The 1153433-nt window shown below is 42.6% G+C and overlaps 3 protein-coding genes and 1 pseudogene across 4 annotated transcripts; 2 read left to right on the top strand and 2 right to left on the bottom strand.

Moving 5' to 3' along the window:
* Positions 1-12066: 12066 nt before the first annotated feature.
* Positions 12067-602890, top strand: LOC126190824 (FERM domain-containing protein 5-like). 2 transcript variants are annotated; one of them, XM_049931394.1, is made up of 11 exons: positions 12067-12111; positions 508365-508469; positions 508598-508640; positions 509002-509178; positions 513036-513247; positions 518614-518766; positions 544915-545003; positions 561245-561480; positions 576844-577029; positions 584026-584238; positions 596431-602890. In XM_049931394.1, exons 1-11 carry the CDS (start codon positions 12082-12084, stop codon positions 596853-596855), a joined length of 1869 nt encoding a protein of 622 aa, XP_049787351.1. In that variant the 5' UTR covers positions 12067-12081; the 3' UTR covers positions 596856-602890. The 2 variants fall into 2 exon arrangements, with proteins under 2 accessions (XP_049787351.1, XP_049787352.1); XM_049931395.1 differs by having other exon boundaries at positions 561245-561471.
* On the top strand, positions 242929-243046 carry LOC126089901 (5S ribosomal RNA; annotated as a pseudogene).
* A 10861-nt stretch (positions 602891-613751) lies between the features above and the next one.
* LOC126191264 (alpha-ketoglutarate dehydrogenase component 4) lies at positions 613752-660490 on the bottom strand. Its single transcript, XM_049932073.1, has 4 exons — positions 660176-660490; positions 640872-640926; positions 628089-628237; positions 613752-613891 (listed from the first exon to the last, which is right to left on the bottom strand). Exons 1-4 carry the CDS (start codon positions 660206-660208, stop codon positions 613874-613876), a joined length of 255 nt encoding a protein of 84 aa, XP_049788030.1. The 5' UTR covers positions 660209-660490; the 3' UTR covers positions 613752-613873.
* A 54360-nt stretch (positions 660491-714850) lies between these two features.
* On the bottom strand, positions 714851-1108693 carry LOC126190935 (ral guanine nucleotide dissociation stimulator-like 1). The gene is made up of 15 exons (XM_049931579.1): positions 1108581-1108693; positions 807572-807676; positions 778874-779070; positions 778093-778155; positions 776423-776604; positions 770602-770732; positions 764377-764589; positions 755604-755714; positions 752730-752894; positions 746085-746225; positions 742964-743160; positions 735333-735447; positions 730066-730291; positions 723369-723503; positions 714851-719126 (listed from the first exon to the last, which is right to left on the bottom strand). The coding sequence occupies exons 1-15, from the start codon at positions 1108650-1108652 to the stop codon at positions 718984-718986; spliced, it is 2196 nt and encodes a 731-aa protein (XP_049787536.1). The 5' UTR covers positions 1108653-1108693; the 3' UTR covers positions 714851-718983.
* Between the last annotated feature and the right edge of the window lie 44740 nt (positions 1108694-1153433).

Genomic DNA, 1153433 nt, shown 5'->3' on the forward strand with positions numbered 1-1153433 from the left:
AACGATCCTGGCTGCGCCGAGCCTTCCGATGAACCAGTAATGCTCCATGGAAGCAGGCGTACCCCTCAAGATGTCCGGCGCAGCTGTGCAAGAAATGTCAGGAACAAACAAGTCTCATGGACCACGACCATAAAAGCTGGCCGGCCGCTGTGACAGAGCGGTTCTAGGCGCTTCAGTCCGGAACCGCGCTGCTGTTACGGTCGCAGGTTCGAATCCTGTCTCAGGCATGGATGTGTGTGATGTCCTTGGGTTAGTTAGATTTAAGTAGTTCTAAAGTCTAGGGAACTGAAGACGTCAGATGTTAAGTCCCATAGTGCTTAGAGCCATTTGAACGATAAAAGCTGGTAGTCAAAAATGGCTCTAAGCACTATGGGACTTAAAATCTGAGGTCATCAGTCCCCTAGACTTAGAACTACTTAAATCTAACTAACCCAAGGACATCAAACACATCCATGCCCGAGAGAGGATTCAAACCTGCGACCGTAGCAGCAGCGCGATTCCGGACTGAAGCGCCTAGAACCGCTCGGCCACAACGGCCGGCGCTGGTAGTCTCCAGCAACTAAGATAACTAGTCGTAATAGCCTTAATTTCGTTCAATAGAACGTCACTTCTATTTTCATATTTTTCTTAATTTTTCTGACACATTATTATTGGTCAGCTTCAGTTCTTAATAAATAAATGGAATCTTAAGTAAGTAACCGCAGATATAATACATTCAAGTATTTTTTTTATTTTGCTAATCAGTCAGCAAGCAGTGTAATAACCTTCATTTAACGTCTGACACTTGTCCATTTTCCTTTTCATCAAATCACTCGATTTAGTTTTCCATTTCACATAAATTCGGCATTTCCCATCAAAATGCACGATGCTTTCTGAAAGAATCCCAGTCATGTTTGTCTTTTGATCTTTCGAAAGATTCCTTATTTCTTCAAGACTTTTTTAAATATCTGAGTACCATTAAGTACCTTTGGCCTTCAATTAGAAATGCGATACAATATGATACTGCACTGCCTGTGTTGTTCAGTTGTACATGCATGCACGTCCGGAGGAAAAGGCATAGCGGCGACTACAGCCTTTATGAAATACGTGAAATGTCCTCGCAGTTGCGAATGTGGACAACCGTCAGCTGTAGAATCGAATGACGATAGCGAAAATTTGTGCCGGGCCGTATTTCCCGCTTATCGCAACCGGTCGCCTAACCATTAGACTATCCGAAAAGGACCTCCACCAGACCCAAACTTCTATATGTCGTCAACCATTTGTCTACAATCTGCACCCGTACATCCATTATGTGTATTCCCGTACACGGGGAGACATTTTGATGAAAATCGCTTCCCTGGTTTCGGCGGATGGCCAAGAGTATCACCGTACACTTCGCAAATCTGTCCATGAATTTCTGCAGCAGGCAGATTCCTTGCTTGCAAAAACCGTATCACTGAGCGAACCTCACACGCGGCGGGCGAGTTGATGGTCTTAAACATTTTTAAAGCACAGAACAGAACCGTACAGGTTAGCTACAGAGCTGGAACTGAGCACAGTTGTTCCCGTGGCATGCCGGTACACGACGCACGCCCTCGCGGTATGCGCGCGAACTACTGGTCTCTACAAAAAACGGTCCGTATTTAAAAAACGCTCCTTATATATGGCTACATACTCCGAATCATGCAGTGTACTTAATGGAAGAGGATGGGGAGAAACATTCAGAGGATGTAATTTGGCCGCGCTTAGTGTGCTGTGAGCCGTGTAGTGTGTCAGGATATACCCGACGGGCCGCTTCTGTTACACAGTTCACGACCAGCGGGGGGTAGTAGCGGCATCCACATTACGGGCCGGCACTCTGGAGACACACAGCTCGGTAACGGGCCTCGGATAACGCGCTGTGGCGAGCACTCAGCCGTGTCACTCGCTGTCCGCCGATCCAATTAGCGTCGCCGCGAGCGCGGACACGCCACTCACACACCGCTCTGCGTCGCGTCTCCTAGCACTGCCCTATGGTTGCCTGCTCGCGTTTTCGGCTCAACGATGCCGCCGTGCATAACGCGACGGAGTCTTGCCTTACAAACTGATGCAGCACGTGACGGACTAGGCTGCTAACAGGCGTACCGCCGGTGGACGCGTCGCGCGGCGCTTCTGCGTCGCGATTGTGCTATCCCTGGGTGCGTCCTCAGGGACATCCACTGTGCGTGATTATCCAGTCAGAAACGTGGGCTAGCTGTAACAGTGCAACCAACTTTTCGTTTAACTCTTACGTGACAACTGAAAGAAAATTACGTGCGCTTACGTCTTTTCATGATTTTTTTATGCAGCTACGAAGCACGTTCAGTAAGTAATGCAGCATTCTTTTGTCGGAAAATTTCCTTCGAAAAAATGTAGAATTTATTGTCAGACGCTGTGGAATATTCTCGCTTCAACCCCTTTAGTTTCATGACGTTCCGACAGATGGCAGCGCTCTACGTAGCCTTCAGAATTGCGTCTGAACGGAGGTGCGTTCCATACAGAGAGCTGTCATCGTCTTTTGGCGGGGAACCAGGGCATCGTAGATATTCATAGTCGTTAGCAGAATGACTACGGAGACCTGGCAATGAACAAAAGCACGGTGAGTCGTCGTGTGAGGTGTCTGTCTTCCTCGCAACAACGCCGCGCAAACCTGACCAATCGTCCGCGTGCCGGCCGTCCCCAAACATGTGTGACTCCAGCTATGTTGGAAGGTGTGGTGACTCTCATCTGAGGTTATCGACGGATGCAAATCAACTTCTCCATGACAATGCAAGATCTCTTACAAATCTGCGTACTCGAGATGAGCACACAAAACTTCATTGGACTGTTATTCGTCGCCCACCTTACAGCCCGGACTTCACACCTTCCGTATTCCATCTGTTTGGCTCATTGAAGGACGAACTCTGCGGGAAGCAGGACGTGGATGATGGGGAGGTTATTAATGCAGCGAGACTTTGCATCCGACGTCGACCAGTAGAGTGGTACCATGCGGGCATACAGGCACTCCCAGTAAGGTGGCGTACGGCCGCCGCATTGAAAGCAGATTATGTTGGAAAATAGGGTTTTGTAGACAAAAGAGTGGGGTATAAGGTGGTATATTGAAATCTTGAATAACAACAATATGCTTTCAGAAAAAGTGTTGGATTACATATAGAACGACCCTCGTACATTGTTGTAGCAAATTCCATGTAAGTAAGAGCCACACGTGTTGTGTCTATTTACGTAATTTTTTTTCAGTTACCTCATCATCATCATCATCATCATCATCATTTAAGACTGATTATGCCTTTCAGCGTTCAGTCTGGAGCAGAGCCCCCCTTATACAGTTCCTCCATGATCCCCTATTCAGTGCTAACATTGGTGCCTCTTCTGATGTTAAACCTATTACTTCAAAATCATTCTTAACCGAATCCAGGTACCTTCTCCTCGGTCTGCCCCGACTCCTCCTACCCTCTACTGCTGAATCCATGAGTCTCTTGGGTAACCTTGCTTCTCCCATGCGTGTAACATGACCCCACCATCTAAGCCTGTTCGCCCTGACTGCTACATCTATAGAGTTCATTCCCAGTTTAACTTTGATTTCCTCATTGTGGACACCCTCCTGCCATTGTTCCCATCTACTAGTACCTGCAATCATCCTAGCTACTTTCATATCCGTAACCTCAACCTTGTTGATAAGGTAACCTGAATCCACCCAGCTTTCGCTCCCATACAACAAAGTTGGTCGAAAGATTGAACGGTGCACAGATAACTTAGTCTTGGTACTGACTTCCTTCTTGCAGAAGAGAGTAGATCGTAGCTGAGCGCTCACTGCATTAGCTTTGCTACACCTCGCTTCCAGTTCTTTCACTATGTTGCCGTCCTGTGAGAATTGCATCCTAAGTACTTGAAACCGTCCACCTGATCTAACTTTGTTCCTCCTATTTGGCACTCAATCTGTTTATATTTCTTTCCCACTGACATTACTTTCGTTTTGGAGATGCTAATCTTCATACCATAGTCCTTACATTTGTGATCTAGCTCTGAAATATTACTTTGCAAACTTTCAATCGAATCTGCCATCACAACTAAGTCATCCGCATATGCAAGACTGCTTATTTTGTGTTCACATATCTTAATCTCACCCAGCCAGTCTATTGTTTTCAACATATGATCCATAAATAATATGAACAACAGTGGAGACAGGTTGCAGCCTTGTCTTACCCCTGAAACTACTCTGAACCATGAACTCAATTTACCGTCAACTCTAACTGCTGCCTGACTATCCATGTAAAGACCTTTAATTGCTTGCAAAAGTTTGCCTCCTATTCCATAATCTTGTAGAACAGACAATAACTTCCTCCTAGGAACCCGGTCATATGCCTTTTCCAGATCTATAAAGCATAGATACAGTTCCCTGTTCCACTCATAACACTTCTCCATTATTTGCCGTAGACTAAAGATCTGGTCCTGACAACCTCTAAGAGGCCTAAACCCACACTGATTTTCATCCAATTGGTCCTCAACTAATACTCGCACTTTCCTTTCAACAATACCTGAGAAGATTTTACCCACAACGCTGATTAAAGAGATACCTCTGTAGTTGTTACAATCTTTTCTGTTTCCATGTTTAAAGATTGGTGTGATTACTGCTTTTGTCCAGTCTGATGGAACCTGTCCCGACTCCCAGGCCATTTCAATTATCCTGTGTAGCCATTTAAGACCTGACATTCCACTGTATTTGATGAGTTCCGACTTAATTTCATCCACCCCAGCCGCTTTATTGCACTGCAATCTACTGACCATTTTTTCCACTTCCTCAAATGTGATCCTATTTCCATCATCATTCCTATCCCAATCTACCTCGAAATCTGAAACATTACTGATCGCATTTTCACCTATATTGAGCAACTCTTCAAAATATTCCCTCCATCTGCCCAAGGCATCCACAGGATTCACCAGCAGTTTTCCTGACCTGTCCAAAATACTTGTCATTTCCTTCTTACCTCCCTTTCGAAGACTGCTAATTACACTCCAGAATGGTTTTCCAGCAGCTTGACCCATAGTCTCCAACCTGTTTCCAAAGTCTTCCCACGATTTCTTCTTGGATGCTGCAATTATCTGTTTGGCTTTGTTTCTTTCTTCAACATAAATTTGTCTGTCTACCTGGGTTCTGGTATGTAGCCATTTTTGATACGCCTTCTTTTTCCTTTTACAGGCTGCCTTGACTGCATCATTCCACCAAGCTGTTTGCTTCATCCTACTTTTACACACTACTGTTCCAAGACATTCTTTAGCCACTTCTAGTACTGTATCCCTGTACCTTGTCCATTCCTTTTCCAATGACTGTAATTGACTACATTCAACTAACTAGTACCTTTCTGAGATCGCTGTTATGTACTTGTGCCTGATTTCCTTATCCTGAAGTTTCTCCACTCTTATCCTCCTACATATGGACCTGACCTCCTGCACTTTCGGCCTCACAATCCCAATTTCAATGCAGATCAAATAATGATCAGTGTCATCAAAGAATCCCCTGAATACACGTGTGTCCCTCACAGCCTTCCTGAATTCCTGATCTGTTATTATATAGTCAATGACAGATCTGGTTCCCCTGCCTTCCCAAGTATACCGGTGAATGTTCTTATGTTTAAAAAAGGAGTTTGTGATTACTAAGCCCATACTGGCACAGAAATCCAAGAGTTGTTTCCCGTTCCTGTTGGCCTCCATATCCTCTCCAAATTTACCCATAACCTTTTCATACCCTTCTGTTCGATTTCCAATCCTGGCGTTAAAATCACCCATGAGCAGAACACTGTCCTTGTCCTTTACTCTAACAACTACATCACTGAGTGCCTCATAAAAACTATCCATCTTATCTTGCTCTGTCCCTTCACAATGCGAATATACTGACACAATCCTAATTTTCTTGCTAGACACTGTCAAATCTATCCACATCAGTCGTTCGTTTACATACCTTATTGCAACTACGCTGGGTTCCATTTCTTTCCTGATGTAAAGCCCTACACCCCATTGTGCTATTCCTGCTTTGACTCCTGACAGGTAGACCTTGTATTCTCCCACTTCCTCTTCTTTCTCACCCCTTACCCGAATGTCACTAACAGCTAAAACGTCCGGCCCCATCTTACTTGCAGCCTCTGCCAGCTCTACCTTCTTCCCAGAGTAGCCCCCATTGATATTAATAGCTCCCCATCTCATTACCATTTGTTTGCCAAGTCGTATCTTAGGAGTCCCTGGTTTGTCAGTTAGAAGTGGGACTCCGTCACCTCCAAAGGTCCGAGGCATTTTGCTCTGATTGTTGCCAGCATCATATTTAAAGTACCAGGGAAGCAGGTTGCTAGCCTTACTTGCCCCGAGTCCCATTGGGTTTTACCCCTAACGGCTGAGGGACTAACCGGTGGATTTGGTAGTCTTTGCCGTATGAGCACAAAGGTGACCACGACTCAGAATATGTCCGAGATGCCCAGCCTTATTCCAAAGTAACTGGTATCCCGACTGTCGGGACCACTTACTTGGCCACTCATACGTTGCCCGTGGTTCATGAACTAGGACATGACTACAGGAACCCACACCATGAACCACTTCGTTTACCTTCCTTAGAACACGGTATAACGCAAATATAACTTACTGTCAGCAGTCAAAACAGAATAATAAAACATGGAGACATTATTTTCCAAAACCAAAAAAGTTGTCACAAAATAATAATAATAACAGTAATAGTAGTAATGATCTGGAATACTGAATCTGATGGCAACTCTTATTTGCTCTCCTCTACCAAGAGATAAGACGACAGGCTTACAAAATAAATTTTCGTGTATTTATGGAAGAAAAAGTCGGCAATAGCCTTTATCATGCAAATAAGAAAACAGCTGGAAAGAATCAGAAACAACAGTTAGAAATTCGTTTAGAATCAAGATACTTAATTTAGGCTACTGATACAGGAGAAATAAAGAACAGGAAAAACGAGAACAACTGTGACAGAAAAAAGAAGTAGCTAACACAGAGGCAACACAGAGAAAGAAAACGACAAGGAAAATAGAGCGAATGAATTTGTTACATAATCCCCGTTGAGCAGTACGAAGATAAAGAAAAGGGGCTCCAGCAATGACAGAATATTTAAAAAGACATGATATCTAACCAAATTAATTCAGTAGATTTTCGAGTTGTAACGTGAGTTAGTCAGATACTTTGGTCCATACAGATCCAATACTCTCAATGTTGTAGAACAGCAAAAATTCATCAACTTTTACTACAACTGTAGCATTATCTATACATTTGACTAAGTTAAAAGTCCCCCTCCATATTTTTCTGTTTGTATGTGAAAGCTAATCTCAGAAACTGCTGTAGGACTTATGATACGGTTTTTACGAGGTAGGGTTGTCAGAAATGGTTTGGAAAACTTATAAGGGTATTTCATGGTAGGTTGTGCTGAGAAATAATTATTAAGAAAGAATCCGATACAATGCGCCGTTTCCGAGCCAATTGGGACTGAAGTTAGCAAATCAGGCCGTTGTGAGCGCGAATTCAAGCGGCCCACAAGAGACGGTGTCGCCAAACTTGCGCATCGTCTGGTTTCCTAAAACAAACGAGAGAGCGACAGAAAAATTGGACATACGACGGTAGTAAGCATCGAACACGAGCTAAAGCCTGAGTAGTCTCGTGTGCTATCATCTATCCTATGAGAACAACTGACACTAATTGTATATGTCGAACCGCTTGCATTTGCGTGCGCAACGGCCTGATTGGCTAATTTCAATGCTAATTGACTCGCGATTGTTTTTCGCAACAATTATTTCTTACCACAACCTTCCCTGCAACACCCTTACAAGGTTTTCAGGCAGCCTCTGACTATCCTGTATAATCTGTTACCGCCGCGCCAGACAAGGCCGTAGATATAGAGCTACTCTGCGAAACCGGGGCAGGTCGCTAGTGGTTAATAAAGAAATCGGATGCAATCAACCTGGTAAAATAATGATCAACACAGCTGAGCACCTTCCTCACAGACATCGACGTACCGAATATACAACTAGCAAACCACCTGCAACTAGATGACCAAATAGTGCTATCTGGCAAGGACAAACCATGTGGAAAGATACGTCTGTGAACATCATCCCAGTCACAAAACTGGACACCATGTTTATTACAATGTGGAACATAAAGACCTTGCACGAACTGAAACTTCATCCCTCGCTCTGCTGGCAACTTCAGAAGGCCGTTGTGTCGAACATCTTCAGAACATTTCGTTGAGTTATCAGAGAACGCAGTTAACATACGGATAATGCGTTGTTTCATTCTTTATCATGGATACCATGTATAAATAAGACAGCCAATAAATAACTAGGCAGTATAAGAATTACTTTATCTAAATTTAATTATGGGAAAGGGAAAGGTATCGGCAATGGCCTATTGATAAGGACTACCGTGGTATTAAACTGCTGTGTACAGTCCGTGCAGAATCCAAACGAAGCACTGTATGACAGTGAAACGAGGAGTGTGGGAAAACCCTAAAAAAGGAGACAGTGTTGCAGAAGGATATGGAAAATTGAATAAACTGATGAGAAAAGACGAAGTTGTCGCAGAATCGGCGAGGAAAATGCAAGCAGAAGGTACAAGATGATAGGATATGTGTTAATACATCAAGGAAGAGCTTTGATGGTGCAAGAAAGAACAGTCGGAGCTAGAAACTGTATGGGAAGACAGAGCTAGGAGTACACTCAACAGAACAATTGGTGATGCTGAGTGTAAGAACTCCTTTGACATGAAGACATTGGCACAAAAGAGAAAAAATACAAAGCTGAAAAAATTACATATTAATGTTGTCCATTAGTCCATCATTTCATTACAATACATTATATTTCTGTACAACTGGTGCCATCACCCCATCATTTCATTACAATACATTATATTTCTGTACAACTGGTGGACGCGTTCGTGCAATTACAAGGTTCCGTCTGAGAAATACTAATACTTACTCCAGAAAATTTGGTCTAAGAAAGTAGCGCATTGCTAAAACTACGCGCAAAGATGGCATAACATATGTAAAAGATAAAGTTGTTAGTTATTAAATTTGCAGTTTGGCAGCTTCTAATACACTATGTGATCAAAAGTATCCGGACACCTGGCTGAAAATCCATCGGTAATGCTGGAATCCAATATGGTGTTGGCCCACCCCTTAGCCTTGATGACAGCTTCCACTCTCGCAGGCATACGTTCAATCACGTGCTGAAGATTTCTTGGGGAATGGCTGCCCATTCTTCACGGAGTGCTGCACTGAGGAGGGGTATCAATGTCGGTCGGTGAGGCCTGACACGAAATCGGCGTTTCAAAACATCTCAGAGGTGTTCTATAGGATTCAGGTCGATCCATTACAGGGATGTTATTTACGTGTAGCCACTCCGCCACAGGCCGTGCATTATGAACAGGTGCTCGATCGTATTGAAAGATGCAATAGCCATCCCCGAATTGCTCTTCAACAGTGGGAAGCAAGAAGGTGCTTAAAACATCAATGTAGGCCTCTGCTGTGATAGTGCCACGCAAAACAACAAGGGGTGCAAGCCCCCTCCATGAAAAACACAACTACACCGTAATACCTTCGCCTCCGAATTTTACTCTCTGTTGGTCCATTATGGCCAGGGGCATCGTCTGGTACGTACTTCTCAATTCAATAAATCTTACCAACAGCCGTATGCTTTAGGTTATTTTATTTTATTTCGAACGCTACCAGTTTCGGCAATTCATGTTCTCATTTTCAGGCCCCATACGCTTTTTCGTATCAACAAGCTTATCGTGTAGTGCTATAAAACTGGATACCGTGAATCCGAATCGTTGTGCAACTTTCGTATGAATCAGTTGCACAACGACTCGACATTTTGGCATCATCAGGTGGTCTGGAAGCAATTCTTTTTTATCGTCGAATTTGTAAGCTTTGTGTAATTTTTTGGGGGACCACTGATTGGCTCCAGACTACTTGACGATGACAAATTGTCGAAATTGAAATCGTGATACATAAACAACAAAGATTTTTGGTCTAATTATTTGTATGTGACATCGTGACTGGCATGTGTTAATCATTAACTATTAGAAAAAAAACACTTGAGTACTACATTTTTTATCTTCTCGCTACTAACATTAATTATGGTTTTTCTATTTAAGCAAATAAGTTACATACTTCAGTCAGTTGCAGTTTTCACAAAGGGCCGCCTAGAGGCGTCTTTTCATGCGCCAATCTGTTTAGGGATGGCCTCTGTCAGTAAACAATGCGTCGCTAGTTCGCCTGCCTTCCGAGGCACGGGTGGAATCCGAGTGAAAACCCGTCCTCCGCCCTGTGCCCTGTGTTTTGCGCCCACTGACGCGTTCGCACAATGCCGCCTGCGCCGTCATGAGTGACTAAACGCGCAGTAGCATGCCTGGAGTAACACCAGCATCCCAGGGCATGCCTGACGACCATATTCACTGACACTGTAGTTTTTGAAACACTCTACAAAAACGTCAGTATTTGTGAGACGTAAGTTTTTCTGTCAAAGCATATAACGATCTTTTTCTTTGATAAAATTTCCGTTACTTCCAGCAGTACCGTGACCCTAGCTGCACATCGTCCAGATAATGTTCTCGTTACACCTCCATCTGATGATGAACCTGTAGTGGCTTGAGGATTAGTAAATCGTAGAATACATCGAATGAAAAATTAAAAAAAGTCGCTGGGTGCATATTATACTTATATAAATCGCGATATAAACAAAATTGACCAAGTTCACACCCGGCTCTTATCCCGTACTTGTTTCAAAGCTCGCAACATCTCTTCCGTTCGTCTTCAACTTTCTTACGACAATATAGCAAATTTAAACTCAAATTTGTTCAAGTTGTATGGAATGTTTCTGAGGACTGCGACTGTATTGCAATTTTATGAAATAAGTCCTACCGTTTCAGTCACTTATTTACTAACTGAAAAGTCAGTTATAGATCAGAAGGCTATGAAAACCATAAACGAAGTTACAAGGCTCACCAAGATGACGAAAAAACGCTCAAAGATATAAATATAAAGCTAAGCTACCATCAAGGTGGAAAGAGAGTTCTTTGTGTGTAATGAAAGAAGAAGAATACATAAGGAAAACATTGCATTTTTTCACTAATAATGGCATTACTGAAAGCAAGAAGACCACACAAGAGCATTTTAGACAAAATTCAAATCAGAGCTAAAGAACACACACACGTTTCTTGCTGACTGTGAAAAGAGACATAGCACGATTGTGAATCCACACGCACCAAAGATAAGACTGCAACTAAAATTACCCAAGGGAGGTTCCCCAATGCGCGTGATTGTTAGCTCAAGAAACAGGCCAGGTTACGTCAATTGCTTCCGCGATTTGTGAGACACCTACTCAAGTTCTCCCTGTGTGGAGAGCCCGTCAGAAACGTGTCAGAAAATCTTAGCGTGATGCATACAACCCCTCGTTTCAAATTTATTTTTGAGCGTTTAATGGATTCGTTGTGCACAAGTGAGAACCACATTTGAACTTACTCAGCACGTTAGTTCTTTTTCTCCCAGCATCTCTTCATATTTCCGTTGTGTTTCTTCTTACATTTTTCTGTGTATCATGTGACTTTTCTGGCTATTTTTACAATAAGATCATTTTTGTGAGTAAAGGTTCAGAATTTTGTTGTATCTTGATTGGTCTATTCACAGATGTTATTTACTTTTGAGTTTCTATGAATTTATATTAGCCAATTCGGCGATTTTTCGTCGATAAAGTTAGATCTAGTTCCTTTGAGAGTCTTTTCCTACATAGGCCTATAGCAGTTAAGTGACTGTAAAATTATGGTAGCTGTTTCTTGATTTTTTTTCTCGTATCGTTACAAATTTCTTATTTATTCCAAGTCCACTTTCGCATTTTACTCTCGTCTTTCCTCCCTTTTTCTCATGTTTTTAATTTTTTTTTTTTTTTGTTTAAGATTTTATCTCCGTTTAGAAAGTGTCAATTGCTTTTGTTTCGCATCTGTCGTAGTTTCCCGTTATGTAGATGTTTTTTTCTTGTGTTCCAGGTGAGTAGAGAGCATTAAGAGACGCGGCTGTGTTTTACTGATTAGATGGAGCGAAGTGACGGCACGACAGGCCAGGTAAGTAAATTAAACTTTCTGCCTTCCGATGTGTGCCCTACAATTTTTCATTTAGTCGTACGCCATTTAGACGAAACTGTTACAGCCACATGTCAGTTATTTCATCAACAATGGAAACTGAAGTGATGCTAATTGTGCCGTGTGCCCTAACATTGCTTGGTCCGCCATATACTTTATTAAAATGAAAATTATTGTGAAATATTATGTACCCAATAATATGATTATGCATCGTGAATTCAAAAACACTCATATCTACATCTACAACTACAGCTATACACTGCAAGCGACAGTAAAGTGCGTGGCGGAGAGTACGTCCCACTGTACCAGTTGTTAGGGCTTTTTACCGTTCCATTAACGTACGGAGCGCTGTAGGAATGACTGTTTAACTGCCTCTGAGCACGCTGTGATTAATCTAACCTTGTCCTTATGCTCGCAACGGGAGCGATACGTAGTTGGTTGTATATTCCTAGAGTCATCACTCAAAGCTGGTTCTTAAAACTTTGTAAGTAGGCTTTCTTCGGTTAGTTTGCGTCTATCAAGTGTCTAAGTATAGCTCTTGAGTATTTTCTGATGTGGTAGTTTAATGCAAAAGCAATAGCTGTCATTTTATGCGTCGAGTAATACCATTGGGATACTCTACCACGTGATTAAACAATATAAAGTAAAACTACAAGGCCGCGTGGCGTCCACAGTCGCAATCGCATTTTATGCTCGCAGGAGACAACGTGTGGGATGAGAGGGTCTAGGGTTCCGTATCAGCAGTGGGACATTCATGTGAGTCTATATGACTGGGTTGCTCGTGTTGGACTACAACTCCAAAAGTCTGTCTTCTTTTTCCCCTCAGTACGCGATTATCGAATTCAGTATTACTGCTCGTATGAAAAAGATGGAATACTCCATTGTAAGTAGAGGATAATATTAGCTGAAGCAGCTAGTTTGTTGAAAATTCTTTCTCACATTTGCTAGCTTGTAAGCCTCATCATCAGGAAGCGATATTACAATGTATTACTTATGCTTTTTCGAGCTGTTCATCCAAGCTGCGATGAGCTTGATGAGCAAATAGACATTTCAAGAGAATAACACTACCGGCGATCGTCGTTTTGTTAGAGTAATCGTTTATTTACTTGAAAGCTGTGATGTTTCATAACACTTCGCAGCAGTGAATTTGCTTCTGGATGAAAATAACGCGTTGTGTTATAGATGGCGCTGATTCCGATTTTCCAATCAGAAATGTCGTAGGGTTTCTGGATTTAAAGTTATAGCTGAAAGTTATACGATATAAAAAACCTGTACAAGGGTTGGTATGTAACTGCATCAGTGAGCCTTATTTGATGTACAATTGTGTGAGTGTGTGTATGTATGTGTGTATATTCAAGACTATTCTGCTGTATGCGCTTGTGGAAAGATAAGTGTGCAGTAGTAGAAACAAACAAGCAGACTTGGACAAGTTCTGACTACTCCGCGACAAGTTTTAGCTCGTCCGCGAGCTACAGCATGCACGCAGGTTTCAACATGTTTTATAAAATTAGTTCCTGTGCAATTTCTCCTGTTCCTCCATTAGTCTGGTTTGGAGATGGCTAGCGAACAGTTCGTGTCAGTGTGGCTCTATGTTTTACTAACCAGCAGTCGCAGTAACATGCATTTAAGAGATTTCATATACGTCGATTCGGTAATTCGGTATATGGTGATTCAATAAACGAAAGAGAAATAGGCGCAGTTGTCTGAGTTGTCCAGACTGCTTTTGCTACATTTGTGGCAAGTATACGACGTCCGATTTTCAAAGAGTGTATTCCGGTTAACATTGTTAGTTAAGAATACAAGTGGTATAAACGTAGGATTGCAAGCCATCTTCTAAATACGTTTTAGGGTCAGTATGGCTTCACGTTTCTTGCCTTTCTCCGGAATCCAAACTGATCATACCAGAAATCGGTTTCTATCAGTTCTTTCATTCTTCTGCAAATGATTCCTGTCGGTATTTTGCAGCAATGACTTATGAAACTGATGGTTCGGTAATGTTCACACCTGTCAGCACATGTCTTCTCAGGAACTGGAATTATTACATTTATGATGTATATATGCAGCCTGAAGCAACGAATGAAAATTTATACGAAGGCCACAATTCGAACTGGATCACTTGGCAGCCTAGCTAACCACTCGTCAGTTGAGTCTGCATATACAGGGTGTTCCATTTATCTTGACCACCCTAAATAACTGTTTGTCCAGATGCAAATTACAAAATGTTTCAAGCAAATGTTCTTTAGCCGTCAGGAGGACATTAATCAGCGTGATTGCCTTCGTTGTAGTTTCTTTTTTTTTTTTTACAAAGATGTGAACAATGGTATGACTTTTTTAAATGGCACTATGTATTTTTTATTCGGAAATTCATTTCCTCTCCTAAAGACCTATTAAAATGTATCACAGTGTACCATTCACTGAAACACAACGTTATTAATTACATAACACAACACTGACGTTGACGCTCCCAGCGCATAGTGCAGATACCCGGAGTAATGGAACACATCCACGTGCTGGCGTTGACAGAGGACAAATGTAAACATAGGTAGAACGCACACCCATCATTCCATCAACCATCGTCAGTTGAAGATTTGTGTGAGTAGAATGTACACCTACGAAGAGAAAGTAGAAGTGCTACTCATCTATGTGGAATGTAAGTTAGCAGAATGTAATTGCAACACTGTTTTCTTATGTACGGTGATGATACTGTGATTCTGTCAGACAGAGCAAAAGATTTGAAAGAACAGTTGAACGGAATGGACAATTTCTCAAAAAGAGATTAGAAGGTGAACATAAATAAAAGTAAAACAGGGCTAGTGGAGTATAGTAGAATAAAATCCAGCTTTTCTGAAGGAATAATAAGCAGATGAGTTTTGGCATTTGGGTACCAAAATAACTGATGATAGCCGAAGCAGTGGGGATATGAAATACAGACTGGTAATAGCACGAAAAAATAGAAATTTATCAACAACTAATATAAATTTAAGTGTTTAGCAAGTCTTTTCTGAAGGAGTTTGGCCGGATCAAAGCCTTGTAAGGAAAGTAATGTGGACATACACAGTTCAGATAAGAAGAGAATAGAAACTTTGGAAATGTTGTGCTACAGAAAAATGTTGAAGATTATATGGGTCGACTGAATTCTAATGAGGAGGTACTGAGTCGAATAGTGGAAGAAATAAATGTATGACATAATACGACTAAAAGAAGGGATCAGCTGACAGGAGACATACAGAGAGAATCAGGGCGTAGTCAATTTCGGCGGGCTGCATCAAACCAGTCTTCGAAGTGATAGTCACAACATCAACAATTAGAACCATTCTCTGAAGTTTTAGACGTACGTTGTATAGAGCCGCTAGAGGTGTGTGTGTGTGCGCGTGCGTACACGTGGTATTAAACCAGCAGCCGCCTCGGCTCGGCCTGTGCTGTCCGCGATTGCTCGGCCCCGGCAGTGGGTGGCTGTACGCCGGTGGCGGCTTGGCTGGAAGAAGTCGCTGGCGGCCGCAGCTGCGCGCTGGTGATTGCAAATTGATGGCCCCCGGTGCCAGATGGGCTGCAAACAGGCCATAAATCTCCCACGGGTATCCTCTGGCTGCAGGCCGAGTCACGCACAACACCGCGGCAGGTGCCCCGGCGCACACCGCGGGCTGGCTGGCTGGCTGGCTCCTGCGCGCCGCTGTGGGCGGCACCCCCTTTCACCAGTCCATAAATTACTTTCGGTAGCGGCTCTGCCAGTGCAGCCGCTCTGTCAGTTGCTTATTCTCACGTACCTTTATTTATATAACACGTCATTCTCCAAGAATGTTCCATATTCGTTCATCATCTTCGCGGAAGTTACAGGAAACTGCGATCGCGATCTTGCTTATGTCACGGATAAAGAAAAAAATTGCGTTCCGTCAGAGTTCTTGAGACGATTCGTAATGTTCTGTTGAGATAATCTCACACATTATTCCTGCTTCGGTTGAGCCGGCCGCCGTGACCGAGCGGTTCTAGGCGCTTCAGTTTGGAACCGCACGACCGCTGCGGTCGCAGGTTCGAATCATACCTCGGGCATGGATGTGTGTGATGTACTTAGGTTAGTTAGGTTTAAGTAGTTCTAAGTTCTAGGGGACTGATGACCTCATTGTTAAGTCCCATGGTGCACAGAGCCATTTTGAACCTGCTTCGGTTGGACTGGAGATGTCATCTGTGACAACACTACGGCACTGCAGGCGAAGTCGGCTGAAGTACTTAGAAAAGTGTTGTTCGCATTCCGAAGGTGTGTCAAACTATTGGAACATCTGAAAGTGCGGGTTAAATCGTGTAGTTAGCAGGATTAATTACGTGCCTGTTATAAGACGTTCAAAGGCAGCAAATTATCGGTTGTACTGTTTTTTTGGACCACTGAAAGCCCACTGGACCCACTCGTAAAAAGCGAAGACCGAAATTATGCTGCTTCGTACGGTGAAACAACTACATTTAAACCAAGTTCCCATGTAGCACGCTCTTCCTCAAACGAAAAATTCCTGCTGAAGCTGTCCATCGATGGAACCATCCATGAGACTTGACCACGTGCATTCTCACTCCTGTTCGGCCGCAGTTACAAACCTAACTCTTAGTACTCCTAGAGCCTAGATTGACGCTCACAGGCTTTTCTACACACAATAAAATCTCCAAATAAGGACGTATTTCATGATATTGGTTTCATAATGTGTTTCGTGATGTCCTCCATTCTACCTCTGGATGACGTATCAGCCGCAAAGTTACGTAGTACGGCTTATTGAAAGATGCAGACATTCGAAGTGAGAGTAATTGTCAGTGACGAACTTCCTAAAAATCTCTGTCCGCATAATATCGGCACAGAACTCTATAATGTTTTCAGGTATATTGATTTCGCTTCGCAGGATTTCGGTCAGGTAACTTATTTTCGAGTCACAGTATCTATAGTTCTGTGATTTTTCGAGTCGTGTGCTTTCAGTTCAAAAAAATGGATCAAATGGCTTCAAGCACTATGGCACTTAGCATCTGAGGTCATCAGTTCCCTAGGCTTCGAACTACTTAAACCTAACTAACCTAAGGGCATCACAAACATCCATGCCCCAGGTATGATTCGAACCTGCGACCGTCGCGGTCGCGCGGTTCCAGACTGTAGCGCCTAGAACCGCAACAGTTACATGTCAGTGTGTTTATATCTCAGACAAATCACAATGCATGCTTCACATAACAACATACTGTCACATCAGAAAAACAAATTGATGGGAACACTTAAAACAATTTGATTAAAATGCGAAATGCTTTCGTTTAAACTCCATACATATTCGTACAGAATTTGGACCCTTTCTATAGGGTCAATTGGTGAAATTTCATTTTTGCTTTTGCTTTTATTTCCAAGTATGTAAACTTTTATTACTCCCTCAGAACAAAAGCCGGAGATAAAGGAAACTACAGTATCCAGATTCCTTGCCCGCCCGGTTGGCCGTGCGGTCTAACGCACGGCTTTCTGGGCGGGAAGGAGCGCCTGGTCCCCGGCACGAATCCGCCCGGCGAATTTGTGTCGAGGTCCGGTGAACCGGCCAGTCTGTGGATGGTTTTTAGGCGGTTTTCCATTTACCTCGGCGAATGCGGGCTGGTTCCCCTTATTCCGCCTCAGTTACACTATGTCGGCGATTGCATCGCAAACAAGTTCTCCACGTACGCGTACACCACCATTACTCTGCTTCGCAAACACAGGGGTTACACTCATCTGGGGGGGGGGGGGTGTCCAGCGAGGGTCGAACCGCACAGTAACTCTGGGTTCGGTGTGGGACGGCGGAGGGGTGCAGTGAACTGCGGTAGTCGTCGTGGGGTTGTGGACCACTTCGGCTGCGGCGGAGCCTCTCCGTCGTTTCTAGGTCCCCGGATAACATACAATACAATCCAGATTATTTACGTACTGGCAAGCAATATTCATGAGTCTGCTTTCTGACACGATTGTCATGAGAGGATTTACTTTTTTTCCACAAAATGGTGACTACCTTTAAAATCCGCTAGCAATTTGATGTGTTCCTTCTTCAAGGAGGCACTGTGACACGGGAAATGACCACGCTTGCTTCGGTTGGCCACGCCAGGGTGAGGAACCTGTGTGGGCTCAAGACATAGTCTGCATTCTGTGTCCCGGCAGGCAGAGCGTGGCGGCTGCTCTTCCAAGCAGCTTGCTTGCGGTGCACGGCCACCTCAGCCCGCTTGCCCTAGCTTCAGCCTTTGCAGTTACACTGTGCACTTGAAAGACGCCGACGGAGATCGCCGCCAGCTGTTGGCACGTGATGCCTTGGGCCATGATGCACTTTTACCGTTCAATACCTTGAACAGAAGATCCAAGCCGCGCAGGATTAGCCGAGCTCTACAGTCATGGACTGTGCTGCTGGTCCCGGCGGAGGTTCGAGTCCTCCCTCGGGCATGGGTGTGTGTGTTTGTCCTTAGGATAATTTAGGTTAAGTAGTGTGTAAGCTTACGGACTGATCACCTTAGCAGTTAAGTCCCATAAGATTAAAAAAAAAAATCTTAATGACGCCTGCGATTAAATGTCACTGGTTTGGCTGATTGACACGGCGAGCGCCAATACATACTGCAAGGGCCTACGAGATTCTGCAAACCGACATCCGCCTCACCATTTATTAAGAAGTCACTAGACACAACCACCCCTCTTCTTTCGTCACCAATATCAGTCACTCTTGCGTTCACCTCTCTTTAATCTCTCTAATATATCGTGAATTCATCCACTCACAGTAACATCAGTGTAGAAGTAAAATATAACCACCAGTGTCATGGCATGTTATCTGCCATTCTGTGTCACTGTAGTCAGTTGTAGAAGATTGTCGGTAACAGTTGTTTCTTTTGTTATCAGTTTATTGTATTTTATTTTCTGTGTTAACTTTTTGGTATCTGAGCTGATGCCTCTCTTTTGTGAAGCTAGCATCAGTACATTTGTGAAGGCTGCTCTCGGCGATGAGAATTAACTTTATTATAACCTCTGTCCAGCCTTCTCTAAGAACACTGCTCCGCAAAACTTAGGGGGGAAATGCATAAAGTAGCATAACCTGTTAACAACTGTATGGAAATGAATGAAAGTACGGAAGCATGTTGCCAGGGGTTCCAGGAATGCACAGAAGTATGGGCGTCACCTGGAATGAGGTGAACATGACTATAGCGCCAAATGGGGCTGGCCTCGCAACACGGGACAGTTGCGGGAAAGGGAGAAAGATAGTATTTGAAGATGGTATCTGTTCTTTCGGGCCGGCCGGTGTGGCCAAGCGGTTCTAGGCGCTTCAGTCTGGAACCGCGCAACCGCTACGGTCGTAGGTTCGAATCCTGCCTCGGGCATGGATGTATGTGATGTCCTTAGTTTAGTTAAGTTTAAGTAGTTCGAAGTTCTAGGGGACTGCTGACCTCAGAAGTTCAGTCCCATAATGCTCAGAGCCATTTGAACCATTTTGTTCTTTCGGACATGTCCGAAAGAACAGATACCATCGGTGACATTGCAGCTCTCTAGAATGAAATGATAACTGAATCAAGATCCTAATCTGTCGACAGGTGTTGATATACATCAACGGGGACAGTTGAAAATGTGTGCCCCGACCGGGATCCGAACCCGAGATCTCCTGCTTACATGGCATCTGAGCCTCCGAGGGCAATGACAATGGCAGTGGCCGGTCAGGTTTAACTGTCCGAAATAACAAATATCATATTCATATTGTTAAGGCTAACCGGCCATTGACCTTCTTCTTCTGTGCGGATACGCACACATAATGGCAATAATGATTGACATTGCCGGAGCATTTGATAATCTTTGGTGGCCCGCACTGTTTCGGAGGAACTGGAGGAGGAAGCTGAAATGTGACAGTAAATAAGCAAATTGCTGGCAATCTAACCAAGAAAACACCAAATGCTGTACATGGATGGGCACCTAAAGTAGTTAATACATAGGATTAGTAACAAATAGGATAAGCAACATTATTTCTCTATTAATAACCATTTGTGTGTGTGTGTGTGTGTGTGTGTGTGTGTGTGTGACTGGCGGTCAACGGCTCGAAGAAACCATTCCGAGGTATTCACCGTCAGTCACACTCGGTGATGGTACTAACAAATCTCTCATCTATCCTATCTTCTTTTTATATTCTTCTCAAAAAACAACAAAATTTTATTTATATTTCAACCTTAAATTATTGTTATTTTGAAAAGTGTCATTCATTGTAAATGTTGTAGATAAAACAAAAGGAAAGAAAACTGTAAAAAGATGGAAAACGAAAATTGTAACATGTACAACCTGTTTTAAACATCAGGTAACAGGTCTATAATTTGGCAATAAATAAATAAAATAAATAAATAATAAATAAATGCACACACATTGCCCGAACTCTTACGGGACTCGGTAAGATTGTCTGCCGCGAGTAATGACTGTAGTGGGCAGGGGCACTACAAATGTAGAGTGTGGACATCAAGTTGGGAATGTGAGTCTCACGGGGAGCATAAAAGCGATAAATCGGTCTGTGCCATCGGAGGCTCAGATGGATAGAGCGTCTGGCATGTAAGCAGGAGTTCCCGGGTTCGAGTCCCGATCGGGGCACACATTTTCAACTGTCCCCGTTGATATAAATCAACGCCTGTCGACAGCTTAGGGTCTTGATTTAATTATCATTTCAAGATAATATGTTTCAATTAGCGAGCAGTTACGGTGCGCTGGAGTGGTATTCCTGATTATAAAATGACCCGGAGACAACATTCGGATGAGTTCACACCGGAAGGAATCACCGGGAAACTGGAAGAAGGACGAAGTGTGTCAAATGCAGCCCAGAGCGTTGTTTCACGTGCATGAGGAGCATTGCGAACCACAAGCACTGCTGCCTGAAGGACCGGAGATTGTCGACCATGGTTCGCTACTGCAGCAGATGACCGCTGCTTTGTGTAACAGGCAAGCGGGTACAATTGCAACTACATTTAACATGACTGAAAGGCATGCAATCTCACGCTCCACAGCGGCACGGTGTCCGCATAGGTCGGTTTGTTTGTTCCGTTGACATCCGCACATCGGCGGCACCGTTTACGATGGTCCCAATAGCTTGACGACCGGACCAACGATTAGTTGGATTCCTTGTCCTTCTAGAATGAGAGCAGTTTCAGTCTGAGTAGTGATTCTGGGTGTACCTCATGTGGCGAGATGTAGGAACAAGCAGTGCACCTAGGAACATTGTCGAACATGATCGCTTTGATGATCCAGGTTTATGGTGTGGGGAGGCATATTGTTGTATGGGCGTATTGTCCTCCGAATCACTGAAGACGGTACACTCATTGGTCAACTTTATTGTGACACTACTTCTTCCCCATGTACGTGTTTACAGAGTTGTATTCGACTCCTGACTTCATTTTTATGGATGACGATGCGCGACCGCATCTAACACCACAGTTGGAGCAGCTCTTTGAATGGGACAATAATGGGCGAATGGACTGGCCTGTCCGTTCTCACACCTCGAATCCAATCGAGCACCTGTGCGATGCTCTGGTAAGACGTTTTGCAGCACTTTTACATGCACCAATGACCATTCAGCAGTTGTGAACCGCTCTGTTGGAGTAATGGAGCGCCCCACCACAAGGGCTTCTTACAAACCTTGTGGCCAGTATAACAGCACGTTGCAGAACATTTCGTGCCGTCCATAGTGAATACGCACCCTATTAAGAACCATGTCCTGACTTTTGTGATGTTCAAGAGACCACCATAAATAGCGGTGATTTAAGTGTAGTTATTGTGTGTAAATAAAACTGCCATTTTTGTTCGTCTCATTGCGTATTTATTTCAGTTACCTCGTGTACTATGTCGTAACAGTTCTTCCTATGTATGGTCCAAGTTTCATCGCGCTGTGTTACTTGGCGGTGACACGTCATGCGACAGTTACGTGTCTCCTCAAGTTTTGCTTACATGTGTAGTTGTGTTGTGGAACATCCTGCAAGTAAGTGAGAAACAAATACCGGTATCTTTTCTCGGTCAAGATTAAGAAAGAATTACTGGATATCTGGTCCGCATGTTATGCAAACAACTATTTTAAATATAAACCGAAACTTGTGTTGGCACGTTTGTGCCATTGTCGGTATGTGTTCTGTACTCAATTCTGTAGAATGTGAACCTGTTTTGAGTAATAATTATTCTAACGAAATTAGGGCTAAAAGCAGTTTTGGTCTGTAGTTGCCATGACTTGAATTTTTCTACACCATCAAGTTATGTAGGCCACTCGCACGTATGGATATTGATAGGTTGTCCTCTGAAGTTAAATGATATTACTTTGAGTTTGGTTGGCGAATTAAGAAATCACTTTATCTCTAAACGTAATTTCGCTCTGCAAAAGTGTTTCAACACTCTCTTTTGCAATTACTTATACTTAGTACGCACTCCAAAATTACGTTTACAGATTAAGTGATATATTAACTCGCCAACCAGACACAAAGTAACATCATATAATTGGAGATGACAAACAACTATCATCCAGTAATTTTCTACGTAACTCAATAATGTAAAAAAATAAAGGTCATGACAACTACAGACAAAAACTATTTTTAGGACTAACAGAGTTACAATGGCAACTACTTAAACATGCTTACATTTTACAACTTTGAATAAAGAACAACTACTGACGATTGCATAGAGATGCTCAAAGATGTTTTGGTTTATACAGGATGGTCCAATGACCGTGACCGGGCCAAATATCTCACGAAATAAGCGTCAAACGAAAAACTACAAAGAACGAAACTTGTCTATCTTGAAGGGGGAAACCAGATGGCGCTATGGTTGGCCCGCTAGATGGCGCTGCCATAGGTCAAACGGATATCAACTGCGTTTTTTTTTAAATAGGAACCCCCATTTTTATTACATATTCGTATAGTACGAAAAGAAATATGAATGTTTTAGTTGGACCACTTTTTTCGCTTTGTGATAGATGACGCTGTAATAGTCACAAACATATGGCTCACAATTTTAGGCGAACAGTTGGTAACAGGTGGGTTTTTTAAATTAAAATACAGAACGTAGGCACGTTTGAACATTTTATTTCGGTTGTTCAAATGTGATACATGTACCTTTGTGAACTTATCATTTTTGAGAACGCATGCTGTTACGGCGTGATTACCTGTAAATACCACATTAATGCAACAAATGCTTAAAATGATGTCCGTCAACCTCAATGCATTTGGCAATACTTGTAACGAAATTCTTCTCAACAGCGAGTAGTTCGCCTTCCGCACATGCAAATGCATTGACAATGCGCTGACGCATGTTGTCAGGCGTTGTTGGTGGATCACGATAGCAAATATCCTTCAACTTTCCCCACAGAAAGAAATCTGGGGACGTCATATCCGGTGAACGTGCGGGCCATGGTATGGTGCTTCGATGACCGATCCACCTGTCATGAAATATGCTATTCAATACCGCTTCAACGGCACGCGAGCTATGTGCTGGACATCCGGAAGTACATCGCCATTCTGTCATGCAGTGAAACATCTTGTAGTAACACCGGTAGAACATTACGTAGGAAATCAGCATACATTGCACCATTTAGATTGCCATCGATAAAATGGGGGCCAATTATCCTTTGTCCCATAATGCCGCACCATATATTAACCCGCCAAGGTCGCTGATGTTCCACTTGTCTCAGCCATCGTGGATTTTCCGTTATCCCAATAGTGCGTATTATGCCGGTTTACGTTACCGCTGTTGGTGAATGACGCTTCGTCGCTAAATAGAACGCGTGCAAAAAATCTGTCATCGTCCCGTAATTTCTCTTATGCCCAGTGGCAGAACTGTACACGACGTTCAAAGTCGTCGCCATGCAATTCCTGTTGATGTAGCATTCTCAACACCGACGTTTTTGAGATTCCCGATTCTGGCGAAATTTGTCTGCTATTGATGTGCGGATTACCCGCGACAGCAGGTAAAACACCTACTTGGGCATCATCATTTGTTGCAGGTCGTGGTTGACGTTTCACATGTGGCTGAACACTTCTTGTTTCCTTAAATAACGTAAATATCCGGCGAACGGTCCGGACACTTGGATGATGTCGTCCAGGATACCGAGCAGCATACATAGCACACGCCCGTTGGGCATTTTGATCACAATATCGACCTTTTCCGCCATTGGTAAGCGATCTGTTTTAACACGGGTAATGTATCACGAAGCAAATACCGTCCGCTCTGGCGGAATGTTACGTGATACCACGTACTTATACGTTTGTGACTATTACAGCGCCATCTGTCACAAAGCGAAAAAAGTGGTTCAACTAAAACATTCATATTTCTTTACGTACTACACGAATATGTAATAAAAATGGGGGTTCCTATTTTAAAAAAAACGCAGTTGATATCTGTTTCACCTATGGCAGCTATAACACTGCCGACTGCTACTGCTACACCATAACCTCGAATCTGGAGGCAGTTTGCAAACAGAATTATTTTGTTAGAGTAATACTGGTATAAAGCAACAGAACAGTGTTACCCTCTGAGAGGAATTTTGCTAGGTTGACCGTGTTGTACCTAACGGAAATGGCTTATCGGAAATGAAAGTCAGAATTACGTAAATATTTGAACAGTAACAAACAAAATTTTGCCTATCTGCACTGTTTAACTGATAAAGAAAACGGTCGCCAGCCTAACTAGGCAAGAGAATGATTAACATTCTCATTCAAGAAAATAGTTATTAGTAACTTTAATGGGTAAACACAACCTATACTTGGCCACACGCGAGTGCAATGAACTCTGACACATACATATGTTTACGTTAAGATTGAAGCTAACATCTGGAGCAGCACAAACTATTTGCAAAATTATAACAGATACCGAAACACACTATTACTTTCAGGGCTTACACAAACTGAATGGTCTTTATAACGTTATTACTATTCAATGCAGAATTATTAATTGGATATAGGTTAAGTCTTTCTCAGTTAAATACATTACTATTTAAAATGAAAGTTAATTAGAATCCACTAACAGGTTGCTTCCCACTATCATTTGAATAAAGATATTATAGTTTTCCTAATTAGTGGTCTTTCCGTTACTTGTTACCGAGCATTAACACAATAGACAAACTGTGGATCCTGTTATACTATTAATATGCTCTTCTAATACACAAGAGAGACAAACGCTTAACAAACATGAGTATATAACGTTTCACAACTGCAGTTTTCTACTTTTACTACCGCGAGACACAAAATTAACATATATGTAAAATACTGACTCACCTTCTGCGATTTACAACAGTAATACGATCATTCACTAAGCAAAACTTTATAAGCCTCAATCTTAAGAACTTTTAATTTTGAAGTTGGCGACAACATTAATAAGCAGTTTTACTAGGAAAATTATTTTCAGCAAGCCACCTTAACTTTAACTTTCTTTTTACTATGTTCAAGAGGCATCAATTAGCAAAACACTGGGCTTTAATGTACTTTCAGTAAAGACACTCGGATATTACTTTAGCACAACGGAGAGGAATCTGAGAGGTGTTATGATGAGGAGAAAAATCAAGGTAGGTACATAAATTCAGATATAAATTACCTTATATTTGAGCACACTAACACATCCATTAAGCTGATCCTTCACTGTACATCATTGTAGTATTCCGATGCAATGATTGCGCAATGTGGTGGCAACTGCATGTTGGTAGATGGAATTGCAGGTAGAATTGCTGGACTCTGTCATTTCTTGGTGGCGATGATAGATACAAATTCCAGAATATTTCCAGCTATTTATCCATCCATCCGAGGCATTGGAAAGTAGCAGAAAAATCCTCTCTCGGAACCAGCACAATATGCATCTTTTACATGGCAGTGCACAGTTTGGTAGCTTTCCCCGACTCGCAGCTTGTCCCCGACTGACTATCAGTGCCACCTTTTCTACGTAGGCCAACCACAATTTGCGCGCGCTACACAGTTCCGTTCCCGAGGGGAACCACTACACCTTTTACATACAAACTCACTAAGAACCCTAAGTGAGGATCAGCAGTTTACATAACAGCAACCAAACACATTAAATAAAACAGAACATTTTTCACATATTGACATTTCTACCAAAAATTATTCACACAAAATTACAATCATATACAGTAAGTTTTGTTCCCTCCAAATGGGACAAAGCTTTTAAATGACAGATACACTACTTTGCATTGAACCAAACCATGACATCAAAGTTTTAACAAAGAAAGGAGTATACAATTTTGTGTCATCGAGTCATACATTTACAGATACTCAATGATGTAACATTGAATCAAACAAAAGCAAAATAAATCAGTACAGCATTAGAGCTATGGTGTTACAGCAGCGCCATCTAGCGGACCAACCATAGCGCCATCTGGTTTCCCCCTTCAAGCTAGACGAGTTTCGTTCTTTGTAGTTTTTTCGTTTGGTACTTATTTCGCGAGATATTTGGCCCGGTCACTATCAATGGACCACTCTGTATAATAAAAAAACAGTTATTTTCATAACAGGTGGAGATGATAGCCAGTAATTTTGTCTGTGAACATGGATACTGCAAGAGTTGCAAAATTAAGAAAGAAATTCAACTGGACGAGCAGGACAGAATTGCAAACATAAACGAAGGGACCAAGTCCTATGCACAGCGACCGACATTCTTGGTGGAAAGTGGAAAATGAAAGAATTTAATCCGACTGAGAAGGGAGTCTGCTCATTTGATTTGACTTGAGATCTGAAGGAAACGTCTGCTTTGGAGACAGACGTGAGAGGCAGTGGATGATCATGGACATCTCGACGTGAAACAACAGCATCCACTTCCAAGCTTCCCATTTCGAGCCGCTGCTGCTCCAAGATGCTGTCAAGATTTCGCTGAAGTTCTCTAATAACCTCGATTATTCTGACCTCGACAGTCAGAATCACTACAGTAATAGCTAGTAGGAACCTCTCGCCAACTCGGGCCGCGGATCAACACTCACTGTGTGTGCTTTGGCGGAAAAGCGTGGACTCTGGCCAGCGGTACTGTTGCTACTTTACGGTGAATGAAGGTGCCCCTCTTCAGAGCTGCCGCGTCCTTCAGCGGGGTGAATTTTCCTGTCTAGTTTCCGTGGGGATGTATGGAGATGGCGGCAGCTGCCGCAGTTCAGTACCGGCAGCGTGATGACTGCGACGGGCAAAATACTCTTTTCCAGTAAGAACGCTTCAGTTTACACAAACTGCAAAATAAAAAAATGCAAATGTTTCGCTGCTATACACATCGTATAATGTTCAGGATATCTAACCTGTACTCGCGTGAAGTGTAACGTCCCTTACTTCTGCACGAGGAACGTAGTACGATTTGGCCTCTACAAAGGTAACCTCCGTACCCTCTCTGTTCTACATTCACCAAAGTTTCTTCTTGGAACAGATCTGACGTGCATTCACGTCCGAAGCAACATTCAATCGAACTTTACAGACTCTGTACTAGTATATTTCAACCCAAAGCCAAGGAAACTTGACGGGGAAACTCAATAAGTCTGACCTCCTGCGGGAATCACGTAACTGTGCGAGCACTATTGGAAGCAAACACAGGTACATATGGAAGTGTGGGTCCATCCGTGAAGAGTGTTCGGATAGCGGAAGTGATTAAGGCGACCCCTCGCGTAAAGCTGGAACACCGTGTTCGAGTCCCGGCCCGGCATAAATTTTCATTTGTTTCTAGTAAATTGTATAGCTGTGTTGGTACCGTATTCGCAATGTGCGAATACGTTTCATCATCTGAGAAGGTTCCGTGCAGAAGACAAGAACGGAGATAAGCTTTAAGCATAACATTTGTAATGATTTTGGGTTGTATGAATTAGCGTGACTGGATCTGCGGTGGTATTATCCCACAGGTGTCGTTTGAGGTGAAAAAGACGCAAATCGATCTTCTTAACATCTGAGGTCATCAGTTACCTAGAACTTAGAACTACGTAAAGCTAACTAACCTACGGACATCACACACATCCATGCCCGAGGCAGGATTCGAACCTGCGACCGTAGCAGTCGCGCGGTTCCGGACTGAAGCACCTAGAACCGCTCGGCCACCGCGGCCGGCTACGTTCGATCGTACTCGATGTCAATGGCGACTCGTTTGGTCCAGTACAGTCCTGCAACCAGCAAAAAGTAAATCATGTTCATAGTCGAGGGCATAAGCACTAGCGCTGTGTCTCCAGCTCTGTAACCCATCTTGGGTGCAGTGAAGTGACAAAGGCGACGGCGATATGGGCCATTACATCTACATCTACATCTACATCATACTCCGCAAGCCACCAAATGGTGTGTGGCGGAGGGTACTTTCGGTACCACTATCTGATTCCTCCAATCCTGTTCCATTCGCGAATAGTGCGTGGGAACAACGATTGTCGGTAAGCCTCTGTGTTGGCTCTAATCGCTCGAATTTTCTCCTCGTGGTAAATTCGTGTGATGTATGTGGGGGAAGCAATAGGCTGTCCGACTCCTGCCCGCATCTCGTGGTCGTGCGGTAGCGTTCTCGCTTCCCACGCCCGGGTTCCCGGGTTCGATTCCCGGCGGGGTCAGGGATTTTCTCTGCCTCGTGATGGCTGGGTGTTGTGTGCTGTCCTTAGGTTAGTTAGGTTTAAGTAGTTCTAAGTTCTAGGGGACTTATGACCACAGCAGTTGAGTCCTATAGTGCTCAGAGCCATTTTTGTCCGACTCCTCCTGAAAAGTGCTGTCCTGAAATTTGAGTAGTAAATATCTCCGTCATGCACAACGCCGCTCTTGTAACATCTACCAGGGGAGTTTGTTTAGCATCTCCGTAACGCTCTCTCGCCAGCTAAACGATTCCGGACCGCGCCGCTCTACCTTGGATCTTCTCTATCTACTCTATTAGTCTTACCTGATAGGTATCCCTGATAATATTGAAGAATCGGTCGAACAAGCGCCTTACAAGCCACTTTTTTCTACAGGTAGAAAAGTGATTGTTTAATATCCTGCCGATCTAATTAAAGTGGTGTGCTAGGTGAGTTTTAGAATGGTCGACAAAGGTCTTAGTAAAGGGACTACCTCGAAGTCTGAAATGTTTTTGGAAAACCTAAATCAAGAAAAACTAAATCAATTTGTCTGGAGGGAATTTGAACGTCGCCTCTCGTGGATGCGAACACAGTGTCCTAACAATTGCACAGCTCCACTTGATGTTGGTCCAGACGACGCAGCGTCAGCTCTTTACTGCGTACATTCCCTACGCCAGAGGTCGGCAAACTCATTAGTCAAAAGAGACAAATATCAACAGCACAACGACTGAAACTTCTTTTGAGAGCCAATTTTTTTAAAACTTAAACTATACAGGTAGACACATCTTTATTTTCTTAATTTGTAGACTCCAAAGCTGGACTTTGCTGTATGAGGTACTTTCGTCGAGGTTGGACCCCTTTGAACTTTCCCACTAACACTCGTCTTGTATACTTGTTTCGTCTGTCTTCTTTCTTTCATCCTGTCTGAATGGCCAAACCATCTCAATACTCGTTTATAGCTTTCTCAACACTCCAACGACACCTGCTTTCGCTCTAGCATGCTCTGTAAAATCTACTTAATGTAGTTTATTTAAAGTTTTAAGCTTTATGTTCGGTGAATAAAATATGATATAATACATAATTACGTTATTCTTTACTGACAAAACTAATTTTTTAGATATTCATAAAATTAAATCATGACAATGACTGACATAAAGGAATGTGAAAAATGGCCTTCATCTCCTTGGAAAGTTTGGGGAAGCCAGGTTTGTATGTTGTTTTTAATTTTACGCACGATCGGGAGCTCTCAACAATAAGACGAATTCTTAGTTTACTCCTAATAAGAGTCATGCTTGAATATGATTGCTCACATGAATACGTAGCCGGCCTGTGTGGCCGAGCGGTTCTAGGCGCTACAGTCTGGAACCGAGCGACCGCTACGGTCGCAGGTTCGAATCCTGCCTCGGGCATGGATGTGTGTGATGTCCTTAGGTTAGTTAGGTTTAAGTAGTTCTAAGTTCTAGGGGACTGATGACCTCAGCAGTTAAGTCCCATAGTGCTAAGAGCCATTTTAAGAGCCATGAATACGTAGTTCCAAATAAGTGAAGAATAGCCAATACTATCTTCGCATTAAAGCACTCGACTAAAGATAACGATACACCAACTATGTAAAAATGAAAAGAAAAAAACCAGTCTTACCTAGAAGTACTTCGATTCGTTGTTACACAAACTTATATTTCTTTGTCACACTCATCGTCTGTTTGTCTTATTTCTAACTCAGAATTATTATTACATCGCGTACCATATGATCCGTCGTTAGGTCATTAAAACGTTATTATTTTCTTTCACCAGATCACACGTTATTTCCGCACTTCACAAGAAACTGTACCACACCCTTCGACGGAATAGCTATCCCTTCGACAGCTTTATTTTGCGTCAATATCAGCACGTCAAAAACTATCTCAAGCGCCTTTCTTCGAAGCACTATCCAAGTCGCGCAGGCCGAAAACCGACTTCTGACTGGGGGCTACAAAGTTTCATTCGCACTGTCCGCGAGCGACCGCTCGTGTATTTTCTTATTTTCTGGAAGAGCCAGACACAAGGGACGAAAGAGGCGCGTGTGGCTCGCGAGCCGCCGTTTGCTCGCCACTGGCCTACGCCCTCGAAACACTTGCAACAGTCAGGCCTTACCGTTTACCTCGAGCTCCACAGCGCCGAGCAAATATTCATTGCCGCATGTCGTATATTTTCAGAACTGCACCTTCTCAAATCCGTTTATCAGATTCGAAAGTCACTTATGTATCTGTCTGCTCAGAATCCTTTTTTTAAATTTTTTTATTTTTCATACACACTATACACTTTCTACATTTGCGCTGATCTGTGATATCTGAAAATGTACTCTACTAATTACTCCATTTCCACTCAGACTTTTACGGCTTAATGTTTTAAATATGCATAATGTTGGGCTTATTTGAAAGTGCCGTAAAAAGTGATTTGATTACTAAATAAAAACGTTTATTACAAAATACGATGGAGAAAGCAACTTAAAAATGTGACGGAGTTATTGTCCTCGACACTTACAAGAAGGGCTGAAATAGCTGGAGCCAATGTCGGACGCAAGGAAGCACAGAGAAACCTGGAAAATTTATGCCGAGAGAAGTAATTTGCACACAAAATGAGTTGAGTACATTATAGCGGCAGGGACTGTGAACAAACATGTCGCAGGAGAGCGAAACGACGCTGAACTAATTTTGCGCCAACGCCCCTAAATGCGAGGAACATTAGCATTTAGTGGGTGGTATGTCATTACAGCATTTTCTTATTGCTGAGTGTAGATGACAATGCACTTCGTTCCTGAACGGCAATAAGATTAGAAGAAACCCTATTTCAAATGAAACTTGGTTTTATTTATGTTTGCAACCTTTTTTCGGCTTACAGTATCACAAATAAATAAAAATTACTGTTTGGTACATAATTTTCTGTTTACCGCCACTTCGGCGGCTTACATGTCATACCGGTGCATATCTAAGCGACTTTTTTAACTGTCACATGAGGCGGAGTTGATCCCATTCATGGGCTCCCATCACAGGAAAATACGGTGAAACCACCGGAAACCGATCTCAGGACTCCACTTCACCAGAGACGGGAGGGGGGCAAACAACTAGACCACGAACATCAGCTGACGGCGTCGATTTTCAAATATGGATATTACAACCGTTATGTTGGTATAATTGGCAGACTTAAACTAAGTTTTGAAAAGACAGTCGTAATAGTAAGAGAATCAAAAAAGTTTTACCTCATAACTATATGCCTATACGGGACGTGCCAGAAGTGAAGAGTCTGACTGTAGGTTAAAATATTAAGTAAGCAGCTGTGTATTATTTTTATTAAAGTTTTGAAAGGGATGTACACAGCGAGAAATACATTACTGTGAAAGAGTCATACACACTTTAAAGACACAAGAGTATTAATAAATTAAACATACATCGATGTGTGATTATAGATGAAAGTAAATTATTTTGTAGAATCAAGCTACCTCATCGAGACACAGTGAATTAAATGTGTCATGGAATTAAAACATCCTGTAGGAACAAAATAACATTTAAAATTGAATATAAACAGTCACAACCGGAATGAACTTTTTTTTTATATAAGGTTACCGGTTTCGGTGTATTTTAGACCATCTTCAGACCCACACCATGATGTAGATGGTGGCTGTAAACAGAGCAGGCGCTACACCTCCACGAACGCTAACTGCAGTTAAGAGACGACACTCCGAGGGACTGTTAGGTATACAGTGACGTCTGTACGTTATAAGGACCTCCTTATGAAACAGGTGTTTCTAGCTTGGCAAGAACGCAGTTCTATCTGCACCACTATTTTCATGCAAGATGGGACGATACCACATGTCACTTGCGAGGTGAAAGATTTAATTCGAGAAACCTTCAGTAATGACTGCACTATCTGTAGGCAATTTCAAGATGTGTGGTGGGCTTCCATAACCCCCGACCTAAATCCATGTGACCTCGTTGTGGGGACATCTGAAAGATCGTGTCTATCAAGGATGTGTGCAGAATCTTCTTGGTCTGAAGGATAGCATCCGACGACATATCGCTCTCATTACACCGGATGTGCCATCACCGTCAATTCTCGTTCGGTAAGTAGTGATGTGATGTAAACAGAGAACATAAGATTGTTTGTTGGCCTAATCATGTGCTTTTTAAGCATAAATATTGTCATATGTCGGTAGCATTTTTTTGCGAAAAACATGTTGCACCTTTCGTTAGTTTCCTTTGTTTTTTTCCTTAATCAATTTCGTTTCATAATACAAATTACCCTTGCAGATGGTGTATATCGCAATGAATTTATGTTGAAGATCAGCTTTTTATCCAGTCATATGATTTCTTCCCTACTCACTTGTGGTGGTGACATATTTAAGTGAAAGATCAAAAGTTAATGTAAGCGCAAGATAAGCCACTACAAACGTGAAGGGCTTTAACCTCCAGAATATTGAATACAAGCGTGCAAACGTGCATGCATTTTGTTGTACAGGTGCGGGATGTCAGTTTGTGGGATGGAGTTCCACGCCTGTACCACTTGGTCGCTCAAAACAGGGACGTTTAATGCTGTTTGCGAATGACTCTGGAAATGTCGTCCAAATAATGTCCGATAACTGCTCGATTCGGGAGAGATCTGGTAATGGAGCAGACTAAGGCAACATGTCGATACTCTAAAGCATGTTGGGTTACAACAGCGGTGTATGGGCGAGCGTTATCCTTTAGGAAACACCCTTTGGAATGCTGTTCATGAATGGTGACGTAACAGGACGAATCGTCAGACTAGCGTACAAATTTGTAATCAGAGTTTGCGGGATAACCACGAGAGAGCTACTGCTGTCATACGAAACCGCACCCCAGATCATAATAGCAAGCGTAGGTCCAGTGTGTCTGGCACGAAGACATGTTGGTTGCAAGACTTCAACTGACCTCCAGCTAATCAAAACACGGCCATCACTGGCACCAAGGCAGTACCAGCTTTCGTTAGAAAACACGACGGACCTCCACATTAGCCTCCAATGAATTCTCACTTGACACCACTGGATTTGCAAATGGCGGTGGTTTGGTGTCAATGGAGCGCACGCTAAAGAGCGTCTGGTTTGGAGCTGTCCTTGAAGTAACCCGACTTGTAACAGTTAGTTGTGTGACTGTGGTTTCAAATGCTGCTAAAATAGATGCAGAACGATGTGCCAGAGCTACGCACTAAACACGATGGTCTTCTTTCTCGATAATGCCACATGACCGTCCGGAGCCCCGTCTTCTTGCGATCGTACATTTTCGTGACCACCGCTGCCAGCAGTCATGTGCAGTAGCTACGTTTCTGCCGAGTCTTTCTCCAATATCGCAGGAGGAACATCCAGGATCTCGTAGCCCTATTACACGACGTCGTTCAAACTCAGTGAGGTGTTGGTTTTGGCGCCCTTATCGCCGTAAAGTCATTCTTGAGTAACATCAAGTCACCACGTCAAGTCTGAAAGGTAACTAACGCTGACGACCGCTACAGCGTCCATAGAACAAACCTCATTTGCATCCTCATGGTGGCGGTACTAGCGTCACTATTATGGGACTGGCGCGATATCGGAACAGACATCTTTCAGATATAGGAATACACCTACTAATTTACGTTTATGTCGCACAACTCCTTGTTTGTGTTGCAATTTTTTCCCGTCACTGTATACTTCGTCTAGTTGTTAGGAAATACACTTCCTGAAGAGAAAGTAAAGCAGCTGAAGAGGATGAGGAAGCATAATGAAACTGACGAAATAAATCTCGGGTGAACAGTCTGGTATGAGTGTGCATAGGACACAATATTTCGGCAATCGATCACGTTGCCATCATCAGGTGCGCTGATGTACTGACCGGCGGTGGGCCGGCGCCATGTATATATACGACAATGCCCCTCCCGCTCCTCCCTCAGGCGCTTCCTATGAGTCGGTGCGGTCCGCGCCCCGCGCGCGGTCCAGGTACAGCTTCCGTTCTCCCGCCATCTGGGCGCTGCGTCGTAGGCCTTCTCGTTCAGGAGGGTCTGTCGGCACCACTCTCGTTATTCTTCCCTCCTCCCCGGAAGTCGGTACACTCTGGGAAATATCCTTTTTCTTCTTAATCTGGGTCATCACGGGTTCCCATGCCTTGCTTAGGATGTAACCGCTGTCACGATTTAATTGTGGGTCCCTTACTTTGATCTCTATGGCTTCTTTGATGACACAGTCCCAGTATTTGGAAGTAGTGTCAGGACTTTGGTTCGGTCATAATCCATACTGTGGAGTTCCGACAGCAAATGCTCAGCGATTGCCGATCTACTGGGCTGTTGCAGTCTAGTGTGCCGTTGATGTTCTCGGCATCGGTCCTCAATGGTACGAATGGTCTGCCCTATGTGTACACTACCGTATTGGCAAGGTATCTGATAAACCCCTGATTTACGTAGACCAAGGTTGTCCGTGACACTACCAAGAAGGCTCTTGGTTTTGCTTGGAGGACGGAAGATGGCTTTCACTTGGTGTTTACGTAAAATGCGTCTAATTTTTCCTGATAAGACCCCACAAAACGGAATAATAGCCAAGGCCGCCTCCTCCTGAGGTTCATCCTCAGTTTCCGCCGGCGCTGCAGGTGTGGGACTTAGAGCCTTCCGAATTTGCCCTTCCTTGTAACCGTTCCTTCGAAACACGGTCTTCAGATGGTCCAGTTCTTGTTAGAGACTGTCCCTGTCGGAGATGGTGTGAGCTCTGTGTACAAGAGTTTTGAGCACGCCATTCTTTTGTGTCGGGTGGTGGCAGCTATCCGCACGTAGGTACAAATCGGTATGCGTCTTCTATACACGCTGTGGCCCAAAGTGCCATCAGCTCATCTTCTAATCAAAACATCTAGCAGAGGGAGCATCCCATCCGTGGTGAACTTAATATTCTCATGTCTGGAGTTGAGGTGTGTGAGGAAGTCTGCCAATTTATCTCTTCCATGTGTCCAGATAACGAAGGTATCATCCACGTATCTAAAGAAACAGGTGGGTTTTAGATGTGCTGATTCAACTGTGCCGGCTGAGAGTATATGATGATGATGTTTGGTGTGTGGGGCGCTCAACTGTGCGGTCATTAGCGCCTGAGCAAAGTCCCAGTTTTTACACAGTCAATTTTTTTTACACAATCCAGTCTAGCCACTCTCACGAATCATGATGATGATCAAATGATGAAGACAATACAAACACCTAGTCCCCGGTCAGAGAAAATCCCCAACCCGGCCGGGAATCTTGAGAGGGTATGTGGTGGTGTTTCAGTGATTACAAAACAAAGTGATGATGATGATGATGATGATGTTTGGTTTGTGGGGCGCTCAACTGCGTGGTTATCAGCGCCCGTACAATTATCCAATCTTTGCTCAGTCCAATTTCGCCACTTTCCTGGATGATGATGAAATGATGAGGACAACACAAACACCCAGTCATCTCGAGGCAGGTGAAAATCCCTGACCCCGCCGCGAATCGAACCCGGGACCCCGTGCTCGGGAAGCGAGAACGCTACCGCGAGACCACGAGCGGCGGACACAAAACAAAGTGTAGGAAAAACTAAGCAGTATGAGTCCGCTTATCAGTACGAGTTGGACGCCCTCCGACTTGGATACATACCCTGATTCGGTTAGGAAAGACTGTTATAAAGCATGTCTATCCTCTCAGAGGCAGCTCGGCAGCTCATGGTCTCGCGGTCGCGTTCTCGCTTCCCGAGCACGGGATCCCGGGTTCGATTCCCAGCGGGGTCAGGAATTTTCACCTGCCTCGAGGTGACTGGGTGTTTGTGTTGTCTTCATGACTTCATCATCATTCATGACAGTGGCGAGCCTGGACTGAGAAAAGGTTGGGTATTTGTACGAGCGCTGATAACTGCGCAGTTTAGCGCCCCACAAACCAAACATCATCATCCTCTCAGAGGCAAACTGGCCGACAGCTGTTGCAACTGGTTCATGATATCCTGGATACTGACACTGAGATGAGTTGATGTCCGAGCTGATCCCACACATGTTCTAGCCGGGACATGATCTGACGATCTTGCTGGCCTCAGGAGTACTTCATCATCGTGCAGACAGTTCATAGAGACTAGAGCCTTGTGCGGAGAGGGTTGCGTTGAAAAATGGTACCACGATACTGTTGCACGAGTGGTAACACAAGAGGACGCAGGAAGTCCGCGGTCTGCCATAGCGCTGTTAGAGTTCCCCCAATCACTGCCAGCCATGGCTGCAAGTCTTACAACATCGCTCCGGACACCATGACACCAGGAGGACCGGCGCTGTGCCTCTCCAAAGGGTCCTCTCCCCAGCTCGCTGCCTCAGTCATTGACGACGATCCGGAGTACTGCAGAACCGCAATTCATCGCTGAACCGTGCTTCCCAGTCGCAGCAGCATTCCAAACGTAGTCATTTGTGTTGTGCTGTTGACGTTAGCCTACACATGGAATGCCAATTCCCTATTCCGAGTGCTGATTGTCTCCGATGAATGGTGTGGCATGACGTAGAATGTTGCTGTGAATCCATTACTTGTTCTTGTATGGCAGGCGCAGTTCTGAAGGGGTTAGTATGTGCCTTGTGCACAATTCGGCGATCCTCCTTTGTGATGAGACGTGGTCGCCTCCTCACATTCCCATGCACTCCAGCATCGGGCAACTGTATAGCTGCATGCCCCACAAATCTGAGTACTACGCGATTCGACGCTTCAACCAAGTGGAGACCCACAATGACGTCCCTTTGAAATTCGGCAAGCTACTGATAACGCTCTCGGCGCAAGAATGTGTGGTAACTTTCGGTGCGTTCACTATCAACAATCAATACCTGACACTGTTCGCGCCCCTTATATATCCTGCCTGGCTTGGCTAAACACGAACAACTCTAATGGAGTCTGGTGGCCATTCTACCAGTCGCAGAGCATTACATGACAATGATGTGTACGTATACGAAGTTTCATTGACATGCAGCCAGCCGGCCGTGGTGGCCGTGCGGTTCTAGGCGCTACAGTCCGGAACTGAGGGACTGCTACGGTCGCAGGTTCGAATCCTGCCTCGGGCATGGATGTGTGTGATGTCCTTAGGTTAGTTAGGTTTAACTAGTTCTAAGTTCTAGGGGACTAATGACCTCAGCAGTTGAGTCCCATAGTGCTCAGAGCCATTTGAACCATTTTTTTGACATGCAGCCATGTCTTTCGGGTGCTTCACTTTTTTGTCTGGCAGTGTGTATGCCAATTCCAAAATTTTGTCTTTGTATGCTGTGTTTACTAAAATTAGCAATCACACAGACAACCATTACATTTCTCTGAAAACAATTCAAATCATACTCTCAGGACCCTCAGTATACTAACAGCTGTACTTTAACTCTACACTTAATCGTCTTAAGTCCCATAGTGCGTAGAGGCATTTTTTAACTTATCGTCACTCACCGACAAGAACTCACATTCACGTAAACAACCTTGTATTCACTCAAAAACGCAATGAAAACATCACACACTACTGGCCATTAAAATTGCTACATCTAGAAGAAATGCAGATGATAAACGGGTATTCATTGGACAAATATACACTCCTGGAAATTGAAATTAGAACACCGTGAATTCATTGTCCCAGGAAGGGGAAACTTTATTGACACATTTCTGGGGTCAGATACATCACATGATCACACTGACAGAACCACAAGCACATAGACACAGGCAACAGAGCATGCACAATGTTGGCACTAGTACAGTGTATATCCACCTTTCGCAGCAATGCAGGCTGCTATTCTCCCATGGAGACGATCGTAGAGATGCTGGATGTAGTCCTGTGGAACGGCTTGCCATGCCATTTCCACCTGGCGCCTCAGTTGGACCAGCGTTCGTGCTGGACGTGCAGACCGCGTGAGACGACGCTTCATCCAGTCCCAAACATGCTCAATGGGGGACAGATCCGGAGATCTTGCTGGCCAGGGTAGTTGACTTACACCTTCTAGAGCACGTTGGGTGGCACGGGATACATGCGGACGTGCATTGTCCTGTTGGAACAGCAAGTTCCCTTGCCGGTCTAGGAATGGTAGAACGATGGGTTCGATGACGGTTTGGATGTACCGTGCACTATTCAGTGTCCCCTCGACGATCACCAGTGGTGTACGGCCAGTGTAGGAGATCGCTCCCCACACCATGATGCCGGGTGTTGGCCCTGTGTGCCTCGGTCGTATGCAGTCCTGATTGTGGCGCTCACCTGCACGACGCCAAACACGCATACGACCATCATTGGCACCAAGGCAGAAGCGACTCTCATCGCTGAAGACGACACGTCTCCATTCGTCCCTCCATTCACGCCTGTCGCGACACCACTGGAGGCGGGCTGCACGATGTTGGGGCGTGAGCGGAAGACGGCCTAACGGTGTGCGGGACCGTAGCCCAGCTTCATGGAGACGGTTGCGAATGGTCCTCGCCGATACCCCAGGAGCATCAGTGTCCCTAATTTGCTGGGAAGCGGCGGTGCGGTCCGCTACGGCACTGCGTAGGATCCTACGGTCTTGGCGTGCATCCGTGCGTCGCTGCGGTCCGGTCCCAGGTCGACGGGCACGTGCACCTTCCGCCGACCACTGGCGACAACATCGATGTACTGTGGAGACCTCACGCCCCACGTGTTGAGCAATTCGGCAGTACGTCCACCCGGCCTCCCGCATGCCCACTATACGCCCTCGCTCAAAGTCCGTCAACTGCACATACGGTTCACGTCCACGCTGTCGCGGCATGCTACCAGTGTTAAAGACTGCGATGGAGCTCCGTATGCCACGGCAAACTGGCTGACACTGACGGCGGCGGTGCACAAATGCTGCGCAGCTAGCGCCATTCGACGGCCAACACCGTGGTTCCTGGTGTGTCCGCTGTGCCGTGCGTGTGGTCATTGCTTGTACAGCCCTCTCGCAGTGTCCGGAGCAAGTATGGTGGGTCTGACACACCGGTGTCAATGTGTTCTTTTTTCCATTTCCAGGAGTGTATTGTACTAGAACTGACATGTGATTACATTTTCACGCAATTTGGGTGCACAGATCCTGAGAAATCAGTACCCAGAACAACCACCTCTGGCCGTAATAACGGCCTTGATACGCCTGGGCATTGAGTCAAACAGAGCTTGGATGGCGTGTACAGGTATAGCTGCCCATGCAGGTTCAACACAATACCACAGTTCGTCAAGAGTAGTCACTGGCGTATTGTGACGAGCTAGTTGCTCGGCCATCATTGACCAGACGTTTTCAATTGGTGAGAGATCTGGAGAATGTGCTGACCAGGGCAACAGTCGAACATTTTCTGTGTCCAGAAAGGCCCGTACAGGACCTGCAACATGCGGTCATCCATTATCCTGCTGAAATGTAGGGTTTCGCAGGGATCGAATGAAGGCTAGAGCCACGGGTCGTAATACATCTGAAATGTAATGTCCACTGTTCAAAGTGCCATCAATGCGAACAAGAGGTGACCGAGACGTGTAACCAATAGCTCCCCATACCATCACGCCGGGTGATACGCCAGTATGGCGATGACGAATACACGCTTCCAATGTGCGTTCACCGCGATGTCGCCACCCACGGATGCTACCTTCGTGAAGCTGTAAACAGAACCTGGCTTCATCCGAAAAAATGACGTTTTGCCATCCGTGCACTCAAGTTCGTCGTTGAGTACACCATCGCAGGCGCTCCTGTCTGTGATTAAGCGTCAAGGGTAAAGGCAGCCATGGTCTCCGAGCGGATAGTCCATGCTGCTGCAAACGTCGTCGAACTGTTCGTGCAGTTGGTTGTTGTCTTGCAAACGTCCCCATCAGCTGACTGAAGGATCGAGACGTGGCTGTACGATCCGTTACAGCCATGCGGATAAAATGCCTGTCATCTCGACTGCTAGTGACACGAGGCCGTTGGGATCCAGCACAGCGTTCCGTATTACGCTCCTGAACCTGCCGATTCCATATTCTGCTAACAGTCATTGGATCTCGACCAACGCGAGCAGCAATGTCGCGATACGATAAACCGCAATCGCGGTAGGCTACAATCCGACCTTCATCAAAGTCGGAAACGTGATGGTACGCATTTCTCCTCCTTACACGACGCATCACAACAACGTTTCACCAGGCAACGCCGATCAACTGCTGTTTGCGTATGAGACATCTGTTGGAAACTTTTCTCATGTGAGCACGTTGTAGGTGTCCGCCAACCTTGAGTGAATGCTCTGAAAAGCTAATCATTTGCATATCACAGCATCTTCTTCCTGTCGGTTAAATTTCGCGTCTGTAGCACGTCATCTTCGTGGTGTAGCAATTTTAATGGCCAATAGTGTATGATTTTATAAACAACTGTATTCCCGAAATTTCTTTACTCTACATTAATCATTTTTTTGGTGTTGTGATTTTTTCCCGTTAGTGTACGTTTGACGTACTGGGGATGGGAATGCTGCCGGCTTGGGAAGGGTGTGTAGCGACAGCGGCGGCGTCTCGCCTCGCTGCTGCCAGGCTCAGAGATTGGGGATGGGGTTGGGGTTAGGGTCGCGCTCCGGCAGCCTCGCGCCGTGGAATGGATTTCTCCGGATTGCCCCCCTCCCCTCTCCCTCCCCTCGCAGACATGGGTTCCGGCTCACAGGCAGCCTCCCAGCCTGCCAGCTTCCTGCTACAAGGGACGTGGCGATGCCGCTTCCTCACCCGACTGCGGAGCGTGGCGAGGGAGCGGCTCTGGCCGCTAAATCGCGTGACGTTTCCAGGCCCCGTAGGCTAGTGAGCGGAAAATGGGAGAACGCACCTTATCCGGAATCTATTTTTAAATTTTTTGCTTTATTGGTTTTTGATCACGGGTGTCAACGCACATTAAATTCTTTTTAGCGAGTTACACACTAAAATTCTTGAAAAAGTACACGTTGTTTCGGAAAGATTCAACAGACTTCACAAGGCTACATCTTCTGTGTGAATGAAGAAGTAATCTTGAGTTCAATAGTAACTTACGCATAGTGAAAGGTGTATGCAGGGTAATGCAGTCTGTTGCTTTTATGCAATCCGGAATGGCTTCAAAAACTGCTCACCAAATCTTGCAAACGAAATTTTCACATTCTCTATGCGCAAACTGTTAGTCCTACAGAAAACAATGAACCCAAAAACATTAACGTTACACAGGCCGAGGCCGCTTTGCAATGCAAACAGCTGCAAAGATACCAGTGGAGATCTACCCAGCGCTTCATGATGGAAAGTCATTATAGAACGTTACATGGCCAGAAAATGAATATCCTATCAGGACCTGGTTGTAAAAGCCTGTGTAATATATTTTACTAGATTTGAAAGTCCCCTGAACAGTCTATGTTTATGTTCTAATTACATGCAGATACCTGATCAATGGTTCAAATAATTCTGTCAGGACTGATGTAGTGTATTAACTTGTTCCATAAGCAAACAATAATGAAACATATTTTCAAAGTGCAAAGACGTAATGCTAGTGATTCTGTCGTGCAAATTACGACGCACAGGTGAATCAAGGCTCCAAATCGTTCTTGTCGTAAGTCTGGTGATCCTTGATCAGATCTAATAGAAAACCAATTGTAAAGTATGTTGGTACATTTGTAATCATTTGTGATTGTTTGGTTAGAAATAAACTCATGGAACCCGAATGTATACAGTCCAGTTTGGATGAAAAACGACACTGGACCGCTCCTTTTATTGGACTGTGTAATAGCAGGTCCCTGATAATTTCTATTTTTCCTTTTCCCCCCTGCAAATTAACGCTCCGAGCGTTCTACAAAACAGCGGAGAAAATCAAATAAAGTGAAAATGATTATTTGGTCCTGCGGATATGGCGCATTACTCCAGTTCAGTTACAAATTCAGAAGTTAAATGGAACAGGACGACAATTCATTAACAACCAACAAAAGGCAATTACATGTTGATTTTATTTTCCGTAAATTTGTGTGATAGTGCATTTCGTATGTGATACTGTTCCAGAGTCCATAGACTGTAGATTTAAGGACCTGGAAACTCTTGATTTAGATTGTGTTTATTCTTATATGGTATGTATTTTTATTGAACTGTTACTATTAATCACTATGTCGATCGCCAGCCTTCGGCAGGAGATTGCGTGTTAGGAAGTAGTACTATCAATCTCGATCTGTATTGCTGTCAGCTCGGATTAATGAACACCTTTTTACGAAAATGGTAACACTATTTTGATTGTACTGTTGTGTTCTCACCATAAAGATGGAATACCATAGAGGCAACTCCGCGACCAGAGTGAAGCAAATTGCACAGGCCTCCGCCATGTTTTCGGAACTCAAAATAAAGACGTATGGTGCATGTTAGTGAGTACGGAAATAATGAAACCTTGGATAAAATAATAAATTCATATAATTACGTAAAGTTAAACACGTGAAATTTGTCTCTGTGCTGGTATCATACAAATCTACAAAACCTCTAACAGATAAAAGTGCTCAGTTGAAAGAAATATTCGTAGTTATATTGATTTTGTGGGTGCAGTTATACCCTGCACAAACCTTAAGCATGATTTTGAAAAGTAATCCGGCAACAGCATATTTTACAAGTTCGCAGACATACTATTTCGCTTTGAAAAGAACCACAGAATCACTTCAGAGAATATGACGCGTAGTAGTTCAGTGTTTCACCGCAAGGAGCGTTAATAACGTTCCACAGTCTCTCTATGTATACTCTGTGTCTTTGGTTCTGAGTATAGAGTAGAGATATCTCTGGAGTGTGCATTGCGTTCTGCGCATGTTGCCAACGTTAAGCTGGAATTCTCACGTGATATCGGGACGACGTTGTTTGTTTAAGGCGAATCACTTAGACCGCCACGTCACGTCACGTCAATTCACGACACGTCAAAATATTTCACAATGCATTTGAAATGGATTCACAATGGTCGTCATATCGCGACATATCGAGGTTTCTCGGGAGAAGTTTTGACGGTATCGTCGTCTGTTAAAAAAGTAAGTTAAGGGGGCTAGGACGTCAAACGGGCCGACTTGGAGCAAGAGAGGCACCACAGGACATTTTAATTTCCACTGTCTATACTTTTACAAATAAATTCATAAAACTTTGAAAGTATGATCAGGAAGGATTCAGGATTCATACTCATAGTAGTGGAAGCTCAAAAACGTAAAAAAATACATTTTTTAAATTGTGAAATTTCATCATTTTTTCACTTACTACTGGCTGCATTTGTTGCTATAGGTACACTTTTCTTCCTAAGTAAGAGATTTTCTTCGATGAATTTTGCACAGCATACAAACTATAGTTACATGTGTATGAAACTCTAGAGTTTATTTAATTTATGAAAAAATGAATGAACTGTTACATTTTAAACTTCTTGTGTAGAAAAAACTCAAATTTTATAGTTAATTATCTCAATTTTTACCACAGTTTTTAATAGATTTGGAAAATTCTAGAGTTTCATACACCTGTAAGTACTGCTTGTATGCTGTGCAAAAGTCATCGAAGAATCTCTCTTACTTAGGAAGAAAAGTGTACCTACAGAAACAAATGCAGCCAGTAGTAAGTGAAAAAATGATAAAATTTCACATGTAAAAAGAGGTATTTTGCTACGTTTTTGAACTTCCACTGCTTTGACTGTGAGTCCTCAATCCTTCCTGGTCATGATGACAAAGTTTTATGAATTTATTTGGAAAGTATAGACATTAGAAATGAAAATGTCCTGTGGTGCCTCTTCTGCTCCAAGTCGGCCCGTTTGACGTCCTACCCCCCTTAAAATATCTTCGCTGCGCTCATTCATGACTAGCTGGATATTTTTTCCCATTCAGCGAGGGATGTCAGATATTTGGAAGCGGAGAATTATTTCTGTTTTACGATAACAGAACAGAGCGCACGCCAGCCATATATACAGGCTGTTAAAAAAAGTGTCGAATATTTTGAGAGGTGGTAGTACTCATCGAAAGTGAGTGCGCCATCATGCATGGAACACGTTTTTCTTCGCCGCTGCAATGGCACAGCATCCAGCAAGGTAAACAATACATCAATGAGAAAGTACAGACAATGCGTCCCAGTTAATCTTTGCGGTAGCACGCATGATCGTATTAATCTATCGCCAAGTACGCCTGCCCATACGCTGACTAAGGAGCAGTGATGAAACCCTCTTTCCTGAATTGCTTGGAGATTTACATCTGCCCATTAATGCTGGTTGTGGAAATTCAAACGCCATCTCTTGTGAACTCTGCCTCATAAGTAAACAAAATCTTAAGTGTGAACAGTGGCTCTGCGGCACGCTTCTGCAACAGCCATTGACAGAACCGCCAGGAAGTTTCATATCAGCGCACACTCCGCTGCAGAGTGAAAATCTCATTCTGGAAACATCCCCCAGGCTGTGGCTAAGCCATGTCTCCGCTACATCCTTTCTTTCAGGAGTGTTAGTTCTGCAAGGTTCGCAGGAGAGCTTCTGTAAAGTTTGGAAGGTAGGAGACGAGATACTGGCAGAAGTAAAGCTGTGAGTAGCGGGCGTGAGTCGTGCTTCGGTAGCTCAGATGGTAGAGCACTTGCCCGCGAAAGGCAAAGGTCCAGAGTTCGAGTCTCGGACCTCGTTGTTGAGCTCCCATAAGCCCCAACACACCACCACCACGTCGAGTCTCGGTCGGGCACACAGTTTTAATCTGCCAGGAAGTTTCATATCAGCGCACACTCCGCTGCAGAGTGAAAATCTCATTCTGGAAACATACCCCAGGCTGTGGCTAAGCCATGTCTCCGCTATATCCTTTCTTTCAGGAGTGCTAGTTCTGCAAGTTTCGCAGGAGAGCTTCTGTAAAGTTTGGAACGTAGGAGACGAGATACTGGCAGAAGTAAAGCTGTGAGTAGCGGGCGTGAGTCGTGCTTCGGTAGCTCAGATGGTAGAGCACTTGCCCGCGAAAGGCAAAGGTCCCGAGTTCGAGTCTCGGTCGGGCACACAGTTTTAATCTGCCAGGAAGTTTCAGACAACCTAATTGTAGGTAGGGTACTGTGAGTAAGACATCATAATACGCAGCCGACACATTTGACAAACCTACGCCGTCCCGAGATCACGTGATCACTGTGGCAATGTATGTTGACAACACAAAATCAATACTTCGCATCTGATTGCTCTCTCCAGAGATATTTCTACTCAGTGGTTCTGATCTTTTTTAGGGGGGGGGGGGGGAGGGAGAGGGGAGGGGGGGGGGAAGTCGTTCACAGATGTAATAGCTATTCACGCTGAAAACGTCAATTACTATCAACGTATTTAACGTGACCTACAGTAAGTGGTGCATAAACCAAATGAAATCCGTGAAACTGCAAGACACCAACCGTAAATACGCGTTTGCGCAGTTGCTGTTGTTAACTTTGTGGCATACAGGGAAGTATTCAGCTCAATGACCAGTTATTCTAACAGAAACCTGAAACACCTACAAAAAAAGAGGAATAGAGGTGATATGCTTTTTATCTGTGATTCGCATGGAAGTTCGATCTTTTCATCTTAACCGGAGACAATGCTGCCATATGAAATGCAACAGATGTTAACAAATCTCTGGATACGCACACTGTAAATTAATGACTGGGCTAATCGGTACTTACTGTTTGTTAAAACATACAGAAACATAGTAAACGGCTTACACATCTATTTATTTAACATATTTGCTATCGTTGTAACTTGCAAACTCTTCTGTTGGACCGAGTCTGCGTAAAACAAGAAGTCGCCAAACTCCCGCTACGCTTTTAAAACCTTCTCGCGATACGCAATACAAATAGCGACACACGCGAACAGAAAGATGGCGTAATGTTCTGAATTATTGCCAAGGTGATAAATTATGTTTTTCTTTGTTTTTAGAGCAACTATAAGCCGCCAGACTAACGTGAGTACATGACAGATGTCATGTACCGTAGTGCCCACCGAAATTGTATTCATTAGCGCAACTCCCAATAGTATAACACCAACGTATGTAACTTCAGATTTTCGTGTTTGTTAATAACAGTCGCTCATACTGTGCAAGTTGACATGCAGTATGCCAAAAAACGGCAACGAACAGTACGCAATGACACAAAACTAAAAAGGTATTTTAAAATTATTCACAAAATACAGTATGTGGAACCGAACAGTATACATGTGATAAAGCTTTTCGTGATGTTTCGTAACGATGCTAATTTTTTGTGTTCTGTAGCAAAGAATCTCACTGACGATGGCGAGAGTACCCAAAGGTATCGAACTTGAGCGCAAGACTGTATTCAAATGTGAACGCGATTGTTCAGTATGATATACACTCAGAAAAAAAGAGGACGCACCACGAAGGAATATATAGACAACAAATGATCACAACTTCAGAAAATTTGGATGATTTATTCAAGGGAGAGAGAGAGAGTCAGTGACACGTTGGTCCACCTCTGACCCTTAAGCCAGCAGTTATTTAGCTTGATTGATACAGTTGTCGGATGACCTCCTGAGGGATATCGAGCCAAGTGCTGTCCAACTTGCACGTTAGATTGTCAGAATCCCGAGCTGGTTGGAGGGCTCTACCCATAATGCTCCGAACGCTGTCAATTGAGGGGAGAACCGGCGACCTTGCTGGCCAAGGTAGGGTCTGGCAAGCACGAAGACAAGTAATGGAAACTCTCGCCTTATCCGGGCGGGCATTATCTTGCTGAGATGTAAGCCTAGAATCACTTTCTATGGAAGACAGCAAGACGAGGCGTAGAATATTATCGACGTACCGCTGTGCTGCAAGTGTGCCGCAGATGACAAACAAAGGGGTCCTGCTATGGAATAAAATGGTACCCCAGTCCATCGCTCCTTTTGTCGCGCCGTATAGTGGGGGACGGGCAGGTGTGTATCTCAACACTGCTCGCAGCGTCCCCAGATATGTCTTCACTGGTAATCGCGGTTCAGTTCGAAGCGGGACTCATCGCTGAAGACAATGATTCTACTCCATTCAATGAGATTCCAGGCTGAAAACGTGTGTGGAATGGCGGTGGGATACCAACCTGACTATCCCCCGGAATGCGGTTTGACAGCCAGGAGTGACAGTCAGGGATGCCATTCCTTTTCTTAGCAGGACCCCTTTGGTTATCATCCGCTGCTCTGGTGCAGCACAGCGGTACGTCGACGATATTCTACGCCCCGTTTTGTTGTCATTCATGGCAAGCTCTTCTGTGCTTACATTTTAGCAAGATAATGCCGGCTCGCACACAGCGAGCGTTCCTACTGTTTGTAGTCGTGCTTTCCATGCCCTGCCTTGGCCAGAAAGGGTGCCAGATATCTTCCCAATTGAGAATGTTCGGAGCATTGTGGTCAGGGTCCTTCGACTAGGTCGGAATCCTGATGAAGTAACGTGCCAGTTGGACAGTATTTGGCACAATATCCCTAAGGAGGACATGCAACAACTGTCTGCCAAGGCGAATAATTGCTTGCGTAGGGGTCAGAGGTGGTTCTACGCGTTATTGACGTGCTCAGTTTGTGAAGCTCTTTGTCTTGAACAAATCATCCAATTTTTTGATATTCTTAACATTTGTGTGTCTGTACATGTGTATCACGTCTACCGATTTCCGTTCCATTCGGCTAATTCCTTCGTGGTGCGTTGTCTTTTTATCTCATTAAAGAGGTGTACAGTAAGGACTCATGTAAGCTACGAAATAAACAATGCGTAAAAGAACACGGAGTGATAAAAAAATAGATTCAGTCACTAATGCAGTGAGCAACTGTGTTGCCTGAAAAGCTACTATTATTCAACATTCTGCCACTTTTCTCACTGCGATGTATCCCCAACAGCAGTGTCCGAATAAGCTTCGAAGTTTTACTACGGTCGAAGTTAAAACCGGCATCAACCATATTTCTCTTTTGTGGGCGTTTTCCATTTGAATTTCTCGTCAATTTGCTGAACTGCTGGAAAAATCATTTCGTCTCTAATAATGTTTCACGCCTGATCATGTAATAGATTTATTTGGCGATGTTTTTGTACGTATACCATATACACAATTTAATAGAGAGATTAAAAAACTTAAAAAAAAAGCACACAGCCCTGCTAACAACAGAGGGCGTCATCAAAATTTCTCAGTTCCGAATCACAGTATTCCATAGACCTCAGATAAGATATACAAGTGGGAATAAAAATTCTTCCATGACTCGATGCAGCTTGTGCACTAAAATGCCGTGCAAAACTTTCAGCTATGTACGAAGCCTTAAAGCGACACGGACAGTGATACTGTTGGGCGGAGAAGAAAATAGATTTTCATTAGATTCGGCGAGTAAGAATCATAAACTCGAGGAAGTGATTGATTTCATCGTTGCACTTGAAAAAGCACGATTGAGTATCAGGTTTATATCCATATAGCAATGGGAGGGGACTGTATACAGGAAAACCGACTGCCAGAGAGGTACTGTGCTGTCTGAGAAATTTTGCTGCAGATAATATTAATACACAGGGAATCACAATTATTCTTTTCACATATCACTGTTTGCATCTTTATTCTCATGTCTATCGCACATTTGCGTTAGTAGGAAACGGTAGGAGTGATTTTGGGGCAAGTGTTAAGCTTCGAGTGTAATTACGAGGGCGTGCTGATAACTAATGCCTCCGCATTTTTTATGTGAAACATCTTATTGCTTTTTGAATAAAACAAAAGTAATTAAGGATCTACATCGTTATTCTTCATATCTACTTATTTATTACTCAGCATAGTCACCCTGGCGACGAACACACTCCTCCTGACGAGAGACCAATTTGTTGATGTCGTCACTGAAAAAAGTTTATCTTGTTGACGGACCCACAACCTCACCTCTGCTTGCACCTCCTCGTCATTATCAAAGTGAAGTCCTCGAAGATATTCTTTAAGCTTTTGAAACAAATGAAAATCGGATGAGACCAGGTCGGGACTGTATGGAGGAAGATTGATGACAGTGAACTCAAGGTGTCTCATTGTTGCAGATATCGCAGCGCTCGTGTGTAGTCTAGCATTGACATGCTGAAGGACAGGGTGTTCTATGTGTGGACGCACTCTGCGAATTCGAAACTCGATTACAGCACGCTGTTTCTCACGCACCAACACAGTTACGTTAACATTGCCATTTTACACGTTACAATTCGGTGCCCTCTAGCAACAATGGTTGCAAATATGTAGACATAAAGAATAAATATGTGGAATATTAATAAAGTCTGTTTTATTTCAAAAGCGTTGAGAGTTTTCACATAAAAGATTCGGAGTAATTGCTTTTCAGCATGCTCTCGTACACTCACGATGGGGAAGTGTGTTCTTCAACAATTAAATACTGCCATCTCAGCTACACGTACTGGCCATAAAACAGAACAAAACCCTCACAAACACCCTTTCAGCAAAAGTTTGACTCAGGTGTTCACTACCAAGATGTGCTAAGTAAAATTTGTCGCCTCCATATTGGAACCATGCAGAATAACGTGGCCAATACATGCCCAGAGTGCAGGACAAGCGTGAGGGGAGAGGTAGGGTGGGGGCTGTAGACAAGCGGTGAGGGCGTTGTAGGGCAAATGCCGAGTGGCGGAGGGGAAGTGTCGCTCTAAATAGAAACCCATGCTCATATTTTTTGTTAATATTAAGTGGAGCCCCTCCACACCCACACCTGCATGGTGATCATCCAAAAAGAACTGTTATCATCTCTGCTTTGATTAGTCCCTATAAAGAATTCCGCTGAAAATGCAACAAATGCAGCGGTTTATTTTCGCCTGCCTTGTTAACTACTTCTTTCAGAGAAGCGCCATCAGTGACGAATATTGAGGAAAAGCTTTATTTGCCTTGTTGTCGTGTTAAAATTTGCTTCTTTGGCAGAACGCAGCGGAGTTTATACAATGTCAACTCACCGACATGTTCTGCAGTTGCAGTTGTGAGAGAATTCTAAACCATTTTATTAAGTGACGAGCTGAAAAAAAGTAAGGTAAACAGCTTACGAAAAAGCACATCCTCGGTACAAAAAGAAACATGTAATCTCTTCACTTACGTAGTTCCAAAACACACAGCAGTTCTTGTTTCACCAGCAATCTATGGGTCTTAAAAATTTCATTCTTACATCGAAAAAGTTTGTAGTCAGTGGAATAAAACGGTAGATAATGAAGTTTCAAATAATAACTGCATGGCGGAGTACTGTCCTCTTTGTGTGCTATCATTTGCATAGATCTCGTTTGGATATCTCAAACCGTTTATGAAATATGAAGAGTGTTGCGGCTATTTCATTCTACCTTTATGACGGGTACCTGCGAACTCTATCCAAGTTTAAAGAAAAATTTAATACGTTAGCTAAATTTCACACACATCAAGCACCAAACTCAAAATCATAGCGACCCCTATTTTTCATCGCAACCTATTTCTAAGTTAACCCATAGTCTTACATAAAAACAAATATCACAGTAACTATGAGCATTAACTAAATGATGGGCACGTCATCATGCAGCTGACATTGAAAGCTATAAGCAGCGGAAAAATCATTTTTTTGCCGAATAGTTTCTGTGAAATCTTTTTAGAAAAGCGGGAGAGCGTGCGCCTCGATTCTGACAGGGCAGCGCGTCGCTAAACGGCCGAAAGCGGGTATACAGTGTCGCCCCCCTTCCGAACAAACGAATGAAATCGCCTAGCGCTTTGATTGCTGCGCACAACCACCGCATTCTGCGCGGACTCTACGTACCCGGTGACCGAACCACCTGGAGTACAGTACTGGAATGTCCTGTGCCCATCCCCTGTGGTAGTCAGATATTACGGTGTTAGCAACCACGTGTATTACATGGTGCGGCCGGCTGGTGTGACCGCTACGGTCGCAGGTTCGAATCCTGCCTTGGGCGTGGATGTGTGTGCTGTCCTTAGGTTAGTTAGGTTTAAGTAGTTCTAAGTTCTAGGGGACTGATGACCTCAGAAGTTAAGTCCCATAGTGCTCGGAGCCAACCTTTATCGTATCACACACTTCCTCAACGGACACGGGCATTGGCGGTACATAAACTCGGTCGTGCACAAGCCTCCATAGAAAGAAATCGCAGGATGTTAAAGCCGGCAAACGGGATGGCGAAGGGAGAAGGTTGTTATCTCTTGTTGCAAGAGGTCGAATACAGTGTTGGTGAAGAACATGATTAAAAAGCTTCCGTATATTCCTATGAAAATGGAGCGGAGCACCTTCCAGTTACAAAATGTAATTATCGTAACTGGTGTTCAGCTGGAGTAACAACCAACATGTCTAGAAATGAGTTACTCGTCACTCTTAATTTAAAAAAAAAATGCCCGTGCACTTTCATTCGCAACACCTTACAGATCGGATTCATGCGTGTTCTATCAGCGTCTCCAGCTCTTCACAAAAGTCATGCTTTTCACTTCGTCAGCTGGTATAAGGTAATCTCACTTTTAACAGTTTAAAACACAGCCGCTTATGCAACACTTTCCACATAGTAATCTTTGGCATGAATAATTCCCTGCTTGCCTTACTAAGTGACCTGAAAGGACTTGATGAAACGCCTCGCGCACTCTTTCGACGTTTCCATCAGACACACGAGGTCGAACAAGATTCTTCCCCTTACAAGTCATCCGCTTTCCACGAACTGTCGGTACCACCCACCTCTTTTGTTCTTGTTGTGTGGTGGGGCCTTTCCGAAACCATACACAAAACACACTGTACTGTAACCACCTCAAAATAGAGCACAAAGAAAGTCTTTTCCTTTTGAGACAGCATCTTGGAACTAGACGGTACGCCAGGGTAGTAAGCATGACGAGCGAACAGCAGGTAGCGCATCAAAATTTTGGACAGTTGCCGCTGCTTATGCTCTAAGGTTTGTCCGTATAACGTACTAAAACGATTCATTATTAATTTTTAAAACCGCACCACACATTTATAAACATCCTGTATTACACAATGTTATGTCTGGGACGCATCATTTAGAACTCTGCATTCATAGCGGACATGTAGGCGCTCGGCGATGTGGTACTCGCATGCATTGCCGTTGAAGCTTCACTTGCAAAACACGAGCAGAACGGACGAAAAAACTTCCAATCAACGTTTCGATAAAGCAGGGGCTCATTCACAGCAGCATAGATTCGTAAACCGCGACAACAGTTAATTCTAAATCATACAAGTGAAGTGTATAATTCTTCGTGTACATGTGCTGTTTTCTGTATATTTCTCTGCTAACTACTTTTGTAAACGAAATAAAACAGTTACGATGACTGAAAGCTTATATGATATTATGCCTGTGCTGTGGTAACTGTTGCAAAAAGAATAAACGTGTTTGTTCTCTGGATAATTGACCCGATATATTCTGATTGTGATACAAACAAAGTAAGCATATCAGTTTCCTGTAACGATAGCAGGATCCTCTGCTGTTGCGGATAATTAGGTTTCTGGCTTTTCATGGCCATTCAGGAATTTCATTCTCAAAGTAATGCGTGGTGCTTTCGTATACATTTAACTGTATTTCTTTCGGTCTTGATAAGAACTATCTTGTATTGCGCAATACCATCCTTTCACCTTACAACATACTACGGGACTGTTAATGTTTTTAAAGCTCTGCAGTCCTCTTCTTCTTCAATATACTGCGCAAACTGATATCACACAGTCCATGATATTGCCCAATACTCAGCCGAACGTAACCGCTGATCTCATGTTAAGCCGAGAGTCTCGCTAGTACCTACATGCATACCATAAGCTAACAGAAAAGAAAGAAAACCAAGTGATTCAAATGCATTTCATCGCACGCCATACAAAGAGATATGATGCAATGAATTATATATTAACGCACAATCGTGATCGACTGTGAGAGACAAAGATTGCTATGTTGGAAGCGGAGCACTTCTGTTGCCGTATAACGTGACGGAGTTTGGCTTGCCAGGTTAGTAGAATGCTTTCAGACCCTGGTCTGCGGCATCGGCAAGATGTACGACACCGACGCATTTCATGCGGCCCCGCCGCTACTCCTCCATTCAGAGGTCGTGTGTCGTGGCATGTTTTATTTTATTTTATTTCGTCAGTCTTCTGACTGGTTTGTTTGATGCGGCCCGCCACGAATTCCTTTCCAGTGCCAAACTCTTGATCTCAGAGTAGCACTTGCAACCTGCGTCCTCAATTACATGCTGGATATATTCCAGTCTCTGTCTTGCCCTACAGTTTTTACCCTCTAGAGCTCTCTCTACTACCGTGGATGTTATTCCCTGATGTCTTAACCGATATCCCAGCATCCTGTCCCTTCTTTTCAGTGCTTTTCATGTAATCCATTCCTCTCCGATTCTACGCAGTACCTCCTCAATCCTTACCTTATCAGTCCATCTTATTTCCAACATTCCTCTGTAGCACCACATCTGAAATGCTTCGATTCTCTTCTGTTCCGGTTTTCCCATAGTCAAATTCAAATGGCTCTGAGCACTATGCGACTTAACTTCTGAGGTCATCAGTCGCCTAGAACTTAGAACTACTTAAATCTAACTAACCAAAGGACATCACACACATCCATGCCCGAGGCAGGATTCCCATAGTCCATGTCTCACTACCATACAATGCTGTGCTCCAAACGTACATTATCAGAAGTTTCCTCCTCAAATTAAGGCCTATGTTTGGTAATAGTAGATACGCTCGGCCAAGAATGCCCTTTTTGCCAGTGCTAGTCTGCTTTCTATGTCCTCCTTGCTCCGTCCGTCATGGGCTGCCTAGGCAGCAGAATTTCTTAACTTCGTCTACTTAGTGCTCACCAAAACTGATGTTAAGTTTCTCGCTTTTCGCCTTTCTTCGATTTACTCTAAATCCATGTTCTGTACTCATTAGACTGTTCATTCAATTCAGCAGATCCTGCAATTCTTCTTCAGTTTCACTGAGGATAGCAATATCATGAACGAGTCTTATCACTGATATCGTTCGCCGGCCGGAGTGGCCGAGTGGTTCTAGGCGCTACAGTCTAGAACCGCGCGACCGCTACGGTCGCAGGTTCTAATCCTGCCTGGGGCATGGATGTGTGTGATGTCCTTAGGTTAGTTAGGTTTAAGTAGTTCTAAGTTCTAGGGGACTGATGACCTCAGAAGTTAAGTTCCATAGTGCTCAGAGCCATTTGAACCGTTGATATCCTTTCACCTTGAATTCTGATTTCGCTCTTGAACTTTTCTATTATTTGCGTCGTTGCTTCTTCGATGTACACATTGAACAGTAGGGGCGAAAGACTACATTCCTGTCTTTCATCTTTTTTAATCCGAGCACTTCGTTCTTGGTCCTCCACTCTTATTATTCCATCTTGTCTCTTGTACATGTTGTATATTACCCGTCTCCCCTATAACTTATCCCTACATTTCCAGAATTCCGAACATCTTGCACCATTTCACATTGTCGAACTCTTTTTCCAGGTCGGCAGATCCTATGTACCGTAGGTATATTGACTCGGCAGAGCCGCCGTCGCCAGACTCAAACGCCATAAGCGGCCACGTCTGATCACAGGGATCGCCGTCGACAATACTGTCTGATCAAAAGTATCAGGACACTCCTATGTACTGCCGCTGCCAAACTGACCATTACAGATGGACCCGCCAGTATACAAGCAGACGAGGAGAGGACTATTGTGTCATTAGAGAAGCGGTAACAGTAGAGTGTGTCTGCCAGATACCTCACTGACTACGAACGTGGACTGTAGTCCGATTAAAATTACTTGATAGTTGACGTCTGTCACTTGGCGCTCCAGTCTTGCCACAGCGGCTGCCGGCTACTGCTCGGTTATAGTTGACACAGACACGGCGGGTCGCTTTATAACTGCTGATAATGCGTAATGCAGAGCAATATTGGAAGTGGCCTCCGTCAGATACGTCGAAAAAGCTCTGAATTGAAACTCATGTCCTAAGCTAACCAAAACCTCGCGAAGTGCAATGTATTCGAGAAAACTGTGGTCAACCATCTGCGGCAGAATTAAAATCACGGTCGCTGTGCTCACCCTGGTTAAAACTAATCTTTACAAGCAGACTCAAGACAGAAAAAGTTCAGTTCCTGCGATAAAAACAAACCTATCATGGTTACCTGAAACTACAGTCATACTGACTACACGAGCTGTCGCGTCACCAACTCATGGGCAGTCCTGGTTGGCACTTGGTTGTAGGTTATAGAGGACACAGGCAGATTTCGAACGAAAAAAGAGTGATAGAGAGAAAAATAAGATCAAATAAAAAAGTCAGTACGATGATGAAAAATGACGCGGCAAAGATTAGTAATATAGAAAACTGCGTTTAAATCAACTAACTGAATAAAAATAATAATTAAACTCTACAATTGGCGAGATCTGCCTCTACGATCTCCTAGACGTAGAGTTAATGAACTAACCATTGCGCTACGTCCCATCATTCCGGAAAATACATAGTTCATGACTGTGGAGACCCAGTCACAACAATGAATTGCAACCGTAAAAATTCGGCTTAACGCGATGTCGTGCGAAGTTTATCTAACGTAAACCGATCTATGTAATTACAACGGTTGTATATGTGACGCTGAATCGCGTCCTGTGCTAAGTATTCGGTAGTGTTTGGTTAGTGCTGTCTCTGAAACTTGTGTATTTCATTAACGTCGTTGCTTATACAAGGTGGTCCATTGATCGTGACCGCGCCAAATATCTCACGAAATAAGCATCAAACGAAAAAGTACAGAGAACGAAACTTGTCTAGCTTGAAGGGGGAAACCAGATGGCGCTATGGTTGTCCCGCTAGCTGGCGCTGCCATAGGTCAAACAGATATCAACTGCGTTTTTTTTTTAATAGGAACCCCCATTTTTATTACATATTCGTGTAGTACGCAAAGAAATATGAATGTTTTAGTTAAACCACTTTTTTCGCTTTGTGATAGATGGCTCTGTAATAGTGACAAACGTATAAGTACGTGGTATCACGTAACATTATGCCAGTGCGGACGGTATTTGCTTCGTGATACATTACCCGTGTTAAAATGGACCGTTTACCAATTGCGGAAAAGGTCGATATCGTGTTGATGTCACGATCAGTGGACCACCCATTACGAAATACGTGATAGACAATGATTTGGGACGCAAACACATCACGATAGAGTGCTAGACGAGGAACTGGAAGTAAACTGACTAATTGTTGTGGCAGTTGGCGACGCCGAAAGGTTCCGGTCTGACGTTGAGAGCTCTGATTGGAGAAATCCAGCTGCAATGTGTAAAGTGTCATCAGCTGTCACGTAATTTTAATCGGATTGTAGTCATACTTACCCGAGTGACAAATCCATCACTGACATTTCAACTTCTCTAAAGGTGTCCAAGTCGGCTGCTGCTGATGCGATTGTGAAGTGGAAACGCGAAGGAACAACAGGGAATCAGTGATCATAAGGCCGTTGCAGCATCTCTGAATATGGAAGTTAATAGGAATATAAAAAAAGGGAGGAAGGTTTATCTGTTTAGCAAGAGTAATAGAAGGCAGATTTCAGACTACCTAACAGATCAAAACGAAAATTTCTGTTCCGACACTGACAATGTTGAGTGTTTATGGAAAAAGTTCAAGGCAATCGTAAAATGCGTTTTAGACAGGTACGCGCCGAGTAAAACTGTGAGGGACGGGAAAAACCCACCGTGGTACAACAACAAAGTTAGGAAACTACTGCGAAAGCAAAGAGAGCTTTACTCCAAGTTTAAACGCAGCCAAAACCTCTCAGACAAACAGAAGCTAAACGATGTCAAAGTTAGCGTAAGGAGGGCTATGCGTGAAGCGTTCAGTGAATTCGAAAGTAAAATACTAGGTACCGACTTGACAGAAAATCCTAGGAAGTTCTGGTCTTACGTTAAATCAGTAAGTGGCTCGAAACATCATGTCCAGACACTCCGGGATGATGATGGCATTGAAACAGAGGATGACAAGCGTAAAGCTGAAATACTAAACACCTTTTTCCAAAGCTGTTTCACAGAGGAAGACCGCACTGCAGTTCCTTCTCTAAATCCTCGCACAAACGAAAAAATGGCTGACATCGAAATAAGTGTCCAAGGAATAGAAAAGCAACTGGAATCACTCAACAAAGGAAAGTCCACTGGACCTGACGGGATACCAATTCGATTCTACACAGAGTACGCGAAAGAACTTGCCCCCCTTCTAACAGCCGTGTACCGCAAATCTCTAGAGGAACAGAAGGTTCCAAATGATTGGAAAAGAGCACAGGTAGTCCCAGTCTTCAAGAAGGGTCGTCGAGCAGATGCGCAAAACTATAGACCTATATCTCTGACGTCAATCTGTTGTAGAATTTTAGAACATGTGTTTTGCTCGAGTATCATGTCGTTTTTGGAAATTCAGAATCTACTATGTAGGAATCAACATGGATTCCGGAAACAGCGATCGTGTGAAACCCAACTCGCTTTATTTGTTCATGAGACCCAGAAAATATTAGATACAGGCTCCCAGGTAGATGCTATTTTTCTTGACTTCCGGAAGGCGTTCGATACAGTTCCGCACTGTCGCCTGATAAACAAAGTAAGAGCCTACGGAATATCAGACCAGCTGTGTGGCTGGATTGAAGAGTTTTTAGCAAACAGAACACAGCATGTTGTTATCAACGGAGAGACGTCTACAGACATTAAAGTAACCTCTGGCGTGCCACAGGGGAGTGTTATGGGACCATTGCTTTTCACAATATATATAAATGACCTAGTAGATAGTGTCGGAAGTTCCATGCGGCTTTTCGCGGATGATGCTGTAGTATACAGAGAAGTTGCAGCATTAGAAAATTGTAGCGAAATGCAGGAAGATCTGCAGCGGATAGGCACTTGGTGCAGGGAGTGGCAACTGACCCTTAACATAGACAAATGTAATGTATTGCGAATACATAGAAAGAAGGATCCTTTATTGTATGATTATATGATAGCGGAACAAACACTGGTAGCAGTTACTTCTGTAAAATATCTGGGAGTATGCGTGCGGAACGATTTGAAGTGGAGTGATCATATAAAATTAATTGTTGGTAAGGCGGGTACCAGGTTGAGATTCATTGGGAGAGTCCTTAGAAAATGTAGTCCATCAACAAAGGAGGTGGCTTACAAAACACTCGTTCGACCTATACTTGAGTATTGCTCATCAGTGTGGGATCCATACCAGATCGGGTTGACGGAGGAGATAGAGAAGATCCAAAGGAGAGCGGCGCGTTTCGTCACAGGGTTATTTGGTAACCGTGAGAGCGTTACGGAGATGTTTAACAAACTCAAGTGGCAGACTCTGCAAGAGAGGCGCTCTGCATCGCGGTGTAGCTTGCTCGCCAGGTTTCGAGAGGGTGCGTTTCTGGATGAGGTATCGAATATATTGCTTCCCCCTACTTATACCTCCCGAGGAGATCACGAATGTAAAATTAGAGAGATTAGAGCGCGCACAGAGGCTTTCAGACAGTCGTTCTTCCCGCGAACCATACGCGACTGGAACAGGAAAGGGAGATAATGACAGTGGCACGTAAAGTGCCCTCCGCCACACACCGTTGGGTGGCTTGCGGAGTATAAATGTAGATGTAGATGTAGTTAAACCAACACCAGGCAGATCTCGTGTAACACTTTCGCAAATGTGGTTGGCAATACAGGCAGCATGGCTTAGTATTTCTGCAGGTGACTTCCAACGGCTTGTTGAGTGGATTGTACGTCAAGTTGCTACACTATGCCGGGCAGAAGAAGATCCTACGCAGAATTAGGAGGTATCCCATGACTTTTGTCACCTCAGTATAAGAGCCAGTAGTTTGAGGACAATAACGTTACTGAAATGGACTGGCCTGGCTATAGTCCTGACCTGAACCCACTCCAGTATATTTGGGAAGAGTTGTAACACTGAGCCCGCTCCAAACCCGAGCGTCCAACATCATTATTAATTTGTCCGCTGATGGCTGCACAAAGATATCCGGGTTAACATGATCAAACAACCTTATTTATAAAAGATAATTAGCCCATCTACTCCAACATGGAAAGAAACAAAACATAAAGTAAGTCACTTTTCGAAATAAAACCATTATACTTACGTAGACTGGAGGCCGGTTTGTTTGTCACTGAGTCTAAGTTTGTTAAATACACACTTTATAAGGGACACTCAATTTTAAAATACAAATTGAATGAGCAGAGTTTAAGCTCCATTAGGAGCAAAATTGTCTAAGTCCGGCGTGTAACAATTTGAAAGTCAAACTGAATACATTTACAATTCCATATGTCTGCCTTGACGACAAACACCCCGTCCCTCGGTAAGGAGAGCACGAACACTATAAGACCACAGCTGACAACTTCCGGGGTCGCAAAGTGAGACGTCATTGGCAAAAACGTCGTGGAGGCGGCTTACGAGTGAGAATCCTATCTTGATGGAATCCTTGCGGAATAGGCGTCTGGCCCAGGAAACTCGCTTGCAGTGAACTGATCTGGTGTGGCCCGACTACTGCCGTAAATTCCACTTGACGCCACTATACAGTCAGGCCTATTTTCCATCCCATGCCTTGCGAACTAGAATAGGTTTGTGAGGGCTGCGGCGTCCAGTGGTGATTGGGTCGCCGTCTGGTGGACAGTTGGAGTGTGGCCGTCTGTCTTCTGCAAAACTGTCTCCTGTATATTAAGCATCATCGTAGCACTGATGTGATGTTGCCTACAGACACCACACGCTTTCTATATCTGCATCTACATCTAAATCCATACTCCGCAAGCCATCTGACGGTGTGTGGCGGAGGGTACCTTGAGTACCTCTATCGGTTCTCCCTTCTATTCCAGTCTCGTATTGTTCGTGGAAAGAAGGATTGTCGGTATGCCTCTGTGTGGGCTCTAATCTCTCTGATTTTATCCTCATGGTCTCTTCGCGAGATATACGTAGGAGGGAGCAATATACTGCTTGACTCTTCGGTGAAGGTATGTTCTCGAAACTTTGACAAAAGCCCGAACCGAGCTACTGAGCGTCTCTCCTGCAGAGTCTTCCACTGGAGTTTATCTATCATCTCCGTAACGCTTTCGCGATTACTAAATGATCCTGTAACGAAGCGCGCTGCTCTCCGTTGGATCTTCTCTATGTCTTGTATCAACCCTATCTGGTACGGATCCCACACTGCTGAGCAGTATTCAAGCAGTGGGCGAACAAGCGTACTGTAACCTAATTCCTTTATTTTCGGATTGCATTTCCTTAGGATTCTTCCAATGAATCTCAGTCTGGCATCTGCTTTACCGACGATCAACATCATATGATCATTCCATTTTAAATCACTCCTAATGCGTACTCCCAGATAATTTATGGTATTAACTGCTTCCAGTTGCTGACCTGCTATTTTGATGATAAAGGATCTATCTTTCTGTGTATTCGCAGCACATCACACTTCTCTACATTGAGATTCAATTGCAATTCCCTGCACCATGCGTCAATTCGCTGCAGATCCTCCTGCATTTCAGTACAATTTTCCATTGTTACAACCTCTCGATACACCACAGCATCATCTGCAAAAAGCCTCAGTGAACTTCCGATGTCATCCACAAGGTCATTTATGTATATTGTGAGTAGCAACGGTCCTATGACACTCCCCTGCGGCACACCTGAAATCACTCTTACTTCGGAAGACTTCTCTTCATTGAGAATGACATGCTGCGTCCTGTTATCTAGGAACTCTTCAAGTCTCAGTACAACTACTACGAGGGTTGGGACTTAAATAGTGGCAACCGATACAAAAGAGTTACATGTTTGTACCTATTAATGTCCTTCAAAGTTGTCACCAGCGTTGTGAAGAACCCGTTGCCAGCGATCTGGAAAGCGTACTATACCGTTAGCAGAGCCTGTTCTGTTGATGGTGCGAATGGGGCGGTCCAAAGTTATGGCGATTCTCGTGTACGACTGTGATGGTGTTATCCTAACGCATTACGTTCCTCTGCGGCAGACCGTCAATGCCCAGTATTACAGTTCGTTTTTGGAGCATCACCTGCGACCAGCTTTGCGAAAGAAGCGGTGACACTTTCTGCGCAACCTACCCATCATTTTGCTCGACAATGCGCGGGCGCATACAGCGCAAGCTGTGGCTGCTATGTTCGGTCGATGGGACTAGGAAGTGCTGTACCATCTACCATACTCCCCGGACTTAAGTCCTTGTGACTTTGATTTGATTCCGAAGATGAAGGAACCTCTTCGTGGCAATCGCTCGAGAATTGTTCCAGAGATTCGACGGGCAGTAGACCGTTCCATTCGCACCATCAACAAAACAGGCTCTGCTAACAGTATTGTACGCCTTACACTTCGCTGGCAACGGTTTCTACACAACGCTGGTGACTACTTTGAACAGTAACATATGGAAACATGTAACTCTTCTGCATCGGTTGTGAACAAATAGTTGTCACTATTTAAGTTGCAACCCTCGTATATATTGTGGTTTTGGCTCTTGAGAAAGAAATTCGTCCACAGGTATTCAGACAATTCGTTGAAACTGTCATTCTCTCTCACACTTTGAATATTACCCCATCCCATGACGCACAATATCTCTCTTGTAGCTTCTGCTACCGGAATTTGTGGCGTTTCTATGTAACACATTTGCGACGATCACGTATCGAAAATCGCCGCTATTGGTTATATCTTCTGTGTCTGTCTGTCTCTCTTCTATTAATCCGACCAAGTAAGGGTATGACAGTGACGAGCAGCACCCAGGAAGCGGTCGAACACAGTGTTTTGTAAGCCATTTATCTCGCGTGTCGATTACATTCACTCAAGATCCTTCCAGTAAAACTCAGCCTCACAGTTATTTTCCTACTGTTTGGTTTATGTCTTCATTTCATTTTTGGCTGGACTGGATGATCACTGCTAGGTCTTTTACAGCAATTATTGTTCCCAGTGATCTGTCGACAATAACATTATCGTTCAATAAGGGATTTCTTTGCCTATTTACGTGTACTACATTGCATGTATTTACGTTGACGGCAACTGCCAGTCCCTCCACGAATCATTGATCCTCTGCAGGCTTCTAGCATTGCTACCTCCTTATAGACAACCACATCGTCTGCAAACAGCCTTATGGAACTTCCGTCGTTACGCACAAGATCATTTATGTACGAGTATATAGGGTGATTCAGCTCCACCTACAGATAGGTTTTATGCAGCGACAATAACATTATCGTACAATAAGGGATTTCTTTGCCTATTTACGTGTACTACATTGCATGTATTTACGTTGACGGCAACTGCCAGTCCCTCCACGAATCATTGATCCTCTGCAGGCTTCTAGCATTGCTACCTCCTTATAGACAACCACATCGTCTGCAAACAGCCTTATGGAACTTCCGTCGTTACGCACAAGATCATTTATGTACGAGTATATAGGGTGATTCAGCTCCACCTACAGATAGGTTTTATGCAGCGCGCAGCGCCTTCAAAAACTATGTGCGACATTTTCATATTTCCTGGTTCCCTACGCGCGAACTATTAGTCCTACAGTAGAAATGAGCAGGACCGTCTTGTAAGAAATTTAATGTATTTAGATTTTGTACTGGATACTTTTTCGCTGAAGGCCACCTTTTTCGGGCTGTTCAAGAAAACGCGTTTGAAGGTCACTTTTGTACGTTTTTCTTGAATAATTCAGATACTACACTAGCGAAAACGAATCCTAGTACATAATTTAACTACATTAAATTTATTACAGAAAGACCCTGTTTATAATTTCTGTACGAGTAACAGTTTCCGCGTAGCGAGTGAGAGAATATGAAAATCTTGCATTTGGTACTTGAATGCACTGTGGGTTGCATAAAACACGTAGGGTAGGGGCAGCTGAATGATCCTGTATAGTTAACAACAAGGTCAAGTGTCGCTAGAGTCTTTCGTGGTGGCACGCCTGTTACCTGATTAAATTCTTTTCGGTATTCAAGCCCCATCACTTCGAATCAAGCACTCGATCTTACAGGCTCGATAGCAGCGTCTGAAACGTTTCAGGAAGTGACAAGCGCGCGAAGGCTAGTTGAGAAGCCCGTAGCAGCTCCGGCTAGTCGCGGGACCGAGTGACGTCGGGTGGCGCGTGGAAGCCGGCTCCACGTTTAAAACAGTCACTCGCCCTGCATCCGTTTCTTGCGTCAAGAGTATCCGACGGAGGCATCATGTTTCAGTAGGACACTGTCACATGTCAGCGCTCTTTGACTGCACTCCTCCTCTCCCCAAATCACGCATTGTGAAGCGAATCGAGTGTTTGTGGGATGTGGTCGATATCCGTGTACCTTCGATGAACCAACAACCAACTACCAACTACCACGAAGAACAGTTGTAGATAGCACTGAAAGACGCGTGAATCATTATATGCCCAGAACGATCCCTACACCTCGTGGAATCCAAGCTGCGATGTGTTACTGCAGTTTTGAAGGGTCGCGGGAAAACCAGTGCCTCCCATGACTAATAGCCACTTAGTGTAATATTACTATATGGGGTATTAATGTGAAATTATGTATATTGGACAGAACATAGGCAAAAAAGTTGAGCACGGCCTATCTTTAGGAACCCTGCCAGTATTCGCTATGCATGATTTGGGGAAACCGTGGCCAGATAAAAATGTGAGTCTACATCTACATTTCTACGACGCAAGCCACCAAACGGTGTGTGGCGGAGGGCACTTTACGTGCCACTGTCACACTCTTATTACCTCTCTTTCCTGTTCCAGTCGCGTATGGTTCGCGGGAAGAACGACTGCCGGAAAGCCTCCGTGCGCGCTCGAATCTCTCTAATTTTACATTCGTGATCTCCTGGGGAGGTGTAAGTAGGGGGAAGCAATATATTCGATACCTCATCCAGAAACGCACCCTATCGAAACCTGGACAGCAAGCTACACGGCGATGCATAGCGCCTCTTTTGCAGAGTCTACCACTTGAGTTTGCTAAACATCTCCGTAACGCTATCATGCTTACCAAATAACTCTGTGACGAAACGCGCCACTCTTCTTTGGATCTTCTCTATCTCCTCTGTCAACCCGACCTGTTACGGATCCCACACTGATGGGCAATACTCAAGTATAGGTCGAACGAGTGTTTTGTAAGCCACCTCCTTTGTTGATGGACTACATTTTCTAAGGACTCTCCCAATGAATCTCAACCTGGCACCCGCCTTACCAACAATTAATTTTATATGATCATTCCACTTCAAATCGTTCCGTACGCATACTCCCAGATATTTTACAGAAGTATCTGCTACCAGTGTTTGTTCTGCTATCATATAATCGTACAATAAAGGTTCCTTTCTTCTATGTATTCGCAATACATTACATTTGTCTGTGTTAAGGTCAGTTGCCACTCCCTGCACCAAGTGCCTATCCGCTGCAGATCTTCCTGCATTTCACTGCAGTTTTCTAATGCTGCAACTTCTCTGTATACTACAGCATCATCCGCGAAAAGCCGCATGGAACTTCCGACACTATCTACTAAGTCATTTATATATATTGTGAAAAGCAATGGTCCCATAACACTCCCTTGTGGTGCGCTAGAGGTTACGGTAATAATATTTCTCAAAGGCCAATCATTTTACTAATATCAACAATCAAATTAAATGATTTGTAGGTTGTTTGGTTGATTTGAAGGAGGGGACCAAACAGGGAGGTCATCGGTCCCACCGAATTAGGGAAGGATGGGGAAGGAAGTCGGCCGGCCGGAGCGGCCGTGCGGTTCTAGGCGCTACAGTCTGGAACCGAGCGACCGCTACGGTCGTAGATTCGAATCCTGCCTCGGGCATGGATGTGTGTGATGTCCTTAGGTTAGTTAGGTTTAATTAGTTCTAAGTTATAGGCGACTGATGACCTCAGAAGCTAAGTCGCATAGTGCTCAGAGGCATTTAAACCATTTGAAGGAAGTCGGCCGTGCCCTTTCAAAGGAACCATCTCAGCATTTGGTTGAAGCGATTTAGGGAAATTACGGAAAACCTAAATCAGGATGGCCGGACGTCGTCCTCCCGAATGTGAATCCAGTGTGCTAACCTCTGCGCCACCTTTCTCGGTGATTCGTATGTAAAGATTACGAAAATAGTTGTAGTGTGCAAACAAGACCTAGTCCGTCACTGACCACTTTCAAATTTGATGGAAACCTGTTGAAAATATATGGTGCACAGTAACTCATACTTTCGTGAACGACGGACATGTAAATGATGTCCTACATGTGGTCCTCGAATTTCGACACCATACTGAGCATCTTTCGATTAGAACTATTTCCCGAGCTGCGCTACTCTAGAATATTAAACAGTCTGAAATCAAGGAGTGAAATTATACGAGGTGCAGTGTGTTAAGAAACGCTGACAGCGGACTATAGTCAGTACATTTTAGTATCTTGAAATCGTTTTCGATTGTGGATCTCCGTGCCAAATGGAATATCAGTCACGAACAGATAATCCGCGGTATATTCCAAATTTAAATTGGTGAAAGCGTTGGGCCCGATTAACTTTTATGAACCACATTGAGAATTGTAGACGCAATATCGTGGGCAACGTTTCGTGGAATCGGAGCTCTCCGACTGGGGACGAATGCTCCCTGACAGCCGGTTGCGGACCTGTTCGGGAAGCGACGACCACAGTCATGCAATTCGATCTGGTCGCGTCTGACTAGCTGTTGACCGCAAGCCAGATGGCCGCTCGCTCAGAACCTGCGCGGGTAATTGAAAAACCCCGGTGCCGGGCTATTTAACTTGTCCCACCGCCGTTTGCTTCCTTTTTCTCTTCTCCCGTCTCCTCTCGGCCATTATTCTTCTTGTCGATCTCCTCTCCAGCACTCTGTGAGAAGTAGGTAAGTGGATCTCTAAGGATTTCGGGCAACAAGTGGACGCCAGCAATCGGCCCGTACCAATCGAACCTAACTGCCAACTGCCTGCTCCCCTCCTTGTAGAGACGGCCGCACGTTTTTATTTGCGGCTACTGGATGGGGGGGAAGGGGGGGGTTAGGCCTGGGGGCGACACTTGAAACAGTCAGAGGCGGCTGGCTGGCCGCTCAGTAATAAAACAATCCTTAGGCGGCTGAGAGAGGGTGGGGGCTAGTCGGGCTTAGAGCCTTCCCTTCTCGAGAAGGATAACAAGCGGTGGGTAGCAGGAGGTGTCGGCTCCGATACGAACAGTGCGTGATTCGCCACGTCACTTCGTCTCGTTTCCCGAGTAATTAGGGTCTTTACTCCTTCCACCCACCACCGCCGCCTGTTGTCGTAGCTCTGCCTCGTGTAATACAACAGCTGTCATTACGACTCCGTGGCATCCGGTAGTTAGGTGATCGTGGAACTCCCCTCTGCGCTTTAGCAGTATTGTCAGCAGACATTACAAATAGAAGGTGAAGTCTCAAGGTCGGTTCACATCCGACATGAACGAAACTCACGTCACGGAATGGCAACGTCAGCGTCACATCAATGAGTGCTTGGTTCACACAAGAAAGGACATCATCGTCACGTTATGTCATGTCGCAGTGTTCAGTAGCGGAAGGTCGGTGTGAAGCTATAAGAAAACGCAGATGTTGCCCAAGTTGGGATCTAGTTTCAGCGTTAAGGAATTATCAATAGTCGTCGTACGAGGAGTGTTCAATAAATAATGTAACACTCTTCGTAGGCGCTCAGTAAGTAATGCAACACATTTTTTTCTAAAAGCAGGTCAGTTTTTTTTCAGGATTGCAATACACCATAATATTCGCCACTCTTTTGGCTACATGAGGGACGGAGCGGCTTTTGAACATTTTCTTCGAGGGGAGGTGGTAGGTTGCCAATCCATTGATCGCTGTTCTGTTTCCGATTCGAAGTGATGAACTGTTGTGTACATAGTTCCGCGTAGTCAGCGCGTACACAAATTTCCCACTAGAGCGCGCCCCGCTAAGCACAACAGCGCAGGCGCAGCGCTCGTCCGTCTCCGCACTACGAGATGGCGCTGCCATAGAGACGGACCAAATTCTACTTCCGCCGATCCGCGTATTAATATGTAACACAGCCAATGAGATTGCTGCTAACGTAGAACCTTTTCTCCTCGCGGATCACACTCGCGCAGTGATACATAAACGCGCGAGGTATTATAACAAGTGTACAGACCTCCGATTAATCAGTCTGCACCAGTCTGTATCAGTCTATAGTCAAGTTTCAGTCTGCACCTAATAAGATTACCATATTCCTGTACATAACCATGAAGATAAATGTATAGACACTTTTGTCAAGTATCAGAGATATATGTGAGAATAAGATTAACGTACCAATACCAAAGGAACTTGTAAATAACAATTGTAAATAGCATCCAGAACCAAGTTAAGTAATTTTTATGCTTGTTATTATTTTAATAAATGTGTGTGAAAATTAAGCAAGTTCTGTTTAAAGTTGGCTACCGTCAATCTGCTACTCTAAGCGTGAAAGTGGCATTTCTATCGTCTGACCTAACGGCAGAAGATAAACACGCCACGATAAGACCACGAGACATATTGCTGACACTCGCCTACATCGTTAGAGCGACAGGTCAAATAATCTGATGGCGTGTGTACCGAAGGTCTTACAGTACGCACACCACATGAATCCATGTTTCCTCGCCTGTGATTATGTTCGACAAAAAATTATCACGATCAGCCTGGTAACGCGCAAGCAGTTCCGCGCAGATTGTCCTTCGTTGATCTTTATGATCTTCTGTTAGGCGGTGAGAAACCCATCTGGTACGCACCTTAGAGTACCCCAAATAGTGAACGATTGTGTCAGGACTACCAACAGAGACGTCCAGTTGAACAGCGAGGTGTTTGACTGTGATCAGTCGATCACTTCGAATGAGAATGTCTGCACATTCCAACACTGAAGGAATCGCATGTTTGTGCAGTCGGCCGGAACTCTGGGCATCGGACAGGTTTGCGCGATCTTGTTGCGATGATGACAGACATCTCTCCCAACGACTCTCCGTGCTTTTGTTCAATGCAGCCCTCATTGTAAAATCCCTTCCTGACCTAATGCGAGAGTTTGTTTGTGTATGTGATGCCGGAAATAAAATTGTTTGTGCGAATTTCCGTACTAACGCCGAATTGTTTATATTTATTCTGATGTTCTCTAATACCATTATCAAGGTACAAATTGAAAGAAATTATCTACAGTATACTCCCTTGCTGTGTGCCACCGTTCTTACTTCCTGTTGTTACAAAAACTCAATGGGCAAAATAATAGTTACTCTCTTAAAAGAACACACATTGCTTTGAGCCCTGCAGAACTGATACTGTCCGGTCATGTAGTAACCATTCAGGAATCAGCACATTAAGATGGATCGATACGTAGACGTGATGGTATGGCAGAGAGGAGCAATCGTGTCTGGAGGTGCTCATGAGCACAACGTGAATGATGATGCCCGGTTTGTCAGTGTCAACGCGGACCTTCCAGTACGTCCACCAGGAGCAAAAGCCGGCGCCTGGCTGAGTTACCGCCTGACACGTCCAGCTCACGGAGATCGGGGGTACCGCCTTCCGTCTGAAGCTGCGGACTGATGGAGTGGTCATCCGAAACCCATGTAGAATGGATTGGCATGAGGATTAACAATGTGTGCTGAATGTTGAGACCAGAGTCTGCTAAGTTCCCATGTGTTAAAGAATGCAGATGGATAATGACTACGCTCGGATTTGAAAACGAAGGGCAGGAGGACTAGAGTTTAACCTCCTGTCGACAGCACGGTCGTTAGAGACGGAGCACAAGCGCGGATTAGGACAGGATAGGGGAGGAAATCGGTCGTGCCATTTTCAAAGGAACGATCCTGGCAATTGGCTAGAGTTTTTAGGGAAATCATAGGAAACCTAAATCTGCCTTTATAGAAGGCAGTGGCACACAGGGATTGAACCGTAGTCCACCCGAATGCGAGTCCAGTGTGCTGACCATTGCGCCATCTCACACGATGCACAAAACCAATCACTGTGCACTTCGTGGATCATACACTATCTGATCGAAAGTATCCTCACACCTATTAGTGGACATCAAGTGGGGTGTGTCCACCCTTTGCATTTATGACTGCTTGAACGCTCCTGGGAACACCTTCCATGAGATATCTGAATGCCTGTGGGAGAATGGCAGCCCTATCTTCCTCAAGAGCCGAACCCAGAGAAGGTAGTGATGTTGGGCGCTGGGGTATGGAACGATGTCGAAGTTCTAACCTACCCAGTGGCGCTCCCTTGGGCTCTGGTGGGGCAGGATTCAGAGCAGGACAATCCATTTCACCAGTGTTACTGTCCACAAACCATTGCCTCTCGGTTTCTGCTTTATGACCAATGTGCATTGTCTTTCTGATAAAATCGTTGTCTCCGAACTGTTCCTGTACTACACAGTGTCGTAAAATGTGTTCATGTCCTTCCGCATACAGCGTTTTTTTAATTTTTTTTAAAGCGCAATAAGGGAAACAGCGTAGCCACGGAAGACGTGCCCATACCGTAATACCACGTTCTCCATACATTACTACTGGGACTGCACAGGATAGAAGGTCACGTTCTCCACGTATTAGACAGACCCAAACACATTTCCATAGGGTTACCGCAGAGCACATCGTGGTTCATCACTCCCAGTCACTCATTTCCAAGCGTCTAGCGCCCAGTTGCGTCGCTCTTTACACCACTTCAAGCGTCTCCTAGCACTGAGTACAGAAATCTGTGTACAGAGCTGACCGACCACAGTACCCCATTCTCTTCACTCCCCACGCACAGCCATTGTGCTACCTGGACTGCTGATAGCACTTTGTAATTCATCTGTGATTCCTACCACATACGATTTTTTACGATCAACCTCCACAGTGCCCGACGGTCCTTGTCCTTCAGTAGCGTACATGAGGTCTTCCTGATCTTAGTTTAGCTATGGCTATTCATTTCCCGTTTCCACTTCACAATCACATCACCAACATTCTTCTTGCGCAGCTTTACAACGGTTGAAATGTCCCTGATGGATTTGCTACTGAGGTAACATCTACTGACTAGACCACTAAGCTCTGGTCGACCCATCCTGGTATTACTGCTTCCCTACTGACAACGCAACACACCTTGCCTCCTTTTATATTGGCGGGTTCAACTCTGGTGACATCAAGTGGTCAATTCCGCATTATATAGGGGTGTGCGGATGCTTTTGATCAAATACTGTATATTTAAACAATTTCGAGAGTTGTTCATAGCTCGTGAAATCTGGGAGTCGTTCGAGTAACCCTCCTGGGAACAGCAGGTGCGATGTGCGCCCTCTGGGGCTGAGGTGATGCCTGTAAGTCTTAGCAAAGTGATAGAAAATGTTAAGGTTGCAAGAGTTGACAACTGCCATCACTTTTATCTGATTTTTGTAGGCAGTCTTGCAAATTAATGCCACCAGACGTGATTTGAAGACGGAGGGCTCGTGTTAGATCATTGAACTGTTAGCTGAGTAGAGGAGATATCGAAGGAAGAGATAACATTCGAACTAATTATCTTCAATGTTGCCATAGATCTAGAGGCTTTGTGGTTTTGATGTGCCAGTCATCCATCTAGTTTGGAACGGTTGCTCCGTTCGTCTTCGAGAAGGTTTCTGTGGAAGCTGCGAGTCAGCAGCTGGACGTAGTGTACTGGCTGTTCGCGTTGTACGTTTCGCAGTCCAGTGTACGATCCTCAGAATTTTTCACAAAGGAGCTAGAGTGTTGGTGTTACAGGGCCTTAATCAATGGTTTTGGGGTAGCGGATATTTTAACTCTGTCACGTGAGTTAAGTAAAATTAGCGACACATAGTAAGACTTTTATGGGGGTGTAGTAGCGCTGTGAATCGATGTGAGTCCGTCGATAAACACTCTCTACTGGACGGTGCAATGCGCTGTGCAGTTTATCTCGCACAGTAGACTCCTCTATGAGTCCCGCTCTGCGGATCCTCCACCTCTTTAGGTGATGGCAATTTCGGCCACAAACGCGTTCGAGATTCCATGCGACGTCGCTGCATCACAGACAACGGAACGTTTCTTCGAATCACGTAATCGTCGAGTCGGTCCTCACCTCAAAAAGCTAATTAAGAGAGAAAGAGAGAGAGAGAGAGAGAGAAGTGAAATGAAATGACTGTGTGGCATTGATGGGCGGGAGACCCTATTCGGGGAAGTTCGGCCGCCGGGTTGCGAGTCTTACTTCAGGTGGCGCCACATTGGGTGACTTGCGTGTCGGTGATGATGAGTACAACGGAACACCCAGTCCACGAGCGGAGAAAATCTCCAACTTCGCCGGGAATCGAAGCCGGGCATGCTGCATGATAAGAAACACGTTACAACAGATCCCCACATTACTGAAGGACTAATTCACACTGTATGTTTATTTACGAGGACATACTGTGACGTCTCCGAATTCCTTATTGTCTACTCAACATCAGTTGAGTTATTACACGTCATGCATATTACTCGGTCTACTTCCCCGCTTCGCTGACGCAAGTTGTAACCACTAGAGGGCTCCGAATTGTAGCGTGTAACGTGGCGGTGTAAACGTAACTGTATCGGTGCGTGAGAAGCAGCGTGCTGTAATCGAGTTTCTAACCGCAGAAAACGTGCCTCCATAGAAGAATGAAAGCTGTGTATGGTAATGATTGTATCCACCGTGGATTGTGTCGACATCAGTAACGTGCGACGTTGGATTTTTCGTGGTCGTAATGAATGAAACGATGGTGCTAACCTCAGCGTGCGTGACTGAGCTCGGAATGGACGACAGTGTACGCCAACCGATGAGACTCATCGGAATTTCACGACTATGCTGTCAGCGGGCAAAGTCAATCTCTCAGTGTACCGGGATGTTCAGGGTGTGGTGTATATGGAATTCGTGCGTTAAGGCAACACCATAAACCCTGCAAAGTACTGCGAGACCCTTAGAAAACTGAAAGCACGAATTCGAAGACTTTGTCCACTCACGGAGCACCCTCTCCTTTTCCATGACAAAGCCAAACCACACATGAGCGCTGCGACATCTGCAACAATCCAAAGCTTGGCCGCTTCTGTTTCGAAATCGTAAAGAACACCGTCGAGGAATTTCAGTTTGACATACTCCCTTCATCATAAGAATAAACCTGATGTAAACATTACACAATGCATTCTTCTGCATTTCCTTGAATCCCATTGGATTTCGTTTCACGTGGAGTTCAGGCCAAGCTGTTTCCAGTACAGTTAAGTACGATCATATGGATACGTTTTATGCTGTGTTACACGCACATAGACTGAACGATAATGCGGGATAACAGCATTTAACTTGGACAGCACTGGCCAGCTAGCTGATCCATCTAACCTGCAATAATGTAAACAGTTGCAGTTCATTATCCGAATCTGAGAAATACGTTTCAGTTCTGAAACTGTCATCTGCTACACTGATAAGGATCGATCAGCAACAGAATCCACGAAGCCCCCCAGCCGCCGCATTTTCTCCTCTTTTTTTTTATTACATGCCATTCTACATCCCGCCAGCGTTCGGCAGTGACGTGTGAAAAAGATGCGGGCGTTAGTTCCAGTACGTGTGGCAGCTTAAAATCTTGTTATTCCTCGCGACAGATCCCTTAACTTAACTCCAGGTCAATTCTGTTGTATTCGTATTGTAATGGTACAGTGGCAAATGTAAAAATGCAGCATTTGTATGGTGTGCTCGCTGCTGTGAAAACGATTGTGTTTCGACGACACTTACCACTCTGGTTCGTGTGACACTACATCTGTGGTACAAAACAATGGACATAATCCAAATAAAGACTATTTGGTTTTTCATTTTTGCCCTAAAAATTAAATTGTTATGTTTTCTTAATTTAAGCAACCTTTATTAACAATATTTCATAAAATATAGACAATTAAGAATTTATATTTGAAATGAAAACAGGAATTTCGCGTGCAATATATAATCAGAAACAAGAAGACGTGCATTAATAATAAAAATGATGATGGATTTTCAATTACAAGACGTAGGTATTTCAAATTGAATGAAAAAAAGAATAACCAAGAAGAAACTTGAACCAGCGATCCATAAACAACACTAGGTTATCATTATACTACGCTACCGATTCCGCTATACATCCATAGTGTACTTAAATCTCAACTGTGTTAAATACAACTCCTCGGAAAACTTCAAAGCCGATTGTTTTGTATAAACGTTTGAAAAACATGAAGAACAGCGCATTTCTCGGCACTTTTTAACCGTGTTCCACATGCTTGTTTCACCACGGAGCAGAAATCAGCCTAAGTCATTTTCATATTGCGCATTAAAAGCGCGACAATCACAGCATAAAAGTACAGAAACTGTGACTGTACACGATTTTTGAAATAAAAAATATATAGCTAAAACGTGATTAAGAAAAACTTTGATGGCTGTTAACAGATTAGAATTTCTTAAAGTTTCATTTAACGTAACTTAGTAATAAGGTGTCTAATACATAAGTAGGACCTACTTGCAAGAGCGTAACACGACCAGTGTACGTGTGCTGCGGCTTATGGCCAGTCATCACGTTTGCGTTTGTTTACAACAGATTTATTCTTATGATGAACAGAGTGTAGTCATGAGGTTGTGGCTGCGTCAGCAAGGCAAACGTTTATCTGTGACGGTACCAACGAACTGATCTCTCGTTGGGAGAAATGTGTTCTTCGCCAATGTGACTATGTTAAGAAATAAATACATAGACTTGAAGACTAAAGATATAGAATATTAATAATGTTCGTTTTACTTAAAAATCCGTAGGAATTTTCACATAAAAATTTCGGAGGCATTACTTTTCACCATGCCCTCGTAACAAGTTCCGTCCGCAACCTGAGACATAGCTGGAAGTTTTTATAGCACAGAATATATCGCTGCATATTCGCCAGCGTCTTCAATAGTTTCAGGTCGGTACCACCCCGCTCCGGCAATTCGTTATGTGCGTCATGCATCTCGTCCATCACGGATTTTTTCCTTCAGGGTAGAGATTTCTCCTTTGGATATCCGTCAGAACTTTGCAAATAGTTGATCTTGTTGTATGGCTTGCCTATAGATTGTTTATTTCCAAGTAAAGGAGGTAACTTAAATCACTCTTCACTTCTTTGCTTCTTACTTGCCTTGGCTGGTCTGTGCACAGACAAAGACAATAATAAACCACTTCGTTCGCCTGACGATGTTAATAGAAAACACGGAAAACCTAATTCTGGATGGCTGCAGCAATACTTGGAAACAATTCTGAATATAATTATTCTGTCACTCAGCCATCTTGCTCGATTCTTCATGGTTGTCGCCTAAGTTATGAAATATACATTGCTTTCCTTGTCATCTACTCAAAATTGCACTCTGTGATCGTTCTGTCCTAGCAATAAATATAACTTTAAAACTTTCTTGTGGCTTCGCGCCGCTAAAAGAATGGCAGTATCGGACGTACGGTGGTCGGCTGACTCAGCGCCTCGATGTCCCGCTTCATTCTGCGGTGCCTGTGACCCCGTTCCTAGAAGCTCTGGTGCAGCTCATTTGCATCCAAAACGCACCCCGCCTTGCAGCACGACAGTATCAGCTCCCCATCCTGAGTGCGACGTCTAACGTATTCGCCCCATCTCCCGCTCTGTGTGGCCAAGGCAGCAAAGTCACGCGTGAGCTGGCGCCACATTCGTAGTTCCTTTGCCGCCAGAGACGTTCTCACTCTCGCAGAAACCCTCTATGGAGCACAAGCTGAACGAATGTTCCCTCCTGCTTCTTCGTAATACTGTTGCCACATTGTTCAAAAATGGTTCAAATGGCTCTGAGCACAATGGGACTTAACATCTATGGTCATCAGTGCCCTAGAACTTAGAACTACTTAAACCTAACTAACCTAAGGACATCACACACATCCATGCCCCAGGCAGGATTCGAACCTGCGACCGTAGCAGTCGCGCGACTCCGGACTGAGCGCCTAGAACCGCTAGACCACCGCGGCCGGCGCCACATTGTTCATCGATCGCGTATTTATTTTGTAAATATTACTTGTTTTGCCTTTAGGCCGCATTGATCGTACACCCAGCAATAGTTCTAACAATACAAACATAAAATTTAGAGTGAATATAAAATAATAGAGTAAGCTTAGCTTTCTGGATCAATGTACTGGGGAGATTACATTATGCACAATTTTGTCCTTGCAATTGTTTCATGCAATGAAGTGACAAAAGGCAAGCGGTATCTCCTAATATCGTGTCGGACCTGCTTTCGCCGGCGTAATGCAACATCACGACGTGACATGGACTCAACGAGTCGTTGGAAGTTCCCTGCAGAAATATTGAGCCATGTTGCCTCTATAGCTGCCCATAATTCCGAATTTGTAGCTGATGCAGGATTTTGTGCACCAACTAACCTCAGGTTTATGTCTCACAAATGTTCGTTGGGATTCATGTCGGGCGATCTCGGTGGCCAAATCATTCGCTCGAATTGTACAGAATGCGAACAATAGTGTGCCGGTAGCATGGCGCATTGTCATGCACAATCCATCGCTATTGGCGAACTTAAAATCAATGAATGATTACAAATGGTCTTCAAGTAGCCGAATTTCGCGTCAGTGATCGGTTCAGTTGGACTAGAGGACCCAGTCAAGAGGATCCAGTCAATTCCGTGCAAACACAGCCCACACCATCATGGAGACACCATCAGCTTGGACTATGCTTTGTTGACAACCTGGGTCCATGGCTTCGTGGGGTCTGGACCACTTTCTAACCCGGCCATCAACTCATATCAACTGAAATCGGGATTAATCTGACCAGGCCACGGTTTACCAGTCATCTAGAGTTCAACCTATGTGGTTACAAGCCCAGCAGAGGCGCTGCAGACGGTGTCGCACTGTTAGCAAAGGCACTGGCGTCCGTCACCTGCTGTCCATAGACCAAAAACGTCAAATTTCGCCGCACTGTTCTAACGGATATGTTTGTCGTACGTCCCATATTGAATCCTGCGGTTATTTCACGTAGTGCTTGTCTGTTAGTAATGACAAAATGGCTCTGAGCACTATGGGACTTAACATCTAAGATCATCAGTCCCTTAGAAACCTAAGGACATCACACACATCCATGCCCGAGGCAGGATTCGAACCTGCGGCCGTAGTGGTCACGCGATTCCAGCGCCTAGAACCGCTCGGCCACGCCGGCCGTCTAGTAATGACACCTCTACGCAAACGCTGCTGCTCTCGGTCATTAAGTGAACGCCGTCGGCCACTGCGTTCTCCGTGGTTAGAGGTAATGTCTGAAATTTGGCAATTCTCGGCACACTGTTAACATCCCGGAATATTGAATCCCCTAACGATTTCCGAAATGTAATATCCCATCCGTCAAGCTCCAGTTACCATTCCACGTTCAAAGCCCTTTAATTCCCGTCGTGCTCTCGTAATCACGTCGGAAACTTTTTACATTAATCACCTAAGTACGCGATACTACCGCCACCTGTATAAGGCAAATCGCTATCCCACAACTTTTGTAACCTCTGTGTATGGAACATATTGTTCAAGCTCTCCGCCGCCCCTCCCCTCATGAACCATGGACTTGGCCGAGGCCAGGTGATAGTTCAAATGGCTCTGAGCTCTATGGAACTTAACACCTGAGGTCATCAGTCCCCTAGACTTAGAACTACTTAAACCTAACTAACCTAAGGACATCACACACATCCGTGCCCGAGGCAGGATTCGAACCTGCGACCGTAGCAGCAGCGCGGTTTCGGACTGAAGCGCTTAGATCCGCTCGGCCACAGCGACCGGCGAGGATAGGTGACTTGCGTGCCTCAACGATAAAGATAACCGTCCCATACTTACTATCACGACAGAAGTGTACCTGTGTAGAGACCAGACTAATTCTTGGCCGCAGCCTTTTCTGTAGTTGTAGGGCCAACAGCCTAAATGATTCACTGTTCTGGCTTTGTAACTTTAGCCAACATGGTTTTCCTGTGCTAATGCTCCGAACGGCTGAAAGCAAGAGGAAATTGCAATCGTTATAGTAGTCTCCAACAGCATGAAGCGTTACTGTGTGGGTTAATGATGATGGCATCCTCTTTGATAAAATACTCTTGATATAAAATAGTTCAACATTCGGATCACCGGGGGGGGGGGGGGGGGGACACTTCTCAGGAGGATGATGTCGTGAGGACAAACAAGGATGACATTCTAGGGGTAGTTGTGTATGATAATAGGTCAAAGAATTTAAAAACGTAAATGAAAGGTTGAACTGAGAAGTAATGCGAGTTAGTGAAGTGTTGTGTGGTAGGAGGAACAGAACCTCTGGTCACGTCAGTACAGGGTTATCAAGACAAAATGAAATATGGATAATGCAAGAGTAGGCCTAGTAATAAAAAAGAAAATAAAACCTACTATGAACAGCATAGAGAACGCATAATATAGCAAGATAGAAATGAAACTGACACCCACCACGGTAGCACAAGTTTATATGGCAACTAGTTCCACAGATGATCAAGAGAGTGAAAGAATGTATGAAATGACAAAGGAAATTATACATTCAGTTAAGAGAGATGAGAATTTAATTTTCGGAAAATCAGAAAAATAGATCTTCTGAAAAATACTATTATCTAGCTTTAGCGCGTAGATAATCACAAGGTTTTTATTTTTAGATTACAGTAAAACCATTAAAAAAAGGAAGACTGGAAGGCAAGAGAGGCACGAATGTTAATAGTTGAGATTGAATATGGGAATAAATTCCTTAAACACGTCGTGTTCCTCATGAAATAAAAACATAACTGGTGCCGTGTTTTATTATTTAAATCATTGATCGGCACTAAATTATTCTGCGTGTGAAACCAATTGCACTCTGCTGCTCACTCCATCAAATTGTCATTGGCACACTGGGTAATGGCGCAATTGTTCCGATAACATTTCGACGTGCATAACAGTTTCCTGTGTGTGGAGCCCGATGTAACAATTACGGCATTAATGCATTAATCTCTTGGAAAATTTGATGATTTGCCATGTGACTGAAATTAACCTTATGTTAGATGAGAATACACAAATGATTAGGATTAGAGAGATGTACATGACCTGTGACCATGAGTGCATTGTATTATCTCAATCCTCCGCTTAAGTGCTGTAATCATAACCTGTAAACGTGCCAGCATTAACTCAAGGAGCGCCTACGTTCGTTTCTGAAGATACTCTTTCCTTTTAGATTGTATACGAGTTCTTAACGTCCCAATAGGTGCTGCAGGACCATATATGAACGTCCCAATAGGTGCTGCAGGATCGTACATGATATTCAAGCATCGACCAACTGTATGGCAGACATATTCCATAGATACCGTGTCAGGTGAATAAAGAGGCTCAGGACCAGTGGTACCTCGTGTTCTTCAAAGAAAGTTTGCACGTTCTCAGCCACGTATGGCTGGCATAATCCTAATTTATTTATTTACTGTATGGCTAGGGCACCCCGTCGGGCAGACCGTTCTCCGGGTGGCGGTCTTTTAATTTGACGCCACTTCGGCGACCTGCAGACGTTGAGGATAATAGGATGAAGATGACAGCACAACACCCAGTCCCTGGGCGGAGAAAATTCTCCAATCCAGTCGGGAATCGAACCCGGGCCCAGAGGATTGACAATCCGTCACGCTGACCATTCAGCTACCGGGGCGGACATGATCCTAAGAAAATATAGCATGTATAGTTGCAAGAAGGATAGCCAGTAACCAAGTTGTAGTTGAAATCGCATGTTGTACACATTGACAACCATACAGTCACGCTTGGAGTTTCTCCCTGCGACCATATAATAAAATAATATCCGTTGGATGTAAGTGTTTAAGAAGATTGAGTGACTGGCTTAAAGTTCGTTGGCGTGGTTTTGCGTCCAAGCAGTTGGCCACAACCCCCACGCTTACCGGTTACTATTCTGCTATTTCCCGTCGAATAGTTTGCAGACAGGATACGGCTGCCAAAATAAAAACGTCGGTCCGCAGCTCGTGGTCGTGCGATAGCGTTCTCACTTCCCACGCCCGGGTTCCTGGCTTCGATTCCCGGCGGGGTCAGGGATTTTCTCTGCCTCGTGATGACTGGGTGTTGTGTGATGTCGTTAGGTTTAAGTAGTTCTAAGTTCTAGGGGACTGATGACCATAGATGTTAAGTCCCATAGTGCTCAGAGCCATTTGAACCATTTTTGAAAAACGTCGTACTTCGCACATTCTTACACTGTCTAGTCGCATTAATGTGACCAGCTGAATAACAACCTTTTGCGTCACGTGCAGACGTGCAGGATGAGTCAGTGCGGTTGTGGGAGGTACTGACAGGGATGTGAAGCAATGACAAGTCCAGTGCTGCGGGCAGCTGGACTAGGTTTCTCGGCTGAGGATCCATGGTGCATACCGCCAATCGAGGTGATCCCACAGATTCTCGATTGGATTTAAATCCGTCTAGTCTGGTGGCCAGGGGAGTACGGTAAACTGATCCTGGTGCTATTTTAACCCTGCACGTACACTACGAGCTGTGTGACACGTTGCACTGTCCTGCTGGTAGATGCCATTGTGCCGAAGTAAAGCAAAATGCATTTGGAGATGAACATGTTCCCCAAGGATGGATTCATACTTCTCTTGTTCCATTATGCCTTCCATTATGACGAGATCACCCAGGAAGGGCCATGAAAACATTCGCCAGTCCTGAATGGTCCCTCTTCCGACTAGAAACCTCCCGACGATGGTTGAGGGGTGTTTACTTACAGACGTTTCACGCAGTGCTCGCCAGCGGCCATCTGTCATCTGTAAAGGACACCTGTCGCTACTCACACGCTACTCACTATCAGTGAACACACAGTTGCGATATTGGCGTGCAAATTCCAGCCTTCGTCGCTGATGAGCAACAGTCAGCATGGGCACATGAACCTGGCACCAGCTGCAGAAGAAGAAGAAGAAGAAGAAGAAGATGATGATGATGATCCATTGTGTACAGGGAGACATTTTACTTGTAAGTCGCTTCCCCAGTGTCGGCGGTTAAACACGATATTGCAGTACCTGTGTTATTCCGAAGTGCGATGCTAAGTTCCTTTGGAAATGCATTAGAGGGCACTGCAATATCTTATTTATCTAGGCAGCGACTTTCAATTAAAATTACATAATGTGCGTAAGTGTACAGGTTGTGAAGCAGGAACGATGACGTTCGCAAGTTTGTGTGTGGCTGTGAGTCGTGCACGGATAGCCAAAGCGGTAAGGCGACTGATGTAAAGCACCAAATCCACGTTCGACTCCCGGTCCGGCACAAATTTTCACTGTCGTCATTCTCTTTTATAGCTAATGGTTGTTCCTATTCGCAACTGTGAATACATTTCATGTACGTGCAAACCAATTTAAATCAAATCTCTAGCAATTTTAGTTAGCCAGCTAGGAACATTCAAAGTTTTAGGGGTGCATGCAACGTACTGTACATATAGTATAGTTATGTAAATGTGGTTCTGCCTTGAGCAAAGACAAATTCTTCTTGTACTTGCTCAAGGTAGGAGGACAACATCTCGAAAATCATATATGTGGAAAGAAAAACGGAGAAAAGAGAGCTTCAACCACAAGATGAGTATGCTGAACATAATTGGCTATCGTTCTGGTGTCGAAGTGCTCATTTAGGTGTGATGTGCAAACGAGTTCCCATTTCCTAAACTGACAAGTCGATTCGTCTTCTAAACGATCTGCAGACGAGATGTGAGATTGTTGGTGTCAAGGAGCGACAAGCCTCCTCGACATGCTGTTTGAAGTCATTTTCGGTTATACTGTATCCCTACACTGCCGTACACAAGGCGTGCCAGAATGCACAAACAAAAGATGTTCATTGTGCTACGGACCTTGAGATCGAATAAATATGGCATACACACACAACGAATATGGTGACATGTTGCTGATACTGGGTGAATGCCGAGACGATGCGCAATGAAGCAGCCGTGGCTTATGCCCTGAGATTCTTGGCTACAGACCTGCATCAAGGGGTCCTGCTCTGAAAATAAATGGATCCCAGACCACCACTCCAGCTACAGGCTCACATGACGGACGACAGTGAGATTGTATCCCACCCGTCTGGAGCGTCTCAAGACACGTATCCGGCCTGGAATTTCATTGTCTGAAGTACAGTTTTCCTCAGTGGTGAGTCCCGCTTCGAATTGAGCGCCTATGGGCATCGAAGACGAATCTGGAGGCTCTCCAGACAGTGGTGAGGGATATCAGCTTGATTGTCCCCAGCCATACGGCCGACAACCGGGAGTAATAATCTGCAGTGCCCTTTCATTCATAGCAGAAGCTCTTGTTTGTCATTTGCAGCACTGTTGCAGCACAGTGGTACGTCGGCGATATTCTACTTCCCGCTTTCTTGCCCTTTATGGCAACCCATCCTGGGCTTACATTTCAACAAGAGATGCCCGCTCGCATGCAGTGGGAGTTTCTACTGCTTGCTTTCATACTTGCCAAACCTTAAAATTATCAACAGTGCCGCTGGATCTCTCCCCAATGGAGAGCAATAAACCACAGCCTCATTTCGGCTTACGAGAACTCGTTGCAGTCACTGGTATGAGTCTTGCGTTTGTGTGGGGAATAGTGCACAGTCTCAAGCTTCATTCGTACCGCTTGTCACTGACACATGAGCTGCACGGAAACGATTTCAGCAGGAGAGGTACTTTGTGGATAATTTCACTCTGTATGCCTTACAAAGTGTTACGTTCCCTGATGGTTCCACGTCCACATCTTAGGAACAGCGAATCTTCATAATATGCATTACTAGACCAAAAATAGCCCAGTTGGTTACGTCATTTCGATGGTCAAAAGAGATGGTCCATTATGTGTTATGTGGAAGCCTTGGATATGAAATCATCGGTCCACAATACTTCGAAGATACTCTCACAGATGAGAAAAATGGTTCAAATGGCTCTAAGCACTATGGGACTTAACATCAGTACCCTAGACTTAGAACTATTTAAACCTAACTAACCTAAGGACATCACACACATCCATGCCCGAGGCAGGATTCGAACCTGCGATCGTAGCAGCAGCGCGGTTCCGTACTGAAGCGCCTAGAACGGCTCGGCCACTGTGCCACCGGATACAGTTGAGAAGTATCGGACTTCTATCATCGGCAGTTCGGTGCTCTCCTTGTAAATGTCAGTCTAGACATTACATATCGCACGTGGATGCAGCACGATCGCCACGAACCCATTTTGTGCATGAAGTTGTGCGAGAACTGAACAACAGATTTCCTGGAAGATGTTAGAACGTCTTCAGGAATGGCACGCACGATCGCCAAAGTTAACACCAGATTTTTTTTTTTTTTTTTTGTAGGAATATTTGATTTCACGACACCAGATGACTTCAAACAGTACATCATGGAAGATTTCGCTCCATCCCACCAGCAACTTAACATCTCGCCCGCAAGTCATTTAGAAGACGCAATCTGCACTCAAGAAAATGGGACTCGTCTGAACACCTCACTTAAATTAACACTCTGCCACCAGAAAATCCATCTGAACACAACCAATAAAGCCCGCATCTCGTGGTCGTGCGGTAGCGTTCTCGCTTCCCACGCCCGGGTTCCCGGGTTCGATTCCCGGCGGGGTCAGGGATTTTCTCTGCCTCGTGATGGCTGGGTGTTGTGTGCTGTCCTTAGGTTAGTTAGGTTTAAGTAGTTCTAAGTTCTAGGGGACTTATGACCACAGCAGTTGAGTCCCATAGTGCTCGGAGCCATTTTTGAACAACCAATAATAATATATAGAATGAAACTTCCTGGCAGATTAAAACTGTGTGCCCGACCGAGACTCGAACTCGGGACCTTTGCCTTTCGCGGGCAAGTGCTCTACCAACTGAGCTACCGAAGCACGACTCACGCCCGGTACTCACAGCTTTACTTCTGCCAGTACCTCGTCTCCTACCTTCCAAACTTTACAGAAGCTCTCCTGCGAACCTTGCAGAACTAGCACTCCTGAAAGAAAGGATATTGCGGAGACATGGCTTAGCCACAGCCTGGGGGATGTTTCCAGAATGAGATTTCCACTCTGCAGCGGAGTGTGCGCTGATATGAAACTTCCTGGCAGATTAAAACTGTGTGCCCGACCGAGACTCGAACTCGGGACCTTTGCCTTTCGCGGGCAAGTGCTCTACCAACTTTTTTTTTTTTATTTTTTTTATTTTTTTTTTATTTTTGTTTAAATTGTAAATGATGGAAAAAGGCGTCTTTCAGTTACGACAAACAAAATTAGAATGGACATTCATATCAACAACAGAACAAGAGTTCCTTCTAAACTATGAAATAGAATTTGAAACCAATAGTGTGATGATAGATAATAAAGAAAGAAAAATGTAACCAAATCCCGCACGCCATTCCATGTGCATGGCCCATCTGCATACAGATTCCATGTTCCAAATTGGTACAACATTTCTCAGCGTGTGGAGCCCCATGAAGGCGATCATCCTCTGCCCGGTACTCCCCAACTGTGAGGGGGGTTATCGAAGACACTGCGCAAATAGTTCGCAAATAGTTGTCGGTATCGGGGTGTACACTCAAGTGTGCTATGACCGTTCTGGAGAAATTGCCAGTAATCAAGCACCATCTTCTCATCATCTTGAAAGAGGTAGTATATGGACATGCCTTTAAACCATGTGAGAGCATGAGTCTTCGCAGGTGGGAAATAAGTATCCTCTGGACAAAGGAGGAGCCGTGGCTCAATTGTGCGAGGCGCGATACGTAGGTAGCAGGCGAGGATCTTCTGCACTAGCAGCCATACCTCTAACGCCGATCCACATGTTAAACGGTGTTCGTCATTATCCACGAGGTGGCAATGTGGACAAAGGGGGGAATCAGCCATCCCAATAGCGTGCAGCCTTTGTCGTGTTACAACCTTCCCGTTCACCACCTGGTACCACGCGGCTCGTACCCGCGTGGGGAGGAACGACTTCTGGACCGCTCTCCACACTGCAGGCCATAGGGTCGTAGGGCTCTTCCTCTCAATCACATTGCGAGGGGTGGACCTTAGCAGCAGTCTGTAAAAGTCTCTCGCCTTGGGAGTGCGAGTGTTGGGAAGATCTGGGTGCACGTAACTATACTCAAGAATAAATGCCGAGAGGTGCGAGAGTGAGGGTGTAATGTGTGCAACCGTGACAGGTGGCATAAGAGACGCCGGCAGCAATTCCTCTAACAGACGACCCGTAAGGGAAGCATCTTGGTGGGTCCACAATTTCATCATTGTGCACAAGTATAATGCTGTAGCCCTCGCTCGTACATTTATAAGTCCCAGTCCGCCATCAAGCGGAGGGAGGGTGAGTGTTTCGTAGCGGACTTTGAATAGGTGTCCGGCGGTAAGGTAATATCCAAACGCTGCTTGCAGTCTGTGTGCCATCGCTGTCGATATCGGCAGGACCTGGGCCATGTGGATCATCTTAGTCGCCACGTGAAGGTTGAGGTATTCCACACGCTGTAGGAGGTCCATCCGTCGAAGTAAGTTCCGGCGAACTTCTGTGCGTATTGCCTGTAGTAATCGTGCATAGTTCATGGCAGCCGTGCGGCGCACATCCTGTGTAAATGTTATGCCCAAGAACCGGATCTTGTTAACTAGTGGGAGTGGGGCTAAAGCGTCCTCCTGTAGACCTCTCCCAATGGGCATCGCTGCCGACTTGGCCACATTCATGCGGCTGCCCGCTGCCAAACCATAGCGATTGACCCATTGTATCACCGAGCGTACCTCGTCATCAGATCGGACAAGTAATAGAAGGTCATCAGCATATATTCTGCACTGAAAGGTATGATCCCTCAATGAAATGCCCGAGAGCCTGTTTTTCAACCCTCCGACAAGTGGTTCGAGTGCGATCGCGTAAAGAATCATGGAGAGTGGGCATCCTTGGCGAACTGACCGTCGGATCGGAAAGGGACCCGCAATCCGTCCATTCACCAGTACACGGGATGCAGCTCCACGGAAAAGGCGCTGAAAGATGTCGATAAAGTCAGGCGGGAAGCCCATGCGGGCCATTACGGACAGAAGGAACTTGTGGTGAACTCTGTCGAAGGCGTGGTCGAAATCAATGGAGATCAGAGCAGCTCGAAGGCGACAGGATGTGGCGATGGCTATTAAATCCCTGCATTCACTGGTTGCCGTTTGCATGTTGGTCACTCCGCCCTGTGTCGTTTGCTCCATTGAGAGGAGCAGGGGCAGAACCTTCTTTATGCGGCTGGCGAGTAATCGGGCGAAGATTTTATAGTCCGAGTTAAGCATTGTAATGGGCCTGTAGTCCTCGACCGTCCGACCTCTGGAAGGCTTGTGTATCGGTATAAGGAGACCTTCCACGAATTCAGGTGGCACGTGGGAACCAGGGGTCATCAGTTCTTGGTACATGATGATCCATCGGGGCATCATGAGATCGCGGAAAGTACGATAAAACTCGAGCGGCAATCCGTCTGGCCCGGGAGATTTGTTGAGTGCTCCCTTGTTAAGCGCGTCCTCGATGTCGTCTCGTGTAATTCCACCTAAAAGCGTCGCCGCTGCTACATTGTCGAGGGTGTGCGACACATGCTGCAGTATGTCGTGATCGTCCGCTTCCTCGTCCCCTGTATTCACCTCGTCGTAAAACCGGCGATAGTGATCTGCGAAGGCTTCTGTAACCGCCGCCTGAGTCGTTACGACCCTACCACCTGGCAATACGAGGTCCGTGATCAGCTGCTGTCGGCGTCGGCGGCTGTCGAGCACGATGTGATGCATAGACGGGTTTTCACCTTCCACTCGGTCTTGACGTCGCGATCGCACTACGACCCCCTCCAAACGTTTCCTCGTAAGAGACAATATTTTACATTTAATTCGGCGGCTTTCCATTTGTCGGTTTGGAGATGGTGGTTGGCTGTCGAGTTCGCGAAGCATCGTGTAATAAAAGTCCAATGTGTGACGATGCCAAGCTGCGGTATCTTTTCCGAATTGAGTTAGCACACGCCGAAAAGCTGGTTTTGCACAGTCCACCCACCATGCTAGAGTCGATGGGTATCGGGGAAGACGACGTTCGCAATCCAGCCATGTGTTGGCGATAATCCGACGGCATTCCGGGGCTTGAAGATGTGCCACATTCAGCTTCCAGGGTCCCCGGCTGCGCCATATCCGCTGCTGTTGTAGAGTGAGTGTGCATATGAAAGCGCTATGATCAGAGAAGGCAAGCGGCCAACGTTCGGCGTCCAATACTCCCGGTGCTAGAGCTCGTGAGACATAAATGCGGTCTAGGCGACTGGCTGAGTGACTAGTAAGGTATGTCGGACCGGGACGGTCACCGTGCACTGTCTCCCACGTGTCGGTGAGAAGCAGGTCTCGAACCAGGAGCCGAAGTTCTTGACAAGTCGAGAAATGTGGGACTTGGTCTTTGGGGTGGAGCACACAGTTAAAATCGCCGCCGAAGATATATTGCTCGAAGCTGCTGATAAAGAGGGGGGCGATATCCTCCGAGTAGAACAGCGATCGTTCGCGGCGTTGGTCAGTTCCTGATGGAGCGTAAATGTTAATGATGCGCGTGCTCAGTGCTGTGATCGCCAGCCCCCTTCCTGACGGAAGGTAAGTCACTTCTTCGATGGCAATTCCGTCGCGCACTAGTATTGCCGTACCGCTGCCATTCCGGTCCGCCGGTGACACATATGTCACATAACCGTAGAAAACGGGGAGGGCCGCTATATATACTTCTTGCAACAGGGCAATGTCAACATCCGAAGAACGAAGCATCTCACGCAGCAACTGGATCTTCACTGCCGTTCGTATCGTGTTGATGTTAAGCGTGGCGATACGATAAGCTTGTTGACGAACCGCAGGTGTTAAGTTATTCATTAAGACTGGAATTACCTATGACGCTTCTGACTGTATTGACACCTCCGCATCCCCCCAAACCTCACCTGCAGGCCGTTTTAGAGAGCCGGCGCCAATGCCGTGGGCCCTGTTGGCGTAACTTGCATGGTTCCGTCGTCGTCGTGGTCATCCGCCCACGTCGGGGAGCTGAAAGCAAGATCGGCTTCCCTAGCGTCCTTAGGACACGGCGTTGGTGCTTGCACTCCAGAAGGTGGTGGGCAGCATCTGTCCTGCATCTCGGCATCCGATTGTGCCACTGTGGATATATGTGGTTGGTCCTCATTATCGTTCGATGGTGCCACACTGCAGCAAATGGCGGCTGCCTCTGTGGTAGCGTCGTCATTGAAGGTGGAATCGTCATCCTCTGGAGGCGGTGTCGCATCCCGTTCGGAAGTTGCTCTACGCCTCCGCTTCCGTCGCTTCGGAGAGCGTTGCTTCCTGGTGTGTTCTTCTGCGTCAGACGATGGCAAAGATTCACGACGTTCCGGCACAAAGGCAGCCGTAGGCACAATAAGCGAATCGACGGCCATGCTATCTTCCTGTATGTTGTTATCCGTCGACGGAGGCGGCGGCATCTGAGTTGAATCCGTAGCTTGTGGAACGGGTGTGGCATCATCGCCCTGTATTGGAGCATGGAGCCGCGACACAGCAGTGGATGTCGGCTGTCGTGGTGAAGTGGTAGCTGTCGTGAGGGCTGCTGCATAAGTCACAGGAAGCAGCGTCGGCTGCGATGGCGGGTCCGCTTCAGCCGGCGGCAGTTGCGTGATTCGACGTTGCATACATTCTGATCTGAGGTGTCCCTCCTTCCCACAACCAGAGCAGGTCTTCGGTTGCCCATCGTAGATGACGATGGCACGGCAGCCACCGATAGTCAGATATGAAGGTACATCTCGTTTAAGTTCGATTCGGACCTGGCGGACGCCGTTCAGCACAGGATATGTCTGGAATTGCGTCCATTTTTCCGCAATATGATCATGGACCGTGCCGTAGGGGCGCAGCGCTGTCACGACGTCCTCCGCCGGTAGTTCGAAAGGAAGTTCGAAAATTCTGATCGTGCGTAGTCCCATGCCAGAATAATCGACGTGCACAGTCCCCACATTGCCATCAGCATGGCAGAAACGGAGGCCCTGTTTCGTGTCCCGAAGGATCCGTTCACATGTTGCGTCGTTGATGATCTTGACATATACGATACTACTCACAATGGACAAGTGAATGCCGAGAATGTCGCTCGCCGGGATTTTAACTTCTTCTCGTAGAAATCGTTCGACTTCGAGTGCTTTAGGCCGTGCAAATTCGTTGCGGAACGTAAATTTAAGCGTCGATTTTCTGTATTGGTGCGCCATAGTGATCTATATGCTGAGTACGGCACGCGCGAAACGGCCGAATACTATGTAAACAACACGAGCGCTCGCTCCGCGGCAGGAACACAAACAGCGCGTCCTCACCGCAGCACAGCCAAAGGCCAACTGGCCAACTGAGCTACCGAAGCACGACTCACGCCCGGTACTCACAGCTTTACTTCTGCCAGTACCTCGTCTCCTACCTTCCAAACTTTACAGAAGCTCTCCTGCGAACCTTGCAGAACTAGCACTCCTGAAAGAAAGGATATTGCGGAGACATGGCTTAGCCACAGCCTGGGGGATGTTTCCAGAATGAGATTTCCACTCTGCAGCGGAGTGTGCGCTGATATGAAACTTCCTGGCAGATTAAAACTGTGTGCCCGACCGAGACTCGAACTCGGGACCTTTGCCTTTCGCGGGCAAGTGCTCTACCAACTGAGCTACCGAAGCACGACTCACGCCCGGTACTCACAGCTTTACTTCTGCCAGTACCTCGTCTCCTACCTTCCAAACTTTACAGAAGCTCTCCTGCGAACCTTGCAGAACTAGCACTCCTGAAAGAAAGGATATTGCGGAGACATGGCTTAGCCACAGCCTGGGGGATGTTTCCAGAATGAGATTTCCACTCTGCAGCGGAGTGTGCGCTGATATGAAACTTCCTGGCAAAGGTCCCGAGTTCGAGTCTCGGTCGGGCACACAGTTTTAATCTGCCAGGAAGTTTCATATCAGCGCACACTCCGCTGCAGAGTGGAAATCTCATTCTGGAAACATCCCCCAGGCTGTGGCTAAGCCATGTCTCCGCAATATCCTTTCTTTCAGGAGTGCTAGTTCTGCAAGGTTCGCAGGAGAGCTTCTGTAAAGTTTGGAAGGTAGGAGACGAGGTACTGGCAGAAGTAAAGCTGTGAGTACCGGGCGTGAGTCGTGCTTCGGTAGCTCAGTTGGTAGAGCACTTGCCCGCGAAAGGCAAAGGTCCCGAGTTCGAGTCTCGGTCGGGCACACAGTTTTAATCTGCCAGGAAGTTTCATATCAGCGCACACTCCGCTGCAGAGTGGAAATCTCATTCTGGAAACATCCCCCAGGCTGTGGCTAAGCCATGTCTCCGCAATATCCTTTCTTTCAGGAGTGCTAGTTCTGCAAGGTTCGCAGGAGAGCTTCTGTAAAGTTTGGAAGGTAGGAGACGAGGTACTGGCAGAAGTAAAGCTGTGAGTACCGGGCGTGAGTCGTGCTTCGGTAGCTCAGTTGGTAGAGCACTTGCCCGCGAAAGGCAAAGGTTCCGAGTTCGAGTCTCGGTCGGGCACACAGTTTTAATCTGCCAGGAAGTTTCATATCAGCGCACACTCCGCTGCAGAGTGGAAATCTCATTCTGGAAACATCCCCCAGGCTGTGGCTAAGCCATGTCTCCGCAATATCCTTTCTTTCAGGAGTGCTAGTTCTGCAAGGTTCGCAGGAGAGCTTCTGTAAAGTTTGGAAGGTAGGAGACGAGGTACTGGCAGAAGTAAAGCTGTGAGTACCGGGCGTGAGTCGTGCTTCGGTAGCTCAGTTGGTAGAGCACTTGCCCGCGAAAGGCAAAGGTCCCGAGTTCGAGTCTCGGTCGGGCACACAGTTTTAATCTGCCAGGAAGTTTCATATCAGCGCACACTCCGCTGCAGAGTGGAAATCTCATTCTGGAAACATCCCCCAGGCTGTGGCTAAGCCATGTCTCCGCAATATCCTTTCTTTCAGGAGTGCTAGTTCTGCAAGGTTCGCAGGAGAGCTTCTGTAAAGTTTGGAAGGTAGGAGACGAGGTACTGGCAGAAGTAAAGCTGTGAGTACCGGGCGTGAGTCGTGCTTCGGTAGCTCAGTTGGTAGAGCACTTGCCCGCGAAAGGCAAAGGTCCCGAGTTCGAGTCTCGGTCGGGCACACAGTTTTAATCTGCCAGGAAGTTTCATATCAGCGCACACTCCGCTGCAGAGTGGAAATCTCATTCTGGAAACATCCCCCAGGCTGTGGCTAAGCCATGTCTCCGCAATATCCTTTCTTTCAGGAGTGCTAGTTCTGCAAGGTTCGCAGGAGAGCTTCTGTAAAGTTTGGAAGATAGGAGACGAGGTACTGGCAGAAGTAAAGCTGTGAGTACCGGGCGTGAGTCGTGCTTCGGTAGCTCAGTTGGTAGAGCACTTGCCCGCGAAAGGCAAAGGTCCCGAGTTCGAGTCTCGGTCGGGCACACAGTTTTAATCTGCCAGGAAGTTTCATATCAGCGCACACTCCGCTGCAGAGTGGAAATCTCATTCTGGAATATATAGAATGTTGCATCGGCACCTAAAACTTTGGAAGTTTCTACCTCCCATCTCATACTGACCGAAATTTCATTTAAGTTGATTTGCACGTAGAGCTTTAAATACATGAGCACATTTTGGGAAAAAAAATGTTCTACTGAAAAAATTATAGGTCCTTCCTTTATGTCTCTGGAAAATAACTAGATAAATTATGTTCCTAACTCCACAGAGAGAGTAAGTATCTATCTAATTAAATATTCCTTTAACTTATTATTTGGAAAGTTACGGAGAAAATCAGCTTAGCTGAATCATGCTCTCTGTGTGTATCGCGCTGTGGCACTGAAGTTCCAGCATATAACTAAGCAGCTGCCATATGTACTGCCATAATTTTAATGTCCCGCGTCACAGACATTACTGATTTCTTGTAGTTTTTGTACAGCCTGTGCCGAGTAATATCACCCCTTTTCAACCGCACATCTCTCTCCCACATTTTTATGACTCCACTTATTGAAAATATCAGAACGGCCTTGAAGAGTGTGTAATCATTTTGTTAATAGAGGGGATGACCGCAAATCGCTTGCCGCGGTCCGGCACACAGCTATAATCTGTATGATGACCCATAGCGCTGCCAAGGAGGAAAGTTTGGTTCAGTTTCACAGATGAATTCTACACCTGAATCTTCTCTACACCGTCCTGATTTGTGCGGATAGCAATACCGGGTATTTCAGAGGTAATTACAGAATTTTTGTGGGATGATAGGTTAGATATAGGTAATCATTTTAAGTATACGGACATGGGGTCTCTGACCCATAGTTAATGCGGTGTACAACGCTAAAGCGCATTCGCTTTGCTTGGGGGAAACATCACTGTACATTTTGATTACTAAAGTAAATACTCAAAGTGTGCGCCATTGACTCGATGGCATAACTCACGCCATCGAACCACAGAACAGTGGACGTTGAGTAATGTTTCATTGGTTTGATATCGGACGTCTCCTGCAGCAACATCAGTTCGAGCTACGAGTTCCTCCACGTTGTTTGCAGGAGTTTGATACGTAAGAGCAATTCATTTGGGTCCTAAGATAAAAATCAAGTGGTGTGAAAGAGGGGGATCTTGCAGGCCAATAAACAAGTCCATTACACCCAATCCAGCGTCCAGGGTATTGTCTGTCGAAGAATCTTCTCACGCGATTTGTGAAATGGGAAGGTGTCCCATCATACTGGAAGAACATTCGTCTTCTCGTTTGAAACGGTACATTTCGAGCAGACCGGGAAGTACGTGTTCGAGGAATACCCTGTAAACACGACTAGTTAGACGGAGTGGAAGACTGAAAGCCCCGACAACTTGGTTGTGAATAATTCCATCCAAAACATTAACTGATAATCCTTCCTGAAAATAGTGGATAGTCGTATCTCGAAGATTTTCACGAGGCCATACATGGCAAAAATTGGTTCAAATGGCTCTGAGCATTATGGGACTTAACATCTATGGTCATCAGTCCCCTATAACTTAGAACTACTTAAACCTAACTAACCTAAGGACATCACACAACACCCAGTCATCACGAGGCAGAGAACATACATGGGAGTTGCGACTGTTGAACATTCCTTCGCGGGTGAAAGTCGATTCATCTGTCCACAGAACAATGTTTGAGAAGTCAGGAGTTAGCATTCTTTGCTGCAAAACCACAGAGCAATGTCGTTCCGAATTGGAAAATCAATGGGCAGTAGGTCCAGTACGTTACATAACAGCCGGCCGTTGTGGCCGAGCGGTTCTAGGCGCTTCAGTCCAGAACCGCGCTGCTGCTACGGTCGCAGGTTCGAATCCTGCCTCGGGCATGGAAGTGTGTGACGTCTTTAGGTTAGTTAGGTTTAAGTAGTTCTACGTTCTAGGGGACCGATAACCTCAGAAGTTAAGTCCCATAGTGCTCAGAGCCATTTGAACCATTTTTGAACAGTCTGAGTACAGTAAATGGATTGAGAGTAAGTCGAAGAAAGACAAAAGCAATGAGAAGTAGCAGAAATGCGAACAGTGAGAAACTTAACATCATAACTGGTGATCACGAAGCAGATGTCAAGGAATTCTGCTACCTAAGTAGCAAAATAGCCCATGACGGATGGAGGAAGGAGGACATAACAAGATTAGCACTGGCGAAAAGGCATTTCTGCGCAAGCTAGTGGAGTAACCGGCCGAGCGAGTTGGCACAGTGTTTGGCACACTGGACTCGCATTTGGGAGGACGACAGTTCAAACCCGCGTCCGGCCGTCCTGATTTAGGTTTTCAGTGATTTCTATAAATCGCTTAAGGCACATTCAGGGATGATTCCTTCAAAAGGACATGGCCTCTTTCCATCTCCATCTTTCCCTAATCCGAGCTTGTGTTCCGTCCCTAATGACCTCATTGTCGACGGGACGTCAAACATTAATCTCCTCATCCTCCTCCCTCTGGAGCAACAGGGTGAGAGAACATTCAAAACCTTGTGCGGCGTGAATGCGCTGTAGGTTAGGTGGCTTTTATAGGCCAGTTTTTCCCCAGTGTGATAGACCAAAAGTGTTCGGTATCAAAACTGTTCGTCTTCCCTTCCATACACCGACGTGCTACGTTGTAAAGTGTATATCGTTCCACCTTAAATTGATGCAATCTCTGGATATATCGCGGGTTCGCTACTATATAGAGTGATTCAGCTCCCCCTTACCGAGCGAGGTGATGCAGTGATTAGCACAATGGACTCTCATTCGGGAGGACGACGGTTCAGACCCGCGTCCGTCCATCCTGATTTAAGATTTCCATAATTTCCCTAAATTGCTTCAGGCAAATGCCGGGACCGTTCCTTTGAAAGGGCACGGCCGACTTCCTACCCCACTTGCCCTAATCCAATGGGACCGATGACCTTGCCGTTTGGTCCCCTTCCCCAAACCAACCAACCAGTCAGCTGCCCCTACTGATGTTGTGTGCTACGCTCAAATTTACGCACACAAATACAGTATACGATAAAAACAAAAACAAAACCATGCACCACGAAAGAATTGTCCGGGTGTGACGGAAATCGGTAGAAGTGATGTACGTGTACAGCCAAACAAATGATTACAATTTCAGAAAAAAATGTTTGATTGAAGACAATTCTGCTTCAATCAGTGATATTCCATGAAGATGTGTGTCGAGGCGCCCCAGACAGCGGTGTGACACCAACCTGACTGTCGCCGGCCGTGCGGCCCGACGAGCAGGAACTGATGGCCTGGGATGTCATTCCCTTTCATAGCAGGACAGCTTTGGTTGTCGTCCGCGGCACACTTAACAGAACAGCGGTACGTCGACGATATTTACGGCCCGTTTTGTTGTCCTTCAAGGGAAGCCATGCTGAGCTTCATTAGAGCAAGATATTGCGCACTCGCACACAGCAAGAGTTTCTACCGCTTTGTCTTCGTGCTTACCAGACCCTACCTTGGCCAGCAATGTTGCGAGACCTCTCCCCAATTGAGAACATTTAGAGCGTTATGGTCAGGGTCCTCCAAACACCTCGGGATTTCGACGACCTAACGGGTCAATTGGACAGAATCTGGCACGATCTCCTTCAGGAGGACATCGAGCAACTCTATCACGCAATGCCAATAACTGCTTATATAACGCCCAGAGGTAGAATAATGCGTTATTGGCTTGCCCACTTTGTGAAGCTCTTTTTCTTGAATAAATCATTCAATTTTCCCGAAACTGTAATCATGTGTCTGACTGCAAATGTACATCACATCTACCGATTTCCGTCCTGTTACGATAATTCCTTCGTAGTGCCTCTTGTTTTGCAGTGAACATTATAATTCGTTAACTATGCTATTAAGGTAGGAGGAGGGCCATTCACAAAAATGGAGCCGCGCAGAGGAAATTTTGTAACCTACGATTTCAGATAACTTTAGTTGCAGCTTAGTTTTAAGTCGATACACGTCATTAGAGCGGTTAAAATGTCATAACCATACCCCTTGGAGTGCTACCCATCTTATTTTATCGTGACAACTGGGCAGGATCGCTGTCATATATGAAATAGGTCAGACAAAGTGTTGTGGACTGACAAGACAGCCAGTCCACAGTGACGGGTAACCGAAAGGCACGCGTACACACACGCCGGCTGGCGTGAGGTCTGAAACAGGATACTTAATGAATGCTATAAAGAAAAGTACGTAGCTCCTCGAATACTTAACTTTATTCCATCATTGTGGTACATCGCTCTTGACGATACAATTGAGAGTCTTTAAATACAAGCACTGTAAGGCTAATGGTGCCTAGCTAGGTCGTAGCCATGGACTTAGCTGAAGGCTATTCTAGCTGTCTCTCGGCAAATGAGAGAAAGGCTTCGTCAGTGTAGTCGCTAGCAAAGTCGTCGTACAACTGGGGCGAGTGCTAGTCAGTCTCTCTAGACCTGCCGTTTGGTGGCGCTCGGTCTGCAATTACTGACAGTGGCGACATGCGGGTCCGACACGTACTAATGGACCGCGGCCGATTTAAAGCTACCACCTAGCAAGTGTGGTGTCTGGCGGTGACACCACACAAAGAATGTCTAAAAAAATATTATCGTGCGATAATATATCGACTTCAGAGTGGAACGCCACCGAAGCATCGGACAAGTACGCACCAGTGCAACCAGCAGGCTTCTGACTCATTTCTTGCGTTCCGCCACGAATTCCTCTCCTATGGCAATCTTTCCATCGCATAGTAGCACTTGCAACGTACTTCCTCAATTATTTGCTGGACGTAGGCTAAGCTCTGTCTTCCTCTACAGTTTTTATCCTTTACGCTCCCTATAGCACCATGGAAGTTATTCCCTGATGTATTGACAAATGTCCTATCACCCTGTCCCTTCTCCTTATCAGTATTTCCATATATTCCTTTAGTTGTCGATTCTGCGGAGTCAGTCCACCTAATTTTCTACATTCTTGTGTAGCTCCGCACTCAAATGCTTGGATTCTACTGTTTCAGTTTTTCCACAGTCCACAGCTGGGCTCCAAACAGACATTCTCAGAAATTTCTTCCTCTAATCAAGGTCTATGTTTGATACTAGTGGACTTCTCCTGGGTAGAAATGCCTTTTCGCCAGTGCTAATCTTCTTTTTATGTCCTCCTTGCTCCATCCGTCATGGACTATTTTGCTGCTTAGGTAGAGATTTCCTTGACATCTGCTTCGTGATCACCAGTTAGGATGTTAAGTTTCTCGCTTTTCGCATTTCTGATACTTCTCATTCCTTTCGTCTTTCTTCGACTTATTCTCAATCCATTTACTGTACTCATTAGACTGTTCATTCCATTCAACGGATCCTGTAATTCCTCTTCAATTTCACTGAGGACAGCAATGTCATCAGCGAATCTTAACAGTGATATACTTTCATCTTGAATTTTATCCCACTCTTGACCCTTTCTTTTATTTCCGGTATTTTTTCTTTGGCGTACGGACTGAACAGCAGGGGTGAAAGACTACATCTCTGTCTTACACTCTTTTTAATCCATGTACTTCTTTCTTGGCGTTCCAGTCCTATTGTTCCGTCTTGTTCATATTGAATATTACCTGTCGCTCCCTATAGCTTACCCCTATTTTTTCAGGATTTCGAACACCTTGCACCGTTTGACATTGTCGATCGCTTTTACAGGTCGATAAATTCTACGAACGTGTCTCGATTTTTTCTTCAGTTTTGCTTCCATTACAACGGCAACGTTAGAACTGCCTCTATTGTGCTTTTACCTTTCCTAAAGCCAAACTGATCGTCATCTAAGAGATCCCCAATTTTCTTTTCCATTCTTCTGTACATTATTCATGTCAGGAGTTTAGAGCCGGCGCTTCAGTCCGGAACCGCGTGACTGCTACGGCCGCAGGTTCGAATCCTGCCTTGGGCATAGATGTGTGTGATGTCCTTAGTGTGGTATCGATAGTAACGATGCCACATAGTTCCAAAGGTTGACACTATCACGAGACACCGACGGCAGCGCCCTCTAGCTGGTGCTGTGCAGCTCTACGAGCTCCGCTACAGATTCAGCCCATTTTCATCAGGTGCAGCCAGCCAGGACACTTCGCTTCAGCTTCGCACCTCATTCCAAGTTATGTATTCTTATTGCTTGAGTAAAAGGGATTTAAATTCATACAGAAGTACCGACGTGTTTTACCTTTTCCTGATCCAACCCACGCGCCGCCTCCCAGAAGGGATACAAAACTTAGATTTGTTAGGTTTAAGTAGTTCTAAGTTCTATGGGACTGATGACCTCAGATGTAAAGTCCCACAGTGCACAGACCCATTTGAACCATTTTCTCAGGAGTTTAGATGCATCAGACGTTGAGGTGACTGAGCGTTAGTTTCCGCAGTTGTCGGATGTTGTAAAATGGTTCAAATGGCTCTAAGCACTATGGGACTTAACATCAGTCCCCTAGACTAAGAACTACTTAAACCTATCCAACCTAAGGACATCACACATCCATGCCCGAGGCAGGATTCGAACCAGCGACCGTAGCAGCAGCGCGGTTCCGGACTGAAGCGCCTAAAACCGCTCGTCCATAGCGGCCGGCTTCTTAGGATGTTGCAATCTTGGGTAGTGCGCAGATGACGTTTTCCCGAAAGTCTAATAGTATATCGCCGATCTCATACATTCTACACACGAACGTGAATAATCCTCTTTTTTATTTTATTTTATTTCATTTGTTTTTATTTTTATTTTTATTTTATTTTATTTATTTATTTATTTATTTATTTTTTTTTTTTTTTTGCAGCTTCCCCCAAGTGATTTAAGAATTCCCAATGGAATGGTATCTATCCCTTGTGCCTTAATCGATTTTAAGTCTTCGAAAGCTATTCCAAATCCTGATTCTCTTACACAAGATTCTATCACACGCGGTTATGAAATGGCAACGCGCATATTTTTCTGTCCCGTCTCGGTTTTGAAGCGCGTTGGCCCAGCGTGCGGCTTCGCGGGGTCGGTCAGCGAGGGACAGTCAAAGTCTTTGCTGGGCCCGCGTCCCCCGATATAGCGTGGCGCGCTATCGACCCGCTGTTCGGAACGGAACGGTCGAACAGCGTGGACTGTGTGTGGGTGTTGGGCGCCGCCGCGCCGCCGCTGCTGTCCCCTGCGACCCTGCGAAGAGCGGAGGGCTCAGAGGCGCCGGTCAGCCGCCTGGGGCGCCACGCTGCCGCTACAAAGGCTCCGCCCGCTTCGCCTCACCTCAACCCACCCCACCCCACCCCACCCCACCCCCCTCGCCTCGCCTGAAGTGTTGCGGCCACTTCCCCACCTGATACACACTGCCCCTCACCACAGCGTATTTTAAGACGATACAGTACACTGCACAGCAGTCCCCATAAAAGTTTTGCTGTTATTTTTGTGCGACTTTGCAAACCTGTAATGTTGGACGACGTCGTACTGCGACTGTAAGCCGGTGAGCGCAGTTAAGCCGCCCTCACACATCGTGAATCCCGCCATACGTGGTTTCCGTCGCGGCTGCCAACCCTTCAAAATGACTTGCTACATCTCACGGAACATAACGTGCTCCTTCAGCGTGATTTCCGACCGCAGCGCTCTCCGGCGGCAGTTGTCGGTTGCATCTGGCGCGCTAATCACTCAGTTTGTTTACCAAAATGAACGACCGTAAAATAGTTACATTAGTTTTGTTAGCGATCTTCGAACAACAGTTGAGAAAATTCGAGGAAGATTCTGGACTTGTCGATGACTTGAACAGCGAATTTCCGATGGAGGAACACTACACATCCCGCACAGCGATTTGAGATACATACTGCGAGGGAATGCTGAGAAGTAATGCCTCCGATCTTTTTATCTGAAGACTCTTAAACCTTTCTTTAAAATAAAACAAACTTCTTTAAGATTCTTAATCTTTATTCTAGACGACTACAAATTTTTTCTCAACATAGTCACCTCAGCGACGAAACAATATACTTTCATAACACGCATTTTATAACACGAGAAGCATCAAATACGAGAAGCCTGTAATTACCGATATGTAGGTTGCTGCCATTTTGTTATAACACGTTTTCGAGAGATCCTCAGTATTCAGGTGCTTTGAAACAGCTTGTATTGATACCAACTAGGCTATAATATGAAAACCACCATATACAGAGTTCAACTCCGTATTAGTTAAGACAATATTGTGGCGTAAAACCGATGTTGCATTCTCATTGGCTATGCTCCTCTCCACGAGCCAAATATCTGACATGGCAGATTCTTCCTTTTACGCTTCGCAATATCGTGGAACGTGAAATTCGAGCTCCTCGTCGATGAACTTTTTCACGTCCCGTGAGACGACGCCTCTACTGGCCAGAGAAACGTGACTCCCCTAAGCTGGTTACAAGCACTCACACTGAAGGGCCAAAGGTATGTATTTTGGAAAAAACGACATTTTGTATGGCCGAAACTGGTTTTGACTGCGTCATAAGAATGTGATTGCGTCTATAAATTAACAAAAAAATTTTACGAACACTTTTACAGAAGTATGTAAACAGGCAGAATACGGCGCTGCGTTCGGCAACGCCTATATAAGACAAGTGTCTGGCCCAGTTGTTAGATCGGTTATTGCTCCTACAATGGCTGGTTATCAAGATTTAAGTGAGTTTGAACGTGGTACCATAGTCGGCGCACGTGCGATAGGACACAGCATTTCTGAGGTAGCGATGAAGTGGGGATTTTCCCGTACGATCGCTTCACGAGTGTACCGTGAATATCAGGAATCCGGTAAAACATCAAATCTCCAACATCGCTGCGGCCGGAAAAAGATCCTGTAAGAACGGGATCAACAACGACTGAAGAGAATAGTTCAATGTGTCAGGAGTGCAATCTTTCCGCTAATTGCTGCAGATTTCAACGTTGGGCCATCACGAAGTGTCAGTGTGCCAATCATTTAACGGAACATCAGCGATATGGGTTTTCGGAGCCGAAGGTTCACTCGTGTACCCTTGATAACTGCATGACACAAAGCTTTACGCGTAAGCATCCTCTCTGATCGGGTGCATGCATTCATGTCCATTGTGAATTCCAACGGACTTGGTCAATTCCAGCAGCACAATGCGACACTGCCACGCGGTCTGAGGCGTCTTGTCACGGTCCGGGCGGCTCCCCCCGTCGCAGGTTCGAGTCCTCCCTCGGGCATGGGTGTGTGTGTTGTTAGTTAGTTTAAGTTAGGTTAAGTAGTGTGTAAGCTTAGGGGCCGATGACCTCAGCAGTTTGGTCCCTTAAGAGTTAAATAAAATGCGACACCCCACAGGTTCAGAATTACTACACAGTGACCCCAGGAACACTCTTCTGAGTTTAAACACTTCCACTGGCCGCCAAACTCCCCCAGAAATGAATATTATTGAGCGTATCCGGGATGCCTTGCAACGTGTGTTCAGAAGAGGTCTCCACCCCCTCGTACTTTTATGGGTTTATGGACAGCTCTGCAGGATTCATGGTGTCAGTTCCCCCCAGCACTACTTCAGACATTCGTCGAGTCCATGCTACGTCGTGTTACGGCACTGCTGCGTAATCGGAGGGGCCCTACACGACATTAGGCAGGTGTACCAGTTTCTTTGGCTCTTCAGTGTACATGCAGCACTTACGTGCCAAGTGTTGATGACCAGAATGGTAACTGTCTTACCACGTGTATTTTTCATGGTTTGTTTCATAAGTACGTGAGTTTGAAAACATTGTAATAATTTATTGAGATGTAAGATCGGATCTTTCGTTGAGCTTTTGCAACTCCGTATTATAGACTTTAGGCGATATTGAAAGTTACCCCTTACCTTGTAACTGTATCTCATCTGCTTAAAAAAAATTAAGCAACTTTTAAAGAGGCTTACAGCCATTTCTAAAAAAGGACCCTGATAACGCTATATGAGTCGAAAGCGCAACGTTAACTCCGTTGATGTGCTTCTGAAGGAGACAGATTAGCTAGTATTAGCAATGAATTCTGCAAAGCTGAAGAATGTTTCGAGTAATGAGAGCCATCTTGTATACTCGTGCAATGCAAATGTATGTGCTGTCTGAACGATTTGAACTTAACTATCCAAGAAAATTAACGCTTCAACCTAACGCTTATCGACAAATTTTCGGAGGAACTGCATGCACCAGCATACTGCAACACTTATTCTGACCGTAGAACTGAAAACATACGTGGAGCTGAAAATATTAATTAAGCTAAGAGAATAAAGCATGCTGGTCCAAATCAATTGCGTTTCTTGTTGATACAGAGTCTTCATATGGGTCCAAATGTGATTCAAATGGCTCTAAGCACTATGGGACTTAACATCTGAGTTCATCAGTCCGCTAAGGACATCACACGCATCCATGCCCGAGGCAGGATTCGAACCTGCGACCGTAGCAGCAGCGCGGTTCCGGACTGAAGCGCCTTGAGCCGCTCGTCCACAACGCCTGGATCGGTCCAAATATCATGAGAAAGCCAGTACTGGTCGTGCATGTGCAAAGCCGCGTGTTTTCATGCTCAGAGGAAGGAGATTTGTAATGGAAAAGATGGACACTAATTCTGCAGCAAATACGAAGAAATGTTCAAGAACTTTGATCACAGGATAGGCAGCCCTATATGGGACGATTAGAAACCGCCATAAGTATTGCATAAAAGCCATAAAATCCCTAGTTTTACAACACGAACAGGAAATATCATAACCGAAGCAATTTTCTTACAAATAGTTAAATATGTCTTTGGAATGTCTAGAGCCTCTATCATAAGCTCTTTGGGCGATTCAGAGATAATAGGGTTGGCACAAGTGTGTTTGATGTTTACAAGAAATGTCTGTTACACATAGGCAGCAGGATTAACCTCCTACCACAAGGCGGTGCCGTATCCTACACGTCTCGTTTGTCTTCGTTTGCAGAAGAAACGGCGCTAGTATGCGCTAGTGTGTGTTATGTAAGTAAACCAAATGAAGCTGATTTTTAAGAGGAAAACAGTTATTTAGCTAGGTGTCGTATACGACATGGCCTTGTGACATGTGTTCTGATGTTCACCCTGTGGAAGGGAGGTAAAGATTGGAACGTTTTAAAAGTTTGGTTGGTCGTTGCAATATTGTGCAGTGCATAGCTGAATACCTTTTTGGACCCAAAGATGGTCAGATTTATAATCGAAATCGATCATCTTTAGTAGAAATAAAGTAGTACAGCTGTGTGTTAATACCTTCATCAAAGCTCTCCAGTAACGCATACACGGAAAAATTGTCCAGTTTTGTACACTTTGGCGTATTCGGAAATAGTTTACCACTTCTCTTTTTCTTAATAAAATTAATAATAGAAGATGCTTTGTCAATATTATAGGCTGCACATACTTCCATAATATTGCAACGACAATTTACAGCATATAATCACTGGCTTTATATGTTGGTAATTTCATTAAAATATTGTTTTTTGTATTGATGTGGTTCGATACTTGTGACTGGAAAGATCTCCGAGGTGGCTTGTCCTGGTCTGAGCACCGCTCTGCCGTTTGACGGGACGTGAGGTTTGAGGCCCCATGCCACGGATCGCGCCGCCGCTCCCGGAAAAAGCTGTCTGAAACAAGTCCTCCCACGGGCATGGGTGTGTGTGTATTGTTCTTAGCGTAAGTTAGTATAAGTCAGTTTAAGTAGTGCGTAAGTCTAGGGACCGATGACCTCAGCAGTTTGCTCCTTAGGAATTCACACACATTTGAACGTTTTTTGACGTTTGACTGGTCCTCGTGGGCGTGGTGGCGGCAGACGCTCGTGCTCCTGTCAAATCTGCCGGCTTCTTGACGTGACGCCACGAGAGTCTTTACCAGTTCATGGAGCGTAAATCACTGAACGTAGAGCAGAGCATAATACTCCAAACTAGAGAGCTGAATAACATGATTATTTTGATATATAGACTGATCTTGGAAGTGAAGTATTTAATTAGTTAATAAGTGAAAAAGGAATCTGCAACGACTTTTTGCACTAACTGTGATAACATTTCCACTAATTAAGCCACAGAGAAAATCGATCTACCATATAAAAGCGCTCATTGAAGCGAATCGAACGAGCTACTCACATGCCTGTTTTTGTGCTTAATTAGAGGATGAGAGCTGTCTGAATCAAATGCTTAATGAAAGTCAGCATGACTAACTATACCAAACAGCTGTAGAAGTAGCACTGCAGCTTGTGTTGAAACGTGAACAACTTTTAGGTTAGTTTTCAGAGTTTCACTGCGATTTTTGATTAAGTAATAAGATTTTTTTCATAGTTTTGCCCGTGATTTTAATTCTAAAATTTGGATGACACCATCAGAAATAGCAGTTCATTTCTTATACGACTGATGTGCCACTGGTATAAATGGTGTAAATATTAAAGACAGTTAAAAGGACTGCCGTGCATGTCAAAGCGCCGCTTCCGGAACGAGGAGGCGTGCTGGACCAGACCCAGGCCGCCTGGTGGGTTAATGAGGAAGGTCGGTGTGCCGGTGAGCCTGTATGGGGTTTATAGGCGGTTTTTCGCATCCCACGATGTGAATACTGGGCTGGTACCCAGGTCTCGCCTCAGTTACAAGATTTGCAAACAACTAGAAAATTTTCGCTCACTTTCACATGAATAAAAATATGCACAGACAGTTGGTGTGCACATATTACAGTTCGTCCCACAGGAGGGGGGGGGGGATAGTTGATAGGGTGGCGACAGGAAGGGGATCCGGCCACCCCGTAAATTAATGATGTCAAATCCTAAATTAACCACTCCGACCCTATGCAGGTGCGGGACAAAAGCAGAAGAAAATTAAGACGATGCAAGACACGTTAGGTAAATGTTGGTCTCGTTCTCGTTGTCTAAAAAGTGCTGGCGCCTTAATTGCGATTTTGGACGAACTATTAATCCAGAAATGTATTATTTTAATAAGCGCCTCTGTGCGCATCTTTTTGTACCTGAAAACTTGTAATTCGGACGCGCGTACGATCCTGCTAGTTGTCTGTCACGACTGAAAGGAAACCCAGATCAGAGTGTTACTAGCCACGAGCCATTGACTCACAGATGCTGCTCTCTGACAGGTGTCCTGCCATTGTGATACAGCCATCGCCTCACAACTGTTCCTCTACTGTACACAGTACACAGTGCTGGGAAATATTTTCACATCCTTCCGCCTGTAGCTTATTCTTAATCCCAATAAGGAAAACGTACTCTAACGAAAAACACCTCTGTTCCGTTCCTGCTCCTTCGTACTTCACTGTTGGCATTACACATGATGATAGATAACATTCTCCAGACATTCACCAAGCCCCCACTCTCATCGGATAGCCACAGGCTATGGCGTGATCTTCAGTTGAGATCACTAGTTTCCACTCATCCACTGTCCAGTGGCGTCACTGATTACGTAACCTCAAACGTCGCTTAGCACTGACCACAGAAATGAGCTGCTCGACCGCTGTACCCCATCTTTCTTAACACCCTACCCACTGTCATTGTGCTATCTGTACTCTGGTAGCACCTTGGAACTCACTAGTGATTTCTTCCACTGATTCTAAGCGGTATTTTCACAGCCACCCACCCCAGTTTATCACAGTCCCTGTACCTGGTCTTCGTTCAGTCGTGGTATTCCTTTGGCGTTTCCGCTTCACAATCACATCACCAGTCGTTGACTTGGGCAGATTTAGAAGCGTCCTTGGGTGGTTTGCTAATCAGGTGACATCCAGTGACTGGTCCACGTTCCAAGTGACTGAGCTCTCCCGACCGACCCATCAGCTGTTACTGCTTCGCTATCGACAACAAAGAAATACCCACGTCCTTCGATGCTGGCGGGTCGGCATTACATAGGAGTTACCACATACATTTGATCAGGTAGTGTACTTGTGTGAATAAGAAACTTTCCGAGAATGCTGATTGCAACAAATGGCCCGTTAAGGAGAACCGTTAAGCAGTGCGTGGCATCCGGTCCAGCAGTCGGATCAAGAGTTAAGGCGGCGACCTCCCAGACAGTCATGTGAATGTAGTACAGGACGCTAATTTGATCACTCATGTATATGACTGATCATTTTATCGTTCTGTACTATATTCACATGACTGTCTGGGAGGTCGCCGACTTAACTCTTGAACCATAACCAATAGAATTATTCCCCGTGCCAACCTGTATTCGATTATATCGTATAATGAAACCGAGTGCAACTGACTGGCTCTCACGTGGTGAGATTTCGACAACATGGGACGCAAAAACATTTAGCAACGTCCTAAATTTTATCTGTAATACACTTACTGGAGAAACCGAAGCGTGATAAAAGGACAGAACGAAAATCCTCAGGCTACCACTAGCTAGAACTTCATTGCATAACACTTTACGTATTTAATCGTTAGCGACATTAGGTCTTTGAAATTGGGCACCCTGCAGTGCTCCGTATTAAAATATGCGGTGACTGTTGAAGCGAAGCAGTCATCGTGTTTGATAGTGGTGCTGTAGGATCCTACATGAATGCGGCGGAGTGCTCCAGTAGAATTGCAAATGAATCCGAAAGGCAGAGGGCGTTTAATTATGAACACAAACGCTCGGAGGCTGCACAGATATGCGCCGGGCCGGGCTTAGCTCTCAGCTCCTGCTATTTGCATCGCCACGCTTCGCCAAGTCGACACGTTCTTACATTCGGAGGCTACCACGTTGGCATCACGGATTTACTTCAGACTTAGTGCCCTTTTAGTAGTGCTTTAGAACAACATAATGTGCAAGTAGTAAGGAGTACTACTTAGGCGATATCGAGAAAATCGCAAGAGAAGTTTTACAGTCATTGATGTACCAGTGAATTGCGTCCCTGAGCACGAGCTGGCGTCGATCATGTGGTTAGCCTTCAAGCTCGGTGTTATCCTTCGAGACGACGTGCCGGACCTCGTCTGTACGACAAGGGGATCACCTTGTAACCATCGCCATAAACTGATCAACCAGAACATTGTGACCACTTACCTAACTACGTCCAACTTCGGCACGGATAAGAGCGACAACGCGTCGTGGCATGGAAGCAGTGAAGCGTTGATAGGCCGCTGGAGGGAGTTGGCACGACATCTGTACACACAAGTCGCGTAAATTTTGGGGAGGGTTAGGGGGCCGATGAGCTCTGCCGAAATGTTCAATCACATCCCAGATGTGTTCGATCTGGTTCAAATCTGCGAGTTGGAAAGCCAGTATACCAATTGGAACTCGCCACAGCGTTCCTCGAACCACTCCAGCACACTCCTGGCCCTGTGATATGGCGCATTATCTAGCTGAAAAACTCGACTGCCTTCGGGAAACATGATCGTCAACCAGTGTACGATACTACTTGGCCATCGTGGTGTCCTGTACGAGCTCCACTGGACCCATGGATGACAACATGAATGCTACCCAGAGCATAATGGAGTCGCCACCAGCTTGTCTCCATGCTGCAGTACAGATATCAAGGAGCTGTTCTTCTGGAAGACGACGGATTCGCGCCCTCCCATCGCCGTGATGAAGACGGTATCGGGCTTCCTCAGACCATGCAACGCCATGCGGCGCCAACGTCGATGGTCACTTGCCGATTTCAGTCGTTGTTGCCGATGCTTGGTGCTAACATTGCTACATGCATGGGTCGTCGGCTGTAGAGGTCCATCGTTAGGAGTGTTCACTGCTCTGAGTATTCAGAAAGTCTGATGTCTGTTCCACCACAGTTCGTCTCCTGTTCTGTTTTGCCAGTCTGCCCAGCCTGCGACGTTCGACATCTGTAATGCGGGGTGGCCGTCCAACCAAATTACTTTTGGACGTGATTTCACCACGTGTTGAAGACACTCACCACAGGAGTCCTCGAACACAAAGTCGTGCAGTTTCCGAAATGATCGTGCCGTGCCTTCGGGCCACCCCAATCTGTCCTCGGTCAAACTGAGATAGATTGCGCGCCTTCCCCACTCCACACACGGACTGCATGCTCTCTGATACTACTACCTGTACCGTGCGTGTGTCTGACTAACAGCCATTCGGCGCTAGGTGACGGTGTTATCACCCGGGCAGGTTTATATCGTTAGCAGATCGATAGTGTTCTGGCTTATCAGTGTATAAGCGCGGTTGTGTGGCCTTTTTTATCGTTACGCAGGGAGAACGGTTTATTTCTGTCGTTCATTACTGAATAATTACAATGTGTTGTTTTTGTTTTCTTACCACAAGGAACCAATTTTGCAACACAACATTTAAGAGTTAAAAGAAAAAAAGAGCTCCATAATTGGTGGAATAATAAAATTTAAACAAATGTAATGTCGAAGTCTGGTGGTTGAAGACTCGCTGGTTCTGAGCTTTCTAATCTCCATTTCTTTGTACTTTTATTAAATTGTACAATTTTTGTCAAGTGGCAGTTATAATAAATAAATAAATAACCTCGCAGCGCGGCAGCTTACGAGACGGGAGGATTAACCAGACCCGGATCGAAACCGCGCGGGAAAGAAAGCTCCATAATGGATGGATCGCTGGACCGAGTTCCCTCATTCTTTTTCTTTAAAGTTATATTTTTAAACAGTACTCATATTATCTCATACATATTACATTTGAACGGTAACATGATGAGAAGACACTTTTATTTGCATGAACTGTTATTGAATTTCCAATGTTATTTTATTGTTTGCTTATTTTTTTTATCACAACAAATATATTTATAATCATGGACAAGTAAACTGCCAAACGCATCAAGTTTTCCTGAAAGTGTATACCTGTCGTGATTTCCGAAATCCCTTATACGTGCAGCCGGATAAGGTACCGACAACTGCTTTGCATCTCGACGCTTCCATGTAGGCGAAGTACAGGCTTGGAAGGTCCAAGTCAAACATCGCTAAATAAAGGTATAAATAACTTTATTCAGTGATACAATGACTTACAATGTGCCAGCTCATGGGGGTAATGTACTATTAACCGTCGGATGAGCGTCGGCATTACGTGTTGCAGGATGATATTCTTCATACAAGCACGGAAAACATACATTAAAACGGCATCTACTACAGCGAATGAATGTAATTTTCTCGCATACACAAGGAATCTACAGAGTTTAGAAGAAAAAACAAAGCTCGTTCTCAATATTTTTTATAAAAGACGTCTCATAATATCTTTCACAGTGTACTAGGGTAGTCCGTGCAGTTGTGCAGTCACTCTGCCAGGGTGGCATAGTGGTTAGCGCATCTGCCTCGTGAGCGGGAGACCTGGGTTCGAATCCCTGCCTTAGTCTAAATTTTGATTCGTCACTTGAGTGTGCATACATAAATCGTAATCGTTTGAGACTTGAGAACGTCTCTGGAACCATATAGTTTCATTTGTGTGCTGCTGTACTTTTAGCACATCTTTCATAAAAGTTAAAGCATGGTCCTGTCTTTTGTCAAAGGTTTGTCGAAGAACTCTGACAGTGTACGAGTAATACGGGCCATAGCACTGTGACTGCCACCGTGCGTTTCGGTCTCGCTATGGGTGGTGCAGCTGGCGAGCAGCAAAATTTCATAGCCGCAGGCGTTCTGCCTCGTGTGAACTGCTGCATCTACCGCATGCACCGTAGCAGGGCGTCCATTTATCGCGCAGCTGATTTTCCGCAAATAATCCGCTCCTAGAACCCGGCCTATTCGTTTCCGCTGATGCCGCTACTTGAGGACTGGCGCTGTCGTATGGCAATCGACAGGCTCCAAAAATCTAGATCTCGATTTCTCGAAATCGCTTGACGAACGCATCGAACTAGAGCCGAATCTGATACATTTTAGCATGTACTATAACCGTGAGAAATACGAGCAAAATCTATTGAGAATGTGCTTGTCTTGTCAGTAAAAAACAAAACGATCGTGTGGCATTGATGGCTGGGAGGCCACACCCGAGGAAGTTCGGCCGCTGGATTGCAAGTCTTTTTGCAGATGACGCCAGATTGGACGACTTGCGCGTCGGTGATGATGAGGACAACACCAGTCCATGTGTGAAGAAAATATCCAGCCTCGCCGGGAATCGAATCCGGGCCCGCTGCGTGATAGGCAAACACGTTACCATTCAGATAAGCAGGCTGCCTGCCTTGTCAATACAGAACGAGGCGACAAAAAGTCAAGGGATAGCGATATAAACTAAATTAAACTCCTCCCGAGCAGGCCATGAAGGCCCAACGTTACCAACCCGCCGCCGTGTCATCCTCCGGCCATAGGCGTTACTGGATGCGGATATGGAGGGGCATGTGGTCAGCACACCGCTCTCCCGTCCGTATGTCAGTGTCTGAGACCGGAGCCACTACGTCTCAATCAAGCAGCTCCTCAGTTTGCCTCACAAGGGCTGAGTGCATCCCGCTTACCAACTGCGCTCGGCAGACCAGATGGTCACCCATCCAAGTGCTAGCCCAGCCCGAGAGTGCTTAACTTCGGTGATCTGACGGGAACCGGTGTTACCAATGCGGCAAGGTCGTTGGCGGATAGCGATAAACACATACAAATTGCGATGTTATTGTGTAAACAAGGTGTAAAAGGGGAATAAATTGATGTATCTGTCATTTGTACTCAGCTGATTCGTGTGAAAAGGTTTTCACCGTGGTTATGGCCACACCACGGGAGTTAATAAACTTTGAACGCGGAATAGCAGTCACAGCGGACATTCCATTTTGGAAATCGTTAGGGAATTCAGTACTCCGTGATCCATGCTATTAAGACTGTACTGAGAATACCAAATTTTAGGCTTGCCTTTCACCACAGTGGACGAGGGCCTTCACTTAACGACCGAGAGCAGCGGCATTTACGTGCAGTTGTCAGTGCTAACAGACAAGTAACACTAAGTGAAATAATCGCCGAAATCAATATGGGAGCTACGACGAATGAGTCCGTTAGGACAGCGCGGCGAAATTTGGCGTTAATGGGCAAGGAGCATACGACCGACGCGAGTGCGTTTCTAACAGCACGACATCGCCTGCAGCGCCTCTCCTGGGCTCCTGACTATACTGATTGGACCCGTGACGATTGAGAAACTATGGCCCGGTCAGATGAGTCCCGATTTGAGTTGGTAAGAGCTGATGGTAGAGTTCGAATGTGGTGCAGACCCCACGAAGTCATGGACCCAACTTGTCAACAAGGCACTGTCTAAGCTGGTGGTGGCTCCATAATGGTGTGGGTTGTGCTCACACTGAATTGACTGGGTCCTCTAGGCCGTCTGGAAATTCAGCTGCTTGGACACCATTTGCACCCATTCATTGGTTTCATTTTCCCAAACAACAATGGAATTTGTAAGGATGTCAATGCGCCATTTCACCGGGCCACAGTTCGCAAATGGTTTGAAGAACATTCTCCACAGTTCGAGCGAATGGTTTAGCCAATCATATCGCCCAGCATGAATCCAGTCAAACATTTATGGGATATAATCGAGAGGTCAGTTCGTGCACAAAATTCTGCACCGGAAACACTTTCGCCATTATGGACGGCTGTAGAGGCAGCCCAGCTCAAAATTTATGCAAGGGACTGCCAACGACTTGTTGAGTCCATGCCACGTCGAATTGCTGCACTATACCGGTCAAAATGAGGCCCGACACCTCTGTATATATCAGAGACCTGCAGTAGATCATCTTGCCACGATCACTCGACTGAGACAAGAACGTCGACCGTGTTTACAGGTGTTCTTTATCAGTCTGACAGTGGAGGCCGGGACAGATAGCCGCGGTGGACGCGCTGGGTTCTGCTAGCCAGCGCAGGCGACGCGTCCGAACCAGGATTCATTAGCGGCTGCGGCAGCGCCAGAGTCCATTTATTTGTGTGGAGACGTCGTTATTAATGCGCCGCTGTCCGCATTTATTACTTAATTAGCGGCTTACCTGGTGTCCCACCTGTAAATATCTCATCCTTACGTCGTTCAGACAGCCGGCCGAGCACAAAAAAGCCGCTCACTTAATTGTTTACGGTCGCGGGACCGGCGCCAGCGCGTGTTTTCCACCTAGCTGCCGGGAGTCGGCGTGAGCCTGCGCTCACCTTTCGTAATTACTGCTTCAGGTTACGCATTTCTCTTCCTAGCAGGTTGCACGAATGAAAAGCCTACTTGCTGCTGGCACATGCTTTTTTTTTGTTTTGTTGCTTTAATAGATAACGTTTGGATGGAATTACATACCAACGTGTAGCAATAATGGAACACTCGAGAAGTTTTTAAGTTGTAGTCGGAATATTCTTACTTGGATGCTCTGTGATATCTTTACATAATACTAGTGGCTCTTGAGATCATTACCTGACGATAAAGGCTCAGACCAACACCTGCCCGAGTAGCTATTCGTGTTAAAGCGCCGCTTCCGGGACGAGGAGAGCTCCCGCCCTGGATCGAATTCGCCGGCGCACGTAGGGTTATTTCAAGCAAAGAGTTGGCCAAAGTTAGTGTTTGGTATTTTTTATTTATTTTATTTTACACGTCTAATTTTGTAGGACCAAATTGAGGAGCAAATCTCCGAGGGCATGGAACGTGTCAGTACGTGAAATTACAATATAAAAGTAATAACGGATAAAATAAAATGTTTATGAACCTAAAAAAGACAATCCGTAAGTTTATGTAAACGCAATCAAAGTATGGCACAGGAACCAGCTTAATTGTTTTAAGGAACTCCTCAACAGAATAGAGGGAGTGACCCATGAGGAAATTCTTCAGCTTCGATTTGGAATCGCTTGGATTGCTACTAAGATTTTTGAATATTTGTGGTAGGTTACTGAAAGTGGATGCAGCAGTATACTGCACACATTTCTGCACAAGAGTCAAGAAAGTGCGATCCAAATGCAGATTGGATTTCGGCCCAGTATTAACTGAGTGAAAGCTGCTAATTCTTGGGAATAAGCTAATATTGTTGACAAGAAACGACAGTAAAGAACATGTATATTGGGAGGGCAATGTCAGAATCCCCAGACTAGTGACCAGTGGTCGACAAGAGGTTCGCGAACTTAACAACATTTACTACCCGAACTGCGCGTTCTGAGCCAAAAATAGCCTTTCAGAAAGGGAAGAGTTACTCCAAAACATAATGAAAATAAACAAAGTAGACTACTTTTCAGGTCGAACTATCACATCAGATACCGTTCAAGTAGCAAAAGTGGCAGCACTAAGTCTTTGAACAAGATCCTGAACGTGGGCTTTCCACGACAGTTTACTATTTTTCTGAATTCCAAGAAATTTCAACTATTCTGTTTCACTAAATATACGCTCCTTCGGTGAAATAAAAACGTCGAGTTTTATTGAATTGTGTGTTAGAAAATGTTAAAACTACGTCTTACTGTGATTTAGTGTTAATTTATTTTCTACAAGCCAAGAACTTACGTCTTGAACTACAATATTTGAAAGAGTGCCAGTGTTGCATACAGCGTCCTTTACTACCAAGCTAGTGTCATCAGCAAACGGAAATAATTTAGAATCACCTGTAATAGTAGAAGGAACATCATTTATATAAATAAGGAACAGGAGAGGCCGCCGCACTGGTCACTGGGGCATCCTCCATTTGGCCGCGCCAGACATGCTGTGAGACCCTAGAAAACGTACACTCCTGGAAATTGAAATAAGAACACCGTGAATTCATTGTCCCAGGAAGGGGAAACTTTATTGACACATTCCTGGGGTCAGATACATCACATGATCACACTGACAGAACCACAGGCACATAGACACAGGCAACAGAGCATGCACAATGTCGGCACTAGTACAGTGTATATCCACCTTTCGCAGCAATGCAGGCTGCTATTCTCCCATGGAGACGATCGTAGAGATGCTGGATGTAGTCCTGTGGAACGGCTTGCCATGCCATTTCCACCTGGCGCCTCAGTTGGACCAGCGTTCGTGCTGGACGTGCAGACCGCGTGAGACGACGCTTCATCCAGTCCCAAACATGCTCAATGGGGGACAGATCCGGAGATCTTGCTGGCCAGGGTAGTTGACTTACACCTTCTAGAGCACGTTGGGTGGCACGGGATACATGCGGACGTGCATTGTCCTGTTGGAACAGCAAGTTCCCTTGCCGGTCTAGGAATGGTAGAACGATGGGTTCGATGACGGTTTGGATGTACCATGCACTATTCAGTGTCCCCTCGACGATCACCAGTGGTGTACGGCCAGTGTAGGAGATCGCTCCCCACACCATGATGCCGGGTGTTGGCCCTGTGTGCCTCGGTCGTATGCAGTCCTGATTGTGGCGCTAACCTGCACGGTGCCAAACACGCATACGACCATCATTGGCACCAAGGCAGAAGCGACTCTCATCGCTGAAGACGACACGTCTCCATTCGTCCCTCCATTCACGCCTGTCGCGACACCACTGGAGGCGGGCTGCACGATGTTGGGGCGTGAGCGGAAGACGGCGTAACGGTGTGCGGGACCGTAGCCCAGCTTCATGGAGACGGTTGCGAATGGTCCTCGCCGATACCCCAGGAGCAACAGTGTCCCTAATTTGCTGGGAAGTGGCGGTGCGGTCCCCTACGGCACTGCGTAGGATCCTACGGTCTCGCGTGCATCCGTGCGTCGCTGCGGTCCGGTCCCAGGTCGACGGGCACGTGCACCTTCCGCCGACCACTGGCGACAACATCGATGTACTGTGGAGACCTCACGCCCCACGTGTTGAGCAATTCGGCGGTACGTCCACCCGGCCTCCCGCATGCCCACTATACGCCCTCGCTCAAAGTCCGTCAACTGCACATACGGTTCACGTCCACGCTGTCGCGGCATGCTACCAGTGTTGAAGACTGCGATGGAGCTCCGTATGCCAAGGCAAACTGGCTGACACTGACGGCGGCGGTGCACAAATGCTGCGCAGCTAGCGCCATTCGACGGCCAACACCGCGGTTCCTGGTGTGTCCACTGTGCCGTGCGTGTGATCATTGCTTGTACAGCCCTCTCGCAGTGTCCGGAGCAAGTATGGTGGGTCTGACACACCGGTGTCAATGTGTTCTTTTTTACATTTCCAGGATTGTATTTGTAGGATAATAATCTATTTACATACTTCATAAAATGAAAAATATGATATTTTTATTACATCTTCATCTCTTAGCCACAATACTAATTATTATTCAGATGCTGCCTTCCAGTCTTGTTCATCTGAGTCGTCTGTTTCTATTGGGGACTTCTCTTCATCATCATTTTCAGCTTGAGGGCCCTGCCTAAGCCATACTTCACTTCAGAGCAGTAAATGTAATTTTTGTTTTAATAAAGGTGTGCTTATTTTCTTTGGTTTTGGTCTCATATCTGCTGCTGTGACTTTTTTTCCTCAGTAGTAGCCTGTTTATTATGGGCAGATTACATTCTTCTCGTGAGAATTTCCTGGCCAACGTTTGTCCGTAAGAGCTTATTCCGGGCCTCGGCTGCTTCTTCTGATAAACTGACTGTGGGTGAGAGGGTATATTCACTGATAGTTGTGTGCAATAGGAGGCACCGGATATTAATCAACAAACAGTCTTTCTGTTTCAACTGTATAAGTAGAAACTTCGTCCATGTCTATCCATTGGAGATAGCTTCTAGACTAACCTTGAATCGACAGATGAGTTGCAGATCTACACCTGTTATTTCTGCTGATGTTTCAGGGTCCGCAAAAAATCTTCTGCTGGTATTTTCATCATTGAGCTATTCATAGCCTTGCTTGTGAACATCTACGAATAAGCCCAGTCGATATCAAAACATTTCTTGTGTGACTTTTTTCCTCTCTTGAATAAATTTCTTTTCCTCTTTTGAACGGATTTGCCACTTCTTAATGTTTATTTTAGTGGGCAAATGCAACAAATATTCGAGAAATCTGATTCGGGCGTGGAATATAGACAGGTCGAAATGAAGAGCTTCTGCACTTACTACTTTGGTTTTCGACAAGTAATTGGAGTTTTTTGAGGTAGCTTTACAAAAGTAACAGCTTATTGTCGGTGCTCTCTCGGTTGCTCCATTGGAGACCTTTGCATCTACTATAGCTATCAGTAAAATGTGTTTTATGGATAAATCATCCTCTGTTCTTGCACTTCTTGTTTCATTGTAATGTTTCAATTTGCCTGTTGATATAACCATTTTCTTCATTAGTTGTTTCGTGAATAAATCTGATTCTTATTGGTCCGCAATAGCAAGGAGATGTTGGTATAACTTGTTTCTCAACAATTAGATCTTTATTTGTTCGACTAATAAGTTGGAGGGACACTAAAGATGACTGGAGTATGTTCGCTTCAGAATCATGGTTGTTTTAAAATTTTTGTGTAAACTGAATTTGCTGTGAACTATCACAGTCTTATTTATAGATAAGTTCTAATGCATTTATGACATCATTTGGAAGATCATTTAAAACCTCTTCCAAATATAATACTAATCGCTCACGTGTATGATTAAAAAAGGCAGTCACCTAACATGATCCGGTCACTAGGTAGCACTGCCTTTTAGCTTCGTGAAGGATATTTATGTATTGAACTGGGGACCTAGAAACGACGGAGAGACTTCGTCCCAGCCATAGTCCTCAGTGGTACACAACCCTACAACAACCGAGCGAGGTGGCGCAGTGGTTAGCACACTGGACTCGCATTCGGGAGGACGACGGTTCAATCCCGCGTCCGGCCATCCTGATTTAGGTTTTCCGTGATTTCCCTAAATCACTCCAGGCAAATGCTGGGATGGTTCCTTTGAAAGGGCACGGCCGACTTCCTTCCCCGTCCTTCCCTAATCTGATGAGACCGATGACCTCTCCATTTGGTCTCTTCCCTCCAAACAATCCAATCCAACCCTACAACAGGCTACAGCAGTCCACTCTCCTCATCACCACCCCACACCGAACCCAGGGTTATTGTGCGGTTCGGCCTTCAGTGGATAAATGAGCTACATGGATAAATAAGCTACACACCCGGATCTTCGGAATCCATATAGCGTTTCACCACACTTCAAGTACAAACACACTTTTAGGCCTTCACAAACGCAGAGTGATTTCGAGCCAGCAGATGCACTGCAAGCGAGACGTAAATATGGACTAGCTGTACCGCCTATCACTGCGCAGTAAGCAAATAACACAATGCCCCAGCAGTGCACCATTTATCAGACTATCGTAGGAAGTATTACATTCTGAGACTTACTCACTTTTTAAATAATGGACATTTGGGCAGCTTTTAGGGAAAAGTACCTCTATGCGCGACGAATTAACGACGAGGATCGGTGTGCCTGGATGCGGTTTTTAGGTGGTTCCCCACATACTACTAACTGCATACCGGCCCTGTACCGAAGTCCCGCCTCAGTTACACGACTCGCAATCAATTAGAAAGCACCGAACTTTGCCAAATCTGTTAATAATCATACCAAACCTACACAGATGCGGGAAAAAGGCACAAAGAAAAGAAGAAGAAGAAAAAGAAGAATAAAAACGCAGTCTGCTGCGGCGCAGTGGTAGCACACTGGAACAGAATTTGCGAGGACGGCTGTTCAAATCCCCGTCCTACATTGAAATGTAGGTTTTCCGTGATTGCCCCAAATCGCTTAAGTAGAATGCGAGGAATGGTTCTCTTGAAAAGCGCGGCCGCGTTCCCCAGTTGCAGCTATTGCCCCGTCTTAATGATCTTTTTGGCAGCTTAGTTGGGTAAAACATGCTAACAGTCACTCTTTTGAATTTTTGAACGATTTATTTTCTGTACCACTAGTTTTGAAGCCACAGCAGTCTCGTCATTATTTGGAACATTATTTGGACCACATGCAGCTGGACGTTGTGGTCGTGGTGCAGGCGGGAATAACGGAAATTTAGTTACCGGAAACGAAAAGAGTATAAAACGAAAAGATTGTTATGTTTTGGGAGAGTTACAGTGCACAGCCTCGTTGTATCCACGGCAAATTCGTTCTGATATTGTACGTTTTGCGGATTACACACACGCATACACATTATTTAACTGCACATGGTTTCACATTCATTTCACAGTAAGTAAACACTGAACGTAAGTATAATGAACAAGAATTTGCTAAATATCACACTTAGCCACATCGCCATCTCTGACTTGAGATACATTGCATTACAGAATGATTGTTTACAAGCACAGGTAATGAATGTAAATGAACATTGCAAGCTGAACATGTAATATTGCTCAAAAAGTTATTCAAAAGATAAACAAATAGAATAAAATATTTACTACGTAATTAACGAGTGAAAGAGTTACTACCTGTGTCCTGTGTGATAGAGCTTTTCTTCCTGGGACCATTCCAAAAAAAAAAAAGTAGTAAACAGCAAAACGGTTATGAGGAACCAGAGTGTAGTAATAGGTACATGTATAAGACGATGATAATTTATGGAGGAGAGTGAATATATCTTATTATTTGAAAAAAAAATGCAGTGCTAGGATGTCTTCGAAATTCTGTAAGAAAAAATTCTGCGTTAACTGAGTTTTTTCGGTTGGGAGGTCATTTTATCTAGTGAATGTAAATCGCTAACTGTTCGAGAAGAACTATATGTAACCCTTTACAGGAAACTTCATCTTGGGCAATGTAAGACGCAAAGCTGGACGTTTTCAACTTTATGAACCGGAGAGCATCCACATTTTCTTTGTAGTGTGTTACTCTTTGTTCTCTATTCAAGCAAGAACAGAGACATGCGAGTTTGTGCAGTATGTGCCTGACTTCTGATTTATTATTGTGAAAATTTTTTTTGTGGTTCTTTGTTTATTATGTAGTCTGACAATGAAAATATTTTGACCCACATTCACATGACACCATGGCATGGAAACTCCTTCAAAAAGACAATAATTAGATATCCACTGCCTGACAAAAAAGGTGAACCATCCAGAAGATATGGTTGTATGTCAGTGTAACTTGGTACACGTATGCACACCATCAGCTGCTGTGTAAATAATTAGCATCTCAATTCTCTGTGACAGGTAGAATGGCCATCAGAGTGAATTAGTGTCGTTCATGTTTAGTGTTGTTACACTGGTAAGGTATATAGGTGTGTGAACACCATCAAATGTTGAGTAATCACTGTGAAGGACACGGAGATTTTGCATACAGCCTTGTCAGCACCCAACAGAATCTGAAAGGACAGCCTTATGAGCACCCAACAGAGTCTGAAAAGACAGTCTTACAAGTATATGACAGAGTCTGGAAGGACAGTCCTATCAGCACTTGACAGAGTCTGGAAGGACAGTCTTATCAGCACTTGACAGAATCTGAAAGGACAGCCCTATCGGCACCCAACAGAGTCCTAAAAGACAGCCTTACAAGTATATGACAGAGTCTGGAAGGACAGTCCTATCAGCACTTGACAGAGTCTGGAAGAACAGCCTTGTTAGTACCTGACAGAATCTGAAACTGGCCTCATTGTGAGCCTCCATTTGGTTGGCTGATCAAATCATGCAGTATCCACATTTGTTAGACAGTGACCCACCAGTGGACAGCAAGGCAACATGAGGGCAGGCGTACTCGTCGGTTCCAGTCGAAAACATCTGGTCACCACAAGGGAGGACCCCTTTATATCTGCGACTGCCAACTAAGAACATTTAATGGGCTCCCTGCGACTTTCTGTGTCGTCTCACACCATTGGCCAGAGATTAACAGCAGCTAGACTAGGGAATTACCGTCCCAGGTGTAGCTGCTGTTAACACCACACCACACAGAGTTGTGTCTGGAGTGGTCCTGTGTCCAGGAAGCATGGTCTGCTGATGCAATCCTACACATTGTCTTCAGGGATGAATCGCAATTCTGTACTATCCCAGATGACCATCGTCAGTGATTATGGTGACGATCTGGGGAGAGGACCCATTCTTCCAGTGTTTTGGAGAGGTCCAGTGGTGGTACTCACGGCGTCATGAGGTGTAGAGCCACCGGATATGACTTGTGGTCATGGCTGTCACTGGTTGAGGGAACTCTGATGATATAGCAGTACCTCATGGACATCCTGCGCCCTCATGTGTTACCTCTCATGTGACAGTGTCGTGGTGCCGCTTTTCAACAGGGCGTTGCTCGTCCACATGTGCCACTTTTCTCTCTGAACTATAGGCTTGATGGTGGCGTACTTGATGGTGGCGTACTCCCGCTGCAGAAGATCTCCAGACCTATCTCTGATAGCACATGTGTGGGGTCAGCTAGGACGTGAATGCCGAGTCAGTGCTAGTATCCGGATATGAAGATCCAGTTACAACAGTTGTGGGCCAGCGTGCCTCAGGACAGGATACAACGGATTTATGACATTTTTTCCAACAGAATCAGTGCACTCATCTAGGTCACAGACGGCACGACGTCATACTGGTAAGTGAGCTGATACTCCCAAGTTATTTGTGAATTTGAGTCGATATTGTAGCGAATGAAATACACTCCTGGAAATGGAAAAAAGAACACATTGACACCGGTGTGTCAGACCCACCATACTTGCTCCGGACACTGCGAGAGGGCTGTACAAGCAATGATCACACGCACGGCACAGCGGACACACCAGGAACCGCGGTGTTGGCCGTCGAATGGCGCTAGCTGCGCAGCATTTGTGCACCGCCGCCGTCAGTGTCAGCCAGTTTGCCGTGGCATACGGAGCTCCATCGCAGTCTTTAACACTGGTAGCATGCCGCGACAGCGTGGACGTGAACCGTATGTGCAGTTGACGGACTTTGAGCGAGGGCGTATAGTGGGCATGCGGGAGGCCGGGTGGACGTACCGCCGAATTGCTCAACACGTGGGGCGTGAGGTCTCCACAGTACATCGATGTTGTCGCCAGTGGTCGGCGGAAGGTGCACGTGCCCGTCGACCTGGGACCGGACCGCAGCGACGCACGGATGCACGCCAAGACCGTAGGATCCTACGCAGTGCCGTAGGGGACCGGACCGCACCGCCACTTCACAGCAAATTAGGGACACTGTTGCTCCTGGGGTATCGGCGAGGACCATTCGCAACCGTCTCCATGAAGCTGGGCTACGGTCCCGCACACCGTTAGGCCGTCTTCCGCTCACGCCCCAACATCGTGCAGCCCGCCTCCAGTGGTGTCGCGACAGGCGTGAATGGAGGGACGAATGGAGACGTGTCGTCTTCAGCGATGAGAGTCGCTTCTGCCTTGGTGCCAATGATGGTCGTATGCGTGTTTGGCGCCGTGCAGGTGAGCGCCACAATCAGGACTGCATACGACCGAGGCACACAGGGTCAACACCCGGCATCATGGTGTGGGGAGCGATCTCCTACACTGGCCGTACACCACTGGTGATCGTCGAGGGGACACTGAATAGTGCACGATACATCCAAACCGTCATCGAACCCATCGTTCTACCATTCCTAGACCGGCAAGGGAACTTGCTGTTCCAACAGGACAATGCACGTCCGCATGTATCCCGTGCCACCCAACGTGCTCTAGAAGGTGTAAGTCAACTACCCTGGCCAGCAAGATCTCCGGATCTGTCCCCCATTGAGCATGTTTGGGACTGGATGAAGCGTCGTCTCACGCGGTCTGCACGTCCGGCACGAACGCTGGTCCAACTGAGGCGCCAGGTGGAAATGGCATGGCAAGCCGTTCCACAGGACTACATCCAGCATCTCTACGATCGTCTCCAAGGGAGAATAGCAGCCTGCATTGCTGCGAAAGGTGGATATACACTGTACTAGTGCCGACATTGTGCATGCTCTGTTGCCTGTGTCTATGTGCCTGTGGTTCTGTCAGTGTGATCATGTGATGTATCTGACCCCAGGAATGTGTCAATAAAGTTTCCCCTTCCTGGGACAATGAATTCACGGTGTTCTTATTTCAATTTCCAGGAGTGTAATATAAGATACCTTCTGCAGTTTCCTTTCATTTCCTCCTCTCCTTTTGGGTGCTTCGACTTTTTTTTGTCAAGCATGGTATTCATTCTCCTGCATGAATTATGATTGCCTTATACGTGTAACAACTCTGTTTGTTCACTCCGAACTCTTCTGCTCTTCATTATTTAAATCGCGATGGATCCATGAAGAAAAGCTGTGTCACATGTAGCAGTACCTCATTCATTCATTAATTATGTAGTAATTATTTCGCTCTATTTGTTATCTGTAGTGTAACTTTTATATCAATATTGTATGTATACTGTCAACGTAAGAGCACACCTGCTGCTTGCAATATTCAGTTACATCTCTTATCTGTGCTTCTAAATATTTATTCTGTAATGCGAAGCATCTCATGTCAAAGACTGCGTTGTGGCAAATTGTAATATCTGGCATATTAATATTCTTTGTGCTTACGTTCAGTGCGTTTAGTGTTTCCTTACTGTGAATGAGACTGAAATCAACTGCAACTAAATACCGTGTATTTGTGAAAAACCAACAAAATGTTCATTATCAGAATGAATTTGCCACGGATACCACGAGGCTGTGCGTTGTTAAGTATCCAAAACGTAACAGTCTTTTTCGTTTCATAAACTTTGCTTTACCGGAAACTAATTTTTTGTTTTTTCTGCCAGTACCATGACGGAAGCCTCTAGCTGTAGATGGTCTAGACACCAAACATGATTTCAGTATTACATAATCAGCACAAACTGTTCCATAATCAACAATACTGGGCTGCAGATCGTTAATGCGAAGGGATTGTCAGTGCATGAAGATCACGAAATGCTTGTTGTATCAGCTCCATCTGAAGATGACGCTGCAGAGATTAAAAACTAAAAAATTATCAGAAAATAGATCAAAGTTCAGAAAAGTGACTGTTTACATTTTGCACCGAAATAAATCATCTATTTAAATCACAGCTACAGTTCGTCATCCACAGTGGAGATAGTGAATACAATGATTACGTCGTCGACGGAGTGTTAAAACGTAATCTTCCTTTTGCAACAAGATTTCGGCGTGGGTATTTTTATTAATCGCGCTGTATTTTTATAAAATGTCTTGTCCCGAGAGAGAGTAAGGACATGTTTTAATTACAATGGCTTACCTCCATCGATGACATCGAAGGGCGGCTTTCGCATGGCCAGCTGGTAGAACTCCACCCAGTAAAGAATCTACAAGCTAAGAGGGTGTTTAGAGACACAGAACTCGGTGTAAATCTCAAGGAATCTCAAGCTGAATTAAACTCCGAATAACAAAGTTCAGTGACAGATCATTTCAGGCCCTACTGACTTTAACTCATTTGTTCAGTGCACGATACTACTGTACGCAGCTCGCTCAGCTCTAACAATCAGCTGCTTCCTATCTTCTTCGTACCATCTCGTCCCCGACACTGCTCTAAATGTTGTAAGTCCTCAGCCTGGCCTACGACCAGTACAGGCGTAGCGTCGCAGACGATTACTTACTGAGCTCTCCATTGGTTCGGGGAGAGTCTCCTGGTCATAGCGCTGGCCACATTCCCTCTGACGCATATTCCCCCCCCCCCCCCCCCCCCCGACAAGGGAGTGTATGTTACCCTATTTGGGGCAACTCGTGATGCAGTTGTGTCACTGTGATGCGCTGCTGTACGGGACCCAGGTCAAGAGCTGGCTGACCGTCGTCCGTCTCCAACGTGTACAGTCCACGTACCGCCCGTCGCCAACCTGACGCTGTTTGAATAACCCATTGCACCAACGCTTCCGCCGTCTTTCCTGGGCAACTCATTGCTACAACTTCAATGTAATGCCGTATTTCCTCCCTTAATATTGGAATCCACGCAAAGAGAGTGCAGGATCAACGAGCGATCGAATGAAAAGTATTCTCGTCATGTAACTGCACTATTGTTTGGATTCAAATTTGTTGAATTTTTTATACGAACCGAATAGTTCAGTGAAGAACTGCGTTTAGAAGAGATTACTACAAACGACACGAAATGTCGTGGGCGTCGCCATTCGTCGTGAGACTTTTCATGTGCTCGTCTCATGTCTGTGTTTCCCCTGTAGCCTCCTACCGACATTCTACGAATTATCTCAACCATCCCTGGCAACAAACTTTAACGTCGAGGTCGAAACATCTACAGAAAACCAGAGAAGGAGCAACTACCCAGCACGAATATACCTACTCAAAATTTATGGCACCGTAACAGAAACCAAGTTCTCAAGAGGATGGATTAAAGATATAGAAGCTTTTTGTATTGAGTTTGCGAAATGTTCTTGTTACCTTGATAAGGTCACTCAGAATTACGTGAAATGAGACTGTCACATGAAATTTGTGGTGGGAATTAGGGGAATTCTGAGTGACTAGAATTTCTCTACGGCTAAAGAAGCTCGTAAGATGTCCATACGTCAATATCCTGTAGAACCCGGTCCTCAAAATCTGTACGCAAGGTCCGCCGCGTCCCTGGACATCCGTCCGTCTGAAAGGACCCATGATCACACACAAGCCCAGAAATTGCTTGAATGTTCTCAGACATTAAGTTGTCTGCTATGTACAGATAACACAAAGAGATTGTTATTTCATTAGTGTCGGAAGTTCCATGCGGCTTTTCGCGGATGATGCTGTAGTATACAGCGAAGCTGCAGCATTAGAAAATTTCAGCGAAATGCAGGAAGATCTGCAACAGATAGGCACTTGGTGCAGGGAATGGCAACTGACCCTTAACAAAGACAAATGTAATGTATTGCGAATACATAGAAAGGAGGATCCTTTATTGTATGATTATATGATAGTGGAACAAACACTGGTAGCAGTTACTTCTGTAAAATATCTGGGAGTATGCGTGCGGAACGATTTGAAGTGGAATAATCATATAAAATTAATTGTTGGTAAGGTGGGTGCCAGGGTGAGATTCATTGGGAGAGTCCGTAGCAAGTGTAGTTCATCAACAAAGGAGGTGCCTTACAAAACACTCGTTCGACCTATACTTGAGTACTGCTCATTAGTGTGGGATCCGTACCAGATCGGTTTGACAGAGGAGATAGAGAAGATCCAAAGAAGTGCGGCATGTTTCGTCACAGGGTTATTTGGTAAGCATGATAGCGTTACGGAGATGTTTAGCAAACTCAAGTGGCAGACTCTGCAAGAGAGGCACTGTGCATCGCGGTGTAGCTTGCTGTCCAGGTTTCGAAAGGCTGCGTTTCTGGATGAGGTATCGAATATATTGCCTCCCCCTACTTATACCTCCCGAGGAGATCATGAATGTAAAATTATAGAGATTCGAGCAGGCGCGGAGGTTTTCCGGCAGTCGTTCGTCCCGCGAACCTTACGCGACTGGACCAGGAAAGGGAGGTAAAGACAGTGGCATGTAAAGTGCCCTCCGCCACACACCGTTGGGTGGCTTGCGGAGTATAAATGTAGATGTAGATGTAGATGTAGAATGTTGCCTGATGCGGTTGGTGTCTGTGCGGATACTTGTTTTGATAGAACCGTGCAGTCTCTCGACCGTTTCCATATGCTTGGTCGTATACAAACAGTATCTCGATTTGTCCCCGGTATGAATACCAGACCATTCTTCTGCTTAAAGTACACTGCGTCAATCACACAGCCTGCAACACACAAGGAACACAGGGCACGTGATCAGAGGAACTTTCACTTGTCAGCGCTATTTACCGTGGCAACGACGCATTTCCGGACACACGTTCATAGGACCATTTTACCTCCATTTCCAGTCAGGAACCCGTCCGTTCAGTTTATCGGTTTTATTAATGTTCACCCTGCATAGAAAACAAAGTGCTTTCTGTAGGAGAGATTTATTTCACAGTATCGAAGATGAAGAAGTGCTCAATGCTCGCAAAGTATGCATTTTAGAGTCCATGTGACTTTTTCGCTTCGAGTGATCGTTCCTGTAATATCTCTGGATATTGGCCATTCCTCGTGAGGCACCCTGCATAAAGAAAGAGTACGCAGCGGTTTCCCATTCAAAAATCTCCTTTCAGTGTTGTTTATTTCTGAGACGAACGCGTTACGCTTCGCCTACGAAATCGACAGCAGCACTATCGTGGCCTGTCAGTACTGCTGTTTATCGTCCCGCGGTATACTCGGGATTCCAGGACTTGTCACGCGAAAAAGGAACCGAAGGTTTCAGGAGGGCCATACTGAACGCCTAGCGGGACCTCAGTGGTCCCACCTGACTAGTAACCGAGAGGACAGACTTACTCTTCCCTCATTCGTGCAGAATTGTACAGCCACGCCATGTATCTTCAATCAGGAAGTGGACTCGTTTGAAACTGGACAAGTATACACGAAGACAGTGCGACTACATCTGGCGCTCCACGGACCCTCAGCACGACCACCATTGTTGCAGCAAAATAACTGATAGTGGCCGATGAGGAGAGGATATAAACGTCAGACTGTCTGTAGAAAGAATAACATTTCTTAAAAAGAGGAACTTGTTAAAATAAAATATACATTTAGGTGTTAGAAAGGCTTTTCTGAATGCACGCGTTTGGAGTGTAGCGTTGTAGGAACTGAAACATGGACGATAAGCAGTACATATAAGAAGAGACATGGTGCTGCAAAAGAATGTTGAAAATTAAATGGGTAGATCGATTAGCTGAGTTGGCACTGAATAGAATTCGGGAAAAAAGGAAATTATGACTTAGCCTGATTAAAAGAAGGGATCAGTTGATGGAAACATCCTGGGGCGTCAAAGAATAGCCAGTTTGGTAACTGAGGCAGGGAGATGGGTAAAAATTGTGGTGGCAGATATAGGGGTGAAGGCAGTAAGCAGTTTGAAACGGGTGTAGGCTGCTTCAGTTATTCAGAGAAGAAGAGGCTTGCACAGGATGGCAGGATGCGATGACATGGAGAACTGTACCAGGCCAATCCTCGGTCCGAAGACGACAGCAACATGTTCTACATCTCAGGAGCATTAGCCTGTAGCGGTAGTCGGGAAACCACTACGGAGTTTAGATTGGTAAGAGAGAGGTAGTGGTAGTTTGTGCTGAGACCAGGTCCGCGAAGTGCTGAATTGGAAGAGCACGGTGTGGTGTGGATATCTGGATCCCGGCCTGCCACACAATTACTTATTTTGAGTTTCCATACGAGTGGATTCAGCGCCTGTTGCCCTAAATGGAATTGCCTACAATGATCCTCAAATGTTCCACGCGAGACTCTGAAACTTTCTTACCACAGTTTGGGAGACTACATCGTAGTGTCATGCCCACGTGTGCTCAAGAATAATGTATGTTATATGTGGAGGTAATAGACACTGTGCGGAAATTATCATAATATGGACGTTGTTGCGAACGGTTATATGGACACTTCGTCTACCGCTTACAGTAGGACCATCCATTAAGTATGGCAGATACGGTGAAACACGTAAAAGAATAAAAGAAGTACACTTGACTGCAGCAGGACATGTTCAGTACGACGTTAGGTGGACCAGTTGCTGTAAATAAACATTAGGCTGGCGAAAGATACGTACTAGTTTTTCAACACGAACTCTCATAACAGCCAGGGCTGTGGTCTTGCCAACAAGCTGCTGAATGATGAAGCCGCGCTCCTCTGCACTAATAGCGTTCTCGTACATTCGACTGGCCCGTTCCGTAACCAGTCGATCGATCATAGCGGCGTCGTTCCCTCGGAACTAGAGTTGCCGCAACTCACACTCACAGATTTTTCTTTTCTTTTGTATCTCTCTCTCTTTCTCGCTCTCAATCTAGCTCTCTCTCTCTCTCTCTCTCTCTCTCTCTCTCTCTCTCTCTCTCTAGCACTCCTCCTTCCTTTCCGTGTTGCCTCACTTGAATTCTTACGATCAGCAGACTGATTGGCCTGGTATAGAATATTGTTGTCTGCGTGAACAGTTATTTCAAGCCCCTTTTACGCAAACTGTATGTTTTAACACCGAAATAGAACAGCGTGACGTGGACAATAGAATGTTCAAAAGTTATTGTTTATTCCACGTTTCTATATTGTGTGCTACGGGAAAGGGTTTTGTGAAACATTTGTGCTGTGTTCTACACCTGGAACTTTTATAGAGAATGCTTTTATCACCTAAGCTATTCAATCACTCTCCGTGCCATTTTCTCAGAGATTTAACATGTCTGAAAGTTCACAAAAACGCACTTTCGCTGCAGAGTGAAATGTGTTTGTTTTCTATCACAGTTCATGTTTAATGTCTATTTTATAAGACTTTGATAACTGTCACGAGTAAGTGTAATGTCAGTATGTTCGCTTTTACTTACGGTCGTTAATACTGCCAGTTGTCTGAGTATAAAAGGTTTTCCGCGCACCATCCTGTTGCTCTATTTCTGTTCACACTGTGTTCCCGTGAAGATGATAGTATAAAAGAGATGTGTTTCACAGTAGCAAAGGTGAAGAAGTGCTCATAGCTGTCAAGGTATCCACTTTAGAGCCCATGTTTACCAGACATTTTTTTCTTGTTTTGATCCATACTATCTCCTCCTAAAATGTGGAAATCAAAGAGCTTCCAGTGGAATATGCCCATTATCAGAACGATTTCGTTTATAAGTTTCGACTTTGTCATTTGAGAATCAGGGTCCTTTACCTCAAATTGATCAATTGTTAACATCATCACGGAATCACCCTGTATACTCCGCAAGCAAACTTATGGCTTTTGGTCGAGGATACTTTCTGAGTTTGGCATCTACTTTTTCTACGATTTGTTTCATTTGTTCCAATTAAAATCGCTCCTTACATTTACTCATAGATATGTAATGGAAATCACTTCTCCTAGTAACTATTCAGCAATCCAGAATGAGATTTTCACTCTGCAGAGGGAGTGTGCGCTGGTATGAAACTTCCTGCCAGATTAAAACTGTGTGACGGACCCAGAATCGAACTCGGGACGTTTACCTTTCGCTGGCAAGTGCTCTACCAACTGAGCTACCCAAGCACGACTCACGCCCCGTCCTTAACAGCTTTACTTCCGCCAGTACCTCGTCTCCTACCTTCCAAACTTGACAGAAGCTCTCTCACTGGCGGAAGTAAAGCGGTAAGGACGGGGCGTGAGCCGTGATTGGGTAGCTTAGTTGGTAGAGCACTTGCCCGCGAAGGGCAAAGGTCCCAATTTCGAGTCTCGGTCCGGCACACAGTTTTAATCTGCCAGGAAGTTTCATATTCAACAATCGTGTAAATCATACAATAATGGCTGTTTAAGCTATTTATGTGCAATACATTACAATTGCTTACGAAGGGAATCAACCGCCAATCCCTGCCTTTCTAGCCTTCCTAGCGTAGCACGTTCACTAAACACAACTGTACCATCGACGAACAATTTCCGATGTTATGCACTAGGTCTGTGTTCACTTGGTGCTATATCTGCGTGTCACAAAACTGGAGTTAGAAATAATACAGCGTTTGTACCCACTTCGGCTACGTTCCGCAGTCGCTGAGTGAACACTTGTTATTATGGCGAATTCAAAGAAGGGGTGGTACAGAGAAGCGAACGTAGAGGGATGATGGCCGTCCCTTCAGCGCCGCACCTCTGTCGCCTGCCGGTATTTGTCAAGTGCTGGACACACAGCCCACCTGTGTGATAGATTACCGCGACTATTTATGCTAAGGCATGCAGTTATGCGCCGACAGCAGTGCCACACCTCTTCTATGGCCGCTACAAAGGATACAATCGCACAAAAGCTTCCTGCCCGCAGATGCGGAAGGCGAGAGGGGCCCTCTTCGGATTTAATGACGGTCCGCGGCGCGCGCTATTCAGCCATTCAGAGGCGCGGGCCCAGGGAAGGCCGGAGGTTCGCGCGCCGCACTTCTCGCGGCGCTGCATTTTCATGAGCAGCGCCTTTCCTCGTTGTCTGGCGACCAGTGGCAAATAGTGCTGTAATTGTGTCACGTCTCGCGTTCCCCAGCAGACAGCGAGGGCTACCTGCCTTTTAATCGTTTGTGCGGATCTGGTGAGCTGCTCTGCTTACATTGAGCTCGGATGCGTAACTGCGAATCTGAGAGGCACCTTAACGCTCAGCGCTCATGCATATTTCATTAATTATGACACTGATGGATCTAGTGACGAGTCAGTTCTGTTGGCGCTGCTTTTCGCAACTCGGCGTAGTACAGGGATGTTGATTCGCTGAACTCGTGCTCGATCTAACTGCGGTGATTAAAGATACTCGTTGTTCTTCTTGTTCCTACATTTGCTCTTTCTTGTTTCTTTCTACATATTTATCCTGCACTCAAAGTTTAGCAGTAACAATCTTGTTAACACAATTACATGTTTTCAGCAATTGCTTTCTGCTGAGACGTTTCGATGTTATATTAATTTCTTGAATTTTTCCAACGTGTGAGGCAAAATATTGTCCTTCCATATTTACTTTTTCTTGCAGTTTTTCCCCAATAGCACACAAGATGAGACCATTGTCTTATCTTCAAAAGTAAACCAAAATAATCACTCGCATAGTAACGCAACGGGCATTAACATTTTATAAAATGCGCATTGTTATTTATTTCTTTTTCGGACCGGTATATCGTTACGACGTTTGCGATATGTGGACGTGCGTCATCATGAAACGGCAGCATCCCTTGTCGCAGTTTTCCCAAAGGGTGGTTATCGTCAGACGTGCTGCTCCATACACATTCCTAATTCTGCGATGGAAGTCTACCGGTGTCTGTCCTTCAGCATCCAAGATAAGAATAACAGTCCTATTTTGGCGCATTTGGTAATAAAGCCGCCATAATTCACGTTTTCGCACTAATCGCTTACCTACATGTCGGTGCCTTTATCCCGTATCGGTGTCGTGCTACTTTACATATAAACTGCAAAAACGCCCTCAAATGGAAAATTTTTCATCGTCCCTTACTGTACCTTCGGGATGAGCAGCACGTCTATGTCTGATTTCCTTTTGAACTAATTCCCAGAGTCCAGAGACTTGCCAGTTTCCGCTTTTCGCCGAAAGAGATTCATATTCCCTCGGCGATACGATTTTGTCGTTAGTTTTTCGTCCCCTCTCTTCCAGCAGTTGCCATAGCAGTTCTAGAGACTTAGCTTTGTGCCAGGCGATGCGCCAACTTACTACGCGTAATGTGGTTGCTTGTTTTAGATTCACAGCACACACAAAAAAGAAAACTGTGGAAGTTTTGCTTCTAAGAGCTTGCTTCCTTAGACATCTCGATGTTGAAGAAATGTTGCATGGAACGAGAAAGTTAGCAGCTAAATAGACGCGGTCGGTTTCAATGGCACACGGGAACTCTAATATTAAAACACAAATTGGCCCCTAGAGGTAAGCAAAAAGAATATTTAGTTTTGCATATTGCGTTATGAAACAGCTTGAGACGTGGATTGTCGCTACGACACAAGACAGGAAAGTATCGTAAAGTATCTGTTACTGAATACTGAATAATCTGTTACTGAATAATTAAACTTTCCCTATTTAACACCTTATAACATGGAAACTAATACTTGGTAGTATTAATGTGAAGGGCATGGGGAAGAGAAATAATGCAGAATCAAAACAACTGAAACACATTTAGTATGCTGCTACGGTACATCATAGCATTGCATACTGGTACCATTACTGCTACAAAAGGGGCTCAATATGGCGCTCATTAGTATCCAGAAGAGTCTGAAAGCGCAGGACTGCATTCTGCACAGCAGAACGAAGCATGTCTGTAGGTATGCTGGCTATCTCTCTTGATATGCTGCGCTTCAGATCAGAACATGTGTGAATGTTCGCCGGCCGGGGTGGCCGGGCGGTTCTAGGCACTACAGTCTGGAACCGCGCGACCCCTACGGTCGCAGGTTCGAATCCTGCCTCGGGCATGGATGTGTGTGATGTCCTCAGGTTAGTTAGGTTTAAGTAGTTCTAAGTTCTAGGGGACTGATGACCTCAGAAGTTAAGTCCCATAGTGCTCAGAGCCATTTGAACCATTTTGTGAATGTTCCCCTGGTAAACCCTCTCCTTCAGGTAGCCCCACAATCAGAAATCGCATGTAATGAGATCAGGTGATCGTGCCAGCCAAGCACTTGAAGCCGGCCGCGGTGGTCTAGCGGTTCTGGCGCTGCAGTCCGGAACCGCGGGACTGCTACGGTCGCAGGTTCGAATCCTGCCTCGGGCATGGGTGTGTGTGATGTCCTTAGGTTAGTTAGGTTTAAGTAGTTCTAAGTTATAGGGGACTTATGACCTAAGATGTTGAGTCCCATAGTGCTCAGAGCCATTTGAACCATAGTGCTCAGAGCCAAGCACTTGAAATCGATCGGCTAATTACGCTATCGTTTCCAAACGCGTTCGGAGGAGCAAGTGAACTTCACGGTGATATGCGGTGGGGCCCCATCTTGCATGAAAACTGTTGAGTTCAAAGCGCCTTTCTCCTATAGGGCGGGTAGGACACGCTGACCACTCACAGTGCACGTCTTTGGTCCTTGAGCGCCAACATGTTCGAAAAAGGATTTGCCAATGATGAACGTGGCCGTGAAGCCACACCATACGGTGACACCCTCACCATACACAGGAACATCACGGACAGTGACTGAAGACACCAACATCCGGCAATTCTGTGTGTTCACCTCACCCGTCAGAGAAAAATGAGCTTCGTCTGTTCTTAGGATGGTCCAGGACCAGCCCTCGTAAACTTTAATCCTTGCGAGAATGTTGTTGTGCGTCGTATGGTGCAAGCTGCTGTACGATATGGATATTTTACGGATATCATTTGAGATGGTTCTAAGCACCTTCCGTACAGTGGACCACGGGATGTTCAACTGTCGTGACACAGCACGCGTACTGCCTGACGGTCGGGAATTGCGCGCAGCGTTGTCTGCTATCGCAGAAGCGATTTCATCAACCAGCTGTGGTGCAACCGGTCGTCGGCCTCTTCCCGGAGCGACGCCCAGTTCTCCGGTTAATTCGAACTTCTTCATTATGCTCCGCGGAGCTGGTGGAGATCCTTCCGTAATCCTTTGAGCTGGCGATATTCTCGAACTACGGCTGCAGTATTACTGTTGTTTTGATAATAAAGCTTCATCAATAATGGCCTGCTCCTTTTGTCCAAGCTCATGTTGACACGTCAACAAGTGCACTGCCACTGGACAAGTGTGTGAGACTATGAATCACGATGACTGACCACGGCACCCGGTGGCCGTAGTTGGAACTGGACGGTGGCGCTGTGACGCCTGGAAATCGTGCACCCCGTACTGTGGACATTAATGCTACCACGTTTGGTACTCATACTGGAATTAGTTTCCGTGTTATAACGTGTTAAATAGGTAAAGTTTAGCTACATCCCTATGAATCAAAAAACACGCGACACTAGTGTAATGTTCTACAATATTTATTATTTTACAAACCGGTTTTCGACCGTTACGGCATCGCTAGCTCTTATGAAGAGCTTTGAAACTTTTGTGGAATCAACCGTTTTCAACTACTGCGTCTAAAGAGTATGTCAGTTGGTTTCCAGAGATGACAGTTCCTGACGCTTGATTTAGCACTAAAACTGAGATCTGTAGATGCGCTGCTTGAAAATCTTTGATCTTACAGATATTTCACAGCCACACTTACTTACTCCCTGTACCTGACGATGGCGTGACAGCCGAAAAGAACAACAACAACAGCAACAAGCAGCGCCGTTCTGGCTACAGACACGTCAGTGGGGCCCGACTGATCGCTGCGTCATCCTGAGCCAACAGCGTTAACGAGATGATGCGTTACGGAGGTGCTTGGGTTCTGTACATCGCCCTCCCGACCGTAGTCGGATTTGGAGGGCAGGTGCCGTTACTACACAGTCTGGTAGCTCCTGAATTGACGCCAGAAGCTGGGTGCACCTGTTCCAGTCCTCCCACCAAGGAAAATTTTTTTGCAGTTCCGGGAATCGAATCAAAGTGTCCTGCATGCTGACCATTCAGCATCGGAGGCAGGCAACAACCAAAAACTAGTTTGTAAAATAATGAATATTGTAAAATATTACACCAGTCTAATGTAATGCACTGACGGAAAAAAACTCACAACACCAGGAAGAAGTTGCACGACATAAACGAAAGTTGGCAGGCGTATTTCAACATCTGAAAGATGATTATTCAAATTTCGCGGCAGTCGCATAAGAGTGGCGCTAGTAGTTCCACTACGAGGATGAAAATAAGCTTTGCTTTAAATGCACGCTGTAACTGTCGTTGTTGCCGTTTAGAATACGCTTGGTAAGTTGACATAAGTCAAGAATGCCTTAAAGGCAACAAAGACGCCATTATCAACATCTCATTGAGTTTGAACGAGGTCATGCAATAGGGCTACGAGAAGCTGAATGTATTGTTCCACAAAATTTCGGGCGAACTGCCTGATGTTTACAACTTCCTTCCATAATATTTCGGCCCAGAGTCTTCTGGCCATCTTCAGGTGAGACTGGCAACTACTTTGACGTAGTTTCACTTTTTACAAATCTACGTCTTGTGCTCAATACATCTCATTGGCAATAGGTTTGGAGCTGATATTACAGCGCACACTCTCTCCTCTACATATTTTTTATTTAACAACGAGTTTTATCAGCAATCAGACGGTGTCGCCATGGGGAGTCCTTTATCTCCCCTGGTGGCCAATCTTTTTATGGAAGATTTTGAGGAGCGAGCACTCACCTCAGTCACTTTTAAACCAACAGTATTTTGGCGATATGTTGATGATACTTTTGTAGTTTGGCCTCGTGGTTTGGATCGTCTGCGAGAGTTCCTACAACATCTGAAATCCATACACGAAAATATAAAATTTACTGTGGAGTTAGAGAAGGAAGGTTGCCTGCCGTTTTTAGACGTATTGGTGCGACGTAAGAACGATGCCACACTTGGTCATTCGGTATATAGAAAGCCCACCCACACAGACCTTTATTTGCAAGCCACTAGTTGCCATCATCCGGCACAAACGATAGGTGTGTTGAAGACATTGATTCACCGAGCCCACTTTATCTCTGGCACCGATAGTTTGCAAAAGTAACTGGATCACCTGCAGACTGTATCTCTGAAGAATGGATACTCGTCCCAGCAAGTGGAGAGAGCGCTGCAGACCTGTAAACGACGGTACAAAGAAGAGGAAGAGGTTTTTGAAACGACTGCCTATTACCATATATTGGTAATATTTCAGCGCAAATAGACAGAATACTAAGAAAATATAAAGTGAAAGCAATCTTTCGCCCTCCTGCAAAAATTTCACCGCTGTTGGAATTTGTCAAAGACGACCTAGAGCTGTGCAAGACATGTGTTTACAGGGTTCCGTGTGAATGCAGCAAATCTTATATAGGGCAAACGACGCGTACTGTGCAGGATCACATTATAGAACATCAGTGGCATACTCGCCTTCTTCAGCCTTGTAAGTCTGCCATCGCCGAACTCTGTATTTCCACTGGTCATGCCATGAATTACAATGAGACAAAAATTGTGGCCCATACGTCTAACTTTTGGAGTTCTATTATTAACGAATCCGTGGAAATACGGCTGTCTGACAATGAGTCTCTTATTAATCGTGACGGCCGTTACCAACTGAATTCGGCATGGAATCCAATTGTCGAAAAACTCCGCGTCCTTCGTAGCCGGCGTAGGTCTGTGATGGAACCGCAGGAAGACAATCGAATTAATATCGATGCGGCGAGTTTTCACCTCGGAGAGCGCGCGGCGCAGCAGAATCGAACGCGCTCAATTAGCGCACGCGCAGCAGCAAGTGAATCCACCACGCATGTGCCGGAGGGGCCTTAAATACCAGAGCTCTGGGAGTTTTCGCCAGTATCACCTGAAGATGGCCAGAAGACTCTGGGCCGAAATATTGTGGCAGGAAGTTGCAAACATCCGGCAGTTCGCCCGAAATTTTGTTGAACAATATGTACGCCGGGAAAGTTTTAAATCTCATAGCTGAATGTATCCTTTACGATACTGCAGAAAGACTTGGCAAGAATGTAGCCACTGCACATGATTGCTGGCAGCGTTCGAGAATGTGCGGTTGCCAGAAGACCGGGCTTCAGACGTCCGCGTGGCACTATCTAGAGGGAATCCCGTCGTATTTGGAGTATGGCTCTGATGCGTCGTACAGTATCTGCAGCATACCGTATCTGCAGCAGCAATTTGAGCGGCAGTTGGCACCACAGCGACACAACAAACTGCTACAAATCGGTTACTTCACCGAGCACGGGGTCCCGGGTTCGATTCCCGGCGGGGTCAGGGATTTTCACCTGCCTCGAGATGACTGGGTGTTTGTGTTGTCCTCATCGTTTCATCATCATCCAGGAAAGTGGCGAAATTGGACTGAGCAAAGGTTGGGACATTGTACGGGCGCTGATAACCACGCAGTTGAGCGCCCCACAAACCAAACATCATCATCATCATCGGTTACTTCAAGGACAGCTCCAAGCCAGACGCCCTGTAGCGTGCTTTCCACAAACCCCAAACCACCGCCATTTGCGACTTGCGTGGTGTCAGAGGGAGAGCTCATTGGAGGGCAGGGGGAGGTCTGTTGTCTTTTTGTTGAAAGCTGGTTCTGCCTCGGTACCAGTGATGGCCGTGTGTTGGTTTAGAAGGAGACTACCTGAGGGCCCGCAACCAACCTGTGTGCGCGCTAGACACACTGACCTACACCTGGAGTTAAGGTCTGGGATGCTATTACGTATGACAGCAGGAGCACTCTCGTGGTTATCTCACGCACCTTACTGCAAATTTGGACGTCAGTGTGGTAATTCGACCTGCTGTGTTGCCATTCATGATGTTCCAGGGCATGTTCTCCAACAGGATAACGCTCGCCCACATACCGCTGTTGTAACACAGCAGCTCTACAGAGTGTCGACATGTAGCCTTGGCATGCTCGATCGCCAGATCTGTCTCCAGTGGAGCACATACGGGATATCAGCGGATTTTTCGGAACTTCACATCAGTGATAGAATTAAGCGCCGCAATACAAAGTATCAGAGATTTTAATTGGCCAGGACATGTGGATTTACTGATTTCGCTTTGTGTATTAAAAACATAACGAAATTCCTTTGCTTCTTTCGATATTTATATTTGCCTTCTTTACTACGAAAAACGAATTTATTGAATTTGTGATTTGGATGCCTATTTATTACATTTTGATTTCGTTCCGTTTACGAATACAAATGCTTAGAAAACGGTCGAGTCTTTCTCAATACACTAGAACGGCTTAAGGACAGGATTACAAAGTCTAGAGAATCCAATGGAGATCGTGAGGTGAGATTTGCTTCGGCTTCAGAACATCACCCTTTAACTCACTCTCTGAAAACTCCTTCCCAAACCGAGTTGCGACCTAACTCTGATCGAGTGCGTCATACATTATCTCGTTCCTCAGAACCCATCACTCACAGAAGTTTAAACTTACATCTCCTCGACATAACATCGTAGGAGCGGAAATTTTGATGGGAGATGGTGAGCAAGTTTGGTACCCAGAATCGCACTTATTCCTAACAATTTACCATTTTGCTTTAAAATTGTATAATTTCCAATTACCTTTTGTTATGCCATGACCATAAACAAAGAACAATGCCAGACGCTGTGTGTTTCGGGCGTGGAAATCAGTGTTAGCTGTGGTTTTTTTTTTTTCCGAGCGAGGTGGCGCTGTGATTAGCACAGTCGACAGGCTTTCGGGAAAACAATGATTCAAACCCGCGTCTGGCCATCCTTATTTAGATTTTCCACGATTTCTCTAAATCGCTTAAGGCAAACGCAGGGATCGTTCCTTTCAAAGGGCACGGCCGATTTCCTTCCCCATTCTTCCTTAATCCGAGCTTGTGCTCCGTCTCTAAGATCTCGTTGTCGGCGGGACCGTAGGCACTAATCTCCTCCTCCTCCTCCTACGCCGGTTTTTTCGCGGGCAGCTCCTCGTGGCTCTCGCCCGTGCTAACATAGCAAACGAGCTCTTCGCTCATGCCCCCAATCATACTACTTCGAGCGTTGTATGCAAAGAAGCTTTATACTCCTAAGTCAAAAATAAATCCCAACGTGTACAAAATCTCGAGCACAGATATAAATAAATATCCTGGCAATGCCAGGTTTGCCAGTTAGTTCTATAATATGCGCATTTTACTTTTATTAAAAAGTACCATTATACTTTTATTAAAACGTAAAATGGCGTGAGTTATGACAGAAAATTTGTTTTATACTATCGATGATAACAAAGCCAAACAGATAATTGCAGCATCCAAGAAGAAATCGTGGGAAGACTTTGGAAACAGGTTGGAGACTATGGGTCAAGCTGCTGGAAAACCATTCTGGAGTGTAATTAGCAGTCTTCGAAAGGGAGGTAAGAAGGAAATGACAAGTATTTTGGACAGGTCAGGAAAACTGCTGGTGAACCCTGTGGATGCCTTGGGCAGATGGAGGGAATATTTTGAAGAGTTGCTCAATGTAGGTGAAAATGCGATCAGTAATGTTTCAGATTTCGAGGTAGAATGGGATAGGAATGATGATGGAAATAGGATCACATTTGAGGAAGTGTAAAAAATGGTCAATAGATTGCAGTGCAATAAAGCGGCTGGGGTGGATGAAATTAAGTCGGAACTCATCAAATACAGTGGAATGTCAGGTCTTAAATGGCTACATAGGATAATTGAAATGGCCTGGGGGTCGGGACAGGTTCCATCAGACTGGACAAAAGCAGTAATCACACCATTCTTTAAACATGGAAACAGAAAAGATTGTAACAACTACAGAGGTATCTCTTTAATCAGCGTTGTGGGTAAAATCATCTCAGGTATTGTTGAAAGGAAAGTGCGAGTATTAGTTGAGGACCAATTGGATGAAACTCAGTGTGGGTTTAGGCCTCTTAGAGGTTGTCAGGACCAGATCTTTAGCTTACGGCAAATAATGGAGAAGTGTTATGAGTGGAACAGGGAATTGTATCTATGCTTTATAGATCTAGAAAAGGCATATGACCGGGTTCCTAGGAGGAAATTATTGTCTGTTCTACAAGATTATGGAATAGGAGGCAAACTTTTGCAAGCAATTAAACGTCTTTACATGGATACTCAGGCAGCAGTTAGAGTTGACGGTAAATTGAGTTCATGGTTCAGAGTAGTTTCAGGGGTAAGGCAAAGCTGCAACCTGTCTCCACTGTTGTTCATATTATTTATGGATCATATGTTGAAAACAATAGACTGGCTGGGTGAGATTAAGATATGTGAACACAAAATAAGCAGTCTTGCATATGCGGATGACTTAGTTGTGATGGCAGATTCGATTGAAAGTTTGCAAAGTAATATTTCAGAGCTAGATCAGAAATGTAAGGACTATGGTATGAAGATTAGCATCTCCAAAACGAAAGCAATGTCAGTGGGAAAGAAATATAAACGGATTGAGTGCCAAATAGGAGGAACAAAGTTAGAACAGGTGGACGGTTTCAAGTAATTAGGATGCATATTCTCACAGGATGGCAACATAGTGAAAGAACAGGAAGCGAGGTGTAGCAAAGCTAACGCAGTGAGCGCTCAGCTACGATCTACTCTCTTCTGCAAGAAGGAAGTCAGTACCAAGACTAAGTTATCTGTGCACCGTTCAATCTTTCGACCAACTTTGTTGTATGGGAGCGAAAGCTGGGTGGATTCAGGTTACCTGATCAACAAGGTTGAGGTTACGGATATAAAAGTAGCTAGGATGATTGCAGGTACTAGTAGATGGGAACAATGGCAGGAGGGTGTCCACAATGAGGAAATCAAAGAAAAACTGGGAATGAACTCTATAGATGTAGCAGTCAGGGCGAACAGGCTTAGATGGTGGGGTCATGTTACACGCATGGGAGAAGCAAGGTTACCCAAGAGACTCATGGATTCAGCAGTAGAGGGTAGGAGGAGTCGGGGCAGACCGAGGAGAAGGTACCTGGATTCGGTTAAGACTGATTTTGAAGTAATAGGTTTAACATCAGAAGAGGCACCAATGTTAGCACTGAATAGGGGATCATGGAGGAACTATATAAGGGGGGACTATGCTCCAGACTGAACGCTGAAAGGCATAATCAGTCTTAAATAATGATGATGATGATGATGATATCGATGACAAGACCCTGGAAAAGAGGTTATCTTATTTTTTCCGTTAGCGAAAATCAATGTTCATTGTAGTAAGTTTGTCAATTTCGGACATAAAACAACACGACTGATAATGATTTGTTTCGATAAAACGAAACTCGTTTGGTGAAAATAATACGCATTTTCTTGTAGTATCTTTAATAAAAGCAAAGCAGCTAAGGGCATTACGACAATAAAAATTAAAAATTTCGATAGTTTCACAGTATACATGGCCTAAGTTGGCAGTGGTTCAAATGTTGTTCAAATTTATGATGCAGAGCCTTATCTTTTGTAAAGGACAAGCTAGCACTAAGTTAGTAAAATTTTATTAGACATTAGGTTCCCATTTTGTATGGAAGTAAAATAGAACGCCTAAAAATACATATATGACTAACTGTATTAATTGACTTGATTCTTGGTAGGTTGTTTTATACGTTATAATGGGCAAAGGTCCTAGCACATGAATGACCATGGGGAACAGTGGAATACAAAATTTGTAATTCTATCCGATCTGCGATTCGAACCACCGCTGTCCATACACAGCAGCGCCACGCTACACGATAGTGTTGGTCGTGTAGGCACTGTCGTAGCATGATTGTTTTACGTATGTTCGAAGTGCATATGTCGTTCACGTTGGACTGTGGTTTGGAAACGGCGACTACTTATACATCATCGTCATTACCATCATCATGTACATTTTCGGATTGGACATCTTTGCCTGTTCCGAAACTAGGCAATTTCAAGGTGATCGCACCATTTTCTTCGTTGCCGTCCTATCCTTCACGTGCCATCGGGTGTCTAATCATAGATTTTCCTTGTTACGCGGCTTTCATCCATACATACTAGATTGTCATGCCACTCCATTCTCTGTTGTTGGATTTTTTCTAGTATCGGTAGAACACGGGGTTCTTCCCTTATCTCAGTGATCCATTTGTGATATTCTAATTTCTATCTTGTCAAAGATCTTCTAAGACTCTTCTGCTGCTTCGATTCTCTGAAAGTGTTTGGTCGCTGAAGTCCGTACTTCGAATCCAGACAGTAGTAAAGGTACAGCTTAGAAGACTTTTCTGCTGCTTCAATTCTCTGTAACTGTTTTGATCTCCATATTTCAGGTCCAAAGAGCAGTAAAGGTACAACTTTGTATGACATAAACGGTAAATGAAAACTATTTAAAAGAAGTCGTAGGTTGCAGAATGTTCTTTATTAGCTTAAGAACGACGCGTTTCGCCCGGATAAGGAACATAAGGTTACCTGAAAATATAAGAGGACGACTATATTGTAGTAAATCCGACATGGTCCTACCTTGGACTACTATAAAAGCAAAATAACATTCAAAAACGAAACGAATGTAATTATATGAAGAAACGTAATGTAGCTCCCGTTAATAAATCAGAAATTTTCCGCCAAAAAGCGTCCGTCAAGAAGGCATGATACCGCATAGAAGGTACACAGCTTTTGAGCATAAGGGTTTTCTGTGTCTTTGTGCATAGCTTTCGATCTGCCATGTCCTGCATTGTGCCGGCCGGGGTGACCGAGCGGTTCTAGGCACTACAGTCTGGAACCGCGCGACCGCTACGGTCGCAGGTTCGAATCCTGCCTCGGGCATGGATGTGTGTGATGTCCTTAGGTTAGTTAGGTTTAGGTAGTTCTAAGTTCTAGGGGACTGATGACCTCAGCACTCAAGTCCCATAGTGCTCAGAGTCATTTGAACCATTTTTTTGTCCTGCATTGTGTATATTCCCGTTTGCTCTATTATGTTTTATTTATTTTTTAATTTATCCATTACTATTTGAATTTTACGCCGTTATCATACCGTATACTCGACGGCAGCGCTGCATGCCGATTGTCATTTCTACTAGTCTAATATTTTGCATGAGTTCCTAATATTCGTTTGTATGTATTACGTGAATACGGACGGTCCTCTGGGGCTGTTCTAGTGTACAGCTGTTTACAGTTCGCGCACAAGGTCCTATTGTGTCCTGCTGTGTCTGTCGTCGCCTCCATGAGGTAGTACACATTTTTCGATTTCTCCTTCGCTCTCTACTCGTACCTGATTTTATTTCCTTAATTTTTAATATTTTTTCCATATAGGTTGCCTTCTAGTACGTTTTATGCGGAATCATGCCTTCTTGAGGGATGATTTTTGAGCAGAAAATTTCTGATTTTTTAATGTGAGTAGCATTACGTTTCTCTATACAATTTTATTCGATCGGTTTTTGAAGCTTGCTTGGTTTTCATAGTAGTCCAGGAAAGGACCACTACGGATTTATCGTAATATCATCGTCCCCTCATATTTTCAGATACCCTGATGATGCCCTTTCCGGACGAAATACGTCGTTATTAAGTTAAAGAACATTCTGTAACAAAAGATTTTTTTTAAATAGTAGCAATAGCAGGTTGTTGTACCATCACGTCAAGATACACTGAAGCGCCAAACAAACTGGTATAGGCATGTGTATTCAAAAATAGAGATAAGCAGACAGGCAGAATACGGCGCTGCAGTCGGCGTCGCCTATATATAAGACAACAAGTGTCTGGCGCAGTTGTTAGATCGGTTACTGCCGCTACAATGGCAGGTTATCAAGATTTCAATTATGGGCCCTCAACAAGTGTCAGCGTACGAAGCATTCAACGAAACATCATCGATATGGGCTTTCAGAGCCGAAGGCCCAAATAAATGGTTCAAATGGCTCTGAGCACTATGGGACTTAACTTCTAAGGTCATCAGTCCCCTAGAACTTAGAACTACTTAAATCTAACTAACCTAAGGACGTCACACACATCCATGCCCGAGGCAGGATTCGAACCTGCGACCGTAGCGGTCACGCGGTTCCAGACTGTAGCGCCTTTAACCGCTTGGCCACACCGGCCGGCCCGAAGGCCCACTCGTGTACGTTTGATGACTGCACGACACAAAGCTTTACGCCTCGCCTGGGCCCGCCAATACCGACATTGGACTGTTGATGACTGGAAACATGTTGTCTGGTCGGACGAATCTCGTTTCCAATTGTCTAGAGCGGATGGACGTGTACGGGTATTGAGAGAAGCTCATGAATCTATGGACCCTGGCATGTCAGCACGGGACTGTTGAAGCTGGTGGAGGCTCTGTAATGGTGTGGGGCGTGTGCAGTTGGAGTGATATGGGACCCCTGATACATCTAGATACGACTCTGACAGGTGACACGTACGTAAGCATCCTCTCTGATCACGTGCAATCATTCATGTCCATTTGCATTCCGACGAACTTGGTTAATTCCAGCAGGACAATGCGACACCTCACAGGTACAGAATTACTACAGAGTGGCTCCAGGAACACTCTTCTGAGTTTAAACACTTCCACTGGCCGCCAAAGTCCCCCAGAAATGAATATTATTGAGCGTATCTGGGATGTCTTGCAACGTGCTGTTCAGAAGACATCTCCACCCCCTTCTACTCTTACGGATTTAGGGACAACCCTGCAGGATTGATGGTGTGAGTTCCGTCCAGCACTACTTCAGTCATTAGTGGAGTCCATGCCACATAGTGTTCGGCACTTCTGCGTGCTCGCGGGGCCGTACACGATATTAGGCAGGTGTACCAGTTTCTTTAGCTCTTCGGTATAGAATGGAATAAAATAAAACGACCGCGTCTATCAGTCACTATGCAACAAATGTAATTGTATTGTACACTGAGATCACGAAAGTAATGGGATAGCGATATGCACATATACAGATGATGGTAGTACCGCTTACGCAGGGTATAAAATGGATGTGCTAGACGCATTGGGCATACCATTTCGGAAAATCTTTGGGAATTCCACATTCCGACATCCACAGCATCAATAGTGTGCCGAGAATACCATATTTCGGGCATTACCTCTCACTTCGGACAACGCCGTATCCGTCTTCACTTAACGACCAAGACAGCTGCGTTTGCGTAGAGTTGTCGCTACTAACAGACAAGCAATAACCGCAGAAATCAATGTGGGACTTACGACGAACGTATCCGTTAGGGCGGTGAGGCGAAATTTGGCGTTAATGGGCCTTAGCAGCACACGACGGACACGGGTGCCTTTGCTGACAGCACGACATCAACTGCAGCTCTCCAGTGCTCGGTTGGACGCTAGACGAATGAAAAACCGTGGCCTGGTCGGATAATTCCCGGTATCAGTTGGTGAAAGCTGGTGGTAGCATTAGAGTGTGGCGTAGACTGTACGAAGCCACTAATCTACGTTGTCAACAAGGCACTGAACAAGGTGGGGGCGGCTCTATAATCGTGTGGCTTGTGTTGATATGGAATGGGCTGTGTCCTGTGATCCAACTGTACCGATCATTGACTTGAAATGGTTATGTTCGGGTACATAGAGACCATCTGCAGCCGTTCACGGACTTCATGTTCCCAGACAACGATTGAATTTTTATAGATAGCAATGTGCCATGTTACCGGGCCACAAACGTTCGCAATAGGCTAGTAGAACGCTACGGACAATCCGAGCGCATGATTTGGCCACCCAGATCGGCCGACATGAATCCAAAAAATGGTTCAAATGGCTCTGAGCACTATGGGACTCAACTTCTGAGGTCATTAGTCCCCTAGAACTTAGAACTAGTTAAACCTAACTAACCTAAGGACATCACACACACATCCATGCCCGAGGCAGGATTCGAACCTGCGACCGTAGCGGTCTCGCGGTTCCAGACTGCAGCGCCTAGAACCACACGGCCACTTCGGCCGGCAACATGAATCCCATCGAACATTTATGGAACATAATCGAAAGGTCAGTTCCTGCTCAAAATCGTGCACCAGCAATAATTCCACAATCATTGGACGGCAGAAGAGACAGCATAGCTTAGTATTTCTACAGGGGCTTCCAACGACTTGTTGAATCCATGCCACGTCGTTTTGCTGCACTACCCTGGGCAAAGGGAGGTCCGTCCGGCTATTAGGAGGTATACCATGATTTTTTTCACCTTATCTTGACGCATCTGAAGACCTCATGTTGGAGGAAGTCACTTCTGAAGGTACTTGCACAGAAGTGAAACATCGGCGGTAAGTGGTTCAGACAAGAAAAAAATACAAGCTTTGGAAATGTGGCGCTACAGAAGAGTTAGATAGGTGGATCAAATAACTAATGAGGAAGTACTGAATCGAATTTGGGGAAAAAGGAATTTATGTCACAACCTGATTAAAAGAAGTTTACAGGAGACTTCCTGAGGCATCAAGAAATAGTAAATTTGGTAAGGTAGGGAAGTGGGGGGCTAAAAACTGTAGAGGGAGACGAAGACTTGTTTGCTGTAAGCACGTTGAAGTGGATGTACGAAGGTGGTAACTACAAAGATGAACAGGATCGCACACGACAGTGTGGAGAGCTGCATCTAATAAATCTTCACACTGAGGTTTACAGCAACAACATCCAACACCGAGGAGAATGGTGCGAACACACTGTACTGTTGGTGAATACTGTCCTACTAACACAAATGGGTAGCTCTTGAATGGAGGATATAAGATGAACATGAAGAAAAGAAAACGAGGATAATGGAATGTAGTCGAATTAAAGCAGGTGATGCCGAGGGAATTACATTACGAAATGAGACACTTAAAGTAGTAGATGGGTTGTGCTATTTGGGCAGCAAAATAACTTATGATGGTCGAAGTAAAGAGGATATAAAATTTAGACTGGCAATGGCAAGAAAAGCGTTTCTGAAGAAGAGAAATTTGTTAACATTGAGTATAGACTGAAATGTCAGGAAGTCTTTTCTGAAAGTATTTGGTATGGAGTGTTGCCATGTATGGAAGTGAACCCTGGTCGATAAACAGTTTAGACAAAAAAAGAATAGAAGCTTTTGAAATGTGGTGCTACAGAAGAATGAGTTAGGTGGGTAGGTCAGATAACTAATGAGGAGGTACTGAATAGAATTGGCGAGAAAAGAAATTTGTGGCAAAACCTGACTAGGAGTAGGGATCGGGACGATTAAGAGACATCAAGGGATCACCAATTTAATACTTGAGGGAAGCGCGGAAGGATGGGGGGGGGGGGGGAATGAAAATCGTAGAGGGAGACCAAAAGATGAATACAGCAAACGGATTCAGAAGGATATAGGTTGCAACAGTTACTCAGAGACTGAAGAGGCATGTACAGGATAGAGCGGCATAGAGAGCTGCATCAGACCAGTCTTAGGATTGAAGACCACAACAACAACAACAGCAGTAGGGTTCAGCATGGAAGTGCCTTATCTGAAAACTACCTTGAGCAGTTAAACTGAGAACCGACTCGTGGCGATAACATATTAGACCTTCTGGTGACAAACAGACCCGAACTATTTGAAAAAGTTAACGCAGAACAGGGAATTAGCGATCATAAAGCGGTTACGGCATCGATGATTTCAGCCGTAAATAGGAATATTAAAAAGGGTAGGAAGATTTTTCTGTTTAGAAAAAGTGACAAAAAGCAGATTTCAGAGTACCGGTTGGCTCAACACAAAAGTTTTGTCTCAAGTACAGATAGTGTTGAGGATCAGTGGACAAAGTTCAAAACCGTCGTACATAATGCGTTAGATGAGTATGTGCCAAGCAAGATCGTAAGAGATGGAAAAGATCCACCGTGGTACAACAACCGAGTTAGAAAACTGCTGCGGAAGCAAAGGGAACTTCACAGCAAACATAAACATAGCCAAAGCCTTGCAGACAAACAAAAATTACGCGAAGCGAAATGTAGTGTGAGGAGGGCTATGCGAGAGGCGTTCAATGAATTCGAAAGTAAAGTTCTATGTACTGACTTGGCAGAAAATCCTAAGAAATTTTGGTCTTATGTCAAAGCGGTAGGTGGATCAAAACAAAATGTCCAGACACTCTTGTGACCAAAATGGTACTGAAACAGAGGATGACAAAATAAGGCCGAAATACTAAATGTCTTTTTCCAAAGTTGTTTCACAAAGGAAGATTGCACTGTAGTTCCTTCTCTAGATTGTCGCACAGATGACAAAATGGTAGATATCGAAATAGACGACAGAGGGATAGAGAAGCAATTAAAATCGCTCAAAAGAGGAAAGGCCTCTGGACCTGATGGGATACCAGTTCAATTTTACACAGAGTACGCGAAGGAACTTGCCCCCCTTCTTGCAGCGGTGTTCCGTAGGTCTCTAGAAGAGCATAGCGTTCCAAAGGATTGGAAAAGGGCACAGGTCATCCCCGTTTTCAAGAAGGGACGTCGAACAGATGTGCAGAACTATAGACCTATATCTCTAACGTCGATCAGTTGTAGAATTTTGGAACACGTATTGTGTTCGAGTATAATGACTTTTCTGGAGACTAGAAATCTACTCTGTAGGAATCAGCATGGGTTTCGAAAAAGACGGTCATGTGAAACCCAGCTCGCGCTATTCGTCCACGAGACTCAGAGGGCCATAGACACGGGTTCCCAGGTAGATGCCGTGTTTCTTGACTTCCGCAAGGCTTTCGATACAGTTCCACACAGTCGTTTAATGAACAAAGTAAGAGCATATGGACTATCAGACCAATTGTGTGATTGGATTGAGGAGTTCCTAGACAACAGGACGCAGCATGTCATTCTCAATGGAGAGAAGTCTTCCGAAGTAAGAGTGATATCAGGTGTGCCGCAGGGGAGTGTCATAGGACCGTTGCTATTCACAATATACATAAATGACCTGGTGGATGACATCGGAAGTTCACTGAGGCTTTTTGGGGATGATGCTGTGGTGTATCGAGAGGTTGTAACAATGGAAAATTGTACTGAAATGCAGCAGGATCTGCAGCAAATTGACGCATGGTGCAGGGAATGGCAATTGAATCTCAATGTAGAGAAGTGTAATGTGCTGCGAATACACAGAAAGATAGATCCTTTATCATTTAGCTACAAAATAGCAGGTCAGCAACTGGAAGCAGTTAATACCATAAATTATCTGGGAGTACGCATTAGGAGTGATTTAAAATGGAATGATCATATAATGTTGATCGTCGGTAAAGCAGATGCCAGACTGAGATTCATTGGAAGAATCCTAAGAAAATGCAATCCGAAAACAAAGGAAGTAGGTTACAGTACGCTTGTTCGCCCACTGCTTGAATACTGCTCAGCAGTGTGGGATCCGTACCAGATAGGGTTGATAGAAGATATAGAGAAGATCCAATGGAGAGCAGCGCGCTTCGTTACAGGATCATTTAGTAATCGCGAAAGCGTTACGGAGATGATAGATAAACTCCAGTGGAAGACTCTGCAGGAGAGACGCTCAGTAGCTCGGTACGGGCTTTTGTCAAAGTTTCGAGAACATACCTTCACCGAAGAGTCGAGCAGTATATTGCTCCCTCCTACGTATATCTCGCGAAGAGACCATGAGGATAAAATCAGAGAGATTAGAGCCCACACAGAGGCATACCGACAATCCTTCTTTCCACGAACAATACGAGACTGGAATAGAAGGGAAAACCGATAGAGGTACTCAAGGTACCCTCCGCCACACACCGTCAGGTGGTTTGCGGAGTATGGATGTAGATGTAGATGTAGATTACCTGCTCAATAGGTATGACTCAGTACCGGTGACCGAGCGAGGTGGCGGAGTTGTTAGCACACTGGACTTGCAATTTGGAGGAGGACGGAAATTTGGAAATTTGTGGCAAGTTCTATGGGGCCAAACTTACGCTAAGGACAATACACACACCCATTCCCCAGAGAGGACTCGGACCTCCGAAGGGGGGAGCCGCGCGGCAGAGGACGACGTTCAGATCGCGTCCGGCTATCCAGATTTCACCAAATCGCTCCGGCTGAATGCCGTGAGGTTCCTTTGGAAAGCACACGACCCATTTCTTTCTCCACCCTTTCATAATCCTAACTTGTGCCCCGTCTCTAACTATCTCACTGTCGATTTGGCGTTAAATCCAAATCTGCCTTCCTTCATCTTCAGTAACGATGTCATTTTGATAATGACGTTAAATATCGCCCATTCTTACTTATATGGTTCGCAAGAGCAGTTCGTTGCATAGTTCGTCTGGTGCTATGGGCAGCTAAATACGGATATGATCGCGGCACTCGGTACATAGCTTATCCTTCCGGTGGAGAGGCAAAGGCAAAAATGATACTTGCGTTTCGGCAAGGCGCGTGCGGCAGTAGAGGAGGACGATGTCTGCAGAGCGCTCGGCGGTTAATGGCTAATGGCCGTCGGCCGCAGCACACAGAGCACGGCGCGCCCGCTAAAACTTGTAATGGAAACCCCGCCGCTCTGCTCACAGCGTCAAACATTCATGCCGCACCACGTGTTCTTCGACCTGCGCGGCGCGGAACGCCAGCCAAGCCATATATGCGTCCCGTTCGCGTTGTCGGGCCGGAAATTCCGGCGGCCAGGACTATAATCTACCTGGGCAGTATCCTTGAATCAGACAAGGAAGGAAACGAAAAGGAATTCTTGGGGAGTTATCAGTCTTCTGACGTGTTTTATACAGCCTGCCACGACTTCCTGTCCTTTGCCCACTTATTCATTCACGGTATCACTTGCAACCTGTGGCCTCAGTTATTTGTTGGATGAATTTCAGTTTCTGCTTCCTCCTACAGTATGTACCCTCTGCAGCTCCCTGTAGTACCGTTGAAGTTGTTCCCTAATGTCTTTCGACATGTTCCTTTCTTCTTGTAATTGTTCTCTTTACGTTTCTGCGCTTGCCGATTCTGTAGATAATCAGCTCATCTCTTACAAGTCGACCTAATGTTCAACATCCATATACACTATGTGATCAAAAGTATACGGACACCTGGCTGAAAATGACTTACAAGTTCGTGGCGCCCTCCATCGATAATGCTAGAATTCAATATTGATGGCAGCTTCCACTCTCGTAGGCATACGTTCAATCAGGTGCTGCAAGGTTTCTTGGGGAGTGGCAGCCCGTTCTTCACGGAGTGCTGCACTGATGTCGGTCGCGGAGGCCTGGCACGACGTCGGCGTCCCAAAACATCCGAAATGTGTTCTGTAGAATTCAGGTCAGGACTTGTGCAGGCCAGTCCATTACAGGGATGTTATTGTCGTGTAACCACTCCGCCGAAGGCCGTGCATTATGAACAGGTGCTCGATCGTGTTGAAAGATGCAATCGCCATCCCCGAATTGCTCTTCAACAATGGGGAGCAAGAAGGTGCTTAAAACATAAATCTAGGCCTGTGCTGTGATAGTGCCACGGAAACAACAAGGGGAGCAAGCCTCCTCCATGAAAAACACCACCACACCATAACATCACTACCTCCGAATATTACTTTTGGCACTACACACGCTGGCAGATGACGTTCACTGGGCATTCGCCATACCCACACCCTTCCATCGGATCCCCGCATTGTGTACCGTGATTCCTCACTCCACATAACGTTTTTCCACTGTTCAATCGTCCAATCTTTACGCTCCTGACCGAGCGAGGTGGCGCAGTGGTTAGCACACTGGACTCGCATTCGGTTGGACGACGGTTCAATCCCGTCTCCGGCCATCCTGATTTAGGTTTTGCGTGATTTCCCTAAATCGCTTCAGGCAAATGCCGGGATGGTTCCTTTGACAGGGCACGGCCGATTTCCTTCCCCATCCTTCCCTCACCCGAGCTTGCGCTCCGTCTCTAATGACCTCGTTGTCGACGGGACGTTAAACACTAATCTCCTCCTCCTTTACGCTCCTGACACCAAGCGAGGCGCCGTTTGGCATTTACTGGCGTGATGTGTGACTTACGAGCAGCCGCCCAACCATGAAATCCAAGTTTTCTCACCTCCGCCTAACTTGTCATAGTACTTGCAGTGGATCCTGATGCAGTTTGGAATTCCTGTGTGATGGTCTGGATAGATGTCTGCCTATTACACATTACGACCCTCTTCAACTATCGCCAGTTTCTGACAGTCAACAGACGAGGTCGGTCCCTAGGCTTCTGTGCTGTACGTGTTCCTTCACGTTTCCACTTCACTACCACATCGGAAACAGTGGACCTAGGGATGTTTAGATGTGTGAATATTTCGCTTACAGACGTATGACACAATGACAACCAATCACCTGACCACGTTCGAAGTCCGTGAGTTCTGCGGAGCGCTCCATTCTGCTCTCTCACGATGTCTAATTACTTCTGAGGTCGCTGATATGAAGCACATGGCAGTAGGGGGCAGCACAAAGCACCTAATATGAAAAACATATGTTTTTGTGGTGTCCGGATACTTTTTATCTCATTGTGCATATCACCGCGTCTCAGACGTATCGATTCTCTTCTTTTCTGTTTTTCCACAGTCCACCAGTCATTCTACACAATGCAGCTCCCCAAACGTACATTCTCAGAAATTTCTTCCTCAAATTACTATCTGTGTTTTATACTAGTCGACTTGTTTTGCCAAGGAGTGCCCTTTTCCCTTGCTAGTCTGGTCTGAATGTCCACCTTGCTTCGTCCATCACGGATTATTTTGCATCCGAGGTATTCAGAATTTCTGCACTTAACCTACTTCGTGGTCATCAATTTATCGCTAATATCATTTCTACTACTCCTCATTTATTTCATCTTGTTTCGGTTTATCCTCAACCTACGTACTTTACTCATTAGACCATTCCATTCAACAGGTCCTGCAGTTCTTCCTCGCTTTCACTGAGAATAGCAGTGTCGTCACCAAATCTCATGACTGATATCCTTTCAACCTGAATTTTAATTCCACTCAGAACCTTTTTATTTTGTTTCCATCATTCATTTCATGTATAGATTGAACAGTGCTGCCTTATAACCTTTTAAATCCGAACACTTCGTTCTTGGTCTTCCATTCTTACTGTTTCCTCTTGGTTCTTGTACATATTATATACTACCCGTCCTTCCATATAGTTTACACTTAGTTTGCTGAGAATTTTGAACATCATGCACTACTTTACATTGTCGAAGGATTTTATTTTTGTAGGTCGACGAATCCTATGAACATTAAAAAAAATTGTTAAGTCTTACTTCGGTTATCTAATAAAGAATAATAGTGAAAATAAAGCACCAACTTCCAAAGAGCTGCGCATAAAAATGAAAATAAAAAGAACATTTGACACGATGCCTTATTGGAGGTTGTTAACAAAGGTACTAGTGTATGAAAATGTTCACAGTTATGAGAGTAGCTTGGAAGAATTCGTAAGTAATATAACCCAATATGTTTTCCTCGGTGTCGATTGTTCATCTGAGACAATGGTATCGTGAGGAGGGCCCCAGGAAAACGTGACAGGAGCGCTCTCATTCTGTACACACACAAATGATATGACGGACAGGATGGGCAGAAATCTGCGTTTGTTTGCTGATGATGCTGTGATGTACGGTAAGGTGCCGAAGTCGAGTGACTGTAGGAAGATACAAGACGACTTACACAAAATTCTACACTACTGGCCCTTAAAATTTCTACACCAAGAAGAAACGCTGATGATAAACTGGTATTCATTGCACAAATATATTTTACTAGAATTGACATGTGATTACATTAGCACGCATGCAGCTTCGACACGGTATCACAGTTCATCAAGAGTAGTGACTGGCGTATTGCGACGAGCCAGTTGCTCGGCCACCATTGACCAGACGCTTTCAGGTGGTGAGAGATCTGGAGAATGTGCTGGCCAGGGCAGCAGTCGAACATTTTCTGTATCTAGAAAGGCCCGCACAGGACCTGCTACATGCGGTCGTGCATTATCCTTCTGAAATGTATGGTTTCGCAGGGATCAAATGAAGGGTAGAGCCACGGGTCGTAACACATCTGAAATGTAACGTCCACTGTTCAAAGTCCCATCAATGCGAACAAGAGGTGACCGAGACGTGTAACCAATGGCACTCCACACCATCACGCGGGGTGATATGCCAGATTGGCGATGACGAATGCACGATTCCAATGTGCATTCACCGCGATGTCGCCAAACACGTATTCGACCATTATGCTTCTGTAAGCAGAACGTGGATTCAACCGGAAAAATGACGTTTTGCCATTTGTGCACCCAGGTTCGTCGTTGAGTACACCGTCGCAGGCGGTCCTGTCTGTGATGCAGCGTCAAGGGTAACCGCAGCCATGGTCTCCGAGCTGATAGTCCATGCTGCTGGAAACGTCGTCGAACTGTTCGTGCAGATGGTTGTTGTCTTGCTAAGGTCCCCAGCTGTTGACTCAGGGATTGACACGTGGCTGCACGATCCGTTACAGCTATGCGGATCAGATGCCTGTCATCTCGACTGCTAGTGATACGAGGCCGTTGGGATCCAGCACGGCGTTCCGTATTACCCCCCTGAAGCCACCGATTCCATATTCTGCTAACAGTCGTTGGATCTCGACCAACGCGAGCAGCAATGTCGCGGTACGATAAACCGCAATCGCGATAGGCTACAATCCGACCGTTATCAAAGTCGGAAACGTGATGGTACGCATTTCTTCTCCTTACACGAGGCATCACAACAACGTTTCACCAGGAACCCCTGTCAACTGCTGTTTGTGTATGAGAAATCGGTTGGAAACTTTCCTCATGTCAGCACGTTGTAGGTGTCGTCACCGGCGCCAACCTTGTGTGAATGCTCTGAAAAGCTAATCATTTGCATATCACAGCATCTTCTTCCTGGCGGTTAAATTTCGCGTCTGTAGCACGTCACATTCGTGGTCTAGCAATTTTAATAGTCAGTAGTGTAGTTGGTGTGATAAATGGCAGCTAGCTCCAAACGCGGAAAAATGTAAGTTAATGCGGGTGAATAGGAAGGACAAACGTGTCAAGTTCGGATGCAGGATTACTAGCGTCCTACTTGACACAGTCAAGTCGTTCAAATAGCTGGGCGTAACGTTACAAAGCGATATGAAATGGATCGAGCATGAGAGAACTATGTTAGGGAAGGCGAATGGTCGACTTCGGTTTATTCGGAGAATTTTGGGAAAGGGCAGTTCGTCTGTAAAGGAGGCCGCATGTAAGATGCTAGTGCGGCCTGTTCTTGAGTACTGCTCGAGTATCAGTGATCCGCACCAGGTCGGACGGAGAGAAGACACTGAAGCAATTCAGAGGCGAGCTGCTAGATTTGTTACTAGCAGGTTCGACCAACACGTGTTACTGAGACGCTTTGGGTAATCAAATGGGGTTACCTGGAGGATAAACACTATTGAGAAAATTTAGAAAACCAGCATTTGAAGCTTACTGCCAAACGATTCTACTACCGCCAGCATTCACTATGTGATCAAAAGTACCCGGACACCCCCAAAAACATACGTTTTTCATATTAGGCAAATAATTCAAAAGCCAAGATCGCTTAAATACTGTTTACTGGATAACCGATTTCAACACACTAAAGGTGCCATCATCGGATCTGAATGTAGATTAACATTTATAAACCATTTGGATATAACAATACATGAGGCAGACCAGCTGACATAAAATCATTGTCACAATTTTTCATATTAGGTGCTTTGTGCTGCCACCTACTGCCACTTACTCCAATCAGCAACCTCCGTACTCATTAGACATCGTGAGAGAGCATAATGGGGCGTTCCGCAGAACTCATGGACTTCGAATGTGGTCAGGTGATTGGGTGTAACTTATACGTCTGTACGCGAGATTTCCACATCCTAAACAACCTAAGTTCACTGTTTCCGATGTGATAGTGAAGTGGAAACGTGAAGGGACACGTACAGCACAAAAGCGTACAGGCCGACCTCTTCTGTTGACTGACAGAGACCGCCGATAGTTGGAGAGGTTCGTATTGTGTAACAGGCAGACCAACACACAAGAATTCCAAACTGCATCAGGATCCACTGCAAGAACTACGACAGTTAGGCGGGAGGTGAGAAAAATTTGGAGGTGAGAAAAATTGGATTTCATGGTCGGGCAGATGCTCATAAGACACACATCACGCCGGTAAATGCCAAACGATGCCTCGCTTGGTGTAAGGAACGTAAACATTGGATTACTGAACAGTGGAAAAACGTTGTGTTGAGTGACGAATCACGGTACACAATGTGGCGATCCGATGGCAGGGTGCGGGAATGGCGATTGACCGCTGAACGTCATATGCCAGCGTGTGTAGTGCCAACAGTAAAATTAGAAGGTGGTGATGTTATTGTGTGGTCATGTTTTTCATGGAGGGGGGCTTGCACCCCTTGTTGTTTTGCGTAGCACTACCACCGCACAAGCCTACATTGATGTTTTAAGGACCTTCTTGCTTCCCATTGTTTAAGAGCGATTCGAGGATGGCTATTACATCTTTCAACACGATCGAGCACCTGTTCATAACACACGGCCTGTGGCGGAGTGGTTACACGACAATAAATCCCTGTAATTGACTGGCCTGCACAGAGTCCTGACCTGAATCCTAGAGAGCACCTTTCGGATGGTTTGGGACGCCGACTTCGTGCCAGGCCTCACCGACCGATATCGATACCTCTCCTCGGTGCAGCACTCCGTGAAGAATGGACTGCCATTCCCCAAGAAACCTTCCAGTACCTGATTGAATGTACGCCTGCGAGAGTGGAAGCTGTCATCAAGGCTAAGGATGGGCCCTAGCCTACCGCTAAAGCGCACCAGTAATTTGGTTCATATGAGGGGGTTATGGATTTTTTTTATCCTCGACGGAGGACCTCCTGTGCTATTTGCTAGGATTATGCAGCATTATGTCCTTCGTGTTCAGTGATTCGCCTTCGCCAGTTTATTCCATAAAAGCAGTTTATAATAATAACGCACTTGCTGCGCCGACCCATCATACCTGTGTCTAGCGCTGTAGCACGGATAAGTGTGGACTTGCATGGACTTCATTGTGAGGCGAGAAAGACATACATTACGCGTCGAAACAACGCGATTTGAAAACAGCTCGCCCAAAATAGTTCAAATGGCTTTGAGCACTACGGGACTTAACATCTGAGGTGATCAGTCCCCTAGAACTTAGAACTACTTAAACCTAACTAACCTAAGGACATCACACACATCCATGCCCGAGGCAGGATTCGAACCTGCGACCGTAGCGGTCGCGCGGCTCCAGACTGAAGTGCCTAGAACCGCTCTGCCACACCGGCAAGCCTGTAGCCCTCCCATTAATTTTTTAACAGTAATAAAACAACAACAAGCAATGGGGTAAACATCGTCTTTAGTAGACAGAAAAATGAATTATTAGCTAAAAGTAGGAGAACACGTCGGTCTTACCCAAAGCAAAGGAATCATCCCAGCTGTCTTTTTCTAAATCTTAGCACATAGCATTTTTATAATTTTTAAAGAGTTCATCTCGATGAAAATCGGGAGGAGATGATGAAAAGAACCTCACCGTTACACTTAAAGATGGAGTCGCAGTGTCAGGAATAAGTAGTGCAATTCAATAAGAAACGAGTATTTGTCACTTTAAGTGATATTTGTCATTATTCCTGGGCAGTACTTTTTTTCGTTAGCACTCCGTTTTCTCGAACTCAGAGCCTGGCTAGATGCAAACATTTCCAGTCCGAGTAAATGGAACAGGGACAAGACTGGCATAGACTGCAGAACTGAAATGTGCCGCAACCTCGGTCAAGCTGAAGAATGCTCATTTCGCTGTTCTCCACTCGCCTGGCTGTCTGAAACTATGCAACCCGCGAAGCAGCGGGGACGGAGGCTTGGCTTGCAGCCGCGCTGATGCAAGCGGCGCCCAGAAATTTCGCCAGACAAGTAACTCTGCCCTAATTACATTACGAATGCATACCGCTGTGCAGCTGTTGTACGCAGTTATAGCGTTTGACGATATACTCTGACTCGTTCTATTTATTTCTCAGGACTTGTAATTGTCCTTACTCTGGGAAGTAACTTCGACAGCATCTGAGCCTTGGTAGAAAGGGTTTTGCGAAAGGGTTTTGCGAGGCTCATTCAGATGGAATGCATACCAAATCGTTGAGAACTAAGTAAGATACAATCACACTGAGTATTTTTTCAAAGATGTAACTAATTCGGTGAATATTTGACTAATACACTGAAGATGCAAAGAAACTGGTACACCTGCCTAATATCATGTAGGGCCCCGCGACCACGCAGAAGTGCCGCAACACGACGTGGCATGGACTCGACTAATGTCCCAAGTAGTGGTGGAGGGAATTGACACCATGAATCCTGCAGGGCTGTCCCTAAATCCGTAAAAGTACGAGGGGGTGGAGATCTCTTCTGAACAGCACGTTGCAAGGCATCCCAGATATGCTCAATAATGCTCATATGTGGGGAGTTTGGTGGCCAGCTGAAGTGTTTAAACTCAGAAGAGTGTTCCTGGAGCCGCTCTGTAGCAATTCCGAACGTGTGGGGTGTTGCATTGTCCTGCTAGAATGGCTCAAGTCCGTTGCAGTGCACAGTGGACATGAATGGATGGAGGTGATTAGACAGGATGCTTACGTATGTGCCACCTGTCAGAGTCATATCTGACGTATCAGGGGTGCCATATCACTCCAACTACACACACCCAACACCATCACAGAGCCTTCACCAGCTTGAACAGTCGCCTGCTGACATACAGGTCCATGGATTCATGACGTTGTCTCCATACCCGTACACGACCATCCGCTCCATAAAATTTGAAACGAGACTTGTCCGACCATGCAACATGTTTCCAGCCATCAACAGTCCAATGTCAGTGTTGACGGGCCCAGGCGAGGCGTAAAGCTTTGTATCGAGCAGTCATCAAGGGTACACGAGTGGGCCTTCGGTTCCGAAAGCCCATATCGATGATATTTCGTTGAATGGTTCGCACTCTGACACCTGTTGATGGCCCATAATTGAAATCTGCAGCAATTTGCGGAAGGTTTGCACTTCTGTGACGTTGAACGATTCTCTTAAGTCGTTGTTGGTCCCGTTCTTACAGGATCTTTTTCCGGCCGCAGCGATGTCGGAGAATTGATGTTAAGATCCCTGATATTCACGGTACACTAGTGAAACGATCGTAAGGGAAAATCCCCATCTCGTCGCTACCCTGGAGACGCTGTGTCTCATCGCTCGTGCGCCGACTGTAACACCACGTTCAAACTCACTTAAATCTTGATAACCTGCCATTGTAGCAGCAGTAGCCGATCTAACAACTGCACCAGACACTTGTTGTCTTATTTAGGCCTGCTACATATCCATGTATTTGAATAGGCATGCCTATACCAGTTTCTTTGGCGCATCAGCGTATAAAGTGTCAACATGAAACCCTCCCTTGTTTCCAAACGCAGTTAAAGAACGTATAAGACACAGATATGTGTGGTTTGTAGCACCATGTAAAGTAACTCAAAATGTTTTGTACAAAAAATTAAATACACTTATGTATGTATTCCTTTCCTAACCCGCAAAACGTCTAGGAGCTACTTCATCTAAATTGCACATAACAATGTCTGGTGTGACCCATAGTTCCTCTGCGGAAATCGCCAAGATAACGTATAGGAAAGGCGTCGACACTGTCTTTCACATAAACTCACAAGAAGTAGTCTAGAAGGTTTTGTCCAGACACCGCGGTGGATATTGATTTTTCCATAACGTTTTATCGATAGCTGTGGATGTGTTCTGTCCAGGAATGCATGAACATGTAAACTCCCGTGCGGTGGTGCACATCCTGCTGGAAGATCAGCTCTGACTGAAGGGGAAGAAGCTAAGGGACAGAAAATTGCTCAAGCATATCCTGATAAGTGGTTCCTACTACTGTTTGCTCTATGCAGAGAATTGACCCAACTACATAGTCTTGTATGTTCCCTAAAACTGTGGGGTTTTCCGAACCCCAGATGAAAGTGTCCTGCTGACTAACCTTCACACATATGTAGAAGGTTGCGTCGTGAGAGAAAACGACATTTTCTAGGTAGTTGGGACTTTTCCCGTTACCGTCCAACATCCAAACAGGAAATTCGCGGCGAAGCAGCAAGTCTTTTCGCTTCAATGCTTACGCAATTTGAACTTTGTAAGCATGTAAGCGAAGCCGTTCCTGCATCGTCTTGTGAACTGTTGAGCGATGGATGTTTAGCTTTCATGATGCTTAGTGGAGTGACTTTAATGGGCTTCTTTGGAAGGTTCCTCTGATCTCCTCTACAATTTCATCAAGTGTGCGTTTTCTGCCAGAACCTGACACTCTGTTTACACTTCCAACGACTAGGTCCTTGTCATCCAAAGCCTTATCGTCTTAGCATCTGTTGACTGCCTTTAAAAGTCGAAAATTTCTTTGGACAGCAATAGGTGATTTCCGCATACCACAACACGTACTGTACTCCCCTTTCAAAAGTAATTTCTGGAAATTAATTAGCACCAAAACAAAACAAGAGGAATCGTTTGGAAAAATCTAGACAAAACTTTTTGAATTGCTTGACATGATGACCAAACTGCAAGAATATATGTCTCAAAGTTGTTTTTAATTGCATTTGGAAATCAGGGAAATTTCAGGTGAACACCGTGTAGAACTCAATAGTTTATACGGCACAGCGAATGTTCTCTAGAATAGAAACTAACATCGAGACAGCCCTGAGGTATAGTAATAGGAGTTCTAATCTTCTCAATATACTTTAACTATCAGAACGTTGTTCACTAACGATACTGTTGTTTACGGGAAAGTGCACTGGGCGTTCGATAAGTAATGCAATACATTTTTTTTTCTCATTCGATTTCGGTTGAAAAATGCGGAAACTGTTTTGGGATATCGTGGAATATTCCCGCTTCAGCCATTATAGTTTCATGAAGTTTCAATAGGCGGCGGCGCAATGCGAACCCTCCAAAGTGGCATCTGTAACGGAGGTGTGTACCAGGTAGAGAGCTGTCATTAACTTCCTTTTAGCGGAAAATCAGAGCATCGCGGACATTCATAGGCGCTTACAGTATGTCTACGGAGACATGGCAGTGTACAAAAGCACGGTGAGTCGTTGGGCGAGGCGTTTTCACCGGAACAAAGTCGCGCAAACCTATCCGATCTCCCGCGTGCTGGCCAGCCACACACGACTGACTCCCGCAATGCGGGCACTTTCATTTGAGATGATCGACGGATCACAATCAAACACCTCGCTGCACAGCTGGCCTCACGCAAATCTTCGCACCCGAGAGGAGCTCACAAAAGTTCATTGGACTCTTCCTCATCCACAGTACAGCCGGATCTCGCACCTACCGGCTTCCATCTGTTTGGCCCAATGAAGGATGCACTCCACGGGAAGCAGTACTTGGATGATGGGGAGGTTATTCGTGCTGCGAGACGTTGGCACCACGTCGAGCAATAGAGTGGAACCATGCAAGTACATAGACCCTCCCAATAAGGTGGCGTAAGGCCGTCGCACGGAACGGAGGTTAGGTTGGGAAATAGGGTTTTGTAGCCAAAAGAGTGGGGAATAATACGGTGTATTGGAATCCTAATAAAACAAACATGCTTTCAGAAAAAATTGTGCGGTATTACTTATTGAACATCCCTCGAATCATATTTGGACGACGGTAAGGACGTGCAGAAAAACTTGGACACAATACCCACTTGGCATAATGATTGTATTATTCTCTTTAAACGTAGATAAATGTAAAATAACGCCTATAACAAAGGGAAAAGTCCAATATTATCTCTATTACAGAATTCGTGGTGAGCTCTTGAGCACATCACATCGACTAACTATTTAGAGGTAATACTAATAATAGTTTTGGAATAGGACGACCACGAAAATCAGCGTTAGGGAGGATGAATGACAGCTTTAGATTTGTTAGAAGGGTTCTGGGAAAACATAATGCATCTGCAGTTGTGAAACGCTTCTGTTGAGCGACTGGATTCGTGATTTCCTGTCAGAAGGGTAAAAGTACGTAGTAATAGACGGAAAATCGTCGAGTACAACGTAAGTCATATACGGCATTCCCCAAGAAGTATTATAGGCCCTCTACTATTCCTAACCTACATGAACGATATAGGATACAATCTGAGAAGACCTCTTAGACTGTTTGAAGTTGATGTTGCCATTTACCGTCTAGTAAAATCATCAGAAGAATGACATAGATACGATATCTGAATAGTGTGAAAAGTGGCAGTTGTATCTGAACAAGGAAAAGTGTGCGGTCATCCAGATGAGTACGAAAAGAAATGGAAAACAAATCCATTACATTTCGGTTCAACGATAAATTACACAAATTTAAATGCTGTCAATTCAACTAAATACCTAGGAATTACAACTACGAAATACCAAAACTGGAACGATCTCATAGATAATGTTGTGAGAAAGGCAAATAGAAGACAGAGTTTTGTTAGCAGAACGCTTAAAAGAGGCAACAGGCCTACTAAAGACTGACTATACTACGTTTGACCGTCCTCTGCTGGAGTATTGCTGTGCGCTACCTGATGGGGTTGACGCAAGACGTCGAAAAAGTTCAAATAAAGGCAGCTCGTTTTGTATTATCTTGAAGTAGGGTGAGAGTGTCATATGACACGGTTGTGGTGGCAATCGTTAAAACAAAGGCGTTTTCGTTTCAGCGAGATTTTTCACGAAATTTCTATCACCAATTTTCTGCTCTGAATGCGAAAATATTCTACTGTTGCCAACTTACATAGGGAAATGGAGAGCTCGTACAGAAATATTTCAGTTTTCGTTTTCCCCAAGCGCTGTCAGAGAGTGGACAGCGCTGTCAGAGAGTGGAAATAGTCTGAAGATAGTTCCGAGAACTCTCTGCCAAGCACTTAAGTGCGAATCGCAGAGTAGTCACTCAGATGTAAGTAGCTGTAGATATAAAGGAAATCGCATAGAATATGCTCATCCGACCAGTCCTAGACAATTCTGCAGTGCTTGGAGTCCTAATGAAGTAGACATAGAACGAATACCGAAGCGCGCTGCTAAGATCCTAATAGGAGGGTACAGCTCATGCAGATTCCTCGGAGAATTTAAATAGGAATCTTAGGTGGAAAGACGACGTAGTCCTCGATAACTCCTTGTTGTGTAAATTTAGAGAAACGGTATTCGAAGAAGACTATGCGACCATTAGTCTATGCTACGATTTCGAGTAGGGTAATGAGAAAAAAATCAAGAGAGATTACGGCGCGTACATAACCATATAAAAAGTTTTCTATCGCTCAGAGTTGTTCAGTGGCTTGCTGAGGAAATATATTAAATGTTCATGTAGGTTTAGAAATTACAATACGGTTTCTGACCTGGCCGATTTACTCTGGGCACGATCATTTCTCTTCGTAAGTGCCTCGCCATTATTGTCGAAGATGCAAGCTACCATTTGTTTCAACGGAGAGTTTTCACACGACTTAACCATGAACAGCGGTGTTGAACAAGACTGCATACTGGCCATTATTCTTTTTGGCATAGTTTTCTCCCGGCTGCTGCTGCCGCAGTATGCTTCGAGACACATATCACAGCCAACGGGAACGTTTCAGCTCTGCAAGGTTAAAACGGAAACCATCTTGACTGAACTAGCCGTACGTAACTTTCCTGTTTTCTGACAATGATGCTGTGACAGCCTACACTGAAATGAAGCTCCAACATTCACTGACTGAGGACGTAACGTCTACAGGGCATTATATATACTCCGCAAGTCACGATTCTCAGGATAGCGGGGAGAACCTCGTACCAATTTCAAAACGTGAACGTTTACACGCCTCGGTGCGCACCCTTATCGCTCTCGTATTGTTCTCTGTGTCCCTATCCAAAGAGGTGGTGCATTAGTGAATACAACTGGGTTCACATTTGGGAAACCAGGTTTCAAATCCCCGTCGAGCCAACCAAATTTAGATTTGATTTGGTTTTCCTAAATCGTGTAAGTCAAATACCGGTTTAGTTCCTTTAAAAAGGACACAAGCTGTTTCCTGCCCAATCCGCACCATCCGAACTTGTTACATTTTAAATGACCCCATCATAGGTATCATTCGAAAAACTGATATTATTTTATTATATTGCAACCTGTTTCGGTGTCTCAGTACACAATATTCGGGCATTAACTGACGCTAAGGGGGGTGAACTGCAGTCGTATACAGACATTGGTGATACAGTATTTCACGGAAACCAGTTCATAGATGTTGCAACTGATGGGATCGTTTATACGATTGTAGTCCACCCCTTTGCGTCAGTTAAGCCGGAAGATACTGTACTGAGTTACGAAACTGGTTGCAGTATAATAAAATAACATCAAAATGATGGTTGCAGGTTTCATTTTACTATGTAGGTGACGGCCGAAGTCCCGCAGACCATCAATCTAAAGAATGGACACACAAAAACATAAAGTTTCCGTGCCACGTATAAAAAAAATTGTTTTTCGAATTTTGCTGCCAGCCTGGGTCCAAAGGTTGCCCAGAAAACACTACGTATAAACCGCCAATGTTACGATTTTTTAAGTTACTCCACCTGAAGACGTCCTATAATCCTCGGGAACACTTAGAAGATAGATGAGTAAAAGAGCTTGGTTTACAGCTGTTTACGTATTTCTGTTCATATAATCGAAGATGTTGGTTCTTGTGTCGTAGACAGACGCTAACTAGGCAGGCCACTGCCGTGAACCACGTAGCGTCTCGAATTCAAGTTTGACGCTAAGTCTGTGGATACAGAGGATAGCGAACGTTGCGGCTGACACTAACACCAACCCAACAAAGGCAGAATCGTCTTAAACAGCACCACTCAATCAGAATTCCGAATCAAAATACAGGCGCAGAAAAGGAAAGTGACAGTTGCGTTCGAGAACGGGTGTAACGAAGAGTTCCGTGTTGAGATACGAACAATTCAGCCATCTCCACGTGATGTTTTTATCTGTGCCCCTGGAGTCTCCGGCGCCTTAGGCCGAATGGTGCAAATTATAGCATGGTGTGAATGTGAGAGATGTAAGAGATGATTAATCACAATGAATTACCTGTCCTATCTGATAAATTATTCCCTTTCCCTTACCTGCAGATCTTCTGTCCTCTGATCGTGACCTCATCGAATGACTCAAGGCACGTGTTTCCGCAACAAAGAGATATAAAAAGGAACAGTGGGAAGGCCATAAAGTGATAACAGACGTCAGTTAGTTACATATACTGAACTTTTAGAACTACATTTAAATGCGTGGTGCCGCGCGGAGTGGCCGCGCGGTTTGAGGCGCTCTGCCACGGATTGCGCGGCCCCTCCCGCCGGAGGTTCGAGTCCTCCCTCGGGCATGAGTGTGTATGTTGTTCTTAGCATAAGTTAGTTTAAGTAGTGTGTAAGTCTAGGGACCGATGACTTCAGCAGATTCGTCCCTTAGGAATTCACACACATTTGAACATTTGAAGTGAATGGTAGCTCTGTTACATCATGGGACGACATCAATACACAGTTATCTGTTACTCGTTGGATAGCCACTCCTCCATAGGAAAAACAAGTAACATGAGAAAAGCAATTTGAACCATCAGTAATAGATCGTGCAGCTCTTAGAGAGTACCAACTATTGGAATGTGAGAACCCATCAGAAGTAACGTTTATGAGATGAGATGTATTGGTTGGTCGTGATAGATGCAAGATTCGGATACGAAGAGTGGTAGTGCGGCAGCTTTTTCCTCATCAGCATCAGTGGGTGAGTGCTGCAGACAGTTCGCGATTTGAGCTGCATGCTTGCGTGATTATGGCAGGCGACGAAGGCGCACGGATATTTTCGCAGCGCGATCGAAATTCTACCGATGTGATTTTGTGTATGACTGATCCCATCGTAATGGAAGCCAGTTCATGTTAATTAAAGAAGACGGCGACTTCTGCACTTATGATCGACAAGGTTCTATGTAAGAGTTGCTCCGTCTAAAGTCTGAGCTCCGTCAAGAATCTGCAACCAGTTGGGAGTGGAGAGAAGCTCCTCATGGCTTCTCTCTCTTGGAGTACACGTAGGCAGGCTGCCTAATTCGAGAAAAAGTAGGGGGGGGGGCAGCTCTGAACGTTCAACGTCATTTTGGCTAGAGGACCAGGGAACACTCCTTGTTTCTTATGCTGGATATCCGTCGGCGGTGCTAGGAGCGAGACTCACGCCAGAAAAAGATCTCTATGCAATCTAACGTGTGTGCTGCTACGATTTAAACATAATGCACAAGCTCTTTACCGAATTTCCCCATCTTATGGCTCTCTGAAGAAAAGAAATTTGATAATATCGAATATAGATTTGAGCGTCATGGAGTCTTTTCTGAAAGTATTTGTATGGAGTGTAGACATGTTTTTTTTTAGTCGTCAGTCTCTTCACTAGTTTGATACGGCCCATCACCAACTCCTCTCCTGTGCTAACTTCTTCATCTCAGAGTAACACTTGCAACCTATGTCTGCAATTATTTGCTGTATGTATTCCAATCTCTGTCTTCCTCTACAGTTTTATCGCTACAGCTCCCTCTAGTACCGTGGAAGTTATAAAAAGTTCAAATGTGTGAGAAATCTTATGGGACTTAACTGCTAAGGTCATCAGTCCCTAAGCTGACACACTACGTAACCTAAATTATCCTAAGGACAAACACACACACCCATGCCCGAGGGAGGACTCGAACCTCCGCGGGGACCAGCCGCACAGTCCATGACTGCAGCGTCCGAGACCGCTCGGCTAATCCCGCGCGGCTGTCCCTTCTTCTTGTCATTGTTTTCCGTATATTCCTTTCCTCGCCGGTTCTGCTGGGAACCTCCTTCTCCTTTCTTTATCAGACCACCTTTCTTAACTTCTTCTACTTTTTGATCACCAGTCCTCATGCTAAGTTTCTCGATGTTCTCATTTCTGCTACTTCTCTTTACTTTCGTCTTTCTTCGATTTACTCTCAGTCCATTTTCTACGCTCATCAGACTGTTCATTCCATTACGCAGATTCTGTAATTCTTCTTAATTTTCACTAAGGATAGCAATGTAGTCAGTGAATCTTATCATTGATGCACTTTCACCTGGAATTTTTATTGTACTCGTGAACCTTTCTTTCCTTTACGTCATTAGTTCTATGATGTCTATCGTAGATTGAACAGTAGGGGCGAAAGACTACATCCTTGTCTTACACCTTTTTAATCCGAGCATTTCGTTCCTGGTTTTCCACTCTTACTGTTGCTTCTTGGTCCTTGTAGGCATGTATGGAAGTGAAACATGGGTGATAAACAGTTTAGACAAGAAGAGAATAGAATCTTTTGAAATGTGGTGCTGCGGAAGAATGGTGAATATTTGGTGGGTAGATCACGTAACTAATGAAGAGGTACTGAATGAAATTGGTGAGAAAAGGAATTTGTAGCACAACCTGACTAGAAGGGATCGGTTGATAGGAACATTCTTAGACATCACGGGATCACCAATTTAATATTGGTGGGAAATGTGGGGGTAAAAATTGTAGAAGGAGACCAAGAGACGACTACAGTAAGCAGATTCAGAAGGATCTAAGTTGTACTAGTTATTTGGAGAGGCTAGCACAGGATAGAGCAGCATGGAGAGCTGCATCAAAACAGTCTTCGGACTGAAGACCGCAGCAGCAACAACGTCTTTAAATTAATTGATCGTCCGTTGTTAAAATTAATTCGTCCCCAAGTGTCCTATGGTCTTTCACCTAAGCAAAACTTGGTGGGTCTAGAAGGTCGAATAAAATTGATAATGTGATACAGATTTGCCAATTAAGTTTTTTGCTTCGTTAAATATTAAGGCAATTGGCCCTTGATTACTAATACTGGATTTGCAATTTAACTTTCAGTCGGAAATATTATTTGTCAGTTTATTAAGTAATCTTGCATTGTGAGCGACTGCACCACACGGCCACTGAGGCCCTTCCATGTGTGGCTGATACGTTGTGTAAAAGTCTCAGCTTTATTGAATAATGTCTCCAACATCTCTAAGTCGTTCTCCATTTTGATGACTGGCGAGATATAAACATTTACACTCAAAGATAATATCAGTAATGCTTTTTCAAGTGATTATTTCATTTTTATGTCTCGAAGAGATAGTGGTGAGCCTTGGATGTACCGTATTTGTTGGTTGGTTGGTTTGGGGAAGGAGACCAGACAGCGTGGTCATCGGTCTCATCGGATTAGGGAAGGATTGGGAAGGAAGTCGGCCGTGCCCTTTCAGAGGAACCATCCCGGCATTTGCCTGGAGTGATTTAGGGAAATCACGGAAAACCTAAATCAGGATGGCCGGACGCGGGATTGAACCGTCGTCCTCCCGAATGCGAGTCCAGTGTCTAACCACTGCGCCACCCCGCTCGGTACCGTATTTGTGACGTAATGCCTACACAGACGTTTAAGTGAACTACAGACAATAATTTCAGGCTTGTGAGCAAATTTATTCCTTCTTCTGTGCAAGTTCGGCATTTTTAAACTTTATTTTAAGTCACCAGTCTTCGGAATGGTTTGATGCGGCGCGCCACGAACTTCTCCCCAGTGCCAACCTAATCATCTCAGAGTAGTAGTTGTATCCTACGTCCTCAATTATTTTTTGTATATATTCCAATCTCCGTCTTCCTGTAGACGTTTTATCATCTACAGCTCCCTCTGGCATAACGGAAGTTATTCCCCAATGTCTTAACACGTGTCCAACCATCTTCTCCTTTCTTCTTGTTTGTGTTTTCCATTATGTGCCATTTGCTCGCGGTTTGTGCTGATTGCCTCTTCGTTTGTTATTTCATCAGTCCACCTAATTTCCAACATCCTTCGATAACACCACGTCTGAAACGTTTCGATTCTCTTCTTTCCCGGTTTTTCCACAGTCCATGATTCAGAACCGTGCAATGCAGTGCTCCAAACGTACATTCTCAGAAACTTCCTCGTCATATTAAGGCACATGTTTTATACTTGTAGATTTCTTCTGCTAGAAATGCCCTCTTTTCTGGGCTATTCTGCTTTTATGCGCACCTTGCTTCGCCCGTTATGGGTTATTTCGCTTGCAAGATAGCAGAGTTCCTTCACTTCGTCTGCTTCGTGGTCGCGACTTTTAACTTCATCGGTAGTCTCATTTCAGCTACTTCTCAATACTGTCGTCTTTCTTCGGTTTACTCTCAATCCACAGTGTCTGCTCATTAGATTGTCCTTTCAGTTCAACAGATCTGCAATTCTTCCCCACATTCGCCGTGAACAGAAAAATCACCAGCGAATCTTATCATTGATATTCTTTTACCCTGAATTTTAATCCAAAACTGAACCTTTTTTTCTGTCGTATACTCTTTCTAATCTTAGTACTTCTTTCTTGGTTTCCCATTCTTACTTTTCCCTCTTGGTTTTTGTACATACTGTGTAATAGTTGTATTTCCCTGTAGTTTACACCTCTTTTTCTGACCATTTCGAACATCTTGCGCAGTTTTACATTGTGGAACGCTTTTTCTAGTTCTGCAAAATTCTATGAACATGACTTAATTTTTCTTCATTCTCGGTTTTATTGTCAAGCGCAGCTTCAAATCTGCCTTTCTGGTGCCTTTACCTTGCCTGAAGCCAAACTCATCACCATCTCACACAGCCTTAATTTTATGTTCCAGTCTTCTGTGCATTACTCTTGTCACCCAATTGGATTCTTGAGATATCTTCGCAGATATTTTGTGCTATTTTTCTGGATACCTGCAGATAGATTCTACAGTTCAACTTGATTAATCGTTTGGTTGCATCTTCACTCAATGATTTTAGAAATTTCGAAAGAATGTTATCTATGCCTTCCGTCTTATTTGATCGCAATTGTTTTAAAGGCCTGTTAAAGTTTGACTCTAGTACTGGAGTACGGCTGAACTTCTTTAATAGTGTTAGCTTGGCACACCATTGGGTGCAGCAGCAGACTCGAGAATGAGACTGTTGCAATTGGGCTGACGCAGCGAAGGTGGAAGTTCAGCGCTAACTCGGCACCTTGTCATATTTCCCGCCCGCTGTCGCTCACGTCGTATGTCTCTATCACTTCGTGCAACGCTCCTACAGGTGGCCTGTAAAGAAAAAAAAAAAAAAGTCGGATCTCGACAGAAGGCGCTGATTGATGGCGTTTCGTCGCTCACATTAACCAGGCTAGATTCACAGTGAAGATATCGCTCACTCCCCCTTACCTTTTCCCAGAATATTTCAGCCCTGTGCTTTACTACTTCGCTTTCCCCGCAGGCAACGCATTGCGCGTGGGCGTGCTTACATCATACGTCGCCGCGACGTGTGGGATAAAGCAGAATTAACTGCCACTGCCACTGCCGTGCATGGACGCAAGCAGCGCCGCCGAGAGTGTTGTTGAAACTCCGAGTGGTGGCCGTTACAGCACCGTCGTTAAACTAAGAGGTGGCAACTATAGCGGGGATTTAGGTCGGTGTAAAACCTACCTGACAAAATGTGAGGCACATCTTACATTTTTAAAGTGCTTTGCTGCTTAAATTCGTAGTTCGTGAAAAAGTGTTATTATGTCAAATTAGTGCATCAATAATACAAACGAACATTACTTTAGAGATCACAGAATTGTCGGAACTAAACTAAAAATATACGTAGATTATAGATACCGCTCACTTCCCCTTACCTTTTCCCAGAATATTTTGAAGATAATTTCTTTGGATATAGACAGTAACATTGCCTGAGGCAGCTAGAACAACTTTTACGAAACGGCTATGTAACTTTAACACGTACGGATATCTCAGGAAAAACAACGTACGTAACACTGCAGTGCGGGCTCCCTTAAACTAGTACTACAATTTAGCGTACCCATTGCTTGTTTAATGAACTGTGTAAAGAAAGTAACACAGTTGTTACTCGACAAAACAAACTGAAGACCTGGCGGAGATGGCAGCACCGTCGTGTTTACGCTCCAGAAACAGGAAAGGAAGACAGTTTTCGCTTCCCACGCCCGGGTTCCCGGGTTCGATTCCCGGCGTGGTCAGGGATTTTCTCTGCCTCATGATGGCTGGGTGTTGTGTGCTGTCCTTAGGTTATTTAGGTTTAAGTAGTTCTAAGTTCTAGGGGACTGATGACCATAGATGTTAAGTCCCATAGTGCTCAGAGCCATTTGAACCATTTTTTTGGAAGACAGTTATAGCACACACTCCAGTCTTCTTCGCAACTAGAGCGCTGCACACATTTATAAGCCAATGTCGTACCTTGTGCAACAATTAAATGTTGACTGGAGCTTCGTTTTTGAAATCTCATAGCATATATACAAAGAGTAATGTGTTTGAAGCCACGTTTCGTCTGAATAAAACAACTGCGTGCTTCAATTCTGACGCTTCATTTTTTTTGTAAACGTTTAGTGTAGGGGAAAGTGGCATACAAAAAAGTTAATTGTCTTTCACGGCTCATATTTGCTAATTAAAATTATATAAATACAATTTTATAGTAGAATATGCATAAAGAATTCAGAATAAAATAATTGGTTTTGCTATGAACTCACAATTTCAAAAACGTTGTCAACGTGTCATTTTGGGCTACCTGGTGGGGCAAAATGACACACCTTTTCTCTTAGCGGGATAATTCCTTTATTTTGACTAATAAATTGCTAGCATAAGCATAAATTGTAGCATAAACATATACTATAGTTTAATTAAGTCTTAGAACTGTAATCCTACCAAATTAAGAATATGCATTAGTAAAATATACCAAAATATATTGCAAATTATTTATAGCACAGTCAGCATGGCTCCATTTTGAGCAGCTCATAGACTTCAGCCACACTTCCCTTTCTCTTTTTTGGCTGTATAAATTGTGGTGTCACCGTAAGACACCACACTTGCTAGGTGATAGCATTTAAATCGGCCGCGGTCCGTTAGTATACGTCGGACCCGCGTGTCGCCACTATCAGTGATTGCAGACCGAGCGCCGCCACACGGCAGGTCTAGAGAGACGTTCGTCATTAATGGATTAAAGTTAAGTATCAAACTAATTATGACCGCTTTCTGAATTCTAATTCCTTGTCATGTTCCAGACCTCACGTCAGTATAGTTCTTCCCTCACGCCAGCCAGCCTGCGTGAACTAAAACGCGTGCATTACGGCCTCCCCTAGTAACACGGTGTTGGCTCTTCTGCCAACACAACATAAATCACAACAGTAAATACAAGCTGCGTCCTCTTCCTCATCAGTGCTGAGTTTATATCTGCTACTTCTTCATCTTGGGGGGTGGGGGAGGGGGGAACTATGGCCAAACGTCGCTTCACAGTAGCCCGGTTTGATTTTCCCAGCTCGTTTTCCCTTTTCTGGAACTCCTTTTCCTTCACAACTTGCAGATTTGGTGTTGCAGTGAGCTGCTACCAGCCTTCACCAGCTCTGCGTTTCTTAGGTATGCCGGGACTGGAAGGAGTTGGACAAATCTCGTGGAGGATTGTGTGGTGTCACCGCCAGACACCACACTTGCTAGGTGGTAGCTTTAAATCGGCCGCGGTCCGCTAGTATACGACGGACCCGCGTGTCGCCACTGTCAGTGATCGCAGACCGAGCGCCACCACAAGGCAGGTCTAGAGAGACGTACTAGGACTCGTCCCAGTTGTACGACGACTTTGCTAGCGACTACACTGACGAAGCCTTTCTCTCATTTGCCGAGAGATAGTTAGAATAGCCTTCAGCTAAGTCCATGGCTACGACCTAGCAAGGCGCCATTAACCATTTCTAGAGAGAGTCTCACTTGTATCATCAAGAATGCTGTATACAAATGATGGATTAAAGTTAAGTATTCCAGCAGCTACGTACTTTTCTTTATAGCATTCATTACGTATCCTGTTTCAGACTTAACGCAAGCCGGCGTGAGTTGACGCGTGCCCTTTCGGCTTCCTCGCCTTGTGTCTAGACTGTCTTGTCTAGACACAACAGATTGTCTCTGCAGTCTCTGTGTAATTTTTCCCTCTTCAACACAAGCTTACCCTTTGGCCGCATCTTCGAAAATTAACGAACACACCATCAAAATATTGCCACAGATTTAAAGACTTAACTTATCAGATGTCCTCCTGATAGTAAATTTTCCACGCAAATAATCGACGCTGCTCAAATTTGAAAGTTTATTAATAGAAATATTGGTTTCGTTGACTTCAAATATGGCTTCCCGCGTTTCACGTCAAAAAAAAAAAAAAAAAAAAAAAAAAAAAAAAAAAAAAAAAAAAACAGAGAAAGATTGATGGCCTGTGGCCAAAGTGTAGCCACCACAAGCTATCAAGCAAACCAAAGATTATGATCCTGTCAGTAGCCAAATTAAAAAAAAAGCCACTATGTCATTTAGCCCTACTATGTCATTTTGGACCACTTTCCCCTAATATGCGCTTTTTGAAACTATATCGTCTCATTCGCACACATGACGACTCGTTCATTCTGGCTGTTTCTGAAACTTTTCCAAACCAAATCGCATGGAGAGAACAATTTTTCGTAGAGTTTCGTTGCCAGTCTTGAAGTACAAGCTATTAAGATTTCGCAAAGTTCTTGTTTCTTTGTACTGTAAATAATAATAAGTTCGCGTGACTCAATGGCCTAGTGCAAGTCTTTTTAGTGGATGCCACTTCGGTGTCGCTAGTCAAATTTACCTGGGAAAGGAGACCTGCAGTTCGAATTCGAACCACGTATTTTATCTGACGACTCCTCACACCGTTGGGAGGTGAAGGCTAGGTTAAAGGCAGATTGAAAAATTTCTGTGAGCCGAGCAGGATTCGATCCTGGGACACGTGCTTTACCGCTAGACAACATGGCTCGAACTTGGTATTGTTCATAATATCGAAGACGTTATAAGGCATTTACCCATTCTGGCAAGGATGCATTTATTGTGTACACTTTGCTTACACTTCTTTGTGGTAGACACTTGAATCCCATTCTACTCAGCACCGTGCGCTCCTTTTGTAATTTGTGTGCCACTGATTTATTCATATTTGACATTTAGCTTTCACATATCGTCACCTTTTGCATCTATACTGGCACTGTATCTTTCTTCTCATCTTCAGCAAATTTAATGACGTTATCAGCAAGCTCACGAAATAATTTTCTGCCGTAACTTGCCATGCTTGTCGTTGGAATAACAACACGCAGTGCTTTGAATTGGAAAGTAGCTGTATCAAGTGACGTGGTCAACTTACAAGGAACCCTTTCAGTGCGATGTCGCACGTTCAACCTTTAGTAAGGCGTATCTAAAAGTGTTGTGTCAACAATTATGGCAGGAAACATATCAGCTGCTAATGACTCACCATGTGCATCAGGAAGGCGACAGGAATTGAGTTTCTGGGAGATGTAGAGATATCCTTCTGTGGGATGTATGAGGGTTATCCTGAAAGTAATGCACCGCATTTTTTCTTCTACAATTCTTTATTGAACATAATGATAATTACACACACGAAAGAATGGTGTTTTATCTTCACACCCTATTTTTCCACGTAATCTCCATCCAGTTCTACGGCCTTCCTCCAGAGCGAAACAAGGGTGTGTATGTCCTGTCGGTACCAATCCTTGTCCTGGTGGAGGAGCCAGTGCTTCATTGTGTGGATCACATTCTCATCGTCGTCAAAATGTCTTCCACGAATGGCATCCTTTAATGGCCAAAACTCGCAAATGACGACATCAGTTCGCCGCAACATGTCAGGTTTGACAGCCGTGGATGGTCTCTGCAAATCGAGGAGCTTCACCGAACCGCCTTCTGATGACCTCAACCTCCGTGCCCAGCGACTAACTGTACTTCTGTCGACAGCAGATGCTCCAAAGATTTTGCACACGCGTTTGTGAATATTCCCCACAGTTTCTTTCTCTGCAGTGAGAAATTTCATTGTTTTCGGCTGAGAAGGAAAATGCGGTGCTTACTTTCTGGGTGACCCTCGTATGTATTACACTTCACAAAATGGACATCGCCGAAATTCAAGAACTGTTCGAAACAAACCCATAACGTGCACCATGAACACCGAATGAAAAATGGGGCGCCACAGTGATCGCAAAGATTCGTGCCATCATAATCGAAAGAGAACTCCTTGAGAGTTACAAACCGTGCAATACGTTCAGCTAGATATCAACTGTTAAAGAATGCATACAGAACCATGTTAGTGTAATGGGTTGGAGGGAACTGATGGAATGTGTTGGCATGCAACAGTCTCTCGCGGAGTCTATGCTGAAACTGGCTATCCTTTGAGGCGTAGTTCCAGATAATGCGATAACATGTTTTACGGGCACGGAAAAAACAAACATTCAGACGCCCAATTTGTACAGTTGATCCAGGTGGTATGAATTTTAATGTCACACACTTTTCAGGAGGGATAGTTTGCTCTAAAGGAGTACGATTTTTATACCAGACTAGGAATCAAACAAAAGCAAGTTATTTCGGTCAACTATTAGCCAAAAGCAGTGCCCATACCGTAGTTGTACTTCTCTTACGCCCATTTTCCCACTACTGCTTGCTGGGACGTAAATATTCCCTACTGCTCTCGCAAGAATCGTAGGGGGCAGAGCACCTCGAACTTTTCGCAGCACAATAAATGACTTTCCAGCCAATTCACTATCCAGATTAACAGTCGGCATAATTATATACGAATACGTTAAGGCATTGATGTTAGTTGATCTTGATACAATTCTCTTGGTTCCTCCTATTTCCAGGTTCCTTTCATATGCATTTCCTCTTCAAATCCCGATTGGTCGGAGTTGAAAACAAATCCCTTACTGAACGATGGCATAAGTTTGTTTACTTTATCTACAAGTTTTCGGGCCGATTCCACGGTTTCCTGTGCACCATCAAGTTGACGCTTTGTTTGAAATTTCGTTATGTTACTTCTTCCAATTCTTTAGCACTGTTTGAAGTTATGCAACCATCCACGACTTCCCTTGAAACCGCTGTAATCTATGTCGCGTGCAATGTTATGTACGTAACGTAGTAGGTCACCGTCATGCACATCCTGCAAATTGTAATCAAGCATCGTTGAAACGTGCAAATGGTGCCGTGTGACAAGGGCCTCCCGTCGGGTAGACCGTTCGCCTGGGGAAGTCTTTCGAGTTGACGCCACTGCGGCGACTTGCTTGTCGATGGGGATGGAAGGATGATATTGAGGACAACGCAACACCCAGTCCCTAAGCGGAGTAAATCTCCGACCCAGCCGGGAATCGAACCCGGGCCGTTAGGCATGACATTCCGTCGCGCTGACCACTCAGCTACCAGGGGCGGACGAAACGTGCAAATACCAATTTTTGTAACAACTTTGACTTGTCCTCCCTTGAGTATCCGTAGTTTTTGTTATGCACTACACGATCACGCTGCTGGTGATTTATTCGAAATCTTTTCACAGTTGTTTTTTTATTATGCTGAGGATGATCTTCCATGTAATTGTTATATTAGTATCCGCTCCCTGGACAACTATTGTCATTTACTGCGTTTATGTGGAGACAGGATTTGTGGCTCGCTGTCAGACAAGGATGATGAGCTAGATCGCCGGACATTTGTTTCAGTATCACTTTCAGTTGTTAAGCACGATCGTCAAATATACTCCTCATGTACGTTTTCTGCACAGTCGAGCGTATACGACACTACACATTCCATTGACTTTTTTTGCAGAAGCGCTAATATTTCATCTGTCACTTCTTTCTCACTCTGCGAAATTTTTTTGGGATCCTTTCTGACGAAATGTCAACTTCGGCAACTGTTGTTGTAGATATGATGCAATGAATGCTTTCTTTGTCGTTGGCATCGCTCTGGTTTGTGTCAGCTCCACTAGCACTGTAACACTGTACTGTTGTGAGTTACTCATCGACTAAGCAATTCAACTACACTCGGCAGCTTGATGCTCTGCCCACCCTTGGATACCTCCAGTTCCACCCCCTCTTTCCACTAGCAGCCAATATTGTGGTTGCATGGTAGAGAATAGGTGGGACGTCGAATGCCGAAGTCATTGGCCTTTTGCTACCTCGCACTCATAAGGTCCCTTGTTAGTTCCCGCTACGGCCGGCTCTACGATCCGCTTTGTGGATTAATAATGCAGTTTCTTTTTCTCTGTGAACAGTCGAAGATGTTGCTTGTTGAAGACTCGGTCATGTTTACAGTGCAATGATTTTCTATCAACAACTCTTTTCGCTCAGTTCTCCCTCTTGTTGAACACCGTGCAGAACTACGGTTGTACTTGTAGCATATAGCTGTCGTATCAGACAGCTTGTCCGAAATCAGCAGAGCTGAGTAAAGTTTAGTGTTTAATAATTTTGACTAATCAAAAATAATAAGCCAGTTAAAGAACGTAATCTTCCACATATAAATATTCTATTGTAATTTATATGTTAAAATATGTTTAGTGTTTTTATCACTAGCACTGTCTGTGAATTATATACACGAGGAACATTTTATTAGTTGCCACAAGTCGGGTAAAACCATCTAGGTACGGTGCCTTGAGTTGGCAGTGATGAGCCCCAATGTATGACGTGTGATATTTGCTTGAATTGTCTATGTTATTTATTTCATGTCATCGTCATTCCCTCACTGCTCTCTTAATCATATCTATCTTTCGTTTCAGGTAAATGCCGATTCCAGACTGCATCACCTTTTAGTGAGTATATCATCGTGATGCTCGGGTCTGCTGTCGCGACACGCTGCTATCAGATATAAGTTACGTATTATTTGACTGAAGTGATTTTTGGAGCGTGATTTTTGGAGCTTTCTTATTTAAGAGAGCTGCGTGTGCTTCTTGCCTGACTGCGTTGGCGTACGTAAACATTCTGCCATGTAGTCCGATTCTACCTAATTGTATATGCTGCTAAATTTGGGTACCCGTGTTCTCTTTGTAATATAATGTACACCGTTGTTGACGAGGTAAATTACTAATGCTAAAATTACTAAAACTTTCATGAATGCAACTTCCTGTAACAATCTGCATCTATTCAAATTATCTGTATATTTATTTTTGCGTGAAGGATTATAGGGTGTATTTCATTGTTTCTTTCCATTAATAGTTCTTCTCATTTCATTTGCGACGGGAACTGGTGAAGACAATTTCCTCATAAACCAAAGCTAAACTGAATTATTTAACATGTAGTTTCCTGAATCACACGGCTTTCGGAGTGAAAGAACCTGCTAAAGCACAGGCTACAAACATCCGATTTCTCCAGTTAGAGGAATCTATGGAGAGCCACTAAGGCGAGGATAGTGTGATTTCTGGTAAAGCGCACCGACAACTATTCTGTCGTAAAACTTGAATCTATTATTATACGACTTGCTCAGCACCTTAATTAATCTTGACATTTTCAGTGCGTATTTTCTGTAAATGTGTACATGGAAGATGGTTGTATGGCGAAAAGGCCGAAAACCACTAAGGAACCAATAATAATAATAACAGAATATAATGCTTCGCTTGTATTGTGAGCTGGAATTTGTTCAGGCTCAAATGACCTTGAACTTAGAAGTCACATTGTTTGAGGTCGGAGAGATGACGTGAATATCTGTTCTGCTACGTAACTGAAGTTGCAAAGTTTTGGTATACAGTAGTGTAATATGATAATTCATTTTTTCCATTTGCTTTTAATGGTAACAGCCACGAATTATTTTGTTTCTGACTCAATAAATAATAATCTACTCTGACGAAAAGCATGTGTTTTACATAGTGTGAAAGTTACTTTTTAGTTCATAGAGCCCTTTCATTCAAGTATTCCGGAGTACACCTTCGGGACGGCTCGTCACGCGTCGACAACCATATTGCTTACAATTGGCAGCGTCATTAGATACATGGTGCACATGCCGAGCAAGTCATGAAGTTCAATCTGTTATAAACAAATACACATACGCTAGATTCCATATTTATGGCTGCGACATTTTAAATTAAAAACAGTCTTCATCTCCTGGATCTGACCAAGGCTTTTGTGAGGTTTCCCTTGATTATAAGACAAATGCCGTAGCTGGAAATTCTCTCCTAAAAATTCCCGATTGGGGCTTCTTTGGTCAAACTACCAGTGAGCGTGACATTTGCTCGAAAAGACTTAACTCTCACGCGGTGAGGACTCGGAACATTCTACTCTACTTTAGGAGCAGACCATGAAAAGTCTGTTAGTGCAGTTGGTTGAGTGTTTTCATGACACTTTCGTACTTACTAAATGCTGATGTGACTAGAGGTCAGAAAAGAGCTCCACGTATACTCACATTAAACTCGCCAATGGGTGGTATGACGTCATCACTAAACTCACCACCTCCGTGTCCTTGGAGACTCGATTTGAGAGCCTCTACTGTTGCTCCTTAACTGAAAACTCGTCACCTGAGTCTGTTGTTTGGTAGAAGTGAACTGCACCAGCATAGAAAGGAGAGTGAGTACACGGGCACTCAAATATAACAGAGGACTACGTTCCCACAATGTACACAACTCCTGGGCATGATGATTACTATAAACCAGTACAATGACTGATGGGTTAGCAGCGATTACGGTTGATATACATACCTATATATCCTAATACACATACAGCTGCAAATATGTATGTATGTCTGGGAAATCCTCACAGGCCCCTAGACTGAAGTGTCGCAATGTGGTGCACAAACTGTGGACCAATATAGACCAGTTTTAACGCTGTAGCACTAATATTTATAGAGATACTGACAAGTGACATTTTTAGCTGCTGCTCTATAGGCTGCTTTGCATGACATGTGATATGTGGGAATAGTATCGACCTGCCTTATTGACCTGCTTTGCAGGGCAGCCTAGACATCAGGGTCAAGAACTGATTTTCCAGGCTCCGACGTGTAGGCTGCGCAGCTCAACAAGTGTACTGTGTTGGAATGGTACTGACATGTTATGAAAGTAGTATGAGTCTGCTCTATCAACCTGTTTTGTCGGGGCTACGCATGATGTTGGGCATGCCTGGGGGAAGATGAGATGGATGACGAGGAGACGGAGGGAGAAATGAGGCCTGAGGGGATGTGTAAGGAGAGGGGGTCAGGTGGGGATGGTTAGGGAAAGAGGGAGCAGGAGGTGATGTAAAGACAGAGAGGGGGGAGATGTGTACAGAGAGAGACGAGGGGGGGGGGAGTGAAGGACAGGCGGAGGAGACTGACAGAAATAGGTGACGGAAGAGGAAATGGGCTATGTAGTGTGAGAAGGAGATGGAGGGGAGGCGAGGAGAGAGGGGAGATGTGTGCATTATATGTGACATACATGTACACAGGCAAAACCATAACGAAAAGGCTAGTACGTATACATTTTCTAAGACTGCTGTGAATTTATTTTAATATATAATCTAATATATAGTTATACTCCACAGCCTTACAAAATACAGCTTCGTTAGAACTCATCTGACCCCGATAATCGATCATTTCGCCCTGTCAATGTACTTTACAACAACAGCGTCGAGCTTCGTACTTCCGTCCTAAGAGCGCGACTAGCCTCATGCTCCTGCACGCTACAGCAAGAGAGAGCGAGTCGACGAGTAAGAAACAATCCGGTGTATACGAAGTTCAATGTGGAGGATGTGCTGGGACATACATTGGCCAGGCGGGTAGGGATTTTGCCACAAGGTTTAGAGAACATAACTATAGTAATAATAGTGGGCTGGGGTGCCAAATGAGGGAGACCGGCCATAAGCTAGCCCTGATAGAAGATAGCCTAAGGATTCTGCATTGAGAACCAAAAGGGAAGAGTTTAGATAACCTTGAAGATCTGGGATCTATGCGCGTATACAGCACGCTGCCCACCCTATCTTTAATGAACAGGCTTCCAGTGGGAACAACTGGTTTTTTGGTTTGTGTGAACGGATACTATTTTGAGTTTGGTGTCTGTTAGCCCCTCATAAGAAGTTATGATAGTGTATTTTACAGGAGCTGGCGATGTTCTGTGCATGTACCGTTATGATAGGCTACGTTTTTTGCTGAGTGGTGGCTAGCTTAACATCATATGGGGAAAGTTAGATGGGTAGAGAGGTTGGCATATACGCATTTGTTCACCACCGTACTCTTTGGGTGGTCCTTGCTGACACAATGGTTTATTTTATTGATTTTAGACTTTTAAGTTTTAACAGTTTTAATGTTTTTGTTTTTTGTTTTTTAAAAAATAGAGCTCTCCAGTATCCGGATAGAATAGGTAGGATTCGTGCCACTAGTTTATATAAGGAATGTATCAGGTATAACCCACGTGTGTGTTTTGGGATTTTATGACAATGTTCTTTCTCTCACCACTAAACTTTTTCCATGTGGCAGAGGGGTGTAAGTTGTTGTTTGAAGGCTTCTATTTAGGTAATCATGGCCCATGAATATCACTTGGCTGTAATTCCATAGGCTGTTGGCTTCAACAGATGGCGCGTAAGACGTTTGCGTACGCGAGCTGATTACAAAGTTTTAGTTTGTGATGGTTGTTGTTGGTTATATTTAATTTTGTGGTATTCTTTTAGAGATTTGGGAGGCTGAAAGGTTTATTCATGAAGGACCCCCCACCCCTATTATTTATTTTACATTGACATATGGTTTGAGTTGTGCTTAGTACCACTACTGGCTATAGGCATAGTATGGCAATGTAAAAATTTGGAAGTTTAAAAAAAAAATATTTTAGTGTTAACGTGTACGGAAGTACCATCCCGATTGCTAGTCGTAATTACACCCTCTTAGATGTTACATGCTGAGTATATTATTATTAAGTTACATGTGAACGCATGGAGCACATGACCATGCAACGCCCCCTACCGAGGGCGCTTCTCTGCTAGTTGACCTATTTAGCGTCAGTATACGCTCTGCATCAAGACTGCTTGAGTCGCAGTTATAGTCATATGTTATTGGACACTTTCTTTGAGTAGTCGGGGGCCGGCCGCGGTGGTCTAGCGGTTCTAGGCGCTCAGTCCGGAACCGCGCGACTGCTACGGTCGCAGGTTCGAATCCTGCCTCGGGCATGGATGTGTGTGATGTCCTTAGGTTAGTTAGGTTTAAGTAGTTCTAAGTTCTAGGGGACTGATGACCACAGATGTTAAGTCCGATAGTGCTCAGAGCCATTTGAACCATTTTTTTTTAGTAGTCAAGGGTGTACGCCTGGTTGGTTAGGAAGGAGTTGAAGTTTGTGGTATGTAACTCATGTGACCCGATCTCATTTCTGTAACGTTGAGACGTGTTGAGTGTGCTGTTCACTAATGTTTTGTGCTTTATTGTAACAGATGTCTGAAGATGGGTGTAATCCCGAAACGCGTAAACATGTTCTAATAAAAGAGTCAATCGAACATCTCATGACTTTATTGCGATTGTACAGCATTGGTTGCCAATTATTAACATAAAAATGATCGTAGGCCTCAGACGGGATTTTATGTCCTGTATATCACTTATTAATTCTGTCGCGCGGCTCGTCTGATATTCTGTACTCTCGTATGTTGTTCATTAGGCAGTATTGCGAAACCGCATCTAACGTCAAGGAACACGGTATCAGCACGAGCGCAGGGTATCTACAGGTTTATGGGTTTCAGGACGAACAGAGTAGATAACGTTATTTGTGTGGTACTAGAGAAAAAGTATCCATCACTGTGATATCAGTAGCTGGAAGCGACTGTTCATTTGAGATGTGAAGAGATTAAGGAACGTGCTATTATGGGCGAGAGCACGAAAGTGCATTGCTTATTTGCCAGATGAAAAGTTATAGAACGATCATATACGTGACTGTTTGCCTAGGTATAGAAGCACTTCTCGTCGAGCGAGAGGGGCCGCTTCAGCTCGGCGGTGGCCGGCGGCTGACCAGCGCGCAGCCCCGGCTTAGGCTGCCCGGCCGCCGCTGGCCTCGGGCCATAACCATTCCCGCTCCATCGAGCCGTGCCGCGGCCAGTAAAACCGCCGGCCCCCATAAAGCCAGCAACTTGCTCCCCAACTCTCCCAAGACGCCGCCTACGACTTGCAGTTTGCTCCACTAAATAATTCCGGCCACTAACTCCGCCTCCTTGGCCGGGCACCAACAACCTTGTCTCGCACCGGAAAGGGCGGAAAATATGCCCCTTCAGGCGAACACTTTTCCTCTTCGTTATCTCCACTTCGTCTTCTTTTCATACAGAGGTCGCGCGAGTGCTCCGCGTGAGATGGCTAGCAGAGCAACTGTGGATGCGAACAGGAGGGTCGGCAGTCGCTCTACAGGCTGTTCGGAAATTCCCGTTACAAACTTCTAGAGGTGAGTGAATAGGAACCCACGTGCGGAGAATCCCTCCAACGACGCTTCAGAACATCAAAGTTATAGACGCCGGCGCGTCTAAATGTACGTATACAGGGTGAACATTAATAAAGTCGACAAACTGCAAGGACGGATTCCTGACTGGAAATAAGGAGAAAAGGTCCTGTAAACATGTGTCCGGAAATTGATGGTGTCAGTGAAACGACAACAAATCATCCCGGAACGCAGTACAGAGCTGCATCGCATCCACGTCACAACATATGTTAAAGTTGCTTCCATGGAACGCAACGCACGCATTTATATCGCATTGTGGATTGCCATGCGGGGGTACTCATTATCGTACTTTGGGTTACATCATGTTGGCGGGACAATTACCTGGAGCTCGTATTAGCGTTCGTCTCAGTATTCTATAGAACTCGGTCCTCCAAATCTGGTGGACGCACGGTCCGCCATCTCCCTGCACGTTCGTCTGCCTGAAAGGACACACGACATAAAATGATGTGGTTGGTGTCTCTGAGGGTACTTGTTTTGGTACAGCCGTGCTGCTTCTCAGCCGTTACCATTTGTTCGGCCGTACACAGACACCGTCTCGGCTTGTTCCCGACATGAATACCGGACCATCCTGCCGCTTACACACTGCACTTGATCAGAGGAACTTCCATTCGTCAGCGCCATCTACAGTCGCGACGATGCATTTCCGGACACCTGTTCAGAGGACCTTTTTTTCCTCCTTTTGCAGTCAGGAACCCGTCCCTGCAGTTTGTCAGCTTCGTCAATGTTCAAACTGTATACAAGGTGATCCCGTGACGATGTTACAAACTTTCGAGGATGATGGAGACGCATGAATGTATGAGTTTGAAGTAAGGTCCTTGTACGAACCAGTCGAAGTTTATAAGGGAATACCGTTCTGTTACCTATGACAGTGAAATGCGTGTATACGTGCTGTTGTTGCTAAGGTTATACGGTAGGTAAATTGCAGAGGTGGTAGTATAGACCAAAACAAGGAAAAAAAAGTCCAGCAAACATGGACTCTGAAATGCATACCTGAGAGCTACGAGCACTTGTTCATCTACCTTAGTGTGAAACACATCTCCTCTATTAAACAAGTGCTCGTGACATTTTAGACCCCATGTTTATTACTACACATTTTTTTCTGGTTTTGTTCTGTATTACCATCTCTGAAAGTTGCCTACCCTACAACTTAGCAACAACAGTACCGGTAACATGTACCCCAATGTCAGAAGCGTCAGAACGATTTTCCCTTATAGCATTAGACTAGTTCGTTTCCGGTACAGGGACCGTTACCTAAAATTGATACATTTATCCGTCTCCATCATTCTTGAAAGTCTGTAACATCATCAGGCAATCACCCTGTACATACATACTTTTACAGTACAGGTGCCTGTATCTTTGACGCTCTGTGTGTAGGGTGACGTTTCCCGACGTGGGCTCCCATTCAAAATGTTACGTACTCACTCCTCTCTAGAAGTTCTAGAAGTATGTATCGGGAATATCGGAACATCCTGTACATGAAATGTCGATTGTGAAGCGCCATTGCACTGGCCCCATCCGACTTCAAAATGTGCTGGTGTGGTCCAGAATGTAGCGGTTTGGAGATTATACTGTTTAAATACTTTTCATAGTGTTTCTGTGTGTCTGTTAATCTCTGGAGTGTCAGTATGGGTCTCATATGAGAAGCTTCAAGATGTCATTGCTTAAATTTTGCAAAAGGAGCAGGGGGAGGGGGGGCGGAGAGAGAGAGAGTTTGCGGTTTTGATAAAATTCGACTGACTTATTCTGTATGAGGTACAAGCCACTAGATTGTTTTAACTGTTCTCTGATGTGTATGATGGAGACGTAACTGTTGGAGACGTATCTGGCAGCTCCTGTGATTGTACGGAAGGCTTTATGTTGGAGGGTTTCATGGCGGGAGAGGTTGCTGTTGGGCGCCATAAACCTCACTCTCAAGCCATTCAGATCGACCGCGAGAGTGGCGTTTTGCAGTAAGTGTTTTGCCCTTGACTTTCAACAAAAGACTACCGTCTAAATAAGGCCGTTCAACATTTACTTGTGGCATTGACTATGCGTTTGTTCTAGGTGAGCCGTCGATAAATTTTTAGGCCTTAACATGTCATCGAGTCACGCCAAGGCAAGTCACCGCCACCATTGAAGAGATGGTTGTTAGAGATTGTGCTTGGTCGTGAAATAAATGGCATGGCTTTTCCTCGGGTTAATTGTATTTTCCAAATCGTACATTGCTGGCTAATTTTATCCAAGTGATGCTATAGTGTCCGCTACACCAGTTATACGAGGGGTGGAACTTAAATAGTGGCAACTATTTATTCACAACCGATACGAAAGAGTTACATGTTTTCACCTGTTACTGTCCTTCAAAGTAGTTACCAGCGTTGTGTAGAAACCGTCGCCAGCGATGTGGAAGTTGGAATCTCTGGAACAGTTCTGAAGCTATTGCCACGAAGTTGTTCCTTCATCTTCGGAACCAAATCAAAGTCACAAGGACTTAAGTCCGGGGAGTATGGTGGATGGTACAGTACTTCCCAGTCCGAAGAGAGCAGCCACAGCTTGCGCTGTATGCGCCCGCGCCTGGGCGTGCAAAATGATGGGTGGGTTGCGCAGAAAGTGTCGCCGCGTCTTTCGCAAAGCTGGTGACAGTTGATGCGTTAGGATAACACCATCACAATCGTACACGAGAATCACCACAACTGTAGACCGCTCCATTCGCACAATCAACAGAACAGGCTCTGCTAACGGTATACTACGCTTTCCACATCGCTGGCAACGGGTTCTAGACAACGCTGGTGACTACTTTGAAGGACAGTAACAGGTGCAAACATGTAACTTTTGTATCGCTTGTGAATAAATAGTTGCCACTATTTAAGTTCGAACCCTCGTAAATGGCAGAGTCTTCGACGTCTATTGCAATTTCGCTGCCGCCCATTTACGTAAGTCGTTCATGCAACCGGTGTACAGAACAGGCCTTAACACTGACTCTTGTCGTACTCTTGCCTCAGAGGGCGTACGGCTCCTATATCCCACGAGGGCTGTTAGCCGACTCTTCATTTCGTGAACTCCAAACCAGCTCCCGAAATTATTTTAACATTCAGTTGTAATTTGTGTGCCACTAATTTATTCGTATTTGACATTTAGCTTTTACATATCGTCACCTTTTCCATCGATATTGGCACTGTGTCTTTCTTCTCATCTGCAGAAAATTTATTGACGTTATCAGCAAGCTCACGAAATCATTTTCTGCTGTAACTTGCCATGCTTGTCGGCGAAATAACAACACACAGTTGAGGTGTGAGATTTTTGGGGACCATTTGTGCAAAAATCTTTCTCATACCAAGATCTTCAATTATTATTAGACAAACCGTTTCTCGATTGATGTTCAGTTCTTCTGCAATCACTTTCACGGATAATCTTCGATCAGATCGTACGAGTTCACGCACCCTGGCCAAGTTGATATCCGTCCGTGAGGTTGATGGTCGTCCACTGCGGTCTTCATCTTCACCATTCGTTCCACCTTCACTAAACATTTTATGCCAACTAAAAACTTGAGTTCTTGACGTAACCTCGTCCCCTAAAAGCCTTCTGAAGTTTACCGTAAGTTGTCGTCGCGTTTGCACCCAATTTACGCAAAAAGAAATGGCATAACGTTGCGCAATATTATGCGGTTCCACTTCCGTGACGAGAGATACAAAACACAAGTTAACTTATTACACAACTCACGACTGAGCAGTTGCATCGATGTGCCGCTTGGACTAGAAGCATCTTATAGACCAAGGTCAAAGATATTGTACCTACGCAAGCCTGCAGGGTTGCCACATCTTGCAAACAAAATCAATCTCATTACTTTGTCGCACGTCGTATATCACGAGTCTCATACATTCTATACGCTAACGTGAATAATAATCGTTTTGTTGCCACAGAGTATTACAACTTCATAATCATTTCCTGGCGATGGTACGTACGTGTACGATGTTACATGGACATCCGACCGCGTCTTCTGGGTGGTTCACTTTTTTTGTCGGGCAGTGTATTAATCACATCTCGCCCGCCTTTGCATAAGAATCACACGTAAGAATTTATACGCAAATTTGCACACTCATTAATTAGCAACGTTTCTAAATTAATTGTTGCCGTCAACGTCTTCAATTTCATTAATTTAAATGATCATGAAGTCGCCAGATTCACACTGGTAGTCTTTTTGTATGCAGGTAACACTTTTTGTGTGGAGGTAACACCATCCACGTTAGCGGGACAATTTTGACGGTCATCTACTGTGTTTACTCCCCATACTCTTCCCATTTGCCTCATTACCTTGTAACATTATGCGTATGTAGGCGAGCTAATCGGCTGCCTGGAACTGATACAATGTGAGATGAATTTGTTGCACGGCCGAACGGTAGCGGGCCTGCGGCTCAGGTCGGCCCGTCGTGGCCTCTCCGGGCGAGCCAGGTGCGTCAGTGAAGGACCGTATGTGGTCAATCCCAGCACAGGGAATTTTGGAGACGGACAATCGTTTAGGAGATCAGACTGTGCTCCAAGAAATGGCGGAGTGTCAAAGAATCTTAAAGATGGCCAAGTTACAGCTCTCTGTGGGACCGATGGCCCTAGCAGTCTGGCCCATTCGATCTCACAAACCAACCAACAGCTCTCTGTACTTCGACAATAAATCACAGTTACATATTAATGAAAATTGAATACATTTGCGATCTGAGATAAATAAAGTGCATCCAGTGACACAACAATATAACAATATTTCAATATCTTTAAAACTACAGAAGGTAATATTCCACAGTGAATAAACATTTACATAATGAATCTCTGAATTCAAAACTTTTAATCGCTTCACGCAATTTTAACAAACGGTATCTCAGACTATAGCTATGATACTGCAAAGGCACGCATCTTTATCTGTTTTATGTATTGACTTATGACGTATTTTATAACTTTCTTGTTACGGAAATGTTTGTCAGATCGTCGTATTCTCCACATTTCCACAGCTAATAAATACAGCATGAATACCTCATATATTGTCACACTTGTGCAATTATTTAACGAAGAGTATACTATTTTGCCAGTAACTTTATTCAAATGTTGATGGCCAGTCTGTTGAAAACTGTGCTAATTTAAAATTGTTCAACTGCATGTATTAGAGCACACCACAACTGAAAAGAGAGCCAAAACACGCTTCTGTCAAGAAGGCAAAAATAAGTATTTAAATAATACACTACCGGCCATTAAAATTGCTACACCACGAAGAAATGCAGATGTTAAACGGGTATTCATTGGACAAAGATATTATACTAGAACTAACATGTGATTACATTTTCACGCAATTTGGGTGCTTAGATCCTGAGAAATCAGTACCCAGAACAACCACCTCTGGCCGTAATAACGGCCTTGATACGGGCATTGAGTCAAACAGAGCTTGGATGGCGTGTGCAGGTACAGCTGCCCATGCAGCTTCAACACGATACCACAGTTCATCAAGAGTAGTGACTGGCGTATTGTGACGAGCCAGTTGCTCGGCCACCATTGACCAGACGTTTTCAATTGGTGAGAGATCTGGAGAATGTGCTGGACAGGGTAGCAGTCGAACATTTTCTGTTTTCAGAAAGGCTCCCCCCACAGGACCAGCAACATGCGGTCGTGCATTATCCTGCTGAAATGTATGGTTTCGCAGGGATCGAATGAGGGGTAGAGCCACGGGTCGTAACACATCTGAAATGTAATGTCCACTGATCAAAGTGGCGTCAATGCGAACAAGAGGTGACCGAGTCGTGTAACCAATGGAACCTCATACCATCACGCCGGGTGATACGCCAGTATGGCGATGACGAATACACGCTTCCAATGTGAGATCACCGCAATGTCGCTAAACACGGATGCGACCATAATGATGCTGTAAACAAAACCTGGTTTCATCCGAAAAAATGACGTTTTGCCATTCGTGCTCCCAGGTTCGTCGTTGAGTACACCATCGCAGGCGCTCCTGTCTGTGATGCAGCGTCAAGGGTAACAGCAGCCATGGTCTCCGAGCTGATAGTCCATGCTGCTGCAAACGTCGTCGAACTGTTCGAAAAAAAAATGGCTCTGAGCACTATGCGACTTAACTCCTGAGGTCATCAGTCGCCTAGAACTTAGAACTAATTAAACCTAACTAACCTAAGGACATCACACACATCCATGCCCGAGGCAGGATTCGAACCTGCGACCGTAGCAGCCGCTCGGTTCCAGACTGTAGCGCCTAGAACCGCACGGCCACTCCGGCCGGCGAACTGTTCGTGCAGATGGTTGTTGTCTTGCAAACATCCCCTTCTGTTGACTCAGGGGTCGAGACGTAGCTGCACGACCCGTACAGCCATGTGGATAAGATGCCTGTCGTCTCGACTGCTAGTGATACGAGGCCGTTGGGATCCAGCACGGCGTTCCGTATTACCCACCTAAACCCACTGATTCCATATTCTGCTGACAGTCATTGGATCTCGACCAACGTGAGCAGCAATGTCGCGAAACGTTAAACCGCAATCGCGATAGGCTGCAATCCGACCGTTATCAAAGTCGGAAACGTGATGGTACGCATTTCTCCTCCTTACACGAGGCATCACAACAACATTTCATCAGGCAACTCCGGTCAACTGCTGTTTGTGTATGAGAAATAGGTTGGAAATTTTCCTTGTGTCAGCACGTTGTAGGTGTCGCCACCGGCGCCAACCTTGTGTGAATGCTCTGAAAAACTAATCATTTGCATATCACAGCATCTTCTTCCTGTCGGTTAAATGTCGCGTCTGTAGCACGTCATCTTCGTGGTGTAGCAATTTTAATGGCCAGTAGTGTATTCGACGACAATTCCTTGTCATCTAATGTGAATGCACTTGTGCAAGATCATACCTTATTTATTTATGAACAATCCTTTATTTGTGATTATTGTGAATGATCTGAGTGTGATCAAATATTTATAATATTTTCTTATTTAAATATTGTTGTAATATATTAGTTTAGTCCTGGAAGTGGTCAGCTTGATTCAAATCATGTCTGTAGAGCTTAAGGACGATGTATTTTTGGTGGGAATGGCCTTCAGCTAATGGAAAAGCAGACAGTAGTGGAACCTATAACAGTCAAATGGGGATGGGGAGTTCTGGAGTGAGTAGCTCAAGGGAGCGATTCTGGACACTTTATGTCGAGTGCTGGAAGCAGGCAGACCTGCCTGTAGTACGAGGTGCATTCAAGTTCTAAGGCCTCCGATTTTTTTTCTAATTAACTACTCACCCGAAATCGATGAAACTGGCGTTACTTCTCGACGTAATCGCCCTGCAGACGTACACATTTTTCACAACGCTGACGCCATGTTTCCATGGCAGCGGCGAAGGGTTCCTTAGGGGTCTGTTTTGACCACTGGAAAATCGCTGAGGCAATAGCAGCACGGCTGGTGAATGTGCGGCCACGAAGAGTGTCTGTCACTGTTGGAAAAAGCCAAAAGTCACTAGGAGCCAGGTCAGGTGAGTAGGGAGCATGAGGAATCACTTCAAAGTTGTTATCACGAAGAAACTGTTGCGTAACGTTAGCTCGATGTGCGGGTGCGTTGTCTTGGTGAAACAGCACACGCGCAGCCCTTCCCGGACGTTTTTGTTGCAGTGCAGGAAGGAATTTGTTCTTCAAAACATTTTCGTAGGATGCACCTGTTACCTTAGTGCCCTTTGGAACGCAATGGGTAAGGATTACGCCTTCGCTGTCCCAGAACATGGACACCATTTTTTCAGCACTGGCGGTTACCCGAAATTTTTTTGGTGGCGGTGAATCTGTGTGCTTCCATTGAGCTGACTGGCGCTTTGTTTCTGGATTGAAAAATGGCATCCACGTCTCATCCATTGTCACAACCGACGAAAAGAAAGTCTCATTCATGCTGTCGTTGCGCGTCAACATTTCTTGGCAACATGCCACACGGGCAGCCATGTGGTCGTCCGTCAGCATTCGTGGCACCCACCTGGATGACACTTTTCGCATTTTCAGGTCGTCATGCAGGACTGTGTGCACAGAACCCACAGAAATGCCAACTCTGGAGCATATTCAGACCTCTCGAAATATAAAATCCGTTCGGCAATGTGGTAACAACCGTTCACTGCCCAGAATCAAACACCTCCACGATAGAATATCTCTCCTTACTCGTATTTCGTGTACTGTGATTGCAAAATGAATTTAGTTTCCGCGTGTATTTGTTGATTATTAAGTGTGGGGAATTTGCTGTCATTCTCTTAAGGCTCTCAGCTTAACTTTACAGCGTCTGATAAGGGTATTTTCTTTCTGTACTTCAACTGAATATCGTAGCGCCTTTTCCAATTTATTTGAGATGCTGTTTCTTGAATAAATATCATTCAACATACTTCTCTGTCGTTTACGTCAGTTATAGACGTTAGAGTAGAAGCCTTGTGAATGGATTATTCATTTAACTTTTATTTCGTATTTCTGTGTATTTTATTAATTCGCAATTCTAGCCAATGCACAGACTATTTGACAGGGATCACAACTACAGGTTATTATTTGCAGCGAATTAGCTGTTCGGTATGGAAGCAGACGTGCGCGGCTCGACCCTACGACTACATCGAACTACTCTTTTTAAACCGAACCGTGCATAGCCCAGGTACCTAAAGCACGAGTAACCACGCGTAAAGACGCAACTGGTTTTCGTGTATGGGACGCTGTTTAGTAGAACAACTATTCAGCAGTAACCGTTAGGTACCGGCGCCAACTTTGGAAACCTGCTGCGCAAGATACGAAAGGAACATGTACGCACAGAATGCAATCTAGGCTCTTCTCATAGAATGCCGGCGCGGGCGTAATTACAAAACCGGCAGCTGAGGTTGCAGGTAGGCGACCACCTGTGGAGGGAGGGGGGTAGGAGTGCGTGCCGCCGGCAGGTGGAGCTGTCCGCTGCCGCTGCCGCACATTCCTGTGCGCCCGGGGCCCGGCCAGCTCATTTGCCTGGCGGCGAGGCGGCAGCCCGCGGCGCCGCGACGGATTGATTCAGCCACCTGCCACGGCCCGCGGCGTTGCCGCTCGGCGCCGCATCCTGCCCGCCCCAGCGTCCTCAATGACGCCCTCCCTCTTCATTCACTCACCCACCGTCTGTGACGTCGAGACATCCACACGTAACGCCTGTGAGAGCTAACGCTCGCCACTTCGAATACAACGCTCGTGTGCTCCACTTTAGGGATCTACAATGTCTACATCTATATTACATGATCAAAGGTATCCGGACACCCCTATTAAATGCGAAATTGACCAATAAATATCGTGAGAAGTGGACTCCCCTGTATGCACTGAAGTGACAAAACTCATAAGATACTCCTTAATATCGGGTCGAACCTCCTTTTTACTTAGCGTAGTGGAGCAAATCGACGTGGCATGAACTCAACAAGTCGTTGGAAGTCCCCTGCAGAAATATTGAGCCATGCTGCCTCTATAGCCATCCATAGTTCCAAAAGTATTGCCGGTTCAGGACCTGAACTTCCTATTATAAGTGTTCGATGGGATTCTTGTCGGGCGATGTGAGTGACCAAATCATTCTCTCGAATTTCCAGAATGCTCTTCAAACCAATCACGAACAAATGTGGCCAGGTGACATGTTTGGAAACATGAGTCCACGAATGGCTGAAAATGATCTCCTTAGCCGAAGATAAGCATTTGCCGTCAACTATCGGACCTGAGGACCCAATCCACTCCATGTTAACAGCCCACATCATCGTGGAGCCACCACCAGCTTGCACAGTGCCTTGTTGACAACGTGGTTCTGTGGCTTCCTGGAGTCTGCGCCACACTCGAACTCTACCGTGACCTCTTACTAACTTAAATCAGAACTCATTCGACCAGGCCACAGTTTTCCAGTCGTCAAGGACCTAACCGATGTGCTCACGAGACCAGGGGCCCTATTCTGTATCGTTCATATCGATCGGTGTAGTAGGTTCGTTTCGGTAGTGACGTCATTTTCGGTTCTTTATCGAAATATCTTATTCAGTAAGCATTTGAGACCTGTTACCGAACGGTCCTCCCACCGATTTTGCGACAGTTGTACCGAGAGGTTTCGGATTTCGGTGTGGCCCTGTCTATCGGTGAGCTGTGGTTTATGTACGCCTATAATTTGTTATTTTAAACATATTTAGCGGTTTTAGCTTTGGATTTAGTGATTGTGTTACTAAATAATCACCAGAGGACACATCGGGTTGGAAAGTTGAGTTCGTAATACACTATTTTCCTTTGTTAGAAATATGGTTAGGTTAGGTTGTTACTGTGAATGATTACATTAAAAAAAGTTTTCGGTCAATATTATCTCAAAATACGTGTTATTTTTCTGCAAATAAGAGTTTAAACATCATTAAATATCATGACAGCGGCTCTGCTTACATATATTACATGAGTGTGAACAGACGTTACTAATGACTTTGTGTACTTTTTCCCACAAATGGTTTACTTTGTAACTATCGAAACGTGTTTATAACTTTCAAGTAACAATGGAAAGCAATTATGTGAAGCCTGATATTGGAAAACTTCCAAACTATGACACATTTATGACTTACACAGCACTGTTTGGCAACGAAGTCAGACTACGTTCCTCAACGCAATACTAAGAGATTTGAGGACGATGTTTCCGTTGTTTGGCGTGGCCAAGTCGTAGCCGGCACGGTAGCTCAGCGTGTTCGGTCGGAGGGTAAGCAGCCCTCTGTAATAAAAAACTGAGTTAATGGACCAACAACGTAAATAAACAAACGTCATGGGACGTCCGCCTCGATCAAATACATCGAACATTAACGAACAAAATCTGAAAAAAAGTAGTTAGCGCGCGGGAATGCTATACGAAAGGACACGGGTTCGCGCACGGATGGGTAAAAAAGCTTTTTTTTTCCTTTTCATATATGCAACACGTTCTGAGACATTGTTATTCGTGTAAGTTAAGATTTTTCTGCAATATTTGTTATTCCTTGCATGCAAGAGCGCACTTCCTCCGTAATAATTACGTGATTTCTGTGTGTTTAAAAAACGAAATATGAAATTTCCGGAGATGAAATTGCTGTGGGTGAAACAACCGACAGGGACCTTTATATTTTTTTCTTGTCAGATATAATTCACCATTTTTTCCGAATATGTAGCGATTTCCGAGTATGCGGTTAGACAGGAATCTAAGAACACAACTTAAATTACTGGGAATGTAACTAGCAACAGCCATCTTCATAATCTTGCTTGTCACAAGTATTTATCTGGGATCGAATCCTCAACAACAGTAGACAGAGATGAAAGATCTCCGCCGTAATATTTTTAGACTGTAGCACCATATACGAAACATTTTCATTCATGAGATGCATGTTATAAACTTCGACGAACTGCAGGAGCTCTCAAAAATGCGTTTTTTCAATTTTGTTTTTAAGACCCAAATCGTTGACGTATCATATAGGGAAGTGGGCTACTTAATCATCTGGATCTCTAGTAGCGAGTCGTAACCACATTCTGTTTATCTTCTTATTCTTTGAAACCCTCGGAATAAATTTTTCGGGTGTTTTTGTAGATGTTTTAGTACTATGTGGTACTCCACACAATTCTTAACTCATTTTCCGAAACGTAAAATCCAAAACACGATGTCAGTGTGAATGAGAATAAGATGACATAATGCGGCATTTAGGACAACCTGCAGAATACTTTCAAATACGCTGTCGTTACTATGCATGCATGGAAACATGCGGTCAGGGAAACTGTAAAAATTTCTATGCATTTCAGCTGAGAATCATGGAAACGGATATTCTGCACCTGATACTGTTAAGGAGGAGGCAAGAGCGATGAAGGCGGGCACGTCAGCTCGATGGAATGCGGCGTCATGCGTTATGGCAACGTAAACGCAGTCTTCGGTACTTGGAAGAATAGCGCGCCTGTGTCGTCTGCTAGCCGCCTTGTGTTCGTGGTGCTGTGCGCGCTGCAGTGCGCATGCGCGGATCTGCGGCAGCTTGCTTTTTGATTGGCTTGCGCGACGCGAACCGACAATAGCTCTTCGGTTCTCTAGACCCGAGCGGTATCGCTTCCGAAATGCGTACAGAATAATGCTGGGGCTCTAATTCGAGTACTAGACCGTTCGGTCCTCTTGAGTACCGAAACGATCGGCACAATAGCGGAAAGATACAGAATAGGCACCCAGGAGAGGCACTGCTGGCGATGTCGAGCTGTTAGCAAGGCCCGCATCTCGTGGTCGTGCGGTAGCGTTCTCGCTTCCCACGCCCGGGTTCCCGGGTTCGATTCCCGGCGGGGTCAGGGATTTTCTCTGCCTCGTGATGGCTGGGTGTTGTGTGCTGTCCTTAGGTTAGTTAGGTTTAAGTAGTTCTAAGTTCTAGGGGACTGATGACCATAGATGTTAAGTCTCATGGTGCTCAGAGCCATTTGAACCATTTGTTAGCAAAGGCACTCACTTCGGTGGTCTGCTGCCATAGCTCATTAACGCCAGTTTTCGCTGCACTGTCCTGATGGGTAATACGTTCGCCATAAGTCCCACATTGACTTCCGCAGTTATTTCACACAGTGTTGCTTGTCTCTTAGCACTGACAATACTACGCGAACATCGCTGCTCTCGATCGTTAAGTGAAAGTTGTCACTCGCTGCATTGTCCGTGGTGAGAGGTAATGCCTGAAATTTGGTATTCTTGGCACACTCTTGACACTGTGCATCTCGGAATACTGAATTCACCAACGATTGCCGAAATGCAATGTCCTATGCGTCTAGCTCCAAATACCATTTCGCGGTCAAAATCTGTTAATTCCCTCTGAGTGGCCATAATCACGTCGGAAACCTTTTCATTTGAATCACCTGAGTACAAATGATAGCTCCGCCGATGCGCCACCTTTATATACCTTGTATAAGCGATACTACCGCCATCTGCATATCACTATCCCATGACTTTTGTCACCCCTGTGTATTAGGAGGCGGGGAGGTTTGTATTGTCATCAGCAAAGCAAGGAAGAGAGATTAGGGTTTAAATTGCCTTTGACATCGAGATCATTAGAGGCAGAGCACAAGCTCGGACTGTTTCAAGGATAGAGAAGGAAATCGGCTGTTCCCTTTCAAAGGACCTTCATGAGATTTACGGTGTGATTTAGTGTGATGAATCACGCTATGCCCTGTAGTAATCTGGTGGATTTGTTACTGTTTTGGCGAATACCTGGAGAACGTTATCTGCCATCATGTATATTGACAACGTGTGAGTATAGTAGAGGCGGTATTATGTTATGGGAGTTTTTTTCGTGGGTAGGGTTTGGGCCATTCATTGCACTTAAGAAATCGCTGAATGAAGGACATGGACTTATTTTACAGCATTATGTACCGCGTACAGTAGAGGAATATTACGGAGTTGACAACTGTATGAGCATGACAGTGGACCATTTCATTTGTGAGGCACGGTTTGTGGATAATAACATTTCTGAAATGGACTGGCCTGCCCACAGTCCCGTTCTGAGTCCAGTCGAACAAATATGGGATGAGTTGGTACGTGGCTTCGCTCCACACTCCAGCGACCAACATCAATACCTTCTCTTGTTTCGGATGTTGAGGAAGACCGGGCTGTCATTTTTCCACAGACATTCAGACACATAATTGAAGGCACCCCCAGCAGACCCGTAGTAAAAGGGAAAGGCGGACACACCCTGTATTGGTGGCAACTAATAGGTGTGTGGATGCTTTTGATCAGCTACATACATCTTAGGGTTTGTCCCTACTCTGTTAACGTATGAAGTGCAAAAAATGTGCCTGTTTCAGTTTCTCTGTGCGCGCTGTTACTAGTCTTATTGTTTCTTTGCTGTCGCTACAGAAGCAGTATTACGCAGATGAAAAATAGTTCTTGAAATCTTATAAATAGGCTTCTGCGGGATAGTTTGCTTCTCTCTCAAGCGTCTTCCAGTTCAGGTTTTTCAGCGGTTCCGCAGTGAAACAAATCTGCCATCGTTCATGCTGCCCTTCTTTGTATACGTGCAAGGTTTGTAAGCAATTTATCTTTGTAAACGGTCTGCATTATTCCATATTCTGCCAGTGATCCAAAGTCTATCACAAGCTTCACCTATGACTGAGCCTAAGGGGTCATTTCATGTCATGTCTATACGAAAAATACTGTTACGTCGAGGTGTTTGTATGCGTTGATTGACTCCAACCGTGAGTTACTGATATCGTAAGCACAGAAAACTACTTCACTACGATTTGTGAAACGCACAACTTCATGTTTCTGTGAAGTAAGGAAGTTTCCCGACTTCGCAGCACTGTACAGTATTATCAAGTTCTACGTAGATATTTGTGTAGCTATTGTCAGATGCTACTTTATTACAAATATAACTGCATCAACTGCAAGAATATGAGATTACTATGAGACACGGTGGTAATGCGTGTACTAAAATGTGTGCTGCAACATCGTAACACGTGACACAACTGTACGGACAGAAGATACGCTGAAAAAGCGACAGATGGCGTGAACGGCAATTACTGTGTGTGCTGTTCTTTCGCCGATGGTACGCTGAAGATCAATACGGGGTACTAAGCTCTCTCACGGAAATGCAGGATGTGCACTGGTTCCTCATATCAGGTGTATAATAGCTGACAGTACCAGCAGGTGGTAGTGCAGGTGATAGGTCGTAAGTGTCTTGTAATAAGCTTAGCCATTTGTTAACATAACGCCATAAAAATAAGTCCATTTGTGAGTGCATCATAATGTTATTCTTGATTGAATATGTGAACTTTCGAGGCCAGTTCTTGTCATTTGCGGGAGGTTTTAATTTTCCGCTTTAAACAAAGAAATCTGCTGGCTAAGACTTTTGGCGAAGCACCTGTTAGTGAAAGAACGTGCGGAGGATGGTTCAACGCTTTAAGAACGGCGATTTTGACGTCAAAGACCGGTGAAAGATAGAAGGTTTTCGAAGCTGCTGTACCTGGCTGAAGCAATCAGAGGAAATCGTTATAGAAAATACACTCCTAGAAATGGAAAAAAGAACACATTGACACCGGTGTGTCAGACCCACCATACTTGCTCCGGACACTGCGAGAGGGCTGTACAAGCAATGATCACACGCACGGCACAGCGGACACACTAGGAACCGCGGTGTTGGCCGTCGAATGGCGCTAGCTGCGCAGCATTTGTGCACCGCCGCCGTCAGTGTCAGCCAGTTTGCCGTGGCATACGGAGCTCCATCGCAGTCTTTAACACTGGTAGCATGCCGCGACAGCGTGGACGTGAACCGTATGTGCAGTTGACGGACTTTGAGCGAGGGCGTATAGTGGGCATGCGGGAGGCCGGGTGGACGTACCGCCGAATTGCTCAACACGTGGGGCGTGAGGTCTCCACAGTACATCGATGTTGTCGCCAGTGGTCGGCGGAAGGTGCACGTGCCCGTCGACCTGGGACCGGACCGCAGCGACGCACGGATGCACGCCAAGACCGTAGGATCCTACGCAGTGCCGTAGGGGACCGCACCGCCACTTCCCAGCAAATTAGGGACACTGTTGCTCCTGGGGTATCGGCGAGGACCATTCGCAACCGTCTCCATGAAGCTGGGCTACGGTCCCGCACACCGTTAGGCCGTCTTCCGCTCACGCCCCAACATCGTGCAGCCCGCCTCCAGTGGTGTCGCGACAGGCGTGAATGGAGGGACGAATGGAGACGTGTCGTCTTCAGCGATGAGAGTCGCTTCTGCCTTGGTGCCAATGATGGTCGTATGCGTGTTTGGCGCCGTGCAGGTGAGCGCCACAATCAGGACTGCATACGACCGAGGCACACAGGGCCAACACCCGGCATCATGGTGTGGGGAGCGATCTCCTACACTGGCCGTACACCACTGGTGATCGTCGAGGGGACACTGAATAGTGCACGGTACATCCAAACCGTCATCGAACCCATCGTTCTACCATTCCTAGACCGGCAAGGGAACTTGCTGTTCCAACAGTACAATGCACGTCCGCATGTATCCCGTGCCACCCAACGTGCTCTAGAAGGTGTAAGTCAACTACCCTGGCCAGCAAGATCTCCGGATCTGTCCCCCATTGAGCATGTTTGGGACTGGATGAAGCGTCGTCTCACGCGGTCTGCACGTCTAGCACGAACGCTGGTCCATCTGAGGCGCCAGGTGGAAATGGCATGGCAAGCCGTTCCACAGGACTACATCCAGCATCTCTACGATCGTCTCCATGGGAGAATAGCAGCCTGCATTGCTGCGAAAGGTGGATATACACTGTACTAGTGCCGACATTGTGCATGCTCTGTTGCCTGTGTCTATGTGCCTGTGGTTCTGTCAGTGTGATCATGTGATGTATCTGACCCCAGGAATGTGTCAATAAAGTTTCCCCTTCCTGGGACAATGAATTCACGGTGTTCTTATTTCAATTTCCGGTAGTGTAGTTGATGCGTTTGAGCCTAGCACTGAAAAACAAACGGCCACAATACAGTGATAGACATGAAAAGGTGGTTTTGCAGCATGATAATGCTCGACTCCATTTCGCAAAACCCGTCACAACATACTTGGAAACGTGGAAATGGGGAGTCCTATCCCACCAGCCGTATTCTCCAGACATTTCGCCCTCCGGTTACCACCTTTTCCGATCGATGGCACGCGCCCTGGATGACCGGCGCAACCAGCCGTATGAACAAGTGTAAAATTGGATCGATTCATGGATCTTCTCAAAAGAGGGCCATTACTTCGGCCGCGGATTCATATTCTGCCCGAACGATGAGAGAAACTAGTGGCCAACGATGGCCAATGCTTTTAATCGTAGATTTTTTCGAAGTTGCTCGCAATAAAGCCTCGAACTTCGGAAAAAAATCAGCGGAAGCAAAGTTGTAGACCTAGTGGTATGAATCAGTTCGTGCGCCATGGCTTTCTGTAACACATCCCGTTGTTCGGACGCCTTCTGGGAGTAAGCAGTGGTCCATGGTGGCGTTGTCGTGGCTGCCTAGAGTGCCACGGACATGATCAGTCTGATTTAAGCACGGGGCAGGCGGAAGACGGAGCGGGCAGTGAACTGATCACTCTAGGTGAGTGGTGTTTCCATGTTGCAGGTATTCGTCCAGCGGCCAGGACCAGTACAGTCAGGCACTACAATCTACGATGGAAGAAAGGTCCGTATGTACTGCGAAATAAAGCGCCGTGAGTCGCAGTTTTTAACAAAAAAATGCAATAGTGTATGAGCTCCAGACTTAATTACGCTCCAAGTGCCGCACAGTCGGTCAGAACTGCGATAAAATGACCAAAATTCAAAATTTCGGTCTGTGCGGACAATAGATAAAATGGTGATTTCGAACCTGCTAATGAATCTGGTGTCAAAATTGAGAAATTCGAAATGGCAGACCCAATATGACCAACAAAATCTGAAAAAATAGACTATTTCGGTAAAAATGGAAGCAATCGATTTTTGACAAAGCTAATTGCAACTGTAATACAAAATTTTAGAAGTCAAATTGATAAGCTGATAGAATTGAAAAAATACGAAACTTTTTATTGGACAATTCCTCACTCTCCAGAACGAATTTTCATTCTGTTGCGCACGGTGCGCTGACTTGAAACGTCTTGGCAGATTAGAACTGAGTGCGGGCCCAAGTTCGAGTTCCAGTCCAGCACTCTGTTAGGAAGCTTCAATGCTTTTCTACTGAAACTTCAGTATAAAAAATGAGAGCCCTACCTGCATTGACGACTAGTTTGTCTGAAAAGATTGAATTCACACTCTTCGTATTTTTGTTGCTTTTTACGTGGCTGAAAATAAAACTTATCTTAGTCTTTGAACCGTTCAGTTTTATTAAAGCACAGAGAGGCATTTGCGTAGCGTGATAGATGAGCTGAACTGTAATTCGAGGAATGTGCTCGGTTCTCCTTAGTGGGATAATTCAGATCCATATTGAGGTCGTTCTGATGAGTTGTTCACGGTTTTTCAACAGCAGGAGACTTACAGTTTAACCAGATGTCGAACTATTAATGAAATCATTGAAATCTTATCGTCTTTCCGTACGCCTCGTATTGTACGGTGTGCGAGTCGACCGGGGCACAGCAGTCATTCGTACTAGTTGCCTGCCACGGTCGCGAACTCAACATGCAAATGAAAAAAAAAAAAGCAGTTCTATGCTTTCATCCACAAACACAATCGTACATCTGTTACAATGATAATCATTCACTCTCCTAAAAGCTAACGTAGCTGAAGTTTCATCGACAACAAAATGAAATTCTACTAAATTCTCATAATAAAAAAAGGACTGAGGTAACTTTCCAGATTGAAAGAAAAGAATGTGTTTTTCGCATTGGCACCTACACTATGTTATCAAAAGTATCCGGACACTCTCAAAAACATACGTTTTTCATATTAGGTGCATTTTGCTGCCAGGTACTCTGTATCAGCGACCTCAGTAGTCATTGTACATCGCGAGAGAGCAGGATGCGGCACTCCGCGGAACTCATGGACTTTGAACGTGGTCAGGTGACTGGGTGTCACTTGTGTTATACGTCTGTACGCGGGATTTCCACACTCCTAAACATCCCTAGGTCCACTGTTTACGATATGATAAGGAACTGAAAATGTGAAGGGACAGGTACAGCACAGAAGCGTACAGACCGACCTCGTCTGTTGACTGACAGAGATCGCCGACAGTTGAAGAGGGTCGTAATGTGTAATAGGCAGATATCTATCCAGACCATCACACAGGAATTCAAAACTGCATCAGAATCCACTGGAAGTACTATGACAGTTAGGCGGGACGTGAGAAAACTTGGGTTTCATGGTCGAGCGGCTGCTCATTAGCCACACATCACGCTGGTAAATGCCAAACGACGCCTCGCTTGGTGTCAGGAACGTAAACCTTGGATGATTGAACAGTGGGAAAACGTTGTGTGGAGTGCCGAATCACGGTACACAATGCGGCGATCCGATGTCAGGGTGTGGGTATGGCGAATGCCCGGTGAACGTCATCTGCCGGCGTGTGCAGGCCAACTGTAAAATTCGGAGGCGGTGTTGTTATGGTGTGGTCGTGTTTTTCATGGAGTTGGCTTGCACCCCTTGTTGTTTTGCGTGGCACTATCACAGCACAGGCTTACATTGATGTTGTAAGCACCTTCCTGCTTCCCACTGTTGAAGAGCAATTCGGAGATGACGACTGCATCTTTCAACACGGTCGAATACTTGTTCATAATGCACAGCCTGTGGCGGAAGTTGTTACAGGACAGTAATATCTCTGTAATAGACTGGCCTGCACAGAGTCCGGACCTGAATCCTATAGAATACCCTCCAGATGTTTTGGAACGCCGACTTCGTGCCAGGCCTCGCCGACCGACATCGATATCTCTCCTCAGTGCAACACTCCGTGAAGAATGGGCTCCCATTCCCGAAGAAACCTTCCAGCACCTGATTGAACGTTTGCCTACGAGAGTGGAAGCTGTTATCAAGGCTAAGGGTGGGCCAGCACCATATTGAATTCCAGAATTACCGATGGAGGGCAGCACGAACTTGTAAGTCATTTTTAGCTAGGTGTCCGGATACTTTTCATCACATAGTGTGTACTACAATGGAAATATCGTCACAGCGAGTCGACAGTTCAGTGAGGCAGAAGTCTCTGGCGATATTTATTATATTGGAAAGGGTCGCCTTACCACAACGTTATTATCTTCCAAATACTAATCTATTTGCTCTTTATTAACATTGTTCTAGTTGAGGTTGGATTAATTCACCGTTACTTTCATCAAAAGGTAAATATCAATTTGAATTATTAATCGTCAGCGTGATAATCTTCAAATTCATAACATTGTATCCGTGCAGAAGGCACCCGAATGCTCTCTGCAAGAATGTAAATTGAGATGCAAATCAGTTTCCGTGGTTTTAGCAACTCACAGTATGATAGAGAACTATCAACAAAAGCAACACAAGTTGCGAAACAGAATCGCAAATCTCTGCAAGTCCATCTTTATCCAGGATGGTTACGGGATCTCGGTTGTCCAATATAAAATGTCAAATCAAAAGAACTTCAGCTGTCTAGCTTTCCAGTTTATTTCATTTTCCACCGGTTTCGGCGTTACGATACACCATCGTCATGTGGGAAAAATCACACTTCTTGTACAATCGAAATAGAGGCCAGAATACAGTCACTTGTATCCGTAGACTTCCTGACGGATTTATAGGGTGAATCCCACTTCATGTACAATCTAAATAGGGACCAACATTCAGTCGCTGGTATCCGTGGACTTCTTTATATCAACGCGATCCCTTCGATCATCGCGCCATGTCACGGACTGCGCGGCCCCTCCCGCCGGAGGTTCGAGTCCTCCCTCGGGCATGGGTGTGTGTGCTGTTCTTAGCATAGGTTAGTTTAAGTAGTGTATAAGACTAGGGACCGATAACCTCAGCAGTTTGGTCCCTTAGAAATTCACACACACCTTCGATCATCGCTTGCTGATCGTAAGGGTTTAGCTTCTTCATCTACATACAGGGATTTTACAAAAACAATACGAGAAATGAATGCTTGAGCATAAATTCAGAAGCTAACCAAGCCTGAAAGTTTCATTGATGTATTTGACAACGAATGGCACCCGTGCATTGTCCTGAATACGTTGCAAGTGTCAGTCGTCTTACGAACAGTATTCTGTGTAGCTATGAGTGTATTACGTCGAAGCTAAGTGAATTCGCACGTGGGCAAACTTATGGTGCTTATATGGTGGGTACCGCCGTAAACAAGGTAACCGAAGTCTTACGTGTTGAAAGAGGCACCGTATCAGCGATTTATACTGCATTCAGTGAAAGCGGGAAAACGTGATCCACTAAGTGAAGATGCGGACGAAAGTGTGCGTTGGGTGACCGTGACAGACTGTCATTGAAGAGGACTGTGATGAAGAATAAGAGAATAACAACAACAAAAGTCACTACTGAGCTCACTGTCAACACTAAGAAAACACGAAGGGAGCTTCAGAAGCTGGGAACCGCAGGGCTAGCTACAATTCCAAAGCCACTCATCAGTGGTGCAAATGCCTGTAGCAGGAAAACGTGGTGCCGAGTCCATAAAACCTGGACAGTGGGGGAGTGGAAGAAAGTCAGCTGGTCAGGTTGGTCGTGCTGCACACTGTTTCCAACTTCTGGCCGAATTTACGCCCAAGACTGAAACATCGTGGAGTTCAGTGATGATTTGGGCAGCTATATCGTGCGCCCCATGGCTGCTGTGCAAGGCTGCATTACTGGCGAAGATTATGTGACCGTTTTGGCTGATATTTGTTCCCCAGTTGTTCAAAAAAATGGTTCAAATGGCTCTGAGCACTATGCGACTTAACTTCTGAGGTCATCAGTCGTCTAGAACTTAGAACTAATTAAACCTAACTAACCTAAGGACATCACACACATCCATGCCCGAGGTAGGATTCGAACCTGAGACCGTAGCGGTCGCTCAGTTCCAGACTGTAGCGCCTAGAACCGCACGGCCACTCGGGCCAGCGTTCCCCAGTTGTGATTGTGTGTTCACACAGATGTCATTGACCAGGACTGATTTTGTGAACACGAGGATGAATTGTCGCATCGTCCCTGGCTACCGCAGTCACCAGATGTCAACATTATTGAGCTTTCATGGTCGTTTTCGAGAGGAGAGTACGCGATCGCCATCCACCTCCATCATCGTTACCTGAACTTCGCACTATTTCTCAGGAAGAATGGTATGAGATTCCCTTGAAAGCGATAGAGGGGCACTATTTAGCCATTCCGAGACAACTGGAAGCTCTTTCGAATGCCAACGGTTTCCCACACTGTTTTAGGCATGGTAATATGTGGCGTTTGGGGTTTTTCCATATTTTTGTTCACCCCCTGTAGGATTTACATACTTAACGTCAAATACTTAACACATTAACTCGTTTGTAAAGTAAGCAGACTTTAGACGCTGTTTTCCACAGGCGAGTTCGATGCTTGCACGTGGAAGAAATTGGTGGGACGAAGAGCTAGGCGCTGACATTATTCTGCGCACGGGACGTATTTTCGGGTATTTCCAAAAAATGGTTCAAATGGCTCTGAGCACTATGGGACTTAACTACTGAGGTCATCAGTCCCCTAGAACTTAGAACTACTTAAACCTAACTAACCTAAGGACATCACACACATCCATGCCCGAGGCAGGATTCGAACCTGCGACCGTAGCGGTCACGCGGTTCCAAACTGACGCGCTTTTTTTTTTTTTTAAATTAAACTCATCACTTTTTTTTTAATCTCGTTTTGTTCGCTTGTGCTCGTTGCATCTGCTCGGGGCGGACGTCGTAAGACATCCATTTATGTTCGTTGTTGATCGATTGACTCAGTTTTTTTATTACAGAGGTCACGTAACCCTCTGACCGAACACGCTGAGCTACCGTGCCGGCTATTGTAACTAACCTCAGGAAATGATGCTGAAGGAAACACAACACCCAGTCTCCTGCCGGGAATCGAACCCGGGCCCCCTGCGTGGTAGGCGATAGAACAGTTGTTTTTAGAGACTTTATTCTTCCATGATCACATTTCGAGACGCCTGGCATTCCATCTTCCTATGTTTACATTTGCGTGTCGTGAACATTGTTTCTTTACCGGTGACGTTACATAATTTTGCAATGAAAACTTTTAAGAGACCTGTTGTTAAACGTTGTAAGTAAAGAAACAGCGTTCACTCAGAGTAAATAAATGTAAAGTTCTGATGATGGGGTGAACTTAAAATGAACGTACTCTCAAAAAGTGTGTTCTGAGGCACCGTTCGATACCGTGGCGTGTCGGGAAAGGCTTTCCATTCATATCGGCGTGTTAGTTTATAAACATTAACGTCACCGACGCTATAGTTTTGTCTTCATGCGCTAGGAGCGCTGGTGACGCGTCACGTGACGAATCGGTCCGCGAGCTGAAGTCTATGAATTTGGCCAGCGGATCACCAAAGGCTGTCCATGCCTGCTTTAAGGAACTGAGAGAGGGGGAGGGGGTGTTGGGGATACTGGTGCCGTCCTGGTGTGTTAACGGATGAGCCCGCTGCGAATCTCCCCGTTCAGTTATTATAGTCAGCCCGTGCTTTCCACCGCCCTCGCAGATAGGGCTGCGCCGCTTAGACAGGTGGAGTGTGCACTATGCAGACGTTGTATACACCGCTGTGTGCATTCGCCTCCCTGCGCTATCTCAGGTCGCCAGCCGGCACTCGGCACTAACAACTGCCACCTGCTGGTTGCCGCTGCCTCCCTTCCTTTCGGTGCCGTCACCCAATGCCTCACTCCACACCACGGGACCTTCTCGAACACGGGAATGACCTATTTCCCCAGTGATTGGAAAAAAGGCGCTGTTCGCTCGCGATTTCTAGAACGTCCTAAATAGCTGGCGTCCGTTTGTTGTATAGTTTGGTAACATGTTTTATGCTCCCTTATTATGACATTTCCGGTGACCGAATTTCCTCTGTAGATACCTACGCCCAGGGTGATGCCGTGTTCTTTGACATATGGAAGGCGTTGGTGCTGCCTCATAAACAAGATGCGAGGGTGGAGTATATCAGACCAGTTGTGGAATTGGACTGAAGAGCTCCTAGCAAGAACAACATAGCATGTCAATCTTAACATAGAGAAATCTTCAGACATAAAAGTAACTTCTAGCGAATGTTTTAGGACCATTACTTTTAACAAAAACATGTAACGAACTAGTGGCTAATGAAGTTCCATGAGAGTTCTCGAGGGCGATGCTGTTGTACACAGAGGATTCGCAACGCTAGACAATTGTTGCGAAGTGCAGAAGACCTGGAGTGGATCGATACTTGGTACATGAGTGGCAGTTGACCCTCAACACAATCAAATGTAACGTATTGTGTATACTTAGACAGAAAGACCCATTATTTTATAATTACACGATTGTAATACTGGAAGCAGTTATTATCATTACATACCTAAGAGTACGCGCGATTTAGGCGGAGAGACCTCATAAAAAAACTGGAGGTAAAGCAGACAGAACATTGGGAGAATCCCCAGCAAGTATAGTCTACCCGAAGGTAACTTAAAATATTCTCTTTCGGCCAGTACATGAATATTGCTCGTCACTCTGGGATCAGTACACCTAGAACTCCGCACTCACTCCCAAATGGCCATTAGATCCACATTCAACTTTCTGCAACCTCCTCCCCGAGTAGCCACTATCACAACCTTCCAAATGTCTTAACATAATGTTAACGTCTTTGTAGTAAAAAATTGAATGGACCCGCCCATCCACACACACACACACACACACACACAAACACACACACACACACACACACACACACACACACAGAGAGAGAGAGAGAGAGAGAGAGAGAGAGAGAGAGAGAGAGGAAAGAGTCATTTAGTTGACTTGACTTACGTAAACAAATAAAGAAAGACACGCCGAGTCAGCATGCAGTTGCGACAGAAATCGCTCACAGTAAAACCCAACAATAAGTGCCAGATCAGAAGCAGTGCCCTACAGCAGCTGGCTTACAAACTGTGAAAACTACAAAACGCAAAAACCGTGACGTGAAAATGAATCGAGTTACACGAATCAAGTGGCAGTGTGACCTGTAGCCTATGACCAGATGAGAGGATACACAGATTCTGGCCGGAAAACCTAATAACTGTATGTTCCAATTTATTAATGTAAAAATTTTGACCTGGACTGTTTTCTAAAGCATGATTGTATTGTCGAATTTAAATCTATTGTAGATATCTTAATATAAAAAGTGAAACACATACCTGCTTGCCGGCCGGAGTGGCCGAGCGGTTCTAGGCACTACAGTCTGGAACCGCGTGACCGCTACGGTCGCAGGTTCGAATCCTGCCTCGGGCATGGATGTGTGTGATGTCCTTAGGTTAAATTAGGTTTAAGTAGTTCTACGTTCTAGGGGACTGATGACCTCAGAAGTTAAGTCCCATAGTGCTCAGAGCCATTTGAACCATACCTGTTTACAACGTGCCACAGTGGTGTAGGGGAAGGGAAGACGAAAAATTTGACACAAGACGCTTCTGGTCCATCGAGTCTGGAAGCAATCTCAAACCGTCCTACAAAATCCACCTAAGTTACAGCGCATGCGCGCTAAATGAGATATTCCGGACCATGTCGCTCTCTTATGACATCAGCTTATTCGGATTTTTCTTGTAAGTTATTGATTTAAACTTCCCCGCGAGGTTAATGAAAGAAAATAGATTTTTTTAGAACGTTATGCAAAAGCTAATTACATTTGCAATTCTGTCTAACCTTCGCCATTGCAGGCTCAGTAGTTTCGAAGTAAGAAGGCCAGAGGAACAGAATGATTTAATTTTTAATTTTATCTTGCTAAAATTCGCAATATTTAAGGTAAAATTTACACGAACTTCAGTTTTACATTTTGTAGGTGCAAAGATAAGAGTTTCTTTTCGTATTCACGGATGATTTTAGACAAAATCTCGCATGGGTCGCATGCACTATCGCCTAGGTGGCTGCGGGAGGCCAATTTGAGACCGGTTCCTGTCTTGGTAGACCCCAAGTGTTCCTATATTAATTTGTTTGTCTCGAGATCCTATACACCACTGTGGTACGTTGCAAACAGTTATCGATTATTAAATAAAGAAATTTTAGTGTAAAAAATTTTATGCGTGGACCGCAATTTTCAGCATAAAGTTGAAGTATGAGACTTGTTTCGGTTGTTTTCTATAACCATCTTTACATCGTTCAAGTCGAGAAAAAAGGCGATGGACACGCATTGGAAAACAACATCATTACTTGTAGTCATGCAGTGAAATGCGTTCGTGTCGAGGCCCATCAAGACTACGGTGGTAAGCAGCAGTGGCGGTTCCCAAGTGTATATTCTGGATGTTCACAAATTTTGAGATTAAGATAAATACGAGAATGTGAAAATAATGGCATCTGCTATATAACAGTTATGCTTATCTACATATTCATACAACTACAGTCCCTGCAAATAATAATAATAATAATAGTCTGCATAAATTGTCTGAAGAAAGAAAGAGTTGCTTTTGTGGAATTTTGTTGTTTTGTACATAATTAAGTACAGTTTAGGGCAAGAACGAAATAATGTTTAAGCTTTCGCTGCTCCTTGTTTCGTATTTTTGCGTTTTCGTGCATTTTTATTTTTTCTGACAAATGTACAAGAGACCTAACACATGTATTATTAACGAATTAACTTCCGTGCTGCCGTTTGTGGAAATGATTAAATATAAGTAGTGCTGTCTACAAACATTTACACTTGACTAGAATGCAAATGAGGTGCTGAGAACGATAAGGACCAAACCACACCGTCTTCGATCCCACATTAAAGTGAATATCAGAGAAACCAGTCAGACAACTTTTTGTAAATGTTCATATACATAACATGGGCCTACAGTACAGATAACAACAGGAGTCAGAAGCATGAATAAATACCACAATCTCACAATCGATGATGATTTGCCTTTTGGTTCTTAGCGGCTCAAATGGATTACAGTATGATAAAATCCTAAATATATTATATCTCATCCAGAATCCCACAAAATGCGTCTTTCTATCAGTATAACTATAACATATACTGATGTCCGATCTAATTTTACTATATAGTGAGTGAATGGGCATATACGAGGACTGTGCTGCCGACTAGCGGGATTTATGCCAAGCGAAAGGGGATAAAAGTCTGCTGCAATATGGCACCACCTGCTGGCATTGACGCAAACTTTTAATTGAGTGGTAAGGGCTAGCTGTGTTCACCATGAACCGTGCACATTGTTTATCAAAGCCGTATGTATTTGGACCGTAAGGCAATTACGTCACGCCAGTTGCGCATGTGCAAAAGCTCCTTAAAACGTGCACAACTGAAGGTGTGTTGCAACCTTTGATGCCAAGTTTCACGGAATCTAGAGGAAGAGCTATGTAGCATAGCATTAATTTAGTGCCATGTATTTTAGATTACCGCATCTACATTGCATTTAACAACTTTCAAAGAAAAATAACAAATACATCCGCAAGGTGTCAAAACTTACGGTGTTCAGGTGCTCTTGTGATCTTACACAACAAACGTATATCACATGCCCGTGATTTGCAGTTGTACGGTAGGTATTCCAGTGAGAGCAGTACTCGTACATGCAACGGTGTAAGAATTGCAGGTGTTCCGTAGTCTGGCTTACAAAGGAGTGGTCGAGCATGGCGTGTAAAATAGTCATCTTTATAAAATATGCACGAGGTTAAGATTAATATTAAAATGCTAAACGATGAAAAACATCGCACACTGTGCGACGGCATAAACACTGGTATGAGGAGGAGTATGGTACGCGGTTCTTCACTGGACTCGCATTCGGGAGGACGACGGTTCAATCCCGCGTCCGGCCGTCCTAATTTAGGTTTTCCGTGATTTCCCTAAGTCGCTCCAGGCAAATGCCGGGATGGTTCCTTTGAAAGGGCACGGCCGACTTCCTTCCTCGTCCTTCTCTAATCCGATGACACCGATGATCTCGCTGTTTGGTCTCTTCCCCCAAACAACCCAACCCAGCGCAGTTCTTCAAATTGTATGTTATTGACGGTTCGTGATTTAAATGTCAAATGGCGCAATTTATTGAATTTTTGTATTATCAAACTAGGATGCGGAGGTCGGAAGTTTTGGGCCACGGCTTTTGAAACAACACTGTAATTTTAGAGAAATTAGATTCAAATGTTGCCAGTTATCTACGGTACTAAAGAGTCGCATTTGTTGCCGAGCCGGTCCCATGGCCGAGTACTGAAGGCACCTACTCTAGATTTGTAGAAGAGTCCATATGTAGTTTCTCAGGGCGCTTTGCTCGTGTAAAATTTCATCGTAAAAAGTCAAACTCACACGGCATTCGCACGAAAATAGCACATAAGAGACTCCGTTAGAATACCAGTGCCTGTTCTGATTCATCACCAGTTCTCCGCACTATTTACTGACGACGTGCTGTTGTGTTCTTGTTTTGAGTCGAAGTTGATAACTGAATGACAGCTTTTCATTAGCGTCTGTCAGGTCTGTTTTCCGCTCACGGGGCTGCGGAACAACCGACAGCGGAGCGCTCTCGTCGCTTCGTATTGCTGCTGTTCCTACTGCGAGCTGCACGCGAACGCTTACAAAGCGCACACCGTAAGTTAAAATTTGGTTAATGTTATAGAGCAGGGGTCTCCATATTACAAGACCATGACGCCCTCATATCAAGTTTTGAATCTCCGTGGGGTCCTGATAACACAATTTCTCAGAAATTAGAGAAGAAAATTATAACGAAATTATTGTAGTCTTACACAAATACAATATTCAGTAAAAGCTAAGGTTCTCTGTATTGTTCTTTGGTGCACTTAGTGAAAGGCATAAAATTTGTTTGTTGAACCAAAAATTTTTTCAAACTGCGGTCATGTCCTATGAGCAAAATATCTCGTGAATTTTTGTCACTCAGGTTACTGCTGTGTTGAGCGCTTGAAAATTTCACCTAGAAAATATTTCTTCATACCAGTAGGTAGTGTCAAATGCAAATAACAAACTTCGTGCAGTCTTTGATCTTGGGATAGTTTTCCTCTGGAAAAACTTGTAAAATTCAACAACCTTTAACCTTGTGCTTCATGCTGTCACCAGTTTGCAGATCAATGATTTCCATTTGAAGTGCTGCCTGAACATCATCCACTTCACGAGAAAAGAGCGTTTGGAAATTTGGATCTCCGTGGAATGAGCATCTAAATCTCAGAACCTGGATAGTAACTTTTTTCACCACATTACTAAGACACGCCCCTGCAAATAAGAATGGAAAATTGCAACCATATTCAGTCCTCGACGAATGGCAATTGGCGAAGTATGAGAAAATTTTTTGTCCGACGTTGTGTTTAAAAAGTATCATTTCCGTCTCAAAGCCTTAACAGGTGTGTAAAGACCAAAAATACTATTCAGTCATTCGAATGGAGAGCAACATCAGTCAAGAAAACTATTTTCCATACGCATTCTTTGTCCGACTGGTCTTCCAAAGGATTACTTTCCTCGTTCTGAAATATTTCAATCTCTGTTCTCAAATAAAAGGAGCTTAAAAAACTTTTACCACATGTTAACCATGTTGCTGCCGCATGGTATGGGAGAGACTTGAATTGACAGTATTTGAGTCCATGTCATCGAATGAAACTGACAATAGATATTACGGGTTTCATCCTACAGGATATATCAAATTATCCACTGACTTTGCGTAAAGGGTTTCCTGATGAAGACTGCAGTGCATTGTCAACGGTTTAGTAATACCAATGACTTGATAGTCTCAGTTTAGTCTTCCAACAAAACATGCATATTTGCCACACACGTTTCTTCCGCCATCTGTTGCCACACGTTTCAGCCGAGAAAGAGGAAGGCATTACTTGTCAGCTAAAATTATCAGTACCCTTTGTAAGAAATCCTCACTTGTTGTTATACCGTACACGCAAATTAGATCTGCTAGTTCTGTAGTAACTTCAAATTCTGTATTAATACCTTTAAAAAACAACATGACCTGCGTGGTATCAGAGATATCTGCACATTTATCGAGTGCTATTGAGTACCAAGCAAACTAAGATGCCTTTTCTTGTAACTGATTTGGTAAATTACAAGTAATATCACCAATATGGCGCTCCCACTGTATTTCCTGATTAACTTGTTTAGATTGTTCAGTTTTTTCAGGAAAGAGGAAAGATTTCTTCAGTAGCAAGTAGAACGCACCTCTTTATGTAATCACCGTCTGAGAGTGGCTTGCCTTCTTTCTCGGTTGCATTGGTGATTCATAATCTTACTTTTGTAGTGCCCTCTCGTTCCTAAACAAGCTGATACCTCACAACAAGGGTTGGGTTAATTTTGGAAAAAACACATGGAAGGTGGACCCACATACTTCGTTATTTGTTGTTTCATGGAATACACTTTATTGCTTAGCAACAATCATTATGATTACAAATTAAAACCCTTGTCAAAAAGAATGACAACGCTCACAACAGTTTAAAGAACTTGATCAATTCATTAATAACAAACTTTAACAATTTATACGCTCAACTACAGTACTTAAAACCAGGAATATATGGTCTCCAAATACAAGTAAGAAGTGACACCAACTAGGTCTGGCTGCAAGCGTGTTCAACAACCTGAGATTTAACAGTAAATGACTGCCACTAAAAGTACTAACGATTCCAACTTACGGATAACACCTTAAACAAATAGACAACACCCAAAACCAACAACTTGCCAACCACGTGCCATCCAGCTAACTGTCAGTACCAGGGCCCACCGAAAACCAACACCACGTGCTTCGACCAAAGACCCTAGCTCACGACGTATGATCAGGATCGATATCGGCAGCTCAAGTAGTTAATGGCGCCAGCTGGTGTGCCATGTCCCCCAAAGTTTAAGGCCGCCACGGCTCACAATTTTCCTAAAAGTGTTGTATTAGAAATAAAGACCCGTTCCAATGTTTCGAGTTTGTGTTAGTGTAACTTGTCCTTGAATTTTTAAAACTGTTTCGTAGTGATGACAAATTTGTATTCTTTAAGAACAGCAATAGCTTCAAAATGGTTCAAATGGCTCGAAGCACAATGGGACTTAACACCTGAGGTCATCAGTCCCCTAGACTTAGAACTACCTAAACCTAACCAACCTAAGTACATCACACACATCCATGCCCGAGGCAGGATTCGAACCTGTGACCGTAGTAGAAGCGCGGTTCCGGACTGAAGCGCCTAGAAAAGCTCGGCCACAGCGGCCGGCAGCAATAGCTTCCTTACAGATAATACACTTTGCTTTGTTATCTTCCTCTATAACAAAATATGTCAGAAATCACACTGCACTGAAAGTATGACAGTCACAATCTAATTTTCTCTTTTCAGGGCCCCTCTTAGAAATAATAGAGTAGGCAGAATCGCGCGCTACTTTACTGCCATTCAAGCGCGGGCCGAATGTTTCACATATGTTATAGAGTAACACAGTTTACGTTAACTGCAATACACAAATTTAGGTCTATTACAATACATGCTGCCGAAATGAAGCAAATATTAATGGCTAATGAAATATGAAATTTGTTAATATTTACAGTTCCTTGCTCGTCAGGCGAATACTGAAATGCTGATTATTTTGTGAAAATTAAATTCTTCATATTAAAATTTTCGTGAAAATCGATAGGGGGGATTGGTACTCGGTTCTACAGACCCAGAGTGCAGAGTTTGGCACTCGTCCAGGAGGCTGGCTTGCCATCCGGCTCTCATCATGAGGGCTAGGAAGGAAGATTGCGGTCTATCGTTCTGTCGAGACTTGGTCGTTAGAACAGGAGCGTATGTCCGGAATGCTCAAGGATGCCCTGTCACAGGAGCTGGACAATAATCTCCGAGACGCTTTCGCGCTAACTCGATGAACCTGTGACGAAAGGCGGTACTCGTCTTTCACCTTTATTTCCCGGCTCCTAGATTGACATCGCTCGAACAGTCACCTTCGTAGGTGGACTACACAGTATGAGGATTCTTCCAGCGTACCTAAATCTGACATTTGTCTTAGCTACAGTTACTTTTATGTGGTCCTTTCAATTTAAATCGCTCCCTACGCACACTCTGAAATATTTAAAGGATGTGACAGGTTAGAGTGAGTATTGTGCAATCGTGTAATGATACAGGAATGCATCTTTCAGCTAACGTATGGGTTATGAGTTACATTTGTTTATATTGAGGGAAACTGTTGTTACCTGCACTTAGTCGCACTAGTCCGCATGTCTTACTCCATTTCGCTAAAATTTTTACTAGCGCTGCGACATTTCTTTGAACAGTAGTATCATGTGCACACTGCGTTATACTCTGAAGAGCTAAAGAAACTGGTACACCAGTCTAATGACGTGTAGGGACCCCGCGAACGTGCAGAAGTGCCGCAACACGACGTGGCATGGGCTCGACTAATGTCTGAAGTAGTGTTGTAGGGAACTGACACCATGAATTCTGCAGAGCTGTCTATAAACCCGTAAGAGTGCGAGACGGTGGAGATCTCTTCTGAACAGCACGTTGCAAGGCTTACCAAATATGCTCAATAATGTTCATGCCTGGGGAGTTTGGTCGCCATCGGAAGTGTTTAAACTCAGAAGAGTATTCCTGGGACTATTCTGTAGCAATTCTGGACGTGTGGGGTGTCGCATTGTCCTGTTGATGGACATGAATGGATGCTCACGTACGTGTCATCTGTCAGAGTCGTGTCTAGACGTATCAGGGGCCCCACATCACTCCAACTGCACATGCCCCACACCATTACAGAGCCTCCACCAGCTTGAACAGTCCCCTGCTGACATGCAGAGTCCATGGATTCATGAGGTTTTTTCCACACTCGTACGCGTCCATCCACTCGATACATTCCTAGGATGATGGTTCGACTTTTTTTCACAAACATTTCGGCAAGCAATACATTTCCCAAGCTGTGCTGCACAAATTGTCTGACGGCCAAAAGTCAATAGGAGTGGAAGCACTGTATTTTTCGTATAAACGCGCCACCGTGATCCACCTTGTCAGCAAACCATCTTCGCAAAGAATGAACCCTTGTGCTACTAGCTCCATACGAAGTTCTTGGGGAAGCCTACGCTGGCTAATAGGTCCCGTTCACTTTTCTGTAGGACTAGTGTTTACGTTTAGCGAGAGAGAATATGACAATCTCGCACGTGTTTCTTGAAGGCGTTGCAGGCGCGTGAAACTGATAGATAAGGGTATCTGAATCACCCTATCTATATATATATATGAAATACGGGCCAATGATGTGGTGTCCTGCACTACCGTGCCATATGTTGACACACCAGTGAGATGTTCAACCCGACGAATCCATTGTGCGTTTTCTAGAACGAGCACTGAACTGTATCGCCTCGAACGAGGAGCTGACATTTAAAGAATAATGAAAAGCAGGAGAATAGCCTGGCTTGGATGTGTCCTTAGCATGGATACTAGAAGAACAACTAAAAGCGTTATTGAATGGAAGTCAACTAAAAGAAAACAGAGAGGAGGGCCACGAAAGAAATGGATGGACGGTGTGAAGGAAGATACAAAATGTCTCAGAGTAAGAGGATGGCGGATAACCGCACTGGGGAGAGCAGAATGGAGGAGACTTCTTAAAGAAGGAAGACCCAGGCAGGGTTGTAACGCCATGAGAAGAAGAAGAAGAAAAAATAACGCGTGACTGTATCCCCAACTTGGCCGGTATCCTTAGGCAGTGCCAAGTTTCATCAAAATTGATCACCCCAGTGGGAAAAGGATCCTTTCGTGACGGCGATCACCACATATGTAGATTATACGAAAAAAAATTAGGACACTGAGGAATTTATTATTGAATTCATAGTAGTACCGACTGTTTTCTATTAGTGGGGTCTGAAGGACTCCCTAGTGCTTATTAGCTAAACGTAACAAAACCTGGATGGTCAACCTAATTTTAATAGTAAATTGCCGGTGTATACAAGTGATGTCAAAATTCGTTTTGCTTAAAATGTTCCTAATGTTTTAGTACAAAATTATGTAACTTCACGTGAAACAAGGAAAAAATTTAAATGAATGTGCTGTCACATTTAAAAAGCCATAGAACTAGGATCATAAATTTGCCCTATACTCCTATTCAAACAACCAAAACCGATCGTCACTCATAAAATCATATAGAAGAAAAAAATATTGTTTGGTGCCGTTAAATTTAATTATCTGCAGACATACAGCTCAAGTAGTGATCGATAAGTGGCGGTAGTTGTCTAGTGACTAACGTACTGACTCTGGCACTGGAGGTACCGGGTTCAGTCCCAGGTAAGGGCGGTGAATATTCTTCTTTCCAGTTCCTCCAGGAAGGCTCCGCTGTCAAATGAGTACAGGAGATACACAGTCATGCTCAAAAGTGTCCGAACGACCTGAATTGCATTTCGCCTGATTTGCATACGACCCGCATAACGCAGCTGTCAAGCATGTCCTCTAATCGCTCCTCGGTACAGTCGTTTGACTATTGAAAATGGTTCCAACAAGTCGCAACTAGAAAACACTGCTCTGTTTCGCAATAACTCAAGACGTAAAGTAATACCACGATACTACAAATATCAGGGAATATCTTATCACAGATAAGACTGTCCTTGAGGCTTGTAGGCTCATATTTATTGCAATAAATGACATACCTGAAATTTTAGCACGCTCATTATTACGTCAGATAGGTAATGCACGTAGTAAGTCCGTCGTATTCATGATTTCCTCTTCAAAGTAACATACCATACTTGTTATTTAACACAAAATGTCATTAAAATTTAAGTTATTCACGAGCAGCTACTTGAGAATATGTATGAACTTCTAATGACACGACGAACTGTCTCGTTCTGCATATGGATTCAAACCCAGGTCATGCAGACTAAGCAAAGATTTCATGACTGACGGAAACTAACAGTCATTCCTGATTAGGCATACAGAGAGTGACATACTTCGAGTTTAGACAGTATCAGTTAGCAAATATCAACTTTAAATTACATAGCGCAAATATTTTTAACAGACGCGAATTCCTACCCAGCATCTATTGTCCCTGTTAACGAACTAAGAGAGATGTTAAATATTGCTTCTTTACAAGTAACTTACTTGAAATACCGCGAGGTAAGGCTTTGTGTTGGACAGGTATTCGAACCCAGAATATAAACGGATTGACATCGAAGCACAAGCACCTGTGACATATCGGATTTTCTCAGCAGTAGCTAGATGTTTTAACTGAAATAACGAGACGAAACATTAATTTTTTCCTTCCAGGACTCCAACCCGGCACCTATCGCTGTTATATTCTAGAGAAAACGAACGTTAAAAATGGGTTTTTTGCACCAGCAGCGACATGTGAGCATGTTAGAACTGGAAATAATATCACGAAGAGTTCAGTGCTGACTGGGAATAGAGCCCCATACATATCGTTGTTGACTACACACAAAGAGACGTCAGCTACCGAATTTTTCTCCACCATCAGCTCGGAATAACATCTTGAACTTACAGTGATCTCGCAAATAGTTCTGTGTCTCACTGGGAGTCAAAAACGTCAGATATCGTTAGTGTTAACAAAGAATGAAAATACATTAAAAATCAAAATTATTATCCACCAGCAGATAGGTTTTCTCATGCTAGAGCTTGATAATACATAATAAAATCTTTAGTGCCGGGCCAGGTTTCGAACCCATTAACGCGCAAATGTGGAGATGTTGAGGAATCTGCAGTTTTGAACGAACAACAAATTGTAGCCGAGCTGTATTATCACGAAGGAATCAAATTCGACGTTAAGGGCGGTCTGAGTTGCATACTCGGTTCAGAACCAATTTTATCAACATACAGACGCTCAAACAAAAGGCGTAATAAGTGTCCTGTAACCCTACATAGCGTTTGTTTCGTCACTACAAATAAATGACTAGCATAAGAAAGGTTACTGGTGATATAGTTTCTACATGTCGTCACTCCAGACTTTATTGTGGTCAACCTAACGTCTACTTGGTAGAGAAGGAATATCATCTTTAATGTTAATTTCAGACCACAATGCCATTATATCTTCTTCACTTGGTGTAGCAGGAAGAGAATGGAATCTGTCTCTCCCTGTCTAAAATTATTGACAGAAGTTGGAATCGAACCCAGACCATAGGTGTATGAACCTACCATGAGTCCAACAGACCACCAAATCCTCCTCTCTGTGACTCATTTTTCTATCGTAACGGCGTTGCGCCACACTTGATGAGAATTCTGACACACAGGCTCCCTGTAGTAATTTGCAGCATGTTCAGTAATGTCATTTACTTGGTTGACCGAATCACCATGAACTAGCTGCCTCGGCTACCCAGTGCATACATTCGACTCTATTTTGTAATCACCGAAATAAAGTCACGTAACTGCCACCTACACAGAACTGCCAACAGTGTGGGATGCATAAATTTAAATAGGAAGTGTTCCTTTCCACTTGAGCTACTCTATTGCACTATCTGTTTGTTGAAAACGTCATGCAGTACAAAAGAAAACCTGTAACTGTTTGTCTCTCAGAAGTGTAGACCCAGCCGTATGCATTATCTCACAGCACTGTGGAATGTAGGAGTTCTGGAGGAATTGTTATTAAGTTCTAGAGCGGTTGTAGCTACGTGTGAGCTAGTAGCGAAATGGTGAGTGTCGTGCACAGTAGATAAGATGTCGCGAGTTCGAGTACGTTCACTGTTACATTTTTTAAAACGAAATTCTGCTGCCTGCTGAAGTTATCAATCCAATTGAACTTTGAACATGATTCCCTTCACTTCTCAACCCAAAATAGTCGCATGTGGAAAAAGGGCTAACTTCTGCGACATTTTGTTCTTTTCAGGTTTAATAGGCAGCCAGGCAGCAGATGCATCTCGAAACTTTTGTATTATGTATGGGGAGAGCGCATCGTTCTAAACTACGTCAGGAAAGTATTTTCTACATTAGCTGTCGTGTGGTAGTGGCATTTTATTCTTCTTCAAACCTTGTTTGACTGCTTTAACACAAAACAAGTTTTCTACATCCATGTAATCAGTAAAATGCATGTGGATTGGCAGACTGTTATAGATAACGTCAGAGAATTATCATATATCGCTGACGATTAATTTCTCTCCCATGTTTACTATTGTTTTAACAACGCTAAAGGAAACCTTACGAAAACTGTCCACTGTATTATAAGAAATGAAATAAAACTGCCCACAATAACCTTACTGACGAAAGTCTGTTTTAATAAATCTGAGTATCTGTAAACAAGCGTGCCTCTATCGACACGAATTAGTAAAATACTACTCACTTAGATTTTGATTGGTTGTGCAGCATTGTAAGTTTTTCAGTATTGCACTATGAGCTGAAAGTATTTTCTGCGATTCCCTTATCGATGTTTACTCTGACTGCTTGTAGCTCTTTCACAGAAGGGATAAAGACATTACGGTCAGTGAGACTGGAACTGCGAACCACAACAAACGCTATTTCAGATGTCAGCACAGTACCACAGAGCTGGCGGAGAGGTATGTGACATAGCTTACTCTTACGAGGCCAACAGTGCCTGGAACTCGTAAACTGCTATTTAAAGGACGAGATTAGTTGCGATTTCCACGTGGAACGACTTTCCTGGGCTGAAAACCGTAAATTTACAATCTTTTGTTACACCTCAAGCGATAATAACTCAGATTATTCGATGGAAGTGACAGGTAAAATCAAGTGAACTTTGAGGCTTAATTCCGTGCACACCAGAAAGTAACTCGTCGATCACAGAGTTGCCAAACATACCTTGCCTTGTTGCCAAATCTCAGTTACATTACCAGCAGGAAGAAGACGAACCGATGTGATTCTACAGCAAGCTGGGAAGTGACCATAGCTGGTGTCTCCAAGTCGCGGCTGCTATGGCCTGGCATACGTAATGCGTCTGATTCGCATTTCTGTAACTAGGTTTAGGGACTGGAGTGTAGTTACATAGTTACTAATAATAGACATACTGCAAACTAAGCATCATAAATCAGTAACTCTCATAGTTGTTTATATATTTCTTTAGTAAGTGTACTCAAAACTAAGAAACTCATGAACTCAGACGTATTCATGCCTCGCCAATAGTCGAGCACAACAAACAAATGAAAATGAAAAAGAATGTGTGTGTGTGTGTGTGTGTGTGTGTGTGTGTGTGTGTGTGTGTGTGTGTGAGAGAGAGAGAGAGAGAGAGATTGAGAGAGAGAGAGAGAGAGAGAGAGAGAGAGAGAGAGAGAGAGAGAGTAAAAAGTTGTTGTAAAGAAACTGAATCATGGTATGTAAAGAAATCTTTCATTAAAAGGACACGTTCCACAACATTACGAAATGTCGTATCCATGATCTATGGAACAAGAATTAATCTAATGTAATCAAATCTAATCTAATCTAATCATATCATATTGATGACTAGCTATGAAGAGTCATGAATTACCGAATTTTCTGCCAATACCAGTAAACAAATCTAAACTTTAAAATAAAAGACGACAATTTCTGTAATAAACTGGGACTCCTATCAAGATCCTTTCGTCCCTGTTAACTAACCACGAAAGATGTCTGATATATCTCCATTCTGAAGTGACAAAGTGTGTATGCATTTAAAGATGAAGTGCATGATGTGAAGTTCTGTGACGGAGATACGAACCCAACACGTAATCGGATTGTTAACTAAGTAAAATCAAATGTTACGTATCGGTTTTTCTTATCAGCTGCTAGGCGTTTGAATCTAAAATAAGGATTCAAACTTTTGTGCCTAAGTGACAATCGAATTGCACGTCTACCGTGCATCCATGAGTGTGGCTTAAGTATCAATTGCTTACTCACGAACAGTAAGATGTGTGCGTGTTTGACCAGAAATAACGACACCTATTGCGATTGTTGGCAACACATGAACAGACATTAAAACGCATGTTAATTTTCACTAGCAGGCAGGTGTGCACGTGATAGGGCTTGAAATGATTTTATGAATATTTTTGTACTGTATCAGGATTCGGACCTACATACGTACCTTTGGAGGAGACCTAGACAAGATTTCATTCTTGGGAAAATGAACGAAATGATTGAACTGTTGAGTGGTACTTAAGTAAATAAATTAGTGAAATCAAAGTGAACTAGAAATTAGAATATAAATGGAAAACTTGGTTTAGTTTGGAGAGTTACATACTGGCACACAGCGGGCCGAACAGCAGAGACAATGACCGTGAAGTCAGCAAGTTCCACATAAGCGGGCGCTGTCGATTCAGCCGTCAGGGCATCGCCCGACCGGCTCACGTGTTTCTCAGTGGTCGCATGTGAGCAAAGGCCCTCACCTACATTCCAAGAGCCAATGACCGACGTTAAGAAGAATCTTCGAGAATCTTTTCAACGTGACAGAAGAGGCAATGGCCGTGAAGTCGTTCACCTCCAGTAAACTGAAGTGAATAAATACGCGAGACGCAGTGGGCCCGACAGATGAAGACGAGAGGAAGACGAAGGCGAAGACGGAGACGAAGACGGAGACGAGCGACGAAGAAGACGAAGAAGAAGCGTAGCAGTTGTTTTAAGTTAGTTTCGGTGCTGAAGATCGTCAGGCAAGAAGAGACTACATCATGCACAGACGCACCGAGTCCGCCGCTGTAATGGAATAGCAAGCAGCAGCCTCAGTGCCAGAAGAAGAAGTTAAAAGGTATTTTGAAGTCTGATTTTACATACCCGGGTGACTCGTGAGGACGGGAAGGAGACGGCCTCACTTCAGCAGTCACCTGTGAGCTGGGATGAAGACCTGACAGCCGAAGACTGGCAAGCGGGAGTCCGTGGTTCGAGTCCGGGACACTGGCCTTCCCCCGCCGCGCCGCTCCGCTGGTCGACGCACAACACACGCGGCCGCTTGAGAAGAGAAACACTGGGACGCCACATTCAAGGTATCACCACCCGATGCACGACATCGCTCGCAATAATTAAACGGGCCACCTCGCGCTGCGCGTCTCCGGGTCAGCTGGGCGAGACGGCGACACGAGATACACACCGCTACGCGTAATCAGACGCCGCCGCCGCCGCCGCCGCCGCCGCTGCCGCAGCAGAAGGCTACGCAAACGACACGGCTGCCGCTCTCCGAACCAGAACGTCCAGTAAGATAACAGTTGTACGAAACTTTCAATAAAAGTTATCTTATGTATAAAATGATGTTTCATTCGACCTCATACCCGAGCCAAGGAAGAACCCACCCTGCCCACATTTTGTAAGAGAGAAAAGTTTATTTATTTAATATTTTCACCCAGACAGAATGCTTGAGAATGCTCATCCTGACAATTGACAGCATCAAAAGAGAAAACCCAGTTACACTGAGTGACAGAAGTGTCACATTTAGTAACCACAGCTGTTACATTTGATGTCAGAAGCCGTAGTAGTTGTTACATTTGGTGTCAGAGAAAAACCCTTGGCTCAATATGAGGTGTGAATGACAGTCACTGACGGTCCACAGTTAGTATTGTTTAATGTGTGAAAGGATAGAGGTTTGCATAGCAGTCGTAATATTTTCTTTATTTAGAAGTGTATTCTCTCTCATAATTTTAAGAGTTTGTCGAAAATATTTAAACATCTTTTTAATTCAGTGTGGTAAGATTGTGTAACTAACAGTTTATAAAATGATGACACGAAATCGTACAAAGTCAGAGTCAGCACCACAAGGGGTTTCTACTGAGGAAGCTATTCAGAGCTTAGTTAATCAAATAGCACAGCTTAAAAATGATAATAATGCATTATTTAAACAGTTGTGTGAGGTTAGGCAAACCAGTTCAGTCCCTCCTACCCTAGATTCCTCAGCAGCAGCCTTGGTAACTCCTTTTTCAGGTAAACCTGGCGAAGACATAACAGCCTTTTTTGATGATTTAGTAGCAGCTGCAAAGTTAGGATCATGGTCAGATGAACAGCTCTTACAAATGACAAAGTTAAGATTGCTAGGAGAGGCTAAAGCACACGTATTATACCATGAAGAATTACGGAATGCTCCAACATTTGAGGAATTGAAGAAAGGATTACTTAAACGTTTTCAAAAACAGAACAGCTGTAGATTTTATAGGGAACAGTTAAACACTATCACTCAGAGGCAAAACGAGTCGTTAGAAAGCTTTGTAGATAGGATTAGAAAAGTTAATATTAACACCTATCAGTTGACAACTAGTGATGAAGCAAATAGAGTTATTTTACAAGAGGCAGAAGATAGAGCTCTAGATACATTTTTACGTGGGTTACCTCCTGAAACGTCCCGTCGTGTCAGGGCAGAGTTTCCTAACAATTTAGCGGAAGCTGTATCTGTGGCGACGGCTTTTGAAGAAATTGACATTGCCACCAGATACAAGGAGAAGCGAAATGTATTTTCAGCAGGAGTACGATGTTTTAGGTGCGATCGACAGGGCCATATAGGAAAAAACTGCAGACAACCTCAATGCAATAATTGTCAAAGAATAGGTCACACATTCAAGGAATGCAGGTCTAAGAAAGTTTTTGGAAATAGAAATCAGTTAAACTCAAACGGGAATGTCGGAGCCGCCGCCAGGCATTCCCAATAAAATTTCATGCCATTAAGGCGAATGTGAAGGCGGAATGCTGGTTATCTGCTACCATACGGGATAAAGAGGCAAGGATACTGGTGGATACAGGCGCAAACGTATCAATAGTGAGTAATGAATGTATTGGAGAAAATAAATATGACCCTCCTAGGTATAGATTGAGTGGAGTAGGAGGAGGTACAGTGAAGTCATTAGGATGTACATCATTGATTTTCTGTATTCACGGTGTACAATTTCAAGAAGACGTAGAAGTGGTAACAAAGATAACTGACGGGTACGACGCGATCCTAGGGTTGGATTTCCTGAATAAACATCACGCTAAAATTGACCTCAGACAGCAAACTGTAGAACTTAGCGGAATAGTATTTCAGCTAGGTGACACCGCTGCAAAGGGCCCTCTGCCGCAAGATTTCCCTAACCGGAAGGCGAAATCAACTACACTGCGTGCAACGTCCTTGAAGGTTGATTCGCGGGATCAGATACCATCTGGCTCAGGAAAACTTCTCTGGATGACCGTTGACCCCGAGGTACCTACAGATACAATATGTCTAATAGAGCCACTAGAGGAAAATGAGGAATTAGATGTATCACATTGTTTTGTACGTAGAAGTGTTGTACGGGTTCAAGACGTTGAGGGAGAAAGAAAAGTACCGGTACATATTGACAATTTTGGAGTGGAGGACAAAGAGTTGCTACAGTCAGTACTTTTGAAGAAGAAGATTTCATTTGGTCAGATATTAATGATGGTCAGAAACCAGACGCCTATAAAACCGCATTACGCCAGAAGATTGAGCATTTGCAAGGAAAGGAAAGAGACACGATAGAAGCAGTTTTAGTTGAGTTTCAAGATTTATTTAATGCAGAAGGTCCACTGCCAGCAACAGATATCACACAGCATAGGATCCCAACAGGAAATAGCCCCCCAGTTTATAGAAAGCCTTATAGAGTTGCGCATCACTTACAGCCAGTACTGGATGAATTTTTAGAACAGCATCTAAAAGATGGAATCATAGAATATTCTGATTCGCCTTATAATTCAAATATTGTAATTATTCCAAAGAAGTCTCCCGACGGTACGAAACGATATAGATTTTGTTGTGACTACAGACACCTTAACAAACAAACAATCTCAGATGTTTATCCTCTTCCAAACATTACAGATATCATTGACAGTTTAGGTAACAGTAAATACTTTTCAACAATCGATTTACGTAGCGGATATCATCAATTGGAAGTTGCACCTGAAGATAGGCATAAAACAGCATTTTCTACCCCTGGAGGCCACTGGCAATTTAAAAGAATGCCTTTCGGTTTGAAAAATGCACCAGCAACTTTTCAAAGACTACTCGATGGAGTATTGCGAGGACTAAAAACTCAGCAATGTTGTGTATATCTAGACGATATTATTGTATTCTCCAAAGACATTAATGAACATGCTGTGCGTCTGCGTAATGTTTTTCAGAGACTTAGAAAAGCTAAATTAACATTAAATATAAAAAAATGTAGTTTTGCATTGACAGAGGTTACATACCTAGGGCATGTCATTAGTGAAAAAGGAATTAGAACAGATCCTCGATTAATTTCGGCAGTTAAGGACTTCCCAACACCACAACGCGTTAAGGAGGTACAAAGTTTCATTGGTCTCGCATCGTATTACCGAAAATACGTTCAAAATTTTGCTGAAATTGCCCGACCCTTAACCCAATTATTGAAAAAGGGTGCAAAATTTCATTGGTCTGAAGATTGTGAATCAGCATTTCAAACTCTTAAAGATAAGTTAACACACAGTCCAGTATTAGCCTACCCAGATTATAATAAAGAATTTATTTTATCCTGTGACGCAAGTGGTCATTCAGTAGGAGTTGTTTTGAGTCAGAATATTAATGGTGCGGAACACCCCATAGCCTACGCTTCGAGACAACTAACAACAGCAGAAAGAAATTATTCCACAACAGAGAAAGAATTGTTAAGTGTTATTTATGGTATCAAATACTTTAAATGCTACTTGTATGGTAGGAAATTCAAGGTCATTACAGACCACGCAGCTTTAAAATGGTTGCTTGGGTTAAAGGATCCATCTAGTCGTCTCACGCGTTGGGCCCTATGTCTTTCCGAAATGGATTTCGAAGTTATCCATAAACCAGGCAAAAAACACACGAATGCAGATTGTCTAAGTCGGAAAATAGCACTTTTGTAAGCGACAGGCCGAGATACTGCGGACTGGAGAAAGGCACAAAATGAGGATACAGAATGCAAAAAATACGCAACTCAAAAACAATTTTGCTTTGAAGATGGTGTATTATGCCGTAAAACAAAACTTGGACCGCGAATTGTTGTTCCCCAACACCTTAGACAAGAAATAATGGCAGAGGCCCACGACCATATCCTTGCAGGACACGGTGGACAGCGGACAACTGAAAGACGTGTAGCAGAGCGATTTTGGTGGCAAACCAGAAAGCAGGATGTTGCGCAGTACGTTCGTAATTGCATTGCGTGCGCACAACGAGCTGAACTTTCTCGTTCCAAAATACCCTTACAGAGGCTCCCCGAGGCTTCATGTCCACTTCAAATCTGTGGACTGGATCTCTACGGGCCATTTCATAAAACACCTGCTGGTAATAAATATGTTCTTACGATTATAGATCACTTTTCACGCTATCTAGCTATGGTAAGTCTCCCAGATCAGCAAGCAAATACAGTTGCCCAAGCTTTAGTTAACAATTGGATACTTAAATTTGGCGTACCTGAAGCTATTATCACAGATCAGGGATCTAATTTTATGTCTGAACTAATGAAACAGCTATGCCACTTACTCAAAATACGCAAATTACGCACAACTCCGTTACACCCTCAGTGCAACGGACGCACAGAAAGAGTTCATCGGACAATTGGCAAGATGCTTAGTTATTATATTAACGAACAACATTCTAATTGGGATACGTATTTACCAATAATCGTGTCGGTATACAACGCCAAAACGCATGAAGCAACTGGCATGTCACCTTATGAAGTGGTTTATGGGAGAAAAATGCCGTCCCCTTTTGATGTAATCAGGCAGAAAAACGGAAAAGTCGGAGAAACAGTAAGAGATTTCAGTCGAATGATGAAAGATGTATGGAAAAAGGTTCAAAAATCTAATACAAAGGCTTTGGAACGACAGGAAAGGTTAGGTAATGCCCAAGCTAAATATCCAAATTACAAAATCGGTCAGTGGGTTATGCTTTTAACTCCATACGTTGCGAAAGGAAAAACAAAGAAATTTGTAACAAACTACAGAGGTCCTTATCAAATTATTGAGATCACGTCACCAGTCAACGTTAAATTGCAACTGCCCACCAGAACTACTGTTGTGCATGTCAGTCGTTTAAAACCTTTTAAGGGCGCTCCAGATGTAATTCCTTCAACAATAGTGTCTGCTTTTCCGAAGGGTGGAGGAAGTACCCGAAAAGGAAAAAGAGTGGCCACGCCAGCACAACATACAGACATGGCACCATACAATCTTCGACCAAGAGTGCGAATGTCCTAGTGGAATCTCAGTAGACTGTGGATAGTATACATATGTAAATAATTAATAAATGATAATGGTTTATTTTTTAAGAAAAAGAAAAGTTGAACGTAGAAACAGGTAGATCTTGTAGTTAACAAGTAGTAGGTTGGTAGGCCCATAACCATGTTGTTTGCTTTTTTCAGAAAATGCCATTCAAGCATTTCCTGCACAAAACCTATCCTACCTCAATGACTCCCTTGACAGTTCCCTTCTGAAGTCATTAGATACATAAACTCACAGCAAGACAAAATTGATGCCAATGTTATGATGCAACATGTCTTAAAATTAAAAGGTGAACACAAAACTAAAATTATAATGCTAGGAACGGGTATATCTGGAACCTTTGTGTTGGTGTTTCTGCTTTGTACAGTTCTCTTTTATTTAAGACGAAAAAATAAGCCAAATAATAATATACCACTTCATCAAATCCCTGTTAACTGGATACCACACTCTTAACTGACGTACTTCAATGGCTACTTTTGAGCATTAGTGTATTAATTTTGTTTATTGTACTTCACTCTTTACTAAACAGTCTTATGTTAAAATAAACAATACTGTAGAATAGTTATTCTTGCATTAGTATAGGGTAGATTAAACAGCTGTTGCTATGTAATTTTCTAAGTGAAAAATCTATTTCTGTTTATTCATTCTCATCAAGATTTGTTACACTTATTATAACCATTTATGTGTAAACTATGTGATTCATGAGCGCACAGGGCTTTTATAAAGTGATACAGTATTTTCAACATACTTAATGTGACGCATGTGTAAGTCGAGAGTTTTCAGTGCTTGTATTTTTTCCGTGTGAAGAGTGGAGGAATGTTGAGTAGTAAATTCGAGGGCGAATTTCTCCGAAGGGTGGAGGAATGTTGAGTGGTACTTAAGTAAATAAATTAGTGAAATCAAAGTGAACTAGAAATTAGAATATAAATGGAAAACTTGGTTTAGTTTGGAGAGTTACATACTGGCACACAGCGGGCCGAACAGCAGAGACAATGACCGTGAAGTCAGCAAGTTCCACATAAGCGGGCGCTGTCGATTCAGCCGTCAGGGCATCGCCCGACCGGCTCACGTGTTTCTCAGTGGTCGCATGTGAGCAAAGGCCCTCACCTACATTCCAAGAGCCAATGACCGACGTTAAGAAGAATCTTCGAGAATCTTTTCAACGTGACAGAAGAGGCAATGGCCGTGAAGTCGTTCACCTCCAGTAAACTGAAGTGAATAAATACGCGAGACGCAGTGGGCCCGACAGATGAAGACGAGAGGAAGACGAAGGCGAAGACGGAGACGAAGACGGAGACGAGCGACGAAGAAGACGAAGAAGAAGCGTAGCAGTTGTTTTAAGTTAGTTTCGGTGCTGAAGATCGTCAGGCAAGAAGAGACTACATCATGCACAGACGCACCGAGTCCGCCGCTGTAATGGAATAGCAAGCAGCAGCCTCAGTGCCAGAAGAAGAAGTTAAAAGGTATTTTGAAGTCTGATTTTACATACCCGGGTGACTCGTGAGGACGGGAAGGAGACGGCCTCACTTCAGCAGTCACCTGTGAGCTGGGATGAAGACCTGACAGCCGAAGACTGGCAAGCGGGAGTCCGTGGTTCGAGTCCGGGACACTGGCCTTCCCCCGCCGCGCCGCTCCGCTGGTCGACGCACAACACACGCGGCCGCTTGAGAAGAGAAACACTGGGACGCCACATTCAAGGTATCACCACCCGATGCACGACATCGCTCGCAATAATTAAACGGGCCACCTCGCGCTGCGCGTCTCCGGGTCAGCTGGGCGAGACGGCGACACGAGATACACACCGCTACGCGTAATCAGACGCCGCCGCCGCCGCCGCCGCCGCCGCTGCCGCAGCAGAAGGCTACGCAAACGACACGGCTGCCGCTCTCCGAACCAGAACGTCCAGTAAGATAACAGTTGTACGAAACTTTCAATAAAAGTTATCTTATGTATAAAATGATGTTTCATTCGACCTCATACCCGAGCCAAGGAAGAACCCACCCTGCCCACATTTTGTAAGAGAGAAAAGTTTATTTATTTAATATTTTCACCCAGACAGAATGCTTGAGAATGCTCATCCTGACAATTGACAGCATCAAAAGAGAAAACCCAGTTACACTGAGTGACAGAAGTGTCACATTTAGTAACCACAGCTGTTACATTTGATGTCAGAAGCCGTAGTAGTTGTTACAGAACTATACTGTTCCGAGAGATTCAGATCCACGAAAGAGGAGATACGAATTCGAATCACAGTCCAGCACCAAAGTTTTCAACGTCTCGAGTTCAATCACGTACAAGTAGAATAAGAGCCCTGTTCCTTTAAATGGCTATCGGTTCATCAAAGAAAAAAAAAGTCTAATGTAAGTAAGTTTACTGGCCACTGTATTTCTGTTTACCACGACTCCGCTATGTCATTTCTCAATGTAAACGGCTCTGCCCAGTTGGTAATGACGGAACGTGATGTTTAATGCGGATTCTGGATTATAACGTCTTTCTCTTGAGGTTACAAGAGGTAAAGTAAATCTGTTTGTGCCTCTTAAAAGTAAATGACTAAACCCACGCAATGCACCTGTGATAGTTCTTTCCCCCAGATCATTGTGGCCACATTTCCCAGCACCAGGAGTGTGCTGTAACGGATGATGTGCTTAGCTTACAAAATTAGTCACTGTAGAAGAAATGCAAGTCTATTAAACGGTTAAGTAAAAGCAAGCTTCTGACGTGGAGATTATGCTATTCTCATGTCAGCAGGATGTAAAGACTCTTCTAGGGATCATAGGCTCGATGTGAAGCCCTTTCGAAATTTTCACTAATTCAGCAAATTTCTTAGTTCGAGAAAATCCACTGTGAAGTGTGAAGTTAAAGGATAATTTGATTATTATCGTCTTTATTACTATCATTTTATTCATACCGCTGCTGGAACACATGTGCTTGAAGATCATTTAATGCGTTTTGCTCATTATGGAAGTAGTTGCCCAAGAACAGGTTCTTTCCCTGTCTACAGAATCCTTTTCATGTTAATATCAAACATCAGCAATTACTCGTAGATTACATTAAAACTGAAGTAATTGGGGAAGACGTTACTTGATAGCAAAAACGCGCTGCCTTTCTTCATTTACTTGCGCCTAGAAATGGCTGTCGAGTACGGCCAAACCAAAAGGGATGAGATCTTACTGCCTTCCGATATACGTCGCTGTCAGTTCTTCCATATGATTTGGTCGACATGACTGCTTCAAGTTGTGTATGACAGACAATGTTTTAGAAAATCAATTGTTTTTCTTTGCAGTAAACAGGAAGATTTTCATTCTAAGCTAAGCAAGTACAAAATTATCGTCGCAATATTAGTTCAAATTTAATATTCGTTTCTATAGTGTAGGAAAGCATTTCACAGTTGCAAAACTCGCATCTGACTCACTGACCTTACACTTCGTTTTACCTGATTTTGTAGTCATTTAAATGAAACAACATGACCTTCCAGTGGGAGACATTTCGTTCCCCATTTCCTTCTGTGAAATTTGTCAGTAAGCTTTTTGCCTTCCAACCAGCGAAATGAGGCAGAGTACGGTCGGTAAACGATTCACAAACGACGATTTAGTGCCATTAAGACGACTGCTTTAAACATTGTCGTAGCTGAAGGAATTTAGTCACTTCTTAAATCGTCCTAAGCAGTAACGTTCAAAGATATCTCAAATCATAGCTCATTATCCAGGTACGAAAGTTGTGAAACAAACTTCCCACAGTTTGTGTCAGGTTGATCTTTTCGTCTGATAGCACTGCGTAAGTATTTTGTCTAAGAGTTATCACAAGAAGTGTTCCTGTAGCTGTGGGAATCACTGATTGAAAACGAGTTTAACACCAATGGGTACAGTACTGCTAAATATTCAAAATAATTATCAACCTAAGTCTGAGTTCATCCACAAACTGAGACGTATTTATCATATTGAAGCTAGACTGTGTATCCTTGTCTTCCTTGAGTGGCCATTGGAAGGCGTTTACACACACATATACAATACTATGAATACTTCGAACGCTATAGTTAACATTGCTCTCATAAACTACTTTTGTTTTTTTAATTCCCCTGGGTCTTCAGCGTGCAATATGTGTTGTAGATACAGTCTTAGACCAAAAAATTGACCGCCGAGTCGTTCACGGAAGGTGGACAATACGAGGTGCATTCAAGTTCTAAGGCCTCTGATTTTTTTTCACCGGACTGGAAAGAGATAGAAACATGCGCATTGTTCTAAAATGAGACCGCGTTCATTGTCAATACGTCCCAGAGATGGCAGCACCGTACGGCAGATGGAATTTTACCGCCGCCGGCGAGAATGAGAACTGTTTTAAATACTTAAAATGGCGACGTTTTCCTTACTTGAACAGCGTGCAATCATTCGTTTTCTGAATTTGCGTGGTGTGAAACCAATTGAAATTCATCGACAGTTGAAGGAGACATGTTGTGTTGGAGTTATGGATGTGTCGAAAGTGCGTTCGTGGGTGAGACAGTTTAATGAAGGCAGAACATCATGTGACAACAAACCGAAACAACCTCGGGCTCGCACAAGCCAGTCTGATGACATGATCGAGAAAGTGGAGAGAATTGTTTTGGGGGATCGCCGAATTACTGTTGAACAGATCGCCTCCAGAGTTGGCATTTCTGTGGGTTCTGTGCACACAATCCTGCATGACGACCTGAAAATGCGAAAAGTGTCATCCAGGTGGGTGCCACGAATGCTCACGGACGACCACATGGCTGCCCGTGTGGCATGTTGCCAAGCAATGTTGACGCGCAACGACAGCATGAATGGGACTTTCTTTTCGTCGGTTGTGACAATGGATGAGACGTGGATGCCATTTTTCAATCCAGAAACAAAGCGCCAGTCAGCTCAATGAAAGCACACAGATTCACCGCCACCAAAAAAATTTCGGGTAACCGCCAGTGCTGAAAAAATGATGGTGTCCATTTTCTGGGACAGCGAGGGCGTAATCCTTACCCATTGCGTTCCAAAGGGCACTACGGTAACAGGTGCATCCTACGAAAATGTTTTGAAGAACAAATTCCTTCCTGCACTGCAACAAAAACGTCCGGGAAGGGTTGCGTGTGTGCTGTTTCACCGAGACAACGCACCCGCACATCGAGCAAACATTACGCAACAGTTTCTTCGCGATAACAACTTTGAAGTGATTCCTCATGCTCCCTACTCACCTGACCTGGCTCCTAGTGACTTTTGGCTTTTTCCAACAATGAAAGACACTCTCCGTGGCCGCACATTCACCAGCCGTGCTGCTATTGCCTCAGCGATTTTCCAGTGGTCAAAACAGACTCCTAAAGAAGCCTTTGGCTCCTAGTGACTTTTGGCTTTTTCCAACAATGAAAGACACTCTCCGTGGCCGCACATTCACCAGCCGTGCTGCTATTGCCTCAGCGATTTTCCAATGGTCAAAACAGACTCCTAAAGAAGCCTTCGCCACTGCCGTGGAATCATGGCGTCAGCGTTGTGAAAAATGTGTACGTCTGCAGGGCGATTACGTCGAGAAGTAACGCCAGTTTCATCGATTTCGGGTGAGTAGTTAATTAGAAAAAAAATCGGAGGCCTTAGAACTTGAATGCACTTCGTACAGTCGTGCTCCTCTCAGAATCCTATGTCCGGCAATATGCTCGATCTGGCAACATTGTAGACTGTGGCACTTCCCAGAGGAAGTCTTGTCTGCAGTCTCAGTACATTACTCTTGACTATGACCGTAGTCTTGACGTAAAACGCAGGATTAACTGTTATGACGTCTGGCGACAGAAAGCACACTTCGACAAAACTTTTATCGCCCCTTTCCTCTCGGTGCTGAAACTGTGAATGTATTTCAAGCGAACCTACAATATATTTAGCTTTCTGTCACATTGGTAATAACAGTTTGGTTCAACAATGTTTTAGCGAGAGATTTCTTGGCCGACCATCTGCCTCTGAACACCGCATGCATCTGAGTTCTCTGGGACCCGTTTACTGCCTACCGGCGGGGTCTGAGGCACTGCATTGTCTCGCCTTCTGCCGACAACGTCTGCTCCACTCCGCTCTCTCGACCATGTAAAATCCTTTAATGTTGTTGAGTGGTGACCCATAAGGACCATGTAAAATCCTTTAATGTTGTTGAGTGGTGACCCATAAGATCTGCCTACAATTTGAGTTTCACACTTGATAGCAATGGAGGCTCAAAACCGTTTTTACTTGATTATTTTATTGCACTAGAATACAATAAATCAATGTGGCACAGAATTAATTTCATTGTTTCTGATCCTGTGTGCTATAATTAAAGCATCACATCCTGTTCTTTTTCTTGTCACAGGAGATTCTTCAAATAATTTATTTTTGTCATGGATTCATATGTGTTAGTCAAGGCACAGAGAGTAAATGAAATGTAATGTGTTTGGTTCCTTTCTTTGATTCCCTATGGTAAATGGATGCGAAAGGTTTTGTCAATACCTTTCAGAATCTGCTCTATAGCTACTCAGGCAGATTGCTTGTTTTGAGGTCCATACATTAATTAATGGAGAAGTGAACGCTGTTTAAAATATTCAATTGGATTTAAGGTGATAAAATTGCCTGTATTTGAAGCTACCCGTAACTTGCTAGAGCAGCTGTTACAAAATGTCTGCAGATAGTTCCTAATTGCTACTGCGGAAATTTAGCATAGAGGCCCTATAGTAATCAAGAGTTTCATTTCCTTCATACTTATCACCCTGGCATGTGAGTCTTAAGTGAAGAACAATATTGAAATTCGTATCGTTGACGGTCGGTCGAATTTCTTCAGAGACGCAGGTATTGCGAAGCATAAAGCCATGATCTGTGACCATTAACACAACTTACTGAGTCGAGCTACCAAGAGGATTTAATGTGTAAAGGTTTTCATCCGATTTCTTAACAGTTTTTTTTTCTGGAAATTCGCAGCTCCATAAAATATATCAGAAAAAAAAAGCTCGCACACGCTGGCCACTACTACGGTTAAAACTGACGACTGAGTGAGCCGTTCTGACCTGAGACACGGGCGATACCAATGGGCTACGGACACACTGCTGCCTGCACGCCACTCTCATCATGGTATTGGTCGCTCAGCCTCATAATGCATGGTGCAAGATAATAAGAGTAGTCACTTATGTAAAGAATAGCATTTTTTAGCCAAAAAATTGATTTTTCTGTCTGTGTCTTAGTTTACATGACGATTATATAGCACGAGTCCATTCAGTACCATACGCGGAAGTGATTGCACAGTCATGTCTGTTCATGTGTTGCCAACAATCGCAATAGGTGTCGTTATTTCTGCTCAAACACGCACAAATCTTACTGTTGCTGAGTAAGCAATTGATACTTAAGCCACACTCATGGATGCACGGTAGGTGTGCAATTCGATTGTCGCTTAGGCACAAAAGTTTGAATCCTTATCTTAGATAGCTGATAAGATATTGAATTCTGTAGGCGGCGAGATGGAATCCAAATTGGCGTGACCACTCCGTCCAGCTTTCCAGTGCAGCATCAAAAGGACGAAAAGTTGGTGCAACTGCATGTTGTGGGTGCGTGAGCGATGGAGCGGCGGCTGCCGCATCGTTTTGCATTGCACGTTGACCCTGGACGAGCTGTTCAAGGGCATCCAGTAAGGCCTGCGTCTGCTGATTCTGTAAGCGATAAAATTCGGACAGTACATCTGGAGATGGTGGCGAAGCCATTACACAAGTAAATCAGGGCAATATAGTTACGAACGCGGTGTGGACTCGTCGCCAAATGTTGTGGGTTGGCAAGAGAGCCAACCCCGTACTACTAGAGGAAGCCGAAAGGCACGCGTTTTAGCTCACGCAGGCTGGCATGAGGTCTGGAACAGGGCAAGGAAATTAAACTTAGAAAAAACTGACGTAGCTGGTGGAATACTTAACTTTAATTCATAAATGGTGAACGTCGCTCTTGACGGTACATGTTTTACAGTATCAATAGTAACTGGTAATGGCGCCTTGCTAGGTCGTAGCAAATGACGTAGCTGAAGGCTATGCTATCGTCTCGGCAAATGAGAGCGTATTTTGTCAGTGAACCATCGCTAGCAAAGTCGGTTAAACAACTGGGTCGAGTGCTAGGAAGTCTCTCTAGACCTGCCGTGTGGCGGCGCTCGGTCTGCAATCACTGATAGTGGCGACACGCGGGTCCGACGTATACTAACGGACCGAGGCCGATTTAAAGGCTACCACCTAGCAAGTGTGGAGTCTGGCGGTGACACCACAAAACGACTGTACCGAGGAGCGATTAGAGGACCTGCTTGACAGCTGCGTTATGCGGGTCGTATGCAAATCAGGCGAAATGCAATTCAGGTCGTTCGGATACTTTTGAGCATGAGTGTACGTGCCACCCTCTCCCTCCTAGTGCCGCGGCGAAGAAAGGCGGTACTCGCAGTCAGACCCGTAGCCCAGTCACAGACTTGCGCCACAGAATTTACCTTTTTTTACTGATTGTTAATACGATTTCATGGATACACAGTGCATTAGTTTACAGGAAAACACTACATAAACATAAGCAATTCTCGTAAAGTTGTAAACAATAGCAACAAAACTCATATCCACCAGCCATCAATACTGCACTTGTTGAATCTCTGCGCCAATAAGAACACGTCACAGATTATGACAGGTTAGCGCGCACGCCCAACAGCAGTTTCCCTCACTTCGCAACTGAAAATATTTATTACACTCAGAACTGGCAGTTTGACAATTCTGTAATGTGCGCCGAATCATAATGAGCATGCATGAGTGCTGTAATATAAATTACCAGAACAATTGCAGGAACTAATTTTGGGAGATTATTAGCGTTGTGGGGGGAGGGAGTGGCCTTTTGGAGCAGTACGTAAAAACAGAGACGAATAAATACAGTGGCTGTAATTTGCCAGTAACTGTTTGGCACCTTTTTATAACACCAAATCATTTTTAAATACTGCTTTCAGGCACTTTGACATTACTGACAAGCATTTGACAATCTGTACTGCTGATGGAATAACATCAACACGCTTTCAAGGTAACGTTTGTCAATTTTACATTTAAAAAAAAGTTTCTACCCTAACTGATGCAGTAAATTACTGTTCTGTATGACTTTATGATGTATTAAATTTCAGAAGCAGCCATTCATCAATACAGACAACGTGACACTCTCTCTCTCTCTCTCTCTACACACACACACACACACACACACACACACACACACTACTTGATTCATTACTTGATTTATTACAAAAGGAACGTTAAATAAAGATCGTGTAGTACACAATTTGCGAGTGTGAGAGACTGCTTTCCTATAACGCTGTCTGCACAAATGTCTTCGCGGTGGCAGCATTTTACCACTTGGATGGTTTCCATTGGTTCGCGATGTCTCTTGAATCCGTTCATTTCAAGTAATGTTCAAACTATTGTCCTTAAATTAATCGTCGAAACGTCAACAGTTCACTCTTCCTGTTTCAAGATGTGCACAACTTGACCACGCGCCACACACAACTAAACGCATAATTGTGCATATACTGTCCCATTCCGTAACAGTGGCGAAACCATATTTGTCTGCTTGGTTACATAACACAGTTCACAATTATTTCATATTCTTCTTTCATTTTCACTGCTAAAGAGAGAGAGTTTTTCTGTTTTGCCTCAACTTTCTAGGTGGAGAAAAATGTGGGGTTATTAACTTTATTGTCTTTTCTCTTTTTATGGTTTGCTCATGGTTTTGGTTTGACGGGGTAAATTATAATCCAAGCATTCGCCTTACGGATGAAGAAAACCGCTCTGAAACCTCGCCTGGGCCTGTTCTGTAAACAGTAGATTTGATTGTCATTTTCCTAGTTTGTCAGCTTTATAAGAAATGATTGATGTTGCCGGTTAACCCTAGTTGCAGTTCTTTTTCGTCGTATTCTTCGTCTCTTTTCGTTACACATTGGACTATTGTATGCAGCGACTAACAGTACTAAAATGTTATAAAATTGAACAATAGTCCGATTTTACTACGAGTAGCAAACTCGATGAGTCGTTATTTTAAAGGTTTTGAATTGGCTGTTTCGTATTGGGCGTTGTTTGGTATATGTGAGCTAGATCCTGTAGATATTCTTGGTATTCGTATTGTGGTGCTGAACAGTCATCTTATTTGGTTTTGGTTAGTCACCCAGACACGCGCTGTGTATTCGGAAGCTGGTGTAATGAAGCTCTTATATGTATAAACTAATGTTTCTTTTGAAGCACCGATTATGCGTCCGTTGTAAGAGCCCTAGTCATTGTCTTGCTTTAGCTGTGATGTTGTATTTGTGAGACTTTATGATAATTTAGTAACCATACTCAGATAATTAGCTTTCGTTTTTGATGTTATATCTCCCTTATAATTTGAATTTTACGCCTTCTGGTGTTTGCTTTCTATTTCTTGTAACGTTTTTGTGCCTGGAGATGACTAGCTGGCCTTTTTTGGGCATTACGTTTCAAGAGCCGCAGGATGAGCTGTTTCTCTATTTTCCTGATGTACTTCGTGTTCATTTTTAGTATGCTTCTGTTGTCTTGTACAGTGGTGCCATCTGCGTAGAACGCTAAGCCATCGTTTCGGTGAGCTGGAGGAGGTATGTTGGCAGTGTATATACAGGGGTGACAATTATTGAACTGTATGGAGTAAAATCGTCATAGCCTCTGAACGGTTTGCGTTAGAACTTTCAAACTTCACGGCTGGCCGCGGGGCATAATGGGAATTATATGCGGGAGCATCATTTTGTTAGGAGACGAAGGCCACTTTCATTTGGATGGGTTCGTCAACAAGCAAAATTGGTGCATTTGGGTGGACTGAGAATCCGCATTTCGCGATTGAGGTCGCTCTTCACCTCAACGGGTGACCGTGTGGTGTACAATGACCAGTCACGGAATAATCGGTGCGATATTCCTTGATGGCACGGTGACTGATGAACAGTACGTGAGGGCTTTGGAAGTTGATTTCATCCCCATTATCCAAAATGACCCTTATTTCGGCAAGATATGGTTCATGCAAGACGGAGCTCGACCCCAGCGAAGCAGGAGAGTGTTTCACGTCCTGGAGGAGCACTTTGGGGACCGCATTCTGGCTCTGGGGTACCCAGAGGCCACTGGCATGGGCCTCGATTGGCCACCATATTCTCCGGATATGAACACATGCGACTCCTTTTTGTAGGGCTATATTAAAGACATGGCGTACAGCAATAACCCCAAAACCATTCCTGAGTTGAAAACAGACATTCAGGAGGCCGTCGATGGCATCGATGCTCCGGCACTTCGGCGGGTAATGCAGAATTTCACTATTCGTCTACGCCACATCATCGCCAATGATGGCAGGCATATGGAACATGTCCTAATCTAAACCGAGTATGTGTAGTGATGTTTACATGTTGAGTAAAGTGTGTGCACGCCGTGCTTTGTAACTAATTTACGTTTTTTACATACAATTCAATAATTGTCATCTATATGTACTATATTGTAATGGAGAGACAATGGCCCCTTGTGGAAATCCAGCTTCCGAGGTGAAACTCGGAGAATGTTTGTCACTTACTATGACCGCTGTAGAGTTGTCATTTGGGACTTCATGATCAGTTGTACAGTTTGGGCGGGATTGGCGAAAGTGTGGTTTATAGTATAATCCGGGATGCCACCCTCTGTCTAATGCCCTTTCTATACTAAAAACGAAGAGCCGATACGCAGTGTGTGATGTTCATTGCATTTTCTAATGGTGCTACAGATTCTTAGTATGCGATCAATGGTAGATGTGTTTTTTAAAGCCGGCTTGTATATCAGGAATTATCATCTACTCTTCAATAAAACGCTGTAGGGAAGTATTTAATATTGTCTCGAAACGTTTCCATGTTACGGGTGGTAAAGTGATTGCCCTAAATGAGTTATGGTTATTGAACGATTTACCAGCGTTTGGTAACATAATTACCTTAACTGCATTCCCCTGAGTTGACGCTTGTTTCGTAATTAATTACAGTCCTCGCGCTGTTCATATTAAAGCCGTTCACGCGTTGTTTCGACTGTAAATATACGATTGCTATTTACCGTTATCCCCGTCCTCCTGTCGTCCTTAATAATGCAGTTCACACGTTATTCTCAGTCCTGTTGCATTGCGACACGCGAAAACCACGAACAGCCACGCGATACTGTCACGAACTCGCGCCCGACTGTTCACGGCAGTCTTTCTCGATCCATGTATTGTCTCTCATGACAAAGATCACGAAACTCTATGTTTTAATTTTTATGAAAGATACATCTACAGTAATTACGAATAATGATGCTAATAACTAAACATATTAAAAAATAAAAGAAAAAATGTATTTAAAAAGGCTCCCAACAGCTATATTGTTACATAAGCAGCTCTGTAACTCGCTTTTGCACAGTTTCGGTCCTCTATGCAGTTAATAATAACACCACACTCGTAACCATATTTGCCAGGAAAGTTGCCGAAACGTCACGGCAGACATTCTGTGCACGTCATGTAGCGAAAGCTTTGCTTAATGCCACGTTTACTTGACGTGGGGGTAAATAGCTGAAACCCACTATGACTGTCGACAAGTGAAGTATCCCAGCTCCCGCGCTGTTTGGAAAGTCTTGCTAATTCTGCCCGACCTGCGTCCATCTGAAATGCAGGCTGCAGTAACAGTGTGTAAAGATAATCTTCGGGTCGAAATTCTGACCGAATACAACTCACCTCCATCGGAATAGGAAAAAAAAAATACGCTTGAAGTTCGTGTACGTCGAGCGGCATTGTTAACGTATTCGCCATGACAGTTCGCAAGGGAAGGTCGTGACGAAAGCACAGTTGATAATGACTTCAATGTTGTAAGAGATCCTAGGGTATTTTAATGCGGGATCAAATCTCTGTCGGACATTGGAACTTTTTCAGTGTCCCTTAATACTAGGCTTCCTCTCTCAGTGATGTGAAGACATGACAGGAACGACACTTGGTTCAGACTCCACGTTAAACTCTGTAAGCCAGGATTACTCCGGTAGATTAAGGGTGTGCAAGTCGGCGAAGTGGCTGCCAATTGAAAGACCAGCACACAGGCAGCTGAACAGCCCTTTCGAGGGACTCAGAGCAAATCATGCCACACGAATTTACAGCAGTTATACATAATCGGATCACTGCTCCAAATCAGCAACAAATTGCCGTGTTTCTTTTCGCTAGCCCTGGCACTACATTTTACTTGGGAAATAGGAGCCAAGCGCTCGCGTCAGATCGTGGTATCAGTCGCAATAGCAGAGCGAGATGGGATTGCATCGACAGCAACTAAGAGATTTATACCAAATCATTTAAAAAAACGACGGAGTTGATTCACCTTGGTGAATAAAGCGGGTCAGAACACGATTGCAGAAACAACGAAACAAGCGTGCCAAATTTAAACGAACGCAAAATCCCCAAGATTTGGCCATTTTTTATGGAAGCTCTAAATTCAGCACGGACTTCGGTCGAGATGCTTATAATAGTTTCCACAATGAAACTTTGTCCGGCAGAAAATTCAAAGAGATTCTGGTCGTATGTGAGGTCTGCCGGCAGCAAGACACAATCAATCCCATTTCTGCGCGTTAGCAATGCAAATACTATCGATGACAGCGCTGCTAAAGCAGAACTACTAAACACAACCTTTCGAAATTCCTTCACCAACGAAGTAAATATTCCAGAATTCAAATCAAGAACAGTTGCCAACATGAGTAACATAGAAGTAGATATCCTCGGAGTAGTGAAGCAACTTAAATCACATAACAAAAGCAAGTCTTCTGGTCCAGACTGTATACTTACTAAGTTCCTTTCAGAGTACGCTAATGCAATAGTCCTATACTTAACAATTTTATACAATCTCTTGCTCGATGAAAGATCCGTATCCTAAGATTGGAAAGTTGCACAGGTCACACCAATATTCAAGAAAGGCAATAGGAGTAATCCACTAAATTACAGACCCACATCGTTAATGTCAATATGCATCAGAATTCTGGAACATATATGGTGTTCGAACTATGTTCGAACTTATTATTATCAATTACCTCGGAGAGAATGGTGAATTGACACACAGTTTACACGGATTTAGAAAACATCGCTCTTGTGAAACACAACTAGCTCTATACTCACACGAAGTGTTGAGTGGTATCGACAAAGGATTTCAAATTGATTCCGTATTTCTAGATTTCCAGAAGGTTTTTGACAGTGCACCTCACAAGCGGATTGTAATAAAATTACGTGCGTGTGGAATATCGCCTCAGTTATGCGACTGGGTTCGTGATTTTGTGTGACGGCGGTCACAGTTGATGGTAAACGACGGAAAGTCATCGAGTAAAACAGATGTGATTTCTGGCTTTCCCCAAGGAAGTGTTATAGGTCCTCTGCCGCTCCTTATCTTTATAAACAATTTAGGAGACAATCTGAACAGCCCTCTTAGGTTATTAGCAGATGATGCTGTCGTTTACCGCCTAGTAAAGTCATCAGGGGATCAAAACAAATTGCAAAACGATTTAGAAAAGTAATTTGTGTTGCAAAAATTGGCAATTAACTCTAAATAATGAAAAGTGTGAGGTCGTCCACATCATTGCACAAAGGAATCCTTTAAACTTCGGTTACAGATAAATCAAGCAAATCTAAGGGCCGTAAATTCAACTAAATACCTAGGAATTACACTTACGATCAATTTAAAATGTGAAGGACACAGAAAATGTTGTGAGGATGGCGTTCCAAGTACTGCGTTTTAGTGGCAGAACTCATAGAAGCTGCAACAGATCTGCTAAAGAGACTGCCTACATTATGCTTGTCAGTCTTCTTTTGGAATACTGCTGCGAGGTGTGGAAACCTTACCAGTTAGGGTTAACGGAGTATAATGAGAAAGGTGGAAGAAGGGCAGCACGTTCTGTATTATCGAGAAGTAGGGGACAGGTTGTGAAGGACGTGATACAGGATTTGGGGTGGACATAATTAAAACAAAGGATTTTCTCGTTGCAGCGTGATCTTCTCTCGAGATTTCAACACCAACTTTCTCCTCCGAATGTGATAATATTTTGTTGATGCCGACCTACATAGGGAGAAACGATCACCATAATAAAATAATGGAAATCAGGGCTCGCACGGAAAGATAAAGGCGCTCTTTTTTCCACGCTTTTCTAGATTGGAATAATAAAGAATTATTGTGAAGGTGATTCGATGAACCCTCCGCCACGCACTTAACTGTGATTTGCAGAGTATGCATACAGATGTAGATGTAGATGTAAAGAGCTGAAACATATAGAAAACAAACTGCGGTAGAAAAAAATATCTTAAAAGAAGAAGGGCGAAACTTATAAGAAACCAGCCATACACAGATGGCGTATGCAGACACTGAAGAAGCTCGGGCGGTTTCAGTTCCGCAAAACAGAGCATCCAGGCCAAAACCTACAGCGCCAGTGCTGCGAGGGACGACGACTGTTCGGCATCAGTGAAGTCATGGACCAAAGATCTGCATGACCCAAGCCTCGCAAGCAAATTACATGGAACTGAATCTGGTGCAATCAGTAAGTAAAATACTTATCAGGAACAAAAAGAGGATGACATTCACAGGCTTCTGTTAAACATTATCTTAGGACAGTCTTACTGCGATCGTATGGCGTAAGATTAAAGGACTGTGTAGTGCGTATGATAGCAACAGCACTATACCGCACTTCCCACCATTGTGAAGTATCCCCTGAAATAGAAAGCTTCGCATCCAGCCGATCTGCGTAGAGAGGGCACGGTGAGTTTATAAGCGAACCCTCCACGGCCGTAGAACTGAATCGAACACTGGTGCATGTCAAATCAGGACGATAACACTCATTCCTCCGCGATACCGCACCTGCCAATGCAATTAAGAAAGCTCGTATGTAGTCTTTTGAGTAACATATAGGATGTCAGAACTGAAATTGCCGGCTGGAAGGTAAGAAGAGTAGTTTCTGTTAGAGGTTGGAAGACTCGACAGTGCTCTTAGTTACAACGCTGCTAAGCTGCGTTCTGCAGCTTGAGAAAAAAGAACAGACTGTGTCTGGTTTCCAGAATGACTTTCAACCAGTGAAAAGTCGGAAAGACCATTGCAAATTGATATTTCGTCACTGATTACCAGTCTCATACTTCGTGTCCTGGAAATTGTTGCAGCTGTGATCACGGATGTAGGAAATACGAATGATACTGTGTACTTCTATAATCAAGAAACAACGGCCGAACGAAATTCCAGGCTGTTTTTTTTGGATGAGCTGCAAAATCCCTGTCGTATATAGTCGAAAAGAGGCACGTAATACTCAAACACGTCCAAGGAGAATGAACAGACTTCTTCCATAGAGCCCACTCTTGTCGCTGCGCCTGCTAAACATGTTTATGATTACTTTAGAGGATGTTTTAAAATAGAGACGCAAAGCTTGTCCAATTTGCTGGCAATCTACGAGTTTATGCAGAGCGTAAATGGAGCAGTCGATAGTTTAATTATTCTCAAACATGCTGTAAGAGAGCTTACATAAAATGAACAAGTCAGAAGTAACATTATTCTCAAACCAGGTGGCACAAGGTACTACATGTCCTTGATACAATATCTTCAGTAGTCGTATTTACCAGGCGCCGATTACCAGAGGTTGGCACGCTGTGACTTTCTGGTCCAGATAGAAGGCAAATATGTCGATCATTTCATTGAGAGCACGCTGCGATGGAATTAGCATATTAAAAACCCTACTTAATAATGTGAGAAAGCACTAAGTACTCCACGTTTGCTAATGGGAATCAGTTGAGAGCTGACCAAGAGACTGCACTACGGTTACACCACAATTTCGTGCTGCCTCATTCTGATTGTGCCTTTCGATGCTGTAGTTCGACTTATCTTTATTCGGATGAACACAGTCTACAGAAAGATACTCTCTTAAGGAATAATGAAGAGCTAAAAGAGTTGTGTTCTGGCTCGAAATACAGTATTGGCTAAAGAGTCCCTTCCCTCTCTCCTGGCGGACTTTCCGACTGAAAGTCGCAGTTGTACAGCTGAGCTTGGATTACGCTTGCTTTGAAAAACACACGCAGCCCGTCGATCTTCCATTATCGACGCAAGTGTCGACGAGGAGAACACCAACCAGGTCTTCTTTGCCTTCATTCTAGAACAGCAAATGCTGCTTCATTCTAGCACCGTAAATGCACTGAAACGAAACCTAATCAAACAGTACACTGATGAGCAATAAAACCCCATGTCATTGCAAGCATGTGTGAATTTTTACCTTTCGATCTACATTATTCCGTGGTTTATTAAGTTTTCAAATTTACACTGACTTTTTGATCACCCAGTATATGCAGTCGCTTCCTGCAACACGTGGTTTGGTAATTGTGAGACGAGTGGGAAAGTTACTTACGGACTTACATAGTGTATTGTTTGTAGTGATAGACATTTCTAAGTGGCGGACGTTAGTCGCCCGATGGCGATATCCTTGGCACACGAGACGAGACGCAGTGTTAGCAGCGTACAGTAGTGCGGCGGTGGAACAGCAGCTGCGGACACGCTCCGAGGCGGAGTCTGCGCGCTGTGGACAGCGGGCAGAGGGCAGGAAGTGCCGGGACACCGGAAGCGCAGGCCGACGCGCCCGGCAATATCCGCTGCTCTGCACGGCACGGCACGCCACCACGTCACCCAGCGCCGTGCTTCCTGCCTGGCCCACACGACGCCGCGCCGCGCCAGCTGTACAGGGGGACGCTAGACACACTTCTCCATTACGTCACGATAACATGTGAGCATGCTCTGTTTAGACCTTCGGGGACGTCTATAAACATTATTGAGTTCTGAGAAGAAGGAGGAAGCCATGTTTGACAGGTTTTAAATTACAACGTATGTCCATGTACGCTTCAGTTATTTAGAATACTTCGAAAACTCGTCTCTGTTGGTACGATTTGTTATAATTAAGTGTAAGATAGAAAGGTAACGATAGCTGAACTCCTCACGGTGTTTAAGTACATTGAAAAGCTAAAGAAACCGGTACACCTGCCTAATATGTGTAGGGCCCCCGCGAGCACGCAGAAGTGCCGCAACGTGGCGTGGCATGGACTCGACTAATGTCTGAAGTAGTGCTGAAGGGAACTGACACCATGAAGCCGGCAGGGCTATCCATAAATCCGTAAGAGTACGAGGGGATCCTAAGCAAAGAAGGGAAATCAGGAAGGTGGAAAGAGTATATAAAGGATCTATACAACGGAGATGTACTTGAGGATGCCAACGGCTTTGCCGCAGTGGTAACACCGGTTCTCGTCACATCACCGAAGTTAAGCGCTGTCGGGCTGGGCTAGCACTTGGATGGGTGACCATCCGGTCTGCCAGGCGCTGTTGGCAACCGGGGTGCACTCAGCCCTTGTGATGCAAATTGAGGAGCTACTTGACTGAGAAGTTGCGGCTCCGGTCTCGGAAACTGACATACGGCCAGGAGAACTGTGTGCTGACCACATGCCCCTCCATATCCGCATCCAGTGACGCCTATGGGCTCAGGATGACACGGCGGCCGGTCGGTACCGTTGTGCCTTCATGGCCTGTTCGGGAGGAGTTAAGTTTAAGTACTTGAGGATAATATTATGGAACTGAAAGAGAACGTAGACGAAGGTGAAATGGCATATATGATGCTGCGTGAAGAATTTGACAAAGCACTGAAAGGCAATTCGAAGCAAGGCGCCGGGAGTAGACAGCATTCTGTTAGAGCTACTGATAGCCTTGGGAGAGTCAGCCATAACAAAACTCTTCAATCTAGTGAGCAAGATGCACGAGACAGCCAAAATACCCTCAGAATTCAAGAGAGATACAATAATTCCAATTCCAAGATAGCAGGTGCTGAGAGATGTGAAAGTTACTGAACTATCAGTTTAATAAGTCACGATTGCAAAATACGGACACGAGTCCTTTACAGAAGAATGGAATAATCGGTAGAAGCCGACCTCGGGGAAGATCCGTCTGGATTCAGGAGAAATGTAGGAACACGTGAGGCAATACTGACCTTACGACTTATCTTAGAAGAAAGATTAAGAAAAGGCAAACCTATGTTTATAGCGTTTGTAGACGTAGAGAAAACTTTTGACAGAGTTGACTGGAATACTCTCTTTCAAATTCTGAAGGTGGCAGAGGTCAAATACAGGGAGCGAAAGGCTATTTACAGTTTGTGCAGAAACCAGATGGCAGTTATAAGAGTCGAGGAAGCGGTTGTTGAGGAGGGAGTGAGACAGAGTTGTGGCCCATCCCTTATGTCACTGAATCTGTAGATTGAGCAAGTAGTAAAGGAAACAAAAGAAAAATTTGGAGTAGGAATTAAAACCCATGGAGAAGAAATAAGAAGTTTGAGGTTTGCCGACGACATTGTAATTTTGTCAGAGACAGCAAAGGACCTGGAAGAACGGAATAGACAGTGTCTTTAAAGGTGGATATGAGATGAACATCAACAAAAGCAAAACGAGAATAATGGAATGTAGTGTCTCATGTTACTGTTTTAAGTGTCTAATTTCCAAATCTAATTCCCTCAGCATCAACTGATTTGACTACATTCCATTAACCTCGTTTTGTTTTTGTTGATGTTCATCTTATATCCTCCTTTCAAGACACTGCCCACTCCGCAGTGGCTAGCACACTGGACTCGCATTCGGGAGGACGACGGTTCAATCCCGCGTCCGGCCATCCTGATTTAGGTTTTCCGTGATTTCCCTAAATCACTCCAGGCAAATGCCGGGATGGTTCCTTTGAAAGGGCACGGCCGACTTCCTTCTCCGTCCTTCCCTAATCCGATGAGACCGATGACCTCGCTGTTTGGTCTCTTCCCCCAAACCAACCAACCACTGCCCACTCCGTTCGGCTGCTCTTCCAGGTCCTTTGCTGTCTCTGACAGAATTAGAATGTCATCGGTAAGCCTCAAAGTTTTTATTTCTTCTCCATGGATTTTAATTCCTACTCCAAATTTTTCTTTTGTTTCCTTTACTGCAGGCTCAGTATACAGACTGAATAACATTGGGGATAGGCTGCAACCCTGTCTCACTCATTTCTCAACAACCTCTTCCCTTTCGTACCCATCGACTCTTATAATTGCCATCTGGTTTCTGTACAAACTGTAAATAGCCTTTCGCTCCCTGTATTTGACCCCTGCCACCTTCAGAATCTGAAAATGAGTATCCCAATCAGCATTATCAAAAGCTTTCTCTAAGCTACAAATGCTAGAAACGTAGGTTTACCTTTCCCTAATCTAAGTCGTAACTTCAGTATTGCCTCGCGTGTTCCAACATTTCTACGGAATCCAAACTGATCTTATTCGAAGTCGACTTCTACCAGCTTTTCCATTCCTCTGTAAAGAATTCGTGTTAGTATTTTGCAACCTTCACTTAGTAAACTGATAGTTGGGTAATTTTTCACACCTGTTAACATTTGCTTTCTTTGAAATTGGAATTATTATATTCTTCTTGAAGTCTGAGGGTATTTCACCTGTCTCATAAGTCTTGCTCAGCAGATAGAAGAGTTTTGTCATGGCTGGCTCTCCCAAGGTTATCAGTAGATCTAATGCAATGTTGTCCACTCCCGAGGCCTTGCTTCGACTTAGGCCCTTCAGTGCTCTGTCAAATTCTTCATGCAGTATCATATCTCCCATTTCATCTTCATCTACGTCCTCTTCCATTTTCATAATATTGTCTTCAAGTCAACGACCTTGTATATATCCTCTATATACTCCTTCCACCTTCCTGATTTCCCTTCTTTGCGTAGGACTGGTTTTCCACCTGAGCTCTTGATATTCATGCAGGTGGTTCTCTTTTCTTTAATTTTCCTGTATGCAGTATCCATCTTTCCTCTAGTGATACGTGCTTCTACAGCCTAAAATTTGTCCTCTAGCCACCCCTGCTTATCCATTTTGCACTTCCTGTCGATCTCCTTTATGAGACTCTTGTATTCCTTTTCGCCTGCTTCATTTACTGCATTTTTATATTTTCTCCTTTCTTCAATTAAATTCAATATCTCTTCTGTTACCCATGGTTTCTACTAGCCCTCGTGTTTTTATCTGCTTGATCCTCTGTTGCCTTCATTATTCCATCTCTCAAAGCTACCCATTCTCCTTCTACTATATCTCTTCCCACTTTTCTTTTCAATCGTTCCATAATGCTCCCTGTGAAACTCTCTACAGGCTCTGGTTCTTTCAGTTTATATAGGTCCCATCTCCTTAAATTCCGACCTTTTTGCAGTTTCTTCAGTTCTAGTGTACAGTTCATAGCAAATAAATTGTGGTCAGAGTCCACATCTGCCCCTGGAAATGTCTTAAAATTTAAAACCTGGTCCCTAAATGTCTGTCTTACCATTATATAATGTATCTGAAGTCTTCCAGTACCTCCAAGACTCTTCCGCGTATGCAGTCTTCTCTTAAGATTCTTAAACCAAGTGTTAGCTATAATTAATTTATGCTCTGTGCAAAATTCTATCAGATGGCTTCCTCTTTCATTCCTTACCCCCAGTCCATATTCACTACTACGTTTCCTTCTCTTCTTTTTCCTACTATAGAATTCCAGTCCAGCTTGACTATTAAATTTTCGTCTCCGTTAACAATCTGAATAATTTCTTTTATCACATCGTACATTTCTTCAGTCTCTTTATCATCGGCGCAGCTAGTTGGCCTATAAACTTGTACTACTGTGGTAGGCGTGGGTTTCGTGTCTATCTTGACTACGATAATTCGTTCACTATGCTTTTCGTAGTAGCTTATACGCGTCCCTATTTTTTATTCATTATTAAAGCTACTCCTGCATTACAATTTGTATTTATAAATCTCTATTCACCTGACCAGAAACCCTGTTTCTCCTGCTACCGAACTTCACTAATACCCACTATATCTAATTTTAAGCTATCCATTTCCCTTTTCAAATCTTTTAACCCACCTGCCTGATTAAGTGATTTGACATTGCACGCTCCGATTGTAGAACGCCAGACAATAGAAGGTTTCGAAATGTGCTACAGAAGAATGCTGAAGATTTGATAAGTAGATCACGTAACTAATGAGGAGATACTGAATAGAACTGGGGAGAAGAGGAATTTCTGACACAAGTAGAAGAAGGAATCGTTTGAAATGAAATGTGTGTGAAATCTTATGGGAGTTAATTGCTAAGGTCATCAGTCCCTAAGCTTAGACACTACTTAACCTAAATTATCCTAAGGACAAACGCACACACCCATGCGCGAGGGAGGACTCGAACCTCCGCCGGGATCAGCCGCACAGTGTGTGACTGCAGCGCCTAAGACAAGGAATCGTTTGATAGGACGCATTCTGAGGTAGCAGGGGATCACCAGTTTAGTGCTGGAGGGAAGCATGTGGGTTAAAGTCATAGAAGGAGACCAAGAGTTGAATACAGTAAGCAGATTCAGAAGGATGTAGGTTTCAGTAGCTACTCGGAGATGAAGAGGTTTCCAAAGTATAGAGTAGCATGGAGAGTTGCGTCAAAGCAGTCTTTGGACTGAAGACCACAACAAGAATGGTATTGTACAATATTGGTAAATTACATTGTTATCGGTGTCGGTGTACAGGCCGTACGTATCTGCACACAGTAGTCTATGAGCGTCACATTTCATAGGACATCACGTCGCTGCCTTTTGTAGCGATTCCACTGTGAAGTCCCCGAGCAGCGCCGGTGGCGCAGAGCGGTAAACACGCGGCAGACACCAGCTGCCGCTGCCATGCTGTCGTTCCGACGTAAACACGCGGTCTGTCTTTACGGCTGCGACAGCAGAACACGCCACAACGGCGGTTCCCGCCACAGCCTGGCAGCCTGCAATACACTCGTAATACCGACAGGTAGCCACGTTATACACCTATCCGTCGTACTTGCTACGTGTGTGATTGCTGTACGTTGGATCTTCACAAGCACAGTAATCACGTTGCGTACAAGAGGTGCGTCCTGTATCTGGGGAACGTTTAAGGTATCTAACGTTTGTCTGATGTTTGTGCGTGGAGAACGGGGAGAGAGAGTCCACCCTTTTGCAGCAAGTCGTTTCCAAATATTGTACTTGCGACAAAATCGTTTAAGGCTGTCGAGGCCACTCGCTGGCAAACTGCCTGTTGGCTTCCGTCTCAGGTTCTTCGCCCGATGTTTGTTTGGTGATTTTTCTGATGTTTCGCCAGCACAAGTGGCTGGCATTGTCAAAGCTTCATGCTCCATTGCTGGTGGGGGACTGCAGCCGAACTCGCGGCCGTAGATTTAATGTACCTGGCACACCAACATCCAAGGCCTTTCCCGTAGTGATGATGATGATGTTTGGTTTGTGGGGCGCTCAACTGCGTGGTTATCAGCGCCCGTACAATTATCCAATCTTTGCTCAGTCCAATTTCGCCACTTTCCTGGATGATGATGAAATGATGAGGACAACACAAACACCCAGTCATCTCGAGGCAGGTGAAAATCCCTGACCCCGCCGGGAATCGAACCCGGGACCCCGTGCTCGGGAAGCGAGAACGCTACCGCGAGACCACGAGCGGCGGACCCTTTCCCGTAGTCATTTCTGCTGCAGTTCTCCACTTACTACCTGCAACGGTCGTTCGCTGCAGCACAGGAGTCCAGAATCCGTTCACATTGAGGCTTTCTTCTTTCCTGTTGAAACTATTGTCATGCTTGCGTATTTCTGTGGAGTCAGAGATAGAAATACACAAATATGACAATAGCTTCAACAAGAAAGAAGAAAGCGCCAAAGTGAACGCTTCCTGGATTCTCGTGCTGCAGCGAACGACCGTTGCAGGTAGCAAGGGGAGAACCGCAGAGGAAATTACCCCAGAAAAGCCGTTGGACGTTGGCGCGACTGGTACTTATAATCAGCGGCAGCGAGCTCGACTCCAGTCCACCACCAGCAATGGAGGGCGAGGCTTTGACAAAGCCAGCCACTCGTGCTGGCGAAACGTCAGAATAGTCATTAAACAAACGTCGGAAGAGCATCTTGAGACAGAAGCCAACAAACAGTTTGTCATTGCACTTGCTGTAAGTTCCTAATGGCCATGCCCTTCTGTCTAACGACGTTGCTCCATACTAATGAATTTCTATCCCGTGATGTACATGTAACTACGAACATCAATAACGTAAGTAAAGCCAAAATTTATTCTAACGAAAATACCTCAACACATACTGTTCCTGAATTAGCCGCCTCAATAAGCAACACAAAGCATCGTTCTCCAGCGTACAACAGTGTATTTGTGTTGTTTATTAAATATTTCCAGTAGCGTCTCTTACAGACAACAAAACTTGACAACAAGATCAAGTCAATGGAGATGTGAAGAACTTTTTTGTCACCATTTGCAGACTTGCAAAAAACGCAAGGAATAATAACTATCCTGTCCACATTAGCATAATGTGTCTTGAAATTCACTTACGAAACAAATAGCGTAGGAAACACTTATGAAACCTATTCTTTGGTTCTGCTCATCACTCTGGGACCGTTACCAGGTTGAGCTAATGGGAGACATCGTTTATTAAGCTCGAGAGCGTTCCGGAGATAATCAATAGAATAGTCACAAATAGGACAGGAAAAGGCGTAGTGATAGTGCTACCAGAGGTACCTTCCACTCCTCACAGTAAGGTTACTTGCGGATTGTAGATATAGATGAAATGGACTTAAAAAGTCAGGTTATTTAATTCGCAACAGCTACATATAATCGGGAAGGATATCATCGAAAACTCTAGATCTCCACTAAAAAGAAACCGTGCCCTTGGCATTTGAGGTCTGCCTCTGCGACCTAATAAAAGGCTCTTTGCGTACGTACCATCGCGTTTTGATTTGTATTTAGCAGCAGAGAGATAGTTCGGATGCTAAAATCAAAATCAAAATGAAGCTAGCGATGAAGAAACGACAAAAGGTATACAAATCGATGGAATCATATTGGATTTGTTTTTTTCCTCTATGATCTTAAAATATGTTTTTTATTGACCGTGACTGATCGCAGAAAGTACGAAAGCAGCTGTAAGAAATTGAAAGATAGCCAGCAGTCCATCTGACGCAGTTCATATTAGGTCTACTACAGCAGCAGTAATTCGCATAGTAGACTGTCATCAGTGCTTATCCATAATTTTCAGTGTCACAGTTCAGGCCTAAATTCGATACTGATGTCGTCTCTGTGTCCCTATGTTGGAAACAAATGGCTGAAATGGATACACAGCCACAAGAAGTTCAAAATGTAATCGAAATATGAATACAGTGTGCAAATTACGTCAGGAGGAACACGACGCAGAGATGAGTAGGACTGACGTATCTAGTACAGAGGCGGAGTAGCAAAGTACTCACCATGCATATTAAGGTGACGATGTCTATACAGGCGCAGTGCAAAATAATATGAACATCATACAATATAGTACATCTTGTTCCAACTGTAAATATTACGGCGTGGCTGCAGTGCACAGTTTAGTACCAAGTCTTATCATACACTTTGTTCTGCATCGGTTAAGACAAGCGTTTGGTGAAATGTATGATCTCTCAGACTACGAAAAAGGGCAACTCTTCTTTGCGCGGTCAGTCAGAGCTTCTGTGACGGCAATGGCTGAACTGTTAGAACAGGGCTGGCCACGGCGTGCCAGACTTCACGCGTGCAGCGTGAGGGGGGCTTCGCACGGGCCGAGGCTCAGCCTGCCACTCGGCTTTGCTCGGCTCTTCTCGGAAGTACCCGGGACACCACGACACTTCGTTTGGCATTGCGGTGAGATATTTTTCGATTTAAACTCTCTGAGTTCGCCAGAATCGTTATGTCGGCGCTGTTTACCCTTTGCTATTTGTTCGTCGTATGAAGAACTTTCACAGGTCTAGTGGCTGCGTGCACAAAAAGAGGCAATCTAGCGAGCCGTCGTCACAGTCCTTGAAAATGAATGGGAATGACAGAAGAGAAAGATGAGAATTCTCAATGCGTACAAGCGACGGTTAGCGCATATTTGCTATGAAACGACGTTACTATATCACACAGATAGAATTTAAAGATTTCTTTGACAGTGAAAGAGCAAAAAATTACGATAATCGTCAGACAGGATACAATGTTCTGTATATCAAGATAAACTTCTTGCTAAATTTGCAGGCATTGACCACATGAAGAAATTGGTCATATGAATTGTAAAATTTCTGAAGTCACATGTATTATTCCATGGTTATTTGCAACAGTTAGCAATGGAAGTGAACGAAGAGTATGAAGACTTCATATACTACTGAAAAATACGTTGGTTAAGTCAAGGGGAATGTCCAGAAAAATTTTTCGATTTAAAAATCGCTATAGTTGAATTAATGAAGGAAAAAGGAATGCAGGTATGAAAATTAGAACATCCGAAATGCATTGCAGAATTCGCATTTGAAGTGGACTTGACTGCACACTATCCACAGTAAGACATTACAAGTTAACTTCTTTATAGTTTGGTGGGGGACGCATGTAAAAAAGTAAATCGCGTTGTAGAAGGGACACATTCTAACGTAGACAGTCCACTTCCTTAAGCTCTCTGGCGCTAAAGAGAACGAGAGATTTGAAGAATTCATTGTGGCCCTGAAATAATTATAAGGATGGTTTTATAAAGGTTTTTAGAACACTATCAGTCTTACATTTGTTTTCTGTTTTCGAGGCCGTTGGGCATTCAGTGGAAAGCGCTATTGTGCATATGTGGCTGTATGTGACTGACATGGAAGGTGATTCCAGTTATAAGGACAAATCTTTTTACGTTAAAACTTTGCAGGATGTCTTTCCTCTGGTATAATTTCCAAGTCTCCGCAATGAGGCTGCAAAAATGCTACAATATTTTGATCGACATACTTGTGTGAAAGATCATTATTCGATTATGAAGCTAAGTAAGTCGCGATTACGTGGCAACTTGAGTGCGAAATTCTGATGAATTGTTTGCGACTGTCCGTATGCCAACAGTTTGTACTAGATAAAAATTATATTATGTCCTCGGCGCGCCAAAAATAATTAAATAAGACTGAAAACTTGTTTTGTTTGTGATCTGTGACGTTGAGAAATGTGAAATATAAAACCAAGTCGTATGCAGTACCACTGCAGTCTCATTTAAATGTGGCGCGCCTGCAGTTTTCCCGTCACCCCGTCCAGGTGGTTGGCGTGGAAGTGGCGAAAATGTGTAGCGGGACTGAGCGCTTTGGCCCTCGGGCCACAGCACAGCCTGTGAGCCGAAATCTTGACCGCCCCTGATTTAATGTTTCATGAAGGATTGTATCCATGTTAATGACAGCATAAACAAAATATAAAACATCATCGGCGAGGAGGAATAGTGGCTGAAAGTCTAAATCAACTGACAGAAACTGAAGGGAATTAAGAAGGATTGTCGTCAGACAACATAAAACTACTTTGGCAAAAATGATGGCAGAACTCAACACTCACTCGAGTAATACCTTCCTGAGAGACAATCTCCACTCCTTCCAAATTAACAACGTAAGTAGGGGAAGACCAGATTTGGCTTGAATTCAAAGAAATAGTATCGGCAACAGTTGAGGAATTTATACCAAATAAATTTATAAATTTACAAACGGCGGAGCTGAACCTCCGTGGTACACAAAACGGGGCAGAACACTGTAGCAGAAGCAACGAAAAAAGCGTGCTAGATGTAAACGGACGCAGAATCTCAAAGAGTGGCGATCTTTTACACAAGCTCGAAATTTAGTGCGGACTTCAATGCGAGATGCTTATAATAGTTTCCACAACGAAACCTTCTTTCGAAACCTGGCAGAAAATCCAAAGAGATTCTGATCGTATGTGAAGTATGCTAGCGGCAAAACACAATCAATGCCTTCTCTGTGCGTTAGCAATGGAAGTGCTAAAGATGACAGTGTTGCCAAAGCAGAGTTACTAAACACAGCCTTCCGAAATTTCTTCACCAAAGAAGACGAAGTAAATATTCCAGAATTCGAATCAAGAACAGCTGCCAACATGAGTAACATAGAAGTAGATATCCTCAGAGTATTACTTAACAAAAGCAATTCTTCCAGTTGAAACGTCGCCTTAGAAAAATTAGTGAATTACTGTGCTGATAAACCTCTTACATTATTTGATTTTCAAACAGCTGAGCAAAACTGAACGTTCTGACATTACTCTCTTTACTCATTCTGATCAACACTAAACTGACACACAATATTTTTAGCGCAATGCAATCTGACTTTCAAGAATTCCTACAAAAGAATGGTCCTGACTAACATTAACCTATACGTTTCACAAATCACTTACCTCACAAAAATCTTCGTTATTCGAACTACTGCAATACAGCGAGCGCCACTACTGCCGGCTAAATAAAAGATTCAAACTACTGAAGGCACTAATTACTGATAGGCATAGTTAGCAAATTAAAGATTTTGATAGAGAACAAACAATGTATTTACCTTAATAGTGTTCAAAAGTGATAATATATATAGCAGTTCATGACATCCAGTCTTACAAATGCACTGTCTCTGATGGACACACGTCCAGATCATCCGCTCTCAAAATTCCGCCATCTCTCTCCCCACATCCACCACTGCTGGCGGCTCACCTCCAACTGCGCAACGCTACGCGCTGTTAACAGCCAACTGCCCAACACTACAATAGCCAACAACAATGCAAACCAGCCACAGACTGCACGCAGCACAGCTAGTGATTTTCATACAGAGCGCTACGTGGCAGTGGCGCTACCAATATGAAAACCTATAGAGCCTACTTACACAGTCCACCAATACCAATTCGGTTCCTTTCAGATTCTTACCAATCATATGCAACCTTTCGCTCGACGAAAGATTGGTACCCAAACACTGCACAGGTCACACCAATATTCAAGAAATGTAGTAGGAGTAACCCACTAAATTACAAACCCGCATCATTAACGTCGATATGCAGCAGGATTTCTGAACATATATTGTGTTCGAACATTGTGAATAACCCCGAAGAGAACGGCCTATTGACACATAACGAACACGTATTTAGAAAACATCGTTCTTGTGAAAGACAACTAGCTCTTTACTCACACGAAGTGTTGAGTGCTATTGACAAGGGATTGCAAATTGATTCCGTAATTCTAGATTTCGAGGAGGCTTTTGACACAGCTTCTAGTGAAATAGCGTGCTTATGGAATATCGTCACAGTTATGTGACTGGATTCGTGATTTCCTGTCAAAGAGGTCACAGTTCGTAGTAATTGACGGAAAGTCATGTGATTTCTGGCGTTCCCCAAGATAGTGTTATGGACCCTTTCGTGGTCCGTACCTATATAAACGATTTAGGAGACAATCTGAGCAGACGTCTTAGGCTGTTTGCAGATGACGGTGTCGTTTACCGACCAGTATGGTTATCGGAAGATCAAACCAAAATGGAAATCGATTTAGAAAAGATATCTGAATAATGCGATAATTGGCAGTTGACCCTAAATAACGAAAAGTGTGAGGTCATCCACATCAGTGCTAAAAGGAATCCGTTAAATTTCGCTTACGCTATAAATCAGTCAAATCTAAAGGCCTTAAACTCAACTAAATACCTAGGAATTACAGTTACGAACAACTTAAATTGGAAGGAACACACAGAAAATGTTGTGGGGAAGGCTAACCAATGACTGCGTTTTATTGGCAGGACACCTAGAAAATAGAACAGATCTACTAAAGAGACTGCCTACACTACACTTGTTCTTCGTCTTTTAGAATACTGCTGCGCGGCGTAGGATCCTTACCAGATAGGACTGACGGAGTACATTGAAAAAGTTCAAAGAAGGGCAGCACGTTTTGCATTATCGCAAAATAGGGGAGAGAGTGTCACCGAATTGATACAGGATTTGGGGTGGACATCATTAAAACAAAGGCGTCTTCTCACAAAATTTCAATCACCAATTTTCTTCTCCGAATGCGAGAATATTTTATGGCGCCATCCTACATGGGGAGAAACGATCATCGTAATGAAATAAGGGAAATCAGTGCTCGCACGGAAAGGTATGTGTGTTCGTTTTCTTCCGCGCTCTGTACAAGTTTGAAATAATAGAGAATTACTGTGAAAGTGGTTCGATGAACACTCTGCCAGGCACTTAAATGTGATTTGCAGAGTATCCATGTAGATGTAGACGTAGAATACTGCGCCGACAAAAACAGCAGGGCAGGATACTCACAACGCTAACATTCATGAGAGAACTGCAGCTGTGAAACCCTTAATAACGAAAGCCAACGAAAAGCTGTGAAATATGTGGTGCCAGACTGTATCGTTTAGTTGAGATGGTTGCGGTTGTTTGTCTTCTGCTTGTGTTGACTGGCGCCACGATCATAAAACCTGGATACTTGATGATTAGAAGAATGTGGTATGGTCCAGTGAATCATCATTTACATTGTTTCCTACAAACACCCAGGTTTATATATGGAGAACGCCAGAAGAAGCCTACGGTCCGGCGTGCCTGCTTCCTACAGTCAAGCGTGGGAGAGGTTTCGTTATAATTTGGAATGCTATATCGCGGTATTCAACTGGTCCTATTATTACCGTCACTGGCCGTATTACTGCGAGTGTATATCTCGACGTCCTCGACAATGAAGTGCTTATTATGACTAGCATATTGCTGCCAAACACCGCTATATTCCAAGGTGATAATTCAGCCATACACACAGCCAAAAAGGTCCAGGCGTGGTGAGTCAAGCTTCAGAATGTCTCCAGACATCTTCTGTAGCCAGCACTATCGCCAGACCTCAACGTCATTGAACCGTTACGGGAAGATTAAGAGCAGAGATAAGGAGAAGACTTCCAACTCCTACATCGTTGAAACAACTGGCTGGTGCTTTCTATTCGAAACTATTCAGACATTATGCGAATGTATTCCGCAAACAATTGCACCTGTTCTCAAAGCCAATGGTGGCAACTTCTTATTAATAAATAAATGATGCTTGTATGACAGGTGTTCATATTATTTTGTCCACCCCCTGTAAGTGTGATACGAGATGCCGTACTGTAACGAATATAAGGAAATACTAACTCTGCGAAAACTTGAAAACTTTTGTCGGAAATCCTGATCGCATTCGGAAGGAGCAGAGTTCAAATCTGCATCAAGCGATCCACATTTAAGCTTTCCGCGGTTGTCGAAAAACTCTCGAGGTAAATTCCGGAATGATTTCATTGGAAAGTACATGGCCAGTTTCCTTCGCTATCCTTGTCGAATCCGAACCTGTGTCCCGCCAGTAAGGACCTCGTCGTGCATGAAAGGTTGAACCATAATCGTACTTTTCTTCAAAAAAAGAGGCCACGCGTTGACTCAGAACTGAGGAGGGCGTTTTGGAAGAAGAGCCTTGGAGCACACTAACCTTGCTATTAGGAAAATTGAGGAGGCATTTAAAAAGCGGTTCTACATCTTAATCAGAGAAATAAGGATGTAACGTGACAATGGAACGGAAAAAGGGAACTAAAATTGGTTGCTGTTCTTCAGTCTGAAAACTAGTTTGAAGCAGGCCTCCACATTAGTGTATCCTGTGCAAGCCCCGTCATCCCTACACAACTACTGCAACAAACATCCGGTTGATCCTGCTTACCGTAGTTAAGACTTGGGCTTCCTGTATAATGTTTCCTCCCTCATACATCCCTTCTTTATCAAATTAACAATTCTTTGATTCATCGAGATGGGTCCTATCAACTGATACCTTTCTTCAGTCGAGTTTTCTTTTGTTCTGATTAGATTCAGCACCTCTTCATTGGTTTCCCGACCTGCGTGCCTGATCATCAGCGTTCTTCTAAAGCACCACAGTCAACAGCTTCTGTTCTCTTCTTATTTGCGCTACTTATCGCCCACATTTCCCTTACGTACAATGCTACACCCCAGACAAAAATCTGCATTTACAATACAGTTTTAAATTGATAGTAGATGTTAGCGAATTCCTCTCTTTCGACAATGATTTTCTTGCTATTTTCTGAATTTTATGTCCTCTCTACGTCGGTAATAGTCACTTATTCTGCTGCCCAAAGCAAAGTCCATTTACTACTTTTAGTGATGGTCGTGCGGTTCTAGGCACTTCAGTCTGGATCCGCGTGACCGCTACGGTCGCAGGTTCGAATCCTGCCTCGGGCATGGGTGTGTGTGATGTCCTTAGGTTACTTAGGTTTAAGTAGTTCTAAGTTCTACGCGACTGATGACCTCAGAAGCTAAGTCGCATAGTGCTCAGAGCCATTTGAACTTGGTGCCCGTAAATAGAATTACCAAACAAGTCGCCAGTGGTAGGTACTTAATGCTACTCGTGTTGAGTCGGGTTTACGCTAGTATCCCATAATAAGAGTTGTGTTCATGATAAATATGATAGTGATCTTGACGCCACAGCTCTATACATGAGAGTGTAATGCAGTGTAATGCATTTCCAATATACTCGTAAACGGTTGAAAGTGTTGTTACTCAGTCTTATAAACACACTCTCAACTTGACAATGACATTTTATGCAGCGTGTCTTTTTATGAAATCACCTTTTGCTTTGGAGATATTACAGCTGCATCCGCTGAAAAAATTTGCGACTATACTATGTGTAGTCAAAAAATTTTTAATTACGACCTTGCCTGTTAAATAACTTCGATGTGAGGATGTGGAAAACAACACACGCAGAGAACAAGTTTGGCTAAAGTAAATGGGAAAAAACTATTACGAATGATTTTCAGACCGATCGCGTACATGAATGAATACCGACGTCATTTGCTAGCTAGTCCGCGTGCAACATACTACACTGAACTTCTTGGTTGCGGTCATTAAAGCAAGCGTCGTCGGCCATGGGAGGTTTGTAGTGAGAGAGGATAGCTTCGAATATTCCACGCTCATAGAGTGGGATTTGATAGAAACAGCGTCGTGAAAGGTGTAGGCTGGTGCAGAGCTGTACAATTGGTCAGATCTGATGGGAAAAGCGTGGTGGAGTTCGTGGCGGAGTTCGTGGCTCAAAGATAAGGGCTGCAACGCTTTGAATTTGTCAGAGGTAATGTGGAACGAAGGAGAGGAAATTTTTTTGAGTTAGTTGATGATTTACATTATGCATGGTTAACAGATGCGGTAAGCAAAGTTGACTTTCTGCTGTTAAGAAGAATTAATAAAATCAAAGTCGGAGACAAGCCTTAGGTGGCACTGATAAAGGTGATGACGATTTAGGACTGTTGGATAATGGATTTATACAATGTTGAAGGCATGCTCTCTCAATATCGGCGGTTAATGTAACTTAAGTGTATATAAGCGATCCATGGTTAATTGTTTGATATGAATGGGGAGTTGGGGGGCAGGGAGGGAGGAAAATCCACCACAGATTATGAACAAGTGTTAGTTCGGGGTGGTTGGGTTGCCTGTGTTTGTGTGATTGTTTAGGGAAGGAAGTGGTGAGTATCTTGTTCAGTAACTTTAGCTTAGATCTCAGAACGGTTTATAGTAAAGGGCCTCTTGCTGCACCTAAGGTAAACTGGATAAAATTGTCACCTTTCTGTTTTTATGCCATGTGACCGTTTGCGTACTGCTATGGCACAGTTTTTTCTTTCATCTGTAATTCCATTCGCCAGTGGGCAGCGCGAGATGTTTTCTAGAACTCTCAACTTTTTCCAGCCAAATCCGAGACTAAGTTAGTACTTCAATCCACGAAGGGATAAAATAAATTAGCGAGAGCGTGACAGATTCAAGTAGGCAGACACACATACAGACAGATAGATAGAAAGATAGATTGATAGGACATCTACAGCATGTCTGCAGTCATCAATTCCGCGTGCATGAGCAAGCCCGCTGCAAAGTGCTCGAGGGGCAGCTGCTGGCTGACCCTGCTCTCATTTAGTGGAGATGTGGCGTGTGGCGAGCACTGCACTCCATTAAGACTTTACAGCCTTTGCTGTCGTCAGTGTCATGTAAATATTTTTTGTACACGCATCGGCAGGCTGTTTACGAGCATTTTCTTGGTTATGATATTTCGAAATACAGTTTACTAAAACTAATCTACTGCATTTACCGTGCGCTGTAGACGGCGTTCTATTCCGGTTCCTTTTTTTTTCTTTTTGTTCGAGAAAAATTTAGAATCTTAACGTAATTGATCTACATTTATTTTCCACTGCTCGGAATATTAAGAGTGTTTGTTTTCGTATTGTGCATCTTCTTCGTCTTCGTGGTTTCCACAGGTGTTCTGAACCCTACGGTTCTGATTATTAAAAACAATCTTGTACTAAATGACAGAACACTTCTTTTCAGAGAGAAAGAAAGGAAGTACGTTTAGAGTATATTGGCGCTCTCAATACGATTGGGAAAGTAGCTTGCGCCGTGCACTCAAGGGAGTCACTTTGGAATGTCTTCAAAGGGCGTAGTGAACATGATTGAAAGTAGCGAAATGCAAAAAGACCTGTGGAGGATCGATGGCTGGTATCGGGACCGCCACTTGACCGTAACGGAAATAAATATCACGTGTTGGACATGAATAAGCTACTGTTCCATTACAACATAGGCGAGAAGTTATCGGAAGTAGTAACTGTCGTAACGTACCTTAAGGTATCCGTTCGGAGAGGCCTAAAGTTGAATGACCACATAAAACTAACTGTAGGAAAAGACAGATGTCAGGCTGACATTCATTTGGAGAATGTTTAGGAAATCTACTTAATCGATAAAAGGAATGTCTAACAAAACACTCGTTCAACGATTCTCGAGTATTGCTTATGACACTGGGACCCTTATCAGGTTATGTTAATAGAAGAGATATAGGAGATCCAACGAAGATCAAAAAATGGTTCAAATGGCTCTGAGCACTATGGGACTTAACTGCTGAGGTCATCAGTCCCCTAGAACTTAGAACTACTTAAACCTAACTAACCTAAGGACATCACACACATCAATGCCCGAGGCAGGATTCGAACCTGCGACCGTAGCGGTCGCGCGGTTCCGGACTGTAGCGCCTAGAACCGCTCGGCCATTCAAGCCAACGAAGAACGGTGCGTTTAGAAACGAGATTTTTAGTGAGCATGAGGGCGTTACTGAGATGATCAACAAACTCCAGTGGCAGACAGTGCAGATTGCCTGTCCTGTCCCGTTACGCTACCTGTCCTACGGGGGAGGAGGGGGAGGGCAGAGAGGGTGTAGAAAGTACTGTAAAGTGCACTGAAAGAAGCAAAGGATTGAACGAACGCATTCAAATTTGCCTCTATGTAGAAGTGTGAGGAAATTTACTGTTAAACTGGGCACTCCTCCAAACTCCAAATCAACTCAGTTGTTGGTTGGTTGGTTTGGAGGAGGGGATCAAAGAGCGAGGTCAACAGATTAGGGAAGGATTGAGAAGGGAGTTGGCCGTGCCCTTTCAAAGGAACCATCCCGGCATTTGCCCGGAGCGATTTAGGGAAATCACGGGGAACCTAAATCAGGAATGCCGGACGTGGGTTTGAATCGTCATCTTCCCGAATTCGAGTCCAGCGTGCTAACCACTGCGCCACCTCACTCGGTAAACTGGGTGCTCATGTCATTACATTGATGTCATCCACGGTTTTTTCTCTGAAAGGATCTTGAGAGGCAACAGTGTATTGTTTACTTTTGGTTGCATCCTTAAAATGTGACTTGAATACTATGCTGAACATCCTGGATGGCTAATTTCTTATTCCACAGTGGATTGTTTCCAGTTTTAGGATTTGACTATGTATCGAAATTAACCCGGCACGTCGACAATGATGTTCACTGTCCTCCGCTGGACTTAATGTATTACTATCGTTGTCCTTATTCATCAGAGAGGTCATACTGCTACCACTTCCCGAAAACGAAGCACGCATGCGACTTTCCATCAAATGGGTTGCTGCAGGCTATTAGTACGGTGGGAAGGAGGGAAATTAGAATTTAGCTTCCTGTCGTTGACTAAGATGTAGCATAAGCTCCGAATCGGATAAGTGTTAAGTACGAATTAGGCTACATGTCTCACAAAGAAACTGTTCCGACAATACGCGTAAGTGACTCAGGAAAACCACGAAAACCCTAGGTCCCATATTTGAACCCTTGTCTTCCCGCATGCGGGTCCAGTGTGCTAAACAATGCGCCGCCTCGCTCATCAGTAAATTGTAGACCGGCGCATATTTTATTTACGATTGAATGAACCTTTCATGCTACAGCGGTGTTTGCGCTGTTTGAAAACTCCTGGCAGATTAAAACTGTGTGTCGAACCGAAGCTCGAACGCGCCCCGAGGTACTGGCGTAGGTCTTGCGTGGATAGTTCAGTCGCTAAACGCGTTGCCCACCATAGGTTCTAGTGCAACACACAGTCTTAATGCGCAGGGCGTTTCAAATTATTGTTCTCTTACACTTACTGACAAAACAAGTGAAGCACCCAGAGGATATGGTCGGTTGTCAATGCGTTTTCGTACACTTACACAACGTTGGTGGATGTGTAAACGACTGGATTCGAAATTCTCTGTGACAGGTAGAACTGCCACTAGAGTGGTTCGTATTTTCCTTGTTTAGTTTTCTTCCCAGGCCAGGTAGGATACATCAGGAGTGTTCAGATGAGAAGGTACGAAACGTCGTAACAACCGAATCGGTTGAAATTGCATAGGCTACTTTGGGACAACAGAGAGAGACTTTTAGCGATGCGAATGTGGTGTCGTCATCTCTCCTTAAAACATTCAAAGAAGTGCCCTCAGCAGGTAAGATGACGCACACCGTCTTTTTCAGAGACGACGTCCGGTAATCATCGAATTCCTCGAGCACGGAAAAACCCTTAACAGTGACATGTACTGTGAGACAGTCCGTAGCGCAAGGGCGTCCACGGAAAACAAACGTCTGGGCTGTTCATGCAGGACGTGATTCAGCTTCGCGGTAACGTGCGCCCAGACTTTCCAAGGTCACAAAAAGTGTAATGGCCAAGTAAAACTGAGAGCAGCTGGTGAAATCTGGTTTCGCACGACAGAGCGGATCAGGTTATAGTTGTGGGAAGGTGCCAAAATCAGTCAATGTCAGTTGCACAAAACATACAAACTTTGGCTCTGAGCACTATGGGACTTAACATCTATGGTCATCAGTCCCCTACAACTTAGAACTACTTAAACCTAACTAACATAAGGACAACACACAACACCCAGCCATCACGAGGTCGAGAAAATCCCTGACCCCGCCGGGAATCGAACCCGGGAACCCGGGGGTGGCATACAAACTTTATTTTCATAAAACTCTTAATCACACGAGGCCTTAAAAGCATTCAAAAACAATACAGCTGAAGGCGCGAACACAAGTTATTAAAATTGCCTCAAGGAATACAAACTGATGAAGGCCTTAGTTACCAAAATTTACATAAAAACTCGGCTGAAGGCCACACACTGGAGATAGAAGAACTGAGGGCTTAAGGTCTCGTTAACAAGAATTTCAGGTAGAGAAGAAAATCTTAAAACGTTTTAAACAAGTGAGTTTTCAAATTTTAATTTAAGACGGCTGAAGGCTTTATCTTAAAATATTTCATCTAAAGTTCGGCTGAAGGCCACATACTGAACATAGAACAACTCAAGGCTTAAGGCCTGGATAATAATAAGGATTTCCAATGAACAAAACCCTTTTTTTAAAAAAGAAATTTAGTTTCAGCAAGAATCTTCAAAGTTTTAATTTAAGACAGCTGAAGGCCTTATCTTAACATTAAAACGAACTAAATTAATAGGCGGCTGAAGGCCTTGCACAGTACTTGAGACTAAAAGAAAACCGCAATCTAAAACAACAGAACAGTGGTGCTCAGAAGTGCTCCAAGGGTCGTCCTGAGGAGGTCACTCTAACATAAGTTTAGGTGAGACAGGCAGCCAAGCGTAATAATAAATAATCGGATGGCAACCCGACCCAGGGACGGCTGAAGGACCGACCAACAACCTAATCAATTCCCTTCTGCCCGACCAACAACATGACAACGGAAAATATCAGCGAGGCCGAAGATACCAGCAGCAGCACTACGTCTTGAAAACGCGTCTAAATACAGCCAAGACACAATAACCACTCAAAAATATGAACAGCACCAAAGGCTGTCGAACTATACGCCGTGCCAGACAGCATCAACACGGCGAGGAAAAACACACTGCCGGAAAACTGCGCTAACGGCCAGGGCAGATAACTGGAATGTTAATGGCCAGAAGATAACGGTGGAGCACTTCACTAAAAAGCACCATACGTTGCTACTTGTAGGAAAGGCCCAGAAAGCAACAACCAGCAGTGAACGAAGAGATGTCACAGCAGTTGAGGTTTCATAACAGGTTAATTGATCACTCAGCTTCAGTGTCCAAGTTCGGCGGGCGACGAACTTTGTAGCTCTCACAGCTAGCGCCTCACAAATCCGACCGCGCATGCACACCGCCAGCGGCCCCGGCCTGACCTCTCGCTGTGGAGACTTCCTCGCTCCTCTGTCGGAACCGACCGATTAGCCCACACACCACCATGCAGCACGCAGACACCATTAAAATAGCTTCTCAGTGAAAACCACAAAAGCTGCACACTGTTCCATGAAAACACTTCCACAAACATCTCGAGCAATACTAAAGCCAGTGACTGTGGAACAACAAGGACGAATCACATGGCGACACACCCGGAGAATCCAGAAGCGGTCGGTGACCAAACACACGTCGCCCGATGAGACGATTGACCGAACAACCAACCAACGGTCGTCCTTGCTCAAGTCCCCTTCCGTCGGACACTGCATGTGTGTCCCCAGCAGTCGGGCGAGTACTGGCTGTGCAGCCCTCACTGGAGCTCCATCCCGACTGAACTCCCCGCACACCACGACACGGAAATACTAGCGGTCGCTCCAAAGATAGTACTGCAGTGCTCTTATCGATAGTGCTGCCGCTGCCACTCGTGGGGAGGCAGGCCAGCAAGTTAGTGACGCCAGTAAATCCAATAACAAACCGGACGGCGGTACTGCAAAGACAAGATGTCAAGTAATAAACGACACGAACATGAGTCGCGCACGGCTCAGCTGGAGCATCCGCCGTACAGCCTGGGCATGTCGCCCTGTGACTCCCGTGTATTTTAAAAAAAAGATCTCAAGGGAAATCGCTTCAACTCGGACGACGAAAAAAATCTCAAAGGGAAGCGCTTCAACTCGGACGACGAACTGAAGGATACAGCGAAGGATTGGCTCCTGTCACGGCCCCAGGAATTCTGGGAACAGGGAATCCTTCGGATCGTGAATGTGGAATACTTCCTTTGGTGAATAGTTTTGAATAAAGACTTCAATTATACTCTCAGTGTTGTTTCGCAAGTTTTCTTTTCAACGCCCCTCATATAAGGGTGGTGAACAGCACCAGATGTTGAGCGATGACTGCGAATGTCACGGAGATGCCGTGTAATCTTGCGAGACATCGTTATCAGCACCTGAAACAGTTTTAAAAGGGGCCTCATTGTTGGACTCCGTTTCACCGTATGGTCGAATCATGCAGTATCCAGATTTGTCAGCCTTTCCGATACGACATATTAGACGCGAGTTTGACCGCACTAAAACGTGAGGGCAAACATGCTCGTCGTATTTGACCAAGTCTGACCACGGCAAGGGAGGTTGGCCGCATTGTGCACCAAGCGCATCGTAATCCCTTCACATATGCGCCCGTCATTCGAGAACAAGTATTGAACTCACTGAATCACTGTGTGTCACCCTGCACCATTGCCCGCAGGCTAACAGCAGCTGGACTACGGTACTACCGTCCTGTGCATAGGCTGCTGTAAATACCACTGCATAAACCGCTGCATTGCCGTGGCGGGACGCTTGATCTGCTGATGAATGGGGCCGCATCATGTTCAGCGATGAATGGCGGTTATACTCTATCCTGGCTACCTGACCATAGGTCCTACTCTTCCGACGTTTTGGAGAGGAACAGCGGTTTTGCTCCTGGCATCATGGCGTGGGAAGCCACGGGGTATGACTTGAGATCACCGCTGGTAGTGATTGAGGGAACTCTGATGTCACAACGGTACGTCATGATGTCCTGCGACCTCATGTGTTACGTGTGATCATGGTACCATTTTTCGACAGGACAATGCTCGTCAACACTTGGCTTGTGTCCCAATGAACTGTATGCGTGATGTTCAGGTACTCGCATGGCCGGGAAGATCCCCAGAACTGTCCGCGGTACACCAGCTCAGACGTCAGACGTCAATTCCGTCCTATTGCCAATATCAACGATATCGAGTACCAGTTACAACATTTACTGACCAGGTTCCCTCAGAAGAGGCCTACGTCTACATCGGTACTCTGCAAGCCACCGTACGGTGCTTGGCGGAGAGTACCCTGTACCACTACTAATCATTTCGTTTCCTCTTCCACTCGCAAATAGAGCTAAGGAAATACTACTGTCTGTATACCTCCGTACGAGCCCTAATTTCTCGAATCTTTCGTGGTCCTGAGGCGCAATGTACACTCCTGGAAATGGAAAAAAGAACACATTGACACCGGTGTGTCAGACCCACCATACTTGCTCCGGACACTGCGAGAGGGCTGTACAAGCAATGATCACACGCACGGCACAGCGGACACACCAGGAACCGCGGTGTTGGCCGTCGAATGGCGCTAGCTGCGCAGCATTTGCGCACCGCCGCCGTCAGTGTCAGCCAGTTTGCCGTGGCATACGGAGCTCCATCGCAGTCTTTAACACTGGTAGCATGCCGCGACAGCGTGGACGTGAACCGAATGTGCAGTTGACGGACTTTGAGCGAGGGCGTATAGTGGGCATGCGGGAGGCCGGGTGGACGTACCGCCGAATTGCTCAACACGTGGGGCGTGAGGTCTCCACAGTACATCGATGTTGTCGCCAGTGGTCGGCGGAAGGTGCACGTGCCCGTCGACCTGGGACCGGACCGCAGCGACGCACGGATGCACGCCAAGACCGTAGGATCCTACGCAGTGCCGTAGGGGACCGCACCGCCACTTCCCAGCAAATTAGGGACACTGTTGCTCCTGGGGTATCGGCGAGGACCATTCGCAACCGTCTCCATGAAGCTGGGCTACGGTCCCGCACACCGTTAGGCTGTCTTCCGCTCACGCCCCAACATCGTGCAGCCCGCCCCCAGTGGTGTCGCGACAGGCGTGAATGGAGGGACGAATGGAGACGTGTCGTCTTCAGCGATGAGAGTCGCTTCTGCCTTGGTGCCAATGATGGTCGTATGCGTGTTTGGCGCCGTGCAGGTGAGCGCCACAATCAGGACTGCATACGACCGAGGCACACAGGGCCAACACCCGGCATCATGGTGTGGGGAGCGATCTCCTACACTGGCCGTACACCACTGGTGATCGTCGAGGGGACACTGAATAGTGCACGGTACGTCCAAACCGTCATCGAACCCATCGTTCTACCATTCCTAGACCGGCAAGGGAACTTGCTGTTCCAACAGGACAATGCACGTCCGCATGTATCCCGTGCCACCCAACGTGCTCTAGAAGGTGTAAGTCAACTACCCTGGCCAGCAAGATCTCCGGATCTGTCCCCCATTGAGCATGTTTGGGACTGGATGAAGCGTCGTCTCACGCGGTCTGCACGTCCAGCACGAATGCTGGTCCAACTGAGGCGCCAGGTGGAAATGGCATGGCAAGCCGTTCCACAGGACTACATTCAGCATCTCTACGATCGTCTCCATGGGAGAATAGCAGCCTGCATTGCTGCGAAAGGTGGATATACACTGTACTAGTGCCGACATTGTGCATGCTCTGTTGCCTGTGACTATGTGCCTGTGGTTCTGTCAGTGTGATCATGTGATGTATCTGACCCCAGGAATGTGTCAATAAAGTTTCCCCTTCCTGGGACAATGAATTCACGGTGTTCTTATTTCAATTTCCAGGAGTGTATGTTGGAGGCAGCAGAATCGTTCGGCAGTCAGCTTAAAATGCCTGTTTTCTAAATTCTCTCAATAGTGTTGCCCGAAAAGAACGTCGCCTTCCCTCCAGATATTCCCATGTCAGTTGCCGAAGCATCTCTGTAACACTTACGTGTTGTTCGATCGTACCTGTAAGAAAAATAGTAGCCCGCCTCTGAACTCCTTCGATGTCTTCCTTCAATGCGACCTGGTACGGATCCTAAACATTCTAGCAGTACTCAAGAATTGGTCCCACCAGCGTCTCCTTTACGGATGAACCACTCATTCGTAAAATTCTCCCACTTAACCGAAGTCGACCATTCGCCTTCCCTGCCATAGCTCTCACATGCTCTTTCCAGCCTAAGAGAATGAGTGCATGCATCCAGGCCAGAGTGGGTGCAACGTCGTACTGATAAGTGGGCAAATGCTGCCAAGTCCTTTCTAAATTTAACTCGATTTTGAAATCACCTGAATAAAATCACATACCCTCTCAACCAGTGAAGTTTCATTTCGTTTCCTCCTTCGCACTTCACTTATTTTGTCAGGAAATGTATTTATGAATACTGCTATGCCTTTAATTTTCTTATTTCAAAACCGCAGATTATTACTGTTGACTTTACTGGTAATACATTAATCCCAAAGTGAAGATAACTTCCATTTTTTTATGTGCGACTCCAGAGGCAGGGGAGGAAAAGAGCGAAGTCAACACTCACAGAAAAAAGAAGTAAGTGCTTCACGCCTTCAGTGTTATTGGAACAAACTGGTGAGCCGTTATACTACGAAAGGTTTCGCGGCGAAACAAATTTGGCCGATCCGGACTAACCGTGACGGGCGTGAGTCAGGCAGCTTCGGTGCATGAGCGTCGTGCGCTTCTTGTCTGCTGTCCGGCGACTGTTTTTGCTTCCGGCCTCTGCTTACTGTGTTCCCAACAAAGAACTGTTTATCTCGGCTAGAGTTCGAACCGGTAACCGTGACAACGGGCGCCAGTAGACAGCTGTTTTCTTGCGCAGAAAAGACTTCCGCAGTGCAAAGTTCAGACGTGCCACCACGTCAGGCGAGTTTGGAAAGCTCGTCTAGTTCATCCGCACGACCTAACTGTGCATTCCAGCAAATCATGGTCGCTCCGATGAGGTCCTTGCACATTTTGTGCTGAAGTTACGGCTCGCTAGGTCGTTTACTTCTTTTCTCGGAGTATTATAGCGTACTCGAATTCTAAAACAGGAGCGTACTGCATCGCCAAGATAGTATAAAGGAGCGTGTGACAGCCCTATCCTGGTTGGTCAGAAAATGTGTGTGATGTAGACTGAAAAAACTGCGCTAGTAAAACTTTCTGGCACATTCAAGTAGTTTTCTGGAACGCTATTCGGAATGTATGGCTCCGAGGTCGACTTCCAGTGCCGGAAACTGTTTCAGTCTACCAGCAACTTTCGTAACAGCACAAACTCTGTTGCAGAAACAACGGCTCTTTCTGTGCACCAATAAGTTGTGTGCCCACAGCACGACATGCAACCATTCTGCTGCTACCATTGTTTCTCTCCCGCAGGTATCACTAGAATAAGATAGGTTATAGCACTTACACCGATACGTAGTCTATCTTTTTGCCTACATTCAACAGGCGAAGGGAATGAGAATCGCTAATACTGCACGAAATACTCTCCGCCATGCGCTGTACAGGGGCTTGCAAAGCGTAATGTTTCATGAATTATTTGTTTGCTATGAGTTTTGCATCTGCAGGGATACGAGGTGCATTTAAGTTCTAAGGCCTCCGATTTTTTTTTCTCCGGACTGGAAAGAGATAGAAACATGTGCATTGTTTTAAAATGAGGCCGCGTTCATTGTCAATACGTCCCAGAGATGGCAGCACCGTACGGCAGATGGAATTTTACCGCCAGCGGCGAGAATGAGAACTGTTTTAAATACTTAAAATGGCGACGTTTTCCTTACTTGAACAGCGTGCAATCATTCGTTTTCTGAATTTGCGTGGTGTGAAACCAATTGAAATTCATCGACAGTTGAAGGAGACATGTGGTGATGGAGTTATGGATGTGTCGAAAGTGCGTTCGTGGGTGCGACAGTTTAATGAAGGCAGAACATTGTGTGACAACAAACCGAAACAACCTCGGGCTCGCACAAGCCGGTCTGACGACATGATCGAGAAAGTGGAGAGAATTGTTTTGGGGGATCGCCGAATGACTGTTGAACAGATCGCCTCCAGAGTTGGCATTGCTGTGGGTTCTGTGCACACAATCCTGCATGACGACCTGAAAATGCGAAAAGTGTCATCCAGGTGGGTGCCACGAATGCTGACGGACGACCACATGGCTGCCTGTGTGGCATGTTGCCAAGAAATGTTGACGCGCAATGACAGCATGAATGGGACTTTCTTTTCGTCGGTTGTGACAATGGATGAGACGTGGATGCCATTTTTCAATCCAGAAACAAAGCGCCAATCAGCTCAATGGAAGCACACAGATTCACCGCCACCAAAAAAATTTCGGGTAACCGCCAGTGCTGAAAAAATGGTGTCCATGTTCTGGGACAGCGAGGGCGTAATCCTTACCCATTGCGTTCCAAAGGGCACTGCGGTAACAGGTGCATCCTACGAAAATGTTTTGAAGAACAAATTCCTTCCTGCACTGCAACAAAAACGTCCGGGAAGGGCTGCGCGTGTGCTGTTTCGCTAAGACAATGCACCCGAACATCGAGCTAACGTTACGCAACAGTTTCTTCGTGATAACAACTTTGAAGTGATTCCTCATGCTCCCTACTCACCTGACCTGGCTCCTAGTGACTTTGGGCTTTTTCCAACAATGAAAGACACTTTCCGTGGCCGCACATTCACCAGCCGTGCTGCTATTGCCTCAGCGATTTTCCAGTGGTCAAAACAGACTCCTAAAGAAACCTTCGCCACTGCCATGGAATCATGGCGTCAGCGTTGTGAAAAATGTGTACGTCTGCAGGGTGATTACGTCGAGAAGTAACGCCAGTTTCAACGATTTCGGGTGAGTAGTTAATTAGAAAAAAAAATCGGAGGCGTTAGAACTTGAATGCATCTCGTACAATACCTGTGGTTCTGCTGGTCTTTATCAGCGACATCGTTCGTATTCACACTGTAATCTGAAAAAAAAAGCCGCTGGCATCTCAACTTTTATACAGATTTTTGTGTACCCGAAGCTCTATCATATTATCTTCCTCGCTCACACTTTCTTACGTGATAATCGGATTCCCAGCCATTGTCTTGGGGAAGCGCTGATGGAAGTTGCTTGCAACTAAGCGCAACCATAATCGTTTTGGACATAATGTTTCCGTCGTGCACATACAGCAGTCTCCGAAAGTAATAACGGAGTAAGAGGGTGTGTTCTGAACAGGGTCAGAGCTTATTCGCTTAACATCTGGCATACAACAATGCCAAAAATATAAGTATACAGAACGGAAGAGAGGCACTTCAAAAACATTAACAGTAGCGGAAAACATTCTCCACAACAGCTGTCACGCGTCTTTGGCGGTGACGCGAAATGTTCGCTGTTAGGTGCTTAAAGAGCCCTGTACGTAGTCTAACCCACGCAGAATGCTCGCTGTAAGGTGGTTCAAGCGCTCTATAAGTGGTCGAGCTGTACGGAAGACGGGAAGAGTCTGTGGTGGCTGCGGGCCCGCGAAAGCCGCTGTTCAGATCGTGAGGTTCATTTAACCATCTGCGTGAAAAAAAAAAAAAATTGGTTCTGAGCACTATGGGACTTAACATCTGAGGTCATCAGTTCCCTAGAACTTAGAACTACTTATACCTAACTAACCTAAGGACATCTCACACATCCATGCCCGAGGCAGGATTCAAACCTGCGACCGTAGCGGTCGCGCGGTTCCAGACTGAAGCGCCTAGAACCGTTCGGCCACACTGGCCGGCATCTGCGTGAAACTCGTCCGCTAGTGCAGCTCCGTGCGAGCAATGTCTGCCGTCCATGAAGAGCAACTCCAGATAAACGTCACTTCTGAAAAACTGCGCATCTCGTTCCAGTAACTTGAGTTAACGGCATTCCTCTCACCAATAACTAAAATGTGATATTTTTTACAGGTGTCCAGTATTATGCCTCCCCATAATATGAAACCTACCTCACCCGCTAACTGGTGTTCCTCCACGATGTTTCTCTCATTGCACATTCAGTCATTTTTCTTTCAAGCAAATATCCGACGAGAATCCTTTTGCAAACTGGAAGACGATTCGATGTGAAAAGTACTTTGCTCCCTTCATTTATAGTCCAGTCTCGATCTTGCTGACTCCACAACAAACGAGCAGTACTGTAGTGATCAGGAAGTGCAGTAGTTCTGAGTCTGACATGGTTTGTCAGACAGCTTCAAATCCTGAAACGGCCGTACCTTCAGCACACAGTTGTATTGTACACATGATTGGCTTTCGGAAACCAGCTATTTTCATAAGATTATTGATCTCCCGTTGCTTTATGGCTACCATTCGTCGCCGTTGTAAAGTCCTACGACGAACATTTTTTGTGTTGAACGACAAGCTGCTCAGACTGTGGTCCGTGACTGCCCGCTTTCTAGTCGTCTAAAGATTGTTCCGTGCAAGACAGGCCCCAGATGGCGTCTGTGTTGCATTAAGTTGTAAATTTCACCAAGACCAATGTTCCCAGCCACACCGAACCTGCCAGCTGAAACCTGCATTAACTTCTTCTACCAAGCTGAAGACAAGCCAGACAGTAATGTGCACTAAACTGTCCCTCGTTTGATTCCACAGATAATGAACAGATGGTGGCTGCAGGAACAGGCACCGAAGAGCCATTAGATTCCGTCATATGACTAACACCAGGGACATAACGTGAGGTCTTGCGGTACAAATCAGGTCTCATAACTAAACACCAGCATAGAAGAGAGCGAATGACTTGGAATGCGTCGAAAGCTTACTTCGGAAACCATTACTTACGCTTTAAGAGAATGTAATTTTACTATCCACTGTTACCGACTGCTTCGGGCCAAGATTGTTTATCTTATAAAATGGTTTTAACTCGTTTTACACAATGCTTGTGTCTGCCTGTCTGCATTTGCTGATTACCTAATTAGTATACGTTGACCTGCTTCTAGCAATTTTCAGCTCTTATCATGCAGTACCATACATTGTACATACAGATGGACCCAGTGAAGCACATGGCTACAGCCAAATAAACATTAGAGAACGAACGTAGTCGCAACGTATTCAGGACCTTGTCGGGTTTATTCCTTAAAACTTCGTTACTAGAGCCGGTCACCAAGTAAAGAGATATTCAGAGAAGTTTTCAATGTAATATCCTCTTTCTAGTCTCCAAAATTAACGCCTGTTCCCGATATTCGTATGTAAAGATAATGCAGAGCTTTTTCTGGCTTTGTTTTCAATCGTACAGCAAACAGTCTAACACAGATTTTACTAAAATACATAGCAACAGAAAGCACGATGCCGGTTTCCGTTAATACACTACTGGCCATTAAAATTGCTACACCAAGAACAAATGCAGATGATAAACGGGTATTCATTGGACAAATATATTATACTAGAACTGACATGTGATTACATTTTCACGAAATTTGGGTGCATAGATCCTGAGATATCAGTACCCAGAACAACCACCTCTGGCCCTAATAACGGCCTTGATACGACTGGGCATTGAGTCAAACAGAGCTTGGATGGCGTGTGCAGGTACAGCTGCCCATGCAGCTTCAACACGATACCACAGTTCATCAAGAGTAGTGACTGGCGTATTGTGACGAGCCAGTTGCTCGGCCACCATTGACCAGACGTTTTCAATTGGTAAGAGATCTGGAGAATGTGCTGGTCAGGGCAGCAATCGAACATTTTCTGTATCCATAAAGGCCCGTACAGGACCTGCAACATGCGGTCGTGCATTATCCTGCTGAAACGTAGGGTTTCGCAGGGATCGAATGAAGGGTAGAGCCACGGGTCGTAACACATCTGAAATGTAACGTCCACTGTTCAAAGTGTCGTCAATGCGAACAAGAGGTGGCCGAGACGTGTAACAAATGGCACCCCATACCATCACGCCGGGTGATACGCCAGTATGGCGACGACGAATACACGCTTCCAATGTGTGTTCACCGCGAAGTCGCCAAACACGGATGCGACCATCATGATGCTGTGAACAGAACCTGGATTCATCTGAAAAAATGACGTATTGCCATTCGTGCACCCAAGTTCGTTGTTGAGTTCACCATCACAGGCGCTCCTGTCTGTAATGCAGCGTCAAGGGTAACCGCAGCCATGGTCTCCGAGCTGATAGTCCATGCTGCTGCAAACGTCGTCGAACTGTTCGTGTAGATGGTTGTTGTCTTGCAAACGTCCCCATCTGTTGACTCAGGGATCGAGACGTGGCTGCACGACCCGTTACAGCCATGCGGATAAGATGCCTGTCGACTGCTAGTGATACGAGGCCGTTGGGATCCAGCACGGCGTTCCGTATTACCCTCCTGAACCCACCGATTCCATATTCTGCTAACAGCCATTGGATCTCGACCAACGCGAGCAGCAATGTCGCGATAGGCTACAATCCGATCTTTATCAAAGTCGGAAACGTGATGTTACGCATTTCTCCTCCTTACACGAGGCATCACAACAACGTTTGACCAGGCAACACCGGTCAACTGCTGTTTGTGTATGAGAAATCGGTTGGAAACTTTCCTCATGGCAGCACGTTGTAGGTGTCGCCACCGGCGTCAACCTTGTGTGAATGCTCTGAAAAGCTAATCATTTGCATATCACAGCATCTTCTTCCTGTCGGTTAAATTTCGCGTCTGTAGCACGTCATCTTCGTGGTGTAGCAATTTTAATGGCCAGCAGTATATATTCCTTAATACTTCTTTATGATAATCTTCCAACGCCTACAAAATAAATAAATATTCAGTAGATTAAAGCGTTAATTGTCAACCATACCAGTTTGGATCTTCATTATGAAATTGAGCAGTTCTCCGAAGAGACTCTTTTATCTAACTAGATTTTGTAGTAACTGCGTGTACCGATATTCGAAAAATCTGCAGGGAAGGTCCATTCCTCTGCCAGTCGCAGAGGAATAGAGCCAGTTTACTACAGGTACGGAATGGTTGTCCTGTGGTTGGTGCCATCGTCATCAGATTTATTATCAGCCTTTCCAACTGAATATTCCAAGTGCAGTTTGCAGTTCCGAATCCTGGATGAAATTTATTCTGAGGTCCATTATTCATTGGCATATTTCCGGAAACATATCTTCAAGTCCGGCGGCGGAAGATGTGTGTCCATTTTAGTCGCTAAGATACAATTCTTTCTCCAGCTAGGCTATAATCTCATTTTCACCAAGACTTTATGGGACTGATGACCTCAGAAGTTAAGTCCCATAGTGCTCAGAGCCATTTGAACCAAGACTTACATGTTCCAGAAGCCATACTAAGGCTGGAAGCAAGATGGTACAACGGACTGCCCGAGTCTAGAACTCATAAGAGACAAGTTGTTGTTGCTGTTGTGTAAAACTGGCGAATGAGAACAGCAGCCGTATGCGTGCTCGTGTGTCGAGCAGCGAACACGCGCCAGCGTTGAGCAGCAACAGGCGGCTGGACATCCAGTGATGGCAGAGGCGCAATGCGGCGCCGGGGCCGAAGCCACTGCATGCGGCAAAGCGGAAGTCGCAGTCCGCAGCAGCACTGCCCCTACCCCGCTCTCAGCACGCAGCACTCAGTGGGATTTGTAGCGCTTAGTCTCAGTGCTATACCGCTGCCTGAATCTCTGGAAACACTGGGTGATGTGTAGTACATAATGCTCTGCGAACGTACGTTCTATTCAAGTTGTTTCAGTTTAAATGGTAATCGTAACCATCCACATGAAAACGTTTTATATTTACTTTAGAAAATAATACAGGGTGTCCATAAACTCCCTTTAAAACTTCAAAATTTTATTGCAACGGCAGTTGTTGAAATATTTTATCAACATTCTTTTATTGTAATCAGTGTTTATAAAAGTTTTTTTGGCAGTGTTTAATAGACCTCTATATGGGCGCCTTTAGTTTCACGAAGCACATCAAGACGGTACTCGATGTCTTGCCATGCTCGCTGTAGCATAGCGTCAGCAATGATGGCAGTGGCATTACGAATTCTTTGCTTCAAATCAGCAATGTCCCGTATCTGTGTTTGATACTCGATATCTTTTACATACCCCCATTAAAAAAGTCCAAGGTATTGGCCCATCCATCCCAATCCATCTGCCTGGAAATGTTTCATTGAGGAACCGACGAACACGCAGTCCCTAATGTGGTGGTGCACCATCTTGCTGGAAAATGGTAGTTGGTTGTAAGTCAATCAGTTGTGGTGCTACATAGTCGGTCAGACGGACGAGGTAAACATCTACAGTAATTGTTGACCCGTTGAAGAAAAATGGACCAATTACTCGGTTGCACATGATTCCAGACCAAACATTCACTTTTGGGCCATCCCAGTGAAGCTCCTTAATCACACGGGGGTATTCAGATCCCCAGATTCTCACATTGTGTCTGTGTAATGTCCCATAAACATGAAAAGTTGCCTCGTCACTGAAACAAACTCGCTTCAGGAATGCTTCATCCTCGGAAAGGCGCTCCAACATGTTGCGTGCAAACTCTGTCCGTTTTGGTTTGTCATTGGGCTCGTGTGTCTGTAACAGTTGCACTTTGTAAGCGTACAATCGTAAGTCCTTGTGGAGGACTTTATGCACAGTTGAACGTGGCAGCAGTGCGGATGGACTTCGTAGGTGAACGAGTGATGACGTTTAAAACGCGATAGATGGACATTTCAACTCGGAAATCGATAGAGAATTCAACATTCTGACATCCACTGTGTCAAGAGTGGGCCTGAATACCAAATTTAATGCATTACACTCACAGTAAAGATTATCTCAAAAGTGTGTCCGCTGTTGATGACTGGGAAGTGATCCACGATTAAATCTCATGAGAGCTTTGAAAGTTATAATGTATTTTTACCGTTAGTTTGTGGAAGCAGTACTTTGATGGACTTTTTGCCTGTATTTGTCCGCAATATTTCTCTGTAGTGCGTATCGATGATCGATATTCGTCTTATCGCTGACGTCTTGCTCTTCCACTACTCCTCTTGAACTAACATTACATTGTAGACGTGGCGCTGTTGCAAGAAGTGGCCGTGTTAAATGTGAAACATGTAGCAAGCTGCGACATACTTCGCAACTTGAACGCAGCGAGCAAGTGTGAAACCGCCATAATGATCAGAGGAGGGAATAGAAACGTATGACCCCGTGTCTGTTCCCCAACGGCACAGGGCAACAACGACACAAAGTGATGTGGAACTCATCAGTGTATAGTGCCTTGGCAGACTGCGAACTAAACGGTGACCAATTTCTTTCGTAAAATTTTCTCAGAAAAAGCAATAACCACAGTTAAGTGAGATCAGCTTACATCCTCCAATACCTGCACGGAATTGAAACAGCTGATATAAGAGAACGCTTGGCGCAATTTTTTTTACCGAAACGCAACGGAGTTCCAAGTTTTTCTACAGCAGCTTAAGGAGAATTTACCATATGTACATAAACAGAAACATGCCACATGAAATAGCTAACACAGAAATCTGTCAGTTGGTTTTATCAGATCATTGCAGCTATTAGTGAAGCTTTTAGCTTCTATGGGAGCAATATAGGAAGCAATGCTGTGAACCGAAACGGCTCACACGTTGCAATAGCACCATTTGTTTACAGAAGGAGCGCGATCGACACAGCCAAACAGAGGTTCAGGGGAAACCTACACCCGCTATAACGAGCAGAAAGCTTTCTGGTAGAAATGCATGGAAGACATTTACACACGCTGTCTAAAAGACAAAATAATTACGGTGCCAGCTGAGAAAGAACGCCAGCTTCCATGTATAAAAATAATCAAAGCAAAGTTAATGAACGTTTAGCTTAACGAACTGAAATGCATTAAGTCAGAAGCAAGACGCACAGTGAAATTGAAGACGAACCCGCAACGCTTTGCCATCTCAGCCGTAACGGATGAAAGAGAAAGGAAGAAAGAAGAAAGAGCTGCGGGGTAAATATGGAAAATACCTGTTAACAAAGTCCTGACGCACTCGCGCACAACTGCTGCGCAGAGCTTTCCACTGCGATGAAACAAGCATCGTCACCACGACGAATCTGCCACTGGAGGTTGTAACGAAACAGCAACCTCCCTAATTTTATTTCTCCCAGAAATGCCTGTGTTCATTTAAAACCTTTAATAACAAAAATAACTAATATTTCAAACTGAAGCGGAATTTTATCCCAAAAAGATATTAATAGTGGAGGAAAAGTGAAACTCTTCTAAGGAAACGAGTGGAAGATTTCATAATTTCATACATGCAATTTTAGAGCAACTGTAAACATAAAAGTTTGACTGTTTCTAGAATTCACTGAATATTACACTCACTCGGTATGAAACAGTTACTAATAAACTTTAGACAAGTCCCGCAATGGCACCGACATTCGGATAGGTAAACAAACGCCAACCGACACACAGCTGTCATGTTTAATATTTCGCGCGGTCTAAATGCTTTACCAATGAGAAACCACCCACTCTTCCGTGACTGGTCGTTGCCAACTGGCAGGCACTATACGATGCGCTTATCTTACTATATGAAACGTTTCTCAACATTGAAATTACAATTAAATCAATGCCATTAGCTGCTGACGAGCGTTGATATACATCAACGGTGACAGTTGAAAATGTGTGCCCTGACCGTGACTTGAACCTGGAATCTCTGCTTACATGGCAGACACTCTATCCATCTGAGCCACCGAGGGCACACAGGATAGTGCGACTGCAGGGACTTATCGCCGCGCCGGCCGAGGTGGTCGTGCGGTTCTAGGCGCCTCAGTCCGGAACCGCGGGACTGCTACGGTTGCAGGTTCTAATCCTGTCTCGGGCATGGATGTGTGTGATGTCCGTAGGTTAGTTAGGTTTAAATAGTTCTAAGTTCTAGGGGACTGATGACCTCAGCAGTTAAGTCCCATAGTGCTCAGAGCCATTTGAACCATTTTTGAACTTATCGCCGGTACTCTCCCCTTGTGACCCACATTCTCAACTTATTGTCCACACACTACATTCGTAGTGTCCTTGCCATTATACCCATTACTCACGGCAGACAGTCTACCGCGTCCCGTAAGAGTTCAGGCAATTCGTGTACATCCGCACTGAAGACCGGCTGACGAGCTTCTTCAGTGAGGATGCACACGAATTGCCTGAACTCTTACGGGACGCGGTGGATTGTCTGCCGTGAGTAAATGTGGTGTGTGGACAATTAGTTGAGAATGTGGGTTTCACGGGGAGTGTACGGCGATAAGTCCCTGCAATCGCACTATCCTCCGTGCCCTCGGTGTCTCAGATGTAAGCGGGAGATCCCGGGTTCGAGTCCCGGTCGGGGAACACATTTTCACTGTCCCCGTTGGTGTATATCATCGCCCGTCAGCAGTTAATGGTATTTATTTAAGTGTAATTTCATTCTAGAGAGCTGCACGGTCATCAATGGCATCTGTTCTTTCGGACATATCCGAAAGAACAGATGCCATCTTCATATGATTTGTTCGTTTGTCATAGTTTTTATATTTCTTTTCCACATATCAGTTTACAGCGAGAACGGTTCCAATACTTTTATACGGAGTATTCCGGGAGAAATCATCAGTATTCATGGATATGACAGGAACGATCAATCGAAGCAAAAAGATATCTAGTAAACGTGAGTTCTAAAATGCTTACCCTGAAGAGGTGTGAGCACTTCCTTATGTCCGATACTGTGAAATATATTTCTTCTACTGCAAGCTCTTTGCTTTCCGTATTTTGGGAGGAGGTAGTATTGAGCAAAAGAAGAAAATGTTGTTTAGTAATAATGTGCTTTAAACCGCATACCGTAAGAGCTATTAGCGCGTGTTCAGTAAAAGAGATGTGTTTCACAGTAGTGAAGATGTACAAGTTCTCATAGCTCTTAAGGTATGCAATTTAGAGTCCTCGTTTCCGGACATTTTTTATTGTTTTGGTCCATAGTACCTCCTCCCAAAATACGGAAAGCGAAGAGCTTTCAGTAGAAAAGTTTTTTTCCCAGTATCGATGATGAAAAAGTGCTCAAAACTATTAAGGCATACATTTTAGAGCCCATGTTTACCAGGCTACTTTGCTTCTAACTGTCCGTCCTTTAATATCCCTCAATGTTGACCATCTGTCCTGGGACACCATGTATATTCACAGTTCGCGGTACACATTGAAAAATGTGCACTTGGTTAACAAGTGCTCCACTGTCTAAACATCGCAGCTTTCAGATTATTATTTTGTGAAATATTAGCCCACGGCAGGTAGCATGTTTCCATTGTAGGTTCACAGTTCGCACTGAGCACTGAAACCAGTCAGCTTGATAAACCTGTCTCTTCTCTGTCCCGATCTTGCAGTTTTCATCATATTCTGTTCTAATATAACAATTTATAACAAAATCACTTTGAACTGTACGTTCGTGAAGTTCACAGTTCGCGCTACACATTGAAACTATTTCACATTACAAACATGTTACTTCACTGACCGTAAACTGTTAACCGCAAGTTTACTTTGTGAGATGATAGTACACGACAGAAAGCACTTCAATACGTATCTTTTAACTCCACAATCCACGATCTGTATCAAAACGGCCTGCGCTGTACACTGAAAACACAGTCTAAAAACTGCTGTCCATCCCTTCTCTCACGCGCGCCGTTGATCAGTACCTGCATTTCTCTCCAGACACTTAGCTACTGTTTCACCTAGCGACCTCTCAACACACTGTAAAGCTTGACGTCCGCTACTGTTTCACCTAGCGACCTCTCGACACACTGTAAAGCTTGACGTCCCTCTCAGACTATTACAGATATTACAATGTTTTAAGCTTTTAAGCGAGATTGCAGTTTTACATTATTTTTTAAAAGCGTAAACCACTATTTAGCTGTGTATTATTATATTTATCTTTTGCACTATCCAGATTTCAGCTTTCATGCCATTATCAAGTAGAAAATTAAAAGTCGTTAGACCATTATCAAGTCATGTCTGTTCACAATGTTTTGGATTGCCTTAACAGACATGACCTAACAGTAGTCTAACGACTTTGAGCGTTGTACTTGATAATAGCACAGAAGCCGAAATCTGGATTGTATTTAATACACAGTCAAATGGTGGTTCATTCTTTTAAAAAGTATTGCATGACTGTGGCTCAGCGCCATAAAAAAAGTTTTCTCATTAATACACAACTTGATGCACGTAGAAATATTTTGAGCACATAGTGGCATAAAAGAAAAAATAACAATTCCATAGATAGCAGCTACAGAAAGAAACACAAACACCATGGCAAACCCTCACTAACGCATTTCTCTTTGATATGAAAAGAAAAGAAAAAAGAAAAAGAAAAAATATGTTGTTCTGTAGTACTGGCAGTATGTTCACAATCTAGTGGACTCTGACAGTACGGCCCTAGCAAGAAACTCACGAGGGTGATAGTGAAATGAACTCACTTAAAAAAATAATTTTCGCATAACCTCCAACGACTGAACGCATGGCGATGGAACTATATCCGACATATTGGGAACTGATGGCTGAGAATATAATAGAAGCAATAAATGGCATCATAAACCACTTACAAAAAATAAAGAACATAATGAAACACAAACACAGCAGCCACACAGAATCACCCACATCAAATTGTTGAAACAGAAGTTAATAACCAATAACATTATAATAACGAAGTCAGACAAAGGAAATGTAACTGTTATTATGGACAAAGAATAATGTATCATAATAAGCATTTTATCCTACTGACTGTTTCCTGACCATGTGCTACATCAGTTGTTGGTATGACTGTATTTGTTGCACAGAACTGAATGTAGTTTTTGTGTGTGTGTGTGTGGTTTTTTTTTTGTTTTTTTTTTTTTTTTCAAAATATTGTGAGCCCATTTTCAGAGGACCACTTAATAATTCTTTGGAATATATCTTTAACCAAATCGTTTGTTGCTTTCTGTCTGATGGATTTATTGTAACACTAGTATCGTCTGCAAACAGTACAGTTTTGCTTGTTGAATGTTAAGTGGAAGGCCATTAACATATACAAGGAGTAGGAGTGAACCCAAAATGGAATCCTGTCGACCTCCCTTTGTGACTTTTTTTTCGACAGTCACTAAAATTTTCTGTCTTTTCAATATTGTCTCAGTTATTCAACATAAAATTTTGCATTCTGTTTGTCAAGTATGATTCAAACCAGCTTTGTGTGAAGTTATCAGTTCCATAAAATTTGAGTTTTTCTCAGAGATTAAGATGTCTACACAATCAAACGCCTTGGAAAGATCACAAATTGGTGACTGAATGTGTAAATAGCATTCTCAGTCGAGAAGTCCTTCTGGAATCCAAACTGTGATATACTAAGTAATTTGTTTCCACTTAATTACTCTTGAGTTCATTACTTTTTCGAATATTTTGGACAAAGATCTCAGTAAGGAAACTGTACGGTTACTGTTTAAGTCTGTCTTGCCACCTTTCTTATGAAGTGGTTTAACCCTGCCGTTCTGTTCGGGTCTATATGGCCCGAAATAGTTATAAATTTCGTTTCTTATTATTTAAATATCAAAATAACTTTATGAAATTAGGGTCAGTGTGACCCAACATTAATATGGTTACTCTAAAGTCAAATACTTCACGGTTGTCTCATATGTTATAGTAAAAATGAGTTTCGTTTTTCGTACTTACTCTCAAAATTCAACAAGTCAACAACGGCGCTGCGTTTACGACAATTGACTTGCCATTACGATTTGTCAACTGTTCGAATTATTCATTGTTTCTACTCAGTTTGTGTTCTCTATCGTTTGTGATCAGTCTGAATTGTGACATCATGGCGATTACGTCATTGACTGGCACTGAGTTGGAAGAATTAGTAAATAGCTCAACAGACGAAGGACCACTTTCCGAGTTCGAAGATCACGCCAGTAATGCATCTGAAAGCGAGTGTTCTGATGACACTCATGACAGTCCACAGCCTCTTCAAACTAGTGTGCAAATTTCTGTTTCTGAAAACGGGAACATAGAATGGCTGTTGCAACCACCAGCCAACACGGCCGCCTACCTGATTCGAACGTCATCAGGAGTACCCCGGAAGTAACCAGATATGCAAGCAGCAGAATAAGTGATGTAAAACGTTCATTTGAAGTATTATTTCCTGCAGCACTTCAGAGTGAAATAATAGAGACGTCAAATATTGAGAGGAAACGAGTTTACGGTAAACAATGGACAAAACAGATGAATGTCTTCTTCACGCATACTCCTATTACTTGCAGATGTGTATCGCTCACATGGGGAGTGTAGAAAAAGTCTGTGGGATAAGGATAGTGGGCGGAACATATTTCGAGCAATCATGTCCCTTGAAAATTTCTGTAAAATATCTCGCGTCTTGCCATTTGGCAAGAAATCCACGAAAGAGGAAAGACGACGTACTGATAAGCTTGTTGCTGGGGACCACACGTAAAAGTAAGTCAGAGCTTCCACAAAATATGTCCAACGAGGAGGTTCATAGCTCTTCGTTTACTTCACAAATGATACTATGGTGGTCAATTACTTTCCTAAGAGAAATAAGAATGTTGCACTAATGAGCACTCACCACCACGGTGGGGAAATAAGTGACAGGGCTGATAAGAATCCCGAAATGATTTTAGATTATAATTCAACCAAAGAAGCTGTAGATACTCAGATAACAGGTGAAACGTCCCCTTTGAACATTTATACATGACTATGCTTAAACTGACACACAATATTTTTTTAGCGCAACGCAATCTGACTTTCAGAAATCCCTACAAAAGAATGGCCCTGACTAACATTAACCTATACCTTTCACAAATCACTTACCTCACAAAAATCTTCGTTACTCGAACTACTGCAATACAGCGAGCGCCACTACTGCCAGCTAAATAAAAGATTCAAACTACGGAAGGCACTAACTACTAGTAGGCATAGTTAGCAAATGAAAGATTTTAATAGAGAACAAACAATGTATTTAGCTTAACAGTCATAATGTATACAGCAGTTCATGACATCCAGTCTAACAAATTTCAAAACTCCGCCACATCCACCACTGCTGGCGGCTCACCTCCAAATGCGCAACGCTACGCGCTGTTCACATCCAGCTGCAGCTGCCCAACACTACAATGGCAGACAACAATGCAAACTAGCCACAGACTGCACACAGCACAGCCAGTGATTTTCATACAGAGCGCTACGTAACGTTGCCAATAAGAAAACATAAACAGCCTACTTACACAGGTACATATACATGCAAACTAAAAACCAATAGATGGCCCATGATAGTTTTCTATAATATTCTTGATGTTGCTGCTTATAATGCATATGTCTTGTGGACTTCAAAATGGCTCTGAGCACTATGGGACTTAAAATCTGAGGTCATCAGTCCCCTAGAACTTAGAACTACTTAAACCTAACCAAGCTAAGGACATCACACACATCCATGCCAGAGGCAGGATTCGAACCTGCGACCGTAGCAGTCGCGCGGTTCCGGACTGAAGCGCCTAGATCTGCTCGACCACCGCGGACGACTTGTGGACTTCGATTGACCCTAACTGGAATGCAGGAAAATTGAATAGAAGGAGAATATTTTTGGAGGAACTTGAAAAGTCACTGATTGCAGAGCACATTACAGCAAGGAAGCAATGGGAATGGTCAAAAGCATCCAAGACTCTGAAGGAGTGGCAAGTGTGACTAAACCAGTAACAACAAGAAAATCTACTAAAAGTGCGCGCCGTAGGTTCTGTCCTTCAAGCAATCACAATAAGTCATGTTGTATGGAAACTGTAATAAACATGTATGCAAAACACAAGTCACTTATTTGTGTTCAAACTGCAGTGAGCACAAAGGAAAGGAAGTAATATGGGCAGACGGAGAGTTTGTTGTTGACAATGATTTTTTGGTGGAAATGTCTGTTGTTTCTAATATACCCTGCATGAATATTAAAACAATAAATTTTCTTTTGTGAATTTCTGTGTATTGTTATCGCCATGATCATTAACAACATACTGTAATACAACAACAATGTCGATGGCTTACAGCTGTACGAAAAATACATGTGAGTAGAAGTCTTTTTTCAGCATTTTATTATGCCGGGTCATATTGACCCAAACAGTACATTGTATAGTGCACGTGAACAGAGAGCAGGATTAACAGTAGCATATTGTATGTTATCGGTCGACGTGAATCAGTCTGCATTTTCATACGTGTACGCTTGGGGCACTGCTGGAGACGTGTACACCTTAGATGAATCGTTTAATAGGGGCTCAACTGTAGCGATTCACGTGCGCCTAGCTTTCTAGGGTGCCACACACAGTCACATTTCGAATAAAAAGTATCGCTGTCTTATTGGAACTGTATTCATTACTCATTAGCCCTACTGTTCAGCAATCGTGTAGAGGGTAAGCAAAACAGAATAAAGTAGGAATGAACCGAAAGTGCAGTCGGCCTGTCGGCGTGTGGCCCTGGGCGTCCACCGCCTTCTGTTCCCTTGACGCGAGTCGTCCCAGTCGAGACCCGCAGAACAAGTGCTGCTCTAATTAAGCCCCACACTGGGGACACAGGCAGAGGGCCCCTAGCGCGCCGCACCACGCCGCCAGGTCTCGCGTCCACTGTTACACACGAAGCGACACGCCGCCCACCCCTCCCTTCACCAGACACCCACAGCGTATACAGGGGGGCCGAAACAAACACACACTGGCTGTCACTCTGGCGGGCGCTACGGGCACTCCTTTGCACTTCAAACTGGAAGTGACGGCCTCGTATCGTTAAAGGTCGTGGACAAATAAAATACGCTACTGGTCATTAAAATTGCTACACCACGAAGATGACGTGCTACAGACGCGAAATTTAACAGACAGGAAGAAGATGCTGCGATATGCAAATGATTAGCTTTTCAGAGCATTCGCACAAGGTTGGCGCCGCTGGCGTCACGTACAACGTGCTGACACGAGGAAAGTTTCCAACCGATTTCTCATACACAAACAGCAGTTGACCGGCGTTGCCTGGTGAAACGTTATTGTGATGCCTCGTGTAAGGAAGGGAAATGCGTACCATCACGTTTCCGACTTTGATAAAGATCGGATTGTAGCCTATCGCGATTGCGTTTAATCGTATCGCGACATTGCTGCTCGCGTTAGTCGACAACCAATGACTGTTAGCAGAATATGGAATCGGTGGGTTTAGGAGGGTAATACGGAACACCGTGCTGGATTCCAACGGTCTCGTATCACTAGCAGTCGAGATGACAGGCATCTTACCTGCATGGCTGTAACGGATCGTGCAGCCACGTCTCGATCCCTGAGTCGACAGATGGGGACGTTTGCAAGACAACAACCATCTGCACGAACAGTTCGACGACGTTTGCAGCAGCATGGGCTATCAGCTCGGAGACCATGGCTGCAGTTACCCTTGACGCTGCATCACAGACAGGAGCGCCTGCGATGGTGTACTCAACGACGACCTGGTTGCACGAATGGGACGTTCTGGGTACTGATTTCTCAGGATCTATGCACCCAAATTGCGTGAAAATGTAATCACATGTCAGTTCTAGTATAATATATTTGTCCAATGAATACCCGTGTATCATCTGCATTTGTTCTTGGCGTAGCAATTTTAATGGCCAATAGTGTAGACTACACTGCAGGAAATACTGTACCCAGCCGACAAGTCTTTTAGAAACGATTTTATCGTACCGTTACTAGTTCTGGGCCTTAGTCCATCGTCTGACGGTAGCGTTATTTCTTGGCAAATTTTACATTTGTGTCCTAAAATATGACGAAGTTTTTGTGCTCACGTAGTTTAAAAACCGTTTTACATCATATATGAGCTCTATACATTGTAATTACTTTATAAAAAGCCCTCCTTTACATAATAGAAAAGAGAGATTCTCTTTGCTGTCCATGCGGCTGCTGATCTGATCTGCCAAAGAAATTGATATGTGTACAGATGTGTCATATTTCTGGAGCCCACTGCAATGATACTTTTTCATAGCGCGAATAATTTTAAAGCTCAGCATGTAATTAAACTCATGTTCAGAAAAAAAACAGAACATCTTGAACGACTAGAGATCCATATTCACAGGACGTGTACATTAGTATGTTCTGCAGAAAGGATTAGCATTTCAGTCTCCTCGGTTTAGCATGTGTCTGTTGCCTGTTAGGCACAGGGTCTCCCATGGGTCCTGGTAACTTGTTCCACGCGTTATGGCATCGACGCGTATAAGGTGCGAATGGCGTCCATGCTGCATTCACCTGGTTCCAAATTTCACCTATAGTGGTTGCCATTGGTCTAGGCGCTGCATCCGTCGCTTCACCATATCCGACACATTTTTGACTGGCAACAAGTCCGGTGATCTGGCGGGCCAGGGCGAAAGGCTGACACCCTGTGACACCAAGAAGGCATGTGTTCACGCAGCATATGGTTGTGCATTGGCTTGCTGAAAAATGGCTTCTGGGGTGTTGTGCAGAAAGGGTATGACTACGGATCGCAGGATGTCATTCACGTAGGTCACATGGGTCACAGTGCCCTGGACATGCACCAGCTGTGATTTGTGGTTGTACCTAATAGCAACCCATACCATAAGGCCTCGAGTTGGCACTGTATGTTTTGTGCGAGTGGAGTCGCTGTCTGCAGCGAACCAAAATGCTGACATCATTTCCAAACAAACAAAACCTGCATTCGTCCGAAAACATTATCTGATGCCATTCCTGTCCACAGTGACGTCGTTTCATACACCATTGCCGTCTAGCATGTTTCTGCACATTCGTCAAAGGTAGGCGGCGAAGTAGACTATGCGCACGTAACCCGTGCCGGAATTAACGGCGTTGACTGTCACCCCTCATAGTGTACGATGTGTCACACCGTACCACTGTTGCACCGGAGCCGAGGAGGACGCAGATCTGTCCTGCAATGTCTTTAGGGTGAGGTGTCGATCTTCTCTGGGGGTGGTCTGGTTGGTGCGACCTGGCCTATCTCGTCATATTGTACGGCTTTCCGTGAACCATTCTGCACACATCCTTTGCATTGCTGAAACAGTTGTTCCTACACGAGCAGCAATTTCCCGGATGGATGCATCACATTCTCTCATGCCAATAACGCGCCCTCTTTCAGACTCACTGACTTGACGGTACGGTTCGCGCATATGTCTGTAAGACACTCTGCACGTCTATTCAAGTCACACTGATGCATAACTTTCGGTCTATAGCGATAACGAGAGCCGCAGGCACATTTTAGCGGTGGGTAGTGTCGAACCGCGATATCGATGTTGACATTCAACCCGCGGGCCGCCATGGTTCAAATGTTAATTATTTCTGCACAACACGCTAATGCACATGTACTGTGAATATGAACGTCCTATCTCTAGTCGTTCAAGGTGTTTCATTTTTTCTGAACAATAGTGTATTTACGTTTGAAAGTTGCTCATTTTGGCCAATGAAGAATATTCTCTGTACCAATGAATTATTTCATCGTGTATGATCATTCAGGTTTACTATGAATGTGATTGAATATTTTTTATTCTGCTAAGACACTTGTACTCCTTTTTCCACACAATGTAGTATTTCTAAGTTTTCTGTAGTACTTTTCTCTGTGTTTCGATGTTGGTCCAAGTGAGCAGTGAGAGTTGATTTCTTTACGTACTATGCAATGTTCCGTCGGACATGCAACAGGCATTGTGGAGTCTACAGCCGTCATGAAATACATGAAATATATTAACTGCGAATATGGATAGCCGTCACCTGTATGCTTTCATGTCTGAAAGAACATGGCACAGTACTTCTTAACAAAGTAGGTCCGCTATATGACATTTTCTGCTGTTACAAGGCACCGCCTTTCAGTTAATATGTCCTCCTCCTGTGCTAGAATTGAATAATGTGTACAACTGCAGTTGTGACACCTGATCGACAACATATGGAAGTTCAGGTCTGGCCATGAGTTGTGCAGGGATAGCCAAAACGATTAAGGAGTAAAGTCGAAAACTCGGGTTCGAGTCCTAATTTTCATTGTTGTCATTCCACTATAAAGCTAAAGGTTCTCCGTATTCACAACTACAAATACATTTTATGACTTATTAGGTTGTTGAGCGTGACGACATCCATGTGTTCCCGGTAGCGAAGTTAAAATTCCTCCCAGTTTGGTCTATGTAAAATTTGGAGCACACAGAACAATTTAGTTTCTAAAAGCCAGAATTGTGGTGTACTTCATTCTTTAAATTTATGTTATGAATAATTTTGTCTTTCATTTTATTGTTAGTGGAAAAACTATTTTTGATATTTTTAGCAGAATTAAGAAACCAAAAGTACGTCCAAAATTTTATATAACTCTTATAATTTGAAATGACAGAAATAATAATTAACTGACAGATAGAATATTCTTCATTGGCTATTACCAGCAGCTTTCAACCCTAAATAATTAAATGTAGAGGTTTAAAATGAATTGTACTAAGAAGAAGTATCTTTGCAGCAGCTACATAAGTATGCCACATATGTACACATATCATGTTCTTTGGCACATCAGATGAGCTGCGGATGAAAAACAAAAGTGTCCGCAATCTTGTATTTGTGTATAAAATGCATTTTCGATTATCAGCTGCTTTTATTTTAAAATAAAATTTTAAAATAAAAGCAACTGAGGGTCAAACATGCATTTTATACGTTATTTGATAGCTGTTGACAGTCACCTTCCAAAAAATGTTCAAGTCTTGTATTTGGTTGAGCTCATAGATTAGCATGGATCGAAATAGAGAGTTAAAACTCTCTCTTGTAATATGAAAGGAGAGATTTTCATGAAGGAAGTACAATGTATAGAGCTTATATACAATGTGAAACCTTTTGTAAAGTATGTAATCACAAAAACTTTGTTATTTTAGGTCACTAATGTAAGATTTGCCAAGAAATCAGCGCTACTGTCTGACGATGGACTGAGTCCCGAAAGTAGTAACGGTAAAAGAAAATCTTTTTTTAAAAAAAACTTGTGGTTGATTGCAGTATTTCCTACTGCGTGAAGTACGAAAACAGCTTTGGTGTCCTCTAAACATAATGTATAAATAAAATAGACTCCTACATTTACGTCCACACGTCTAGTCCGCCTGCGACGGTGTGGTGGTAGAGTGTGTGACTAATGGTAGACGGTAGAGCACAGCATCCGCGAGGCGCACACGTGCCAGCAGCGTTCGTTCCCCAGAACTCGCTCTGCATGCAGGGCAGTGTTTTTATGATTCGTTGCCACGCAGGGGCGCGCTCGCTGAGTACGGGGCAACAGGCGAATGCCCCTGCCACGCGCCTATGGAAAGTTTGCCTCCACACACTGTAGCGCTACGTCACCGCGTAACGGATCTAATGTGCCCAGCAAGTGTTGGAATGCATTTAGAATTAGAACTTCTTTTAGGTATCTGTTCTGCATATTTTTTATGCACGAAGTGTATGCTCCTTACCTGAGATTCACCAGATATTATTGCAGCGACTGATAATGGTTATTTATAAAGGAAATTAAAATGGTATTCGAATACTGAATGTTTTTAAAGGTAACTGACTTAGCCGTCGAACTGTAAATTTTCGTCAGTGATAGCCTATGAAATAATCCTGGCATTCAGTCTGCAACCCCAGGTCTGTGTGGGGGTGTTTTGCACTTTTCAAGTGGACTTTCGCACAGTTGCAAGAATTACCATTGTGATTATGAAGTATAACTTGCATTGTGGGCTGCGTCTAACCTTCTTATTTTGAAAAACTGAAATTATGGGCGTAATATTGAATTTTCAAATAATCTTTCGTTGAAGTTTTGTGATGGTTATTAGTGCAAGATTATGGGAGGTACATAGTTTGAAGTGAGCTTGTGCTGCAGTTTGTCTGAGCTGTCCATGCTGGGTGTAACGTGCTTTTACTCCAAAAAAGGTACTATCTACCATTAGATAAGTAGGGTCTGAATGCTCCCGTGCAGGATGTTTTTAGTGACTTTTTAACTCGCTCCGTTTTAGTTCCTGCTACTGAGGATTATTTTTGAAATTTTAGAGTCTAAACCTTTTTGCTTTTTGCCTTCAGAAACTTCCCTTGAGCTTCGAAGGCACTGATGTAGTGTGAGTTGTTGACTTGCAGTTTATAAAGTGACATATTGAATCTTTCGTACTTTGTTTAGCGCGATGCAAGTTATTAAGGTAATGTAGTGAAGCATGAATCCTAAAAGTAATGTCCTATGAAATTGTGTACTTGGACCCATGAAAACTGTTAAATAGCAAACCATGAAAACTTCATACGTCTCATTGATCGTTGGCTTTCGATGTTTGAAGTTATTATGACATCTCAGAGTAAACTACTCGACTTTGACTTTATTGTATTGGCCTCACGCTCCAACCCCTTACATACATAACGTACACATTTCTGATATTTCGTATTCGACAAAAACACTGAAGTATCTTGTCGGCCCTCGACGATACTAGGAAGTACACGTATTTTGAAAGTAACAAACTACTTCACACCCTAATGTTCCTTCATAGCGTCCTGCTGAAGCAAATTAGTGTTTTAACAACAGTAGATAATTGCTTCACTTGCGTCTCTTCTCTGACCTGTTTGTTTTCTTGTGTCTGCCAGTAACTCCCAACACGTACATCTACATTTTTACTGGGCAACCCTTAGTTTTGGTTTTCGTTTATAAGTTGGTGCCTCGCTGCCACAAGTCAAAACTGTTAGTAAGCGCAGAATGCAAGTGTTCAGTCTCAGGATCGTGGCAAACTGTGATTAGTTTGCCAAAATCACATAACATCAGATTTGTAAAACGGAAATGTTAAACGGTCTAAGTGCCATTTTTTTCACAAAACGCGTTTTCAATACAATTGTGTTCACTGTACTCGACTGCATGTCCCTAGACTTGTTCCAACTGCCAAATCATGGAGACGATGTTTGAAACGTTCGTTAGTAAAAGGCGCACGGTTTTTGTGTCAAGTAGTAGTTTCCTCTGGAGTTCCAAGTATCTTGCGTCAGTGGTAAAAAGAGCTTTTGTTCAATATTAATAAAACATCGTTGTAATGGAAGGAGACAACTGAGTTTCAAAAACAGTAAAAAATACAGGTCAGTGAACATACAAAACAGCATGTGTCTGGGAAATGTCATGAAAAGTCATTTCTTCTTCACCAGCACGAGGACTGCCACACTAAACTTCGCAACATGATTCCAATCAGGAAGATGTTTCTTTTCTTCATTTTCATTTTGTGATACTCCTGTAAAAATTTTAAAGGTATGAGAGATTGTTTTTGTTGACTACAGTTCTACTAGTATAAACATTACTGCCATAATTCTTTAATTGCAGTATCACAGACAAAACGTAGTGCCTCAGTATTAATGACACTTGAAACAAAATCTTACTTATTGACACGTAGAACCTGTCAATTCCCTAGAATGGGACCGAAATGTCGTAAAGAAATTATTTATTTTGTAAACTGTGTCATTATACTTTGCAGTAACGAGATGAGCAGCATAATTCTGGAGTATCAGAATAGCCTTCGAAGTCAGATGAAAATAAGTTACGTACAAAAAGATACATTGTTTTTTTATTCCACTGGCAAATGTGAGATACGTAGCTTGAAGGGTTTGATATTTCCACTCTTCACTTATTCATTCTCTTTTTTTCTTTTTCTGTTCGTCCTGGTGAATCTTGTGGAGAAGAAACTAACGATCAGTTCTCTGCATTATACAATGAGATGACAAAAGTTGTTGAGATACCTCTTAATACCGTGTGGGATGTCCTTTCGCCCGGCGTAATGTAGCAATTGGACATAGTATTGACTCAACAAGTCGTTGTCCCCTGCAGAAATGTTTACCGATGCTGCCACTATAGCCGTCCATTACTGCGAAAGCGTTGCTGCTGCAGGATTTTGTGCACGAACTGATGTCTCGATTGTGTTCCATAAATTTCCTGTGGGATTCATGGGGCGATCTGGATGGCCAAACCATTCGCCCAAACTGTCCAGAATGTACTTCAAACCGATCGCGAATAACTGTGGCCTGGTGACCTGAGGCATTGTCATCCATAAAAATTCCATCATTGTTTGGGAACATGAAGTCCATGAATGAGTGCAAATGGTCTCCAAGTAGCTGAACATAACCACTTAGAGTCAATGATCGAAATGATCGGTTCAGTAGGACCGGAGGACACAGTCTATTCCATGTAAAAACAGCCAACAGCATTATGGAGACACTACCAGCTTGTACAGTGTCTTGTTGACAACTTGTCTCCATGACTTCGTGGAGTCTGCGCCTATTCGAACCCTACCATCAGCTCTTACCTACTGAATCCGGGACGCATCTGACCAAGCCACGTTTTTCCAGTCCTCTAGGGTTCAACCGATATGATCACGAGCAAAGGAGAGTCGCTGTAAGTGATGTGCTGTTGGCATCGGTCGGCTGCTACCATAGCCCAATAACGCCAAATTTCACCGCACTGTCCTGGCGGATGCTTTCGTCGTACGTCCCATATTGATTTCTGCGTTTATTCCACGCAGTGTTGCTTGTCTTTTAGCACTGACAACTATACGCAAATGCCGCTGCTTTCTGTTGTTAAGTGAAAGTCGTCGGCCACAGCGTTTTCGCGGTGAGAGATAATGCCAGAAATTTGGTATTCTCGGCGTACTCTTGACACTGTGGTTCTGAGAATATTGATTTCTCTAACGATTTTCGAAATGGAATGTCTACAGCTCAACTATCATTCGGCGTTCATAATCTGGTAATTCCGTCCGTGCGGCCGTAATCACGTCGGAAACCATTTCACATATATTTCTGAGTTCAAATGACAGCTCCACCAATGGACTGCCCATACATATCTTACATATGCGATACCATGGCCATCAGTATTTGTGTATATCGCTATCCCATGACTTCTGTCTCTCAGTGTATGAACACATTGCGGAAACGCCACCCAGGTTTTCACAGTTTTTTTCAGGAAAATGCAAGCCCATACACGTATGCGCGAACTACGGCTGAGACTGCAAAACGTGATCGTAGCTACAGCTCTGATCTATCCCCATTAGACCGTCACTTCATCAGGCCACTGAAGAAACCCATCGCGTACGCTGCTTTTGAGATAGTTCAAAAATGGTTCTAATGGCTCTGAGCACTATGGGACTTAACTTCTGAGGTCATCAGTCCCCTAGAACTTGGAACTACTTAAGCCTAATTGACCTAAGGACATCACACACATCCATGCCCGAGCAGGATTCGAACCTGCGACCGTAGCGGTCACGCGGTTCCAGACTGAAGCGCCTAGAACCGCTCGGCCACTCCTGCCGGCTTTGAGATAGTGGGCCTGAAATTTTTCATGTGCCAGTGTTAAAGGAACAGGAGAATTCACATGCCCAATCTGAAATGTGGATATGAGCTATTGAAAATGGCGAAGATTATATTGATAAATGAACACTGCGAAGGTTTGTGACCATATGCAGTTACTATTCACGTAATTTTGTTGTGAATTAAAACATATATACTTCAGATAGCCTAACTTTATGATCTGTCAGAGCATTCCTGCAAACATCCGGATGCAACTCTCCGTCCTAAAGCACAGTTAAGGGATACTTCTGCAAGAGGGATAACAGAAGTGATCCACAAGACTAGGGTGTTGTACGTTTGATGTCCATGTGTTGTAGAATCTCGTAAGATTTTTAGAGATCAAACATAATGAGACATGTCACACAGATGACCTTCTCCGTGCGAATCAATATAGATTCCGAGTCCGCAGCTCGTGGTCGCGTGGTCGCGTTCTCGCTTCCAGAGCACGGGCTCCCGGGTTCGATTCCCGGCGGGGTCAGGGATTTTGACCTACCTCGAGATGACTGGGTGTTTGTGTTGTCCTCACCATTTCATCATCATTTATGAAAGTGGCGAGATTGGACTGAGCAACGGTTGGGAATTTGTACGGGCGCTGATAACCACGTAGTTGAGCGCCCCACAAACCAATCATCATCATCAAGGATTCCGAAAATATCGATCGTGCGAAACCAAACTCGCCAACATTTACTAACGAAATTACGATCGAGTGGTGTGCCAATGGAAAGCTGTGATTGGACTGAAGAGATGTTGTCAGGGAGGACGCAGCATGTTATCTTTGACAGAGTGTGGCTTCATTTCACGTGTGCCCCAGAAAATGTGTTGGGACCCATGCTGTTCATGTTCTAGTAGACAGCATTAACGGTAATCTCAGATTGTCACGCATGATGCAGTTATCTATGAGGGGCGTTCAATAAGTAATCCAACACTTTTTCCCGAAACCAGTATGGTCTTATTCAGTATTCCAATACACCATATTATTCCCCACTCTTTTGGCTACAAAACACTATTTTTCAAAACAATCTCTGTTCATTGCGGAGGCCGTACGCCACCTGACTGGGAGGACCTGTACGGCCGCGTGGTGCTAGCACACTAGCCGACGTCGGAGCCAGCGTGTTGCTCCATCAATGACCTCACCATCATCCCCGTTCTGCTTCCCGCGGAGTGCACCCACAAACAGATGATAGTCGGAAGGTGTGAGATCCGGCCTGTAGGGTGGATGAGAAAGAACGTTCCAATGAAGTTTTGTGAGCTTCTCTCGGGTGCGCAGGCTTGTCTGACGTCTTGCGTTGTCATGGAGGCGGGGAAGTTCGTTTGCATTTTAGTGGCGACGAGCACGCTGAAGTCGTTTCTTCAGTTTACTGAGGGTAGCACAGTACACTTCAGAGTTGATCGTTGCACCACGAGGGGGACGTCAAACAGAATAACCTCTTCTGAGTCCCGAAAGACCGTTACCGTGACTTTACCTGCTGAGTGTGCGCTTTGAACTTTTACTTCGGAGGAGAGGTGGTGTGTGCCACTCCATGGATTGCATGTTTGTTTCCGGTTCAAGGTGATGAACCCATATTTCATCGTCTGTGACCATTGTAACCTCCCCACACGAAATAATTTTTTAAATACTATTTGGTTAATGATTCTAATTTTTGTGTAACCTCACAAAAAACTTAATTAATAATAATAATAATAATAATATGATTCTATTTTTTGTGTAACCCCTGAACAAAATTGGTTCCCATTTAATGTACCCACAAAATTCTTTTCTCATTTAATATAAGCTCGAAACAGAAAAATTCCTAAACGTCGTAATAAAAAATAAATTCAGTAACCTGGTAAAATTTGGACGACAGCAATGCTGCGTCATGGCCCTGTAAGATCATTCTGAATAAAAAAGCAAAAATTCTCACCTCGATAAAGTCGGCAACTATCTGCTCTTACAATAGCTTTTCCCGGCACAGCTCTGTGCAATGCTGGGCTATACATTTATTATTTATGAAAGGAAGCAAATGATTTTTCTTTTGCAACAATCGGAAAGATCATGCATTAAAAAAAATAATTCTTTAAATTGAAATGAATGCTTGTTAGAAATTAGACAAAGATTATTATTAGGACATTTTTAAAAGATTTACATGTGAGTTCATAATGTTACTAGATATGCGAGAGGCTGCTTTTTTTACCTTATACAATAATACTCAGGCTCCGGCATCGCTGCACCGCGACCGGCGCAGCCAACATGATGCACCAGACAGGACTGACTAGCGCAGACAGGCGAGAGCTCGCTAGCAACCACTTACTGCTACTGCTACACAGTTCGTACTGCAGTCAACACTGTCTTTGGTCTCAGATTCTCTTATAGCTTACATATCGCAGGTAGCGCATACCTCTTACAGCATGCTCGACAAAAATTGTCACGATCAATCTCGCAACGCGAAAGCAATTCCGCGTAGATTGTGCTTTGTTGCTCTTTGGGATCTTCTGTTCGGTGGCGAGGAACGCTGCTGGCACACATCTTTGAGTACTCCAAATGGTGTACGATTGTGCTTGCACTAACACCAACAGAGATGTCCAGTTAAGCAGCGATGTGTTTGATTGTTATCCGTCGTTTACCTCGAGTGAGAGTGTCCGCACGTTCCAACTGTGCACAAGTCACAGCTTTGTGCGGCCGGCCGACACAATCGTACACCATTTGGAGTACTCAAAGGTGTGTGCCAGCAGCGTTCCTCGCCACCGAACACAAGATCCCAAAGAGCAACAAAGCACAATCAACGCGGAATTGCTTTCGCGTTGCGAGATTGATCGTGACAATTTTTGTCGAGCATGGTCACGGACGATGAAATATGGGTTCATCACCTTGAACCGGAAACAAACATGCAATCCATGGAGTGGCACACACCACCTCTCCTCCGAAGTAAAAGTTCAAAGCGCACACTCAGCAGGTAAAGTCACGGTAACGGTCTTTCGGGACTCAGAAGAGGTTATTCTGTTTGACGTCCCCCTCGTGGTGCAACGATCAACTCTGAAGTGTACTGTGCTAACCTCAGTAAACTGAAGAAACGACTTCAGCGTGCTCGTCGCCACTAAAATGCAAACGAACTTCCCCGCCTCCATGACAACGCAAGACGTCAGACAAGCCTGCGCACCCGAGAGAAGCTCACAAAACTTCATTGGAACGTTCTTTCTCATCCACCCTACAGGCCGGATCTCACACCTTCCGACTATCATCTGTTTGTGGGTGCACTCCGCGGGAAGCAGAACGGGGATGATGGTGAGGTCATTGATGGAGCAACACGCTGGCTCCGACGTCGGCTAGTGTGCTAGCACCACGCGGCCGTACAGGTCCTCCCAGTCAGGTGGCGTACGGCCTCCGCAATGAACAGAGATTGTTTTGAAAAATAGTGTTTTGTAGCCAAAAGAGTGGGGAATAATATGGTGTATTGGAATACTGAATAAGACCATACTGGTTTCGGGAAAAAGTGTTGGATTACTTATAGACCCCCCCCCCCCCCCCCGTACAAATACCTAAGTGTAATAAAGTGTAAGGACAGAAATAGAATGATGACAGAGGCTGAATCGTACGTAAGTCTGGCGGTAGACTTCATTTCATTCATAGGATACTGTTAATACAGTATACCCGTAGAGGAGATCGCTTATAAGTCATTAGTGCGATCCACCCTAGCATACTGGTCAGGTGTCTGGGACCACTACCAGTAAGAGTAACAGAGAATACTAAAAGGCAACGCGACTGGTTTGTTTGAGCCACGGGAGAGCGTCACGAGATGTTGAAGAATCTGAATTGGCAGTCGGTGGAAGATAAAAGCCTAGTTCATTGCGGAAGCCTGCTTACAAAGGTTCAAGAACAGTGTAAAGTGAGGAATATAATAATGTACTGCAGCCGTCGATGCATCGCTCCAGTGTTTGATTTCTAAAATTGTAGGCGACAGAACACACTTCAACCCTCCTCCTCCCCCCCACCCCCCTTCCCCTTGCTGTATACACACATCAAAAAAAGTTATGCATCACATCGGTTCTTAGGGTTCCGGAACCTGTACAGAAAAATGGGATATAGATCAGCATAAACATCATTTCCGCTCTTTCTATTGGTCATGAAAACCACACAATTCATGTTGTACCACCATACAGCGAAACTTTCAGAGGTGGTGGTCCAGATTGCTGTACACACCGGTACATCTAATACCCAGAAGCACGTCCTCTTCTGTTGATACATGCCTGTATTCGTCGTTGCATGCTATCCACAAGTTCATCAAGGCAGTGTCGGTCCAGATTGTCCCACACCTCAACGGCGATTCGGCGTAGATCCTTCAGAGTGGTTGGTGGGTCACGTCGTCCAAAAACAGCTCTTTCCAATGTATCCCATGCATGTTCGATAGGGTTCATGTCTGGAGAACATGCTGGCCACTCTAGTCCAGCAATGTCGTTATCCTGAAGGAAGTCATTCACAAGATATGCACGATGGGGGCTCGAATTTTCGTCCATGAAGACGAATGCCTCGCCAATATAATACGCTGCCTATACTCGTATGGTTGCACTGTCGGTCGGAGAATGGCATTCACGTATCGTACAGCCGTTACTGCGCCTTCCATGACCACCACCGGCGTACGTCTGTCCCACATAATGCCTCCCCAAAACAGCAGGGAACCTCCACCTTGCTGCACTCGCTGGACGGTGTGTATAAGGCGTTCAGCCTGACTGGGTTGCCTCCAAACACGTTTCCGACGATTGTCTGGTTGAAGGTATATGCGACACTCATCGATGAAGAGAAAGTGATTTTTTATTTATTTATTGCCAAATTATAGACCTGTTACCTGATGTTTAAAACAGGTCGTACATCTTACAATTTTCGTTTTCCATATTTTTACAGTTTTCTTTTCTTTTGTTTTATCTACAGAATTTACAAAGACGACCCTTTTCAAAATAACAATAATTTAAGGTTTAAATATAAATAAAATGTTTTTTTTTTAAGAAGAATCTAAAAAGATGATAGGATAGAGGAGAGATTAGTTAGTACCATCACCGAATGTGATTGACGGTGAATACCTCGGAAAGGTTTCTTCGAGCCGTTGACGGCCAGTCGCACACACATACAGAAACACACGCGCACGCACACGCACATACGCACACACACACACACACACACACACACACACACACACACACACACACACACACAAATGGTTATTTGCAGAGAAATAATATTGCTTATCCTGTTGTTGTTGTGGTCTTCAGTCCTGAGACTGGTTTTATGCAGCTCTCCATGCTACTCTATCCTGTGCAAGCTTCTTCATCTCCCAGTACTAACTGCAACCTACATCCTTCTAAATCTGCTTGGTGTATTCATCTCTTGGTCTCCCTCTACGATTTATACCCTCCACGCTGCCCTCCAACGCTAAATTTGTGATCCCTTGATGCCTCAGAACATGTTCTACCAACCGGTCCCTTCGTCTAGTCAAGTTGTGCCACAAACTTCTCTTCTCCCCAATTCTATTCAATACCTCCTCATTAGTTATGTGGTCTACCCATCTAATCTTCAGCATTATTCTGTAGCACCACATTTCGAAAGCTTCTATTCTCTTCTTGTCCAAACTATTTATCGTCCATGTTTCACTTCCATTCATGGCTACACTCCATACAAATACTTTCAGAAACGACTTCCTGACACTTAAATCTATACTCGATGTTAACAAATTTCTCTTCTTCAGAAACGCTTTCCTTGCCATTCCCAGACTACATTTTATATCCTCTCTACTTCGACCATCATCAGTTATTTTGCTCCCCAAATAGCAAAACTCCTTTACTACTTTAAGTGTCTCATTTCCTAATCTAATTCCCCAGCATCACCCGACTTAATTCGACTACATTCCATTATCCTCGTTTTGCTTTTGTTGATGTTCATCTTATATCCTCCTTTCAAGACACTGTCCATTCCGTTCAACTGCTCTTCCAAGTCCTTTGCTGTCTCTGACAGAATTACAATGTCATCGGCGAACCTCAACGTTTTTATTTCTTCTCCATGGACTTTAATACGTACTCCGAAATTTTCCTTTGTTTCCTTTACTGCTTGCTCAATATACAGATTGAATAACATCGGGGACAGGCTACAACCCTGTCTCACTCCCTTCCCAACCACTGCTTCCCTTTCATGCCCCTCGACTCTTATAACTGCCATCTGGTTTCTGTACAAATTGTAAATAGCCTTTCGCTCCCTGTATTTTACCCCTGCCAACTTTAGAATTTGAAAGAGAGTATTCCAGTCAACATTGTCAAAAGCTTTATCTAAGTCTACAAATGCTAGAAATGTAGTTTGCCTTTCCTTAATCAGTAGGGTCAGTATTGCCTCACGTGTTCCAACATTTCTGCGGAATCCAAACTGATCCTCGCCGAGGTTGGCTTCTACCAGTTTTATCTTCTACCAGTGATATCTATGGGGCATATTCCGAGCATCACACACAGTGCATCCGCTGAGGTGGTACCGAAACCTCCAGATAGCCTAAGTAGGACACTTCTCTGCCCTCGTCTGACCAATGCTTTGTTGGTGACCACGTTCAGTCTACGTGCCCACGTGCTAGCTGCGAAGCTAAGTACTGATTCTAAGAGCGCACAATGGTATGTGCGTATGACTGGTAGAGGTAGTCTGTACTGTTTTGAATTTAGCCTCACCAGTTTGTGTAGTATTTTTTCTGCTTTGTCTGTTGTTAGCCTTATATGATCGTGGAAATTCAATTTTTCATCTATGTGTATCCCAAGACAGCGCGTAACGTGTGCTCGTTTGATTTTTGTGTCTCCAATTTTAACCGAAAGATTCCTTTGGAGTAATCCTTTCAGTAAAGTGTATGTTGTTTTGTTTTTGGCTATGTTGAGTTTGTTGTTGTGACACCACTGGGTAATTGTTTGTGGTATTCCACTGTCTTTCTCTTCTAACTGGGCTCTGTTGTTTGCAATGACTACAACTAATATGTAATGTGCATAGGCGACAATTCCGTCTGACCTGTCGTCCCCATCCAGAAGTTATAGGAGGGGTTCGATTGTTATGGCCCAGAAGATGGGGCCCCAGATCGACCCTTGAGGACAGCCTTTGGTAATTCTTTTAATTACTTTCCGGCTGTCCATCTGCCATTCGACTACTCGGTCTTTACACTAGTCTAGAAAACTGATGTACAGTGACTGCGGTACCTCCAGACGTCTTAGCCTCTGAAACAGTGCGGGCCACCGGAGATTATCAAATGCTCCGGCAATGTCAATCATTATTGCCATGGCGTATTTCTGTTTTGTGGTGTTAACTATGTGCAGGGCCTGGTTGATGGTATCATCTATTGATCTGCCAGTTCTGAAGCCGAATTGGTGTTGGCGCTTACCCTGAGAGCTCTGTGTGTTTGCAGCAGTTTCTCCTGAATCTTTGCTAGAGTGTTTATTAGGCATATTGGTCTGTAAGTCTTTGGATCTGAAGGATCCCTGTCCGCTGATTTCTTAATAATGACTGCTTTGGAGGCTTTCCATACTGTAAGTACCCTGCCCAGTCGTAAGGCATCGTTCAGTAACGTTGTTAGAAACGGGGTGATCTGCGATGCTAGTTTTTTCAGTGTTTCCGAGTGGATACCATCTGGTCCAGGTGCTTTCTTGTTTTTGAGCTCTGATATTGCTACCGCAACCTCTACTTGCGCAAAAGGTCAGGCGACATTTTCTCTTAGTGTTGCATGATATTGTGTGTCTGTATCGATAACGTCGTCAAGGATCAGTTTATACAACAGAAAGTGCGCTGTATTCCTCCATCCCGTCGTCATCGTGCCGTCATCCTACCTTAGCGTTCCCAGAACTAGTGGGGTTTTTGTCTTCTCTGTCAGTATTTTGCTCTGTTTGTGTTGTTACAAATTGCTCCCATTGTTGTCTACGCGTGTTGTATAGGGTCTGTCTATATAAGTCTTGTGCATGCCTATATGCTTCAAGTCTTATTCGTCTGTTCCTATCTGCTATCGTCCTTTGATATAATTTTCGTTTGCGTCTTGCATCTTGTTTGAGTCTCGTGAGTTCGTTGGTCCATGGTACTGGTGAGCATTTTGTGTTTTTTGCTGTCGGTATTGAAGTGTTTTGTGCATGTTGTATTACCTGTGTTAACTAGTGTGCTCTATAATCGATACTTCCATTGATGTTTATTAGATCGTGTTGTTGGATAATTTCCGTTAATTTGTTCCAGTCTGCTTTGTTTAACAACAAGTGTCTGGTGTGCGATTTGGTCATTGTGTTCTGAGTGTGAGTTAGTGTGAATGTTATGACATTGTGATCACTACTGGTTATGTTGTCGTGTACAGTCCAGTTTGTTACGTATGGCGCTGCTGCATTATTTGCTAGAGTAAAGTCGATATTGCTGCTCGAACCATCGAACCCTGCATACTTTGGTATAGGTCCTTCCGTATTCAGTACATGTAATTGTGTTTCTTGTATTAGGTCGGTGATCATGCGTCCTCTGTCATCTGTTCTGTCTGAGTTCCAGAGGGTCGATCTGGAATTAATGTCAGTACTTATCACTAATTTTTTGCCTCTGGCATACATTAATAGGTCTCTAATGTAGTCTGCCTATGGCTGTATTTGATGGCTGTATTGGGCGTACGTGGATGCAATAACCCATGTGACGTTTCCGTTAGTTATCTCTATGGTAACCAAGTGTTGATTGATAACTGTGTTACCTCAGTTATGTTATAAGTTCTGTTTAGAATTACTATTGCAGCCTTACAGTCATTGCTGCCTGTTATTGTAGTAGCATGTTTTGGTAGACATATCAGTTGCCCATTTCTATTATAAGGTTCTTGTAAGCACATGATGTCTGCCTGCAAGTCTTGTGCTATTTTAGGGATTTCCTCCGCTGACTGTCGTACTGTTTTTTGTATTATGTTGTAAGATATTTAGGGACTGATGACCTTAGCAGTTAAGTCCCATAACATTTCACACACTTTTTTGTTGTTGTAAGATATTCATTTTTTGTGTATGTATTCTGGGTGTTTTACGTGTGCAAAACATTTACTGCCTGTCTGTGAGTTATCGAAATATGTTCGTCCGTGTGCTCTTACATGATCTATACATGCCGGCCGTTGTGGCCGAGCGGTTCTAGGTGCTTCAGTCCGGAACCGCGCTGCTGCTGCGGTCACAGGTTCGAATCCTGCCTCGGGCATGGATGTGCGTGACGTCCTTAGGTTAGTTAGGTTTAAGTAGTTCTAAGTTCTAGGGGACTGATGACCTCAGAAGTTAAGGCCCATAGTGCTCAGAGCCATTTGAACCATTTTTGATCTATACATATTTTGTCCAAGTCGAATGATTCTGACCTGCGCAGGCAGACCTGGAGCATGAGGTCGAGCAGCGGCTCTGCTGAAGTAGGAATATTTTCTGTCCTTAGGATGATTCTGTCTGTTTGCTCAGTTACTGGAAAACAGAGAGAATCTACCTTTGGATGGCACAATCTAAGTAGCATCCGCTGCGCTGTCTGCAGTATCTCTTTTTCCTCTAGTCTACTTAAAAGTACGTTTAATTCTAAATTATCATAATTAGGTGTAGCTGGCTTGCTGTTGGTGCTGGTTTGTGTTGCGGTATCTGAGGTGGTACTGGACTGATTGTGGCTTGGTGTTGACCGCTGATTGGGAGACATTTTAAGACCTCTTTGGGATGTCACGCGGTTACATTTCGTTTTGTCACACGCTTCTTCAATGCTTATTGCCTTCACACGTTTTTCACTGATGTTGGTGGTGCTTGCTGGTGTGGTGTCGGCGATGGGGACTGACTGTATGTGTTATGTTGTCTTTGTTGATGTTTGGAGTGGAGGTTGTTTCTAGACGCATGTTGACATCGTTGCAAATGTCACATGTCTCTCCCTCAGATTGGTCCTCATCAAGAGAAAGTGATGCGAATCCTGAGCGGTTCATTCGGCATGTTGTTGAGCCCATCTGTATCTCACTGCATGGTGTCGTGGTTGCAACGATGGACCTCGCCATGGACGTAGGGAGTGAAGTTGCGCATCTTGCAGCCTGTTGCGCACAGTTTGAGTCGTGTTACGACGTCCTGTGGCTGCACGAAAAGCATTATTCAACAAGGTGGCGTTGCTGTCAGGGTTCCTCCGAGCCATAATCTGTAGGTAGCGGTCATCCACTGCAATAGTAGCCCTTGGATGGCCTGAGCGAGGCATATCATCGACTGTTCCTGTCTTTCTGTACTGCTCGATGTCCGAACAACATAGCTTTGGTTCACTCCGAGACGCCTGGACACTTCTCTTATAAAGAGCCCTTCCTGGCACAAAGTAACAATGCGGACGCGATCGAACCGCGGTATTGACCGTCTAGCCATGGTTGAACTACAGACAACACGAACCGTGTGCCTCTTCCTGGTGGAACGGTGGGAACTGATCGGCTGTCGGACCCCCTCCGTCTAATAGGCGCTGCTCATGCATGTTTGTTTACATCTTTGGGCGGGCTTAGTGACTTCTCTCAACAGTCAAAGGGACAGGGTCTGTGATACGATATCCACAGTCAACGTCTATCTTCAGGCCCTCTGGAAACCAGGCGATGCAAAACTGTTTTTGATGCGTGTATATTAATATACGTGTACTATTTTAAATCTCAGGTGCCGTCTTGATCCAGTGAGTTAAAAAAAAAAAAGAATACCTTAGAGATGCCATAACGCCGTTCCAGTCGAAATTAAGCCCTGTGTCGCTCCCGCAGGGCCCACCAGAACAAGATTGGACGGACTACAGCGCACACACTGGCTTTTGAGCAATTTTCCTGTGCTACATACGCTAGCTGAATGAACAGAGTCCCTACGTGAGAAGGTGAAGCACAAATTTCCATGCATTTCACAGTTGTTTGCTGCGTAGAGGCGTAGATGAAAGTGTAAATAGCTCGAAAAACTTGTAAAAGCGTTCTCTCGACTGCAGACAGATATTTTCCCTTGTCGCGAACTGCGTGTTAAGTGAGGCCGATAGGGTTAGCAGAAACAGTCGTGTCTTAACCCGTAGCCTGCGTAGGTGTATTTCGAGAGGCCACGCCTACGCCCAATGCCGCGTTCACCATTGCCGAGCGGAGTGGGCAGCACCGTGGGAAGTTCCTGAGGCGGCCAAAGTTCAGGGACGCGAATAGAAGTGCCGCCCATTGATCGGCGGCTTATAACGGCGCCATCGACATTACTGGAAATAACTGGAGCAGCGCCGCCGCGGCTCAATGGCGGCGCAGCCACCCGCAGTCCATTCATGAGGCGGCGGGCCACGGGCGCGTGTCCAAACAAACAGCTCTCTGCGAAGTGCCCGCTCCCCACGTTACCCTGGCTGTAATTAACTTAGGAAATGTGTCCAGGAGCCTTTTCAGTTCTCTGGGGCACACGCTCATCTAATACTGATGACGACGATGTGTTCTGCCCATTAGGCAGGTCCATCACTGCAAGTTCAGCATTCCCGAGACCTCCCAGTTTTCCGCCATCCGTTTCGCAGCTGCGTGTGAAGTACTTACCTTCATGATGTCCATCAACTGATATGTTCTTCTAACACTGGACCTCTTTGAAGTCATTATTCCTTCTAGTGCATCCATTATTATGCAATCTCTTTCCCTCCAGTGCCGTAGAAAATCTTTTCCTCCTCTTAATTGATTTCAGTATTTGCCTCTTCCCCTTCACCCTTTCTAGTACAACATCGTATCTTATTTTATCTGTGCACACTTTCAGTTCTTCTACAGATCCACATCTGAAAAGCCTGTTTCGATACCACACGGGGCAACATTCGAACACTTGAGTACTCATTTCCATAACTGTTTTTTTAATGGTTGTCAGTAAATACCCATCGATCTGTACAAGATTTATTTTGCAGAAGCGGTCCTTGTTTTTATTTCTTGACTAAATGTCACGTTACTGATTATTAATAATAACAAGTTTCTTGTGTTAGCCATTTTCACAGTAACTGTACGTAAATTACAAAAGTTGAAAAATGGCAGTTAAAGTGCTATATTTTGAAAACACTGGCCAAAAAGAAAACTGAAAACTTCGAAACAGTTTGCGACATGTGAAAAGCTGTTTGGCTTAAAAAAAATTGTGAATTAGACGTTGATATGACACCCGCTGAAAGAGCCTTGTAACTAAGGCGAAACGCTTCTGGGTGCACAAGATAAATAAAACATTTGCAGCATGTAAAAGGCTTTATTCTTTTGAACTATTACTACTAATGCCGGCCGCGGTGGCCGTGCGGTTCTAGGCGCTGCAGTCCGGAACCGCGGGACTGCTACGGTTGCAGGTTCGAATTCTGCCACGGGCATGGATGTGTGTGATGTCCTGAGGTTAGTTAGGTTTAAGTAGTTCTAAGTTCTAGGGGACTGATGACCTAAGATGTTAAGTCCCATAGTGCTCAGAGCCATTTGAACCATTACTACTAATAATTTTAAAACTACTGTACAATTCACTGAATTGAGAATTTTCTTTTTAGAGTAATTGTCAGTTATTTCCCGACTCCCAGTTCTTTAAAGAACTGCACTCCTACGCATAAAACAGCTTCTGGTGTCTGGTTACCATACAAATTAGTTAATGTGTTAAATATTCGACGCTAAGTGTATAAAACTTTTATGGTTGAAGACGCAAACACCTAAATACGTTGGATTCGCACATAAACAGATGGAAAAGTCAAAACCAAAACAGCAAATTAAATGCTCTCATTCTCAAATACTGAATGAATATAGTGTGGCTAATTTGCGCGCCATGAACTACACTGCCTCAAGACATAGACACTGTTTTTACGGTAATACTTGTTTTACTGTGTTAAACATTTAACGTAGGCCATGAATATATTATGACAGCGTTCTGAATTTTTAAATGATGTGAATAATTTTTTGAAATATTGAAAGTAAAATTTTTCTTGGCCCTGGGTATCTTAAGATAGGCATCCTGCAACTGGTATCAGATGTCCGTTTTATCAGTTTAGTTTAGCAGCATAGATTATATCAACAAGTGTAGAAGCTCGTCCTCACTTTGGGACATGCAGTATACTGGAGCCCGACGCATATGGATTTATATTTACGTGCAAATAGCTGCCTCGATCCTTCGCGGACGATGAGTGTTCTCAGGAGTCTGGTAGACGGAGCACACGTCAGTGCTGACGAGAGCAGTCTAGAGGACGAGCTTCTACACTTGAGAAGATTTTTTGAAGCCAACGGGAAGGCCTATTCTCCACAGCAGATACGTAAGGCACTACGAATGAAACCAACAATGAGCATAAGGAATGCAGAAGACACGGAAAGTTTTAAATTCATGGCTTTTTCTGCCATACGTAGGAAGCCTATCGTTAGAAATAGGGCTGATCTTCAGCAAACACAAAGTGAAAGTGATTTCTGGCGCTCCACCAAAGACAGCAGCACTCTTGGATTCCGTTAAAGATGATTTGATGCTTCGGAAGCCTGTGGTTTATAAAATCCCCTGTGAGTGTGGCAGTTCATACGTCGGACAAACGACATGCACAGTCCATGTGAGATACACAGATCTCCGCAGGTACACCCGGCTCTTACACCCAATAATCGGCGGTGGCAGAGTACTATGACCAATAGGCGCTCTATGGTGTACGATAATTACGAAATTTTAGCCTCCACTTCATATTTCTGGCACTCAGTAGTGAAAGAAGCAATTGAAATTCGATTGGCGACGAATTTAATGAATAGAGATAGCGTCTTCAGCTTGGAAAAATCATGAAATCCGGCACTTTCTGTAATTCACTCACAAAGCCGCCGCAACGGTGCAGCTCGCAGTGATATATTGATATCATCGTATGAAACAACCGTGCAACCATAGATCTAATTTCATGTGTATGTTGTACCTTTTTGCCGCCGAGCAACGTTTCTGGCACCATGTGTATCTGTGGCCGCATGCGCAGTGGCGCGGTCTGCGGGTTGAAAAGGACGGAGCAAGTGCTGGGGCGTCAGTCACCCAGCACACTGTGAAGATGGCTGGACGATATACAGCCGAAACATCAGAAGAAGAAGTGAAATTTATGCGGCAGCACGCCCGAAATTTTATGGAATATGCGGTCTATTTCTTGACAAAAGACATGTTGTCATGAAAAAGTTTTTGGTGATGTGTGCTGATAGTTTACTGCACGTACGCAGCGATCAGTGGACGTAGATCCAGTAAATCATTTAGCTGCTGAAGGGACATTAAAATCAGACGAAATATTGAAGGATAGCACTGGTGTCAATATGAGATGCATTCATTCCGCGTTCGAGAAGAGTGTGATTAACGTCCCGTTCATGGCCAGGTCACTAGAAGCGGAAGACAAGCTTCGGTTGGACAAGGACGGGGAAGAAAACACACTGTGTCCTTTCCATGGGGCGCATCGTCATTCGCCATAAACGATTTGGGGAAACGTCGGAAAATTAAAATCTGGATGTCTGGGAGGTTGTCTAAACTACCGTTCTCCCGAATTCTCGGTGTCTTAATCACTGCGGAACCTCACATGGTTATTCCGCGGTCGACACGTGTTCATAATTTTTTGTTTGGCGGTGTGGGGGTGGGGGGTGGGGGATACTGAACGACTGACAGTGTACTAACCCGTGTGCTGAGAGCGTTTTGTTGCACCGTGACTGCCTAGTACTCGTACACTGATATTTGCCTAAAGTTTTTAAGACAGTAAACAGAGGAAGATTGTTTCGCATTGAAAGCGAAGTCTTCAGAGCCGAACAGATATGGAAAATGTTGGCGGGGCGGGGATATGTTGTGCCAGCTCTGGAAGAAGCTATTCTGGCAATAGTTTCTGCAGATAAGAGTAACCAAGAGCAACCTAAATTTGCGTATGCCTTAAGCCGTGCGTCTGGATAATGAAACTTTTTCTTGTTTTTCTTCATTCATTACTGGACCTGCCCGCGCTAAGGAAACTGCATTAAGTACGCCCGTATGGAATCTGTGACCAGGACTATCTCGAGTGACAGAGTGCAGCACATTATGCTGGGTATGTTTCATCACCAGGCTAAAATTTGAGTGTGGTCCCAGGGAAAAATGGTAGGGTATATAGGAACAGATAAATACTGAGTTCTAAATATTGTAATACCTCCGATTATAGCGATGGGATTCTGAAAAGTGAAACGCCAGTTGAATTCGTTTCTTTTCCAATTACGTTAGAAGCTTCAGAAATTTGTATTGTTTCATTTAAAGAAGCGAAGTTACACTGATGCCTCTGTAAGTAATAAAGGTATGAAAAAGAGATTACCCATCATTTAGTGAGGACTTCCTCACAATTCATCCGGGTAAAAACAGAATTACGATATCTCTTAATGATTACGGAAATATTTGAGGTAAACAGCTTAGTCGAATCACCCTGTAAATTAGTGTCATAGTTGATAATATGATCGGTAAGTAACTTTTTGCAGAAGACCTCCTTATTTATCAAGAAGTTTTTTCCGAAGGAACTTAAACAAACATTGACTAGAATATCAACTCAGTCTAACAGATGCAACAAGCTCTTAATATGTGACGGTGTTGGGTGAGACACATCATGGAACGTAAAAATGTTGTCGGCCTTAATTACAGGATTAATAAGCCATGAAAAGACTCTAGAGTAATAGTATTTGGGAATATGAAATGAAACAGTTATATGAGATCATAGGTGGGTAAAAAAGCATTGTTATGATGTTAGGAATCTGTTGAAGAGGTTGCTTACAAAACTCTTCAACGATTGACTGGATTGCAGCTTAAGTGATTGGAATGTATATTATATTCAGTTAACAGAGGCTGTGAGCGTATACAAAGTAGGGCATAGGACAAAGTATTACCTGAACGGCGGAAGCAATGTCGAAGCATCTAAACACCCACAGTTTACCAGAGAATCGCCTTGCACACATCGAAAACATAATAAAAAGCTCAAAGAACCGATTTCAAGGCGGAAGACGTAACTGTTCTAAACATGCTTCCGCCTTTGAGCTAATACTTTGACCTATGCCCTACTTTGTATATGCTCATAGCCTCTGTTAATTGAACGTAACTCACACTCCAATCACTTAAGCCGCAATCCAGTTTGAACTGACTGTGAAGACACAGCTAGAACTGTATACCTAGGCATGTGGCCTGGTGGCTAAGGTATTCTGGAAGCGCTGGCTTCAGATCTCTGATTGTCGTTCATTCTGTTAGCACACGACACGTTTTGTCATTAGCTTCCAATCCCTGTCCGCACGCCATGTTTGGAATATCATTGGCTTCCGTAATTCTCTTCAGGCGAATGGCCGGCAGTTTCCTTCCTTGAAAAGGATTCCCTGCATCATCCCTACAAAGTCTCCAACGACTTCGGCACCGGCGGAATGTAAACCTTCATGTTCCTCAGGCTTATAACAACAGTCATTCTTCGCGCGTTCGATGTATGAATAAATCTCGATTAATATTTAATGTGTAGCATAGTAAAAAGTATCCCCTGTTCTTGAAAACAGGATTCTAGTGTCTTTACTACGTTACCAGTTCATTAAACAAACGCTGTCTTGTGTTGGTTAGATATAACTTTACGAATTCAGATGCATTTTTTTCGATATTAAAGCGTTTGGGATCGATCCTTTACAACGGCCGACATGTAACAACTCGGTTTGAGTCTCTGTGATCGAATGAACTTTCATAAAATGGAGTATGCCCCTACAACCATCATAATAATGAAAGACAGTTATCACACACACAGTATAAAAACCTATGAACTGTTCTACACTCCTGGAAATTGAAATAAGAACACCGTGAATTCATTGTCCCAGGAAGGGGAAACTTTATTGACACATTCCTGGGGTCAGATACATCACATGATCACACTGACAGAACCACAGGCATATAGACACAGGCAACAGAGCATGCACAATGTCGGCACTAGTACAGTGTATATCCACCTTTCGCAGCAATGCAGGCTGCTATTCTCCCATGGAGACGATCGTAGAGATGCTGGATGTAGTCCTGTGGAACGGCTTGCCATGCCATTTCCACCTGGCGCCTCAGTTGGACCAGCGTTCGTGCTGGACGTGCAGACCGCGTGAGACGACGCTTCATCCAGTCCCAAACATGCTCAATGGGGGACAGATCCGGAGATCTTGCTGGCCAGGGTAGTTGACTTACACCTTCTAGAGCACGTTGGGTGGCACGGGATACATGCGGACGTGCATTGTCCTGTTGGAACAGCAAGTTCCCTTGCCGGTCTAGGAATGGTAGAACGATGGGTTCGATGACGGTTTGGATGTACCGTGCACTATTCAGTGTCCCCTCGACGATCACCAGTGGTGTACGGCCAGTGTAGGAGATCGCTCCCCACACCATGATGCCGGGTGTTGGCCCTGTGTGCCTCGGTCGTATGCAGTCCTGATTGTGGCGCTCACCTGCACGGCGCCAAACACGCATACGACCATCATTGGCACCAAGGCAGAAGCGACTCTCATCGCTGAAGACGACACGTCTCCATTCGACCCTCCATTCACGCCTGTCGCGACACCACTGGAGGCGGGCTGCACGATGTTGGGGCGTGAGCGGAAGACGGCCTAACGGTGTGCGGGACCGTAGCCCAGCTTCATGGAGACGGTTGCGAATGGTCCTCGCCAATACCCCAGGAGCTGGGGAAGTGGCGATGCGGTCCCCTACGGCACTGCGTAGGATCCTACGGTCTTGGCGTGCATCCGTGCGTCGCTGCGGTCCGGTCCCAGGTCGACGGGCACGTGCACCTTCCGCCGAGCACTGGCGACAACATCGATGTACTGTGGAGACCTCACGCCCCACGTGTTGAGCAATTCGGCGGTACGTCCACCCGGCCTCCCGCATGCCCACTATACGCCCTCGCTCAAAGTCCGTCAACTGCACATACGGTTCACGTCCACGCTGTCGCGGCATGCTACCAGTGTTAAAGACTGCGATGGAGCTCCGTATGCCACGGCAAACTGGCTGACACTGACGGCGGCGGTGCGCAAATGCTGCGCAGCTTGCGCCATTCGACGGCCAACACCGCGGTTCCTGGTGTGTCCGCTGTGCCGTGCGTGTGATCATTGCTTGTACAGCCCTCTCGCAGTGTCCGGAGCAAGTATGGTGGGTCTGACACACCGGTGTCAATGTGTTCTTTTTTCCATTTCCAGGAGTGTATGTTAATCCACAAAGCTGGTGGACTCCCACAAAAAGATTATTACTTTTATGGGGCACGAGGTACACACAATATTTTCTTCGTTTCGTCACTGTCAGTTAATATACAAAAATAACAATTGTTTTATAATTACCCACTACAGTCAAATATAGCTACACATTAGACACGTACAAACATCCACTGCGTCCTTATCCACAGCAGACTGCGTATTCCCACATTTGACTTGCACGTACTGATCCGTAAATAGTGTGTTTATATGGTGCGATGAGCGGCCTGCGATATTCACAGCAATTTCCGCTTTCCATAAACGTGGAAGTTGTGCTGTTTCTGCGTCAGAAGGCAGGCAGCATACTTGGGCAGTGAAGTGCGGGGTTATCCGGTAGCCGACAACCAGCAGCTACATAAATTATAAGGGCGCAGCGAACGTAACGGCTTGGGACGTTAAGACCGAGTAACGGCGCTGCACTCACGTTCCAGGCCACACTTTACGTGCGGAAGGCCGCGCCGCCCCCGAGCCTCGCATCTGGTCTCCTCATCTCGCAGCCTAACGCTTCGCGCGGGATTCCCTAGAGGTGAATCTCTTTACCAATGAAACCAAATTATGTTGCAGTCATTGATGTTACAGTGTGGTCCACAGGTCTCCGGGCAATGTGGATCACAATATGTATCAGAAGCATCAATAAAGTCTACAACTCATTTCCTACTAGTACCCAAAACATTTCGAAGCGAAATTTTTCAAATAATTCTCATCCGCCATCGTAAGATTTTTTTTTTAGTAAGGAGGTGTTCTTTTCACGAAACCCTGCTTGGAAATATTTAGAGAAGCATGTATCAAGACAGACTGTACAACGATTCTACTGCCTCAGCGTAATTTTATCGACAGAGATCTTACGATATTTGAGATGCAGGAGTGGCTTCGATGTGCATGAGGTTCAGACACCTATGCGGCCATTCAAATTTAGATTTTCCATAACTTCCCTTACTTGTCGAAAACTGTACTCGTATCAGGGTAACTTAGAGTTCAAATAACCACCCGCCCATACTGTATTACGTTTTACGTGGTCTCACTTGAGAGCTTGATAATGCATGAACAGTTCCCTTGTAAGGTGGCTATAATTTCGCACCTTACAAGCACTCATCTATATACTTTGCCGTGATTTACAAGCGGAATTAGGTATCATTTGATAGGTTGTGCATCGTACATGTTGTTGTTCTTGTGGTCTTCAGTCCTGAGACTGGTTTGATGCAGCTCTCCATGCTACCCTATCCTGTGCAAGCTGCTTCATCTTCCAGTAACTACTGCAACCTACATCCTTCTGAATCTGCTTAGTGTATTCATCTTTTGGTTTCCCTCTACGATTTTTACCCTCCACGCTACCCTCCAATACTAAATTGGCGATCCCTTGATGCCTCAGAACATATCCTACCAACCGATCCCTTCTTCTAGTCAAGTTCCCTTCTTCTAGTCATATATGCCACAAACTCTCCTCAATCCTATTCAATACCTCCTCATTAGTAATGTAATCTACCTATCTAATCTTCAGCATTCTTCTGTAGCACCACATTTCGAAAGCTTATATTATCTTCTTGTCCAAACTATTTACCGTCCATGTTTCACTTCCATACATGGCTACACTCCATACACTCATCTACTACTTCAAGTGTCTCATTTCCTAACCTAATTCCCTCTGCATCACCCGACTTAATTCGGCTACATTCCATTATCCTCGTTTTGCTTTTGTTGATGTTCATCTTATATGCTCCTTTCAAGACACTATCCATTCCGTTCAACTGCTCTTCCAAGTGCTTTGCTGTCTCTGACAGAATTACAATGTCATCGGCGAACCTCAAAGTTTTTATTTCTTCTCCATGGATTTTAATACCTACACCGAATTTTTCTTTTGTTTCCTTCGCTGCTTGCTCAGTATACAGATTGAATAATATCGGGGAGAGGCTATAACCCTGTCTCACTCCCTTCCCAACCACTGCTTCCCTTTCATGTCGCTCGACTCTTATAACTGCCATCTGGTTTCTGTACAAATTGTAAATAGCCTTTCACTCCCTGTATTTTACCCCTACCACCTTCAGAATTTGAAAGAGAGTATTCCAGTCAACATTTTCAAAAGCTTTCTCTAAGTCTACAAATGCTAGAAACGTAGGTTTGCCTTTCCTCAATCTAGCTTCTATGATAAGTCGTAGGGTCAGTATTGCCTCACGTGTTCCAATATTTCTACGGAATCCAAACTGATCCTCCCCGAGGTCAGGTTCCACTAGTTTTTCCATTCGTCTGTAAAGAATTCGCTTATATATGAATATGTAAAAAAGACTGACATTGTCACGTACACCTTGTAAATAGTTATTAAAGCTTATCAAAGGGGCGTAATGAATGATTGCCTGTACCAGCAGAGGTTGGAACGCCAATGGAAGTGAAACGGCAGGTATAACTCAGGTCCTGGGTGAAAAAGCCCGCACAGGTGTGTTGGTCCTGCTTAAACACAGGAAGTAGCCAAGACAGACGGTCGGGGTACCTCAGCGCTGAAGCACAATACAGCGGCGGCCGTCCCCAATATTGTAGCGGGGCAGCAAGGATAACCAGATAATACTTAAGAAACACTGAAAATCTTGGAAGCAGCAGAGAGGGACGAGGAAGCGTTACCTCGGAAATCACGCAGGCTGGGTTATTTCCGAGGATTTTTACTCTGAGAAGCGTACCATTGTACGTGTTCCTAATTAACTTTCCGTGCTGGACGACAGAAGACTAAAATATGGTTGATCGACGTTCAGAAGAATCTCTAGAGAGGGAGAATATTCCGTGATTTCGAGAATATGATTCGCTTTGTGTAGTTACGAGGGAGGGGAGCCGAGCTTTGCTGGGAAGCCAGTGGTGGAGAGAAGGTAGTCTTCCGTTTTGAGCGCCCGTGTTTGATGGTCACTCAGTGTCAACTTTTGTTGGTACAGACGGACTTGCTGTCTTTGCTCTCAGGAGATTTTATAGTTAGAACGGTTAGGCACTGTACTGTTGCGAACTTATACGATTCTGGACTCACTCTCCAAGTAGGGAGTCGTCGTTGAGCACTTCTTCTGTCTATACTCAAGTAGAGATGTTATCTGAATTACGTCCTTGTGGCTGGGAGTTCGCGTTTCTTATCTGTAGAACACAGAGAGGAGAAGACAGTATTGGAGTATTAGAGCACACTAGTGAGGATCGCCTTCTGCCGTCCTAGTGTTTGAAAGAGTTTATTTTGTGGCTGGAGTTCTTCCATCGTCGCAGACGTGTACGAGAACCATCACTCCGACGCACCCGATGCAGTACATATGGTGATGCTGCTAATTGCTTCGGCTTGTTAGGGCTATAAGGCTAAACAGCTGTGATCACATAAGTTTTATTTCCACTGAGGTTGCACGCCACTGTAGATCATCTTTAAAAGTATTGTCTTCTAGTGTTTGGTACGTAGATGTTGTCAGTTATCTCGCGTTATTTATATTAGATCGCGTAGCCATAAAAAGGGGCAGATTTGGGCAATTGACCAGTAATATTAGTTAGGAAATATAAACATTTGTAATACAAATGGGTTTATAATCTACAATAAATGTATAAGCAGAAACAACATCTATCATTTAATAGTTAGTAGTTCCCTTAATCATTCATTTATGTTGTAATTTATATGTTAAAGAGCAAGAAGGAGGAAATAATATCACAATTAAGAGATCCTAAGATCTGCTTCAGGGGGTACTCAAACAGGGCCAAATCTTGATTTTCGCGTTCCATATTTTCCGTCGCACACATTCATTTTACACCCGACTGGAGTAGCATCTTGGACCCTATAAAAAAACGCTGCCCGTGTCTTTCCTCATTCTTGTTTATTCCAATATTGTGCTCATCCTCTAATGGCCACAATGTCAGCGAAGCGTTACTTTCTTCTTTTACGAAAGTGGTCGCATAGGATCACGTAAAGGGCTACTTCGTCGGAAGAAGTAACATTACAATGGTATCCGTGTAAATCGGACTTCGTCCGTGAAGCGAACGAAGCACTGTTTTAAAGCAACAGTAGTTTTATGTTACAATGTTCATGATCAGTGAAGAAGGTACATTATACGAAACGTCTTTCGCAAAAAAATTCCCTATTTCTCTTTTTGATGTAATGGCTCTAGAGAATAACGATCTGCAGTCCACAGACTGAAAAAGAAGTATCCAAGTTTAAAAATTTTATTGCACGTCTTGCGACACACGCTAGGAAGCTACACTTACCACATATATACAGAAGAGCATACTGATTCCTGTCTAGCACAAAGCATCCAGCTAGAAAACTCTCTTCTGTAATTTCGTAAGAACACCAGCAGTGCCACAATGTTAGTTAGGTATTCAGCCAAATTTCGTCAAGTTAGTTTCATCTTTACTTACGTGAACATACGATGGCAGGCTGCTGTGCTCTATGTAAAGAAGGTTGTAATCAGCTCCACCTAAGTGCACTGAGGTACTGCAATTCAAAATTAATTACTTGCACTGTCGTAGCGAACCCAAGATCTAATACTCATGTCTCCAGAAATTATTTTTTCGCTAAAAACTGTAACTTAAGTTTTTTCTATAAATAACTGGCTGGATTCCGTATAATAAAAAAAACACATTATAGTAACGTATGCTATATTGTAGTCTAGAGTACGTTACAAGGCACATTTGTACAATGTCGAAATAAGATACTTGCATTGCATTTATTATTGGCAAAATGCACACAGATTGCGAACGAAACTCGCTAATCCTTGTAGAAAAGAAACCTCCATGCAAATGTGTTACTTTGCAACCACGCGAAATCAACACTTGTCGGCCTTCCTTTTAGCCCAGTATTCTTCTATGCGCAACGAGTGAGTGTGTTTCCAGTGCTCCGTCCATGTCAGTTCTCTGATTCTTCTCCTTCGAAACCTCGTGAAAGTGTGTTGTGCAAGTTGACCTAGTAATCTTATTTTTAATGGTTATGTGAATCTGGTGGATTAGCCTGTTTGGGTCCAATCTTTTTGGGGATGTGTCGCAGCTGGCTTTTAACATACTCCCCTCAGTCCAAAATGTTTCCAGAACAGATTAGTAAAATAGGTTTTAATGCTTTAGGTGTTCTCCTCACTTGATTACAACGCACAGAACAGTCATATATCATATCATTCAGTTGTCAATTAGGATAATCTCGATTAATTTCTTGACTTGTTAGTCCGACGTGGTAGCTTTCAAACGCTATCCTTGAGATATTCGATTAATTTTTTTTTTATTTAATAAGACAGTATTTTGGTGAAGAATAGTGAACCAAATGCTGCGATCGACAGTGCATATTTGTGAGAACACTAGCATGTCAGCAGCAATCAACACTCTGGACACATTTATGTAGAGTGAGCCAAGAAATTTAAAATATGTTGTCAGTAATCCGTTATTCAGATGAGTCTATAGACCCATAAACAAACAATCTATATCGAACGAACAAAACGTGGACGCTTGCTCTTCGAGCGTGTGAAATTCGTTAGTTTGAGTGCAAACAGACGCTACTAAACACAAACCAAGTCCTGCGAGCACACTGTTGACTCTAGTAGTGCATGAAACGAGCTGCCACACACGCGACATTGCTGGTCTCGGACCTCCGTCATCAGTGAATTTTGTTGATGCTGCTAGAGGGCTCTGAAACATGTAAACATCTAAAGCCCTGAATGAATAAATAAAGAGCGACAATCTTTTTGTGAGAATAGCTTACAATTTAGCGCTGCTATCGGCCAGTTGAACGTCACGTGGTACAAGGCAGCCATTCTTGGCCCAAGTAGTACATGAGAGTAACTGGGAGAATTCATATAATTAGCGGTTATCCAAATATATAGGGCTGTGTGAATCATTCAAACTCCTTTTATGCTAAATTAAGAAATTAACGTAACGTGTCAACTTTGCTGTGGTGAAGAATGACTCAGTGTTGTGCAGTAAACTTCTATTCGAGGGCAGAGTGTGGTGGCAGGTTTGTTTCGAATTCCACAAGGCGAAAGGACTGCAGAAACATACAAAATGTGACTGCATTGACTTGGAAGGAAACAGACAATACGGGACAGGTAGACTATGTACAACAAATAAAAATGTCTCTCATTGTAGATTACTTGACAATGACCTTGCATATTTTATTATTTAGTTACCATACAACGATATCACCGGTAACCTAGTTAGTAATATGTTTGACTTTAATAAGATTCACTAGATCGATTCTCATTCAGAGCAATGTTGCTTTTTTTTCTCCTTCCTGTTCACTTCGCTTAAAACTACTGTCTTCTCAAGTTTACTTTATTCGTAATAACGTTACGTAAGAGTTTAAGTTCCAATCATATTACATTTTAATATCTGTTTTCATTTAATAGCTTCGTTTGACATCTGATCAGTTTGAGATGAATCATAAGAATGGTCTTCAGGAACTGTTTGTCACGCCTCACGTATCTCCTATTTTCAAGAATCTGCGAAACCATTTAACAATCTCCGACCATTATTCTACCCAAATATGTCGTTGAAGTCTTCCAAAAGAAAATAAGACCACGGAATTACGATAAGTTGGACCTGCGTAATCACTTTTAAATCGTAGTGTTCCAGTAGCAGTTAAATATGCAGTAGAACAACAGATACTTTACGTTTCTGCTGCATCACCTGCATGTTTTATAGACATAATTTCGCTGCGGTTTAAATTAATGACCTGTTTGAACAGAAACACTACAGTGAATAAAGCTATTGAAGGCAAAAACGGTGATGGTCTCCAGTTCCCCGCGGTTGTTATTATGCTGTTCGGAAATATGAAAAAGAGGTACCTCGAAAACAGTAGCACTTCTAGCAACAAGCATAGCAGTTAACGATGAATGAAAACCGTTTCCACTGTGTTATTTTTGTGCAGGATTTCACAAGATGCCCTGGAAAAACTGGTCGGCGTGTTTCGAGTAAATAATACCAGTTCCAGATTCCTTAAGTTTTAAATAATTCTGCGGCTTATTGCTGTGACAGTATTTTCGTTCCAGTCGCCATTTTTCATTCACAAAATTACACTTTACAAGATTACATTTTGCAGTTACATATGTATACAGGATAACATAAAAATATAATTTTTTAAGGACGTCACTTGTTTTTATCTGGGGATTCCAGGTTATCTCTTTAACCTGGTGGGAAGGCATCTGGCTTGGCAGTAGTTGTACATTCTTCCATCATAGTGGCTGTCTTTTCCACGTATTCCTCTTTACTACTTGGGTCTGTTAGTATATATCCCAGTACATTTTTCTTCATTGGGTTTCTAGGCGTCTCATCAAGAACAAAAAGTAATCATGTAACAAAACAAAATTTACAAGGATTGATACTTAGTCTAACTTAATTCTACTACATAATATCGATATAGGTGCTCTCGCTCACTATCCGCAAACAATTAGTCCTACAGAAAAAATGAAGAGGACCTTTCTGTAGGAAATTAATCTAGTAAAATTTTGTACTGGGATACGTTTTGCCGGCCGGTGTGGCCGAGCGGTTCTAGGCGCTTCAGTCTGGAACCGCGCGACCGCTACGGTCGCAGATTCGAATCCTGTCTCGGGCATGGATGTGTGTGATATCCTTAGGTTAGTTAGGTTTAAGTAGTTCAGTTCTAGGGGACTGATGACCTCAGCTGTTAAGTCCCATAGTGCTCAGAGCCATTTGAACCATTTTTTAGCCATTTGAACCATTTTTGTTAGTGCTACGGTCTCCAGTATTTCCTTCAAGCATGAGAAAACCTTTTGTATTTTATTGCTAGCGCACCCAGAACGATTCTCTCCAGGTTGTGGAATGCCGTAAGTCCTTGTCCTGTAGACTGAAGCGGATCTGAATAGCAGCTGTACCATTGCCGCCTTTCCATCAAGTAGCAGCTATTTGCCGGGCTCACCGGTGTAGCAGTGAGTTACCCGCGTAAGAAAGCGACAGAGTAGAGCAGCCGCGGGCCGCCTCTCCGTCTTTCTTGCCCCTCGCTCCGAAACCGCGCCTTTGCCTCCTCAATGGGCCCTTTGTTGTTAGCGCGGCGATTAATCTCGCCAGCGCCGTCTAATGGATAAAGCAGTTTGTAGCGCATACAATGGCCGCGGGAGGATCGATTAAACGAGTTTCACATACACTGTAAACTGCCGCCGGTCACGTCAGCCTCTTTCCATTCATTCAGTAATATGAGAGCGAGCGCCCTGCCGTCAAGTTCCTCCGTTCCCAGCCAACCGGCCGCCACGTCACCTCACGGCAGCAGTCACATACAAGTCGTTACGGTCTGACCGATCGACGTCTTAACCAAGTTCTTTTTTAAGTCGTGATGCTTTCCATTCGTACCTAAATTCCAATTAGGATGGAGTAAATTGCCTTTTCAGGGAGGGTAGAGAAAATTATCCAGCACTCTCAGTCGTTCCTTCGTGATTTTAGGGCAGTAATCGTGTCAAGTAATGCAGATAGATTGGTTGTAAGTCGCGAGTAATCTCCGCATAAGAGCCAACATCAACTAATGGCACGGGAACCACTTTATAATCTTCACATACAACGATGCATGTATATTGCACGCTACAACACTATTGTATGAAGCTACATCTACATGACAACTCTGCAGTTCACACGTAACTGCTTGGCAAAGGGTTCAGTGAACAACTTTCAGACTATTCTCCTACCGTTCCACTCTCGAATAGCACGTGGGAAGAAAGAATACTTGAATTTTTCCGTGCAAGCTCTGATTTCTCTCATGTTATTACTTTCATTCTTTCCCCCTAAGCACACCGGCGCCAACAAAGTATTTTCGCATTCGGAGGAGAAAGTTGGTGATTGAAATTTCTTGAAAACACCTTTCCGCGACGAAAAACGCCTTTATTTTAACTGTTTCAGACCAGAATTTTTTCTACAAGAAGGAAAATTTTTCTTTATGTAGTAATGCTCTTTCGTGATTTTTTTTTAATAATCTTAGATGCAACATTTACTCAAAAATATGTACCAGTTTTCAAAACATGCTTTCTACACTGAGCTTAATTTTATGGATTAAAGTAACTAATTACGAAATATTCTCTTGTATAATAAACAGTAAAATAATAATTCAATAATTACCATGCAAAATAACAACAACAATACTCAGTAATACAGTTAAATACAGCAAACTAACAACATCCTTGTATTCTGGTGGTCACGGGCTGCTGCGCACTGCCAGATTGGCTTGCTGATATTTTCATACTGATGACCAAAAGTTGGCATGATAAAAAGGTTGAACATTCACAAATGTGTATCTCAGGCTTCCATTGGGAATAAATACTTCTGTTACAGTGAAGATGCAGTAAAAGTTAATGTACACAATTGTAGCTAGAAGGTTTGAAAGGGTTAATGATTGCCACCCCAACTCGTGTATCATATTCGTGACACTCTCTCCCCTTATTCGCAATAATACAAAACGAGCTGCTCTCTTTCAAATTTTTTTCGATGTTCTGCGCCAATCCTATCTGGTTAGGATCCCATGCCGCGCTGCAGTACTCCGGAAGAAGACGACCATGTGTAGTGTAGGCTGTGTCTTTAGAAGACCTGTTGCATCTTCTAATATTCTGTTAATAAAACGCAGGCGTTGGTTCCGCTTCTCCACACCATTTTCTATGTGATGGCTCCAATTTAAGTTGTTCCTAATTGTAATCCCTACGTATTTACTTGATGGACAGCCTTCGATTTGTGCGATTTGTCGTGTAACGAAATTTAACGGATACTGTGATCATTTGTACACCCATTGGAAGAACGCGCGACTGTACGTACCCTACAGTATAGGATCAAAATTTAAACATTACCTACTTCCTACAGCCCAGACAAATCAAGCAAATCTTTTTCATTTGGTGTGGTTTAAGGTGTCCCTTAGGTGTTTATAAAAGCACTATTTGTTCATGAGAGATTCCTGAGAATACCCGAACAGACCATGGTTTTTTGTGGGTATGCCCACTTTGGTAATTTCTATTCATGGCGAATCTTCGAAACGTTTACACACACTGTGCAGTGCTCTCTGAACTCGAAAGAAGGAAAATCTGTCAGAAAAAATGCGAGCAATAACAAACCTAAATGAAAAACATTTTGCCACGCCAAAAGCACATTTCAAGGGAAGTGTAAACTCCCTGATAAAATTCACATTTTCATAGTTTGGTTTGCAGATGACAAGCTATCAGCGCAGGACACCTTACAGATGGTCCTGCAAAACCGAATAATGTAAAATCAAGGTTTGGTTCAAATGGCTCTCAGCACTATGGGACTTAACTTCTGAGGTCATCAGTCCCCTAGAACTTAGAACTACTTCAACCTAACTAACCTAAGGACATTACACACATCCACGCCCGAGGTTGGATTCGAACCTGCGACCGTAGCGGTCACGTGGTACAAGATTGTAGCGCCTAGAACCGCTAGGCCACTCCGGCCGGCTGAATCAAGGTAAGAACAAAAGCGAACAAGGACCGTCTTTAGACGTCATTTTGTTAGATCAGGTACAACCTAAAATATGTTTGCTTTTTACAGTTTTTCAATTAAACATCACTCACTCGTGGCGAAACATGTTTGGGTAGCAATAAAAAACAGTGTTTTGCATAAAAGGTGGAACCTATATGCAACACTGACAAATATTTTGGAACTTTAGAGACAGGAGTGTTAAGTTTTTTGCAGTGTAATGTAGAATTAGGTCCTAAATATCGTTTAGGATATTTGATGGCATTTAGTCTCGTTCAGGGGTACAGGGGTAATGGTCTCAGAAACGTTGGGAACCACTGCTTTGACGAACTGTGGATTTGTACACGCTACACCGTGAATAAGTTGCAGTACGCGTAGAGCATTGTCAAACAACAGTGCCAGACAACGTTTCGTTGTTTTGAATGCAGAGTTTCGTTTCGTGTTCAGTTCCCATCTACGACTACAACAGGAGAACTTCGGATTGACATGTGGGAATAGTCAGGAAAAAATTGAAAATATGTAGAGACAAGGAAAGCCGTACTTTGAATATTAAGTAAGGAGCACCGACCTTCTCCTCTATGTTCGATTGACAAAATTTTACACGAAATGGTACTCTTCTTATTGCCGCCATACCACCTAGGCCTAAATCTATAGTAGTGATGTGGAACCGTGTAAAGAATAAAATGCGTAGTCGTCATATGTCAAGTATGTCGCTGTATAACCTCGAATCTAGCGGCTGATGCTTTTTTTGTTAATAAACAGCGGTCTGTCGTGTGTTGCCTTGGATGGTGACGTAGCGCTACTTCGGCGACTTGCCCGTTAATTTTTATGCTTTGTACTGAAGCACTTATCCGCAGCTCGTGGTCTTGCAGTAGCGTTCTCGCTTCCCGCGCATGGGGTCTTTGGTTCGATTCCCGGCGGGTCAGGAATTTTCCCTGCCTCGAGATGACTGGATGTTGTTGTGTCGTCTTCATCATCATCAGTCATGCCCATTACCGTCGGAGGAAGGCAATGGCAAACCACCTCCGCTAGTACCTTGCCTAGTCGGTGGTGGGGGTCTCCCGCATCGTCCCCTACGCTCCTCGGAGTATGTGACCTCATCATCATCATGACTGAACCATTGAGCCTCACGAGGCTGGCTAGACCTCCTTGTAAGACCATTCCGCTAGAGAAAATTCCGAGGCGTGCACTGTAATCGAACCTGGAACCTCAGCGCTAGCCAAAAACGCAAACTGCATCGATACAAAAAATATTTGATGACTACTGGCGGAGATATACTTTGACGGACGAGGAAAGTGAAAGTACCTCAAAATTAGTCAGCGTAAGCTCGAATAAACAGTCAGGATTATCATCCTCGAGTGAAACAGCCGACGATGAATCAGCAGACATAGATGTGAAATTTAACACTGTTGAGGAACTTAGTTCTATGGATACTAGCACCGAAGCGTCAGGGCAGCCAAGGTATGCTCTGTTGTACGCTTTGTTTCTGTTCTTGTTGTAAATGGGCACTTCATTCAGTGGCGCGTGACGCGTGACAGCTCTCCCCCCTCGTGAGTGTAGTGGCGTGTACGCTGTTACTGCGACCCCTACCCTGTTTGTCGGGCGTAAACACGAGCGTGCCGCCACCACAGTCAGGTAACCAGTTCACCTTGCTGAGTAATAAATGGACGTTCGCGCTTTCCCCGACGGAGTATCACAGGGCCGTTAATGACCACAGCAAACATAAATAATATGGTGGACAACGCGTGAGCTCTTTAAACCTGTTCTCTGCCAGCGATGATTTGTGTAGCAGAGTTACAACTGTAGCGAAATGCAGAAAGACCAGAGGATGAACACTTGCAGCAGAATGGCAGTTGACCCTGAACGTAAATATATGCAGCGTGTTGCGCATAAATAAGCGAAGACGATTAAATTCTTGGTGAAAGATCACTGGAAACAATAACAATCATAGGTGGCCTGGAATCTGGGGTACAGACTTCTGGCACAGATTGTCCACAGGAAATTATGCGTTTTCTTTCGCACAACGGTTGTTTCGGCGTTGTTCTAAATTCAAAACATTGCCCATATAATTCTCTGTTCCTTCCTCGTACATTCCCTTATCGAGCTCCTGAGAGGGAACATTCCAAGACGCTAGCGCGCAGATTCCTGCGCCTATTCCCTGCACAAATTAGCAATGTGCAATGTATACTGGCGGAAAACAACACCTAGGAAGAGTTGTGAGACATAAACGAAAGTTGGTAGGCATTTTTCTACATCTGAAAGATGATGTCTTTTCAAATTTGTTTTAAATAGACGCTTTAACGGTTATGAGCGTTAGTTAGATCTACATCTACATGAACATCTACATCTACATGGATACTCTGCAAATCATACAAGTAGCTGGCAGAGGGTTCATCGAACCACCTTCACGATAACTCTCTATTATTCCAATCTCGAAGAGCGCGGAAAAAAGAACACGTATATCTTCCCTTGAGAGCTCTGATTTCCCTTATTTTATTATAATGATCGTTTATCCCTATGCAGGTCGGCGTCAACAAAATATTTTCGCACTCGGAGGAGAAAGTTGGTGGCTGAAATTTCGTGAGAAGATCCCGCCGCAACGAAAAACGCCACACCAAATCTTGTATCATGTCAGTGACACTGTTCCCTATTTCGCGGCCGGCCGCTGTGACCGAGCGGTTCTAGGCCCTTCAGCCCGGAACCGTGCTGCTACTACGATCGCAGGTTCGAATCCTGCCTCGGACATGGATGTGTGTGATGTCCTTAGGTTAGTTAGGTTTAAGTAGTTCTAAGTCTAGGGGACTGATGACTTCAGATGTTAACTCCCACAGTGCTTGGAGCCATTTGAACCTATTTCGCGGTACTACGAAACGTGCTACTCTTCTTTGAACTTTCTCGATGTACTCCGTTATTCCTAGTTGGTAAGGATCCCAGACCGCGCAGCCTTTGAAAATGGACGTGGTGAGTTGATGTTAGTCAAGAATGGCGTTAAGGTGACAAAAACGTCATTATCAACACCTCACTGAATTTGAACGAGGTCGTGCAATGGGCTACGACATGCTGAATGTTTCTACTTCGATATTGCAGAAAGACTTGGCTGGAATGTAGCCATTGTACATGATTATTGGCAGCGGTGGTCACGAGAAAGTGACTCCGGACGGCCACGTGACACTACTGAGAGCACCTGCAACACCATTTTGAGCAGCAGTTGGCACTCCAGTGACACAACGAACTGTTACAAGTCGGTTACTTCAAGAACATTTCCAAGCCAGACGGCCTGTAGCGCCACACCACCGCCATTTGCGACTTCAGGAGTGTCAAGCGAGAGCTTGTATGGCAAGGTGGAGATCTGTTGCTTTTTCTGATGAAAGCTGGTACTGTCTCGGTGCCAGTGATGGCCGTGTATGGGCTAGGATGAGGACAACTGGGGGCCTGCAACCAACCTGTCTGCGCGCTAGACACACTGGACATATACTTGGAGTTTACGGACTGGGGTACAATTTCGTGTGGCTACAGGACGCTCTCGTGGTTATGAAGCTGGTATCTGTTCTTTCGGACATGTCCGACAACAACCGGCCACTGACCTTCTTCTGTGCGGATGCACACGTATTGCTCGAACTCTTGCGGGACTCAGTAAGATTGTGTGCCGCGAGTAATGAGTGTAGTGGGCAGGGGCACTACGAATGTAGTGTGTGGACATTAAGTTGGGAATGTGGGTCTCACGGGAAGCGTGCAATGGATAAATCCCTGCAGTCGCACTATCCTCTGTGTCTTCGGTGGCTCAGATGGATAGAGCGTCAGCCATGTAAGCAGGAGATCCCGGGTTCGAGTCCCGGCCGGGGCACACATTTTCAACTGTCCCCGTTGATGTATATCAACGCCTGTCGACAGCGTAAGGTCTTGATTTAATTATTATTGCACTCTCGTGATTGTCTCACGCACCATGACTACAAAATTGTATGTAGTCTGGTGATTCGACCTGTTGCGCTGCTATTAGTAAACAGCATTCCAGGAGGTGTTTTCCAACAGCATAACGCTCGCCCATATACCGCTGTTGTAACCTAACATGCTCTATACAATGCCGACATGTTCCCTTTGCCTGTTCGATCACCGTATCTATATCCAATCGAGTACATGTGGGACACCATATGACGACAGCCCCAGCGTAATACACAAACATTAACTCTCCCTGCCTTGACCGACTGAGTGCAAGAGGCATAGAACTCCATCCCACAGACTGGCGGTCGGCACCTGTACAACACTGTGCATGCACATTCGTATGCTTGCATTCAGCATCGTGGCTGCTACACTGGTTATTAAATGTTATTTCAAATTTGCAACGGCTTATCTCGCGCCTACATTAACACGTGGTCTTGCAATCTTAATCACTTAAATTTGTATTACCGTAAATTACTCTACATTAGTTATTTTTTGGTGTTGCGATATTTTTCCTTCAGTGTATTTACCTGCCCTGCATCCGTTGCCAATTCTCACGACGCCCCAACCCCCTCCTCATACTGACGAACAGCTTAATCTCAACGGCAGTTTACCATTTGTCTGTGGTCAAAGACGACCAGTCATGGCGTACTGAAACCAACATTCTGTTTTAATGTTTCAGAGCACGTGCAGTAAATTCTGAAGAACACGGTCTTGCTATACCGTAGGTGCGTTCATCTCTAATTCACGAATGGGCACAAACGCTTGGATTGAAAAGAGAAAATGAATTTTCTGTTCTAGAAGAGGAGGCAAAAAGTGTGAAAAATCAAGATGTAGAAAACCTCACTTCAAGAAATTGGATCTTCTCAAACTCCACGGGGTGCAACACCGCACAAAAAGCTTTCATGTTGGTTCTGTCCTAGGCTTTTAATATTCGATTGTATCGGTCAAATTGTGATTTTTTAGGAGGTTTCCCACATTCATCTTTTCAGATGCCGGCCTGCGTTACACTTTATCCGAACATCCTTAAAAAGTAGGTTTAAAAATCATTTGTTATTAAACTTTAATTATGCCAGTCAACTTAAAAAATGGTAGGCATAAAAATAATGAAATAAATCCACCAACATGACAATATGTCAAGTGTTGCAAGTAAACAGTGTTATATGTGACCCGGGTTCCCGGGTTAGATTCCCGGCGGGGTCAGAGATTTTCTCTACCTCGTGATGACTGGGTGTTGTGTGATGTCCTTAGGTTAGTTAGGTTTAAGTAGTTCTAAGTTCTAGGGGACTGATGACCATAGATGTTAAGTCCCATAGTGCTCAGAGCCATTTGAACCATTTTGTTATATGTGATTGTATTCAGTAATCATTTTTAAATTTCATTTCTGTTTCTTCATCTTCAGAGATATTAATCAGTGCAATTTTTGCTTGTTATTTTTGTTAATAATCAACAAGAACTGCTCACGTTTTGTGGTATCAAAAATGGCAGTCTTATGATCTTTCATAAATCTCTGAGGGTGCTCACGAGAACAATAATCTGTTTGGGAGAGCCGTCTGGGACGATCATATGCGGAAGTATCATACCTCAGCCAGGCTGAGGTGCATTGGAAAAGGAAATGCAATTAATCCATGAAGGAATTATGTAGGAAACACTTGTTTGACTGATTTTTTTAATTGCTTACCAGGTAGCAATAATTGAGGGAATAGAGATGATCGAAAGAAGAACGACGCCTTTCGTCACGACTTTTTTTAGGAAGTGACGAACTCCAGCGGCAGATACTGCAAGAGAGGCATTGTACATCAGGAAGATGTGTAGGTGCGAAGAAGTGTTCCTTCCTCCCATACAAGGGAATGCGCAGCTTGTGGCACGCTCAATAGTTACCAATCGTTGTTTGCATCGATATGTAGTACTTAGATCGATATTATGTAAAATCAATTTTGAAAATGTTATGTTGAGTGAGGTGATGACTACGGGCTTCTCAAAAAGTGTATAAACGTATTTTAATTTCACGATGATTTGTCAGTATTTTTCTCTTTTGTACATCTTTTATATTATCATCTACGAAGTTATTGGCACGATAATACATCGTATGGTACGTTAGTTGAAGGAAAATTTGTATTTAATCAAAGAAACTTTTCTTCTCTTCAGGGCGCTTCTCCGTTGCTTCTATCGTAACTTATGTTGCAAACAATTCCCAGGTATTTCTCGGGTGAAACCTTTCAGTCCTCTTCTCTGAAAGACGTAAATGCACCGTTTTTCACTGGAGACTAACGTTTCGATCTTCCACTCCCGCTGCCTCGCACTCGCCGACATTTGAATCGACAAGGGAGTTTTTCACGATGAACCCCGTCATGCAAGACAGCACTTTGCCAGAGAACTCTAATCACGGATTTCTTTCTGCGATGGTAGCAGATCGAGTTGTGGTCTCTACTTTTTGTGCAAGTTTCTGGCAACTTGAATCTTTTTCACCCTACGCTCGTCACCTAATAGCCCAGTACGGACATTGATGGCAGCCGTTCGTAATCGGACTCACTTCATGCGGAAATCCTATTCACGCCGAAGGCAGAAGACATATTACCTATTAGCGGGTAGCCGACCAGCGACACACTGTGCTGATAACGAATAACTCTAGTTATTAAAGGGTGTAATGGCACTAGCTTACGAGCGCAGTTAGTACAGTCCGTAGACAGGCATAAAACGCGGCTTTCTTTCAGTGAGTATCAAGGGAACAGAGACAGAGTATTCAGTTTCACTGTGTCTTTCACTATGAACTACTTACTCCCCGATTAAAATGCCTCGTACGACCTTTTACTTTTAAGGTTTTTCCTTATGTACTTTTTTTACATAACAGTTCTGGCTTATTTAGCAGTTTGTATCTCTCTTACGCATTCCGGTAGTATTTTCTACTCCACTTCCATCATGGTGCAAGGATATGCAATAACCAACTAAAAATAATGGCTTAATTTCATTAAGCGTTTTAATTTCCACAGTATCCTGATATCCTTCGCATATAATATTATGTCCAAAGTTCTATGTTATTTTGTGTACCACGTGACGTTCATATGTAACTTAGTAACCTTCTCGGGAAATTTCCCTTATTAATAAGACGTCATTTACTTGCAGGATATTCTGTTTATACTGTAGAACTGAGCGCATGTACATCAAGTAACAACTTTGGTCACCGTTCGTCATTCAGTAGTATTATATGTCTCATTTCCGTAAGGTCATGTAATATAAGGTTCAGTATACATGTCAATTAACAATTATTATAATGTAAAAACAGTTAACATATTTAACTATCATTTGAGGTTGTGTGATATATTTCACTAAATCGTCTTCTTAGAGATCACATCTGGAGACAGTCGTTAACTTATTGCAGTGTTCTCTTTTGATACGTGAGTCAGTTTCACAGATTACTTTCTTTACAAACAGAACAGTAATATGAAAATGTATTTATAATATCTAACCTTTTAAGTTTTCTTCTTGTGACGGAGACATTCAGTTGCTTCATGAAGGTGGCTTAGTCAGTCCAAAAGCGCTTCGAAACTTTCGTAAATTGCAATAGAAACTCCGTAGTTATGTTTTTATATATTCGCGAATATACATAGCTGTATTGTAACGTAACAGACAAATACAGTAGCGCTCCAAAGTATATTGACAAACATATTAATTGGATTAATTAGAAACAAATATGAGATATGAAAATCAGTAATTTAATTCATTTACGGATATTCAGTGTTCTAGAGAATAGTCACCAAGTAGCCCTTGTTCCCAACAAAATAGAGTGTAATTTTTTTAATGAGGACAATGGTGCAGCAAAAGTATGTTGCGATTGTTGAAAAAAATATTTTTAACACATGATTATCATCTACCGTAAGAAGAAAATCTATATTTAATGGGACGATGTAATGAGAAGGAAAGTTGCCACTCACCATATAGCGGAGATGCTGAGTTGCAGATAGGCACAACAAAAAGACTTACAATTATAGCTTTCGGTTATTAAGGCCTTCGTCAACATTAGACGTTGACGAAGGCCTTAATTGTCGAAAGCTATAATTGTCAGTCTTTTTGTTGTGCCTATCTGTGACTCAGCATCTGCGCTATATGGTGAGAGGCAACCTTCCTTCTCGTGATATTATTACGTTCCATCTTGGATTTTCCATTGTTTATATTCAATGGGATACCCCTTGGGTTTTATGACAGCCTCACACCACGCCGGCATTGAGTCGACCAACCTTTGGAATCGATCCATCGGAATTTTATCCCACTCATTTTTGAGAGCATAAAAAAAGCGTCTTTGTACAAGAATTTTTTATTCTTATTCTGCGATCCAACTCCTCCGACAGATGTTCTGTAGGATACAAATCCGGACTTTGACTTGATCACACCGGAACCTTGACTTTTTTGCGTTTCAAAAAATCACTAAAGTACATGAACTTGTGCTTGGCATCGTTATGTTGTTGAAAATACTATCCAGCTGGCATGTGGCGTTTAGCGTACGGTAACATTTGAGTCTTCAACACTTTTTTGTGAACTAACCGATCCATATTACCTTCAGTTCGAAGTAACGGTCCAACTCCATAGCGTGAAAAACATCCCCAAACCGCCGGCCGGAGTGGCCGAGTGGTTCTACGCGCTTCAGTCTGGAACCGCGCGACCGCTACGGTCGCAGGTTCGAATCCTGCCTCGGGCATGGATGTGTGTGATGTCCTTAGGTTAGTTAGGTTTAAGTAGTTCTAAGTTCTAGGGGACTGATGACCTCAGCTGTTAAGTTCCATAGTGCTCAGAGCCATTTGAACCATCCCCAAACCATGACACTGCCACCTTCATATTTGAGCGTGAGAATTTGGTACCGAAAGTTATATCTTTTATTTACAGGACGTCGAACATACTTCATACCATCAGTTGACATTAGATTAAATTTGCTCTCGTCACTCCACAAAATTTTAGACCAGTCTTAACTTGAACATGATTTGTGCCTTTTTGCGAACGCAAATCGGGCATTTCTGTTATTCGTAGATACTACAGGCTTTTGCATCGGTCTTCGTCCGTGTACTCCAAAGAGTTTCGAGCTCGTTTGACAGAGGAAACGGGAATTTCGACGTTATATTTTTCTTTCAGTTCTCTTTTTATCATAATAGCCGTGTTGCGAACATCACTTGTTCATAACTTTTTTATTATATGATCAACTTTAGGAGACGTTTTGAACGCCCACTGCGAGGCTTGTTTTCGGCAGTTTTTATTATACAGTTTTTCCATGTACTAACGAGCTGAGGAGACACTTTAAAAATACAAGCAACTTCGGTTTGTTTCAGTCCTTATTTTAATGCATTTATCATGGCGTTTCTAAGGTCAACGGTATATTCCTTAAGTTTGGGGGTATTGAAATAAACACTGTAAGTAAATATCAGTAGAAGCCAGAAATTAGGATCAAGTAACGTTCACGAAGTCACGGAGCAAACTGCGTGTCAAAATGCCTTTGAGCTCACTGAAAGTCGCATTCGTCCGGCAGCGCAAAGTGTAAACAAACAAGTCGCAATCCGACACCTTCAAACAAGCGCAATTACACTGCTCTCCACTATACTCAAGACACTGTCTGATAGTGTGTGATTTTAAGAGAAGTAATAACGAATTTTATGTTGTCAAAATACTTTTGAGCGCTATTTTATGTTCTTCACAAATGAAATTTCTTCGGAAATTTATAAATTTGTGGTAAGATCCTGTGGGACCTCATAAAATCCTTTTAACGGGGGAAGAGATTACTTCTTACAATGAAACTCTTTAGTATTTCGTAACACATTTATTCAGATAGTAGTTTGGCAGCAGTACTGTTTTGCTAACGTGCATGTAGTAATATGTTAATTTCGTAAGTAATATAGACACAGCAAAAAAAAGTTTTGCGTCATCCCGGTTCCCAGAACGCCTGAAGATAGACGTTGACTGTGGATATCGAATCACAGACCCTGTCCCTTTGACTGTTCAGAGATATCACTAAACCCGCCCAAAGATGTAAACAACCATGCATGAGCAGCGACTATTAGACGGAGGGGGTCCGACAGCCGATCAGTTCCAGTCATTTCGCCAGGAAGGAGATACACGGCGTGTCCAGGCGTCTCGGAGTGAACCAAAGTGATGTCCAGACACGGAGGAGATACAGAGAGACAGGAACTGTCGATGACATGCCTCGCTCAGGCCGCCCAAGGGCTACTACAGTGGATGACCGCTAGCAACGGATTATGGCTCGGAGGAACCCTGACACTGCCTTCTGAATCTGATCTGTTTCAAAATGTGAACTTAGCTGTTTCCTCTATAGTCTGAACGGGTGTACATGATTAAGTAATGTTAACTTCAGCAAGCAATGAAAGTGGCCAAAGTTGTAATAATAATGTTTTCTGGACAAGATCCTCCAACACGGCAGTCTCAGGTAGCACCTGAAGAAGGCAACGAGTTACGTGGCCGAAATATTGTACCAGAGCGACACAAACATCCGGCAGTAGACCCGATTATTCCACATGTCAAGATCTCGCCGGGAAAGCCTGAAGAGTTATTCCAAGATTATTTTCTGACTAGAAATTATCTTTCATAGATCGGAACTCTACGCAGTAATTGTTTAGCAACAGGTAAAACAGGTTTTCTATCACCGTAATGCTTTTAAAACAACAAATGATAAGCAAATTTAATTTGTAGATGAATATTTAACTGTGATTCTATTCTTTCAAAATATTTCATCAATAAATGTGTGCTTCAGATTACCAGATAATACATTAGATGTGCATGAACTCTACAAATATTAAGAACGAGTATTTTCTAAAATTACGTCCTGTTAATTGGTGCACTCGTATTTTTGAAAAGAACGCACAAATTACTCAGTTAATTATACTGTTCCAAACTTGATTATATGGCTAAAACGTTACAGCGAAAAACTGAGAAAACGCTTTCAGTAAATGTAGTAGCAGCTTGCGCTACGTCACCATTACTCAGCATCCACACGTTTTGGACTGCTTCTAAGTGATCCCATCATCTCACCATAGATCCTAAAAACGACAACAACAAAGCCAACAAACTGGACGGGGATTTTATTCTCATACGCTATTTGATCAAAAGCATTCGGACAGCTGACTGAAAATGACTTACAAGTTCGTGGCGCCCTCCATCGGTAATGCTGGAATTCAATATGGTGTTGGCCCACCCTTAGCCTTGATTACTCGGAACGATACGTTCAGTCACGTACTGGAAAGTTTCTTGGGGAATGGCAGCCCATTCTTCACGGAGTGCTGCACTGAGGAGAGGTGTCGATGTCGGTCGGTGAGGCCTGGCACGAAGTCGGCGTTCCAAAATATCCCATAGGTTTTCTGTAGAATTCAGGTCATTCCATTACAGGGATGTTATTGTCGTGTAACCACTCAGGTGTGCATTATGAACAGATGCTCCATCGTGTTGCAAGATGCAATCGCCATCCAGGAACTGTTCTTCAACAGTGGGAAGCAAGAAGGTGCTGTGATAGTGCCACGCAAAACAACAAGGAGAGCATGCCCCCTCCATGAAAAACACGACCACACCATAACACCATAGTTGTCTACCTATTACACATTACGACCCTCTTTAACGGTCGGCGGTCTCTGTCAGTCAACAGACGAGGTCGGCCTGTACGCTTTTGTGCTGTACGTGTCCCTTGACGTTTCCATTTCACTATCACATCGGAAACACTGGACCTAGGGTTGTTTAGGAACGTGAAAATCTCACGTACAAATGTATGACACACGTGACACCCAATCACCTGACCACGTTCGAAGTCCATGAGTTCCGCAGAGCGCTCCATTCTGTTCTCTCACGATGTCTAATGACTACTGAGGGCGCTGATATGGAGTACCTGGCAGTAGGTGGCAGCACAATACACTTAGTATGAAAAACGTACGTTTTTGGAGGTGTCCGGAAACTTTTGATCACATAGTATGACAGTGATGGTCGTCGCTTACAGCGGCTAGTATATCAGATTGTTTTGTTGTTTTTATTCAAGTCCCTTTTGCCTGGGTCGAGAGGCCTTATGATGTGTGGTTAGGGACATAGAATTTTCGTTTCAGCGATAGTGCGAAGAATTACGCGAAAATGATGGTTTTAATGACTATGGAAAACGGCGATTTTTACATTTTTTGTCATTTTACCTGTTATCGAGTTATGACGTCACGAATTTTAGGATAATAGTTATCTGATATTGGTTGTATGCTTTTCGGTGTGTGACGATGACTGTTAGCTTCTTACGAATTATTACAGTACATTTTCAATTCAATTGGTTTCTTCTATTGGCGTAGCCAAAATTTCACAACAAACAAAACAAGAACACCAATAATGAAAACAGAATTTCTTTTGAAGCACAGCCATCAACCATATCGGCATGGACATGATGATGAATGTTGCACATAGCTCAGTATCACTCTCCGCTGACATAATTTTTGTCTGTTCAATGGAATACATCGAAGTCGATGGAAAAGAGGCACAGTCTACCTATTCCTAAGAATGAAAAGTCATTAGAGACTAATTAGATTCTTACCCGCTGTAGCCAGAGCCCTGAACTATCTTGTTCACGATCAGCTGACTGAATACTTGTGCAAATTTAACTTGTTTGTCAAATATTAGTCCGGCTTTCATAAACAGCATGATAAAAACTCTGCACTAATGAAGGTAACTGATATCGGAAATATGCTACAGGCAAACGTGAGACGACAATATTAACAATACCAAAGCTCGGCGAAGGATTTGATACCGTCAGCTTTGACATACTGCTCAGAAAAATGCGACGGATAATATTTTCAGATAGTGCCCTGATGTGGTTTGAAATATTCTGAAGAAGTGTGGACGAAAAACCGGCCATATTGAAAATTTTCTGGTCCTAGGCCCACTAATGTTCTTCTTTTAGGTCGGTTACATCTCGTCACTTCGGTCTTTCTGTAAATGTCATTTCTGCGCCGACGACATACAGGTAGTAGAACTGAAGATATCAATGCTGCCATCAAGGTGAATCACGATCAGTGCCTTAAACCCATAGATTTAAATTAGATGCGAGGAAGTTCTAATTAATTTTAGTATCTCGTCAGAATTTAATTAGTTCAGAATTGCATGAAAGATTAGTTCCTCTTCTTAGCGACAGTATGCGAATAGCGTATCATAATACCGCTGTTACGGCAGAGAATAGCAAATGGGTATAAATTTAAAATTTTTTATTAAATCTCATTCAGATGTCCACAGGCAAACTCAAGCCATGCCAGAGAGAGACAAAAGCAGGAAGCTTGTAAGTGGGTCAGGTCGTCGACACATTACGACACTGTCTGCCGAGTGAAGATATGCGTTCAGCAGAAAGGAGACTGCAACGGAAAACCCAAAAGACAAGTATATTCGTTAGCTCATAAGACATGATGAAAGAAACTCTCGTCTCTTTCATAAGAGAACACAGTAAGAGACTGACACAGCAGTTAACAGCCTGCTAAGTGCATGTACCAGAATAAGGAGGACACATGCATTCATCGCGAACTGAGCCTTGCGTTGTAGACTCACGCTAGCTCCCTTTAAATACTCCAGCTCTCATCATGAATTGACCATTTGGATCGATGGCATTCTCAGTAACAACACTCGATCTATGATTAAGACACTGTAGGAACCTATGTCCTAGATGCTGCAGCACAGTCTACGAATCAACTGAAGACGTACCGAAGATGATGGTCTTCACCTGATGAACTTCATGCTGCTCGCCAACTACCATATACTGGTGAAGGAACTGATTGACTTCCGACAACAGCATATCGCAGAGTGCTGTTGATACCGTATTTCAACGTGGAAGCCGGCAACAGGGCCTCTTGGGGTCCACGTGCCTGTTCAACACTCAGCGCCGGCCGGGGTGGCCGAGCGGTTCTAGGCGCTACAGTCTGGAACCGCGCGACCGCTACGGTCGCAGGTTCGAATCCTGCCTCAGGCATGGATGTGTGTGATGTCTTTAGGTTAGTTAGGTTTAAGTAGTTCTAAGTTCTACGGGACTGATAACTTCAGAAGTTAAGTCCCATAGGGCTCAGAGCCATTTTTCAACACTCAGCAGCCTTCGGGTGCTGACACATACTAGGGGTGGGGAGGAGATCCGCCGACGAGGTACATCGCAGATGGGTCATGGAGGGTCACTGCAGGATTCAGAGTAAGACCGCGTACAATCCAGCAGCCAGCGCGAGAACCACTTGGCGCTGGGCATGCTCGCGGGCAGTCCGCCACAGCGCCAGGACTGCTGGTATCTCCTCCTAGGCGTGCAAGCCGCTGAGCTGACTTGACGGTCGTCGGCTAGAATGAGCAACAGCCGAGGCAAGTGCGAAAGAACGGCGACTTGTAAACACTGGGAACAAAAGACTGAACTCTAATAATGTTTTACTAGCGTCGTTGACGCTTCACAGGTTCCCATCTGCAGTCCGGCCTTCGTGCAAAGATGTCTTTGTTCGGCCCTCTGTCCCGTGCTCAACTCGGTCGTAACTTTGGATGAGCAGCTCAGGTGGGCAGAAAATACTGTCGCCAAGGGCAGGAACCTATGATATGAATGAACACAGTGATATGCCGAGCAGTAATGTACGGTTCAGAAACATAGAGCATGACTAAGCGAGAAAGGGAAAAACTATTAATATTTGAAAGAAGAGTAATGAGGAAGATTTGGGGACCGGTTTTAGATAACGGAGAATGGAGGAGGAGGAAAAACGAGGAAATATACCTTCTGATGCGACAACCAACTATCCTACAGAAGATAAAGAGCAAAAGAATACAATGGGTGGGCCATGTAGCCCGTATGCCAGATGGAAGACAGGCGAAGATGGCACTAGCGGGGAAACCAAACACCAAAAGCCCCATTGGACCACAAAGGCAGCGCTGGATGGACGACCTGGTGAAGGACCTGGAATTGCAGATTGTGGAAGCAGCGCGTGGTCTGCAGGGCCTGTGATCGCTGAATATCTACCTAAGTGCAGGAAGATTTTAGATTGCCTCTCTGCCTTTAAAAAGCTTCGGAACGTACCTCCATAGGATGTGAAACTTAAACTTGTGTCATCACTCAGTTGCCAAACCTCGACTATTGGCGATGTAATCCAACACGGCACGAGGGGAGAGAACAGTAGACAGTACAGGGCTAAACATGTATACTTGTGTGCGTTAATTCTGCAGTGTCCGTCTGTATGACCATGTCAGTGCTCGATACGCTCAGACAAGTATGTGCACTTCGTCCATTCTTCTGGGCACAAGCACAGCAGTATCTTGTACCAGAGATTAACTGTCTGCATTACATCATAGTCGAAACACAAGGTCTCACTAATCTAGTACCCTAGCTGTGCCCATCCGCAAAACAGAAATATTATCAAACTTCTCAGTTGCTGCAGTCCCCTTCTGAAACAAGCTAGTCCGTTGCTGGCCTGTTGCTTTTAAAAAGCATCGGAGACAGTCCTTCCGGCACCCTCATAACGGTTCCCCAAAAATTAATACGTACGGCTAGTTTGTCACTGTAGAACAGTAGAGCTAATATATCTTTCAGTTAGCCGGCCGGAGTGGCCGTGCGGTTCTAGGCGCTATAGTCTGGAACCGGGCGACCGCTACGGTCGCAGGTTCGAATCCTGCCTCGGACATGGATGTGTGTGACGTCCTTAGTTTAGTTAGGTTTAATTACTCCTAAGTTCTAGGCGACTGATGACCTCAGAAGTTAAGTCGCATAGTACTCAGAGCCATATCTTTCAGTTATGCTACTTTTTTTGGTAAAATGTTTGATCGAAGCAAAAACTAGCCTCCTTGGAAGTTAAACAGTGGAATTTTGTCCGAATTTTAAAAGCCAGGCGAAGAGTGGCAAATCGACAAATGCGGTATCCAACTGACCAACATGTGGTCTAGTTTTTCACTGAAAGATTTAATTACTCGGAAGTAAACAGAGTAATTAAGAAAAACTTAATAAGTAATTTGATGGAAAATTGAAATATCACACGAGCAGCTGCTGCTAGCTATGTAATCGAAGTGTCCAGTAGATCATCTCTTCACAGCCTACTCACTTTGAGGATAAAATGTAAAAGTTGTGGAAAAAAGTAAGATATGTGAAATTCTTTGTCATGTTGATAAAATAAATTTCAAATTGCAGCCTTTTTTTAACTGAAACTTTACTACTTTCTCTCGACGTACACATTCTTAACAATAACAAAATACTAAACGAGATTTAAATATATTACATTTCATGCTTACTGAACAAAACGTGAAAATAAAAAAATAAAGTAAACGGTCTGAAAGTTAGAAATAAAACGTGCTAGATAAACATTTGACACGCCTCATATGCTGTACATGATTTCACGGGGCATTCAAAGGCGTGTCAAGTTTGTCTAAACTGTTTTATTTCTTACTTTTAGACAAATCATTTCACAAAACGCAGAACTGTTCTCTTCGCTATTTTTTTTTGTCGTTTCTGAAGCAGTTAGGCCACTTTGTTTATCCCTCTCTTCGTTACTCGTGTTCCTATCGCATTCGTCTTTCTCCCCTTCTCCCACACCTCCTGTCATATCTACCGTCGCCAGTACCTTCGGTTTAAATCTGCCTCACTGTAATTTGTCTTTGGAGCTCTACTTTTCATTAGGTAATATACACAGTAAACCGCGGTTTTACTGATATAGCTGCTACTGTTTCAACTATATTTATATTTTAGATATTTGTACGTAAGACCTTTTATAATGTGTGCCAAAGGAAAATAATATAAAATGTAAGATGACCATCTTTTGCCCAGGAAAATAAATAAGTCAGTCGATCACTAAATACTTTTGCCCTTTAGGAAACGTTAAACCTAGCCACATCAAACGTGAGATTAAAATGCTTACGACGTATAATAACTCGTCACTGCAAATAGGTCCGGGTCGCAAGGTTTCATGTAGAAAGTAAAATCATTCGACAAACAATGGAAGTCAGCTGCTATCTGGCTTCAATTCATAATCGTTGTACCAATATGTAATGAATAGTTACGGTCGAGTCAGCGAAACGGAGCTTCGACCTCCAGAACACCGAACGTCCTCGGCGAGTGTGGTGTGTCGCGACAACGTCTGGTCTAGGAGGTCGGCGTCAGCGTCGCCAGCTTCGTTGTCAGAGTACTTACTTTGCTGCTCTGCCATGATCTTGCGTGCGTTTGACCTCGCATCCAATTTTGTTATTTTATTATGTTTCTTAGTTCCTTTCTGTTGTTACTTGCCGCTTAAATGATAAAAGACTGAAGTGAAACTGACAAGTTAATGTTCAGAAAACAACATCTAAATCACCAACAGAGATCTCCGATATCTATGAAAATTAATACCGAAATAGGTCACAAAACGAAATAAGATTCTTTATTGTCTCAAGTCTGCTTCCACTAATTCTATGTGGACACAAGAAACAGTTAGCACCAGTAATTAATTTACGTATTAATTATAATTACAATATATGCATGGCGCTTTAAAAAATTTTAGTAACTTACTATTCAACAGCGCGATAGTCGTACAGAGTAGAATGAGCTCTATGCGGTGGCTCTCAGATTCTCATGCTTCGACGCTTCCATTTTCTGTAGCACCCGTCCGTAAAAAGTGGCTAGTGCCGAAAAGCTAAGATACACACCATGATTCTTTCATATCTGTTTCTAACCATTGTTTTGTGATTATGAGGGAACGACACGATGAAAGTGACTGCATTTGTATGGTTCTATGTACTAAAAGTAATTTTTTTTCTTTTTCTTTCCAGGTATGCCTTCGTTGCCAAAGGGGATCCACAAGCGTAAGAAATAACTCTTTCACTGTCAATGAGCTGCGGCTGCGTTTCTACTCTTCTTTCTTAAGTAAATTACACACTATGACAAAACATCATCACTACGAAATTTCGATGCTTATGTTTTCAGGAAAAACATTACTGTACTTAAAGTTACGGAATGATTTGAATATAGTCTCAGACAGATGCTGTATGGAATCATTCACTTTGTGTCCGAGTGTATGCTGGTATGAGTTTTAAGTGTGAAACGCAATCTTCATGCTACATCTGCATCCAGAACCTATTCCTTATCCTTCGCTGGTACTGCGTTAACCTTTTAAGTGACATTGTTAAGTCTATATACCACTAATCTTAAATGCTATTTATTATTTTATTTACTACGAAAAAACGATTGTTTTGGTATTAATATAATTACAATAGTTTCTGCGACAAGTATGGAAACCATTTTTATGTTTCTAAGTCGTTACACTTGAGATCATCATTTACCAATGGCCTTTGAGAACTCATCTTCAGAGCTGGCTTTGTGTCTGGCTAGCGTACGTCACCAATGGATTTCTTCTTCTGATATCCTCTGATATAAGCGACGATGAGTTCAATTCACAATAACATTTCCAACATTAAAAATTATAAAATCCATGCAGGAGTGATTTGTAGGCATATTTACAGCTAATTTTCTTCCGCGTCATACATGGAAAAAAATAGATTATCGTGAATTCATTTGCTAGCTACATCCAATTTTACTGATTACATGCTGGTAAATGCTTCTTCTAATGAAGAATGAACATTGCAGACAATATTGTTACACAAATTATACGAAAATGTTAGGCACTGAGATAGTATAAATTCTTTATAGTAATAGTGTGCATATAGGATGATTACTGAAAATATGCAACAAGACGAAAATAGTTTATTCACACACCTGAAGGTAATTAGACATATTAATTACTCATTTGTGTTTTGGGTTTATAGTTTGAGGAATCATTGGGAGAGTGGTGAATATTTCTTTTAGATCTATGAGAATGACTTTATGGAGGTGGCACGGTTCCGTGGCAGATTAAGTTCTGGCTGACGGTGTAATGAAACGCTGGGAAGAGGTTGCAGAAGAAGATTCAGAATTTGGAGGAGATTTTGATGCAGGATACTTAGCTTGTTTCAAACACTAGTACAATAGCTGATGGTAGTCTGGGTAATACAGTGCCAAGTGAAAAAGTGGGTGATACGTTTAGTACAGATTCAGCAGATAGGGTAGACTATTTGGCTGTTCTTGAAGAAGCGATTCATGAAAGTCGTGAAACACACTCTGATACTGAAGTGACTGAAAATGTTGATTTATACGAATGTCCTAGAGTTGGGTGTGAACCCAGTACTTTGTTAAATGTCCTCCTCCTGAGAGCATATGTGACTAAGAGGAGTTGGCATTTCCAATATCCGACAGTTTTTTTCAACTTTTGTCAGCACAGATTTTGTGCACTGAAATGTATTTCATTTTTATGCTGTATAAAACATTTTGACAGTTACAGGATTAATAGAGAGAGGTTCGATAGAAGTGAGGTTGGCGGTTTTACGGCCTCTCGACTGAGAGATTATCATATCCGGCAATCAACCTTGGGTTATGATTAAGTAGTTGATGGTGATCCTTAATCTCTAACGCGTTGGCGAGGTAGCGTTAGGAGAGTGTTTTGACGGAGACTCGAACTGTTCGTTGTGCCCTAGCTTCTCCTGAAAAGGCACACGAACTGCGCAATGCTACCATAGGAGACGACAAGGAGAATGAACACACTAACACCAGGGCTGTGACACATCATTTCATTCATAACGTAGAGAAGTCTTTAGAGGTGTTAATAACTCCTGACGTATTCAAAGTGATTGCTGCAGGCCCATTGCTCTTCACAATATATATGAAAGCTCTAGGAGATAACGTAGGAATTTCCATGAGGCTTTTTGCAAATGGTGCTCTTACACGGCGCAGTCACATTAAGGTGATCATCTGTCAAAAGTCTGAACAACCACCTTTTGTAGCGGCCGAGCAAGAAGAGAGTCAGTGACGTTCTGGAAGGAACCGACAGGGATGTGCAGTCGTGCTGACTCCAATGCCTTAATCAGCTCCACTAGGTTTCTCGATCGAGGTGGCCCCACAGATTCTCTATTGGGTTTAAATCCAGGGCCATGGGGATATGATAGTCATTCTGGTGTCTTCGAACAAAGGCACCAGCAAGCTGTGTGACACATTACATGGTCTTGCATGTAGGAGTGGACATGATCCCCACGTATTGACGCATACTTGTGTTGATCCTGTGCGCCTTCCAGAACGACGGCCTAGTTGCTTTCGACGATTGGAGCAGGGTGTTTGCTTTCAGACGTTTCACGCCAAACACGCCAATGGCCATCTGTCCAGTGGAACATAAAACGTGATTCGCGTGAAAGGCCACATGTTGCCGTTAGGTGCAGTTTCCATCCTTCTTCGCCGATGAATAGCAGTCAGCGTGGGTGTATGGACCAGGTGCCTGCTGTGGAGGTCCATTGGCAGCAATGTTCGCTGTACGGTCGTTGTCCGCATCTCGTGGTCGTGCGGTAGCGTTCTCGCTTCCCACGCCCGGGTTCCGTGGTTCGATTCTCGGCGGGGTCAGGGATTTCCTCTGCCTTGTGATGACTGGGTGTTGTGTGCTGTCCTTAGGTTAGTTAGGTTTAAGTAGTTCTAAGTTCTATGGGACTGATGACCTCAGATGTTAAGTCCCATAGTGCTCAGAGCCATTTGAACAATTTTTTTGTACGGTCGTTGAGGAGGCACTGTTGGTAGCCCTTGGTTCATTTAGGGCGTCAGTAGCGCAACAGTTAGTTCGTTCGCCTGTACACCTCTCAGCATTGTTCACCTCTTGTCGTCTGTGGCCCATGGTGCACCTCAGCCGTCTCGGCGCCTGTTTTGGTAGCGCCATTTTGCCAAGCACTGTATACTTTAACGACGGGCATCTGAACAGTTTACAAACTTAGCCGTTTCGGAAATGCTTCCACCCTTCGCCAGAAAGCTAATGATTGTGCCATTCTGGACGTCAGATTAATCGCTCCGTTTCCGCATTACAACAGCGACTGCAATGTTTTCCATCCCACCCCTCCTCGACGCACACTATATATCCTCCACTGCTGGAACTGCCAACAATTGCCTATGAGTGGTTATTGCATTTTGACGTCGATCAAACGTGGCTGTCACATTAATGTGACTGGACTGTGAATATACAAAGAAGTCATAATGCTAGTAAAACTATAGCGAAATGCAGGAAGACCTGCAATGGACCGATGTTTGATGCAGAGATTGACAGAGGACCCTAAACATAAACAAATATAGAACCTTGCGCATAAATAGGCAGAAAGACCCAGTACTGAATGATTACACGACTGCAAAACAATCAGTGGAAATTGTCGCATTCCTCAAAACTCTGGGAGTATGCAGACGGAGCGATTTAATGTGGAATGATCACATTAGGCTAATCGCAGAGTTCGACCATTACCCGAATATTGCTCGTCAGCCTAGAATCCGTACCAGATAGGACTGAAACATGAATCAGAGTAGATTCAGAGGAGAGCAGGCTCTTTTAGTAGGTGTGAATGCGTCGCAGAAATGCGCAGCCAACTATGCTGTTTACTGTATTCATCCTTGGCCTTCCTCTACAATTTTTACCCCCACACTTCCGTCCAGTTTAAATTAGTGATTCCTTGATGTCTAAGAATATGTCCTATCAACTGATACCTTCTTTTAGTAAAGTTGTGCCACAAAATTCTGCCGGCCGGTGTGGTCGAGCGGTTCTAGGCGCTTCAGTCTGGAACCGCGCGACCGCTACGGTCGCAGGTTCGAATCCTGCCGCGGGCATGGATGTGTGTGATGTCCTTAGTAGTTCTAAGTTCTAGGGGACTGATGACGTCAGATGTTAAGTCCCATAGTGCTCAGAGCCATTTGAACCATTTTTGAATAAAATTCTTTTCTCCCCAGTTCTATTCAGCATCTGCTCATTAGTTATCTGATCATCCCATCTAATCTTCAGCATTCTTGTGTAGCACCTTATTTGAAGAGCTTCTCTCTTCCTGACTGAATTGCTTATCATCCATATTTCACAACCATGTGTTCGATGTTAACAAACTTATCTTCTTCAAAAACTCTTTTTCTTGCCATTGCCAGTCTACATTTTAATTCCTCCCTACTTGGACCTTAATCAATTATTTCACTGCCCAGATAGCAACTCATGTACTACTTTTAGTGACTCATTTTCTAATCGAATTCCCTCAGCATCGCCTGGTCTAATTAGACTACATTCTATTACCTTTGTTTTGATTTTGTTGATGGTCATCTTGTATTCTACTTTTAAGGCAATGTCCGTTCTGTTCCGTTGCTCTTCCAAGTCCTTTGCCATTTGCGCGAAACTACAATCTCATCAGCAAACCTTAAAACATCCCCGAACTTTAATTCCTTCTCCAAATTTCTCCTTGGTTTCCTCCAAACCTTTCTCAGTGCACTTATTCAAAATCGGGAATAGGTTACTGCCCTTCCTCACTCTCTTATCAACCACTGCTTCCCTTTCATGCCCTTTGACTTTTATAACCGCCGTCTGGTCAGTTTTTTTTCTAATGACCAATTCCTCCTGAGTAGACCCCGTTCGGCGGTCGCAGTGGGGGTTATTTTATCTCCGTAATATTTTATCCAAGAGGATACCATCGTCATTTTACCATATGGTAGAACCGCATGCCCTCAGAACAATTACGGCCGTAGTCTCCCCTTGCTTTCAGCCGTTCACATTACCAGCACAGCATGAGCATGGTGCTTGGTCTTACAAGGCCGGATCAGTCAATCATCGCTGCTGTTGCCCCTGCAGCAAATAGAAAAGCTGCTGCCCCTCTTCAGGAGCCACACCTTTGCTGGCCTCCAACAGATAGCCCGTCGTTGTGGTTGCACGTATGATGTGGCTATCCGTATTGTTGAGGCACGCAGGCTGCCCCACCTTGGCAAGGTCTGTGTCCAAGATCCGTACAGGATTCGAATGCCAAACAACAACGTGTAGGGTTTTGTGCACTCGTTGTGGGTGTGAAACTGGAAGATAAATATCACCGTTCTCGTACAATGTTCAATGATGATGCTACGTACTACTCAAATGAAAAAGCCGACCGCCCCAATGTAGAATATGGGGTACATGGCAGAGAAATACTGCAGCCAAGTGAGAGAGAGTTTTCGCGGAAAAACCGGTTAAGGAATCACGTACCTGCGTATGTTGGAGATCTGGCTTTCCCCATAATTTCGAGATCATGCCGAAAAATTCAGTTTTCTACAGGACGGAGCACCATCACACAGCCACTGGTTTGTAAGAGTAGTTGTTTAACAGTGATCTGCCTCAACCGTCGGTCGCAAGTAGCGTACGTATCTCGCATTGCACTATTGCCCTCCAAGACCGCATCATTGGTGGTATGCGACTTTCCTTTGTGGAGGTTTGTGAAGGTTTTCGTCCGACAATTTCGGGAGAAATGTGACTGTGCATAGCGACGGCACTGAATAAAGTTACTCCAAACATGCTCCCAGAAGTATAGAATGAGACTATCATCTCGATGGAAATTTATGGTAAGATGTTATGGTACAAAACTGCTGAGGTCATCGGTCCCTAAGCCTACACACTACTTAATGTAACTTAAACTAACTTACGCTAAGGACAACACACACACACCCATACCCTAAGGAGGACTCGAACCTCCGACGGAGGGAGCCGCGCTCATCTCGATGTTTGTCGTGCATATGTGAAAGGTAAATGAAAATTTTGATCCTAAAAGTAGTAGTAAAAAGTACCCCAATTCTGTATATGTTTGTAAGTAAAAGTTATACCCCTGTAAAATCAGATAGTTCTTTTAAAAAAAAAGTTTGTAGTCCTATGCGTAACGTAAAATCATCACAAGTTTTTATCTTCATGCATGTAGAAGAAATTGGATGAATCTCTTTAAAACCCTGTATTAGTGGGAGATGACGTCAGAATACCCACATCGTGGATGGTGTACTCGACATGAATTGTGTTAATATCGTGTACCGGAGCACTTGTCCTACCATGTCATCGCTAGAGATGCCATCCGGTGGGGGGCAGGGGGAGGGGGCGACATTCCGACAAAAACGCTCGCTATTGGCAGCAGCCCCCTGACGTCACACTGAGGCTGCGGGTTGATTACACAGCAAATGCGCCGCTCCACAGACGCTGTTGCGTGTTACTCGGTCATTTTACCTTCTGTTTGGTTCAATACACCGTTGGACAAACCAAATCAAGTGGCTTGACAGATGTGTCACACGTCAGGATCAAATAAATAATAAAAAAGATGAAAAGTAACTCACTCATTTGAAGAAGAAGCAGGTTTTAATGTAACCTGATACAGGTTTCTATTGCTGTTTATCAGGTCAAGATGCAATCCATAGCTGCTTCCTGTTTATGGCACATTCCTTCGTGGCTCCCACTTTTCTTCTTGTTGTTCTTGTTCTAATATAAAGAGCAATAACTGAAAATTGAATGACTCAATTTCATAGACTTTACTTGTCTCATATAGATTTGATTTTAGGTATGTAGACTGAAGTGGCGACTGCAAATTTGTACTACAAATTTTCTTTTTCTGACAGACATCGGTCCAGATCGTCCGTTCTCAAAACTCTGGCATCTCTCTCCCCTCATCCACCACTGCTGGCGGCTCACCTCCAACTGCCCAATGCTACGCGCTGTTCACATCCAACAGCCCAACACTACACTAGCGAATATTCCAACAATGAGTCCAACCAGCCACAGACTGCACACAGTGCAGTCAGCGATTTTCATACACAGCACTGCGTGGCGTTACCAACGTAAAAACCTAAACAGTCTACTTACAAGGGGGGATTTAAACTAGACTGGGGCGGTAGTGAGAAACTGTATCGAGGAGGGAGGCCTGCCAGGGTAATCCGTGCAGTTGTGTGAATAGCTGTGCAAAAATGGCTTCGTGGGTAGCTCACCTGCCTAGTAAGCAGGAGACCCGGGTTCGGTACAAATTTTCAGTCGCCGTACAGTGTATATGCATAAGAAGAGCAATAACTGTTTCATGAACCACAGGAAACTTTTGTTTCAAAAGAGAGCATAGAGACGTTACCTTTTTTTGTTTGCACAATCCATTTCCATGAAAAGAACTAATTCTTCTTCAGATAGTTCACCTTTTGCTGCTGAAAAACCTAACGATTTATCAATGTGTTGGCACTTAAATGCAATGCAGCCTGCAATGTATTTCACCAATCTGGAAGAACGTCCGAGATTACAGAATCATCGCACACTTTTACCACAGCTATTAACAAATTTTCTTAGCCATTAATAGTTTCTGAGATTTCTCGCACTGACGATTCATCAGCAACACAGAGATCACTGATAACGAAACTTAGGGGCGAAGGATCTGAGTTGGCGTCACACTGAGAATATTCTGAGTTTAATTCTTCAGTTAACAGGTGAGAAAGAAATGTCACTCGCTTTACCCGTCGGTATGAGGAAACGCACCTGTTCCTTACTTCAAAAGGTGTAGGATTATTACAAAATATACCTAACCCTCGTAACGTAGAAAAAAAAAATCAAGTAATCTTGGAAGTTAATATGTAGCAGACTTTCATACTTCTTAGGCTTTCTAAAAAACCAAAGATCGATTTTATTCACTTAATTAAACATTTTTGGAAAGGCAACAACCTGTCTATCACCAACTTGCAGTGCCGAACGAATGTCTAGTAATCTCTATAGTCTATTCCCTTGAATTGCGAGATTCATTCCAAATACAGACGACTCTTCATCGTTTGGAACTCTAGACCTCAAGACATCAAAGGCGTCGTTAATGAGTTCAGTAAAATTATTTTCAATGTTTCTGTGACGAGCAGGCGGGCAGTTACATCTAAGTGCGCTTCTGTAATGCTGTTTATTATCTTTAAGACTTTTTTTATGTTTAAAACGTTCGTGTATAGCTGCCTCAGTTATTTTGAACCCATTAGACAGCGTAATGAAATGATTCCTCAATAACTTAGAGATGTGGCACATTGAAGAAAACCTATGAATTACTCGTATCGTCTACTGGATTATCAAAATATGTTTTATCTGTTAGACACACAATTCGTTCCAAACTTTTATATTTCTTCCACCTGTATCAAGAGTCACACTACAACATTTATTCCCGATTCCTCAACTGAATGATACTCTGAAGCAAAATGTTAGTCTTAATTGTGTCATAATAAACTGCTAGTTTGCACTGCTTATACAATGCTCGGATCGTGCAAGCTCGACCATTGGAATGTGGACTTACTACTGTGTCTTCCGACCAATCTTAACATATGCGAATACGAACAATGTCAAAACTGCTCTTCTGCCTTGGGTAGTAAAAGTATTTGACTTCCTCTTCAATAAATATAGAGTCCTTGCTCACTGTTTCACGAACTCATGAACAGGATCGTTAGCTGTGGTCTGGCCGACTTTCTTTTTTTTTCGGTGACACAGTTTATAAAGTCGTAAAAACTCGATTTTGCAAACTTCTTGCTTTGCAGCGTTGTGCACGATTTCAAGATCTCTAAGAAATTAATTTACTTTTATTATTCCTAGATTTATTACAGTAATTTCTCATTATTAGTAAAAATAATCGACAAGAGATAAAATATCAGGGACATAAACAGCCGCAATAGTTAACTTCGAAAAAAATTCAAGCACTCGACAATTTTCGAACTCTCGACCTTCAACTTTTCGAACACACTTTTATCAAATGAGCTGCGCAGCCACTGTCGCGTCCATTTTTATTGTTAAGGCGTTAGAGAGCACGCGATACGTGCAGGTATGCGAGTTCACTCACATGTTATACTACATTCTTACATTGAAACAGTTAACACACGCTGAAAAAACGAAAAATATATCGGTATTTCCACGAAAAATGAAGCTATCCAGGAGCGAAAGTAATACGAGTTAAACATGAGTAGTATAAGTTATTCATTTCCCACACAAGACAGTAAGTCAATCACTGTCATAAAATAACCCAGTACTGCGTGAAAAAAGCATTTATGTAAATTAATTTAGTTTAAAGTAGTTTTTGACATCGCTGCTACTTGTAATTGCTTCCTCATTCCAATTTGGAATGTTTACAGTGGGAATACCATGATAAATAGCGCTTGTCGTGTTTCGTAAAATGTTAATGCTTTATAGCACAGCGTGACCCTTGTTCGTGACTAACACGAAACGAGCTATTTTCGTTCGATGCACGCAACTACTTGCGTGTTCTGCCGAATGCACACCCACGAGAGTCCTCAAAGTGACGTCAAGGCGCACTAGGGAGTCTAGGAAGTTTTTGCTCCCCAGGATCCGGAATGGCCTACCTCCTTTTTCTATACACCTTGGTACCGTCTTGGTTTGGTAAAAGGCGTATTGAGGTCTTGGCTTCTTGTTTCTGAGGGACCTCTGTCATAGTAACAACAGACGTCCGCTTAAATGCATAAAGCAAGGAGCCGTTACAGATCACACACAAGGAGACTGATGTGGACTTTAGAGCCACATGCACTGATAGCTGCATGTATATTGTATTCATAACGAGGGAGTTCCTGTGCTGAAAACTGAATTCTACGCCTTTTTTGACTGAAGAACAACATACATTTCGGAAAAATATACCTGTTTTCACTTTGTAGCAAAACTAAGACGACTTCGTCAACATAATATAAAAAATTTAAATACTTATGGACTTGAAAATTGTGACTGATTCTCTAAATGCACTGTTCTCAGCACAGTAAAAAAACTAGAAAACGAAACCTGTACTACTGAACTAATTTTGCAGAACTATTAACAGGTCTTGTAGTAACAGTCGCACCTGTGGTAAACGGTTATAGGTTTCCTTTGACATCGCAACATCAGCTATACTCGACATCGATTGTCTGAATGAACATCGATTTTTGAATGCTGATCAACCGAATTATCGGTTGACCGAAAACGTTCCAGTTGACAGATTCAAATTCGTGCTGTTTTTTTTTTGCCGATCATAAAGGGAACTAAACATGTACGCGTACTTCTTAGTATTTCGGATACACTTCATAGACCAGTTTAAGAAAGGTGCCAGTGGATCGGGAGTATTGAATTGGAAATGCAACATTAAAAAAGAAACGGTGATACCATTAAAATACCGGATGGTTATAACTAAACTGATGGTGTTCCGAGTGCTACAGTGTGGGCTGTACACGTCACCGGATGCTGAAACGTCATTGGAGTGTTCATTGAGCTGTGCGCTCGCGGAGTACACTGAAAAAAATAATAGTTCCAGCTTATGCCACCAGGTGAAAATTTGGCGCTGTAAGCAGTGAGAATATGATATGTTCATTGTTTTGACGCTTGGCACGTGTACGGATTTCTTTTGTGAAGTGACTGTTGGTGTAAGGGGTTGAGAAAGTTAAAGTTTTCCATGCTACAGGCAATGGTTATTGAGAGTAAAAACAGTACACTGCTTGTAAAGTTGTTTTATGAGAACGGTAGCAATAGTAGCGCTGCACTGCGGGAATATCGGCGACAGAAACGCTGTGAAGAGATCCCATGTCAGTAAACAGGCTAAAGAATATGATCAAGAAATTTGAACAAACAGGTGAATTAGTTGGAGAAGGACGCGACTGTCCTATGGGAGTAGTTAAAGAAGTTGCTGTAGCTGTAGCGACTGATTGTGCAGGCACATGCCTCAAGTAATGCAGCCAGTGCTCGACCTGTGCACATAAATTTTCTCTCCCTAGGTCAACCGTTCAAAAGATTTTGCGATGCATTTTACAATGGTATCCTTACAAGTCTCAGAATGAGTATTAAATGAAGTCCCACGAGAGACTACAACGCCGTGACTTTGCCCTACGTTTTTTGGCACTCATGGAAGTGGATGACATGTGGCCAGGGGGTATTCTTGGGACGAACGAGGTACATTTTACCCTGCACGGTGAGGTGAATGTACAAAACTGTCGCATATGGTGTTCCGTCCTGCCAAATGTTGTGCAGGAAAATCCACTGCACTCAGCTTATGTGACTGTGTGGTGTGGTTTGACAAGTTCCTTCATTGTCGGTCTGATTTTCTTCAAGGAGATGACACCTCTCGGGAATAGTAGGTATACAGTGACATATGTATGTTATAAGAACCTCCTTGTGCAGCACGTGATTCCAGCTTTGCAAGAACGCAATTGTGTATACAAAAATTGTTCAAATGGCTCTTAGCACTATGGGACTTAACTTCTGAGGTCATCAGTCCTCTAGAACTTAGAACTACTTGAACCTAACTAACCTAAGGACATCACACACATCCATGCCCCAGGCAGGACTCGAACCTGCGACCATAGCGGTCGCGCGGTTCCAGACTGTAGCGCCTAGAACCGCTCGGCCACCCTGGCCGGCTAACTGTGTATACATTTGGCATTTCCTTGCCAGGTGAAAGATTTGCTTCGAGAAATATTCGGTAATGACTGCATCGTCTCTAGGCAATTTCAAGATGTGTGGGCTTCCAGATCCCCCTATCTGAAAGATCGTGTCTATGAAGGATATATCCAGACTCTTCCTGATCTGAAGGATAGCAATTTTCTCTGATTACACCGGATATACGGCGAGCAACTTTCCCTCCATGCCATATTAAGGATGCATCATGCTGCTGAGTCGGGAGACCATACTGATCACATATTGTAACTGTGACCATATCCTAATAAACATGCCAGAACCATCATTATCATGTGTTACTTGACAGTTGAGATGGAAGCTCGCATAGAAAAACAATGACCATGACAGAAAATCGCCACTTAGACACTGTGCAAAACTTAAAATAAGCTCCTTCCTGAACTGACAAGTCACCAGATGAGGAGTTTGCAACCGAACGCGCTGGGCTGACTTAAGCGTGTTTAGGATTAGAAGAATACGACCAGGAAAACAGTCCAGGAAGGAAGGAAGATTGGGTTTAACGTGCTGTCGATATCGAGGTCATTAGAGAGAGAGAGAGAGAGCACAAGCTCGGATTGTGCCAAGGATGAGGAAGCAAATCGGTCGTGCCCTTTGAAAGTGAATCATCCTGGCATATGCCCGGAGCGATTTAAGGAAATCCCGGAAAACCACAATCTGGATGGCCGGGCGCGGGTTTGAACCGTCGTCCTCCCAAATGCGAGTCTAAGCCACCTCGCTCAGTGAAAACATTTCACACTGGCACAAATGTTATGTAGACGATTCTCGCTACGAAGTACAGACGAACAATTAAGTAATTGCCAGCCTGATCGACGATCAAGACCTGTTCGACGATGAGGAAGAGCCTCGGGGCAGCGGCCGTGCTGAAATAGCACCTCTCAGTGAGGCTGTGAAGTGATTAGGACATCAAGAAGAATGTGATGCTGCCCTTACAGTGTGTGCGAGAATTATACGCAAAAATAGTAGTGAGCTTAGCTTTGGAGTGAAAACAGATTTTGTGCTTCTCTTCCTGAACAGTAGTTGTAATATGAAGACCATTTTGAACTTTATAAACTAGGCTATTTAGCCAATTGTCTTTGTAATACACTGATCAGCCAAAACGGTATGACCCCTGTCCACCGCGACGTTGGACGTCTCCTGGTGGCGTTGCGGGCAGGTGACGCGGTAACAAAAGTGTGTAAGGGCAGCAGACCAGAACGAGGGCTCACCCTAGCGAAGATATGGGCTGCGAATGGGAAAATCCATTGAGATAGGCGTCTTTGACAAAGGGCACATTATCATTACGCAGAGCCTGTCAACGAGTACCTGGAAAACGGCGAAGCTTGTCGAATGTTCTCCTGATACTGTCGTGAGCGTTTACGGAAAGAGGGAAAAGGATTGTGAAACTACCATTAGACGCTAAATTTTTAGGCCTGGACGTCCACGACTCGTCACAGAACGTGGGGTTAGGTGGCTTGTCTGCTGTGTAAGGTAGGAAAGATGGTGATCTGTCGATTTTACGCCGAAACATCACTGTGCTGGTGCGCGCACAAGTTTTCGAGGCAGACCATTTATCGTACATCGTTGAACATGGAGCTCTGCAGCAGCCCACCCCTAAGTGTTCACACGTTGACCCAACGACATCGTCAGTGGGCACGGGACCATCGGGATTCGACTGTCGATCCATAGAAACGAGTCGGCTCTTCTGGCGAATCACATTTTTGTTACACTAGGTCGATGATCGTCTCCACAAACGCCGTCATCGAGTTGCTGCGCGCCACGGACGCCGGCTGCGGGAGCAGTACTAAGCTGTGGGAGACATTGTCCTGCACGTGCATGGGACCTGTGGTAGTAATCGAAAACACATTGCAGCTACAAGGTACCTTGCATCCTTTCTTGCTTTATGTGTTCCCCGACACCTATGTCATCTTTCAGCGGTACAATTGTCCGTGTCTCAGCCAGGACCGTGCTACAGTGGTTTGAGGAGCATTATAGTGATGTCTCGGCGACCAAATTTTCCTAATGTAAATCCTATGGAACCCATCTTGGTCGCTATCGGGCGCCGTTACCACGTATGCAAATCAGCGGCCCGTTATTCACGCGAATTACATGACCTGTGTGGAGGCATCTAAAGCCACATACCCCACAAACCTACCAACAAACTGTCGAATCCCCGATACGTCGAGTGAGTTCCGAAGAACGACAATCAACTGTTAAGCAGGTGATGATAATGTGACTTCGTAGGCTTTTCTGGCGTAATAAGTCTTGAAAGTCTCTTCGGCTTTGCTGCCGGATCCTAAAATCAACTCGATTCGATATTTCGGCGATCCAACTGTTCTCTATCTTCAGGAGAATGCTGCTTCTGCTGATGAGTTCCGCTGAGAACTCAGCTGGATCGCCGAAATGTCGAATCGAGTTGATTTTAGGACTAATTTTATGATTACTTCTAATTCAACTAAGTTCAGTAGGTTATTATTCACATCCGCATGTGAGATCTGTGCGCTGCATAAAAAATACAATGAGTCCAAAAAGTATTCGTCTAGTTGTAATTTAAAAAAAAAACTAAGTATATGTCACGTGAGAGGAAGGAAACATAAAATGTGAACATTCAGTCTTATGCAATGAACCTTGGTAAGTCATTTTTATTGATGGACAAGGAAATAAATACATCCTTAGCGATAGCAAACTGGACAAAATGGAGAATTTATTCAAGGGCTACTTCAAAAATTATTCGTCCACTGATATTTTTTTTAAATTTACAATCTGAAAATATGATTTCAGTTACAAAAATTAATATTTAGTGGGTTTCACTTTGCAGCTATTACTGCTTGTAGTCGTCTGGGCATCGACTTGACCACGTTTACCGTCATAGAGGCTGGAATTTTGTTCCATTCGTCTTGAAGTGCTTCTTTTGAGTCTCTCTTGATGGAAATGTGTCTTCTCCTGATGCTGTCTTCCAGAACTTTCCAAAGGTGTTCAATAGGATTAATGTCTGGGCTCTGAGGAGGGGTGTTAAGTTGTTTTGGGGTATTGTACAGGAGCCACAGCTCTGCATTTAGAGCCGTATGCTTTAGGTCATTATATTGTTGAAAAAAGTAATTTCCTTGCAGACCTAATGCTTCGGTGCTAGGATTTAGATTGTCCTTTAAAATGTTGATATACATCCATTTTACCTTCTACGAAATGTAATTTTCCAACACCTGCAGCACTCATATAGCCCCACACCATCAGGGAGCCACCGCTGTGTTTAACGGTTGGCACAAGATTGCGTGGCAACACCTCCACATTCTTCTTACGCCACACCATTGGCCTGCCATCCGACCGGAACACGTTATATTTACTCTCATCAGAAAATATTACTCTGTTCCAGAAGTCTTCCTTTTTGAATCTATGTTCCATCGCAAAATGAAGATGTTTCTTTCGATTCTGTTCACTGGCCCAAAATTTCTTGTGCGCTACTTGGCCGTGATACCCATACGCTTTGAAGGTATTTTTGATTGTGTTGGCACATACCTTCTTTCCCCTAGACTCTAACTCCCCAGCCAACTTAGGAGTGCTGATTTTAGGTTTCTTCTTCATTTCCCTCATGATAAATCTCACGTCTGCATCAGTCAACTACCTGGTTGGGCGTCCGGCGTCCGGTACCTGGTTGGTTTCTTAATGATTTTGTTGCGCAAAATCGATCTATTATCAACTGAACAATCGATATAGGTCTACCGACTACTTTAGCAATCTCGTAAGAAGTGCACTCATTATGTAAGCGCAGAATAAGTTTCCTTTCTATCAGCGTCGGCCGGCCGGGGTGGCCGAGCGGTTCTAGGCGCTACAGTCTGGAACCGCGCGACCGCTACGGTCGCAGGTTCGAATCCTGCCTCGGGTATGGATGTGTGTGATGTCCTTAGGTTAGTTAGGTTTAAGTAGTTCTAAGTTCTAGGGGACTAATGACCTCAGGAGTCCCATAGTGCTCAGAGCCATTTGAACCATTTTTTTGATCAGCGTCGTCTCACTACCCTTACGGCCCATGGCGCTAATTGCACTGTACCGGCGCCGATCATAACCACAACAGGCGATAGAGTGGGGCCGCGCACGGTTGACTCTAGTGTGTGCCGTGGGTCAGCGTTATAGTTCAATCATTGCGCGCAGGATTTCGGCATATTCAGATGCTGGACGAATACTTTATGAATTAGCTCTTGTATAACAGTTTCTATTTTGTTAACCTTGCTGTCGATTTGGATGTATTTCTTTCCTTGCTTTTCAACAAAAATGACTTACCGAGGTACTTATTATATGACTAGTTCTTTAGATTTCGTAAGCATTTCTGTTCACGTTAAACAGACTGTTTTCTAAAAGATATGCAGCTAGACGAATACTTTTTGGACTCACTGTATCTCCACCAGCTTTTCCGACAAGTGTTGTAAAACAGTTGTACTAACTGCCCTGCCTACTCTGGGTGCACAGCCCTTCACATGTGATCGCAACATTTCGATGGATTCGTAGTTAGAGTGATGGGACGACAATATAATTATTGTGCGACCACGCCTGTTTGCCAACTCATCAGTCACGTAAACAGGCCCCAGCGGCTCGGTAAACACAGAAACAGGAGACAGAGGAATTCGAGCAGCAGCGACGATATAAGCGCACACACGAGCTTCTGTGAAACCTGTTTGCGTCCGATTACTGCAACCGGCTGCCGCATTGCGCATCAGTGTGTTGTTTCTGATATGTCAATTACGTTATTTGATCAGCGATGTACTGCCTCCAGTGTTCTGGCGCAGAGTCATGACGACAGCAAACAGTTCCTACTATCTTCATTTAACCCAGCGCTGAATATTCTTTCCAAGCGAGTCTCATATTAACCTGTCAACATCGGAAGTTTTTCAGGAAAGCTACTGACTGACTGTTATTCTAAACAAAACAAAAATCTATGTAGAACAACATTGTTATTGATACTTGTGGGCGCCTGAAGTATTAATCGAAAGTATAAATTTCTGTTTATATAAACACACACAAACGCGCGCGTGTTAGAGATATCCCAGTCCCACGTTATTTGTTTTCATTTCCATATACTAAGTCATATACATGAAGTTTGTTTTTCTTTGTATGTCACCCCTTCTGACCGTCGCCTCCATTTCTAGGAGCTGAAGGTCATCAGCGCTGTCATCAATCAGGATGGCTACTACTAAAACTGTGCATTCGACACTGATATCGTTGGTATGCGATTATTTGTATATCTCACCATCTTTGAACCCATGCCCTATCCCAAAGGTTGGTAGTGGTATCTACAGACTGAATTACGTAAACGCAACAGCCATTTTATTTCGTGAACGGTTCTCTATATGAAAACGAGGTTTTCCGTAACTGATAGTATGCTGACACTTCTTGGATGAACTAACAGTGGAATTTGCTATGATGCTGCACCATACGTTTGCGCTCCACGGTCGTTGGTGTTGTACCTGATGAAGCAGCGTGGATTTTGAGTTGCTCAGAAGTGCGTATTAATAGATTTACGTTACCGTGGTTCGTAAACGTTGCTCCGCTGGTAAAGAGCACATATTGGAAAAATGTAATCTCATCTCCCAGACGCTGTAGAACAATCGGACAGAATTCTCTACGATGATTGAAATCACGTCCTCCAAATGCCTGACGCAGTGACTAATGATGATGGTGGGATTTATGTCGATGCACGGTGCGAATCACACTCTTCTGATATCCCGCATTCCTTGGCAACACGCCTCGTGCGACCACGCAGATTTTCGTGTGCTGTCAGTTGCAATCTTCGTCCTCTGTTTGACATGGAAGCAGCCTGTTCGCACTAGCGACCTAATAATTATTGCAAATACCCGATGCGTCGGACACGGGACAGTTCTTGCTAGTTCTGCAGTGCAAACAGATAAACAATCGAATGGCGTGATACAACGGCGTAGCCTGGCATCAGCCTGTTTACAACGCAATAGCAGATTCCGACTGACTTACCATTCAAGTTTTATTTTATTTCTCGAATTCTTTTGCGAAGAGTTTCGACCTCAAAATTAACAAGTTCGTCTTGTCAAGCTCTTTCGGATACCGTTAAAAAGGTATACAATTCTTTCTAAAAGTCATACTTGCTTCAATATTTCGATCAATACAAGACTGAAGACTCTTATTACGCAACGAAAGTACGTGCTCTTTAGCGTATTACACTTGCCAAAAACCTCGTTTCGATATGAGAAACCGTTTACGAAATAGAAAGTGAGTTGCGCCTTACGTGACTCACACTGAATATTACTAATGTAAAGACTATCCGGGAAACCAGAAACCAGCACTAGTTGCAGGTTACCTGTGTAAAGACTTGCAGGGGCACAAAAAATGATTTTCAGTGTTTCGCGTGATTATTGACTGAATTTAAAAATTTTAAATGCTATCGTAATCTACTCATTAAGAGATAATACTCTTATGATACAAGTTTAACACCAAGAGACAAGTATTACAGTTGTGTTTGTCTCGAGGCAGCGTAACGGATGACGACTAAATACCCGTACTTTATGCCTCCAGTATTTGAGAATGAGATTACTTAGCGACTTCCAACAAACTTTAAATAAAATTTCGAACCTTTACAAAACTTTCTCTCGCTGACGTCCCCCACAAAATGACGAAAGGGAAGAAGCCTGCGTTGTTCATGCAGTAAAACTTCAGCATCCGACATAACATTATAATTTATTATTTCTTTTCTGCGGACTCTGTTCGCAACACAGTTTGAAGAGGGTGTCCACGTATACCACTGAATGAAAAATTATATCACTGTACGACGCACAGTTCAGGAAATGTAACGTCATAGACATTTAGATGCGTGAAAAATTAGCTTCTGCTTAAAATTGCGCGCAGTAAAACATCAGCATCAGGCATGACGTTTTGTTTTATTGTTTCTTTAGTACTAACTCTGTTCGCAACACACTTTGCAGACGGTACCTACATATACACTCCTGGAAATGGAAAAAAGAACACATTGACACCGGTGTGTCAGACCCACCATACTTGCTCCGGACACTGCGAGAGGGCTGTACAAGCAATGATCACACGCACGGCACAGCGGGCACACCAGGAACCGCGGTGTTGGCCGTCGAATGGCGCTAGCTGCGCAGCATTTGTGCACCGCCGCCGTCAGTGTCAGCCAGTTTGCCGTGGCATACGGAGCTCCATCGCAGTCTTTAACACTGGTAGCATGCCGCGACAGCGTGGACGTGAACCGTATGTGCAGTTGACGGACTTTGAGCGAGGGCGTATAGTGGGCATGCGGGAGGCCGGGTGGACGTACCGCCGAATTGCTCAACACGTGGGGCGTGTGGTCTCCACAGTACATCGATGTTGTCGCCAGTGGTCGGCGGAAGGTGCACGTGCCCGTCGACCTGGGACCGGACCGCAGCAACGCACGGATGCACGCCAAGACCGTAGGATCCTACGCAGTGCCGTAAGGGACCGCACCGCCACTTCCCAGCAAATTAGGGACACTGTTGCTCCTGGGGTATCGGCGAGGACCATTCGCAACCGTCTCTATGAAGCTGGGCTACGGTCCCGCACACCGTTAGGCCGTCTTCCGCTCACGCCCCAACATCGTGCAGCCCGCCTCCAGTGGTGTCGCGACAGGCGTGAATGGAGGGACGAATGGAGACGTGTCGTCTTCAGCGATGAGAGTCGCTTCTGCCTTGGTGCCAATGATGGTCGTATGCGTGTTTGGCGCCGTGCAGATGAGCGCCACAATCAGGACTGCATACGACCGAGGCACACAGGGCCAACACCCGGCATCATGGTGTGGGGAGCGATCTCCTACACTGGCCGTACACCACTGGTGATCGTCGAGGGGACACTGAATAGTGCACGGTAAATCCAAACCGTCATCGAACCCATCGTTCTACCATTCCTAGACCGGCAAGGGAACTTGCTGTTCCAACAGGACAATGCACGTCCGCATGTATCCCGTGCCACCCAACATGCTCTAGAAGGTGTAAGTCAACTACCCTGGCCAGCAAGATCTCCGGATCTGAGCATGTTTGGGACTGGATGAAGCGTCGTCTCACGCGGTCTGCACGTCCAGCACGAACGCTGGTCCAACTGCGGCGCCAGGTGGAAATGGCATGGCAAGCCGTTCCACAGGACTACATCCAGCATCTCTACGATCGTCTCCTTGGGAGAATAGCAGCCTGCATTGCTGCGAAAGGTGGATATACACTGTACTAGTGCCGACATTGTGCATGCTCTGTTGCCTGTGTCTATGTGCCTGTGGTTCTGTCAGTGTGATCATGTGATGTATCTGACCCCAGGAATGTGTCAATAAAGTTTCCCCTTCCTGGGACAATGAATTCACGGTGTTCTTATTTCAATTTCCAGGAGTGTATCAGTGAATGTGCGTCAGAATTATATCATTTGCGACCTATATTTCAGGAGATATGACGACAGAAACATTGAGATGTGCGAAAAATTTGCTTTTGTGTAAAATTGAATTCAAGCTACCAAAACTGCAAGTATATTCATCCAGTGTTTCGTAATGACCCCACTTAGCGACTTACAACAAACTATAAGTATAATTTCATATTTTTTCTAAACATTTCTCACTTACATGCTTAATGTCGCTTATTTAACCCATTAACTCATTTGTAAAATAATCGGATGTCTGAAGCTGTTTTTTTTACAAGAGATTTTTACGTGTCTTACTCCAGAGGAGCTGAGGCGCTGAGGAAGGTGATCCGTTGACGTAAAAGTGATGGAAGTTTTGTAGCCGTGAAAAGTAAAGGGTGCTGCGTTTTCGGCCCTTCATAATATAACATGGTCGGTTTTTATTGCGCAGCTTAACTGGATAGTTTATGCACTGTATGGAAGCTGAGAAAACAGAGATTAGCGCGCACAAAACTTTGTTCTCGTACCGGGACAAGGAGCTTATTCATACGTCGATCGTTTGCGGTGGCATCACGTGTTGGATTTCTAAATAATTACCCATCTGTCATCTCGAGGTTTAGTCCAGTTACGACTGTTTACGGTTCCCAGTAGAAGTTAGGGTGACGAACTTATTTTTCGAGGAAACAAGGTAAGCTCACCGGACAAAATGTTAGTGAGTCTCTTAAAAAGAGGACACGGGTCACTACGGAGAACTGTAGATGGCGTAGAGCTAGAGACCAGCCGGTCGTGTCACCCTGGCGTAAACCATGGCAGTGAACTGGTGCGTATGTAACAAGTCAATTATATGGAATCGCCGCAGTGAGATGGGTCAACGTAGAGAGGGCCCGACGTAACTACTGAGAGTAGTTTCCTGTGTGGGCGTGTCCATGACTGCAACGTGCCTGAAGTTGCCCAATTATTGGTGCATCAGCACGGACTGACTAACATGTCACCGAGGTACGGTGTTCCACTCGTAGCCATGTAACACTGCGTAAAAACAGTGGCCGCGAAATGGTCTTAGGCGTCGGGGCCAGGAGGCGAATCTCAGTGACTATCGATTTCGTACCCGAAAGGGCTGCTGTCATCTCAAGCGGCTTAGGAAAGAACATTGCGAAATGAATTGTATGTAATGGACATTCGGAGTTTGGTACGTGGGAAAGGGCCTTTGCTCACATTGGGCCAATCAGTTCAGAAACTGGACAGTAACCGAGTGAACGTGTGTAGTCGAGTCGCGATTTTGCCTCTTTTCGAACGACGTGAGGCGTCAAATCCAACGACACCCCAGCGAGGCTTTTACCCCCATATGTGGAATGTGTAGTTCAGGCCGGACGTGATTCTGTAATGTTTTGGGGACGTTTTTCGTGCCATAACGTAGGTCACTCACTGTGTACATGAACCAAGATGTTTATTTCAACATTCTCGATGACCGAGTCCAGCCCGTTCTTCTACATCCTCATAGTGAGAATTCTGTGGATACTCCCGTCGTCCACGATGACAACAGCCGTGTTCACAGGGCTGCACGCATTTATTACTCATTAGACGAACTCTTAGGCAATCTCCTCGATTGTCTCGCTAAATCGTCCTATCTTAATCCCACAGAAGTTGTCTGGGATTATTTGGAACTGTGATAACACGTAGTAACCATCATTGCCGCAATTTAGTACATCTACAGAATCTGATCATTAACGAGTGACTTCAGCAACACATGACATAACTGAAGAAACTTGTAGACTCTCCTCCTAGCCGAAATGCGGTCATTACCTATGCTAGAGTTGGTGTGACAGGGTATTTACGCAATGTGTTCTGGAGGTGACTAAATTTTTCGGGGTTTTTATTTAATAAGTTTTTTATCAATCTTATCTCAATGTGATCTCGTTAGTGGCGTTCTATTCATCTTTCATAAATGTTACATCACAATCAAGCATGAGCTTATCGTCTGAAACAGAAATTTTGCTGGCATGTGATGCTGATTAAAATGGCTTTCTTCTTCCTTTTATTTTGGCCATCCGAGGATCATTTAATTCGCATCAACTTCGTTTCTTCTGGTCTTTCTCCGTGTCCAATATTCTTTCATTCTCAAACTTTGTAACCTCCTTCGCTCTTCTATCCATGGTGACTTTGCTCTATGCCTTCTGTCCTCGAAACCTAAGAAAGCCTGAATTTTTTATTTAAAAATCACCCTGTTGAATATCTTTGTTTCCTGTATTCCCATTTCTTTCAGATCCCTTTATACCTCATCGGTACTTCGTACTTTAATTCTCTTGTTTGCCAAAAACTGTGTATTACTTGCTGTGTTAACCTGCCCTGGTCCACTCAAAGGATGTTTCCGAAAAACACGCTCCTTTCCCTAGTGATGTCAGAGATTCTCTCTGCCTCGGAATACAGTTCTTGGTTAGGTCGTCTTCTAAATCGGTCATCTTCTGTTCTTCTAGGTCCTAATATCCTCTTGAGAATCTTCCATTCTACCAGTTCTAGTCTCGTAAGTACTCTTGTTCTTATTAGGATAAAGAGTTTCTGCTGCGTATGAGGCTTCAGGCTGCAGCACTGTCTGGTAACGTCTCAGTTTTGAATTGAAAGAAATGTCCATAGCTGGTTTGTATGCTAAATTCATTTTGTTTATTCGTGCCCCTGTTGCTTCCTTTTCTGTGAGCCCAGTTTCTATCCATTCTCACAGGTGTTTATATTGTTGTATCCTGCCTATTCGTCGAATATGGGGTGTCTGGGAAATCTGCTGTCTAGGTTCGCTAGACAACAATTCAAACAAATTGTATTAATGAAGTTTATTACAAAAGGAAATGATTACAATACTTAACTTTGTGAAATACAGATATGTGGCAGGCAAAGGGTGACAGACAAATAAGGAATCTCTTCTGTATATACAATTCCAATACAAGTGGAGGAATACAGTTCCTATGTCGCTGCTATACAAGTGCCTATTCTTGATGCCGCTGTGGAAGTGACAGAACTGGCTGGTCTTCAACTGGGCCCTGTTCTGTATCTTTCCGCCATTTTGCCGATCGGTTCGGTACGCGAGCGCACCAGACTGTCTTGTTTTCGAAGTAGAGCCCCAACATTATTCTGTAAGTATTTCGGAAGCGATGCCGAACGGTCCTAGCGAACTGAAACGCTGTTGTCAGGTCTACTCGCGCAAACCAATCAAAAGCAATCCGCCTCAGATCCGCGCATGCGCATTGCAGCATCACAGCGGCACGAACCCGAAGTGGCGAGCAGCCGACACAGGCTTGCTGTTCTTCATAGTACCGAAAACTGTGGTTAGAGAACGCAATACTATTCAAATTTTGCTGACCACGTGCTTCCATGAATGCAGGATAATGGTAGAATACTGACTGTGTTCTGGAAACTGTCATAAATATCACATTATGTTATTTTATTCTCATTCAAATCAAAGTCTTGTTTTGGATTTTACGTTTCGGAATATGTGTTAGGAATAGAGTGTAATACCACATTGTACAAATACATGTATTGAAACACCAGAAAAATTCGGTATTCTTTCTGTTTTCCGTCGTTCTTTAGTTGCTTCAAAATCCGTGGAGGTATATTTCGTCTATGCAACTAACTTAAGGCAATTTGTTCATTGCCATATGCGTTTCGCTTCTTTTATTCGTGAAGATGCTTCACAAATAAAAGAAGCGAAACGCATATGGCAATAAACAGACTGCCTTCAATTAGCTGCATAAACGGAACACATCTCTACGAACCAAAAAAAATTGCTTAAGTGTCAAAGAATAAGATCATGCACAGAATGTGGTTGTAATTCGCTCCTAGAGATCCAAATGATGAAGTAGCCTACTTCCCTATATTACACATCAAAGATTTGGTTCATAAAAACAAAATTAAAAAGGACGCCTTTTCGGGAGCGTATAGCTACTTAAAGTAGTAAAGGAGTTTTGCTGTTTGGGGAGCAAAATAACTGATGATGGTCGAAGTAGAGAGGATATAAAATGTAGACTGGCAATGGCAAGGAAAGCGTTTCTGAAGAAGAGAAATTTGTTAATATCGAGTATAGATTTAAGTGTCAGGAAGTCATTTCTGAAAGTATTTGTATGGAGTGTAGCCATGTATGGAAGTGAAACATGGACGATAAATATTTTGGACAAGAAGAGAATAGAAGCTTTCGAAATGTGGTGCTACAGAAGAATGCTGAAGATTAGATGGGTAGATCACATAACTAATGAGGAAGTATTTTGAATAGTGAAACGTCCCCTTAGAACAATTTATACACGACTGTGCTTAACCTGACACACAATATTATTTAGCGCAACGCAATCTGACTTTCAAAATCCCTACAAAAGAATGGCCCTGACTAACATTAAACTATACCTTTCACAAATAACTTACCTCACAAAAATCATCATTACTCGAACTACTGCAATACAGCGAGCGCCACTATTGCCAGCTAAATAAAAGATTCAAACTACAGAAGGCACTAACTACTGATAGGGATAGTTAGCAAATGAAAGATTTTTGTAGAGAACAAACAACGTATTTACCTTAATAGTGTTGAAAAAGCATAACATACATAGCAGTTCATGACAAATTACAAAACTCCGCCATCTCTCTCCCTACATCCACCACTGCTGGCGGCTCACCTCCAACTGCGCAATGCTACGCGCTGTTAACATCCAGCTGCCGCTGCCCAACACTACAATGGCAGACAACAATGCAAACTAGCCACAGACTGCACACAGCACAGCCAGTGATTTTCATACAGAGCGCTACGTAACGTTGCCAATAAGAAAACATAAACAGCCTACTTACATAGCCCCCATGCTCCCCACAAAAAATTTTACAAATTTTTTTGGGCAGTGGCCAATACAGATTTGAAAATTTTTTTTCATAATTACAGTAAGAAAGATATCAAATGCACACACTTATTTATACAATGTTGGTCAAAAGCTAAAATTTTCTCACAGTCCATAAAGACAGTCCAGATTGTTCATCACTGTAAAATTGCAGTGTCTTTCTCAAAGTCCGAGCAGTAAAAGACAATGCACACGGAAGTAGTGGATTTCCATGCAGTCTTGAAGAAGTAGTGTTGTCCTTCCAACGGAAAGACAGTGCTGACTCTTGACATGCTGACAGGTAATGGGCCACAACAGAGCAAACCCACAGCAGAGTCATTCGACGTTTTGAAGAAGATTGGTAGGTAGGTCATCACAGAGCAGACCCACTGTAGTCCTGGTAGAGATTGTGGTATTGGTGGGCCACCAGAGGTGCAGACCCACTGTAGTCCTTGTAGAAATGATGGTATTGGTGGGCCATCAAAGATGCAGACCCACTGTAGTCCTTGTAGAGACGGCCAGCAGCCATCTGTTGCAACTGTGCAGGTGCACAATCACCATTGAAGAGTCTTGCGGATAATAAAGCAAGTCCATAACCACTACTTGTGCACTCACAAACTTTTTGGAATTGCCCTTAGAACCAGCAATGCTGTTATCCAGTCCCTTGCTGAATTACTAACACACGTGCAAACACTAACAGTCCCAACTTCTCACATATTGTGCATTACTATGACCAACAGAAATGTGTGCAGTGAAATGAATGCTTACAAGTTACTTAATTTGATGAACTGGTGTCAATTACAATATTATAACATGAGAATACAATTACAAAGGTACAAAATACATCATTAAAAACATAACAATACAGATAACATTTGTTGTAATACAGGCTTTACAAAAGAATAGAAATAACATATACATCAGTGTTACAGGAATTATGACATGAGTACATGCATAAAAGATCAGAATAACTTTTGAAGCATCAACTTTATACATGAGCATTAAAACAAAACAGAATAAATAATGTCTAAGCATATTTACAAGGTAAATAACATATTATTAATGCTAATTATATTTGAGGATAACAGTATTCCTCATCATAGTGAATATAGCTTACTATTAGAAAAATTCTACAACATAAATCTTATTAGCTAAACATATAAAGACAGGAAGAACATAAATACACAAGGGTACACAAACATATAGAGGGATGACACAAAAGGAAAGGACAGGGTTTGTTTTACTGCAGTATTTTGCATGGAGATCTCCCTTCGTTCATCATTATTCCCAAAAGTCCTATCTAAGCCTGCTTTCTGTATTCTGTTCACATCCTCTGTCAAAAATAGTTTTTCTCCACTGTACAGTATCCTTTTTATTTGCCCAAACCATTTTCATATAGCTTCTCAATACATTTCTTCCAAGTCATCATAGTTAGTTTCTTATATAGTCTACCCCTCTTAAGCTAACTTAAATCTACTGAGCTCAGATATATATACCAAGGGACGAGGCAATGCAGCATCACATAAAACAAGTAATATAAACAGCAATGAAAAAAACATTCAAATTGGCAAAGCAATTGCAATAATACAACTAATATAAGGCACTGTGCAGCAAACAAGAAAACTAAATCCGTAGTAAAACTGGCTTAACAGCGTAATACAAAGTCAAATTCTGTAACATTATGCCTGGCAAACAGCAGCACCAAATAACAAAACTTATATCTAAACATGACATAGCTCAAGCAGAAAAAATATTACACTAAAATGGCCATGTCTAATACCTATGTCACATCTTAACACTAGAGTGATGCATCACGAGAACTTACACTACCAGATAAGTTACCAAATCGTAAAGAAATTATTTATGCAATTCCTGTGAAGGGAAATGTCTATTTATGTGGCCTCATTTTCTTGGAAGTAAATCATAAATTTCTTATTGACTGGATCTGTAGGCATAAAATAACTATATTAGTACATATATTAAATTTTATTTTAACCAATGCTGCAGTGCAGCTAAAAACTAGATATGAAAGAAAATGAGCAAATATGTACAAAGTAAAGCATAAGAACATCATTCAGTAGTCATGAGGCATTTCATAAGTTAGTAGAAAAATCTCTCAACTAGAGAGACAGTAGTATCAGTCAGGTGTATAGACATAAAAATATTTCTCGTCATTTCATTAGGCATTTCAGTAAATATCATAAATTAAGAGCTCCACAGTGTAATCATATGTTTTCAAGTTCGACCATGTCGTTTTTGCGATGCTTTCTACAAAGGAATGTCAACAGCGAGGTTAATGGCCTCTTTTTTTCTCCACCTAATGGCTTTCTTTTGTCAGACGACTACCTCTCAGCTGGGTGCCCACGACGCATTACGTGCAGGTGGTCACTTAACTTTCTTACGGAAATATTTACTACAGCAGTTTCCGCTACAGTGACAGTCTCATATAAAAATATTTCACAGGTCAAGAATTTGCGTTACAAATCTGTAGAGACAAAATGCTATTGATATAACAATGTCCAAAAAACTTTCGTCGGCATTGTAATACATTCACGCATTTACATACATTTCATAACTCTTAAAGTACGATTCTTGGTTTCCAACATCCTTTTTTACAAATCAGAGTCCCTAACCACTACTCATTACTCCTTACCTTATTCGTCGACACTTCTTCAATATTTCATCTTAACAGATACATAGCATAATCAAATAACTCATATAGCATCAGCTTATGGATCATAAACTTACCGCAACAGCATAATACACATCGTCGTCGTAATAATAACATCATAACACCTCAGTCAACTCTCAAAATCGTCGTAATTTCCTCCAATAATTAAAAAAAATTCTCTGCTCATGTCAAAAGTGTCATCTGCCTCAAACGTAATTTAAAAATCGTGATCCCATACCAAATATATCATTCAAAGCTCTCATAGTATCACAATTGTTCCGAAAAAATATGAACAATTCACTAAGTACAGACAAAATGCAATTTCGTAAGTGTGAAGTAATCCAACTCTGTAATTGCGTAAACATGTGTCACTGACGTAGTAAAAAGATGTTTGTTTCTCTGTTAAATGGTCAGATAGCTGTGTAATTATGTGTTAGAGAAATATGGTACCAATGTGTAAATTTGTGTAAGCAAATACCATATTAGCTAGGGCTCCTTGTGCTTGCCAAACACATGGTACACAAAGTAAGTGTGTACCCCCCTGAGGATTAATGTAATTATACCCTCAGGTGTTACAGATTACAGCAATGGAATGAAATGTATCACGGAAAACTTTCTTTGTAATTCAAAAATCTTTAAAAATAAATGTTTTAAGTACAAAATTAATCACTCAAATACTTGTCCTGTAGCGCTAAATGTGCGTCTTGCTGTAAGATAATCTCTGTGGAAGTGTCGTAGTTATCGTCCTCCAAAAGCTAAGTTCTGCAGAAGTCAATGTACTTACCTCATGATAAACAAAAGTGAAATGCTTTGCATATAGATATCTTACTTATTACGCTTATTGCCGTGATGAAGAAAATACTGTGCTGTAACGTATTGTTGTGCTACAGAAAAGGCTGTCTCATTGTAGCTGTACCACAAAAGTTACTACTAAAACATGTATAAAACAAATAATTCAGAAAAACTGTGCAGATATAAAACAGATACACCGCAAAAGCAACATTGTAAATTGTCACTCATTAGTAACGTCCTGATATAATCGTGTAGCTGTCACATAAACTAACCACTGTGTCATCTGGTATCTCTCAGAAAGTACTTTAATTCAGAATGTATTTTCAAGTAGACCAAAATGTTGCATTAAAATCTCATTAGCAGTACTGGTTAATGTTCTAAGTATGTGAGCCTTATAGTCGTTACGTAATCGTGCAACTAACAAGCAAGAATGCACCCACACAATAACACTATGTCGTCTGTTCACAATAACAATGCATGCGAAATTTCTGTTTAAATAAGTTCTCTTGGTTCTTGACTGGATATTTAACTACAAACACTGCTGCATGTTAACAGATACTAAGTCGGACAAAGCATACTGGTAATGTAAAGTGAAAAGTTATATGGCAAAGACAAAGTTAAAAAGCAGATTATCTTTCAATAAACGGTTTTACATGTGAAATGTGGTGTAAACCTTTGCTCTTCTTAGTATGCAGAGTTTCAACTTTAATGCAATTATCATGTGGTATACGTCGGTAAAGAATACTGGAATTTTTCTCAAGGTTAGCGTCTATGTTATTTTTCTCTGAGCCAGCCGGCGCACGCGGCAGCCTGCGGTGCGAGTCATTGTCTGTTCCTTTGTTGGCGCGCGTCATTATTGGGATTTGGAGACCTAACTTCTACAAATTCACCGTGACGAGAGGGCCCTGCCCAGTTTAAATCTCGCCACTTCTGATGCAATTCAGGTCTGTCGTTACGATTATATCGTCTGTCGTCATGTCTGTAGATTCTATAGTTTCTTTCTTGCCGGTCACATGTTGGGGAATTTCTTCCTGAATTGTAACTGCGCGCTGAACTGTTGCGTCTGAAGTTATTCTGTCTCCCGTGATAATAATAGTTCTGCTTGCCAAATTGTCTGCTTCTATGATTGTCTCTGTCATATTCATTACTACGGAAATGCGATCTTTCTCTTGTAACTATTACTCTGCCAGGGGTTGTCATACGGGTGGTGTCTGTTTTGGTCACGATTTACGTTGTAAGAATAGGCTTGTCGTGTCCAGTTATGGTTTCTGTCGTCACGGAATTGTGACGGATGTGACCGGTAGTGATTGTTTTCCTGTTTTCGCATCCCGCGACTTTCTGTGTCAATTTCTAATTATTGTAAGAGTCCCTGAAAAGCTTCAATGTCGTCTTTGCAACGCCCTGCTAAAATAATATGTCTCAAATGTTCAGGCAGTTTGATTAAGCAAATGCGGATGAGTTCTGAGGGGCTGTATGGGTTTGACAGGTACTGATTCTTGTGCAACATGTCTTCAAAATATTTCACAAGACTGGAAAATTCAGATTGTTCGAAATGTTTCATCATTATGATGCTATGTTTTACTCGGTCTTGTGTAGCTTGAGACCAATATGCTGAGAGGAACGCATGGTAAAATTCTCCTTCACTGTGACAATCGTGAATGACCGATCGCATTCTTACAGCTGGTTCATTCTCCAAGTAGCCACACATAAATTCTAACCTGTGCTCCAATGACCAGTTGGGAGGGAAACAATGAGAGAATTGATGGAGCCACGCTTGTGGATGAATGTCGTTGGCAGAATTCTTAAACGTTTTGAATTTACGTGTAGTAATGAACAGCTTATAGTCAAAATCATCGTGTCGGCGAGTAGCATATCGGTCATTGTTACGTCGTGTCGGCGGTTCCATCTCAAAATTCGGTGTACCTTGCCAATTTCTTTCATAATTTCCGAAGTGCCCTGAGTTATTATTTTGTGGCTGTTTCGTATTTCTATTATTTCTCTTCCTATATTGGAGCGCGAGTGGCCTCTGAAATACGTAATTCTTGTATTACCTGTGTCAGCTGATCTTGTACTTCCCGGATTTCTCTTTTGTACTGTGTATTGATTTGATTCTGATTTTGTTTGAATTTCCTAATTTGTTTGCACTCTTCTGTGTCAGTAATGGCTACAGGTCTTGTGTCATTCAGATCATCATCTACCTTTGTAGATAAGTTAGTGACCTGATCCGAAAGTTCGGCTACTTTCTCCGATAGTGTACTTATTTCCTCCATGTGTCTTTCTGAACCAATTTTCAGGGTATCTACTGTGTCCTTTAAATTTTCCTGAGTTTTTGCAAGTTGCATAACCGAATCGGTAGATGCAACTGAGTCAATTTTAGCTTGCAAGGTCTCATGATTTTCATGAACAATAGTTTGCAGTTCTTTTATGGCTGCTTCGTGATTCTGCAATGCATTTTCATGACGCGAAAAAATAGGTTGGAAATGCTCACAAATTTGTGTTTTTACGTCATTACAGACTTTCTGACATTTCGATTCGATGTTATGTAACTCAGTAGTTAAATCTTCACGTGTTTGTTCAAGTGTGGTGTCTAACTTTTGAAGATTTTGTTCCATTGTGTCTAACTTTTTAAGATTTTGTTCCACTGTGTCTAACTTTTTAAGATTTTGTTCCACTGTGTCTAACTTTTTAAGATTTTGTTCCACTGTGTCTAACTGTTGCTGTGTTTGTCTCCTGTGTTGTTCCATTGTGTCTAACTTTTGAAGCTTTTGTCCCATTTGTAGCATTAATTGTAATAACAATGCACTGGTGTCTGAAACATGTTCCTCAGTGCTTTTCTGCAGTGAATTTGCACCGGCAACATTCACATTTTGACATGCAGAAAATGTGTCTTGACTTATTTGAGAAAAGGGTGAGGACGCAAAACCTGAATCTACAGTATTTGCAAGATTGTGTCCTGTCATTTCGGAATCCTGAGGCGAGCTGTTGCCGACCGATCGATCGATAATGCTTCCCTGTTCACTAATTGTTTCATTGTCTACGCCATTATTTGCCGCCCGCTCCATTTCCCTGTGAACAATTACCAAATTACTACTTTGAACATTAGTTACTTCATTACACGGTGACGCTAACACACTACTTTCGTCTTCACTGTCATTTCTCAGTTTACTTTGGAGCCTAGTATTACGTTTTTCACACGCCATTATTGTCACAATATTTCACACGACAACACAAAAAAAACACAATTTGAAGAGCAAAACTAAGAGAACACATTAACATAGCACTGAAAATAATATCTAGTTAATTGCAAGTGCAGCTGCGAAATACTCGGTGCAAATCTTAATGCATGCCACAACTGTGTACAACAATGAAAAACAACAACTACAAAGGAAATTCTCTCTATAATTACGCGCTAGCAATAAACAATAGCTACACTAATTGCACAAACTACAAGAAAAAAATCAGAAGATTCCAGTGAGGTATCCTCGGCTAAGGGTCGACATATGAAACGTCACCTTAGAACAATTTATACATGACTGTGCTTAACCTGACACACAATATTATTTAGCGCAACGCAATCTGACTTTCAAAATCCCTACAAAAGAATGGCCCTGACTAACATTAAACTATACCTTTCACAAATAACTTACCTCACAAAAATCTTCATTACTCGAACTACTGCAATACAGCGAGCGCCACTATTGCCAGCTAAATAAAAGATTCAAACTACAGAAGGCACTAACTACTGATAGGGATAGTTAGCAAATGAAAGATTTTTGTAGAGAACAAACAATGTATTTACCTTAATAGTGTTGAAAAAGCATAATATACATAGCAGTTCATGACAAATTACAAAACTCCGCCATCTCTCTCCCTACATCCACCACTGCTGGCGGCTCACCTCCAACTGCGCAACGCTACGCGCTGTTAACATCCAGCTGCCGCTGCCCAACACTACAATGGCAGACAACAATGCAAACTAGCCACAGACTGCACACAGCACAGCCAGTGATTTTCATACAGAGCGATACGTAACGTTGCCAATAAGAAAACATAAACAGCCTACTTACAATAGGATTGGGGAGAAGAGAAGTATGTGGCACAACTTGACCAGAAGAAGGGATCGGTTGGTAGGACATGTTCTGAGGCATCAAGGGATCACCAATTTAGTATTGGAGGGCAGTGTGGAGGGTAAAAATCGTAGAGGGAGACCAAGAGATGAATACACTAAGCAGATTCAGAAGGATGTAGGTTGCAGTAGGTACTGGGAGGTGAAGAAGCTTGCATAGGATAGAGTAGCATGGAGAGCTGCATCAAACCAGTCTCAGGACTGAAGACCACAACAACAACACAACAACAACATGGCGAGTGCAGCTATAGAATTTCGTTGTAGTTTATAACATGCATCTGATTAAGCAAAATGTTTCATTTATGGTGGTTCAAAAAAATGGTTCAAATGGCTCTGAGCACTATGGGACTTAACTTCTGTGGTCATTAGTCCCCTAGAACTTAGAACTACTTAAACCTAACTAACCTAAGGACATCACACACATCCATGCCCGAGGCAGGATTCGAACCTGCGACCGTAGCAGTCTCGCGGTTCCGGACTGAGCGCCTGAACCGCTAGACCACCGCGGCCGGCTATGGTGGTATAGTCTAAAAATATTGTGGTGGAGTCTTTCATCTCTGTCTACTGTTGTTAAGGATTCGATTGCAGATAAGTACTTGTGACAAGGTGAAGTATAAAGACGATTGCTGCTAGTTTCATTCGCAGTAGTTTAAGTTGTGCTCTTATATTCCTGTGTGACAACACACTCGGAAATCGCTACGTATTCAGAAAAAAACGAATTATTTGTGACAAGAAAAAGTGTAAATGTCACTGTCAATTGTTTCACATACTGCAATTTCATGTTTCGTTTCTTAAACATTTGGAAGTCATGAAATCGAAGATACTCATTACTGAGAAAGCGTGCTCTTATGTGTAAATAACAACGAATATATCAGAAAAATGCTTAACTTTGATGATTAACGAAGTCTCAGAATGTGTTACAAACACATGAGGGTAAAAAGTGTTTTGATAGCCAGCACTGTGCGAACCTTTAACCTTTGACACGGTAGTTTGTTGCCTTACCCACTATTTTTTTTTATCTCATTTTGTTCGTTCTATTTGTTCAGCGCGGACGTTCCATGACGCTTGTTCAAGTTCATCGTTGATCCATAAACTCAGTTTTTGTACTACAGAGGGCAGCTAACCCTCTGGCCGAACACGCTGAGCTACCGTTCCAGCGTTATGCGACTACAACTCGGTTACCTGCAGTGCTTTGTTCCACATAATTCCAGTCGAGAGAGACGCAGACTGACTTCGTTGCCGAATGATGCGGACATAAGCCGTAAATTCATGAAATTTTGGAAAGTTTCCTCTATCAGGCATCACAAAATTCCTTTGCATTAATACTTAAAAGTTTTAAACGCATTTCGATAATTAATAAGTACACCATTTGAAGAAAAATTACGCGAAGTCACTAGTAATTTCAGCTTACACTCACGTGATATATGTATGCAGAACCGACCTTTTGAAATTTAATGATTATTTAAAAACTCTTAATTGTTAAAAATAAATTTTGTGAGAATTTTAATGGAAAATTTTTTTAGGTTATAATCATTCACAGTAACAACAATACAAACCATATTTATAACAAAGGAAAGTAGTCTATTATGTATTCACTTTCCACTCGGATGCGCCCTGGTGATTCTTCAGTAACACAATCACCAAATCCGACGCTTAAACCGCTCAGTATGTTTGGAATAAAAAATTCTAAGTGTAAATAAATCGCACCGAACTGAACGAGAGGGCCATACCGAAATTCAAAACCTCTCGGCATAGTTGTCGAAAAATCGGCAGGAGGACCGATTGGTAACAGGTCCCAGTGTCTTACAGAATAGTGACTTCAGATAAAGAACCGAAAATGACGTCACTACCGAGGCTAACCTACTGCACCAATCGGTATGAGCGATACATAATAGGACTCCAGGCAGCGCAGCGCTAATGTCCTCCTCGTGTCGAGGGCGCTGTCGTTGGGTTGTCATCCTAGAGAGGGGTCAGTCCGTGTGCAATTGGCTGATGCCGTCTCAAGCCCTCTCTGCTCTAACGTTCCCGCCTGACGTGCTGGCGCTTGACTTAACGCCTTAAAACATATCTCTCCCCCTTCCGAATTTTCCCTCCTTCTATCGTCATCTGTCTAGGAGCTGCCTTGATGTTTGTCGTATTCTTCGTCTTCTTGACAAAGATCTATACGCTTGCTTCAATCAGTTGTCCCTGGCTTTCATTACTTTACTGGCTGTCTTATAGATACGAGGGTTGGAACTTTAATAGTGGCAACTATTTATTTACAGCTCGTACAAAATAGATACGTGTTTCAAAGTTTTACCGACCTTCAGAGTAGTCACCAGCATTGTGTATAGCCCGTTGCCAGGGTACTCTTAGCAGTGCCAGTCGTGTTGACAGTTCGAGCGGCGCGGTCTATTGCCCGACGGATTTGTAGCAGTTCTGAAGCGAATGCCGTGAAGTGTATCCTTCAGTTTAGAAATCGAGTTGAACTTATGAGGGCTTAGGCCAGTGGAGTGCAGTAGGTGGTATAGCACTTAGCAGCCCCATCAGTCAAACAAATCAGTAACAACTTGCACTGTACGTGCTTGTGCATTTTCCTGCAAAATGGTGGTTAGGTCCTGCAGAAAGTGTCATCACTTCTGTCTCTGTGCTGTTCATTTTTGGAACACAACCTACGACCAGCTTAGAGACAGAAGTGATGACACTTTCTGCAGGACCTGACCATCATTTTGCAGGACAATGCTCAAGCACGTACAGTGCGAGCTGTTACTGATTTGTTTGACTGATGGGGCTTCTAAGTGCTATACCACCTACTGCACTCCCCTGACTTAGGCCCTCGTGACTTCAACTCGATTTCTAAACTGAAGGAAACACTTCACGGCATTCGCTTCAGAACTGCTACAAATTCGCCGGGCAATAGACCGCGCCGCTCGAACTGTCACACAACTGGCACTGCTAAGAGTATCCAACGACCTCCACATCGCTGACAACAGGTTATACACAATGCTGATGACTACTTTGAACGAGCGGTTCTAGGCGCGACTGCTACGGTCGCAGGTTCGAATCCTACCTCGGGCATGGATGTGTGTGATGTCCTTAGGTTAGTTAGGTTTGAGTAGTTCTAAGTTCTAGGGGACTGACGACCTCAGAAGTTAAGTCCTATAGTGCTCAGAGCCATTTGAACCATTTGAACTACTTTTAAGGTCAGTAAAACTTTGAAACACGGATCTATTTTGTATGAGCTGTAAATAAATAGTTGCTACTATTGAAGTTCCAACCCTCGTATTTACTCGTACAATATAAGACTCTGCATTTCGTTGATTTAGAAAAGGCAAATCTCCGTATCACCTTTTCATGACCCTGTGAAATGAGGCGCCGCTATTCCGAGAGACGGCGGTGTGGCGCCGTGTGGTTTTTTGCGCCCGCTCCTGCGTCAGCAAGTGTTGAGTGTGGCAGCGGCTGGCCCGCCGCCAGCCATTCGTTAGAGCCATCTGGCCGGCCAGATAAACACGGCCGCATATGGGCGCTGCCTGTGTTTACAATGCGGCGGCCACTTGTTAGGCGGCGGGCGGTCGCCGACCTCAGCTTCCGGCGCGACCCTCACACGGGACTGGGCTCCTGCGCTCGTTTCCGTGGTTCGTGGGAGTGAAGAGCACCATCAGCTGACCAACGTGCGCTGTAACACCTAGCTCGTTACGTAGAGTCGGTTAGGTAGCTAAAGTGTTTGTCAACAACTTGTGTATTTAGTGTAAACTCAGTTATGCGTTGCGCATAGTCAGCTTTCATCGCTCCACAGTTAACGTAGCTACACCGTTACAAATCGTAGATCACTTTCCTCCGAAGCTGAAGTGAACTGTAGGTTCTCTGTAATCGATAATTCGGCGGAATATAGGCACAAATGATCTTATTTGCCTTGAAGCAAAATTCCAATTAAATTTTTGTGTAATGTCAGCGCAGCTGATTGTCCGTAATCGTAGGGATCAAATATAATACAGCACTGCCGCACTGCAACTAATGTTACTATCTGTATGCAGATCAATTGAATAGGTGTGTCGGAAATAGGGGTCATGTCCCGGAAAGCAAATTTTTCAGGAGAGACAAAAAACTGTTTTATTACACAACGAGTTTAAGCATGACGTCGTGGAGCTGCCATCAAGCAATTGGCACCAGGGTGAAACAATGAACATTGAGGTAATAAAAGTCATGGGATAGCGATACGCACGTATGCAGATGGCGGCAGTATCACGTATACAAGGTATAAAAGGATAGTGGATAGGCGGAGCTGTCATTTGTACTCAGGTGACTCACGTGAAAAGATTTCAGACCTGATTATGCCTGCACGACAGGAATTCGCAGACTTTGAATACGGAATAGTAGTTGGAGCTAGACGCATGAAACATTCCATTTCGGAAATCGTTTGGAAATTCAATATTCCACAGTTTCGAGAGCGTGCCGAGAATATCAAATTTCAGGCTTTACCTCTCAGCAAAGACAACGCAGTGGCCGTCGTTCTCCACTTAACGACCGAGAGCAGAGGCGTTTGTGTGGAGCCATCAGAGCTAACAGACAAGCAACACTACGTAAAATACCCTCAGAAATCAATGTGGCACCAACGACGACCTTATCCGATAGGACAGTGTGGCGAAATTTGGCGTGGCAGCAGACAACCGACGTGGATGCCTTTGCTAACAGCAGACAGGGCCTGCAGCGCCGCTCCTGGGGATGTGACCATATCATTTGGACTCTATACGACTGGAAAACAGTGGCCTGGTCAGTTGTGTCCGGTTTCACTTGGTAAGAGCTGATTGTAGGGTTCGAATGCGACGTCAGACCTCAAGAAGCCTTGGACCAAGTCGTCGCCGGCCGAGGCGGCCGAGCGGTTCTAGGCGCTACAGTCTGGAACCGCGCGACCGCTACGGTCGCAGGTTCGAATCCTGCCTCGGGCATGGATGTGTGTGATGTCCTTAGGTTAGTTAGGTTTAAATAGTTCTAAGTTCTAGGGGACTGATGACATCAGAAGTTAAGTCCCGTAGCGCTCAGAGCCATTTGAACCATTTTGAACCAAGTCGTCAACAAGGCTGTGTGCAAGATGGTGTGGCTCCACAATGGTGTGGACAGTGTTTACAAGGAATGGAGTGGGTCCTCTTGTCGAACTCAGCCGATCATCGACTGGAAATCATTATGTTCGGCTACTTGGAGATCACTTGCACCCATTCATGTTCCCAAACTGCCACCGGGCTACCATTGTTCGCGATTGGTTTGAAGAACGTTATGGACAATTCGAACGAATGATATGGTCACCCAGATCGCCCGACATGAATTCCATCGAACATTTATGGTACATAATCGAGAGGTCAGCTCGTGCACAAAATCCTGCACTGGCAACACTTTCAAAATTATGGACGGCTATAGAGGCAGCATGACTCAATATTTTCTGCAGGGGACTTCCAATGATTTTTTGTGTCCATGCCACGTCAAAAATGGCTCTGAGCACTATGGGACTTAACTTCTAAGGTCATCAGTCCCCTAGAACTTAGAACTACACTCCTGGAAATTGAAATAAGAACACCGTGAATTCATTGTCCCAGGAAGGGGAAACTTTATTGACACATTCCTGGGGTCAGATACATCACATGATCACACTGACAGAACCACAGGCACATAGACACAGGCAACAGAGCATGCACAATGTCGGCACTAGTACAGTGTATATCCACCTTTCGCAGCAATGCAGGCTGCTATTCTCCCATGGAGACGATCGTAGAGATGCTGGATGTAGTCCTGTGGAACGGCTTGCCATGCCATTTCCACCTGGCGTCTCAGTTGGACCAGCGTTCGTGCTGGACGTGCAGACCGCGTGAGACGACGCTTCATCCAGTCCCAAACATGCTCAATGGGGGACAGATCCGGAGATCTTGCTGGCCAGGGTAGTTGACTTACACCTTCTAGAGCACGTTGGGTGGCACGGGATACATGCGGACGTGCATTGTCCTGTTGGAACAGCAAGTTCCCTTGCCGGTCTAGGAATGGTAGAACGATGGGTTCGATGACGGTTTGGATGTACCGTGCAATATTCAGTGTCCCCTCGACGATCACCAGTGGTGTACGGCCAGTGTAGGAGATCGCTCCCCACACCATGATGCCGGGTGTTGGCCCTGTGTGCCTCGGTCGTATGCAGTCCTGATTGTGGCGCTCACCTGCACGGCGCCAAACACGCATACGACCATCATTGGCACCAAGGCAGAAGCGACTCTCATCGCTGAAGACGACACGTCTCCATTCGTCCCTCTATTCACGCCTGTCGCGACACCGCTGGAGGCGGGCTGCACGATGTTGGGGCGTGAGCGGAAGACGGCCTAACGGTGTGCGGGACCGTAGCCCAGCTTCATGGAGACGGTTGCGAATGGTCCTCGCCGATACCCCAGGAGCAACAGTGTCCCTAATTTGCTGGGAAGTGGCGGTGCGGTCCCCTACGGCACTGCGTAGGATCCTACGGTCTTGGCGTCGCTGCGGTCCGGTCCCAGGTCGACGGGCACGTGCACCTTCCGCCGACCACTGGCGACAACATCGATGTACTGTGGAGACCTCACGCCCCACGTGTTGAGCAATTCGGCGGTACGTCCACCCGGCCTCCCGCATGCCCATTATACGCCCTCGCTCAAAGTCCGTCAACTGCACATACGGTTCACGTCCACGCTGTCGCGGCATGCTACCAGTGTTAAAGACTGCGATGGAGCTCCGCATGCCACGGCAAACTGGCTGACACTGACGGCGGCGGTGCACAAATGCTGCGCAGCTAGCGCCATTCGACGGCCAACACCGCGGTTCCTGGTGTGTCCGCTGTGCCGTGAGTGTGATCATTGCTTGTACAGCCCTCTCGCAGTGTCCGGAGCAAGTATGTTGGGTCTGACACACCGGTGTCAATGTGTTCTTTTTTCCATTTCCAGGAGTGTACTTAAACCTAACTAACCTAAGGACATCACACACATCCATGCTCGAGGCAGGATTCGAACCTGCGACCGTAGCGGCCGCGCGGTTCCAGACTGTAGCGCCTTTAACCGCTTGGCCACCACGGCCGGCCATGCCACGTCGAGTTGCTGCACTACGCCAGGCAAAAGGAAATCTGACATGTCATTAGGAGGTATCCTGAGACTTTTGTCACCTCATTGAACACCATTAAAACATACTTTAGCCATCGAGTGTGGTCAGTAATCCAGTTCTGAGCGTACTGGAATGTCTCGTTTTTGAACATGATGATGGTGATGAGACACTTGCATTCTGTTAGCAGCGGAAGGATTGTGTTACGCAAGTTTATATTATTCATATTCATTATGGCAATAAACTATTGTCTTATGAGCACATAGGTTTATTCAAAACTTATCCAAAATACAACCGCAATCAAAATACAGCGAAGCAGGTAGTGGTGGATATTCTTCAACTTTATCTTGGCCATCTTTCGCTGGCCACTGGCTGATACTATTATAGAATGTTTTCTGCTCGTCAGGAATGTATTGTAGGATTTTCTTTACGTGTGTGGTTTCTTATTTTTTCTTGGAACAGTTCCACCACAAGCATGTTTATCTGGACATGGCACGTTCTCTAACTCAGTACACATATAACGAGCACTTCTGTTGATGGGATACGACCCCTTGTTATACGAAGTGATACGTACAGATATAAAGACTAGTCATCGCTGGCAAACGTATTTCGGAAAAAAAGTGGATATGACCCCTTCCCCAACTCATCGATTCAATTAGTCTCAAATATATTAAGATTTTAGTTTGAAGATATGATTTTCGCTCTTAGCAATTTCAGTAATTATGTATATTCTACTTTTCTTTCCTTAACAAACGGGGTGGTTGTTATATCACTTATATCGTCTTTCTTTCCGCAAAATACAGGATGGTCATAAAGTTTCGACATTCCTAACAAATAATGGAGGCATTTGTGTAATGCTCATGTATGTATATTGTCGATCTATGCATACATTTTCAACGCACTTCAGCATGGCCTCCGTCCTTTTCAAAACATTGTTTCCATCGCCGAAGAGCAGACCTGAAAACATTCTGAAGCATATGTTGTGAAACAGTCGACGCTGCATCCCGTATGCGACTCTTAGATCATGTAGATCCGATACCTTTGTTTTGTAGACCCGTGACTTTACGTACCCCCCAAGCAAAGAAATCCAAGGGTGTCAGACCATGTGAATGGCGTGGCCACATTCTTGCTCAACCTATTCATCTGTTGGCGAATCCTCGATTTAGGTACCGACTATCCCTACCTACGAGAGTAAAATGAGGGTATGCTTATCTTGTTAGAATACGTGTCAGCAATGATTTCTGGCTGAAGTGTGATTCAGGGAATTGCTCCAGTATATCAAGCTAAAAGTTCCCTGCAGTCGTCTCATCTGCAAAAATGAAGGGTCCATAAACTGTGCTCTTTGTGAATGCGAGCCACGTATTCATTTGGGGTGTCCCTTTGCGCTTCAGTAGTAGCGTGAGGTGACTCGTTCTCCCATATGCAGCAATTACGTTGTTATGCAGATATGGAATGTGGCCATATGACTAATCAAAAAGTCGTCTATGAGAGGTTCGTCGTGTGCAACTTCTATCAGATCGTAATACAACTTCAGCTTGATGAGCTGCGTAATCTTCGTTGTCTAATTTGTGACGCACCTGAAGGTGGAGCGCTTTTTTCTTTGGCGTAAAGTGTAAAACTTTCAAAATTGTTGGTATTGGCACGTCAAACTCGGTGGCTTAAACAACTAGTTGATGAATCCGGACTCGTTTCGATTGCTTCTCTGATTCGATGAGCAGTCTCTTGTGATGCAGGACATTTCCTGGAGGATGATTCATCGGCAACGTTTCCAGTTCTTTGGACCATATTGACAAGTAACTGGGTGTTTGCTCTTGTTGGTGGTGGCTTATGAAATTTCCGAGTGAGCTTCTGTTGCACCTTCAGATAAGATAAACCGCGCAGTCGCTTACTATCGCACGTTCTTCTATATTACGCATTCATCTTGACTAACAGAAAAAAAAAACCGATAAGCCCACGTTGTCACAGAAATGTATCATAATTAAGTATTAATAGCGAACCTGGCAATGCTTCGGAGCTGTTAAATATGTATGGGAATTGGACACTCCTTCTCCAGCCCTCTCCCCACTCTCTCTCCTCTTGCCCCCTCCCTTCGTCCATCCCCTCCTCCCCCTATCTCTGTCCATCATCTCCCCCCCCCCCCGCTTCCTGTACATCTGACTATCCATTTTCTCCTCCCCTATCTCTCAATCTAGGTCCTCTCTCTCCTTCTTTACAGTATATACTTTTCCTCCCGCCTTCTCTGACCACCTATTTCCCCCCTCTCTCTGAAATTATTTATTGTTATTGCAAATGGAACCTTGATTGGGAGTAGAAATCAAAATTAATGGGTAAATCAGGTGGTATCATTGGTACACAGTTTATGAGAGAGACATTTCCAGCTGCTGGATCTGTGAAGATACTAGCTTTAATGGCAGTATTTCGCATGATTTTAACCTATGAACAGGTAGGATTATGAAGTTAGCCATAAACACAACTTCCCTTTTTTCTGTTAAGAATGACTGCGAACAGGGAAACAACCTCACGTTTTCAAGGTACACCTTAGCATGTCCTTTCTCGCAGTAACGGAAAGTGTGCATTGTATAATTCTTACTCGATTTACCTTAAAACGCAGTATGTGCTGCATGGGGGCTTAATTATTTAAAATGCAAATATTTTTAGTTGCTGTTAGTCCGATTACGCAAGTCTCGTAAACGGCTGGCCCTGACTAGTTTTAGTACGCAATCTGACTGCTTTGAATAACAACAAAGAATGTAAGAAAATTTCAGTTAATACAATTAATTAATTAAGTCCCCAGCAACTATAAAATCTACGAAGCCAACAAAGCACAAGTGTAGTTGTTCTGTGTGTGGTAGTGTGACTCAACGCACATCTGGCACGGTTCTTCTTCTACAAGACAAGAAATTTTAAATACCATTTATACTGACGTGATGAAAGAAAATTAGAAATACTATAATTGAGCAAGAAAACCAAAATTACACTCTAATACAAGAACACACGCCAGATGCTTTGTTGACTGAACCTGTAATGACACATTATTCAGGTCACTGAAAGAATAAAAGAAAATGCCTCCATATATTGACGAAATGCACTCTGACCATTACAATATCTCCATTAGAACAACATCTGCTATCTCTCCCATCAAACCACTGCATAAAACATGGAACAACACTCTCCACTACCACATCTCACTCTGACTTCACGACATGCAGTGTCCACCACAACTTCTCGGTAAGAACTGCTTGCCGCTACGTCTCAATAATCACTGCCAGTGGAGGCGGCGGAACAATACTCTCTCTGGCGCGATTTTTGGCGCTGTGGCTCAGTGTAGCCACCTTTCAGTGCTCTCTGTCAATTATATTGACGCGACGATCTTACGACGCCTAATTAGTGATTTTTTTGTAAAGAAATAAACCACGAACTAAAATCAGTTGAATGTTTGCAACACATCACATTACCTCGAACTGACATCAGTTTAGTCTTTGCAATACACCAAAGATACACTATGTGATCAGAAGTATCCGGACACCTGACTGAATATTACTTACAAGTTTGTCACTCCAAACAATGTTTTCCACTGTTCAATCGTCCAATGTTTACGTTCCTTACACCAAGCAAGGCCTCGTTTCGTATTTACCGGCGTGATGTGTGGTTTATGAGCAGCCGCTCGACCATGAAATCCAAGACGTTTCCTCACCTCCCCCCTAACTGCCATAGTACTTGCAGTGGATCCTGATGCAGATTGAAATTTCTGGGTGACGGTGTGGATAGATGTCTGCCTGTTACATATTACGACCCTCTTCAACTGTCGGCGGCCTTTGTCAGTCAACAGACGAGGTCCGCCTGTACGTTTTTGTGCTGCACGTGTCCCTTCACGTGTCTACTTCATTATCGCATCGGAAACAGTGGACCTAGGGCTGTTTAGGAGTCTTGAAATCTCGCGTACAGACTTATGACAGAAGTGACACCCAACCACCTGACCACATTTGAAGTCCACGAGTTCCGCGGAGCGCCCCATTCTGCTCTCTCACGATGTATAATGACTACTGAGGTCGTTGATATGGAGTACCTAGCAGCAAAATGCACCTAATATGAAAAACGTATGTTTTTGGGGGGTGTCCGGACACTTTTGATCACGTAGGTATGATCACCACCGATAACACACTGAAATATCGCTTTCAATTGTATTACTTTTCGTCAAATATCAATATACAATGCGGAATTTGTTGTTGTTAGGATAACATGTAACAACAGAACTGTTAACCTAAACATCACATTTATTTTTATGAAAATATGTGACAACAGAACTGTCAAACCGATTGTCACATTTCTTTCACTGAAATTTTCATTCAAAAATTCCATCCAAATTTCCTCCTTTTTCGGCGGATTTTCCAAATTTTTTTTTCATAGAAACCTTGTCCTCACAATTACGAACGCAATAAAAAAGTCAGCCAAATCGATCGAGCAGTTCTCAAGCGACGATCTTTCATACACGCGACAATTGATTTTTATTTATATAGATAAAAATGTATCCATTTTTTTTAGAAATGGATCGAGACTTTATGACCACGCTATATTAAATAATGTGCCGTGAATTTATTTCGTCTTAGTATACTGAAATCAGAAAAATTGGTCTATTAGCTTTATATTTTGCCACAGAATCCATTATCCCAGTCATTTTTCTTTCCAAGTTAGGGAAGCTTCATTTCAATTGATTGATGGTATCTCAAATGAAAATAAAAGGTTTCCCATGCTATCTCCTTTCTGAAATATCACTGCAAATACTTTCTTCACATAACAGTTTCACGTTGATGTAATGCTTTAGGCTTTCACGGCGACCTATTGACATCCTGAGGGGTCGGGTATTCTGTCTCGTTATCTTCATGAGGTGCTAGCTGTTTCAGTGTACAATACACTGATGAGCCAAAACATTATGACCACCTGCTTAACAGCTTGTATGTCCGTCACTGGAACGAAATACATCAATGATTCTGCATACCAGAGATCCGACAGTTTTTTGATAGGTTTGTGGACGTATGTGATATTAAATGTCCACGTACAGATGATGTAATTCTCATAAATAATGGACCATTGAAATGCGGACGCTGTGATGTGCGCCCGATAGTGACCCAGATAGCTTCCGTTGGATTTACATCAGACGAAATTGGCTGCCGAGATATCAACGTGAGTTTACTATAATGCTCTTGAAACCACTGTAGTACGGTTCTGGTTCCGAGACACCGATAATTATAATGCGAAAGATGACATCGCCGTCGGGGAAGTATCACGCGTAAAGGGATGCCGGTGGTTCCCTGACTTCAGGGTGTCTTCCATTACTACCACAGGTCCCATGCAGACGTAATACTCCCCCCACAGCCTGCGTCCGTGGCGCGCAGCACGTTTCGAGCCGCCGTTCACCTCGATCATGGCGTTAGTGGAGTCGACCATCGACCTAGAGTAGCAAAAATGTGATTCACCAGAAGAGCCGACACGTTTCCATGGATCGACACTAGAATCCCGATGGTCCCGTTCCCACTGACGATGTCGTTTGCTCAGCGTGTGAATACTTAGGGGTGGTCGGCTGTGGAGCTCCATGTTCAACAATGTACGATGAACGGTGTGCCCCGAAACACTTGTGCGTGCACCAGCATAGTAGTGGTGTTTCGGCGGAAAAGCCAGATATCTCCATCTTCCTCACTTTACAGAGCAGACAAGCCTCCGAACCCCACGCTGTGTGAAGAGTCGTGGACGTCTATCCATATAGCGCCTAATGCTAGTTTCACGGTCCTTCTACCACTTTCCGTAAATGCTCATGACGGTGTCAGGAGAACATTCGACAAGCTTCGCAGTTTTCGAGACACTCGTTCACAGGCTCCGCGTAATATAATATGCCCTTTGTCAAAGACACTTATCTCAATAGATTTCCCCATTTGCAGCCCATATCTTCTCTAGGGTGAACTCTCGTTCTTGTCTGCTCCGCTTACATAATTTCGTTACCGCGTCACGCGCCCGCAACGCCACCAAGCGACAACCAACGTCGCGATGGGCGGAGTTCGTAATGTTTTGGCTCATCTGTGTATATGCCACGTAGAAACTTGACGTTCATGTGTATGTAAGCAAGCGTGGCCTAATATGAACAGAAATCGACTGATAGTAAACTATTTTTTCATTACATTCGGGTTTCATTTATTTTTTACATTATTCTTATAATAACTGGCACAGGAAAAGAGTGCAGACTCTGGCTGCTTTTCGCGATTCTCGTGCAGCGCGAAGAATCGCCGTCGGCTCCCAACCGATCTTTGCGGTGTTCATGCAACAGAAAACACACACAAAACACTTTGTAGTTTTTTCATAACAAATTAGTACTGCTACTCCGAAGCGCCAAAGAAACTTGGATAGGCAAGCGTATTCAAAGACAGGGACATGCAAATAGGCAGAACATGGCGCTGAGGTCAACAACACCTATATAAGACAACAAGTGTTCGGTGCAGTTGTTAGTTCGGTTACTGCTGCTACGAGGGTTGACTGAAAAGTAATTCCTCCACCTTCGTAACTCTTCAACAGTTGGCAGCATTGGTATGCGGCTGGTACTGGCTTGTTCCGTAGCCTCTTCTCTACAGCTCCAGTTGGCGGGAAGCCTTAGCATTGAACGGTTGTGTTGTTACAGTGTAAAGTTAAGAACCCTGCGCAGACGGTCGGTCAATGCGATTTAAACAACGTGCAGTCATTCAATTCTTGACAGGAGAAGATGTCACCCCAAAGGAAATTCATCAGAGAATGAAAGCAGTTTATGGTGATTGTATTGGCGTGAGTACTCTGCGTCTTCATTCTCGTAACGCGAGAGGAGTTCCTGGCAAATTTCAAGCCTGTGCGCTTTCATTTCAGGAGTTCAAAGTGACAGAAGTGTAGCCCTTCCGCAAATTGCTGCAGATTTCAATGCCGGACCACCAACAAGTGTCAGCGTGCGAACCATTCAACGAAACATCATCGATATGCGCTTTCGGAGGCAAAGGTCCACTCGTGTTCCCTTGATGACTGCACGACACAAAGCCTTACGCCCCCCTTGGCCCGTCAGCACCGACATTGGATTATTGATGACTGGAAACATGTTGCCTGGTCGGACGAGTCTGGTTTCAAATTATATCCAGCGGATGGACATGTACGGGTATGGAGACAACCTCATGAATCCATGGACCCTGCATGTCAGCGGGGGACAGTTCAAGCTGGTGGAGACTCCGCAATGGTGTGGAGTGTGCGCAGTTGGAGTGATATGGTAACCCTGATACGAGTAGATAAGACTCTGACAGGTGACACGTACGTAAGCGTCCTGTCTGATGACCCGCATCCATTCCTGTCCATTGTGCATTCCGACGGACTTTGGAAATTCCAGCAGGACAATACGACACCCCACGCGTCCAGAATTGCTACAGAGTGGCTGCAGGAGCACTCTTCTGAGTTTAAACACTTTTTTTTGTCATCAGTCTACTGACTGGTTTGATGCGGCCCGCCACGAATTCCTTTCCTGTGCTAACCTCATCTCAGAGTAGCACTTGCAACCTACGTCCTCAATTATTTGCTTGACATATTCCAATCTCTGTCTTCATCTACAGTTTTTGCCCTCTACAGCTCCCTCTAGTACTATGGAAGTCATTCCCTCATGTCTTAGCAGATGTCCTATCATCCTGTCCCGTCTCCTTATCAGTGTTTTCCACACATTCCTTTCCTCTCCGATTCTGCGTAGAACCTCCTCATTCCTTACCTTATCAGTCCACCTAATTTTCAACATTCGTCTATAGCACCACATCTCAAATGCTTCGATTCTCTTCTGTTCCGGTTTTCCCACAGTCCATGTTTCACTACCATACAATGCTGTACTCCAGACGTACATCCTCAGAAATTTCTTCCTCAAATTAAGGCCGGTATTTGATATTAGTAGACTTCTCTTGGCCAGAAATGCCCTTTTTGCCATAGCGAGTCTGCTTTTGATGTCCTCCTTGCTCCGTCCGTCATTGGTTATTTTACTGCCTAGGTAGCATTAACTTCGTGAACATCAATCCTGATGTTAAGTTTCTCGCTGTTCTCATTACCTTCGTCTTTCTCCGATTTACTCTCAAACCATACTGTGTACTCATTAGACTGTTCATTCCGTTCAGCATATCATTTAATTCTTCTTCACTTTCACTCAGGATAGCAATGTCATCAGCGAATCGTATCAATGATATCCTTTCACCTTGTATTTTAATTCCACTCCTGAACCTTTCTTTTATTTCCATCATTGCTTCCTCGATGTACAGATTGAAGAGTATGGGCGAAAGGCTACAGTCTTGTCTTACACCCTTCTTAATACGAGCACTTCGTTCTTGATCGTCCACTCTTATTATTCCCTCTTGGTTGTTGTACATATTGTATATGACCCGTCTCTCCCTATAGCTTACCCCTACTTTTTTCAGAATCTCGAACAGCTTGCACCATTTTATATTGTCGAACGCTTTTTCCAGGTCGACAAATCCTATGAAAGTGCCTTGATTTTTCTTTAGCCTTGCTTCCATTATTAGCCGTAACGTCAGAATTGCCTCTCTCGTCCCTTTACTTTTCCTAAAGCCAAACTGATCGTCACCTAGCGCATTCTCAATTTTCTTTTCCATTCTTCTGTATATTATTCTTGTAAGCAGCTTCGATGCATGAGCTGTTAAGCTGATTGTGCGATATTTCTCGCACTTGTAAGCTCTTGCCGTCTTCGGAATTGTGTGGATGATGCTTTTCCGAAAGTCAGATGGTATATCGCCAGACTCATATATTCTACACACCAACGTGAATAGTCGTTTTGTTGCCACTTCCCCCAATGATTTTAGAAATTCTGATGGAATGTTATCTATCCCTTCTGCCTTATTTGACCGTAAGTCCTCCAAAGCTCTTTTAAATTCCGATTCTAATCCTGGATCCCCTATCTCTTCTATCTTCTTCTATCACATCAGACAAATCTTCACCCTCATAGAGGCTTTCAATGTATTCCTGTATGCTGAGTCTGTCCTTCCGACAATCATATCTTTTTCGATGTCTTCACATTTTTCCTGCAGCCATTTCGTCTTAGCTTCCTGCACTTCCTATTTATTTCATTCCTCAGCGACTTGTATTTCTGTATTCCTGATTTTCCCGAAACATGTTTATACTTCCTCCTTTCATCAATCAACTAAAGTATTTCTTCTGTTACCCATGGTTTCTTCGCAGCTACCTTCTTTGTACCTATGTTTTCCTTCCCAACTTCTGTGATGGCCCTTTTTAGAGATGTCCATTCCTCTTCAACTGTACTGCCTACTGCGCTATTCCTTATTGCTGTATCTATAGCGTTAGATAACTTCAAACGTATCTCGTCATTCCTTAGTACTTCCGTATCCCACTTCTTTGCGTATTGATTCTTCCTGACTAATGTCTTGAACTTCAGCCTACTCTTCATCACTACTATATTGTGATCTGAGTCTATATCTGCTCCTGGGTACGCCTTACAATCCAGTATCTGATTTCGGAATCTCTGTCTGACCATGATGTAATCTAATTGAAATCTTCCCGTATCTCCCGGCCTTTTCCAAGTATACCTCCTCCTCTTGTGATTCTTGAACAGGGTATTCGCTATTAGTAGCTGAAACTTGTTACAGAACTCAATTAGTCTTTCTCCTCTTTCATTCCTTGTCCCAAGTCCATATTCTCCTGTAACCTTTTCTTCTACTCCTTCCCCTGCAACTGCATTCCAGTCGCCCATGACTATTAGATTTTCGTCCCCCTTTACATACTGCATTACCCTTTCAATATCCTCATACACTTTCTCTATCTGTTCATCTTCAGCTTGCGACGTCGGCATGTATACCTGAACTATCGTTGTCGGTGTTGGTCTGCTGTCGATTCTGATTAGAACAACCCGGTCACTGAACTGTTCACAGTAACACACCCTCTGCCCTGCCTTCCTATTCATAACGAATCCTACACCTGTTGTACCATTTTCTGCTGCTGTTGATATTACCCGATACTCATCTGACTAGAAATCCTTGTCTTCCTTCCACTTCACTTCACTGACCCCTATTATATCTAGACTGAGCCTTTGCATTTCCCTTTTCAGATTTTCTAGTTTCCCTACCACGTTCAAGCTTCTGACATTCCACGCCCCGACTCGTAGAACGTTATCCTTTCGTTGATTATTCAATCTTTTTCTCATGGTAACCTCCCCCATGGCAGTCCCCTCCCGGAGATCCGAATGGGGGACTATTCCGGAATCTTTTGCCAATGGAGAGATCATCATGACACTTCTTCAAATACAGGCCACATGTCCTGTGGATACATGAACGTTATTGAGCATATTTGGTATGCCTTTCAGCGTGTTGTTCAGAAGAGATCTCCATCCCCTCGTTCTCTTACGGATTTATGGACAGTCCTGCAGGATTCATGGTGTTAGTTCCCTCCAGCACCACTTCAGACATTAGTCGAGTCCATGCCACATCGTGTTGCGGGCATTTCTGCGTGCTCGCCGGGGCTCTATACGATATTAGGCAGCTGTACCAGTTTCTTTGGCTCTTCAGTGTATAACGGTTGTTAGCAAACACAAAATAAGTAATAAGCGGCAGTCAAATGAAAACGAGACAGATGTATTATTATTTCAAAAGTATTCGCCATAACTGTTAATATATTTATCCCATTATGAGACAAGATGTTCAATGGCTTCATAAAAAAATCTTTGCCGTTGCTTAGGAAATCATGATTGGGTCAGGCGTGCACCTTTCCATCCGAACCAAATGAAAAGTCTGTCTTATAGGTTCCAAAAATATGGAAATCGCTTGGGGAGAGATCGGGACTGTGTTGAAGATGTTTAAGGGTTTCCCACCGAATCTTCTGCAGCGTAGACGAAATAACCTCGGCAACATTTTTGGAGCCCTGAAGAAAGACATTGGTGGCGTCGACTGGCTTCGGATGGGGAGGTGCACGCCTGGGTACATTCGTGATTCCCTAGGCAACCGCAAAGATTTTTCCATGAAGGCATTGGCCCGCCTCTCTCACAGTGGAATAAATGTATTAATAGTTTTGACGATTACTTTCCATCTGCCTCATTTTCATTTGAATGTTCCATATATAAGAGTATCTTAGCGTCCAGACTAGCAAGTGGTACATCGGCATACGACGTGTCACTACACAGCACGCCCCTTAACGCTTTAGTTACATTAGTGTTTTATTCCTCCCTGAAATATTAATTCCAAATGAAAACCTAGGATAGTAGATTTCAAACATTTGCTGAATAAGGGAAATGCGGCAGCTGGCGACAAAATCTTTAATTTAATCATTTTGTGAAAATCTGTTGCGTGCAAAGAACGTACGTGCCGCTACGGAGTACCATGTTCCGGAGATGAAGTACACAGAAGAACAACGTAGCTGTAGTTGAGACATGGAAGAATGGCCATTGGGAATGAAGTATCCGGAAGACCAACGTAGGTCGGGTGGAGACTTGGAAGAACGACCATGGAACGAGAGACACAGCCGTTGTTTTCTGAAGAACTGACTCAATAAAGTGAATCGTTGTATGGTATTCTCTCTGGGCTGTGCGGATTATCATTGCGCAAATAAACTACTTGGGTATTCAAAAATGATTGGCACTACAATTCCTTGGTGTTCAAGGGGAACCTTTAACTGAACAAACGAATACAGATGCTACTGCAGATATTTCCCGTCAGTGTCTATCCACTTTTGCTGCCTTTCTGGCAGCTTCCGTATTTGTCCACCTAACCATTCTTTGAGGGTATGCCGACACCATCGGCGGACAACTGCATGACGTCCGTCATTTGTGGTGAATTTCTTTTCTCGCATGACTTCTTTAGTTGCGTCGAATAGGACGTAGTCGGTAGGAGCCAGACCCCACGAATATGCAGGATGCTGCAGCACAATACATCCTAGTTCCGGCACGGTGGCAATGGTCTAGCGATTGGCATATAGCTGCGCATTGTCGTGTTGGAGCTCCGTGACGGTGTTGTTGAATGTGAAGGCGGAGTTGGTGCAGTGAACTGCAATACCGATCACTACTTAGGGTCATATTGGGAGGGAACGAATCCACCAACAGTATTCCTTCTTGATCCTAGACAGCCAGTCGGAGTGGCCGTACGGTTCTAGGCGCTACAGTCTGGAACCGCGAGACCGCTACGGTCGCAGGTTCGAATCCTGCCCCGGGCATGGATGTGTGTAGTGTCCTTAGGTTAGTTAGGTTTAAGTAGTTCTAAGTTCTAGGGGACTGATGACCTCAGAAGTTAAGTCCCATAGTGCTCAGAGCCATTTGAACCATTTGATCCCAGACAACAGTCACAATTTGTTTCTGTGCAAATAGTCCCGGCCGTGATTTCTTGGGACAAGGACTCCCAGTATTCTCCCACTCCATGCACTGGTGTTCCTTTTCTGGAGTCTCGTGGAAAAATCATTACTCGTCGAAGGTGAACAGACGCTCGAAGAACTCCACTGGATCTGCACTGTGCTGTTGCATCAACTGCTGGCGTATCTCTACACCCTTCTGTTTCTGTGGAGCGGTGAGGGAATAGGGCACCCATTATGCACACACCTTCTTCATATTCAAATCCTTGTGGATGATGGTGTGGATGGTTCCCCTCGAGAGACCTTTTTCCTTCTCTAGTTCATCAAATAGTGGCGGTAGATAGTATTAGAGTCTATCTTCACGCATACATCGACACACATTTCAAACCGCAACTTTGCGGGAACTACAGGGGAGTGCCAATCAGTATTGAACGAACTAAATACTAAAAATCAGTCAGAAGCTCGCTGATATAAGACGTACTGCCAGTAACTTCATCATGAAAGTATTTGTGTTTTCTACGAGCACAAGTTGCTATTACCGATTGGTTGTATGCGGAAATGTGTTTATCTTAGTTGCAACCACTCTACGCGTATTACAGTTCTCAATTCCACTGAATGAAGCTGTACGAACTATTTACTTTTTTCATATCAGCGCGCACTCCGCTGCAGAGTGAAAATTTCATTGTGGAAACATCCCCCATGCTGTGGCAAAGCCATGCCTCCGTAATATCCTTTCTCCCAGGAGTTCTAGTTCTGCAAGTTCCGCAGGAGAGCTTCTGCGACGTTTGGAAGGTAGGAGACGAGGTACTGGCGGAATTAAAGTTGTGAGGACGGGGCGTGAGTCGTGCTTGGGTAGCTCAGTCGGTAGAGCACTTGCCCGCGAATGGCAAAAGTCGCGAGTTCGATTCTCGATCCGGCACACAGTTTTAATCTGCCAGGAATGTTTCATATCAGCGCACACTCCGCTGCAGAGTGAAAATTTCATTCTATTTACTCTTTGTGCTACGACGGAGTAATCTTTGCGTGTTTACAGAGAACAGAACATTACTCGCATGGCAGGTGCGTACTCTACGGCTCCAATCATGATTTTTAGACTGCTTGATTCATATTTTCATGGGATTTTTTTGTTGTAGACACCTAACAGCGGTGACGGTCCAGAGTAGACTATATAAAAATTTCGATCGTCTAATTTTAGCTCCGGCTGTTGACCTTATTTCAAATCTATTAGGAACAGGGACAGCTAACACTTTGACGAACTATAGGGAACTAATGGTACTTTGTATAATTATAATTCCAAGTACGCTGCTAAACTGGATTACTTTTATTTTTACAATAGGCCTGTTTCGAGTTAGTTGCCATCCTCAGGTTATCTGTAAGCAATGATACATAATTTTGGTACGTTATTTCTAATTTTATAGGTAATTATTAAATAGGCTTCGCTATATACATTTATATACTTTTGACGGTCGTGACATCCATGCTATATAGGTGGTTCTGTCACAGTTATACAGGTGTTTAAGTATTGGCGACATAAGGACGTGCGAATAATGTGATTATTTCGAGGTGTGTGGCTGGCGGATACCTTCACCAGTAGGAATTCACGCGTCTGTGTTCGCACCTACACCGTTTCTCGCTACGGCTACCACTGAAACAGTCTAAATTGATTGATATTTTAACTCTCCTTGAACAGAGTTGAAACGTCCCCTTAGAACAATTTATACACGACTGTGCTTAAACTGACACACAATATTTTTAGCGCAACGCAATCTGACTATCAAAGATCCCTGCAAAAGAATGGCCCTGAGTAACATTAAACTATACCTTTCAGAAATCACTTACCTCACAAAAATCTTCATTACTCGAACTACTGCAATACAGCGAGCGCCACTACTGCCAGCTAAATAAAAGATTCAAACTACTGAAGGCACTAACTACTGATAGGGATAGTTAGCAAATGAAAGATTTTAATAGAGAACAAACACTGTATTTACCTTAATAATCATAATATATATATAGCAGTTCAATTTCAAAACTTCCGCCATCTCTCTCCCCACATCCACCACTGCTGGCGGCTCACCTCCAACTGTGCAACGCTACGCGCTGTTCACATCCAGCTGCCGCTGCCCAACACTACAATGGCAGACAACAATGCAAACTAGCCACATACTGCACACAGCACAGCCAGTGATTTTCATACAGAGCGCTACGTGGCATTACCAATATAAAAATCTAAACAGCCTATTTACATAGCCCCCATGCTCCCCACAAAAAAATTTACAAATTTTTTTGGCCAGTGGCCAATAATGACTTGATAAAATTTTTCATAATTACACTAACAAAGAAATCAAATGCACACACTTATCGATACAATGTTGGTCAAAAGCTAAAATTTTCTCACAGTCCATAAAGACAGTCCTGATCATTCATCATAATAGTAATTACAGTTTTTCTTTCACAAAGTCTCATTACTAAAAAAAATTGCACACAGAAGTAGTGGATTTCCATGCAGTCTTGAAGAAGTAGTGGTGTCCTTCCAACGGAAAGACAGTGCTGCCTCTTGACATGCTGACAGGTAATGGGCCACTATGGAGCAAACCCACAGCAGAGTCAGTCGAAGTTGATGAATATTGGTAGGTAGGTCATCACAGAGTAGACCCACTGTAGTCCTGGTAGAGATTACGGTATTGGTGGGCCAACAGAGGTGCAGACCCACTGCAGTCCTTGTAGAAGTTATGGACAGGCCCACTGTAGTCCTGGTAGAGATTGTGGTATTGGTGAGTCATCAAAGGTGTAGACCCACTGTAGTCCTTGTAGAGATGGCTAGCAGCCATCCGTTGCGACTGTGCAGGTGCACAATCACCATTGAAGAGTCTTGCGGATAATAGAGCAAGTCCATAAACCACCACTCGTGCACTCACAAAGTTTTTTTTTTTTCTAATTGTCCTTAGAACCAGCTATGCTGTTATCCAGTCCCTTTGCTGAATTAGTAACACACATGCAAACACTAACAGTCTCTGCTTCTCACATATTGTCCATATACTATGACCAACAGACACGTGTGCAGTGAAATGGAACTTACAAGTTACTTAATGTGATTAACTGGTGTCAATTACAATATTATAACATGAGAATACAATTACAAAGGTACAAAATACATCATTAAAAACATAACAATACAGATAACATTTGTAGTACAGGCTTTACAACAGAATAGAAATAAACATATTGAAACACGTATGTAACATAGCAGCGATGGCGAGGCATTGTAGCATCTGTGACCAGAGAGTATGCGCTTGACCGCGCGAGTGTTGCGAGCGGTTCTCAGTCTGTCGGTCTGTCGTTGCGAGTCTGCAGCTCTGTCTAGTTGAGAGCAGTACTCAGTTAGTTGTCGTTGAGAGCAGTTATGGAGTAGTCGTCATGCAGAGCAGTCGGTCAGTAGTAGCAGCGCAGTGCGGTTGTGTGATGTGGTCTGTCGGCAACACTGGTCAAGATGCTGAATGAGGTATATTGCTAATTAAGGTATTCATTAGATAATGTAAAGTTTATTTATTGTAATTAATTTCCAACAAGCGCCCCAATAATAATTTTGATTTCAAAGCATTTTACAAAAAAAATTCATTCCACTTCCCTTAAAGACAAATTTCAGTTAAATTACAAAAAAAAAGGAATATTATTATTTGCAATGCAATATACATCAGTGTTACAGGAATTATGACATGAGTACATACATAAAAGATCAGAATAATTATTGAAACATCAACTTCACACATGAGCATTAAAACAAAACAGAATAAATAATGTCTAAGCAATAACATATTATTAATGCCAATTATATTTGAGGATAACAGTATTCCTCATCATAGTGAATGTAGCTTAGTATTAGAAGAAGAAAAAAATCTATGAAACTACACAGAGACAGGAAGAAAACAAATACACAAGGGTACACAAACACATAGTGGGATAGCACAAAAGGAAAGGACAGGGTTCGTTTTACTGCAGTATTTTGCATGGAGATCTCCCTTCGTTCATCATTATTCCCAAAAGTCCTATCTAAGCCTGCTTTCTGTATTCTGTTCACATCCTCTGTCAAAAATACTTTTTCTCCACTGTACAGTATCCTTTTTTTTTGCCCAAACCATTTTCATATAGCTTCTCAATACATTTCTTCCAAGTCATCATAGTTAGTTTTTTATATAGTCTACCCCTCTTAAGTTAACTTAAATCTACTGAGCTCAGATATATATACCAAGGGACGAGGCAATGCAGCATCACATGAAACAATTAATATAAACAGCAATGAAAAAAATTCAAATTGGCAAAGCAATTGCAATATTACAACTAATATAAGGCACTGTGCAGCAAACAAGACAACTAAAGCATTAGTAAAACTGGCTTAACAGAATAATACAAAGTCAAATTCAATAACACTATGCCTGGCAAACAGCAGCAACTTATATCTAAACATGACACAGCTCAAGCAGAAAAAATATTACAGTAAAAACAACAATGCAGATAAAGGAAATGTATAATCACATCTTAATGTCTATGTAATTAAAGTGGTGCACCACAACAACTTATTGTAAAAAAATATTACCATGTACTTGAAAAGAAAATTATGTGTTACTGTTACTAGTTCCTTCTTATTGTTCTTTCCTTTCCAAGTGCTCCTTTTTTAAAGAATGTGGATCATAAAATAATTATTTAATAGATCTGTTGACAGAAAGTGTTCACATTAGCAAATGCATTTTATTTTATCAAAGCAATGCTGCAACACAGCTGGAAACCAGATATCAAATGAAATAAGCAATTACGCAAACCAAAGCATAAAAATATCATTCAATAGTCATGTGACATTTCATAAGTTAGTAGAAATTCTCTCAACTCTTGTAGAAAGACGCTTGTCGTAATCAGGTGTGCAGATGTAAAAATATTTCTTGTCATTTCATTAGGCATTTCAGTAATTATCATTTCATTATGCATTTTAGTAAATATCATATCACGAGCTCCACAGTATGCTTTCAACAAGGAAATGTCAATAGCGAGGACAATGGCCTCCCCTTTCTTTTTTTCTACCTGTGCTTCAGACAAGGCACTCACTAATGACTTGTTCTCCCGGCGTCTGACACAGCTGCGTGCCCACGACGCATTACGTGCAGGTGGTCACTTAACTTTCTTACGGAAATATTTACGACAGCAGTTTCCGCTACAGTGACAGTCTCGTGTAAAAATTTCACAGGTCGAGAATTTACGTTGCAAATGTGTAGAAACAAAATCCTATGAATATAACAGTGTCCAAAAAAATTTTCGCCGGCATTGTGATACATTCACGCATTTACACACATTTCATAACTCTTAAAGTACGATTCTTGGTTTCCAACATCCTTTTTCACAAGTCAAGAGTCCCTAACTTCTATTCATTATTCATATACATATAAACACGTAATCACATTCCTCATATATGGTAGCATCATCTTATTGCCATAAACATACCTCAACAGCATAATACACATTGTCGTTGTAAAAATAACATCATAACACCTCAGTCAAATCTCAAAAAAGTCGTAGCTTTCTGCAATAATTTCAAACCATAAAAAATATTCTCTGCTCATTTCAGTAGTGACATCTGCCTCAAACGTACTTTAAAAATCATGATCTCATACCAAATACATCATTCGAAGCTCTCATTGTATCACAATGGTTCCGAAAAAATATGAAGAGTTCACACAGTACAGACAAAATACAATTTCATAAGTGTGAAGTTACCCAACAAACATGTGTCACTGATGTAGTAAAAAGATGTTTGTTTCTCTGTTAAATGATCAGATAGCTGTCTAATTTGTGTGTTAGAGAAATATGGTACTGATGTGTAAAGTTGTATAAGCAAATACCATATTAGCTAGGGCTCCTTGTGCTTACCAAACACATGGTACACAAAGTAGGCGTGTACCCCCCTGAGGATTAATGTAATTATACCCTCAGGTGTTACAGATTACAGCAATGGAATGAAATGTATCACGGAAAACTTTCTTTGTAATTCAAAAATCTTTAAAAATAAATGTTTTAAGTACAAAATTAATCACTGAAATGCGTGTCCTGTAGCGCTAAAGGTGCATCTTGTTGTAAGATAATCTCTGTGGAAGTATCGTAGTTATTTTCCTCCGAAAGCTAAGTTCTGCAGAAGCCAATGTACTTACCTCATGATAAACAAAAGTGAAATGCTTTGCGTATAGATATCTTACTTATTACGCTTATTGCCGTGATGAAGAAAGTACTGTGCTGTAACGTATTGTTGTACTACGGAAAAGGCTGTCTCATTGTAGCTGTACCACAAAAGTTACTACTAAAACATGTATAAAACAAATAATTCAGAAAAACTGTGCAGATATAAAACAGATACACCGCAAAAGCAACAATGTAAATTGTGTCACACATTAGTAGTGTCGTAATATAACCGTGTAGCTGTCAAAGAAACCAAATACTAAGTCATCTTTAATCTCACAGAAAGTACTTTAAATCCCAAATGTATTTTCCAGTAAACCAAAATGTTGCATTAAAATCTCATTAGCAGTACTGGTAAATGTTCTAATCGTGCAACTAACAAGCAAGAATGTACACACACAATAACACTGTGTCGTCTGTTTGCAATAACAATGCATTCGTAATTTCTGTTTAAATAAGTTCTCTTGGTTCTTGACTGGATATTTAACTTCAAACATTGTTGCATGGTAACAGTTTCTAAAGCATACTAGTAACGTGAAGTGAAACGTTTTATGGCAAAGACAAAGTTAAAAAGCAGATTATCTTTCAATAAACGGTTTTACATGTGAAATGTGGTGTAAACCTTTACTCTTCCCAGTACGCAGAGTTTCAACTTCAATGCAATTATCATGTGGTATACGTCAGATTGCTTGTTCGTCCCAGTTCCAAATAGTATTTTTTCCAGTGAGAGAACAAAGTTTTGGTGTAACAAGAATTTGCATATTCAGAAAACGACGGTAAAAATTTACGAGACCTAGAAAACTGCGGACTTGTTTTTTTGTGGATGGAACTGGAATGGCTCTGATTGCTTCTAACTTTTCAGGATCCGGCTGAATGCCTTCAGAAGAAATAATATGTCCCAAAAACTTCACCTTTGACCTACCGAATTCAGACTTTTCCAAGTTAACTGTAATTCCAGATTCTGCAAAAATACGTAACAAACTGTTGAGGATGCGATTATGCTGTTCCTATGAAGCTTCTGCTATCAGAATATCGTCCACATATAAGGTGATGTGACGTTTTAAGAACTCAGGTAATATAGAATTTAGCCCGCGAATGAATGCTGCCGAAGAAATGTTCAAACCAAAAGGAAGTCTCCGAAACTGATAACAAACGCCGAAACAAAGGAAAGCTGTGTATTTTCTACATTCTGGATGAAGTTCGAGCTGATAAAAGCTGGATCTGAGATCAATGGAAGACAACACTTTTACACCATTAAAATTTTGAAGAAGTTCTTCCATCGTCTGCGGCCTGTCTGTTTCAGGAATAATGATAGTATTGATTTGTCTCGAATCTAAGACAAGCCTGATCGATCCATTTTTCTTCTCAACAACATGTAATGGGTTGTTGTATGAGCTTACTGCAGGCTCAATAATGCCCTCATTAAGCATAGATTGTATTTCTGTTCTAACACGGTCCCTATAATGCGCCGGAATTACGTATGGTCTAACACAAAATTTAGTATGCTCACGAACACGAAATTGGTATTGAAATCCCTTGATTGTTCCTGTTTTGTGAGTAAAAACTGTGGAATGTGCTTGTAAAATCTCAAAAAGGTCCTGCCTATCAGTGTCATTACAATTCTCAATTGTTTGAATTTTATTCTGAATTAACTCATTAATTTCAAATATGCCGTCGATGTCATCCCTGTCAGTACTTGCAGAGTGATTGTTAGTGTCTAGTTCCGTAGAAAATTCCGAACTGTTGTCTAAAAGAACGTAAAGCCGATTAATTACCTCATCATGGTTTGAGAGCCAGTCTTCAAATTTCAAAGCTATTGACTTACCTTCTTTCTCTAAACTTATTTCAGCATCGTGGAAGCTTAAGACTGCTTTGTATTCATTCAAAAAGTCTACTCCCAGTATAATTTCCGTCGACAATAATGGAACAATAAGAAAGTTCATAGAGAAGCTGTGGCTTTGGCAAAAGAATTCTAAATTGGTTTGTTGGCGTACATCTACACTTTTTCCAAAGATTGCACCTTGTAATTTAATCTTACGTAACGGAAGTGTGGGGCAATCGTTCGATTTGTTGCATTTGCTAAAAGCTGCTTCACTAATTACTGAAATGGGACTGCCAGAGTCAAGTACTGCCATAAATTTTACGTCATTTACTGTAATGTGAATCACAGGATATGCAATGTTGTTATGTTTTATGTCGTGTTCCTGGAGTAAGATGTCTCTAATGTCTTCCATTCTTACGTAATTACTAGCTACGGCAGCTGTGTCGCCAGTTTCATAAGTACGTCTTGTGGCTGCCAGCTGTGTGAGACATTGCCTATTGTCTCTCTGTTGGCGCGCGTCGTTATTGGGATTTGGAGACCTAACTTCTACAAATTCACCGTGACGAGAATCCCGCCAGTTCTGATGCAGTTCAGGTCTGTCGTTACGATTATATCGTCTGTCGTCATGTCGGTAGATTCCATAGTTTCTTTCTTGTCGGTCACGTGGTGGAGAATTTCTCCCTGAGTCGTAACTGCACGCTGGACCGTTGCGTCTAAAGTTATTCTGTCTCCCTTGATAATAATTGTTTTGGTTCCCATATCGTCTGTTTCTCTGATTGTCTCTGTGATAGTCATTACTGCGGAAAGGTGATCTTTCCCTGTAACTATTACTCTGCCAGTGGTTGTCATATGGGTGGTGTCTGTTTTGGTCACGATTTACGTTGTAAGAATAGGTTTGTCGTGGCCATTTATTGTTTCTGTCGTCACGGAATTGTGACGGATGTGACCTGTAGTGATTGTTTTCCTGTTTTCGCATCCCGCGACTGTCTGTGTCAATTTCTAATTCTTGTAAGAGTCCCTGAAAAGCTTCAATGTCGTCTTTGCAACGTCCTGCCAAAATAATATGCCGTATATGTTCAGGTAATTTGATTAAACAAATGCGGATGAGTTCTGAGGGGCTGTATGGGTTTGACAGGTACTGATTCTTGTGCAACATGTCTTCAAAATATTCGACAAGACTGGAAAATTCAGATTGTTCAAAGTGTTTCATCATCATGATGCTATGTTTTACTCGGTCTTGTGTAGCTTGTGACCAATATGCTGAGAGGAACGCATGGTAAAATTCTCCTTCATTATGACAATCGTGAATGACCGATCGCATTCTTACAGCTGGTTCATTCTCCAAGTAGCCACACATAAATTCTAATCTGTGTTCTAATGACCAGTTGGGGGGAAAACAATGAGAGAATTGATGGAGCCACGCTTGTGGATGAATGTCGTTGGCAGAATTCTTAAATGTTTTGAATTTACGTGTAGTAATGAACAGCTTATAGTCAAAATCATCGTGTCGGCGAGTAGCATATCGGTCATTGTTACGTCGTGTCGGCGGTTCCATCTCAAAATTCGGTGTACCTTGCCAATTCCTTTCATAATTACCGAAATGCCCTGTGTTATTATTTTGTGGCTTTTCCGTATATCTATGTCCCTCTTCCCGTATTGGGGCGCGAGTGTCCTCTGAAATACGTAATTCTTGTATTACCTGTGTCAACTGATCTTGTACTTCCCGGATTTCTCTTTTGTACTGTGTATTGATTTGATTTTTATTTTGTTTGAATTTTCTTATTCGTTCATACTCTTCTGTGTCAGTAAAGGCTACAGGTCTTGTGTCATTCAGATCATCATCTACCTTTGTAGATAAGTTAGTGACCTGATCCGAAAGTTCGGCTACTTTCTCCGATAGTGAACACATTTCCTCAGTGTGTTTTTCTGAACCAAGTTTCAGAGTGTCCATTTGTGTTGAAATCGAATCTACTGTGTCCTTTAAGTTTTCCTGAGTTTTTGCAAGTTGCATAACCGAATCGGTAGATGCAACTGAGTCAATTTTAGCCCACAAGGTCTCATGATTTTCATGAACAATGGTTTGCAGTTCTTTTATGGCTGCTTCGTGATTCTGTAATGCATTTTCATGCCGCGAAAAAATAGGTTGAAAATGCTCACAGATCTGTGTTTTTACGTCATTAAAGACTTTTTGACATTTCGATTCAATGTTATGTAACTCAGTAGTTAAATCTTCACGTGTTTGTTCAAGTGTTGTGTCTAACTTCCGAAGATTTTGTTCCATTGTGTCTAACTGTTGCTGTGTTTGTCTCTGGTGTTGTTCCATTGTGTAACTTTTGAAGATTTTGTTCCATTGTGTCTAACTTTTGAAGATTTTGTCCCATTTGTTTCTGATTTTGTTCAAGCGTTGTGTCTAACTTTTGTGCCTTTGTCCCATTTGTTGCATTAACTGTAATAACAGTGCACTGGTGTCTGAAACATGTTCCTCAGTGCTATTCGGCAATGCATTTGAACCGGCAATATTTGTAGTTTGAAAAGCAGAAAATGTGTCTTGACTTATTTGAGAAAAGGGTGAGGACGCAAAACCTGAATCTACAGTATTTGCAAGATTGTGTCCTGTCATTTCGGAATCCTGAGGTGAGCTGTTGCCGACCGATCGATCGATAATGCTTCCCTGTTCACTAATTGTTTCACTGCCTACACCATTATTTGACGCCCGCTCCATTTCCCTATGCACAGTTACCAAATTACTACTTTGAATATTTGTTAATTCATTACATGGTGGCGTTAACACACTGCTTTAGTCTTCACTGTCATTCCTCAGTTTACTTTGGAGCCTAGTACTACGTTTTTCACACGCCATTATTGTCACAATATTTCACACGACAACACAGAAAAGTACAATTTTATGAGCAAAAATAAGAGAACACATTAACATAGAACTGAAAATAATATCTAGTTAATTGTAGCTGCGAAATACTTGGTGCAAATCTACATGCATGACACAACTGTTTTACTGTACAACAATGAAAGACTGCAACTACAAAGGAGATTCTCTCTACAATTACGCAATAGCAATAAACAAAATCTACACTAATTACACAAACTACAAGAAAAAATCAGAAGATTCCAGTGAGGTATCCTCGTCTAAGGGTCGACATATGATACGTCCCCTTTGAACAATTTATACACGACTGTGCTTAAACTGACACACAATATTTTTAGCGCAACGCAATCTGACTATCAAAGAGCCCTGCAAAAGAATGGCCCTGAGTAACATTAAACTATACCTTTCAGAAATCACTTACCTCACAAAAATCTTCATTACTCGAACTACTGCAATACAGCGAGCGCCACTACTGCCAGCTAAATAAAAGATTCAAACTACTGAAGGCACTAACTACTGATAGGGATAGTTAACAAATGAAAGATTTTAATAGAGAACAAACACTGTATTTACCTTAATAATCATAATATATATAGCAGTTCAATTTCAAAACTTCCGCCATCTCTCTCCCCACATCCACCACTGCTGGCGGCTCACCTCCAACTGTGCAACGCTACGCGCTGTTCACATCCAGCTGCCGCTGCCCAACACTACAATGGCAGACAACAATGCAAACTAGCCACATACTGCACACAGCACAGCCAGTAATTTTCATACAGAGCGCTACGTGGCATTACCAATATAAAAATCTAAACAGCCTACTTACAGAGTGATATTTAACTCTTTTTTCTTGAAGAAAAGGAAGCGCCGTCCATCGTCGTGATGAATGCAGTATTATACAGTCATAAATAGTTCGCCGTTATATACGAAGAGTTCAGGCTGCGGTGCATCCAGGTATCATTTTCAGAATGAGAAGTTTAGAAAGGAAATAAACTGCCTCCCTTTCCCGAAGATATATTGTAAAACTTTTACACAAATACACTCCTGGAAATGGAAAAAAGAACACATTGACACTGGTGTGTCAGACCCACCATACTTGCTCCGGACACTGCGAGAGGGCTGTACAAGCAATGATCACACGCACGGCACAGCGGACACACCAGGAACCGCGGTGTTGGCCGTCGAATGGCGCTAGCTGCGCAGCATTTGTGCACCGCCGCCGTCAGTGTCAGCCAGTTTGCCGTGGCATACGGAGCTCCATCGCAGTCTTTAACACTGGTAGCATGCCGCGACAGCGTGGACGTGAACCGTATGTGCAGTTGACGGACTTTGAGCGAGGGCGTATAGTGGGCATGCGGGAGGCCGGGTGGACGTACCGCCGAATTGCTCAACACGTGGGGCGTGAGGTCTCCACAGTACATCGATGTTGTCGCCAGTGGTCGGCGGAAGGTGCACGTGCCCGTCGACCTGGGACCGGACCGCAGCGACGCACGGATGCACGCCAAGACCGTAGGATCCTACGCAGTGCCGTAGGGGACCGCACCGCCACTTCCCAGCAAATTAGGGACACTGTTGCTCCTGGGGTATCGGCGAGGACCATTCGCAACCGTCTCCATGAAGCTGGGCTACGGTCCCGCACACCGTTAGGCCGTCTTCCGCTCACGCACCAACATTGTGCAGCCCGCCTCCAGTGGTGTCGCGACAGGCGTGAATGGAGGGACGAATGGAGACGTGTCGTCTTCAGCGATGAGAGTCGCTTCTGCCTTGGTGCCAATGATGGTCGTATGCGTGTTTGGCGCCGTGCAGGTGAGCTCCACAATCAGGACTGCATACGACCGAGGCACACAGGTCCAACACCCGGCATCATGGTGTGGGGAGCGATCTCCTACACTGGCCGTACACCACTGGTGATCGTCGAGGGGACACTGAATATTGCACGGTACATCCAAACCGTCATCGAACCCATCGTTCTACCATTCCTAGACCGGCAAGGGAACTTGCTGTTCCAACAGGACAATGCACGTCCGCATGTATCCCGTGCCACCCAACGTGCTCTAGAAGGTGTAAGTCAACTACCCTGGCCAGCAAGATCTCCGGATCTGTCCCCCATTGAGCATGTTTGGGACTGAATGAAGCGTCGTCTCACGCGGTCTGCACGTCCAGCACGAACGCTGGTCCAACTGAGGCGCCAGGTGGAAATGGCATGGCAAGCCGTTCCACAGGACTACATCCAGCATCTCTACGATCGTCTCCATGGGAGAATAGCAGCCTGCATTGCTGCGAAAGGTCGATATACACTGTACTAGTGCCGACATTGTGCATGCTCTGTTGCCTGTGTCTATGTGCCTGAGGTTCTGTCAGTGTGATCATGTGATGTATCTGACCCCAGAAATGTGTCAATAATGTTTCCCCTTCCTGGGACAATGAATTCACGGTGTTCTTATTTCAATTTCCAGGAGTGTATATATAAACGCAATACGTCCACCCAAAGTCACGGACGGGAAGAGACATCGGCGTAATTAAACATTAGAATACAGATAAATGTTTAGGTTTCTTTTCGTACATTTTTAGCGCTGGCACGATTATATTGCATCTTTGCCGCCCCCACAGTGTTTCGATACCTGTTAGATGGCACATACATTATGGATAAACCAAAATAAGATCTACCACACAGTCTATTGGTTTGTTACTTACGTTCCTCTGTGTTATAGGAGTAATAATGAGGTTATGGTCTTATATGACATATTATTTTATGTAGTTGTCAGATTTCATTCTCAAAAAATGGTTCAAATAGCTCTGAGCACTATGGGACTTAACATCTGATGTCATCGGTCCCCTAGAACATAGAATTACTTAAACCTAAGTAACCTAAGGACATCACACACAGCCATGCCCGAGGCAGGATTCGAACCTGCGACCGTAGCGGCCTCCGCGGTTCCAGACGGAGGCGCCTAGAACGCTCGGCCACAGCGGCCGGCCATTCTTAATATATTTTCTTGACAGTTTATTTGATAGATAGTCCAGCGATAGTCTATCGTTACAGATAGTTTTGTTTATCACTGCTGCTATGAAGTTATTTATCTTGACTGCTGTTTTACCTTTTGTTTTTCTGTGTGTTAAGTCTATATCTAACCATTTTTTTTAAACTGTACGTATTTTTTAACTTTTGGCATTATGTAGAAATTTTGTAGTCCTATTTTCTTTTTTTTATGTAATAACTGTTGTATGAATATAAGTTATCAAACTTAGCTACGTACTTGGAATTATACAGTGTCCTTAAAAGGCGTATACCATACTGTGCAGCTGGCCCAAAAGAGTAGAAATGGTACTTCGTAAAGCTCCGGTCATCTGACCTTGCAAACAGCGCCTGAGAAAAAGTAGGAAGATAACGTTGAGGTTAGATACTACAGAATGTAACGTTGTAGACCGACTGAAGTATACGAGTCCTTGCCGTTTCTCGCAAATACTGCAAAACATAGGAACAAAAGATTTTATTATTCGTAAATAATAAACATGCCCAAGTATAGACTCAATATTTATTTTTTATATATATTTTTATCTTCAGTTCTGATTTCAAAATTACTAAATTAAGTTTGTGTGGAAGTTCTATTTGGCCTCTGGATTATCATTACTCCATGAAGCCAAGCCAGGTGGCGCAAGTCTGGCTTTTCTAGAATGTCCCGGAAGCTTTTGAAAGGCCTCCACGATAATAGAAGCAAATGCGTTCCAGTAAACATGGGTTCGCAAACAATCCGTTTGTGTGATATTTACGGATTTGCCGTTGCGATCCGCCTCTGTCGTCATTATCAAATATTGTCGTAGTTAGTACAAACGTATCTGTTCTGTAAACTTCCCCATTAGATTCCGATCTAAATGGGCTCAAATTTCACACATGGCATGCCTTAACAAGAAATGCAATACCGTAACGTTACCCGTTCAGATTTACTGTCACTCGCACCTGTTAAAATGAGGTGTCCCACGTGTTCTCGCATTTGAATGCAATACTACACTCCGCAGTGATTTACGAATTGTTTCATATGAACCTTCTTTATTAAATATTTTACTTAAATTGCTAAGTGAAATTGAATGCAAATAAACCTACTTTCTCTTCACTTATTCTTATCATGTCAATAGTGACCCATAATATTCTAGCGCAACGCAATCTGACTGCTCAAAAAAAAAAAAAAAATAAATAAAATAAAATAAATAAAAGAATAACCTGACTTCGAATAATTTATTCAAAAGAATACCCCTGACTAAAAAGACACCTTAACAATAACACTTCAGACTTCTACCCTCCACCAATGCTAACTTCTCAAGTCTATCATCCATCACTGCTGGCCGTTCACCTCCAACTACCCAACAGTACTTCCATCACTGCTGGCGACTAACTTTCAACTGCCCAACACTACTGGCGTTTAACTTCGAACAACGAGTCCGACCAGCCACAGAGTCTCTCACAAAAAGTTCAGTCAGAGGTCCAATACAAAGCGCTTCACAGCGCTGCCAACACAGAAGCAGCCCACTTACACATACGCCACCGCATCATCTCGTAGATTCTGGCTGTGTACATTTCAGTATTGCCGCTCTTCAACCGTAACGAAGGGAATGCTGTACAGTTCATTATCGAGGTGATCCCAGACAGGTGCGATTATTGTCTTACACCAGCAGCAAACTGTGCCAGCGTCCCATCATGCATGTACCAGATTCCCAAACTATGGGTTATGGGTGAAATTTGACCGCAGTTAGGTGGCAGACTTAATCTAAAAGTTTATATTTCTCCAAACCTTAACTATATTTCTCACTGAATTGAGTGGCGGGTCGTAACCACAATTCCACAGTTCTCTAGGAAACGGCTCGATTGAAGCGCCATGTCTACTGCCAAGGGCACCGCGCCTACTCGTCATCAGCGGCTTCACCCAAACTTACGGTACATGCGGGACTTGGCCAGAAATGTGACAGAGGCGGGAGCTACAGACGGGCAAGCGTTTATAAAAAAAATAGCAATTTTGGCAAAGTTCGGGCGAGGCATCGGCCATTTGCATTTCGAGGCAACGGTTTGCGCAGCGGAAAGAGTACAGAATGGGAATCCGAGGGTCGTAGGATGGAGTTCTATGTGGAAAGTTTTTTATTTTCAGTGTTTGCCTTACTTATTACATTGCATATAAACCGAAATAATGTTCAGTACATTGTATTTATTAATATTTTCATAAGAGCCATAAAAAGAAAAAACAAAGGAAAAATTGGGTTTGGAAATAAATTTACAGGAAGGAATTGCAAGGTCTACAGGTGAACTTCATAGACATGATATTACATACTTTTTTAGTTTAGAGTTGATGACTTACGCGGTCTGGGGTGATATTCATCGTAAAATCAGGGGAAGCAGTAATTTCCTCGGCATCTTGCACACGTTATAAAAGGCGCATTTTTACAATTACATGATTGTTTTATAGTTTATATAGCAAAATGAACTTGGTTTACGTAGATAAAAGGTTCGCTCTCATCGCACAGTTTGGCAACAAATCGCGCGTAACGTATCATTTCGCCGAATACGGTCGAGGATGGCTGGTGACAAACAGTGGAATGTGTTTTGATGCAGTCTTCTCGGGATGTGATACCTTTTTCTCTCTCGACGAGATAGCAGTAGTTTTGAAGCTTTTTGATCAAATTCTTTACCTGATGATAATGACATCGCAGGGTTGCACATTTCGGGGAGAATGACTTTAGTACTATCCTTTTTCATCTCGTAAAAATATTGTATAATTGTGGATTTGTTTGTTTTCCTCACAAGCCAACGGAAGACATTTGTTCTCCTGCACATAGGGCTTCATCACGTCAGTGAAAATTTTTTGTATAAAGCTGTTTTAAGTTTCCTGGATTTTGACGATATAATGACGACATTCCTATATTCTGCCACGTAATCATCCGCGGTTTTTTGAATCCTCCCTGGAAAAGAGCCTGTACTCCCTTGTAGCCATCCGTAAAGTGTTGGCAAATAGAAGGGGTTGTAGCACACTGCGCTGTATATGAGTGGGTTACTTTGTTCATATTTTGGCTTATTTGCGTTGTAAGCGAAATACGTAAAAACTCAAAATAAAAGCTAGTTTCTGCGTAGGAGTCGACTCCACGACCCTCGGATTACCGCTCTGCGTCCTTTCCTGTGCGACCAACCGCTGCTGGAAACTACGCCAACATACACTGCTCGCGCTTCGTCCGTCTCGCACCAAAAATTCTAGATTTTCTGAACGCTTTTCCATGTGGAGCTCACACCTCTGTCACTTTCATTACTGGCCAGGCGCTGCGGATACCAAAATAACGAAATCTGTGCTGACGAATAGGCATACTGCCCTTGTAAAACTTTTCTTCTTGTATCGTATATTTATTCCTATGGCAGTTTTCAGTATTATGATACAACTTCTATCTATGCTGCTTAGGCTTTCCGTGGCACTTACTATTTTCAGTTTACTTCGATGCAGTCTGCATGCTTCTTTGGTACCAGTCATCGACCTTCTGGTGACATATTATACATTACTTGCACCTGTTCAAATAAAGAAAGGGAACTGAAGTTGAATAAACTACATATAAGTTGCCGTATGCATGCGTATGAAAAATGGAACAAGCGGTTTTTAAAATGCACGTTAATCTGTATAAATATAAGTCTTCCACGATTCCCTAAATCCCGGGATGGTTTCTTTGAGAAGGAAGTGGCCGACTATGTTGGATCCTAGCTTCCGCCGCTTCTCTGTTGGTGTCATTGTCGACGCCACGTTAGACTCTCCACTTTCTGCCACTAAAACATCACGTGTCAAGTGTTTACAAAGTACTAAAAACTGAAGGACGATAAGTGACTGAAGAGAGCAGCACGGGAGAAAACTTATAGGGCTGGACTTGATTACAATAAGTAAAAACAGATTATCGAAAATGTTGGATCTGACAAACAGGGTGAGACTACAGGGTTAGCACAAGGTAGGGACAAACAAAGGACGGCATCAAACAAGTCAAAAATTGACAACAACAAAAATTCGTCACAGTGAGGAGTTCCCTACTTTCATCTTGTATTATCTACCTGTCTGGTTTGAGTTGGGCCCAAAAGATAGTAGCTGTTGGAGGCAATGTTTTTCCTTTCTTTGTCGTTTTTCTGATCACAGTGTTTGCACCTGATGGATGTTTTTTCATCGTGGATCTGGTACTGGTTTCTGTGGCTCAGTATTCCTCCTGACACCGCTGCGTTACCTTCATTTAAGGGAAAAGGTATACACTTCCAACGCTAGCCACATGATGCTCAGAATGTCTTCTTTGATACACTGTGTGGATAGGAATCGAGTTCATTGATGTGGTCCAGCACGTTTCGTCACAGTTCCACTCAATTTTTTTCACATTGTGTCACACTGACCTGCCTGACGTACTTCAACCTGTCCGCCAAGTCTTCACATATCTCGGTATGAATATTATCTTCTTGATATATACTACGCCATGTAATTTACTAATTTCGGTGGGCTAATAATGGTATGTTACCTATTAACAGTATGCTCGGTACGACTTTCGCGGTGTAAAGTAAAATGTTGTAATAATGTGCTAATGCTGAAAATCGCATGTTAATTACAAGACCACATGAAAATGGTTACAGAGCCAAAATTGCAGTACTGATCCAGAAGGAAATAATGCTTTCGCCATTTGTTTGTTATTTTATCATTTAGACAATTAATGTGGTATGTTCTAAGGCTTCTAAAACTTGGCGCTCACAATAGGTCTAAAAGAAAATAATTGTGGAAGCAGAAGAAAATTACTGCTGAGGGCATATATACGTGGAAGTGAAAACTTTAACATTAAGATAGGAATAACCAGGGACTGGCATCGTATCAGTTGAAAGCTGAAGAAGGGAAATAAAAAAAAAAGAAATCTTCGAAGGGTCTCTCACTCAGTAACAGCCACACAGAGATTCTAAACAGGCAAGAAGACGTCTGAAGAAATAACGGAAGTTCACAGAAGCAGAAGTCAGGAATCTGGGTGACATGGGAATTAAATGAGTTGGTTCAAATGGCTCTGAGTACTATGGGACTTAACATCTGAGGTCATAAGTCCCCTAAAACTTAGAGCTACTTAAACCTAACTAACCTAAGGACATCACACACATCCATGCCCGAGGCAGGATTCGAACCTGCGACCGTGGCGGTCGCGCGGTTCCAGACTGAGGCGCCTAGAACCGCTCGGCCACACGGGCCGGCAAATGAGTTGGTAATGAGTCAGTAGGAAGAAAGGAGTTACATGAAAACACTCGACTTACGCTCTGGATAGCGTATGGACGTCCGTCGGTGAAAAACGTTAGCGCACTGCGTTAAAATCGCAATTTTTCTCCTCCCAAGATTGAGCGTTCCCGTCATGTTACACGTCTACCTTGCACCGATTCTTTGTCTGTTTAAATATCTTAATTATTTCTATTGGATCCAGAGCTAGCTAACAGCTCTAAATACGACGCGTAATTCTGGTATGTGGGTCGTCTGGTATCATTTATGATTCAGCGATTGGACGTTGTTTTCCATTTGCGGCGCTGAATCGGAATTTTAATCGCGGAAATTTATTTGTGATTCCGGACAGCTTTTGAAGCAACATGTCATAGCCTGCAGGCCGCATCAGAATATGTAAATAAGTACCACTTGCTATTCCAGGCAGCGCGCGTAATCTGTGCTGGCGCCGTGTCTTGCAGAACAACAGCTCCACATCCGACGAGAGTAGCGTGATTTCTCGTATCAGTGACACGTCTGTAAAAAAGTAAAACAGATGTTTAAAATCAAGTCTGTGTGGCAAGCTTACTTCAGATACATGCGTAACGTCGGACATGCGCTAAGGGTCATGAGGAGAGTGTTCACTAAGGTAGTTTCAAATATATGAAGGGGGCTGGAAATGAAATATTTCTGTTACAGCGGTGAAATACGAACAATTGTTTAAAGACCCTCCATTGCTACATGGCATATATTTCAACGTAGATGACTGTGCAGGTCAGAACTGGATTACATTTGCTGTCGTGTGTGCCGATAAAGATCTTATTGACAGCTACTATAATTTAAAAAGTGATGTTGTTGCACATAAAATGTTGTTGTTAAGCGGAACAGTATATAGTTATTCCGGCTCGGCTACAGTGTCACAGTTAAGCAAAAAATGCGGATAACTTCTTGATCTTACCTACATAAATAAAAATGAATTGCCGTACGTAAGATCATCATCTGAGAACGAACGGCTCGACCGATTTGGCTGGTTTTTTCTCTCTCTTTGTATTCGTAATTGTCAGGACAAGGTTTCTGTGAAAGAAAATTTTGGAAAATTCACCGAAAAAGTATAAATGTGGATGGTATTTTTGCATGAAAATCGCAATGAAAGAAATTTTGTTTTGGCAGAATTCTCGACCAAATTTCTTCAAATTTTTACACAATACTCTAAAAAGCTTTCGGACGAATCACAGAACACATATTTTTAATATATACGGTATATAAACATCTATATACTATGTAAAGGGGATAAGTTGTTGGCAAAATCTCGAAAAGTTCTTGATTGCATTACTTCAAATTTTTAAACAGTACTCTAACAAACATTTGGACGTACATACGCTATAGCCTTTTCTATATATATAAAACAGAGGAACATTGTTAGCAGAAATCTCGAAATGTTCTTGACTTAGTTATTTCAAATTTTTACGCTGCGCTCTAATAAACGTCTGGACGGAGAAAGGCTACATATTTTTTTAATAAAAGCGAAACGTCTTAGCAAAAATATCGAAAAGTTATTGACCGATTTACTACAAATTTTTACACAATTCTCTAACAGGCATTTGAAAGGCATAGGCTATATCTTTTTTAATGAATGTAGTTATATCTGTACTACTATACCTGTAGAGACAATGCATTGTTTAACATTGTTACCAAAAATCTCTAAGACTTCCTGACATTTTACTTCAAATTATTATGTGATACTATATTAAATGCTTCGTCGGACAGACGAATATATATTTTTTCAAAATATATATTGTATATAAATATATAAGGAAAAACGTTATTCGGAAAGTTTCTTATCTATTTACTTCAAATTTTGACACTATACTCTAATAAAATTTAGATGGCTAGGTAAAAATATCGAAAAGTTCGTGGTCGACTTACTTCAAATTTTTGCACAGTACTCCAACAGACATAATAGGTCTTGCTGTTTGTCTCCACCTCACGTCAGAGCCATTCACACGTAAGGTTCGCTTCGGAGCACAAACACGTCACTTGCCGCCAATCACATCAAGTCAATGCCAGGAATCTTTGAAAAAGTTCGGCAAAACACCGTTTTACCTTACCAAGCGTGTGTCTCGTCAGAGGGTCGCCAGCTCGCGCACCTGCTTTAAGTAAACAATGCACTAGCTACAAAAAAGTCCCTTTACAGGGTTGACACATTTTGTAAAAGACTTTCTGTACGTGAACTAACAGTTGTTGACGGGTTTGTTCCTGGTACGTCTTATCATGAAACTACAATGGGTGTGTCGGGATCCCGGCGGATTCACCCCCAAGCCCCCAGAGTGGAAGGCTGGCGCGCTACCACCGAGCGAACGGGCAGCCTCTGATACATCGCGATTTCCGGCAGGCAAAGCATTCGCGGTCATGTGTTGTCCAGAGCATCTGGCATCAGGGAAATCCCGCGGCCAACCGGAGCGTGTGGCGCCAAGTTTCCGTAGTTTAAACATGGTACGTTGTCGACTTACACAACATTGGTAATTTTGGTTCCTACTGGCATCAGCTATCCAGTGTTAAAATTTCGTGACACAATTTTCTCCACCCTGTGTATATTCTTTTTCCTTATATATAATTTAAAAAAATACTTACACAGTGCACTATGTGCTGTTTCGTTTTATTACTCGCAATCGGTTTTACAGGAAAGCACTTGCCCACGAAAGGCAAAGGTCCCGAGTTCGAGTCTCGGTCCGGCACACAGTTTTAACCTGCCAGGAAGTTTCGAAAGCAGGAAAGTTATGTGTGTGTGTGTGTGATGAAATCTTATGGGACTTAACTGCTAAGGTCATCAGTCCCTAAGATGACACACTACTTAACCTAAATTATCCTAAGGACAAACACACACACACATACCAGAGGGAGGACTCGAACCTCCGCCGGGACCAGCCGAACAGTCCATCACTGCAGGAAACTTATATTTTATTGCTTATCGGCTTATGGTTAGAAAACTACTATGGAATTTAAATCGTCCAAAATCCTGCAATTCTACCCTTTCGCAGATTAAAACCATGCGAATTATTGTCGTTGAAACTACTATCCTTACAAAGATCCAGCAGCAAGAGAGATTTCTCTCATAACCCATATACCAATGATCCCAACTGAATTACCAATTCATTTTAAGCGACTTCGTTTTCCAATCAAGCTTTTCTTTGCATTGTCAATAAAAATTACTCAAAGAGAGGGTGGAAGAAGGGTTGGAGAGAGAGAGAGAGAGAGAGAGAGAGAGAGAGGAGAAATGAAAATGAGAGAGGGAAGGAGGAGATGAGAGAGAGAAGAGGAGGCTATGGACAGAGGAAAGGGAGAAGAAGAGGAGACGGACAAAGACCGGGGGAGGAGGAGACTGAGATCAGGACGTAAATCCAATTCCCAAACACATTTAGCAACTTCCGGGTCCGCTAGTATTTCAGTATAACTGTTTGTTCACCATCCTATCATTTCCGCTCCTACACCATTATAAAAATAAATGAAGTTTTACTTTCAAGAAAGACAACAAGAGCGAGAGCACAAAAGCAGGCGTCGAAGAGTACGCATTTAGAGTTCACACGTGAAATTCTGCGGCAGTGATTACAGCGCACCTCCTACACTCTTTCTTTTTTTTTGTGCGGAATCTGTTTTCGGAGGACCTACGAGCAAGTTGTATGTAGTATTTTCTGCTCTAAAAGACCTGTTTCCATTTTCTCTTCTCTTCTCTTCTGATTTCCACATCCTTCTCTTTCTGCCCAAGAGTTTTATGCAGCAGATGATTTCCGATTTTTTGATCCCTCGGTTCCTCCTGCCAACTAAAGACATATGGTTCAAATGGCTCTGAGCACTACGGGACTTAACTTCTGAGGTCATCAGTCCCCTAGAACTTACAACTACTTAAAGCTAACTAACCTAAGGGCATCACACACATCCATGCCCGAGGCAGGATTCGAACCTGCGACCGTAGCGGTTGCGCGGTTCCAGACGGTAGCGCCTAGATCCGCTCGGCAACCTCGGCCGGCTCAACTGAAGACAATTTTGGCAGAGGCAGGTGCCATAAATGCGCGTTTGCGCTTGTACGCTCGTGACAATGAGTTCTACCAGTCCCGTAAGAGTTCCTAAATGGGTTTCCTTCGCTTTACCACTGCGTCCAGTTGTGTTATTATTGTCGATGACCTGAACTACAGTTTCCTTGCCGTTACCCGAGAAACATCAAAATCCTCCGCCAAATATACATTAAGATTGAATGGGTATATTCACTTCATGTACTTTTGCTGCTTTCTCTACTACTGTTATTCAGCAGTGGGTACGTCTGAATAAAATGCAAGTTCACTAGTTACTTATCTCAGATCCCACCACGTGACAGAGAGCTGCTATAATGTGCGTGAAGTAGAGATACCATTTAGGCTTTTCTTCTGTTTGGTTAAAGCAGCTTAAATTACAAGGTGCGCATGATACTTTCGAGCATAACAAAAACGCTTTCTTACCTGACATCAAGAAAGAATAGAGGAACTTAAGCGAATGTCTTTTCTTTATGTCACTACGTACTGCTACACTTGCCGGTGCAAGCATCCTGCCAAATGCGACCGACACCGAAAAACTTAAAAAAGTGCACACCCTTAGACGATATGTACCATCGACCGAACTTCCCTTCTAATCAAGCGATTTATCAGGTAGTGTAAGTAGACCATTTTCTCACCACCACCACCTTGAACGGAACGGAAAGATTACGGGGTGGTGTGTTTCCCCTTGCGCACACTGAGGGACGCAGAACGTTCATTGTTAGTCCATTGCTTATTTTATATACTTACACACTGTAAATAGCATTTTATAAGGAATAAAAATTAGTTCATCAAATAACTTCTGCGCTCTTATGTAACCACAGCAATTACTTTTGAAACAAGTATACTACAGGTGCGCAAACATAAAAAAATCTATATAATTATTGTTGTTCTTCATCAGGATCAAAGACAAGAATCTGCTGAAGTGCGAAAATTTTTTTACAAATAACAAGAACATGTTTTAAATAAGCTCTGTGAAGTATTGAAGCGATGTTTGATAGTTTTATCTTTTGCGTTATTTTTGTTTTTTGTTTTTTTAAGGAATTTGCTTTTTCTTGCGCTGTAGCTAAAGCTATGGCTATAACGCAACAATTCAACAATTTTCGAACAAAATCTGAATGAAACACTGGAAGTTTCAATTTTGCTATAAACACTTTTTACTATGTAGAACGAAAATGTTCTGTAAGTTATGCGGCCCTGTATGTATCATCACTCAGTTTCTAGACTGTTGAATTCCGGTTTCTAGAAGAACCTGGTAGGGCACTGATCGCACGTGCAGACAAAGCGATCAAAATCAGGTAATGCCCTTTTAGGTGTGCAACACATCTAACATGCACATAATGCGGTTACAGGATTCACTGACGAAGGCTACTAGCAAACCTACCGTGTCTACGCTTAATTACAATAGTCTACGGTAGTTTTACAACACTAGACATTAGTCTCAAACAGACCAAGCTCGATTTACACTTGACGTAATGAAACGTCAAAACATTCCACAATGCATTTCAAACAGCGGCTTTTACACAGGCCGTCAGTAGAATGGAACGGAGGGAATGTCAACGTCAGGGTTCCGCGAGAAAACAGTTTAGACGGTGGCGTTGATGGTTGGCGGGGGGGGGGGTGGGGGGGGGTGGGGGGGGGGGAAGGTGGCATCGTCTGCTAACACCGGAAATGAATGTATTCCCACGACACTCACTCATATTACAGTAGTGGGTTTTGTTGTTGTAATTTCTCAGGTTTTCTCGGCGTGGTTGATTAATGGTGTGTTTCTATCATACAGCCACGTTGTTGATTCCATTTAATCGACAGCTTGGCTGAATATCTGAAACCACACAATTACTTTGATTATTATTTGCTTTGTTTTCGTGAGGCATTGTGAACGTTAAATGTAGACTTGGATATCTTTTCTGTGTGTGTTCTTCCACGAAAGAAGCCATATGTCTGAAATCGAAAAAGATTTAGGTTTTGCAGTACCCGGACAAAGGAAAAGCCTGCATTGTGCACAGACAAGATCATAAATTGATGGAACAACTTTACTTAACACGTTGATTGCCGCACGCTTGGTGATGGATGTTTCTCCGCCTGCAAGGCCAGGCACCAGACACACGCCGTCAGGAGTGAGTCTCTGCTGTGGCCGCCGGTGGCTACACGGCAGTCCACTTGTGAAGTACCCTTTTTTTAAAGTGAAAGAGTCAGCTCTGATGTAGAACTGTTAACCCCAACCATGAGAAGATAATCCATAATACAGCTGTTTTTTATCCATTTCTAATGGCCTCGCTGTCGACGGGACGTTAAACTCTAATTTTCTTTCCTTCCTTCAGTTTTTTGTCACGTTATTTGGTACTCAGAAAGGAGAGGACACAATGGATAAGTTAAAAAGTCTCCACCTACTGCGTCCTAAATATTCTTTAACGTTATCAGCGCTTGCAAAGCAGCTTAAGAATGAGTACCACTCGTTAGGAAGCATCACAGACAGCTTTTCTATATTGCTTTAAGAAAAAGAAGGTAGCATGTTTCAAATTCAGAGTAAATAGATTATCATAACAGGGACAAAAGTGTCACAGCAATAAAGGAAATTCGCTGTTAGTTGAAACGGTTTAGACCGCAGGTAACAGTGGAAGAGATTAACATTAAAAACTCTGCGAGAACGATACTGCAAAGAAAGACATCCATTGAGATCTCAGAGAGAAGTGATGCTGGCAGTGAGGGTGTAACATACCAGGAGAACAGTTTTTTTTACAGACTTCGATTCACGAGTGGCATGGAGTCTTAGAATCGCCATCAATTTCTGTGGAAATGTAATTCTTCTTCCGATCACAATTAATTTCTGTTGCACAAGGACCAGTGGGAATCGACGATTATCTTCGGTGATGCTAAGTTAATTTCGAAATCGCCCTCTAAAAAAATTTATTTTGGAAGAAAGGTCAAACCTCCGCTGTCCCCCATCTCCTCATCCATATTTTCACCCATAATGCTCGTTTTCTCCCTTTCGTATTGTCCTCAGTCACGTCAGACAGAACTGCGGCCGCAGAGAAAGCAAGAACGATTTTCTTTTAGCTCTCGATGCTATGACAGCCTGCGCTGTGCGACTGCAATAGGATCCTCTAACGTGTACTCTGTGACGTGTCTAACAGCACACTACTTTTCCCTTTAGCTTTAAGCCCCCTCTAAACCGAAGCGAACACAAGCGAACGTGCAACAGCGAACGAGAATACTCTTTGCTTTAAGCGCAGGGAACGCGTGCGCTAACAGCATTCGGTTGTGCGCGGGTCGCTTCCGCAGGTGTACGCGTGTGATCCTCTGGATGTCGGTTTTTGACCAACCACCAAAGGGCATTCGCGTCTTCTCCGCTTCGGCGCTAGCAGTACAGAAAGTTTCCTTCTGCTATCTTGCCTACTTTTATTGTTGATGATATGAGTTGTGCGAGCTATGGAGTTGGCAGAAGAGAATGTAATGTTCCTGTTAGGAAAATATAGATAACATAGCGCTTATCTGATCTAAAAAATACAAGGAAAAGACTGGTAGAAACTGCCGAAGCACACAGTGGTCCAAATGGGAACGGAAGAAAAATGATAAACATATTAGATGCTTGCACTAGGCGGTAAAGGAGTGAATAAGCACAATTTTCGTTATTCCATGTAACAAAACGAAAAAGAACGGTAAATTTCTGTGAAAGTAAACATGTGTGGTTGTACATCTGTTATGCTGATTAAAATTAAAAATACACGAAATATCTGATCCTTGTCGTTGCTTACATTCATACCGTCTGTAATTACATGGCTGATGAATCACTGTTTGCGATTTTTGATGATAAAAAAATTGTTTTCCCAGAATCATGCTACCTTCCCTGTGAGAAACTATGTAGCAGATTTTGGAAGTGACCTATCGATAGTAGACAATGAAAACCTCGTAACTACCATCAGTTTGTAAAAAATTGGCCGGCCTTGGTGGCCTAGCGGTTCTAGGTGCTACAGTCTGGAATCGCGCGACCGCTACGGTCGCAGGTGCGAATCCTGCCTCGGGCATGGGTGTGTGTGATGTCCTTAGGTTAGTTATATTTAAGTAGTTCTAAGTTCTAGGGGACTGATGACCTCAGAAGTTAAGTCCCATAACTCTCAGAGCCATTTGAACAATTTTTTGTAAAAACTTGTAACCGGTAACCAATAACTTCATTATCGAAGAGCGATTTGAAAGTGCATAGATTTCTCTAATATGTCAACCAGTAGGGTCCTACTACACAATAACACATGCAGCAACTTTCTGTATCACTTTATATTATGTTTTAAAAGAAACCAGTTCTGCTTCACTTGCAGAACTAAACAAAATGGAAGTATGAGGTTTTCATTGCCTATCATCGCTATGCGTATTTCATATTTCATTAATAATATTTTATTGGCATTATCTTCCTTGTATGTACTTTAACAAAATCCCCTGAAATGATTTGCATAATAGGTGTAAAAGAAAGCATAGGACCATAGACAGAGAGACACTGATTGAAACGCTTTCGGCTGTCAAGAGGGCAATGCGTCAAACCTTCAGTGACTACCTTGGCAGAAGACTGTCAAATGATCTTTCACAAAACACAAAGAAATTCCGGTCATATGTAAAGGCTGTTAGCACCACCAGAGTTAATGTCCAGCCCCTAGAGAATGAGACTGGAACTGAAACTCAGGGTAACAAAGCGAAAGCTGAAATGCTTAACTCTGTTTTCAACTGTTCCTTTACAAAGGAAAACCCAGGAGAGGTGCCACAGTGTAGTCTTCGTACCACCGTAAAGATGAGTGAAATTAGGATTAGTGTCAGTGGTGTTGAGACACAGATGAAATCGATAAAATTGAACAAAGCTCCAAGGGCTGATGGAATCTCTACCAGATTCTATACTGAATTTGCGGCTTAGTTGGCCCCATTTCTAATTACAATCTAGTGTAGATCCCTCGAACAAAAAACCATGCCCAGTTCTTAGAAAGAAGCACAGGTCACAGCCGTCTAAAAGAAAGGTAGAAGAAGTGATCCACAAAACTACCGTCCAATATCCTTGAAATCGATTTGTTGTAGAATCTTAGAACATATTATGAACTCAAACGTAATGAGGTATCTCAAACAGAATGAGCTCCTCCACGTCTACCATCATGGATTCCGATAATATCTATTATCTGATAGCTAACTGGCCCTTTGTGATATGACATAGTGAAAACCTTGGATCATGGCAGAGTGATGCAGTATTTCTAGATTTCCGGAAACCATCTGACTCAGTACCTACGTTTATTGTCAAAAGTTCGATCATATGCGGTATCCGGTGAAATTTGTGACTGCATTGAGGACCTTTTGATAAGTAAGACATAGCTTGTTATCTTGGATGGTGAGTTATCGTCAGATGTAGAAGTAACTTCTTGCTTTCCATATTGTGTATTAATGACCTTGCAGACAATATGAATCGTAAAATCAGGCTTTTGGCGTATGATGCAGTTATCTACAATGAAGTAGTATCTGAAAGAAGCTGCATAAATATTCAGTCAGATCTTGTTAATATTTCAAAGTGGTGCAAAGGCTTGAAACTTTCTTCAAATGCTAGGAAATGTGAAACTGCGCTTGGTTTATTGGAAGAATACTGGGGAAGTGCAATCAGTCTACAAAGGAGACTGCCTGCAGATCACTCGTGTGTCTCATTCTAGAATATTTCTCAAGTGTACGAGACTCGTACCAAATCGGACTAACAGGGGATATTGTACGCATACAGAGATGGGCAGCACGTGTGGTCACAGGTTTGTTTGATACGTGGGAGAGTGTTACAGTGATGCTGAAGAAACTAAACTGGCAGTCACTTGAAGATTGACGTAAACTACCCGAGAAAGCCTACTAACAAAGTTTCAAGAACCAACTTTAAATGATGGCTCTAGGAATATACTAAAACCCCCTATGTATCGCTCACGTGGCGATCGTGAGGCCAAGATTAAAATAATTACAGCACGCATAGAGGTATACAATCAATAATTCTTCCCACGCTCCATACGTGAATGAAACGGGAAGAAACCAACATGAGTGTTACTGCACTTCTTGATGGTTCAAAGTGTATGAATGCAGATATAGGTGTCACAGCAGACGTCAGAAACTGATATTCACCAGCTACTGAATTGCGAAACAGTCGTTAACGTAACTGTCTCCTGTTCCTAATAACCAGAGTGTTAATGCTAACGTTCCTTTCTTTAGTTTATGTTGGTGGTTGGTAATTAGTGTTCTGCTTCTAAATTTCCACCTCAGTTGTAATAAGGAGCCAGCGAAGAGTGTCAGCCTACGTATACTGGAACTGCGATACAATATCCTCCATTCATTTTACGTTTACGTACATTTTCTAACATTTTAGCAGAACAATCTGTGGTATCGTCCGAAGAACGAGGTGCCAAAGCAAGGCAAGTACCTGGCGACGGAACCACAAGAAAGCATAGTCACTGCCAAAACAACGACGAATTGAGAGACGGCGCCGGAGACAAGCCCAGAAGAGTCGCCATACGCCACCGCATTCTTACTGCCGGTCAGTCCAGTCGGCAATCAACGCCGAAGACGGCGGTGTCGCCACTCTATCGAGCCAGCAGTGCGACAGTTGTGTTAGACAAAACTCTGCATAAATATTTTTCGTCAACTATACTCTGTGAGGAGGTACTCACATCTCCTTCTCCAAGTAGTACATTAATGTTCAGTGACAGTAGTAAATATGCATGACATCCTCATGCACATGGATTGGAACAAAATATCCCATCGTGTTCAAGTTTTAATGAAGTGGTCTAATATTTTAAGTGGTGCAGTATCATCTCGACCTTCCAGTAGTAAAGCTATGAACCTACTACTGTACCACGAGTGTTATTTGCTCGGTACAACATAAACCTCACTAAAAAAAGGCGTGTTTTGGAGAGATTTTTAATGTGGTGTATCATTAGAACTGTGTAATATGCAAGAATAAATACGAAAACCAATTGATACGGCGTGTTAGCTTCGCAAACATCGAAATCAACGTGGCGTGCGTTTTGTATCCTGTTCGCTGCAGTATAAATGTCTGTTCGCAGATACAAGTATGGATGGTTCATACTTGCGAATCCCTGCGCTTTTTCCCGTGAATGCTCATTCGCTTAGGACTGTTTCGGTGTCAGTGGAGCGAGCTTTAGTGCGTGCTTAATTTCCGAGCTTTAAAGGACATGTCACTGTGCACTTATATGTTTGACAATGCTTGTTTGCTGCTTGCTTGGTAATAGTGTAATACTTTTAAGACACGTAATACTACATGGACAACATAAACAGATTTTCATTACATCTGTGAAATGATGCGAAATATTTGTGTATTCCAAAATTATAGGACTTGATGATTTGATAATTTCTCCGGAACAAGTGCTTTTTCAATAAATAAATCACACATTTCGACGACTTGTGCTTCATAATCCCCATACTGGTATTGTTTGTTTTGTATGCATATATTCCCTCTATCAAATAAACGTCGACGTTTCAAGAAGTTTGGACCACACTTGCTATTGTCTCACTTTCAGCAGTTTGACATAAAAAAATTGTCAAGAACTCCCCTTATGATATTTGCTTTGCTCGTTAATAAACGCTATCATTGCTGTATCAGTAAAATCTTCCGGGCTAAGTTGCCGTGGTCGATCTGTAGAACTTCTTCTTCCTGACGTTTCGTTCTCAACTACGGAGAACATCTTCCGAGGTGAGTCGACGACTGGCTGTTAGGAGCTGGGGCCGCCGCTTATATAGAGATCGTAGGGGGCGCCACCACACGTCACGTGGCGTCGATGTGCAGCTATCTCTGGCTATCGTTTGTTCTCTCGATTGCAGGCAATCGATTGTCACGTGATTGATGCAACGTCGACCGCCATATCTTATCCAATTTTAATCCTTCTTCTTTACGATTAAAATTGTATTGATGTTTGTGGATTTCAATTGCCTCTCTATACATACGATCCCTATATAAGCGGCGGCCCCAGCTCCTAACAGCCAGTCGTCGACTCACCTCGGAAGATGTTCTCCGTAGTTGAGAACGAAACGTCAGGAAGAAGAAGTTCTACAGATCGACCACGGCAACTTAGCCCGGAAGATTTTACTGATAAAGACGCCGGCCGTGAAAACCTACATGGAATGCTATCATTGCTGGTTCAGGGCTATTTTTTTCTGTCACGGATGTTGTCTATATTGTTCCGTATCCCTTACTATCAAAATGTTGGTTGGTTTGGGGCAGGGGACCAGACACCGGGGGAGCGGACGAAACACCGAGGTCATCGGTCCAATCGGATTAGGTAAGGACGGGGAAGGAAGCCGGCCGCACCCTTTCGAAGGAACCATAGCACCTTTTGCCTGAAGCGATTTAGGGAAATGACGAAAAACTTAAATCAGGATGGCCAGACGTGGGTTTGAGCCGTCGTCCTCCCGAATGCGAATCTAGTGTGCTAACCACTGCGCCACCTCGCTTGGTAATATGTTCGTAGATGTACAGAAAGTAAATATCCTACGTTGAACTAACTGTTCTAGTGTTGTCAGCGTTTATATAATTTCAAAAGGGCAGGAACATTGCGTGGGGGCTTAATTAAATATTATGCAAATAATTTTAATTTTAGTCGCTGTCTGTCCGGTTACGCAGTCTCGTAACCGGTTGGCCCTGACCAGTATTAGTACGCAATCTGACTGCATAGAATAACAACAAAGAATGAAACAAAACTTCCGTTAACACAATTAATTAATTAAGTCCCCAGCAACTATAAAAGCTACGAAACAACAAAGCACAAGTGTAACTGTTCTGTGTGTGGAAGTGTGATTCAACGTACACATCTGGCACGGTTCTTCCTCAATACGACAAGATGCTTTAAACGCCATTTACAATGAAGTAATTAAAAAAAAACCAGAAATACTATGATTGCATATAGAAATCAAAATTACACTCTAATACATGAACACAAGCCAGATGCTTTGTTGACTGAACCTGTGACCAAGAGGCATTGTTATTTAGCACATTTGAAATAAAAAATAAAAGATTTTCTCTACCTTCATATATATTGACGAAAAATACACTCTGATCATTACAACATCCGCAATCGAACAGCATCGGCTGTCTAGCCCATCAGAACAACTGCACACGCCATGCTCATAACTAGTACTGCAACTACGGCTAACTCAGAACTACAACTGCCCACCGCAACTTCTCAACAAGCACTCTCCACGACGACTTCTCAACAAGCACTCTCCACGACGACTTCTCAACAAGCACTGCCAATGGAGGCGGCTGAATAATACTCTTTGGCGCAATCTCAGGCGCTGTGACTCAGTGTAGCCACCTTTCAACATTATATAAGCAGCTGAATGTTACTTATCTTGCTACGGCTGTCTCGTCTGAGATGTCGGTACCTATTTGAGCTTTCCAGTTAATTGGTCCAAGGTTTTTTGTTTCAGTAAAAGTCGTTGGAATATTGTTGCTTTTTGACATCATCCTAAACTCTTGACACTTCCTACAACGACACTTTTTAAGTAATTCCATTACGCAGTACTTCAACACAACACGAAGTATTTGATTGTCACGTTTACGAATCTCAACAACAACTGAAACTATTATGGGGCGTTCGGCGCCTAAAATTTCTCTGAGTATTACGTACATAGCTTTCAGATCCTTGAAGAAGAGGATGTAGTTCAAATAAATTTTATAACGTCTGTCTTAATTGAAATTAGTTTTCAGGTATAATTGACTATGTTTTCTGGAAATAATTATAATTATGTATATACACTCCTAATAATTAATCATAAAGGTTGCAAATATTGACAGTGTAAAAACTATCAGCTTCCTCTCTTTGTATAATTCTCGATTGAATTGATGGTAATAAAACTAGAAAAATTAAAATTAAAAAAGAAATTTTGTTAACATGAAAACTAGAGCATAATAATATTAGTTTCGCTGTAAAGTGATTCTTGTCTCATTTATGTTAACAATTGTGATTACTAATTTTCATGGTTCAAGATCGATGTTCCTAAATGGATAGATATGAAAAATAAAATTATATTATCAGAAAAATGGTGTTTTGGTGATCAAATATATGCAAAATTATCTTTAGATGTGGAATATAGAATTTAGTATAAAAATTAACTCAAGTCAGACCGAAATTTATACAGAATCGAACGTTTTAACTGAAGTACGAAAGTTCTGAGGTGGCGTCATTCATTGCATACCTCATGACCTAACTTTCACCGTTCGGTGCTAGACTAAGCGAATCGACGTTGTGTGAACGTCGATCTAGTGCGAACACTCCACCGTTTGACAGTGACGTCGCCTTCCGTTCCACTGAGGCCCATTGTGAATCGGCCTTAAAGCAGCAGGTGAAGTGCAGTGCGCACTGTGAACGCCGTCGGTCCGCAGAGCGACGCGGGGCACTGCCGGCCGTGCAAAGCATCTGCCCGTCTCCATGGCGACGGCCGCGTTTAGATTTCCCCGGCGAATGAAGTAATTCAATAATCGGCAAGATGGCGGGACGGGCTGGGGTGGGAGCTGGCGGCGTTCCAGCGCGGCCGGCCCGTTTTATCAGGGACGCTCTACTCTCCGGGGCGGCCGGGCACTCGGCGCTGCGGTTGCCGCTCCCAAATTTAGCGCGTCCGCTGCCGAGCAAGTTATGGCGCCTCCGTACTTCCACGAACGCGAATAGTTTTCTTATCAGCCAGAGAGCTTCCCGCTTACCATCTCCATCATCCGAGTCACATTAAAGCTCGCTACACAGCACACCCGTACTCTCCTACACCTCATCTCTCGCAGGTTTACTGGTTGTCTCCGCTGGTACGTACTATGTCAGTCCAATAAATAAGAGTATATATTTGTGTAATGTCGTTCTGTCGGTCATGTCCGACATAACTGACACCACTCAAATCGGTGCGGATGCGCTAATATCGTCCGAACTCCTATGGGAATCAATAATAGGCGAGTAGGAGGTTAAAAACCAGGGACACTGCATTGCAACGAATGATACGTTGGAAATTTGGATCAGTCAGGGGGCGTGTCCGGATGGCCGAAGCTGTTGAGGCAACAGCTCACGATAAGTGTTAAATCCGGATTCTAGTCCCGACCCTGCACAAATTTTCAATTTTCGCCATCGCATTACCGCAATGCCCTCTGTGGCTGCAAGTCACGATTCGCACCAATTCCTTCCCTTTTTCCCTCGTTCTCTATTTCATACCAATAAATAAGATTTGAATATCAATAGTCTTTGTTTAATTAAGCTTCACATTGCTTCGAGGAATAAGTGTCATATGCTTTATTCACAGGTTGAAGTAAACAGCTGATTATTAACACTGCAACACGGGGAAGAGTATAAACAAACTCTATCCTGCAGGAAAAAACTCAATACTCTCAAGGATAATGTCATTTTATTGACAAGTAGTTCATCATTGTAGGAGTATATGATAACAAATTCAGACCGAAACACTCATGTCATAGTAAAGAGTGACCAAACAGTCCGGTTCTAGGCGATTCAGTACGGACCGCGCGACCGCTACGGTCGCAGGTTCGAATCCTGCCTTGGGCATGGATGTGTGTGATGTCCTTAGGTTAGTTAGGTTTAAGTAGTTCTAAGTTCTAGGGGACTGATGACCTCCGATGTTAAGTCCCATAATGCTCAGAGCCATTTGAACCAAACAGTCGCATTAGCGAACAGTGTATCCTCTCTGGCGGTAAAGCGGGTGTGTTTTCCCGCAGGCAATGGGTTGTGAGGGTGTCGGGTGGAATCCTGTAATAGAATGCCACAAAGCACCTCGCACCTTTTGTTGCATTCAGCGATGGTTCTTCCAGGTTCTGGAGTCCGAGTAAGTTCCCGCTTCATCATGTCCCGTGCGCTTCAGTTGGCGAGAGATATGGTGATCTCGTTGGCCAATGCGGTTATTGTATACCACGTAAGGCGCGTAGCGTCGCAACAGCCGTATGCTGATGTGCACTGTCCTGCAGTGTTGAAGCGCATAACCTTCCTGTCGAAACAATGGCAGTAGCACGGAGATATCAACCTGCGCGAAGTAGCGGCCACTGGCTACTTTAGCGTGTAGGAGCACAAAAGTGACCGCGAGTTATAGCTGATGGCCCTCACACTACCAGGCCTGGGATGGGACCTGTGAGTTGGTGAATACACTCCTAAACAGGCCGCCCACAGGTCTGCGTCGTATACGCGTACGTTCATCTCTCGCATACAGACAAAACCTGATCTCATCACTGGAGAAAACAAAGTGTCATTCCGCACTCCAGTCGATTCTTTTACGACACAGACCGGCGGTGTCGTAATGTCGCGGTAGCATGGCCAGAGTCGCACGTGATCTTGGTCTTGCTTCAGACAGACAGTTTCCAATTGTCCTTGATGACATGTGTCCAGACTTTTTCCCTCATAATTCTCTCATAATTCGTCTATCTTGATGTGCGTCTGTAAGCTTACTACGTTGACGTCGAGAACCTATTCTACAGGTGTGGGAAAGATCGACAGACCACTGTTGAAACCAGCGACACACCATTGATACGTTGTAATGTTTCTATGGTCTCTATTTCCCTAAAGTGGGTGCTGGGAATAGGCTGTTGAAACAGTCCAATACTCAATTTGTAACTTCTGCATCTTTCTGGGTTTCTTGCTTCTCTTACTCTTTTTAGCGGTCGCTGTACAATACCAATGCTGTAAGTATCCTGCTACGAACCAAGAACCGTCACACAGCTTCTCCCCCGTGAACTTCGATCCGTTGCTGAAAGAGCCTTTTCTTGTTCCTGTGGAATAATTCACTAATACATTCAAATGTCTTTCTTGTAATGTACAACTCTAACTTCTCTTAATGAATCGACTAGACATGCGTTACATTCCAGCTAGGTGTTGTCATGCGTCCCGTCACTGCAATAGTACAATGAAATCTGAACATCATTGCCGTGATGATAAGTTTGGCATCATTGAGGTCAAGAGCACTCTGTGCCTTTACCTAGCTGCCCCACGGAGCGAACGACTCCACCCAGCGAGTAGAAACACCAGTCCGTGGCTCGCATCGCCAGTGGCACAGGATCGGAACAATTCCGATTTTCACAAATCATCAAAAAAATTCCCGAAAGCGGGGTGCTTCCTACTTACTAGCTACCTTAACCCAGCCAGCCCATCCAGTGTTACACCTCAATATCGTGCCCAACATGTGCAGCAACCCCGAAGTGCGTCCATCCAGTTTACCGCAGGCCCATAATACGACTCTCTTCAAATGGTTTAAGTGCGTACTCATTTGTGGGGCATGGTTGTACCCTCTAGGGTACACTGTTCAATTCTAACCTCAGCAGCCCGCATCTCGTGGTCGTGCGGTAGCGTTCTCGCTTCCCACGCTCGGGTTCCCGGGTTCGATTCCCGGCGGGGTCAGGGATTTTCTCTGCCTCGTGATGGCTGGGTGTTGTGTGCCGTCCTTAGGTTAGTTAGGTTTAAGTAGTTCCAAGTTCTAGGGGACTGATGACCATAGATGTTAAGTCCCATAGTGCTCAGAGCCATTTGAACCATTTTTCTAACCTCAGCAGAACTACCGCCTGTACATCAAAACCGAGGGCGCACAGACCGACCTCCAGAATGCCATCCGATCGCCGATGACCGTAACAAATGACCACTAACACTAAAACCCTTAAGTATGCTGACATTTACTGCAGTCTTTGAGGCTGTTGAGTTTTTTCCTCGACTGTGTAATTATTGTGAATACATAGCAAGAGCATGATACATTATGAAATCAAATGGTTCAAATGGCTCTGAGCACTATGGGACTTAACATCTATGGTCATCAGTCCCCTAGAACTTAGAACTACTTAAACCTAACTAACCTAAGGACATCACACAACACCCAGTCATCACGAGGCAGAGAAAATCCCTGACCCCGCTGGGAATCGAACCCGGGAACCCGGGCGCGGGAAGCGAGAACGCTACCTATGAAATCCAGAGCATGAAATTTAGTACACACGGTTGCCAATTCTGGCAGCAACAATAGCTCTAACCCATGGTCATCGAGTCGAGATAGGATGAGAGATATAGGTAAGTCATTCCAAACTGCTTCAGTCCTTCACCAGAGTTCATCAATTGTAGTGGCGTGCCTGCTTCTCGGTAATAACCCATGACCAGATGCTCTCAGTGGATGAGAGACCTGGATAATGTGGTAGCCAGGACAACACTCAAATACCATCTCTATCAAATGGTTCAAATGGCTCTGAGCACTATGGGACTTAACAGCAGTGGTCATCAGTCCCCTAGAACTTAGAACGACTTAAACCTAACTAACCTAAGGACATCACACACATCCATTCCCGAGGCAGGATTCGAACCTGCGACCGTAGCAGTCGCACGGTTCCGGACTGCGCGCCTAGAACCGCGAGACCACCGCGGCCGGCACCATCTCTATCGAGATAGGTCAGTGCAGAAAGGGCAGCATGTGGTCATGCGTTATCTTGCTGAAACATAATGCTACTGAGACCGCGAAGAGTCAGAAATGTAATGGCTGCGATCCAAATTACCGACCATGCGAACCAGAGGCCATCGTTGTGTATACCAATGGCACCCTACACCATTCGGTCAGGTACTGGGCACAAATGCCATTAACGAATGCGATGTGGCAACGTTCTTTCTCCTGAAGGCCTCCATTTGTGGATAAGAGAATCGTGATGCTGTACGCAGAACCGAAACTTGTCTGAAAAGACTCCTGTGTCCAATTTTTTCGTGGGGGGCAACACTGTCGCCGAGTCTCTCCCTGCTACCGTGGCAAAGCAAGCCTTAACAATGGTCGTCTTGCTGAGGGATGTGGTTCCAAAAACGTCGTCGCACAAATAGGCACAGAGTCACTCGTGAAATATTTCATTTTGTAATATAAGAAGAGATAATTTTGTATGCCACTTCAGGTGAGACATGCTCGATGTTTCCCCCGAGACTCTCCCACCTGAAATACCAACAACACGAGCCGTAATTTATGTATTATAATTCGTTTTTACAGTAAAAGAAAATATGCGGATACTTCATTTCCTGTCTATTATTTTCTTCTAAATTAGTATCATTTATTATTTTAAGACGTTTCCTATAGCTTATTAATTTTCTTTGTAATTCATTGTTATGACTCTTGTTTTGAAACTATATCGAACCGTGCACGGCTCGCGTTTATCCCGTTTATTGTTTGTCATCTTCTATTACGGTACTGCCGCCTCGTTTTCTTATTCCATTTACTGGCATCACTAAGTTCCTGGCTTACTTGCCCGTGAGTGGCAGCAGCAGCGCGTATCGATAAGTGTACTGTCGTACCATCTCTGGACCGCCTGATAGTATTTCCGCGTCTTCGCGTGTCTGGGAGTCAGTTCGGGGCGGTCAACAGTGCAGTCGGGACGCAGCAGCAGTGAAGTCGGGGGACGGAGCGCCGGTGAGGCGCCGACAGCCAGTGCTCGCCGACCGCTGGCGACACACGTGTCCGACGGAGGGAGATTGGAGCGGGACGACCGTTGGATGGTCGTTCGGTTGGTCGTCTCATCGGCCGACGTATACTTGGTCCTTTCACCGTTTCCGGGTCTGGGCAGTCTGTCGGTTGGCGGGGAGCAGCGAGGAATTCTCCGCGGGACATAGTTTTGGCCCGGGCCGCTGGCGGTCTGTACGCGGTGTCGGAGTGTGTGGGACTGTCCCCATTACCACGAGGTTCGTGGCTCACTGACCATGGACACGAAAGTAGAATTTTGATTTAATCTACCAGCAAGTCAAGACTGTTCACATTGTGTCGTTTGGAGTTCGTTGCCAGCTGTCTGATATTTCCGCGAGCAACAACGTGGTTTTCAAGTTGTATGTATGGCTCTGAGCACTATGGGACTCAACAGCTTAGGTCATAAGTCCCCTAGAACTTAGAACTACTTAAACCTAACTAACCTAAGGACATCACACACACCCATGCCCGAGGCAGGATTCGAACCTGCGACCGTAGCAGCCCCGCGGTTCCGGACTGCAGCGCCAGAACCGCTAGACCACCGCGGCCGGCGGTTTTCAAGTTGGAAGATTCTAGCCACCGTCCGGTCGGGTTTCACTATATTTGGTTATTTGAATTGAAGTGCACCAGCGGAACCTTCTGCTTTGTGGCCATTAACGTTCCGGTTACCTGCCCTGGCCGTTGACGTAAATTTCAGGCAGTGTAGTTTCCTCATCGTGTTGTTACTGTCCAGCACGGTGTGTAGTTTGACAGCTCCATGTATGATTGGTTGTGGGCGCCAATATCTTCTACGTTATTCCGTTGAACTCCCTGTTGTGCCCTGGTCGGGTGAAGTGGAAGTTATCTTGTCGGTGGGTCCGTTGATTGTCGATCGGTTAGGTTGTCGCCGGATCGTGAATGGTTGACTCGACTGCCTGTCTCACCTAAGTAAGCGTTAGTGTGTGAATTACAGGCCGACCCTCGAACATCTGAGCGCCCTTGGGTGTACTGCCTTTTTTTATTTGTTCTTGTTGTTTGTACTTGTGTGGCTTCTAGCCGATTTTTTTTTTTAATTAAGGTTGTTTTACCCTTAAGGCGTAAGATTCTTTAGGCCTTCAGCCTAATATAAAGAACTGTTTCACGTAATATCTTTGGCATTTTAAAGCTTTTAATGTTGTTAAATTTTAAATGTTGGGCCTTCAGCCGATTTTGAGTTTGTGTTGTTTTGCTCTTAAGGACTTCAGCCTAGTTCAAAGAACTGTTTCACTTAAGGCCTTTGACATGTTTTTTTTTAATATAAATTAATGTTGTTTAGCCTTAAGTGTTGGGCTTTCAGCCGATTTTGGATTCAAAATTGTTGCTCTGAAAATCTCAGATTATTTGGGCCTTCTGCCTAAATAAATAACTGTTGTAAGATAAGGCTTGCATTTTAAATTTCTGATTATGCTTGCGGGTTAAGTTATTGCCCTTCAGCCGTTTTTAAATTAAAATGGCTTTCAGCCAGTAATTAAGTCCAAAAGTTTAAAGCTGTGTGTTTTAAAAAAATTTGGGCTCTTGTAATGTTTGATCAAATAATAAACTTGTATGTTCGAGTGTAACTGACAGCCCCTTATTTTGGCCCCTTTCCACAATTTAAACTACCTGTCCTGTACTGCGGGTTAAGCTGGACGTCTGATATATGGCTTCAGAGACCCTTGTTAAGTCTCAAACATCTTTTTTTCTTGAGTATTGAAGTGAGCTGTGAAACCTTCCAGTCTTTTGATACGGATCGTCCATGGAGCAAGCGGCTGTATGTGTCAGCTAAATGTGGGTCTATTATATCAGTATATTCTGAAAGGAACATTATTTCCACTCTATCTGGATCGGTAGATTTGCCTTTATTAAGTGCTTGAAGCTGCTTGACTACACCGAGGATATCCATTTCTGAGTTACTGATGTTGGCAGTAATTCTCGATCTGAATTCTCGAATATATACTTCGTCTTCTTTGGTGAAGGAATTACGGAAAACTTGATTTAATAACTCCGCTTTCGTGATGCTGTCATCGGTAATATTAACGTTGCTGTCGCCCAATGAAGGTACTAATTGCGTATTGCTGCTGGTGTACTTTACGTACGACCAGAATATCTTTGGATTTTCTGTGGGATTTCGAGACAGTTTAAGCATCTCGCATTGAGGTCCGCGCTGTGTTTCGAGCTGAAGTAAAATACCACCAGTCTTAGATGTTTTGTGTTCTTTTAAATTTAGTATTCTCTTTTCGTCGCTTCTGTAACATTGTTCTGGCCTGCTTTGTTTACGATGGAGAATCGTACCATCTTTTATTAAGTTATTCAGTACACGTCTCTCAGTTGCCTAAGAAACTATTTCTTTGAATTTAAGCTACATCTGGTCTACACGAAAGGTGGGCTGCAGTGAAAACTGTCTTAGGAAGACATCAACCGAAATTTTGTCTGCTTTTATAAATAGATATATTTTCCCTTTAATTTGATAGATTTGGATGTTGTGGCGGTCAGTCTCGAGACAACGACCTCGTGGTCACTAATCCCTGTATCCGTCATGCTCCCTTTTTGCTGAGGATTACTTGTTTCTAAGAGGTGATTTAACTTGTTTCTGACGAAATCATTCGAGCTCTTAGCAAAGAATATCCTCAGGCAAGAACTTAGTACATTTGTAGAGCAGTCCCGTAAGAAAACTCGAAAAATACAGGGCTATTACAAATGGTTGAAGCGATTTCATAAATTCACTGTAGCTCCATTCATTGACATATGGTCACGACACACTACAGATTCGTAGAAAAACTCATAAAGTTCTGTTCGGCTGAAGCCGCACTTCAGGTTCCTGCCGCCAGAGCGCTCGAGAGCGCAGTGAGACAAAATGGCGACAGGAGCCGAGAAAGCGTATGTCGTGCTTGAAATGCACTCACATCAGTCAGTCATAACAGTGCAACGACACTTCAGGACTAAGTTCAACAAAGATCCACCAACTGCTAACTCCATTCGGCGATGGTATGCGCAGTTTAAAGCTTCTGGATGCCTCTGTAAGGGGAAATCAACGGGTCGGCCTGCAGTGAGCGAAAAAACGGTTGAACGCGTGCGGGCAAGTTTCACGCGTAGCCCGCGGAAGTCGACGAATAAAGCAAGCAGGGAGCTAAACGTACCACAGCCGACGGTTTGGAAAATCTTACGGAAAAGGCTAAAGCAGAAGCCTTACCGTTTACAATTGCTGCAAGCCCTGACACCCGATGACAAAGTCAAACGCTTTGAATTTTCGGCGCGGTTGCAACAGCTCGTGGAAGAGGATGCGTTCAATGCGAAACTTGTTTTCAGTGACGAAGCAACATTTTTTCTTAATGGTGAAGTGAACAGACACAATGTGCGAATCTGGGCGGTAGAGAATCCTCACGGATTTGTGCAGCAAATTCGCAATTCACCAAAAGTTAACCAGTTTTTTGCAATCTCACGGTTGAAAGTTTACGTCCCCTTTTTCTTCTGCGAAAAAAACGTTACAGGACACGTGTATCTGGACATGCTGGAAAATTGGCTCATGCCACAACTGGAGACCGACAGCGCCGACTTCATCTTTCAACAGGATGGTGCTTCACCGCACTTCCATCATGATGTTCGGCATTTCTTAAACAGGAGATTGGAAAACCGGTCGTGGTGGAGATCATGATCAGCAATTTATGTCATGGCCTCCACGCTCTCCCGACTTAACCCCATGCGATTTCTTTCTGTGGGGTTATGTGAAAGATTCAGTGTTTAAACCTCCTCTTTTTCTTAATGGTGAAGTGAACAGACACAATGTGCGCATCTGGGCGGTAGAGAATCCTCACGGATTTGTGCAGCAAATTCGCAATTCACCAAAAGTTAACCAGTTTTTTGCAATCTCACGGTTGAAAGTTTACGTCCCCTTTTTCTTCTGCGAAAAAAACGTTACAGGACACGTGTATCTGGACATGCTGGAAAATTGGCTCATGCCACAACTGGAGACCGACAGCGCCGACTTCATCTTTCAACAGGATGGTGCTTCACCGCACTTCCATCATGATGTTCGGCATTTCTTAAACAGGAGATTGGAAAACCGGTCGTGGTGGAGATCATGATCAGCAATTTATGTCATGGCCTCCACGCTCTCCCGACTTAACCCCATGCGATTTCTTTCTGTGGGGTTATGTGAAAGATTCAGTGTTTAAACCTCCTCTACCAAGAAACGTGCCAGAACTGCGAGCTTCCGAACTCATTGATGGGGACATGCTGCGCCGAGTGTGGGAGGAACTTGATTATCGGCTTGATGTCTGCCGAATCACTAAAGGGGCACATATCGAACATTTGTGAATGCCTAAAAAAACTTTTTGAGTTTTTGTATGTGTGTGCAAAGCATTGTGAAAATATCTCAAATAATAAAGTTATTGTAGATCTGTGAAATCGGTTCAATCATTTGTAATAACCCTGTATATAGACGTCTTTTCGCTATGCTATAAAATCAATTCTTTCCTTGTAACAACATCCGATTTGTGGAAGCTTTTATAATGTTCTAACACTTCAAAGAAATTTTGAGGTCTCCATATATTGTGACGCATAAGAAAGGGTGTAAGAACAGAATGCCTACTTCACACATGCAACGGACAGTGGGAGAGACGGTTATCGTTGAAACAACCGGTTTTCGGTTATACCGGTTCTTTACCGTCATTACGTCGTTAAAATCACTCAGAATAATTGGTTTCTAAAATAACCGATTTTCGTTATTTTTATTTGCTGTTATTTCCAGTTATAAACGTAGACTTTGAACAAAGATCTGAAAATTTTAATGAAAGTGAAGGAGTAGATCACAATCGGTATGGCGTTGAGGCTATGGCAGAAATCGGTCTCCGTCTCCTTGTCTCCAGTAAAGTTGGCGAAGGTAAAGGAGACGCGCGCTGGTACGGCGAGAGCGAAAGGTCACAAGTTGATCACATTGCAGCACCACTTTTGGATGGAGTTAGTTTTTTTACCCTGAAGCAATCACAAAGTTAATGGTTATCCCAATTGTTATCCCAACTTTATAGCACATCAATAAAATTGTAGCTATATCAATCAAATTTAGCTTCTCTTCCAAGAATCATTGTGGATCTTTTCTTCTTATGTGATGTCACTGGTTTGTTGTGCATCCTCCCATTTTTAATATATTAAAGTTAATGAATCATTGTACTTCATTACTATCGCATTTCGTAAAACACTTCCAAATTAATGGATGGTACCATTCTGAAATAGAACCGACGTCCGAGGACAACAGCTAACTACTGCAGAGACCAGGTTGGTTCAAAAGGCTCTAAGCACTATGGGACTTAACATCTGAGGTCATCAGTCCCCTAGACTTAGAACTACTTAAACCTAACTAACCTAAGGACATCACACACATCCATGCCCGAGGCAGGATTCGAACCTGCGACCGTAGCAGCAGCGCGGTTCCGGACTGAAGCGCCTAGAACCGTTCGGCCACAGCGGCCGGCGAGACCAGGTTGGGGGCGAAGTGTGGCGCACTGCACGTACGCGCATACGTAAGCTACGACAAACGACGACACGTACGTTACTGTCTCAGCAATGCTGTACCGATTCTTAAGCTATGTGTTTGCTGCTAGTTCACTTTCTGTTGGCATTGTCGTTAAAATAACACTGAATGCTTTTTTTTTTCATTTTCTGTAGTAACGCAGTATTTCAAACTAATGCATATTTTACGAATAAAAATTACTCCCTTTTTTTATAAAAAAAGGTTTATTTAAAAACGAAAAATTGTAGCACTGCTGATACGGCTAATTAATATTTCAGTTTTTTTGCTCGGTTAACAATAAAAAATAATAACGCCTGTTATAAGCGAGTCGAAACTAGCACCGAAAAATATCGGCTATTCAGAACTAACATAACAATATCGTTTTTGACTGGTCGGTTTTTCCCATCCCTACAGTGGAAGCGCCGTGCGGCATGCAGCACGCTGACCCAGAGAACTCACACCTGACGAGCGCTGCCACGGAGGCTACTTCCGTATGCAGCTGTTGTTGCTGAGAGTCGACCGTTGTATTACACGGTCCTAGAAGTCCGTTATGTGCAGTCTCCCACGCTGCGATATCGTAGTAAACAAAGTGTGTCTATTCTCGTCCTCGAGCTGACAAGACCATCAATTTTGGAAAGTAAAATAGCAGTTGGGCGCCGGCGCTGTGGCGTCACTCCGACGTCATTATGGATCAGTATCGACGTGGACCCGCAAGCCGGAGACATAATAAGCTAGGTGAGAAAGCAAGTCCTCGGCCAGCTGCCATCGAAATGCTGCGTGCTGGCTGTAAACTTCGTCGACTAACGATTCGAAATGGGGTGTTACTTACGAGAGGCACTTCTTCCGGTTCGTGAACAGTGGAAACACTGCTACGGATGATGTACGTATGTGGACTGAACTTGTTCCAAGGCCAGGATTAGAACCTTGGTCTTCTGCTCATTAGGCAGATGCGTTAACCACTACGCCTCGCTGGCACATCGTCTTTGCAGAACTGCATGGACTATGCTAGCTCGTCTAGCACCTCAATCCAAGTTTCCATTCACGCCTCAGCCTACTTGGTGTTCATTCTAAACTCGAAATGCGTTGCAGAATTTCTCCCACCATATTGGAATAGCATCGGGTGATGCTGAGGGAATTAGATTAGGAAATGAGACGCTTAAAGCAGTAAGTGAGTTTTTCTATTTGGGGAGCAAAATAACTGATGATGGTCGAAGTAGAGAGGATATAAAATGTAGACTGGCAATGGCAAGGAAAGCGTTTCTGAAGAAGGGAAATTTGTCAACATCGAGTATAGATTTAAGTGTCAGGAAGTCGTTTCTGAAAGTGTTTGTACGGACTGTAGCCATGTATGGAAGTGAAACGTGGGCGATAAATAGTTTAGACAAGAAGAGAATAGAAGCTTTAGAAATGTGGTGCTACAGAAGAATGCTGAAGTTTAGATGGGTAGGAGGTAGTGAATAGAATTGGGGAGAAGAAAAATTTGTGGCACCACTTGACTAGAAGAAGGGATCGGTTGGTGGGACATATTATGAGGTATCAAGGGATCACCAATTTAGTATTGGAGGGCAGCGTGGAGGGTAAAAATCGTAGACCAAGAGATGAATACACTAAGCAGATTCAGAAGAATGTAGGTTGCAGTAGGTACTGGGAGATGAAGAAGCTTGCACAGGATAGAATAGCATGGACAGCTGCATCAAACCAGTCTCTGGACTGAAGACCACAACAACAACATTGTAATGAAATGGGGGAACCTGCTTGAAACCAGGACAAAAGTGTTTTAGTCAAATGAAACTAGATGGTTCCAGACAAGATCCTCCACTTCGCTCGACGTTGGAATGCTACTCCAAAGCAGTTAAGTGTTTTAGTCAAATGAAACTAGATGGTTCCAGACAGGATGCTCCATTTCGCTCGATGTTGGGATGCTATTCCAAAGTAGTTGAAGAGACTCTTCAATGCTGTTCGAGTTGGGGGGGGGGGGGGGGGTACAAAGTGGGTTGAGGAGTGAATGGGAATTTGGAATGAGGAGGAAGGCGTGCCAGGGTAGCCTGTGCAGCTGCTCAGAGCCACTGTGCATCTGCCTGCCGAGCAGGAGTTCCAAGTTCGAATCCCAGCCTTTGTACAAATTTTCATTTGTCGCTTCAGTCTGCTTATACACATCACAAGTATTTGAGACATGGAAAGGTCTCTAGAACCATATAGTTTCATCTCATTAAAACTGCTATCCTTGTTTTCATATGGTCGAGGAAGTGAATGTCACACCAACACCAAGTCAAATGTTATCATACGTTCAGTTATTACACACACACACACACACGCACACACACACACACACACACACACACACACACACACACACACACACACACACACACACACACACACACACACACCTACTCTCGCGGCGTGACAAAGACCTACTACCCATAACTCAGAGAGATTGGTCTGAGCTGAGTTCAAAGAGCGAACATCTCAGTCGATGGCGTCCAAAAGTTGCTCCGGAAGTTTGTAATCAAGTGACTTGGGAGGCCTTATTAAGTCTCAGGTCCTGGGAAAATTCTTCAAATTATCCCAGGACATACAGATCGCCAGTCGGGTGGTATATCTGAACGAATGCTTGCATGTGGTGTATCAGTAGATTTCTGTGTCGTTCGTCGGTGAGAGGCGACGGAAGACATATAAAGAACCCAAATCATCCCATGTAAACATACACGAGAATATCTCCTGTATGGTGCTCTACAAGTTTTTTTTTTTTTGTACCCTGGCATTTATCAAGGTAGCCATTGTGTCTATTCTTCGCAAAACTGAGGCAATAAAATGAATGGAAAACTTAATAATGAAGTCCGTCCGCGATCTTTTCAATAACATCTTTATTTCGCCAGTATACATTTAGGGAAAAATACCAAGAAGGAATTGTGCGGCATAAACGAAAGTTGGTAGGCGTGTTTCTACATCTTAAAGCTGATGTCAAATCAAATTTCGCGCCACTCGCGTAAGAATGGCTCCAGTAGTGCCACTATGAGGGTGCTTTAAATAAAAGCTGTAACGGTCGTGAGTATTAGTTACCTTTCATATTGGACATGGTGAGTTTATGTCACAAAGACTCAGACCAGGTGATTAGGGGGGCTGTGGAACAACTATAATGCCTTTTCTGGTCTATAAGGTCGTGATGAAAGTGGCCGTGTATTGTGGGGCATTGTCATGATGCAGCATCCACTTGTCTGCAATATCCAGTCTCACTCGATTAACCCTTTTCCACAGCCTTTCAAGGAAATCTTTGTAAAGCATTTGGTTGACAGTTTGTCCTGGGGGAACAATCTCACAGAAGCAAGTACATGTTCGACGTTTCCGCAGTTGAAGGTCTCCAACGTGTTCTCGGCCTTCCAAAAATGATTTGTGACAACGAAAAACTTGTGCTCTTGATAAGGAATATTATCCATAGCCGTGTTTCCAGCTTTTCAAAGGTCACATGCTCAGTTTAATACAAAACTTGATGGCATAACGAAGCTATAAATCCCACTGTTCCATTTTTTTTTAAATGTGTGTGAAATCTTATGGGACTTAACTGCTAAGGTCATCAGTCCCTAAGCTTACACACTACTTAACCTAAATTATCGTAAGAACAGACACACACACCCATGCCCGAGGGAGGACTCGAACCTCCGCCGGGACCAACCGCACAGTCCATGACTGCAGCGCCTGAGACCGCTCGGCTAATTAGACCCGGTCCATTTTTTAAACTCAACAAAAACACAACTTCACCGACGGCGCTCCCAAATGTCGCACGATGACTGTACGGAGCAACACCACCTTATCGGATCGCTCACAGTGTTGCCAGTCTCATTACTTTTCTCACACACCTCGTACACTCGTCCGCATTTAAAGAGCGCACCCTTTCGTTGATGAAGAATGAGGCAAGGAAAAAAGAGAGAACTCCAGGAATAAATCAGCCCTAACAGAGAGCCTAATTCAGCAGCGAAATTCGGAAACATTCGCTGTTGACAATTCTCGACAGCTAGAACGGCACCAACACGTGGAGCAAAGAAATTTGATTTCTAATTAAATCCAAAGGCAGCGATGTAATTCGACTCTTCGTAGCTGAAATATTTCCTTGCAGCTTAGGCAGCGCAGCTGCGTCTGTGCGAGGAAGAACCCGCACCAATTTTGCAGTTTACATAATTTATAGCGGCCGACCGTGACGTAAACATTCACCAATGCGTAGCCGCAGCCGCAGCCGCACGCTGGAAAAATATTCGCTCGTATCGCATGGTATCGATGTCCCGCCTGTTTGTTCTACGGCTGGAGTGCCGCAGTCGACCATTCGCTGTTTGCACCGGACCGTGAGACGCACATCAAACACATTGAAAACCCATTGGATAAACAGTGCCGACGAACTCTCGCTGACAAGTACATTGCAACTTGTATTTTCCTAGTGGATCTCTATTAACTATTTTCATCATTTCAAACTGTTGGTTGGCAAAACAGAACGATGGCATCGGTCCGTGTGAAAGACCAAAAACCGACCGACTACCAGCATTGGAGATACATACAAAATATGATCGAATAGCGACATTAAAAGCAGACACAACTGCTCCGTTTTCATGTGCGTGGAGTAGATTAAACAGAGCACAAAGGAGTGCAATCTTGACTGCTACTGCACTACGAGTTATAGTAATCGTGACCTCCAGTGGTGAGTTATTGTTCAAATGGTTCAAATGGCTGTCAGCACTATGCGACTTAACTTCTGAGGTCATCAGTCGCCTAGAACTTAGAACTAATTAAACCTAACTAACCTAAGGACATCACACACAACCATGCCCGAGGCAGGATTCGAACCTGCGACCGTAGCGGTCGCTCGGTTCCAGACTGTAGCGCCTAGAACCGCACGGCCACTCCGGCCGGCTGAGTTATTGTATTGCTTATGTTTGTCGTATTTTGTGGCCAAGAGTAACGGTTATCATTTTATGGAAAACAGTTGCGATTTCATGCCAGGAAGCAGATACGGTTACTATGAGGTTTATCGTTGACGTTGCAATTCCCTCAGAGATTGCAAAGGACCTGGGAGATAAGCTGAACGGAATGGATAAATAGTTTATACAGAATATGTGCAGGCTTTTCAGCAACTGCTTGGTGTTAAGCTTCTCTCTGAATTAATTAATACCTTCTATTCCCCTGAACTGAACACGGGCAACCTATTCTATCTGCAAGTCCTCTATTGTATGAGTAAGCTGGGTGGAAGCCTTCTACGAGTGTTGTCTAACGTATGTGACAATGGCAACACCCAGACTGAAGGAAAATGGCTCTGAGCACTATGGGACTCAACTGCTGTGGTCATAAGTCCCCTAGAACTTAGAACTACTTAAACCTAACTACCCTAAGGACAGCACACAACACCCAGCCATCACGAGGCAGAGAAAATCCCTGACCCCGCCGGGAAGACTGAAGGACCCGATTGAATCCAAGCTCTGAGGCTGTGCAGACTAATGCAAGTGAGTAACGCTGCAGATACAAACTATACACTTAGGTCCCGCCAAGAGAACTGGAAACGTGAGGGCAAGAATCAATACCTCGAAGAACGTTATATCAGCACGTGAGTGAGTGACTTTGAACTAGGCAGAGTCATCGGTGATCGTATTATTTCGAGCCATGCATAGCATGTTGCACCGAAAGTGATGCGTGTGTGGAACCAGTGTATAATACAGGGTCTGTGTAGAGGCGACTAGATCACTTACGTAACATTTGCTCGGGATGAGCGCCTTCTGCTCGTGTAGCCGTTAACAGGACGTACAGCTTCGATCACAAAGTTTATCAAGGTACTTGACCATTTCAGTGGTTGTGTCCTGTCTACGTAGACGGACCGATGCCGCCTGCTGCGAACTAGAATTGTGGCGCGTTGACACTACGACCTACCTGACAGGAACTCACGAATCCAGTCGTACAACTGAGACGATACTACATAGGCACGCAGTTTGATTAGAAGACGCTTGTGAGGAACGGTGTCTAAAGCCTTCTAGAAATCTAGAAATGAACACCTTTTATTTTTTCCAATTACGAAACTGACTACTAACAAAAATATTGTACTGCTACCGATAACGCAAATCAGTGTCAATTCAAGTTCACTGGCACAGTAGATTGCAATGACGCATCCTAGACCAGACGCTGTTCTGGGTTTGTGAAAGCGGGACGGGAGGGAGACAAGTGTTAGCAAGCGTGTGAATCCCCGCAACTCATGTTTGTCGCATCGGTGCACTGTTGCCGCCAGTTGAATTCAAAGTTACCAGAGAGAGATTGGTTTATCGCGGCATCGAATATGTGGCCGCTTTTAAGCCTGACAGGAATTTTAAATCAAATACTGGACATTTTTATATTAATTTCGAGTATGAGAGGCACCTGAATTCTGGAGGCAATTTTTCGAAGAAAAAAGTACGTCTTATAGTCCGTAAAATACAGCACATCGCTAGTGCAGAGAATATCGTTTAGAAATACGGTGGATTTCTTACACGCTTTTCACAGGCTTTTTAACAATTGGGCTCACAAATAATATGGTAGCTTTTCTCCGTATCTGTCTTCGTATCACTGAAGTATCGAGATATTAGACTTGCGGCATTTAAAAAAAAAAAAAAGTTCAAATGGCTCTGAGCACTATGGGACTTTACATCTGTGGTCATCAGTCCCCTAGAACTTAGAACTACTTAAACCTAACCAACCTAAGGACATCACACACATCCATGCCCGAGGCAGGATTCGAACCTGCGACCGTAGCGGTCACGCGGTTCCAGACTGAAGCGCCTAGAACCGCACGGCCACACCGGCCGGCTTGCGGCATTCCTTACGTTCTCTAAACGTAGTTTTGTAACCTGTCAGACTTTCCTACAAAAGATGAACCGGGGTTCCACCGACAAAATTTCGGAGATAGTTCCAATATATTTTCAGAGCATTTTGATATAAGCGACACGCGATCTTCGGTGGCTCGTTACACACTAACAGCATATCGTTTGATTTCTTAATACCATCATCATTAGGTCCGTGTTGCACTGAAACTGACAGTACAACAGGGCAAGTGCTGTTGGCATGCGATTTGGCCTTGTCAGTTGTACGTTAACAGCGACTGACGGTCGACATGCGTCACGTGTTCGTGACCACCAAATGCAGTGGTAGAGCTGCATTGCAATATCGTATTTTATTACGGAAATAACTGTGTCAGATACTGTACTTTGTGTGGGAACCAAAGACGTTACTCGTTGCGTAGGAAAAGCGAACAGTATCATTTCATTAGCTCTGATTTTTATTATCTCTGTTATTGAATGTAATGTTAATGTCTACGATTTTCTTCTTGCTCTGATAAAGACGAAGGGAACTTATAATTGTGAATCTTACGTATTACAGCTCGATAGTAAAAGTTGTATTCAAGGAAGAAATAAGCGAGTGCACATCTCTGATAAATAATTAGGTGAGACTCGAACGTAAATATCATGATTTCTAGTCAATCTAATTGCCGTAGGAAGTTTCAGCTACACTACGTCGACGTGGAGCTGGAGAGACGCTGCGGAGATTGCGAACGAAACTGCAAATAAACACGGCGACTTTCATCGGGCTCAAGAGCACGTAACAAGAAATCTGGCACAGCTCTTTACCAACATATTACCACACGATAGCCGGCCGCTGTGACCGAGCGTTCAAAATTGTTCAAATGGCTCTGAGCACTACGGGACTTAACATCTGAGGTCATCAGTCCCCTAAAACTTAGAACTACTTAAACCTAACTAACCTAAGGACATCACACGCATCCATGCCCGAGGCAGGATTCGAACCTGCGACCGTAGCGGTCGCGCGGTTCCAGACTGAAGCACCTAGAACCGCTCGGCCACACCGGCCGGCGACCGAGCGGTTCTAGGCGCTTCAGTCCGGAACCGCGCTGTTGCTACGGTCGCAGGTTCGAATCCTGCCTCGGGCATGGATGTTTGTGATGTCCTTAGTTCTAAGTCTAGGGGATGATGACCTCCGATGTTAAGTCCCATAGTGCTTAGAGCCATATTTGAACCACACGACAAAACACACATAAGGCGAGTTCAGTTTCAATTGACATTCAGTACATCATTTGAGAACCGAGAATACATGCTAATATTATCTATAAAACCATGAAATACAATAAAAAGAACAAAATGGCACTGTGACGCAATGCCGAGCTGTTTTCGCAACGAGAGCAGCCACCTCACATCTAACGGTTGTTGCACCGCCCTGTGTTTCGTGTTACACGTTTTGTTGATTGTGTATTACAGGCATTCCCACGGTTGTGAAGGTATTTCCATAGAATCAAAGATAATTGGGGTAACAAATCGAACAAACTGCACAGTGGTGCGCAATTTATAGTTGAAGTCAATATGAATATAGTTCACTTGGTTTAATTATTCTATGTTACATTTCTCTACTAGCAGATAAAGGGAGTCATACCTGTAGATCTTCTGTTCACTAATCGAAATTCAACCCTACGGCAGGTGTTTCCCCTAGAAAAAGTTGGGTAATGAGGGAAAGTACAAACGCCACAAAACTCGTAACAGACAAGCAGTAAATCAATGGAATACGAACATACTGAATTTGAAAATCAAGTTTAAATGGAAGGTAGCCTTGTTACAGCATGGGCCGAGGTCAACCCACAATTCAGGGCTACTTGTCAGATAGCCAGTCCTCAGGAAGATCGGAAAGTAACATGAAAAAGCAATAGAATAATAAATACAGCTCGTAGAGATTACTAACTAGTGAGATGTGACAAACCGTCATCAGATACATAAAGGAGAAATTGTGACAGACAAGGAAGGGCGAAGAGATTCGGATACAAAAGACGGTAAGAGTGGCGACTCTTACCCCCTCGGCGTCGGTGAGTGATGTGCACGGAACTCAACGTGGAAAGCTGTGAGCGCGGCATTGTGATTTTACACCGGCTGATCCCAAAGCAATGGAAAGTAGTTCGTGTTAACTAAAGACGGCAGCGACTCCCGCACTAATGGATTAGTAAGTCTGTCGTGTATCTGTAATCGAATGGGCTCCTTCTGAAGTCTGCGTAAATGCCCTTTACACGCTCGGATATTTGCACCGGCTTGCCTTTACAGTCGGTGTTTGTGTGTGAGTGAATCGCTGACAGAAAAATTTATCTGCGTTACTCTCCGTATTCGGCTTGTGCGAAGTCTGGTGGCGCGTTAGCTGAGGCGGACCAGACTTTCAGACCATATGAAGTCCTTTGGTACATAATATATGGCACGACATGTTTCCGAAATGATGTGGCTCAACAATGAAAGTGGTATCACATAAGAAAATTTCAGACCAGCATAACTTTTGCCAGTTGCCAAGATTCTCAGTGTTCGATTTGCACATTACAGTGTCATTTCTCCATATTTACGGGGTAATATACTGCAACAACACAAAGGATGTCTCTTCGTCCTAAGAAGTTAAATTAGTTCTCTTTTTCAGTATTTAGCTCCCTGAAAAGGTTAACGTACGAAGGCGTTACTCTTCTTGGAAGCCACTCTTTTTTAGGAACTTCCAGCATGCTGTATGCGCTGTAACTGTTCGTTGCACATTTTTGACATGACTTTCACGTCTTCGGCAACACCATTTTGGACTATGTTACGATTATTTGAAAATAGGTCTCGGCCTGAAACTGGGTATCGAGTCAATAAAAAAAGGAAAATTTGCAACTTGGGATTGGTTTTTCGTTGTACTGAGCCACTCTTTTGTCCATCTTCTCCGTAGTGACCTTTTTCTTTTTATAACGTTCTAAATCAAGGCAGTAGACAGTGTAATTATGTAACAAGCAAATTTAATTAATTTGGCCATGGCCACGAAATACTCTGCACCTCCGTACTAATGGTTCAGGACTGTGTGTAAGCTACATTGTGGATGGAAGTTGTAAATGCGTACTGAACACTGCAGACCAGATGAGCAAACGGTCGTTGCGAACATTGTCTGCTCAGACAAACTTGAGCGTGTAAGGGGCATTGAAAGTGGGGCTGGACAGTACGTCTGTGTGGTTTTATTGTCTCTGAGCAAACTCAGTGGAGTGCCAACTCGGGAAAAAATAGTTCTTGTAGCCAACATTTCAGGGGGGAGGGGACAGGGGGTCAACGCTGAACGTTCCAGCAGCTTTTGCCCAGAGAAATGGGGAAAGACTGCCTGGCGTTTAAGCGGGCCATTCTGCAATGGAGCCAGGAAGGTGACTCGCATGAAAGAACCGTCTCCTTCCGAGTTGGTGCGTCTGTGTGGCGACTTTGAACGCATTGGTTCTACCTTTTAACCATTTATATCATCTTGTGATTTTTCAAATTAATTATTCAGCTGATATCAAAACTGATTCACCCCCAACACTCGATGGTGCACCATAGTGGCACCACGTCGGTGGGTCCAGAAGATCGAAGAAAATTGGTATTATTACTGCATACCTACCAACTGTCCCGATTTAGGAGGGAGAATCCCGATTTTCTACTTTTCCTTCCGCCTCTCGATTACTCCGTTATTTCTCCCGATTTCCAGCTAAACATCGTTAAGCCTAAGACATTTAATTTTTTTCTGGACAGTGGTCAGAAATGTTTTGTTCATCAGTCGTTTTCCGTCGATATACGTATCGAAGTTTAAAGAAATCAGGAAGTTGCGCGCGAATTGTTTATCGATTGTTGTTTTTCCTCTGTCAAGCGCATTTTGTAGAATGTATACTCATATTGGTCAATGTTGTACTCTCTTAGGACATAGATCTATGTCTTGTCATTGTGCTTATGTGAAGACGCTCACTATTCAACATTTTTATAAATGTTGTACAATTTTAGCGTGGTTGCTTATTAGAGTTACCTTGTTAACTGAATCCCTGAAAGGCTTTATTTTTGTGTAAGCATTATTTCACCTGTATCGTCTTCGTCATATTCATAATGCTTTGATTCGGTGTTTTGTTTCTCATTATGGCAAAAATATAGCTCTGTTTTCCTCTTCTTCGTCTGTGTGTAGAAAGGTACTATATATGTTCTTATGATTGTTCCAATGATACTCGATATGAAAGCATAGCTGAATACTAATAGGCTACATCGCAACAGTTAAATAGTACGAGAATTTTACTGGTTTCTTTAATGACATAGTTTATCTGAGAATATGTAATACGAACTCATTTTGAACATGATGTCCGCAGCTCGTGGTCGTGCGGTAGCGTTCTCGCTTCCCGCGCCCGGGTTCCCGGGTTCGATTCCCGGCGGGGTCAGGGATTTTCTCTGCCTCGTGATGACTGGGTGTTGTGTGCTGTTCTTAGGTTAGTTAGGTTTAAGTAGTTCTAAGTTCTAGGGGACTGATGACCATAGATGTTAAGTCCCATAGTGCTCAGAGCCATTTGAACATGCTGATATACATCGCAATGGATGAAATCATAAGGAGAAAGTAGATACTGCCCCTGAAACTTAAAAAAGAAGCAGTTTTGACAGAATTTCAGAATACGCCCAAGAACCAGTCGGCGAACCTTTGTGTACAATTTGCATGTGTACGTCACAAAACAGTATAGCGGTCACTGTTTCACAGCAATAAAAAAAAAAGAATTCCAACACAGTGCCGATTAACTGGGCTACACTACAGATAAGGGGTAGGGAAACAGCGTTTTGGATAGTTTTAGTGTTTTCATCTGTATTTTTAAAGCCGCTATATAGCTTTATGACCTCATAAGTAAAGGCTCAAGTTATTTGTCTCGGGATTATACCGAAAATGAGCGGAGGTTATTGATCATTCATAACTGAATCTCCCGATTTCTTATTTTTGAAGGTAGGCAGGTATGTTACTGATATTTACCTATTAAGCTTTCCTACATGTTCAGTATTCGCTTAGTCAGCCGATGATTACTGTCATTCGATTCGTAATTTTGCCTTCTCTATTGACCTGTGATTGAAAATAATATTAAACAGTTAATTAAATGCTCATCCTTTGTAAGGGACTAGAATATAGGCTGTTAATGTCTCTCCACGTGTGCATCGCGGCAAAGTCTCAAGTTTACAAAATCGTAATCACATTATTGTATTGCCCTGTAACGAGTGACTGGAGACCACGGTTCCCTCTCAGCAAACTGCTTAGAACATATCCCCGAACAATCTCCGAAACGCTGCCTGTGGAGTTCGCGTTATCTCTGTATAAAATTTCCCTTCGTTTGGTTTTATAGAAGCTCATTGTGTCAAAACGTGTAGCTGTGGATTTGAAATGGTTAAAAACGCACCTGTCTAGGGTGCCGACAGTGTTTCTTCCGGATGAAAGACGAGCAGCCGCGGACAGGGGAGAGGCCAGCGGCTGCACGCCAGTGCAGAGAATGTGCGCAGTCAGCCGCGGCCGCGTCACGCTTGCCCGGGCTTCGATTACCGCACGACCCGCGCCGCGCGCCGCGCGCCGGGCTGCCGGCTGTGAAATCCGGCGGGAGTGGGGGAGCCCCGGGCGGCCAGTGCGGGCCGGCTTCCACCCCGCCCCTCCCTGCTCCGAGCGCGGGCGATTTACGCACCTCGCCTTTAAGCGTATCTCCTTACTCGCCAAGACAAAACGCGCTGTGGAACCGCCGCTTAAACCACTTCCAGCCGGCTTCCGCAGTTCTCATTTCTTGCTCCCGCTGCGGCCTTAGAACGGAAACAGTTAACTGTCTACAGATGGAGCCTGCAGTTAGATTCTCTAACTGCTGTGGTATAACGTCGAGGGAAAGTTACTGCAGCTTACTCTGTTGCGATATACGAGAACGTGCTGAAAAGTAAGCCTCTGATTTTTTTTAAATGTGAAAACTCTTAAAGCTTATCAAATAAAATAATCATCATTAACATTCTACATCTTTCTTCTCCACTTCTACATATTTGCGACCGTCTGCCGCTAGAGGGCTCCGAGCTGTGTGGCGTGTAATAAGACCGTCTGTAAAGTAACCCTGTCGGTGCGTGAGAATCAGTGAGCTGGTATCGAGATTCGAATCCGAAGAGTTCGTCCACTGATGGAGCTCCCCGTTCTTCAGCATCAGAATGTCAGAGCACACACGAGAGCTACGACATCTGCAACAATTCGATGCCTTGGGTTCACTGTCATCGATCATCCATCCTCTAGATAATCCCGACTTGGCCTTCTTCCGATTTTTATCTGTTCCCAAAACGGAAAGAACACCTGTGAGGGCTTCACTTTGATAGTGGTGAAGCAGTCAAGTAGAGGTGAGGTTTTGGCTCCGTCTACGAAGTCAAACAGTCTATTTTTATTTTTGTTATTTTTTTTATTTACACGTCAAGCTACGTAGGATCAATTGAGGAGCATATCTCCAAGGTCGTGGAACGTGCCAGTACATTACAACATAAAACTAATAAAACATAAATATAAAATGTTTATGAACCCGAAAAAAGTGAATTCATAAGTTTAAGTAAACGCAATCAACATTACAACAAGAATCAGCTTAATGTTTCAAGGAACTCCTCGACAGAATAGGAGTGACCCATGAGGAAACTCTTCAGTTTAGATTTGAAAGCGCGTCGATTACTGCTAAGATTTTTAAATTCCGCTGGTAGCTTGTTGAAAATGGATGCAGCAGTATACTGCACACCTTTCTGCACAGGAGTTAAGGAAGTCTCGATCAGAATGCAGGTTTGATTTCTGCCAGGAATTAACTGAGTGAAAGCTGCTTATGCTTGGGAACAACCTAATATTGTTATCAAGAAATGACAATAAGGAATATATGTATTGAGAGGCCAATGTCAAAATATCCAGACTCGTGAACACGGATCGACTAGAGATTCGTGAACTTACACAAGTTATTGCCCGAATCGCATGTTTCTGAGTAAAAAAAAAAACCTCTTAGAATGGGAGGACTACCCACAAAATATAATACCATACGACATAAGCGAATGGAAATAAGCAAAGTAGACTAATTTTCGTGTCGAACGATCACTCACTTCAGATACCGCTCGAACAGTAAAAATGGCAGCATTAAGTCTTTGAACCAGATCCTGAACGTGGGCTTTCCACGACAGTTTACTATCTATCTGAACACCTAGAAATTTGAACTGTTCAGTTTCACTAATCATACGCCCATTCTGTGAAATTAAAACGTCAGGTTTTGTTGAATTGTGTGTTAGAAACTGTAAAAACTAAGTCTTACTGTGATTTAGCATTAGTTTATTTTCTACCAGTCATAAACTGCACTATTTGAAACCGAGCCAGTGATGCACACAATATCCTTTACTACCAAGCTAGTGTCATCAGCAAACAGAAATATTTTAGTTACTCGTAACACTAGAGGGCACATAATTTATACAAATAAGGGACAGGAGTGGCCCTAAAACTGATCCCTGGGCATCCACCACTTGACCATACCCCACTCAGACCCCACATCACAGCCATTCTCAACATTGTGAATAATGGCCTTCTGCTGTCTGTTGCTAAAGTAAGAGTTGGCAATTGTGAGTTACTCCCCATATTCCGTAATGGTCCTATTTCTGGAGCAATATTTTGTGATCAACACAATCAAACGCCTTAGTTAAATAAAAAAAATATGTCTAGCGTTCGCAATATTTTGTTTAACCCATTCAGCACCTCATAGGGAAAAGAGAATATAGCATTTTCAGTTGTTAAACGACTTCTAAAGCCGAACTGTATATCTGATAGCAAATCGTGTGATAAAATATGTTCAATCATCCTTACATATACAGCCTTTTCAATAACTTTAGCAAACACTGATGGCATAGAAATAGGTATAAAATTATCTACATTATCCCTTTTTTCCCTTTTTATAAAGCGGCTTTACTACTGAGTACTTTAATCGTTCAGGAAACTGACCATTCCTAAAGGAAAAATTACAAATATGACCAAATACAGAGCTAACATGTGCAGCACAGTACGTTAATATTCTGCTAGGTACTCCATCATAACCACGAGAGTCCTTAGTCTTCAGTGATTTAATTATTGACTCAATCTCCCCCTTGTCTGTATCACAGAGGAGTATTTCAGACATCAATCTCGGAAAGGCATTTGCCAAGAAAGTTATATGATTCCCTGTAGAAACTAAATTTTTTATTTAATTCACCAGCAATACTCAGAAAATGATTGTTAAATACTGTACATATATCTGATTTATCAGTAAAAGAAATATTTTTACTTCGAATTGTTCGACCCAATAGCTGAGTGGTCAGCGTGACGGATTGCCGTCCTACGGGCCCGTGTTCGAATCCCGGCTGGTTCGGGGATTTTCTCCGCTTAGGGACTGGGTGTTGTGTTGTCTTCATCATTTCATCCCCATCCGGCGCGCAGGTCGCCCAATGTGGCTTCGAATGTAATAAGACCTGCACCAAGGCGGCCGGACCTGCCCCGTAAGGGGCCTCCCAGCCAATGACACCAAACGCTCATTTCCATTTCCACTACGAACTGACTTTAAATCGTCGACCTTGTACTCCTGAACAGATATTTCCTTCATAACTGATCGTATGCTTTTAATTTTATTCTGTGAATTAGCTATTCTATTTGCATACGACATATTCTTTGCCTTTCCAATAGCCGGCCGAAGTGGCCGAGCGGTTCTAGGCGCTACAGTCAGGAGCCGCGCGACCGCTACGGTCTTAGGTTCGAATCCTACCTCGGGCATGGATGTATGTGATGTCCTTAGGTTAGTTAGGTTAAAGTAGTTCTAAGTTCTAGGAGACTGATGACCTCAGATGTTAAGTCCCATAGTGCTCAGAGCCATTTGAACCAAGCCGTTCTAATAACATTTTTAAGCACCGTACAGCCCTGTTTGTAATGGCCTACTGTAGCTTGATTGTGGCTTCTTCTAACATTTTTATATAATTCCCGCTTTGTTCTACATGATATCCTTATCCCACTAGTCAGCCGCCCAGGCTGCTAGTACCTCATTTAGAACGTTCTAATCGAAAGCAACTCCTAAAGAGCATGAGAAATGTGCTAAGGAAAGCAATATATTTATCATCTATGTTATCGACACTATAAACATCCTGCCACTCTTGTTCCTTGACAATGTTTTAAAAGCTCACTGTTGCTGTTGGATTTAACTTTCCTGCATAGTTTGTAATTATATGTGACATTTGTTTGAGTACAAAAGTCTTTTAGTGTTAAAATTTGTGCATCATGATCTGAAAGGCCATTCACCCTTTTACTAACAGAATGCCCATCTAGAAATGAAGAATGAATAAAAATATTGTCTATGGCTGTGCTACTGTTCCCCTGCACCCTAATTGGAAAAAACACGGTCTGCATCAGATCATATGAATTTAGGAGAGTTATCAACATCCTTTTTCTTGCACCATCGTATACTAAATTTATATTGAAGTCACTGCGTATAACTAATTTGTGGTACGTATTACAAAGTGAATCACGAACCCTCTCTAGCTTGAGCAGAAATGCGCTGAAGTCAGAGTTAGGGGACCTATAACCAACAACAATTTCACTAAATTCAACTGCCCCTGCACAACATTCAGATATCTGTTCAGTGCAGTGCCGTGATACATTTATGACCTCAAATGGAATACTGTTTTTTACGTACATAGCCACTCCCCCAACCCACAAGGAACTCCTTGAAAAACAGCCAGCTAATCTGCAACCTGTTAAAAGAAGCTTCTGAATTGTTAAATTATTTATGTGGTGCTCCGACATACCAATAATTTCAGATTCAACATCTATAAGCAGTTCACTAACTTTATGTCTAATATTTCTTATATTTTGATGAAATATGCTAATTCCTTCTCTACTTGGAAACATGACGTCCTCCGAAGGTGAGCCGTTAGCTAGAGGGACTTCCTTTAAGCAGGTATACCTATCAGCTGACTTGAATCTGAAAAAGGTGCAGCTCTAACACCAACTACTACAGGAATATTTCCATGAGTGATCCCACCACCACCCACTACAATGTCACCTATAAGCTTTGCTAGCCTCCCCTTCTCATACCTGTTGAGATGCAGGTCATGCATAGTGAAACCCGATCTACTGATAGACCCAACTGGCACCATGAAAATGCGACCCATGCCCTCTGCCATCAGCGGCCTTCCCAGCCCTAAGTTAACACACCTAACAGCCGCATTAAGATGAGGCTGATCACGACGCTGAAACAGTTGTACGAAATGCAGATTAGTACCACCAGTTTGAGTAGTTATCTTTACCAGGTCTACAGTGATGGCATCAACAAATTGGTCCCTCAATGGAAAAATGTGTTTACCGTTAGGGTGACTATGTTGAGAAACAAATCTGTAGACATGAAGAATAAAGATGTTGAATATTTAAAGCGTTTCTTTTATTTACAAAGCCTTAAGAGTTTTCACAAAACAAATCGGAAGCAATACTTTTCAGCATTCCCTCATATGTAACTGTTCGCTTTTCATAAGTGCATTTTTATGATCTCATAAGGTAAACACTTCAATCATAAGCATAACATTGTTTGGGATTAATCGAGCTTTTTTCTACTGTGCGAAAGAAATAAACTAGTTATGTCTGCATTCTCCTCGAGCCGTTGCATATCACTGGTATGGATACGATGGATAATATATTATGCAGAAAGGAGGCATTGATCCGCGACAGAATTCACTGACCTTACTTTATTCTTTGGCGAACAAAACAGTTCAGATAAAGTTTTACGAAATGTTATCAGCATTTTCGGCTGAACTAGGCCATCTTCAAATTTAAAACAAAACCAAGGTCTGATGTCACCTTCGGTGTCAGCTGGTGTCCGTCGTTACAAAACTTGCCGCCGGTCTTCGTAACATTACTATCATCATCGTCATAAGTCGTTGTGCTCCTTGCTGAGCGTCGTGACCCAAGGAACCAAGCGTCTCCATCCCGGACGGGTGCCAGCTTCTCTTAGTGCTTGCTAAAGAGATAGACCGGAGATCTTCTTGATTTGATCCATCCACCTGCTCGCTGCTCTTCCTCTTGCTCTCGTTCCATCGATCTTTCCTTGCAAGATTATTTTCTCTAGTTTTCTCCATCTCTTCTCACAATATGGCCAAAGAACTGGAGAATTTTTTCGGTGACTCGAGAAGAGAGGCGTCTGGAGATATCGAGTTGTTCAATAATGGACACATTTGTTCCTCTTTCGGTCCATTTTATGCGTAGCATCCTACGCCAGCACTAAAGCTCAAACGTATCGACGCGCTGTTTGTCTCTGGCCTTGAGTGTCCATGTTTCACAACCATAAAAGAAGACAGAAAACACGAGTGTTTCAACTAGCCAGATCTTTGTGCTATTTGTTATTGCTCTGCTCTGCCAGATCTTGGTGAGCTTCTTCATAGCCACCCGCCCTAGCGTGATCCGTCTTCTTATCTCATCTTCACGACTTCCCGTGCTGCAGATGGTTGACCCAAGCTAGATGAAGGAATGCACGACTTCCAGTTCCTTTAATCGACCTGTGACTGGATCTGTTCTTCTCTATCAATTATCATCGGTTTGGACTTGCTGAGGTTGATGTTTATTCTATATACTAGACTAATGTCCTTTATTCTTGTTAGTAGCTCAGCAAGTTCATCTTCGCTCGTGGCCAAAAGCACTGTGTCATCTGCAAAACAGAGTTTGTTGATAGTTCTCCCACCAAGTGAGATGCCTTTGGTCCAACCATCAAGACCTTTCCTAATGACATGTTCTGCATACATGTTGTACAGTTGTAGGGATAGGACACAACCCTCTCTCACTCCTTTTGATTCTCTGAAGGAATGAGACGTGCCAGCAGTTGTCTTTACAACTGCTGCAAAGTGATTATTGTATAGACTTTTGACTAATGCTATCAAGTGCGGTGGGACACCGAACTCTGCAAGCACCTGCCACAACTTTTCACAGACAACACAGTCAAAGACTTTCCTGTAGTCAAGGAAGCAGATGAAAACAGAAACACTGAACTCCCGCAATTTTTCTATTATTTGTCTTATGTTGAGGACCTGTTCACGAGTTCCTTCCCCTTCAACAAAACCTGTTTGTTCTGTGGATATGTGAGGCTGAATGTGCGGCTTCAGACGTTGGTTAAGGATGTAGAGCAAAATTTTACTTGCGTGAGATATGAGGGAAATAGTTCGGTAGTTGGAGCAGTTCCTGATAGACCCTTTCTTGTGTAAGGGGATGAAGAGAGACTTTGACCAGGCATCCGGCCACTCCTCAGTTTCCCATATTCTTTTACACAATGAAGGCAGCACACCAATACCTTCCCGTCTCATTTCTTTAATCATTTCTCTAGATATACCGTCTACACCAGGGGCTTTATAATTCTTCAGATGTTGAATCGCATTCACTATTTCGCTGCGTAAAATCGTAGGTTCCAATGTAAGTTGCTCATCTGCTTGATTGTCCGTACTGTTGTTAATTCTAGAGTACAGCTTTTCCATGTACTGTTTCCACCTGCCGACAACAACGTCTTCCTTGTCCCAGATATGGTTACCCTTCTCGTCATCTACCACCCACGTACGAGGGTTAAATTCTCCGGTGATGCTGCTGATTTTCTTGAAGAGATCACATACCTGACTACGATTATGATGCTGTTCTATTTCATTACAAATACCATTAATGAAATGTGCTTTGTCCTTTCTACAGTTCCTTTGTATTACTCTGCACAGGTTCTTGTATCTGTCTTGATCCTGGGTAGTGTGGATACCAGTTTTCTTCAGATGGGTTCTCTCTTCAATTAACTCTAGTGTGGACTGCGATATTCAGGGAAGTTTTTCACTCTGCGATTGTTCTGATGTCGGAGTGACGAGGAAACAACATTCTTCATTCGGTCCCATATTTGTGGTGCTGGTGCTTCCTCATCTCGTGAAGTTTTGGTCTTACAAGTTCGCCAGCCTTGCGAATAGATCCCTTGTTTGTGAGTCTTAGCTGTCTTTCTTCACTCTTCTTGGTGGATTTCAGTTTATTGCGCATTTTCATGTATAGCAGAATGTGATCACTACCACAGTCAGCTCCAGGAAAGGTTTTACAATCTAAGACTGAAGTCTTCCAACGTCTTCGCACTAGGATGAAGTCAGTTTGGTTTCTAAATCTATCGACTGATGACCTCAGAAGTTAAGTCCCATAGTGCTCAGAGCCATTCTAAATCTATCACCAGGTGATATCCAAGTATCACTTCTTGGGTGATGCTGGAGCACTGTCGTTATTCACACAGAAATCCAGTAAGTTCCTGCCTCTTTCATTTCTCTCATCAAGACCATAAAGTCCAACAACGGATCGTAAGTGCGAGTCTTGGGTAGTATCTCCAACTTTAGCATTGAAGTCGCCTTGGATTAATGTCTGTTCTGTGGTAGGTGTGTGAAATCTTATGGGACTTAACTGTTGAGGTCATCAAAGCTTACACACTACTTAACCTAAATTATCCTAAGGACAAACACACACACCCATGCCCGAGGGAGGACTCGAACCTCCGCCGGGACCAGCCGCACAGTCCATGACTGCAGCGCCCCAGACCGCTCGGCTAATCCCGCGCGGCTCTGTGGTAGGGATCTTACTGACGACGTGCTCCAGTTGGTCATAGAACTTCTCCATGTCCTCATCTGACGCTGTAGCTGTAGGAGCATAGATCTGAATTATGTTGAGTCTGCACGGGGAAGTATTCAGTTTCATAGAGATGATCGTGTCATTAATGGGTTCGTAATCTACAACACAGTTGGTCAGATTTCTAGGAACAACTATCGGAACACCGTTCTTACTATGGTCACTACTCCCTGAGAAGTACAGTGTTCCTACGTTGAGTCACGAAATGGCCACTCTCTCTCCAGTGAGTCTCACTAAGCCCAAGAATATCCGGGGCATGCAGGTCAATTTCTCTTTCTACTACGGCAAATTTTCCTGTCTGAATTAGCCCGCGCACATTCAGTGTTGCAATATTTCTTACAGTGCGCAGGGATAATTTGCACTTTGATGTTGGTCTAGTGTCTTCTCTCAATCCTGGCCCCCCCTACGGAGACCCGACTGGGGGACTTGAAGCTCCGGATAATTTAGAACTGAGCTTTCTCATAGCGTTCCACTAACCTCCAATTCCGGACTGCTCACCGACTCAGTTTCCCTCTGGGAAATACATTACAGTATTTCATCTTTAAATCTTCGGATGACCAAATTTAACCTAAACCGGTCATAACAGTTAACAAATGATGATTCAGACTGTCTTGCTCATAAAATAATAAATTCTACATTTAAAAGTACGTCACGTATATGGAAATTACTATACAATTGTTACCACAAACTCATAAACGGGTTATATTAATATTAACACTCCTAGTGTTGCAAAGAAGTGTAACATCTGAGAGGGAAGAAGGTGCAAGACCTCAACGAAATTCCTATTATGCACTCCAAGGCAAAAAAAAGCGACGCACCAGGATGAAATTAGCCGAATGGTACGGAAACGGTAGATGTGATGTACTTGTGCAGACAAACAAATGATTATAATTTCAGAAATATGGATGAATTGTTAAAGAGAAAGAGTTTCGCAAATTGAGCAAGTCAATCACGCGTTGGTCGACCTCTGGCCCTTATGCAAGTAGATACTCTGCTTGGCCTTGATTGACGGGGTTCTTGGATGTCCTCCTGAGGGGTATGGTGCCAAATTCTGTCCAATTGGCGCTTTAAATAGTAAAATTCCCGAGCTGGTTGGAGGACCCTGCCCGTAGTATTAAAAAAATCCTCAATCGGGAAGAGATCCGCGGACAATACAGGCCAACGTAAGGTTTACCAAATATGAATACAAGAAGCAGAAACTCTCGCCGTATGTGGGCAGCCATTATTTGGGCTGAAATGTAAACCTAGGATGGCTTGCCCTGAAGGACAACAAAACAGGGCGTAGAATATCGACGACCTACTGCTGTGCTGTAAGGATGCAGCGGATGGGAACCAAAGAGGTCTCGCTATCAAAAGAAATGGCACCCCAGACCAACACTCGTGGTTGCCAAGCTACATGGCGTGCGACAGTGAGGCTGGTATCCCACAGCTGTCCAGGCCGTCTCAAGACAGGTCTTCGCTGGTGATCGCGCCGCAGTTCGAACGGTGACTCGTCGCCCAAGACAGTTCTACTCTAGTCAATGTGATTCCAGACCGGAGACTTGTCTGGAGACGCCCCAGACAGGTGGGATACCACCGTGAATATCGCCAGCTATACAACTCGACAACAGGGAGTTACAATCTGTGGTGCCATTTCATTTCAGAGCAGGACCCTTTTCGTAGTCATCCACGGGACCCATACAGCACAATGGTACGTCGACGATATTCTATACTCCGTTTTGTTGCCCTTCGTGGCAAGCCATCTTGGGTTTATATTTGAGCAATATAATGCCCGCCTGCACACGAAGAGTTATTGCTGCTTGCCTTCGTGGTTGCCAAATCCCAGCTTGGCCAGAAAGGGCGCCCGATCTCTTCCCAGTTGAGAACGTTGGGAGCATTATGAGGAGGGCCCTCCAACCAGCTTGGGATTTTGGACGGAACTTGACATGACATCCAACAACACTGTCAATCAGTGCCAAACCGAATGACTGCTTGCGTAAGATTCAGAGGTGGACCAACGCGTTATTGACTTGCTCAGTTTGTGAAGCTCTTTCTCTTAAATAAATCACCCACTTTTTCTGAAATTCTAATCATTTGTTTGTCTGTACATGTGCATCACATCTACCGATTTCCGACCCATTCGGATGATTCCTTCGTGGTGCGTTTTTTTTGCGTTAGAATGTATTTTACATTGAATGCATTCCGGAGTTTACCAGTTTCCTAGTTCATATTTATGCAGAACTAAAATAAATGCAGATCGCTTCCGTTATGGAAGGACTAAACGAACTAACATACATAATTCAAGTTTGAACATGGCATCGATTCAGAAAAAGCAGCTTTTCTCCAAGAAGCATAGTTGATTCAGGGAGTAACAGTCTTGTGAGGCACAGCTTGCCATTTTCTGCACGCGACGTCTGGGAAATAGTAAGCAGAGCTGCTCCGGGCGGTTCTCGTATTTGTCAAAAGTGTGCAACACTTCCGACCATACCGAGAATATTCATAAAGTACGAGGGTCGTTCAATAAATGACGCAACCAATTGTTTTAGAGTCTCGAATGAAAAAACAGCCCACAGTTGCACTAAATTAGGTTAATTTTAAACCTTGACCCTGATTTCTGCTATAATAATATAGCCTTCTTCAGAAGTCCTAAAAAAAGATCAAAATGACGTCTAGACCAGTAATACAATCTACACATAAACTTCAAAATTATGTAAGTTATAACATATTATTTACATAAAGACTAATAAATGAAAGATGTCTTAGCCCAGCGGCTGCCTCAAGACCAATAAAATAACTTCAACAGACGTAAGCCTGTTTCGAACATACGTAAAATTACATACGGCACCGTGTGTCCTCCGCCACTACCTCTGTTATACTGGGCGCACGGTCGTCAAGTGTGCCGCACCCCGCGCACCGCAGGTGGCGCTCACCACAGTGAGCGACGTCGCACCATTTATCAGGCAACTAGTCAGTACACGCGACAATAAATTAATAGCGAACCTACGTGTGCAAATGAAGGACCATATACTTAATAGTACGACTGTCCAACAGATGAACTACTGTTGTATATGTTAACAGTGGTTTATGTTGAGACAGATATGTTAATGTGCCCTTTGTCATCTTGTAACATGTTACCGCACTCATGTTGGTTCAAATGGCTCTGAGCACAATGCGACTTAACTTCTGAGGTCATCAGTCGCCTAGAACTTAGAACTAATTAAACCTAACTAACTTAAGGTCATCAAATGGTTCAAATGGTTCAAATGGTTCAAATGGTTCTGAGCACTATGGGACTTAACATCTGTGGTCATCAGTCCTAAGGACATCACACACATCCATGCCCGAGGCAGGATTCGAACCTGCGACCGTAGCGGTCGCCAGGTTCCAGACTGCAGCGCTTAGAACCGCACCCCTAAAGCTAGTAGAGCGTATAATGTAAGATGCAGGTATATTAGCATATGATAGTCTCGGAAAAACTGGTAGAAGCCGACCTCGGGGAAGGTCAGTTTGGATTCCGTAGAAATATTGGAACACGTAAGGCAATACTGACCCTACGACTAATCTTAGAAGCTAGATCAAGGAAAGGCAAACCTACGTTTCTAGCATTTGTAGACTTAGAGAAAGCTTTTGACAATGTTAACTGGAATACTCTCTTTCAAATTCTGAAGGTGGCAGGGGTAAAATACAGGGAGCGAAAGGCTATTTACAATTTGCACAGAAACCAGATGGCAGTTATAAGAATCGAGGGGCATGAAAGGGAAGCAGTGGTTGGAAAGGGAGTGAGACAGGGCTGTAGCCTATCCCCGATGTTATTCAATCTGTATATTGAGCAAGCAGTAAAGGAAACAAAAGAAAAGTTCAGAGAAGGTATTAAAATCCATGGAGAAGAAATAAAAACTTTGAGGTTCGCCGATGACATTGTAATTCTGTCAGAGACAGCAAAGGACTTGGAAGAGCAATTGAACGGAATGGACAGTGTCATGAAAGGAGGATATAAGATGAACATCAACAAAAGCAAAACGAGGATAATGAAATGTAGTCGAATTAAGTCGGGTGATGTTGAGGGTATTAGATTAGGAAATGAGACACTTAAAGTAGTAAAGGAGTTTTGCTATTTGGGGAGCAAAATACCTGATGATGGTCGAAGTAGAGAGGATATAAAATGTAGACTGGCAATGGCAAGGAAAGCGTTTCTGAAGAAGAGAAATTTGTTAACATCGAGTATAGATTTAAGTGTCAGGAAGTCGTTTCTGAAAGTATTTGTATGGAGAGTAGCCAAGTATGGAAGTGAAACATGGACGATAACTAGTTTGGACAAGAAGAGAATAGAAGCTTTCGAAATGTGGTGCTTCAGAAGAATGCTGAAGATTAGATGGGTAGATCATATAACTGATGAGGAGGTATTGAATAGGATTGGGGAGAAGAGAAGTTTGTGGCACAACTTGACTAGAAGAAGGGATCGGTTGGTAGGACATGTCCTGAGGCATCAAGGAATCACCAATTCAGTACTGGAGGGCAGTGTGGAGGGTAAAATTCGTAGAGGGAGACCAAGAGATGAATACACTAAACAGATTCAGAAGGATGTAGGTTGCGGTAGGTACTGAGAGATGAAGAAGTTTGCACACGATAGAGTAGCATGGAGAGCTGCATCAAACCAGTCTCAAGACGGAAGACCACAACAACAACAACAACAGTCTCGTTTCTGAATCATGCACCAAATTGTGATACGACAAACTCGGTTATATGAAACTGTTAATGTCCTACCACTCTAACGATCGTATGCAAGAGTAGTTCATCTGTTGGACATTCGTACTATTAAGTGTATGGTCCTTAATTTGCACATGTAGGTTCGCTATTAATTTATTGTCGCGTGTACTGACTAGTTGCCTGATAAATGGTGCGACGTCGCTCACTGTGGTGAGCGCCACCTGTGGTGCGCGGGGTGCGGCACACTTGACGACCGTGCGCCCAGTATAACAGAGGTAGTGGCGGAGGACACACGGTGCCATATGTCATTTTACGTATGTTCGAAACAGGCTTACGTCTGTTGAAGTTATTTTATTGGTCTTGAGGCAGCCGCTGGGCTAAGACATCTTTCATTTATTAGTCTTCATGTAAATAATATTACTGGCCATTAAAATTGCTACATCAAGGAGGAATGCTGATGATAAACGGGTATTCAATGGACAAATATATTATACAAGAACCGACATGTGATTACATTTTCACGCAATTTGGCTGCATAGATCCTGAGAAATCAGTAACCTGAACATCCATCTCTGGCCATAATAACGGCCTTGATACGCCTGGGCATTGAGTCAAACAGAGCTTGGATGGCGTTTACAGGTACAGCTGCCCATGCAGCTTCAAACACGTGACAACAGTTCATCAAGAGTAGTGACTGGCGTATTGTGACGAGCCAGTTGCTCGGCCACCATTGACCAGAGGTTTTCAGTTGGTGAGAGATCTGGAGAATGTGCTGGCCACTGCAGCAGTCGAACATTTTCTGTATCCAGAAAGGACCGTACAGGCCTGCAACATGCAGTCGTGCATTATCCTGCTGAAACGTAGGGTTTCGCAGGGATCGAATGAAGGGTAGAGCCACGGGTCGTAACACATCTGAAATGTAACGTCCATAGTTCAAAGTGCCGTCAATGCGAACAAGAGGTGACCGAGACGTGTAACCAATGGCACCCCACACCAGCACGCCTGGTGATACGCCAGTTGGCGATGACGAATACATGCTTCCAATGTGCGTTCACCGCGATGTCGCAAAACACAATGCGACCATCACGATGCTGTAAACAGAACCTGGATTCATACGAAAAAAGACGATTTGCCACTCGTGCATCCAGATTCGTCGTTGAGTACACCATCGCAGGCGCTCCTGTCTGTGATGCAGCGTCAAGGGTAACCGCAGCCATGGTCTCCGAGCTGATAGTCCATGCTGCTGCAAACGTCGTCGAACTGTTCGTGCAGGTGGTTGTTTTCTTGCATGTGTTGACTCAGGGATCGAGACGTTACATCCATTCGGATAAAATGGCTGTCATCTCGACTGCTATGATACGAGGCCGTTGGGATCCAGCACGTTGTTCCGTATTACCCTCCTGAACACACCGATTCCATATTCTGCTAACAGTCATTGGATCTCGACCAACGCGAGCAGCAATGTCGCGACACGATAAACCGCAATCACGATAGGCTACAATCCGACGTTTATCAAAGTAGGAAACGTGATGGTACTCATTTCTCCTCCTTACACGAGGCATCACAACAACGTTTCAGCAGGCAACTCCGGTCAACTGCTGTTTGTGTATGAGAAATCGGTTGGAAAATTTCCTCATGTCAGCACGTTGTAGATGTCGCCACCGGCGCCAACCTTGTGTGAATGCTCTGAAAAGCTAATCATTTGCATATCACAGCATCTTCTTCCTGTCGGTCAAATTTCGCGTCTGTAGCACGTCATCTTCGTGGTGTAGCAATTTTAATGGCCGGTAGTGTAGTAAGCACAGTTGCTCCGGGCGATTCTCATATTTGTCAAAGTGTGCAACACTTCCGACCATACCGAGAATATTCTTAACGTACGAGTGTCGTTCAATAAAGGACGCAACCAATTGTTTTAGAGTCGTTGGTACGAGGGCGTGCTGAAACGTAATGCCTCCGAATTTTAAATGTGATAATGTTAAAGCTTTTTGAACAAAACAAACTATATTAACATGGTACATCTTTATTCTTCAACATAGTCTCCCTGGCGGGAACACATTTCTCTCGGAGAGAGAGCAGTTTGTTGATACCGTCGATATAGCATGTTTGACTTTGTTGACGGAGCCACAACCGTACCCCAAGTTGCACCGCTTCATCACTAGCAACGTGAAGTCCTCGGAGGTGTTCTTTAAGTTTTGGAAACATATTAAAATCGGATGGGGCCAAGTCGGAGCAGTATGGAGGGTAACCGACTACTGTGAATACAAGGCGTCGGATAGGTCCAGATGTCGCAGCTCTCGTGCGTACTCTGACATTCTCATACTGAAGCAGAGGGTGCTGCATGTGTGGATAAACTCTTCGAATTCGAATACGCACGCTGTTTCTCAAACATCGACATAGTTGTGTTACACACCGTCATTTTATACATTACAGTTCTGAGCCCTCTACCGGGAGAGGGTTGCAACTATCATACTCGCTGACGATAGTCATCCAGACACTGTAGAATCGCGATTCATCGTTGAACACAATGCGAAGTCACTCATGAGTAATCCATGTCACTCATGAGCAATCTATTCCTCCTGGTTACGGCACCAAACAAAATGCAGCCGTTTGTGTTGTGGTGTTAACGCCAGCCCCCCCCGCGGGACACTGATTCCCTAGTTCGGTTGCTACTAGCTTTTCATGCATCGCCGCCGATTCAGCACAAGGCCCCGATGCAGCTGATATCATTAGTTCCTTCCCTTTTCTTTCTTTTCTAGCCGGCCGCTGTGACCGAGCGGTTCTAGGCGCTTCACGCGCTGCTGCTACGGTCGCAGGTTCGAATCCTGCCTCGGGCATGGATGTGAGTGATGTCCATAGGTTAGTTAGGTTTAAGTAGTTCTAAGTTCTAGGGGACTGATGACCTCAGATGTTAAGTCCCATAGTGCTTAGAGCCATTTGAAACATTTTTGTTTTCTTTTCTCCCCCTCCCTCCTCCACCTTCAGCTACACAAAACACTGGAGAATTACTAAAACTTGTGATAGTAGGTGACGAAACGTGTTTACGGATGTGACGCCAAACCAGTGGAACCACTCTGCATCGCCAAGACCGGCAGGAGCTTGGCAAGTGGGGCCAGTCTGAAGGTTATGTTCACTGTATTCTTCGACTGTACACAAAAATGCACCATGCGTTCTTTCTATGACGTCGAACGATCAATAAGGAGTACTTCTCACAGCTTCAACGCTGTCTGCGGAAAGAAATCCGGAAAACGCCCCTATTTGCGGCTGAACAATTCAAGGCTTTCGTATCATGATAATGCATCTGTTTAGACTTAGTTGCTAGTTGGCGAATTTTTGACCAAAACCAATACGGTAATGCCGCCCCATTCTGCATATTTGCCAGAGGCCGGCCGGAGTGGCCGAGCGGTTCTAGGCGCTACAGTCTGGAACCGCGCAAACGCTGCGGTCGCAGGTTCGAATCCTGCCTCGGGCATGGATGTGTGTGATGCCCCTAGATTAGTTAGGTTTAAGTAGTTCTAAGTCTTAGGGGACTGATGACCTCAGAAGTTAAGTCCCATAGTGCTCAGAGCCAACCATATTTGCCAGAGCAGTGCAAAAGCAACAGTTTTCGGTGCTAAAAAATAACGAAAACCGTAAAGGGCCGTCGATTTACGGGTACAGATGAGGCTGAAAAAGCTTTGCTGAGCGAGCTAAAAGCGGTCCCTAAGATCGAGTTCCTTTGCTGAGCGAGCTAAAAGCGGTCCCTAAGGTCGAGTTCCAGAAGAGTTCCGGAGCTTGGAAAAAGCGCTGCCGTAAGTGTCTAGTATCTAATGCGCACTATTTCTCAGGAGATAGCACTGAGGGGGACGAATAAAAAAAAATCTGTCAAAAACCAGAAATTCTGGTAATTTTTTTAACATGCTAAGTTGGTTGGTTGGTTGGTTGTTTCGGGGAAGGAGACCAGACAGCGAGGTCATCGGTCTCATCGGATTAGGGAAGGACAGAGAAGGAAGTCGGCCGTGCCCTTTGAAAGGAACCATCCCGCCATTTGCCTGGAGCGATTTAGGGAAATCACGGAAAACCTAAATCAGGATGGCCGGACGCGGGATTGAACCGTCGTCCTCCCGAATGCGAGTCCAGTGTCTAACCACTGCGCCACCTCGCTCGGTACATGCTAAGTATTTCCAGTGCTTTACAAATACTGAAAAAAAAAAGGTTCAAATGGCTCTGAGCACTATGGGACTTAACTGCTCAGGCCATCAGTCCCCTAGAACTTAGAACTACTTAAACCTAACTAACCTAAGGACATCACACACATCCATGCCCGAGGCAGGATTTGAACCTGCGACCGTTGCGGTCGCGCGGTTCCAGATGTAGCGCCTAGAGCCGCTCGGCCACCCCGGCCGGCATAAATACGGCACAAACATGTTCGTATAGCAGGTTGTTCACGCGAATTCGCCACGCGGCTGCAGTGCCCTAGTAGTTACTCTTGTTAAAACGAAAAGCAAAGGCCATATAACTACAGCCACAGTCACAAAAATACTTCACATACAATCTACAGTATTACTTTTTATATCATTGTCATATGTTAATAGTATTAATAAAACAGTAAATGGCAATAAGATGGCTGGTTGGTCACAGAATGAGCCAAGCACCCAAAAACATATTAAGGCCGTCGTTAATTAAATTGGGGAGGACTCCTGATGCCACAAGAGAGACAAAATATCTCAAAAATTTTTATTTTCGTTTTCAAAGAATGCAGTGAGCAGTGAGCGCTCAGCTACGATCTACTCTCTTCTGCAAGAAGGAAGTCAGTACCAAGACTAAGTTAACTGTGCATCGTTCAATCTTTCGACCAACTTTGTTGTATGGGAGCGAAAGCTGGGTGGATTCAGGCTACCTTATCAACAAGGTTGAGGTTACGAATATGAAAGTAGCTAGGATGATTGCAGGTACTAGTAGATGGGAACAATGGCAGGAGGGTGTCCACAATGAGGAAATCAAAGAAAACTGGGAATGAACTCTATAGATGTAGCAGTCAGGGCGAACAGGCTTAGATGGTGGGGTCATGTTACACGCATGGGAGAAGCAAGGTTACCCAAGAGACTCATGAATTCAGCAGTAGAGGGTAGGAGGAGTCGGGGCAGACCGAGGAGAAGGTACCTGGATTCGGTTAAGAATGATTTTGAAGTAATAGGTTTAACATCAGAAGAGGCACCAAAGTTAGCACTGAATAGGGGATCATGGAGGAACCGTATAAGGGGGGCTATGCTCCAGACTGAACGCTGAGAGGCATAATCAGTCTTAAATGATGATGATGATGATGTTTTCAAAGAAGCTTACACTATACATAATTAAGGACATAAATAGATACATTTTGAATGAAAATTAGTTCAGCAGTAAAAAATTCAAATCTGCTTTACGAGATAAATAGTTTTCGATGTTATGTAGCAATTTAGAAAAAAAGGTTCCATGGATGAAGTAAAAAGGCACTATTTACTGTCTTCTAAATATTGATTGGTGTGTTTGTAAGCATTTTCTCGAGCAAATAAATGTAGCTGTTTTTTACCGTACGATTTTTGTGAAGAACATCCACTATGAATTTTGCTTTGATTATTAACAAACTTTATTACGAGTATCATTGCTTGCTCCTACATTCTGTTACATTTCGATTTCTCCGTAAAGAGAATGGTCCTTCATAACGTCACTTTCACCGTTCAGGCGCTCAACCGCACAGCAGGCACCTCTCATAACACACGCAGTTTTGGCGCTGACGTGTAAACGAAAACGACCACTCGTGACAGACACGACTCAGTACGGGAATAAAACGCCAAGGGTGCTGTAGCAGACTCACTTGTCACGAGTAGTCGATTGGTACGAGAGACTCGCTCGTGTAAAAGGGGCTTTAACAAAGAGATAAAAGTCCCAGCGTAGGGAAAGAATGGCGAGAGAGGAGTGTGTGAGAGAGGGGGTGGGGGGGGGGGTAGAGCCGCGGCGGGGGTGGAGGCAGTGCACCCCCGGCGGCCCAATCGATAGACGAGCAGGGCTCTCCGGCTGCCCCCACCTGGCTGTCCGCGCCGCTCTCGCCCCTGCCTACCTGCCGTAAACATCACTTCACGTCACAAACTCCGGCTCTTGACAGCAGCCGGCCAATCCAGAGGCAGCGCAACTTGTTGCTCACATTAGCCCTGTCTGCAGCGGAACTGCCCTGCTTTCCTAGGGACGCCGACTGGAAAGTTCTGGACATGGCATAGACACGGCGCGGGTATTAGTGATTTTTTTTTAGTTCTCACATATCTGATTTATTGTGCAACAATAAATCAGACCGAATGTGAACCTGAGCTGGAGAACCGATCTCTTTACACGCTTCCGTAAACAAGTGGCGTTGTGTGAACTCCATTTAAATGGATAAACTGCAATATCGAGCGGTATTTATTTATTTATTTGGGCGGTTTATCGCCAGTGACAATTAATATAAAGATAGCGAAATTTAAAAAGAGTCCGCTACGACAGTTAAGAGACTGTAGTGGTTCTGCTATCGTGCTGAATCATTGAGTTCAGATGCAAGATTTCCAACCATCAGATCCCGAACGTATTGCAAACGATTAGAAGTTTCGTTCTTGTGAACCGGCTGATTACGGGCGCCGGCCGCGGTGGTCTCGCGGTTCTAGGCGCGCAGTCCGGAACCTCGCGACTGCTACGGTCGCAGGTTCGAATCCTGCCTCGGACATGGATGTGTGTGATGTCCTTAGGTTAGTTAGGTTTAAGTAGTTCTAAGTTCTAGGGGACTGATGACCACTGCTGTTAAGTCCCATAGTGCTCCGAGCCATTTGAACCATTTTTTTGATTATGGGCCTAACATGAAAATCCCCGTATATTGTAAATGTTGCAGTTCAAGAGTCATGTTGGAACCCTAATCTATCAGATCTGACTGCGTTTTAATGGTACAACGTCTCGCGACAAAGAAGTACACCCCTCCCCCCTCCTTCCTCCCCACCACCACCTCTGGGCGTGAAACAATTCCAAAGCAGTAGTCCGCGTTTAGCAGTAAAACAACTCTTCCAACTGCACACAACAATTACTGAATAAGAAACGGGAAACTGCACTGCACTCAGTTGAAAATAAATGTCACGTTATTGTGTCAGTATGTAAAAGAAACAAACAATGAAATTCTGAACACAAATATGTATTCCGCAAAAACATTTGTGATCACTGCGCCTCGCAATATCTATTAGGTAATTGGCTTGTAATTGAAATCATTCAGTACTAATATCAATATTTTTGGCATGGCGCAAATAAATTAATGCTGCAGTCAGGAATGAACACAGAACAAAGATTGCCGTCTACATAGTTCGAAACAAATCTTTTTGCACGGCAGCAACATCTGTTGACTCCATGCTGAGTAAATCATTGTTCCACCTTTCCACTGCTTACGCATCATCTGCCCGGGATGCCTGCAGCGTGCACCTGGTTTGCGGCATCATTCTACTTCCATGTTTTAAATTACTACTTCCCCGGGAAATAAAAATGGCGAATTTAACTGGACAACTACAAGATCAGAGATTGAATTCGTACGTGGTCATACAGTTCTTGGAGATGACCCAAGTACAGTGCTTCCCAAAACGGCGACCAAAGATAAAAACAGTATAGCCGAGAGGTCTAAGGCGCTGTAGTCATGGACTGTGCGGCTAGTCCCGGCGGAGGTTCGAGTCCTCCCTCGAGCATAGGTTAAGTAGTGTGTAAGCTTAGGAACTGATGACATTAGCAATCAAGTCCCATAAGATTTCACACACATTTGAACATAAAAACAGTGCACAAAACAGCCCAGTACGATCGGGGATTAAAGGTGCATGGAGTGTCTAACGCCACAGGAATGTCAGGAGAAAGAGTACGGCACATTTCACACGAAGGATTAGCTATGGGAAGAAGTGGAGCAAGATGATGACCACATTAGTGGAATGCCGACAAAAGCAAATGAGGAAAGGCATTCCTTAGCAATATGTAAGGTTTTAAGGAAGAATCCAAATGATTTAGAATGCCGAATTGTTAGTGGCGTTGAGATATAGGTCCATCAAAGCAGCGGCCGGAGGCCAGAAAACAGTCGCTTTCGATTTCACTTCCCGAAAAAGTTATGTGCAGTGTGCCTGATGCATACAGGATGAAGAAATATTCGCGGACTCGGACTTCACAGCGTGATTCTTGACATACTAGCGATGCAAAAGTGTCTCACAAAATTTCTTCCTGCTGATATTATCCGCAGTTAATGGACGTTACAGACTGGCAGTCTGACAACTCTGCAGTCGCATGTACGGTAATTACCTCTGTCAGCACACAGGAGTACCACTCTGCGGTTGGTGCGGTGGATAGCGTTTGTTGGATAACATACGGAAGATCGAGGATTCGGTTCTGGGTCGAGTCGTATTTGTTTTTATTTCGAAGGCTCTGAGCACTATTGGACTTAACATCTATGGTCATCAGTCCCCTAGAACTTAGAACTACTTAATCCTAACTAACCTAAGGACATCACACAACACCCAGTCATCACGAGGCAGAGAAAATCCCTGACCCCGCCGGGAATCGAACCCGGGAACCCGGGCGCGGGAAGCGAGAACGCTACCGCACGACCACGAGCTGCGGACTGTTTTTATTTGCTAAATGTAGTCTGCGTGGTATGGTATCTGGCGTCTTAACTGTGATACAGCGATTTCAATGGGTCTTCTACGAAATATTTGCACTACGAACGCATAAATGGAATTACAATCCTTTTCATTGGTCAAATTTTAAAGAAGCCTTTCGTACGTCGTGGACGCGAGTTGTTTCGTCCCACTGCATCTACTAGATTCCGAACCTGTTTTCTGTGTACCCCCCCCTGCAATGCTCCCATCGGTTAATAACAACTACTATTCTTGCCACGTTCAGGTTCATTACATTTCGTTGCCTTAGGTCACCAGCAGGGCCATCAACGTGCTTTGCAAATAATTTCCAAACTCGGTTACCATTTGTATGTGTTATCACCATGGAACCACTAAACTGAGTCTGATAAGCGCATGCTGTTTAGTAAGTATCTCCGTGCGTTGTTTTTGTTATTATTACTATTATTATCATCATCATCGATAGATATGTAGAAACATAACGTCCGTTACCGTTAGGGAAACAGTGTAATTCGAAAACGAACATTTCACAATTAGCAGTGTCGGAATGAATCATGTAGAACAAAAGCTGCAAGATAAGTGATGTGCGTTAGGTGGAACAGTCCGCTACGTCTAATGACGTGTGTATACTGTATGCTGTGTTCACCAGACGGGGACTAGTTTCTGTAGGAGCAACGCGCCCGTGACGTTCGAGCACATATCGTATTTTGTGTTATTGTAAAACAGTGGTCCGCAGCTCGTGGTCGTGCGGTAGCGTTCTCGTTTCCCACGCCCGGGTTCCCGGGTTCGATTCCCGGCGGGGTCAGGGATTTTCTCTGCCTCGTGATGACTGGGTGTTGTCTGATGTCCTTACGTTAGTTAGGTTTAAGTAGTTCTAAGTTCTAGGGGACTGATGACCATAGATGTTAAGTCCCATAGTGCTCAGAGCCATTTGAACCATTTTTTTGTAAAACAGGGTGACTGGCGTATGGCATACAAAAAACGATGAATATGAGGATATGCTTCTGGTCCCTGTTGTCTCTGACAACCGTGCTGGTGTTGCCACTCGTGAATATGCTGCTAGATATCCTGGTCGACGGTATCCAAATAAAACTGTGTTATAATTGAATCAGCTGTGGGTTCTTGGTGAAACATTGTAAATTAACTAGATAAACACTGGTTTTTGTCTTGTTTCACAAATTTTATTATTGTTACTGCTTAATCTAGGTTTCGGATTATAAGCGTACATTACTGATTCCCAAAGATGATAATCAGTAATATGCTTGAAAATGGGCTTGTAATCCGAAACCTAGATTGTGCAGTAACAATAATAAAATTTGTGAAACAAGACAAAAAACAGTGTATTTCGCTAAAAATGTGTTTTATTGTCTGTAGCTTCACCTTCGGGAGACAGGCTCTCTCCTTCCACCATCGCGTGACAGATGTCGAACACTGACTCGTCGTACCAGCTACTGAGGAAGCTGTCCTGGAGTTCAGACACCAAAAATCCCAGAGAAGTACACGTGGCGCAGCAACGCAGGTGCCCGTCTCGTACCGGACGTGCCGCACTAGCAGGGGCTCCACCCCTATCCCTATTCTTTAATGCAATACCTGCATCCTGCAGACCGCCGTCTACGGATGCAATTCTGTGAATGGACCCAGCAACAACAGGGAGCCATCGACGACTTCATAAACACTGTAATAAGGTCGGATGAAGCAGCGTTCAGTCGTGAGGGAGTCTTAAGTATGCACAGTGCACCATTGGCGTGACGTTAACCACACGTCACCCGCGACCGTGGATATCAAGTTCGGGCATCAACGTCTGGGCCGGAATATTGGGAGACAGTTTTGGTCCCTGCTTGTTGCCTGACCGGTTGACTGCACAAAGGTATCACGCATTCCCCTCTAACTATTTTTGCCTGACGCAGTGGAAGATGGTCCCCTACATGTTCGGCAGAGGTTGTGGTTCCAACATAATGGTGCGACTCCACACTTTGGAATTAATGTACGACAATATTTAGACAGAACATTTCCAGGGAAATGGCTCGGACGGGGAGGTCCAGTTGTAGGCTTTTACCTGATTTCCCCGGATTTCTTCCTGTGGGGACACTTGAAGGAGCAAGTGTATTCTGCTCCTTCGGCACAGGTGGAAGAACTGATATCGCGTTTTCGTGTCCCGCAATGTTTGGACGTGCAAGGAGATTGCTTTGAGCATCTGCTCTGAGAACAACAAATTCTTTTAAAAACGTCACGAGGTCATTAATATGGAAATTATTATAGTCACTGAGCGGACGTATTGCATGTAGCACAAGTGTCTAGAAGATGTTGAGTTATTGAACTGTGCAATTATCTTTAGCATCTCGAAATTGATATTGTTGTATGACAGGTAATTTGTTTCAGCTACCTATTGCTGAGTTGTCTAACCACGTTTTTGTTTACGTTCACCGTTACAAAACACTGTGCTATGTAAATGTCGGACGCGTGTCCGCCCCCGTTAGCTGAGTAGTCAGCGCGGCGGCATGCCACGCCAACGGACCCGGGTTCGTTTCCCGGCTGGGGCAGGAGATTTTCTCCGCTCAGGGACCGGGTGTTGTGTTGTCCTCATCAACATTTCATCCCCATCTCCGACGCGCAAGTCGCCCAATGTGGCGTCAAATGCAATAAGTACTTGCCCTCGGCGGCCGAACTTCCCCGAATGGGGGACTCCCGGCCCAAAATGCCGTATGCTCATTTCCATTTATCGGATGCGTATGGCTTAAGAAACGGTATATATTACATTGTTATACAGCAAAATGAAACTAGCAAATAAAAACAAATACGTCTCGATCCAGAATCGAACTCTCAACCTCCTATATCCTAACCCAAAACGCCATGAACTACACCAACTGCACAGCGCTACCTCTAAATGCGGACATGTGAGTACAGAGTCGCCAGATTGTAACGTCCATCGAATGCCGGAAATATGCGCAAGACGAAATTTTGTGAGAGATATTTTTGTATTGCTATTATGTGAGCAATCGCTCTGCTAAGTCAGAGTCCGCTAATTTTTCCTCATCCTGTATTAGTAATTGACTGATTATCTCTCGCAGTATAAGAAAGTGAATAGCGAATATTATGCTAGTGCTGTTGGAAAACTGGATGAAGGAATACGTAAGAAGACGTCTGAGTTGTAAAAGTAAAAAACAACAATCTTTCTTCAGGTAAAGGGAAAGTACTTTAGAATGACGAACAGAGAGATTTGAAGTAAGAATTTTATTCACTGTAATTGACGCCTTCCTTCCTGACTCACATAGGTAAGCAATCAGAGAAGGGGTGGTCACTAAGTTTTAATTGCTCTTGATAAAACAAGTTACATAATTTATTTTGGTACACGGTACAGTAGCACGCCGCTAGAGGATACGAAACAAAATAGCGCATCTCATTGACAAAGTGGAATGTATTGCAGTTATCCGTTCTTTGAAATTGAGGGGAATAACGCTGCAACATTCCACAATGACATGGAATGTATCGGCAGTTGCGAATACGAACAACTATCAGTTGTGTAAGGGAATGGCGACAAAAATTACCCTTTTTAGGCGAGCGATTGCCAATTCTCTCCTCCCGCACTGCAAATAGGACAAAGGCTACATGACACCTTGCACTGCTTGCAGAAAGGTGTTTTACCATTCTTTCATTTTAAGTTTTGTAATTCACATGTTGTAGAGGTTTTATTGCTCAGTAGGAACAGTGATCAGGTAAGAATGACTTTAGGGTTTTACTAAAATATGAGTTTGATGAAATAATTTTTATCTTATGTGGAGAGCTAGTGTGAATTTGTATCGCACTGTTTGTAATGGAAAATTCATGAAACGATGTGCTTACCCATTGGACATGGTGCATTCCTTTCTGCTTTACAATATTTTCACGAATATTGAAGTTTTTATTTATATATACTACAGACAGAACAACTAGACTTGTATACGGACAAGAGAGAAAACTACGTTTTAAAAGAGCTAATATAGGAATTTTACGCCAGTCCGTTTCGTAAACAGTGTGATTTAGGAGCCAGATACAGCCGACAACTGCGGCAGGATCGCGTTGCGATAGTGTATACCACGCTGGAGCCCACGTACCGTATGCACAAGTCGCATCGTTTCCGAGCGTTCAGCAGCGCGTCGAACTATGGAGACTGAAACGGAGGGTAAATTACCTTTCAGTCTCACTATGGAGACTGAAACGGAGGGTAAATTACCTTTCCTTGGCGTCTTGGTCAAGAGAAGGGCTGACGGCACCCTAGGTCATGGGGTGTATCGGAAGACAACGCACACTGATCTGTATTTGCACGCAGACAGCTGCCACCACCCTTCACAGAGGAACGGGGTACTTAAAACTCTAGTACATAGGGCGCGCACTATCTCTGACGCAGAGAGTCTACCCCAGGAATTGGAACACCTGAGAACTGTATTTCGAAAAAATGGGTACTCAGAGTGGCAGATTCAACGTGCTCTCCGCCCAACCACTGCAGCACAACCTGTTGAGATGGATGAAGTCACGAGGGAGGAGGTAGGCACTGCATTTATTCCATACACAGGCGCACTCTCGGGGAAAATCGCCCGCATTCTGAAGAAACACCAGATCGGAACTGTCTTTTGTCCTCCAAATAAAACTCGTGCACTGGTGGGGAGCGCCAAAGATGACCTCGGTTTGAGGAAGGCCGGCGTGTACCAGATTCCGTGTCAATGTGGCAAGTCGTATATTGGTCAGACGATGCGTACCGTCGAGGATCGATGCCGTGAACACCAGAGGCACACTCGACTGAAGTATCCGAGCAAGTCGGCGGTCGCTGAACATTGTTTGTCGGAAAATCACGCCATGGAGTATGACCGCACGAGGATTCTGGTACAGACGTCGAGAAACTGGGACAGCGTTGTTAGAGAGGCCATCGAAATTCTCACCAATGACGACCTCATAAACCGTGACTGTGGCTATAATCTTAGCAAGGCTTGGGAACCAGCGATTGGGTTAATCAAGAGTAAATCGAGCAAACGTATAGTTGTGACGACCACGGCGGACAAAGCCATCACACCGACGTCATCTCAGACGCCGTCGCAATCTGTTCCACCGCGCGACCGTGGCGCGGGGCGCGGACGGCGGAGGGAGCGCGCCGCGGGCGGAGGGTATTTAAATCGGCCGCCGCCGCGACCGAACCCAGTTTCCTCTGAGCAGCCATAGCGTACGGATCTCCGTGCCGGCACGTTCACAAGAACTCAGTCCGTCAGTTCACCTGATGATGGCGACATGTATGATCGCCGAAATATTGTGCCCGTTGGACACTATAGACCGGCAGCACACCCGTGGATATTTTGATTATCAAATACGCCGGGAGAAACTCAAGAATCACAACATTCCATTAGAACTACTAACGGCCTTGGGAGAGCCATTCCTGACAAAACTCTACCATCTGGTGAGCAAGATGTACGAGACAGGCGAAATACCCTCAGACTTCAAGAAGAATATAATAATTCCAATCCCAAAAAAATCAGGTGTTGACAGATGTGAAAATTACCGAACTATCAGTTTAATAAGTCACAGCTGCAAAATACTAACGCGAATTATTCACAGACGAATGGAAAAACTGGTAGAAGCCGACCTCGGGGAAGATCGGTTTGGATTCCGTAGAAATGTTGGAACACGCGACTTATCTTAGAAGAAAGATTAAGGAAAGGCAAACCTAAGTTTCTAAAATTTGTAGACTTAGAGAAAGCTTTTGACAATGTTGACTGGAATACTCTCTTTCAAATTCTAAAGGTGGCAGGGGTAAAATACAGGGAGCGAAAGGCTATTTACAATTTGCACAGAAACCAGATGGCAGTTATAAGAATCGAGGGGCATAAAAGGGAAGCAGTGGTTGGAAAGGGAGTGAGACAGGGCTGTAGCCTATCCCCTATGTTATTCAATCTGTATATTGAGCAAGCAGTAGAGGAAACAAAAGAAAAGTTTGGAGTAGGTATTAAAATCCAGGGAGAAGAAATAAAAACTTTGAGGTTCGCCGATGACATTGTAATTCTGTCAGAGACAGCAAAGAACTTGGAAGAGCAATTGAACGGAATGGACAGTGTCTTGAAAGTAGGATATAAGATGAACATCAACAAAAGCAAAACGAGGATAATAGAATGTAGTAGAATTAAGTCGGGTGATGCTGAGGGAATTAGATTAGGAAATGAGACACTTAAATTAGTAAAGGGGTTTTGCTATTTGGGGAGCAAAATAACTGATGATGGTCGAAGTAGAGAGGATATAAAATGTAGACTGGCAATGGCAAGGAAAGCGTTTCTGAAGAAGGGAAATTTGCTAACATTGAGTATAGATTTAAGTGTCAGGAAGTCGTTTCTGAAAGTATTTGTATGGAGTGTAGCCATGTATGGAAGTGAAACATGGACAATAAATAGTTTGGACAAGAAGAGAATAGAAGCTTTCGAAATGTGGTGTTACAGAAGAATGTTGAAGATTAGGTGGCTAGATCACGTAACTAATGAGGAGGTATTGAATAGGATTGGGGAGAAGAGAAGTTTGTGGCACAACTTGACTAGAAGAAGGGATCGGTTGGTAGGACATGTCCTGAGGCATCAAGGGATCACAAATTTAGCATTGGAAGGCAGCGTGGAGGGTAAAAATCGTAGAGGGAGACCAAGAGATGAATACACTAAGCAGATTCAGAAGGATGTAGGTTGCAGTAGGTACTGGGAGATGAAGGAGTTGCACAGGATAGATTAGCATGGAGAGCTACATCACACCAGTCTCAGGACTGAAGACCACAACAACAACAACAACACTCAATGACCCTTGAATATCCAATGGCACGTGGGACCCCACCTCCATGCTGCGAGGGTAGGTTAGGCAGGTATTTCATCTAAATATTACAGTACTTGCGCAGTGTTTATGGCCTGCATACGTGCCTATCATTTGGAGAATAGACGTGCAGTAGAAAAAATTGAAATGATCCTTATTTATGGAGTATGTAGGAGAAATTTTGAGACTGTTGTTGCCTTGTATGCTGAGCGTTTTCCGGAGAAATCTCGCTCTCGTTCGTTCTTTTACAAAGTTGTGAACGCCCTTATATCTAATGGCAGCGTAATTAAGAGAAAGGGTGGTAACATTAAGCAACGGGAATTCCATTGTTAAATCCAGAGGAGAGAGCGGATAGGTAGAAAGAGAACATTGAAAGCCTCTGTGAGGGGGAAGATTTGTCTGATGTGGTAGAAGAAGAAACAAAAGTCGATTTAGAAGAAGGGGGGCGCAGTATTAGAATCAGAATTTAAGAGAGCTTTGGAGGACGTAAGATCAAATAAGGCAGCAGGGATAGATAACATTCCATTAGAGTTTCTAAAATAATTGGGGGAAGTGTCAACAAAACGGTTATTCAAGTTCGTGTGTAGAATGTTTGAGTGTGGTGACTACCATCTGACTTTCGGAAAAATATCATCCACACAGTTCCGAAGACTGCAAGAGTTTTCAAGTGCATGAATTATCGTACAATCAGTTTAACAGCTTATGCATCCAACTTGCTGACAAGAATAATATATAGAACGATGGATAAGAAAATTGAGGATGTGTAAGATGACGATCAGTTTCGCTTTTGAAAAGGTAAAGGTACCAGAGAGGTAATTCTGACGTAGCAATTGATAATGGAAGCGAGATTAAGGAAAAATCAAGACACGTTCATAGGATTTGTCCACCTAGAATAGGCGTTCGACAATGTAAAATGGTGCAAGATGTTCGACATTCTGAGAAAAACAGGGGTAAGCTATAGAGAAAGATGGGTAATGTACAATATGTACAAGAGCCAAGAGGGAATACTAAGAGGAACGACCAAGAACAAAGTGCTTGTATTAAAAAGGTTGTAAGACAGGATGTAGTCTTTCGCCGCTACTGTTCAATCTGTACATCCAAGAAGCAATGATGGAAATAAATGAAAGATTCAGGAGTGGAATTAAAATTCGACGTGAAATGATATCAATGACACGATTCGCGGATGACATTGCTGTCCTGAGCGAAAGTGAAGAAGAAATACATGATGTGCTGAATGGAATGAGTACAGAGTATAGATTGAGAGTAAACCGAAGAAGATAAAAATAATGACAAGTAGCAGAAATGAGAACGGTGGGAAACTTAACATCAGTCTTGATGGTCATGAAGCGGATGAATTTAAGGAATTCTGCTACCCAGGCAGCAAAACAATCAATGACGGACGGAGCAAGGAAGACATCAAAATCAGACTGACACTGGCAAAAAGAGCATTCATGGCCAAGAGAAGTCTATTAGTCTCAAACATAGGCCTTAATTTGAGGAAGAAATTTCGGAGAATGTATGTTGGGAGCACAGCATTGTAAGGTAGTGAAACAAGGACTGTGGAAATCTGGAACAGAAGAGAATCGAAGTGTTTGAGATGTGGTGGTACAGACGAATGTTGAAAATTAGGTGGACTGATAAGGAAGGAATGAGGAGGTTCTGCGCAGAATCGGAGAGGAAAGGAATATGTGGAAAACACTGACAGAGAGAAGGGCCCGGATCATAGGACATCTGTTAAGACATCTAGGAATGACTTCCATGGTACTAGAGGGAGAGCTGTAGAGGGCAAAATCTGTAGAGGAAGACAGTGATTGGAATACCTCCAGCAAATAATTGAGGACGTAGGTTGCAGTTGCTACTCTGAGATGAAGAGTTTGACACAAGAGAGCAATTCGTGGCAGGCCACGTCAAACCAGTCAGAAAACTGATGACTAACAAAAAAGAAACCGCATTGATTGCAAACCGACCAGGGCAGCGTCGCGAAAGGGCATCAAAAAGGTGCTGACCCGCGAACGAATGGGAAGAGCGGGCAGTGCCACGCCTCCAGGAAGACAAGAGTTCTACGCCCCCTGTCAACACTGACTTAACCAGCCACCCATCGCTGGTCACGCCCAGTTCTGTGACAGACTACGAGAGCATCAGTACTGAGTAATAGGAAGACAATACTTAGCCTGCATTCTGCGAGTAATAATAATGTGTAAAAGTAATTGCGTGTAGGACGGACAGGAAGCATATCAAGCCACCTCATAACGAGAAGTTATGTTATGATTCTGTCCTTTTTAGAAGTAAAGTATTCTATTAATCTGCAAGTGATATGTACAGATCATCAAGGCTCCCTGCCACCGGCCATCACAACTTCTCTGCTTCCTTGCTTGTGTCGGTGCTGACTCCCACGGTAGCCGATACAACACTCTTGAATAAATCACCCAACTGTTCTGAAATTGTATATTTTGTCTGTCGGCACGTGTGCATCACATCTACCTATTTCTGTTTCATTCAGATAGTTCCTTCGTGGTGCACCGTTTTTCTCATCTTACAGGGAATGTATTAAATTCTACTGTAATAGTGATAATTGTGACTATTAAAAAACGCAGTATACAGGGGTCACTAAACCTTCATCGAACCGATTTTGTTATTACTCAAGTTTCATTTTACCCCACAGGTGGTAGTTACCATCAGGTTGGAAACCACTGAGCTAGAGTGTTAAGACCAGACGAAACTGCAGTCGTCCGGCCGTATCTGCGAATTCTATGATTGCTCAGGGAGATGGCTCATCGGACTACAGCAAATGAAATATTAGTTCACTTTATTACATGAATGATAAAAAGCCTTGATACAATCCTTCGTCACAGGAGTGCTTGATAATTTATAACTGTTATTGACAATTAAAGCATCACTTGATGCAGTAATTAACAAACTATTTTCTTGAAGTACAATGTTCAACATTTACAAAACTCCATTTCCGTCTGAGACTTGAATAACTCTTTGTTCCTACTCGACGATGTTGGCTGCTTTAGCTGCGGTCACGAACTGTGGCAGAGTGCTACATTGACCTCCGTGCGAGGGCGCTGTTCTGCTGAACGTGTCTTCTTTGCTGCGCTGAGCGTGTCTTTCTCAGCCTCTCCCATTCATCATTCCGGACTGCAGCGAGACATCACTAATGACTGTGGTATTGGTGTGTGGTGCCAACTTTGGTGCGTCGCCATGATTCTTGGACGATACCACATAGATGATACACAGAAGTCCAAAATTTGTAGTGATGTGACCATGTAAGCGATAAAAACTCACGAATCAATAATATTATATGATCTGTTGTGGTCATAAATATCTAGCTATATTTTCGTCACAATCAAGTAGAAACTAGAGTCAATATTGTTCACACTGTTTCAATGTAATGTGTAGCTGACGTATAAATATCTCAAATGTGAGGACTACAATAAAAATATAAATATTTGCACAGGACATAAAACAGAGAGTCAAAAGTTCTAATAAAAAACGGAAAAATGTGCTACGCTTATAGAATACTGATCCATATAAAACGAGTCTTCTTTTTCATCAGTCTTCCGACTGGTTTGATGCGACCCGCCACAAATTTCTCTCCTGTGCCAACCTATTCATCTCAGAGTAGCACTTGCAACTTGCGACGTACGTACTCAATTACCTGCTGGATGTATTCCAGTCTCTGTCTTCCCCTACAGTTTTTGCCCTCTACAGCTCCCTCTAGTACCATGGAAGTCAGTCTCTGATGTCTTAACAGATGTCCTATCATCCTGTTCCTTCTCCTTGTCAATGTTTTCCACATATTCCTTTCCTCTCCGATTCTGCGCAGAATTACTTACCTCATCAGTCCAACTAATTTTCAACATTCGTCTGTAGCACCACATCTTAAATGCTTCGATTCTCTTCTGTTCCGGTTTTCCCACAGTCCATGTTTCACTACCATACAATGCTGTGCTCCAAACGTATATTCTCAGAAATTTCTTCCTCAAAATAAGGCCTATGTTTGATGCTAGTAGACTTCTCTTGGCCAGGAATGCCCTTTTTGCCAGAGCTTGTCTGCTTTTGATGTCCTCCTTGCTCCGTCCTTTATGGGTTATTTTGCCGCCTGGGTAGCAGAATTCCTTAACCTCATCTACTTCGTGACCATCAATCCTGATGTTAAGTTTCTCGCTGTTCTCATTTCTGCTACTTCTCATTACTTTCGTCTTTCTTCTATTTACTCTCAATCTTTATTCTGTACTCATTAGACGGTTCATTCCCTTCAACAGAGCATGTAATTCTTCTTCACTTTCACTTGGGATAAATGTGTTACAATACTAGAAAAAAAGCTTAATAAGCCTTGATCAGATTAGCTAGGGACTCTGACACCGTTTGAGCCTTATCTCTTACCAGCATAAGTTAAATGCACTAATGGCCATTAAAATTGCATCATGAGGAAGGACAGCATAAGACGACATTTTAATTTTTGCGCGTATATAGTATTGTAGGAAGATTACGTGATTAAATTTGTAGATGATAGGGGGGCACACAGGGTGCGGAATATAGCACGCAGAGCTGCCACCTCTGGCAGCACCAGTGGCTCTGTCCCAGCTGGACATCATGTTGAACTGAAACTGGACGATAGAGACGGGTACATCATTCCATGCTGCTTCGCCTCTACACCAGAGCTGATGATTCATAGCGGCTAGCAGCTGCTGGTGTGCCAGTCTCTCAGTAACCTGTAACCAGATGTTTTCAGCTGGTTAGGGTACTGTGGTAGGTGGTAACAGCACAGGCAACATGCAGTCTTGCATTATCATATTAAAAGATAATGTCACAGAGAACTCAGGGATAGTGCACAGCCACTGGATTGGCACATAAGCTATCCAAGTTACAGACTAAGCGAACCAGAGCATTCGCAGAAGTCATTGGTTCCCGAGCTACGTGGTATCACAGTCTCGATAGACCACACCCCTGCTACACTCGAATTCCGACACGGTCCAGTAGAGGTTCTTCTTCCATAAGGCTTAACTCGATCCTCTCACAAACAAACAATAGTCAAACGTAATTTATGAATGGGAAACCCGCAGTGTAATTTTTTCTGATTTTGTTCTTAGCCGCTGTTCAGCAGCTGCAGAATATTTCCACAAAGATAAAAAGTCAGTCGTCAGCTGCACAAAAAAACCGTTATTTGTGTCACTTTACAGGTTTCGACAGTTTTTACTGACATCTTCATAAGTGAAATAGGCTCAAATCATTGGTAAACCAACGTCAAAATAAGAATCGGACGGCTACACAGTTAATAAAACAGAGTAACATTGCTAAAAATATATGACATGTGAGCTAAGTGGCAAACAATTAACTGTCGAATTTCACATCGTTCATACATTGGAGAGCCAAAGAAACTGGTACACCTGCCTAATATCCTGTAGGGGCCCCGCAAGCACGCAGAAGTGCCGCAACACGACGTGGCATGGAGTCGAATAATGTCTGCAGTAATGCTGGAGGGAATTGACACCATGAATCCTGCAGGGCTATCGATAAATCCGTAAGAGTACGAGGAAGTGGAGATCTCTTCTGAACGGCTGGTTTCAAGGCATCCCGGATATGCTCAATAATGTCCATGTCTGGGGAATTTGGTGGCCAGCGGAAGTATTTAAACTCACAAGAGTGTTCCTGGAGCCACTCTGTAGCCATTCTGGACGTGTGGGGTGTCGCATTGTCCTGCTGGAATTGCCCAAGTCCGTCGGAATGCAGAATGTCCATCCTGAATGGATGCAGGTGATAAGACAGGATGCTTACATGTCAGAGTCGTATCTAGACGTATCAGGGGTCCCATATCATTGCAGCTGCACACGCCCCACACCATTATAGAGCCTCCACCAGCTTGAACAGTCCCCTGCTGACATGCAGGGTCTATGGATTCATGACGTTGTCTCCTTACCTGTACTCGTCTGTCCGCTCGATACAATTTGAAACGCGACTCGTCCGACCAGGCGACATGTTTGCAGTCAACAGTCCAGTGTGTGTTGACGGGCCCAGGCGAAGCGTAAAGCTTTATGTCGTGCAGTCGTCTAAAGTACAATAGTGGGTCTTCGACTCCGAAAACGCATACCGATGATGTTTCGTTGAATGGTTCGCAAGCTGACACTTGTTGGTGGCCCAGCTTTGAAATCTGCAGAAATTCGCGGAAGGGTTGCATTTCTGTTTCATTAAACGATTCTCTTAAGTCGTCGTTGGCCCCGTTCTTGCAGGATCTTTTTGCGGCCGCTGCGATGTCGGAGAGTTGATGTTTTACCGGCTTCCTGATATTCACAGTACACTCGTGAAAGTGTTGTACAGGAAAATCCCCACTTCATTGCTACCTGGGAGATGCTGTGTCCCATCGCTCGTGCGCCGACTGTAACACCACGTTCAAACTCTCTTAAATCTTAATAACCTGCCATTGTAGCAGCAGTAACGGATCCAACAACTGCGAAACACGCCTGTCGTATAGGCGTTGCCGACCCCAACGCCGTAGTCTGACTGTTTACATATCTCTGTATTTGAATATGCATGCCCATACCAGTTTCTTTGGCGCTTCAGTGTAGTGTGTGTGAGAAAAGTGGGTAGTTGACTTTCCTCGCACATACTGCGTACGATGTTAAATTTGACAGTTAATTGTTTGCCACTCACAGCACGTATCACACAGTTTTAGCGATGTCGCTCTCCTTTTTTGACTCTGTAGTAAAAGACACTACCGTCTAATTCTTATTATGACGTTGGCTTACCAATGATTTTCTGTTGGGTGGCTGGTTGTTTTGGGGGAGGGGACCAAAGAGCGAGGTCATCGGTCCCAGATTGTTAGGAAAGGATGGGGAAGGAAGTCGGCCCTGCAACCATACAGGAATGTGTCTGCAGTGATTTAGGGAAATCACGGAAAACCTAAATAAGGATGGGCGGACGCGGGTTTGAACGTCGTCCTCCACAATGATTTTAGCCTGTCTCACTTCTGAAGTTTTCATACTCTCTCACTTGCTACGAGCAAACTATTAGTCCGACATGATGTAGGTAAACATTGTACTGAGATACGTTTTCGCTGGATGCCGTGGTTTTCGAGTTATTCAAGAAAAACGCGTTTGAAGGTCACTTCTGTATGCTTTTCTTGAATAACTCGAGAAATATGGCCTCTCGCGAAAACGTATCATAGTACAAAATTTAACTACACTAAATTTCTTACAAAAAGATCCCATTCATTTTTTCTGTAGGACTAACAGTTTGCGTTTAGCAAGAGAGATAATATGAAAATATTGCGCGTGATGTTTGAAGGCTTTGCAGGTTGCATAAAATCCATATGTAGGGCAGCTGAATCATCATGTATTAGAAATGTTGATATTTTTAAAATATCAAGAACCCGATATATCGATATTTGAAGGAATATCAATATAGGTGTCCTTAAGTCTGAACGATTGTCGATACATCGATATACCAACGTATAAAATATCGATGTGCCAGTCAAAAAACAAAAATAAATAAATAAATAAAACGGCTGATCGTTGTAAATATACTGCCAGTTTTAGAGCTGTGTATTTAAATATTGTTTTGTTATTAGATATTCTGTACACCAACAACCTGTTTATCACCCTCAGAGCAAGAATTGAAAGGAAAACGGTGGACGTTCACGCTTGGTGATGAACAGTTATCTACCATTGGTAACTGCAAGTAAGGAGCGCAAGAAAACCTGTCCGATGATTCCGTCGTTCGGTTTCTTCACATATCGGATTTGTCTGGAACACTTCATGTCGACTTCCCTGGGTTTTTTTCTCCAAACGCCAGTGACCTAGCAGTTGTAGTGTCAAAATTGCGTGGTGGAGTTAAACGTTGCATTTTTGATAGCAGCTTCGATTACGTCAGCATTTCTCCTCGCACGTCTCCCCCCACCGCAGACTAATGCTGCTGTTTAGATTTTTGTTCATCAGTTTCAGCAACTGATTTTGAAGAATGCCGATGTTAAGAAACAGCACACTAGTTGCATTAAAATTATTTTTTAACGCAACTGGTGTGCTATTTATTCACATCGGATATCACAACACCACCCCTCAGTGCAATCGTACTTGTTTTTTGTGCCACATATACTTGCTTCACACAGTAAAAAAGAGGGAGATTGGACGTGATGAAAGCTCAAAAAATAGTAAGACTCCTTTATACAGTGAAAGTGAAAATTATGTTCTAGTACAATTCCAAAAGAACAACTTCAAATATCTATCGAAAATTGCGAAACAATAAAATATAAAATAAAAATATCGGCACTCAACATTGTCATTTCGCTATCTATGAAAGATATCCGCCAATATACCTCGATATATTTGAAAAAAATTTCGATGTATCGATATTTTCTCAACGGCACTACCCTGTATAATACACCTCGTGCCAGTTTGATGTTTATTGCGTGCCACTTTCGTGCCCAACCGTGTGTTCCCCACTCTAGAGGTCATCGCCCCCACGGCTGGGCGTTCATTGAGTAGCCGCTGCAGTGTGAGTGGCGCGCACAGTAGCGGCGGGTGACCGGAAGCGGCCGCAGCAGCAAAAAGCGGCGCCGAGTCTGCTCTGGCCGGCGGACCGTGCCGTGAGCGAGCGCGCTGTGTAGCGCAGGCCCGATCCGCTCCAGCGGCCGCACGGCACGCCGCCCCCTCCCCCGCCCCCCCCCCCCCTGCCACAGTCCGTAGTCCAGGCAGCCGCCTCCGCCACCCTCATCTCCCATTTTTACTCTCGTACATTAGCCTACGGCGCCGGCGCAGATGCTGAAGCTGATGAGGAGATGACACGGGTCGCAGTTCCGAGACCTCTTTCCCGCTGCCTTCATTCTCACCTTCGCTCTGTCGCATCTGTGCTGCAGTGCAGTGCCGGTGGAAAACCTGTTATCAGTGCAAGAGAAACTATACCTCTGCAATAGCTGTAATCACTACTGCAATGTAAAGTCTAAAATTCTATCTGTAAAACGAAAAAATATGAATAAATAAATTTTTAACAGTAACAAGAACTGTGCATTTAAAACTAGTATTACTTCGTGTACTGTAAAAACAAGATTTGTAGATGTAAAGCTGTATTACTACTGTGAATTTTTATGTCTGAATAAGAAACTGTTATTCATTACCTTATATCTTTGTTGTTATTTCACAAATCCCTACCCTTACAACTGTACATAAAGGCTGTGAAGGACGCACAAGATATTAGTTTGAAGCATGAGAGAGGTGACGTTTAAGATGCAGGAAAACAAAGTATACGTAATGATTGCATGGGATTTCGCCTATTGTGCTGCACATATAGGTTTTTGGGAACAGGCGGCCCATGATCGTGCCCACTTCCAGTGACATATAGCAAACATAACTGAAATTGTATCTTATGTGCTTGAACAAAGCCACAGAATTAGTATCTGGGCAAAGCTAGATACTGTCTAAGTAGGAGCTAGGAACAAAGAAAGAACAACGCAGAATGTGAAGTAACAAATTCACTTATTTTCATTAATCCAACTTAAAAGTAATCTTCTCCTCACCTTTGGAGTAGTTGATGGTCTCAGGATGACTGAATATTCGAAATTTTGTTGTCTGTAACAGAACTTACAGTCACCAATGATCTTTATTTTACAATTACCATTGCCTACTTTAGCCCATATAAACAGACACTCGTCTGCATTGAGCTTCTTCTTCCTTCTTGTAGACAGTGTAAAAGGCTTGTCTGGCACCAAAGTCCCATAAGGAACATTAGCAAGGAGTCCTGCACTCTCTGCTATACTCCATGTCTTCCAACACCAGGTATTAGCGTCTGGAAAAGCTTCAAGGCCGCCATAGTCTGCGTGGTTGCCCAACACAACTGCCAAGGTCAGCCTCCAAAACAGTTTCAACATCACAAGTGAACTGCATTCGTAGTCCACGAAAGACATTAGGACCACCCATGACTTGTTGCTAATTAAACTGTCCGGTGAGATCAATGTCAATCACCCTCAAGGTCTTGTACACAGGTACACTGCGCAGCCAGCGACGACGGTAACCACGTCACAGAGGCATTGCTGAGGCACTTTAACACGAAGTGACGTCATCATTTCTTTATAAGGTATACCAGGATCGTCCTAGTGGAGTCCGTGAAAGAAACGTGTCAACCTCTTTGCATTCCTCCATATTTTAGCACAATTCACATCCTTGAAAGGCATCGCTCATGCAATTCTTGCTTAGAATGTCTCTATTATACCAGCATCTTCAATGTATGCTATGAATGCAGCATCTTTAAATACGAGGATTGGAACTTAAATAGTGGCAACTATTTATTCACAACCGATACAAAAGAGTTACATGTTTGAACCTGTTACTGTCCTTCAGAGTACTCACCAGCGTTGCCTAAAACCCATTCCCAGCGATGTGGAAGGCGTAGTATACCGTTAGCAGAGCCTGTTTTGTTGATGGTGCGAATGGAACGGTCTAATGCCTGTCGATTCTCTGGAACAGTTCCGAAGCGAATGCCACGAAGTGGTTCCTTCATCTTCGGAATCAAATCAAAGTCACAAGGACTTACGTCCGGGGAGTGTGGTGGATGGTACAGTACTTCCCAGTCCCATCGACCGAACAGAGCAGCCACAGCTTGCGCTGTATGCGCCCGCGCATTGTCGTGCAAAATGATGGGTGGGTTGCGCAAAAAGTGTCGCCGTTTCTTTCGCAAAGCTGGTCGCAGGTGATGCTCCAAAAACGAACAGTAATAATGTGCATTGACGGTCTGCCGTGGAGGAAAGTAATGCGTTATGATAAAACTATCACAATCGTACACGAGAATCACTATAATTTTCACCATACTGGGGCTCTGACGCACTTTCGACTTTTGCGGCGACCCATAATGACGCCATTCGTTGGATTGTCGTTTCAGTTTTGGCTTCCTGGTATTCGCTTCAGAACGGTTCCAGGGATTCGACAGGCAGTAGACCGCTCCATTTGCACCATCAGCAGAACAGGCTCTGCTAACGACATACTACGCCTTCCACGTCGTTGGCAACGGGTTCTACACAACGCTGGTGACTACGTTGAAGGGCCGTAACAGATGCAAACATGTAATTCCTTTGTATCGGTTGTGAATAAATAGTTGCCACGGTTTAAGTTCCAACCCTCGTATGAATTGTCTTCACTCATCTTCATAGAAACGGCAACAACGTTCATACTGCAAGTTGTCCTCCTAAAATGCTCTGGGTATGCCACAGCACTTGGTCATTTATACAGCACGCTCCACAACACCAGTAAGCCGGCAATAGTTAATCACTCGGTCATGTAGAACTAGAGCATACGCAACAGTGTGTTCTGGGAAATTTGATGAGGATTCAAATTCGATTTGCATATATTGGTTTCAATTTAATTATCTCATTTTGCTTACAACAGAGCATTCCGATGATTGGTGCCAGTTCCTTGAATTTCTGTGGACTGAGTAGGAATACTTCCTCTTCAACACCGTCTTAGTAAGAAGCACGGAACCTTGCATACATGTCAAATGGCAGACTATATACATTCTGGTCCTACTGTAGCAGTAAATTGTCGTATGGATAGAACTCTGAATTCAAGTAGACTCTGGCATTAGTTACATTACAGTTATCAAATACGATGGAATCATTTGCTAATTTCCCCCTCCTATTAATCTGAAATGCAAGTATGATGAATCTCAGCATTTCCAGCTGCATGGAGGTTTTAATAGGCCCATGTTGGTCTGCTCACTGTCGGTAGCACCGGGCACTCAAAAACCTCCCATGAGCGGAAAGTTAATGGCAGATACGTACCGGTATTCGGGTTTGCCCCGATAGCTGAGTGGTCAGCGTGACGGATTGCCGTCCTACAGGCCTGGGTTCGATTCCCTCTCAGGGACTGGGTGTTGTGTTGTCTTCATCATCATTTCATCCGCATCCGGTGCGCAAGTCACCCAATATGGCTTCGAATGTAATAAGACCAGCACAAAGGCGGTCGGACCTGCCCCGTAAGGGGCCTCCCGGCCAATGACACCAAACGCTCATTTCCATTACCGGTATTCGGAACTTTTAAAAGCTTCAAATGCTCCTCGTCTGCCACAGTGATGTGTGGCATTTTTCATATAATTTTATTGATGATGATCTGATTCTCCTCTTGAACTCCTTGAATGTATTAATTGCTATCTGTTGCACTCCATACTAGAATAAGCTGCTTTTTAGCATTCATAATAATTCGCTGTGTGTCCTCAAAGTACTTCATAAGCATTTTTAGAGCTATCCATGCAGTACATCGCGGTACTCTTCTGCTGTTCTGTCCACAGGCTCGTCTTCGAATTGTCCTGCATTTTGTAAATATTCAAATCCGAGTGTGAAGATGAGACATACGTTTTAAGGGTTGATACTATGCCAACATTACGTGTACGGTCAATCTCCACCCCATTAAGCTCATATCATATTTCCTGGAACAGGGATGCCAAAGCATTACGTGTAAGTTTTTATCCCTCTGTGTGACTACCATTCTTTTTCTTAAATCATCCATCCAAATATACGAAACTCTTGCAGCGAAGAGTTAAAGCGTCTTGGTGTTGGATGACAATCCTAATTCCATCGTTCTTGATAAATGTCGTTGAAACATAAGGTTTATGTGAGAAGTATTCCTGGCGAATGATTTGCTCATCATATTCCACTGGGTGAGATAAATTGACAGACGATGCCATTGCGAAGTTCGAAGCCTACTGATTTAAGAAACTCATAATTCACACTTGTAATGATCTTGCGGTTTATGCCGCGAAGTGCTGTGCTATGCACAGTGTGCGCTAGTTTTATACCTTACGCCCATCTTGTCTCAGATGTAGTCGTACAATTTTCCTCGCCACGAAAGTCAACAAGTTGGTTGTTCTGGTCCACAATACGCAGCTCCAGATATTTCAATGTCTGAACTGTCAGTGGAAGGTATAAAGCATTGGTAGGAGTCTCTTATACCCTGTTCCAAATGACGGAAAGAATCCGTAATTGAATGAACCAATCTGTCGTTGAGATATGAGCTCATTGCGATGTTACACTCAACACAGATTGTACTGACAGGAAGAATATCCACTTTCTAATCAGATTTGTAAAATTTATTGGGATCTGTCTTCAAAATCTGTTTCTTTGCGAAACTCAGTAGAGGGCCTATTGAACCTTTCTGCTTGAAGTCAATCAATGCATTCACCGTCCTTATTTCGGATTTAAATGTACTGATGTTTGCACGGAGTTCAATCCTCATTTAAATCGTCGAATCGTATACACCAGGTTCAATTTCCATAATTTCTTTTTTACCACTAATTTCCAGATGCAGTTTATTGTTAGCCTCTGCGATATTTGGGTTGGTGTTGTATGTCTCCAGTCCAATCAGCGTGACACTCCAATGTCCATTGCTTAAATCAAATGGTGGGAAGTAATTCGGACGTAATACAGATGATTGTTCTTTTAAAGTCAGAGTGTACGACATTGCATCTAAACATCAGCTGGTGAATGGATGCTTCATACCTATCTTTAGGTATCATTGTAAACGTCAGGAGGAACATGACTCATAGATGACCAGATAGGAATATATTAAAGCCTTAGTAGCGTCGAATATTGTAGGACAAATGGCTCTGAGGACTATGGGACTTAACTTCTGAGGTCATCAGTCCCCTAGAACTTAGAACTATTTAAACCTACCTAACCTAAGGACATCACACACATCCATGCCCGAGGCAGGCTTCGAACCTGCGACCGTAGCGGTCGCGCGGTTCCGGACTGTAGCGCCTAGAACCGCTCGGCCACACCGGCCGGCTATTGTAGGACACATGTCTGCTGTCGGTGAAGTATCGTTGTAATTTTTCTGGAGGTTACAGGTCGCCGAATGAGTCGAAATTTTTAAATATGCTACCCATTGAGTTCCAGGTCCTCCTGCTACATCGAGATTCACAATTCCGCGATCTCCTGTTTTCCACATAGTCTTCAGTAATGTATCCCGCATAAACAGACCTCAGAATGTTGAATTTCTTCTTAACAAACTTAAGCAGATCTGTATTTGTAAGCTCACTGCTTGTAGGGCTGCTACGGGGCTTTTTTTGAAGAGACCTAGTCCTTACTTGTATGGTTTCAAGAATAGCCCTTTTCCGATGGATGCTGCCACCATCATGCGATTATGACTTCGGACCTCCTTCACTTGCTTCTAAGAGTTCTGTGCATTCTTGAGTGTCCTGGCTACAGCCGCAGCACCCCCAGCCAGTGAACCCACCGCTGAGAGACCGGCAGGCGCAGGAATGAGGAAGGGAATAATTCCACCCGACGTCTTGCGTATTGGTAGAACCCTGGATAGTTAAATCGATCTTTTTTGTCTCGCTCCTTTCTGCTTCATGGCGCTTTTAGCTGCATACAACGCTGCCAGGACACAGTTTTTCATGCGCCGTTTGGTTGTCATCTTCTTCCTAAGTGCACTCTGTGCAGCGCTGTTAACTTTAGTGAACTTCTTCGTGCCCAAGCCCAAATTAACTTTACCACGCATAGTTTTTTCAGCTACAAATGCTGTAATGCGTGGACATAGACCAGTATCCCTTCTCGCATGTATTGTCTTAGCTTTACCAGCTAAAATTCGGGCGGCGGCGTGGCGATCATTATTTGCTACTTATGCGATGTTGTGTTCCATACACGCTTCGTCGAGCAGATTTATCCGCTTACCACCGCGTGCCAACGTTTTTGAAGTTTTGTTCCACGTCCACAGTAGTTACATCCAGGCAAGTGTAATTCGACTGGTAGATTGTCGAGAATACCGCCTCCTCCTCTAATGCTTCTCCTATCACGCATGTTACGCTATTTTGGGTGTTGTGGTCTGCGCACGCTACTATTTAGCAAATCGCCAGCGTCGATCCAGCTGTTTTGTGATGCGGGAAAGCCAAGCCATTTAACTAACGCTCTATTACCTCAGTGCTGCATGACCCTCTTTATGAGATACACAACTGGTACCGAGCTCTTCTGTAGCTCTTCTGTGTAGAAGCATCCTGCAATTTCAGTACCACTGCTGCCCTTTAAGAGCATTCGTTCTCTGCACTTTGGAAACTGTGAATATCTCGGCTGACCAATTTGGCATGTATGACTTCTCTAATGCTGTCTTGTGTTTCGAAAATTCGGAAATTTTATGGTAAGGACTAATGAACCAAACTGCTGAGGTCATCGGTCCCTAGGCTTACGCACTACTTAATCTAACTTAAACTAACTTACGCTAAGGACAATACAAACACCCATGCCTGAGGGAGACTCGAACCTCCGACGGGGGCAGCCGAGCTAACCGTGACAAGACACCCTAGACCGCACGGCTATCCCGCGCGGCTTGTGTTTTGAAATATGTACTGAATCAGTTACGTTAAATTGCTGTTTGCCTGGATTTAGCATTTTAACACGATTGTATACTGTATCTAGAAGTCTATTATCACGAACATCGATTAGTCTTATTTTTATTGCACGACGTTTGGTTCGATTATACCGTGCAATTATTTGCGGGAGGCTATCGGTCCATTTGTGTGAGCCACGAAGATTGAATCACATCCACATTGGGCTTTCACCGTTCTGTTCAGGCGTTCCACGATACTCGCCTTCAAGTGGGTGAATGTCGAGTAGTGATGCATTCCATACCGCTCCATCAAGATCTTGAAATATCTATTTTAAAATCTCGCCGCCATAATCTGTTCGAAGGTTGTCTGAGATTCGATTCAGCACCATCCGCAGCAGTCGCTCAAACACGACATCCTTCCCTGTTTTCGCTTTCACGGGTAATGCCCAGGTAAATTTAGAAGAATCAGTGCTCATTAAAATATATGTGAATCCGTTATTCACACGTGAATGTTCCCTCATGTCGACAAAATCCGCCTGCCACAGGTCGTCCAAACCTTTAAGCATAACATACCTTCGAGGGAATGTTTTGCGTGCTGCTTTGCGCAGTTCTCGAACTACGGTCTCCATACTTATTTGATGGTACCTGTCTCTCTAAGCTCAGAAATTATTGAAACAACTTCATTCGAATGAGCTATATCACCAGCACTAGCTGATGCCGTGAGCAGTCATAGCTGGTCTAGTACCACATTAGGGTCTTCGTAATAGGTATACTGTGGGAGTCAATTGCTCACTCTATTATGCTGAATTTAAAAAGGGAAATGGATAGGTTAAAGTTAGATATAGTGGGAATTAGTGAAGTTCGGTGGCAGGAGGAACAAGACTTCTGGTTAGGCGAATACAGGGTTATAAATACAAAGTCAAATAGGGGTAATGCAGTAGTAGGTTTAATAATGAATAGGAAAATAGGAATGCGGGTAAGCTACTACAAACAGCATAGTGAACGCATTATTGTGGCCAAGATAGATACGAAGCCCACACCTACTACAGTAGTACAAATTTATATGCCAACTAGCTCTGCAGATGACGAAGAAATTGAAGAAATGTATGATGAAATAAAAGAAATTATTCAGATAGTGAAGGGAGACGAAAATTTCGACAGTAGGAAAAGGGAGAGAAGGAAACGTAGTAGGTGAATATGGATTGGGGCTAAGAAATGAAAGAGGAAGCCGCCTGGTAGAATTTTGCACACAGCACAACTTAATCATAGCTAACACTTGGTTTAAGAATCATGATAGAAGGTTGTATACATGGAAGAACCCTGGAGATACTAAAAGGTATCAGATAGATTATATAATGGTAAGACAGAGATTTAGGAACTAGGTTTTAAATTGTAAGACATTTCCAGGGGCAGATGTGGACTCTGACCACAATCTATTGGTTATGAGCTGTAGATTAAAACTCAAGAAACTCCAAAAAGGTGGGACTTTAAGGAGATGGGACCTGGATAAACTGAAAGAACCAGAGATTGTACAGAGTTTCAGGGAGAGCATAAGGGCACAATTGACAGGAATGGGGGAAAGAAATACAGTAGAAGAAGAATGGGTAGCTTTGAGGGATGAAGTAGTGAAGGCAGCAGAGGATCAAGTAGGTAAAAAGACGAGGGCTAGTAGAAATCCTTGGGTAACAGAAGAAATATTGAATTTAATTGATGAAAGGAGAAAATATAAAAATGCAGCAAATGAAGCAGGCAAAAAGGAATACAAACGTCTCAAAAATGAGATCGACAGGAAGTGCAAAATGGCTAAGCAGGGATGGCTAGAGGACAAATGTAAGGATGTAGAGGCTTATCTCACTAGGGGTAAGATAGATACTGCCTACAGGAAAATTAAAGAGACCTTTGGAGGTAAGAGAAACACTTGTATGAACATCAAGAGCTCAGATCGAAACCCAGTTCTAAGCAAAGAAGGGAAATCAGAAAGGTGGAAGGAGTATATAGAGGGCCTCTGCACGGGCGATGTACTTGAGGACAATATTATGGAAATGGAAGAGGATGTAGATCAAGATGAAATGGGAGATACGATAATGCGTGAAGAGTTTGACAGAGCACTGAAAGACCTGAGTCGAAACAAGGCCCCCGGAGTAGACAACATTCCATTGGAACTACTGACGGCCTTGGGAGAGCCCGTCCTGACAAAACTCTACCATCTGGTGAGCAAGATGTATGAAACAGGCGAAATACCCTCAGACTTCAAGAAGAATATAATAATTCCAATCCCAAAGAAAGCAGGTGCTGACAGATGTGAAAATTTTCGAACAATCAGTTTAATAAGCCACAGCTGCAAAATACTAACACGAATTCTTTACAGACGAATGGAAAAACTAGTAGAAGCCAACCTCGGGGAAGATCAGTTTGGATTCCGTAGAAATACTGGAACACGTGAGGCAATACTGACCTTACGACTTATCTTAGAAGAAAGATTAAGGAAAGGCAAACCTATGTTTCTAGCATTTGTAGACTTAGAGAAAGCTTTTGACAATGTTGACTGGAATACTCTCTTTCAAATTCTAAAGGTGGCAGGGGTAAAATACAGGGAGCGAAAGGCTATTTACAATTTGTACAGAAACCAGGTGGCAGTTATAAGAGTCGAGGGACATGAAAGGGAAGCAGTGGTTGGGAAGGGAGTAAGACAGGGTTGTAGCCTATCCCCGATGTTATCCGATCTGTATATTGAACAAGCAGTAAAGGAAACAAAAGAAAAATTCGGAGTAGATATTAAAATCCATGGAGAAGAAATAAAAACTTTGAGGTTCGCCGATGACATTGTAATTCTGTCAGAGACAGCAAATGACTTGGAAGAGCAGTTGAATGGAATGGATGGTGTCTTGAAGGGAGGATATAAGATGAACATAAACAAAAGGAAAACGAGGATAATGGAATGTAGTCGAATTAAGTCGGGTGATGTTGAGGGTATTAGATTAGGAAATGAGACACTTAAAGTAGTAAAGGAATTTTGCTATTTGGGGAGCAAAATAACTGATGATGGTCGAAGTAGAGAGGATATAAAATGTAGACTGGCAATGGCAAGGAAAGCGTTTCTGAAGAAGAGGAATTTGTTAACATCGAGTATAGATTTAAGTGTCAGGAAGTCATTTCTGAAAGTATTTGTATGGAGTGTAGCCATGTATGGAAGTGAAACATGGACGGTAAATAGTTTGGACAAGAAGAGAATAGAAGCTTTCGAAATGTGGTGCTACAGAAGAATGCTGAAGATTAGATGGGTAGATCACATAACTAATGAGGAAGTATTGAATAGGATTGGGGAGAAGAGAAGTTTGTGGCACAACTTGTTTAGAAGAAGGGATCGGTTGGTAGGACATGTTCTGGGGCATCAAGGGATCACCAATTTAGTATTGGAGGGCAGCGCGGAGGGTAAAAATCGTAGGGGGAGACCAAGAGATGAATACACTAAGCAGATTCAGAAGGATGTAGGTTGCAGTAGGTACTGGGAGATGAACAAGCTTGCACAGGACAGAGTAGCATGGAGAGCTGCATCAAACCAGTCTCAGGACTGAAGATCACAACAACAACAACATTATGCTGAATGTCAATACCATCACCACTGCTGTTTTTTTTCATCATCTAATCTAGGTTTTATAATGGATTTATATTTCACATTGCTTTAGCTTTCTGGATTCTTATGCAGATCTGTCAAAAGCAATATTTCACGAAACATATCCAGATCTTTAGGCGAATAATTTACAATTGGGTCTTAGGAAAATGAAGTTTAGTAGACCGGGTGTTCTTTGAAACTGTCTATCGCCAGACTGTATCGTTTTGTCATTTGAAGTTATAGGCTTTTTGCCCAGCATGTATGGTTTTTTACCACTGACACCAAATGTTTTGTCTATCCTAGCGTCGCTGTGACGGTTAATGAAATCGGCAACAGCGTCACCGTCGTCGTTGTGGAATTTCGCTGAGAGTTCACAGGTTTCTCACAGTGTCTGCTCTCGCTTCAAATGCCCTAACCTCAGCAACCGTAACTTCTCACGAATGGCCTTCCTTGTCTCGATGAGTTTATGCTTAGTTGACATCTCATTGTATACTAATCGGACTCATGTGCAGTGTGAGGTTTTATATATCCGCTTTTCTTCGTATGCTGCTCCACATTCTTCGTAACAGCTATTTTCCTTTCAGTTAAGTGGCCTACTTTCTTTTCAATTGCTTCATCCCATTCATGCAATGTTCCGTTCTCAATAACAGTTATTTCCCCCTCAGTTAAGTCGTTTACTTTCTTCTCGATTACATGAACCCGTAATTCATAGTATTGTTCTGTTCTCAGAAGGGTATGACAATACATCTCTAGTTCCTTGTGTACGCCTCAAACTTTACGTTTGATAGTTTGAATTTTCACTTCAATGTACATACGAATGTTTTGTCTATGCAACCCATCCTATCAGACTGAGCTCCCGGCATGCATGTGAATTTATCCGTAGTGATGCGTGTACTGATTTACTCACTTCTTTCCACGGCTATACGTACCTTTCAGTTGTTTTATCCAATAATGAGAAACCCATAGTGTTAGTGATTCTAGTAATCTGCTCATATATTTAACAAATCATTGAATGACGTATCGGTTCCTATATGAGCCTGGTAAATGTGTTTTAAATTCAGATTGTCCCGTTTGAATGCTATAATTAGTTTTGCACTATCTCTCAGCTGTTTTAAGATTCCGAAATACGTCTGACTCAGACAAAATACATCAACAGCCACATGGCGACCAAAACAGAAATATCGTCGAATTTGATCTTGGTTTCCCACAGCAACGTCGTAAAAAAGGACACTGAGTTTAGCTGTACTTTTTCCGGTGGAGGGAGATCATTGCTCTCACTGAATGTCGTATATGTGAATGTCGTGTATGTCACACCATCTACACCCAGCAATATCTCCTGTAATAGATGGTGTTTGGACAAGCGGACTCTATCCGAATTTTTGGGCAGAGACATGAGAACATTTGTCTTGCCGCAGTTGGATGGACCTACAATTATTGCACATATGTTGTTGAGAAAGACTATGTCATTTTTCTTCTGGTCTTCTTGCACACCGTCATAGCTCCTGTCGCTTACAACGAAGTCTTCACGCTTACCCACCCTGCCATGATACCTGTTACGTAAGGTACTGGCGAGCAATGAGTTTTTATACAAAATAATGACCACTATGCCCTGTCATGATACCGAATGTCAGGTACTGGCGTGCGATTGGCTTTTACAGAGAATTTAGTTAAATAATTTTCTGCTGTTGCATATTTGCAGTGAAAATACTGGTAGCAAAAGCTTTAGTACTTGAAATATAATGAGGAGTAATAAATAAAAACACATACATGGTTATATACACTTCTTGTTATGTAATCATATATGGGATGCATTACCTCAACAGGTTCTTTCTTTATCTGAACACCTGTACAGAATATAGAAAATAAAGCCTTCTTGTAAGCACAGTAGTGGCAGTACATTAGTTTTCGTTGGCAGCATACTGACCCAATGTTCGAAGTCGTGTGCATGCACATTGTTCATACTTAGATACTCTGCAATGTCTGTATACCCAGCTTTAAAACATGGCAACCATCTTTCAGTGTTTCCAACACAATGGATAGCACCATCTGTAGACCGAACAGGTTTGTAACTGTGGAGTGCTGTAGATAAATGGATGTGTCACCTGATTTCACAAGGAGTGCAGAGTCATTGTACATTGTTGTAATGAATAGAGTTAGAGCAGCGCAGTAAATGTCCAGAGGAGGACGGCTCGGATGATACTCAGAGGTCAACTGCTGCTTGATGTTGGCATTTGCACGACACAGTTCATTCCAGTCACCTCCGTAAACCGCACATTAATAATTTTAGCGGCATTGTCGATCTTTATCACATCATGCGAGTCTCTGTCTGCAATTGCCTTAACACCAATTTGTAAACGCTACGAACCACTAGCGATTAAATTATACACTGAAGTGAACAGTAGGGTGCACAGGGCTTAATTGGTATCTCCTCATCCACTACATCCTCACTCTGTCCATACAGTATCACTGGAATATTCTGCGATGGCGCGTTTGATGAAGCCCAGTACCGATTTGTGTCATGCTGATGAGGACTCCCGGTGCACTTCAGCGAGTCAGGGGCTGGTTGGGTGTTTTCAGCTGATAGTAACACCTGATTGTCCTGCTCCATCAAACTAACCAGGTGCGCAACAGGATACAAGGGTGCTGCCGCTGCTGCGGATCCAGAAGGGCTGGGACACGTCGCTGTTGCAGACCCCTGCAGGCTCGAGAGTTTCGCATCCACTGATGAGCAAAGAAGAAAGCGACGATAGAAACACAAGGACTCATCCTCCTCACTCGACATTAAACACAGACATTAAGCAAGGGATACTTACTGTTTCGTGGTTTCTCCCTGTTCTGTTGATGCTGCAGCTGGGCGGCGCTGAACGTGATCTCAGCTGGTACTTCATGCTGATTGATTGATTGACTGACTGACTGCAACTGAGGTTGCAGAGCTGCTGGGCCCGCCTTATATCCCAGATGTGATCGGATGCTGCGTTTCTATTGGCTGCCGCCAATTTCAAGCGTCTCTAATGATATAATTGTGTTAGGAGGGGGGGGGGGGGGGTGCCGTGCTTTTGAGCTTTCCTTCCAGGAGGAACGGTGTTCGAATCCCATCAATGGCAGCTCCATTTTTAATTTCCCACCAATTCCCGGGTTGGGGGGAGGGGATGAATTGGAGCGCCAGCACAGCCCTGGGACCATTAAACTTCCGCCGAAATTCGAAATTCCCACAATTTTTGAAATTCCCACCAAGATTCGAAATTCCCGTCAATAGATGCCGGCTGAGGAAAACACATGAGGCCACCTGGAGATGGGGCGTGGTTGGGGGTGGGGGAATCAATTGATCAATTTAATTAATTTGCATATCAATTTGGTATCAAAATTGCACTCGTGGCGCCATCTCCCTACTACTGATAATATACTGAAACACTACATATTCCCCCATATTCCCCCCAACCCCATGAGCCGAGCGACCACAGGTTTTAAGGGTACTTTATAAATGACAGCTTAGTGCTGATGAAACTGAATTTAACTAACATATTTGTGCTAAGTATGCACCTACAGTATCATGTTTCGTTTGTTAACTGATTAATGGAAATATTTATATATATGACTGCAATCTCATGAAACGCTTTACGCATACAAGATAAACATTATTCCTTAACAAAATTTGTTGTAGTTAAATGTACAGTGCATGCTCAGTGGAATCCACCTTCTAGTTTCGTTACAGAACATGAACAAACTCGTTCATTTGTAGTCACATGAACGTCATGAACAAGATTCTATATGAGACATGCTCTATAGATACGGAAAACTTAATTTCTCTGTAAATGTCGAGCAAATTCAGGGGCTATTGATATTCGTTGTTTTTTCTTCATTCTGTTAACTGTAATAATAGTACAAATTCTTTTTCTGTACAAGTCTGAAGAAAAATGAGCACTAAATATGTTATTAGGCCTCTCCTTTGTGTGGCTGTCCAACATATCAATGGGATTCTAGTTTCTCTATGAACATTAAACAACCCTTCACGAAGTATGAGCTCACTTTCTGTTATCTCGTAATTATATTCACAGGAATATAAGTAAGCTATGTTACATGCCCCATTGTACTATTTGAAATACTAATTTATGTATGTGCTTTCTTTAAACTGTAATAGGAAATATTTTTGGGATTAAGACTATTCTTTAACTACACAGTTCGTCCTTAACAGATTTAACCATAATACACACCTTTTTTATTTTTCTGTACCTCAGTCGGTAAAAACGGAACCATGGTAGGATCACTCTGTTGTCCATTTGTCAGCCCGCCTGTTAAGACCTCTTTTTCTCGGAAACGGGTAGGGGAATTAAGTTGAAATTTATGTCAGATACAGTACTGACATCTAAAGTCCATCAGCGGTGTAAAAAATGTAAGCTTTTAAGACAATGCAATTAAAAGATACGGCCATTTATGTCACATATTTTGTTGTTAGTCGCAAAAGCACTCATCATAGCGTATAGATGAACTATCTATATACATAATTAATACATGAAAACTATTCGCAGTTGCGAATATGGACCGGTGTCAGCTGTATGATGGAACAAGGACAGTGAAAATCTGTGCCGGACCGGGCTCGAGCCCGGATTTCCTGCTTTACGCGAGCGGTCGTTTTAATGCTGTCCGTGTACGACTCACAGTCAGACCCAAATTTCCATACGTCGATCATGCGTCACAACCTGCAGTATCGTATTTATCCACCGATACCAGGCTGTGACTTTCAATTAAAATGTCCTCCACGTGTACGGGAATTACATAACGTTTACGAGTGCAGGTTGTGACGCACGAACGACGACAGATGTAAGTTCGAGTCTGGCCGTAAATCGTGCACAGATAGCCAAATCGGTTAAGGTGATCACCCGCGTAAAGCGGCAAATCCGGGTTCGACTCCCGGTCTGGAACAGATTTTCATTGTCGTCATTCCATTATATAGCAGATGGTTGTATTCGTAACTGCGAATAGATCTCTCTCTCTCTCTCTCTCTCTCTCTCTCTCTCTCTCTGCTCTCGCTATATATACTGAAACGCCAAAGAAACTGGTATAGACATGCATATCCAAATGCAGAGATAAGTAAACAGGCAGAATACGGCGCTGCCGTCGGCAACGCCTATATAAGACAAGAGTCTTGCGCAGTTGTTAGATCGATTACTGCTGCTACAATGGCAAGTTATCAAGATAATTAAGTGGGTTTGAACGTGGTGTTATAGTCGGTGCACGAGTGATGGGACACAGCAGCTCGGAGGTAGCGAGGAAGTGGTCTGTACGACCATTTCACGAGTGTACCGTGAATATCAGGTGTCTGGTAAAATATCAAATCTCCGACGTCGCGGCGGCCGGAAAAAGATCCTGCAAGAACGGGACCAATGAGGACTGAAGAGAGTTGTTCAGCGTGACGAAAGTGGAACCCTCTTGCAAATTATTGCAAATTTCAATGTTGGGGCAGCGTGCGAACCATTCAATGAAACATCATCGATATGGGCTTTCGGAGCCGAAGGCCCACTCGTGTACCCTTGATGACTGCACGACACAAACTTTTATGCCTCACCTGGGCCCGTCAACACCGACATTGGACTGTTAACGACTGGAAACATGTTGCCTGGTCGGACGACTCTCATTTCAACTTGTATCGACGGATGGACGTATACGACTATGGAGACAACCTCATGAATCCATGGACCATGCATGTCACCAGGGGACTGTTCAAGCTGGTGGAGGATCTGTAGTGGTGTGAGGCGTGTGCAGTTGGAGTGATATGGGACCCTGATACTTCAAGATACGACTCTGACAGGTGACACGAATGTAAGCATCAAGTCTGATCACCTGCATCCATTCATGTCCATTGTGCATTCCGAAGGACTTGGACAATTCCAGCAAGACAATGAGATAACCCACACGTCAGAATTTCTACAGAGCGGTTCCAGGAACACTCTTGTGATTTTAAACAGTTCCTCTGGCCACCAAACACCCCAAACATGAACGTTATTGAGCATATCCGGCATGCCTTGCAACGTTCTGTTCAGAAGAGGTCTCCACCCCTTCGTATTCTTACGCATTTATGGACAGCCCTGCAGGATTCTATCCTCTACTATGATAGTATACGTATTACCCAAATTTGTGGGTAAAACAGTTTCGGCTGGCGCCAGAATGTGTATTTCACATGTGATAAATTTTTTAAAATGTATTGAAATGGCTAGAAGAAGAAGGGTTCTTGCAGTGAGAACTTAAATATGGGAAGCAAAGGCGTCAGTGTCAGATAACCCACCTCCCAAATTCAGGATTTTACTGACAGTATCAGTCTGCGTTTTAGAATAAATTCTTCTACTGTAGTCAGTGTGGACTAAGACCGTCGGAGACATAGGGCGACGAAGCTAAGTGAGGCCCCTAACTGCGTAGAAATTGATGTATTTGTGGTGTGAATTTTGAAAAAATTAATAATATGGATGTAATAGCTGATCATAAAAGATGATGCGACACACATGTTCAAGAAGTACTGGATTATAAGTGATGTACACGATAATGATTCCCTGAAGTCCCGTTTAATTATAAATTGAAGGATTTCTAGGGCTTTCCATCTAGCAGCAATATCCACACAGGTATCGACTGCACATAGACGCTTACAATACCTTTTTTATTTCTTGCAGCACCTGCTCACTTGGCGTAAACTTCTATCAGATTCACTAGTGCTACAGCGAGAGCGTCATTGGAAGCTTCAAGTATAAACTTTGTTTCAGCAATTTGGAAAATTTTTCTGATTTCCCTCATGGCCATGTATCGTTGTCACAGTTCTTGTATAAATCGGTTTATGCATTCAAACATTGATTGACAAATTTCTTCGTGGATCAGTAATCCAGAGTCACGAGCTCCTCCTTCCTCATTGGTCACTGTTAATGTACATATTACTGCATTTTTTAGTGCCAAAAGTAACAGCATTGTCTATAATTGTAGTTCGTCCCATCACTAAAAACTCATTCAGGGTTTTTAATATGGCGAGTCCTTTATCCAAAGTAATTTTTGGAGATTGTAGATATTGTTAGACTGGCCGGCCGGAGTGGCCGTGCGGTCTAGGCGCTACAGTCTGGAACCGCGTGACCGCTACGGTCGCAGGTTCGAATCCTGCCTCGGGCATGGATGTGTGTGATGTCATTAGGTTGGTTAAGTTTAAGTGGTTCTAAGTTCTAGGGGACTGATGACCTCAGAAGTTAAGTCCCATAGTGCTCAGAGCCATTTGAACCATTTTTATTGTTAGACTAAATTGACTTTCTCCGGTATTGTATGCCAAAAGTTGATGTAGATCAAAGAGGTAAAATCACATATAGCTAGAAGAAGCAAGCTTGCAGATCTAGTATCAGGGTTTGCCTGCGAAGGATCTTGCAGATCTTCCAAAGTGCTCACAATTATTTCCACGTTTTCGTTTATGACTTTAAGTGAATTTTACTGTGCGTAGCAGCGAATAACAGATAATTGTTGAAATCTTTTCCACATGTTCTCTACAAGTAACTCCCATCTGTATGTAGAAGATGAGAAAAATGAGGATGGGAATACACGAGAATGTATGAACTCCACAAAGATTTAAGGAATGATTAGGACAGAGACTGAACAGAGCTTTAGGACTGACTTTTCGAATTTTTCGTTGTAGTCTTGCATGCACTCCTTACACTGACATGGCATTATCATAACCCTGAGCCTTGTGCAACGTAATATCTAGCCCTTATCTCTTGACTTATTGTCTGCAGCTTTTCCCAACATAAAAAAGACCTAAGAAAGATTCTAAAACTTCCACACTGCTGTCTTCTCTATGGACGTATGTAATTATTTGACTCATCACGAACTTCCAGAATGATGTCTTCTGTATGGACGTATGTAATAATTTGACTCATTTGGGCAGTTCTGCTTTCTTCGGGAATGCTGTCAAAAATTGCCCCGTAATAATTAGTTCTTTTTATATTTGCAGTACTTTTTTACTTGTCATGTTCACCCAAAATAAAAATAAACTCATTTTGTATCCCTGTTGACTAATAAGAAGGTGCTGTGACCAGCGGACTCTTCACGTTTTGAACAATGCTCTCCCGACACTGGGTCATATTTCGCCATCGGCTGCACCAGTTCTAAGGAATTTCTTCCGTTTTCTGGCGAAACGTCTTCACGATCATCGAACATGCAATAAAATTTACAAAACCATAGCTGCAGCCTGAGGATTCAAAAAATCCCTCTTTGTTTTGATATACTTCACTACCCTTTTCAGTTATATAACAATCCTGATATGCTCTAGAGCAGGTACAGCCAATATGCAGTATCACTGGGTGAAGAGGCATCAGAGTTAGATGCGTCAGAAACATGTTCATTCTCAGTAAATTTTTCGTAATTACTGTCCTTATCATCTTTTTTTCTGTGTCACTTACGTCAAAGTATTCATTAACATCACATACAGTCGGCTTTTCACCTGTGTTTGTAGTCCCAAACGAATAATTATCTGCAAGCCAGAGCCTGATTCAACAATTTGATTAGTCTTTCCTTCGCCACGTTTATTTTCTCTATGAGGAGAAAGGTATTTGGACAAAGATCCAGCGAGTGATTTAGCCGCACCATACTTTGCTTTTCTCAGCTTTCTTTTCTGAGAGCCAGATGGGTGAATTCTTTTTATTAAAAAGAAAAAAAATAGCAACATTATTTTGGTGACGGATCGTAGGATCGTAGAAGAGGGTAGATGGGTACCATCATGATCATAAATGTATGGTCATTTTCAAATAAATATTTATGTACCGTTTATTACATTGCGGCTGACAATAAAGCCTTTTTTTCAGTGGATAAAAGGTTTATTTTTAGTTTACTGTCTGGGAAACCATTATTTGTTTTTTAAACATCATGATTCTACAATTTATAACACCTTTCAGTAATACAATAATGTCTTCTTTGGTGTAAAATAGTGTAAAGAAAGAATCTAATGTTTGAAAAGTATTGTGGAACTTGTGGGCGTGTGTGTATTTCTCATCTTGACAGTACGTACTAGAAAATTTCGAGATAATAATAACGTGATTACAAATGTTGGCACTTACTTTTTGGCTCCCCTTAGATACAGTACACAATAGTACAAACCACGTAACGCTTCACCACGTAACATGCCAAAAAAAAAAAGAAAAGAAAAAATTACATTAATCGTGTAGCATTTCTGATCGAGCTTCATAAAGAATGAAATTAAATGAAGTTAACATGAAACTCAAGGTGTCCCTAGAGCATGCGGACTGTTTGGAATTTCACCGTTCTGATGGATATTCCCGGAGAGTTTCAACGGGAAGCCGAAGAGAAGTCCCACGGCGGTTACTTTCATCTTTTAAAAAATTACAAATTATAACATAATTTTATGACAGTAAGGTTGACATTAATCGCTCTTGTTGCTATTCTTAATAGGTACGTTGTCCTTTTATAAAAGAAATCATCACATGATTTCTCCTTTGTTTGGGTCTATTATAAGGCTGTGCTAAAAAGTAATGCCTCTGAATTTTTTATACGAAAACTCTTAAAGCGTTTTAAATAAAACAAACGTTATTAACATTCTCCAAGTTTTTTTCTTCATGTCTGCATATTTATTTCTCAACATAGACACCCTGGCGATGAACACATTTCTCCCACTGAGAGACCACTAGAATGTTTGACTTGTTGATGTAGCCACAACCTCACCCCCGCTCGCACCGCTTCACCACTATGAAAGTGCAGTCCTCGAAGTTGTTCTTTAACTTTTGGAAAAAGATGAAAATCGAATGGGGCCAAGTCGGTACTGTATTGAGGAGGATTATCGATGACAGTGAACCCAAGACGTCGCATTGTTGCAGATGTCACAGTGCTCTGCTTGGTCTAGCATATAGTCATGCTGAAGGAACTCTGAATTTAAAACTCGATTACAAAACGCTGTTTCTCACACACCGACACAGTTATGTTACACACTACTGCCACGTTACACCCAACAATTCGGAGCGCTCTAGCGGCAGGGGGGCTGTAAATATGTAGACACAGAGAATAAACAACTAGAATGTTAATAACGTTTGTTTCATTTAAAATATAAGAGTTTTTAAATAAAAATTCGGAGGCATTATTTTTCAGCGCGCTGCCGTATTTTTGTTTTGCGCCGAAAGCCGCCACAGAGCAACCCAGGTGCAATATATTTAAAGGCCAATTTTCATTAGCCGTCACGGCACTGTCACCACCTCCGAACATTGAAAATGAGGCTATGACTTACTATCCGTGATACAAGAAGTCGGCGCATAGTATCAGAATTGAGGAACCAACAACGATGAAGTTTATTAATGGCAAAACAACTTTACAATATATGTTCTTGATCAGTTTTGTTTAGTAAAGGGCTGAGAAGTGAAACAACATTTAAAAACATTGACACTTGTTAGCTAGCGAAAATATATAGTAAATACAAACAGACCAAACAAGGTTTATAAGGGAATAAATAGAACCTGTATATCTTATCCATTGCGGTTTTTAATGTAACTAATAACATCATAAACAACTTACCTTCACTGGAACTGACTTTTTCACTTAAAATGTTACCGTATCCATTGAAAATTGGTTCATCAATTTAAATCATTACAAGTGAACGTCAGCTCTATTCTGTTTTTGTAAAACCTAAATAATTTTTCGCTTTCAGATATATGACATCCGATCTCAGCGGAAGTGCGCTCAGTGGAAAAAATATCCAAGTCGTCACAAAAACAAAACATAAAAATAAAAGATAAAAAAATAATAAAGATTAAGAAGACACAGAAGCCCGACATGAACTACTACAACATGAGAGCGGCTAAAATAGGTTAACCTATGATGCTAGCAAACGACGCCACCGTCAGAACTTTCTTCACAAGAAACCGTAACGTGCAGTCAAAGTCCATTGACGGACTGTATGGATGTATTGTGGAATGTTTTGACATGGTGTGACGGCAAGGGCGGATTAAAGGAGCGGGGAAGGGGGAGAGAGGAGGTGGGAAGTGTCTCGGGTAGGATGTACCTCATTTCAGGGCACGATGATACGTAATCAAAACCCTGGCAAAGGACGTGGTTCAGTTGTTCTAGTCAGGGGTGGTCCTGGGTGACAAAGGGGACACTCCTTTGTAGCTGGTTTTTGGGCCACCCCTCCTATAATGGTGTTCCATCGCCCACCCAACTTCCATAACATCCTAGTCCATCCCTAGCCCGCTACCGATCCCAACCCATTGCCACAAGGATCATATCCCTGTGGAAGATCCAGGTCCAAAACCTGCACAATCCACCCACGCAGAACTTCCTATTCCAGTCATGTCACAGGTTTCTCCTACCCCACTCAGCGATCGAGCCACCTGTGAAAGTAGCTGTGACATTTACCAGCTGTGCTGCAATCATTGCATAGCTTTTAATATTTGTATAACTAACAACCAGCTATCCACCAGGATGAACGGCAACTGCCAGACTGTGGCCAAGGGCAAAGTAGACCACCCTGTGGCACTGCATGCAGCTGAACATAACACACTTGATTTCAATGGCTGCTTCACTATCCTTCCCTCCACCACCAGAGTTTCTGAACTGCGCAGGTGGGAGTTGGCCTTACAACACATTCTACACTCCCATAATTATCTCAGCCTCAACCTATGGTAACATACTGCCTCCACACACACCACCCAACAATTTCCACCACCTCTGTTTTACCATTTCTTCTCCCATCCTGCTCCTTTTTTCCTCACCTCCCTCTCCCACAATCTCCTGATGCTGTGCCTGCTGGCAGTTTAGTCCCTGCACATTCAACCAGGTAATGTTTGTCTCTCTCACCGCCTGTCTACTACTATCCCTTCCCTTTCTCCTTCCCCCAACCCCTCCAGATTGCTGCTTGCATCCCACGTGATGTTGCATTTCGGCCCAAGATGCTGGAGTTGGCAGTCATGTGTGCATGAGGTGTGTGTGTTTGTTTGTTTGTTTGTGTGTGTGTGTGTGTGTGTGTGTGTGTGTGTGTGTGTGTGTGTTCACTGATGAAGGCTGTGGCCGAAAGCTATATGTGAGTTTCTTTTAATTGTGCCTGCCTGCTACTTGATGTGTCTTCTTTACGGCAAGTAGCAATCTGTCTTTTCCTACACTACTGATATTCCTACCTGAAGTTTCCATTGTTTACTTTTTGAAGTCCCCTTGTATATTTAAAAATATATTTTAAAAATACACAGTGTAGTGCTTCCCATAGTGAGAAACAAAGCACATTGACATAATGTAATATTATGGTTCATATTTGATAAATGAACTGTGTGGCAATGTACCTACCAAGATAGCCATGCATGTCAAAGAACCACTAAAGGACAGGGAGGTGCGCTGACCCTGGAATGAACCTGTCCAATGGATTAACAACAAGGATCAGTGTGCCAGTCAGCCTATGTGTGGTTTTTAGGCTACTTCCCACATCCTCCTAGGTGAATACTGGGATGGTACCAAAATCCTATGTCAGTTACACCATTCACAAACATTTAGAAAATTGTCATTCACTTTAACATAAATAACACTACATGCAGACAGTTGGAGTACACACATTCCGTCCTGGAGTGTAATCAGATGGTGACAAGAAGGCCATTCAGCCACACATTAAACAGACCATGCAAAACCCATTAATAATCATGCCAGCCCTGTGCCAATGTAGGAGAAAGGTACACGAGAAAAAAGAAGAACAGTTATATGTGCAAACTAAGCTGGCACTTGGCACGGTGGCTGGTGGGAGCGACCATAAAGCTATTTCCCATTTACAGTCACTTCAATCAGCCACCATGCTGAGTGTCAACTTAGTTTGCACGTATAGTATATGGCAGCTGGTATCATTGCTTCATTGGACTTCCTAATGTCATGGAAATGTTCCACAGAAAATGCTGCTAACTATTTCAATAATTATAACAGAACATTATAATTTCTGAAATGTATCATCAATATGGCAGGCTATTTTTTGTTAAAGAGTTGTTACAATGTATATCAATTTTATTGTTCCGCAAAGTGTAAATTATGATGTACATCCATAAAAATATAAAAACATGCTAAAAAAAAGACCTTAAACATAAATAAAATGGTTTCTTCAGGTGCAAAATGAAATGAGTTAAAATTTAATGTGGCTGACACTGAAACATGTTCAGCTGTAAATTTGCAGCAATGCTTCAAAGCCAAAATTATCAAAGCCATGGCTTACCAAGTAGATTAAAATGCTTAACAACACTTTAATATCCATGAATGTGGATGCATAGCAGAGACATAACAGTGCAGACAGCATTTATCTTATCCCTGCACACCTCTACATAATATTGGTCTAGAGAAGACGGATTTTTGCTTACTCAAAAACAAGAAATAGATTTTAGTTTAAAAAACAAATTCCCCTACACTGACTTCTATGTATATTTAAATGGCAAGTTAGTTGCACATCCCTTGTATGAGATACTCATTGTAATAAAATATTACAAAAAAATTATTATTATTATTACGATAAACACACTAAACCACTATAAGAATATTTGCAAGATAGAGATATTCATGATATTAATCAGAATTTGTTCACCAATTGGCTATTTAAGGTATAGGTGGTTGGTGGTGGTCAGATTATCAGCGTTCTGTTACTTTTTATTTTTGAACAGTGAGTACAAGTTAAAGTATATGTATTTATACTTGTAAGATAGGACATTTTATTTTATTTTAGTTTCAATTAAAACAGACACTAATGTCTTCTGCCCTCAGTATTTTATAAAACATTTCTGCAGCACTGCACTTTTAGAAATTTCACCTATCTTTACTTTTTTATGTGAAGGCATCACTTGTTTCTTCATTCATGTGTATTGTTTCAGTTAAAACAGACACTAATATCTTCTGCCCTCAGTATTTTATAAAACATTTCTACAGCACTGCAGTTTTAGAAATTTCACCTATCTTTACTTTTTTATGTGAAGGCATCACTTGTTACTTCATTCATGTGTATTGTTTCAGAATCAACACAAGGGGAAATACCTTCTGGAGTATGTTTGTCGACAACTGAACTTAGCAGAGAAGGATTATTTTGGACTTCGTTATGTAGATGCCACACGACAAAGGGTAAGAATGTTTTCTTAACTGTCTTACAATCCCAGTTAGTAATCTAACCAGACTGCTCATTTTGAACAAGCATATGATGTAATGCTGTACATCAATTCAAAAATTAATTAATGTTGTATTGTTTTCAGCACTGGTTAGACCCGGCAAAATCTGTGATAAAACAAGTCAAAGGTAATCACGAAAATAGTTTTATTATTTATTTAAATTATATTTTTGTGTTCCATTGTCTTTAAAAATTGATCCATTCTTGTAACTTCACTCTTTGCTCTCTACAAGTTTTCACCTAGAACTGTATTTTGTGAGTTTCCATTCTATACAATGTACTATACTCATGTTTGTATCCAGCTACTAATCATATGTTGTATACTGGCTATCAGAGTTCATAATATTCTACAAAACAGTGTAACATTATTATATTGATGTATGTATGTCTGATCATACGATCAATTAATTCACTTGTAACGTGGCTGCTGATGTCTTTTCTCTTGGAATTAATCAGATCTTGGCTGATGATTCATTCTTGTTATTTCAGATATGGATCCTATATTGTTCAGCTTCCGTGTAAAGTTTTATCCACCAGACCCCTTCAGACTGAAGGAGGAAATAACTCGATACCAGATCTACTTGCAGCTCAAGAGAGATCTTCTCCATGGACGCCTGTACTGTACGCCGTCAGAAGCAGCCCTGCTGGCTGCTTATATAATTCAGTGTACGTGGGCTATACTCTCAACACACAATATTTGCATCTGTAGTAAGGAACAGAGTGAGATAGGGAGAGGGAGAGAGAGAGAGAGAGAGAGAGAGAGAGAGAGAGAGAGAGAGAGAGAGCATGCTGTTTTCACAAGTAGCTGAAACACAGGTTGTTACACAGTCAATCCTCATCCATCCTGTGCTATTATTTTTATGTTGACAGGACATTTTGTGTTTCCTGGTTGATTTCTGTTAATACAGTGAGAAAAATTAATTTTTCAGTCATATTACTTCAGTGTGCAGCTTGGTAAAAGTTCATATTCATACAAGGCTGTTGGCTCTTCTCGTATTTCTTTCTATGTTGTGATGATGTACTGAAATGCATCAACACTTTAAATTGCGACCAAAACATTACCACAGTTCATTAAGTGCCAGTTTTTCCTTTCACACGGAACTAGGAGTTGCCCTCTCTATTTCACTCTCACAGAAGAAATCCTTCATAACCAAAATCCACACTGTTTATGGTTTCATCATTGCATTAGGTTTTCACAGTTACACAGTCTACATTTATATGTATCAAGAACATAAATAGCTCAGGGTTTGTAATATGAACACTTCATGTCTGCAATGAATAAGATAAATAAATCTTTACTGGACAGACTATGCATTTTACTATGGCTCCTAAGCAGAGGATATGGAGAGTGAAAGCTTGTGATTGGTTCACAGCACTTTGGCAGCTGAAACTAGGTCCATCTAATTCTCCTAGAGATTGATGCATCACAGAAATGCATGAAAGTTGATGGAGAGTTGCTAGAAGGACCAGATACAGCCTTTTTGTTTATTTTTGTAAATAAGTTTAACAACCATTACACAAAACACTGGAAACAAATCAATGCTATATTCACAATGGCTATTTGGTGATATGGCCTACAGTAATTTTATATGTGCTAAGCCTGTCAACAAGCTTAAACATTCTGAAGTGGAAAAAAGTCAGCTAACTATCACAGATCAGAGAACAGTCAAGTTAAAGTATGTTACCAGCACTGTGCTTTCCAGAATATGAAAACAATGTCTGTATGGAAACTGAGTAGGTGCTAATAAACATATATTCCATCAAAAATTTCGTCTGCTGTCAAGATTACGTACCTGAGTAAACCCCACCTGATTTGACTATTGCTTTTTTTCTGTTGAGCATAATTTTAAGATGGCAAACATAGGAATTAATGTAAAATATTGAAAGGTTGATGTACTAAGTTTGCTATAGAATACATAATAAACATATCTACTAAACTTGAATTTTAAACACATACCCCATAAACAGCTTACAAACATAAGATTGCCAGAGGTAATCAGTCAGCTTTATTCAACTTCCTTCAATCCTTCGGATTTGATAAATAGATTGCCATAGACTCCTACTCCACTTTCCTTGGAAAAACTTGTTGGTGGTCTCCTTGTTTGCTTTAGTAAAGGGCTCTCTACAGAGAAAGTCTTGTATGACTTCACAATTGAGTATGCTAGAACAAAAAGTGAACATTTGTTATAATAGTATTTTCTGGGTTTTGCCAAAGACGTCCATAATATCTTACATGGAGAACTAAAATATAATGATATCCATCTTGCATGGATAGAATCCCTTTTTCTTAATAAAAGACAGAGTATCACATTAACAAATTGTACTGTAGAAGAAAATCTAAACTCAAAATAGGTGAGAAATAATATGATGCCCTGTTCCAAGGTGTCATGCTAGTTCAGCCCTTATTCTTGACCTACATAAATGAATTAACAATGACTGTTATTTTAAAACTACAATATTCACTCATGACATCCTCAATCTTCAGAGGATATCCATCTTTGACAAAATTACAGGCGTATAACTATTACAGAGCTGCCATTTTAGGTTTTAGTGTCCCAAAAAATCATTATATGGCATTTCAAACAGCTAAAAATAAACATGAGTATAAAAAATAGATGATACTGTACATACATAAGCTGAAACACTGTGTGTAAACTTTATTTGTATCCCTGATGGGTAAGAAGTTAAAACAGGGGTGAAGGATTGATAACTCTATCAAGAAATTCAGTTCAGCATTTTTTGCACTCAAAAATATATGTCACTGTAGACACTTTGAAACAAGTAACTAGCTCGTTTAAAACACTTTCACTCGATAGTGTCTTCTGGAATTATCTGCAGGACTAATACTGTCAAAATTGACAATGTATTTATTATACAAAATTGAGCAAAATGAATATTGTTTAAAGTAAATCATTCAGCAGCACACCTTACAGAAGTTTCTTTGAATACTGTGATGATGTTCACCCAAACATACAAATCTTCACCATCATCATCATCATCATCAGATGTACTTTCCAATACATTTATCCCTTGTTGTCATTTACATCTAACAATAAGAATTAATTTCAGAAACTAATTTTCATGTAGATTTTGTCTTCTTGCACAGGGTCCAAATTGTGGATCTATATTCTACTGTGAAGGCTTTTAAGAAGCTGCATTTAGGCATAATGTGAGACGTTGATAATCTTTGCCAATTTAAAATAAATCCTTAAACATACCACATCAATTAGTCCAGCAAATTATGAATATTTTCACAGAAAGCTTCTGCTTGCAGTAGGATGAGTTAAATTCTCACTGTAAATAAGAATTTCTACTCTGCATATAGTCCTCGTTTGTTTTCTGTTATTAAAATGTTCAATAGAATCCACTCTGCAGTTTCTCCAGGCACATACCTATATGATATAAGGGGAAGTGCTTGGAATTATGTGAAGCAATGTTGAAAACATCTGAAGATGATAATGATGTCCTTCACATTTCAGTTTTGGTGATGAAGCTGACTTTCAGCTGCATGCATACATCATTTATCACAGTGTGAGGATTTGAAGAGGAAAACATACACATTAAATCAAAGATGAATGTGTTCTGTATTATGTACAACAAGATTTTTATGGTCCATTTTCTTTTAGGGCAACTTTCTTTACAGGACAGTCCAATGCCTGAATATTGACAGTCTGACAATGGAATCTGCAGGTTGGAATATCAGCAATATAAGGAAAAGATAGATTGCTACTTACCATAAAGATAACACACTGAATTCCAGTCAGGTGCAACATAAAGACAGTTACACATTTAACATTAAGCCAAAGCCTTCTTCAGGAAAGCATTCTGGTTCGAGCTGCTGGAGATGGCAGTCATGTGGGGACAGATAGCAGTCATGTGTGCATGAGGTTTGCTTTTTTGTGTAAATGAATGCATTTCTGAAGAATGCTTTGACTGAAAGTTAAATGTGTAACTGTATTTTCATTTTGCTTGGCTGTAACTCAACAAGTCATCTTTATGGTGAGTAGCAGTCTGTCTTTTCTTTATATCATTAACAATCTGACTTGTTTTCTTTGCAGTGGATGCATATATGCGACATAGATTTTCCAGTGAAATGAATCACTGCCTCACTGGCATAGGAGGATTTGATGATTTCTTAACAGCAGCTAGCACACCTTTTATTTGATTGGTCAGAAGGGTGCTCAGATTCTTTCCCTTTAAATGTCACATGTAAGATGCCCAGATACCTTTCCTTCTAACTACATGCTCTAAGTGACAAAAAAAGCCAGTGAATATGTTTGAGCACTTCCAGTAAACCATAGAAATTAAATAACAACAGCAATCACCTCATTGAAGAGTTTCACATTATAACATGGTATCTTGATGCTTCTTGTAACTGCAATGTTTTGAATGATTACTATCATGTAATATGTCTGTGATTTACTTAATAATGTTGTGTTAATTGAACAAATATCTACTGAAAATGTTACTTTTATTCTTGTTACATGCATTAGGGCATTCACAGCATTTGACTTTTTCTACAGCGGAGTTGGGTGATTATGATCCAGAAGAGCATGAAGATAATTATGTCTCAGACTTCAAACTGTTGTTAAAGCAAACACCAGAAATTGAGGGAAAGATAATGGAGCTGCACCAAACACAACTCAGAGGGCAGACACCAGCACAAACAGAAACCAATTTTCTGAGGAAAGCCTGCCAGCTGGATACATATGGTGTTGATCCTCATCCTGTAAAGGTAACAGACAAGAAAAAGAACTTAAGTGAAGCAAAACACATTTGTTGACACTACACAAATAAAGTAGTAAAAATGAAATCAGTTAGTGAAAAGATTCAATTTTAAAACTCCAAGAGTAGTGCATCATTAGCATTTGAGTGCAAGGAGTTGTATACAAATTAAGCAGAGCACAGGAGGTTATTCAGGACCAAGGCCATTACAACATTAAAAATACAGTTTTTTGATTCACCCTACATAACTGAAAGAGTAAAATTGTAGAGCTAAAAAGGAATACATTATGAAAGTGTAAAAATAAGATTATAATTGAGAAGCATAAAATAGTGAAAATATCCAAAAATATTGTAGCCAGGGTTAATGTAATGTGTTACAGAAACTGATAATGCCTGATAAGAATATCATATGTGATTTTCTAATATAGGAAACTAATTTTGTGACCTTGAAATCAAGAATCCTCACTTCATAGATAATTTTGTAATGGCGCAGGCTATAGGATTGAGGAAGACTGTGCTGGGAGAAGGTGCCATATGGTAATGCATTGATAGGAAGCAAAAAGAAGAATATATGGAAAGACCAATTTGTATGCAGGTTAACACTGTTAAGAAATATGTGAGAACAGAAATATAAATAATGTGATGCACAGATCAGAAATATTGTATATACTAACTACTGTAGTGCCTCTGTTGTGTTGAATGTGATTTGTTCAATGAAGATTTGATATTTTTCTTCTTTGCCTGTCATTTCCTCGAACCATTCCCTTGAATGCAGTGATGAAAGACATTATCTCTTCCTTTTTTGGTTATTGCTGTAATGAAATGTAGCACTGCTTTTCTTGAATAATGTGCAAACACCTTTTGTATATAGTCACACACACTCCGTATATTGTCCAGCAACATACACATCATCAACTGCATAACACCAAGCATCTGACTAATCGAAACGCCCAACATGAAACCTTTACATACAAGTCTATCCAAAGAAAAAATTAATCAGATTAACATTTCTTTTGTTTAAGTAAACATCATGACTATTGTCAAAAATATATGTATTCTCTGAGTTCTTCATGCTTCTCCAAAGTAGGCTGGCAATTCTAGGAGTTCCTATATTCATTTCCACACAGATATTTCCCCTCATGAAATTACTGCAATCCGCATCCAATCTGGAAGACGTGTGTCTTTCCTCAGCACAGTTCTCCACATGTAAATAAAACAATTTGCACAACATTTGTGCCCTCCTCTCCTCCTGTATGGTTATAATTTGCAAGTATCATTTGTCAGTAACAATATGTAGGATTCACTCTTTTATTACCATACCATATTTAAAATATAATGACTGATTTGAGATTTTTTTTACATTGTGTTCTGTTAATTGCTTTGTTTTTTTTTAGCTACTATTACCATACTTTTACAGGGTCTTGTTCTTGCTGTTTTATACCAAAGTATTTTATGTTACTGATGGACACGAAAACGATGTGTTTATTAACAAATAAAACATTACTGTGAAAGTATGTTGGTAGTATTTCATAAAACTTACTAACATCTTCAAAGAAAATAATTGTCTGTGATGAAATTTCAATTACCTAGAAAATAGCTGATTTCAATGCTTCTAGAAGCAGAAGACTGATGGGCATATACAAAAACTGACAGATAAACCTAATTCTGCATTGCTACACTTTGAAAAATACAAGGATTAGGAGGAAACTTGACTTTTCCAAAACATAGTATGAAGTCATCACTAATAAAGAATGGAGAAAGCTCAACAGTAAAAATGTTCTGCAATATAGGTACCTGCACATGCTGTAGAAGTCTCTTCAAAGATCTTAGAGTTCCCACATTCACTTTCCAAAACATTTAATCTGCAATAGTATTTGTTACTAATAATAAAAATCTGTTTTTGGTGAACCATGATTTACACAACCAAATAAAAGACATAAAATTAAGTTCCATGTAGAGTTTACCATCTTGTCTGGGGTTCGGAGTAGGAATCTGTATTCTGATATGAAGCTTCTCAACAAGCTGCCATGAGACACAAAACAAGAAATTGCTCATAAATTCAAAGAAAATTAAAAACACACCTTATTAGCCACTCTTTCAACAAATTATTTGATTACCTAGCTTCAGAGATTAAAGATTCCTCTTGCTGCTGCATTATAAGTTGCAATGTACTGTTCTTGTGGCATGTGGATAACTATTGTAGTAGCTAGTTTCAAATCAGCTGCAGTTATGATAATTTTGCTGGATTAAATGTAGCTAGATAACAGCACAATTAATTTATAGTAGTTTAATGACAGTTAATTATTAATATATATTTTAATGGGTGGATTCACAAAGTGAATGCATACCTAGACTTGTTCCACATCCCTGAAGGGTCTTCTTCATGACTGGATCCCAGGAATTGATGAATGCATTTACAATAAGAAACAGTATTGTCCAGTGGATATTAAGCTCACAGTAGGAGGTGTACAGAAGCTATTTAATTGGCAGAGCAGTATATTTATTCAAGGTAGCTATTTTGTTGTTTAATTTTACTAACAAGGAATTGTGCCTACTCACCAACACTGATTTCATCCAAATGAATGGTATTTGCAGGACTTGACCAGAAATGAAAGTGACATAAGTGGGCACCCCAGATGGCTGAGTGTTTAGAAAAAAAATAGTATTTTTGGTGTGGGTCAGGCAAGGCATGAGCTGTTAACATTAGAAGAGCTTCCAGGCAGTCATTGGTGTAGTGGAAAGAGTACAGAGAGGTAATCAAAAGGTCAGGAGTCGAATCCATAAGCAGATTTTTTTTATTTTCAGATTTTTCATTTCTTTACACTGCAAGTAAACTGGAGTTCTTAATAGAATGTATTTCTTAATATTTTCATAAAAGGCACACAGAGGAAATCCAAAAGAGAATTCGTGTTAGCAAATAAATTTCCAGGAAGAGGGTGTACTTACAATGCCCAAGAGGACTCTGCAAGGAACATTCCAAGAAGGGATTTTAATTAAAGTGTACAGGACATTGTATTCCATTAGTTTCATTTTGACCTTCATGCCACTGCATGCATGTGCTGTTTGCTGCAAACTGTGCGATGGAAGAGAACCCATGATGAATGTAAACCAAGTCTGTTTTTGTGTAGCAATCCTTTTCTTGAAATTTATTTACAGAATCCTTGTGGATCCAGTAACTACTGTCCTCCCTTGGCAATTTGCCTTTCCATGTCTTTTATGAAAATATTAGTGAATATAATATACTGATGTTGAGCTTATTTTGGTTTATTTGCAGTGTGAGTAACTTAAAAATAGGCAGTAAAAAAAAGAAAACCTTCTGTGTAGGGACTCAATCCAAGGACCAAGGGTTAACCATTATGTACTTTTTCCACTGAGCCAGCCACTACCTGGTAACCACGGTAACCGTAATGGCTCATACCAGGCCCAACTTATGCAAAAATGTTATTTTTTTCTATATTAGCCATCTGGAGCTCCTACATCTATCACTTTCATTTTCAGCCAAACCCTACAAATGGCATGAATTTGGACAAAATCAACTATGTTGAGTAGGTGTGATCCCCTTGCAAGACAAATTTAGCCTGACTTAATAGCAGTTTAACAACTGTTAACTACTAATGCAGTAGCTAACAACACTTTCTCTTTGTTAATGCAAAACTTGGGTTGTCCATATCCATTAGGGTTCATTACAGTGGAATATACAGAATGTGATAGTTGAATGAGTGGATGGATGAATGAACAAATGAATGAATGTACAGCAGGACAGTGGGGAGAATAAGACTAAAGCAAAGAAAAAACCTGTCAAAGAGAAACAGAGAAGAAAGGCAAATAAATAAAAATATCTTGTTAAATGTGGAGAGATACAGAAATAATGGAGAAAGAAAGAAGTGTTGCCTGTAGGAAAACAGCAGAAATTATGATGGGATTGCAGAAGTAGATAACTGAAGAATCATTGTCAATATTAACTGCATGGGAAAGATTTGGAGCAAATGGTGAACTGCCATGTAGTTAGGGTCTGGGATTTGGACTGTTCTTCAGTCATTTTCAGATTTGGTTGCAGGTGGTATCATTCTACTGCTGATAATTTGGTCCTGCTTGGTTGCTTGATTGATTTTTATTTGGTTCCATTTGACTATATTTTGTACAGTGCAAGAACACAACAAACTTTCCTATGCATGCACCAAATAATAGATGTTTCTTCCAACCTAAGGAAACCTAAATCACTACGTGGAGATACAACATTGTTGGATAGCCCTATGAACTGGACAATATTTTCTGCTCTTCATGCAGTGGTCTCACTCTACAAATGCTATTTTACATGTAGACAACAATATAAGGAAAAGATAGATTGCTACTCACTGTAATATGACATGGTGAGTTTCAGACACGCACAACAAAAAGACAGTTACACATTTAGCTTTAGGCTAAAGCCGTCTTCAAAAAAGGAAACACACACACACACAAAAGCAAGCACATCCTCATGCACATACAAGCGCCATCTCTGGCAGCTCAGACAGGAATGTGTCAGGAGGCTGTGGGGCAGGGAGGGGGAAAAGGAGGAGGGGGGGATGGGGAGTGAAAAAGAAGAGAAGTGGGAAAGGGGAAAGACAGGTGGGTGTGATGGCAGAGGGTGGCACACAAAGAGGAAAAGGAAATTTGTGGTAAGGATTATGGGACCAAACTGCTGAGGTCATCAGTCCTTAGGCTTACACACTAATTAAACTAGCTTTAACTAACTTACACTAAGGACAACACACACACCCTTGCCTGAGCGAAGACTGGAACCTCCGGAGGGGGTAGCTGCATGAACCGTGACAAGACGCCTCAGACCGAGTGGCTCACACAAACAGGGTGAGAGGACGCGAGTAGGGAGGAGGTGAGAGGACAGAGGGAGTGAAAACTGTTGGGTGAAGGGTATGGGGCAGTGGTTTACTGTGGGTTCAGATCACAATAACTTCTGGGAGTCTTTAACAGTATGGCCCTTCTTCGTTTTTACTTTCATCTGTGTTTCACTTTATGGCATTTTATTCTGAAATTGCATACAAATGTAAGTTTTAAATGTTGGTACTTATAGTTATGATAAATACCAATCTCCTGTGGTGAAAAGCAGCACAGTAGTAAAAATAATATAGCTGTTTTTCCTAACTATAGATCACTGTTTCCACATATCTGTGAAATAAAATGCGTTTGGCAGTAGTTTTATTAGATAGTGAAGCATATATTCAACAAATTTTCATTTATGTCCTACTATCCCAACATATATTTCCATTTCACATATCATCAAATGATGTAATACTTTCCCATATATGTTAACTACAAATTTTGCATGTGTGTCGCACTCTTTTTAAATTCAGATACACCACGAAATGTTTGTTTCAGGATCACAGAGGAAACCAGTTATATCTTGGGATAAACCATTGTGGTATCTTAACATTCCAAGGCAGTCGCAAGACACATCACTTTCGTTGGAGTGAGGTTCAGAAAATAAATTATGAAGGGAAAATGTTTATTGTTCACCTTACATATAATGAGGTAAGATGAATATCATCACTTGATGTTTCACATAGCTAAATAATTATTTCACAGGCAGTGTAATTGCACTAAATCACAGTGTATTTCACTTGTCAGACAATTTAAATTGATTTTTAATAGTGGAAATGCACAGAGATTTTTTCTACTATAAAAGAGTGCATGCACAAATTAATCAGAGTCTTTATCTCTGCCTGCCATTAATGCAAAACAAGTTTGCTAGATAGTGACAGTCTGTTTTAGATTCTGACTGCCAAATGGAAGTTACTGTTTTGGTATTATTTGTATGTTTTGTATGTCATTTTGGTAAACATTTTTTAGAGTATGTGAAAAAGTTTGTATAAAACATGTGACCTGTGTAGAAAGGAAATCAATGGAATTTTATTGAAATATGTTCCAAAGTGAGAGGAGAGAAAATCTCGCAGATTTGCTGCAAAGTTCCAGAGCGCACATCTCTCTGAAAAAGCAGTACTTTCACATCACACAAGGAACTGAGTTGGTTGAACTGAAGCTGAGAAAGGAATTTGCATGTCAGACAGACAGATTAGACTTCCCAGGAGGAGGAGCATTTACAATGAAAAGCAAAAACATTAAGTCAAACGAGGTATAAAATGAATGTGGCTGTGAACTAATATGGACTTTTATTTTGTTATTGCAGCATTTACAAAAGCATTTCAGTACACATTTACGGATCCAAACCAGCCAGAGGTGACCTTAAGCTGGCATAATATTGACTATAGAAACTACATATGTTTTATCAGTGGTAAGAACAAATAGTCTTTCAATGTAATGCCAAATAAATTGTCTGCCAACTGCCTCGAACAACTAGTACAAAACCCATGCACAAAATAAATATTTTAGACCACATGGTAGAACTGAAATTTTTGAGAGTGTCACCAGTTAGACAGGGAATAGCAGTTATGATCCTGTTACAGAAAAAATGGTCACCACAGGACAAAAGGGGTGTCAAGACAGCTATGAGAGTACTTATATTTTGGTCAAAATGGTAAACAATTGCAAACAGTCTACTTAAAATATGAACTGAGAACATTTGCTTCAGAACCAGCAAAAATTAAGAACAATTACAGGTAAAACTAAATGACATTTTAAACAACAGTCTAGTTAAGAAGGTGCCAATTAACATAATAAAATATGGTGAAAACCCACCTTCATTTAATGGATAATATTGCAAAAATAAAGTCTATTATACTGTCACTTCAAAAGAGATTGCAGGAGAACTGCTACAGAAAACTTTGTGCATCCATAAAATGGGCCATGCACAAAGCCGGCTAGAATTTTTAGTCAGATCTTGGTGAAAGATCTGAAGACAGAAATAATAAAAATGAAATTTCTGATTTAAGTACACTATGTGATCAAAAGTATCCGGACACCCCCAAAAACATACGTTTTTCATATTAGGTCCTTTGTGCTGCCAACTACTCCATATCAGCAACCTCAGTAGTCACTAGAAGTCATGTGAGAGTAGAGTGGGGCACTCTGTGGAACTCACGGATTTTGAATGTGGTCAGATGATTGGGAGTCACTTGTCTCATATGTCTGTATGTGAGATTTCTACACTCCTAAATATCCCTAGGTCCACTGTTTCCGATGTGATGGTAAAATAGAAACATGAGGGGACATGTACAGCACAAAAGCATACAGGCCGACCTTGTCTGTTGACTGACAGAGACCGCCGACAGTTGAAGAGGGTCGTAATGTGTAACAGGCAGACATCTATCCAGACCATGACACAGGAATTCCAAACTGCGTGAGGATCCACTACAAGTATTATGACAGTTAGGCGGGAGGTGAGAAAACTTGGATTTCATGGTCGAGCAGCTGCTTATAAACCACACATCATGCTGTTAAATGCCAAACAACGCCTTGCTTGGTGTAAGGAGCATAAACATTGGATGATTTAACAGTGGAAAAAAATTGTGTGCAGGCAGGGTGCGGGTATGGCAAATGCCTGGTGAACATCATCTGCCAGCTTGTGTAGTGCCAAACAGTAAAATTCAGAGGAGGTGGTGTTATGGTGTTGTCGTGTTTTTCATGGAGGAGGCTTGCATCCTTGTTGTTTTGTGTGGCACTATCACAGCACAGGCCCACATTGATCTTTTAAGGACCTTCTTGCTCCCCACTGTTGAAGAGCAATTTGAGGATGCAACTGCATCTTTCAACATGATTGAGCACCTGTTCATAATGCACGGCCTGTGACGGAGTGGTTACATGACAATAACATCCTTGTAATGGACTGGCCTGCACAGAGTCCTGACCTGGATCCTATAGAACACCTTTGGGATGTTTTGGAAAGCTGACTTCATGCCAGGCCTCATCAACTGACATTGATATCTCTCCTCAATGCAGCACTCTGTGAAGAATGGGCTGCCATTCCCAAAGAAATTTTCCAGCTCCTGATTGAATGTATGCCTGCGAAAGTGGAAGCTGTCATCAAGGCTAAGGGTGGGCCAACAGCATATCGAATTCCAGCATCGCTGATGGAGGGTGCCAGGAACTTGTAAGTCATTTTCAGCCAGGTGTCTGGATACTTTTGATCACACAGTGTATGCATTTGCACATGACAATACTAACTTTGTAGCAGTATTTGAACAATAAATAGCCTCACAAATGAGACATGCGGTGTAAGCACCACCAGTGCTGAAAACTGACTAAGAGTACTTAAAGCAAGGAATGTATCAAGCCCTGACAGAATTCCAGTTAGATTTTACATAGAATACCCTGGAGGACTGGCTACATTATTATCTCATATATACTGAAAATATCGTGTGTTGGGAGTAGTCTCTTGTGACTGGAGAAGTATTTAGCTCATTCCTGTTCACAAGAAGGGTAAAAGATCAGAAGCATAGACTAAAATCACTGACATTCATCTGTTGTAGGATCTTAGAGCAGACTCTAAGCTCAGACATTAGGATATCACTCAGGGAAAAGTAACTTTTCTCAAAGGATCAACACAGATTCAGGAAAAATCACTTGTGTGAACTACAGCTTCCTTTGCTGTTGTGCAAATGTCTCTGTTGTACCATATAGTATGAAGCAATGTTCCTTTGGATACACAGGCATATCTGAAGGAACAGACTCTGTGTTGACAATCAACAGCCACATTTCAACGAAGAAATGATTCAAAAGTCGTGCTGTATTGTACAACACAGTCACTATACTACATAACAGTTTTTCACGCCGTAGTAGAGCAATCTGACTGTCAAAAGACAATGTGTCAACCTGTGTGGGAATCATGATTGTATGAGGGGCATTTGAAAAGTCGGGCCTAAAATAAAAACTACTTACTTGTTTGGGATAAACCTTTTTTATTTTTTGACATAGTCTCATTTAGACTTATAGACTTTGTCCAACGCTGTTCTAATTTGTTGATCCCTTCCAAATAATAAGAATTGTCCAAGTCTGCAAAATAGCTATTAGCTGCTGCAATCACCTCCTTGTTTGAATAAAATCTTTGTACTGCCATCGTGGAGGAGCACCTTGAAACAGAAGGTATCAGGCGAATGGAGTGGCCTGCCTGTTCTCCAGACCTAAACCCCATCGAACACGTCTTGGATGCTCTCAGTCAATGTATCGCTGCACGTCATCAAACCCCTACGGCAGGCAGTTCAGAAGCTCCGTCAGGCACTGGTGCAAGAATGGGAGGCTGTATCCTAGCAGCTACTCGACCAGTTGAGCAAGAGTATGTCAACCCGTTGTGTGGCCTGTGTATGAGTGCATGGTGATCATATCCCGTATTGATGTCGGCGTATATACGCAGGAAACAGTGGCGTTTTGTAGTACATGTGTTTTGGCACGGTTTTCTCAACTTATCACCAATACCGTGGACTTAAGATCTGTGTCATGTGTGTTCCCTATATTCCTATGCTATTAGCGCCAGTTTTGTGTAGTGCCATGTTGTGTGGCACCACATTTGCAGTTATCCTTAATTTATGAACATGGATGTAGTTGTTCAGTATATCTCGGCATATTTAATACACCACAACTGACTAATGCACGTCGTAGCCAGGTTGCACACAACGAGAGCCACTCATTCCCCACTAAACTCGCAAGTAGCAACGGCCAACGCTGCAGGAAAACGCGGGCCCTCATGACCTGTTGATCAACGGTGATAACTCGCTGGAATCGCCAGGATGCCGAGTACTCAAGCACACCCGTCTGACACACCACTTGCCACCACCCAGCCCCAGAGGGAACACGTAACCCAGCAAAGATGATACGACGAGAGCCAGAGTTGATGGACCGCGCGCACAAGTGGCGCCAGTACGATCCCTCCCGTGCCCGCACGGAACTGCAAAGGCTCATTATGGGTCTGGGAAAAAAAAATCGCATAGATTTTACCAGTTAAATACTAATGCAGTACACAATTTGTTTGTAGTAGAAACTATATTTGAAATGGCTCTGAGCACTTTGGGACTTAACATCTGAGGTCATCAGTCCCCTAGAACTTAGAACTACTTAAACCTAACTAACCAAAGACATGACACACATCCATGCCCGAGGCAGGACCGTAGTGGTTGCGCAGTTCCAGACTGAGGCACCTAGAACTGCTCGGCCACACCGGCCGGCTAAACTGCATTTGCAATTATCTAGACTTTGACTACCTTACTTTGAAAAGACAGCGACATGGATTGCCCATATGCCCCTATTTAACTGGGCTGTTGTGCCCCATCGCCATATTGGAATTATCTTAGATCATTTACAAAAACGTTTGAACATTCATTGCCTTATATAGTGTCAAAATAATCCTTAACCTTCTTCTTCTTCTTCTGCCAGCCAAGGGTCAGGCCTAGGGCCTGTTCGGGTCTCACCATCTCTCCCTCGGTCTTCCTACACTTCTCTTGCCCCATAGTTTATATTCCATTGCTAGTTTAGGAAGACTTTGTAGTGACATATGACGTACGGGTACTCTCCATTTTTCTTTGTATTGGAGTGCCTCTTGGGTAATTGGTTGCATCCCTAATTCTTCCCGTATTGCGTTGTTTCTAATTTTGTCAGATTGTAGCTTGTATTTATCTCATTCAGTTTTGTAACGCAATTTGTAATTTATCTCCACTGTCATGTATGATAACTTGATCATCTGCGAATAACATCATGTTAATATGTTTATTGCTCTCAATATTTATGCCTGATAGTGCCCTGTCTCTATTCCGTTCTCTAATCACCTCATCTATATAGATACTGAATAATGTTGATGACAAACTACACTCTTGTCTTACTTCTTGATTTGTTTGTATTTCGCGTATTATTTCTTTAACCGTGTCAGTTCTAATTCTGGTGTTCTTATACACGGCGTTCATTTTAATTGAAGGCATTGACATATATCGAAAACTACACATCAAATCAAAACACGTTATAGTTCCAATTTATTTGTCTCGGAGGGGGACATCCAACGATACCATACTGGACCCACCATCCCATCCCGTGCGTGGGTGGCAGGTGGCAACTTTGGAATCTTCAGTGGGAGCCCCCAGTTTTTATTGCAGAATATGATTCTGCAGCAAAATCTACATACGTTTTGTCTAAAGCATTTTCTTCTTCGTTTCGCCACAGATGGAATGGAAATGGGTACAAAATCGTAATTTACAACATGCTACTCAATGGCCCTTGAATATCCAAAGGCACATGGGACCCCACCTACATGCTGTGACAGTAGGACAGGCAGGTATTTCATCTAAATATTACAATATGATGGGCGTTAGAAAATTCTGTGCAAAAATAAAAACTACTTACGTGTTTGGGGTAAACCTTTTTTCTTGTGACATAGTCTCCTTTTAGACTTACACACTTCGTCCAATGCTGTTCTAATTTGTTGATCCCTTTCCAATAATAGAAATTGTCCAAGTCTGCAAAATAGCTATTAGCTGCTGCAATCACCTCCTTGTTTGAATAAAATCTTTGTACTGCCAGCCATGTCTTCAAATTGGGGAACAAATAGTAGTCCGAGGGAGAATAGGGAGGATGTGAAACAAGTTGGAATCCTATTTCCAATAATTTTGCGACCACAACTGCTGAGGTGTGTGCATTTATCTTGCAGCTTGGTTTTAAAATGGTCTAGTAATGATGAATAATATGCACCTGTAATAGTCTTACCCTTTTCCAGATATTCAATGAGGATTATCCCCTGTGAATCCCAAAAGACAGTCGACATAACCATTCCGGCCGAAGAAATGGTCTTCGCCTTTTTTGGTGCAGATTCTTCCTTGGTAACCCATTGTTTAGATTGTTGTTTGGTCTTAGGAGTATAGTAATGTATCCATGTTTCATCCACAGTGACGAAACGACACTTAAAGTCCTGCGGATTCTTCCTGAACAGCTGCAAACCATCCTTGCAAACTTCACACAATTCCATTTTTGGTCAAGTGTGAGCACTCGTGGAACCCATCTTGGATAGCTTTCTCATGTCCAAATGTTTATGCAAAATATTATGTACCTGTTCCTTTGAGATGCCCACAGCACTAGCAATCTCACGCACCTTAACTCTTCTGTCATCCATCACCATATCATGAATTTTATCAATGATCTCTGAAGTCATAACCTCCACAGGGCCTCCAGAACGTCCAGCATCACTTGTGCCCATATGGCCACTTCAAAAATTTTGAAACCACTTATAAACTGTTCTAATCAGAGGTGCAGAGTCACCAGAATGTTTATCAAGCTTCTCTTTAGTCTCCTGAGGCGTTTTGCCTTTCATAAAGTAATGTTTAATCACCACACGATATTCTTTTTTGTCCATTTTTTGACAATCACTCAACTTCCTTGATTCACACAAATGCCAAACGCAAAGAAATAGATGAATATGGCTGAAACTTGGTGTGCGTTCTTTCCAAAGATGTTACTCACTAAATATGACCTCGATACGAGCTGGTGGTGCCATCTCTCAGACTTTGCAAGGACTTTTCAAATGCCCCTCGTATAGTGTGAGCACTTGGGAATTTAGACACCAGTACAAATTGAGATTTGAGCCGCTCCTGAAAGCATGTTTGGATAGCTAAAGCGGTTAAGGTGACTGCTCATTACAAACAGGAAAGCTGGGTTTGAGTCCCAGTCCAGCACAAATTTTCATTTGTTCTGAAATATTCCACAGCCAATATGTATGGGACCATAATTACAATTTGCAAATGATTTCTTTACAGATTGCTTTATTGATACATGATATGCTAAAAGCAGATGCGGAGGAAAAGGTAGATTCCATCCTCCTAGATTTCCAGAAGGCATGCAATACTCTACACAATATTGACTACTTACCAAGATACAATCATGCAGTGTATCTTTTTTAATATGTGACTAGCTCAACAGATATTTTACTAACAGAATACAATAAAAGTTCAATAGGCTTGGAAGTAATAATGAACTTGTCCCAAGGAAGCATAATAGTTCCTCTCAATATACAAAAATGATTTATTAGATAGGATCAGCCACACTATAAGATTGTTAGTCAATAATCAGTTGTGTCCAGGAAAGTACCATCACGGGACAATCATAACGAAACATAGAAAGACTCTTAGTGCAAGTAATGACAGATCTGTTTTAATATGAATAAATCCAAGAAAAATGCCTATAACAAAGAGAAAGAACCTGATAATATCCTATTATAAGAGTGATGATAAGTACTGGCACATCATGTAAGCTTTTAGGGGTAATACTAAGGAACAATGTGAAATCAGATGAACAAAGGAAAGCAGCATTAAGCAAGACAAATGGAAGGCTTAATCTTGTTGGTAGGTTTCTGGGAAGGTGTGAAGTATCTGTAAAAGAAATTGCGTACAAGACAGAAGTGCAACCAATTCTAAAGCATTGGTTCAATAATCAGAGTAGTTACAAAGTAGGAATGACAATAAACAGTCATAAATTAGGTAAAGTCCTGCTAGTATCATACAGGATGGTGTAGTGCTTATTAAGGTAAACAGAAATGCTCAGGGAAATTAAATGGGTATCCCTGGAAGATAGCTAATGTAGCTCTTGTGAAAACCTGCTGGATAAATTTAGAGAACCTATATTCAAGGAAGACTGTGTGATCACTGTGCATGTGTAGGCACAATGAGAATAAAAAAAGGGTTAGGACACATACAGAGGTGTATAGACAATAGCTTTTCTCTTCACTCAATATATATATGGAACAAGACAAAAAACCACTAACACTGGTATGACAGACCCTGCTCAATGCATTCTACAGTGGCTTGCAGAGTATTACTTATACATTGTAGATGTAGATCCCACCACCATCTTCCATCACCCCCTTTCTGGCCTTTTTTCTATTGACAGAATTTCATTATTTACTCTACTACCTTTGAACATTTCTGTCTTAATCTTTCCTTCTCTCTGTTGCTGTCTCTATTCACTTTTCCCTCTTCCCTCTTGTGTGAGTTAGCTAGGGTTGCAGTTAGAGGGGGCAGGTGGCAGACAGCTGGACACTCGATTTCACAAACTAGGGCATGAGATAGCAGAACATAACTAGCTGACATGAATTGGGTAGGAGTACTGGGACAGGAGATGGATTACACATTCTCTCTCTCTCTCTCTCTCTCTCTCTCTCTCTCTCTCTCTCTCTCTCTATTGCGTGGGGGTTTGGAGGACTGCGAGTTAGACCAGAGAACTTATGGGAGCAAAGGATATGCTGTAAGGATAGCTCCCATCTGTGCACCTGAGAAAAGCTGGTGGTACTGGGGAGGATCCAGATGGCACGGGTTGTGAAGCTGCCATTGAAATCTCAGATGTTGTGCTGTGCTACGTGTTGTGCCACTTGGTGGTTCACCTTGTTTTTGGCAACAGTCTGCCAGTGGCCATTCATTCTAGTTGACAGTAGAGATGGGGGATCCGCTCTTGAACTAATTCATAGAGTTGAATCTTTCAAAGGAGTGAACAATCAGTGATTCAGAAAAAAAGAACGGTAGCTCCAAACGTTTCCCACGGCAGAGAGAGAGAGAGAGAGAGAGAGAGAGAGAGAGAGAGAGAGAGAGAGAGAGTGAGAGAGACGGAGCATATCAGCAGCGCCTCTGCTGGTCAGAGCACAGTGCACGCCACACAACACAGCCAGCGCCGGCCTCTGCCCTGCTTCTACCTTGGCTGCCTGCATTGTGCAGTGCCCCATTGGATTTTGTGTTTCACATATGCCGTGCCATCTCTGTGCGTCGTCTGCCGCGTGCAGTGTCTGGCGCAGCTTAACTTCGCATCGCACTCTGTCGGCGATCGTTTCAGTCGCACGTCCTGCCCTCTGGGCAGTTGATGCGAGCAACAAAACAGAGAGCCACCTAGCGGATAACATAGGAACTACTTGCAACAACCTGCTCGCAAGGGAACGGACGATTTGTCTCGGAGCAGGTGAGTTCACCGCTCCCCCCACCCTCGGAACTCGCCCGCTCAACGCTCACCCCACCGTCTCAACTCTAGCCAGAGCGTTGAGCAAAGCGACTCAGGTGTCACTCTGGTCTCTGCGGTCTCAGCTCACGCAGTAATACAGCTCGCGGCTCGACCTGCTCGACTCAGCGCCTCTGCATCGGAGTTCGTCCCTACTGGATATTGTTCTTCGTAGTAATACCGCTATGTATATTACATTATTATGTTATAATAGAAGGAAACACTCCACAAAGGAAAAATATACCTAAAAACAAAGATGATGTGACCCACCAAATGAAAGTGCTGGCAGGTCGACAGACACACAAACGAACACAAACATACACACAAAATTCAAGCTTTCGCAACAAACTGTTGCCTCATCAGGAAAGAGGGAAGGAGAGGGAAAGACGAAAGGATGTGGGTTTTAAGGCTTGTGTCTGTATATGTGTGGATGGATATGTGTGTGTGTGCGAGTGTATACCCATCCTTTTTTCCCCCTAAGGTAAGTCTTTCCGCTCCCAGGACTGGAATGACTCCTTACCCTCTCCCTTAAAACCCACATCCTTTCGTCTTTCCCTCTCCTTCCCTCTTTCCTGATGAGGCAACAGTTTGTTGCGAAAGCTTGAATTTTGTGTGTATGTTTGTGTTCGTTTGTGTGTCTGTCGACCTGCCAGCACTTTCATTTGGTGGGTCACATCATCTTTGTTTTTAGGTACATTATTATGTTATGTATACATCAATTGTTTTTATTTTATTTTTATTTGTTTAAACTGATTAGATTAGGTTCCTGATGACTCCTCTTACTATAGGATTTTTATTATGGACACTCGAATTTACGCTTTAATTACGAGCGAACCGATAAACGTATCACAAAATGTGATGCACCAATATTTTCCTTGTTTTATTCTGCGTAAGGCTATATGCAGCACTTTCGTTTTACAGTCACATTTATATATTTTTTTCTTATTCTGGTACGGATTTTGCGATTTTAGGCGTCTTCGGAAGGAAACGTTCACTTTAAAAATATATGGCTTGCGATGTATTTGTATGAGGTTAATGAAAGGCAGTAGATTAACTGAGGTATGTGGTCAGCCGCAGTGTCAAATAATCAATAGACTTCTCTGACATATGGACGACAATAAGTATACATAATTTCAACCAGCTAGCGATTTAAAGTCAGTTTCAGTAAGTAAGTCATTTGAGGGAAGCGTCTTTAACTAGTAAGCAGGACGTGATGAATTCAGAGTTCGAACACTACTACTACTTAATTTCTGAATAAAAATTATTGGCAGTGGCGGTTAAGTTCTGGCAACGGCCTTGCCAAAGAAGATGGAGAAGCGGACAGTGGTTCAGGGCACTCTCTTGCTTTTAGAGGTGAGAAACTGTCTCTAAAAGGCGGAAAAAAGAGCAATGATCAACACCAAGACGATGCAGAAGGACGTATAATGTGTATCCACAGTACATGTGGCCTGTAATTGAAGAAAAATGTCATGATGATCTCCACTGGGAAAAGATTCCTGATTAGCCCCTCTTTTGGATCTGCGGCAGGGGACCTCCTCCCAACAAATTTCACTTTCCTCTTGTATTTATGAAATAAATATAGCTGAAGTGATATAGAATCGTGAAGCAAAATTTAAAACTCATGTAGCAAATCATAAGCTCCTTTTTGTAGTGTCATTTCATTTAGCCTGATGGATTAATATGATGATATTTACCTTGTAACTGTGGGGAGACGACCTGAAGGCGTTTTGACATTCAATTTGCCAGTCGAACTCGATTTTCCTGGACTCAAATGACCAATTTCATTCATGAATTATTTTGAAACGCTTCAAGTGCTTGCAAGCGCTTCAGTTGCTTCTCACTCTGCTTGTGACAACTGTAGCCAAGCAGCTGTTGTAGCCTGAGCTTGAGGCAGGTCTTTACAACTGGGTAAGGGACATGCAAGGCTGCTACAAATTTAATTCTGAAGCCAAATATATTGTTAATGTAAATCTCAAGTTACAACATTTTCCGATCACCCAAAAAACCACGATAGTGCAAAATAAATCAATAATCAAAAACTTTGTCATATCATGGAAATTTCAATAAACAATACAAAATTCTTACTCATTATCTGTGTTACTTCAAAATAGGATCAAATAAGATCAAAATACAGGTATAGTACTGGAATAAACCAAGTTTAAAGGGCAATGTGCCTTCCATTTATTTTCTATTGTAAATGAGTGGTGAGTCATGAAAAAGAGCTAATTCATTTCAGGGAGTGAACAGTTCTGATCCAATCTCTGAAAAGAACAGTTTTGCCCATCTCTAGTTGACAGCTAGTTTCGTCATGCCATTCTAAAACACTGTGCAGTGATTGCAGCAGAGCTGGTACATAACATGGCTACTTTCACAGGTGGCCTGGCCTGTGATGGACTGGAGTAGGTGATGCTGGGTGGCTGGATTGGGCAGGTCTCGCGTTGGGGTCTTCTGCAAGGATGTGATCCCTGTGGGAGGGGATCGTGGGAATGAGTGGCATAGGGATGGACTAGGATGTTGTGGAGCTTGGGTGGATAGTGGAACACCACTTTGGGAGTGGTTGGAAGTATCTTGGACAGGATGTCCCTCATTTCAGGGTATGATGACAGATAATCAAAAAATCCCTGCTAAAGGAAGCAGTTAAGTCGTTTCAGTCCCTTGTGGTATTGGGTGACAAGGTGGGGGGGGGGGGGGGGCACTTCTTTGTGGTTGGTTCTTGAGATAGCTGTGAGGATCAGGTGTATGTGGGGATATGGCATGGGAGATCTCTTTGCGTATTAAGTCAGGAGGGTACTGGCTGTTTGCAAAGGCCTTTTTGAGGCCTTGAGCATACTGAGGGAGGGAGTTCTCATCACTGCATATGTGTCTACCATGGGTGGCCAGGATGTATATGAAAGGGATTTTTTTTTGTGGAAGGGGTAGCAGCTGTCAAAATGCAGGTACTGTTGGTGATTTGTGGATTTGATGTGGATCGAGGTGTGAATGGAGCCATCTGAGAGGAGGAGATCAACATCTAGGAAGGAGGTACAATGGGTGGAAGAGTAGCAAATGATTTGAATGGAAGAGGTGGCATTGAGATTGTGAAGGTATGAGGATAAGTGTCCTGGCTTTGGGTCCAGATTATAAAGATGTCATCTACAAACCTGAATCAGACCAGGGGTTTGGGGTTTTGGGTAGATATGAATATTTTCTCTAGGTGGCCTGTGAAGAGGACCGCATAGGGGGGTGCCACACGGGTGACCATGGCTGCCCCATGAATTTGTTTTCCTAGCCTTCAAAGGTGAAGTGGTTATGGATTATGATGTAGTTGGTTAGGTGTATGAGGAATGAAGTGGTGGGTTTTGAAGCTGCAGGGTGTTGGGAAAGGTAGTACTCAATCATGGCAAGGCCATGGGCATGAGGGTTATGGATGTATAAAAAAAAGGGGGGTTGCATCACCAGTGATGAGGAGGGATCCGGGAGGTAAGGGTGTGGGGATGGTGGAGAGCTGGTGCAGGAGGTCATTCATATCTTTAATGTTGGAGGTTAGGTTTAGGACAATTGTTTACAGATGCTGGTCAACAAGGGATGAGACTCTTTTGGTGGGGGCACTATAATCAACCACAATGGGGCACCCAGGATTATTAGGTTTGTGGATTTTGGGGAGCATGTGGAAGGTGGATATGGGGGCTGTTGTGGTGAGTAAGGAGATTGATTCAGGGGAGAGGTTGTGGGAATGGCCTAAGGATTTCAGCAGAGATTATAGGTTGGACTTCGTGGATGGGGTCACTTTGGCAGAGCTTGTAGGTAGAGGTGTCAGACAACTGGCGGAGGCCCTCTACTGGGTAGTCACTCTTGTCCATCAGAACAGTAGTGGAACCTTTGTCTGTTGCGAGGACAATCAGGTGTTCTTTCTCATGAACCCCTCATAGCACCCAGTCTTTGCCTAGCTAACCGTTTCAACCCTTCTCATCCTACAAAACATCCTAACAACACTCCACGAAATCCAGAACCAAAACTGTTGTTAAACTCTCCACCAAAATCCTCAACCCCACAGAAGTTTCAGTCCCACCCAAAGTCCTCACATTCAGTCCTGCTCCCAGGTTTAACCATGTTGGACTTGTGAAAGACCTACTCTCCTTCTCCCACTCCCTGCAGTGGAAACACTTCTTTGCCATCAACCCCTCCAACGAAAGCCCATCCAATCTTCACATCAAATCCTGCCCATCCCAGTTTGTACCATCATCCAACCATGACCCTCCCACGTAACCATCCCCTGGTCACCTTCCAGGAATTCCTAACTTTCAACCTGGCCTCACCATCCTTTTCCACGTCTCTCCATAAGAACATCACCCTTTAGCAGAAGAAAGGACTGCCCTATACAACCTAAAAATGGATCCTGACATGATCATCTTTTCGGCAGACAAAGGTTCCACCACTGTTTTGATGAACTGTAGTGACTACTTGGCAGAGGGCCTCCTCCTGGTGTCCGACACCTCCACCCACAAGCTCTGCCAAAGTGACCCCATCCCAGAAGTCCAACACAACCTCCAATCCATCCTGAAATCCTTAGGTCCTTCCCACAACCTCTCCCCTGAATCCATCTCCCTACTCACCCCAACAACAGCCCACACACCCACCTTCTACATGCTCCCCAAAATCCACAAACCTAACAGTCCTTAGTGCCCCATTGTGGCTGGTTACTGCACTCCCCCCTCCCCAAAGAATCTCAGCTCTTGTTGACCAACTTCTGCAACCAATTTTCGAAAATCTAGCCTCCCACGTTAAAGATAACAACCACTTTCCTCACCAGCTCTCCACCATCCCCACACTCTTACTTCTCAGGTCCCTGCTCATCACTGTCAATGCAACCTCCTTATAATCATCATTCCTCATGCCCATGGCCTTGCTGTGATTGAACACTACCTTTCCCAACACCCTGCAAATTCCAAACCAACCATTTCATGCCCTGTACATCTATCCAACTACATCCTAACCCATATATAGTTCACCTTTGAAGGGAAGGTATACAAACAAATTTGTGCCACAGCCTTGGGCACCCGAATAGCACCCTCCAATGGCAAACTCTTCATGAGCCACCTAGAAAAAACATTCATAGCTTCCCAAAACCCCAAACCCCTGGTCTGGTTCAGGTTTATGAATGACATCTTTATAATCTGCACCAAAGACTAGGACACCTGATCCTCATTCTTCCACAATCTCAATGCCACCTCTCCCGTCCACTTCATTTGGTCCTCCTCCAGCCATCGTGCCACTTTCATAGATGTTGATCTTCTACTCTCAGACAGCTCCATCAATACCTTGGTCCACATCAAACCCACAAATCACCAACACTATGTGAACTTTGACAGCTGCCACCTCTTCCACACAAAAAGTTCCTCCCATACAGCTTGGCCAACCATGATAGACACATCTGCAGTGATGAAAACTCCATTGCCCAGTATGCTGAAGGCCTCAAAAAGGCCTTCACATATAGGCAATATCCTCCAGACCTAATACACAGAGAGATCTCCCATGGCATATCCCCACATACTCCTGATCCTCACATCCATTCCAAGAACCAGCCACAAAGAAGCGCCCCCCTTGTCACCAAATACCACCTGGGACTGAAACGACTGAACCACGCCCTTCATCAGGGCTTTTTTGATGATCTACCATCATGCCCTGAAATGAGGAACAGCCTACCCAAGTTACTTCCATTCCCTCCCAAAGTGTTCCACCACCCATCCAACCTCCACAACATCCTAGTCCATCCCTATGGCACTCCAACCCCCCAATCCCCTGCCACAGGAATCATACCCTAGCAGAAGACCCAGATACAAGACCTACCAAATCCACCCAGCCAGCACCACCTACTCCAGTCCTGTCACAGGCCTATCCGACCCCATCAGAGGCTAGGCCACATGTGAAACCAGTCGTGTTAGATACCAGCTCTGCTGCAAGCACTGCACAGGATTTTACATTGGTATGGCAACCAAATAGCTGTCAACTAGAATTAATGGCCACTGCCAAACTGTTGCCAAAAACAAGGTGGACCACCCAATGGCACAACATGCAGTAGAGCACAATATGTGAGATTTCAGTGGCTGGATCCTCCCCACCACCACCAGCTTTTCTGAGCTGCGCAGATGGGAGCTATCCTTACAGCACATCCTTTGCTCCCATAACCTCCCTGGCCTAAACCATCCCCCACCAATAGAGAGAGAGAGAGAGAGAGAGAGAGAGAGAGAGTGTGTGTGTGTGTGTGTGTGTGTGTGTGTGTGTGTGTGTGTGTGTGTGGCGCACGCGCGTGCCTGTGCACGTTTTTCCTACAAGCTTGAAAAAGGAAGTTCATTCCAAAAGATAGCAAAGCTCTGTACCTTTTGTTGGTGTACCTATAGAGCACGCAATGCTTCTGCCTTTCGGTGGTCATCTCGTTAAGAGTTCAAAAAGCTATGTACAGTTGTGTCTACTTTTAATTGTGTCTGTTGGCAGAACTTGCAACTTCACATTTTGAAGTGTTTTGTGATGATGACAATTTGTCATGCTGTTCATGCCTGTAATATTTACACTCACTTACAGATATGCAGTACATACTCCTCTGAGAAGCTTGTGACAAGTAATTTTGTTTCTGGCGAAACAGTGTCCAAAATCATAATACATTAAACAGACAAAAATTTATCTAAGTGTTTTTGCTGAAGGGCAAAGACAAGAAACAGATTTATACACTCTATGAAAAGTTTCTAATGAGCTGCGACTAAGTATAAGCTATGGAGCTGAAAGCATTAATTGCAGGGTATTAGTTCTGTAAACTGATGGAGTTTTAGAGTCTAAAGGAGTTTTTTTTAATAAATTACCGTGAATACAAATAATTTTCTTCTGCTCTAATGGGAAAATAAAATTTTTACCTGTGTAATATAATAAGCATAAGTTGTTTCAAGTTATGTGTCTCTGTATCTGTTATAGTTCCTTGTACATTTAAGTTATTAACCTAATATTTAGTAGTATTGTGGAAAAGTTTCTGTTTGTTTTTGGTGAAGAGAAGTATGGAAAAATATTGTGTGTGTGTGTGTGTGTGTGTGTGTGTGTGTGTTTTAGCCCTTTGATGAATTAATAATTAGAGTACTTTTCATTTAATGCTTACTTGATTCAGGATCCAAGGACGAAGGTAAGATCAGATTTTCTTTTATTTTATGATTTCTATATGTTATGCATTTAGTAAACATTCACATAATTTAGATCACTTTCTAGTGACTTAAAATCTTGTAAAAGAGATCACAATTGGCTCAGAAACAATTCAGGAAATTCTGCCACTTGAATCAGGACATTCAAAAAACATTTAATTTAGAATATAATATCTAGCAAAAGGAAGGTTTGCTCATTTTGCTGCCTGTAAAGACAATGGAGGATCAATGTACATAGGAGATAGTAAATGAATGTAATTAAGACATGATGCTGGGACCTATAGAGACTGTTGTTTTCCCTAAGCCTTCTCATTGGTTTGGTAACCAGCTACCTCGCTGTTGTTGATAGTCTGACGTCAATAGTGCACTTATTATTTACCCTTCCTCCTCCTCATCCTCCTCCCAAGGAAAGAACTGATATTTGCAAAAGGTACCATAGCTTCTTGTAATTTGATAACTGTTGGTAACATTATCAAGAATTATGTATATATTGGTTAAGGACGTCAAGAAATGAAAAAGATCGCAAAGAAGTGAGGTAGAAAAATGACACTGAAATGCATCTATAAGATTCCTTCAGCTTGTGAAAGAAGAAGTCTCATTGCTGTTATCCATTTACCCTATATGACATGCTGTGTATATGAATCTATTGTCTGACGTAATTACTCCAAAGACGACAAAAACAATGTTTCATAGATAGACCTGATTCAGATTCCTTCATTTCTGTGTCCATGAAATTGTTTTTTGTTTATCCTTCCAGACACGACTGCTTTATCTCTGTTCCAATTTTGATCCATGCTGCTGTTAATTGTACTCAGAAATCATCTGATTTCAGCACTGAATCCAGTGTTATGTCATTTACCTTTTTTACCTAATTGCCCACTAGTTTTATCCAAGTCACTGAATTTTTAAAAAGTTAAGTTGTAGGACAGTAGCTAATTCAACAGAAAAACCACCATCTGTTGTTACTGTAATTTAACCTAGCCAAGTCTGTTCCTTCAGCCACAGCCTTTTCCCACTGTCACCTTCACAACCTAACATAGTGCTGTTATTAAAAAGTATGCAGCATATCACTATGACAGAAGTTGAAGAACTTCTCTCCATGCTCTGCAAATTGACCATCTTCAATATCCTAAGATTCACAGTTAAGCCATCAATAGCTCTTGTCCAAAAAAAACCCAAAAATGTTTTATTATTTAGCCTTTCAACCAATCAGCTCTTTGTTTACAGAGAGACAACTTTTGCTTCTCTAATGACTATCCCTCTTTTTGTTGTCCCCTCTTCTGTTAATTGCCCTTCTCAGATTAATATCTTGTGGTAGACTTTCATTGCTATTAATTTTATCCTACAGCCCTGGCATCAAAGAAAACCTTCCAATGTTCAGGTCACCCCAGAAACTACTGCAGGAGTATTCTTCTAACAACAAGCTTTTCCAATATGACAACTATGGTCAGCTTATGGAATCAGAGCCCTGCTACAGGTTGTTATGAAGCAAATACGTATCACATAGATAGGCAACCAAACTGCCAGATGAGGTCTCAGTAGTTAGAAGTTGCATTCATGCTGCAGTCACATTATTTGTCACATTTAACTTACATAAATTGTATCAGAAGGAAAATTCAGTTGAGAAAACTGTAAAATTTCAGACAAAATCAAACAATGGAAACTCTAGGTAGAAATATCAACAATGTAGGAAAAGAAAGATTGCTACTTACCATAAAGAAGACATGTTAAATTGCAGACAGGTACAATTAAGACAGGTGAAGGCTGTGGCTAAATACTTTATGAAAGTGTCTTTTAATTGTGCCTGTCTACTACTTAATGTGTCATCTTTATGTTAAGTCCGGTACTGCTGATAGAAATGTTTAAAACTGAAAAAAAAAAAAAAAACTAATCCTACCTTACAGAATTATTAGTTGAGCTGGATTAAGGAAGGTTAGCAGGGAGGAGTAGGTCATTCAGCCTCATGATGAGAGGTACAAATCTTTTCTGAGGACAAGGGGAAACAAAGATGAAGGAGGATGATTCAAGGTAGTGATCTCTGTACTACATGAATGTCAATCTCTGATCTCAGAGCATGGATCTTTGCCATGCCTTCAGATTCTTGTCATCTGCATAGTCTGCCATGTTGTGACTTGGCAAAAAAATTTCCACAAGTCTGTATGTGAAAATGAATTATTTACTTATTTCTGACTTTAAAATTCATGTCAGTATGCAATTTGGGATCAGAATTTAAATATTATTTTCATTTTGGATTTCTGTGACATTTTGTGGCAGCCGTGTTTTAATTTGGCAAGAAACAAAATATGAACAGCTTTGGCCAGCGTGTTCACACAGGTTTCATTCGACACCAGATAGTAAAGATATCACTGATTAAGAGAGAGTAGGATGTCAACAGTAGTATACCGGTAACCACTGTGCCAGCTTCAGTCCAGAGATGATATGAAGGCAGTGAGAAATAATGATGGATAGAGAGGGGGCAGGGGGAGGAGAGAGAGAGAGTGAGAGTGAGAGTGAGAGTGAGAGAGAGAGAGAAAGAGAGAGAGAGAGAGAGAGAAATGAGACTAGTTCAAGTAAAGGGAAGAAAACAAAGAGGGAATGAGGGAATTAGGATTAGGAAAAGGGGAGGGTATAATGGGGGGAATACAGATAAACAAGGAATAAAGAAAGTAATGGAGTAAATAAATAAATAAAATATATAAAATAGCAATATAAAATGTCTGGAGGGTTGAATGTTAAAGGAGGCAATGTCAGGGGGTTTGTGGGATGCAAGGATATGTTGGAGAGAAAATTTTCAACTACAGAGCTCACAGCACTCTCAGAAACTGGATATGCTTTGTCTCTAAGATGAGCACTTGTCCAATCATGTATTCAGCTACCGGCTGGTGGTCATTCCTATAGAAAATGCCATGCAGTTAACATGCATTGTTTCATGTGTTGCTCTGCCTTTTATGTTGTCAGAACATGCTCACCAACTGGGTAGCCAAAGTGCCCAACACAGACATTACTTCTATGTTGATTCATGTGCTCAGGTATTTTGGTCAGTCGTTCTTGTGTAAAGTCCCGTGTAGTGAACACATGAAAAGCAGTAAACAACGTACTAGGTTTCACTCATTGCTCTATGTTAATGGAAAATACTTGAATCATCATTTTTCTAATAACATCACCTGGTTGCCGCTAGTACAGATAAAGTTCAACAACATATGGAAGAAATTAATAACAAAAATTCAAGAAAAACCATGAAAATCAGTTATAGTATGACTTAATGTCTAACCAAGACATGAAAAGACAAATGTGCACATTAATAATAAAATCATAAAACCAGTTGATAAGTTTTTACACTGACTGAGGAAAAAAGTGGAGCACCCAGAAGGAGAAGAGGAAATGAAATGAAACGTGATGGGTTGAGGGGGCATGTGATGTTATTTCAGTGATCACAAAACCAAGTCAAATTTATAAAGAACATGGCAATATGAGGTCAATTACCACCGAGTTGCACCTCCTCTGCCATGAAACTGTTGTATGCTCTCCTGCGGAAAGCTGGCCCACAATTGTTGTGACTGGTCCTTGATACGCTGGATACTGACACAGTGACAGAGCATGATAATATCACATGAGATATAACACACGAGGCTGGAATGTGTTTGTGACCTACTGTTGTGCTGTCGGAGCTCCCTCAGTCCCCACCAATGGTGTCCTCACATCATGCAGTTCTCCACACTCTGATGCCAGGAGTAACATCACTGTACCTCTCCAAAATCTTGGAAGAATGGGACCTCTTTCTAGGTTGGTAGCATACACTTGCTGATGATGGTCATCTGAGGTAGTGCAGAACCACACTTCATCACTGAACACAATGTGACATCACTCATCAGCAGTCCATGCTTCACAGTCATGGCACCACTCCAAATACAGCTGTTTGTATTGTGGTGTTAATGGCATCCTACACATGCGTTGATAATTCCCTAGTCTGGCTGACACTAATCTCCGACTAATGGTATGGGATGATACAGAATGTTGCAGGGTGTCCATTACTTATTCTCTGTTTGCGAGTAAAGATGTAAAGGGGCTATGATGGGCCTGGCATCCAATATGGCAAGCCTCCTTTGTGGTGGTCAGATATGGTTGACCAGAATCTTTATGATGAGTATGCCTGTCCTCAATTCCCATGCAGTCCAACATTGGGATGCTGTCACATCCAAATGCATCACATATATAGATACTGCATTATTTGACCAGTTGGCCAAGCAGAGACCCATGATGGAGCCCCTTTTGAGATCTGCCATGCACTGATAACATTGTATCACATGATTATGTGTCACCTCCATGTCCTTCACTGTGATCGCTCACCATCTGATGCCATTAATGCCTCTTACATACCCTCTCAGGCCTGGTAATGACGCTAAACATGAACAACACTAATGCACTCTGTTGGCTGCTCGCTTCTCTTTCACAGAGAATTGCAGCTGTAATAGTTTACATACCTGTGATAGTGTGTACATGTATATAGTTATATAATAGAGGGAAACATTCCACGTGGGAAAAATATATCTAAAAACAAAGATGATGAGACTTACCAAACAAAAGCGCTGGCAGGTCGATAGACACACAAACAAACACAAACATACACACAAAATTCGAGCTTTTGTAACCCCTGGTTGCTTCGTCAGGAAAGAGGGAAGGAGAGGGAAAGATGAAAGGATGTGGGTTTTAAGGGAGAGGGTAAGGAGTCATTCCAATCCCGGGAGTGGAAAGACTTACCTTAGGGGGAAAAAAGGACAGGTATACACTCGCACACACACACATATCCATCCGCACATACACAGACACAAGCAGACATTTGTAAAGGCAAAGAGTTTGGGCAGAGATGTCAGTCGAGGTGGAAGTAAAGAGGCAAAGATGTTGTTGAAAGACAGGTGAGGTATGAGTGGCGGCAACTTGAAATTAGCGGAGGTTGAGGCCTGGTGGATAACGAGAAGAGAGGATATACTGAAGGGCAAGTTCCCATCTCCGGAGTTCTGACAGGTTGGTGTTAGTGGGAAGTATCCAGATAACCCGGACGGTGTAACACTGTGCCAAGATGTGCTGGCCATGCACCAAGGGATGTTTAGCCACAGGGTGAGCCTCATTACCAACAAACACTGTCTGCCTGTGTCCATTCATGCGAATGACCTCTCTTCTCGTTATCCGCCAGGCCTCAACCTCCGCTAATTTCAAGTTGCCGCCACTCATACCTCACCTGTCTTTCAACAACATCTTTGCCTCTTTACTTCCACCTCAACTGACATCTCTGCCCAAACTCTTTGCCTTTACAAATGTCTGCTTGTGTCTGTGTATGTGCGGATGGATATGTGTGTGTGTGTGTGTGTGTGTGTGCGAGTGTATACCTGTCCTTTTTTCCCCCTAAGGTAAGTCTTTCCGCTCCCGGGATTGGAATGACTCCTTACCCTCTCCCTTAAAACCCACATCCTTTCATCTTTCCCTCTCCTTCCCTCTTTCCTGGCGAAGCAATCAGGGGTTGCGAAAGCTCTAATTTTGTGTGTATGTTTGTGTTTGTTTGTGTGTCTATCGACCTGCCAGCGCTTTTGTTTGGTAAGTCTCATCATCTTTGTTTTTAGATACATGTATATAGTTACACTGACAACTGACAAGGTCTTCTAGGTGATTCACTGTTTTCTCATACAGTTTATTTACCAGTGGTCACACTAGCTATTTGAATCCACCCATCCAATACATAAAATGGAAACATGCTCGCCAACATATGCTTGCATTCTGCCAAACTCTTAGACTTAACCTTAGTTAACATACAACCCCACCCTTTTATTATATTATTATTATTATGATTATATATTGTATAATTATTATATTTATTATGTTATTTCCTTTATTCCTTTTTTATCTCTGTCCCCGTTTCTTCATCTCACTCTTATTCTCTCCTTGTTTGTTCCCTGTCTCCTTTTCAGTTACTAATTAAACTGCTCAAACCACTTCTCATTTCTCTTCATCTATCCATCCCCATCTCATCTCTGGACTGAAACTGTCATAGTGCTTACCAATAAATTATCTTTGATCTCCTTACTTTCTCTGATGGCTCCCTTTTCACCTTTCTTTCTCCTCATCTTCAAAATAGGTTGGTCTTCTTCCTTGAGGTAGGAACTAACAGTTTCAAAAGTTAGGATTAGATATTATTTTATTTTATTTTATTATTACTTTTTTGCACTTTAAAATACAATATAAATGTATGTTGACAGTAGTGCAACTTGGAAAATATATATAAGCAATGTGGAAACAAAATTTCTACACATCATCTTAGTGGTAATGTAAGACACCAATGGTATTCCACAGCAAACTGCAACTGTTGAAAATGACAGAAGACAGTAGTGCTGCACAGCAGAATAATTCATTCAGTTCTTGGGAAACATAGTCAACATAGTTAGTTCAAACTGTTATTGTCAGTACTATGTAAAAATGAGATAATCAGTAAATAACAAAAATATAGAAAGGCATAATTATCTAGTGGTAGCAGATTAACAGATCAGAGTTTTTATTTGCTTTTATCCAGGGTGATTTGTGTAAGTCATAATACCCCTTTTATTTTGTGAATGGTTACAGATATCAAAATGAGATTTTTTGGACAATGATGGTATGCTAAGAAGCATGTATTTTAGTATGAGGTAAAGTGTCTTTACTCTCATACTTATCGAGATGTTGCAGCAAGTATTTTTTTTTTAAATAAAATGATGTACTTTTTTCAACTGCATCTGAAACTGCTTGAAAAGATGAGTACAGTGATATAATGCTTGCTAATATGGAGGTTGAATGTCTTCACAAAAGGAACCAAGAAATGCACTAAAATTGGAAAGCAATGTGGCCAGAATCAGCTACTGTGATGTACACAATGCCAAGCAGAGCTCTCATGGGAGCCTCCATTATTATATACAGTGAGACAGGCCTAGGCTACTAAGATAAAACTGCTTTTCCTGTAAGACGTAGATACATGGCCAGCTATGATTTTTGTATATGGATAAACCGTTCCCATTCCTGCTCAATTGTCAACTCCAAAACAGAAGTGTTGGTCATTCATACTACACAAAGATAAACAGCCCTAGTCAAGGGGAAAAAGGATTACTGCATTAACTGTCTTAAAGTTGGAAAAAAAAGAAAACAATCTGTCTTTGCCTGGAGATGCCTGAATACTTCTTAAAGGAAACAATCTGCTGTCAGACAAATATGTCTATAAATACTATTCGAAATTGTAATTATAAGTACACTCTAAATAACCCAAACAGCTTATTCCGAATGACTGATGACATATCATTCACAAAAGAACGTATTTTTACACTTTACTTAAGTATGCATTCAAATTGTTTACCATCGACTGCAAGCACATTTGCAACTGTCATTTGAGAGATAGATGAACAGACGAAACTACATTGGATATTACGCTGTTAGATGCTGTGGCAATTAGACAATGCATATTTTCTGGTGTGGTTGGGGTTTCATGATATACTGCATCTTTCAGTTCTTCCCACAGAAAGAAATCAAGGAGTCCAATCAGGAGATCTGGCCATTCATTTTATTGCAGCATTCCGTCCTGTTCAACAGCCAGGAAACTTTTCATTCAGTATTTGCAATGCAATACAGAGGAGTGAGCTGCCCACCTATCTTGTTGCAGCCACATACACTCTCGCTTATCCAGTGGTACCTCTTTTAGAACAGCAGACTGTTCATAAGAAAGTTTGCAAACATATCTCCATTTAACATCCCTGGAATGAACTAGGGTCCAGTGTGTAATTTCCTATGGTGCTGCCCCATATGTTTACACTTCATGATTGTTGTTATTGTATCTGACAAAACCAGCATGATTTTTGAGCTTCCCAGTAGTGCATGTTATGTAAATTTACATTACTATCATTTGTAAACATTGCTTCATTGGTAAAGAGCACATTTTGGAAAAATGTAGTGTTATCTCTCAAGTGATGCAGAGCAAACTGACAAAATTCTACATGACTTTCAAAACCACATCCTCTGAGTGCCTGATGTAGTGACAGATGATAAAAATGGAATTTACGTCAAAGCAAGATGCGAATGACACTCCTCTGGCTGATTCCACATTCCTTTGCAGTATGCCTCATGTCACCATTTGCTATGTAAATGTAGCACACCTAAATTTACCTCAATTGTGTACATGTCTGCATGTAAGGTATGTTGAAGCAGAAATGACCTGCCCATAGGTAACACAGTTCTTGATAGTTCTGCAACGCAGACAAGTAAACAATAGAAAGGTTTGATACAATATAGCCTGTCACGAGCATGTTTACAACACAACAGATGATTCTGGCTGACTTTTCTTTGAATTTTAGAGTATTTCTTCACTTGTTTTGCGAAGGGTTTCAATCTTAATGTTGACAAGCATTTTATAATTTTACTCACCTTTCAAGAACTTTCGGATACCATTAAAACTGTTATGTTGGCTACTGTGAGGGTTAGCACAGACACAAACAAGGAAGGAGAGAAGTGATGGCTGATGGCAGGAATCCAAAATGGTCTGTACATTAAACTTTGTAATTAATAGGACACTTTATTTCTAAAAAGAAACATAACTTAACTTCTTGTTATGAGATGGCTTGCTGTGCCTCCTACATGCAAATACTTTACATATTATTACTACTTGCAGAACGACAGGCTAACTATCATCTTCCTATTACTCAATACTGGTGCTCTCAAAGTCTGTGACCAAGCTCTAGGGCCGACCAGCAATGGGTGGCTGGTTAAGTCAACATTGACAGGGAGTGCTACACACTGTCTTCCTGGAAGGGTGGCACTGCCCACTCTTCCATTGGCACATGGGTCAGCACTTTCTTAATGCCATTTCATGGTACTGCACTGTGTGGTGTGCAGTTGATGCTTTAGGACTGCACAAAAACAAGTGTCTCATTCTACTTAAAAAAAGTCAAACTTGTGTCAATATCTCAACTGATACAAGAGTTAAGACTCTTTATCACATACCAAAGTACATACTTTATATACTATTACTACTTGCAGAATGACAGGCTAACTATCATCTTCCTATTACTCAATACTGGTGCTCTCAAAGTCTGTGACCAAGCTCTAGGGCCGACCAGCAATGGGTGGCTGGTTAAGTCAACATTGACAGGGAGTGCTACACACAGTCTTCCTGGAAGTGTGGCACTGCCCACTCTTCCATTGGCACATGGGTCAGCACTTTCTTAATGCCATTTCATGGTACTGCACTGTGAGGTGTGCAGTTGATGCTTTAGGACTACACAAAAACAAGTGTCTCATTCTACTTAAAAAAAGTCAAACTTGTGTCAATATCTCAACTGATACAAGAGTTAAGACTCTTTATCACATACCAAAGTACATGCCCATTAGTGTACTATAATTTGCCAAAAACCTCATTTCAGTGCCCAGAACCATTCAAAAAATAAAAGAGGGTGTTAAATCTTATGTGAAACATCCCCTACATTTCTGTGAATTTGCATCTGTTTGTTAAGTAGGTGTTATTTTCATCTCTGTTTGATTACAATTTCATTGTGTGCTATGCTTTTCTTTGTAAATGCTTTGGTAACTACGAAATATGTGATTTTTTTTACAGAAAAAACATACAGTTGGTTTCAAATGTCCTACTGGGGCAGCTTGTCGCCATGTCTGGAGATGTGCCATAGAACAGATGCTTTTTTTTACGTAAGTACTAAATTATGATTCTTACACAGTAAAAATTTATCCTTTTTAAAGGCAAAACTTTAGAGACTGAGCAGTACATCCAGACATCTAATAAGAAAAGTACTTGGCATTTAAATATGAACAAAATTGGTGGTCACTTATAAATTGGATGCAGTAAGTTTATGCATCATATCTATTTATCCATTATTTGACATACAGAGCTAGATAAAGGCCTTCTGCAGATATCTCCATATGTTATACCTTTCCTCCATGTATTTTATAATGTCATCTACTCACCTCCCATCGGATGGTTACCCAGAACATTTTTTATGTCCTCGAGTTAAAAACAAAGGTGTCTTGATCCATCTACTATCCACTCACCTCCGCTTGATTTTCATTAAAGCCTTCCATTCCAGCCTGCTTCCTGATCCTCTTGTGTCTCTCTGTCTTTGCTAGTAATTCTCAATATACATTTCTCTCTCCCTCGCTGAGCAGCCTTTAGTTTTTGAGTGATTTTCGTATCTGAAGTCCATGTCTCACTGATTATAAACTTGCCATTTCAGATATTCAAAATTTAAGTTGCAAACATTTTTTAGTTTACCATAAGGACTAAAGGTCATTTTTATTCTTGTTTTTGAGTCTATTTAGTTGTGTTCCTCTGCCCTAAATATACACTGGCTGACAAAAAAAATGAAGCACATAGAAGACATGGTCAGATGTCGGTGTAACTTCATATTTGCACACACCAACAGCAGGTATATAAATGATTAGAGTTGCAATTCTCTGTGACAGGTAGAAAGGCACCAGAGTGCATTAGTGTTTTTACCAAACCTGATACAGAATACAAGGGGCCTGAACAGCATAAGGTGTTGAACGATGACTATGAAGGACATGGAGATGCCGCATACTTGTGCAATATAATATTATCAGAACTTGACAGAGTCTGGAAGGGGCTTTAATGTTTATTTCTATTTGCGTAGCTGGTTGAATCATAGAGTATTCAGATTTGTGGGGCATTCAGATGTGACAGTGAACTGATGTTGGATGGCATCAGAACATAAGGGCAGGCATACTCGTTGTCAGCATTCTGGTTGACCGTGTCAGACCACCTTCACCAAATTGTGCAATAAACACAGTGTAACTACTTCACATTTGTACCTGCCATCCAAAAACAAGTAACATACTCCCAGGAGCAGTCAGAACAAGGAATTATTGTTCCCTGCATAGACTACTATTAACACCACAATCCAAGAGGCTGTGTTTAGAGTGGTGCCATAACTAGGAAGCATGGACTGTTGATGAATGGAGTCACATTGTGTTCAGTGATGAATCACGATTCTGTACTACCACAGATGACCATCATCAGCATGTATGGCAGCAGTCTGGGGAGAGGTCCCATTTCCGGTGTTTTGGAGAAGGCAGTGGATTTACTCCTGGCATCATGATGTAGGAGGCCGTTGGGTATGACTTGAGGTAACAGCTGGTAGTGATAGAGGGAACTCTGTTGGCATAGCAGTATGTCCAGACTTCTTGTAGCCTCACGTGTTACCTCTCATGCGAGAGCATTGTGGTGACATTTTTCACAATGCTCATCAACAAATGGCATATGTCTCTGTGAACTGTCTATGTGGTGTTGGAGCACTCTCATGGCCAGTGGCATCCCTTGATATGTCCCAAAGAGAACATATGTGGAACTAGCTCAGACAGCAGCTCTGTCCCAGTGCCATTATCCAGGACATCAAGGAACGGTTACATCAGTTGTAGGCCATCTAGCCTCGATAGAGAATACTATGGCTTTATGACATTCTTCCCAACCAAATCAGTGCTTGCTTGCAGGCCAGAATAGGTGCAGTGTCATACTGATAAGTAACTCATACTGCCAAGTATACATGGAAGAACCCTGGAGATACTAAAAGGCTTCAGATAGATTATATAATGGTAAGACAGAGATACAGGAACCACATTTTCAATTGTAAGACATTTCCAGGGGCATATGTGGACTCTGGCCACAATCTATTGGTTTGAACTGTAGATTAAAACTGAAAAACCTGCAAAAAGGTGGGAATTTAAGGAGATGGGACCTGGATAAACTGAAAGAACCAGAGGTTGTACAGAGTTTCAGGGAGAGCATAAGGGAACAATTGACAGGAATGGGGGAAAGAAATACAGTAGAAGAAGAATGGGTAGCTTTGAGGAATGAAATAGTGAAGGCAGCAGAGGATCAAGTAGGTAAAAAGGTGATGGCTAGTAGAAATCCTTGGGTAACAGAAGAGATGCTGAATTTAATTGATGAAAGGAGAAAATACAAAAATGCAGTCAGTGAAGCAGGCAAAAAGGAATACAAACGTCTCAAAAATGAGATCGACAGGAAGTGCAAAATGGCTAAGCAGGGATGGCTAGAGGACAAATGTAAGAATGTAGAGGCTTATCTCATGAGGGGTAAGATAGATACTGCCTACAGGAGAATTAAAGAGGACTTTGGAGAAAAGAGAACCACTTGCATGAATATCAAGAGCTCAGATGGAAACCCAGTTATAAGCAAAGAAGGGAAAGCTTAAAGGTGGAGGGAGTATATAGAGGGTCTATACAGGGGCGATGTAATTGAGGACAATATCATGGAAATGGAAGAGGATGTAGATGAAGATGAAATGGGAGATATGATACTGCGTGAAGAGTTTGACAGAGTACTGAAAGACCTAAGTCGAAAGAAGGCCCCGGGAGTAGACAACATTCCATTAAAACTACTGACAGCCTTGGGAGAGCCAGTCCTGACAAAACTCTACCATCTGGTGAGCAAGATGTATGAGACAGGCGAAATACCCTCAGACTTCAAGAAGAATATAATAATTCCAATCCCAAAGAAAGCAAGTGTTGACAGATGTGAAAATTACCGAACTATCAGTTTAATAAGTCACAGCTGCAAAGTACTAACGCGAATTCTTTACAGACAAATGGAAAAACTGGTAGAAGCCGACCTCGGGGAAGATCAGTTTGGATTCTGTAGAAATGTTGGAACACGTGAGGCAATACCAACCCTATGACTTATCTTAGAAGAAAGATTAAGGAAAGGCAAACCTACGTTTCTAGCATTTGTAGACTTAGAGAAAGCTTTTGACAATGTTGATTGGAATACTCTCTTTCAAATTCTGAAGGTGGCAGGGGTAAAATACAGGGAGCGAAAGGCTATTTACAATTTGTACAGAAACCAGATGGCAGTTATAAGACTCGAGGGACATGAAAGGGAAGCAGTGGTTGGGAAGGGAGTGAGACAGGGTTGTAGCCTCTCCCCGATGCTATTCAATCTGTATATTGAGCAAGCAGTAAAGGAAACAAAAGAAAAATTTGGAGTAGGTATTAAAATCCATGAAGAAGAAATAAAAACTTTGAGGTTCGCCGATGACATATTAATTCTGTCAGAAACAGCAAAGGACTTGGAAGAGCAGTTGAACGGAATGGACAGTGTCTTGAAAGGAGGGTATAAGATGAACATCAACAAATGCAAAACAAGGATAATGGAATGTAGTCGAATTAAGTCAGATGGTGCTGAGGGAATTAGATTAGGAAATGAGGCACTTAACGTAGTAGATGAGTTTTGCTATTTGGGGAGCAAAATCACTGCTGATGGTCGAAGTAGAGAGGATATAAAATGTAGACTGGCAATGGCAAGGAAAGCGTTTCTGAAGAAGAGAAATTTGTTAACATCGAGTATTGATTTAAGTGTTAGGAAGTCATTTCCCAAAAGTATTTGTATGGAGTGTAACCATGTATGGAAGTGAAATGTGGACGATAAATAGTTTAGACAAGAAGAGAATAGAATCTTTCGAAATGTTGTGCTACAGAAGAATGCTGAAGATTAGATGGGTAGATCACATAACTAACGAGGAGGTATTGAATAGAATTGGAGAGAAGAGGAGTTTGTGGCACAACTTGACTAGAAGAAGGGATCGGTTGGTAGGACATGTTCTGAGGCATCAAGGGATCACCAATTTAGTACTGGAGGGCAGCGTGGAGGGTAAAAATCGTAGAGGGAGACCAAGATATGAGTACACTAAGCAGATTCAGAAGGATGTAGGCTGCAGTAGGTACTGGGAGATGAAGAAGCTTGCACGGGATAGAGTACAATTGAGAGCTGCATCAAACCAGTCTCAGGGCTGAAGACCACAACAACAACAACTGCCAAGTTATTTGTAAATTTGACTTGATTTTGTAATCATTGAAATATCTTCATATCCTCATTCAGCCCCTGAAGTTGCATTTTGTTTCCTCCTCCCTTTTGAGGTGATTCACTTTTTTCATCAAACAGTGTAAAAACTCATCAACAGATTTGTTGAGTTTATTATTACAGTGGATGGACAAAAAATATGGAAACACAACAACATTACCATACCTAATATGGTGTTGGAAAACCAATGGCTTTCAAAACAGCTTCCAGTCATCTCATAATGGGTAAATACAAGTCATGTATGGTTATCAAGGGAATATTATACCATTCATCCTGCAATATAGTGGCAAGTTTGGGTAATGGTGATGGAGGTGGATAGCGATCACACATCCTACTCTACAAAGTAGATCACAATGACTAAATAATATTGAGATCTGGTGACTGTGGTGGTCAGAGGAGATGTGACAACTCATCCTTGTGCTCACAAAATCAGTTCTGGATGCTGCAAGCTGTGTGAACAGGAGCCCTGTTGTCTTGGCACACAGCACCACAACTAGGGAAAAAAACATTGTACCATTGGATGGACCCAATCAGCCAAAAATGGTAACATAATCGTTGGCAGTAATGTGATCTTGCAAAGTAACCATGGGACCCATAGTATCTACATCTACAAGGTATATGACTACTCTGCAACTCACACTTAAGTGCCTGGCAAAGGGTTCTTCGAACCACCTTCACACTAATGCTCCATCTTTTCGCTTTCCAACAGTGCATGGGAAAAATGAATACTCAAATCTTCCTTTACGAGCTCTGATTCCTCATATTTTGTTGTGATAATCATTTCTCCCTATGGAGGATAGTGACAATAAAATATTTTCACGTTCAGAGGAGAAAGTTTGTAACTGAAATTTTGTGAAGAGATCTCACCACAATGAAAAACGTTTTAATGATTGCCATCCCAACTCATTTATCACATCTGTGACACTCTCTCCCCTATCAGTGACAATACAAAATGAGCTGCCCTTCTCTGAGCTTTTTCAGTGTCCTCCATCAATGTTATCTGATAAAAAATCATAGAGCACAACAATACCCTAGCAGAGATGAACAAGCATAGTGTAGGCAGTCTCTTTAATAGACCCGTTGCATCTTCTAAGTGTTCTGGCAGTAAAATGTAGTCTTTGGTTTTCCTTCCCCATAACTTTATCTATGTGATCATTGCAACTTAAGTTAGTTGTAATTGTAATTCCTAGGTATTTAGTGGAAATGACAGCCTTTAAATTTGTGTGATTTATCATGTAATCAAACTGAAATGGATCCTTTTTTTACTTATTTGGATGAACTTACACATTTCCTTATTGAAAGACAACTGCCACTTTTTGCACCATTCAGAATCATGGGAAAGTCGTTTTACAATTGTTTTCAATCTTCCGATGAAAATATGGATACCCAAATCATCACTGAATTGCTGAAATGTTTCACGCTTCAGATGTAAACTCAGCCATAAGTTGAAAACACTGTGAAACATCCAGCCAAATGACTTTTATTCCATTCCTCCATTGTCCAGGTTTTATGGCTGTGGCACCTTTCTTTCCCACTGCATCACTTATGTATGTTTTTGGAATTCCCCGCTTTTGTCAGTGTTGTGTCTGAGCAGATGATGATTTTTCCACTTTCCCTGTACACAGTGTAAATCATCGATACAGTGCCTCTTGAAACACGAAACACTTTGGCTCCCTTGGTTATGGAAGCACCCACCACATGAGTGCCAATTTGCCCACATTTAAATTCACTTAGCTCTGACGTAATGAACTCACAACTACGAAGAACACTGTTCTGACCATGACTGACAATTGCAATGTATTGAGGATGCTGCACAGGTCATGTTCGTAGTCAAATACAACAATGCTACCAGCAGGCTTGGCTGATGTTTCCATATTTTTGTCCAACCCCTGTAATTTGCACATTTTTCTTTTCGATGTGTTGATTAAATGTTAAATCATACTACAATTGATTTTCATGCCTCCTTTCCAAATTATGCTTTTAATATCTTCCTTTTGCTGCTGAACTGTATCTGTACTAGAGGCAAGCGGAGCAATGGCATCAAAAAAATGAAGGTGGCACAGGAACATTCCATTGACACACATTCCATCTGTCCTCCTCCCTTCTCCGCTCCCTTTCCACTAGGGGTGCTGAAAATAGCTTCAGTCACATGGAGCTCCTTGCTTAACTTCTTTTTCAATGTTAAATTACTCATTATTCTGAAAGAAGTTCAATGGAAACTGTAATAGTGGCTTACACTAAGTGGTTATAATTAAACTGACAGTGTTCTGAGTGCTGCACTGTTGCCTGTATGCATTGTATGATGCTGAAACATTACACATGTTCATTAATTAGTGCACTTGTAGAGTATTCAGAAAAAAAACTAATAGTCCATTTTCTACCACCAAGTGAAATATAATGCTGTACACAGTCAGAATGCAGTGTGGGTGCAGGAAAAGGAAAGGAACAATCGAACGCAAGATAACAGTGGTTCTGGCAAATTCATTAGCATATAGTCACAAGTTACAAAATGTGCTCAATATGGCCCTGACTCAGTAGCATACTGCATTCATAACATGGCATGGTCAAAAGTTGCTCACAGCGTATCCGGTGTAATCAGACCGATATGTCATCATGTGCTATCATTCAGATCAAAAAGGGTCCGAATATATTCCTGATCGACATGATCTTTCAGATATTCTCACAAGCAGAAGTCACATGTATTTAGGTTGGGGAATATGGAAGGCCACACACCTTGAAATTGCCTAGAGATGATGAGGTCATTACCAAACATTTCTCGAAGCAAATCTTTCACCTGGCAAGCAACATGTTGTGTCGCCCCATCTTGTATGAAAATAGTGATGTGGACACAGTTGCGTTCTTGCACAGCTGGAATTATCCTTAGAATGTGTAAGATGTCACTGTACAACTAATAGGCTCATGAGGGGTCATCCCCTCGAAGAAAAATGGACTGAGGCTGAAGGAGCTTGCGAAACAAATGGTTCAAATGGCTCTGAGCACTATGGGACTTAACATCTGAGGTCATCAGTCCCCTAGAACTTAGAACTACTTAAACCCAACTAACCTAAGGACATCACACACATCCATGCCCGAGGCAGGATTTGAACCTACTTGTGATCACATAAGCTGAGTACAGTGATCACATAAGCTGAGTACAGTGAATGCTCTTGCACAACATGTGGCAGGGTTGTACTCCATGTGTGTGACAGTTCTGTTCATTAATGGCACTATGCAGGGTAAAATGTGCTTCATCTGCCCAAAGGACATTCCCTGACCACAAGTTATCCATTTCCATGCATGGAAATTATATTATATCATATCTTGTGGGGATACCAGTGTAAAATGCAGTGCAAAATCTTAAAATCTTTGGAGCTGTTGACCAGGGGAGAGAGAATTTCTGTGACATAGTTTGAGCACTGGCTGCAGAATTTGAAGCATTTGCTGCACGATTGGCTATAGCTATGCAAGATTCATCAACAACTGCCATGGGAATGGGTTGTCTCCCTCCCCTTGCTGCATCACCTAATTCATCTGTTTCACCAAATTTCTTGATCACATTCTTTAGGCAATCTCTGTTTCCTCAGAGAAAATATATCTAACTTGTAAACCTACTGATACAATTCATATCACGGCAAGAAATTGCGAATATGACCTATGGAACATGCAAAAAAACTAAACTAACATTATGTCAACCCTCTCCATATCTGATGGATGAAATGAGCACTGTAATCTTAAACAGTTGAATGCCAGATCTCAGGCCTTGCTTAATTTGAAACTTACACCCCTATTCATTAGGTTTTGACAGACTACTTAATTACACTGTCCAAAAAACTTGACTTTTTCTCCACCATACTGATCTCATCATGTTTCATTTCATGGTTACACTCATGGCAGTGCTGAGCAATGGATGATTTGCTTCATCACTTTAGTCAGGCATGTCACTGATATTCCTTGCACCTTTCCATGACTGTTCTAATAGTCTGCTCCAGATAAGATGCCACATTCACATGGAATGTGTTACAGACTCGGGTTTTGCAGACTCAGATAGTTTGTTGATGGGAGCGAAATGCAATGGATACCATGTTACCATAGGAATCTACCATTCTTTATGGAGATTGGTCCTACATAAGGTGTATAAATGATTCTTGGCTTTCCTTTTTCTTTCTCAGTATCGACCTCTTCTTCAGATGTTGTTGATTGTGACTGCAAAGCCCACTCAGTTTGCCAGTCGGAGTACCCATTCCTTCAGAACACTATTCATAAATGGTGTAACACTTTGTCTGTTAGCCATCCAGTGTGGCCGAGTGGTTCTAGGCACTACAGTCTGGAACCCCGCGACCACTACGCTCGCAGGTTCGAATCCTGCCTCGGGCATGGGTGTGTGTGATATCCTTAAGTTAGTTATGTTTAAGTAGTTCTAAGTTCTAGTGGACTGATGACCTCAGAAGTTAAGTCCCATAGTGCTCAGAGTCATTTGAACCATTTTTTGTCTGTTAGTCTTCAAGCTCTATGGGCCAGAGTCTTTAGCACAGAATTTCTTTGAATGGACTACAAAAAGTTGACCTCTCATCTTTTGAGTTTTGAATGTCAAAGCCTATAGACTGATAGATGTTGCCTACAGACAGGTAGACTTTGATCCTGTGAATAAAACTGAGAGGAAGATGATACCTCTTCTCAGTTTGTCTGGCTTACTGTGTAACATTATTAAGGTTCTAGACCATGAGCAGCTATGCTGCAATGACTATATGGGTTTCCTTAGGTAAACATGGAAGGCATTACTGTAAGGTCCATAATTAGTAGTTCTGGTACACCTGCAAACCAGCTTCTAACATGCCCGAAGAACATTCTTGGGGAGTATGTGGGGAAGTGCAAATACCCCTGTACAACTCATTCCATTATATTTCTATCGATGTGTGGACATTTGACAAGTGGGTCAGTCATCAAAATATTGTGCTTTCATTCATTTGTTGTGTTACATAGATCCATTCATTTCTTGTGTTACACAGATTCCACTGGGGAGAACCTTTAGGGACGTGGAATGAGTCAAGGTACACATAAACAAAAGAGAAGAAATCAGCAGAAACAGCAGAAAATGAAATCAACAGTTCTACTGAAAACCTGGAAGTACACCACTAATTAATCACACCAAGAAAATCTGAGATATGACAGTTGTATTCTTAAATCACCTGATAAATTTCAGTCTATTACCACCACACAACATTGTCTTTTCTCATGGTATTCTTCTTGAGAAATAAAAGAAAATATAAATTTCACTAGGATGCATGGCTGCCCCCCCCCTCTCCCCCCTCCAACCGAGCGAGGTGGCACAGTGGTTAGCACAATGGACTCGCACTCCGGAGGACAATGGTTCAAACCTGTGTACGGCCACTCTGATTTAGGTTTTCCGTGATTTCCCTAAATCACTTTAGGCAAATGCCGAGATGGTTCCTTTGAAAGGGCATGGCCAATTTCCTTCCCCATCCTTTCCTAATCCAATGGGATTGATGACCTTGCTGTTTGGTCCCCTCCCTCAAATCAACCAACCAAACCCCCCCCCCCCCCCCCCCACACACACACACACATATACAGGGTGTTACAAAAAGGTACAGCCAAAGTTTCAGGAAACATTCCTCACACAAAAATAAAGAAAAGATGTTATGTGGACATGTGTTCAGAAACACTTAATTTCCATGTTAGAGCTCATTTTAGTTTCGTTAATATGTACTGTACTTCCTCGATTCACCGCCAGTTGGCCCAATTGAACGAAGGTAATGTTGACTTCGGTGCTTGTGTTGACATGCGACTCATTGCTCTACAGTACTAGCATCAAGCACAACAGTACGTAGCATCAACAGGTTAGTGTTCATCACGAACATGGTTTTGCAGTCAGTGCAATGTTTACAAATGCGGAGTTGGCAGATGCCCATTTGATGTATGGATTAGCACGGGGCAATAGCCGTAGCGCGGTATGTTTGTATCAAGACAGATTTCCAGAACGAAGGTGTCCCGACAGGAAGACGTTCAAAGCAATTGATCCGCGTCTTAAGGAGCACGGAACATTCCAGCCTATGACTTGCGACTGGGGAAGACCTAGAACGACGAGGACACCTGCAATGGACGAGGCAATTCTTCGTGCAGTTGATGATAACCCTAATGTCAGCGTCAGAGAAGTTGCTGCTGTAGAAGGTAATGTTGACCACGTCACTGTATGGAGAGTGCTGTGGGAGAACCAGTTGTTTCTGTACCATGTACAGTGTGTGCAGGCACTATCAGCAGCTGATTGGCCTCCAAGGGTACACTTCTGCAAATGGTTCATCCAACAATGTGTCAATCCTCATTTCAGAGCAGATATTCTCTTTACGGATGAGGCTACATTCCAATGTGATCAAATTGTAAATTTTCACAATCAACATGTGTGGGCTGACGAGAATCCGCATGCAGTTGTGCAATCACGTCATCAACACAGATTTTCTGTGAACGTTTGGGCAGGCATTGTTGGTGATATCTTGATTGGGCCCCATGTTCTTCCACCTACGCTCAATGGAGCATGTTATCATGATTTCATACAGGATGCTCTACCTGTGCTGCTAGAACATGTGCCTTTACAAGTACGACACAACATGTGGTTCATGCACAATGGAGCTCCTGCACATTTCAGTCAAAATTCCATGGCCTCCATGCTCTCCTGACCTCAACCTTCTTGACTTTCGTTTATGGGGGCATTTGAAAGCTTTTGTCTACGCAACCCTGGTACCAAATGTAGAGACTCTTCGTGCTCGTATTGTGGACGGTTGTGATACAATACGCCATTCTCCAGGGCTGCATCAGGGATTCCATGCGACGGTGGGTGGATGCATGTATCCTCGCTAACGGAGGACATTTGGAACATTTCCTGTAACAAAGTGTTTGAAGTCACGCTGGTACGTTCTGTTGCTATGTGTTTCCATTCCATGATTAATGTGATTTGAAGAGAAGTAATAAAATGAGCTCTAACATGGAAAGTAAGCGTTTCCGGATACACATGTCCACATAACGTATTTTCTTTCTTTGTGTGTCAGGAATGTTTCCTGAAAGTTTGGCTGTACCTTTTTGTAACACCCTGTATACACACACAAATATATACAAACTGTACATTTAGTATTGGAGGGCAGTGTGGAGGGTAAAAATCATAGAGGGAGACCAAGAGATGTATACACTAAGCAGAATCAGAAGGATGTAGGTTGCAGTAGGTACTGGGAGATGAAGAAGCTTGCACAGGATAGAGTAGCATGGAGAGCTGCATCAAACCAGTCTCAGGACTGAAGACAACAACAACAACAACACCAACAACAACATTGATAATTGAAATGAATTCAGCAGATCGCTTCTGAAATTTTCTGTGTTACAGATAATGTCAAATTGCAGATATTTCAAACTGTAATACTAGCTTTGAAAAGTGTGTTTCAATGTGGATTCGATAGTTATTTTAAATTGTGTGTCAAATAACACCAGCCAACAAAATTTTAGTTTTGTTCTGTAACTGGCATGAAAATAAGCTAATCTTTATGTTTTTGGGTGTGCTGATAATGAAAATGTTAATGAAAATGCTCTCATTTTGAAGTTATGAAAAATTTATTTTCTTGTCTGTACAAGCTTATCCATGTATTTACTTTGTTGTTGTCCTTCGGAGGAAGGTCACTGAAGGCGCAACCGCTCTGACTGGAGTTTGTAGTTTTCTGCTGGTGATTCCTTGATTAGTGTCTAGCAGTAATCATCTAACATTGATACACTTCACTTTTCTTGGTATCTCATTTCAATGTCCAAAATTTATTGATTGCTCATCTGTTACAGTGCCACAGTTGTCTTGGAAATGTAACTTGAAGGACATGTTGCACCCTAGTGAACTGAAGAAGTGCAGATTTCCCACAAGACCCTTATAGTTTTCTGCCCTCTTATTTCCATAGTTTTCTGCCCCCTAATTTACTATAAAGTTTGTTGACACTTGAACAAAGGCATCCCAAGCTAAATTTTCATCATCTGTCAGGATAGTGTTGAAATGCTCACCTTTGTACAGTTTGCATATCTGGGGACCCATGAAAATCCCCTCTTTTATTTTTGCATCACTAAGATGTGGAAAATTCTTGTGCAAGCAGAGAAATGCTTCTGCAGTTTTGTCCATTACCTCACAAAGTTTTTCATTAGGCCCAATTTTATATGAAGAGCAGAGAGAATTATGTTCTTGGATTCAACAAGTGCTTTGTGCATAACAATGTGAGACCCTGGTTCACATGACTGATGCTTAGGCCAATTTTTCTTATTATAATGAAGCACTTTGGCATGGCTATCCCAGAGGCACAGAAGCAGCAGATTTCATGTAGCCATGTTGTAGCACAAGGAATATAAATCTGCCATTTAAACTTGTCTAATTCAACTTCAATAACAATTTTTCACGTTATCATATGGTTCTTTCATATAAGGTGCATAGCCAATTGGAATTGATGGTAACATGTTGCCATTATGCAGGAGCAAACACTTGAGACTACCTCTGGAGAAGTTGATTAACAACCCTCACTGATCACTTTTATAGTCAATGCCCTTAGCTGCATTAGTCCCTGTACATCACAACAAAATATCAAGTTCTTTTCATGTTTGAAAAATGGAAGGTATGGCATATGACAGTTATGGAAAGCAGTCACATTTACAATTTTATCAAGATACTTCCACTGCTGTAGTCTTGTCACCGACAGTTCAGCTTTATCTATCGGCAATTCTCTTACTAGATCATTAAGTCCACAATATGTTATTTGGGGAATCTCTGTACACTCACCATTACACACAAAATCAGGGTCTTTCAAAGAACTAGTTTCATTACCACCCTTGTCACTATCACAGTCAGGTGGCATATGAACACGCAGTCCACCTGTGTGAGGCACTGGTTGCATGGCCAACACTAATGATAGGATATGTCAAGGAAGACTTTTTCTTCTGGGAAATACCATGTATCAAAGGAGTTGTCATACAAAAGTAACAATCATTCACATGGTTTGATAGTTCTCACTAGGTCTTGGGTATAGCAAAACCCATGCAATATCTTTTACAATTCTGCTATGAATGAAGACTCGACACATGGGATTTTCAATTTACAGGGTGGTCCATTGATAGTGACCGGGCCAAATATCTCACGAAATAAGTGTCAAATGAAAACACTACAAAGAACAAAACTCGTCTAGCTTGAAGGGGGAAACCAGATGGCACTATGGTTGGCCCACTAGATGGCGCTGCCATAGGTCAAACACATATCAACTGCGTTTTTTTAAATATGAATCCTCATTTTTTATTACATATTCATGTAGTACGTAAAGAAATATGAATGTTTTAGTTGGACCACTTTTTTTGCTTTGTGATAGATGGCGCTGTAATAATCACAAACGTATAAGTACGTGGTATCACGTAACATTCTGCCAGTGCGGACAGTATTTGCTTCATGATACATTACCCATGTTAAAATGGACCGTTTACCAATTGTGGAAAAGGTCAATTCATATTGATTTATGACTATTGTGATCAAAATGCCCAATGGATGTGTGCTATGTATCCTGCTCGGTATCCTGGATGATATCATCCAAGTGTCCGGACAATTCGCCAGATAGTTACGTTATTTAAGGAAACAGGAAGTGTTCAGCCACATGTGAAACGTCAACCATGACCTGCAACAAATGATGATGCCCAAGTAGGTGTTTTAGCTGCTGTCGCCACTAATACACTCATCAGTAGCAGACTAATTGCGTGAGAATCAGGAATCTCAGAAACTTCGGTGTTGAGAATGCTACATTAACATCGATTGCACCCGTACCATATTTCTATGCACCAGGAATTGCATGGTGACGACTTTGAATGTCGCGTACAGTTCTACCACTGGGCACAAGAGAAATTACGGGACGATGACAGATTTTTTGCAGACGTTCTATTTAGCGACGAAGCATCATTCACCAACAGTGGTAATGTAAACCAGCATAATATGCACTATTGGGTAACAGAAAATCCACGATGGCAGTGACAAGTGGAACATCAGCGACCTTGGTGGGTTAATGTATGGTGCGGCTTTATGGGAGGAAGGATAATTGGCCCCCATTTTATCGATGGGAATCTAAATGGTGCAATGTATGCTGATTTCCTACATAAAGTTCTACCGATGTTACTACAAGATGTTTCACTGCATGACAGAATGGTGATGTACTTCCAGCATGATGGATGTCCGATACATAACTTGCGAGCGGTTTCATGACAGGTGGATTGGTCGTCGAAGCACCATACCATGGCCTGGCACGGTCACCGGATCTGATGTCCCCGGGTTTCTTTTTGTGGGGAAAGCTGAAGGATATTTGCTATCGTGATCCACCAACAACGCCTGACAACATGCGTCAGCGCATTGTCAATGTGTGTGTGAACATTATGGAAGGCGAACTACTCACTGTTGAGAGGAATGTCGTTACATGTATTGCCAAATGCATTGTGGTTGATGGACATTAATTTGGGCATTTATTGCATTAATGTGGTATTTACAGGTGATCACGCTGTAACAGCATGGGTTCTCAGAAAAGATAAGTTGACAAAGGTACATGTATCACATTACAACAACCGAAATAAAATGTTCAGAAGTACTTACATTCTGTATTTTAATTTAAAAAACCTACCTGTTACCAACTGTTCGTCTAAAATTGAAAGCCATTATGTTTGTGACTATTACAGCGCCATCTATCACAAAGCGAAAAAAAGTGGTCCAACTAAAACATTCATATTTCTTTACATACTACACAAATATGTATAAAAAAATGGGGTTCCTATTTTAAAAAATGCAGTTGATATCTGTTTGACCTATGGCAGCACCATCTAGCGGGCCAACCATAGGGCCATCAGGTTTCCCCCTTCAAGCTAGACAAGTTTCGTTCTTTGTAGTTTCTTCATTTGACACTTATTTTGTGAGATATTTGGCCCGGTCATGATCAATGGACCACCCTGTATATTAGAAACCCAGGGCTTGTCCTGATCCCTGATTTCACAACAAAAGTACACTTTGTACACCTTCCTAATATATTGTGTTATTGGCCTCCTTTGCGATTTGAATGTAGTAAAAATTGACAGCACTGTTTATGCATTTGTGAGGTGTATTGAATCACAGGAATTACAGTAACCACACACACTAACTACACTTTAGTAACACATTCTTCCAGCACATGAACAGAATACAGTTTGTAAAGGACTGAAACTATGCTTAAATAAAACATGCCTTGCTCCTCCTACCTCTTGCCCTTTCTCTTGTTGATACAAGCCCGGCTAAAAATAGCAACAAAATATACACAGCTATGGCTGCCTGAAACTTCATAATTCTGTTACTATCAGTGGGATTTCGAAGCCTGTATGAGAAGGGATTGGCCGTGATAACAAAATATAATTAAATGCATCCCCCCTTTAACTTAGAAACAAGAGCTAATTCAAGTTGCTCATTGTCATTTTCATAGTCAGTATGGTAGATATAGTTAACATTTATTTCATCCCAGTTACATTTTCATTGTTGGTTCATGTAATTTGACTCATAATTTCAAACAATGGAAAACCCAGGATGGAATGTAACAATATTGTGAAAAGGAAAGTTGCTACTCAGCATACAGCGGAGATGCTGAGTCACAGATAGGCACAACAAAAAAACTGTTACAAATAATAGCTTTTGACGAGTAAGGCCTTCATCAAAATTAGATGGCAAACACACACATACTCACTCACGCAGCAAACAAAACTCACAAACACATGATTGCAGTCTCAGGTAACTGAGGCCACTGAATGTGTGTGTTTGCCGTCTAATTCTGACGAAGGCCTTACTGGCTGAAAGCTATTATTTGTGACAGTGTTTTTGTTGTGCCCATCTGCGACTCAGCATCTCTGCTATATGGTGAGTAGCAACTTTCCTTTTCACAATACTGTTGACTCATAATGTAACATTTTTGGTTATTTCAGCAAGAATTTGTTTATAGTTCCATGTGAAATTATTGTTAATTATTTTCAGACTTCCCTCGAGTTCTGAAGCACCTTCAGTGGTGACAGGTGGCAGTTTCTTTTCCTGGGGAACAAAGTTTCGATACACTGGTCGAGTTGAGAAAGAAATTCTTGAAGATTCTGGTCCACTGAGAAAGGAAGAGCCATCAATAAACAGGAATTTTCGCTCATCTAGTTTGCGGCGGAAGGCTTCCAGTGTTCCAGCCACTCCTTCAACACCTATTGGCTCGGAACTGGGTGAGATTAGTAAGGAATCCTCCAGTTTTTCTTAAGCTCCTATTTATATCTTGGGTTGCACATACATAAGTACTGTTTAAAAAAATACTGAGATACTAGAGAAGATTTTTTTATTATTATTCTGGATTTACAATGTGAGTACATTTTTCCAGCACCTATTCTAGATTACAGTAAGTTACTAATTATTGTTCTCCACTCTTCTCTATTTGTCCATAAATCTTCAGGAATGTTGTTCTTCCTCATTGCTGACTGAACTCCCTGTTTCCATGTATCAGGTGGTCGTCCCCTTTTTCTTCTTCCAATTGGTACCCAGTCGATTATGCATTTTGGTAGCCTTTCCTGTTCCATTCGTCTGATGTGTCCATACCATTTAAGTTGTTTGTGCTCGATGAAATCAATAATTGAATTTTTACATTTCATCTTGTCTCTGATTACTTCATTTCTTATTCTTTCTCGTCTTGATATTCTTGCTGAACGTCTCCAGAAATCCATTTCTGTGGCTAATAATTTTGATTTCAGTTGCCATTTTGTTGTCCACACTTCTGAACCATACGTAATAATGCTCCTAACTATTGTTTTAAAAATCCTTATTTTGTTATCAGTTGTTATGTGTTTGTCCCAGAGAATTCCATTCAATAAAGAGATTGTCGTCTTTCCAGAATTTATTCTTGATCTAATTTCTTTGTCCTGTTTCCCATCATTTGTAATTTTCACACCTAAATATTTATATTACTCAGTAGCTGTTATTGTTCCCATCCCTTCTTCTAATATTAAGTCTCCATTCACTCCACCAATTACCATGTACTTTGTTTTATTCATGTTTACATTTAGACCAGATTTTTTATATTCTTGAATCAATTTTCTGGTCATATACTCTATGTCCTCATAGTCTTGGGCTATAATCAGTTGGTCATCTGCAAATTGTAACGAGTATATTGTTCTATCATTTATTGGTATTCCCATAGCGTGACATTTTTTCTTCCAATTCTGTAAAGTTACTTCTGTATATATTTTATACAATGTAGGTGAGATGCTACATCCTTGACGTAATCCTTTTGTGACTTGGAATCCATGTGATAGATATTTACCAATTTTTATTTTTGAAATAGAATTTTTATATAAATTTTGAATTGCTTTAATTATTCTTGGATTTATTCCTATTGATATTAAAGCTTTCCATAAACTGGATAAAGGCACACTATCATAGGCTTTTTCTATATCTATGAATACTAAATGTATAGGTTGTGCCCGAACCATTTTTTTTTCAATAATTTGTTGTAGGCAAAGACAAGATTAACATCAGAATATATACAATGCTGAGCATACTGCTTCCATTTTTTCAAATTTATTCAGAGTTAAATTAGAATTGATTAAACCATTAACAGAAGTGTCTTTGTTGTTCATTGCTCAGTGCTGGCAAAAATTAAAGTACTTAATTTATAATCTTATGAGTACAATTGCAGTAAAGTATCAAGTCAAGTAAAATGCTATTGAAAGACATTTGTGTGTATCTCCATATCTACATATTTTATCTGAAAAAATAATACTGCAAACAGATGAGCAAGATTCAGTGAAACTATATCTTACCCACATGCAACAGTATTTGATTTGACAGTATTGGATCACATAAAGGCAACAGGAACAGACCAAATCTAATTCTACATATACTAAGTTTCATATATTAAGTCACACGTTATGACATATTAATTAATGAGTTGTGACAGAAGCGGTCAACATATGTTAGCTATCTTCAAAGCAGAATTGATGTATATATTTTACACCAGTACCCCCTGACGGAAAAACAATTTTTTTGGTGCTATGTTAACAAATCATCATATGTGCTTCTTGGCACAGTCTTGTATAAAACTTACATAGGTAGAATTCCTATTTAAAGGAATGACTGCTATTGCCGGAATATTATTGCTGAGATGAAGCAAAAGAAATATGAGTGAAATATAAACAGTGAAATTACAGCACAAGAAAACATTATGTAAAGTTACATTTATCATATTATTAAGGGACATATTAACAACATGATGCAGAGAACAAACATTGTCTGAAAAGTATGTCAGAAGCTGATCTTTCCTGTATATTTATATTTTATTTATACTTGAGTTCAAGGAGACTTGTAAGGCATTAAGGCATACTGGCCAAATGGGTAAAGTTCCTAATTGTATAATCAAAGAAGCCCTCTCAAGGGATGCCACCTTGTTGGAGGCACCTACAGTGCCCAGTGCCGGGCAGGGGACTTGCGTGTTACATCGAAGTCAAGAGCTGTACCAGCAGCAGCATAACTACTGGTAGGTTCACCCAAGATGGCATGGTCTTGACAGAGGAGCCAGACAAATGACATCCCACAACATAGGGCAGGGAGGGCTCTAGAGGTGTAGTGAAGCAAACTTCCCTAAAGCAGTAAACCCAATACAAATAATGGTCCTCCAAGTTGTGGGTCAGGCAATTGGAACAACCCCTTCCTGTAAAAAACCCTGATCAGAAACCTCAAAGTAAAGAAACCAGACTGATAAATGGACAACAACATAGCACTGTTAAAGGGAAAGGGAAAGGCAAAGGCAAATGAAAAAGAAAAAAAAATGCATTTATTGGAACCTGGAATGTAAGATCATTATACAGGGCTGGGACCCTGAGGTCACTACTACAACAGCTCGGTAAAATGAAGGCAGGCATAACTGCACTACAGCAAATGAGATGGAATGGACATGGAGTGTTTGATATGGGAAGCTGGATAATTTTTTACCGTTGTCCAGAGAAAAACCACGAATTTGGTGCAGGGTTTGCAGTAAGACAAAACTTTAAACATATAGTGGGTGGATTTACTGGAATAACATCTAGAATCTCACAAATGAGATTGAAGACCCAATTCATTAACTATTCATTGACAAATGTATATGCACCAACAGAAGTAGCGGACGACCGGGATACAGATGCCTTCTATGAGAAAGAGGGAGCCTATGATGGATGCCCTGGGCATGATGTTAAAATAATTATTGGAGACCTCAATGCACAGACTGGGAAAGAAGATCATTACTGTCCAGCAACAAGAAAGCATAGCCTCCATGAATACACAAATGATAATGGACACAGAGATGTTCAGTTTGCACTATCACATAACAAGGCTGTATGTAGCATTAGGTTCCCACACAAAATGATGCATAATGCAACTTGGTGTAGCCCTGATCAGCATACCTTCAACCAATATTATCATGTAATAATCGACGGCAGGTATTTCTCAAACTTACTAGATGTACGTTCATACAGAGGAATTAATGTGGATTCAGACCACTACCTCGCAATTGCTAAACTAAGAGCTCGAATACCTAATGCAAGGAAAATGAAAGGAACATCTCGAAGAAAGTATGTGATATCAGAGTTAAAAAATGAAGAGATTGCTTAAAAACACTCTGAAAAGGTTACTGAGAATCTTGCACTATACATCCCTAGTGTAAATGATACTCTGGATCAGGCATGGAGTGCTTGCAATGCTGCAGTCATTAAAGCAGCAGAAGTAGTGCTAGAGAAAGATGGAAAACAACCAAGGAATCTGGTTTGATGATGACTGTAAGAGAATAAGTCACAAGGAAAACTTGGTTTATAGGAAAATGCTTCAGAAACCATTTACACATTTAGCAGTAAGAATTTATCAAGATAAAACGAAAGAAGAAAAGAAACTGCTTCGGAAGAAGAAAAGGGAATGAGAAAGAACACAGATTGAAGAATTGGAGACAGTTGGAAAAACAAATGAAATAGAGGGACCCTTTTGAATGTTGCAAAATCCTATAATTTAAAGGCTGAAGTAAAAGCTGCTACCCGAGTAACAGAAACTTGCCAAACAGCTCTAGATCAATTTCTAATCAACAAGAGCTTACACAACACTTCACTAAAAATTTTCAATACAGGGTTCAGTGACCATCTTGCTCACATACAAAGCATAAAAGTAAGAGGCAGTATTATTAACAACATGTCTTTAAAAACCTCATGTAGAAGTTATAATCAGGATAATGTAAACTACTTCAGCAGCTTATTACAGAAAGAAAAATGATCAGAAGTGTACAAAATGAACAATATAGATGAAAAATTCAACACCTTCATTGATACATTAACCCATTTTTTCAAATTCCATTCCCACTGAAAACTGTAACCACACGAGGGAAATCTAGAACAAACAGCTGGATCACAAGGGGATTAAGGGTTTCATGCCACAAGGAAAGACTGCTTCATGAAGTATGTAGCTCAAAAAATTCCTCAGCTGAAGTACGTGCATACTGTTAAAAATACTATAAAATATTAATAAAAGTAATAAAAGCAGCAAAAATAATGCCTAATGATGAATACATGTATAATTCAGCTAATAAATCAAAGGTTATGAGGAGTGTTACAAAAAAAGAATCTGAATAATACAGACAATCTTGCAAAAATATGAAATTCTCATAAAAAAGTAACAAACCCCTTAGAAACAGTCAACACATTTAACAATTTTTTCACTGGTGTTGCTGATAATATGTTACAATCAAACTTACATAAAAGCATCCAGGCATACAAATATAAAATAAGTGCCTGTAGAGGATCAATGTACATCAGTTCTGTTTCGCAAGATGAAGTAGCTAGAGCAATGAAAGGACTAAAAAATTCCAACTCTGCAGGCACTGATGGTATATGTGCAACAATATTAAAGAAGAGTGCAACAAACCTAACTGAAATACTCACACACTTATGTGACTCCTCATTTCAGGCAGGCACTTTCCCTGGTGTATTGAAAACATCAAAAGCTATTACAGTACATAAAAAGGTGAGAAAGATAATGTAAATAACTACAGACCCATTACAATTTCCTCCTGTATCTCTAAAGTATTAGAAAAAGTTATGTGTGACAAAGTTATGAAATTTATAAATAAAAACAACATCCTGTGTAATGAACAACATGGATTCAGAAATAAGAGATCAATGACAACGGGTATTTATAAGTGCATCAGTTCCATCCTAAACCTGGTGGACAAAAAACAGGAATCAGGAGGAGTATTTATTGACTTGTCAAAAGCTTTTGACATGTTTTTGCAACCATAACGAAGCGGTATCTGTTGAGAGGCCAGACAAACATGTGGTTCCTGAAGAGGGGCAGCAGCCTTTTCAGTAGTTGCAGGGGCAACAGTCTGACTGATTGACTGGTCTGGCTTTGCAACACTAACCAAAACGGCCTTGCTGTTCTGGTACTGCGAATGGTTGAAAGCAAGGGGAAACTACAGCCGTAATTTTTTCAGAGGGCATGCAGCTTTACTGTATGATTAAATGATGATGGCGTCCTCTTGGGTAAAATGTTCTGGAGGTAAAATAGTCCCCCATTCGGATCTCCGGGCCCGAACTACTCAAGAGGACATCATTATCAGGAGAAAGAAAACTGGTGTTCTACAGATCAGAGAGTGGAATGTCAAATCCCTTATTTGGGCAGGTAGGTTAGAAAATTTAAAAAGGGAAATGGATAGGCTAAAGTTAGATATAGTGGGAATTAGTGAGGTTCGGTGGCAGGAGGAACAAGACTTTTGGTCAGGTGAATTCAGGGTTATAAATACAAAATCAAATAGGGGTAATGCAGGAGTAGGTTTAATAAAGAATAAAAAAAATAGGAGTGTGGGTAAGCTACTACAAACAGCATAGTGAAAGCATTATTGTGGCCAAGATAGACACAAAGCCCACACCTACTACAGTAGTACAAGTTTATATGCCAACTAGCTCTGCAGATGATGAAGAAATTGATGAAATGTATGATGAGATAAAAGAAATTATTCAGGTAGTGAGGGAGATGAAAATTTAATAGTCATGGGTGAATGGAATTCGATAATAGGAAAAGGGAGAGAAGGAAACGTAGAGGATGAATATGGATTGGGGTTAAGAAATGAAAGAGGAAGCTGCCTGGTAGAATTTTGCACAGAACATAACGTAATCATAGCTAACACTTGGTTCAAGAATCATGAAAGAAGGTTGTATACATGGAAGAACCCTGGAGATACTAGAAGGTTTCAGATAGATTATATAATGGTTAGACAGAGATTTAGGAACCAGATTTTAAACTGTAAGACATTTCCAGGGGCAGATGTGGACTCTGACCACAATCTATTGGTTATGTACTGTAGATTAAAACTGAAGAAATTGCAAAAAGGTGGGAATTTAAGGAGATGGGACCTGGATAAACTGAAAGAACCAGAGGTTGTACAGAGTTTCAGGGAGAGCATAAGGGAACAATTGACAGGAATGGGGGAAAGAAATACAGTAGAAGAAGAATGGGTAGCTTTGAGGTATGAAATAGTGAAGGCAGCAGAGGATCAAGTAGGTAAAAAGATGACAGCTAGTAGAAATCCTTGGGTAACAGAAGAGATAATGGATTTAATTGATGAAAGGAGAAAATACAAAAATGCAGTAAGTGAAGCAGGCAAGAAGGAATACAAAAGTCTCAAAACTGAGATCGACAGGAAGTGCAAAATGGCTAAGCAGGGATAGCTAGAGGACAAATGTAATGATGTAGAGGCATGTATCACTAGGGGTAAGATAGATACTGCCTATAGGAAAATTAAAGTGACCTTTGGAGAAAAGAGAACCACTTGCATGAATATCAAGAGCTCAGATGGAAACCCAGTTCAAAGCAAAGAAGAGAAAGCAGAAAGGTGGAAGGAGTATATAGAGGGTCTATACAAGAGCGATGTAATTGAGGACAATATTATGGAAATGGAAGATGATGTAGATGAAGATGAAATGAGAGATATGGTGTTGCGTGAAGAGTTTGACAGAGCACTGAAAGACTTGAGTCAAAACAAGTCCCCGGGAGTAGACAACATTCCATTAGAACTACTGACAGCCTTGGGAGAACCAGTCCTGACAAAACTCTACCATCTGGTGAGCAAGAAATTTGAGACAGGCGAAATTCCCTCAGATTTCAAGAAGAATATAATAATTCCAATCCCAAAGAAAGCAGGTGTTGACAGATGTGAAAATTACCAAACTATCAGTTTAATAAGTCACAGCTGCAAAATACTAACACGAATTCTTTACAGATGAATCAAAAAACTGATAGAAGCCCACCTCGGGGAAGATTAGTTTGTATTCCGTAGAAATGTTGGAACACATGAGGCAATACTGATCTTAGAAGAAAGATTGAAGAAAGGCAAACCTACGTTTCCAGCATTTGTAGACTTAGAGAAAGCTTTTGACAATGTTGACTGGAGTACTCTTTTTCTAATTCTGAAGGTGGCAGGGGTAAAAGTCAGGGAGCGAAAGGCTATTTACAATTTGTTCAGAAAGCAGATGGCAGTTATAAGAGTCGAGGGACTTGAAAGGGAAGCAGTGGTTGGGCAGGGAGTGAGACAGGATTGTAGCCTCTCCCCGATGATATTCAATCTGTATATTGAGCAAGCAGTAAATGAAACAAAACAAAAGTTCAGAGTAGGTATTAAAATCCACAGAGAAGAAATAAAAACTTTGAGGTTCGCCAATGACATTGTAATTCTGACGAGACAGCAAAGGACCTGGAAGAGCAGCTGAACGGAATGGTCAGTGTCATGAAAGGAGGGTATAAGATGAACATCAACAAAAGCAAAACGAGGATAATGGAATGTAGTTGAATTAAGTCGGGTGATGCTGAGGGAATTAGATTAGGAAAGGAGACACTTAAAGTAGTAGATGAGTTTTGCTATTTGGGGAGCAAAATAACAGATTATGGTTGAAGTAGAGAGAATATAAAATGTAGACTGGCAATGGCAAGGAAAGCATTTCTGAAGAAGAAAAATTTGCTAACATCGAGTATAGATTTAAATGTCAGGAAGTCATTTCTGAAAGTATTTGTATGTAGTGTAGCCATGTATGGAAGGGAAACATGGATGATAAATAGTTTGGACAAGAAGAGAATAGAAACTTTCGAAATGTGGTGATTCAGAAGAATGCTGAAGATCAGATGGGTAGATCATATAACTAATGAGGAGGTATTGAATACAATTGTGAAGAAGAGGAGTTTGTGGCACAACTTGACTAGAAGACGGGATCGGTTGGTAGGACATTTTCTGAGGCATCAAGGGATCACCAATTTAGTTTTGTAGGGCAGCATGGAGGGTAAAAATCGTAGAGGCAGACCAAGAGATGAATACGCTAAGCAGATTCAGAAGGATGTAAGCTGCAAAGGTACTGGGAGATGAAGAAGCTTGCACAGGATAGAGTAGCATGGAGAGCTGCATCAAACCAGTCTCAGGACTGAAGACCACAACAAAAACAACATCAAAGCTTGAAAGATACGGTATTCGAGGTCTGTCCAACAACTGGATGAGTTTCTTCCTGACTACCGGTAATCATAAGCAGACAGTGTGCATCAAGCACACAAATATTTAACTAGAAACTGTATCCAAATACTTATCTGATTAACAAACTAAATGTGGTGTACCCCAAGGATCAGTAATGGGACCCCTTCTGTATATAAATGATCTAAACTTAAATGTTGATGCAGATAAAATAATCATATTTGTAGATGACACTAAAATTCTACTAAAAGGAGACATCAATGAACAGTTACAGCAGTCACTAAACATGACCAAGACAGCTTAGCAGCTGGGCCCTGAATGATCACACTAAAATTCCACAATGCTCCTAACAAGGACATGTTTATCCCATCGATTTCTGTCAATGACAAACTAGTTGGTAACAGCACTGAAACCAAATTTTTAGGACTTTGGCTGCATAGCAACGTCAAATGGAAATAAGCATATTGAATATCTCAATGCAGAATTGAGCAAAACATGTTACCTGGTTTACTCACTAAAATCACGCTGTAGTGAGGAAACAGTAATGAATGCATATCATGCCTGCTTTCATTCTCATCTTATGTGCTTCCCATTTCAAGTGAAAAATATGAATTAAGTGTGGGATTCTTCTAAGTGCAAAAACCAATAAGCAGAACAGGAGAGGATCATAAAAACAGCAACCATTATAAATAAATGCCATATGAAAATTCTGTTTTCCACCATTTGTACTGGTGCTGAGAAGATGGTACCTCGTTTACTGCATGTCTTTGTGGACTGCATTTTAGTGGGGAAAAAGAAGGCAAAAAAGAAAACTGAAAAGTCATTTAGATCTATATCCCATGCCTCTACTGCTGCAAAAAGAAATTTGACCAATTTACTAGCTGGTTTGGGATTCAGTGTAACTTTGCATGAAACTCAAGGTCTGGAGCTACCGATTGTCTGCTACATTGAAGGTCTAGCCAGATGTAACATTCTGTCAGTATACACTATACGATCAAAAGTAACCGGACACCTGACTGAAAATGGCTTACAAGTTTGTGGCGCCCTCCATCGGTAATGCTGGAATTCAATACAGTGTTGGTCCAACCTTAGCCTTGATGACAGCTTCCACTCTCACAAGCATACGTTCAGTCAGGTGCTGGAAGGTTTCCTGGGGAATGGCAGCCCATTCTTCACGGAGTGCTGCACTGAGGGGAGGTATCGATGTCCTTCAGTGAGACCTGGCACGAAGTCAGCGCTCCAAAACATCTCAAAGGTGTTCTATAGGATTCAGCTCAGGACTCTGTGCAGGCCAGTCTATTACAGGGATGTTACTGTATTGTAACCACTCTGCCACAGGCCATGCATTATGAACAGGTGCTCGATGTGTTGACATTCACCGGGCATTCTCCATACCCACACCCTACCACCTGACTGCCAAATTGTGTACTGTGATTCGTCACTCCACACAATGTTTTCCCACTGTTCAATTATCCAGTGTTTACACTTCTTGCACCAAGTGAGGCATCGTTTGGCATGTACCGGTGTGATGCATGGCTTATGAGCAGCTGCTCAACCATGAAATCCAAGTTTTCTCACCACCCGCCTGTCATAGTACTTGCAGTGGATCTTGATGCAGTTTGGAATTCCTGTGTAATGGTCTGGATGGATGTCTGCCTATTACACATTATGACCCTCTTCAACTGTTGGTGGTCTCTGTTAGTTAATAGCCGAGGTCGACCTGTATGCTTTTGTGCTGTACGAAACCCTTCACGTTTCCACTTCACTAGCACATTGGAAACAGTAGACCTAGGGATGTTTAGGAGTGTGGAAATCTTGCGTACAGACATATAACAAAAAACTTGCTTAATGACTGTAAATAAGTACCCAACTCAGTAAAGTGCAAATAACTCCACTGTAAAAACACTAACACAATAAAGTTATTTTGTCTGCTTACATAATAAAGGGGATTGGACAGAAAATGGTGGGAAGTGTACTGAAGAGTGATCACTGCTTGTGGTGGTAGAAGTGGTTTTCCCAGAAAAATGGTACAACTGATGAAGAATCAGTTTTCTGTCTAGCAGTGCAGAGATGTGGTCGGAGATTTACTTAGATTCTGCCACATGCGTTTCTAGCTTTAGTGTAATTAGCAACTAATATTTGTATTCTGTTTAGTACTAATGCATGTTGCAGAAAAAAAACACTGCTTGTTTAAGTCTGCACATTACATCACCACTGAGTTAGAAGGCAACACACTGTGGAAGATTGGTTTAACTGTGAACAGTCTTTAGTTGTTTCTCGTGATGTAATGTGATAGGGGTAGCGAAGGCTTGCCTGCTTGCCCTTCAGTATGCAGGTGTACAAAGGAGGGAATTCTTGGTCACATTCTGGCAGCCTGCTCTCCCCTATGGTAGTGAGACAAACATCTAATGTGTAAATCATTAAAAAAACTGAGGTTTGCTCAGTGATCAATGGAGAGACAGATAAAGTAAATTACTAGGAGAAATGAAACGGAGGAGGGTGGGGCCCACAGCCAGGTCAGTAGATGGAAGATAGGCCAAGGAAGTTATTTGCTGAAATCCACGAGATAAGCAAGGACTGAAAGGATGTCCTAATGAAAGGTTGGTAGAGAACACTGGAAACATTAAACAGCAACAGGAACACTTATCACTGGTGATCATAAAGCATGGAAAAACCTAGAAACTTGTATCCTACCTGAAGTCAGCTGATTGTTATTGTTTTTGTTGTTGCTTCTAATGGTGAAGCTAGCAATGATCAGGCAACAACATATATCTGCCATAGTATTTTTTGTGTTTCTCCCTTGACCTTTTTTTCTTTCTGTCAGTACTTGTTATATAAACATCCTGTCTTCATTATCTTAAGTTTGTTAAAAGGGGGTGAGTAAATGTAATTTGCTTAGTTTTAAGGAACTATTTTGTAAATATTATCACATTTTACGGATTGTAAGACACTACCAACTATAAGACGCACCTCAATTTTTAAGTAACTTTTTTTAAAAATAATATTTTTACCATTTTTATTATTATATTGCAAATAGAGACTAGTAAAGATTCATAGTTTATAAAAACAGACATTTAAAATCCCTGAAGTCCGTCATCTGAACTTTTTTCTTCTTCTTTGTTGTCCCCTTCATATATAAGACGGTCTTCACTGCCATCGAGAGCTTTCTTTATGCTACCCTTCTTCAAAGATTCAGCAATAATGTCTTCTCTCACTCTAGACCATAATTATTTTATCTACTGAGACATTTGTTTGATTGTAGGTCATTTTCAAGCTCCCTTCAGTGTGAATTCATGTTGGGTTTCGTCCATCTACATTTGTTCCATTCCTCTCTCATATACACTTTAAACCAGGGCCGGCCAGAAATTCTGCACACATACGGTGTTACTGCACATGTGCAACTTCCGGGTCACAGCATGCACGCCGCAGCCATCAGCGTTCATGTAGTGCATGTTTCTAAGCACAGATGTCGCTTTATCCACTTGCTGGGATACTCTGTACCGGCGCATTCTAGTGCTCTTTCTTCAGCTTGCAAGCCAACCATGGGAATGTATTTAGCGTATTAAACATTTAAAATACTGTCACAGTCTACTCATCGAGAAGTCTACTTTTACGTTAACAGTTTAACCCAGTAAGACAAGTAATACAGTTAACAAGCGTCGGTTTTTATTAAGGCAGCTTGACTGACGGCACGTAAATAAGCGTAATGCTTTTGATCTAGTATTTAAGAACGAGAGCACTTAGCGACTTCCAACGAACCTCATTTATGATTTCAAATAACATTAAACTAATGCAAAGTTTCCGATAACTAATTCTCGGTGCCCTCAGTTACACCCACATAATTTCTGTCTCACTGACCTCTGAACAGAATGATAACCGCAGACCTCTCGATGATCACCTGTTATTTCAATACCATTATTGCTATATCTTTAATCAGTTCCGTCTGAAATCTGCATAATAACCGACAATTAGATGAATGTTATTTTATCGACTTCAGCTGAGCGTAGCCCCTCACACATTAAAAAAAAAAAAAAAAAATGCTAAATGTAAGTATACATTGGAAAAATCGGTTTATTGACCACCTTTCCTGATAATAATGTAACATGGAGCAGAATGAGGCAATAATGAAAAGTTAGTAAACAATAATATTTAATTATGAAAGGAATAAATCCAAACACGTTTATCACTGGTCATGAGAAATGATAATCGAGTTGATGTGTCTCATCCATTTTATTAAGGACATTTAATTTTGGTTGCCGTTCTTCACTGTTGAGTACACTACACTCGTCTTTGTGATATGTATTGTAATGTCTTTCAATTGAAAACTTACACTGGCCGCCTATTATTCGGCGGCACAGCAAACACTGAGTTTTCACCAACGGCTACAAAAAAGAGTTGCAGTCCCCAGTCATTTTTAAACGACTGAGAACATAGATTTCCCGTCCTTTGCTTTTTCACGGTACCTGCCATTTCTCAGTACTTCTCTGTTAAGGTTACGGTTACCAGGGGTAAACGAGACTGGGTATGTTGCGCTCTTGCTTGTACCACATAAACAAGGAAGTGGAGCCGCCGCCGTTCATTTAGGACACATGTCTAATAACAGATGTCGCCGTCGCTCGCCGTCGCACACGTGCGCACATGTGCAGCACTTCCGCACATCTGCACACTGAGCAGCGTTTGGCCAGCCCTGCTTTAAACATTTTATTTATCGAGACATCAAGAGGTTGCAATTGTGAAGTAAGTCCTCACAAAATAACAGCAAGCTCTGTATCTCTTTGTCTTAATTTCTCTTTCAAAGAATTTTTCAAATGACTGCTAAACTTATCTAGCCCAAGAAGAGAACTCTTGTTCAATAAAGTACCCTTCCTTCTCTCCCACACCTGTTAATCCACAATTTCATACCAGATTCATACATCCAACCCTTGTCATGTACACTTGGCAGTGTTTCAGAAGGTTTTGGCATTGTTCTGCAGTTGAAAATGATCATTGGATTAAGTTTAGTACTGTCAGTACGACATGAAAGGACAATAGTGCAGTGCATTTTTTCATGTCCACTTGTTTTCATAGTTCCAGTTTTAGCACCTTTCATGGCAGCAGTTCTGTTACTCAGCACATCAAATGTCAGAGGAGTTTCATCCATATTCGCTACTTGGCTTAGTTCCACACTGATTTTTCTTTCAATGTTGAATACTAAAGCAATCGATAGATAATATTTTCTCTTCATACTGTTGTTGCATTTTGTCACCTTTTTTTAATTTTTTTTGGTTCGGATGCTAAGTTGATGATGCCTCATAAACTTGTAGCGCCAATCATCTCCATGCTTAAAGTCTTAAGTTCCACTGTAGCATTGGCTTATAAGCAGTTGATGGTGTCCTTGAATCGATTTTGATACACCATCTTCTGGTTTCAGCCATTTTGCATTCAGTCCTCTATTTGCACATTTTGTCTTCCTCATTTTTTTATTCAGTTCTTCTGCTTCCACGTTCTTCTGCATATGCTATTATTTTCAATTTGTAGCCTGCATCATATGAATACCATTTGTTTTCCATTACAAAACTAACTAACTACTAACAAAAATATTGTACTGTTACCAACAATGTACTTCAAGTTCAATGGCAATGTAGACTGCAGTGACACATCATACGCTACACATTTTGTGATCACGGGGTGGTAGGGAGACAGTATTAGCAAGCTTATGAATATCTTCAACTCATGTTCGTCACATCAGTGTGTTACTGCTGCTGATTGAGTTAAACATTGCCAGCTAGAGAGAGGTTTCCAGCATCGAACATAAGGCCATTTTTAAGACTAGTGGGAATTTTAAATCCAATGCTGGAAATTTTTATATTAATCTCAAGTATAAGACACACCTGAATTTCAGAGGCAATTTTTCAAAGAGAAAAATGTGTCTTACACGCCGCAAAATACAGTACATTGGAAATTGTTGTTTTATTCCATCAAAAATATTTTCATGTGAGAAGTAAAAATCCTGTTAAATGTCCAAACTCAAATGGTCATCTTTGAAATTGATCCCACTTCACGAAAACAGAGGTCTTTGTAAAAAATCCCATTTTTTCATCATAATGCTGTTAACTTCATCTACATATATATCCTATAAGGTACTGTAAAGTGCATGATAAAGGTACTTTGTACATAACAATACTTTGTCTTATTCCATTATGTAGGGAGTGAGGGAAAAAATGGTTATCTAGATGCCTCAAAGTCTCTCTTATTCTCAAGTGAGATGTACAATGTGAGCAGTGAATTATTTGTCCCACATCTGCTACTTTTTCGTATTGGCTTTACTGATCTGTTACGATTCAGCAAATATATATATTCATTCAGTGTGTACTGTCATGTCTATTTCATGAATTGCATATGTGAAAATTGACAAGTTGGGCAGTGGTTCAGAGTTCATATTGAACTGTAGTTTCCCCTATAACTGGACAGTCCAACAAATGTTGGACAAAAGTGAGGGTATACCACTTCCAAAAGGATCTTGCCTAATAAAGTGCTGGATTGTTCGAACCGAACCAATCTTGAGATCTGTGGAAACCTTTACTTGACTGTAGCATCTAGCATTTGTTTTCCATTACAGATCATAAACCATTTTCCAATGCAGTCGATAGGTGGAACATAAGTAAACTGCCAATTGGTTTAAAGTGTACCATGGGGAAGCATGGTGCTGATATCAGTAAGCTGGTTTTCAATCTTAGGGGAAGTTTGTTTCTTTAGAATATATTACCAAAAATAGGCAGGAAAAAAATGAGAATGTGGCAAATGAAATGAAACAGTATATACCAAATCCTGACTAAGAGGAATAACTAGAAACAATGGTGGAGGAAATACAGTGATGATAATCTTTGATTTTAGCTTGTTCAAGGGAAATTAGGAATTAAGATTTATATATAATACTTTGAAAAGGTTATATGAGAACATCAAATAATTATGGTAATTTTATAAGGGCAGATACATTTGCTTTTCATTACATGCTATAGTCTTTATTTCAGTGATATGCAAGTGAAAAGAGAAGACTACAGAAATAAATGTATGCTGATAATGACAACTTGTGTTTTTATAGGGTATGGAAGTCTCCCAAGAGCCAATCATTCTGCGCCAACCTCAGATGCACGACTGGATGCCAGCGGAAATATTTTGTGTGGATCTGATGTTCCACTTTCATCACCTTACTGCACAGACTCTGCACTGCCACTTCTTGAGACTGTTGCTGAAGATCAAGAAATAACAGGGAAGCATCGGTTACAAGGTGTTTACATTTAATTTTCATTTAAGATTATGGTGTCTTTTTTATACTGTACCATGTAAGTGAAATTTACAGAAGTATTACTCTTATAAATTTGTGTTATGTTTTACAATTGCTTTTCTTTTCCAGAACTGTCTAGATACATACTTAGCCTCTATTAATTGAAAACTGATTCAGAATTACTTCACAGGCAGATATCATGCTGTTTAGACCTTACGAACACTTGTAATTGTCATTGATATTCCCAGAGACCACAGCTCGTTTGCATCAATAATTTATGTCACTGATATAGTCCCACTAATTCATATACAAAATGAGTATTAACAGTTTTAAGACAGATGTAACTTCTGTTTACTGGCTGCTGAAACTGAAAAAAAAATGACAGCAAGACTGATTAACAAGCAAGTAACAACTAAAGAGTGTGATTCTTTAGTTTCTCACAGCGTATTTGTTGATCGAACAGTCCACAGGTGTACTGCCAGTTCATAGTGAGCTCAATATTCCAGCAATCAGACACATTGACAATATTAGGTGCGCTCATAAACTGAGCTCCTGACTGTGGCCAACTAGTACCCCTGCCCCTGTGAACCACTCCGTCCGCAGTCCATGCCTGCGGTCACGCATCAGCTTTGGCTGCAGTCCACCCCTGCAGCCAAGCATCAGTGTTGGCTGTCGTGGCAGAGGTGCTAGTGTCAGTGACTGTGATGGCATTAATCTCAGTTCTCTGTCCACCTTGGTCACAATATTGTTTTGTTTGATGAGAGTCATCTTAATTAAACTCAGTGGTGCTTCTCAAGCCTTGCTAAGATTATATCCACAATCTCAGTTGATGAGGTCGTCCCTGGTATGAATTTCTATGGCCTCTCTAATGATACTGTCCCAGTATTTGGAGGTCTGTGCCAAGATCCTGCTACATTCGTACTCCGTTGTGCGATTCTTGGACAAACAGTCCTCTGCGACCGCTGACTGACTTGTTGGGATACATTAGATGAGTGTGCCTCTGATGTTCTCTGCAATGGTCTTCCATGGTGAGACCTGTGTGTCCCCAGTATATGTTCTCCCACATTGACACGGAATCTGGTATTCGCTGGCCATCCGAAAACTGAGATCGTCTTTAACATTTCCCAATAATGCTCATATTGAGTGAGCAAAAGACAATTTTTACTCGGTGCTTCTCCAATATGCATCAGATTTTTACCGATAGTACACCACTGTACAGTAAAAGGCAGTGGCTGCCTCCTCCTCCATGGCTTCTTCCGTCACCACAGGTTACACTGTTGTAGTAGGGTAGAGAGCGTGTCTAATCTGTCATTCTGGGTACCCATTTTTTCAGAATATGTTCTGTGGAGATCCAGCTTCTGGGGCAGAGTCTTTCTGTACTGTTATTTTTAGTACCCCATTCCTCTGTGAAGGGTGCATGCAAATGGAGGCCAGTCTGCATTTTCTTCCAATACTCACTATGGCCCAAGATGCCATAAGCTCTTCTCTTGACCATGACGTTAAGGAATGGTAATCTTCATTCTGCTTCGGTCTCCATAGTGAATTTGAAGTTGGGATGTGTGGAGTTCATATGTCTAAGGAAGTCAAGGAGTTTGTCCCTTCATTGGGGCCAAATGATGAACATCTTATCCATGTAATGAAAAAAAAACACATGGGTTTTCATTTTGATGATGCCAGGGCTTCACTCTCAAACGACTCCACATACAAATTCACAACCACAGGAGAGAATGGGCTGCTTGTTGGACTCCTTCTGTTTGTCCAGAGTATTCTTCATTAAACAGAAAGTACTCTCATCAAATTAAGACCAATAAGCTCTAGTCACTCTCTTATAGGTACCCTAGTAAATAATGAATGACATCACAACTAATCAGGATATCTGAGACTTTCATCCTAAATTTGTTGAGGCATTTTACAAAATCCATGGAATTATGGATATAATGAGTGCAATACTAAGCCTTTATGTGGGTAAATGCACTCATCAAATCCACAATTCCGTGGATTTCGTAAAACACCTCGGATTTCGTAAAACACCTCGACAACCTCAGGGTGAAAGTCTCAGATATCATGGTGAGTTTTGACATCATTTCATTATTCATCATGGTACCGCTAAGAGAGTTACTAGAGCTTATTGGTCAGAAATTTGATGAGAACACCACTGACCTTTTTACACATTTCCTGACTTCTATGTATTTTCTGCTTAATGGAGAATACTATGAACAAACAAAAGAAGTTGCAATGGGCAGTCTACTCTCACCTGTGGTCATGAATTTGTATACGGAGTGGTTCAAGGATGAAGCCCTGGCATCATCCAAATGAAAACCCATGTATTTTTTCCTTTACGTAGATGACAAGATCATCATCTGGCCCCATGGAAGGGACAAACTCCTTGACTTCCTTACACATTTGAACTCCATAAATCCCAACATCGAATTCACTATGGAGACTGAAGCAGAAGGAAGATTACCATTCCTGGATGTCAAGGTCAAGAGAAGAGCTGATGGCACCCTGCGGCCACGGTGTGTATTGGAAGTAAATGCTCACTGACCTTCCTTTGCTTGGAGAGACTTGCCACCACCCTTCACAGAAGACTAGGGTACTTAAAACACTAGTGCAGCATTTCAGATGCAAAGAGTCTGCCCAAGGAACTGGAACACCTCAGAACTGTATTCCAAAAAAATGGGTATCCAGAATGGCAGATTAGGCACACTCTAGAGCCCCACCACAACAGTAGAACCTTTGGAGATGCAAGAAGCTACAAGGGAAGATGGAGCCACTGCCTTTATAACATACACAGGTGTACTATCGGGAAAAATCTTACGTATGTTGGAGAAGTACTAAGTAAAAACTGTCTTTCGCCTTGCCAATAAAACACAAGCATTATTGGGAAATGTCAGAGATGATCTCGGTTTGCAGAATGCCGGCATATACCAGATTCCATGTCAATGTGGGAAGATATATTTTGGGAACAGACAGTGTGCACTGTTTAAGATTGTCACTGAGAACACCAGAGACACACTTGGCTGATGTATCCTAATAAGTCAGCAGTCACAAAGCACTGTTTGTCTGAGAACCACACGATGAAGTATGAACGTACCACGATCTTGGCATACACTTCCAAATACTGGGATAGCACCATTAGAGAAGCCATAGAAATTCATACCAGGGATGATCTCACCAACCGAGATTGCGGCTATAATCTTAGCAAGGCTTGGGAAAAAGAACTGAGTTTAATTAAGAAGATTCTCAGCAAACAAAACCATCTAGTGACCACGGCAGACAGAGAACTTACATTAATGCCATCACCGATGCTGACGCAAGCATCTCCGTGACTGCTGCCGCTGATGCACGGCCACAGAAAGAGAAGTTCATGGTGGCAGGAGATATTAGTTGGCTGCGAGCCCTCAAGAACTCAGTTCATCAGTGCACCTGATGATGGCGACATGTCTGATCACCAAAATATTGTGCTCATTGGAAACTATGAACTGGCAGTACATCTGTGGGCTGTCCAATCAATTAAAGAATAGTTTTAAATTCCACTTGTCAAAACTATGAACATATATCTTCCCTCCTTGTCTTACGCTGTCAGTCCACTGACTGAGAATCTAAACTGGCTTGTCTGCTTGACTATTCCCTTTTATTTCTTTTCTCAAATTAAGGACTCTGTGTCTGTTAGTCATTTGATGTTTTGTAAGTTTTTTTTCCATTTTTACTATTAATATGATCCTGGTGTATGTCCTCCAAGTATGTGAATCTTGCTGATCATTTTGAATGGTTTAGAATTAGCTAGGTGTCTGCTTTTGATTATGCTGACCTTTTGATTTGCTGAAAGTACACTCCTGGAAATGGAAAAAAGAACACATTGACACCGGTGTGTCAGACCCACCATACTTGCTCCGGACACTGCGAGAGGGCTGTACAAGCAATGATCACACGCACGGCACAGCGGACACACCAGGAACCGCGGTGTTGGCTGTCGAATGGCGCTAGCTGCGCAGCATTTGTGCACCGCCGCCGTCAGTGTCAGCCAGTTTGCCGTGGCATACGGAGCTCCATCGCAGTCTTTAACACTGGTAGCATGCCGCGACAGCGTGGACGTGAACCGTATGTGCAGTTGACGGACTTTGAGCGAGGGCGTATAGTGGGCATGCGGGAGGCCGGGTGGACGTACCGCCGAATTGCTCAACACGTGGGGCGTGAGGTCTCCACAGTACATCGATGTTGTCGCCAGTGGTCGGCGGAAGGTGCACGTGCCCGTCGACCTGGGACCGGACCGCAGCGACGCACGGATGCACGCCAAGACCGTAGGATCCTACGCAGTGCCGTAGGGGACCGCACCGCCACTTCCCAGCAAATTAGGGACACTGTTGCTCCTGGGGTATCGGCGAGGACCATTCGCAACCGTCTCCATGAAGCTGGGCTACGGTCCCGCACACCGTTAGGCCGTCTTCTGTTCACGCCCCAACATCGTGCAGCCCGCCTCCAGTGGTGTCGCGACAGGCGTGAATGGAGGGACGAATGGAGACGTGTCGTCTTCAGCGATGAGTGTCGCTTCTGCCTTGGTGTCAATGATGGTCGTATGCGTGTTTGGCGCCGTGCAGGTGAGCGCCACAATCAGGACTGCATACGACCGAGGCACACAGGGCCAACACCCGGCATCATGGTGTGGGGAGCGATCTCCTACACTAGCCGTACACCACTGGTGATCGTCGAGGGGACACTGAATAGTGCACGGTACATCCAAACCATCATCGAACCCATCGTTCTACCATTCCTAGACCGGCAAGGGAACTTGCTGTTCCAACAGGACAATGCACGTCCGCATGTATCCCGTGCCACCCAACGTGCTCTAGAAGGTGTAAGTCAACTACCCTGGCCAGCAAGATCTCCGGTTCTGTCCCCCATTGAGCATGTTTGGGACTGGATGAAGCGTCGTCTCACGCGGTCTGCATGTCCAGCACGAACGCTGGTCCAACTGAGGCGCCAGGTGGAAATGGCATGGCAAGCCGTTCCACAGGACTACATCCAGCATCTCTACGATCGTCTCCATGGGAGAATAGCAGCCTGCATTGCTGCGAAAGGTGGATATACACTGTACTAGTGCCGACATTGTGCATGCTCTGTTGCCTGTGTCTATGTGCCTGTGGTTCTGTCAGTGTGATCATGTGATATATCTGACCCCAGGAATGTGTCAATAAAGTTTCCCCTTCCTGGGACAATGAATTCACGGTGTTCTTATTTCAATTTCCAGGAGTGTATTTGTAGTGCCAATTCCTCCAGATGGTTCTAATTAGGCACTGCAATTATAACCTAAATGGCAAACAAGCAAATAATTAAGCTAACCAAGCTCTCTGTTTACCTGGGGAAAGGTTTAGTTGCTGTCATATTTATTTCATTTTAGCTTTGAATAAAGGAGATAAGTATTGAAATTAACTAGTGCAGGTGACTGCTTAAGGATATTGTTATAATGTGAAGTTGAACACATATATTTCAAAAACGACACAACACATGTAAGTCACAGAGCAAGTAGACAAAGTAAGACATGTGTACACGGTAACATTCAAATCAGTACCGAGTCCAAGTCTAGCGGCCGCTGGCTGGCTGGCCGCTTAGGTGGCTCGGCTGCTGCATGGCTGGCAGACAGCGCTGCATGTAAAGGACGCGCGTAACTTTAAAAGATCGGCTAGTCACAACAGATATGTATGACATTTCAGATGTTTTGCATTTTCAGAAGTAAGAATGGAGAAAGCCATACTCATGATCCAGTTGAAAAGAAGTATTTCATTGTGTAAACCTAGTTTAACACATTGACTGCCACATGCCTAGTGATGGATGTTGCACTGCCAAAACAGGCCAGGGCTTTGGGTGTGAGACTCTGCTGTGGCTGCTGCTAGGTACATGATATCAGGCATAAGGCTCTGCTGTTACCAGTGGCGATCCCATAACAGTCAACTTGTTAAGATAGTTTTGTGGATAATATTAGTAAATATGAAGCAGAAGTGAACCTTTGTGAAAGTCAGTTAGCAGGAAGAAAAAAATTATTAGTGTTTAACATCCTGTCACAATTAAGATCATTAGAGACAGAGCGCAAACTTCGAATGTTGCAAGGATGGGGAAGGAAACTGGCCATGCCCTTTCGAAGGAACTGCCCCAGCATTTGGCTGCAGTGATTTAGGGAAATCGTGGAAAACCTAAATCTGGATGCGGATTTGAACCATCATTCTTCTGAATGCAAGTTCTGTGTGCTACTTAGCAGAAAGAGCACAAAGAGTGCCACGATTTGGTCCACATTCTGATTATCTTCATTGATTTTTTTAAAAAAAATTATAGAAATCCAAAATTTGGTTACTGTGATTGATGTGAAATCACAAACTAACAGAACAATGTGATATATAATGAACTTTGCTAATACATAATGTATCCTTGCTTAAGATAGTCATTTGGGGTGAAGTTCCGATACAGAGGTGAATAGTAGAAAAATGCAGTTTGAATAACTGCACCAAAAGTGGAAGGGAAATAGAGGTTAATGTAGCATTTGAAGGAAAATAAAATGGAAACCTTGATTGTCACTGCACTTCTTAGTAATTTTTATAATTCTTGAATTATCCGTTTTGCTTAAAATTAGACAATGTCAAATAGGTTTTGCTGATGCAAAAGTGACAAATGCTGGTGCCGTGCAGCCTACCTTATTGGTTTGAAGTAAGCTACGCAATATTCATATAAGAAATTTCTTCATGGCCAAAAAGAAATCTTGGAAAATATTGGCCATCTCTCTTCTTTAGTACACCCTTTCTTTATAGCTTCCTGTGTGCTTCGTGCTTTTTGTTATTTACTTTCATTCCAGCATGAAAAACGGTCCTCCAGTTACTATAGCTTGCGTATAATCAGTTTTCTGATAGATTTTATTATTATTACTATTCTTTAAGTTTGTTTATACAGTGTAAAACTTTAATTTACTGTCTTTTTCATTTGGTTTGGATTTTCATTTTATTTTTTTATCAGCTGAGGATATTGATGCATTTATTAAGCATGAAAAAAAACAGAATTCACCATCACGCACTTCTACCACACAATGCATGGTCCCTTGCACTTCCACACCCAAGGGAGACATTGTTTATGAATCAAATCTGGATAATGGGTTTGAAAAACATCAGAAAGCAACAGAAGAAAAGAATGTAACTGACGGCATTAAGGAACCTTCCCAACACAAATTAGGTAGGTGCAGTTCAACAAAGTCACGGAAGTCTCAGTGTAAATCATTGTTCATTTTGTTTATTTACATAAATATATAATTTTTCAGTGATCCTGAATGTAAAATGAATATTTGTTGAATATTGTTTTAACAACCATTTCATCTCTCTTTATGCCTTAAAAATACATTTTATTCAAATTTTGTGAACATTCATTTTCTTTGGCATCCTGTTCACATCACGATTATTAGAGATGTGTTAGATTTGTTTCCAAATGTGAATTTAATGTCTTAATCAATAAGCAGCCCTGTGCAGTTTCCTTCTAGGGTACCGTATGTCCTTTACAATCTTTGAACATGGCCGTTAGGAGCAACTGTAAGTAAGTTTCCAATTTATAAAGTACATAGCCCCCAATCAGGTGCAAATTTTTCTTTAATTTTAGACAGGTTTTAGTACCACTAAGGGTATATTCTTCAGAAGAGCAGGGAGTTACTTGGATTACATTATGTTAAAACATGTTACACCCATCACAAGCTGAAGCGCTCAACCACTTACATATAATATGATTAAAATCCATTAAAATCTAAAGATTAAAAACAGGAATGGCTATTGAGCAGATAAACATAAAACTAACTATGTCCTTTACTTACACATTTAATATAATAAAAAAAAGGAGAAGTCATATGGATTTGTTGGCTGGGAGACCATAAATGATAGGTTCAGCTGCCGAATTAGACAGGTTTTGCCATCCTTCCATCATAATGACATCCTTCCTTCGTGAAGTGTGAGAGTTCTGTGTCTACTCCTCTCAAGGAGGTTGCCGAGCTTAACAATGCCATCCAACGGATGGATCACCTTCAACAGTGTCACATACCTTTTTCATGAGACAATGCAGAGAGGTTTGGAATTTACTCCAAGACCAAAAACTTTATGCCACTATCCCACACACCCTTGGGTGTGTAAGCAAAGGGAAAGCAATAATGGTGAGTGGAACACTTGATTTAATTTTGGTCATTTCACAAGAACAGGTGTATTCAAAAAGGCAAGGCTGTTGGTCATTTAATATGATAAGGAAATATATAGAAGATAAAGCATGATATGAGGGCAGACCAGTACCCAAAGAAATCTGTTGTGTGGATATAAAAATTTAATACAGGTGACGTGAAGCAAGAACTTCATCTAATCTAGAAGATACTGTAATCAAGAGTTTAAACTTACTGGCAACAGCATTTCAAAATCCTCATGTCTAAAAAAATTATAACATCCAGCAAAATAGCAAAAATTATCTGAATCATTATCAAATAAGATACAAATAAGAACAATGACTGAATAGCATTGAAATTGCATTGTGGCAAATATTATGACAATTTGAAATCAGTAGTTTCAGTAATGTCTTCCCCATAATGACAGCAAATGTTTCAACACTCACAGACAAAAAATAATTTTCAGTGTAACACAGACATCTCTGTGTTACTGAAAACATTAATTCTTTTGGCTATAACAGTATATCTACTGGAGATTTAAAATCTCGTGCTAATTTGATTGAATCACCCTTTAGCTGCCTCTGTAATAAGTTAATGACCTGACGTATTTTTTAACTGACTGCATACACTGCCTTCCAAAAAGCATCCAGAGTTGGCCGCCAGACTGCATTAATATAGTTATCACATCTAGTAGGGTATAAAAGGGGCATGAACAGTTTCAGACATTGAGTGATCACTTTGAAGGTCATGTAGATGCTGCATATCCATATGAGATAGAGTTATCGTCACATGATTGAGTTTGAAAGAGACCTGATTGTGAGTCTCTATTTGGGTGGCTGGTTAATCAAACTGTATCCTGATTTATGGGGCATTCAGATGTGGCAGTGGCCTGATGTTGGACTGTATGAGGGTATGAGGGCACATATACTTGTCACTCAGGTACTGGTTGTCCATGACTGACAACCAGAATGGAGGATAGACATACTCTGCACCGAGCACACCTTAACTCCTCCACCCATCTGCACCTGCCATCCAAGAACATGTAATAGACTCCTTGTAACATGGTGTCATTCTGCATCACTGGTCAAAAACAAGCAGCATCTGGACTAGGGAATTACTGTCCCATTAATAGGCTTTTGTGAACACCTCACACAAAAGGTCTTACACTCACAACTGAAAACATTTACTCTTTAATGGTATTTACTGCCAGCAATAAACATCAATTTCAGATTAATTGCAGTTAACACAACCAAAATGTAAAACATAAAAATAATATCCATGTAGACTTTATCTTTTGTTTAGCATTCAGACTGGAGTTCTGTATTTTGCTCTAAAGGTCTACAACAACCTCCCACCAGACACAATGTAAGAAGTCAGAAATCTTAACCAATCCAGTAGAAAAATAAAAGTATAACTTAGTAGTAACAATTTCTACGAACTTCTTGATTATATAGTTTCAAGGATTAGATTCCAAATAGGATTAAGTAGTAATATTCATTATGAATAGGGCTGTTACTCTTCTAGAATGTGGACAACTATTCTTGAAGTGTAGCCAAGAAATATAAACAATAGACAAAGAGTAGTAGATAAACTACAGTTATCTTGAGGAAGCAAAAATAGTTTACAGCAGTTTATTATAACGTAATTTGTAACATCTGCTCTCATTGTGAATGTATACTTTGACTACTCCAAATTCCCTGTGTGTTTTCCGTCACAATACAGTCTGCAGAACCCAATGAATGAATTTATTATTATTATTATTATTATTTTTTTTTTTTTGGGGGGGGGGGAGGGGGAGGGGGGAGGGGGGGAGGAGAATAAGGAACCAGGTTCATTCTTTTTATGTAAATGCATTGAGAAACTTATCACATGTCGTGTCTTCATGGTTAGTAGATCAAGCAGCATTAGCTTCTCTGGTAAAATATCTACCGCAACCAAATGAACTTGGTTTAGGGGTTATCATCTAAAGCCTTACCTTATACCTATAAGATCACCTACCCTCCTGTGAAATTCCTTCTATGGCCTTCTTAATGGCAGCAGTCCAGCTTTACAGTTTTGAAGTGTGCTGTTGTGTTGTGTTGATTGTGATCTTGTTTTATAAACAGTCACACTGTGTGCAAGGTACTTCAACACAGATGTGCCATTCATTGAAGTCTCACGTGTTTGTTTAATAGACTTGGGATTTTGTGTGCTTACGCATACAAAATAATGATAAAATTACATTCTGTTCCTTGAATCACTGATGTAAAGGTATTTGTGATGTCTAGGTTCATTTTTGTGAGCAAATTTTTCAGCCCCATCGGGGAGAAAGTTTAGCACTGCCAGATGCATCCACTTCATACGATATTCACAATACTAGAAATCAGTGACACTTATCTTTGATGGCACCAGAGCTCCAAATTCTTACCACTGAAACATCTCATACATCATGTAAGTGCTGCTACCAAGCTAGAGTAAATACAGCAATGTCGGTGGATCTTTAGTTTCATGTAGTTGTGACAAAATATGCTCTGGAAAATTTGTAGAGTAGATAAGAAACTGTTGGTCACCAGACAAACAAAATATTTTCTACTGATCAACAACTCAAATAATTTCCTTGTTTCACCAAGCTGTATCATTCTGCTGACGACCCTGTATACTGGAAGTATTCTTGACAAAAATTTGGTAACTCCCAGGAGACATTACACAAATAACGTGTCATACCAGCACTAGCCTTGGTAATGGCCTCAATTTGGCAAGATATCACAAGTTTCTTTAGGTACGCCACATCCAGCAGAAGATGATAATGATTAGATCTCATAGAGCTACCACACTGAAAGGGTGTCAATTGATATGTTTTGGCTGCTATCCAAATGGTCCCAGATGTTCTGCAGGATTAAGACTGTGCAATTTTCAGAGGACCAGTGCAAAAGTATGAAAGAGTGCCTAAGTGTTTGACAAAGTAGGAACATAAACATTCAGCTTTGTGGATGTGGCTGTCATCATTTTGAAAGACAGGCGTGTTCACAGCATACTTGTCATGAAGATGTAGAAGAAAGGGCAACACTTCATCACTGAGAATGTCAAATAATCATCCTGGTTCATGTTCATGGTAATATGAATGAGTAGACTCCAAAACACCACAGACCCACCTCTGGCCTGAACTACACCTGTCACACACTGCGAGTCAAGTCCCCCATTGGGCTCTTGGTGCACTTGATGCCTTGCATCGTTGGAGAGAGGCAAAATTTCAATGTGTTGGACAATATTACACACCTGTAGTCAGTGACTATCCAATTTCTGTGCTATCTGGCCCACTGATGATGTGCAGCTTAATGTGTGGGTGTGAGCAATGGTCTCTTTGCAAGTTACCCAACTCTAAATGTCCATTGCATGCACTTCCCTTTGCAATGTTTGCTCAGAAACTGGTTGAGGTCGATCTGCATTTGCTGACAGCAGCAATTCCAGCCAGGTTTGTAACCTATTGTCATTGAACTGGCATGACACTTATCTCTGGTCCAAGTTTGTTAGAATCTTTTAATGACTACTGTTCTTACTCCAAGTTACATGGCTGTGAGTGGTACCACATTGCTTGTAGACATATTGGCAGTCCTTATTAAAACATCAACAAATCAGATAAATTCATTTACCATCTGCCCAAGGGCACATTCATACAAATCACTCCTTTGTGGCATTCTGACATCTCCATATAACCAACTGCCAGATTCACACCATTCCACTGCTATGGAGGGTGACATGACTGCCTCGTAACAGTTATGTACCATTTAAAGCACTCCAAAACAACCAGTCTGCCCTTTTAAGAAGGTGATTAATATCTTTTTCCAGTGAGTTTACATGTGCATAGTGGGCACCTTCTGCAATGGGTTACACTTGTGAACAAGGAATGTAATCGTCAGATCGAGAAATATGATATGATACTGGAATGCTACTCATACCAATGTGCAAAAACTGCCACTTTTGAGCAGTATGACAACTCAAAATGAAGTGTTATTGTGATGACAAAAACTTGGCTTGGACAAATTCCTCACAAGAGACATGTTTTTAACTGATGTGTCACTCCTCATTAGGTCACGCCATCCATGTCACCCTTCTGTTTATGAAGTATTATTGTTGTGTCGTAAGTGTAATACTCGGCAAGATGAACCGGTCACCAGGCTTGGTTGGCAGCACCATCATGTTTACACTTCATAAGCAGGAACTGGAGGTAGTAATAGCAGTGTTTTTACAAGTGGAATGCTACATATCTGTATGGTCACTGAATGAAGTGTCCCGTCAAAACAAGACATACAATGCATCTCCCCTTACCTGCTCATTTGCAGTATCTGTAAAACTACCTCCCCAGGTGATGTTGCTATATTGCACAGCTGTCTTTGCTGATTCATCGTTGCTGTTTCAGTCGCAGATGGCAACACTGCCTCTTTGTTCAAAACCATGCAGACGTATTTTATAGTACTTTCAGCTTCCTCATCCATCAAAGTATGTCTCCTTCAGTAGTCATTACACATTTTTTGGTGAGATGCACAGCTCTTCTAGTCTTCTAATGTTACAACGGTGAAAGTTAAAGTCACATCAGCATAAGCAAACTGACCATCTGGCCTGATGGTTACTGTTTTTGGCTGGCAACACCGAGGTTCCAATATTGCTTCTTTGGACCACCTCACATTTTTGTCTCTTAAAAATGTCTAAGGCATTCAGTCAGCCTTGTTAGGCTAACTGAAAAGCTGCTTCAACATAAAAGCATTGAAAGTGAATGCAAGTCTCTGAAGTAGTGTTATGTTGAAAGACTTGCACCAGGCTTGGTGACACACAATGTTAATTTATTAGCAGCAATGGCATAAGCTGTTATTTTTTCAGGTTACAGAGTGAGACACTTTATGTATTACAATTATGGATCTTATTCTTTACAAGAATTCAAACCAACTGTATACAATGTATATCCAATGGTATGACGGCAGTATGAAGGGAACCATTTCCATGTAAAATTGTATCAAAGGAAAAATTAATACCAGAAGTTTAGATTAGCTTGTCTCTACGTATTTTTCATATTTTGCCCATTTCTATGACAGTCTGAAGTTTTCCCGTTACAGTCATAGAGAAGTGAACATAAAATAAAATTCTAGTCACACAGCAGTGAACATGAAATGAAACTCTGCATTCATGACAACGAAACATTGTCTGGCACTGTTGTTTGATAGTACCCTTTGCACACTGTCACTTACTCACAGTGTAATCTGCAGGGTCATTGTAATTAAAGTTAAACTTTCAAAACACTGTAGAAATAACACCACTGGTCAGAATGACGTCAAATTGCAATGGAATATTATCGGAGGAGGAGGAAAACTTATGGCAGAAGAAAAAAAAAATAGTGTGAAAATTGATCAATAGATGGCACTGTATGTGTCAGAATACGTAAATGAAAACACCTGTCATGCATACGACCCATTGAAGTTGGTATAAACATGCCGGGTACATGACTTTTCCTTCTTTCGCATCTGCGACATTAGCCATGACTGTCTCAATGCAGGATCACACTCTGCTTGTCAAGCTGTATTACAAGAATGATGACTGTGCACAGGTCATTTTGCAGACGTTCTGGACACTGAAGGGTTTGGAAAAAGTGGTTGGTCTGATGACTGCCGTGGGTCTGGAAAAAATGATTCGGAAATTCGAAATGATGGGTTCTTTTGGTGTGCAACCTGGTAGAGGGAGGAAACGAACTGATTCAACGTCAGTGGAAGCAGCGGCCACAGCAATGCAGGAGGAGACGAGTGGTGGTGTGCAAATGTGTAGCGCACAGAGAATTGCCCCAACATTGGACATACCCGTGAGCACGGTGCATAAAATCCTACGAAATATCCTTCTTTGCATTCCCCTCAAAATTACCCAGGTGCACGAGTTGCTTCCTGTTGCCCTGCCCAGCAACAGAGACCTTTGCTTTAGAATTTCTTGCTCGCATGGAAGTGGACAACGACTTGCCGTGGAAGACTTTGTGGGCAGGCGAAGCCCACTACCATCTGACAGGATGTGTTGATACACAGAATTGTGAAATATGTGCAACGGAAAATTCACATGCAAATCAACCAGTACCACTTCATCCTGAAAAGGTCACTGCGTGGTGCAGGTTTATGGCATAATTTATCATAGGGCCATATTTTTTCGAAGAGACAGGTGCTCCCGGTCCTGTTACCTGTACCGTCAACGATAAGCTATGAGTGTCTTTTGTGCAACCACGTCATTCCAGCTCTCCAACAGCATGGATGGGATCATTTTTATGAAAGATGGTGCACCTCCGCACATTGCAAATCCAGTTAAGCAGCTGCTGAAGTGCAATTTTGGAAATACTAGAATTATCAGCCTCCATTTCCCTAAAGCCTGGCCGTCCCAATCACCTGATCTTAATCTGTGTGATTTCTGGCTGTGGCGCTACCTGAAAGATGCTGTGTTCAGTGTTCCAACTGCAAACTTAGCTGCATTGAAGGCACACACTGCACAACACTTCAATCAGTTGTGGAATATGCAATTTCTCGATTTCAACTTGTTGCAGAAAACGGTAGGCAGCATATTGAACATCTTTTGCACCAGTCACTCAGAAATTAATAATCTGATTTGATTTTGGCCTCAGGACAATTAAAAACCAATTTTTCCCATTCAATGTGATATGGCCTTGCCGTTGTGGATGGGCTTATGTAACTAACAGTATCACATCTGTGCACCTATGCACAATGAGTAGTACAGTTTGTTTAATGTCAAACGTACACCTTAGGCATTGTTGTATGATTCGTCTGTCATTTGTAGTCGACCACTATTAAATTATGATGCTTACAGCACCAACTATTGCTACATTTTGTAACTATTTATTTTTCTTCTGCCATTCGTTTTCCCCCTTCTCTGATAATATTCCGTTGCAATTTGACATCATTCTGGCCAGTGGTGTTATTTCTAGAGTGATTTGAAAGTTTAAGTTTAATTATAATCACCCTGTATATGAAGCCACAGTTCATCTAAATAAGCCTTTGACCATTTTACTCCTGGTGCCATATGTGTGTAAGAACCACACACACAAATGGGCGACACTGAAATATCAACCATGGTGAAAATTCAGAACAAAGGAATATACCAGATCAGAACAAAATTGCTATTATATTTTACATTAAATTGCTGCTTATATTTCTCAAGAATCTCTTGCACAGCAAACAGCTGGAGAATAACACAAGTCACTATGATTTACATTTACGAAATGTAAAATAATAGATCCCCACAATTATCAATATCCTGATTGTTAAAGAGCATATTCTAAACTTTAATTTAATGATATACCACAAAGAAAAGTAGTTACATCAAAGAATGTGCACTGGTTTAGGAAATTTGAGTTGAGATGCTTGCTTTTTTTTGGGCACACACAGATTTCATATTTGGAGAGTTTTAGGATGGCATTCAGTGTTGGACAGCACTGTCAACTGAAGGTATGATAAGATGGAGAATCTTCTCAAAATATAATTATCTAAAAGTATTTTTGAGCATAAGAGGCATGTACAACATGTCATGGGACAAGTCAGCACTACTGATATCTGTTTCTGTAATTTGAAACTATTTTCACTTCTTTATGAGTGGTGAAGTTAATGATTGCAAATGAAATGCACAACAACAAGACAGCATTTCTATTTTACATACCGAATGTCCTCCCCCCATGAACCATAGTCCTTGCCATTGGTGGGGATGCTTGCGTGCCTCAGTGATAGATAGCCGTACAGTAGGTGCAACCACAATGGAGGGGTATCTGTTGAGAGGCCAGACAAACATGTGGTTCCTGAAGAGGGGCAGCAGCCTTTTCAGGAGTTGCAGGGGCAACAGTCTGGATGATTGACTAATCTGGTCTTGTAACATTAACCAAAACAGCCTTGCTGAGCTGGTACTGTGAATGGCTGAAAGCAAGGGGAAATTACAGCCATAATTTTTCCTGAGGGCATGCAGCTTTACTGTATGATGATGGTGTCCTCCTGTGTAAAATATTCTGGATGTAAAATAGTCCCCCACTTGGATCTCCGGGTGGGGACTACTCAGGAGGACATCGTTAAAAGGAGAAACAAAACTGGCGTTTTGCAGATTGCAGCATGGAATGTCAGATCCCTTAATCGGACAGATAGATTGGAAAATTTAAAAAGGGAAATGGATAGGTTAAAGTTAGATATAGTGGGAATTAGTGAAGTTCAGTGGCAGATGTGAACTCTGACCACAATCTATTGGTTATGACCTGTAGATTAAAGCTGAAGAAACTGCAAAAAGGTGGGAATTTAAGGAGATGGGACCTGGATAAACTGAAAGAACCACAGGTTGTAGAGAGTTTCAGAGAGATTAGGGAACAACTGACAAGAAGGGGGCAAAGAAATACAGTGGAAGAAGAATGGGTAGCTTTGAGAGACGACATAGTGAAGGTAGCAGAGGATCAAGTAGGCAAAAAGACGAGAGCTAGTAGAAATCCTGGGGTAACAGAAGAATCTTGAATTTAATTGATGAAATGAGAAAATATAAAACTGCAGTAAATGAAACAGGCAAAAAGGAATACAAACGTCTCAAAAATGACATCGACAGGAAGTGCAAAATGACTAAGCAAGGATGGCTACAGGATAAATGTAGGGATGTAGAGGCATGTATCACTAGGGGTAAGATAGATACTGCCTACAGGAAAATTAAAAACAACATTTGGAGAAAAGAACCAACTGTATGAATATCAAGAGCTCAGATAGAAACCCAGTCCCAAGCATAGAAGGAAAAGCAGAAAGGTAGAAGGAGTATATAGAGGGTCTCTACAAGGGTGATGTACTGGAGGACAAAATTATGAAAATTGAAGAGGACATAGATGAAGATGAAATGGGAGATATGAAACTGTGTGAAGAATTTGACAGAGCATTGAAAGATCTAAGGTGAAACAAGGCCCCAGGAGTAGACATCACTCCATTAGAACTACTGATAGCCTCGGGAGAGCCAGCCATGACAAAACTCCTCCATCTGGTGAGCAAGATGTATGACACAGACAAAATACCCTCAGACTTCAAGAAGAATATAATAATTCCAATCTCAAAGAAAGCAGGTGTTGACAGGTGTGAAAATTACCAAACTATCAGTTTAATAAGTCACAGCTGCAAAATACTAACGTGAATTCTTTACAGACGAAAGGAAAAACTGGTAGACGACAACTCTGGGGATGATCAGTTTGGATTCCGTAGAAATGTTGGAACATGTAAGGCAATACTGATCCTAAGACTTATCTTCCAAATTCTGAAGGTGGCAGGGGTCAAATACAGGGAGCAAAAGGCTATTTACAATTTGTACAGAAAGCAAATGGCAGTTATAAGTGTTAAGGGGCAAGAAAGGGGAGCAGTGGTTGAGAAGGGAGTGAGACAGGGTTGTAGTCTAACCCCAATGTTATTCAATCTGTATATTGAGCAAGCAGTAAAGGAAACAAAAGAAAAATTTGGAGTAGGAATTAAAATCCATGGAGCAGAAATAAAAACTTTGAGGTTTGCCAATTACATTATAATTCTGTCAGAGGCAGCAAAGGACCTGGAAGAGCAGTTGAACAGAATGGAAAGAGTCTTGAAAGAATGATATAACATGAACACCAACAAAAGCAAAACGAGGTTAATGGAATGTAGTCAAATTAAATCAGTTGATGCTGAGGGAATTAGGTTAGGAAACGAAACACTTTAAGTAGTAGAAGAGTTTTGCTATTTGGGAAGCAAAATAATCGATGATGGTCAAAGTAGAGAGGATATAAAATGAAGACTGGCGATGGCATGGAAAGTGTTTCTGAAGAAAAGAGGTTTGTTACCATCAAGTATAGATTTAAGTGTTAGGAAGTCTTTTCTGAAAGTATTTGTATGGAGTGTAGCCGTGTATGGAAGTGAAACAAGGATGATAAATAGTTTAGACAAGAAGAGAATCGAAGCTTTAGAAATGGGGTGCTACCGATGTATGCTGAGTATTAGATGGGTAGATCACATAATTAATGAGGAGGTACTGAATAGAATTGGGGAGAAGAGGAATCTGTGGCACGACTCGACTGAAAGAAGGGACTGGTTGGTAGGACATGTTCTGAGGCATCACTAATTTAGTACTGGAGGGCAGCAGGGAGGGTAGAAATTGTAGAGGGAGATCAAGTGATGAATACACTAAGCAGATTCAGAAGGATGTTGGTTGCAGTAGGTACTTTGCGATGAAGAAGCTTGCACAGGATAGAGTAGCACTGTGAGCGGCATCAAACCAGTCTCTGGACTGAAGACCACAACAACAACATAATGAACGCGATTCTTTTTATATGTGGATAAATGCTTGGCGACACATATAAACAAGAAAAATCCATTAGTATCTGATGACAACATTAGTGAAGCTTTGGGGTCTTTAGCATCATTTAAATATCTAAGCACATTATTACAAGGCTATGTCAATTGGCAAGAACATACAATACCAACTAAACAGAAGAGAGATTCACTGGCTCCTAAAGCTTGCACATTGCCTTAACTTTCATGTGTGTTTTTTCCTGCCACTACGTGTCAAGTAGATTTTTTTTAATCCATCCAATTATACCATTGGGAGATGTAATAGATATGCTCAGGGGAACATGTGTCTCAATGCCAACAATTCTTTTTATAGTCGTGAAAGGCCAGGGTTTTAGGTCCGTCACCAACAACTAGTTTGACTTTCTTTGTTCTCGGGTTGCAAAACATTGTGATGTGATGTGGAATCTGTTTCAGTTTTGCTAGATCTGGTGTTTATGAAATTAGTAACACTTTATAGACGAGTCAATTTGGAGCTAGTGCATGTTCATAGTTCACTGCTTTAGTTTGTGATCTGTGTTTCATTGATGCATGCATGCCAAGGTATAATAATTTGGACCCTCTTGCATGTCAAGATATGGGAATTTAGACAAACTTTTTGACAATATTTTGTCTGAGTTGTTATTTCTACATCTCCTATGCGACACCTTTCTTATTTGATAACAACCAGAATGATCTATAGTTATCATACAAGTGTTCAAATATATAATAATTTTACACTTGTGTGGCTGTAAAAATATTGTCAGTGTTTCCTTTTTCTTTTATCCAACTTATGCTGCTATTGTTGTGTGCAATAAATTTTCTGAATATGATATTACATTATTGTAGATAAACACAACTGTTCCATTATTATTGGTTTTTAATGAGGTCACTGACAATTCTTTAATATATGCTGTGCAGGTCTGAAGGATGGTGAAAATGTGCAGCATGGTTTTGATGACTATTACTTCCGCGACTCGTTTGAGCACTCGTCATCGGAGTCGCAACTAATGGAGCTCGGTCTCAAGCAGACACACCTGGGTACAACACCCACCAGGACACAACCTCCACCTATACAAGCACCTCCTACCTCTTCACAGGTGGGACTTGTATCGGCGCAACATTCGGGTGGCACTAATCGTCGATTCAACATTTTTCGTGTGTTTGTGCCATCATTTCTAGTTGTTGTGGCATCACTAGTTATTGGTACTGTGTTTATACTCGAGCTGGACTGTGAAACATTTAGCACTCTGCGGCGATGGCCAGAAATGGTAGTATTGCGGCATGATTATTACGAACCTATGAAGGAATACTTACGGAGGCATTTTGTAGGCTGGTTATCGTAGAATAACAGTGAAACTTTTATTGTTACCTGTGCCTAGGGACTTTGACCCACACCTACAGTAGTGGTGCAATAATGACTGTACCAGACAGCTGTAACATGCATGTAGGTTTTCTTTGGAAATGCTTTTTCTGTGAGACTAACAGCGAAGGGAAATCTGCAGGGATACATACTGTCCACTCTGTACGTAAACGTAACTGGTTTCTAGTGCAAGACTTTCTGAAACATTTGGGAACTTTTTTACATATTAATAAATGTCCTCCTTCACAGCTTTTATGGGACTTCAAACTAACTAATGAACAGTTTTTTAAAAACGCTGATTTAAATTCTCCCTGTGCGCCTTCCGTTACTCCTCAAAGTGCCTGCAACCACTGTTGGCAGTGGTTATTCCATTTCTTCTTGCCCCAAATTTTTGTGGTATCTTTCATCAGAGTAATACCTATTTACATATTTTGTTACCATACAGCATTAATAGGAACAAGTACTGATGGGGCCAATAAAAATGTGGCCTAAGTAATGCTGCTGTTGCTCTGTATGAAAGTTATGGATATAAAAGATTGTGCTTTCACATATATCACATTGTCAATTATAAATGAAATCTTTGTTATTTTTAATAGTTTTTAAAAATGGTTGGTATAACTGTGTAACAGAGATGCAAGCTTTTGTTTTTAAATAACAAACACAGCCAGAAGGCTTGTTTCAGATTGAATGACAACTGTTTAATTGTTTTACTGAATAATCAACAAAAATCTATGTTATCATCATGATATTTGATGAGGTGCACATTCCACATTATCACTGTTATAAATAATGGACTTTTAATGTATCTAACTGTGATCCAGAATTGAAAGTACAAAATGTACTGCGCGAAAAGGATGTTTTAAGTTTTAAAAGTCTAATGTAATGAAATTTTATTTATTTATTTAATCTGTGTTCAAACAACGTACTCACTGAAGATGATTTCATGGCACATTCTGTGTTCTTTAAGAAAGAAATGTAAGGAAATGTTTTAATGTATACATTCCATAAGCATTTTATTGTATTATTATAAATGTAGAGTTACATTCCTTTATTTTTAATAAGTAGACAATGACAGTATAGCCTCCACCTCTTCCACTCTTCTTTCATTCAGGTGCTTTCTGCTGTTTATGGAACTGAGTGCAGCAATAAATAATACAAATTTGGAATGAAGGTCAATCAGTTTACATTTCATTTCCTGTCTAACTAATGTGTTTTAATAAAGTACTTCTAGTTTGTGTTCTCTTGTGTATGCTGTATCATATTCTTAACTCTTCTAAAGACGAACATATAAAATGAACATACATGATCACTATTAGAATATAATATAGCTTGCAATTACTGTCCTGCGTGCCATATGCCCTCATAAGATAGATCACTATGAGGTGGATACCAATGGCATATTGACAGATACCATACTTCTCACAGATCAGTATTTAGCTTTGAAAGAAGACATTCATGTACAAAAAATGTTCTAGAATCCCACAAAGAAGTGGCATAACAATACAGACAATTAAGAGGAAAAATTCCTAAAACAATTTTAGTACTTGCCAGACAACTGTAAAAAATTCAAGTGATCTACATTAAGGTGTCTGCCTGTTTCATACTTGTCATAATGTGTAACGCATCTATTATTCCCGAGTATTCTCCAGAGATTTCAGTGTTTACTGTTGAGGCAATTACAAATATACAGTAACATATTTCACATTGTGCAGCACCTTTTGGCATCATCTGACAGCTCTCAGATGAAAGAATGAATCCAACTTCTGAAAACAACCATAATGGTCAACTTTTATTCAACTCTGGCTTATTAACTTCTTTTCAACCTGTGGTACAACTAAACCTTAAACACATACCTGTCATACAATAAAACAATGCACCTTTCTGCAAGACAGGAATGTGAGCTACAACCAGTACACACATGCTGAACAATCTCATTCTTTTTACTCAGTGATTTTCCTCAGCATTTATTTAGATGGATGCTAAGCTAGTTCCCCAGTTTCATCTCAGAACCACAACAGAGTTTACAAACATACAAATGACACACACAACATTCTTCCTCTAACACTAACGAGAGCAAAAAAAGAAATCACTAGGATGTACACACACACACACACACACACACACACACACACACACACACACACACACAAAATCAGGAAAATCATATAGAGTGAAAATTATGACCAGATACTGACTAATATGAACAGTATTTCTGAAATAAGCAAGTTTTTAATAAGAAGAAAAATACTGTAAATATCATTAAAATATATTTTTGTCATCCATATTCTACATACTTTAATCTACTTTAAATATTTTCCGTTATTGTTCAAACATATGTCATACTGCTCAATGCATTTTGAATTTGATGTCAAAGACATCTGCCGCCTGTGAAGAAACCCATTCCAGGGCTGCAGCTTTTGCTACTACTTTAACCACTGACCACCAGGGGACTCCATTAATTACTGTAGCAGGTAAAAATCACTTGTGTAAGGACTGGACAGTGAAGTAGATGATCCAATTGTTCCTGCCCAAAAGACATGACCAGATCTCATGTTTGTACAGAAACATGGGGCTTCCACTGTCATGGAGCAACATCACACCAGAGCACAGCAGACCACTCTGCTTGTTTCATATGGCACACCAGAATTAAGAATCTAATTATAGACTGTATCTCACAGTTGGCAGGTAACTCAATATTCTTAAACATTATAAACTTTGACAGCTCAGCAACAGTGGGCTGCAAATGGCATCCAAACACACACAAGGCATGCTGGAAGTAGACGTGCATATGTACTGAGGCAGTTATATGTTTTTTCTCTCATTCACAAATGGAGCCTATTTACAAAACACCCCTCATATTTAGGTATCAAAGAATCTGTAATAAAATCTACAGTTCAACTGATCACAAGCCACTACAGCAAATTCCAAAAGAAAACTGTTTAGATCTGAAAGCCCTTGCAATTATAAACAGAAATGAACCATTTATTTGGTGATGTTGCTCTCAAGCAACTGGGCTTTCTTATTGTCTTGTGGACAGCCTTTAGAAATACAGGCCACTTCTTGTCAGTGCTGCTGTCTCTTAACATTCTCTGAACATGATTCAACACATTGTCGTTTCAATTAATGGTTGAGAGGTACACAGAAATCATTTGAGTGCATGTAACAGTTGGCAGTGACTAAGCTGTGTAGTGTTCTAAAGTCTTATATGGTTTACTTGGTACAACTTGGAAAGGGTATTATTTGTAGAAAAATGTCTGCCATTGTAACATGGGGTGTTCTTTGTGGTTTATAAGCAAATCTGAAGGACAACACGAGACAAAACATACTTGTTGAAAAATAACATCACAGCTTACAGATATGAGGGTGAGTCAAATGAAAACATTAAATATTTTTTTAAATATTATTTATTGTGCAGAAGTGGTACAAAGCTGTATCACTTTTCAACATAATCTCTCCCACGCTCAATGCAAGTCCTCCAGTTCTTACAAAGCACATAAATTCCTTCAGGAAAAAATTATTTTGGTAGTCTGTGCAACCACTCACGTGCCGCGTGACGTACCTCTTCACCAGAATGGAACTACTTTCCCCTCATTGCATCTTTGAGTGGTCCAAACATATGGAAATCACTTGGGGCAAGGTCTGGTGAGTATGGTGGATGAGGAAGACACTCAAAATGCAGGTCTGTGATTGTTGCAACTGTTGTACGGGCAGTGTGGGGCCTTGCATAGTCATGTTGCAAAAGGACACCTGCTTACAGCAATCCATGTCACTTTGAGTTGATTGCAGGCCGCAGATGATTTTTTAGATCTGTGTGAGATGCACTGTTGATAGTGGTTCCTATAGGCATGTAATGTTCCAAAATGATGCCTTTTTCGTCCCAAAAGAATCAGCACAGCCTTCCCTGCTGATGGTTCTGTTCGAAACTTCATTGGTTTTGGTAATGAGGAATGGCGCCATTCCTTGCTCGCTCTCTTCGTTTCTGGTAGGTGGAAGTAACCCAGGTTTCGTCCTCAGTAAAGATTCTTGCAAGGATGCCATCACCTTCTCGTTCAATTCGCTGAAGACTTTCTTCACAAGCATCAACACATTGTTCTCTCATTTCATTTCAGGAGTCAGCTGCCTTGGCATCCATCTTGCAGACACTTTGTGAAACTGGAGCACATCATGCACAATGTGGTGTGATGACCCATGACTAACCTGTAAAACATGCTGCAATGTCATTCAGTGTCACTTGGCCGTTTTCCTTCACTATGGCTTCAACTGCTGCAATGTTCTGTGGAGTCACAACTCGTGCATGACCTGGATGAGGAGCATCTTCCACTGAAGTCTCACCATTTGCAAACTTCCTACTCCATTCGTAGACTTCTTTCAAAATTGCCTTCAAGAAGCAAAAAAAGTTCCTGTTGCTCTAACAAACAAACTGATGCACAAAGTGTCCAAATGGACCATGTTTTAGTCCACGTTGCTTGGTCAGATACGAGAACTGCGAGAGGAGTATGAAACATTATGTTATGAAATTTCTAAATCAGATTCGGGTGCACTAAAAGCCAATGTTAAACTTCTAGAGCAGAAGAACTCCAAGCTGATAGAAAAAGCGACTATGTATATTCCTTCATATGCCGCTGTTGCAGCTTCGCAAAAACCAAAGCTAAGTAGAAAAGCTGAAATACAGAAATCAGCTAACAGAAAAAATAACACACACTTTCTTATACAGAATAAGAAGAAAGACATCAATGATGTAAAGAAAGAACTTACTGATGCAATAAATCTGAGGATAGACAAGATTAGCCCTCACAGAGGACACCACCTTATCAAAGGGACCTTTAGTGCCAGTTTGCGTGCTTCGACAAAGTCAGAAGCTGTGCCGGTGATAGCCTAGCTACTGGCAGGGTCACCCAAGCTGGAGTGGTCTCGAATGGGGATCCAGATGAAGTGTCTCCCACAATATAGGGCAGGGTGGGCTCTAGAGGCATGATGAAGCCAGCTTTCTTACGGGAGACAACCCTGACAGAAAATCATGCAGGTCTCAATACTTAAGAGGTGGCAGTCCTATCACGTGACTTAACCTGTGCAGCACTCACTCATAACACAGCCAAGGGATTAAAAAATTATTGGCAAACTCACAAACAGCCTCAGATACAGGACTAGATCATCTGGAGATAACCGGAAAATCTTAAAGGACAAACAATTTGGCATTACGGATTATATGTCTGTGGCAACGTGGAATGTTTGAGGATTGACCAATAAAGGAAGAGAGTTAAAAAAAAGTACTCAAAGAGAGGAAAGTAAACACTGAAATAATAACAGAAACTAAGGAAAAAACTAAAAGAAACAAAAGATTTGACAGACTACTAGATGGCTTACACAATGGGGTCCCACAAGGAAAGCAAGCTAGTGCTAGAGTAGCAGTTTTGATCAATGATGCATAGAGTGGAAAGATTCGTGAATACAGCTACTTAAATGAAAGAATAATGACAATCGGATTTCAAATTCCAAGAGGTTATCTAATAGTTATAGGTCTTTATGGTACAGAAGGAATCAAGGATGATACTTATACTTTTTATAACGATCATCAGCAAGAAGTGAACAAAATCAACAAGACAGACGATGTTATCACTGGAGATTTTAATGCAAGAGTTGGAATCTACCAATGCCAGGAGTAGTAGGACAATTTGAAGAAAACACTCTTAATAATAATGGCCAGGAATTAGGCTAATTTGCTTCCTTCAATAATTTTAATATTACTACCACATTTTACAGAAAGAAAGAAATTCATAAGTTTAAATGGACTGCACGAGGATTAAAGGCTGTGGCTGGTTATGTACTAATTAATAAGAAACTGAAGAATCTTATGGAAGATAATGTATTTATAGAGGAAGCAACACAGGTGGCAAACACTTCCTTTTAGGCAGTAAGATAGGGCAAGTACCAAAATGAAAGAAAATAATTTCCAAGTGAACCCACAACATGAGTTGTTCAAGATACATCTACTGTCGAAAAATAGTAATAGGAAACTTTATCAGTACAGATTCCAAGAAAAGGTTACTTCACTACCAGTCGATAAAGACATCAATATAGAATAGGATAATAAAATCTAGCAGCTTCAGAAGCACTTTATAAAAGGAAGAAAAACATATAGAAAAAACGACTCAGAATTTGGAACACAGAAAAAAAATAGCTTATTTGAAGTTTGTACAGTCACAAACATCAGAGCACTGGGAAACATACAAAATGAAAAGGAATGTTGTGAAACAAATAGTGCACAAAGCACACAAAGAGTCATGGAACTCTTTCATAAGTGTTTTAGAACATGACATACACAGTAGACAGCAATGTGCATACAAGGTCATGAAAGCCATCAACAAGGAAGAAAAAGATACAGCCTCACTGAACATTACACCCAGTGAACATCAATAAATCACTACAGAAACTTGTGGTGTACACAGAAGGCTGAAGATGATACTGGAGCAAGCATGCACAATGAAACAGCAGATCCAGTTACAATGGAGGAAGTACAAGAGGCTTTGAAAGACACGAAGAACAGAAAAGCTACTGGAATAGATGGAATAAATGCAGAACTAATTAGATGTGGAGGGTTACCACTAGATAACATACTTTTACAATTAGACAATATAATACAGAAATCCATATGGCCTTTATAGACCTCGAGAAGACATCTGACCATGTTAGCCGTGATAGCCTATGGAAGATACGCCTGAAATCCTTATCACCAAATAGAGGTAGTGAAAAGTCTTCACAAAACTACACGCATTGTAACAAATACAGGTGGTAGGAATCAATTAGAAGAAATAATTATTAAGCAACATGTTACACAAGGGTGTGGACTATCACCTACCCTTTTTAATATTTACATTGATTTCATTCTTCACAGATGTTAATGTAAAGTAAACAAAGGAATTAAGATAGCAATGAGGAATACTTGAATGTACTTTTGTTTGCTGATGACATCATTATTAATCAAAAGAATGAAGATGACCTCCAAAGACCAGTACACCAGATAAACAAAATTGGCAAGAGTACCACTTTCAAAATTTCTAGCGATTAAACAAAAATAGTAGCACTCGAAGAAAAATATCCAGTCAGATCAAAAATTGTCTGGGATAATTCAGCTTTAGAACAAGTGTTTCAAATCTCTTACTTAGGCTGTGCTATAAGTTTTGATTTTGACTCTGATATTGAAAATAAAATACACACATTCCCAAGATGTCTGTGGTACCATTAGCAGAATATTAGGCCATAAAGTACAAAAAGAGACCATCATGAAATTCTATAGTGGTGGTTCCTGTGTTATCCTACGGAAGTCAAAGCTGTGATACAAAAGATCATACAGAAGAGATGAGGTTTCTAAGAAAGACGAAGGGTACACAAGAAGAGAGATGATTAGAACCTAAGGTATTAGAACAGAATTAAATATTTTCAAAAATATTATGAAGACTGGAGACAACACATCTTGAGAATGCCAGGTCACACAATTCCCCAGTAGATTCTGAACTACAAGCCAAATAGGAAAAGAGATACTGGAAGACCGCAAAAAAAAAAAAAAAAAAAAAAAAAAAAAAAAAAAAAAAAAAAAAAAAAAAAAGGGAATGATTTTGTTTGTGAGTTTGGAACAGATGATGATGACAATGATGATAGACAAGATTAGGATCAAACCCAACCGGACAGCCAACAGAATCATCATAGATGAAACACAGATAATGATGACTGCAGAAAGCATCAAAAGAAAGCTCACCAGACACACAGCATTAAATGTGAACCACCAAACAAGAAGAGACCTCTGCTAATAGTGTACAATGTGCCCAAGGATGCAGAAGACAATGAACTTCTCTGAGATGTCTGTGAGCTTAACTTGTCTGAGCATACATAAAAGAGGTACAACATATTCTGAAAAGGACTAGAAGTCACTCCTCATGTTCATAATCTCTTGCTGCAAAAAGAAAAGGTGTATGCTGGTTTCCATGCTCTAGCAATGAATGATCATGTGGATGTGTCAAAATGTTATGAATGTTGTCACTTAGATCACACTAGGAAGATCTGCAAGTGTAAGGAGTGAGTGTGCTCCCTCTGTGGAGCAGAGGGCCACAAGAAAAGTGCATGTTCAAAAATCAAGGAGAATCCTGTCTTATCCCTTGTAGCAATAGGAACAGAAAATGTGACACACCTAGGAAAGACTATGCAACTTATGCAATGCTGTTACAATGTGAACTAGTAGAATAGACTATGGTTCCATATAAATTACAAGTAAACATAGAGTGGTCAACTCCATTATCAAATCATGTACATCAAGTAACAGAAGACACACTGCACAGGAAATAGAAGCACAAGTCCCCATTGACAGTAGCCAGAAATTGGCGTCATGCCATACATAGCCTGGCATCATAAACTTGGGATTATACTGCCAGGGAGAGGAATGTCACATTATGATGAAATTCCTGTACCAATCACTACAGAGTTTATTAAGAAGCAACATCCTGACTTCATGAATCTCATAATGACATGATACTACAGAAGAGTTAAGAGGCAGCAATTGCAAAAGAACTTAGAAGACTGTCTCTAAAATCGGTAAACATGCAGACAAAGGTGTGTTGCACGATAAACGAGGCTGAACTGCAGCAGTTTTGGGCAGATGAAGGTGAACACTCAAGAAGCTTAAATACAGACATTATAACTCGTAATGACCTGTCCACAAGACAAGGAAGATCATCATCATCATGTACAAAGTCATACCAGATGAAGTTTGAAAACTTTGTTCAAGGAGACACTTGTGAGGTAATGCAAATTGTGGCACCCTGAAAATATTCTAAGTTGGCATAGCAGACATTTCACGGTTTGTATAGAAATTAATAGTAGCCAGATGAAACATGATACCTCAAAAAGAAACATATGTACATTACTATTATTTGCACGACAGTTCTGCTGGTTTATTCAGATTTTCAATATCTTCATTAGTTTAAAGTTTAATATCTGACTGTAAATTAGACAAGTAACACCCAGCAACAAATTTCCAAAATGTAAACACTTCATCCGATTTCGTCGATCGATATGTCTAAGGAAAGCTATTAGTGTAAACTTAAATTGGTATAAATTACAGGCATGTAACTTAATTGGTACACGAGTTATTGGAGGTCAAAGTGTCTGATTACTATTGATCGCGTCAGGCCATAAGTACTTCACAGTTACACGAAAAAATGGTAGCAGCATGCTTATAAATATATTTATTCATCTATGTCTTTGTTTATATCCGATATATGCTATTCATGAAGAAATTGGTTAAATATTTACTGTGTTTTAGAAAGCACAGAGACATTAGGCTACTGGCCTACCTTTTGATGCTATTCCTGCAATATATTTTTATTTAATTTGTTTATTTATCTAATAATGTGTGTTAGAGCGTGTTTATGGTCCAGCCATACGAATATTTATTTAAATTCAAGTTATTTAAATGTAAATCCAGTACTTCGAATGCGTTTCATTATATTTGTGTGGGTGTGTTGGTTTGAAGACATGACGCGAGTGCTCTAGCCAATCACAGCGCTTGTGAATGGGGAGACTGGATAGGACCACGGTGGTTATGAGCAGTGCAGGAGTTCTGGGGAGGACAGCACGACACGGGAAGTGCCAGACGCGATGGCATGACGGACGTGGAGTCGACATAAGGACTTTGAGAGTGGAGCGGTTTGCGCGTGGTTGCGAGAGAGAGAAATACTTCGGAGTGCGGACTTGTGAGATTTCCGAGGTTTCTGCAGTGAAGATGTAGTATGCTTTTAGAAGCGAATATCTTGCGAGCTATGTTGTCATTCATAACTAATTATGCGCAGTAGGAATCTATTGTTTCCCTGTTATTCAACTTATATTCTATTTAATTGCCGGACCATCGACATCAATACGTGTTTTGCAGAAATGTACCACATTCTCAAAAGTACTTCTACTATCGTCCTCATCATTTAAAGTCATTAAGATAGTACCTGCAGGTTTTATTTAATTGCAATTTTTCATTTATGAATTTATATGTTACATTCATAATTCGCAATTGCTGAGTGATAGAAACCTTCAACCATTCGATTCATGTGTGTATTCTCATCGTATACTGTAGACTCAGCAGTATTTGGCCTGTAATGTGGCAATTACGTATCCCAGCCCCTAGACAACAAAACCATCCAAAACTTTTAATATTGCAACTCTGAGTTTGAGGGAGCGTAGTTGTATTTGAAAGCCTGCACACTACACGAGATCTGTGAAAATCGGGCCTTTCTATTAAAAAAAAAAAATATTTCTCATATTTCAAGCCCTATTAAAACGATATACAATTATACACGGACAAAATTTGTAATAATTTAGAAGTTACTGTCACATTAAGTCATCTGGAGGATCTCAGTGTACTGCAGGTTCCTCTTAGGTATAATATCAGAGTTGGGCACCCCAAAGGGAGTCTATTAAGTATCCTGTACTAGGGGCATTATACATGATTCTTTTGAGAGTAAATAATCTTCTAACAGAGTTTAAGCCATTATGTGACCTCCTTCAGCAGGTGTTCATGAGAAGAAATGATCAATTCGACATGGAGCATTTATACAAAGATTTTGTAAAAGCATTTGGAATGGACGTGTTTCGTTTGATCCAGCCCTTCCCTCTCTGGAGTGCTTTGTTTAGACTCTGAACACATACAAGAATAAAGATACTAGAGATAAATGCTGCTCGAAGTAAACTGGCTGAAATACGAAAACTAACTGACGAGCTGAGTGCTGACATAGTCTGTTAGCACGAACCATACTGGAGAAACAGTAAGCTGCCACATTTTCCTGCAGATATGGTAACAGTTACTGGCCATGATGTGGCAATGTCTACCATTGTCATTACAAGTACAAAATTCACCATGACACAGATGCACAGCTGTGTGACAGACTCATGGTCACAGTACATGGAAGGATGCACACACAAAGTGGATTGCAGTGAGCATATACATGCAGTATTATCATCCCATTGTACCTTGTGTAGATAAACTCTGGGCGGTTGCTCTATATGGTCGACGTGCATGTCTCCTTGTGGCAACAGATACAAATGCAAAATACTCTCTGTGGCACAGTAGGCAAACTCATGAACAAAGTGAGATATTAGAGGACACAATAAAGGAACTAGATCTCATTGTTTTAAATCTAGAAGGCCAGCTGAGTACATCTGAGGGATGAGCAGGTATAGCCACTAACACAGATGTGAATTTAGCAAATTGCATGGCAGTAGCTAAGATAGCTTGGCAAGTACTTTAATACCTCACATCCAGTGACCATAATTCAATTTTCAATGAAGGGAAAGTGTCAATAATAGAAGGATCCAAGTGGAGAAAAGCATGAATGGATTAGACACCAGGAAAATGGATTAGGATGACGTAATTCCTTACATCACTGCATTTTCAATGGAATCGCTTTCAGTACATGTAGAGTTCGGTGCACAGCTACTAAAAGAACTTTTGCAAAGAGCACAGAACATTTATATCCCTAAGAAAATTTACTAATCATGCTACAATCCCTTGGAGACCAGAAATTTCCACACTGAGGTACAGGGCAAGAGGAATCAGAGCACACTCCAAGGTTCCACAAAAACACGATGATTAAGATATGCTACAAAACACTGCTTCACTGCTTCAGGAAGCTAAAAGAATACACTGGGAGAAGTTTCTAAGATGGAAACTGCAATTTGACATATAGGGAAGACCAAGTAACCTATTGACTGAAAAGATTAAAGAACCTACTGCCATGTCCACAATTCATAAAGAGGATGGATGGAGTCAGCAGAATATCTGTTAACTGCCCTGCTTCCTGATGATAAAACTAACACAGATACTGAAATACACACAGTATTTAGAAGTGAACTAGATAACAAATATGACAATCAGATTAATCTTTGGTGGCCTGCGATGTCTGCAAGTGTCCGAGATCTCAGTGTTCCCAAAAGACCATATAAAAGCTTTGAAGATTATTGTAGCAGACATACCATCCATTAGATTGCAGAGCAGAGCAAGGTAATCAAAAAAGTTACCAAGGGCTGTCCTCAAGGCTCCATAAGTGGTCCATTGTTCTGGAATCTAAGTACTGAATCCCTGCAACACCTGGGCAGATACTACTAAAGATGGCATTGCTTATGCAGATGATATCCTAGTAGTTGTATTGGCTGACTCCAGGGTGAGACCTGAAAAGACCAATGACATGCTAGCTCAGATGCAGCATTCATGAAAGGGCAACAAACTGAATATAGCTGTTCATAAACCAACATACATACTTCTGAAGGATAGACTTTCTCTTGCCAGAAATCCCTCCCAGAGTCTCGACAGAATCCCTGTGAAATGCAGCACAGTTTGTAGGTATTTAGGCAAATTCTAGAACAGAAAAGAAACTTTCTGGAACATGTAAAATCTGTTACTCAGAAAGCAGCTAAAATTATGCATAAGACAGCCCATGCTGCCACTGGTGACTATGAATTACCACTGCATGTGGTGCGGTCTATCATGAAGCTATCTTCAACACCATTTTTTTTTTTTGCCGGTATCTGGGCATACTGCCTTTGACTAGGCAGCTACAAAACAATACCATGGTGAATTTAGTGTGGCGGACTTCTGAGGCTCACCAGTGCCTTTAGCACTACACCTGTTGAGGGATTACTGGTGATTCTTGGGACATGTCTGATGGATATTGTGGTACATTACAGGACAGCCCTTTATTGATTAGAGCATGACAATATGATTGTGTGTATAAGATCAAAGGAACTTATACTACTCATAAAAAACATTTATCAGCCTGGAAAGTAGGCGAATGGCAGTGTGACTGGGAACTAGAAGCACTGCAAGGCATGTTTACAATACATTCCAAAGCATCAGGAATAGGCTCAAACTGCGCAACATTGCCCCTACTTGAGGTATGGTGGAGCTATTAGCAGGTCACAGTCCATATCCCAAACATTTGCACTGAGTGGGCTGTAGTAACACACCAATCTGTGAATGTGGAGAGGAAGGTTCCTCTGATCACATCATTCTCAGATGTTCCCTTTTTCAGTTAGAGAGAGACTGCAGACAGTTTGACTGAGATCTGCAAACAAAGGTAAGTGACGAAAATATGTGGAATACAGTTAATATGATTGCACACAGATGTAAAAGGCAGCTGCTTAACTTTCAGTCTATAGGACACAGTGGACACTATGAACGTCAAAACAATATCAACAGATCACAAACATTTCCTCCATTACAGATAATGGTAGACATATATAAATTAAGAGAAACTATATGTATATAAGACAGAATATTAAAAAAAGGGAAGATAGGAAAGAAAGAATGCTATGACCACCCACACAGGTATGCGTAGACTAGAGAATTGCGAGAATTGCCAAAGCACACATATACCAGTGTGAGCAAAGAACAGTGTAGCAACAATAGGTTTAGATGTAGGCATAGTTGTATTTACTTGACAAACTTTGAGTTATTCCAAGGCTGCCAGTAACATATCTAGTAATATACATTGGAAGTTATTCACTAGGAACTTTAGTCAATTCCTTTTATTTTATGTTTTTTCCTTTTTCACTTGATTCTTATTTCCAATTTTCTGTTTAGTTTTACATTAATATTACAAATGCTTGCTCTTAATTTATTACTATGTACATATATAAATCACTGAATGTCACCATGATTACTGAATATGAACGACTTGTTTAGAGTTTCCAGATAACTGGTCAGAAATTCATGGCAATAAATTAAATTGAATTGAAAACAAATTGGTTCAACCAGACAAGAGCCTCGCACACCCTGATAAGCCTCAAACAACTGAGGTGCGACCCTCCAGATGTTGCCAGCTAACAACTGTTCTGCCTTAACAGCCAAGATTCCCTTCAAGAATGTCATCAGTCTGAGCAACACCCGGCTGAGTGGCAAAGCGATTTCAGTTCTGAAGTGGGAGTGTAACTTTGGTCCTACTCCTGCATTCCAACCAGATGCAGACAACATCAGCACAGCTGAAGAAGTATGTTTGGACATTTGTTTTGCTCTGACAAGACTCAAACTTACGAAGCCAGACATCACCAGCAGGACAACCATTACATCAAGATCAATGTTGACCTAAAAAAGAAGGTAGAGAACAACATCAGGGCATTTATCAAGGGCTCAGATTGATCTAAAGAGGTTGCCATGAAACCATTACCTCAATAACATGTACTGCCAAGACTTGAACTCCCTAATGTCCACAAAGAGGAGGGTGCCATTAAGCTCTATTGTGAGCAACATCAGAACTCTTACATATACGCTAGCAAAGTATCTGAAAGACATATTCAGCCTTGTGTGGATAAATGCCCACAACATATCTGCAATTCTGACTTAAGGATTCAGACCTTCGATGTTTTTTCTGCTCACTAGGATGCATCTAGCAGAGTCACTATATTTCACTGGTCAGAAATTTGACCCCAAAGTCTACCAACCAGGTAGGTCCAAACTTCCATACATTTTCTTGTTGATGGTGAACACTATGACCAGGTCATAGGAGTCACAAAGGGCAGCCCACTCCCATCCATGGTCACAATTCTATAAATGGAGCAGTTCAAGTTCGAAGCCCAACAGCCATCCAAAAGGAAACATACTTGCTTTTTCTGTTTAAATTATTCTGTGTTTGATGGTGTACTTTTTACACCATATTGAAACTCATAGTATCATATGGTTGATGTTTTCAAGTGAAGTTCGTCCAATTGCTATACCCGATTTTGTACATTTCTGAAATGCTTTACATCTAATGTTCTTTAAATTTAAAAACAGCATGGTTCATATGTATACTACTGCATTATATATTCTTCCTACGTTTCCATGCATAGTTTGTCATTCCTACCTTTGCTGGTATGTTATAATGCAGGACTAAATCGTGTCTGCCAAACTATTTCAGCAGTTAATTATTGAGTACTTATTATCATAGTCATCATCTATTGGGAACATTTCACAGGGTCTAATACTAGTATTTTGGTGCCTTGTTTGGTTCTGTTTATTTTCTATTTCATGGACATACCAGTGGTAGTAATTAATAAAAACTAATGAAGATTAAGTGATCAATCAGAATATTATGTTAACTAAACTTAAGCTACTTTCCATTCCCATTTTAATGCACCTGTTCTTTAATGGATATGGTGTTAATGTAAAAAAAAAGTTCTGCACTCTTATCTAAGGCTCAGATTGAAATGCTGTATTTAGATGTATAAGTTCAACTTCTTTTCCGGAGATATAAGATGAAAAACTGGAGACCTTCAGAAACTCAAAACTAATTCTAGATACACTTTATTTTCCACTTGCCCTATAAATTATAGCCCAAATTTCTTAGATTATAAATCTGTGATAGTACTGTAATAAACTGAAACTAGTTAAATAAACCTCCATTCTTCTTGTATACATATAATTATTATAAACAAGATTAATGTTAAGAATATGCTGACAACTGAACAATGTAACTGTAACTGCAGTTTCATATTCAGTAGTTTCTTTGCTCAATATTAAGTAAGACAGGCTGCAGCTACTTTAAGTATAATGGCAATAACTGTAATGTTATGGGCAGATTATCAACAATTACTGTATGAAATAAGTGTTGCATACTGCAACAGTTCGAAACAGCTATTTCTTTGCACTAATGACTTTATTGAACCTTTAAAGGTTCTTCTACATTATGAAGTATACATAATACATTGTGAGAGTCAAAAATAGCTGTCAGTCAATAACCAAGAGGCTGCACAGCCAATAGGCCTATTAGTTGGGCAAGGACGAGAAAATAAATTGGTTACGACATTTGAAAGAGCCAGAATTCATAAAGCAATTTCAGACGAACCAAATGTAAACATAAATTACAATAACCACAAATGCAAAGAGCATACCTGTTTTACATGGAAGTATGCCTGACAAACAACGATGAAGAAACATACATAGCTCCAGTCTGAGATATCTTGGCATTTTCTAATTTGTTTCATCCCCTGTGCATTTATTATGTTTCTAAATCAATCCGTCTCTTGTTAGAAACCTACACACACACACACACACACACACACACACACACACACCATTCTACGTAACTTTGTACCTATAAATGTGTTCCTCTGGATCCTGAAAGCGACTTTCTGCAACACTCCTTAACCATATGTTTCTCTCACTCAAATAGCTACTTTTTTAAATGCTTGGTTTTTGATTTAGTTTTCAAATCAATTTCTTCATAACAGACCTCTCATTTACAGCCACATTTATTTTGTTATTAATGACATTTTGTGCCAGTGCCATTTCTTATGGTGTTTTCTTATTTAACTTTTCTTGGGTAAATACAACCCTCAAAACAATAGTTCCTGTTCAACAATCCTTTCTTTTCATTAATAGGAAATGACTGCAAATATTTTGTCATTAAAGAATGATAGGCATCCCTATTATCATACCTTGTTTCATTAAAATCACTAAATTTTTTCTGCTCTATCTATGGAGAAGAAGCAACCCATTTGTGGAAGAGCCAGTCTGATTATTTATTGTGGAATTAAAACAGTATACACTGTACCACTCAAAATATTGGTAACATTGAATGCAGATAAATGGAGAGCAGAGGAATCTCTCTGGCAAGAACATTTCTCCCCAGTATTCCCATTACCTTTTGGCCTGTGTCTTAACCGTGACCAAACGTGTATATGAGGGCAAGTAGGTAATGGCAAAAGGACACGTGTTAACTGAAAAACAGCTGTCTGCAACGATACTGTAGCCAACAGGTTCCAAAATTCAACACTTGCATCATCACTGCCTACTTATATTGGTCTCATCAACAATGGCATGTTTCCTAGTAAATACACACAATCTTATTTCAATAGATGATGCATCATATGAAGAGAGGAAAAATATTATTTGATATTGTTATATACAATATGTACAGGATACAACTAATTCACTATTTCACATCCTTGATGAAATACTGGTGATTCTGCTGTTTTTTGTAAGCCCAAACCTCATTCAGGACCACCTCTCTGTAAAAGAGCAGAATTAAATTAGAACTTACTAATTTGAATAACTATGATTCATTTTATATATTTAAGATATACATTGACAATTTGCTTTAAAAGACAACTGTAGCAAGTTTCTCTTATACCACATTACAAGGAGACTGTAGTTCAGTGATAATCCGTAGGCATACAAGAAATCTGAATTTATCTATAGCCATACATGGAATCTTAATGTTAAAACTACACATACTCTAATTAAGATTCTTTTGTTCAGACTTCAACATTCAAATATTTAAATCAAACACATTCAAAATTATATACACCACTACATGCACCCTAAAGGCCTGAGTGGTAGCAGGATAATGGCAAGCAATGCAGCCTAAAAGACAAAAGAAACATAATATTAAAAAGTAGATTCAACATTTTACGCCTTCAGTTTAACCCATGCTGGATCTTGTGAGCTGTGTGACTGTTAGTCAATTAAAGATCACAGAGAGACCATAACTAGTCACAAATACTGTAAAATACTTTCTGCAAGGTCTTAAAATGCTTGAGAAAAGATATGTTTAAACTGTCAAAATCTGCTATATGAAAAATTTTCATTATTTTTTATTACTTTCAATTTTAAATCATTATCGGGTTAACAAATATCAATAAAACATGAGAGGAGAGTCTGGTGACAGGCACAAAACAGGAGCTCACTGTATCATTGCATCATCATTTTAAAATGTACATCAGTTTGTTGACATCAGATAGTCACTCCTAAGTTGTTCATATATTGTCAACAAACTGAATAATGTAGCCGAACCATGATATCTGATACAGTGGATTCCTGGGTTTTCACTGTACTTCTGACACAAACAGTCCTCCCATTTTATGTGATAATATTTGTTGACCTGGTGATATTTAAAATCAGAAATTGCCAAAAATGATAAAAAAATTAATATATCTGCTTTTGTCAGTTCAGCTGGCTTTCTTCAAACACTTGGAAAAGGTGCACGACCAGTTTTGGGCCATCAATTATACAGCACACATCGTCAGGGTTCATTCTCTTGCAGGACAGGAGCAGACAGCATACTGCTGAATGTATTGACAGAGTAATGAAAGAAGTGCAGCCACCTGAAGATGGACATAATGGTCCTGACTGGTAAAGACAATGATATAAACTTTTTTAAAAACATTTGTGACAGGTTGCAACGTCATTCAAAATCTTCAGAGTTCTGCAATAGCTCTCTTGGCTCTCTCCTCTAACCTGCTGGTTCAGACCAATTTTTGTATGCTTCTCTTCCTTCTTCTTCTTCTTCTTCTTCTTATCTATTGGTTCCTTCATGTGAAGGATTCATTTTCTAAGTTTCAAGACCTATTTGTCTGTTAGCTCCAACTTACAGTCCATATTTTAACAGTTAGTAGTCTAATAAAAATAACTTGTTAGTTAGCATCTGTCATGCTCACTACAGTGTTGCTGCAATGGCTGTTGGTTTCCTTCAACAAAGGCTTAAACAAGCAAAGATCTGTCTGCCAGTGCAAATAGGATGTGTGGCAGCTGGTAATAATTACATCAAATTACAAATGTACACTGGGACACTAACTTAATTTGTGTCAAATTGACAGTGGTGGACAGTTCACAAGTTACATAGATAATTATGACTGGAAAAACTCAGTTTCATGGCATGATGTGTCAAACCACAAGTAATTTTAGTTATATTTTAGGGATTTCTCTTCCATTTGATTTGGTCAAGAGACAAATTCTGAGAATGAATGGGTTTGAGAGCAAAGTCACACACCCAAGAAAGACATGTATCCAACTTGATCCATTATGGCAAACTTCAGCAATATCTGATTATCGAAAAACGTTGAAGCACCTCCACTGACATGTTCTGCATAGTATCCAGTTGCTGTCTGCCATGGACATGAATTATAGGAGTATTTCTGTGTGATGATCCTTTTTATAATTTTAAAACTCTTAAGTATGAATCATTGTCTTGAGCAATGAATATGACAATTGCAGTCCCCTCCATCTGTGATCTTTCATTTGTTAAATAAATACAGACATTTAAAAAAGATAAAGAAGGTCAGTTCCAGTGCTTGACAAGGTATTTTGTGTCCAAGAAATGATTAAAGCTTATGTCCACCACATCCACCAATAAACAGTTGAGAGTAGATTGGCAGTCATCTCCACGATACTGCACCAGTCCTTATGTTGGTTTATGCATATCACATCAGTAAAGAGAGTGGATTCATAAGCCTGGAAACCAACAGAGTAAAATTTCTTTTTACATGTACTATTAATCACACTTACAAGAAAAGAACCCAACTCAAATGGCTAAAACAGAACAGTTTTAAAATAATGACATGTGTGTTCTACCACTCATCAAAAACATTTATCCGTAAAACTGTGCTTGTGTGCAAGCGATGTCTGAAGTTAATGAATCTAAAGACTGCAAAAGCATGAATTGTCACAACCAGTAGATTCACAAGTCACAATTAGTCCAGTACTTGGCAAAAATCTTAACAGTTCGCGGAATGAGATTTTCACTCTGCAGCAGAGAGAATGCTGACATGGAACTTCCTGGTAGATTCAAACTGTGTACAGCACTTGTCCATTAAAGGGAAATGTTCCGCATTCATGTGTCTGTCCAGCACACAGTTTTAATCTGCCAGGAAGTTTCATCTAAACAGTTGCTTAATTTGATACATGTTAACACATTCAGTATTTACAGCTGTATTTTCCAAAATAGAAGTAGTTGTGTGCATTTTTACCATATTCATCACTGAAGTGCAAATATGAACAGAGTGAAAACAGTTGATAAAATGGCAGTCACGTAATGTGATCTGCAGTTTGTCATTTTGCAAGCCTACAAAATCAAAAAATCTAACACAGGGTTTGTACAATCTAAAATAACATAAGTGTCTATTAGATGGTATTGTTCCTTCAATGGGTTGCACTTTTGCAGTATACAGGTTTGTTAACCTTCAATAATCAATTGTAGGTCTCAACAAACTCAAGAGTTCAGTGGGTAGTGGCTTGGATGAGTGATACACATACCTCCATACATTAAAATAATTTTTATTTGTTTTTAGATGTTCAAGTTGGAGTGTTTCACTAGTTAGCATCTTTAACTCATTTAGATTACAGTTTGTTCATTCATTCAGAAAAGAAACTCTGTATTGTTTCCAATTACAAGAGAGGTAACTTCCCTCCCTCCACACATGGTTGATAGGGAAGTATTACCCTCGCCATTTTTCCAGAATAGTAAATGATGTGTGCCCCAACTTTGGCTGAATTTACTCCACCCATTTCACATGTACACCTCAAATCTCAAACCTTTCCAACTCCCCCACACTCACTTGCTGGAGTCAACTGTAATCACAACTGTTACCATCCAGCTAGCAATCCTCAGTACTATGAATAAGGCACTAATATTCATCATTTTCCAATCACTATCACTTAATTTAAGCCCCCCCCCCCCCTCCACACACACACACACACACACACACACACACACACACACACACACACACACACACACAAATTTTATATACTGTCACATCCTCTGCATCATCCACTAAGGTGTAGTGGCTATAGCACTGACTGGCAAGGTGCAGGTCACTAATTTGAGTCCCATTTTCTGCAATTATCGGGTATTTAACACTTGTGATTTCTGGAAGATTCTTGGACTGATTTATGTAATATTGTAATCCACTAGAACATTCTACATACGTTTACATTTGAGCACTGTCTGCTCACACAGGCAGTGGAGCTCTGTATGTACTTTTGTGCGTGTTCAATAAACATGCTTTCAGTGTTAAGGATTAGTTCTTGTTGTTGATCCTACTCTCTCAACTGGTACTTGATTTTGGATTCTATGAGACAATATTTAAATATAAATATTTTTTTTTTTAAATGTGCAGCATGAAGAATTTACTTTTCTTGTAAACTACTGCAATTTATATGGTTACATTTCTTTGGGGAATTTGTTTAAGCACCAAATTATATGAGTAACTGCAAAACACAGGCGGCAACAAAGCTGGCTACATAATTACAGATAATAATATGTCAGAAAGCACAATTTTGTCTGGATCCCAAAGTTTTGAGTGAGGGAGTGCTTTACATGGATGGGAGCAAACAGTTAAATATTATTGTGCTATTTTTGGTTTCATATGGAAAGAACAGCAAAGACAGCCACTGATGTGAAGTAAAGTCTGTAATCAGAAAGTTTGGTAGATGGTAAAAGAAAGCAAATGCAATGTAATACAAACAAATTACCTCAATTTGCCTTAAAATAAGAGTAACAAAAATTTCTAGTAGTGTTCATAAGACTTTTGAAGTATATCAAAAAAGATCTCTTCAATGTCTGACTGTAGATAGTGTCATACATGGCACAGTTTTCAGCCTACCCAGCCCGGGGTCATGTAACTTGGATCTTGCCATATGCACATCAGCCTAGCTGGCTCACTGGACTGTGTAACCTAGTATAACCCACTCACCCAGTCCAGCCCGGCTGGCATACCTCAACAACCCAGCACTTGCTAAGTGCACACTGCGGTCACTCCTCAGGCCAGCCTGTTGCATCTGGTGGGCTAAATTCTGCAACCACCTGCCAGGCCATTACTTTGTCCTCCCTTTATCAATACTTTCATCGTCAATACGAGGGCAGGCTTGCAGCTGTTTCAATTTATGTTTGAGCTTGTATGCTACACTGTAGTTCCAAATTATATATTCTATAGCTACTTGCAGTACCCACACATTTTTTTTCAGGTCAGTGAACTTTACATGACAATAACAATTTCAAAATACCTTTACTCTGAAAAGATTTTTTTCAAATTACACTCCTTAGATTTCAAACAATGCAAATTAAGCATACATCAAGCTAATTAGTAACACTGCACTTAACAAATTATGTTCCCCCCCCCCCCCCCCCAGGCAGCATCCACACTGCTGCCCAACTCTGGCTGCACAAAGCAAATGCATCACAGGAATCATTTCAAAAATTCCTTGTGAAATTTTGGACTCAGAGTTCGCAAAGCAGGAACAAATTCCTTGTGGTAAATGTTATCTTACTTCTTTAAGTCTTTCTGTACAGCTTTTGTAAAAGCCATTGTGATAAAAGACCACCAGAACATGCAAAAAATTTTATTATTCTGTGACCTTCTTCAACATTAAAGTTACCATCTGGAAGCCATTAAAGTGTTGTGGTGGTGGTTAATGTTATCTTTGTTGTATGTAGGGGTGGTCAATGTGGTTTCGGCCTTGGACTTATAAGGAAAAATCTTTTTGTGTCAAAGTAAAGTCAACATTTCTCCATCAATTTCCACACAGGTTATGGAGAAGTGGATAAATCAGGTATCATGATACTAAAACAGAGGGAGACCAATCATGGTTACATATATTGCTAAAATTTACACATTTTGTCCTCTATGTTCTTTTCTCTCCTCCATCTATCTGTTTTCACAACACACATTACAAACACATTTTCTGCTTGCACAATCATTATTGATGATAGTTTTCTTATGTCGCATTTCTCTGCTATCAATTTTACTATCACTCATTAACCTCATGTCAGAATTTATAGGTAACCTGAACCAGCCATAAAAATGTTACCTACTAATTGACTGGGTTGGATTGGACTGAGGGGATTAAAGACACCAAACTACAATGTCATCAGTCCCTCCATCCTATATGCATCAAGCCGGGAATAGTTCTGAGAGAGGAGGGACACAGAAGACAAATTCTGATGAACCTAACTGCAACTGAGAATCAGTAACACCAAGAAATAGAAGCAAGTAGAAGTGAGAGAGGGGTAAAAAACAGTAAGGCGAGAGAGTTTCTCCATCCAGAAAGCAGCTGAGTCAACTAGGACATGTTATGCATTTGGAGGTGACCTGATCATGGTTTCCTCCATTACCACAAGAAAGCTAGAGATGCAGACAAGTTGATAAATCTTAGGAGAGAGAACAAGAACGCAAGACAGTAAACCAAATGACAGATGTAAAAGAAGAATTTAAAAGGCGGTAAAGGCTGGTGCCACACTGGACTGCCTACCAAGGTCAACCATGGGCCACTAGGTCGAACATTTGACAGGAGACCTCTCCAATTCCTCACATGGCTAATGAGGGCAATATGCCCAGCCTCACGAAGATGATCAGAAATCACCTTCACTGGTGAATTGTAGAACCGGAGCAGCCACTCTGTTGTCATCCACTAGCACCACAGGCAGCATGTCAATAAGTTCAAAGTTACACAAAAAGTAGCTAAATTAGGGCAGTTGAGTAATATGTGTGCGACCGTAAGATGGGCAGCACACCAACAGTGAGGTAGATCCTCATGTCGCCTGATGTGGCCATGGGTCAGCCGACTATGGCCAATGCATATTCAACAGAAAAGGGTAGATTCTTAGTGAGAAGCTTGCAGGGAAGACTGCCGCATGGTCGTGGTCCCCTTAGATTGCTCATAGAAACAAGTGTTCCAAGCTCCAACAACTGATACCGTACAGCTGATCAAAGGTCTAGTTCCAGTACTCCATCTCCAAAGTTTGCACCCTCATAGTCAACTTGGCCATCTGGTCAGTATGTTCATTCCTGCAGTCCCAAGGTGACCTGGGGTCCAGACAAAGATGACCAATCACCCAGCTTGATGGAGGTCAGTAAGGAGATCCTGGTTAGTCACAACCAAGGACTGTAGTGAATACACTGAATCTGTCTGGCAGGGAGCATTGTTCACTGTACCTTCCATGTGTGTAGGCAAAAACAATGGATCTGTCACCCACAGAGGTGTCAGTGTATATTACTTCTGAAACCAAACACTCATCAAGGAAGACGAGGAACAGGCTGAGAAAGCTCGTGGGGTCACTGAGTCTTTAGGTCCAAATGATAGACCGTGACGAATCCAAGGGCAGGGTACACACCATGGGGGCATATGCAGATGCTCCCTGACAAGAGGTCACGGTGGGGGAGGTTGGAGTTCATTGCAAAGACACTGTATGTGAAATGCAATTGGGACTCCAGTCTTGGGCCATTGTTGTGGGAGGTGAATTTCCCTACCACAAAAAACGACATGGTAGTTCGGAAGCTCAGGGAAGCAGAAAATATGTATCATATAATTGAGTAGCAGCAATTGGTCCTAATCTTTAGTGGAGACTGTTCACAGGAACCTGACACAAATCAGATTCTGCAACTGTGTATTGGATCCAGCATCCACAGACCTGCAGGTCATGCCAATCCATACGCCAGGCTCCCAAAATTATGAAGGAACAGGATCAAAGTGTAGAGCGGTCAGTGCCCCAGCTGATGTTACTGAGGCAGCAAAGAGTATTAAGGTGTGATAAACACGTTTGCTTAAGATGGGGAAACCACATTAAATGGGCATCAGAGACCAGTTCTGGACAGTGATAATACTCAATGGATGGACAGTACAGCAGCAACAGAAGTGCATGATGCAAAGCTAGGTGGTTGAAAACTGGAAGCCATGAGTGAGAGTCCAGGACGGTAACTTTTGTATGGTGTCGCGCAACTTGCAGAGAACATTAGTGAGACTGAGTGATAGCCATTCTTCTCAAGGGAGTGTTTTACCTGTTTTTGGTACCAGTATGATCACATTTCTTGCCACTGAGATGGGAAGTCACCCTCACTCAAATATGGTTGAAAATGGCAAGGATGTGATACTGACAATCCATCAATAGGTATTTGAGCATTTGACTGCAGATGGAATGGCTTGGAGCCAGCTCTGGGCAAGGGCGGGGCAATGATGAATTATTACTCACTGAATGGAGCATTACATAGTTCTAGGAGACAATATCATGAAAGTTGGTGAATTCACTCGACCTGCTCTTTGAGGACAGACCCAAAGACTCAAGCATAATGCAGAGTAAAATGTTCCAGAAAAGCATCCGAGTCAGTTTAGACAACAACATTCAGAGAGAGGGCTGGGGAGGGGGTTCATACAGGCGGTGAATTTTTGCCCAAATCTGCTGCAAAGGAGGGGTATGTCGTCCAATGGTAGAAAACAAACTTTTCCCAGCATTTTCGTTTTTGCCATTTTATGAGATAGTGGACCCGGGCACAGAGCTGTTTAAAGGCAGTGAGTTTCTCAATTGATGGATGCTGCTTATGATGTTGCAGAGCTTGTCAGCGACCTCTAATGGCCATGGCGATTTCTGAAGTTCACCAAGATACAATCTACTGAAGTGAAGTGGGGATCGCGAGGAATAAGGAATCGCTGAGTCTGCTGCCAAGAGAATAGCTGGGGTTCTGCCCTAGACAGCCGCATTGATACCTCCCCATGATGGAGTGCTAAGGATGACAGCACAAAGGCCTCCCAGTTAGCATTGTTGACAGCCCACCTGGGTGGATGTCCAGGGAAGTGATGTTGAAGGAGGGGCAGGACAATCAGAAAATGATCGCTGCACACAGGTCATCATGGACTGAGACCAAGGCTGCAAATGGAAAGATCAATGGGCGACTAAGATCCATACATCACATTAAAGTGTTTGGGGCGCCGGTATTCACAAGACAAAGATTGAGCTCTGTGGGCAAAGATTCAACAGCTCTACCATGGCCAGTGGTCACAGTTCCACCCCAGAAAGGGTTGTGGGCATTGAAGTCACCTAAAATGAGGAAAGGTGTGGAGAGGTGAGAAATGAGTCCAGACAATGTGGTCTGAGATACTTCACTATTGGGAGGGAGATACACATTACGGATGGTAAAATGCAGAGACATCCGCACATAAAACAGTCATAGCCTCCGAAGTCATATTGAGTGGCATATGCTCACTGTAGACAGTCTGGAATGTAAGTGCAAATTCCAGCCAATGCTCTGTCAGTCGGCACTACTCTCTAAATAGCCCTGATAGCCAACAGACGGTAGGGGTTCACAATGCTGGGAACCAAGTTCCCTGGATGGCAATGTGGAAAACGAGGGAAATGTGTAAGAGACAACAAAGCTTAGCCAGGTGGTGGAAAATATCAGAACAGTTCCACTGGAGGATCATGCTATCAGTGTCCTGTACAGAGGGGGGTGGGGATAGGAAGCTGTAGGAACCAAATAAGCAGATTGTCATGCCCTAGGTTCACCTGCTGCCACCAGAGGGAACGATACAGCATCAACACACTTTCATTCTCAATCAGGTCATGCAGGGTCCAGTGGCCAGGTGACTGTCAGAACCTCCTTTGTCTCCCCTTTTATCTCTCTTCTCCTTGAAAGATTTTAATACCCATGAGGACTTTACTTGCCCTAGCTTCGGGGATGGAGAAGGAATGCGAAGCTCTATGACAAGTAAATTGTGGTTCCCTCAGCCACTGGCTGGTATCTCGATGCAGATCAGCAGAATTCTAGAAAGGGAATGTCTTGAGTGACCCTTTCCTGCTAAGGGATGCTATTGCAGGGTGAAAGGGGGGGGGGGGGGGAATACTGGAATAATATGAGGAGGGCCCCCAATGACCAGGGGAGCAGGCATAGATGAGCAGTCCTGATGGCCTAACGAAGAAGGCACAAAGGGTGTGGGTACTGTTGCTAGAGAAAATGACAATGATGTCGGAGCCGTAGCATACGTCATAGTCATTCGTGCAGGATACAAAGATCATATTTCTTCCTGGCTGGGTGGTACATCAGTCAGTCAGGAGTCTTGTATTCTTGGAGTTTCTTCCCCTATTGGAAGACTGTGCAGTCTGGCCACTGGGGGAATGATGCCCTCTGCAGATGACACAGATGGGGGAAGTGCACAAGAATATTTGTGTGCAGCTGGCATCCACAACTATTTTACAACACAAAGATATGTGCCCAAATCACACACACTGAAGAACAGCATGGGAGATAGTATATACAGTTTCATGTCACATCGATACACCGTCACCTCGACCTTTTTAGGCAACGAGATGCCTTCAGAGCCCAAAATGAAGGCCCCTGTAACACCCCTATTGTTCTTTGATCCCTAATGGACACAATGGACAAAATGTCCTCCCCGTCACTCCAAACCGGGACACAACTCAGCACTGGTCTGTAAAAGAAGGTCCCTGTGGAAGATGATACCCTGTATCATAGTGAAACTGCTATTGGGGGGGGGGGGGGGGGGTTTACAGCTATAGGAATTTCATTTGGCTTGTCACAAGTGAGCTGCTCTCGTCACCGGGAAGGGAGATGCTATTTTAATCAGATATGAACCACTCTTCGTTTTTGAGATTACTGCTACTTCCCTAAACCTGTCCTCAAGGCGTTCAACAAAGAATAATGGCTTTGTGGCCAAAAAGGAATGAAGTATTGTGGGGAGTATTTCTCCTCTTGTCTCTTAGCCCTATGTCCTGGCCACGGAAGGAAACATTTTGGGGTCACATCACTCTGCATTGTATGAATCTTTCCTTTCAGAAAAAGACTGCTGGAACCATGCAGTCACCAGCAGAAGGAAGCTTAATCCAGTTCATATGCGAGTCATCTGCCATGGTGCCACTCACTACAAACGAGGGCTCTCCCCACGGTTGCCTCCAGCCTTAGCAATGGTTACAAAACCAGTTTTCATTGCCCCGTGACGACGATCACATTCTCCTTGGAATATGTGGGGAGTTACAAGCTCAGGCACCAATAGTGTGATCCCTGCATGATCAGAGGGCTACCACAGTGGAGGTACTTGACTACACCAGTTGTTAAACGTGCTAAGACAGAAATGTACATATGTGGAATATACGTTGCACTGCGTTGCCTTGCCTGCATGAACCATACTTCCATAAAATTTGGAAGAGGAGGAACAGTAGGTCAAACCAAACAATGGGGACCATGTAGTTTAGGATGAAAAGATGTGTAAAGTGCTGGAAGAAGAACAAGAAAAAAGAACAAGACAAATGTCCAAAAATCATAAACCAAGAAGACATCCAACCAAAAGGCAGAGAGAAAAAAATAGTCGAAGAATGGGCTTGCAGCACAGAAAGTGAAGTAGCACTTCAAGGGCTCAGGTTCCGTGTTGGCCAGCAGAGTTGTGAGCTCCCTAGGGGAGTGGGCGGGTTGTCATCTCCTCATGGTTTTCTTTCCATATACGACGACATGCTAATAACTAACCCATCTGAGTGTTTTAGGTGAAAACTGTTGAAGTTTTTTAAATACAACAAATGTTATTAACATTCTACATCTCTATTCTTTACATCTACATATTTGCAGTCTCCTGCCACTAGAGGGCTCTGAATTGCAGCATGTAATGTGATGTTTAACATAAATATGATGGTACATGAGAAACAGCATGTTGTAATTGAGTTTAGAATTTGAAGTGTTCATCCACACATGGAGCACCCTCTCCTTCAGCTTGACAATGCCAAAACCACAGACAAGTGCTGTGACATCCACTGAGATAGTGGACCAGATGACGATGATGACCCTTTCAGACAAACCTTAAAGTCTCATTCAAGAAAGATATTAAATTCAGAAGAAAGTATTTTGCATACTTAAGGAAATTTCTTACAATGTGTAATTAATGTCTCACATATGGCTGGCAGGGACATTTTGAATAATACTTAGGTGAGATTCTACAACAGGATAAATTTTGGATGAAGAACAAGACAAACAGGAGAAATAAATTGCAATTTTAAAAAAGCAAGGACAATATCCAATTATATATGTGCATGAAGCTAATGGCAAGCAAATTTTCCAAATGATTTTCATCATCAAATTATTCTGTATATTTGGACTTTAAAACGGAATTCCTCCTTTGGCAGTTATTCTGGACTGGACAGATAATATAAACAAATGGAAATGGCTGAAACTCCATCTGAATAATTGCTTAAGTGACAGTAATCTGATTCCAATGATTTACTTTTCTTTGGCAGAGCTTTTCTTTCATGTAATCAAGCCAGAATTGTAAACAATATTATTTTCTATACACTGATCATTATCTCAGACATAAATATTAATTTCCATCTAAACACAACAAAATGATAATCAGCAATATTAAGTAGAGACTTCAGAAAGTAAGTTACAGACAAGATTGCTGTGTTTTGAAAGGAGTGTACTTGCTCTGGGTTTTCTCAATATACAGTTCTGCTGTGGTAAAGGTAAGACGTGCATCACAGTGTGTGACTGAAATGGCATGACAACTGGAAACATACTCCAAAGTTGAGATACGTGGACAGTACAATTTTTGTTGGCAAAACATCTAAATTGCACACAAATGCACCTTGAAATTCTGGCAACATAGGAACCAAGTACAATGTCGCATCCATCTGTTCTGAAATGGTGCCAACAATTTGATCAAGACTGCACAGGTATGGGTGATGTTGATCAGGAAGTCCCGATCATACACTCATCCAATTTCCATCTCTTCAGCAAGCTGAAAGAACATTTGGAGGGAAAGAGATTTTCCTATAATGAGGATGTTCATACAGCAGTTCATGAACAGCTCCATGACCAAAGACTAGCTTACTATAACCAAGAAACTGAACAACTGGTAGAACCTTCCAACAACAGTGTTATGTACTGAATCACTTTGAACCATAGTGCTGCACTCAGTAAAACCTACATGGCTTGCTATAATAATGTGTGATTTACTTTTTGAAGTCCCCTCCTATGAACACAGTTGTAGCTCAATAGCACATATTTGTCTCTCATACATTTACTGTAAAATGGATTCAAATCAATGACACAAGTTTTGCAAGATTATAACACTAAAAACCTACAGAAAATATGAGCAACTGCAAAAGACAACAAAGCTGGTAACTGTGTACTTCATTTACATGGCATCCTGGATTTTCCATTATTTGTATGGTAGATATGTCTGTTTCACTGATTGTTCTGAACAACCAGTATTACAGTTATTACGCTGAGGTAACAGAAGTCATGGGATAGTGATAAGCACATATACGGATAGGGGTAGTACAATGTACACAAGGAATAAAGGGGCAGCGCATTGGCAGAGTTGTCATCTGTACCCAGGTGATTCATGTGAAAAGGTTTCCGACATGATTATGGCCGCCTAACTGTAAGTCACAGAACTTCGGAAGCATAGGACATTCCCTTTTGGAAATCATTAGGAAATTCCATATACTGACACCCACAGTATCAAGAGTGTGCTGAGAATACCAAATTTCAAGCATTATCTCTCACCACAAACAACATAGTGGTCAACGGCCTGCACTTAATGACCGAGAGCAGCTGTATTTACGTACAGTTTTCAGTGTTAACAGCCAAAGAACAATGAATGAAATAACTGCTGAAATCTATGTGGGACGTACAATGAATGTATTTGTTAGGACAGTGCAGTGAAATCTGATATATTTGGGCTACAGCAGCAAAGTACCAACTCAAGTTCGTTTGCTAACAGCACGACATCTCATGCAGCACCTCTCCTCGACTTGTCTCCATATCAAGTTGGACTCTAGACAACGGGAAAACCATGGCCTTGCCGGTAAGACCCTATTTCAGTTGGTAAGAGCTGATGGTAGAGTTCAAGTGTGGCACAGAGCCCGTGAAGCTATGGACCCAAGTTGTCAACACACTGTGCAAACTGTGGTGGCTCCATAATCGTGTCAGCAGTGTTTGCAGGAATGAACTGGATCCTCTGGGGCAACTGAACTGAAGACTGACTGGAACTGGTTATGTTCAGCTACTAGACCATTCGCAGCCATTCATGGACTTCATGTTCCAGAACAATGATGTCAGCAGGTCACAATTCTTCGTGACTGGTTTGAAGAACACTAGCAATTCGAGCAAATGATATGGGCACCCAGATTGTCCAACATGAATCCCATCGAACATTTATAGGACATAATCTAGAAGTCAGCTCAAGCACAAAATCCTGCAACATCAACACTTTCGCAGTTATGGACAGCTATAGATGCAGCACGGCTCAGTATTTCTGTAGGGGACTTCCAACACCAAGTTGAGTCCACGTCATGTTAAGGTGCTGCACTAAGCTGGGTAGGAGGTGGCTTGACATGACATAGGTGGTTTCCTCTGACTTGTCATTTCAGCGTATTTTAGCCCAAACAATTAGACCAGTACTACTTTTAACAGTTTACAAACCTGCCACCAACACCGAACAAGAGAAGACTGCAGGAATGACTGTGCAATTAGAATACTGCTATCCAGTTAACACACTGGTGGAGAAGTGCAGATGTTTAAACAAATTGGAAACTGCTTGAAAAATAACTACAGTGTCAAATGTTTACACCTTTTTCCCCTAGCTAATTCCATAAAAGTCAGCTACTTACTGCAAACTTATGTCTACTGAGCATGATTTAACGCAACTCACATTGATATATTCAATTTCTTTCTCATCAATTGGCCTCCTCCGGTACTTTGCAGGCAGCTGATAATCTTCAATAACAGGTCTTGCTTGTACCTTCCCTTTAGAAGCAGCGGGGGTTGGCCCTTGGGCTGGTGAAAGCATTGTGCTGGTCTCTGTGACAGAAATACAATATGAAAATATGGTCCCAAAATACCTCTTGTATTTACCATAATTTTTTATGGCTTTGGCTCTCCACTAATTAATATCTGTTTTATATAGGAATCTTCAAAATCACTGCAATTCAACTGTCAAATGAAGACAATAAAAAACCTAAAATGCTGTGATGCATTCTGGTTACCTCTGCTGACAGAGTAATTTACAGGCAATAACTGATTGAAACAAACACGTTTACCACCCAGACCTTAATGTGGTAAAACTGTAACACAAACCCTTGAACAATATACTACATGGGATAAAAACTCTGAGCATCCATATTACAGCATAGCAGCACCAACAATAATTTAATAAGTGAGGTACAGAGTCTAAATTCTGACACCGCCACTAAAGTTATGTCCACAAAAAATTAAAATTTGCAGTTCAAAATCTTGTAGCAAAACATGATGGTGAGGCTTTGCCAGAGATGATGTCATCATGCCTGCCTGCAATTGCTCTGAAGGTAAGTGCTCCACACTGACTTTGGGCGACTACCTTTGAAGTCGCGGCCTCTTGACATGCCTAGCTCAGGGCCATATATTCTGCCTTAGTTGAGGAGAGGGCCACTGCTGGTTGTTTCTGACTATGAAAGGATACAAATGCTTCTTGAGATTTAGACAGACATCCAGCTGTCAGCTTTCTGCCTTCCAATCTGAATCACAATAATCTATTATTTGGCAATCCTCAGCATTAGAAAACAATAGCTTCATACTCTTGGTACCTTTTCGATCCTTTTGACTGCCTGCCAGTGGATTAAGTCTTCATAAGTGGATCTACTTCTGGAACTTTCACCTAGATCTCTTCACATACAACAGTTAGTAAGAAGTCCATGACAACACCTATCCGGTCAATATTAATAGCATTTTTAGCACCCATAGCAAATAAATACCTTGATCAGGTATGCATTACAAACGGAGTGAAAGTTTCATCAAAGTCCAGGCTTTGCTTCTGAGTGCAACTATTTATTACCGTATTTACTCGAATCTAAGCCGCACCTGAAATTTGAGACTCGAAATTCAAGGGGAGAGAAAAGTTTTAGGCCGCATCTCCAAATCGAAACAAAGTTGACCCATTGTAATATGAGACACAATTTAGGTCGAATGAATGACAATACAGCTACAGTAGTTTGGTTAGAGTCGTAAGCAGTTAAGCTTTACCAGGTAGCCATCGCTATGCGTCAGGCGCTCCGTCCGTATTTATACGGGTACTCTTCCTTTTTCACGTGCTTCATCTGGTTTGAATTGATTGCTTATTTTTCTTTGATCTGATAAGCGCCGTTTTCTTTGTTATAGGTGTTTACGTCACTCTAAGCTGAAAATGCATTACTGTACTGTGTCATGCATTGTTTGTCACATTCTGATAGTGCGTGTTCACGGCCTGTCGCCGCTCGCGGCATAGCTTGCTTTTGTGCGCGCTACTGCCGCTTACAATTAGAGAGAGAGAGAGAGAGAGAGAAATCGTCTCATTAGCGAAACAATGGCAAGAGACTGCTATTTGTTGTTACTTACACTGCTGCTTTCTTTGATAACGATCAACAAGAACCAAATAAAAGACTGCGTATGATAGAACATGTTCTGAATTAAAGTTTAGCGAAAATTTTTCTCCATTTGAAAATCTTTGCAGGTGCCTCTTTAGTACATTACATTCTGCACAGAAATTAGATTTATCTTAGATTTAAAAATCTAGTCAATTGCCGTGCTTCATTTCTGACTGTATCACTATTAGGCATAAGAATAATACGAATATAAACATGACATGATATGTATATTCTTCCGCGTTTGCTGTTGTCTCACTCTAGTTTTGTAGTTTATTAGGCAGACAGGATTTAAATGAGATAGCAGCAAACACGAAACAATACATGGCAAAATGTTTATTTTCATATTATTCTTATGGTGAAGAGAATGCTGCATATGATTCACAATTCATACAAGTTCCTATTAGCAACCATCTCTTCTCACAGGTAGGAAAAAATTCAGAACGCAGATTTGGCCATATTGACAAATATCCCAGCCTTGCCGGTTGGATCTTCGTAGTATATTGAAATGCTGTTACATTCGAAGATGAACAATACGGAATTTGTATTTACTTCGTTGGATAATCTATGAAAATACCGTTGTCGAAACTCGGGGCGGAGAAAAAAAGCTCGTCTTCCACCTTTTTTTTAAATTTATTTACTGACGCAGAGGTTTTGGTGCCAGTTTTATCTTTGTGCCTACAAAGCATGCCTGTGTAGCGCTACATATATTCGAAGGCAGAAGTTAGTTGTGGCGGCACCCACCAACATTTTTCAGAGCTTCCGCTTGCTTTGCACTCGATTCTAAGCCGCAGGCAGTTTTTTGGATTACAAAAACCGGAAAAAAAGTGCGGCTTAGATTCGAGTAAATATGTTAATAGTTATTCTTAATAACATACAATGCGAAGTTTCGTATCTTTCTTTAATTTGAAAAACCTATTTTGCATTTAAAGGATTTTTGTCTAAATGTAAAGCAGCAGACTCCTGTGAGTGGTTCTCTCTGAGCTTCAGAAGTCTTCTTTAATTACTTTCAGCCAGTTTTCGGCACTGTCTGGCATCACTGCTCCTGAATTCCATCAGATTCACCTGGTCCTACTCCAAATCCCATGCCACTTTCTTCGACGTTGACCTCCATCTGTCCAATGGCCAGCTTCTCACATCCGTCCACATCAAACCCACCAGCAAGCAACAGTACCTCCATTGTAACGGCTGCCACCCATTCCATTTCAAACGGTCCCTTCCCTACAGCTTAGGTCTTCGTGGCAAACGAATCTGCTCCAGTCCTGAATCCCTGAACCATTACACCAATAACCCGAAAACAGCTTCCGCATCCCGCAACTACCCTCCCGACCTGGTACAGAAGCAAATAACCAGAGCCACTTCCTCATCCCCTCAACCCAGAACCTCCCACAGAAGAACCCCAAACGTGCTCCACTTGTGACATGATACTTTCCGGGCCTGGATCAGACTCTGAATGTGGCTCTCCAGCAGGGATACGACTTCCTCAAATCCTGCCCCGAAATGAGATCCATCCTTCATGAAATCCTCCCCACTCCACCAAGAGTGTATTTCCGCCGTCCACCTAACCTTCGTAACCTCTTAGTTCATCCCTATGAAATCCCCAAACCACCTTCCCTACCCTCTAGCTCCTACCCTTTTAACTGCCCCCGGTGTAAAACGTGTCCAATGCACCCTCCCACCACCACCACCTACTCCACAGTCCTGTAACGCGGAATGTGTACACGATCAAAGACAGAGCCATGTGTGAAAGCGCCCATGTGATTTACCAACTGACCTGCCTACACTATGAAGCCTTCTATGTGGGAATACCAGCAACAAACTGTCCATTCGCACGAATGGACACAGGCAGACAGTGTTTGTTGGTATTGAGGATCACCTTGTGGTGAAACATGCCTTGGTGCATGGCCAGCACATCTTGGCACAGTGTTACACTGTCCGGGTTATCTGGATACTTCCCACTGACACCAACCTATCAGAACTCCTGAGATGGGAACTTGCCCTTCAATATATTCTCTCTTCCCGTTACCCACCAGGCCTCAACCTCTGCTAATTTCAAGTTGCCGCCCCTTGTACATCACTTGTCATTCAACATCTTTGCCTCTGTACTTCCGCCTCGACTGAAATCTCTGCCCAATCTCTCTGCCTTTACATATGTCTGCCTGTGTCTGTATATGTGCGGATGGATGTGTGTGTGTGCGCGCGCGCATATGTGTATACCTGTCCTCTTTCCCCCCCTAAGGTAAGTCTTTCCGCTCCCGGGATTGGAATGACTCCTTACCCTCTTCCTTAAAACCCACATCCTCTCGTCTTTCCCTCTCCTTCCCTCTTTCCTGATGGAGCAACCTTGGGTTGCGAAAGCTTGAAATTTGTGTGTGTTTTTATTGTGTCTACCAGTGCTTTCTCATTTGGTAAGTCAGAGCATCTTTGTTTTTTATATATATTTACAAATTTATGAATATAATAGAAGGAAACATTCCACGTGGGGAAAAAATATATATCTAAAAACAAAGACGATGTGACTTACCAAACGAAAGCGCTGGCACGTCGATAGACACACAAACAAACATACACACAAAATTCTAGCTTTCGCAACCAATGGCTGCCTCGTCAGGAAAGAGGGAAGGAGAGGGAAAGACGAAAGGATTTGGGTTTTAAGGGAGAGGGTAAGGAGTCATTCCAATCCCGGGAGCGGAAAGACTTACCTTAGGGGGAAAAAAGGATGGGTATACACTCGCGCGCGCACACACACACACACACACACACACACACACACACACACACACACATCCATCCATACATACATATACAGACACAAGCAGACATATACAGAGGCAAAGAGTTTGACTGGAATGACTCCTTACCCTCTCCCTTAAAACCCAAATCCTTTCGTCTTTCCCTCTCCTTCCCTCTTTCCTGACGAGGCAACCGTTGGTTGCGAAAGCTAGAATTTTGTGTGTATGTTTGTGTGTCTATCGATGTGCCAGCGCTTTCGTTTGGTAAGTCACATTGTCTTTGTTTTTAGATATATTTACAAATTTAGATCAATTTCAAATAAGCTAATTCGTATACATGTATATTTACAGACTTCTAGTTAGAGACAATCATTAGCTTTACTCCTGGTATACAATACTTTTTTTACAAATAACTTATTAAATAATGTGATGCCACACTGTTCACTCCTATCTCACTATCAGTCACTGTACATACTATACACACATTGTTTCATATAACACTTCACTCACTACACACACACACACACACACACACACACACACACACACAAACACACTGGTGAGTGTAATGATGGAGATGTGCCAATTTTCAAGATATTATAATTTAACCTAGCTACAGATGTTACAAAAAGAGAGAATTCAGTCACAATCTAGCCTCAGTTCATTTAGAAATACTCTGGATGGCAAAAGTAAATAGTTATCAGGCTGAGATTTCTGTAGAGCATAAACAGTAAAGTTCTGCTCAGAGAAAAATTGAGAAAGTTGTCGGTCTTCAACTAACAATTATATAAATAATTTTGTAGTACAAAATGTCTTCCCCTTTCCCATTCTGTGGCTTAACGGGTGCTATTATATGAGCACTGCTGCAGATGCTGAAAGCATCTGAGGCAGCTTTCCATTTGCTGTTCACACAAAAAGGGTCTTCACTTGGGAGGTTACTCCATCACCACCATTGTCGGCGTCGGCGTCAGCAATACATGACTTATCTTGCCCTGCTACCAAATGTGCCATTATTCTGTCTGCTATGCCTCAGATGGCATTTATGCTGACTGGCATGATTGTTTTTGATCAAATTACGTATCATGTTATCTACTGCAAATGTATAAAAGTGGCCTTTCTTGGTTTAATAATTTACCGGAAAGCCTGTGTTTCGTTTTTGAAGTTTTGTTGTGTGTGCTGCCTGCTATGTTAAGAAAGTGTAGCAAGCAGTTTAGTTTACTCAATATTTTCAAGGTGAGCAATTAACTGTACTTAAAACAGACAGGGAAATAAATAGCACAACTTGGAACTTTAAGTGGAAGTCATCTCTGAGCTTGTCGAGTACTGAACATGATAGGAAAACTTTAATGAAATGCAAAATTATTTATTATGTTTGTGAAATATTACCAGAATATATGGATTCATCCAACAACACTAGAATTATTTATCATAATAGTTCCTGACTTCTTTGAATTATTAAGTCCACCCCCATTAGCTGAGTGGTCAGCACGGCAGAATGCCACACCGAGAGGCCCGGGTTAGGTTTTTATTTATTTTTTATTTAAACATTTTCTCCGCTCACGGACTGGGTGTTGTATTGTTCTCACTATCATTTCACCCCCCTCTCCAACGCGCAACTCGCCCAATGTGGTGTTGAATGAGATAAGTACTTGCCCTCGGCAGCCGAACTTCCTCTAATGTGGGACTCCCGGCCCACAATGCCGTATGCTCATTTCCATTTTTCTGAATTATTAATAGATTGTTAGAACATTTTATTTCAGTTTTGGTGAGCTGAGTTGTGGACTTGTGCACTGTAAATTATTAGTAACACTTTCTCCATTGCTTTCTGGCTGTTCACACAAAAGGCAGTGTAAAAGGAAGTGGTATTTAAAAATAGCAAAAACTTTCAACAAAAATAACCATACAACAAACCAATCATTTATACCCAAGTCCGACAAACTTCCGTTAGTAAACTAGTCCATATTCTAATTTGAGTCATAAAAAATAAAGGCTCACTGACGTTATTCAACTTCATGAGATAACAAAAAAACTATTCTAATAATAAATGATGCAAACTAGCTGATATACAACAAAGTAAAATATCAATTTGGACATATTAGAGGTAATTAAAAGTGTTCTGTAAAGAGTGAAGTTTGTGAAACAGGTCCAAAAGGAAATCTCAGATGACAATGATGATGATATCACATACTTTGAGAATGATGTTCTGTAAATAACAGTTTTGTGGAAAGATAATAATCTTGAATCAAAAAATTTTTTGTAGACTTCTATTATAGTTGAGCCAATAAGGAGACACAGAACGTAGATTTAAAATTTGTTTTTTCCTCCCTTAAGATAGTACAAGAACAAAAGCTGAGGCTGTGTAATCTGTATCTCAGGGATATGGAAGCATCGTGTATTTACAGACTGCAAGCTACATGCAGAAAGCAACTAGAAGGACACTAGCCAATGTCACTCCTCCCCGTTCCATTGTAAAATAATAGAGTGGGAGAAGAATGCTCGCCAATGTGACTTGTCTCTCTACCAAAAGCAATTAATGAGTAAGTAATCAACAATATGCTCACCAAAGTGCCTATATTGTGTAAAGTAATAAGTGAGTATCTAAGCCATACATGTGCAATGTTTGTTTCTTTTCTTTCAGGTACATTGACTGAAATAAAGTAAACCATTTTAAATCCAAAGCTGATTTTATCTGAATGTAAAAGGACGATTAAATAGAAATCAGTCTAAAATAGGGCATGATGTATCTGTATGTCTACAATGGTGATTGACAGAAAGGTTTATACCCGTCACTCGGCCAACATCAAGCTTCCAGCTCCCAAAACTTGCCATTTCAGACAGATAAAGAACTGTGCAATAATATAGAGTGAAATTAAATGTTTAATTAGTGTTACAAGTTTTGGGCATATTATGTAAAACTAGGTCAATGTAAAATGTTTCGAGTCTCTACATTTTAAAAAATTTCAAAAGTGTGTGTTATTAAAGGATATAAAGTTGTACTTCAAGATTTAGGTCCAATTTTATATAAAGCATTCCAAAGACATTTCTGTTATAACTTCAAGTTGAACAAATATATTTCAAGGAAGACGCAATACATGAAAGTCACAGATCAAGTAAACAGAGTAAGACATGTGTACACTTTAACACGTCAAATCATAACCGAGTCAAAGTCTAGCGGCCGCTGGTTGGCTGGCCACTTAGGTGGCGCTGGTGCTGCATGGCTGGCAGACAGCGCCGCATGTAGAGGACACGCGTAACTGCGCGGCGGCACTTTTAAAGATCGGCGAGTCACAACAGTTTCCATGGTACTACTTGTACTTCTTGAATTATTAGGCAAACACTATTTTTGAACCAAAAAGTGTAAAAAAAAATAGGTTACCTATCCTTCATAATTAAGATACAATGCTAAAATAACAGCACTATATTTAATAAATTTAATGATGGACCTGAACGAGTTTTCAAGAAGATACTGTAATTTAAACAAGGTACAGAAGTCAGAAAAGGGACACTTCTAGTCAAAATGTAACCCCTGGTTCTGTTTGAAAAATTCTGGAAGTCATAATTTAAGAGTTATCAAGCTGAGATTTTCCAAGCATAAACAGAGTAAAGATTTCCTCAGAAAAACTGAGAAAGTTGTTAGTCTTTAACTAATAACAATACAAATAATTCTGTAGTAAAGAAGGGTACTATGCGTGCACTGCTGCAGATGTTGAAGCACTCTAATGCAGGTGTTCCATTTGCTGTCTGCACCAAGAGTACATAAAGATCGGCGTGTCTTCACTTGGGTGATTATCCAATTGCTGTTCACTGTACATATTTTATCTCGCTCGCTACAGAATGTGCCAAGACTCTGTTCAAAAGTGCATCCGCTAAGCCTTGGATGGCGTTTATGATGACTGGCATGATTGTTTTTTCGATCCAATTAGATATTGTGCTTATTTAGTGCAAATGTACAAAAGTGAACTTTCTTGGGTTAACCATTCACTGAAAGCCTGTGTTTCGCTTTTGATGTTTTGTTTTGTGTGCTGCCTGCTCTGTTAAAGAAAAGTATCTGGCCTCTCCTACTGACCTAGTTTGCATCAGTCCCCCCACAAATCTGAATGTACTAGCTTGTGGCTCTAGAGCTAGAATTTAAAGGAAGTCTTTGTATTTGCCCTCTAAGTGAATTGCACATGGAGTATTAACTGCTCCCTCATATGAAATGCCGCTTTAGAGACCTTTGTGTAGTGCATATATAGCTTCACAAAGCAGATGAGTCTTTTACACCACAAGTCTGAACTATTTGAGTGCAATACTGATTTTGCTTCAAAATTCCAATCGTACAGTTGGTCTAGTCAGTACATTCCATTTGATTTTGATGCACAAGCAACCATATTATTGGGTGCGGCATAAATACGACATCCTTGCCTATCAAAACAGAATTGACTTTTTCTGCTACACTGAAGAGCCAAAGAAACTGGTACACCTGCTTATACTGTTTACGGCCCCAAGAGCATGAAAAAGTGCCACAACACAAGGTGGCATGGACTCTACTAATACCTGAAGTAGTGCTGGAAGGAGCTGAAACCATGAATCCTACAGAGGTGTCCATAAATCCGCAAGAGTACGAGGGACGGAGATCTCTTCTGAACAGCATGTTGCAAGGCATCCCAGAGATGCTCAATAATGTTCATGTCTGGGTAGTTTCGTGGCCAGCAGATGGAAGTGTTTCAACCATCTCAGAAGAGTGTTCCTGGAGCCATTCTGGACATGTGGGGTGCCGCATTGTCCTGCTGGAATTGCCCAAGCCTGTCAGAATGCACAATGGAGATGAATGGATGCAGGTGGTCAGGCAGGATGCTTATGCACATGTCACCTGTCAGAGTTTCATCTAAACATATCAGGAGTCCCATATCACTCCAACTGCACATTCCCCACACACTCCACCAGTTTGAACTGTCCTTTACTGACATGCAGGGTCCTTGGGTTCATGAGGCTGTCTCCATACCCATACACATCTATCCACTTGATACAATGTGAAATGAGACTCGTCCAACCAGGCATCAACAGTCCGCTGTCGGTGTTGACGGGTCCAGGCCAGACATAAAGCTTTGTGTCATGCAGTCATCAAAGGTACACTGGTGGGCCTTAAGCTCCAAAAGCCCATATCGATAATGTTTCTTTGAATGAATCACATGCCGACACTTGTTGATGGCACAGCTTGAAATCTGCACCAATTTGCCCTTCCGTCACGTTGAACGAGTCTCTTCAGTCATCATTGGTCCTGTTCTTACAGGATCTTTTTCCAGACACAGTGACGGAGATTTGATGTTTAGCAGTTTCCTGATATTCATAGTGCACTCATCAAATGGTCATAAGGGAAAATCCCCACTTCCTCACTACCTCGGAGATGCTGTGTCCCATCACTCGTGCGCTGACTATAACACCACAATCTAACTCACTTAAATCTTTATAAGCTGCCATTGTAGTGGCAGTAGCCGATCTAACAACTGCACCAGACACTTCTCGTCCTACATAGGTGTTGCCGACCGCAGTGCCATATTCTGCTTGTTTACACATCTCTGTATTTGAATACACATGCCTATACCAGTTTCTTTGGCGCTTCAGTGTATTTTACAAAAAGTTCCTTCTTACTTGACGTATATATACAATAACCTCTATTTTAGGCAAAACTTTCTTGTTGCTCATTAAAACATCTACAAATTAAGATCCCATTCCTTTTGCAGGTAAGATGGCATATGCCTCAAAAATCCCATTTCATCCTACATAAAGCTCTCCTACAGAAGAATACCACCCCCACCCACTTGATGGTGCCCAGTTCGACACTGTACTGCCACTGATGTGTACCAACTGCACAATACAACATGTCAGACCACACAACTTTTCATCCATTTGTGATGTTTCTATGCCCATGCTAATATCTGCAATTTGTGATGTGCAGGGCACATAAGATTATGTGCAGGGGATGGGGGGGGGGGGGGGGGATTATTTCTGTGTGCCATAGTACGTTGATGGTTGTGGTTGGTATGGCTGTTCATTGGTTGTTGTCATCGTCCTGTATTGAACTAAAAAGTTATTTGCGGCACTGTGGCCTCTCTACCTGCTGTCATAACCAGTGATAGTCAACAGCAACTCCAACAATCAATACAGTACTGCCCTCATTAGCCGATTCTGGCTGTACATGTGCGGATGAATGTGGATGTGTGCGCGCGTGCTTCCCCCTAAGGTAGGTCTTTCTGCTCCCAGGATTGGAATGACTCCTTAACCTCACTCTTAAAACCCACATCCTTTCGTCTTTCCCTCTCCTTCCCTCTTTCCTGATGAAGCAAACTTGGGTTGCAAAAGCTTGAAATTTGTGTGTGTGTGTGTGTGTGTGTGTGTGTGTGTGTGTGTGTGTGTGTGTGTGTGTGTTTTATTGTGTCTATCTACCAGCACTTTCTCGTTTGGTAAGTTACAGCATCTTTGTTTTTATATATATTTTTTCCACATGGAATGTTTCCCTTTATTATATGTACATAAAGTACAATATAACTTCTGCAGAATTTCAGTGCAGTGCAGTAATGTGTTCATTGTAAATAAGTATTATAGTAGTTGAATTACATATTTATTACCTTATAAATAAATAAATAAAAACTTTCCGTATTTTGAATTCAGTGCATTAGTATTTGTAAAATGATTCTTTCATATAGTGTTCATTAAAAAATGACGATCATTCTACTTGGGACCTGTGGAATGGTACATTAGCTTATTTGTTTGAGTAGTAAATGTTTGTCATGTATTGTTGTTTTTCTGACATGTTCTACATCCTGGAGGATCTCTTCACTATGGATCAATTGGAATGAAAGTAAATCTAATCTAAAGGATGGCATTCTCTCTCCATACAAGCAGCTGGTCAAATTATTACAGTTCTTAGTTCTCAAAAGAATGGTTATTTTTCATATCTGGCAAGTACAGCTTCAGATAGCCAATGGTTTTCTTACTTACTTTGCTAACACTATCTGAGGTCATAAGGAGTACTGCTATCCTAGATGTTTTAATGTATCGACATTGTACTCCTTAGTTATTGGTGGCTTCTGGAACTTCTGAAGCTGAGTGCACCTTTTCCATCGTGAGAGCATAGTTTTGATTAATGTGGCAAAAATGCCCCAGTGATAGTGATCACATGCTGTCTTGGGGTATGAAAAAGAACTGCTGCTGGGCTTCCACACACAATGGTCAAAGGCAGCAGCAATGGGGTAAACAGTGTGAATAAATCGCTAGAAAGTATAATTAAGAGTTGAAAGTGTTAATTGCGTTCACTTTTCTCCTGTGAACGAATGTAAGTTATGTGAGAAGGGTGCAGGATTAGTTACAAGATTTACGGTTGAAACAGTGTTGTGTTTGTGTATCAGCAATTGTCGTGGAGGAACATATTGATAGTAGAATGTAAATGAAAATGTTTCTATGATCAGTGATTATCTATTTAATGAGCGCGGAAACACAACACAGCAGTGGTTATTTCAGTGTGCATATGAACTAGCATAACCTCTAATACAAGACTGGATATGTCCAGGCATTGTTAGAGAAGTGTGTTACATGCTAAAGAGGCAATAAAAAAAATTATCTGATTTGTACTGGTATTGTTTCAAAGTGACGCTTTTCATTTTTCAACCGAATAGCTTTAATATCTGAGAACTGTAACACACACTTCTTTGTGTTAGGCTCATGGTCAGATTTATTTTGTAACAAAGTATGTTCTCTGTGTAAAGCTCCCCTACTCAAGTCAAGACAGTTGCAAAATTAAACTAAATAAGACAAAAAGTCATTATTGGAGCTTTACAAGGTTAATCTATATCACTGAAGAGTCAACCTAGTTCATAGTTCATAATCCCAATTGCAGAGTGCCTACGTAATGGCTTCCAGAGGCAAAAAGAATTATTTTCTATATTTCATATAATTACTGACCAAATTTAAACATTTAAAATGCTCTCATAATCTACTGATTAAAAGTTATAATCTTAAGTTAAAGGTTTAACACAGAATTACCTTAGAAACAGTGGGAGTTCGATTCCTTACGGAAATGGGAGTTTACTGGTAAGCAACTAAGCCAACAAGATAACATTACTAGTAAAAACTAAAAGTCATTATTTCATGATTGTCACAGTATTACTACCTAATACCTCTCCTAAAAATTCTCTGCCCTCATTCCCAAAGTGTGATGAATGCAAAAAAATGCATGAACTCAGGAATACACTTGGAGGAGAGAGAGTAGGAGGGGCATTTTACAACAATAACTGCAACTATACTTTACAATAAAGAGTACTTTATACTCTGATGCAGATGATAACTTACCTTGAACCTTACCCCCCTTGCGGAATTTGATTAGTGGAACATGTGGTTTCACTGTCTGAAAAAATAAAAGAAATATTTACAAATAACAGAAAAAGGTCCATGTACCCCAGCCCCCCCCCCTCAAACACACACAATGATGAATATTATTGCAGTATTACCACAGAGGATAACGTTATTAACTATTATGATAAAAATCCAATGGCCCCAATCAAAATCTAAATAAGTTGTAATGTTTAACAAACTGCCAGGAATGCAAAGAAGTAAATTCAGAACAATTTTTCTTGAAACTACAGCATTACATAGTCTCTTCTCCAAGTTATCTAAAGGTTTTCCTTCTTAATAACTGAAAGTGACTGACAATATTATCTGCTGAAATGCATAAAAAAAAAAAAAAAAAAAAAAAAAAAAAAAAAAAAAAAAAAAAACTTCACTGCTTGAACCTTGCACGCATGCATGTTAACAGCAACAGCATTAAGGGGACCACTCATTAGTGTTTTCCTATGGTTGACCACACTACAATGGTGCACATTTCTTTATTTATTTATTTTACCAACTCAAAATAAATTTGAAGCACGTATAAGTTGACATATTTCCTTCAATGTGTATTTATTTGACATCATCACCACAGTAAAAATGGACAGGAAAGTATAAAACAAACAAAAAAATTGGCTTTAAAAAATCTACTAAATGTTTGTCACACCTTTTATTTGACTGCCATAATTCTAGTTTATGTCAATGAAAGTGGTAATTAATTTCTGTACCAAGTTTCATTGACATGGATGTACTAGTTTCAGAGAAAATTGTGCCCAAAGCTAAAATTTTCATACTTTTGGGAAAATGCATCTAGAGATACTATCTACTCAACCTACATTCAAAGCTGAAACTTGCCATGACCATAGCTGTAATCAATGTGCATTTCTGTATGGTTCATCTTTTGCCTGGACACAGTCTTGAATTCCAGACTTTTGTCTTTTGCAGGATATTTTTCTCAGCCTCCACACCCTCAACTGGTCAACTGAGAGAAGTATATTTTTCATGTTCACCCCAGGTTCTACGATCATGTAACTAGAAAACTTTCAGCCTGCCAACTGACACACCACTGAAACACAACACTGTGGCCATGACCTCAGTTTTAGGGACTGAGGCCCAAAAATACTGTTTTAGGCAAGTGTTCCCCACACATAGTTACTGAAACTTTAGTTGGGACTTTAAGCTTTTGCTAACAACTCTCTACTGACGTGTTATAAATTAGCTATTGACATCGGTAGGGTATGTGGTTGTGTCTATGTACATCATTGATATTTACACCAATAATCGGGGCCCTTTGGGCAGCGATAATGAGAGGGGTCCTATTCTACAGCAATCCTGTGAAGAAAGGTGGGTCACAGAGCTTTTCTCATTTCTTGTAAATTATTACTACTTCTCCATAGTACTCTGCTCTTACTTAACTAACCACATGGATAAAATATAACCATAAACACAATAAGAAACACTTCTCGAAGTCAAGCAATTCCTTCAACTCACTATAATGGGCAAAATGTAAACACAACACTGAACTGATGTTCCACTGCAGTGAGCAGTGGTCAAAGACTAAACAGAGTACGACACAGACAGCCTGTTGCAGTCAGGAAAAACACTTCTGAATTGGCAACAGACAAAAGAGGATTATTTAGAAAATGCTCTCTTTTTCCCATCAGTATAAACCAAACCTACAAAAACCATACATGCTTCTGGTTTAGGAAGGACTTGGGTATAACTTGACAATTTTAAAAAATCATTCCTTCCTTGTTCCCGTAAGAGGAAAGGTTAAGTACTGGCTTTATCATACAGAGATTAAAGAATATGCTAACATTACAATGTAAGCATAATCAAACTGCTACACACACACACACACACACACACACACACACACACACACACACACACACACACACACCTCAGCATCGACTGTCCTAGGTTACTCACGAGAAGCAGAATTTAAATCCCCATCTGGTCTTTCACATTTGGTCATTCCATTGTTTCTTTAAATCCAAATGTATTATGATGATGCTACGATGATTGCTTTAAAAAGGAATTGGCTGGTTACTTCTCCATACTGTACATTCTAAGCTTGAGTTCCACCTATAACAAATTCAGTGTTGGTGGTGTGTTAAAGCCTAACCTTCCTCTCTCCAATTTTAAAAGTTGTTCAGACTGTTCCTTCCCTCAGTTTTCCTCTCTTCATCACATACGACTTTTGGTACAGAACACTTGGGTGCAGTGCATTTTTCTATGCATAAGTGTGTATATTCCAAACTGGGCTTTAAAATATATGTTATTTATTTCCAAATAAAATTCTATTTCCCCATAATTTAATATAATTTTCTTTATATTATATACAGTAATTACAGAAAAGTTCCAATTACTAAGACTGATGGGGAGAAAGTTAATGTAAACACAAATTTCTTGTTATACAAGTGAACAAAAAAATAATACTTCATTGAATATTTCAGCAATTTATTGTTTAAAATTATTTTTGAACCACAGGCATTGCTTTAACTTGTAACTGCATGTATACAAAAACTGTTGTGTTTTCACCATCACAAGCAATCAAATAATTTGGACTGCATAAATTAGTAGGCTTTCAGGGGCAGACTCAAGAACCATAAAATTCTTCTGGGTTGTGTCACACATCATGCTGTAAAATGATGAACAAACATTTTGACCACTACTGGAAGTAGCCTTCAGTAGAATATGTAATACTATGAAGCTATATTACTTTTCAGTGCAACTTAACATTTCACTCCAAGCCCTACAATTCTTTAAAAGGGTTTTCAGTAATATATGTCATATAATTGGATGTCAGGTGTGGAGAGGACAGGAGCTGATATTCTCCACTTAAGGTGAAATTTTATTGGCCCTCAACGACAAATCAGTGGTTGCTATTTATAAGAAGTGAAGCTGCTCTCGCATGTCCAGTGGCAGTTAGGATGAGTCCTTTCTGTAGAAGAGTTGGCAGTGAAGCATGATGAGGCAACCTCAAAAGTGCAGTGTGTCCATATGCCAGATTCTGTTGGCATACAAGACAATGGAATTTTTTAAACATCATCATGCTTCATTTGGTGGACCACTTGACTATTTTGATTGCCTTCCACACTTCCTTTTGAAGGTAAATGGCTGCCTTGCAAGCACTCTAGACTGTACATGTTTACGACATTAATTTGGGTGTTCTGCCAATTTTGATTTATAATGTTCTCCATGTTATGTGTTACTCTGGTGTCCTTTAACCATATAGGTTGCCACATCTCCACAACGTAAACTAGCCTACATACAAGCTGACTTATAAACTCTTAGCTTGTGCAGCATATCAATTGGCATCTTTGGTTGGCCTCCTTTTGAAGGTAAATGGCTGCCTTGCAAGCACTCTAAACTGTACATGTTTACGACATTAATTTGGGTGTTCTGCCAATTTTGATTTATAATGTTCTCCATGTTATGTGTTACTCTGGTGTCCTTTAACCATATAGGTTGCCACATCTCCACAACGTAAACTAGCCTACATACAAGCTGACTTATAAACTCTTAGCTTGTGCAGCATATCAATTGGCATCTTTGGTTGGCCTCAGAAGATCTCTTATCTTCCCTTGCTCTTTTGGATTGGCTTTAATGCTCACTCAGTGAAGAACTTTCCCCATATATTTTTAGAACAAAAATCTGCTTCAGTTTGCCAGTAATTTTCTTGATCTATTACATGGATAATTTAAAAGTAAAGCTGCTACTTCAGGTGTCATTAAGTAATTGTGAGAACACAAATGTACGGTGACTGGGTCTGTCTGTCAGTCATGGGGGACACACCTACATCAAGCACACACATGGAAGTGCAGGACCAGCAACCAGAGTTCCCACCTGCGCAGCATGACCAGACAGGCAATGTTGTTGCCCGTCCTACATACCCGTGGATATGTTTGAAGTTGGTGTTATCCCCATGACTGACTGATCCGACCACCAAATGTTTGTGTTCCCATAATTATTTAATGACACCTGAAGAGGAAGCTGTATTTTGAAACTGGCCATGGAATAAATTAGGAAAATTACTGGCAACTGAACCCGATTTTTTTATTCTATGAATATGTTCCTCAGTTGTGGTTTTCCACCCATTAAAATATTTTTCCCCAAATGCTCTGTGACTCCTTGCAAATATCGTAGAAGCATGGTACATCATTTCCTTCACCACCAGCTTCTCCTCCTCTTCTCTGTCAGTCAACAAAACAAAAAAAAAAAAAGTCCCACAATAAACATTCTCAACATATACAGCCATGTCAACATTTAAGGCAACATTTTTGCTCTGTTAATGCCCATGATGATTTATAGCAGTAACATATTATCATACTAGTGAGATTTATTATATACTGCATTGAAAATTAATACCAATTAAACATTATACACAAAAGTAAAAGACATCAACAGCAATAATGAAATATCTAGTGACCTGAACGGCAGCGCTAGATGCTGTCCGAAGGAGATGTTAGTGTCACTGTGCAAGCAGCTCTCAATCAAAGTGTTAGCTCATCATTAGCTGAACCACGGTTTGTTTCCGCCATCTGGCCACTATTACATCATGTCTCCATCACAATACGTGACAATGGCCTTTCTGTGGTAGCTTCTGTTGTCTTTATGAGTACAATCCTGCTGCAGATTACTTGCAATAAGAGAATTATTGTAGTTTGAGCCAAAAAAATTGCATTAAAGTCTCAAAATTCTGAAAAAAAGTTCACCTTTGTTATTTTAGGGGCATTCATTTTATAGCAGTGAGAGAACATTACTATGCTGAGGATTAAGCAATTTCTTATTTACCAGACTTCTAGCAAGATTTTATCTTTCACTAAGCTCATGTTTCAAATGCAGGAGAGAGTAACTAATCAAATAATTATTCAATTACTTGGCACTAATGAAACAGGTAATGATATAGTTTTTGTCAAATTATGCATTCAAATGTAAGAGCCAAGCTCAACAACAATCCTTTTGCCCTTTTGTTTGGGAACACTAAAATTCATTATTTTGAAATTAATCATGTCTAAATTAAGTTGCCAAAGTGAAAGTTTTTTCCGTATGCACAAAACTATTCACAGAAGTAGCAGGAAAGCACACTTGGCAGACACATCATGAAGACGAAACAGAGTAAGAGAGGATAAATATTTAACTATGAGCTGATAAATATTGATCCCAAAGTCAAATTACAAATATCCTGGGGAAAAATAAGACTATTCCACATAATTAATCTAAGACATTTAAATTACGTCATAAAATTTTTATCAAAATCCAGTTGTACATGTATAATGTTCCAAGAGAGACAATCAGGATTGAAATTTCATGACCTTCCAAGTCTGAAACTACAGATGCCATATGCTCAACTATCTGTCTTACTTCCATTAGAATTTAATTTGAGAAAATGACTATTTATGTTCTGATTTCACATTGCTTTGGTTAACTCAAAATATACCATCATAAATGAAAATGATTTTTAATGTGAGGAAAGGTGCATATTACAGCAGAGTTCGCTAATGTGAGAAAGCTAGATTCTGACTAAAGGAAGTGCTCAGCTCTGTTAGGAAGTATTAAAACTTAGTTCTCTCACTTACTCTCTCTTACAAAGCTGGATATTTTCGAGACTCCTTGACTCTGAAAGTGTCAAATTTTAAGTTTTTTGGGTGTATGTATGTGTATAGGGCTTCAATATCTGAAACTGAGTAGCTGTCACAACAATATTCATATAATTATATTCTTCACAGAGTACTCTTTCAGTCACTATAATGAATTATCCTTTAAACAATGCAGTGTAACTGTGAGGCTTCTTTTTTACCGTAAGATGGCTTGTTCCTAATGTGTGACACCACAAGTATCCTAATATGTGACAATATCGCACAGTAGTACACGGTATTTCATATTAGGATAACTTAACTTGCCACTCTAGTAGCTAGATTCAGACACACATATTTTTACTAAGTGGTTTCTGTGGAATTTGTGGAGCTATCTAGAGATAATCCTGTTGTGCTAATAGTTTATGGGCATCATGTCACATTTGTGTGATATACAAGGAAGGACAAAACTGTGTCCACATAATCTGTTCATCACCCCATTCCACACAGAAAATATGGCCTGAGAGTGTGGAATTCATGGGACCTTTTAAAATGCATTATCCCCAAGAAACAGATACCTGGTGGCTAAATAACTAAGGTCAAGTAGCAACCTCCTTTTTGATTACAAGATTGTTTCAAGCGGCCTACCTGAGAGCAGTAACAATGTAAAATGATATAAACAGCCTCCGAAAAATGGGCTGTCCATGTAACAGACATACACTTAGAGACAATGACTTTGCCACACACCAGGAGTTTGAAACACAAGATACAAAGCACAGAGTAAATGTGTGTCCAATTGGTATCCAGCAATCTCAGAAAGTCAGAAAGCCACATCAAGAGTGACATGACCTAGTAAAATCGGCACATTCTGAACCTGTTAAATAGCTAATGTTGTCTCCACAGAGAGAGCATTTGAAATAATTCAAAAAGATGTAAGGTGTAGTGCAATCAAAGGAAAGAGAAATGAAAATTTTGTTCTTGAAAAAGAGAAAGAGGAAAACTCAGAAAACAATCTTCCAGTCATTTGTAGTCTGATACAAATTTAACTGGGGCAGTGCTTCAGATGTGCAGTCTAAAGAAGGAGGCACTGAACACACATTATGCAATGGTTGTTTCTCTGCAAGACTGACAGAGAAATGGCCACAGTGCACGGAATATTACCCTTGGGCACCTGAAGAATGTTAACGTGAAAAAAGTGCTTTTGTAACTACACTTATTTTACACAATAAACACAGAAAATGTTAGACACTGCTCTACATTAGAGCTCTTGGGCTAAAGGACTCTTCCAAAGTACAAAACACACACACACAAGCACAACTCTCAAAAACATAACCACTGTCTCTGGCCACTGAGGTCAGACTAAGGCAAGAGCCATTTACCATTAAAGGCAGTTGCTTACAAAAACACTGTCGAACCAGTTCTTCAGACTTCTCATTAGTCTGGGATCTTTACCAACTTGGATTAACAGAAAAATAAAAGAAGATTCAAAGAAGAGCTGCACATTAAGCTACAGGTTAATTTACTGAGCATGAAAGTGTCACACAAATGCTCAACTAGCTCAAACATGAGAGGCTACAAATAAAGCCCTTGTATAGGGAAGAGTCTTACTTTCAAAATTCTAACTTCTGTTGTAATATGATTCTATAATGATATTAACCACCTGGACTTTTACTTCATGAAATGGTCATAAAGAGCACAAAAATAATTTTGTATCTGTACAGAAGAATACTAACAATATTTCTTGCTGTATATTGTTTACGAATCAGTCACAAAGGAAGAAGGTATTCCATTATGTATGTATCCTCGGCAACATACTGTTTTATAAATTTCAGCAAACATATGCGAAAGTAGATTACATTCAGTCAAAATATGCTGCGTTGAAGAAAACTATATCAACAGTGCTTGGACTTGCAAGACCAAGTTGTTAATGTATATGTCTCTTAATTACGACAATATTTAACTTGTCTTAAAGGAGAATTCACTTGAGAAAACTACCAATACAAGGACACGGAATGGCTGGCCGGTACTGTAATTATAGTACTGTTGATACACACATTTGAACGCAGAAAGAAAGGAATTCCTAGCTTTCCGAACAGTTTGTTCCCTCCTTCGGATGGGAAAGAGATAGAGATTTGGGAAGGTTGATACAGAAGGTCAGGTACCTCTCATACCAAGTTAACGACACCTACTGTGAGGATAAGGGGTCTCCGAAAGCTGAGAATGGGTATTACTGTTCACTTAAATGTGACAGTACTGGGATTTTGCCTCCCAACAATATATAACTTGTCACCAAAGGAAAGTCTAACTTATCTCCCCTTTTGTGAATGCCTTGGTAAGATGCTAGTGCTGTTAGCTACAGCCCTGATGACAGAGAAGACCTCTCTATTTACAGGACGGGAATGTTTGTCATTGGATGTATTAGAACACCTATTTGTGCTAATATTGCAAAAAAAGTGGAGTTGTTTTGCTCTTGGATTTGTTTTTGCTTGGATAATATGGGGATTTTTGTTTCAGAGGAAGTACCAGCCGTAACAATTAGGTATATCAGAAAGAAAACTATGTATTTTTTTTTTCCCAAATACTTTGCCAGAGAGTGTGGTTTATTGGAGCTCAACTAAGAGGACATTGGTTGATTGGTTGGCTTGTGGGATTAAAGGGACCAGACTGCAACGGTCATCGGTCCCTTGTTCCAAAACTTAAAAACTACCACACAGAGTAAAAAACGGATAATAGAGACAACAGACAACACAGGACAAGAAAAACTCAGACAAAGAACAGACATAACAAATTAAAATCACACGGAGTGTGGCAGTGGTTGGCCGACCATAGAATAAAAAGGGAAAAGCCAACCACCGAGAACACATTAAAAACTCAGTTTAAAACTGTAGGCCAAAGGCCAGAATCAACACAAAACAATAAAATAAAACATAAACACTCATATTAAATGATAAAACCCCCTGCCCGAATAAAACTTAAAACTAAGCTAGCCATAGCAGGGTCATCAATTAAAAGGGCAGGGAGCGTATCAGGCAGCGCAAATGTCCACCTGACCACAGCTAAAAGGGGGCAGGCCAACAAAATGTGGGTCACTGTCAAAGCCGCCCCGCAGCGACACAGAGGAGGGTCCTCCCGACGCAGTAAGTAACTGTGTGTCAGCCGGGAGTGGCCAATGCGGAGCCGACAAAGGACGACTGAGTCCCTGCGGTTGGCTCGCATGGATGTCCGCCACACAGTCATCGTCTCCTTAATGGCACGGAGTTTATTGGGCGTGATCCGATTGCGCCATTCAGCATCCCAAAGCGCAAAAACTTTTCGGCGGAGGACCGCTCGCAAATCAGTCTCTGGGAGGCCAACATCCAGAGATGGTTGCCTGGTGGCCTCTTTCGCCAGGCGGTCAACATGTTCATTGCCTGGGATACCGACATGACCGGGAGTCCACATAAAGACCACAGAACGGCCAAGAGTATGCAGGGACTCCTGGATAGCCATCACCAGACGAGAACAAGGGAAATACTGGTTGAGAGCTCGTAAACTGCTCAGGGAATCGCTACAGATCACGAAGGACTCACCTGAGCAGGAGCGGATATATTCTAGGGCTCGAAAGATGGCGACCAGCTCAGCAGTGTAAATGCTGCATCCAGTCGAACGTTGTTCGGAATGGTCCCCTAGAGTTAGCGCATAACTGACACGACCAGCAACCACCGAACCGTCAATGTAAACAACGTCAGAGCCCTGATACGTGGCCAGGATGGAATAAAAGCGGCAGCGGAAGGCCTCTGGAGGGACTGAGTCCTTTGGGCCCCGTGCCAAGTCGAGGCAAAGGCAAGGGCGAGGAACACACCATGGGGGTGTACGCAAAGTGGCCCGAAAAGGAGGTGGAACAGTGAAAACCCTAAGCCCGGAGAGAAGCTCTTTGACGCAGACCGCAATCGTACAACCTGACCGGGGCGGACGTTCTGGCAGATAGACGACCGATCGCGGGAACAGGAGACGATAGTTTGGATGCCCGGGCAAGCTAAAAACATGGGCATCATAAGCGGCCAGTAAATTTTGGCGCCTGAACCGCAATGGAGGGACACCTGCCTCCACAAGTATGCTGTCCACTGGGCTAGTCCGGAAAGCACTAGTGGCAAGGCGTATTCTGCTGTGTAGGATTGGGTCCAGTACCCGCAGCGCAGATGGGGATGCTGAGCCATAAGCCAGGCTCCCATAATCCAGACGAGACTGGATTAACGCCTGGTAGAGCCGTAACAGGGTAGATCGGTCGGCGCCCCTGCGAGTGTGGCTCAAGCATCTCAGAGCATTTAGATGCCGCCAACATGACTGTTTAAGCTGCCGAATATGAGGCAGCCAAGTCAGCTGGGCATCAAAAACTACACCCAAAAACCTGTGGGTCTCCACCACAGCAAGGAGTTCGTCGGCAAGATAAAGCCGCGGCTCAGGATGGACTGTTCGGCGCCGGCAGAAATGCATAACGCGGGTCTTGGCAGCCAAAAACTAAAAAACCATGCGCCACAGCCCAAGACTGCGCCTTGCGGATAGCGCCCTGTAGCTGACGTTCAACAGCTGCAATGCCAGTAGAGCGGTAGTAAAGGCAGAAGTCGTCAGCATACAGGGAAGTGGAGACAGAATTTCCCACCGCCGCAGCGAGCCCGTTTATTGCGATTAAAAACAGGCATACACTGAGGACAGATCCCTGTGGTACCCTGTTCTCCTGGACTCAGGAGGAACTATGGGAGGCCGCGACTTGCACGCGGAAGGTTCGATATGACAGAAAATTTCGGATAAAGATCGGCAGAGGGCCCCGAAGACCCCATCCATCAAGCGTAGACAGTATGTGATGACGCCATGTCGTATCGCACGCCTTCCGCATGTCGAAAAAGACAGCGACCAGGTGCTGACGGCGGGCAAAGGCAGTACAGATGGCCGCTCCAGACTCACCAGATTGTCGGTGGTGGAGCAGCCTTTACGGAACCCACCCTGAGACGGAGCCAGAAGGCCCCGAGACTCCAGTACCCAATTCAAGCGCCGGCTCACCATCCGTTCGAGAAGCTTGCAAAGAACGTTGGTGAGGCTAATGGGGCAGTAGCTGTCCACCTCCAAAGGGCTCTTGCCCGGTTTCAAAACGGGGATGACAATGCTTTCCCGCCATTGCGACGGAAACTCACCCTCGACCCAGAGACGGTTGTAAAGGTCGAGAAGGCGTCGCTTGCAGTCCACTGAAAGGTGTTTCAGCATCTGACAGTGGATGCGATCTGGCCCAGGAGCGGTATCAGGGCAAGCGGCAAGGGTACTGTGAAATTCCCGCTCACTGAATGGAGCATTGTAGGATTCAGAATGGTGGGTGCGAAAAGAAAGGCTACGACGTTCCATCCGCTCTTTAATGGAGCGGAAGGCCAGGAGGTAATTGGAAGAAGCAGAACTCAGAGCAAAATGCTCTGCCAAGCGGTTGGCAATTTCGTTGGAGTCTGTACAAACTGCTCCATTCAGTGAGAGCGCAGGGATGCTGACAGGGGTCCGATAGCCATAGAGACGTCGGATCTTGGCCCAGACCTGTGATGGAGAGACATGGAGGCCAATGGTGGACACATACCGCTCCCAGCACTCCTGCTTGCTTTGGCGGATAAGGCGGCGGGCCCGCGCACGCAGACGTTTGAAGGTAATGAGGTGTTCAATGCAGGGATGTCGCTTGTGACGCTGGAGCGCCCGCCGGCGATCTTTAATCGCTTCAGCGATCTCAGGCGACCACCAAGGCACAGTCCGCTGCCAAGGGGACCCAGAATAACTGGGAATGGAAGATTCGGCGGCAGTAACGATGCCCGTGGTGACCGATTGAACCACCGCATCAATGCCATCATTAGAGAGAGGCTCAATAGCAGCAATGGAGGAAAACAAGTCCCAGTCAGCCTTATTCATTGCCCACCTGCAAGGGCGCCCAGGAGACTGACGCTGTGGCAGTGACAGAAAGATCGGAAAGTGGTCACTACCACACAGATCGTCATGCACTCTCCATTGGACAGATGGTAAGAGGCTAGGGCTGCAGATCAAAAGATCAATGGCGAAGTACGTGCCATGCCCCACACTGAAGTGTGTGAAGGAACCATCATGTAACAGCGAAAGATCGAGCTGTGCCAATAAATGCTCAATGGTGGTGCCTCGACCTGTCGCCACTGACCCACCCCACAGAGGATTATGGGCGTTGAAGTCGCCCAGTAATAAGAAAGGTGGCGGCAATTGGGCTATCAGCGCAGCCAGGACATGCTGCGCGACATCACCATCCGGTGGAAGGTAAAGACTACAGACGGTAACAGCCTGTGGCGTCCACACCCGAACAGCGACAGCCTCTAAAGCTATTTGTAGAGGGATAGCCTCACTGTGAAGAGAGTTAAGGACATATATGCAGACGCCACCAGACACCCTTTCATAAGCTGCCCGGTTCTTGTAATAATCCCGATAGCCACAAAGGGCAGGGGTTCGCATTGCTGGAAACCAAGTTTCCTGAAGAGCAATGCAGAAGAAAGGGTGAAGGCTGGTAAGTTGTCGGAGCTCAGCTAGATGATGGAACAAACCGCTGCAGTTCCACTGGAGGATGGAATTGTCCATGGCTGAGAAAGGCGTGACGGGACTGGGAAGGCAGATTACGCCTCTGGGTCACCTGCTGCCTCCGATGGAGGGACCGGCGAGATCGAGGTCCTCAGCGGACACAAGAATCTCCACCGCATCCTCAGACGCAGAGCTTGTAGGTAGCGGTGGAGTACGTGCCACTGCAGGTGTCTTGGTCTTACGGGTCTTCAATGTCGTTTTCTCTCGCTGTTCCTTTGGTTGTCGTTGTTGAGAGGGCTTATTGGAGTCAGTCTCCGGGACCGAAGATGATCGCGAAGCTCGACAACCAGCGACCTGTGGCTTCTTCAGCTACTGGTTGATGTCTGCTGTGCCGATGGTAGGAACCTGGGAAGGGAGTGAGCCAAGGGATCCCTTCCGAGCGAGAGAAGCCGAAGAAGACTCCGGTGGTTTAGTGGGTGCTGCTCCCGAGGTAGATGGTGTGGGAGCAACAGCGAGGGAAGGGGCCCCCATCGTCAAGGGGGCAGGTGAGGTCCTCTGACTGAGAGCTGACTGTTTGTGGTGCAGCTAAAGGAGCTGGAGCAGGAGTGACAGTTGAGGCACAAGATGCCATCATGCGCACGGGATGTAGCCGTTCAAATTTCCGCTTATCCTCAGTGTAAGTCAGCGGTCCAGGGTCTTATATTCCATGATTTTGCGTTCTTTCTGTAAGATCCTACAGTCTGGCGAGCAAGGTGAATGAGGCTCTCCACAGTTGACACAGATGGGAGGCGGAGCACATGGAGTATCGGGATGAGATGGGCGTCCGCAATCTCGACATGTGAGGCTGGAAGTGCAGCGGGAAGACATATCGCCGAACTTCCAGCACTTAAAGCACCGCATCGGGGGAGGGATATAGGGCTTGACGTAACAACGGTAGACCATCACCTTGACCTTCTCCGGTAATGTATCACCCTCGAAGGCCAAGATGAAGGCACCGGTAGCAACCTGATTGTCCCTCGGACCCCGATGAATGCGCCGGACAAAATGAACACCTCTACGCTCTAAGTTGGCACGCAACTCGTCATCAGACTGCAGAAGTAGGTCCCTATGGAAAATAACACCCTGGACCATATTTAAACTCTTATGTGGTGTGATGGTAACGTTAACATCCCCCAACTTGTCACAAGCAAGTAACCTGCGTGACTGGGCGGACGATGCCGTTTTTATCAAAACTGACCCAGAGCGCATTTTGGACAAGCCCTCCACTTCCCCAAACTTGTCCTCATAATGCTCTACAAAGAACTGAGGCTTCACGGAGACAAAGGATTCCCCATCAGCTCTGGTACAGACGAGATACCGGGGCGAATACGTGTCACTGTCATTCATTGCCTTTTGTTCCTCCCATGGTGCGGCCAGGGATGGGAACGATTTGGGGTCATAAACCTTACCTTTAAAATGAGCCCTCTAACACTTAGAGACTGCTGGTGGCTGGCCAACAGCAAGAGATGACGTGCCACGCTTCATTGCTTGTCATCCCCCCTGATGCCACCTACTCCGACCAAGGGCCCTCCCCATGGGCGCCACCCAGCCACAGCAAGGGCCACCTGGCAGGATGGCCATTGCCGGGAGTCCTGATGCCCCAGGGAGATGGGCATCTAATCCTTGGCATACATGGGAAGTAAACGGCGTAGGTATCAATAGAGCGATCCCTGTGTTGTCAGGGGACTACAACCAACAGGGTACATGGCGGCCCCACCACAACGGATTGGCTACCGTGCTGGATCTTAGGTGCAAAAATGTATGAGGTCGTCGTCGCAGCGAAAAACAACACTGCACAGTGCAGCATGGAAATCGTACCCATGGACGTATCCTCGCCCAAGAGATGGAAAACGAGCTGGACACCATTGCAACGACGAGAAATCTGGCTAAAGGTCTCAATGCACGACAGATACAGTGCACCATGTAAGGCGCCCTTCCCCAATTGGCTCGCACTTCAGAACAATTTAGAAAGATGGAGGTCAAACCCGAGAGGGGACCATCACATAAGGCCGAAACATTTGAGACTCCTTTTAGTCACCTCTTACGACAGGCAGGAATACCGCGGGCCTATTCTAACCCCCGAACCCACAGGGGGGACTAAGAGGTCATCAGCACCCTTACTAACGTAATTGGACAAATGTGACTACCATGTTCAAAACATTACATAATCTTGCTTAAATAAAACAACAAACAGGAACACACAAGAGGCCCCTATCCAGGTGACTGGCTGTGTGTAGGGTGCACACAATGTTATAGAGAGAGAGAGAGAGAGAGAGAGAGAGAGAGAGAGAGAGAGAGAGAGAACAATATCTATTGGGACACCACAAAACAATAGGGTAACAGCCAAAGAAATGCCCCCACAGATCAGTGTGTTAAAATCCTAGTGATAATTGTTGAAGCACCCACAACAAAGTGCCACAGTTTGAAGTGCTCCTAAAAAGCAGTGGAGCTCATGTAATAATAGGTACAGAAAGCTTCTTAAAACTAATAGCTATGGAACTTTTGGGGAAAATTTAAATGTTTATTGAAAAGGTTAATGGGAAATGAAGTGGCATATTTATCACAGTAAACAGGAATCTCAAATCCGAAGAAACAGACACAGATTGTTTGGGAAAGACTCAGGATCAAGGATGGGTATAAACTTACAGTTGTATCTTTCTCATCGATCAGCAAACTCACCCCAAATATAACCTAAAAACTTTCGAGGAAATCTTACTTTGCTAGTATGTATGCTCCCCAATTATGCTGTCATTGTTTCAGTTATCCAAAAATCAACTAAGAAAATTACAGCTGGGTAATTATTGGGCATGACAAAATGTACTGCAAAACAATATTAAAAGCCTTCTCTGAAAAGTTCCTACAACAGATGGTTCATAAGACCACTCGTGATGGAAATATACTGGATCTAATGGCAACAAATTGACCAGAGATCTTTGAGGATGTTTTATTGCAATAAAACTTATTTACTCCAAACTGTAATAACTTATTTAGCCTGTCCAACAGAAACACTGGAGCTTCCTTTTAAATGTACAGAAATGTAAAACTTTGCATGTCACAAAATGAGATACCACAGTTTCCTACGACTACTTAATCAATGAGTAACTACTGGAATAGTCAGCTCATGCAAATATCTGAAAGAGTAGTTTCAAGTGATACACAATGGTACAACCGCATATGGCCAATTGCAGGTCAAGCTGCTGACAGACTTAGGTCCACAGATAAAATAGTAGAAAAATGCAATGAGTCTACAAGGAGATTGCTTAAGAGTATTTCAATGAGAGGGAGAAAAAAAAGAATAAATGTATAAAATCAGATGCTGATGGAAGTGGTTACCTGCAAAATGTCCATCCTTCACTTTCAATCAGGATAATGTGAAAGTTGTAACTAAATTTGAATGAATTACAGCTAAAGATGTAGAAAAATTATTGTACTATTTCTTAGACACACAAATTCTGCTGAAATGGATAAAATATTCATTAGAGTAACTGTAACAGTTACTAGTGCAATACCAGGAACCCTATCTGAAATAATTAACCAGTTACTTGAAGATGGATGCTTCCTAGATGCTCTAAAGTATGCAGTAGTAAAGCCATTATTAAAAACGAGTTCAGAGGAAGATGTGGAAAACTATAGAGCTGTAAGTCTTCTCCCAATGTTCTCAAAAGTACTTGAAAAATTTTTTGTAATCCAGATCCAAAATTTTGTAGCAAAATCTAATTACAAATTAATACAGTTTTGCTTCCAGAAAGGGAACAATTCAATATGTGCCATCAACAAAGCTGCTGAGAAAATTTGGTTATCTCTGGACACATCCCAAAACGTTACAGGAATTTTCTGCATCCTTACAAAAACTTTTGGCCATGTAAACCACACTCTGCTATTATATAAATTAGAAAGATACGGAATATACAGCAGAGATTTGAAACTAATCAAATCATATTAAACAGATAGAAAACGAAACAAACGGTAGTTGTAAAGTCAGGTACAGGAATTTGTTTATCAGACTGGAAAATTATTCCACAGGGAGTTCCACGATTTTACATTTTATGTCCAGTCTTGTTTTTATTTCCTATAACTGATTTATGTCTACCTATAACATCCCACTCAGTTTTGTTTGGAGATGACACCACAGAACAACTTCCCCAAAGAATCATGGACATCCTAAATAGTTATAACATTGGTTTGATGCATGACAAAGACCTAACACAGTTTAAAACTAAACAACACATAAAAATCAGAACTTAGGGAAATGAATTCTGTCAAATTCCTGGAGAGATTTTTAGACAGACAAATATCCTGATCTTCTCATGTAAGCTACTTGGCATACAAGCTTAACAGTCTTGCATTCGCAATGCCAATATTGTCCTACATAAGTGACGTGGACATCAGAAAAATTGTTTAGCATAGCTTTTTTGAATCTATATTGTCTGATACAGACCAAACTTTTGGTGGAATGCAAATAATGTAAACAGGATATTTTTACTTCAAACAACTATTATTAACAAGTGTAATTCAGGAATCTAAATATTTTAACTATTCCATGTAGGCCTATTTACATTTATGAACCAACTACCTTTATACGCAACAATACAGAATTATTTCTAGAAAACCATTTTCAACATGTGTGATACAACAAACAAAGATAATTTCAAATTACCATCTCCTAGATTAACACTCTACTCCTTGACTCCTCAATAGAAGACAGAGTGAGATGGTGCAGTGTTTAGCACACTGGACGCGCATTCGGGCGGACGACGATTCAAACCCATGTCCAGCCATCCTGATTTAGGCTTTCCATGATTTCCCTAAATCACGTAGGCAAATGCCGGGACAGTTCCTGTAAAAAGATACGGCCAATTTCCTTCCCCCTCCTTCCCTAACCTGATGGGACCGATGACACTACTGTTTGGTCCCCTCCCTCAAATGACCCGACCAACCCCAATACAAGGCTATGAAAATTTATACCTCTACATGCACATTAATTTACAATTATGTGCCTGGCAGGGGATTCAGCGAACTACCTCCACGCTATTCTTTTCGATTCCACTCTATAACAGCGCAAACGAAAAATGTACACTTTAATCTTTCTGTGTGAGGTCTGATTTCTCTTACTTTATTATTATGATTATTCCACCCTATATTGGTTGGTACAAATAAAATATTTTCACACTCTGAGGAGACAACAAACTGCCCTTCTTTGAACTTTTTATTAAGCCCCCCTTCGATCCTAACTGGCGCAGATCCCACACCACACAACAATACTCCGGAATATGACATACACGTGTAATGAAGGCAGTCTCTTTAATTGCCTGTTGCATTTTCTCAGTGTTCTGCCAATAAATCAAACTCTTTGGTTTGCTTTATCCACAACATTATCTATGTCATCATTCCAATTTAAGTTGCTCATAACTGTAATCCCTAAGTAAACTTACAGCCTTTAGATTTGTGTCATTTACTGTGTAGCCAAAATTTAAGACTCCTTCTGGCATTCCTGTGGATGACTTCACACTTCATTATAGTTAATTAAAAGTGAGAAATGGAACTGGCAAATTAACAGAAACTAAATCACAACAGCCTACTTACTAAGTTTCAAGAACTAGTTTTAAGTGAGAAATCTCCATGTTTGACTATCACAGGGTTTCGAGAAGGCAAGTTTAGACTAGCTACAGTGCGCACAGAGGCATTTGAGTTATTGTTCTTCCTCACTTCCTACGTGAAGGAATGGATAGAGCCCTAATAACTGGTACAATAGTATTAAGTACACTCTGCCGTGCATTTCACAGCCAACCACTCTTAAATTGAAAACTCTTCTATAATATTTTATGGTAACAAGTCAGACATTTAACAGAATCTTAAATGTTGTACCACATTCATCTCACTGTCAGCTAAAATAGAGGCTGATCTGCAGGTAAATTGGCCACTTGTCTCAATAGGAATCTAAATCAACTAACATGTTTCACACTGCGATCTGTACCACACAAGCACCACACAATAATGGGTCCTGCCGCTGGAGTGCCCCTGTGCTTCTACATCTGCTAATTCATTTCCCTGAACACCTATGTACCATGGTACCCTGCTGAATGATTCCTCCTCCCTCAGCCTCTGTAGACCAAGGGCATCCTTGATAATCTGGAATACTTTGACTGTTAGTTACAAGTGTTGTTAAGGACTTAAAGGCATTTATGGCACTGGAGTAAATGAGCAATCACTCATTTAAACACATATTACCCACACCAGTGCCGTCAATATTGTAGTTCTGTAGCATACACTGTGAAGGCACTTTGTCGTATTTCACATTGAAAATTCCACTCTGGCATGGCAATGGTGTATGACAAAAGCATTGACAATTATGCAAATGCTTTGAGGTAGCCACATGATGATATACCATAACACAAATTAAACACCTCCTCAACATGCCATGCTTTCACACTATATCTGATGTCAAGAGACACGGCCCCACTTAAGTTTTCACAATTCACTCTATTCATCCTTTTCTTCGCACTATGGAGACTTACCAGACTCGTTCTGATATTTACTATTAACATCAACTACACCTTTGCTGCTGGTATTCAGATCGGATAAAACAACAATCAGCCTGACATCCTGCACAACAAGGAATAAGTAACACTGTACTATTAAAAAAATAAAGTTCCGATTATGCCATAGAATGCAATAATTCGTTAATTTCAATTTTCTTTGTGGGCGGTCAAATGTCTACATACATAATTTTTTGTAGTAAAAAATGAAATGTTCACTACAAATTTTCAGCTTTTCATTTCTCCTCGGTAACACTATATAACACAGGAAGCCAAATTCCTTTACCTATTAAAACGCCGAGGAGAGTGGTGAATCTCCGCAGATCTCTAAGATCTCATCGCGTTTAGTATCAACTGCTTGCCTGCCATTAAGAACGTAAATAACGCAGATCCCACTTTTTTTTAAAAAAAAAAAAAAAAAAAAAAAAAAAAAAAAAAAAAAAAAAAAAAAAATGCTAATACTAGGCCTATTTGCAAACAATACGAATGAAAGCATTCACATCAACAACACAACAACATACAGAACGAAAAGCAAAGGGTGCTGAAAAAAAATTATTCATTCTATACTTACCATCATCGCACGTAATACACTTGTTACGCCCATTATTTGCCCTCTCAGTTCACTCACGTTGTTATTTTGAATAGATTATTTAGGGTTACTGGGTCGTCAGGTATCAAAGGAGACTCTTCTAAATTTTCCTAAGATCCAGATTATTAGTTTCTTTTACTACCCTATACACAAATCGCGCAAGCACGTGTTACCAAACACATATATTTCACAAGACAACCAATTTATTTAAGCAAGGCTTAAAACTTGCAACGATACATCCGCTCCGCTAAAGAGCAGACGGCGTCAAATTACTATCTGTGAGTGGTAAGCTTTTTAATACAACATCTCTGATTTAAAATAAGGGAGGCCAACAGAAAAAGTTGAGTATTTTATTCTAGCAGCTACCACGCCGTAGCGGAGAACTGAGGAAACTTCCTGTATAGAAGATCGCAGTGACGAATTTGAATATTCGCCTTATGACTTAAAGGATACGAGACACAACGAAAGGAAACAGAAGAACAAAATGAAAAGATGTTTATTTCACACTTTCCACTGACTAATCAAGCCTGTCGTACATCACTTTAGTTACCTAGTCTTCTGTATTACGTCTCCATCAAAAGATGGGAAGTTATAAATATCTGTTCTAGAAGGTAGGGTTCGTTTTTACTAGCTTGAGTGAAAATGCGTCATAATTTCAATTCAAGATAGTTGCTTGAATCTTATCAAGTAGCAAATAGTGAGATTAGTTTATCACTCGCTAAGTTTTTCCCTTTCGATGCTTATTTAATATTTCCTGGAACACATTCTGCGCGTGTCTCTTGCCATTATTATTCAGTCCTCAGTTTATTTTCGTGGGGCATAATTTTATCTACCTTACTTTCAAAACAGCCACCGTATTCTCACACTTTTTTCTAACAACGGGAATACAGACTGTGGTGGATTACTTCCGTCAGAGGCCCAGGAAGCGAAACTAAATGGAACCCCCGACTGCTTAGAAATTAATGTATTTGTGAAGTGCACTCTCCAAAAAATGAATACTGTAGATGTAGTGGCTAACATAAAAATTAAGCGTTTATAATTATATCTAGAAATTGTAGTACATATACTCAAAGATACAGATGAGAAACTTGCAAAAGGGTATCATTGTTTAGTACAGTAACCATCGGGTAGCGTGCAAAAAAAAAAAAAAAAAAGTAAATAAGAGGCGATCAAAAAGTATCCCTTCGAAGGCTGCACAGACCAGAACCGGTATATCAGTCAGGCAAAACAGCCATTATCAATAAGGTAAACATTCTACCGACACACAAGGTTGAAGATACATGTTTGGTAAATCACCATATCCTGCTGTGTGAAGAAGTCAGTAACTGTCTCCTGCACATCCTCATCCAATAGGAATCGTCGACCCTTCAAGGCATTTTCAAAGGGACGAAATGTGTGGTGGTCACATGGACAGAGGTCTGGACTGTAATGTGGGAGCTCGAGTGTCTCCCAGTTGAGTAATGAATGACACTGTCCTTCCAGATTGATCAGCAGCTTATGTCGAACGGCAACCAGCTCAGAACTTGACACACCATGCTACAACGAAGGTTTTCGACAGACACGCTGTGCCATACAAATTCTTAATTCTCCTATGATGTCTAACATTATTTATTCTTCAGCAGCCAAGATAAGAACAGCGGAGCACTGGTCCTGTTTGGACGCGTGAGCACTGGTCCTGTTTGGACGCATTTGGTAATAATCGTAACTTCATTGTAGTTCATGTTCCTGCATTTACCTCACACATGAATATCACACTAATTCCTTTCCTACATATCGATGCTTATATACCCTCATTGGGGTAGCACTATGTTGTATATATGCTACAGCGGCGTTCTCAAATGGAAACTTTGAAATCGCTCTTTATACTTTTCATTTTATACATCTGAAAACAAAGCTTTTACAATCAAAATATCAGTTACTTTCGTAAGCTTAGTATGATATAGGAGCTACTATTGGTATTATTATAATACCTATTTTTATGTCTTTATTTTACTGAAATTCTGAACAATATCATTGAAATATATTTGAAACCTCTCTTTCTGTTGATGAAATGGACAGAGTGGCAAGCCTTTGTTGATTCATCAGAAGGTAAAGGTAATTTATTTTGGCTTTAGTTGAGAAAAACTTCTCTCACATGATTTGACTGAAACACACATGGTCAAGAAGTATTGGATTAAAATGACATAGAGGGTAATGAATCACTGAAGTCCCATTTAATTATGAACTGAAGGACTTTTTGGGCTGTCCATGTAGCAGCAAAGTTCAAATTTGTATCAGCTCCATGCAGATGACTATGATGCCTTTTTGTTTCTTGTAGCACCTGCTTTTTATCAAATTCATTGCAAATTTCTACCGTATTCTCCAGTGCTGGGCAGAGCATCACCAGGAGCATTTCAATGATTTGAAAAATTTTAGTGATACCCTTCATAGCTGTGTATTGTTGTTACAATTGATACATAAATTGGTCTTTGCTTCCAAAGATTGATCGACTAACTTCTTCTTGGATCAATATTCTGGTGTCAAGAGCTGGTTCACCTGGCATTGTGTAATGTGCCCATCTTCTTTGTCATTAGTCATTTTTGTGCCAGAAGTAACAGCATTGTCTATAATTGTTGTTCAACTGGTCACTAAAACCCCATTCACGGTTTTTAATTTGGGGAGTCGTTTAAGTAAAGTCATTTTTGGATACTGTAGAAATTGTTGGGCTAAATTTACTTCCTCCAGTACTGTGTACCAAATCTTGGTGTTGGTCAAAAGGGTAAAATCACATGCAACTGGAAGGAGCAAGCTTGCTGCAAACTTAATATCAAGGTTTCCCTTGGACAGTTCTTATATATCTTCCAAAGTGGTCACAACTGTTTCCACATTTTCTTCTATGACTTTATCTGAATTGTAATGAGTGCTGCAGCGAGTAACGGACAACTGTTTCAAACTTTTTGTTGTTTATGATACAAGTAATTCCCATCTATATATAAAACACAAGATAAATTAATATAACTTCTTCACTAAAGTTCCAAAACAAGTAATGCTGGAGGAAATACATGAGGAAGCATGGACTCCACAGACATTTATGGGATGGTTAGTGCAGGAACTGGATAGAGCTTTTGGATTGACTTTTAGATTTTTTTGTTGTACACCTCCTCTTGTGCCTGACAACTGTGCGGAACTGTCATAACCTTGAGCGCTGAACAATGCATTGTGCAGCCCTTCTTTTGGCAACTACTACTGAAAATTTTTTGACATATCCTCCAGTTCATGTCGTTGGATATTCATGTTCCTATAGCAAACCACATAATAATTATCTTTAACCTTCGAAAAAGTAATTTTTAAAATGTAATACTCCACTTAAAAAATAAATAAATCGCTAGTAAGTTCTTCACATATTTTTAACTGTACAGCAGAGTCCCGCTAATCCGAACCCCAGTAATTCGAACGTTCAGTTAATCCGAACATGAAAAATATTAAAAATATATAAAGTATGGAAAACTGTGTGGTAAACTGCTGTATGTATACAATATTTTAATTTACACAGTACAGTAAACATGTATTAGAAAAATTGGCAAGAAAACATTACGTTTAAAAAAATGCAGAACAATGCAAAAAAGCTGTTAAACTTACTAAAATACAGTGGATATTATATCCCTACTTTTTAAATTACAAAAACTATGTCATTTTTAAATGCGAACATTTTAGGTTAGGCTTTATCTTGACTGTTATTGACATTATATGAAACAAAAAGTTTACTGTTACCAGTCACCGTTTTATTTATTTCCACGGCGCGTTTCAAAGGTTTAAACCCGATGATGGAGGTTTAAACCTTTGATACGAGTCGTGGAAATAAATAAAACGAAGACTGGTAACAGCAAACTTCTTGTTTCGTTTAATAACTAAGTCATTGTTTTTTGGAGTAATGAAGACAGTCTGTTATATGACGCATAGTTGCGCCATCGTCTTATAAGCATCAAATCAGCAGGTGTAGTAGTGGGCTGTTGCCCCAAATAACGCAGCGCGAGGTCAAGAGTTTCTGCTGCGTCACTGTGTGGCACCAGCTCTCCTTTGTCGCTTTCAGGCTCATTGTCACTTCGGTCACAACAGTCCACTTCTTTCTGGTCTTGAGTCACAGCAGCAACTAAATCAGTGTCCGCTGCCATCCACTCATCTATGTCTCCTTCACTAGCTTATTCGCATCCAGGGATTGTTTGTATCATTTGTAGTAGATTTTCCTCTTAATTTTCAGTTAGGTTGTCCTGAAATTCAAGAGATGTCCACAGTTTTCTCCACGATTTTCTTAGAGTATTTTCTGAAATATTCTGCCATGCCTCAGCGACCCAATAAAGAAAACCCTTCACCTTGGTCTTTTTTATTTTGTCCACTAAAGGAATGCTATCATCTTGGATCAGCATACTTAAAAATTGTCCGCAGCTCGTGGTCGTGCAGTAGCGTTCTCGTTTCCCACGCCCGGGTTCCCAGGTTCGATTCCTGGCGGGGTCAGGGATTTTCTCTGCCTCGTGATGACTGGGTGTTGTGTGATGTCCTTAGGTTAGTTAGGTTTAAGTAGTTCTAAGTTCTAGGGGACTTATGACCATAGATGTTAAGTCTCATAGTGCTCAGAGCCATTTGAACCATTTTTGAACTTAAAAATTGTTTTCTGTAAATCAGTTTAAATGTTTGCAGTACATGCTGGTCTGTCGGCTGTAGAAGTGGTGTAACATTCGGCCGCAAAAACTTCGCCACAATTTCTCCATCATATAATTCCTCAGTGTTGGGGTGAGATGATTCGTTATCAATCAAAAGGATTGCGCAGTGACACAAATGATTTTCCTTTGAAAACAGTCGAGCAGAGGGAACAAATTGGCCGTGAAACCATTCTTTGGACAGGTTACCACCCATCCATGCTTTTTTCTGGTTGCGATAATATACGGGCAGGGACTTCATGTTGCTGTTATTAAAAGCTCTGGGACTAGCAGATTGCCGGCCGAAGTGGCCGTGCGGTTAAAGGCGCTGCAGTCTGGTACCGCAAGACCGCTATGGTCGCAGGTTCGAATCCTGCCTCGGCATGGATGTTTGTGATGTCCTTAGGTTAGTTAGGTTTAACTAGTTCTAAGTTCTAGGGGACTAATGACCTCAGCAGCTGAGTCCCATAGTGCTCAGAGCCATTTGAACCATTTTTTGAACTAGCAGATCCACCGATCAGCATTAAAGGCAGCTTGTGTTTACCAGCAACATTGTTGCACGCTAATAAAGTCACACAATCTTTGCACATTTTAAAACCAGGAGTATGGTCTTCTGCTTTTGATGCCAGGCTTTTTGTTGGCAATGCCCTAAAATTAAGGCCAATCTCTTCAGCGTTATAAATTTGTTTGGGATAATACTTTCCCTTTCTTATCATTTTTTCAAACTCATCCAATTATTCCTTCGCTGCATCACGGTCAGAAGAAAGCTTCTCTCCAGTAATTGATAGCTGGCGGATTCCATAACGTTTTTTGAATCTGTCCAACCAACCCGTACTCGCACTAAAAGATTCATCACCATTCTTTAAATGGTTCAGGCAAACAGCCTTCTCTCCCTCAAAGGAGTTCCCCTTTCTCTTTCCTGCGTAAACCAAAGGAAAAGAGCTTCATCCACCATATCGTACTGGGACTGCTTTAAAGTCTGCCAAATTCCGAGTGTTTTTCCCGAAGACGTTGCACAGGATTGTTCAAGCTTCACTCGGTTCTTCTCTCAGTTACAAATGGTTGGTTTACCAACACCCAGTTCCGGTGCCAGTTTAGATACATTCTCTCCATTGTCTATCCGCTTCAAAGCATTCAGTTTTTCTTTGAGAGTTAACGTTTATGTTTCCGTTTACTCATGACGAAACTTCGTACACCACTACTCCTGAACGAATGCAATACAACTGTTACGCGTGCCAGGGATCGATAACTAATTTAACCAAGCGCTTTGCAAGCCAACTGGCAGTGCCCCGACTCAGACACTACAAAGGTCTCAACAACGCACAACAACAAGGGCAGGGAGTAAGAGTGAGCCGTTGTTCCCACACTTGTCCCCATTTGTTACCATGGCATACCTACTTATCTGCTTGGTGTACTTCATTCTAGAAACTCGTCACCGTAATTCCAGCTAATCTGAACAAAGCGGTAATGCGAACAATGTCCGGTCCCAATTAGTTTGGATTAATGGGACTCTGCTGTGCTTGTAGTATGCCTTTGTAAATGGCATACGTATCAAATAACATTTTTGTGGAATAACTGCATCTAGCAGACAACTGGTTATCATTATTTAGTCTTAAGGCTCATGAAACATTTGACAATAATTTTAAAAATTCTAAACACGCCTATTAACGGTTGCCATTGCCTGGTTATAGGTAAATAGATACCTAATTTTGTATTTTGCGCCCTTTTGGGACCTCAAACTCCAAATTGCCTCTTACTTACTGAACATACTTTGACCTTGTTTGTGATTTCATTAAAAAAATTATCTGGTCCCAGGGGGCCTCCAGCTCTCGAGGGCTCCCAGGAAGAGAGGCCCAGGGCAGGCCGTCCCCTTTGCCCCCTTTTAGTCCACCACTGGATAGAGAGTCTTTATGAACATTATTGACATGTTGGGTCATTATGTATACAGCGTTTTATCATGTATTTAACATCATTTACCAAGCACAAACACAGAGTTGCCCTGCAAATGGGGGCTTCAGTGTGGAAGCACTAAACTGTCATCAGTGTACAGTCTAATGACTATTGCCTTTTCTGTGGAGAAACCATCATGTGCTTCCAAATAAAGGTGGAAGATAGTTGTATATGGATTAATTTTTTAATTACAGAATTTTGTCATTAATTATCATAAAGTGCTTAGGACCTAAGACTATAGCTTTGTCTTTTTCTTCTTGTGTTGGCTGATTGTCTGCCTCTGTTAATTTAGCGCCACCCTCCTACACTGCGGTTTTTGTTGTTCGATAGGAAATTTTGCGGTAATCAGTGGCCTGAAATTTTCCCTGTGCTGTATGATGGTTTCTATGATGTGAAGTTTTCTTAGATCCCTTCTTGTCTCTTCCAGCCATCCTGTGTGGTTTTTTAATTTGGAAATGAAATAAAAATTTTCTTCGTTAACTTATTGTCATTCATTCTGTCAATATGGTCGTAAAACCTTATCATTATTAAGAGGAAGCTGGACTTCAAATTAAATTCAGTGCACCTGGCACTGGTTGCACGAGCATAACAGCATTCGATAGTGCTGTCTATAGTGTGTTGAATGCCTGAATGATTACTTCTGACTATGGAACCTTGTGTTTCCTGGAGGTGTTCTTCCCAGCCAGAGCTTTTGTGAGGGGAATCTGAATGGAGGAGGCGTGTTTCAGATGGAGGCAGTGTGTGGGAAATGTTTACATAAAAGCTTACCATGTCGTGAAAACGACGCAAATTACGATAATTCGTGGGTAAGGGTAGATTCCAAATGAACTCAACACGACCAGACGTTGGACAAACGCTTTAAGTCGTTTCGGTGTGGCAAAGGAAGGTTTCACTAGTGCGGTTAAGCTGCGACTTGTCAGGATTAATCTTGACACAGTTGGCGGTGAGAGTTACCCAAACCTGAGCCTTGTGTTGCTCGTGTTCCTCAACTGGAGAGAAGGAGAGGAGGACGTCAACAAGATACGCATAACAAAATGGTTCAAATGGCTCTGAGCACTATGGGACTCAACATCTTAGGTCATAAGTCCCCTAGAACTTAGAACTACTTAAACCTAACTAACCTAAGGACATCATACACACCCATGCCCGAGGCAGGATTCGAACCTGCGACCGTAGCAGTCCCGCGGTGCCGGACTGCAGCGCCAGAACGGCACGGCCACCGCGGCCGGCTACGCATAACAGTATGGGAGACTGAACAATACAGACTCAGTGAAGGACGCCCAAGTCTGAGTCGCATCCTTGAGACCTTAGTGCATAAAACAGAACTGTAAATGGCCAAAAGGGATAATGATCGCTGTTTTTGAAATGTTATCACTAAATACAAGGATCTGCAAGTTCGCCTTCCTACAATCGAGGATACTGAACACTTGTGCCACGTTAAGTAGCTGGGCAAAGTCCTGGATGTATGGAATAGGGTAACTGACAATAGTAGTGTGGGCATTAAGCTGGTGATAGTCCCCACACAAAAGAGATGTACTTTCTTTCTTGAGCACGAGACAGATAGAGGACAACCAGCTACTGTCTGAGTGTCATACAATCATAGCGGATAGCAGTTCATTGGCAATTGCCTTCGCATGGCGTAACTTATGCAGCATACGGCAGTGAGCCTTGTGATGCCTGGGATGGCCTTTTCTTGTGGTTAGATTAGATTAGATTAGTTTTACGTTCCATAGATCCGTGCTGAGGAGATCCTCATGGATGTGGAACATGTCAATTTTTTTAAAGCTGAAATAACAATACTAATAGTATGAGTATATACAATACATCATTTGTTTCTATTAAAAAATTCGTCAATGGAGAAGAAGGAGTTGGCCACTAGTAAGTCTTTCAGGCTCCTTTTAAACTGATCTTTATTTATAACTAAATTTTTTATGTTTGCTGGCAAATTATTGAAGATGAGTGTTCCTGAGTAGTGGACCCCTTTTTGAAGTAAAGTAAGTGCTTTTAAGTCCTTGTGCAGCTCATTTTTGTTCCTGGTATTGTATGTATGAACTGAGCTGTTTGTTGGAAAAAGAGGTATATTATTTAGGACAAATTTCACTAAGGAGTAAATATACTGAGAGGCAGTAGTTAGTATACCCAGTTCTTTGAAGAGGTTTCTACAGGACGTCCGTGAATTTACTCCACAAATAATACGTATTACACGCTTTTGGACTCTGAAAACTTTTTGTTTGACTTGAAGAGTTACCCCAAAATATTATACCATATGACATTATGGAATGAAAGTAGGCAAAGTATGCAAGCTTTTTCATATTTATGTCGCCTATGCCTGCTAACACTCGAAATGCAAATACAGATTTGTTAAGGCGTTTCTGCAGTTTTGTGGTGTGCTCCTCCCAACTGAATTTATTATCAAGTTGTAATCCCAGTAATTTAAGATTGTCAACCCCTTCTATCTGCTCTTCTTATACTTTATGCATATTCTGGGTGGTAATCCTGTGACAAGTACCGTTTGTGATCGCCCCTAAATGTGCATTCGCCACACACATGAGAGAAACAAGGTGTAATCACATGGGACTGCAGGGTATTAAGACAGACAGTGAGACAAAGAGTGTCACTAACATTCACGTTTGAATGCTGAGGCTCCACCAGGGATGCATTGGCTGTGGTTAGGGTGACAGAGTTGTGCATCGAAGTGAACTGGTGAGGTTGTACAGTATTACAGTATATGGTGAGTCCATGACAGGTTCTCTAATGCTTCACTGATCGAGTGTTTTAGCTTCTTGCTGTGAGTACGTAAGGTGTCGACCTATGAGCGTTCGGCCATGAGCTCGACAAGTAGGGAAGCCAGAAGGGCGAGGAGAAGGAGGGGATTATTGTTTAACGTCCCATCGACAACAAGGTCATTAGAGACGGAGCACAAGCTCGCATTAGGGAAGAATGGGGAATGAAATCAGCTGTGCCCTTTCAAAACAACCATCCCAGCATTTTCCTGAAGCGATTTAGGGAAATGATGGAAAACCCAAATCTGGATGGTCGGATGTGGGTTTGCATTGTCGTCCTCCAGAATGCAAGTCCAGTGTGCTAACCACTGCGCCACCTCGCTTAATGGAAGCCAGAAGGGAATTCAATGAAGGGCACTCGGACAGAGGAAAAAGAAACATGTCACTAGTTGGTGAGGGTACAACTGTATGAACTCGAAATATGGGTGCCAGTAGTATGATATAATAAAGTAGCAGTTTGTAGACAAGGAGATAAATCAAAGTGTTTGACGACGCCAATGCCTATGACTGGCTTGTCACATCGGCATTGTGAAAAGTCCAGCAAAACTCTCTCTCTCTCTCAGGCACGAAATTGACTCGAAGTTCAGGTGTGTTGTGCTCGCCGATGAGGAATATATTGGAGGCATATAAAGACAGCTTCACTGGAAGAGAGTGCGAGAGGGGTGGGGGGAGGGGGAGATGGTCAGATGGTCAGTTGGAACGATGCTGGCTTCTACTCCGGTGTTGATGAGAAATGATGAGAAAATAAGACGCAACGTCCTTCACATATAGAGACTCTTGGGTAATGTGGATGTGGTGGCTGACTGTTGTATCTAACAGCACCATAAAGAGTTGTCGTGAGCTATGGCGTCTAGACCAGCCCGTGTGCAGCATTTAAGTAAGCACAGGGTGAATGACAAATTCGTGCTGTCTCTCCAAATGTGGCATGAAATCAGAGCAGTGGGTAAGGTGATTGAGGAGTGTGAGGTGTGCCAACTGCACCATCCATCCAGCTCACTCTGCCTGGAGGCAACAGCTTGCACAAGAGTTGGCTTGTGCGAAGTCAGTGGCAGTGGGTATCGATCACCAGGTGGCAGCATACTGTTCTGTTAAGATGCAGCTGACTGCGCATAACCCCTGCTGCTGAAGTGAGATGGTGGAGTGGGAGTTTGTACACTGCTACCAACTGCATTTCCTGTAACTGGAGCAACAGCCGGTAGTGGTTATCTGAAGCAGATGATTCTGAGAGCTAGGTCAGCCAGATTAAGTTTGGTCTCTGAGGGGTCCAGCTGTAGCTGTAACTGTAGTACATGTGAGAATTTAACAAGCTAAATTGTCCATATGGCGATGTCAGGCATGACTTACCGATCCATGAGTATATGTAGGTGGCACCAGAGATGAGAAGGCGTTCTAGAACCAAAATGTTCATTGCGGATTATGTAATGGATAGCTTTGGTCAGAGGGTGTGACAGACACTTGGTAATAATTCATTTCGCCTTCTGATACTTGTGGTGTGATGGTAACGATAAAGGTAGGTCACTGACGAGATCCGTAAAGTCATGTAAGTGGCTGACAAGGCATATAATACAGGCATCAACATCCAGGATGCTGAGGATGTTTAGCAAGTTGTCGACCAGGGCAATGTTTTTGGATTATCCTTTTGTAACTGTGGCAGTTTGGGGAATCTGTCTGCTGGGGCATACTACACAGTCGTAGGTTATGTGAACTATCTGTGAGGTGCGCACAGTGGGTGGATGCTGTGGTGACGAATGTCTGGCAGTAGGTGTGAGATCATGATTGAGGACACGATGCAGAGTAGGAATGTAGTGCACTGCATCACCTGAGGTCTTGGTGGACATGATAAGATTGTGGCCACACACGATGCATGATATGGTAGGTGCAGGTATGACGTATACTGACACAGGAGGAATGAGCGTGGTCATCAGGTTCTGAGGTGGAAGTTGTACAAAAGTTGTATTAGCAGTCCCAAACAAGCACTGAGGAACATGCATCGAAAACGAGTTGGTCACTTACTGGCAGTAAGCACATCTGTGGCTGCAGGCAGTGTAGCGTTAAAGCAGTGGGAAGTAATGTCAGGTTTAAGAGTTAGCAGGCCGAAGGCTGCAGCCACGGACAGAACTTGATGGTCGATGTAACCTTGTGTGCAAGCCGATAAAGGCACAAAAGTTTCCCACTATGACAAGGCCATGGAGGTTACGTAGGCCACTGGGGGCCCAGAAGTAGTCGAAAATGCGATATTATTTATGTCCATCTGCCGTGCTAGTGTTGATTTCACAGTCATACATGGCCGTGAAACTAGGGAACACGAGCGTTGTACTGAAACATTACAAGTGGCTCTCCCCCCCCCCCCCCCCACCAGTATCGATATATTTTTACATACAATGAATCTGCTGTGTTTAAGTAAGATCTATGTGGGTAGACAATAAGTTTGGAGTTGATCTTTGACTTTTTACCCTTTGTGCACTTAGGCATTTTCGTAGTAGAAATCTGGAGTTTCTAACAGAGAAAGATCAGAGTTGAAGTGTGTAGACAGCAAGGATAAGTAGAGAGTATTGTTTTTCAAAATTGTTGTGTTATTTGCGTATTTTGGTGCATAATTATGTGTTAAAGGATAGTCGTCAATAAATATTTCGAGTTTAAAATTAAAAATCTGGGCTTGATAAATTCAATATCGTGATCGAGTATGGCGTGAACGTGGAATGGTGAAATTGTATCCGATGGGGAGTTAGCTAGCTTCAGTGCTAACTGGCTAGTTTACAATTGGTGCCACAACCAGGATCAAAGCAGTTTGGTTTACTACGGTATTTAAACGTGAAAAACACGGCCCAGAAATGAGAATAGTGATGTGTGAACGGTGATGCAAATGTGTGACGTAACAAATATCAATCGACGTGCTAACAGTGAACAGTCGAGGAGTGCCTGTTGTGCACATGTGAAGGACAGAGAGAATTAACAGCTGCTGGCGCAGTTCCACCATTTCTGAATTTTTCCCAGCAGACCAAGCAGGACTAGTGCACATGCACACGTGGAGACAGTGGCAGCTGCAGCATTTAAGACATTTTGAGATGTGCCCTCGCATAGCACGAGGCAGAGTTGCACCTGTGCTGTGAATATGTTTTAAACGGCTACCCGCCCTTGTGATCACAGCTGTTTCGACGTGTGGGGCAGCATGTTGAAGGAAAATTAACAACAGATGAGGCGCAGTGCAGTATAGTGTTATGCAACTGCTCCTGGAGCGTGAACATTGGTCAGTGTAGATGTGGAAGACGGAAATGTTTATTTGGTTGAGACTGACCAAGGGCAGGAACCCCAATAGTAGAGGATAATTGTGACAATGACAGTTTTGTGTATCATGGAGATTGTAGTGCCAAAGAGATTGTGCAGGTTCTAACAAGGAATAACAGGATTTAATACAGCAAGATTACAATCGTAATGTTGGCAAGATGCAAGTGATTCCCAGATGGCGGATGTTATTAGAGATGCTCGAGAGTATTGGGAATAAGGTTAAAACTGGAGTAGTCTGAAGTCATCAGCAGTGTTCTGCCTAAAGGCCGGTTTTCACATGGTAGTTCTTCTGCCATCCTCTTCAGGTCTGCATAATATCCTCTTCCCTTTATGCTGTCTATCACCTTGTATCTCCTTCTTCCTCTCAGTTTTCTCCCACAAACCAATCCTTCCAAAGCATCTACTAGCAAGCAGTCCCTTCTCAATGAATGTCCCAACCAGTTCTTTTTCCTTTCTCTTACAACCTTCAACAGACATCTTCTCTCACCAACCCTTTCCAATACTCTTTCATTACTCTTTCCATCCAGCTTATTCTCTCCATTCTTCTCCACATCCACATCTCAAATGCTTCTAACCTTTTTTCATCCTCTCGTCTCAGTGTCCATGTTTCTGCCCCATATAGTGCCACACTCCAGACCAAACATTTGCCAAGCCTTTTCCTTAGTCCTTTATCTAATTTGCCACATAAGAGTCTCGTCTTTCTGTTGAATGTCTCCTTCGCTATGGCAATTCGAGTTTTCACCTCCTGGTGACATTTCATGTCTTCAGTTATTGTGCTTCCGAGATATTTAAATTCACTTACTTAGATAATGGTAGATTGTCCTATTTTAATACTGGACAGTCTGCATCTTGTACTGATGACCATACTCTTTGTTTTTGCTGTGTTTATTTGCATCCCATATTCCACTCAAGCTTCATTCAGATCTTTGAGCATGTTATTCACTGTCCACTCACTTTCTGCCACTAATACCATGTCATCAGCAAATCTAATACATTTTATTCTCTTTCCACCAATACATATTCCTCTTTTACCATCTAAGCTTTTCGCAATAATCTCTTCAAGGTATACGTTAAACAACGGTGGGGAAAGGCAACAACCTTGTCTAAAACCTTGTCCAATGCTGCTTCCTTCTGACATTTCATTTCCAATCCTTATCCTTACTTTCTGGTGTAAATATAGATTCTGTATCAGTCGTCTCTCTTTCCAATCTACTCCTTTCCTCTTCAAGATATCCATCAGCTTGTTCCACTGAACTCTGTCAAAAGCCTTTTCTAAATCTATAAAAACAGCAAAGATTTCTCTACCCTTTTCCATATATCTTTCCCCTATAGTTCTTAGCAGGCCAATAGCATCTCTTGTTCCTTTTCCTCTTCTAAATCCGAACTGCTCCTCTGCAATCCCTCTATCCAGGTCGCCATATAACCTTCTATTCAACACTCTCAGCGAGACTGTAGCTGCATGAGAAATTAGACTGATGGTCTGGTGCTCTTCACATTTTTTAGTATTTCTCTTTTTCTCTATTGGTATCATAACTGTTGCAGCGAAGTCCTCAGGCCATTCCCCTTTGTCATATATCTCGTTACAGAGGTAGAATAGTTCTTTTCTTGCCTTGTTTCCCAGACTCTTCAACAGTTCTGCTGGCAAATCATCTATTCCACATGCCTTCCTATTCTTCATCTCCTTCAGCGCCTTTTCTACTTCTGCTTCCAAGATGGTAAATCCATTTCCATCTTCCAGCACACATTGCTCCTCTTCAATCTTAATTTCGCTTTGCATTTCATCCCTCTTATACAGACATTCAATATATTCTTGCCATCTGTTCAAAACCTCCTGTGGTTCTTCTGCTTGAGTACCATCTGCTCTTTCTATTTCTATGTTATTCCTCTTTCTTTTACGTTCAAAAACTATCTCACTAGCCAGTCTATACATCATTTCAAACTTTCCCTCTCTCTCCATTTTCTCTATTTCGTCACATTTCTGTTTCATCCATTTTTCTCTTGCTTCTTCAGTTTCTCTTCTTAATTCATTATTCAGTTTCCTGTACCTCTTTTTGCCTTCTTCAGTTTCTACACTTTTCCACTTTCTGCGCTCTTCCATCTTTTTCAACATGTTTTATGTTATCCATTCTTTCCTGGTGCTTTGGGATACTCTAATTCCTAGTACTTCTTTGGCAGAGTCCATGAGTCCTTCCCTCATTTTTATCCACTTGTCATTAACACTTTCATCAACACTACCTCTTTGCCATTTTTCCATAAATCTGTTCTCCAAATATGATGCCTTTCCTACCTCTTTGAGTCTTTCTATGTTTAGTCTTTCCTTTGCTTTACCTCTCCAGACTTTTTTCAACTTCACTTGTATTTCTCCCATCACTAGGTTGTGGTCTGAATTTATATCCGCTCCTGGATAAGCTTTAGCATTCTTCAAACAGTTCCTAATCATTTTTGTATCAGGATGTAGTCCAGCTGATATCTTTCCCTATTCAAATTTGATATCCATGTGTAACGTCTCCTTTTGTGATGTTCAAATAATGTGTTACCCACTGCTAATGAATTTTCTTTACAGAAACTAATTGGTCATTCACCTCTCTCATTTCTTATTCCTAATCCAAATTTTCCTACTGTATCTTCATCTCTTCCTTCACCCACCACTGCATTCCAGTCTCCCATGATGATAATGCAGGCATTTCTATTTTCTTTCTCGATGAGTTCTTGTATTTTCTCATAATATTCTTCCACTCCCTCATCTCTGTGCTAGCTGGTTGGCATATATACCCGTATTAATACCAAATCTTTTGAACTACCCTTCAGTCATATCATCATCAGTCTTCCATCAATATATTGTATTTATTTTTCAACTTTTGCCCTATCAATATTCCTACTCCATTTTCACCACTCTTGATTTCCCCTGAGTAAAAGAGTTTATAATCTCCACTTTCTATCTCCCCATCCTCTCCTCATCTCATTTTACACAAACCAAGGGCATCTAATCTGTTCCTTTTCATCTCCTGTTTTGCATTCTCTAGCTTTCCTGCTTGCAGAAGTGTCCTCACATTCCATGTTCCAATCCGTATCTTTCCTCCCTTCACTGTCCCTTTCTTCCTTTCAAATATGTCTACTCTTAATGTGTTTCCCTCCTAGAGATCCGAATGAGGGGTAGTTTTAACTCCAGAATCTTTCACATGGGGAGACATACCATGTACTGCTTGGGAATGTAATGTGGTAGTTTCCCGTTACTTTCCACATAGGCAGTAGGATGCCCAGTCTGAGTTAAGCTCAGTTAAATCTGATATGAAAACCGGTGTGAATTCAGTCAAATTGGAGGTGAAGTAAGCTCAATTATGTCTGAAGTAAGCTCAGAAACATTATATGTGAAAACAGGTATGGATTCAATCAAATCAGAGTGAAATCTCTAAAGTTGGAGCTGAATTCCTTTAGAGACGAACTCAAGAAAGACACTGAGGCTACCAGAACCGAATGTAACAACAGAAATAATGAGTTGGAGACTCGAGTAACCAAGCAGATAGAGGGGATGGCTAACGATCGTCATAGTAAGAGGAGTTAGCCAAGCTATGTTAAGTTGTAGTGTATGCAGAACAACAAGTTAAAATCGCACAGACTGATTGTGATGAGAACCACGAAGCTGTTAAGCCAGAAGTTAACAAATTTTTCCAGGAGGTAGAGAATAAGTGCGTAAATATTGAAGAGAATGTTAAAAAATTGTGTTTAAGGAAATTAATAGTAGTACAAGTGCGCATCTATGCATGCAGAGAGATTACTTGTAAACTGTAGAAAGTTTTGTAGATTTGATCTTGTGATAATGCCGAAAGAATTTTTGAAAGGTTTCCGTAATGTCTTACCCAGATGTTGCTCAGACAGAGAGAAAATGTCATTTATAAAAAGTCATTTGGATGGTGAGGCATACAGCTGGGTCACAGAAGTGGCAGAGTTTCTTGAGTCAGTGTCAGAATTTGAGTCCAAGTTTCTGATGCAGTTTTGGTTGAAGGATATTTGGCAAGCCATACTGAGGGACTGCTGGGGAGGGGGGAGTGTATAGCTCTCAGAGGGGTGGGATTTATCAATTTCCTGGAAAGAATTCAAGGAGTTTACCACAACGATGGGGCAAGGAACTGTGGTAAAGGTGGATCTGCCTCTGAACATCGCTCTGAATATAATGTGTGGCAGACCCACCTTCAAACACTATCCAAGATGTGGTATATTGGGTCACGGAAGCCTCCCATGACACAGAGATACAGAAAACAGAGCAAACGCATTGCAGCTGCAGAATATGTGGTTGGAGGTGATTGGATGCATTCGAGTACTATTGTGTACTCATCCCTACTGTAGTCTTGTAATGTAGGAATTAAGGGAGAGGATATTGATTGGTGTCTGGTTTTCTCTTTCTACAACACAACTGCACATATTAATTAATAGGGTTCTTTATTTGTAAGAATAAGAAGCTACTTATCTTTAAGAGAGTCCATGTGTTGTGGTACAAACTCTTCCGTAATAGTCCAGCTGCAGACAATATCGGTATTCTAGCTATTACAAACTTTATTATCGCTATTGGTAAAGTACAAGTCCCACTATGCACACTAATTTGGTCGCAGTGTACAGACAGACACCAGCTTGGGATGTGGGTTAGTGCACCAGTGACTGGGCGTCTGAGATAGTGATTGAGACTGAGACCTGCGGCCTGCGGCGGCGATCTAAATACTTGCAGTTGAGAGGGCACTGGCGACGTGTTACTTACGAGTCTGTCTTTGGCCTCTCTCCTGATAGGTGTGCTTGATCCAGCTCCTACTATCGATCGTCTTGCTACATCTTTGCCATCCGGTGTGCTGGCGACAGGTTATGTCAGCACATTCCTCATTCCCGAAATGTCACACAATTGTCGTGTAGGGAGGGTGGAAACGACAACAGGGACAGAGGCAGGACGTTGGATGTAGAGTGAGACGGGAGTCATCACTGTGGAGGACAGTGTACTCCCGACCATACCCTGCCATCTTGCTTGTGAGGCAACAGGAACATCACCTGGAAAACTGCTGCCACGCCTTACGTCCAGGCCTGAGGGCGTGTCCTGGGACGATGATGGCGACGACGATGGCGACGGCGATGGTGGGTCCAGGTCTATTGGGTTGGCGAGCGGGAACAGTGGGGGCGAGGACGCATCGACCATCCACTCCTCCTAGGATGCCCTGGTGGCACCAGCAGGCGGCTGCGAAAGCTGTGAGGTCCTGTGAGGCCATGAATCTGGGGGAAGAAAACCAGCAGAATCACGAGGCAAATGACATGCACGAATTTGGTTCTGGTGGCGGCGCTGCAAACCATCGGGACCTGCAATTAAGTACATAAAAGAGCTGATGCACTCCTGGGTCATGCCTCTTTCCCAGCGACCATAGATGCCATAAACACGGAAAAGAAGATCGTGCAGCGCAAAGCGATACTTGCGGACCACTGGCGACGCCGGATGCTGCGATGGGTGTAGCAAGTGGAGCATCGTCCGATGGCGGCGGCCATGCAGAAGTTCCCCCAGTGATGGTCCGTCTCGTGGGTGGGAGCGATAGGAGACGAGAAAGAGGTGCAGCGCCTCTTCCCATGTGTGAGTGGTGCGAAGCTCGGTCATTTGTTGTTTGAAAGTGTGTACGAAACGTTCTGCTTCTTTGTTGGACTGCGGGTGAAAAGGAACACTTGTTAGATGAGGAATGCCATTTCGTTCACAAAACTGTTCAAAATCACATGAAGTGAAGTGTGGTCCGTTGTCCAACACCAGTACTTCTTGTAAACCATCGATGCAAAATATGGAGGACAACGCTTGAATGGTGCTACGTGATATGGTAAAAGCCATAGGCACCGTAAATGGGAACTTGCTAAAAGAGTCTACCACTATGAGCCAAGGAATGTTCCAAAATGGTCCTGAAAAGTCTACGTGCACTCGTTGCCATGGCGATTGAGTCTTAGTTCAAGCTGAGAATGTCTGTGGCAGACCGGATTGGTTTTCCGCGTGTGCGCAGCACTGTTATGTCATCTGTTCAAAATGGGTGTTCATGCCCTGCCAAATACAGTACCGGCGCGCTGTGAGGTTATGCCGACGTGCAAACTATCGGCGCACAACTGAGTTCAGTATACTGTTCAAAGAACGAGGCCAAGACGTGCGAATGTAATGCAACAAAATCTTGAGATCTGGGTCTGCTTCCGTGGCCTGTGCAATTTTTCTGTAGTCCAAGAGAAAATATTCCAGCAATTCAGAGTGCTGTGCATAGATTTGGCAACAAGATACGGCAGGTGCATCGGAATCAGAGCCTGGGCCAATCGGAAGCCGAGATAGAGAGTCTGCATTGTCATGCCTCGCCGTAGGTCTGTACACAATTTCACACTGATACTGCGAAAGCAAAAAAGCCTATCGTTGCAATTTTTAAGCAGCGCGTGTAAGAACCGGCTTTGAGGGATGGAACAAGGAACACAAAGGCTTGTGATCTGACACTAAATAGAACTTGCGACCATACAAACAGCGATGGAATTTTGTCACAACATACACAATAGCAAGAGCCTCTTTTTCTATTTGAGAATAATTGCACTGAGTTTGAGTTAATAACTTTGAGGCAAAAGCAATAGATCTGTCTTGTGCACCAATTCTCAGCGAAAGCACCGTGTTAATTCCGCAGGAAGAAGCGTCGACTTGCAAAACTAGTGGCTTGGCAGGGTCAAAATGCACTAAGCATCTGTCACTAAGCAAAGCATTTTTGAGTTTCTGAAATGCGTTTAGTTCACGCAAAAGATACATTTTTGCGACGCAAGCGATGCAATGAAGCCGCGTTCTAGCGGCATTCGGTATGAACCGCATGTAGTATGTCATCTTGCCTAGTACTGACTGCAGTTCAGACACATTGCGAGGAACAAGTAGGTCACGGATTGCAAGAAAAGGAGATTGGAGCGGGTACACACCCCGACTGTTTATCACACACCTCAGTACTGTAGTTCAGTTTGAAAAAAATTCACGCGTTTCGTGACGGCACTTCAGTCCTGCTTCTGACAAAACTCGAAGAGTACGCAAATTGGTAGATGTGTTCCTCTGATGCACTACTTGAGACGACAATATCGTCAAGATAGTTTGAACAAAATGGCACTTTTGGAATCAGCTGTTCCAAGTAACGTTGAAAAATGGCGGATGCAGAAGCACTGCCGATGGGCAAACGCAAATACTTGAACAGTGTTAAGTGTGTGTTTACAACAAACACTTTCTGTGATTCTTCACCCAAGAGAATTTGCAAGCAGACATCACGCAAATCTGTCTTAGAAAAGTAACGTCCTGCACGAAGCCTGTCCATGTCTTCCTCAGGGTGAAGTAACGGATAATTGTTAACTACTGTTTGTGGATTGACTGTAGACTTGAAGTCAACACAAATGGGAATGCGACCAGAAGGCTTAGGCAACAAAACGAAAGGACCTGCCTATTGACTAGCTGGAATGGGAGCAATTACATCATTATCTTGCAGTTCTTTCAATTCACTGGCTACTGTGTCTCTTAAGGCAATTGGAACGGGGCGGGCCCGAAAAAACTTTGGCTGTGCATTGTCTTTCAATGTAATAGGCGTTACAAAGCTGTTAGATTTGCCCATTCCTTCTGAAAATAGTTAAGTAAATTCTTTAAGCAAGCTTGCGACGCTGCCTTACGGTGCAAAAGCCGATACTGAAAGTACAATGCCTTGGATGCTAACGCCAAGCAAATCAAAGGCATCTAAACCGAACATGTTCTCACTGTCTCTTGATTTCAACACAGTAAAATTTACTGTCCTAGTGTGAGATTTGTAAGTGGCAGGCAAACTACACTGTCCAAACACTGGAATTTCCTGTCCGTTGTAAGCGGTCAGGTGCTTCTTAGATTTAGGAAGGAGTGGTGAGCCTAACTGTTCGTATGTGACACGATTAAGCGAAGTTACTGAGACATCTGTGTCTAACTGAAAGTTCACGCGACGGCCAGCAATTCGTAATGAGACAACTAGTTTTGTACTACAGGGCGAGTACACTAGGGCGAGAAGGAGGCACAACCTTAATCTTACTTTACTCGGAACTTGTTGTAGGTTTTGAAATCACAGCATCGCTGCATGTGCACGAGTCTGTTTTTTATGGGAGCGGACATAATTGGCTTTTTTGTGTTGTTGCAAAACAAACTGCTTGGACATGGCCTTTTTCTCCACACGTGTATACAATCCTATCGTTAATGGCGAGCAAAACACTTAGGGCAAGACTTCACTAAATTCGCAGGCTATCCGCCCGGCTGTGTACGCTCTCGTTGTTGTGGCTGCTTGAGGCGATCGCGAGCAAGGGGCTACTCGACCCGACTAATCGGGGTCTGGTCAAACTTATCGGCCGCTATGGCACCCGAATCGTATTGCTCTAGGATTTGCAATACTTGGGGAAGTGATGGATCAGAGTACTTTAGAATCTGTTTTCTACTATCTGTGACATTGAATGTAATTGCATCCCTTATCATTAAATCACTGTAAAAGTTGCCACAACAACACATAAAGCTACACTCCCTAGTCATTCCCGTTAATTTCTGCGTACCATAGTTCCTACAAACGAAAGAACTGTTATCTAGCTGCAGCTACTTGGACTTGCTGGTCATCATATTGAGTTAATGCAGAGATTAGATGGCCATAGCTGAGTTCATCGGGAGACGCAGTTGGGAATAGTTTTTGTATTGAACTGAACACTGGGGAACCCGCAATTTAAAGGTAGTATTGTAACTTTATAGTACCTTCAACAAGATGAACCTGACAATTTGCTTGGAACTGAGACAGGTATTCGAGCCATTCCTCTTCTGTGTCGTTAAAATGCCGAAACGGTGGTATGCTGGTCGGCAGCACTTGTTGGGTTGGTTGGTTGGTTGCTTGGTTGTGTGGCCAACCCAGCATGTGCAGCAAGTAGCTGTTGTACCGTCGTCAGCAAAGCAGCAATTTGTCGGTTCTGAAACAGAAAATATTATGTTAGACCCATCACATTGGCCGTCTGCTGCTGAGGCGTAGGGACATAGGGTGGAGGGGGCGGGGAATTAATGGTTTACACAAATATGTTATAGTAAAAAAGCAAGCAGAGCCTCTGAAAAGAGAAATTTGTTAAGTTCAGCGGCTCTCTTACTGTAATAAATGCAAGAACACAAAAACATTTGAGCAAATAGAAATGAGCACACTTGCAAGCTAAAACGCAAGAGAAGCAAGCAAAGTATTTGGCGAAGTCGATTACTGTCGATCTGCACTGAATTATTCTTGCCGCCACTATTGTGTCCTCGTCGCCACTGTAGACTCTTGTACCATAGGAATCAAGGGAGAGGATGTTGTTTGGTGGCTGGTATCCTCTTTCTACAACACAACTGCGCACATGTATTAGCAGGGTTCTTTATCTGCATGGACAGGAAGCTACTTATCTTTAAGAGATTCCATGTGTTGTTGTACAAGCTCTTCTGCAATCGTCCTTTTACAGACAATATCGGTATTCTAGCTAATACAAACTTTAGTATGGCTATGGGAAAAGTGCAAGTCCCACTAGGTACACTAATCTGGTCGCGATATACAGGCAGACGCCAACTTGGAGTGTGAGTTAGTGCGCTAGTGACTGAGCTGCTGAGCTAGTCACTGAGACTGAGACCTCCGGTCCGCGGCGGCGATCAGAATACTTGTGGAGAGCGTTGGCGGATTATTGCTTGCGAGTCAGTAGCCTCTCTCCTGATGGGCATACTTATCCAGCATCTACTATAGATCTTCTTGCTACAACTTTGCCGATCGGTGTGCTGGCGACAGCTTACACCAGCACAAGTACAGTGCAATACTATGCCGCCCAGCTGGAAAAATAGTGAATTTGCGCTAGGTTTTGGCAACTGTACTACATTTACAAGCAATTTGAGAATACGGAGTGGGTAGAAGTGAGACAAAATCTATAAAATTATGAAAAATAATGGAAAATACGTATAAACTGAGGGAAAACACGCCGAAATGTGGGGAAATTTAGGGAGCCCTTGCGTGCCTTCTGCTTGGTGCAGAAGAATTCTTGTACATAGCAACGAGTATGTGACGGCAAGAGGAATACTAGAAAACGTTGACATGGAAGCACAGCGAACCAGGGGAAACTGTCATTATTTTCGTCGAGACAACATTCTACTGTATGTCTGCTGAGGTAATAGTGATACACAAGAGTTAACTGCAGTCTTTGATGCTTTCTTGGAAGAAAGGGAACCTCCTGCCTCTAAACTTACATGCACCTGTGTTTGAGGATGACCGAAAGTGGATGCAGTTGAGATGGAGTTGTAACGAGGTACGATTTAATGGTAGACTGATGATGCATTCTAGAGAGAGAGGGAGATGTTGCTGCACGTCGTTTGAACATTTTTTCCGTTATTCTGCTGGGATGCATCAACTGTGTGCCATAACTTGCGTTCGACTCGTCTACAACTGCGTGCTCTGTGTGTGACGTAGAGCACTGTCTACTTGCGATCGTTATCAGCAAACCTCTCAGCCATCAGAGGACTTCCATCTCCTGTGTGATGACAAAAGTCCGCCCTGTTTCGTCACATTCCTCTAGACGAACGAAGATTTAGGCGACAAACTCCATTCCCTTGCCACATTTTGGGCATCAAATCGAGTCTTCAGTTTCATAGCTACGGTGATTCTAAGTTAGCGACAGGTGTCTGTGAGGGACTGCGATCCTGTGTGTACATCTGCTTGACAGATATCCTGTTTACTGAGTTAGGGGCTGCATGACGCGTGATTTCACTTTTCAAACACCGGTGCTATGCATTTGTCTCTTTCTTTGTAAGTGGCACTCTCCATTACTAACGATCATTTTATATAGGTCTGACGCGAACACAATATAATTTTTGAACCGTGATCGTGTGAGCAGTGGGTGCTATGCACCTCTGGCAAACTATATTTTTCATGTATCACAAAGAATCCTTAAGGAAGTAGTTTTTTCATTTTATAGTTTGTCACCATGGTTTATCGTAGAGAAACCTGCAAGGAGAATGTATGTCATGCGCTGGGAATGTACTTTTTGCCGCTGGGATAGTAACAGCGTTGCATTCCACATGACAAATAGGCCGGAAACCGTACTGACCTAACATTATAGCGTGTTTTAAGTGCAGAACCGTATAGCCTTAGGTGTGCATGTGTTTATGTTCTCTCTTACCAACACCTTCTTGATACTGACTCCAGACACTAGAACAATACTTTATAATTGATACTGCAGTTGATTTGTGTAAAATGCTTCTGCTCCATGAGGCATAAAAACCACCGCGTCTTGTTCTTAACAGTCTGTTACACCGTCACAACACTTTCATATCTACTATACGCCGTTAAGGGGTGCTAACCTCCTCGACATTCGCGTATCTGAAGAAATCTTGTGCTCCTGGATGGATGTGGTATAGCAGTTACAGACTCGGTTTGCCGTGTCGCCTTACAAAACGGGGAATGTAGCGGTCTACTTTTCTGGTCAGCTGCAGATTAAATCAGTGACAGTGTTGCAGGGAGTGTTGGTCAAAGACAATGAGATGTTTCAGGCTCTAAATTTATCATAAGAATGCGAGAATGCTCTGTGACTACCATCCGCATAGGGAAAGAAGGGTAATCGTAATCGTAAGTTATGCACTATGATCAAAGTACTAGAAATATATAGATCATTGCCTAGTATATTTTGGTGCATATTTCCAAGAATTAACAATGAATGGACATCCTGGACAGTCATCTATCTACATTCACAATGGTGTTCACAAAGTAGAGGAGAGGCAGTTTAGTGATGACACATAAATTGGGAAGCATGTTGCTGTGTCATCATTGCAAAAAACTGGTAAAATTGCTAAAACCGATCGCCCTATCAACTGTAATGCTTATTACAGTACATTGGTGGTGTCTTCCCCATCCCACCCACCCACTGATACACTGTTGATTACCGCATAATGATTGACTGGCATCGCTTGTTTGGGATAGAGAAAGAGTCTTGGTGGAGGGGCAGCACCTTCTGGGGATGGCTGGCAGTGAAACAGCGATCGCTGCTATATGAGGAATCAATCAAAATGGAACCCCAAGCCATCAGCTATCCTGTCACTGTGAAAGATTAGTTTAAATGTAGAGGTCGTCAATCACCTTTGGAGAGCAGTTTGGAAACGTTCCACAATGCCCCAAACACTACCAGTTTCCTTATGTTGTGCTCATCTTTTGTTCCAATCATCCAGTCTGTGTGTTGTGCGAGCAGCAGCAACATGATTTACACCATGTGATGTCCAGTTTTCTGTAAGAGCCAATGGATCAAAACATGTTAATGTCAGCTTAGAACCTGACACAGACCTCAAAGTCCTGGAGGAAAAGGCAAAATGTATGGCGGTGTACAAAGCATGTTACAGCAGAAAGAAACAATGTATCAACGAAAAAAAACAGGGATCCTCTCCTGCGACTAATAATCTATGGGTCATGGTCCTCCTCCTACAGTACAGGCGATGCAACTTTACACTGGTTTTTACAGGCGACGTTGGTCACTGGCCACCTGCTCCAATGGGACAATAGTTGTATATTTAATAGGATCACCACATATGATCGATGCCAGCATGCAGGCGGTATTTGTTTTCGATATATCAGAAGAGCGAGATGTGGTAAAAATCTTATCGAGTCCTCCATCGGATGAAGTTATCAGAGCTTTTATATTTCGTAGTTCTTGTTGGATGGTACAAAATAAAAATGATAGAATGTTTGGGTGACAGACATAAATGCACTCTGAAGGATGTAGATCTGCTTCAGACCACAGTACCTGTATGATGTGGAGTCTTCCTAATTTTCCCGATAAGAAACACCACTGTAACTGTTTGTACTCTCTTTTATACTACCTCATGTTACAGGAGTAAGCTTCGTTTTGGCGCTGACCTTACACATCGTACATGGTTGGCGGAGCTACGACAACATGTTTCCATTTCCATCCAGTGGCCAAAGGTGGTCCAGTCGCATTAATTCAGCTTACCCTGTTTCTACACAGGTTACAGAAGGTGGTAGATACAGCGTTCTCTGACTTTTGCTCAGTTCCGACTTAAATTGGAACGATCACATGTGCAAAGCTGCAGGGGTGGCAAGGGAGAGTGAGGAACAGTTACAAGATGCATAGGGACTATTTAAAAACATGTTGGAGTTTTATTGTAGCATATAGGTTCGAAAAAGGTGATTCGTTTCAAGATATGCGGATGCCACGAATATGATTCACTAGTGGCTGTAATCACCAAAAGACATCTCCATAGGATCCAACGCAGATATATGATTGAATGGAAAGACTTCATTCCAACTAGCATAAAGCATTTCTACGAGAAAGTGTAACATTATTAGTTACTCTTGTGTGTATTTGTAGAACCAAGACCACTTCTTATGCAGAGTGACGGTAACATAGTCGCTGTGATCGTGTTTTTAATAGTGCGTTCCTAAGGCGCAATGGATGTTGCCACCGGTAGAAACCTGCGGTCAGCTTCAAATGTCGGTTCCCAACAGTATACCTTGAAAAGAATGTCTTCCTTTCAGGTATTCCCATTTGAACTACCTGGTGAGTGTAACCTGAGCACTGAAATAGAAAAACTGCTCATCACACTAAGTGACTCTTATGATAAATTTAATTAATGAGCCTATCAATTTGATATCAATGACATGCTGCCTGGCGGGTATAGGCGATGGCTAGGGCACCACAGATATGATTCTTCACTTGGTGTTTTCTTTTTCGTTGCAGCTATATCTTTTAACGATATTTGAATTGTCCACCTATACAGGGAGAGACAATCATTGTAATAAAATCAGATGTGATATGTAGTATACAAGTTATATTTACAACATCCCTGTGCTGTTACCTTAAAGGGGCGGGGGGCGGTAGAATGTCAAATGGGCCGACTTGGAGCAGGAGAGGCACCATAGGACATTTTAATTTCTACTGTCTATACTTTTACAAATAAATTCATAAAACTTTGCCAGCAGGGCCAGAAGGATTCAGGATTCACTCTCATAGCAGTGGAAGTTAAAAAACATAACAAAATATTTTTTTTTACATGTGAGATTTCATAATTTTTTCACTTACTATTGGCTGCATTTGTTGGTATAGGTAATTTTTTTCTTCTTAAGTAAGACAAATTCTTCCATGACATCCAAATATGGGGATTGTGTCATCAAAGAAGCTACAAAATCAAAGTAAGGGACCCACAATTAAATCGTGACAGTGGTTACATCCTAAGCAAGGCATGGGAACCCGTGATGACCCAGATTAGGAAGAAAAAGGATATTTCCCAGAGTGTACCAACTTCCGGGGAGGAGGGAAGAATAACAAGAGTGGTGCCGACAGACCCTCCTGAACGAGAAGACCTATGACATAGCGCCCAGATGGTGGGAGAACGGAAGCTGTACCTGGACCGCGCACGGGGCACGGACCACGGACCACACCGTCTCATAGGAAGCACCTGAGGGAGGAGCGTGAGGAGGTTTGTCCTATTTATATATGGCGCTGGCCGACCGCCGGTCAGTACATCAGCGCACCTACTGATAGCAATGTGGTCGATTGCCAAAATATTGTGTCCTATGCATACTCATACCAGGCTGTTCACCTGAGATTTATTTCATCATAAAATATGCATGGAGAAATTGAAGAACCACATCAAATTGCATATTCAGTGTCTTCATATTCTAATATTTCAGCAAGATCTTAAGCTTTAAACCACGGATTATTCTCTTAATCAATAATCACAAATGCTTGTCTACCACTGTATGCAAGCATATTATTAACAAGATCTATGATTGACTCCATTTATATAGAACAAAAATATATTAGATAAATTCATATTCTGTAGTGGGCACATTCAAAATTTCATGATAAAATTTTTTTCTCTTCTCATTTATTTTATCAACAATATCATTTGACTGGCCACATAATTTCTCAATGAAACAAGATAGACTGCTAAAGTGAATATTGTACATTTCTTTACTTTTATCTACTCTGTGTACATCAAAATAAATATTAAGCAGACACACTATTAATTTATAGTCTGTACTTACATACTTTCTGACATAAAATATTTTATCTTGTTTAGATATTTTGACTGAAAATTCAACATAGATTAAACTGGGATAATATATCATATGGGCAAGAAATGTCTGAAGATTTTATAATAGAATTACATGATAAATTAAACTGGGAAGATACATGAAGTGAACAAAAATTACCTGAATATTATATATTAGAATTTAGAGATAAAGTTAATTGGGAAATAATTTTAAAATGTAAAAATCATTTATACAAAGAATAATTAAACCTTATGAAATACTGACAAAACAATCTGAAAATTATGAGTGTTCAATATGCTTAAGTAATGAAAATCATCAATATGTGGAAACAACCTGTAATCACATTTTTCATAGAGAGTGTACTGATGAATGATTAAAAGAACAAATTAATTGTCCAATGTGTAGAAGTGTTATTAAAAGATATAATGTAAAGTTTATTACCATTCAACTTGGTGATGATAATGATGCTTGGGATTAGATTAATCCTATAACATTGTACTTTTCACAAAACTAATAACTTTTTTCTATATAAATGGAGCAGTTTCAACAACCAGAGCAGTCTTGTGGTGTCAAATTCGAAATTTGTAAATACTATAGTACTGAGAAGTCAACTGATAATTTTACTACACAGAAATATACAAAAGATGGATGTAGAACGATGTGTATACAATGTGTAAATGAATATCACATAAAATATTGCAACAGTAATCGAATTGCTTGTGTATGTGGAAAAATATTTCTAGATATTATTATAAAAATCATTTATGACGAATTCCAAGTGAAGAACAATCCGAAAAATTATTGTCAGTGGAGAATGAAGAAAAACAAGGAACCAATACAGCAGCAAAGTAATGTAAAGGTTGTCAAGAAATTAGAGATTTAAGTTGCTTTTTCATAAACCTTTACATAAAGATTAACATAATAGTCAATATAAAAATGTACCTTAGAATGTATGAAAAATAAGAAAGTCAATCACCTTGTACTTGACATTTAAATACACTCCTGGAAATGGAAAAAAGAATACATTGACACCGGTGTGTCAGACCCACCATACTTGCTCCGGACACTGCGAGAGGGCTGTACAAGCATTGATCACACGCACGGCACAGCGGACACACCAGGAACCGCGGTGTTGGCCGTCGAATGGCGCTAGCTGCGCAGCATTTGTGCACCGCCGCCGTCAGTGTCAGCCAGTTTGCTGTGGCACACGGAGCTCCATCGCAGTCTTTAACACTGGTAGCATGCCGCGACAGCGTGGACGTGAACCGTATGTGCAGTTGACGGACTTTGAGCGAGGGCGTATAGTGGGCATGCGGGAGGCCAGGTGGACGTACCGCCGAGTTTCTCAACACGTGGGGCTTGAGGTCTCCACAGTACATTGATGTTGTCGCCAGTGGTCGGCGGAAGGTGCACGTGCCCGTCAACCTGGGACCGGACCGCAGCGACGCACGGATGCACACCAAGACCGTAGGATCCTACGCAGTGCCGTAGGGGACCGCACCGCCACTTCCCAGCAAATTAGGGACACTGTTGCTCCTGGGGTATCGGCGAGGACCATTCGCAACCGTCTCCATGAAGCTGGGCTACGGTCCCGCACACCGTTAGGCCGTCTTCCGCTCACGCCCCAACATCGTGCAGCCCGCCTCCAGTGGTGTCGCGACAGGCGTGAATGGAGGGACGAATGGAGACGTGTCGTCTTCAGCGATGAGAGTCGCTTCTGCCTTGGTGCCAATGATGGTCGTTTGCGTGTTTGGCGCCGTGCAGGTGAGTGCCACAATCAGGACTGCATACGACCGAGGCACACAGGGCCAGCACCCGGCATCATGGTGTGGGGAGCGATCTCCTACACTGGCCATACACCACTGGTGATCGTCGAGGGGACACTGAATAGTGCACGGTACATCCAAACCGTCATCGAACCCATCGTTCTACCATTCCTAGGCCGGCAAGGGAACTTGCTGTTCCAACAGGACAATGCACGTCCGCATGTATCCCGTGCCACCCAACGTGCTCTAGAAGGTGTAAGTCAACTACCCTGGTCAGCAAGATCTCCGGATCTGTCCCCCATTGAGCATGTTTGGGACTGGATGAAGCGTCGTCTCACGCGGTCTGCACGTCCAGCACGAACGCTGGTCCAACTGAGGCGCCAGGTGGAAATGGCATGGCAAGCCGTTCCACAGGACTACATCCAGCATCTCTACGATCATCTCCATGGGAGAATAGCAGCCTGCATTGCTGCGAAAGGTGGATATACACTGTACTAGTGCCGACATTGTGCATGCTCTGTTGCCTGTGTCTATGTGCCTGTGGTTCTGTCAGTGTGATCATGTGATGTATCTGACCCCAGGAATGTGTCAATAAAGTTTCCTCTTCCTGGGACAATGAATTCACGGTGTTCTTATTTCAATTTCCAGGAGTGTAGTAAGGAATCTTACTAGTTGAAATTTTTAAAAATCTAATACATTTTATTTTCTATGCAACTGACTCCATTTGTATAGAATAATAATATACTAGATAAAAATATTTAGTCAGGTTTCAGTAATTTCCTTAATAATGTGTCATTATAGATCATAATTTCCCTTTCATGAAAGTTGTATTGCAGTTAAAATTCATAAATGAAATATAAAATACACGGTAGAAATGCTAGTGACAGTAGAAACATTAAGAGTGTAAATATTTTATATATAGAACTATCTAGGTCACAGCAACATAAAGCAGATTCATTTATTAGAATAATTTTAATGAAGCTAATAAAAAACTGTCTTCATAAATGCAAAGTACAGAAGTCAATCGACAATTTTTACCCACATAAATATACAAGGGATAAGCATACTCCCACTTATAAAGAATATTATAAAAGTCATTACGGAAATAAATATGATATAAACATATTCTTTGTGTATGTAGAAAATATATTTCATCTATTGGAAGAAACATTTAAAAAGAGTCTTCAGAGATGAACCTTCAGAACTATTGTTATCTATGAAAAGTGATATATGTAATAAATCAACCAAGAAATGTATAAACTATAAAGAATTTAAAAATTTTCGCCCTTTTTATTGCTCATGAAAACCACACATTGTACCTTTTACCACCATACAGCTAGACCTTCAGAGGTGGTGGTCCAGACTGCTGTATACACTGGTAGCTGTAATACCCAGTAGCTGTGCATGCATTGATGCATGCCTGTATTTGTTGTAGCATACCATCCCCAAGTTCATCAAGGCACTGTTCGTCCAGATTGTCTCACTCCTCAACAGCGATTTGGCGTAGATCCCTCAGAGTGGTTGGTGTGTCACATCGTCCAGATACAGCACTTCTCAATCTATCCCTAGTATGTTCGATAGGGTTCATATCTGGAGAACATGTTGACCACTCTAGTTGAGTGAAGCCACTATCCTGAAGGAATTCATTCACAAGATGTGCACGACGGGGGCGCGAATTGTCGTCCATGAGGACGAATGCCTCCCCAATATGCTGCCAATATGGTTGCACTGTCGGTCAAAGGATGGCATTCACATATTGTACAGCTGTTACGGCGACTTCCATGACCACCAGCGGCATACTTCGGCCCCACATAATTCCACCCCAAAACAGCAAGGAACCTCCACCTTGCTGCACTTGCTGGACAGGGTGTCTAAAGCGTTCAGCCTGACCGGGTTGCGTCTACACAAGTCTCTGACGATTGTTTGGTTGAAAGCATATGCGACACTCATCGCTGAAGAGAACGTGATGCCAATCCTGAGCGGTCCTTTTGGCATGTTTTTGGGCCCATATGTCCTGCGCTGCAACGAGTTGTGGCTGCAAAGATGGACCTCGCCATGAATGTCAGGAGTGAAGTTGCACATCATGCAGCCTATTGTGCACAGTTTGAGTCGTAACACGACGTCCTGTGGCTGCACTAAAAGCATTATTCAACATGGTGGCGTTGCTGTCAGGGTTCCTACGAGCCATAATCCGTAGGTAGTGGTCATCCACTGCAATAGTAGCCCTTGGGCGGCCAGACCAAGGCATGTCATCGACAGTTACTGTCTCTCTGTATCTCCTCCATGTCCGAACATCATCACTTTGGTTCACTCCGAGATGCCTGGACACTTCCTATGTTGAAAGCCCTTCCTGTCACAAAGTAATAATGTGGATCCGATCGAACCGCAGTATAGAATGTCTAGGCATGGTTGAATTACAGACAATGGAGTCGGGTACCTCCTCCCTGGTGGAATGACTGGAACTGATTGGCTGTCAGACCCCCTCCGTCTAATAGACGCTGCTCATGGATGGTTGTTTACATCTTTGGGTGGGTTTAGTGATATCTCTGAACAGTCAAAGGGTCTGTGTCTGTGATACAATATGCACAGTCAACATCTATCTTCAGGAGTTCTGGGAACTGGAGTGATGCAAATATTTTTTTGATGTGTGTAGAATTTCCAGTGATGATGATGAACAACAAACTGTAAAAATGAATAGGCTGTCAAGACATTAAAGATTTTAGTTGTTTCCACTTCAACCATTCATCTAGGGACAAGTTGTGATGTAAATGTAAGCTTTGCCAACTAGAAGATAAGTTAAAAACAAAAATGTCGTGTGAATGTGGAATAGAATGTCATGTAAATGTGTAAATGTAGAATAGGCAACAGCATGTTCATTCGACTTGAGGCAGCCGCACGCAGCACACAGCCATGCCTTACAGGAGGAGAAGATATACACGTCGGTGGAGGATGCCAGTTTATAAGAGTGGCTGTGTGCGCCGCCTTAGAGGCGGGTGACCTTGACCGAGCTTCGTTCGGCCACCGCTAGGTCGCGGAGGATCGCGCTATAGTTCTAACTAAGCACGATCCGCAGAATTGCTCGACTTCCGGCGCTGCCATTGCTCTAGACAGTGGCGCCACTTCCTGTCACGCCCAAAAGACATTTAAAATCAAACAAGCATAAAAAATTCGTTGAAGATGAAACTTAATTTTCCTATTTTCTTTTTTCATAAACGTAATGTTTTTTTATCCTTATAACTAAGGACCAAAATGGAAGCTTTATTGTGAATGTTCAACTTCATGATTACTACAGAAGGAATAATTTAGGAGTGTATAGCAGATTTAGAAAATATGATATAATTGGTTTAACCATTTCAAAGAATTTATCACCTCCTACAAGGACTCTCGATGGCTTAAAAGTAAGGGAACTCAAAGCTAGAGCTAAAAATCTTGGTACTAGAGTATACAGTAAATTAAAGAAATCAGAGTTAATTAATACTATTGGGTTACAGGAGTTTCAATTTCATCCATAACTATTCCAGAATACTAGATCAAGACCAAAACGTGTACCTAATATAAATTATTTCTACTGACCTGATGATGATGTTATTGAAAAAACTCGACCACCTAGAAAAGGAAAACATAGTGAGACTAGATCAAATTTATCCATTCAGCAGCAAACTATTTGAGCAAGAAAAACAGACAGAGCTATCTAAAAATATTTATTTGAAATTAAAGAAATAAGATCGAGATTTAATGAAAAATTTCAAGCTTCATCTGTTGACTATAAGACTGTCTTTAATTATGCCAATATTGCTAAACTCGATACTCTTAGTGAGAAAACAGCTTTTACAACAAAAGCACTCAATTCTATGGTTGAAGTTATAAAAAAAGAACTAATTTTAAAAAGGAGGCAGGCTGAATATAACATCCAAAAGTGTTACATCCAATTTCTGCAGATTATAAAGCATCAGATAATACCCAACAATCCATTCAAAGTTTTGTGCAATAAAATCAGATATATGTTAGCATATGATGAGACTATTGATAAAGGTGGTACTTCATTTATTATTAAAATGTCAGCGATTCCTAGAGGCAGAGATGATAAAGGTAAAAAAATTATAAATCTAGCTGAAGACAAAAAGATTAGGAGATGTATCACAAAAATGAATAATAATGATAATCTGTGTTGTCCTAGAGCAATAATAGTGTTTTGAATCATGTTCACACTTTTACTTATAAAATACTTTATTAAAATATACACATGTTAACTTTACAATAGACGCACGAAGACTGTCTATTGCGCCTCATCACTCACACATATATACACAAACATAGCTATCACCACAATCGATACTTCTCGAACTTACTCGATATAACTTATTCTAGAGCGATGTTCTGGAACTTTCTCATATCCGATATAAATGTATTACATAATTCCAACACGCCTCCTTACATTTATATCGCGATGTTTAACATATTCCTAATTTTAATGAATTTTTCTTTACATAACGACTTTGTGAATATATCTGCAACATTTTCATTTGAATCTACTATAACAATATCAATGAGTCCCTGTAAATAATACTCATGCACAAAATGGTAATGTACTTCTATATATTTTGAATTCTTTGTAAAATTACCAAACTTCGCTATATTTAATGCTCCTGAATTATCTTCATATATGACAATAGGTTTTTCAAATTTAACATTAAAAATGTCTAAAATATCATGTACAAGTTTCACCTCGCTTACAGCTTCAGACTATGCTACATATTCTGCGAAAGTTGAAGCCTTTGTGACACTCGCTTGTTTTCTTGACTTCCAAAATACAACATTACCAAATAATCTAATTACATAACCAGAAGTTGACTTTCTATCCACACTATCACCTGCCCAATCTGAATCCACAAAACAATCTAATATCTCAGCACTTTCATTCCTACAATAGTTTAATTTCAAATCTTTAGTTAAATATAAATATTTCAAAATTCTCAAAGCATATTTAAAATGAGTACCACTGTAACAACTTTGGAATCTGCTCAAGTAATTCACACTATAGCTAATATCTGGTCTAGTACCCAAACTTATGTACAGGAGTGCACCTATCAAGTTTCTATATCTAACGTCATTACAATCTTCATACGCTGGTTCTAACTTTAAATTTACTTCCATTGGAGTTTTGTACAAGATCGAATCTTCAATTTTATATTTCGCAGCTAACGAATCAATGTATTTTTCTTGACTCAAACTCATAACTCTTGTTTCATAATCATAATTAATATCAATGCCAAGATATCTTTTTACCTCACCTATATCTTTCATATTAAATCGCTTTGACAATAAGTTCTTAATCTTAACAATTTTTTCTTTTCTCACACAGCAAATGAGCAAATCGTCGACAAAAATAATCAAATAAATCAAGACATCTCCATCTCGCAATACATAAAGACAATAATCATATTTACGCCTTTTAAAACCTAAACTTCTTAAAAACTCGTCAAGACAATTGTACCAAGCTCGTGAGCTTTCTCGCAAACCATACAATGCTTTATACAATTTACAGACTCTATCCGTACCATCATCATATCCTCTTGGCTGCTTTACATAAACTTCAGATAAAACTTTACAATTTAGAAACGCAGTCTCTACGTCCATTTGTTCTATAACCAAACCTTCTTGACAACAGTATGACAACAAAATCTTTAATGTTTGCATATTGGTTACTGGAGAATAAATATCCTCAACGATTTCTTTTTGTTGAAACTCCCTGACAACTAATCTTGCTTTGTAAACACTTTCTGATTTCTTTGTGAAAACCCACTTTACATCAATGGCTTCTTTATCAACTGGTTTATCTACTAATTCCCATGTTTTGTTTTTGTTCAAACAATCAATTTCCTTACTCATCACTTTTTCCCAATAATTTGATTCGGCGCTGTTAATCGCCTCCTCAAAGCTTTCCGGACTATTTGCACTGCAAAAGTTTACACAAATAAAATTGCTGTAAACATGATCATTAAATATTTTTGGTTTTCTTTCTCTAGATGATCTCCTCAACTCAAGTACTTTCTCTGATTCATGATTATCAGAAAGCTTTTCATTTTTCTCAATTTCCTTCTGTTTTTCTATTAGTTCAGTTTCATTTTCTATACTTTTGTGTTCAGAATCACTAGAATATTCACTTACTGAATCATAATCTTTAAACCCAATACATTTAACACCACTTTCAACAATGTCCACATGTCGAGCAACAACTATCTTATTATTTATTAGCACTCTGTAGCCTACTTCACAATAACCCATTAAAACCCCCAAATCGGCTTTCCTATCCCATTTCGACTTTCTCAGTTGCTCAGGTACTCTTACAAAAACTCTACTCCCATACAACTTCAAATGATTAACATTAGGTCTTTTCCCCAGTAATATCTCATAAGGAGTTTTCTTTTCAATGGTATTAGCTAAAGTTCTGTTTTTGAGGTACGCTGCTGCACAAACCACTTCAGGCTAAAATCTCGTGTCTACTCGCGCTTCGGCTAGCAGACACCGTGACATGTCCATGATGGATCTGTTATACCTTTCAGCAGTACCATTAAGCTCATGCACATAAGATGGACAAACATTCAATACAATTCCTTTTTGTCTCACAAATTCATAGACATTTTCATTTAAATATTCCTTCCCATTGTCATATCTTATCTTTTTAACAGTTTTCCCAGTGAGATTCTCAACTTCATTAATATACTCTACAAAACATTTGTATACTTGATCTTTAGATTTTATGGTGTAAACACGAGCTGCCTTACTGTAATCATCAATGAAAGAAAGAAAATATCTTTCCCCGTGCATTCCAGTAGTTGAGTGAGGCCCATTTAGATCTGTGTGAACAATTTCTAAGATTTCTTTTGCTTTGGTTCTATTATTTTTAAAAGGAACATTATGCATTTTGTTTTCGATACAGATTTTACATTTCATAAATTCTGATTCTAGTTCTGAAGGAACCCCATCTAACAATTGATGTTTACATAAAGTATTTAGATAATTAAAATTAACATGTCCCAAAATGCGGTGCCATTTTTCCTTTGCTGTCATATTATTGTCTTTACTCATAATATTAACATTAACTTCTCCTTTATTAATAGTACTACTCATTTTATACAACCGACCCTCTTTCCATGCAATCGCAATCAATCCATTAGCTTTATCAAAAATTTTAGCATTATTCCCTACCGATACAATTTTGTGATTATCTGTAATTTTAGCATAACTGATCAAGTTTTTGTCTATGTCTTTTACAAAGAAAACATTTCGCATATTAAACTTCCTGGCAGATTAAAACTGTGTGCCCGACCGAGACTCGAACTCGGGACCTTTGCCTTTCGCGGGCAAGTGCTCTACCAACTGAGCTACCAAAGCACTACTCACGCCCGGTACTCACAGCTTTACTTCTGCCAGTACCTCGTCTCCTACCTTCCAAACTTTACAGAAGCTCTCCTGCGAACCTTGCAGAACTAGCACTCCTGAAAGAAAGGATATTGTGGAGACATGGCTTAGCCACAGCCTGGGGGATGTTTCCAGAATGAGATTTTCACTCTGCAGCGGAGTGTGCGCTGATATGAAACTTCCTGGCAGATTAAAACTGTGTGCCCGACCGAGACTCGAACTCGGGACCTTTGCCTTTTGAGGGCAAGTGCTCTTCCTGTAATATGATCTGGGGATACCAATGTAATCTTATGACATCTCCGATGAGGAAACTAGGTCCCTCCTATTACAAGGTCAAGTCACTAAATCATTCCCCATTGTCATTCATTTTACCCAAGCCATGTACCCCTATTATCTGTTCCAACCCATCATTGTTACCACCCATCTTGGCATTTGTATCTCCCATAACAATGAGAATATCTTTCTTGCTCACTTTCCATACAGTCTCTCGCCGCAGGTAAAGGAACTCCTCCTTCTTCTAAATCTCTGATGACTCTGTGGGGGGGCATAGCATCAGATGAGCGTCAAATTTTCGGATCTTCGTCTTAAATCTGGCAGGCATGATCCTACTGGACACAAGTCTCCATTCTAGAAAGCTCTTCCTTGCTACCTTGGTCAACAACAGCCCAACTCTATCTCAGTGTTCCTCTTCCTCTTCACATCCTGAGTATAAAAACGTAATTCCATCCGATGTCTGCATTTCACCAAAGTCTCACTTCACCCAGTCCCAGGATATCAATGTTATAGTTACTCATTTCCCTGGTCACTTGTTTCAGCTTGCTACTCTCCCTCAAGGTTCGTATACTGCAGAAACCAATTTTCGTTTTCCTTTCCATTCACCAGTTTATCCATCTGGTTTTGTATTCTCGTCTCGGTTTCAGTAAACAGGTTATTTAAGAAGGGTGGATGATTGGCCCACCGCTTCCTATTGCCTTGGTGGGGCTGCCATCTTATAGCCCAGGCACTGATGATTTACTAAATGTTCGGCATATGGGCTTGGCATTTCCTCCACACCCCTATACACGGTTTAACTGCCAGCATCGGTTAAGTGGGGGAAATGGAAAGGAAAAAAAGGATGCGCTAGGGATAGGAAAAATATAGGAGACAGGTTTTCGATAGGTCGTTGTGGGACACAATTGGTTGGCTCCTCCCCTTCAGCCTGTCCGGCATAGGTGACCCTGCTGGATGCAACACTACTGCCGGCATAGCCCTCCGGACCCAGTGCATGCAAACCTCCTCACCTGCATGGACAGTGCTGTGTTAAGGCAATGTCTCCTGAGGAGGAAAAAAAGGATGCGCTAGAGATAGGAAGAGGATAGGAGACAGGTTTTCGATAGGTTGTTGTGGACACAATTGGTTGGCTCCTCCCCTTCAGCCTGTCCGGCATGGGTGACCCTGCTGTATCCAGTGTATGCAAACCTCCTCACCCGCATGGACAGTGCTATGTTAAGACGGTGTCCCCTGAGGAGGTTAATTCATTTAATTTTCGTATTTATTTTTGTGGGTGGGTTGTGCTTCCTGATTAAATCATCTCTTAGTACACTCAACCTACCCATTTAACGCTTGTATGTGTAATGCATAGTATGCCTGTGAGGACTTATGTAGGTCTATGTGTATGCTTGTGAGTGCATTTGAGTGTGGATGTCTGTATAAATATGTATGCCTGTGTGAAAATATAGTCTGTTTATTTTTCCTGAATAATTAGCATAATATCTATGCATTAATATACAAGCAACAAGTGCTGGGAAAGAAATTATAAAAATTATGAAGAATTTTAAAATGTGATATAAAGAAGGTTAAAAAATGAACTAAAATCATCAAAAAAGTTTAAAAATTTTAAACAAAGGAAAAAATCGTGTACTGAGTTTCTCCCTTTTGCACTTCATATGCATGTGTGATTGTGAGTGCGGAGTAAATACACTACTGGCCATTAAAATTGCTACACAACGAAGATGACGTGCTACAGACGCGAAATTTAACCTACAGTAAGAAGATGCTGTGATATGCAAATGATTAGCTTTTCAGAGCATTTACGAAAGGTTGGCGCCGGTGGCGACACCTACAACGTGCTGACATGAGGAAAGTTTCCAACCGATTTCTCTTACACAAACAGCAATTGACTGGCGTTGCCTGGTGAAACGTTGTTGTAATGCCTCGTGTAAGGAGAAGAAATGCGTACCATCACGTTTCCGACTTTGATAAAGGTCAGAATGTAGCCTATCGCAATTACGGTTTATCGTATCGCGACATTGCTGCTCGTGTTAGTCGAGATCCGATGACTGTTAGCAGAAAATGGAGTTGGTGGGTTCAGTAGGATAGTACGGAAAGCCGTGCTGGATCCCAACGGCCTTGTCTCGATCCCTGAGTCAACAGATGAGGACGTTTGCAAGACAACAACCATCTGCACGAACAATTTGACGACGTTTGCAGCATCATGGACTATCAACTCGGAGACCGTGGCTGCAGTTACCATTGACGCTGCATCACAGACAGGAGCGCCTGCCATGGTGTACTCAACGACGAACCTGGGTGCACGAATCGCTAAACGTCATTTTTTCGGATGAATCCAGGTTCTGTTTACAACATCATGATGGTCGCATCCGTGTTTGGCGACATCATGGTGAATGCACATCGGAAGTGTGTATTCGTCATTGTCATACTGGTGTATCACCCAGCGTGATGGTATGGGGTGCCATTGCTTACACATCTCGGTCACCTCTTGTTCGCATTGACGGCACTTTGAACACTGGACGTTACATTTCAGATGTGTACGACCCGTGGCTCTACCATTCATTTGATCCCTGCGAAACCCTACATTTCAGCAGGATAATGCACGACTGCATGTTGCAGGTCCTGTACGGGCCTTTCTGGATACAGAAAATGTTCGACTGCTGACCTGGCCAGCACATTCTCCAGACCTCTCACCAACTGAAAACGTCTGGTCAATGGTGGCCGAGCAACTGGCTCGTCACAATACGCCAGTCACTACTCTTGATGAACTGTGGTATTGTGTTGAAGCTGCATGGGCAGGTGTACCTGTACACGCCATCCAAACTCTGTCTGACTCAATGACCAGGCGTATCAAGGCTGTTATTACGGCCAGAGGTGGTCGTCGTTCTGGGCACTGATTTCTCAGGATCTATGCACCCAAATTGCGTGAAAATGTAATCACATGTCAGTTCTAGTATAATATATTTGTCCAATAAATACCCGTTTATCATCTGCATTTCTTCTTGGTGTAGCAATTGTAATGGCCAGCAGTGTAGATTAGATTTCACTTTCATCTACCGCTAGCTGTCCAAGTCATACTAATTTTAAGTGTGAGATCCATCCAGTTCATTTTAGTGCAGCTGTTTGCGATGAACAATTTAGGGCCATCCGCTTCATTCTATTGTTAAATTACTTCAACTGCTAGAGGCGGAAAATGTTTAGAGCCACCCAGTTCAATGTATAAATTAAGTCTTCAGTTTGGGTGAAATTTCACTAGCAATAGTGTTTATGTAAGTGAAGCTATACTTCTACGATAGCTATAAACTGTACTGCAATTTAAAGTCAAAATTTTATTTCAACCAGTACTATTATTTTTTTAAAAAAAACTGTGAAAAACAAATTCAAATAGTAACAAAAATTGTCGATTTAAAGCTCTACTGCTTCGTGTAATGTAAAAACAACAGGATTTGTCGATGTAAAGCTGCATTAATACTGTGAATGTTTAGGTCTGAATAAAACATTGTTATACATTACCATAGGTCTTTGTTGTTATTTCACAAATCTCTACCCTTACAAATGTATATAAAGACTGTGCAAGATGCAAAAGATAGTTTAAAGCATGAGGTAGGTGACATTTAACATGGAGGGAAACAAAATACACTCCTGGAAATTGAAATAAGAACACCGTGAATTCATTGTCCCAGAAAGGGGAAACTTTATTGACACATTCCTGGGGTCAGATACATCACATGATCACACTGACAGAACCACAGGCACATAGACACAGGCAACAGAGCATGCACAATGTCGGCACTAGTACAGTGTATATCCACCTTTCGCAGCAATGCAGGCTGCTATTCTCCCATGGAGACGATCGTAGAGATGCTGGATGTAGTCCTGTGGAACGGCTTGCCATGCCACTTCCACCTGGCGCCTCAGTTGGACCAGCGTTCGTGCTGGACGTGCAGACCGCGTGAGACGACGCTTCATCCAGTCCCAAACATGCTCAATGGGGGACAGATCCGGAGATCTTGCTGGCCAGGGTAGTTGACTTACACCTTCTAGAGCACGTTGGGTGGCACGGGATACATGCGGACGTGCATTGTCCTGTTGGAACAGCAAGTTCCCTTGCCGGTCTAGGAATGGTAGAACGATGGGTTCGATGACGGTTTGGATGTACCGTGCACTATTCAGTGTCCCCTCGACGATCACAAGTGGTGTACGGCCAGTGTAGGAGATCGCTCCCCACACCATGATGCCGGGTGTTGGCCCTGTGTGCCTCGGTCGTATGCAGTCCTGATTGTGGCGCTCACCTGCATGGCGCCAAACACGCATACGACCATCATTGGCACCAAGGCAGAAGCGACTCTCATCGCTGAAGACGACACGTCTCCATTCGTCCCTCCATTCACGCCTGTCGCGACACCACTGGAGGCGGGCTGCACGATGTTGGGGCGTGAGCGGAAGACGGCCTAACGGTGTGCGGGACCGTAGCCCAGCTTCATGGAGACGGTTGCGAATGGTCCTCGCCGATACCCCAGGAGCAACAGTGTCCCTAATTTGCTGGGAAGTAGCGATGCGGTCCCCTACGGCACTGCGTAGGATCCTACGGTCTTGGCGTGCATCCGTGCGTCGCTGCGGTCCGGTCCCAGGTCGATGGGCACGTGCCCCTTCCCCCGACCACTGGCGACAACATCGATGTACTGTGGAGACCTCACGCCCCACGTGTTGAACAATTCGGCGGTACGTCCACCCGGCCTCCCGCATGCCCACTATACGCCCTCGCTCAAAGTCCGTCAACTGCACATACGGTTCACGTCCACACTGTCGCGGCGTGCTACCAGTGTTAAAGACTGCGATGGAGATCCGTATGCCACGGCAAACTGGCTGACACTGACGGCGGCGGTGCACAAATGCTGCGCAGCTAGCGCCATTCGACGGCCAAGACCGCGGTTCCTGGTGTGTCCGCTGTGCCGTGCGTGTGATCATTGCTTGTACAGCCCTCTCGCAGTGTCCGGAGCAAGTATGGTGGGTCTGACACACCGGTGTCAATGTGTTCTTTTTTCCATTTCCAGGAGTGTATATGTAATGGTTGGGATTTCGCCTATCATGCTCCATGTATAGGTTTTTGGGAACAGGTGACATGTGATTGTGTCCGCTTCCAAAGACACACAGCAAATATGGCTGAAATTATATCTTCTTTGCCCAGATCGTACAAAGCCACATATGTATGATCTGGACAAAGTTACTACCTAAGAAGGAGCTAGGTAGAAGAAAGAAAACCACAGAATCTAAGGTAAAAATTCATTTATTTTCATTAATCCAGCTTAAAAGTACTTTTACATTTTTATTAGCATACAGAGCACTATTTTCACTCATCTTCTTCTTCTTGAGCTGTTGAATAACAGGGCACCCTTAGAATCCCAGGTCTTGAATAAATGCAAACTTGAAGATTCGCTGCAGCCATGTGACCTTCTCCTCACCTTTGACGTAGGTGATGGTCTCAGGATGACCGAATATTCGAAGTGACGTCATCATTTCTTTATAAGGTATACCAGGACCATCCTAGTGGAGTCCATGAATGATACGTGTTAGCCACATTTCTCTCCTCCAAGTTTTAGCACAGTTCACATCCTTGAAAGGCCTTGTGGTGCAATAGTTTCTGAGAATGTCTCTATTATATGAGCATCTTCTGTGTGTGCTATGAGTGCAACATCTTGAAATATGAATTGTCTACACTCATCATCATAGGAGCCATGAATGTCGGCAACTACATTCGCACTGAAGTTGTCAATGTGAAATGCTCTGAGCATGCCACAGCACCTGATCATTTGTACAGCATGTTGCACAGTACCAGTAAGTGGGCAATAGTTAATCATACGGTCATGTAGAACTAGAGCATATGCTGCAGTGTGTTCTGGGAAATTCGATGAAGATTCAGATTCCATTCAAAAATATTTTGGTCATGATTTAAGTATCTCTTCTGCTTAGAACAATCTATTGCGATGATTGGTGCTGGCTACTTGAATGTCCATGGACTGAGTAGGCATTCTTCCTCTTAACAACTTTATAGTAAGAAGCACAGAACCCTGCATAAATGTCAAATTCTAGACTGTACACATTCTGATCCCACTGTAGCAGTAAACTGTCATATGGATAGAATTCTGAATACAGGTGGACTCGTGTTAGTTCAATTACAGTTGTCAAATATGGTGGAATCATTTGCTAAATTCTCCCTTCTATTTGTCTGAAATGCAAATATGACGAATCTCGGTGTTTCCAGCTGCATGGAGGTTTTAAGAGCCCATGTTTGTCTGTTCGCTATCAGTAGCACTGGATGCTCAAAAATCTCTCATTATCGGAAAGTTGGTGACAGATGTGTACCCGTATTCAGAGCTTTTAAAAGCTTCAATCGCTCCGTGTCTGTCACAGTGATGTGTGGCATTTCCCATATAATTTTAATGATGATGATCTGATTCTCCTCTTGAGCTCCTTGAATGTATGAGTTGTTATCCGTTGAACTCTGTACCAGATTAAGCGGCTGTTTAGCATTCCTAATAATTTGCTCCATGTCCTCAAAGTACCCTATAAGCATCTTCAGAGGTATACTTACAGTAAATCGGTGGTATTCTTCTGCTGTTCTGCCCACAGGCTCGTCTATGAACCATCCTGCATTTTCTAGACCATTCAAATCAGAGGGTGATAATGAGACATATATTTTAAGGGTTGATGCTATGTTGGCATTACATGTATGACCAATCTCTAACCCATTAAGTTCATATCATATTTCCTGGAACAGCTTTGATCCCACTGTATGACTACCATCCTGAAATGACCCAACCAAATGTATGAAACTCTTGCATGGAAGAATTAAAGCGTCTTGGTGCTGGATGGCAATCCTAATTTTATTGTTCTTGTTAAATGTCACTGAAGCATAAGGTTTATGCAAGAAGTATTCCTGGCATATGATTCGCTCATCATATTCCACTGGGTGAGATATATTGAGCGACGTCGTCATTGAGAGGTTCCAAGCCTGTTTATTTAAGAAACTTGTAGTTCGCACGTGCTATCACCATGTGGTTCTGCTGCGCAGTGCTGTGCTGTGCACAGTGTGCATTGGTTTTATACCTCACAGCCATCTTGTCTTAGATGTAGTCGTACATGATTTCCTCACCACGAAAGTCAAGAAGTTGGATAATTCTGATCCATAATACGCAGCTCCAGATGGTCCAGTGTCTGAACTGTCACTGAAAGGTATATAGCGTTGGTAGAAGTCTCAACAATCTTATACCCTGTTCCAACTGATGGGAAGAATTAAACTGAATGAACGAATCTATGAGTTCGTAGCAATGTTACGCTCAGCATGGATTGTGTTGACAGGGAGAATATCCGCTGTCTGATCAGATTTGTAAAATTTACTAGAATCCGTCTTCAAAACCTGACCCTTTGTGAAATCCAGTAGTGGGCCTATTGAACCTTTCTGCTGAAAGTCAATCGATGCATTCACCGTCCTTATATCAAATTTAAGTGTACTGTGATGTTTGCACAGAGCTCAATCCCTCTTCCAGACTGTTCCAAAACTTCGTTCAATCGTCAGTGTCGTATACAGCAGGTTCAATTTCAACAATTTCGTTTATATGATTAATTTCCAGATGTAGTTTATTGTCAGTCTCTGTGATATTTGGGATGGTGGTGTATGTCTCCAGTCCAGTCAGTGCGGTACTCCTATCTGCAATGCTTAAATCAACTGGTGGGAAGTAATTTGCACGTAATACAGACGATCGTTCTTTCAAGGTCAGAGTGAACGACATTGCATCTGAACATCAATTGGTGAATAGTTGCTTAGTACCCATCTTTACATGTCATTCGTAAACGTCAGGAGGAACATGATGCATAGATGACCACACAGGGATATATTAAAGCCTTGGTAGCGTCGAAAATTGTAGAACACATGTCTTCTGTCTGTAAGTATCGTTTTAATTCTTCTGAGGCTTACAGGTCGCCGAATGATTCGAGATAGTAGACAATTGTATTTCTTTTTTTAAAATACGCTGCCAGTGAGTTCCAGGTCCTCCTGCTACATCCAAATTCACAATTCTGCGTTCTCCTACTTCCACATAGTCTTCGTAGTGTATCCCACATGAACACACCTCAGAATCTCGGAATGTTGAATTTCTTCGTAACAAACTTAAGCACATCTGTATTTTTAAACGCCCTGTTTGGTAGGACTGCTAGGGGGCTTTTTTTTGTCCTGTCTTGTATGGTTTCAAGTATAGCCCTTTTCCGATGACTGCTGCCTCCATCATGTGGTTATGCCTTCGTGCCTCCCGCAGTTGCTCCTAAGAGATTTGTGCATTCTTGACTGTCCTAGTAACAGCCGCAGCACCCCCAACCAATGAACCCACCTCGGAGAGACTGGCTAGGGCAGGAATGAGGAAGTGAATAATTCCACCTGATGTCCTGGGGTATTGGTAGAGCCCTGAGTGGTTTAATCGAACTTTTTTTTTTTTGGCTCCTTTCTGCTTCATGGCGCTTTTTCCTGCATACAACGCTACCAGGATACAGTTTTTCATGCACCGTTTGGTTATCATGTTCTTCCTTAGGGCAACTTGGCTGAATTTCTTCACACCCAGGTCCAACTTTAACTTTACCATGCATAGTTTTTTCGACTGCAAATGCTGCAATGCGTTGACCTATACCAATATTCCTTCTCACACATGTTGCCTTAGCTTTATCAGCGAAAATTCGATCGGCGATATGACGATTTTTATTTGCTGCGTATGCGATGTCGTGTTCCATACAGCTTCGTCGAGCAGATTTATCTCCTTATCACCAGATGCCAATCGTTTTTGAAGTTTTGTTCCAGGTCCATGATGATGATGATATTTGGTTTGTGGGGCGCTCAACTGCACAATCATCAGCACCCGTGCAAAGTCCCAATTTTTACACAGTCCAATTTTTTCGCACTCCAACCTACCCACAGATACGAATGATGATGACAACACAAACACCCTGTCCCTGGGCGGAGAAAATCCCCACCTGGCCAGGAATCGAACCCGGGATCAGTTTAACCAGAGGCAGCAACACTAGCCACTAGACCACGAGCTGCGGACATTCTAGATCCGTGGCAGTTATATCCAGGAATGTGTAATTCGGCTGGTAGTTCGTCGAGAATACCGCCTTCTCCTCTAATGCGTCTCCTATTAGGCATGTTATGCTGCTGAGGTGCTTGTGGTCTGCGCACCCTGTTATATAACAAATAGTCACCGTCGATCCAGCTGTTTTGTAATGCAGGAAAACTAAGCCATTTAACCAACGCTCTATTCCCTTGACACCGTATGACCCTGTCTACGAGATACAAATCTGGCTCCGAGCTCTTCTGTAACTTCAGTATAAAAAACATCCTGCAGTTTCAGTAACACTGCTGTTGTTTGAGAGGTAGTACGTTCTAGGATTTGTTCTCTGTACTTTGTAAACTTTGAGTACCTCGGTTGACCAGTTTGGCATCTATGACTTCTCAAATGCTGTCTTATATTTGAAATACGTACTAATCACCTACATTAAATTGCTGTTTGCGCGGATCCTGCATTTCAGTACGATTTTATACTGTATCTCGAAGTCTATTATCATGAATATCGATCGGTCTCATTTTTATTGTGCGATATTTGGTTCGATTATACCGTGCAATTATGGAGGACATTGGTCCATTTGTGTGTGCTACTAAGATTGAATTGCATCCACATTTAGAATTTCACTGTTCTGTTCAGACATTCCACGATACTCGCCCTCAAGCGCGTGAACGTCGAGTAGTGATGTACTCCAAACAGCTCCATCACGGTCATGAAATATCTAGTGTAAAACTCGCTGCCACGATCTGTTTGAAGACTGTCTGGGCTTTGATTCGTCCCTGTCTGCAGCAATCCCTCAATCACATGCAAGACATCCTTCCCTGCTTTCGCTTGCACGGTGTAATGCCCAGACAAATTTAGAATAAGTATCAATGACCATTAAAATATATTTGAATCCGTTATTCGCACGTGAATATTCTTTCATATCGACAAGATCCACCTGCCACAGGTCGCACAAGTCTTTACTCATAACATGTTCTCGAGGGTGTGGTTTGCGTGCTGGTTTGTGCAGTTCTCGAGCTACGGTCTCCATACTTATTCGATGATGACTCTCTCTCTCTCTAAGCTTAGAAATTATTGAAACAACTTCATTCGGATGAGCTGTATTACCAGCGGCAACTGACGCCATGAGCAGTCGCAACTGGTCTATTAGCTCATTGAGATCGTTGTAATATGTATACAGCTGGTGTCGATTGCTCACTCTTAAGTCGAATGTCAATAGTCACCGTTGCTATTTTTTTCACCACCCAATATATGTTATAAAATGGATTTGTATTTCACATTGCTTCGACTTTTTGCATTCTTATGCAGATCAGTCAAAAGCAATATTTCACGATACATTTCCAGATCTTCAGGCGAATAATTTACAGTTTTTGTGAATCTTAGGAAAATAAGGCTCAGTGTTCCGGACGTTCCTTTAAGATTTATTATCACCGACCTATCTTGTTTTTTCACTTATAGTTAGAGGCCGCATCCCCAGCAACCCATGAGGATGGGATAGTGGCAGAAATGTGGAAACTAGGGGGCTTATCCGAATGTCAGAAAATTCACAAAGTAATTAAAGACATTTGGACAAAAGGAATCATACCCAGTGACTGGAAACAAGCAGTGATCCACCCTCTCCATAAAAAAGGAGATAAAACAGACACCAACAACTACAGGGGTATATCCTTGTTACCAGTGACATACAAAATACTTTCTAAAGCACTTTTAAATAGAATAGAGGAACAAGCAGGACCTAATACAGGAGATTATCAAGCAGGATTTAGAAAAGGTAGATCATGTGCAGAACAGATTCTTAATTTAAAAACAATTTTGAGAGTGAGAGCAATACAAAATAAAAATACAGTAGTTACTTTCGTAGACTTCAAGAAGGCCTACGACTCAGTTGACAGACAAACACTATTCCAGATACTTTATGAATCAGGGATAGATGAAAACACCAGAAGACTTGTTGAACAAACGCTCACAGATACAACACCAAGAATTAAGTTTCAAGGCGAAATTTCTGAACCATTCAAAATCAAGCAACATATGGATCAGAGTGCCTAACATTGAATAAGAAAGGCGAATTAAGAGAACTAGAAAAAAAGAGAGAAAAATATTAAGAAAAATACTAGGTCCTGAGAAAAACAAGGAAAATAGGTGGATTAAAAGGAGAAATGAAGACCTATACAAAAATACAGGAAAGATCACAGATACAATGAGGAAGAGACGACTAAAATTTTATGGACATTTAAAAAGAATGGAAGAAACACTGATTACAAAGAAAATTTTTAATTACGTTAGTAAGCTGAAAAACACTGTAGGATGGATAGAAGCATTAAAGAAAGACGCCAACAAAATAGGTGTTACAGAAGAAATAATACGTGACAGGAATAACTTTAGGCTACTTATAGAAAACGCAAACTATGAAGAAGATGCGCCAAAACCTCAACCCAAGAGAGTGTGGACAGATGAGCAGAGACGAACAATTGGCGAGAAAATGAAGAAGTACTGGGAAGAACGGAAGAAAAAGAAACACCATAAGTCTTAAGTTGTATGTGGTCCATAGCTGGCCAAATTCATAATAAAAAAAAAATACAAAATTATATGTATATATTGCACAATAGAATTAGGGTAATACAACTTTGGCCATCTGCCGTACTCCATTGAACAATAATTGAGGATTGAGTATGTTACCAAATTAGGCCTTTATCTTTCACAAATTAAGTGCACAACAAAACATAATTACATCTTCATTCATTTACACAGTAAGAACTGAAATGTCCAACATGTGTCAAAAACAAAGTGAAAACAATCATTCGTTCCATCATCCTGGGTGTTTTTTATTGGAATTTGAGAGCTTCACTAACATATATGCACCTGTTAGTGTTTATCGCCACCTGACACCTATGTGGCACTCTCCCATATAAGTCTATAGAGTTGCCCTGTGGTATCCATTCCCATTCTTCAACAAGAGCCCTTGAGAGATTTTGGAGATTCTGTGGTGGAACAGGACACCACATACACGTCTGTCAAGCAAGTCCCACACATGCTCAATGGGGTTTAGGTTGGGTCTCACTGCTGGCTGTTTGATTAGTTCAATGCCCAGGCTTCATAAGACATCCCTGGCGATGCCAGCCATATGGCCCCTGACATTACTGTGCATAAGAAAAAGCTCGGGGCCACCAACTCACGCAGCAGCCACTGCATTGTACAACAGGATCTGTCTGATGTACTGCCTTGCAGTAATGAGACCATGAACAATGACAATATCCATACCACTGTCAATACTGATGCCTCGCCCCACCATCACAGATCCTTGGCCAAATCTGTCAGTCTCTTGAACAACATTTGGTAGGTACCACTGGCCACAGCACCTCCACACACAAATACAGCCATCACCTTGCATCAGAGGCTATCTGGATTTGTCTGTGAATAACACCATTTTGCCAGTGACTAAATTGCCTGTTGTCTTGGGAATGGCATAACTGAAGGCGAGCTACGAGATGTTGTCATTTAAAGCACATTACTTGAACAGGACGTCTGAGTCATAAGGTTCATTCTTGTAACATGTTCTTTACAGTCTAACTGGACACTGTGGCTCCAATGGCACTTCTGAGATGGTCTTTGAGTGCTCCAGCAGCCATATAATGCTACAATGCTGAGATGGCCAGATATTGATCTTCACATGGTGTTATAACGAATAGATGACCTTATACAACTTGTCTTGTGTAATGATCTGTCTCTCTGTAGCATGTCCAAAACCTGTGGATAACAGATGTAGAGAGATTGACATACTCAGCAACACAATAGAAAGTCCATCCTTGGATCAAATTGACTGCCCTTGCAGCTTGCCCTGCATTAAGATGTTTACTTGTAGGGGCTTGGTTAAATATAGCATCCACAAACGACAACTACATTTTTGTGTACCTCACAAGAGAATACTGGGATGCTGGTACTCTCACTTCCTTCTGAGGAGCCATGTAATATTGTAATGCATAACACAGCTGATACATGGTGAGCGACTTTATTTGTTGCGTACATTGGAAAGCGAAAATCTCAGGCTATACAATAGGACCACAGGTACCACCTGTTTAAAAATAGATCTAACATTGATACAAGTGTCTCCCCTAATAATTCTGAGCAGTATAAATAGCATAAAGGTGAAACTTAGCAAAAACCTCAAAAAATTCATGACCAATTTACTTCAGATTTTTATGAGATACTTTATTAAAGATACAGAGGTAAATAGGCTATATACTTTTTTAAGCAACAATGAGTAGGTTCTCTGTTAGAAATGACTGTAAAGTGAAAATGCTGTGCTGTGATGTGACATGCTGTGAAAATGTGTGGTTTAGTTTTCTTTCTTGCAGTCAGTTTTAACTATGATAGCAATCCATTTAAACCATTAGACATGATGTTTCTCCCATATGTATTGTTTTTCATATCTTAATTTTAAACAAAAATTATATACCTAATAATGTGCTGTTTTGTTTTCTTCTTTGCAGTCAATTTTAACAGAAAACAGTAAAGTTGTGTTTATGGCTTATTGGCTTGTGATTAGAACATTGTTATGGAATCCGAATCACTCAAAAATTTGTAATCCTGCTCATTTGCAGTTTAAAACTACACAAAATACGTCCACTGAAGCTACTATCACCACAGATCCAGCAGCTAGGTCTTCCTCATACCCTGAATATCAATCATTCCAACCAATTTACTCATAAATTTTAATTGATTTCAATTCCCAATCAAGATTTCATTTGCAGTAACTATGAATAAGGCACCCAAGCTCATAGAGGGGGGTGGGGGTGGGGGGCAGGATGAACAGAGCGCAGAATGAAGAGGATAGAGAGAGGAGATGTAGAGAGAGTGAAGGAGGAGGAGATAGGCAGACCAAGAGAGAGAGGGAGAGGGGGGGGGGAGGAGATGTACAAAAAGAGGGTGGAGGTGGAGGTGGTCTGAGGGAGAAAGATAGAAGGAGACTAGGAAGTATACGCAGTTCCAGTACATATTTAGTATTTGCCAAGCATTGCTAGATTCATTGGTTTCTAATAAAACCCTTCCAATGACAGCAATGCCCCATTATTTGGTGACACAAAAAACTGCATAATCAGGAATTACAATTGCATTGCAGGAATACAGAAGCTGAACATCAAACTGCTAATTTAAAGTAAAACCCACCTTTAGTCAACTGGAGAGACATACTTTCTCATTATGAGGCCAGACTGCTCATAACACAGAAACATTGAGAGATTAGTGGAGTTGAAATAGCAGCTTCCCCTCCAACTGTTCCTGACAGTGTTCTTGTCCTTGAAAATGTAATTGTAAATGACTCACAATAGGTGTTTATTTCTCACTGATGTAACTGAGTGGATAAAGGCATATTTAATATGTTACAACACATTCAGCTTGCAAATTAAGAGGGTCGTTCTGAAAGTAACCCTTCCTATTTTTATTCATGGAAACTACAGGAGACAAATGAATCACAGCAGCACAGGTAAACAGAACAATATTTCAGTTACAGACTGTCATTTTTCCACATGGTCAGCACAATTCATTATGCACTTTTGTCAATATGAACCAGAGCCTGCACACTGCGCTTGTAAAAATCAGAGGCTAACCACTTCCTTACAGCTTTGACAAATGCATCAGTCTTGAAAGTGTTCACCACGGAGTCCATTTTTCAGAGGTCCAACGAGACGGAAGTCTGAATGTGCTAATTGGGACTGCATGGTGGATGTGGCAAAAATTTTCCAGTGAGTTGCAAGGTTGCAATGTTGCAGGTGGAAGTTGGTCTTCTCTGGCCTTACCCTGGAAATTCGGTTTTCTGTTTAGTCAGTGTCATCTTGCGGCATACTGCATTGACAGTTTTTTTCAGGCTACAGCATCCAAAAGAACCACACTCTGGCTAACCCAGCAGACTGTGCACATCACATTGCCTGCAGATGGCTGTGGCTTGAATTTCTTTTTTGATGAAGAATTCACATGTCACCATTCCATGGCCTGTCTTTTGGATTTTGGCTCATAGTCATGACACCACATATCATCTCTGCTGATGATGATGCTGTTCAGACAAACTGTCACTTTCAGCTTCATATTGGTCCAGTAGGTCCTGCCAAGTTTTCATTTGATGAGTTTTTTGTTCTTCTGTAAGCATCCACAGAACCCAACTCACAAAGACTTTGTGATAACCAAGATGTTCCAACATTGTTTCAAAGGCATTACAGCTAACAGTGAGCTTTTCACACAGTTCTCTGGTCCTTATGCACCATTCAGCATGGACGAGTTGATCAAGACGCTTTTCATTGCAAGGGATGACAGCTGTGTAGGGCTGATTGGGCCATGGCATGTCATGCAGACCCTTTTCGCCACCTTGAACGTGCCATTCCCATTGCCTCAAATTGCTCACATCTATTGCATTGTCTCCGTACACCTTTTGCAAGCGTCAGTGGATTTCAGTCAGTTCAATTTCTTCAGCAGTGAGGAATTCAATCACACATTGCTGTTTTATAAGTGTGTCCATATCAGGTTCCATTTTGGAACATTCCTCTGCTGGCGCCAACCACCACTGAACAATGGAACCACCTACAAATGAAAGAGGAAGGTTCAAGCATTAGCATTACACGAACGACATCTGGGATGGGCATCCAAAGTCATAGGCATTACTTTTGGAATGACCCTTCTTATTAACTTACAAGAGCATACTTTAGGTCTAATGAAATTTGTGTGTGTCACATTTAATGATACTAGAAATTAGTCTGCAATCTAAAGAAATGCTTTAAATGTGTATTCATGGAGCTGTACTTCTTGTCACTGCAGATGCTTTGTTATGTACCTGATGCACATGGCATTTGAGATAGCACGGACCTGTGGAAAATTTCTCAAGAAATGTCAAACAACTACAAGTCCTGAAACTTCCTGGCAGATTAAAACTGTGTGCCCGACCGAAACTCGAACTTGGGACCTTTGCCTTTCGCGGGCAAGTGCTCTAACATCGTTGGCGAAAGGCAAAGGTCCCAAGTTCGAGTCTCGGTCGGGCACACAGTTTTAATCTGCCAGGAAGTTTCATATCAGCGCACACTCCGCTGCAGAGTGAAAATCTCATTCTGTTAACTACAAGTCCTGTCTCTGTGCTGGACAACAATTTTAAATGTTGTCTTTACAGGCAATCCTGATGTTTCTCGTAGACTGACTCAAATTGTCAGTGTGCTAATACTTAACCCTTACTAACTGCAACTAAAGTTACATACCACTGCATTAAAAAAGACTCTTACCAGTATCCATTCTCCTCCATATCCTTTAGTTTCAGGTGGTATTTCAGTGTGTATGCTGCCTATGCGAAGTTTAGAAATTAGGACACTGCATTAAGAAAGACTCTTACCAGTACCCATTCTCCTCCATATCCTTTAGTTTCAGGTGGTATTTCAGTGTGTATGCTGCCTATGCGAAGTTTAGAAATTAGGACACTGCATTAAAAAAGACTCTTACCAGTATCCATTCTCCTCCAATCCTTTAGTTTCAGGTGGTATTTCAGTGTGTATGCTGCCTATGCGAAGTTTAGAAATTAGGAGAGAGATGTTGACAGACAGAAGCTCTGAGCAGAGCTAAGAGGTATGCCTGGATAACTGGTAAAAATCTGCAGAAGTCGAGATCCAGATTATTAGAGTTCTGGTCCAACTTGCAGGTTTTAGCAATTAGAACAATTCACTGCAAATGTATATACAGCAGCAGAACAAAAACATCTTTTTGTAATTATTTTTGTATTTGTAATTATAGATGCTTTGGGGCAGGAGGAATACACTTGAGTATAGGAAACATCATTGTTAAAAACATTTACTATATACAACATACAAACATCTAAAAACAATATGAAAGTGAGCATTTTGTTTTTTTTATACATTGTATAGAGGTGGTTCAATGTACAGTTAACTTATGTAACAATAAATATATAGATACAGATGTACACAGCATATTAATTACATCATTCTCAATCTGTCAGTATACAAGCATACAAAGTGTTACAAATTCCCTGTTTACGAAAGTAATGGTGTAATCTATAGGTAGTATTTTATCTACAGCAGTTTATAGAACCAGTACATCAACTGGTGGTTTTACAGGTCTTAAGAGCACAGCATTTATTAAACGTAGTTTACATTCAATTACAAACAAGTTTTAGATATAATTCCCAGATTCCTCTATACCTAATGTCAAAGGACAGGAGGCTATTAATCAATCTTGGTATTCCATTGCACATTTTGACAATAATATCACTTTTATGTTTCACACACATCATATTTATGATGTCATCTTTACCAATCTATGTTCTTTGTTTACATTGGCCACCAAACAAATATAGTTGAGATATTATCTTAACATATTGCACATACATGTATGACTAAAAAAGACATTTCATCACATAAAATTGGCACCAGATTATGTGAGCAAACAGGCACCATTAATTCTGAGATTCATACTATTTCATATCTTCCATTCCATAAGATGATGTCACACTGAAAGGTTCCTTTAAACTTCAGTGTAGATGGAATAAAGAAGCTGTACATACCAACAAGAGTGTGCAGGTTGTCATTCTTCAAATTTACCTTACTTTCATATTAAATTTAACCTAGAAAAACTTAAGCATAAAGAAAAATTTTAATAGCTGAATTATGTGAGTGAATTACACCATTCCTGAAGAGATAACATAACTAACAAGAAAGATCTCTTTGTTGACAGCTTGTTTTCGGAAATTATGATACGGAGAAAAGTGGTTTATACCATTGTAAAATAGGCAGACACATTTAGGTGCCTCCCCTATTTGTATGCTTGATGAGGAGCTCATCAAGTAGAAGAATAATACTGGGCTTATAATGTTTAACATCAATTCAATTAATTATCAGGCATTAGATCTATGTATTTTCACATAATCTATGGAAGAAACAATTCTCTATAGAATTATCATGACTTGTTATTTGCAGATTGTAGCAGCCTTTTATTCACTCATTTGTGGCAATTTGTAAAGACTAAACATTATGTTGAATTTTCATTGGTATGAGTGACACTTCTGTGGAAAACTCATCAGTCTGCATTATGAATTGGCGCATTTCATAATGACATCTGAAATGCCGACTAAAATGCACATTCTTGTTAATTATGCACTGTTGTATTCACATCAGTTTTCAGTATTTAACTGAATTGAAAGTTGTTTCTAAAACATTTCTTAGTCATTCAACAGGCCTTCCTACAAGAACAGTTTTTACACTCATCATTCAGGTATACTGGAATTTGCATTTCCATTTTTGTAGTGACATATTTGATCATATGTTGGCTCTGTCACTTACAAACACACATTTAATGGGCATTATAGGAAAATCAAGTAATGAGTGTGTTTTTTTCTTTTTAATACTGGTTTTGTTATGACCATTGAGGAATCTCAGACTCCATATTAAAACTGGAAAACCAACAACTGTAACCCAAATAACAGTTGTTTCTCATTTCAGTTTTAATACTATCTAATATTTACATACATATGCCTTGTGGTAATAATAACACAAAGATTCCTGAGCATCACACTAGAGTAATTAAAACATCATACACTTATCACATACACAAATCACACTTACACAATATATATACATTTCATATTATACAATAAAAATGTACAAATATCTACATTGGTCCACATTTATCCTTGAACTTGTGACCAGAGACTACAAGAAAATGAGTTACAATATTTATACAAAACTGAACACACTATCACAGTCCATTGGAGAGATTTCAGTTAGCATGCCTGGAAATGTCTGAAGACACAAGTCACTCAAGAGGGAGATGGGTCACTACCATTTACCAGACAGTTGAAGCACTGGGTGACAAGTCCAACTGAGGAGAGTGAAGGGATTTTTTATTCCACAATTCTAATTTAATATGCACTGAAGAGCCTGCAGATAACCTGAGTTTTTAAAATCTTACTTTTATGCAGCAGCTGCCCACACCACATAAAAATCACCCTTCGCCAGCAAAGTTATTTACGTACTAGATGCTGGTGATGATAATGAAGATGGTGGTTGTTTTATTGTTATTGTTGCTGCTCATTTGACACATTTTATTTATTTTTATCTACTCTGTCTTCCCAACTTTCCATCAATTTATAGTCATGTTTTTAGAACTACACTGTCCAATAGGTTTGCTGGCAACATTATGTCTTCAGTATCTTAGCATTATTTTTGAGTTCCTTGTTCTAACTGCTAATTTTTGTTTGTTTGTTTATTTATTTATTTATTTTAGTAAAGGAAGGCATTATTGTCATGAGAGAGTCTGCAACTGTTCAATTTTTTTAAAATATTTGTTATAATAGTCTCAGTTTGAATAATCACACTTGATAAGTAGTTTCAGTCACTTGTAATGATCATCTTCAGATCTAAAAATGATATAAAATGTTAATACTAAATAAGTTCATTAAATGATGCAAGCAGTGCATCTACTGTACTGAAATATGTTTGGCACTATCAGCAAAGTCATTGGTGTTCTTAGATATAAATGTTTTATTTTATTTTCAGATAAGATGATGATCATTTGACGTGATTGAAAATAGTAATCAAGTGGGACTATATTCACCGAGACTGTTACAATAAATATTTTTAAAAAAATTATTTATTTATTTTGAGAATGCCAGTGCGAATATTACTGAAACATCAGTTTAATAAGTAATAACTGAAAAACACAAACGCAAATTATTTACAGTATAGAAACACTCATAGAAGCAAACCTCAGAAAGGGTGGCAGTAATTGAAAAGGGAGAGAGTCAGTGTTGTAGGCTGCCCCCTGTATTTATTCAGTCTACACACTGAGCAGACTGTGAAGGAAAACAAATAGAAATTTGGAAAGAGAATTAAAGTTCAGAAGAGAGAAAACATAAAAATATTAAGGTTTGGTGATGACATAATAGTCCCATCAGAGACAGCAAGGGACTTGGAACTTACGTTGAATGGCACAGATAGTGTCTTGAGGAGAGGCTGTACGATCAATAACAACAAAAGTAAATAAAAAGGGTAATGGAATGTAGTTGAATTAGACCAGGTGGTGATGATGGAATTAGATTGGGAAATGGCATACTGAAAGTTGAGTTTTCTATGTGGGTAGCAAAATAACTGACAAAGGCTGAGGATATAAAATGAAACTAACAATGGCAAGAAAAGTGTTCCAGAAAAAGAGAAATCTGTTTACATCTCATATAAATTAGAGTGTTAGGAAATGTTTTCTAAAGGTAGCAGTATGGAATGGGTAGCCTTATATGGAAGTTAAAGACGGATGTAAACAGTATGGACAAGAAGACAATTGGAGCTTTTGAAATTTGAAGCAATGGAATGCTGATGATGATCGGATTGGATAAATAATGAAGGGGCAGGAAAAAAAGCTTTATGGCACAATTTGTTTAAATGAAGGAGTTGGTTAACAGGACACATGCTGAGACAAAGGATAATCAAGTTGGTAATGGAGAAAATGAGAAGGAGAAAAACTGTAGACGGAGATCAAGGCTTGACTACAGCAGCCAGGTTCCAAAGGATGTAGGCTGAAATAGTTATTCAGAGATGAAGAGGCTTGCACACTGCAGACTACCATGGAGACTGCTTCAAATTGGACTTTGGTCTAGACCCACAGTAACAATAGCAACAAGAGCAACATCACAACTGCTCTTTGACTCTTACTGGATATATATTTAGCTGTCATCTCCAGATTTTCCCCTCCACAAATTCAGTCACTTATTAGATATAGCACCACAAAACCAGTATAACTGCTCTTTGGTTTAAACTGAATGGTGCGCTTATAAAATTATGCCTCTCATTTGATTTACTACACCAATTACCTATTCAATTGTCGCTATAATGCCACTAATCTAGTTTGTTTTACAGCTCCAGAAAAATATTACTAACAATTTTCAAACTTCACCTCTATTTAAAACCAGATCTGTCACCCATTACTTCATATAATTGTGCATGGCAATCCATAATCCTCTTAAGAGTGCAAGGAGGCATGCATAAATTCACAGTAAAGCACAAATAAATGAAATAGTCATCTGATAAAATGCTAAAATTTGTACATGCAATGATGCAGTCAATGTTCTCTTTTAAGTACAAGTAGAACTTAAAAAGTTACACATTTCAAGAAAGAACATTGTTACTTGCCGAGGAGGCGGTAACCACTTCATAATAATTTAACTTTTTCACTTTTTAGTTCCCTAAAATTCAAATTCAGTCTCTTAAAAACCACTGTCCTCTATAACCCATTTATGACAGGTGCTTTGAGCTCCACCGATTGGTTTACTCAAGCAGCTGAAAATGAGAAGAAATGTCTCCCAGAAACAAGAAATTGTTCTTAGAGGCACCGAGCTGGGCATGAGGCATATTATCATAAGTTTTTAACTCATGAAGCTAGTACCATCACTGCCTTCCACAAATATTTATTCTTTGACTTCAGGTTATATATTAGCTCATGTAGAACTTGACTTCTTGGGTTGTTTGGTTCGGCTAGCTGAATCCAATTCTTTGCTTGCCTTAGGCCTAAGGATGAAGTTCAGATTGTATGCTGTGTTGACTGCATAGTAGACATTTGCATTTGGTGGAAGAACCATTTCTGAAAATACAATGGAAGATAATACTATTAATCTTCTCATAGAATTAGCTCTTGTACAGCGACATTCATAAAATCATATAGGAATAAGAAACAGCACAATATTTTATACTGTCTCATCTGCATAATATTTGGGAAACTATTTGACATTTCATAAAATTGCTTTATTTTAGGCATTATCGTAATAGTAAATATTAATATATAGTGCAAATATTATCAATAAATGAATGGGCTCCTGGGCAACAGTATTAAAAGAGTTTTGAGGTGCTCTCTACATAGAAAATTTAAATTTCCTGTTTCCAAAATATCTTTGCATTAAGGAACTTGTGAAAATATTTTTTTTATGTACTTCTTCATTACTGTTGGGGTTTGAATGACTGTACCTTATAAGTTACTTTATTAATTAGTATTCTGCACTGCTGTTGTATCTCATCATGTATATCTTATTTGCCTTAGGTTATGTTGAGAAAACTAATGGCGACACAAAAATGGCCTGCAAAAGTGTATTCCAAATGGAACAAAGATTGGCATTTGATGATCCATCAACAATGACATCATTACATACACCATCTGCCAAAAAGTTCTGAGACTTATTTTATTTCTGGTGTGTAAGGGATATCAGCACAGTAACTAATGCGGTGGCTTGAACTACCAACTGTAAACAATAGGTGCAATTTCAGGCTGTCAGTTGTGAGGAGGCAGTGTTAAGAATTGATGTGCCTTCACTCATGATGCATGTGATTTCAGAGAATATGTGTCCATACAGTTTACAGGCCCAGTTATAGAGGCCACATGCGATGGCCCCCAGGTGCATTCTGGTGAGCCACAAAAAAAAATATTATTTAAGCGATCACAAATGAGTGCTCGGCCTATTCTCTAACCTGTATTACTGTTGTCCTTTCAATTTGTTTGGTGCTATGCAAAACCTGTACTTCATTGTATCTTACATTGGCTCTATAAAATGTTATGTTTCATAAATCTTGTTTGTTCTTGCTGTAACAAATAGTGGATGTGCTGCCATAGCATGTCAATGTCATTGTGCTACATATCATAATGGAGCAACAAGTAGTGATTCAGTTTCAAGTTTCACACAGTAAAACATCTTTGGAGAAAATTGTGTAAGTCATGCATGAGTGTTTGAGAGGTTTAAACATTTTAGAGGAGGACAGGTGTTGCTTGAGGACAATGTGAGGTCAGGGCATCCTACATCAAGTTTGTCTGATGGAAACATTGAAAAAATCCATGATATTTCACGATATTTTGAAAACTGACTTGTCATCTCTCATTCAGGGCTATGCTGAAGAACTGAATATGTCTAAATGAAGTGTTCAAGACATTCTCTAGAAGAACAGGAAATACGTGCAAAGTTTGGCTCGTGAACAAATCCGTGCATGGACACCTTTTGTGACTTGACTGAAATGTAGAATGGGACAATTCTTTTCTGAAAAAATTCATCATGTGTAACAAGACTGTTATAAACACAACCCTATGACAAAATGACGAAGTACTGGATGAAAATGGATAGATAAAAAAATCTACACAACAAGTGGTGGCAGGGGGAACACACACACACAAAAAGATTTAATGTTTACAAGCTTTCGAAGCCAGTGGCTCCTTCTTCTAGCATAAGAGTTGAAGGGGAAGGAAGAGGGGGCAAAGGAAAAGGACTGGAGAGGTTTACGGAAAGGGGTTCAGTTCAGAAAAGTCACCCAGAATCCTGGGTCAGGGGAGACTTGCTGGACAGGATGAGAAGGAGAAGAATCAGGAAACATTCAGAACATTTTTTCCTGTATTAACCACAAGATTTTAATATCTGGATAAGTCTACAAGAAGCCTTTTCTTGAAGTCAACAGCAAATGGCTAACGATGAACTTTGGTTTTACTCTCAATACTGTCTTGGAGTAATACTTTTTCATGCATATTCAATTATGTTTCTTCACCTTCTGTTTTGGAAAAAAATTGAGTTTGGTATGTACTTTCTTAAGTTTATTCAATTCACAATTTAAACTGCAAGCTGTGTAAAAGTCTGAAACCAAAGTTGAAAATAGTAATAATGATAATGATGATTAGAGCCCAGATTTTATTTAATTACATATTATGCTCCTTTATATGTAGCTATAGGAGAAATTAAAATTTTGATAAATTACACTGAAAGCATGCTTATTTCAAAATTTTAAATTAAATATTTTTACATATTGTGAAACACAATATGCTACATAATTTTACCCATTTTAATATTATTGCAGAATTATTGTACTGGCAGACTAAAACTGTGTGCTGGACTAAGAGTCAGACTCAGGGCCTTTGCCTTTTGCGGGCAAGCCTGCGAAAGGCAAAGGTCTCGAGTTTGAGTCTCTGTTTGGCTTATAGTTTTAATCTGCCAGGGAGTTTCATATCAGCGCACACTATGCGGAAGAGTGAAAACTTAACTCTGGATTTTCATACGTCTCATACATTTGCTTTAAAAGCAAGACTAAAAAAAGAAAATTAATTTTTATTGTTGTGTTTCTCATACTGTCATCAGTCATTTACACTCAAAGCTATGTTGCCCAAGTTTGATGCACACAACAAAGACTCATTTTAAGTGCTTTCCTATCGTGTTCTCAAATACTTCACAGTATGTAATAGTCAGTTACATTTTCAGTTCGTCATGGCACCAGTTGTGTCTTCATTGTCATAAAAGCTTAAAACATAGATTTCTATTGACAGTGATTTAACCACTGGTGGTAAAATAGTCCTCTGCCAAACTTGTGATAAACATATAGGCTATACAGTAAATCTCAGAATGAATAACATTTACGAAGCAATATGCAAATTATGAATAAAAAATGGATTTCTTCAAAAAAGCAGGTTCTACTTGCACATTTGCAGGGCAGCCTACATCATCTAATAGTGAATTTTGCAAAGGACCTTTTAGCATTGGTTGCACTGGAACAAAGCTCAGGTACATGAATTTAAACATTTCTAACAGAAATACTGCAACCGCAACCTGCCTGGATTGCTGCTATATTGACATATGAGAAAAAATTAGGGCTGACATTGGCAAATCGCCTTTATGGATTTCTGCTGAGATGATGATGAACGCTGTAGGCTGTTTAATTGCTTATCTAATTGTGGGCAAATTGGACAATGAGACTGCACCTAAACTCTATTTAATTTATTGTGAACTTCTGGATGCAACAAATACTTCAACAATTCCTAGATTCATTAATGATGGACTTAAGGTACTATGGCCAAATGGCGTAAGGGAAGAGATCGTCTTGTTGATGTACACAGATTCAGCTAGACATAAATTCCCAGAAGTAAATACAATGATATCAGTAGTAAAGAAGATTTTATTGAAATGTCCTTGCCATACACAATGCTACCTCTGGAGCCAGTGATGGTGAGCAACATGGATTGAAGTCCTTATTTTCTACAGAAGGCACTTTTAAGCCATGAAGTCAGTGATGGAGAATTTTTCTTCTGATACTGCAGTGTATCCTTGTCAGCATTCTACAGTTCTGAAGTGCACAGTTCAGTTTCATACATCGCAAGTCACTTCAGTTGGCTTCCCGGCCAGTATCAAGAAACTGGAGACTTCAAGCGTGCATCTCCGAGAGGTTGTGGGAGTAATGGAAGATGCAGTTCAGAAAATCAGAGTTGTACCAGGTGAAGTGGGTTGTGTAGTTTCCAGTAAACTGCAATCTGAGCTGAGTAAGAATCCTGGATACTCAGATCTTGTTGTTTTGGCTTGCTTATTTAATAGCGAAATTTTAGAACCCCATGAGAATATTAATCCTAGCACAAGCCCTCTGTATAAATATAAGCCACTGACTTTTTGCGAAGTTGAGCAATCTTTCTCAATTAATAAAGACATGGTTATAGATGGAAGACTGTGTGTGGCAACAGAACATTTGGAAAAGTAAACTGAAATTAATTTTGCATCCCATTCCAGTGTCAATTTTTGAACAGAAGACACTTGTCCAACACTACAGTGTGTAGCAGAAGTGAACTGATTAAGAATTAACATACATATTTGACTAGTCTACCTGTGAAGTTATATTTTTCAGGAAAAAAATAAAACTTTGGATTTTACATGTAACTGCCTCATTAAATTTTTATTTACATGTTTCATCAGTTTTGGTCGCTTATTTATTTACTAATTTTTAAATTGATATTACATAAAATCTGGGCTTGCATGATGATGATGATTATCATGATGAAGAGAATAATAATACCAACACAGAAGTTACAGCAACATACCTTTATCTGGTAACACCTGTGCAAGTGTGTATGAATCTGGGTTCCCCTCCAGACCCAGCTTCAGCATAGCATTTCGTATAACTTGTGGAGTACGCTCATTGTTGCTTAGCATTATGCTCTTGTACAGCACAATACCTGTGGGGAGGAAAATAAATAGTTTTGTATCTTTCGGGATTATTTTATTAAATGTGATATTCTTGTGTAAATGCTCATATAAAACATGAAGTAAAAATAAGGGACTATGTTAACTTATTTAAAAGTTGGAGCAACCAGAAAAAGGGAAATTTGGGGTTAGTGTCCCATTGACATTGAGTTAATTAGAGATTGAGCTCCAGCTGGAATGGAGGAAGGATGGAGAAATAAATATCCCACACCATTTCAAAGGAGCCATGCAAACATTTGTCTTATACATTTAAGAAAACAATGGGAAACCTAAATATGGATGGCCAGACATGGTTTCCAATTCCTGTCCTCCTGGATCCGAGTCCACCATCTTGCCACTGCACCAACTCACTCAGAGAAGTGAGAGCCGCTCAGCTAGAGAAGGCAGAGTTTGCCTCAAATGCGGCTCTTCTTACACACAGAGGAGAGAAGCAAATGACAAGCCAGCAACAGTAAAGAATAGATAAAAGCATTCTATTAAATTTTTTTTGGAAGGCACACATTCTTGTGATCAAGCAAAATGCATGTGCTTTTCTCTCACAAATCAATTTTCTTCTTTCTTTCTTTCTTTCTTTCTTTTTTTTTCAAGGATAAGTCACTCGAGTCATACAGCATGTCTATTCACACAGGAAATCTATAGCTCCAGCGATTCTTTAGGCATATTATGATCATCTTTCAGGTGACTTTGATATTTATACAACACATTATTCATCATACTTGACACATTGAGTATGCTGTATTTTTATAATGCTGTTTGTGCTTTGAACATGGCTTATATCTGATGTACACAATATGATAATATATGCTAGTATCTCCCAGGGGTTACTATTTTGACATTATCATAAGGAAACAGTCACATGTTTGAAACCATTGCACCGATGATATTTGTAGACTGACTTCATATAGCTGGACACCACAGCCTTGATTAAAGAATGACAGTTTCCATCATGCTGTTAGTTTAAATGAGCAATTTATTAAGCACTAACCAGTAACTGTATGCAAACATTTAATATGTAACATAGTTGTGTGCAATGATTAATACACGTACATAATATATAATAAGTGTATGCCATAGAATTCTTTCAATGACTACAGATGTTTATTTACAAGGGAAGATTTTCATTTTGCTTTAAACGGATCCCCAGTATGTGCTTTTATGAATCCTGAGCATTTGTTGTACCACACTGAGCCACTGATACATGGACTGTGACTGTGTCTGTTACTTTCAAATTTTGTTCTTTGTCAGTAATAACTGTGCTATTTCTTGTATTATGGTTATGTACGTTGTAATATTTAGGTGTGTCACCATGATGGCTTACTAAAAATGTGCTAAGACTACATATATACAATGAGTATACAGCAAGATATTTATTTTTGATAAGGGCATCAGGACAGGTCTACCTGTACCCCAGACTATGTATCAGCCTAACAGCTCTCTTTTGTAGCATCAGGATTCTGTTCAAGTGCACCTGGGCACCACCCCACCACAGCTCTACCCCATAACTTATAAATGAGAAAATTGTCCCATAGTATACAGTTTTCAGTGTTTTATTACATACAATTTTGGAAGCTAGCTAAGGAAGTACAATGCACTCCTTATTTTTTGCATACAAAGTAAACAAGCTTTTCCCATGTAAGAATACCATCCAAATGCATACCAAGGAATTTACAGTCTTCATTGTCCAAATATAAAATTCCACAAATATTTTCAAGACATGTGAGTAACTGGTATTTTGTGTTACTGAATTTTGGGGCCTGGTTAAAAATTTGAACTAACAGCCTTGTGGAAACTATATTATTCTCTTCTTTATAGAGGTTTTGTGTATGTATGTTTACACACACACACACACACACACACACACACACACACACACACACACACACACACACACACACACACACACACACACAGGGTGATTAAAGTTCTTGTTTCAAAATGCTGTTACAATTAACTATATCAAATTTGAAATGAATATTATCAAAGAACTGGGAAAACAAAACAAAAAATAACAAAAATTTTACCACTAGAAGGTATTGAAAGTGGCAGAGTATGCCAAATGAAAGATGTGGGGTGCATGACTGATCCCCAGTTTGTGTCTGAGGATCATTCATGTACCTCACATGTTACATTTGGCTTATGATCGGCATGACTGTCTCAATTCAGGACTCGCGAGCTGCTGGTAAAATTCTATTACAAGAATGGTGATTGTGTGCTAGTAGACGTGCAGAAGTTCCTGACTCGAGTATGAAAAAAGGCATTGGTACAATGTTTGCCAAAAACAGGAATGCAGAATGTGGGCAATGGAAAATCTGCTCACACATCAACTGGTGCCACTTTGTTCTGCAAAGGTAACTATGTGGTGTTGGTTGATAGCATTGTTTATTGCAGAACCATAGTTTTTTGGGGTGATGGTTACTGGACATCCTATTACCTTTACCATCACTGGTAAACTCTATGAGAGTCTTTTGCACACCAACGTCTCTCCAACCCTTCAACAGCACAGAGGTGTATGTAGGATCATTTTTACGCAAGATGGCGCTCCTCTGCACCTACCGCAGTCAGTGAAGCCACTGATGCAGAGGCATTATCCTGCAGCCTGGACGTCCAGATCCATCTGATCTTAATCCATACGACTTCTGGCAGTAGTGTTATCTGGACGATGCTGTGTTTAGTGCTCCACTTACAAGCATAGTTTTATAGAAGGCACACACAGTGCAATGAATGCTGAAAGTAACCCCTCAGACGATCTGTTGTGGAACATGCCGTTTCTCGATTTCAACTTGGGGCAGTAAACTGTGGACATTATGTTGAACATGTCTTGTGCCAGTCTCACAATAATTAAAGCCAATTTAATTATTCCTTTTATGCTTTTTTGGCCTCAGGAAATTGGAAACTGATTTCTCCCATTCGTTGTGGTGCGACCTTGCTGTGGTGGAAGGGCTTACCTCACTAACAGAACCACAGCTGTTGGATACCCAAACTTGTGCAGTCATCACATTGCACAGTATGGTTGGTCTAATGTGGAACTCACACCATAGCTATTGTAATGCGATTCATCTGTCATTTGTATCCAAACCCATTTACATTATGATGCTTACCTTGCCATCTAGTGGGAAATTTGTGGGTGAAGAAAAGAAAAGAAAAGAAAAGAAAAGAAAAGAAAAGAAATAATCAGTTGCAATTACACACAAAATTTCCTAAAGCAGTTTTAATGAACATGTTTCATATTTTAGTTAAGAAAGACATATCTTAAGCTCAACTGATTTGTGTGTCAGTGCCTGGCAGAACATGACGTGTTTTCAGACACATCTGAACATAGTATGTACCATATTTACCCAATTATAAAGTAGATCTAAAAAGAAAGATGATGAGACTTACCAAACAAAAGTGCTGGCAGGTCGATAGACACACAAACATACACACAAAATTCAAGCTTTCGCAACAAACGGTTACTTTGCCAGGAAAGAGGGAAGAAGAGGGAAAGACGAAAGGATGTGGGTTTTAAGGGAGAGGGTAAGGAGTCATTCCAATCCCGGGAGCGGAAAGACTTACCTTAGGAGGAAAAAAGGACAGGTATACACTCGCGCGCGCGCGCACACACACACACACACACACACACACACACACACACACACACACACACACACACACACACACATCCATCCGCATATACACAGACACAAGCAGACATTTGTAAAGGCAAATATAACTCTTTGCCTTTACAAATGTCTGCTTGTGTCTGTGTATGTGCGGATGGATATGTGTGTGTACCCCTAAGGTAAGTCTTTCCGCTCCCGGGATTGGAATGACTCCTTACCCTCCCCCTTAAAACCCACATCCTTTCGTCTTTCCCTCTCCTTCCCTCTTTCCTGACGAAGCAACCGTTTGTTGCGAAAGCTTGCATTTTGTGTGTATGTTTGTGTGTCTATCGACCTGCCAGCGCTTTTGTTTGGTAAGTCTCATCATCTTTCTTTTTAGATATATTTTTCCCACGTGGAATGTTTCCCTCTATTATATTCATATCAATTATAAAGTAGGGTTTTTTCCCAAATTCATCATTTAAGAAATACATGGTCATCTTATTTTCGCAGATTAAACTATTGCTGTGGAGGTCAACTTTATTATGTTGTTTAGTGGAGTACATATAGGTTGTCTAACATTTACAAATGAAGTTTTGGCTACTGAGGTCACATGCAAACTTATTTTGAAGAATTCTGAAGGGCAGATGATACTTGCGTTTGAACAGGCTCAAGATTCCCCAATACTCTGAAGCACTTGATACAGTTTTGACACTCTCTCGAACAATCACTTGACATTTGTCTCGTGCTGCACTAGTGGAAGGGATATACAAGAAACTGGGAACTAACCACTTCGACAGTGTATTGCTTTGCTTAAAATTTGAAAAAATTTTGGAACACAGGAGGAAATAGCATTTAATTCTATCTTCTTACAAACTCTTGTATTTGAAAAGATTTGAAATAAAATCTCTCATACATGTATGGATACTGTTTACAAATCTTATTGCTGTTTTTTAAGTAAAGGCTACATTATAAAGCAAAAATATTCTCCTTCAAAAAGCATTACATGATTTTGAACTCATCAATATTATATTTGATTGTGAGAGACGGTAATGGTTTACTAAGTGAGTTGCAAATAAGTAATTTGTTTTTGCTGTTCATGTATTAGAATACCAAGTAAAAAATTTACCAGCTTCTTACCATCCTTACGACATGATGGTGACATTCAGATGAAGCAAGAAGGAAAATTAATTCAGACTGAAGTGTCTCACAAATAAAATAAATAATACAAAATGACTGTAATTGTTATTGCAAGAATAAACTGCAGCAGCAGGAGATAGTACCAACAGACGTCAATAGATTGCGGGGCTAGCATATGTTCAAGTTGAGTCATGACTTCAGTCTTTTATTTATGTATTAGTTGCTGTTGTTACATATGACTTGTACCCTACAAGATACTGCTGTCAGTGTTTAACCATTGCTCTAGCACAGCCCATAAGGAGGACTGGAGGGGGAATAATGATACTAGTTTGGCTGAGAACTAGGATGAATGCAGGGAGGCGAGCAAAGAGTGAGCAGCAAATTTCATTGCACTGCCAACCATGGGAATCTTCACTGTATAATTTGGCATTTTAGGACCATTTGTCACATTTAGATTACAATTTGCCTGAATCCATTTGTGGTTGGAACTGAATTGACTTTAAAATTGGACAAATGTGTAATACTAGCATTTATTTCTGCAGGAGACAGTAAAAGTCTAGATAGGGGTCATGGCATACTAACATGTTCCATGCTGCAATGTTGTAGATGCTTACAATGACATATGACGGGAATGAAAAGGAGAGTGTCCGCTCAGGTTCTATGCAGTCAATGAGAGAGTAGTGGGCAGAAAATATGTTTGAAAGAATGAGAGACTGTAACATACTCGTGTCAGTGCAGAAGTAAAACCTGATAAAAATGCAGATAAAAAATAATTTGTTCTCAAGGAAACTCTTAAAAATAAATAAATAAATAAGACAAAACAAAGGGTCATCTCTTAATCAGGGCCATCTTATACTCAGCTTAATATGGTAGCATCCAAACAAGAATATAAAAAATTAATTTCAACTGTATTTTTATGCATTTAGTCCTTTATGCACACACTGATCTTTTGAAGAAAAGTCAACCAATTACCAAGAAATGTATTACTATCAATAACATATTAAACAGATTTGTTAAAAGACACCTTGTTAAACAGATACATGGAGGTACAAGTTGTCATAGTAGTCAGCATAATTTTTTTTTCATTTATTTTATCATTCAATTTCTCATGCACTATTCTGATTCAGCAAGCCACGTTTCCCGTGTGTCAACTAGAATTTGCATGTAGTCATAGTAGCTAATATTGTCATTGCTCCCATGTAGTTAGTTATTTTGTTTGTCTCTTAGCAAAAACTACATAAATACAAAGAAAATGTTGTCATTGTTGTTGGTGGTGGTGGTCATGTTTGTGGTAACAAGGCAGTTAAAAGAAGACAATCAAAGCAGAATGGCTATACAGGGATTTTAACACAACTCTTCGTCAATGAGTCAAACATGCTAGCCAGTCTGTCGCATTACTCAGTAAGGGAGCTTGGCCTTAATGAAGTAATAATGGAATAATGGAATAATGTACATAATATGAGATTGTTTATGGCACAATTAGTCCTCACAGTATTTGTTGTACAATAGTTAGTATATAGGTCAAATAACATAAATAAGCTAGCACATTAATGTTGTGTAGCACTAGTAAACTATATCTGCTCTTCTTGCATGAAGTTTCATTATTATCACACAACTATAGAAGGCTATAATGACTGCACATCAGCTCATGGACACTTTTGCTGCTGAAATGTAGTGATGGAACTGCAGTGGGGGTGTTGTGTATCTTGAATACTGCAAATACACTTTCACAGGACACAAATTAATATACATCCACAAGTTTACTGCAGGCATTTGTAGCAAATGCACCATATATTTATTCACAGTACATTATTACCTTCTGTTTCAACTGAACTTGTCTCAACTGTGACACGTATGATGTAAAAGTCGTGCAACTTATTTTGAGCAGGACTGTGCATCTGAGAAGGTACAGTTAATGACTTGCTGGTAGTACTGTTGCTTTGATTTCCAGCTGAAGTATTTGTGTTGCTGCTGCTCATAGATACATCAAGTGATGGCAAGGAAGAACTGCTGGATGAGGATGACATTTGTGATGGCGATGTCTGCAATAAAAAATAAATTATTATTATTTAAAAACAAAAACAAATAATAACTATTGCACAAAATAATGACTGAAGTTATTTGTCACATTTTGTACCAATCATTCATGTAAGTTACTTTACTTGGTTTTGTTCTTCAATATATGCCCAAGACACCTGACTGCATGAATCATACCTTTTTCAGTAAATTATAATGTCAAGTCCCTCTCTCTCTGGTGGGAAACAAAGGGTGTCAACATGAAGAAGACCTGTATCGAGCTATCAGACATCATCCAACTGATAACTAATTATATTTGGTGTCTCCTAAATTCCCATCTTAAGGCCCTTAATTTTTCTCGTTTATATCACTGATTTTCCCAGTAACATGAGCAGATGCCAGTTTTGTTTTGTTTGCATATGATACAAACATTACAGTAAACAGCACACCAAGTATGGTAAATGAAAAATACATGTACATTAATATATGGATCCTAGCCATTTCTTTATCACTGAATTTTGAAAAACCACACTATATGTGGTTTAGTATTTTTAAGAGGTGTCCACTCTTGTGGGGTTACAGAGTCTTTGAAAACTTCACTTCTGCCTTGTGCCATTTGTGAATGTCCCTCTTTCTTTGGAAAGTTCTCTGCTGTTGGCTATGAACCTTGTTAATGAATAGATATATAACAAGTGCGTGTATGAGGGGGTAGTCAAAGTTTTAAGTTCCACCACAAAAAAGTTAAGTTATATAATGACATTTTTGATTGTTTACAATTACATGTGTGCAATTTTGGTACACAGTGAACTCCTCAAGCCACAGTATTTAGATAAATTGGATTATCTGAAACGTTTAACCCAAGAACTATTTGCTTTAAACTGCTCATATATTTGGTGAGTTACTGTTTTAACTGTAGCCTGTATTGTGGATTTTGGCAGCTTGAACAGGACACTGATACTATGAGCAAAACACTAACATTTTTTTCTTTATTAGCGACTGACATTGGCAGGTCATTAACGAAAATCAAGAAAATTGATGGTTTGAGTATTGAGTCCGGAAGAACATGTGCAACATTTCACCACTCTGAATTTACAGCTATGCCTCCACCTGTTAGGACAACTCTTTCATCTCTGTTGTATAAGGAAGATTGTAACTAAGCAAGTCAGTTGCCTTTGATGTTATAATGTGGATATAGGTATTTCTAATTTTGTTTGGAACATATCTATGGTTTGTGTTTGTGTTGTCTTTCACCTTGCATAAGGGTGGGGTCTGGTTGCTATGATGCACATTTGCTTAGTGAATATGAGGTCATTGACACACATATGTATCTTAAAGTGAGAATCACTAATATTTTACAATTTTCAAAATACTGTGTTTGTAACTTCTGTCCTGAGCTTGCTACTTAAAATGAACACAAAAATATTTAATCTTCCAGAAAATTTTCATTTTTGAGACTTCTTCCATTTTACATCTTTTGTCTGTTACAGCAGTCATTTTTATAGCATTTGCAGATATCACATCTGGTCACAAGAAAATTATATTAATTTTGTGACAACTAAGGTTTATTTGCTGTCTCTTGTTCAATTATCTAATGGATAACTTACTAGTTAACTAATTGTTGTGCTACATACACAATGACACCATAGAAGTATATATGTTGATTTTACATTAACCTCCCTAAACCCCAAACTCCCTGTCTGGTTCAGGTTCATTGATGAGATCTTCATGTTGTGAACACAGGGTAAAGACATCCAATATCTTTCCTTCACAACCTCAATACTTTCTCTCCCATCCACTTTACCTGGACGTCCTCAACCCAATGTACCACTTCCTGGATGTTGATCATCTTTCTCAAGGCTCCATCTGCACCCACCAACCACCAACAATAACTGCATTTTGGCAGCTGTCATCCCTTCCACATCAAAAATCCCTCCCATACAATCTAGCACCAGGGGATGGCATATATGCAGTAATGAGAAATCCCTTTCCCAATATGCTGAGGGTCTCAGAAAGCTTTCACAAAAAGGCACTATCCCAAGACCTAGTCCACAAACAGATTTCCCATGATATATTCCCACACTTTCCCAATCCTCCCACCTCCAATAAGAACCAACTACAAAGGAGCATGCCCTTCGTCACCCAGCAGCACTGCAGACTGGAACAACTGAACCACATCCTTTGTCAGGGTGTTGATTATCTTTCATCGTGCCCTGAAATTTGGGTCATTCTATCCAAGATCCTTCCCACCCTACCTAAAGTAAAGTAGTGTTCTGTCACCCACCCAACCAGTACAACACCCTGGTCCATCCTTATGCCACTCCCAATCTCAATGACCATTCCCTTTCCACAGGGATCATTTCCCTGTAGAAGATCCAGATGCAAAGCCTGCCCAATCTACCCAGCCAACACTTCCTATTCCAGTCCTGTCTCAGGCCTACTCTACCTTATCAGAGGCCAGACCACCTCTGAAAGCAGCCAGGTCAATACCAATTCTGCTGCAATCACTACACAGCTTTTTATATTGCTATTGTTACCAACCAGCTGTCCACCAGGATGAATGGTCGCCGCCAAACTGTGGCCAAGAGCAAAGAGGACCACCATGTGATGCAACATGCAGCTGAACATAAAATACTCAACCTCAATGGTTACTTCACAGCCCAGACCATCTGGATCCTACACTCCACAGCCAGCTTTTATGAACTTTATAGATGGAAGTTACCCTTACTACTCATTCTCTGCTTCCAAAATCATCCCAGCCTCAACCTATGGTAACATACTGTCTACACACTCTCCACCCAATAGTTTCTGCCCTCTCTGTCCTATCACCTCTTCCCAATTCATGCCCCCTCACCCTCATTGTGTGCCCCACTCTGCCAATGCACCCACTGATATTTTCCCCTTCTCTGTTTCCCTTCCCATTCCTGCCCCATCCTCCCACCTGACCTTCCCTCTCACACAGTCTCCTGACGCTCTGCCTGATAGCCTTGACCAGCTACCATCTAGTCCCTACATGCTCCATTTTTATTTTGTTTATTTATCCATCCATTGACAATAAATATTGTATGGATGTTGTCAAGGGTACATGTAAGCCATTTCAAAGAAATGGGACACAAACAATATATAAGTAAAAAAGTACAAAACAAAATAATACAATGAAGTTAATAACAACACAATGAAGTTAATAATAACACAATGAAATTAATAGAGCCTATATACATCCCTGCTTGTTATTTCAAATGCATAGTCTGTTTTTCATAAGGCTTTAGTTTTGTCCTCCCTAAACAGCAAGTCCTTATATACACAACACTGCTTAAGTATATATTTACATCACACAACAGCTGTCCTTTAAGTATGTAAATGTAATGAATGATTAGGTAAGGAATGATTAGGTACAGATAGAGTATTTTCCATTTGCCTTTATAAATATCATCACAAAAAATTTATTGACCTACATAGTCATTTACAAATAAAAACATTGTTCTTCTAGAAATTTTTTAAATTCTGTTCTAAATTTGTTATTATCTTCTAACTGCCTGATGTTGACTGGCAGTGCGTTGTACAGTTTTGAACCGATATGGCTCACATGCCTTTGTGTATTTGTTCTTTTTGTTCGCCGAGTATGGAGTGCTGCTCTATTACAGGTATTGTAGTTATGAAAGTCAGCATTTGTCTGAAAATCTGCAATGTGGGTCCTGACATACAATACACATTTGTAGATGTATAATGATGGTATAGTAAGTATTCTAAGCTTTTTGAATATGGGTTTGCAGTGTGTCTATAGATGACTGTGAGTTACTATTCAGATGACCCTCTTCTGCACAGAAAAATTTGTTTTAGGTGCCCTGTTGTGGAACCCCAAAATATTATTCCGTATGTGGCAAGAGACTGAAAATAGCCGAAATATGCCATTCTGGCACCCTCTGAGGTACAAACATTTGCAATAATTCTGAGGGCAAAACAGGCTGAATTAAGTTTCTGTGCAAGTTTTATTACGTGGTCATTAAAATTTAAGTTTTCATCCACATGAATCCCCAGCAATTTTGTGGATGTCACTCTGTATAAGGCTTTGTCACCCTACACCAGATCGAGATTTACATTTTGACATCTTTTCCCAAACTGCATATCATTTATTTTATTTACATTCAATGTCAACCTGTTTGCATTGAGCCAAGAGTGGATGTAATTTAGTTCTGTATCAGCAGTTGTTGGTAGCAATTGCTTTGGTGCACTTATTATCACACTAGTATCATCTGCAAATATCAGACAGTGCTCTTCTCTCCTCCCACCTGTATTCTGTTGCCTCACCCCTCTGTGCCCCACTCTGAATTAATGCTTTTCTGCTTTTGTTCAACACAGGAATTGGAGTCTACCCACAGGCACTAGACATTGTGTTGTATGTGTACAAGTTGAACCTCCTTGTGTGTGTGTGTGTGTGTGTGTGTGTGTGTGTGTAGAAGGCTATGACCAAAAGCTAAATGTATTTCGGTCGTTTTGTTGTGCCTGTCTGCAGCGACACAGTGTGTCTTCTTTACAGTGATTTAGCAGTCAACACTTTTCTTAATATTGTTGACATTCCAACCTGTCAAGTCAGTTTTTCCATAAACAGAATTTCTGCAGTTTAGCCTCGAATCAGAAAAATTATTGCTCCAACGATGGTGTGACTTTCTACAAATAAAAACTATTCAATCAAAATGGAAATGACTCTCTCCCTCTCTCTCTCTCTCTCTCTCTCTCTCTCTCTCTCTCTCTACACACACACACACACACACACACACACACACACACACACACACACACTCGGTATATTTCAAGAGTGACTGCTTATAACTAAAGTTGTGAGGGCCATGGGTGGCTAGGCGGTATGGAAGGGACTTCGGGGCATGGAATGGGTGGCAGCTGCCAAAGTGGATCTGCACCCCAGCATCTCTGGCATATGGTGAGTAGCAACTACCCATTTTAATATTGTTACATTCCATCCTGGATTTTCCAATGTTTGAAAACTATTCTATGTTTTTCTCATCGAATATTCAGTATTCTACAGGATTATTTAATTCTTACAACACATACCTTTCTGTCTAGTGAGTTATGTGGTGACGAGGGGAGGCTATCCAGGTCACAATAAAACTGACTGCTAGAACTACTAGATGTACTTGCAATGGAATCATTTTTCCGATGCCCCAGTCTGAAAATGAAATATAAAAATATGTTATATAATAAATGATCAGCATTTAAATAAAAAAGATATGTCTGAAATACAGATGTCTGAAATACAGCACAATAGCAACTAATGTCTGCAGTCATAGTTTTTCCTGGAAAGATAAATCTGTTATACTTCACTGTTGATGCATTGTTTCATTGTTTATTTCTTTGCACTTATTTTCATATTTTATGGTGACAACTTTTTATTCAAATCATATCATGTATAAAAAAAACAACATAGTAATGGAGTTTTATGATGATATTTCCTTAATAACTCATCTTAATTATGTAATAATCTATTACTTCTTGAATATGAGGTACTGCCTGGTAACCTCACCATAGCAGTAACTGAGCAAATGGAAATTTGCAAGGAAACGTCTAAAGTGAGAGAGATACCTAACATACCGGTACCAGTATCAGAAGGAGTGGTAGAATATGGCGTACCCGTAGAAATGCCAGGAACATCCAGCAGAGTTGAAGAGGAAACAATTTCTTCAGATAAGAAAGCCTACAAACCTAGTGTAAACTCATGTGCACCTGAAACCTCCAAGGATGAAGCTGTCAGCACATTCGACACACTTAATGCCTCATGCTCACTTGTAACTAGGACTGCAACCACACCAACAGCCAAGAACCATTCTGCTAGATCCAGAAACTCATCAGCTGCTCTGCAGACATCTCAAAGGAAGAGCCTCAGGATAAGAAGAGCTGCTGTGGGTAGTGACTATTTTTTATGGGATCTTCGCAATTCGAAGAAGAAGAAAAGGCAGAATATTTACAGTGTCAGCAAGAAAGTACAAAGGTAAATAGTGCAGCAAATCCACTACATGAAACTTTAACAGTTGTATACCAAAATGTGCAGCGACTAGAAAGTAAATTAGCTGAAATAGAAGTTCCATTAACTGACTATCTAAAAGACATTAACATACTATGCATAAATGAGCACTGGGTAAAAGAAATGCAAGTGTCTAGCATAATTATTCCAAATTTTGAAATGATTAGCAAATTTTGTAGAATCAACCATAAAGGGGTTATGTTAGGACAGGGGAAGAATCAAAAGAAATTAAATGTAAACTAAAATGCAAAGAAAAAGATTTTGAATACAGTATATGTGAGCTAACCAAATTAAAAATTACTATTGTGTGTTTGTACCGATCACCATTGGGCAACTTTGCCATTTTTATGGAAAACCTTGATGGACTACTGAATGAACTTAAACATAATGTAATTGTTCTTGGTGATTTTAATGTTAACTTTAAGAATGATTGTAGTAAACAACAGCAACTGTGCAAACTGTTTTTGTGTCATAATATAATGGCAACTGTAAATGAAGTTACCAGATGCAAAAATATGTCTGAAACTATAATAGATCAAGTATTTATAAACAATGACAAGTGTGAATATAACACTGAAGTAATTGACACTGGTTTCTCGGATCACAAGGGTATCAAATTGAGTTTAAATGTCACATCTTACAAGGACCCTGTTATCAATAACAATTACAGAGAAAGGAGATTTATAAATGATGACAGCATAAGACTTTTTAATTACATTCTGGAAAATAACAACTGGGGCAGTGAATCAAGTGGTGATGTCAACACAAAGTTTGACTCATTCCTTGAAAGCTACAAACACTGCTTCGATGTTGCCTTTCCTATAAAAAGAGTCAAAACTAAACATAAAACCAAAACATGGGTTACACAGGGGATTAGAAAGTCATCAGACACTCTCAGAGAGTTAAATAAATCAGCCAGGAAGAATGTAGCACTGAAAGCACATGTGAAATGTTGTAGAAGCCTGTACAAGAAAGTAATAATTGCAGCTAAGAAGCTTGATAATGATTCATATATTGAGAAAGGTAACAACAAAATGAAGTCAACTTGGGAGGTAATAAATAAAAATATAGGTAGACACAAAAGAAAAGATAACAGCTTTGTCATTAAAAGTGGGGGTAAAACTGTTAAGGATCCACTTCAGATTGTCAACATATTTAACAAACATTTCACAAATATAGCCATAAATTTAATTAAAACTAAATGCAATTCCAATAGCAAGGTAAAAATCCCCATGAATGACATGACAATGTTCCTATATCCAGTAACTGAATCAGAGGTACTTAATGCTATAAATAAGTTAAAAAAATAAAATGTCATGTGGGTGTGATGGGATTCCTGACAAAGTCATTAAGCAAAGTGCAAGAAACATAGCCTCACATCTCACTAAAATTATAAATGAATCTTTTAAGACGGGGGTGTTTCCATCAAAACTTAAAATGTCAACTATAAAGCCACTTTTCAAGAACGGTGATAAATATGATGTTAGTAACTTCAGGCCTTTATCAATGTTGTCAGGTTTCTCAAAAATAATAGAAAGGATAATGTATCATAGACTATACAAATTTCTTATTAAGAATAGAATATTGGTTAATGTGCAAAATGGTTCCGTAAAAATAAATCAACTGAAACAGCTATCTTCAATTTTTTGCAACTTGTTCTAAATTCCATTAATAGAAAGGAATTAAATTGTGGATTGTTTTTAGACTTATCAAAGGCCTTTGATGTCATCGGCCATAAGTTACTGCTTAGGAAGTTATATGCCTATGGGATACGTGGAGTTGCCCACAAATGGTTTGAATCATATCTGTCGGACAGGTATCAGAAGGTGGAGATAAGCCATGCAGATAGAACATATTCATCAAGATTCGAGAGAGTTTTGTACGGAGTACCCCAGGGATCTGTATTAGGGCCATTACTGTTTTTAATTTTTATCAATGACCTACCAAGTCAACTATCTGAAGCAGAGGCAGTACTGTTTGCTGACGATACAAGTTTGTTTGTTAAAGCAAATAGTGAAGCTGACTTACAGGAAAAAGTCATATTAGCAACAGACGAAGCAGACAGATGGTGTAATGAAAACAGACTCATTGTGAATGCCAAAAAAACAACGTGGATCAACTTCAGACATATTACAAATAAAATAAAAACTAACCTTACAGTAGAACTGGGTAAGTGTAAGATTGAACAAGCATCATACACTAAGTTCTTGGGAGTATGGTTTGATGAACACTTAAGATGGAAAAAGCATGTAATATCATTGAACAAAAAATTAAGTCAAACATGTTATATATGTAGAATGCTTAAAAGCTCATGTAATATTAAAACAGTGTTATGTGTTTATTTCTCATTCATGCACAGTTTATTAAGATATGGTGTACAGTTCTGGGGGAACAACAGTCTAACAAAACATTCATTTAGACTACAAAAGAAGGCAGTCAGAATAATAAAAAGTATAGGATATAGAGACTCTTGTAGGCATGCTTTCAAAGAATTAAAAATCATGACACTACCATCCTTATACATATATGAAAGCATATATTTCTTAAAAGAACACAAGGAATTTTCTACATTAAACAGAGAATTTAACAACTACGAAACAAGGAATAGGAATGATTTCCACAGAGAAATTCATAGAACAGCAATGTATCACAAAAGTGTACTATACCAACCCAAAATCCTCTACAGTGCTCTCCCCAAAGAACTAAAAATAATACCAAAACTGCACGTATTTAAAAGAGAATTAAAAAACATGTTATTGAGCAATAGTTTTTACAGTATTGAAGAGTTTATGAATCATTGACAATAAAAGCACAGTTAATATTTCCCTGACATAATAAATATGTGTAATTGCTCACATTTAAATACTTGCTGTTTCTATGAAAGTGTGAAACAGTGTTAATGTAAGAATGGAAATAATCTTTAATGTGAGAATCACTAGCTTTTTTTTTTTTTTTACGTTGTTATCCTACATGTATATTTTTTATGTTAATGTTCTTATAGTTTTATTAAAATCGTAATGTCTAAGTGACAAGTAAATTCAATTATAAATTTTCATGTACATGTATTTTAAATTGTAATGTTTATTGACAAGTCCTATGTCATTTTGATGATGTCCTACAAGGACGCTAATAAATTGAATTGAACAAAGATGTATCTTCTAGCCCCATGAATGTGCAGTGCAAAGTGTGCAACACCGACAGCTATATGATATTGTGGATCAGTTCTATACGAAGTATTCTGTCCCTTGAACCACTAGGATAGATGTTTACTTGGTGATTTCTATGTTAGCCAGTGATTCTTAAAACCAATAACATCATTGAAATCATAACTCCGATACTTTGGACAGCTAATAATGCACTCCTCTGATAATGGAAGACTCCAAGTATAGTATGAAATATATAGTCTGTATTCACATTTGTAAGAAATTCAATACAAAAGTAACTAGCCAATTCAATGTTTGTAGCTCTTTTATGTCAAATAGTAACAGTAATCTTAGTTTTTGGAAACCTTCATGTAACTAATGATGTGGTACAGAATAGAATTGGGGAGAAAAAAAAATGTAAAAAAACCTGAATAGAAGAAGGGATTGGTCGATAGGACACATCATTCTGAGACATTAAGGAATCACAAATTTAGTATTGGAGGAAAGAGAGAGAGAGAGAGAGAGAGAGAGAGAGAGAGAGAGAGAGAGAGAGAGTGTGTGTGTGTGTGTGTGTGTGTGGAGATGGATTGTAGTGGGAGACCAAGAGATGAATATAGTAAGCAGATTCAAAAGGATGAAAGTTGCAGTAACTACTCGGAGATGAACAGACTTGCACAGGATAGAGTAGCATGGAGAGCTGCATCACACTGGTCTTCAGACTGAAGGCCACAACACACAGTCCCTTGCACAAAGACATTTGATGACCACAAAACCACTTACACAAAAAGAATAGGTGATCTGAATCACCTTCTGATGTGAGTAGCATAAAGAAGTTGGGACTGTCTGCAACCAGTCTTGGGGATGTGGCTGCAGAATTGCACAGAAATGCATCCTTAGGATGGACATTATGTATTAACTACCACATGTACAATCCATAAACTAAGGCTCATTTAGCAGAGACAGGCACTCTCTCCTTACCAAGTTACACACATCACATGACAGATTGGATACAGTTTAAATTTTCTAGCAAAGCTGGATTTCCCTCTTGAATAGTAGGGTTCATTGGATGGCCATTTCATTATCCGCTAATATGAGAAACAAACAGGTGTTTATGTTTCGCTTCTGTATGAGATCATTTTTATTTTGACACTACCACTGCCCCACCCCCCACCACACCCCACCCCACCCCCCACCACACGCAAAACAAAAAGTCAAAGCAAATTATGGCAGTTTTGTTGTTTCAGCTAAATGTGAGCAGTTGCCTTTCATTCCTAACTAAAATAAGGTTGGTACAGAGGCATATTTTGGTGCTGTCTTGTTAGTTATAGGCTAAACAACAATATACATTCCCATCTTCAATTTATGACAATGTTATGTGCAAGGTACATCAGTTAAAGATTTGTTTTAAAAGTTTAATATAAATGTAACACTCTCTATAAAAGAAGTTTTCTTGCAGATTTCAGCCACACATCTGAAAAATCAATTTCATTGTGCTGTTAGACAATACACATTTCAGCAGAACAGATTCCTAGAATTGAAATACATTATTTTATAACTGTCATTTACTTAGTCTTTTAAATAAAAAAAACTGACAATTCACCATCACCATAATTTTTCTGCCACAGCAAACCAGGTCCTACCTATTGCCTGATCTCCTCATTATATACATTTTTGTTTACTATAGGCAAGTTTACTCACTTTTGTTTTCATTAGGCAAGCATAGAGAAACTTTTTTTTTCCCCAGAGGCTGTTATTAGTTATTCCAGTAACCATTGCTGCTTTTGATCCATATGTTCATTTTGGTAGGTGGTATGTTTTGTATAGGCTAATCTTAGATTTATGTGGGTACGTTTCCTCCCAAGGCAGATGACATACTGCATGGCAGAATTTGAAAGCTCTTTATATTATTTTTCAGATCCCTTTATGTATAGTGTTGTTTGAGGAAACAACAATATCCAAGTGCTGTAAGTTGTTTATCATATCTTAAATCATCATCTCCAGTTCTTAGATGGACTGTTGGATAGTTCCTGCTCAACATCAGACCAACTGCATTTGTTTTGCAGTTGTAAGACTCATTCTCGTGAATTCATCAAACTGAAGTAGTTGTTTAGTTTGTACCTGCACTTCTCTCTCTCCCCTTATCATTGCATCATTACATCACTGGCAAAAGCTAAGCAATTAGTTATAGACTCACTCTTTGGACTGCATGTAGACATTAATGCATTATTATGATGAAGAGTGGTGAAAGAAAACTTCCTTGCTGGACTTAGCTCCTTGTTTTGAACCAACCTGACCTACCTTTCTGGACCTGTACAAAACTCTTGACTTGTTCATATCTTCCTCATGCAATGATGTTATCAGGAACTTATACCTCAGACATTTCAAGTGTTTGTTGTTTCTCCCAGTACTTCTCATAGAGCATTCTTTTGACAAAAATGAGTACCACCTCCTCAAATGTAGATTCTTCAACCAATATAATAAAATAATAATTTCAATGATAATCTTTATATGGACCATACTGACTGTGAAATGCTTTACTGCAAAGCAAACATATATAATTAATTTTAAAAAAATAATATAATTACATATTAAAATAATGATGTGTTGTAAGGCAACTCATTCTTTATGTAATTCTGAAATGTTGTCACTTGCATTGCTACCAATGGGAACACTATTTGGTCAAATGAAAGAGCAGCACAAAGCACTCTTCTCCAAAAACAAGGAAACACACATTATCCATGTCAATCACAAAGAGAGAATGAAAGAAAGGGGAAAAGGCTAAAATAATTCTGTTCATTTGATTATTTGTTTTTAGGGTTCTGTGCCTCAGTCAGTAAAAATGGAACCCTTATAGGATCGTTTTTCCTTCCTTCCTTCCTTCCTTCCTTCCTTCCTTCCTTCCTTCCTTCCATCCGTTCTCCTGCAGGATGATCCTTCCATCCATCCTTCTGTCTGTCCTCCTGCATGACTTCATGTCACATTTATGTCTTGGAATCCATGGGACTTCCAGTATCAATGTTGGTAGCAGGCAAACTGGTCCAGATTCTTGATTCCCACAATGGTTGAACTGTCTATATACATAACTAAGTTTGTACGGAACCCTCAGTGAGCAAGTCCTACTTGCATCTGGCGAATTTCTTCTATTTAACATTTCAAGATTTATTGGTGTTATCAACATTGACTATGCATGCTTCCTTATTGTCAAAAAGTGAATAAAATAATGTTACCTTTCAGAGCAGCATTTCACTTTGAATATGGTCAGCATACAGTTTATCATTAGAAACATTGCCATTACGACATATCAGTTGTCATCAGGAATGACAAGAATGTGATTCACAGTATATCAGTTGAGTGTTTAATCTGAAGGCTGACAAGAATACAACAACATATTTCCATGTCAGGAACTAGAAAATAATCCATATCAATCAATAGCCATGGAATGAAACTAGATGTTAACACTAAAACTTGTTGCATGGCTTTTAATAGATATTAAAGAAATTTAACACATGATAAAAACTCACCCTGGTCGTCTTTTATTTCTGTGCTCTCTGACAGTGCCCATAACAGACTGTCCTTGTCCTGGTATGGGTGGCTCTATCTGGCATGATAATTCATATGCTTCTCTGTCATCAAGTACCAGAACTGAATCAAACCAGCGATCAAACATTGGATCATCAGGAATGTTATACGCATTTGCTGCTCCCTGAAGTAATTTTATCTGTGGAAAAAAAGACTTGTGAGCTGACTTTGTGCTTAAAAATGGTAGCAGTCACTTTGAATGGGAATCTGCTGTCATTAGTAGAAAATGTCTTTAATTCAAGAAATTATGTAACATAAAAATGACAAAATCTCTCTAGCACCAAGTATGAAATGTAGCAAGGTGAGATTACCCCACTTGCTATCATTCTACTCCTTATAATAATCTTTTCTTATTATTCAGCTGATTGTGAGTATACAAATGTGGTGTATACTATGTATACATGAAATGAGCAAGTTCTTATTTATGCAGCAGCATTTTATGTAGTCTCATTAATAATATCAAAATTTACCAATTGCTGATATTAGCGCTATATTTATATCAAAATCTATATCCACATGATTGCTATGCAATTCACAATTAAGTGCTTGGCAGAGGGTTCATCAAAATGCCGTCAAGCTATTTCTCTATTGTTCCACTCTCTAATGGTGTGTGGGAAAAATGAGCACTTAATCTTTCTGTGTGAGCTGTGATTTCTCTTATTCTATTATGATAATCATTCCTCCCTATGTAGGTGTGTGCCAACAAAATATTTTCACACACTGAAGTGAAAGCTAGTGACTGAAATTTCATGAGGACATACTGTCACAGTGAAAAATGCCCCCCCTCCCTTTTTTTATGATTGCCGCTACAATTCACACATGATATCTATGGTGCTCTCCCCCCTTATTTCACAATAGCACAAAATGAGCTGCCGTTCTCTGAACTTTTTTGATATCCTCCACTGATCCTGTCTCATGTGGATCCTGCACCGCACAGCACAGCAATACTCCTGAAGAGGACATACAAGCATAGAGCAGTCAATCTCTTTAGTAGACACTTGTTGCATTTTCTCATTGTTCTGTCAATAAATCAAAGTCTTTGGTTTGTTTTACACACAACATTATCTACATAATTGTTCCAACTTAAATTATTCACAATTGTAATCCGTAAGTATTTAGTTGAATTTACAGCCTTTAGATTTGTGCAATTTATTGTGCTACTGACATTTAGTGGATTCCTTTTGGTACTCACGTGGATGACATTACACTTTTCATCATTTAGAGTCAATTGCCACTTTTTGATCCATACAGACGTCTTGTCTAAATTGTTTTGCAATTTGTTTAGATCATCTGATGATTTTATAAGGCAGTAAAAGACAACATCATCTGCAAATAATCTAACAGTGCTAATCAGATTGTCTCCTAAATTGTTTATGTAGATCAGGAACAGCAGAGGGCCTACAGACCTTCTTGGAGAATGCCAGATACTACTTCTGTTTTACTCTATGACTTTCCATGAGTAACTATGGAAAACTTTCTGATGGGAAATCGTGAATCCGGTCACACTGCTGAGATGACAGTCCACAGGCATCCAGTTTGATTAGAGGTAGCTTGTGAGGTACGGTGTGGAAAGCCTTCTGGAAATCTAAAAATATGGAATCACTTTGACACTCCCAATCAATAGCTGTGCGTTTTCTTCTCTTTTTAAAAAAATTTGTTAACTTAGATAAATTAGTAATAAATGTTTTTACCACAACATAGTGCTTGAAAATTTATGTGAGATAATCAGTATTTCTCAGAGGATTGACACCACTTCTTAGAAAGCCCCAATTTCATTTTTTGAAGTGTATAAGGGGCATTCAAAAAGAAACAAGCCAGAGGCATAATTACAGAAACTAGTACCTGTATGTTAGAAGTATTGACCCTGCCTGTTGAGACACTTGTCCCACTGAGACACAATGTGGTGCATGGCTGTCTCATAAAATTACTGGGGCTGTGATTTTAACCAGTTCCGCATGTACAGCTGGACGTTGTTGTCCGAGGTGAATCATTTGCCCCCTCAGAGCCTTTTTAAGGGGTCCAAAAATGGTGTAATCACAGGGATAGAGGTCTGGACTGTATGGATGGTGGCTGAGAATCTCCCATTTGAATTTCTGCAGGAGTACCACAACTGTGTTGGCCATATGAGGCTTTGCATTGTAGTGGAGCAGAATGAAACCACGGGTGAGATTGCCTAGTCATTTAGATTTGATTGCTTGGTGAAAGGTGTAATTGCTAGCCTTTTGTGAAATATAAACCCAAATGGAATCAAAACTGGTCATCACACAGATGTGGCTTAACAGAAATAACTGTGCCAATAAAACACATTTAAATCCAGTATTGAATTGTGAGGTCACCATCTAAGTTACTTTCGGGTTATGAGAGTTTAATTCCACATTTGCCACTTTGGAATTTTAGTCCACAATCAGGTTAGTACACTTATATCTTGTATGGAAATAATATTTTCATGTACATACCAGTTAATAAATTTACATAAAAAGCAATAATGTTTTATGATTCGGAAACATCATTTTTTTATGTGTACGCAGTTTTTTATTAGAAACATGACATGCATTGTTTCTGGATAGACCAATTTTTGTGATGCCTATATTTGTATCAAACTTTGAGATTACCTATCATCACTTAATTAACATCAGGTTAGGCAGTTGAGCTCATACTGTTGTCATCTATTGTAATGCCCATGTACATGTCTGAATTTCATGTGTGTGTGTCAAACAGCCCAGGAATAGCAAGACACTGATCCAACACTTGAGTGGAGAGGTTGTAGAAAACATTGGAAACACTATGCACCTATTGATTGGTACATACTATGAGTTCATAGAACAGAAACAGATTAGTACTCAGCAGCTTTCAAGCTTCGATGACTCTCGTGCTATGCAATGATGAAGTCCTCTACAGTGCCCTTCACTTTTATCAAAGCTTTTGGGAATTATCTAGAACTTAAATCCTAGAATCTGTGTGTCACTGTTTTCTGTCCTATTCATCACATGATGAATTAATGTACAGTTCATGTTCACTTGTCATAACTTTCTATTTAATAGCATTTATGTTATTAAAGCTCACCTGGGCTAATACTTCAAATTCCTTTCTTCTTTTGTCAAAATTTATAAGACCATCAGCAACCGTGTCTGGTATAGCTGTATCTATCATTGTGAGATCAGTCAAAAATGTGCCAAGATATGGAATTGTCCCATGGCTTATACTCTGAAAGAGGAAGTAGACAAGTTTGTAGATGTAACACCACATAAAGATAATACAACTTTTCCAATTTTGTCCTAAAAACACATTAAACTGTAAACTACTAGGCACTCAATCATTTTCTTTCATACAACTTCAAATACATATCTCCAGATAGCAAACATTTTTTGTTTATAGATTGGTGGTAAATCCAGGATAGAATACAATTACATGTGTGGCAGTAGATCATGATCACATTTGTATATACAGAGTGTGCTATTACAGTAGTATGTTTTATCAGAGAGGAATGTACATAAATGCTGCAAGGTATGTCTGTAAGAAACATTCACTTTGATATTAAGCACATCCACATTTACAGATTGTTATTATGTGCAATTCCTGATTACCTCTCAACTGGTTCTGGGAAAAACTGGTGTCTTTTAGTGTCTTTTCATCATATATTATACAAGTTGTTATTCTACAGGAATAAATATTCTTCAGTTACTTGCACACATTGATCAGTAATTCTGCAATATATTTTTTTCCTCGCTTTTACTGGTTTTATTATTGACTACTGCTCTTCATTATCACATTGTGCACTATCACATTAGTACAGCCTTTTGTGAACACTTAATTATTTGTGGCATGCTAGATCGGTTTATTTTATCTTTCTTAGTGCTCTGCTTTATGCTGTTGTGACAGGTAGCCTTATTATGCATTTGTGTGGCTTGTATGCACTGAATTTTGTATGGTGTGATTCCCAAAGTAGCAATTTTCCTAATATTAAATGCAACTAATGAGAAAACTTTTTTTCAAATATAAAATAGAAATGTTTTAGTACTCTGTCTTTGATTGTATATAGTGTTGCTTTATTCATCCCCCCCCCCCCCCTTGTACATCAGAAAATACTTCTGTTGGAATAGAATTTAAATCATCTGGTGGTTCAGGAACCGGCATATCTACACCATGCCCTACTGGTCAGGTGGCGGACAGAAGGTTAGGGTAGCTTAGTACCTTCTTGTTTTTCGAATTATGACCAGTAATATCAACACTGCGAAAGTAGAAATCATTGGAATAATTTCTTGGCTGCCTCCATATCATACAAACAGCAAATCTAAAGGCTTTTTTCTCCTTTTTGGACAATTTTCTTAGATCTTCAACACACGCATAACATACCTTATGCAGCGTCCAAGATTTATCTTGATCACCAAGTTTAGATCCAAAGTATGATAGATAAATCTTTTTCACAAAGTCTGTAATGTTTCTTTGGTGTTTTTTAATCACAAATTCGCCACAAATATAACAAAAACTGTCAGCAGAATTTTTACAACCATGATTAGACATTGCACTGAGCACATGTACAGGAAACGGAAAAGTGAGGATAGGTTGACAGTAAACAAAGCACCATCTGTTAACACAAAATATAGAATCGACCTCCTTTTGCCAGCAAATGTTTTTCAGCAAAGCTACCAACATCATCTACATTCATTACATCTCCTTTCTGAATTATTGTAACTATATAATAGCTGTTAAATTCTTTTAAAAGTCGCTTAATTTAATAAATTTAACTATAAAATGTGAAGAAATGGTGGTTGATACAGTTTTTTAAGTATCATATTTGGATTTCCCACCCTAAAAAGCATAATAATAAGGTATTTTCAGCAAAAAAGTTTTTCCATCATTGGCCTGTGTTGTTGACAATTATTATTTTGTGCATCTATCATTGAAAGTTTTATAATTACTGTTATTTTTACTGTGGATCATAGAGGGCATTTCCTACAGCTCAAGTGCTGGGGTCAATGTCAAAAAATGCATCAAGAAGTGACGGGATTTCTTTTAGGGTTTTACTGATGTCCAGTAACCATCATAAGATTTAATGTGTGATATCACACCCACTGTGTAGCGTATATTTACAAAGTCTGTGATGCAGTTGTCAATTGTTCTGAACAGGCAGCATTGTGATGATGGTTGCTATGAAGTTAACAAATCCACCGATAAGACTATGCTGAAAAGAGCAGATAAGCAGTTGTTAGCATCCTACTTATACAATGAACAGATTTCACTTATAGTCTAATCAAAATTACTTTGCAGCTGACATCTGTCAGTTGCCACTACAGTGTTGCCACATTGGCTGCCGTCTATTGCTCAGTTATAGGCAATACACAAATACGGTGGGTCCCTTCACAAAATAATGCTGTTAATGTGTAAAGCAGAACAACTTTGGATGTAGCCCCTATGAGATACGATGAAAATGCAAGATGCTCTGTCAACAGTAAATTTTAAGTACCCAATGGCTGAACTGCAGCATATGATGCATTTTGTAGCCCTGAATTTCAGCTCATGTTCTGACCTAACCACATCCTTGTTATGTGCAATGTATCCAAGAAAATGGCGATGAACAATCTGTGGCAGAACTAAGGTCATGATCACTTTCTTCACAGTGATTAAAGATAACCTCTATGAGCAAATGCAAGAAAGAAAAAAAATTCAGTTTCAACACTAGAGGCCAACTGTAATTTCTTGCATCATTGGTTACCTGAGACTGACCTCACATTGGCTACACAAGTGGCTGTGTTACCAACCAATGAGCAATTCTAATTGCACTTGGTAGGTGATTATAGGCAACACAGGCAGAGTCCAAATGAAAAAAAGAATGATAGGATGAAAAAATAAGAGCAAGTAAAAAAAGACAGTATAATGATGAAAATGATGCTGCAAAGTATTCAAAATTAAAAATACATTTAAACTAATTAATTGAATAAAAATAATAAAAAATCACTGTACCTGGTGAGATCTGAACTAACGATCTTCTACATGGTAGGTTTATGTACTAACGACTGTCCTCCGCATTATGGTGATATATTTATCACTCTGATGGCCCAGTTACAATGACGATTTGTAGCCTTCAAGAATTTGGCTTCATGCAATGCTATGCAAAGCTTATCTAATGTGCTTATAACAACTGTATATGTGATGCTGAATGCCATCTTTTGCGAAAGGATCTAGAAGTGGTTGGTTAGTGCTGTGTATAAAACGTGTGTATGTTGTGGCAGTATGGCAACAGCGAATGATTCAGGCATGATGAAAACCACACTGATTGGAGGAAACCAGTTCCAACCCTTGAAGTGTCAACTATCAAGTAATTTTAATTGGACTATAGTTCCAATATGATGGATGTAGAGGAATTATAGGTAATGTTTAAACTGATTGTAAATTGTACTTTGAAGTAGTATGTGGCAAGCAAGGGGATTAAGGATGTAAAGATCCACTGTGGTTTAATATCAAAATTTGAAATACTGAGGAAGCTGAGATTGTAGCACTCTTGGTTTAAAAGTAAATGTGGAAATATTGGAAATATTGACAGGCGGAAATTATTAAAAATTCCTACACCTAAAAAACCTGAAAAAATTTTGGATAAATAAAAGGATAGCTGAAGTTCTAAATTTTCCGTTCAAGAAATTTTCCATATACATACTGTTGTTTGATGAGATTTGAAACTGTGATCTTCTATGTGAACAGATTCCCATAAAAGTCACAGATTCCTATAATGGTCGCACAGATTCCTGTATGGAAGACATCGTAATGGGTGCAGAGAAGCAACAGAAAGATTTGAAAACAAATAAGTCACCAAGTCTGGATGGAGTCCAAATTCAGTTTTACAGGGAGTACTCTGCTGCACTGGCCTCTTACTTAGCTCGCATTCATCACAAATCTTTCGCCCAGCAAAAAGTGCCAAGCAACTGAGGAAAAGTGCAGGTGACTCTTCAATATAAGAAGGGTAAAAGAAAGGACCCACAAAATTACAGACCAATGTCAGTTTGCAGCAGAATTCTTATACATATTCTAAGTCTGAATATAATAAATTTCTTCTTTCCACAAATCTGAACAGATTTAAAAAGCATAACTCAGACAGAACTCAGGTTGCCCTTTTCTTGCACAGTATCCTGCAAACCATGGATGAAGGGCAACAGTAAGATTCCTTATTCACATATTTCTGGAAATCATTTGATGTGGTGCCCCACATACATAACAGGTTCCCAAATATTAGAGTGGCTGAAATACTTCTTAAGAAATAGAAACCAGTAAATTGTTCCTCAGAGACAAGGGTACTGAGAAGAGTGGACCAAGGAAGTGTGACAGGAGTGGACCAAGGAAGTGTGACAGGACTGTTCTTATTCTCTATACATAAAGTTATCCGATTGATGAGCAGCCACCTGTTTGCTGATGACACTGCAGTATATGGCAAAGTAACATTGTTGAGTGATTATAGGATATGCATTGACTTCAACAGAATTTTTATTTGGTGTGATGAATGACAGCTTTCTCTTAATGTAGAAAAATGTAAGTTAATGCAGATGACTGGGAAAAACAATCCTATTACGCTCAAATAAGTGGTTCAGTGGGATGTACCCTCTGCCATGCACCTCATGGTGATTTGCGGAGTGTAGCTGTAGTTGTGTATAAACATAGCATTGCAAATCTATGAAATATACGAAATGAAATGAGCACGTAAGGATAGTAGTAGGGAACTTCAATTTATTGGGAGAATTTTAGGAAAGTGTAGCTCTTCTATAAAGGACTTGTGGATCCATTCTGAGTACTGCTTGAGTGTTTGGTATCCTCACCAGATTGGATTAAAGCAAAGTATTGAAGCAATTCAGAGGTGTGCTGATGGATTTGTTACCAGTATTTTTGAATGACCTGCAAGTATTACAGAGATACCTTGTGAACCCAAATGAGAAACCTGGATTGAAGACACTGTTCTTCTCACAAAACAGTACTGAGAAAATTTAGAGCACCAAAATCTGCAACTGACAGCAGAATGATCCTGCTCTGCGAACATATGTTTTGCTTAAGGACTGTTAAGGCAATGTAAGAGAAATTAAGACTCATGGAGGCATATAGACCTTCCCTTTTCCCTCAATCAATTTGCAAGTTCGATGGAAAGGGAATGACTAGAAGTGGTACAAGGTACCCTCCACCATGCACTACAGAGTGGCTTGCTGAGTATGTATGTAGATCTTCATATCACTCAGACTTGTGCATACCATGCTGTTACTAATTAGAGGCAGGTGGTTCTATGGAGTGGTGATCATGGTTCAACATGTGGAATTCCGAATGTTTAGTCTGGTCTAGGTGGATGCTCAATGAATAATATTTACATGAGCTTTGCATATTTTGGGAACAGTTTTCAGTTGGACATTTTCTGTATTGGCAGAGTATGTCCTTGTCTCTGCAACTACAACAATTACAATGGGCTTCAAAGAAAAATGAATGTGTATGCTAGAGTGGCTTTTTGAAGTCTCTGGAATATATTTGGTGTCTGTTAGAATAGTGGCTACTAATTTGCAGTCATAAAACCCACAGCAGTATGAGAGAATTTGAGGGATCCACCACTCTCATTTTGAGTCTATAAGAACTAGTTTGTTGAGCAAATATATTCAAATGTTTGTTTCTGCTAACACCAGCTGATGGTCAATATAGCTTTTAATATTGGGCAATGCGTTGGCCCTATTCTTTTATATCAAAAGAAATATCATGTGTTTTGACCATTGTGTCCATGGTACATTGATTCAATAAAATGAAATAAATTTTCTGAAAAAGACATTTGACAAAATTCTGTGTTTAATAACATTTTATTAAAACTGTTTTTATTCAGTTTATCCTGAACTGACACACAAAGTGTCAAACAAGAAATATTCTACAAGGGTTTACCTTCCACTTGAGCCCCAACAAATGAGTTTATTACTAGAGAACTGAAAATATTGCCATTTAAATGCAGAAATAGAGTTTTAACTTTTATGGTCACTAGACTGGGAAAGGTTAGCTAACATGTTGATTCATCTCTGAATTAGTCCTTTGCTCACGAAAGGACATGGAAAAATGGTAACTCATTGACTTCTTTTCCTCCTGAAAATTATCCTGTTTGCTCTAGTTAATTGTTTGACACTTGTGTATTTTTAACTTTGTGGTTGGTTGCCCTTCTTGCAGCCACAGCCAGCAGTTAACTCTTACAGGATGACAGTCATGTGTGCCACCTGCCTCTAAATCATGTAAGTTAATTTTGTGTGTTCCATTATATCTCTGTAGAACAGAGACTTGTCTCCAGGTTGAGAAAGATATAGCTTGTGAGAAGGCAACTGTCAGAGTGGATAGCTGTAATTTACATGGACCCAAGCCCACTCATCCTACCCAGGAGTGAGCTGGTCAACTTGGTTGCAGAATTAGAGACAGAGGTCTGAGGAATAAACTTACAGATAGTGGTCTTTTTTATGACTCAGATGTTTTGCAGATTGACCTTAACTCTAAAACTTTTTGTCAGAGCTGAAAGTCAAGAATAGTGTTTCTAATCACGAGTAATATAAAAAAACAAAACCAGTGCAAACACCGAGTGTGGACAGGTATTTGTATGTGTATCTCTATACTTATTAATGCATATGTGAACTACTGTATTACCATGAAATCTTTTGGATTCAAATGCTAGACTATAATTCACCATTAGTAAGATGATGTAATACTGCTGAAACATACTCCACTATTATTATGCTGCCGCTGGATTACTTTTTGTAACTGCCTGTCATTTTCACCAACTGTGTCAGCAAATTTTGCTGTTCCTTCTCGCATAAGTAGTTCACGCTGAGCCCACTGATTATTATCCTCACTAAATATCCTGGCTAGTTCTTCAAACAGTTCCACCTGCAAGAAACAAACCAAAAAATTTCAAGTATGACATTAAATTTAGAAGCTCACTGAGTCAGACAGTAAAAATGTCAATAAAATTTGTGAAGATGGTGCTGTATAGCTACTAAGTACTTAAGGAATGTCTTAGTTCACTACCAAGGGCTGCATACATAATTATTCATTATATTCGGTTTCAGTCCTTAGATCAACATTAGGAAGCTTAAAGACATTTTAAACAGCTTACATGGTGATATAAAACTTAAGGCACCAAAAAGCATAAAATTCATCATAAAGTAAGTGTTACCTGCTAAATAGTAAAATATGTTACATTGTCGATAATTAAATGTACCAAACTCATTTTTCCTTTGTTCTGCATATACAGTCAGGCAAAACTCCTTGCCTCATTAAATTGTTCCATTAACTCAGCTGAAGCATTTGATTGCTTCGGTGTTGACAATAATAGCTTTTCATTGTATGTCATAATATGAGGGCTGTTCAATAAAGGATGTTCACAACACTTTCTTGACAACATACCTTTACACATCCTCATAATTTTGATGGTCCTTCTCAAAGTAGTCTCCCATGAGTGCAATGCACTTGTCCCAGAATTTCTGCCAATCTTCAAATACACGCTGGATATCATTTTTTGAGAGGTCCTTCAAAATCACCTCCACAGCCTTCACCACTGTGATTGATAATGCCTCCCTTGAAGGCGTTTCTTCATGTTAGGGAATAGAAAAAAGTCACATGGGGCTAAATCCAGACTATAGGGAGGGTGAGGGATGCACTTCATGTTGATTTTTTTAAGATATTCAGCAGCAACATTGGCAATATGCAGCCACACATTATCGTGGTGCAGCATCCAGCTGATAAACCATTCCATGAATATCAAAGAATGAGATGACCACAACTTTCCCAGCAGAAGTAACCACTTTTGCTTTTCTGGGGGTTGGTAATGAAGGGGATTTCCACATAAAGCTTTGCTGTTTGCTCTCAGGATCAAAATGGTTTCATCAGCAGTGATTATATTTGAAAGGAACTCTGGATCTTCCCCTAACATCAATCTTAACTACATGCAGACCTGCATGCAAATGTCCTTTTTGTTCAGGAATCAACAGCCTTGGAACCCATAGTGCACAAACACACGTCACATGTAATTTTTCTGTCACCAGCATGTGGGTGACAATGAAATGTTCAGTATTTCAGAAAGTGATATTAAGGTAATTTGTCGATCCTCTCTCACAATAACAGCAGCAGTGTTGATGTTTTCTTCCATAAGAGCAGTCAGTAACTGGAGTACTGGGTCCACCTTCCTTTGAAATTGATTGTCTGTCCGCAGCTCGTGGTCGTGCGGTAGCGTTCTCGCTTCCCACGCCCGGGTTCCCAGGTTCGATTCCCGGCGGGGTCAGGGATTTTCTCTGCCTCGTGATGACTGGGTGTCGTGTGTTGTCCTTAGGTTGGTTAGGTTTAAGTAGTTCTAAGTTCTAGGGGACTGATGACCATAGATGTTAAGTCCCATAGTGCTCAGAGCCATTTTTTTGAAATTGATTGTCTCCCCTCTTTAAACATTTTGAACCACCTTTAAGCTGTGCTGTAGGGAAGAATAGACTCTCATAGGTCTCCTGTAACACTGTATAGGCCTCAGCTGAAGATTTGTTCAGACAAAAGCAGAATTTCAAAGCCGCATATTGTTCCTCGCATGTTACCTTCATTGCAGCAGTAGGCAATACTGAACATGTCTGACATTGCGTGCCTCACACAGGTGGGGACCAGGAGTCCCAACAATGAAACTACTATGGTGTGTTTGTTGCACATTAAGCTAACAGAATATCATGAGATTAAACTTTAGCACGAAAAATTATGATCATTCTTTACTGAACAGCCCTCATATGTTAACATCTACACTTTCGAGAGGACCTTTGTTTTCACACTTCAGTATTATCTCAGCACACCGGGATCCAGTACAAAACAAAATATTCTCAAATGAAAACCAGTGACACAGTTATTCATTAGCACCTGCCTACAAGTTTTTTTGTATGAAAGCAATGAACTCATCTGTTACAAACAATCCACAGGATTCTCAATCTACATGGTGCTTTCAGTTCTATGTCAGATCTTCTGAAACCTTTGGACTTTATTTCATATTTTGATCACCCACAGTAGTAGAGTCACTCTGTAGATTTTGAGAAAAGTGAAAAGTATAGCAAATAGCTGGTTTTCCCAGTGAAAAGTATAGCAAATAGCTGGTTTTCCTAAGACTTAGCCTCACATTTTATCAAATTATTAACACACACACACACACACACACACACACACACACACACACACACGAAAAAAAAACACTGTGTGCCAAACAATCTAGATCCTTGGAAGCATCTTTGAGAAACTTTTGGAAAAAAAGTGTAACTCTGTTACAGACATTTCATTGATTTGTTTTACATGGTGCATTCCTATATATATCAATGGGCTACTAATATGAGAAGATATGATAACTGTAAGTCTGGGAAAAACAGTTACTTGAATTACTTTTACAATACCTTCAGAATTACCCTTCTTATATGTGTTTTAGCTCACCTAATTTTCCTTCAGTATCTTTCTTGAGAGCTGTAATAGTCAGTGTTTGTTGTAAACTAATCTGATCAATAAGGCACTTTAATTCTTTTACAATAAGGCAGTTACATGATCACATGCTACAACACAAAGTAATAATTAAAGTTACTATACCTTCTCCCTGGGTAGAAGCTGCCATGATTTCTGCAGTCTATACACAGGATTTGACTGTAGCCCAGAAATGATTGCTTTTAATGATGAGAAATTTTTCAGTATTCTTAACTCCTGAAAATAAAGGAAACATTTTTATTCAGAAATTTTGTCACTGATGATAATTCAGCTGGTGTTAATATGAAGACAATGTGTCAGGAACTATAACAAGAAACTGAAAAGAGTGCACATTGATTGAAATTGTAATACTATTGTTAAATTTAATTTTTCTTAGAAAATATTTGAGAAAATGATTATAAGGTACCGTTAAAAAGGTAAAATTGTCCTCAATTTGAGAGGTGGTCAGGTATGGTCCTAATGGAGATGGCATGCCTTTGACTTTCTCCGAACTGACTTACTCGTCCAGTTACAGGGGGACTTACATTTAAACATAGTCTCTTAAGCACAGTAGGATTTCACATTTCTCACATTAATAAATCATTGCCATGGTTGAAAGAGACAATGCAAACTGAGGACCACATACCAGACCTTTGGATTTATAGTCTTACTCTTACTCACAGAATCATCATCACGCACTAAAGTGACTATAAAAGAGTATACAGTCCTAAAAACAAAGAGTACCTCTATTTACTAGATGTAACAGGCATGAGCAAAAACAGCAGATGGCAGAAGTGGGTTTCAGTAGAGTAGTCAGTCATGGCCTCAATTCCAGATAGACACAGCATGACATGACAAGAGGGATGTAAACAATGAAATTTTCAAATCATGTCAAAGGGAACACAGAGCACAGCTGGAAAATTTAAGGTAACCAAAGTTTTAGAAACAAAAAATTGTGCTCCTCAAAAAATAAAGAAAGGTTGAAACTTCCTGGCAGATTAAAACTGTGTGCCGGACCGAGACTTGAAATCCCGGGTTCAAGTCTTGGTCCAGCACACAGTTTTAATTTGACAGGAAGTATCATATCCACACACACTCTGCTGCAGAGTGAAAATGACATTCTAGAGAAAGGCTGTTTCCTGTGACTACAGTATCAACTATTCAAAACTGAAATCAGTCTACTCACATAAAAACATGGATGTAATGGTTTGTGCTGATATGGAATGGAACAATCACATAGACTAAGTAGATTTCAGAGCAGGTGGCAGACAAAGGTTCATTGATTGAATACTGGGAGAATGAAGTAGACTGCTTAAAAACATTGGTGTGTGCCCTATCTTATAAGCATGTGATACCCACACCAACTAGGACCAACAGTTGATTTGAATGTATACAAAGCAGGGCATTACAAATGGTCACAAGTTTGACTCACAGAAATACTGAAAAACCTTACTTAACAGTAAAATGCTTGAAAATAGGCAACAACTATCATGTTAAAGACTAATTACACCGTTTTAAGAACCAGTATTAAGTGAGGAACCTAAGAGTAAATTACAACTCCTATGTTTTTCTCCTGCAGACACCAGGAAAAAAAGATCAGATAAATTACAGTGCATACAGTGCATTTATCAATCATTCTTCTAGCAACCTACATGTGAATGGAATGGGAAGAATTTTAATATGTAGTGCAATGGGAGACACCTCTACCATGCAAAGGTCTGCGAAATGTGAATGTAGATGTAAAGCAGAGTGAAGTTAGATTCATGAAGGGCATAGGGAATTTCAAAAACAGAGAAAAAGGAAAGAAGAAAAGTCTTGCATTATCATGTGATCTATAAGCCACATCTGTCACATCTGTTTGAATTGTATGCCTGTGGAGTATCATCCCAGTTGTGCAGCTGTATTTCTGATTTCCTTTAAAAAAGTCACATTTTGCAGTACCTGATGGAAAATTATTGAGTGAAACAGAAGTGATATCTGACATTCTATGTGGAAATGTTATGAGCCCTCTACTGGTCTTTGTCTACATAAATGATGTAGGTGACAATCTGGACAGCCCTTTTAGACTAACTGCAGATGAGGCTGTCATTTATGTCTAATAAAGTCATCAGAAGATAAAACCAATCAAAAAATAATTTAGACAAGACATCTGTATGGTGCAAAGTGTGGCAGTTGACCATAAATAATTAAAAGTGTGAGGTCATCCACATGAGTGCTAAAAGTAGTGTGTTAAATTTCAGTTATACAATAAATTTCACAATAGTGAAGGTTGCCAATTCAGCTGAAGGCTGCCAGGACTTACAATTATGCCAACTTAAATAGGTACAATCAGATAGATAATATTGAAGGGAGAGTGAACCAGAGATATTGGCAAAGCACTAACAAGTTGCAACAGAGCTACTAAAGAGATGCTAAAGTACTGTTGTGCAGTGTAGGATGCTTACCAGATTGGATTGACAGAGGACATCGAAAAAGTTCAAAGAAGGGCATGTCATTTTGCACTTTCATGAAACGGAGGACAGAGTGTCAAGGATATGATACATGAGTTGGGTTTCAACCTTTGAAACAAAGGTGTTTTTTTTTTTTAATGTGAGATCTTTTCAAAAAATTTCAATAACTAACTATCTCCTCCAAATGCAAAAGTATTCTACTGATGGACATCTATATAGTGAGGAGTGACCATCATGACTCTTATTATGATTAATCAGAGCTCCCATGGAAAGATTTAAATGTTCATTTTTCCTGCATGCTGTTCAAGAGGGGAAATGTTGAGAAATAGTGTGAAAGCTGATTATGGGGATACTGACTGTGACATGGATCACTGGCAAATGAGAAAGAGGACATCTGTGGATGATTCAAAGACTTCAGTGCATTTTGAGCTATGATACATCATAGACAAGCTACTGTATTGCATTTCATAAATAAAATATATGTGCAATTAATCACTGACTCCATTATTGGGACATTCCTTGTCACCCTGTAAGGAATACTTCCATAGTAGTGGCACTGTGTCAACTGTGAAACATATCTTGCAAGTGTTTGTAAGAACTATCTTACTGTACATTAACAATGCAGCTAACTTTTATTGTAAATACAGCTCTACCAGCTCCACAGAACATTGAATCAAATCTGGTACAAGCATATGGAATAGGTTTGCAGGTATGCGAGTGGTTCAACGATTTCTGAAGTACTAGAACCCAGTATGTTGTCCTTAACAGTGAGTGTTCATCAGCGACACGGGTATCATCAGAAGTGCCCCAGAGAAGCCTGAGAGGACAGCTGTTTATTTTCTGTATACATAAATGATCTGGTGGATAGGACGAGCAGCAGTCTGCAGCAGCTTGCTCATGATGCTGTGGCATACAGAAAGGTGTCACGATTGAGTGACTGTAAGAGAACACAAGACAACTTATAAAAATATTTCTAGTTGTTGCGATGAATGGCAGCTACCTCTAAATGTAGAAAAATTAAAGTTAATGCAGATGAGTAGGAGAAACAAACCCACAATGTTAAAATACAGCATCAGCAGTCGTCTGCTTGATACGGTCACGTCATTTACATAGCTGGGTATAACACAGCAAGTGATATGAAGTGGAATGAGCACGTTAAGGATTGTAGTATGGAAAGTAAATGGTTCATTTCAGTTTATTGGGAGAATTTTTAGAAAGTGTGGTTCATTTGTAAAGAAGACCCTCATATAGGACACTAGTGCAACCTATGCTTGAGTACTGCTTGAGTATTTGGGGTCTGCACTGAATCAAACAGAATGAAGATATTGAAGCAATTTGAAGACAGACTGATAGATTTGTTACCAATAAGTTTGGACTAATACATGATTACACAGCAGTCTCCCAACTGCTCTGTAATCATGTACTACAGTAGCTTGAAGCACCATTGCAGACAAACAGTGCCATTCTTGCCCTCTGGTGGAACCACCATGAGTCAAACCCAGTACTATGAAAGATGTTCAGAAGCACAGAAATCCCTGGCCCCAAACACCATCAGAGTAACCCTTACATCTCAAGCATACCTATGGCCTCCAATCACAAGACAGTGCAGATCTGTCTAAATGTTTGCACTGTGTTAAACTTAGAGAAGAAAGCCACATATGTTGAAAGTATATGACCAGCCTTTCAAGTTGATGGCCATGTACTGATAGCGAGATGGACGGGGGCTTGGGTTACTCACATGCCATGCTGGCAGCCACAGCAAGAGATAAGTGGTACCGTGTCCACTGTGGGAACTTATCAGGCTACCTGCCAATATAAGCAGTACCACAATCTCCTCATCCATTTTCCCCATTTTATCAATGTGTTATACATACATCGATTATGTCACTGCCTTGAGAAAGGAACTGTTATCTTAATCAGTGTGCTACCTGGTATACAGTTTATGTTTTTTTGTTACTTTTGCTCCTCTATGTTATGAGTGAGTCTGCTTAAGTATAAATTTTATTCATATTCATTGAAACTACATGATGTGTTCTCTCATTAATTTTCACTTTTTTGTCATCATCACTGTTTCCTCACATTCATTATCAGTAGATCGATTTGTAAATAGGATAATGGTTTTGTATTCAATTCTCTTTACTGAAATGAGACTGAATTGCAAGCCTGATCTTATGTGTGTAGTTCTCATAATATATTTGAAGGCTATGTTACTTTCATTAAAGGGATACTCACCTCTTCAGGATAGTTCTTTTATTATGCAAAATGTATGGATTGTACAAGTCAAAAATAATGCACAGTATTTAGTTTGTTTCAGCAATACTATGAATTGAACAGGATGTCGTATTTTCCATTCTCACTTCCCCCTCTTTTTACCCAGGTGTGTGCATGGCTGATGCAGAGCCATCATATGGCTATTGTCTTCCCCTACTCTTCCAGATCCCTGCTTGCTGTTTCCAAGCAGGCAGCCATTACTTTCCATGATGTCATGAGTGCCCTTCTTCCACTCCGAAGTAGTTATGCTGTGCCATCTGACATCAGAATAAGGTGTGTGTTTTTCATGGCTTACCCAGCTGCCAGTACGCTGCCCTTATGTGATGCCTTTCATGTTCGCATGGCACGCCATTTTCTCGCAACCTACCCATACTGTATCTCAGTTACAATTTAACTATCTGCTCAACTGAAATATACTTTTAACATATGCTGACATCGCATTCTGTTTACCTGCCAGATTTAACATCCGAAATGCATCAGCACAATAGTGGGTCCATTCCACATAACTAAAACCTGTCTGCTACAAACAATCTACTGACTCACAGACCACGAGAATGGGTAAATTAGCTTGTATAGTGATGTTTCACACATCTGTGACTAACATCACCAGAACTACAAGATGACTGTAATGCGGGCTAGTGGCATCTCCTCTCCTCTGGCTCTGCTTCTAATTGGAAAATCATCTGAGTACTGTATGAGAAGGGCTATTATAAGCAATGCTATATCTCACATAAACAGGTTGTCCCCAAGTCACAGCCAACCAGCAACTATCAGGAAGAGAGAGGGCCTGAAGATGAAATGTGTGATCTAAAATCTAGTGTCTGACTGTGACATACAATTATGTATTTGTTCATTACTGTATAATCTGTTAACAGAGATCGAGATCATGCCACAAAGGTGGCAGATGATATAAATGTTGTGTACTGATTCAGTTATTCAATGCCATATACTCCTAGTGCCTATCAATGAATTTTGTGAACTATAAGCTAAGACATTTGGCAAAGTCTGCCTGGATTTTTATGATCCTCGAGACACCCATGTAGGGATACAAACACTTTATATTTGCCTAACTGTATTTTTGTAAGGCTGAAGTAAAGGTCTTTTTGCTTCCATGGTATTAACTATGTACTCCTGGTACACTCAAAATTTGTGTTTTAGTATAATGTCAAATGCAACCCCTGTCTTTTATTTTACATTCTGTATGTATGTGCAATACGTGATCAAAAGCACCCGGACACCTGGCTGAAAACGACTTACAAGTTTGTGGCTCCCTCCATTGGTAATGCTGGAGTTCAATATTGTGTTTCCCACCCATAGCCTTAATGATAGCTTTCACTCTTGCAGGCACACATTCAATCAGGTGCTGGAAGATTTCTTGGGGAATAGCAGACCATTCTTCATGGAGTGCTGCACTGAGGAGAGGTATCATTGATGGTCTGTGATGCCTGGCATGAAGTTGGCATTCCAAAACATCCCAAAAGTGTTCTATAGATTTCACGTCAGGACTCTGTGCAGGCCAGTCCATTACAGGGATGTTATTGTCATGTAACCACTCCGCCACAGGGCGTGCATTATGAATAGGTGCTCGATTGTGTTGAAAGATGCCACAGTGAGAAGGAAAAAGGTGCTTAAAACAACAATGTAGGCCTGTGCTGTGATAGTTCCATGCAAAACAACAAGGGGTGTAGGCCCCCTCCATGAAAAACATGACCACACTATAACACTACCACCTCCAAATGTTACTGTTGGCACTACATATGCTGGCAGATGACGTTCACCGGACATTCGCCTCACCTACACCTTGCCATCAGATCGCCACATTGTGTACCATAATTCATCACTCTACACAATGTTTTTCCAATGTTCAATCGTCCAATGTTTATGCTCCTTACACCAAGCGAGGCGTTGATGGCATTTACCACGTTAGAAGTCTGTTAGTTCTGCAGTGTGCCCCATTCTGCTCTCTCTCACAATGTCTAATGACTACTGAGGTTGCTGACGTGCAGTACATGGCAGTAGGTGGCAGTACAATGCACCTAATATGAAAAGCTTATATTGTCGGGAGTGTCCGGAAACTTTTGATCACATAGTGTGTGTATGTATGTATGTGTTGCCTGAAGATTTTTCCTCGTGAACATAGTGAGACTGCAAACCACAGGTACAGATTAATTATTAGAGAAGCTAAATCAGTCTGTGTGTTACTTTTTTTAATTACATGAAGAGCATGTGAAGATTAAGATGTATTATGTAACATACCAAAAAATTGGTCTTTAACAAACTAGGACTTGGTAATGAAGGATATCCTCTCCTTTCCTATCAATTTCAAAAAATATATATATAAATATTTTTATCTCAACCACTAGGGAAGCAGGACAAATGGTTGTAAAGTGGGTAAAGATAATTTCTCTCTCCCCTTAGATTTAATCATGAGCCATTTTGTCTGCCTGTTACCCAAATTCATGTTTATTAAATCTCAATAGGTATCACTATTTAAGTGTACTAGTACAGTCAGTTTTAATCTCAATTTGTCAACTGACTACCCCACTTCACATAAAGGAGTAGTAGTCATTTGATTTGTATCAATTTGTTAAGGAGCAACTATCCTACTTGAAAAGTAGAAAATAGAATGAAATTGTAGAGTATACTGCCTTCAGCAGTATCTTGATAGTATTTGCAGCGAGTTTAATGCTTTGTTGAGTTACCTGATTATAAATTAGCTAATGCCTGATGATCAACACATCATCTTAAATCTATGTGTAACAATCAGCATAATAACTGTGGAAGTTCTACATTTTCACTGACGACTCCAAGACCGTTATACATAGTTCTTGTGTGTTATAAATGACAAAATATGGATCTACATTTGGTATGACCCCCAATTACAATTGCGCATATTTAAAGGCTACCCACTGCTCCTCTCCTATTTTGTAATGATCTCCAACATAACTTCAGTATCAACAGTAATCCACTTAACTTTTTTCACTGATTTTTTTACTAGAATTTTGATGTAACTTACTTTGAAAAGTTATGCCCTTCTGGATTAAATGAGATGTTAATCATTAATGAGTAGAGCCCCTTCAAAATTATACCCCTTTCATTGAATGATGCAGCCCTTATAGCACCCTCTAATGACCACTGGACAGAGTGTAGAAGATCTGTACCACCAATTCATGATGCACGTGCTACCAAGTGGGCAACACAACATCCATCTTTAGCGCAGTTGCCTCACTTCTACACCCCACTGCACTGCCGCACCACTCCTTTGGTCTTTGAAGCCTGGTCTGCACAGACAGGTTGAACAATCTCCAGCCCCATCATCAGTTATGCCCACTAGAGTGTCCAATTATACATTTTTGTTAAATGAAGTCCCAATACCAACAAATTTCAGGTTGTTTAATACTCACCCTCCCATATCCAGTAAGTCTAACAATCAGGCAGCCCATTTTGCAAAAAGTGTTTGACAAAATATTGTAAACTTGTGAGGTGCCACTCCTGTGGTAAGGCAGAGGGTTGTTCAGGTGGCCATCTGCTTGAAGGAATTAGTGAATGTTTGATTAGATGTTCTGAGTTCTCAAATTGTCACTCTTTGGCAATTTGAGTTGCTGACCATTTGCAGGACTGTTCCCATGACTTTTACGCCAAACCTGGCCTACATCGCAGGTCGAGAATAGTTCCCACTGGTTAGAGGTTTCTGGCGAAGCACACTTTACAAGCACTGCATGTAACAGGCAACAGGAAGGATGGAAAGACAGTCACATGAGGTTCTGGGCAATGTGGGCCACAGTGCCAGTTCCAGCAGGAATTCCTCTCTCTGCCCTCAGTCTCTGACCTAACAACACACACCTTCCTTCACACTCCTAACATTCCAGACATTGCTCTGTCTTGACTTAGCTGCGATAGCTTCTATGAGCAGCTGGTGCCATGTTCGCCTTCCGTAGGCATTCTCATTGTATCCTGTATATTCAAATACACCATGCTCTTTACCTATTTAATTCTCCTGTTATCATTTGCAGCTATCATTACTGGGTTCCCACTCCCTCATCCTATTTTGCACCTGTTTGGTATACACGTGGATTAGCAACAGACATTCTGGTGTTAGGCTGATATTTTATTTGTATCGAGCTAAATTCAGCATAAGTTGCTGGCTATATTCTCTTAACATCTATAGTTATACGTACCTGAGCAATGTCTATCCATGTTGTTATCACCTTTGCCCTTTCACTTGGTCGGATGTCAGGATCCATAAGGACTGTACTGATGACACGGAATGAAACAGCATTGAACTGATTTACAGTGGCCAGCACTGTTGCAGCTTCATGGCTTCTGTTCTTGTCACGTCGTGACCAAATGGCACCAAGGCATTGGTGAGGAACAAGTTTTTTGAACAGCTCCTGTTTTAAATGAAATGGTTTATTTTAATAGACCTCTATTTTTATATCCGTTGAGAGTTTTAAAATGAATTTTTACCTGAAACATACATTACATTAGTTTTAAAGGCCCCACATTATTTCTAAAAAATTTCAAATTCATGATATGATCTATCATGCTTCCTATTTATGTTTTTACCTAGAAACAATAAAAATTAGGTATAAATCAGCATTATTTCATAATTTAATCATATTTCTCATACACCATTACACAATCAAAGAACTCAAATGGCACCATAGTACAAAAGGAGGTAATCAGTGGCATCTCAATGTAGAAGGCCATCAGTTCAACAGAAAATCATACAAGCTATTAACTATCCAATCACATTGTCCTGAAAGTTCATGACTTCAAGTTAGAGTCAGCTTATGCTTTCTAAGAATACAAACAACTTTTTGATCAGGCTGTACTGGGACCATACTGGCATCCAACAATTGTGTCACAATCTGTCAGTGGCACTATTCAACAGCAGAATTGTGGAGTACGCAATTACCAAAGCACATTCCATACTGTTAATGTCATCTCTTTCAAAAACAGAGCCACTGCTTGTCAAGCCATCACAGCCTCAATTAAGATGTTCATTCCTGATGAAGCCAGTGGATATTATTTTTCTCTCTCTTCACCCAAATGTAGGAGTTATCCTACTCTTCACTGTTTATTTCACTATCTGCCTGTTGTTCTTTAAACAATGATGGCTGCTCATGTCGAGGTGCAGGGTCACACATTGGTGTGATTTCTGTTGACTCTCTATAGGTAGGTTTATACTAGGCATGGCCTTCGCCTCAACAGGAAAGGGAAGGGTAAACTGGCTGGTAAAACAGCAGGAAAGTTAAAGGGGGGAGGCACTGTCATGAGTGATAAAATACCACTGGTTATAGGATTCAGAAAAGACCCTTTTTCAGGGTAGGGAGGACAGATAGAAACCAAGTTTTAAGAGAGGTTAGGATTGAGACAAACCTTCAGTATTAGAAAGAAACCAAAAAACATAATTCTAGCTTATTACATCAGCATAAACAGCTGTTGGTTAAGAATTTTCAACAATCAGCAGAAAATTCAACTCTACCCAATTTTAATTTGGTCAATGTGAAATATCAGCTATCTTTATTGCAGCAAAATATTCAAGAACTGAGAAATAAAATTAATGAATTAATTATCTGCTTAGATGAATTAGATCCTCAAACCCAACTGACATTATGCCTCTTTGAACACCATGTGACAATTGGTACAGAACTTAAGTGTTACAGGATTTAGGTTAGCATCTCACTTTTGTAGAGCAGAAATGGAGAAAGGAGGAGTTGCCACATTCATCAGGACCTGTCATAAATTTAAGAATGTAGACATTCATAAATTTTGCCTAGAATAGCATATGGAAGCATGTGCAACAGAAGTAGAATTTCATAAAAAAAACACCTTCATAATTTTAAATGAATATCAAGCACCTGCAGGTAACTTTAATCTGTTCATAATCCACCTTGAAGCTGTACTTGCCTATTTAATAACCAAAAACAAAGAAATAATGGTTGCTAGTGACTTCAATGTAGATTTCCTTGAAGCCTCTCCCAATAAGAACTTGTTTGTGCTAGTAACACTATCATTCAACTTAATTCCCACTGTAAAGTTCCCAACTAGGGTAGCCAATTGCTCACAAACAGCCATTGATAATATCTTTATAGAGAAGTCCAATGAACAAAATTATATTAAAAAACCAATAATCAATGGCCTCTCAGACCATGACTTGCAGTTCCTTCTGTTAAATATTAATACTGAACATGATATAAAATTGTTACATATGAACTCAAGAGGGTAATCAATAAGCAAAAAATTGATTATTTTAGGACACTCCTCAGAGACATTCACTGGACTGATGTTTACAGTGCTCATGGCATGAATGAAAAATATAACACTTTTGCTAATAAAGTGCTTACCTTGTTTGCACACTGTTTTCCCTCAAAACTAACCAAGGTTACAGCAAAGTCTACAAAGAAGCTATGGATTACTCAAGGAACAGAGGTATCTTGTGAAACAAAAAGAAAACTGTATCTGTCAATCTGAAACAGTTCTGATGCTGATGCTACAGCACATTACAAGAAATACAGCAAAATATTAAAGACTGTAATACAGACATCAAAGCAAATATATTACAAGGAAAAGATAGTCATATCAGATAACAAAATAAAGACAATATGGGATATAGTGAAGGACGAGACCAGTAGAACCAGACATGAAGAGGGGCAAATAGCATTAAGAGTAAATGATACATTGGTGACAGATGTGTATGGTGCTGCAGAACTTTTTAACCAACATTTTATAGCTGTTACTGAAAAGATGGGGTTGTTAGGTTCTGTGGATGCTGCCATGGGATACCTCAGACCAAACATTTCAAGAACTTCCATAATATGAATTTGACCCTCACTACACCAGCAGAAGTAATGTCCATCATAAAATCTTTAAAATCAAAAACATCTTGTGGGTATTATGAAATATCAACAAAGTTAATTAAAGACTGTGATTCTGAGTTAAGTAACATGTTAAACTACCTGTGTAACCAGTCGTTTATCAGTGGAATATTTCCTGTTTAAGAAGGTAGATAAAGAAATAGCATCAAATTTCCATTTAATTTCACTTTTGCCAGCATTCTCAAAAATTTTTGGAAAGATACAATTGGCTTTATAACCATCTTATCACAAATAACATAATGTCAAAGTTGCAGTTCAGATTTCTAAAGGGTTCTGATATTGAGAAGGCTATCTATACTTGCAGTGAAAATGTACTTAATTCATTAGACAAAAAATTTCAGGCAACTGGTATATTTTGTGATCTGTCAAAGGCATCTGACTGTGTAAATCACAACATCCTTTTAAGCAAATTAGAATAGTATGGTGTAACAGGAAATGCTGCAAAATGGTTCAAATCTTATATCTATGGCAGGAAACAAGGGTTGTTACTAGGAAAGAGACATGTATTAAGCTATCAGGAATTGTCCAACTGGGAACTAATTACATGTGGGGTCCCACAAGGTTCCATTCTAGGACCCTTACTTTTTCTTGTTTATATCAATGACCTTTCATCAGTAACATTACCAGGTGCCAAGTTCGTTTTGTTTGCAGATGATACAAACATTGCAATAATTAGCAAATCAAGTGAAGTCTTAGAAAGATTGGTTAATAAAATATTTGTGGACATTAATCACTGGTTCCTAACCAATTCTTTGTCACTAAACTTTGAAAAAACACACTACATGCAGTTCAGAACTTGTAAGGGGTGTCCCAAGAGTATATGCATAACATATGATGACAAGCAGATAGAGGAAGTGGACAGTGTTAAATTCTTGGGATTTCAGCTTGATAATAGATTAAACTGGGAGGAGCACACCACAGAACTGCTAAAGCATCTAAACAAATCTCTATTTGCAATGCGAATTATGTCTGACATAGGGGATATAAAAATGAAAAAGCTGGCATACTATGCTTATTTTCACTCCATAATGTCATATGGGATTATTTTTTGGGGTAATTCATCAAATCAAGCTAAATTTTTCTGGGCATGAAAATGTGCAGTAGGAGTTACATGTAGTGTGAAACCAAGAACATCCTGCAGAGGCCTGTTTAGGGAACTAGGGATACTAACTACTGCTTCCCAATAAATATATTTCTTAATGAAATTTGTCACTAAAAATATATGACTTTTCAAACCAACAGCTCAGTTCATGGAATAAATATTAGAAATAAGAATAATCTTCACAAGGATTGAAAGTCATTTACTCTTGTACAAAAAGATGTGCATTATTCAGGAACACACATTTTCAATAACTTGCCAGCAGCCATAAAAAGCTGGACAGCCAATGAAATTCAGTTTAAGATAAGCCTCAAGGATTTATTGGTCGCCAACTCCTCCTACTCAATTGATGAATTTCTCAGTAGAACCAACTGATTTTTGTGTGTGTCTATATATATAAAGTATAATCTAACTTCTGCACCATTTCAGTGCAGTAACGTGTGCATTGAAAATAAGTATTGTAGTAGTTCTATTATATGTTTATTACCTTATAAACAAAACAAAAAAAACTTTTTTTGTTTTTCTGACCATGTTCTACATTCCTGGAGAACCTCCTCACTACAGATCAATTGGAATGAAAGAAAAACTCATTTAATCTAATCACTGGAACAAATAATACGCTTATCAGTGACAGAGAAAAATAATCAAACTCAGTTCTACATAAAAGTAATCTCTCATAGAATACCTAAGCTGTGTAAGTAATGAAAAGGGCAATAAATTACCGTAGAGCCATACACAATTTATCATATTCTCAGAGAAATGCAAAATAATAGCAGACTCATTCTTTGTACTATTTATAAGTTTATGAAACAGCAAAACCTAGCCCATTGTCTGAACACAATCATATTAATTTGCCAAAAATGCAGACCTATATAATATAAGACAGTTACTGAGTAAATTTGACAAATAATGTTACTAATATTAGTAATACAATTGGTATGAAAGTAGGAAATTGTATGTATAATACAATGCTACATGTAAAAAAAATCTACTCACCAAGTGGTGGAAAGATAACACACACACATAAGAGGAGGTTATACTAATGCAAGCTTTCACAGCCAGTGGCTCCTTCTTCCAGCAGAAGTGTTGAAGTGGAAAGAAGAGGGGTAAAGGAGGAGGACTGGAGAGGCTTAGAAAAAGGGGAAGATTTTGGAAGAGTCACCCAGAACTGTATGTCAGGGGAGATTTACTGGATGGGATTAGAAGGATAGACTGATCACTGAACAATCGGTCTTTCCTTATGATCCTGTCTGGTAAGTCCCCCCTGATCCACAGTTCTGGGTGACTTTTCCGAAATCTACCCCTTTTGTTGAACCTCTCCAGTCCTTTTTCTTCACTCCTCCTTGTTCCCCTTCAAGCTTTCTGCCATAAGAAGGAGCCACTGGCTCTGAAAGCTTGCATAAGTATAATCTTCTTTTATGCATGTGTTCTCATGCCACTGCTTGTTGAGTAGAATTTTTTGTCTATCTAATTCCATGATATTGTCAAAAAGTGATCATTTTCATTGTAATGTTAGATGTAAGTAATAATAACTTACCACCCAGACATATTAAAATGTATTCACATAAAGGAAGAGGGTAGCAAGCTTTACATCTTTGTGAGTCACACTGTGTACTCCGATTTATAATGCCAGGTCAAAAACTATGTTACAAAATTTACTTCTTGTTTATGTGTTTCTTCCTTACAACAGATTGCCTTTTTCTCATACCCCTGTATGTATTCTGCCAAGGCTTTTCCTTTTTTTTCATTCAAAATGAAAAATTTAGAGGCTGGCCATTTTATAAACATAGTTTGAAAGGATTACTGTGGAGTGCCATAAATTGTCAGAATGCATTCATTTCCCATCCCTCTCTCTCCCTTTTATCTGTGTCATATTTCGTAACATTAGTATTTCAAATATCCGTATGCATATGGTTTACTTTTAACAGACTAAAACAGTTGTGGGATTCTGTGACATAAAATATTGCTGTTTAGCTAATAATTACAAAAGTGGGTTCATCGTATTCTAACATGTTGCTACTTTGTCACAGAACACCACAATTACTCAAGACTAAATGAGAATCAAAACAGATAATAAATATATACAATAAATCCTGAATTACAAAAGATTTAATTTTATAATGAGTATTCTCTTACTATTGCTGCCTTGTCCCCATTCTTTATTTTTGTCCCCATTCCTTATTTCTAATAAAATAACACATCTGTGTATCATAAGCAGAGTTTGTAGTTTCTGGTTTGGGATATTTATAAGAAATGTCTATTATTTATCATATTTTTCTCATTTACAAATTTCCAATACAATTTCTATGAAACAAGATCTCAAAGAGACACTTAGCCCCCTGAAACTAATCTGTTACCACTACATAAAGTCTTTGTTCACTAAGAAATAAAGCTCTTAAAATATGAATATTTAAAAAACTTACACTGTCCATTCTAGTCAGCTGTTCAGCAAAATGCCTCTCAGGTACATCAGGAAAGTGATAAAAGTGAGCAGAGTTGCCATTGACAAGGGAAGGATGAAAACATAAGCTGCCAGAACAATATTCTGAATAATCTGTAACAAATAAATTAATGATATTACTTTCTGGGACTTTAGTTCACATTATGAATAAATTGTGATTGACAATTATAATAATAATAATAATAATAATAATAATAATAATAATAATAATAATAATACATGCCTTTTATTATCTGAATTACTGTAATGCAGATCTTTGCTATTAAGATCATTTGCTTATTATGAAACTTAATATGCTACATGCAATTGACATCTTTGGATAAAAATGAAATACTAATGAAGAAAATAAATCAGTTACAAACATTTTGACCTTAATGAGTAATTTAAATAAGGTTTATAATTTCCTCTTTCACCAGTCTCCATAATCTAATAAGGTAAATCAATTAAATGTTACATGTGCATCATCCCATATGTTTTTATATCCTGGGTCAGTTTCTCCACTTTTTTTTACACATAGATCAGAAATATATCAAACAATGATGTAACTGATCAGTTGTAAATGGTAATCTATACTTTTTAGTACTATCTGAATTGGATCCCTATTTGAGCCAGAGGAACAGATAATATTAAAGCAACTGATACCACATTTCTGACACTTTCCGGTGACTAGGGGTCTGTGGTGAATACAAAGAACAAGAATTAAAGTGTCTGCAATATGTCACAGGCTTCCTTCAACATGACAGCACTCTAACATTTTGAATGGAAGAAAAGAAACTGGAATATATTAAGAGAAAAAATGGAGTATTGCCACCAACTGAACATTAGGTTCTAAGTTAGACTAATCTGATTCTAACTGCAAGTCAATAGGCTCCTTCCTACATCACTGCAAGTTATATATTACACCACAAACTTTCAAAACATTGCCTTTCCTTCAAATGTACTTGGTTAAATTTAGCTAGTATAAGCATTAATAGCTTTAAGCAGTATTGTGGTTGGTCATTGTTAATACAGTTTCAGTTAGAAGAGTTGCTCCCTTTCTTTAATATGTATCTTGACCTGTCCCACATCTCTAGAGGTCCTCCTCATTGGTGGGATCTACATAGTTCATGCTCAAGAGCAATTGCACAATTTTTCCTGCTGTTTGTTTCATAGCACCAACTGCTTCTTACTCCCTGGCTATGTCCCCTCTGCATCATTCATACAGCATCAAGCATCAACTACAAGGCAACTACTCCAATATTACAGATACACCATTGTACCTAAGGTTAACTCTTATGAAGAACAAAGAAACAACTTGAGCATTCTCCAATTACAACTCATTACATACAGACACAATCTTATAATTATAATGAAGCAGACTGACAAAGTAAGAGGTGTCAGTCAGACTATGGCTCCAATCCTCTCAGCAGATGGAATAACACTTCTCACAACCACCAAAACTTAAACTGCATCACATAACTTGTAGGCACACTGAATACCTATATCATTACACCATAGCAGCTGACTGTCCAGAAACTCAGTGGCACCAAATCAGTGTGTTCAAAACAGATGTCCACATTCATGAACTTACAGACAAAATCACAGCTCTCTAAGACAGACATACACCTATATGTACAATCAAAGTAAGAATAACTCTTGTTTCTTGACTGTCAACTAAATTACCTCAAATTCTCTTTATGTCATGATCTTCTTCCAGTTGTGATTCTTTTTATTTTATTTTCTCAATCAGTCATGCCACTTTCTTTCTCCCTCTCTTTGTTGCTCATGTTCTATCACAACCTTCTTTCTTTCCCTCTCCCATCCCTTCTGACGTCCATTTGCACCAGTTCCCTCAGTTTATCTACCATACTGTATCAGCAATATCTGAAGTTTTAATTATCATCTAGGAAAAGTAAACTTACATAATTAATTTTTTTCTCATTCGCAAGTACATGTCTGTGGTCTGGGTAAACATTGCTTCCCCAGCACCACATTACCATTGCACGCCATTAGAGGAACCAAAATATATAATGGTGCAGCCAACTGATGAAGTGGAGTATCATGTAATAATATGTTTCCAGCAGCAGTGAAAATGTTGCAACTGTGTCAGGAAATTCTAGGTAACTTCTTTAGCCATCTGAACTGGCCTGATACAGTTACAATGTTTCTCCAGCTTTTGATAATGAATCACTGCATGGTACTCCACTTTAGCAAAGAGTTGTGCCATTTTATTTTGGCACTTCTGATGGTGTGCTGTGGTACTATGACATGGGAATTCCAGTGTGTACCTAGATAAGTACCTGCTAACAAATGAAAAATTATATATATATATAATAGAGGGAAACATTCCACGTGGGAAAAATATATCTAAAAACAAAGATGATGAGACTTACCAAACAAAAGCGCTGGCAGGTCGATAGACACACAAACAAACACAAACACACACACAAAATTCAAACTTTCGCAACAAACTGTTGCTTCATCAGGAAAGAGGGAAGGAGAGGGAAAGACGAAAGGATGTGGGTTTTAAGGGAGAGGGTAAGGAGTCATTCCAATCCCGGGAGCGGAAAGACTTACCTTAGGGGGAAAAAAGGACAGGTATACACACACATATCCATCCGCACATACACAGACACAAGCAGACATTTGTAAAGGCAAAGAGTTTGGGCAGAGATGTCAGTCGAGGCGAAAGTAAAGAGGCAAAGATGTTGTTGAAAGAAAGGTGAGGTATGAGTGGCGGCAACTTGAAATTAGCGGAGGTTGAGGCCTGGTGGATAACAAGAAGAGAGGATATATTGAAGAGCAAGTTCCCATCTCCGGAGTTCTGACAGGTTGGTGTTAGTGGGAAGTATCCAGATAACCCGGACGGTGTAACACTGTGCCAAGATGTGCTGGCCATGCACCAAGGCATGTTGAGCCACAGGGAGATCCTCTTTACCAAAAAACACTGTCTGCCTGTGTCCATTCATGCGAATGGACAGTTTGTTGCTAGTCATTCCCACATAGAAAGCTTCACAGTGTAGGCAGGTCAGTTGGTAAATCACGTGGGTGCTTTCACACGTGGCTCTGCCTTTGATCGTGTACACCTTCCGGGTTACAGGACTGGAGTAGGTGGTGGTGGTGGGAGGGTGCATGGGACAGGTTTTACACCAGGGGCGGTTACAGGGGTAGGAGCCAGAGGGTAGAGAAGGTGGTTTGGGGATTTCATAGGGATGAACTAAGAGGTTACGAAGGTTAGGTGGACGGCGGAAAGACACTCTTGGTGGAGTGGGGAGGATTTCATGAAGGATGGATCTCATTTCAGGGCAGGATTTGAGGAAGTCGTATCCCTGCTGGAGAGCCACATTCAGAATCTGATCCAGTCCCGGAAAGTATCCTGTCACAAGTGGGGCACTTTTGGGGTTCTTCTGTGGAAGGTTCAGGGTTTGAGGAGATGAGGAAGTGGCTCTGGTTATTTGCTTCTGTACCAGGTCGGGAGGGTAGTTACGGGATGCAAAAGCTGTTTTCAGGTTGTTGGTGTAATGGTTCAGGGATTCTGGACTGGAGCAGATTCGTTTGCCACGAAGACCTAGGCTGTAGGGAAGGGACCGTTTGATGTGGAATGGGTGGCAGCTGTCATAATGGAGGTACTGTTGCTTGTTGGTGGGTTTGATGTGGATGGACGTGTGAAGCTGGCCATTGGACAGGTGGAGGTCAACGTCAAGGAAAGTGGCATGGGATTTAGAGTAGGACCAGGTGAATCTGATGGAACCAAAGGAGTTGAGGTTGGAGAGGAAATTCTGGAGTTCTTCTTCACTGCGAGTCCAGATCACCACCACCTATTCCACTCCTATAACCCGGAAGGTGTACACGATCAAAGGCAGAGCCACGTGTGAAAGCACCCACGTGATTTACCAACTGACCTGCCTACACTGTGAAGCGTTCTATGTGGGAATGACCAGCAACAAACTGTCCATTCGCATGAATGGACACAGGCAGACAGTGTTTGTTGGTAATGAGGATCACCCTGTGGCTAAACATGCCTTGGTGCACGGCCAGCACATCTTGGCACAGTGTTACACCGTCCGGGTTATCTGGATACTTCCCACTAACACCAACCTGTCAGAACTCCGGAGATGGGAACTTGCCCTTCAGCATATCCTCTCTTCTCGCTATCCGCCAGGCCTCAATCTCCGCTAATTTCTAATTTCAATCTGCCGCCGCTCATACCTCACCTGTCTTTCAACATCGTCTTTGCCTCTGTACTTCCGTCCCGACTGACATCTCTGCCCAAACTCTTTGCCTTTACAAATGTCTGCTTGTGCCTGTGTATATGCGGATGGATATGTGTGTGTGTGCGCGAGTGTATACCTGTCCTTTCTTCCCCCTAAGGTAAGTCTTTCCGTTCCCGGGATTGGAATGACTGCTTACCCTCTCCCTTAAAACCCATATCCTTTTGTCTTTCCCTCTCCTTCCCTCTTTCCTGACGAGGCAACCGTTGGTTGCGAAAGCTAGAATTTTGTGTGTATGTTTGTGTGTCTATCGACCTGCCAGCGCTTTTGTTTTGTAAGTCTCATCATCTTTCTTTTTAAATATATTTTTCCCACGTGATTATAATAGGTACACACTGGAATTCCCATGTCATAGTACCATAGCACACCACCAGAAGTGCCAAAATAAAATGGCACAACTCTTTGCTAAAGTGGAGTACCATGCAGTGATTCATTATCAAAAGCTGGAGAAACATTGTAACTCTATCAGGCCAGTTCAGATGGCTAAAGAAGTTACCTAGAATTTCCTGACACAGTTGCATCATTTTCACTGCTGCTGGAAACATATTATTACATGGTACTCCACTTCATCAGTTGGCTGCACCATTATATATTTTGGTTCCTCTAATGGCGTGCAATGGTAATGTGGTACTGGGGAAACAATGTTTACCCAGACCACAGACATGTACTTGTGAACGAGAAAAAAATTCATTATGTAAGTTTACTTTTCCTAGATGATAATTAAAACTTCAAATATTGCTGATACAGTATGGTAGATGAACTGAGGGAACTGGTGCATACATATGTAAAATTGTACACTTCATACACTTAAATATTTATCTAGTGCATTTCAAACACTTAAATATGCTTCAATGAAGGAATAGCTTGCTTAAGTATGACTTCAAAGATTTTAACTTCAGTATTTGCTCTTATAGTTTCAGAAAATTTGATATGAAGTTTAATTCCATTTTTCATGAGCTAATATGAGCTGTGCTTCTTAGATAATTAGCAAAATGGCATCCACTGAATGTGTTCAAGAAAATAATTCTTGATCGTCTCAGTTATGGCAATCTGTTTAAATTTCAAAGTATTCTCTGCACTTACCAAATTTCTCATCCAACTGTTTGGAAATAAATTCATAATATCACTTCATAACAATACTATGCATACCATTACTACACACATTATATAATATTTGTGTTACAGATAAAATTGTTAATACTTTGGGTATCATGCTGTCTCAAAACATATGCTGTAGGTACAGGGCGTAGAAGCCAGGAAAGCAATGTAGCAATCGACAGGAAGAGGAGAGGCTGCAGAGCGATCTCTCATTGTCATCTGCAAACAACCTATTACATTGTTATGAAAGTGAATATTGGTGTTTTGTATACCCTTCAATCAAACTATTTTTAATTACTGTGCTCATTCTTTTTAAAATTTATGAGATTCTGAAAAGAAACTGTAACACAGGAACACCACACATTCTTACAAAACAGTTACAAATGTAGCAGCACAATACCATAAAATAATTTTGATAGTAACATTGTAACATACCTAACATTTGGTCTTCCTTGTTGAACCTGTCAAGCCTGTGCCGCACTTTTACTTCAAGTTCTGATTCAGGTAGATACTGTTGGCAGAAGTATAGCAGCTGATGAAGAGTAGGATGCATTGGGGGATCTCTGAAGTCTTCAGGAAATGAATCCAGCCACACATGCAACGCAAGGACTAGAGTCCTATGAGTAAAAATGTTTGAGAATATTTTATAGAAAGAAACATGAAATTTCCCATTTCAAAATACTCCCAAAAGTTAGCAAACACATGAAAAACGAACAGCATTAATAGTAATGTATATCTCTACATTGACTTAATCAGTGGAATGAACATTCAAAACAAAACTGAAATATATACAACATGGAAATATTACACTGCTTGAAACTTGCTAAGGAACCAAGACATCGTTGGATAGGAATAATTACAGGCAATGATGGATGATATGAAACACAATACATATGTAGTAGAGGTTGAGTGGTATTTAGAATGACAGTTGGTACAGATTTTACCATATGGGAAAGCACTATAACAGACATAAACAACATTCCTGTTTCCACAGGTGAGACTCCCAATGGAAAAGGCACTAATGCACATTTTGCACCCGTTATTCGTGCTGGCTACCAAACCATTGAGGAGTCCTTGGGGATAAATTCCCACTCTTCTCTCAAGGCAGTTTCCAGTCCTTACATGATTTGGTGAGGGGATGTTCATTGAGAAATACATCTGCCATAAGTATCCCAGGCATGTTCTGCAGGATTTAGGGCTGGGGAGTATGCAGGCCATTCCAGACATTTGATATCTGAAATTTTCAGTGTCTGAGGCCTTAATGGTCCTATGTGGGTGGGTACCTTCACCCATAAACAGAAAGTAGGGTCCCATTGCACCCCTAAACAGACAGACATGTTCCAGAATAATCTCCCTGCAGTACTGCCGTGTAGTAATGGTACCTCGCACAAAGATATCCGGCAGTGTTTGGCCACTGTGCGTAATGTTTCCCCACACCATAATGCCTAGATCATACCGAAGACATCTGTTAACATTCTGTGCTGCGAAATGTGTTCCCCTCTCTCCACACTACCTGATGGGCGGAACCACTTGCCTCAGTGAAGCGGTATCAGTCGGAAAACATCTCACTGGACTACTGTTGCCGATGCCAAACAATATGCTCCCTACATCAATCAACTCTTTCTTGACAATGGCATGGTTAAAGTGGAATGCATTTAACAGGCTTCCTAGCATACAAACCAGTAATTTTTGTTTTTGGTGGCATTTAAATATGCAGCCAAATAATAAGCTAAATAATAAAGAAATCCATTGATGGATGGTATAAAAGGATCATAATGTGGTCAATTGGTGAAAAACAAAATCCCTGAGACCTCAAAATATTTGATTATCAAACAAATTAGGAATGTCAATTAGTTAAAACTTCAAGCTGATAATTTGCTTAAATATTTAACCAGATTGCTGCTTTTTTTACATTGGTTTGTAATATTTTCTATTGTTTTAATTTAATTTTTACTGAATGAAGTATATGGTGGTTTAAACTGAGAAAATTTAAAAGTAAGTAATGTAATAAGAGCTTATCAGTATACAAGGCAACATTTTCATTTCTGTTTCACTATTTATCTTTTGCTGTTAGTGTATACTTTATGTATGCTTCTGATACTTACTTCATATGTTGTTCCATTACTGCCTCAGGTAAGTCGAGTTTACCATTTGCTAGCTGTTCATACCTAATAAACAAAATTGATTATATTATATAAATGTTTTCTTTGAACATAAATAATTAAATGAAAATCGAAGGCTCTAAAAATTCATAAATTGATGTATATTATTTTTTGTTGTAGAGGAACTGAAATTTGTTGCATATAGAATAATATTCTGTGACAATGGAACAAATTATTTTTAAATTGTCACTAATAATGTGTCTATGTTAGGCCCAAAACTGATAAGTAGGACTCTTTATAGTTTAACGGTAAGATAACTTGAATGCCATTCATGAGTACAGGTCAAATATAAAGGCATCAGTGTACAATAGGTACACACATGATGCAATTACAGAATTTATTTGTAGCCATTTTACATTAATTATAGCTATTTTTATGAACTATAGAATAGCTATGAAAAATACACCAACAATGATGAAAATAGCAGAAGAGAAAAATAACCAGCAGATGCAAATCTTAGCAAGTTTTGTATGTAGAAACTAAGCACTGTATGGATGTATGCAGTTAATGCCATTAATTTGTCTGTCCTTTTTATGCTAAAGAAACAAAAGTTCAGGAAGCCCAGTAAATTGTATTTTGGAGCAGTATTGTTTCTCTTAAGATATAGTCTATAATTAAATGTTTACCACCTTCAATCATATCAGACTTTTAAAAAAATATGTACCAGTACTACAGAACTACATTTAAAACTTAATATGGCTACATGTATAGAAGCAGCTTCTACCTGTCAAGCAGCAGAGTGAGCACTTGTCGAGCACTGGCAAAAGTTCTGTATGTGGTCAGGAAGACATTAATATAAGTAGATTCAAGTTCACCATCATCAGTTGCTAAACTCTCAACAAGTTTCTCCAAGGTGCCTGCTTTCACAAATCGAACACGGACAGTCTCCCACTCTAGGTGTGATATTTCATCATCTGAATCCTGAAACGTGTGCAGAAGACTAATGCAATTGGTGCTGCACTTCACATCACTAACATTTTTAAAGTGTAACATTATGCGTCAGTGAAAGCTTTCTGCAATACAAATTAAAGATATTCAACATATACATTCATAGCTTCATCTTCAGAATGCTTGTATGCTGTTACAGTAGTCAAATACAATATACATAATTAAAATGAAATCAACAACAATAACCAGAAAAAAAGCTCAACTTAATACAGAAGAGTAAAAAAATTCAGTTTCCTCATTATTATTGTCATCATCAAAAATTACCTCTCTTAAATGCACCAAAATAAAACAGAGATACCGAGTTGCAACTAAGTGGATTAACAGCAGCTTGTTGTGGTATAAATGTGGAAATCTCTTTGTGAAAGAGAAGTTAAAAATTTTCACATGGTGAATGACTGCAAGGAAAGCAAACTGAAGGTAAAATGTGTATACTATGATGTGAAATATGATAAGTTTTTACAGAGCATGCAATGTTTTGGTTCCATTTGCCAAATTTCATGTTTCTGATTGTGGAATTACATGTTTCTGCCTGTGGCTCAAGAAATAAAGGCTTTGTCTGTATAATCTCCTCCAAGCTTCATATACAGGGTGATTCAAAAAGAATACCACAACTTTAGGAATTTAAAACTCTGCAACAACAAAAGGCAGAGCTAAGCACTATCTGTCGGCGAATTAAGGGAGCTATAAAGTTTCATTTAGTTGTACATTTGTTCGCTTGAGGCACTGTTGACTAGGCGTCAGCGTCAGTTAATGCTAAGATGGCGACCGCTCAACAGAAAGCTTTTTGTGTTATTGAGTACGGCAGAAGTGAATCGACGACAGTTGTTCAGCGTGCATTTCGAACGAAGTATGGTGTTAAACCTCCTGATAGGTGGTGTATTAAACGTTGGTATAAACAGTTTACAGAGAATGGGTGTTTGTGCAAAGGGAAAAGTTCTGGACGGCCGAGAACGAGTGATGAAAATGTAGCACGCATCCAGCAAGCATTTGTTCACAGAGCTAGCAGAGAGCTGCAAATTCCACAATCAACTGTATGGAGAGTCCTACGAAAAAGGTTAGTTATGAAACCTTATCGTCTGAAATTGGTTCAAGCACTGTCTGCAGCTGATAAGATTAAAAGAATCGATTTCTGTGATTTTATCCTTGCTCAAATGGAAACAGATGAATCTTTCATTTCAAAGATTGTGTTTAGTGATGAAGCAACTTTCCACACTAACGGGAAAGTCAACCGTCACAATGTCTGTACATGGGGCACTGAGAATCCGCGGGAAACAACTCAGTATGAACATGACTCGCCTAAGGTGAACGTTTTCTGTGCCATTTCAGCCAATAAAGTTTTTGGTCCCTTTTTCTTCGAAGGTGCTACTGTAACTGGACTACAGTATCTGGAGATGTTAGAGAATTGGCTGTTCCCTCAGCTCGAACAAGAAGCACAACAATTTATATTTCAGCAAGATGGAGTGCCACCACATTGGCACTTATCTGTTCGTAACTACCTGAACGTCAACTACCCGAGGCGACGGATCGGCCGCCAGGCAGCCCGTGACAGAGCACTTCATCACTGGCCTCCAAGAAGCCCTGATCTTACCCCCTGTGATTTTTTCTTATGGGGGTATGTTAAGGATATGGTGTTTTGGCCACCTCTCCCAGCCACCATTGATGATTTGAAACGAGAAATAACAGCAGCTATCCAAACTGTTACGCCTGATATGCTACAGAGAGTGTGGAACGAGTTGGAGTATCGGGTTGATATTGCTCGAGTGTCTGGAGGGGGCCATATTGAACATCTCTGAACTTGTTTTTGAGTGAAAAAAACCTTTTTAAATACTCTTTGTAATGATGTATAACAGAAGGTTATATTATGTTTCTTTCATTAAATACACATTTTTAAAGTTGTGGTATTCTTTTTGAATCACCCTGTATGGAAAATTGTCTTTGATGTAAGAAACAAATGTGGAAGGAACTGGCTTGAGCCTCACTAACAGACCAGCTTTACAATTTACTTGAGGTGTGTGTCAAAAGTGTTTCAAAATAATTACTGTTTCTGCTTGAAAATGTAAACTACCTTCACTGAATTTTAACCTAAAGAACCACTTGCTTTTTTCAAAAGCTCATCATCATGATACTATGACTCAAACTGAAGAAAAACAAGCAAGAAATCTGATGTATCCTTCTGAAAGGAACCCTGTCAGCATTCACCTGAAGCCAATGGAAACCTACAACAGGATGGCTGGACGGTGATTTGAACATAGTTCATTGTTAAGATGAATCCAATGTCTTAATACAATGACCATTCACTGAAAATTTGGAGATACTTTTGCATTTCGGCCCAAGATGCTGGAGATGGCGATCTTGTGTGCATGAGGTGTGCTTGCTTGTGTGTGTGTGTGTGTGAGTGGTGTGTGTGTATCTCTTTTACTGATGAAGGCTCTGGCTAAAAGCTTTATGTGAGTGTTTTAATTGTGTCTGTCTACAACTTAACATGTCTTCTTTACAGTAAGTAGCAACTTGTCTTTTTGCACATTGTTGATATTCCTATCTAGAGTTTCCATTGTTTAACATCCGTTTTTAACCTAAAAAAGATAGAGAAATGTCCTTGAGATGTTAAATTAGGAGTAATTGGCTGCTAGAAACAAGAAACAAATGAAAGCATCTCATAATAATACTATTTTTATTTTTATTTATTTATTCATTATTATTTGCCCATGGACTCTCACTGACAATTTCCAGCTGAAAGTATAGTTTGTGTCATACAAACGAAAATGAGCGTACGGCATTGTTGCCCAGGATGCTCCATTCGGGGGAAGCAGACAGATACAGACAGATCAAGATCTCTGTTCTTAGCACATTTACCATGTTACATTACATCAGCGCTTAAATACAATGTGATTACAATAAATGTACAATAAAGAAAACAGGATAGCACTTATAATGAGTCACCCTCCTCTAACAGTGCCCTTTTTTTTATAGAAATAAAAGATACCCTGTATACCATCAACTCTTGCATGGGTTAAAATTATTTCAGCTGTTTCACTGGGAGAATTAGTATAATTTTGTACATGATGTATTATATTTCAAGCTAAAATGTATAAAAAAGAAATTAATATGTTATAATCGATATGTACTAACAATTAAAATTACTCTTCTTTTAAAAATAACTGAAATTGCAAAATTTGTGGCATACTTAAAATTCATATTATTAATTGCACAATCTAATGTAATTTTTAAATTTGTTTCTAGATTTATTTATTAAATAATTATACAATTTGGTAAAGATTCTTCTACTGTCAAGACGGTCTGTAAACACTTTTGCTTTGCAAACTCTTTGGAAATTGTGAATAGCACAGAATTTAAATAGCAGTGGGCATGCCTTAGATGGAAACAGACAAGTTTGTCATCAATGATGTAATTATTAGTTTTTTGAATGTGGAAGTAATAAAGTCGGTGTGATTTAGAAGAATGGAATAAAATAAAAAGGATATTCATAGCAACAGGCAACTCTTCCTCAGTTATTTCATCTTCAAGAACCCGCAATGTCAGATCAAAATATTCAGCAGCAAGAATGTACTCTTGCACACAACAAGATGTTGAGCCAGCAGCAACAACAACAACAACAACAACAACAACAACAAGATAATCAAGATAAGTAAAAGAGTTCTTTTGTAATCTTACCCCTCTCAAAGTTTTCAAACTTTGTGCAAATAATGAGAACTTTAATGGTGATGTGTGGGAGGGTAAGATCACACACTTTACATGCAAACAGCATGAGAGGTTGTTACACATTTTCTCTTGTAATATAACATCTACTGTTTAATTTACTGTAATTGGATAGATAGCTACTTGTCAAGTGGCAGCAGGGAAACACATATATAAAAGAAGTTTATACTACTGCAAGCTTTTGGAGCCAGTGGCTCATCCTACAGGCAGAAGGGTTGAAGGGGGAGGAAGAGGAGTGAATGAAAAGGACTGGTTTAGGAAAAGCAGCAGATTTCAGAAAAGTCATGCAGAGCAGCTAGTCAGGGGAGACTTAACAGATGGTATGAGAGGGAAAGACTGATTGTAGGGGACTCCACAGCCCCAGTTTGATTCTCTGGGCAATGCAATGATGGGAGCTACAGGCAGCAGTGTCAGTGGCATTGAGAAACAGCCAAACTTGTTAAAATTAAACGAGGCTCCAGAACCAGATGGAAGCAGATTCTAAGCAGAAATTACAACCCTTACTAGTTCTAATTTTAGTAATATACTGTAGATCCTTCTAAGAAAAAATTGTGCCCAGTGGTTAGAAGGAAGCGGAGGACACACATCTGTGTAAGAAGGGCAGCAGACGTGATACACAAAACTGCTACTAATTTTCATTGATGTTCCTGTGTCGTACAATCTTGGAACACTTTCTGGAAATACAGAAGCGTCCGATCTTACCCGTCGGCTTTGACCCATGACGTCACAAATGTAGCGGAAACGACCATAAACAACAATTCCAATATGGCGGATATAAAAACATCGCATACGTATTATAAACACTGAAATACACAAGTTTCACAAAAAGCCTAATGACTCTAACGGGACAAGCGTGGGAAATTAGGGGTTTTTGGGTGGGGACAAACTAAATATACACAAATGTAGCCACCGACCGCCATACAAAACCACGCAATACAACGAAATAAATCAACATTACAAAACTGACCAAATACAAAAAAACACATTCCTATCCAGCTCAACAGAACCTACCGATCACATCCCCCAATACAAAACTAAAAAACCAACACTTCCCTTACACCTACATACATCTACAACAGCTCCCGATCACATAAATTACGATCGAACACTTCCATTGACCTATATAGCTCAACAGAACCTACCGATCACATCCCCCAACACCAACCTAAAAAACCAACACTTCCCTTACACCTACATACGTCTACAACAGCTTGCGATCACATAAATTACGATCGAACAATTCCGTTGACCTGACCATAAACGACACAAAGGGTTCACAAGAACAATCTGCTAACATTGATAGCAAACAAAGATAATAATAAACAAGTGGTACTCGAGGCCAGGCAGGGGGGGGGCTGCGCCCCCCCCCTGACCCCCCCCCCGCCGAAAAAAAAAAAAAACTCCCAACCTAACCTCGTATTCAGTGCTACGCTACAGATCAATGTGTAGGTCCCTAACGTCACGGGTCAAAGCCGACGCGTGAGATCAGATATTTCTGTTGACACAAAACATACATCAAAAACAAAAAAAACGGAACTTACCTCAAAAAAGTTCCAGCCCCAGAAACTAGATTGGCCACCACAATCACACACAAATGCACCCTAACTAACCACTTTCGGCCTATACATTTTACCCACAGCCCTTTAAAAAACCCGAAAAATGCAATAGGCCTCTGGGACACTCTTCTGCCAACAGTACTCATCTAAATGAGACTGAAGGTTGGAAGAGCGCCTCTTCCCCCTCCCAAGAACTGACTTAACCGCCCCCCACATCCCCTCAATTGTGTTAGTGCAAGCCCCAGTATCATAATTCTTAAATTCTAGACTGTGGTTCACTACTAAATGATTAAATCCCCTGTCACCCAACCCCCTATAAGAAGAAAAAGCATCAGAAACTATTGTGGACCCGGGCTCTACATACTCCTCAATTAACCCCACTAATTCAGCCTTCGACCTCCCCTCCACAACCCTAAAAACACATTCAGTACCCCCACCCCCGTGAACAACAGCCCCCCACACCCAAAGACCAGCCACAGACTTCCCCCTCCCATACTTCCTTTTACCAAACTGCGACTCGTCCACCTCCACAAGCACCCCATGCCCACCCAACTTACCCCTGTACTTAATAAATTCCGAACACACTTCACGACAAAAGGAATACCAGTCTAAAACAGTCCTCTCACTCACACCAGTCTCAAACGCGCAAAAACTCTGTGGGCATCTATAACAAAAATAATATGTAATAAGCACAATCTCACGCATGCCCAATCTAGACTTCTCGAACCAGGTACCACGCCTTATAGAACGCCATACGCCATCTTTCCGGCAACACCACATGTATCCGTCGCTGGTCCGAGAGGCCGGAACTTTAACCAATTTCATCGCCTCAAGGCAAAGAGAACACTTAACAACTTCGGCGATTAAACCGAATAGTTGTAAGAACTTGATAAGTTCTAACGCTGTGTCGCCCATCATCGCCCTCAACCGAACACTATTAAGGCGGTCTTTCATATCCATGGGTCAACAGAAACCTTCGATCTTACTCGTCGGCTTTGACCCGTGACGTAAGCGTGTTGTGGTGTGTGACGTCATTACGGCGCGGAGTTTGTTTTGCGATTGTGGCGTGTTTGTAGATGTCTTGTTTTTGTTTGTGGTGCTCTCTGGTGGTGTGTTCATGGTTTTCGTTTGTTTTAATTTAATGCTCATTGCTGTACGTCGGGTGAGTTTGTTATTGAGTGTATTTGGTTGTGGTTTTTTGTTTAGGAATGGATATAGCTCAACAGAACCTACCGATGATTCCAAAAATGTCAGTCATATAAAACGCTACTTTCTTTTTCCTCGCACAACATCCTAAAAGCCCTGGATGAAAGCAGCGTGGTGGATTTCTTGGTTTATAAAAAGCATTCTACTCAGTAAGTTACCACATCAATGCTTCTTACTAAAAGCACAATTATATAATGTACAGTATCAAACATTTGTGATTAAACTGAGGATCCCTTGTTAGGGAAGAATAGCATGTTACCATGGATGAGGAAGTTCTTAGGTGGCTCTGGGAAGTGTATTGGGAACCTCATCACTGATGTTGCATATTAATGACCTGACAGACAATATTGCTACTCAACTCAAGGCTTTTTGCAGATAATGTACAAGGGTGTGCTGAAAACCAATACCTCCAAATGAAAGTGAAAACTCAAAGTTTTTTTTAAATACCGGTAAAAAAAAGTTTTCAACATCTATCTTTATTTTTCATGGCTACATATTTACTGCCCTCCGACGCTAGGTGACTATGAATTGTAGCATGTAACATGGTGGCATGCAACATAACTATGTCAGTGAGTGAGAAACAGTGTGCTGTAAAACTTGCACAATTACCTGGGCACATCTTGGTAAGATTTCAAAGTAGTGCAAAGACTGGCAACTTGCATTTAGTGTACAGGAAGGTAAAAGTGTGTACTACTGCAAGGGACGCTCAGAAATGATTTCCAATTGTCTTGTTTTACAAATACTGATCAAACTACAGGCACGTCGTATTGTAGGATGAACTGCTTCGGGTACACCATGCAGACACTAGATGGAAGTTGTGAACACAGTGCATTCTTTACTGTGTATATTGAAAGGACAATGCTTGTTTATTAAGTACAGAAAGTTATGGACAAGATGGAAAGTGGCTATCGTGGTCAAAGATGGACCACATGCTATTTGTGGAAGGAAGCAGTCTAAATAAGGAAGCTGTAGTTTGTGTGTTCTTATTTAAGCAAGAGAAAACAATTTGTCTCAGTCAGAAATGTAAATTCCTTCTTAATGGAAATCAGCACGTGTGTTCCACAAGGACCTGTTCTCAGACCCTCCATCATTATAGCAATCTAATAACATAGCTCATTCCACACACCAGAGAATTTCAGATCTAAATAGGTTAACAAAACAAATCTTGATAAGGTCTTCAACTGATTTGCAGCTAATGAACTCCTGTGTAATCAGATATAAAATTCAAAACTCCTAATGGGAATGTCAAATGGAACAGAAAATAAGTTAGCAAAACATCTGGGTATTTACAATGGCTCCAAACTCCTCTGGGAGGAACAGATCAGTCAGCTATATGAAAAAAAATCTCGGGTGTCATACCTCATTTTGAAACTTAAGGATTTAGTGAACTTGGATTACATTAGAGTGACATACTTTAGACTACTCTGGTCACTTACCCAATTATTATTGCACAGGGTTTATACCATACTACATTATACTATAATTTATCGACACCAGCTCTTAGAAATTTTCCTGTTGTGTGTTTTATTATTGTTGTGCCATAACATGTATACTATAGTTAATTGGCATTATTTTGTTACGATGTGCCCTGTATTATACAACAGTGACGAAGTCTATTTGATTGTGAAACGACCAATTGTGAAAAAAATTCTTTGTTCTCGAACAACACATATTCATAAATGTTTAACTGCAGTGTGTGGTCAAAAAGCTCCAGCACAAAGGCCTGGTTGCCCTTCAGTATCGTGGTAGGCTGGGAGCACTGAATGTGTCTCTACTGATGATGACTGTAAAAGGTGCTGCGACACCCTTACACGAAGGATTCAGCAAAGGCAACATGGAAAATGGTCCAAAGGAGAGTGCTGTTCTAGTATGACACCAGCAATGCCATGACTGCAAAATTAATATCAGTGGGTTTAACTGTTGTGCCACACCCCATCAAATGACCGTATCTTCCTCTATCGGGTTATATTTGATCTGACAGCATGAAGAACGAACTGCGAGGCAAGAGATTCGGCAACAACGAAGAGGGGGGCAGCGGTGTATTGATGTCGGTGGGGAGTATTTTGAGAAACATCACGATCATTGATAAGTACGATATAAATAAAACCGCCATTTTCAATCATTTCGAAACACCCCTGTACGTTTTTTCATATTTTGGTTGGGTCCGGCAAGCATTTTTAAATTTCGCCAGTTTTAATCTGCCAGGAAGTTTCATATCAGCGCATACTCCACTGCAGAGTGAAAATCTCATTCTGAAAACATCACCCAGGCTGTCCCTAAGCCATGTCTCCGCAATATCCATTCTTCCAGGGGTGCTAACTCTGCAAGGCTCGCAGAAGAGCTTCTGTGAGGTTTGGAAGGTAGGAGACGAGGTATTGGCAGAACTGAAGCTGTGACGACTAATTGTGTGTCACGCTTGGGTAGCACAGTTGGTAGAGCAGTTGCCCGCAAAAGGCAAAGGTATCGAGTTCGAGTCTCGGTCCGGCACACAGTTTTAATCTGTCAGGAAGTTTCAATTTACCAGTTGTATTTTTACATTCTAGGGCCCATTGCGAATATTGGAAGGGTCTGTTCCTTAATGAATGAAGGAAACCGCCTCTTGCCACAGACAATTAAGGGTGTCAATGATACAGATAGCCGTACCGTAGGTGCAACCACAACGGAGGGGTATCTGTTGAGAGGCCAGACAAACGTGTGGTTCCTGAAGAGGGGCAGCAGCCTTTTCAGTAGTTGCAGGGGCAACAGTCTGGATGATTGACTGATCTGGCCTTTTAACACTAACTAAAATAGCCTTGCTGTTCTGGTACTGCGAACGGCTGAAAGCAAGGGGAAACTACAGCTGTAATTTTTCCCGAGGGCATGCAGCTTTATTGTATGGATAGAGTAGCATGGAGAGCTGCATCAAACCAGTCTCAGGACTGAAGACCACAACAACAACAACAACAATTGTGAAACATAATTTCGAGGACATATCCTGTGAACGATTTTACAATTACATGCTGCAAGAAACAAATCCGTAAGTCCTTACCAAAATGGGTTCCAGCGACAAATGTAATGTAGCTGTGGCTGAAGTTCTCGATTAAAAGTGCACATGTGGGATATGCCTGATTTTGAAGCTGATATATTAACAATTATTTTATTACTATTTTTAAAAGGTCCTCCCTTTTTAATAATTGTCCTTTTTATGAAGACATGTCCAATTTTAGCCACAACCGGAATTAGTCTACTCATTCATAAACTTGGGTGAACACTTTGAAATGGAATGATCCGATAGGCTCCGTTCGAGGTAAAGCAGGTGGCACACTTCGGTTCACTGGCACGCTACTGGGAAAAGGAAGTAGGTTACAAAACAGCTAGCGTCCCATACAGCTTTTTCTACGTCTACGTCTATTCTCCACAAACCATTGTGATATGCATGGCAGAGAGTACTTCCCATTGTACCAGATTCGAGGATGGTTTGTTAAGAAAAGCAAGAAAAAAATGTTTGTTTCGTAAACAACTCACATTAATTCTTGACAAGTCTCATTTAAGGGATATAAACTTGGTGCACCGATCTTCCAGTTTTTTATTCCATTGGAAAATTAGGATCTGTCGAACTCTGCAAAATACTCGTTGACTACAACTATCACTACCTCGGTACCTCAACTGATGAAAATTTCTTTCCAACAAGCAAAAGTTTCAAATAGGAAGGAGGAGAAAGTCTCTTGGGGCTAAGTCTGGCGAATAGGGTGGGTGAGGAACCAATCCAAAGCCCAATTCATGCATTTTAGTCATTCTTATAGGTGACGTGTGGGGTGGTGCATTATCCCGGTGACAGAGCACGTTTCTGTGTGCCAAGATTTTTATTTTTTCAGGTAACGAAAGTTTCAAAGGATTCTGCAGTGAAATACAATATAGTTATGATTCTGCCTTTTTTCAAATAATCTATGGGGCTTATTCCTTGAGAATAATAATAATAATAATAATAATAATAATAATAAAGCAGTGGTCATCACGTTGCCAACTGACACCTTCGTCCATTGTTTTGACTGCCGTTCTGACTATGTTGTGCAATGATGGATCCAGGTTTCCAGGTCACAAATCGGCGCAAAAAGTCTTGTTGATTGCGACTAAACATTGCGACATTCTGCTGAAATTTTGGTCGACTGCCAGCGATCGCGGTATCCATCTCGCACATAGCTTCCTCATAGCAGGATGTTATACATTCGCCCAGCTGACATGCCTACAGTCCCAACAATCTCTCGAATTTTTGTCCAGCGGTCTTGCATTACCGTATCATTGATTTTGTCAGTGGTTTCCTTCGTGGTAACTCCAGCGCTTCGTCTTCGGTGCTTGTCCGACGACGTTGAAATTCATTAATCCAAAAGTAAATGGTCTTCAGTGATGGTGCAGGGCCATCTTATTCTGTTTTGCTTTGTGTGGCAGTCCAACACAGAAGTGTTTAATAACAACACGATACTCGGTTTTCTTCATTTTCAATCGCAGTCTACTCATTTACCAATTCAGACGGCTGTCAACAATGAACTGCACGCTGTACGTTGTTGAAATTCTTTATGCGATCCTTGGACAATCAAGCTCACCAACCGTGAAGGAGCAACAAAAAATGTTCCATTATTTCATGGAAATTTAACAGACTACCCTCGTATCAAGGCGTTTTCCCTGTTCGATTCCAATATAGAGCGTGTCTTTGTGCGCTTTACAATTAGTGTAATCTTGTCTTCGCGATTGCTATGGGAGCGATACGTAGGGGGTTCTTAAAATTTACTAAGTTTCTCGGGATAGTTTACCTGGAACTGCAAACGTCTGCCAGTTAAGTCATTTCAACATCTCTGACATTCTCTCGTGGATCAAACAAACCTGTGACCATTCATGCTGCCCTTCTTCGTATCTATTCAACACCCCAGTTACTAGTGATGGGACAACCGACAGTTTTCATCAACCGATTGTTCAGTCAATTGCTTTTTACTTCAGTCGGTTTTTTGCATCATTTGTTTCCTGTCAGAGAGATATGATTCGAAATATTTTGCGGCATATCCTCTTTCACAGTAATATTCCCATCATCTTGTTTTGCTTTGAGGCGCTTGTGTTTTATTGTCAAACGAATTACTTACAATCTCGTTGCTTGCGCAAATAACCTTCCCAAACTTTTTCTCAGACAACATATTATTTGAAGCCAGATACACTCCTGGAAATGGAAAAAAGAACACATTGACACCGGTGTGTCAGACCCACCATACTTGCTCCGGACACTGCGAGAGGGCTGTACAAGCAATGATCACACGCACGGCACAGCGGACACACCAGGAACCGCGGTCTTGGCCGTCGAATGGCGCTAGCTGCGCAGCATTTGTGCACCGCCGCCGTCAGTGTCAGCCAGTTTGCCGTGGCATACGGAGCTCCATCGCAGTCTTTAACACTGGTAGCATGCCGCGACAGCGTGGACGTGAACCGTATGTGCAGTTGACGGACTTTGAGCGAGGGCGTATAGTGGGCATGCGGGAGGCCGGGTGGACGACCCCTGAATTGCTCAACACGTGGGGCGTGAGGTCTCCACAGTACATCGATGTTGTCGCCAGTGGTCGGCGGAAGGTGCACGTGCCCGTCGACCTGGGACCGGACCGCAGCGACGCACGGATGCACGCCAAGACCGTAGGATCCTACGCAGTGCCGTAGGGGACCGCACCGCCACTTCCCAGCAAATTAGGGACACTGTTGCTCGTGGAGTATCGGCGAGGACCATTCGCAACCGTCTCCATGAAGCTGGGCTACGGTCCCGCACACCGTTAGGCCGTCTTCCGCTCACGCCCCAACATCGTGCAGCCCGCCTCCAGTGGTGTCGCGACAGGCGTGAATGGAGGGACGAATGGAGACGTGTCGTCTTCAGCGATGAGAGTCGCTTCTGCCTTGGTGCCAATGATGGTCGTATGCGTGTTTGGCGCCGTGCAGGTGAGCGCCACAATCAGGACTGCATACGACCGAGGCACACAGGGCCAACACCCGGCATCATGGTGTGGGGAGCGATCTCCTACACTGGCCGTACACCACTGGTGATCGTCGAGGGGACACTGAATAGTGCACGGTACATCCAAACCGTCATCGAACCCATCGTTCTACCATTCCTAGACCGGCAAGGGAACTTGCTGTTCCAACAGGACAATGCACGTCTGCATGTATCCCGTGCCACCCAACGTGCTCTACAAGGTGTAAGTCAACTACCCTGGCCAGCAAGATCTCCGGATCTGTCCCCCATTGAGCATGTTTGGGACTGGATGAAGCGTCATCTCACGCGGTCTGCACGTCCAGCACGAACGCTGGTCCAACTGAGGCGTCAGGTGGAAATGGCATGGCAAGCCGTTCCACAGGACTACATCCAGCATCTCTACGATCGTCTCCATGGGAGAATAGCAGCCTGCATTGCTGCGAAAGGTGGATATACACTGTACTAGTGCCGACATTGTGCATGCTCTGTTGCCTGTGTCTATGTGCCTGTGGTTCTGTCAGTGTGATCATGTGATGTATCTGACCCCAGGAATGTGTCAAAGTTTCCCCTTCCTGGGACAATGAATTCACGGTGTTCTTATTTCAATTTCCAGGAGTATAGTTAAGAAGCTGTTTGTTTGTTTATTACCTTTCCTAAAAGGAAATCAAGGAAGAGGTCTTAGCGGAGTACAAGTTCTGATAGCACAAAGATGGAGAAGAAATTATGGCTATTATTTTTAAAGGAACAAGTTTTGACATTCGTTTTAATCAATTGGCGGACACCGTGGTAAACATAAATTTGGATGACCTGAACACTGCTCCTCGAAAATTCGTGTCCAATACCTTAATAACTGCACCCCCTTCCTCAGTAAAATCAGTTGTATGGAGGGACAATACCTCTATCTACACACATACTCTGCAATCCACTGTAAAGTGCATGACAGATATGTTTCTTCCCGTTCCTTCCGGAAAGAATGATACCTTAAATGCCTCGGTGCACGCCGTAATTAGCGTAATCTTTTGTTCATACTCACCATGATAATCACGCAAAACGACAAAACGGGTTGCAATACAGGGTGTGGCGCAGAAACTTACTTATTTGAAACACACGCCACGCAGCAGCCGTTCCTCATTATTGTGGCTGGTTGAGCGCTTTCGAAAGTGGGAACCTAACTTTTTTTTTAGGGTTAGATTAGTAGCGATAATTCAGTGGACCAGAGAGGAGCCCACGTTCGTTACGACGACTTTCTTCTCTCAGTGGCCGTTCGGTCATTGCTACGCAGCGTGGATTCAAGGAAAAGTTTAATTTCGCGCCTGCGGCTCGTGTTCCTGTTAGAAAATCGATTGTTATGTGAGTGAACACGATTATGGATATTGGTAGTGCACAGAAAAAGAAACCAGCCCCTTAAAGAACCGTCAGGACACGACAAAACGTCGAGGAAGTAAGGCTGGCGATTTTGAATACCCCCAAGCAATCTGCACGTAAACATGCTGCTGCTCTTCCAATTTCTGATAGCACAGTGAGACGAATCCTTCACGAAGACTTACGATTTCATCCGTACATACTGGTAGTAGGGCACGCACTTAATCCTGACAATTCTGTTTCACGAAAAAACGCGTGTGAAACTTGCTCGAAAACTTGCCTCGTGACGCCCTTGCGGTTTTCAGCGACGAGGCACATTTGCAATGGTCTGGATGTGCAAGTGAACAAACCATGCGACTTGGGGTGGCACGAACCCCCAAGAACTTCAGCCCCTGCATACAGAATATGTCGCTATTTGGTGTGCGTTATTCAAAACTGGCTCATGGTTTTTCGAATAGAACAGCAGGGCAGACGATTGACGAGTTTTTTTCCCAATCTTGAAGAAGTGAGTGTGGGAGGGGGGTGGGGGTGTCTGGTTACAACCAAACGGCGCCACGTCTCACAGTCTCACACGGGACGAACGTCAATGACTCCGACCGTCTCGTGTCTTTGCGAGGGCGATCTTCAGTGTCCAGCACCCTCACCAGATTTAGCCCCCCCCCTCCCACTTTTTATTACGGGACTAACTTAAATCCTTAGAGCACATGAATTGTCCACAGACCCTGGGTGAACTGCAGAACAGTATTCGTGCTGCTACTGCCAGTACAGTTAGAGACACACTAGACAATGTGGACTGAAACTTTCGATTTGGACTCTCCAAATGCACTGAGCAGAAGTGGAAGCAATCGTATTTATAGACAAATTGAATTTCGCTAATATTCTTGTAATCAACCGCTGGCTACTACCTGCTTTACCTACTACTATGGGATAGTTCCATTTCATATCCTTACAAAGTTTTGCACCCAAATATTTGTACGAGTTGACCGATTCCAACTGTGACTTTTTGTTATTGTGGTCATAGGATATTACGATTTTTTCGTTTTGTAAAGTGCACAACTTTACATTTCTAAATATTTAAAGTAAGTTGCCCATCTTTGTACCACTATGGAATTTTATCAGGATCAGCTGAATATTTGTGCAGATTTTTTCAGCAGTCTAGATAACTGCATCGTTTGGGGAAGGTCTGAGGTTGCTATTGACTGTCAAGTAATTGATACTGAATAACAACAACAATACTTTCAACGCACGTCCCTGGGTCACGCCTGAAGATACTTCTACCTCTATCGACAACTCTCATCCAAGACAACATGCTGCGTTCTGTCTAACAAGAAATCGTCAGCCCGGTCACGAATTTCGTTTGATACCATGTATGATCGTACCTTTGTTAGTAACTATTAATATGGTACGAAATCGGATGCTTTCCGGACATCAAGAAATACTACGTCAACCTAATTTCCTAGATAGCTTTCAGGATTCTGCGTGAGAAAAGAGGAAACTGGGTTTCGCCTGGGCCTCCAAGGGCAAAAAAATTGACTTTCGATATTTCATACAGTTATTGACCAAATTAAAAGAACTTAAAATGCAGTCATAGGCTACTTATTAAGAGCTACAATTTTATTTAAAGGTTTGACACATCTGAGGCGAGTTTTACGGTTTGGAACTGTGTATACCATGTCTGGAGGCAGTGCAACTCATGAAGCGCAGATTTCTTAGAATGAACCCCTTGAGTGTGAGATCGCAAGTTCAATCTTTAATACAATTCATTTGAAATTGTTGTGTTAAAAAGTATGACAGGAAAAATGTTAGCTGCTAATGACATACCATGTGCGTCAGCAAGACGACAGAAAAAACGTGTCTGGGGGATGCAGAGATCAACCTTGTATGGGATGTATGTACTACACTTCACAAAATGGACATCTTCGACATTCAAGAAATGTTCAAAACAAACCATTAACTTGTACCCATGAACACCGAATGAAAAATGGCGTGCCACAGAGGCCACAAAGGTTCGCACCATCAAGATCGAAGGCGAACTCTTTGGGAGATACAAACCGTGCAGGACTTTCAGCTCGATATCCACTCTTAAAGAATGCATATAGAATTATATTGGTGTAACTGGATGATGAGAATTATTGGAATATTATGACATGCAACTGAATCAGAAACAGGTTGCCGTGGAGCTTATTGTGAAACCGGCTACCCTTTGAGGCTTAGCTGCAGGCAGTGCGATAATATGTTTTACAGGTACGGAAAAAACAAACACCCAGAGGCTGAGTCTGTCCAGTGGTTCCAGGTGGTATGACTACAATGTCACATACTTTTCTGGAGCGATGGTTTGCTCTGAAGTAATATGATTTTGTATACACAGATCAAGAATCAAGCAAAAGCAGATTATTTGGACCAGCTATTTGCCGAAAGCAGTGTTTATGTCATAGTTGCAGGTCCCTTACGTTCATTTTTCCACTATTGGGAGCTGTGACCTAAATATCCCCCACTGCCCTCGCAAGATCGCGCACACGAGGAAGACTTGTAGGGGCAGAGCACTTCCAACTTTCCAGCCAATTTACCATCCACAGTAAGAGTCGGCATAATTGTATACTAATGCGTTAAGGTCCTGGTGTTAGTTGACTTGATACAACTCTCTTGGTACCTCTGATTTCTAGGGTTGCTTTCATATGCATTTCCTCTTAAAATCCCGATTGGACGGAATTGAAAACTAGTTCCTCTCTAAACGATGGGATAAGTTTGTTTACCTAATCTACCTATTTTCGGGCCGATTCCGCAGTTTTCTGTGCATAATCAAGTTGACGCTTTGTTTGAAATTTCATTGTCTTACGTCTTCTAATTGTGTAGCACTGTTTTTAGTTAAGCAACCATCCACTGCTTCCCTTGGTATCACTAATGTATGTCGCGCGCCATTTGACGTGCATAACGTGGTAATGAAATGTCGTGTGGCTAGGGCCTCCCGGCGGGTAGAGCGTTCGCCTGGTGTAGGTCTTTCGAGTTGACGCCACTTCGGCGACCTGCGCGTCGATGGGGATGAAATGATGATGATTAGGTCAACACAACACCCAGTCCCTGAGCGGAGAAAATCTCCGACCCAGTCGGGAATCGAACCCGGGACCTTAGGATTGACATTCTGTCACGCTGACCACTCAGCTACCGGGGCCGGACCATGACGTGGTAGGTCACTATTATGCACTTCCTCACAATGTCATTGGGCATCCTTGAAACGCGCAAAGGCGAGTTTTTGCAAGAACGGATTTTCCCCCCTTAAATGTCCTAGTTTTTCTTATGCACTTACCCGGCCATGTTGCTGCGGACTTATTCGAGATCCTTCCGTAATTCTTTTTTTCCTACGTTGCGGATGATCTTCCATGTACATAATTATGTATAGTACCCGCTCCTTGGATGACGATTGTCCTTTATTACGTTTCACTGGAAACAGGATCTATGGCTCCCTGTCCGACAATGATAATGAACTATGGTTCGACACCTGTTTGAATATCACTTTCACTTGTTAATTACATATCGCCATCATTGTACTCCTCGTGTACATTGTTCGCACAGTCGAGCTTGTACAACACATTCCACTGATTCATCTTGCAGAATCGCTAATATTTCGTCCACTACTACTTTCACACTCTGACAAATTCCTAGGATTTCTTTCTGGCGAAATCTCAATATCGGCAACTGTTGTTGTAGATATAATGCAACATTTGCTTTGTTTACCGTTGTCTTTGCTTTGCTCTGTTCCAACACCCGTAGTGATGTAGCACTGTTGTGAGTTACTCGTCGACTAAACCGATCAACGACGCTTCGCAACCTCATGCTGTGCTCACCACTGGATACCTCCAGTCCCTGTTTCAACACCCGTAGTGAGTAGCACTGTTGTGAGTTACTCGTCGATTAAACTGATCAACGACGCTTCGCAGCCTCACGCTGTGCTCACCACTGGATACCTCCAGTCCCTCCCCCTGTTGCCATTAGCAGCCAATACAGTGGTTGCATGGTAGACAATGTGTGGAGCGTCGAATTCTGAAGCATCATCGGCCTTTTGCGACCTCGCACTCAAGTGGTTCCTTCTCAGACTTGAGTCATTCAGTATTGGAGAGTAAGAGCATTTACAAGAGTTCGAACGAACAGTGCATATAATCTCAAACTTTTTCGGAACTTTTCTCGCTTAAACGCTTAACGTCAAATATTTAACACATTTACTCATTTCTAAAGTAATGAGACGTTTTAAGCTGTTTTATACATGGGATATCGATTCTCTGAAGAATCGGAGGTGGGAGGTCTGTCGGTTTTCCTTTGTACGTACGTACATTTTGCGTTTGTTGAAATGTGTGTTTTATGTCTACACAAAATGGTTAACTCTACAGGTAAAGTGTGAGTGACACTGCTAATATTTTATTTGTGGACATAAGGCGGTGTTCCAAGACCAATGAAACAAATATGAGCAATGTTGCAAATACCGGCCGTGAAAGCCTGAATTTTATGATAAAGTGTACATCATCTTACAGTGCTTAAATTATTGACATGCATGTTATTAGACGTCTTAACGTGTTATGTTGTTGTTGTTGTTGTTGTTGTTGTTGTTGTTTTCAGTCCTGAGGCTGGTTTGATGCAGCTCTCCATGCTACTCTATCCTGTGCAAGCTTCTTCATCTCCCAGTACCTACTGCAGCCTACATCCTTCTGAATCTGCTTAGTGTATTCATCTCTTGGTCTCCCTCTACGATTTTTACCTCCCACGCTGCCCTCCAGCACTAAATTGGTGACCCTTGGTGCCTCAGAACACGTCCTACCAACCGATGCCTTCTTCTAGTAAAGTTGTGCCACAAACTCCTCTTCTCCCCAATTCTATTCAATACCTCCTTATTAGTTATGTGATTTACCTATCTAATCTTCAGCATTCTTCTGTAACACCACATTTCGAAAGCTTCTATTCTCTTCTTGTCCAAACTATTTATCGTCCATGTTTCCCTTCCATACATGGCTACACTCCATACAAATACTTTCAGAAATGGCTTCCTGACACTAAAATCAATACTCGATGTTAACAAATTTCTCTTCTTCAGAAACGTTTTCCTTGCCATTGCCCGTCTACATTTTATATTCTCTCTACTTTGACCATAATCAGTTATTTTGCTCCCCAAATAGCAGAACTCGTTTCCTAATCTAATTCCCTCAGCATTACCCGACTTAATTCGACTACATTCCATTATCCTTGTTTTGCATTTGTTGATGTTCATCTTATACCCTCCTTTCAAGACACTGTCCATTCCGTTCAACTGCTCTTCCAAGTCCTTTGCTGTCTCTGACAGAATTACAATGTCATCGGCGAACCTTAAAGTTTTTATTTCTTCTCCATGGATTTTAAAACCTACTCTGAATGTTTCTTTTGTTTCCTTTACTGCTTGCTCAATATACAGATTGAATAGCATCGGGGAGAGGCTACAACCCTGTCTCACTCCCTTCCCAACCACTGCTTCCCTTTCATGTCCCTCGACTCTTATAACTGCAATCTGGTTTCTGTACAAATTGTAAATAGCCTTTCGCTCCCTGTATTTTACCCCTGCTACCTTTAGAATTTGAACTAAGTATTCCAGTCAACATTGTCAAAAGCTTTCTCTAAGTCTACAAATGCTAGAAACGTAGGTTTGCCTTTCCTTAATCTTTCTTCTATAGTCGTAGGGTCAGTATTGCCTCACGTGTCGCAACATTTCTACGGAATCCAAACTGATCTTCCCCGAGGTCGGCTTCTACCAGTTTTTCCATTCGTCTGTAAAGAATTCGCGTTAGTATTTTGCAGCTGTGACTTATTAAACTGATTGTTCGGTAATTTTCACATCTGTCAACACCTGCTTTCTTTGGGATTGGAATTATTATATTCTTCTTGAAGTCTGAGGGAATTTCATCTGTCTCATATATATTGCTCACCAGATGGTAGAGTTTTGTCGGGACTGGCTCTCCCAAGGCTGTCAGTAGTTCTAATGGAATGTTGTCTGCTCCCGGGCCCTTGTTTCGACTTAGGTCTTTCAGTGCTCTGGCAAACTCTTCATGCAGTATCATATCTCCCATTTCATCTTCATCTACAACCTCTTCCATTTCCATAATATTGTCCTCAAGAACATCGCCCCTGTATAGACCCTCTATATACTCCTTCCACCTTTCTGCTTTCCCTTCTTTGTTTAGAACTGGGTTTCCATCTGAGCTCTTGATATTCATGCAAGTGGTTCTCTTTTCTCCAAAGGTCTCTTTAATTTTCCTGTAGGCAGTATCTATCTTACCCCTAGTGAGATAAGCTTGTACATCCTTACATTCGTCCTCTAGCCATCCCTGCTTAGCCATTTTGCACTTCCTGTCGATCTCATTTTTGAGACGTTTGTATTCCTTTTTGCCTGCTTCACTTATTGCAGTTTTATATTTTCTCCTTTCATGAATAAAATTCAGTATTTCTTCTGTTACCCAAGGGTTTCTACTAGCCCTCGTCTTTTCACCTACTTGATGTTCTGCTGAATTCACTATTTCATTCATCAAAGCTACCCATTCTTCTTCTACTGTATTTCTTTCCCCCATTCCTGTCAATTGTTCCCTTATGCTCTCCCTGAAACTCTGTACAACCTCTGGTTCTTTCAGTTTATCCAGGTCCCATCTCCTTAAATTCCCACCTTTTTCCAGTTTCTTCAGTTTTAATCTACAATTCATAACCAATAGATTGTGGTCACAGTCCACATCTGCCCCTGGACATGTCTTACAATTTAAAATTTGGTTCCTAAATCTCTGTCTTACCATTATATGATCTATCTGAAGCCTTCTAGTATCCCCAGGGTTCTTCCATGTATACAACCTTCTTTCATGAGTCTTGAACCAAGTGTTAGCTATGATTAAGTTATGCTCTGTGCAAAATTCTACCAGGCGGCTTCCTCTTTCATTTCTTAGCCCCAATCCATATTCACCTACTACGTTTCCTTCTCTCCCTTTTCCTACTCTCGAATTCCAGTCACCCATGACTATTAAATTTTCGTCTCCCTCACTACCTGAATAATTTCTTTTATCTCATCATACATTTCATCAATTTCTTCATCATCTGCAGAGCTAGTTGACATATAAACTTGTATAATGCAACATTTGCTTTGTTTATCGTTGTCATTGCTTTGCTCCGTTTCAACAGCCCTAGTGCTGTAGCACTGTTGTGAGTTACTCGTCGACTAAACCGATCAACGACGCTTCGCAGCCTCACGCTGTGCTCACCACTGGATACCTCCAGTCCCTCCCCCTGCTGCCATTAGCAGCCAATACTGTGGTTGCATGGTAGACAATATATGGAGCGTCGAATTCTGAAGCATCATCGGCCTTTTGCGACCTCGCACTCAAGGGATTCCTTCTCAGACAATCATTCAGTATTGGAGAATAACAGCATTTACAAGAGTTCTCAAACTTTTTCGGAACTTTTCTCGCTTAAACGCTTAACGTCAAATATTTAACACATTTACTCATCTCTAAAGTAATGAGACGTTTGAAGCTGTTTTATACATGGGATCTCGATTATCTGAAGAATCGGAGGTGGGAGGTTTGCCGGTGTTTCTTTGTACGTACGTACATTTTGTGTTCGTAGAAATGTGCGTTTTATGCCTAAACAAAATGGTTAAGTCTACAGGTAAAGTGTGAGTGACACTGCTAATATTTTAGTTGTGAACATAAGGCCGTGCTCCAAGGCCAATTAATCAAATATGAGCAATGTCGCAAATACCGGCCGTGAAAGCCTGAATTTTATGATAAGGTGTACATCATCTTTCAGTGCTTAAATTATTGAAATGAGTGTTATTAGACATCGTCTTAACGTGTTATATGAAAGCAAAATATGTTTAAAAATATGAGTACACACTGTTTAACACTGGTAAGGGCATCGCGTAACAAAAATGGCCTTGTGCTTGGCGAATGTCAACACGGGCGCGGTGGAAGTAAAACACTTTGATTACCGTACGCGTATGGCAAGGACATTTACTTTTTTATTGAAGTCCACTTAGACATACCGATTTCATCCAGACGAAGCTCACTTTCTTTGTTGCGGTCAATTGAGTTTTCGCTAACATATGCAACTCCAGAATTCAGGGCAGCACTTCATTGTAAGAGACCTCTGTCCATCGCGGGACTGGCTGCCGCTTGGTGGAGCTGCGGGCACGTGACGCGGTGAGTAAAGTATAAACGCGGGGCGGAGACGATGGAGTAATCATGGTAGCGATGATACTGGCCTCAAATTTGGAAATACACTGACATAAGCGACTTTGTCAAAGGGCAGATTGTTATGAACCGGCGCCTGGGAACGAGAGACTGAAAGGGCTGTTCGCGTGCTACTGTCGTCAGTATCTCAGGGAAGTGTTTGAAGGGCGCTAAAACCACGAGTAGGCGACATCTTTTATGTCCACGTCTCATAACAGCACGTCGAGATCGGAGGTTCTCCCGTCTCTAGAGCGATTTGTGGCAGATCTGACGACGGAGTACAACGCCGGTCCGTACGTTATTGTTTTGAAACACACTTTTCGGTGTACACTGTTGAACATGGGGCTTCGCAGCACCCCTACATGCTGACCTCACAACGTAGTCAATTACGACCACAGTGGACACAGGATCATCTCGATTGTACCGTGAATCAATGCAAGCGTGTCGGACAAATCACATTTCTAGTTACACAAGGTCGTTGGTGGTGTCGACATACTTCGTCATACTGTTGAACGGATGTGCCGAGCCACGATCGCAGGCCGGAGGGGAGGGGGGGGGGGGGGGCGGGGGGGGGGGCAGTATTATGCAACGCCGGCATTCACCTGGGCTTCTATTTGACCTGAGGTATTAATCAAAGGTGCCACGTCAGTTGTTGACCACATGAATATTACTGCAGACCATCTGTATCTCTCCATGCTTGCTGCTTCCCCCGACAGCCAAGGCGTCTTCTAGCAGAATTAGCTGTCCGTGTCATAAGGCCAGAATCGATTCGGTGGCTTGAGCAGACTGAAAATCAACTGAATTTGATGTCTTGGACACCAAATTTGTCTGATCTCCACCACACAGAGCAAGAGTAGGATGTTATCAGCGCAAGCTCCGAGACCAGAGACCGTTTTGTCATAATTTACAGGAACTGTGTGGCCTATACGTAGTCATCTAAAAGTCACATACCTCCGGAAACCTACCAAAGACCTTTCGAATCCTTTTCGTGCACAATCATTGTAGTATTTCTATTCAAAGGTGGGCCAAAACACTATTCAGCAGTTGGTGACAGTGTATGTAGCCCCTCTGTACTGAGCACTCACTGGACTCTTGTGCATAAACTAAAATATATATACGTTGGAATGTTAATTATTGTGGTGTACTTCCTAATAGAGAATAAGAAGATCAATAAAAAAGTCGGGGAAAAATGGACATACACGCTATATATCCCTAATTTGCTTCACGTCATCCCATGTGTTTTGGGCTACAGCGAACTAAACTGAGATATCATAAACCATTTGGCAATGCTGGCGCAGGATATTTTATTACAATATGGACTTGGCAATATGGTAAAGAGCATTACAAACCTAAAACATTTGCAGTGGCTTTCTTTTCTTTATCCATAACAAAAAAATAGCTATATCTGGGGTGTGAGTAAACGACGGAAATGACCCTGTTTTTTCCTCTCCAGAGCTATACGCCAAGATAATTCCACATACGAGCGAATTCTGCACTGTCCAGGAGACTCGTGGGCTGGGGGGGGGGGGGGGGGCTGGGATGCATTGTACATTCTGTCTTGCGTATACAAATGTTCACTTCAGAGATATTTCTACTCTGTGATGTCGCAATATGACAACGTTGTCAACAACAGGCATCGACGCATCCCATTTGCCAAGTAGGCATCGTGTGGACACGTGGTGGAGATACTCCCGTTTGTTTGCCTGCTGCGCCCTGGTCCATAACCACCCATGTACTGTCACCGTCCCCACATTGGGTCAGGCTAGTGTATCGTCGCCCAGGCCACTCCCCTTAAGTTATACTCTATATGGGACGCCATCGAGCGAGACGTGCGTGTTTTGGACCCAGCTCTAGTCAACCTTCATGCGTTGATGCGTGCAACCATCGATTAAAATGGTCTCCAACGGTTTATCGTGCCTCGTGAAGCCAGTATTAAGCAAAGACTGTAACGCTGAATGGTGGAAGGATTGTATACGAGGGGCGTTTGAAAAGTCCGTGCAAAAATAAAAACTACTTACGTGTTTGGGGTAAACCTTTTTTATTTTTCGACACAGTCTCCTTTCATACTTATACACTTCGTCCAAGGCCAAAATAACTATTAGTTGCTGCAATCACCTCCTCGTTTGAATAAAATCTTTGTCCCGCCAGCCATTTCTTCAAATTGGGGACAAATAGTAGTCCGAGGGAGCCAAGTCTGGAGAATAGGGGGTATGTGAAACGAATTGGAATCCTATTTCCAATAATTTTGCGACCACAACTGCTGAGGTGTCTGCTGGTGCATTGTCGTGATGGAAAAGGACTTTTTTGCGGTCCAATTGCCGGCGCTTTTCTTGCAGCTCGGTTTTCAAACGGTCCAATAACAATGAAAAATATGCTGCTGTAATAATTTTACACTTTTCCAGATAGTCGATGAGGATTATCCCTTGCTAATCAGAGACAGAGACAGTCGCCATGACCTTTCCGTCTTTTTTGGTGCAGATTCTCCCTTGGTAACCCATTGTTTAGATTGTACTTTGGTCTCTGGAGTATACTGTATCCATGTTTCATCCACAGTGACGAAACGACGGTTAAAGTCCTGCGGATTCTTCCTGAACAGCTGCAAACCATCCTTGCAACACTTCACACGATTCCGTTTTTGGTCAAGTGTGAGCAATCGCGGAATCCATCTTACGGATAGATTTCTCATGTCCAAATGTTTATGCAAAATATTATGTACCCGTTCATTCGAGATGCCCACAGCACTAGCAATCTCAATCACCTTAACTCTTCTGTCATCCATCACCATACCATGGATTTTATCAATGATTTCTGGAGTCGTAACCTCCACAGGGCGTCCAGAACGTTCAGCATCACTTGTGCCCATATGGCCACTCCGAAAATTTTGAAACCACTTATAAACTGTTCTAATCGAAGGTGCAAAGTCACCATAATGTTTATCAAGCTTCTCTTTAGCCTCCTGAGGCGTTTTGCCTATTATACAGTAATGTTTAATCACCACACGAAATTCTTTTTCGTCCATTTTTTGACAATCACTCGACTTCCTTGATTCACACGAATGTCAAACACAAAGAAATAGACCGATATGGCTGAAACTTGGTGTGCGCTCTTTCCAAAGATGCTACTAACTGAACATGACTACTGTATCGAGGTACGTGCCTGTCGTGCCATCTCTCTGACTTTGCACGGACTTTTAAACGCCGATCGTAGAAGGGCTACACAAAAAGAATGAAGGCAATATTATAGAAAGGAAATTGGTTTTAGATGAATATGAGATGGCAGATATGATACTATGAGTAGAATTTGACCGGACACTCAAATATCTGAGTCGAAATAAGGCTCTTGGAGTAGATGACATTTCCTCGGAATCAATGAGGTTCTAGGGAGAACACACTACGACAAAGGTATTTCATCTGATATGCAAGGCATACACTGAGGTGACAATAGTCGTGAGATACCTCCTAAATCGTGTCAGACCACCTTTTGCCCGGCATCCCGCAGTACCTCAATGTGGCACGGACTCCACAAATCGCTGCCAAGTCCCCTGTACAAGTGTTGAACCGCGCTGCCGCTACAGCCACCATAATTGCGTAAGTGCTGGCGGCGTAGGATTTTGTGAACGAACTGACCTCTCGATTATGTCCCATAAATGTTGGATGGGATTCAAATCGGGCGATCTGAGTCGCCAAACCATTCACTCGAATCGTTCAGAATGTTCATCAAACCAGTTCCGAACAACTGTGGTCCAGTGCCATTGCCCACTGTCATCCATAAAAATTCCGTCCACGAATGGCTGAAAATGGTCTCCAAGCAGTCGAACATAACGAATTCCAATCAATGATCGGTTCAGTTGGATGAAGGGACCCATTCCTTTCCATGTAAATAGAGCCCACAATATTATGGAGCCACCACCTGCTTGCACAGTGCCTTGTTGACAACTTGGTCCGCGGCTTCGTGGGATCTGTGCCACACTCGAACCTTACCACCAGCTCTTACCAACTTAAATTTGGACTAATCTGACCAGGTCATAGTTTTCCAGCCGTCTAAGATCCAACCGATATGGTCACGAGCCCAGAAGAGGTGCTGCATGCAATGTGGTGTTAGCGAAGGCACTCACGTCGGTCGTCTGGTGCCATAGCCCATTAACGCCAAATTTAGCCGCACTGTACCTACAGATACATTCCTCGTACGTACCACATTGACTTCTACAGTCATTTCACGCTGTGTTGCTTATCTGTCAGCAATGACAACCCTACGCAAAGGCCGGTGCCCTCGGTTGTTAAGTGAAGGCCGTCACTCACTGCGTTGTCCGTTAGTACGTGGCGAGAAGTAATGCCTGAACTCTGATATTCTCGGCACACTCTTGACTCTATGGAGCCCGGAATACTGAATTCCTTAACGATTTCCGAAATGGAATGTCACTCACGTCTAGCTCCAACTACCATTCTGCGTTCAAAGTCTATTAATGCCCATTTTGTGGTCATAACGACGTTGGAAACCTTTTCAAGTGAATCATCCGCAGTTCCGCAAATGCACTGCTCTTTTATACCTTGAGTACGCGATACTACTGCCATCTATACATGTACATATCGCAATCCCATTTGTCATTTCAGTGTACGAGACAGGCGAAATACCTTGAGACTTCAAGAAGAATGTAGTAATCCCTTTCCAAAGAAAGCAAGTGCCGATTCGTGTGACTGCTACCGAATCATAGTTTCAATAAGTCTTAGTTGCATAATACTGACACGAATTATTTGGGGAATAGTGGAAAAACTGGTAGAAACTGATCTTGGAGAAGTTCGGTTTGGGTTCCGGAGAGATGTAGGATAGGAACACGCGAAGCAATACTATAACGACACCTTGAAAGACAGAATGAAGAAAGGCAAATCCAAATTTATAACAAATGCTAACTGGAATGCACACTTTGAGATTCTGGTAGGTGCAGGCATAAAACACGGGGTGCAAAAGGTTATCTACAACTTGCTCAAAAACCAGAGTGCAATTGTAAGAGTCGAAGGACGTGAAAGTGGGGCCATAGTTAAGAAAGGGATGAGACACTGTTGTAGCATATCTCCCATGTTACTGTCAGTAAAATGTGGAAGCAGTAACGGAAAGCAAGGATAAATTCGGAAAGGGATTAAAGTTCAACGAGAAGAAATAAAAACTTTGAAAGAATTACAATTTCTTCGGCAAACCTCAGAGATGGCAAAGGATGTGGATCATCTTTGAAACATGATTTGAAAAGAATAAATAGTGGCTTGAAAAGAAGTTTTAAGTTGGACCTTAACAAAAAATAAAACGAGGCTCAATCACTGAATGCGGTATCTGCGCAGTTGTTGATATTTGTTTAACGGCCATTAGGTCATGGCTCAAAGTATTCTTCTCTGCCTAACGTTTCGTCCTCCAGTGTTGAAGACATCATCAGAAGCTTTAACGATCAGAAAACAGTTACACACTTGAATAAGCTCAGTTCGTCTTGCTGGGCGCCTTCGAGTCTGTAACTGCTTTCCGAGCCCGTATGCCTCTGATGACGTTTCCAGCATTTGAAAACGAAACGATAGGCAAAACTTTATGCCATGGGCCACGGCCTTGTGCCCATAAATAAAAAAATCAGCAATAAAAACAAAGTTGTTGGAATGTATTCGAATTAAATAGATCAGTGCTAAGGGAATTAGATTAGCAAATGAGGCACTAAAATAACCTCTGTCTGTTGTTATTTGAGCAACGAAATAACTGATTATGTCTGGAATAGAGTGCATAAAAGCAAACTAGTAACGACAAAAAGTATTTTTAAAAAAGGGAAATGTGTTAACATCGAATGTGAATTTCAATATTACAAAGTCTTTCTTGAAGGCATTTATCTAGATTGCAGCCTCATGCGGAAGTGAAACGTGGACTGTTAACATTTCAAAGGAGAAGAGAACAAAAGCTTCTGATAGACGGGTAGATCGAATAACTAATGAGCAGGTACTAAATCGAATTGAACAAAAAAGGAAATTTATGGCACATATTCATTGAAAGAAGGGATCAGTTGATGGGCGCCAAGGATTCTTCAGTTTGGTAATCGAGCGAAGTGAGTGGGGTAAAAATTGAAGTGGGAGACAACGGTTTGAAGAAGAAGGTTCAAATGTATGGAGGTTGCAGTGGTTATTCAAACTTGCTGCTTGCGCAGGACAGACTAGCACGGAAATCTGCATCGAACCAGTCTTCGGACTGAACACCGCTACACACGGAGTCTATACCTCGATGTGTCATCTCCATAATCAGAGCTCAAGGGGCTGCTGCTATCTGCTGCGTAGGTGTGCCTAATTCATTTGCTCAGTGATGTATGAGACTAACATTTAACTCCACAGTGTCACGGACAAAACAGTTTGCTTTTTTTAAAGTAATCGATCATAACTGCAGGAAGATGGAGGACTGCAAATACTCACGGAAGAGACGCTTCGCGTCGGGCGGTGGTATCGCACCTTCTTGAGGTAGACGGTGTAGAGAGCACCCTCCACGCGCTCCTCGCCCCACAGTCTCCAGGTCGGCTGCTGTAACACACACAAAACACGCGCAGTTAGCTCTGCACGTATCCCCGTAGAACATGGGGAAAACTCGTACAATACAAAATTGGAAACAAAGACATGTACATAGTGCAAACGAAAGGCGTTGTCGCCGCAAGATACCAGATAAAGGACAACAGTATACGCCTGATCAGCTTTCTTATCCTTAGCTTTTGTTTGTCCTTGCTGTACCTGAAACTACTTGGAACACCCAGTTGATGTAGTGAACCGTGGTTTCCTTCAGTTCCGTAACAATTATGTGTCAATGAAATCCTCTTCCTAGCCCACAGTCTTTGCAGTTTCATGTTCTATAGAATTTGTTGCCATTTTACGAATGAGACATTTTCTCTCAAACGCAATTTGTGGTAATGTTGCCTGGAGGCGAAGCGCATTTTACCGAGCGAGTTGGCGCACTGTTGAACACACTGGACTCGCATTCGGGAGGACGTCGGTTCAAACCCGAGTCGGGCCATCCTGATTTAGGTTTAGCTTGATTTCCCTAAATCGCTCGAGGCAAATGTCAAGATGGTTTCTTTGAAAGAACACGGCTGATTTCCTTCTCCTTCCTTGACACCAACGGAGCTTGTGCTCCGTCTCTAACGACCTCGATGTCAACGGGAGGATTAACCCAATCTGCTTTTCTTTCTTCTTCTTCCTTCCTTCCTTCCTTCCTTCCTTCCGAAGCGTTTATGGGTGGACATTACTTTCCCCCTCTGCAAATAAATACAGTCGTCTTACGAGTTCTCATAACTATTTTAAGAATATCAGCGTATTTTTCACGTGCCGATAGCCGGTATACAGAACTCGCAGAGCCTCCACTTTCCAACATCCTCGCGAGATACTGTTTTTCTTATACTGCGCGACAGAAATGTGTTCGAAATTGCCCGAGGACTGCGCTAAGAAGCAATTTCATTTTGGCGCGTGACCCGACCCTCTTCTCACACACTCCTCTCAACTGTTTGCCCGTCGTATTAAAAAGAACCAGGAAACACTATTATCCAAGGCGTGCTTTATCAATTTTCATCTTTTTCACGCAATTATACATTTGTATGGATGTTTTGTCACTCACTGAACTCAATAAATACATCAACTAGGTTAAACTAGTTACGAGAACAAACTGGATTATTTCTGTATACTCCCGATCTCATTGTCACTGATAGAACGAAACTACGTTATCTGTAATATCTTCACTTTCGAAACAAAATATTTTACGGATTTCTGTGAAAATACAGACTACGTCGATTAATAAAAATAACTTTGCGAACACCCTCTTCCAAATAAAAGCAAAACAAAGTTTGCACATTTTTCCGCTAATGGCACTAGCGTGTGCGTTTTGAGTTGCGGAAGTCATCTTTTCAACAATGGATGGTAATAGTGCAGTATTTACTTATAACCTGTTTTTATGGAATATTTACATTTCAAAAGTAAATTATTTATGAAACCTCTAGCGTTCCAAGTCTGGCGGTGCGATGTATTGCAGAATGATTATTGCGAAAAAGAAATAAATACTATTAATCGCAGAGAGTCTGAACTAACATATGTCACGAAAAACAGCGAAGTCTCACCCATCGCTCATTAAAAGCTGTTTAACCTCGTGTTTTGCTTATCTCATATGATACGTCTTAAAGGACCGGAGCCCCGTGGGTACTTAATTTATTATTTCTACCTATGATACAATATTTGGATTCCTTTCTACGCCGCTATTAGCGAAAGCAGTAGTTTGCTGCGCTTCTTATTTGCCCTATAAACTAGAATGTTAATTCAGATTGCCTAGCTTTGAAAATTCATTTTTCTTTTTTCCGTTTAATTAGTCTAATTTGCTACCTTTTTCCTTCAAATTTCCGTTTTTGCTTTCTTGGGCTATAACTCTTTAGTTCTTCAAGAAATGCGCAAGCAATGTAGGACATCAAAGAGATTTTCGATAGTTTGTTGAACAAGTATTTCGTGAATTCACGTCAGCAACAGATCGATAAAAAACCAAGTGTTGCTGCAAGCAAACACCGCGCACACATTCAGATTCAATAATGAAGTCGTCTATGCAGCGAGCTACGAACGAAACATCCTCAGATCACCTCGTAAACCTTGACAAAACTGTACAATTCTTTAGCGTTATCAACGGGAGCGCTATTCACTTTGATTGTGAGACGACTCCTTACAGTTAACTCCAGAGGGTTGAGATCAGGCGACCCTGGAGGCCAGGGTACGGACACTTTTCGGCCTATGTATCTTGGACCATTTTAGTACGTCCTCTTACATCAACAGCAAATTATGTCGATACCTCATCCAACAGTGTCTAGCAAGGAGGTATGGCCAAACCTTCCTCAGACACCTACACAAATAAAATTGCTAACATTCGTTCGTACGAAATCGTAGATTTCCGAAAGTTTTTCACAAAATTATTTCAAACATTTACACAACGTTGCATTTGAATACGAGCATATTTTTATATACTTTCTGGAGCGCCATATATAATACATAAAATGCGTCACATACATTCTAAGGAAAAAAAAACGACGCACCACGAAGGAGTTGCGCAAATTGGTCACAAATCGATGGCGGCCGATGGATGAATGTGTGGCGCAGCAGCACAGTTTCATTGCGCAGATGGTAAGTATAGGAAACAGTGGACATGTCGATACAAGGGCATGAAGTCGCTGGAAATTCATTGTGATTATACAGTTGGAAAGTAACTATGTCTCGCAGACAAGCGCATAAACAATGTACGCAGATGACAGCACCTCAGACAGGACGTGTATTTGAGCTGAAAGCCGCTGCTTGGAGTAATCATCGACCGCTCGATATCTGAATCGAAGCGACGCTACTGTTCACCTATGTTGGCGGGAATGGGTGAACCATCGCCGAACACTGCGTCAAAAGGAAGCGGTCGACCTAGATAGAAGATAGAACGTGAGGACGGAGCAATTGTCAAACAGGCGCTCACAGCCCCGGATTCATGGTTATCATAGATCCGACGTGCGAATTGTGTCTGAGTGACCATAAGAACCTTTAATTGGCCACTAACAGGGAGCTGAGCTCAGGGCGCCCATTGCACCGACTACCAATGACTCTGTACACCAACAAGCCCGTTTGTAGTGGTTTCGGTCACATTCGGACTGGAGTAGAACTGTCTTCAGCGACGAGTCTCGCTTGGGACTGAGCTCCGATGATGAGCGAGACGTTTGTGGAGACAGCGGTGGGATACCAATCTGTCTGTTGCCCTCTGTATGGCCCAGTAACCAGGAACATGGTCAAGGGTGCCATTTCATTTTATACCAGGACCACTTACGTTGTCATCCGATAATGTACGCCCCGTTTTGTTGTCCTTCATGTAAGCCGAGTTGGGCTTACATTTCAGTAAGATAATGCTCGACCGCACAAACCGGAAGTTTCTACTGCTAGTCTTCGCGCTCGCCAAATCCTGTCTTGGCCAGCAAGCTTGTCAGATCCCTTCCCAACTGAGAAAGTTTGACGCATTATGGACAGGGCCATCCAATCTACTGGGGATTTTTACGATCTAAGGTTCCGGCTACATGGAATTTTGAAGAATACCCACTCAGGAAGACACAAAAAACTATCAGTCAATGCCAAGCCGAATAACTTGCATAGGGGCTAGAGATGGACCAACCCGTTACTGACTTGCTCAATTTGTGAAGCTCTCTCTCTCTCTCTCTCTCTCTCTCTCTCTCTCTCTCTCTCTCTGATAAACCATCCGACTTTTCAGAACTTTTAATCATTTGTTTGTCTGTACCCATTGACCAATTTCCGTTCCATTCGGATAATTCATTCGTGGCGTGTCTTTCTTTCTGTCCTAAGAGTGTATAAAGGGAAACACTTTTGCCAAAAATTTCGAAAAGTTCTTGACCTGTTTACTTTAAATTTTTAGACAATACGCTAATGAATATGGACCACATATTTTTAACCTCCTTTCCTCCCTCCGTCTATACACAAGGGGGCAGCAGAATATTGTTTCTTTCTTTCCCATTGGACCAGACTCAGCAACAGCAGCAAAGCGTGGCCGGTAACCGCTAGTAGAGGAATAAAGTTTGTTATGTAGGCGTGAATCCAGAGACGCTTTATTTACACGTCAGAGCTCATTTTCTACTTCTCTTCATAATCATATTAATTATGAGAAGGACACAGGAACAGAACTCACCAGTAGTACAGGAATCGTTTTATTACTCGAAATGTTCAAAACCCCTATCTTGGTTAGGTTTTTTAGAATTTATAGCAATTTGCAATTCGTAGGTTCACCACCAGTGTTCGTTGTTTCAGTTTATCGGAGATAATGTTGACTGTGACGCGCTTCATTGCTTTACTAGCAAGAAACACGTAGCATCAACTGTTTAGTGCCCACCAAGGACTTTGTTTCCGGTAATCCTCTCCACTGGATGTGCACTCAAATGCGGAGTTGGCACATGCCCCTTTGCTGTACGGATTAGCAGATGGTATTAGGTCGTCGCGCTCAGCGTTTATATTGGGAGAGATTTGAAGGACGACAGTGCCCTGCAGGAGCACGTTTGGGCTTAAATGGCGAACGAGTAGGATTACAAAGTTTCAGACGATTCAGACTGTATGGTTTAGTATTCTAATCTTAAGCAAATAAGCTGAAAACAACTTTTGGTATTTTCTTAAAAGAGACTGCGCGGAAGAAAACGAAACGGCGCTTTATGAAAGCACAGCAAAGCATCTTCTTTCTCGCAGTCTGTTTTATCAGAAAACTTGTACATTCTTTACATCTGGAAGCTTACAGGAAGCAATGAGTAAAAATTTGAAGTTAAGTCTGTCAAGAACTTTTCGACATTTATGACAAACACGTCGAACAATGATTTTTCTTTCTGTTGTGGTTAGCTAAATTGTGTTACGCTGTGTGTGAAGAACATTTCCTGAAATTTTGGCCATACCTCTGTCTTTCATCCTATATGCATTCCACAGCCGCGAACCATGAGTAAAATTTTAGCCCTGATACGTGGGGACTTAATAAAAAAATTACATGTCAAACAGTTGTACCAACTAGCACAATACAGGAGTAATTCTCAACTGTCTCGTTAACGACTCGTTCGTGGATTTACGTTTACTTGAACATTTTAGTTTCATTACCATGTACTTTCACTCCGATCTTAATACATAGCGAAATCTGGCACACCTACATATGTCTACTGAATTTTTACTAAAAGATAAGAAATTTAGTGATGCCACGTGGCTGTTACTAAGCCTGATTCTAGTAAAAACTACAGCTCTGTAGTTATCACGTACGTGCTTCACTCGTCTTTGACCGTGCTGAGAGTCTAGAATTATTTGCGTCCCTGTTTCATGACAGCACTTCTTTTTTCTGCAAACACTGGCGTGAGAGCAGGAATACCGGAGTGGGCAGCGGGCAGCACGGCGCTCGGTCAGTCGCGGGCGGCGGCTGGGCGCCGCGCCCTCACGCGCACGCAGCCAGCCAGCTCCGATTACGCGACAAGCTGAGGTTTACACGAGAGAGCAGGCGCGCTAATTTGCTCGGCAAGCTGACCTCACGCATCGCGCCGCCACCTGCGCCGCTGCCAAGAAGACGAAAATGCACTCTTCTCTCTCTCCTCGAGTTCCAAGTCGAATGTGCCGTTGCCAACGGGGATTCCCCGCCGCCGTTATTGAGGCTGCGTTTCATGTACGACATAGGTAGCGAAGCGACTGTAGTATCTGACGAGCTTCTTAGGGCAGATCGCTCGTGTCCTCCGTTTAAGGAACCTTTCACCGATCATTAAGTAATTTACGAGCGCCGCAAAATACCGTTATCACAGTAGATAGAATTCGAGTTCCGCTACTTTCATATGACCACATTTTCCACACACGTTTCTACAGCAGATTACGAGGGACCTTAAATACCTAATCCAACACAATTTTTTCTGAAAGCATGTTTTATTCAGTATTCTAATGCTTCATATTATTTCCCACTGTTTTCGCTACAAAACTCTGTTTTTCAACATAATCTCCGTTCAGTGCAACGGCATTACACCACCTAATTTGGACTGTATGCCCGCATGGTGTCACTCCACTGATCGACATCGGAGCCAACGTCTTGCTGTATCAAGAACCTCCCAATCATTCACGTACTGCTTTCCGCAGAATGTGTCCTTCATTGGGCCAAACACGTGAGAGACGGAAAGTGCAAGATCCGGGTTGGAGGGTGGATAAGGGAGAACAGTCCACTGGAGTTTTGGAGCTCGTCTCGGGTGCGCAGACTTCTGTGACGCCGTGCTTTTGTTCCCGTCCAGGTCTTCGTAGACATTCTGCAAGCGCCTATGAATATCCGCTATCGTCTGGCTTACCTCCAAAAGAAATTCAATGTCACCTCCGTTACTGACGCCATTTTGAGGACTACGTGTAGGGTCCCCACATAGGTTATGAAACTATAGTGGCTGAAGTGGGAATATTCTACGATGTCCCACAGCATACGCCGTACTTCAACCGAAATCGGCCGACAAAAATACAGTATGTGTTGTATTACTTATTGAGCGCCTCTCATACAGTAGGGAAAACTGAACGTCTTTAGTGACATCACAAATTAATGACCATAGTCACATGTTACTCTAATGATACAAGCACCGGTCCAGAAATATGGACCCGCACTCCCAACAAAAGGCTTACAGATAGTTCACTACAATACAATGCGTAGATCTGGCATATTTCCACCCTTAATCAATCCCAAGTATTGCCGCTGCCACTAACATAAATCTTCTACACAACAGTCCCTCCATTGCGAAATTCTAGTGTATGCTTTTTTGTTCAAATATGACTACTTCAGACTGCACCTACCCATAACACGGCTAGTAGTCAACTCTCATATTTGCAACGAAATCCTCGTACCAGTACCTCACATGACATCGGAACCTGCCATGTCTGCTCATGACATAATTTCCATGACAACAAACTGTGAGAAATGCTAAACTCAGATACGGTTGTACATTAAATGACAACAGAAACATATGTGTTGTGTAATGGAAAAGCCAGAGTGGTTCTGGTATAGGAAAAGTAAAAGCTGCAACTGATCCCATTGTTCCACTCGAGGATAGGAATCGTTACTTCACATTACCTACAACCCCAGCTGAATCGAAAACAAAACAAACAATCAGTAGTTTATGCGGAATAACGACATTAGCTACGAAAAATTCTGTCTCAAGTATGTTCCTGTCAATACCGTTAAAAAATCAATCATGCGTATCAGAGCAACGTCTTCTGGGCATGCCGGCCGGAGTGGCCCTGCGGTTCTAGGCGCTACAGTCTGGAGCCGAGCGACCGCTACGGTCGCAGGTTCGAATCCTGCCTCGGGCATGGATGTGTGTGATGTCCTTAGGTTAGTTAGGTTTAATTAGTTCTAAGTTCTAGGCGACTGATGACCTCAGAAGTTAAGTCGCATAGTGCTCAGAGCCATTTCTTCTGGGCATAGCAGTCTAAATGATGAATTTTGTTATTAACCTACTACTGCCCACTGTAACATATCTTCAATCACTCCTCAACCACAAGTGTTTTCCTGAGACCTGGAAACGAAATTGTCAAGCCATTATCTAATAAGGTCGTTGCCACAGCACCTTCTGATTACAGTCTTCCGACACCGTCCAAGGCCTTAGTTATACAATCCTCTATCAGTTAAAAAACTACTTAGGAATAAACAAACTATTACACGAACGCCGATCGTCGCAAACATCGCAGCACGACGTCTGCTTTAACAGATGACCTGAAGTTTGCCATAGATAGACAAAGAGGCGACTATGTTGTGTTTCTGTGGCAAAGCCTTTGAAACAGTCGACATCGACTTTTTTCTTGCTAAAGTGAACGATCTAATTTTTTCCAAGTTCAATGGAATGGTTTCACTCGTACCTACCATTTCGCAAACAATGCCTCATTTCTGGCACTATGAGAAAAGCCAGAATTAGGCGTCCCCTAGGGTTCGATATTAGGTCCTTTACTCTTAATTTAACGTCAAAACTTAAACAAACGCTTATACTTCCAGCTGTTGATTACTGTGATGTTATCGTGCAAGGTCTTTTTCAGGAAAGCTTACGGCGCCTGAAACCGGTGATGAATACCTGCATTCAATGTATCCCTCGCTCTTTGTGTCAAAACTGATTAAGATGGTTCAAATGGGTCTAAGCACTATGGGACTTAACATCTGAGGTCATCAGTCCCCTAGACTTATAACTACTTAAACCTGACTAACCTAAGGAAATCACAAACATCCATGCCCGAGCCAGGATTCGAACCTGCGACCGTAGCAGCAGCGCGGTTCCGGACTGAAGCGCCTAGAATCGCTCGGCCACAACGGCCGGCACTGATTACGAGCTCCAGCTTCAAACGACAGCCATTGACGTAACTACTAAAAGCAATGATTATGGCTGTGTCTTCGTCCTGTACAGTCGTTACCTCATTACATCCTTCTTTCCAACCAAAATTACATTTCCCAATTCTGGAAGGTAGTGTAGTATATTTACATTTCTTTATGTGAGAACTCGGTATATTAAAGTACCGATAGCACTGCTAGCATTAACATTATTAGCTCTTAGTAAGCACTGTTCATTCACAGTGTCTTTACAAACATTAAAATAATTTTTATTCCATTAATATTATTTTATTACTATTTGTCATATTAAAATTGTCATTTCTTATGTAACTATGCTGTTGAAAAAACATAACAGTGATGATAAAAAATATTGCCTGTTTGAAACCATGGTCCGATGTAAGATTCGGGCGTTCAGGGTCTCTCTTAGCATGTTTAATAAATAAATAAATATAAGCTGGGATCAACATCTTTGACAAGTTTAATATGAGAGGGAGAAATTAGTGGCTAGCTGAACGTTCTGAGACGGTCCATGAGGCGTATTAGGTCTGGTCTGGCGAACAGCTCTAAATTGTCAAAAACTGCGCAATATATTACGCGCTCCAAAATATGTTGAGAAACTTTATGACATTCATTTAGAGTCAGTGAGGCCAATGAAATTTTCATAGCGCTGAAAAAGCGCCTAATCACCTTTCGAACGAGAAGGTGGAATAATTATTTGCACTGTCGGGTGGATGTATTAAGTCAGCGTTCGTCAAAATAGGAAAAAAATCTTCGCTGATGTGCGATTGTATAAGGTTTCAATCTTTCCTCGATGGCGGGTCGTAACATACAGAAAGATATGGGAAACCGGTTAAAATTAGGCCGTGTACTGTAACAGACAAACCGATAGTAGTGGCGGATTGGCTAGTAGCTCACTAGGACTTGATCAGATTCTTTATTCGTCTCCACTGCGTCCCCTATGAAGCCACTACGCTGTTACCCGGAATTGTGACGGGGTTATTTCTTACCAAGATTCAAACTGAACAATCTTTGAACACCATATGCAGTAACATAGGGTTCCATTTACTTAACCGATGAAAGTTAGCAGTGACCCTAACACTATCAACGTTGTGAACTCTACGTCAATGTTTTTAGAAGTGCGAAGGTTGCGGCGAATGAACGATACAAGACACACGTAGCGATTTCTTTTAACTCCATAGGTGAGAAGTTGATTCCTGTGGTCTTGATCCGAAAACTGGTTTGATGCAGCTCTCTGTCCTTGCCAACCTGTTCATCTTCACACAGCTGCTACGTATTAGGTTTTACTTCCTAGGATGTTGTCGATACACTGTCGCATGGTGTTTTACAGACCAAGGTGCTGATATCTCTTGAGGCTGCTCTCGTCTACACGATGCATACCGAGAGACTGAACAAGTTCCGTTTATTAAATTACCTTAAAATATTTTTTACTATTGGAGGTATTTCTCATAGCTTTTTTCGTTTACATTACTGAGTTTCGATTGACTATTCGAAACAACTCAACTTCGAAAGAGGTTCCGATACTGGTTTTCCGATAAATCTGAGTGCTATCGCTTTTGAACGTGCAATTAGTCAAAACTCACATTTTACACAGTAAAGTGAATTAGAATGTTTTGTATGACGAGTCAGTACGTACGAAGGATCTTTTCTAGGGGGTCGCCAACCATCTTAAGTTACTGGAATAAAAATGAAGAGCTTGGAGCGAGGAAATAACAGACAACGTACCTCAATACCCGCACGAGACAGGACGAAACAGAGCTCAGAGTTCCAGCAGTAGCACTTAATCGGCAATGAACCGGTGGAACCATTCTGAATACACCGTAATTTTCCCCCAAATACCTGCTTTTGTTCCTGCTCCACCATCCGAGGAAAGGAAAATGTGGATAATATTTACAAGAAGAAAGGAAAGGATCATATGGCATCTTTTGAGACATCAGGGAATAACTGCCATGGTACTAGATGGAGCTGTAAAGGGTAAAAACTGTAGAGGAAGACAGATTAGAACACAACCAGCAAATAACTGAGGACGCAGGTTGCAACTGCCACTCAGAGACGAAAGGTTAGTACAGGATTTGTGGCTGGCAGCATCAAACCAGTCAGAAGACTGATGAAAAAACAAAAACAAAAAAAAACTTTTCTGCAGAAATAAAATCTTTCATCCACATTTTCTAGCCATCAGGTATGTCGAGTCTGAGCTCTTAGTAGTCCAGTACCTTAACCAGCTGCCACATTCATATTCAAGAGGAACAAGTTCCCTGATTTAGCTTCCCCCTGGTTCTACACTAATTACTTCAGGTGTATCAGGGTTTCTCTTGATCCCGTCCTCCCCTAATCGTCTCTCATGTCTCAACATCTCAACACCAGGAGATGCTGAATGCTACTAACTTCCTTCCAGATTCACCGTATCATTCCTAAGACGTTGCACCAACCTCCTGGACAACGGCTACGGACATCCTCAACAGGCCCCGCTGGAGGCCACCATTATGACGAAGAAGCATCATTTGGGTTTCACTCGTGAAGTTGGCGGCACGAATACCGCATTTTCTCGGCGTCGCACTGATGGGGAGCTGTAGATAATTTCATGGGCATTTTTATAGTATTTGGAAGTCGTGAAAGCGTTAGCGCCTTCGTCCTGTTTGAAATTATAAGCGCGCGGTGTCACACAGAGGCTGTGCCGCCTGGAGGCTTGCTTAGACCTTCGCTGCCTTGCAAGAGGAGGGCGAGATGATGCACACTGTTAATCGTGAGATGACGGGGGACAGTAGTCGGCAGTGATGTGTCATGACTAGTAGTACGGCACAGGCGGAGTGATGCGGTTGTAGCTATATTCTGAGGAATTTGAACATGTTGATTTATTGCTTAATTATTTGAGACGAGGAAAGAGACTGAAGCATTATGATTAGAATATTTCATTATGATTACACTGGAGTAATGGAAGAGGATTTACGTTAAGGTAATTGGTTTCAGATTTTGTATTTTATTGCGGCAACTTGTAGTTAAGCATTCTTGGTTCAGACTTCCAGAGACTTGGGTACAGGGAAAGATAAACATCCGTACATAATTTTCAAAAAATGGCTCTGAGCACTATGGGACTTAACTTCTGAGGTCATCAGTCCCCTAGAACTTAGAACTACTTAAACCTAACTAACCTAATGACATCACACACATCCATGCCCGAGGCAGGATTCGAACCTGCGACCGTAGCGGTCGCGCAGTCCCAGACTGTAGCGCCTAGAACCGCACAGCCAGTCCGGCCAGCCATATTTTCAGTTTGAATTTGGGGCTAGAAATAATTGTTTACTATTTAATGTCATTTTCACGAGATGGGTTTTCATAAAGATCTTATTTGATGTTAAAGACTACTTAAGTAATATAGAACTTTTCTAACCAGAAAACTAATTACATTTGATGTAATTTATCACAAGTCATTGTCCAAATCCAAAGTCCATACCAACATATAGGTTATCATTTTTACTAATGCATATTTGTTATGAACCAAGTATGCTTTGCCTTTTTTTAATAAAAGAGAGCGCATTGAACCAGGCGCATCTGAGCGGTCAGTTGTAGCTCAGCAAATGCGAGGCGCATTTAAGACAAAAGCAGTGTCACGGCGTTTTCATTGGGTAACAGGTAAGTTAAAAATTAAAAAATAAAACATTGAGTTTTTCCAGGGCCAATTTATCAGTTTAAAAGTTTAATGGTTCACAATATTGAGTTCAGACAGTACTCTTCAAATGCTCAAATGTGTGTGAATTCCTAAGGGACCATACTGCTGAGGTCATCGGTCCCTAGACTTACACACTACTTGAACTAACTTAACGCTAAGAACAACATTCACACTCATGCCCGAGGGAGGACTCGAACCTCCGGTGGGAGGGGCCGCACGATTAGTGACATGGCGCCTCTAACCGCGCGGCCATTCCGTGAGGCCAGTGTTCTTGCCATTGCTAATATTTAAACAGACAGAGAACCATATAGGTGAATTCAATTTACTTTAGCGACACATTCTCGCAGCGGATTCTTATTTTCAAGAGTTCCCGAATTCCTACGTTGAAAGTTTACGTAAGCTTACAGATAGGTTACACTGCCAGCAAGCAATGCTTTTAATGAATTGCAACAGACACTATTATTTTTATTAAGATAACTTTCAGCACTTGTGTAATGCTTTACCGAGTGCGCAGTCACTAACGTAAGTAGTGCCGCTGTACCCATTGAGGTACAATAAGGGGAAACATCACAGCAGACTTATGCTGCACGTTGTGTTCCTGCATGCCTCAGAACATTAGCAGACTACTATTTACGACTGCTTCTTTTTCTTAATTTCCGTCATCTGGACGCAACAGTTGTTTTAAATAGCAGATATTGCATTGCTTTCGTGAACAGCACAGTATCAGGAAGGCATTAACAGACGTTTTTCTGATCTTAAACGTATATTTGATGTAATTAGTTTTCTGGTTAGAATGAAACTTTGCTTATGTTACACATTTCTATTAAACAGGAATTCATGAACGTAATGTGACAAGTCTGCTTTCGTAATCCAGCTGTTTCCTTAACACGGACTGACGAAACTGATGTTCAGTCTATGACCCGTTCCCGAAAATGTTGAGAACATGTTTTGCTACGTTTGGTCGGTTTCCAAACTTTCCTTACCACAGCGTTCATCCAGAAAGCCTTTAGAGAGGGACTGATAGGAAATCTAATGTCGAATGACAGAAATAAAAGTACTACAGTAAAAGTAATCACTGCAACCAAAATTAATATACAGGCTGTTACAAAAAGGTACGGCCAAACTATCAGGAAACATTCCTCACACAGAAAGAAAGAAACTTTGTTATGTGGACATGTGTCCGGAAACGCTTACTTTCCATGTTAGAGCTCAATTTATTACTTCTCTTCAAATCACATTAATCATGGAATGGAAACACACAGCAACAGAACGTACCAGCGTGACTTCTAACACTTTGTTACAGGAAATGTTCAAAATGTCCTCCGTTAGCGAGGATACATGCATCCACCCTCCGTCGCATGGAATCCCTGATGCGCTGATGCAGCCCTGGAGAATGGCGTATTGTATCACAGCTGTCCACAATACGAGCACGAAGAGTCTCTACATTTGGTACCGGGGTTGCGTAGACAGGAGCGCGTAGAGGCCATGGAATTGGTCCGCCTCTACCAATCCATCGGTCACCGAATCTGTTGTTGAGAAGCGTACGAACACTTCGACTGAAATTTGCAGGAGCTCCATCGTGCATGAACCACATGTTGTGTCGTACTTGTAAAGGCACATGTTCTAGCAGCACAGATAGAGTATCCCGTACGAAATCATGATAACGTGCTCCATTGAGCGTATGTGGAAGAACAAACTAAAATGAGCTCTAACATGGAAATTAAGCGTTTCCGGACACATGACCATATAACATATTTTCTTTATTTGTGTGTGAGGAATGTTTCCTGAAAGTTTGGCCGTACCTTTTTGTAACACGCTGTATAATAATACAAGAAAATATCGCTTAAACAAGTTCAGTTACAAATGAAATGTGATTCCTTTACGCTTTAGACTATAATCATTTACACCCGTAAATGTCGCAAGCTATTTTTGATCAAAGCACTTCCACAGAAGCTAATGTTTGGACAGTTGACATTGCGGTCGTCAGCTTCAAGTTTGAGACGTCATGACAACTCCATACCTCTATGGTTATACCACACAGCTCCACTGTGGCACTCGGCAATAGCATTCCCCGCCCACCAAGCAACGCACAACAATGCCAACACAGTCTTGTGTGATCATAACCGTCACAGCGCTCAAGGAAAAAGGGCTCATTTATATGAGCTTTTTATCGTTTTAAAATCTAGATTCTGTTTCTAAATATTCACGCCATTCGGCGACCTGCCTCAAAAAAAGCTCAGTATAGGCAAGAAAAGAACGAAAGAGAGAGAGAGAGAAGACATGCCATTGCAGCCGCAAATATCTCCCCTTTTCCCATTCTACAATGACGGTATCATTTCAGTCCATAACAGGTACGAAATGATACGATTGTCGAAATGTATGGCATGTACTAAAAATAAAATACTTACTGAGTCGGTCTGGAACACCGTATAAAGGACACCCATAAGGTTAACCTTCGAAGAACAGTTTTTTGCGTAACACATGTGTAGAACTCGCAAGTCTGAGCAGATCCTCTTCGACACTGGAAGGAGTTTGCGACGTCATGTGGGTTGCTACCGATGAGACGCCTCTTAGCGCTGAGCCGATAACGGATGTCACACAAAGTGGCGCCAGTGCGCCGACTTCCGTGAATGGTTTGCGCGCACAACAAATGCCCAGGGGCTGAGCACTCTTTTAAAGATCCACCGACGTTGAGGTCATTAGGGACAGGACATAAGGTCTACTTTGACCAGTGTGTAACACGTACAGTCAGCAAACTGTTTCCTCAGACATCACACATGCCTCTACTGGTGGTTCAAGACGACGCCGGCAAGTGTCCAAGAGATTCCGCAAAGATTTGTAATACACAGAATCACGTTCTTCGATGTGGTAGATGTTCCAATTATTTCTCATGGGTGACATATTGAGGCATTAAAAAATGGAAAAACCCAGTGAGAACAGGTAAATAGAGGAGTACTAGAAATACGTGTAACCTCTTAGAAAAGTGCGGCCATTATGTTGTCACCAGAAATAGAGATTTATTACTTACATTACACGCGCTGCAGGCCGTGCCATTTCAGTCATCCCTTAAATAAACTACATACAACTTGCGAAACTTACATGGCCGCGCATCATTATCTAAGTTTAGTTAGTTTCATGTTCCGTTGATCATTTCCACGATAAGTCGTCATGATCTGCAACGAGTCATTTTACATGCGAGTAGTCCCATCTACCACCCTTTACATATGACAATAACAAAAATTCTTCAACACAATACGAATAGTGAAGGAGAAACTTTTCCAGTTTGCATTCAACTTTTACTTTGTTGTACGTCAGACATTTTCTGTCACTGGGTAGGTAATCGAAAATTTTTGTTGCAGCATTGTGTACCCTTTTTGTACTAAAGACGACATTAATGTGGAGTTATCAATGGCATTTTCTCTCCTGGTATTGTAATTATGTACATAATTGTCCTTTTTGAACTGCAGTGGATTACTTACAACAAAATTCATAAAGGAATAAATGTACTTGTAGTAATGGTCAGAATGCCAAAACTCCTTAACGAGATGTCTACAAGATGATAGTGTGTGAGTACCACATATTATCCTTACAGCATGTTTTTGAACGACGAACACTTTTTTCTGAAAGTTGTTACCCCAGAACATTATTCCATATGAGCTTCGTGAATGAAAGTACGCAAAATATGTCAACTTCTCTGTTTGTCTCTCCTCAAGATTTTCAGTGATTCTAAGTGCATATATGACTGACATAAATTGTTTTAGGAGATCCAAAATGTGCTTTTTCCAGTTTACATCCTCATCAATGTGGACACCTAAATGTTTTAACGCTGCTACCCCAAGTTATTACTTCCTCATCACGTGTTACACTTATCTAGATATGGAGAACTGAATATGTTGGGTCTTTTTAAAATTGAAAGTGACACCATTCGCTGAACATCAGTCAATAGCACTTTTACGAGCATTGTTTACCATTTCTTCTGTTGTTTTCTGTATGTTTTGTTTGATTACTATAACAATATCATCCGCAACTAATTCTGCTTGTTGTACATTAGACGCAAGATCGTTTACATATGTGAGGAACAACAGTGCACGTTAGACTGAGCCTTGGGAAACACTATACGTGATTTCTCCCCAGTCAGAAGCATCTCCCCTGATTACATTGGTTGAATTACTGAGGACAACTTGTGCATTCTTTTGGTTACATATTACATTATCCACTTGTTGGCAACACCACCAATCCCATAAAGCTTTAGTTGATGTAGGAGAATACTTTGATTCACACAAATGGCTTAGATATGTCGCAGAACAACCGGCGCTATTTTGTTATCTAACACGTAAAATTTGGTGAACGAACATGTAAATGGCATTCGCTGTAAAGAAACTCTCCTGAAATCCAGAATGTGATTTTCTGAGGATATCAATGTTGGTCAGGTGAGATTTGATTCTAGAGCACATCACTCTCTCAAAAATTTCGGAAAATAATGTCAGTAGTGAAACAGGTCGGTAGTTTTATACATCCCTCCTATCACTTTTCTTAAGGAGTGGTTTAAAAACGGCGTATGTCAGTCTCCCTGGAGTAATGCATTCAGTTAGCGAACATCGAATCCAGTTTTTGAGAGAGAACATATAATTTTCTTAATTTCAGGAGGAGAATTTGGTGATACATTCGTATAACTGAATTTTATGGAAGTTGCTTTTCCAACATTTGTGATTTTTGTCTGTAACTGTTTCTGCCTATACTTTATTATATTTAAAAATGATTGTTAAATATGTTTGCTTCCTGTGACGTATCATTTGTAACCTTCCGTTCAGTTCAATAGTGGAGTTATCCTGTTTTGTGGTTTGTTGTTCGGTCTCATTTCACTACATTCTATATAGCCGTAAGTCTGTTGTCGGAATTACTGTTTTCTCTCGTTATGTATATGTTCCTTTCCTTTTTAGTAACTTTTCTTAGTAACTGTAAGTAGTTTTGTAGTGTGCTGCCGCGCGGGATTAGCCGAGCGGTTTAAGGCGCTGCAGTCAGACTGTGCGGCTGGTCCCGGCGGAGGTTCGAGTCCTCCCTCGGGCATGGGTGTGAGTGTTTGTCCTTAGGATAATTAAGGTTAAGTAGTGTGTAAGCTTAGGCACTGATGACCCTAGCAGTTACGTCCCATAAGATTTCATACACATTTGAACATTTTTGTAGTGTGCTACTACTGCACCATCTCGTTCTTGTTAACAGATTCATTTCCCTTTTCCCTTTACATTATACTTTAATCCCTCTAGTGGCCCACGGCTTTTTTACATAATCTTTTTAACGCCCTTTTTGATCAGCTTACGCAGAAACTTACTTTAAAATAATATTATGAATTTGTCACGAGTTAGATTAAATTTGATGTTAATATTTGATTAATTACAAATTTCATCCCAGGTCACCTCTTGCATCCTTAAAAATTTACAGCCCTTTTGTAAGGCACTGCCTCCTTGTAGAACATTAAGAACTTTTTCTGCACCTGATACTGGAAAAACAGACTATCGCGGGAATTACTGACTGTTGAGATAAACCTAGTCGCCCATGGTTGTGCGTCATGCTTTCGTACTCCTTTAATAAATACAATGCGACCGTCACGTTCAGACCTTATTTTAACTGCGCTTCATTAATCGGAGAAGATTTTTCTAACCACTTTTCCTGCAACAATGCCAAATAGTACATAACAACTCTAGCAGCATGGCTGTTAGCTACGTACTTCAGCAATAGTAATTATCCTCGAAAACATAGTGACAAATGTAAACTATCGCTACTATAGAATTCGCTTGATGCACTACCTTTACACACCACCTGATGAAAGCCCTCCGGACACCTCTGCCGAATGGAGAATTGACCACTAGATGTCACCAGGGGCACATCTACCAATATAAAAGGAAGCAGGGAGTACTGGGTTGTCAGTCGAGAAGCAGCAGCAGCAGCAGCAGCAGCAGCAGCAGAACTAAGTGACTTCGCACGTGTCTAGTTATTGGATGTCACGTGTACAAGAAATCCTTCAGGGACGTTTCAGCCATTCTAAAGCTGCCCCAGTCGACCGCTGGTGTTGTGGTTGTGAAGTGGAAACGCGAAGCTACAACCACAGCCAAACCAAGACCAGGCGGAGCTCATATACTGACGGACAAATGGCTCTGAGCACTATGGGACTTAACATCTATGGTCATCAGTCCCCTAGAACTTAGAACTACTTAAACCTAACTAACCTAAGGACATCACACAACACCCAGTCATCACGAGGCAGAGAAAATCCCTGACCCCGCCGGGAATCGAACCCGGGAACCCGGGCGCTGACGGACAGAGGTCGTCGACCATTATGGAGGGTGGTTGTAAAAAACATGAAATGAGTGGCAAGAATAGCTAGAGAGTTTCAAAATGCTACGAGCAATGTAACTAATACAATTACTCTTCGTAGCGAGTTACAAGGAACTGAGTACGATGGTCGAACAGCTCCTCATAAGCGACATATTTCAGAAATCAGTGTGAAGTGACGCTCCAGATGACGTGTAAAGCGACGCCACTGGGCAGTGGATGACTAGAAAAGAGTGATGTGCAATGAGGAATCGTGCTATACTCTACGCCAATCCAGTGGAAGGGTTTGGGTTCGAATGCCTGGAGGACACAACGAGCCACCACATCTAAGGCCAAGAGTCAACTACGGAAGAGGTGATGTTACGTTATGGGAGGTGTTTTGGTGATTAGGGTTGTGAGTTAACGGGCGAATTGTGGCGCCCTGAAAATATTCTAAGTTCGGAGTTGGCGTGGCCGCACGGGCCGCTCGGCAGACCGACCACGTAGTGCCGGACGTTGGCAGAAGCAAGAGGGGTGCAGACCGGGCGCGTGGCTGGGAATTCCATGGTGACGCTGTGTCGATGAAAGAGACTTGCATGCCGAGAGTGCCAAAGATGGCGGACTTTGTGAAACCATCATGGCAGACATTTCATAGTTCGTATAGAAATTAATAGTAGCCAGATGAATCATGATTCCTCAATCATACATAAAAAAGAAACATGTACATTACACCATCAGAATCGTCGCGCAAATAATCGTAATCAGATTTTCAATATCTTCATTAGTTTAAAGTTTAATATCTGACTGTAAATTAGACAAGTAACACCCAGCAACGAATTTCCAAAATGTAAACACTTCATCCGATTTTGTCGATCGACGTTTTAGAAAGCTATTAGTACAAACCTAAATTGATATGAATTACAGGCATGTAACTTCAATAGTACACGAGTTATTGGAGGTCAAAGTGGCCGATTACTATCGATCGCATCATTCCGTAAGTACTCCACAGTTGCCGGTTGGTGGGGCCGAGCGGTTCTAGGCGCTATAGTCTGGATCCGCGCGACCGCTACGGTCGCGAGTTCGAATCCTGCCTCGAGCATGGATATGTGTGTGATGTCCTTAGGTTAGTTAGGTTTAAGTAGTTCTAAGTTCTAGGGAACTGATGACCACAGATGTTAAGTCTCATAGTGCTCAGAGCCATTTGAAACATTTTTTTTACTCCACAATTACACGAAAAAACGGTAGCAGCATGCTTATAAATATATTTATTCGTTTATGCCTTTGTTTATATCCGATGTATACTCTTCATGAAGGAATTGGTCAAATATTTACTGTGTTTTAGAAAGCACAGACGTTAGGCTACTGACCTACTTTTGCTTGCTATTCCTTTGATGTATGTCTATTTAATTTGTTTATGTATTTAATAATGTGTGTTAGAGCGTATTTATGGTCCAGCTGTAGGAATATTTTATTTCAAGTTATTTAAATGTAAATCCAGTATTTAGCAACTGTTTCATTATTTGGCTTGAAGACATGGCGGGAGCTCTCTAGCCGATCACAGCGCTCGTGAATGGGGAGAATAGATGGACGTGAGAGAAGAGTATTGTTTTCCGGAGTGAGGACAGGGCAGTTCTGTACAGTGCGTCGCGTGAGACAGTCGTACAGGGCACGGGAAGTGCTGGACGCGATGGCGCGACGGACGCAGAGTCGCGGGAAAGACTTGGAGCAGTTTGCGTGTGGTCACGCGAGATAGAAATACTTCATAGTGCCGACTTGTGCTCTTGTGTGCGTTTAGAAGTGAAGTACTTCTGCTATCGTACTCATCATTTAAAGTCGTTAAAATAGCACCTGTGATTTTATTTAATTGCAATCTTTCGTTTATAAATTTCTACGTTACATTCGCAATTGCCGAGTGATAGGAACCTTTGACCACTCGATTCATGTGTATATTCATATTGTATTTTGTAGACTTAGCAGTATTTGGCTTGTAATGCGGCAACTACGTATCCCAGCCCCTAGACAACGAAACCAGCCAAAACTTTAATATTTCAAATTTGAGTCGGACGGTACGTAGTTGAGGGCTAACACACCATCACATTTCATTTCATTTTTATTATTTGAAACCCTGCAGGGTATGGCCCCCTTATTGCTCTTAAGAAAACGCTAATGCGAATGGCTATGACTACATTTTACGGCATTGTGCGATGCGTACAGCAGAACAGCTGGGAGGCGGAGACTGTCAGCTTGACAGTGCACCGTGTCAAAGCAGCATCTGTGAAGCAACTGTTCCCGAAACGAAATTTCCTGCCCTTTCCTGCCTTAACCAGATTCCACACCTCAACACAATGGAAACCTTGCGGGACGAGTCAGAACGTCGACTTCGCTCAATACCAGTGCCCAGCATCAGTATATTATCTGGTTTCAGCTACTGAGGAAAAACGGGCTGCCGTTCTTCTAGACATACGGACATGTCACTGAAAGTGTCCTCAGCAGAGTTGAAATCGTCATAATGGCGAAGGATGGACGCACCCCTTATTAATGTCCACTAGTGCGTGTCGGGATACTTTTTAATCAGATAGCGTAGAAGCATTGTGCCGTTTCCCTTCAGGCATTTGCCTATCTTGCCGTTTGACCGGGTGCACCGCCACAGAAGTAGTGATCGTGTTGCTGGAGGGAATAAAAGAAAACAGGAAGAAGACAGGCGCGAAGATGGAGATCACAGCCTACGCCGAAAGCAGGACTCAGAATTACGACTGTTCCTTGCCGAACACACACCTTAGCCAGCGAGCCTATGTAGGATGAATCTGGAGTAAAATCAATATTTTAGGTAAAAAAGAACGCTCTTTTTCTTCAGACGACGACTAGTTGGCTCTCACTAACATTCCGCCTATAAGGAGATTTATCAGCTTGTAATAAGCAATTTTGTGCCGACATACTGAAGCAGAGATGCCGTAAGAGTTTGCTTTATGAGCTTTATGGCTTTCTAAACATTCCTTGCAGCATCGGAATGCGGGCAGCTGGCGAGAACGCTCCAGATCCGGGTACGCGTGTTAGCTAGGAAGTTTTATGAGAGAGAGAGAGAGAGAGAGAGAGAGAGAGAGAGAGAGAGCGTTTCCTGTCCTACCGACAGTTTTAGAGCTCCTTAATTTTCCAGTTAGCTGACATGCGTCTACATAAATTTAGCAAGACGTTAAATCTCCACAGATTTTGTGGTTCAGCTACAAACAGAAGACAGGAATATTTAGCATTTCATAAACGAGTGTGCCGAGTTCTTCGAGACACAATTCACAAAAACGAATGCAATCGCTCAAACAAGTTGTTAGTGTGTTTATAGCACCATCTTCTCTTTATTCCAGATTACGTATCTCTCAGTAATACGGAGTGTTTCGAAGAGATTGGCTCTGAGCACTATGGGACTTAACAGCTGTGGTCATCAGTCCCCTAAAACTTAGAACTACTTAAACCTAACTAACCTAAGGACATCACACACATCCATGCCCGAGGCAGGATTCGAACCTGCGACCGTAGCAGTCACATGGTTCCGGACTGCGCGCCTAGAACCGCGAGACCACCGCGGCCGGCTCGAAGAGATTCATCCGATTTCACAAGACTAGATAAATGAACATTCGGAAAGATGACGGTTCAAATCCCCGTCCGGCACCTGATTTAGGTTTTTCGTGATTTCGCAAAATCAATTCAGGCAAATGCCGGGGTGGTTCCTTTGAAAGGACATGGCCGACTTCCTTCCCCATCCTTCCCTAGTCCGATTAAACTGATGATCTCGCTCTTTGGTCCGCTTTCCCCATATCAATCGACCATAGACAACTGAATGCAGAAGCTTGGGAAAAATTTAACTAGAATTTTCCCTTGGTGGGAATTGTAAGTTTCCGGTTTATGTCAATACTGACCAGGTGCTGCTAGCTGACTCGCTCACTACCCATGCTGGTGATCTGGATCTTCTGTACAGGTGCTAAAACACACCGAAACTTCTATTTTTCAGCAGGACGGATCACCTTCGTACTGGCAGCCGCATCTGACGAGCTGCCTCGACTGATGGAACATAAGTCGTATGGATCCTGCAGTCCATCATTGGCCTCCATAGTTGCCTGGCCTCTCAGTACTATTTGTTGTTCTGAGGGTTTTGTGAAGTATTTCCCCTGTGTACCTTCCCTTCCAACATCTTTGGGTGAACTACGACGTCGCGTAGCACCAGCGGCGAATGCAGTGAACTCCTAATATGCCCGTAAAAGTATGGGACGAGTTTGACCATCAAGTGTGTGTTTGTCATGCAATCGTTGGCAGGCTCATTGAACATTTGTGAAAGGTAAACGAAAAGTTTTTTCCTAGATCTAATTGTAAGAAGTACCGCAAGGCTGTACCTGCATGCATGTAAAAAAATAGTCTCGAAAAATCAGATCTTTCTATTGCAAATAAGAGCTTCATAGTTCTAGGAGTAAGGGAAAGTTCACCCTATGTTTTCTCTTCGTGCGTTTAAAAGACATAATCTTGTGCAATGGTACAAATATTTTTGGAGCCCTCTATATTTTGCTAAGCTCCTCTCAGATACTTGGCACCCCGGTAGTGGAGTTCCCAAACTGTGGTGATGATTACATTGTCTATCTCTGGCACTTTCGTTTCTCGTACACTTTACTTTGTATACCAGCTTTGCAGAACGATCTTAAGCGTATTTTGAATAGACCGTCTTTACCATCGAATTGCTTCATGTGCTGAAAACTGGAATTAACGTAACGAATTTGTCGCAAGGTCATGATTGCTCATAATGTTTCTAGAAGAAAGCTTCGATGTCGTTTTACAAAACATTCAATAAAAGGGGTTTGATAAGTGTGAAGTGTGTAAACCGCTACATAATGTGAGGAAATTCAATACTGAAATAGTTTTAACCGATAGTAAGGCATTTCATAACGGAAGCTCTCGAATTAAAATTGGATTTGGCGCTGATCCCATTGATTAAGATAAGCTACTTTGGCAACGAGCTCTACATCTGATACAAGAAACACGTTGGATTATGTAACTTATTGAAGCAAGCCATTTATTCATATTGTAGCGCTAATTTTAATGTCCGTTTAGACAAAATAAGTGAGGCAATGAAAGAGTAGTTAAGGGGGTAGTCAATTGGAAACGAGACATCGGGAAAGGTGACATGTTTATTATTTCAAAACTGATCGCCGTAACTATCAATACATTCATCTCACTGTGCGACAGGAGACCTCTGCCTACAACGAAAAATGTTTGTGGTTGCCTACAAAACCATGATTATAATCAAGCATGCAGCTTTTCGTCCGATGCGGATCGACAGCCAGGAATATCTTTATTCAGGGCACGAAAAATATGGAAATCTCCTGGGAAGAGATACGAACTGTATGCAGGGTGTATAAGGGGTTCCCGGCGAAAAGTCTGCAGTGTATTCGAAACAACCTTGTCAGCAGGTCGGCGGGCATTTTGTGAGCAGGTTGTTTCGAGTACGCTGGGAAGCCCTTATACACTACTCCATACAGTCCCGATCCCTCCCCCCCTGCGATTTGCAGTTTTTGGCCACCTATAGAAAGACATTCGTGACCGTCGGACTGCTTCGGACGAAGAAACGTATGCCTGGACATAGTCATGATTCCGTAATGTAATGGTTCTTTATTTATGTGACCATTACGGCACTCCAACCCCAGTCCTCGATACCAGTAATATCGTACTACTTCTCTGCGAAGTAACAGACATATTTTTGTGACAATATTCACATTTGGTTCAAAAAATGGCTCTGAGCACTTTGCGACTTAACTTCTGAGGTCATCAGTCGCCTAGAACTTAGAACTAATTAAACCTAACTAACCTAAGGACATCACACACATCCATGCCCGAGGCAGGATTCGAACCTGCGACCGTAGCGGTCGCTCAGTTCCAGACTGTAGCGCCTAGAATCGCCCGGCCACTCCGCCCGGCTCACATTTGGTTTTATTAATGTATAGGTACTCCGATGTATCGATATATTACACTGATATGGTTCTTGTGTGTATTCATTTCTGTGAGACTGTCATAATCTTTGAATTACTTGTAACCGTTTTGGCGCGAATGCGCACAGAGCAGTCTTTGTTTCACTTTGCAGAAGTTGTTATTTCGCTTTGTAAAAGAACAGTCAAGCCTTGTATTTGGTTAAAGCGGAAATTAAATATATGAAGATTCATACAAAACTGTTTTCTTGATGATGTGACAATTAAGAAGAAGTATATGTGAATTTACAAGAAGTTTAATAAAAATGTGCATCGTGAACACCAAGTCAAAAATTATTTCTACCATACCACTGTTCTGTTCTGGGATTGTTTGATCATTAAGAATTTCCTGAGAAACGCATTTGTTAGGTCTTCAAATATTGCTAAAAAGCAGTCAAAGTGGAATCACCCTAGAATCAACAAGATGAGCCATAACAACTTTGACGAAATCTACGTGGGAATCCATTCAAGATAAGTGCCAAAATTAACGACTTTTTTACAGTGACTTCATTATTTCCATTCTGATGATACCATCCACAGTCAATAACTTTGTTGTTGCCCGATAAAGCGAACATATGCTGCGTGAGCAACATTATTAATCTGATTTCTAACCTACTTTGCAAGTGGTGGTATTGTTAGAGTAGGCAACCACAAACATTTTTCCGTGAGGGCATTGACGGTCTTGTTTCACAGGAGGATAAATGTGTTAACAGTTATGGCGATTAGATCTGAAATAAAATATTTTACACACTTTCCTCCAACTGTCTCATTTTCATCTGACTGCCCCTTAGATAGCTGCTCCGAGAAGTGTAGCACACTAAAATCGAAGTAAAAAAAAAGGGGAAATACACTTTTACTACACATGAAACGACGGGAATCCGAATGAGGCAGTGAAAAACGGGGTAGGCAGTATCGACTGGCGGTAGGGGCGTGAAAGAAGAACAGTGGGTAAAACACACAAAGTAGAGTAATCGCCAGTCGAATGCACGCATCTGGATGCAGCGCACGTCTCCATAAAAATTATGCGTGAGAACACACGCATAACGCGTCATCGATCCAACGCATATATAGAGCCGTTGTCGCGTCGTCCGTCTGTCCCGTGTGCTCGGGCTGCTCTCTCCGCTTCTCGTGGCCGAACGCTCGGAATCCCTCGCGGCTGATAAGAGAAACGGCCTTCCGAGGCGCGTCACTTTACGAGGAACTGCAGAACAGCCGATAAAAAGATTTTACGACTCCGCAGTCCGATGAGCAGAGTTGGGGACGCGAGTGGATACGCTGGTGCTACGTCATCGGTCGCAGGTACACCGCAGCCGCAAGTGCTGTTCCTGTGACGCACGGCCTGTTAGGCGGCTGCTGCTGATAAAGAATGGAGCAGTCACAATTCGCTGTCTGTGTATCGCTAGTCTTGGTACAAGTTTGGTCTGCTATTCCCTCGACATGAAGGAACCACTGTATTCGTGCATACGGACAACTGTAAACACGCGAAAAGCCTTTTCCGTCATGAAGCGATAGAAAATAAAACCGCGGTGAAACACAAACTCTCGCCGCCTTTTAACGCTTTATTCCTTTACCCTGGCACCTTATGGCCATCGAATAATTAGTGCACGGTATCTTTGAAACTCAGTACATGGCGTTATCGCTACCAGATTTTCGTTTTCGGTTCCAGTTGTTTACTTTCAGTTCACTGCGCCTAATGCAAGTGAAAAAAAAAAAAGCAATTGTCGTTCCTTCTAAGAGAGAATGTGTCTAATTTACGCAAGTAGCTCCTCATTTTGACTCTGAAGGCTGGCCGGCCGGTGTGGCCGTGCGGTTAAAGGCGCTTCAGTCTGGAACCGCGTGACCGCTACGGTCGCAGGTTCGAATCCTGCCTCGGGCATGGATGTGTGTGATGTCCTTAGGTTAGTTAGGTTTAATTAGTTCTAAGTTCTAGGCGACTGATGACCTCAGAAGTTGAGTCGCATAGTGCTCAGAGCCATTTGAACCATTTTGAGCCTCTGAAGGCTGAGTGGACTCCATTCCACACCTTTTTCTCTTCGCAAAATTAGAATCGAACCAGGGAATTCTACGTCAGTAGCTGGTGGCATTAATATATCGTGGATGCAATCATTCCAGCAATTTGAGCTTTGTGAAACTCTTAAATTAATAGAAAATTGAAAACAGGAAGAAGGCGTGAAGAAAAATGGAAAGTGCAGTACCGCCAAAGACAACGTGCTTGATAGAAAAAAAGGAAGCGACAATTACTTTATTATTGCACATGTTTTCCTGATAACGTATTACATAACAGAAATCACAATTACAGCAGACAGTGCGTTCCAGTCTTTAGGTGGTTTTGTTAGAAAACTACTCGCTTCCCTCCCTTAATTTTCAACTCATTTACTTCACTCGCACAATAAAAAAGCGATTTATAATTGTGCGCGCACTCAACTTTCGAGTCAAATTTTAGGGTGCTGAAGCCTTCGCAATCAATTTATTTGCGGTGTAGCCATCGCAGATATCGTATGTTGTAGACCATAGTCGTCGTCTTCCTTCTCCTTCACCGTCAATTAGATAACGATGTCTCTCCGACGCCAGCCCGTCCGAAATTGTTTTTATTGTTACTGTTCTATTCCCCATTCCTTGGTAAGACAGAAGGAAGAACGTTGTCTGCTGAATATTCGTCATCTAATAGAAGTTAGTGGGTGCTACTACCAATTAAAAATTCTTCCAGATACCACATAATTAAGGAAATACTCATATTGTCTAACTTCAAAATCAGTGGACAGCGTGTACCAGCACCAGAAAATTATAGAAATTTAGCTGTTCACCCACGTATACTCTTTGCAAGAGATCGTGTTTGAAGAACGTGAGTTGTTTTGAAGCGAGTGATGTCCTGCGAAAGCCATATTAGAGTTTAAGAAAGCCTATTCGTTGGAGTTTAGTAAATACGAGGGTTGGAACTTTAGTAGTGGCAACTATATTTACAGCTCGTACAGAACAGACACGTGTTTCCGAGTTTTACTGACCTTCAAAGTAGTCACCAACATTGTGTACAACCCGTTGCCAGCGATGTGGAAGTCTTAGGGTACTCTTAGCAGTGCCAGTTGTGTTGACAGTTCGAGCGGCGCGGTCTATTGCCCGACGAATTTGTAGCAGTTCTGAAGCGAATGCCGTGTAGTGTTTCCTTCAGTTTAGAAATCGAGTTGAACTTACGAAGGCTTAAGTCAGGGGAGTGCAGTTGGGGAATATCACTTAGCAGCCCCATCAATCAAACAAATCAGCAACAGCTTGCACTGTACGTGCTTGAGCATTGTCCTGCAAAATGTTGGTCAGGTCCTGCAGAAAGTCTCATCATTACTGTCTCCAATCTGGTCGTAGGTTGTGTTCCAAAAATGAACAGCATAGAGGAAGTGATGACACTTTCTGCTGGACCTGACCATCATTTTGCAGGACAATGCTCAAGCACGTACAGTGCAAGCTGTTACTGATTTGTTTGACACTGCTAAGTCCTATACCACCTACTGCACTCCCCGACTTAAGCCCTCGTAAGTTCAACTCGATTTCTAAACTGAAGGAAACACTTCACGTCATTTGCATCAGAATTGCTACAAATTCGTCCGGTAATAGACCGCACCGCTCGAACTGTGAACACAGCTGGCACTGCTAAGAGTATCCTACAACTTCCACATCGCTGGCAACAGGTTATGCAAAATACTGGTGACTATTTTGAAGGTCAGTAAAACTTTGAAACACGTGTCTGTTTTGCACGAGCTGTAAATAAATAGTTGCTACTATTAAAGTTCCAACCCTCCTGCTATACAGACCTGCAACAAACGTTGGGGATATGAATGTTATACGAGGGCTGTCCAGATAGTAAGTTACGATCGGTCGCGAAATGGAAACGACTATGAAAATCCGATAAAGCTTTGAAAAGATGTGTTGGGCAGTGTCTCTAGTATGACTCTAGGTAGAATTATGTCGCTCTTTTCATTCCTGAGCTCTTAGTGAGCGCGTAAAGATGTTATAGAAAATAGTATCTCCCGCCAAGTACGAGGCCTGTTGAGAATTTTCCCCTGTAGCTATGCAACCAACATTCCATTATTGTCGTGCGGTTTCTTCTTCAAGACAATTCTCAGCCTCATTCTGCAGGGGCAATGAAGATGTCCCTGCGTCGTTTCAATTGGAAATGTTTGGTTACCCACAATACAGCCCGTAATTGTCTCCCACCGAGTTTCATCTCTGCTCAAACGAACCGCTGGTTATGAAGACAACATTTTGGCACAGACAACGAGCTTTACGCCAGCGTAGAGGATTGGCCGAAAACACTGGCGGCTGCCTTCTATGATGAGGGTATTGGAAAGTTGGTACAACGCTACGACGAATGTCTGAGTGTTGTGACTTGGCAAGACAGCCAAGCCACTATGATTGGTAGCCGAAAGGCACCCGTTAAGCTCACGCAGGCTGGCGTGAGGTCTGGAACAGGACAATGTAATTAATATAGCCAATAAGGTAAGTTGCTGCTGGAATACTTAACTTTACTCCATAATTGGTGTACATCGGTCTGACGGTACAGGCATCACAAGATAAATAGCAAATGATAATGGCGCCTTGCTAGGTCGTAGCAAATGACGTAGCTGAAGGCTATGCTAACTATCGTCTCGGCAAATGAGAGCGTAATTTGTCAGTGAACCATCGTTAGCTAAGTCGGCTGTACAACTGGGGCGAGTGCTAGGACGTCTCTCTAGACCTGCCGTGTGGCGGCGCTCGGTCCGCAATCACTGATAGTGGCGACACGCGGGTCCGACGTATACTAGCGGACCGCGGCCGATTTAAAGGCTACCACCTATCAAGTGTGGTGTCTGGCGGTGACAACACTGAGTCAGAACGGCGACTACGTAGAGAAGTAACTGAAAGGTGTAGCTAACTGTTACAAATGAAACATTTCTGATTTTCACTGTGATTTTCATTTCGCGGTCAATCGTAACTTACTTTCTGGACAGCCCTCGTAGTACGGATGTGTGGTATTTTTGGCTGCGCGCGATGTTCGCAGTAACTGTCACCTAGTTTTTGCATCTGACATATCAGGCCAGAATCCTTTTCTAAGGAAACTTCCTGGCAGATTGAAAAGGTGTGCCGGACCGAAACTCGAGTTCAGGACCCTTGCCTTTCGCGGGAAAGTTCGAGTCTCGGTCCGAACACAGTTTTAATCTGCCAGGAAGTTTCATATTAGCGCACACTCCGTTGGAAAGTGAAAATTTCATTCTTTTCTAAGGAGGTCAGTCACCTGGTCCAAGTCTTTTTATTTGAAGCCACTTCAGCATGTCGTCGATGACGAAATGATGATGAGGACAATACACACACACACACACACACACACACACACACACACACACACACACACACACTCCCATTCTCTCAGGGAAATGAGTGAAACTCGTTCAGTCGTCCCAAGAAAGAAAGAACAGCGAATCGGATCTGGTCAATCAGTGTAACGCTAAGACACTCTACTTGCTTGGGTATCAATTTCGTCCATCCACGCTACACTACCTCCGCATCTATATTCTGCAAGCCACCATACCGTGTGTGGTGGAGAGCACTCCAGTTTCACTGTATCCTCCCGTCCCCCCTTTCTCCATCCCATGCGCGAATAACACGTACAAAGAATAAAAGAAATGGCTCTGAGCACTATGGGACTTAACTTCTGAGGTTATCAATCCCCTAGAACTTAGAACTACTTAACTAACCTAAGGGCATCACACACATCCATGCCCGAGGCAGGATTCGAATCTGCGACCGTAGCGGTCGCGCGGTTCCAGACTGTAGCGCCTAGAACCGCTCGGCCACTCCGGCCGGCTACAAAGAATACTTGTCGGTAAACACCTGTGTGAGCTCTGCTTCTCTGACTTTCATGTCTTGGTCATTGTGGGAAATTTATGTGAGAGGTAGGGTCATGTTGGCAGACTCTTAAAGTAACGTATTTCTTCTTTCATAATTAAACCATCTCGTGATGCACAGCGCCTCTCTTGCAGTGTCTGCCACAGGAGTTAGTCGATATCTCAGTAACGCTCCTGCGCCAACTAAACGAACCCATGACGGAACACGCCACCCATTGTTGGATATTCTCTGTCTCTTACTAACTCAGTACAGTAAAGGTTCTAGACTGGTGAGCGATACACAAGGCTCGGTTGATCGATAAATTACATTTCCGTAAGATTATGAATCTGGTATCTGCTTTTCCTACAGTCTGTTTTCTGTGGTCGTTTCGCTTTAGGTCACTTCGGATGGTTAATCATAAGGGAGGTGAAACACGTGTTGGGTGACACTTCTGAGGGAGCATGGAGCTCTTGCTGGGATAAGCGGCTTTTCTCAGGTGTCATACAGACCCACTACGAATTTGTTTCCTGTCCACCCTTTTAGCACAGCGTACTCCTAACATACGTGTTACTAGGAATTAATTATAATATCCACTGAAAGGTTGAAAAAACTGCAACCAGTCACTTGTTTATGATATGTAATTTATTTTTTTATCCGTTCCACGCTGGTATGCCCATAGGTTAGGCTGCGCTGTGACATTTCGGTTGTAAGTTGGTGTTGCAAACGAATGTGAAAGCAAAAAATTGTCTGAAGCGTCTTGGGCTCCGCAGAAATGTCAACAGGTTTTATCTCCGCACAAATATCACTCCTCCCAACTGTCACGAACTCACTTCCAGTTTCCTGTGTTTTGTCGCCAGTAGTGTAACTGCAGCAGTGGATTTCTTTGTGTATGTGTCCGCAACACGTTACATACATTTACGTTCTGGTTCAATTGCCAGTCCATGCACAAGTAGTCAATCCTCTGGAAGTCTCTCTGCGTTGCGGTACAGTCTTCTGGCGTTGCAAGGTTGCTATAAATGACACCAGCATCTCCGAATAACCTCACGGAGCTTTTGACGTTATCCTTTAGGTCATTTGTCTATATTGTTAACAGTAATGGCCGTATTACCCTCTCTTAGAGTACTCCAGAAATTACCTCCATATCTATTATGTTCCATTAAGGAGTGGTGATGTCGAGTTCCATCTGCAAGGAGGTCCCCGTTTCAATAAAAATTAAAAAAGTTTGTAACTGTAATCGCTGCCTTGCAAAAATAAAGGAACACGGCACCAACCTGAGCGCCGTTACCTGCGTTCGTTCATGGTGTACACCGCAGTGACAAAGCCATGGGATAGCGATACGTACATATACAGACGGCGGAAGTGCACGAGGTATAAAAGGGCAGCGCACTGGCAGACCTGTCATTTGTACTCAGGTGATTCACGAGAAAATGTTTCGGACGTGATTATGGCCGCACGACTGGAGTTAAGAACACCAAATAGGCATTACCTCTCACTATGGACAACGCAGTGGACGACGGCCTTGTCTTAACAACGAGAACAGCGACGGTTGCGTAGATTTGTTAGTGCTAAGAGACAAGTAACACTTCGTGAAATAACCGCAGAAATCAATGTGGAACAAACGATGAATGTATCCGTTAGGATGACGTGGCGAAATTTTGGTGTCAATGGGCTACGGCAGCAGGTGAACGACGCGAGGGCCTTCGCTGAAAGCACGACATCGCCTGCTCCGCCTCTCCTGGGCTTTTAACTATATCGGTTGGACGCTACACAACTGGAAAACTGTGTCCGGCGGCCGGTCGGTACCGTTGAGCCTTCCAGGCCTGTTTGTACGGTGAAGAAGTAAGACGAGTCCCGATTTCAGTTGGTGAGAGCTGATGGTAGGTTCCGAGTGGAGCGCAGACCCCACGAAGACATGTACCCAGGTTGTCAACAAGGCACTGTGTAAGCTGGTGGTGGCTCCATAACCGTGTAGGCTGTGTTTACACGCAATGGACCGGATCCTCTGGTCCAACTGAACCGAGCATTGACTGGAAATGGTTATGTTGGTCTAGTCAGAGACCATCTGCAGCCACTCACGCACTTCACGTTCCCAAACAAAGGTGGTCGCAGCATGTCACCGGGCCACAATTGTTCGAGATTAGTTTCATGAACATGCTGGACAATTCGAGCGAGTGATATGGTCATCCAGATCGCCTGACATGAATCCCAGCGAAAGTTTTTGAGACATAATCGAGATTCGTGCACAAAATCCTAAGCCGACATTACTTTCGCAATTATGGACGGCTGTAGAGGAAGCGTGGCTCAATATTTCTACAGGGGACTTCCAACGACATGCTGAGTACATGCTACGTTGAGTTGGTGCACTATGCCAGGAGAAAGGATGGTCGATACGATATTAGTGGTACCCCCCATTACTTTTGTCAACTCAATGTGCATGATTCATTTTTTTGTTTTCCGTCCCACCAACCTCCCTCTCTACATATCGTACAACACCGCCTATGACTGTGTGCTGTCGGTGGCCAGCAGTGGCAAGGAAGCAGCTGTTTGTGGGGCACGTGCCACACGAGGGCGTCGCTCCGAGCCGCGCGGCCCGGACCGCGTCACGTGACGTGTCCTCGCGGCGGGACCCCGCCCACCGCCCTCAGGCGGCCGGGCCCTTGGCGCCTCCGCTCCCCTCCCCTTCCCCCCCTGCTGCCCTCGGCGGCAGCGGCAGCACTCACTCGTGTAATCACGGGGGGGATGAGCTGGCAGCGAGCGCGAGGGGGAATAGCGAGGGTTAGTAGGGCTGACGGGCCGCGAGGGTTGCCCCCTGCAAACCGCGCACTGCTATCGCGACACTGCCAGCTCAAATTACCCGAAAGCAGAATACGCGGCTACGTATAATGGAAGCGAAAGCCGGGCACTCGCTTAATGTCTGCGCTAACCGGAGAATATCCCTCCAGCATACAGGATTCGTGCAAAAGAATGATAATAGTTGGCGCTGTAATAAAATTCTAATCGATAGACGTAGAAATCTGTGATGGACATGTTATCACGAGGAATTATTCTGTCAGTTTTGGACCATTTTCTGTAATGCCACGACTGTTTATGTTAACGTACAAAATCAGAATAGTTGTACTCTGTCAGTCAAATACGTTTAGTGACTGGTTTAATAAAAAATGAGAAAAGATAGTGGTTTGTAGTGCTTCAACTATTCTATATCGTGTCCCTCCACTTGAGAACAACTCACAAATGTTCCTAAAGCCAAGCGCTACTGTCGGGAAAGTCCTTCTTGAGGATGTTGATTGACTCGCGCGTCGCACTCACTTTAATGTCCGTTATGTCATCAAAGCTTTGATCTTTCACGTGAATTACTCTACCCCGTCGTTTTATGGTATGTCCTTACTGATAACACCAAGTATCGTCGTCCGTCAGGATTTTTTTGAGAAAAGATTTATTTGCATTTTAATCCAGTTGCGGCAGGCGCCCACACGTGGGGGGGGGGGGGGGGGGTCAAGTTGTCTGCGACGAACTCCGCACGCCCTTTTCTGTTCTCCTGGAGAATATCTTTAAAGATGTTGCTCCATTGTGATTTGTGGCAGAACACCATTGTCACAGTAGGTTGCACGTACACTACTGAACACTGCCTGCCTCACTACTGTCTAGTCGAATGCACACGTCTTATATGCAGTATTTAAAACGACCTCTCACCCAACTTGTGTACTGACGTCACTTTACGTCAGGAATAAAATCCATCTAGGAATATTTTGGACTGAATTTGTATGTGACACGCACACATTTTTTTTTAATAGCGCCCTGGAACCCTTTCGCAACTTAACACGCCCACATTTGGGTACAATGTATACCTACGAAACTAGTACTACTGACGGAACTGCCACCATTCAATATTGTAATTATCATCACGGGGGACGTACAAAGAGAGATCAAAAATCAAGGCAAGGCAATGGAAGTCATGTTTAAACAGCGAATTACTCCTCCGCGAAACCTCGGAACTGCAGCAAGAAGGTCCAGGCACGGACTCGACGTTGTGTTGGAATCATTCAGCAGGGATACTGATCTAAGCATCTTGCAGTACTATCCACAACCGCTTTTGTGCAACTGGTGCTGTGTTGATCGTTGTCTGCAGCACCCCAAAAATGTTACAGGGTCGTGCCTGAAGTATTCATGAAGCCATCAACATGAAACCAAAGAGTAGTGGAGTATCATACTATTCTGTTGAATCACGGTGTTTCATCATGGTACTCTAATACCAGGAAGAAAGGCAAATGTTCCGCAGAAATGTTAACATGTGCCTGAAATTGCGTCCCTGCAGCAAGACAGTACGCTACCTGATCAAGTATCCGGACACGTATTAGCGGATCCAGGTATTGGGTGCGACCACCCTTCACCTTTATGTCAGCTTGACCTCTATGGAGGACACTTTCGATGAGTGTCAGTGTCTTTGGTGGAATATCAGCCTATTCTTCCTCAGGACCCCAAGACAGAGGTCTGGACGCGAGGGTCTGCAGCAAAGTCGACGTTTCAACTCATCCCATAGGTGTTCTATTACGTGTAATGCCTCTTTCTGCTATGTTATATGAGGATTCTATTAAGTTTGTGAAGTTAAATTTCGTAAACCTGTCTTCCATAAAACCACGCAATAAACAATTACAAATAAGCAGTATTATATTTGCAGGTTGCCAAATTAGACTTTAAATTCTGATTGAAAACGAGCGCCAGGCTCCCTACAAATATCATCAGATGCGATAGCGTAATAAAATTTATGCAGAGAGGCACCTGACCTATGATAAATTGTATCACTGTAAAGAGTCACTTTATGATAAAATAAATCTTGTGATTTGATGCTCTTATGGCGGCCAACTTTCTCAGTCAAAGATGATCGCAGCTAGCTCCGCAGCAGCTGCAAAAAATGCTACACAAACTCTTGCGTGGTAGCAAATGTGTCGTGGGTTCCTTAAATGATTACTCTGCACTCCAGATTAGCTTATTATATTTTCGTAACTCTTCTACACATCAATTATATTCTAGTAATTAAACGAGAGTAAGACAAAAGCTATCGCAATACAATCGAGCCTTCTGCACTCAAACAATGGCTAAGACACAAGAAAATATCAGAAGACGGTTAAAGTTCATTCTCTTCCAGTCCTTTTGCAATATAACAAAGATTATAGTGTTCACTTCTTTAGTTTACACATATGATCTCATATCACGGAGAACAATGTCTCTTTCTATTGTCAGACTCCATAAATTATCTTTAAAGTTATTTCGTCACTTTGTCCGTATCACAATTAGGCATTTAAGTTCACACAACATTACGCATGTGTAGTTCTTTTGTCGTTATTTGTATTGTTCATGTCAAATATATGGAAAGGAACACTATATCCGTTCAAGTCGGGACTCTGGGTACGGCAGGCCGGTCCATTTCATTTCAGGAATGTCACTGTCCATGAACCATTGCTTCACTAATGCTGCTTCATGACGAGGTGCTTTGTCAGGCTCATACGATCATCGTCTCCGAACTGTTCCACTACTGCAGTACAGAATTCTGTAAAATTTGTTCATATCCTTAAGCATTCAGCGTTCTCTTAAGCACAATCAAGTAACCACACCCAAGTCACGAAGAACACCCCTGCACTGTTCTACCACCTCCTTCGTACTTTCCTGCTGGCACAACACGATAGATGTCGTTGTTCAGTTATTTGCCAAACCCACATTCTTCCATCGCATTGCTACAGTGTACATTGTGATTCATCACTCGGATTCACTCATTTGAAGTCAGTCACTATCCAGCGACGTCGGTATTTCCACCATCTCAAACTTCGCGTAGAAATGACTACAGAAATGCGTGGCTTATAAGGAGCTGCTCGACCACTGTACCCCATTATTTTTAATCTAGCCGGACTGCTGGCACCACTTTGGAACTGACGAGTCATTCCTTCCGCTGAATTAAGGCGATTTTCTACAACCACACTCTGCAATGTTCTACAGTCCCTGGCCGTCGGAGCATCAGGTCTCCCTGGTCTCGGTTTAGCCGTGGCTGTCGCTTTGAGTTTCCAGTTGACAATCACACCACCAAAAGTTGACCTTAGCAGCTTTAGAACGACTGAAATATCCGCGACTCATTTTTACGCATGTGGCATCCCTTGTTCGAAGTCGCTGAGCTCTCCTGACCGACGCTCTCTGCTGTTACTGCTTCACTACTGAAAACACAAGACTCCATGCCTCCTTTTATACCGGCAATTCCTCCTATCATGACTTGTGATTATCTTTCAGGCATTACATAGTGTGCGTTCTTATACTTTTGAACGAATAATGTACTTCCTAATTGGGACAGTGTTAACAAGGTGCAGAGCTTAGCTGAACCACGTCTTGCTTGGATAAAAGATCCGCAGCTTCATGGTGCATATGCCGCTTTCTCATGTGCCATCAGCTCGAGACGAGAAAAACCAGACTTGATCGAGGCCATACTACAGGCCGGCGTTGTTCATGGTCCAGTGACGATGTGCGCGGGTCCATGACAGTCAGTCATTGTCGAGGTGTCGGCAAAAGTCGCGCGTCCGACGTCGGTTGCAGAAGCGTGAGTCGTACATTTGTCTCTTACAGTCATTGTAGGAATCTGTTGCTCACGCCTCGCAGTCAAATCTGCGCCATCTGACTGTCAGTCGACCGTCGATTGCCCGGTACTGGTCTGCGGACGCGACGTGGTACCTTGTGTAACCTCCAATATGCTGTGATCGTTGCGTCTTGCGCCGATTATCGTACCATGTTCACAGTCTGTTAACTCGCTACGTCCGAGTTCACTACGTACAGTATCTGTACTATCTGTCTGCAGTTATCGCATACATGGAAGTGCAGTACTAGAAGGAAAGTGATGAAAAAGAAGGGTCTGTAGTGAGGTCACACCAGAAGGCACAGGCTTGTCTAGAACAAAGTCGGGGAAAGAAATCGGCCGGTTTCTCCAAAGGAACCATCCCAGCCTTGCCGTTAAGCGATTTAGTGATTCCAAGCTGAATGTAAATTTAGATGACCGGACAGGGACTTGAACAGCCGTCCTTTCGAATGCGGGTCCAGTAATTTAACTGTTGCCACTGAGTTTCCGGCGCTCATTGGCAAACAAGAACAGCCCACAGGCATGACTGCAGCTACTGCCGACAAACCGAGTGACATGGCATAGTGGTAAGACGCTAGACTTGCATTCGCGAGGAAGGCGCTTCAAATCCTCGCCAGGCCATCCAATTATAATTTTTCTGCTTTCGCTAAATCGCTTAAGATGAGTTCGTGCATGGTTTCATTAAGAAGGTGAGGGCTGGTATAATTTCCCAACACGAGCTTCAGTCTCGTCTCTAATGACCTCATCGTTGACGGGCTGCTAAACACTATAGTTCCTTTCTTTCCTTCCTGCAGACAAGGTCTAAATAGAACTGTGTTTGTCCGAGTCATTTATTTAGAGCCTGTTAGAACTGAAGACTGTACAGTTTTCTAACTTAAGTTAAGCGTGTTCAGTTTTTAATTGCCCGCATGTGACTGTTTTGTTTCATCCGTTATTGGTTTTCTAAATTTAGTAGTTAATATGAACATGGATTATTAACTGAGTAACTTTACTTCATTTTTGTTCAGTACAATCGAAAATGAAATTATCTGGAGTGTAACTGACATCGTTGTCTTGCATATACGCAGCTTTTAGTCTCTTGTTTTTGTTTAAAACTGCTACAAGGAACAACAGCGGCTAGTTGACTTACACTTACTGAGAGCGATGTAAGCTGAAATGTCGTTGCAGCAGCTGTAATTGCACGTGTTCTACGAGAATTTGGAATGTATTCATTCTTACGAACGCTAGAGTGAATGTGAAATTTCCAACTTATTGTTCTTTGTTTCTTGTAACAGCGTCGTTCCCGTTGCATTGTTTCGGCCAGGGAAATGATTTATAAGCTGTACAACGGTTGTGACAATTTTGTTGACCACAGCTAACTTTAAAATGTGTTTCTTTTGTAATTCATTGTGCAACAGTGTCAAACTGCAGTGTTTAATCGTGCTACGATCTATGTAGCAGTCTCACAGCCTTTAGATGTACAGATTAGGCGTACTACACAACAGCGATGCGATGCGATTTGCACAGTTAAGTCGTGTAAGGAGTGGACCCCTGTGTAATCAAGAGTGTTTGTAGTAGATCGAATATTTTACGACATAGCGACTAACATTTGGGGTCATTCTGAGAAGCCTGAATTCGATTAATTTGGTAGAATTTTATGAACTTAGTTTGACGAAAGAATCGGTGAACTGCTAGTGGTGGAATAATAAAGATATTGATCTGACTTTGCATGATTTCCGAATTGTCGCTTCCTTCCATTCTCTCAGATTAGCAATCTCTTGCTTCATGAGAAATATTCCTGTTGCCATGACCGTGGCACTGTCGGACTTGTCGTACTTCCAGTGTTTGTGTCGATAGTTGTACGATTTACGGTGGGATATGTGGGTTGGATAAAGGCACGAAACTTTTATGGTGAATTTTAATGTAATTTAGATATATTCTTCATAGATGAAGTCTGAGGTAGCCTTTCCGTTAGGGTAATCCCTAATTTAGAATGCTATCTGTTAGTGGAAATAAGACTATTATACGCGGAAGCAGATTTAACCTGAAAAGTGTTCAGAAAAAAGAAGTAGGCTTACTCTGTTAAGACCGTACGACAAGATGGCTGCTGACAAAGTAACTACTATGCTTGCATAGAGAACAAAATAATTACAATTTAAAACGAACCCGTGGGAAAACTACAAGATGAGACAATGTGTGTTGTTAACTAGAGATAATGGAGATTCCTTGCAAGAGGCGTCATAAACTGTAGCCCTTATCAGCTTAGTGACACTGACAGTAAGTAGCTGTCAGCTCACAGTGTCGACTGCAGGCTTGTCAACGGCCGTACCGAGGCGGATACACCGGTTCCACTCAGATCACCGAAATTCAGTGCTGTCGGGCGTGGTAGGTATTTGGATGGGTGACCGTTCAGGTACGCCGCACGCAGCTGACATTTTCCCCTTTTCCTTACGGTAGAGGAGACAGGAGGGGTGGTGACGTGGAGTCCCAGGTCACCAGTCTTCGTGGCAAATGCCCTGGATTCAATTCCTAACCTCTCCGCAGTCTCTCATGACGTGAGGGTATGCGACATTGTTGATGGTGATCCGCCGGTGGGATGGGGAGGGGGACATTAAGCCCGGCGGCCCCCTTTGTGCTCTTCGATGGGGATAGGGTGGGGGGGGGGGGTGGTAGGCTATATGCCGGCATCTTCTCCCTTCACTCATCATCTCCAACTCTAACATGACACTACACTACACATACATCACAGTCACCTACACTAACATATACACTTACGTAGACAACTGTCGTATTTTGCGCGGAGGAAAGGTGCCTACGGACGACAAAGACAGGTAAAACCTTTCCAGCTGGACGATTGAACCTGAGCTTCGGGGTCTCCCAGCCATTCATGCCACACGGCTTTACTTTTTACTGGAGGCATGCGTTGTCCCAGATCTGAAGTCCGTCGATGCCATCATCTCGCGACGCGTCTGATTTAATATCAAGTCTGGGTCCAAAGTAATGGAGGTCAGAGAATGCTGTTTTCTAACACGCCGTCAGACTGCTGCGCCAATATTCACGTTATGAAAGAACGAATAACCGACTGCAAACGAATGAGGAACGAATAAGAGACGAATGAGCGAAACGCCGTGTCCCCAACTGTTTTATAACCTGGGCGAAGTGCTTCCACAGCTAAACACACAGGCTGCCTTGCCATCCCTGCAATGAATCTGTACTGACCTACTCCTGAAACCCTGTTCTGTCTTTATGGGCGGAGGCGAGGGTTCCTTTAGCTTAAGAGTTGCACTGTCCATGTACCGTCAACACGAGGATCCGTATGTAAACGTCTCCCTGAACGACCGTGTGGGCCACGAAAAAATTTGAATAGAAAATCTTTTCCTAGCGGCCAACGCCATCATGGGGTTTGTAATGAGAGTAACTTACAATAATCCCATAATTGTCCGCCCCAGTAGCTGAGTGGTCAGCGTGACGGATTGCCGTCCTCCGGGCCCGGGTTCGATTCCCGGCTGGGTCGGAGATTTTCTCCGCTCAGGGACTGGGTGTTGTGTTGTGTTCATCATCATTTCATCCCCATCCGGCGTGCAGGTCGCCCAATGTGGCGCCGAATGTAATAAGACCTGCGCCAAGGCGGCCGGACCTGCCCCGCGAGGGGCCTCCCGGCCAATGACGCCAAACGCTCATTTCCATTTCCATCCCATAATTAGCCTGACTTCTTTTAAACTACACTGGTAGTTTCAGAATTTCGTGTACAACTGATTTACAGCGAGATGTTAGCAGACAGACAGAGAGAGAGAGAGAGAGAGAGAGAGAGAGAGAATAAAGGGATCCACCACGAAAGAATTATCCGAATGGGGTGGAAATCGGTAGATGTGACAAACAAATGATTACAGTTTCAGAAAAATTGGACGATTTATTGAAGAGAAACAGCTTCAGAAATTGAGCAAGTCAATAAGGCGTCGTTCCACCTCTGGCGCTTATGCAGAGAGTAATTCATCGGCCGAGCGGTTCTAGGCGCTTCAGTCCGGAACCGCACGACCGTTACGGTCGCAGGTTCGAATCCTGCCTCGGGCATGGATGTGTGTGATGTCCTTAGGTTAGTTAGGTTTAAGTAGTTCTAAGTTCTAGGGGACTGATGACCTCAGAAGTTAAGTCCCATAGTGCTCAGAGTCATTTGAACCATAGTAATTCAGCTTGGCATTGGCATTGATTGATTGAGGTGTTGGATGTCTAAGAATGTATTAAGCTCATGCATTTGCTTGACGTATACGTACAAGACGCATGACTGCAGTGGTTCGATTCGCAATTTCATTAGTTGTTAGGATCTGTGATGAAAATTTTGGAAAACTGATTCGTAACATGGTTTTCTTTGTATGGGCTGTACATTCTGGCTGACTTGGTGTCGCCAGTGTGCGCATGAATCACTCCTGAAAAATGTACCGCCAGTGGTAAAAAGACATGAACCAAGTTATTTTGACAACAAGCTTTTTACGTTAGTTGCAGGTATTTGTTGATTTTTACATCGTGGCCTTAATTCGGTGCACAATCATGTGTGCAGCGAACGCGCTCAGGAGGATAAGTAATGGTACAGTATGGACTTTACCCTACATATTTAGGAGGTGTATACACAGGCAAGCACCACTGCGTGAAATAATCGCAGAAATCAATATAGGACGTACTACGAACGTATCCGTTAGGACAGGTCGGCAAAATTGGGCGTTAATGGCTATGGCAGCAGACGACTGACGCGAATGCCTTTGCTAACAGCACGACATTGCGTGCATTACCTCTCCTGGTCTAGTGACCATATCGGTTGGACCCTTGGCGATCGGAAAACCGTCGCCTGGCCGGATGAGACCAGATTTCAGTTCGTAAACACTGATGGTAGGGATCGACCCAAGTTGTCAAAGGCACTCTGCAAGTTAGGGGTGGCTCCATAGTGGTGTGGGTTGTGTTTTCATGGAATGGACTGGGTCCTCTGTTTATGTTCGGATACTTGGAGCCATTCATGGACTTCACGTTCCCAAACAACGGTGGAATTTTTTATGGATAACAATGTGCCATATAACCGGGCCACAATTGTTCGCGATTGGTTTGAAGGCAATTCTCAGCAGTCCGAGAGAATGGTTTGGCCAGCTAGATCCCCGACGTAACTCTTACAAAACATTTGTGGGACGGTCAGTTCGTTCACAACATCCTGCACCAGCAACAGTTTCGCAATTATGGACTGCTGGAGGCGGCACGTCTTAATATTTCTGCAGTCGACTTCCAACTATTTGTTGCGTCCATCCCACGTCGAGTTGCTGCACTATGCCGAGCAAAATGAGGTCCCACACGATACCAGAAGGTATCTCCTGACTTGTTACGTCAGAGTACCACTAGTAGAAAGAAATAATGAAGAGCTACAAAATTATGATATTCTTCACAACTAAACCGTACCAAAATACGTGGCCCTTTGTGGCGTATGTAATGGAACCGTCTGCCACTGAGACGCGGTCAGGGGGTCGCCCTTGCCAGCGGACGTTAAAGCGAAGCAAGTGGCGCCCGACAGTCGCCGTCGCGAGCTCATGAATACTGCGCCACGGCCTCGCTCGCGAACGGCGCTCAGTTAAGGGTCCGTTAAACGTCGCTCTCTCGGCGCCATCTTGTCACGAACTGGGCGCAAAAGCAGATACCTCACTGAAATTGTTTGGAGAGGCGTAGCTCCGTGTCTTCGCGTCTGGTACGAACAGTTCTCAGCATTACCAAGATACTAGTACTCTCGCGGGATAACACAGGCAGCTACGAATTGACAAACATGTCATTAGCTTTTGCGTACCTTGTGTCGCAGTTTAAAGTGAATCATATATTGTTAACAGGAACCTAGGTCTGCAGCTGCACTTGTTTCGAGGGAGTATCAACATTCGAGAATGAATGATGATATGGAGGCAATACAGCCTACGTTGTCAACGGTTTAATTTGAAACTATTGTTCCACTGTTCGAGAGGAAGGGGTACAGCCAACATGCAATTATTTGTTTCGAATTTTTAATTAATTAAAAGAGTGAAATTTTAGGAAAAATAATTGACTGTAGAATTATTGGGAAACTACAGAGCTTCCGGCAGCTATGTGATACTCAAAAGTCTCGAATCGAAATTTTTCAAAGTGTATAACGTTAGTGATATCTCATCTGCTGCTTTGAAGCAAAACCGTTTTCGACCATGTAGTCTCATTTGCTTTCATGAAGAACTGTGCGACCAGAGGAAGCCTGCTGTGCGTAATACTCATGTTTTAAAAAGGAATTAGAAACAAAATTGACCGCAATGAAATATTTATTTACAATGGTTACCCTTTTCGATCAGTATGTCACAATCTTCAGATCATTTCATACCATGAGGGACGCGGTGGCGGTGAACGGACCAGGTGTCCTGACTCTACGAACGTCAGCTACGTTCAGCAGCCTACCATCATGGTCTAAATGGTCTGAAGATGGTCACATTCTGACATTGTAAATAAATATTTTATTGCAGCAGATACTGTTTTTAATCCATTTGAAGTATTTTTAGCGAGACCGCTGTTTCTCCACGAGAAGTGGTCTCAAAAACTACTAAAATTCTTGTGCTCCACCGTAACACTGCGATAGACATAAGACAGATGCACGAGAAAGCTCTTAGCTGCTTTGCGTAAGTTATTTTTAAAGAAAACAAAAATAAATTAACTTTATAAATTAATAACTGATGGTGCCGAATTACAGCATCGAGTTCGACGCTGCGCGAATGGTTATTTTCTGTTTCATTGTTTCTGTGATACAGAGAGAAAAAATTACTTCAACAATACTTGTTACCAGTTATCAAAAAATTTTTTTTAACCGAAAACGAAATCAACTGGTGTGGCTTTAATTACGTGGGTACATCAAAGGAGTATTATACAGCCATTATTGTTTATTGAGTATTTAAATGGTTTAGTGAACAGCGCCGAAAGCTTCGTGATGCTATTCACTGGTGATACTGTTGCTGTAGGAAGGCTGCAACGCCCGATGACTAACAAAATGCAAGAGGATGCGCAGATGTCGCAATACAGGTGTTGTGCATCGAAGGCAGGATTATTGATGACAGTCAGAAAACGTACGCTCTAGGAATGATAATTGTGCCACACGCCGTAAGGTGGCTTGTGGGATATAAACGTGGATATCGCAAATGTCTGGTAATATGAAACAAAACACGTGCACAAAGATTTGACGTAAGTGCAACAAATTTCATGCATTATTTTCATTACTTCATTAAAATTCTAAGTAGGCTGCTTAGGTTTTTATGTTGGTAACGCCACGTAGCACTCTGTATGAAAATCACTGACTCTGCTGTGTGCAGTCTATGGCTGGTTGGACTCATGGCTGGAATATTCGCTTGTGTAGTGTTGGGCAGTTGCATGTGAACAGCGCGTAGGGTTGGGCAGTTGGAGGTGAGCCGCCAGCAGTGGTGGGTGTGGAGAGAGAGAGATGCCAGAGTTTTGAGACGTTACTATAAGCGGACGATCTGGACGTGTGTCCGCCAGAAAAAGGAAATTTGTAAAGATTGAGGTCATGAAGTGATTATATATATAATGACTTTTGAACATTATTAAGTTATTAAGATAAATACATTGATTGTTCTCTATCAAAATCTTTCATTTGCTAACTATGCCTATCATTAGTTAGTGCCTTCAGTAGTTAGAATCTTTTATTTAGCTGGCAGTATTGGCGCTCGTTGTATTGCAGTAGTTCGAGTAACGAAGACTGTTGTGAGGTAAGTTACTCATGAAAGGTATAGGTTATTTTTATTCAGGGCCATTATTTTGTAAGGATTATTGAAAGTCAGACTGCGTTGCGCTAAAAATATTGTGTTGTCAGTTTAGTGATGATCAGAATAAGTAAAGAGAAAACTGTTTGAGTACGTTCAGTTTTGCTCAGCTGTTTGAAAATCAAATAACGTAAGAGGTTTTCCAGCACTGTCATTCATAATTTTCTAAGGGGACGTTTCAAAATAAACTACGGAATATTATCATACAGCAAAACGCATAACGTCGTATATGGGGTAAGTTGCGAGTGGTATTAACGTTCGTCAACTTTATAAGCAATACGACCTCAGAGGGCTTTTGCAGCAGTTTTTCTCCCCACCCCCGTTTAGGCGAATACCGGACTAATTCAGGTCTGGAAGGGAATGCTATGCACATGGAAGTTTTCCAACGATTCAGATACAGTGCGTTGAAAACGCCCTCCACTGCTCTCGTACTCCACCCCTTGGATTAAAATAACTTTGTGTAATCTAGAAGAAATCTGATCATAAAGCCAAATGCCAAATTTAGGATTGGTATAATCTCGTGAGATGCGGATACTGTAATGAAACACGATCACGCCGGAAATAAACAGTAAAACTTAGAAACTCTGTACGGTGGCAGCTGTTGGTTTTTGAGACGAATGAAACTGGCATGAATCGTCGCTGACAGATCAATACTATGCGCCCCTGCGGTTATCGCTCCCGGGTACCTGCTTTTTGCGTGCAGCGTGGAAGGAACACAGAAAATGCGGCTGCGGAATACAGTAGGAGCAAAATAAGCTGGAAGATTTTGCGATGTGATACTAAACAACTATTTTCAAGTTTAAGTGCACGCAAAAGTTTGAATTGGAAACACTCGGTGGAAAATGCGAACAATCAATTTCAGGAAAGCTTTGCTACGCTATAAGAAGCTGCTGGTGGAGATGTGCTAAGGTGTCCAGAAGTGGAAACGAATGATAAACTGATCGATGATAGACCAAAATCGGATTATGTGATAAGGGCGTAATCACTTATCCGCAGTATTCACAGGGAGATATCTGCGTCTCATCAGTCGCAAGATTACTTTTCAGTCTGAATGAGCCATCTAGGCAACACAATAATTGTTCTTCTCAGAACGGATTGTGATATTTACCAAATGTTACTTAATCCACAGCCGTCTTCTTCTCAGTTCTCTTGCGCTTAGCGCGGGTCTGTCTGTCCGAAAATCTCTCTTGCCTCGTAAGTCTTCTATAAGATGTTCCGTCTTTAATATGACCTACTACTAATTCTTTGATATTTTCCACCAGCCATTTTGTTTCCACCACTGCGCTGTGAGGGGTTTTCGCTTTACAACAAGTGACTTGCCAGCTTTCAGTGATGACAGCCTCTGACTGGTACCAGTTATATAGAGCTGAGTATTCTGCTAGGTGCCGAGAAAAACATTGTAATATGAAATGTATGATCAGGCTTGCAATAGTCATATCGTTAAGAAATATCCAATATCCGTTAAAGATGAAGACGGCCCTTCCTTACCAGCTCACCAGCTCTCTCTCTCTCTCTCTCTCTCTCTCTCTCTCTCTCTCTCTCTCACTCACTCACTCACTCACTCCCTGCCTTTTTTTAAATGTAGCTTAGAGCTCCAACTTTGTTATTTCTCTGTATTCATCCTATTCTTTGCATGACATCCGCTGTTAAAAACACATTGTGGAAGTAATTAGGATTTAATTCGGGAAACTGGCACACACTCTACGCAGCCAACCATTTCCACGCCTATATCCGCTGCAATAGAGAGCGTTAGTGATGTTAGTCGGTCACAGAGGCGGGTGTTCAACTCTTTACGCCACTTTCCGTTGCCCTCAAACACATTACAAAAGAGATAAGAGTAGAGAGACCTGAAACTTATTGAGTCATGGTCTGATTTTCAGTCCGAATTTGCCAAGCTAGCTCCAAAACAAAGCACACTCTAGCGAAAGAGCCATTATTTAGTTCCCTATTAACTGCTTTTTCTTCGCGCGATTTGTTCCCAGCCCTGTAAATTTGATCGTCTTCCTTTAGCTACAGTGGTCTGAAATTCGGCATCATCAAGGAGATCAGTATAGAACTATCACCCATCGTGGAGCAGACAAAGCACAATCCGTAAATGGAGTCGTAAGCCTTTTAAAAGCAGACAAATAGCACTACATACACTCGCCTGGGCCCTCTCGTCTCGACTCGTAACAAACTGGATGCTGCAGAAAGTGTTCTTTCCCAAAACGCGCCCTGACAGTTGAGAGGGATAAAAGGGAAAGTCGTATTTCAGAAACGTCGAGAGCTGATGATGAATTAAATCCTTACTCACTTTCGGTTTCGACTACCAGATTATCTTGAGGTTTCGTAAAATTAATTACTAGAGTCTGAGTGTCAGCGTTATTACTGTGGCGTCAAAAATAAAAACCATCCTGCGTTACTGAAAGATGCATTTATTTCACGCTGCAGTGAGGATATTTCCATTCGGGCTGCTATAGAGAATTTTACGATACTTGACGATGATCAGATGATCGAAACCAGTAATTAATAAAGTTTCATTTCATCAGCACCATAATACAGGATGATTCAAAGTCTTGTGAAACAACTTTTGAGGGAAGCAAAATCTTGACTGATTCTTCCCAGTAGCATTAGGACCATTTTTATTTAATTCGCTGGTCATGGGACAGTGAGTTTCCACCGAACGAGCGGGTTCTACTAGCCAGGTGTGCTGAATCTACATACCACCTATCCCATTAAATTTACGGAATGTCTTTCAGAGAGAAAACCTTAAGCACGAGTGTGTCTGAACGGAAAAAGATATTTCAGAAGCTCGGTCTACGCCCTTTCATGTGGCTCGGATGACTATATTATCGGAAACACACAGATTGTTGCCTCTCAAGGGCATAATCAGTAACAAAAGACGCCTCCGACTCCTGGAGGCATCAGCGAATATTTTGTCTCTGGAGTAAGTTGTTTCCCTTGATGAGATCTGTCAGCTCCAGGCATTTGATGCAAAGACTTTGAAACACCCTGTATATCAGTTCCTGGCCACACCTGTAAGCGCTGTGGCTATTGTGTAGGGCAAAGCTGACATCCGGTACCAGGGGGAAGGCGGTTTCCTGCAGCTCCTGAGTAGGTTGTGTCTGAGGCCAACGAAATCGGCTGAAGAGTGCGTGATATTCTCGGGATAGCATAGGTGTTTCCAAGCACATGCTCGAAATAAAATCTGCAAATGTCCCGACAGAAAGTTTCTGTTCGAAGGCCGTTAAGTCCGGAATCCATGCGAATCGTGCACAATCGCCGTGAACATTGAAGCAATCATCCCATAGACGCACCAGTTTGAAGATACCCTTTAGATAAAATACCGTGTCCTGCTGCGTAACTGTTTGCTGCACATCTTCGGCCGACAGGAGTCGTCGACAATGCAAGGCCTTTTTTTGAGGGTCTGAAGGCGGCATGTTTGCATGGAGGAGAGGCCATGACTTTAGAGCGGGTGCTGGAATGTTCTCACTTGCGTTTGTGTAACGTCTCCGTTACGACGTTTGCGGTATGGGGACGTGCGTTATCATGAAGCAGCAGCACCATTCTAGAATGGTGGTTTCCGACAGACATGCTGCCCCATACCCATTCTTCAGTATCCGACAGCACGTTGGTCCTGTTTGGACGCATTTGGTAATAACGTCGCCATATTTCACGTTTCCACACTTACCACACGCACGTCGAAAAGACACGAATGCTACACTCATCCCTCGCCTACATTTCGGTGCTTACATACCTGCGTCGGGGTTGCGCTACGTTGCATATAACGCTGCCGCCCTCTCAAACGGAAACTTCTTGATCGCCGCTTATATTCTGGAGTGGAGTGATTTTCGCAGGTGGGAAACGGTCCGTGAAATGGACTGCATGCTGCTACTAAGTACGAGCGAAAGACCTGGATGTTAAAGAGTTTAGTGGAGTAGTTCGGAGCTCGCGAATTCGAGGAATCGGTCCGCAGGCTTCGCAGAATTGAGGTGGAGACTCGAGGGCCCAGAAGGGCGGAGTTGGTCTTTAATTGAAATGAGGAGTTAGTGATGCTTCACGTTCAACAAAGCTACGTTTCAATAACTGAGTGACTACAAGAAGTGGAACTGCCGGCACTTGTGAGGCTGTGGAATTCTGTTTTGTCCTTTTCTGGTTTTATAGACGACCGCTACCTTTTAGTAAGCGCATAGGTGCTCCATAGGAGGAGGTATTTTATGTCACAGAGTGAGACCATTAGCTACCTTCAGGTGGTGTTCACTTTAACCGAAGCAAATAAATTCCATTTGTTTCCACGGACATTTTGAACTGTTGACATTTAACTGTGTACCCGTTTTGTTGTGGTGTAGGTTATCGGAAGTTATTAGGAGGCAGTTACAGGCGGCGTATTTTCGAGTCCAGTGGGGGGATCTCGCAGTCTTGCTGAGAGTAGTTAGAATGATAGATACAGGGGCTTTAATTACTGGAGTAGAGAGAATTTTGTTTTAAACCTGGCGGGGAAAAGCGAAGCTGATTACCCTTATTTAGACTGATTTTACAGGTGCGAAATCCCAGAGAACTAATCTGAGTCTGCCAGTAAAATTTCCCGATTGGCTCTGCATAATTTGCCTTGCGCGCCACACCACGCTCCGAGTGCACGAGTGTTAATCGCGGTTGTGAGTGGAATTTTGCGCAGTGCCACGAAAGTTTCGATACTGAAAGAAAGATTTTGGCGATTCTGGTGTGCCGCACCCCCCCCCCCCCCCCACACACACACACAAAAAAACAAAAAAAGAAAAGATGAAGCATTCGGAAGACATGTTTGGATGTCAATGTATCTATCTTTATATACGTACGCATCATCGGGGGTATGTAAGTTACTAGAGTTGCAATTATATGTGACGGTCATAACAGTCTGCATTAATGTTGTTCGTGTTTAGCGTTGTTAGGGTACACATGGGACGTGAACAACATCAAATGTTGAGTGAAGAATATGGGGATGCCGCATACTCGTGTGATACAACGTTGGCAGCACCTGACGTAACTCCAAAGGGGCCTCATTGTGGGTCTCCATTTGGTCAACTGGTCGAATCGTCTAATGTCTAGATTTGTGGGAAATTAGGACGCGACAGTGGCCAAATGCTGGACTCCATGTGAACGTGAGGGCAAGGATACTCATCATCAAGGGAAGTTCACCGTATTGTGCACCGAGCACAAAGTAACGCTTTCACATCTGTGCCTGCCATCCGAGAATAAGAAATAGACTCTCTGCGACTTTACGTCTCATCCTCCACCACTGGTCTGGAAGAAGCAGACTAGTGAATAACCATCCCATGCGTTGGCTGCCTTTAATGCATCAACACAAGCGGCTGATTTTGGAGTGGCGCAGTGACCGGGAAGAATGGAGTGCTGATGAACAGTTTCGCATTGTGTTCAGCGAACACTATCCCCGATGTCCGTCTGCGGCGTGTGTGGTGGCGAAAGGCTCCAGTCGTCCCATGTTTTGGAGAGGCGGGGTTACTCATTGCGGCATAATGGGTAGCGATCGGGCATGACTTCAGGACGCGGCTGTTAGTAATTGAGGAAACTCTTGACGGCACAACAGTGTTCGCTCTCACGAGCTAACATTGAGGTGCCATTTTTCAGCAGGACAATGTTGATGCGCACATGGTACGTGTCTCTGTAATCTGTGTGCACGATGTGAGGTACTCCTGTGGCCAGCAAGATCCCTAGACCTGTCCCCAAACGGACAAGTGCCAGACCGGCTCAGGTGAGAGTTTCGTACCTAGGATATCAAGGATCAGTTGCAACAGCATTGGGCCAGCTTGCCTCAAGAGACGCTACAACGGCATGGATCCTGACCGGTGGGGCTGGTAAGTGCGAGCATAATATGATTCTTGAAATTTTCCCATATTGCAGCTGGATTACGTCCACTTCTTGCCGCGATATTTCGGCTGCAAACATTCACCCACCTTCAGGTGATTGTCTTGTACTGGAGACTGCTAGTTCACGTCGTTCACTTTATACAAAAAAAATGCCACGTCGAAGCATGCGCAAAGGCAGCCGCTACATGAGCGACCTGTGTCAAATTTCGAGTCCGAATATTGCGCCATCTTCGGCGCGCAAGGGCACGTGTAATTAGGTTACAACAAGCGCGCGCTCTGTTGGAATGTGGGCTCGCAGAGTTAAAATTCAGATGTCAAAATTATCAATATTGAAGAAATTAAAGAAATCACAGGGTCCAACGCCTTATCCATCGCCATCACGATTAATCAGATCTTGCGCTAAACATATTTACACCGATTCCTTAATAACTGAATCCCCGAAGGATCTTGTCAAGGCCAAGATTTCCGTGGCGGAATAATCCGTGGAATGTCCTGTGGAGACAAAATGCTCGGCTATGGCTGACTTCCTGGGCTGAGAAGGGCGAATGTGGCCATTGTGCTGAACGCATCTTTCCTGTGCGCTTACTCTGAAAAATGTAGCTTTTGGCACACTAGATTCTGTAGATTCCAGACTCCTGCAGTCCCAGATCGATCTCAGCCGAAACGAGAAGAGTACAAGTCTTTGTCGCTGGGGAATCTGCAGAAGCCCTTGCCAGTGTGACATTGCCTACATTGGTCAGACAACGCGCACAGTGCATGAAAGATGCGTTGAACGTGGTCGCCACACTCACCTTCCGCAGCCCAACACGTCGCCATTACCGAGCATTTTATCTCCACAGGTCATTCCAGGGATTATTCTGCCACGAAAATCTTGACCTCGACGAGATCCATCTGGGATTCAATTATTAAGGAATCGGTAGAAATATGTTTCGCGCAAGATCAGATTAATCGTGATGTCGCTTTCAACTGGTTAAGACGTCGGACCCGTTGATTTTTTTTTAATTTCTGCAGTAAGAAAACATTTAATGACTAATGACACATCTAGCCATAGTTAGTTTTATTAATTCGAACATCCGAGTTTCAGTTCTGCGAGCGTGCGTTCCGACAGAGAGCGCGCCTTAGATGCAGCAATGTTCGAAGAGGGCAATAAACTCGACAGTGGTAGCTCACGTTGCGGCTGCCTTTCTCCGCGCCACTTTTTGGTATGAGGTTAGCGATTTGAAGTAGCAATCTCCTGTGCACAGTCCGCCTCCGTATCGTAGCTGTAGCGTTTCTGCCTATCACGCAGGGGGCCCGGATTCGATTCCCGACAGGGGACTGGGTGTTGTGTGTCCATCATCTTTTCATCATCCGCTTTCCGGAAGTCAAGGAATATGGCATCCGTCTGATACCCTTCATCCATGGTTCGCAAGATATCATGTGAAAAAAGGGCGAGTTGCGTTTCGCAGGAGCGATGCTTTCTACACCCGTGCTGATGCATGGACAACAACTTCTCTGTCTCAAGGACATTCATTATATTCGAACTGAGAATATGTTCGAGAATCCTGCAACACACAGATGTTAAGGATATTAGTCTGTAATTTTGAGGATCGGTCCTTCTACCCTTCTTAGATACAGGCGTCACCTGCGCTTTTTTCCAGTCCCTCGGGACTTTACGTTGGGCAAGAGATTCGCGATAAACGCAAGCTATGTAAGGAGCCAATGCAGTAGAATACTCTCTGTAAAACCGGATTGGAATCCCATCAGGACCTGGCGATTTACTTATTTTCAACCCATTCAGCTGCTTCACAACCCCAGGGATGTCTATCACTATGTCCTCCATACGGGAATCTGTACGAGACTCAAACGGCGGTATGTTTGTACGATCCTCCTGCTTGAAAGATTTCTCAAATGCTAAATTTAATATTTCCCCTTTCGTTTTGTTGTCTTCCGTTGCCAGGCCAGACTGATCAGTGAGTGACTGGATGGAAGCCTTCGACCCGCTTACCGATTTTACGTAAGACCAGAATTTCCTTGGGTTTTCAGCAATATCTTTTGCTAAGGTACGACGGTGGTAGTGGTTGTATGCTTCGCGCATCGCTCTTTTTACAGCAGCTCAAATCTCTACTAACTTTTGCCTGTCCTTATTCTCCCGATCTCTCTTGTATCGCAGGTGCAACTGTCTTTGCTTCCTGAACATTCTCCGAATTGCGCTGTTAAACCACTGTGGGTCTTTACCGTCCGTAACCCACTTTTTTGGCACATACTTCTCCAATGCGTGATTTATAATGTATTTAAAATTTGCCCATAATTCTTCCACGTCCATCGTACCGGAAGTAAATGAAGTCGATTCATTTACTAAGTGGGATGCTAACAACTGCTTATCTGCTCTTTCTAGTACGAACACTCTCCTAGCCTTCTTGACCGACTTTTTAACTTTCGTAACCATAGTCGTAATGACAACATCATGATCACTAATCCCTGTCTCAACACTGAGACCGTCGATGAAGTCTGGTCTGTTTGTGGCTACCAGATCTAAAATATTTCGATTACGCGTTGGCTGTCGATTTAGCTGCTCAAGACAGTTTTCGGATAATGTGTTCAAAAGTAATTCACACGACGTCTTGTCTGTAACACCTGTAATGAATCCATAGACATCCCAGTCTATACTAGGTCCGCTGTTGTTTTCTATCTACATAAATGATCTTTTGGATAGGGTGAATAGTAATGTGCGGCTGTTTGCTGATGATGCTGTGGTGTACGGGAAGGTGTCGTCGTTGAGTGACTGTAGGAGGATACAAGATGACTTGGACAGGATTTATGATTGGTGTAAAGAATGGCAGCTAACACTAAATATAGATAAATGTAAATTAATGCAAATGAATAGGAAAAAGAATCCCGTAATGTTTGAATACTCCATTAGTAGTGTAGCGCTTGACACAGTCACGTCGATTAAATATTTGGGCGTAACATTGCAGAGCGATATGAAGTGGGACAAGCATGTAATGGCAGTTGTGGGGAAGGTGGATAGTCGTCTTCGGTTCATTGGTAGAATTTTGTGAAGATGTGGTTCATGTGTAAAGGAGACCGCTTATAAAACACTAATACGACCTATTCTTCAGTACTGCTCTAGCGTTTGGGATCCCTATCAGGTCGGACTGAGGGAGAACATAGAAGCAATTCAGAGGCGGGCTGCTATATTTGTTTCTGGTAGGTTTTATCATCACGCGAGTGTTACAGAAATGCTTCAGGAACTGGGGTGGGAGTCTCTGGAGGAAAGGGGGATTTCTTTTCGTGAATCGCTACTGAGGAAATTTAGAGAACCAGCATTTGAGGCTGACTGCAGTACAATTTTACTGCCGCCAACTTATATTTCGCTGTATGGCCACAAAGATAAAGATAAGAGAGATTAGGGCTCGTACAGAGGCGTATAGGCAGTCATTTTTCCCTCGTTCTGTTTGGGAGTGGAACAGGGAAAGAAGATGCTAGTTGTGGTACGAGGTACCCTCTGCCACACACCGTATGGTGGATTGCGGAGTATGTATGTCGATGTAGATCCACAAGTCGCCGAAGTGCTGTCAACTAAAAAGGACTTGAAATGCGGCGGCCGAACTCCCCCGCATAGGGCCTCACGGCCAACAATGCCATAGGCTCTTTTTTTTCCTGTGCAAAACACTCCCTTCAAGATTACTGGAAGGTTGTCAGCCACGACAGTGGCAACAAATCGGCGTCATTCGGCTCCAGGTGGGCTCATACTGGCAAGTTCTCTGTAAATTTGACTCGATTTTGTAATTGCTGCAATAAGATCACGTAACCGGTCAACCTGTGAAGTTTCATCACGCTTCTTCCTCCGCTTGTGGGTGTTTCACTTGATTTTTGTCGGCCAATATACGATTTTTTGTCTCAAATAGGAACTGTTGGGCAGCACCTGCTTAAAACCTGCTGGTAGACTGTCAGTGTTGGCAGAGTCGTGCTAGAAAGCCAAGCGCGCAGCTGCTGGAGTGGTGGCGTGGGCGCGCGGCGTGTGGCAAGAGCCAGATCGGCCGGTGCAGCGCCGCAGAGGTCGCCGTCGGCGTCGGCGTCGGCGTCGGGTCGCCACAGCTCGCCCGCCACTGCGTGCGACTGCCGCCTAGGCGGACCGGTCGCGGCCGCCCGCCATATACCGCGCAGCGCACTGACTCAGCGAGCTAAGGTAACGCGACACGGAGCGCTCCGGTTACACCGCGCTCTCGCTGCCTTCCGATTTGTGAAAGGCAACATTCTCTACCACCCCTACCCCTCACACCAGACCGGCTTTCCTTCCCCAGGGAACTCAGTCAACTGCGGAAACAGTACCATAGCGGTTTCTTTGTGACACTGCACAGCCTAGTGTAAACCATCCCATACAGCTTCATCGGCACTCGAGAATGTACCGGTACTTCCAGGAGTGTCATCCTTGTGAAACTGCTGAAAAAGAGGAAGCCACAAATGGAGCATTCCTTCCGCCTCGTCCTCAACACCTTCCACGACTCACGGCCCCAGCCAGAATCATTCGGGGACGGATCCGTGGTTTGTTTCAGAGGAGGAGGAGGTGGGGGGGGGGAGGGAGGGTCACCGTTTACTACTGTCTCTCAGCCCTCTCCCTCCCTCCCCCTTAATATAGCTTGTCTAAAAATGGTTTAATAAAGCTTTTCAGATTATTGCGTGTAAATTAAAAAGAAAAGACTAGTATCTGTGCTACTGACAAGAGATTTCAGATCGATTCCGTATTTCTAGATTTTCGGAAGGCTTTTGAGACTGTACCACACAAGCGGCTCGTAGTGAAATTGCGTGCTTATGGAATATCGTCTCAGTTATGTGACTGGATTTTTGGCTTCCTGTCAGAGAGGTCACAGTTTGTAGTAATTGACGGAAAGTCATCGAGTAAAACAGAAGAGATTTCTGACGTTCCCCACGGTAGTTTTATAGGCCCTTTGCTGTTTCTTATCTATATAAACGATTTTGGAGACAGTCTAAATAAAGAAAAGTGTGAGGCCATCCACATGATTGTTAAAGGACGTCAAACTTCGGTTACACAATAAATCAGTCTAATCTAAAAGCCGTAAATTCAAGTAAATACCCAGGTATTACAATTACGAGCAACTTATATTGGAAGGAACACACAGAAAATGTTGAGGGGAAGGCTAACCAAAGACTGCGTTTCACTGGCAGGACATTCAGAAAAGGTAACAGACCTACTAAGAAGATTGCCTACACCACGCTTGTCCGTCCTCGTTTAGAATACTGCTGCGCGGTGTGGGATCCTTACCAGATAGGACTGACGGAGTACGTCAAAAAAGTTCAAAGAAAGGCAGCACGTTTTGTATTATCGCGAAATATGGGAGACAGTGCCACAGAAATGATACAGGATTTGGGATGGAAATCATTAAAAGAAAGGCGTTTTTCGTTGCGACGGAATCTTCTCACGAAATTCCAATCACCATCTTTCTCCTCCGAATGCGAAAATATTTTGTTGACACCGACCTCCATAGGGAGGAACGATCACCACGATAAAATGTGGGAAATCAGAGCTCGTAGGGAAAGATATAGGTGTTCATTCTTTCCGCGCGCTATACGAGACTGGAATAATAGAGAATTGTGAACCCTCTGCCAGGCACTTGAATATGATTTGCAGAGTATCGATGTACATGTAGATGTGCACAAAGCACCTCTTCAAGTTTTAACTTATGTAACAGGTCCTCAATAAGGGCACTGTTTGTGATACGCTAGACGTCAGTACGTGCATACTTGATTGAAATCGCTGGCTCGAATTGCTTCGGAAGGAGCGACAGCAACCTGCTTTTGAAATATGTTTATTGGGTTGCCTAAATGCGAGCGTAAGCTAGTTGGATGCGAGAATACGGACCGGTTGATTCGTCTCCAAGTTCTGACAAGCTTCCCGCTAGTGCAACTACTTCATGGCACGTACTACGAATAGAAACTCTGAGGGATTCTATAGCCACTGATATCTGTCATTTTTCTGTAAACGTCGTGTTTGCAACGCAGTGCTACTCCGATGCGGGTATAAAAACACAGAAATGCAGACAAGGGATTAGCGTGGCATTCCTGTCTTTCCCACGTACATGCGGTAAATGCAGAAAGGTAAACTGTGGGAAACGTTATCACCAAAGGCGTCAAAACAAGACCAACGTATTGCATTCTTTTCTTGGCTGCCGAATGGGAGACATCCATTAGAGAATGAAAAATGTATATCGGAGAGCATGTATGTCGAAAACCGCTGTTGTGCAGTGGTGCGCCAACTTCCGTACTGCTGCTTCGTGATAACCCATATCCCCGTATCGCCGAAGTCACGCCAACTCAAGTGGGAGACACATAAGGTTACCACACCTTCGGTCCCTTAAAAAAAGGCCTTGAAGCGTCGACGAGTCCTGTCGGACAAGGATGTGCAGCAGGCAATTATGGACTACTACTCGCGGCAGGACAGGGTGATTTTACCAAACGCGTATCTTAAACCTGCTGCGTCAATTGGATTATTTCCCCAGTGCTCGCGGCGACTTTACCGATTGGCATACCGATTCTGGACTGTACGGAAACTTTTTGATCGTCCCTTATAACAACAAATTTTTAATTACAATAAAAGTATGTAATGTTTTAACATTATAGTGATGATAACCGCTTCAGCATGAGCTCCATAAAACTGTACTTCAGGGAAGCAGAGCAATTTAAAAGCATTCTAAAATTCGTGAAGTTAGTGTGTCATGGAACTGATGGAAGAAGTATAAGAGCAACAAAATCTTATAACTTTGACTATTGTAATTTGCTCAATACAATTAAGGGCCAAAGAAAATGGTACACCTGTCCAACATCGTGTAGGGCCCCGCGAGCACGCAGAATTGCCGCAACACTACGTGGCATGGTTGTCCATAAACCCGTAAGAGTAAGAGGGGGTGGAAGTCTCTTCTGAACATCACGTTGCAAGGCATCTCAGATATGCTCAATAATGTTCGTGACTAGAGTTCGGTGGCCAGAGGAAATGTTTAAACTCAGAAGAGTGTTCCTGGAGCCACACTGTAGCAATTTGGGACGTGTGAGGTGTTGCATTGTCCCACTGGAATTGCCCAAGTTCGTCGGAATGCACAATGGACGTGAATGGGTGCAGATGATCAGACAAGCCGCTTACATACCCGTCACCTGCCAGAGTAGTATGTAGACGTATCAGGAGTCGCATATCACTCCAATTGCACACGCCCCGCACCATTACAGAGCATGCACCAGCTTGAACAGTCCCCTGCTGACATGCAGGGTCCTTGGATTCATAAGGTTTTCTCCATAGCTGTACACGTCCATCCGGTCGAGACAATTTGAAACGAGACACATCCGACCAGGCAACAAATTTCGTCATCAACAGTACAATGTCGGTGTTGGCGGGCCCAGGCGAGTCGTGAAGCTTTGTGTCGTGTAGTCATCAAGGGTACACGAGTGGGTCTTCGGCTCCGAAAGTCCATGTCAATTATGTTTCGCTGAATGGTTCGCGCTCACACTTGTTGATGGCCCAGCATAGATATCTGCAGCAATTGGCGAAAGGGTTGCACTTTTGTGACGTTGAACGATTGTCTTCAGTCGTCGTTGGTCTCTTTCTTGCACGATCTTTTTCCGGTCGCAGCCTTGACGGAGATGTGATGTTTTACCGTATTCCTGATATTCACGGTACACTCGCGAAATGGTCGTATGGGAAAATCCCCACTTCATCGCTACCTCGGAGATGTTGTGTCCCACCGCTCGTGCGCCGACTAACGTTCAAACTCGCTTAAATCTTGATAACCTTCCATTGTAGCAGCAGTAACCGATATAACAACTGCGACAGATATTTATTGTCTTATATAGGCGTTGCCCACCGCAGCGCCGTCTTCTGCCTGTTTACATATCTCCGTATTTGAATACGCGTGCCTATAACAGTTTCTTTGGCGCTTCAGTGTGTCCGCAGCTCGTGGTCGTGCGGTAGCGTTCTCGCTTCCCACGCCCGGGTTCCCGGGTTCGATTCCCGGCGGGGTCAGGGATTTTCTCTGCCTCGTGATGACTGGGTGTTGTGTGATGTCCTTAGGTTAGTTAGGTTTAAGTAGTTCTAAGTTCTAGGGGACTGATGACCATAGATGTTAAGTCCCATAGTGGTCAGAGCCATTTGAACCATTTGAGCTTCAGTGTATAATCTAAGTGTGCACTCAGCACGATTCTGAATACAGGTCTGCAGGCTATGGTTCTGCGAGCGTGTAAATAATGGTAATGTTGTCTCTTATAGTCGTTTCTGTGAAGGAGGAGTTAGTCTCTACTTCTTTTTTTTCATGGCACACGATTTCCGCTTTCTAGGTGACGTTTCCTGTCCTACTATGGTTTGCCGGTCCTGTCTGTGCCCTCACGAACAGTTTTGTTCGCAGGGGCGGCAGCTACGGTCAGCTCGAGGATGTGGTGCTCCTTTACCTGTTTGGAATGTTACCCACCAGGCTGCAAGCCCATCCACATGGGCAGGACTCTCGCGCACAACTTACAAGTACATGTTATTAATCGTAGCTTGTAGTTCATAGATTCCTCGACATTCTCGACCGTCATGTTTTTCAAGCTACTTCATTCTCCGAAAATTGGCCGAGAAATCTCGAAATTGATACATGTAAAAATACAAATGCTTCTGCCAATTTTTTTAAGGGTGGGATTATACTCCTATGACACCCCCCCCCCCCTCCGCCAATGCCCCCCAGTACCACTCTCCACACTGCCTTGGATACAGACTTTGCTTTATTAGGCTCGTATTCCACTATAAAAGAACTTGCCTCAATATCTTTCATAAAACATGTTTTATAAAAGGTTATTCAGAGAACTCTGATACAGTAATACGACCCTTAGCGATGCGCGCCGCACGAGGTAGATTACGCTCCGCGGATTTACTCGGAAACGCTAACTGGCCACTCGCGTGTTAATTCTCTGTATTGTTAGTCGCACAAAAAGTCTAAACGAAGGGCGTCAGCTGCGCTTTGACTCGAGAGATGGGGTCATTGGGTCATTACTCAAAAGTCAATAATTAAAGCCCTGTAGCTGTCTAACTACTATCAGGGAGATACCGAGGTACGGCCATTGGACTGAAATACCTAGACCGCTAACAGTTCAGTTCATACATCAGACCGTCTCCCGATAATCTCCACAAGTACTAGAAGATAATAGTTACAAATCGACTGGTCAAATATCGCAAGAAACACGACACTTCAAATTCTCACAGAAAGACTTCCTCGCCAGGCTACTCTTGTTCATTAAACACTGCAATTTTGCTAGCTAATGGCTCCAGTCTCTGTGGTCTCTTCCTACCGACGCGTGTACATTCACCAGAATGCAAACAGTTACCTAAAAATCTGGAAAATTAATCCGAATTCAACGCTTAACGTATCTTCCAGGAAATTATTTTAAAACTAGCTGACTACATAGCGATGCCCGTGATGTATACATTACAATCTTCTATTAGTCCACCCCCCCCCCCCACTCTCTTTCCATCTCCTCCCCCCCCCCCCCCTTCTCTCTCCACGTTATCAACCTCACGCTAACAGGAGGCTGGTGGTTCTTGCCCCACGGTATTTCTTTCCAGATCGTAAGTAATACATCTGCCAGGGGTTTAGGATGAGCTTTTCACCCGGAGCACATGGTTTAGGATGAGCTTTTCTCCCGGACCTTTACCCGCGTACGCACTTGTCAAATATATTTCACACACACACATATCGGTATACACTTTTCACCTGCATCTCTTGCGAATTTCTCTGATGAAATTCATTTCATCACCCGGATGTTTATGACGTCGTATTTCCTGAACTGTGTGTAGTACAGTGATTATTTCTGTTAGAACAAACAGTGGTAAATGTGAATACTGTCTGCAAACTGTGTCTTAAAACCATTAGTAGTAAAGAAATAATAAAACGTCATGTTTCATATTGTAGTTTTACTGCATGAGCAGCGAAAATGTAGAAGCGATAAATACTTTTTCCTTTGATCATACCGTCAAGGGAGAGGGGGGGGGGGGGACGTGTTCGCGAAAATGTTTATTAAAGGTTTGATATTGAGTGGATTTTTTTTTTTTGAAGTAACTAAGTGCTCTCATTCTCAAATAATAGATGGATACAGTCTGCCCATTTGCGCGTCGTGAGCTACGCCACTTTTTCTGCCTCCCCCCCCCGCCCCCGCCCACGCCCCTATTCTTTGATAGACAGGTGGTTCTTACCCCCACAGCGATTCATTATAGAAAGTAAGTGACATGTGTATCAAGTTTGGTTGAAATCGGTCCAATGGTTCAGGGGGATACGTGGATCATACATACATACATTTTTGTAATATCCACGATTCAGGCCTTCCGCGTAATCAGCTTCCAGAGAAGACTAAGTACTTCCACGGGCCATTTCCTACTTCCGCTAGCAGCAATATTCAGCAAAGAGCTGTTTTCTGAAACGGCTTTTCCAAGTTTATTTCCAAAGTGACATGTAAAACACCTGCCAGTTCGGAATACTCACCAGCCCTTAATCCCGTATAGTAAGTAGACTCGGGCTACAACCTATTTAGAAGGCTTACAGATAAGGCCAAGCCGTCATCTCCAAGCTGGACGAAAGTCTCCGTATACTGGAAAAAACTGTACCGTAGCGAACAAGACGGGCCCCCAAATGCGGCCGGGAATGATATGTTAAGAACAGTAACTTTCTGCCTAGAGAGATGTCACAGCGATCGAAGAAAAGGAAACAAAAGAAACGAAGGTAACCTTTTAATGCTGTGTCTTTAAAACAGTTTAATTCAAAATCAGGGCTTTTCTGAAAACTTGTAAAGAAATAGCCAAGCAGTCAAAATTGTACAAATATGATTCACATAAATTTGTTTAGTTGCTTTCTGATTAAAGCAGGACGAAGCACCACTTTGCTACACACTAAAATGTCCTTGTCGATAATTTGGGCGTTAGTCCACAGAAAGCCTTAAAGACTTTTGCTCATTGACATCATCCATACATGCTGCAAATTGAAGTCCCCAGCCGTGATTTCTGTCTGCATGTTCGGGCTGACCTCAGGGACTAATGCAGGGATTTTAATACTGATTCATGAGAAATGTGTGTGGACTTCGGGTACTGGCGCATGGCTGGTCGGCTGTAGCGAGCTACCTCAGCGTGAGCTACCACCAACTTCCTAAGCAATCTGCTATGCGGGATAAAGCTGATAAGAACAGTTCTTTTGGCTTGAAGTGAATGTTTAAGTGGTGTGACGGGAAATGCGGGACAAGGTCACACACAGAGAGTAGCTCACGCCAGACTGGCGCTGAAGTCAGGTAGCTGCCAAGAGGGTGTAGCCCATGCTGAATTCAGTTGCAGCCGGGTGGACTGCACCGTATGTGATCGTTAGCTCAGATGAACATTCACCACCGGCTGAAGACCTGTAAGCGTATTTCTCCGGGCGTGCTGTCGTCCTCTCATCGTCTCCACTGCTAGCTCGCCGTCTTTCAGTTTCGGAGTTCTCCTTTGCACGCTAGAAACTAAGTGTTTCCTCAGCACTTCTAAGCCGTCTCGTCGTTTCACCTGCAGATGGGAATTTCATACCGCATTTACCGTCTAGACTCCGTGACCTGCGGCGCTTTCGGGATTTTCCTTATAACATCAGAGGTATGAGCTACACACCCCGTTCACCAATAACAGTCTCTTATAAAATAAGACTTTTTCCAGCTTCCGTCACGCTTATTTTCGAACAGTTAGTGCGTTTCGGCAATACGATAAGCCGAGAGATAGTAGGTAACAATATTTAGGAGCTATCTTAACTGGCACGCGAAACGAAAAACTCTTTCGCACTTCACAGGAATGTGCGTCGTGCATATAAATACTGGAAAACAAATGTGATGGAAGCTGAACGAGTGATCTTATACATTTCTTAAGACAGTCTTCAACGTCAACAAGTTCTGTAATTGGAAAGTTGTGGTAAGGACTATGGGACCAAACTGATGAGCTCATCGGTCACTAGGCTTACACACTACTTAATCTAACTTAACCTAACTTACGCTAAGGACAACACACACCCATGCCCAAGGGAGGACTCGAACATCCGACGGGGGAGCCGCGCGAACCGGGACAAGACGCCCAGACCGCACGGCTACCCCGCGCGGCCAATCAGTTCCGCGCAACATGGACGGATTTAAATAAATAATAGCCTTTCCATAGATTTTGAGGTCGATATGAACAAACATTCCATTATACGGATATACGATATGCAAATTTCCAGAAAATCTCGTTTGGAACAACATGTATCACGATTAACTTTGTGGATGGTACAAAACTTGCGAAAAGCGTTCAGTTATTGGTTTGTATTCTTTTGTTTGGTTGGGTAAGGAAATGTGGCAGCAAATAGGCCACAGCGAAGATCTGGCACGGTGCTCTGCGCGGCGATTAGCAAGCTACGAGTGGGACACCCGCATGGGTGTACCGGTGAGTCAGAGCAGCCAGGCAGACAGAGAGCTGATAAGCCCGCCAACGCGTCCACGGCTCACGTGTTCAATGTTGGCACGGCTCTTGGCAAGGTGGCCTCGTGGACGCTCTTGCATTCAGTTCCGGAATTGTGGCACTCGATTCATTTCTGAGACGACGTGAACGAGGATCTACGCATACAATATCTGCTTGACAAGGATACGCAGCGTAATTGTTGTGGCTTTCTGAGAGAGACAAGAAAGCTAAGCTTTGACAGAAGGGGAATAGAAGAGCAGCTGAACTCGCACCGATGGTAAGTTTTGCTGGCGACATTGGTCTTAGAATCGGAAGGAAGCAAACCCACAGCTGAATGAACACCTTACCTAGTTGCACAATGTGAAAGAAGTGTAAACAAAGCTACGACAAAGAGTAGCAGGAATGAATACAGCGACTTGCTAAACGTCGTAACTGGGAAGTACGAAGTAGCTGAAACTAAACAAAGTGCTACAATCGCTTGTATATATTCTGATCCACTGTCGAAATTAGAAGACTCTGTAATATACGTTGGTCCGGTTTTTGCAAGGTAACGCCTTTCCTTCGACACTCGGTATTTAGAGCAAAATAAAGAAAAAGAAGACACGATTTAAAAACTTTACGGTAACTATTTCTACAAATACTGTGTAGAACCCCAAAGTCTACCAAAAAATACTACACAAGACTATCGAAGCAAATAAGGTATGAAAAAATGCATTCGTCCACGATACAGGCGCACCAGTTTCAAGAAAGGACTTGGAACTGAGGAAGTAGTTCATGCAGGCGGTGCCTGGAATGTTGCGAGACCACTTGGGCCGAAGAAATCAGCACGTCGAGAAAATGAAAGTATTCGAAATGCGATGCTATAGAAAAACATTTCAGTTTTAATAAACTGATGAAACATGAAATAAAGTTTACGAGAAAGTCTCCTAACACATCCCGAAATAGTTGACTGCAGAGACAAACAAGAATCATAAGATGTAAAACAATCTAATACTGCGAAATATATTCGCATATTGGGAATATGCATTGACGTCAGCTGTTTGCAACACATGAAAATTTGTGCCGGACGGGGACTCCTTCAGACACGCCTTCATGTCTGAAGGACATTGTATTAAAAAAAATGGCTCTGAGCACTATGGGACTTAACTACTGAGGTCATCAGTCCCCTAGAACTTAGAACTACTTAAACCTAACTAACCTAAGGATACCACACACATCCATGCCCGAGGCAGGATTCGAACCTGCGACCGTAGCGGTCACGCGGTTCCAAACTGACGCGCTTAGAACCGCACGGCCACACCGGCCGGCGACATTGTATTATCAATATTCAGATACTGTATGAACACAGGTATTGTAACCATCAATGAAGTCTCACATTACTTTGTTCTAAAAACCGAATATGTGAAGCTGGCCGCCTAAGGCAGTACTAAAAAAACATCTTAGTGAATATTAAGAAACCCTGTCAGCGTAGATACCAATATGTAGTTCAAAAGTTCGCGCGCGCTGCTATTTGGTACTTTTTAAGACAAGACTCTTTTTCGATAGCTTCGCGGGGAAGAAATTCGAACGAGCTGCTCACCATCTCATACTGACCGTCAAATAACACACACACCTGGAATGAACGCTCTTCCGAGGTGTATATTCATGTGTCTCCATGAGCTCTTCGGCCCCTTGTAGCCTAGAGTACTACGGCTAGGTTTCCCCAGCACCCTACTGATGCTCGCGAGTTCCTGTGACTTGGGTATTCCGAACCGGATGAAACAACACTGGGAGCAGGGAATTCTAACACTGTTTCAAGCCACAGAGCACACTCATCTATTTCCTTTTTCTCCCGCACCTTACTCCACAACGCAGGACTAAATAAATAATACTATGGACCTCAGAAACTCGAACAGCTTGTACTACTCTATTTAAAAGCAATAAATTACAGAACCTTATGAGACGAATAGAAGTTAGCGGAGATAGAAGAGGGAGTTAAACAAAAACAGCGTATGGGATGTACACGAATTCGCTGAAGTGCGATGTAAAAATGAAGTCCAAATAGAATTAAAGTCAGCACACGTGATTTATTGTAAATAAATAGAGGTGTAAACCAGAATATAAAAGTGATACAGATGTTACTGGACTCTTACACTTGAAAATAAGATTTGTTTAAAAAACAAAATGTTTCATGAAAACCACGATTGAAATCTATGCACCTACATTTTCAATTTCATGGAGTAGTACATAAACTTGATCAATGACAGAAAATCCCACTGAAAGATGATAATGGAGAATATAATGCAAAATGAGGACAAAAATTATAGAGCAATTCTTTAGGGGAATCTTTGGACATCATATCAGAAATTATGGACGTCATATGTCACTAGAATGTGCCAAAAAGATAAAAATGTTTTTCCTTTACATATTGTTCTAGAATAAAAGAAACAGAAAACGGACTTGATAAGAAGAAAATTGAACTAAAATGAAATTTATTTTAACAATAAAGATGCTATACAGTTTGTGGTGATTCTAGTGATCATAGAATAGTTTAAGATGCAGAGTAAAAGTAGGTAAAAACTGGAAAAAATCAGGCGGGTAGAGCTCCTGAAACGTGAATTATGAGAATTTAATTAATTGTGCGAACGTATACCATTTTAAATTAAGCAGCAAATACAGTAACTTGCAAAATGAGGGAAGCCAGTCATGACGTGTTATAATGGTAAAAAAAATCTGAACTTGTCAATAATGTTTTGTACTAGTGTGAAATTGCGGTCTCGTTGCGTTCATACCACTGTTCTAGTACAGTAAACATACACCAACAACCTGTAATCTCGAAAACGCTTTAACATCAAGATTTAGTGCTACATATTAGTCAGTATTCGAAGAAACTCTAGTTTCAACATAGTGCCACAATCCCTGTTCATTTCGGAAAGCACACGATGCTTCCAGTTTTTGTCACACTGTTAAACGAAGCAAAGGCACTCTCACCCCCCAGCTAGGGAGTGTTGAAAACATTCAATTTTGCATCAGCACCGTGTGGATGACCGTGTGCTCGCGTGTTGTGTTTGTGTTTGTCATTCAGGGGAGGAGTGGGTGTGAGGTGGAGTGAAAACAAATTTCTTCTCTTTAATTGCACCAAGCCGAGCTTGCTACACACCACCGAGCGAGGATGCGCGCAATGGATTTGCACTAGAGAGGACGACGGTTGAAATGCCCGTCCATCATACAGATTAAAGTTTTCCATGGTTTTCCTAAATCGGTTACGACAAATACTAGTATGGTTCCTCTGATAAGGACACGTCCTATTACCTTGATCACGAACCAATTGATGACGAGGAAACAGAGATGCACATGTGACCATCTGCTGATTTTTGTGATTGTGGCTTAGAGCACGCGACGCGGTACAAGTAGCCCGGTTTTTGAACGTTCCCCAATGCATGCAAATGTCGCGCGATGGTGGAATGATCACAGTTCATCACATATGATGTGGATCGTTGTTGATTAATGCGTTCAAACGATCTTCTTCAAACACCGAAGGTCTTCCTGGGCTTGGAGAGTGGCAAATGTCAAAACTACCCTCCTTAAAACGACAAAACCTTTTCTTGCATTGCGCTGTCCGATGACATTACCTCCGTACACCGCGAAAATGTGTTTGGCTGCCTGCGCTGCTGTCACCCCTCTACTGTTCCGATTTCTGTACTTGGCATTCCATTTTCTAGCGTATACAGCTCCAGTCACTACCTCCATATGACAAAATGGCAAGATGTACACTCAATTAGATACAGGGAATTACAAATAAACTGAGAGTCGATAAATAAACCTGTGGCAAACGGAATACCAACATAAAAAAACGCTGCGGACTTATGCACCAGCCTAATACGTCTCTTAAAGACCTCATCGTCGACGGGACACTAAATCCGAATTTGCCTTTTTGTTCTCACTTCGTAGTAAATTGCGGAGTTTTGGAATTTAACCAGGGCGTCGGTACAGAGAACTTTAAGTCACCAGCAGCAGTGGTCGTTGCGAACCTCTGCTTCCAACAATGAGCCGAAGCGATCGTTAATCTAAAATGCCTGTTATGTGCCGATTCGTTGCAGTGTCAGACAACTGAGCTTTCCACGAAGAATTTCGTCGGATGACGTCACACTGTCGTCAGTGGCACACAGTTGAACGACACGTGTGAAGCTGCGGCGACGCTCGCACCCAGGAACCTCAGAAGAGTGGAAATGTATGTCGTGAGGAGGCACGGTAGCGCAATTAGCAGTGCCAGGCTTCCCAAGCCATTAGCGCCCAGCGGGGAACGGTGGGTGAGTCACAGCGGGCAGCCAGACCAGGCCCGCTGGCGGCTAAACGGCGGCGCGGACAGAGCGCTTTGCTCTCGCTCGAGCGCTGTGCGCATGCGCCTGACTTTCTCCGCGTGCTCGCCGGGAGAAAGTGAGGTAATTTTAAACAGTCGCACTGACCCCGATATCAAGCGCTGGCGTTCCGATCTCGAATCAACTGCACTACCAGTAACATTACCGAAAGTCGAAACTGAGAAAAGAAAAATTTATTATTTCAATCCAGCTTTTGCCCTTCTTCATATGCATACTATTTACAGTGTATTGGAATTCACATTACTTCGCTTTGTGGATAGACACACAGTGAAAAAATGATCTTGCACTTTTTGGATACAGTTAAAAGCTCAGAAAGCCTTTGTGGAAACTTAGCAATACAATCTTGATAAAACTTACGTAGTTCTAAAGTGTGGATCGAGATCGCAAATGTACTGGCGCCAGATACGATGATGTTTGGTTTGTGGGGCGCTCAACTGCGCGGTCATCAGCGCCCTTACACATTCCCATTTTATATACAGTCCAATCGAGCTGCTTTCATGAATGACGATGAAATGATGAGGACAATACATACACCCAGTCCCCAGACACACAAAATCCCCAACTCGGCCCGGAATCGAACCCGGGACCCCGCTTCCAGAGGAAGCAATGTGCGCCAGATACGATTTTTGTATTTATAATGTATACGAAAACCGCACCCACTCCCAGCACTGTTGTGATTTCGGTCCACAATTAGGAGCTATGTAAGATATTTCGAAATTTCTGCGTTTTCACCAAATGTTTTTGAATTTTTAACTGCCTACGAAACGTGCATGTGGTTTTACGTACACCTTTCTCACAATAAGATTATGACTAACACGATAAGTTGCGTGTACCATGAATTGAAACATTATAAACAATCTACAGTTGTACCAATTGGCTTTAAACAGGAAGTGAAACCATATGTAAGGAAGATATGAAGTAGCTGGTTGAGAGTTATCTACCTTTTCTTTCCTGCTGCTCCACATTCTTAAATTTTCTGCAAGACCGAACCTTGTGATCAATGTCCAACACGCGACCTGAGGAAATCAATGGTGTTTGTTAACAAAAATCCTGTCTCCATTCAGCAAATATTTTGGATTGCCTACGTGTCTGACGCTTGCTATGTCGGCGAAGCTTGACTACCAGGTAGCCGGTTCAAAACAAGGTTTTTCGAAGATATTGTCATCAGCAGTACTTGACAACGAAGGGAGCTGAGTTGATGTGCTAAAGTTGCTAGAGAGCCTGTCTGTAGCGTCCACGGACTTAAGCACCACTCATCGTCGTCAACAACACCAATACCAATTTGAAACACTGCGATATTATTTATTGCTTTCATGTGCATCAGGCTTGGTCATGTCGTGGTAAAGCGCGAGTCTGGAAACAGAAAGGTAGCGGGATGGAATCCTGGGAATTTCCAGTCTGGCTATAACTTAGGCATCGCCTTTCAACGGTGTAAGAATCCGCTAGGAACGACACCTAGTTCGGATTCCACATTAAACTGCAGATCTCCTTCCCGTGGTAGAATTACGGGGATAGGTTAGGGGCACAAAAATCGCTGAAGTGGCGTCCAATTAGGATTGTTAACAGTTACAGTCAATACTCTACAATTCAACACCGCCAAGGGAAGGCTCCCAGTGATTTAGAATAAGGAAAACATTTCCCCACTTACTTTGGTGCACGCATACGGGACTTAACAACCAACAACGCCATTTTTTCACTTCAAGTTCGAGAAGATGGAGCAGAAATGTTTCACTTTCAGTGGTTTCATACTGGACCGCTATTTCGTCTAGCATGTGTTGCATCTGTATCTGTTGCACGTAGTCAAAGAGCCTACAGTTTAATGTCAAAAGGACATCGATATCATTAGAGACGGAGCAACGCTCGGTTGGCCAAGGATGAGGCTGTGAATCAGGCACCGCCTTTTAATGGAACCATCCCTGAATTTGCCTTAATAGTTTAGAAATGAAACGAAACGATCGTGTAGCATCGATGGCCGGGAGGCCCCATCCGGGAAGTTCGGCCCCCGGGTTGCAAGTCTTATTTCACAGTGGGCGACTTGCGCGTTGGTTATGATATAATGATGATGATAACGATAATGACAACACTACAACCAGCCCACGAGCGGAGAAAATCTCCAACCAGGCCGGGAATCGAAACCGGACCCGCTGCATGGGTACATCATCTCTAGAATATGAGACTTCGCTATACTAATCCGCTCAGTATATAATGGAGAGCGGCGATGCGTGTGTTGCGCTAACAATGCATGGTCCTCGAAGAGCCAAGAATACTGTGCTGCACACTAATATGAAGACGACCGTTTGGTAAGACAAACTGGGAATACCGAAATTTGATATGACTGTCTCAGAAAAACAAAAATTGTTTCAACAACTATAGCAACATGGGCGTCTCCAGAGGACTGAAATGCACTGACCAAAGTTCTATTACCACAGTAGTAGAAATAAACTAATTGGTTTAGGTGATTACACGTATCCTTATAGTTGATATATTATTTTGAACTCTTAACTATGTAAGTAAAACAGTCAAGTATGAAGAGTGTGTCTCATAAGAGCCTCCAGTGGCATTCTGTCTGTTGCTTCAACAGATACCTGCAATGTATTTTTTGCACTGTATAGCTGGAGTCAGCCCAAGCAAATATCGATCATCACTTGTTTCATGCGACGCTCAATGTCGAGGGAAAGCGTGTTTGTTTTTTAAAAAAAAAAAATGTTAAAGCGATATTTTACGTTCCCTTTCGACAGAGGAGTCCTATATTAGTCTAGTTCGATGTTTGTTTTTATCGATATGTATTAACAGGGACGGGAAAATTATAAGAGTAACAGCCAGTAGCCTACTCCAGCAGCGTAGTACTGCCCTGGAAGGCGCTGGATGCTACCGCCAAACATGCAGCCCTACTGAGGGGTTGCTGGATTATTGTTTATTCTTCAAGTTTTACTGTCCCTGATAATAGATATTAATCAAACAAATGTCGCACTAGACTAATTTCGGAGCACTTTATCGAATGGACTTGTAAATCTGCGATTTAAAAATAATTGTCTTTGTAATGGGTAACAAACCAATGTTTTCTGCTGACACTGTGCGTCGCATGAAAGACGTGATGAGCAGTTATTGTTTGCGCTAACTCAGCTAAACAATGTGAAAAGAAAATTGCAAATATCTGCTGAAACATCAGAGAAGATGCGCGCGACGACACTTACGAGAGATATCAGATACATATATGCGAATGCGCGATTATTCCTTTTTTTGCGTTGCTGCTAGTGGCAAGTACAAGACAGTAAATATGTGTGCTATCATACGTGCATTAGCGGTCATATTTCTCTCTATCTTATTTTTCATTGAGAAGTGCGTTAGTGTTTTTCCCCAAATACCCAGATATACGAAATTACATAAAAAAAAGTCATTTGCCAGTCGGGTACAAGGATCTTGTTAACACAAGGAGCGACAAGATGTCGCGCAGGAAGCATGCGACCATTACGTAAACTTTAATCTCTGTCTACTGCTGTGTAGTTAGCTAAAACTGGTCACTTTGCTATTCAGTAACACAGCAAAGTAGCCAGTTTATTTTAGCAAACTATCTAGCAGCGGATAAAGTTTCAAAACAAAGAGTCCAATAAACAGGAAGAAAAAGGCCTTGCCGGCGACGTTTTATGGTGTTCTCGTGAGAACTTTAATTTCCACGAATTGATGCGTGCTTTGTGGTGGGCACCAGCCGACTGACGGTGCTGTACAGACAATGGCCATTATGTGGGAGCGTGACTGTCCGCGACATGGGCGAAATAAAGGAAGACAAAGAGTATTATTCGAAAGCGAGACCACCGAGCAGAACCCCCTGCGCGGAAGGCAAAGCAGGCACAAAGCACAAAGCACAAGCGTAGAATCGGTCGCGGAACCGGTCTGCCTCCCAAAGGGGCGCCACAGAAGGTCGGTGGCTCGTCGCTGCCGCTAATTATTAGTCTCGCGAGCAACAGGTGCGGCAGCAGGGCTCGGCACATCCCCGTCGCGTGCACTGCCCGACGGCTAGCCTCGGTATTGAGAAAGTAGCTCAAACGAGGCTCTTATCACATTATAACGTATCACAACATGTGAACAACGCGGTGTCTTTTGATAATACATGATATAAAGATTAATAACAAATAAGTGAAATTAAAGACGTCTCAGTATGAATTCCAAATAACCAAACTTGCACGATTGACAGACACTGTTTATAAATCTATTTAGACTGGTTGATCTGTGAGTTGCAAGCTTTCACTGGCGCACGATATGACGTTATACACTGTCGTGACAACTCATGAGATGGAGAGATTCACATATACAAATGGCTTTAGTATCGCGTACACAAGGTGTAAAAGGGCAGTGCATTGGCAAAGGTGTTATTTGTAATCATATGATTCACGTAAAAATGATTCCGACGTGATTATTGCCACACGAAGAGAATTAACAGACTTCGAATGCGGAATCGTAGTTGGAGCTAGACGCATGGGAAATGCGAGTCTGAACTACCTAGGGAATTCAATATTCCGAGATTCGCAGTGTCAAGAATGAGTCGAAAATACCACACTTCAGGCGTTATCTCTCACCACGGGCAGTGCAGTGGCCGACAGCCTTTGCTTCGCGACCGAGAGCAGCGGCGTTTGGGGTGGATGGTTCAAATGGCTCTGAGCACTATGGGACTTAACATCTGAGGTCATCAGTCCCCTAGAACTTAGAACTAGTTAAACCTAACTAACCTAAGGACATTACAAACATCCATGCCCGAGGCAGGATTCGAACCTGCGACCGTAGCGGTCGCGCGGTTCCAGACTGAAGCGCCTAGAACCGCTCGGCCATACCGGCCGGCTTTGGGGTGGATTGTCAGTGCTAACAGACAAGCAACATTGAGTGATAGAGCCGCAGAAATCAGTGTGGGACGTACGACGAATGCGTCCGTCGACAGTGGCGCGAAATTTGGCGTTAACGGGCTATGGCAGCAGACGACCGACTCGAGTGCCCCTGCTAAGAGCACATCACCTGCAGCGCCTCTCATGGGCTCGTGACTGTATCTGTTGGAATCTAGACAACTGGAAAACCTTGCCCTGGTCAGACGAGTCGCGATTTGACTTTGTAAGGGCCGATGGTAGGGTTCGAGTTTAGCACAGACCGCACGAAGCATGGATCCAAGTTGTCAACAATACGTTGTGCAAGCAGATAGTGACTACGTAACTGTGTGGGATGTGTTTACATAGAATCGACTTAGTCCTCTGGTCCAAGTGTACCGATCGTTGACTGGAAATATTTACGTCAGCCGTTCATGGGCTTCACGTACCCAAACAACGACGGAATTTTATGGATGACAATGCGCCGTGTCCCCTTAGCCACAGTTCTTGTTTTGAAGAAGATTCTGGGCAATTCGAACCCATGATTTGGGCACCCCGACCGTCCGACACGAATCCTAGCGAACGGTTACGGGACATAATCGAGAGGTTAGTTCGAACAAAAATTCGTGCCCCAGCAACACTTCTGCAATTATGGACGTCTATAGAAGCAGCATTGCTCAGGATTTCTATAGGGGACCTCCAACGACTTGTTGAGTGCGTGCCAAATGAGTTGTTGCAGTACGCCGGGCAAAAGGGTGTCCGACATAGTACTAGTAGGTATCCCTCGACATTTCTCATCTCGGTGTTTATAGGAGTACTCTACATTTTTTCGAGTCACACTATTTTTGTCGAGTAAGTTATGTGTAAAGGTTTGCGATTCGATATTTTCATAACATACTGCTTTCATTTTTTTAAATTGCAGATTCATTGTGAGACCATATTAGAATTTAAGTCTTTTAAAATTGCCTCAGAGTTCTGTGTATAGTATCGGTTTGGTGAAAGTTTAGAAGAAGTGCCATCGCCGCGTTGGAGGACGGAAGATAGTATTCGAAGAGAGCCTCAAGACGAACACAAGGTGCTGTGGTATTATCACTGACTACTTGGAAACTTGCACCATTGATCACCAAACCAGGAGAAGAACCATTCATCTAAGACTACGAAGAACACAGACATTGCCCAACTGTCGAAAGCAGGGAAAGCCATAACGCAGAACGCCAAATCGTCGCTGGGTCGTCCATATTTACGCGCTGTCGCTCTGGCAATAATGATTCATGTGGTTCAACCGCCTGGTGCAAGCCCTGGAATTGGGTGCTATTTTAGCAACTTGCGTGTCTGTAACCTACCCTAATAGCCCTACCGTAGGAAGGGCCGGGGGGGGGGGGGGGTCGTCAACAGTGTAACATCTAATCCGGATGTGTAATTCTTTGTGAATGTTCAAATCATCGAGAGGTGAAGGCTAAGTTAGAAATAGAGTAAAATATTTCGCGGTTTCAGCGGAATTCCACCCCGCGGCTTTGTGATTTCCAGGCACGCACTATACTTTTTTTTTGTTTTGCATTTTGTTCGTTTTGATCGTTGGGTTTGGTCGTTGTGGACGTAACATGACATCCGTTAAAGTTGGTTTGTTGATCCTTCCACTCAAATTTTTATTAAAGAGGCCAACAACTCTGACCGAACACGCTGAGCTACCGTGCCGGCTATACCTCTAGAGCACCAGGTCGTACCCACCGCTGTGGTAACAAGTGTACGTAACAAGCGATACTGATCATCGACAAAAAAATTATTCCATATTATACATATAGTTCACCCATCCTGGGAATCTAGAATCATAACGATTTTTGTCTGTTATCCGTACTGGCAGGATATTGCTCCTCGGATTTCCAAGATCATATCAGAAACTCTACAGCCGTTCCTCAGGCTAGCCCGGACATACAAAAAGAAGCGAGCAGAGGACTTCAGTTTATGGTATATACGTAGAGAGAGAAGATTTAATAAAACATTTTTTTATTTTCCTACGAAACATGATTACAACTTACATGTTATGTTTGCAAGCATCTATTATGCTATTATACGTTCACTATTATGCTATTATACGTTCAAATGACAAAAGATATTTTCTTGTGTCATACAATTTCACGAATTTCAGATTTTTTTTAATTTTACATGTGAAACCTTGCTTCTTACTGAAATTTATGATCTTGGGTGAACAGGAAGTAAGCTATTGGTTATGATGAACGAGTTTGCAAGTATCAAAATACACTCCTGGAAATTGAAATAAGAACACCGTGAATTCATTGTCCCAGGAAGGGGAAACTTTATTGACACATTCCTGGGGGTCAGATACATCACATGATCACACTGACAGAACCACAGCCACATAGACACAGGCAACAGAGCATGCACAATGTCGGCACTAGTACAGTGTATATCCACCTTTCGCAGCAATGCAGGCTGCTATTCTCCCATGGAGACGATCGTAGAGATGCTGGATGTAGTCCTGTGGAACGGCTTGCCATGCCATTTCCACCTGGCGCCTCAGTTGGACCAGCGTTCGTGCTGGACGTGCAGACCGCGTGAGACGACGCTTCATCCAGTCCCAAACATGCTCAATGGGGGACAGATCCGGAGATCTTGCTGGCCAGGGTAGTTGACTTACACCTTCTAGAGCACGTTGGGTGGCACGAGATACATGCGGACGCGCATTGTCCTGTTGGAACAGCAAGTTCCCTTGCCGGTCTAGGAATGGTAGAACGATGGGTTCGATGACGGTTTGGATGTACCGTGCACTATTCAGTGTCCCCTCGACGATCACCAGTGGTGTACGGCCAGTGTAGGAGATCGCTCCCCACACCATGATGCCGGGTGTTGGCCCTGTGTGCCTCGGTCGTATGCAGTCCTGACTGTGGCGCTCACCTGCACGGCGCCAAACACGCATACGACCATCATTGGCACCAAGGCAGAAGCGACTCTCATCGCTGAAGACGACACGTCTCCATTCGTCCCTCCATTCACGCCTGTCGCGACACCACTGGAGGCGGGCTGCACGATGTTGGAGCGTGAGCGGAAGACGGCCTAACGGTGTGCGGGACCGTAGCCCAGCTTCATGGAGATGGTTGCGAATGGTCCTCGCCGATACCCCAGGAGCAACAGTGTCCCTAATTTGCTGGGAAGTGGCGGTGCGGTCCCCTACGGCACTGCGTAGGATCCTACGGTCTTGGCGTGCATCCGTGCGTCGCTGCGGTCCGGTCCCAGGTCGACGGGCACGTGCACCTTCCGCTGACCACTGGCGACAACATCGATGTACTGTGGAGACCTCACGCCCCACGTGTTGAGCAATTCGGCGGTACGTCCACCCGGCCTCCCGCATGCCCACTATACGCCCTCGCTCAAAGTCCGTCAACTGCACATACGGTTCACGTCCACGCTGTCGCGGCATGCTACCAGTGTTAAAAACTGCGATGGAGCTCCGTATGCCACGGCAAACTGGCTGACACTGACGGCGGCGGTGCACAAATGCTGCGCAGCTAGCGCCATTCGACGGCAAACACCGCGGTTCCTGGTGTGTCCGCTGTGCCGTGCGTGTGATCATTGCTTGTACAGCCCTCTCGCAGTGTCCGGAGCAAGTATGGTGGGTCTGACACACCGGTGTCAATGTGTTCTTTTTTCCATTTCCAGGAGTGTATATGATACGAATGACGGAATTTTTGGTTTCATTGACTCAGAAACTTAGATATTTTTACACTGCCAAGAGACTAAAGATTTTAGTAAGTGACATAAATTTTAAGTTGATACGTCTACCCGTTCCTGACAAAGAGGGTTCTTAACAGTCTGAACGGACAGACAGACGGCCAACAAAGCAATCCTATGTAGGTTCCGTTTTTACAGAGGAAAACGTTCAGACGTTGAAAAATGCGAAGCTAAAGAACAAATTTGACATGTGTGACCGGTATAATATGTCTTTTTATATCATCATTGTTGCTGATATTTAAATAAGAGGGGCACTGCAAAATATTTTTTTGTCGGTCAATTTCGGTTGACAGCATGCGGAATTTGATGTGGGACATTGTGGAATATTCCCGCTTCAGTTCCTTAGTTCCATGACTTTCCAATAGGTGGTGGTGTTTTACGGAACGGAGATTATTTTGAAAAATAAGGTTTTTTAGGATAAAGAGTGGGGAATAATATGGTGTATTGGAATCCTGAGTAAAACCAACCTGCTTTCAGAAAGAAAGTGGTACATTACTAATCAAATCGAACGCCCCAAGTATGTTCTTGGGGAAGGAAGGTTCCGTCACAGGTTACGATGCACCCCCTCTCCACGGTTTGTGTTTCATCGGTCCACTATCAGAGCAAAAGGGAATGCCACAAGTTACTAGATAGTCACGAATTGAATTCCTGCTAGATATATATTTTTTCATTTACAGACAGCAACGGTAAAGGTAAAATACTCCTTACTTTGCACGGGGAAAAATTGAAGCTTGCGATCAATGGGAGGTCGAACCTTTGGACTTGCACTCTGAGCTCTGACACTTTCGCAACAGAAGGGTACCTTACTACTTTGAGATAATTTTGTAAGTAGTAGGCATGAAAAAGACATCCTACTTAATACATTCTCTGGAAACTATTCAGAACTTATAGTTCGAAAAGCCACTCACGATGGAAATGGGTCTAATGGGAAAAATTAGACATGACCCCTTTTCAAGATGACAAAAATGAAACTGGTACGAATAACCAGGTGGCTGGTGTATCAACAGGGGTTAATGAAGTAAAAAGGGTAACTAAAACGCGCAGGAAGGTTTACATGTTCAGTAAACTAAAGAGGCAGTGGTGACATATTTGAAGGAAGAACACGAAACATTCACCTCTGGGCGCGAGCATATAGAAGAACTTTTGCTAAAACTTAGGACAATAGCTGACCATGCACTGAATAGATGTCTGCCTTAGTATAACAGTTAGCGATAGGAGGAACCCTCTATTAAACACCTTCGCTGTAAGGAAACTTCTAAAGAAACAGTGACTGCTGCACTTTACGTGTAGAACAAAATACAGGGCTATACAAAGAGAGATGATAAACAAAACGCGTTTGGTTGTCAGAAGGGCAGTGCGTGAAGTTTCAATGACTCATGTAGTAGGATCTTATCGAAAGATATCCCACGAAACTACCCAAAAATTACGACTGTTTTTTAACGACGGTAACACAGTTAGTGTTCTGCACTCGACGACATAAAAACCGAAATTTTAGGTAGCAACTTTGGAATGTCCAGAAATTTAGTATGTTGCACTTCACAAAAATAAGAAGAGTACTGCCCTTTGACTACAATATCAAAGAGTCTCTGTTGGGATTAGTTAGCTCACACAAATATCGAGGTGTATCAGTTTGTGGGGAAATGAAATGGAACGAGCGCACAGGTTGAGTCGTAGGTAAAGAAGGTGGCAGATTTCAAAAACGTTCAAATGTGTGTGAATTCCTATGGGACCAAACTGCTGAGGTTATTGGTCCCTACACTTACACTCTACTTAAACTAACTTATAACAACACACACACACACACACACACACACACACACACACACACACACATGCCCGAGGGAGGACTCGAACCTCCAGCGGGAGGGGCAGCGCGTTCCGTGTCATGGCGCCTCAAACCACGCGGCCACTCCGTGTGGCGTGGCAGATTTCGGTTCATCGGTAGGATACTGGAAACATGCAGTCACTCTGCAATGAAGATGGCTTACAGAATACTAGTGCTTCCTACTCCAGAATATTGCTCAACTCTGAGAGACCCGCTCCAAATAAGCCTAACAAAAATGGCTCTGAGCACTATGGGACTTAACATCTATGGTCATCAGTCCCCTAGAACTTACAACTACTTAAACCTAACTAACCTAAGGACATCACACAACACCCAGTCATCACGAGGCAGAGAAAATCCCTGACCCCGCCGGGAATCGAACCCGGGAACCCGGGCGTGGGAAGCGAGAACGCTACCGCACGACCACAAGCTGCGGACTAAGCCTAACAGAGGTTGATAAACATATGCAGGGAAAGGGGGAGCATGAATGGTCACAGGTTTGACTCACAAGAGAGGGTGACGGCAGTGATTAAACACCTGAGCTCACAGATGCTTGGAAATAGAAACTACATCGCGAAAGCCTGCTTAGTCGTACAAAGTTTTAAGAAACAGTGTTAAGTGAGGAATCTACGAACCCCTAGGTATCGCAGACGTAGGGACCCTAATGCAAGACTAGGCAGATCCATGCACGCACTCTTTCCGCTATCCATACGCGAATGGAACTGTGAGAAACCCCAATATGTGGCACAAGGCGAAGGTATCTTCTATTATTCACTGCACAGTGGTTTTCAGGGCATGGTGATAGGTGTAGCTTCTTTAATTGTGCAGATGCGTTTGAGATATGTCTGCACACCCAAAAATAACGTCCGAGATCGTCTGCCAGACCTTTGATAGTGCATCCTTAATCTACTGGAATGTATCAGTTCGAGAAATAGGTAGTCGTCAGGAGTACAGTGACGCGTGGCCCACAGTTTCTACGCCTCGAACGACACGGTGGCCGTGGTCGGCCCTCTAATTCGCGCGCCCTCGCAACACCCTAACGAGCCGCAGGAGGACGCCGCGCCGCGGAGAAGCGGGGCAAGGCCGCAGCGCCTCGCGCTTCTTCCGGTAGGCGACCGGACGGAGCATCACGGACAGCCGCAGGCGCTGCTGCTGCAATCCTCAGCCATCGGCCGTCGGTGGCCCCTGCGGATGAAACTCGCCTCGCGGGGAACACCTGCTCGATAATAGCTCACCTTTACTACTAACAGGAACAACCGGAGGAACGCGTTCCTGACGTCCTGTGTATTTCGTGGATATAAAAAGAAAGATTTTGGTAAGCGACAACGAAAACGAAAAGTTTGAGAAAGGAGAAGTGAAATCTGTATTGTGAAGAGAGAATTTTGCAGAAATGATCATGCGAGCGCAATCCCAGTACAAGCACGACAGCAGAAATATAAATATCAATGACCAAATACCACTAACTGACTTCGTGGTTCAAATCGAAATAGCTGACAAGCCAAGCCGAGTATCTGTAAAGAGTTATTTGCTCCTTTTAATTTGTAACATGATGTGTACGGCACGTTTTGTGTCGAGGTGCAACAAAACGGATATAAGCTATTCACTGACACAAATACAAAATGAACTGAAATGATCGTATGGCATCAGAAATTCAATGGTTTACGGTTTAACCCCTGGTCGGCACTAAGACATTTTTTTGGTCAATTTCCACGACTTTAATCTCTGGCTATATTTTACGAATAAGGAGAAGTTTGACCCACGCCTGTGATTGCATATACAGCTGTAAAGTTCCCTTGCAGCTGCCTGGATGAGGTATTTTACAGGTCAGGGAAAGGCCAACGTTTGATATATAAAACAAAACTGGGTTCACAACACCCTCCAACTTAATGACACACTTTAATTTCAAAATCAACTAAACACATGCATTTTTTTTAACAGACGCGTATTCTAAGGAACACAAATTATGATGCGCTCGTGAATTTTTTGTTGTAATTAAGATACAGAACGTGATCCTATTTTACACAGGCACCGACACCAGAAATTTCATTATGAAAATGTTATTGTGCTCGAAAGGGTGGAATGGAAAAGATGATGAGTGAAACTGAGAAGAGTTTAGCTGCTTTATATCAAAAGAGGATGTTCAAGATCACGTAGAAATAAGTGACAAAGGGAGAGTTTTTAACGTGTCTACAGTGAGGAAAAAAGATCTTAAAGTTTCACAAACAGTAACAAATGTCGTAACTATGAAATAAAATTTATTCTACCTTAAAGACGGAAACATCCATCTGCAGTGGTGTGTACGAGTAGTAAGTCAGGAATATCACGAAACTGTAAAAAGACAACTTTGTGAATACACACATCAAAAACAGTTTTGCATCACCTCGGTTCCGAAATTTCCGGAACCTGTACAGTAAACAGGAATAGAGATCAATATAAACATCATTTCGGCCCTTTTTACTGCTCGTGAAAACCACACATTGCATATTGTGCCACCATACAGCCTGACCTTCAGAGGTGGTCCCGATTGCTGTACACATCGGTACGTCTAATACCCAGTAGCTGTCCATGCATTGATGCCTGCCTGTATTTGTCGAGGCATACTATCCACAAGTTCAACAAGGCACTGTTGGGCCAGACTGTCCCACTCCTCAAAGGCGATTCGGAGTAGATCCCTCAGAGTGGTTAGTGGGTCACATCGTCCATAAACAGCCCTTTTCAATCTAACCAGGCATTTTCGATAGGGTTCATATTTGGAGAACATGCTGGTCACTCTAGTCGAGCGATGTCGTTATCCTGAAGGAAGTTATTCAGAAGATGTGCACGCTGGGGGCGCGAATTGTTGCCCATGAAGACTAATGCCTCGCCAGTATGCTGCCGATGTGGTTGCACTATCCGTCGGAGGATAGCATTCACGTATCGTACAGCCGCTACGGCGCCTTCCATGACCACCAGCGGCTTACGCCGGCCCCACAGAATGCCACCCCAAAACAGCAGGGCATCTTCACCTTGCTGCACTCGCTGGACAGTGTGTCTAAAGTGTTCAGCCTGACCGGGTTGCCTCCAAACACGTCTCCGACGATTGTCTGGTTGAAGGCATATGCGACACTCATCGCTGAAGGGACGTGATGCCAATCCTGAACGGTTCATTCGACATGTTGTTGTGCCCATCTGTACCGCGCTGCATTGTGTCGTCGTTGAAAAGATGGACTTCGCCATGGATGTCGGGAGTGAAGTTTCGCATCATACAGCCTATTGCTCACAGTTTGAGTCCTAACACGACGTCCTGTGGCTGCAAAAGCATTATTCAAAGTGGTGGCGTTGCTGTCAGGGTTTCTCCGAGCCACAATCCGTAGGTAGCGGTCATCCACTGCAGTAGTAGCCCTTGGCGTCCTGACGAGGCATATCATCAACAGTTGCTGCCTCTCTGTACCTCCTCCACGTCCGAAAACATCGCTTTGGTTCACTCCGAGACGCCTGGACACTTCCCCTGTTAAAGAGTCGTTCCTGGCACAAAGTAACAATGCGGACGAGATCGAACCGCGGTACTGACAGTCTAGGCATGGTAGAACTACAGACAACATTAGCTGTGTACCTCCCTCCTGGTGGAATGACTGGAACTGATCGGCTGTCGGAATCCCTCCGTCTAACAGGCGCTGCCCATGCATGGTTGTTTACATCTTCCGGCTGGTTTAGTGATATCTCTGACCAGTCAAATGTACTGTGAATGTGATACAATATCCACAGTCAACGGCTATGTTCAGGAGTTCTGGCAACCGGGGTGATGCAAAACGTTTTTTGATGTATGTATAATTACAAGTAGAAGGATGAAGACTACTGAAACATGCTTGTCTTCTGTGGACCATGTATATTGCAATAGCTAATTTAGCTCATGTCTTCAGAAGCAGGCCACTTCAGAATTACAAGTGCAGTAATTATAGATAAACTAATGTATAAGACGAGTTGTCGTCGACATGCTTCTACAGCACAAGTCCAGTAGCTACGTCGTCGCTTCCGTTGCAGGAGGAGCATGTCGACAAATGGGAATTAATTGTGAGGTAGATTATAACTGAACTTGTGAGTGTATTTCTGGGACCTTTCACGATCGCTCTTCTTTATTATGATGCTTGGGAAGCTACAAAGGTCTGCAACAGAACACCAGAACTCTTGAAATCATTTCCTACCTCGTGCGTTGTTTCACAGATCTCCAGTTTTAGCCAACTGATCGGAACGAATCATGTTCTCCTGAGACGATAAACGATGTATTATAAAAACGGGATGCTTACTACCTCTGCACTTAATCTTGCCTCTTATGTAGTCAGCACAGGTAGATTTTAGGACTCGAGGCCCGATGTTGAAGGTCTTAAGATTGGGTGCTGCGAAGTCGTCAGATTCTGTAATTTGACGGCAGGTTTCAGCACTCATTCAACTCAATGTTTAGATGTACTCCAGAGCTGAAAACCTGCTTTTTTCAGCAGAACTGTAGAACATATTTCATTTGTCACTAAACGCAGGCAGGTAGAGGGCATAGTTCATCAGTATGAATATGTGAGATTAAGTTCAGAAGAGAGTCAACTAATAAATGTGAAGTGTAAAAACTACACACCTGGTATAGATTTCATACACTGCCAGTGAAAAATACAGAACACCGTTAAATCAATATATCTCGTCGTTTCCGTCGTCAGATGCAACAGTAAACCTGTCATTGGCCCCAACGTTAAACAGAACTTCACATTGTTTTACTAGGTATGGTCCTAAGACTGTTATAGTTGGAACCTGTCAATCCATTCAAATTCGTGGGTATAACATTTTGTAGGGATATGAAAGGAAGCATTTCATTCAGCACAGTTTGTCCTTGAGAAAATGCTGATACTCGTTTGACCGTTGCATTCAGCGTGCAACGGCGTTTGTTCAACTTCGCGCCGATTTATACTCAGACTTCGATCATGGGAATAAAATCGTGTTGCATAAGGTGGTAGAATAGAACCAGATTTCTAATCACGTTATTTTCTCTATAAAATTTTCATACAAAGGAAGTAGCACAACGATGCAGTAAGAAACGTAACCAGGGAAGCGGTTTAGTCGTGAGTGAAATATGAAAAATGTAATTTTGAATGTGCTGTATATGTAGGATAGTTCCGGCGATTCAACGAATAATACCACAGCCGGCCTTTTCGAAAACTTGCCGTAATACTCTTTCCTAACCACCCCCTCTCACACACGCCTCCCCACCCTGTCCCACCCCCTTACACACACACCATTCCTCCCACACCCCCTTTCTTGACACATTATTATAAAACCAGTGATCACCGATTCTATTTCTAATTTTCTCAACTTTAGAATTCCTTTGATTAACCAAATGTAAGTACCATTACAATGTAGCATTAAAGAGAATACAATGATGAAGGCAAATAATGACTTACATAACAAGGTTTGATTCCATGAGGAAGTAGTCGCGCCGGCCGCGGTGGTCTCGCGGTTAAGGCGCTCAGTCCGGAACCGCGCGACTGCTACGGTCGCAGGTTCGAATCCTGCCTCGGGCATGGATGTGTGTGATGTCCTTAGGTTAGTTAGGTTTAAGTAGTTCTAAGTTCTAGGGGACTGATGACCACAGATGTTAAGTCTCATAGTGCTCAGAGCCATTTGAACCATTTGAAGTAGTCGTGACCAGCAATAGTATTTATTTTAAGGGTACAGCAATCAGCAGTAAATAATATTTACTTCATAGATTTCGGTCGCTGTGTGGCCATCTTCAGTACAGTAAATGTAAGTTGGGGCTATTGCAGTATATTACTGGTTTTAATATTTTTGCTAACGCAGCGACCGAAATCGGTATGTTAAGTAAATATTGTTTACTTCTGATTGCTGTATCCTTTAGTGCTTGACTTACATAATACCATTCAGGAGTTGTTCAACCTTTGAAGTAAAGAACAGCTAGCCTCAATCATACAAAATTTTACGCACAACATCGCTAATCAATCTAGAAATGTGTGGCTTCTCTGTTTATTTTGTTGTGCTTCTATGTACAATCTTTATCAGTGCCAAGAAATAATCGCCAAACATTACTCTTTTCTATTGATCTTAGTAGCTGATATCGAATTCTGTAGCCTCTTCGTCGCACTGTTACTCTGTGCCCGTGGATCGATTTGTAGATCTCTAGGTGTGAAAGAGCATATAACTCGACTGCAAGTAAAACCAAGCATAACACTTTCTAATTAATGAGAAACTACTCATGTTGATTGCTGGACTTCACTTTGAGAATGTTGATGTAGACGCGCATAAACTGACTTTTAAATAAGTAAAAAAGGGTGTCATTGTAACTCCTTTGTGACCAGCGTAGAAAGCGTGATAATATAGGCGGCAGAATGACTAGTAGTAACATCACAGTTTTTGAAATTTACAAAAATGGTTCAAATGGCTCTGAGCACTATGGGATGTAACATCTGTGACCATCAGTCCCCTAGAACTTAGAACTACTTAAACCTAACTAACCTAAGGACATCACACACATCCATGCCCGAGGCAGGATTCGAACCTGCGACCGTAGCGGTCACGCGGTTCCAGACTGAAGCGCCTAGAACCGCACGGCCACACCGGCCGGCTGAAATTTACGTCAGCAGAAAAGTGTAGAACGGATAGGGCATCTTTTTCGAAGTGCGACAATGGGTAAGAACTTGGTCGTCCTCGAAACTATCAAAGTGACACTCTTTTAGGTCCCGTATTGAAAGAATGTAACAGAACAGCTACATTACACTCTACAGATTGACGGTAACTTACTGGCTCCCTTTTATTTACCGATGTTCGCGCTCTTGTAGTTCCGATTAGCTTTGTACAGGAAATGCAGTGTGGCCTGGGTCACGAGAGTTTCCCCATCAGCAATATACTCCGGAAAAGACCACAATCACACAGTCATACCTTTACCTTTATTGACAGTGGTTAGTGTAGATGACGCTCTGTGAGTAAAGGCGAAAGTAAGAAATAACGCAAACAAATGTTGGGCACTAGATTCCTAAGAAGAGTTTAAAATTTAACATGACTTGGTTAACGTACAAAGCAACACACCGTAAGGCTACTACGGCAGACAACGAACCTGTAACAAATTAAAAAGTAGGTATAAGCCGTGTGAAAGACGACAGATTACCGTTTCACCTACTTCATTATAATACTTCTTGGAAAGCCACGGATACATCGAGGTCAAGAGATATAAAATGCACGCTTAGTTGAAGACGATTCTGCCATCAAACAATACTGTGCGTCAAACTGCCTACTACAGATGGTCTGTGGCGTTTGCGTGACGTCAGAACGCAGTGCATGCGGTCAGAAGGATGGGATTTCCGTCGGCCTGCGGTGAGCCATTCGTAGGTTTCCGCCGCCTTTTGCCAAGGCCGCCACGCTACCTCTTCTCACGGTCACACTCGGCTGAACCTGGTTTACTTCCAGGACGGATGAGCTCTGTTACCACACTGCATGCGGAAGCAGATGCCAGAGAAAAACTGACTCACGCTGTGGTGCTTTTACATGAACACTGTCTTACTGAGTGTCTGATCCTCAGACGATGTAAAGAAAAACTGAATCTGGTACTTTCGTCACCTACACGTTATATTGTTACAAGTGCGAGAGAGAAATAAAGTTAAATGACATATTACATTCATGTGGTACAGAAAGTAGGAAACATGTTACCAGAACGGACTGCCGAATTGGTATCTATAATACTGACAACGACAGAAACAACACTAAAATAAACCAATCAATACAGTCAAGTATTTCTCGCAATGGTAAGCAAATCTGATAACAACCATTTCGGTTAGCGTAATCTGCAGCCATCCTAGACAATGTTTGCAATGTGTTAAGCTACAAGATCTTCAAGATCCACCACGAAAACGATGCATGATGGCCACTTGGTGAAGACTATACCATGCAGGGACAACATGACGTATATGGCCCGCTTGACGTGTTTGGAACACTACTGCTGTAGAGGTCTTCGGTTTAATGGTTCTGACTACTTGTTGTGTGCGTTAGGCGAACTTTATTTGAATGGAAACGAAGCAGGAAGGCACAGTGAGGCCATTTGAGTGGCGTTACACATGGCTGAATTAACTGGAAGATCGGTGGCCGAGAGAGGAGCGATGTCAACAGTGTCATTACAAGTTTGTGGAAAATATTGCAAGAGGGATCTAAACCAAAGGCAGCAGAAACAAGATCAATCACGTGCTACAGCCCAGCGTTAACATAGTCATCTTCCCTTACAAGGGAAGCACCCCAGCTCTAAGGGTTAAACCGAATAAAAGTGACATTGAGGTACGGAGATACGTCTTGCCTTCCGCCCAGAAGTCACTCTCTGTAGAACTCGACATTTGTGTGCAGTCGCGGTTGGTCCCGGCGGAGGTTCGAGTCCTCCCTCGGGCATTGGTGTGTGTGTGTGTTTGTCCTTAGGATAATTTAGGTTAAGTAGTGTGTAAGCTTAGGGACTGATGACCTTAGCAGTTAAGTACCATAAGATTTCACACACATTTTTGTGTGTGCAGTCGACGTTTGACTATTAAAGAATGGACGTCATGTATTTGTCGACAAGAAACAAACCCACCGAGACAGAAAATGAAGCTGCATGTGAGATAGTTTGCGCCAGACTCAGAACCAAGGCTGGGCATAAAACTATTAGAGGGTACTTCTATCGACCACAAGACTCACTCCTGATATAACCGAAAACTTACAGAAAATCTCAGTTTGCTTCTACGTAAGTCCCCAACTATACTGTTATCACTGGAGGAGACTTTAATCATTTAACAGTCAGGTGGGATAATGATAGGTTTATTAGTGATAGATGTGACAAAGAAAGGTATCCTGTGAAAAGTTAATGGATGCCTTCTCTCAAAACTACCTGGAACAGATAGTTCAGAACCTCATTCATGATGGCAACAAACACATCTGATATCTGAGGAAATCCGCATCCTGCGCGACCGCTACGGTCGCAGGTTCGAATCCTGCCTCGGGCATGGATGTGTGTGACGTCCTTAGGTTAGTTAGGTTTAAGTAGTTCTAAGTCCTAGGGGACTGATGACCTCAGAAGTTAAGTCCCATAGTGCTCAGAGCCATTTCAACCAAATCCGCATCGAAACTGGAACCACTGATTAGCAGTTATAGCAATAATGAATACTTAAGTAGAAAGGGCGACTAAAACAAGCAGAAAATTTTATAGGTTCAGCAAGCTAGACAGAGAAGCTACAGTAACGTACCACATTGAGGAAGTCCAAACATTTAGCTCAGAACAGGAGCATGTAGAGGGACTACGGCTCATATTTAAAACATCAGTTGACCATAGATATGTACTCAGTAAATCAGTTCGTGATGGGAGAGATCCTCCATGGTATACAGTCATTGCAAACAAACTTCTAAAGAGAGAGATACTACTGCGTAATAGGTGTAAAATAAAGCATGAGACTATAGATTCTATACCAGATTTGTTTCTACATTAGCCCCTCTATTAACTGTCACAATATTCGACACCTTTTTTAATACCCTTTATATGGGTTGGACAAAAATGTGGAGACACAGCGAGAAACGCACGCTTCAACATAAATGCAGACGCTAGCCAGGTCTGCGCTGTATTTGGCCAGAAACGACACCTGTGCAATGTCCGCAGTACGATGCAATGTAGTCGTAGTAAGAATATTATAATGTCTCGTAGTGAGTGTATTATGTCAGAACTAAGTGAATTGGAACGCGGACAAATTTTTGGTGCTCGTATGGCAGGTGCTCCCCCAAGAGGCACCGCATATAAATAAAGCGGAAAAGAGTCACCGGTAAGTCACAATTCGGACGAAAGAGTGTTTTGAGAGATCGCGACCAAAGGCGATTGAAGTGGACTGCAACGAGAACGACAGCTGCTGAAGTCATAGCAAAATTGAATGCACTCGCGAGCCCCGCCAGCACCAAACTACAGCAAGGGAGTACCATAGGCTGGGAACTGCAAGATGATGTGGAGTTCCAAAACCACCCATCAGTAATGCAAATACCTGTGAGAGAAAAAAGTGACGCCGAAATCCTAAAATGTGGACTATGAAGCGACGGAAAAAAGTAATTTGGTCTGACGAGTCTTGTTTCACACAGTTTCCAACTCAAGAGTGAAACATTGCGGGGGCTTGGGTGATGTGCCGGCCGCCGTGGTCTAGCGGTTCTGGCGCTGCAGTCCGGAACCGCGGGACTGCTACGGTCGCAGGTTCGAATCCTGCCTCGGGCATGGGTGTGTGTGATGTCCTTAGGTTAGTTAGGTTTAAGTAGTTCTAAGTTCTAGGGGACTTATGACCTAAGATGTTGAGTCCCATAGTGCTCAGAGCCATTTGAACCATTTTTTTGGGTGATGTTTTTAGCTTCCATATCGTGGTATTCGAAGGGCCCCATGGTTACTCTGCAAGGTCGCGTTGAACTATATGATAATTTTTGCTATTCATGTCCATCCCATGGTACAATGTTTGTTCCCCAAAGGTGAGGCCGTGTTCCAAGGCGACAAGACCCACGCTGACACAGCACGTTTTGTGAGCAGGAGGGTGAACTGTCGCATGTCGCCTGCTCAACAATCAGCAGATCTCAATATTAAACCGTTGTGGTATACATTTTGGAGGGAAGCGTGCGCGATCGCTATCCTCCCCCTCCCCCCACATACACACACATCTGCAGTGCGCATACACCGATAATGCAGCTTTTCACCAATTTTCCCTTGCCGCGAGTGTGCTCTGTTTTACTCGCTTCATTGCAACTGCATACTGACACTTCGCATACGAGTAGAACGTACGACGACATAATAATTTGCAATTTTGGAAATATGATTCTGTAGGAAATCCTTGTGTTAACATATATTGTTTCAATAACTGAATAACACTTCTTTTATGACTTCTGTCGAATATCTGGTGATAACTGTTTTATGGAAGGTATTATTTTTCGGGGATTTGTTGTTCTGTAGTCATATTCATTGGCCTTCGACCATCTACAGTACATAAATGCAGAGTTTTCCATAATACTGACATTAATGGATAGTAGAACAGACACTGAAACAGGTACATATATGGAAAATTGTAAATTTTAACGTATTATCCAAGATCACAAGTAATATATAGGTTACAAAGATGTACATGTGAAATAATGCTGCGAGGCAGCTATCGCTGAGGCATAGTGTGTGTAAAAAAAAGAGTTTATGTTAGGTCCCGCAGTAGCAGGCAGTAGTTGCTCAGGGGTGTAACAGGTGCAGCGTGCGAGAGGCTGGCAGTGTCTGTCGCGATGCTCCGGAGTGGGCAGTCTCTTAGTATTAACTATTCAGTGTAATTATTTCAGTGTAATTATTTCAGTGTAATTATTTCAGTGTAATTATTTCAGTGTAATTATTTCAGTGTAATTATTTCAGTGTAATTATTTCAGTGTAATTATTTCAGTGTAATTATTTCAGTGTAATTATTTCAGTGTTGTGTATTAATGATTTATGAAAAAGTAAGATCTGTGTTAAAATTAATAAAGAAAATGCTACACATCTTATGAAATTTTGATGAAGAATCTTTCTACATATTGTTAAATCGATCTACAATAAGGTAATCAATATTCATGTATTATGCGCTCTTACTGTAGAACCAAGTTGAAATAGACCAGCTTCGTATGTAACCCTAAGTTTTCTATTTGACTTTTGTGAAGATCATTTGTTTGCTTAAATGTAATTTTTACGATACGGCTTAACAATTGCAAGTCAGTTTCACAATATAGTAAGATTTTCAAGTAAGATATTACAGTCATTCTCTTCAGTAATGTTCCGCCTCCCAATTCCAAGTCGTTTTTGCTTAAAAACATTCTAAATGTGTCTCAGTCAAATATATTGCATTTTGGCTTTTGTAACTGTAGTTAGTTTAGTAGTGCTGAGAGCAGAACAACGCGTTATCCAAAGGCGACACCAATACGATGTAAGAAATTTATTTCACACGGTTTATGAATTTTTGCACAGGGACGACATATCCAGATTTACTGGACCGTTTTAGGATCGAGTGTATCTTAATGTACTTACCTCTAATTTGTCATTACCGCGCATTAGTTTGGGTTTATTGGTGTTGTTTCCGTGCTAATAGATTGTTTAAATCAGGGCAAGGTGAATATACACGTAATCAATTACGCAGTCAGTACACCACTTGATAAAACTGTTCTTTATTAGACGAACATCACAGTTTACTTCAGACATAAACGTTACAACACATCCCCGTATTTTGAATTTTCTTTTATTCGTCTTTAGCCGTTATAGTCGTTTCCCTTTATGTGGCTGGAGACGAGCAACCAGGACAGCCGCTGCCGTCGCCAGAGACCTTGAGTTCGTTACCGAGTCACTGGTCTCTCGCCACACTGTGTACCTTTGTCATGGAGAGGTTGCTCTGTATGCTCGGTCACCTGCTGGGTGCACTCCTCTCTAACACAAGGACTCGGCAAATTTTTTTCCTTCAGTTTATGCCGTGGGCCGTGCCCAGTCAGTTATCTCAACAGCAACGTCAATTATGACGATGCGAAAGTAAGGAAAACACAAAACTCTGTTCCCGAGCTGGGAAAATCTTCGACCGGCCGATAATCAAACCCGGACCCCTGCGCTTAGCAATCCGCCGCCCTGACTGCGCAGCTACCGTGGTGGACCCGACTCCGAATATTGGTGCCACGCCCTTTGTGAGTAGACCTAGAAACACTATGGTAGAGCCCTGTTTACAGGCGAACTGTGGCTCAGACTGGGAAGTGTTTTTCACCGTATATTCGTCCCTGAGGCGCTTTACAGACCTTTCAATATGGAGGAAAGGAACCGATAGGACGGCGACATCCTTCCCGTCTAGTGTCGGCACCATGTGTTGAGACCAGAAGTGTAGATTTATACTCCGAAAGCCACCATAAATTATTTGGCGGAGGGTACTTCGTGAACTACTGTCGCTTCTGCCTTTCCTGCATCAGCAGCAATAGGTACGGGAAGAACGGTTGCTGGACAGCCTTTTAGAACTCTTAAGCTCTGTAATTGTACTTTTAAGGTCTTTCCCTGAGATACACGTACGGAGAAGGAATACACTGGTCGACAGTCCTAGAAATGTCCGCTCTCGGAGTTTTAACGGTGAACCACACTGTGATGCATAACAGCTTCCTCGCAGCGTCCACCACTTTAGACTGAGCATCTCCACAACGCTTTCGCGCTTACTAAACGAACGTGTGATGGAACCCGCTGCTCTTCTTTGGGTTTTCTTCATATACTCTATCAATCCTGTCTGGTAAGGGTCCCAGACTGACGCAGTTTTCAAGTATCGGTCGAATAACGTTTTTCTTTCTTTTTTTTTTAAGCTCGTTGTTGGACTACATTTTCTAAACATTCTTCCAACGAATAAAGTTTGACAGATGATTTTCTTGTGGTTAGCTTTCTTTAAGACGGTTACCGCCTACATGGAGAGTGGTTTGGGTTGTTTGGGGGAAGAGACCAAACAGCGAGGTCATGGGTCTCATCGGATTAGGAAAGGATGGGGAAGGGGAAGGAAGTCGGCCGTGCCTTTTCAAAGGAAACATCCCAGCATTTGCCTGGAGTGATTTAGGGAGATCACGGAAAACATAAACCAGAATGGCCGGACGCGGGATTGAACCGTCGTCCTCCCGAATGCGACACGGAGACTTCACAAGCGCTTACAATTTTTCCTGATTTCCACCTGACGGATGATAATGCCGCACCAATGCCTGAACTTAAAGCGAAGTTGAACAATAGTTTTCATCTCTCTCTCTCTCTCTCTCTCGTGGTACCTTAGGCCTGGTTCAAATGGCTCTGAGCACTATGGGACTTAACTGCTGAGGTCATTAGTCCCCTAGAACTTAGAACTACTTAAACCTAACTAACCTAAGGACATCACACACATCCATGCCCAAGGCAGGATTCGAACCTGCGACCGTAGCGGTCGCGCGGTTCCAGACTGTAGCGCCTAGAATCGCTCGGCCACTCCAGCCGGCAGGCCAGGTTCGGTGTGCAATGCTGTTTTGCAGTTTAAGTAGGCTTCATATTTAGCACCTCCTAGGGTTTATTCAAGAACTTTTAAGACGCCATGGTAAGTTAAAGGATGTCTAATGGCGAGCGCTACCACAATGCCTATCACATCGCAAGCTTAACCATACTGTCCTCCGTCTTAAGCTCGACTCTTACTTGTGAACGCCGCATTTACAATGACTATTTCAATTCGACAACAACTGACCGCCTCTACAGATGTACATGATGCTTACAGTATTTTCGACTCATTACAAAGAAGATGACTAACATTTACAAAACAGTACTTTCTGCAGCTAACTACTAAATTACGAACGAAATATTTGTTCGGTAAAGAAAATAGAAAGTATGATACACAAGTATGAGAAATTTACATCACTATACCAATTAAAATATCGATGAAATTAAAACTGCAAGAATGCAGTTACATCTTTTTGTAGCTAACGCTTCATTTATTAAATAGCAGGTGTGTTGTTCATAAAAGAAACTGCACTGCAGTTTAGAGAGAGAGAGAGAGAGAGAGAGAGAGAGAGAGAGAGAGAGAGAGAGAGAGAGAGAGCGAGAGAGACGGAGGAGGCAGAGGTAATAATATTTCTGCGTGCTCTCTGCTCTGCCGGAGCGCTCGATGAACTCAGCCAGCCCCGATGCTACGTATCGGAAAACACCCTACCGGAGCATTGGAAAGGCGAGCTAATGAAATTCTTGCGCGAGCGGGCTCCCCTAAAAGCACCTGGCCAGCACTTCCCATTTTCAATCTGGTTAACGGAGCGAGCTAATTATTAAGGCCAGTACAAACCCTCCCCCCGCCCCCACCTCCCCATCAAAGTTCAGCGCTGCATCCCAGCGTCGAAGCGAAGCGCTCGTGCTGCCCTTTCCCCACCGCGCTGTAAAAGCAGAGCTGATTGCGGCGAGTGGAAATATCCGGTGCGTGCTAGTATGTAACGTCAGATGCAGAGCAAAGAATTTGGCACTCGTTTTAAGCGCCTTACAGTGATTACTAGGCAACATATTTTCACACAACGACAAAAAAAAAAAAAAAAAGAAATATTACTATGCAAATGGGTTCAGTCCAGAGGCGGCTACACGGCTCAGCAGGCAACTGTGACGTCGTCAGATTCCTCGTCAAGGCGCTAGGCACTTCATACTAAAGGTCCGACAGAGTTCTGCGATTTGTCAGCTGGTCGTCATTTAAGCCCACGGAAGAAACACACCCCTGTTGTTGAAATTCACTTGAGACCTCACAGTGCACATGGACACTTGAACGTCGGAGTTTAGTGCTATTTGGATCTGAATGACTACATTCCAAACACAAACATCCATGTGAAGTCTAGCAATGATCGATCTAGAACAGTCAAAATACTGATGTTATCATTATAGTCTCATGTTCAGTCCTTGTGACAAGTCAGTGAACTGAATTTAAGTTTATATATGAATCTAACCCACACATTGAACAAATAGATTTCCAGATATTACTCTCAGATTTCACTCCAAAACGCACAACGGATAGTTCTTCAACCGGGTTCTCTTTCGCATCGGTGAATGCAAAACATTCGTAAAGCCTCCAGTAACTGTCCGCTCTTTGGAAGCTTTCTCCCGTAATTGCCCTACTTTCAAGTTATCAACCCATGTATGTTTTATGCTTTGCTTATTTACTAAGACCTCGAGTGTAACTGCTGAGAACTGTAGTATATAATTTAGAAAAACAGAGTGGAAAAATTTATTTTATTATTGGCTACTTACTTCAGTCGAGACCGGGCATTACCATTTGTTCACTAGTTCTCTGATACGGTTAAAGCAACGTAATGCGTCTTGTGCATATTGATGTATTTATGAGCAGTAAGATGATCGAATGTTAAGCAGTTATGAATATAGCCAAGTAAACCCACTACACGTCTCCACTTTCGTATGCGTAGTAGCAATACCAGGAGTTGAGGAAAACCTCCACAGAATGTATGGCAAGAGCGCTGCAGTCGAGACGTTTGACGGAAAGACACACACACTCGCACATTATGACCCACCACTCAGAGTTTGCTGCGAGCAGCGTCTTTGCATTTTCTCGGCAACAGACTACGAGGGTGTGCTGAAAAGTAAGGCCTCGCAATTTTTACGTGAAAACTCTTACAGCCTTTTATATAAAAACACACGTTATTAATATTCTACGTCCTTATTCTTCACGTCTACGTATTTGCAGCCCTCTGTCGCTTGAGGTATCCTGGTTGTAGCGTAACATGTCGGGGCCTGAGACGCAGCGTGCTACAATCGAGTTTCGAATTCGAAGAGTTCGTCCACAGACAGAGCGCCCTATCCTTTAGCACGACAATGCCAGACCAAAAGCGAGCGCTGCGACGTCTACAAAAATTCAACGCCTCAGGTTCTCTATCATCGAACATTCTCCATACAGTCCCGACTTGGCCTTATCCTATTTCCAGCTGTTTCCTAAACTTAAAGAACACCTTCGAGGACTTCACTTTGGCCCACCGTAGTGGCCGAGAGTTTCTAGGCGCTACAGTCTGGGACCGCGCGACCGTTACGGTTGCAGGTTGGAATGCTGCCTCGGGCATGGATGTGTGTGATGTCCTTAGGTTAGTTAGTTTTAAGTACTTCTAAGTTCTAGGGGACTGATGACCTCAGAAGAAGTCCCATAGTGCTCAGAGCCATTTGAACTTCACTTTGACAGTGATGAAGCGATGCGAGTAGAAGCGACGTTACGTCTCCGTCAAAAAAAAAAAAAAAAAATCAAACATTCTACAGTGACGTTATCAACAAACTGACCTCCCATTGGGAGAAATGTGTTCGTCGCCAGGGTTAGTATGTTGAGAAATAGATATGTAGACATGAAGAATAAATATGTAGAATGTTTATAACATTAGTTTTATCTAAACAAGAGTTAAGAGTTCACATAAAAATTCAGAGGCATTGCTTTTCAGTACGCTCTCGCATGACTGAATTCAACGTCACAGCTGACGAATATAAGTGCTTTTTTTTTTTGTAAAGACAGATTGTGTTGTTTTCAGGAGAGTGTGTTTCTAAAAACTTTTTCCACTACTGGTTGTCAAATTCTAACTTGCAGTTTCTAAGGGCTCTTCAGATTTTGTGCGTAACTCCAAATGGATCAAATTGTCCTGATAAGTTTTTGTGTTAACCAATGTACAAATACTTCTTTTGGCGAAAACAATATGTTAACTTGTTTTGTTATCCTTACTAGGTGAAAAGAGATGCATAAGAATGTGGCGCAGAGAGAGAGAGAGAGAGAGAGAGAGAGAGAGAGAGAGAGAGATAAGACACTAGCATTCTACATTGCACCAAGCCATTGTTTCGACATTTGGACGATATGCGGTGAAAAAGAAGTTTGAATGACTTTTTTTCGAATGATACTGCAGTAGCTCAGAAAGCTAAAATAACATAATACTACTGATAGAAACTTTCCATAAAATTTTAGATATAACCGTACTGCACTACAAATACAATGGGGAACACCAAAGACATTGGCCACATGCACTATGAAAAAAAAAGAAAAAAACACGGAGCAACGCAACACTTGGAAACCGGATCACTTTAAATGCTGGTACGAATGGATAGAATGAAATATTAAACATGTATGATGCCAACAGCAAATTGTCAAGCAGGCTGGCATTTTCTTACAGATTTAGAAAAACGTTACAAACACTATGCAACATTGCAGGGAAAGGATGAACTTACGCAATCGTAATTAAGTTAGAGTTTAATATTTTGAACAAACAAAGTTACAATTCACATGTGGGTTTAGAGCCACATAAGAATATTTGAGTAGAATTACTTTCTTGAAGCGTGGTATACGATATTGGAATCACTCACGCAGTCGACTGAGATTTGCAAATTGATTCGGTATACGTACCTTGGCAGTTGCTTAATACAGTTTAAGATTAACACGAAAGATACGGCACTCCGATCATCTCTGGTCCTAACGAATATGAATAGGATGTTTGAAGCTCTGCAACTCTATGACCGACGATTACTGCAGGCTATAAAACCTACACAGCCTCTGTAGTGGCAATGGCGCTGGACACTTGTTTGACAGGGATAGGACTCAAATTGTAGTCCGCCCATCCGAAATTCTGTCTCCTGCGCTTAAGAAAAATGACATTAGGCGAATGCTCCACCTCAGGCTGCCTCGACGCTGAAGAAGCATTAGGCTGGCTGGATCCGATCCGTACTGGTCTTTTATGTTTTTCCTCTAGAAAGCTCCACAGAAACCTTGAGCTGGCGCTCGGCTTTGCGCGCACAGCCCGCCGTGTCGGCTCCAGCACGTCCGGAGTAGGACGTGTCCAATCGTTCCTCCGCGCCCTTCTTGCAGAGCGCTGCGCGATGCCGTGCCCGCGCCTGTCTTGACGAACTTCAACTGTGAAGTAGGGAACTCTACCGGCATAATTTAATGCACCCGCACACCGTCTCCAGCACTGCGTGATGGGCGAAAGCAAAACCAATCTGCCGTCACGACAGCTCGAAGCGGATGTTATATATATATATATATATATATATATATATATATATATATGATGTTACAAAAAGGTACGGCCAAAATTTCCATGTTAGAGCACATTTTAGTTTCGTCAGTATGTACTGTACTTCCTCGATTCGCCGCCAGTTGGCCCAATTGAAGGAAGGTAATGTTGACTTCGGTGTCTGTGTTCACATGCGACTCATTGCTCTACAGTACTAGCATCAAGCACATCGGTACGCAGCATCAACAGGTTAGTGTTCATCACGAACGTGGTTTTGCAGTCAGTGCAATGTTTACAAATGCGGAGTTGGCAGATGTCCATTTGATGTATGCATTAGTACGGGGCAATAGCCGTGGCGCGGTACATTTGTATCGAGACAGATTTCCAGAAAGAAGGTGTCCCGACAGGAAGACGTTCGAAGCAATTGATCGGCGTCTTAGGGAGCACGGAACATTCCAGCCTATGACTCGCGACTGGGGACGACCTAGAACGACGAGGACACCTACAATGGACGAGGCAATTCTTCGTGCAGTTGACGATAACCCTAATGTCAGCGTCAGAGAAGTTGCTGCTGTACAAGGTAACATTGACCACGTCACTGTATGGAGATTGATACTAATGAACCAGTTGTTTCCGTACCATGTACAGTGTGTGCAGGCACTATCAGCAGCTGATTGGCCTCCACGGGTACACTTCTGCGAATGGTTCATCCAACACTGTGTCAATTCTCATTTCAGTGCAAATGTTCTCTTTACGGATGAGGCTTCATTCCAACGTGATCAAATTGTAAATTTTCACAATCAACTTGTGTGGGCTGACGAGAATCAGCACGCAATTGTGCAACCACGTCATCAACACAGATTTTCTGTGAACGTTTGGACAGGCATTGTTGGTGATGTCTTGATTGGGCCCCATGTTCTTCCACCTACGCTCAATGGAGCACGTTATCACGATTTCGTACGGGATACTCTGTCTGTGCTGCTAGAACATGTGCCTTTACAAGTACGACACAGTATGTGGTTCATGCACGATGGAGCTCCTGCACATTTCAGTCGAAGTGTTCGTACGCTTCTTAACAACAGATTCGGTGACCGATGGATTGATAGAGGCGGACCAGTTCCATGGCCTCCGCGCTCTCCTGACCTCAACCCTCTTGATTTTCATTTATGGGGGCAATTGAAAGCTTCTGTCTACGCAACGTCGGTACCAAATGTAGAGACTCTTCGTGCTCGTATTGTGGACGGCTGTGATACAATACGCCATTCTCGAGGGCTGCATCAGCGCATCACGGATTCCATGCTACGGAGGGTGGATGCATGTATCCTCGCAAACGGAAGACATTTTGAACATTTCCTGTTATTTCTTTGTGTGTGAGGAATGTTTCCTGAAAGTTTGGCCGTACCTTTTTGTAACACCCTATATATATATATAGCTCTCTCTGTTCTGACAAATGAAGAGTTACGTTCTTTACCTCATTGGTTTGGACCAGTCGCAGTCAACGTGGTGCCTACTGCCCAAAAGGGCGTTCCAGGTTTCATGACCGGTTGTAGATGTTTTAAAAACATTGTATTTACTTTGTCATAATATTTTAACGTGGTTAGTAATCTCTATATATAAAAGGCAATATCGTGACTGACTGACTGACTAACTAACTTATCATCGCCCAGCCCAAAACGCTAAGGTTAGAAACTTGAAACTTTGAGGTGTAGATATTATATTGTCGGCGTCGTTTAAGAAGGGATTTCTTTGAAGTTCAAACCCTAGGGGGCTGAAATAGGGGATGAAAAGTTTTTTGTAAAATGTTGCTATTAACGCAATTTTGAAGTTAGACCTATGATAATTGATATTTGATTTCTTGGTCAGAAGTAAAAAAAAACGTATTTCAGCATTTTTGGGAATTTTACGCTATTGGGGGAGGCATTACTAAAGCTACATCTATGGATATTGGTATTTAAATTGTCAGCTAAAGAAAAACCTATTTCAGTGTTTTTGGAAATTGAACCCCTGAACCCCTAAGGGGGTGAAATAGGGGACGAGATTTTAAGATTTTTATGAAAATATTTTATTATGATAGCATTTTTAAAACTAAATCTAATAAAATTTGAATTTGGCTCCTCAGAAATGAAACAAAAAAAAACGATCTTTCACTGCTTTTGGAAATTCAACCTCTGTGTGTTTTGAAGCGAAAGATGAACGTTCTTGTGGAAATATTTCACTGTGCAAACATTTTTGAAGCTAAATCTATGAAAATTTGTAGTTGGCTTCTCTTTTACAAATGAAACACACGCATGTCGCTGTTTTTGGCAAGGTGGAAATAGGGTCAGACTTATTCACTGACTCATCATTGTCCAGCCCAAACCGCTGAGGACAGAAACTTTAAATTTGGAAAGGTTGTGGATCTTATCCTGTAGGCAAGGTTTACGAAGTGATTGTTCGAAATTCCACTCTTAAGGGGGTGAAATAGGGAATGAAAGGCTTTTTGGAAGTATGTCGCTATTCATGAAATTGAGGCTACAACTACGAAAACTGGTGTTTGGTTTCTCAATCAGAAAATAAAAAATACGTGTTTCAGCATTTTTGGAATTTCAACCACTAAGAAGGTAAAATAGTGGATGAAAGACTTTTTAAATTAACTGGAGAACTACTAAAGTATTTAATGCTACATCTATGACAATTGGTATTTGACTTCTCGGTTAGAAGCAAAAGAAATATATGTTTCAGTGTTTCTGGAAATTCAACTCCTAAGGGGTGGAATAGGGGATGGAGTTTTTTTTAAGAAAATGTCTCGTTACATTAAAAAATTTTATGGCTACATTTAAGAAATATGATATTTCAGTTCTCGGTTATACGTAAGGGAATATTTGTTAGGGGATGAAAGTTGCCATGGAAATATCTCCGAAAGACATGTTTAACAAAAACTTTGGAATCCAGCTACCAGAATCGCTGTCTGGTTTGATGTACACTCGGAAAGATCACGCTTATATAGACTTAATTAGTGTGAAGAGCTTAGAAAATGCTGCTATTTCTGAACATAAAAATTCGATTAAATAAAAACGAAAGAATCTCTGCAGGTCATACAGTCTACGCGAGCGAAGCAGTGGGCGCAGAACTATTCGTTATAATTATATGCTATAACTTGCTGTAACATTTCTTCATAAATTTTATAATGTACAGTTACTTCCCTATTTTATATATCACCATTACTGTGGAACCGGTGTGAGGTCAGAACATTTTACTGCTAACAGAGATACTAAAGTGGGTGGTGGGTAAAAAACGTTGCCTACCCTCTATTTAGACGATGGGGTCTTGTCCTATATCACTGAACGTCGCCCCACGCTAAGACAGTTGCTCAACAAAAGTGGCACGTTGTCAGAAGACAACACGTGTTTCGGTTTTCCTTCAAGCACACATCTGCTGTGGAACGGCAACAGGTGGGAAGAGGACGTTCCTTTCGCGAAGCGCTGTTGAGCGAATTTAGAGAACCGGCATTTGACACGGACTGCAGAACGATACTACTGCCGCCAACGTACATCTCACTTAAGTGTCACAAAGATAGGATGAGAGAAAATAGGGTTCATACGGAGGCGTATTAACTTTTTTCCCTCGCCCCATTTGCGAGAGGAACAGAAAATAACTAGTAGTGGTACGTGGTTCCCTCCACCAGGTTTTGTATGGTGGCTAGCGGAGTATGTGTGAAAATGTAGATGTAGATGTAGATGGCAGGGTGGGAGCAAAGTGGTGCAGCAACCGGTAACGTTTCCGAAGTTGAGGCGCAGGGAACAGTACGATTCTTGTGGGTAAAACGTCTCAACTTAGACTAGATTTACTACAGAATTCTGGCGGTGTACGGACCAGTAAGGTAAGGTGTAAGGTACAGTGAAGCGACTCTAACAGCCTCTCCTGTACAAATGTCAACCTCACCTACCCGAGTTGCAGCTAAGGATTGCTGCACGGTACACCCTGTTATTGCTAACGAGGCTCTGACGACCGAGTGTTTCCCGGGATAAGGAAACGCCCCCTATCAAGTGCCAACGGTCTCAAAGAGAGCGGATGAGCGGATAGAGGCAGGGCACTCTCTTGTCCTTGGAGTGAGAAATTGCTCCTAAAGGCGGAAGAACTTCACAGTCAACGGCATAGGATGGAGAAGGCAACGGGAAACCACTCCATTAAAGATCACTCAAGATATCCCAAGAATCAGTAGCGCACCATGCCAGAATCTTCTGTTAAACATAAATCCGGAGTAATAGTCCCCCAATCGGATCTCCGGGTGGGGACAATGGAAGGTCAGGCAAAGTTGAAGAATACACTAAAAATAGCAACATGGAATGTAAGAACACTCCTCCAATGCGGGAAATTAGAGAACCTCAAACTAGAGATGGACAGAATGGGAACAGACATAATAGGAATATCTGAGATGCGATGGCCTGAACCAGGAGACTTCAGATCAGGAAATTATCGTATCATTCATACAGGTACTAACCAAGGAACAACTGGAATCGGTGGAGTTGGAATAATTCTAAAAGGAAAACTCGGGAATCTAGTCACAGGATATGTGCAATTTAACTCTAGGATAATACTAGTCAAAATTGGAACCAAACCAAAGAACACGGTAATAGTACAAGTCTATATGCCGACATCGGCAGAAGAAGACGATGTAATAGAAACAGTGTATGAAGACATCAACAAAGTTATAAATTATGTTAAAGGTGAAGAGAACTTAATTATAATGGGAGATTGGAATGCTAGTGTTGGAGAAGAGGAAGTTGACGGAATTGTAGGGAAATATGGTCTAGGAGATAGAAACGAAAGAGGAAGCCGGCTAATTGAATTTTGTGCCAAAAACAAGTTGGTCATAGCGAACTCCCTTTTCAACCACCATAAAAGAAGAAGGTACACGTGGAAAGCCCCAGGAGATACTAGAAGACACCAAATCGACTATATATTAGTAAAATCGCGTTTTAAAAACCAAATCAAGGACTGCAGAAGCTACCCGTCTGCGGATATTAATAGTGATCACAACCTTGTAATGATGAAATGCTTACTCAAACTCAAGCGATTAGAGAGAAAAACGAACAAAGTATGGAACAGAGATAACCTAAAGTCTGAAGAACTAGTGATCCCTTATGCACGGAAAACTGATGAGATGGCATCAAACATTATTCCCGGGAGTACTAACGAGGAGTGGAAACAAATCAAAGAAGGCATACATAAAGCAGCAGAAGAATTTATTGGGAAAGCCAAACCTGTAAACAGGAAAGAGTGGATAACACCTGAAATAATTTGTCTAATGGAAGAAAGAAGACTATACAAAAATGCCTTTGACGAGCAAAGCGAAAACAAATATAGAAAGCTTAGAAACCAAATAAACAGAGAATCTAGGAAAGCAAAAGAAAATTACCTCAACAGCATTTGTAAAGAGGTGGAGGAAAACATGGTTAAAGGAAAAATTGACTTGGCCTACAGAACAATAAAACAAAACTTTGCTAAACGGAAAGTAAAATCTTCAGGAACTATAAAGAACAAAGAGGGCAAGGTACTATTTGGATATGACACGCTGAAGAGATGGCAAGAATACATTGAAGAGCTATATCAAGGAGACCCTCTAACAGATAATATGATAGAATTAAGCGAAGAAGTAGAGAAAGAAGAACTAGGGGACACAATTCTGAAAGATGAATTTGAAAAAGCACTAAAAGAACTACCAGATAAGAAAGCGGCAGGTGTTGATGATATACCTTCTGAACTAATTAAGAAATCAGGAGACAAAATGAAAGCTACATTACTGCAACTCATACAGAAAATATACAAAACAGGTGAAGTTCCTGAAGACTATCAGAAATGCATCATATTCCCCATACCTAAGAAAGCATCTACTATGGACTGTGAAAACCATCGAACACTCAGTCTTCTTTCACACGCATCAAAAATTCTAATAAGAATAATTTTGAAAAGAGTTGAAAACCAATTGAATAGCACTCTAAGTGAAGACCAATTCGGTTTTAGAAGCGGTGTAGGGACGAGGGAAGCAATCTTATCTTTAAGACTAATAATTGAGAAACAAATTTCCAAAAACAAACAAGTATTTATAGCCTTCGTAGACCTCGAAAAGGCATTTGACAATGTTGTATGGCCAGAAATGTTTAGAATTCTGAAGAAGGCTGGTCTGAAATATAATGATAGAAGGATAATCTTTAAAATATACCAAAATGAAACAGCCTTAGTTAAGAAGGAAAACAAAGAAGAAACAGCAAGAATAAGGAAAGGAGTGAGACAGGGATGCCCACTATCTCCAGTAATTTTCAACGCATATATCCAAGAAGCAATAGACAAAATAAGAGAGAATATTGAAGTAGGAATAAAACTTAACGGAATGAAAATAGATATGTTGCGATATGCAGATGATATCGCCATAATTACAGAAAGGAAAGAAGATTTAGAAGCCGCACTCAATGAAATGGAAAACACCTTAAAAGAACAGTATGGAATGAAAATAAATAAGAAAAAGACTAAAGTGATGGTGAGTGGCGCCCTGAACTACAATGAACCCATACGAATAACAATAAAGGGAGAGAAACTAGGGCAGGTTACAGAATTTAACTACTTAGGTAGCAAAATAACAGCAGATGGAAGGAGCAAAAGTGACATTAAAAACAGAATACAACTTGCCAAAATAGCATTCAATGGAAAAAGAAACTTACTGACGAGTAGAAATGTTAGTTTAGACGTAAGAAAGAGAGTCATGAAAACCTATGTGTGGAGTACAGCCCTTTACGGATGTGAAACTTGGACTTGTGGAAAAGAAGAAAAGAGAAGATTAGAGGCATTCGAAATGTGGTGCTACCGGAGAATGGAAAAAATCAGCTGGCGAGACAAGGCTACAAACGAAGATGTCCTCAGAAGAGTGAAAGAAAACAGATCTCTTTGGCGAAATATACAGAAAAGAAGAATAACCTTCATAGGTCACATTTTACGGCATAACAATTTCATTAAGAGAATATTAGAAGGAATCATTGAAGGAAGAACTCGCCGAGGACGACCTAGATTAACCTACATTCAACAAGTAATAAATGACATCGGGTGCCAGACCTATGCAGATATGAAGAAGAAAGTTGACAAAAGAACGGAATGGCGTGCTGCTGCCAACCAACCTGTGGGTTGATAACCGAAGAAGAAGAAGAGACGGACCAAATGCAGTGACGCGTCCAACCGTAGTGAAATGGTGGTCAACAATTTGAGCAAGGCCGCAGACACGTGGGTGATGCTGGTCGGCCACCGCCATTCACCACAAACGACAGTGTCCAGGCACTGAACCACTCTACATATCTGATTACGTGTTGGTGGATGGTCTTAACAATCTCAACGTCTCTGACAGAGTGGTGCAAGCGGAGAAACGACTGCAAGCCCTTCTTCAAGATTATTACGTCGTTCGCTTGGGACAGTGTATGGTGGACGTCCCAGATATGGTTCCTTAAAGGGTACAGCCGCTGGACAGACCGTACTCTTGTTTTAGTCGCATATCAGCACTTACTAGTCAGGCCAGGAAATCTTTTTGTGCCCCGAAGTCCAATGACATGGTTTCCTCTCCCATGTTACTCCTTGTCGTCGAAAGATGTACTTGGACGGCTCTGCAGGGCTAGGCTACTCACATGATGTTTCCGTCGTCCTCCGGCATGTTACTGCTGGTGCAGCTCCTGTCTTTGTCACCTTGCTGATAACTACAATAGACCTCATCTTCGATGCAGGCGGGCGGAGCTTAGGGTTGAGCTTTTGACAACTCCGGACGTGAAAAGCTCAATGGTCACAATGTATTGAGCTAAGCCCTTGTGCTCACTTCATCGTGTCGGCAACTCCCAACTAAGAGACCAGTATAGTATCTGTCGCTATCATGTTTAAATTTCTGTTTGCCGAGGCGATTGCGATAACTTAATGCGCTGTGGCCCATGTCTCCAGTTCAGTCGCTAATCACTGCATTTCAAAGCGTTGGATGACGCATTGTCGTAATGTACAGCTGGTGACGCAGTATAAAGTACACGTTATTGCAGGCTTTCTCAGAGCACTCTACTGATAGACTACTCCAGGGTGACAGCCGAGTGGTGGCTTTGTCTTCTCGTAAGGTTTCAAAGTGTATCGTACCCATATCTTCAGCCGAAGGTTTTATTGCAGTATAAAATGTCACCAGTTGTCCACAGTCAATATAATCGAAAGTAACTTCAGAACATTTTTCTGCTACATTTCATTGTCTTTAGTATAGTGGATCATTTTTCACGCATAAAATTATTGTTATCTTTCCTTCAAATGGAGCGTCATTACGCTAGAACTTAAATGGGTCGATAGAGCCGGACCAGACAGCTGTCAATGTTCATGCATCACGCCTTCAAATGAGCGAACTGGAGCAGTCTGGGAGCATGCGTTCAAAATTGGACAAGACTCCACGTAATAAAATTCAGTGACTGGTGGTGGCGGAGACTGCGTATTTGTGGTGGTGGTGCGAGGAAATTTAATTTGTATCCTAACATGAAAAAAGGAGAATTTGTATTAAACTGTGGGGAGCATATCTTAGTGATTCGTACGACAACAGGACACACGGTCGGTGCGGTCTGACGGCCTGATGTGTAAGGCTAGGAAGGAGATGAATGTACTCCTTAGAAAATTATCAGATTTCACACTGGATTCTAATTTAAAAAGTGAGATATGACGTCAAGAACAATACAGCTACAAAGAACTGCTACTTCGGGAAAGCCTCTCCCTTCACTGATAAAAGCAGATAAGAGGTACGCAGTAGAACTGTCCGCAGCAAAAGAGCAGAAAGAATATTCCTGCGTCTAAACATATTTCCCTCTCAGCAAGGCAATGAACAAGGGCGAAAGAGAAAAAAGAGTGGAAACCTTTTTAAGACTGGGTGGCAAGTCATTGACGACTTCGTGTCATGTAAGTCAAGGCCGCTTGCGCAGAATGAAATATTACCAACCAAAAGTCTCTCACACTGCCATTCTAGATAGCGCCCAATTTCAGGGTGATGCTTTGTATCTATTGTCTAGTGCGTATAATTTTTGGATAGGACATGTTAAAACATGAAGTCAGCGTCATAGGTGTTTCGATAAAGAAGAAATGTCGATGACGTATAAATCGATGATATGCAACCATTTTCTTTTCCAAGTTGGTGGCGATTTAAACCGCTCCATGAACAAGTGGATATATATACATACATATATATATATATATATATATATATATATATATATATATATGTGTGTGTGTGTGTGTGTGTGTGTGTGTGTGTGTAGCGTGATTCAGCTGCCCCTACCGATCGATTTTATGCAACCCTCAACGCCTTCAGAAACGACGCACGAGATTTTCATATTCCCGCTTGGTACGTGCAAACCATTGGTCCAACAGAAAAAAATGAACAGGACATTTTTTTAAGAAATTTAAAGTAGTTAAATTTTGTACTGAGGTAAGTTTTCGCCTGAGATCACTGTTTTCGAGTTATTCAAGAAGAACACGTTTGAAAGTCACTTTTGTACGTTTACTTGAATAATTCGGGAAGTACGGCCTCTAGCGAGAGCGTATCCCAGTATAAAATTTTGCTACATTAAACTTCCTACAAAAAGGTCCTGTTTATTTTTTCTGTAAGACTAACAGTGCGTGTGTAGCGAGACAGACAATATGAAATTTGTGAAGATGGTTTTAAAGGCGTTAAAGGTTGCACAAAAACGCATAGGTATCAGCAGCTGACTCACCCCGTATATACATTACCCACAGCCCTGTCGTCACGTTACAGAGTAGTAACGTAATGTTTAATTCCGTTTGTTACCGGAATCACCCTTATTTCTGTGAAAGTACCTACAGCACAGTGGGGAAATCTGTAATACGCAATAAACAAAATGTACAGCACAAATTAATACAACAACCCCCATCCGCGCAAGTGCGATGATGTGATTGCCGTCAGTGCGGGTACAGCTAAGTGCAACGTGCCGCTGTTCCATTGCATTCAGTGAATCCACTCACGATGTGCATATTGGCTAATCCTCACAAGTAAACCTATTCATAGCACCACTGAGTATCACAGTTAACGCACAACTAACACTGTCGGAAAACAAACCCCTAGACAGAAGCGATCAATACTGAACGCAAACTTGAGGGCAACGAGGTATAAAGGGCATTAGCATTGTCAACAGCACGTACCGTGAGCTAATACACCCCCCCCCCTCCTCCACACACATACTATATCGTTGACATTTGCACTGCTGTGCACTGTTTTCAGTACAACGCAGATACGAAGATATTTGGGGCAAGAAACCAGATCAAACGCAATAACTCTGAAGAGCTGCCGAAGACCGTGGGTCCCTTATACCAAAATATGAAGAACATGCCCCTAAAATTTTTTAAATTTTGTCGGTGGAATTCTAAGAGGGCGTGCTGAAAAGTAATGCCTCCGAATTTTTATGTGCTAACACGGAAAGCTTTATCAATAAAACGAACGTTATTAACATTCTACGTCTTTATTCTTCATGACTATATCACAACATACACCTTGGCGACAGAGAGAAGGCCGAAACACTGAATTCGGTCTTCCAAAATGTTTCACTGCGGCAGATCCTAACACGGTCCCTCGTTCCAATCGATGTACGAACGTGAAAATGGCAAGTATTGACATAATCGATCGCGGAATAGAAAACCAACAACAACCGCTTAGTAGCGGAAAGGCGTCAGGACCAGATGAGATACCTGTAAGATTCTACAAAGATTTTGCGAAAGAACCTGCTCCCCTTCTGGCAGTAATTTATCGTAAATCGCTTGAGCAGCGCAGGGTACCTAGCGACTGGGACAAAGGGTTGGTCAAATGGCTCTGAGCACTATGGGACTTAACTTCTGAGGTCATCAGTTCCCTAGAACTTAGAACTACTTAAACCTAACTAACCTAAGGACATCACACACATCCATGCCCGAGGCAGGATTCGAACCTGCGACCATAGTGGTCGCGCGGGTCCAGACTGTAGCGCCTAGAACCGCTCGGCCACCCCGGCCGGGAAAGGGTTGGTCATTTCCGTTTTTACGAAAGGCCGTGGGACAGATGCACGCAATTATAGACGTCAATGTGTTGTAGAGTTATGGTTCATGTTTTATGCTAAAGAATTATGTCATTCTTGGCGAAGGATAATCACCTTTATAAAAACCAACATGGATTCAGTAAACAGAGATCCTGCGAAACTGATCTCGCTCTGTTGTTCCACGAGATCCACAGCGCCATAGGCAATGGCGCTCAGGTTGATGCCGTGTTGCTTGACTTCAGGAAGGCATTTGACACCGTCCCGCAATGCCATTTAGTGAAAAAAAATACGAGCTTATCGAGTATCGGAGCAGACTTGCTACTCGATTCAAGACTTCCTTACAAATAGAACATCAAGTCGCTCTTAACGGAACAAATTTGGAAGTTTGTTGTAAGATCTTATGGGACCAAACTGCTGAGGTCATCGGTCCCTAAGCCTACACACAACTTTATCTATCTTAAACTAACTTACGCTATGGACAACACACACACCCATGCCCGAGGGAGGACTCGAACGTCCGACGGGGGGAGCTGCACGGACCGTGACAAGGCGACTTTGACCGCACGGCTACACCACGCGGCTAAGGTTACAAAATCGACAAATGTAAAGCTAATTTACGGTGTATCCCAAGGAAGTGTGATATGACTGTTACTGTTTAGAATATATATAAATGATCTAGTTCGAAGCGTCGGCTACTCTCCAAGGCTGTAAGCAGATGATGCGGTTGTCCATAACAGAGTAGCATCGCCAGAAGATAGTAACGATTTGCTGAATGACCTCCAGATAACTGATGAATGGTGCAGGCTCTGGCAGTTGACCCTGAAGGTAGATGAATGTAACATGTTACGCATACATAGGAAAAGAAATCCACTACTGTATAACTACACTATTGATGGCGAACCGCTGAAAACAGTATCTGCCGTAAAATATGTAGGAGTAATTATCCAGAGTGATCTTAAATGGAATGACCTTACGAAACACATTGTGGGAAAAGCAGATGCCACACTCAAATTCATAGAAAATCTTAAGGAAATTTAACTTCTTGAGTATTGTTTGTTCATCTGTCTAGGATCCCTACCAGATAGGACTGATAGGGGAGGGAGAGAGAGAGAGAGAGAGAGAGAGAGAGAGAGAGAGAGAGAGAGAGAGAGAGAGAAACTCCACCGAAGAGCGGCACGTTTCGTCATGGGATCGTTTAGTTGGCACGAGAGCGTTACGAAGATGCTCAACAAACTGCGTTGGCAGACGTTACGAGAGATGCGTTGTGCATCACAGAGAGATTTACTATTTAAATTTCAAGAGCGCACTTTCTGGAAAGAGTCGGACAACATATTACTTCCCCCTATATACGTCTCGCGTTATGACCACGAGGAGAAAATTCGAGAAATTAGAGCCAATCCGGAGGCTTACCGACAATCATTCTTCCCACGCACTATTCGCGAGTGGAACAGGGCTGGAGGGCTCAGTTAGTGGTACAAAAAGTACCCTCCGCCACAAACTATTAGGTGGCTTGCGGAGTATGATGTAGATGTAGATCTCTACCAACGAGAGATCAGTTTTTTGTTGTTCCTGTTGAATGTTTGACTTCGTTAACTAAGTCACAATCTGACCTCTGCTTGCATACTTCATCACCATCAAAATGTTATTTAAGTTTTGGAAACACGAAAATCGGACGGCACCAAGTCGGGGCTGAAAGGAGGATGATCGACGACAGTGAAGCCAAGCTGCCGAATTGTTGCAGATGTCGCAGCGTTCCTGTGTAGTCTGGCATTCGCCTGCTGAAGGAGAGGGTGTTCCATTTATAAACGACCGCTTCGTATTCAAAAATCGATTGCAGCACGGAGTTTTTCTCCCATCTTGAACACTAAAATTCTTATCCGCAGAGGGCTGCAGATACGCAGACCTGAAGAATAAAGACGCAGAATGTTAATAACGTTTGTTTCATTTAGAAAGTTTAAAGAGTTTTCACATAAAAAAATTCGGAGGCGGGTCCTATTATACATAAAAGATCTTACACTTAACTGTCATCGGCGAACCTCAGTTTTTATTTCCTCTCCATGGATACCTACTCCGAATTTTTCCTTTTGTTTCCTTTACTGCTTGCTCAGTATACAGATTGAATAGCATCGGCGATAGGCTACAACCCTGTCTTACTCCCTTCCCAACCACTACTTCCCTTTCATGTCCCTCAACTCTTATAACTGCCATCTGGTTTCTGTACAAATTGTAAATAGCCTTTCGCTCCCTGTATTTTACCCCTGCCACCTTCAGAATTTGAAAGAGAGTATTCCAATCAACATTGTCAAAAGCTTTCTCCAAGTCTACAAATGCTAGAAACGTAGGTTTGCCTTTCCTTAATCTTTCTTCTAAGATAAGTCGTAGGGTCAGTATTGCCTCATGTGTCCCAACATTTCTACGGAATCCAAACTGATCTTCCCCGAGGTCGGCTTCTACCAGTTTTTCCATTCGTCTGTAAAGAATTCGCGTTAGTATTTTGCAGCTGTGACTTATTAAACTGATAGTTCGGTAAGCAAGAGGATCAATTCTTGCACTATGTCATAGGAGACAGCAGTTTTTTGAAGGCTCGTGCGTTTACTAAAGGTAAAGTATTGTTAATGTTCCATCAATCATAAAGTCAGTATAAATGAAATACCTGAATGCAATAAAAATCAAGCGGCTTCCATCATGACGCACGTCTTACGTTTTGTTTGGTACTCGACGGATCATGTGTCGTCTCCGGTACGTGTTTAATTGGGCAGATACCCGCTGTCCTCACGAGAGTGAATCACGCTCCAGACCACAGAAAAATCTGGTTTGCTTGCCAGGTATCGAACCCTTGGTGTCCGCATTAAAAGACCGGAGCGGTCGGTCATTGCACATGAAACCTTTGCATGCAGTGACCAAAGGTCAGGCAAGTGAAGCGATGTGAGGATGTGGAGGGTAAAATTCTGGTAACGCCTGGCTCAAAACGCTAAGACTTTCCGAGCGGCTACTCTAGCAGGTAGGTTAGAAAATTTAAAAAGGGAAATGGATAGGTTAAAGTTAGATATAGTGGGAATTAGAGAAGTTTGGTGGCAGGAGGCTCAAATGGCTCTGAGCACTATGGGACTTAACTTCTAAGGTCATCAGTCCCCTAGAACTTAGAACTACTTAAACCTAACTAACACATCCATGCCCGAGGCAGGATTCGAAACTGCGACCGTAGCGGTCGCGCGGTTCGAGACTGTAGCGCCTAGAAACGCTCGGACACCCCGGCCGGCGGTGTCAGGAGGAACAAGACTTTTGGTCAGGTGAATACAGGGTTATAAATACAAAATCCAGGAGTAGGTAAGCTACTACAAACAGCATAGTGAACGCATTATTGTGGCCAAGACAGACCCGAAGCCCACGCTTACTACAGTAGTACAAGTTTATATGCCAACTAGCTCTGCAGATGATGAAGAAATTGATGAAATATATGATGAGATAACATAAATTATTCAGGTAGTGAAGGGAGACGAAAATTTAATAGTCATGGGTGACGAATTCGACAGTAGGAAAAGGAAGAGAAGGAAACGTAGTAGGTGAATATGGATTGGGAGAGAAATGAAAGAGGAAGCCGTCTGGTAGAATTTTGCACAGAGCATAACTTAATCATAACATACACTTGGTTCAAGGATCATGAAAGAGGGTTGTATACATGGAAGAACCCTGGCGATACTAAAAGGTTTCAGAAAGATTATATAATGGTAAGAGAGAGATTTAGGAACCAGGTTTTAAATTGTAAGACATTTCCAGGGGCAGATGAGGATTCTGACCACAATCTATTGGTTATGAACTGTAGATTAAAACTGAAGAAACTGCAAAGAGGTGGGAATTGAAGGAGATGGGACCTGGATAAACTGAAATAACTAGAGGTTGTACAGAGTTTCAGGGAGAGCAAAAGGGAACAATTGACAAGAATGGGGGAAAGAAATACAGTAAAAGAAGAATGGGTAGCTTTGAAGGATGAAGTAGTGAAGGCAGCAGAGGATCAAGTAGGTAAAAAGACGAGGGCTAGAAGAAATCCTTGGGTAACAGAAGAAATATTGAATTTAATTGATGAAAGGAGAAAATATAAAAATGCAGTAAATGAAGCAGGCAAAAAGGAGTACAAACGTCTCAAAAATGAGATCGACAGAAGTGCAAAATGGCTAAGCAGGGATGGCTAGAGGACAAATGTAAGGATGTAGAGGCTTATCTCACTAGGGGTAAGACAGATACTGCCTACAGGAAAATTAAAGAGACCTTTGGAGAAAAAAGAACCACTTGTACGAATATCAAGAGCGTTGATGGAAACCCAGTTCTAAGCAAAGAAGGGAAAGCAGAAAGGTGGAAGGAGTATATAGAGGCTCTATACAAGGAGGATGTACTTGAGGACAATACTATGGAAATGGAAGAGGATGTAGATGAATATGAAATGGGAGATACGATACTGCGTGAAGAGTTTGAGAAAGCACTGAAAGACCTGAGTCGAAACAAGGCCCCGGGAGTAGACAACATTCCATTAGAACTACTGACGGCCTTGGGAGAGCCAGTCCTGACAAAACTCTACCATCTGATGAGCAAGATGTATGAGACAGCCGAAATACCCTCAGACTTCAAGAAGAATATAATAATTCCAATCCCAAAGAAAGCAGGTGTTGACAGATGTGAAAATTACCGAACTATCAGTTTAATAAGTCACAGCTGCAAAATACTAACGCGAATTCTTTACAGACGAATGGAAAAACTGGTAGAAGCCGACCTCGGGGAAGATCAGTTTGGATTCCGTAGAAATGTTGGGACACATGAGGCAATACTGACCCTACGACTTATCTTAGAAGAAAGATTAAGGAAAGGCAAACCTACGTTTCTAGCATTTGTAGACTTGGAGAAAGCTTTTGACCATGTTGATTAGAATACCGTCTTTCAAATTCTGAAGGTGGCAGGGGTAAAATACAGGGAGCGAAAGGCTATTTACAATTTGTACAGAAACCAGATGGCAGTTATAAGAGTCGAGGGACATGAAAGGGAAGCAGTGGTTGGGAAGGGAGTGAGACAGGGTTGTAGCCTATCGCCGATGCTATTCAATCTGTATATTGAGCAAGCAGTAAAGGAACAAAAGAAAAATTCGGAGTAGGTATCCATGGAGAGGAAATAAAAACTGAGGTTCGCCGATGACTTTGTAGTTCTGCCAGAGACAGCAAAGGACTTGGAAGAGCAGTTGAACGGAATGGACAGTGTCTTGAAAGGAGGATATAAGATGAAATCAACAAAAGCAAAACGAAGATAATGGAATGTAGTCGAATTAAGTCGGGTGATGCTGAGGGAATTAGATTAGGAAATGAGACACTTAAAGTAGTAAAGGAGTTTTGCTATTTGGGGAGCTAAATATCTGATGATGGTCGATGTAGAGAAGATATAAAATGTAGACTGGCAATGGCAAGGAAAGCATTTCTGAAGAAGAGAAATTAGTTAACATCGAGTATAGATTTAAATGTCAGGAAGTCGTTTCTGAAAGTATTTGTATGGAGTGTAGCCATGTATGGAAGTGAAACATGGACGATAACTAGTTTGGACAAGAAGAGAATAGAAGCTTTCGAAATGTGGTGCTACAGAAGAATGCTGAAGATAAGGTGGGTAGATCACGTAACTAATGAGGAGGTTTTGAATAGAATTGGGGAGAAGAGGAATTTGTGGCACATCTTGGGAAGAAGAAGGGACCGGTCGGTAGGACATGTTCTGAGGCATCAAGGGATCACAAATTTAGCATTGGAGGGCAGTGTGGAAGGTAAAATTCGTAGAGAGACACCAAGAGATGAATACACTAAGCAGATTCAGAAGGATGTAGGTTGTAATAAGTACTGAGAGATGAAGAAGCTTGCACAGGACAGGGTAGCATGGAGAGCTGCATCATACCAGTCTCAGGACTGAAGACCACAACAACAACTCGCAGATATCACGAGGCGCTCCGGCAATAACTAACACAGACCCAAAGATGGAACGTTTTGTTCGAAAATGCGCTGTCCTTTAAAGGCTGTCAACTCTACACAGCATTTTTATTTAAATGAGCACAAAAGATTTTGCTTGTATACGAATATTAACAATTGAAAACTGTAAGAAAATTATGTAGAGAGAATTTACAGTAGCAATGTTGTCAGATTTCAGACGGAAGCTAACTGACCCGTAAAGGATCAAGTCTTTTCTAAGGTAAGAGCAGACCGAATAATACACGAAAAAGTCATAGTGGTCACGCTCAAGAAATTTTGAAGTCTCAGAATAGCCCTTCAACCAACTAGCAATGATTTTTAACGGAACTTCGAAAATATCTGACAATGATTTCATAACAAGTTCGTCCACTAAAAGCCCTCAAAAGCCCTAAAAAAACACGCGATACCCTCTTTCTTCGCAAGGCAGGGCTGGTTGTAGAACCCTCGTGCAAAACCGGGTGGAACATACAGCTCGCAACGGAACGGTGAGTGCGGACTCTGACGTTACTAACAACTATTCGCGGTGGTTCAGGTGTTAATGCTCCCGCAGGCGTAAAATGCGCTCCGTGAAACGTTTCGGGTTTCAGTAAGATCAGTTCATTTTCTCTTAGCTGTATTAAGTAAAGATTTTCTACAGATACGTCGTGCTTTTGTGAGAGCATCTTTCCACCTCATTTATACTAAATAACAACAAAAAGTTATTATTTGCATAGACAGTAGCGCCAGAAGATATATTACAGACCTGCATTACAGAATGCGCGAATACATAAACATCTAAGGGAAAGAATATTAGCTGAGCTTTCGGCGCCAGTTGCTTTTGTGGAGACGAGGAACGAGAAGAACTTTTAAAGGGAGACTTCCCAGAGTTGAGGAACATGAGAACTGTGGTTTCTGTTTTACAGATTAGCGGTAAACGTTAGTAGACTCTTATTGCTTACATCTTCTTCTTCTTCTTCTTCTTCTTCTTCTTCTTCTTCTTCTTCTATGGGTATTTGGAAAACATTAATTGGAAAAAGGATCAGGTTAATAGGACATGGGCTACCTCCGCAGGGTTAACATTTCGATGCTACTAGAGGGAGCCACAGAACCGCAAAAATTGTAGCGAGAGTGAGAGGGTACAATATGTACAACAAATAGCTGAGGATGATGATTGTCAGTGCTCCTCTGAGATGAAAGGGTTGGAATGTGTGGCAAACCTGCCAGGTGACCGATGAAAGTTACGACGACAAAAAAAGCAGTACTAACATTGGACGTTGACAGATTTGAGATACATGCTGCTAGGGTTTATGTCTGGATCTCTTCGATTTTTTCATACTTAAAAGGATTTGAAGGACAATGTCCTGACATCAGTTTCCTGAAGTAGAACGACACACTACAGAAGAACACTCGGAAAAAATCGACTTTATAGATTTTTGCACCATTTAACAAGAAACCATTTCAAGAATTTTAATAGAGTCGCTTGTAGCCGAATGCGTACCGTCTAGTCTTTTAATAGCTCGTTCGATTCTCGATAGAAGCAACTTTCTTTTTACTTTTATTTAAATTATGGTTCAAATGGTTCTAAGCACTATGAGACTTAACATCTGAGGTCATCAGTCCCCTAGAACTTAGAACTACTTAAACCTAACTAACCTAAGGATATCACACACATCCATGCCCGAGGCAGGATTCGAACCTGCAACCGTAGCGGTCGCGCGGTTCCAGACGGAAGCCACACCGGCCGGCGTTTAAATTATGTATTTATTTTAAATTTAAAGAGTTAGCAGACAATCATAGCTTTTTTATAAAATAATATTTTTATTTATTTCAAATTGCATGAATATGCGATTATTCACAATAAATTAGAATGTAGTATTCTCAGTGAAAGGGAAGTACAGGATCTGTTGAAAGGAATGAAATCGGTCTGAGTAGAGAATATTGGCTGGCAGTAAATCGAAGAAAGGTGAAAATAATGAGAAGTAGCATAAATGAGAACAGCGAGATATTTAACACCAGAGTTAGGAATCACGAAGGAGACGAAGTTATCGAATTCTGCTACCTAAGCAAGAAAGTAACCCATGACAGGTGGAGCAGTAACGACATAAAAAGCAGATTAGCGCTAGTAAAAAGGGCATTCCTTGTCAAGAGAGGTCTACTAGTATCGAAAGTAGGCCTTCATTTGAGGAGGAAACTTCTGAAAATCTACGTTGGGAGCATAGCATTGTATGTTCTACAGAAGAATGTTGGAAATTAGGTCAACTGGTAAGGTAAGGAATGAGGAGAATCGGAGAGGAAAGAAATATACGGAAAAAATGACAAAAAGATGGGACAGGATGACGGGACATCTGTTAAAACATCAGGGAAGAATTTGCACAGTGCCAGAGAGAGCCGTGGAGGGTAAAAACTGTAGAGGAAGACAGAGTCTGAAATACATCCTGCAAACAATTGACGACGTAGGTTGCAAGTGCTACTCTGAGATGAAGAGGTTGGCACAGGAGAGTAATTCGTGGCGGGCCGCATGAAACCCATCAGAAGTTTGACAATCAAATAACAAGAATTACAAAAATGTCAAATGTCGTTCTTAAAGAATTATTTATAAATCAACAACTGATCAGTTTCGAGAAATAATAAAATATTTCTTTTTCTATTTGATGTTTCGTTTACTGTTTTTTATTTTTTTTACAAAATTTAATATATTGTGAACTCACACTTTTAAGCGATTAGTTATTAAAAATAAAAATATATATATTTTATTAAAAGTTAGGACTATTGTAAATTAGTATTTCAGTTTTTATAATAAATTGGCTGATCCGCCTTAGCTTCGCTGAGTAGCTACGGCCCATCGACTTGTCTGAAGTAACAAATACACTACTGGCGATTAAAATTGCTACACCACGAAGATGACGTGCTACAGAAGCGAAATTTAATCGACAGAAAGAAGATGCTGTGATATGCAAATGATTAGCTTTTCAGAGCATTCACACAAGGTTGGCGCCGGTGGCGACACCAACAACGTTATGACATGAGGAAAGTTTCCAACCGATTTCTCATACACAAACAGCAGTTGACCGGCGTTGCCTGGTGAGACGTCGTTGGAATGCCTCGTGTAAGGATGAGAAATGCGTACCATCACGTTTCCGACTCTGATAAAGGTTGGATTGTAGCCTATCGCGATTGCGGTTTATCGTATCGCGACATTGCTGCTCGCGTTGATCGAGATCCAATGACGGTTAGCAGTATATGGAATCGGTGGGTTCAGGAGGGTAATACGGAACGCCGTGCTGGATTCCAGCGTCCTCGTTTCACTAGCAGTCGAGATGACAGGCATCTTATCCGCATGGCTGTAACGGATCGTGCAGCCACGTCTCGATCCCTGACTCAACAGACAACAAGCATTTGCACGAACAGTTAGACGACGTTTGAGGCAGCATGGACTATCAGCTCGGAGACCATGGCTGCGGTTATCCTTGACGCTGCATCACAGACAGGAGCGCCTGCGATGCTGTACTCAACGACGAACATGGGTGCACGAATGGCAAAACGTCATTTTTTCGGATGAATCCAGGTTCTGTTTACAGCATCATGATGGTCGCATCCGTGTTTGGCGACATCGAGGGGAACGCACATTGGAAGTGTGTATTCGTCATTGTCATACTGGCGTATCACCCGGCGTGATGGTATGGGGTGCCATTGGTTACACGTCTCGGTCACCTCTTGTTCGCATTGGCGGCACTTTGAACAATGGACGCTACATTTCAGATGTGTGACGACCCGTGGCTCTACCCTTGATTCGATCCCTGCGAATCCCTACATTTCAGCAGGATAATGCACGACCGCATGTTGCAGGTCCTGTACGAGCCTTTCTGAATACAGAAAGTGTTCGACTGCTGCCCTGGCCAGCACATTCTCCAGATCTCTCACCAATTGAAAACGTCAGGTCAATGGTGGCCGAGCAACTGGCTCGTCACAGTACGCCAGTCACTACTCTTGATGAACTGTGGTATCGTGTTGAAGCTGCATGGGCAGCTGTACCTGTACACGCCATCCAAGCTCTGTTTGACTCAACGCCCAGGCGTATCAAGGCCGTTATTACGACCAGAGGTGGTTGTTCTGGGTACTGATTTCTCAGGATCTATGCACGCAAATTGCGTGAAAATGTAATCACATGTCAGTTGTAGTATAATACAGGGCTATTACAAATTATTGAAGCGATTTCATAAATTCACTGTAGCTCCATTCATTGACATATGGTCACGACACACTACAGATACGTAGAAAAACTCAAAGTTTTGTTCGGCTGAAGTCGCACTTCAGGTTTCTGCCGTCAGAGCGCTCAAGAGTGCAATGAGACAAAATGGCGACAGGAGCCGAGAAAACGTATGTCGTGCTTGAAATGCACTCACATCAGTCAGTCATAACAGTGCAACGACACTTCAGGACGAAGTTCAACAAAGATCCACCAACTGCTAACTCCATTCGGCGATGGTATGCGCAGTTTAAAGCTTCTGGATGCGTCTGTAAGTGGAAATCAACGGGTCGGCCTGCAGTGAGCGAAGAAACGGTTGAACGCGTGCGGGCAAGTTTCACGCGTAGCCCGCGGAAAATTGGCTCCTGCCACAACTGGAGACCGACAGCGCCGACTTCATCTTTCAACAGGATGGTGCTCCACCGCACTTCCATCATGATGTTCGGCATTTCTTAAACAGGAGATTGGAAAACCGATGGATCGGTCGTGGTGGAGATCATGATCAGCAATTCATGTCATGGCCTCCACGCTCTCCCAACTTAACTCCATGCGATTTCTTTCTGTGGGGTTATGTGAAAGATTCAGTGTTTAAACCTCCTCTACCAAGAAACGTGCCAGAACTGCGAGCTCGCATCAACGATGCTTTCGAACTCATTGATGGGGACATGCTGCGCCGAGTGTGGGAAGAACTTGATTATCGGCTTGATGTCTGCCGAATCACTAAAGGGGCACATATCGAAAATTTGGGAATGCCTAAAAAAACTTTTTGAGTTTTTGTATGTGTGTGCAAAGCATTGTGAAAATATGTCAAATAATAAAGTTATTGTAGAGCTGTGAAATCGCTTCAATCATTTGTAATAACCCTGTATATTTGTCCAATGAATACCCCTTTATCATCTGCATTTGTTCTTGGTGTAGCAATTTTAGTGGCCAGTAGCGTAAATTTCATTCAGAAACCGTGAATCCGTTTATCAGCGAACACCATGTCAAGATCCCTACAGAAGTTCGTGAGATTAGCTTTCACACAAGACTACGGGCTTCTATGAAACATTCGAAATGTTGTGTACCTAATGGAGCTCAGAAAGCTTCAAAGTCGATTTTTCAAGAAGCGCGTCGTGTTGCTTTAGCAAACTGATGTCCAGGCAGTGAGCTACAAGCTCCGTAAGTGTGAAGCCAGTGGAGGAGTCCGCGGCCAGTAAGGTGGTGTCGTTAGACGCGTGCCGCAGTTCGGTGCCAGCCAGCTGCACTAGCCGGCCGCCGGCCGCCCACGTGTTTCCCGGCCGTGGCATTTGCTGCAGCTGGGCGCGCGGCCGGTCCGCCGCAGGCCTTGGCACAGTGGGCTGGCGCAGAGCGCCGTGCGCCGCGCCGGCGGCCAGCTGCGGCGCGCAGCCGCGGGCGGCGGCGTTCGCGTCACACGGGCTTCACGCCTGAATGAAATACCTCGCAGTCAGCGTGCAGGGGCCGACCGTTTAACACCAGAGCGGGATCGCCGAAAATCACCTCCTGTTTACTACGAGTGCATCGCCGCACTGCCGCCTAACGACCAAAACACAAGCGTACGGGAAATGAACGCCTCCGTGACTGGAATGAAAAGATTCTAACAAACAGAACACAGCTAGTCACTCTCAACGGACAGAAATCTTCAAACGTTTTTACTTCGGGCGTATCCCAAGGGAGTGTCATAGGACCATTATTTTTCATAGTACATATGAATCACCTAGTGGATAATGTAAGTTCCATGAAGCTTCTCGCAGATGTTGCTGTTGTATACAGAGAAGTAGCGACGCTAGAAAATTGTAGCGAAATTCACGCAGACCTGCAGAAGATCGACGCTTGGTGCAGTGATTGGCAGCCGACTTTCAACATAAACAGATGTAACGTACCGCGCATAAACAGGAAGGAAGACACGTTATTTGTATGATTACACGATTGGAAAACAGTTACTGCAACCAGTCACAGCCATAAAATATCTAGAGGTATGCATATGGGGCGACTGAAAGAGGAACCGCCACATAAAACTGATCACATATAAGGAAGATGCCACATGAATGTTAATTGGAAGAATCCTCAAGAAATGTAGTCGAACCACAAACGAGGCACATGCAAAACCCTCTTTCCTCCAATACTTGAATAACGCTTGTCAGTCTGCAATCCGTACCAGATAGGACTCATGAGGAATATCCAAAGAAGAGCAGCGCATTTCTTCACAGGCTTGTTTAGTAAGCGCGAAAGCATTACGGAGATGCTCAACCAACTCCAGTGGCAGACTCTGCACGCCTGAACACCACTACTCGCGATTAATCAGGGAAAGGAAGAAGTGGCAAGAATGGTATTCCTTTTGCGTTAACGACGTCCCGATTTTTCTTTAATGAGCTGCGTCAAGTTACGAAGTTCTACTGGAAAATCACAACCCACTCTTCTTGCAGAACTGTGATGTGGCAACACATCACGGCACTTTTTTTTTTTAAGCCCACTTTCACCGTAGCTGTCCGATGCTGCCAGCTGTTTTCGTTGGCCGGCCGGAGTGGCCGAGCGGTTCTACGTGTTACCGTCCGGAACCGCGCGACCGCTACGATCGCAGGTTCGAATCCTGCCTCGGGCATGGACGTGTGTGATGTTAGGTTAGTTAGGTTTTAGTAGTTCTAAGTTCTAGGGGACTGATGACCTCAGAAGTTAAGTCCCATAGTGCTCAGAGCCATTTGAACCATTTTTTGCTTTCGTTGTAATTTCTGACGCAGACCGGTTTCGGGATGTTACCTGTCTCTCATCAATGCCGAGGCGTCAAGGATATCGGAAAGATGCGAATTTAAATTGCCGAAACTGACCTGCATAATAAAATATTAACTCTTGGAGTGCCAAAAATATAAAAAAGTAATTTTAAAATTGTTCACAAAATTGATTCATATCATAGCAAGAAACGAATACAAGAATAATCTGACACAAAGTAAACAATTGTTTTAAGGAGGTGGTTTCAATTTGGAACCACTCGGATATACGGTTTCCAACTGACCTTCATACCTTTATGTATTTTTGAAACCAATTTCGCATTTTTGCCGAACACGGTCTCACATCTCGAAATTTCAATGACCTCATAATGCCTAAAATAAATCTTAGACCTAAATAACAACCGCAAATGGCACTAAAGTTTAATAAATTTATATGAAAAGTGCATACTGCTCCAGTGGTTTTATTTCAAAACCACTTTTAACACCAGTAGAACAAAGTGAAATTTACAATACCTTTACATATGCTTACTTTCACTGCCAGTTCTCATCAATACGATCTTTTTTTTTCTAAAAAGACTTCAGTCTCCTACAACCACGTTGTTGCTTTCAACGCTGTGAGTGAGTGATACAATGGGCTACATTCAAGGAGTACCTCAGTGTACCACTAGATGTCCCATGCGAAATGCGCTGGTAGTAAACAAAAGAAAAATAATTACAAAATGGTGGTTTCAGCCAGAAACCCCTGCGCGCAAAGGGTTAATGCGAAAGTAACAGGCAATGCACTAGTTCACATCCGTGATAAATTAGGATTCTGAGCACCACAGTCGATACATTGTGCGTGTGCTCTGTGCACATATGCCCTGATATTTCGCGCCACGAAGTAGTGTTCTTCATACTGGCGCTAGACGGTGACTAGGCGACAAGGCTATCGACATGCACTGCTATGACATTACTACCCGATTAAGGAACAGTACGACATCCCCTTCCCCCCCCCCCCCCCGTTCTGTCCCACCAAATCCTTCCTCCATGTTTATCCGCATTAGGAATGTACTGGCAACAGAAGGTATCTTCAGTGGTCTAAACTGGGCACAGGCACATCAGAGTGACGTCATGCGGAAGTATTACAGCGGTGAAACATGGTGGTATAAGTGGGGTGGACTTAATGTTTTAGGCTATTTAAGACGGTGGACAACGGCTTCAAATTTGTGATGTAAAGACAACTTTTTTTTTTTTAACCTCCAGGGTGGTACCAATGAGTCGTTGCCATAGACACGTTTACAAAATCGTGTTGCGTTATTGGTTGAAGTAGGCCCCCGAAGCTGCCGCGCCCAGCCCACCTCAACTATCGTTTATCAACTTACGACGACTCAGCTTAGATATGAGCTAACGTACAGCCGGCGTTGTTAGTATAAATAGCTCGTATTGGCAGTCAGTATTGTTTTCGCTGGTGCGCTGCTGTCGAGGAATATTCTACCTGCGCAACACCAACACGGGTACAGCAGTATTTAAATAAAAGATATAAACAAAACACTAAGCAAATGATATCGTGAGCAAGATTTTCTCACGTGATGTCAGTCGCAGATGCCGCATTGTGAACTGCACGGTGTGCAGGTGGAAGAGAAATCTCGCTTGGTTTTATTTAAAAAGAGAAGAGAGCAGGTTGACGGAGAGAGGTTATAGAGGCGGTGAGCTAGCAAGAGAGGCGCGGGCCGCTGCAATCGCAAGTCACGACTTCCACTGTGGTAAACACGGTGACGCGAATCCTCGGGCGGCGGATCAAAACACGCCTCGTGTTCCGAGAAACTGAAGCTGCCACTGTTACGGCTTAATTGCTTCTTGCAAGCCGACAAATGAGCTCTGCAGCGGTGAAAGTTGCTGTCCGCGATTGCAGTTCATCAAACACTGAAAGAGTACTCTCGAAGGATACCGTGAAGTGGATCGTTTACTTAATCGACAGCTTTGCTATGGACATTGATTTCCATGCTTCTCACTATTGCGGCACGTCCAACAAAACTTAATGAATTTAAGTACAGTGCTTACAATAGTACTATAAGAAACGTGCTGGGTAGCACATTCACTGGCAAATATAATACACACACACACACACACACACACACACACACACACACACACACACTACCGGGTCGTGAGCCACGGTGAGCATTTGGCTGCGAAAGGCAAAGGTCCTAGGTTCGATCACAGACCGGCACACAATTTTAAGGACAGCACGTTGGTAATGCTAACACCGGACAGCAAAAAAAGTGGCGCCGGACAATCTTAGCTGGACTCAAAGCCCGATACAGAACTGACGCGAATGAAATACAACATGCCATCTTTCCAGATTACATTGAGATCACGTGAATTATTAATTGAAATATTATGCAAAAAATAGCCCTGTCTGTATTCTAGAACGATATCGACGAAGACGTTAAAACTTTTATTCACGTAAAATACACTTATTAGATATAAATACTCTACTCACACGTAACAGGAAAATTTTGCTAGTCGCCGCTAGCTGAATGGTCAGCCCGTATGCTTTCGATTCCTTGCTCAGCAGCAAAAGTTTTTGTCTCTCTTTTTCCATCCTTGCCATAAGAGACATGAACTATATGGGAATCACCCCCCCCCCCCCCATTCTGATGATGTGAGTTAATTTTCACAGTACATGTGATAGTTTTTAGGCTGCAAGTCAATGAGGGTCACTTGCGGTGGCAGATATAAAATTAGTGGCAACATTTGTTAATAAGGACAACTCTGACTTCGAGAAAAAATATTATAGTAATGGTACAATAAAAATAAATTAATTCCATCACTATCTAGCAGAAGGACGAAGATCACCAAAAACTGATTATTGAGTCTGTACTACAGCAACAACAACAGCACCAACACTGCAGTTTTCGTATGATTACGAATTCTGAGAAGAGGAAGCTACATCCGTCGACCTACCGATTTCAATGTTCTTTAACCTATTGAAAAATAAAGGTTTATTACTTATTTCTTAGACTACCGTCCTTGCAGGAAGCAGATGTTCACTGAAATGGAACGATTTGGTTGGAATGTTAAGTGACACGGACAGCCCATGTTGTGTCCTTTTAAAGATCGAAAAAATCTTAACAGAACGAGCAGTTCAGCGTTCTTGATAACTTCGCGTTTTCTACAGATTAAACAAAACAGCGCTACAAATAAAAAAGAAATTTCCGAACCATAGTGTAGTTGCTTATAACCAGTCTCTCGACTACACCGAATGACGAAGTCACTGTACCACATGTTGTCATATTCAGTACTTGTTCCGCTCATGAATCCATCTCACGAATTCAAGTGCCCTTCTTCGTTTGAAATCCTAGGAACGACGGAAACCAGATTCTCTTTTGTGTTTTTAAAGGGTGCGTGCTTCGTGCTGGGTGTCCTTATTTTTAGAAGCAATTCTGACACACTATAATACTGTTGGCTCCTACGTAACATGGCGGACAGTTCAAATTTCAGACACGGCCATTTTTTGTGCTGTAGAATGCACATCCAAAATATTTATTGGTATTTCTGGTTGTGGGTTTAGACGTCTGTCCAAATTCTCGCAGGCACTGCTTCAACGTTGAAACCTGCATCGAAAACTCTACATGGTTGACACACGTCACTCCTTTTTTAACTGTCTCACTTTTGCAGACGGACGCAAGAATTGAAATTCTAGAATATGAAGACGCCAAAGACTGACGCAGAAACGCTTTTACACTACCTGATCGTATCTCCCGTTCGCGGACGAAGCTAATCCTTGAGAGGGTAAGAACTTTCATGTCACGAGTTTTTCTTGTTCGGAGAGGAGGGGTACCTATGCACGTCTTCTAATCGGCAGACTGCATTCACAACTACGTCTACATGCATAATCTGCAAATCGCACTTAACTGCCTGGCAGAGGGTTCATCGAACCATCTTCACAATAATTCTGTATTATTCCACTATCGAACAGAACGCGGAAAGAACGAACACCTATATCTTTCAGTGTGAGCTCTGATTTCCCTTATTTTATTATGATGATAGTTTCTCCGTATTTAGGCCCGCGTCAACAAAATACTTTCGCATTTGGTGGTGAAAGTTGGTGATTGAAACTTCGTTAGAAGATCCCATCGCAAAGAGAAACGCCTGTTTTAATGATGTCTCCACCCCCTTTCCCCTTAATCCTGCATTATGTCCGTGACACCCTCTCCCCTAATCCTCGATAATACAAAACGTGCTGCCTCTCTTTGAATTTTCTCGATGTAATATGTAAATCCTATTTGTTATGGACCCCAGACTGCGCAGCAGTACACCTAAAGAGGACGGACAAGCGTATCGTTGCAGTCTATGTAGTAGACCTGATACATTTTCTAAGTGTTCTGCCAATAAAATGCAGCCTTTCCTTCGCCTTCCCCACAACAATGTATGTATGTTCTTTCCAATTTAAGTTGTTCGTAGTTGTAATTCCTCGGCGTTTGGTTGAATTTACGGCCTTTAGATTTCACTGACTTACCGTGTAATCTAAGTGTAACGGATTCCTTTTAGCACTCATGTGAATGACTTCACACTTTTCATTATTTAGGGTCAACTGCCAATTTTCGCACCATACAGATATCTTTTCTTAATCGTTTTGCAATGTGCTTTGATCTTCTGATGATGACTTTACTAGACGGTAAACGACAGCGTCATCTGTAAACAACCTAAGACTGCCGCTCAGATTGCCTCCTAAATCGTATGTATAGATAAGGAACAGCAGAGGGCGTGTAACACTACCTTAGGGAACGCCAAAAATCACTTCTATTTTACTCGATGACTTTCCGTCACTTACTACGAACCGTGACCGCTTATGACAGGAAATCACAAATCCAGTCGCATAACTGAGACGATATTCTTTAAACACACAATTTGATTACAAGCCACTTGCGAGATACGATGTCAAAAACCTGGAAATCTAGAAATACGGAATCAATTTGGAAGCCCTTGTCGATAGCACTCAACACTTCGTGTGAGTAAAGAGCTCGTTGTATTTGACAAGAGCGATGTTCTCTAAATTCGTCGAGTGAGCTGTTTTATGTGATCGTTAGTATGGAGCTATTTCATCAGAAACCTAATTGTTATATAGTACGGAACTGAAGACTTGCTTTTGTTAAGCGATTTAAGTTGCTTCACTACTCCGAGGATATCTACTTCTAACACCCAAACCTCCAAATGTCAGACATAGTACCAAACGTATTTAGATAGAGAATCAACCAAAACACCGATTTAGTTCATGCTGTGTGCTGTCGTCCAGTATAACATGCGTAAACGATAATTAAATGTAGCACCAGAACTACGGAGCACAGAAAAAAACACGCCTGTGAGTGATAATTCTGCAGATCTCGCATGGGTGAATGGGCAGAGCGTGAGGCCGTCGTGTCAAAAGTCCAGCCTTCAAAGCCCACTGATGACAATTTTTGTTTTAGCTGTTCACGCATGAAACTGTTATACGGGAGAACATTTTCCTGACATGTCAAATGACTTTTCGGAGTTCGTAGCAATGTTCTTTCGTCAGGATGCTTTCGCTCCGTTAGCTGAAAGTAGCAAACCTATAGAGTACATTTGTATATATGGATGTGATGTTCTTTCTGGCATGTGGAGTACGATTCCAGGACCCTTGGTACGACGATCTAACTCTCTACCAACTTTCCCACGGAAGCTACAAATATTAATTACTCACAGTTATGGTTTTCCTGTTCTCCGTAATCCCGATGTTACTCTTAATTAACGTTTACGCCCGTTCTTCTGGACGAAAGCACGTAGTACTAATTAAATTGGATTTTTGATTGATACCCTATCGACATACAACGTCTGATACCGATCCGAGCGTCTGACGTCTGGAGGTCGGGTGTAGCCTACTCATGTTGGCAGCTGCTGTTGATTGAAATTCTGGAATGTTTACTTAGTTTTCAAAATGGTTCAAATAGCTCTCAGCACTATGGGACTTAACATATGAGGTCATCAGTCCCCTAGAACTTAGAACTACTTAAACTTAACTAACCTAATGACATCACACACATCCATGCCCGAGGCAGGACTCGAACCTGCGACCGTAACGGTCGCGCGGTTCCAGACTGCAGCGCCGAGAACCGCTCGGCCACCCCGGACGGCACTTCGTTTCCTTTGGTGAAAGATTTTCAGAAGTCCGTGTTTAGTACCCCTGCTTTAGCAGCACTGTCATCGATAGTATTGTCATCGACAGTATTTCCGTTGCTATCGCGCAGAGAAGGCACGGACTGTGACTTGCTGCTAGCAACTTTTCATACAACCTGAAACTCCTTGGATTTTCTGCCAGGTTTCGAGGCGAAGTTTCATTGTGGAAACTATTATAAACATTTCTCATTGAAGTCCGCGCTAAATTTCGAGCTTCTGTGGAAGATCGCCAACTTAGGGGATTTTGCGTTCTTTTAAATTTTGCATGCATTTTTCGTTGTTTTTGCAACAGTGTCCAGACCCGTTTTGTGTACCATGGGGGATCAGCTCCGTCGTTTTGTTAATTTATTTGGGACCATTCTCTCAGTTGCTGTGGGTACCACTACTTTGAACTGAAACCACATCTGGTCTACACAGACATTGCTAATTTGGGAGGAATGGAGATTGTCTCTCAGGAAGGTGTCAAGCGAATTTTTATTTGCTTTTTTGAATAGACATATTTTTCGTTTCTTTTTGGAGGATTTGGAAGTTATCGTATTTAGTCTCGCTACGACAACCCTGTGTTCACTAATTCCTGTATCCGTTTTGACTCTCGTTATGAATTCAGGAGTAGATGTTGCTAAGAGGTCAAGTGTGTTTCACAACCGTTTACTATTCGAGTGGGCTCATGAACTAATTGCTCGAAATAGTTTTCAGACAATGCTTTTAGCACAATTTCGGATTTAAAAACGTATTTTCGCCGACGTATCGAGGGTAAACTGAAGTCGTCACCAATTGTAATTGTATGCGTCAGGTACGTGTTTGAAGTTAGACTATCTTTCTTTGAAACTTTCAGCAGTTGTGTCATTGTAAAAGGATCCAATAATTATTTTGTTCCAGTTTCCAAGAATGACTTCTACCTAGACTAGCTCACAGGAGCTATCTACTTCAATTTCGCTGTTAGAAAAACTACTTCTAACAAGAACAAACATGCCATTACCAACTGTATTTAGCGTATTCTTTCTGCCCGCTGTTAGGTTCTTCGCAATAATTTCGGCTGAACCTCCAGCTTCAGTCAGCTTTCAGTGCCTATAATAATTTGATCATCAGTGCTTGCTAGTAACGCTTGGAACTCTGATACTTTCACAACACAGCTACGACAATTTACAGCTGTTATACCACTGGTTCATAGATCTACGTTCTTCCTGTGTTCAACCTGCATCCTTTGAGACTGAAGCCCTTCTTGTGTTTCCCCGAGACCCTCTGACCTAAAGAACCGCCCAGTTCACTCCACACAGCCCCCGATACCCGTATATCCGCCTTCTGCGTGTAGTGGACACCAGACCTGTTCAGCGGAACCCGAAACCCAACCACCCTTTGGCCCAAGTCGAGGACTCTGCAGCCTACACGGCCGCAGAACCGTCTGAGCCTCTGATTCAGACCATCCACTCGGCTCTGTACCAAAGGTCCGCAATCGGTCCTGTCGACTATGCTGCAGATGGTCAGCTCTGCTTTCATTTTGCAAGCAAGACTGACAGCCTTTATCACTTCTGGTACCCGCTCGAAACCAGAGATAATCTCTTCTGACCCAAAGTGACACACATGATTGGTGCCTGCAGTTGGCTGCATCCTGTGCTCTTCATGGCATCCGGGAGGGCCCGTTCCACGTCTGGGATGATTGCACACGGAGTACACATTGGCTCTCTTACCCTCCTGAGCAGCCATGTCCCTAATGCGCCTGATGACGGGCCTAATATTGGAGCTCCCAACTACCAATAATCCCACCCTCTATGAATACCCAGACCTTGTAGGAGAGGTTTCCTCTGAAACAGGACAAGCGACTGCATCTGGCTGAGGGACAGTGTCAGCCATAGACAGCACCAGGAACCTGTTTGTCAGACAAACCTGGAAGGATATACGTTGGGCCCCCTGCACTCACTTTACCTCACCATCCCAATACGTATATCCCACAAACGCCCATGAAAACACGTCACAAAGTGCAGCTTCGTACACATGACATGACTGCTTGGCTACTATTCATGGGATGTAGTACTGCTTTTACATATTTATTATGGCTGAACTTGCAAGTCTTGGAGCTGTATTTATTTGTTACTGATACCGTAATACTAGTTATGTTTTTATGGAAAAGGACATAATGCAAGTAACATGGAAGACGTCCCAACACGTGACATTCCAAGTGAGGCTTCTAGACGTAGGATTACGCGTCGGCCGTAAAAACTAGGAAAATAAACAACGTTTCGAGAAATCTTGGGGGCTCTGGACAAGATCTACGCTGACATCACTTAACGAAAACAACGAATCGATCCTACATACGGCGATTTGTTAAGCTACTGCTACAGTAAGACTACAAACCCAAGTAATGGTGGACTAGCAATAACTGAAAGATGAGCTAAAAAGATATTTCCTACAGCCGCCGAGAAAGCGAACACACATCAATGAAGATTATCTGGAACATAGTCGATGTCTGAATGACTTTGATTAGTTTGCTTCGACAACATAACAGTTCTCAGTACAATAGTAGGATTCAATAGTACATGTACAGATGTAGGGCTTGCACAGCCAACTGACGGGTTGACGGTATGCTGACAGGAGGACTCTGTATTCGACAATGATATTGCTAGAAAAATTACAAACTGGCTCTGCAAGAAATAAACTTTAGCATAAAAAATGATTTCCTTTCGTAAGCTGCCCGCTGTAGGCCTACTTCAAAATAATTTTTGAATGTGCCTGAAACATGGCGTGTGTGACCAATAGAAACTGCCAGACACAAATGACAATGAGACGGGAATATAAATGCCCAAAACTTCTAAAACTAAAGAGTGTCACACGAAAAAAAAATACCAAGTATGTTAGGAATCATGAGAAGTAAGAGTAAATTTAATAAATGTTTTATGAGAAAGACTGCTGTTTAGGTCTCTTAGTTACTTGTACAAATCTGTAATACGTATGGAAAAGGCATATAGCTAGACGTGGTGACAGAGGCTTGACTAAAGAAATTATCAGCTGGATTTTTCGTAATAAGAAAAGATCTTTCTCAAGACCAAATGGAAGATGGGTGGCCGATATCAACAACAGGACGCATACAGCGGAAGAGTGAAAGTCTGGAAGAAGCCTTTGCTAACTAATCTGTGAAAATTAGAAGACGGCGAAACAACGGCATGACGTAGACAGAAGAAAATCTTCTAAAACAAAACAAAACATCACTAATGGTCTATATCAGACGATCTTCTTGTGATGATTAAATAAGAACTTTTAACAAATTCGTAACAGCAGCAGTTTTCAAGGTAAGTCTTACATAATCAACGTAACTTGGAACAATGAAGCTGTTCGTGAAATTGGTGAATAGGTTACGCTGTTCGCCAATCAAGATTGCTCCATTCACTGTTTAAGCAACATTTTTGCTATGCCCGTCACGTGTACAGCAATTTAAGGATGTGAAAAATTCCTTGTTCTAAAGCTTCGCCGCTATTATCCTCTTCTGGTTCAGCACCAGCGACCCATTTCTACGACTTCCTCTTTCAGATCGTAAATATTTTTCCTCTACACAGCTGCAAAAGTTAGATATGTACGCAACGAAGCATTATCGCTGAGGAAGTTCACAGCTTGTAGAGCAAAGTCCATAGGGGGTTCAGATAAAAGCGTTTTCATGAGAAAACCAGCAAATGCTCTTCCTCAAGCCTTTTGTTCTGTAGTCCATCAGCAAATGTGGCTAACGCTTTCAGTTTACTGTTAGACACGATTTCTGAGTAAGTTCAGTCGCTCTGCCACGTCGAACTACGATTGGCCGAGTTTAGCAAACGGTACCGAAAGAACTGATCCAATCCGCCATATCTCTGTTAGGTGTAAAGTTAAGGATAAAGTTTAGAGTGAACAGACTTTTGCGAGATACATTGACATCTTCACAGCAATCCTTTATGTTCTCAATTCCCATCTCATCAACTCTCAAGGAGTGTCAAAACTGTTCATACGATGTTCACTCAGTTGCCCAGTTTCGATGTTGACCTACGCTTGAAAAGCGACTGCAATCCCATTTATTTATTTTTTGCCTGACCAGATGGCCTGAAGACCCTCACATCTGATCACAAACAACACATACCGAAGATATTACAAAATATTCCTGAAAATAATAATAAAATAATAACAAAAGTCTTAGCATAATACTCACATATCATGGAAACCTGACTGTTCGTCGCGAAAATGATGATCACAAAAATAACAAACGTGAAAGAAAATAATGTTCTTTGGGTTACTCAATAATATTGTATTTAGCAGTAGATGTTAGTAAACGAGATATTACTATGGTGAACAGTCCATTTTTCGGCAGAATTTCGTCTCCCTTTTAAGCATATTATACAGGGTGATTCCGTGACGATGTTACAAACTTTCATAAATGATGAAGAAGAGTGTATGTATCAATAAGCCGATCCCAACCGCGGTGGAAAAGGAGTAGGGGAGGAGTAACACCTCGTTAAAAAAACCTTGGTTACCTGACACGGTTGATGGTGCCTTGTAACGGTTCCTTGCCAGGATAACAGCGAAGACCTCAATAGCAGTGAAGACAGAGATAAAGATGATCAGAAAGGCGGAACTGGCGGAAGAGGCAGGCGTTTATATAAAAGCACGAGACTGTAGCGTCTGTTCCCACAGTGGGCGGCTACAAAAGGCAACTGTCTTCCCCAAACTAAACTATGACCTGAGGCCTGACGGTAAATTTCAAAAGGAAAACTTCTCCACGAAGTAACCAATCTTCTATAGTTGGTCATGGCGGTGCAACTAGGCCTTTGGATTCTGGAGAGCCTACAACATCAGTAAGGAGGAGTCGGAGATTCATAGAACTTCTTCAGAGATAAGACCCAAGAAAATAAATGAAACACCTACTGGGCACTCTGAACATCAACACACTTATGAATGTTGGAAAACTAAAATACCTAACTGACACCCTCAGTAAACGCAACATACTTATATTAGCACATTAAGAAACAAGGTTTCTGGATGAAAATGCAGTCAGGTCTGGTGGATACAGAATTTACAAAGGAAAACCAGCCATTCTAAATTCCAATAATATCAATATGTTAGGGACAGTATTTATGCTCAAACAGCAACTTACTGAATCAATAACTAACTTAAGATCCCCGTCAGAATGAATTTCATGTCTGACTTTTAAGTCAGACAATAAACGTTACGCCATTATAAATGCACATGCACCTATCAACCAACGTAATACATGAAACAATGAAAAAGTGGAAGACTTTTGGGAAATGCTAGAATACGAAACAACCGAACTATCAAAAGAATGTATAAAATTTTAGTGGGAGACATTAATGCACAAGTTTGTACAGAAAGAAGATTTAAATCAGTACTTGGAGACTATCCATCACGTGAAAGAACAAACAGAAACGGGGAGAGGCTCACAGACTTTTGTAAACTAATTTAACCTGAAATTAATGACAACATTTTCCAGGAAACTTGCAAGGAAGAAAGAAAAAAAAGTGGCTATTACCTGACCCAAATCAAGGTGAATATCAAATAGACCATGTGGCAATAACTACTCGAAACCACAAATAAATCTTGGGTACCAGAGTGAGGAAGGGCCTAAACATTCACTCAGACACAATCAGACCATTATCTAACAGAAATAAAGACCAACAAAAACAAACCTAAACAGAAATAGAAAAGATTTCCAGGGGTAAACACTAAATTTCTCACGCAGTATCGGGATAAATTCTGTGATATATTAAACACACGAAAAATGGGAGTCTGGAAAGAAATTAATGAAACAATGTTAGACCCAGTTAAAGAAATGGGACAACCATAAAGAATACAATGCACAGATGATGGAACGAGTTATGTGATGAAGCAATTGACAATCGACTAAAGCCACGGAAAAAATAGAACAAAAATAACAAACGTGAATATTAGGAAGAGTTTAAAGAAGAAAAAAAAAACCGCAAAAATCATTAGATCAGTGAAAATAAAATATGACAAAGACAGACTAGCAGAAACAGCAGACTTTAAAAGGTACAACACCACGGAATTCCGTAAGACTTTCAAAGAAGTTTTAATAGGATTCCAGTCACCAAGTTTACATTTTAAAGATACAAATGGAAACATGGTTTAAGCAATAAAGAGAACTGCCAAATTTTAGCTGAATACTTTGAAAATCTGTTTAATTTTTAGAGTCTATTGACAGATTACAATTTCAAAAACCACAACATCCACCATCGGAGCCACCTACAATAGAAGAAATAGAAAAGATTATCAAGTCGTTAAAGAATAACAAGGCAATTCGCAAGGTAATGAGACACATTTGGACAAAAGGAAACACACCCAGCGACGGGAAACGAGCACTGATCCTTCCTCTCTATAAAAAAAAGGAGATAAAACAGACACCAACAGTTACAGAGGAATCTCCCTGTCGCGAGTAACACGCAAAACCTTGTCTAAAGCACTTCTATTTAGACTAGAGGAACAAGTAGGATAAAATATAGGAGGGCATCAAGCAAGATTTAGGAAAGGTAGATCATGTGCAGAACAGATTCTTAATTTGAAAACTATTTTGAGAGTGAGAGCTATACAAAATAAAAACACAGTAGCTACTTTCGTAGGCTTCAAGAAGGCTTACGATTAATTTGACAGACAAACACTATGTAAGACACTTTTTGAATCAGGGGTAGAAGAAAATACCAGAAGACCTGTTGAACAAACGCTCACCGATATAACATCAAGGATTAAGTTTCAAGGCGAAATTTCTGAACCGTCAAAATCAAAACAGGAGTTGGATAAGAAGACGGACTGTCCCCGATTCTCTTTAACTTAATTTTAGATAAAATAGTAAAAACAGGGGAAAAACACATTACAGAACAGAGAAATAAAAGGTGTAAACATGGGACAAGGGAAGAACAAATTTGAAGTAAAAATTTTAGCCCTTGCTGACGATACAGCATTGATAACGGAAAACCGAAGACACGCAACTGTTATGCTTGATCTATTACACGAGATTGCTGAAAAGACTGTGCTAAAAACATCTTATGAAAAAGCCGAGTATGTAGAACACAAACACAATAGGCAAAAATTTATGAAAAAGTATGGAAAAATTAAGTGTTAATAAATTTAAATACCTAGGGGAATGGATCCAAGCCAACGGACTGGGTTGGGTAACAAAAAAAAAAAAAATAAAGAAAGAGTAAGGAAATTAGAATTTTCACACATATTAACAAAAACTAGTACAATAAGAAGCGAAGATTAGACATTATAATCCAGTGATTAATACACAAACAACATATGGCTCAGAGTGCCAGAATCAGCCTATAGATACTGAAATACACTCCTGGAAATTGAAATAAGAACACCGTGAATTCATTGTCCCAGGAAGGGGAAACTTTATTGACACATTCCTGGGGTCAGATACATCACATGATCACACTGACAGAACCACAGGCAACAGAGCATGCACAATGTCGGCACTAGTACAGTGTATATCCACCTTTCGCAGCAATGCAGGCTGCTATTCTCCCATGGAGACGATCGTAGAGATGCTGGATGTAGTCCTGTGGAACGGCTTGCCATGCCATTTCCACCTGGCGCCTCAGTTGGACCAGCGTTCGTGCTGGACGTGCAGACCGCGTGAGACGACGCTTCATCCAGTCCCAAACATGCTCAATGGGGGACAGATCCGGAGATCTTGCTGGCCAGGGTAGTTGACTTACACGTTCTAGAGCACGTTGGGTGGCACGGGATACATGCGGACGTGCATTGTCCTGTTGGAACAGCAAGTTCCCTTGCCGGTCTAGGAATGGTAGAACGATGGGTTCGATGACGGTTTGGATGTACCGTGCACTATTCAGTGTACCCTCGACGATCACCAGTGATGTACGGCCAGTGTAGGTGATCGCTCCCCACACCAAGATGCCGGGTGTTGGCCCTGTGTGCCTCGGTCGTATGCAGTCCTGATTGTGGCGCTCACCTGCACGGGGCCAAACACGCATACGACCATCATTGGCACCAAGGCAGAAGCGACTCTCATCGCTGAAGACGACACGTCTCCATTCGTCCCTCCATTCACGCCTGTCGCGACACCACTGGAGGCGGGCTGCACGATGTTGGGGCGTGAGCGGAAGACGGCCTAACGGTGTGCGGGACCGTAGCCCAGCTTCATGGAGACGGTTGCGAATGGTCCTCGCCGATACCCCAGGAGCAACAGTGTCCCTAATTTGCTGGGAAGTGGCGGTGCGGTCCCCTACGGCACTGCGTAGGATCCTACGGTCTTTGCGTGCATCCGTGCGTCGCTGCGGTCCGGTCCCAGGTCGACGGGCACGTGCACCTTCCGCCGACCACTGGCGACAACATCGATGTACTGTGGAGACCTCACGCCCCACGTGTTGAGCAATTCGGCGGTACGTCCACCCGGCCTCCCGCATGCCCACTATACGCCCTCGCTCAAAGTCCGTCAACTGCACATACGGTTCACGTCCACGCTGTCGCGGCATGCTACCAGTGTTAAAGACTGCGATGGAGCTCCGTATGCCACGGCAAACTGGCTGACACTGACGGCGGCGGTGCACAAATGCTGCGCAGCTAGCGCCATTCGACGGCCAACACCGCGGTTCCTGGTGTGTCCGCTGTGCCGTGCGTGTGATCATTGCTTGTACAGCCCTCTCGCAGTGTCCGGAGCAAGTATGGTGGGTCTGACACACCGGTGTCAATGTGTTCTTTTTTCCATTTCCAGGAGTGTATTTAAATTCATGGCAATGGTTAGAAAACAGTTCTGAAGGTTGCTAAGCAGAGAAATACTGGCTTCCACAGAACGGTAATTTACATGCCGCTTGATTTCCTCTTCAGAAACATAGTATTTAAAGCAAAAACTTTAAGTGAATAATCTGGACTGAGAGAAGGCGAATGTACAGGGCACTCATACGAGTTTATCGTACAGCGTGTTAAATGCTAGTAGATTATTTACAGTTAACATTTTGCTTGGCCGTGCTTTCTGTTACGACATAAAAGTGGGATTAAATTAAATCAGATATTCAACATGAAACATCCAGTTTGGCTCGGAGATTAAAAATGGTGTACATAAAGTGAAATGTATTTTTCGCAGCGTAATACAAGCCTTTCAATATCATCCTACTTCGGCGGCTGGCGCGTCATTTGCACATCTTACTTGACGAAGTAACTTCTAATTTGCCCACACGAGGCAGTGTGGAGCCCATTCTTGCCAGCTTCACCCCGCAGCTATAGAAGACAGGCACTGGAATCGAAATCCGACCTCTGACTCAGCAATAAGCTACTCTAGCCTCGATTCTACGGAGATTCTTGCTTTTAGGCATGCATCTTTGAATACTGCGTAAAAATATGGTCGGAGCAGGTAATCGAAATCTTGAGTTAGCTGAAAACAATGATTACACACAAGGAAGCAATCTTAGAGGAAGGAAAGCACTAAGGCACGTGGAGCAGAGATGCTGCTAAACTAGAAAGGAGTAAAGTAGACGACAGCTTACGAAAATCGACGACTGCGGCGTGTAGGCTGCGACAGTGTATTCGCGTGCAGACGGAGCAGGGTTCACACCATTCGTCGACTCGTGATGTAGGCTGTTGGTATAACTAAACTCTTCAGGTGAATTCTGGGACGGTTCCTTGGATAGGCCACGGCCGCACCCTGCCATCAATCGTCCCGAGCTGATACTGCGTTTATAATGAAGCAGACGTTAAAATTCAGCCATTATATTTATCATCAGAGGTTACCACAGCTGTGTACGGATCGATATCAAAGAAAATCGAGGAGGAGGGAAGCACTATGAGAACTGAACGAGATGCTACACAAAATGTGGCGTTCCGTCCACCCACATAAAGAAATATCCTGTTGGAATGAGCAGTGTAGCATAGCAGTTAACTCTCTGAACCTGGTTTTCGGAAGAACCACCCTCAAATCCCCGTCCAGCCATCCAGAGATAGGCTTTCCATACTTTTCCCAAAACACTCCAAATGAATACGGGGATATGATCTAGATAGTTCGTGTGTTGCTTCTTTACTCATCCATGGGGCTACGAATGGAATATAACTCACAATATATGTTGACAATGGTACTACGTAGGAGAGATGTATCGCTTATGCCGGAAACTAAATGTCAATAACAAATCATATTAAAAATCACTTCCAGCCACGAAACCACATGGTTTTCGGAGGCATATTTATTTTTGGTTGAGCTTTCAATGACGAAACACGATAATATTGTATTTTCCACTTTGTTTCAGTTTCGTACAGGTTTTTCCGACATTAAGAAACTGATATACCCGTCAACCTAAAATAGGCCGCGCCGATGAATCCTATAGTAGATACTTCTCAAGTAGTTGCTTTATCGGTTATTCATAACTCTGTACAGGTCGCAGGGTTTCATTAAGGCACTACCGATATCACTCAAAACCGTATGATTCGCTACACATTGGGTCCTAGGAGGAATGGTCAATATTCATGGATATGACAAGAATGATCATTCGAAACAACAATGACCTGTAAACATAGGCTCTAAAATGCGTATCTTAAGAGCTATTAGCACTACATCTTCGATACTGTGAAACAAATTTCTTCTACTGAAAGCTCTTTGCTTTCCACATTTTTGGACGATGTAGTAGGGACCAAAATAAGAAAACGTGTCCAGTAAACACAGGCTCCGAGATGCATACCCTAAGGTAACTTGCCTGTGAACGCTTAGAAAAATGCTGACAGTTTTTATAAAGTTTCCACGGCTCTAACTAAAAAGACATGCTCTTAGCAGAATAAAGACTGCATTGTAATAGTGCAATAGGAGTGTTTCTTGCTGATTATTTTGATATACACTCCATTATTTTAGTTCTCATATTGACTTTATTGCAGATGTTGTGAAGATGAGTAAATTATATTTTTGATTTGCCGGTCCTTAGTTGGGAATTATGCACTTTGGGATCTATGCACTGACTATCTCACTCAGTTGCTTGAAACTTTAAGTACACATCAACACCATGTCTGTCTAAAAAGCAGACTACAGTCATGTCATTTCAGTCATAAATTTTTATTCTAGAAATATCTACATCTGATGATCAAAATTAAGGCCTCTTTTTATGATTAATCAGCATGTTTTTTTTCTTCCTGTAGATAGTATGTGAATGTCTGTAGTCTACTTTTCTCCAAGTAGTACCCTGAAACTTCCCAAAAATTTTGGAAATATAGCTCAAATAAATTTTTGTTCATAAAATAAACATCTCAAAAAATTTAATTCTCAGGAAGTTCAAATCAAAGTTATATTTGATCTACGACTCACCTCTGTTGTTTCTAATACATTTCAGCTGCATAACCATCTTGGTTTACACATCCAACTTGTCTCGTCCTTTTCGTTATTTTCCTTGTTATTCTGACCTCTTTACTTGCCTCAAGGACCCACTCTGCAGCTTCGGCCACTATCATGTATTAAATTGCCAGCACTGACAGTCTCATATTGAACGTAGAATATATTCCTAGTAACTCTAGATCTTCACGCCAGCCAACTGCCGCAATACTAAAATAAATTACAACATATGGCACACTTAAGCTCATAATTTTGAGCCCAACAAACACTTTTTGGTAGGCGTTCTCATATCTAATAGTTGAAACATTTGTTCATGTCTTGCATCTTCCCATGTAAGCACCATGACAATAGTTTACTGTGACTTAGGTCTCTGTACATGGGCTTAATTGCTTCGACCACTTCAAATGGCGGAAGTGATAGTGGACACAAACTTCACCTGTTTCAAGTACTGTACTCACAGCATGGATCTACCTGTTATAAAACCCGTGCTGTGTAGTCTCACCTGTAGAAGGTTTATGGAAGAAGGTGGTCCAGATTGAGTTCCTCATGGTCTCTACATCACATTGATTCCTTCTTACGGCTAAATTATAACAGAGATGCACCAAAACCACGATCGAATACGAAAGATATCACAAGGGAAAACATACGAGCTGCGGCAAGCGTATCTTCTAATAGCGTTGCCAACTCTTGATACAGTTGTATAGCATATCATCCTCCAAGGGGAGTCTAATGACGACAATTTCCGTGTGAAAGCAGCGGAAACATGATTGTGGCCTCACATCGAGAGGCTTTATAACAGAAGACACGTCGTGTGATTGTGGACAAGGGCAAACCACAAGCCATGTGCTCCAGTGCCCTTTGTGCCCTACATCCTGCACGAAGAATGATCTCCTGCAAGCCACTCCAAGCGCGCCTTGGAGGTTCCAAAGTACTGGGCATATATATGGCAAGAAGTGATGTTGGACACTAACTTCACCTGTTTCAAGTAGTACCCACACCATTATAATATATATATATATATATATATATATATATATATATACTGGGTGATCAAAAAGTCAGTATAAATTTGAAAACAATAAACCACGGTGTAATGTAGATAGAGAGGTAAAAATTGACACACATGCTTGGAATGAAATGGGGTTTATTTAGAACAAAAATAAAAAAAAAGTATTGCTAGACGCGTGAAAGATCTCTTGCGCCCCTCGTTTGGTGATGATCGTGTGCTCAGCGGCCACTTTCGTCATGCCTGGCCTCCCAGGTCCCCAGACCTCTGTCCGTGCAGTTATTGGCTTTGGGGTTACCTGAAGTCACAAGTGTATCGTGATCGACCGACATCTCTAGGGATGCTGAAAGACAACATCCGACGCCAATGCCTCACCTTAACTCCGGACATGCTTTACAGTGCTGTTCACAACTTTATTCCTCGACTACAGCTATTGTTGAGGAATGATGGTGGACCTTTTGAGCATTTCCTGTAAAGAACATCATCTTTGCTTTGTCTTACTTTGTTATGCTAATTATTGCTATTCTGATCAGATGAAGCGCCATCTGTTGGACATTTTTTGAACTTTTGTATTTTTTTTGTTCTAATATAACCCCCATGTCATTCCGAGCATGTGTGTCAATTTGTACCTCTCTATTTACATTATTCCGTGATTTATTCAGTTTTCAAATTTGTACTGACTTTTTGATCACCCAGTACACACACACACACACACACACACACACACACACACACACACATATATATATATATATATGTCTACTATAAATTTGTATGTTTCTGCCTTGAGAGTAAAAAACCGAGAGGACTTTAAGGCAATTTTTAAACAACTTCCCAATGTCCACTTCAATCCCTTTTACTATCAAATTGTTCAAAACACTTTAAAATTTAAGATGAGAAACAAAAAAATTGCTTTTAAAATATTCACAAGCGAGTGACCTGAAGAGCGTGTTCATTTTCGCTACTGTGAAACACATATCTTCGGCTGTAGTTCCATAGCTCTTAATGTATGCGTTTTGGAGCCCATGTTTACTAGACTTTATTGCTTCGAATCATCGTTACTGTCGTATCCCTGAGTATTGACCATTCCTCCTGGGACGGCCTTTCTAGAGGTGTTGGGGCTCCAGAAGTAAGTGTCTCACGATAGTGAGTCACGTGTGATGTATGTGGAAGAGTGGTTGTTGGTAGGGAAGCCGTGCCGTGTGGAGGCGAGAGGGCACTTCCCAGCGATGCACTTGCGCAGGTAGGAAACAGCGAACAGGAGGCGTTGTGTAATGACTGCGCACCGTCTCACGGCGGGGGCATCCGTGCCAAGGCTGGCGGCCGCAGCGGACAGCTCCACAGCTGCGTGCGAGCCAGCCCTCACGTGCGTCTCGGTCGAGGGCCCAGCCAGCCTTGGATGCACCGAGGCGGTTATTACGCTCCCAGTGGCAACTTCCGCACGGGGCAACCAGCTCCAACACGGGCGACGCCGTACTCTCCGTCACAGGCACCCTACACATCAAAAGCACCCTACACTTGGTTCAAATGGTTCTAAGCACTACGGGACTTTACATCTGAGGTCATCAGTCCCCTAGACTTAGAACTACTTAAACCTAACTAATCTAAGAACATCACACACATCCATGCCCGAGGCAGGATTCGAACCTGCGACTGTAGCGGTCGCGCGGTTCCCGACTGAAGCGCCTAGAACCGCTCGGCCACAGCGGACGGCTGCCCTACACTTGCTTTCCTAAATGCACTACTGGCCATTGAAACTGCACTACCAGAAAGGCAGCATGTAACGAATGTCAAATTGGCATGAACTGCACTACGTACATACGTAGTAAAAGATTACGCATGTAGGATACTCATTCAAAAATTATCTTTAAATGTCGCTTATGAGTGAGAATATTGCGTGACTCCTCTTGTAAGAATAAGAAACGTTTATCAGCATATTTCCCAATTACACAACAGCAGGACCGTATCCTGTGGAGGCTGCGATTAATCGTTCCGTCTGATGTTATCTTTCAACGAGATAAAGCAAGACCACATTTTGCTCGTGCTGTCCTGACCTACCTAGATTCAGATGGTGTTCGACTCCTGCTCTGGTTAGCACGTTCTAAAAATTACTAATACATTGGAAACATCTGGTCGTGCCCGTGTGGATGACGCACCAGCACTCACCAGCTACTAGGACTGGCGAACACTTGAATAGAGTTGAAGCTGCGTGCAAAGACGTACCCGTACCTGCCATTCAAGTTCAGTCTTACAGATGGCCAACTGGATCAGTGTCATGCTGCCTGAGGTGTCAGGTCTGTGTGCTAAATTTTGCACCCCGAATACCTCCAAAACACCTACAGATTTAACCAGATAATCTTCCTACTATACTGCTACGCACAGCAAATATGATTTAGTTACTTAGCTGTCTTCCTCGGTACTGCAATTTTAAAAACTAGTTGTGAAATTACCAGTAATTTTATTTCATCGCAACAAATTATTATATATCCATTAATTGACGGAAGAGTTCTCAGACGTGCAGTTTAACATTTGTGGCTTTTTACGATGAAGGCTTTCACGCCCGATTGTCTTTCTTGCTGGCGAGTCTTCCGGGTTGTATGGCCGTGGACTAATAAAGTCTTCGGTCTCCGATGTATCGTCCAGAGCTCCACAGGATATTTTCGGAGACGCTCGCGGCGACGCTGAATCTTGCAGATTCATTCGGCAAGCTTCAGCGTCACCAGGAGCACTTCCTAAAGGTGCCCAGCGTAGCTCTGAACAAAACCACTGTAACCGCAAAGAAGAAACCATGGCCATACAACCACGAAAATTCACCAGTAAATTTGTGGCTTTTTAAGGCTACTCTCTGACTGAGCAGTTTTGCACAAGAAGCCGATGTCGTTAAAAAATTGTTACGAAATGTAGGAACACTTGTGAATTATCAACGTCTGTTGCTAAGACTAGAAGCTGACTTAGACATAAATAAATGTAATGCGTTATTCGAATCATCTATATCGTTTGGACACACTGTCGCCTATTTGTCACTGAAGTCATCCAAAAAGCGTCAAGAATCGTTGAGTGCCTGTTTGTAACCATAAGGTAATAAGAGGAGACATAGAAATTATAAGTTTTTCCTCTCAATTTGCAATGTTACTTTTTCATCTGTGATACAAAACTCTGAAATGCAACTAAATGAAAAAAATTAGGAATCATTCCGATCTGCCTCACATCCTAAAAACGGACAAGCCGACGAGCACAAAGCTATAGTCGATGGACGACAGATACTAGGCTGAGCTTTATCACAACAATCCTAAGTCATGTGCGCGATCTGTTACACAACCCACGTTCAACAATTTTTTAAATTTTGTTCGCCCTCTTTCGGGAAATTGTTGAATTGAGATCGTCGGCTTTGTAGCATTACTAGTTTGGATGAACAGAAGTGATACGCTGTTTTAAAGGGTTCATTCAAACAGAAGTATTGAACGAACTCCGGTGGGAGATTACTCGAGAAAGTGTGGTACGCTCAAAATTCCTCTCAGAGTACACTCAAATAACTTCCAATACAATTGCAATACAATTCCAATACACTTCCAATAACCGACAAGAAACATATTATTTCCTAAAACACGCCAGTAAAATGACAGAAATTTGTAGATAACCAGTTTAGCTGTACTTGGATCAATTGTATTGGTATCCAACTTGAGAAGCTTCCAGAGCGGTCTAAGGCGGTGCAGTCATGGACTGTGTGGCTGGTCCCGGCGGAGGTTCGAGTCCTCCCTCGGGTGTGTGTGTGTGTGTGTGTGTGTGTGTGTGTGTGTGTGTGTGTGTGTCCTTTGGATAATTTAGTTTAAGAAGTGTGTAAGCTTAGGGACTGATGACCTTAGCAGCTAAGTCCCGTAAGATTTCACACACATTTGAACATTTTTTTGCCAGGTCCCCATTTATCATGACAACGTGACGCTTGTGTACAGCGGCGTTACGGCAGAGCAGTACAACTGCTGAACGAAGGAGTTTCGGCAGATGCAGTGGCTGTATAGCCACCACGCTCATAATGTGTTAATCGACACCGGAGGCATTACGAAAGTATACCATGATAATTTATTATTGTGCTGTACGACACACTACAGTACAAGCAATTTTATTACAGTTAACAGCGGAACGTTTAGTAAAGCACTTCGTCATGATTTAAGCATTCGTCTGTTAAGGGGAGGTTTACTACCTTTGGCCCGAAAAAAGAATGTTCTTTGAGAATTTTTTTCTCGGGATGTATTATAGATTTCAGTGTCAAATCTGGTCAAAATGTTTATTGATATTTCATCTACAAACTGGAAATGTTGAAGAGCAAAGGAGGAAGTGCCGTCGGAATGAAACAAAATTTCCATGTAGACCTCCACGCGTGGTATGTCACAGGTCAGCCGGCTCGTCTCAAATCAAAATTGAGTTGACGTTAGCTAAGTATATAAGATTCTTTAGGAGTTGCACCTCGCTTAAGTTACTTGTACCATAGGAAACAAAATGGCGGACGTTTGAAAAAAATATGGTTTTTCTCATGGATTTATCAACTTCCTCGACCAAGTAAAATTACTTATAGTTGATGGATCGGAATAAAAGTGGTACAACTCCTAGACAATTTAGTTAGCTTCGTCGGAAACAAAGAATCACGCCAATCGGTTCAGTAGATTTGAAGTTACCATACCGCGCGATAAAAAAGGTCATGTCGAGAAAAACGCGTTTGAAGTTTTGACTACATATAAATACAATATTATGTAACTTACGTTCAATCTGCTACTCCGGATCCATAAACTAGTCCTTCCTCTTCCTTAAAGTGGGCGTTCTGCTCGATCTGGGCCATCCTGCGCTGCTCCAGAGCCGCTCGTACGGCCGGTGACAAGCGGTTTTCTGCCGCTTGAATCCGGTGGTCGTCCGAATTCTTGGCGAACTGCGTCGAACAGAGTCCCTGGGTGACGTCCATCGTTGTTATGGTCTTCAGAATTACTGAATACTCTTCGTTGAAGCCGCAGCCGCTCACTGCCAGGAAAGTCGCAATCTCCACAGTCTTCGCACCAGAATGCAAATGCTTGGGGCTAACTTCCAAACACACGCGTTCAAACTTTCATTTGAAATTTGTGTTTCCTCCCAAGCTCCGGTACAATAACTCGTCCTCCGAAAGGGCCTCGCAGATCGGCTGAATCACGTTCTGAACTTCTTTGGAGAGCGGCTCGTCGTGTTGATATTCGTCCAGGTGGCCGGTAGCCTCTGCAATGCGCCACTTGCGCCAACTAGTTTCCCCAGCCGGACAATTTTGGTGTTGTGTGTGGTCATCCGTCAGACATTTGTGGAAATACGTTGCCCAAATTGCTTTCTTCATCTGTTCCACCGAATTGGAATGCCGTCCGTATTCGGAAAAAACCGTTTCAGAGGTGGATTCTAAACACTTTTATGGATCCAAAAATGCAATTTTAAAAAATCGATTTTTTTGAACCAAAAGATAGTAAACCTCCCCTTAAACCACGTGAGTGCTAATAAAAATATGAGTCTACATTCATATTCCGCACGCCACCTTACGTTGCGTGGCGGAGGGTACTTTGTGTACCACTGTCACTCTCCCCCCTCCCTTTTCTTTTTCCAGTCGTGGATGGTTCGGAGGAAGAACAATTACTGTTGGTACGCTTGCGTGACAGCTCGAAAATCTCTGATTTTATCTTCGTGGTCCTTCCGCGAGATATATGTAGAAAGAAGCAATACGTATTGGTTGACTCTACTTACGCTTTCGGAACTTTGACAGCAAACCACACCGTCATGCAGGACACCTCTCTTGTAGCATCTGGCACTGGAGTTGGCTGAGAATCTCCGTTATGATTTCGTACTCACTACATCAACCTGTAACGAAAAGTGCTGCTCTTCGTTGGATCTTTTCTATCAATCTTGTCTGGTACGGACCCCAGAATGACGAGCAATATTCAAGTGTTGGCACACGAGAGTTTTGTAATGTACTTTCCTTGTGGGTGGAGTACATTTGTCGAGGATTCTTCCGATGAGACTCAGTCCGGCATGTATCTTAGCGACGATTAGTTTTACGTGGTCGTTCCGTTTAAATCGCTGCGTCCGCATACTCCCTGGTATTTAATGGTTGTCACTGCTTCCAGCGTTTGTTCTGCAATCGTGTCATCACACAATAACAGGTCTTTCTCCCTTTTCATGCGCAGTGCTGTTACATTTGTGCACGTCGAGAGTCAAATGATACCCCTGGACAACGCTTAGGTCTTCTTGCATTTCCCTTCAATTTCCTAGCATTGCGAATCCTCCGTATACAACAGCGTCATCCGCGAAAAGCCTCTTGGAACTTCATACGTTACCCACCAGCTCATTTACATATACTGCGAGAAGTATGCAAATCAGTTAACATTTTCTTGTTTCTCTCTTCGTTCGTTTAACGTACACTCTGTAAGTAGGCTGTTTAGGTTTTTATGTTGGTAACGCCACGTAGCGCGCTGTGTGAAAATCACTGACTGCGCTGTGTGCAATCTGTGGCTGGTTAGCATTGTTGGAATATTCGCTATTGTAGTGTTGGGCTGTTGGATTTGAACAACGCGTTGTGTTGGGCAGTTGGAGGTGAGCCGCCAGCAGTGGTGGATGTGGGGAGAGAGATGGCAGAATTTTAAGAGCGGACGATCTGGACGCGTGTCCGCTAGAAGGACTAAATTTGTAATACTGGATATCATGAACTTATATATATATATATATTATGACTTTTGAACATTATTAAGGTAAATGCATTGTTTGTTCTCTATCAAAATCTTTCATTTGCTGACTATGCCTATCGGTAGTTAGTGCCTTCAGTAGTTAGAATCTTTTGTTTAGCTGGCAGTAATGGCGCTCGCTGTATCGCAGTAGTTAGAGTAACGAAGATTTTTGTGAGGTAAGTGATTCATGAAAGGTATAGGTTATTGTTAGTCAGGGCCATTCTTTTGTAGGGGTTATTGAAAGTCAGATTGCGTTGGGCTAAGAAATATTGTGTGTCAGTTTAGTGTTGATCAGAACAAGTAAAGAGAGAAATGTCTGAGTACGTTCAGTTCTGCTCAGTTGTTTGAAAATCAAATAACGTAGAGGTTTATGAGCACAGTAATTCATTAATTTTTCAAAGGGGATGTTTCATCTTATTTTGTGTCAAGGAAAAACAGCGCAAGAGAAGATAAAATACACAGATATCTTTGGGCGTCTTCAGGAGTTCCTCTGTGTTTTAATACGGCCACCAATCACTACGTTTTTAGACAAATCTACACATTTATCAGGCAAACATTGATTGCTTCTTCATTGCTTTCCCGACAATATCTATAGAACCAATAAATATATAAAACACGAACATGTAACTAAGGAGAAATATAACAAAATACATGGCGAAAAATGGATGGCAGTATTCTTGTAGTGCCCTAATGGTTTTAAGTGATTTAATGACAATATTTCCTGTTTGAGCCGATATCTCTACGTACAAAAATAATTGCAAAGCTGCAGTTTTCTAAAAACATGCTTCCTAAACATCTAAAACATAACCTATCAGATTTACGTTATTATCCTATCTACTGTTGTTACTACTATGTATTTAAACCGATGTTGGTTTTCTTCGGTATTAGAGTGTGCTGCAATCAACAGACAGTTCTGCCCTTATCTTCAATGAATCGCAATGCTTTGTCTTCAAGGTCAGTTACAAATACCTCCGTCAGGCTGCCTTCTAAAGGCAGATTGTAGCGTTTCTCTTATGGGAAATATTTCTTACAGGCAGTTAGCAATTTGCCTTCGATAAGACAGTGGCAACACGAGTCTGGCAGCCAGCTGTAATGGCTAATGTGGAGCAGAGTACTACTGCTCCCGACACAGCAGCCCTGCCCTGCCCTGCCCTGGCCTGGCCTACCCTACCCTCCTCCACCGCTGGCCTCTGGCTGCTGCCTGCTCGCTGCTCTTCGTCTCTTGACGCAGCGCCTGGCACGCGCCCTTTGCTGGCGGCTGGAACGCCGCAGTGAAAGCAAACAGCCGGCACGGGGGCGCCCTGTAGCGGACGACAGCGTGCAGTCGCAGCCATCGTTTGTATCTATAGGCACCCCTCCCTTTGGCTGCAGTGTTTGCTTCGTTCGGTAGGACCCGCTTTCTTCTTCTTTTTTTTTGTTACGCCTGAGCTGGGCAAAGAGGTACTCTTCTCAGAAACCCTCAGAAGACCCGCAGTAATGAGCACGACGGACAGAAAAACATCCATCCTCAGGAGACGTTAGGCCAGTTGTAGTCAAACTGCGGGCCATATGCGGCCCCAGTCAAGCATCGTGCGGCCCGCGGTTCTCAGCCCTATTTGATAATGATGTGCAATATAGCAAGTAAAAGCCGCACCCAAAAGGCCGTTAAGAACTTCCTGCACAGTAACAAACAAAAACACTTACAGTGAAGGTAATATTTTACGAAGCTGTATTTTAAGATGCTCTCAATTTTAATTGACGTCGGTGAATTCAGCCGTGAGCTAATTTGGTCGCTTATCTCAGGGGCAGAGGGGTATATAGCGGGGCCACTGCTGGGTTAGGGGGTGTGAGAGGGGAAATGTTTCGTTGTTTGTCTTTTTGTACTGACACTGACATAGGTGCATCGTACCGGTCAGCCGTTATGGTACAAATTTCGAAAGGATTCGTGAACGCACGTTATAGTGACGGTTATCTTCAAATAAGGTACGTGTTTGTAGTAGTAATAAATATAAAATTAAGTAAAGGCTTTTGTAATACAACGCAATGAATAGAAGAAAAACAAAATTTAAAATCTTTAGCAAACATTACCGATCGTGTTTCATATTGCATACTTCGTTTAAATGTCAGTAAATATGTAAATGTCGTGTGACTAGGACCTCCCGTCGGGTAGACCGCTACAATCACTGGTTTAACATTTTCACTGCCAATCCCGTCAGCTGACGGGGCGCAAAAATTTCGATTGACTGCCGATATCCACATGTGACGGCGTAGTTTCCCCTTTTAAATACATAACCATGTACATCAAGGTTTGCTCGGTCTTCACTGTGTTGCGGAGGACGTGTAATTTCTAACACAGTCGTTTGTTGTGTGAAATCAAATGATCGAGGGTGGCAGCTATTCGTTCAGTAGGTAAAACGACAGAAATGACTTCAGGTTGTTATACGGACGATGGAATTTTGCGTGAATTGTAGGAACATTTTCTTTACAATGACACTGAAGATAACGATATCGACGAATGAAGTGAGGATCCTGACTTTGGCCAAGAAAAGCTGTATCAAACGCCAAATGGGTATTTCTCGTCCTGATTTCGTAAAACGCTGAACAGTGCGTTCTTTTCTGTTTCTTCTTTTCCTGAACCATGAAACTCTCTCTTGGTATAGGCAAAGAGGGAGGGCACCAAGAAAAGCCACTACATACCAGTGCAGTGAGTGTAAAAAAGCCACGTGCAAACAATCTTGTTTCAAAGTATTGTATACAAAGAGTTCTGCTACGTGAAAGAAATTTGTAACAACTTATGTACGTAATCCAGAAGAATTAGTTTCAGACTTCCGTTAAGTTTAGCAATAACGGTTCAAATGGCTCTGAGCACTATGGGACCTAACTAACCTAAGGACATCACACACATCCATGCTCGAGGCAGGATTCGAACCTGCGACCGTAGCGGTCGCGCGGTTCCAAACTGTAGATCCTAGAACCGCTCCGCCACCCCGGCCGGCAAAGTTTAGCAGCACATTGAAATGTTGACTAGTGTTCTTAGTACAAGATACTGAAAACCCACACAAATAGATTGAATTCTACGAAATGGCAAGGCTTGCCTGCCGGGCAGTCTAATTGTTGACCAATTAAAACCATCCATTCACACAAAAAATACAACGCTTCCTCAGGAAATTACAGTGTCACAACTTAGGGGTCACTGAGAGGAGCCAGAAATCAAACTGAACGCTCGCACGAAGTGTACAGAACGATCGTCTAACGATCAATACTTGGGGACTGGCGGACAACTTATCACGCCCTTACTATATTTAGTCTACTGTAGGCTCACAATATGTTTTACTTGTTGTCTTCAGTCCTGAGACTAGTTTGATGCAGCTCTCCATGCTACTCTATCCTGGACAAGCCTCTTCGTCTCCAAGTAACTACTGCAACCTACATCCTTCTGAATCTGCTTGATGTATTCATCTCTTGCACTCCCTCTACGATTTTTACCCTCCACGCTTCCCTTGATGTGTCAGAACGTGTCTTAACCAAACGATCCCTTCTGGTCAGGTTGTGCCACAAATTCCTCTTCTCCCCATTTCTATTCAGTACCTCCTCATTAGTTACGTGATCTACCCATCTAATCTTCAGCATTCTTCCGTAGCACCACATTTCGAAAGCTTCTATTCTCTTCTTGTCTAAACTATTTATCGTCCATGTTTCACTTCCATACGTGGCTGCACTCCATGCAGATAATTTCAGAAAAGACTCCCTGATAGCTGAATCTATACTCCATGATAACAGATTTCTCTTCTTCAGAAACCCTTTCCTTGCCATTGCCAGTCTACATTTTATATCCTGTCTAGTTCGACCATCCTCAGTTATTTTGCTCCCCAGATAGCAAATCTGATCTACTACTTTAAGTGTCTCATTTACTAATCAAATACCTTCTGTATTCAGAATGAGATTTTCACTCTGCAGCGGAGTGTGCGCTGATATGAAACTTCCTGGCAGATTGAAACTGTGTGCTCGACCGAGACTCGAACTCGGGACCTTTGTCTTTCGCGGGCAAGTGCTCTACCAACTGAGCTACCGAAGCACGACTCACACCCGGTACTCACAGCTTTACTTCTGCCAGTACTAATTAAATAATAAGATAGTTAATTGTGTGGCCGGAGATGCCGCCCCACAACGTCAGTATTGGCTTTTGAACAAAAAAGTTTGATGACCTCTGCGTCAGACCAATACCGTGTAACAACGCCTGTACCAGTGGTGACGTGTTTATTTCGGCGGGGAAGACCGACTGTAAGTGGTGATCATATCTCTTAGAGCAATTAAATTCCGAGGTGTTGATTACTACATTTTAACCGCAGGAAAAAGTAGTCGCTGACGTTTGTTATAAGATTAAGATCTGGTGCTTTAGCGGGGCAAGCGAGGTGCGGTAGAAGGCTCGAGTGTTCGTCTATCTGACAACGTATGCGTGCAGCCCTATGGATAGGACTGTCGTCTTCTCTGAAGACGGGAGTGTCCACAGCATACTCAGCGTGAAGATGTAGAAGAAAGCACAACAATTTGTCATCTATGACGTTCAAATAAATATCCTTGTTAATTTTCACGGTAAAACAAATGAGTGGGTCCAGCTTATGGACATCATGGAATCACATTCAGCGTGAACTACCACCCCCATACACTAAGTTAAACGCCTCATAGAGCCGCCGCTGCTCTCGACACAGTATTTTGTTTGAAAAGAGGCAAAACTGCGACAGTCTGCACCACAATAAACGCCTCGAGTCAGCTGATATCCGTTACTGTCTTGTCTGGTCTGCTAAAAACGTTGCGTTATATACGCCCCCGTGAACAATGGCCTATTGCGAGGTACCAGAATGTAAACCTCTCTTCGTATTTTCGTTCGGAAAATGGTTGAGCAGCAACTCATATCGCATTGGAAACCGATTGTCATTGAGAAGGCGCGACACTCGTCCGCGGTCCTGTTGATTAGTCTCTTTTTACGACCACTGTTACTGTGATTTGTTGTGTGGGTGCAGGTGGTACACCATTCTGATAGAGGCAGGCAACCTCACCCAAGGTGTGTCGAAGGGGTTGCCTGAGCTCAGGCGTTAAAGCAGTCACGAAGCTGAATGCTGGGTATCAAGTCTCTGACACGTTAATTTTTAACATGTTCAACAAATGTGTGTGGGCGGCACCGAGAGTGCTGTCGAACTTGGGGTTGCATGCTCCTATCACCTTTCCCCGTGATCACGCCACAGGAAGGCGCGAAATATGAGGGCTGAAAAAGCATGAACACCCTTTGCTCCGGATCACGTTCAAATTGCGTCGAATGGTTTTGAACGGTCCCTAACCGTTCTCCTCAGTGTATCAGAGCAAAAATTGTGTTCGCACTGCGCTCGAAAGAGGTCAGATCACATTCAATGAAGTTCCAGCTCCACGATGTCCTTTGAGGAGGGGTGAATCTTCCGAAGGACGTCAGCAATTCGAACGTTGTCAAGAATGGCGTGTTTTTGCTAACCGCAATGCGAACTGTTGTTTTCGATCTCGAAATGTGTGGGAATCAACGCCTCGAGGGAAGGTGTGGTTTCATTGAAGCCCTTTATGCCGATCTTGAGGGCTTTTCGAGTCGATTCTGAGAGGCCGTATGTCTGAAAGATTTTTCTCGACCACTCATAAGGAAACTTCATAGTTTCAGCCTTGAGTTCGCGGTTCTGACCATCATCGCAGAACCATCATAAAGAGGGGTGAAATGTGGGCAAGAGAGGGTGTCATAACCGTCCCATCGTGTGACACTTCCACGACGGCGCTGGGCAGAATTTTGGTGAAATTCGGAGCCAGTGTGAAGTAATTACCCCACCTTACACCTTACACCTCACACGAACTTGTGAGCTGTGGCCTTTTTTCCGCATGTGTTGACACCTTGCCGTCTGAAGCGTCGCCAAGGCCGACACTGATATCGCAGGGCGCCACGCTTCTGCACCGTTACAGAGGAAGGTCGTAGGCACCTTTGAGCCAAATTTATGCGACCTAATGGGAGACAACTACAGCGTTTCGAAACATGATACTCTTTTTGCGCAGTCTATTTTGTTCATGAGCTTACAAAGCAACAATAAAGTTCATGTATCACTGAAAATATTGCTTCCCAAAATATTTATGAGGATCAATATTTGGTGAAGCCAGAGGTCAAATAAACCCTATTCTCATCGTGGTCATGTTTTGACTGTGATCCCTAACAATGATTTTCCTGACATTTTATGCCAGATCCAACATCAGTTGTGCTACGAGTAAATCTCCGTCCAACCAAGTAAGGGTATGAAATTACAATGAAATCCAGACTATTAGCTGCATACAGGCGTTCACAAATGTTAAAGGTGACAGTTGAAAATGTGTGCCCCGACCGGGATTCGAACCCGGGATCTCTTGCTTACATGGCAGGCGATCTATCCGACTGAGCCATCGAGGACACAGAGGATAGTGCAACTGCAGGGACTTATATCTGGCACGCTCCCCATGAGACCCACATTTCCAATTTATTGTCCACACACTACATTTGTAGCGCCCCTGCCCACTATACTCATTAGTCATGGCAGTCAGTCTACCGATTCCCGTAAGACTTTGAGTCACCGCGGCCGGCCCGAAAGAACAGATACCATCTTCATATAAGTAGGGATATTGTATTTAGTCTGATAAACCATCTACCGTATATAAGGTTAGGTTATTGCTTTGAATCTGTGAACGGATATTGTGCTATTGCAACAAGGTTCCAGTAATAATCCGGAAGGAAGGCACTACTTCGTGTTTCGTAAATCACTGAAGCCGTGCTGGCCGATGTGGCAGAGCGGTTCTAGGCGCTACAGTCTGGAACCGCGCGATCACTACGGTCGCAGGTTCGAATCCTGCCTCGGGCATGGATGTGTGTGATGTCCTTAGGTTAGTTAGGTTTCAGTAATTCTAAGTTCTAGGGGACTGATGACCTCAGAAGTTAAGTCCCATAGTGCTCAGAGTCATTTGAACATTTTGAACTGAAGCCATTGGGTGCCCCACCTCATCAAGCCGGGCGTTCGTCTAGTATGCATTCTGGATACCGCTTTCACTTTTTTTAACGTCTCGCGTGTTTTAAAAGATCATTGTAATTCAATAATTTTAAGCGATTATGATTCGAGAAAACAGTTTGGGTTCTACCATTTCTGTTTATCCGTTCATCACATTAATCTCTTTTCCGCCTAACTTGATTTACGCGAACAACTATCTATTGACTATCCGTGCTCTTGGAAGTGCTACTACTAGAGAAATAACGGACGAGTCCCGAGACAACAGAAATATATAAATATAATACCCTTCTAATTGCCACTTAAGATGGACAGATTTCCAGCCAAAACTAGGGACATACTCTTATCTGAATGTAAAACAAATATTTAAAATGCGCCGTGCAGAAATCGGAACGCTAGAAGTACCGAAAACTAATAAGTTCCAATGCCCACAGTTAGAGAGCAGTGCTCTGTACTTAAACCTGTTAGTGACTTCCTTCCACCTGTGCTACTGAATGGAGCACTTATAAAGCACTATACTTTATCTCATTTATTTTTCCGTTCCCCCAGTTACTCAATTGGTCGTTGAAGTATGAATTTTCTCTTTGAGACAAAGGTGAATATGTGCTTGTGGATAATAAATTTTGTCACAGCAACATGCTAAATGCCTCACTGCCAACAGCGTCGGTCCCCCTGTTCCCACGAATGCCCGAGCGCTATTATGTCTTTCATAATGACATTGTTTTCCCTTGTGAAAGAAGAATGGTGTCCCGAAAAGTGTTTGATCATTTTCTGTGCAGGTTACATTTGGGTGATAATATCTAGTTGAATACGTGAATATAGGCACTTATTCGATCAACCCTCCAATTCTTTCGGTCACTTGAACTTCTGCTTTACAAGCAGTAAATTAATGTGAGAAGTGAATAGCAAAATCAACACTAGAAGCTACTGAGTGACCAGTGCCGTGCCTATGATTAGAGCCACCAGTGTATTTAAGGAACGATAACTTTCAGACTCTTGTCTAAAGTAAAGTAACACTACCTAATATATTTAATTAAATAGGCAAGAATTTTTGGTCTAAGCCAGACTGAAGTGTAACTGCAAGACTGTGACCAAATATTTAAATGAATTGTACTTTGCGAAATGATGGTCTCATTTTCTAGAATTGCATATAGCCTGCCTGCTTTTATGAGTCTATGAAAATAACCTCAGCAGGTTGACCAACTTGTCCTCCTACTGAGCACAGTGCAAACTGAACTACTTTCAGATAGATGGGCGACTGACTTAAATTCCTTCGCGTGTCCCAAATACAGGTACAACAAGCGTTACTGTAATGTGATGGTGATAAAAATAAACTACTTTAAGAGATAAACAAGCAGGATGATACATGGAATTACAATGTAACTGGAACCTGAGCAGTTTCTTCTGGATTCTCTAGCTCTGTTTTACTCTTCAGAGAGTGGAGAGAATTTAAGCAAGAGTGTTTCCGGCACAGGTGCTTCCGCCGGCATCTCGACTTTCACTGCACGACACGCTGCCTCTCACCTGTCCTCACGTGTTTACGTGCCGACAGGCGAGCCACAGTGAACTTGGATATAACGCCAACTCCAACACCGTAAGGAGGCCGTCGCAACTTTCGCGGGTGCGTTCCTCACGCTTGTAGCAAATTGCCAGCTCGTCGTCAGGACGACGACGACGACGACCACCACCACCACCAATGTTGGCAGAATAGCTCTTCCTGACTGCCTTATAGTAAACGACACACGCTGGTGAGTCAAAACATTATGAACACTGCCTACCGTGAGACTGAATGTTGCCTGGTAGTGTTACGGTCACGGACGCGGTAAGGAAAGTATATAACCGGAGCACAGACGAATTGTGAATCATTCTAGCGACGAAACAGGCCGCAAACGGGGAAATTCACTGATATAAGCGAAATTGACAGAAGACAAATTGTCATAGCCCGGCGCCTGGGAACAAGCATCTATGACTCGGCGAAGCCGTCGGTTGTCCGTATGCTCCTTGACGTGAGCACTTATGAAAAGCCGTTGAAGGACGGTGAAACTACAAGCGGGCGTCAGTGTGTTGTATGTCCACACATCATAAAACGTGGAGGTTGCCGGTTTTCACGCTCTGTGAAGTAGGACAGGCGGCTATCTGTGGCAGGTACGAAGGGGTAGCATCAGGGACAGTCAAATGAAAACGTAACATCCCACACAGCGGGACCGTGGAATGGTTCCATTCAAAAATAATAATAATCACGCGCGTTAAGACATTTATTCCAATCGGAGACGAGACAATCAATCCCTGTTTCGTACAACGCGGTCGGCCACTGACGGATCCACAACCACACCCTCTCTTTCACTTTGCCGTGCTACTGAAACCGACATCCACCCACGTCTCTTCATGTCGCCAAAGATGTTAAGATCTCACGATGAAAGATCCGGGCTGTATGGAGGATGTTGCACTGTTTCCGAAACAAATCGCGGATTGGCAGTTTGGGGGCGGGTGCTACCGTGCAATATGATTATTCTGTCCAACACCATTCCGACAGCCAGAGGACAAACGGCAAAGCCAACAGTGGAAATCTCTCGTATCTCCTCCGCCAACGAAATCCAAAAATTTTTGACCAAGTCCGACTGCAGAGACTCTCTGTTCGTCGAGTTCCTCGAGCGAGCAGCCACAATCAAAGCACATAGCAATGCAGAAACTGTGACGCGCTATGAAGTCAAAACGTCAAGCGATGCTGTCTTTCGGAATCGTCCTGTTGCACCATAACACCCGCCCCCACACTACCAGTCGGACAATGGCCAGCTCCGCGGCCTCAAACCACTAGCCCGTAGTTCACGGGAACTGAGTGATTTGTTCGCAGATCTCTGGTAGCACATACCTTCAAAAAATGGTTCAAATGGCTCTGAGCACTACGGGACTTAACATCTGTGGTCATCAGTCCCCTAGAACTTAGAACTACTTAAATCTAACTAACCTAAGGACATCACACACATCCATGCCCGAGGCAGGATGCCTGCGACCGTAGCGGTCGCGCGGTTCCAGACTGAAGCGCCTAGAACGGCTCGGCCACTCCAGTAATCTACTAAGGATAGAGAAACAATAACGTGAGTCCAGGTCATGTAGACGCTCTGCGTTTTAAATGTGTACCACCCCGCTCTTAAGCATAATTTCATAATTTTTTGACTCAACACTATACCTATACATGTATTGCAACCGGATTACAGATTAATTAATATTTTTATATTTATTTGCGATTAGTTTCCTGTCATTTGTCGACGTAGTCGTAGTCGTCGTTTTCGTCATGGGACAAAATTACTTAAATATTATTTACGTTAATAATGATATTAACTAGATTATAGTTAATTTGTTGCGTTTCCATCGCTTAAATAGGAATTTTATTTAATACGCTGTCAGATGCATATCAAGGGTTACAAACACACAATTTAGACACTTATCCGTTGCGCATATTCGGAGATTTTTGTGTATTAGGCCCCTAAGTGACTGTCGATTCACGGGAGCCATAACTATATTATTAAAGCGCTCAGGGACGGGAGTTTTCGATAAGCTCAAACTTTAATTACGTCCAGCTATCTCCAGTAAATATGACACACGCAACAATGTTTTCTTGTGTGTTTCTCCAACCTTCTATTTGATCCTCATGTGTTTCGTATTGATATGTAAGAGACTTTTCCGGGTTACATCAATTAGCAATTACTAAATCTTTCTTGAACCTGAAGGTCGGTTTGTACACCACAGTTCTTTGCTATGTATGATTCTGCTAGCGGTGGTATGCACCTGTCTTTCTCTGGTCGCTGAACTCTCGCTAGCTATACGGGGACCTACGGGATAAAACGTACACCGAACCAAGGTTCCACTTGGCATTTTTCACATATACTAATCTTTTCCTGAAGTGAAAATCTTTAAGTGGGAGGGAAAAACCTAAGATCGAACTCCATTACTCTTGCATTTGAAGTCCGACACTTAGTCTCACATGTACAGCACAGAACATATGAAGTTCGTATACAGTAGACTTACTCTGGCGTTTCTAAGGCACTAACGTCTAAAAACAAATTGTAAAAATTCTATGGACATTTTATAGATCGAGGATGCGAAGAGTATTATTAGTACAATCCTCAAGACTTCCATAGTATTATAACTAGCTGTTTAGTCAAGGAGTTGCTCTAATGTTAGGCAGAGTTAGGGTGTTTCCCTTACAATGGAGCAGAAGCCGAGCATTATGATATGAGGTCAGCGTCACCACAGCTGTATAAATCGCTTGTAGAGCAGAATCTATACCACAGCGGGTGGCATATGTAGGGCCAATCCTGTTCACACGAATTCCGCCTTCCAGCTGTCGTACGGATATACATGGAAGTACGAGGAACTAAAAAGGGCTTTATTTACACTCTCAGATCGTACGTGCTGTATTGAATATCTTTTAATGGTTGTAAGGGAGTGTAGCAGGCTAGTACGACCCTTCGACCCCGTTCGCCGTTTTCTCCTTCATATTGATTGTTCAGAGACCCTCGATTTTGGCTGGCAGTTCGAATCTTTGTGGCGCAGAAATAATCACGCTAGTATTGGGCCGGTAAGGGGCGGGGGGAAAGAGGAGGTGGTGGTGGTATTGGTGGTGTAGAGTTAATGATCAACAGACTTGCGCAACAGTGTTCTGGGTTAAATTCAAAACCTCTCCGCAGCGCTGCATAAAGAAGGGCCATGCAACACTGTTGAGGATTATCAGTGCGTGAGACGTGGAAGTTAAGTTCGAGAGCCCATTGGTGCTATTCGACAAGGTATGGTCTGCGAGTCATCTCAGGGTTTTACTATCTCCTGTCTCTTTCCCGTCGTCAACAACAAAAACACGACGTTAAAACTCCCTGTAGTTACCAACATCTGACAAACAAATGGTTCAAATGGTTTTGAACACTATGGGACTTAATATCTGAGGTCATCAGTCCCCTAGAACGTAAAAATACCTAAACCGAACCAACCTAAGGACATCACACACATCCATGCCCGAGGCAGGATTCGAACCTGCGACAGTAGCGGTCGCGCAGTTCCAGAGTGAAGCGCCTAGAACCGCTCGACCACACCAGCCGGTGACAAACACGACGCGCACGCACACACTCGACAAAGAGAAGAGCTCATTGTGGATCCAAAAAGCGGAGAGACAAAAACCTTTCGTAATTAGGCGACTCAATCAATTCCTCGCGGTCTCTCATCCAGCCACATACGATTTTACTTATTTATAGATGGATTTAATCTTTTACCTTAAAAAATTACAAACACTTCGAAGAATATAGTCCGTAGTTGCTCATAGCCCGATGAAAATTACGTGTTTAAATTAGAATACGAAATAAAAGTTATGTATAACATAGTTATCATCGCATGAACATACGCGTCGCTCTAAATGTCAACAGAACAACAGCTGTTTGTATTGAAGAGCTCGGTGACAGTTTATCTCAAAAAGAACTGAATCTAATGAAATTTGTTTTTTAATAATAGAGTATCCTCCAAACATTAGCATTAGTCTGAAAGGTCTGAGTGTGTGCGTTCGCAACCAATATCTGAGTTGTGTGAGAAAATGAGACAGTTAATATAACCTAAGAATTCAATAATGATGTAATAATCCAAAAGGAGACAGGCGCGAATATTACCGAGTGATCAGTGTAGTAAGTCATGGTTGCAAGATACTGACACGAATTATTTACAGAAGAATGGAAAGACTGGTAGAAAGCGACCTTGGGGGAGATCAGTTTGGAGTTTCAGAGAAAAGTAAGTACACGCTAGGCAAAACTGGTCCTACTGAAGTAAGACAAAGACATTTGTTCATTTAGAAAAGGCTTTTGACAATGTTAACTGGACTGCACCCTATGAAATTCTGAGAGTAGCGGGGATAGAATTCAGGGCTCGCAAGGTTATATTCGAATGTGAGTCAATAAAGCAGTAGCAAACTGGGAAAGAGACATCAAAGCTGCGTGTGCTAGCCTGAAATTTATTTTCCTTTTGAGCAAGTCCCCTTGTAAGCGTAGACACTGGCGTAATATTCTACAATATTTACGAATTATCTCATAAACGTGTTTTCGGCTGTTCCGCCACCAAAGGTACAAAGACATAAATAATAAATAACGTAGAATTTTACGTAAGTGTTATGCTTGTTTTCATTCGTAATGTATGAAATATTCTACCAAGATCCGACGGAACAGTCAATTAATGCAATTAAACACTCACCGTTCGACAAAGCATCAAAAGCCAACAGCACAGGATTCCTGTGGCAGCGTTCGCATCTAACGAGCGACCTCTCGGGATACAAGTTTACTTGGTTCCTTATATTGCTGCAACCCGCAAGACCGATGTGTCCAGGGGGTAGCGAAATACCCCTAGACATGGAAACAATGTGGCATCACTGTATAACCTGGGTGAACACGGCGCTCCTTGTTTGTAACTTTTCCTTGTCTTTTGCTGAATTCCTGTATCCAGCTGAACAAATATTTGCTTGAAATACATTTGTAAACATGTACGGGACGAATTTCGCTAAAGAAGAGCTCTGCGGACAGTCCCTCGGCTCACAATAATAGCGTTTTTCTAGTGGATATACACACATACCACACCTGCCATCTTGGTCTGACTCAGATCATCAATCGTTGGACGCGGAATATTGTGTACCGGCTACCTTACACGCAGCGTGTTGCCTCCTTCTAGATACATGTAGGCGCGAAATTTAAAACGATATGCAGTATACTGGAGTTTGCGACTTAATTATTGATTCACCCTCGTGTAACTTTTACGGAAACAAGGCTGATTTTTTTCATTTCGATTGCGATGAAAGGGAAGCTGTAGTAATTGAGAAGATAGAGATAGAGAGAGAGAGAGAGAGAGAGAGAGAGAGAGAGAGAGAGAGAGAGAGATTATTCAATCTTTACACTGAATAAGCAGAAAAGTAAACCAAGGAGAAATTTGGAAGGGAATTAAAGTTCTTGATTAAGAAGTAAAATATTTGAGGTTTGCCGATAAAATTGTAATTCTGTCTGACACGGTAAAGGATTTGCAACTGAATGGACAGTTTCTTGATAAGAGGTTGCAAGACGAACAACAACAAAATTAAAACAAGTTCAGTGTTCTGCAATCTGATTAAATCAGGCGATGCTGAGAGAATACAGTTAGGAAATGGAAGACTTAAAGGAGGAGATGAGTTTTACGAAACAGCACTTAAGAACCCTGAGGTCCCCTGTTTCACGTTTTCCGTTGGGTCCCTAAACATTCAAAGGATTTCGTCGCACTTTTTCTCATAACTCGAAGGCGCTAGTACTTTCCTGCCTGTAGCGAAGTGCTCTGTGTCCGACAGATAAAACATTTTGGCCTAGCCTGCGGTGGTTGTTCCGCGCGAGCTGACAGATTCCAGACGCAACAATGTGTTGCAGCGCCAGCCCCTCGTGGCGCGCTGAGGCGCCGACAGAGCTCTTCTCCGGCGCCCTGCCACCCCGCTATCTGGGATCAAATGGGAAAAGTTGAGGAGAGGAAGGCCTTTTTGCTGAGGGCGGGCGATAAGTGCCCTTGTGCTCGGCGGGGCGGCCGTCTACAGCCCCCCAGGGAGCTGGCTGGCTACCGCCACACGCCACTGCTGCCCCGGTTAGCTTGCTGCTGTACACTCCAGATTTTGTTTTTCTTGAAAGGCCAGTCGACAGAAAAAATCTTAGCGACTTTGTTAAGGAGTGGCTCTCTTCTGTTTTCTTCTTGCTTGTAGACGGTAGATGCCTGCACACCAGTTGCGAAGGGCAGTACAATGCAGTTCTCCAAAAGGCTCAAAAATACTGTCTTTGGAAATTAGATTTCCTAAGCGCTGTTAAATACAAAACTATTGAGGTGTAGTAATAAAGTCGTTGGTAGCTCACTGCGAAGAGGCATACCCACGCTGGCAATTGTGTTTTGTGTGGCTGTAATAGCTGGCACCAAGTTAATACAGTTAACATAATAACTCCCACTTAATGACTAGGGGAATATACCAAAAAGAACCGGGATTCGATCACTTGCACGGAGCGACACTTCCGCGGAGAGATATTCCTGAAGAGGCTGGAGCTTTCTGCAGATAGCATACAGGCACACTGCGAATTTGATTCCCGTCAACAGTGTAGCAATGGGTGCTGTAGTGTACAAGAGTTACTAGGAATTTGTTTTAATATGTGTTGAAAGATTGAAAAAACTGCGACCAATCACTTGTTTGTGGTAATTTATTTTGCTTTTACAAGTTTCAGGCTGGTTTGGCCATCTTTAGACCACGTCTATGGCTAGGTTGAAGAATCACAGTGTTTATCAGTTGGCGAAGCAGAAAGTCCTGGTTATGGTGACAGACCTATCTGTCGCTTATCCCATGGTCTAGTTTAGATTGCAATGTCACAGTTTGGCTGTGAGCATACGAAAGCAAAAATGTGAAATTTGAAATCTAAAAGCAAAAACGACCTGGGGTGTGTTGCGCTACGAAAACATCACAACAAATTCCATCTCCGACCAAGTGTCATTTAGCACAGCTCTCATAACCTCAGACGAAAATCAGCCAACGGGAGCTGAGGCAGCGATGGAAGAAGTCGTGATCCAGGTAAATATTATTTCTAAAATGATGGCCATGCAGTGGATACAGCAAGAAGGGTGTCTTTCAAATCCTCCGGCCGCTCAAAAAAAAAAAAAAAAAAAAAAAAAAAAAAAAAAAAAAAGGGAGTTGCTATGATGATACTGATACGTCAGGTACAGACACTAGTGGGTCAAAAGCTTTTGACTTTTGATCGCTTCAATATTTATAGTGGAAGGGCTCGACGCCCACATGTTGGTGATCGTGGAAGCAGTGGATGATGCAGTCACAGTTCACCTGTATCGAATACATCTGGCAATAGGAGGAAATTAGTTCTCAATAACTGCACTTCATACAAAGTCGTGCTTCCGCATGGAGGTAAACAGCTGAAGGGATACATCGTGAAGACTCCAACTACGTTGCTTCTCTAGTCTTCAACACCCCCGCCGTACACGATCAACGGAAATGACGTACATTTTTATGATGCCACAAATGCGAACAGGCGGATTACGCTGATTGACTGGCGAGTTGTCTTGATTCCAAGACAAACTGTCCCCAATATACACCTTACAGACAATGTTGATGACCTTATTAAGCAAGCCATACCAAGTTGTTCCAACTCAGTTACCAAATCTCTAGACCTATCAGCGCTGTTACTTAATCTAGTTGCTCAGAAGATCCCAGAGCTGGTAGCATTGAGACTGTCCGACAACAAGCTGGACGGACGCTATGTGTTCGGAGTTGAGTCACACCACACGCCGTCTTTGAAATTACTCCACATCGACAAAAAAAGTGGTATTATAGAGTTCGATGCACTTAAAAGATTGCATCTAGTGGAACTAGTCCTGAAGTTTAATCCTGTGTTTCGGTTGTATCAACGTAGAAGTCCCTATGTAAGGTATGAAATCGGCAGTGCGGCAGGTACATATGAAAACTGTGAAGATGTACTTTCGCCTACACAAGGTGGTTGAAGCGTTACACGCGTAGGTGGACGACGGCTAAGACACGGACGTAATCGTGATATTCTTGATTCCTGCACTGCAAGGGTGTTGATGTTGGAACATCTAGTTCAGTTTCTGTGGAAGCTTCCTTGTAAATCTTTTGTCACAAGAAGAAAGAAAGATGAAGATGTCCTTGTTAAAGAGCGTATAACAAAAGATTTCAATTTTTTTGCAGTCAGTTGTGCTGGTGAGGTACATGATACTATTTTTGTGAGAGACGTACTGACAATTTTGTATATGTGCCGAAAGTAATGAAATCTGGATGGTCATCACGGAGTTGAGGGGTGAGATTTCGTCTTCTCTTCTGTTAAGCTCGTTGTACCTCCTTTGCCATCATTCCTTTAGGAAAATAATATTAATGGCGAAGGATAGTATTTCAACAGGTGTATGTAACTGAAATGATTGGTGGTTGCCAACCGAATACACTTAATGTGTGATCAGAAAATTGTGAATTGTCACAGGTTCTGGAGATTTTTATGTAGGGTAGGGGGAGGGGAGGCAGAGACTGCAAATTATAGGGGTGTAAGACAGACGTTTGTCCACAAACTGAGTAATTGCTAAAGATATCAAGAATTTAAAAAAGCTTAGAGTAATAGTGTTGTAATCGTGAAGTAGCTGAGTCAAATCTCATTACTTGTAACTTTTCTACTCTTGTTTAAATTTTATATTTATTATCAAATCGAAATTTTATTTAACATATTCAATCAAATTTTTAATAAAAATAAAATCTTTTATTTTTAATTATTAAGTACAGAAAAATGCGAATATCAACAACACATTAAAATTATGTTAAAAAGTGCGAAACATCAAGTAGAAAATTTAATACGTTTTTATCTGTAGGTACTGGCCAGTATTACTAATATATCTGATTTTGTCATTTGGATATAGACTAAGTCATTTCCTTGTCTATGAAACAATTTGTTTTTGTATCAACAGCAACTAAAAATACCATCATGTTATTCTTATTTAAAAAAAATTATGATTCAGTGCGAAACACATTCGAAAAATTATGGAGGAACGTCTTTGGTCATCGAGAAATGAACACACAGCAGAAGAAGAAGAAAACTGCCCTCGTTTGATTTTGTCACCATTTCGGATACCCAAGTACTGGTGAATAGCGTTTCGACGACAAGTGTATCAGCCGTGTTCGCCATACCATGGCCTCCCAGATCGCCCGACTTGATTTTTTTCTTTTTTTGGTTATTTAAAAGCTCTGGTGTATTCCAGCCCTGTCTGTATACGTCTGCCCCAAGTTGGAACAGTGCAGCAGTTCTTTCACACATGTTGAGTAAATTATTATTTATTTAAAGTGTACTTGTGTCAACTAATCTTTCGCTTGCCTATCCAAGATTCCTACGGAGGCAGATCCTTTGGCCAGATTCTACCCATTTATCATTAGCAGCGTGGACGCAGGATTTGGCTCCACGAAACACAGCGGATGCTGTCTCTCAACGTAACAAAGGTCATCTGGAACACTTCTTGTAACATGTTTGTCCTGAAGTGCATATTTGCAGTTTGCATCCTTAGGGATTCTGTTACAATGTGTTCACGTACTCGTTCGTAATACACTACTGGCCATTAAAATAGCTACACCAAGAAGAAATGCAGATGATAAAAGCGTATTCGTTGGACAAATATATTATACTAGAACGGACATGTGATTACATTTTCACGCAATTTGGATGCATAGATCCTGAGAAATCAGTACCCAGAAAAACCACCTCTGGCCCTAATAACGGCCTTGATACGCCGGGGTATTGAGTCAAGCAGTGCTTGGATGGGGTGTACAGGTACAGCTGCCCATGCAGCTTGAACACGATACCACAGTTCATCAAGAGTGGCGTATTGTGACGAGCCAATTGCTCGGCCACCATTGACCAGACGTTTTCAATTGGTGAGAGATCTGGAGAATGTGCTAGCCAGGGCAGCAGTCTAACATCATCTGTATGCAGAAAGGCCAGTACAGGATCTGCAACATATGGCCGTGCATTAGCCTGCTGAAATGTAGGGTTTCGCAGGGAGCGAATGAAGGGTAGAGCCACGGGTCGTAACGCATCTGAAAGTAACGTCCACTGTTCAAAGTGCCGTCAATGCGAACAAGAGCTCACCGACACGTGTAACCAATGGCACCCCATACCATCACGCCGTGTGATACGCCAGTATGGCAATGACGAATACACGCTTCCAAAGTGCGTTCACCGCGATGTCGCCAAACACGGATGCGACCATCATGATGCTGTAAACAGAACCTGGATTCATTCGAAGAAATGACGTTTTGGCATTCGTGCACCCAGGTTCGTCGTTAAGTACACCATCGCAGGCGCTCCTGTCCGTGATGCAGCGTCAAGGGTAATCGCAGCCATGGTCCCCGAGCTGATAGTCCATGCTGCTGCAAACGTCGTCGAACTGTTCGTGCAGATGGTTGTTGTCTTGCAAACGTCCCCATCTGTTGACTCAGGGATCGAGACGTGGCTGCACGATCCGTTACAGTCATGCGGATAAGATGCCTGTCACCTCGACTGCTAGTGATACGAGGACGCTGGAATCCAGCACGGCGTTCCGTATTACCCTCCTGAACCCACCGATTCCATATTCTGCTAACAGTCATTGATCTCGACCAACGCAAGCAGCAATGTCCCGATACGATAAACCGCAATCGCGATAGGCTACAATCCGACCTTTATCAAAGTCGGAAACGTGATGGTACACATTTCTCCTTCTTACACCAGGCATCACAACAACGTTTCACCAGGCAACGCCGGTCAACTGCTGTTTGTTTATGAGAAATCGGTTGGAAACTTTCCTCATGTCAGCACGTTGTAGGTGTCGCCACCGGCGCCAACCTTGTGTGAATGCTCTGAAAAGCTAATCATTTGCATATCACAGCATCTTCTTCCTGTCGGTTAAATTTCGCGTCTGTAACACGTCATCTTCATGGTGTAGCAATTTTAATGGCCAGTAGTGTACGTCGTATGGGGCAGACTGTTGGTTTCCGGACCTATGTTTATTAGGATTCTTTATTTGTTTGTTTGGTTGCCCTCTATTCGCACCGTTCATTTGTACCTATTACAGTCAATCACATTATACCGACTGCACTGCCGATTTTCTGAAAACAAATGGTTCAAATGGCTCTGAGCACTATGGGACTTAACACCTATGGTCATCAGTCCCCTAGAACTTAGAACTACTTAAACCTGACTAACCTAAGGACAGCACACAACACCCAGCCATCACGAGGCAGAGAAAATCCCTGACCCCGCCGGGAATCGAAGCCGGGAACCCGGGCGTGGGAAGCGAGAACGCTACCGCACGACCACGAGATGCGGGCTTTCTGAAAACACTGTAGAACGCAGGCAGGAGAGAAACGGTTTTGGAAGACGCGACCTGACGAGTGAGGCGCGCCGTCGTAAAAGTTTCGGTCAATGGCCGGCGCCGGAGGCGGCAGTGTGACCGCAGGTGCCGTGCATGATTCACCGCGGGGGCTGAGGGCACCCGCAGCCCAGCACAGCGCAACACCACACCACACCTCGCCTCCAGAAGGGCCGCGCCGTCCCGGCTGTGATGCGGTGCTAGGGGACCATGTCCGACGGCTGGCGACGCACCGGCACAAGGCACAGCCGGCCGGAGTTCTAGGAGCTTCAGTCTGGAACCGCGTGACCGCTACGGTCGCAGGTTTGAATCCTGCCACGGGCATGGTTGTGTGTGATGTCCTTAGGTTAGTTAGGTTTAAGTAGTTCTAAGTTCTAGGCGACTGATGACCTCAGCTGTTAAGTCCCATAGCGCTCACAGCCGTTTGAACCATTTTTTTGGCACAAGGCAAAGGCGAGAGGCAGCAGGGCGCAGAGCGCAGCGAGAGTGCACTGCACTGCACAGGTCAAACAAAAACCATGCAGCCAGCAGCGTAGATCGAGGAACGTATGTCTTACAATGGGAAAGTCTGACATGTGGGTCACCAATTTTGAGCGACTTTTGCATAGACGTTCTATACTGAAAATAAAGACACACCTGTTTCGGCTTATTGCTACACATTCCCTAGTTATTGACAAATAATTGCAGTCAAATTTTATGATGGAAAATCGTATTTTCAATGCCGTACATCGCAATATCATCTAAAAACAAATATTTGTATTAATATAATATGGGGTTAAAAGTCAATAACGTACCCTTTGTTAACTTTTTAGTGTTTTCATGCAACAACGTAAATTCCAATCATTCAATGGGCCTAGCAGAGCGAAGTCGGCGGTCGACCGTTCAGGGGTTTAGATTACCAAACTGCTGGCCCGTGTTCGATTCTTGGTCGTGGCTTCTTTTTCATTCGATAGTTCTTTCTGTGAATCCGATAATATTTATACGCTACTTTCGTTTTTGGAAGTCAAACATGGGGGAGATGTGATTAATAATCAAATAAGTATATATAATGCATTGATATGTATTTTCATCGTGATATATGATGTGCTAGATACGACTTTCGTAAATGATGCTCAACCGGCCTGCACCACGAAAGTGATCCCACCGAAATGACTTCTCTTTGTCAACCGTGTGACGTTCACTTTTTCCGACAGCTAAAAGTTTTCATCGCACGACTTCAAAACCATGCGACACCACAGCAGAGGAGAGAATTACAAGATAGCAAAGATGCTATCAAAATTCGTACGTTGGTCCATAACCACCTGCCCATACCTGTCTTTCAAGATATGCCTCTGTACGCTTGCTACTCATCCAAATTAATATCCGATACATCTCTTTTTTTACCAATATGAATCTGATATGTTTTCCGCGAACAATATACCGATAAACATGCCAATGCGGCGAAATTTCACGCCATTGATTGCGAGAACGCTCACGAATAGACGTTCAGATGCGATATATACAGGGTGTTTAAAAAAGAATACATGTATTACAAAGTATTATTTTATCCAAACTATCGATCGCTGTGCCTCGGCTCGGCTATTGGAGAAACAAACGAATACACGGTCTCGTTTATATTAGTAGCCGCTAGAAGTCAGTTGTCTCCTGTTTTGCTTGGTAACCGTCATATGTTTAAAATGGCTACTCCGCAGCAGAAATCGTTGTGTGTTCTCGAGTTTGCGAAGTACAATTCCGTGATTACAGTGCAAAGACGTTTCAGGATGAGGTACCAAACTGATCCTCCGAATGGGTGGAACATTCGCAGATGGTATCGACAGTTTCTGGATACAGGAAAGGAAAGAGTCCTGGCCGCCCTCGAGTTCCTGAAGAAAATGTTGCACGAATTCAAACTGTTTTCCAACGCAGTCATTCAAAATAAACTCGCCGTGCCAGTCGGGAGTTACAACTGCCTTCAACAACAATTTGGCTTGTTTTTAGACGTCGGTTGGTTATGAAGCCATGCAAGTTACAGCTGTTACAAGCTCTGCGTCCTTATGGCAGTCGCAAATGTATGGCATTTTGTAACGAGATTCTTGATGCTATTGACAATGATAACACTTTCGCACAGCTCGTCGTGTTCAGTAATGAAGCGACTTTCCATGTTAGTGGTCTAGTAAACAAACACAATGTTCAAATTTGGGGCCTACAGAACCAACATGCAACCATTGAACACGTACGAGATTCGCCCAAAGTCAATGTGTCTTGTGCTATATCCCGATCATCTATTTACAGCCCATTCTTCTTTGATGGAAACACGGCTAACGGTCCGCAGTACCTCGCTATGTTACAAAACTGGTTGTTGGTTGCATGAAGACAACTTCATTTTTCAACAAGGCAACTTCATTTTTCAACAAGGCAACTTCATTTTTCAACAAGGCAACTTCATTTTTCAACAAGGCAACTTCATTTTTCAACAAGGCAACTTCATTTTTCAACAAGGCAACTTCATTTTTCAACAAGGCAACTTCATTTTTCAACAAGGCAACTTCATTTTTCAACAAGGCAACTTCATTTTTCAACAAGGCAACTTCATTTTTCAACAAGGCAACTTCATTTTTCAACAAGGCAACTTCATTTTTCAACAAGGCAACTTCATTTTTCAACAAGGCAACTTCATTTTTCAACAAGGCAACTTCATTTTTCAACAAGGCAACTTCATTTTTCAACAAGGCAACTTCATTTTTCAACAAGGCAACTTCATTTTTCAACAAGGCAACTTCATTTTTCAACAAGGCAACTTCATTTTTCAACAAGGCAACTTCATTTTTCAACAAGGCAGCTTCATTTTTCAACAAGGCAGCTTCATTTTTCAACAAGGCAGCTTCATTTTTCAACAAGGCAGCTTCATTTTTCAACAAGGCAGCTTCATTTTTCAACAAGGCAGCTTCATTTTTCAACAAGGCAGCTTCATTTTTCAACAAGGCAACTTCATTTTTCAACAAGGCAACTTCATTTTTCAACAAGGCAACTTCATTTTTCAACAAGGCAACTTCATTTTTCAACAAGGCAACTTCATTTTTCAACAAGGCAACTTCATTTTTCAACAAGGCAACTTCATTTTTCAACAAGGCAACTTCATTTTTCAACAAGGCAACTTCATTTTTCAACAAGGCAACTTCATTTTTCAACAAGGCAACTTCATTTTTCAACAAGGCAACTTCATTTTTCAACAAGGCAACTTCATTTTTCAACAAGGCAACTTCATTTTTCAACAAGACAACTTCATTTTTCAACAAGACAACTTCATTTTTCAACAAGACAACTTCATTTTTCAACAAGACAACTTCATTTTTCAACAAGACAACTTCATTTTTCAACAAGACAACTTCATTTTTCAACAAGACAACTTCATTTTTCAACAAGACAACTTCATTTTTCAACAAGACAACTTCATTTTTCAACAAGACAACTTCATTTTTCAACAAGACAACTTCATTTTTCAACAAGACAACTTCATTTTTCAACAAGACAACTTCATTTTTCAACAAGACAACTTCATTTTTCAACAAGACAACTTCATTTTTCAACAAGACGGAAAACCATTCCTAAGCAAAGAAGCGAAAGGTGAAAGATGGAAAGAGTATACAGAGGCTCTGTACAAGGGAGAGCTGCAGCCATTCATCCATCATCTTCCAGCATGGTGGCCCACGCCCAGATTAGAGTTGGGATGTCCGGATTGTGCCGAATGGTATTTCCTGAAAGGTGGGTGAGTCGCTATGGTCCCATCGCATGGCCCGCATGCTCTCCAGACGTCACGCCACTGTACTTCTTTGTGGGCTGTACACAATAGCAGAGAATGACACCGCTACCTTCGTGCACGAATGAAGTAATGAAAACTGCTGATGATGCACTACTAACCGGTTTATGGTCAGAACTCTTACATCCCTCGTCTTAGGACTAAGAGCGACGAGTGGGACACACAATGAAATTCGGAATAACAAAAAAAAAAACAAAAAAAAAACTGAGAGATGCTAAGAGTTCTGTAGCAAACCAGAAAGCTGTGTCTCTATTAGTTTCTATGTTATGATTTTTTGAAATGGTAGCTAGACTTCATGTGCACCCTGTATGTTAAGTTCTGTTAAATATTACTTTAATCTTATAGAAATATTCATGCAATAATAAAGGCATATGTTAGTAATATGTGTGAGATCGATTATTCGGAATATCAGGAGAGTTTGAATCCATAACTGCACTTTTGTTTTCTCTGATATGTTCTGTCCTTTCGAACGTGATGACAGTTGAAGGACGCAGTCAGTGGAAGGCTGCAAACCTTACGAAAATCGCCTCTTTTTCTGCACAGGTAATAAACATTCCGCTTTTAACAAATTTAGGTAGGCGACTATTTTAACACTAATAGGTATGGCAGGTACAATTTATAGGTAAAAAAAAGTGACATCAGGACCATTTGTGACCTGCTACACAAATTGCTGGTGGTGGTGTTTACTATTCTAGAGAGCACACACTGGGCGTGAGATTCAACTGGAGAAGAATTTCTCGCGGAAGGCAGGTGTCATGGTTGTAGACGAGGTCCAGCACACGGGTTTGTAAATACGACGTATACAGTGTCAACGTATAATAAATCCATCCTGAGTTCACTAATGTCGTATGTTATTACTTAAAGCAGAGTATATCCGTAATTTTGTGTGTGTGGAGTGATTATTCGATACAGAGCTCGCTGATAATGCTGTTATTTATTTGGAAACATTATCGTGCTGGATCCTACCCCTTTATTATCATTGGTCAATATGAATTTAGAGACGCATTATCGTAGAAAACGAAAAATATTGCTATTCATGTCTTTTACAGGGTTAGCGGATGCCACTTTGAAGTCGGAATAATCCTTCGTAAATAATAATAATTATAAATAAATATAAATACGGTGCGGACCCAGACAGTAAGTTCCGATCGCGCCGACAGATGACATAAGTAGTCTAATAGGAAAGCGCATGCGCAAGAGAGAAGGTAGATGGGAATGTTATAATGCAATTTCAGTCTTGCGACGGTAGCGGTTATCGCACAGTACTAGGGTAAAATGGATGCTATGATACTGTCTCCTATCAACTGCGCGGTTCGTGCAGTTATCCGATTTTTGAACGCTCAAAAGCAATCTGCAGCAGAGAACCATCGCCATTTTTGTCACTTGTATGGACACGACATTATGCGAGACGGTATGGTCAGACGAAGGTGGGGGCAAATCGCTAGAGGACGAACCTGTATTCACGACGAAGACCATAGTGACTAACCGTCTCTGATGGCATCCGAACCGATGGAAAGTTTGCGGAGAGCAATTTTGCAGAACCGGCACTTCAAGAGGCGTGGGATGTTGACAAGAGGCATTATGCTTGTGCGTAATAAAGCAGCAGCCCATAAAGCCAAGGCCACACGAAATTTGTTGAATCAGGTTGGCCGACCTCGGTGGCCGAGCGGTTGTAGGCGCTTCAGACCGGAACCGCGCGACTCCTGCGGTCGCAGGTTCGAATCCTGCCTCGGGCATGGATGTGTGTGATGTCCTTAGGTTAGTTAGGTTTAAGTAGTTCTAAGTTCTAGGAGACTGATGACCTCAGAGGTTAAGTCCCGTAGGGCTCAGATCCATTTAAACCATTTTTTTGAATCAGGTTGGATGGAATATCTCGGACCACGACATTACAGCCCCGACCTCGTTCCCAGGTGACTTTCATCTCTTCTGCGTCACGAAACGTTTGCTCGCGGAAAACGTTTCCACAACGACACCGAGGTGCAGACTGAAGTGACTTGGTGGCTCCTTACGTTGGCGGCAGACTCCAATGACATGGGCTTACAACTGATGGCGCACCGTTACGGTAAATGCGTAAACAACTATATTGAGAAGTAGCCATTGAATCTTTCTAAACATTCCAATACATATTTCTTACTTAGTGACGTTTTTATTGTCTTCATCGGTCATCGGAACTTACTTTCTGGATGCACCTCGTCTATTTCTAGTCACAACGGACGAGACATTTAAATGTTCAGCTAAATGAGAGTGCAAAATGGCCTAGGACGTTACGAATTGGGCTGTCTTTTGCTGTCTCCTTACTTTTCTATGTTAACGATTAGTTACTCACGATACACAACACAGTCTTTTCAGGACATGTAGCTTCAGAACATGAGCAGAGCAACGGAAGAGGCTGTCACGTGTAGCGACGGAGAATTGTGGTGCGCAGTTTTTTGGTGCAGCGTCCGCATCGCCCGCCGTCGCGTATCAGTAACGCGAGACCGACCCGCTGTCTCATTTTACGCCGACTGGCCGCGAAGGCAATACTGGCCTGCCGGTCTGCCTGCCTGCGATTCGCTACGCGGCGCTTTGCCCGATGACTCCTCAGTAAGCAGTGCGACGTCAGCAGAATCTCGCCGACGAGTGCTGCTGTTCTGCCGACTTCCGCCCGTGTGACGTCTCGGAACTCGCCCTTCGTACAAAAAGCTGGTGGCTCTTGTGCGGCACTTTCTAAAATTATAAAATGTACTCGCAGACTGCGAATAAACTGCGAATACGGTTACACAAGAGTTATACAATTTCCTAGAAATATGAAATTTGTTCAGGACCGGGACTCGAACCCGGATTTCCCCGTTACCGTAACGACTTAGACCACCCGAGAACGCTTCCAGGACTGATCTAAGCCTCCGCATGTCCTAGAGTCTGCGTCACACAGTGCTCGCACATCATGCGATTCCACATAGGGAGAGAGTACTTTTTCTCGTCAGGGTGCCTTGCGTTGACGTGCGATGTCTGTGTTTCACTTCCGTGTCCGAAGAAACATTGCATCGAAATAGGCTGACACTACCAAATACAGACACTGCACTACTGACTTTTTAAGAATCTCTGATTTGAGTCTTAAGTTTCTTAAGACGGAATCTTCGCAGCGGCTAGAAAATGACCTGTCAACACTAATTACTAAAGTGAAAGTTGTAAATGATCCGTCAGAGATGAGTGTCAGGCTCGTGCAGAAGAACAAAAAAGCAGTATGTGCTTCAGGTTGTACCGGAGTATCACTTTTCCATGGTATAATAAGATATTTTATCAAAGAACAAAATTTTCAAATTAAAAATGTGATCGTCTCGTCATGTTTGCTTCACAAACATTGTTAACAGTAGCTTCATAGATTGCATCATAAAAATTAGTACAGAAACGTTAATAATTAAGTTGAAAGAAATGAAATTGTTAACTTATATGCTACTTCTAAATACTTTTTTGGTACAAATTTTGGGCCGGAGGCCACCCCTTCTCCTTTTCAGGCAACCCTTCTTTTGTGCTGTGGCACCACAAATGGAAAAAAAATCAAACTTGAAAAATGAGAGTCTCCCTAATGCACAGACTGTTTCGACAAGAACTTTATAACTTCCAGTTCTCTATACAATTTTGTGACGATTGTCAGAGCTGCTACTGCTATTCATTCCTTACCATAATGCAGCTTACGGTTCAGAGTGACTTCCAATGGTAATTCGATAGACATCCCCGCCTGACATCGTAGTCCTGCAAACGACGCTGCAGCACGTCCCACCTAACCACCTTAGGTGCGGCCCAGAAGCTTGTTCTGAATTTACCGAGCCTGGCTGGTCGAGATAACGTAAAAACTCTGGTGAACCACCAGCAACAAAAATCAAATGGGTTTTAGGTTTAACAGACCATGCAATGGCTCTTATTAGAAGTAGCTATTGGCTCGAATGTCAGTAAATGAGGAAAGCCTGGGCTTCGATAAGCGCCATCTTGTTCCAGATGTATACTGAGTTCTTGATCACGAAGCTGAAACTGTTTTCACAATACTAGAGTTTACTAAACCTGTTGACCGGAAAAAGAATGCGTTGAAAAGTCCTATATATTGCTTCAAATTTCCACTGCCTCTAATCTAACAGCTGTCTGTATTCTCATTCCGACGCGACGGAAAAATCGAGTCGTTACTGAAGAGTGTGTTTTCAGTAAACTCCTTACCCTCACCCAAAAGCTTTGAATTGTTAGCGCAAGTCTCCATATCTGTCTTTTATAGTTCTTTCACGTGTTTCAAAGAGAGTGCTTCAAGCGGCAAACGTTTCTTTAATGCACGCCACTCAGCAGCACGTGGGCAGATGAAGGATGCTGAAGTGTGTGAGACCAGTAGCTGGTAGGACTCGCGGTCGATATTAAACGTGTACAAAGAAGAGCGACGCGAATGGACATAGGTCAGTCTGATTCACGAGAGAGCCTCAGGACAACGCCGAAAAACTTTAACTAGCCAGCTTTTGACGGCACACGCAAATATTATACGACGAAATACTACTTACGAACTGTCAAGAATCGGTACTAAATTATCAATCTCAGGAATATACTGCAACGCCCTGCGTGCACTCATCTTCAGAGAAAAAAAGAAACACCTTGAACGGCTAGAGACAGGACGTTCATACTCACGGGATAATGTACATCAGTATGTTATGCAGAAATGTTTAGCATTTGAACCACGTCGGCCCTCGGGTTCAAGCTCAGCACCGATTTCGCGGCGCTATGCGATCTACGGGAAAATGTGCATAAAGCGAAGGTTTAGGTGACTTGAGCAGACGTGCAGGAGGCCTCGCAGACGTATACGCGAAGGACACATACTGAACCTAGGTGACAAATGCTAATCATTTCTGGAGAACATACTAATGTACACGTAGTGCGAATATGAACATCCTATCTCTAGTCGTTCTAGGTTTTTCTTAACAGACCGCGAAGACAAGAGCAGGCAAACTGAAGCGTGAACGGAGGCATTTTATCGTCATTCCGCATGAAATCTTGATAGGACCAGAGTTAAGAATGAAGTTTAAACCCTCAACTCTCTCAGAGTTGTAACGTACAACTGCAGGCTGCTGGAGCGCAAGCAGTAAAAGCGGTTGTCAAGGAAGATTTTATTAAATAATGTTTTCAGTATCCCAGGAAAGCGTTTGGTCGGTGCTGGGTTTCAGCGCTGATGCGCTTCAGCGATAAAGTTGTCGGCATATGAACCGCGCTTTCAAACGTCAACGTTTAGTATGCCGAGTTCAACGTGCTGCTGAACGCTCGCAAAAGATGAGAATTGGGCATACTGCACATGAGCCTCAACTTGCTATACGCGTTCGCAACGCTCTTGAGGAGCAGTTGTCGGCTTTATCTGGTTAGCAAAACACACTGTTTACGAAATGGACGGACGCAGAATTTCTACGTTCGACCTCCAACTTTCCTCCCTTGCCCAGATGCTAGTCATGTTGTTCTGCCTCTAGTATACATAAGTAAAAACTTCAGTGTGTATGGATTTGTTACAGGACAAAAAGGATAGTACCGTGCCCCATCAATAAGGACATCAGATTATAAAAATTCCATTACAAACAGTGCGATACAAATTTAAAATAGCTCTCTATATAAGAAGAAAATTATTTCATCATTCTCAAAAAATGGTTCAAATGGCTCTGAGCACTATGCGACTTAACTTCTGAGGTCATCAGTCGCCTAGAACTTAGAACTAATTAAACCTAACTAACCTAAGGACATCACACACATCCATGCTCGAGGCAGGATTCGAACCTGCGACCGTAGCGGTCGCTCGGTTCCAAACTGTAGCGCCTAGAACCGCACGGCCACTCCGGCCGGCCCATCATCCTCACTTTTTAGTAAAATCTTAACGTCTTCTTAGTTGATCACTGTTCTTATTCAATGCCAGAATCTTTAAAACATGAAAATAAAACAAGAAAGTGAAAAATACATTACAAGTGGTGGAAGCTGTCTCATAGATTAAATGAATCGAACAAACTCACTCCTGAGAAAGAACGCACTTATATTCTCATAACGTAGAGTATTATACAACATACTTATATTAAACTAATAAAAAACGCGAAGGTTAGGGCATATACAGGATGGACCATTTTAATCCGTAATGGGAAATAAACAGGGATGGAGATAAGATACAGCAAAATGTTTTAGATTGGCTCCAGTGAGACTGGAACACGCAACACTTCGCCGAATACCTTATAATTCTGCAACTATACTCATTACGATACAGTGACCACGAGTCATTTCCCACAATAAATTGTATCTTACCCCCTCCTGAAAGCTTTAATTGTAGATATTTTATTAACTGACATTCAATTATAACAAATGGTACCACGTACAATGCGTTTTTGATGGATTCTCAATGTGCCGTTGCCGCGAAACGGCATATTGTCACAATACGCAAGTTACGATCATTCTTTAACCACCAATATGTTTTCCGCCATTTTATATAACAAATCATACAATTAACGACGGGTTTCTGAGAGATCCTCAATTTTATGGTGCTTAAAAACTGCATATACAGGATGGACCATTTTAATCCATAATGGGAAATAAACAGGGATAGAGATGAGATACAGCAAAATGTTTTAGATTGAAGTTGTATGTTACAAAAAGGGTCACACATTGCTACTAATGACCGTGACCTTGTAGATGGTTTTCAAGGTGATTTGGAGGTTAAAGTGATTTTTTAAAATAACTTTATATTTTATGCTTATCCATTACGGATATTTTAGAACCCTGACTGTATATTAATGTAAATAAGTTATAAACAACTGCAACCTGTCACTTTTTCAATAATAATGCTTTATTACATTAACCGGTTTTCGAACCCTTTCAGGTTCATCTTCAGATGATTTCGGGAGGATCCGGGAAGTTACATCATTACTGGTAGTAGCATAATGCTGGGTGCTGGTTCTATGGCAGAAAGATGGGTCACACTTTAATGTATCGCCATGACTATAGCTTATCTGTCGATATGGATGTAAATTTAGTTTTTACTTACTGTGACAGTATAGGCGGGTTTTTTCGTATCTGTCTGCCTGACAGATACGACAGATACGAAAAACCCGCCTATACTGTCACAGTAAGTAAAAACTAAATTTACATCCATATCGACAGATAAGCTATAGTCATGGCGATACATTAAAGTGTGACCCATCTTTCTGCCATAGAACCAGCACCCAGCATTATGCTACTACCAGGAATGATGTAACTTCCCGGATCCTCCCGAAATCATCTGAAGATGAACCTGAAAGGGTTCGAAAACCGGTTAATGTAATAAAGCATTATTATTGAAAAAGTGACTGGTTGCAGTTGTATATAACTTATTTACAACTTTATATTTGATTCGAGATTTGAAAAGAGCTGTTAATTATACGTATAAAATATCTTATACAAGGTCATGGCAAGGTTCAAATGTGTGTGAGTTCTTAAGGAACCAAACTGCAGGGGTCATCGGTCCCTAGACTTAAACACTACTTAAACTAATGTAAACTAACCTGTGCTAAGAACGAAACACACACACACACACACACACACACACACACACACACACACACACACACACACACACACACACACATGCCCGAGGGAGGACAAACCTCCGGCGGGAGGAGCCGCGCAGTCAGTGACATGGCGCCTCTAACCACGCGGCTACTCCGCGCCGCGGGAAGGTTCAGTCAAGGTCAAATAAGCAACTATATTTTTAGCTCTATTAGGATTTAACTCGGAATGGAGGAGGGATGTAGAAAAATACGTTAGATGCAGATTGGGAGGGACATAAGGGGTGACATATTACCAATAACCCCTTTTTGTGACGTCCGATTTGGAAAAAGCAAACAGAGATTTGAACAACAAAATTTAATTAACGCATTTAGTGGCGAAAATAAGTAGAACCCAGCGTGTAAATGTTATTGTGGCATTTGCAAGACAGAACAAACATCAATAAAACGTAGATCATTGATTTAGAAGCCGTTAAATAAGTCCTCTCCCTTCTCACTCCTCGGGATGCCTCTTCCAATTTGCATCTAACGTTGTATTTTTCTGTATCGCTCCTCTAGTCTAAGTAAATCCTTACTAGAATTAAAAGCATGTTTATTTGACCTTCATTGAGCTACTTACGACTGCAATTTATACGTGAAATCTGCCGCTCTTTCCAAATCTTGAATGAAATATTTGGGTTCCCTCTTCGGGTTCTGTACTGAACAGAGATGGCGCGCCCGTGACGCAGATGGCGTTCTTCTATCTCACTGCATCTACGACCAGACGTACGTTCAGAATATCAGACTTGCTAGATACTGCTCTGCACTTTCGGAAGGACTCCCCGACGAGCTTTTATCCATCCTACGGAGTCAGGAGTTCGGCAGGCTCAGTGCTCCGCATTCTGATGCAGGATCCGCGCGGCCGCGAGGACGAGCCCCGGCGCCGTGACCTTGCCGCGGGGGATCCGCAGGCGGCGGCGCGCCCAGCATTCCGGCACGCCGGAGAAAGTGGACCAGCCGGCCGGCCATTCACCGCAGCACAGCAACACCGGCTGCCTTCTCCCGCATCATCAGAGTCGGCGACTTCGTCACACTAATGTCCACTCCTTTGTTGCCCGCAGTGTCTCCGCAAATAGCTTACTGTATAAGTTCGGTACCAACAGGGATCAAGAGAAATCTGAGATACTAGCCGTCGACTTTGACCAGTGACGTAATGATAATGGCTGCTGTCACCTCACTTTTTGGGGTGCATGTTGAATTTCATTTCTGTATAGCATTATTCGTCGTCATATTTTTTGTTCGTTTAGAGAGAAAACGTCTTTGTCGTGAACGGGAAAGAAAACGCGATCTCGTCTGTTTCGGCGGGAGTTCTAATACTCCGTTCATTCTCTTTATGATTTTTTTAACCGTTTACGTTTTCTCCCAATACATATAGCGCGTAATTCTCTCTCCCCTTGGTCTAGATAGCTATGGTGTATTTTGCGATACTAGCTTAGATTACTATAAAATATTTTTTGTAGTTCATGTAGTGCATTGTAGTCTGCACTGCAGCTTCTGTGCCACCAGCGCCAATGCAGAGGGCGTTATATATCAAAGATTAATAAAGTTCCTGCACTGCACTGTTTCTTCCGTGGTATCGCCAACAATACTATCAAACACTACTACTAATCAAAGTAGCGTACTTGCGGTACAAAATGTCCGTTGTGAAATTTTGCTTGACCTGGCCGCACCGTTTACATTAGAATCCCCCTCAGAGCCAGCTCGTAAGTTTAACAGCCGATTTTTTTGTAAGAATAAAGATATTTTGTTTTTTAACGGTTTTGTTTTCTTAATGAACGTTTGCTTATGGTTTTTAAAACATCTGAAGAATTTTAACAATATCTTCCATGATGTGAGCTAGTGCAATTGTGCGAATGACCACGCGTGAGATCGTAGGAGAATCAGTACGAATTTATCTCTGTTTCTCTCTTTCTCTCTCTCCCTCTCTCTCTCTCTCTCTCTCTCTCTCTCTCTCTCTCTCTCTTTCTCTCTCTCTTTCTCTCTCTCTCTCTCTCTCTCTTTCTCTCTCTCTCTCTTCTCGCATTTTCTCCGTTTTAACCACATTCGTTTCGGCGCTGATAACATTGTGTTGAGGCGCCCCCCCCCCCTTCACACACAAAGTTTTTTTGTTGTCCTTATCACTCGATTCAACTTCAGATCTCACGATGTTAAGTCGCCGTACATTGCACAGCATAATACTTTCGCGATTAATCCTTATGGTTCAGGTCAAAATTCGATAAACATGGCGCAGCAGGTACCTGTACGCCAATTTTGCAGGAATATTTTCAAGATTAAACGAAAGTCCGTCGCCTGCTGCATTCCGCGGCGCACTCGCAACGGCAACCAAGTACTAGCGAGCATACTACTCCCAGATTTTCTCAACTACGAGGGCTATTCGGCAAGTAAGGAATGATCGGTCACGAAATAGAAACCACAGTGAAAATCGGATGGAGCTTTACACATGTGTGTTGGACAGTGCGTCCAGTATTCCCGTGGGCAGCGTCACGTAATTCTTCTCAGTTCTGGGTGCACAGTAAAATACTGTCTCCTGACGAGTGTGGGTGCCTGCCGAGAGATTTTGCTTGATCTTATGCATACTACATAACATAACTGTCATGCATTTCCCTCTTCATGACACACCACAGTGCAGCAGAAATGAGGACGCTCCTGCAGCGTTTCCGATGGGCAATGTTTGATCACCCACCGTACAGCCCGGACTTGGCTTTGATTTGCATCTCTGCCAAATGAACCGCTACCTATGAAAACAACATTTTGGCACAGACAACACGCTGCACTCCAGCGCAGAAAATCGTCTTAAAGCACAGGAGGCTGCGTTCTGTGACGAGGGTACTGGAAAGATGGTGCAACACTACGGCAGACGTTTAATTCAGAGCGGAGACTGTTTAGAGAAGTACTGGATGGTGCAGCTAACTGTAGCAAATAACTGGGTTTTGATTTTTACTTTACGAATAGCCCTCATGCTTTCGCGAGGCGACCTCCTCTTAACAGCACCAGTAAACGAACAAGAGCTTCGATACCTGCCAAATTTCGATATAGATTTACGACCATACATAAGCAACAAGCCGTAGATTTTGTGGTATCCAGGGTGTTACAAAAAGGTACGGCCAAACTTTCAGGAAACATTCCTCACACACAAAGAAAGAAAATATGTTATGTGGACATGTGTCCGGAAACACTTACTTTCCATGTTAGAGCTCATTTTATTACTTCTCTTCAAATCACATTAATCATGGAAAGGAAACACACAGCAACAGAACGTACCAACGTGACTTCAAACACTTTCTTACAGGAAATGTTCAAAATGTCCTCCGTTAGCGAGGATACATGCATCCACTCTCCGTCGCATGGAATCCCTGATGCGCTGATGCAGCCCTGGAGAATGGCGTATTGTATCACAGCCGTCCATAATACGATCACGAAGAGTCTCTACATTTGGTACCGAGGTTGCGTAGACACGAGCTTTCAATTTCCCCCATAAATGAAAATCAAGAGGGTTGAGGTCAGGAGAGCGTGGAGGCCATGGAATTGGTCCGCCTCTACCAATCCATCGGTCACCGAATCTGTTGTTGAGAAGCGTACGAACACTTCGACTGAAATGTGCAGGAGTTCCATCGTGCATGAACCACATGTTGTGTAGTACTTGTAAAGGCACATGTTCTAGCAGCACAGGTAGAGTATCCCGTATAAAATCATGATAACGTGCTCCATTGAGCGTAGGTGGAAGAACATGGGGCCCAATCAAGACATCACCAACAAAGCCTGCCCAAACGTTCACAGAAAATCTGTGTTGATGACGTGATTGCACAATTGCGTGCTGATTCTCGTCAGCCCACACAAGTTGACTGTGAAAATTTACAATTTGATCACGTTGGAATGAAGCCTCATCGGTAAAGAGAACATCTGCACTGAAATAAGGATTGACACATTGTTGGATGAACCATTCGCAGAAGTGTATCCGTGGAGGCCAATCAGCTGCTGATATGCCTGCACACGCTGTACATGGTACGGAAACAACTGGTTCTCCCGTAGCACTCTCCATACAGTGACGTGGTCAATGTTACCTTGTACAGCAGCAACTTCTCTGACGCTGACATTAGGGTTATCGTCAACTGCACGAAGAATTGCCTCGTCCATTGCAGGTGTCCTCGTCGTTCTAGGTCTTCCCCAGTCGCGAGTCATAGGCTGGAATGTTCCGTGCTCCCTAAGGCGGCGATCAATTGCTTCGAACGTCATCCTGTCGGGACACCTTCGTTCTGGAAATCTGTCTCGATACAAACGTACCGCGCCACGGCTATTGGCCCGTGCTAATCCATACATCAAATGGACGTCTGCCAACTCCGCATTTGTAAACATTGCACTGACTGCAAAACCACGTTCGTGATGAACACTAACCTGTTGATGCTGCGTATTGAGCCGGTCGGTGTGGCCGTGCGGTTAAAGGCGCTTCAGTCTGGAACCGCGTGACCGCTACGGTCGCAGGTTCGAATCCTGCTTCGGGCATGGATGTGTATGATGTCCTTAGGTTAGTTAGGTTTAAGTAGTTCCAAGTTCTAGGGAACTGATGACCACAGAAGTTAAGTCCCAGTGCTCAGAGCCATTTGAACCATGCTGCGTATTTATGTGCTTGATGCTAGTACTGTAGAGCAATGAGTCGCATGTCAACACAAGCACCGAAGTCAACATTACCTTCCTTGAGCTGGGCCAAGTGGCGGTGAATCGAAGAAGTACAGTACATACTGACGAAACTAAAATGAGCTCTAACATGGAAACTAAGCGTTTCCGGACACATGTCCACATAACATCTTTTCTTTATTTGTGTGTGAGGAATGTTTCCTGAAAGTTTGGCCGTACCTTTTTGTAACACCCTGTATACAATTAATTTTATTTCATATAAACAGTTATAGTTAGTCTTGCGGTAACCGTTTATATTACTACTGATCAGTTAGCAAATATTACAAACTACTTATCGCAGTCTCCAGTTGTATGTTTAAAACTAGTTTTACAACACTTGCTTCGATTTTGATTTCTTTTTTAAATTCGTATGCTTGTTACCTGAAGGTATCCGTTATGTTCTTAACTGGAGAGATTCTTTTTTTATACTCAGTTATCTTTCCAATAAACGTTTCTCTTATCGGTCTATGATGGAACGTCGTAGTTATAACAAAATATATTTTTTGTATGCAGCGAAATCTGATGATAAAATTTTTTATTTGTCTTTCAGTTGCAGTGTTGTTCACGTCATCTGGCGCAACTTTACTACGTCATTACTCAAATCCGATTGAGAGTTTGATAATCTTCACTTTATCCTTAACATGACTGTTTTACTATATATCATGCTCGTGGATTGTAAATGCTGGAAGGACCTACAAACCATCTGTTCACTATTAGCATCGAACACACATGTACACGTGCGTGACACGTTGACTGTGAAATAACTTGGAGGAAGAAGTGTAATTTCATAAGCGGCAGAACTCTAACCACAGTCCTTGCATTTCCCCTGCAATGCTTTTAGCGAGAGTAATACACACAATTAACGGATATACTGAAAAATAGCTCCGGTGACATCACGTAAATAGTGTGTGGGTAGTTCTTTCGGTTGGTGCGCTGTCCGTAAAGCAAAGGCCCTAGTTCGAGACCTGACCTGGCATACAGTTTCAATCAATTAAGGATTCTGACAACGAAGCGCTCATTGCTGCAATCGCAGACTGGTGGAGTGAGCATAGTGTACTGCTCATGCCCTTAACACACAACCTGAATCGTCACGAACTTCAGCATAACGCAGTTTGTTTGCATTGTGCCCTAACAAGGGGACCTTGCCTACTCGTCATCACCGATTCCATCCGGATTTGTGATATGTGCAGAGCCTGGTCAGAAATGAAAGTGACAGAAGCGTGAGCTCCAGGCCGCCAAGCGTTTAGTACAAAATAGCATTTTTGACCCGGGTAGGGCGAGGCAAAAGCCATTTATGCTAGCGTAGTTTCCAGACAGCGAGTAGCGCAACGAAGAGAATGTACAATGGTAATCCGAGGGTCGTGGGATCCAGTCCCTAAGGAGAAAATTGTTTCTCTTAGTTTCAACTTTTACAATAGTTACTCAGCAAATAAACCGAAATAGTGCTCAATGTATTGAATTTATTAATATTTTCATAAAACGAGAATTTCGTATGTAACATTAGATGGTTTTATTATTTTACTGTTGATGAAATATGCGTGCTGAGGCGATGTTCATAGTAAAAACAGGAGAGTCAGTAATTTTCTCGCCATGCTGCACACTTTATAAACGCTATATTTTTATAGTTACGTGGTTGTTTTATAGTTTCCATAGAAAAACAAACGTGGTTTACATTCATAAAATATGGTTTCTCGTCGGACAGTTTCGCAGAAAATCACACGTAAAGAAGTCCTGTAGGCCTGAATTACAGTCCCTTCTTGGAACATTATTTGCGGTGTCCTCGTGGACGCAGCGGATACAATCCTTCCCTGGAAATTTATTTGGAAAGCCAAGTTTTCTTTTGCCTTTCCTTTCTCATCCGTTTTATGAAGATATTAATAAACACAGTATACTGAGCATTTTTGCGGTTTATTTGCAGTTTAAGTAAAGTAAACGTACCCTACCCCACTTCCCTGCCGTTCTGCAAGCTTTTCGCGGTGCCAACCGCTGCCTGGAACTTACACTAACGCAAATGGCTCATGCCTCGCCCTGCCCGAGCCAAAAATGCTATATTTTTCTAATCGCTTGGCAATCTGGAGCACCCTCTTCTGTCACTTTCATTTATGACCAGGTCCTGCGTACACCATAAATCTGGAAGAAATCTGTGAAGACTAGTTGGCGCCGTTCCCTTGTAAGAGCCAAACAATTTTTGCCCTCTTTCGATATTTAGTTTTCAGCAAGAGCAATAGCGAAGAACAGCTGCTGCTACGTATGCGAATCTAAATAAGTCACACGAGGAACAGTAACTTTTTACAGGCAAGTACTTCATAGAAAACCTAAAAAGCAGTGAGGGATGTCCTTTCTTATACTGTATTAAAAAAGTAGCGACATGTGAACTGTGACACTTGGCGCAAACAAGCGAAATGCCATTACATTAATCTCTGTAAAACTTTGCAGCATGTTCATTCCAGATATCGTATGCAGATTGTTAATATGCATATCAATTTCATGGACTAAACCGACAGTACTTTTGACGGCGATCGTTCTGTACTAGCGGTGTAATGAGGTTCAGAAACTGCAGAACGCTTACTGGCAAACTTCACAGCGCGCTCCAGATAGGCGAGTTTGAAGGCAATGTGTATTGGCGACAAATATTTGGTCTGCGGAACTGAATTATCACTCCATAGATATTCCTGGTCTATATGCAGAGAGAGATTCATTCTGGAGGAAAGAGAACTGTTTGGCCGTCACGTACTGTGTGAGTTAATTATTTCCTCTTGCACCAATATAGCGTTCTACACGTTCGGCGCTATTTCACTACAGCATCACATTACTTACAAAAGCAGCACTAGTCATCTGGTAATAATGCACCTCCATCTACATCGACATCCATACTCAGTAAGCGACCCCCCGTCGTTGTGTAGTGAAACACTCCTCGACCAACATCATCGTCCTCCCTCTTTTCCGCTCCATTTCACTCCGGGATGGTGCGCAGGAATAACGACGGTTAATAACTCCCTATATCATCTCTAATTTCTCCAATTTTACTATGATGGCCACTTCGCGAGATGTTTATGGAAGGATTAGTCTGTTCTTCGATGCATCTTGGAACATACGATCTCTAAATTTAACAGAAAACCTCTACACGATTCACAATGCCTCTTCTGTAGCTCGTCCTGGAGTATGATATAAACCTCCGTTCCACTGTCACAGATACTAAAGGGATCCATCTGTACCACCGTTACTTATCCTACCTTGTAAAGTAGCAGTCTTTGTTTATTCAGGTACTCCTATTTTACCATCGTCAAAGTCTTTGTTGATCCATTATGGACCGTGGGACAACGGCTGGCATGAATTTCTTGATGCAATAATTTACCAACTGCCGTATGTATTGTAGAAATTTATTTTATGAACTTCTTATGTGCTACTGGTTTCGGCATTACATTAATCCCATCTTCAGGCCCCTGTAAAATGAGTAGAACAAATGTCCTATTATAAAAAATATAGAATATACGGTAACAATTGACAGGTATCAGGTTAACTTTGTAAGTGGCTCAAAAAGACATATTGTATATCATTAAAACTATATGTAACATTAGGGCAAATATGCTTCTGCATATGTCATACTGCTGTTAATAGTTTTCACTGTTTTATTCGAATATAGCCTAATAGACGAACTTATGTATACGCTATCATTCACAAATCCGTGCCACACTTACATAATTAATATGATACCTGTCAATTGTTACCGTATGTTCTATCTTTTTTATAATAGTAAATTTGTTCTACTCATTGTACAAGGGCTTGAAGATGTCATCAGTGTAATGTCGAAACTGGTAGCACATACGAAGTTCATAAAATAAATTTCTAAAATACAGGCGGCTGTTGGTAAATTATTGCATCAAGAAATCGTCAAAGTCGTTCTGCAATGACACCCACTGAGAACAAAATTAAAAGCCGCATACTAGCGACATATAGTCACTGTGTGGTTGAAACTGGGCTCACTTTGCACAACTTCACGAACGACAGCTGAGTGCTATAATTCCAGCCTCTGTCTATAACACACAAATACTGTTCTGAACGATTAAATGGTCCAACTAGCAACACCATGCGATGCTCACTTGCGACTGGTACTGATACTACGCTCGTCTGCGTGCAGTTGATCGCCAAGGGATTCATTTCCAGTTTTGTATATCGGCATGCAGAGGCCGCTTGTCAAGGTCTTCAATGACGGCCATGTTTTCCCACGCATGTTCACACGGATTTGAAGAAAACCTCCATTCCCAGTGCTGTTCAGCACAAAACGTGAACGGGACAACCCGGCACTCAAGAACTGTTCAGGACCTCAGAGTGTCATTCAAACTCACACCGTGCGCACATTGCCACGGTTTGTCATCACGAGAAAGTTGTGGAGGACGGCCACGGGCAAATACACGCCTCAAACCTGCATTTACAGTGGTTCAGCGGGCAGGTGGGCCAGTAACGTTTTGGGCTTGTATCGTACACGGATTTCGGACAGCGGGACAAAATTATCAAAAACATTGTCCAGCCCTACAGTCAACATTTCGGCGATGATTTAATCTTCCAGGACGATAAGATCAGACATATTAGGGCTCGTATGGAGGCATATAGACTGCCGTTTTTCCTCTCAATGTATTTGACAATGGAACAGGAAAGGAAACGACTAGTTGTGGTGCAGGGTATCCTCCGCCAAGCATGTACGTAGATGATTCAGCACATTGTACCCGCCTCGCCAACACTTTCTTCCAGAAGGGAAGAGCCAGCCGAATGGAATGGTTTGCAGCACCAGCTGACGTAAATCCGGTTGAGCATGCTTGGACCCGGTTGAAACTTACAGAGCGTCGTCACAGGAACTCTCCTCACACTGTGGGTGACATCACGAGGACCCAGCAGCAAATTCTGATTTCGCCTATGTACAGAATGTATATTCGTTTTGGTTCAAATGGCTCTGAGCACTATGGGACTTAACATCTGAGGTCATCAGTCCCCTAGAACTTAGGACTACTTAAACCTAACTAACCTAAGGACATCCATGCCGGAGGCACGATTCGAACCTGCGACCGTAGCAGTCGCGCCGTTCCAAACTGATGCGCCTAGAATCACTCGGCCACACCGTCCGGCTATACTCGTTTTGTAAATAAAAACTGCCTTTTCTTGCTGCGATGTATTTTACTTCTTGCACGCGCGTTTCGCATTTTACTATAAGCGATCTTCAGTGGACTCGAGAATGATACAGTTTTGTTTTGATATGAGGAATTTGTAGACTATAAAACAGTTCACATCTTCCTTTTCACGTAAAAAAGTGACTGCTTACAGTTATCCGCGTTTTTGGCTGGCGTATACGGTTCCTCTTATCTGCTCACAAAGCACGTTTTCATGTTACGAACTTTTTTCTTAACTATTTTCATATTGTTTGCGTTAACAGTTGTGGAGCACTATTAGTATTCTGTCACTAGTAGCAGAAATTTTATTTATTTTAAGTCATAGCTACTGCGTATTCACTTTATATGTCTTCTTTATTTGCGTGCATATTGCCAACCGAACGAAGTACATGTTGAAAACTAACGTCTATTCATTTCTATTCTCTTTATGTGTAGTTTTGCTTTCATTTAATGTCTTATGGAGGGGCTCATGGACGATTGAGTGGAAAGGGGTTGGATGGTGTTATTATTACGATAATAATCCTCTGTTGGAGTATTACTCTATTATTTTATCTGTAAATGTAAACAGTAAGTTGTTTGTCACGTGTAGCTGATCATTCAACAGGGTTTTCTTTTTTGCTTTGGTTTTTTGATCCCGTAATTTTCTTGCGTTGCTAGGAGGCGTTTAGTTACAAAACGAACATTTCTGTGCTTGGTACGGATGTTCAAATGTGTGTGAAATCTTATGGGACTTAACTGCTAAGGTCACCAGTCCCTAAACTTATACACTAATTAACCTAAATTATCCTAAAGACAACCACACACACCCATGCCCGAGGGAGGACTCGAACCTCCGCCAGGACCAGCCGCACAGTCCATGACTGCAGCGCCTTAGACCGCTCTGTTAATCTGCTACGGATGATGGCCATGCAAACAAACGTGTTAAAAAGTATACTGCTGAACACACAGGCTACATTTTCATTATTTTCATCTTTCATCGTAATTATTTTTTTAGTTTCATGGGGTTTCGATGGATATTGAGATTGAAAGAATGTGAGATGACATAAAATAAAGACAGTTATGGCAGGGGAAATAATTGTGGTGGGGGACTGGAAGTCGATGCCAGGAAAAAGAGAAGGAGGGTAAATATTAGAAGAATGTGGACTGTGAGAAAGGAAACAAAGAGGAAGCCCCGTGGAAATTCGTACAGAGCATAATTTAATCATTGTTAACATTTGCTTTACGAATAATCAATTAAGATTCTATACGTGAAAGAGACTGGAGACATTAGGAAGTTTCAGACTGATTCTATGATACGGATGCAGAAATTACGAAACCAGATTTTGAACTGTAAGACATTTCCAGAAACAGATATGGCGTCCAACCATAATTCATTGGTTATGAACTGCAAGTTACAAGTTTGGAAATTAAAAAAGGTAGTAATATAAAGAGATGGGACCTGGGTAAGTTGAAAGAAGCAGATGTCGGTGAGAGTTTCAGAGCACGCATTGGCCAACAATTTACTGAAGCAGAGGCTGTCAATAGGGTAGAAGACGAACAGCTAACTTTGAGAGGTGAAACAGTGAAGGCAGCAGAGGATCGAATGTGTAGAAGGACAGGGACTAGTACAAAACCATGTACAACACAGGAGATGTTGAATTTAAGCGACGAAAGGAGGAAAGATAAATTTCAGGGAATGAAGCAGGCGAAAGTGAATACATGACGTCTACAAAAATGACGTTGGCAGAGAGTGCAAAATGGCTGAACAGGAATGGCTAGAGGACAAATGCATGGGTGCGGATGTGTGTGTAACTAGAGCTAAAACAAATACCGCCTTTGAAGGAAAGAGAAGCAACTGTGTGAATATCAAGAGGTTCCATAGAAAGTCAGTACTGAGCAATAAAGGGAAAGATGGATTGAACGTACATACGATGGTGAGTCAAATGAAAACCTTAAATTTGTAATAACAAATCGAAGCTACATGTCTCACAGTAACCTACAGAAATTTCCAAACGAGGTGTGCGCAGAAATCAGACCGCTTACTGTGAATCAGACCACTTACTATGAGGTGTGATTTTGCTGAAAATTAGCCACTAGATGCAGACCTGCTTATACCGGAAATCAATGACTATGTAGTAATAACGCACTGAAATCATACTGTATCCACCCCATTAGTTCGTCAGATCTTTCCTGTCATTGAAATTACGAATTCTGAAAATTTTTAATAATGAAAAATCTTAATTGTAAGGGTCTTCTTTTGATAAATTTAATTTCGATATCTGAAAGCGAAAAGTAAGTTACATTCAGTTGCAGCAGTCATTGCAGTAGGGCGATGCGAATTTCACATGAATGCGCAGGAGACTCCTATTTTTGGCAATAGAAAAACAGTTGTGACAAATATTTTTGTCGTCGACAGCTGGCGTTATATGTGAGTCAGCGGTTGGGGCAGCGGCACACTGCAGGTGACAACAGCGAGCGCCCGCCCGTCCGTCACTCGAGCAGCGCGCCTCATCCGTCAGCAGGGCTGGATGGCCGCGTGACTAACGGCGGGACGCAGCTGCAGCTGAAATGTGTAGCCGTTCAGGCTATGCGGGTTTGTAATTACTCTAAAAACGTCACATTTTTCTGGACGTTTGCGCGCAACCTGCTCTGCGCTTGTGCCAATACTTGGCAATTACTGATTTTTCAGTTTTATGTTACTTTCGCGTTATCGAATACTTTTTCTCTACGTCTTTAGGTATGTGATTTCGGCACATTCATGAGGTACAGAGACTTCGCTGGACTCCAGTGATTCAGATCTAGCGCTTGTCACAACTGTTTTTATAGAATGTAGATATCAATACCGCATGCTTCCTCATACTACATCGTCATTTTGACGGTGCAGAGTCACAGCATCATTTAAAGATTTTTCCCCTTTTATCCAAATGAATGACTGCGTCAAGTAAGTGTAATAAAACTAATACTTGATTTTCTGAAGATTTGTCGTCTGTGTAGGACAGCGATATTAGTCATTAGTATCTATTGTAAAAACAAAGAAGCTATTGCCTATGAAACCATTATAAATGTTATGGACCAATAATAATAATAATAAAAAGCTCTCATGCGATTAACTGTCGTATGCGAGTAGGTCTGTTTTTGGGAATTAGGTCTTTCTTCAAATGGCTCTGAGCACTATGCGACTTAACTTCTGAGGTCATCAGTCGCCTAGAACTTAGAACTAATTAAACCTAACTTATCTAAGGACATCACACACATCCATGCCCGAGGCAGGATTCGAACCTGCGACCGTAGCGGTAACGCGGTTCCAGACTGAAGCGCCTTTAACCGCACGGCCACACTGGCCGGCTAGGTCTTTCTTGATCACTGTCACTGAGCTGGATTATAAAATGTGGGTGTGATATGCGTCGTAGACTGAATTTCCACTAAAATATTTTGTCGCATTGAGCCAAAATCATTTGAACAACATGTTTCATTTTAGATAAAAAGAACAGAAACATTTCATTCGGTGCAAGGGAGATAATTAAAAACTGAAAATTTTCGTTTGGTTTGCTATTATTTCAAAAGCCTTTAGACTACTATTTGCGTACAACATTCATTAGAACCTGCTATCGTTTATTTTTCTCGAACTCCGATGACATTTCTGAGTGCAATTATTCTGAAAGGGAACTTCATTCCTTTTCATGGTCAGTACAATACCAAACTAATTGTTTCCAAGCTAACTGTAGGCCGTATCTATTTTGCGTTTTTAAAATACCAGTATTATTAACATTCTTGAATTTTATGAAACAAATGAGATTGAACCAAAGGGCCACAGTTTTCCCTAACGTTACCGCCAAAGACGGAGTTTCAATAAATAATCTTATGCAACATTTAATGCTTGTGTAGGTACCTACTGTATACGTTTTATCTGCATAGACCAACGAGAGATATTAACTCATATATGTACCAATCGAATACGCCAAAGATATATGGGCCTCCACAGCCGACGACCCATGCATGTGCCAATGTTAACGCCGCGACATCGGCAGCTACGACTGAGATGGGCACGTGACCATTGGCACAACGCTGGTGCAGTGTCAGAGCGTTGCGTGGTCTGATGAATCCCGATACCTTCATAATGCCGATGGGAGGGCGCGAATCCGTCGTGTTCCAGGAGAACAGCTCCTTGACACCTGTATTGCGGGGCGCAGACAAGATGGCGGCGGCTCCATTATGCTCTGTGAAACATTCAAATGGGCATCCATGGGTGCAGTGGAGCCCGTGCAAGGCGCCACGATGGCCAAGCAGTATCGCACACTGGTTACAGACCAAGTACACTGCTTCATGACGTTCATGTTTCCCGACGGCAGCGTCATTTTTCAGCAATATAACGCACCATGCCACAAGGCCAGGAGCGTGATGGAGTAGTTCGAGATATACAGCGGCGAGTTGCAATTGACGTGCTCGCTCCCCAGATCGCCAGATGTCAACCCGACCCATCACATATGGGATGTGATAGAACGTGGTGTCAGAGCTCATCGCCCCCTCCCCCTTCCTGGAATTTACGGGAATTAGGTAACTTAGGCGTGTGCAGATGTGGTGCCAACTGCTTCCAGCGGCCTATCAAGGCCTCATTGCTTCCATGCCACGACGCGAAACCGCTGTTATCTGTGCTAAAGGTGGACAGACCGGCTATTAGGTAGGTGTTCATAATACTCTGGCTGATTAGTGTATAGTGTGTACGTAACTGCCTTGCCAGTGATGGACAGCAGCCGATGCACATACTTTGTACCTTTTGTTTATTTTTCCTAACTGTCCGCAGGACAGTGTCGGCGCCGTCGCCCAGTCTCCGGCCAGAGCAGACGGACGCCCGCAGACTCGGCGGCGCCTTGCAGCGCCCGGTCGGCGTCGGCGTCCGCGTCCTGGCGACCCACTTGTGAGTGGCTGGGTGGCTCTGTTCCAGCGCCAATAGCTCCGACGCCGCGCGTCGCGACGCCAGCCACAGCCTCAGCCTCAGGTTTCCTCTCCCCCCACCCCACCCCTCCCTTGCCTCTCGCGCCAGAGACATTCTGGGCAGGGTGGCGCGCCTGCGCGTCGCCTGTCCTATCTCGCAACGCGGGCAGCTCTCCAGCAATTCCTCGCGTTTCTTACACGCTTTCTGTTTCTCCTCCTTACCCCTCATGTCATTTCTTCGACGTGTAGCACGTTTTTATTCTGAACTGGGAGTGTTTTCCGGATTACCTTTCCAACGATTTCACTACTCAAGATATGCAGCAGAGATATGATTCCGCTATGAAAAACCGTGGTTCCATACTGCCGGTTCCCGTCGCGTATAAAATAATGGCTGGAGGAAGTTGTTTACATTCGTTCAGCCTGAAGGATACAGAAGAGTATTTTCTGTCCGAGAAAAACCGATAACGGATTTATTGCAATATTTGATCATGTGTCCACTATCGGTACTTACGGCATACCATTTGTAAGGAACATCTCTTTTATGAGGGCTATTCGGAAAGTAATTGGAGGAGGAGATTCGTGATTAACGTCCCATCGACAACGATATTAAGAGAGACGAAGCGCAAGCTCGGATTAGGGAACTACGGTGAAGGAAACCGGCCGTGCCCTTTCAAGGGAACCAGCCTCTCATTTGCCTGAATCGATTTAGGGAAACCACGGAAAACCTAAATCAGGATCGCAAAGTAAGGCCGATCGGTCGCGAAATGGGAACCACAGTAAAAATTTAAAAAAAGGTTTTATTTGCAGTTTGCTACAACTTCCAGATACTTCTGCGCATAGTCACAGCTCCACCTGTGATATCCGTCGTAGCTTTATACCAATGTTCCGTACCCTCGCCGTGGAAGACAGCCATCTGTGCTTTCCGCCACTTCTGTACGCTTGTCTGCAGTTCGTTGTCTGTGCCAAAATGTCCTCTTCGTAACCAGCAGCTCATGTGGGCAAAGATAAACATCAGAAGGAGCCAAGTCCTGTATGATGGGCGATCAAAAACTTCCCACCAAAAACGCTGCAAGGGCGTCTTCATTGTCGCAGCAGAATTGTTACGAGGAAGGAAATGCATGTGGGGTTGCATGAAATCAGGCGAAACCTCGCAGCATGCAGGAGGCACTATTGTTCTAGGCGTATTTACATGCTTACTGTACGCTCGTAACTCAGAAGAACGACACGACGTAGTCGTCAGGCACATTTAGAGACACTGCCCAACACATCTGTGCAGAGCTTCGTCGGATTTTCACTGCTGTTTCCATTTCGCGACCTACCGGACCTCACTTTCTGAACAGACCTCAAATGTATGTATACAGGTAACGTAAAGATAAAATTTCGCGTTCTGGCCCTAGACGAGCCAATCGCGCCCGCACGACCGCCTTGTCACACACTGGCAGTGGCGTCATTGGATACGGTATGGAGGGGCAAATGGTCAGCACACCCATCTCCTGGGTGTCTTGACCTTGGAACCGCTGGTACTCCGTCGAGTTGATCTCACAAGTCTTAGTGCAACTGTAATGGTCCTCCTACCGAGGAAAAATACCTGTTACTGCTGGGAACTGAACCTGGGTCCTCCACATAACAGTCAGCCACGCTGACTACTCAGATATGGATACGGACGTACACAGTGGTTCAGCTACCACTATCATTGGCGTTTGCGCAACTCACAACGCCTTCAAAAGTCATATGTGTGATTTTAATTTCCCTGCAGAAACTGTTTGTCATACACGGAAAAATGAACATCACCTTTTTGTAGGAAATTTAATGTAGTTAAATTTTGTACTGGACACTTTTTCGCTGGATGCCAGAGTTTTCTAGTTATTCAAGGAAAACGCGTTTGAAGGTCACTTTTTTCTTCAGTATTTCGAAAACTATGGCCTCCAGCAAAAATGCATGCAATTATAAAATTTAACTACATTAAATTTCGCTAAAAATGTCCTGTTAACACTTATTGTAGGACTAATAGTTTGCGCATAGGGAGCGAGAGAATGTGAATCTTGTGCATGCTATTTGAAGCCATTGCGAGTCGCATGAAATCCCATCAGTAGGGGAAGCTGAATCACCGTGGATATGTAGATATGTACAGAATGGTTCAATAAATGATACTAAGAACAAAGTTACTTTATTTTATTGTAGGGGTAATACTCGGAACATCAGTTGAAATACGGAACCATGACTTTCTGTACGATATGCTGTAACGAAAAATTTGCAAATTTGCTAATAGCGAAAAGGAAGGCGGCCGGTATCGGCTACTGTGCTGTAAACACAGCTAAGTAGGTCTCTGATGGCGGGCCCCGCCGTTGTATCAAATCTTTGGACTGTTTGCTCGGTTTCACAGGAGGTGTTCGCTTGAACTTGAGTATGCACACTTTTCCCAAGCCCCGTTGGAGACAATAGAAGTTGGTATATAATTCCATGTCCAACAGCCTTAAGTGACAGGGTGTCTATTTCGAGTAAGTAGGCCCAAGAGAAAATACTATTTACCTTAGTTGCGTAGGCCAGTCTTTTGCTGCATATATGGTTCAAATGGCTCTGAGCACTATGGGACTCAACATCTTAGGTCATAAGTCCCCTAGAACTTAGAACTACTTAAACCTAACTAACCTAAGGACATCACACACACCCATGCCCGAGGCAGGATTCGAACCTGCGACCGTAGCAGTTGCTGCATATAACAACGGAGCGAGAGTGTCTCACGCGGCACAGTTTATGTTAATTTGGTTCATCATCATCAGTGCTTTAAGAGTGTAACTGTGTAATTGTGTCATTCATGATTTACATAATGAAAAACACCATTAGTTACTTTTTTTCATGCTTAGCACAACGCGTTTTGAGGATTTATTCTCCTTTTCACGTGCATTTGTTTACATGAACATTTTTGGTGGTGTTACATGTGTGATAGTCTGCCTCTCTTGAAGTGTGGATGTCGTTTTGAGGTTATACTGCAATCGGAAAATCGGACAAAATGAATCTTGGGATTTTTATATACCAGTGTTAGAAGTGGTATTTTTGTTTGTCTGCTTACAGGCATTGTACCTCCTCCACAGAATATCACACACACGCTGATCATTACTTTACGCTGTTTGTTTTTATAATCGAAATATGCTACAAAGATAAACAGCATGAGTGATGACTTGCGTGTATGCGACGTAATGTGTAATAGACAACGCCCACAAATAAACAAACAAATATACTTTTTCTAACACTAGAATATAAAAGCAGAACAAGATTCATTTTGTCCGATTTTACGATTGCAGTATAAACACAAAAAGACATCTACAATACGAGAGAGAATCACACCTGCAAACATTACCAAAAATATTCATGTAAACGTCCGCCGCTCGTGGTCTCGCGGTAGCGATCTCGCATCCCAAGCACGGCGTCCCAGGTTCGGTTCCCGGCGGGGTCAGCGATTTTCGCCTGCCCCGAGATGACTGGGTGTTGTGCCGTCATCATCATCATCATCATCATCATCATCATCATCATCATCATCATCATCATCATCATCATCATCCCCATTACGGTTGGAGGAGGGCAACGGCGAACCACCTCCATTAGGACCTTGCCTAGTACGGCGGTGCGGGTCTCCCGCATCGTTCCCCTATGCTCTGTCAAGTAGCATGGGATTTTATTTCCATTCCATTCATGTAAACAAATGCACTTGAAATGAAAAATTCTCGAAATGCGTTGTGCTAAGCTTGAAATAATAAATAGTACAGTTTTTCTTTATTTAAGTCAATAATATTCAATGCATCAGGAGCTTTGATTTTATTCGGTCTACGCCGTTCCATGCGGCGCATATGACTGGATTATATGCAACATACAGTGTGTACGTGCATAGCTGCGTCCTACGTCCTGCTGCCACTCAGGGGCATACGACGCCGGGAAGCGTCAACCAACTTCTCGTCTGTAACAAAAGCAGCTCTCCGTGAAGTGATCCGTCACCCCTAGACGTTTGATGCCAAGATTTTGAAACACATATACTACACATACAGTTTATCCAAAATAGGCATATTTGACACACAAGATTTGGATCAACGGAGTTTGCAGTAAATTGAAAATTGATTACTATTTCAGTGTGATTGTTTCCTTTTGCAGCTTGCGTTCAGAAATTCCGTTACCAACTTTAGGCCTTTTTTGAGAACCATGTAAGCATACGCTGTTTTTCTGAGAAAATCTGGCGTCTACGTACTCCTTTGTTTGCAAACTGGTGTTGACTTCGACCGTTAATCAACGAAACAATAAATAAAATAGTAAACAGCGCTAAATCAGCTCAACTGTTGCAATTGCAGGCATTTTGAGACAACCAGTGAACTCAGTACCACTGTATACTGGAGAGACTACTCCGCGAAGCGAAGTCATGACGTCGGCCGTTGTGGCCGAACGGTTCTAGGCGCTTCAGTTCGGAATCGCGCTGCTGCTGCGGTCGCAGGTTCGAATCCTGCCTCGGTCGTGGATGTGTGTGATATCCATAGGTTAGTTAGGTTTAAGTAGTTCTAAGTGTAGGGGACTGGTGACCTCAGATGTTAAGTCCCATAGTGCTCAGAGACATTTGCACCACTTTTTTGAAGTCATGACGCAGTACGTTACAGCCGCAATGATACACTATGTGATCAAAAGTATCCGGACACCCACAAAAACAAACGTTTTTCATATTAGGTGCATTGTGCTGCCACCTACTGCCAGGTACTCCACATCAGCGACCTCAGTAGTCATTAGATATCGTGAGAGACCAGAATGGGGCGCTCCGCAGAACTCACGGACTTCCAACGTGGTCAGGTGATTGGGTGTCGCTTGTGTCATACGTCTGTACGCGAGATTTCCACACTTCTAAACATCCCTAGGTCCATTGTTTCCCATGTGATGGTGAAGTGGAAACGTGAAGGGACACGTACAGCACAATATCGTACAGGCCGACCACATCTGTTGACTGACAGAGACCGCTAACAGTTGAAGAGCGTCGTAATGTGCAATAGGCAGACATCTATCCAGACCATCACACAGGAATTCCAAACTGCATCAGGATCCACTGCAGGTACTATGAAAGTTTGGTTGGAGGTGAGGAAACTTGGGTTCCATGGTCGAGCTGCTGCTCATAAGCCACACATCACGCCGGTAAATGCCAAACGACGCCTCACTTGGTGTCAGGAGCGTAAACACTGACGATTGAACAGTGGAAAAACGTTGTGTGGAGTGACGTATTACGGTACACAATGTGGCGATCCGATGACAGTGTGTGGGTATGGCAAACGTCCGGCGAACGTCATCTGCCAGCGTGTGCAGTGCTAGCAGTAAAATTCGGAGGCGGTGGTGTTGTGGTGTGGTCGTGTTTTTCATGGAGGGGGCTTGCACTCCTTTTTGTTTTGCATGGCATTATCACAGCACAGGGCTGCATTGGTGTTTTAAGCACCTTCTTACTTCCCACTGTTGAAGAGCAATTTGGAGATGGCAACTGCATCTTTCAACACGATCGAACATCTGTTCATAATGCACGGCCTGTGACGAAGTGGTTGCACGACAATAATATCCCTGTAATGGACTGGCCTGCACAGAGTCCTGAGCTAAATCCAGTAGAAACCCTTTGGGATGTTTTGGAACGCCGACTTCGTGCCAGGGTTCCCCGACCTACATCGATACTACTTCTCAGCGCAGCACTCCGAGAAGAATGGATAGCCATTCCCCAAGAAACCTTGGAGCACCTGATTGAACGTATGCCTGCGAAGGTGAAAGCTGTCATCAAGACTAAGGGTGGGCCAACACCCTAATGAATTCCAGCATTACCGATGGAGGGAACCACGAACTTTTAATTCATTTTCAGTCAGGTGTCCTGATACTTTTGATCACGTAGTGTACGTGTAGGTCGCAGCAAGCTGTCAAATCGTTCTACTACTCATGAGAAATGAAATTCCTGTTTACTGATACTACGTGACGCTGATTACGTTTAGTTCGTAGCTCAATGAAAGAATCACTCGAAAATCTCCAGCACAAACAGTACTAACAACGCCGAGTGCCTCATGAAAATATGGTGAACCCATCAAATAGCGGCACGGTTTTCTATGCAAAGACGCTTTTGAGTAATGTCTCCTGTTCAGTATTGAGCTCACGGGAGATAACTATCTCTCAAACTATTACCAATGTTTATATTTGTGCGATGTATGTGTTTTTACGGTATTTGCCCCTGTGAAGATACACAACAATTGTTGTTCAACTGTTTGCTGTTTCCCTTTGAAGCACGAACACGAAGAAGATCTGCCACGTAACATACAAAATGCACAATAAATACGTTTTGGAAGTGGTGTAAGCACAATATTTTATTGCAGCAGTCATAAGCCAGGAGATGAACATATAAATAATATTTTTTAAAAGTGGTTATTTAAACATGTCTTGCATACAGTCTCTTCCACAATGTATAGATATCACAATAGACTGACGTGGCGAAAGTCATGGGATACACAATCAGGACTGTATACAGATGACGGTAGTATCGTGTACACAAGGTATAAAAGGGCAGTACACTGGGGGAGCTGTCATTTGTACTCAGGTGATTCGTGTGAGAAGCTTTCCGACATGATTTTGGCCGCACGAGGGGAATTAACAGTCACTGAACGCGGAATAGCAATTGGAGCTAGACGCATGGGAAATTCCGCATTTCGGAAACTGTTAGGGAATTCTATATTCCTACATCTACAGCGTCAATTGCGCCGAGAATACCAAATTTTAGGCATTACCTCTCTCCAAGGACAACGCAGTGGCCGACGATCTTCCCTTAACCACAGAAAGCATAAGCGTTTGCGTAGAGTTGTTAGTGTTAACAGACAAGCAACACTGCGTGAAATAACCGAATAAATCAACGTGGGACGTACGATGAAAGTATCCGTTACGACACTGCGGCGAAACCTGGCAGCATAAGACCGTCACGAGAGCCTTCGCCAACAGCACAACATCGCCTGTAGCGCCTGTCCCAGGCTCGTGACCGTATCGGTTGGACTCTTGACGACTGGAAAATAGTGTCCTGGTCAGATGAGTCCCGATTTCATCAGATAAGAGGTGATGTGGGGTTCGAGTGTGTTGAGCACCCCAAGAAGCCATGGGCCCAAGTTATCAACAAGGCACTCCACAAAGTGGTGGTGGCTCCATAATGGTGTGGGTTCTGTTTACGTGGAATGGACTGGGTTCTGGTTACATTCGGTTTCTTGAAGACCATTTGCAGCCATTCATGGACTTCATGTCCCAAAATTGTGATGGATTTGTTTTATGGATGACAATGCGCCATGTCACCAGGCCACAATTGTTCGCGACTGGTTTGAAGAACGTTCTGGACAATTCGAGCGAATGATTTGGCCACCCAGATCGCCCGGCATGAATCCCATACAAAATGATCGAGAGGTACAAAATCCTGCACCGTTAACACCTTCGTAATTATGGACGGCTGTAGAGGCAGCGTGGCTCAATATTTCTGCAGGGGACTCCCAACGACTTGAGTCCGTGTCAAGTCGAGCGCTGCACAACGCCGGGCAGAAGCATTTCCGACGCGATACTGGGAGGTGTCCCGCAACATTTGTCACCTCAGTGTGTATTCACCCTGCGTGTCAGTCGCAAAATGTTAATATATATTCTGGAGGTAGTAAGCCGAGGGAAATACTGAACAATTTTCAGAGTTTTACAGGATGATAATTTGAAATGGATAAAACTGCATCCGAGTGTTCCTTTACTAGTTTCCATCACTCGTGTTAGTGCTAGTGTTGGAGCCTTTAAAATATATTCTGGAAACCTCTTTTTTCTTAATGTGGTCAGCCTTTTAGATTAGGATTGTCAGTGTAGTATGTGCGTAGAACGCAGACTGTGGTGGCGACACGCTATCAACTTGGGCTGAACACGGCTACAGAGCTCCATAAACTGATACGAGTTCGCAAGCAACGTTCCGGACAGAAGAACCTGTTAAGTCATTATCAATTAATTGCTGAAGCATTCATAAAAGCCGGAGTGTGAAGTATTTCTCGAGATGAGCAAAATTCTCACAGCACTGGCCACCCAAATTTGGTCTATACCCGTCAAGAGAACGGTGATCTCTCTGGGACAAGCTTATCCTTTTACGGAAAGGATAATTACGTACGAGTGTTGGACAGCGGTGTGTTAATAACATTAGAAAGGGAAGTCATGTGAAAGAGTTTGAGCACAATAGCCTGAAAATTTTGTGTTAAGTACGGCAACACTTACCGAGATACCGTACTAAAGGTACAGATAATGTACATCAGAATAGTTGGCGACAAACAAACCTGAGGTTTTTGAGGATATTTGTGCGCTGACAGGCATCAATTATCCTGACGCTGTAGCAGCGGTAAAATGATCAAAGGTAGAAATTGCTACTAAAATAAGCGGAAAAATCTAGTTGTTTAGTGAAAACGTAAGAGTACTATAGCTTAGATGGGAACAGTTGCTGAAAAATTTAGTTCGTGTAGTCGCAAAGTAGAATGGACATCGGCGGAAGTGTCTTGTCGGTGACATGGGGATCAAAATAGCCAATACAAAATAGAACATGGAGGTTTAGTGACTAGATTTAATTTCTGTACCATTGCAAAGACTAATGTATCTGTAGAAGCTGTAATGAAAAGAAATCTAAACCATCACAGGTTAACGAATCTTCTATGGTTCTACCACGATTCATACCATATTCTGTTGGATCCGATAGTATCATGATTTACGAACCTTGTGACAATAGCTGTGCCCTCCACCTACGTTAAAGTGTAATTCGGTTTACGAAGCAAGAAAAACGGATTGTTGGTATCAACTGTTCAAGTATGTGAGCTCACATTCAATATGACAATGCAAGCCACAGCACAGGACAAGCAGCAACGCCATTTGCTTGCCTAGCCGGTACTGCTACTGCCCCGACAGCCGTCTGCTTCCACAGACGCTCATTTCCCAGACGATCGTGGTAATGCCAAGTCCATCTGTATAATTAGAAGCCTGCTGACTAATTTTAATTAGGGCCCTCGCTGTTGGCTCCACCCTGGGTCAACAACTCCCTAGGGAGCGCAGCATATTCCCCCGCAAAGGCAACGCATCTGAGTTTCGTTCTGTCTCGGGTTCCCTATTTATAAAATTTTGGGGCTACTCTCGAAAATTCAACGATCTTTCTGCATCATGGACAAAGTATACCCACACCTGTGTTTCATCTTGCCGGCCATTAATTTTCTACAAAACTTCAATTTAAAATAAGACACATTCAAATGGAGGAGTGATGAGTGACTTGCAAGCTTAGTGTTATATCTCTTACAGTTTTCCTCAGTTTCTGCTTCTTTGCGGGCTCGATTATCACGATGTCGCTTTTTATTACCAATGAATTCACTTGAGGGGGAGGGGGTGGTTGTTTTCGCTGTTGTCTTGGACCGTAAATTTGAATATGATAAAGAGTTTACGTACAGTCCATACAAAGGTGGCCTCTTCTCCAAAGCATTGCTCTGACCTTACTTGAGGGTCACGAAGATGAGAACTGAAAAGGAAGCAAGAAAATTGCGTGCACCATGTATGCTTAAATCGTGTGAACTGTTTTCGATCTGCACACATGAGGTATAGAAAAAAAAAACTTATGGCACTGTTACAAGGGAAGAGAGAAGGCAAGGTCTGCGTAAACTAAAATTGTCAAAAGGAATGCAACTGAGGATCGGAAACATGTACAAAAATGTCTGAACTCTTGTAATAGACAGCAAACATCAGAATAGTTTATAGCGGACAGAGGGGTTCGGCAAGGAAGTGTGCTCTCATCAGTACTTTTTAATATAGCCATGGACAACATCATAAGTGAAGTTCGCCAAGGGTCAACAGCAGGTGATAGGAATATCATAGCACATGATGTGATGATTTGGGAAGAAAATGAGCGGAAATTGGAAGACAAACTGAAATATCTGTCAAAGTAATTGAAGCAAGCATGGAAATAAGCTTAACAAAAAGTGAAGTAATTAAAATCAGCACGAAAAATGAAAAAATGAAGGATGTAATTTGATCTGGAAAAAATTATTTAAGAAGTATACAGAAAGGTAACTAACCAAGAAAGGAAACATCACGGATGAAATTTCGGAGAGAATAGAAAATTGTTCGAAATTAAAATTTTGTTTATCGTATATAATTAGAAAATGAGAAGTAGCTGCCAAACCAAATATCATGATATACAAGTCATATTATCTGTTAATTTTGACCTAAAGATCAGAATTTGGGACTTAGGTAGATATGAGCAGAATACAAGCAACACAGATTCTTTTCTTTCTACGAGGGATCCTGGGTAAGACGAGAAGGGACAGGATGAGGAGTGAAACAATAGAAACACCCTGCAGCTCATGCCCCTAAAAGAAATTATGGAGAATAACAGGCTTAAATGGTTTGGCCAGATTAAAAGAGTGGGATCAGAAAGACTTCGAAGAAGAGCCCTAGACAGGTGAAGGATGATGTGAACCGACGAAGACTGGAGAAGCTTGGATGAGCTGCTCCATGAACAGCAGAGTTTCAGGAAGAAGAAATGCGACTGAGGCGGCAGTATGGAAACAACCAAGCACCCATCTAAGCAGATGTAGAAAATTCAATTAAGCCATAATGGTTGCCAGATCAGATAAAACAACACTGGTGAATTAAACATTATGATCACCTGCCTAACAGCGTGTTTGACCACGTTTAGAACGCATTACAGGGGCGATTCGGCATGGAACGGATTCAAAACGTCGTCGGTACGTTTCCGGAGGGATGTGGCACCAGACATCTACGAACATGTCAAGACAATCCCCGTAAATTACGAGCCGGTAGTTTGATGGCGCGGGGCTGGCACCGGGTGGTGTCCCAAATTTGTTCCATCGTGTTCCGTGTTCAGATCAGGCCAATGGTAAAGACATCAACGTAAGTTCACTATCATGCTCCTCAAATCACTATAGCACGATTCTGGCCGTGTGACATTAACTGTTATCCTGCTGGAAGATTACACTGCCATCAGCATGCATGAAGGCAAGCAGGTAGTCCACAGCTGTCACGGTGCCTTTGTTACGACAGGTACCAAAGAAGCCAAGATGATTATGTCACATAACATAATACTACCCCCATCGACCAGCATCCATAACGTGATACAAGTTTCGAGTAGCTGGGTGCCACGACCATCGACCCGGTGCAATAAGAAAAGTGATTCATCCGACCAGTCGACACGACTTCACTGACACACAGTCCAATCTCAATAATCCCGTAGCCACTGAAGTCATAACTGACGATGTCGTTGGGTTAGCAGTTAGCATGGAGACACACAGGGATCGTATGCTACGGAGTCCCACCTCCAACAATGTGCGCTGAAAAAAAAAAAATGGTTCAAATGACTCTGAGCACTATGGGACTTAACTTCTAAGGTCATCAGTCCCCTAGAACTTAGAACTACTTAAACCTAACTAACCTAAGGACATCATACACATCCATGCCCGAGGCAGGATTCGAACCTGCGACCGTGGCGGTCGCGAGGTTCCAGACTGTAGCGCCTGGAACCGCTCGGCCACCCTGGCCGGCTGTGCGCTGAACTGCGTGCCCCGAAACACTCGTAACTGCAACAGCTCTTTCCTCCGTCGTCAGGTCTGCCAGTGGACCAAATCGCCGTATATCCTGCTTTACAGAACGGGCAAGCTTCCGACCTCCCCTTTCTGTGATGAGGCGTAGACGTCCAACAGATTGTCACCTACTTGTGGTTTCGCCATCCTTCAACCATTTTTCATAGATTCTCAGGACAGTGGCACGCGAACAGCCGTTTCAAGTTGCTAGTTCTAAGGCGCCAAGCCTATCTATTTGCCCTTTGTCAAAGTTCCTTATATCACTGGATTTCCACTTAACGTCGCTAGAATGATTTCCCACTCGTCTCTGCTCCGCTTGTATATTTCCCCATCGCGCCGCGGGCCCACAACTCCAGCAGGTGGCACGAAATCTTGCGATGGACAGTGACCATCATGTTTTGGCTCGTCATTGTAGTTCTGCATATAAAAAGCGGATAACAAACGACTACAGTTCACCTCATTGTGTCGCAGTCTGAAACCATTTCAACTATCTCTCTATCTCTATCTCTACCTCTCACACACACACACACACACACACACACACACACACACACACACACACACACACAAAAGAGAGGGGAGGGGGAGGGGGAGGGGGAGGGGGAGAGGAATTAAAATAGTTCCAGTCTCCCCACCGACGTTATCGCGAAATTTCTTTTGGACCTTTCTTCTGTCCCACTACCACCTAGTTCGCTAATTGGCTGGAGAGAATCGTGACTGCAATGGGTCGGATCTAAAATAGCCTGCTGTAAGCTGGGAATGAACAGTAAAAAAAATCCCCTCCAGTCCCGACCAAGGCTTTCGGGAGGTTTTCCATGGTTATCAGGTGAATGCGGAACTGAAAACCCCTTCCAGAATATTCTGAATTGGGATTCTCTCTGCCCCTCTCACAGGGTATGAAAGAGGCAAAAATTACACCAGTGTTTTAAATTTTACTGCTCTGATTTAAATATCTGTTAGAATTTTTTAGACTGTGCGCTTCACATTGGACGATCAAGCTTAATTCTTTATTAATAGTGAGCAACAAGGGAAAGTTTTATTCTCGGTTTCCAACATGAAATCAAAGCTACGGGATGAAGATCGATTGTCGTGAAAGAAAATGTTCTAGTATATTTGTAACAACAATGTGCAGAATAGTTCATAAACAGGGACTACACTGCCGATCGATTCCATAGGCTATCATCGACGTGTCCCACGTGTGTGTGTGTGTGTGTGTGTGTGTGTGTGTGTGTGTGTGGGTAGGGGGAGGGGGGAGGGGGAGAGGAAGAGGGAGAGGGAGACACGTGGATTGGAGTGAGGCGGGGAAGAGACGGAGAGTGGTTGGGGGAATGACGTGGAGTGTTGCCGCCGGACGCGTATCGTGTTGCAGCATGATAGCTTTCGACGGAATCAAATTTCTGGAGTGCATTACGCTCATAATCAATATCCGTTTCAGAGTGGATTCGACTGAAAGAGTGGAGGGGAGGCGCTTACTTCACATGCCAGCGCATGGTAATTCATAATCCATTTAAGCTACCACTCGCTCTCTCTCTCTCTAATACACTCATAAAATATTTGTTTGCGTGTCTGCTAAGTGAAATCACAGAACTCATTGCTCCACACTGTTCGCTTTAGTTGCAACGGAGAGAGAGTATTACCCATATGCCAGGAAACTTGTTTTCGTGAGTTTCACCCCCAGCCTTATTTACTTCATGACCAATAGATTTGACTATAATCCGAGTTTCAAAACCCACTACAAACCTTCTAAAAAGAGAAACGAAAAATGCACTGAGTTGCAAAGCGCGTTATCTGCATCAGCCACATACCTGCAGTGCCAGCTACCTCCCTGTGGACATGAAAAGCCATTACATTCACCGCAGCTGTTATGGCCACAGCCTTGTCACTGAGTTTACAGATGGAACATCAGCTAAGTTTTCGTGAAACTTTAGTGATCTCTTCTGTCTGGGAATAAAATTTAATGTTCAGGCTGCAGTCAGCAAGGAAAGCAAGCAGCGAGCGAAGATGATATTTTTCTTCACTCTGAAGGAAACAGCTTCTCAGGTTCTCATTTGTTTTCTGCGAAGCCCGCCAAAACACGCAGTTGTCAATTCAGACGTTCTGTTCTTCTGTTGACAATGCCGTATATCTGATTTTATTTTCTTGAGATACTCTGATTGACAGAGTGGGAAGTATCTTGACGAAAGCAGAAGAACCTTCAGTAATGTTACAAGAGGAAAAAATGTGTATCCCAATGAGTGCAATCATATTGTTTCAGCATTACATCACAGATTATGCAACACTGCTTCAGACGGTCTTTCAAATGTGTGTTCATTTTCTGACAGATGTAGCGGTCAGAATAAGAATAAGAATTGTTGCGAATGTTGCCTCATTGGCTGCTTTTCGAAACTTCTCTAAATATTATAACTGTTCAGACGTGGTTCTCCATTGTCAAACACTCATTCACTCCACGACACAACAGTTTCGCTGAACTGGGAAGACAGTTCAGACACAGGGATGTGATTGAGAGAACAGACGCGTACACAAATCTGATACAAAGGCATGCTGCTGTAATAAAGCTGTGTAATCAAGAACTGAAAATCCTACTCTGATGATATCCTCAAATAAGCAGGCCAATGGCTTTTCAGATTCCAGAAACCAAAGAAGTTACAATCAGGTGTAACAAGAACAAGAAGGTGACTGTAGTCCCAGGTGGTTAATTTTAGAAGTTGGGTATAAGTGAATCCAAAAGCCTGTGCAAAACGGGGATAACTTCAAGCAGAATAGTTGCTCTGAAGATATTGAAAATGAGGTTCGAGTGAATGCACCGAAACTGAAGGCTAACAGGCGACTTTTACGTCTCCCCTTTGGTAAAAACTGTATGTAAACGAAAAGTTGCAGTTGTACAAAACGCTCCTTGCTGCTGATGGTGCTGTGAGAGAAGGCTGTAAGAATGACGACGCAGAAAATTACAGTCGGAGCGATTTTGATATGAAAGGAGCTAGATGAAGCGGATTTCACATCACATCAGATTTGACTTAATCATATTTTGATGTTACAGTATTGTTTCCTTTTTCAACTAGTACTTGTGAACTGCTAGTGGGTAACCTATAGATGGATGTTGAGCCAGCGGGAAAATTTTGTTAAAATAATAGTAGTAATAGTTTTTAAGAAGTTTGGTATCTTCATTACCCACCTCTGTCCTTTCCTAACTCTTGATATAAAAATAGCAGTTTTTGCATGCTGACGCTGACGGAAAAACAAAACTGCTACTCATTGTCTTGCAACACCTGCTAAATGTGTTATGCAGTTGCAAAACCCGCTATGTCTTCAAGAAAAATTTAAATAACCAATTACCAGTGTTCATGTGATTATGGGCTACTGTTTAGATTTGTTAAGCTATTGTTTCTGAATTTTTGTAAAAACCAATCAGCTCCTTATCAGGTTTAGGAGAGTTTATGTAGGTTCTTTATCAATTCTCAAATTTTTCTTTTCTTATTCATATGGCCTTCTCAGGTGTTTCATGCCATCTTATGGGCACCAATGATGACTTCCTGATACACGAGGCTCCAGTTAATAGAGTCTCTTGGTTTAGCCACGTTTATCATTAATACAGTTCAAAGCTTGATTCTAGTGCATCCGACTGGGTATAACAATATTTCAAATCGAACAGATAAACTTGGTTACAGTTCATCAACATATAGTCTTAACATTCAGTTGAGTTTGGCAGTGAGGTAGAAAAATTTTTTGACGATTGAAAGTGAGTTGTCTTTAGTTTCCGTTACGTACAGATGAAAATTTGTCTAGATAGTCACTTTCTGCATTTGACACTATTTGATGAACACATGGCTCACAATCAAAAATATTCCTTTTCACCCGCGAACTCTTCGCAGTTCTTGCAATTTTAGTTCTAGTTTATCAGCTTAGAACGTTCCCTTTAAATTCTGTTTCTGGAGTATGCATATTTGCTTGTTAACTGTGAACGTTCATTGTCTTTAACCGTGAATCGATTGTAGAACTGCAATGGAAATACTAGCATAAGCAGACGACGTTCTGATGTTGCGGTGGATGTCAGGACCGTTAGACGGTGAGGCCGTCGCCGTAGAGTAACTGAAGGCCAGACGCGGTTGGCTGATGCAACGCGGGGCGGCCGTCCAGCGACTACTGTGACTTCGCACAACATCCAGCCAACTTGTCTACCAGTCATCTGTGATGACTGCTGGGTAACAACAGATTAATTGTGACCCCAGTTATGCATCAGTAAAGGCACTGTTAAAAAAACTCCAATATTTGTGCAAGCTGGGTACTGTAAATGTTGACCGAGGAGAATAGAGGGGTATGGAAAACAATTTCATCTAAACGTACGCGGCGGCAGTATCCAAGCAGCTCATCGGGGGCATCGCTTTTAAGATGCCGTAACCTTTAAAAATTTTGTGAGCTAGTGCCTGAGGAAGCACAGGTATACATGATCTTGCTTCAAGGTGAAAAAAAAATAAAAGAAACAGCGGACAATGATGGTGATTGTATTGAAAAGTGACACACTAATCGTTGATGTTATCCTATGTATGCAGTATTTACTTTCTGAATGATCAGATTAGATGAAGCTTTCCCAAACGATGTGTCGAAACTTTTTACTGTGTGACGTAGTTCCAAGGAGTGTGTAAAAAAATTTCGCTCCACCTATAGGTCTATATTTTGTAATACGGCGAATGTTATTTTTTCACGCGAGTTGTAGTAACTCAATTTCGGGACTATGTGTACTAGCCAGTGCCCGCAACTGTGTGCAGCTATTAGTTTAACTTGCTGATGACTTGAGATGTGGTAAAAAATGTGAAATTCTGGGTTACCACTTAGTGATCACGGGAGAAAGAATACTCTTGTCACTCAGTGCCAGTGTACACGTAACCTCCGTAGACAGTGAGGGAGGGACTTAACGGCATGCCCAATGGAAATATATTGGGACACTTGTTGTTCATACTGTTTATCAATGCCCTGACAGAGAACATTACTCATAACCTAAGATTTTTTGCAGACGATGCAGTTATCTATGATGAAGCGCCATCTGAAAGAAGGTGGTCAAATGTCCTGCCACATCTTGTAACATTTCGAAGTGGCACCAAGATTGGCAATATGTCCAGGAATGTAACGTTGTGCAATTTTCAAAACGAAGATAAGCAATATCTGTGAGTACACCATCAATGAGTCACAGGTGGAATATGGTTAACTCTTCCAAATACCTTCATTCGTACAGATATAAAATTGAATGCTTACACATGCTCAGCTGGGTGTAAGGCACAGGGCAGACTACTTCGGTTCACTTGCAGGATACCGGGAAAATGCGTTACCCTGTTGGAACACATCCCTTGAAATGCTGTTCATTAATGACAGCACAACAGATCGCATCCCTAGATCCATGCACAAAACTGCAGTCAGGGTCCGTGGGATAACCACGAGAGTGCTCCTGTGGTTATATGACATCGCACCCCACACCATGAGTCCAGTGTGCCTAGCACACAGACAGGTTGGTTACAGGTCCTCAACTGGCGTCCTTCTAGCCAACACACGGCCATTACTGGCACCGACGCAGAGACGACTTTTATCTGATGTACTCTCAACGATATTACAGATCATTCCTCTAAATAGCCACATATGCGTTTATTAATTAACCAGATAAAGTTTGAGCAATGTATTCAAAATTGAGAAATAATGTTGCTGAGTAATAGCTATTCTTTCTCAAGGGCTCCGAATTTGTTATACGGGTATCGGTCTCCTCAGAAGTAAGCTCTTTTACACATTACACCATTAAAGGTTTTAATGATTATATTAATCCATTTCCTAATGTAAACTTAGTTACCGTTGCGTATCTATATTTCCAAGCGCGGGTGCGCATGACTATCAGCAATGCTCGGTACACAGCTGCTCGCCGCGTTTAATTCCGGCACACCTCTCGCGGCCTACCGACCTCATCCGCGCAGCGGGATCTGCTGTTTCTCTTCAGCCCAAGTAATGTAGATTATGACTAGTTACCACGGTGCTACAGTTTTATACCTGACATGGCCAAACTTTGGCATGCGGTAGTTTAGTGTCGCTCGCCAAATTATTTTGGCTGGAACCTGGGTACAGTTTGGTTTCTATTTGCAACTGAGGCTGACGTGTTACACGTTCAATTATCACAATTGCTGACAGGGCTAACACAGTGTTACAAATTCTTTATCAGAAAACGCAATTCCTCCACCCTGCTCAAATGAGTTCTCGCTTGACAACACTGCAATCGCAAATGGCGATGGTTTGGGGTCAGTGGAATGCAGGCTACAGGGCGTCTGGCTCGGAGCTGTTCTGAAGCAACCGATTTGTAACAGCTCACTGTGTCACTGTGGTGCCAACTGCTCCTCAAATTGCTGCGCCAGAGTAATATCCCGAACACTATGGTCTTTCCTCTCGGTAGTGCCACTTGGCAATCCGGGGTACGGTCATTCTCGTGACCACGCCTGGCAGTAACAACGTACAGTGGCCAGCAGTCCTGCCGTGTAAAGATGCCTGACAACTTTCATTTGTGTTGCACAACTCCTCCCCACTGTTGCGATTTTTTTTCCGTCAGTGCATTTGGAGGAAAGGGAAGTTAGTGTACAAATGGGTGAAATACAATTCTTATATGACGCTACCTTCACATGTTGTAGTCGTAGTAGCTTTATTCATCTGTAGATCTCTTTTTACAAGGATATAGGACATGTCAAAGTATTTACAAATTTAGGTCAATTTAAAATAAGTTAATTCGTATACACGTACATTTACATATTTCTAGTTAGAGACAATCATTAGATTTACTCCTGGTATACAATACTTTTTTTTACAAATAACTTATTAAATAATGTAATGCCACGCTGTTCACTCCTATCTCACTATGAGTCACTGCACACACTATAAACACATTGTTTCACAACACTTCACTCACTACACACGAAACAACACTTCACTCACTACACACACACACACACACACACACACACACACACTGGTGATCTCTGGGCCATTTTGTGTACCACGAGTCAGCATCCCTCAGAAAGAGGAAGAGGTGTCAGTATTGTGTAATGCATAGCTTCGGGGTAAGTTTTTCTAGAAAATGAAAAAAAGAAGAAAAACAGTGTGAAGGTGTTATGTGGAATGTTGGACGTTTTATAATAATAATAATAATAATAATAATAATAATTATTATTATTATTATTATTATTATTATTATTATTTAGACTATTTGTATAACATTTTTTTATCAAACCCTACTCTGTTTCATCTAAGTAATCCTTCAATATATCAAATGTACTGCATAACAGGTACTTTTTAGTTGCCTTTCTAAATAAGTGTATTTTTGAAATTTATTTTATCTGTTTTGGCAATTTATTGTACAGTTTTATTCGTTGGTAGAAAATGCTGTTTTGAGTTTGACGTTTATTTTTTCTTGGCAAATTATGCATGGAAGTAAAATGAGACGTTCCAAGACTAATATGAGTACATTTTTGTAAGGTGTCAACAGCCCCTTACGTGTTGAGAGCAATATATCTCTGCCTCAGCAGGTCGCAATAGGTACTACCGAAAGTCGAGCGCCCGGTGCGCCACAGTAGTCAGTGTTGGGACTCCGAATAAGTAACTTGTTGACTGCTAAACGAGCAGGGCGGATATCGGCGGGACGGTCGACCGCAGTTGCAAATGTTTAACGGCTGTGTGTGTGTCACCCAACGTCGTGGGCCTGACCTCCAGCAAATACGGAAATGGAATTAATTGTTTGAGTTGTTGATGTGTTTTAAGTGTTCACTTGTGCACCGTGATTACGCGACAACCGCGGCGGGCACCAACGATTAGGATTGTAGTGAGGATTTTGCATTTAGTGCTACATGAAGAATATTGGCGTCTGACGATATCGATAGACGACCTGTGATGAGTTAACCATAATTATTTTGTCAGACGAAGGGAGTAACTGCCTCATTCGTGCTGTTTAGACAATGCACATAGAACCTTATCAACAAAGTATGTACAGATTATTGCTACTTGACGTCCTAATTAGTTTTGTTGGATTCGATACGAAACAACTACTGTGCAAATATTAACCGATCAGCCTTTATCAGTTGCACACGGTCAAACTATTCTAAACTGTTAGGCTATAATGCACTAGTTAATAACGTTGGGTCAATAAGGGAGTGTTTCACGTTGCAGATAGGATCCCCGTAGTTGACCACTACCAACGATCCCGCGTGACCTCAGACTTTCCCTGCACTTCACGTACGCCAAGTACCAACTACCTGCGACTTCGTATTTCACAGCAGTCAACGCTCGTAGGACCGCCGGTACCTGAAATGGAGAATTTTGATTTCACGAGAGATGGGAGAGCACAGCGACAAAGCGCGTTCTGTGCCAGCCGTGCAGAGGGTCTGGTGCCCAGGAATGCGGTTCCGGATGATCCGAGGAGTGGCCTACCCACTGCTTTCTCCACATCCCGCTAGTAGACTGTTGTCGCTGACCAGTCAGTGCCGCACTGAAACAGGCGTGTGTGTGTGTGTGTGTGTGTGTGTGTGTTTTGGAGAGATCAGAGGAATTCAGACATCGACCGCCCATCGTAATGTAAACAGCACAGAAAACGTTCTGCACCACACTGGATATCGACAAACGTGAGTGGTGTGGTGTGTGCGAGCGCGCGCTAGGATTCAACAGAAGCAGGGAATGAAAAAATATTGGCGAAGTGGGAGTAGGACTAGTGCACTGAGGGTCCCTTACAAACTCAGCTGTCCATGCTAGCGATAGAAGAATCTTGAAGATGTTGGCCTGTTTTCGATACAACTACTGGCAAGTTATTGGTCGTGGGATTTCCAAATCAGTATCAAAATCTCTACAGTAGTTCAGCGGACGATTCCGGACATGCAAAAAGAAACGAACAGGGGACTTCATTTTACGTATGTACATATAGAAGATTTTATAAAAAAAAATTTTTTTAATTGCTAAAACATAACTGCAGCTTTGATTTTACGTTTGCATGCAGTAATGTTCGCCTATTATGCTTCTGACGGATGATGACTGCAATGTGTGTTCCAATGAGAAAAATACATTATTTATGTGGTATGACAACATTTTTCAGAATTTCTTACTTTACCTGAACTGTGAAATGTCATGATTCCAGGTCAATGGGAAGTAACTATAGATTTTGATGAGTGAGATTTCGAGTATCAAAATATGTGACAGAAATTGCTGTATCTTTTGATTACTCTGACATAAAAACTTAAATTTTTTTCTGCTGAAAAGGGACCAAAGACTTCAGGTGATTTAAATTTGTTCTTAATACGTCATCTCGTTCCTGAGCAAAAAAGGGTTTTTAAGAGTCGGATAGACAAACCGACAGACAAACAGGATGGAGAACAAGGCGATCCTATAAGGGTTCCGTTTCTACTGGTTGGGGTACGGAACCCTAAGAAACTTGTTAGTGAAAAGCTCTCGAGTTTCCATCTGGGTGTGCCGTTGGAATATAACGCGATGTTTCGACGAGTGTTATACTAATCACCTTCTGGCGAAGTGTGGAGATATGCAGATGTCGTAAAATTTATGTTAGTGGTGTGACGCCGCCCCCCCCCCCCCCTCCACTGCGCCGTTCGCATACTGTGTGGTGAGAACTGACGTTGTCCTGGATGGTGGCAGCCCCTTACACGCAGATAGAGGCCTGTGTGTGTTTTCTTCCTATATACCGAATGGCGTAACGGGCCATCTGCCTTCTACCTTATTAGTATGCCCTGGAAAGGGAAACAACTGTTCTCCTCTATTTCCATAGTGAAATAGTGAAACGTTTTGATGGATGTTGTACATGTGGTCCAGAAACTCATCCAGTGCCTGTCTGACACGTTTGCTGTGAAGTAATGATACCAACTGAAAAAAAAAGAATATCGAAAAGAGTGAACAGTAGAGGACTATCAGTTAAATATCGTATGAAGCAAAACTATGATTGGGAGTGCTGAACTGAAGGTTAATGGAAAGCTACATTGGCACATTGCAGAGGAACGGTTTGGATTTAGGGATGGTAAAGCAACAAGAGATGCTATTGGACTACTAAAAAATATAGAAGACATATCTTGAGAGAGGGAGACAAATTTATGCTGTACGTAATAACATACGAAAAGTTTACGATAGAGAACAATGCAGCAAGGTGATGAGTATAAGGAGGCGACTGGAGGAGAGGAGATTGATGCAAAATTTTTATTTTGAACAAAAAATAAGACTAAGGTTGCAAGTTAAATGTCTAAGGCAAATATGATCGGAAGCGGAGTGAGGTAAGGCCGTTATCTTTCCCCATTAATCTTTAACGTACACCTAGAGGAAATTATTGAGAAATAATTAGTTGCTTCCGACATTTTATCTGCACTACCTTCATTTCCTGTTAGTAACACCATATCATCCGCAAATCCTATACATGCTAATGTATAGTAACACCATATCATCCGCAAATCCTATACATGCTAATGTATAGGATTTGCGGATGGTATGGTGTTACGAACAGGAAATGAAGGTAGTGCAAACAAAATGTTGAAAGCAGTGATTGAATCCTCTGAAGAATATGATATGAAGATCAATGAGAGAAGAACAGACTACATGGTGACTGGCAAAGGAGGTAAAGAAGCTAATATTAAGATACGATAAATCAAAATTAGCCCACTGATAGCTTCCATGTACCATGGGAAGCATAGTAACGGAATATCTAAGCTGCCACCAGGTGAAAGCTCGAATTGAGATAGTTAAGGAAGCTTTCCATAGAAAGAGAAACTTATGTGGAAAGCTAGATAAAGAGCTCAAGAAAAGAGTAATAAAGTGTGACTCTCTCGTGGATATTGAGAACACGATAGATGGTGGGAAGCATTTCAGATGCTGGCGTGGACTACGATGGAAAAGATTAATTGGGTACAGAGTGTGACTAATGAAAAGGTTCTGGAAAGAATAGGGAAGAAAAGATTATTATGACCTCACGAAACTACAATCGTCCAACCATAACTGCGGGTTCTTTGATTGCTTTGGGAGAAAGCATCAAACCAAATCACATGTAATATTAGTTCACTTTATTACATAAATGAATGAAAAATTTACTTAACTTTGCCGTAGGATTACTGGAGAATTTATATCTACATCGATACTCCACAATCCTCCGTAAGGCGCGTGGCGGTGGGTATCCCATACTAATACTACTACTACTACTACTACTACTACTACTACTACTACTACTTCGTGGTCCGTATGTAAAATGTATGTTGCAGGCAGAATAATCGTTCTGCAGTCAGCTTCACATGCCGGTTCTCTAATTTTTCTCATTAGAGCTCCCCGAAAACGATGTCATCTTCATTCCTGGGATTCCCATTTGGGCTCTCTAAGCATCTCTGTAACACTTGAGTGTTGATCGAACCTATCAGTAACAAATCTTGCAGAACGCATCTGAATTGCTTCGATGTCTTCCTTTAATTCTTAATCCGACCTGGTATGGTTCCCGAACACTTGAGCAGTAACCAAGAACAGGTTACACTAGCCTCGTACATGTGGTCTCCTTTACAGATGAACCACGCATTCCTAAAATGCTCTCAATTAACCGAAGTCGACCATTCGCCTTCCATACCACAGTCCTCACGTACCCATTCCATTTCATATCGCTTTGCAACATTATGCCCAGATTTTAAAAGGCGTCATTGTTTCAAGCAGGATTCTACTAATGCTGTATTCGAACATTACGTGATTGTTTTTCCTACTCATCAAAAAAAATTGTTCAAATGGCTCAGAGCACTATGGGACTCAACATCTGTGGTCATCAACCCCCAGGAACTTAGAACTACTTAAACCGAACTAACCTAAGGACATCACACACATCCATGCCCGAGGCAGGATTCAAACCTGCGACCCTTAGCGGCCACGCGGTTCCAGACTGAAGCGCCTAGAACCGCACGGCCACAACGGCCGGCTCCTACTCATCCACATTAACTTACATTTGTCTACGTTTAGAGCTACTGCCGTTCATCACGCCAACTAGAAATTTAATCTAATTCACCACGTATCCTCCTACAGTCATTCAACTTCGACACCTCATCGTGCACCACAGAATCATCAGCAAACAACCGCAGATTGCTGCACATCCTGTAAGCCAAATCATTTACAACTGTCACTGGTTAGCTATGCATCACTTGATGCACTAATTAACAAACTGGTTTCCAAGTAGCCCGACAAACGTTTTCGATGATTGGTTTAGTTGGCCCAGAGAAACTATTCCATCCCAATCCATTCGATTCCAATACATTCCATGTAAACATTCCCTACACCATTATGGTGCCATCAACAGCTTGCCTAGTGCTTTGCTGGTAACTTGAGACCATGGCTTCGCCGGACATGCATCACACTCTAACCATACCATCAAATCCTACCATCCGAAATCGGCACTCACCTGACGAGTCCACGCTTTTAAAGTAGTCCGGCCCAACAGATATGGTGACGAGTCCAGGAGAGGCGCTGCAGGCGATGTCGTGCTGTTAGCAATGGCACTCGCGTCGGTCATCTTCTGCCGTAGCACATTAAAGCCAAATTTCGCCGCACTGTCCTAATGGATACGTTCGTTGTACGTCCGACATTGATTTATGCGGTTCTTTCACGCAGTGTTGCTTGTCTATTAGCACTGACAACTCTATGCAAATGCCACCGCTCTCGGTCTAAAGAGAAGGCCATCTGCCGCTGCGTTGTCCGTGGTGTCAGGTAATGACCTGCAATTTGGTATTCTCGGCATGCTCTTGACACTGTGGATCTCTGAATATTGACTTCCCTAACGATTTCCGAAATGGGATGTTCCATGCGTCTAATTCCAATTACCACTCTGCGAGCGAAGATTGTTAATGCCCGATGATGATGATGATTATTTGGATTGAGGGACCGCTCAACATCATGGTCATCAGCGCCCTGACGAAAAGTCAACATGCAAATATGGTTCAAATGGCTCTGAGCACTATGGGACTTAACATCTGAGGTCATCAGTCCCCTAGAACTTAGAAATACTTAAACCTAACTAACCTAAGGACAAGACACACACCCATGCCCGAGGCAGGATTAGAACCTACGACCGTAGCAGTCTCGCGGTTCCGGACTGAAGCGCCTAGAACCGCTCGGACACCGCGGCCGGCCAACACGCAAATCTCATGGGTGGGGACGAAGGCTGTCCCCACATGCGTAGCAGTTTATAACGTATTAAAGTTTGCCTCCCTTCTCCACCAATTTAGGGATGAGGCCTGACAGCTCACAAAATTTCACCACTCTTGTAACCCTGGTATCGGTATCTGCGGGGATGGTGGGCAAATCTCCAGCGAGACTGAGGGCTGCCCTAATATCACTATACAGGACACACGTAGCCACAATATGCTGAACTGAAAGCGGCAGCCGGCCTTAGTGCCCGAGCGGTTCTAGGCGCTATAGTCTGGAACCGCGTGACCGCTACGGCGCAGGTTCGAATCCTGCCTCGGGCATGGATGTGTGTGATGTCCTTAGGTTAGTTAGGTTTAATTAGTTCTACGTTCATAGTGCTCAGAGCCATTTGAACCATCTTTTGAAAGCGGCACGCCACAAACTTCACAGAATGGTGGATCCTCCCGCCAGAAGAGGAAGACGTGTGTGAAAGGGCTATGCCCGATGTGCAGTCTGCAAAGCAAAACCTCCTTCCAGCGGCGAGGCTGACATGAAGTCCGCCAACCCTTTGTGGTCGATTTGAGCGACCGCAGTTTGTTGGCTGTCACCTGCAACCATTCCGTCTCCTACTGACACATGATTCATGTCAGAAAATTAATAATGGCGTGCAACGGGATGGGACATTGATGGACAGAACTATCCGAACATGCTTCCTTGGCAGCTTTGTCAGCCATGTCGTTACCCTGTATGCCAATGTCTACCTGTCGAGTGGCTATAGTCACGTCAGAAACGTTTTCACACGAATCACCTGAGCACAAATGGCAGCTCCGCCAATGCACTGCCCCTTTGTACCTTGTGCACACGGCGCTACCGCCATTTGTATATTTGCATATCGCCATCCCATGATTTCTGTCACCTCAGTTATAGAAGGTCTTGTTCGCATGTACTTGGTTCGTTAGTTGTTCATGTAGGCAATTCATAATACTAATTTGGGACAAAAACTGAATATTGTCACGTTAAATAGCAAATTTTGTAGTGAAATAAAGAATTTTAACTGAATTTATTCAACGGAAATGATCTCGTTGCAAGGAATGTACGTCAGTTTCTGGTGGAGATCGTCGAATGTTACTCATTATTTGTACTTACATGTAAAAATGGAGTTGAACGGGACGCATATTAACGCTCGCAACAACCCAATATAACGTGTATCATTTCAACTTGTAGCAGAGCAGTGTTCTGCAAACACGACGAGCAGCAGCAATAGAATGAAATTCAATCAGCCGCATCAAAGAGATTTATTGGAACGAAGCGTACAGAACAGTATGGTGTTGCACTGCAACATTAATTTGAGCTGGAGAGGGAGGAGGGGCGATTGGCAGGTCGACGAATGTGGGAATGTGGAGCTAGATAATAGTACTGCTGGAACAGTACTTATTATTAAAGTGCATGAGCGCAACCTACATCGTGGAACGACTTTTAAGCATAAGGTAGATACGGATAGATGCAGGATATCGAGTATGAACGAATATAAAGATAAATAGTGGAGGAAAAGCGGTTTGATTTATTATAAGTAGACGCCGGCCGCTGTGGACGAGCGGTTCTAGGCGCTTCAGTCCGGTACGGCATGGATGTGTGTGATGTCCTTAGGTTAGTTATGTTGAAGTAGTTCTAAGTTCTAGGGGACTGATGACCTCTGATATTAAGTCCCACAGTACTCAGAGCCATTTCAACCATATAAGAAGTAGACGATACAGAGAAGCTCTTATGATCTGAAAGTTGTCAAGAGAAGGAATAATAATAATAATAATAATAATAATAATAATAATAATCCAAATAGAGGTGTTTTGCAGGACATGCTCCCTGCAACCACTCTAGAAGGAAAACAAAGACAGAGGATGAGATGGTCAGATGAAGTTAATCGACACCTCATGTTCTGTTATTACCAAGCAACAAACTTAGGAACCAACACAACTGGATACAGATCGCAAGTATACACAACATTTATTACCAGATACCCAGAATTAAAATTTTTAACAGAACAACGACTAGCTGATCAGATCCGTGTAATAATCAAAAATAACAGGTTACCCCAGTCAGAATTAGAAAACATAAAACAACAAGTACAACAAATACTGGAACAAAATAATGTGCAATCAGAAGAAGAAGAAAATACAGTAACAGACTCAAATATTCCAGAGCAAGCTAACAAAGAACACCACGCATCATTTAAACAATCAGAGGAAAACGACATCTTAAGACAGCCACCAGAACAAGCACAAATAAAACACGAAGTGACACACATGTTAGATATAGAAGAAAAATTTCAGCTAACATATATAGAATACAAAGACACAAATACAGACATTAGACCATTCTTGCACAGACCACATGATAACCCAGAAGTCGAAACAACAATAATAACTATCAACACAAACATACACAACAAAATAAATGAAAATACAACTATGGAAGAGTTGCAACTACTCTTTTATATAGGAGCACTCACTACACTAAATATACACACTAGGCAGAGATCAGAACAAACCAACACACAGAAGAAACCCACAAAACTAACATGGCAACGCAGGCTACAGATCAGAATAGAAAAACTGGGAAAAGACATTGGACAGCTAACACAATTTATAAGAAATGAAATATCAGACAAAAAACGAAAAAATAAGGTAAAATCTCACAACAAGAAGCAATAGAGCAATTAGATGAAAAGAAGCAGAAATTACAAGCATTGGCCAAAAAACTTAGAAGATACAAAAAAAGTGAAAATATAAGGAAACAAAACCAAACATTCAACACAAACCAAAAGAAATTTTACCATACAGTAGATAACACACACACTAAAATAGACAATCCACCAAACATAACAGACATGGAACACTTCTGGAGCAACATATGGTCAAACCCGGTACAACATAACAGGCATGCACGGTGGATACAAGCAGAAACAGACACATACAAGATGATACCACAAATGCCTAAAGTGATAATTTTGCAACATGAAGTCACCCAAGCAATTAATTCTACTCACAATTGGAAAGCCCCTGGAAAAATAAAATAGCAAATTTCTGGCTAAAGAAGTTCACCTCAACACATTCACATCCAACTAAATTAATTAACAATTACATTGCAGACCCAGACACATACCCTGATACAATTACACATGGAATAACTTATCTCAAACCTAAAGATCAAGCAGACACAGCAAACCCAGCAAAATATAGCCCCATAACATGCCTACCAACAATATACAAAATATTAACTTCAGTCATTACACAGAAATTAATGACACATACAACACAGAACAAAATTATAAATGAAGAACAAAAAGGCTGTTGCAAAGGAGCACGAGGATGTAAAGAGCAACTGATAATAGATGCAGAGGTGACATATCAAGATAAAACTAAACAAAGGTCGCTACACTACGCATACATTGATTACCAAAAAGCTTTTGATAGTGTACCCCACTCATGGTTACTACAAATATTGGAAATATACAAAGTAGATCCTAAATTGACACAGTTTCTAAACATAGTAATGAAAAATTGGAAAACCACACTTAATATCCAAACAAATTCAAATAATATCACATCACAGCCAATACAGATTAAGCGTGGAATATACCAAGGAGACTCATTAAGTCCTTTCTGGTTCTGCCTTGCTCTGAACCCACTATCCAACATGCTAAATAATACAAATTATGGATACAATATTACTGGAACATACCCACACAAAATCACACATTTGCTATACGTGGATGATCTAAAACTACTGGCAGCAACAAGTCAACAACTCAACCAATTACTAAAGATAACAGAAGTATTCAGCAATGATATAAATATGGCTTTTGGAACAGACAAACGTAAGAAAAATAGCATAGTCAAGGGAAAACACACTAAATAAGAACATTACATATTGGATAACCACAGCGACTGCATAGAAGCGATGGAACAAACAGATTCCTATAAATATCTAGGATACAGACAAAAAATAGGAATAGATAATACAAATATTAAAGAAGAACTAAAAGAAAAATATAGACAGAGACTAACAAAAATACTGAAAACAGAACTGACAGCAAGAAACAAGACAAAAGCTATAAATACGAGTACTTATGCTATACCAATATTGACCTACACATTTGGAGTAGTGAAATGGAGTAACACAGACCTAGAAGCACTCAATACACTTACATAATCACAATGCCACAAATATAGAATACATCACATACATTCAGCAACAGAAAGATTCACATTAAGCAGAAAGGAAGGAGGAAGGGGATTTATCGACATAAAAAACCTACATTATGGACAGGTAGACAATTTAAGAAAATTCTTTCTAGAACGAGCAGAAACTAGCAAAATACACAAAGCAATCACTCATATAAATACACCGGCTACACCACTGCAATTTCATAACCACTTCTACAACCCTCTAGATCACATAACATCAACAGATACGAAGAAAGTAAATTGGAAAAAGGAAACACTACATGGCAAGCACCCGTATCATCTAACACAGCCACACATCGATCAAGACGCATCCAACACATGGCTAAGGAAAGGCAATATATACAGTGAGACGGAAGGATTCATGATTGCAATACAGGATCAAACAATAAACACCAGATATTACAGCAAGCATATTATTAAAGATCCCAATACCACAACAGATAAATGCAGACTTTGCAAACAACAAATAGAAACAGTAGATCACATCACAAGCGGATGTACAAAACTAGCAAATACAGAATACCCCAGAAGACATGACAATGTAGCAAAAATAATACATCAACAACTTGCCATACAACATAAACTAATAAAACACGTTCCCACATGCAAGTATGTACCACAAAATGTACTGGAGAATGATGAATACAAATTATACTGGAACAGAACCATTATAACAGATAAAACAACGCCACATAACAAACCTCACATCATACTCACCAATAAAAAGAAGAAAGTAACACAACTAATCGAAATATCCATACCCAATGTAACAAATATACAAAAGAAAACAGGAGAAAAAATTGAAAAATACATCCAACTGGCTGAGGAAGTCAAGGACATGTGGCATCAGGATAAAGTTGACATTATACCAATTATAATATCAACTACAGGAGTCATACCATACAGTATCCACCAGTACATCAACGCAATACAGTTACATCCAAACTTATATATAAAACTACAGAAATCTGTAATTATTGATACATGTTCAATTACCCGAAAGTTCCTAAATGCAATGTAACATATACCGTACAGTTAAAAGGAAGTCACGCTTGATCAAGGTCCGCGTCACTTTCCATTTTTGACCAGACATACCATCTGAGAAAAAAAGGAAAAAACAATAATAATAATTTAAAAAATCAGGATGTCTTGATAACATTCGTGGATCTACAGAAAGGCTCAATATACGAGAGCGTTGAGGAGTATGAATTTGCTAAACAAAGATTGAGGAAGAGTCGGTATTAGAAGACAAAAGAACTATGTAAGGAAGATGAAAGATGATTAGTTGAGGTACCCTATTCGAATCAATGGATGTACCAGAAACAAAGTGGCGTAGCAGAAAATCGTTTTCTTTCTTTTTTTCTTTTCTTTTTTTTTTTAGCGAAAATACTCTAGAACTTTACGTTTAGATTTCAACATTGTGTGGAAGTGAAATATGGACAATCGGGAAAGAGCAGACAATGTAAATGTGTGCAGATGGAGCTATAGAAGTCTGTTAAAATTTTAGTAGACAGATGAAGTACGAAATGATGATGGATAAGAAAAGAGGAGAGGAAAGTAATCTACGGGAAACATTACCAGAAGGGTGGATAGTTTAATGGCATATATATTACTGCATCCACAAGTATGCATATTAGACCTTGGAGGGGGAAAAAAAAGAAAGAAAGAGGTTAAGGTTTAACGGTCTGTTACGATGAGGTCATTACAGACGAAATAGAAACTAAGTTTAGAGCATGAGAGCCAGCGAACGTCCAGTACCCTATACGAAGGACCATCCCATCATTCGCCTGAAGTGGTTGGGAGGAACTACGTTGTGCCTGAATCTGGATGGTTGGATGTGGATTTGAACCAATGTCGTAACCACTACGCCATCGACCTCGCTCACAGGAAGTCACAGTAGAGGGGAAACGTTATAAGACTAGAGAAAGGCTATGGGAATCAGATTATCGCGGATGTTGGATGTGGCACGTATGTACGTATCGAAAGAATCGGCCAAGGTAGGAAGATACAGAGAGAGGTATCTAACTAAGTGAAAAACTCCTGACTTGAAGGAGGGAGGTGAAACATTTACTGAGAAAACGTACGTCACTAGCATATTATGAAACCGTATAATATTCTGTTTACTGTAGGAAAGTCAAGCGTGAGTCACGTTAATTTGGATCACTTCATGTGTCAACGGTTACCTAGTGATAACATTGTCAGCCAAGACAACAGTATCCTAACATTAAGTGTAAAGGGGAAAATGAGGAAAATAAGAAAAGGTGTGCAGTTTTCGTTTATGATCGACAAGATAACGTAACAAACCTGAATGTACTATCTGTATAGGAAATGAGTCTGCTGTTTACAATGGGTGCGTTACTGCAAGGTAACAAAAGCGTTGCGCTGTAGATATGAAATATCACAGTCGTTTGGGCGGAACAGGGTGTTGTTTCTTGAAGAGGTTTACAGAGTAAAAACAAAGAAAAAGTTCGGTTTTGCAGTGTAGAGTCCTCTGACGCATCTAAGGATCGAGGCCACACCCTCAGCAGCGCTGAATTTACTAACAGGTGTCATTTCAGGTGTTTGATGAAGTTTCACCAGAGAAGATATACTCTTATTCCTCATACCACAGTAGATGCTTTATCAAGAGCAGCCCTCACGCACGAGGACCGATATTCGACCTTGACTGTATGAGTATGTCTAACAGTACATGCATGACAATTACAGAGTTCGCACGCGCCTCAGGAGTGTAAGAGCCTACAAACTGAATCGAAAGCTGAAAGACGTTCGTTTGCACAGTATATGTCTGCCAGTGTGTCGCCCCACCCACAGAAGTGCAGAGATAAGCCAGTTTATTTGCAAGCCAGTAGCATCCAGATTGCAACACTAATGAATGGTGTAATGCGCTCTTCACAAGCGCATCCCACTTTGAACTAACTTCCAGCATGCTGGAATAGCTGTGGTCAGCAACTTCTGTTAAACAGTACAGCGAAAAACCAGCCAAAGTTGCAAATTTCACTTTTTTGTTCATTCTGTGACTATTTTCGGGTTGGGACCCCCATTTTCAAATCACCGTAACGTAGTCAAAAATGGTATTTCCGAAAATGCGAAACCTTGTCAAAAACGTATAACTGTTCCTTGGCACATTTTGCACCTTTCCAAACAATGAAACAGTACTCTAGAATTAGTCGCACTAGCATGTTGCATGCGCTTTCTTTCAACAGAGCATGCTCGATTTCGTTTTGTTGGGAGAATTTTGAGAAATTGTAGCTCATCTATAAAGGCGACAACGTAATATCACAGTCTAATATACACAGTCGCGCCACTCTCACTGATTTTTGTTATACACCGCGGCAACAGTGCCCCAAGCGGTGGAGAAGCTACGCTGCCGAATACGATATTCAGTAAATGTAAACAGTATCGTTTATATTCATTTTTAACATGGTTTTTACGAAACGCAGCGCATGTAGTGCAATCAATTGCAGTAATAATAGGAAGAAGACACCATATTTGTCATTCTTCAGGTTTCCTAAGGACCCTGTGAGGTATGAAACATGGCATTAGAGCGCTCTTTATTTACGGTTCAAATGGTTCAAATGGCTCTGAGCACTATGGGACTTAACTTTTGAGGTCATCAGTCACCTAGAGCTTAGAACTACTTAAACCTAACTAACCTAAGGACATCACACACATCCATGCCCGAGGCAGGATTCGAACCTGCGGTCGTAGTGGTCGCGCGGTTCCAGACTGTAGCGCCTAGAACTTTAATTACGATTTTTTTTCTAAACTGTATTTGATTAATGAATTTGTTTTTCTTTTTTAGGAACAAGAAATGGTTACTAATAGAAGATAGAACCTGCTGCAAAAAGATGTCCTTTATTTGCACAATAACGTGAAGTTTTGTGCGTTTCATTTCGAGTCAAACCAGTTCATGAGCGCGGAAAAGAAGACATTGGTATGGAATGCATTTCCTACGTTATTTGACGTGCCGAATAAGCCACAACTAGTGACGATGAAGAGAAAATTGCCATACAAACGTGAAAGTGTTACTGCAAAAACAATAAAACTGTCTCCTGACACAGAAGAAACAGCTACCGCAAGTGTTCCTACACGAGAGACATACATAAAATCACTAACAACGGAATCTGCAACACAGACATCTTTTGAAGATGAAATGCTTAGATTACGTGAAATTATTCGTGCGTTGGAAAATCGTGTGAAATGTAAAAATGTGCAAATCATTAGACTTCGTACAAAATTACTACGTGGCAAGGAAAGTGCCCATCGTAAGAATAAACTGCAACCACAACGTCACAGGACACAAGTACGAAAGGACAAGCTCATTTTAAAAAGTAATGGTTCCAAGTACTTGAAAAAAGATGCTCTCGACTTATTGATAAGCCAAATCAGTATACCATTGAATGGAAAACGTGGTGCGAGATGGAAAGATGAAACTAAATTATTTGCACTTAATTTTTTGTATTATAGTACTCAGGCATACAGTTTTTTATCACACTGTTTTAGCCTTCCATCAGTACGTACCTTACAGAAGTATGTAGAAGATATACACTTAAATTGTGGGATAAATAATAACATATTTCATCTTTTAAAGCAGAAAGTGCAGCAGTTACCAGAAACTGATATAATTGTTAATTTGTCAATGGATGAGATGTCACTAATGGAAAATTTGATATATGACAGCTCTAGGGATCGTGTTATTGGATTTGAAGACATGGGTTTCATATGTACATCTGTGGTTGCCAATACTGCATTAGTTATAATGATTAACGGCATCTTCTCAAATTGTAAACAGCCATTAGTATATTATTCCTCCAAAGGACCAGTAGGATGCACCCATCTGACGCGTATATTTTTTAAAGTTGTCAAAAAACTCACAGAGGCAGGTTTGGTTGTAAAAACATGTGTGACTGACCAAGGCTCGAATTTTGTGGAGTGGAGGTACAGACTGGGTATCACATCAGTTATTCCATGCTTAGTACACGAAGGGAGTAACATCTATTTTTTTTATGACACCCCACACTTGTTAAAAAGCATGCGTAATAATTTATTCAGGTATAACATCATCCACACAACAGATGAAGGATGGATTGGCAGTGCTTCATGGAAGGACATTTGTCAGTTGTACTCAAGCGATTGTGAAAGGAAGTACAAGTTGACCCCGAGCTCACTAAAAGAGCTGTCCAACTGCCAGCATTTTCAAAAATGAAGGTAAGCACTGCAGTTCGTGTGTTGAGTCATACAGCAGGAGCAGGCATTGAGACACTTGTTACTTATGGCAGCATTCATCATCTACTACTGCTACAGCAGATTTTTGCCAAAAAGTAAACGATATTTTTGACATACTTAATGCATATAGTGTTAAACGGCCTGTATCCTTAAGGAACTGCGATACAAATGCCTCAAGGCATTTGGAAATATTAGAGACACTGAAGCCATGGATACAGTCATGGAAATTTGTAGATGTGGTTGGAAAAGATTTTTCATCCAGGATTGCAACCCATCACCACGACAGATTTGTGCTGCATTCAATAATTGTGCTTTAAGCAAATTAATGAACACACATAGTGTACCTACCTCCAATTGTGAGGGGATCAACTGGGGTCAGACAATAGTGGATATGAAAGGAGCTCCCAAATTACTTGTTTCACCTCTGTTGGACATCAGTGACACGAGTTCATTGATTAGACTGTCCGCCCCCGGTAGCTGAGTGGTCAGCGCGACAGAATGTCAATCCTAAGGGCCCGGGTTCGATTCCCGGCTAGATCGGAGATTTTCTCCGCTCAGGGACTGGTTATTGTGTTGTCCTAATCGTCATCATCATTTCATCCCCATCGACGCGCAAGTCGGTCGGCCGGTGTGGCCGAGCGGTTCTAGGCACTTCAGTCTGGAACCGCGCGACCGCTACGGTCGCAGCTTTGAATCCTGTCTCGGGCATGGATGTGTGTGATGTCCTTAGGTTAGTTAGGTTTAAGTAGTTCTAAGTTCTAGGGGACTGAAGACCTCAGAAATTAAGTCCCATAGTGCTCAGAGCCATTTGAACCATTTGACGCTCAAGTCGCCGAAGTGGCGTCAAATCGAAAGACTTGCACCAGGCGAACGTTCTGCCCGACGGGAGGCCCTGGTCACACGACATTATTATAGTGATCAGACTACCAAATGTGGAAGTCCAAACAGACCTCAGAGAGGCAAACAGCATGAGATACGTTTTTGGTTATGTATTAAAGAAACTGCTTACAATTCATGGCTGTTATAAATGTAGGACAGTACATGTAGATGGCAGCCAAGACTTAGATGCAAATGACAAAGTTTATTGTCATTTTAAAAGTTATGAAGGCAGCTTTGGAAGACTATTTATTTGCACAGAAGATGTCAAAGAATTTTTAACTCGTTGTGAGACTAAGATGACTTCTGCTTTTGATGAATATGCTTACATAAGTAATTGTGGTGCTTTCTTTGTGAACATGTTGATGGACATTCCCAATTTTTCACCTGGGTGCTGTGCTGAAACCAATCAGTTATTAATAAGACTGTTTGTGAAACTGAGGCTCTTTTACATTATTAAATTCAGGAATCAAGACTTAGTCCGTAGGAGCAAGAGAAGAAATGAAGTGATGAAGCTGGCTCGTTTGGGTTGCTAACGTGTTAGGACTGACTCATCCATTTAATTTCATTTTCGTTAAATGTATCATGGGATATAATAAAGTTTTAAAAACAGTTATGCTTTTTACTGAGATAACCTGATACCACAAAGAATAAGATGGAAATTGTATTTTTGGAAGCAGGCTTCCTGCAAAGCAGAACGTAATGAAAAGTGATGTGTCGCTTCATTTTTACACAAGGAAGAGCATCCATATACTTCATATATGGGATATACAGTGTGTATTCTCTTACTTTCAGTGGAATAAGTGCGATTGTATGCTACTTCTTGATTATTTCTTATAGAATATGTTGCAGCTTATGTCACTCCATTCAATAGTTCGTGCGCTGCTTACTTACATTTCACGATCATTTATGTCCCTCGCTGTTCTCCTAACACTTGTGACGCAAAAATATACTAACTATTTTGTAAATTATGTACAAAACGAATTAAAAACAAACATTATTTTTATGTCGCATCTACCGTCAGAGGAAGGCGAGCTTTCTGGCCGCTAGGGGCGCTAGTGTCACTTGAACTGTCAAATGGTAACAACGTTCACAGCAGTGAGTGTCGCGACTGTATATATTAGACTGTGGTAATATAGAATGCTTGTACGACCCATTCTTGAGTAGTGCTTGAGTGTTTGGGATTCCCACCAGGTCGGATTAAAGGAAGACATCGAATAAATTCAGAGGCGCTCTGCTAGACTCGTTACCGCCAGGTTCGATCACCAGATGGTTGGTGAATTCAAATGTGAAACCCTCTTTTCGCCAGGCAACTATAGCGGAAATTTGGAGATCCGGGATCTGAGGCCGATTGCGGATCGATTCTACTGCCGTCAACGTACATTTGCGAGGTAGTTCCGCCACGCTGGTAAGTCATCGGGCACGCGGCAGATGTTCTGTGACGAGAGCTGTCAGTGTGCTTTTTGCGAGCCAATTACGAAGTGGCTTGTGGTGAGGAAGCGTTGTTTTTCGCTTTATTATTGCAAAGAAAATACAAACGCCATGGATGTCAACGAAAGTAATAGGTTCATCCCATGTATACTATTCGGGAGAAGCCGGCCGCGGTGGCCGAGCAGTTCTAGGCGCTTCAGTTTGGAGCCGCGCGACCGCTACGGTCGCGGGTTCGAATCCTGCTTCGGGCATGGATGTGTGTGATGTCATTAGGTTAGGTAGGTTTAAGTAGTTCTAAGTTCTAGGGGACTGATGACCTCAGATGTCAAGTCCCATAGTGCTCAGAGTCATTTGAGCCATATTCGGGAGAAATACTGCATTTTTTAAAAAATCCGTAAGGAATTGAGAGAAAACTCGGCGAAAATTCTTAAACTACTTCAGAATGTCTATGACCTTATTTGAAGGTAAATAAAATGCCTATTTTAAATATCATTTTATATTCTACACAGAAAATAAATCAGTGTCAACAGATCAACCAGGTGATATAAGTGACAGTGTGGCATCACGGTTTGATATACTTGGCCCTGGACCGGAAGCAAAAACAGCAGTGTGTGGATTTGATATAATGTGTTTGTATGTGAATGAGTGAGCTGTAAATTTAATTTTTATGGCGAACTGCGTTTCTTCAAAGCTGAAATTTTTTCTAAAGCTGTCGTACAGATTTTAAATCATCTAGTAATGACAGTAGAAAAGGCTTGTCAGGGCCATCAGCTTCAAGCTCAGATTTTTTTTTCCTTTTTTTTTTACATTTGCCGCAAGGATCTAAAATAATTTCTCCTCCTCTGTCGTCCTTTGTCTGTTTACGAGTACTGGAATCAACTCCAACCTGCACACCAGAGTAATTTGCCTCATCAATATCAGCTTCCCCCAACGCTGCTGGTTTAATGGGAATTGCAGATGACAGGAAATTTAGTGTATCAATTTTTTTGTTTTGATTATGCAATAGAACACTTTTTGAGGTTTTCCACTTGTTGAGTTAAATCTCCCAAAACCTCGTCCTCCCTCTATTTCGTATGAGACACTTCTATTCTGCTTTATGAGAGATGAAGCATTTGCTCTCTAAGACAGCGCGCCGCTTCATATAGCGCACTTTTGGGATAAGCACAACTTCGTTCGCGTAAGAGACGGGTTCAAGCTGGATGAAACTTTAGAAATAATTGGATTATTTTGGAAGCCAGAAACATTCTTTTTCTTTTTTTCACACATCGTCTCCCAAGAAATACTTTTACGTTCTTATTGGCCTAACCCTTATTTCCTGAGTCCCAAGTTATAAATGGTTCAAATGGCTCTGAGCATTATGCGACTTAACTTCTGAGGTCATTAGTCGCCGAGAACTTAGAACTACTTAAACCGAACTAACCTAAGGACATCACACACATCCATGCCCGAGGCAGGATTCGAACCTGCAACCGTAGCGGTCGCTCGGCTCGGCTCCAGACTGCAGCGCCTAGAACCGCACGGCCACTCCGGCCGGCCCCCAAATTATAGGACGACGTTCTACTTCAGTGACCAAAAGTTCCATGCCACAAATTCTTTTGCAGCAGAAAAGAGCAATAAATTCTTTAACCCGACAGCTGAAATGCACGTGCATCAACAATCACAAAGCGCTAACAAAAATTAAACGCAGCACAACCGTGCGAGGCGGAAACTGTTCACCCCCTCTCTCTGTAGCCGCGCTGCCAGATAGCCGCGTGTCAAAGGGTCAGACGAGGCTGAATTCGCCGCGATTACTCGTGGAGGTTGGCGGGTACAGAACGAGTCGCGCCGTCAAATCGCCGGTGTGTAAGGCCTTGTGGGAGGGAACTGCGTGTTAAAGGAAGTACGCGGCTCTGCCGCGCGGGCAAATAGCGTGACAAAATCGCCAGTCGGTAAGCGACCTTAGGGGTGGGGGTGCCGCGTGCTGGCGCCTCGCCTTTGGGCTGCATTCCGCTGCGCGCCCGGTGGCGGCGTGACCCCAGCCCCGGCTCTGGCCAGCTGATCGATGACGGCGGGTATTTATAGCGCCCCCTCTCCCCCCGCGGTCACTGGCCACCCTGCCCCGGCAGCGCGCGTTAAACAAAAACACCTCACAACAATGGCCGCCCGCGCCGGGGTTAAACTTAATGATGGCGACTGCACGGCCGCCGTCATTACTCGCCGATCGATATCTCGGCGGCATTCACCAGACAGGAGGCGGAGCGGCCCTCCCTTTGGCGATTTCCGCGCTGCTGGTGCTCAAAGGTACTTCAGTTTCATTAGCGGATCTGCGAACCTCGGATTTTGCGTCCGATGCCAGTCTCTGGTCAATGAATGTCGGATGCTTCGTACGAGGTGCATTCAAGTTCTAAGGCGTCCGATTTTTTTTCTCCAGACTGGAAAGAGATAGAAACATGCGCATTGTTTTAAAATGAGGCCGTGTTCATTGTCAATATGTCCCAGAGATGGCAGCACCGTACGGCAGATGGAATTTTACCGCCAGCGGTGAGAATGAGTACTGTTTTAAATACTTAAAATGGCGACGTTTTCCTTACTTTCCAAACAGCGTGCAATCATTCGTTTTCTGAATTTGCGTGGTGTGAAACCAATTGAAATTAATCGACAGTTGAAGGAGACATGTGGTGATGGAGTTATGGATGTGTCAAAAGTGCGTTGGTGGGTGCGACAGTTTAATGAAGGCAGAACATCGTGTGACAACAAACCGAAATAACCTCGGGCTCGCACAAGCCGGTCTGACGACATGATCGAGAAAGTGGAGAGAATTGTTTTGGGGGATCGCTGAATGACTGTTGAACAGATCGCCTCCAGAGTTGGCATTTCTGTGGGTTCTGTGCACACAATCCTGCATGACGACCTGAAAATGCGAAAAGTGTCATCCAGGTGGGTGCCATGAATACTGACGGATGACCACATGGCTGCTGGTGTGGCATGTTGACGCACAACGACAGCATGAATGGGACTTTCTTTTCGTCAGTTGTGACAATGGATGAGACATGGATGCCATTTTTCAATCCAGAAACAAAGCGCCAGTCAGCTCAATGGAAGCACACAGATTCACCGCCACCAAAAAAATTTCGGGTAACCGCCAGTTCTGAAAAAATGATGGTGTCTATGTTCTGGGACAGCTAGGGCGTAATCCTTACCCATTGCGTTCCAAAGGGCACTACGGTAACAGGTGCATCCTACGAAAATGTTTTGAAGAACAAATTCCTTCCTGCACTGCAACAAAAACGTCCGGGAAGGGCTGCGCGTGTGCTGTTTCACCAAGACAACGCACCCGCACATCGAGCTAACGTTACGCAACAGTTTCTTCGTGATAATAACTTTGAAGTGATTCCTCATGCTCCCTACTCACCTGACCTGGCTCCTAGTGACTTTTGGCTTTTTCCAACAATGAAAGACACTCTCCGTGGCCGCACATTCACCAGCCGTGCTGCTATTGCCTCAGCGATTTTCCAGTGGTCAAAACAGACTCCTAAAGAAGCCTTCGCCGCTGCCATGGAATCATGGCGCCAGCGTTGTGAAAAATGTGTACGTCTGCAGGGCGATTACGTCGAGAAGTAACGCCAGTTTCATCGATTTCAGGTGAGTAGTTAATTAGAAAAAAAATCGGAGGCCTTAGAACTTGAATGCACCTCGTAAAAGTCTGAACATGAGGGTTAAAATGCACACAAACAACAATGAAAACTAGGCTAACGGTGACTCAATTTTGTGATTTTGATAAGACCGAAGGATGACCTGTTTTATTTACTAAATACATTCAATAGCCAAGGTAGTACAAATATTTCTTTATTTAAAACAACCGGTTTCGACAGGCTTTGCTGTGATCTTCAAGTCTTAAAAAATCTTTTTGTTCTGAAACGTCTTCATTTTACGTTGGAAGTCGCGCCAAGTTGTCATGCGGATGAAAGTCAGCACACTGTAAAAGGTCTGACGTCACTGAAACACTTAAAAACATAAGGCACCTTGTATAAATGGCCACGTCCATAGATATACATCGCTGACAGATGTTTGTCACGTTACGAAAACACAATAAACTGGACATTTTTTAAACATTGAAAATCCACCTTCACCGGTACAACGTCAGGTGGATTTTCAATGTTTAGAAAATGTCCACAGATGTGCTACTGCGTAGTGAGTTTTTGTGATGCAGCAAGCATGTGTGAGCGATATATATATAACAATATTATGAAAGGAAAGTTGGTACTCACCACATAGCGGAGATGATGAGTCGCAGATAGGCGCAACAAAACCTGTCACAAATGAGCTTTCAGCCAGCAAGGCCTTCGTCAAAAATAGTCATTGTTACATTCCATCCTGGATGTTTCATTGTGAGATAGATAACTGTTTGTCCACAGGTGGACATGAAGGACGATAAACGCTTAACTTGGACAGGTGACTCTAGAACAGGTTTACGAATTTTTGTTGTCTCAGAAATACAAGAGATTTCGAATTTAGAGGCGGAGAAGACACAGCAACAGGGATTGCGCAACGCCAAATTGAATTCTGTTTATTAGAAACAGACGTAATTATCCAAAATATTAACTTTCAGAGCAGACACAGATTCAAGGACTGCTACGTTTAGAGCACAGCTCTATATGAGAGCGAAACAGGGATAAGGAGGAAGACCAAGATAAAACGATTAGAAGCCTTTGAAATATGTCGTTATAGGGCACTGCAGAACACCAGATGGTTATCCAAGAGTTCAAATGGCTCTGAGCACTATGGGACTTAACATCTATGGTCATCAGTCCCCTAGAACTTAGAACTACTTAAACCTAACTAACCTAAGGACAGCACACAACACCCAGCCATCACGAGGCAGAGAAAATCCCTGACCCCGCCGGGAATCGAACCCGGGAACCCGGGCGTGGGAAGCGAGAACGCTACCGCACGACCACGAGATGCGGGCACCAAGAGTTCGATGAATCGACGAGAGGGAAAGGATTTGAACATATTACGACACGGGTCGTTCCTGGACATCGTGGTTGAAGGGTGACGAAAGGAAACAATCTTTGGTGTGGGAGTAGACACGAGTATACAAGACAGGCCTTCGAAGCTGGATGCAGTAGTCACTCGGAAAGGAACCTCCTCATTTCAGTGGGCAAGTGACAGGAATGGTGAATTTCAGCCTTCAGGCTGATGACCGGAACTACAAAAAGAACAACAATAAGTCTCCGTAACTTCAGCGTGTTATAATTGCATCTATTTTCACAGCTACCTCTACATCTAAGCTTTCGAAGTCAGTGTGAAGTTCAGGTGTCAGCACGCTCTTCATGGTATTATACAGACGGTCCGTGCTAAGCCTCGTCATGTCGCTTTTCTGTGGTGTTTCTGCATATATTTTCAGTTCGGTTTTTGAGACGTGCTGTATTAGTCAGCTTAAACGGACATTGCTTAAGCGTACTTCAATTTCGAGCATCAACGAGAAACGTCTTTTGGCTGCTTTTACAACATTTTCAAGTGTAATTTAATGTGCTCAGACGATAGTCCGACTAGCGCGATATTCATTCCACAACTGTACACTAAGTATATAAATCTATATTTCCAACATCATCTGTGTTCACAGTCCAGCTGCGGCTGGAAATGCAGGGTAACTACAATTCAACTTTCGCTATTTGAGAGGGTCCCCATGGAAAATGAGCGATTATAGGATAATAAAACTAGTCGAAAAATTTGTAGGGATATGCGAACCACAAATAACGAATAAACCACTGAAAGATATACATTTCAATTTCCAAATGACAAGAGTAACATTTGGTAACTGCGTACAATGTTTTTGTTGCAGGTTACAAACGTTGCTGGTTATGACGAGCGTTTAAATCTACGACAGCAGATACCATTTCACATATTTTGTTCGCAGCACTTTCCGAACGGTGGGCCGTGGTGTGATCAGCTGTTGTTGTCAGCTCGTGCGTTGCTTGAAGACCTCATATTGCGTCCAGCTTTCGCAGCTGGTGGTGCAATTGACCATCGGCCTCTCCCAGGTGCAGTTCGCAAATCGCCAGTTTATTCTAACATCCGAATCATATTCTTCAATCCCGGTGCGGCCATAGGCTCTCTCCATACCCCTTTAATGAACTGATACGAAGAGCAGCAGCACTATTGTTGCTGTTTTGATAAAACTGATTTACGAGTACGGCCCTGCTCACCTTGTCCAGACCCGTGTTGATCTTCTGCAGCTGTAATGCATGCTGATGCTTGTGTTTCAACCCTACGTTGCCGTGCCAGCATCGGCGCCTAACGGCAGGTCATGACGCTAGCACTGCTAACAACGCTATCCTGCAGCGCACTGTCTGAACATCATTGCTGTGAAGTTGAACACCAATATGGTAAATAGTTGACTGTCTACACTGATTGAAGTAGCAAAAGTTGGATTATAACCACCATGTACTATTCCTGGTGTTTTCTGTCACCGATAACAAGTATATACAGACTAAATATGAAGCCATTTTAAAATAACACTTTTCTTTCAACTAGGCTCGCAAAATTAAATATTAATAACGTCTTATTTGTAAATAGAACCGATACGACTCCACTCATAGATCACTTAAACGTAATCGAAAATGCTTTCAGAAACACATGAAGAATGCACACTCAAGGGAATATCAGGAAAATTAAGGTTTCGTTCCACTCCATTCGTAGATGAAATGAGAAAGTTATACACATTTTCACGGGAAGAGGAGATGATTGAGACCAGCAACCTGAAATGACGGAAGAAGATTATGGGTTAAGGATTCGTCGATGACGTCACTAGAAACTTAAAAACGATTGGATAAATATGCGGTAGGAAACAGCTGCGCCTTTTACAAAGGAATTCTCTTTGAACGGGTGAAAGTGAGTGAGGGAAACCATGGACAACCTACGTCAGGTTGAGAGGATTGGGTATACGAAGCACGCTCCACTTTGATGCGAGGCCGGTATTATTAACCGTTGTGCCGCTCCTACTGTGTAACGCCATACGCGTATCAAAAAGAATATCCCAGCGGAAAACAATATTTAATTTACGTTTTTACTCTTGCTGGATTCCGCAGATGACGTAAAATCATCATTGCCCCGTCGTCGCACTTTTTCGTAATTCATTACCTTTCCAAGACTAGTATCGGCCTTAGGGTAGTTTTGCGTATGCCGCTTCAGAATGCCCTACAGCAAGCAAATATTAACGGTATTATCCAAGTAACATTAAAATACAGTACAACGAGTACTGCATCTGTATCCTGAGTGGCGGTGAAGTAGTCGTTCCACGGAGCCATCTGGGCAACCCTATGCAAAGCGCACTTTCAGCTTCGTGTTCGGCGTGCACACAGTAATATACAGGATGAGTCAAAATGGACTTTACAACTTTGTTCTTTTGTAGTAAACAGCCTCAAGTTTCACATGAAAGTGTCAAATGTCATTTTGGTTCCATGTGTGTGCCATTTAAGAAGCGGCAAACATCACACCGGTAATCAGTATCTTCTCACACTCGTTTTAGGAAATCGGGAATAACTTGTGCACCGGCAGCGTAGATTCGATGTTTTGGTCGGCTAAATTGTTTGGTAGGGAAGCAACATACACGCAGTCTTTAATGACAGCCCAGAGGAAGAAATTGAGTAGCGTCAAGTCTGGGGAATGAGGTGGCCTTGCGATTGGCCTTTCACGGCCAGTCCACCGGCCACGAAAGCGATTCTCGAGGAAACCTCGAACTTCCACGAACAAATGAGGTGATGCGCCGTCTTCCTGGTAGTAAACCTTACCGTCTCGGTCATTTTCATCGCTCTGTGGCTACACAATACGAGTGGCAGTTTTCTCCATCACCAAGAAAGGGCCGTACACTTTCAGTTTGCTACGGGCATAAAACACATTAATTTTGGGGTTGTCACGAACGTATTCCATGGTTGCAGGTGGAATCTCGCTCCGCTTATTCTGCAGTCGTTGCGGTGTTCGTTTCATTGAACGAAAACACGCAGCGAGCACGCTCCGCATCACTGAAAATAGGCAATTTAATTGTATACTACGCTGGTGCTCCTGGTGGCGAAATGGTGCACTGAGGCACTACGTGAATCAAAGTTGAGGTTGTTTGCTACAAAATGGCACATCTACAGATTCTGTAAGTTATCTTAATAAACCAATATAATTCTACATTTAGAAGTCATTTTTGAGTCACCATGTATTTACGTGTCATTCTGAGTTCAATTTTCCGTTTTTTCTATAGGTAAATTCAGTCAAATGCCAAAAATTGGTCCTTTTCAGAGCCTGCTGCGCTTCATCCTTACGTTATTTTCCAGCCTAAATGTCGACGGAACGTTGAAATTTAACTTTTTTTAAAAATAATTTCTCATAGTTTCTTATTGGAGACTTCTTACTGATTCATGCTCGAACAAAGAGAAATGAGTAGCAATAACAACCATTGTAATGCACAAAGAATGTGATGCACGTATGGTTAGTAATAAAAGAGCGATTTGTTTCAATGGAAATGAAGCGCAAAAATGCGTTGTGTATTACGCGCCCTGATTTTGTTTCCCAAACAGAGCAGAAGAAAGTAACAAAGCGCGTCCTAAACAAGCGAGGCATTGTAAACGCGACAGCGTACGGGCCATCGAGCGCAGTGTGCGCGCTCCGCGGCCGGAACAGATGACTGCCACGGCCACTGGCACTGCCAGACGGGTCATGCAGGGCGCCCGCTCCACTGTTCTCCTGTCGGCTTTCACCGAGGATAATGCGAGCATTGTCCACGCGGGATCCGTCTGGGCACATGTACAGACTAACTCTCTCCACCGATACCACCCATAGGCAGCGATTCGGGGTGAGTACAGGGGACATCACCGTTTCTTCCGCTCCCCCACCCCCCCTCTCTCTCTCTCTCTCTCTCTCTCTCTCTCTCTCCACCCCTCCCGCAAATATAATTTTCTGCAACTAAATTTTTTTTACTGTTCACAGTTAGCAATAATAATGGCTTCAGCATACTAGGACATTTTTTGTTCAAATGTGTGTGAAATCTTATGGGACTTTACTGCTAAGGTCATCAGTCCCTAAGCTTACACACTACTTTGAGAGGTGGCATGAGCCCCCTCTCATATTTCTATCTTACTCTGAGTAATTCGATTTTCCTCTCTAATTGCATGCAGTGAAAAGTTGCTATTCCTTCACACGCGGACTTCCCATGCAGCGTCTGTCGTCACCCAGGTGGTCCGGTGACAGGCGGGTTCTGCTGATCTTGAAAAGGTTAAGCTGACGGGTGTGAGGGAGTCTAGTGGATGCTTTCCAGACGCCGAGATTGTCGTAAGAGCGGGGGCGACATGCCCACAGGGGCCTGACGAAGCGGCTGGGCTAGAGATTCCGTTACTTCGCAGAAACTTAGTGAAAACACTTTCTGGCGGGCTACCAGCGAGGCGTGGGAATGACTTGTGTTTGCAGGCAGTCTTGGCGGGTAAATTCCCGCGTTTTCTGCAAAATCGGAACTGTGATTCGCTTGCTCAGGGGATAGCTCCGTGACGTAGCAAAATCGGCGCGGAAATTGGCGCCAAGTGTCTTCATTGGTGGAATAGTAGTACGTCGGCAATAGAGTGGACTTTTTCGCCGGTTTTCGAGTTGCTGATTGGAACGTTTAACCACGGCCACTGTCGTGGGGGCGGGAATGTTCTGTGTTCGGCTTGTATAGGTGCTCTTGAGAGAGTCGGCTCTCGCCTTTCGGTCGGAGTAGGTTACAAGCTGAGCTCTCGCTGCTTTGGACAGCCTGCCTTCTATTGGCTGTCTAATATACTGTCATTTAATTGTAACTGTTTGACGAAGTTACTGAAGTTTCGACTTCAACGTAACTTTCCGAGTACAGCTGGCAATTGAGCGTTCTGCGTACAAGCGGCCTATGTTGTCTGTCTTGAGCAATTTTGGCTAAAGTTGACTGTATCGGAGTTACTGTGTGACTTCGCTTGTTAAAATCAATCACTGTATCGTCAGTGATTGTGTGGCGAGCCTTTTTCGTCTCCCTCAGAGACGCATTTGTATTGATAGGAAGTCTTTAGTCTTGAACAACCAGACCAGGATAATTTGTTTCGGGTTATACTCGTGACATTATCATCACCACGACTGGACGTCGAAGCAACCAGCCATCGCTTCCAGTACGCCAGACCGTGTCCTTGCAGTTAAGAAGACAGCTTGGTAATGTATGTCAGCAGCACCGGCAGATTAGGGAATTTTGCCCTGTGATAATCAGAGAGTTGCAAAGGTGAAGGCATTACTTTTCAGTCAACCCTCGTACAAAGAAATGTCGCTATGGCAAACTTGCCTTCGCTCTATGCCTGTATGTTCGGAATTTCAATGTTTTAAATGGTTGTATGATGGGTGTCATTTAAGGGAATGCACCAAATCTTCCTAAAGAATAAACATAAAAATAAAATATAACAATTGATGTAAGTATGAGATATAAAAATTTGAGAATTTACACCAGAAAAAACCATAAACACACATTGTATACAAAACGTAAAGGTTGTAAGCCTGTACCATACACACATATATCATGTAAGAAATGTATGACATTTATTGTGAAACGTAGTCGTAATTTTACAATTAATGTAACGCCCATGTATCCCCTAGATTGATAGGAAACATTTGTGTAGTAACCTTCTACAGGCGTGAGTAGGTAGATGAAAAAAATAAAACAATAATCGGATTTCGAACACGGCGTGCAAAAGTGAGGGAGCGCAACGCTAGCCACGTGCCACCAGCTGGGCTGTTATCGCGCTCTAAAAGGCATCTATGTTACGTGTAAAGCTTTGACGGTCGTTTTATCAGAAACGGTTGAGTATCCACGGATAGGCCGAGACACGTGTTCGCTTATTTTGGCTGCTCTTCTACGGAGCGAAGTTTCCGGGAAATCGGGTTATGGCACTTGCCGTGTTCTCTCGTAACGGTCATTAGCGTGTCTTTGATCCACGAGACAGCATTGAACTCCTCATAGCTCCACGTCAATAATCAAAGCTCTGTGACAAACCACACACTTTTAGAAAGATTCCGAGATCCGACCACTGGACTGCAATAATGACGACCACTCACAGTAAATACGAAGTTCAGAGTCAGTACCGGTAATGTCACAAAGAAACATCGCTGTCAACTTTGCCCGACTTGACCCTAGCCACGAGCTACCTAATGGCTACAGTCTTTGCTCTGGTGACTTTTTATTGAACAAGTCCATGCTCACCAATCCACAACACTTATCGAGAAGAACAGGCAAGTGGCTAAAAAGAAATCTACGGCCAAGCCCAGTTACGCTCTTCGGATACTGTCTTCTACATTGCGCTAAGTAACTTGTTTGATTCCTCAAGATCACCAACTGCCTCCTATTAAAATCTAAACGACCAGATCTGCTGCAGAGGGCGCACCACTTCCACCGCCTACGAGGGTCGCCGGCCGGCTACACGATTTCGCGAGCTCGAAACAGCTCCACGAATTACTTAAAATTCATATCTTTCGGGCAACCAGAATCGGAAGGTATTTCCCTTGTCCATTGGCCGTTTCATTCTACCACTTATGGGGCTTCTCTAAGGTGCTGGTTCCTGTCAGGACTTAACTTTTCCTGCGATTGTTGAAAATAAGAATGGGAAAAACGGATCGACTAAAATCTTATTTTAGTTCTGAATAACCAGTTTTTTTCTGCATTTGTTTGGTATCAGTTATAATACGTAGATTTTTTATATTTTACGAACAACCGAGTAAAAAACGAAATATTGATTAGCTATGGAAGCAGTGCCAAAATTTTTCGTTCTCAAAAAAACGATTTTTAAGAAAGGAGTAATTTTTATTTGTGAAAATTGCGTTAGTATGGAATATTACGTTATTATAGAAAAAGGGAAAAGCGATCAGTGCCGTTTTAGTAACAATGCCGTCAGAAATGAGCAACAAACACGTGGCATATGAATTGGTACAGCACTGCTGAGACAATGTCCCTGTGTCGTGGCTTGAGGTACACTTGTTCGTGCAGTGTGTAAGATTTGCCACCACCTTATGTACGCGGTTGTTTCCCGCTGTCGTCGCCGGGCATCTGTCGTGTTGCAGAATGGGATCTACCATAGACTGGAAATATTTTTACCAAATGACTAGCAATCAAGTACAATGCTTTATTTGTTTTAAAAGATTAAAGATTTTTCCGCCATGTCTATGTAATAATAGATCACGAAGGAAATTATGTAACAGCAATAAATTAAAAACTTAACAACAATCCATTCATAGTACACAGTACAAATAGAAAGTTTCTCATCTGCTGCCTGTGTCTACATAATATGCATTCATGCGCTTGCAACTTTTAAAAACGGACAAATTAACTGGAAAAATAGATTAATAGATTCATCGACTCAAGTCTTCAGCCTTTAGCACTGACTATTCGTACTGACCAAATACCGGCATGTTCCCCGTTTACAACATGATTTTGAGCGGAAATCAAATAATTAGAATCAACAGGATAGGAAATTTTTTGGAATATTTAACCGCTTACCACTTTCCGAGGAAACTCAGCGAACGATGGACAGAATAAATTTAATTTAACATTTTGATTCCATGTGTCCTGAAACTGAGTTAAAATATTTCAAGCTTTGTTCGTTCTCTACGTTTATTACAGGAATAAAAAAACCTAAAGTTGGTTATTTCAGAAACTGGTTATTTTGAGCGATTTTAACACTCAGGTTAAACTAGCGTGGAATAGTACCAATATAATCGAAAACCTGCTGTTTCAGCGATAACCGTCATCTCTAGTTGGAAAACCGTCATACCTAGTTGGAAAACATAGGCTGTCGCGGGAATTACTTAGCCTTGAGGTGAACCTAATCGCCCACGACCATTACACATTCAAGAGGATTAGGAAAAAGGACGATCCATCAACTCCAGGCAAAAGAAAAATACGTACCGGAAGAAATCGACCCTGACGAAGACAATTGCCACACGAAGAGCACACGAACGTGGCTCTGAAATAAGGTGTTAGAATATAAAATGTTTTACTACAGCAATAACTTGCCTTACATTAATGCTTAGGACATCGCTTTACGTATAATAATAATAATAATAATAATAATAATAATGTACATGGTATAAAATAAAAGTGTGGGCTCGCCGTTATCGATGTTTCACTAAGCATTATGATTGTAAACACAACTATGCAAACTATGGCTACGCGAGCCTATAAACAGGATTCACTTTTTCTGTCAGTCATTTGCGCCTGCAATCAGGAAAGTCAGTGCCGTCATTGTTGTTGTTGTTGTTGTTGTTGTTGTCGGTTTCCTTAGAGAAGAAACTTCCTATTTGTCTTGCCTTAATCAACTTTCTGTGCTTTGCCTGATATACTTGGGGGCTCACGAGCATGTCATTTTTGTTGTTGACGTCACGTCACTACTGAATGGGCGCCTTTCACCAGCTGTAATGCTCTCTGCAGCCTGTCCGAAATGCATCCAAGTAGACCAGCCCTCGAGCGACCAACTGAAGTTCCTGTGTCAAACGTAGCCTGCAATTTTCTAGTAATGCTTGCCATTTTTATATTTTCTAATGCTGCTTTATTTTCCGGATATTATCTAAGGAACTTTGAAACTGATATACACAGAAATATGGACCTTTTAGTGAAATGTTCTTCGGTGGTACTGATGCCCCACCCCGCCTCACCCTTGATCCACGCTTAATCATCCACGTCTTCCATATTCCAACTGCTCAATCCCATGTCAAGGTTAAGTGGGCCCGTAGCACGGGTCGGCTGCAGGGCCACTTTTCAGCAGCAAATGAATGTACTGTGTTACTTCTGTACAACATGCGAAGGTAACCAATAAGAATTTCACCAATTTAAGCAGAAAAAAAATGCACTTGCCATTTTTGAACCATTTTTTCGGACCAAAATAATTAAAAATCAGTCAAGAGATTAAAACTACCTATAACCACGGGTGTGCACAGGAAATTTGCAAGGGTAGGCTAAATGTAACATCCTCCTCCTCCTCCCCGACACACACCCCCACCCCCAAGGAAAAAGTACGCCAACGGAACTCCCAAAGTGCCCCGCCAAACAGATAAACGTATCCATTCATTAACATTTACAAGATAGGCAGAACGGACAAGCAGGTATTATATTTTATAGGACAATACTCTTCTAAGCTATAGCAGAAAACAGTACTTCAGGGCACAGCACAAGAAAATTACGTCGCGAGACACTTGTGGAAAGCAGTTATTCACATTTAGGTCGTTTAGAGCGTTCAGCTTCAGATAGGGTAGTGATTCGTACGAAAAATCCGGTATGGCAGTATACGGATGGAAAGGGAGTCATTCCCTTATGCAAGCTTATTTGTTTTTATTCCAACATATTCGTGGATATGTTCATTAGTGGGTCCTTAAGCATTGTAAAAGTTACGTTATTGTCCAAGTGCAATGTAACGATTATACAGCCAGCTTGCACGATATCATTTTCTGACACCCCTTTAAGCATAACACATTTGGCGAAAAGTTTGACATGGCATTTAGAATCTGTAATAGAAAAATTTTATTTTGCAGTAGCGTCTCTCTGTTACTGCTGTTGCATTTTCATTTATCATCATTTTATTAGAGCAGTAACTACGAAATTCAACCTTAGAATAATTTCTCTGGTTGCTCATTAGGTGACACTGTTGTTTACAACTGAGTGGAGACCCTAAGTTTTGTGGAGATGTTACTTGCCCTTGCCAACTGAAGAAGGAAAAAACAGAAAAAAGAAGCTGTAGATAAACTCTGAAGCAATCCACGCCTCTCTAAACATCTCTAACGCTAGTAAGTTAACTAAAAACGAATTTATAACCAATGAACGTTCTGCTCCTGCGTTAGCAACTGCTTGCAATGATAAAGCTCGAGTTTAGCTTCATTATGAGACAACGACACGTACGAAACGTACAAGTTTTTGTCGCCTCAATTTTCCTCGGTCCATATTTGACATTTACTTAGCTACTTTCGCGTAGAGAAGATGTTAAAAAAGTTACATTAGGACACATGCGCACTTTAAGCTTTCAAATTTCTACTACAGATGAATAGTTCCAGAAACAAAAGCATCTCTTCTTGGCTAGAATCCATCTACGAGGGGAGAGTTGGAAAATAAGTTTCCGCTGTCGACTGTGGGCAGAGTTGTGTGATATGGGCGAAAGACGACACGGCAGGTGAACGCGCACGTGCAAGACACCGATACACCACTGGGCAGAGGCAACACCGACTCAAAGGAAGGCCTCGGTGCTTGTTGGTGACGTCACGTCAGCTAGGCACGGCGAACGCCTGGTCTGTTGCAGGCAGAAACGCCTGGGCGTGCTTATCACTATAAATCTCTTATTTTGGACAAACTGTTTGGTATTGTTTTGGATTCTGCAGTTTTATTTAGATGAAAGATTTTCTTACTATCGTAAAGCTACAAATGAAGATCATAGTTCTGTATTACTGAATCCTGTCGAAACAAACGTAGATCAATATGAGAAGATTCTTTGCCCCATTGCAAGCTTCGGAAATTTTACATTCAAGAAACTATATTTACTTGATCCATTTTGTTATCGAAACTTACCCCAACCCCCTTACAATGAACTCGTTTCTTTTATTTATTTATTTATTTTCGTTTGACATCGTCACTGGAAATGTGAACTAATTTACATGTGTAAATGTCCAACTGTTGCCAGTCATTAGGTTACAGTCGTTTTCAACAAAAGGAATTCTAAACAAGAAACAAAATAGCTTCATACATCGAAAATACTGCTAAGCTTAAACTTTTTTAAACATTCACATTAGAAAAGATAAATATACTCCTCTTGAAAGTGAAAGGAGAAACTTTATAATACAAAAAATTTTTATGTGATAAAACAAGTATCTCTCTTTTGCCTCTTCTTCTGTCCCCCACCCCCTCCGCCAACGTGTATAATCGCAAGATATTTCATTAACATTCAGTGCCCCTCACCCCATAGTCAACCATGATACCTAAAACGCAACCCTGTACAAACGTAACTTCCTCAGATTTACAAATAAGGTAAAGAAGCACGAATTCTGTTGCTGCTGGGCCATGAAGTTGTTTTTGTATGTCAATCCTTAAAACAGGTGGAAATTTAAGTTCAGGAGTACACTATTTGTTAAGAAGTGTAATGAATTGCACAATTAATTGATTGCAGAAATCTCTCAGAACAATGTGTGTTGGTCAACTACCGCCAAAAGTTTCAAATTTACCTGTGTCAGAGAGGGAGACACCAATATTATGAGTATGCCTGCAACAGACCTGGCGTTCTCCGTGCCTAGCTGACGTGACGTCACCAACAAGCGCCGAGGCCTTTCTTTGAGTCGGTGTTGGTAGGGGTCGACCGCGAGCCTGCGCAAAGCGGAGGCCAGCCGCTCAGTCTTTTCCCGGAGCTCTGGAGGGAAGGTGCGTTTTGGAGTCGTGGTCAAAGGCGGAAGTGAGAACTGTTATCCGCTATGAATGGGCACGTGGAGTATCAGGCACAGAAAATCATAACCGCCTTGTCTGAGGTGTATAGGTCAGGTGTGATGTTGAGACAAATGGTGCGGAGATGGTGCCAGCAGTTCAGTGATGGACGTCAGCAAGTGCACGACATATCGAGACCTGGACGGACGCACCCGGCCACTGCAGTGCAAATGTCAGGAAGGTGGATGACATTATTAAAGCGAACCAGCGTATCACAATCGATGGAGTAGCGGCAGAACTTGGAATCGGACATGAGCGAGCTCAGAAGATCATCCACGACATTCATCGATACAGGAAGGCGTCAGCACGATGGGTGCCCCACCAACTGACCCTGACACATGGAACAACGCATGCCGTCCAGCCTGGAACAGCTCGTGCGTTACCATGAATCTGGCAATGACCTGTTTCGGATTGTGACAGGAGATGATACGTGGGTCCACCATTACATGCCCGAACCGAAGGCCGCATCCATGGAGTGGAAACATCCGTCATCACCTGTCGAAAACCACTCCGTCTGCAGGTAAAGTGCTGCTCACCATTTTCTGGGACGGCAAAGGAGTTTTGCTGCTGGACTTTCTGGAGGATGCAACCATCAGTGCTGCGCGGTACTGTGCCACTCTGTCGAAATTGAAACAGGTGATTCGAAAAAAGCGGCCTGGTCTTCTCAGATCTGGCGTTCTGCTGTTGGGTGACAATGCGAGACCACACAGGGCGACGGCAACGCAAAACCATGTTGCAACTCTTGGTTGGGAGCTCCTACACCATCCGCCTTACAGTCTGGTTCTCGCACCCAGTGACTTCCATCTGTTTCCTGCTTTGAAGAAAACTCTCGGCGGAAGGCTCTTTGGCAGCAATGCTGACGTCAAACAAGCCATTCAACGCTTCTTCCGTATGCAACGCCTTGATTCTTTCCTGGAAGGTTTTTTGAAGCTTATAAAGCGGTATGACAAATGTATCAATGTACTTGGAAATTATGTAGAAAAATAAAGATGTCTCTTATCTTTAATGACTCATTTTCTTTTTTTCCTGTCACACACTACTCTGACCACAGTCGACAGGGGAAACTTATTTTCCAACTCCCCCACGTAGTACACTTGCAACGTTCCGAGTGTGTTGCTGCACAGAACCGGTCTCAACAGGGCCACCTTCCCACCCCCCCCACCCCTCCCCCCAAAAAAAAAGAGCCGAATGGTAGGGCCATGTCCGATTATTAGTAGAAATCACTCTCAGAGAGTCGTGAGAAATGTGAACGAACTGCAAGATGTTTCACCGTCCCGTGAATGATTCGAGAAGTTTTTAGTCGACCACTGAGAAACTGTTGGACGTACTTCGGGGTAGCGTGTCAACCTAAATGTGTATCTTCTATTCCAGTTAATTACAGGGACAAAATAGCTCTAAAACGAACTGACTAAAATGTTGCATTGGCACTAGTATAACTGATCTGCAGCGTCAAAAACCAAGCAAAAAAGTATAATTTAATTACGTAGAAACGCAGACGAAGTATCGTAGCTTTAGTATAGAGAGAGGTGCTGACGCTTATATCGACGAGTTTTTTTATAGGCACGCCTTTCAGCTACAGTCAGTTATTAATATGGACCTATTCTTTATATACATTGCTATCGTACCTTGCTCTTTTAGGAAAAATACAAATTTGTATTGTCTATAAAAGTATATGTTACTTAGTCTTAAGTAAAAGAGCAATTTCTGACATCTTGCAAACCACAACGGAAATTTCTGTTAAACACAAATACTGTTGAAATACATTTTCGTATGTCGCAGTGGGAGTGATTGATGTTGGTCAAAAGTCTAAAAATAGGGAAACATCTAAAAACTCACATTGAAGGTTTGAAGAATGTCCAAATAATTCCTATGAATGTAACGGAATGGGAGTGTTACCATTCATATTGTAAGATACAGAAAAATGTGTACCACTTGAAGTGGAGAGATAATGATGTGAGAGACGGTGTCATGGTTTAAGTAAGATATAAACAGCTTCCAGTTTCTTGAGTTCACAATTTCCAACCGCATCTTACCGTAGACACTAAAAGCGTTAGATATTTTGGTAACGGAGAGTGGAATCTATGGGTCTCTCGTGATAGCCTTTGTATTTCTTCTTCGTTACAATATGTTCTCCAACCTCGAGGACAATAGGAAAGTTGTTAATTTATTAACTAGAGACCGATACACCGGACAAAAAGCAGGAGAGAAGAAAAAGTTGTTATATCCAAACATCACTTTCGGACTGTTTGACGACGTTGCAAATAATAGCACAAAACAATAAGAATAAATGTTACTTTCGTGTTAATCGACAATGCACAAAGTAACAAAATCTTTAAAGCCTTGCACTGGACAATAGTGCTTCAGGAAGGCAGTTGGCTTGCCAGGCACAAAGTAGTATAGGTAACAGAGCTGACACATGCTTACCAATCTGTAAGGTTCTTGCTGCAATGATCGGCATAGTCGAGAAGCTTACCTGGAAAAACAGAAATTGTTTAAGCACGCACAATATAACAGTTACATTTTACAAAGACAAAAATTATAGCATAATTTTAATAATAATTTACAACTATCACCGATTACATAAAACACTGACCGGACACTTCTAAATATTGATGAGATCGTTTAAAAATTACTTTGCAGATGAACACAACTTCCCTAACACACCCCATCTGTGACAACAAAAATGAAATACGGAAAGCGGAAAATGCTACTTGCAATTCAACGATGTAAGATTTTGAGACAGCAGTAGAAAAACCGGTAAAATCTGGCGCATAAGCCACTGCACTGCGCAGTACCGGAAGAACTTATATAAAAAAAATCTGAAATCAGGAACTCTGTCACCTCTTGCCACCTTATGTTCAATTATTCATTTCCATACAGCCGTGAAACGCGAAGTGAGCGGTAGCTGGTGTCAGATAAGTGAATCCTTGTGTTGCCCATTACGTTTCCCCCCTCCTATAGTGCTCCTCGGAGTACTAAGTTAAATGGTTCAAATGGCTCTGAGCACTATGGGACTTAACATCTGTGGTCATCAGTCCCCTAGAACTTAGAACTACTTAAACCTAACTAACCGAAGGACAACACACACATCCATGCCGGAGGCAGGATTCGAACCTGCGACCGTGGCGGTCACGCGGTTCCAGCCTGAAGCGCCTAGAACCGCACGGCCACACCGGCCGGCGGAGTACTAAGTTAACTTCTTCCGGATCGTCAAGTATGGGTCCCACTGAAGTGTTCCAGGATTTTCAGCAGATACATTCTCCACCTGTTCTATGTCTTTATTTCATATTTTATTTGTTCATTGAACTTCTAACCTTCTTTCGTCCAACACAACAACAAGAATTATTTCCCTGTTCACTTTCAACCTGCGCTGGAAGACAAGGAAGACAGTGAAGAAACAAGCAGTATAGAACTGTAACAAGTTCGGAGTGGCCATTTTTCGCAGTAGACTATACAGTGCAACATTAATAAAACCGACAAACCGTAGGAACGATTTCCTGACTGGAAAATGAGGAAAACTGGTCCTACGGACATGTGTCCGGTTGGTGCAATAATTAAAACCTCACGATGCCAGACATAGGCTGCAGTTCGTTAATGGTGTGACTGAGTGCCCTTCATTTAAAAATATCTTTTTTTCTGACGAGGCTCATTTTCACGCGATGGATCACGTCAATAAAAACAATTACCGATACTAGAGCGCAACGAATCCTAAACAGAAGCATGAGAATGCCCCTCATTCGCCAGAAGTTACTGTATGGGCTACAGTGTCGGCTGGAGGAATAACTGTCCCGTACTTTTTCGAGGACAAGAACGGTCCTGTAGTTACAGAGAATTTGCAGCCTTATGTGACGATGTTAAATGACTTTTTGGTACCTGAACTACAAAACTTTCCCTGTTGTAACAAAAGAACATGGTTTCATCCAGAGGGAGCCACAGCACACACGTCCAATGCGTCTCTACTACATATTCGTGAAATTTTCCCTGACAAATGGATCTCCAGGAGGGGTGGCATAAATTGGTTCCCACGCACTCCAGATATGAACCTCACTGTTTTTTTTTTCTTATGGGAATATGTCAATAATCCATCCTCTCTGGAGCCAATCAGTCAGTGTCTACATGCCGAGACGTCATGCAAAAGTTTGTTCATAGTTTAAATGAGTGTCTTAGACGTGATGGATTGCTTTTAAATGACAGTATTTTTAAAAAGTAAAAATACTAAATTGTATATTTCAATAAAAAATAAAGATTTTGTCGATAGACTTCAACTTCTATTTTATTGTAACTCATCAAATCTAAATTTTGTTTTGAGACACCCTGCACATAGAGATGGAGAAAGATTGATAATCGCTGGATTGTTCGAGTCTCGTATCGGTCATTTCTTCCTTTTTCGTTTAGTTCGAATACCTACGTTGTTTAAATATGAAATTTATCAGCTATGAGGGGCAGTCAATTGAAAACCACACCGTAGGGGAAAATCAAGTAAACAGTTTATTATTTCAGAAGTAATCACCGTAACTGTTAATACATTTACGATATTGCAGAAGCTGTGTTGTTAATGTATGCATGCATGTCCAAAGAAACAGGCACTGCGGCGACTACAGCCGTTATGAAATGCATGAATTGTATTCTCAGCTGTGAATACGAACAACCGTCAGCTGTATAAAGGAATGACAATGAAAATTTCTGCCCGACTGGTACTCGAACCTGGATTTCCCACTTTAAGCAAGCGATCGCTTTAGCCGGTTTGGCTATCCGCGGCCAGCCCCAAACTTGCATAATACACTACTGGCCATTAAAATTGATACACCAAGAAGAAACGCAGATGATTAACGGGTACTCATTGGACAAATATATTATACTAGAACTGACATGTGATTACATTTTCACGCAATTTGGGTGCATAGATCCTGAGAAATCAGTACCCAGAACACCCATCTCTGGCCGTAATAACGGCCTTGATACGCCTCGGCACTGAGTCAAACAGAGCTTGGATGGCGTGTACAGGTACAGCTGCCCATGCAGCTTCTACACGATACCACAGTTCATCAAGAGTAGTGACTGGCGTATTGTGACGAGCCAGTTGCTCGGCCACCATTGACCGGATGTTTTCAATTGGTGAAATATCTGGAGAATGTGCTGGCCAGGGCAGCAGTCGAACATTTTCTGTATTCAGAAAGGCCCGTACAGGACCTGCAACATGCGGTCCTGCATTATCCTGCTGAAATGTAGGGTTTCGCAAAAGTTTTTCGACAAATCGTAGTACGCAACAGGGTTAGATAGTTTTGGTACTGTTAATATTATTAACCACTTGTTTCGAGATATTCAGTCAAGTTTTTTTTCGTAATGGTATGACGTAACTTGTTATTAGCATTCAATCGCTCGCGAGAATACTAGCATAATGGCATATTATGTGAGCGTATCGTGTGTGCTCGCGGTTGGGCTGGGCGCTGTACTGTTTTGGAATTTCTACATCATATAAGCTTAGGGCATACGGGATACACTTAGGCATAAATACTGTTAACCGAAGTCAACCTCCCTACCAGTGATTCGCTTGATCCCTGAATCTGGTAATATTAATGAGACGCAGGTTGCCAGTATAAGCACAATTAAAAATAATAAAGCCAAGACACGCTTGTTTTAAGTACCAATCATTCTAACGAAATTAGGACTAAAGAGTTTGTCTGTTGTAGTTATTATGTTATGTTTACATTGTTGGGTTCTGTAGGATCCTCTTTTAAAATATTGTATACCGGTAACTTATCTGCAACTAGATGATGTTACTGTGGGTTTGGTTGACCAATTTCATCTATAAAGTTCACCTATAAGCTTAATTTTGTTGCACGAAATTATTTAGCGGCTGTATTTTGCGAGTATTAATAGTTATTTTCTAAGTATCCGTCCTCGTCTGCATGCTCCCCTATTGTGGAAATGCACAGCAAAACATGGCAGCGGTACCTGTTTTGAGGAGTTCCACTCGCAAATTACGCTTTTGCAATTCACAAAACAATGTTTACCTTGCTGTTGTGCATCTAGCCCCTGCCGATATTCATTTGTTTTCGCATCAGCTTGGCATCAAATCTGAGCTTTGCTTACCGCCCAACAGATATGAAACTGACTGAATATCAACAGGGGTTAGACACGCAGCAGCAATATAAACATTGTGTTTTATGAATTGCAGAAGCTTAACTTGCGAGTGGAGTTTCTCAAAAACATTTACCATGCTTCCGTGTGCATTTCTACAACAGAGGGTCATGCAGATGAGAACGGATACTGCGAAAATAACTGCACGCAATCGCAAAATACAGCCGTGAAATATTTTCGTTCAACAAAATTAAGGTCATAGATAAAGTGATTACTCAACATACCAATCAAGCTGGCAGTAACATCATTTGGTTTCAGATGACAAGTTACAGGTATACACAACTCAAAAGAGGGTCCTACAAAATGCAGCAAAGTAAAAAAACAGTAATAACCACAAGAGATAAATTGTTTTAAGCCAAATTTTGTTAGGATAATTACTACTTAAACATGTTAACATTCAACAAAACTGAAGAAAAGTTCCCACTGACGATGGAACAAATGTGTTGAAATATGTTGGGCCATTTATAAACATGAGTTGTTATAATAGGCGGACCCGAATTATTATTTTGTCTGCAAACATTGTTACAGCTTATAAGTTTCTTATGTGCTTCCTGCTACTGTAAATAATTCACCTTTACTGTACTAGGTCAAAAATGAATGAGCGCACTGCATGATTACTGAATATCTTTGGCTCTGTATTTAGTTTATCTGCAGTTAACTTACTAGTCTGTCAGTCTTGCGGCGCTGGGGCATTCTTATTGGGGGCGTACTAGCGAGCAGTAGAGTTTTTCAGACTAAGAGAATTTTTATTTGTGAATTCGGGAGAATCTATCTGGAATACTTTATTATGGAGATGAAAACCTATAATACTTTCTTATTCTCTACATTGATGGAGAAGACTGAGGAGGAATTTTAAAGATTAGTTTATTTGTAATGAGAGAATTTTGTAATTGTTACAGTCTTCCTATGTTGTGCGGCCTTTTCGTCAATGATCAGAGTTTGTTTTCTCAAAAACGATTTTCTTTAAAGTAAAACCCACCTCCATGATTTATAGTAAAGTTTTAAATATTCTGTCGTGTGTGCAATTGCACCTTACGCCATACGAATCACTGATTGTTTCTGACAAGCACAAAAAAATACACAAGATTAATTTATCTTTAGTTGCTGTATCTGCTAATTTTTATTTGTTCTCGAGAACATCAGTGCCCCACACACAAAAAAAAAAGCATACTGAGCAAGAGGTAGGTCATTTGTATTTCACGACAGATTTCATCTTACATTCTTGAGCAAATGGTGTGCACTCAGGACTGTCGGGTGTCATGCTACCTAGAACATTAATTTTCAGTGAACAAAGCTGATAATTTCAAACGGTTATTTTCTTCCGAGTAGAGCAGTAATTTATTTTTGTGGACATTCCAACTCAAACTTTGCACATCATAACAAACAACGTTCATAATGTACTTAGATAGTGAGTTTTAGTTATGTAGTTTTCACTGAGCACACAATTAGTTTCCTTTGGCATTTTATCAGATTCGTTTCCTTTATTTCAGATTTTGCAATTCATGAAGTTTGAAGTTTTATTTCGCGACCCTGTTCACATGCGCAACACGCGACCTATCAGTCAGCCAGTTTTGCTCAGCAATTGAATACGATGTCTAAAGCACACGTTACATGAGAACAACTTTATGAAATCAATATATTCATTTTTCTCGAACACCGATAAATATTTTAAACACAGCTTAGAAGCTCGAAGCTCGAGCTTCGAAACCATACGTGGCCGATTCGTCTTAAGTGGAATTGAGTTCTTTTCTGAACTAGATGTTGAAAATATCGCTTCAGTTGTAAATTTCTTTTATTATCACGACCGGTTTCGCGCTCTCATAAGCCCATCCTCAGGTGTCGCACTGAAAATATCAATAAGCGGGAGATAATTTTACACGCCGCAACGGTTATAAAAACATAAAATTTCATAAAGTTTTAAAAGCTTTTAAAAAAGTTTCGAAACCGCCGGTCTGGCTCTAGGTGCTGTGGAACCTATGTCAATGCGAAAGTGACACCGGACAGTACAACGGACGACTGCCTGGGTAGGGAAATATACTATTAATACCAGGACAGTTACACTGTGCTGTGGCCTCCGAGCGCCACGGTGGACGTGCACTAGGCGCAGTTTTCTACCTATGCGCGCAGAACAGGGAGTAGGGGATGCGAACGGGGATGCAAATTGGTAAACCAGAGTGGCAAAAGTGCTGCCATCTATTGACGCAGAGAAGAACGCGGAGCCACTAGCCCGGCCGTTCACAATTTGAATTAGTGGTTTACATTTAAAATGGAGAAAAAACAAAATTACGTAAAAATACACGAAATAAGTTAAGTGCATTATGTGTAGTAAAGGAGCGCATTCAACAGGTCGGTGCAGAACTGTGGTAAAACTGAGTGGAAGCTGCGATATAAAATTATTATATAATGTACCAATTTACTTCCTCGTTCGCATTCGATACTCCCTGTTCTCTGCTCATAGGTAGCAAACCGCGTCCACCGCGGCGCTCGGAGACCACAGCACAGTGTAAGTGTTCTGGTTTTATTTGTTTGTTTCCCTACCCAGGCAGTCGTCTCAGTAATGTCTGGTGTCACTTTCGCAATGACATAGGTTCCACAGCACCTACCCCAATCGGTGGTATCTAAACGTTTTTTAAAACTTTATGAAATTTTATGTTTTTATACCTTTTCTGCGGCGTGTAAAAATTATCTCCCGCCTCTTGCTATTTTCAGTGCTACACCTGAGGATGGGCTTATGAAAGCCCGAAACCGGTAGTGATAATAAAAGAAATTTAAAACAGAAGCGGTATTTTCAACCTCTTGTATAATAGTTGCGGATGTTCGTCCAACAGGATTGTTCTTTTCTGAACTTGTAATGGCCTACAGGAAGGGCGTTGTTTGGGTTGTCTTGTCGCCCCACAACCACCATGCGAGCGCAGGTTGTGCTCATTTGCACTTCGCAACCTTTGTTTCGGTAATACCGGTCGACTTCCGTCCACAAGAGCTCCCGGAGAGGCGCGCCGTGCCCTCCGCCTGTGAGTGAACTTCCTGGCTCCGTAAACGATAGGTAGAGTGGTGGGTGGGAGGGTGGCCGGGTGTTTCTCCGTGAGTCAGGCGGACCGTGGCTGTTGGCTGCCAGGTACGGCCGGTGTGACCCCCATAGCGCCAGCTAAGCTCTGCTCTGCTTTGCGACTCCATGAAGCCCGCCTACGGGCACTGGTTTTGCCAGCGCGGCGCCACGCAAGCCGCCTCTGGCCCAACATTCGGCAGCACTCGATACTGTGTTCACACCCACACGTCCACATTACGAGCTGGTAAGTGACTACGTACTCACTAATTACGAGACGGGCAGGGGCTGCTACAAACACTGAATTATGCCTACATCTAAATCTATACCCCGCAAGCCGCCTTACGATATTTGGTGGAGGCTATTTCTAGTGCAATATTGTTTCTTTCCTCCGAGCGATTCAGTGACGTAACGCGCTGCTCTTAGTTCTCTCTCTCTCTCTCTCTCTCTCTCTCCCTCCTTCCCCCCCCCCCCCCCCCCACACCGCCCTCCTCTTTGACGTCTGTTTTCTGTTAACCCACCAAGGTAAGGCCAAGAACAACAAGAGTCAAGAATCGGCCTTACAACTGTTTCAAAAGCAACTTCTTTCGTGGATGAATTAAGAGGGGCAGTCAAATGAAAACCGAACTTCCGCAACTTCAGGATCATGGAATGGTTCATTCAAATGTAATCACCCCACGCGTTAAAACATTTGTCCCAATGGGAGACGAGACGATCTGTTCCTGCTCCTTAGAACGCGATCGGCCTCTGACGGTTCCACAACAACCGCACCAACTCTTCCAGACTAAAACCAACGTCCATGCATGTCTTTCTTCAGATCACCAAAGACGTGAAAATTGCACGGTGAAAGATCTGGGCTGTACGGAGGACGTTGCAGTGTTTCCCAACCAAATCGTTGTGGCTTAGCCTTCGCCCGATTGACAGAGTGGGGCGGGCGTTATCGCGCAACAGGATTTATTCCTGTCTGACAACATTCCTGGGCGTTTTGGCTTCATGGCAGTGGAAGTATTCCACATCTCCCGCACCTAAGAAATCCAAAGCTGTTCACACAAGTTCCAGTAACATCATGATGACCATCTCCTTCCACTGCAAGGGCCCTCAGCTCGTCCACTTCCTGGAGCGTGGAACCAAAATCATTGTGCAGCGTTACGAAGATACTCGGCAGAAATTGCGACGCGTCACGAAATCGAAACGCCCAGGATGCTATCGAACGGAATCAGCTCGTTGCACGGTAATTCCCAGCCTCACACTGCCAACTGGAGGAAGGTTACGCTTCAGCGATTTGCTATGGAAACACTGCACAATCCTCCGTACAGCCAGGATCTTTCACGGCGTTATTTTCAAGTCTTTGGGGACCTGAAGAAAGATACACGTGGACGTCGGTTTCAGCAGGACGAGAAAATGCAAGAGTGGATGTGCTTGTGGTTCCATCATCGGCCGACTGCTTTCTACGAAACAGGAATTGATTGTCTCGTCTTCCAGAGCGAAAAAGTCTTAACGCGTGCAGTGATTACTTTCGAATGGAACCATTTCAAGGGCCTGTTGTGGCGGGTGTTCGGTTTTCATTTGACTGCCTCATGATTCAAGTTTCTCCAAATGAATCTAACATTTCCTTTCTCTGCAGTTTTATGCGGTAATTTCTTTTCATTTCGATACGCACAATAACTCATGGTTACTTTAAGTTTTGCATATAAGCAGGTGGAGAGATCGTTTACTATTCGTTTACAGCGTTGATGGAAGACCACTGTAAACAGTAACAAACCTAACATTTCCAGAACGAGACTTCCACTCTGCAGCGGAGAGTGCGCCGATATGAAACTTCCTGGCAGAAGTAAAGTTGTGAGGACGGGGCGTGAGTCGTGCTTGTGGAGCTCAGTTGGTAGAGCATTTGCCCGCGAAAGGCAAAGGTCCCGAGTTCGAGTCTGGGTCCGGCACACAGTTTTAATCTGCCAGGAAGTTTCAAACCTCACATTTATTTATTTCGAGATGATATGCCCGTGTCTCAATCCTTAGCAAGAAGCAACGGTACTTTCTACATCTGTCTGTGAACCGTGTACACTCTTTTCTGTGTATTCTCGTGATTTGTTTAATACCACATTTTATAATGCAGTGACGGGGAAACAGCCCGTCATTTATCTAAAAGATCGTAGAAAACCACCTAAAACCACACTCAGACCGGACAGTGTTACTGGTCAACTGTCTTTCTCCTTTCTGTGTTCCTTTTGCACAGATTCGATCATTGTCTAGCTCACCTCCCTGTCTCTCGAGCTAACACGCTGCGCGTTAAGCTATCCGACCTCGTATTGTGTGAAAGTACGACACGTTAACGATTACACACAAATTCTCACAGTCATTGAAAAGTTGTCCATAAAATATGAGTAAATGGTGAGGTACTTTTAAAAAATCTCTTCATTCGAGGAAGCCACTGAGTAGACAGGTGAGTAGGAATAACTGGTGAAAGAATTAGGGGTTCATGTGTGGGACGTATACACACCCGATACAGCAGATATATGTCATTTTCTTGGAATCACTAAGAAATTCCCTTGTTTTGTGGGCAGGGGCAGTATGATAAACAGTAAAAATCCACCTTTTAATTATTTCTATAGCGTGGGACTCAACCTATTGTTTTATGTGGTTTTTAATCAGAATTTTTCATTATTCCAATGATACCTAATAACCCGAGTATAAACCGCGAGGTGGAGATCGAGGCCGCCACCCCAACTTCATCGGGCATACGCCAGGATCACACGCGGCCGCGCGAGTGCCACGTCATTTAGGGTGACTCACCATGCACAGAACCTCGCTCCACTGCCCCCTCCGTCCATCAAGGACCTTTGTTTGCACCACTCTCCAGGTCTCCTCCCCCCTTCCTCCCCCCCCCCCCCCCCCACACACACACACACTCACAGCAGGATCGGTCTGTCGACATACTCGGCGAGCAGGTCTGCCACGACGCGCTCGCTTGTGTGTGGGCGATGGGCTCGTGGTCGGGTCCATGGTCCGGGTCCGTCGGTTCGACCGGCGAACCTCTCCCTGGTACCCCAGACCGTTACCTGCCAGCCCACAACCTATGTGCATCCAAGTAGGGTCTGCCAAGCAGTCACCAGTGACCACACACACAGTCGGGCGCGGCTACAAGCGGGTCAGTTGACCAGTCGCGCTGTGAATGGGCGCTTTAAAGCCCTTATTTGGGTAGTTAGGTAAGAGAACTTAAAAAGGGAAAAGAATAGTTTGAAGTGGCAATTAGTAAAGTGCAGCAGCAGAAGAACATGACTTCTGATCAGGTATGTATAAGGTTAGCAATCCAAGTTTGAATACGGTGATGCAATGTATGATGGGAAAACAAACTATTCAGATGGTTAAAGGATATGAAAGTGCTGGAACAGATGGTAGTCACTGGGCGCAAGATCGGGACTGTACGGAGGATGATCTAGAGTTTCCCACCGAAAAGATGTTATGAGATCTTTCGTCTGATTCGCCACATGCGGACGGGGATTGTCTTGTAGCGAAACGATGCCCTTGCTCAACTTGACACGTCTTTTGTTCTGAACTGAACGGCGCAGATTGCGCAGTGTCTTACAGTAAACTGCTGCATTTGTTGTCTCATTACGAGGTAGAAATTCCACAAGCAATACTCCTTTTCTGTCCCAAAAATTGTGCTCACGATTTTCCCGGCAGAAATTATTTGCTTAAACTTCACTTTTCTGGGTGAATCTGAATGCCGCCATTACATGGACTGTTGCTTTGATTCTGGGGTGACGTAGGCCGCCCATGTTTCATCTTGAAGGAACACTTGGGCGGTCAGCGTCTTCAAGACGATGAAGTCAAAACAGTGGTGATGCAGTGGTTAACAAGTTAGGCGGCAGACTTCTATGAGGAGGGTATTCAAAAACTGGTACAACGTTATGACAAGTGCCTCAATATTTACGGAAATTATGTAGAAAAGTAGATTAAAGTGCACGCTTTCATGTAAAAATAAAATTATTGAGACATCTTAGCAAGTCTTTTTTAAATTTCAAAACGGTACTTACTTAAAAAACACGCCTCGTACATGGAAGACCTCTGAGACCACTGGAAGTTTTCAGACCGATTGTGTGTAATGGTAACACACGAATTTAGAAACTAGATTCTAAATTGTAAGACATTTCCAAGGAAGATGTGAACTCTTGTCTAATTTGTTGGTTTTGGACTACGGATTAGAACTGAGGAATAGCAAACAGATACGAAGTCAAGGAGATAGGACCTAGATAAACTGAGGCAAACAGAGGTTGTTGAGAGTTTCAGTGGAATTGTTAGACGACGTTTGACTGAAATTGGGAAAAGGGATACAACAGAAACGATGGAGAGCTTTGAGAGATGAAATAGTGAAGGTAGCAAACGATTTACTGGTAGGAATCCTTGGGTAATGTAGGAGATAATAAATTTAATTGATGAAAGGAGAGGATCCAAATATACAGTAAATGAAATACGAGACGGTGAATACAGACGTCTAACAACTGATATTAACAGATTGCATAAATTAGAACAGGGTAAATATCAAAAGTAAGGCTGCAGAAGCCTACATAGCTAGAGGAAAGATAAGGGCTGCCTATAAGGAATTGTAAGAGATGTTTCGAGGAAAGAGAATCAACTGTATGAACGTCAAGAGCTGAGACAACAAATCAATAGTATGCAAAGAAGGGCAAGCTGAAAGGTGGGAAGAATATTTGTAGGATCTGTACAATGGAAGTGAACTTGATGACATCATAGGAAGGGAAGAGAGAGTAGATGAAGATGAGATTGGAGATACAGTTCTGCGAGATGAATTTGGCAGAGCAATGAAAGAACTAAGTGGAAACAAGGGCCCTATAGCAAATGAAATTCCATTGGAGTTATTGAGGTTCTTGGGATAGCGCGCCATGACCAAATCATTCTACCTAGAGTGCAAGATACGTGATACAAATGGAAAACCCTCAGACTTCAGGAAGAATGTAATAATTGGAATTCCACAGAAGGCAGGTGTTGACAGATGTGAATACTACTAAAGACCGTAAGTTACTATTGAAAAATACTGACACGAATTATTTATAGAAGAATAGAGAAGTGGGTATAGGGAAAGGTCAGTTTGGTTTCCGGAGAAATGTAATAACGCGCGAGGCAATACTTAACCTACAACTTATTCTTGAAGAAAGGGAAATCTACATTTACATCATTTGTAGAGGTAGAGAAATGTTTTGACATTGTTGACTGGACTACAGTCCATGTGCAGTGTGTCACAGCAATGAAAGAGAAATTTGGGAACTGAATTGAAATTTAGAAAGAAGAAATAACAACCTGGAGATTTGCTGATAACATTGTAATTCTGGAAGAGCTTCGGAACGGATTGGATAGCGCTTTAAAAAGAGACCAAGATGAACAGCAACGAAAAAAAAGCAATGGCTAATGGAACGGTTAGTAGGACACACATTCTGAGGCACCAAGGAATTCTTCAGTTTGATAATGGAAGTAAGTGTGTGTGGGGTGGGGGAAGAGAAGAGTGTGTAAAACGAGAGAGAGAACGAGAGAGAGAGGGGGAGAGAGAGAGAGAGAGAGAGAGAGAGAGAGAGAGAGGGGCTGGGTCTTGAATACAATAAGCAGGTTCAAATGGATGTAGCTTCCGGTAGTTATTCAGGGACGAAGAGGCTTGCACAGCACAGAATAGCAAAGAGAGCTGTGTAAAACCAATAACAACAACAACAACAGATGCAAAACTCTGCACATGACTACGTATATGTATCATTGTTCTAAATCAATTACAAATTGTATAAAATTTCTTAAAAAAATTTAAAGTAAAACAAAATCTACTTTTTATGTCAGGAACTGCCACTGATGATGTATAATAAATAAAACTTTATTTACTCCTGCCGGCCGGTGTGGCCGAGCGGTTCCGGGCGCTTGAGTCTGGAACCGCGCGACCGCTACGGTCGCAGGTTCGAATCCTGCCTTGGGCATGGATTTGTGTGATGTCCTTACACATAGACCTACACATCTGTCCTTAGGTTTAAGTAGTTCGAAGTTCTAAGGGACTGATGACCTCAGATGTTTAGTCCCATACTGCTCAGAGCCATTCTAACCATTTGAAGCACTCTAGCTTAAAGAATTCTCTCCAGTCCTCGGTTGGCAGAAATCGACAAAAATCGTAAGCATTCGGTCATGCAGCATATTTGATTTAGCACCCATTCGCCAACCTTTCAGATCCCACATTGCCGTAGCGAAATTGCAGCAAAAACTCCGTTGTTGAACACGAGCTAGCTGTGTAAGCGACAAATGTGCGAGCGAAGCGCATTGTTAGCTCACAACCCATGCAACGCCTGTTCGGTAGAACTGTAGTGATTTTCTTGGGATGACAGCTGGAGGAAGTGACATTGCGACAACAGCGTCCGTTTACAGTCTCCGGCTGCCTGAAGTCCTTCTCACAGGCAGAAGCTAGAAACACGTGGGGCAAGAGGACTGACGTGCCTCTCCCTGTTAATTCTTAAACCATCTTTTAAGTTTTTCGTCTATTTATTTATTTTCCTCGGACAGCTTTTGCGCCCTCTCTGTGCCTGCGCCCTTGGCGTGGGGTCAGCCTCGCCGTGGCCCCGGTGCAGCCCTGTGCTCGAGCGTCTCCCACTTGTGACAGCGTTAACTTCTAGCTGACCTCCGAGATCGACCGACATCTTGTGTCGAGTCGCGGCCAGCACGGAACTTGGCGCACCATTCCACAATTTTAGTTTTCGACAACATATCGCATCATACAAATTCTTCATTGTATGATGGATGTCAGCCGATGTTTGTCCTTCGACAGGTAAGGAAGGAAACAGCACGTTGATCCTGTCTGGACACATTTGGTAATAAGGTCGCCGTAGTTCACGTTTCCGCTTTTACCTCACGCACGTCGGAAAGATACGAATGTTACACTAGCCCCTTGCCTATACATCAGTGCTTATATATCCGCATCAGAGTTGCGCTACGTTGTGTACAGGCTGTAGCACAGCCCTCAAACGGAAACATTTTGATCGCTCCCTTGTATAAAAAGTACAAATACAGTCAACTCCCAACAGGACATAGCAACCGACTCCAGAGCATGTAGAATCGGACGCTGAAAATTCAACTGGTATCCGTTGACTCTTACTTCCGTATTTCAGATGCACCATGGGAACAAGCGTAGGAAACTAAAGTACACGTCGTACGCAGTGAGCTCAAAGTAGTACAAAGCAGCGTCACACCTCTGATGAGAGGAACGTAACAGAAATTAGGGTAACGAGAAGAGAAATTCACAAACTGCATTTTCAGGTAGTCCACATAACTGAGAGTCCAATCAACGTCACTAGCGCTAGGCCAGCAGCTCCGAGAGCTAAAGACGCAGCACGGAGCTGCTCAGGTATAAGGCAACTCCAAATACACGGCGCAGAGCGTCCATCAGGTTTTAATGAGGACGGTCCGCTCATTGAACTCTCGCTGTCGGGTAACGTCAGGAAGCCGATGAAAGATTATAGAGTGGCATTGAAGTCACTGCGCTACTGCACGGCGGCTCTACTTAACACTGCTGCAAGCCTAGAAGGCGGAGTACAGCCACAAATTTTAATTGCTGCTAATGAGCTACGCCGTGTTAACGCTTTTTCTCTTTTGGACTTTGACGTCCCGCAGAAAATGATGTAATTAAAAGCAGAGTACACATGTGTGTACGCTAAAGAAGGTGGGTAAAGGACTGGTTGTAACTTTATGTAAATACTCCCGTAACTAGTCGTCACGGCGGACGATAGTGTTCAGCCGTTGAGTACGTTATTGGACTCTCATTGCGGATGATGTGGCTTAGATCTCCGTCTGGTCACGCAGATTTAGGCTACAAGCGCTTTTCCAAAATAGCTTAACGATAACATAGGGATCAAAATACTTCCTTCAAATGGGACATGTCCTGTTTCCTTCGCAGTTCATACTTTTTAATGATCTCGTCATCAAGGATGATTTAGCAGCGAGGTCTAGGGCGTCTTATCATGGTCCGCGTGACTCCCCCCGTCCGAGGTTCGAGTCCTCCCTCGGGCATGGGTGTGTGTGTTGTCCTCAGCGTAAGTTAGTTTAAGTTAGATTAAGTAGTGCGTAAGCTTAGGGACCGATGACCTCAGCAGTTTGGTCCCATAAGACCTTACCACAAATTTCCAAATCAAGGAGATTTTACATCAATTTCCCATTGAGAATTAAAACTAATGTACGTTGCATAGACTGGTCTTTGAAGTGCTGCAATTTTTATGATTCCTGTGGCGGCAGCAGTATTTCTTATTAGGATTTTGCCCGCGGTCTAATACATGGTTTACTACCTACTGCATCACCTCTAGCAGCAGGAGATATATACAGCAGACTTCTCCGGAAATTAGAAATATACCAAATGAGTAATAACACTAAGATGATTTAGTACAGCATTTTAAATATAAATGTCGTTAAAGCAATAAATTTTCTTTTTAATTTGTAACTATTTACGCCGAAATGACATTACTGAGTCTCAGTCACATTTACTTCTTTTGTATATGTAAATTTGTATTTTGGTCAAGCACCTTAATGCCAATGTCAAAAATACTGCAGTCGTTGATGAAATGTTACATCCGATATCAGTTTCTTCATAACAGTGCGCTATTTGTTAATCGTCCTCGACAATTAACGCAATTTAACAGCTAACTTATCCACATATGTGTATTTTTGTATTAATCTTCAACGGCGATGAAAGCTGCTTGTAAGCAGTTTTTTCATATCACTGAATCTTCCTTTGTTGCTGTTGCTTAATCACTTTCCATGAAGGAGACATGCAAATGTAAGCGATCAAAAAATTCTGTCCAAAACCGACGACTCACCGTAAATGGAAACAAACACAACGGGAGATTATTGTACATAAGATCAGCCAGCAAACGCGTACTACCGAAATAACCAGTGCGTGGTCGACTGATCGAGTTTAGCGTGAATAACGCGCACGCGCGGCAGGAAACTTCCGACGCCACGGTGAAAACTCCCAAACAGCTCACAGGTCTCAAGGACCCTTGCGGCAAGCATTTTCCTTCTAAAACCATCCTTCATCCATCCAGTACACAGATTTCGAGAACGCTGACCATCATTTACAAGGGTGTTGCAGCGAGAAGTCGCTGAAGCTTTTTGAAGTCTGTAAAACCACATTGAAAACTAAGTGAGTTGACCGTTTTATGAACAATGGTATTATCTGTTTCGTCTAGCTTGAACAGTATCGTGTTCGAAGCATCTGCCTTTTGAAGCATTAAACTTCGGAAAATCGAGAGACCACTCTCTCCAGCCCCCGTAGAAGTTACCCGGAATAGGAAATTAAACTTTAGACCAAGGGCACGCCCCAAAAAATATCGTTTCCAAGGAAGGATACAACAGCTGTTAAAACTTCAATTACATTAACAATTTCATTTGTGTTTCATCAGTATTCGAACTTACTCGATGTTACTGAGGTACTTTGGAACGAAGCAGTTTTAATTTAACAGTAACTTTCATTTTGATTGTTCCATTATGCCACAGACCGTTCGTTTTACTGAAATACCTGATCAGTTTCTATGGCAACAGTAATGGAGATAGATTGTGAATTTTTTTTCACGTTTGAAAGTCGGCATAAAATGGAGGCATTGAGAAAAGGAGATTAGCAGAAATGCAGTTTTGTAATTTTCACTCTGATCAGTGAAATCGATTTGCGCAACGCTTTGAAAAGGCGCTTATTTTGTCAGGGAACTAGGTATGTGATTTCGTGCCCGCGCTTTCTGTGGCTCCGCTCTCAGCAGCATCGAGGCAACAAAAAAAGACGCAAAAAACACTGCAATAATTAAGCAGTTGAAAAGTTAATTTGTACTGCGTGCGTGGAATTATAAATTCGCCGCTCCGCTGTCCGTGAATGTTTCATTCCTCGCATACTGCAGCACTGGATATTTCAGATGAAACAACAGTATATAGATCCTGTAGCGCTCACAGTCAAGTACAGCGCAATGAGGAACAATATTGTTTCATTGCAATTCCTAGCGAGATAATTCTGGCTTTCCTAGAAATTATATGCACTGCTGTTTTTACTTCAGGAAAATACACTTCGGATGTAAACTCAGAATTTTGGCCGAGCGCGGAAAGGCAGATACTTTGTTTATGAGTAATAGGGATAACCAGCATAAAAACGCAGTGGAAAAAGAAAGCGAAAAGGTCAAATTAGGTTACACACACACACACACACACACACACACACACACCTAAGAGTCAGGCGTATTTTCTCTGGTGTTTCGGCAGGTTTATGCGACGCCCAGAGTCGACGGAAAGCGTCCGTTTGTTTCCCATTACAAACGAATTCATATTCTTGAAGAAAAAAAAATCTCGTTTCACAAAGTACCTAGCATCTAGCGCACGATGGTCTGTCTATTTTTCATATGATTTTGAAACCCATCCCTGTGGATTTTTGAACACATTTTAAGTTGATTTTTGAATGCGTGCATAGTGTACCTAGTGTGTCTGCCAGTGGAATCCCCGTCGCATCAAGAAATAAAAATATTTCCTGCAGGCTAACGGGGCTATACGAGCCGAGCCTAATAAACCTGAACGGGTGAATGCCAATCGCTGTTTATATGATTGACTGGTTTTGCGAATGATAAGCGTTGTTATAATTATTAGAGAAATCCATAGATTCAGACTACCGGAGTGGGAATAAACGACGAACAAGAATAAAAAGTAATAAAGATTACATGTTATCTTCTTGGTATATGGAAGAAATTGAAATTTGGACAGAATGTTTTTTTCCAGATTGCTGCACAAAAAAGGGCAAGTTATACAGTCCCCGGTTCGCAGCCGCTTAAGTTCTATTCTCGGAATAGCGCGGAAAACGCGTTGTACGGACACGTAATAACATCTCACCGGAGAATAAATGCGGGACAACTAAACCAGTGATTCTGGCAGGGTCAGTGAAGTTAATCGGAGAATAAGGTTTGACAGTGGCAGGAATAGTTACAGAATCAGTGATGACGAGATTGATTGTTAGGACGAGGTAAGAAACTGGGACAGCACACAAATTATATGGAAGAATATGACTATTTCAAATTTATATAAAAATTTTGTACTACTACTACCTTTCGATCTGGCGCTTTAAAAATTGGAGCATATGAATGAAATGGGAAACTATTTCCTAACATAAAACTTTGCGCTTGTAATAGGCATAAAAGGCATTTGATATTGGTACTTCGTGAATTATATTACGTCGTGCTATTTATGAAAAAAGAGGTAGATAAAAATGATTATTTGTGACGAAACAGTCTTTTATTTGGCGTGTGTTAAAAGTGCTGCAATATTAGAAAGGCCTATTTTGTTTTATCTAGCAGACAGTGGCAAAATAGACGTGATAAAATCGGAAACCACGCCATCTTGGATACTTTTCGAATGAACCGCCTTTTCGGTATTCTACAACGACATTTTGATTTTTCATGTAGCTAAATGTTTGACGAGCTTTGATGAGGTAATATATTTTTTCGCAGAAAGGAAAGCACGAAGTGTAAAGCTGTAGCAAGATTGAGGAGAAAAGAATCCTGATACCTAAGGGTTGAAGATATCTGTACTGTCTTGCTTGTCTCTGGTCTTTCCTGGTTTTACGTTTCCTATATTTAACTTTGTCACACAAAGGAGAAAGTTATTACTTAATAGGCAATAAGGAGTGCAAATTTTCTGAAGAGTTCTTACTTTCCCGCCCACAAATAATCGAACCCAATTATTACTTGTGAGTTTTTTTTTTTTAAGGGGGCTAGGATGTCAAACCGGCCGACTGGGAGTAAGAGAGGCACTACAGGACATTTTAAAATTTCCACTATCCTGAATACAGGTTTGATGGTTTTAATTACAAAATATACACGTTTGAATTCTACAGTGCGAAATACAGTGACGTGCGATACAAAAATTATGTGTGAGAAGGCATGGCAATGCGCTTTGGCATACTTAAGACCAAATAACAGGTCTTCCTTTTCCTTGAAGTTTTGTGTGTTGTATATCAAACTCATCAGAAAAATGTGCGCTGTAAAATGGACATATGTTTGAAAGAGATTTTTTTAAATTTTTAGCGTCCTGTCTAAATGCTCGAGTGGTATTCGAGGAGGAGGGCGGGGGGGCCCCACCAGCAAGTTTCTGCCCCAGTTCGGAAATATCGTAGATCCAGGGCTGTTTTAAAGCTGAATTTCACGTGTCCATTCGATAGAGCGGTTCCAGGTTAACCTAGTGCTATATTTGTTATATCGATATATACAGTAAAACTGGAATAGCAGCCAGTACTGCAGCCGTGGCAACACAGCCCTGGCCCGCGCTGACTGCAACCGCCAAACATGCAGCCCTACTGAATCGCTGCTGGGTTGCTGTTTATTCTTCGTGTTTTAACACACACCAGTAAAACGAATATCAGACTAGACTAATTTAGGAGCGCTCTATCGAATGGACACGCAAAATTTCGATTTAAAAATAATTTTATTTGTAATGAGAACAAACAGACGCTTTAGGCCGACACTAGCCATTGCACGAAAGATGTGACGAGCAGTATTTGTTTGGGCTGACTCCAGCTACACAATGCAAAAACTAAATTGCAAAGATCTACCGAAACTCCAGGGAAAATTCATCTCATGACTCTTAGGAGAGAGACCAAGCATAGTCATTATTACACAAAAAACCCTCTTTTGTCCGATGCTTAACATTTTTTTTGTGTAACTTGCTCATAAAATTTGTATGTAATGAGTATAAAGATCGTTTTTTAAAAATAAAAATAATTTTGCGGGACAGTTTTAACGACAGACGGAAATTTGAATGGGCGAATAAACTGTTCGCTGAGAGCGATCAACACTGGGACAACTACAGCGGCCCCTAATAGGTGAAAACTGTCACCTTTATGGCAGTCATCTCGTTGTTCTTGTGCATTGCTGAGAAAACGGCACCGTGCTCCAGTGACTCCTTTTTGAATGATGAATTTTAACCTTTTTCTGATAACTGTGAGTCATTCTGATCTTAAATCTGCGTACGTCGTCATCCTGACGAATATCAGACCGAAAAGTTCAGTTTACTTCACAGAATGTCGCCATCACGAGTACAAAAGGATTCTGCGCGAACGCTTTACTTTCAGTTATGAAGCGCTCTCTGTATTATACAAGTGTTAAAACTTCTCAGGAAGAGCGTAAAAGTTATCCTCGAATTTAGGTTAGATTAGTAATTAAGCCGCTGGAACAGTCTCTCCTCTTACGCCGTAGAAACTATTGTCTACCTTGGAGTCGCCTCTTGCTGCAAGTTGTGCCGTTTTCGCCGCTACTGGAGTTTTCAGTCAGTGTGCTGAGAGCACGGCGTCAGTAAACAGCCTTGCCGACCGCCTTATCTCCATGTTTTGCCTGTCTCACAAGGGAGCTGATGCCGCCTCGACGGAAGCTCTTCAGGGTCAAGCCCGCGCTGGCTGTTAGGAGATTGTGTTGGTGTACAGTGCACATCTTTCACGTTCGCTCATTATAGCTCACAAGCTGTGGACCACACAAGTTTATTACTGCACGATCGTTCTCCAATGCGACATCAGATGTCATTGATCAAAATTACGTATGTACTTTACAAGTCACTGCACCAACCATGGCTCGAGATATATGCAATCAGTTGTCAGACATTCCCTGTCCTCTTCCACTCCTGTAGAGAGAGAGAGAGAGAGAGAGAGAGAGAGAGAGAGAGAGAGGGGGGGGGGGGGACGGTGTGCCCTCTGCGTAATTATATACTCTCTTGAGTTATCCGTATATTCCTTAGGGAAAATATACGCTTATTACTAACCTTGTGAGGAGCATCACACAAATCTCAAAACACATTCAGTGTGTGTGAAAATATGCTGTTGTAGCGATCTTCAGTCCGGTGTTTGGTTGGATGCCACTCTCGACGCTAGTCATCCTGTGCGTGTCTCTCCATCTTTGCATCACTGCTATCAGCTGTATCTATCTGAAGCTGCTTACTGCATACACCCCTTCGTCTCCCTCGAGAACTTTCACCCCCACCACCCACCCTCCCTCGTCCTACACTCCACTGACGGTTCCTTGATACACGGGATCCCTTCTTTTAATGAGGCTGTGGCATAAATTTCCTTTTTTTCCCCATTCCAGGCCGGTCGGTGTGGCCGAGCGGTTCTAGGCGCTTCAATCTAGAACCGCGCGACCGCTGCGGTCGCAGGCTCGAATCCTGCCTCGGGCATGGATGTGTGTGATGTCCTTAGTTAGTTTTAAGTAGTTCTAACGTCTAGGGGACTGATGACCTCAGATGTTATGTCCCATAGTGCTCAGAGCCATTGAAACAACCCATTCCAGTTCAGTACATCATCATTTGTTTGACCTACCCACTCAAGGTGCAATATGGTTCTAGAGCACGACACTTCAAAAGCTTCTACTCTCTTCCTCTTTCAACTGTTTACAGTGGACTTCTCCATTTCCGTACAGGTAAATACCTTCAGAAATATGTTAAAAAAATTGCTCTTTTTCAGAAATATTTCCCGGTCTATAGTGAGCCTAATTTCATATCCTCACAACTTCTGCCATTATCAGTTTTCTACTGGCCAATAGCAAAATCCATCTACTGCTTTTGGTGTCTCAATACTTAAAAATTCCTTCAGATTCCCTCGTTTAATTCAACTATATTCCATCATCCTTGTTCTACTTTGGCTAATGTTCATCTTACAACCTCCTTTAAATGCACTATCCATTCCGTTTTTCTGCTGTCCCAGTCCTGTAGTCTTCCTGACAGAATTACGGGTCACTGACAAACCTCAAAGTTTTTCGGTTATTACTGGTTTCTCCATCTGAAGCTTAGTGCAATTAATGAAACGGAATTTTACACGACACGCGTTTCGCTTCTATTTATCAAGCTTCTTCTGCGGTCATTTCTGTTCCTGCCTCTTGTTCACATCTTCTCGAAACCACTGCTTCTTCCCTCTTTGTTAGCAGTGATTGATGTCGGAAGGAACTTCGTTACACACATACTCTCGGCAGTTTTTGCCTGTCCGCACCCTTTCTTACGCTGCATTTGCGTTATTTACACTTCGTATAACGGAAATTCAGCGTAATAAAAAGCGCAGAAACGCAAAAACTGCCAAGTTTACACGTGTAACAAAGTTCCTTCCGACATCAGTCACTGTAACAAAGAGGGAAGGAGCAGTGATTTCGAGAATACGTAAACAAGAGGCAGAGAAACACCAGTGATCACAGAAGATGCTTTGTAAACAAAAGCGAAACGCGTCTCGTGTTCTGTTTAATTAATTGCAGTAAGCCTAAGACTAAAGCACCAATAATAACTGATTTTAACAGCTGCTGCGGAAAATGGCTACGAAAAGTTTTTATTTATTCTTTCGGAACTTTAATTCCGCTTCTGAATTTCTTCTTGGTTTCCTTTACTGCTTGCTCGATGTCAAAACTGAATAATTTTGGGGATAGTCGAAATTGTAGATAACCTTTCACCCCCTGTGTTTTATCATCACTATCTTCAGAATCTGGAAGCAATAATGTATTCCAGTCAACATTATCAAAAGCTTTCACTAAATCTGCGAATGCTGTAAAGTAGGTTTGTATTTCCCCAACCTACCTTGTAAGGTACGTATTACCCTGCACGGTCCTGCATTGATTCGAAACTCAACCTTATCCTCCCTAACGTGTAATATTTTGCCATTCTTCGGTACATAATTCCTGTCGATATTCTCTAACAGTGATTCATTAAACAGGTGATTCGGTAATATTCGCTCCTGTTAGCAAACCCTTCTTTTAAAAATTGTTGATAAAATAGAAATTAGCAAGATTACCATTACGAAGCTGTAGAACACAAACGGATCACGTCGACGAGGCTAGGCATCACCTCCAAAAAAGAAAAATTACCTGATTAATTTTGTTCTATTTCGTTTAAAGAACATGACTCGATCCTTTTTAATTTTAAGAGCGAGAAAGAAACTAAATTTTGTCAATGTGGACTGGCACAGTTTTTTTTTTTTTTAACTATCAAGTCTATTTCCAGATAGCTGCACGAACATAGAAACCCACTGCCAGAGTAAGATGTGCGTGTGTCGGTTTGTGACAGTGGGCCTGAAGAAGAGTCGGGGTCAGGCTAGTTGAGAAACCGGTGTGCTAGGTAGGAGGCGGGGTAGCAAGGAGCCTCTGCGCCTGTTAGCGCGCTCTAGCAAACCACGGCGAGGTCGCCGTCTTAGACACAACAGTCGGCGTCACACACAGCGGAGTATGGTACGGTACGGTACGGTACAGTTACACGCCAGAGCACGGGCTCCATGCGGTCCAGGGACACGGAGGGGACGGCGAGGCGGCCGCGCTCTGCTTTTCACTGTTCCTGGTAACTGTGCTGGGCATCAAACGAGTTATGGACTGCAAGTTAAAAGCGATATGACACGTTGCGACTATGGGTATTGTAATAGGGAAAACTGACGCGTGAAGCAAAATCATTCCGGCAAACATGGGTCCGCTAACGAGCCGTTTGCTACGTAAGTGCGAATCAGTGGCTTCCAGCAGCCCAGCCACTAACTTCAGTATGAAATACTGCTCTAGTTAGTACAAATTTACACTGACGGAAAAAATAGCAACTTCAAGAAGGAGTTGTGCGACATGAACTTGATAGGCGTGTTTCTACATCTGAAAGATATCTATTCAAATTTCGAGCCAGTAGCAGAAGCGTGGCACTAGAAGCGCCGCCATGAGGTTGCAAATCAGGTTTGCTTTAAATAGAGCCTTAAAGGTACTGAGCGTTTCTAACGTTTGAGATCGGACGTGGTGAGTTGATGTTAGTCAAGGCCACAGAGGCTCCATTATCAACACCTCACTCGGTCTGAACGTGGTCATGTAACAGTGCTGCGATACGCTGGCTGCTCCTTCTGCAATACCACTGAAAGACTTGGCAGTCGTGTACAATGGTTACACTACTGCCGACAGCGGCGTTCACGAGAATACACGGTCGAAAGAAGACCGGGCTCCGGACGGTCTCGTGGCACTACTGAGAGGGAAGACCATCATATTCGGGGTATGGCTCTGGCGCATCGTAATCCATATGCAGCTGCAATTGACTAGCAAATAGCACCTCAGTGACAACGAACTGTAACGAATCCGTTACTTCAAGGACAGCTCCGAGCCAGACGCCATGTAGCTTACATTCCACTGACTGCAAACCACCGCCACGTGTGGCTTCTTTGGTATCAAGCGACAGTTCATTTGAGGGAAGGGTAGAGGTCTGTTGCGTTGAAGGCTGGTCCTGTCTCGGTGCCAGTGATGGCCGGACATGTCCGAAAGAACGAACACCACATCCATTTAAGTATACAAGTTCTGGCAATACTGGTCATGACCTTCTTCTGTGCGGATGCACACACATTCCCTGAACTCTTACGGGACTTGGTAAGAATGTCTTCCACGAATAATGAGTGTGTTGGGGTGGGACACTTCGAATGTAGTGTGTGGACATACAAGGTGAGAATGTGGGTCTCGCGGGAGGTGTGCACGAGATAATCCCTGCAGTCGCACTATCCTCTGTGCCCTCGGTGATTCAGATAGATAGAGCGTCTCCCATGTAAACAGGAGATCCCAGGTTCGAGTCCCGGTCGGGGCACACATTTTCACCTGTCCCCGTTGATATATATCAACGCCCGTCAGCAGCTGAAGGTATTAAATTAATTCTAATTTTGTCTGCATGCTAGACACACTGGACCTACACCTGGATGTCTGGGGAGTGATTTCATATGGCAGCAAGAGAACTCTCGTTTTTACCTCACGCTGCCTGATCGCAAATTCGTACGTCAATCTGGCGATTCGACCTGTCGTGCTGTTATTCATGAACGGTATTCCAGGACGTGTTTTCTAACAGGATTAAGCTTGCCCACATACAGCTGTTGTAACCTAGTATGCTCCACAGAGTGTCGACATGTTGCATTGGCCTGCTCGATCACCAGATTTCTCTCCAGTCAATCGCATATAGGACATCATCGGGCGACAACTGCAGCGTCGTCCACGTACTGACCGGCCAGGTGCAACAGGCATGGAACTCCATCCCACAAACTTACATCCGAAAACTGTATGACACTATGCATGCACATTTGCATGCTTGCATTCAACATTCTGGTCGACACCGGTTATTAATGTACCAGCATTTCACATTAGCAGTGGCTTATATCGCACTTACATTAACCTGTGATCTCGCAATGTAAATCACTTAAACGTTTGAACTAGACAAATGTATTCCCGAAATTTTGTTATCTGCATTAGTTATTTTGTTTTGGTGTTGCGATCTTGCCCGCATCTCGTGGTCGTGCGGTAGCGTTCTCGCTTCCCACGCCCGGGTTCCCGGGTTCGATTCCCGGCGGGGTCAGGGATTTTCTCTGCCTCGTGATGGCTGGGTGTTGTGTGCTGTCCTTAGGTTAGTTAGGTTTAAGTAGTTCTAAGTTCTAGGGGACTGATGACCATAGATGTTAAGTCCAATAGTGCTCAGAGCCATTTGAACCATTTTTTTGTTGCGATCTTTTCCGTCAGCGGAACTTTTCGAGTTAGCCCCCTTCAGAATGCGCTCCAATTTTGTTCACAGCCTACCTTGGCAGTGACTTCTGTACTGCTTCGTCAAGTTACATGTCGCAAGTTATTGCACACTCTTACTTGTAAAAGGAGGTCTTCCACATACCGTACTCGCCCTTGGATGCAACACTTCACTCGTCACTGCAGGGAGTTTCGAATTTCTTCAGACACCCCCGGATCACCTCATGTTAAAAAAATGTGTGTGAAATCTTATGGGACTTAACTGCTAAGGTCATCAGTCCCTAAGCTTACACACTACGTAACCTAAATTATCCTAAGGACAAACACACACACCCATGCCCGCGGGAGGACTCGAACCTCCGCCGGGACCGATCACCTCATGAATCTTAAAGACGTGCAGTACACTGCTTAAACCATATCAACGGAAGTACTCCATACATCAGTTTTTAGCTGATCCATACAGAAAAATTTAGAGGAATTAGATCGGATGTTCAGGCCCTTCTCAACCTACCCATCTCGGACAATAGTTGCGACTTATATTTCGTCTTATGTCAGCAGAAAAATCTACGAGCCCCCAACCATGCTTGTACCACATGGATTGTGACTGAAATTTGAGCCAAGTTATGTGAGGTAACTCACTGGCACTGTCAGTGAATTTTCTGCCATTAATTTTAGTGCAGAGAATTTAACAATGTTACCAGAATTAATTAAACGTAATTTTGCTATGGGGGCACCACCTGTCTAGATGAACATGATATTGTGTTATCAAAATCTGTGTATACAGTTGACAAAAATAATGCGTGATGGCTGCGAACGACAAAGGCGGGAATGCAAACACTGCACTGAAGTGTGTGTGTGTGTGTGTGTGTGTGTGTGTGTGTGTGTGTGTGTGTGTGTTTTTTTTCTTTGTTTTTTACTGGTAATAAAACCGCAAAACCGTCGTGGCTGTCCGCCTGAACACGCTAATCTGCAAAACAAAACAAAAATGGTTCAAATGGCTCTGAGCACTATGGGACTTAACATCTGAGGTCATCAGTCCCTTACACTTAGAACTACTTAAACCTAACTAACCTAAGGACATCACACACATCCATGCCTGAGGCAGTATTCGAACCCGCGACCGTAGCGGTCGCGCGGTTCCGGACTGAAGCTCCTAGAACCGCTCGGCCACACCGACTGGCTTCTCAACTTTTACTCCCATGTCAACGGACAATATGTTGCAAGAGGCAGTAATGTGACTCCAATCGCGAAGTTAAATTCTTGGTATTCTAAAAGGTATCCTTTTACTGTAGTATCGTATTTGCAAAGAGGTGCTCGTCTAATCAAGAGGAGTCTGCTCAAATTGCAGGCAGAGCAAATTCGCACACTCACTGTGAAAATAACTCGTGTAACGGCAACAGAGTGTGTGTGTGTGTGTGTGTGTGTGTGTGTGTGTGTGTGTGTGTGTTCTTATGGGACTTAACTGCTAAGATCATCAGTCCCTAAGCTTACACACTACTTAACCTAAATTAAGGACAAACACACACACCCACGCCCGAGGAAGGACCCTAACCTCCTCCGGGATCATCCGCACAGTCCATGACTGCAGCACCTTAGACCGCTCGGATTATCCCGCGTGGCAGGGAACGGAATATAAAAGAGAGGAAGAAACATTTGGTGTGATGTGTTTCGGAAGCAAGTACTCTCTCCACCTCTGAAGACGGCATAAGGAGGACGGTCTGGAGCTTGTGTGTAAGAAAAGAAAAACAAAGTAATTAAACATTGTCTGAAGGGCAGGAGTTTGTCCCATCAGCTTCCTGAGCCTCAGAGATGCAACATTAACGTAGCTGGGCAAAGAGTGATATCGATAATGACCTTGATCGACATATCATCCTGCTACAAGCCTGTTTCATGCGTCCTTAAATCTCTTCACTTTCATTGTAATGAGAGAGACTGTAGTGCCCTAAGCACTCCGGTCAGTACTCTGGCCCAAGTAAAGAAATCTTACATTTAAAGACATCGCATACGGTGAGTAATGCGATTTCAAACCGGAGGAAACACCGTTACGGAGATGAGCTTAAAAAGAAATTTCATCCTGCATGAAACCATTCATAAACTGGTTGCAGTTTATGAATGGTTTCATGCAAGACGAAATTTTTTTTTAAGCTCATCTCCGTAAAGGGGTTTCCTCAGGTTTGAAATCGCATGTTAATCATGTTGGCTCTGCCATCATGTTGTGTTAATATGTTTCCCTATAAGTTTTGGAAACCTCTGCGCTCTGAGACAAACAGTTGACGGATTACTGAATAGACCATCATCATCATCATCATCATCATCATCATCATCATCATCATCATCATTTATAGATCTATTTTGATCTATTACTACTTTAACAGTACAGTGGATATAGAACAAGTCAGAGAGAGAGAGGGGGGGGAGGGGGTACGGGAGGGCGCTGCAGTTAAAGGCATGGCCGAGACACGGGCCTGTGAACATCGCCGCGAATACGGCGTGCCCCCCGTCGGCCAGGTCACTGGAGCGGCTGCGTCTATTTCTGCCGGCAGCGGCTCGCCGCCACGCGCGCGGTCCATTAGCTGCGGCCGGTCGCAGGGCTGCATTATGCATCGCAGCGGCGGGCAGAGCGCGCGGAACGGGCCGCCGCCTCGCGCGCCTCCCCTGCCTACCTTGAGGCGCGCGTCTGCAGACACCGCCGCGCTGAGTCGCTGTCGCGGCTGCCGCATCTCGGGGCCTCTTCGCAAACAGCCGTCTCTGGTTGACGAACTACAAACTTCAGCAGCGAACATACCGAGGCAGCGTCCACATTTCTCGTGCTGACAGTGAGGACAGCAGCTCTTGGTCATAGTATTTTGTACAACGTTCCTCCGAGTCGTAGAGCCTATTTCGTAAGCGTGATTCTGGAAGGGCTGACAAAAATCCATCTACAGTCGCCAGAAGTTCTTCATTGGACTCAACATCATGTGCAGCACGTTGCAGAAGCGCATTTACGAGCGGGAGCATTACTCTGTTCTCTTTTTCACTCATGAAATCGGGCCTCATCGCGTTTTTCTTTGCCCATTTCATCTAGAAGATTATTGTAGAACTTCCCAGTAATAGTTTTACTTTTCGAAGAATAGTCGATAAGGAAAATCCCTTTTGCACCTGAGGGAACACTGGCCATAACCCAGGTCATACCTTGGGAACTCGTTCTTTCACTTTGCTTTCCCTTTTCCCCATTAAAGAGTGCTTTCAGTGTGTAATGGATATTGAGCAGTAACAAGTGTTCCCACAGACGTTTGTCATCAAATCTGAAAACCATTTCGTCATTCACAACCAAGGTAACTTGAGTCTTGAACTAGTGAATCTGCCATTTGAGGCACAAGCCTGCAACATGCTGCATTTAAGAAGAGGGACGATGCAGTTTCTCCTGTAGCTACAGTCACCGTCAACGTCTCACGGAGAGTGTCTGGAGGGGGATCCTTGAGGAGCATAATACGCTAGAGATCAGATGACCTGGGGCAACTATATAGGCGTCCTTGTGAAGAGTTCGTGAAACCGTAGCCACAGCTGGGAACCAACCAATTGTCTTGCTGAGATGTCAATTACGGACTGCTGTAAGTGATCGAACAAATGCACATTCTTGTATTGTTCGCCAACGATGTTCGATGCATAGATATCAAGCAGTCCCATGTCCTCTCACGCAAACATCTCTCACCAGAGAATATTTTCACCATTTATTAGAACGTTGTCTAATCGGCGATCAAGATGCATCTGTTGTCTTCGACGTACGCTCACCCTGGAATTTGCGAATACCAACACGTAACGTGAATTCTGTACAGACGTCACTCTTCTACACTTCGGGTGTCCTGTGGTGGTGTTTCTGTGGCTCGTGACAGGCGGTGCGCAGAGGAACACGAGTGCGGCAGCGACTTCCGTATCCTACAACGAGGTGGTTCTCTATAGCCCGCATCTCGTGGTCGTGCGGTAGCGTTCTCGCTTCCCACGCCCGGGTTCCCGGGTTCGATTCCCGGCGGGGTCAGGGATTTTCTCTGCCTCGTGATGGCTGGGTGTTGTGTGCTGTCCTTAGGTTAGTTAGGTTTAAGTAGTTCTAAGTTCTAGGGGACTGATGACCATAGCTGTTAAGTCCCATAGTGCTCAGAGACATTTGACACATTTGAGGTGGTTCTCCTAGGAGTTCACGTTATCCAGGACTCAGCAGACTGCTACAGTCGACAGTATCCCTGTCAGCAGGTTACAAATGGTTCAAATGGCTCTGAGCACTACGGTACTTAACATCTGAGGTCATCAGTCCCCTAGAACTTAGAACTACTTAAACCTAACTAACCTAAGGACATCACACACATCCATGCCCGAGGCAGGATTCGAACCTGCGGCCATAGCGGTCGCGCGGTTCCAGACTGTAGCGCCTAGAACCGCTCGGCCACTCCGGCCGGCCAGCAGCTTACAATCGACGGCAAGTGACTGCGGGCACCGGCGGCGGTTCCTCCCTGAACTGAGGTGCTTACGGCTCATCCTTGACACATGAGTACGAGAAATCATGTAAGTGGTTAAGGGCAATACTAAGAAGCGATATCAAATGGAACGATCGCGTAAAATCAGCAATAGGAAAGGCGTATGGAAGACTAATTTGTTGGTAGGATTGTCGAAAAGTGCACTGCCTCTGTGAGGACCACTGCATATAGGGCACGAGCTCCAACAATTCTAGAGTACTGTTCCAGCGTGTCGGGACATTATCACGCAGGCCAGACAGCAGGCATCGAATGACTGCAGAGGTTTTCTGCTAGCACCGTTATAGGTTGCTACAGCCAATACGAAAGAGTAACACCAATGCTCGGGTAAGTGAAATAGGATTTCTCGGAAAAAAGGACGTAGTTCTTGCGTAGCCCTCAAGGGTTTACGTCTCGCGTAAAGGTCATGAGACTAATATGAGAGAGATTAGGGCGCCTACAGAGGGACATAGCCATTTATCACTCCGCCTCTCACTGTACAGCTCGTTGTTAAGCGTGTATAAACTGGTGAACTGAACAAAAAATGGCTCTGAGCACTATGGGACTTAACTTCTAAGGTCATCAGTCCCCTAGAACTTAGAACTACTTAAACCTAACTAACCTAAGAACATCACACACATCCATGCCCGAGGCAGGATTCGAACCTGCGACAGTAGCGGTCGCACGGTTCCAGACTGAAGCGCCTAGAACCGCTCGGCCACGTCGGACGGCTGAACAGAACATTTTGTCCTTAAAGTATATCTATAAAAAAAGTCAAGAGGTGTTATATCTCGTGAAAGTGTTGGCCGTGATGTTCGACCGTCTCTACCGACCACATCTGTCCGGAAAGGTCTCATCCAGTAACTGGCGAACAAATAACCTCCAGCGTGGTAGAACACCATCTTGTTGAAACACTACCCACGATTGAAATTCCTGTAACTGAGGTGCAGAGTAAGGCGTAAAAGTGTATCCTTAACAACTTTATGATTTAAACTACCATTCGCAACAAATCACATGTGTACCTAGCATAGTTAATTAGAAATAAATTTTTGTAATCGGAGGAAGGTTGTATACACACCCTGTACTTCTCGTCCAACACAGCAGCTGTCTCTGATTCAATTGCTCAAGATCGTTGCCCAATAGCGTTCGGAGATTAGTTATTCTACACTTAGATCTATACTCCGCTATCCATCTACCCAGTATGTGGCGGAGGGTACTTATGGTACACCGTCATTTTCCCCTTTCCCTGTTCCATTTTTGAATAGTGTGCGGGAAGTACGACTGTCCGCAAACTTCCATATGAACTCTGCTTTCTCTCATAAAAAATCTAGCTAAAATGAATATAGCACTATATTAGTATTCATTATTTTGTACATTAGTTTTAATAATGTCACATTAGTTCAGACGTATTCAAGCACCTCCCAGGGGATATTATAAATGTACTGTGAGTAATGCAATGGAGTTTAAGATTCGATTAAAGACATTTGTGTTGGGCAACTTCTTTTAACCCACTGAAGAGGATCTTCACAGAAAATGGTATATAATCTCATTAAAATGTGCTATTTCTGCTTTGTGAAATATGCGTGGTTTTAAGACGTCGATCGGATATATAAATGATTTGAAATATTGTGTTATGGCATACAGTCTAGCAAAAAGTTGTTTTCATTGCAAATAAACGTCCACAGTCACATCAACTTCACAAAGTAATACGACCGGTAGAAGACATCAAGAGACCACAGTCGTCGTGAAGTAATTGCTGCAATTTCCAGTCAACGGCTTAACGAAATCGTCCTGTATATGTGCAAGCACACGTGAGACGAATTTAGCCCAATCCTTGCTCTCTACCTCTCAGTATCATCAGTGATGTGGAACTCAGTATTTACTTACTTACGAAACACCTCATTTCACTTTATTGTTTTTCCTCTGTTGATCCTCGTCTACACCGTTAGTAGCATTCACAGTTATTTAGGTAAAAGCGTCTCCTTCCGAGTACAAATGTAAAATGAACAACTTTTTTTACGGAACGGTGATATAAAAACCGAAGGATCCTATTCGAACCATTTTCTTGACTGACAGGTAACAAACACACTACCTCATATCAAAAGTATCCGGACAGCCACATATAATGCGGAATTGACCATGAGGATGTCACAAGAGATGGACCTGCCAGTATAAGAGGAGGAGGATAGTATGCAATTGTCAGTAGAGAAACAGAAACAGTAGAATAGGTCGGTCAGGAAAACTCAGTGACCTCAACCATGGACAAGTCATTGGATGTCACCTGAATAATAAATACTTCAGGGACATTTCATTCCTTTTACAGTTGTTCATGCTAATGTTAGTGATGTGATTATGAAATGTAAGCGCGAAGGAAAAACCACAGCTATTCCAAGATCAAGCAATCATCATGTATTGACCGACAAGAACCGTTGAGCATTGCGGAATGTGGTTTTAAAAATCGCATGAAATCAGCGGAAGAAATCACTGGTGAGTTCCGTAAAGCTACCAACAAACTAGCTAGCACAATGAGTGTGCGTGGAGTGTTAAAAAGAATCTGACACAATGGAGCGATGAATCACGGTAATCCCCATGGCAATCTGATGGAACAGTTTAGGTTTGGCGAATGCCATAATAACTTTACCTGCCGTCATCTGTAGTGCCAACAGAGCAGTACGGAGCAGGTGGTGTTACCGTACTGGCGTATTTTTCGTAGTTAGTAGGCGGTCGTCTTTTTGCGCTCAATGCGCTGAATGCGGAAGGATATGAACGGATCTCCTACATCTAAATACATACTCAACAAGCCAGCATATGATACTCAAGAAGCCACTGTATGGTTCGTGGCGGTAGCCTGTAACACTACTAGTCTTTTCCAATCCCACTCCAAATAGAGAGACGAAAAAGTGATTGTCTATGCGTTCCCATACGATGTCTATCCCTTTCTCTCCAGCGATCCCCATTTGACTTCCAGGAGCATCTCGATAATACTTAGGCGTTGTTAGAAGCTACCAATAATAAATCAAGCACCCTGCCTCCAATTGCTTCGATGTCTTCCTTTGATCCGGCCTGGTGCGGGTCCATAACACTCGAACAGTACTCAACACTGGATCGCAGTAGTGTCCTATGTGATCTCCTCTACAGATGAAACGGTATTATGCACTACGGACAGTAGAGGAACAGTAGAAGCCCATAAAAGCAGCATCTGTAAAACAGTAGTTTGTGGACAATAATACTTCTGGAATGGACTGGCCTGGCCAGAATTTCTATCAGAACGCAATAGAACACCTTTGGAATGAGTTAGAACACTGACATCACTCCAAACCCCAGCGTCCAACATCACGACCTTATCTGGTTTCGGCTCTTGAGGAAGATCGGGCTGCCATTCCTCCACAGACAATCAGACGCCTCACTCAAACTGTCCCCTGCAGTGTTCAAACTGTCTTAGGCGAAGGGTGGACGCACGTCATATTAACGTCCACCAATAGGTGTCACGACGCTTTTCATCGCATAATGTGCATAGCTAATATTCCACTAAGACTGCCAAAACGTAAAATAAAGCTTTAAAATATTCACCAAGTGTTTTTTCGCTGAAAATGTATGCATACTTCTATAGAAGCACAAAGAAAATTTAGAAGGTATGCTAGCGGAATGCGGTTCTGCAGCAAATGCCAGAGCCCCCGGCCTTACGAGGCTGCTGTGGCGTATTGCGGCAGGTATCACTCTCGTGGCCTCGCGCGCCGTTGTTCTGGGAGAGGGAAGTCAAGAGCAGACACCGCTCAGCGCCCTCGGCGGGACTCGTGGAAGTGCGTGTCGTCAGCAGTCAAGCCGAGGAACCCACAACACAACACAATAGCAGCACAGGGCCGGCTACAGCCACATTCAGCTACAGTAATTCCCCTAGTGTCGCCGTATGTAGGGCGAACCCCAACACTACCGACAAAATATCAGATGCTGTTCGCAAATATTTCCCAAATATTTTGGCGTAAGGGGTCCGCGATTTCCAATGACTCATTCGAGAATAATGTATGTATCATTTACTCGATTTGTTACCTTTCTTTCTGCGAAGGTATCTTCACAGCGGCGGAAACGCCTGTAAAACGCGATCTCCATGACCTTCAACACGAAACACAGATGTCAAGAAGTAACAGTACTGTGACGTCACTGCGCGAACAGCTCAGCATAGCGTCTCTGTACCGCTGTTACGTTGCATACAGTGAAGCCATACACGAGGTATATATCGCCCAACTACTCATCAGTACTACTATCTACACTGCCTCGTTTCGCTGCTAAGGTACAACTAACACTGCCGGAAAAACAAACGCGAGAACGAACCGAGTATTACTGAACTAAGCTTGAGGACGAGGTATTAAGTGGGTTTCATCGTTGTCAACTGCAAGTTTCTTTTCAAACAATACACAAAGCTCACACCTTCGACAGGTGTACTACTATGCTGATTTTTCTGTGCAGTAAGATATAGTAACAAATCAAACGAAGTGAAATAACTGTATCGAGCTTCTAGAGATCACGGGTCGCTTATAATAAGACACCTATAAAATATCCCTGAACAATTCGAGTTCAGTCTATATCAATACAGCGCTTTATGATTATTATAACATGACTAAACCAACTAGGCACAAATATGGTATAAATACTTCTTTTAAATTTAACGATCACCCGACTTGGATTCTTTGTTAAATCCATAGTTTGACGCTCAACACGAAAACTTATAAAACCATCTCTTTGTGGTCGTTAATTGTTTCGTGCTATAATAGAATAGAAAAAATTAAGTAAACTTATATAGAAAAGATTCGTAATTTGAGGAATCATAAGGGAAATTCCTTAAACTTGCTCGTCATATTATTTGGCGAAAACGTATGTGGTGTATGTTCCTGAGCAAATCATTCGTCGGGTATTTCTATTGTATCTTTCGTTGCCCTTGTGAACCCGGGCCATGTTTTGTCAATTCTGAGGATAGTGTGTGGTGCCCTAAAATTACAATGGTTTTTATTAAACAGATAATTACTGAAACTTCCATTGTATATGCACGTAGAGTATGTGTACCACAGCAAAGTTTAAAATGGCAGATTAAAAATGGTCTACGCATGTGTCGCACAAACATACAACACGTACGTTTTCGCCAAATTATCTACATCTGCATCCATACTGCGCAAGCCACCTGACGGTGTGTGGCGCAGAGTAACTTTTGTGCCTCTATCGGTTCTCCCTTCTATTCCAGTCTCGTATTGTTCGTGGGAAGAAAGATTGTCGGTATGCTGTGTGGGCTCTAATCTCTCTGATTTTATCCGCATGGTCTCATCGCGAGATATACGTAGGAGGGAGCAATATACTGCTTGACTCTTCGGTGAAGGTATGTTCTCGAAACTTCAACAAAAGCCCGTACCGAGCTACTGAGCGTCTCTCCTGCAGAGTCTTCCACTGGAGTTTATCTATCATCTCCGTAACGCTTTCGCGATTAGTAAATGATCCTGTAACGAAGCGCGCTGATCTCCGTTGGATCGTCTATATCTCTTCTATCAACCCTATCTGGTACGGATCCCACACTGCTGAGCAGTATTCAAGCAGTAGGCAAACAAGTGTACTGTAACCTACTTCATTTGTTTTCGGACTGCATTTCCTTAGGATTCTTCCAATGAACCTGTCTGGCATCTGATTTACCAAGAATTAATTTTATATGGTCATTCCATTTTAAATCACTCCTAATGCGTACTCCCAGATAATTTATGGAATTAACTACTTCCAGTTGCTGACCTGCTAGTTTGTAGCTAAATGATAAGGGATCTATCTTTCTATGTATTCGCAGCACATTACACTTGTCTACATTGAGATTCAATTGCCATTCCCTGTCCGCAGCTCGTGGTCGTGCGGTAGCGTTCTCGCTTCCAACGCCCGGTTTCCTGGGTTCGATTCCCGGCGGGGTCAGGGATTTTCTCTGCCTCGAGATGACTGGGTGCTAATTTGTAAATAAAAGTTTATTACGTTACAAAAAAAAGTGTTGTGTGATTCCCTTAGGTTGGTTAGGTTTAAGTAGTTCTAAGTTCTGGGGGACTGATGACCATAGATGTTAAGTCCCATAGTGCTCAGAGCCATTTGAACCTTTTTTTTGCCATTCCCTGCACCATGCGTCAATTCGCTGCAGATCCTCCTGCATTTCAGTACAATTTTCCATTGTTACAACCTCTCGATATACCACAGTATCATCCACAAAATGCCTCGGTGAACTTCCGTTGTCATCTACAAGGTCATTTATGTATATTGTGAATAGCAACGGTCCTACGACACTCCCCTGCGGCACACCTGAAATCACTCTTACTTCGGAAGACTTCTCTCCATTGAGAATGACATGCTGCGTTCTGTTATCTAAGAACTCTTCAATCCAATCACACAATTGGTATGATGGTCCATATGCTCTTACTTTGTTCATTGCCAGTCAACTTTAAGATATTTCGGTTCTTAACACTATGAAACTTTTACATACGTTTAATAAATTTTAAACGAATTTTTGTTTACCTTAGAGCACCAAAAGCTTAACAACACCAATCGTGGCCTCAGTATGATTACTTGGGAGAGCCATCTGACAATGGATTTAAAAAATCCGAAACCACAAATTTTAGTGTGCATAAACTTCTTATATCATATTTGTGTCTAATTTCTGTATTCAATTTATAATCCTTATAATACTATTCTCAAATTGTCTGTTTTCAACAAGATAACGTAAGTCGGAGTTTATTTTGCTGTCAAGCAAAATCAGCTTCTTACTGGTACGTAGAATAAGTAAAGCCGTCACCAGTTGTAATATAGTACGTCTCACTGGTACTGTTTCTCTCCAATTTCTTTTTCAGATCCATGACGTACTTGGGAAGGCAAATATTGCGCAGTCGTTAAGTAGTTGTTTACAATCCTTTAGATATCAAAAAGTGTCAACATGGACCCCCTACAACAGTGATTAGTTCACTGTGCTTAAAACTAATTTCGCACACTTTTGCAATCTCTTGACTAGTTATCCAGGTATTTAATTTGAAAAACGGTGGGATACTCTTAAAAATGAACGACTTAGTCATGCATCCAACTACCACGGCGTAGAGATACGCAGGACGCTAATGTGAGATGAAACCTGTGAAACCCTCTGCTGTTCTTTAACTCTGCTGCTCCACAGAGCCTTTTGTTGCGTCACCCTGTTCTGTGGCTGTAATAAAATAGTTCCCGTATCGCTTGTTTGCTGTTGATGACTGGTACCCGAACTTTCACAACGAGAGAACAGTCTTCTCTCCTTCATTCCCTGAAGTTCGCTCTTTGCGTGTAAATTATATGATCCTCTGCTCTCATTTCGCGGCGTCTGTGTCGACTTTAAGGCCTTCGGCGTGCAAGAACTTCAGTATAAACACATTTTCTATTGTTCTCGCAGAAACCGTGGCGTTCGCTGGGAGCAGCTCGGCTGCCCGCACGAACTTCGCATCGGGTATTTCTTTTGCCGGAGTTGAATGCCAAGGCCGTGACATCACTGTTGTGACCTCTGGAACAAACATCGTCGTATTGTTTGGTCTTGCGAGAGTAATCCATCGCTAATGGCAAAAACATTTCGCTCCTCTCATTCCGAGTTCGACCATGGTACTGTGACTTCCGACAAACGGGGGCGTGGATGTCGCGTTCTTGTGATACAGGTAAGGGCGCAAAGCATACCAGAATGACACACGTGTATAAGAAACTACTAACCAGTCTCCAGTATAAAAGCAATGAAGAAAAGAATGCCTAATCAAATCACTAGCAAAATACTCCAGGGCGCACTTACAGTCATCTATGAAAGACACTTTCAGTACCTCTGACAACGTACCGTACTAGGTGGTGGCAGAAAGAAATATCTTTTACGAGAAGTTATTTGAATCGACCAAGAACTTCGCGCAGATCCGAAACATTTGTCGCCTCATGTTTCCTTCGTAATATTCTGTTTCATCGGCACGGTCAGCGAGGCATGGCATCTCATCCTCGACGTACGAGTGCCAGTTGAAATCAAAAGATGAAACTTAACAGTTGAGTTTCAAATATACACCAGTTTTTGCAGTAACTCATTGCGGTTGAACTGTTAAACTTTCAGCGTCTTTTGTGTTCTTAACGAATTGCCTGTTGCACGACAACGCTAGCACCAATCGATTTTTCCCTCGTTCTGAAAATTCTTCCGGCAGCTTTTTTTCCTGTGATTAGTAAATGCACTCTCTGAAGAAAACATCAACTGATTGTTTATTTCTGTTTCAATATTTCAAATTTTGATTAATAAAAACTCCAGGCAACTAAAATGTGCGCAACTTCCGTCTTCATACAAGGAAAAAAGCTCATTACGAAAATAAAAATGTGTGTTTAACTTCTGCAGTGTTTATCAGTGGATCATAAAAATACTTACAGAAAATAGCGCATAGGTAAGGAAATTCACACCGTTTCCTTCGGAAAGAGCCCGCAGCTATAGTTGGTTCCTGTTGTCGCTAACAACAACAAGGAAGCCAATTACGGATCTTGCGTAACAGAACACGCCAGGTATATTTCCAGTGAAGTATGTAAGCAGCAGTCATTAACACTTAATCGGTAAACAAACTTACGGACGCCGTTCCCATCCCGGTCGCGACCCAGCCGTCACGTCGGTACGGAAACCCTCGCCTGAATCCCCGTGTACCACACACGTAGCACGCGCAGTTTGCAACGCGGTACGTGACTGACTCTGTGCGTCCCGACGACACGTTTCCGTGAAATCAGCGAAACACCGCGTGGATCGAAACACTGAACTGGCCTGCACAGGAATGCGCACGAATCAGTGGAGCTGTTCCAGTTTGTTTCCGATCGTGGCGTGTAATAGGATATTGAAACGCTTCTGTTAACTCAAGTACAATGCGCAAAACATCGTCTTAGTCGCTATTATATCAGTGTGTGGCACTGAAACTTTCGTTGTTTCCTACCAGTTTTTCTAGTCATGACGATCATCATTAAATCAAACGAGGTGTCTTCCAGAAAATTATTAAAATCATAATAAGATGGCCGTTGTTCGACTCTCTAGCTCTCCATAAAAGAAGTTGCATTTTGTTAATTACTGTACGTTGCTCGGAAAGAACGACTTTGATTTTTCTTGCACTACCCATCAAAATCATATAATACAGGTCTTCTAGCACCATTCAGAAAGCAATTTTTTATACTTTATCTTATTGTCCACTCTTTATATTTGTCGATGTTTTCGAGTTTTTGCTTTTGAATTATCGGTGTTTGCCTTTACCATTATAGTGGGCCTGAATATGGATCTTTCCGAGTTGTGTAAAGCTATTTCTTTTTATGGCAACACTGATGAAGTACAGAGTGGTCGGACGTAAAAGACATTACGTTACAGATATTTTTGCACTGGTGCTACAGTAACTGAGAAACAGACATCCAGACAGTGTAGTTCGAGAGAAGAACTCTGAACGAGCCGATACTGAGTTTCTTGGTACAGCCTCCCCGAGACATTGATGGTGTGATTTCGTTTGTTCAGCTAAGCTGTTGACTCCATATTTATTCGCAATATCTCGATTACTGAAATAAATGGTTCAAATGGCTCTGAGCACTATGGGACTTAACATCTGAGGTCATCAGTCCTCTAGAACTTAAAAATACTTAAACCTAACTAACTTACGGACATCACACACATCCATGCTCGAGGCAGGATTCGGACCTGCGACCGTAGCATGTCGCGCGGTTCCAGACTGAAGCGCCTAGAACTGCAAGGCCACAACGGCCGGCTCGATGACTGACCAGTTGCCTTCTTGAGGTCCAGTGTGCGTGTATTGGCTACCTGGACTGTAACGAAACAACCAATCAACCAACAAAGCTCGCAGGCCTGAATAAGATGACTGGACCCAATCGTCGAAATACTACGCACGGAAGTGGAACCAACAATTCGTCTGAACAACAGAATGCATACCATTAATCACGCCACGAAAATCTGAGAGAACAAACAGTTCCCGAAACATCGTTCACTCCAAGTCCTTAACTCCGTAAAATACGTGGCGTAACAATGAACTAGCATCACATGTACTACTTACGGTATAAGGTCCAAGAAGCTTGGTGTGTGCAGCAAATTATAGTACGGAAACTTAGTTTGATTGCTTGCCTCTGTGAGAAGGTAAGAAGCTGTAAAAAGTTTCTGCGCCTCTTTGAACTCGCCAATATTACGAGCGCCGAATGCTGAGTTCAATGCTGTTATCGAACGAATAATGACGTTCATGTTCCAAATGGCTGTCCGGCTTACTGTTGCCGGTTCAGGACATCGTACACGAACTGATGTCTCGGTTATGTCCCATAAATGCTCGATAGAAATCATATCGGGAGACATGGGTGTCCAAATCATTCGCTTGAATTGTCCAGAAACCAACCGCGCACAATTGTAGACCGGTGACATAACATCGACGTTTGGGAACATGAAATCCATGAATGGCTGCTGGTGGTCTCCAATTAGCCGAACATAGCCATTTAGAGCCAATGATCGGTTCAGTTGGCCCAAAGGACCCAGTCCGTTGCAGGTAAACACAGTCCACACCATTGAGGAGCCAGAACCAGCTTGCACAGTGCCTTGTAGACAACTTCGATCCATCGCTTCATGGGGTTTGCACCACACTCGAATCCTTCCCTCAGTTCATAACATCTGAAACCGGGACTCATATGGCCAGTTAACAGTTTTCCAGTCGCTTAGGTTCCAACAGATATGGTCACGAGCTCTGGAGACGCTTCGCAGGCGCTGTCGTGCTGTTAGCAAATGCACTTACGTCGGCCATCAGCTGCCACAGCTCATTAACGCCAAATTTTGCCGCACTTTCCTAACGGGCACTTTCGTTGTACGTCCCACCTTGATTTCTGCGGTTATTTCACGCATTGTTGCTTGTCTATTAGCACTGATAACCCTACGCAAACGCCGCTGCTCTCGGTCGTTAAGTAGAGGCCGTCGGCCATTGGTAAAGCCTGAACTTTGATATTCTCGGCACACGATTGACACTGTGGACCTCGGAAAACTGAATCCCCTAAAGATTTCCGAAATGGAATGTTCCATGCGCCTAGGTCCAACTACCATTCCGCGTTCGAAGTCTTAATTCGCGTCGTACGACCATAACCTCGTCGAAAACCTTTTCACGTGAATCACCTGAATGCAAATGATTGCTCCGCCAATGTATTGCTATTTTAAACCTTGTGCAGGCGACACTACCGTCATCTGTATAAGTGCATATCGCTATCCCATGACTTTTGTCACGTCAGTGTGTTTGGATAGCAGTGAACCATACTGTCAGATTTTGGTAGTCCTACAGGATGGGAAACAATTAGACAATGATAAACGATTTTGCTGCCACATAATTTCCATCCTTTCTCTGAGATACTAAAATGTAAAATATAAATGACAGTTAACTATTGTTTTCGAGTGGGTGAACTTCAGTGTATCTAAGATACATTATATATTACAATTCAAGGCCAAGTCAATAAAAATGTAAATGTCGTTTGACTAGGGCCTTCCGTCGGGGAGGCCGTTCGCCGGGTGCAAGTCCTACGATTTGACGCCGCTTCGGCGAACTGCACGTCGATGGGGATGAAATAATGATTAGAACAACACCCAATCCCTGAGCAGAGCGAATCTCCGACCCCGCCGGGAATCGAACCCAGGCCCCTAAGATTGACATTCTCTCACGCTGACCACTCAGCTGCCGGGGGCGGACTGGCCAAGTCAGTAGTCAGTTAAAAGTTTTGCGTAACCTACGAAATGATAGTCGTTTATTTGACAATTCAAAGTGTTAACGGCCTTACAGGTTAACAGCTTTAACAGATACGTTCACACTTTAGTGTAGTTCATCAATTCTGTTTAATGGTAGCAAAGAATTATCAACAAGTGAAGCAATTTTCTTGAAAACTATTGAAAATAAGGTTGCCATTCCTAAAAAAAAAGTTCGTGTTACTTAAATTGTCACTAATTCTATAATCGTAAAAGTGTTGAAAATGTCCCTGTTAAAATATCAGTCGCAGAAGGAATGAATGGCATACAGGTCCTCTAGAAACTACAGGTTCATGTGTGGAAACTGTGATTCATCGTCTGTGAATATGCTGGAATGGCGAAATCCCTTAATTGCAGCGGTGACTTCCCGAGGTAGCTTCCGCACGGGAAACTGTTTCGTAACGACTTTTTCATATGAACATCAACACTAACGCAAACAAGTGAGATCCCCCTCCACACACACACACACACACACACACACACACACACACACACACACACACACAGGAAGGCGTGCACGCGCGCGCTCCTTTGTGTAAAAATTACAGTATCACAGGCGAAAAAATTCTAAACGTGCCAACATTTACATGTGCGACTGCTGGAAGTATACTGAATCTCGTCAGCAGTACAAGGAACGATCAAAAAGTTCCCGTTTGGGGGTGTTGTTGCATTGTATATGCAGCATAGCGCGACTCCAATGCGGGTATATAAGCACCGACGTGTAAGCGACGTATTAATATGACATTGTGCGTGCGGTAAATGCGGAAATCTGAGCTATGGCGATGTTATTACCAAATGTGTCCAAACAGGACCAACGTGATGTTATTCTTTTTTTGGTTGCCAAAGAAACGCCTGAACACACACACACACACACACACACACACACACACACACACACACACACACACACACACGCGGGAGAGTGAAGAATGGTATGGGGCAGCATGTGTGTGTAAACCACCGTTGTGGAACGGTGCTCCAAGTTCTGTGTGGACGCCATTCGACACAAGACACCGGTCGATCTGGGAGGCCAGCCTCATCCATTACAGACAACAAGTGAGACACACTAACACCCGCCGGTTTTGCTGATTTCTCCTCATGCGATTATCGCGGGTTCTGTTCCTCAAAGAAGGCCTTGAAGGGTCAACGTTTCCCGTCGGACGAAGTTATGCGCTAAGAGTTTCGGGCTGATTCACACATACAGGACACTGCGTTTTACCAAACGGAAATCTTCAACCTGGTGCGTCGGTGGGATGACTGCCTCAAAGCTCTCGGTGTTTTTGCCTGATTTGCATACCGATCCTGGACTGTACAGCCTCCGAATGGTAACTTTTTGATCGCCCCTTATATGTCACGGGGATTCATATGCTACGCTGTCAACACCACTGTTTGTCACTCAGCGGCACGAAGAGATGAGAGCACGCAGGGAAACTATTTCGCAGGAAGTTCAGAATTTTGCATTTTACTTCCCTTTGCAATCTTATCGCAGCTGCCTAATGTGTCACTGTGTAATGTGTGATGAAAACTGGAAGAAACAGACAGCTGCCTTCATATTCCCTTTGATAGCGAAGTTATTTATGTACACATCTATCTTAAGTAGGAGTGCCATGAAGTTTCATGCTTTCATTTGCTATTTAGTGAACACCAGACATTTACAGAAATGCGTAGATGTGTGTTTCTTTACAGATGATTGTGAAAAATGTAACACCGTTCCAGTTTGTGTGGCTTACAAAAGACCACCTAACTACTTCCTGCCCCGACCGCGCCTAATGCACCAAATTCATTTCTTACCACGCGTTCAATTCGTCCTTGTCTTCACAGTTATATTGGACAGATTACGGACAGAGGCGACAGCAAGATGCTTCTTAACAGGTATACTTTCAGAAAGACCAACAGACATATCAACATTGAGGCTCACAGAATGATCAAGGTAAAAAGGCACTGGAATAGATCGCAGAAGTGCCAGAAGTGCCTGGATACCAGAAGGTTATTACCGGACCGGTAGACAAATCGCTGTCAATCAAGAAGCATCCACACACGTAAGTAATCGGAGGACACAAAATGAAGAACTAAAAAAACGTAATGAGGGAGAACAAGAAATGTATTAACTAATGACCACAGATACCATGAGAACGTGATAGATTACCTTAGTGGCAGCATGGAGGCGTGAGTGGCCGGGATGCGATCGTAATTACGAGTTGCCATAATAATTCCGAATGATCAGACAGTCTCTAGTCGTGGCGATTATGTCACTTCACTGCCCACGTTTATTACATTTTTGTTACTATGTTTTAATGCACAGTACAACAAGATTTTGTTACGGAAAGCTAGCGAGTAGGTTGGATCACAAGGCAGACTCGTCGAACAACGAGCCAGATGGCCACATAGTGCGACAACGACATGGCAAACATGTGTCGTATCGTAATGGAGCAGAGAGACAGTGGGGATTCACCTACAACGCTGGGCGCCAACGATATCAACATCTCAGCTCCAACCGTGCTGATGATGTTACTTGCACTGAGAACTTGTTAATAAGGATTTCAACATCACTCAATTCATTAGAATGTGCCAACTAAAAATTTTAGTTGGCGTCATGCTTATTGATGGAAAGGATGAATGACAATTGAATCTCAATGTAGACAAGTGTAATGTGCTGAGAATACATAGAAAGAAAGATCCTTTATCATTTAGCTACAATATAGCAGGTCAGCAACTAGAAATAGTTAATTCCATAAATTATCTGGGAGTAGGCAGTAGGAGTGATTTAAAATGGAATGACCCTATAAAATTAATCGTCTGTAAAGCAGATGCTAGACAGAGAGTCATTGGAAGAATCCCAAGGAAGTGCAGTCCGAAAACAAAGGAATAAGAAATAGGTTACAGTACACTTTTACGCCCACTTCTTGACTACTGCTCACCGGTGTGCGATCCGTACCATATAGGGTTGACAGAAGAGAGAGAGAGAAGATCCAACGGAGAGCAGCATGCTTCGTTACAGGACCATTTAGTAATCGCGAAAGCGTTACGGATAAGATAGATAAACTCCAGTGGAAGACTCTGCAAGAGAGACGCTCAGTAGCTCGGTACGGGCTTTTGTTGAAGTTTCGAGAACATACCTTACGAAGGAGTCAAGTAGTATATTGCTCCCTCCTACGTATATCTCGCGAAGAGACCATGCGGATAAAATCAGAGATTAGAACCCACACAGAGGCATACCGACAATCTTTCTTTCCACGAACAATACGAGACTGGAATAGAAGGGAGAACCGACAGAGGTACTCAAAGTACCCTCCGCCACACACCGTCAGGTGGCTTGCGGGTATGGATGCAGATGAACCACAAGTGCGCCTTGAGAGGGCAGGGGTCAAACTGCTAAGATAGCTCAATACTAGTCTACGATCGGTTCCCGTGAAGTTAACGCGTGAATCCGTATATAAAATCTGATGTCATGTAAAGACGGAGCGGCTTGTTGAAATACTGCCTCGTATGACGTACATGTGCAACGTCGTGTTAATCCATGGCAATCTACTATCGATTTTCGAGATGGCAACATGTGAACTAGTGTGTGAAGTGCAACTCCGCGAAAAGACGGAATTAACTCTAAGATCTTGTGAAGCATTTTTATGACTTCCGCGGTGCTCGGGAATTAATGATTAATGACCAGTAATAACGATAGTCTGGCTCTAGAAATCGTTTTACTGATTTTGCCATTGGTGCAATAAAACAAAATTAGTTGGCATCCTATCATTTTACGATTATTATTATTATGCTTATCATTTTAACCTATCTAGCCTGCTTTGATCTTTGACGGCAGTACCACTCTGAAAAGTGAGGAAAAGAGTGCGGGAGGGCACTAAGGAGGAGTCTATCTTTTTCATCACACGATGGACGGCAATGACAACCTGTCAGAGAGGTAAGACTGGATGTCTGCCTCGGTTAGACCGTCGAGCAGCCTGGTGTAAATTACACCACGGGAAGAATTGAAAGTTCTATGGGCCTTGACACGAACAGGGTAGCCGTGGAGAAGCGAGGCAGCAAGCAGTCGCTGTGCTTGAGAATCAGAAGCAGTCTCCAAAAGCAAAGTGCCGTTCCGTAAACGAGAGCACGATTTGACAGTGCCAGTCATCGCATCAACACCTTTCTGAATAATAAACGGATTTACCGTGGCGAAGGACTGACCGTCTTCAGTACTAGAGACCACGAGGAACCGTGATGCACTGGGAAGTGTCTTCGAATCATTAGCCTCATTACGTCTACGTTTCGTAGACGTTGATTGGGAAGATGATTGACCCATTTCGAAGAAATCCCCCATGATTGCCAGCGTCTCCGAAGGGGCGCTCCTTCCAATTGGGGCTCCCTTCACAAGGGTGCGCATCCGCCTTAGGTGATTGTTCACACCTCAGGTCACATCTCCTGAACATCTGACAGAGGGACCAATCGGCAAATTGAGAAGGTTGCAGCTAGGGCAATCACCCCTCCCTGGGCCTGGCCTGTACCAGGGGGTACGTGCGAACCTTACCTGTCGACCCGGGGCTGGGAATTACGCGCTATCCAGTCACCTGTTAAGCGTCGGACGCGTGGGCCGGCCTTCAGGAGCGCACAGGGAGGAAGAAGAGAAGGAGGAACCTCAAACGCCGAAGCGGAGGAACGAGAGGAGAAGGGAAACGAAGAAAGGGAAAGGGAGTGAAAAACAAAGGTGAGAGTGTTCTTACGTCAGCGACAGACAATGCAGAACATTACCAATAACATCCTAGACATGTTCTCCAAGGGAGGGGAAAACGAATAGCAAGAGGATAGACATGCAGCACGGAAAAGAAAAAAACGCTGCAAAGGCTGGGACCCCGTGGTAGCCAAGCACGAACCCACCAAAGAGTGGCTGGTTTGATTGTAGTGAAAATTACCTGTAAATCTGTTGTTTCTTTACATTCTTTATCAGTCAGAGAAGGAATATTGGATGTTACAACTTGTTGGAAACTGTGGTTACTTTACAGTCTACGACGGAATCGTAGACGGGAAGTACGACTTCGCAATGAGCGATCATGCGCTTTTTGAATGGAATCATATCGGCCCTCGCCTCAAGTAATTTAGGAAAGCCATTGAAAATGTAAATCTGGAGACCTGACAAGGATCTGCACACCACTGATTGCGAACGAGACAGAAGAACGTTTAACTACTGCGACACTTCGCAATGTAATAGGAGTTGCCTGAAAACCTTATCACCTTATATAACTTTCGAGCTATTTCCGCTTATCCGGTCAGTAATATTACGCAACGAAGCCATGTTTACAATCTTGACGCGCAATCTTTTCTGGCAGTTTTTTTTTTTTTTATCTTTAACAGTCCTCCTATCAGACAAGACTGATCCTAGGTCTGCCCACCAGCGCTGACGTCATTTCGTGCTGCAGACGACGGGTGGGGAATGAGAAGAGTGTGTCCAGCGCGACTCTTCCCTGCGCTGTCCCTAGGGCCTGGGGCCTTGCCGCGCTCCCTAGCAACCTGCTGTCAGCGGCTGAGTAATGTGTTATTACGGCGCGGACAGCTCAGGCGTGAGACCGCGCCGACGTCATAGCGGCGTGACGGTCGCCCGAGTCGCGCTGCCGGACTTCCTCAGGGGCGCCACACACGCTGCAAATCCTAGAGCTTCGTTACGTCCAACGACGCTGAATACGCATTCGGTAGGCCCCAACACGAAATTCGATCAGACTACACATTTGACCAACTCGTATCAAAACCTGGACAGAAAAAAAGAAAGCTGCGCGTTCGAACGTAAGTCGCGCGAAATCTTATGCAGATTGCACTGGTGCATACTTCCCCAATGCTGCTGTGTAACTCCAGTATCAAGTCGACATGATGGGTGCCGTGACATTTGACGGTAAACAGTGAATCGGCCAACGACACAGTAACAGATATTTCTTGTGTGTCCTGTTTATTATGTGACAACGACCCCGCCTAGCTGTCGGGATAAAATGAGTAGTACTCCAGAAGATATGTTTATGACTTTTTAATCGGTGTAAGGACGTAAATCGACTTAAAACTAAATTTATACCGATATTATACGGAATCGTTGGCTACAAAATTTCCTCTCAGTGACTCCACTTTTTGTAAATGGCTCTCATGCTGACTTGATAGTATAGTTAACGTGTTCAAATGTATTTGCGTGCGTACATTTGCACGTTTTTAGTGACGGTCATTTTTCTACCGTGCGCCAGTGCCACACGGTATATACGGGTCCCTCGTTATTGAAATCATCTCATACATTATTATCTGCACAAAAAGTGTAATAGGGTTTTCAATAGAATTCTTGGGGAGCTATTTAGCATTGTGATCATAAATTTTTATCGCAAATTGCCAAATAAATTTGCTTACAAGATCAAAATTTCCCTGAGTATTTTTTTTCGCCACATCCTTCAGAACTATTTAAATATTGTAGAGATAACTCTAAAAGTGAAACATATCTATCAAGATTTCTGAAACAAATCTATACTTCTCTAAAGACGGGCGGCAGCTTCACCGCACTCTTCAATACTATACAATAAGGTTCGATACCGACATCAGTTCACATGCCAATTAAATCAATACCAATAGCCGTTATTTAGGTTTTATTTTTAGGCTACCAGTTTTGACGATACACTACGTCATCTTCAGGCCTGCTTCAATCGAGTAATCTTCGTGTTACAGAATACAGGTTACCCGATTGAAACAAGCCTGAAGATGACCTAATGTATCGTCGAAACTGGTAGCCTAAAAATAAAGCGTAAATAGCGGCGATTGGTATTGTTTTATTGGATATTGACCAGCCATAGTCCCATACTCCATACAGAAGATGGAATTACATTCAGTTCACATAGTTTTGACGCGTGGATATGCGATAATCTAAGCTGCTCTGTTCCCGATAGGTGGGCTATCAGAAAGTGCGCAGGAAGCTCGGAATAAGGATATCCGGTGTTACCAAGCAGATTTTACACGCAAATATTACCGTGAGAAAGCGATGCAAGTCGTATTTGATCAGCTTCTAGCACTTTCGGATCCTTTCACCTGGAGAGTCCAGAAAATGACAATTGAAGATAAACAGATGCCACCTGAGGTAAAAGATTTTCGAACCATCTACCAGTGGACAACCTGACAGCGATACTTCTGAAAGCAGTAATGACATAAGCTACGAATGTGACTGATTTCGACTGAAAACTGTAAAACGTGGTATAAAGCATTTCAGTACGGCAATTTCGACTTCCAATACGTTATCAGCGATCTCACAACATTTTATAGCCGAAGTTTAACTCGAGTCACCTAAACTTATAATTTTTTAATCCTTCAAATTTGATCCGACGTTTTGTAATTCTGACATCGATTCCTAACCAACGACCCGAAGAATGTAAAAAGAAGACAATTTTATAGGATTTGAAGCCCATTTTTATATTATGTCCAGGTTTTAAAGCCAATTGGCCAACTGTGTGACGGGGTGGTTTTCGTATTCGAATTCGTTATTCTCCAGATAAGCACAGCTGATTAAAAATCATGTATTGCAGGCGACAACACGCTTCTACCGTCTAACATCTACTCTGGCCTTTTAATAGCCGCTATTCTGCGAGGTTGAGACACGTCTTTTTTCCCATTATATGATAAAAGTCAGTGCCTTGCTCACAAGCTACTTTATTAAAACTGACAACCGCTTTCGGCTTTGCAGCCATCACAGATCTGGTAAAAATTACGCGCCAACACAGAGAAGCGTGTATTGACTGACACACGTAGGCGTGTAGTCAGTACACGCCCCAAAGTTTTCTTGCTGTAGTTTTTGGATCTGATGATGAGTGCAAAGGCGAAACCGGTTACAGATTTTAATAAAATATCATGTAACCGAAGCACTGACTTTTCTAATTTAATGCCACGCAAAGGTCACCAGTCCACCCCGCAGGGCCCTAATGGCCTCATTTCGCGACTAGTTTCCTCACGTCGGAGTCGGCAGAAGCTACTCTTGAGTTACCTAATACCTTAGAGCTACCAGACTGCTGGGGCGTTGACTGATAAGTTACAGCCATCGTTCCAAACAGTCGCAGACGTTATCTATGCGGTTAAATTTGAGCGATTTAACAGAACAGTCGAGGTACTGTATAGGATATCTGAGTGCTCATCAAACCAGAAACGTATGCTTTCAGTCCTGTGAACATGGCCGTTATCGTCTTGGAACAAGGAGTGTCCACAGTATACTCGCCAAGAGGATGTAGAGGAACAGGTTGCATTTGGTCACTGAGAATTTTGAAGTGAACACCCTGGTTCATGTTCACGATAACCTCAATCAGTGGGACGAAGTTATGGTACGAAATATGTACTTAAAACATCACACCCCTCAGACATTGAGGATTGAAGTACTCATTAAGCAGTCGGTGCAGTCGGTAACTGTTCAGTTTCTACGATGCGGTACATATTGCAGTGCGTGTGTTATGCCGAACTGCGATGCAGTATCATATTTATCCGCCGACACCGGAAAAGCGACTTTCAATTAAATGTCTCCTCTGTACGGGATTATACTTAATGAACTCAAGAGTACATGTTGTAGACACGTGACTGACGATATATGCATGTTTGGGTCTGGCCTTGAGTCGTCCTTGAATAGCCAAATGGTAAGGCGATCGCTCCCAATAAGCCGGAAATCCATGTTCGAGTCAGAGTCCGCCACCAATTTTCAATGTCGTCATTCCATTCTACAGCTGATGATTGTCCATATTCGCAACTGCGAATACATTTAATGTAGTTCAGTTTCTACGTTGTTTGGCACATTGGATACGTGCTGTCTTATGTACCCCTGTACGCAGCGCCCTTTTCAGAAGTACCAGACTCCAAACGGCTACTTCATGTTGTTCCTTTCCCAATTTTCCCTCAATAAGTGGTAGAGATCGATCTGTATCCTCTGACAGCAGCGCTTCCTGTTGAGTTTGAAACCGATCGTCGTTGTCAAGGAGTGACATTCGCGCTTGGTCCGTGTCGATTAGAATTTTCTGACTACCACTGTTCTTACGCCGTGTTCGCCTCCGTAGCAGAGTAGTCAGCGTGGAAGGCTGTCATGCTGCGAACCTTGGTTCGATTCCCGGTACTGCCAAGGATTTTCCTAGGTGTGAGGAAACTGTGACTGTGCTCTTTTTTAATACGGAGACTAATACTGTGTCCGTTGAACTTGTATTTTGTCATTCCCATGAATTAGTCCTCTCCGAAAACGGTTAGTGTTTTATTATGGTACAGTATTTTTTTAAGGCAAAATATTGCTCAAGGCTTTTAGTCGTTTTTCTATTTGGACCGCAAGTATCAACGCTGTTGATGTACTTTATTTAACAAGAGGTCTTAATTAGCCTCTATTTTCATCAAAAGACGAATATATTTCGCTACACGAATGTTTGGAGGTGGCAGCAGTAGGAGTTAGCTACCTGAACCTTGTACGTAGAGCGGCGGGTATGATCTGTAAGTGTTATGGGTCACCGAAATTACAGTTTAACGTAAGATTACTATTTGGTGCGGCATTAGGTTTACTGATGAGAAGGAAATCGGTACTCGCTCTTTACAAAGTCGAGCTGGTGTGTCGCCCGGTGTCAACAAGGTTTGGGAAACTTGAAAGTACCTGCAGACCGTCTTCCTCTCGACACTGGTCGCATAATATGTAGTCAACACACACCCGGCGCCCACTGCTTATCCGCAACAACATGACACGCGTTGTACATAACGACACTAATTAATTGGAGTAATGGGTAAAAAGTACTTCGTTGCGGGTGCTACATTATCGGTTTCAAAAAAGGAATATTTTATAGGAGATAGCACTGGTCAAAAACAGAAAAAGGTCCCGTAAACTCGTGTTCGATAACAAATATTTGTCGATATATGGTCCGTTTTACTTTTGCCGAGAACGGTCAGTACTCAGAGCTGCAGGCTGCCTTCCTGCTGACGTTCACTGCTCACATTCTTATTGTTTGGGTTTGTCTCTGTGTTAAGTCCTCTGACGTGATGCTGTTGTCAGGGGTAGCACTTACGTCTTTCCCCTGCATCAGACATACCGCGCGCGTCGTTTGGGGTTGTATTGGCATTCCGCGGAGCGTCAACAGCGTGAACAGTGAGATGGAGTCCTGTTATTCCACACGGGAATTGACAGATATGGTATTCCGCTATGGTTCAGACAAAGGCGTTAATAGAGAGGCACGTGTCACGAACGTCGAACATCTTCAACCCCGTGTTCCAACTCGACAAAAAGGTGCCAACGACTAGCAGGCTCGTGATCACTCACGACGAGGTATCGCCGAAGCCGTCGCACAGTTCGCACGCCTCCCCGCTCTCTTGATCTTAATACCTTAGAATTGTGGCAGTGGGGGTATTTAAAAGCATTCGTGTGTTCCACATTCGTCGACAACGTACACACGCTACAGCAGAGAGTGTAACAAGCATGTCACCAACTCCAAAAGCACTCAGATGTGTTCACACCAGTCAGATGTGTTCACACCAGTTCGAAATTGTTTGAGGAGGGGGGGCTGGCTGAGGGATGTGCAAGAATGAGTGGTGCTAATAATAAGCACCTCCTGTAATGTCAAGAAACAGACGATAATAACGGAAGAGTATTTTTTAGACATACGATTACTGATTTTTGTTCAAGTTTACACCAATTAATCCCGTATAACAATACGCGGCACTCTTTTTGAACACCCTGTATGTGGTTAAAAATGTTGTTGCTTTTACAAGCTAACAGTAGTTTCCTTAATTTATATCTTAAGTTTTAACGCAAGCGTGTTTTCCGCAATTTCTTCTAGACAAAGTTCTAGATGAAGTACATCTGATTTCTTTATATAATTTAGACACAATTTAATAAATAATTCAGAATACTATCCAGTACTACAATTAGTCATTAGCGATACAAACTTTTACGCAGCCAGACCAGAAGACAAGAGTATGTCAAAGCAATTTAGTGATACTCAGTACCTGTACATTTTTGTACATTTCATGTAATAGTAGTTGGATAATTAAGTCCGCTTTGTAAAGCAAATCTGTACTCAACCCGAAGGCTGGTTCAAACATTGACTGACAGGCCAGTTAGGGGGGGGGGGGGACTACGATCCACGGTGCAACTTTGCATTTGTATATTAACAAGTCATTGTCACAGGTGAAAAACGCAGAGATACAAAAAAAATTATGCCAAATGGAGAACAGAAGCCTGAACTTCCGGGTACGTAGTCTCCTCCTCGTCCACTGAACCACCGAGCAACACGGTCACATCAGAATAAATTATTGCTTGCGTTCTCTCTGACGTGTTTAGTCGCTGCTGTGATTTCCATCTGCAAATGTATTCTTTTATTTCGTTCCATGTGGTGCTATTTTCCAAGATTTGTAATTTCGACAAATTTACTCCCAACGAAACACCTAGCCCACTTTATACTTCGTACTTGTCAAAAGCAGTTCAGAACAGACTGTGTATACATCAAAATAGACTTGCATACGGAATTTAACGGCAGAATTCGTAGTATGCTACGGGTAAAAGTGCCAAATATTTTGGTGAATGTAAAGACTATTGTGCTTGGTAGAAGGTAGACCCAACACCCACAGTATTAAATAACTGTCACGAAACACATTATATTTAACTTACAAATATTATATTAGAAACCCTGACAGTCATTAATTAAATATTTGCGGAACTATTCTGCACGTTTGTTATCTTCCGGAGAAAAAAATGCAAGAAAATCTCTCTCCTGATCAAGGTTATTTAATATCATTTGTAAACATTAAAGATGTACGCAGTAAAAGCCGTTGTCAGGCGAAACAAGCTGCTGTCCAATGACAGACATAGTAACAAGCAGTGATGAAATAGTGTAACACGGAAATACGAATTCAGCACTTCTAAATAAATAAAAAGATTTATTCTCGTTGAATTCGTAGCAAAAAAAAAACTCTTTAACACTACATAGACCCATAAAAGTGAATTTTTTTTCATCAAATTTCATTTCTCGGTTTTCTTAAGTCGGGAATGTGCGATCTTTTTTTTCATATTCGCCATGACATGACCTGACAGAACAGGACATTCTAAGACAATGCCAGAGCAATGGAGCGTACACATTTCATGCGGACACCTGTCTTAAGAACTCTAGGCCGAACAGACGCCGGCAACACAAGTTTTCAAATTGTTGGGAAACTCTAGGCAGCGAACCCTGCGACAAGCTTTCGGACTGGTTTCTGACACTTGATGTCGCTTCACGCCAGATGATCATCGTTCACCAACGCAACAAGAGGTTTTTTATTGCATCTAAAGAACAGGGGCGCTTTAGTGTTTAGTCTTTTGAAAGATATGTGGAGAGGAAAAAAAAAATGAGCGTCTACGAAATCAGTTTGCTTGTGCGTTGTAAAACCAGTACATAATTCATGCATTTTGCATCACAAAACAACGAGCGCTGGAAGCTGAGGCGACGTGTGCACGTAGACGATTCGTGGTAGGTACGAGCTAATGAGCGCCTTCTGTGCACAGATTAATACCGAACACGGCAGCCGCTGTTAGAAGCTGCGCGGCGACTAGGGGAGTGCCTGGAGACGTGACGTACCTTGACATACCACTGCGTCTTGGGGCGGTGCTTGCGCGCCGGAGGGCCCGCGCACGCGCAGTGCAGCAGCATGCGGCGGCACGGCGGCCGGCGTCGGCATGCACACTCGCGGGCGGCCGTCTACCGACTGAGCCGGCGCCGGCGGCTGGCGCGCCGCGGTCGCCGCCGCTCTTATCGGCAGATGCGCTCGATATATCGAGCCGCGGCGCGCAGCGTCCCTCTGACGTCACTCACGGGAGCGCTCCTTGGGGTAGGCAACCGGCGAAGCGGCGCGCTGTGACGCGAGTGCTTTCCGTAGTAAGGGGGCGGGGCCGGCAGCGCTGAGCGCGGCCACTCGCAGCCGGCTGCGGACGCGGCCAGCGAGCGCGACCGAAAGCCGGCGACCGCCACTCCTGCACTCTGCCCTCCGGTCGTTATAAATTTCTGTTGTGAATGCCGAAAATGAATGCTACTGTTACTCCAACCAGAAACATCCACGGTAACAGAACACTTTTTTCCCGCTTTGCTTACTTAATAGTGGACCCTAGACGACTGAAAAACCGTGGCCTGGTCAGATGAGTCCCGATTTCAATTGGTAAGCGCTGATGGTAGGGGTCGAGTGTGCGCAGGCCCCACGAAAGCATGGACTCAAGTTGTATAAGAGGGGCTGTGCAAGCTGGTGGTGGCTCCATAACGGTGTGGGCCGTATTGACGTGGAGTGGACTGGGTCCTTTGATCCAATTCAACCGATGATTGACTGGAAAAGGACAGGACAGGTAGTTGGAATTGTGGAAATGGGCCAAAATGAGCGGCTGTCAGTTACACTCGAAAACATAACTTTATTTATTTGACCAAACATTACAGTACACATTATTGAACTTAGTTATCGGCTGAATACGCCACACTATCTTATGCCTTAAGGACACAACCACCATAATTTTTAAAAAAATGGCTATAAGCCATTAACTCAAAATTCAGACACCAAAGAGAATATTTAGAGGGCAGAAGGCTTCACGTTAAGTAAGTTCTACAATTTGGCTGAAGGCCCAAAATGTAACACTTGAAAAGCAACCACCTTAATTTAAAGACGGCTGGAGGCCCATGATTTATGACTCAAGGTAAAATTAAAAAAAACACAAGGCAGAAGGCCCCAAACAGTCTGATGCTCGAAAGACAAAGATCCTTAATTTAAAAACGGCTGAAGGCCCCACGACTTAAAACTCAAGGTAAAATAAAATTAAACAACAAAGCCTTATCTTAAATTAGGCTGAAGGTCCCAAACAATCTAATTCCTGACAAGCAAGGAACTTTAATTTTAAAATGGCTGAAGGCTCCTGACATAATACACAACTAAAATAATTTTTAGTAGGCAGAAGGCCCAAGGTTTTATCTTTAAACAATATATTAATCAGGCTGAATGCCCTAACAATCTAACACTTGACAAGCAAGGAATTTTAAAGCCCATGACTTAAAACACCCGGAACCGCGGGACTGCTACGGTCGCAGGTTCGAATCCTGCCTCGGGCATGGGTGTGTGTGATGTCCTTAGGTTAGTTAGGTTTAAGTAGTTCTAAGTTCTAGGGGACTTATGACCTAAGATGTTGAGTCCCACAGTGCTCAGAGCCATTTGAACCATTTGAACTTAAAACACCACTGAAACAATTCAACTTTAATTCAAAACCATCGGCTATGAGCCATACAAATACACACAACAGAAAATAAGAAAAGGCAGTGCAGCGAACAGCACTCAGAAGTTTCGGGGATCGGCCAGCACTTGAAATACTAACGATCACTTAGGTGACACAGGCAGTCGCCCCAACCATTCTCGATCCGCGACAACCCAACCGACAGCCAGTCAACGGACCCACCGGCAAGGTAACTTGCGCTTCACTCGACCAGCACACAACCAGGAGTTCAATGCAAAACGTAAAAGGCATGGACGCCCACAACCAAGCATACATTAAGCTGTCAAACTACACACCATGCTGGACAGCGACAACAGAGTGAGGGAAAGACACTGCCTGAATTTATGTCAATGGCCAGGGCAGGTAACCGGAACGTTAACGACCACAAGGCAGAAAATTCTGCTGGTGCACTTCAATTGCAAATAACCAAATACAGTTAGACTCCACCGGACGGTGGATAAACCTTCGCCAACTCGAACAAACACGTTGTTGCTCGCAGAAATGTCCCAACAGCCAACAATGAGAACCAAATGGCACAATGTGAACAGTCTTGACTTGGTGGTAAATTAAATCCAAACTCGACTTTCCTGTCCAGGGTCGGTGAGCCACGGACCTCGTAGCAATGGGAACAGCCCCACACACTCCGACACTGCATAGAGACCATCAGCGGGCCCGGCCAAACTACGCCCCGCGAAGCTTTCCTCGCTGCTCCACGCCAACTGACCGACTCCTCGCACACAGCACAGCCGGAAACTATAAGCACCAGACCTAAGATAGTACAAGGTGCCAATATCGATACACGCCGCTGCTGCCTCTCAAAGAGAGAGCGAACAACAGCATAATCGCAATAACCGCGGGAAACCAAACACAAAATAGGAACCAATGTTTAAACCAACGCATAACATGAGCCCAACACGGGTCAGTTATGTTCGGCTACTTGGAGACTATCTGCAGCTATTCATGGACTTCATGTTCCCAAACAACGGCCGGCCGTAGTGGCCGAGCGGTTCTAGGCGCTACAGTCTGGAACCGCGCGACCGCTACGGTCGCAGGTTCGAATCCTGCCTCGGGCATGGATGTGTGTGATGTCCTTAGGTTAGCTAGGTTTAAGTAGTTCTACGGGACTGATGACCTCAGATGTTAAGTCCCATAGTGCTCAGAGCCCAGAGCCCAAACAACGACGGAATTTTTATGAATGAGAATGCGCCAATGTCACTGGTCACATTTGTTAGCGATTAGTTTGAAGAACATTCTAGACAATTCGAGCGAATGATTTCGCCACCCAGATGCCACTGAACATAATCGAGAGGTCAGTTGGTGCACAACATCCTGTACTGGCCACACTTTCGGAATTGTGGACGGCTACAGAAGTGGCATGGTTCAATATTTCTACAGAAGAAAAAAATAGCTCTGAGCACTATGGGACTTAACTGCTGAAGTCATCAGTCCCCTAGAACTTAGAACTACTTAAACCTAACTAACCTAAGGACATCACACACATCCATGCCCGAGGCAGGATTCGAACCTGCGACCGTAGCGGTCGCGCGGTTCCAGACTGTAACACCTAGAACCTCTCGGCCACTCCGGCCGGCTTCCTGCAGAGGACTTTCAAGGACTTGTTGAGTCCATGCCATGTGGACCTCCTGCACTACGCCCAGCAAAAAGAGGTCAAACGCGACATTAGAAGGTAGGCCTAGCCCACGAATTTTGTCACCTCAGTGTATATACATTTTAAGTATCGCTCATTGTAATATTTGGAGACATTCTGTTAATGTTTTAAGTTCTCTGTAAACAGCGACTGCCATTTCGGAAGGAAGGCTTCAGAGTACTGTTCTGAGCTGAGTGCAAGCACTAAAGTGAAGTGCAGTTGTTCGTTTGCAACTGAGTGTCTGCCGTGCGTCGTGTTTTGGCGATGTTGGTAGAATCGAAGCAGTCTGCAGTCGCCATCACTACCTATTCGCTGTCCACACTATCAGCGGACTTACACGACGGGCTGGAGGAAGGGCGCGGAAGCAGGAAGAGATCCATGTTTGTTAGTGCCAGCTGGAGGCTGCTACACACAGCTGAGAGACACGAAGTGAGTGGCCGAACCTCTCATAGCACTTCTTGTGTGCTTCCTGCTTGGTACAGAACAATTTGTATGAAAAAATTTCTGCCCTGGGGACCACCGTGGTGTGCTGTTGTGAAAGCACTGACCATTGTAGTGCTGTTACTGTCTGCAATTGTGTTTTGTATTCCTGTATGAAACTGTAGGAGTGACTGCTGATAATTCAGATGATCTTCAACAACTCCTCAAAGTGGCAGAAATTACAGCAGTAATTTAGGTCTGAATATCAGCACAAAAAAAACCAATTTGATTTTCATGTGTCAGCCAGACTTATTTGAAAATGGAAATCTACGATTCAGTGCCTCCTTAATAATTTAAGTTCCTTCGAACCTGGGTACGTTAAGACGGAACATCAGACATGGAGATAAAATGTCTCTTCTAAAACTGAAGAGAAATCTCACGAGCATAAATCTAAAATCTAAACTTAAGAGTTCTGATTGGAAGAAGTTATATCTGGTCTCAAGGATGGATACTAAATACGCTAACAGTAAAGATCGTTGCCTTTGAAATATGGATTCAGCATAGAATGAATGCCGGCCGGAGTGGCCGTGCGGTTCTAGGCGCTACAGTCTGGAGCCAAGCGACCGCTACGGTCGCAGGTTCGAATCCTGCCTCGGGCATGGATGTGTGTGATGTCCTTAGGTTAGTTAGGTTTAATTAGTTCTAAGTTCTAGGCGACTGATGACCTCAGAAGTTAAGTCGCATAGTGCTCAGAGCCATTTGAACCATAGAATGCTTAAATATCGAGAACTGCGAAAACAACCGACATCGAAGTATTTCGATGAATACGCTGTCAATGGGGAAAGTTAACAGCGTTTAACAAAAGAAAACCTGCATTCATAGTTCATGTCTTACGGAATTGCAAACATATACTTCTACTGCTTATATTAGAAGGAAAGAGTGAAGGTAAAAGAAGGAAAGGCCGAAGAATACCACCTTGGTCAGTTAACAAAGAAAGGGTAGAATTAGCAAGTGCAGAGCACCTACTAAAGACAGAAGTTTGTACAATGAAGATGCACCATGTAGTCGCCAACATCCATCAATGGCTAGGAAGAAGAATGAAACTCTGACAACTTCTGATATCCCTGAGAACTGTTGTTTCGCTGTTGAGTTAGAAGGTCTTTCGACCACACCAGCCACAGCGGTAGGAGGGGAAGTTGTGCTGTCAGCGAAACCAACTCCCCTCCTCTAGCCATTACGGCGTGACGAGCTTACTTCCATACCTCACTCTTCACGTGCACACCTACAAAGCACTGGACGCTAAAGTTGAGAAAGGATTTGTCAAGTACCATAGAAAATCTTCGCTATTGTAAGACGATTGTAGAAAACTTTGCGTCACCTGTTGGTAACCTTTTTACCGATTAGCTTACTGGACCAAAAATAAGCTATCCCCGAAAAACTCCACACTAGTACCACGAATTGCAATTTATATCTTTAATATGTGAGCTCAGTTCCGCGGGGAAAAGAGTCCTTAAGTTTCTTCATGTGTGCTGTAAACAACTGTAGCCACCACTCATCGATGATTAGAGTTACGAATTTGTGGGGGTCTTGCTTGATCAGTTTGACCTGATTTTCTGAACAGTCCCAACCATTTTCAATAGGATTACGATTTAGTGAGTGAACATGTCATTCAAGGTGCGCTAGCATACCAGATTACTGTCAACCTGGTAATGTATGCTAGCAGCCCTGCCGACACCTCCAGAATATCACCAAACCGTATATGACTCGTTCTACAATATCCACACTCTTCATTGTGGGCAACGGTGCACGCGATGGCTTGCATCGTTTGCAGAGAGAGAGGTGCGAGTCTTTGGACAAGAGCACACACCTGCAGCCAGCTTCTGTCCAGTTTCTCTGCTGTCTTGACCACTGAAGACGTGCAGCCTGAGATGTGACATAGCACTGCGCACTCTCGAAATCTCGATTAAAGAAGTATAAGATTTTAGGTATCGAATCATGAGAGATAGCTAGTTAAAAATCCATGTTATTAAAGTAGTAAATTATGTGAAGTCGAACGATGAAAACAGCTTGTACATCGAACTACGGATATAAGAGAAATTCTCAGTTTAATTCTGTGGGAGTATCAGAATTAGGGCGACCATATCAGGTGCGATTGGTGGTCGGTGGCGTGCCGCCGCCGCCCCAGAACGGGGCGCAGCTCCCAGTGCTGAACGTCAGCATGGCGGCCGGCGGTCGCAGGGCTCGTAGCTGCCTCACAGACGCCCAGGAATGCCGAAGGAGACCTAAAGCAAGAAGTTACGACGCAGTTTTAGAGGGAGGGTACCCCTCCCCTCCACTTCGCTTCGGACGGACGAGTCCATGAGGTGTCACATTTCGGTGGAAAAGTAGTCCTTTAAAAGGTCTGTTGTGGCGGACGGTGGGAGACTGGCCACCTTTATTACAATTTAGTTTCATGTTCTCCTGTAGTATGAAATCGGGAAGCAGTTTCTGTGTCGCATCGTCACTGTAAGTGTTCGGGGACTACAGTAAAGTGGTAGTGGTGCATCAGTTACAAGCTCTATTTACCTTCCCTAACGGAGAAAGTCGGAGTTGCAAGTGTATTTAATATACAGTAAGTGACGGTGGCTGACGACATTCTCAACGCCCAGAGGTAAGCTGAGGGACGCGCGGCCACTGTTACGGAAGTCGTGGTGGATCGTTCAACTCGGACAGACGCGTGAAAGTGGCTCTCAGTCAAAATGATCGAATTTGCTTTCTTAATGTTCACCCCCAGTGAGTAATGTTGTGTTATTCACATTAGCATAGGAAGTAACTTTGAACATATGCAATAAGTGTATTTTTCTGGGGACAGAATGAAGAGGTTAGACGCAAACAGTCAAAGAGCCAACCGACACTTTCTTACGTCGTACCAAGTCTGAAGATGCAAGATAGGTGGTTTTCGGCGTACTTGGAGGCTGTGCCTTTCTCAAGTGAAGAACGTCGCTGGGAAATGTATGGTCGCGACTCGTCGTTTACTGTAGTGACTTCCGTTTGGGGAATAACTAGCTGTTGCTTTCGGCCACCCCAAAATATCCCGGCCAGATTTTACAAGTCCCGTGTGGTAATGCAGGGCAAGTCAAGGCAGGACAATACACAAAGTATTGAAGAACTTTCCCAACATTAGCGGTGTTGTGGCGTTTAATGTCTTAGGTGAGTAAAGAGTCGTGCAAGGCACTGTTCTGTTGATAGCGTCCCAGTCTCGGCAGAGTCTGCGCCTTGAATTCTGATGTGCACCACCTTGAAGGGTGTGTGTTATAAGGAATACTGTACAGTGACTGATTTCAAAGACATTGGGCCTCCATAACGTAGCTTACTTCCACCAGGCCTTTTTATTTGCTAGTTTAGGAATCGTGACTGTGCGCAGTAATTATCTGTATTTTTCCTATACTAATCACTATTTATTTATTTAATGTTTAACTGAACACACTGGAATGCGTTACAAGCATGTTTTTGTCATTATCAGGCGTTTTTTCACACAGCTAACTTAGGAGGGGGAGGGGTGGTAAGTATAGGAACCATCACTACGTAATAGTTACACCCCAATAGCCACTTCGGCAGCAGAACAGTGATATTTACCTTCATGAATAAAGATCTGTCGATGAGTCAAACCTTCCTTGAAAAGTGTTGCCATGTGTTTGCTTAAACAGATGAGGAGCCTTCAACAAGTCATAAAATACATCTTTTCTCGGTCAGTTGCTGTTTAAAACATGCAGAAATTGTTGTGAGACATGGTGAAATATTCTCGCTTCAACCCCTGTAGTTTCTTGGTTCCGATGGGTAGCAGCAGCACTATGCTTAGCCTTCAAAATCTTGTCTGTAATGGAGGTGCATTCCGAGCAGAAAGATGTCATCGAGTTCCTTTTAGTGGAAAATAAGAGCATTGTAGGTATTCATAGGCGCTTGCCGAATGTCTAGAAGACCTTACTGTGAACAAAAGCATGATGAATCGTTGGGCGAGGCGTCTGTCATCATCCCAACAAGTTTGTGCAGACCTGTCTGATCTTCCATGTGTTATCCGACCACACACTGATGTGACTCCTGCAGTGTTGAACCATGCGAACACACTGATTCGAGGTGATCGACAGATCACAATCAAACACCTCACTGCAAAACTGTGTCGCTGTTGGTAGTGTTGACACCGAGAGGATCTCACGAAAATTCATTCGACTGTTCTTCCTCATCCACCCCACAACCCTGATCTCGCACCTTCCAACTTCAATCTGTTTGTCCCAATGAAGGATGCATTCCGTGGGAAGCAGTACGCGGGTGATGGGGAGATTAGTGATGCAGTAAGACGTTGGCTCTGACGTCGACCAGTGGAGTGGTACCATGCGGGCGTAGAGGCCCTCCCAGTGAGGTTGAGTAAGGCCGTCGCATTCAGTGAAGATTATGTTGCAAAATAGAAATGGTTCAAATGGCTCTGAGCACTATGGGACTTAACATCTATGGTCATCAGTCCCCTAGAACTTAGAACTACTTAAACCTAACTAACCTAAGGACAGCACACAACACCCAGTTATCACGAGGCAGAGAAAATCCCTGACCCCGCCGGGAATCGAACCCGGGAACCCGGGCGTGGGAAGCGAGAACGCTACCGCACGACCACGATGCAAAATAGAGTTTTGTAGCCAAAGATTGAGAAGTAATATGGTGTACTGGAATCCTGGAAAAAACCACCCAGCTTTCAGAAAAGAAGTGTTGCAGTGCTTACTGAACATCTCTCATAAAACAAATTAGCGTGAAGGATAGCAGAAAAAAATAATACCAGCATAGTTTGAAACCATTGTCACAGAATAAGTGTGACACTTGGCTTTGGTGCCTGTCGGTTAACATTTTCTTATGATCGATTTTTACGCCGTGTTGCACGGTGGTGAGTGGTACAGCAATGCTTACTTACACGTTACACATTCGACACTGATATGGCAACAAATTCGACAACTTCGTTTTCGTTGTAGTCATGGGCACTTCCAAACACGAGAGATCCTTCCTGGCGTATGTCTCGCCTCCATCCATTTGACTGCCTCAAACACAACTCTCCATTGCCGTGACTACGTCAGTGGTGGAGTGTTACATGACAGGGTGGTACCAATTCCACACCAACCACAGCGCCACATAGCTGTCAATGTCCTCTTTTAAGGAAGAGACAAATATTATATCCGGTGAGCTTGCTTACCATTGGTATATGTACAGTGCCTTGGTTGTCTTAGACAACACACCAAAACATCGGACAACTACGGTGTGTACGGTCGTAGCCGAAGTCTTGCTGCATCAGTAACCTCTCCATCATCCACTTCATTGGGCCATACGGATGGTAGTCGGAAGGTGAGACATCCAGGTTATAGGGTGGATGAGGAAGAACAGTCCAATGAAGTTCTGCGAGCTCCTCTCGATGGTGTCAGCACTATCAACAGAGACGTCAAGTTGAACAGGAGATATTTGTTTGTGATCCTTCGATCACCTCGAAAGAGAATGTCTGCACGCTCCAACATTGCATCAGTCGCAGTTGTATGCGGCCAGCTGGCGTGCGGGATACCGAAAGGTTTGCACAACCTTGTTGCGATGACGACAGACGCCTCGCCCAACGGCTCGCCGTGCTTTTTTTCACGGCCAGGGGCCCATAAACATTCTGCAAGTGCCTATAAAAATCTGCAGTGCTCTGGTTTTCCGCCGAAAGACACTCAATGACAGCTCTCTGCTTGGGACGCACCTCTGTTGCAGACGTCTTTTTGAAGGTTACGTATAGCACCGCCATATATCGGATCTTCGTGAAACAACAGAGGGTGAAGAGGGAATATTCCACGATGACTCACAACAGATTCTGCGTTTTTCTCCAACCGAAATTGACCGAGAAAAGAACTGTATTGCTTTACTTATTGAGCGACCCTCTTACTATCGTCCAGTCAAGCATGGAAGTCTTGAGGATGAGTGACGTCCTTGTGACCATGCTGCTGCTTTTTGCCATATGCGTGCGCATATGGCAAACCTTTTGCCAAACTGGACCTCTGCTGGACAAAGCGGACTCAGATAGCAACATTCCCGTGAATTTCGTCTCGCTCTGTCTATCCATGATTTCACAACGCAGTGGATAATGATGCTTGGGTTTTTTCGATAACTCTTAGAAGGCATTCGTTAAGATACCGCGCGCGCACGCACACACACACACACACACACACACACACACACACACAAAAAGAGGAGGCGCGCGCGCGTTTACGACAGCAATTAACTCCTACGTTCTAAGTTGGCTATAGCAGAAGACGCAATTGATTGTGTGTCGTTTTTTTATTCGCACATGGCTTACCCATTTTGGAAACTACTTCAAGATTGTAAATCGGCATGTTCAGACGATTTAGCTCTCGTATGTCTAGTGTCTGAGCGTGGTCATACAATGAAAGAACGTGTTCCCCTTTTAACAGCAGTTTATGGTTAGATAGTGAAGAAACACAGTGTTGCAAGAGAATTTTTACAGGTATAAATTATTTCTATTTTCAGGAAACGTCGTTGAAAACACGAGCGAAATGGTACGCCAATATCGCTGGCGTCATCCTGTTGCAGAATTATGGAACACGTTTTATTCTCTAATCTTATAACCTTTAGCCAAACTGGACCTCTGCTGGACAAAGCGGACTCAGATAGCAACATTCCCGTGAATTTCGTCTCGCTCTGCCTGTCCATGATTTCACAACGCAGCGGATAATGACGCTTGGGTTTTTTTCGATAACTCTCAGAAGGCATTCGTTAAGATACCGCTAAGTCACGTTGCGATCAATATACGATCTTAAGTAATGTCGCATAAGGTTACAGACTGGATTGAAACTTCCTCGAAAATAGCATTCAGTACGTAATCCTCAACACGAAGGAATTATCACGTGTGAATGTAGCTTCGGGTTTCCAAAGGATGTGTTATAGCGCCGGGTAAAGTACACGATTTACTATATAAGTGGTTGGTGGAGAACGTCGGGGCCCTCCAGGATATTTGCAGGCGATGCTATAGTATAGAAAGTGTATCTCAATTAACAGCGAAATATGGCACGGGTGAAAATCTACAAAAATAGAAGCAAAACCTTGTTTCAGTACACAATCCGCTTGTAAGATAACTGCCACTGCGTTGTTACGGGCAGCCACTGACTGCAGTATGAAATATTTTCCTAGTTAACACAAATCTTTTTTTTTAAATGTAAACCTTTCGATTACGTCACCTAATTGGATTCGAATTTCACGCAGGTCCCATGATTGGGGAATGTGGAGCATGTATGACACTTCACAAGCACAGTTTGCTACTGATGTAAGGCGACATACGGTAGACGATGGACTGCACTTTGACATTAGATATTACCAGACCTAAATACTTTTTTCCTGTCTTGCGTAATCTCATATGCGCACTGCCGTCGATACGGTTGAAGAACTGGAGCAGCGAACTTTACAGTCTTGCCGAGGTTTGCGAGATGGCCCGTGGGTGTCTGAGAGAACTCATAATTCACTGGAGAGACTAGTGCAGTATTGCATCTAAATGCGAGGACAACATGTGTTATACCACTATTAACAGGCCCAAGTGTACAGTACACTAAAAAATGCAACATGTAACATGCTGAAGCACTGGGCTATTTCTCGTTATCAAATGAAACTATTGGTTCCAGAGACCTTTTCACGTCACACATATATAACGTATATATTTAGACTGAAGGGACGGATGAAAACCTGTTCGAAGGCCGGAATTCGAACCCAGGTCTCCTGCTCACTAGACAGGTGCGCTACCCATTACGCCACCCTGGCACAGTGGCTTTGCGCAACTCGATTAACTACCCTAGCTTTCCTCCCTCCTCGATCCAACTTCCCATTCGGGCTCAGTCCACTTGGTGGTGTGTGATGCTTGGAATAGCCTCTGCAACCATGTAGTTTCATTTGATTAAAGTACCTACGCCTAGATTTCAGACAGGATATCCCGTTTCGTTCGATGCTGAGGTGCTGTTTCAATATAGCTGAAGGGCCTCTGCAGTGCTGTTCAAGTTTAGGGGGATTACCAAGTGGGCTGACGCGTGAATGGGAATTCTGACTGAGGAACGAGGAGTGATAGGGAAGTCAGTGCAGTTGTGCAAATGTGCCAGGGTGGTATAGTGGTTATTGCATCTGCCTAGTGGGCAAGAAACCCTGAATCCCGGCCTCGGTACAAATTTTCATTCTTCGCTTCGGCCTGCATATATACGTTTTTTAAATTAAGGTAGCCATTAGCGAAAATTGAGTCCATTTATATGAATACTTGTGCGTGGTGCAAGAGACGACTGCCAAAAACATGTGGCTAGCAAAATTCATTCAGCTGTAGTGAAGCTGAGGGAGGGACACGAACACAGTTCAAGAATTTTTACTAAATCCTCAGAAGATAAAAGTTTGGTAACAAACGCAGAGTTGGTATTTACGACATTCTTTGCTGAGCTGCTAGCTGCTAAGGGGGGCAACTAGAGTATTGCATATGATTTTCACGTCTACTCAAACGTGCTGTCCGCAGCTCGTGGTCGTGCGGTAGCGTTCTCGCTTCCCACGCCCGGGTTCCCGGGTTCGATTCCCGGCGGGGTCAGGGATTTTCTCTGCCTCGTGATGACTGGGTGTTGTGTTATGTCCTTAGGTTAGTTAGGTCTAAGTAGTTCTAAGTTCTAGGGGACTGATGACCATAGATGTTAAGTCCCATAGTGCTCAGAACCATTTGAACCATTTGAATCAAACGTGTTGTTAATTTCTTCCATTTATTGTGGAAGTGACCAGCGAAATGAATTGAGGTTCAGAGATGTTGCTTTAACCCTCATTCCTGTGTATTACCAGTTTAGAGCTATGAAAAGCCACTCTAATACGGTTGACAACAGTTTTGGTGACAAATCTCTTTGCATAGCTCACATATACACTAAGTGATCAAAAGTATCTGGACATCCCCAAAAACATATGTTTTTCATATTAGGTGCATTCTGCTGCCACCTATTGCCAGGTACTCCATATCAGCGACCTCAGTAGTCATTAGGCATCGTGAGAGAACAGAACAGGGCGCTCCATGGAACTCACGGACTTCGAACGTGGTCAGGTAATTGGGTGTCATTTGTGTCGTCCATCTGTACGTGAGATTTTCACACTCCCAAACATCCATAGGTCCACCGTCTCTGATGTGACAGTGAAGTGGAAAAGTGAAGGGACACACACAGCACAAAAGCGTACAGGCCGGCCTTGTCTTTTGACTGACAGAGACCGCCGACTGTTGAAAGGGTCGTAATGTGTAATAGGCAGACATCTATCCAGACCATCACACAGGAATTCCAAACTGCATAAGGATCCACTGAAAGTACTGTAACAGTTAGGCGGGAGGTGAGAAAACTTGGATTTCATGGTCGAGCGGCTGCTCATAAGCCACACATCACGCCGGTAAATGCCAAACTCCGTCTCCCTTGGTGTAAGGAGCGTAAACAATGGATGATTTAACAGTGGAAAAACGTTGTGTGGAGTGACAATCACGGTACACAATGTGGCGATCCGATGACAAAGTGTGGGTATGGCGAATGCCCGGTGAACATCATCTGCCAGCGTGTGTAGTGCCAACAGTAAAATTAGGAGGCGGTGGTGTTATCGTGTGATCGTGTTTCTCATAGATGGGGGCTTGCACTCCTCGTTGTTTTACGTGGCGCTATCACAGCACATGACTAAATTGATGTTTTAAGCACCTTCTTGCTTCCCACTGTTTAAGAGCAATTCGAGGATGGCGATTGCATCTTTTAGCATGATCGAGCACCTGTTCATAATGCACGGCCTGTGGCGGAGTGGTTACACGACAGTAACATCTCTGTAATGGACTGGCCTGCACAGAGTCCTGACCTGAATCCTAAAGAACACCTGTGGGATGTTTTGGAACGCCGACTTCGTGCCAGGCCTCACCGACCAATATCGATACCTCTCCTCAGTGCAGCACTCCGTGAAGAATGGGCTGCTATTCCCCAAGAAACCTTCCAGCACCTGATTCAACGTATGTCTGCGAGAGTGGAAGCTAATATCAAGATTACGGGTGGGCGAACACAATATTGAATTCCAGCATTATCGATGGATGGCGCCACGAACTTTTAAGTCATTGTCAGCCAGGTGTCCTGATACTCGTGATCACATAGTGTGTATATATAATTTTATTTTTCCACACTCATGATGAAGTCGCACTGACGTGTACACTCTCCGGTATACTAACGAAGGCTGGATGAGAACCTTGTTTCTAAATGGCTGTTCGTATAGATTTGGTTGAAACCGAATCAGAAACTTTCTCAAAATCTATCAGGCAAAGTAGTAATCCATGATCACCTCTCACTACTACTCCACTGTTCGTTAGTCAAGGTAGTGAGCTGTACGACCTCCATTCCTGAAGTCAGCTTATTCCTTTGCCTTTATGTCTTATTAGTGTTCCAGTTTGGCGCAATTGTCTTCTTCCATATACACTCTCTAATCATTTTTACATGTTCCTTTTTGTCACTTTGCATCAGTCTTTAACAATTTCAACTGAAATATCTCCATACCACGGCGCCTTTCCCTTCTACGCAACAGAAATGGCTTGTAACACCTTATCACACATTAATACCGCACTGCCATTGTTTCCATTGTAAGCTATCTGTATTTCTGATTCATCTCTTGACCTAGACAATCATGAAAAGATATTTTGGTACGCTTGCACAATGTTCTTTCTATGTGATGAAATGTGTCACCTACCTCATATTAATGTGTTCTCTTTTGTTCATACCTTTATTGTTTTCAGTCTTGTCTTCTGAGGTGTTTATTTCAACGTACAGGATCCGCTGTTTTCATGATGTGCAGTTTTATTCCATTTTAACACTCTGATCGGATGCTACTCCTATCGCCACAGTCGCCATGTAATCAAACGGAGGGAAGTCATGTGCGACATTAGTCTACGTATCGTGTAAACTTTGTTCTTAGTGCTGTCGTATTTTAACTCCGTGTGTATCGCATTTACTGAGGCGAAAATTGGAGACCAGCCCAACATTCACCTAAGCGAACGTTGAAAACCGCCTGAAGACCAAACTTGGGCTGCCAGGAGTGCCAGACCAGCGGTCGTTAATCCGTCACGCAAATTCGATTCGCGTTTGTATCACCTCACTGTCTAGCAAGCTAGTGCCCCGAGCTTTTAACTATATGAACTAGTTATTATTTTCAGTTCTTATTCTTAAAATGTCATCGTATTTTTTCACATCCTCTCTAAGACATTTGTCAATATTTTTTTTAATTCGACATATTCCTTCTGTGTAAATGTGATATTAAGTTTATTTTATTGCGGAATAAAGCTATAAATGAAATAATAAATATCCTGCATTCCTGTTCCCGATACGACAGAGAGAGCGGCTAATTATCTAACATCGTTTCCTCTGTACAAGAATAAGTTTGTGACTTAATTTTTGACTATAATTAATGATGGTCACCATGATGGCGGTGACCATTAGAGAAGCCCCTTCGTTTGAAGGACTGCTCTAAAAGCGTAGGGGTGCATTTTTGGGAGACAGTTGGTCGTTAGGACCAGCCAGGCAATGACAGCCTACCAAATGTGGAGAGTTCCCTCAGAACTTGCTAATAAGATAGTTATAGCTTGTTATGTGTACGGTCGTTTAGTGTGGCATAGAAAATCTTTCCTACCCTGACAGTCTGCTGTATCCTTCCAGGGGCTGAGTTTTCAAATAGGACCCATCTGGGTCACTCAGCCTTGCTTTTGTCGGTGTCCTGGAGCAGTCAACACGTAGCGGCCAAGACCTCGCTAGAAGCCGACGGCACGACACGGCGAGACGCTACACCTCACAGACACTAGACACTGTAGTACTCGTGCTGTATGGCCTACGCCCTTCATGCTGCGTAACTTGCCGTCATGATCCATTGTTGCCCCTTATTGTCAATATTTTTCTCTCTCGCTCATCTCAAACTTACGAGAGTTTCATTGATTCCATTTTTCTAACTTCTATCCTAATTTCCACTTTTATCGCATAAACTTGATGTTGGACACTAGTGCTATCCTTCCTCCCCATACCAGTGCTTAATATTAGTTTCTTCTTGCTTTGCAACTCTTGAATGAAGAATATATCGCAATTAAGGAGTCAAATTTGGGCTCCTTCCATTGTTGATTGGTGGTACTGCCGTTCCTGCCCACTTACATCCCCATAATTAGCTTCGATTAATCAACGTCCAAAGTGCCTGCTTCGTGGACACCAGCAAGGAGATCGAGTCAGATGCTTCTAAGGCCACACTGTGTGGAGTCATCTTCATTGTGTGTCATTTGTTAGCGGAAGTTGTGAGCAGACGACGTGTAACACTACGTAATCATCTGCTTCAAACTTTTGCCTAGTCTTTAATAGTCAATTCTTCCATTTTAGATTTTCTTTCTATTGACTTCTTCGCACCTCCCAATATTTTTCTCTGTGGCCTATGTGTCTGTCACGTAATTGCCATATTTCCCCCTTTTTTCAGATGCTCTTATTGCTTAATTTATCGTTGGACCTCTCTCATGTATTTCGGCAAATGATCACTTAGTTTACAGAATATGACGTTCAGATAAATCTGCGCTTATACAGTGGCTTACAAACAGATGAAGATCCTGCACACAATTCAAGAATGAAAGCTTGTGGGGCGAGGGGGAGTGGAAGCGATTTCTGATGGTTATAGTGTACCGTGTCGTGTTCACCATAAAATGAAATTTTAATAGTATCCAACAACCTCACAAACTGTAATCGCATATCAAAACTGATAACATACATACCTGTTGATTTTCTCACAATGCCTTACACTTATCCTATTTGTTTTACCTTTGAAATGATGTCAGTCGAAGTAACTGAAGGACCATTTCAAAGAATGTCGTAAAACAATCTTTATTCCAAAGTGGTTTGTGTCAATATTGTGTAGTAGTTGATGGGCGCGGTAATTAAACGTAAAATGATCTGTGTTTCGAAGTTCCCCGATCCTGTCCCATTTATCAGAGATTTTTATAGAATTAGATAAGTCATGATTTAGAAGTCGAACAGACCTGGGACGAGCGAGGCTTCACTGACAATTTTCTTCTGTTCCTGATGTTTACACACGCAACCAGGCCGCGTGCTTAGCAACCAGTTGCTTTTCAGTTTGCAGATGTGATTTCAGATAAGAATCATATGTCTTTCAAAATTCTGATTTCCAGTATAATTCACTAATCCGTGTGATAATCTCATTTTAACTTAAACACGTCAGGAACATACTCTTTAAAGCCTCTTTTAACCTAATGATGGACAGTTAATTCAAGTGAAACGTAATGAAACATTAAAAGTAGTAAATCACATTTGCCATTTGGGCAGAATAGTAACTCACGACGGCCGAAGTAGAGAGAGTGTAGAAGAAGAATATGTGAACATATAATATAAATTTAAGTGTTAGGAAGCCTGTTATCAAAGTATTTGCCAGAAGTGTAACCTTGGGCGGCGTGAAAAGTGAACGATAAAATGTTCATACAAGAGGAGAAGAGAAGATTTCGAAACGTCGTACTATAGAAGAATGCTGTATGTAATATTTGCAGATTGGATAACTGATCAAGAGATACTGAACTGAATCGAGGAGGAAACAAGTTTGTGGCACAACTTGATTAAAAGAAGGGATCGGTTGAGAGGAAACATCCAGAGGCATCGAGGAGTAATCAATTTGGTTAATGGAGGGAAGATCTTGTGTGTTTTTGTGTGGTGGGGGGAATTAAAACTTTAACACAGAGAACAATGCATGAACATAGTAAAGGGGGTTAAGGAGGATGTAGGTTGCGGTAGTTACGCAAGGATGAAGAGGTTTGCACAGGATGTATTAGCGCGGAGGACTGCATCAGACCAGTCTTTGGTCTGAGGACAACAACTACTCAGAAAGAGCACTAGAAAATTGAAAATATCGAGTTTTTTATAAATAACATGGCATTTTTAACGACAGCTATACGTGCTTGCCCACGGAAAAGAATTTATGTCCAGTGTACAAAGCAAAGAGAAACACACAGACATTGTAACAAGCCGTGCAGCTGCCCACAAACGTGCGTCAGCACCCTAGCCTTATAAAGCACTGAGTAAGTGATAAGAAGACCGCTTCTAACGCGAAATGAGTCAAAAGGCAACCACGACTGCTGGCCCGTGCTACACTTCCGCGTCCGACATACGCAAAGGCGGCATTAGTCAGTCTGCTGGGACGGAAGGGAAGGGCGCAACTTTTGATTAGGGGGCCGCTCTGGGGCCCTCAACTTCCTCTCTCCGCTTCTCGCCAACTTCTCGCTGACGCAGAATATTCGGATGGCTCGTTCACCACCAGAAGGACTTCGTACCGCGGCTCTGCCACCGCTTTCTCGACGCCACCACCTTCAAAGTGACGTAACTCCGAACGAGAGCGGCGTAACTTTCAGAAAAATGAGGAGTACATCGCTCACTTCGTGATATAAATCATCCTTTACGATGCCTATCGGCCACCTACGCTTTGACGACGGCAGCCTGTCGAAATTGCGGTGGTACATTTTACACGACTCAGGTTAGTACGTGGTAACTGTCGTGCTTTTTGATTATGGGAAAGAGTTAGTAGACGGGAATGGAAAGATTATGATTAATCCTTGCAACAAGCACCAATGAAGTCATCACGTATGACTCCTCATATGGGCAAGACACTGACAGCAGTGTGTTAGAACCTAGGAACGCACTTCCGTAATTCTTCTTACCTATGTGTAGTCTGCACTTACCGCAAGGCGATTGTGAACCTCTGGACTTGCGTTGAGGAAACGTACCTCATTTACGAATCCCTTCAGTCACTATTAAGTACAAATCAACTTCCTCCCTGGGAAATTGTTTCTTTATTTGTCCCAGAAGAAGACAGAGCTTTTTTACGAATGCCGCTTCAACAGGACGTGGTCGTAACAAGTACAGTTAATTACAGTAGTTTTCCGTTTACATATGAGGTTCATACTCAAACATTTTTGGAAATTCAAAGTTCTATTCCAATTCTTTGCCTAAAAACTCGAATATGTTTTTTGGAATTACAAGTAACATATTTATTCGAGCCAGGAGACCACAGAAGGCCTTAGTGCTAGCTTACAATTACTTTAGTGCATCACCGCATGCACTCCGTTACACGTTTCGCTTCTTTTATTTGTGAAGCATCTTCAGTGGCCTGTAATACATGTTTGTTTATATATGTAACTATTGGGATATATAGTAATCACAAATATCCATCTACATTACAGTTTCACTTATTCTCTTGTTTTCTAGGCCAGTTGCAAATTAAAGCAACTAAGGAACGACAGAAAACATAAATCGACGAAAATTCTATTGTTCAGAAAATTCATCCTGTATCATGCAATTTATAGCCGCGGCTGGCTCTGGATCCCACTAGCCGCCATTTCCGAGATATAATGAAATTATATTTCATACGGACGCATTTTTCGCGCTCGATTTCATGCCGTCCCTGCCCCTCGCTGTATGCTACCGTATGAGCAGAATTTCCCGAGGGACCAAGCTGCTTCCTCATGCTCTCGTTGGAAGCATTACCACCACACCGTTAGCCTCAGTCAGGCTGACGCTTCGAGCCTGTTGGAGTGGCCACTGTCCTCACAGAATTGCATCGGTTCGCTCGCCATTACATAATAAACTCGTATAATGCTCACTATTTACGAAAAGAAAAAGTAAATTCGTAAAAAATAACCAGTGAGGCCGAAAACGTCACAACCTCGACAGAGGGAGGTTTCAACAATACGCACTGTACTTCAGATCCTTCACTCTTCCCGGACAACTGCCTTGTTCTAGTCAACATGGTTTATTTCCTTTGAAACTAATCTCTTCGCGAAATTATCATTCATCCCACTGATACAGAAAACTCTAGAGTATATATCAGTTCTCGTTCACCCCATGCAAGGTGCAATATCAAACCGTGTAGATTAAGCAAGTAAGCCCAGACAAAGGCAAAGTCTAAAGAAACGAAAAAACCAAAGATCGTGAATGGGGAATGAGTGAGGAAGCTACTGGAACTATCTCCCCTCCCCCCCCCTTCACCCCCTTTTGTTCATGTCTTACGACATGATGTATGACACTACCAGAATTCGAACCGCGTACCTCTCCATCGGGCACCAGACGGCTGCGGAGGAGTGATAGCGTAAATGGAACGAAGGAATGAGGAAACGTCCTGTCGACAACGAGGTCATTTGAGTCGGAGCACAAGCTCGGATTAAGGAAGGACGAGGAAGGAAATCGCCCATGTCCGTTCGATGGAACCTTCCCGGCATTTGGTTCAACTAATGTAGGGAAATCACAGAAAACCTAATTCAGGATGACCGGACGGGATTTGAACCATCATCCTCCCCAATGTGAGCCAAGTGTGCTAACCGCTGCGCTACCTTCCTCGGTGCAGCTAGAGAGCCTGAATTCGCATCTACTATAGCACGACGCAAGTTAGAGACAACACCTAGATTTACAACGGGTGTGGAGATAGCCCCGCTGTCTTGTGTCGGCGTCCTAAGCAGGTCGCCATTAGAGATCCGGCATAGTCAGAACAATCCTATATAATTAGAATTATATTAATACCGTCAGCTGCTCACGGGCGATGATATATGTGAACGGGAACAGGTGAAAATGTGTGCCCCGACCGGAACTCGAACCCGGCATCTCCTGCTTACATGGCAGACGCTCTATCCATCCGAGAGCACAGAGGATAGTGCGACTGCAGGGACTATCTCGCGCACGCCTCCCACGAGACTCACATTCTCACCTTGTATGTCCACGCACTACATTCATAGTGTCCCACCCCAACACTCTCATTACTCGTGGAAGACATTCTTACCAAGTCCCGTAAGAATTCGGGGAATATGTGTGCTTCCGCACAGGAGGAGGAGGTCATGGACATGTCCGAAAGAACAGGCACCATATCCATATAAGTATATAATCCTATTTAAAGTTGAAACGTGTTATAAACCGAGCAGTTCTAGGCGCTACAGTCTGGAACCGCGCGACTGCTACGATCGCAGGCTCGAATCCTGCCTCGGGCATGGATGTGTGTGATGTCCTGAGGTTAGTTAGGTTTAAGTAGTTCTAAGTTCTAGGGGACTGATGACCTCAGATGGTAAGTCCCACAGTGCTCAGAGTCATTTGAACCATGTTATAAACCGCAGTTCCATGTTTTAATCTTCCATCCATTTCAAATTTTTCAACAGTTTGTACAAGCTGTGTGAAGGTAAAAATACAACGTCCTTATACACTGATAAGCCAAAACACTATGATCACTACCCACCACGACGCTGAAAGCCGCCTGGTGCCGTTGTGGGTCCGTGACGTGGTAACAAAAGTATGTAAGCGGAGCAGACACGGACGGGAGACAACCCCAGTGAAGACAGGGGCTGCAAATGAGGAAATCCATTGAGATAAACGACTTTAACGATGGGCAGATTCTAATTACACAGGGCCTGTGAACGAATATCTCGAAAACGGTGAAGCTGGTCGAATGTTCACATTCTAGTGTCGTGAGCATCTACGGCAAGAGGAAAGAGGACAGTGAAACTACCACTAGGCGCTAAATGGTTAGATTACCACGACTCTTCACAGAACTGCGGTTCGGAGACTTGTCTGCTCTGTAATGTAGGATAGATGGTGATCTGCCGATGCTGGTGCATGCACAAGTGTTTCAGAGCACACCGTTCATCTTACATTGTTGAACATGGAGCTCCGCAGCAGATCACTCGTGTGTGTTCACATGCTGACCCAACGAGATTCGTCAATTACGACTGCAATGGGCACGGGACCATCGGGATTCAACTGTCGATCAATGGAAAAGCGTCAGCTATTCAGGTGAATCACATTTTTGCTACAGTAGGTCGATAGTGGTCTCCACAAGGGCCGTCATCGAGATGAAAAGTGTAGTAGGCTGTTGGGAGCAGTATTATGCTGTGAGACTTTCTCTTGTGCTTGCGTGGGACCTGTGGTAGTAATCTAACAAGCGTTGACAGCTGTGAACCACTTCCATCCCTTCATGCGTGATGTTTTCCCCGATAGCGATGCCATCTTTCAGCTGCGTAATTATCTATGTCTCGGAGCCGGAATCGTACTGTAGTGGTCTGAGGAACATTATAATGAACTCACGTCGGTGTCTCGTCCACCAAATTCGCCTGATGTAAATGTTATGGAACTGATCTGGGTCGCTATCGGACGCCATCATCGCACACGCAAATCGGCGGCCCATTATTTATGCGAATTACATGACCTCTGCGAACACATCTAATGTCACAAACCTACCAACAAGCTGACAGACCCCTGATACGCAAAATCAGTGATTTATTTCGTTTCAAAGACGTACAAATGAGTTATTAAGCAGATGGTCATAATATTTGGGCTCATCAGAGTATAAACGGGCTGTCCGGAATGGTGACTAGCGTAGCTACGGGCTTGCACAACAGCACTCTGACTCGCACCCACTGATTTTGTTGGACGAGTCTCCGACCTTAGCGACGATGTGTCCTGTAAAACACATCTGCACGAGTTCTTCCGACGTTACGGTCCCACTGGCGAGATCTTCGCATACCTTGAATTAAACAATAAGCCAGGGAGGAGGCTGATCCGCCAGCAAATAAATGCCAAACTCGTTTAATAAAAACAAACTACATTGTTGAAGACCTATTTCCTCCAGTTAAGTTGGTATACACAAGTAGGATTTCTCGATCAAAGCGACATTTGCGTAACACAAGAATTCAAAAAGTTTTCACGGGAGCCATTAATTCAAATCAATTGTGTTCTCAAAGTACACTCCAAAAACTCGCGACACCCATAAGAAATTAAACACACAAGGCGAGTGGTAATCATACATATTTAACGAAGCCTGTTAAAATATTCCGCCACGTGGAATTTTACTCATTAAACGGTGGTACACTGAGATACTGCTTGGCACTGCTCAACAAAGGTTTTCCACCCCTATCATGTTTACATACTAAGTTGCGATCGTAAGGCTATTAGCCATCGTCTAAAGCAATCTTGTCCAAACCGCGGCCCAAACCAAGTGTTAGTGTCGCCCAGGAAGCCAGGATGTATCACATGATCCATAAAAAACAAAATTAAAAAAGTCCATAAAATTTATTTTATGTAAAGTTATGATAAACTGAATATTTTCGATTTGAAACTCCGCCACATCATGATATTTCTCATTGGTCCATGATCTTTTTTTCATCGTTTATCGTTAGTATTAAGTATATTCTGTACGGCCCAAAACTACTCGTCCTCTTCTAATGAGGCACCTGAAGGGTTGGACACCGCTGCTCTAAAGAGTACCGAAATTACCACTCAGTCCTACTTACCATGATTGTCGCTATCAATGAGTCAGTAACGCGGCGTAAGCTTTATTCATCATTATCTAATCACTTCTAATGACGGAATTATTGTCAGCATACAAATCGAACCTACGCTCACGGTACGAAGTCGCTTCATATGCGATTTTACTTATGTCACTTTACAACGTCGATTGAACAACAGTTTAAGTTTTCACTCGGATAGTCTATTACGAGAATTTTACTATGTGCAATTCTCTTACAGAAAGTACAATTACAACGTACTATTGTTTTTGTGTCTCCGCCGCTTGACAAATATGGACGAGTCCACTGCTTCGGGCCGAAGGTATATCCCTTCACTCAAATTTAGCCCTTCTTTTCCTTAGAGTGAAGTGTATCTTTAAGCAGAGCTTCTAGAAGGTTCGATAACCCACGTTGGAACCTGAACTTTATACAGCTTCTGCTTACGCAGCATTACTGCTGCACGTCCGGCCATTCCCTCTCATTTCCTCCGGAACAGTAGCAAACATGACTACCTCGCTTGCCTTTGTATTCTGCTGCTTCACTTTCTTCAAAACTGCACAGAAATCTAACCACAGATTCGATTTGTATGATGATTGCATCAATAAACTGGAAATTTTTTCACTGCACGTTTTCAAATAATTTATTATTTAACTGAACTGCTCACTGAGTAATATTAAATTGGTAATGAGTGTCGGCAGGGGAATTAAGTATCACTGCAACTTCTCAAAGCGAAGAATAATTCGTAGAATGTTGCGATAACAGACTATTACACTCTTTCTATAGCAGAAATTGCGGGGTTGTTGACGAAAGAAAGTTAATAGCAACGCGTGTATTCTTGAAGGGCCACGTGAAAAGTTCACAACAATATTCAGTGACAGATCATCGTGGTAGGTCTATCAGAAAATCCTAGGAAATTCTAATCATACGTAAAGTCTATGAACGGGTCCAAACCTTCCATTCAATCCGTCGTGGATCCGTCTGCTTTTGAAACTGATGACAATAGGCACGAAGCAAAAATTTTGATTTCCGCGTTTAGAATGGATTCGCACAAAAGGATACTACCACCCGATATTAGCACCCCCGGTACTAAGAGACAATACTACTTAAAGCAAACAAGGTATCGGCATCGGACGTAATTCTAGTTATGTGCTACATTAAATAGTGTCGGAAATCTCGCGTGCAGCGTACAGTCCCGTGATACCGGAAAAAGAGTGTAGGTCACACTCGTTTACAAAAACGGCAAAAGTTCGGACCCACATAAAGACCAATATAAGATTCATAAAACTTTCTTTTCAAATTTGTAAATGGGTTTGACGTCGATACATGAGCTAATCTTCGTAGTGTCTGCAACACCATCTCACCATCTTTTTTTCTTGTGTCGTCCATTTTTAATATTATTTCGAGCTGTGTCAATCAAGCGTTCCAAACTTTAATACAGTCGTAATACAGACTGCATATACTATATACAAAGCATTACTTTTAGTTCTTTTACGGAACGCAGACGTTGAGGCACCTTTTCCATAAGTAAGCTCTACCCCCGAGCCCTCCCCCCCTCCCCCCCAGCAGTCGTTTCTGTCGGTGCAGGCTTGGTTAGCTACGCAGCCGCTCTGGTTTCCCTGGTTTCTCCCCAAACCGAGTGCCGTTCACCTGGAGCGCTTGCCCGCTGTTGCTTTCGCCGCCTTTCCCCACCATCGACCCGGAGTTTAATTATAGAATTCCGATACGGAAGGCTGCAGTCAAACGCACGCTTTTCTGACCAGAATTTTTATTTCCGCAAATTTTACCTGCTACCGGAAAATTTGACATTGGTGCGCCATGACGAAATTTCCTTTTAGTTTTTCATCAGTAGCAACGTTTCTCTTTTTTTCTTTTCCCAGGTGAACGTTTATCGACGTCCAGCGGTTGTGCGTGCACTGCATTTCTTTAACATTTTTATTCACTCGCTTGGAATACATTAGTCGTTCATTTATTTCGTAAGGTACACATTGACCTATCACCTAATAACCAGAAAATAATAGCTCGACCATGTACATTGAGTTTTCCAGGAAAACGAAATGTAACATTTGTTTTATTTCTGTCTTAAGCACACTGCAAATTATTAAAGTTTTCACCAGATGCACTTCGCTTTTTTGTTAAAGTATCATCAGTGGAGATTCAAAGCATCATCGCTAGCCATTCAGTAGATATTTTGAATCTATAACAAATTTTTGCATTCTGATTCCTATATAGTTTAAAATTGTGTTTCTTTAACAATAAAATGTAACTAACATGGTAAAAATATTCATCTCCAGTGCGCTTAAGAAGTAAAAACATAATAGTTGTTATTTTACAGCCGTTTCATATGAAATCCCTCCAAACAAACCTACCACAGATAATAGAGATCAAACCAGTAATATTTTGAACGAAGTCAAAGGATTTAAAGCTTTAGGAGTAAATGCTTAGATAACTTCCTGACAGTTTCCAGTTAATAAAAAATCGTTTTTCGTAAGGAGAATCTCTCTTCTTTCATTGTATTTCAACACACTACGCATTTACACGTGTGAAAATGCAACGGTTGATATCTTCGAATCTGTACAGCGTACGTTATATGCTGAACTGATAAAGACCGCATCCTGACAGCAACTTATTGGACACTGAGTAACAGTATTATGTCTTATTATTTACTGACTTAGTGTACATAAAAATTATAGCTATAGCACAGAGAGTCGAACCTATTGCCAATTAGAGTCTGAAGATAATAGCACAGGCCAGTAACAGCCTTACAACAAACGTAACTAAAATTACAGAGGCTCTGTAATATGACTGAGGTTCTTTGTCAGCCCACACTCTGAACTGGTTGTAGCATGGGACGATCTGTCAACGACAGTGGGAAAGGTGGAAGAATGATTTAAGAGCGATTTCCACTCCGAAATGGAAACAGCTCTTGTGACCTGGTTTGGAGCGCTGACAGAAAAGGCTTTTATCTAGGCTCACTCCGCTACAATTAGATTATTTTGGGGCGTGTGTTCCATCAAGGACGACAGCTGGAAGCAAATTTCATGCCCTTGAATGAGAAAGATGCGTGTCGAAGACGGTACGCGCTCTGAGAATCCCGCAACAGTGATGTAAGTGTAAACTGATTCTCCCGAAGACTCGCACGTAACTTTTGTAGAGACTCAGAAAAATATTGAATCGGTTGCGGAACGTTGTGCGCAATTGGTTAAAGTTCGTTGTTACTTGCATTTGAAGGGAGACTAGGGGAAAAAAAGAAAACCGTAAGAAGAAATTAACATTTTTTAACTTCGTATTGGCCATCCTGGAGGTTGGTGAGATTATACTGAAAATAAAATATGTTCCGACAACAAAGAAGAAGACTTTGCGTTTATTGTTTAGAAATAATAATTCTCCCATACGCCAACTTTCAAGCTACTGCAGGTTCATCATCAGTAGGTAGCATTTACATGATGAGCCTACATCCAGAACGAAGTGTAGGACGTCGTTTACGCTGTAACGGTTTCGCAGAAACCAGGTGGAGGTCTGAAGCTTAGTTACCTAGAACTAAAGAGCCACCACGAAAATATCCGTTATACAAATATGAGCACAAAATAGCTTTCAAAACATACCTACATTACTGACAGCGTAGTATCTACTTTCGGAGCTGTATGAAGTACTTATCAGTGAATGGAAAGAGCAAATATGTGCAAACAAATTAACGTTGGTGCAATCTACTGTTTCACGAAGACAAAATAAATGCGAGATTGAGTTCAATACGATATAACAGACAGTACAAAACATATATAAGAAACAATAGCAACTCTAAACCCCCCAATACATACATAAGAACGTGTGGCATAACGGTTACTTATAAAAGCACATAAATAAATTGTTAATAATTCAGCGGAAAGAACTAATACGCAGGCTCTGAGCACTATGCGACTTAACTTCTGAGGTCATCAGTCGCCTAGAACTTAGAACTAATTAAACCTAACCAACCTAAGGACATCACAGACATCCATGCCCGAGGCAGGATTCGAACCTGCGACCGTAGCGGTCGCTCGGCTCCAGACTGTAGCGCCTAGAACCGCACGGACACTCCGGGCGGCTATTACGTGACAGCTGACGCTAGATGAAAGAGATTCGCTATAGTCTGTGATAATCGTTTATATGCTTGAGTTGCAGGCAGGCCCTTTTTGGTGCGTAATATTTCGCCAGACTTTCTCTACCTTCGATACAATTGCTTGTATCAAACTTACACTAACGAAGCACACGCAAAAGTGTCATAATTCACGCATAATATCTTCTGTCGCTAGACAGTTTGGAGTAATGCCGAATGTATATAGTGTTGCGACATTGGTTATATTGTTTGCCCGAAATCATGGACAGCCTCTGTTACAGAAAGTTACCGACAATATTGGCATTCCTGTTCATTATCTAGTCAGGCTGAGGATCCTTAAAGTTACACGTCTAAAGAACACGTATTTAATTTTAGTGGACTTCATCGGTTGCCTTTGAACACTGAACCTCTCTTGAGTTTTGATATGGCTTCATCTTTAATGAGAACTGCCGTAGCCAAGCTGGACTGCTGCCCAGTGGAGAGAAATTTGACGAGAACCTTTTTTCAAACGTCGAACATGTTCAGTTATCTACATACTTCGTGCAAAGTAGTGATTTTTTTAAAAGAAATATTATGACAACGTTGGGTGGAAAGAGGAAAATCTTCATGGATGGTTTAAAAGAGGTGTGTGACCACAATTACTGAGCACTGTGCTCTAAACTCTACAGGCCGTAAAATAACCAAGAATAAACCAGACACTAAGCGGGTCTCCAAAAATTTAATTGCTGAAGACTCGGTCTTCCACGTAGCAGATGATCTTAAAACCCTGTACAGCGCCTTAATTAAATTATCTGTAGTCGTTGTCTCGTTAATTGGCGCAGAACGGAGCGGTTGTTGCTGGCTGCGCCTTTCCGGTTAGGCTACCCGTTGCGTATTCACTGCACGAAATGTATACTGTCCTGATTTCCAAGCGTTTATCACTATACGTCAAACCTTTTTATCACGTTAAACTGTCGTCACGGTTTCCGCAGTTCCTGCCGGAGTTTTCACATGATGGGAAAAAGAAAGAGACAAATGAACAACGTCCTGCAAAAATCATGATGTGGCTGCCTGGTGTGAAAACTAGCGGACATTAATCCGCCACTGCAGTTCGACTGAGAAACGCATGCTTGGAGGGTGCTAGGGCGTGCAGCAGAAAATTTACATACGACGGGTTCAGACTCACTCTGGACGGAGCGGAAGCTGTTGTTATGCCACGGCAGAATCGATCAAGAACAAGCCGAACAACACATAATATGGAACAAGCGTAATAAATGCAGGCAAGAAAACGGACATACACACATCAATATCAGAAGAACTGCAAAATGGCTACGAAAAATTACTGTTATCTTTACACAGATCTGAGTAAACGAAGTCGAGTTGTTCCCAACTTACGCCCAACAAATTGAGTGATGAGCAGAAGGCAACACAAATGGAAAGAACTGAAGATTTCACTGAAACTTGGGCCAGGGAAGCAGTCTTTCTTCGTGGTATCATGAGCTCAGATGGCACCAGTTCCCAGGCCGGTTTATGGTTGCGCGGAGACTGTAGCACTGATGAACTGTGGCCCTCTGTTCATCAATACAGGAGAAACAGTGTATATTTTACAAGGTGGTAGTAAGTTATAGACTAAGTCGCATGAAACATTCCACACTAAGTTAACATGTTTCCCACTTTTGTTGGTTCCAGAGATGCAGCTGTTAGAATATAACAGAAAGAAATACTCACAGACAGTGTTACTCAAAGGCAACAGATTAAGTCCAAATTTGTTTTTCATAAATTCCAATGCCGACGTCATCGTACTTTCGAAGTGCGGGTCTTCTGAGATCGTACTGGCGTACTTTTATGAAGACGGTGTTACTCGTAATCCGGAAGATCAGATAGTCTCTTGTGCTTTTTTTATCTTCGAAAATGTCTCCTTTCAACCATCTCCACAAGCAAAAATCTAAAGGCGTGAGATCCAGGGATCCCTGTGAATAAGAAAAGTGACCATTTCGGCCGATCCGTCTTTCGGAGAATGTTAGGTTTAGGTGATGTGCCCCCTGACAACTAAAATGAACAGGAGACCCATCATGCTGAAAGAACACACTCATCCTTGTGGCTAAAGGAATCTCTTTCAAAAACGCTGGAAGCTAGTTTTCGAGAAAGTTTAGATACCGGGGCTCCGTTAGATGACTTGGTAACGCAACAGCCCGAATCAACCGATTATCTATCACATCTCACTGCAAATCTAGAGACACTCAAGCCTGAAATGTCTCTCCACAAAGGCACGTGGGTTTTCGGCAGACCACCTACGTGATTTTCAAGTGATATTGATACAGTCACTGGTGAAAGTGGCTTCATCAGTAAATAGTATTAATGGGATTGCTCGGCGACGTGTAACTAGGTAACAATAATACTCCAAACGTCTGCCTTCACCTCGTTTTCGAAGGTGATGAATCCACTGCAAATGGGTAATGACAGAGGCCGAGCATTCGTAATGTCCGCCGTATTCTTGTATGTGAGACAAAGATACGTGTTGAAATTCTACATGTGGTTGTTGGAGGATTACGTCCTACAGCTGAATAGTGTCAGCTTCTTCATCCAGACTCTGTTAATTCGAACATTCAGATGCAAAATGACTGCCGGGCACTGCAACAGTGTCACGCAGTCCAGTGAAAACGCGAGTGAACACTCGCGAATCTGGTTCTGTGCGGCCGGATAATCGTCTATCACACTCCCTACAAGCAGTAGCTACGTTTCCACCGCAAAACCCGTACACAAAAACCATTTTGGCATGCTCAGCACTAACAAATGCGTGTGGTGTTCTTAAACCATATAGTGGACCTGGCCAACAAATCACAAAGTTGAAAAATTCAGTTACTTTAAGTACAACTTGACAATTTGAACTTTAAAACAAAAATGACAGTCGATAAATAAATCCATAGCAACTGGAGAACCGACACGTGAAAAATAAAACCTCGTCTCTGTAACCAGCTGTATCTGTGTAACGAGTAACAACTGGACGTACTCTGTCAGTTCAAAATGTTTCCAGACAATTAGTAAGAACTAGAGACAAGTTAAGACGGAGGTTTTAATGCTTCAGGTGTTCTAACAGTCTCCCCCCAATGGTGTACAACACATAGAACGTCTATAAAAAAGCGTGAAACTGTCTGAAAAGTCTTCCTTTGGGATGATCGTCTCGCGCGTCACATTGGCTTTAAAGTCGGTTATAAGTCAAAGTGTCGATGGTTCATATGAAGTTCTTAGTCGTTTTGTAGTAGGTTCATATTGATGACACCAGATCCCATCAGCTGCGATGAGTTTTTCCAGAAAAGAACTATAGGCGTTTTTCATTTCAATCAAGTCGCGGCAGGCGTCCAAGCGTGTTTTTCGTTCGATAGTCATGGCGTCCGGGACAAACTTTTCACACGTTTTCCTCTTCTCCAAAACATTCTGCAGAATGTCTTGAATTCTTTTAGAGATGTTGATCCATTGCGATTTGCGACACCACGGCTGCACGTCCACTACCTGACACTGCCTACCTGCAACTGACACGTGTCAGTTTAAGTTCCCACCGTCGTTACTGCACTGACGTCACGAATACGCCAAGAATAAGATAAACCTCGGAACTTTTCGAACAGTTGGTTTATGTTATACGGAACTTTTCATACGAATTAGAATATACCACCTCTTCCTAAAACATTTAATATTTATTCTCAACCACACTTTGTATACTTTTGTACTGCAATGTTATAATTTCATATAGTAATTGAAGATAAATCTCTAATAAAATCTTATGTCACTAATTTAAGCAGTAACAGGCGGTATACATCTTGATTTTTGCACTGAGTAACACTGTCAACATTACTCGAAACACTAACATTACACTTGACGGTTGACTCTGTACACATAGCGAAGAAAAAGCGGTCTGCCATTAATAAGTTTTTGTGTCATAAAACTGAAATATATTTCTAGGCCACAACAAACTAACGTCGTGTATACGCCGAAACCAACCAAATAACCGGGGCGTCTCTTACTCGTGTCTTCATTAAGTGGGAAGAGTCACTTAACCACTGTTCCAGATTTCTCCCAACACTCGACTTTCCGACATGCAGAACTGACAAATGCCCGCCGTTGCAAGTGCTGACTTGAAGAGAATACCTGGAAATTGGTTATTAAGATTTACAGCTCACTTTTAAAAGTGAAATGTGTCGTACTATAAACTTATAGAGTTTAGGTTTCTGGATAGTACACAATTTCATGAGAGTTTTATAGGACTGTGATACAGAGTAAAAGTTCACGACCAATGAGTTGAGAAAGCTTAATATATGTTGCGCTTTTCAGCAGAACCGGAAACCTAACATTGTGACAGTCAGTGGGAGAAAATGAGAACAATGAGTAATCTGAATAGTTTAAAGCATCTATGAAAACTTTACAGAAATACGTTGAAACGTGATGGCCAAAGGCACTGTGGGGGCGCACTCTGACTGAATTCAAGGAAGAAACGTGAAACAGGATTTCAAAAACAGCATTAATTGTAATTGAGGAAGACAGCCGCTAACCGTAATTCAGACGAATAGCTGTCAAGTTTTGGAAGAATTGTGGCTGTTCGACTGTTCCACTGACGAGCCTCAAAGTTTAATGGGACGGTATGTCAGCAAACTATTTTTAAGCGACGTTTGTTAACAATGTAAAGTAAATAACCTCTGTCGATTATAATACACACACACACACACACACACACACACACACACACCTCTTGTGCAACTTGAAATTTGTTGGATGTAGTTTGAAAAAATCTGCGTCGAATATAATCTTTAAGTTCTGAAAATACAAATAACTTTATGTCAGTATTTTACTATTTCCAGTGCTTTAAAAATAATGGTCAGTCATGCACACACAATCGTAAACTAAGTTATTTTAAATTCGTAACTGGTAACGGTTAATTTTGTCCCGCAAAACTGGACACAGCTTTGCGGGAACCACTGGCAGCGTGGGGCTCGTAGCGTGTAATCCATACTAATGTGATAAAGGAGACAGTAACTCTGTTAGTTACGTTTTCACAACTAAACCGCTGAACCTATTTCGATTAAATTTGGTTGGCGGTAACCTGAACCTTGAGGAAGAAAACAGGCTACTTCAGAAAGTTATTTTTTCTGAGTATTATTAATACTTTTAAATATGGTGTACATGAGTGGTATGCAGACGACGATTGCGCGGAGGTCGGCAAATCTGTCGTTAGACATTCCGTAAAAGTGAGAATCCAGTGTTTACTCGTGTTAGAGGTTTCTGAAATTTTGAAAACAACTGCTATATCACGTGTCAAAGCTGGACAGGTCTTACGACGAAATATTGTGATGTTACAATAAAGAAATCCGACGATAAGCTCGAGAACCGTATTTAAAACTAATACGTCAGGAAAGCCTTCAAATGGTTCAAATGGCTCTGACGTCGACCAGTGGAGTGGTACCATGCGGGCGTAGAGGCCCTCCCAGTGAGGTTGAGTAAGGCCGTCGCATTCAGTGAAGATTATGTTGCAAAATAGAAATGGTTCAAATGGCTCTGAGCACTATGGGACTTAACATCTGTGGTCATCAGTCCCCTAGAACTTAGAACTACTTAAACCTAACTAACCTAAGGACATCACACACATCCATGCCCGAGGCAGGATTCGAACCTGCGACCGTAGCGGTCACGCGGTTCCAGACTGAAGCGCCTTTAACCGCATGGCCACACCGGCCGGCAGGAAAGCCTTAAGAAAGAAATATTACCGTATTTCTCTTACGACATGTCTCAGAGAGTAAGTCAGATATAGCGCATAGTCATAAAGGCGCTCGAACTGAGCAAGTTACTCGAAACCAACAAACCTCGGATCAGTCTCAGGTCCTCTGGAACTTAGATGCAGAATGTCATCCACCCTTAAGAGCTAGAGAGACATTAGAAAATTCACTAGGCCGTCGCACGTTAGGCGCTGAGCGTCACGCGTCTCTTATGAGTTCTGAAACGCTTCAAGGCTCATAATGACTGCGTCATTTAAATGCTGTACTGCAAACAGAGACACGACGTGCCGTTACATGTAGTATGTCGAAGGCTTTCAGTGAGGTTGCATTTAAGTATGATGCGTATCTACAGCGCTGTATACCCAGATATTTATAAATTAGTAGCTTACTTAAGCACCATCACTCTTCATAGTAGAACTAATGACTGCGAGCGCAGACGTGGGTAACAGCTAGTGCGTTCTATACCGCGCCTGCCAGCTCTACTAAGTGACGGGTAGGCAACCACCACGGTCGCAGCGCTCGGCAGTCTGTATCACATCCACATACGTGTAACGGCGGTGTGTCACTCGAGGTGTATTATGCTCAGTAGATTTACTTTTAAGACGAAAGAGAGAACTTTTTAGTCGCCCTCGTTCAGTAAACTAAAACTGAGAAAGAGGTTTATATTAAGTCACAAAATAAAACACGAAATTTTACACTACTTCTTCTTCGCCTGTTCCAGTTTCTCTACGTAGTCGGCTTTTTGAATGGGTTTTCACAATGTTAGTGGCATCTGGTGGCGAGAGCCCCTTCCTGATGCCATCAACCCACGCGGGACGGAATTTGTGTACTCCTTCTCCCTGCATATAGAGCAAACCTCATGTTTAAGTGTGAGAACTTTTTCTAAATGTGCACTGATGGACTGTTCCGTCGATTCTTGGTAGAATATTGTATAAATTATGAATGGAACACACACAACGCTAGTATAACATTCTACAGTATTTATTATTTGTTACACGAATCGGTTTCCGACTGTCACGTCATTATCAGATACAAAGATACGGATGCAGTGCAGTGAAATTTTGTGGATCACACATTTTAAACTAGTGCATGTACAGAGTATCCCCATTTCCAGAAATGAGAAAAGTTAATGTTAGAATTAGGCTCAAATGACTCTAAGCACTATGGGACTTAACATCTGAGGTAATCACTCCACTAGACTTAGAACTACTGAAACCTAACTAACCTAAGGACATTACACACATCCATGCCCGAGGGAGGATTCGAACTTGCGACCGGACTGAAGCGCCTATAACCGCTTGGTCACAGAATTAGGAGTAACAGGGATTATTTCAGTGTAAATACGATGTAAGACTATTTAACTAAGATAAAATATTTGACACATTAACTAATCCACTATAGACAAATTACAACAATTGCACACAGAAAAAATAACTGGACAAGCTCTGGTGACCTATTCTTAAGACGTGGCTAAACAAAATAATCTTATCTTTAATAAGTCCCAAATTACTAACAGGTAAGACAATAGTGATGTTAAGCAGTTGAGTCAAGCAGCTGTGATTATAGAAAGTAATTTTTTAACACAACGATAGAAATTATAGCAACTGAAATAAGGGAAATGGGGCATGTGAGTAAGAGGGATAATTTACAACGTGGCCTGGATGGGATAGTGAATAGTATCAGCAGACAGAAGTGGCGAGTAATGGAACTGTGTCCCATCTACATCCACACAGATACTCCGCATGCCGCAGTACGGTGCGTGGCGGAGGGTATCCTGTACCACAACTTGTCATTTCCTTTCCTGTTCCACTTGCAAATAGAGCGACGGAAAAATGTCTGTCTATATGCCTCCGTATGAGCCTTAATTTCTCTTATCTTCGTGGTCCCTATGCGCAATGCATGTTGGCATCAGCAGTCAGCTTCAAATGCCGGTTCTCTGAATTTTCGGAACAGTATTTCTCGAAAAGAACGTCGCCTTCCCTCCAAGGATTCCCGTTTGAGTTCCCGAAGCGTCTCCGTAACACTTATGTGTTGTTCGAACCTACCGGTAACAAATCGAGCAGCCCGCCTATGAATTGCTTCGAGGTCTTCCTTCAATCAGACCCGGTACGGATCCCAAACACACTAGCAGTACTCAAGAATAGGTCGCACTAGCGTCTCCTTTACAAGTGAATCACTCTTTCCGAAATTTCTCCCAATAAACCGAAGTCGACCATTCACCTTTCCTAACCACCGTTCTCACATGCTCGTTCCATCTCACATCGCTTTGCAACGTAACGCTCAATTATTTAAATGACTTGACAGTGTCAAACAGGACACTATCAATACTGTATCCGAACATTACAGGTCTGATCTTCCTACTCATCCACATTAACTTTTTCCACATTTAGGACTAGCTGCCATTAATTGCACCTACTGGAAATTTTATCTACGTCGCTAACGCTTCTGCGGTGCAAGGAACTTAAGAAACCACAAAAATTATTCCCCATCGTGGATTCGAACTAGAAATTTGACCTTTCCCCTGCAGCCAGCAAGTAATACACTGAAACGTTTCCACAAATCTTCCTCTATAATGCCGGGGCGTCGCGCCATGACACTCTCCCCATCCCCTCACACCCTCCTCACCACACGACGGCGATCGCAGTCCATGCACCCTTAAGCCGGGTTTTCCCACGAGCAGTAATTTTGCCGCACGTAGAACGTAATAGACTCGGCGTACTGTGTCGCCCACAGAGCAGTGACAAAACAGTGAAGGAGTATTCGGAGGGAGCGCAACGCGTAGTGCTACAACGTTTTACGTCAGGCGTAACAGCCCAACTGGTTCCGGACGAGTCTATCGCGTTGTACGCTGCGTTCTAGTGATTTATCACTAAAGACTGTGGAAGAGCAGAGAATAGAGTATCACAGGCTCTGCTCAAAAAAGAAGAGAGAGCTAATGGGACAGGGCTGAGATATCTAGAATATGTGGAATATGAAACGAGCACTAATGTGTCGGTGGAATCCAACAATTGCTGGTTCATTGGTTGATTAAAGGGGCCAAACTACTACTCCATCAGTCCCTTTTTCCTCGTACAGACAGATCTATATGACTGTATATTAGAAATGATCTACAACGTAAAACCCTGAGTAAGAAAACCCGAAGATCTACCAAAGGTCAACGAGGGCTAGTTAAGGGACAAAAATGAAGAAAGGGAGACATAGGAAGAAAGGCAGGTGAGGTACTCCACTCAGCAACTGCCTAGGAACGACTAGAAACACGGACAGGGCAAGAGAAGCACACAGAGACAAAAGACGAACAAGCTGAACAGACTACGCGCGAGAGGACAGCCGCAGCCCGGTCTGGATATAGGAGGCAACAGAGCATTCTGACAACCCCTCAATGGACCCATGAGGTTAAGTGGCCCTCCCTTAAAGCGAGTGGTGGAAACCCTGCTGACAAAAAAACGTGAAACTAAGTCAACCACTGAGGTATCATCTCCTAACACCAGGGGTAGCGTGTCAGGGAGATTAAAAGCCCGATTCAGGGCGGCTAAGTTGGGAAAGTGCAGCAAAATGCGTCTAAAGGGAACCACAACGACAGTGAGGTGGGTTCTCGTGACGGAGGAGATGACCGTGAGTCAACCAAATACGGCTGGTGCGGAGCCGGCAAAGGACAATAGAGTCTTTGCGAGGGGCCTACTTAGAGGACCTCCACAAATTCGTTGTCTCCTTTATCACCAGTAGTTGGTTTGATGAAGTCAGAGTGAGCCATTCCGTATTCCAGATCCCTAAAACTTGACTGCGCAGTACCGATCGAAGGACTGTTTCCAAAATACCGGTCCCAAGAGTCGGCTTACTGGTGGCCAGTTTGGCCAGGCTATCAGTGAGTTCATTCCTCGTGATCCAGACATAGCCTGGGTCCAGACGAAGGTCACTGAGCATCCGCATTGTTCAAGGGCATACAGGGAATCCCGGATAGCCATGACCAAGGGATGGCGAGGATAACACTGGTGGAGAGTTTGCAGACTGCTCAATGAGTCGTTGCAGATGAGAAAGATTCACCAGTGCAGAAACTGATGTGCTCAAGAGCACGAGGGATTCCATTAAAACATTACAGCCATCCAGCAAGAAGCGCAGTTCAGTATGTCCCGCGTGAGTAAGTAACGCATACGTGACCAGCATCAGTATGGGAACCAATAATGAACTGTGCAGCTAACTTTCCAGAAACACGTGAGTGTAAACCACTTTCCACCGAATCTTAGTGAACATCAGAACCACCTCTTTTAGCCGCCCATCAAGAAGAAGAAAAATGATGCCCTTTTCAAATATTTGTTCTTCAAAAGGGGGCAGAATTTCGACAGATCCCATTACGCATAACAAGATTGGCATTTTCCAAATCGTCACAGCGATAGAAATGTTAATCAACAGTGTCAATGTGGTTCTATGAGGGTCAGTTAGTACTGAAGTCTCAAATTGGGACAGAGACATCAGAGTCGCTTGTACAGCCTGTACAAGCAGTAAAAGCCCGCACCTTAGAATTCTTGTAGCAGTGTTAGCATCTTGCGAGAGACCTCTCAGGACATGACAAATTTATTTGGTTCCTTAAATTTCTGCAACCCAAAAGCGGCAGCGACCCTAAAGTTGGAAACAATGTGCCGTTCCTGGATAACAAGGATGACCAGGACGCTCATGGTTTGTGACTTTTCTGTCCTTTGCTGAATTCCTGTATCAAACTTGACAAAAATTTCCATGAAACACATTACTAAACACGTACGGGACTAATTTCGCTACGGACGAACTCTGCGGACAGTCCCTTGGTTCTCAATAATCGCGTTGCTCTAGTCGGGTACACACACGTAACACACCTCCAATCTTTATCTGAGTGCAGGTCACTAACCACTTCGTGCGGAATACCGGAATACTATGTATCGGCTATCTTCCTTGCCATGTGTGCCGCCACCTTCTAGATACATATAGGTGCGAAACTTAAAATGATGTGCGGTAAACTGGCGTTTGCGACTTATTTACTGACTCACCCTCGCAGTTCATTAACTGCGAATTATAACCGAAGTCATTCGTAGTCGCAGCACTCGTCAGCACCGTTCTCCAGATCTTCCGCTGACATGTCTACGTCACTCTTTAGGGAAGTTAGTCAAATAAGTGAGATTGTCACCCAGGCATTCTGTTTTTCACTTCATGACTTTAGTGATGAACAGTACTAATACAATAAATAATACTGAAGAGTACAATGATTTGTACAAGGTTCAGTACTTAAGTTGCTACATAAAACTCAAATCCATGAAAATTGTTTTGTGGCTGAGGTTTTTGCTGTGTGCTACAGACTTGTAAAACTTTTTCATCGATTTTTTGTAAATAATAAAACATTAATAATTATAACAAAACTGGTTTCACACAATGTCGTCCTCAGACAGCAAGAATGGGCTGATAGTTAACTCGCTGAAGTTTCATTTCCTGGGGAAACACTAATGCGCTACCTCTTAAGTTTTGTTTCCCTGCCGACGCAAAATGTCGTGTCTGTTCTCGCCGCGCAAACTCCCCGCACGCTGAAATACCCGGCTTTATGGGGGTGTGCAGCGCGCGAGACAAATTACGTGACGTACTGCACCGATAATGGATCTCCTGTAGCACTAACTGCTCTCAAATATATTCCAGGATCCTAGGGCTGAACTGGAAGGCTTTCACCAGCAACAGTCAGTATACTGCAAACGACCTCTCACCCCATCCTTGCAACTTCTGCAGATAATCTACACGAAGGTGAGACAACACATAGAAACTCTTCGTTTTCACGGCAACAAACGCAATATTTTTTATTTTAATTAATACCCGCCAAGTCCGTCTCTATCATTAAACTGCACCTCTAGGTAGCCATCACATCCACCGTGTAATACAGGACTCTTCCTACCAATCGAGTGCGTAAACACCAACTCTTTCACACTTGCCTACAGAAACCGGTTAACCATGGCTAGACTTGCGCCCGCATACGGGAAACGCAAATAAAAATTCTTGAAGGTTTCTGTATGTAACTAAATACTTTAGTATCAGCGAGACGCGACATTTTTTTTGCCAGGGTCTCTCTCATCTCGACTGTTTGCTGAGCTTTCTGGAGTTGTTTTTGTACAACTGTTTCAGTCTGTAGTAGACCACAACTACAGATTTCTTGTCTTTGGAAGAAAAAAATGGACTTCGAAAATTTCAGGTCATTATTATCTACGAAATATTTCGCCTTTAGCTCAGTAAGCAGTAATAAAACTATAAATTGTGCAGTCGGCAGTTCGACTCTCGCTGTCACCAAATTATTGCTTTTTACTTTTATCTGAAATGCATTTATGGAACTGAAATGTCAATTAACAAATTCTTGTTCATAATCCTCTGATGTTTTATTACGAATCGCATCGAAATGTGAGTAACGGACGTTTCGTTTTCGAAAATCAGCTGTTGTGAAAATGTTTTATCATTTTTTCATTCTATAGCGTTTCTGAGCAGCATTACGGAAGAGTGTCTTCTAGATTTCTCTGGCATGAGACAGTTTCTAGATCCACAATGACCTCATCTAAAATATATTAAGCTGGGAAGAAAAAAGCTATATAAAGGTTAGAGACTATTTAATTCAACAGTGAACATCCACAAGCAGAAAACACTGAAATTTCTTCAGAGCGTGTAAAGTAACTAAAACGTATCTTTTCTCGTGGTCGATTCCCATTATTTCCGGGACGTTATAGTATACAAAGGAACAACCTATACTGTACGTTATAATGTGTCAAATCCACTTCTTTTGATACTGTACAGACGACAGTATTTCCAGCGCGAATTCTGACACAAAAAAAGGTCGGCTACCTGTACAAATTATAAATTATCTGCAGTTTAAGGGGCATTGCCGACTACCTCTCTGTTTACAGGCTAGACTTAGTCTCTAGGGAAGCGTACCGAGCGACTCGTCGATTTTGAGAGCTCCAAGTACCTCCCGGAACAGTTTAAACACTGATATCTTACAGCTAATAAACCTCAGGAGCAGGATGAAAGCATTATCTTCCGTCTACTTTTTCCCCCTTCCATTTCTGCAATAATATCACTACTCCGCAAATTGCTGCTTCCTGCCAAGACAGCTTTGTTTCCAACTTCAACGGTGGTGGAAAATACTCTAAGACATACGAAAGCCTGCGACCCCTAAGCAAGCGTAGCGGACGTGGACCACAATCTGCAGTGTGCATCGGCAGTCTCCCCTGGAGCTTATTTCCAGGCGGCTTAGGGGAACCAATCCATCAGGCACCATCTCCAAAAACAACCCAAGAGCCCACGGGGATAGCGGGAAGCCGCCAGTTGATCAACATACAAGACCACGTCCCCATGGTATGGTTGGCTGTCGGAGCAGAAATAAAATCACTGAACCAGTTAAGACGCAAATCGGATTAACAGACATTCGAACACTCGACTCGGTCGGTTCGGAAATGTACGGTACAACTCTATAGTATTATTTCACATCACGTCGTTAGATGCTCGGAACATGCCGCGGATGCTCTCATAGCTCTACTATACTTGCGTAGTATTATTCTAAGTAAACTGAAAGGCGCCACAACAGTGAGATACGTAACGCTCAGAAACACCCAGCGATAATGGTGACGGAAGATCAACATGGGAGATGACTGGAGACATTTATCCAAATATTTCATGGGGTGGATGGGAAACACATATGTACATATTCTGATCGACCCCGGAGGTTGTTTTGTCAACATACTACTATTACGGAAACGCTTCGTGAACTCAAATGTGAATCGCTGAAGAGAAGACAATGTTCTATTCGCAAAAAACTGCTGATAAAATTTAGAAAACTGTCATTTGTGACTGACTGTGGACTGAGTCTACTGCCGCCAACGTGCATTTTGCTGAAGGATTGTAACGTTACGAGTAATTAAGCAAGTAATTCGTTTACCTAGCACTGGTACTGGAGGAGAGCACAATTTGCTTGCTGGGGTGAGTGCGAGTCAGGCGGCCGGCCAGGGCGTGTCCAGGTGCAGAGGCGAGCAGCGTCACCGGAAGCAGGTAAATCCCAACCTGGGGACGTGGACGGCTGTCGCTCGCATTGAATTGTGCAGGAGACAAAGTCCCAAGAAATGGCGGAGTGTCTGACAATCTTAAAGATGGATAACTTACAGCTCTTTGAGATTCGGCAGTAACTCACTGCCAGATATAAATGCAAATCGGAATACATCTGTGGTCTCAGAAAAATGAGGCACATCCAATAGCACGACGATATTTCGATATCTTTAAAACTATACAAGTTAATATTTCACAGTGAATAATAAACATTTACACAATGAACCTCTGAATTAATATTTAATCTGTTCATGCGTTTTCAAAAAACTACATACATCTCAGATGAAAGCATTCCACTACAGCTATTACCCCTGAAAGCTGTATAACTGTCTATTTTAGTTCTTGATTATTACGTCTTTTATATCTGTTTTTTTTATGCAAAAGTGTGTCAGAACATCATATCCGCCACAATTACACAGCTAATGAACACAACATCAATACCTCACTTTGTCATACTTGTGTAGCTATTTAATGAACCGATTACCATTTTGCCAGTAACTTTATGCAGATGTAGATTGAAATTGCTATTAAAAACTATGCTGATTTCAAAATGGACAATTGCAAGTGTTAGTGGACACTAATTGAAAATAGAACCGAAAAACTCTTCTATCGAGGGGCATAAATGATTGTCTAAACAAGATTTAACTACAGTTATTTTTCATTTAACGTGAGTGCAGTTGCTCGGGAAAGCGGGCCTGTTTATTTACGTATAAACTATTACATTTATTGTAAATCTTGTGAATGTAACTGAATGTTTGTAACATTTCTTTTATTTGAAGATTGCTATAATACATTAGTTTAGTGCGGGAAAGTTGTCAAAATGGGTCAAATCATGTATGCAGCACGTAAGAACGATGTATTTTGGTGGGGATGGCCTTCAGCCAATGGAAAAGCTGACGGTAACTGAACACTGCGGGAGTCGAGTGGAGACTGGGAATTTTTGAGTGAAGAACTAAAGGGAGCAATCCTGGACACTCTGTGGCGAGTTCTGGAAAAAGGCAGACCTGTCTAGAGTAACATGCGCAGTTCATTCGTACAGGTTTCTGGGCAGTGAATAGCCGCTACAATATTCTAACTTTTGAAGGGACTATACATTTTGAGACGTCTGAATGTGTTCCAGAGTGGGACTAACTTTTGCGCTTCATTTACGTAAATGAGAATAGAGTATGAGTTACTAGTCTTCATATTAATTATCATGTTGAACTCTGAACTATTTTGAGCTGGAGAATGTTTCGCGTATTGTGATTACGAAATGGACTTAGTTTTCGTGATTCTTTGATGACTATTTAATTCGTGCGCTCTCGACGTAATTTATTGTATTTGATAGAGGTATTTTCTCTCTTTATTTTAACCGAGCATCGTTTATTAAATTATTCGTTTATCTTTTATATATCTGTGTACTTTATTAATGCTCAATCCTAGCCAATGTATAGACACTTTAACTGCAGGATCATAGCTACAGGTTATTGTTTGCAGTGAATTAGCTGTGGGGGATGAAAGCAGAGGTGCACGCCTCGACCATATGACTAGTAGAGCTATTCTTTTTAAACAGAGCCATGCATAGCCCCAGTACCGAAAGTGTGAGTGACCGCAGGTAAAGACGCAACTGGTTTGCTCTTGTGCACTGCTGCTTGGAAGAGCAACTACACAAGCAGAAACCGTTAGGTACAGTCGCAAGACCGCGAAGATAAGTGAAATTAAAGCTTGTACGGAGTTATTTTATGACCAGAACATAATCCACAGCTAGCAACAGTGACTTACTGAAACAGGTTTACTTTGCAAAATTTTATCTCTGGATAATGTATAGGGTAACATTTTGGGGAAGTTACGAAGAGCATTTTTAGATCCAACAAAGTCATGTGTGGTGTTAAGTTACGAACCTCCAGATGGCCCCTCTTTAACTAATTACTTATTAGACGGGCGTCGCAGCACGTCCGTTCGCCTATGAGTTGTATGTCTGATAGCTTGAACTTGTTTCAGAGGAACAGCAGCGTACATTCTGCGAACACCAGGCAGAGGAACGACCTTTAGGTCAGGAACTTGTCCTTGGGTAATAAAAAATACGCGCACAATCTGTAACACACATTTAATAAAAAATGGTTCAAATGGCTCTGAGCACTAAGGGACTTAACTTCTGAGGTCATCAGTCCCCTAAAACTTAGAACTACTTAAACCTAACTAACCTAAGGATATCACACACATCCATGCCCGAGGCAGGATTCCAACCTGCGACCGTAGCGGTCGCGCGGTTCCAGAATGTTGCGCCTAGAACCGCTCGGCCACTCCGACCGGCCACATTTAATAGCCCCCCTCCCGCTCTCTACAATAGTTCGAGACGAATTGCAAATTTTAAGGCAAAGTTGAAAGCTTTCCCATGATAAAACGTTATTGCTTACCAAAATGACTTTCACTGTATCATGCTAATGATGATGATGATGATGATAGTTTGTGGGGCGCACAACACCGAGGCCGCCACCGCCCGTACAAGTTCCCAATCTTTCCGGTTCCAATCTCGGCACTTCCCCAATGATGATGAGATGATGAGGACAACACAAACACCCAGTCCTCGGGCGGAGAAAATCCCCGACCTGGTCGGGTATCGAACCCGAGACCACGTGTCCAGAGGTAGCAAAGCCAGCCACTAGCCCACGAGCTGCGGACGTATCGTGCTAATTGTTATTCGGTTGAATTAATAGAAAATTATAAGAGGACTGTTGATATGTGTATATTTTAGGTTGTTATGATTCTGTACCGTAACTGTAACACTAACTTGAATCGGGACGTAAGAAAACCTGTTCATGTAAAGAGGAATAAAGCTTGTTATCGTTATTCATTTGAGTCTTGTCCCTCCCCTTTCTTATTATTTAGAATAAATTGTTTTTAGGGTAATAGTCAAGTAAGAGGCAGTCTTTGTTACAATAGGCTCAGCCGCGTGAAGTAATATGTATCACGTTTCTAAAGAGAAACTGCAACTAAGTTTATGCCAGTAACATTACAGGCAGTTTAATCATTTTCTACTAGTGCATACCACTGAACTTTCTATGTCATTATTATATTCACACTGGGATAGGATACTGAACTTCAGTGTTAAGTAATTTCCTGTGTCTGGGAAACAATGTTCCGGTCACTTCTGGAACATCATTCTGCGGTATTACACCATTAGCGATAATAACCAACTTCCGAAGTCTACTCGACATCGTAATATTACTCCAATCTTCCTTTTAAGCAAATTACCTTCCACTCAGCTCCTGGGACCTCATCTTCTCAACACGGTCTCACAACGAACACTGCTGCAGTTTGTGGACTCCACATTTCTTCCGCACCCGCAAAACTTTGTTCTCTCTTACAGCTAGACAGACACCGCTTAACCCCCCTCCCCCCTAAATTATAAGTCTCGGGTCAGCATTACGGAAGCGTCCTAGCCATGCCCAAATCTGATACAGCGCAAAAGGCCCAACTGAAATTTCCAGAACGAATCTATTGATAAATAAGAGTTTACTCAGGAAAAAAAAGTAGGAGAACAAGTTACGATATTTTTACATTCTGTTGTGAGCTTCCAAGAGTTTTTCTCCAATAGTGCAGGCGAAAGCGAGGATAGATCCTGCCGCCCATGCGATGGCATACAGCTTTTTCTTTATTAAATGCATAGTGTATGTTTATTGTTATGTTGGTATTGGCTCAAATGGTTCAAATGGCTCTGAGCACTATGGGACTTAACTTCTGAGGTCATCAGTCCCCTAGCACTTAGAACTACTTAAACCTAACTAACCTAAGGACATCACACACATCCATGCCCGAGGCAGGATTCAAACCTGCGACCGTAGCGGTCACGCGGTTCC

The sequence above is a fragment of the Schistocerca cancellata genome, chromosome 6, assembly GCF_023864275.1.
Source record: "Schistocerca cancellata isolate TAMUIC-IGC-003103 chromosome 6, iqSchCanc2.1, whole genome shotgun sequence".
Classification (NCBI taxonomy): domain Eukaryota; kingdom Metazoa; phylum Arthropoda; class Insecta; order Orthoptera; family Acrididae; genus Schistocerca; species Schistocerca cancellata.

What these genes read in the sequence shown, in the direction of transcription:
- LOC126190824 (XM_049931394.1), top strand. Translation starts at nt 12,082, where the DNA reads ATGGAGCGAAGTGACGGCACGACAGGCCAG. An exon ending in TAGATGCCACACGACAAAGG is followed by an intron (nt 508,470 to 508,597) that starts GTAAGAATGTTT and finishes TATTGTTTTCAG; the next exon opens with CACTGGTTAGACCCGGCAAA. An exon ending in TGTGATAAAACAAGTCAAAG is followed by an intron (nt 508,641 to 509,001) that starts GTAATCACGAAA and finishes TTGTTATTTCAG; the next exon opens with ATATGGATCCTATATTGTTC.
- LOC126191264 (XM_049932073.1), bottom strand. Translation starts at nt 660,208, where the DNA reads ATGGGCGTAACAAGTGTATTACGTGCGATGATG. An exon ending in GTGTATTACGTGCGATGATG is followed by an intron (nt 640,927 to 660,175) that starts GTAAGTATAGAA and finishes TTATTTTTTCAG; the next exon opens with ACAGTGAAACCACATGTTCC. An exon ending in CAAGGGGGGTAAGGTTCAAG is followed by an intron (nt 628,238 to 640,871) that starts GTAAGTTATCAT and finishes TTTCTGTCACAG; the next exon opens with AGACCAGCACAATGCTTTCA.
- LOC126190935 (XM_049931579.1), bottom strand. Translation starts at nt 1,108,652, where the DNA reads ATGCTGCTGCACTGCGCGTGCGCGGGCCCTCCGGCGCGCAAGCACCGC. An exon ending in AGACGCAGTGGTATGTCAAG is followed by an intron (nt 807,677 to 1,108,580) that starts GTACGTCACGTC and finishes TGTGTGTTACAG; the next exon opens with CAGCCGACCTGGAGACTGTG. An exon ending in GTAATGGAACAACATATGAA is followed by an intron (nt 776,605 to 778,092) that starts GTAAGTATCAGA and finishes TTTTACTCATAG; the next exon opens with GACTCTAGTCCTTGCGTTGC.